The sequence below is a fragment of the Panthera onca genome, chromosome B3 (genome assembly GCF_046562875.1).
Source record: "Panthera onca isolate mPanOnc1 chromosome B3, mPanOnc1 haplotype 2, whole genome shotgun sequence".
Lineage (NCBI taxonomy): Eukaryota > Metazoa > Chordata > Mammalia > Carnivora > Felidae > Panthera > Panthera onca.
The window spans coordinates 25,947,807-27,101,239 of NC_138344.1; the positions used below are offsets into that span (position 1 = coordinate 25,947,807).

At 37.5% G+C, this 1,153,433-nt stretch overlaps 2 protein-coding genes, 1 long non-coding RNA gene and 1 other non-coding gene across 8 annotated transcripts; 2 read left to right on the plus strand and 2 right to left on the minus strand.

Annotated features, from left to right (window-relative positions):
- Positions 1-29,828: 29,828 nt before the first annotated feature.
- Positions 29,829-29,930, minus strand: LOC132670536 (U6 spliceosomal RNA). Its single transcript, XR_009606768.2, has one exon. It is a non-coding gene; the product is annotated as a U6 spliceosomal RNA (small nuclear RNA).
- Positions 29,931-74,723: 44,793 nt separating this feature from the next.
- On the plus strand, positions 74,724-160,900 carry GABRA5 (gamma-aminobutyric acid type A receptor subunit alpha5). Of its 3 annotated transcripts, XM_078448934.2 has the most exons (13): positions 74,724-75,046; positions 76,622-76,680; positions 77,067-77,223; positions 90,439-90,560; positions 92,893-92,960; positions 93,071-93,291; positions 126,723-126,805; positions 146,315-146,458; positions 149,635-149,787; positions 152,718-152,929; positions 156,271-156,295; positions 159,836-159,878; positions 160,818-160,900. In XM_078448934.2, exons 3-12 carry the CDS (start codon positions 77,138-77,140, stop codon positions 159,844-159,846), a joined length of 1,125 nt encoding a protein of 374 aa, XP_078305060.1. In that variant the 5' UTR covers positions 74,724-75,046; positions 76,622-76,680; positions 77,067-77,137; the 3' UTR covers positions 159,847-159,878; positions 160,818-160,900. The 3 variants fall into 3 exon arrangements, with proteins under 3 accessions (XP_078305060.1, XP_060473900.1, XP_060473901.1); XM_060617917.3 differs by lacking the exons at positions 159,836-159,878; positions 160,818-160,900 and having other exon boundaries at positions 74,727-75,046; positions 156,271-157,646; XM_060617918.3 differs by lacking the exons at positions 74,724-75,046; positions 76,622-76,680; positions 77,067-77,223; positions 159,836-159,878; positions 160,818-160,900 and adding an exon at positions 87,314-87,417 and having other exon boundaries at positions 156,271-157,647.
- Positions 149,617-156,020, minus strand: LOC132668836 (uncharacterized). Its single transcript, XR_009605817.3, has 6 exons — positions 155,909-156,020; positions 154,601-154,755; positions 153,203-153,352; positions 150,788-150,874; positions 150,498-150,632; positions 149,617-149,887 (listed from the first exon to the last, which is right to left on the minus strand). It is a non-coding gene; the product is annotated as an uncharacterized LOC132668836 (long non-coding RNA).
- An 18,738-nt stretch (positions 160,901-179,638) lies between the features above and the next one.
- GABRG3 (gamma-aminobutyric acid type A receptor subunit gamma3) lies at positions 179,639-916,493 on the plus strand. 3 transcript variants are annotated; one of them, XM_078448932.1, is made up of 10 exons: positions 179,639-179,735; positions 184,854-185,002; positions 236,804-236,871; positions 583,687-583,907; positions 591,333-591,415; positions 815,945-816,082; positions 890,098-890,250; positions 900,023-900,219; positions 900,500-900,577; positions 905,540-916,493. In XM_078448932.1, exons 1-10 carry the CDS (start codon positions 179,683-179,685, stop codon positions 905,819-905,821), a joined length of 1,422 nt encoding a protein of 473 aa, XP_078305058.1. In that variant the 5' UTR covers positions 179,639-179,682; the 3' UTR covers positions 905,822-916,493. The 3 variants fall into 3 exon arrangements, with proteins under 3 accessions (XP_078305058.1, XP_078305059.1, XP_060473903.1); XM_078448933.1 differs by having other exon boundaries at positions 900,500-900,559; XM_060617920.3 differs by lacking the exons at positions 890,098-890,250; positions 900,023-900,219; positions 900,500-900,577; positions 905,540-916,493 and adding an exon at positions 859,381-860,952.
- The last annotated feature ends 236,940 nt before the right edge of the window (positions 916,494-1,153,433 follow it).

Below are 1,153,433 nucleotides of genomic sequence, written 5' to 3' on the forward strand. Positions count from 1 at the left end.
TTCTCAAAAATAAATAAAACATTAAAATTAAAAAAAAAAGAAATTTACAAAAACCCTGTATTTAATATTGTACTTAACGGGAATAAACAACTTTCTCAATAAAATCAGAAAAAGGCAAAGATGTCATCTCTCACCACTACTTTTCAACAGCCTACTGTAATTCTAGCTAGTGCAAAAAGACAAAAAAAAGAAATGAAATTTATATAGATTGAGAAGGAAAAATAAAACTTTTTTTGTTCCCAGATGGCAAGATTGTTTATATGGAAAAATCCAAAAGAACAGACCAAAAAATTCCAGAACTGATGAATGATTATAGCAAGGTTGTAAGATAAAAGGATAATATATAAAAGTCAGTCAATTTTATACACATCATCAATGAACACATGGATTTTGAAATTAAAAAATATTACCATTGATATTAGCACCCCCCAAAATGAAATATTAGGTACAAATATAATATATATATTATATATATTCTATATGAGGAAAACTATAAAACTTTGATAAATGAAATTACAGAACTAAATAAGTGAAGAAATATTCCATATTCATGGATAGGAAGACTGATTATTTTTAAAATGACAGTTCTTTCCAAGTAATCAATAAATGCAACACAATCCCAATAAAAATCCCAGCAAGTTATTTTGTGGACTTTAAGAAACTGATTCTAAAGTTTATATGGAAAAGGAAAAGATCCACAATAACCACCACAATATGAAAGGAGAAGAATAAACATGGAAGACTACTGGACTTCATGACTTAGTAGAAGTCTACTATAATCAAGATACATAATATTGGTGAAAAAGTGGACAAATCGATAGAATGGAATAAAGAATCTGGAAACATATAAAAATAACCAACTAATCTTTGACAAAGTAGCAAAGCCAATACAATGGAGAAAATATATTTTTAACAAATGGTGCTGGAACAACTGCACATCAACATGCAAAAAAAAAATCTGGACACAGACTTTACACCCTTTACAAAAATTAATTCGAAATGGGGTGAATGGGGTGCCTGGGTGGCTCAGTTGGTTAATCATCCTACTTCAGTTCAGGCCATGACCTCACTGTTGAGTTCAGCCTCGCATCAGTCTCTCTGCTGTCAACACAGAGCCTATTTCAGATTCTTAGGTTTCTCTACCTCTCTGCCTCTGCCCTACTCATTCTCTCTCTCTCAAAATAAATAAATATTTAAAAATTAATTTAAAATGAATAAAAGACCTAAATGTAAAACATGAAACTAAAACTAGTACAAGACAATATAGGAGAAAATCTACAAGACCTTGTATTTGGCAATGACTTTTTAGATACAACACGGAAAGCATGATCCCAGAAAAAAATAGTTGATAAACTGTGCTTTATTAAAATTAGAAACTTCTGCTTGAAAGACACTGTAAAGAGAATGAAGACAAACCATAGACTAGGAGAAAATATTTGAAAAAAAAACACAATGTGATTAAGGACTATTATCCACAATATACAATACCTCTTAAAAATCAACAATAAGAAAACAAATAACCCAATTCAAGATGGACCAAAAACCTGAATAAACACCTCACTGGAAAAGATATAAAGAGGACAAATAAGCATATGAAAAGACACTCAATATCATATATCATTAGAGAAATGCAAGTTAAAATAGCAAGATACCACTATACACCTATTAGGATGGCCAAAATCCAGAACCCTGTAACACCAAATGGTAGTAAGGATGTGGAGCAACAGGAACTCTCATTTACTGCTGGTGGTAATGCAAAATGGTACAGCCATTTTGGAAGACATTTTGGGAGTTTCTTACAAGACTAAACAAACTCTTTGCATACAATTCAACAATTGTTCTTTTCCATATATACCCAAATGAATTGAAAACTTATATCCATGTAAAAACTTGCACACTGATGTATATAGCAGCTTTATTCACAATTGCCAGAACTTGGAAGCAATCAAGATGTCCTTCAATAGGTGAGAAGATAAATGCACTGTGATACATCATTGTGATGGAAGATTATTCAAAGATAAAAAAGGAATTAATTATCAAGCCATGAAAAGACAAGTAGGAATCTTAAATACATATTATTAAGTGGTAGAAGCCAATCTGAGAAGGCTACATACTGTAAGATTCCAACTATATGACGTTCTGAAAAAGACAAACTATGGAAATAGTAAAAAGATCCATGGTTTCCAGGTGTTGAGAAGGAGGGAGAAATGAATAGGTAGAGCACAGAGGATTTTTAGGGCAATGAAACATTTTATGTGATCCAATAATAGTGGATACATGTCATTACACATTTGTGCAAACTCATAGAATGTACACCAAGAGCAAACTCTAATATAAACTATAGACTTTGGTTAACAATGTGTTAATGTAGGCTCATCACTTGTAACAAATGTACTACTTTGAGGGGCAGTGATAATAAAGGAGGCTATATGCATGTGTGGAGTCAGAGAGTATACAGGAAATCTCTGTACTTTGTACTAAATTTTACTGTGAACCTTAAATTCTTCTAAAAAATAAAGTCTGCTTTAAAAAAATCAAATAAGGGTGAAATGTTGACTTAATTTAAAACTTATGGATTATAAAATTTTTGAAAAAAAAAAAACAAAAAACATGGAAAGAACCTTTGGGATACAGTGCTGGGCAAAGAGTTCTTGGACATGACAACAAAAGCACAACTCATATCAGGGAAGTTTGATAAGTTGAACTATGTCAAAATTGAAATTCTTAGTTCTGTGAAGGCCCTACTTGGCGCAAGGGGATAAAGAGACAGGTTATAGAGTGGGTGAAAATGTTTGTAAACTATGTATCCAGTGGGACTCTATTATATATCGTGTATGGAGAACTCACAGAACAGAACAGTAAAAAAATTCCAAAACCCAATTAGAATGTGAGCAAAGGCCATTAAAAGACATTTCACTAAACAGGCTGTAAAAATGGCAAGTGAGTACGTGACATGTTCAACATCATTAGCTATTGTGTAGGTTCAAATTGAAACAACAAGGTATCACTGCACATTTATCAGAATGGCTAAAGCAAAAATATATATATATAACAACATCAATTGCTGGCAAGGATGCATAGAAACTCCATCACTTACAGACTGCTGATGAAAATATAATAAAACATGACCACACTAGAAACAGTGTCTAAAAAAAAAAAAATTCTAAGTATGCAAGTACCATACAAACTGCCAATGGCACTCCTGGCATTTATTTCAGAAAAATGAAGATTTATGTTTACACAGGGACCTGTGCACAACTGTTTGTAGCAGTTTTGTTAATGGGAGCCAAAATGTAATGGGCCAGATATCTTTCAATAAATGAACTTTTGACAAACTTTACTTAATCCATGCTGTAGAATAGTGCTCCGCCATTGAAAAGGGCAAATTATTTTTTATTGATACATGCCAATTGATGAAACTCTGGAGATATATGCTGAGTGAAAAGAGCTAACCCCCAAATATTATTATTGGATTATTCCATTTATATAATATTGTTGCGATGACAAAATTATACACATAGAAAACAAATTGGTGGTAGCGAGAGTTTAAGGAGAGGTGGGGTAGGGTGACTGGCTATTGGACATCTTAGTTCAAGCAGGCAACAAAATGTTGTGTCTTAACAATGTCAATGTCACTATCCTGGTTGTGATATTATAGTATAATTTTTTAATGTTTATTTATTGATTCTTCAGAGAGAGAGAGAGAGAGACCAAGCAGGGGAGGGGCAGAGATAGGGATATGGAATCTCAAGCAGGCTCCATGCTACCAGTGCAGAGCCCAACAGGGGGCTTGAACTCACAAACTGTGAGATCATGACCTGAACAGAAGCCAAGAGTCGGACACTTAACTGACTAAGCCACCCAGGGGCCCTATAATTTTCAAGATATTACCTTTAAGGGCACATGGGCAAAGGGCACATGGGATCTCTCTGTATTATTTCTTACAGCCATGTGTGAATCTAAAATTACCTCAAATAAAAAGTTTATTTTAAAAATTTAAGTCATTTCCAGTTATGGAATAAATATGTCATGGGAATAAAAGGTACAGCATACGGGATATAGTCAATGGCATTGAAATAGTGTTGTATGGGGACAGATGGTAGCTACACTTATGGTGAGCATAACATAATGTCAAATCACTATGTTGTACACTTAATGTAAAATGTACATCCAATGTACAACTAATGGGAGATTGTGTGCCAGCTATACTTAAAATAATTATAATAATAAAATTTTAAAAATAAAACGTAAAAAGTTAAGCCATAAATATTTTAGAAAAAAATAACTATTAACTGAGTTTTAAATTGGGAAAAATACTTTGAGAAAAAAAGTGATAGAAAAATAAGTGAATAATAAATGTTTTATAAGGTTTTAAAAGCTGAATATGACAAAAATGTTATAAGCAAATTTTGATGCAATATGAATTAATATGATAGCATTTTCATGAACTAATTTGAAAAAAATAATTTATATTGCTAACTGTTCTGTAACAAAAGCATTCTAATGCATTCTGGCAATAAATGCTATTAATTTTTATATGTCTGTTTTACTTGAGCCTCAAGAAATTTCATGCACTGTGAACCAGTAATTACGAATCTGGTTTGTAAAACTGGGCATCTGTTCTTTAGAAATCTGAGCTAATTTCTGATTGCAAAAAATAAAGCCAGCTGGAAGTTGTATTGATCTGAATACTTTTACTAGTAAAGTATTGAAAACAGACTAAATGTATAAGAGTACAGAAATTCTTAAATAAAATATGTTAACAGCCTTAAAAAAGAATTTAACTAGGCATAATATCTATTCAGATAATCTTTAATGACATAGAAAATGCTCATAATATAGTACTAAGTGACATCATAATACAAGACCTTGCATGTGTTTATTTAGAAAATAGATCAAAACTTAATGTATGACACTGTTGGAACAATGAGTTAATTTTTAGTTCTCTGCAGTATCCAAGTACATATACCATTTTATAGTAATGAGGTGACTACAAATTATTTATGTTTATTTTTTAAAGTAACCTCTACACCCATTGTGGAGCTCAAATTCAGGACCCCAAGATCAAGAGTCACATACATGGTCTACCGGCTGAGCCAATCAGGCACCCCAAGGTGACTATAAATTACAGATAACTGAAAAAAATTAAATTCATTACAAAAAATATCTCTCAGAGATTTTTAAAAATCTGCCTTTTTTTAAAAAAAGTGGAAATTCAGAAAAATTAAAGCAACTAGGAAGATATATATTATATAACAATTGTATAAAAAAATAAGTGTATCCTTGGGGGGCCTGGGTGGCTCAGTCCATTAAGCGTCTGTCTTTGGCTCAGGTCATGATTTCGTGGTTTGTGAGTTCGAGCCCTGCGTCGGGCTCTGTGCTGACAGCCCGGAGCCTAGAGCCTGCTTCAGATTCTGTGTCTCCTCTCTGCCCGTTCCCCCACTTGTGCTCTATCTCTCTCTGTCCATCAAAAATAAATAAATGTATAAAAATTAAAAAAAAATAAATGTATCCTAAAACAGGTGTGTTAGCAGTTATGCTGCTATTTGTTTTTGTCAGGACTTTTGGAGTTTCTAGCAATGTGAGACAATCAACAGTGATTAGGAAAAGAAAAGACCTCAATAACTAGTACAGAATTGCTTTTCAATGATAGTTTTTGATTCTTTGTCCAGTCTCACTTTACATTTTATCCTGAGGACCTGAAACTCCTAAAACTTTCTTAATCTTTTCAATGATGACAGACTTTTTTGTTTCCTAAGAAAAATATCTTTGGAATAAATGGCTAGCAAATTGAATTTTTCTGTGTATGAAGCCCTTTTAATGCAATCAATTCCAATGTAAGTGGAAGCTGCATTGAAAGTCTATCACATCAAGTAATCCTTGCACTACAGAAAAAGCTACAAAATCAATTTTGATATGGAAGTATTTGATGTAAAATTAAACTAGACCTTGTTTCTGTGGAAAATTCTATGACATGTGTAACCCTTCTCACAATACATTTAATAGAAATACAACATCGCTCTCTATCTTCGTGTGTGAAAAGCAATCGTCTGTCTCCATTTCCATCACTGGACCTTTTATTGCATCTGCCATATGAAATTTACAATATCCAGTAAAGTCATCCAGTCTGCCACATGTAATTTATAATATCCATGTAATCCCTTACTCACTTCTGTAACTTTCAATTCAGGATGTAAATACATTTGGGCTTCTTCCTTTCTCTCTCTTGGCTGAGATCTGGGGAGTCTATTGTCCTGATACTGTGGGAGGATGAGACTCTTAGCCCAAAGTAAGTGTCCTTTTTAGTGGCCTGGCAAAATACTACCACAGCAATTGTTGACTGATAACAAAACACTGCTTCTTCTGCTTACTTTCTTAATAGCAGAAGCTAGGTACATTAGGATGTTCATACTCTTATAAATTAAAAAAAAAAAAACAGACTTCTTTTTAGGAATTGTATCCCCTTGCCTATGGCTGATTTAGGTGAAGGCAAATAACCAAGTCTTTGCTAATGGGAAAGTTTTTGGGTGTCTTCTGCAAAATATTTGGCTACTAATAAATATAATACTTTCCTTATTCTGTATTTTTTCCTTGACATTCTGAAAACCCAATAAGTATAATATCTGATCCATAACATCACACCTTGCCAGATAGCTCCAGTCTGGATCATTTGCTTTTTATGCCGCTACAAATCTGTGATCACAGCTGTTGTTGCATTACTGGGTTAGATATGGTTTTGTGAATCTCAGGTTTCATTTTTCTTGATTTACTCACTAATTTTACAGAAGCATGTGCTTGAGTAAATTCCTCAAAATATCATAAGGAAGGTTTGGATTCTTGGTAGCAAAATTTGAGGAAAAAGGGAGAATTTAATAATTATTTACCTAAAGAGTGTGCAAACAGGTAGGTGGGAGACACATTTGATCAGGATCATGGTACAGTTGCTCTGGGATTCTCTCTATTCCACCCTCATTCAGATGTTTCTATTCTCAGGCTAACTGTCCTTATGGAAGCAAAATAAATGAAGCACTCCAGGCTTCACATATGTACCCTTTCCCATCTTGAAAGAGAATAAGAAATTTTCATTTGCTCTGAGGGTTCTCACACCAAGGTCTATCAGTGCAATAAGGTGAGAAAACATGCTACTTTCTTTCCTACCCTTTCAATGTGATTATGTCATTTATTTGTAATAGAGTGAGATTTGTCTGTCACAGTCTGCATTCAATTTGGCTTTCATTAATATGCTGGTTGATTGTTAAATTTTTGAATTGAAATAAAAACTAACTTTTTGTAGTAGAAGTTCTGTGGCTTTTGCATATGCATCAATTTATATACTCATTAGCAAAGCACCATATAGAACAGATAAATTACCCCCCAAAATTTGTTTGTTGTCATTCCCTCCCTCACCTCCAGCCCCAGGCAACAACTGATCTGTTCTCTGATGGTATAGTATTGCCCCTTCCAAAACGTCATATAAATTGAAGCAAACATTATATAATATTTTGGATTTGATTTCTTTCCCTTAGCAAAATTCATCCATGTCTTATGAATCAATACATTGTTTTTGTTTGTTTTGTTTTGTTTTGTTTTGTTTTGTTTTAGAACTGAATAGTGTTCCATTTTATGGATATATCACAGATTGTTTATTCATTCTCCCTTGGGGAATATCTGGGTTGTTTCCATCTCTGGCAATCATAAAAAAAAAACAAAAAAAAAAAAACAAAAAAAACTACGAATCAACACTCATGTACAGAGCTTTGTATGAATATAAGTTCATTCTACTTGCATGAATACCTAGAAACAGGATTCCTAAATTATATGGTAAATGTATGTTTAATTTTATAAGGATCTGCCAAACTGTTCTCCAAAGTGGCTTCTAAATTAACTTTCCAAATAGTAAACTGTGAGAAGTCCAATTTCTCTGCATCCTCACTAGGACTTGTTATTTCTAGTTTTTGTTTTTAAATTTTAGCCAGTTTAATACACATGTATTTTATCACATGGTAGTTTATTGTGTATTTTTTAATGACTAATAATATTGAGCATCTTTTAAGATTTTTATTGATCATTCATATGTCTTCTTTGGTAAAATGTCTAATCGTGTCATTTGTTCATTTTTATTTTATTTTTTTAATTTTATCTTATTTTATTTTATTTTATTTTATTTTATTTATTTATTTACTTATTTATTTTTGCTTTCATGGAATTTAATTTTTGTCAGATTTCAGTGAACAAATATACATAGATTCTCAATGATGGATGCTATAAAAATAAAAGGCAGGGTGAAGGAATGGCACGCTATAGTGGTTGTCATATTATTATTTTTTCCAATATTTTCACTTTTTATTATTTTATTTTATTTTATTTTATTTATTTTTTCAAATATAATTTATTGTCAAATTGATTTCCATTCAATACCCAGTGCTCATCCCAACAGGTGCCCTCCTCAATGCCCATCACCCACTTTCCCCTCTGCCCACTCCCCATCAACCCTCAGTTTGTTCTCAGTATTTAAGTGTCTCTTATGGTTTGCTTCCCTCCCTTTCTGTAACTTTTTTCCCCCCTTCCCTCCCCCATGGTCTTCATTTCTTCATGTTTAAAATTTTGTTGTTTGTTTTCTTGCTGTTAAGTTCTGAGAGTTCTTTATATGTTCTGGATATATTCTGGATCAGGTGAATTCCTTTATCAAATATGTAATTTAAAATATTTTCCTTCAGCTTATAGCTTGCCTATTTATTATTTTAACAGTGTTTTTCAAAGAGTATAAATTTTTATTTTTGCTGAAAGCTATTTATCAATTTTTTTCCTTTTATGAATTATGCCTTCAATGCCATTTCTAAATTTCTTTTTAAAACTGAATACAGATTTTTTTCCTTTTTTTTTCTAGAAAGTTTTACCATTTTATGTTTTATATTCAGATCCATGATACATTTAAATTAAAGTTATACAAGATATGAAATATGTGTAAAAGTTCAGGGGTTTTCTTTATTTATTTTTTGAGTATAATGTCCCATTGTTCAAGTACCTTTTGTAAGAAATACTATTATTCTTTCTCAAACTGAATTGTTTTTACACTTTTGTCAAAAGTTGATTGACCTGATTTGTGTTGGTATATTTCTAGACTTTCTATTCTGTTTCATTAATCTGTATATCTAAATACTCATCAGTTCCAGACTCCTAATTACTGTATCTTTATTGTAAATCTTGAAACCAGGTATTGTGAATACCCCAAACTTTTCTTTTTTAAATTAAAAAAATTAAATTTATTTTAGAGAGGGAAAGAGACAGACCGCGAGCAGGGGAGGGTCAGAGAGAGAGGGAGACACAGAATCTGAAACAGGATCCATGCTCTGAGCTGTCAGCACAGAGCCCAATGCGGGTCCCGAACTCACAAACCGTGAGATCATGACCTGAGCCGAAGTTGGATGCTCAACCAACTGAGTAACCCAGGAACCCCTAAACTTGTCTTTTTCAAAGTTCTCTTGGCCATTCTATATTCTACCCGAAAACTTGCTCAGATTTGGATTTAAATTAGATTTCATCTATAGATCAAATTAAGAATTGACATTTTGGGGCGCCTGGGTGGCTCAGTCGGTTAAGCATCCGACTTCAGCTCAGGTCATGATCTCCCGATTCATGAGTTCAAGCCCCGCGTCAGGCTCTGTGCTGATGGCTCAGAGCCTGGAGCCTGTTTCAGATTCTGTGTCTCCCTCTCTCTTTTACCCTCCCCCGTTCATGCTCTGTCTCTCTCTGTCTCAAAAATAAATACACGTTAAAAAAAAAAAAAAAAAAAAGAATTGACATTTTAGTGATATTGAGATTTCCAACCCATGAACATTATGTATTTCCATTTATTTAGGTATTCTTTTATGGAATTCAATGTTTTATAGGTGTACAGTTTCTGCACAGATTTTGTTAGATATGTACTTAAGTAATTTTCGATATATTGTAGGTGATATTTTTAAAATTAAAATCTAATTGCTATTATATAGAAATCATATTGACTTTTGAATAATGACCTTAATTCTTGAGACCTTGATAAACTCACTTATTCTAGGGGATTTTCTGTAGATTTCTCTTAGTTTTCTAGACATTCATATCACATGATTTTTTTTCATTTATATTTCACTTATTTTATGTATGTCTATTCCTGACTTACCTTACTGGCTAGGAGTTCCAGTTCCAAGAATGAACCTCTTGGCATCTTTCCACTCTGAGAGTGGGAGCATTCATTCTCTCACCTTTAAGACTGATGTTAATTGTAGGTCTTTGTAGATGTCCTCGACCGGGTTAGGAAGTGCCCTTCTATTTGTGGTTTTCTAAGAGTGTTTGTTTTATTCATATAAAATTTATGTAATACAGAATTTATTTCTTTATTTTCAAGTATACAACTTAGTGGATTTTAGTGTTTCACGATGTTGTATACCCATGATTACTGTCTAATCCAGAATGCTTCCATATCCCCAGAATAAACCTATACTTCCCAGTCCCCCCTCGACACCGCCCCAGTCAACCATTAATCTATTTCTTGTTTCTGTGGATTTACCTATCCTAGAAATTTCATATAAATGAAATCATAAAATATTTGGAGTTTTTGTGTATTCAGCTTCTTTCAGTTAACATTATATTTCAATTTCATCCTTATTGTAGCATGTAGAAGCAATTCATTACTTTTTGTGATGAAATAATATTCCATTTTATTGGCATACCACATGTCAACATCAGTTGATGAACATTTGGGTTGTTTCTACTCTTTGACTGTTATGAATAATTCTGCTGTGAATATTCACATACATTTTTTTAACATAAATTTTCAATTCTTTCAGATATATACCTTGAAGTGGAGTTGTTGGATCATATCATAACTCTATTGTTAACTTTGTGAGAAACTGTCAAACTGTTTTTCACAGTGGTTACATAACTTTATATATCTACTAGCAATATGTAAGGGTTCCAGTTTCTCCATATTCTAACCAACATTGTTAATTGTCTTTTTTATATTATAGATATCTCATTGGATGTAAATTGGTACATTATTATAGTTGATTTCATTTCCCTAATGAAGAGTAATGTTGACCATCTTTTCATATGCTTGTTGGCCATTTGTATAAATTCTTTGCCATAATGTCTACTCAAATCCTTAGCCTATTAAAAATAATTTATTCATCATTTTATTGTTGAGTTGTAAGGTTTTTTTATACATATTCTGGATGGTAGATGCTTGCCAGATGTATATATTTTTCCCCCACTTAATGGATTGTCTTTTCACTTTCTTGATCATATACTATCATGCACAAAACTTTTCATTTTGAAGTCCAATTTATCTATTCTTTTCCTTTCCTTCTTTAAAAAACTTTTGCCTAATTCAATAACAAATATTTACACCTATGTTCCCTTCTAAAAGTTTAATAGTTTTATCTCCTATATTTTGATTTAACATATTTTGAGTTAGTTTTTGTATCTGTTGTGATTCAAATTTATTCTTTTACATTTGGTATCCAATTGTCTTAGGACCATTTTGTGAAAAGATTTTTTCTTACTAAATTATCTTTGCACTCTTGTCAAAAATCAATTGACCAAACCCAAAACAGCCACATGGGAGACCCCCTAGCTTCTCTCCTTCCACAAAGATCAACAATCAGACAGTTATTTATGAACAAAAACAGCTCCTGGAGAGCTCTAGAGTCCCTTACACTTCAGCAACACAGTAGAACAATAAACCAAGATTAACTGTACGAGAAGAGAAGGAAGAACACTTTAATTTTTTATTTATTTACTTATTTTTTTGCCTGCATTATCCCATTCCCTAGGCCAGCATTGTTCAGTTTTCAGGAGGGAACTCTTAAACTAGAAAGACTTCCCCTTGCCAGGAAAAGAGGAGGTGGGTGATTAAGCAACCAGCTTCCCCAAACTTTTGGGGCACTACATGAAGGACATGTTTCAGTTTTACCAACAGCACTCAGACATACAGAGACAGCTATGAACAAAACAAGAAGAGCAAGAGCTGTCAGTATGAGGCATGCAGCACAGGGCAACCGTGGTTATCAGTGACCTACTCTGCAGATGACCCCAGCAGTTTTCACCAGTGAAGAAACCAAGGGCCAGGACAGCGAACATGGACCCCTTGCAGATGCTATTTTTGCCCCGTAGGTATTCATAATCATAGATAGCAGCCACTTGACTCCCTTTAAGCTTCCTCTCCTCACCACTGTCAGATCTTTGAACCATGCTAGGAGTCAGCCCAGGCCTCTGCAGCTGTGGGAGGATAAGATATCAGCCTAGATCCCAGAAACTGTTCCCCATCAATGTGCATATATTGGAGGTTAGCCTCTCCAGCTGTGTACTTTCATGACTCTAGCCTTCACTGCTGTGCACCCATGAGGAGACCATGCAGCCATAAGAGTAAATGCTCATAGCCAGAACACTCACAGCCCAGATCCAGCCTTGTCTCCTGTCACTAGCTGACATCAAGGATCTGATCTGCACTAGTCTCTCCAGCTACACACCTGCATGGCCTCAGCCTGACTCTAGATGCTGGTCTCCCCTGCTGTGCACCCATGGTGACACCCAGCAATGAGAGTAGAGTATACCACACCCAGGGCACTCATAGTTGCTAGCATACTTGCAGTTGACCCAGGCCATTACTGCTTGCCTTGACTTCTACCACTATGTATGTGTCTGCAACTGGACTCTACCAATACACAGGAACCTGTAGCTAACTCCTGCAGCTGGGGGTGTGCATACCATTTGTTCTGGTCACAACTGATGCCTGCCCTGGTCCCTAGACACTGGACCTGGAGGCTCAGGAGGACTCTGATAGTCTTTATAGCCAGCACTGGACTCCACATAGCTGCAGCTAAAGACCATATAGTTGTCAACACTGCGGATCTTAAAGGTCTGAGCTGATGAGACTTCATGCCCTCCTGGGCTCAGAACTGTCATATGTCCCTGGACTTGGTGCCATGTACCACTGGACCCAGGATCACAATATGCTCCAGAAAGTTCCCACTTACACGTGAAAGTCTTTCCTTACCAAAGCTAGTCCATAAAATCTAGAAAAATAACTTTTTCAAATGCACAAATACTTATGAAAGGCTACATGAATCATGAAAAATCAGGGAAATATAACACCACCAAAGGAATACAGTAAACCGCCAGTAACTATTCCAAAGAAATGAAGATACATGAATAGTCTGATAATGAAATCAAAATAATTGCTCTAAAGATGCTCATAGAGCTACAAAAGAGCAAATAATTTAGTGATACCAAACAAACTACAAAAACAAAACGAGAAGTTCAACAAAGAGAAAACATATAAAAAATCCAAACAAATTTTGGAGTTCAAGAATTCAGTAGAGAGCTTCAGCATCAGACTTGAAGAAAATCAGTGAACTTGAAGAGAGATCATTTGAAATTATACAATCACAAGAGCAAAAAGAAAAAAAAAAAGAAAAGAAAACAAAATGAAGATTCAGTGAAATCCCTACAAAAATTCCAAAGACATTTTCATATAAAAAGAAAAATTCTCTAAAATTCATATGGGACCATAAAATGCCCTAAATAGTGAAAGTAGAGAAACAACAAAGTTGGAAGCATCATACTTCGTGATTCAAACTATATTACAAAGCTATAATAAGCAAAGAGTATGATACTGATGTAAAAACAGATACATAGACCAAAGAAATAGGATCCAGAGCACAAAAATAAAGCTATGCATACATGGCCAACTAATATTTAGCAAGGAAGCCAAGAATATTCAATGAAAAAAGGATAGTTTCTTTAATAAAAGGAGTAATGGCAACAGGATAGCCACATGAAAAAGAAGGAAATTAGACCTCTGTCTTACATCACTCACAGAAATTAACTCAAATTGGAGTTTGGACTTAAACATAAGACCTGAAACCATAAAATTTCTAGAGAAAACAAAAAATTCCTTGACATCATTCTTGGCACCGGACTTTTTTGTATATAACATCCAAAGTACATGCAGCAAAAGCAAAAATAAATAAGTGGGACTACATCAAACAAAAATGTCCTATACATCAAGAGAAACAATCAATAAAATGCAAAGACAACCTAGAATGGGAGAGAATATTTGTAAAGGATGTATCGGATAAGGTGTTAAGATCCAAAATCTATAAAGAACTCATACAATTCAAAAACAGGAAAATAACCCAATTATAATTAGAGGAACTTAATAGACATTTTTTCCAATATAAAATGGCTGACAATTACATGAAAACGTGCTCAACATAATCACCAGGGAAATGTAAGCCAAAACCATAATGAGACATCACCTCACATCTGTTACAATAACTATTATCAAAAGACAAGATATAGCAAATGCTAGAGGGGATGTGGGGGGAAAAGGGGAACCTTGTGCACTATTGGTGCAAATATTAATTGGTACAGCCACTATGAAAAACAGTGTAAAGTTTCCTGAAAAAATTAAAAATAGAACTACCATATGACCTAGCAATTCCACTTCTGGATATTTACCTGAAGAAAACAAAATCGCTATATTGGTAAGATAGTTGTACCCTCATGCCCACTGAAGCATTATTTATAATATTCAAGACATAGAAACAACCTAAGTATCCATTGATGGATGATTCAATTAGAAACATTATATACATATGTGTGTGTGTGTACATGTCTGTGTGTGTGTGTGTGTGTGTGTGTGTGTGTGTATGAAGCAGTGTTTTTTCTTGCTTTCACATATATTTCATAATCTTTGTTGTTCACAGCTGGCTATCTTGTCTGTTAATATGTTAACAGGCTGTTAAATATGAAAAAAATAGATTTCATTCCTAGAAAGGAATATGCCTTTTCTCATCTAGGGCTTTATGATAGGGTTTCAGTTAAACTAGTTAAGAGTTGAGCTCTGTTTAAGTTTTGTTGTTCTTACAGCTCTTTTCAGTTGCCACAGGCTTCAGACTCTTCTAGAGATATGTTTAGAGTAGAGGTTGTCTTGCCAGAGGTGTGTTTTCCACACCCCAAGACCTCCCGTGACTCCTCCATCCTTGGCTTTAAGCTTCTTTTGCACTGTGCCTCAGAGAGTGTCAGCCTTTGCAGGCTACTTGTTACAGAATGCTTATTTTCCTGGTTTTGAGGTTGGGGGTATTTTTTTTTATTGTCTTAAGTCTCAGTCTGTTTATTTATGACTCTGTATTTAATGTTTTTCAAAATATGGTAATGGGTTTCTTCTTTAATTTTTCTCAGTTGGTATAAAACCATTAAAATTTACTTTTCTATATTGAACTGCTATCTAGTTTGATAAATTAACTTACTAATTTTAATAACATATCACTCCATGATTTCTTTGGTTTTTCTGTGTTCATGATTATGTCATTTATTCCTTTATATTCCTTTATAGTCTTTATATTTTTTGCCCTCACCTTATTGCTTTTAGTCATAACTTCCAGTAGAGTGTTGAATAGAAATGGTTGATAATGACTATTTATGTCTTATTCTCAAGGATGGATAATATGGTTAGAAAGTACACTTAATTCTGTAAGAAATTGGCATATTAACAAAATGATTGTATAATTTTATATTTCTAACAGTAATAAATGAGAGTTCCATTTCTTCTCCAACCTCACTAACACTTGATATTGTGAATCTTTTTAATGTTAGCTATTCTAAAATGTGTGTAGTGGTATCTTGTGATATTAATTTTTATTTTTTTTAGTAAGCTATAATTTTGTGCATCTTTTCAGTTATTTACATGCCATCTGTACACATTCTTTGGTGAAGTACCTGTTTAAAGATTTTGTGAAACATTTTGACTGATTTCTTATTATTGAGTTTTAAAAGGTTTTTATATATTCTTGCTATAGATTTTATTTTTATAAAATACACACTGAAAATATTTTGTCCAATTCTGAGGATTCTCTTTTAATTTCTTAAAAATGTCTTTCAAAGAGAAGCTTTTGATTTTTATGAAATTTGATTCATCAATTTTTTTTCTATTAGAGATCATGCTTCTAGGGTCATATCAGAGATATCTTTGCTTAACCTAAGGTCACTACAAAAGTTCTCTCCTATATTTTCTACTGAAAGTTATATAGTTTTAGGTTTCACATTTAGATCTATGATTCATTCTGAGTTAACTTACATATATAGCATGAATTATAGATGGTAGTTTCTTTTGTTTCTGCACTTGGGTATCTAAACTTCTGCAGTATTTTTGAAAAGATAACCCTTTTTTCTTCTGATTTGCCTTGGTACTTTCATTAAGAATCATTTTTCCAGTTTTGTTGGTTTTTTCCTTTGCTGTGCAGAATCTTTTAATCTTCATAAGGTCCCAGTAATTCATTTTTGCATTTAATTCCCTTGCCTTTGGGGATGTGTCGAGTAAGAGATTGCTACGGCTGAGGTCACAGAGGTCTTTTCCTGCTTTCTCCTCTAGGGTTTTGATGGCTTCCTGTCTCACATTCAGGTCCTTTATCCATTTTGAGTTTATTTTTGTGAATGGTGTGAGAAAGTGGTCTAGTTTCAACCTTCTGCATGTTGCTGTCCAGTTCTCCCAGCACCATTTGTTAAAGAGACTTTTTTCCATTGGATGTTCTTTCCTGCTTTGTCAAAGATGAGTTGGCCATACATTTGTGGGTCTAGTTCTGGGGTTTCTATTCTATTCCATTGGTCTATGTGTCTGTTTCTGTGCCAATACCATGCTGTCTTGATGATTACAGCTTTGTAGTAGAGGCTAAAAAGTAGTAATAGCCTGGGATTGTGATGTCTCCTGCTTTGATCTTCTTCTTCAAAATGACATTGGCTACTCGGGGCCTTTTGTGGTTCCATAGAAATTTTAGGATTGCTTGTTCTAGCTTCGAGAAGAATGCTGGTGCAATTTTGATTGGGATTGCATTGAATGTGTAGATAGCTTTGGGTAGTATCGACATTTTGACAATATTTATTCTTCCAATCCATGAGCATGGAATGTTTTTCCATCTCTTTGTATCTTCTTCAGTTTCTTTCATAAGCTTTCTATAGTTTTCAGCATACAGATCTTTAACATCTTTGGTTAGGTTCATTCCTAGGTATTTTATGCTTCTTGGTGCAATTGTGAATGGGATCAGTTTCTTTATTTGTCTTTCTGTTCCTTCATCATTTGTGTCTAAGAATGCACCTGATTTCTTTACATTGATTTTGTATCCTGCAACTTTGCTGAATTCATGTATCAGTTCTAACAGACTTTTGGTGGAGTCTGTCAGGTCTTCCATGTATAATATCATGTCATCTGCAAAAAGTGAAAGCTTGACTTCATCATTGCCAATTTTGATGCCTTTGATTTCCTTTTGTTGTTTAAGTGCTGATGCTAGAACTTCCAACACTATGTTAAACAACAGCAGTGAGAGTGGACATCCCTGTCATGTTCCTGATTTCAGTGAGAAAGCTCTCAGTTTTTCCTCATTGATAATAATATTAGCTGTGGGCTTTTCATAAATGGCTTTTATGATCTTTAAGTATGTTCCTTCTATCCCGACTTTCTCGAGGGTTTTTATTAAGAAAGGATGCTGAGTTTTGTCAAATGCTTTTTCTGCATCAATTGAAAGGATCATATGGTTCTTATCTTTTATTTTATTAATGTGATGTATCACATTGACTGATTTGCAAATATTGAACCAGCCCTGCAGCCCAGGAATGAATCCCACTTGATCATGGTGTATAATTCTTTTTATATGCTGCGGAATTCGATTTGCTAGTATCTTCTTGAGAATTTTTCCATACATATTCATCAGGGTTATTGGCCTGTAGTTCTCTTTTTTTACTGGGTCTCTGTCTGGTTTAGGAATCAGAGTAATGCTGGTTTCATAGAACAAGTCTGGAAGTTTTCCTTCCCTTTCTATTTTGTGGAAAAGCTTGAGAAGGTTAGGTATTATCTCTGCTTTAAATGTCAGGTAGAATTCCCCAGGGAAGCCATCTGGTCCTGGACTCTTATTTGTTGGGAGATTTTTGATAACTGATTCAATTTCTTCACTGGTTGTGGGGCTGTTCAGGTTTTCTATTTCTTCGTTTTGAGTTTTGGAAGTGTGTGGATGTTTAGGAATTTGTCCATTTCTTCCAGGTTGTCCAGTTTATTGACATATAATTTTTCATAGTATTCCTTGATATTTGCTTGTATTTCTGAGGGATTGGTTGTAATAGTCCCATTTTCATTCATGATTTTATCTATTTGGGTCATCCCCTTTTCTTTTTAAGAAGCCTGGCTAGAGGGTTATCAATTTTATTTATTTTTTCAAAAAAAAAAAACAACTCTTGGTTTCATTGATCTGCTCTATAGTTTTTTTTTTTTTTAGATTCTATATTGTTTATTTCTGCTCTGATCTTTATAATTTCTCTTCTTCTGCTGGGTTTAGGCTGCCTTTGTTGTTCTGCTTCTATTTCCTTTAGGTGTGCTGTTAGATGTTGTATTGGGGATTTTTCTTGTTTCTTGAGATAGGCCTGGATTGCAATGTATTTTCCTCTCAAGACTGCCTTTGCTGCATCCCAACGCGTTTGGATTGTTGTATTTTCATTTTCATTTGTTTCCATACATTTTAAAATTTCTTCTGTAATTGTCTGGTTGACCCATTCATTCTTTAATAGGGTGTTCTTTAACCTCCATGCTTTTGGAAGTTTTCCAGACTTTTTCTTGTGGTTGATTTCAAGCTTCATGGCATTGTGGTCTGAAAGTATGCATGGTATGATCTCAATTCTTGTATACTTATGAAGGGCTGTTTTGTGACACAGCATATGATCTATCTTGGAGAAGGTTCCATGTGCACTGGAGAAGAAAGTATATTCTGTTGCTTTGGGATGCAGAGTTCTAAATATATCTGTCAAGTCTATCTGATCCAATGTATCATTCAGGGCCCTTGTTTCCTTATTGATCCTGTGTCTAGATGATCTATCCATTGTTGTAAGTGGAATATTAAAGTCCCCTGCAATTATCACATTCTTATCAATAAGGTTGCTTATGTTTGTGAGTAATTGTTTTATATATTTGGGGGCTTCCATATTTGATGCATAGACATTTATAATTGTTAGCTCTTCCTGATGGATAGACCCTGTAATTATTACATAATGCTCTTCTTCATCTCTTGTTACAGCCTTTAATTTAAAGTCTAGTTTGATATAAGTATGGCTACTCCAGCTTTCTTTTGACTTCCAGTAACATGATAGATACTTCTCCATCCCCTCACTTTCAATCTGAAGGTGTCCTCAGGTCTATAATGAGTCTCTTGTAGACAGCAAATAGATGGGTCTTGTTTTTTTATCCATTCTGATACCCTATGTCTTTTTGTTGGAGCATTTAGTCCATTTACATTCAGTGTTATTATAGAAAGATACGGGTTTAGAGTCATTGTGATGTCTGTAGGTTTCATGCTTTGTAGTGATGTCTCTGGTACTTTGTGGTCCTTGCAACATATCACTGACAGAATTCCCCTTAGGACCTCTTGTAGGACCTCTTGTAGGGTTTAGTGGTGATGAATTCCTTCAGTTTTTGTTTTTTGGGGAAGACCTTTATCTGTCCTTCTATTCTAAATGACAGACTTGCTGAATAAAGGATTCTCGGCTGCATATTTTTTCTGTTCACCACATTGAAGATCTCGTGCCATTCCTTTCTGGCCTGCCAAGTTTCAGTAGATAGATCTGGCACTAGACTTATTGGTCTCCCTTTATTTGTTAGAACACATTTATCCCTAGCTACTTTCAGAATTTTCTCTTTATCCTTGTATTTTGTCAGCTTCACTATGATATATCGTGCAGAAGATCGATTCAAGTTACATCTGAAGGGAGTTCTCTGTGCCTCTTGGATTTCAATGCGTTTTTCCTTCCCCAGATCAGGGAAGTTCTCAGCTATGATTTCTTCAAGTACACCTTCAGCCCCTTTCTCTCTCTCTTCCTCCTCTGGAATCCCTATTATACACGTATTGTTCCGTTTGAATGCATCACTTAGTTCTCTAATTCTCCCCTGATACTCCCGGATTTTTTTATCTCTCTTTTTCTCAGCTTCCTCTTTTTCCATAATTTGATCTTCTAAATCACCTATTCTCTCCTCTGCCGCTTCAATCCGAGCTGTGGTCCCCTCTATTTTATTTTGCACCTCATTTATAGCATATTTTTTAGCTCCTCCTGACTCTTTCTTAGTCCCTTGATCTCTGTAGCAATAGATTCTCTGCTGTCCTCTATGCTTTTTTCAAGCCCAGCGATTAATTTTATGTCTATTATTTTAAATTCATGTTCTGTTATATTGCTTAAATCGTTTTTTCATCAATTTGTTAGCTGTCACTACTTCCTGGAGTTTCTTTTGAGGAGAATTCTTCCATTTTGTCATTTTGGATAGACCCTGGAGTGGCGGGGAACTGTAGGGCACTTCCCCTGTGCTGTCTGGAGTAACTTGTGTTGGTGGGCGGGGCCGCAGTCAGACCCAATTTCTGTTCCCAGCCCACCACTGGGGCCACAGTCAAACTAGTGTGTACCTTATCTTCCCATCTCCCAGGGGCAGGGCTAACTGTGGAGTGGTGTGGGCCCAGTCTGGGCTTCTTGCAAACTGCTAGGCTTGTGGTGCTGCTTCTATGGGATCTGGCATATTAGCTGGGGTGTATCCGCAAGGTGCACAGGGGCAGGCTTAGCTCACTTTGCCATGGGTGGTCCCCTGGGGGAGGGGCCCTGCAGCACCGTGAGGGAGGCAGGCAGAACCATCAAAGGGACGTATACACAGAAGCACAGTGTTGGGTGTTTTCGTGGTGCAAGCAAATTCGGTGACAGAAACTAGTTCCCTTTGGGATTTCAGCTGGGGGATGGGTGAGAGAGATGGTGCTGGCCAGCGCCTTTGCTCCCTGCCCAGCTGAACTCTGTCTTCTGGGGCTCAACACCTCTCCCTCCCATTGTCCTCTTGCCCTCTGGCACTCTGAGCAGAGCTGTTGACTTATAACATTCCAGATGTTAAGTCCCACTGGCTGTAAGAACTCATGCAGTCCAGCTCTGCCTTGCTGGGCAGGCTGCCCCTCCACCGCCCTGGCTCCCACCCACCAGTCTGTGTAGTGCAAACTGCCTCTCTGCCCTTCCTACCCTCTTCCTTGGGTCTCTTGTCTATGCTTGCCTCTGGAGAGTCCATTCTGCTAGTCTTCTGGTGGTTTTCTGGGTTATTTAGGCAGGTGTGGGTGGAATCTAAGTGATCTGCAGGACTCGTGAGCCCAGCATCCTCCTACCTCACCATCTTGTCTCCTCTCCTCCCCTCTAAGATTTCTATCAACAATATTTGTAGTTTTCAGTGTATATTGTTTTATATTGTCATATTTAGCCTTAAGTATTTCATAGTTTTTTATATTATTTAAACATTTAATTTAATTTAATTTAATTTAATTTAATTTAATTTAATAACTTTAAGGTTTATTTATTCATTTTGAGAGAGAGTGTGTGTGCACGCAAGCTGGGGAGGGGCAGAGAGAGAGAATCGCAAGAAGGCTCAATGCAGAGCCTGACATGGGGCTCCAACTCATGGACCATGAGATCATGACCTGAGCCAAAATCAAGATTCTGACGCTTAACAAACTGAGCCACCCAGGCACTCAAAGTTTTATTTTATTTTATTTAAAATGTTTTAAACATTTTATTTTATCTTTTAAGAGATAGAGAAGGACAGAGAGTGAACAGAGGAGGGGTAGAGAGAAAGAGGGAGATACAGAATCAATCCAAAGCAGGCTCCAGGCTCTGAGCTGCTCTGAGCAGCTCTGAACCTGCAGAGCTCTATGTGGGGCTCAAACCCATTAATGTAAGATCATGTCCTGAATGGAAGTCAGATGCTCAACAAACTGAGCCACCCAGGCACCCCCAAATTTTATTTTATTAATCTCAATTTTAATCAGTCATTATTGTTATATAGAAACAAAATTGATTTTTTTTTCATATTGTTCATGCATCCTTCACCCTCATTAAATTCTCCTAATATGTCTAGAAGCTTTTTCAGGATCACATTATTCCAGATAAATACTCCTGTGTCTGTAATGATAATTTTACTTCTTAATTTCAAATTTTGATGCCTTGTACTTCGCTTTTTAGCCTTATTGTAAGTGACTAGAACCTTCATTATAATGTTCAACAGAAGTGGTAACAGTGAATAGACTTGAATTTATACTAATTTTAGGTGGCAAACATTCATTCAGTCTTTCACAATTAAGCATGATCTGAGCTTGGTGGTTTTTTGGTAGATGTGCTTTTTCAAAAGAAGGAAATTCCCTTAGATTATTTTGTTTTGCTGAAATTTTTAGCAGAAGTGGATGTTGCTTTTGTTCAAATGCTTTTTCTCCATCTATTAAGTTGATCATATTGGGTTTCTCTTTTCATTTGTTAAAATGATGATTTAAATTGAATGATTTAGAATAGTGGTCAGCAAAGTATAGCCCAAGGTCCAGCTGTTTTTGTGAATAAAGTTTTCTTGGGGACATAGCCATGCCATCCATTTATATATTGTTTAATAGCTATGTTTATGCTACAGTGGAAGAGTTGAATAGTTGTGACAAAGACTATATATTGTAATCTAAAATATTTATTAGTTGGCCGTTTACAGAAATAATTAGCTGATCTCTTATTTAGAATATTAAATCAACCTTGCATTTCTGGGATAAACTCTACTTGGTAATGATGTATTGTCCTCTTTATATGTTGCTAAATATAATCTAAAATTTAGTTTAGGACATTTGCATCTATATAAATGAGGAATTTTGGTTTATAATTTTCTTATGTTGTAATGTCTTTTTCTGTTTTTTATAGTAAAGCTGACCTTATTGATTTGACAAACATTCCCTCCTCCTCAATTTTTGAAAGATTTTGTTTAGAATTTGTATCATTTCTTTTCAAAGTTATTGATTAAATTCATGAGTGAAGCTATCTGAACCTGGAGTGTTTTTGTTTGTTTATCTGTTTGTTTGTTGAAGGGGAAGATTTTTAACTACTGACCCCTTTTCTTTAATAGAGATAAGGCTATCCATATTATCTGTTTCATCCAGGTTTAGCCTTGTTAGTGTATGTCTTCTAAGGAATTTAACATGCCACATTTATTGGCATGAAGTTGTTCAATATGTTCTTACTATCCTTTAATATTTATAGACCCTGTAGTGCTAGTTTCTCCTCCTTGGTCTCTCCAGATATTGGGTTCCATCTACTCAACTCAAAATCTTCCATGTTCTACCTGGATACTTAACTTTGCCAAGGCATTGACAACTAGGGCAATTATAGGCTTACCTGGTATGTTTTCTGTCTCTGAAAAATTCCTTCATTATCCAGTTTCAATGTCTTAAAAGTCATTGTTTTATACTTTTCTGTCTGATTTTCATTTGTTTCAGGTAACAGGTTAGTTAGATCCAGTCTCTACAACTCTTTCTTGACTGGAACCAAAAGTTCCTGATTATATTATTGATCTTTAACTTTTATTGTTTATTTTTATATGCATTTCAAATGATATATTTCTCTATCAACATAGCTTCAGTTACATATTGAAATTTGATACCCTTTATTTATATATCATTTAGTTTGTGATATTTTTAAAAATTCCCTTATTATTTTTTATTCCCCTCATGCATTATTTAAAAGCACTGTCTTAATTCCCAAATGGGTAAATATTTTCTAGTCATTTGTGAGCATAGGGGAGGAGGATTGCTGATATCTAAATTTAATTTCACTGAAGTAAAAAAAATACAAGAAATGTGGTTTCAATTCTTCTAAATATATTAATTCTGTCCTTATCTCCTATTATATGGTCAATTTTAGTAAATGTTCTATGTATACGTAAAAATAATGTATATTTTGGAATTGTTACATGCAGTGTTTTATATATGTGAATGTGGTCTTTCTTTTTCAAATCTGATATTTTTTTCCTGAATTTTTTGAGTTCTGTTTCCATCAGTTTATGATGTAGAATATGATCAACTTTAGGAAATGCTCATTCATTCTTTCAACAAAAATTGATTATATGTCTATTTGTGCCTATTTGTTCATTTTCCTCAGCAAAAAGATCCTCCTAGTTTATGCTTCTATGAAAATGTCTAGCAATGGGTAACTGTACATGGGGCATGGGAGAAAAGAGGGTAGGGCTGACTTTCTCATATACATAATTCAACAAGTCTTCCAATTTCTGTCCCAGTTCTCATTCTTGTCTTTGTTATATCTGCTTCCTGTAATTCTGGAATATCTTCTGTATCTACCAGACATTTGGTTCCTTTCCACTGTACCCTCTCAATACCCAGTCTAGATAGCTGCTTTTTCTGTTTTATTACTCAAAAAAATCTATATATATTTTATTTTATCAAATTTTTTCCCTTTGATGAATGTTTTTTGATGCCTAAGTGTTTTGGGGTAAGATCTTTTGGCTCATACAGTAAAGAGTTACTATTTTACATAACAAGAACACTGGAGTAAGGATTACTGTAGGATTGGCTTGTTGACAGTTCTTGCATCTTTCCATCTGCCAACTGTGTTAAAGCAATCCCCAGGCCAGTTCTCCTCAGGACCACAAGATGGTTCTAGCAGATTCCACTGTTACTTCATGGGAAGGCCCAGACATCTCTTCTGTGCTTCATTAACTACCGCTGTATCTCTCACGGGACAATGGTGGCTGATACGGAGAAGGATAGATGTTGAGGGAGGAGAGAAAGTGTGGCTAGATCATGTAGGCTCTTTGATGGTTGCAGTTTTATTTTAATTTATTCTAACTGAAATAGGAAGTCATAGAGAATGATAGAAATAACATAGGGAATGGTGTGATTTCTTTTTGTTGAGCCTTAAAATATCACATCAGATTTTACATGGAGGAGAGATTGATTATGGGGTGACATATAAGAAAGATAATAGAAAAATGTGTTAAGACTAGTAATCTATAAGAGCTAAAACTAAGATTAAATAATCTATTTCTTTCCATTTGTTTTGTTTATTTATTTATTTATTTTGAAGGAGACAGAGAAAACACGAGCAGTGTGTTTGTTGGTTTGTTTGGGTACCAAATTACTTTATTTGAAGGAATGGTACAAATGAAAGAAGTTAAGTAGATGATTTGGTACAACTTATAGAAAAGGGAAAGGTAACCCAAACATGCATGCATTTCTTTGGTGACCAGGGAAGTCACCCTTGTGGCTATGGGAAGACAGCCTAAGGCTTAGTTCTCATTATCACTGTTTCCCAAGGTGTTCTTGTCAAAGAGTTAGTCTGTCATGCCAGATTCAGGAGCCCCTCTTGTGCAGGTTGGTTACCTGGTCACCCAATTCTTTGATGGATTTCACCTGCTCATTCAGGAAATGAGTCTCAATGAAGTCACATAAATGGGGGTCACTTTTATCAGTGGCCAGTTTGTGCACCTCCAGTAGTGAAAGATTCACACTCTTTTCCAAGTGTAACATACACTCTATTGCATTCAGCCTGTTCTCCCAATCATCACCGTCTGGTTTCGTGATGTTCTAAAGGAAGATTCTGCCACCTGGTTGGTTCTGCAGCTTCATCAGCTTCTCAGCATATTCCCTCTCCTCATGAGATTGGTGAAGAAAATATTTGGCAAAGTTCTTCAAAGCCCCATCATCAATGTCAAAGTAGTAAGAGATAGGAGGCATTGAGCTCCAGGTTATTCTGGCCATTGAAGCAGTCTCCAGGCCTGGTGGTAGTTCTGGTGCACCTGCAAGGAGTCCTGGGTCCTATGGCTAAAAGAGAGGCTGTGGGGTCCGGGAGCGCCCTGGCACCAGTCAGAGGGGACTGTGAAGAGATGGTGAAGTGCTGGCTTTGAGGGCACCCTCCCCTCACGCCCTTGTGGGCGGGGTTCAGCACTGGTTCAGTCCAAGCACTGTTGAAGCAGGAAACCACAGTGATTCTCCGAGCAGAGAAAGAGAGAGGGATAGAGAGAATCCCAAACAGGTTCCACACTGCCAGCACAGAGCCGGATGTTGGGCTTGAACATAAGAAACTCCAACATCATAACCTGAGCCAAAAGCAAGAATCCAGTCACTTAACCTACTCAGCCACCCAGGTGCCCCTTAAATAATATATTTCTATCCCCTGCGTGTAAGTTAATTAAAACCAACAGCAGGTGAATTTTGCAACTTTAATTTATTCTCCAAAAAGAACATTTTTTCTTTGTGCCTGTGAGCATTTTCTACTTCACCTTTCTTCTTATGTTTTGTTAAAATAAATATCAAAAATCATAGCAAGGTATTAAAACACACATATATGAAAGATCCAATGCTAAGGCTTGCAAGTGCACAAAATTATAAGTAGAACTTCCTCCTCTTTTTTTCATTACAGTGCTGTCTAAAATGTGCTACAACTTATTGCAGAGTATGTCAAATATTACAGATGAAAGCAGAAGTGTTATAAAGTACTTTAACACTATTAGTGCTTCCTCTTCTATTTGGACATAGTAAATAGTAAATAAGACCTATGAAAATTGGCAGTTTCATGTTTTTCTATCCAGATGTATGTATTCTCTCTTTTTTTTATTCAATTTTTCTCATTCAATGACATTTTGTGATTATCTTCATTAAGATCCTACAGAGTACTTACACTTACCAAAGGTATTTTGTTAATTCCTTGTCTAATGTGAAGATTATTCTCTTCATACGCTTACATTTTTCTTGATGATTTAAATAGCTTCTATTAGAACATATATTTAGTAAGTAGCTAACCATCTTGGTAAACTATTAAAAAATAATTTATAATATTTGCTTCAGCTTGCTCAAGTTTCTATGTATACATTACAATACTTGAAAACAATACTTTTGTCTTTTATTTATTTTCTTGCCTTTTTGCTTTGAGAAAGCATCCAAAATAATACTAATGGGGCTATCTTTAATGTGTCTACATAAAAAGGGCAATTTCATATGGTTGACATTTAAATATTAAGAATTTCATTAAATATGGTTAGAATAAATAATCCACTTAAAAGATAGTGATTCTCAGATTTACTAGATTTATTTTTACAATATTTAATGTTCTTACTTAAAAAAAGCAATTTCAAGTATGATGTGTTGTAGTAGAAAGATTAAAAATAAAGAATGAAGAAAGATATCTCTGAAATGATACCCCAAAAGGAAAATTATATAGCTATACTTTAACAAAATAGGCTTAATAAACTTTAAGGCAAGATTATTACTTGGGATCAAATGGATACTAGAGAATGAAAAATTGTCCAATCATTAAAAAAGACTCTTGGAAATGCTTATTTGTAAAAACAAACAAACAAGCAAATAGACAAAATACCAATGAGGTTGTAGAAAATTTGAGCAGTACTATTAACAAAATTGATCCTATGGACATTAATTGGATATTTCACCCAATAAATGCAGAGTACATGTTCTTTGCATGACCATGTAAAATATTTACAAACGTATTATTATCTTAAAGCCTATCTCAATAAATTTCAAAAGACTGAAATACAAAACATGTTTCTTAAATAAAATGCAATTAATTTAGAAATCAGTGACAAAAGATAAATACAAAATTACTATTTTCTTGGAAATTAGCTCATAAGTCACAGAAGAAATAATACGATTTTAAAAATTTGAAGTGAAATAAAAAAAAATCCAAATATCAAACTTGTGAGATACAGCTAAAAATTAGTAGGATAAAATTTATAGCCATAAATACTTACATTTTAAAAGAAAAAAGACTAAAAATTTACTAGCTAAATGTACATTACATGATGGTGGAGAAAGAAAATCAAATTAAAAAAAAGTAGAAGGCAAGAATAATGAATTATTATAGAAGAGATCAAAGAAGTAGAAAACAAACATATAATAAAGGCAATTATTAGTTACTATATACAAGCAATGGGTGATGGGTATTAGAGAGGGGACTTTCTGGGATGAGCACTGGGTGTCATTACGTAAGAGATGAAACACTGGGTTTTACTCCTGAAGCCAAGACTACATTGTATGTTAATTATCTCGAGTTTAAATAAAAAAAATACATAAAATAAACCCTGATTTTAATATTCTAGAACATTTAGTAAATATACAAGTCACTGACGTATTACTGAAAACATGTTCTCTTTCTCTTAAGTAGCAAATATTGGATTAAACTAAGACCTCAGTAAAAAATTTAAAAAATAAATGAAAAAGCAAAAAAACAAACAAACAAACAAAATATAATTACTAGCAAGGCCAAAGTCAATTATCTGAAAACACAAATAGGGGCACCTGGGTGGAACAGTTGGTTAAGTGTCAGACTTCAGCCCAGGTCATGATCTCATGGTTCATGAGTTTGAGCACCCCAGTGGGCTCTGTGCTGACAGCTTAGAGCCTCGAGCCTGCTTCTGATTCTGTGTCTCCCTCTCTGTCTCTGCTCCTGTCCTCCTTATGCTCTGCCTCTCTCTCTCTCTCTTTCTCAAAAATAAGAATAAACATTAAATAATTTAAAAAAAGAAAAACAAAAAATAATGACATCTCTGGTGAGATTTCAATAGGAATAAAAAGACACTACACATAATATTTAGAAATAAAACATGAGGCATTACTACAAGTACTGCAGAAATTAAAAAAATAATAAAAGGATATTATATTTTTTTTAATTCTGTGAAAATTGAGATATAATTTTATTTATTTAATTTACACTTACTTGAAAAAATAATAACCTTACCAAAACAGACCATAGAAGAAATAGAGAAATGCTGGCAACAAGAGTATGGTAACATTATAGGCTTTCTGTCTGTTTGTGCTTTTGATATTCCCAACTACATTAATGAAAACCAAACAGAGCAGTTTGGATAGCAAAGGTGAGAGGTAGGAGTGTAAAACATATGCAACATTTTCAATCAAACTAAGTGACAAGGAATCTTTATGAAACCCAGAATAAAGGAAGACATGACCCAACAGAAAAGAGCCAAAGGCTCTTTTGAGACCAGTCATTGCTCAGCAATGGCACAGAAATTTAAAGTATAGAATGACCCCGAGAACCCCAAATCACAAAAACTACCACCACCCCACCATCAGAAAACTGTAAACTAAGCGATAACCTGATGAGCAAATCTGAGATAAACTAGTATTATTCAGAAATGTTCTCACAGGCTTTTCATTGCAAATAAGCATGGAATTTATGGGGAAATATTAAATGGGAAACAGTACTGAAGCAGACCAAATCACTTAAGATTCCAGAAAGATTAATCATTTCCTTTCCAAAGGGCAAAAGTCTACCCCAAAGAATAATTTGTGGTAACAAAACATAAATGGATCAGGATCACAGGAAAAAGATGGTTCAGAGATTGGAAAGATGTGGGAAAGAAAGGGTATGGCATAGGCAGACCTTAAAGACTACTGCAAAAGGAAAACACAGTGATGTAGAACTCTGACTCACCCAGACACAAAGATTAGAAGACTTCTGGAATCATAGTTAATCCTGAGGAACATAGAAAATGGATACACAGTTATTTTTTATACTTTTAAGATACTTTTATTTTTAAGAGTGTGCCTTGAGCCATGAAGTTGAGCTTCCCTTGACGATTGCTGTTTTCACACAAGGTTCTAATAGAACAAAAAGAGTTCAAATCAAAGCCAGGACTTAGGAAATGGTTATATTAACTGAATAATATGCCAACAAATAATAAAACCTACTGGAAAAAAGTGACAAAAGGAAATACAAAACGTGAAATGTCAAAAATGTGATAAAAAAAAATATCATACTATGAGTGCCCCCCCCCCACCATGTTTGGCATCTGCCTGCCTCACTTTCACCATCTCTTTATCACTGCCAAAGACATTTTCCAGTGGCTAGAGCTCTGCCTCTCTACTTTCGGAAATGGTAAAGTGCCTTAGAATAAAAGTTCTCCTGGATCAATCCTCAATCAATAATGGGAATTTTAAAAAGACCTAATTCAAACACTCTTTTATGAAATTTGTGTCATCCTTGTGTCAGGACCATGCTAATCTTCTCTTTACTGATTCAGTTTTCAGGGTATGTGCTGCCAACATGGGCATGCTCCAACATCCTTTAGGTGGAATCATTCTGGACAGAATCTTTGCTTTAGTGTCTTGAGTTCCCCAGGGGGACTATGACCTAGTTACCTAGAAAGAGAACTTTCTTGATAATGCACTCATTTGTCTGTCTTTCTTTCCTTGCCTCATTTCCAATCATTCCCCCCCTGTGTTTTCTCCACCTTCCAAATAAACTACTTCACCCAATCCTCTTCTCATAGTTTCCTTCTGGGAAAATTAAAACTAGAGACAAAAACTCTAGCCTAATATTTCCAAAGCATTTAACATGAAAAACACCCTAAGGGTGTTAAATACCATGATTACCACCGTAAGAAATAGAAAACAAAACAACAACAAAAAGAGTAAAATTATCAAACACAAATAGATAAAAGATAAAAAATGGCATGAGAAAATGGCAGATAGAAGATATGTAGGACAGCTCAACATATATGATATGGAACTTCTCTGATAAGAACACTAAAGCAATGAAACTAAGAAAATATTTAAAACTATAATAAAATACGTAAGTCACAGAGATGAAAAGTATAGACTAGGAATATAGTCAATAATATTATAATAATGTTGTATAGTGACAGATGGTGACTATACTAAATAGGAAATGATATTTGGAAATGATATTTTTGATAAAGGGTTAGTGTATCCAAACCATATAGACAACTTATACAACTCAACACCATAAAAGCAAATAATCCAAATTAAAAATTGCAAAAACATGAACAGACATTTCCCCCACAAAAGACATACGGATGTCCAACAGACATTTGAAAGATGATTAACATCATTCATTATCAGGGAAATTCAAATCAAAACCACAATGATATATCACCTCACACCTGTCAGAATGCCTAAAATCAACAACACAAGAAATAACAGGTGTTGGGGAGAATGTGGAGAAAAAAAGAACCCTTTTGCTCTGTGGGTGGGAATGTAAATTGGTGCAGCCACTGTGGAAAAGAGTGTGGAGGTTCATCAAAAAGTTAAAAACAGAATCACCAGTAATTCCAATTTTGGAGATCAGTAATTCCATGGAGATTTACCCAAATAATATAAAAACACTAATTCAAAGGGATATATGCACCCCAATGTTTATAGCATCATTATTTACAAATATCTGAACTATGGAAGCAGCCTATCTCCATCGATAGAGAGATAGATGATAGATGATAGATAGATGATAGATAGATAGATAGATAGATGATAGATCTATAGATGGTAGATAGATGATAGATAGTGGAATATTAGTCATAAAAAATTAAATCTTGCCATTTGCAAACATGGATAGATCTAGTGGGTATAATGCTAAGTGAAATAACTCAGAGAAGAACAAATGCCATATGACTTCACTCATATGTGTAATTTAAGAAGCAGAACAAATGACCAAAGAAAGGTAGAGACAAACCGAAAGATAGACTCTCAACTATGGAGAACAAACTGATGGTTACCAGAGTGGAAGTGGGTGGGGAGATGGGTGAAACATGTAAAGAGGTTTAAGAGTACACTTACAATGAGCACTAAGAAATGTATATAATTGTTGAATCACTATATTGTACACCTAAAACTGATATAACACTGTATGTCAACCATACTGGAATTAAAATTTATAAAAAATTAAAAATTAGGGATGCCTGGGTGGCTCAGTCGGTTAAGTGTCAGACTTCAGCTCAGGTCATGATCTCACAGTTCATGAGTTCCAACCCGTGTCAGGTTCTATGCTGACCGGTCAGAGCCTGGAGCCTGCTTCAGATTCTGGGTCTCCTTCTCTCTCTGCCCTTCCCCGACTCGTGCTCGGTCTCTCTCTCTCTCTCTTAAAAATATATAAACATTAAAATTTTTAAATTAAAAAATAACATTGTATCTCATTCTCCACGTATCAGGCACTTGTAAAGTATTTTCTATACTTTAATTCTTAGTGCCAATATTTCCCCTGTTACCATTGTGGCTCACATTATTGCAACTGGACTACATGCTCCTGCTTTTGCTCCATGCATTCTTTTCTCAACATAGGTCCTACTGAAAGGAAGTCAGATCATGTCACTACTCTGGCTAAAACCTTTCAGTAGCTTTACTTCTTACAAAACTTTTTGCCATTACCTGCAGTGTCATACAAGAGGCCATGAGAGTTCTCTGTCTTCATTGCCTCAAACCTCCATCATCCACCCTTCCAGCCATATTTGCATCTTCCATGACCCTTGAATACACTTAGTGCACTACTGTCTGGAGCTGTGTATTTTCATTGCATTCACCTTAACAACCTTGCTCCAGATTTCTATAGGAACTCATTCCTTCACTCTCTTTAAGTCCTGAATCAGATGTCATTTTCCCCGGACATCTTATCTGAAATTTCAAACTTATCCACTGTAATACTTCCTACCTTCTTTGCTTTATTTTTCTTTTTAGCTTTTATGCAACTTCTTTTTCTTTTCTTCATTTTTTAAGTGTCACCTTACTAGAGTGTAACCTCCATGATGGGTTCAATGAAGCATTGTTTTCCATTTTACAAAGGAAGGAGCTGATAGGGAGGTAAAATGATTTGATCAACATTGCTGGGCTAGTGGGTGAAATTGCATAGGTGCAAATGATGAGCAATCCAGGATTCCCACCAAGAAGAGATGTTTAGGTATGAGATGAAAACAGAATGGAGCTTAAAGAGATCTGGAAACATGGTAAATATGATGTGGTTTTAGGGGAAATTACAGAAATGCTACTTTATAACAATAATTCATGTACTTTTAGGGCAGAGGGAGTGATGTTTGTTTTAATATGCCCAAACCTCTCCCTCTTTGTATTAAAGTGTATCCTTCTTCCATAAGCCTGTGACTAGATGAACATGGTGTGAGAAGCAAGCAAACGAGTGGGCTAGGAAGAGTAGATAATAACAGAACAGTTTGGCTATGTGGGCACACCATCTTCACATACATTATCTCATTATCTCTCTATTTCCTTCCAATGTTTAGAGATGAAAGATCAAAGGGAATAAATCACTTGTCTGGGGTCATCCAATTAGGAAGCTGCAATGTTAGTGCTTACTTTCAACTTTGTCTTGTCCCAACACCTATACTCCTTACTGTTACTAATGATACTGTACTATTCTGGTTTTGTAGAACAATCCAGAGTCATTTATTTTGGTCACATTGCAACAGCTCCATTGCAATTGTGTATTAGAAAACTTCTTTGATTACTTCAAGATAAATCATTATGTTTCTTTCTGATGTGTGACACTTTGAGGTTAATTTAATCCAAGCACCTGAGAAGTATTTTAATTTATGTCACCATTTAAATTAGTATGGCATTATTTCAAAAGATGACTATAGTTCAGAATTTTGAAACATGGAAAGCATCCAATCAGAACAAAATCAGAAGCTCACAAAAGTAGCATTACAGTAGGTAGTACCTTTCCTTTGAGACAGGTGAAATATTCTGCAGATGTAAACAATCCATAGATATCTCTGTTATTATTACAACATTTAGATATAGTAGTTACATTTAGATACAGTAAAGTATATAGAGGCTGTGAATGTGAAATATTTACCAGATTGAAAGAGTTTAGTGTCAGACTACATACCCTTCCTATTTTATTTCTTTTACAGTGTTTACCACATTGTGAATATATACATATATGTATATATATATGTGTGTATACATATATGTATGTATACATATTCTCTTTCTCTCATATATATATATGAGACACATATATAAACACATACATATATAAACACATACATATATAAACACATACAGTGTTTACCACATTCTGACTATATATATATATATATATATATATATATATATATATGAGAAAGAGAATCTTAAGCAGGCTCCACACTCAGTGAGGTGAGTGAGGAGCCCAAGGCGGGGCTCAATCTCATAACCCTGGAATCATGACCTAAACTAAAATCAAGAGTTGGACACTTAAACAACTGAGCCACTCAGGTGCCCCCAAGAATTTTTAAAATTCTAGTTAGTTAACATATAGAGTTATATTAGTTTCAGGTATAGAATTTAGTTATTCAACACCTACATACTTGACCATGCTATCACAACAAGTGTACTACTTAATACCCATCACCTATTTAATCCAGCCTTCCATGCCCCTCCCCTCTGGTAACCATCAGTTTGTTCTCTGTAATTTAGAGTCTGTTTCTTGGTTTATTGCTCTCTCTTTTGTCTGTTTTTCCCCTTTGCTTGTTTGTTTTATTTCTTAAATTCCACATATGAGTGAAATCATATGGTATGTGTCTTTCTCTGACTGATTTATTTCACTTTGCACTATGCTCTCTAGCTCTATCCATATCAAGATTTCATTCTTTTTTGTGGCTGAATAAAATTCTATTGTATTAAGATATACCATGTTTTCTTTATCCATTCATCAATTGATGGTCACTTCTGTTGCTTCCATAGTTTGGCTATTGTAATAATGCTGCCATAAACATAGAGGTGCATGTATCCCTTTGAATTAGTGTTTTTGCATTCTTTAAGTAAACATCCAGTAGCATGATCACTGGATCATAAGGTAGTTCTATTTTTTCCCTTGCTTCAGGAGACATGTCTAGAAAAATGTGGCAATGGCCAACACAGTGCTCTCTTGTAGGATTTGTATGGTCTCAGGTCTCATGTTTAGGTCTTTAATCCATTTGGAATTTATTCTTGTGTATGGTGCAAGACAGTGATCCAGTTTCATTCTTCTGCATGTATCTGTCCAGTTTTCCCAGTACCGTTTATTGAAGAGAGTGTTTATTTCCCATTGGATATTCTTTACTGCTTTGTCAAAGATTAATTGACCATACGGGTGTGGGCTTATTTCTGGGTTTTGTATTCTGTTTTATTGATATATGTGTCTATTTTTCTGCCAGTACCATACTGTTTTGTTTGCTACAGGTTTGTCATATAACCTGAAGTCTACAATTATGACACCTCCGGCTTTGTGTTTTGTTTTTGTTTTTGTTTTCTTTAAGGTTGCTTTGGTTATTCAGGGTCTTTTGTGGTTCCATATATATTTTAGAACTTTTCTAGTTCCGTGAAGAATATTATTGGTATTTTGATAAGGATCACGTTGAATCGGTATACTGCCTTGGGTAGTATAGACATTTTAACAATATTTAAATCCATGAGCATGGAATGTCCTTCTATTTCTTTATGTCATCTTCAATTTCTTTCTTCAGTGTTTTATAGTTTTCAGGGTACAAGTATTTCACCTCTTTGGTTAGGTTTATTCTTAGGTGTCCTATTATATCCAATGTCACTTAGGTGCTATTGTAAATGGGATTGTTTTCTTAATTTCTCTTTATTCTGCTTCATTATTAGTGTATAGAAATGCAAGAGATTTCTACACATTGATTTTGCATCCTGCAACTTTACTGAATTTATTTACCTCTAGCAGTTTTGGTGGAGTCTTTCCAGTTTTTTATATATAGTATTATGTCATCTGCAGATAGTATAATTTTCACTACTATCTTATTGATTTGGGTGCCTTTTATTTCTTTTTGTTATCTAATTGCTATGGCTAGGACTTCCAGTACTATGTTGAATAAAAGTGATGATAGTGGACATCCTTGTCTTCTTCCTGATCATAGAGGAAAAGCTCTTAATTCTTCCACATTGAGGATGATATTAGCTGTAAGTTTTTCATATATGGCCATTATTATGTCATTTTCCCTCTAAACCTACTTTGTTGAGGGTTTTGATCATGAATAGGTGTTGCACGTTGTCAAATGCTTTTTCTGTAGCTATTGAAATGATCATAGGTTTCTTACCCTTTCTTTTATCGATATGATGTATCACATTGACTGATTTGCAAATATTGAACCACACTTGGAAGCTTGGGAATAAATCCCACTTGATCATGGTGAAGAACTTTTTTAATGTATTGTTGGATTCAGTTTGCTAGTAATTTGTTGAGGTTGTTTGCTCTATGTTCATCAAGAGTATTGGCCTGTTGTCTTTTTTAACTGTGTCTATGTCTTGTTTGGGGATCGAAGTGATGGTGGCCTCAGAGAATGAATTTGGAAGTTTTCCTTCCTTTTCTATAGTTTGGAATATTCTGAGAAGAATAGGTACTAAGTCTTTATTTTTTTTTAAGGTTTTATTTAAATTCCAGTTAGTTAACATACAGTGTAATATTAGTTTCAGGGGTACAGTATAATGATTCAATACTTTCATACAACACTCAGGGCTTATCACAACTAGTGCATTCCTTAATCTGCATCACCTTTAACCCATCTCCCATCCACCTCTATTCTGGTAACCATCAGTTTGTTCTCTATGGTTAAGTGTATGTTTCTCGGTCTGTCTTTCTCTCTTTTATCCCCTTTGTTCATTTGCTTGTTAAATTCCTCAAGTGAGTGAAATCATATAGTATTTGTTTTTCTCTGACTGACTTATTTTGGGTATTGACTCTTCTTTAAATGTTTGTTAGAATGCTCCTGTGAAGCTATCTGGTCCTGGACTTTTGTGTGTTGAGAATTTTTTGATTACTGATTCAATTTCAGTGTTGGTTATTGGTCTGTTCAAATTTTTCTATTTCTTTCTGTTTAGTTTTTGTAGTTTATATGTTTCTGTTTAGTTTCTGTAGTTTATATGTTCCTAGGAATTTATCCACTTCTTTAGGTTTTCCAATTTGTTGATATATAGTTTTTCCATAATATTGTCTTAGAATTGTTTGTATTTCTGTAGTGTTGGTTGTTACTTCTTCTGTTTCATTTGTGATTTCATTTGAGTCTTTTTTTTTTATAAGTCTGCCTAGAGTTTTATGAATGTTATTGATTTTTTTCAAAGAACCAGCTCCTAGTTTCATTAACTTGTTCTATTGTGGGTTGGTTTTGTTTTGTTGTATTTTGCTTTTGTTTGCTTGTTTGTTTAGTTTCTGTATCATTTATATTTATTTCTGATCTAATCTTTAAGATTTCCTTCTTTCTTCTGCATTTAGGCTTCATTTATTGTTCTTTTTCTGGCTCTTTTAGATGTAACATTAGGTTTTATTTGAGATTTTTCTTGCTTCTCAATGGAGACCTATATTGTTATAAACTTTCCTCTTAGAACTGCTTTTACTGCATTCGAGAAGTTTTAGATCACTGCGTTTTCATTTTCATTTGTTTCCCTGTATTTTTTAATTTCTTCTTTGATTTCCTGATTGACCCATTCACTGTTTAGTAGCATGTTATTTAACCTCCATGTATTTGTGCTCTTTCTAGAATCTTCTTGTGGTTGATTTCTAGCATTGTGGTCAGAAAAGGTGCATGGTATGACTTCAACCATTTTGTACTTGTTGACACCTGTTTTGTGACCTGGTCTGTGATATGTTCTGGAGAATATTCCATATGCACATTAAAATAATGTGTATTGGGGCGCCTGGGTGGCGCAGTCGGTTAAGCGTCCGACTTCAGCCAGGTCACGATCTCGCGGTCCGTGAGTTCGAGCCCCGTGTCAGGCTCTGGGCTGATGGCTCGGAGCCTGGAGCCTGTTTCCGATTCTGTGTCTCCCTCTCTCTCTGCCCCTCCCCCGTTCATGCTCTGTCTCTCTCTGTCCCAAAAATAAATAAAAAACGTTGAAAAAAAAATTTACAAAAATAAAAAAAAATAAAATAATGTGTATTTAGGATGGGGTGTTCTGAATATACCTGTTAAATCCATTTTGTCCAGTGTGTTATTCAAAGCCATTGTTTCTTTGTCGATTTTCTATTTGGATGATGTATCCATTGATCTAAATAGCATGTTAAAGGTCCTACTATTATTTATCACTAACAATTAGTTCCTTTACATTTATTATTAACTGTTTTATGTATTTTCATTCTTCTATGTTGGGTATATAAATATTTATAATTGTTATATATTTTTGTTGGATTGTCTCCTTTATTTTTATAGAATGTTATTTAACTGTTTGTTAAAACAGTCTTTGTTTTAATGTGTATTTTGTCCAATATAAGTATTGCTACTGTGGCTTTCTTTGGACATCCATTTGCATGATAGTTGTTTCTCCATCCCTTCACTTTCAATCTGCAAGTGTCTTTAGGTCTAAAATAAGTTTCTTGTAGGCAGCATATAAATGGATCTTTTTTTTTTTTCTTTTTTAAATCCATCTTGTCACCCTGTGTCTTTTTATTGGAGCATTGAGTCCATTTAAATTCCAAGTGATTATTGATAGATATGTATTTAGTCCCATTTTATTACTGGTTTTATAGTTGTTTTTGAAGATTTTCTTTGATCCTTTCTTGTCTTTTTCTCTTTCTTGCCTTGCTGATTTTCTTTAGTGATTTATTTGGATTTCTTTCCCTTTATTCTTTACATATTTATTAGTGATTTGTGATTTGTGGTCACCATTAGGTTTCTATATCACTTCTGCATTTGGCAGTCTATATTAAGTTGATGGTCATTTAAAGAGTACATCCTTTTTCGAGTTCCTTGACTGAATTTTCAATAGAAATATTCATTTTTACTGCTTTCATGTTTTCAAACTTTACAGTATTACTTTTGGTTTCTCCTTTCCACTGGAATATTCCCATTTAATATTTCTTTCAGGGCTGGTTCAGTGATCATAAACCCTTTTAGTTTCTATTTGTCTGGGAAACTCTTTCTCTCTCTTTCTGAATGAAAACCTTGCTGGATAGAGTACATTTGGCTGCAGATTTTTTCCATGCAGCACATTGAATATATCATGCCACTCCCTTCTGATTTAGGATGTTTCTGTTGAGAGATCTGCAGCTAGCCTTATGGGTTTTCCTTTGTAAGTCATTTTCTTCTTTTGTCTTACCACGTTTAAGATTTTTTTTCTTTGTCATTATATCTTGCCAATTTAATTATAATATGTCTCGGTGCAAGTCTGTTTTTGTTGATTTTGATGGACACACTCTATTCCTCCAGAATCTAGATATCTTTTTCCTAATAATTTAGCTATTATTTCTTCAAATAAGTTTTCTGCCCCCCTTTCTCTCTCTTTTTCTTCTGGGACTCCTATAATATGAATATTACTACATTTGATGGAGACATTATGTTCTCTAAGTCTATTGTTGTTTTCATAATTCTTTTTTCTCTTTTTTACTCAGCCAAATACTTTCTATTTCTCTGTCTTCTAGGTAACTAATTAGTTCCTCTGCTTCTTCCAGCTTTCTGTTTATTCCATCAATGCATGTTTCCCATTTCATTTATTATACCCTTTATCTCTGCTATACTATTCCTTATCTCTGTGTTAAGTGTCCCATTCAGGTCTTCCACTTTTTTCTCAAATCCAGCGAGTATCCTTATGTTCACTGATTTAAATTCTCTATAAAGCATGTGACTTATATCTGTTTTGCTTATATCTTTGCCCATGGCCTTGTCCTGTTCTTTCACTTGAGATAAATTTCTCTGTCTTCTCATTTTGTCTGTCTCTACCTGTCTTTCTGTGTTAGAAAAGTCAACTACATCTCCTGTTCTTGAGGGTGATGGTTTTATGAATTAGAGGTCCTGTAGCACCCTGAGGTGAATTTCCCCCTGCTCCCCAGGGCCTGGTAGAGGTCCTGAAGTGTCTCCAATGTGTGCTTCATGTCCTCTGCTGTTTTGTACTGGCCACTTTATCCTCCAGGCCAGTCATCTGTAGAGGCTGTCTTTGCCTAATGTGCGCAGTGTTTTCTACTTGGTCTAAATGTGGAAGTGTGCTCCAGCTTATTGGTTGCCAACACCACTAGAACTGAGGATCCACAAAACTCCTGCACTGGGAGACATGATGTTGGCAGGGTTTTTGGCTAGGCTTCCAGGGGAAGGATCCCACCATGTTGGTGCTGAGGCAAATATGACTAGAGGGGCAGTTCCACTGGAGTGCTGGGGGCAGGGCATGGTGTGAGCAAGTGAGATAGCAAATGTCCATGCTGCACTGGTTCTTGTGGGTGGTCCTGTGCTTATGCTAAAGGAGAGGAGTGGGAAACCGTGCTTTCTAGGTACTTTTTCCTGGAGGAGTCTCTCAGTAAATGCTGTCTCTCTAGGATGCACTCCAGGATGAATGGATAACATCCCCACTATGTGCCCCAGGTACTCTTCAGATCATTGTTTTCATGTTGTGTGTCCTTAAATTCTTTGCCTGCCTGCCTTCCAAGAACTGCTCAATCCCTCTGGGCTCTATCACTGCCAAGCCCACTAAACTTTTTTTTTTAAGTTGATTTATTTATTGGAGAGAGACAGAGACAGAACAAGTTGTGGGGGGAGGCTACGGAGAGAGATGGAGACAGAGAATCACAAGCAGCCTTTGCACTGTCAGCACAGAGCCAACGTGGGGCTCCATCCCACGAACTGTGAGATCATGACCTGAGCTGAAACCAAGAGTCAGATGTCTAACTGAATGAACCACCCAGGCACCCCCCACTAACCTTAAAAACTCTAGGCTTTCTTTTCCAGAAGTCACAAAATTTGGCTTCTCTTACTTTCCAAACCAGTTACTATGAGGATTTGTTTTCCCTGTGCACTCTCCTGATTGCTAGTCCATCTTTCACCCTCCTCCATCACTGTGCAGCAGCTACAATCCATTTCCTTCCCAAACCGTATCTCTGTACTTCGTACTTTCTTTGATGTGGCCTCCTCTCTACCTTTAGTTGTGAAGTTTGTTCTACCAGTCTTCATGCCAATTTCTGGGGCTATTTAGGGTAATTTAATAGTTATCTAGTTGAATTCATGAGACAAAGCAAGCCTAGGATCCTCCTACTCTGCTGCCATCTTTCCATCCTTACCATGTTCTGATCCTTATCAGATTACTTTTTACCTCCCCCATCCCAATACACTGTAAGTTCCCTAAGAATATGTATCAGAAAAAAATTACAGGGCAATATCCCTAATGAAATTAGATGCACAGAGAGAATAGCTGTCACCAAAATGATAAGGAAAAAAAGTGTTGGAAAGGATGTTAAGAAAGAGAAATCTTGTGCACTGTTGGCAGGAATGCAAATTGATGCATCCACTATGGAAAACAGTTCGCAAATTAAAGAATAGAACTGCAATATTACCCAGGAACTCCACTTCTGGGAATATACACAAAGGAAGTGAATGCAGGATCTTGAAGAAATATATGCACCACCATATTTATTGCAGCATTATTCACAATAGCCAAAATATGGAAACAAGTGAACTGTCTGTCAATGAGAGATATATCTATATCTATCTATATGTATATATCTTTATATAATGGGGTATTAGTCAACCATGAGAAAGGAGGACATTCTGCCATTTACAACATGGGTTGACTTTAAGGGCATTATACTAAACGAAATAAGCCAAATAGAGAAAGACAAGTACTGTATGATTTCTACCGTATGATCTCAGTTATATGTGGTATTTTAAAAAGTTGAACTCAGAAACAGAGAGTAGATGGTGGTTACCAGGGGCTGGGGCAAGTGTGGGAAATGATTGATCTTGGTCAAAGAATACAAACTTCCAGTTGTAAAATGAATAAGTTCTGGGGATGTCAGGTATAGCATGGTGATTACAGTTATTAAAAGTAGATTTTAAAATATGCTCACCACAAGAAGAAATGGTAAATTAATTATGAGACGCGATATAGGCGTTAGCTAATGCTAAGGTGTTCATCATTTTGGACATGTATATGAAATCAACATGTTGTACATCTTAAAATTGTATGACGTGAATGTCAATTATATACCAATAAAGCTAGAAAAAAGAGTATGTATCAGGTCTTTCTTTGGTCAATAATTTTATTGTGTTTAATAAAAATATCATGAATAGGTCTTTGGTGTCATCTAGCATCATATTTCTGCAGCTGAGCAAATTCCTGCATCTAATTCATCAGCTTGCTTTTTTAGAGAAATAGATCCTTTCCAATTTCTCTCTCTTCCCACCGTTTTTATTTTTTAACTTTCATGACTTGATGAATCAAGGAAGCTGAATTTTATATACGTTCAATGTTATTTTTTTCAGGAACTAACTCATTTTACTGGGCTTAAATATCAATCAACCAATACCTGACCTTACCCAAATACTGGCACCCAAGAAATTGTAAATCTCAATAACACACCAGTTCTCCTGAATAACAATCTTGTTGCGACAGGGAGTTTAGGCAAACTTCCTCCTGTAATGAAGGCCTCACAACACCCTGGATCATGTCTTATATGTGGCAAAATACAGTGTGAATAGTAGCCAATTTCCTTTTTCCCTAAAATTTGTCAATTCAGAGTTGCTGGTTTTTCTTTCCATGGAAACTGAGTTTCACATTGATGTGACCAAAGTTCTTCTTGAGGAGTCACCTGGGGTCCTTCATAAAATCTGGGTGTTCCTATGGTGCCTGAGTGGCTCAGTTAAGTGTACAACTTTTGATTTCAACTAACGTAATGATTTCATGGTTTGTTAGTTCGAGCTCCGTATCTGGCTCCATGCCTACAGTGTGGTGCCTGCTTGGGATTCTTTCTCTTCCCCTTTCTTTTTGCCCTTCCCCTTCTCATGCTCTCTTTCTCTCTCAAAATAAATAAATAAACATTTTAAAAATAAAATAATAAAATAAAATTTGGGCGTTCCTTCAGAGTGATGTTTACATTTTGTGAAATGTCAACTGTCTGGTTGCCAAGAATGCTCATCATTATTGTAACAGATACAGAAAAGAGAGGACCATGTTTTATTTCCCCACTTGGTTCTGAGGCTACCCACGGTATGTGATCAAAGCATGTATAATTTTTACATTGAACTTGTTGCCTGTATCCTTCCCATTTTACCCATGTACTTTACCCATTTACTTATCCATAATAAACTATTTCTGGTGTGTGTGTGGGTGTGTGTGTGTATGTTTAAGCTCCCAGACATAGATATCTCCTTTCATTACTGCCAAAAGATCTGTTCACCTCTAGAAATATTTGCATTCCTATTGTTAATATAGGCTGAGGTGGCTATCAAGGGGATACAACATGTGTATCTGGGGGCAGTAAACAGAGTGCAAAGTACTATATCCTGCAAAAAAAAACATTTTCTACATGTATTTTGAAAGGCAAAACATGTTTATATCCTATTGTGTCAGTTTCCAGGGTTCTTTCTATATGTGCAGCCAGCAACTACAAATAAATATGTAAACAAATACATCTTTAAGAAGAGCATCATAGTATACACATTGTTGTGCAACTTGCTTTTTTTAAAATTTGATAATATATGTACTGAAAACAAATGGAATTATTTTCCAATAAAAGAGGATTATATCTTAGATTTGCTTAACAATAAATCTGGGGAGAAAAGGGAATGAATAGGTGAGGATAGAGATGCAACAACAAGGACCATGAGCTGATAGCTGCTAGAACCGGGCAATTTATCAAAGCCTTCTCATGTTTTGTACCATTGCCACAATTATTAGGTAGATAGATAGATAGATAGATGATAGATAGATAGATAGATCTTTTTAGTATTTTGAAAGCATTTTATTGTAAAACAAACACCAAAACAATGTACATTTAGTTGAACAATTTATCATAAAGCAAACATCTGTCAAGAAAACAAGAAATAAGGATAACTATGTTCTTGCTCTTTTGTTCAACTATGGCTTTAGCAATTGACACTGACCTTTTCTCTGAAACAACTTTTGATTTAAAATTTCTATTTATTTGTTTTCTATTTCGTTTTTTTCCTGCCCTTATATTTATTATTATCTTTCTGCTTGTTTTGCAGATACTGTGATTTATTTTGTTTTGTGTTAGCTAGTTTCTTTTTGTTGTTGATTTTTTTTTAATGTTTATTCGTTTTTTGAGAGAGCACAAGTGGAGAGGGGCACAGAGAGAGGGAAACGTAGAATCTGAAGCAGGTTCCAGATTCTGAGCTGTCAGCACAGAGCCTGTTGCTGGGCTCAAACTCACAGACCATGAGATCATGATTTGAGCCGAAGTGTCCTTGGACATTTAACCAACTGAGACACCCAGGCACCCCTGTGTCAGCTAGCCTCTTAAGATGAAATCTTGGAACACCAAATTTAGACCTTTTTTCTTTCATCAGAACCACTTATAGCTAGGTGCACCAGGGGCGCCTGGGTGGCTCAGTTGGTTAAGCATCTGACTTTGGCTCAGGTCATGATCTCACGGTTTCTGAGTTTGAGACCCTGAACTGGGTTCTCTGCTCTTAGCACAGATTCTGCTTTGGGCCTTCTGTCCTGCTCTATTTCTGCCTCTCCTCCACTCACATTTTCTTTCTCTCAAAGATAAATAAAACATTTTTTTTAGAAAGAAGCATTTATAGTTATAAAATTTCCCTCTATCTTCACCCCACAATTTTTGATATATGGTACTTTATCATTCAATTTAAAATATTTTCTAATTTTCCTTGTGACATTTTGGTCTATGGATTATATAGAAATGCATTGTTAATTTCCAAATACTTCAGGAAAATTTCAGAAAGTTTTTCATCATTAATTTCTAATTTAATTTAATGTGATCAGAGAACATAATCTGTATGATTCAATTCTTTTAAATTATTGACATTTGTTTAATGGTTCAGCATATGTACTATTTTGGTGAAAGTACCATATACACCTACTTCTTTAATTTGATCCATTCTGACATTATATGTCTCTTATAGCAGTGCTTAATCCATTAAAATTCCATTAGCTATTGATGTAATTGGATTTTGGTCAGCCATTTTATCATTTGTTCCCTTCTTTTCTTGTTGCTGTTATTTTGCTTCTGTGTTCTTCCTTTTTTGCCTCCTTTTAGATTAAATATTTTAGGTGTCCACTTTTATATATCTGATGTTTTTTTAGCAAAACCTTTCTACAGTTTTTTGGTGGGCACTTGGTATATTAAAATATTATTCTTAATTTTTTATTGCCTTCTTAGATTTCAAATTGTGTGATTCCCATAAAATGTAGAATCCTTGCAACCACATATGGTCATTTGTCACCCCCCATTGTTGGTGTACCATCATAAATATACCTTCATAGATATACAGCTCACAAAAAATTTTATAGTATTACTTTTAAATGGTCAGGTGCATTTTAAAATATTAAGCAATAAATGATAGCCTTTTGTAATTACCCATATATTTACCATTTCTGATACTTTTTCTTTCTTCCTGAAGATCTGAGTTCTAATTTAGAATAATTAGAATTTTCACCAAGAATTTCCTTTACCATTTCTTGTATGGCATATTTTCTTGATGCCAAATTATCTCTATTTTTAAAATCTGAAAATAACTTATTTTCACTTCATTTATAGCATAGAAAATTAACCTTTCATTGAATAAAAGATGCTGGGCTTACAGTTTGTTTTGCTTCCCTCCTTTCAACTCTTTAAAAGAAGTCCCACTATGCATTTTCAAAAATAAACATTAAGGAAGATGGTGGCGTAGGAGGACGCTGGGCTCACCGCGGCCTGCTGATCACTTAGATTCCACCTACACTTGTCTAAATAACCCAGAAAACCGCCAGAGGATTAACAGAACGGAGTCTCTGGAGCCAAGCGCAGATGAGAGGCCCACGGAAGAGGGTAGGAAGGGCGGCGAGGCGGTGTGCGCTCCACGGACTGGCGGGAGGGAGCCGGGCGGAGGGGCAGCCTGCCGGCCAAGCAGAGCCCCCGAGTCTGGCTGGCAAAAGCCGAGAGGCCGGATGGAGTGTGTTCCGACAGCAAGCGTGACTTAGCGTCTGGGAGGTCATAAGTTAACAGCTCTGCTCGGAAAGCGGGAAGGCTGGAGGACAAAGGGAGGGAGAGTTGCTGAGCCCCCTGACGACAGAGCTCAGCTTGGCGGGTAACAAAGGCACTCGCCAGCGCCATCTCCCTCGCCCATCCCCCAGCCAAAATCCCAAAGGGAACCAGTTCCTGCCAGGGAACTTGCTCGCTCCGCACAAACACCCAACTCTGTGCTTCTGTGGAGCCAAACCTCCGGCAGCGGATCTGACTCCCTCCCACTGCCATAGGGCCCCTCCTGAGGTGGATCACCTAAGGAGAAGTGAGCTAAGCCTGCCCCTCCTGCCCCCTTGCACCTTGCCTACCCACCCCAGCTAATATGCCAGATCCCCAGCAGCACCACAAGCCTGGCAGTGTGCAAGTAGCCCAGACGGCCTCGCCACCCCACAGTGAATCCCACCCCTAGGAGAGGGGAAGAGAAGGCACACACCAGTCTGACTGTGGCCCCAGCAGTGGGCTGGGGGCAGACATCAGGTCTGACTGCGGCCCCGCCCACCAACTCCAGTTATACACCACAGCACAGGGGAAGTGCCCTGCAGGTCCTCACCACTCCAGGGACTATCCAAAATGACAAAACGGAAGAATTCCCCTCAGAGGAATCTCCAGGAAATAACAACAGCCATGAACTGATCAAAAAGGATTTAAAAAATATAGCAGAAAGTGAATTTAGAATAATACTCATAAAATTAATCGCTGGGCTTGAAAACAGTATAGAGGACAGCAGAGAATCTCTTGCTACAGAGATCAAGGGACTAAACAGTCACGAGGAGCTGAAAAACGCTTTAAACGAAATGCAAAACAAAATGGAAACCACGACGGCTCGGATTGAAGAGGCAGAGGAGAGAATAGGTGAACTAGAAGATAGTGTTATGGAAAAAGAGGAAGCTGAGAGAAAGAGACATAAAAAAATCCAGGAGTATGAGGGGAAAATTAGAGAACTAAGTGATACACTAAAAAGAAATAATATACGCATAATTGGTATCCCAGAGGAGGAAGAGAGAGGGAAAGGTGCTGAAGGGGTACTTGAAGAAATTATAGCTGAGAACTTCCCTCAACTGGGGAAGGAAAAAGGCATTGAAATCCAAGAGGCACAGAGAACTCCCTTCAGACGTAACTTGAATCGATCTTCTGCACGACATATCGTAGTGAAACTGGCAAAATACAAGGATAAAGAGAAAATTCTGAAAGCAGCAAGGGATAAACGTGCCCTCACATATAAAGGGACACCTATAAGACTCGTGACTGATCTCTCTTTTGAAACTTGGCAGGCCAGAAAGGATTGGCACGATATCTTCAGTGTGCTAAAAGAAAAATATGCAGCTGAGAATCCTTTATCCTTCAAGTCTGTCATTTAGAATAGAAGGAGAGATAAAGGTCTTCCCAAACAAACAAAAACTGAAGGAATTTGTCACCACTAAACCAGCCCTACAAGAGATCCTAAAGGGGATCCTGTGAGACAAAGTACCAGAGACATCACTACAACCATAAAACATACAGACATCACAATGACTCTAAACCCGTATCTTTCTATAATAACACTGAATGTAAATGGATTAAATGCGCCAACCAAAAGACATAGGGTATCAGAATGGATAAAAAAACAAGACCCATCTATTTGCTGTCTACAAGAGACTCATTTTAGATCTGAGGACACCTTTAGATTGAGAGTGAGGGGATGGAGAACTATTTATCATGCTACTGGCAGCCAAAAGAAAGCTGGAGTAGCCATACTTATATCAGACAAACTAGACTTTAAATTAAAGGCTGTAACAAGAGATGAAGAAGGGCATTATATAATAATTACAGGGTCTATCCATCAGGAAGAGCTAACAATTATAAATGTCTATGCGCCAAATACCGGAGCCCCCAAATATATAAAACAATTACTCATAAACATAAGCAGCCTTATTGATAAGAATGTGGTCATTGTAGGGGACTTTAACACTCCACTTACAGAAATGGATAGATCATCTAGACACACGGTCAATAAAGAAACAAGTGCCCTGAATGATACATTGGATCAGATGGACTTGACAGATATATTTAGAACTCTGCATCCCAAAGCAACAGAATATACTTTCTTCTCGAGTGCACATGGAACATTGTCCAAGATAGATCATATACTCGGTCACAAAACAGCCCTTCATAAGTTCACAAGAATTGAAATTATACCATGCATAGTTTCAGACCACAATGCTATGAAGCTTGAAATCAACCATAGGAAAAAGTCTGGAAAACCTCCAAAAGCATGGAGGTTAAAGAACACTTTACTAAAGAATGAGTGGGTCAACCAGGCAATTAGAGAAGAAATTAAAAAATATATGGAAACAAACGAAAATGGAAATACAACAATCCAAATGCTTTGGGACGCAACGAAGGCAGTCCTGAGATGAAAATACATTGCAATCCAGGCCTATCTCAAGAAACAAGAAAATCCCAAATACAAAATCTAACAGCACAACTAAAGGAAATAGAAGCAGAACAGCAAAGACACCCCAAACCCATCAGAAGAAGAGAAATAATAAAGATCAGAGCAGAAATAAACAATATAGAATCTAAAAAAACTGTAGAGCAGATCAACGAAACCAAGAGTTGGTTTGTTGAAAAAATAAACAAAATTGACAAACCTCTAGCCAGGCTTCTCAAAAAGAAAAGGGAGATGACCCAAATAGATAAGATCATGAATGAAAATGGGATTATTACAACCAATCCCTCAGAGATACAAACAATTATCAGGGAATACTATGAAAAATTATATGCCAACAAATTGGACAACCTGGAAGAAATGGACAAATTCCTAAACACCCACACTCTTCCAAAACTCAATCAGGAGGAAATAGAAAGCTTGAACAGACTCATAACCAGCGAAGAAATTGAATCGGTTATCAAAAATCTCCCAACAAATAAGAGTCCAGGACCAGATGGCTTTCCAGGGGATTTCTACCAGATGTTTAAAGCAGAAATAATACCTATCCTTCTCAAGCTATTCCAAGAAATAGAAAGGGAAGGAAAACTTCCAGACTCATTCTATGAAGCCAGTATTACTTTGATTCCTAAGCCAGACAGAGACCCAGTAAAAAAAGAGAACTACAGGCCAATATCCCTGATGAATAGTGATGCAAAAATTCTCAATAAGATACTAGCAAATCGAATTCAACAGCATATAAAAAGAATTATTCACCATGATCAAGTGGGATTCATTCCTGGGATGCAGGGCTGGTTCAACATTCGCAAATCAATCAACGTCATACATCACATTAATAAAAAAAAAGAGAAGAACCATATGATCTTGTGAATCGATGCAGAAAAGGCCTTTGACAAAATCCAGCACCCTTACTTAATAAAAACCCTTGAGAAAGTCGGGATAAAAGGAACATACTTAAAGATCATAAAAGCCATTTATGAAAAGCCCACAGCTAACATCATCCTCAATGGGGAAAAACTGAGAGCTTTTTCCCTGAGATCAGCAACACGACAGGGATGCCCACTCTCACCGCTGTTGTTTAACATAGTGCTGGAAGTTCTAGCATCAGCCATAAGACAACAAAAGGAAATCAAAGGCATCAAAATTGGCAATGATGAAGTCAAGCTTTCACTTTTTGCAGATGACATGATATTATACATGGAAAATCCGATAGACTCCACCAAAAGTCTGCTAGAACTGATACATGAATTCAGCAAAGTTGCAGGATACAAAATCAATGTAAGAAATCAGTTGCATTCTTATACACTCACAATGAAGCAACAGAAAGACAAATAAAGAAACTGATCCCATTCACAATTGCACCAAGAAGCATAAAATACCTAGGAATAAATCTAACCAAAGATGTAAAAGATCTGTATGCTGAAAACTATAGAAAGCTTATGAAGGTAATTGAAGAAGATATAAAGAAATGGAAAGACATTCCCTGCTCATGGATTGGAAGAATAAATATTGTCAAAATGTCAATACTACCCAAAGCTATCTACACATTCAATGCAATCCCAATCAAAATTGCACCAGCATTCTTCTCGAAACTAGAACAAGCCATCCTAAAGTTCATATGGAACAACAAAAGGCCCCGAATAGCCAAAGTAATTTTGAAGAAGAAGACCAAAGCAGGAGGCATCACAATCCCAGACTTTAGCCTCTACTACAAAGCTGTCATCATCAAGACAGCATGGTATTGGCACAAAAACAGAGACATCGACCAAAGGAATAGAATAGAAACCCCAGAACTAGACCCACAAACGTATGGCCAACTCATCTTTGACAAAGCAGGAAAGAACATCCAATGGTAAAAAGACAGTCTCTTTAACAAATGGTGCTGGGAGAACTGGACAGCAACATGCAGAAGGTTGAAAGTAGACCACTTTCTCACACCATTCACAAAAATAAACTCAAAATGGATAAAGGACCTGAATGTGAGACAGGAAACCATCCAAACCCTAGAGGAGAAAGCAGGACCTCCTCTCTGACCTCTCTGGTCAGCCTCAACCGCAGCAATCTCTTACTCGACACATCCCCAAAGGCAAGGGAATTAAACGCAAAAATGAATTACTGGGACCTTATGAAGATAAAAATCTTCTGCACAGCAAAGGAAACAACCAACAAAACTAAAAGGCAACCAACAGAATGGGAAAAGATATTTGCAAATGACATATCAGACAAAGGGCTATTATCCAAAATCTATAAAGAGCTCACCAAACTCCACACCCAAAAAACAAATAACCCAGTGAAGAAATGGGCAGAAAACATGAATAGACACTTCTCTAAAGAAGACTTCCGGATGGCCAACAGGCACATGAAAAGTTGTTCAACGTCGCGCCTTATCAGAGAAATACAAATCAAAACCACACTCAGATATCACCTCACGCCAGTCAGAGTGGCCAAAATGAACAAATCAGGAGACTATAGATGCTGGAGAGGATGTGGAGAAACGGGAACCCTCTTGCACTGTTGGTGGGAATGCAAATTGGTGCAGCCGCTCTGGAAAGCAGTGTAGAGGTTCCTCAGAAAATTAAAAAGAGACATACCCTATGACCCAGCAATAGCACTGCTAGGAATTTACCCAAGGGATACAGGAGTACTGATGCCTCGGGGCACTTGTACCCCAATGTTTATAGCAGCACTCTCAACAATAGCCAAATTATGGAAAGAGCCTAAATGTGCATCAACTGATGAATGGATAAAGAAATTGTGGTTTATATACACAATGGAATACTACGTGGCAATGAGAAAGAATGAAATATGGCCTTTTGTAGCAACATGGATGGAACTGGAGAGTGTGATGCTAAGTGAAATAAGCCATACAGAGAAAGACAGATACCATATGGTTTCACTCTTATGTGGTTATGTGGATCCTGAGAAACTTAACAGAAACCCATGGGGGAGGGGAAGGAAAAAAAAAAAAAAAAGAGGTTAGAGTGGGAGAGAGCCAAAGCATAGGAGACTGTTAAAAACTGAGAACAAACTGAGGGTTGATGGGGGGTGGGAGGGAGGGGAGGGTGGGTGATGGGTATTGAGGAGGGCACCTTTTGGGATGAGCACTGGGTGTTGTATGGAAACCAATTTGACAAGAAATTTCATATATTGAAAAAAAATAAAAAAATAAACTTTAAAAGAAGAAGAAAAAAAAAGAAGTCCCACTATCTTTCAGCTTCAATTACCACTATTGAGGGGTCAGTGGTGATTTGAATCACTGTTCTCCTATATGCTATATTTCTCTCTGGCTACTTTAAAATTTTTCTCTTCATTTTGATTTTTAATAGTTTCACTGAAATGTACCTAGGTTTGATATTAACTGTAATTTTAATGTTTGGAAATTTATGAGATTCTTGAATATATAAACTTATGTTTTCTACTAAATTGGGAGAATTTTGGTAACAGCTTCTGCTATTTTTTTTCAAATTCATGCTCCTTTCTACTGTGGTACTTCAATGACATATATGTCAAATAGTTTGATAGTGTCCTCAGGTCCTGGGGCTTGTTTATTTCTTTTTAATTTTTTCCTCTCTGTTCGGTAGACTGGGTAATTTCTACTGGTCTGCCTTCAAATAGGCTTAATCTTCCTTCTCTATCTTTCATCTATATTCTCTAGTTCAGTGAATTTAATTTTTAAATTGTTGATATTAATTTTTAGTTACACATTTTTCCTTTAATTTGTTTTCAGAATTTCTATCTCCCTGATGATATATTTGTAACTTTTCACTTATTGTCAGTATATTTTACTTCATGTCCTTGAAGTTAGTTATTATAGCTTCTTTAAAATCCTTCCTTGCTGATTTCAAAACCTAAGTCACCTGCCATCTTTCAAGTTTATTCTTTTGAGGGGATTCAGATTAATCCTCTTCATATATTTTGTTTATTTTTCAGTTAATATACAGTGTAATATTAGTTTAATATGTACAATATAGTGATTCAACACTTCCTTACGACACCTGGTGCTCAATACAAGTGCATTCCTTAATCCCCATCTCCTATTTAACCCATCCCCTCTACCACCACCTCTTTTCTGCTAACCATCAGTTTGTTCTCTATAATTAAGAGTCTGTTTCATGCTTTGTGGCTCTATTTTTTTTGCCTGTTCTCATTTGTTTTGTTTCTTAAATTCCACATATGAATGAAGTCATATGGTATTTGTCTATGAATGACTTATTTCTCTGAACACTCTACTCTCTGCTTCATCCATGTCATTGCAAAAGGCAGGATTTCACTCTTTTTTGATGGCTGGATGATATTCTGTCATGTATATATACCATATCTTCTTTATTCATTCATCAGATGATGGAAATTTGGGCTATTTCCATAATTTGGCTATTGTAGATAATGCTACTATAAACATCAGGGGCATATATTCCTTTGAATTTTTTTTTTGTATTCTTTGGTAAATACCTAGAGGTGCATTTGCTGAATCATAGGGAAGTTCTATTTTTAACTTTTTGAAGAACCTCCATACTGTTTTCAACAGTGGTTGCACCAGTTTTCATTACCACCAACAGTGCATGAGGGTTCCTTTTTCTCCACATCCTCTCCAACACCTGTTGTTTCTTGTTTTGTTGATTTTAGTGTGTCTGATAGGGTTGAAGTGATATCTCATTGTGGTTTTGATTTGCATTTCCCTGATGATGAGTGTGATGTTGAGCATCTTTCCATGTGTCTGTTGACCATCTGCATTTCTTCTTTGGAGAAATGTCTTTCATTGTCTTCAGCCCATTTTTTTTAATTGAAATTTAACTTTATTTTTTTATTTTTTAAAATTTACATCCAAATTAGTTAGTATATACTGATGCAATGATTTCAGGAGTAGATTCCTTAATGTCCCTTACCCATTTAGCCCATCCCCCTTCCCACAACCCCTCTAGCAACCCTCAGTTTGTTCTCCATATTTATGAGTCTCTTTTGTTTTGTCTCCCTCCCTGTTTTCATATTATTTTTATTTCCCTTCCCTTAAGGTTCATCTGTTTTGTCTCTTAAAGTCCTCATATGAGTGAAGTCATAGGATTTTTGTCTTTCTCTGACTGAATAATTTCACTTAGCATAATACCCTCCAGTTCCATCCACGTAGTTGAAAATGGCAAAATTTCATTCTTTCTGATTGCCGAGTAATACTCCATTGTGTGTATATATATATATATATATATATATATATACACCACATGTTCTTTGTCCATTCATCCATCTATGGACATTTGGGCTCTTTCCATACTTTGGCTATTGTTGATAGTGCTGCTATAAACATGGGGGTGCATGTGTCCCTTAAAAACAGCACACCTGTATCCCTTCGATAAATGCTTAGTAGTGCAATTGCTGGGTAATAGGGTAGTTCTATGTTTAGTTTTTTGAGGAACCTCCATTCTGTTTTCCAGAGAGGCTGCACCAGCTTGCGTTCCCACCAACAATGCAAAAGGGATCCTCTTTCTCCACATCCTTGCCAACATCTGTTGTTGCCTGTGTTGTTAATGTTAGCCATTCTGACAGGTGTAAGGTGGTAGGTAATTCATTGTGGTTTTGATTTTTATTTCCCTGATGATGAGTGATGTGGAGCATTTTTTCATGTGTCAGTTGGCCATCTGGATGTCTTCTTTGGAGAAGTGTCTATTCATGCCTTCTGCCCATTTCTTCACTGGATTATTTGTTTTTTGGGTGTTGAGTTTGATAAGTTTTGTAGATTTTGGATACTAACCCTTTATCTGATATGTCATTTGCAAATATCTTCTCCCATTCTGTCTGTTGCCTTTTAGTTTTGCTGATTGTTTCCTTCACTGCGCAGAAGCTTTTTATTTTGATGAGGTCCCAGTAGTTCATTTTTGCTTTTGTTTCCCTTGCCTCTGGAGACGAGTTGAGTAAGAAATTGCTGCGGCCAAGATCAAAGAGGTTTTTCTCTGCTTTCTCCTAGAGGATTTTGATGGCTTCTTGTCTTACATTTAGGGCTTTCATCCATTTTGAGTTTATTTTTGTGTATGGTATAAGGAAGTGGTCTGGGTTTATTCTTCTGCATGTCTCTGTCCAGTTTTCCCAACACCACTTGCTGAAGAGACTGTCTTTATTCCATTGGATATTCTTTCCTGTTTTATCAAAGATTAGTTGCCCATACATTTGTGGGTCCTTTTCGGGGTTCCCTATTCTATTCCATTGATCTCAATGTCTGTTCTTGTGCCAGTACCACAGTGTCTTGATGGTTACAGCTTTGTAGTATAGCTTTAAGTCTGGGATTGTGATGCCTCCTGCTTTGGTTTTCTTTTTCAAGATGGCTTTGGCTATTCGGGGTCTTTTGTGGTTCCATACAAATTTTAGGATTATTTCTTCTAGCTCTGTGAAGAATGCTGGTGTTACTTTGATAGGGATCTTTTTGAATATGGAGATTGCTTTGGGTAGTATCGACATTTTAACAATATTTTTTCTTCCTATCCAGGAGCATGGAATCTTTTTCCATTTCTTTGTGTCTTCTTCAATTTCATTCATAACCTTTCTATATTTTTCAGTGTAAAGATTTTCACCTCTTTGGTTAGATTTAGTCCTAGGTATTTTATGTTTTTTTGTGCAACTGTAAATGGGATCGATTCCTTGATTTCTATTTCTGTCACTTCATTGTTAGTGTATAGGAATGCAACCAATTTCTGTGCCTTGATTTTATATCCTGCAACTTTGCTGAATTCATGAATCAGTTCTAGCAGTTTTTTGCTGGAATCTTTTGGGTTTTCCATATACAGTATCATGTCACCTGTGAGGAGTGAAATTTGACTTCCTCCTGGCAGATTTGGATGCCTTTTATTTCTTTGTGTTGTCTGCAGAGGCTAAGACTTCCAATACTATGTTGAATAACAGTGGCAAGAGTGGACATCCCTGTCTTGTTCCTGACCTTATGGGGAAAGTTCTCAGTTTTTCCCCATTGAGGAAGATATTAGCCTTGGGTTGCTCCTATATGGCTTTTATCATCTTGAGGTATGATCCTTCTATCCCTACTTTCTTGAGGGTTTTTATCAAGAAAGGATGTTTTATTTTGTTAAATGCTTTCTCTGCATCTATTGAGAGGATCATACGGTTCCTGTCCTTTCTTTTGTTGATGTGATGCATCACGTTAATTGTTTTGCGGATATTGATCCAACCCTGCATCCCAGGTATAAACCCCACTTGGTCGTGGTGAATAATTTTTTTAATGTATTGTTGGACACAGTTGACTAATATCTTGTTGAGGAATTTTGTATCCATGTTCATCAGGGAAATTGGTCTATAGTTCTCCTTTTTAGTGGGGTCTCTGTCTGGTTTTGGAATCGGGGTAACGCTGGCTTTATAGAAAGAGTTTGGAAGTTTTCCTTCCATTTCTATTTTTTGGAACAGTTTCAAGAGAATAGGTGTTAACTCTTTCTTAACACCTATTGGTGTTTGGTAGAATTCCCCTGGAAATCCATCTGACCCTGAACTCTTGTTTTTTGGCAGATTTTTTATTACTAAATCAATTTCCTTACTGGTTATGGGTCTGTTCAAATTTTCTATTTCTTCCTGTTTCAGTTTTTGGTAGTGTATATGTTTCTAGGAATTTGTCCATTTCTTCCAGATTGCCCATTTTTTTGGCGTATAGTTGCTCATAATATTCTCTTATTCGTTTTGTCATTTTGAAGGGAGAAAAGGAGTTAATGAGGTAGAAAATTTGAAATTAAATAAATTAAAAATAAAAAAATATTAAAATTAAAAATTAAAAACACATACACACAATAATCGAATAGATGATGCTAGATCCTAGGTGTGTTTTGGTCTGGGTGTAGAAAGTGGTTTGACAGATTAGAGGAATAAAAAAAAGGGGGGGGGGAGAGAGGAAAAAAAATAAATCATTTGAGAATTTGAAAAAATGAATACACTAAAGTATACTAAAATGCACAAAAGTAGAGAATGTAGTAGAAAAATTATTTTTAAAATTTTAATAAAAATTAAAAAGAAATATGAATTTTTTCATTTTCTGTATAAAAGGAAAATGAAAAACGAAAAAGAGAGTAAAGATTTTTAAAAAAGGAAAAGAAAAGACAGAAAAAAAAGAAATCATTTGAAAATTTGAAAAAGTGAATACAGGGGCGCCTGGGTGACTTAGTTGGTTAAGCGTCCTACTTCAGCTCAGGTCATGATCTCACTGTCCGTGAGTTCAGACCCTGTGTCAGGCTCTGTGCTGACAGCTCAGAGCCTGGAACTTGCTTTGGATTCTGTGTCTTCCTCTTTCTTTGCCTCTCCCCCACTCATGCTCTGTCTGTCTCTGAAAAATGAATAAACCTTTAAAAAATTTAAAAAAAGAGAAAAGGTGAATACACTGTAGTAGACTGAAATAAAATGATGGGAGTGACATAGCATTTGAAAAACATTACATAAAAACAAAAAATATAGTAATCAAAATTAAATAAAAATATTTCCAAAAGAAATTGAAAGTAAAAATGAAGTTTTTCTCTTTCTGCATTCAAGAAAAAGACAAGAAATGAAAAAGAGAAAAAAGAAAAAGAAAGAAAAAAAAGAAAATTGTTTGAAAATTTGAAAAGGTGAGTACACTGAAGTAGACTAAAATAAAATGATGGAAGTAAAGCAGAATTTGAAAAAATTTATACAAAAGTAAAAAATACAGTAATAAAAATTAAACACAGATATTTTTAATAAAAATTGAAAATAAAAATTAGTTTTTTCTCTTTTTGTATTCAAGAAAAAAAAAGAATTGTAAAAGAGAAAAAGGAAAAAGAGAGAGAAAAAAATGAATAAATGAACCTGCTAACAGATTGAAATAAGACTGAAATTGCTTCATTTTCCCCTAGAGGTCAGTCCATGTAGCTCTTTATAGTCCATAAATTAAGCTGGCGGTGAGGTTTGTGTTCTTGAAGAGCAAAGTTGGACCAGTTGGTCAGGTGCTCGGTGTAACAGCTCCTCTCTCCAGTAGATGGCGCTGCTGGCCTACTGGGGTAGATTGTTGCGGTGCTCATTGGTGCAGTTGCGCATGCACAGGAGTGGTGAAATCTGGCACCACCCAGCCACCCAGTCCGGTGCCACCCGGATCAGGAATCGTGCACCAGTCCTGTCTTCAGCTCTCATCCACTCCCCACTTTTCCACTCTCTGTGACCAGGCCCCAGGCAGTACCTCTCTCCCGAGTTTTGTCTTAGATTCGGCGGCTTTCCCCTGCCCCTTACTTCTGAAGGACTGTGGCTTTGACCTGCTCCACCCCTCTGTGGGAGGGTCTCACCAAGCAATGGCCAAATGAGCAATGGCCAAATGTCGACTGCACCCAGGAATGCCTGCTGTACCCTGCTGTTGCCGGTGCCCTGAGACTGCAGCCAGGGGCCAGCCTGCCCCAAGAAAAGATCATGAGACAATGTAGCATCAGCGTTTCAGGGACCATGGAAAATTGCAACACACATCTGGGTTCAGGCTTCATCCTCAACAACCTTGCCCTAGCACCAGCAAATGCAGCTGCCCTCTGGGGTCTGCTGGCACCAGGTGGCCCCAACAGTCTCTATCAAATGTCCCTCCAGCAGTGAAACCACTTTTCCCCCTGTGTGGCCCGAGAACCTCCCAGACCCCACTCTGTTCCTGGGGATTTACCTTTCCCACCAGAGCACCACCAGGTATCGAGCTGTGGAGTTGCAGCCTTTGCGCTCCCCTTGTTTACAGTCTAATGGAATTTAAACTCTCCCCTTTCTCCTTTCACCCTTTTTAGTTTAGTCCTTGTGGCTGTTTCTAATTTTCTACTTTCTCTCCAGCTGCTTTTGGGGAGGAGTGCTTTTCCCGTATGCTCCCCCCACCCCCAGTCTCTGTCCTCTCTCTGCCCGCAAAAGGGGTTCCCTACCTTTCAGGGCTTCTTGCTCCCCAATTTCAGCTCTTCGTGTCTCATATCTGCTGAATTCTGTGGTTCAGTTTGTGCAGATTGTTGTGTTAATCTTCCAATCATTTTTCAAGCTGTGTAGGATGGTTTAGTGTTGGTCTGGCTGTATTTCATGGATGCGAGACACACAAAAAGCTTCCATGCTGTTCCGCCATCTTGGCTTCTCCCCTTCAGCCCATTTTTTAATTGGATTATTTGTTTTGGGGGTGTTGAGTTTCATAAGTTCTTTATATGCTTTGGATGCTAACATTTTACCAGATGTCATTTGCATGGAACGTCTCCCACTTCATAGGTTGCCTTTCAGTTTTGTTGATTGTTTCCTTCACTGTGCAGATCTTTTTATTTTGATAAGACCTAATACTTTATGTTTGTTTTTGTTTCCCTTGCCTTAGGAGACATAACTAGGAAGAAGTTTTTATGGTCGATGTCAAAGACACTCCCTGTGTTCTCTGCTAGGATTTTTATGGTTTCAGGTCTCACACTTTGGTCTTTAATCCATTTTGAGTTTATTTGGGTGTATGGTGTAAGAAAGTGGTCCAGTTTCATTCTCTTGCATGTAGCTGTACAGTTTTCTTAACACCATTTGTTGAAGAGACTATCTTTTCCTCATTGCATATTTTTTCTTGCTTTGTTGAAAATTAATTGACTGTATAGTTGTGGTTTCATTTCTGGGTTTTATATTCTGGTCCATTGACCTATGTGTCTTTTTTTTTTTTTTTTTTTTGGCCAGTACCATAGCATTTTCGTCACCATGACTTTGCAATACAACTTGAAGTCTCCAATTGTAATGCTTTCAGCTTTTCTTTTCTTTTTCAAGGTTGTATTGACTATTTGGGGTCTTTTTGTGTTTTTATATAAATTTTAGAATTGTTTGTTCCAATTCTGTGAAAAATGCTTTTAGTATTTTAATATGGATAGCATTAAATGTGTAGAATTCTTGGATAGTATAGACATTTTAGTAATATTTGTTCTTCAATCCATGAACATGGAATGTCTTTCCATTCCTTTGTGTCATCTTCAATTTCTTTCATCAGTGTTTTATAGTTTTCAGAGCACAGGTATTTCACTTCTTTGGTTAAGTTTATTCTTAAGTGTCTTATAGGTTTGGGTGCAATTATAAATGGGTTGGAATCCTTAATTTCTCTTTCTGCTGTTTTATTATCAGTACATAGAAATGCAACAGATTCCGTATGTTGGTTTTGCATTCTGTGACTTTACTGAATTCATCTATCAGTTCTAGCAATTTTCTTTGGTGGATTCTTACTTTCATCTTCAAATAAGAAAAGATTGACATCTTTCTTGCCAATTTGGATGCTATTTATTTATTTATTTATTTATTTTCGTGTCTGATTGCTGTGGATAGGACTTCCAGAACTATGTTAAATAAAAATGGTGAGAGTTGACACCCTGTCTTTTTCCTGACCATAGAGGAAATGCTCTGTTTTTCTCCCCTGAAGACGATATTAGCTCCGGGTTTTTCCTAGATGACCTTTATTATGTGGAGGTATATTCCCTATAAACGTACTTTGTTGACGGTTTTGATCATGAATTAAGGTCATACTTTGTCAAATGCTTTTTGGGAATCTATTAAAATGATCGTATGATTCATATCCTTTCTTTTATTAATGTGGTGTATGTGAAGAGACACATGCACCCCAATGTTTATAGCAGCATTATCTACAATAGCCAAATTATGGAAACAGCCCAAGTTTCCATCATCTGATGAATTGATAAAGAAGATATGGTATAATATATACACAACAGAATATTATTCAGCAATAAAAAGAGTGAAAACTTGCCATTTGCAATGACGTGGCTGGAGCTAGAGAGTAAACAAAATAAGTCGGTCAGAGAAAGACAAATACCATATGATTTCACTCATATATGGAATTTAAGAAACAAACAAGTGAGCAAAGGGAAAAACAAAAACAAAAACAGAGTGAGAGGGAAACCAAGAAGCCAACTCTTAACTATAGAGAACAAACTGATGGTTATTGGAAAGGACGTAGGTGGAGGTTGGGCTAAATTGGTGATGGGGATTAAGGAATTCATCTGTTGCAATGAGCATTGTGTGTTGTGTGGAAGTGTTGAATTACTATATTGTGCTCCTGAAACTAATTGTATGTTAGTACATTGTATGTTAGCTGGCATTTAAATAAAAACTTTTAAAAAATGGCATTGACTCTAAATCTTCTTGAAGTTACTTCAGTCAGAGTAGGGACTTGAAGCAATGAGGACATGTAAAAGTAATGGCCTCTACTGGCCTCTCCTTTTTTGGCATCTCTGTGATCAGAATCAGCAATCAATGTTCAGAGTACATATCTTCAATATTTGGAGGACAGAGTTCTTTTTGTCCATCCAGGCTCTTGCAAACTGTGTGCAAGCTACTTTTGGAATACATGCATATCTGCCTGCCATGTGGCTGAGGGGTGGGAGATGGATGGCTACTACTGTGCTAAAAGCTGAATTGACCAAAATTAACCAATATACCAACCCAGTTTTCCCCCTGGAAATTGCAAGCCTTCAATAGACTCCAGAGTTCCAAAATAGTTACATCAGACAGATTCTGTTAGTTCAATTGTATATATGCAAAGACATATTTCTGGTGCTTCCTACTCTGTCATCCCTTAACTGAATCTTTTACAATCAATTCTCAAGTCACATCCATGTGCACAACCCTGTTGTCATTTTCATTGAGACTGAATTAAACTCGATAGTACTTTGGGTAGAATTACTCTTTTACAATGTGAATCTTCCAATCTAGAGACATGGTTTGTTCCTATGCTTATTTAGGTCTTCCAAATTTATATCAGTAATATTTTATATCTTTCATATTAAGGCTTTATATGTCTTTTGCAATGTTGATTATTAAGTATTGGACATTTTCACTCTATAATAAGGAATTTCCCTTTAAATTTTTTTTTAAATTTTATTGCTGGCATAGGAAATGAAAGCTAGTTTTGTCTTTTATTTAGCAAATTTTTAAACACATTTTAAATTATAACAATTTATGTTTAGATACTTTGGATTTTCTATGAACAGAATAATGTAAATAATGAAAGTTTTATTTCCTATTTTCTAATATTTTAATTTTATATTCTTGTCTTATTGCATAATGTTAAACAGAAGTGAGAACAATGAGAATTCTCTTATTACCCTTCAGTTTAAAGAAACTATTTAATCTAAATATGAAGTTTTCTACTATTTTTAAAAAGGATTACTTTCAAATTAAGTAAATTACCTTTTTTGTTTTCTCTATTCATTGAGATCATATACATATATTTTTACTTTCTCCATTATGAAGTGAATTACTCTGATTGATTTAGAAATGTTAAACCCAGCTTGAATTCTTAGAATAAATTTAACCATTAAATATTATCTTGAGTTATCAAGGTCTAGTCATAATTGGTACATTTACTCTTTTCCAGGCTGATCTCCATGGGGCTGGGTTGATATTAGGCTGATCTCTTAACATACATTGACTTTGTTATTTTTCAATACTTCTTTATCTCCTTCAGCTTTGCTGTTGATACTGCACTATAAGTACTTTACCTCATGTTATTTTCTCCTTTGATTATCTGTTCCAGCTCTTTATTAGACAATTCTGCTATATATAACCTCTTATTTAGGTGTGTGTGTGTGTGTGTGTGTGTGTGTGTGTGTGTGTATGAACATGGCTCATTATTTTTTAATAATTAATATGGTAACAATTATAGATGCCAGTTGCTGAGTGCTTTCCGTGTGTGTGCCATATTTCTCAGAGACTTCCAAATACCTTATCTTATTTCAGGAAACAAATATCCAGATCTAATAGGCACAGAGAACTTCTATCAAAACCCACGCCAAGACATATTGTAATTAAATTTGAAAAATATAACAATAAAGAAGGGAATTCCTTGGGAATTTTCAAATTTCCCTAGCAACCACTTGACAGGTTTTTAAAAATTTATTTAAATGTTTATTAAAGTAGCAGGAAGCCGTATAAATTTTACAGAACTAGTCATTAAGTGAAATATGTATATTAATTCATAAGGTAAATATTTTATAACTCATTTAGTCATTTGTATGGCATTTACACTAAATGGGTTTAGAGTTGAGAAAATTTGGAAAGATGGAGAGTAGAAGGACCCTGAGCTCAACCCATCCCAGTTTTACAACTACATATCCTCTACATCCAAGTCAATAAACCAGAGAGTGATCTGAATACTGGCAGAACAAATTCCACAACTAAATATAAAGAAGAAGCTGCATCTGAAAGGTTAAGGAGGTCAGAAAGGCAAAAGGAGTCTGCCCCCAGGAAGGAGAGAGCTGTGTGCACAGAGAGGGTAGAGAAATGGGCCCTTGCACCAGGGAGCTTACATGGAGAAGAATAATAATCTTCATTGGTTTAAAAACCAGAGGGGCTGAATTCTGTAATTTGGTAAAACCAGTGGGACTTGGAGCCTAGAGCTTTAAAAGTTGATTTAGTGCTGGGTGAGCTGGGGGGGGGGGGTGGTCAGAGACAACAACCTGCCCAGAGAAGGAGCACAAAAATGACAATTTGCATAATTCTGGGACAAACAGGAGACAGATCTGTTCATACTGATTTTGGAACGTGTTGGGGGACTTCTTTGAAAAGGAGGGAGCTGGTAGGTGCCATTTTTAGCCCCTGCCTTCCAGCATAAGTACAGAGCCACCTGCAGGAGGCAGGTCTGCGCAGACACTTGTAGCTTCAACCCAGAGATCAGAGAAAATTGTGTTAAAGTTTCACATGCATCCTGCCCAGTTGCATCATAGAGCCCAACCCCATGCCCCAGCCATTGTTGTGCTCCATGACCAGCCACCGGGTAGAAAGTTGCCACTGCATGCCATGCACAGCTGTGCACCCCAGCCACCATCCCACTCTAAGCCCAGCCCCGCACAGCCATCACTCAAGCCACACCCAGCCTCATGCCCCTGGCCATCTCAGCACACAGCTCCCAGCTGCCACAGTGCTTTGGGGGAACCCAGAATAGGACTAGTGTTCCAATGCAAATTTTGCTAACAGTGCTGCCCTACTTCCAAGTTCCCCTGTGGGCATACCCCTTCAGAGCCGGCCTGCCTGGGTCCCAGTAACACCACAGAGAGCAAGCACAACCCACAACATGCAGACTATCAGTGCAGATACCTGAAAGGAAAAATGACTCAGACACAACAGCAGGGCATAAGCAACACACATAGGATATTCTCCTGAAATTCCAGTTTCTGGTAAACATGGGACAGTGCACTGCAGGGCATTCCAGGAACTTTTCTTCATAAAGTCACTACTTTCAAGAGAGAGGAGGGGCGCCTGGGTGGCTCAGTCAGTTGAGCGTCCGACTTAGGCTCAGGTCATGATCTCGCAGTCCGTGAGTTCGAGCCCCACGTCGGACTCTGTGCAGACAGCTCAGAGCCTGGAGCCTGTTTCCGATTCTGTGTCTCCCTCTCTCTCTGACCCTCCCCCATTCATGCTCTGTCTCTCTCTGTCTCAAAAATAAATAAACGTTTAAAAAAAAAAGAGAGAGGACACAGCTGACTATCTTAACACAAAGAAACAGACACAGAGAGGCAGACAAAATGAGGAGATGGAGAAATTGATCTAAAATGAAAGAACAGGACAAAGCCATGGCCAGAGATCTAAGTGAAAGAGATATAAGTGACATGGCTGATTTAGAATTTAAAGCAATGGTCACAAGGATACTCACTGGACTTGAGAAAAGAATAGAAGACATGAATAAGACCCTTAGGACAGAGGATAAGGAATAACATAGCAGAGATAAATGGAGATAAAAGGCTTAATAAATGAAATGAGAAATATGCTTGATGGCATGAAGAGCAGAATAGAAGAAGCAGAGGAACAAAGTAGTGACATAGAAGACAGAGAAATGAAAAGAAATCTGCTGAAAAGAGAAAACAATTACACAAAAATGAGAAAAGACCTAGGGAACTCAGGGATTCCATCAAACATAACAACATTCATATTATAGGAGTCCCAGAAGAATAAGAGAGAGAGAAGGGAGCAAAAGTCTTATTTGAAGAAATAATAGCTGAATACATTCCTACTCTGAAGAGGAAAGCAGATATCCAGATCCAGGAAGCACAGAAAACTCCAGCCAAAATCAACATAAGTAGACATACACCAAGACATATTCTAATTAAATTGGCAAAATATAATGATAAAGAAAAAAAATCTTAAAAGCAAAAAGACAAAAGAAGAGAGTAACTTAACAAAGGAAAAGCCCAAAGGTAGGCAGAAGATTTTCAACAGAAACTTTGCAAGCCAGAAGGGAATGGCATAATATATTCAAAGTGCTGAATGGGAAAAATCTGCAGCCAGGAATATTCTGTCCAGCAAGATGTCATTCAGAATAGAAAGAGAGATAAAGAGTTTCCCAGACTACTTAACCAGCCCTGTAAGTAATATTAAAAAGGACTCTTCCAGTGGAAAGGAAAAATCAAAAGTGATAGTATAAAGTTGGGAAAAACAAAAGAAGTAAAAATAAACATTTCAGTAAAATATCAGTCAAGGAACTCACAGAAAAGTGAATGTAAAATATGCCACCATATACCTGTAATGTGGTCAAGAACAAAAAGAAAAGAATGTGTTCAAACTTAAACAATCTTCAACTTAATATAGACTGCTATATGCAGAAAAGGTTATATACAAACCTAATGGTAACCATATATAAAAAACACTAATAAACATGTAAATAATAAGGAGAAAGAAATATAAATATAGAACTAAACAAAATCAGCAAGCCACAAAAGAGAGAAAGACAAGAAAGGATCAGAGAAAATCTTCAGAAACAACCACAAAACAGGGAATAAAATGTCACTAAATACACATTTATCAATAACTGTTTTGAATTAAAAAGTACTAAGTGCTCGAATCAAAAGACAAAAATTGAAAGAATGGATTAAAAAAAAAAAACAAGACTCATCTATATGCTGCCTACAAGAGACTCATTTTAACCTAAAAACACCTGAAGTTTGAAAGGGAGGGATTGGAGAAACAATTATCATGCAAATTGATGTGAAAAAGCCGGAATAGCAATACTTACATCAGAAAAATACACATTAAAACAAGGAGTATAACAAGAGACAAAGAAGGACACTATATAAATAATAAAGGTGGCAATCCAGCAAGAAGATATAATAATTGTAAATATGTATGCAACTAACATAAAGCATTCAAATACATAAAATAATAACAAACAAAAAGTAGCTAATCAATAGTAATAAAATAATTGTTAAAGGGGACTTTAACACCACACTTACATCAATGGATAGATTATCCAAACAGGAAATCAACAAAGAGAGGCTTTGAATGACACACTGGAACAGATGGATTTTAACAGATATATTCAGAACATTCCATCCTAAAGCAGCAGAATACACTTCTTTTCAAGTTCACATGGAACATTCTCCAGAATAGATCACATATTAGGCCACAAAATAAGGGCTCAACAAATACAGAAAGATGGAAGCCATGGCATGAATCTCTTCTGACCACAATGTTATTAAACTAAAATCAACCATAAGAAAAAAATATGGAAAGAACACAAATAAATGGAGGCTAAATAACATGTTACTAAACAATGAATGGGTCAACAGGAAACCAAAGAAGAAATTAAAAAGTACATGGGAACAAATGAAAATGAAAACACAATGATCCAAAACCTCTGGAACACAGCAAAAACATTTCTAAGAGGGAAGTTTATAGCAATACAGGTCTCCCTCTAGAAACAAGAAAAATCTCAAGTTGAAAACCAAACCTTACATCCAGAGGAGCTAAAAAGAACAACAAAGAAAAATGAATTCCAGAGTTAATAAAAGAAAGGAAATAAGAAAGATAAGACCAGAAATTAGTGAAATAGTGACTAAAAAGACAATAGAAAAGATCAATAGAACTATAGTTTGTTCTTTAAGAAGATAAACCACATTAACAAAACTTTAGGTACAAAGTCTTTAGTCACAGAGAGAGAGAGAGAACTGAAATAAATAAAATCATAATGAAAGCAGAGAGTTTACAACATATACCACAGAAATGCAAAGAATATAAGAGACTACTATGAACAATTATACATGAACACATTGGAAACCTAGAAGAAACTGTTAAATGCCAAGAAACATACAACCTTCCAAGAAGGAATCATGAAGAAACAAAATACCTTATCAGACCCATGACTAATAAGGATATTGGAACAATATCCAATTTGAATTCAAATTTTTAATTTAAAAATTCCTTAATAATAGAAGCTCAGGACCAAACAACTTCACTTAATTTCTACCAAACATTCAAAGAAGAGTTAATATCAATCGTTCTTAAACTTTTCCAAAAAATAAAAGAAGAGGGAGCACATCCAAACTTATTTTTGAGGCCAGCATTACCCAGCTATCAAAACCAGACAAAGACACAAAAAAGGAAAATTGCTGGTCAATATCCCTGATTAATACAGTGAAAATGCTCAACAAACTATTAAAAAATCAAATTTAACAATACACTAAATGGACCATACACTATGATCAATTGAGATTTATTCCCGGTTGCAAGAATGGTTCAAAATCTGCATATCAGTATAGATGATATACCACATTAACAAAATGAGAAATAAAACCATACATATCTCAATAGATGCAGAAATAACATTTGACAGAATTCAAAATTCATTTACGATAAAAACTCCCAACAGAGTGAATATAAAGAGAATATTCTTCATCATAATAAAGGTCATATGTGTCAAGTCCACAACTAACATAATACAAAACAATGAAAGGCTGAAAGCTTTTTCTCTATGATCAGGAAAAAGACACAGATGCCCACTCTTACCAATTTTATTCAACATAGTATTGGAAGTCCTAGCCACAGCAAGTAGGGCAGAAAAATAAACAAAATGCATCCGAATTAGAAAAGAAGTAAAACTGTCACTAATGGCAGATAACAAAATATTATATATAGAAAACCTTGAACACTTTACAAAAAACAGTGTTAGAGTTAATAAATAAATTCAGCAGTTACAGGATACAAAATCAACCTACAGAAATCAATTGCATTTCTATACACTAATAATGAGCTATCAGAAAGAGAAATATTTTTAAATCTCGTATAAAATCACATCAAAAAGTATAAAACACCTAGATATAATTTAACCAAGGAGATTAAAAACATGTACATTGAACACTATAAAACATTGATGAAGGTAACTGAAGACACGAATAAATCAAAAGACGTTCTACGCTTATGAATTGGAAGAATTAATATTGTTAAAATGTCCAACCTACCCAAAGTAATCTTGGGTATAGATTCAACACAATCCCTATAAAAATTCCAATGGCATTTTTCACAGAACTAAAGAAAAAAATTCTACAATTTGTATGGGAACACAAAATACTTTGAGTATCCAAAGCAATATTGAAAAAGAAGAACAAACCCAGAGGTATCACACACCCTGATTTCAACTACATTACAGAACTATGTATTCAAAACAGTATGGTATTGGCATAAAAATAGACATATAGATCAATGGAACAGAATAGACAACCTAGAAATCAACCATGTGTCAATGGTCAACTAAGTTATGGCAAAGTATCCAAGAGCATGTGGGGAAAGGAGAGTTTCTTCAATAAATGGTGTTGGAAAAAAAACTGGACAGCAATATGCAGAAGAATGAAATTGGAGGAGTATCTGGGTGGCTCAGTTGTTTGAATGTCCAACTCTTGATTTCATCTCAGGTCACAATCCCAGAGTTGTGGGATTAAGCCCCACATCAGGCTCTGTGTTAAGCATGGAGCCTGCTTGAAATTCTCTCTCTCTCTCTCTCTCTCTTTTCTCTCTCTCTCTCTCTCTCTCTCTCTCCCCACCCCTCTCCCAAACTTGTGCTCTCTCTCTCTCAAAAAAAAAAAAAAAGATGGAACTGGAAAACTATCTTATTTCATACACAAAAATTAATTCAAAATGGATTAAACAATTGAATGTAAGATCTGAAACCATAAAATTCCTAGAAGAAACATAGATGTAGATAGTAAACTCCTTAACATCAGTCTTGGTTTTGCTTATGAGTTTTTGGGTTTATACAAAAACAAAGGCAATAAAAGCAAAAATAAATAAGTGGAACTATATCAAATTAAAAGTGTCTTCATGGCAGAGAAAACCATCAACAAAATGAAAAGGCAACCTCATAAATGGGAGAAGATATTTTCAAATCATATATCCAATAAGTGGATAAATCCAAAATATGTGAAGAACACATACAACTCTATAGCAAAAAACCAAATAGTCCAATTAGAAAATAAGCAGATGATCTGAACAGACATTTTCCCAAGGAACACATACAGAAGACCAACAGGTACATTAAAAGATTCTTGACATCACTAATCACCAGAGAAATGCAAATCAAAACAATGAGATATTACCTCACACTTATTAGAATGGCTATTACCAAAAAGAAAAGATATAACAAGTGTTGATGAGGATATGAAAGGAATTCTGTGCACTATTGATGGGAGTGTAAGTTGGTGCAGCCACTATGGGAAAGAGTATGGAGTTCCTCAAAAAACTAAAAATAGAACTACCATATGATCCAGCAATTACACTTGTGGGTATTTATCTGAAGAAAACAAAAAGACTAACTCCAAAAGACAGCTGCATTCCCATTGCATTACAACATTATTTACAATAGCAAAGATATGGAAATAAACTAAGTGTCCATCAACAAATGAATGGAAAAAGAAAATGTGGTTTATATATACACAACAGAATATTATTTATCCCTAAAAAAAGAATGAAATCTTGCTTTTTGCAACAGAATGGATGAAAATGGTAATGTATATTCTTTTCTTTATGATTTTCATCATAACATTTTCTTTGCTCTTGCTTACTTTATTGTAAGAACACAGTATATAATACATATATATCACACAAAATATGTGCTAATTGACTATCAGTAAGCCTTCTGGTCAACAGTAGGCTATTAGTAGTTAAGTTATACATAACTTTTTGACTGCATGGAATGGTAGCTTCCCTAACCCCCGTGTTGCTCAAGAGTCAACTGTATTACTTTTTCTATGTATGAAGGTAGCATAAATAATAAAATACTTAGGAATTAACCTAAGCAAGGATGTGAAAGACTTGTACAATGAAAACTACAAAATGTAGCTGAAAGAAATTACAGAAGAGTTAAATCAATGACAAAATATTCCCTGTTCAATGATTGGAAGACCTAATATTGTTATGATGCAAATTCTACTCAAAGGGATATACAAATTTAACACAATCCTTATCAAAATCCCAGTGACATTATTTTCTACAGAAATAGAAAAACATTTTCCAAATTCACATGAATCTCAAGGACCACTGAATACCTAAAACAATCTTGAAAAAGAAGAATGAAGTTGGAGGACTCACACTGAACCACAGTAAACAAAATAGTGTGGTACAGGCATAAAGACAGACTAAAAAGCCTAGAAATAAATCCTTGCATATATGGTCAAATGACTTGCCAAAGATGCCAAGATCATTCAGTGACAGAAAAAAAAGTATTTTCTACAAATAGTGTTTAGAAAACTGTGCATTCATATGCAAAAGAATTAACTTGAACCTTTACCTAACACCATATGCGAAATGAACTCAACATACATCAAAGATGCACATGTAAGAGCTAAAACTTGAAGAAAATAACAAAGAGGAAAGCTTCATGACTGAATTTGACAATTGGTTTGACAATGGTTACTTGCAATGTACACCAAAAGTACAGGCAACAGTAACAAAAAATAGACAAGGTGAACTTCATTAAAATTTAAAATTTTGTGCATCAAAAGACACTCTCAATCGAATAGAAAAGCAACACACATAATGGGAGAAAATATTTTCAAATCATATATCTGGTAAGAGATTAATATACAGAATATATAAAAAAACCTCCTATAACACAAAAATGAAAAAAGAAATAATCTATTTCAAAACTGAGCAAATCTGTGTAGACATTTCTTGAAAGAAGATATAAAAAATGGCCAATAAGCACATTATGTGGTGCTCAACATCACTAATCATTAGGGAAATGCAAATCAAAATAACAGAGACTTATAAAACAAAAAACAAAAATGGAAAACAGGTGTTGTTGAAGATGTGTAGAAATTGGAACTCTTGCTCTTAGGAATGCAGAATACTGTAGCCACTATCCAAAACAGCATGCCAGTTTCTCAAAAAATTAAATATATATTACCCTATGATCCCAAAACTGTACTTCTGGGTATACATAGAAAAGAATTGAAAGCAGAGGCTTGAATAGGTACACCAATGTTCATAGCAACATGATTCACAATAGTTAAAAGGTGGAAACAACCTACATGTCCACATACACATGAATGGATAAACAAATTTTGACATATACATACTGTGGAATGTTATTCTGCTTTAAAAAGGAATGAAGTACAAATATGTGCTATAACATGTATGAATCCTGAAAAAAAATTATGACAAGTAAAATGAGGAAGACACAAAGGAAGAATTGTTATATGATTCCACTGATATTAGGTACCTAGAACAGTCAAATTCTTCAGTGACAGAAAATAGAGCAGTAGTTAACAGGAGCTGAGGGTGGGTTATTTAGTAGTTATAGAGTTTCAGCTGGGAATGATGAAAAAGTTCTGGAGATGGATAGTGGTGTTTGTTGCACAACACAGTGAGTGAACTTAATGTCACTTAATTGTACACTTAAATAGATTTAAATGTAAATTTTATATTATATTTTACTGGTATTAAACAAAAGAGATGATTGTTAAAAGACAATTGACTAACAATTAACCTATGTAGAACATGTGTGACAACAACAGCAAATAGGACAGAGAAAAAATAGAAGCATATTGTAAGATTCATATACTATACATGAAATGATGTAATTTAAAGGTAGACTATGTATTATTTTAAAGGTATCTATTTTAAACCCTAAAGCAACTAGAACAAAACAAAATAAAATAGATACAACTACCAAGCCAGTGACAGAGAAAAGTGAAATCAGAATTAAAAATTGTAAATCTTTTTAAAAACCTCAGTTGGTTCTATTTGTCAGGTAACATAGTTTTTTTTAACATTTATTCATTTATGAGAGACAGAGACACAGCACAAGCAGGGGAGGAGCAGAGAGAGAGGGAGACACAGAATCCGAAGCTGGCTGCAGTCTCTGAGGTGTCAACACAGAACCTGATGTGGGGCTGGAACTCACGGACCAGACCGCGAGATCATGACCTGAGCCCAAGTCTGATGTTTAACCTACTGAGCCACCCAGGCGCCCCTATATTTGCCAGGTAAGGGGGGCAGATTGAAGGGGGCAGGCTAAGTGTAAAAAGAAAAAAATGTTCTAAAGAGCCCATGCCCACAAGTAGAGTGGGGTAGGATGAGAAGATGGGAATGTATGCTTATTATTGCTAAATCTGTTTTCTATTTTTTCTCTTTTAAGAAAAGCCAGAAATTTAGAGTAGTTATTTACTCACTCATTTGCTTATTTATTTATTAATGTGAAACCTGGTTTTTAATTGTCTCTAATATATTTTAAAGTTTATTTATTTTCGAGAGAGAAAGAGAGAGAGAGAGAGAGCACAATCATGCACATGAGTGGGGAGAGGGGCAGAGAGAGAGAAGAGAGAGAATCCCAAACAGGCTGTGAGCTGTTAGTGCAAAGCCCAAAGCGGGGCTTGATATCATGAACCATGAGATCATGACCCGAGCTGAAATGAAGAGATGCTTAACTGAGCCACACAGGTGTTCCTCTAATTTATTTTAAAACAGTGCTGGCTAATTAAAACATGGCCATAGTATACATGTAGCCTTCAGATTGCTAATATGTGAGCTGTAACTTAAATAAAGTGAAAATAAAATAAATACATGATGGATTGAAAACACAGAGTATGCTTTCTGTGAATGGAGTATTTATTACTTAGAGCATCCTGTACCTTCTACCCTTCTTCCTACTCTTTCTTTTGCTTTTTCTGATATTTTCTGTCCAAATTCTTTTTCTGAGTCCAAATCAGTTGTCATCTTTTCCTAGGAATTTTCCTTCTTCTAGTCAGACTTGACCTGTCTGTTTCCTTAACAGTCAAAACTCTCTTGGGGTGCCTGGGTGGCTCAGTCGGTTAAGCATCCAACTTCAGCTAAGGTCAGGATCTCCCAGTTTGTGAGTTTGAGCCCCGCGTTGGACTCTGTGCTGACAGCTCGGAGCCTGGAGCCCGCTTCAGATTTTGTGTCTCCATCCCTCTCTCTGCCCCTCTTCTACTCATGTTCTGTCTCTCAAAAATAAATAAACATTAAAAAAAAAAAAAAAAAGACTCTCTTGTTTCCATTTGGGCAAAGCACTTAAAATTGTGCTTTGAATACCTGAGAATCAATGAGTTTATCGTTCCATTAATGAAGTATTTATTAAATTCCCACCGTGGGCTGGCACTGTGATATTCTTACCTGTTTCTGGCCTGGATTTGTCTCCTCCCAACACTTTTTTTTTCCCCTATACAATTCCCAGGGTGAATCTCTTCTACAATCATGTCCTTCCTCGGACCAACAAAACTATTCAGTAGCTTTTTCTTGTTGGCAGGAGGAAGTTAACTCCTTAGCTCCACATTTCCTGTTTTCTTTAACCTGGCCTCTGTGTACCTGCCTCATCTTACCTCTTTCTTTCTTTACCCTCATTTTTAATAAATACAAAATTACATGCAGTTCCACAAAAATGCTTTATTTTGTTAAATGGGCTCTTGGCTTATGACATCCTCTACTCAACTTCTTGTCAAGCTCTGTTTCCTCATGGTGACATTGCTTCCCATGTTTTAGCCATCTCTGCAACACCTACTCACACAGAGCCTTCCTTCCCTATCTCTGTTTTGGATGGCATACAGTGGATGTTATTGGGGCAAATGCTCCACCCATTGCCCAGCATCCCCAAGTTCGGCTATTTTAGGCTCTCACACTGGAAACTAAATTAAAAGTGAGACTGGTTAACCCTGAGGTTATGTGGAACTGGGGTGCCCTCTACTGCTTTGCAGAAGTGTAACTATTTTTCTTTATGTCATTCAATAAAAGGGAAAATATTAATGGAATAAATGGGAATTCAGTTGATAGATCATTATTCCTCAGGGCAAACACTGAATTGTATATTAAAATAAACATTTTAGTTTATTTTAGAGACTGCGTTACCATTTTATCACAGGGAGACGGTAAGTATCCAAGCCCCATGCTTGAATACAATTTTAGATTTTACAAGTTTACATTGAATACAAGTTTAGATTTTACTTAACAATGTCCATATATTCAATAATATGTACTGAAATTAAAACTGATAAAAAGCTTACCCAAAATATGGAAAATTTTTAAATAATTCATCAAAAGAACATAAATTCACTTATATTTCATTATTTGTCCGTGACACCTTGATAAGGTATTATTGTGAAGAATTAATGTATGTAACTCTCACTAATCCAAAAGTAATTCCTGGAATATCCACAAATTTTTTTTTTCATAAATTTCTGAATGACTTTGTTTCATAATCTGTAAACTTTTGGATTCACTAGTTTTTTGAACCCTTTCATTTACCCTACGCTGTTTAATCCTAAGAGAAGAGCAGCTATCACAGGTATCTCCGAACCTAGAATCCTAACACCTAATAGGTGAGAATTACATTAAGTTGATTCTGATTGTTTTTAATTTAATGATTTTGACCATCAACAAACTTATCAGTGTTATCTCTTTTGAAAAATTAGAAAATGAAGAAATGTATGTGTTCAAGTTAACCAGTTTAGAACCAGAATTTCAAATAAGCCTTTTATGTAATTTGTATTTCATGTAGAACCACTAGAATCAGAATGATTTAATACTGTGGCTAAATGTATGTTCAGAATAACACCTCTTGTGTATTTGCAACATTCATACCTTTTTATGTCCTGTTCAGAAATATATTTACAATTACTTATTTTTGGAGAATCTTGGAATTTTTGAAATGTGTAAAAGTACCAGCAGGTAGCTTAGATTTGGAATACAGAGTATTAGGCATAACTGAAAAATACAGTGACTTCACACACTTAAAGATCCTTTCTGAAGCAGAGTTAGAAATTTGCCTTTTCTCACAATTATTCTGTTAAAAGTGACTATAAACAATGCAGTGTCACAAAAGATACAGGATAACAGTATAAATCTCATCGTGTTCTTGGTGGTTTAACTTTAAATCTTGAACATTTTCTCCTGGAGGCTTTCATAGTCAAGAGGCATCTACCTCCTGGGTAAACAAGATGCTGCAATCTTAAATTTAAGGAAGGTGCTTGCTTTTGCATCCATCTTGTTTTGTCGCTTGAAGGGGACCTTATTTCCTTCCAGTTGTCATTAGTGCCACCTCTTTGCTCTGCACCACTGAGACAGAGACAGACATACTCCTACAAACCCCAGTGTTGAAGCCCTTGTGTGCATGGGTGCAGTGCACCCATGTCTGGGTCCTAGGAGCGCTCCTTGGCGAGCTTCCTCCGCTCAACCCCAGGCCTATTCTCAGGTCTTCAGACCCACAGCCCCTTGTCATTGACAAGCGGCTTCTTGTCAAGAAATAACACTTCAGGAAAAAACAAACAAACAAACAAACAAACAAACAAACAAACAAACGCCAAATGTATACTGCAAGTAGGTAAGGGTTTAATTCTGATTTAATCCAGTTTTGCTCTGGCTTTCCCTCCTGTAGCAATGAATTGCAGATAAAATTATTTTTTAAAAAGTCTCATAAACGAGTTTATTTCTAAAGAGAATAGGAGATGAGGACATGGAGGAGTGTGTTGAAGACTGAGTAAGGACACCAGGTTGGGGATGCTCAGCGTTGGACTTAAAAAGAATAACTCCCAGCACTGGCCCTGGCTACAACCTTGCTGACACTCCCTTCCCAGTTCTTCTGTAAAAACGGGAAACCAGTGGTGTTACACAAGGCACCCAGTATGTTCCTGAAAGCCATCAAGAAACTTCAGAAGTATGGCCTATCCCAAACCAGGCCAAGCCTCTGGAGCTGAACCCTTCCCCCTCTGTTGAGCCGGCCCGAGGGCGCATTTGGTGAGAGTCTGGCGGCCTCTACCGGAGCGCCTCTGCAGAGGAACGTTCTTCAATCCTAGAGACGACATGTGGCGCTCAGGAGAGGTGAGAGCGAGCGCGAGAGTGCACTGGGGGCGCGGGGGGATCTGCAGCGGGGCAGCGCGCGGCCTCGGGCGCGGCGCAGAGCGGGGCCGCAGGGCGGCGGCGGGAGCGCGGGGCGGCTGATCCGCTCGGCCCAGGAGAACTGGGCAAGTTCGCGCTGGCAGCATGGGGCGGTGACGCCGCACCGGCCTTCCGCGCCTGCCAGCCGGGGGAGAGGAGGAGGAGGCGGAGGAGGAGGAGGAGGAGGCGGCGGAGGCGGCGGCGGCACCCTCGCCGACGGCTTGCCTCCCCGGCAGTGGGGTAAGAGATGCGGTCGAGGGTGAGAGGAAGGGCGGCCCCGACCGGGCACGCATCCCTCTCCTCCGGGCTCCCGAGCCTCGAACTGCATGGCTCGAGATGGGAGGTGGAGAGCAGGCGGGGCGCCTGGGGCAGCCTGGAGCGCAAACTTTCCCCCGGCGACTGCGGGGGCAAGGCAGAGCGGGAGGGCAGGGGCGGCCTGAGCTGTGCGGCTCGGCCGGACGGGGCACCAGGGCGCAGCTACCGCGGGCCCGCCGGTAGGACTTGGGGTGTGGGGACACCCGCCGCCGTCCCTGGAGCCGGAGGGGCGAAATTGCCCACCTGGAGGGCCCCGCCAGCCTCGGGGCTCTGAGGCGCGCGGTGTCCCGGAGCTGCTGGCGGGGTGGGTGCGGACTCCGCGGGGGTGTCGCGGGTGGGTCGCGCGGGCTTCTTGAGGCCGGGGGTCTCAGAGCCGCCGCTGCAGCACGCGTTTCTCGCTGAGGAGGCTCAGACCTGAGGCTGGAGCAGGGGAGAGTACGAGGGCCAGCAAAGAGCCGGGAAGGGTCGGCGAGACTGAGGCGCGGGGCGCGCTGCTGCGGACAGAGCGGGAGACCGACCCTGCCCGGCCGCCGGCGCCAGGGTGGCCAGGCTGCGGCTCCGCAATGCTGCCCCTGAGCCCACCTGCGCCCGTAAGATCCCGCCGCGGTCAGGGGACCGTGGGAGCGGAGCCTCTCTTTGGGGGTCCTGGATCAGGGCTGAGGGCAGTAGGAGGCGCCGCCCGGGCTTCCCGCATGCAGCGCGGAGTGCTCGCCGCCCCGACTCCCGCCCGGGTCTGGCGACAAGGCTCAGGACACGCGCCCAGGAGACCACCGCATGGCACCCTGCCCTTCTTGACACGAGGGCCTTCGCTTCTGAGGTGGAAGTACCTGTTGTATGTTTCCCAGTTCCGGAGTTTGCCTGGGGTCTCCTTGGGAAAATGTTCCTTGTGAACACGCGGTGTTCCTCTATCATGTGCACCTATTTGCGTTATGCGCATATTGAGAAATATGTTCTTTCGCTAAGGTTAGTTGCAGAGCCCAGGGACTGTGCCTGCCTGGACTTCAAATGCATTAATTAGGGCCCGGCACAGAGCTGAGAGACTTCCCCAAATGGAGGGATTATTAAGTTATTTAGTTATGGGGACAGAATGCTGAGAATGTGGCAACCCTCTTTTGAAAGCAGTTCTTATATTATCGTGATCCTATAGAAGCTTTGTTTCTTAAATGTGCCTTTTTTCCCCTCTTTCCACATACTTTCTCTCAGCACATTGCAGAACAAGGAGTAGCTTGCTGGCTTTGAACGCGTGGCAAATATTCAGAAAGGTAAAATGATTCCACTTGTGGATTTGACAAATGCAAAATACAGTTGATCAGATAATTTCAGATATTTGTTCTAATAATAGGACTAATCGGTCATTTGATAATAAGCTGAAAAGTAAAACAAAGTAAAACGTGGGAAAAATAAATTAGGAGAATGAGTCTGCACTCTGAGTAAAAGTAGAAAGAAATTAAGACATATTGTAACTCCTTTCCATGTCCCAACTTACTGCCCAGTGGACATAGGTAACAACCTGCTGTGGAGCCGTGCTGGGGAAGGACAGCCAGGTTCCTTTCTTTGTAAATTGTGCGTACTAGCAGTAGGATATGATTTCAGGAATGGACACAAAAAAATTCACATTATATGCTTTTCCCTGTTGTGTACCTTTCAGCTTCAAGATCAAGTTGAAGAAAGGAACCGTTATTCCAAATTCATCTGCGTCAACTATTATTCTCATTGGGAATGGACAATGGAATGTTTTCTAGCTTTATCATGATCAAAAACCTCCTTCTCTTTTGTATTTCCATGAACTTAGCCAGTCACTTTGGGTGAGTTACCATCTATCTTTTATTTTATGGTTTTCAGTGCACAGGTGCCTTTAAGACACTTTGCTGAGTAGTACATCAACAAACCCTCACTTGCCGTCTTTGCAGTCCCCTGCCCTTCAGTTTATTGTAAATAAATAGAGTCCTTGTCCTATACCACACTCTCATTTTGAGCAAGGCTGTGCCACGTTTGGGGTCTCTGAAGTGAGTCAGAGAAAAGAGGCAGATTATGTTTTCAGAAATGGTTTCAGAATCAGCTGTGTTTTCTTCTACTTAGGTTAAAACAAGATTCAAAAGCTCGCAGGCATAAAGGAGTTACTGCTTGTTGGACAAGACAATGTTCAATGTTTTGATTGCCTTCCTTGGTTCCATTATGCAAAGGGATTGCCTTTAAAGGCAAGCCCACGCTATGTGGAATTGACAGGACTTGGCAGCGGTTCTGGCCTGATCCAAAGGCCTTGAACTGTAGCCACCTGAATGCAAGTGGAGATACTAGAAACTAGTCGTGTCTGAAGGTCTGCAAGACACACCTGGGCATAGGGCATTATCGATTCCTTTAAGCTCTTTCATTTCAGCCTTAGTATCAGGGTACGCATTCTATGTTTTTTTTCCATCGAACTAGCGATAACAAACATTCCAGGTAAATGTTTGTATAGGTGCTGATATTCCTCCACACTTTTCTCCTCCCCAAAACTGTTCCAGCTAATCAAAAGGATTGTAACTTGAAGTTGATGGACCATAATTAATAAATTAAATTTAATGACAAAAGTTGCCAAGCACTTGTTCTGTAAAAATCAGCTCCAAAAATTCCACAGTGTACTCTGCACTGATGTAAATCAGAGAAAGATCTTAAGCACACAGTGGCTCTGCTACCCAGAGACCCCTCTGGGCCACACCTCTCTGGCCATTAAGGAAGACCCTCTTAAGGTACATGACATTCTCTGTCCTCTGGACATTTTCTTCTCTTCTGACATTTCCATGTCTCTACCGAGGAGTGAGGTTTGTGACCATCCCCACATGGGGACCGGTACCCAGGTCAGTGAGGGGCATGCCTGTCCCTCAGCACGGGACATGCCTGTGTTGCAGCCCTTTCAGCCATTCAGAGTATTCCCTTGGAACAGAGCATTCATTGTTATTCTTGCCTTGCTGCTCCTCTTGAGTGGACACCTCGCCTACCCTGCCTTCAGTTTCCTTATCTGTTCAATGAAAATTTTCCTTTCCAAAGTCTCTCCCATCTGTTAAGTCCTATAAAGTATGTTGTTCCAGGTGTTCCCGTGAATGAAAGCTGGGTAAGTAAAATCATACACAGTGCTTACATTTCCAAGTTAATACATTAAGTAGTATGTTTACTGACATACTGCATATATTTAGCAATATTTAAGAGGTAAGGAATATGCTAGGATTGGAAACATGTTTTCTTTTTAAGATTTTGGTTGAATGTATTATTGTGCTTTGCATACTCATGAAGTTTCTACACTTCCTGGTGGATGCAAGCCTGAAATATGAAGTAATGTGCATATGGAGGTTAACCATTAGACACAGCTATACTTTATTTCTTACTTAATTTGGTGGTTTTCTGAAGTTAACTTCAAAATAGAGAGATAATTGTTAGTCTCTGGAAGCTAACATTGAACAAGTGGTGTAAGACCCTTCAACTTCCCTAGAGAATTAGCTGCTGGAGGAGTTTTGAATTTTTAAGACATATGCTCAATAGTCAATCCTAAAACAATGCCTGCTAACTGCAAAAAATACATGAGACACAGAATATCAATTAAAAAAATCCTTAATTCCCCCACACAGAAATTATCATCCTTTATATTTTGGTGTCTTCTTCCCCTTATTTCTATGGATATTTTTATATAGTTGGGATCATACCGCACCTTCAGTTTTGTACTGTGCTTTTTTTTTCATGTCGTTTTGTTATTACAGACTCTTTAATATTTATGATTTAAAAATGGATGAGTATTATTACAGTGCATGAATGCTTCATCATCTAGTATTTTCCTAATTTAGGATGTTTATATTCTTTCCGATAATGCTGTTATAAATTGTCCTATAGTGAACATACTTGCGTATAACTATTTTAAGTATTTGAGACTATGTTTATTAGAAGATATTCCTGTAAGTGGAATTTTGCGTCAGGTTTCCAGACTGCTTCTAACTTGTGATCCTGTGGGTTTAGTTGCATTTAGTGAAGTAGGGTGTCTAGCAAAATGGGAAGGGGGATTTCAAAAATCTGGCTAGCAAGGTGTGGCTTCCAACAACCAGCCACAAAAGACATTTTAACATCTGGGAGCACAAGTTTCTATTGATTTCCTTTATTATACGAGGCTCCTCTCACTTGCTTATTACTTTAAACGTACTTAAGAATGATTTTGTTAATTGCAAAAAAAAAGTTTCTTAACACTCATTTGACTTAAAATCTTGACAAAAAAATAGCTATCACAATATGGAGCACCTATTGCTATGTTATCTGTTTTAGGTAAATCCTAGGAGGAACCTTATAAGCTAAGCATCATTAGCCCAGTCTTATAGTTAGAGAAGGGAAATTCGGGGAGCGGGGCTAACCCAGACAGTAACTGCTAGGATTTGTTACTTAGCACTCCTCAGTGATTTAACCCTAGTGGTCCTTGGCCAAACAGAGCTTGCTAGTAGGTCTGAGTCAAACAAATCTATAAAGGAAGGGAATGTAATTCTGAAAGCCATTCTATGCTTTGGGGTAGAGAGTGTTTTTTGTTTTGAGATTACGGGGGAAAAAGAGGAGTGGTAAGTTCTGTCTTTCCTCCCTAAAGAGTTTGTGTGATTGGGTTCCAAATAGAGATGAAAGAAGAAGCATGCAAGGTCCTAACTTGAACATTTTAGGACAAGAGAAATACTGACTCCTGCAAATACATAAAAGAAACGAGACAACTGGTGGAGGGTAAAGAGGGTTACACAAGACTGGTCAGTGAGCCAAAGGAAAGAGGCAAGTGTGAGCTTTTGTGCATATACAAGGTTATACTCAGTGTTTGTGACAAGTATGTGGATTTGGCAATCAGAAAATTTATAACTCTGATAAGTAAAATATATTTGGTAATTATATGATAATTAATGTGAAATTGCTTTTAAAGTATATGAGTATTGTTTCTTTTGCTTCTCTCGATTTGATTAGAGTCACCAGCAGCTCATTTTCAATAGCCTTTATAATTTTTTTATTAGTTTTAAGTTACATAACAGAGCATGAGTCAAACATATAATGGGACAGAGGCCTTATTTAACTGTCAGCCTTATGCTATGTCACATTTGGAGACATGGTATTATTTGAATCATTATAATTATTTTAATAAGACCAGTAATCAGAAGTACAGGGTATAAAAAAACTAGCACAGAAACAATATAATATCAAAATGCATAATATTAAATTTAAACTGGAATTAATTTATCATCATTTGAAAAATCACTTTATCGGAATCAATTGACAAATGATAATTATAAGATAAAATTGAGTATTATCAACATAATAATAGTAAAATCTGTTTCCATTCATTTATTTGTATTAAATATATTTTAGAGGTTTATCTATTGGAAAAGAAAAAGTGCATTAGAATTTTATTACATGGGAGCTACCATCCCAATGTACTTTGGTAAACAGTGTTTTATAATTAGCAATTAAAAGCAGACTCTTGTAGAAGTAACTTATGAAAATGAATAGATAAAGTTATTCTTTATCTGACTACATGCATGTGCTAACCTGTACCTTTGGTTTCATGAAGAGAGATTTTTCATACACATTCTCAAGGATGGTTCTTTTCTTTTAGCTTGAGCAGAAAGTGCAATCTCTGAATCATTCAGCTACTCACAATGTCTTTTTAAATGGCAAGTTCTCTCTTTTGAATCCCCAGATGGCAAGTTCTTCCTGTACTGTGGCTGCAGGTTCATGAGGTCCAGGACAAATGGTCACTGTAATAATTATCAAAAAGCACACAGAAGCACCGCCTAAGCAGTTAGGACACCGGCAGGTGATGGGACATCTTAAGTGGAGGGTGCAGAGAAGGCCAGAGATCAGAAAGGTAGATCTTGCATATAGCAAAAATTTGGTGATTAAGGTGATTAAGGTCTTAAGGTGATTAAGACCTTGCTACAGAGTAATGCCCAACATTTTTTAAGGTACCAAAAGAAAATACTTCCAATTACATGCTCTATAGAGGAAACTTTTAGCATGTTCCTCATGCCAACAGGCAGTGAGCTTAGCAAAGCTTAGGAGGACAGTAGGCCAGCACCAACCTAGCCGACCCGGTCTGGCGATCAGCTCCAAGATGAGTCACTGGCTTGGTTCAAGGGGAGAAGGAGAATATGGGCTTTTGGATTTTTACAAAGGTGCGATTGCATAACATGCATATTTTAATTTGTGTGAAATTTGAGAACAAAATATTAGAATCAAAAGTAAAAAGAAATCTTATCATAGAACTCTGTTGGTAGCAACAATAATTATCATTGTTTGTATGGGTTTATATTTCCTTCATTTCTAGAAAGCATTTTCAGAAAATGTACTATTTAATTTTCTACTATGAAAAAAACTCCTTTTGTAAGTGAAAAGAGTTCAGGCTGGAGAACATAGGGAAATGTGTCTAATTTTCAGAATCAGGATCCATATCAGGCCTCAGGGCCTGGACCAGTGCTCTCCATTGCAGGACCTTCTCCAGAATGTCTAATATTTAAGGTGCAATCAAAAGGGAAAGAATGAGGGTGGAAATCTATAGATTGGGAACAAAAGAATGTCCTAATCTAGAACTCAAATAACACTGTTCTAAAAATAGTGTGTCTGCCACAGCTCAAATAAAATCAAACACAAAATACGTCCTATGAAATAAAATATTATAGAGAAGGGATATGATAGTAAAAGTAAGATATGCTAGGAAACAGGCTTTAGCAGTTCACTGAAAACTCTATTTCATTTGTATTTATTTAACAAGTTATTTCAAAACCAAAAAGCAAACCTAAAAATAAATGAAATCCAAGACCAGACCATTTTCAATTTTAACAAAACAAAAAAATTGGGCCATCACTCTATAATCAAACTAGATCCTATTCTAGGACCCCTGTTAAGTTTATAGAGATAGCACTAGGTATCACTTTGACAGAGAGGAGTCAGGCTGCTCTGATCTCTGTTGCTGCATGCTCACTGTGTGGCTACAGAGGAATTTCTAAACCTGCCTGCAACTCAGTTTCCTAATCTCAAAGTGGAGTTAATAATGGATCCTACGTCACAGGGCTGATGTGAAGGATATGTTGCTGAATGTATGCTAAATGCTGAAACAAGGCCAGGTAGGGAGGGGTTGCTAAGTATAGGCTAGCTATCTTTCTGGATGTTGTGACCAGGAGACACCCAAAGTTTGCTAGACCTACAGGATAAGCTTGGTGCTGGGCCAGGGCCTAAGCATAGCAAAGTCAATAACTTTAATCACGTCTGCAAAGTCTTCTTGCCATGTAATGTAGTACATCCATAGTCACAAACTGAGATTACAATGTGAGCATCGTGGAGAACATTGCCCTGCTGCTAGTAGCATCAATGTGTATTGAGTCCTCACTATGTTCCAGGCACTGTTCTAGGTGCTGAGTTCCTGTGGTGGGCAGAGTAGAGCATGCCTTCAAGGAGGGTGCATTCTGGTTTTTACATGTCAGTTGGGTCACAATTGCTATTAAGAATTATTTAGAGTAGGAGACAGTGAGTGTACTGAAGGTAGATGCTTGAACAAACATCTGAGGGATGTGAGGATGTGAGCAGTGCGGTTCATGGAGAAGGCTGAACAAGTGAGAGGAGGAGCGAGTGTATCAGCATGCTTGGATGGTAGGCACAGCAAGGAGGCCAGGATATTGAAAGGAAAGACTGGTAAGAGGCATAATCAGAGGGTCAGTGGGGCGGTAGGGGAAAGAGTCATATGGTGAAAGAATTTGTAGGCCATCCTAGGGTAGTACCAGGAAGAGCAGTTGGCTCTTATTTTGTAAGTCAAAGAAGGTCTGGGATTGGTTTTAAGTAGGAGTGAAGTATGATCCAATTGAGGTGTGACAGTAATGTGACTTAAACTTTAAAACTTGCTCTGGCTGCTGAGTGGAGGATAGAACAGAATCTGGGGCAGGGGTGGTTAGTAAAGGAAGGAGCAGTCAGGGCAGTTAAGAGGCGAATGCAGTGACCCAGGGGAGGGATGATTTTTGGCCAGTGGGGTTTGTTAGTAGATTGACATGGGCATGAAAGAAAGGAGTCAAGGATGACCCCCTTCCCCCCACTGGTATTTGAGCTGAAAACATGACAGATTCAATTGCCTGTTGCTGAGCTGGAGAAGACAGTAGTTAAAAAGGTTCTAGTGAAAATCTTCAGTGCAGTTATGGACATGTTAAGCCCTGTTAGATATCCAAGTGGCCAGACAGCCATTGGATACAGAGGTCCAGAGTTCAAAAAAGATTGGGGCTAGAGACATGAACTTCAAGTTTTTCATATATGGGAGACATTTAAAGCCATTAGATTGGTTGATATCATTTAGGGATTGAATATAAACCAAAAAAAGGTCCCTGGACTGTGCCCTGTGTAAGTTTAGAAAGGCAAGGGGGTGGGGGCAAGTGAGAGGAGGAGGTCAGTGAATATAGGAAGAACAAAGAGGGCAGCATCCTGAGGCCAAGAGGAGGAAGTGTTGTAAGAAGGGAGATGTGGTCAAATAAGGACTGAGAGCTGATTGTTCGATTGGGCATTGTGCAGTAGCATCTAGAAGAAAGGCTTCTTTGGGATGTAGGCAGTGAAAGCCAGACTGGAGTGGGTCCAAGAGAAGGAAGGAAAGGCAGCAGAGATTTCTAGTATAGACAACTCTTCAGTGAGTTTTGAGTAGAAGAGGGGCAAAGAATGGAATGCTAACTGGAAGGGAATATAAGGTGAATGAAAGACATGTTAAAGACCTGATATGTTACAACAAATGTAATTGATGATAGGAATTATTAGGGATGGAGGGAAAACCATGTGTAATAAACACCAGGATGGTTCCTGTGCAGCATAATCACACACAGGGGGCATCCTGTGTGGTTGGGGAGAGTCTAGGGAAGTGGGTAGGTTTAGATGAAGGGGGTGTGGCCTATGAGATGGGAGACCGACTTTTTACCTTGTAGGCGGTATGATTCTGAGCTGGGCTGCAGTGAAATGGACAAGAGTAAAGAGACTACACGAAGGGTGCCAGCAGGGGTGGGTTTGAGCACTATTAGGGAGCTGATAGGCAGGGCTGGGGGTACCTTTGATGTGAGGTCCATGGCAGTGAAAACAACCTAAGTGTTCTGGCATAATGTTTCATGGCCATGACTTCGTCCACATGAGACACATTTCAAGTCCATGTTTCCACCACAAGAGGGGACAACTCTTATTTGGAAACTTAAGATTGACTTTCATTGTCTAGCTAGTGTCCACCATGTTTGTTATCTTCTTTTATATAGTTTTTCAAATGGTTAAAGTGGTGTGCAGTGGAAATTTAGATGTCTCAGGGAAACATCACACAACAGTGCCACTTAAAGGTACTTATTTAATGAGATTAAAGTGACAAGCAAATAAACTGAAGATACATTTCTTAGAAGTAATTAAATGTTGTGGAAAGAATGCAGAAAGAAATGCAATTTAAGAAGACAGGGAAACTGCCACTTAAAAGCAACTTAGTTCCATTCCCAAAGTAAGTTCATTGCCATTATGGATCCCATTTTATATAAATCAAAAATGGCTGTCAATATAAGCAGAGATAACATCACAAAGAAATGCATCACTCCTAGCCTTCAATAGCACCGTTTGTGGTACATTACTCAACAGACTTTTCTAAACCCCAGAAAGGGTGACATAACTCTTTAACTTGTACCCTTTTAAATGCCAAAATAAGACCTCATCAGGCATCATTTGGAAAATGAAATACCTTTAAAGATGGAATCTGCAACATATTGTTGTTGTTATTATTATCATTAGAAATTATAATACTGAGATAAAGTTATATTGGAGTAAAATCCTTCACAGTTCCTCAAGAACAAAATTACTCTGAGATTGAATTAATGCAACTCACTTTTCAGAGCAATGCATGGATTCTACTACAGGGTTAACTCTGTGTGGTAACTGTCTGATTTGGGGGGTAACTTGTTTGGGATTCCCTACCCTGCTGTGCTCAGACTCCTCCCCACATCTTCCCTAAGAAACCTTGCTGGTGGCTCCAGCAACCACATCTCTATCACCATTGCAATTGCCTGAGTAACTGGCCTCCATGCCTCTAGCCTTGCCCCTGCCAAGTCCATCATCTGCAAAGTGCCCAAGAGCCACAGGTAAAGTAAGTGACCCCTGTCTAACTGCTTTGAAGCTCCCACTACCTTCAGGACTGACTCTAGGAGTGCAGCATGGCATGTGAAGTCCTTTATGGTTTGATATGTGCTGCTCTCCACTGACATGCATTACTTTACTCACCAAGGTTCTTTACTACCCTCTGCAAACATCATCATTTCCTAACCTGAAGCCACTGCTCACAACCCCTTCAACATCTCCTTCTTTAGCTTGAGACTAGATCTTCATGTTTAAAGTCTCAGGTCAGTTCTCTTCTCCTCCTCTAGCACTGTACATAGTTCCTTCTCTTTCCTTTGTTTTCCTAGAATGTCCTATGTATCACATAGATCCCTACATCTACGATGTGCTATTGAAATCCTCTGCGAACATGACTGATTCTCTTAGAACACAGCTCTGTCTGACAGGTTGGGGATACCATCTTTGTCATCTTCACATCCTCGGTACTTACCACAACACCAGGAACATACATGATTGACATCCCAAATACATTTGTTGGCCTGAGCTGTTGGAATAAGCACTGAGCTCATCATACAGCCTCTTGAAGATGTAATGGAGGAGAGAAGCTCTCTGAGGTCATTTATAGTCACTCTGGCACTTGGCTTACAAACCATCCTTTCCATTTCCAATCTAGATAGTCCTAGAGCAGTTGCTCTCCACTATGGCTGCACATGAGGATCACTTGGGAATCTTAAAAAAAAATAATAATACTAGTAGCTGTTTCTCAGGGAGCAATTAAAGCCAAATCTCTAGGGCCTAGAAATCAGAATGAAGCTAATGCAGGAGTCCAGAATCAAATGCCTTGAAGAAGTCAGATGTAAGACAACTGGGAAAAGTGGAAAATTTGCACAATAGCAAGAGTTTACCCTTTCTGAAGACATTCATGTTTATTTTTCTTAAACAGTGTGTTAAACCCACTAGTGGACCAAATTTATTTTAATTTCTCATTCTCCACTTCACCTCCTAAGTGTCTGAACAGTCCAGAACTTATCTGATGGGGTACCATTGTGTAGCTTTTTGAAAAGACCTTCCACACCTCTGAGCTTCACTCTGCTATCCTACTGTGCCCACCCATGTCCCTGCCCATTTAACAATCACCACCTTCCTTTCTCAGGCTAGAATATGGTGCTTAGTGACCTAATTTCCTTATTTTTCAGGCTAAAATAATTGGAAAAGTGTTTAAGTTTAGAGATCAGGTCCTAGCATCTTTTGTAAGAACGAATATTTGAGCAAGGAAATCAGGGTGTTTTAACAAGTATGGTTGGTTCTGCATTTCCCTTAGGACCCCCTTTCTGGAACATCAATAATTTGGCAGTGTTGGAACTATTCACATGGACTAAATGTGACATGTTTTTATAGACAATATGCACTAGATATAAGGAAACAATTCATATTTTAAGAGAATCTAATTAATCCTAATACTGAAGCGTCAGCTGCCAAAATTTTCAAGTATTTCTATTATGTCCAAGGTTATTGTCAGTAATAATGGATTTTGTTTCAGCTCACAAAAATCCATTCCCCCAGAGAGCTGAGCTTATCTTTGAAGCAATTGTGTATTTACAGTTGACCTCAGGATCAGCAGAGTTCTTTGGTTATACTCAATACAGTTCTGAAATGGAATGTCGGCAAGCTCAAGCCTGCCTTCTGAACCTAAGTGGAGTGAGTGTTCAAAGAAATGAGAGAGTCTTGTGTTTCTACCCAGAGACTTCATAGATGTAACTTTGCATTATTGCTCATTGAAGGCATAGCCCAGTGTTTTTGTATTATTTTGGTTTCAAGTGGCTTCAACTAATCAAAATGGAACAAAGCAAGCTAAAGTTACTCTGTACCTTAGAAGCAGCCCTGGAAGATTATGCACCTTGAGAGAGGAACAGGTAAGTTTGCCAGACATTTGTGAGATTCTCCTGTGTGTAGGCACATCATTTGCTTTCTGTGATACAAAAAGGGCCTTTGTCTCCATGATTGTGGAAATGGTGCATTTCATAACCACATGCTGCAAATTAGTCATTTTTAGGATGACCTATGACCTGAGAAGGGCTACCAGTTGGTCCTGAGAGAAAACCTCTACTCCTGCTCTGAAAAGCATTTTCAGAGATTCTTTTAGAACTTGTTTCCTACCTCCTAGGTCCTATCCTCAGTAAAGACAGAGAAGCCACAGCAAACCCCAGCCATAGCTCTATCATGAATAGGCCCACAGATAAGTACAAGAAGCACTTATGTCAGAATAGGGCACATATTGAAACTTTTCCAATAAAACTGTAATGATGTGTGAAGGGGTATAAATAGCACCCCCCCCCACCTTTAAAAAAAAATTCTGGCCAATAAGTAGAAGGTGAGATTTGGGATTCTTAAGCTTTGCATCTTACTGGATTGATATTGGCAATGATTTGGGTATTTGTGAAGTAGGATTCAGAGCCAAATGGGATTGTGTTTCTTTGAAACTGTGGTGAAGCAGTGCATCAGAGGGCCAAGGAAAGCAGTGGTCATGGAGATGACCCCCACAAGTGGACAGTGTTGGGAATATCTCAAATGGTCAGTGATGTAGTTAAGTATTTGTCTCCTAATACTCTTCAGGCTGTTCGGATCAAATGTAATTTGAGAACATTTCACAACAGGTAATAAATAACATAGAAAAATATATTTGAAACATTGGTATGATTTTTCTTTTCTTTTTTTCTGATAGTGATGTTTTTTAATCAAAATTTTTGAAATATAATTGATAGTATAATGTGTTGATTTAATACATTTATATATTACAGTATGTAGCCTTAGCTTATACCTCCATCATGTCACATAATTATCATTTCTTTTTTGTGGTGAGAACATTTAAGATCTAATCTTTTAGAAAATTTGAAGCTTATAATACAATATTGTTGACCATAATCACTATGCTGTACATTAGATCTCCAGAATGTAATCATCTTCTAGTTGAAAGTGTATACCCTTTGAACAACATCCCATTTCCCCCACTCAGCCCCTGGTAACCACCGTTCTACTATGTTTCTACAAGTTTGTCTTTTGTAGATTGCACATGGAAGTAATATACTTTTTCTGCTACTGTGTATGCTCTCCCCTCTATTCTAAGTTAGAGAGCCAGTGAAGACTGGCCCTGCCCCCAAACTGGACATTTAGACATAGCCTAGAATTGAATGACCAAACGTACTGATAAAAGTTATCAACATCGTACGAGGTGGACAGTGAGGCCAGATGTGGTTTGAGCAGTTTACACAACTGGGCAAATGCAAAATATCACTGTTTCTTTCTCTCACAAATCTGGAAGTATTAAGGCCTTTTGTCCAGGTATTAGGTCTGTGAGACTGAGTTCTTCATCATTCTAAAGTGTGAAACTACAGCAGATGTCAGGGAAAAGGGAATTTAATATTTTCAAACACTAAGTCCCAGAGTAAAATATTGTATCCGTGGGCTGCATACGAACAGGACTGAATTTTAGCTTGTTAGAGATTCAATTATATGCAGTTAATGATGATGTGAAAATTAGATCAAAAGAACTTTATACTCTCTCATTCAAAACGGAATAGCTTCAGAGCAGTAAAGAATTGATTTGTTTAGATGCAATCGATAAAAATGACCCAAGTTTCAAGAACTGGGTGGGGCAAGCACACATCAATTCTACTCTCAGCAGCCAACTGCTGATGGTCAGTCTCACTCTCATTTCAGACAATTTATGGAAAAGAAATAGTCACATGGAGAGCTGGGGTACCACAGCAGGCACTTCAGAGAAGTTCCAGGGGTCTCCTGTTCTTCTCCCAAGCGTCAAGGATGCTAACTTCCTGGGGCCCACAGCTGGCTTTCAGCTGCATAAGTTCTCCTTGTATCCACACCAAATGTGTATGTTGAGTTTTTGAAAATTCCAAACATCTCGCTTTTTGCAAGATTTGAAAGCAGCTGTAGAATCCTGTGGTGTGATCCATGTTTCTGAGGTGTATTACCATCTTCTAGACCGGTGACTTTCTTTCCCTCCCAAGTAACTTCAATTTACCCACATCTGCAGAGGGCAGTTTCTCATTTCCATTTGCCCCATCTACATAAACTTTTGGGGCCTGGATAACTTCACTGAATTGAGAAAACCAGAATTGTTTTGGGTTTTTCTTTGAAGGTTCAGCCTGCTTTTCTTGGGGTTTTACTATAAGTCTGACATACTGGGTCATTCAGAATACTGTGCTTCTCGAGTCTCTTATCTGAGGCAATTCTGGGTAAACCCTAATAAAGGCTTTCAGACTGGTCTTTACACCTCATGGCTCCTGGGTCATGTGCTTTGTTTTGTCTGGACCTGAATGTGCCAGCAACAGGCAGTGCTGATGAGTAGGGAAGCCCAGAGAGATTTCATAAACTTTTGTTTCTATCACCATATGATTGTTTCTATCACCATATTCTGCATATTCCTCATAGCACAAATGCTCCCAATTAACGATGCAGCGAAATTTGGGCCCAAAAATCTTATCTTTCAGATTGCATAGATTTTGAAATGTCCTCTCCACACCCCACTGCTCATCACAGGTGATTCACTAATATGAAGACTCAGTTTTTCAGTATTTAAACCAAACTTCTGAAATCCCCTAAGAGTGGATTAGGTTCTGCTAGTCTATGGATAGTGGCTAATGTTTTAAAAATGGCTACACTGTGCCTCGGAATCAGGGAAGGATGGATTTTTGAGCATGATGTCAGGACGAACAGCCCAGAGCCAGCACACTCTCTGGAAATTCAAGAATTAAGGCTTATTTATGAAAAACAATATCCTGGATTAGTAGAAGAGACTGTTTTCAGGTGCCTTCCCTCCAAGACAAGTCACCATATTATGTTTTTGTTTTCTGTATTTTGAGAAGAATTTTTAAATTCTTAATGCAAGTTTTAACTCTTGTTTCTCTGTTAAAAAGCTTTTCACAAATGCCAACCAGTTCAGTAAAAGATGAGACCAATGACAACATCACAATATTTACCAGAATCTTGGATGGGCTCTTGGATGGCTATGACAATAGACTGCGGCCTGGCCTTGGAGGTGAGTGGGTTCTCAGCTGCAGCCCACTAGACCCCAGAAAAAGCTTACACTCAGTCTCAAGCTCACATCTGCTATGATTCAACCAATTCATTAAGTAGCTTTTTGCCAGAGTTTAAACTGATAGTTGTTGCCAAGGTTCTTACATCCTTTATATTCATTATCTAGGTACAAGAAGCTGGGGCATGTGGTCTCCATGCAAACTCCCTTTTCCTTAGATAATCCTAACATCCATTCTTTTTTTTTTTTTTTTAACGTTTTGTTTATTTTTGAGACAGGGAGAGACAGAGCATGAACAGGGGAGGGTCAGAGAGAAGGAGACACAGAATCTGAAACAGGCTCCAGGCTCTGAGTTGTCAGCACAGAGCCCAACGCGGGGCTTGAACTCACAGACCGAGAGATCATGACCTGAGCCCAAGCCGGCCGCTTAACTGACTGAGCCACCCAGGCGCCCCCCCCCCACCCCCCAAAACATCCATTCTGCTTCATTTAAGGAGGAACCAGTTCTTAGGTGTTACTAAAGCCAACACTACCTTAAGTTAAGAAATAATTTATAATCAACTTCCTACTCTTGTACTGATGCAAGTCTTTTTCACAAATACACTGTTTAATGCAATTGTTCTTTCCATCTTATATATTATGTTTAATCTTTTCACTAATCATTGTATTTACTTTAACCCCATGGAAATTGATAAAAATAAGTGGATAGCAAAATGCACTTTCTGGGTTCAATTTAGCAGAGCTTAATTTTGTGCTGAGAATTGTGTGCTGTTTCCAGGCATTTGCAATGCCATTGACTCGAGTCCATTTAGATGTAGTGCATTTGAACTTACTCCATTAAGTAAGTTTGAGACCCTCTAACAACTACATTCTTAGAGGAAAAAGTAGTTCTTTTCCATTATTACATTTTTGTTTATTTATTTTTGAGGAAGAGATAGAGTGCGAGCAGGGGAGGGGCAGAGAGAGAGGGAGACACAGAATCCAAAGCAAGTTCCAGGCTCTGAACCATCTGAACAGAGCCCAATGCGGGGCTCAAATTCACAAATTGCTAGATCATGACCTGAGCCAAAGTCAGACGCTTAACCGACTGAGCCACCCAGGTGCCCCTTCATTATTACATTTCTAACAGGGAGATTCACTTAAAGCATGAGTTGCCATTCTCTACCTTTTTGGCAAAGAAAAGTCCACAAAGCCTCCTTGACACCCCCTTATTCCACCCTCTGAGTTATGTCCCTGGGTCTCCTGTGTCCAGCAGCCTCTGTCCCTTTGAACACATCCACAAGGATCAAAACACGTAGAGAATCAATGAGTTGTTGCTATACAATATTCTCTCATTCACCCAGGATGTGTCACACTCCTGTGGAGCAAGATCCTGAGGACACCACATAGAGCCAAAGGGGCTGCCTGCTGGGGCAGGCATCTCAGTGGGAAGACAGGTGCTGAAGCACACAGCACCATACCTTAAGTTAAGAAGTACACCTGCACACATATAAATACACACCATGTACATATATGGTTACCACACAATGAGATGCAGGGAGAAAAAGCCCTGCCCCCTGAAGCTCTGAGTCAGTGGTGATACCATCCAGTGGTTTGGGGTTATTAATGGTGGACTGTAGTATAGTCTATTGTCCTCATTCATGACCACAGGGTGTTGCAAGGTGATGCCCAAGGAACACACACACAAATTTCCCCTCAATATTATTAGCTACTTTTATTGCCATATATATTTTAATAATTTTTATTGTTATAATAGTCTCTCATGATAGAAATTTCTAACAATTCAAAATGACATATAAGGTGACATATAAGGAAGCGGGTCTTCCTTTTCAAGTGGTCTTGTCCCAAGTCACACATCCTTTCCTCAGAGAACACCTAGTAGTGCAATTTTGATTAGAGATTCTTTTAAATCTTATCCCCTCATCACAATTGCCTAACACTTTGGAAAGCAGCTGTTTGTAGGAGAGTGAGGTTAGGCACTGTGAGGTTGGAATTACTGTTCCAGGTTTACGGAGGAGGAAACTAAAGACCAATCAAGGCCAAACAACCAGGATCCCTCTCTGCTCTGTTCACGACTGCCCCCAAAGGGGCAAGAAGTGTAATGAGAGCTAAGACCCTTTCCTTACATGATGGATATGTTAGTTCCTGCTATAATTTGGAGCAGTTTGATTTCATTTGGTGTTAGTCTAGTCCTCCAAATTTAAAAAAACACATTATAAAAGCCCTCTGATTGCCAAGAATGAAATTGGTTACTGGACTAAGGACATAAATACGCTATGACGGGTGGTTCCATGTGAGTTCGGTGCCTAGGCAGGAACCTGTGTCTGTGTTTCAGAGCGAATCACTCAGGTGCGGACGGACATCTACGTTACCAGCTTTGGCCCAGTATCCGACACGGAAATGGTAGGTCTCAGGGCATGGCCCCGCCCAGATCATTCTAAATAGGCACTGAACCAAATCCCCTAAGGGCCTTCTCTGCTAAGGCATCACCTGGTTGCCTTCCTTTGCATTAGGAATATACCATAGATGTGTTTTTCCGACAAAGCTGGAAAGATGAAAGGCTTCGGTTTAAAGGGCCCATGCAGCGCCTCCCTCTCAACAATCTTCTCGCCAGCAAAATCTGGACCCCAGACACATTCTTTCACAACGGGAAGAAGTCCATCGCCCACAATATGACCACGCCCAACAAGCTGCTGAGGCTGGAGGACGATGGCACGCTGCTCTACACCATGCGGTGAGCACGCACAGCGTGGGGAGAGGGCGCGCACAGCACTGGGGCGATGGCTTAGCCCAGACCCTGGTGCAGCGCTTGAGGTTGAGTGGTGGGGTGGGGTGGGGCGGGGAGCGGGGGGAGGGGTTGGCAGCGTGTCTGGCCAGGGGCGCATTGCAGGGCAAACGTAGCCACCAGTCTCGCCGCAAGGGTCCCGCAGCCTATTGAGTTCAAAAATTGCTGTGTGTGCGCGCATATGCGTACTTTGGGTGATTTTTACTTTTTGACCTGCCCATACTGATGTCCATATAGCTTATTTCCTTGAACTGCTATAGGTCCATGTGTTTGCTATCGGTCCACTTGTTTATTTGGTTCAAGATCGAAAACATCTTTCAGAGAGTGACCCAGAATAATGTAAGCTAGGGAGATTTTATTTTATAAAATTTGTATTTAAAACCCTCTATGGGGGTCCTTTCTTATTGCAGTTGTGCACTCTTGTAAATTGTAAAAGCCCATTTCTCATATGCTTTGATAACATCCCAATGCTGAGGTTAAATTTTAGTATTCCTAATTTAAAATGATCAGTAGTCATTTTTTTGTTGTTGTTCTGAATTATTCATTGCATCTGAGTAAATCAATAAATTGACTGGCAAGAAAGTCTCTTTCATAGCTTTTCAGTTTCCATGGTGGGCCTAAGTATTTTTCAAGAAAAGATTATTTTAAGTCAAAAGAGTTAAAAAGCACTAAAGCTAAATAAAATTTTAAAAACAGCATGTATTTATATGAGAATTATTGAAATTCCTTACTTAGAATTCTTCACAATAAACTTCATATTTAAAAGAAGTCATCATAGTGGAAATAACATTGATGTTGTCATCTTCTGAGGCTGCATGTCCTAACATATGTCCTGAGGAATGTTTGATACATTGTGTCCCAAACCTATTTGACAGCGTGTCTCAATTTTTTTTTATATAACAGTCCAATAAGGATTTTGGTAAATGAGCTTGTAATACATACCATAGCATTTTGTTCCATTTCTCACTCTTTCCTTTTCCCTACATTGATCTTGAACATGTTATGCCCATGGATGAAGCATGCATTGTGAACATCAGTGCCCCAGGACAGTGCCTTTTCCATGCAGAGAAGTATGTTGAAAAGCTACAAAATATCTCAAGTGGTGAAAATTAGTCCTTGGTCATCATTCTTGTAAAAGGTAGTCTGTGCAGTGAATCCAAGGGTACTTTGTTTAGCCTTGTGAGCAGAGGGTAGGTGTGAAGAGTCCCAGATCTTGGAAGATGCCGGTTGGGATGAATGATTAGATGCCATTAATGTGGGGGCGCCATGTGAGCCTGCTGTGCACCTTCACTCTGTTCATAGAAAAAAAATATCCCTAGTCCTCACAGGTTATTGTGCTTGGTTCACATCTGGTTTGTATCACCAAAAGATTATATTTGGATCCAAGACTATGATTGTTCAAACAGGGTGGTGAGGTAGGCTCCTTGTTTAGAGGGGGAAGAGGTAGCAGAAGGGCCTCTTACTGAGTGTCTGTGTACCTGGCAAATTCACAGGTCCTTCAGTCCTCAAACAGCATGGCCACTAGGTGACACCATTTCCATTAACCAAAAAAGGGAACAAGGCTCAGAAAGGTTTGATAATCAGCCCAAGGTCACATAGCTAGTGAGAAAGGCAGCAGGAATTTGAATTCAGTCTTAGCAATTTCCTTGTTTAATCCACCACATTTGAAAATTGGAGGGTTGCAACATTACTAAACATATAATAGCCTTTTTCTTACTCTTGTCAAATGTCATCCCCAGAAGGAGGACAGTGAGAACCAGAGCAACTTGTCAGCAGTAGAATTTTTCATTGTTTATGTAGAGGAAGTCTGCTAATGATTTTCAGAGTTGATAATGAGTTTTCTCTTCCAGTCATATACATTTGGAATGTGGAAATAGTTCCAGTTGAAAGTGTTATGAATTTTAATGTGATAGAACTATAGCTATAATTTGATGGCATTTTACCTATTGATTTGGCAAAGATAGTGTGATGTGACTAATCAAACGGCCAGTGGTGTCTCAGCACCCCACCCACCCCTTTGTTGTTACAGTTTTTCTGGTTAGCACTGGGGTCACCCCTGTCAAGCCTTGCAAAACCAATGATATACTTAGATCCAGGAATTCCCATGTAATGTCAATCTTAAGGAAATAATTAGAAATATAGACTAAGCTTTATGGGCAAAGATTTCTATTATTATGTTACTTATGATACCAAACATTTGAAGGAATATAAAAAAATTTAGTACATTTTCCAGCTAAAACTATATTTTTTTTACATTTTTATTCAAACTTGAGACCTAATGAAAAAGATGAAATATGAAAGTGTAGAACAAATTAGGGTTCCTGTGATGCACTGAGACAAATATCTAATAAAGTACTGTTACCAACGTCTAAAAATAACTCCATGCAGATTATGGTTTTTGTGTAAAATTTCCATGGTCCAGATATCATTTGAATAGTAAAGTAGTATTCTGAGATACACACTCCCCAAATGTGTCCCAAAAACCTTAGGTGCTTTCCTGGAAGTCATTGTCAATTTTGGTTCTAAAGAACTTTCTACCACCAATGGGTCATCTGTTTATAGGATGTAAAGGTAAAAATCATCAGCTGCTCAGGATAATTCCATAGAGTACAAACAAATATTTCCTGTTGGACCCTCAAGGAGAGGACACTTAATAGAGTACTAAACAATTTGTTTGAGGACAGTCTTTTGGCAAACAGAGTGATACATTTTATAGAATCATCCCTAGAGTTGTACTTCAGACATTAGACAAGTGGCCAGGAATCCTCAAAGGGAACCTCAGTGCAGCAGTTTTCCTGGGCCTTCCCTTCCAGGGCTGAAGAGAGAAGAGGTGCAGAGCCCAGAGCTTGACATTAGTCTATCTAGGGACTGAATGACTTGTCCTTCTGGCCAGGCTTGCTAATTGTTCTATTAACTGGGTAGAACTTGTGGTTGTCCTCACTTGCAGCATGTCCCGATTCCATGACCCAGCAAGCCCATGTGATATAGGACTACCACGTCTCTCAGGGAGCATGCCAAATCTGGTGATCCATGTTCTTTTATGAGCACATAAATTGGAAGACAGTGACCTACTCTCATCTCCCTGTCCCCCACATCTTATTTTTAAATTTTTTTTAATGTTTATTTATATTTGAGAGAGAGAGAGAGAGAGAGAGAGAGAGCATGAGCAGGGGAGGGGCAGAGAGAGAGAAATGAAGACAGACACTGAAACAGCTTTGAGCTGTCAGCATAGAGCCAGAGGCAGGGCTTGAACCTATGAACCGTGAGATTGTGACCTGAGCCAAAGTCGGACACTCAACCAACTGAGCCACCCAGATGTCCCCTCTCCCACATCTTCTAATAGTTCAAACTCTTGGGAGACGCACAGTGAGGCCCACTTTAGGGCATATTTTCCTAGTCTTTGGGCTCTGGCAGAAGAGCAAGTCTCTCTTAGTTTCTTGTGTAGGAAACCATAAACAAGAAAGAACTTACTAGAAGGCAGACTCTGCTAGTACCACAGACTTCTGCCTGTCTCTGAAAATCTGGCTGTCATTCCACCCAAGATCACCTTGCGTTTGCCTGTAATAAGAGACATTTTACTGTGCTGAGTATTGTGCTATTGGGGGTCATAGAATGCACTGATGTAGTGAAAGCACTGGACAGAGTCATGTACTGCATGTCACTCTGCATGGTCACCTTTACACAGTATGTACTTACCTGTGCTATTTTTATTTTGAGAAAGTCATATTTTTTACAACTTTTATAAAGATCTTTATTACATGTGTTTTAAAACACTACCCTAAATGCATTTAAAAATGGCGAACACATGTCTTCACTTAAAAAAAAAAAAACACACACACACACACCCACACACCAGGGCACCAGTGTCTGACGTTGGTCAGGTCATGATCTCTCAAGGTTCATGGATTTGAGCCCTGCATCTGGCTCTGTGCTGACAGCTCAGAGCCTGGAGCCTGCTTCAGATTCTGTTTCCATCTCTCTCTGCCCCTCCCTGGCTCATGCACTGTCTCTCTCTCTCAAAAATAAATAAACAGTAAAAAAAAAAACACCCCACACTGATCTTTTCCTAACAAATGAGTACAGAACTTTTAAGTTTAGTTATTACCATTGTTTTAAAATACTTCTTTACATGCATCATGGAAGATCTATCATCCATTCCTTAAAATAATAAACTCTCCTCAAAGTTTCCTGCACAAACAGATCTCATAACCATCTTTATTACATGTGTTTTAAAGCACTTCTCTTAATAGAACGGCATATCTTTATGAATGCTAACACTCCATTTACGTTTTCATCAGTAGAAAGCACTGCTTTGAATTGAGGGACTATGATGTAGTGAAAAGAGCGTGCACCTTAGGGTTAGGCTGACTTAGGCTCAAGTCCTGACTGTATCATTCAGTACTCATGAATCCAATATCTCTTAGAGTGATTTTTATTGTTGTTTTTCATTTTCTTTCTTCCTAAATTGTGTAGCTGTAGGGTCTGAGAAAGTTGGATAACTGGTAATATATACACTTATTCCTGGAATGTCCACTGGGAGGCAGCATAATCACATTTTTGCATAGTGATTGGCAGCATCCGTTAAGTGATAGTACAAGTAACTTGAAGGAAGTTATATGTATGTTATATGTGTTTAACTTGTGGAAAATATATTTAAAGGAAATTATGCATTTATAATTAGAAGTTTTTAACAGGGCACTGATAATGTGTATGTGCACCTATATACACATACAAGCATCTATATATCCATTTTTATACATACACACATACATACACCAGTGTCTATCTAAAATGTCTTTCATGATACCGACAGATGTATTGGCTAAATCTTGCAATTTTTAAGTTAACACTTATTTTAATAACAAAGATCAAATATGAATTAAAAATATGTGAAACATAGAATATCGCCAGATATGGAAATTAGTTCTGATAACTCTCAGGCCAAAGAGAATCAATGTTAAAGGTTTGGTGTGTATCATGTACATGTGTTTATGTGTGTAAGCACACATGTACACCTCTGTATATCTGTGTGCATCATTACACACTTTGTTATAGTTTTTGAGTGTTCTCATTCTCTGAAAACTATTTTGTAAGCAGCTTTTATAATTTGAAATATAGTGGAAACTTCTCCCCTGCCCTGTCACTAAACATCATTCTGAAACCTCATGGTCCATCACATTCCATCATGTGAATATCCTGTCATTATATGGTGTGTAACAAAAATTCCTGTCATTTCCATTTTTTTCCATGTAATAAACAACACTGCCACGCGAGCTTATAATTGTATCTTTGTGATAAATTCCAAGAATTGGCCAAAAGATAAGGCTTTTGATACCCACTTTCAAGTTGTTCTCTAGAAAATCTGCAGCAATTTCCTTTTCACCAGCAGTGGGAGTAGAGATCATCTCTATCATTTCTATCACTTCCTCCCTGACATCTTATATGCAAGGATGAAAATGGAGTACTGCCCCTTTTTGCTACAGGAGAAGTAATTAGCAACCAGTGTCTAAAAGTTGACTCATCCTGAGGTTTCTAGTCACATCGAGTTTCTTTTTTCCCTTTGAGAACTTACTCCCATAGAACAGCTCCTGCACTGACTTGGCTGAGAATGATCTTTGTTCCTAAATTTGGGGATGTTCAAGCTGTCCTGTACACCACCTCTCTGATCTCCATCACCCACCAAGCACACACCCATATCCTCGCCCAGTATCTTCAGTCATAGAAACCTGAGACTTCTCCAAAACTTCTTCCTGAAGCCTCCTGTTCTTCATCAGCCTGTTGTCACCCTGACTCACCTTGCAGATACTCTGTGATTTATGGCACCCAGAGTGATCTTGGTCCCTGCAACTGGCACCTGGGCTGGCCCTTGAAGGAGCTTCCTGCATGTTTATGCAGGAACAGTGATAATGGAATGCATGAGACTGCCTTCTCTCAGTCTGGCCATCTCACTTCTCAGAACTTACTTTGAGGGACTGAGAAAAGAGACCTACAGAATTTCTCTTTCATAAACATGCTCAGTGCTTAGGTTTCTGCCAGTTTGTAAACATTCAAATTGATGTTTGGCTAACAATGTGTACTTGTGGGACACAAGTGAGGACATATTAATACATATTTCTTGCATGTTTGGTTTGAAAATATGACTGGAATTATCCTGGGTCAATTCAATCTAGTCAGTCTGGACTTTCGGACTGAGGCACACATTTCATGAAGGACCACTTCATCCTTTGCAAATGGGCCACCTCCAGCACATTTTTGTCTTCTGAGGTCCTGACCTCACAAAGGCTGTCAGACATTCTCTCCTAGTGAGAGAGAACCTAGGCTTCTGGTGCCACTCTTGGCTTTCTTATCTACGCAGGGACCGTCTTGGAAATGAGCCACCTGCAAGCTAAGAGCCACATCTTTATAAGATTTCCAGGAATTTCTAGTGACCACTCTTTGGAGGTGGTGGTTGGGAGGCTCTGGGTAGAAAGCCCCAGGCAGCTGCTGGATAGGGTCTTGGCTCCAGGCCCCCAGCCTCACAAAGATAAAGTTCAGGCTTCAGTAATGTCTGAAAAGAAAGAACTACCTATGCTGGGCTGCTAATTACTTTTCAGAAACATATGTGGCCTTTATTATGTGCTGGGTGCTTCAGAAACAAACTCATAGCACGCTAAGAATTTAATACCATCATTTTACCTGTTGATAGCTGAGGAATTACACTATCACTAGAGCTCAAATGCCAAATCCACCTGCCTATATCTATTTCAATATAATATTTAAGAAGTTATGTTGCTTCTATGCACTCCTTTTGGCCAACATGTGTGAAAATAATGTCCAGCAGATGGTGCCATGCCAATTTAGGATAGAGTTCCTCAGTACCCTGTTACTTTATCAGATTAAAGCACTGGTTTTACGGAAACACTTTTAAGGAAAATAGACTGTTGCATTTATGGAATGTGTTCCCGTGGAAATGCAGCTGGCACATCTGCAATAGACCTGAGGTTGCTCAGAGCCAAAAAATCCATCCTTAGCCCCACTCTTTCCCTAGCTTGTAGTTAGCTTGCATCTACCACCAAATCACTGGGTCACCAGAGTGCTGACGTATTATCAAGGGGATGCTGAAAAAGTCCTTCCCTCCCTTCACCTGGAGAAAAGTAAATAACCAGCCCTCCTATTGTCAACTAAGATTACGGTCCTTTAGTATTCTGAAATTGATTATCTCATCCCATGCATACTCTCTCCATGCTTTGAATTTGAGATGGTCCATAAATATTAGTCAAGTACCTTCGGTAGTGTTAAATTCAAGGGGGTCATTGCCTCGGTAATGTGGCCAATGCAGTGAGGATTTCTGTATTTACCTTGAAAATAATTAGGAATTTGCCTGATGCTTATAGAGAAGGAAAAAGTGGCAGAGTCATCCGTGCTGAAAATTATTTCCCAAGTGGCCTGGGGTAATCAGGTTTTTTGTGTTTTGTTTTGTTTTGTTTTGTTTTGTTTTCAATAATCTGTGGTGTCCAACATAGTAGCCAATAGACACATAGTACATGTTAAACTAAATAAAATTTAAAATTCAGTTCCTTAGTCATACTTGTCTATGTCAAGAGGCCAATGGCTGGATGTGGAGTGGCTTCAGTATTGGCCAGAATAGATGTAGGACATTTAGGTCATCATGGAAAGTTCCATTGCAAATAAGCCTGGTTTCAGAGAAGCAGAAACATTATTTTAGTGCTCATCTTTGTCCACTGTCCCTGATCATAGTTGCACATACAGCATGTAAGCCAATAGGGATGAAGAAAAGATGACGGTCCGAGGATGCCAGGAATCCTCAGACTTCAATAACATTTTAAAATAGTTTGAGGATAGTTAAAACATTTATGCTACGATATTTTACTTATATATTTATTTTCCAGCTTTTCTGAGATCTAATTTTCCATGTGTAGAACATGTTTATTTGGTACACTTATATATTGTAAAATGATTATTACCTTAGCATTATCTAACACCTCCATCATATCACATAATTACCCCCCCTTTTTTTGGTGAGAACATTTAAGATCTACTTTCTTAGCAACTTTGAAGTATGTAATACAGTATTCCGTGTTTCTCATTTTACATATATACCACATTTTCTTTATCCATTTATCCATAGAAAGACACTTAGATTGTTTCCATGTCTTGGCTATTGTGAATAATGTTGCACTGAATATGGGAATGCAGATACCTCTTTGAGATCTGAGTTTTATTTCCTTAGGATATATACTGAGACATGAGATTACTGGATCATATGGTAGTTCTATTTTTAATTTTTTGAGGAACCTTCATACTGTTTCCATAGTGGCTATACCAGTTTGTGTTCCCACTAACGGTGTATAAGGGTTCTCTTTTCTCCACATCCTTGTCAACACTTTTAATCTCTTGTTTTCTGATGATAGCCATTCTGACGGCTGTGAGGCTATATCTCATTATGATTTTGATTCACATTTCCCTTATTGATAGTGATAATTGAGCACCTTTTCATGTTTCTGTTAACCATTTGTGTCTTGTTTGGAAAACCATCCTTTCAGTGCCTCGGCACATTTTTAAAATTTAGATTTTTTTTTTGGTATTGAATTATATGAGTTCTTTATATATTTTGGAAACTAATCCCTTATCACATATGTGATTTGCAAATTTTTTCCTCAATTCCAGTGTTGCCTTTTCATACTGATGATTATTTATTTTGATTTGCAGAAGATTTTTGGGAGCTTTTCCATATGTTTTCTTCTAGGAGTTTTGTGGCTTCAGGTCTTATATTTAAATCTTCAGTCCATTTCAAGTTATTTTTTGTGAGTGGTACAACATAGTGTTCCAATTTCATTCTTCTGCATGTGGTTGTCCAGTTTTCCCAAAACTATTGAAGAGACTGTTCCTAATAGTTTATTTGGCTCCTTTGTCAAGCATTAATTGGTTGTATACATGAGAGTTTATTTCTGGGTTCTTGATACTGTTCTATAGGTCCATGTGTTTGTACTTAAGACAATACCATACTGCTTTGATTATTACAGCTTCATAATATAGTTGAAATCTGAAAGTGTGATGCCTCCAGCTCTGTTCATCTTTCTTAAGACTGCTTTGGCTATTTATGGTCTTTTGTGGTTCCATATGAAGTTTAGGATTGTTATTTCTACTACCGTGAACAATGTCATTAGAATTCTGACAGGGGTTGCATTGAATCTATAGATGGCTTTGGGTAATATGGATATTTTAACAATATTGATTCTTCTGATTCATGAACACAGGATTTGTGTTTGTATTTTCTTCATTCAGTTTCTTTCATCAGAGTCATGTAGTTTTCCGCATACAGACCTCTCATCTCCTTGGTTAAATTTATTCTTAAGTCTTTTATTGTTTTTGGATGCCAATGTAAATGGAATTATTTTCTTTATTTCATTACCAGATGTTTCATTGTTAGCGTAGAGAAAAACAACTAATTGTTATGTGTTGGTGTTGTACCCTGCAACTTTACTTAATTTGTTAGTTCTAACAGTTTCTTGGTTGTGAGTTTTTAGGATTCTTTCAATATAAGATCATATGGTCTGCAAACAAAGACAGTTTTACTTCTTTACTTCCAGTTTAGATTCTTTTTATTTCTTTTTCTTCACTGATTTCTCTGGCCAGTACATCCAGTGTTACATTGAATAGGAGAGGTCAGAGTGGGCACTATTGCCTTTTTCCTGATCTTAGAGGAAAAGCTTTCAAACTAATCATTGAGTATAATGTTAGCTATAGGCTTGTCATATAGCCTCTTTGTGTTGAGTTATGTTCCTTTTATACTCAATTTGTTTGGTGTTTCTTATCATGAAAGGATGTTGTATTTTGTCAAATACTTTTTCTGCATCTATTGAGATGATCATATCATTTTCATGTTTGATTCTATTAATATGGTGTTTCATATTTATTGATTGGTGTACATTGAAACATCCTTGAATCCCAGGAATAAATCCTGCTTGATCATGGTGTATGGTACTTTATTTTTAGTTTTTACTTAAATTCTAGTTAGTTAAAATACAGTGCAATATTAGTTTCAGGTGTACAATACAGTGATTGAACACTTCCATACATCACCCAGTGCTCATCACAATAAGTGTACTTTTTAATCCCCATCACCTATTTAACTTATCTTCCTACCCAACTCCATTCTGGTAATCATCAGTTTGTTCTCTAAGAGACTGTTTCTTGATTTCCCTCTCCCTCTCTTTTCTTCCCTTTGCTCATTTGTTTTATTTCTTGAGTTCCACATATGAGTGAAATCATGTTTTTTTTCTTTCTCTGACTGACTTATTTCACTTAGCATAATACTCTCTAGTTCCATCTGTGTCGTTGCAAATGGCAAATGTTCATTCTTTTGTGATGGCTGAGTAGTATTCCATTGTATATGTACCACATATTCTTTATCAATTCATCAGCTGATGGAGACTTTGGTTGCTTCCATAATTTGGCTATTGTAGATTGCTGCTATAAACATTGGAGTGCATGCATACCTTTGAATTAGTATTTTTGTATTCTTTGAGTAAATACCCAGTAGTACAATTGTTGGATCATAGGGAGTTTCAGTTTTAACTTTAGAGGAGCCTCCATACTATTTTCTACAGTAGCTGCACCAGTTTGCATTTCCACCAAGAGTGCAAGAGGGTTCCCCTTTCTCCACATCCTCACCAACACCTGTTGTTTCTTGTGTTGTTGATTTTAGCCATGCTGACAGGTGTGAGGTGATTCTCATTGTGGTTTTGATTTGCATTTCCCTGATGATGAGTGATTTGGGCATCTTCTCATGTGTCTGCTGGCCATCTGTATGTCTTCTTTGGAAAAATGTTTATCCGTGTCTTCTGACATTTTTAAATTGTGTTATTCATTTTTGGATGTTGATCTTTATAAGTTCTTTATAGATTTTTGGATACTAACCCTTAATCAGATATGTCATTTGCAAATATCTTCTCCCATTCTGTAGGTTTTGTTTTAGTTTTGTTTATTATTTCCTTCACTGTGCAGAAGCTTTTTATTTTGATGTATCCCAATAGTTTATTTTTGGTGTTGTTTCCCTTGCTTCAGGAGACATATCTAGAAAGAATTTGCTATGGCCAATGTCAAAGAAGTTACTTCCTGTATTCTCTTCTAGGATTTTTATGGTTTCAGGTCCCACATTTATGTCTTTAGTCCACTTTGAATTTATTTGTGTGCATAATACAATAAAGTGGTTTCATTATTTTGCATGTAGCTGTACAGTTTTCTTAACACCATTTGTTGAAGAGATAGTCATTTTCCCATTAGATATTCTTTTCTTCTTTGTTGAACATTAATTGACCATATGTTTTTGGGTTTATCTGGATTTTATAACTGTTCTGTTGATCTATGTGTCTACTTTTGTGCCAGTACCACACTATTTTGATTGCTAAAGGTTTGTAATATAACTTAAAGTCTGGAATTGCGATGCCTCCAGCTTTGCTTTCTTTTTTTCAAGTTTGCTTTGGCTATTCAGGTCTTCTGTGGTTCCATACAGTGGTCATTTAAATATAATGTTGAATTCAAGTTTCTAATATTTTATTATGAATTTTTGCATCTGTATTTACCAGGGGAATTGATCTTCAGTTTTCTTCTCTTATAGTGTCACTGTCCAGTGTTGGTATCAGGGTAATGCTAGTCTTGTAAAATAAATTTTGGAGTCTTCTCTCCTCTTCATTATTTGGAAAAGTTTGAGAAGGTTTGGTGTTAATTCTTTAAATATTAGAAGATTTTGCCACTGAAACTGTAAGGTCCTGGGCTTTTCTATTTTGGAGGTTTTTGATTGCTGATCCAATCTCCTTACTCATTATTCATCTGTTTAGATTTTCTATTTCTTTCTGATTCAGTGTTGGTAGGTTGTATGTTTCTAGGAATTTATTTATCTCCTCAAGATTATCCAATTTGTTGGAAAATAATTATGTCTGTCAGGTCCATTTGGTCTGAAGTATGGTTCAAGTTCAATGTTTCCTTGTTGATTTTCTGTCTCGATGAACTATTCATTGTTGAAAGTGAGGTATCGTATTGTGTGTTTCTCTTTTCAGATCTGTTAGTATTCAATTTAGGTTTTACATTTTGTATTACGTGTAGGTTTTCCATGTTGAGTGCATATATATTTCTGGTTTTATCTTCTTGATGAATTGACCTCTTTAAAATTATATAATGACCTTCTTTATCTATTTTTATCTTTTTTTGGCTTAAAATTTATTTTGTCCTATATAAGTGTAACTACTGCTGCTCTCTTTTCATGTCCATTTGCATGGAATATCTTTTTCCATCTATTAACTTAGAGCCCATGTATGTCCTTAAGGCTAAATTGAATCTCTTGTAGGTTATATGTAATTAGGTCTAGTTTAGTTATCCATCTGGCCACGCTATGTCTTTTGATTGGAAAATTTAATCCACTTACATTGACAGATAAGAACTTACTAATGCTATTCTATTAATTGTTTTCTTGCTGTTTGGTAGTTCCTTTGTTCCTTTCCTCTCTCTTGTTGTCTTCCTTTGTGAAATGATATTTACATGAGGCTTCCATAAAACCAGAGCCTGGAGCCTGATTTGGATTCTGGATTCTGTCTCTCTCTCTGTCGTTCTCTTTCTCCTCCCCCCCCCCCCCACTTCTTCTCTGTCTCTCTCTCTCTCAAAAATAAAGTGTAAAAAAAATTTAAAAAACTTATGAATATCACAATCTATTTTATGCTGATAAAAATTTATTCTCAATCATATACAAATTCTCTACCTTGCTCTCTTGTTTTTAATGTCAGAATTTATCTCTTTATATTGTGTATCATTAATGAATTATTGTAACTATATTTGTTTTTAATACTTTTTTCCCTTTTTTTAAGTTTATTTTTTTATTTTGAGAAAGGGAGCATGAGCAGGGGAGTGGCAGAGAGAGAGAGAGAGAGAGAGAGTGAGGTGGAATACCAAGCAGGCTCCACACTGTCAGTGCAGAGTCTGATGTGGGGCTTGAAGATCATGAGATCATGACCTGAGCCAAAATCAAGAGCAGAACTGACTGAGCCACCCAGGTGCCCCCATACTTTTTGTCCTTTACCCTTTTTACTAGTATTGATGGTTAACATACCACCATATAAGAGTATTACAGAGTGTTCTTAATTTGTCTATATGCTTATCTTTACCAGTGTGTTACATATTTCATATGTTTTCATGTTACTAATTAGTGTCCCTTAATTTCAGCTTGAAGAACTCTCTTCAGCATTTATTATAAGACAGGACTAGTAGTGATGAACTCCCTCAGCTTTTGTTTGCTAGGGAAAGTCTTTATGACACCTTCATTTCTGAAGGACAACTTTATCAGGTAAAGTATTCTTTGTTGGCATTTTTTTCTTTTGCTTTAGTACTTTAGGTGTATCATCTCATTCTCTCCTTGCCTGCAAGGTCTTTGCTGAAAAATCCACTGATAGCCTTGTGGGGGTTCCCTTGTATGATAGAATTTTTTTTCTCTTAAGGCTTTTAGAATTCTATGTGTCTTTGATATAAGACAGTTTGGTCATAATTTGTCTTGGAGAAGATTGTTTTGGGTTGAAATTTTTGGGTGACCTACTAGCTTCATGGACTTCGGTATCCAAATCTCTTTTCAGGTTTAGGACATTCTTATTTATTTCTTTAAATAAGCTTTCTACTCCCATCTCCCTCTCTTCTCTTTTCTGATGATGATACATTTTTTTTCCTTGATGGTGTCCTATAAATTCCATAGGTTTTCTTCATTAATTTTCATTCTTTTTTAACTTCTCTGATGGGATAATTTCAATTGATCTGTCTTCTAGCTCAATGATGCTCTTTTTCTTGGTCAAGTCTGCTTGTGAAGCTCTCCATTGAATCCGTGTAGTCATTGTCTTTTTCAGCCCCACTGGTTGTTTTTAGTTCTTTGTTTCTTTATATTTTTGTTTCTTTATATTTTGTTGATCTTCTTATTATGACCATGATTATTTCCCTGACATTGTTAAATTATTTATCTGTGTTCCCCAGTAGTTCTCAGAACATCTTTAGAACAATTATTTTGAATTCTTTGTTGGGCAATTCCTAGATCTCCATTTCTTTGGAGTAATTTAAAAGAGGTTTACTGTATTCCTTCAGCGGAGTCATGTTTCCCTGATTCTTTGTGAACTCTGTAGCCTTGAATGGTTGTCTGCACGTTTGAAGAAACAATACCCTCTTTCAGACATTCTAGACTGATATCTGGAAGGGAATCCTTTCAATTACTGGTGGGAGCACACTAGATGGTGATATTACCTTGAGTCTAGTGGCATACAGGACCAAATGCAGACCATGTGTGACCCTCAGTCCAGGGGGCATGATGTCTCTTCACCTCAGTCACTGGGTTCCACAGCACTAACAACTGCATGGTCCTTGGCAAACACTTCACTGAGTGGCTGCCCTAGGAACCAGGGCAGGTGGCTGTGGTGGCCAGAACCAGTGGTGTGCATACACTGGCTGTAGGAGCCAGCTGCAGGTAACTGTGTAGTAGCAGGGGCTGGTTGCATGTACTGGTGGAATCCAGGAAAGGCCTGGGCCCAACTGTGGCCTCACTGGCAACACAGAGGCCTTGGATGTCTGTGTGCACTACCGTAGTTGCTGGGTTATACCACAGGTACATGGTGGTAGAGACTGGTGACTGGGATCAGGCTGGAAGATGCTTATTCACGGCTGGAGGGGCTAGCTGCAGTTCTTGGGCTCTGGCAGGGGTACAGTGAAGAGGAACTCAGCCAGCTGGCACCGGTGAATGTGAATACTTGAGGGGCAAAAGCTGGCAGAATCTGCAGGGTTTCCACTTTGGATGTGTTAGCCTTTGGTTTCTTCAATAGTAAAACCTACTAGTTTGCCTGCAGAGCAGATTACTGTAAATCACTCTTGCACCTGCTGTGTGGCTACTGCTGGCAGCCCCTGTGTTTATTCCTTGTTCTTCACCACCTCCATATGTGTCAACATTGCCAGTCTCAGTTGAGTGTAACTGAAGTGGGAACTTTATGTGGTGCCTCAAAAGGCCAGGGAAGCTGGTCATTCACTTAGCTCTTCCTTCGCTGGTAGGGATACTCTTCTACCTGGGGAGTGTCCTCTTGGCTCTGAATAATGCCAACTGGAGTGGGGGTGGGATGATGCAACAAAGTAAAGCTGTCTTCCTATCCTTTCTGTGTGGTTATCCACAGGTGTTTGTTCCACTGTGTTGCTAAAGTTTCTTAAGTGGACTCCAGGTCTCTAACAGAGCTGTTTTTGTTTGTGGATAGCTAATTGTTGATCTTTGTGGGGTTATAGATACCGGACTCTCCTAAGTTGCCATTTTGATGATGTCACTTCCCTACAATGTTTTAACTAGAGTGATTTTTTAAAAAAAAAGCATTGCAAAAGTGTGAATAACCAAATAGACTATAAGTATTTTAATAGACATCCAATAAGGAAATATTAAACATTGCTAATCTAATTTTTGTTATTGAAATTATTTTTGTTTACAGTTGAACCTAAATTTTTTCCACAATGCTTTAGGTAATATTAATAAGGTCAGTAAATACACACTATTAAATATAAGCTTAGGAAATGTTATTACCTGTTAGCATTCAGACACAGAGAAGAAAAAGAACATGGGAGAATAATCGGAGGGGCCCTTTAGGCTGGGAGTAGTGCCAGAATGGCTTCTTTAAGTCATTTTGCAAATGAGGCAGCATTGGGTGGGTAAGAAAAGGGGTATGAGTAGATGCACAGAGCTCAGTATTTTTAAGGAAATAAGCACAGGCTGATGTGGGGAGTGAGGTGCATTCTACAAAATGCATTGGGGACCTCTACTGTGATTTAAGCTTAGGAATCTGCTGCCTTGTGGAAAAATATAGTTTAAAGAAATCAGGCTTCCAAGTGGAATTAAGGAGCTTTTATGGGGTGCTTTCCATATCTAGGCAGGAAATAAGGAAGACTCTGCCAGAGGCTGAAGCCATAGGAAAAAAAAATGGACAGAGTCATTTTGGAGTGCGGATTGACAGGATTTGCTGATAGAATTGATACGGAGTGATGTATAAGAAGTGTCAAAAATGATTCCCATCTGTCTTGCAGAAGTTGTGCTATTCCTCAAATACTCCTTAAATCAAGAAAATGATTTGAAGGAATGAGTGAATGGGGACACTTTAAGGGCACCAGTGTTTCTTAAGAAGGTCAAAGAAAGGTTGAATTTTGTTTTAAATAAATTGAGCTTGTGTAGTCTCTGAGACTGCTAAGTGAAGGTATGTAGCACATACAAAATGCAATCAAACTAGGTGTTTTATGTTTGATTCTCAGTGAATTACTAAACCCTTTCCCTGCATGTGGAGTAGCAGAGACAAAGCTCTGGACAGCAGGTGGTCAGTGTACCAGAGCTCATGCTTAGGGGTTGGCAGACAGACATGATCTTTTCCTGGTTGTCTCTGGGTGGTGTCCACTGGGGTGGTGTTTACCTCCATCTCTTGTGTTCTGTCAGGCCCCAAGCATATACGCTATGCTTTGTTTACATAGATAACCAAAAATTTCAAATGCTTCTGAAGGACCTACTCCTTCCCCCCTCCCCACTCTGTTTTCTTGGTGCACAATTGAGTTAGTGAGAATATTCTTCATGAAGATGTCAGTACTGGAGTTCGAGCAATGTGTGGGCATGTGTGTGTCGAGGGGAGGGAGTGAGAGGATAGACTTTAATCTCCTTATTGAAAGTATATTATTAACCAGGGAGAGGAGAGGCAAGATGGATCTGTTTGGCCTAATCCTGAGTGTCCATTTAAATAACTAAGCAATTATCCCAAGAGCTGACCCACAGTCTGACTGCTTCCCTCCCTTTGCTCAGCCCTTCACTTAACCATCATTTTCTCTCCACTTGCTCTATCTCTTCATCAGTTTAAAATTACTTGAAAAGCTGTGCATTGAACACCATCCATGGAACCTGGATGTCACAGAGATGGAGGCTGGCATATTTGGGAATACACAGTGACCAAGGGGCAGGGGCCTGGCTTTGTGGGTTGGGGAGGGGCAACGTGTTCACAGAAATGATATCTGAGCTGAGTCTTGAGGAGGAGGAGTTGGGGTAAGGGATGGAGTTGTAAGGGTGTTCTAGACATAGGGACAAATGTACAAATGTAAAAGTATCAGAATCAAGTAGTTAGTTTAGAAGTGTGTGCTGTAGCAGGAATAAGACCTAAATGATGGACAGGGGCTGATTCAAAGGATCCCTATATTTGGAGCTGGTTACTTTTACTTTGGGCTGTGGGAAATTTTAAGGAAAGGATCAGACCCTTTCCTGACCACCCATATAGGCCACATATCTCCTTTCCTCCTCACATATCTGTGTAGGACTAGGAACCACCATTTCCTTTTAATAGGAGAGGAAGTCATGAGGTCAGAAGCCATGTCAAAATCACCAGGTGAAAAATAAGGGCTAGGTCAGTTTTGAACATTTTTATAATAATGCTAGGTCTGTATATTATATAAGGAAAAAAAAACTTCATCGTATCTTGGGATTTTATTCACATAACTTGTAAAATTACACACTTCTAAAATAGAAGTCAAATGTAAAAACCCTTCATGAAACGGTAGTAAAGGACTAAAAAAAAAGTCGCCAGGTGAGAAAGTCCTTCCCCAGACAGCAGGGTGCAGGAGGCTTGGACCTATGGCATGGGGACCACCATGTACAGCAGCTACAGCATTCACTTCAGAAAAAAAAAAAAACAAAAAAAAACAAAAAAAAAACACCAAAATAAAACCCTTCTGGAAGGGATCCATGTTTCCATGTAATGACTACGATTCTCTCTGAACACTTGGGCTACTTAAGGAGAAAGAGACTAACCATGTGTCTGGTCCATAAACTTTATTCATCAGACAGGCTGGCAGTAGTCTGGCTCTGCCACTTCACCGGGCAACATTATCTCTCAGAGTCTGGTTCCCATCGGGAAGATTAGAACAGTCACTATAGCATCTCCTTGAGTCAGAGTCATCAATGAGATGGGTGCAGACAAGGTTCCTGACACAATATCTGCCTGGGCTGGAGCCTCACACAGGAGGTGCTTCTGTGTACAGCCCGCATTATGCACAGGACAACACGCGTTTACTCACAGCTTTGGGCTTTAGCACTTTCTTTGTCACCTATTTATAACAGCAGGTCCAAGGTTGGCAAGGATCTTTTCCCAGTCACATCCAGTTTCCCCTCAGTTTTCCCTCATCTTCATCTCTTGGCCTTCAGAACACTGGGGCACTAAAACATTCATTATTCTTCACTGCTTGTATTTTCCTGTAATCTCCGGTCACCAGAACTATTCTTTCCTTGCTCACTAGGAAGGATGCTAAAACCTGTTATTCATAGCCACTCAAGGTGTGTTGTGTGCTGTCTCTAGAGGAGGTTGGGTATATATTTTGCCCTATGCTGTACATAATTTAACTGAGACTTGGCTGTGTGGACATACAGACGTAGCTGGGGCTAACAAAGTAGGGTTCCTCTAGTGTTTTGTCTTCTAGTGTCACTCTTGGTTTTCTTCTCTGAAAACTGATCTGCTTCTATGGGTCCAACTACTGTCTATCTACCTATATGCTTTAAACACAGTCAAGCCCTGATTAATGGCCCACAGGATACCATACCCTCATGCACATCCTGCCAAGTTCTGAAACTCATCCCAGAGTTTTAAAATTGTGACTGATTCCCTAGTTTTTTGTTAACCAGCTGGTTTTGTGTATCACTGCTGCTTTTTATTATTTCTCTATCATACTGCACTGGCTCTTCCAGGGACCACCATTTACCTAGCTAGCATGGTTTAGACCAATCAATGCCACTTTTAGGGAATCCACTGTGTACTGAGGACATGGCTGACCCATGGAGGAATTTTGTAGTGCTTGTTTTATCACCTTTTCTAAAATAATTCGCCTTTTATAAGTTGACGATCCTTGGGTACTGGTAGGCTTGAACTTAGTAATTTGAAGAATAGTGAGAGAAACCTGAAGCCTTTCTTGATTCACAGAAACTCCAGATAATCTAGAATATTTGTCTGCTTTGTAGGAATTATAGACTGTCACAAAATGAGTTTCTATAGATTCCACATGTAAGTGAGGTCATATAGTATTTGTCTTTTTCTGTCTAACTTATTTCACTTAGCACAATTCCCTCTAGGTCCATCCACGTTGTTATAAATGGCAAGATTTAATTTTTATTTTATGGCACAATAACTAATATTACATTACATGTGTGTGTATATGCATATATAGCATGTACTCTTTATCCATTCATAAAAAATGAACAAAAAAAAAAAACCAGAAACAGGCTCATAAATACAGACAACAAACTGATGGTGGGCAGGGGGAGATGCGTGCAAGGATGGGTAAAATAGACAAAGAAGATTAAGATGTATGGACTTCCTGTTATAAAATAAATAAGTCATGGAGATGAAAAGTACAGCATAGGGAATGTAATGAATAATATTGTAATAGCTGTATGGTAACAAATAGTAACTATATTCATCGTGGTGAGCATTTCATAGTGTGTAGAATTGTTGAATCATTATATATATACCTGACCTAATAAAATATTAGTATGTCTCCTACACCTCAATAAAACAAGGAATTTGCCATAGTAGAAAATAGAGCATTTTGAAATGTGAATTATAAAGAAGAGATTGAGAGGAAAACCACAGTGATTAAAATTGAGAGAAATGATTGGCAGTTAGAAAATCACTGTCAAGTCTCTGAGTATGGAAAAGGAAATCCTCTCTGCTCAGTAAATAAAGGCCAACAGAAAACAGCCCAAACCCTTGCATCATAGAGGATGCAGGCTGCCACTCTGATGTGGCCACCCTTGAACTCAGTCTTCTTAGCATCACTTAGTACATCAATTGTCTGTCTTTGCACCCACATGCTGCAACACTATATTAGCTCCCCAAAAGAAGGATGTGGTGTCATCATTGAAAAGATACTAGGTTATTAAAACATATTAAATAACATTCTAAAAGCAGCTAAAATTTCCCACTCATTATGTAGAGCATTCAGAAATCTGAAAGAAGAGATCCAGGAATTGAAAACAGCAGCATCTTTAGAGTGAAAGACTGGCACTGGTGTTGATGTCCCTGAGAGTTTTCACATCACTACTTAGCATGTGCTATGCCCTAAGCTCTAAGACCTCTTTGTAAGCCCAGTAGGCTGTTGTTTTTCTGTTCTTTATATAATTTATCCTGTCTTTAATATTTTCTTCCTTCAATTAGCTTTGGGTTTAATTTGCTTTTCTTTTTCCAGTACTTAATATATGAAATTAGGTTGTTGCTATGAGATTTTTCTTCTTTTTTAATTTAAGCATTTACAGCTCTAAATTTCATTTTGAGGACCGCCTTTGTTGCATGTCATAAGTTTTGGTATGCTGTGTTTTTTATTTCCATTCATCTCAAAGATGTGTTCTTATTTCTCTTGTGATTTAGTTTAGATTCATTTGTTATTTAGGAATGTGTTGTTTAACTTCCACATGGGGTGAAATTTTCATATTTCCTTATGTTACTCATTTTTAGGTTTATCCATTATGATCACAAGAAATTCTTTGTATGATTTCAATATGTTTAAATTTATTGAAACTTGCTTTGTGACTGAACACATGGTCTATCCTGAATCACGTTCCATGTTCTCTTTAAAAAAAAAAAAGTATATTCTGCTGTTGTTGGATGGAGTGTTCTATATATGGCTGTTTGGTTTCATTGGTTTATAGTGTCTTCTGTTTCAGTCTTCTGTTTTCTGGTCAATATTCTGTCCAGTTTTCCTAACCATTATTGAAAGTGATGTATTGAAGTGAGGTTCATCTATGTGTATAATTTCTATATATTCTTGATAGTTTGAGCCTTTTATCATTGTATAGTGTCTTTCTTTGTCTTTTATAACAAATTTGGTCTTAAAGTTCTCTTTTTATTATAGTTTTAATAGAATGTCTTTTTTTATGTTTTCATTTTCAATTTATCATATTTATGCTGTTGCAGGCAGCATAGTTCATATTTATTTATTGATTCTATGAGTCTCTGGCTGTTAATTGAAGTTTTACTCCATTTATATTTAACATAATTACTGACAAGAAAGGACTTTGCCTTTTTTCTATTTGGTTTCTGTATGTCTTATTTCTTTTTTATTTCTTAATTCTTCTATTAGTATCTTCTTTTGTGTTCAATTCATTTTTCCCTAGTGTACCATTTTAATTCTCTCACATTTCTATTACTGTATATATTTTTTAATTATTTTCTTAGAGGTTACTCTGGATTTACATTAACATCCAAATTCATGACAATCACGTTTGAATTAATACCAACTTAGTTTCAGTGACATATATAAACTTTGCTCATATAGCTTTGTTCCTTTATATTTCTACTGTAACAAATTAGATCTTTTAATATAATGTGGTCACAAACATAGATTTATAATTCTCATGTTATGAATTTGTCTTTTAAATCATATAGGATAAGAGAGGGGTTATAACCAAAAATATAATAATCCTGGCATTTATATTTATGTATGTTATTAAAACTTGGAACAATGCCCAAAAAATGAAAACTCTCTTAGTCTTTGCAGCTAAGTTCTGTGTGTGTTGGGCACTCCTTCATTACTTAGGCAGTTTACAACTTCCATAGCTTTCATGTCTTGCTTGTGCAACGCCTTTAGGTCAGCTGAAGATGAGAATTTAGTCTTCTTGGGTCTTTTCTAAACATGCATCCAATCCTGGACATGAACACATTTTTCTAGATTCTCTGGAATATGTGGAGCTTTCCAGCCCTTTCTTCCCCAAGAGTTTCTTTCCCAAGCCTCTCCTTCCTAGATTTTTCAGTGTGTCTTTTGCTTGCCCAGCTGTATACATTGCACCATGGCTGCAGTGAATATATTTGTATTTAAATGTTTTGAACAAATGATTCCTTAGAGGATACCCCAGCCCTGGAAATCTCTGAGTCATTCCTTCAGCAATCCACCTTCTGCTCCTCTTACCAGCAGCCTGCATCAGGAATGCATGCTGCCATTTTCAAGGCCACTGCAGAGCTAGAAAATGGGGACGGGTAACAGAATAAGTTCAAATACCACAGAGCTTGCTCACTGAAATTCAGGTATTCTTTTTCTTCATTAAGTATTCTCCTGGCTGTTGTAAGTTCTTTATTAGATTCTAGTTTTCTAAAAAAAAAAATATGCTGACACTTTTTGTCACCTTACTCATTGCATTTGTGCATGTTCCTTAATTCACTACTTTTGATGATGTCACTTTTACTTCTTTCCTAGAATTTTTAAAACATCTATCATGTGTCAGGCATTGTATTACATATTTATATTCAGGGCTTAAAACAGCACTGTATAATAAACTTTATAATCCCTTTTAGATGATAGTTTGTGCCCAAGATAGTTGAGTGACACAATAAGTACATGGAGACTGAGATGAGAGTTGAAGGGTCTGTTTGATTCCACTGCCTCTTCTATCTGCTTTCTCCTCCATTATGGTATTGTTGGCCTTATACTTTATTATTAAAGGCATACTTGAGTTTTATTTTGAGAAAGGAACTTCTTTACATATTTGTGCTCTTCCTTTTTTGCAACATGTTTTTATTGTTCAGGCTTGTCTTTATTTTTTTTATATTTGATCTAGTAAGAAGGATTATTGCTGGACATATGAATACATATAAAAATTTAAACAGAATATTTATATGCTCACATTAATTATTACAGAGCCTTCCTGAGAAATATGAGCCTTAAGAATAGATACCAGCCATATTAATCAAAATATATCAATAAAGTTTATCCCCTTTTGATAAGAAATATGCTAACTTTGCAAAATTATCTCACATATGCTAGTTTTCCCAACATAAATGAAAATTGCTGACATCTTATTTCCAACAATTGAAGAGGAATGCAAAGTTTAGAGAGAATTTTTAGCCCAGTATAATTACGATGGTTGGTCTCATGGATGTTCCTATTACATCAAGAGTACAAAATGAGGGGCACCTGGGTAGCTCAGTTTGTTAAGTGTCCAACTCCTGATTTCGGCTCAGGTTATGGTCTCATGTTTCATGAGGTCAGGCCTCAGCGCAGAGCCTGCTGGGACTTCTCTGTCTCCCTGTCTCTGCCCCTCCCCACTTGGGCTCTCTCTATCTCTCAAAATTAAATAAACATTAACAAACAGAGTAGAAAATGAACAATGAACTGACTAATGAAATCTGTAACTCAAGCTTGAAGTAAGTTGTAGAAGTTGGATCTATTGCTAAAAAGGAAACATTTATTATGTTATCTCAATAACAGATTTTTTTTTGAAAGGATGAAACTCTACAATTGTATAAACCAGAACATTCATCATCTTAGTGTATTCTTATTTGACCTTTCAGGTAATTCTCTAAATTCTGCTTTTTACAAGGTTGCTCTTCACTGAATTTAAATTCTATTACATTTTAAGCAGGTCACTTTTAGCTCTCCACTAGCTACTTCCCATTCCCATACTTCACCAACCACTCGCAAATTTGGTATCTCATCCATTTTTGAGCACAGGCAAAAACCCTGCCTGTGATTTGTGTAGGGGCAGGGTTAGTGCTAAGGTGAAGACCCCTTGGGAGTTTGGCTATCCAGGACAAGCACAATGTCCCAGCCATGAAAGCAACTAGGCTTGCAGTTTTGGTCTAGACCAAATCCAATTGCAGTAGGTCTACAACTATCACAGAAGGGACCAGTACACACTGTACAGTTAGTAAAAAGTCAAGGAAATGGATGAGCCTGCCAATCACCTTGGGCTTCCAAAATAACCTCTTCCCAGCTTGACAATGTTTAGATTTTAAAATTTCAGTTTTTATATGGTTGACTGAACTTTAGAATACATTTTTCTTCACTAGAGTGTATTATGATAAGTGAAATAAGTCAGTCAAAGACAAATATCATATGATTTCACTCATATGTAGAATTTAATAAACAAAACAGATGAACATAGGATAAGGGAAGGAAAAATAAAGTAAAAACAGAGAGGGAGACAAACCATAAGGGACTTTTAAATACAGAGAATGAAGTGAGGGTGTTGGAGGGGAGGAGGGTGGGAGATGGGCTAAATGGGTGATGAGCATTGAGTAGGGCAGTTGTACAGATGAACTCTGGGTGTCATATGTAAGTGAAGAATCACTGGGCTATACTCCTGAAACCAATACCACACTGTATGTTAATATGTTAACTAATTTGAATTTAAATATATAAATTATTTTTAAAAAAGGAAGGAAAGTGGAAGATACCAATATGTCAGTTAAGAATGTCCTGCCTCTCCACTCCAAAAACACACTTTGTTGCCTGCCCTGGTAGGAGAGATGGATCCTGTAAACATTTCTCTTTTGCCAACTGGCATAACGTTAAGCTTTGTTAATAAAATGTGCTGAAGGGGGGAAAAACAAAGAATACCTTTTTCCTCAACACATTACTGTAAATTGTGGCTAGGTTCCCAAGAACTGGTAATTCCTAACTAACCAACAGTATGCATGGTGCATCATGTTAGTAGTGATTGTTTATAAGAAGACCAGTGTTTTCTTGCATTCTTTTATTTGATGAAAAATTTGCAGTTTTTTTTTTTTTTTTTTTTGAAGGCAGGCATACATCAGAGAAAGCTCTAGTGGGACAGGGTTTTGGCATCAGGAAGATATCAAAGGAAAATTTCTGAAGGAGAAATAGCGCTATCTGTATTCCTATCACTAGTGACTTATTAAATGTATATAACTTATAATTATATATATACTATATATACATATTTGTATTAATAAAAATATCAATTTTCTGTAATTGAATGCATGAACAGACCTCTCTTCATTTGCTAATCTAGAGGTGAGTCAAATATAGGAAGAGGAGGCATATATACTCCTCAGAGCTGGGCTTCCTTTCAGACACCCCCTCACAGAAAAGCAGAAAAGATGCTTCTCACATGCAGTGTAAATATACAGTTCCATCAACTTTGAGGATGTAACTTAGCTATAGAGCAGGAAGAACTCTCTAGCAGCATCCCTACTAAAGGGTTAAAGGGTCCCTCACAGCCCCACACCAAAGGCAGCACGATGAGGCTATAGTACAAGATGTAAAGATGCTGCCAGCAGGAATGCCAGGTGAGTAGCATTATCTTTGCTCCATCTCCAAACCCTGAAGCCTTTCATAAGGGAACAGCTATTGTAAATATAAAGTTATCTACAGTAAAGATTCATCTGTTCTTTACAAAGACTCACTGGGCTAGAAAAGTGTAACGACCAATTTTGCACCTTATTTCTTTCCCATGACACCAATCATTAGAACTATTTAATTCTAAGAGTCCCAAAATGAATTTCATATATTGCCTGAGAGTCACTGTAACATCTTTCTAGAGAGGTTATGTTTCCACTGAGTGAATATAACTCATGTACATGGTGTACAGTTCAAAAACTGACCAAGCCAGGGCATTTTGCATGAAATGCTATTTCATTGTCAAGGTCTGAGTTTTCATTGTAGCAAGCATTTTGTGAGATGTTTATATATTGGCTAATATTACCAAATTTCTTTTTTAACATTGGAAAATGGTTTTAATATATACATGGGAGGGTGCCAGGGTGGCTTAGTTGGTAAGCATCTGACTCTTAATTTCAGCTGAGGTCATGATCTCACAGTTTGGGAGACTGAGCCCTGTGTCAGGCTCTGCGCTGACAGGGTGGAGACTGCTTGGGATTCTCTATCTCCCTCTCTCTCTGCCCCTCCCCTGCTTGCATGGGTTTTCTCTCTCTCTCTTTCTCTCTCTCTCTCAAAATAAAGTTTTTTAAAAAACAAAATATGCATGGGGTTGCTGTTCAGCACACTAACAACTGGTTATTTGATTAGTAATACTATTTATTTGGTGAGGGGGAGACTACTATATTTATTTCCTATTGCCACTGTAACAAATTACCACAAATATAATGCCTTAAGGCAATTTATATTTATTATTCACTGCTCTGGATACCAAAAGTATAAAACAGGTTTTACATGGCTAAAATCAAGCTTTTGGCAAGACTGTGTTTCTTTCAGATTCTCTAGGAAAGAATATATTTTTCCTTTTCCAGCTTCTAGAAGATGTGTGCCTTCCTTGGCCCATGGGCCATCACTCCTTCCATAATCACATCTTTCTCTGATTCTGATTCTGTTTCTTTCTTATAAGTAGTCCTGTGATTACATTGGGCTCACCTGGATTACCCAGGATAATCTCCCCATCTCAAAAGCTTTAATACCATCCATTTGAAAAGTTCCTTTGGCTATGGTAGGTAGGAAGGATTAGGACATGACCACCTTTGAAGGGGTTATTATTTTGCCTACCACAATCTGTGTTCTGGTCCCCTTCAAAACTCATGTGTATGTCTGACATGCAAAATAATTAACCCCATCCCAATATCTCCAAAATTCCAAACTCGTTACAGCTGTTAAATTAAAGTCCATAATCTCACCCAAATCTTGCCAGTTCAAAAGTTCCAAACCTCATTATCTGAGTTATCTAATCAGCTATACAAGAGGATCTGGGTATGATCTACTCTGAGTGCAATTCCTTCCCATCTATGAATTTGTGGAACTCAAGAAACAAGTTTCTGTTCCCAAGATCAAATGGCTGGACAGGCGTATAACAATTACAGATATTCCCATTTGAAAGAGGAGAAAATGTCAGGAAAAAATGAAGCACTATTCCCTCTCTCTGTCCTTTTCAGTACAAATTGGCAGTGTTTCTGCTGGTATAAAATTCTCAGAAGTCTTGTGTGTTTCCTATGTGTGTCTCAAGAATTCACACCATTAGATAAGAGGTTCCTACATAAATCTTTCGTTAATAATCTAGTCTTTATTCCTGGCTTTTGTTTACATGATTAAGGGGACTCAGGAGTCACACACCTAATCTCAAAGAGCCTACTGTGTGACTGCATACTCTGACCTTTTGACACTTGAGGCTTTAGCAAAAGGTCGCCCAGCCACACCCTAGTCTTTATTTTAAGAGCATTCTTTCCTGATAGTGAATCTCCTAATTATAGCATCTTTTGCAACCCGGATAATCTGAGAATTTCCCAAATCATCAAGTCCTGGTCCCCTTTTTGTTGGCAGTTCTTCCCTCAACCTATCTTTTCCTTCTCATGTTTTACTATAAGCAAGAGGAAGAAAACAAGACACAACTTCAACACTTTGCTTGGAAATTTCATCTAAATATCCAAATTCATCATTGTATCAGTCTCCTGTGACTGCTGTAATAAATTACCACTAACTTGGTGGATTAAAACAGCACACATTTATTCTTTTATGCTTCTGGAGGCCATAAATCTGAAATCTGTGTCAAAGGGCAAAATCAGGGCCATATTTCCTCTAGAGGTTCTAGGGAAGAATCCATTTTCTTGCCTTTTCTAGTTTGTAGAGCTGCATACCTTGCATTCCTTGTCTCAGGGCATCTTCCTACATCTTCAAAGCCAGAAGCAAAGAGCATCTTTAAACCACCCTCTGCTTTCATGCATCACCTATATTTTTCTATGTATGTTGTAATCTACTTTTACTTTTCTCGTGTAAGAATCCTTGTGACTGCATTTAGTGCCACCTGGATAATCTCCCCATCTCTGGACCCTTAACTTACATCACATCTACAAAGACCCTTTTTCCATGTAAGATAGTGTTTACAGCTTCCCAGAATTAGGATATGATATCTTTGGGGGTCATTATTTAGCCTACTACAATTGCTTGTAAGTTTTGCTTTCCACATAATTATAAATATAAATCAGCTAAGTTTTCTGTCACTATATAAGAAAGATTTCATTTCTTCCAGTTAGTTTCCAATAACATGTTCCTCATTTCCTTTTGAGCCTTTGTCTGCAAGATCTTTGATGCCCATATTCCTATCAACAGTGTCTTTATGACCATGTATTGTCAGTTTTCTCTGCCATGCACCTCACTTCCTTGCAGGTCTTCAGCACAGAATAATTAACATCCATGTTTCAATTAACAATCTGTTCAAGGAAGGAAAGTTTTATGTATTGTAAATCTCTATATGAATTTCAGCATCTGCCTACTGCCCAATTCCAAACTTATTTTCACACTTTTAGGTATTTGTTACAATAGTACCTCACTTATAAGTACAAAACTTTGCATTATTTTCCTATTGATGCTGTAACAAATTATCACAAATTTACTGGCTAAAACACAATTAATTCATTTCCTGATAGTTCTGGAAGTCAGAAGTCCAAAAGGGTCTTACAAGGTTAAAATAAGTTATAGGTAGGATTGCATTCTTTCTGATTTCTCTAGGCGAGAATCTGTTCTTTGCCTCTTCCAGCTTCTAGAAGCCACCTGCATTCCTGAGTTCATGGCCACAGACTTTGACCTCTGCTTCTGCCATCACATCTCCTTTTCACATCACATCTCCTGATACTCCTGCCTCCCTCTCAAAATAACCCTTGTGATTATACTGGGCCTATATGGATAAACCAGGATATTCTCCCCTGTTGCAAGGGCCTTAATTTAATATACCTGCAAAGTTCCTTTGCCATTTAAAGTAATGTATCTATAGGTTTGGGGGTTTGAGGGGTAAGGACATGGGCATCTTTGTAGGACCATTTTTCTGCCTACCACCACCACATCTTCTACTGCACTGATGCATTGTTTTCATATAAATGAAAACGCTCAAATCTGAAGAGAATATTGGGTGGGAAGCTAGAGACTAACCTCCTTTTCACACTTAACTATTTTTTTCTCAGAGAATAAAAACAACTGTTATTATGTGTCTTTTTCAAATGGGAAGACTGGACCAGAGAAGTTAGGCAGTTTTACAAAGGTAAAACAGTTAGTTAATGGCAAAGCCATTAACTCTAGAATTTCACTGTTTTAACCATTTAAAGTTCTCTCCACCGTGACCTGCCCCTGGTCAAGCAGAGAATTCTTTAGTGAGTTTAGGACCCTAAACCCTTGATTAGGATGATATAAATCCAAGTTGAAGCAAATATTTTAACTCACAAAATGTCCTTTCTTGACCCTAAAATTAAAATGTTGTTGAAAATTGGGATGCTTGTTTCAATAAGTTAATGCTTGAATGTCTTAACAGAGATTAGGAGCAAAATAGAAATTTGACCTCTGGGGCAAGAGTGTGGAAATGCTGGATTTTTGGATCCACCAGTAGTTTAGAGAAGTTTTTTCTGTAAGGCATATTTCTTAATCTTTTGGGCTTCATTTCCTTCAACTGAAAAGTGAAGGTTTCTGGTAGGTAGTCTGTATGACTCCTTTGAGCTAGGACAATCCATTATTCCATAGAGTGCTTTGATCTCAATTCTATATGAAGGAGGTTGGTTATACATCAAGGTACTCTATATTTCAGAGACCCCATCAATGGAAGGCTTGCTCTTACCTAGAGATATATATTTTTTTGTATTATGAAAGCATAGGCCATTTTTGAAATGTTTAAAGGGATAAAAAATTTAAATGTTGTTCCCCTACTGAGGCTGAAACATTTACTTAGGGGATTTAGCTGAATAATGTGTTCATCCTTTAGAAGAAAGACACTATCATATATTTTTCCAGTGTTTGGAACTCTAATCCTAAGGAAGTCTGTTAAAATGGGGGAACAATCCATGATGCTTTAATGATAGCATTTATTGAGATAGGAATTGTAGAATTACTATCTTTTTATATATTTTTTATTTTTTTAATTTTTTACTGGAATTATTTCTTCTTTAACATATTCTTCTTTTTAGATTCAGCTAAATTCTGTCCACATGTCTCTGCCCACCATCACTACACCCTCCATTTTTCCAGCTATATGCTGAAAGCAGACTCCTTGGTGTACAATCCTTATCATCTTTTTTATATATTTTTTTATTTTTATATTTTTTTATTTTTATATTTTTTACTGGGATTATTTCTTCTTTAACATATTCTTCTTTTTAGATTCAGCTAAATTCTGTCCACATGTCTCTGCCCACCATCACTACATCCTCCACTTTTCCAGCTATATGCTGAAAGCAGACTCCTTGGTGTACAATCCTTATCATCTTTAAATGTCAGTGCAGTGGTTTTCAGAAGGTAGGCAGCTCTCAGGACCAAGGAACCAGAATAAAGCAGGACAGAAGATGCATGCTGTCTTTAGTAAGAGTTGAGACCACTATGGCAAAAGGAAAGGCTTCTCATACCTCATAAATACAGGGTGTTGGCCAAGAATGAAGGAAGACATGAGGAGAAGGGAAAAATCCAGGAGTAAGCAGTGTTTCCAAGGTGGGAGGTCAGGTCTCTCTGAGGGGATCTTCTCTGAGAAGTAGGAGCAAACAATAGAAATGCCAGGTGGTGGTGCCTCCAGTGGCCATTGACATAGAAACAAAGTACCACCACAAAGCACAGAAGGAAGAGAAATTAACTCTGATTCACCACACTGTCAAAAAACCAACAGATCTGGCTTCAAGTCAGCCTCCAGACCCAGTGGGCAATAAAGTGTTTCTTTATTTCTCAGTTATGTGAGCTGGCAGACGTGGCAGTATCTAGAGGGAAGATTCTGCCCTGGAGAGACCATCTCCACATCAGCCTGATGATGGGAGTGGGACCATAAAGTTGTCAATATTGTATGTGTAGGGGGCAACTTGAAGACTGCAGAACTGGATCTGCTGGTTCAAGTCTGTAGTACCTGTGGCTGGGCTAGGATGGCCAGGATCACCTGAAGCATCCCCACTTCCACTCCACTCCACACTACCCCAACTATCTGAGCCCAGGGTCTTCCTTACACCTAAACTATTTGAACAGAGGCTGTAGACCAGCACAGAATCTCCAAATCAAAGCTGTTCTCCAAGCTCCTACAGCACTGTTATTTCTTGTGCTTATTTTTGCATTCATTGCTTTGAACCTGGCATTGTAGCTTTATATACACTTTCTATTTTCTTACTAAAAAATTTCCTTCTGAAGAAAATTCTAGATTTTCTGAGTTCAGTGTGAATTTATTCTCTAAAACATATTTGACTCATTTAAGTTCTCTGTCCCTCTATTTGCTTTACCTTAAAAATTTCTTAAATTCACTAAAAGCCAAATGAAGTTAACATTATTTTCTTTTGTGCTGACTGAAGGCTTTCCTCACAGGCTGTGATTTTTAGGTCATAATTTTCTTAATTCTAGTAAGTAAATACTTACCTTATCCACTTCATAGTCTCTAATAATAGTCCTTATACATAGTTTATGCTTGAAGAAGTCCATTGCAGTTTACTTATCATGTAAAACAATTTAAAAGTCTAACAATAGCTAGTTAGTTTAATATATATACATTATTATATTATTTATTATTATACATAATTGATTTAATATGAAATATATGCATATATATGTATATATGTTATACATACACATATATTATGTATGTGTATATGAAATATATATTATATACGCATAGTATGAAATATATTATATATGTATATTTGTATATATGTTATGTGTGTATAATATATATAGTTATATATTCTATATATACACACATACATATAGTCCAGACATCTGCATCCTATAATTATATAGTTCATCTTTCAAAGTAATCATTATGTAGAGATTTTCATGTGGGAAATATCCTGTTCTAATGTTAGATATACAAAAGACAAGAATGAAAGAAAATACATGTACATGTCAAAATTATCTGTACAGGGGCACCTGAATGGCTCAGTAGGTTAAGCATCTGACTTCAGCTCAGGTCATGATCTCACTATTTGTGAGTTCGAGCCCCACATTGGGCTCTGCACTAACAGCATGGAGCCTGCTTGGAATTTTCTACTTCCCTCTCTCTCTGCCCCTCCTACGCCCCCCTCAAAATAAATAAATAAACTTAAAAAAGTTTTTTTTAATATGTAGAAAAAATTTACCAAGTGAATTTACAAGTGAAATGATACCTACTTGTAGTTTTCTCCTTTAAAATTCTTTTGTATATTTCCATATCCTTCTATGAACATATACCACATATCATTTTAAATACTATCTCCCTGCCTGCATGTCATACTTTGATGATGTGTTCTCATCTATGTGCACTTATACCATCTAAAAGTCACTCCATCTTTGGGGGAATGGCCCCTCAAACCAGAGACAGCAGAGGATTTCTTCTCTTTGATAAGCACAGACCTTTCTTGCACTAACACATAAATTTGTCTCATTCACAGTATACATACATTGACTTCTTTGTCTGTAATCATTAACTATGAATTAGGTACTCAGAGCAGAAGGCTAATCTGTTTTAACAGGAGGAAGTAGTGAAGGTAAAAATGAATGTTTTTACATTTTTATTCTCACTCTGGGCACAAAGGCAAGATCTGGACTCAATATAAGAGGGAAGGACCAATGGTGCTAATATCTTGAATTATTATTTGTCTAAAAATATAACTATAACATCTGTTTAAAGGTGAATATTTTATATTTTGATTTCATTCTATATAATTTAATTTCGTTTTAAATAGCAGAAGAAGGAATTTAAGAAACAAGATTAACTCATTAATGAAATTTAGATTCACTATCTAATTAGTAAAGTCTGTAGGGAAATAAAAGCACAACAATATGGCAATTTTGGAATTGTACAGAACCCATTCCCACTTAGTGTGTGGTGGATGTGCTGTCAGGAAGCCACTGCAGTCAGAGGCTTGGGCTTAAATCATTACTCCCTGACTTCATAGCTCTGCATACTTGTCCTGATCTTTTAATATCTATGCATCACTTTCCTTTCTCGTAAACTTGGATGTTAATAGCAACAAATCTCATAATGCTACTCTGATTAGATGTGTTAATGCAGGTAAGGCACCTATCACAGTGCCTGACATACAACTGGTAGATATGTCCATTGCTGTTTGAGTATTGGTGGCAGTCGTAGCAGGCAGTAGTATTACTATCTGCAAGACCAGACATGGGTTAAAAACAATTAGGTTGTACCAGAAGATTGCTGTCATGACACAATTCACCTACTCTGTTTCATGTTATCAGTCCAGTACACAATAATTGTAACCAGCTTCTGGTCAGAATTTGGACTGAGAATTTATTATACATTTATATTTCTTGAGCTTATAAACTATTTTATAAAATACATATATTTCAACCTTGTCCAAGGAAATGTTTTGATTTTTCTGAGTTAGGAATGGGAAACAAACAATAAATCATTTTTAAAGGCATCTGGAATTACTTTACAAGTGGTAATGTATGTATAGACACACGAAGCCACAGAACTGACTAGATTTTATTTAATCCATATTTTTAAATGATATCCATCTTCAATGCAAACCTATATAATTTGGTGGGTCAGGCAGACAATTTCATAAAAGATGGTAATTAAAATTATGACTGAAGTACTTAATATAGCTCTATGGAACATGGTGGTTGCTCGGTAAATAGCCAGAATTGGTGAGTCATTTAAAAAGTCTTCATGTCTTATTTTTCAGCTTGACTATTTCTGCAGAATGCCCAATGCAACTTGAGGACTTCCCGATGGATGCCCATGCTTGCCCTCTGAAATTTGGCAGCTGTAAGTTATTTTCACAAGTAAGAACCACGGATATACTTTTGGGGTTATTTCCACATTCATTCAGAACTTGGGTTCCATATGTGAATAAACACAATATGGGTGGCAGTCTGCTTGAGAAGACTGGAATGCTGTGGAGTCCTCATACTTTTGTCCTCACAGACTAGTTTTCTTGTCTCTAACAGAGAATTATGTGTCGAGGCACATACCATAAAAATATCCTGGAGAAGTGTTTTCAGGCCCTCACCTGGCAGTTCTTTCTTTCTCTTTCTTTTTTTTTTTTTAAATTTTAATGTTTATTTATTTTTGAGAGAGAGAGACACAGAGCACAAGCAGGGAAGGGGCAGAGAGAAAAGGAGACACAGAATCCAAAGCAGGCTCCGTGCTCTGAGCTGTCAGCACAGAGCCTGATGCGGGGCTCAAACCCACAAACCACGAATCATGAACTGAGCTGAAGTCGGACGCTGAACCGACTGAGCCACCAGGAGCTCCTGGCATTTATTTTTACTTCTCAGACTGCAGGTCATATCCTCTAAGGAGCCAACATTCATGACTCAATTTCCAGTACCCAGCCATGATCTTCACTTCTTAATAGAATATTCCATAAGAGCAATGACACTGTCTTGTTCACCCTTACTGCTCACCCTGTACACGTTTTAGGAAACGTGTTTCTTGAACAAATAATTATTCATTAGGTGAACACCTTTGCATTCCAGCCATTCCAGATAGTGCAGTGATGACACTGTCCCTGAAAGTGTGCCTGCAGCCCCATCCTCCCTTCTGAGATGTTGGGAGGCAGGGTTAGAACCAAACTGTTTCCTTCTTTCTTTATGCTATCCATTTGTACTCATGCTATGCTAAGTTTTGATTTTTAAAAGCAGAAGAATGTGTTCCTGGAAATTAATCAGCAGACTTGTACTATTGTATTACATTTTTAATAATTGATGAACCAACATTGTTACATTATTATTAATTAAGGTCCATAGTTTATGTTAGGGTTCACTTGGTGTTATATATTCTATAGGTTTTGATAAATGTTTCCAACATTATATTATCATATAGAGTAATTTCACTGCCCTTAGAATCCTTTGTACTCCACTGATTCACCATCCCTTCCCTCAATCCCTAACAGATCTTTTTACTGTATCCATAGTTTTTTTCTTTTCCAGAATGTCATACAGTTCCAGAATGTTCATACATAGTACAAAGCCTTGTCAGATTGCTGCTTTTAGTTAGTAATATGTATTTATGGTTTCTCCATATTTTTCATGGCTGAAGAACTAATTTCCTTTTAGTGCTGAGTAATATTCCATTGTATGCTTGTACCATAATTTCTCCATTCACCTACTGAAGGACATCTTGGTTGTTTCCAAGTTTGGGCAATTATGAAGAAAGCTGATAAAAACATCTGTGTGCGGGTTTTTGTGTGGACATACATTTTCAACTCCTTTGGTTAAATATCAAGAAGCACCAATGCTGGATCATATAGTGTGCATATGGTTAGCTGTGTAAGAAATTGACAAATTGCCATTCCCACCAACAAAGAATGAGAGTTCCTTTTGCTCCACATCTTCACCAGCATGTGGTGTTATCAGTATTCTGGATTTTATCCATTCTAATAGGTGTCTAATGGTATCTTGTTTTAATTTACAATATCTTTGTGACATATGATACTGAATATCTTTTCATATGTTTATTTTCCATCTGTTTATCTCCTTTGGTGAGGTGTCTGCTCAGGGATTTTGCCCATTTTTAATCTGGTTGTTCATTTTCTTATTGTTTAGTTTTAAGAGTTCTTTATATATTTTGTGTACCAGTTCTTTATCAGCTGTGTGTTTCACAAATATATTCTCCAAGTCTACAGGTTATCTTCTCATTTTCTTGATAGTATCTTTCACACAGACTTTTTGTTTTGTTTTGTTTTAACTAAATTTTTCTTTCAGTGTTTATTTATTTTTGACAGACAGAGACAGAGTTGGGGGGGGGGGCAGGGCAGACAAAGAGAGAGACACAGAATCTGAAGCAGGCTCCAAGCTCTGAGCTGTCAGTACAGAGCCTGACATGGGGCTCGAACCCACAAACCGTGAGATAATGACCTGAGCCGAAATTGGACGTTTAACCAACTGAGCCACCCAGTTATCCCCACATAGCAGACATTTTTAATTTAATGAAGTCCAGCTTATTATTTATTTAATGGATCACATCTCTGAGGTTATATCTAAAAACTAAGGTTATCTGGATTTTCTTTGTGTTTTCATCTAGGAGTTTTATAGTTTTGAATTTTACATGTAGGTCTGTGATCCGTTTTGAGTTAATTTTTGTGAAAGTATAAGGTTTGTGTCTAGATACTCATTTTTTTTCTTTGCATGTGGATGTCCACACCAATTTATTGAAAAGACTATCTTTTATCCACTGTATTGCCTTTGCTCCTTTGTCAAAGATCAGTTGACTGTGTGGGTCTGTTTTTTAGCTTTCAGTTCTGTTCCATTGATCTATTTGCCTATTCTTTTGCCAATACTATACACACTGTCTTGAGTACTGTAGCTTTACAGTAAGTCTTGAAGTTGGGTAGTATCAGTTCTCTGATTTTGCTCTTCTCCAGTATTATACTGGTTATTCCTTTGTCTCTCCACATGAACTTTAGAGTCAGTTTGTCAATATCCACAAAATAACTTGCTGGGATTTTTATTGGGATTGTATTGGATCTACAGATCAAGTAGGGAAAAACTGACATCTTGACATAATTTAGTCCTCGTGTTCATGAACATGAAATAACTCCATTTGTTTAGCTCTATTTTGATTTCTTTCATCAGAGTTTTGTAGTTTTCTTTATATAAGCCAGATTGCCTTGGCACCAAAACCAAAGATACTGCAAAAACTACAAAACTTTGGACAAATATCCTTCATGTATAGAGACACAAAGAAATTCTTAACAAAGTATTAGTTCATTGGGTTCAACAACAAAGTGAATAATACACAATGACCAAGACCAAGTAGAATTTAATCCAGGGATGCAAGGCTGAGATATAATCCACTATTTTAACATAATAACGAAGAAAACTAAGATAATAATATCAATTGAGGCAGGAAAAGCATTTGACAATATTAACACCTATTCATGGTAAAAATTCTCAGAAAACTAGTAATAGATGGGACATCCCAGAATGTGATAAAACACTTCTACAAACAGTCACAATGCAAACGTGTAATTAACATTACAATTAATGTAAAAAAAGACTAAATGGTTTCCTAAGAGTTAGAATAAGGCAAGGATGTCTGCTTTTACCACTTTTACCTCAACATAGTGCTGGAAATTCTAGCCTGTGCAAATAAGGCATGAAAAGGAAATAAAGGTGTACAGATTAAAAAAAACAACAACAACAAAAGAAAGATAGTTTTGTTTATTTTTTCTTAATCTTTTCACCTTTTGTTTCCTTTTCTTATAATACTGCGTTAGTTAGGACTAATGTTTACAACTTCCTGTCTAGTTGTTTTACACCAATTCTTGAGAAAGAGATATTGAAATCTCCAAATATAAATGTGGATTTGTATTTTTCTGCTTTTAGTTCAATCAGTTTGTTATGTTTTGGTGGCTTGACCATTTATCATTATATAATATCCCTTTCTGTCTCTGGTGATTTTCTTTGCTTTGAACTCAGTCTGATATCCACATAGACACTTTTGCTTTCTTTTTGAATAATATTTGAGTGGTATTTATTTTTCTTATTTTTACTCTTCAACATTTATATATCATTATGTTAAAATAAGTTTCTTATACACATCATATAGCCACGTAATATTTTTTAATGACTTGGTCAATCTATGTCTTTTAATTGGTATATTTTCATCATTTACATATAATGTATCTTTTGATATGTTAGACTGTCATTTTATTTATTTATTTTTGTTTTTTGTTCTTTATCTTTCTCATTTCTCTATTTTCCTTTTTCTGTCTCCCTGTTTGTTAACTGGACAATTATGATTAGTTGTTTTATTATGATTACATTTTGACTTATAATATTTTTATACAGTTCTTCCTCAACTTGTGATGGGATTGCATCTGATAAACCCAGTATAAATTGAAAATATTGTAAATCAAAAATGTATTTATTATACCTAATCTACAGAACATCATAGCTGAACCTAGTTTACCTTAAATATACTCAGAATATTTATATTAACTGACAGTTGGACTAAATCATCTAACATAAAGTCTGTTTTAACAATAAGGTGTTGACTATCTCATGCAATTTATTAAATACTGTACTAAAAATGAAAAACATGCAAATGGTTGCATGGGCACAGAATTGTTGTAAATATATCAATTGTTTACCCTTGTGATCACATGATTGATTGGGAGCTTTGGTTCACTGCCACAGCCCAGAACAAATATTGCTAACTTGGGAAAAGAGAAAAATTCAGAATTTGAAGTACAGTTGCTACTACATAGCAATAAGTTTGACTCCCCAAAACTTAACTACTAATAGCCTACTGTTGATGAGAAGCTTTACCAATAACCTAAACAGTCAATTAACACATATTTTGTATATTATAGGTATTATATAATATATTCTTACAATAAAGTAAGCCAGAGAAATAAAATATTACTAAGAAAATCATGATGAAGAGAAAATACATTCACAGTATTATGCTGTAATTATAAAAAAATATATCTGTGTATTAGTGGAACTGGACGTTCAAACCCATGTTGTTCAAGGGTTAACTATATACATAACTTATCACAGTCTACTGGTGTCTTCCTTTAACCAGATCAAATGAAAAATAAACCTTACCTCCGTTTACATGTGCTTACCTTCCCATAATTATAAATACAGTTGCCCTAAAGATGTTGTCTATATACGTATAGAACCATATCAGAGAGTTTTAGAATTTTTATTTGAACCATCATACTTAATTTTACAAACCCAAGACAAGAAGGAAATTCTATTGTATTTGCTCATATTTTTACTTACTGTGTTTTTTCATTCTAATTGTTCCAAGATTTCTTCTTTATAACTAAGTTGTTTTATAATAAAATAATAACAAAATATTTTATAATAAAACTTATTTATAACTAGCAAACTGTCTTTAGGTATTTTTGGGGCAATAAATTATCTTTGGTTTTTTTTTTGTTTTTTTTTCATTTGAAGAGGTTTGATTTTTCCCTTCATACCTGATGGATATTTTCATAGGATTCTGTACTGATAGTTCTTTTGGCACTTGAAAGATGTGCTCTTTTATGCTTGCTTCCTTGTTTTCTAATGAGAAATCTGATGCCATTCAAATCATTTTTTGCTTGTAGGTAGGATGTCATTTTTCTCTGGTTACTTTCAAGATTATTTTCTTTGCCTTTAGTTTTTAGAAATTTAACTATGCATTGGTGTAGATTTCTTTGAGTTTATTCTGCCTGGGCCTTGCTAAGCTTCTTGAATCTATAGATTTTTATGAAATTTAGAAGTTTGAGCAATCATTTCTTTAAATACTTTTTCTGCTCCATCATCTTTCTCTTCTCATTTCCTGATTCCAATGACATGAATATTAGATTTTTTTATATATCCCCATAAGTTTTTTTTTTTTTAGGTGTTAACTCTTCTTTATTTATTTATTTTTTTAATATGTGAAATTTATTGTCAAATTGGTTTCCATACAACACCAAGTGCTCATCCCAAAAGGTGCCCTCCTCAATACCCATCACCCACCCTCCCCTCCCTCCCACCCCCCATCAACCCTCAGTTTGTTCTCAGTTTTTAACAGTCTCTTATGCTTTGGTTCTCTCCCACTCTAACCTCTTTTTTTTTTTTTCTTCCCCTCCCCCATGGGTTTCTGTTAAGTTTCTCAGGATCCACATAAGAGTGAAACCATATGGTATCTGTCTTTCTCTGTATGGCTTATTTCACTTAGCATCACACTCTCCAGTTCCATCCATGTTGCTACAAAAGGCCATATTTCATTCTTTCTCATTGCCACGTAGTATTCCATTGTGTATATAAACCACAATTTCTTTATCCATTCATCAGTTGATGGACATTTAGGCTCTTTCCATAATTTGGCTGTTGTTGAGAGTGCTGCTATACACATTGGGGTACAAGTGCCCCTATGCATCAGTACTCCTGTACCCCTTGTATCCCCATAAGTTTTGAGGCTTTTCATTTTCTCCTATTTTCTCCCTGTTTCTCATGTTATTTAATTTCTGTTGTTTTGTCTTTGAGTTTACAAACTCTATCCTTTCTTTCCTCCATCCTCTTTATTCACTCATGTATCGAACTTTTTATTACAGTTATTGTATTTTTCACTTCTGTGAAGGTTAATTTGTGTGTCAACTTGACTGGGCGATGACATGCCCAGATTTTTGGTCAAACATTATTCTGGGGGATGTCTGTTAGGATGTTTTTGGAAATGATTAACATTTAAATTAATAGTCTGAGTGAAGCAGATTGCCTTTTCTAATGCGGTGGATGTCATTCAACTAGTTGAAGTCTTGAACAGAACAAAATGTTTGGCCTTCCAATGATATGGGGAAATTCCTCCTGCCTGACTGCCTTAATCAGGGCCCCTGGCCTTTTCCTGCCTTGTACTCAAACTGAAACACCAGGTCTTGCTAAACTTCTTGGGCTCCCAGTCTGAGATGCATAAGGTAAGAATAAAGCCACAGAACTCACTACTGGGTCATCTCTTGAGTACCAAGATCCCAAGACCTGTCTGCCTTATTCTTTCTACATTTCAGATTCTTCCTATATTTTATGTCATATCCAGATTTTCTAGTTATATTTAGTGAGAGGAATAGGGGAAAACACATCTCCATTCTCCTGGAAGCAGAAGTCCCCTTGCATGTGTTTTTATTATTATTTATATTTCCTAGGGTTTACTGAACTTCTTGAATTTCTAAATTTGTCTTTCACCAAATTTGAGGAATTTTGGCCATTATCTCTTCTAATATTTTTCTCTCCCATCCTTCTTTTTCCATCTGGAGTCTAATCTAATTAATTTTTAATGTTTGTTTATTATTTATTTATTTATTTATTTATTTATTTATTTATTTATTTTGAGGTAGAGAGCACAAGCAGGGTAGGGGGAGAGGAAGAATCCCAAGCAGGCTCTGTGCTGACAGCACAGTCAAAATCAAGTGTTGAACACTTGGGGAACCTGGGTGACTCAGTGGGTTAAATGTCTGACTTTGGCTTAGGTCCTGATCTCAGGGCTCATGAGTTTGAGCCCTGCCTTGGCTCTGTGCTGAGAGCTCGGAGCCTGGAGCCTGCTTTGGAATCTTTGTCTGTCTCTCTCTCTCTGCCCCTCCCCCACCTCTGAAAAATAAATATTATAAAAAAGAGTTGGATGCTTAACTGACTGAGCCACCCAGGCACCCCTCTTTATTCTTTATATTGGATAATTTTTATCACTCTGTCTTCAAGTTCACTGACTTATGTCATTTCAATCTGTGGCTAAATTCATACAAAAAATTTTTATTTAGTGTATTTGTCAGTTTTAGAGTTTGTATATGTTTCTTCAAAATAATTTCAATGCCTCTGCTAAGACTTACTCTTAGTTTTTCATTACATTTTTTCATTACAAACCATTACATTTTTTTCCTTTACACTCTTAAGCATAGCCATTTAATCTGCTTTAAAATCCTTATATGCTAAATCCAGGATCTGAATCCTCTTAGGAGCATTCCACATTGATTGTATTTTCTCTTGAGTCTGGGTCACTTTTTTGTGTTTCTTTTACATTTAATATATATTTTTAATTCTTTCCTGGCTATCTCAGTGTTGTATTGCAGAGACTGGATTCTGTTAAATTTAGAGTGTCATTTTTTTTTCTTTTTTAGTTAATTAACTTGGCCAAAGGAAAACTCCAAACACTGTCTTTCCTATAGTAGGCAACAGATGAAATGTCAGATGGTTCTTCTACCTTAGTTGGGCTGGTAGGATTATGCTCCATGTATGTATAATTCAGGGTAAGTATACATATCTGGGTAGAATTTACATACATCCATTACATCAAATTTGTGATTTCTTCTCTGTGGCTCTTTCCTTTCTAGGATTTTGCGTGTCATTTTTCAGATGTGCTATTCTGATAGTCTACTTTTCCTTTGGTTCTTCGAGCCAGGAAGACCAAAGGAATCCATCCAAGCTTTAGCCACTTCACAGCTCTGACTCAAAGCTTTTTAAGTAGAAAGGCATTCCCTTCCTCTGAGCCAACTCCCTCCAGTCTTTTCCTCTATTTGTTCACTCTCCGGTGCGCTTCAGGGAGTTCTCTTTTACATGGTGTTAATAGTAACAACTACTAACAACCACTTTGCTGTTACTGGCAGGGGAAGTTTGTTTGATTCCAGGGGTTTCCTTTTGTATTACTTCTATCATTTCAAACAGGTTTTTGGGATTAGGAAAGGTGTATGTGTGTGATGAGCCAAAAGTTGGGTTGGATGGAAATATTTTTTTTTCAAACTATGACCTTTAAATGCCAAGGAGAGATTCAACACACATTTATTTGGGAGAAGCAGCATAATGGAAAGCGACTTTCACCAGGATTTATTTAAATAATATGTTGCCATGTGGAGGCTGTGCACATCAGTGCTTGAGACGAAACCTTCAAAAGATCCTGAGGCATCTTATTTGGGAATCACTGATTCATGTCCCTGAAGGAAAATAAATTGTTCATGTCCCCAAGAGGAAAATGAGTTGTATAATGTAAAATTAGACCCCTCTTTGCATGTGAAAATTATGCTCTTTATTTGATCAAAGGCAAGACACTAAAAGTGAAATTGTCATTTTTTGCATCATTAATTAAATAAGATCAAGTTAATGGGATATAATGACAATGGTTTACAGGATAGGCAGCACAAGAGCAAATTTTGGTTAAAGAAAATATGTGACCCTCTAAATCATTCTTCACTAAAATATCTCCTATTCAACAGTCAACCAACTATAGTTAAGTCATTTATTACATTCAGTGATAAAATACACATCTGATAGGATCTCATCACTTCTATAATCAGTCATACCAAATGGGCTCAGTTTGTGTGTGTGTGTGTGTGTGTGTGTGTGTGTGTGTATTTTGAACTCAGTAGAGAGCCCCAAATAAATATAAACATTCTTGAGATTTTGAACTCTCATGATAAATTTTTTTTTTATCTGCCTGATATTTTGAAGATTGGTTTGATTTAGATGTTGATTGTTTCTGTATATCTGCTATTAATATCATTGCTATCAGGGGCACCTGGGTGGCTCAGTCTGTTAAGTGTCCGACTTCAGCTCAGGTCATGATCTCGGGGTCCGTTGAGTTCGAGCCCTGCATTGGGCTCTGTGCTGATAGCTCAGAGCCTGGAGACTGTTTCAGATTCTGTGTCTCCCTCTCTCTCTGACCCTCCCCCATTCATGCTCTGTCTCTCCCTGTCTCAAAAATGAATAAACGTTAAAAAAATTTTAATATCATTGCTATCAGATTCAAAGTGATTTAAAGGATTTTCTTCATACATCATGTGTATATACAGTTGCCCAAGAGATGAAAAACTGCACAAACTTTACCTTTCCTCAGCTTATATGGTTTCAGCTCAGGATATAATAATTTTAACAGAAGAAATGTTATTTAATTAAGTGTGTCTCTTACTTGTCTTTCATCTTTTTGATTTACTAAAAATAGCTGCTTGGCCAAGTAGTTCCCTCATTCCATGGGCATCTGAGCACAGTGCAGAGGCTAAATGTGATAGTATAATGAGTTTCAAATTACCCAGTCCAACAGTTCTCTGCTATTAGGAGACAAAGGAATGCAAATAGGTGTCATTATTCTAATGAGCCACATGCTCTGGCTTCTCTAATGCAGGACTGAATTAACAGACATTTCTGTTATTGCTATCTCTACTCTCAAGAATTCAAACAAATGTTGAAATTAGCCCTAGTTTACAAAGGGATCTTTCTTAGTCCACAAAGAAATTCCTTAAAGATAATGGCATGGCTTATATTTGGAAGCAAGTGCTTAAATCAAGATTTTTTAAGAATTAAAAAAAGTTTATTTTTTGTTTATTTTATTTGTGGAATGATGCATTAAATAGTAAATTAAGTCATGAAACAACATCTGGATTCATGAAAATATATGCTAAATTAGATGCGGATGCCTGTTTGGTAAACATCCAGTGGAGAGAATTTCACAAAATTAGGGTAAATCTCACTGTAGTAAGCTATTAGTTCATTCAAACATGTGGAATTATGACACTGTTAACTGCATTCATCATGCCCAGCAACTCAGCATGAGTGTAGGTGATCTAGAACACAGGTTTCAAAGTGTCTAATCCGCATTTTAGTCTGTGAGGTCTGAGAAACACATTGAAGTTCCGTCTGTGTTGTGTCTTAGATGCACTAGTTAACTGTGATTACTTTTTAACAGCTACACTGGGTGTGTTCTCATGCTAGATGCAGTGAGAATCATAGAAGCATAAGTTCTGCTCCCAAGGAGTTAATGGACACGTTACATAATAAGGTTAAATAACCCTGTACAGCTGAAAAAGCCACTTGGAATTCAGATGGGGAAACTCATCATGGGGATGATATTTTATTTTATTTTTATTTATATATTTTTTATGGGGATGATATTTTAAACTGAACCTGGAAGGATTTGAATAGGAGGGTAACAGAAATAAGGACAAAGCACAAATGACTGGGGGTCACTTAGTAGAGGTGATGAACACCTCTTTTGGGCAAATGACAGGATGGCATAACCATTCAAATATGAAAGTGTAAAAGTAGTAGGCAGAGTGGGAGAGGTTTGTGGAGCAAGGGGAGGATGTGCTGGGCTCACTACTAGGTAGGTGACACCAAGAGCTAGGAATTGCCCTGAAGCACTAGAGACACTGAGAGTTGAGAACAGCGTGGTGACCAGATGTGATAAGGGTGCTGGCCAGATGTGATCCAGGATCAAAGGGGGACATGAGTCAAGGGTGGCATCATGATTTTAAGACTATGTGACTTTGGAAATCTATTTTCCCTAAGGAAATTGAAAGTGATTGGAAGGAACTGCTGGTTTCAGTTAAAAAAGCTGATTGGTTTATGAAGTGGTGGGAAATTACATGAAGGGATTTCTTCCTAATGTTACTTCTAGGCTTTTGCTCTGCTTCTCACTCCTTTTCACAAGGGGAGGGTCTTTTCTGCTGGGTGGTGACCGGCCTTAGTCCTTCTTTCCTGATTGGTTCCCGTTTAAGTCCATGGACACAGACAGTGTAGTCTTTTTGACTCTCTCTGTTAGACCAGGCAGCACAGTGACCATAAGTAATTTTACAGACTGGATTGTGGAGTGGTTATGGGCCATTTGATTAGCAACCCTCAACTATCCACTGTAATTTCTTTGGTAACAGGGCAGAAATGTTATCTGCTCATCTCCATCTGCAGATAGCTACCCTTATGTCTCAATTGATTCTAGGCAAGGAAAAAGGCATAGGTAACTTTTACCTACTGAATTCAAAGCAGAGATTTTGGGTATCTAGTAGGCCATTAGATATAATGTATCTACATACATTTATATCTTATGAAGTTTGTAATATAAATTATGCAATTGATGGGTCAAGTGTTGACTTGGATTTCAGCACAGAATACTGAGGCTCAAGGAGGTTGAGGACCCTGCAGAAGGTCATACAGGTGATGGTTAGTGAGGTCTCCTTAGGCAGTTATTCTGCTCATTGCCACCTTCCATTTCAGAAGAGAGAGGAGGGCTGAGGACATGGCTGTCAGAGAACTTAAATTCTGTATGTTTTCAAATTACCAAAATTCGGCTCATTGGGTACATACTAATCTGCATTTCTTCTAACATCATAGGCAATGAATGCACAAGGTAAAATGGATGTCCTGTCTGGTTATTGGCAGTTCCTGGGTTCCCAAGTGTCCATGCAACGTATCAGATGAGGCTAACCAATGGTCTTCACACATTGGGTTTGCTTTGACTGACAGTTAAAAAGTCAATTTAGGTTTGAAGATCTTTTCAAAGTTTGAAGTTTGGATCTGACACAAACCAAAATTCTTCCCAAAATATGGGTATGTTCCTAATATTTATTAAGCAACCTACTGTGTTAGGAATATGCTAAATGTCTAACATTGATGAATATACTTTGCCCTCGCAGTGGCCCTAGGATATGGGAGTTATTTTCCCTAACTTACAGATGGGGAAATAGAGGTTTAGAGCATATATTGGCTGTTGAAGCTCAGAGTCACACTGCTATATTTCTTTCATAGTTTAGCAAACACTCATTGCTTTTTAAAGTCCTTATAAATAAGGGTTAAAAGTGACATCTCTACCTTCTAATCAGGATTTGCAAAGCTAGACCTGGATAAACAGAAAGTGTCAACCCAGGAAAAGGAGCCACTCAGAAAGCAGTGATGAATTCCCAAGTCAGTTAAGAGTAAAAGTATTTAAAACCTTCCTGCCTTGCTGTGCTGATATATGGTTGACAGGAGGCGAGTATTATGTTTCTAGAGCTCTAACTCGTAACAAATGATAGCACAACAAAACTGATTGCCTCATTTACTGTTGTGCATGGCTAAAAGATGGAATGCCATGCAGCTAACACAAAGAGAATAATTTAGTGCTAAATACCCAGGGTGAAATGCACATGAGTGTCATTTATTCTCACCCTTAATTTGATGAAGAGAGAAGAACTTAGCAATACTGAACTGAAATGACAGAGGCCACACTGGCTCTTGTTATTATTAATGCTATTAACATTATCAATATCAATAGGCTATTTAATACTAACAGTTTGAAAAGCAAGATGTTATGAATTATTAGTTTGCCTTATAAGATACACTCATATATCACTTGGTGATTTCAAGTAACTTTTATATAATTAACAATTATTATTTTATTGGGTCTTTATTATAAATATTATTATACACACACACACTCACCAAAAATGGAGAAAGAGGCTGAGAGATTATATGCCCAACAAGCCTGCATGTATCAGAGTTAGCCTTGTGCCCAGCCAGTGATCCCTGCAGCATAGACGTGCTTCCCTCCTCAATATGCCACTTAGCCTCAGAGCTCAAGGAGAGCCATCTGCAACTGTATGCCATCTCCAATACCACTGTAGAAAGTAATTCCCAGCACTGCAGTCAAGAGAGCAGATGGGGTGGGGTCTGTGCCTTCCATAGGCCTGTACCAGTCTTCACACCCACCTCAGTGCCTCCTCCACCACCCCAGGACTCCTATCTGTGACCTAACTCCAGGCCACCAGAAAGGACACTTGCACCTCTAGACCTCTACCACTTTTCAGAATGCTCCATGTGTCCTGATGTCCTCTCTCTCCTGCCTCTTATATGCTCTTCACCTCCTTTCCCTTCTTTCTTGAGCAGATTTGGCACCAAGTAAGCAGCTCCATGGGGGAAACATTATTTCCTGTGTTCTGTACTCTTTTTAGACACGTCTGTGTTCCCAGATGTTCCTAACTCTCAGAACTGACCCTGGTCACTCCAACCTATTGCCTTGAGATTTGAGTTCCCTTATTGAGCTTTAAGATTAACATTTTCTGATCTACTCACATTTCCCAGGGGTTGGGGGGGTCCCCTTCTCTTGACCAGAGGTCAGACTTACATCTCCCCTATGGATTGGGAAATGGAATGAGGAGTTGTTAATGGGACATCTGTAGCCCTTCTCACTAGAGTTGTAGTCAGAGGGAGGCCAGCTTCACAGGCAGCAGCTCTCCCCATTGTGAGGTGGATGAACTGAGAAAAAGATACACAGCAGGTGTATAAGACGATAGAAACAGAAGCTTCCTGAGCCAGTCTGGGGACAGTAAGAAGCCAGGGGATATAGTCTCATACCATCTACTGTCTGCTCCACACTCACAGCCTTGACCAGAATCCAGCAGGGCTGCTCTGCTTAAGTCCATGTCTGAGTGCCACAGCTCTTTAATAGTCAGGGTCCTATAACATTTACAAAGTAGGAGGGAGATAGAAATCTCACTGTCATTTATTTAGAATGCAGGGAGCCCTCACAGTCTTATTAGCACATGCCCAGTGGTGCCTATGACCAGACATTTGGAAAGCAGCTTGCCAAGGTAGAGGCATCATCAGCCCCCACATTCATCTCTCCAGAGAGAGAGCCACCCATCTCCCCAGGAGAGAAGGGAAATTACAACAGAATGTACTTGTGTCAGGGAAGCTTTAATGTGAAAAATATAGTTATATATTACCTAAAACTTGAAAATGAAGGTATGTTAATTTTAAAAAAAGGCAAGAATACCACTCAACATTTACCTGCAATGTGAGTGAAGTCTAGCATCCATGATATTTCACTAACTGTTATAATGGAGTCTATTTACTTCCATTTCAAATCATTAGTATGCAGATAAATCTCAGAGTCATCAATCATTTTAATGGTTCTGACGCCACCCTTGCTTAGCAACTTTCTGGTAAGTTGGCTTATCACTTGCCCTTTGCTCAAGGACAGAGTACACTGGTTACTGAAAAAGAATATTGAGTATCACACATCTAGGGGGAGACATCCAGCAAAAAGATAGAGAATGAGGGGTGCCTGTGTGACTCAGTCAGTTAAGCATCCAACTCTTGATTTTGGCTCAGGTCATACTGGATGGGTTCATGAGTTTGAGCTCTGTGTTGGGCTCTGCCTGATAGCACGGAGTCTGCTTGGGATTCTCTCTTTCCTTCTCTCTCTCTATCCCTCCCCTGTGCATGTATGCATGTGCTCTCTCTCTCCCTCTCTCAAAATAAATAAACTTTTTTAAAAAGATAGAGAATGATACAAACTTATTAAAAATATTTCAATATAGAAAACTTTTGGGTAGGCCTCAGCCTATCAATAGTGATGCTATCACTTAGGATGCCTGGGCACTTTCCTGGCCATATTACTCATAGTGAAACCCTACAGACATTTCTCTTAGTGGAGCCAGTGCTGTAGTGGGACCAACTCTTGTGGTTCTCATTATGATTGCAAGATTAATCTCAGCAACAGTCATCAGGGAACTTTGAAAAAACATTTATTACTCACAAGTCCTAGAAGGTACACAGCACACCTGGGGGCATATGGCAAGGTCACAGGTAGAGAGAGGGAAAGAGGGAGCACAGAACCAGAGTTTTCCTTTATTTGGGTCTAGGTTGGGGTGCCTAGGGTTTGGCAAGTTCATTCTTTATTGTCAAATTTAAACCATAAGAGCAAGAATTAGGGCACAGGAAGGGAAAAGTGGGGTCACTCAAGTGGTCAGCTATCTAGGTCACACTGGGCTTTCTAAAAGGGGAATATCATGGGTGGGGTGGCCTGGCTTTTTATTTAGTTGTGTAGCTATCAGTATGTTCTAGAAGGCTGCCATGAAGTAGATGCCTCAGCAATCAAAAGCTTAACATCAGGTGCTTGCCTTACAATTAAAAAAAAAAAAAAAAAACTTATTGTCAAGCACTTTCACTACAAAGACCTAAATACATGGAGAGACACATCATGTCCATAATTAAAAAAAAAAATACAATACCGAAAGATGTCATGTCTCCCCAGTCTATAATATATACATCCAGTTCAGTTCCAGTATAAATCTCATCAGAGTATTTTTATGGAAGCCTAAGCCAATTCCAACATGTATATGGGTGAGCAGAGGAATAAGCAGGGTCCCCTGAAGAAGAAAAGAGGGGTATGTTACCCTTCCAGTTATTGGTGTTTTCTAAAGCAGGACCGGAAAAGAGAGCTTAGCAGAGGACCCAGCAAAGAGAAAACCAGTGCATGACGGAAACCTTACTTGGCAGAACAAACCCTGAAAGTGAGTGGCTGGGAGAGATGGCTTAATAATTTTGGTGGCAACACAGAAAATCACATGGAGAAAATGCCATTGGATACTTCTGTGTGGAAAATATATACAGAAGTCAGCTTCTAGTAAGTAAGGCCCAAATGGTGAAAGACAATGTGTTAAAACTTTGATAATGCACCTGTAATATAGTGTGACCTCAGAACAGCAAGGGCCTCTGAAATAAGATGCAGAAAAATGAAAAGACTGATAAATTTGACAAACATTAATTTTATCAAAAAATTAAAAAAAAGAACACAGTGAAATAGCCAAAAATTTGAAGATATTTGCAATACATAGAACGAAAAGTGTCAGAATATGTAAAGGAAATATGAGTCAAAACATGAACAGATTTCACAAAGAAGACATAGGCAAAGCCCAAAAACAAAACAAAACAAAACAAAACAAAACAAAACAAAAACCAACTTTGTTTAGTGACTTTTGCTTCTGCCCAGGAAGTAAAACTACAAAGCAAACAGTGCAATGGTTATCATAAAATTCAGAATACCAGTTTGTAGGGAGGATGTGAGTTTTCAGTGCGTCATGCACAGGGAGTCGTGAAGCTTCTTCTGTTTTCCTCTGTATTATGCTGAGTGCAACATGCTGATTTCATTATTTTTCAACTGTATGGATACTCTTTTGCACATAAATGAAGAATAAAGGTAGCGATGTGCATTAGCAAAGAAACTTCTACACTTTTTAGTAGAACTCTTGATCATTCCAGAGCCCATTCTTCTGACTTCTACCTGTTAAGATCTCTGATCCAAATGCATAGTTTTGTTGGCCTGATCTAATAGAATTGCTGCTCCAGGGGATCCTTCACATTGCAGTGGGCTTACTCAGCTTGGAGTGGAGTCGCAGAGCATGCTGTCATACTGAGGGATGGCTCCCCTGCCACCAGTGTCATCAGACCTCTGCAGTTCATCCCTCATCTCCTGAGACATCTACAGATACCTCATCTCTATGGGTACATGGTTCCTTTCAAACGTGCTTGAGGGTCATGCTCTGCTTAAGCAGCTGGGAGCAAAGCAGACCTCTTTGTTCGAAAGGTGTCAAAGTGGTTGGATGTGGCATCTATTCAGATTCATGGGCCTGATCATGGGACAGGTATGCTGGCTTACCTTCAGGGGCCTCAAGAGACAACTGGAACAAATGAGCCTGTCAGTTCTTCAAAGCCAGCTGCTCTTATGTAACTGCTTTTGCCACGGTGGCCAGATGCTGCTAGGCCCTGTGACCACTCCTGATCCATCATCTGAAGTCTGTGACACAGGTCTCCCGGACAGCACATTCCCTGTGCCCTCCCACCACAGTGCCTGCTGCTCCGGTGGCTTTGCTGTTTCCCCCTCACCTTCTCATATTCTGCACGCTGCAGCATGCTAGGAAGTCATTTACCACCCTTTTTTATCCACCAACACTACTCAGGTGATCTCATCAGCCCAGGCTTCAGTTGACATCCATACGCTGGCAACTGGAGAGATCCCATGTTCACTCGGTACCATTCCCATGAACTAACTTATATAGCCAACTGCCTGCTCAGGATCCCCAAGTAAACCCCTTGTAGGTATCATTTCTGATACATTGCACCTGTACTGCTGCTGTTTCACCAGAAGCCAGGTCCTTCCAGAATCTTTGCCATCCTAAGTGCAAATGAACTGTCCAGATGTCCAGCCTGGCCACCTTCTTTCTGTCACAGGTTACATGATTCATTAGCAACTGGACAAATCTTCTCTTTAACATGTATCCCTAATTTCTCCTCTTTTTGCCATTGCCCACCGCTGTCGTATTCCACCTGGACTTTTTTTAAAGTTTATTTATTTTTGAAAGAGAGAGGGGAGGGCCAGAAAGAGAGAACAACACAGAGGATCTGAAGCAGGCTCAGTGCTGTCAGCACAGAGCCTGATGTGGGGCTCGATCTCATGAACCATGAGATCATGACTTGAGCCTAAATTAAGAGTTGGACGCTTAACTGACTGAACCACCCAGGCACCCTTTCACCTGGATTATTTTAATGTTGCCCTAGGCAGTCTCCCATTTCTGTCTGGTTCTCACCGACATTCTATTCTTCCATCTCAACCAGACAGATCATTTTAAAGCATGAGTTATAATATGTCACTTATTTGCTTAATCCCCCATCCCTACCTCCATGTCTTCTGATTAGCTCACAGCAAAAGCTATAAAATATCCTCGAGACACTGTTTTATCTGATGTTTTCCTCTTCCCTCTGCCCTCTTCCCTGTCCAGCCACACTGCCTGCCTGGCTTCTCCTCAGGTATTGCAGGCATGCTCCTGCCTCAAGACCTTTGTAGCACCCATTCCTGGGATACTCTTCCTCCTAACAGCCTTGTGGCCAGCTCCTGAACATCTCTTGGGTCTCCTAAGTGAGGTCTTCCTAGAGAAGCTCACTTAAAATTGTACCTCTTCCCTCTTCATAGCTTGTAGCTCTCCATAGCAATTACTCACCTGTTGTATGTTTTATGTGTATTTTTCTCCCTCCTCTTGGAAAGAGCCTCTGTTCTCCATCTAACTGTTCTAGTTTTCTATTGCTGCATGACAGGTTATCACAAAGTTAGCAGTTTAAATCAATATGTAACTAACCTTACTGTGGTAATCATTGTACAATTTATATATCTATCAAGTTATTACAATGTATATTTTAAATTTAAGCAATGCTACATGTCAATTATATCTCAATAAAGTTGGAAAAAAAGAAAAAAAGAAAAACCACCTTTATTGTCTTATAGTTTCATAGGTCAGAATACAGTGTGTTTGCCTGATGTCTCTGTGCTGGGTCCCACAGGCTAGAATTATAGTGTCAATAGGGCTGACAGTAGCAGGGCTACTTCCAGCTTCATTCAGGTTGTTGGCAGGATTCAGTTCTGCATGGCTGTAGGTTGGAAGTCCCTGTTTCCTGCTTGCTGTCACCTGGGGGGTCATTCTTATCTTCTAGAACCTGCCCACTTGCCATGGCCCCTTCCTCCATCTTCAAAGCCAACAATGACAGCCAAGTACTTTCTTCATGCTTCAAATCTCTCTGAGACAGATTTCTGACTGGCTCCAGCTGGAGAAAGTTCTCTGTTTTTAAGGGCTCAAGTGATTATATTGGGTGCACTGGGTTAATCCAGGATAATCTTCTGATTTAAAGGCCCATAGCCTTAACTCCATCTGCACAGTACTGTTTGCCATATAAAGTAACATTCATAGGCATGACACCAAGGCAGGTCATATGTACCATGCCACCCTCCCACCAGGACAGTGTCAGACAAGACAATAAGTACCAGTTGCAAAGTGGAACCTTTATCATAGCTGATGCACTCAGGTGCTCCTCCACGTGCTCTATGCATTTGGTCATTATGGAGCTTGTATCATGATAGCAGGAGCCCTAAGAAGTAGCTACTGTAACCATCCCATTTTACAGATGGAAGAACTGAGGCACAGACCATAAGTTACTTGCTCAACACCACAGAGCTGGGAGAGCCCCTGGCACTGTAGTCTCAGCCCATGTGATAGCATACCCTAAAGAGCAAATACATACTGGGAAACAGGCACTGATTGCTGACCACTCAGATCTCTAGAAATGAGAAGGCCCTACCTGAACAGTGGTGGCATCTGCCTTGGTTTGACCACCTGTGCAGTCTTCAGGTCCTTTAACTTTCCAACCATCTCTCTTGCTACTTTTATACACATCGTTGGTTGTGCCAGGCTGAAAATAATTCCATGTTTATACCACCTTCTGCGCTCCAATACAGATGCATATCCTAATTCCGAAGTTGTCTATGTGTGGACCAATGGAACCACTAAGTCAGTGGTGGTGGCAGAAGATGGCTCCAGGTTAAACCAGTACCACTTGATGGGGCAGACAGTAGGCACTGAGAACATCAGCACCAGCACAGGTGAGACCAAGAGACAGAATGTCACACCCTGGGAGAACTCAGTGTTCCTGTACCATGCTGAGGGTGGGGGGAGGGGGCATGCCTCCTAGGAACACCTGAGTTCTACTTAGCAAGCTGGGGCACAGCTGTGGTTGTGTGGTGCTGTCCACAGGAGCTCTCCAATTCAGATTCCCGTTCTTGCAGCTGCACACAGAGCACCAACTGCAGTGGCTGCCTAGCAGCATGAAGAGCCATGGGAGGCATTGATCTGTGATGTGTTTGCCCTCATGTGAGCAGGGCCCTGTGATCATAGGCTCTTCCTGGAGGTGACATAGACTTCCTTATATAATGCAGTCCCTGCTCCCAGCATTGAGACATAGAGGCAGTAGTCTTTTCAGGAAAGGTAGACAGCTTCCTACAAGTACTCCTATTTACCAGCTCCCCCTACCAGGAGGTTTTGAACATTTCTAAGAAGATGTCCCAAGGGTTGAATTTTGGGGAGTACAACCAAGCAGAATAGAAACAGCTGAGACCTCACCAAGAAAGAAGCAGAGGCTCTCACTCTCATGTACATAGGGCCGGGCTGAGTACCACAGGGGCAAGCCTGGCTTCACCTGATTTAAAATGGGTGAGGTGTTCCAAAGGAACAGGATATGTTCAAGTTTCTGCACCTGCAGGGTGCATCCTTGGCTGCCTCCTGGCCACAGGAGGCCCAGCCCCAGCAGTCAGGAGGGGAGGAGACCCCAGGGTGCCAGAGAGTCTCCATATGGCAGAGAAGAAAAGTATAACAGGGATGGAGTGGGCCTTGTCATGGGGATGAGTTCTGTGCTCCAAATGATACCCCGGTCAGCTCCAAATGATACAAACCTCAGGGCTGGAAGGAAGCTCATGGACATTGAGTGCATGTCTCCTCTACACACAGGCTCCTAGAGCCTACCCATTAGCCTGGTGCTGGGCATCCTGAGGAGAGGGGAGAGAGAGCCTGGCAGGATGGTGAGGATGGTGGCACCATGTGGATGCCTAGTTAAAGAGAAAGGAAGAGGAAGCAGGCCTAATTTTATGGGAACAAGTGAAGAGGTAGCATGGCAGATGTTTGGGGTAAAGAAATGTCATGCTGATGGAGGATGCTGCTGTTTGGAGTTGTTTCATACAGTTCTTTAAAAATGTATAAATGGGGTTTCTGCCTCTATCTGCATTCTAAAAATATGGTCTTTTTTTAAACATTATCTGATATTGCTACCCTTAACTCAAAAATAAAACAAATGAAAGGGGGGTGAACGGATGGGCAAAATGGGTGAAGGAGAGTGGAAGATACAGGCTTCCAGTTATGGAATGAGTAAGTCACAGAAACACAAGGCACAGCATAAGGAATATTGTCCATGATACTAAAATATTGTAATAGGGATGTATTGGCACAGATGGTAGATACACTTGTGGTAAACACAGCGTAACATATAAACCTGTTAAATCATTATGTTGTACGCCCTAAACTAGTGTAAAATTGTGTGTCAACTATACTCAAATTAAAAAAAAAAAACAGAATGAAAAGAACAACAATAAAAGCATTATAAGTAGGAGAGTAATATCAAACCCTACTGCAGAGAAATAGACTGGTATTTCCCCTCTTCTTGGGTGTTAAGAAGAGGCAATATTGGATCATTATAAAGATTCAGTTCTTGCTATTAAACGTAGCTCATCCTCCTTCTCTTTGTCGCTGTTTCCTTCTGGTGTGATAAAACCTGCTCAGTCCCTCTCTGCTGCTCTGACCTGCCTTCAGGCTATGGGGAAAATGTGGCCTGCCAATGCTGGTGTGTCGCAGACACTGCTAGGAATTTTGTGTTTTTTTCTGGAAGGGGGCAGATTTTGCTACATGTGATCTTAATGGTTCCCCCTGCCTCTGACATCTGGCATGCTGAGAGAAAAGGCACGTAGGGACCTCCACAGCTGGCTATGCTGAGCTCTGGGCTTTGATTCCAATAGCACATGGCAGATCTGTGCTATCTGACTCAAAGTACCAATGCTCCACATTGGTTTCTGGCAGATCCTCCCCCCTCCCCCAAACAGATGGCTCCCACCCAGGTCTGCATTAGTGGCAGCCTCAAGCCCTTTCTCCCCACTTTGCATTTCTATCCAGCTCCCCAGCCACACCATCTACTCCTTGCAATTCAGCAAAAGAACTCTTGTCCTCAGATCAGCTTAACTCTGCCTCCACTCCTCAAAGCAGCCTCCCCATCTTCCTAGGGAGGTGTATATTCAGGTAGCAGTCACACAGATGAAAGGCACAACGTAGAGTACAGACAGTAGTAATTGTTATTATGTTATATGGTGAATGATGGTGACTACACTTATCATGGTGAGCATTAAGTAATGTACAGAATTGTTGAATAACTATGTGGTACAACTGAAACTAATACAACGTCATATGTTAACTATATTTTTTTCAGAAAAAGGAATCTAGCATTAGAGACTTTCCAGTTGACATCCATTTATATACCCTCCAACCACAACCCATCTCAGCTCCTTACCAGTTCACCATCAGGGCAGCGTCATTCTCAGCAATGAATGGGAGGTCCCCGCTGGCCTCCCACACAGCCAGGCAGATCCAGAGAAGGCACTGGGGCATCTCCAGGGAAATGCCCCGATCTCCCCTGGTAGGTGGCAGGAGGGAGGGGCTGCCAGACCAGTGGCCTCCTCAAACTGCTGTTCTTCAGCCTCCACCTGGGTCTGTCACGGAGTGCAGAGCCTGTGGGGAGTGCTTTCCCCAGCTCCTGCCAGCTTTCCCTGGCTGGGAAATAGGGAGAACAATTCTCCACCTGCAACAGGGCTCTGTGATGTCCTGAGTTATATCTGGAGAGGCTAAATCCTGAAATCCTGATGGCAGTAGCAGTGAGGGGGTGGGCAGAGAGTGGCACAGATTGTGACCAGGGATTAGGAAAACACACAAATCTGATTTTCCCCAGGAAAAACATCCACCAGGAAAGGCTCTTCAGAGGCTGGGGCTCAAAAGACTTACAGAATGACGGCTAAGAAATCTATGCATCCTCTTTCATCTCCTTCATCCTAACAATACAAACAAATAGTTGTCCAGTGGGAAGGTGGAAAGAAGGGGACTTCTGGACTGCCTCTGGTTCAGGGGCAGGAACCATAGGCAGGACTGTAGGACAAGTGGTGGCCCGAGTTAATTTGTTTATTTGCAGGTGAATACACAATCATGACAGCTCATTTCCATCTGAAGCGGAAGATTGGGTACTTTGTCATCCAGACCTACCTTCCCTGCATAATGACCGTGATCTTGTCACAAGTGTCCTTTTGGCTGAACAGAGAATCAGTCCCTGCCAGGACAGTGTTTGGTGAGTGTCCCCAAGCCAGACCTACACTGGTGTTTTGTGACTGCTTCTAACTACCCGCAAAGAACAGCCTCTGAATGACTAGTGCTGTCTGTTCTGTGACCTGGAAAACAAACAGACCAATTAGTAAAGAATTCAATGTTAAGGATAAGGATTTAGGATTGCACTCTAACAAGGTTTTAGGAAATGACACTTGGTCTATTTGATCATTGTTTCCATTTTGAAAGCTTTTGCTGGTAGGCTTTTTTTTTTTTTTTTTTTTTTTTTAGGTTTGAAACTGGTAGCAATCTGTCTTATGTGAGATTTTGCTACAGTATTTTCACACTTCTCCTAAAGTACTGCTTTTTACGTTATCAAGCAGTTTTCTTTGAAACGTGATATCACTTTAAAATTAACTCCCAACAGGCATTCAATTTACCATATGTGGTATGGTAATAATAAATTACATATCTATATATCATATATACCATCATATGGTGTCTATGATATGAATATATGGATATTTTCATGTATAAATAATAAATATATATTATATACACATATATATAAACATACATATACAAATATATACATGTACACATACATACACATATAGGATAACCATTTAGTAGAATAACATCATTTGACATCCCTAAGACATAAATGAGGTTTAGCAAGATCTAGTTCAGGAGGTACCTCAGCATAGCAGACATAGTTCAGCATTTGACTCTTACCTGGAAATTCTGCTTCCTCACATTTCAGTAGTGATACTAAAGGTAGTTTTGCAGGTCAGTTGCAGTAATGGAGGCTCACATATTTCTAAACTGTAAGGTATACTTCATGCCTCAGCTCTTACTGTTGCACTTTCCCTTGAAAAGAAGGTAATCGTGACCAGAATTTTATGTTAACACTACCATAATTCTGTAGGAAGCTTGAGAGCCCAGGGAGTTTCTAAGTGAGTGGCCCAGGAGTGTTCCTGTCAGACTATCTCTCTACCTCCACCTACATGGCCAGCTTCACTTACCCTGCTTCATCCAGCTTCAGGAATGTTTCGGAGAGGTGTGGAGGTTGACTTATGGCTCCAGCTCTTTAGGGGAACATTAGTAGGTGGCTGAGAAAAAAAAATAGTTTGGACAATGTTGCATATTAGCATCTGTTTCTTCTTGGAGATTCCAGATGCACATTAGGGTGTTAAAGGACCCAAAAAGTTGCAAGAAGCCTGTTAAAGGTCATGCCAGAACACTTTCCAAGTACAATGATTAAGTGGATTTCTAAGAAAAATCAAATATGCCTACTATTTAATAATTAATATTTAATTTATTAATATTAATAGTGATTTCTCTTAATTCTATTAAGAATTAAGTGGATTCTATTCTATTAAGAATAGTGGATTTCTATTAATTCCACACATGGTACCATGTTCAATAAGGACATATAAATACCTTTGAGGGATGACATTGGATGAAAACTAAGCTGCTGTGACCACCAGTGACATTATGCCCTTGGTGCTGTACTGGTTTCCTAAGGTTATATAACAGAGTACCATGCCCTGAGTGGCTTAAACAACAGAAATTAATTGTCTCAGATCTGGAGGCTACAAGTCAAAATCAAGAGGTCAGCAAAGCTTGTTCCTTCTGAGGGTTGTGAGGGAAGGGTCTATTTCAGGCCTCTCTCCTTGTTTCTGGCAGTTTCCTGGCTTGTGATAGAGAATTCCAGTCTTTACTCAGTATTCTTCCTGTGTTCATGTCTGTGGCACCTGTCATGTTGCATCAGGGCCTGCCTTAACAATCTCATTTTAACCTGATTATTTCTGTAAAGGCTATATTTCCAAGTTAGTTTACATTCTGAAGTTCTGGAGGTTAGGACTTCAACATATGAATTTTGGGCAAACACAATCCAACCCATAGCAGGTGCATTGTGCCCACACCCTATGCACACAAGTGCACCCTTGTGCAAACAAAACTGGGGTGAGGAGGAAGACACAGAGCATGTGGAAGTTGTGTGGGCTATAAGGGTCCTGCAGATCCTGGTCTGAATATGGGTTCTCAGTTGTCAGCTAGTGAAATGGGGTACATTGCTAAGTATTTTTAAATCTTTAAACATGTCACCTGTGAATGGGGATAATGACACCCATCCAGAATGTAGCTTAAATCAATCTGGCACTTAGTGGATGCTATATAGATGGCTTGTAATCTGCCAGTCCTGAACGTTCCCCTCCACGTATCTGGCCTTGCTGCATTATCACTGCAATGTTTCCACAGAAGCCAAGGCAGACTGGCCACAGACACCCTGCACAGTGGCTTTTAGGGGACATTGATCCCTCTTGGATGGAGGAAAGTACTGAGACTCAGATTCAGACATGGTGCTTCTACTGCACTCAGCTTCTCAGTTCCTCAAGGTCTGCAAGTTGGATTAATACATGTAAAAGCAGGTTTGTCTCTTCAGGTTGCCTTGAGTCCACTATTCATAGGGTGCCTAGCAAATTTTTGTGAAACACTTCACTAGATGCTATGTGAATGTCATTACCTGTTCTCCATTGGGTATTGCCCCCATGGAACAGAGGAACACTACCTATTCAACACATCTTTGTTGAACAAGAGCTATTTGCTATTTGCTTGGTTCAAGACAATGGGGACACAGAGTATGTGTATATATCAGACCCAATCCCTACCCTCCTCAGCTTGTATTCTCGAGGAAGGAGCCAATTAATAAGGTAAATAAAATAAGCAATAAAATAGCAAATAAATGCTATGAGTGTGTTAAATGTTATGAAACTGTAGAGAGGGAGGTTCTGTCTGGTAAAGATAACTAGTTCACTGATAAAGGTAACTAGTTCCTTTCCTGTCTTCATCTGTTATGGTCAGGGGTGTTATACTAGGGTCTGGGGGCCAGTACTGATCCTTGTTTCCATTCTCCCTACCCATCCCCTCCCACACCATCCCCAACCACCACAGGGGTGACCACGGTGCTGACCATGACGACCCTCAGCATCAGTGCTCGGAACTCTCTACCCAAAGTGGCTTATGCGACAGCCATGGACTGGTTCATAGCTGTGTGCTATGCTTTCGTGTTCTCTGCGCTGATTGAGTTTGCCACCGTCAACTATTTCACAAAGAGAGGCTGGGCCTGGGATGGCAAAAAAGCCTCAGAAGCAGCCAAGGTCAAGGTACTGACTACATTTCCCCCCCTTCCTCCAGAGAAAACATTTATGGTACAAAATATCAAATATAAGACAAGTGTTTCTCCTCCCTATCTCCCACCCACCCCCAACAAAAAAAGGACTCCTTCCCTTGTGTTGAGGGTCTCTACCAAGTCTTACTTACAACAGGTCCTATTTCAACTTTGTTTTGAATCATTAGCTTCGATCAAGCAAAAGGTCTGGTGTCAGGTGAATGGCTTGAGCTGTTTAGACATAGGTCTGCTATTTTTGCTAATGTACCTTCTGTCTGTTCAGTGACTACTTGTCCGGTTCTGAATTGTATATTCTCTGTCACTCTCTTTTGCCACTACACCATACAGTAGATCTTCTGCAGGGTGGCTTTAAGGGCATGTGGAGAGCATGCAGCTTACTGGAGGCAGCAAACCCTACCTGAGGAAGAGATGATTTGGTTCACTTAATGATGCACAGTTATTGTGGAAAGCATTACTCTGTTCAAAGCAATTAATTATCAGGTATTTAGAGGGTGATTTGTGCCTAAATCTAAGGAATATTTGAAGAAAAAAGGTTGCACAGAATTCCAAGCTGAACCATGTCCTTGGGGAGGTGAGAATAATCTACATGGAGCAGAAAATGAAACAACATTTGATAAACTGCTAATTACACCATGCATTAAACAAATAAGCAAAACCTTTGCTCTGAAGAGAGTAGATCAAAGTTATCAAAGTAGACTTGAAATAAAAATCTGTCCTTTGAAAATTCAGCATGAAGGGAGTCCTGGAAAGTATTATAGAAGACTAGAATTGTCTGACCTGACCTCTCAGTCAGGGCCACAAACCAGGAACAGCCACCCAGGGCTGTCTCTTTTTGTTGAGGACACTTATCAGTGTCTCATCGGTGGCCTCATGCTTGCTTTTTGCATTTAACACAACTATTTTCTTTCCGGTGAAAGTCAGAGGTTATGACTTAAGCTGACACATCTGATTCTTCTCACTTCCAAGGGCCAGGTATCCCTTCCCATGTCAGAATTCCAGTCATGGAAAACTCATTTTGAAGTCCAGCTTGCCTGGTTGGAGGAAGGCCAAGTGGGGTCTGTGCTGGGCCCTCTCAAAGGAGATAGGATGGGAGGGAGGGCCCTGACAAGTAGCAACCTTAGGAGTGGATGTTTTGGGGGTTGGGGATGGAGTGGGGGCACAGGAGTTAGCTGACCACAGTGGATTGGTGGTGACCTGGGAAAACATTTGTAGAGGCAAACTAGAGATTTTTGACCCAATCTTCTGGACTTGATGGTAAAGACAAAAGGAGCTATGGAGGATGTTTGTTGGGGGAGGAGCATGAATGAAATTGGGAAAGAGGGCTTCCCAATGCCCAGCCCTGTGTTGCCTGAAGTGAAATGATTGCTAAGGGTCTGAGTTTTGATGGCTATGTGACAGTGGACTGGAGATACTCAAGTATGAGTACAAGAGCAGATGGGAGTTTATTGCATGAATTGAGGCCTTCAAGCACACATCTCTGAATCTAGGAGGAAAGAATGAATGGAGAGCCCTAAAATGTTGTCAGGTAGGCTCACCATCCTTGTCAGCCTCCACTTTCACACTTGGCCCTACTTTTATTACTACTTGCCATAGATCTGGCTGGCAAGACCTTTGGAGAGGGAGGAATGAAGCCAGCATGGTTTACCTAGTCCTAGATTAGCACTGATCTTTTAGAATAAGCAGCATGCCTCACTGTCTTGTGGAACTTCAGTGCTTCATGTTGTCCTTCAAAGGCTGTAGTGCTGGAGAATCCCACCACTTAGGACTGAAAGGTTCTGTGCAGTTGAAGCATCAGGGCATCTAAAGACATTTGGGTGGGTAAGTCATACTATGAGACATGGGTAGTGCACATGAATTATTAAACATAGTGTTAGCCTACTCATGTAAATTGACTTTTACTTAGAAGTATAGAGCTTGAAAAATAGACTGTGTTCACCATTGTCACATGTTGGGATCTCCAGAGGCAAATGCCAGGTAAGAGTTTGGAGTGCAAGGTAGTTTGTAAGGATGAATACAGATGAAAGAACAGAGAGGAAGTGACATTCAGCAGAGGAAGAAGTTGAAGTCAGCCCTGAATGATTTGGAGCTGAAGGCTGTCTCCTGGCTGCTCTGTCTGCATCTGAGCAGCAGGTGGACCTAGAAGGGGGACTGGGACACATCTCAATGAACACCACAGCCATTGTAATTGTGCTGAATTCTGTACTACTGCTCATTCCCCCAAGTAAAACACATGTTATCAACACAGATTAGTATCTTCTAAAGCATCTGTTCTTTTCTTGGCTACACCAAGAGTTGGGAGCCATTCAAGGCAGTAAATTCATAGTTATGCTTATCAGTTTCTTTTGGCAGACCAGTGTGGGTGTGCACATGATCACTGATATATCAAAGAACTGTAGTATTTCTGAAGAGTAGGCCAGAGGGTCCCTACTGTAGCCCAGGACTGGTGTAGCCTCTCTCACCATGTCCCCATGCTCTCTGCATCTGGTTCCATATTGATTCTTCCTCTCTTTTCACTTACTTCCTCTCACTCCTTGCTCTATGTGCTTCCTTCCTATTTGTTATCTTTTTCATAGTTTTAATGGTTGACATATTTCCTTTAAGTTACTTTCCTGTGTTTTCACAAATAAATTTTATTTAATGGCACTATATTAAGGAACAGCTTTTTGCAGCATTTTATTTTATACGTTTGCAAACAAATGTTTGTTATGTTTAAAGAATTTCACAATGAAAATCTGTCATTACTGTCTAATTTTCATCTATCTATCCATTCACTCATCCTCAAACCGCCTTTATACTCTTATGCATTCCAGAGTAAATGTTAAAGGACACTATATTTCCCACTAAATATATTTATATGCATGTAAATATATGTATATCATTAACAAGGGTTCAATATTGGTTTCCATTTGATTCTTTCAAAGAAAAATTTGCATAGTGTAAAATGCACAGATACCAAGGATACATTTGATGAGTTCATCTGTGTAAGCCAAATCCCTGTCGAGATAAAGAATATCACCAGTTCTCCAAAAAGTTCACCATGCCACTTCCCAGTCAACAAAGCCCTTTATAGTCTCCACCTCAACAAAGATAACCACTATTCTGATTTAGAATTACTTTGTCATTCTAGAATTTCATGTTCAAGACTGACCATGTGGTGTTGTAGGCTTAAAAGTCTGTGGAGAACTTCCCTCCCCTAGAGCTAAGCTGATGTTTCTGTATCTCTCTTTTGAGAGATAAACCTTTAGAACCTTCAAAAATGATTTGACAATTGCCTGAAAATAGCATGCCCTTACAGTTTTATTATATATTTTGCAGAAGAAGGAGCGGGAACTCATACTAAGTAAGTCAACAAATGCTTATACTACTGGGAAGATGACCCACCCCCCCAACATCCCAAAGGAACAGACCCCAGCAGGGACCTCAAATGCATCTTCAGCCTCAGTAAAGCCTTCCGAAGAGAAAACTTCTGAAAACAAAAAGACTTACAACAGCATCAGCAAGATTGACAAAATGTCCCGAATTGTATTCCCAGTCTTGTTTGGCACTTTCAACTTAGTTTACTGGGCAACATATTTGAATAGGGAACCGGTGATTAAAGGGGCTGCCCCTCCAAAATAACTCACCATACTCCCAAACTCCAGGAGAGCCATACTTCCAGCAGAATGGTTACCAAGGAGAGGTTGAACTCAGAGGGACTCCATATTCGGGCACTGTCTTTCAGGAAATTTTTGCATGTTTAATAATATGTACAAATAATATTGCCTTGATGTTTCTATATATAACGTCAGATGTTTCAAAGATGCCACATTGATAAACAAAGCAAACTACTTTCTAGAAAAACAGGAGACAATGGCTCTGACACTCAGATACTCAGTATCTTACACTGATAGTTTACAAACAAGATAAGTATATTTTTAACTGTTCCAAGTGTTACCTAACAATGTTTTTTATACTTCAAATGTCATTTCATACAAATTTTCCCAGCAAATAAATATTTTAGGAAATGCTCCATGATATTACTTGACCAACTCTCTTGGAAGAAACATAGATCACAAAGAGCACATTTTTCATTAAAAAGGAAACTGTGGGCATTTATGTACAAAACTAATTGCCTTTGATAATTCTTACTGTTCTGAAATTAGAAAGTACTGCATGATATTACATTAAGAAATAGATTAGGCAAATATTTATGCAGATAAATTTAATAACAGAAATATATGATATGCTAGATGAACAGATAAAATATTTCCCCAGGGAAAAATTTAACTGCTTAAAAAAATCCTTTTTTTCTTTATTTTGGAAAAGAAACATTTCTCCCCACCCCCACCTCCCCATCCAACTGAATAATGATCAGTGAAAGAAAAGGAAATGTTAAAACAAAAAGTTATGTGATGACAGTCTTGGCATTTGGCCCATGCATTCACTGGCTGAAACATTGACCACCTCTTGCTGCAGCCAGCGTGTAGTGTTTCAGTGGTGAGAAACTGTAATTGAGTTATTTTCCATTTTATTTCCTTGTACTTATTTCATGACTGACTAATTGCTCTGTTAGCTTTTGTATATGAACCTTAAATGTTCATTAAAAAATAAAAAAAGAACTGATCTTGTGGATAATGTCATTGTTTGAAAAAAAAATCCATATTTTGATGGGCTCATTGCCTAAAAATGACATAAAGAAAACCAATCATGAAATTCCTTGCAAAAAAAAAAAAACTCTTGGTGATTCATGTCTGTTTCAATCTAAGTCTCTAGAGTAGAGTACCAAAGAGAAAGCAATTTCAACCACACGGTAAATAGGTAAAACCAGAAGTTTTTTCCCATACATACATCACATGGGTCTCTCCTTGATAGAACCTTCCCTGACAGTGTTCCCAAGCTGGGTGCTTGCTATGGACAAGGTAACTGCTCAGTTCTTTCTCCTTCCTTTTGCTGTGTGTGAACAGTGATGCCAAGTACTGCATTTAGACCATTTACTTACTGTTGGAGGAAGTATCCAAGAATAACGTGTATAAAATGAACACTTCCTGCCTCCTCTATGACTCAGTTGGAATTATAAAAGGGGAGTTATGATCGGGACCCTGGGTGACTTAGTTGGTTAAGCATCCTACTTTTGATTTTGGCTCTGGTCATGATCTCGCAGTTAGTGAGTTTGAGCCCCATGTTGGGCTCTGCAGTGACAGTGCACTGCTTGGGACAGCCTGCTTGGGATTCCTTCTCTCCCTCTCTTTCTGCCTCTCCTCTGCACTCTCTCTCTTTCAAAATATATAAGTAAACTTTAAAAAAGGAGTGGTTATTGGGGCACCTGGGTGGCTCAGTCAGTTAATCATCTGACTTCGTCTCAGGTCATGATCTCATGGTTCATGGGTTTGAGCCCTGTGCCGGGCTCTGTGTTAACTGCTCAGAGCCTGGAGCCTGTGTCAAACTCTGTGTCTTCCTCTCTCTCTGCCCCTCCCCTGGTCATGCTTTGTCTTTCTCTCAAACATAAATAAAACTTAACAAAAATTTTTAAATAAAAAATAAATTTAAAAATAGGGGATTATTTATGATAGTTAGCAAACAGTATCAAAATTATACCTGCCTATATTGACTACATAATGATACATAGTTGTTAATTTTTTTAAGTTTATTTATTTTGAAAGAGAGAGGAGGAGAGCAAGCAGGGGAGGGCAGAGAGAGGGGGAGAGAGAGAGAGAGAGAGAGAGAGAATTCCAAGCAGGCTCCGCACTCTCAGTATTGAGCTCAATGATGTGGGGCTTGAACTCATGAACCACAAAACCATGAGTCGAAACCAAGAGTTGGATGCTTAACTGACTGAACCACCCAGATGCCCAGGTACATAGTTCTTTAATACCAATTTACCTGACTGTGTTTGGTAGACATAGACATGGCCATGGCCATGGCCACTCACACAGGCAGATATTTAGCAGCACCTTTCATCTTGAATAACCATGTAAACGCCACTAACATCCATTCATTGAGAACTCAAAGGATTCATCCCATAAAGGCTTTTCATAGAATTCAAGGTCACTGATCATATTTTATCAGAGTAGAATGAGAGATCATTCTTCAAAAAGATGGGTGTCCATTTTCCGCTATCTCTGCCTGATTTCAGGATATTACACATATAAAGGTAAAAGTCAACAAAAAAGTGCGATTAAATCTTCAAGCAGGAAGTGTTTCTCTATTACAAATCGTGCTATATTTGTAGAATAATGTATGTGGTTTTCTTTATACAACAGCATAGAATCTGCTATAACAAAAGGCAAACCTGAGGCTCAGTCTGAAGCTTCTATTTTATCTATTGTTTAGTTATTCTTTCTCTATGGTCTTTTTTTTAATTCTTTTTTTTTTAACATTTATTCATTATTGAGAGACAGAGAGAGACAGAGCATGAGCATGGGAGGGGCAGAAAGAGGGGGAGACACAGAATCTGAAGCAGGCTCCAGGCTCCGAGCTGTCAGAACCCAACGCAGGGCTTGAACTCACAAACTGTGAGATCATGACCTGAGCCTTAGTCAGACACTTAGCCAACTGAGCCACCAAGGCACCCCTGTGTAGTCTTTACAGTTTAGCATTGCATTGTAGTTTGGAGAAAAATATACTATAAGTTAGGTCTAAATGGCTATACATACAAACACTTTAAACATCTAATGGAAAATGATATCTTCCATATCAAGTTGCAGTAATTTTCTTGAAAAGTTCTAGCCTTTGTTACAGAGCACCCTAGGAGCTCTGCTGGGTGAATTCCAGTTTGAAGATAGCTTATTGCATTTACATTCTGCTCAGTCTTAAAAATGATTAATATTTAGTGAAAAAGATCACATTAGTTTTCTGCTTACTGATTTTATATTGTAGATATTTTGGTGTTTGTTATTTTTAGTGAGGACATAATAAAGAATCACCTTGGGAAGAATGATAACAAGGTAAGAAATAAAATTTTTTGGAAATAATTATAAATTACAATGCCCTACTTTTAGAATGAGGATATGTATTTAAATGTATCTCTTTTGACATTACCATAAATAGAAAGAATATTCTAATAAGCCAGCAATCAGAATTACTTCTGTATTTCTCAGGAATCTATGGATCTATATAGGGCAGGCTTTGGCTAAAGTTGGTCTAAATGCTAATTTACAGTAATGGGGTTCAAATGCTTCTAGAGTAACTATCAAAGTTAAAATGGTTTAGCAAACACCACCCCACCCTTTGAAGGTTGACAAAGAGGTTGTAAATCTTCTAACCTATTTGTATGGAAATGTCTTACAAAGTGGTTTATGTCTCCTATGAAACAAGCTATGGGAAATAGGTACAGTAAATGAGAAATCTGTTTTACAACTAAGGATATTGAAACCAAAAGATGTTAATCCACAGGCTCAAATCATATCACATGTTAGAAGAAAAAACAGGCCTAGATTTTAGTTTTCATAGTTTCTAACTCTGAGTTCACAACACCATGTGATTGCTTCCAGATGGAAGTAGATTTAGAACCAAAATATAACCTACAATGAAAAATTGTGCTTTGTGCTCTGGTTGAATGATTATCTATCTATTAAGAACACCTTAGAGAGTTTTTGGGCTTGTTTTTATTTTGTTTGGGTTCTTTTTTGGCACTGAAAGCATTATCTTTAAGTCTGTCCCTTCCTTTATAAAAACTCTGTGATCTTAGAAATTCCTCTGATAGAATGGACCTGTCAGGATAGCACTCTCTATCCCACCTCCCCCTCAAAAAGAGAAGCAGAGAAGGGGGGAAGTGATAAGGAAGAAAGATGCAGGGAGCAAGAATGGGCAGAGGAAGGAAGGGAGGTGAGGGAGAAGCACTGATTGACAGGAGCCACATATCTTGATGTGATTGCCCCTTCCAGAGGACTGACATAAGTGATTATGGTTACTGCATTGGGAGAAGTCTGCCTCAAGGAGAAAGCAAAACTATGATGTGACATCAAGTCTTCAATCAACATTAGCTTCCATTGTAAGAACTAGCTTCAAATCAAAAAAGTATTTTTGAAAATTGGAAATGCCATAGTTCTCTAGTGAAAACAGTGTTTTAAATATTTAAAAATTAGTCTTAATGTCTTTTTTACAACACTAGCACATCTGGGGCAATCAATGCCATGAGTAGACATGGCTATGAATTTGAATATGAATAACTCTGATCATTCCAATTTACTTGCCAGATTTTCAGGTAATGCCTTTAAAGTGTGCAAAAGGTTCATTTCATCAAAGATTTGCATGATTATCTGTTTGGCACTGTCATTTTCAATACTCTCTCAATCCTAAACTTGGATTCCCTGTATCTTATCTTGAAATGAGCATGGGTTCTTTATGGAAAACTGTGATTCAAAAATATTTACTGCTTAAAATGTTCCTAGTATAAAAGTCTGAAGAAATAAATTTCCTTAGCTTTTCTGAGTTCAAACTGAAAGACAAAATCAAAGATCAGATACTATATTTTATACTGTATAATTTTAGAAAGCAAATTTTGAAATGGGCTGTAATTGACACAACACTAATTTAAGTCCAATTTATTCTACAGTCTTCATGTTGCCACCACTGTCTCTCTAGCACCTTGCACTATTCCAGGGCAGCAACTGCTCAGTGAATGTTGGAGGGAATGAATATTGGATAGTGGATGGACTGGATGTCATGAAACCTCTTTTTGGGTAGGGGTGGTTATATCCCAACCAAACAAAATATGTTAAGAATGCATAAGATAAAAATTTCAAGATTTTTACGAACTTATCAGTATTTCACATAACAATACTGGGAACAGATTCCCACATTGTGACCACAGGCTTGGTCTGACAGGTTGACCCTTGCAGTAAAGCGATCAAAAAATGTATTAGCCAGAGGTGAGACTTCCAGATGGTGGAGTTAGTACCTCAGAAAATTCTCTCCCCTCAGAAAATGACAGCACTGGCAAAATTATCAAAATCAACCATTTCAGAACTCTGGAAATTTAACCAAAGACATACCACACATTAAAAGTACTTATTAAAGAAAAACTCCTAAGCCTAAGTTAGAACAGTGAAGTCTATGACACTTGAAAATTTTTTTTTAATGTTTCTATTTATTTTTGAGAGAGAGAGAAATGGGGGGAGGGGAGAGACTGAGCATGAGCAGGGGAGGGGCAGAGAGAGAGGGAGACACAGAATCTGAAGCAGGCTCCAGGCTCTGAGCTGTCAGCACAGAACCTGATGCAGGGCTTGAACTCATAAACCACAAGATCATGACCTGAGCCAAAGTTGGATGCTTAACCGACTGAGCCACCCAGGTGCCCCAAGTCTATGATATTTTAATTTAGGAATACTCCCATCTCCCTACCGACTCTTTAGAATGATAACCTGAAGACCAGCAGTCTTGCTGCTACCAGAGGGGGCTGAGGTGACTTGGAACTCTGCAAAAAACCCTGCCCCTAGAGCTTTGCTACTATTTAACTTGACTTAGAGCTTCATAGAAAAGCTTTATTCCCAGGGCATAGCTGATAACAGTAGAGACCAATAGCAGTCAAGGAAGGTAAATATCATGACTTCCTAAGGCTATGATATCAGCTGGGCAAGAAGGAGCCCAGCCAAAAATTTAAAAGGAAGATCTAGGCAATTACATGTCCACAGTGGGCCAGGAACACCTCTGACATATTCCTGAGGATCTGGAATGCTGTTCACATGGTCAGAGTTATGTGAACAACAAATAAAGAGCATAAAGAGCCATGCAGATGCAGGAGTGATACCTAGGAGGCCAGGACTAAAAATTAAACAAGAATTAAAACAAAGATACTTCACACTACACAGGATACAGACACTACAGAACTGGTCCTAGGAAGTCACTAAACAAAACTAATCCCCAACAACAAAAATAGTGCAACAACAAACAGTGGAAAGGTGGGAAGGATGATCTGATTTCAACATTACTAAAATATACATCTAGTATTTCCAGTTGTCAACAACTATTAGGAGATATGCAAAGAAACACTGAAGTACCGTCTGTATACAGGAAACAAAACAATCCAAAGAAACTAACCCTGAGGGTGCCTAGATGTTTTACTTAGTAGGTAGACTTTAAATAAGCTTTTATAAATATGTTCAGAGAACTAAAGGAAACCATGTTTAAAGAATTAAATTTGCTTTACCAAATAGATAATAGTTATACAGAGATAAATCATTTTTATAAAGAAGCAAATAGAAATTTTGTAGTTAAAGAGTACAATAAATGAAATGAAAAAAGTCACTAGAGGGTGTCAATATCAGATTTGAGCAGACAGAAGAAAATAACTAGCAAACTTGAAGGTATGTTAATAGACATTTTTGTCCAAAAAGAAAGAAAAAAGAATGAAGAAAATAAACAGAGCCTATGGAACATACCTATGGAACACCATCAAATGACTGACGTGTGCATAACGGGAATTTCAGAAGAGTAGAAAGATAAAGAAAAAGAAATATTTGAAGAAATAATGGTCAAAACTTCCTAGAATTGATTACAAACATTAACCTACACATCAAAGAAACTCAGCCAACTCCAAGTATACTAACCGTAAAGAGATCTACTCCTGGACACATTATATTCAAGCTGTTGAAAGCCAAAGACATAGAAATAATCTTGAAAGCAACAAGAAAAGATATTTCTCATGTACAAGGGATCCTCCATAAACTTAGCTGACAACTCATCAGAAACCATGGAGGCCATAACAGTGTTGAAAGGAAAGAGGGGGAAAAAAAAACACACTCTGTCAACCAAAAGTTTTACATCAAGGAAACTTATCTTTCAAAAAGGCAACTGAAATAAACAGAATCACAGGTAAATAAAAATAGAGAAAATTAATTTATAGCAGACCTACCCTAAAAGAAATATCAGATGAAGTATTTCAGGTTGAAAACACATGACGTTACATGGTAACTGGAATCCACACAAAGGAAGAAGATCAGTAGAGGAAATTACATACGTAAATATAATAGAAAATATAAACGTATTTTTTACTCTTTTTTTCTCCTGATTTTAAAAGGTAATTACATAGAAAATCATAAAACTATATTGTTGAGTTTACAAGCAGTAATTTGTTGGATAATAATATCACAATGCGGGGAGGACAGAGCACTATACTAGAAAAAAATTTCTATATACTGTTGAAACTAAATTAGTAGTAATACAGTAAAACGTTGGATTGCGAGTAACTTTTTCTGTGAGTCTTCCACAAGACAAGCAAACATTTCTAATAAAATTTAACTTGATAAACGAACAATGTTTTGCAATATGAAGAGTACATGTTGCCAAATGTCACATGATCACAACTGAGCCAATGGTTCTTGAAATTCACTTTGATATACAAGTGCTTTGGATTACAAGCATGTTTCTGTAATAAATTATGCTTGCAAACCAAGGTTTTACTGTAATTTCAACTATATTGTTTCAAGTTGAAACACATATTTAATCCCCAGAACAACCAGGAAGAAAATAAATAAAAGGAAAAATAGTAAATGATCCAACAAAGGAATTAAAATGGTGCACTAGAAAATAAGGCAAAAACAAATAACACAGGGACAAAGGATATATGAAAACAAATAGCAAAATAGAATATGTAAATCTAATCATATCAATATTACATTAAATGAAATGTATTTAGGGCTTCAATCAAAAGGCAGAGATTATTCAGACTGGATTTTTTTTTTTTTAAGATCCAGCTATATGCTGTCAATAAGAGACAGGTTTTAGGAGCTCCTGGGTGGTGACTCTTGATTTCCACTCAGGTCATAATCTCACAGTTTGTGGTATCAAGCCCCAGTGGAGCCTTCTTGGAATTCTCTCTCCCTTTCTCTGTCCTTCCTCCCTCAGTAAATAAATTTTAAAAAAAGAGGGGCAAATTTTAGATTAAAAAACACAAACACATTGAAAGTAAAGGGATGAAAAATATATACCACACTTGCATACAGTACCCAAAAGACCACTGGAATGGTTAAACCAATAGCAGAAAAATAACTTTAATGAAAAAAATATTAGTACAGTCAAGGTGGGAAATTTATAATGATAAAACAGCTAATTCCTCAGGAATATGTAACAATTAAAAACAGATACATACCTAACGCCAGAGGTCCCAAATATATGAAGCAAAAACTGTCAGAATTTAAAGGAGAAATAGTTCGGTGATAATAGTTGAAAATGTCAATACTCTACTCTCAGTAACTTATAGAACAACAGACAGAACATCAACAAGGATGCCAAAGAAAAAGTAGCACTATCAACCAACTTGACTTGACTGACGTCTATAGAACACTTCACCCAACAAGAGAAGATACACATATTCTTCAAATGCACATGCACCATTCTCCAAGAGAGTGCATTTTCTGTGCCATGAAAGAAGTTTAACAATTTTAAAGAGACTGAAACTGTATAAAGTACGTTTTCAAAACACACTGGAATTAAATTAAATATTTATTGCTCAAACCAGCAATAAATATTTTTTTAATTTTTTTAAGTTTATTTGTTTATTTTTGAGAGAGAGACAGAGAGAGTGAGCCGGGGAGGGTCAGAGAGAGAGGGAGAGAGAGAATCCCAAGCAGGCTCTGCACTATCATCATAGAGCCCAATGTGGGGCTTGAACTCACAAATTGTGAGATCATGACCTGACCCCAAACCAAGGGTCTTTGAGCCAACCAGGTGCCCCCAAACCAGGATACTTTTAAGAGGGGTTCAATACTGATAATTACACCAGGCCAACAGACATAAATGAAAACTAACTTGAGAAAATCAAGGTATGTGTTCATCCTGCCTTTAGTAGTGAACCCACTATACACTTTCCCATAGTCCCTCTACTCTGCTTCAGTTATGTCCATGGTGAAGCCTACCTCACCCTGTAGACTTTCAAGTTTGCAACACATCTTCTAGAACAATTTGAGTTGGGTTATTTCACTTTATTTTCAAATGAATTAATCTTAAATTCATTATGCCCTGTCCTTATTTAAAACAATATTTAAACACACAGTTAGAATTTTTTTTTGACTTTTGTATTAAATCCATATGACAAAAGGTGGGCTATGCAACCCTTAAAGAAAAGTTTGACTTTTCCCCTTTGTTACATTTGGCTACTGACTTTGTCTTGGCCTTGGGGATGCTTGGCATTTTAAAATGGTTAATTTCTAGTTATAGTGTCTACCTGGAAATTCTAGAAATATATACCATTCCAAATTTCAAACATCCTAAAACCTTGATATGGTAAATAAGAGATGGAATGAGATATATTCCACTTTTCTCACCTAACAAAGCCTGATTGTATGGAGGGGATATTTTTTAAGTTTATTTATTTATTTTGAGAGGGAGAACATATTCATGCACAGGGAAGAGGCAGAGAGAGAGGGAGAGAGAGAATCCTGAGAAGGTTCCACGCTGAGAGTGGCAGAGCCTAATGTGGGTCTCTATCCTACGAACTATGAGATCCTGACCCGAAATCAAGAGTCAGAAGTTTAACCGAATTAGCCACCCAGGCACCCCTGGAGGGGATTTTGTTAGCAAAAGTATTCCTGAGCATAAGAGGGACAGAGGAAATGTAAATGTGTGACCATATCCACTCTTCTTCTGAACTCCTGACCATTGTTTGTGAAAGGAAGTGGTCTGAATATTTTTGTGATCCATTTAATGTGCTACTAGAACTAACAGTATACCTCCAAATGATTTTAATGATTTTGTATTCGTCAGCAGTAAACCAGAGAACTAAATCAGCAGGATATATAGATAGATAAGATAGATAAGATAGATAGATAGATATAATTACTTGCGCAGTGTGGGAGCTGGCTAAGAAAATTCAAAGTCTATAGGGCAGGCCACCAGGAAGGGACAGTCAGAAGCAGGCTGAAACTCCATGGGCACAGGCCAAAACTGTTGGGAATCCTCTCTCTTTCTCTTTTTCTCTTTCTGTGTCTCTAAAAAGTCTCAATCTTTTTTTCAAGGCTTTCCATCTGATTAGGTCAAGTCCAGTGAGGATAATCTCTCTAACTTAAACTCAACTGATTGTGGATTTTACATCTTCATAACAGCACCTAGATTAGTGCTTGATTAAATAATCAAGCAAGTTCACACATCAAAATGCCACCAGTCTACCCTTTGTCAACTTAGCACCCATACATATCTCCTTTAACTATATTTAATCTCCAAATAATAGCAAAGTCATATTTCTGTATAACATGATACAACTAACCTACCTACAACCAAAACACATCAACACTTTCCCCAGATGACTACACGAAGTCCTTGGGTGCTATTCATTCATCTTGATATCTTATAACTTAATTAGATATAAAATTAAGTACTATCAACATATTTTTTATTAAATGAGGGGATAATAAGGAGAAAAAAACAAAAATATTTGTATACACATACAAAAATATTCACACTAAAATAAAGAAGAAATATTCTTAACTATTAGTCCTCAATTCTGAAATTGGCCTCATGGTTGGCGCTGGTATTTACAAGTATCTTCTTCCATGAATCTATCATATTTGCTTTACTATCTGTAAGCATTTCAGTTGATGAAGTGAACCAGATGCTTTCCTGATAGGTATCTGTAATTAGCACTCCTGCTGAATTGGGTTGTTGAAGTTTTCTGTTGGCTTTAATCATGGAACGTGAGAGTACTAAAAGATGCCTTAAGAGATCTCCAGTATTCCAGATATACTTTTTCTTATCTCCATTGTGAAATAATAGTCCCATTTCCTTGGTAATCAGGATTAGTCAACCCAGCCAGCACAGTGACTCTTTCTTGGCCTATTGATTCAGAAGCATGAGGTGCCCAAAATGACTGGCTGCCAGTCTCATCTTTTAGTTTTCAATGAAATCATTGTCCCTTGGTGGAAGCATTCCTTTCTTTGGAACTTGTACCTCTAGACCAACAGAGTCTAAGGTCAAAGGATGGAAACCAAAATTTTGCTAGGTATTATCAATTAACTGGTGTCATAGTTGAGTCTTTACAGAGTATTTGTCTTAGCTGGTTCTGGTTGCTATAAAAAATTATCAGAGACTGGGGGGGGAAACAAAAACACCAATTTCTCGTAGTTCTGGTTGATGGGGAACTCCAAAGTCAAGGTTCTGGCAGTGTCTGCTAAGAGCTCACTTACTGGTTTTCAAATGGATGTCTTCTCATTGTATCCTCATTATAGAGGATAGAGGAAAGAAAGGAAGAAAGAAAGAAAGAAAGAAAGAAAGAAAGAAAGAAAGAAGAAAGAAAGAAGAAAGAAAGAAGAAAGAAAGAAGAAAGGAAAGAATGAACAAAAGAAGGAAAGAAAGAAAGAAAGAAAGAAAGAAAAGAAGAAAGAAAGAAATTATCTTCTCTTCTAAGGACACTAATTCCATCATGAAGGCTCCACTCTTATGACCTAATAACTTCCTGAAGTCCCTCCTAATACTATCACAGTGGGGGTAGTATTTCAACATATGAATTTTAGGTGAATACAAACATTGTCTATACTAGTACTACTACTCTACCATTCTATTAAGAAAGCTGCTATAGGATAGCAAGGAACATAGTAAGACCAATTAATTCCATGAGTGTGGGCCCATTGTCATACTTTGTTGTGAAGTGAAATTCTTGATCAGAAGCAATGCTGTCTGGAATACCATGGTAGTGGATAAAGAATTCTGTAAGTCTACAGAAAGTAGTTTTGGCAGAAGTATTATTGGCAGGGAGGGCAGATTTATATCCAGAGTGTCTATTCTAATAATTCTGTCCTTTTATAAAGGAAGCAGTCCAATGTAATCAACACTTCACCAGGTAGCTGGCTGATCACCATGAGAACCGGTGCCATATTGAGGACTCAGTGTAGCTCTCTGCCACTGGAATATTGGGTTCTCACAGTTGTGTAGCCAAATTGGCCTATTTGAGTGAAAGTCCATGTTGCTGAGTCTGTGTACAACCTCTTTTCTTCCCATCATGGCCTATTGGTCAATGGCAAAAAGTGCGTGAAGAAAGAGGCTGTCTAGTATCCCAAGCATGGGTCTTATTATGTACTTACTAAAATTCATCTGTGCTGAGGTCATTTGCTGGTGAGCATTCACACGGGACATATATGTCTTCCTTATGTACACATATGGAAAATTATTTCCACATACACCTTCTTTAGATCACCTTGTTGCCAATATTCCAACTGTATTTTTCCTCCAAGTCTCAGATCATCCAGCCATACCACTAGCCACAGTCCATGAAGTAGAACAGACTCAAATGTCTGGACATCTTTCTTTCCATGTAAAATGGCCATGGGCATTCAAATATCTTCCCTTTTTTGGATGGAAAAGGTGATCAATACTTCTGTGGGAATAAATATGACATAAGGCTAATGACTTGATATACAAGGCTGGAAGTGGGAGTGAGTGGGTGTAGCTATAAAAAGACAACATGAGATATCCTAGTGGTAAGGAAGCTATTCTATATCTTGATTGTATTACTATCAATACCTTAGCTATATATTGTTCCATTGTTTTGTAAGTTGTTACCTGTGAAAGAAATTTTTTAAATGATCCATGAAATTTATTTCTCTGTATTATTTTTTACAAGTTCATATGAATCTACAATTATACAAAAATAAAAATGCTCAATTAAAATACCATACTTTTCCAATTTAAAAAAAATACATAGAAAAAAAGCCTAAATGAATGTTAAATTGATTTCAAATTAAATTCCATACCCAGGACAACTATATATTTAAAGAAGAAAATATAGTGAAGACATATTTATGTTAATAAAATCTGAGATCTAATGTCAAATGCTTTTCACTAAAGGAAATTCTAGGACATGGAAAAATATCCTAGAAGGAAGTTCTGATATGAAGAAAGAAATGTGAGCAAAAAGGCATATAGAAAACAATTTAAACATTGCTTACGTGTGGGAAGAACATAAAAGATAAAAATAAAGTCCTGGACAACTATAGCATACGATGTAGCAGGAAGAGTGTGCCTAATTTGAGTTAGAAAATCCTATGTACTCATGTTATCTTTGATAGAGTAAAGATTTTATTACTTTTAAACCTGACAAGCCTCAGGAAACTTCATTAAAATAACTGATGGTGAGTATTCAATACATTTAAATTTGGATCTAAAATTAAAAGGGTGGGAATGAAGGTAGGAGAATAGTGTACAAATCATAAATACTGTGACAAAGGAGAAAGAATAAAATGAGAAAATGAGAAGAGGAAAGAGAGAGAAAGGAAAAAATAGAACTACTTCACTGACTGTTATAGAGGTAATAGGCAAAAGAGAAGGGAATTCAAAACATCCAAACCAGACAGAAAAATGTTTTCTAAAATCAAATCCAAAAATAACAAAGAAGACATACCAGACAGAGAAAGTTGGGACCTGGTACCAAAATGAGTCTTGTCATAAAGGTAAAGGAAAATATTTTTAAATAGGTTCATAAAGCAGAACCCAACTTTATGTTCTATTGAAGAAACTCCCATAAAACCCAGTGATCCAAAAAGGCCAAATATAAAAGTAACAACAAAGATATAGAAGGTAAATGAAAATTGGAAGAAAGCAGGGTTTGAAATTCTGGCATTGGACAAGGTAGCAATCAGGCATCAAGTAAACTAACATGACAAGCCACAACCAAAAAAAGATATAACAGTTAGAATATCTAGAAATACTCTAAAGAGTACAACCATCAGCTACACAAAGCAGAAACTGCAGGAGATGAAGGAAGACAGAGATATAAATACATACATATGAGAAACTTTAACAAACCAATATTAGGGCAAAATAAATCAAGAGAACAAAAAATAAGTAAAGGTAAAAAAAAAAAAACACTAAACAGTAGAATGAGGTAGGACTTATGGATATACATTGCATATTAGTTTCTCATAATTAAGAATATACTTTCTAGGGGTGCCTGGGTGGCTCAGTCAGTTAAGCGTCTGACTCTTAGTTTCAACTCAGGTCATGATCTCAGGATTAGTGGGTTTGGACGGCGCATCAGGCAATGCACTGAGAGTATGGAATCTGCTTGGGATTCTCTTCCTCTCCCTGTCTCTCTTCTGCTCCCCCACTTGTGCTCATGCTCTCTCTCAATAAATAAATAAATAAATAAATAAATAAATAAACAAACTTTCTTCTCAAATAGACATGGAATGGCAAAATTAACTATTTATTAGTTTACCCATTTATATTAAAAATATCGGCAAATTTTTAGAGTAGAAATTTCATGGATAGTATTTTGCTCATAAGTAATAAAACCAGAAATTAAAACAAAATTCAAAGGGCGCCTGGGTGGCTTAGTTGGTTAAGCATCCAACTTGGGCTCAGGTCATGATCTCACTGTTTGTGAATTCAAGTCCTGCATCAGGCTCTGTGCTGACAGCTCAGAGCCCGGAGCCTCTTCGGATTCTGTGTCTCCCACTCTGTTTGCCCCTCTCCTGCTTGAGCTCAGTCTCTCTGTCCTCTGTCTCTCTGTCTCTTTCTCTCAAATAAATAAAAGAAAAGAATTTCAAAAACATTTCAAAAAAGTCTCTTCCAACTGGAAATTTAAAAATTCTTCTATTAACTGATACTGGAATGAAAAGGAGACATAACAATTGCCAAAATTAAAAAAAATCAAATGTAATTAAAAATTACATTTAAGGGTGTACAGGATACACTTAAAGCATATCAGAGAAAAATTCATATTCTTAAACACTTATATTAATAAAAATTTAAAAATGTGGAAGAATTAAATTCTCACTCAAAAAGCTAGAAGTAGAACAATGAAATAGACCAAAAGAAAGCACAAGGTAAGTATAATAAAGATAAAAGCAGAAATTAATTATGTAGAGCATTTAGAAACAGTAGATCTAACTAATGAACCCAAACTCTGGTGATAAATAAACTGAAATATACAATCCATTTAAGGGGAAAAAAAGGGAACACACACAAAATAAGAAATGATACTATATATACAGAGGCAAAAAAAAAAAAAGTCAAAACAAAAAGAGAGTACTTTAGTACACCTTTATTCAAAAACATGGAAACAAGGGTGCTGGAGTGACTCAGTCAGTTGAGCGTCTGACTCTTGATTTCAGCTCAGGTCATGATCCCACGGTCCTGGGATTAAGCCCCACATCAGGCTCTGCATTTAGTATAGAGCCTACTTAGGATTCTCTCTTCCTCTTCTCTCCACCCCTTCCCAACTTGTGGATGCTCTCTCTCTCTCTCTCTCCCTCTCTTTCTCTCAAAATAAATGAACAAACATTTAAAAAACACACAGATATAATAGACGATTTCTTGGAGGAAATACAGTTTACTGCAATTAACCTCATTAAAGATAGCTTTAACTTAAAGATGCCATTTTCCATAGGGGGAAAAAAATAACTTTATCAAAATACTTCTACACACACACACACACAGAGAGAGAGAGAGAGAGAGAGAGAGAGAGAGAGAGGAGCCAGGTGTCTTCACAAGAGAATTCTACTAAACTTTCAAAGACATATAATTCCAATGCAAAAAAAACTTGTTCCAAAACATAGAAAATAAAGAAAAACTTCAAACTTTATTTTCAAGTGTGTAAGAATGGTTTAGTAATAGGAAATTCAGTATTATTATTCACTGTATCAATAATCTATGAAGAATAATTTGATTGTCTCCACTCATGCTACAAAAGCCTGAAAAATTTCAACATCCTTTCCTGATTTAAAGCAAAAACAACAGTTCAAAAAATAGTTAGCTGTGGGTCTTTCCTTATTCTCCTTCTATCTGTCTCCCATGAAGATATCCTACAGGCTTTCCATTATTATTTGGGATAAGAAATTTCCTCCACTATTTCCTTTACTCTTTATCATTATACAGAAGATATTAGCCACTGCAAGTAGACAAACAAAAGCTATTGGAGGTATAAAAACTGGGAATGGGAATATATATATATATATATATATATATATATATATATATATATTAGCTCAGTCCTCTAGAAAGCCTCAAAGCAATGGTACTTCAGAACAATTAGATCTTGTTTTCTAAATATCATACCCAATTAAAAGGAACCAGGAATAAATTGTGGCTTCAAGGGTTGGAAAATAAAATTATGGAAAGATCTGGAAAATCTTGTACTACAAAGTAAGAAGGTGCTCAAAACTATATTGGGGATATAGAGGACATAGTAAAAGGAGTCAGGAGTCAGCTTAAAGAGACTCTACTCTAAACCTTGGATAATATGAGAATAACAAATAATTACAGTAATGAATTAAATGCATTGAATAAGACAAGAAACCATGAGTCTATGCTATAAATAATAAGAGGAAGAGGGAAAGTGCTTTCTTATAGCATACCAACTCATAAATGTAGAAAGAACAACAAAATTACCTTTTACAACTAGCAGGCAAGAACCATCAATATAAGCTAAACTAAAATAGTTAAATGTTTTCAAAGAATTTGTCCCAAAGAATAGTCAACCATTCAAAAAGAAAAGCAAAACAACAACAACAACAACAACAAAGTAACTTCAATGGAGAAACAGACAGATAACAATTTAACTACATGATCAGCATGATCCATAATAGGACAAACCAACAGTATGTGCTTCTTATGTGATGCACTGAGAAAAGCAACATTATTTATGTCAGATTTCTGCCAAAAAAATGCATCACTTGATTCTGAACATGAGAAAACAGAACAGAGATCCAAATCAAGGTGCATTCTACAAAATCACTTTCTCTACTGAAACTATCAATGTTACGAAAGACTAAGAAAGGACAAGAAATGTTCTAGATTAAAAATAGACTAAAGGGACACAATAAGTGACAAACACTGTCACCCTGAATGCGATCTTAGGGTATACAAGGGTAAATGCTATTGAAGATGTAATTGGAACATTAGTAAATTTCAACTATGGACTGTAAATTCTATCATATTGAATTTTTGTATTATTTTTATCAGTTTCTTTTTTAAGCTTGTGAAAAATTTGGAGTAGTTTAAAATTTTTGGGTAAGCTTAGTTCTATGGAAATGCAAACAGCCTAGAGCAACCAAAGAAATAAATTCAAAGTACTAAAAATAATACTAATATTAAGAACCATTTTAAAGCTTTAGTAATTTTAAAAAGTGTGGTAATGGTGCAAGTATAGACAAAGAGATTGAGAATAGAGCCCAGAAAAAAAAGATGCATTCATATATGTTCATCTGATTTATGCAAATTTAGTGGGAAAAAGATGGTGTTTTAAATAAATCATTCTAGGTCAGTTAGTTGTCAGCACAAAAGTAAACAATTATTCATAAATAAAATCATCCACTAACATTAGAAATGAAATCTAGACCTAAAACACGAGTTTTTTTCTAACACTTTTAGAAGAAAACATGGTAGACTATATTTACAATGTCTGAGTAGGCAATGGTTTATTGTATAGTACACAAAGCATTAATGTCCATAAAACACTATTCAGAGAAAACTGAGGGTTGATGGGGGATGGGAGGGAGAGGAAAGTGGGTGATGGGCATTGAGGAGGTCACCTGTTGGGATGAGCACTGGGTGTTGTATGGAAACCAATTTGACAATAAATTTCATATAAAAAATAAAATAAATAAAATAAATTGTTGAATATAAAAAAAAAAACTATTCAGAGAATAGTAAAGGCAAACTACTGACTGAGAGAAGATATTCATCAAATGCACTTTAAAGGACTCATATAAAAATACATAATGAGCTTCTATAAACAAAAAAGAAGATGAACAGGCTAGTTTTAAAATGGCCAAAAGACCTGAATGACAGTTCATAAAATATTATGATGGCTAGTAAGAATTTGAAGGAGCGCAGTGAAATTAAAATTGGAATAAAATATCAGTATGGTTATAATTAAAAAGAGTGATACGGCTACATTTCACTGAAGTTATGTATGGACCTCACTCATAGCTAATGGTGGTAAAATGATACAACTACATTGAAAATCTATTAGTAATATTTATTATCAGTAAACATATACCTTCTAAAAATTCCATTTTTAGTCAGATAACTAAGAGAAATAAGCACATATGTCCACCAAAAAACATGTACCAATATATTCATGTCAGCTAAATAATATGTAGTATATTGAACACCACAGTGGAAAACCATGTGCAGCAATAAAACATAAGGAGTGACTGCTACATGCAGCAACATGGATACATCTTGCAGACACTATACTGGGTGAGATAAACCACATGTTAAATAGAACATACTACATGATTCTATGTGAGCTTCAAGAGCAGGCACAGTCTACTGTGACAGAAGACAGAATAATGTTTACCTAGGGGTAGTATTGACTGGGAAGATGACCCAGCCACTGGGAGGGAGCATCTGGAAAATATTCTATATCTTTATCTGGATGATATACACATGCTAGTCTTATACATATGGAATATACATGTGTAAAAAATTCATTGAGCCCCAATTTTAAGATGTGTGCGTTTTGTTGCATGTGTTCCTTTGATAATATTTTAAGTGTGGTGGAAAAGTTTTTTTTAACAGCTATGAAACATCATAATACAATTCAGAAGTATAATTTTGAGAGCAGGAGAGTTTTTATTTAAACGCAACGTCCAGAAGCAATAAAGAATAAGATGTAGAACTGATGCAGTGGACCAGTTATATTCAGCACAGTGACTCGCTCTGCTCCTTTGCGCCTGTAGGAGGTGAAGCGAGGCCATGAAAAAAATCCTTAGACGTATTTCTGAGAAGCCGCAAGAGGATTCCTAACCAAGGCAGCCAATCTGGCCACCTCCTCGGGTTCCTTCCCGCCTCCTGCAGAGATGCTGCTCAACCCACACTCCGCACGGGGCAGCCCGGGTCTTTCCCCGGAAACCTTGAGTCTGGATCTGATGCAAACGCTGGAAACAAACAGCATGCATTGCTAGATGTTCGATATTTACAGAAGTGTACGTGCTATGGGTCTCCAACCCTTACTCCTTTTGTTACGTTTTATTTTCCTTTCTTTTCCTGTGATTTGGGATTGAATGCAAGTCCCGCGCGCCTAAGTGGAACTGTCAGTTTCTCTGGTGCTGAAGATGGAGAGAGCTGAGGCAAAACAGTGAATACCGCGCATGCTCTGTAAAGAATCTCTCTCTCTCTCTCTCTCTCTCTCCCCCCCTCCCGCCCTCACCTCCTCCCTCCCCCTCCTCCCCACCCTTCATATCAAACTGGATAAAGGAAAATCAAAGCCTGAAAGTTTGTTCTTTGAAGATTCTAGATTTTGGAACTTGCATTTGGCTTTTACACTTATGCCCAGAAGGCTTACCTCGGATTTTCTTTCTTCTCAATTCAGGTTATTTATGAGAAAAAAGGAAAATAAAAGGAGAAAAGAAAGAGAGAGGGGGGAGAGAGAGAGAGAGAGAGAGAGAGAGAGAGAGAGAGAAAGAAAGAAAGGAAGAAAGAAAGAGATTGTTTTGTTCCAGACCACAACATGAGAAGGGGGGTTTTGAAGGTAAAATGTTCATGTCTACCAAGCTGACCCACTAAGTCTAATAAGTGGAACAAAGCATTCCAAATATCAGAAGATCTCAAATTGCATTCATTCATAATAATAATACATTGAATATATTCAAGAAAGAAATAGGATAAACAACACAGGGATGTAAAAAGAGCATCACATTTTCTTTTCCACTGGTTGAGTTGTAAAAACTTAACAGGATATTTATCATGATACTGATAATTAAAAAAAAACACTCAACTATTGGTCTGTTTTTATTTTTATTTTTTTAAATTTTTTTAACATTTATTATTTTTTTTTGAGACAGAGAGAGACAGAGCGTGAACAGGGGAGGGGTAGAGAGAGAGGGAGACACAGAATCTAAAACAGGCTCCAGGCCCTGAGCTGTCAGCACAGAGCCCGACACGGGGCTCGAACTCACAGACCATGAGATCATGACCTGAGCCAAAGTTGGACGCTTAACTGACTGAGCCACCCAGGCGCCCCTGGTCTGTTTTTATTATAAACAATTTGTAAGCATTTTACTTAATCTCAAGTAATAAAGAATAGAGGGGCGCCTGGGTGGCTCAGTCGGCTGAGCGTCCGACTTCGGCTCAGGTCATGATCTCACAGCTTGTGGGTTTGAGCCCCGCGTCGGGCTCTGTGCTGACTGCTCAGAGCCTGGAGCCTGTTTCAGATTCTGTGTCTCCCTCTCTCTCTGACCCTCCCCCGTTCATGCTCTGTCTCTCTCTGTCTCAAAAATAAATAAACGTTAAAAAAATTTTTTTTTTTTAAAATAAAGAATAGAGCAAGGACTCTAAAACTTAGTTCAAAGAAGCAAACAACAATTGTGTGCTGAGCTCCTACTCATCTGAGAGGCAGCATGACATAGTGATTAAGACTGGGACATTGGAGGGGCACCTGGGTGGCTCAGTTGATTGAGCATCTGACTTTTGATTTTGGCCCAGGCCATTATCCCAGGGTCATGGGATCAAGGCCTGTGTCAGTCTGTGTGCTGAGCATGCAGCCTGCTTGAGAGTCTCTCTCTCTCTCTCTCTCTCTTTCTGCCCCTCTCCCCTGCTCACGCTCTTCCTCTTTCTAAACACACACACACACACACACAAAACAAACCTTAAAACAGATTCTCTTTCTCTCTCCCTCTGCCCCTCTCCCTATCTTGCATTCTCTTTTTAATCAGTCAATCAATTGATCAGTCAATCAATAAATGACTGAGACATTGGAGCTGACTCTCTGGGATTTAACCTCCAGTTCTCAATCTGTGTGATCTTAAGGAAGTGACTTAACTTCTCTGTACTTTTCCCTCCATCTTTGAAATAGGAATAATGCAGTGAGAGTTAAAAATGAGTTCATCTACATAAAGTCTTCACATCAGCCCTGGGCCCCTATTATGTTATTAAGGTCTGTTGATTACTTTGACTTGTGTTTCTTATTGCTGTGTTAAAAATTGAGGGCCAGAATTGTTTCTTTACTTGCAGTTTTTCTCACAGCACACAAACTATGTGAACATTTGACATATTTCTATAAGCAATTAACAAATGGTAAGTGGTTATCTAACTGATTTTTAAAGTGTTCAGATGTGTGATAGAGAAAATTAGAGATTAGGGCAGGGTATGATAAAGGCTCACAATCCCCCGAAGCTGAAAGATGTTCTGGAGGTGGAGGGATACAGGAATATTGGGTGTCTTCTTAGAAAATAAGACCTGAATAGGGTCTGTGCATTTAAGTAGGAGAGATGTGGCAGGCAGAGGAAGATGTCAGAAGGAGCCCTGAGAAGGAGTGAGCTGGAGTGAGCTCAAGGCCACACAGAGACAGGGAGATGGCAATGCCAAGGCAGCTACAGCTCCATTGTTAAAATCACCAATGCTGCCATCACCAACAACTGCACTCCATGCCATTGTATGACCACGTTCATATTGATGAACTGAAAATAGCAGAGAAAACACCAACGTTCAATTATTCTTCTATATATTTTATGAACAAAAGTATTTGACAATATTAATGAAACAGTTATCATACTCTTTCATAATTCTATAAGTAGTAATTCAAATATGAAATACTTTGTAAGAGCTATTTTTGGCAGTACAAAAGCAAACTTCTTAGTGGATTTATTCTAGGCTACGGTAACATTGTAAAGATTGTAATACATGGTGAAAGACTAGCTTTTGGCGTGATTATTACAAATGAGAACATAAATGCAATTTTCTGTCTTTGGGTGGTGAAAATACACTGAATGAAGTGCTCTTCATGGTTCAATAAAACAGGACGACTTTTACTTTTTGACTTAGGGTGAGTCTTTCTCCTACATTTAATTGTGTGTGTGTGTGTGTGTGTGTGTGTGTGTGTGTGTGTGTTCCCCCACCTGTTTATTGTATGTGTTAGGATGGTCCGTATTGGGAATGCTTTTTTCTAAATATCCCTAAGAAGCCACTTTTTTCACACAGATCTTAGTAGTGCATAGGAGCTCAGTAGACCTAGCAGGGCATGTGCATGGAAAGGGCGCCTTCAGCAAACCGTTTGCTATGGCTACCTAGCTGAAGACACGCGGGGAAGAACAGACAACAGTCGGTCAGGGAGCGCGGGAGAACCACCGCGTTTGCTGAGAAGACAGAAGGAACGTACTGCGTCGGACTCGGGGGCTCACTCTTAACCTTGAGATGCCAATCCCTGGGATTCTTCTAAAGGCTTCCTATGGGATCCCCAAGCCTCCCCTCCCCCGCTGAGCCCCGCCCCCTCCCCGGCCTCAAACTCTGAGTCCATTCAAACCTTGCTTTCTTCGCCGCACGCGTTGCCAGGCGTGTAATAGGGGAAACTCCTCCCCGCCGGGGCCGCCTCGCAGGCGCTGCCAGAGGAGCGGCCGCCTTGCTGCCCCCACCTCCGAACGTGCGGCGGCCGCACACCGAGCACAGAGCCCACCGCCTGTGCACCCGCGCGCAGCTCGTGGCAGAGGGGGCAGCGCCGCGCGGGGCTGCGGGGAGGCGGGATTAGGGACTGCTCGAGCCCACCCGCTCCCGCCACCAGGCTGTGCTGACCTGGCGCCCAGGCGGCTGGAGGCGGCAGGCGCGCGGCGGGCAGCGGGCGGGGGCGGCGCGCCGCGGTGGCAGGGTGCCCCGCGTGCACCCCGCATAGCTGGGCGCAGACCCGCGGGCCGTCGGGGGCGCGGCGGCCCGCCCGAGCCCACACCTGTCCGGCCGTGGTGGCCGAGAGCCCGAGTGGCGCCGCAGTCAGTGGCATCAGAGGCAGCGAGGGAGGGAAGAGCCCGCGGAGGCGAGGCCCGCGCTCCGGAGGAAGCCGCGCCTGGCTGGAGGCCCCAGACCCTGCTCCCCGAGCTCCACCGCACCATGGCCCCGAAGCTGCTCCTCCTCCTCTGCCTGTTCTCGGGTTTGCACGCCCGGTAAGTGGCGCCCGGGCCCTGCAGCCCTGGAGGCTCCGAGCGGGACGGGGAAGGCGGCGGGGGGCGCTGTCTGCCGGCCAGGAGTCCCGGTGCGTCCCGCCGTCGGCTGGGCTGCGGCATAGCCCCGCTGGGGCCGGCCCGGGGGAGACGGAGTCCGCCTGCATCTCACCTGTCCCAGTCTCCCCTTTGACAGGGCTATCTGCCTCTCCAGGCTGGGCGGCTGCAGCCTTCTCTGCAACCAGGAATGTGGGGACTCTGAGATTAATGGGGCTCTTCTCTTGAAGCTTTTCGCATATGGTGGTTTTAAGGGGTTTTGAAAATCACTATCATAAATGACCGGCGGTGTGTACCTCCCATTTACCCCTCTGTACAAGTGTTCCAGGGGTTCATACAAACACATTGACTGACGTTCTGTATAATTTCCATCACTCTGAAATTTCCCAGGACTAAGAAGTCATGATTTCCTAGCTGCCTAGTTTAGATCACACTGGCAAAGAGCATCCAGGCTGGAGGCAGGCAGAAGAGGATTGGAGCAAGGGAAAGAACCCTTCTCAGAAATTATTCTCCTCTCCAGGTTCTGCAAACACACACTATACACATGCACCCCTTCTAGATGAGCCAGTTTTCACATTCACAGACATACACACTTACTCCCATAAAGCATGTTGATAATTGATAATAAGGCTTTTCCTGGCAACTGTAAGACATTATCTTACCATAAATACCCATAACCTGCATCCTAGAATAACAACCAAATAATGGGAGCTTAGAGACCTCCAGGAAAGGATGAAGATGGCTCATGAGGGTGGAAGGATGATGGGACCAGAGGGGTTAAACCCTGTTGCTGTAAATATAACAGGATATTCTGGGTTTGGTTTCTTTAGTTCTGTCTCCTAGACTAGATCTCTGGCCCAGACTTTGGAAATCAGAGCAGCTCCATGCCTCTCCCCCTATCCCCATCCCAAGAATCTTGGGACACCCACTTCCCCTAAACACTCTTGTTTTGACACCTCTTTATTTTCTGTATCTGGAAGCTAGAGAACTAGAGAGCCTTCCTATGGGCAGTAAGCGCTGCAAGTGTCAGTAGACAATGACAGGCTTACATTTTCATTCATGTGAGGAAGGAAGGAAGGAGGTACATTAACAAATCTTAAAAGACGTAGTAGGAGCCCCAGTCTCATTCCCCACCTTTGGCAGGGGTGTTTGGCTCTGAAGAAGAAAGCCCTGGCCATCCCCTCTATACCATTATCCCCACTAAGAGGTGAAAGTGTGAAAGGCAGATAGTGTGCCAGAGACTGTCAACTGGTGGCTCACAGGCAGCTCTCTCCACCAGGCATAGTACTCATTGGGCCTTTCAACTCCAGTTTCTTCCCGTCTAAGGAGAGAACTGGGGAAGGAAATGGAAGCCCACTTTCTGAAATTGATTCTGCCTGGATGTATCTCTGTCTAGAGCCAGAGAGACCAGCAGCAGATAGCACCAGGCATAATGTAGAATTCCGAAGTATATAATCCAGATTTGAAGTCATATCCACATGATCTTTTCTGTTGCCACAAACTGGATGAAGTGACCTATATTTCAGAGTTATATCATTAATTACAGATACTTTAGATTTATAGATACTTAATATGCTAAAAGGAAAACTGCTCATTGTCCTCATTAGTTTATGTGCTTAGGAAGTAGGAAGATGTCTTAGTATCTAACATGAAGCAGTCAGGTTTCTAGGGAATTCCCAAATACGTGTCCAATTTCTTGGGATTCTTCATACTTAAATTTCACCAAGGCACATGTAATGATTTTAATATGTTCTCTATCTTGGTTCATTCCCTGGACTTCAAAATAGAAGTTGTATATCAGTTGCAAGAAAATCCAAATTTTAAACTAATTATATTGCTATACGCCTCTCCTTTGAAAGTGTCTTCATTCTTTGAATGGGTTTTACAGACATGTAAAATAATCTGATGACCAGTGTCATCTTTCATAACTGTTATTAATGCTGAGAGGGTTCTTGTTTGCAGTCTGGAATGCCCTTCTGGTGTTCAAAATCCCTGGAAAATGTTCTAACAGTGTGCTCTGTGGTGATGGCTTGGCAACTCCATGGATAGAAAAGCACCCTGTTCAGACCCCCCATGGATGTGCTTATTATGCATTAGAATGCACTAAGTCATGCCTGGAGCTTGGTGATACCTTGCAGACACTTAACTGATTTCTGAGGTTTAGGAGCTCCTTTTAATATTTAAAAACACTTCAGACTTTGTCCTTCTAGTCAAAGAGAAGGTGTAAGATGTGAAAATAACATCTAAAAATGACGATACATTGCTGGTTTGTTTTTAAGAAAAAGCTAATTGCAGTTATAGTATTTAGGATCCAAAATCCTGATAACAGAACACTCGTAAAGATTATATATAACCCACTTAGAAAAGCAGATCATTCGTGTTTTATTTACATTCTAGTGGGTCCTCTGAGATGAGATTTGGTTTTCATCAAAGGGAAGATTTTCCTGTGGGGCTGGTGGTCTGACATCAGCACTGTGAGGCTTTTATTTCATTCTCTGAAGTCCTGCAGCAAACTGACGGAAGATCAGAATTGGGAAAAGCTCAGTGTCAGTCTCTAAGGAGACAAGGGGATCTCTGCCCACTCTTTGCAACTGTGTACCCCAGCCCAGCCATCAAGCTGTAGGTCCTGGTTGACCTCCTAAAGGGGTGGGAGAGGATGCTGCTGCTTTTCCTTCCTCCTCTCTCCCACTCTCACCTGCCTTGGCCTCTAAGGAAGACGCTTATGCAATTTCAGGAAAACCCTCTCCTCACCACTAGAGGGAGAATTAGGCTCATTATAATACCTGCATTTGAAGTAGTTAAAAGAATTTTTCAGAAACGAAGACTGTGTATATAGAGAGAACTGATGAAGAGTTAATGTTCTCAATCTATGTACATATGACCATTGGGGCAATAAAAAGTAGCAGAGCACAAAAAGCATAGTCTGGTCTGTGGAGTGAGCTGTCTTTGGGGGTGGGGGAGGGGACTTAGGGAGATGGGTAAGAGAGAAAGGGATGGGAGGCAAAGAGAAGAGAGAAGAGAGAGAAAGAGGCAGAGAGACAACAGAGGGATAGAGGAAAGGACTGTGGCTGAGTTGGAACATGTCTTGAGAATGTTATATGTGATTCTGCCAAGGTGATCTGTCCCTCTGTCCCCAGTCTCCCAAATGGTTTTGCTGTGGAATGAATTGCCAGGTCCTGTGGGCAATGATTGCTTCTAGCTAACCAAGTCCTACAGAGCCTGCTTCAGCCTCTCTTTTTTTTTTCCCAACATGGTATTCCTGACAATATTTCTGATAAAATATTCTACAGTGACATTTTAAATTCTATATTGTTATTTGTAAAAGTTCAGTTTTACAAATAATGAAATGCAACATGTCACTTCTTGAATGTGTCCCAAATTTTTTAAGTTCTTATTGATGGTGAATGTTAAGTGCAAATAAAAACTCACAGCAATTTATAGTTTCTATGGATGATTTATTTTAACCTTCTAGCCGATACATATTCAAGAAATATAATTACAGTTTAAGATAAGCCTAGGAAAAACTTCAGTGAAATCAATCTGCCAGACATATACCATGTACTCATTTTCAAAATCTTATATAAATGTGTATAGTCATCTGAGACTAGACTATGTGACACTGCCCTAATCTAGGTTAAGGCTAGTTAACACTCATAAAAAGACTATAATGTATATAATATATGACATATACGTATGATTACATATTGCATAAAATTATATAAACTATTATACTATAGATATAATTATGTGGTTATAATATAACATTATATATATGATTATGAGGATTTAAACAAAGTAGAGATCATAAATTTTTGAAAATTTACTCTCTTCATTTCTTTCATGTTCATTGTAGATAATTTAGACAATTCCAAAATTTAACTTAAAGAAACTTGTGTCCCAGAGCACAGTTGCCCTGGGATAATGTTAACATTTTGACTTCTCTCTGGGAAGCTAAACAGAAATGAGCTGATACCAAGTCAGGACAAATAAACCTCAATACAATTTTCTATTCCATATTTTGTTCTCTTTGGTGAAAAGTCACTAAGGCATTTATGTTGACAGAGTATAAGCAAAATTGTTTGTTGTTTTACAGGCTTTTTTTTGCCCTAGTAAGTGCAGTCCACCTGGAAATGCTGCTTTGATGCAGAAGGAGACTCTCCTCTTTTCAAGCCCAAAAGGCTGTGCTGTTGAGGTGGCCTCACTCAGCTAAGAAAACTAACTTGTCATTTTGATGCCTCTCCATTCAAGTACTCCTGTCAGTGTGTATCACCCAGGAGAGGTAGCTGTCATGTTGCACGAGACAAGCTCAAAGGTGCTCAAACATTCATTTTGATCCATTTATTGAGGGGCCAAATGATTAAGACATATTAGAAATATTTTAATTTTTAATGTCTGTATTAGCCTGCTCTGTAAGAAATGAATCAGTTTGTGTTGGAGGAGGCATGTCAGATTGCCAGAAGTTATTCACCAAACACCATCTCTGTTCCCTGTCACCACACATTAGTGCTGGCCAAACAGACCACCTGATAATGTGCCCATGTCTACTTTGACCGAAGGTTCCAGTCTCCTTAAGAACAGAATTCAGACTCAACTATTTTTCAGTGAGTGTGATTCTGCAAAACCTATTCTCACCTTCAACTAAAATGAGGTCTTGGCAGTAGGGGGTGGAAACAGCATGATAAAGTCACCATCTGACAAACATCTGGAAGGTTTGTGTTTTGACCTTCAGAGGTTTTCAAGGTGGATCCAAGCAAGGGTGATTGCTGCTTGGCTGACCTTCTGGCATTGATTTACTTATCAGTCTATAGTTTAATGTACACAAGGAATAATTTTGTGACATTTAATGAAAACATCATGACATGTTAAGAGCAGTGGCATTCCTCCAATTGGATTCTTTCTAAAATGTGTTTTGTTTTGTTTTCATTTTAGATGTAACCCATTGATTGGGCTGTGAGTATTGGGGACTTTCTACTTATGTCAATGGTGCTTGAGTGGGCCAAGCTTAAGACACTTCCTGGAGCTATTGCTACAACTTATACTTCACACTTTGTGCCATAATTACAGGTCCAGGAAGGTGGAAGAGGATGAATATGAAGATTCATCATCAAACCAAAAGTGGGTCTTGGCTCCAAAGTCCCAAGACACTGATGTGACTCTTATCCTCAACAAGTTGCTAAGAGAATATGATAAAAAGCTGAGGCCAGATATTGGAAGTGAGTGTTGATGTTTGTTATTCCAATAGAAAATATACCGTGATGATATATTCTTTAAGTTTTTACTTTAAATAATGATAAATTCAAAGGAAATTGCAAAGATAGTGCAGAGTCGCATAATTTATGACTGTAGTATCATGTCAGTATGAAGAGATTGACACTGTTACAATGTGTGTGCATGGTTTCATGTTGTCTTATCATATGTAGATTTGTGGAAGGACCACTGCAATCAACATACTGAACTGTTTTGTCATCATAAAGATCCCACTCCTGCTGCTCCTGTAGTCATACCTACCTCTCTCCTCCAAAATTCCTAACCCCCGTCAGCCACTATTTGTTATTTCTGTATTTTTGTCATTTTTAGAATGTCACATTCATGCAGTCATTCAGTATGTGACCTTCTGAGATTGGCTTTTTTTCCCTCAGCAAAGTGATTTGGAGATCCATTCAAGTTGTTGTGTGTATTCATAGTAGTGTGTTCTTTCTTATTACTACATAAGTATCCATGGCAGCAATGTACCACAGTTTGTTTATCCACTCACCTCTTGAGGAACATTTTTGTTGTTTCCAGTTTTTGTCCATTACAAATAAAATGACTGTGTGTATTTGTTTACAGGTTTCTGTGTAGAAATAATATTTTATTCTATGGGGTGAATGCCCAGGAGTATGATCGCTAAGCCATACGATAAATGTCTGTTTAGTTTTTTTTTTAAGAAACTGTCAAACTTTTTTTCCAAAGTGTCTGTACCATTTTCTGTTCCCACCAGCAATGTATGAGAGATTTAGTTTCTCTGTCTTCACCAACAATGTCACTATTTTTATTTTAGCTGCTCTAATAGGTATAAATCTACTAGATTGATGCCTAATTGTGTTTTGATTAGTATTTTCCTGATGGTTAGTGATATTGAGTTCCCTTTATGTGTATATTTGCCAGCATTATGTCCTCTTCATTGAAATGTCTCTTCATATTGGTTGCCCTTTAAAAATTATTTTATTTTATTTTATTTTATTTTATTTTATTTTATTTTATTTTATTTATTTATCTTATTTTATCTTATTTTATTTTTTCTGTTCCATTATTGAGTTCTTCATATAATCTAGGTGTGATTCCTTTGCGAGATATAGTTTGCAGATGTTTTTCTCAATATGTAGCTTGTCTTTTCATCTTCTTAATAAGATCTGTCACAGAGGAAAATTTTTTAATATTGATGAAGTTCAGTTTATTGATTTTTAATCTTTTATGGAACATGCTTTTGAAGTAATGTCTAAGAACTCTTCATGAAGCCCCTGTTCCTCAAGATTTTCTCCTTTGTTTTTTTCTAAAAGTTTTATAAATTTATGTTTTACATTTAATTCATTATCTGTCTTTATATAAAATCAGGGTGTGAGGTTTAGAGCTAAGTTCCCTTCACCATTTTTTTTTTGGTATGGATATCTAGTTCCTCTATCACCATTTGTTAAAAAGACTGTCTTTTCTCTGTTGTATTGCATTTACACATTTGCCAAAATCAACTAGTGTAGGCTATTTCTGGGTTCTCTATTTTGTTATTTTCATCTTTGTGTCTATCACTGTGTCAATACCCACAGTCCTGATTACTATAGTTATATAGTAAGTCTTAAAATTGGGCAGATTAGTTCAGCCTCTTTATTCCTCTTTTTAAAAATTATGTTGACTCTTATAAGCCATTTGTTTCCCATATGAATTTTAGAATTATCTTGTCTATATCTAGAAAAACCTTTAAGTCTCTGTATTAGTTTTGGAAAAATGCTGTCATTACTATGTTGAGTATTCAGACCCACAAATGTGATATGTTTTTCCATTTTAGATCTTCCTAACTTTTTTACATCTAGTGTTTTACAGTTTTTAGTATACAAGTCCTGAATATATTTTGTTATATTTTCCCCTTAAATATTTCATGTTTTTGGAGTGATTACAAATGGTACTGTTTTTACAATTTTCTTTTTCCCTGTGTCATTGCTAGATATACAGAAATATAGTTATTATTTATATGTTGATTTTGTGTTCTCTGACTTGCTGAAACTCACTTACTAGTTTTAGGAAGTTTTGTGTGTTCATTTTTTGATAGGTTCCTTGGGATTTTCTCTGTACACCATCATGTCATCTGAAAGCTTTATGTCTTGCTTTCCAATCTGTATGTCTTTTATTTTATTTTATAGCCTTATTTCACTGGCTAGAACTTCCAACACTCTGTTGAAGAGCAATAGTGTGAGGGGACACCTTGCTTTGTTCCAGATCTTAGAGGAAAGGCATTCAGTCTTTTATTATTAAATGTAATGTTACCTAGAGTTATTTCGTATATGTTCTTTATCAAACTGAGAGAGTTCCCTCTATTTCTAGTTTTCTGAAAGTTTTTTTTCTTTTTATCATGAATAATGTTGAATTTTGCCAAATTATATTTATATATATGAGACAGTTAATATGGTGGATTAGGTTGAGTGATTTTCAAATATTGAATCAGTCTTGCAACCCTAGAATAAGCCCCACATGGTAATGTGTTTGATAACACTCTTTTTAAAAACATCTGTTTATATATTGCTAAATTCTATTTGCCAATATTTTGTTAAGAATGTTTGCATCTCTATTCATGAGGAACATTGGTCTGTAGTTCTTTTTCCTTTTTTTTTTTTTCTTGACAGTCTTTGGTTTTGGTATCAGGTAGCACTAGCTTCATCTGTTTTCTGGAAAAGATTGTGTAAAAATTTGTGGTAACTACTCATTTAAATATTTGGTAGAATTCTCCAGTGATACTCTCTGGGTCAGGAGATTACTTTTCTGGGATTTTTGTCATTACAAATTAATTTCCTTAATAGTTATAAGTCTCTTCAACTTATATTAGGTAAGTTATGATGGTTTGTGCTTTTCAAGGAATTGGTCCATTTCCTTTAAGATGCTAATTTATGTGTGTAGAATAGTTTCTGATATTCCTTTATAAACCTTTTAATATCTTTAGGGACTATAATATATCCTTTGCTTCATTTCTGATAACAGTAATTTGTGTCATCTTTATTTCTTCTTTGTCATCTTGCTAGAGATATGATTGACCTTTTCTTATTTATTTATTTATTTATTTATTTATTTATTTATTTTAAATGTAATTTATTAGAATCTCCTTTTTGTTTCATTGTTTTTCTCTATTGTTTTTCTGTTTTCAATTTCATTAAGCTTTGCTTTTATTTTTATTATTTGTTTTTTCTGCTTTCTTTGAGTTTAGTTTGCTCTTCTTCTGTTTTGATGTAGCACTTAGTTTCTTGACATGAGACTCTTCTTTTCTAATCTAAGCAAGGGTACTTTAAATTACCCTCACTGCACTAGTTTAGCTATATCTCACAGATTTTGGTATGTTAGACTTTCATTGTTTATTAAGTTCAATGTGTTTCTTTCTCTTGAGTTTTTTTCCCCCCTTAACTCATAGACTATTTGGAAGTGTGTTTTTAGTTTCCAAGTGTTTGGAAGTTTTCCTGTTACCTCTTACTTATTTCTAGTTTGATTCCATTGTGACCAGAGAATATACTCTATATGAGTTAAATTATTTTGATTTTGTTAATGTTTGATATATGGACCAGAATATGGTCTATTTTGGTGAATGTTCCATAGGCACTTGAAAAGAATGTGCATTTTGCTGTTGCTGAAGGGATTGGATCCTGTTGTTTGGTGGTATTGTTGAGTTCTGCTATATCTTTGCTGATTTTCTGTCCAGGTTTTCTATCAATTGTTTTGATAGATTAATGATAGGTTGATTTTAAAAGTGGATTCTGATCCAAGACCAAGACAAAAGTGGTGTGTTTGGCCAGGAGAGGAATGCATACAGTTGTTGGTACAGGCCTGTACCATATTCTTGGTGATGATCAGAGAACATGGGGATTGTGGCAGGCACATTTTTCATAGGATGAACCAAAACTGTAGCTTATTTATTCTTCTCTGTGGGGCTGAGTTTCATTTAGAGTCCAGCAGCTTGCTAGCTTCCATACTATCCCAGCTGCTTTGTTCCTCTGGTTTTCCAAGTTTGAGGCTCAGGTGTCCAATTTATCAGTAGCAGGACATAGAATTACACTGGTTTCAGTAGGCATAGAACATCAAAACCTTTGTGATGTAGTGTGCAGAGAGTTTGGAGATACATACCCAGTGCATTATTGGAGCATTCATGTCATCTTTGCGTGTTTCTGTTGCCTCTTCTATACAATGAAAGAAGGGCACCAAATTACTCATAAACTTCCTTGCAGCTTTAAGACATTTATTCAGTGAGCAGTACATCTAAATTACCATTGCACAAGGTTCATAAATTCAATTGTCACCACATTTTCCCCTTAAATGAAGGGTCTATGCAATGTGAAGAGTGCAGTAATTCTGCATTAATATGGAAAGAGAAGATTGAGATAATGGTGCTAATTTCCTCATTAGTTGTCAGACACTGTGGTTGGCCCCAGAGCAAAGATAAATAAGACTTGTTCCTTGCTGTTCTGGGTAAGTATAATCCTTTGCTTATCTTGTATTACAGTATAGCACTACACCTTCAATCTATGGTATTATTCAACACCACATTTGTCTTCTGAAGTGGAAAATTGGACATGGGTAGAAAGTGGGTGAGTTCAGCTTCCAACCCAGATCTCTGACTATAGCTAGATCACCTAGCCACATTACTAGTTGTAGAAAATGCCAGGCAATCCTATTAAAAAACAGAGAATCCCTTCTATACACACACACACACACACACACACACACACACACACCCCAAAACACTCAGAAGGGGATATATTAAGGCAAAAGGCAAGCACTATTCACAATTCTGGAGATTTTATTTTTCCATTATGTACATAAGGAATTTTGAATTTTCCAAGTGAAACAGCATAATGCACATAAAGGAAGAATACTTTTTAGATGGCAACTCTTCTAAAGCCTCATGTCATCAGAAGGGCTCTGTGGTTTTTGAGTGAAAGATTTTGAACTGTAAGCCAGGATACACATATTTTGGTCTATGACTTTAAAGTTCCACCATGCACATTGTCATGATCCTTGGGGCAGCAGAATGACCTAATGAAAGTCTGAAGGATCACTGGTGCATTATAGGATCTTCTTCCTGCTGCATTTAAACAATATCTGAATGGCTAATTCCTGTAACTCACTGATGCTCAATCAGAATAACTGCCCAAGATCAGCTCTCCTGGTCAAAGATACTGAATTATACATGATTTTCTTTCAGGATTTAGAAGGGCTTTGTTTTAAAGGACAATTTTCCATGAAAATCTGAATTTATTTTCTTTTCTCACTACTTTTTTCACATGTAGCCCATTTTATGTGCTATAACCCTGATGCCTCTTCATCAGGATACAGTCAACTTGTATTTCATAACATAGTGCTATACATGGATTTATTATTAGTTTACTGTAATTACCAATTTATCTGCTCACCTCTCTATCACTCTCCCTCCTCCTCCCAGTCAGTCCCTATTTACTGTGCTTTCACTCTGCACCAAGCCCTGGACCATGGACAGGTGGGGAGCAACATAGATGCTTGTTTTTTTCTAAAGAGGATGGAAGGGGGTAGGGTCCCCAAAGAAAAGCACTTTAGGAGTTGATATTGCGAATCCCACTTTGGAGTAAGGCAAGCCTGTTTAAGGCACTCTTTAACTTAAATTCATTCAAACTCCACTTGATTCTAGGATAAAATCAAGCCCCTAGAATGAAATTAAGAGGTAAGCCACTATCTGGCCCTTACCTACTTCCACTTTCACTTCCTCAAACTCCACATCTCACATGTTATACCTTTTGGGGACATCAACCCTCCTGCTTTCCTTATCTGGATACTTGATTTTTCTATTCTTTCATTCCAGGTGTGATTATATTAACACCCTTCTCCCACTTACACACTAAGCTTTTTGCTAACTTTCTTCAAGCCTAGATATTACCTCCTACAAGAACCCCTTTTCATGGTCTGCCCCCTCTTACCTCCCAGCCAGAGTGGAACAAGTGTCTTCCTTGAATTTAAGTATCAGTTCCTCATCTGTACAATAGAAATAGCACATATTGAAGGACTGTCTTGAGGATGATGTCATGTGTTGCAGCCATGAAACTGCTTCTGCAACACTTTTGTGTACTTTCCATAGTTCTGCAGCTGAGAATTGATCTTCTTTCCCCCCACCCCAGGACACAGTTCGCAGTTCCTAACTATAGATGCAGTAGTTTATGTTGGCATCTCCCAATATACATAGTCTAACTGCGTCCTCAGGAAATAAATAAAATGGCTCATCACTGTTATTGTCAACAATAAATAGATGGAATCGAACAGACTCATTTATGTTGCATAGAAGTAACATATCCACATGGAATCTTCTACTTAGTTTTCATAATACAAATTGTGATCATTATGTTTTAAAAATACTCACTATTTTTCCAGCTATTCTCTCTCCTCAACTAACTTCTAAATTATGAATGTATCTGTTTTAGTTCTCCATCTTTAACTATCCATCATTCTAAGTAATACTTCTGCTGTGTCCTTTACTAGTTCAGGGTTATTTAGGGTATCATTTATCTCAGGAACAGATCTTGTCATGTGAGCTCGAAAAGGCTGGAGGAGGATAAACCTTCTAATAAGAGAATGGTGAAAAGGAAAGGAAATGAACCTGAGTGAATTTCTCTCCCTTCAGGATTTCAAGAAATTTGAACCACTCTCCTGAAAATAGAGTATTACAGAATACAAATTCCCTGTCCATATTCTGGACTGTCTATACCAAGTAAAATCAGTATTGGGAAAAATAAAAGGTTATTTGTTGGCTTTTAAAGGTGAATGAACACCGAATACATGCACAATGCATAGAAATGACTCATGGACTCATTTAATCTAAGCAGAACATCTGAATAATCTTTTCTTGGCTATGTCCATGATAAGAAGGATTAATTTTCTATCCCTCTTCTTCAGGTATTTGCATATCTGGACTTCTTTTCCAGGCTTTTCCAAAGTTTATTTTCCCAGTTTAGTTCAAACTGCTTCTAAATGAGGAATGATGAGCATCCGGTATGAGAAGAAGCTGGTTGCATGAGTGAGAAGGTGATCTCTGCCACTGCTGTAACTTGGTGGCAGAAGACAAAGGAATCCTAACCTCCTCCTCAGTGGGGAATGCTCCACTGGCTAAAATGTCCTGAGCTTCTTTTCTTCACACCTCCCAGAACTGGACATGGTAGCTCCACACTGATTCAGGATTACTGAAGTGACCTAGAGAATACCCTGCTGAGTGCTATAGGAGGAGCTCCTACCCATCTCAGGGTCATGTTGCTGGATGACGAAAGGGAAAGAGACAATACTAAGTATGGGAATATGACCCCAGATAAGTTAGGAGTTAGTTTTGTTGTGGATAATGCATGTTAAGCAACTAAGAGACATAATAAGTGGGCTTTGAAGTATAATTTTTAAAGCATGTCTTATTGTGTTGCTCTTTGATAGCTTTCAGTGAAAAATTATGGGCATGATTGAGTAACCAAAGAACTATAAAAAGAATGCTTAAAGACTTTTGGTCACAGATGTGATGTATCGGAGAGAAGCCTGGAATAGCCACTGGAAAGGCAGAGAAAACCCTCATGTCTTTCTGAGCTGTTTCCTGATGTGTGTAAATGTGACAACTCCTACCATGTCCTTCCATAGGGTTTTGAGAGTTCAAGTTAGATCACAGAATTTGAGAGAATTTTGAAATGTGTGAAGGGCTGTACAAAGAATCAAATGTATTATTAAAATATGATTTATAATGGATATATACAATTGTCCCTCATCCTGATGGTTTTTATATTTTAAGAAAGAATAAGAGACAGAAGGTTTTAATCCAAAGAAATGAAGTTCAAGTGTTGAAGTGTCGGTGCTTGTATGTTAGAGGAAAAGAGTTGAAGGTAAGGTGTGCTATATTTGGGGTCTCTAATGCATAGCTGACTAACTGCCTCAGCTGGGCACTGATTTTCAGATGACCTTTCTAACAATCTTTTCCTTTCTTAATGAACATCGGAGGGCTGTTTCAAGTGTATATTTAGGTCAGCTTAGTTAGTCTTCACCTAAAAACCACAGCCTACTACACAGATGGGTAAGTTGTCATTTTTCAACAATTACTGTATATCCAGAAAACAATTCAAGTGTATTCACTCCATTCGCAGAACAGATGTAGGAGGAGAGGAAACAGACATTCTTAATTGCTGTCCTTGAAGTAAAAGCTATTACTGTAGACTTAGTTAACTGATTCTCTCATAAAGCTAATTCAAATGCATAGGGGGGTGGAGAACAAATTTTGTGGAGAAATTATACCTGTCATCTCTTTGGGAGACTAAGTAGGCATCCAGCAGACACTGGGTTAATACCCATCACCTCAGCTCAACACATGGTGGTAGGTGACCCTTCCTCACATAATCCCCACATAATGCCCACATTTTGGGCAGTGATCCTTTGCACACACATACCTTAGACTTAGGATTTTATCATGGCATTGTTTTACCTAAGGCAGAATTCTTTGTAAGGCAAGCCTGTATTAGAGCATATGCATGCAGTTCAGTTCATTAAAAAGACTTTTTTTTTCCACCAGGCTCTATTTTTGCTTGTAGGAAACATATAATGAGATTTCAGTGTATAAGTATTTTTTTATATGTAATTTGGTAAATAACTGAGATCACATGTCCCTAGGAATAATCTAATGACTGGACTTGATTTGAATATGCAATTCCATTTATAGAATAACAAATGATCTGTTTCTTATGTTTATTCATTACTACTGCAGGAATTGAGCAAAATAGCTTCATGTGGCTTAGAGAGGGTTTGAGTAAGAAAAGAGCTGGACTCAAATAATGGGTTCTTCCACCAGTTGCCAGCAGATTCACTGAGAGAAAGAAACAACTTCACCACTTATAGATTTCCATCTCTAAATGGGATAATTAAATCTAAGTCCTGTTGTAAGAATTATAGATTATAACACCTGGCTCATAGAGAGAGAATGGAAAGTGTCACATGCCTTCTGTCTGCTGTGTTCCCAGACCCACACACCATCTTGGCTGCTATTCAGCCTGGTTTATGAGTAGTGGAATAGAACTCTCAGCTCCAGTGGCATAAAAGCTCTGTCTTAGACTGAGATTTTTTTTTAGCTGTCAGCATTTCATCAGTATGTAATTAACATCCTGATCCAAAATATCTTACAGATCCTTTTATAAAGTATTACTGTGCCCATACTGATTAGGTTGTTATCCTACTAATTCACATTTGAGGGACAAATGCAGATGTCAAAATTATAGTTTCATAGAATATCATGGCTTGAAGGGATTCTAGAGGAAATCTGTATAACAGTTCACAAGTCTGGCTTTATATCAGAATTATCTGAGAATTATCAGAATTATCAGAATTTATATTCAGAATTATTAGAATAATTCTGATATAAAGCTCTTTAAATCAGAAGAGCTGGGAAGCTCTTTAAAATACAGAGATCAGGGCCCAACCCCAAGACCTACTAAATTGGAATATTATTTTTCTGTTTTTTAGTTCACTGATTTCCACTTGGATCTGTATTGTTATCATTCTTCTACTTGCTTTAAATTTAATTTGCTTTTTTTTTTTAGTTTCTTAAAGTGGAAGATGAAGTCACTGATTTGACATCTCATCTAATTTTAGTGTTTAGTGCTATAAATTTCCTCCCAAGTAATACTATAGTGGCATCCCACAAATTTCAATGTTTTGATTTCATTTACATTCAGTAAATTTATATATACGCATATATAAATGTAAATGGCCTAAAGAATCCCATTAGAATGTAGAGATCATTAGATTGAATTTTAGAAAAGCAAAACACACCTATATGGTGCCTACTGACAAATATAGGTTACATGTAAAAGAATGGATAGACCTATTCCATACTAACACTATGCAAAAGAATGCTGCAGTATCTATTTTAACATCAAAGTAGATTCCACAAAAAGAATGCTGCCAGGAACAATTTTTTTTTCTAGTGATGATCTGGTCAATTAATCAAAAGGACATAAAAATCCTAAATGGTTTTACCCCTAATATCACTGTTCCAACATCCATAATTTAAACACTGATAGAACTGTAAAGAGAAATGGGCAGATATACAGTTATTATCAGAGATTTCAATACCCCATGCTCAATATTTAGTAAAACTAGGCTTAAAAAATCAGTAAGTAATAAATAAGTTATGAGGCTGAAAAGTACAACACAGGGAATATAGTCAATAACATAGTCAATATATATGTAATTTCCTTTTTGATTTCTTCTTTCACCCTTGCATGGTGTTCATTTCAATGTGTGGTATTCATTTTCCAAATATTTAAGATTTTTCCAGTTACCTTTCTGTTACTGATTTCTAATTAAAATCCACTGTGGTCAATGAACATACTTGTATGACCTGAATCCTTTTAAATTTACTGAGACTTGTTTCATGACCCAGAATGTGATCTATGTTGGTGTGCACTTGGAAAAGAATGTGTATTCTGCTATTATGAGGTGGAGTCTTCTGTAAATTCATTTAGGTGAAGTTGGTGCTTATTTTTATAAAGATCTACTTGCTGATGTACTTATTTTTTGTTATTGATGCATAGTTTTTTTTAAGTTTATTTATTTATTGTGAGAGAGAGAGAGAGAGAGCAAGAGAGAGAGAGAGAGCATGGGCGTGCATGAGTGGGGCAGGGGCAGAGAAGAATCCCAAGCAGGCTCCATTCTGTCAGTGTGGAGCCCAATGTAGGGCTTGAACCCAGGAACGTGAGATCATGACCTGAGCTGAAACCAAGAGTCGGATGCTTAACCAACTGAGCCACCCAGGCACCCCTGATATTGAAGTATAGTTAACATACAATGTTATATTAGTTTCATGTGTGATTCAACTATTCTATACATTATGCAGTGCTCACCACAATAAGTGTAGTTACCATCTGTCACCATACAACATTACAGTATTATTGACTATATTCCCTGTGCTATGCTTTTCATCCTCACTACTTATTTATTGCTTACTGATTTTTAAACCTATTTTATTAAATATTGAGGGTGGGGTATTGAAATTTTTGGTAATAACTGTGTATCTGCCCATTTCTCTTTATAGTTCTATCAATGCTTAAATTATGGATGTTGGAACAGTGATATTAGGGGTAAAACCATTTAGGATTTTTATGTCCTTTTGATTAATTGACCACATCATCACTAGAAAAAGAATATTTTTGTACCTGGAAGTAGTCTTTTTGTGAAATCTACTTTGTCTGATGTTAAAATAGATACTGCAGCTTTCTTTTGCGTAGTATTAGTATGGTATAGGTCTATCCATTCTTTTACTTGTAACCTATATTTGTCATTAGGTCTGAAGTATACTTCTTGTAGGCACCATATAGGTTTGTTTTGCTTTTCTAAAATTCAATATAATAATTTCTACATCCTAATTAGAGTCTTTAAACCATTTACATTTAATGCAATTATTGTGTTTAGATTTAAATCTGTCATATTTTTATTGATTTTCTTTAGATTCTCTTTGCTGTTTCTTTTCCCCTCTTTTTATGATTCTATTTTATTTCCTTTGTTTTCTTATTATCTATAACCCTTTATTTTGCTATTTTAGTGGTTTTATGAAAGGTTTGTAGTATAATCTTTAACTTATCACAGTGTACCGCCAGGCGATTTTATACAAGTTTACACATAGTATAAAAACATTGCAATAGTATATTTCTATCCATTTCCTCCCAGACTTTATGGTTGTGTGGTTATTCATTTACTTAAACACATACATGTTTATAAACCTTATAGTGCATTGTTATTGTTTGTTCAAATAGATGATTATCTCTAAAAGACATTAAATTATAAGATTTTTTAAATATATATATTCACTCATGTCATTCCCATTCTGGTGCTTTTTCTTCCTCTGTATAGGTAAATATTTCTGTCTTTTATAATTTTCCTTCTACTTAATGGACTTCCCCTAACTTTTCTCTGAGTATGAGTCTGTTTATTATGAGTTCTTTCAGCATTTGTAAGCCTGAAGAAGTTTTAGTTTACTTTGTTTTAAAATATCTTTATTTAGGGGCACCTGGGTGGCTCAGTCGGTTAAGCGGCCGACTTCAGCTCAGGTCATGATCTCGCGGTCCGTGAGTTCGAGCCCCGCGTGGGGCTCTGTGCTGACAGCTCAGAGCCTGGAACCTGTTTCAGATTCTGTATCTCCCTCTCTCTCTGACCCTCCCCCGTTCATTCTCTGTCTCTCTCTGTCTCAAAAATAAACGTTAAAAAAATGTTTAAAAAATCTTTATTTAGATATAATTCATATACTATACAATTTATCCAAAGTATACAATTCCATGGTTTTTAGATGTTCACAAAGCTTTGCAGCCATAAGTTAGTTTGAGAACATATTCCTTATCCCTCCCAAAAGACACGTATCCATTAGCAGTCACTGTTCATTATTACCTTCCCACTTTAAACTGTAGGCAACTACTAATCTCATTGACAACTCTTTAGATTTGCCAATTCTAGAGGTTGCATATAAATGGAATCATAGAAATATGTGCACCTTTGTGATTGGCTTCTATTACTTAGCCCAATTTTTAAAGTTCATTTATATGATAGCAGGGATCAATATTTAATTTTTTTGATGAATAAGATTCTATTGTATGGCTATAATGTGTTCATCCCTTCATCCATTAATAATAACAAAATTCAATAAAGCATTAAGATTGTTTTCACTTTGGGTTAGTTTGAATAATGTTGCTATGCATATGTGTGTATTTTGTGCAGATAGGTATTTTCATTTCTTTTCTTTATATTTTTTAAAGTTTATTAATTTTGAGAGAGAGAGAGAGAGAGCACAAACCGGTAGGGTCAGAGAGAAGGAAAACAGAATCCCAAGCAGGCTCTGCATCATCAGTGCATAACCCAATGTGGGGTTTGAATTCACAAACCACAAAATCATGACCTGAGATCAAGAGTCGGTCACCCAGGCACCCCTATTTTCATTTCTTATAGGTATACATGTAGAAGTGGAATTTCTGGGTGATTTCTTTTTTTACCCATTGTTTGTTTAGAAATGTATTACTTATTTTCCACATATTTGTGAATTTTCCAAATTTGTTATTTATTTCTAATATAATTCCATTACAGTTGAAGAGCACATTTTTTATGATTTCAATCCTTTTACATCTGTCAAGGCTTGTTTTACAGCCTACCATATGCTTTGTCCTATATAATGTTCTATCTGCAATAGAAAAATACAAATTCTGCTGTTGTTTAATAGAGTGTTCTATGTAGAAGTCTATTAAGTCTTGTGATTTTGTAGTGTTGGTCAAGTTCTTTATTTCCCTGTCAATTGCTTTCTACTTGTTCTATCCATTATTGTAAGTAGAAAATAGAAGTAAAGTGTGATATGTGGAATTATCTGTTACTTCTTTTAATTATGTTATTTTTGTTCTTTATGTAATTGGGCTGCATTAATACTTCCAGTATTTACCAAAATAATGACTCTTTATAACTATGAAATATTTCTCTTTATTTCTAGTAGGATTTTTTTGAGACAGAGAGAGACAGAGAGAGGCGGGGCAGGAGGGAGAGGGAGAGGCAGGGCAGAAGGGAGAGGGAGAGGGAGAATCTTAAGCAGTGTCCATGCCTGGTTCAGAGCCTGATGCAGGGCTCGATCCTATGACCCTGAGATCATGGCCTAAGCTGAAATCAAGAGGAAGATACTTAACTGACTGAGCTACCCAGAGGCCCCTGTTGTAGCCTTTTTAAATTTAAAGTGTATTTTATCTAATATTACTATAGCTATTTCATTTTCTTACAGTTGTTGTTTGCATCATACATCCTTTTCCATCATGTTGATTTCAAACTATTTGTATCTTTGACTCTAGAATATGTCTCCTGAACAGAACCCAGTATTACATCTTGTTTTTATATTCTTTTGGACTGTATTGTTTACTCATTTTACTTTTTTTAAAATTTTTTTTAACGTTTATTTATTTTTGAGACAGAGAGAGACAGAGCATGAATGGGGGAGGGTCAGAGAGAGAGGGAGAAACAGAATCTGAAACAGGCTCCAGACTCTGAGTGGTCAGCACAGAGCCCGACACGGGGCTCTAACTCATGGACCGCAAGATCATGACCTGAGCCGAAGTCAGCTGCTTAACTGACTGAGCCACCCAGGAGCCCTGTACTCATTTTACTTTTAAGGATATTATTGATATGATTAGATTTATATCTGACATTTTGCTTTTTGTTTTCTATGTCTCAAGTTTGTTGTTTATTTTCTCTGGCTTTCTTTACTAATTTCTTTTATATTAAATGGATATTTCCTGGTATAACAGTTTAGTTTCTTTAATGACTTAAACAGTTTTTAGAGCACTTTCAGGTTTACAACAAAGTTGAGAGGAAAGTACAGAGATTTTCCTTATACCCCTTATTCCCATACTTGCATAACTTCACTCATTATCAGCATCACCACAAGAATTATATACTTTTCGAAGTATAAGCCTAGATACATCATGGTCACACAGAGTCATAGTTTATCTTAGGGTTCACTCAGTGTTATACACATTCTGTCAGTTTGGACAAATGTATATTGACATGAATCCATTAGTATAATATCATACAGCCTATTTTCATGGCCTTAAAAAATCCTCTGTGCTCTATCTATTCCTCTTCCTCACCAACCCTGACAACCACTGATCTTTTTACTATGTCCATAGTTTTACCTTTCCAGAATGTCATATACTTGGAATTATACAGTATGTAACTTTTTCAAATTGGTTTCTTTTACTGGTAATAAGGATTTAAGGTTTCTTCATGTCTGTTTATAGCTTGATAGCTTATTTCTATTTTTGTAATGAATAATATTTATCTGGATGTACCACAGTTTATCCATTAACCTACTGGTGGACATCTTAGTTGCTTTGAAGATTTGGAAATTATTAATAAACCTGCTATAAATCTCCCTGTGCAGGTTTTTATATGGACTAATGATTTTTAATTATATATATGTAGCTATTTTATTAGTATTTGCAAGCCTATTACAACATACATCTTATCAAAATCTTTTCTACTCCAAACAATATCTACCTTAGATCATACTAATTAACACAAATTAACTATAGAAATTTACTCTAATGTCTTCATTCACTCACTCATTGTTGTGTTATTATATATATTAGTGTTATATGTATTATAAACCCAATAATTTATTCTTAAAATTGTTATTTTATATAATCTTATGTCTTTTAAATTATATTACTATTTATTTTTTTATTTTTAATTATTTTTTTATTTTTTAATATTTATTTGAGAGAGAGAGAGAGAGAGAGAGAGAGAGAGCAGTATGAATGGGGACAGTCAGAGAGATGGGGAGATACAGTATCTGAAGCAGGCTCCAGGCTCTGAGCTGTCAGCACAGAGCCCAATGGTGGGCTCAAACCCTTGAACAGTAGATCATGACCTGAGCCAAAGTCTGACACTTAACCTACTGAGCCACCCAGGTGCCCCTATTTACTATTTAAATGCTACTTATCATTTCTGATTCTTGTCATTTTTTCCTGTTAGGTTAGAGTTATCATCTGGGATTATTGCCTATTCTGAAACAGCTATATTCCCACCATCCTCCTTGTACTCTTATTATTAAAATGTCACTTGTCTTTTTGTTATTGTTAAATGTATTTCATCAAATATATTTGTTACATATTTTTGTTAATTTAAAATGTATTTCTTGTTATAGGCCTAACAATATAATTATTATATGTACTGTATATGTACTTTTTTTGCAATTACTTTCTAAATTAGCTAAGAAGAAAACAGAGAAGATATATGCAATTATATGGTTTTTCATAATTGCCTACATAATTATCTTTATTAGTTTTTTTGTTTGAATTATTGTTGGGGTCATTTGCTTTCCATCTGAAGGACTTTCTTAGTGTTTCTGATAAGGCAGTTCTGCTAGCAAGAAGTTCTTTTAGTTTTCATCTTGGAATATATTTGCTTTGCCTTTATTTTGAAAGTTTTTTTTTTATATTTAGGAATATGAATATGTCATCCCGCTGCTTTCTGCCTTTCATTATTTCTGATGAGAAGTCAGCTTTTAGTTTAATTGAACTTACCTTGTATATGATGTTTATTTTTCTCTTTCTGCTTTCAGCATTTTCTCTTTATCTTTGAGTTTCAACATTTTGACTATTACTTTTGTGGATGTGAATTTCTTTGTGTTTGTCGTACTTAGAGTTAAGTTTCTTGAATGTGTAGATTAATGTTTCTCATCTAATTTAGGAAGATTTTAAATCTTATTTCTTTGAATATATTTCTTGCCACTTTATCTTCTTCCTTCTGATATTCCCATTAGGCATATATTAGTGTGTTCAGTGGTATCCTGCATTTCTCTGGATCTCTGATAATTTTTTTTTCTTTATGTCCTTCTACTGACTTAACCTGAAATTTGGTGATTCTTTTATCCGCTCAGATCTATTGTTGAGTCCAGTGACTTTTTTAATTTTGGTTATTGTACTTTTCCATTTTGGAATTTCCATTTGTTTCTTTGTTACCTTTTATCCCTTTATTGATATTCTCTATTCCATGAGACTTTGTTATCATATTCCTTTAATTCTTCAGATATGGTTTTCTTGAATTCTTTGAACATATTTAGTTTATAATAGCTCTTTTTAAATTTATTTTTATTTAATTTTTTTAATTTTTAAATTTGTGTGTGTGTGTGTGTGTGTGTGTGTGTGTGTGTGTGATAGAGAGCGCACACACGCAAGCTGGGGAGGGGAAGAGGGAGAGGGAAAGAGAGAATTCCTAAGCAGGCTCTGCACTGACAGTGCAGGCTCTATCCCCTGATCAACCATGAGATCAGGATTCGAACTGAAATCAGGAATTGGATGCTTAACCAACTGAGCCACACAGGAACCCCTATAACAACTCAAATAGCTGTTTTGAGCTATTATAGGGGTCTGTGTCTGTTAAGTCCAGTATCTGGGACTCTTGAAGCGTGTCTACTTTTTTTTTTCTCCTTGCTTGGGTCACACTTTTTTGTTTGTCCATATTTTTTTTTTGAAAACTTGACACTTTAGATAATATATTGTAAAACTTGACAATTGACACTTTAACTTGACACTTTATATAATATATTGTAGCAACTCTGGATACTAATCCTCCATCATTTAGGCACTGATATTGTTTTTATTTGCTTGGTCCTCCTTTATTTATTGGTTTCGTGACTTACCTGTATTAGCTCTGAGAAATTTCGCCCCCACTCTCCAGAACAGTCAACCTCTGATGTCTCTGCTCAGATTTTTTTCCCCATTATTTTCACCTTTTAGCCTTGTTACCTAGTGGTTGTGTCTTGCCTGTGGCAGCAGATCTACTTATTGGACAATGGTTCTCCTTAAGTTCCTTTATCCAATTAGATGTTTTTGTTTTTTTTTTTATGAGAGTATGTCTTTGTAATTTGGAGACTACTTTCACAGTTTTGAAATTTTACATTTTACCCCATGTTCAACTAGAGGCTCCTAGTTTGGATATCCCTGTCTCCCCCGCCCTCCCACACACACTCAAGTCCTGAGATGTTGGGTCTTTGTCATGCGCAGTCTTCCAGACTTCCAAGTATGCAAATGATTTTATTTAAAGTCTGATATCCTTAGGAATTGCTTCTGGGTCAGAGTAGTTTATTCTTCAGCCAGTGTTTGGTCAGTGGTTGTGTTTAAGCTAATAAGGTTTCCAACCTTTATTGATGTATCTGTTTTTATGGGTTGGGGAATGTTGTCAGTGTACTCATATTTTGCTCTGATTGCTCCTTAGTAAATATAGTTTAACACATATGCACAGAATTTCTGATGCCCAAGGTTGACCGTGATTCCAGGAGCATTCTTTGTAGGTATTTCTTTCTCTGATTCTCTTTGGTAAATTTTGGTTGCTCTGTTGTTTTGTTTTGTTTTGTTTTGTTATCAGTATCATAAAGCTAAGATCTTAATTGCTGTTTTCTAAGATCTCCATTGTTTGCAGCAACATGCTTAGACATGATATTATCCACACTCTGTGCCAAATAATATCATCCTTCTTATGCAGATAGCACTTCATACTTATGGCCTTCCTCTTCTGCAAAGAATCTCTATAGCACTGGATAGTCCTGGGGATTGGGACTGCAGCCCGCTACTCTCAGAGTGACATCTCTGGTGCAGGCACTGTGGGGGAGGGGGGTTGGTGACATTGGCCTATTTGGCTTGCTCTATCCAATGTGCAACCTTCGCCGTACAAGTGTACAAAGTACCTGGAATAAGCTTCTCCCCTAAGCAGAAGGCCTCAGTGGATCAGTCCTACCTGCCTACCTGAAACAGAACTACTGAAAAATAAAGCTAGGGAGAGTGAGAAATACTGGTGACCTGCCCCTCCCAGAGTGAAACCATAACCCTAATCTCACAGCCTGGAGGAGTGGAAACCTCTGCTTTCTTGGAAAACCCACCCAACATAGATTGCCAGAATAGAGTTTTTAAAATGAATCTGGGGGTGAAGTGCAGGGAGCATTTTGTGGCTAAAATGCCATAGATTCTTATCTTATCACTGATATTTAGTAGATTTTTTTAAATGAATGTATCTCTATTTGCTTAGGATACAGGGACTTTAAATTATTCTCCCCTCCCCAGCTTTGTTGAGGCATGATTAACAAATAAAATTTTAAGATATTTAAACTATACATGATGATAATTTGATGTGCATATATATTATGAAAGGATTCCTCTCTTCTAGTTAATTAACGCATCCATTATCTCATATATATATATATATATATATATGATATGTAAATTCCTGTCTTAAACAATTTCAGTTAAAAAAATACAGTGCCATCCAAAAAAAATGGAAAAAGATTCCATGCTCCTGGATAGGAAGAACAAATATTGTTAAAATATCGATACTACCCAAAGCAATCTACATATTCAATGCAATCCTTATCAAAATAACACCAGCATTCTTCACAGAGCTAGAAGAAACAATCCTAAAATTTGTATGGAACCAGAAAAGACTTCGAATTAGCCAAAGCCATCTTGAAAAAAAAACAAAGCAAGAGGCATCACAACCCCAGACTTCAAACTATACTACAAAGCTGTAATCATTAAGACAGTATGGTACTGGCACAAGAACAGACACTAAAATCAGTGGAACACAATAGAAAACCGAGAAATGGACCCACAAACATATGGGCAACTAATCTTTGACAAAGCAGGAAAGAATATCCAATGGAATCAAACAGTCTCTTCAGCAAGTGGTGCTGGGAAAACTGGACAGTGACATGCAGAAGAATGAACGTGGGCCACTTTCTTACACCATACACAAAAATAAATTCAAAATGGATGAAAGCCCTAAATGTGACACAGAAGCAATCAAAATCCTTGAGAAGAAAGCAGGCAAAAACCTCTTTGATCTTGGCCACAGCAGCTTCTTACTCAACAAGTCTCTGGAGGCAAAGGAAACAAAAGTAAAAATGAACTACTGGGACTCATCAAAATAAAAAACTTCTGCACAGCAAAGGAAACAATCAGCAAAACTAAAGGCAACCGACAGAATGGGAGAAGATATTTGCAAAAGACATATCAGATAAAGGGTTAGTATCCAAAATCTACAAAGAACTTATAAAACTCAACACCCCCCCAAAAAAACAAATAAACCAGTGAAGAAATGGGCAAAAGACATGAATAGACACTTTTCCAAAGAAGACATCCAGATGGCCAACCGACACATGAAAAAATGCTCAACATCATTCATCATCAGGGAAATGCAAATCAAAACCACAATGAGATACCAGCTCACACCTGTCAGAATGGCTAACATTAACAACTCAGGCAACAACAGATGTTGGTGAGGACTCAGAGAAAGAGGATCTCTTTTGCATTGCTGGTGGGAATGCAAGCTGGTGCAGTCACTCTGGAAAACAGTATGAAGTTTCCTCAAAAAATTAAAAATAGAACTACCCTACAACCCAGCAATTGCACTACTAGGTATTTATCCAAGGGACACAGGTATGCTGTTTGGAAGGGACATATGCACCCCAATGTTTAGAGGAGCACTATCAACAATAGCCAAAGTATGGAAAGAGCCCAAATGTCCATCGATGGATGAATGGATAAAGAAAATGTGTGTGTGTGTATATATATATGTGTGTGTGTGTGTGTGTGTGTGTGTGTGTGTGTGTATACACATACAATGGAGTATTACTTGGAAATTAAAAAGAATGAAATCTTGCCATTTGCTACTACATGAATGGAACTGGAGGGTATTATGCTAAGTGAAATTAGTCAGAAAAAGACAAATATCATATGACTTCACTCATATGAGGACTTTAAGACACAGAACAGATGAACAAGGGAAGCAAAAATAATATAAAAACAGGGAGGGGGACAAAACATAAGAGACTCTTAAATGTGGAGAACAAGCAGAGGGTTACTGGAGGGGTTGTGGGAGGGGGGATGGCTAAATGGGTAGGGAGAATTAAGGAATCTACTCCTGAAATCATGGTTACACTATATGCTAACTAATTTGGATGTAAATTACAAAAATAAAATTAAAAATAAAAAAAAACCAGTGCCATCAACCATAGTCACAATGTTATACATTAAGTCCTAATAATTTTTGCCAGTTAAATGGCTATTTTATTTTGTAGTGGGTCTACTGAACTCCTCATCCTGCCACTCTGGAAATCCCATCACTTGCCTTCATTTTTGATATAGGATTCAGGGTTAGTAACCATATTTTGTTTTGTTTTGTTTTGTTTTGTTTTGTTTTTGTTTGTTTGTTTATTCCTTTTCAGTACTTAAAAGACATTGTTCCACTGTATTCTAACTTGCCTTTTTGTGATAAGGAATATGCTGTTGTACTTGTCTTTGTTCCTTTGTGATAGCTATGGTTTTCCCCCTGAAAATTCTTTTAAGATTTTCTTTTTATTACTAGATCTGAAGAATTTGATTATGATTTACCTGGTGGCATTTTCCTTATAATTGAGTCTCCTGGGGCTTCTTGGATTTGTAGGTATATACTTTTCATTCAGTTCTGAAGATTTCAGCTATTATTTCTTCAAGGATGTATTTACTCTGATTCCCACATCACTTTCCTCGTCAGGGACTCTAAATGCACATATTTTAGGCTGTTTGCTGTTTTTATATGGGTTACTCATGCTCTTTCTACCAAAAAATATTTGTTTTTCTAAGTTTCATTTTAGATAGTTTCTTTACTGTATCTTCAAGTTCACCATTCCTTTCTACTTCAGTGTCTGATCTTCTGTTACTCTTTGTTGTGTAGCTTTCATTGCAAATATCATAGTCTTTGTGTCTAGAAGTTTGATTTAAGCCTCATTTATCTCTTCCTTTTCTATACTTAAATTTTTGAACATCCCTGTTTTTTTATGTATGAAACATAGTTAATAACTGTTTTATTTTTATATATTTTTAAATTTTTTAATGTTTATTTCTGAGAGAGACAGACGGAGTGTGAGTGGGGTAGGGGCATAGAAAGAGGGAGACACAGAATCTGAAGCAGGTTCCAGGCTCTGAGCTGTCAGCACAGAGCCCAATGTGGAGCTCGAACCCACAAACCTTGAGATCATAACCTGAGCTGAAGTCAGATGATTAACTGACTGAGCCACCCAGGTGCCCTTAGTTAATAACTGTCTTAATATCTTTGCTTCTAATTCTGGCATTTTTATCCATCTTGGTCAGTTTCTATTGTATCGATTATTTTCCACATCATGGATTCTGATAATGAAATTCTTTGCATGCCTGTTAATCTTTGTTGGCATTTTAGATATTGTGAATTTTACCTTGTTGACTACTGGATATTTGTACTTCTGTAAATATTTTTGAGTGGCATTTTAGGGTGTGGTTAAGTTACTTGGAAACAATTTGATTTTTTAAATCTTGCTTTTTTGATTTGTGAGACAGATCTGGAGAAGTTCTCTGGCAGATTCTAGGGCTAATTATTCTCTTGACATTTTTTTTAAATTTTTTTTAACGTTTATTTATTTTTGAGACAGAGAGAGACAGAGCATGAACAGGGGAGGGGCAGAGAGAGGGAGACACAGAATCTGAAACAGGCTCAAGGCTCTGAGCTGTCAGCACAGAGCTGACGCGGGGCTCGAACTCACGGACCGCAAGATCATGACCTGAGCCGAAGTCGGCCGCTTAACCGACTGAGCCACCCAGGCGCCCCTTGACGTTTTTGTTTTGTTTTTTTTTTTTTTTTGAGTACCAAAAACCCCATGGATTTTTATTTTTTCCACTCTGGCTTTTGAGGACAGGCACTGTTCCCAGTGACATGGGAACACAGGAAACCATTCTCTAATCTTTATGGATGGTTCTTACACTGGTTTCAGGTAGTTTTTCTTACTCATATGCACTGAAAAGTGCTCTGCCAGATACCAGAGAGGGGCTTCTGCAGATCTCCAAAATTCTCTTGCACGGCTCTTCCCTCTTCTGAATTGTGTTCTGTGAACTCTAATTGCCTTGGTCTCGTAAACTCTCAGCTTCATATCTTTAACTCAGGAAATCCACTGAGCTCTGACTGAGTGCTGTATCATGAGTCACAGCCTGAAAACTCTTTTAAGGAAGTGAGATGAAGCAGTTGTTAGGCTAATCTTACACATTTCTGGTCTCAAAGACCGCTGTTTTTCATTGCCACATATCCAGTGTCTTGAAAACCATTGTTTTATCCATTTTTTTCTGATTCTTTGCTGTTTCAAGTGACAGAGTAAATCCAGTTCCTATTATACCATCTTGGATAGAAACAGGAGTGTTCATTGTCCCAGCTGAGTTTAATATTGCAGCCTGTTACTTTTCTATAACATTTTTAGACCTTGAATTTCTTCTAGCTATTTGATTTGAGGAGCTATTGTTTAAATTGGGGGGCTACTGATTCTTTTTAACCATTTTCTTAGCAGGATACTCCTTAAGTTACATTTGTCACAAGGTAGGGGTGTGCAGTAGTTAGTATGTACAGTGGTTTTATATCCACAACATTCTATTACTTGTTTCTAGTAGATTGCAAGAAGAATGGAAAAGATGAGTTGACATGTCCATACTCTAGTGGTCTGTTTTCTCTGAGGCAGTCTCTGAATCTGGTTGAATCAATTGACCACTTTCTGCCTTAGGAACAAATGGAAGAAGAGGATATCTCTTTTAGAGCTGCCCATATCTAGCTTTAAAGACTCTGGTCAAGGCAAACTGGACTCTTTAGGGATAGTTTGGGTATTATCACCTATGGCAAATATTGTATGATAACTATCATGTGTGTGGAGTGATTATATATGTTTTTACAGTTGTTACATAGGAAACTACTTATTTTCAAACCACTTGTTTTAAAATATTCCTACCAGTAAACCAAATCCTCCTACAACAAAGTTTTTAAAATAGTATTTTACTCAAACATTGAAAACCTTCCTGTCATTACATGTACCTTGAGCCATAACTATAATGCAAAGTTGTTGAAAGCTACTGCCTGAATTCATACCCTGATGACATGCTACCATATTTTCTGTTAGGTCTCATCGGCCCACAGGGAGATTTTCCAGTGTCATCCCAGGGCAGAATCTGTTCAGTGTCTAAATCCATCTACTAATTCTCTCTGGCAGCAGGCCAGTCTTCAATGATAACACTTTTTCTCTAAACAGATCATTCTGATTTTATAAACTTCTTTAGAAATTTTCACAAGGTTTGGAAGTTTTGTTTAAACTGTATAACATTTTTCCCTCCACATTTAATTGTTAGTTATCTTAGTGAAGTAATCTGCTTTGGATGCAACATTTCATTTTTCCCTTTGGTTATTTTTATTTTTAATGTATATACAATACATTGTATTGTAGAAATGTGGGAAGTGTGAAATAGTATGAAAAATTAAAAATAAAAACAACACCTACCCAGAAGTTACCATATAGGAATATTTTGGCATATGTCTTTCAAGCTTCTATTAAAAATTAAAAATAGTGAAATTACAGGATTTAGTAGCCTCACTTTTTCCCAAAAAACATTATAAATTTGATATTCAAGTGTCATGAAATATTTTAAAACTGTAATTTATTTTACATCTCTCCATTATTGGACATTTATTCATTTTGTACTTTCTCATTACTATAAACACCACCAGTGAATCAATTTTTATCCACATTTGACATTGCTGTAAAATAACCAACTCCAAGTTTTAGTGGCTTAAAGCTAATTATTGTGTGATTTCACATTATGAGTAAGAATCAACAGAGGTGGGCTCAGCTGGAGGATTGGCTAGGGGCTGGCTGGTGCCTATTGGCCTCATTAACCTGCCGAGGCTTTAGGTGCCATGATTAGAATGACCAGAATACCTGGGCCTCTCTCTCCATGCTGTCGGCCTCTCCACATTGTCTCTCTTCCTCACGATGTCTAGTCTGGGCTTATTTACAAAATAGCATTTGAAATTCATAAGGGTCCAGAATCTGGTCATGTGCAGAAGTCACACAACTTTTCTTTTTTTAATGTTTAGTTATTTATTTTTGAGAGCGGAGATGGAAGCATGAGTCGGGGAGGGGCAGTGAGAGGGGACAGAAGATCTGAAGTGAACTCTATGCTGACAATAGAGAGTCTAATATGGAGCTCGAACTCATCAACTGAAACATCTTGACCTGAGCAGAAGTTGGTCACTTAACTGACTGAACCACCCAGATTCTCCCTCACAACATTACTTCTGTGATGTTCTATTGGTCAAAATCAGTCACAAGTCTTACTTAGATCAAGTAGACTATATACCCTTGTTAGTAGTTTTGACCATTTTCAACCTACCCTGACAGCTTTTCCCTAACATGAATGTATAGAAGCAGAACTATTTGGCAAAAGGATACAAACTTTCTGGAAAAGTTGCACTGATATTTACTTCTACCAGAAGGGCACAAGAGTAATATCTTTAAAAACTTACCAGTATTTTTCCAGTTCTAGATCAAAACTTTGAACATCATTAGCACAAGAAATGGTGAAAAGGGATAACTTTATTTGGTCTCCTAAATGGTTTTTGACCCTTATCTGGACCAGTGCTTTGGGCTTTATCTAGACATATATTTTCTAAAAACAAAATCTTGGAAAAAGTTATCTCAATAAATCTTATCCATTGTCCATCTTTCTAGAGAGTAATACAAACATATCAGAAACACTGTTACATATGACACTGGTAGTGAATTTAAATTAGCTTAAGTGTTTCCATTGTGTGGGTCATTTTAAAGTAATTCAGCTAAATAATTATTTTAGATTCACTGCTTTTATTTATTTTTTTAATGTTTATTTATTTATTTTGAAAGAGAGAGAGAGACTGAATCCCAAGCAGGCTCTGTCAGCACAGAGCCTGGTGTGGGGCTGGAACCCACAAATCTAAGGTCTAAGCTGAAATCAAGAGTGGGACATTTAACCAACTGAGCCACCCAGGTGGCCCTAGATGCAGAGCTTTTACATGTTACAAAAAATTTCATATCCAGGATCTGTTGAAAATACATATGTTGGGGTGCCTGGGTGGCTCAGTCAGTTAAGCACCGGACTTTAGCTCAGGTCATGATCTCACTGTTAGGTTTGAGCGCTTCATCGGGTTCTGTGCTGACAGCTCAGGGCCTGGAGCCTGCTTTGGATTCTATGTCACCCTCTCCCTCTGCCTGTCTCTCCCTCCCCCCTTTTCAAAAATAAGTAAACATAAAAAAATTAAGAAAATACATATATATTCACCTACTTAAATATGTTAGAGTACAGTCACTGAATACTTAGCGTTAGTGTATACTGTTATAGAATCATAGGATCACAGCTGGCTTTTGACTATTAGTGGAATTATGGAGCATTTGTCCTTTTGTGACTGCCTTATTTCACTTAATATAATGTTATCAAGATTTATCCATGCTATATATAGCATATGATAGAATTTCCTTCTTTTCTAAGGATGAGTGATACTTCATTGTATGTATATACCACATTTTCTTTACGTATTCATATATTAATTGACATTTAGGTTATGTCCACCTCCTGGCTGTTGTGTTTTGCACATTTGATGTAGCCCCGCTTATCTGTCTTTGCCTTTGTTGCCTGGGCTTTTGATGTCATATCCAAGAAATAATTGCCAAATGCAGTGTCATGAATATTTTCCCATGTAGTTTTAGGAGTTTTCTAGGAGTCTCATAGTTTTAGGTATTATATTAAGTTCTTTGATACATTTTGAGTTAATTTCTCTATATGGGGTAGGATAAAAATATACCCTCTTTCTTTTTCATGTAGATATACAGTTTTTCCAACATCATTTATTGAAGAGACTGTCCTTTCCCCATAATGTAGTTTTGACACTCTTGTCAAAAATCATTTAGCCAGGTACACAAGGGTTTATTTCTGTGTTTTTTTTAAATTCTGTTTCATTAGGTTATATTTCTGTCTTTATGCCATCACCACACTGACTTGTTTACTATTGCTTTGTAGTTTGTCTAAAAATTGGGAAATGTGAAACTGCTAATGTTTGTCTTTTTCTTTTTAAGATTATCGTGCTCCTTAAGGTACCTTGAGATTCCATACGGACTTTACAATAGGATTTTATATTTCTGCCAAAAATGTCATTGGTATTTTGGGTAGTATTGATATCTTAAAAATATTAAATCTTCCAGTCCATGAGCACAAAATGTCTTTCCATTTACTAGTGTCTTCTTTAATATCTATCACCAATGTTGTGTAGTTTGCCATGTACAAGTCCTTTGCTTCTTTGGTTTAATTTATTCCTAAATATTTCATTCTTTTTTAATTTTTTTAATGTTTATTTATTTCTGAGACAGAGAGAGACAGAACATGAGTGGGGGAGGGGCAGAGAGAGAGGGAGACACAGAATCAGAAGCAGGCTCCAGGCTCTGAGCTGTCAGCACAGAGCCCGACAAGGGGCTCGAACTCACAAACCATGATATTATGACCTGAGCTGAAATTGGTTGCTCAACTGACTGAGCCACCCAGGTGCCCTTTATATTTTATTATTTTTGATGCTATTATAACTGGAACTGTTTTCTTAATTTCTTTTTCATGTTGTGCATTGTTAGTGTATAGAAATCCAGATGATTTTTGTTGATTTTATATTCTGCAACTTTATGAATTTGTGTGTGTGTGTGTGTGTGTGTGTAGAATGTTTAGAGTTTTCAATTTATAAGATAACATTTCTGTATAGACATAATTTTCCTTCTTCCTTTACATTTTGGATGCCTTTTATTTCTTTGCCTTATAAGCTATGGGCTTTTCATGTATGGCCTTTATTATGTTGAGGTAATTCCTCTGCTCCTAGTGTGTTGATTTTTTTTTAATCATGAAAGGTTATTAAATTTTGTTAAATGTTTTTGTGAATCAATTGAGATTATCATGTGTTTTTTTCTTAAATTGTTAATGGTATATATGTTATATTAATTGATTTTCATATGTTGAACCACCTTGCAATCCACAAGTAAATCCCACTTGTTCATGGTGTATATTCCTTTTAATTTGCTGTTGATTTTGGATTGCTAGTTTTTTGTTGAGAATTTTTTATCAGACTTCATCAGAGATATTGGTCTGTACTTTTCTTGTAGTGTATTTATCTAGCTTTAGTATTAGAATAATGATACCAGCCTCACAGAATGAGCTTGGAAACATTTCCTCCTGTTTAATTTCTTGGAAGAGTTTGGGGAGGATTGTTAATTCTTTAAATGTTTGTTAGAAATAACCAGTGAAACCATCTGGTTCTGGGCTTTTCTGTGCTAAGAGGTTTTGAATACATTTTCAATCTCCTTTCAAGTTACTTGTTTGTTAAGATTTTTTATTTTTTTTATGATTCAGTCTTGTTAGGTTGTATGTTTCTATTAATTTATCCATTTATTCCATGTTATCCAATTTGTTGGTGTATAATTGTTATTGTTAGATTATTATAAACCCTTTATTTCTATGACATCAGATGTAATGTCTCCTCTCTCATTTATGATTTTAGTTGAGCCTTCTTTCTTTTACTCTTAGTGTAGCTAAAAGTTTGTGAACTCTCTTGATTATTTTGAAGAATCAACACCTGGTTTTGTTAATTTTAGTTTTGTGTTTTTCTATTCTTTATTATGTTTATCTCTGCTACAGTAATTATTATGTCCTCCCATCTGCTAACTTTTGGCTTAGTTTTTCTTTTTTAAATTTTATTTATTTATGTACTTATGTATTTATGTATTTATTTATTTAAATTAAGTTATTTAAATTCAAGTTAGTTAACATATAATGTAGTATTGGTTTCAGGACTAGAACCCAGTGATTTATCACTTACATATAACAGTCCTCATTTCAGCAAGTGTCCTCCTTAATGCCCACATCCCTTTCACCCATCCCCCCACCCACCTCCCATCCAGCAACCCTTAGTTTGTTCTCTGTATTTAAGAGTCTCATATGGTTAGCCTGCCTCTCTGTTTTTGTCTTATTTTTCATTCTCTTCCCCTATGTTCATCTGTTTTGTTTCTTAAATTCCACATATGAGTGAAATCATATATTTGTCTTTCTCTGACTGACTTATTTTGCTTAGCACAATACGCTCTAGTTCCATCCACTGCAAATGGCGAAATTTCATTCTTTTTGATTGCCAAGTAATATTCCATTGTGTGTATGTGTGTGTGTGTGTGTGTGTGTGTGTGTGTGTACATATAACACATCTTCTTTATCCACATCTTCTTATCTTCTTTGTACTAATCGGTGGACATTGGGCCCTTTCCGTAATTTAGCTATTGGTGATTGTGCTGCTATAAACATTGGATTGCATGTGACCCTTCGAATCAGTATTTTGTATCCTTTGGATAAATACCTAGTGGTGCAATTGCTGGGTCATAAGGTAGTTCTATTTTTAATTTTTTGAGGAACCTCCATTCTGTTTTCCAGAGGGCCTGCACCAGTTTGTATTCCAGCCAATAGTGAAAAAGCGTTCCCCTTTCTCCAGATCCTCACCAACATTTGTTGTTTCCTCAGTGGTTAATTTTAATCATTTTGACAGGTGTGAAGTTTTTGGTTTTGATTTGTATTTCTCTGATGATGTATGAGGTTGAGCATCTTTTCATATGTCTGTTAGCCACCTTGATTGCTTCTTTGGAAAAGTGTCTATTCATTTCTTCTGCCCAGTTCTTCACTGGATTTATTTTTTGGGTATTGAGTTTGACAAGTTCATTATAGATTTTGGATACTAACCTTTTATCTGATAAGCTATTTGCAAATATCTTCTCCTATTCCGTCGGATGCTTATTGGTTTTCTTGATTGTTTCCTTCACTGTACATAAGATTTCTATCTTGATGAGGTCCCAATAATTCATTTTTGCTTTTGTTTCCCTTGCCTCCAGAGAAATTTCTAGTAAGAATTTGCTGCAGCCAAGGTCAAAGAATTTGCTGCCTGTTTTCTCCTCTAGGATTTTTATGGTTTCCTATCTCACATTTATGTCTTTCATCCATTACAGCTTTGTAATACAGCTAGAAGTCCAGAATTGTAATGCCTCCAGCCTTGGTTTTCTTTTTCAGGATTGCTTTGGTTATACAGGGTCTTTTCTGGTTCCATACAAATTTTAGGATTGTTTGTTCCAGCTCTGAAGAAGTCTGGTGTTAATTTGACAGAGATTACATTGAATATGTAGATTTTATTTGGGAAGTATCAACATTTTAACAACATTTGTTCTTCCAATCCATGAGCATGGAATGTTTTTTCATTTCTGTTTTCCTTCTTCAATTTCTTTCATAGCTTTCTATAATTTTCAGTGTATAGATATTTTACCTCTTTGGTTAGATTTATTCCTAGGTATCTTATGGTTTTTGGTGCAGTTGTAAATGAGATTTAGTCCTTGATTTCTCTTTCTGCCCCTTCCTTATTGGTGTCCAGAAATGCAACCAATATCTGTATGTTTATTTTATACCCTGCAACTTTGCTGAATTCATGTGTCAGTTCTAGTTTTCTATTTAGAGTATCACGTCATCTATGAAGAGTGAAGATTTGACTTCTTCCTTGCCAACTTGGATGCCTTTTCTTTCTTTTTGTTGTCTGATGTGCTGAGGTTAGGACTTCCAGTACTATGTTGAACAACAATGTTGAAACTGGACATCCTTGTCGAGTTCTTGACCTCAGCGGGAAAGCTCTCAGTTTTTCCCGGTTGAGGATGATATTAGTTGTGGGTCTTTTATATATGGCCTTTATGATGTTGAGGTATGTTCCTTTTATCCCTACTTTCTAAAGGATTTTTATGAAGAAAGGATGTTGTATTTTGTCAAATGCTTTTTCTGCATCTATTGACAGGATCATATGTTTCTTATAATTTCTTTTATGAATGTGGTGTATCACATTGATTGATTTGTGAATATTGATCCAGCCCTGCATCCCAGGAATAAACCCCAGTTGACTGTGGTAATTGTTTTAAAGTATTGTTGAATTTGATTTGGTAGTATCTTATTGAGAATTTTTGCATCCAGGTTCATCAGGAATACTGGCCTGTAATTCTCTTTTACAGTGAGGTCTTTGGTTTTAGAATCAAGGCAATGTTGGCTTCATAAAATGAGTTTGGAAACTTTCCTTCCACTTCTTTCTTTCTTTTTTTTTTTCTTTAAGTTTATTTATTTATTTTAAGAGACAGTGGGAAAGCATGTGAGTGAGAATGGGGGAGGGACAGAAAGTGAGGGAGAGAGAAAATCCTAAACAGGCTCTGTGATGTCAACACAGAGCCTGATGCAGAGCTGGATCCCACAAACCATATCACCCTGACCTGCGCCGAAAACAAGAGTCAGATGTTTAACCAACTGAGCTACCCCAGTGCCTCTCCCTCCATTTCCATTTTTTTGAACAGTTTAAGAAGAATAGGTATTAAGTTTTCTTTAAATGTCTGGTAGAATTCCCTTAGGAAGCCATCTGGCCCAGGACTCTCTTGTTGGGAGATTTTTGATGGTTGATTCAATTTCTTTGCTAGTTATGGGTCTGTTCAAATTTTCTGTGAGTTTCTAAGACTTCGTCTATTTCTTCCAGAATCCCCAGTTTGTTGGCATATAATCTTTCATAGTGTTCTCTTATAATTGTTTGTGTCTTTGTGATGTTGGTTTTGATCTCATTCATTCATTATTTTATCTATTTGGGTCCTCTCTCTGTTCTTTTTGGTAAGTCTGACTACGGGTTTATCAATTTTGGTTACTCTTTCAAAGAACCAGGATTTAGTTTTATTGGTCTATTTTACTGTTGTTTTTTGTTTGTTTTTATATCATTTATTTCTGCCCTAATCTTTATGATTTCCCTTCTACCGGGCTTAATCTTTATTTGCTACTCCTTTTCTAACTCCTTTAGGTGTAAGGTTAGGTTGTGTATTTGGGACCATTCTTGCTTCTTGGGACAGGCCTTAATTTCTTTTTTTTTCCAATATATGAAATTTATTGTCAAATTGGTTTCCATACAACACCCAGTGCTCATCCCAAAAGGTGCCCTCCTCAATACCCATCACCCACCCTCCCCTCCCTCCCACCTCCCATCAACCCTCAGTTTGTTCTCAGTTTTTAAGAGTCTCTTATGTTTTGGCTCTCTCCCACTCTAACCTCTTTTTTTTTTCTTCCCCTCCCCCATGGGTTTCTGTTAAGTTTCTCAGGATCCACATAAGAGTGAAACCATATGGTATCTGTCTTTCTCTGTATGGCTTATTTCACTTAGCATTACACTCTCCAGTTCCACGTTGCTACAAAGGACCATATTTCATTCTTTCTCATTGCCATGTAGTACTATAATTGTGTATATAAACCACAATTTCATTATCCATTCATCAGTTGATGGACATTTAGGCTCTTTCCATAATTTGGCTATTGTTGAGAGTGCTGCTATAAACATCAGGGTACAAGTGATCCTATGCATCAGTACTCCTGTATCCCTTGGGTAAATTCCTAGCAGTGCTATTGCTGGGTCATAGGGTAGGTCTATTTTTAATTTTCTGAGGAACCTCCACACTGTTTTCCAGAGTGGCTGCACCAATTTGCATTCCCACCAACAGTGCAAGAGGGTTCCCGTTTCTCCACATCATCTCCAGCATCTATAGTCTCCTGATTTGTTCATTTTGGCCACTCTGACTGGCATGAGGTGATATCTGAGTGTGGTTTTGATCTGTATTTCCCTGATGAGGAGCGACGTTGAGCATCTTTTCATGTGCCTGTTGGCCATCCGGATGTCTTCTTTAGAGAAGTGTTTATTCATGTTTTCTGCCCATTTTTTCACTGGGTTATTTGTTTTTCTGGGGTGGAGTTTGGTGAGCTCTTTATAGATTTTGGATACTAGCCCTTTGTCAGATATGTCATTTGCCAATATCTTTTCGCATTCCGTTGGTTGCCTTTTAGTTTTGTTGGTTGTTTCCTTTGCTGTGCAGAAGCTTTTTATCTTCATAAGGTCCAGATAATTCATTTTTGCATTTAATTTCCTTGCCTTTGGGGATGTTTCAAGTAAGAGATTGCTACGGCTGAGGTCAGAGAGGTCTTTTCCTGCTTTCTCCTCTAAGGTTTTGATGGTTTCCTGTCTCACATTCAGGTCCTTTATCCATTTTGAGTTTGTTTTTGTGAATGGTGCGAGAAAGTGGTCTAGTTTCAACCTTCTGCATGTTGCTGTCCAGTTCTCCCAGCACCATTTGTTAAAGAGACTGTCTTTTTTCCATTGGATGTTCTTTCCTGCTTTGTCAAAGATGAGTTGGCCATACTTTTGTGGGTCTAGTTCTGGGGTTTCCATTCTATTCCATTGGTCTATGTGTCTGTTTTTGTGCCAATACCATGCTGTCTTGATGATTACAGCTTTGTAGTAGAGGCTAAAGTCTGGGATTGTGATGCCTCCTGCTTTGATCTTCTTCTTCTTCTTCAAAATTTCTTTGGCTATTCGGGGACTTTTGTGGTTCCATATGAATTTTAGGATGGCTTGTTCTAGTTTCGAGAAGAATGCTGGTGCAATTTTGATTGGGATTGCATTGAATGTGTAGATAGCTTTCGGTAGTATTGACATTTTGACAATATTTATTCTTCCAATCCATGAGCAGGGAATGTCTTTCCATTTCTTTATATCTTCTTCAATTACCTTCATAAGCTTTATATAGTTTTCAGCATACAGATCTTTTACATCTTTGGTTAGATTTATCCCTAGGTATTTTATGCTTCTTGGTGCAATTGTGAATGGGATCAGTTTCTTTATTTGTCTTTCTGTTGCTTCATTGTGAGTGTATAAGAATGCAACTGATTTCTTACATTGATTTTGTATCCTGCAACTTTGCTGAATTCATGTATCAGTTCTAGCAGACTTTTGGTGGAGTCTATCGGATTTTCCATGTACAATATCATGTCATCTGCAGAAAGCGAAAGCTTGACTTCATCTTTGCCAATTTTGATGCCTTTGATTTCCTTTTGTTGTCTGATTGCTGATGCTAGAACTTCCAACACTATGTTAAACAACAGCGGTGAGAGTGGGCATCCCTGTCGTGTTCCTGATCTCAGGGAGAAAGCTCTCAGTTTTTCCCCATTGAGGATGATGTTAGCTGTGGGCTTTTCATAAATGGCTTTTATGATGTTTAAGTATGTTCCTTCTATCCCGACTTTCTCAAGGGTTTTTATTAAGAAAGGGTACTGAATTTTGTCAAAGGCCTTTTCTGCATCGATTGACAGGATCATATGGTTCTTATCTTTTCTTTTATTAATGTGATGTATCATGTTAATTGATTTGCGAATGTTGAGCCAGCCCTGCATCCCAGGAATGAATCCCACTTGATCATGGTGAATAATTCTTTTTATATGCTGTTGAATTCGATTTGCTAGTATCTTATTGAGAATTTTTGCATCCATACTCATCAGGGATATTGGCCTGTAGTTCTCTTTTTTTACTGGGTCTCTGGTTTACGAATCAAAGTAATACTGGCTTCTTAGAATGAGTCTGGAAGTTTTCCTTCCCTTTCTATTTCTTGGAAAAACTTGAGAAGGATAGGTATTATCTCTGCTTTAAACGTCTGGTACAACTCCCCTGGGAAGCCATCTGGTCCTGGTCTCTTATTTGTTGGGAGATTTTTGATAACCGATTCAATTTCTTCGCTGGTTATGGATCTGTTCAAGCTTTCTATTTCCTCCTGATTGAGTTTTGGAAGAGTGTGGGTGTTTAGGAATTTGTCCATTTCTTCCAGGTTGTCCAGTTTGTTGGCATATAATTTTTCATAGTATTTCCTGATAATTGCTTGTATCTCTGAGGGACTGGTTGTAATAATTCCATTTTCATTCATGATTGTATCTATTTGGGTCATCTCCCTTTTCTTTTTGAGATGCCTGGCTAGAGGTTTGTCAATTTTGTTTATTTTTTCAAAAAAACAACTCTTGGTTTCGTTGATCTGCCCTACAGTTTTTTTAGATTCTATATTGTTTATTTCTGCTCTGATCTTTATTATTTCTCTTCTTCTGCTGGGTTTAGGCTGCCTTTGCTGTTCTGCTTCTATTTCCTTTAGGTGTGCTGTTAAATTTTGTATGTGGAATTTTTCTTGTTTCTTGAGATAGGCCTGGATTGCAATGTATTTTCCTCTCAGGACTGCCTTCGCTGCATCCCAAAGTGTTTGGAGTGTTGTATTTTCATTTTCGTTTGTTTCCATATATTTTTTAATTTCTTCTCTAATTGTCTGGTTGAGCCATTCATTCGTTAGTAGGGTGTTCTTTAACCTCCATGCTTTTGGAGGTTTTCCAGACTTTTTCCTGTGGTTGATTTCAAGCTTCATAGCATTGTGGTCTGAAAGTGTGCATGGTATGATCTCAATTCTCGTATACTTATGAAGGGCTGTTTTGTAACCCAGTATGTGACCTATTTTGGAAAGTGTTCCATGTGCACTCGAGAAGAAGGTATATTCTTTTGCTTTGGGATGCAGAATTCTAAATATATCTGTCAAGTCCATCTGATCCAATGTATCATTCAGGGCCCTTGTTTCTTTATTGACCGTGTGTCTAGATGATCTATCCATTTCTTAAGTGGACTGTTAAAGTCCCCTGCAATTACCACATTCTTATCAATAAGGTTGCTTATGTTTGTCAGTAATTGTTTTATATATTTGGGGGATCCTGTATTCAGCGCATAGACATTTATAATTGTTAGCTCTTCCTGATGGATAGACCCTGTAATTATTATATAATGCCCTTCTTCATCTCTTGTTACAGCCTTTAATTTAAAGACTAGTTTGTCTGATATAAGTATGGCTACTCAAGCTTTCTTTTGTCTTCCAGTAGCATGATAAATAGTTCTCCGTCCCCTCACTTTCAATATGAAGGTGTCCTCAGGTCTAAAATGAGTCTCTTGTAGACAGCAAATAGGTGTGTCTTGGTTTTTTTATCCATTCTGATACCCTATGTCTTTTGGTTGGTGCATTTAGTCCATTTACGCTCAGTGTTATTATGGAAAGATACCGGTTTAGAGTCATTGTGATGTCTGTAGGTTTCATGCTTGTAGTGATGTCTCTGGTACTTTGTCTCACAGGATCCCCCTTAGGACCTCTTGTAGGGCTGGTTTAGTGGTGATGAATTCCTTCAGTTTTTGTTTGGGAAGATCTTTATCTCTCCTTCTAGTCTAAAGAGAGACTTGCAGGATAAAGGATTCTTGGTTGCATATTTTTTTCTGTTCATCACATGGAAGATTTCCTGCCATTCCTTTCTGGCCTGCCAAGTTTCAGTAGAGAGATAGGTCACGAGTCTTATACGTCTCCCTTTATATGTTAGAGCTTGTTTATCCCTTGCTGCTTTCAGAATTTTCTCTTTATCCTTGTATTTTGCCAGTTTCACTATGATATGTCGTGCAGAAGATCGATTCAAGTTATAACTAAAGGGAGTTCTCTGTGCCTCTTGGATTTCAATGCCTTTTTCCTTCCCCAGATCAGGAAAGTTCTCAGCTATGATTTCTTCAAGTACCCCTTCAGCACCTTTCCCTACCTCTTCCTCCTCTGGGATACCAATTATGCGTATATTATTTATTTTTAGTGTATCACTTAGTTCTCTAATTTTCCCCTCATACTCCTGGATTTTTTTATCTCTCTTTTTCTCAGCTTTCTCTTTTTCCTTAATTTTATCTTCTATTTCACCTATTCTCTCCTCTGCCTCTTCAATCCGAGCCATGGTCGTTTCCATTTTATTTTGCAGCTCGTTTACAGCATTTTTTAACTCCTCCTGACTGTTCCTAAGTCCCTTGATCTCTGTAGCAATAGATTCTCTGCTGTCCTCTATACTGTTTTCAAGCCCAGCGATTAATTTTATGACTATTATTCTACATTCACTTTCTGTTATATTGTTTAAATCCTTTTTGATCAGTTTGTTAGCTGTTGTTATTTCCTGGAGATTCTTTTGAGGGGAATTCTTCCTTTTCATCATTTAGGATAGTCCCTGGAGTGGTGGGGAACTGCAGGTCACTTCCCCTGTGCTGTCTTGAATAACTTGCGTTGGTGGGCGAGGCCGCAGTCAGACCTGATGTCTGCCCCCAGCCCACCGCTGGGGCCACAGTCAGACTCGTGTGTACCTTCTCTTACCCTCTCCAAGGGGCAGGATTCACTGTGGGGTGGCGTGGCCTGTCTGGGCTACTTGCACACTGCCAGGCTTGTGGTGCTGGGGATCTGGCTATTAGCTGGGGTGGATCGGCAAGGTGAACTGGGGCGGGAGGGGCAAGCCAGCTCGCTCACCTTTCTGTGATCTGCTTTGGGAGGGGCCCTGCGGCAGCGGGAGGGAGTCAGACCTGCTGCCGGAGGGATGGATCCGCAGAAGCACAACGCTGGGTGTTTGCGAGTTGCAAGCAAGTTCCCTGGCAGGAACTGGTTCCCTTTGGTGTTTTGTCTGGGGCATGGGCAAGGGAGATGGTGCTGGTGAGCGCCTTTGTTCCCCGCCAAACTGATCTCTGTCATCCAGGGCTCAACAACTCTCCCTCCGTTGTCCTCCAGCCTTCCTGCTCTCTGAGCAGAGCTGTTAACTTATAACCTTCCAGATATTAAGTCCTGCTTGCTGTCAGAACACACTCAGTCTGGCCCCTCCGCTTTTGCAAGCCAGACTCCGGGTCTCTGCTTGGCCGGCAGGCTGCCCCTCCACCCCGTCTTCCTCCCGCCAGTCTGTGTAGCGCCCACCGCCTCTCCGCCTTTCCTACCCTCTTCCATGGGCCTCTCGTCTGCACTTGGCTCCAGAGAATCCTTTCTGCTAGTCTTCTGGTGGTTTTCTGGGTTATTAAGGCAGGTGTAGGTGGAATCTAAGTGATCAGCAGGACACGGTGAGCCCAGCGTCCTCCTACACCGCCATCTTCCTTTATCGACCTGTCTTTGCATGTTTTGTGTAGCTTATTATGTTTCCTGCCCTTGAGAGTACTGCTATATTAAAAAGGGGTCTGGGGTGCCTGGGTGGCTCAGTCAGTTGAGCCTCTGACTTCGGCTCAGGTCATGATCTTGCACTCTGTGAGTTTTAGCCCCACGTCAAGGTCTGTGCTGACAGCTCAGAGCCTGGAGCCTGCTTCGGATTCTGTGTCTCCTTCTCTCTCTGCCCCTCCGCGTCTCATGCTCTCTCTCGCTCTCTCTCTCTCTCTCTCTCTCAAAAATAAATAAATATTAAAACATTAAAAGAAAAAAAAAAGGAGTCTTACACTGTTCAGGGCCTGACACTTCAGGAAGTGTTTTTGGTGTATGCTGTGTGCAATCAGCTGTTGTGTTTTGGCTGCTGTCAGTCCTCTGCAGAGCTCCTCCTTGTCTAAGTGGGGTCCTTGAAATAGGTGTGCTTTGATTTGCTTGTTGAAGTAAGTCTGGGAAAAAAAAAGGGGAAAAACCAGATCCCTCCCCGTGCCCAAAAAAAAAAAAAAAAAAAAAAGAATAAAGGAAAGGGAAAAAAAAAACCCAGAGAAACAAAAACTATCAGGTTGATTCCTAAGGAAAAAAAAAAAAGGAAAAAGAAAATGAAGAAAAGGAAAAAATACGTAAAAACAAAGAATAAAACAGCCCGATCTAAAGAAAAGATAAAACGAAATAAATAAAACAAACAACAAACTATGAGTCTGGTTCCATAAGAAACACAGAAAGAAAAAAAAAAAAAACAAATAAAGTAAGCCTGGTCCTATTTCCACCAGAACTACAAGTGACTCTTTAAAGCGCTGGAGTTTCAGAACACTTGGTGCAAGCACAGGGCTGCCTATGCTGGTCTTCCTGAGGAGCAGCCTGCTTCCCTTGCTCAGTTAGTCTTGCTTCAGTAAATAAATAGTTTGGGGGAAGGGCGCAGGGGGAAGGTTTGGTGCAAGCACCTCCACTGGTGGCTGCTGTGCTGCTCTCTGAAGTCCATGGCATTTGTGTCAAGGCATAAATAGCATCATCCCAATCTCTTGTCCCCAGAGGGGGATCTCACACTCCCCACTGTTCAAGCAGCCTTCACAGAATAGCAAGGGCAGTTAGCTTACTCTGTGCCACAACTTTTCTGTTTTTTCTTTGGTGCATGGCTGGAATTAAAAATAAGATGTCTAGGGGCGCCTGGGTGGCGCAGTCGGTTAAGCGTCCGACTTCAGCCAGGTCACGATCTCGCGGTCCGTGAGTTCGAGCCCCGCGTCGGGCTCTGGGCTGATGGCTCAGAGCCTGGAGCCTGTTTCCGATTCTGTGTCTCCCTCTCTCTGCCCCTCCCCCGTTCATGCTCTGTCTGTCTCTCTCTGTCCCAAAAATAAATAAAAAACGTTGAAAAAAAAAATTAAAAAAAAAAAAAAATAAGATGTCTTAAAGGACCAGGCACTATGTGTATCTGTACCCCCCCTCCTCTAGGTTAAAGCCTCTCCATGCCATGTCTGAAGTCCTTTGTTCCTGAAAAACAGTAGCCATGCCTGCAAAGTGCACAGAATCTATGGTGTAGCACTGCTAAAAGCAGCAAATGTTATATTTGCTCTGGGTGCACCTCCGCCCCCTTCTAATGAAAGGCCTTTTGCTGACCCCTTCAGGGTCTTTTGCCTTTGGGGAGGCAATATGCCCTCTTTCAAAAGTAGTACAGGAAGGGCAATGTTCTTTCTGAGTGTGCCCCAGAGATTCCCTACACCATGCTATGTACTCCAGGTCCAGCTCTTTCCTCCCTAGGAGTGCATGCCACAGCTCTGCTCTAGAGAAAATTGCATACTTCCAAAACCTCAGAGTTTGAGCTCCAACTGCTGTTTGAAAAAAAAAAATCTGCTGCACTCAGAACTTCTAGGTCCCCAATGTGTGGTCCAGAGAAGTTTTCCTCTTATGTGAACCTATGATGTACTTTCTCAACCCTTCTCTTTTTCTCTCCCTCCTGTCTCTGCACAAAAAGGGCTCCTTCCCCTCTGGGGCACCACCATTTTGCTCTCCCCCAGTTCACTTCCACACACCTCACACCTGCCACCCGTCCCTAGTTTTTCTTTTTCTAGTTCCTTGAGATGCATAATTAGGTTATTCATTTAAAATCTTCCTTTTTTTTTTTAACATAAGTATTTACCAGTATAAAGTCTCTCCTCAGTACTACTTCCACTGTATCCCATAAGCTTTGGTATGTTGTATTCTTGTTTCCATTTGTTTCCAGATATTTTTAAATTCCCTGTGATTTCTTCTTTGACCCATTGATTGTTTAAGAGTGAGATGTTTAATTTCCACATATGTGCGTATTCTTCTATTTTCCTTCTTATAGTGAATCCTAGTTTCATTCCATTGTAGTCAGAGAAGATAGTGTGTATGTATGATTTCAATCTTCTTAAAATTAAGACTTGTTTTGTGGCCTGCCATGTAGTCTGTCTTGAAGAATATTCTGTAACATCTGAGAGTAATGTGTATTCTGCTGTTGTCATATGGAGGGTTTTGTATGTAACTGTTAGGTGCAAGTGGTCTATAGTTTTTTCAAATCTGGTTCCTTACTGATCTTCTGCCTGGTTGTTTCTCTATAAATGAAAGTAGGGTGCTGAATCTTCTACTCATGTGTGGCTGTCTATTTTTTCCTTCAGTTCTGCCAATATTTGTTTTATGTACTTGGGAGTTCTAATAATTAGGTGCATATATTTTTATATCTTCCTGGTGAATTGGCCCTTTTGTCATTATGTACTGATGTTCTTTGTTTCTTGTGACACGTTTGGTCTTAAAGTTTCTTTCATCTGATATAAACATGGAATACATTTTTTCATCCTTCACTTTTAGCCTATGTGTGTTCTTAGATCTAGTGTGAGTCTCTTGTAGACAGCAAGTTGGGTATTGTTTTTTTAATCATTGAGCCAATCTGTATTGGTGTCTTTTAATTGAGGCATTTAATCCATTTACTCTTAAAGTAATTGTCAGTATGGAGGGACTTCTATTGCCATTTTAGTGTTTTCTGTATGTCTTGCACCTTTTTGTCCCTCTTTTCCTCCTGCTATATTCTTTCATTATCATTTATTTAGTTTTTGTAGTGACATATTTTGATTCCCTTCTCACTTTCTTTTGTTTATATTCTATAAGATATTTTCTTTGTGGGTACTATTATATTAAACATCGTAAAGTTATAATAATCTATGTTAAATTGATAACAGCTTCAATTGCATATAAAAATTCAACTTCTTTACATCTCTATACCCCCTGAAAACTTTATGCTTTTTTAAAAAATGTTTATTCATTTATTTTTGAGAGAGAGAGAGACAGAGCACGAGCAGGGGAGGAGCAGAGAGAGAGAAGGAGACATAGAACCTGAAACAGGCTCCAGGCTCTGAGCTGTCAGCACAGAGCCCGATGGAGAGCCCCAAGTCACAAACAGTGAGATCATGACCTAAGCCGAACCCAGACGCTCAACCGACTGAGCCACCCAGGAGCCCCAAACTTTGTGCTTTTGATGACATAAATTACTTCTTTTTATATTGTGTATTCATTAACATAGATTTATAGTGAATTTTTACTTTTTTAAAAAATTCTCTATCATATTTAAAACCGATTTTTATACCTATATTAGAGTACCACAGGTTTCTGTGGCATATCTATATCTATATCCTATCTATCTATATCTATATATATCTATATATACATATATACATATGTGTGTATATATATATGTATATATATATATATATATATATATATATATATATATATATCTGTATGGTTTTGTGTTGCTATTTATTACCTTTTTGCTTTAACCTGAAGGACTGCCTTCAGCATTTTTCTAGGGCAGATCTAGTGATAACAAACTTCTTTAGCTTTTGTTTACCTGGGAGTCTTAATTTCTCCTTCATTTTCGAAGGACAGTTTTGCCAGACATAGTATTCTTTTTTTTTATTATATGAAATTTATTGTCAAATTGGCTTCCATACAACACCCAGTGCTCATCCCAAAAGATGCCCTCTTCAATACCCATCACCCACCCTCCCCTCCATCCCACCCCCTATCAACCCTCAGTTTGTTCTCAGTTTTTAAGAGTCTCTTATGCTTTGGCTCTCTCCCACTCTGACCTCGTTTTTTTTTTTTTTTTTTTCTTCCCCTCCCCATGGGTTTTGTTAAGTTTCTCAGGTTCCACATAAGAATGAAAACATGGTATCTGTCTTTCTCTGTATGGTTTATTTCGCTTAGCATCACACTCTCCAGTTCCATCCACGTTGCTACAAAGGGCCATATTTCATTCTTTCTCATTGCCACGTAGTACTCCATTGTATATATAAACCACAATTAAGACATAATATTCTTGACTGACAGTTTTATCTTTCAGCTCTTTGAATATATCATCCTTTACCACCTAGCCATCAAAGTTCCTGCTGAGAAGTCCAATAATGAGCTAATGGGGGCTTCCTTATATGTGATGAGTCACTTTTCTCTTTCTGTTTACAGGATTCTCTCTCTGTGATTTTTGAGTTTGGTAATGATGTGTATCTGTGTAGATCTCTTAAGATTATCCTACTTGGAGTTCCTTAAGCTTCTTGAATTTGTATGTCCATATATCTCCTCCAAATTGGGACATTTTTGGCCATAATTTCTTCATATAGGCTCTGCACTTTTCTTTGTTTCTTCTCCTTCTGGAACTTCCATATGCATATGTTGTTCTGCTTGATGGTATCTCATAAAGTCCTTAGGCTATCTTCATTTATTTTCTTTCTTTTTTTTTTTTCTTTTTGTCTTCCAGCTTGGTAATTTTACATGTCCTATCTTTGAGAATACTGAGTCTTTCTTCTGGTTGGTCAGGTCTGCTCCTGCATCCCTCAAGTGAAGTTTTTCAATTCAGTTACTATAATTTTCATCCCCAGAATTTTGGTTTGGTTTTTCTTCATAACTTCTGTATCTTTTTGATATTCTCATTTTGCTCACATACCATTTTTTAAATTTTATTTAGTTGTCTATCCGTGCTCTCTTCTTTCATTGAACATCCTTATGATGTTTTTTTGAATCCTTTGTTTGATTCCTGTTTGTTCCTTTGTTTATATTCCTGTTTCATTTCCTGGAGATTTAATATTTTTCTTTGAACACTGTTTCTCTTGTTATCAATCACTTCTCTCAGTCTTTGTGGTCGGTTTCATACAAGGAAGACTTTCATCAGTCTTTCTGCCTAGAGATTCTGGAAACTTCTCAAGCCTAGTCTGGAGATACACCCTCCCTGAGCTTTTTCTTGTAATATAATTGAAGAGGTTTGCCAGTACCACCCATGAGCCCCCCACCCTCATGCCTCTGTGTCAGACTGTGGTACTAAAACCTCTCCAGTACTGTAGCAAGCTAAGATACTGGAGCTCTACCTTAATGTCTTTGTGCGGTACTACAGATTTTGCTGATGGACCAAACCATATTGATGGCTCTTGTTCTTAGTAGTCCCCAGCCTGGTGTCCACTTCTTGTCAGTGCTTAAATTCAGGCAAGACATAAAACGGGCCCTGGGAAGTTCCCCCAAAAGTCAAAATGTTGAATGTATGTTCCACCCTTCTTTTTCTCTCCCCAGTGAGAAATTGGGACCTGGGAGGTTTGTCTTATTATTTACTCTCAATGTTAGGGGGAGAGTCTCTAGTGATTGTGTGCCATGAATTTTCCTACTGGACTTCCATGTGGCTGATTTCAAGTTCACCTGTGGTGCAAGGACCTCTTAACTGGCTTCTGGATTTCTCACAAACATAGTTGTTAAGTTGGGTTCTTTGTGGGGGTAGGAGGATCTGGGGCTTCCTTATTGTCAGTCTTGCTGTTATCACTTTGTTATGCATTTTTAGGTACAATAAGATCTGTCACATACCATGCCTCCCAATCATTCTCAATCTTCTGACTGTTTAAAGATGCAATACATTGATTTTTCATATCTGTTATGGGCTAAAATTTCTGTTGGTTAATACAGTTTGATATTCCCAGTCAGGTAGTAGAAAGGACAAGGTGCTATCATGAAGAAAGTTGTTAAAATGTATCTTTCCTGTTATAACCAATTGAGTTCATGCTTGGAAGGAAAACTTGCTTCAAGTACTCAGTTACAGATGTAGAAAATGAGCCCCAGAAAATTTAAATTATTTTTACAAGGTCATGTGGCTACTTCTGAGTCAAATTTATAAATTATTAGACTTTGCAGGTGACTTCCTAAGTTCTGTTATTTTTTATTTTAGTTTTGAAAAAGAGAGAGAGAGAGAGAGAGAGAGAGAGAGAGCAGAGCAAAAGGGGGACAGAGAATCCCAAGCGGGATCCATTATGTCAGTGCAGAGCCTGACACAGGGTTCGATCTCATGAACCTTTGGGATCATGATCTGAACCAAGATCAAGAGTCAGATGCTTAACCAACTGAGCCACCCAGGCACCTCCCTAAATTCCTTTATATTCTTACCACCAGACTCTTTCAAGACATGAAAATGTAGATGCCAGTTTTGATTATCTACCCATTGTTGCTCTGAAGTTGTGGTTCTGAATTTTAATACCAGTACTCTTCATTCTTTTAAGAATATGAATTCCCTGTCTACTTTAGTAATGCATTTTTATATGAGTGTATACAAAAGCAGAATCTCACTGTTTGCCTTCTTCCATATTACTTCTCAGGTATGACCCAGGTCTGAGGTGATAACTATTTGGTCTTGATCATTTAACTCTTATTGGCCCACTTGAGATCATATACTTAAAGAGTGATAAAGAGGGGCGCCTGGGTGGCTCAGTCGGTTAAGCCGCCGACTTCGGCTCAGGTCATGATCTCGCAGTCCGTGAGTTCAAGCCCCGCGTTGGGCTCTGTGCTGACTGCTCAGAGCCTGGAGCCTGTTTCGGATTCTGTGTCTCCCTCTCTCTCTGACCCTCCGTTCATGCTCTGTCTCTCTCTGTCTCAAAAATAAATAAACATTAAAAAAATTTTTTTTAAATAAAAAAAAAGAGTGATAAAGAAGTAAGCCTTTGGGATTGGCATCCAAAGTTTTGGGATTAGTGGAGATGGTATTAGCTCTAAACCTTATAATGAAAAGTCAGAACCAAGTTAACTGGCCAAGTAGGAACGCTGACAGAGCTGAAATGGGACCCACAATAGTGCTCTCAATTCTCCAATACTAACCTATGCCAAACATTTTTGAGTAGTCTTGACAAAACTGTAACAGTAATTAAATTTGCCCATTCTTTGCATCTGCTCTCCAAATCTCTTCACCATCTCTTCATAACCTAGTATTCTCCCAGCTAGAGAAAAGCATTTGAAAACACATCCCTACTGAGATGGTATAAATCGACATAATATATGCCTCAGAGGCAGTATTTGCATTTTAGGAAGAGCCTGGAAAGGTTATTTGTGATGATGATGATGATGATGATAAATGACTGAAGTCATTGTTACCCAGAATTCCTTTAAGCCTCATTACTAAAGTTAAGCCTCTGGGAAGTTGAGGGTGGAACCCTGAGATTTTGTTCCAGTGAGGCTGCAGAATCCTGGATGTCACCTCCTCAGTCATGTTTTAGCTGCCCATCTGTCAGATGGGAATGAGAATATTACATACTGATTAAATGCAAATGCTTATAACAATGTCACTTAATAAACATTAATGCTTTTGTCTGTGGGCATCAGCAGGAAGGGAGGCAGTACTTAAAGGGAAGTCAATGATGGTAGTGGGGGGTTCAGTCGACCTAATACATTGTTTTGCCTAGTGGTACTCTTGGTTCAGGTAAAAGGAGGCAATAAATTAGAGGGGCTGACAGCAGATGAGTCCCCACTTTTTCCCCAAAGGCAGTGAAGATTGTAAGGAAGGTTCTCAGCTACTGGAAGAACTCTTCTATTTAAACCTCATGAACATGAGTTGGTATTACTTACTTCTCTCTCTTTTTTAACTTATTTGCTGATATTTAAATATTTCTGTCAGCATATTTAAGCTTTTCATGAAAAAGTAGAATTTAAGTGAAAAGTGTGACTTTTAGACATAAATATTAGTTGAAAGGCAACAAATGCCAGATTTTAGCATTCTTTTCTGTGTCTAACTCCAAGCACCCCAGAAGCAATAGCAAACATATACTGAGCTCCTACTTTTACTTCACAACAGACTAACCACCTCCACCACGAATTAGGTTCTATCATCAGTTCATCTTGACACATAGTGGGACTGAGGCAGAGAGATGTTAAGATACTTTTCAACATTAAAGAACTGGTAAATGGCAGAGCCACTTTGTACAGCCAGGAAGCATGCTCTACTGGCTGTGTTGCTTTACATAGCACGTTTGCTCAGTGTCCTTTGGGGTCTCCATTCCTCCTCCCTCTTGCTGCCAGTCTGGGGCCAGCTCATGAAGGATTGCCTTCTGTGGAGAGCTATAATCACCTGGAGCCTCCCCCCACTCTGCAGTTTCTGTCCCTGTCAACACTTATTGGCCCTATATCCTGTCTCTTCTAATCTGTGTTTCTGTCATTGTCTATTTTCTTTCTTGTTTATGAATGAATATAAATGGTTTCATTTGTTTTCCCAGTGCCATTCTCAGCTTTTTCCTCTACCGGGGAGCTAATATAATTTCTGTTGTGACAGATGCCTATTTCCAGGATATCCTTGTCTTGGACAATCTTTTATAAGCTCTTGACTACTTGGTCTGGACTGTTGACTAATTGCATCAACCTGTGGTTGTCATCAGGTTCATAATTTAAAAATTACTCTTCCTGTTTCAGTTTTCAATCTGATGTGAACATTTAACACGTAAAATCCATTTAAAATAATAACTTAAAACCACAGTTTCAGGTACCATAGTTATCCAGTATTCAGTGAGTACCTACTGTGTGCCAGGAACTACGGCAGAAGCTGTGGGAAGGGGTGAAGCTGAGTCATGTGTAAATCCTTCTCTCCAAAGGCCAGTCCCCAGTGGGCATATTAAGGATGCTCATGACCTAAAAGTAGCAAGTGATCTAACAATATGGAGATTCAGAGAAAGGCTATACATCTTTTCCTCTCAGTTACTACATGAAAAAATAATTTTTCCTAAAAGACCCCATGCACTGATTCATAATTTGTATGGAACTATCTTTTATAAGAGATATTAATCAAATGACTCAAGCAAAACCAAATTATTATTATTACTGGTCCTTAGCTTCATTCCTTCTGGGGCTGATTCTCTGTCTTTAACCTTCCCCAGAAGAATTGACAACTGACTCCCTGAAGGCCCATGAATTCACATTGCACCAAGCATACCTCCTTTGTTTTCACTATAATTTTTTTTTTACTTTCTTCCCTATTTTTTTCTAAAGTAAAATAAGCTATCATAATTCTATAGTTTTATAGAGAAACTTTTGGGGGGTTTGAGGAGCCAGCTTGATACACCTTTCCATTTCCTCTTAGGAAAGTTAGGAGAAGAGGTGGAATCAGATCAGCCAGTCTGCCCTTACTTTGTAAGAGAAGCTCAGAGCTGACCTTATTTTGAGGGATGTTGGATACCTGATTTATTGAATGACATCAGTGCTCACCTCTGGGGGCCCAGGGCCAGAACAGTAACCACCAAATATGGCAAGCAGAAAGATGAAAGATATTTGTTAAGATTTATACATAACTGGGGAGCAGTAAACTGGTGGCAGATTACACAGAAATGTTTTTGTTACCTGTTTTTCAGGTTTGACATTTTAAACACCTGCTAGGAAGTACCCATTTATGATATAAATGAGGCCCCTTAACGGATAATTTTTTTGGAATTTTGGAAGTAAAATTTGATATATTTCTCTTTTCACAAGAGGGCTGATTTTGTTTAATAGGAATCTTGTACTATATTAGATGTGGTTTTGGATATCAAGGGTCAAAAAAATGGACTGTCTTGCACTGAAGCATAATGTATTTATGCTTCAGAGTTCCGTTTCTGTCCGCAATAAACAAGACAAAGAATCTGTTAACCTCCAGGCTGTAAGTAGCATTCTGAAGAGCAGAAGTCAGCCATGTGCCTCTAAGTCCATCAATGGACAGACCCACCCTGGCCCTACACTCTTCTTTTCACGAGGTCACTTCGACATGTGCCATTTATTGCCTGTGCATCTGGGTCATTTCTTCAGCTCCTAAGTGATAATTCTAGGATGCTTGTTTTAGCATGCAGAAGCCCCTGGTAGAGTGGAGAAAAATAAATGAACAAGTACGTTCATTGGTTTTGTGACAGAGGCATGTAAAAGTACAGTCTACATTATTGCCCTTTGGGCCATGTAAATCTTTCAAGGTAATAAATGTGGCCGATGCTTGTCAAGGCTTACTCAGTACATCTTTGCCATGTTCATTTATGCTGCACAATTTATGAGTTTGTGATTTGTCTCAAACATACTAATTCCAAATTTTTAGGAAATAATAATATCCAAATTCGTAAGGTGGAATTCAGATGAAGAATTGGAAAGTGAATCCATTTTTGGACAAACTGTATGAGACCCAGTAGCATCAGCCCTATTTTATACTCTTTTTCAATAGAATCTGCCCCTTTTCACTCAGAGAATCACCATCGCCTCTCCCCTTTCTCCCCATTTCTGGCTTCTTTACCTCTGTGTAACTGTTCATCCTTCTACCAACTTAGAATGGTTACCAACCATACCAGAGCTTAATCTTTTATTTTTTTTTTAATTGTGGTAAAATGAAGATAACATAAAATTTACTATTTTGACCACTTTTAAGTGTATGTTTAGTGGTCTTGTATACATTCACATTGTTTTGCAGCCATCACCAACGTCTATCTCCAGAATACTTTTCATCTTGCAGGACTGAAACTCTGCTCCCATTAAACACTAACTCCCCATTCCTCCTTCCCCCAGCCCTTAGCAACCACCATTCTGCTTTCTGTCTCTCTGAATTTTATTACTCCAAGTGCCTCATATAATTTGACTTATAAAGTGTCTGTATTTTTTTAAAAAATTAATGTTTATTTATTTTTGAGAAAGAGAGAGAAAGAGATAGAGCAAGCGAATGGGGGAGGGGCAGACAAAGGGAGACACAGAATCCAAAGCAGGGTCCAGGCTCCGAGCTGCCAGCACAGAGCCCAATGAGGGGCTCGAACCCATGAACTGTGAGATCATGACCTGAGTGAAGTTGGGCGCTTAAACAACTGAGCCACCCAGGTGCCCCTAGTCTGTCTTTTTCGACTGGCATATTTCACTTAGCAAAACATCCTCAATGTTCATCCACATGTCATTGTATTGTATATACATATACACATATATATACATATTTTAACTTTCTGAATATTATGATATTTTGATATCTTAAAAAACCTTTTTTGATTGAAGAGAGACTGCTCTTTTGGGACTAGCCAATTCTTAGAGATAACAAAGGGCCTAGCCAGGAGCATATCTTTGATATGCAAGCTAACCAATCCAGAGCCATATTTCCTCTCTCTGATCCTTACACTGCAGGAAACACTGTTCTTCTGCCTTAATCATCCCAGGACCATTACAGACCACAGGAAGTATTCAAACTAGTCAGTCCTACCTGTTTATCCTGCTCTCTGTGTCTTTCCCTTGGAAACCCTGTTTATGATCATGGCATAAGTGTCTTCTCCCTCTTCCTTGCCCTATCTTCTGTATCCTGACCACCGTGGTGTCTTTCCCATGTGGTCCTGAAAGGCATATCTCCTGTCTCTAAGACTTGTGAGTATAATAAACTTTGTTATTTGGAACCTCTTCTTTTGTGGCCACACATGGCTGACCATCACATAAAATAATACAAAACAGTCAGAATTTCCTTCCTTTTTAAGGCTGAATAATTTTCCATATGAATATACTACATTTGGTTTATCTATTTATCCCTTCCCAGGTACTTGGGTTGCTTTCACCTGTTGGCTTTTGTGAATAATGGTGCTATGAACATGGGTGTACAAATATATATTTGATGTTAAATCTTTGGAGAAGTAGAATTGCTGGGTAATGTAATTCTATGTTTATTTATTTATTTTTTAAGAACTGCCATGCTGTTTTCTACAGTGGCCGTATCATTTTACATCCCCTCAATGCACAAGAGTATCTTTTTCTGCATGTGCTTGCCACCACTTATTATATTCTTTTTTCAATGTTATCATCATAACGGATGTGAAGTGGTATCTCGTGGTTTTGATTTGCATTTCCCTAAGAACTAATGATGTTGAGCATCTTTCATGTGGTTAATGGCCATTTGTATATCTTTAGAGAAATGTCTAAGTCCTTTGACCATTTTTAAATTAGGTTTTTTGCTTATTTGTTGTTGAGTCATAGGATTTCTTTCTATGTTGTGGACATTAACCAATTATCAGGTATATGATTTGTAAATGTTCTCTCTAATTCTCTGGATTGCTTTTACACTCTGTTGACTGTGTCTGATACACAGAAGTTTAATTTTGATGTAGTTTTATTTATTTATTTATTTATTTATTTATTTATTTATTTATTTACTGTTGCCTGTGCTTTTGGTGTCATACCCAAGAAATCATTGCCAACTGCAATGTCATGATCCTTTACCGTTATGTTTTCTTCTAAGAGTTTCATAGTTTTCAGTTTTCCCTTTAGGTTTTCGATCCATTTTAAGTTAATTTTTGTACATAGTGTAAGGTCTAACATCATTCTCTTTCATGCGGATATCCATTCTACCCAATAACATTTGTTGAAGAGACTGTCTTTTTCCCATTTAAATGATCTTGGTGCCCTTGTCAAAGTTAATTTGTCAGGGCCTAATCTTGAGCCTTTGAATTATAAACCTTGAGCCCACCTGTGATCTTTCCCAAGTGCCACTGTCAGAGCCATTTTCTTAAAAAGCTCCTTTTACTTTAGCATGGTGCTGCTTTATAAGATCATTTGCTTCAAACAATTTCCCTGTTTTGTGTGCACATGTATGCGACCGTCCGTGTGTGTGTGTGTGTGTGTGTGTGTGTGTGTTTATTCCAAACTGTTATTCCTTGAAACCTTCATTGCACACTTAATACTCATTTGGCACTTCCCACTTCAAGTTGTTAAGGCTTTATGTCTGTAGGTCCTTTTTCATTTAATGAGATTAAGAGCTCTGGAAGCCTAAGCTCTAATACCATAAAACAACCAGAAAACTCTCTTGCAAAAAAGTAGGTTCTCAATGGACTGACTTAACACAGGCTTTTGTATGACATCACCAAAGGTTATGCAGTGTCTGGTGGAGATAGAAAACTTGCTGAATCCAATGAAGTTGAAAAAAGATGCTACTATTTGTAGTAGTTAACAAATCTCAGTCTAAAATGAAGAACAGTCATTTTATGAAATATAAACACTACATACATAATATATAGAATGGTGTTGGGTATTTTCCAAAATGCCAACAGCTTTTTGAAGCTAATATGACTTGCTTGTCCTGACAGATGTTAAGAGTGGTTGATGCAAACTCATAATCATTGTTTTCATTTTCATGGAGGCCCAGAAAACATGGCTTGGACTACAGACTGCTGGATATGCAATTTAATGAGACTATGAGCTCAGAAGTGCCACTTACAGTTTGAAAAGTAGAGTGAAGAAGTTCATTTGTGAATTATTAGTTATTTAGCAAAACTAAAGGAAGTTTATTGAAATGATTGCAGATACAAACAATCTTGTTTCCATTGAAGCAATTTGCTTCCTGTGCAAAGGTTTAGAGTCTTGTTCATGTTCCTCCGGGGCAGAAATATTCTGAAATCGGGGCTGTCATTCCTTTTATCAGTTGCTAAATACTGAGGAAAGAGAACCTCCTTATTTTCAGAAGTCATGAGCTCCTGACTCTTGCAATATCATTACTGGTCCCTACCAAGGAAAGAGAAATTGTTTTCTTTCAGGAGAAATGAAGCATTTTTACCTCTGATGCACAATGTTGGGTTACAGTCTCTCATCATATCCATTTTATGCCCTCGTAGTTGAAACTGTAATTCCTTGACTTACTAAAGTGTTGTTTTTAAGTTATAAGATTATAAATCTGTGGTATGTGTACATGTCTTTAAGTTCTAACAATAACAATTATCAGTATTCATTATTCTTCCCTGATGCATGTACTCTCCAGATCTTTGCTTTGAGTCACTTTGTTTTAGATCATTAGCTAGGCAGTCAGGTGATGGATAAGGAACTGGAGCCATCCCAGATATTACTCATCACTGAGGTTTTGCTTTATAGGAAACTGACATTAAATTACGTAGGTAGTGTCTTTTGTTTTTATCATTTTATAGTTTTTTTTCCGTATAATCAGCTTAACAAATATTGCAGAATATCTTTATAATCATCTATTCCTGGCAAATTTCAGTGTATTAAATGTCCTTTTTTCCCAAGAATTTATTAAATACAAGTAAGAATCTCTCATCCTTTGAGAATTTTAAAAAGGAAGACAGGGTTTGAATTGCAACTATAAGACAAATCCAAAAGAAAATCCATCCTTTTCCAACATACCCATGAGGTGTTAGCGCATGAGTCAAAGGAAGTTGAATACAGCTTTCCTCAGTCTCTCTGGCTCAAAGTGTTAACACACATGTATTTTTCTCCACAGTAAAACCGACCGTAATTGACGTTGACATCTATGTTAACAGCATCGGTCCTGTGTCATCAATAAACATGGTAAGAAGCTCTTTTCTGATCTGAGCACCTCCTCATCAGTTCTTGTTTACATTCTCATTGTGAGTTTCTGCTCGAGATTTATCATGCAGATTTAAGCTCACAATTGAATTCTTAAGTCTATAGCACTAATTGATAGTTTAAAAACTGAAAATAATTTTAAAAAGTCAGAGTGGAGTTTATGACCCTAGTAGTGAGACATGGTGTTTAAAAGTACCTCATTTCCTACCTTGTCCACACATGTATTTATTGCACATAGATTTTCAGATGAGATTATTTGCAGTTATGCAGTCATTGATTATATCTTATTTCATTTATATTAGGGATGAATATAAATGGCAGCTTTTGACTTTTGGTCAGTTTTTCAGGACTTTTAGTGTTTTAGTGTTTTAGGACTTTAGTGTTTTGCTTTAGGAAAGCATCTGAGATTATCCAGTGCATACTTTTCTCTTCAGTTTGAACTATGTGGGTAAATAAATTATCTTTTTTTTTTTTTTTTGAACAGGAGAAAGTATGAGATCAAGTATGTGATTTCCTTGAGAGGGTATTTTCACAGACTTAGAGGCAAAATGAGCTCCAGAAGTAACTACAATGTGAAAGAAGGCTTTCCCTGTAAAAAAGTGCTTAGCTATGAGGAAAGTGTTAGGATGCTGAAATACATTAGTGTAAAAGTGTCCTGCAAGATGCTACAGGCCATGGTGTGGCTCCCTAAGTGGTGTGCAGGGTTCTAAGACCACACATTTGCATTTGCGGACCCAGTGATTGCAGGAAATCTTGTATACTGGGGACCTTCTTTGTACTTCAGTGCTGCACACTGGCTCCTGGATTTGGGGGGTGAGGCTTCAGGGTGGGGGGATTGCCAAAATGCTGACTTAGATGCTGTCTTTTCATTGCAATGTTCTGTGGATGGAAATAATCCCTCCAGAATTAGTAGCAAAATCAGTTCTTTTCATTGCCAGATATTAAAAGTGTTCATTTTTTCTCTGATGATATAAAGTTTTCCATGTAGGGGTAAAATTATATTTATGGGTGACTCATTTAAAAAATGTGTCATCCATAAATTGGAGATGGGACACTGGCAAAGAGGTGAAGTGAATAAAAGATAATTCATTTTACACAGTCTATAGGCTACAGATTGTAAAATGTAAATCGTAAATGTAATATTTCCTTTCTTTGATAAATAATTATTTAGTTGACTGCATAAAAAGTATAATAACTTCTTAGTTCATTTGTTTCTTATTCTGGAGTTTTATTTTCTTACATTAGTTCCACATTATTTATCACCCTTATGTCCAACCCTAATTTATGTCTAATACTAAGAAAGAAGTGTCTCCATAGAGATAGAGTTACAAAATTATTTTAGAAGCAACTGCTTGCATTTGTATATCTTATGGATTTTCATGAACTCCTATAACTTTGAGATCTACTTTGTGCTCAGGATTAAGCTTTACTTTTGGAATTGATAGAAATTTCTGCCTGGAAGTCATAGGCTTCACAGGAGGAGGCTAAGTGACAATCACCTGCAGAATGCTATAAGGACTCTGCTAACTATAGGCAACCTCTTGGGAAAGCTGGCAGCCTTTGGAATAGATTTCTCTGATGAGGTCTCAATCTGAAACTTGATCGATAGACAGAGATTTGCCAAGTGGAATAGCATGGGGAGGTCCTCAGTAAAAGTCAGGAAGACGGGTGTGTGACCCGATTGGGGGATGAGGGGCTGGCATGTTATTTGAATGCCAAGGGAGCAGGGTGTGGGTAGGCAGCACCTTGGACCTACCTGGGACTGAGGCCCTGAAGCCTTTCTGAAGAGCTGGGCTTCATCCTTAGGTTTTCCTCAAATGGACCTTGGCATTTGGGAAGTGTGCAGACCCACTTTCATCTAAGTTATGTGTGGGTCATAATTCATGAGATTAGTTCATATCCAGCAATATGTCTAGTCAGACCCCTTTCTCCCTTTTAAAGAGAGACAGAGAGGAGTGCTTGGGTGGCTCAGTCAGTTAAGTGTCTGACTCTTGATTTCAGCTCAGGTCATGACCTTATGGTTGTGAGATTCTCTCTTCTTTCTCTCTCTCCCTCTGCCCCTTTCTCTCTCTCTCTCTCTCTCTCTCTCTCTCTCTCTCTCTGTCTTTGTCAAATAAATTAATTAATTAAATTAAAAATAAAAAAATTATCTTTAAAAATGAGAGAGAGAGAGAGAGAAAGTACATGGCATAGAAATGACAATGATTTAAAATCATTATTTAAAATAATTTACTCTGACCCCTTCATCAAGGTGGGGGGAATGATCTTAAAATGGTATGAGGTGTTGTAAGACCTCCATCATCTGAGAAAAATAATGAGCATTAAAATAATATACATCCTGTGGCAGACAAACCAAAATACTGGTGTTAGATTTTTTTAACATTTACTTTTGAGAGACAGAGAGAGGCAGGGCATGAAGAGGGGAGGGAGAGAGAGAGAGAGAGGGAGTCACAGAATCTGAAGCAGGCTCCAGGCTTTGAGCTGTTTGTTAGCACAGAGCCCGATGTGGGGCTCAAACCCACAAACTGCGAAACCATGACCTCAGCTGAAGGTGGACACTCAACTGACTGAGCCACACAGGCACCCCACCAGTGAGGAGATTGAGTAAAAAACTTTTCCAGTTAACACCCCCCCACCTTAAAAGATGCCCTGAATATCTTGAAAATTCATTGGTCCATTTGTTTTTTCTTTCCAGGAGGTGTGTCTACTGCAGTGAAAGGCTAGACCAATAAATGTCGGTTGCCTTTTATTTGTGAAAGTGAAGCAAGTGTCTAGGCAACAGTGGGCAAGATGAATGACAGGAAATGCATTGCTCTGGAAATAGGGACATGTTTATTATGGTCAGTTCTCAGAAGAGCTAGAGTTGTCTAGACTGACCCCCTGTCTGCTACCAAGAGGAATATTATTGTACTACTAACTTATGTCAGCTAAGCAAAGTGTAAGGCGTAGGCAAAGGTTTGTTACATAGATAGATAGATAGATAGATAGATATAGATAGATGATAGATTGATCTAGATACACAAAGGTACATTTAAATATTCAAGTCCTATATTCTCTGGGGTGAACTTCTCTATCTCCATCTTTGTTCATTCAGTAAATGTTTGCCATATGACTGTTGTGTGTCATGCATGGTGCTGGGTGCAGGTTAAGACAAAGATGAATGGAAGGAGTAAGGTCCAGAATCATGAACAAAGCATTATGGTACACAGGGGGACAAAACAAAGATAAATTCAACACTAAGTGTCCCAGAGGGGAGAGTATCCAGTAGCGCTGAGGAATGTTTCAAGAGGCTCATTAGTCAGGAGCTTCAGAATGTTTTTTTCACCACTGAGTAGTATTCCACCGTATGTATATACCACATCTTCTTTATCCATTCATCAGTTGATGGACGTTTGGGCTCTTTAACGTGGATGGAACTGGAGGGTATTATGCTAAGTGAAACAAGTCAGTCAGAGAAAGACAGATATCGTATGTCTTCACTCATATGTGAAATTTGAGAAACTTAACAGAAGACCATGGGGGAAGGGAAAGAAGAAAAATAGTTACAAGCAACGAGGGAAGCAAACCGTAAGACACTCTTAAATATAGAGAACAAACTGAGGGTTGATAGGGGGTGGGGGGTCAGGGGAGGCAGGGAAAATGAGAGAAGGGCATTGAGGAGGGCACTTGAGATGAGAACTGGGTGTTGTATATAAGTGGTGAATCACAGGAATCTCCCCCCCCAAAACCAAGAGCACACTATGTATACTGTATGTTAGCTAACTTGACAATAATCATATTTAAAAATTAATAAAATAAAATAAGCAGGTGGCAGAAAAAAGAATTGCTTTTATAAACGTAAATGTTTATTTTTTAAAAGACTTTTTTTTAGAGCAGTTTTAGATTCACAGCAAAATTGAGAGGAAAGTAAGAGATTTTCCACATATTCCTGCCTTCACATATTCACAGCCTTCCCCTTGTGACCACCTAGTGACTTATCATCACTCAAACATTTGCTTTAGGGTTCACTTCTTGGTGATGTACATCTGTGGATTTGGACAAATGTGTGAAGACATATCCACCATTATAGGATCATACAGAATAGTTTCACTACCCTAAAAATCCTCTTTATGCATTTGCTTCTTGAAGGATGACTATTTCTAACCTTTATGGTCCAAACTTGGAAACCACCAAACTTCCAAACTTTGCTTGGAAGTCACATGATAAAGGATTTCTTCTCGCATCACTGAATATATCACATACGTCCACTCTATCTATGACACCAAACAATGCAGTTTCAAAAGAATGTAAGGTTCTTCATAGTGGACCTCATGAAAAATAAAAGCAATTTAAGAGTAGGGGACTGATGGTGTAAGTGGGTATTGGGAATTGAGTCAGGAATAATAAAAAAGAAGAATATGGGGGAGAACAAGAATATCAAATTAAAGAATATATTATGGGGGGAAAAGGACAATTTAGAGATGTGTATGGGACTTAAGGATGTAAATTTCTATTGGGGTTTTGACTGTAATGCTTTAGGATTACAGGCTTTAGCCTGATAAATTTATTCCTTTCCTCCTACCAAACATTCATTTGAGTAGAGAGAGAGAAAACAATAATTTCTAGTTCTTTTTCCTGTCTTCCCTCCCACTTTTCTCCTTCTTAAATTGATATTATTAATACTTAAGATTCAGTTTCATACATTCTTCTTGCTAAATAAAAATGAAGCTGCATTTCAGTCTATTGTTTAACAGACTGATTTCATTGTCTTGTTTATCTGAGAATTGCTTATGGTTTTTCTAGTTATTGAATAAATCAGAAATGCTTACATGGGTTGAAGAGAATCTTATTTTTTGTCATCTTTAGTCACATTCTCTTTGTCACTACAATATATCTAAATGTGCACAGTTCTTTTTTAAAAATGTTTATTTATTTTGAGAGAGGAAGAGCAAGCAGGAGAGGCAGAGAGAGAGAGAGAAAGAGATTCCCAAGAAGGCTTCATACTATCAGCACAGAGCCTGATATGCGGTTCAATCTCACGAACTGTGAGATCATGAACTAAGCTGAAATCAAGACTAAAACGCTTAACCCACTTAGACACCCAGGCGCCCCTAAATGTGCACAGATCTTAATAGACATTGTGCATGGTTTGTTTCAAGACTGCGAGTCTGCAGATCAGGAGATCTGGCACATTTATTTTTGAGACTGTTCACCATAAGCAACCTTTTAGGAAAGTAACAAAGAAAAGTAATTCTTTGATATCTACTCAGTGTTATCGACCTCATATCCTTTGATCTTCACAAGGTCATGTTAGAGAAGACACTGCTCTTTCCCACTTACTGTGTTTGTAGTGAGTATGTGCAGCTCACAAAGATGGAGATCCCAGAGCAGTGCTTCCAACAAGGACCTACTGAACTTCTGCAGTCAATATCAAAATAAGGCAACAGCACGTACTGAGCCTCAGTTTTAACTTGGAAGTTGAGATGATACTGGCTCAGAGTGATTATAATGTTAGAACCATTTTTCTTTTTTTTAAAAAAAGAATAGACTTTATTTTTTTATTATTTTTGAGAGAGAGAGAGAGAGAGAGAGAGAGTGAATGAGTGGGGCAGAGAGAGAGGGAGACACAGAATCTGAAGCAGGATCCAGGCATGAGGCTGAACTCATGAGCCATGAGATCATGACCTGAGCTGAAGTCAGACACTTAACTGACTGAACCATCTAGGTGCCTTTTAATAGACTTTATTTTTTAGAGCAGCTTTAAAATGTTTTCCCAGCTTTGTTGAGATAGAATTGATATATAACACTGTATAAATGTACAGTTTACAATTTGACGATTGGATATACATATATTGCAAAATCATTACTACAATAAGGTTAGTTAACACCTCCATTACCCCCCTTTTTTTGTGACAAGAACTCTTAAGATCTACTCTCTTAATAACTTTTAACTGTATATTACAATATTATTCACTATAATCACCATGCTTTATATTAGATTTCTCGGAACTTATTCATCTTGATGCTGCAGGTTTCTGATGTTTGACCAACATCTCTCCATTTTCTGCACTCCCAGCCCCTGACAGCCACCATTGTGAGATTTCAGTTTCTTTAGATTCCATGTATAAATAATATCATACAGGGGTACCTGCGTGGCTCAGTTCGTTGAGCATCTGACTTCAGTTCAGCTCATGATCTCACAGTCCGTGAGTTTGAGCCCCATGTTGGGCTCTGTGCTCACAGCTCAGAGCCTGGAGCTTGCTTCAGATTCTTTGTCTCCCACTGTCTCTGCCCCTCCCCTGCTTGTTCTCTGTCTCCTCTCTCTATCTCTGTCTCTCAAAAGTAAACATTAAAAAATTAAAATAAGATCATACAGCATTTGTTATTCTCTATCTGACTCACATCATGTAGCATTTTTAAATGTACATAAAAATTGGCCAAAAATCACAGAGTTCCCGTATGCTTCTACACACACACACACACACACACACACACCCTTGCTCCCATCATTAAAGTATGGCATTAGTATGGAACATTTATTACAATTGATAAAAGAATATACATTATTATTAACCAAAATCTATAGGAAAGTTCACTTTTGGTGTTGTCCATTCTTTGGGTTTTCACAAATGTATACTGACATGTATCCACCATTGTGGTATTGTATAAAATATTTTCACTTCCTTAAAAATCCTCTGTGCTGTACCTGCTCATCCCTGTGTTCTAACCTCAGCAACCAGTGATCTTTTTACTGTCTCCATAGTTTGCCTTTTCAGAGAGTCGTATAGTTGGAATCCCACAGTATGTAGCCCTCTCAAACTGGCTTCTTTGCCTTTGTTTTTAAGAGAACTGGCGCTAAGTCATCTGAGGAAATCCAAGATGTGTACTGATTAAATCAACATGATGTGACTGTAATAGCTGGTTGTGATTGTGTGTTACCCAGAGATTAAGGGGGCAGCTGTACATGTCATGAGGGCAGGTTAAACATCACCAGAATATGCTCCATGGCCTAAGATACAAAACTTGTAGGAGGACATGCAGCCACGAGGGGAAGGGAAGAATTGTGGGCCCTTGAAGCTTGCTCTGACGTCTGTGAACCTCATCCCATCTCCTGTCACTTTTGGCTGCAGTTTTAAGAGGGGAAGTCAGTGAACCATGTGGAATCATAGAAGCCCAGGAGGGAGGAAGTTACATTCCATTACAGAAAGATTATTACTACAGGATGCCAAATGCTTCAAAAATTTTTCTGAAAGCATCTAAGTCCAGAAAATCTAAAAGAAGGAAGGTTGCAGTGCCACGGTGCCACCCTTGTTTTGGTATTCTTTGTATTTATTCTGCTTAAGGTTCATAGCAGGTTTGCATCTGTACTTTGATACCTTCCATCAGTTTTTAAAAATATTTGGCCATTATTTTGTAAAATCTTGCTTCTACGCCATTCTTTGCCCCTTTTCACTCTCTAATACTCCAGTCACATAAATGTTAAACAATTCCCTCACATTCCATTTGTCCCGTAGGTTTGTGGACTTTTTGACATTCCTTTACTTCATGCTTCAGTCAGTGGAAAAACTTCCAAGCTACCTTTCAACATGACCATTGCCCGTCATCTGTGTCCAGTTATCTGTGAAAGCCAACTGTTGAATTTTTAATTTCAGCTACTGTATTTTTCATTTCTAAAATATCAACTTGATTGTTTATAAGTTAGTTCTCTGGTAAAATTCTCCATTTTGCAATGTATTTCCTTGAATATATTAATCATTAAATGTGGCTGATAGCTGAAGTATCTGGCCATCTGTGGCACCATTTTTATTGTCTGTTTCTTTTGTTTTGTTTTGTTTTGTTTTGTTTTTCTTTTCTTTTCTTTTGTTTTGTTTTTCTTTTGTTTGACCCTATTTTCTGGTAAGTTAAAACCTGATAAGTTTGATTATATACAGAAACTTGCAGAGACTTCAGGTGATGTTTCCTCTCATGTCTGGAGGTCAGAGCTGGTTTGGGTTGGTCTTCAGTTTTCAGGAGGCTCAGTTGTGCTCTGTTTTCCTCCTACTAGAGGGCATAGCTCCCCAGAGGTCCCAAATGAAGTCCTTGGATGCTTCCCAGTGCCACTCCAAAAAGATCCTAAACTCTAATTTTTATGCTTCTGGCACTAGAAATTGACTGAAAATTCTGTTCTTCTTTTTAAGCCATTTTTTTTTACGACTGATGTTTAACCAATTTTTTATGCAGCTTGATCAGTAAATGTGTTGAGGGAAAACTAGTATGGCTCACTTCCTTATCATTTGTTTTCTCTGAAATCTCAGCCTCTCCAATTAGGACTCCTTGGCTGCCCCAAACTCCAGTTTTGCCTCAAGCTCTATTGAGGTCTATATTCTTAGCAGCCGTTCTCCACTCAGCTCCTCCACATCATGCACCAGACTACCAAGAAATACACTCTGGGGAGAAGGCAGTGTGTGGGAAATGTGGTCTACTATGGCCAGCCTGCCTTCCCATCTGCTCAATTTGATTTTTTAAATGTGTATTTTATCTAGCTTTCCTGTATGTTCTTAGTGAGAGTGTTGGTCAATGACAAGTTATCCCATCATAGCCATACACCTTTAGTTTGAACTTTTAAATTTAGATGGAATAAATTTTGATTTATAATAATCAGCAAAGAAGTGATTTGGGGCTCAGAGTAAAGCCCTAGTGAAACATTACTGTTGGATTTTTTTTCTTGCTTTAGTAATCTCCCTGAATGCCTTCAGATCAGTGAAGAAGATGGAATTTTCTAGAGACCAGGGTGTCCAGGTTTTCCCTATATAATGACTCTCCAAGAGAAACTAGAGAAAGTTAATGTTGTATTTCTTCTGGCAATATTAGTTTTAGAGGATCAGAGCACTTATCTGTTATAGATTGTTTAAGAGGATGGTCTTATATATGTAGTTTTAATATTCTTCTAAGAAATGAATAATAATACTTTCGCACATAAAGCTTATGTGTTTGAAATTTGGTTCTTCACAGGACAGAGAGCCATCTCCAACCAAGCTAACCACAGTCGAAATAATAATATGTAGAATAAACACATTGCTAAATAAATAGAACACACTGGAAGGGGTGGGCATCTGGCTGGCTCAGTCAGAAGAGCATGTGACTCCTGATCTCAGGGTTGTGAGTTTGATCCTGTGGGCTTTGGAGATCATTTAAATAAATAAAACTTAAAAAGAATAGGATACATTGGAGGAGCCACACAGTATAAATGACAATGACTTCTGTAATTTAGGAGGAATCCCAAAAATTGAGAAAGAAGATGATATTTAAAGGCTTTTTTCAAGTCTCATTCTGTAGCAAATGCCCACCTGACTATGAGCCCTTGAGCCAACACCCATATCTCTTTTTTTTAATTTTTTTAAATGTTTATTTATTTTTGAGAAGGAGAGACAGTGTATGAGTGGGAAAGGGGCAGAGAAAGAGACTGGGATACACAGAATCAGAATCAGGATCCAGGCTCTGAGCTGTCAGCACAGAGCCCAATGCAGGACTCAAACCCACGAACCATGAGATCATGACCTGAGCTGAAGTCAGACACTTATCTAACTGAGCCACCCAGGAGCCCCCATATCTCTTTTTGATTCCCCTAGAATTCAGTCCAGATGCCCTGATAAGTATGTGTTACATGTGTCTGCTTCTCCACCTACATACCCATTAGTGTATCTTTATGTGTGAAGATACACACATCCTGCACACCATACACTTTGCCATGTCATTAGGTTACAATTTTATTAGTTAATAAATTAACTTCTCTTTCTCTATTAATATTAGCTAACACTTTTCCAGTGCTTTCACTGTTGCAAGAAATCAATCCTGACAAACCTATAGAGGCCATTGATATCATCACCCAAGCTTCTGGCTAATAAAGCTAAAGTTTACAGTCCTCATGTCATATCTCAAAAGCTGTCTGGAAGATAGTAGAGCCACCACTCACACTTTAAAGTAAAAAGGAAATCAGTGGGAGTTATTCTAACAAGCATATCTTAAATGTAAAATCAATGCATTTTAAACTTGCACTATATGTCCTGTTTTCTTTGTCCTCTTGTGTGTTGGAATTTTTCACGATTTTATGCAAAATATCATTAGAGATACTACCTGGTAGGATGGAACATTAATGTCCATTGTGTGAATGGATGCAAACTTTTCAGTGATTTAAGAACAGAGAGATAGCTGTAATGATAATAAAGCATCTGTCTGTTTTTTGTTAGTGAGATATTGCACACAAACTCCTTCAAATGTATGAATAGATTTTTTTTCATCTTGAGGTTTTCCATTTCTGTTGTGTATTTCACAATTGATATCCTTCATTATTCACAAATGGGCTATGTGATGTACCTCTGAGAAGAGCACCTTATTTGTGTTGTATATAAAAACTATTTTCTGAAAAGGTGGGCCATTGAATTGGGACTCAATATTAAGGGATCTGAGAAAGCTGTCACATCTCAACTTGACAGGGTGCCCACAAGCTTTCACACAGGTCCAGATTGCCTAGAAGCAGGAAACAACACTCAGTTTACTGTGGCCTTAGTCTGCACCTGTGGTGGGTTTGGAAGGACCGGAGTGCCATGCCAAGGTGTTGCTGCAGGTGGCAAGGTACAATTACAGGCTCCTAAGGGTGGTTGGTCACATGTATCTTTCAGAGAAGTCCCTCCTGTACCATTGTGGGGGATGAAAGTAGGGGCTGGCAATACTGAGCGGGAGATGTGTAAGGATTGCCATGCAAATCCAGTATAAGAAATGTGAGTCCTGAACCTAAATAGTGGTGGTGGCATATAGAGGTGAGTATGGACTTGAGAAATGTAAATTCCTAGACATGACAATTAACTGCATTTAGGCATTAGAGAATTGGAGAAGTCAAGGATGACTCACAGGTTAGCAGAGTTTGTTAATCCAGTAAGTGTTACTGAACACCTGCTATGTGCCAGATGCAGAGGCGGATCATGGGATTTGTGTAATAAACCACAAAAGGCCACAATGTTTATCCAACTTCAATTCTTATGGCATGAAACAATGAACAAACACAAACACTATTACTTCAATTTATGAGCAGATCCACAAAGAAATTAAACACTTGGATGTGACCACACACTCAAGGTTTCCTTGTATGAAAGTGGAGACAGCTAGATATGATTGCTTATTAATGCCAGATAACATAGTAAGGTGTTTGGATTTTATTCTAGGTTCAGGAGGAAACCTATGGAAATTACTAAATAGGTAGATTATGTAGTTTATCTTTCAAAAATAATGCTGTACCCTGACTATGCAAATGTTGGAAGGTCAGCTTTACCCCTGTCCTCCAGTTCCCTGGAGGCAGCAGATATCATCTACAAATCTTATTAATGAGGCCTATGATGGGACTAATCGCATCCCCCCATCAGGACCCCCTGAACTGAAATTTGTTTATTGAAGTCTTTTTTCCCAGCTTCATTAGAATTTGACCTTATTTGGAAATAGAGTCATTGTCAGTGTAATTAGTTAAGATGTGGCCATAGTGGAGAAATGTGGGCCCTATTACAACAAGATTAGTGTTCTTATAAAAAGAAAATTTGGGGGTGCCCAGGCGACTCAGTCAGTTAAGTGTCCGACCCTTGATTTTGGATCAGATTGGGTCCTGATCTCACAGTTCCTGAGTTGGAGCATTGCATCGGGCTCTGCTCTAACAGTGTGGAGCCTGCTTGGGATTCTTTTTCTCTCCCTTTCTCTCTGCCCCTCTCCAACTCTTTCTCTCTCTCTCTCTGTCTCTCTCTCTCCCTCTCTCTCTTAAAATAAATGAATAAGCCTTAAGCCTTAATAAGAATATTTGGACACAAGCATGCACATAAGGAGGATACCATGTGAAGATGAGGGCAGAGGTCTACAAACCAAGGAATGCCAAAGATGGCCAGCAAACCACCAGCATCTAGGAAAGAGACCAAGACTATGTTCTCCCTCACAGGCCTCAGAAGGAATCAGCCCTGCCACCACCTTGATCTTGGGCTTTCAGCCTCCAGAACTGTGACACAACACATTTCTATTGTTTGAGCTACCCAGTTTGTGGTTGTTCATTATGGCAGTCCTAGCAAACTAAGACAGGGCCCGTCCCATATTATGCAGGTTCTGGTCATTTATAAGAGGTTGTCACTTTTCATGTGACATTGGCTTGCGGCTTCAAGGAAGCTGTAGTTCACCCACTGCCCTTACCCCTTTCACAGGACTCAGCATCACAGAAGGGATGATTGACAGGTCAGTGGAAGCAAGTGTGGCTTCCCTCTTTGTGTAGCTGCTTCCCTACTTGGATTGTGTTTCATACTACATTAGTAGTCTAGGACAGTCCTGTGAGTTAGGGATTATCATTCCACTTACTAATGAAGAACATGAGAGACATCTGGGTGTCTCAATTGGTTAGGCGTCTGACTCCTGATTTTGGCTCAGGTCATGATCTTATGGTTTGTGGGATCGATCCCCAAGTCAGGCTTTGTTATGACAGCGTGGAGCCTGCTTGGGACTCTCTCTCTCTCTCTCTCTCTCTCTCTCTCTCTCTCTTTCTCTCAAAATAAACTTAAAAAAAGAGAGAATATTGAACAACATGAGACCCAGCATAGAGAGTAAGTGGAAATAGGACTTGAGTCCAAAGCTGGTTCTAGAGGTATGACTGTGCTTCATGAACTTCCCACTGTGAGAAACCAAGCTATTCACTGGTTCAGCAAGAGCCATAGCTGGGGCTTGTGATCAGGCTGGCAGCTGTTCTCAGCTCATGGGCAATGAGGCTCCCTAGGTGGGCAAGGAAGGTGTCCATATACAGGTGTCCACTGTATATGACCCTTGGCTGAGATGGGCTTATGCAGAAGGGGGAATGGCAGTCCCCCCTCCTCCTGCCTGGGTGGCAGCCACTGGTGTCAGCTCATCCTGGCCACTATGCCCCATTTCATGCTTGGAGTGAGATCTGCAGGGGTTGTAAATGCAAAGCTCAAGGTGAACATCCTGTGTTTGGCACCCTTATAATTGCTCTGGCCAGAACACCTCCGTAAAAGGGATAACCACTTGTTTTCACATCCAATGAGACTCAGAAGTCCTCCAGGGCATGGATTTGTGTGTCTGTCATCCCCTGATTAGGACAGATGTATGATTCAGAGTAGACTTGAAGTTGGTGGGTGGGGTGATGTGGATGAAAGATAGAATGGATGAAGCACTCTGCGAACAGAATAACAGGGATAATATTTAAGGTTGTGAGTTCTGGAAGGCAGGATCCTTAGCATCGTTTTCACTAACAAACCCTAGTGCCTACACAATACCAGGCATGGGTCACTAAATACTGGTGTTGACTGGAAGTGCACACCTTTTTCCATTGAATCTAGGTTTTAGAGGCCCAGAGTTATAGGCTGCTTTCTCATTCTTGTGCCTCTTACAGTACCTGCTATGATGCTGGGCATGTGTCTATGTTAGATTATCTTAACCAGATAAGTATGTGTGTGCCTAGCCTCACTGAATCAGTTGGAAGGGGAGAATCAACAACACCCATAATAGAGAAGAAAATGAGGAGAAATGTGTTCACCTGTGGTTCTTTCCAGGTACAGTTCAGTCATTTTAATTACTAGAATGATTTAGATTCTTGAAAGAGATGCTGCAGTTCAAAATCATGTTTACAGTTAAACATCATTTTCCTGAAAACCACAATGCTATGACTAGGGATTATTTCCCTACTAAAGAATCTGACATTCTGATACTTTTTCTTTCCTAGAAATAACCACAAACATCATTTCAAATCGGCTATAATGGAAGCAACTTACATTGTGCGGTCAGGAATTTCCTGAAGTATACAGAAACCACCTGGAATAATATGAATAAAATATGAACACTGTGTTCAGGGCTCCACTTAGTCATGACATTCTATACCAAGGTCTTACCACTCCCCAGACCCAGACATTTCCTTTGCAGTGAAAGAGTACCATGAATACTGGTTATTGTCACTGAAGAAAGTGTCCTCCTTCTCAATGGCCTTGTTCCATTGCAGATGTGCCTGCTACCATTGGGTCATGGTGCTTTGTCACTGTTCTCCCCCTTTTCTTGAAAAAGCAGTCTGCTTTTGACACTACCAACCTCACCTGGTGGCCAGGGTTGGACCAGAAGAATGGCTTTGACAGTAGAAGCCTCAGGAAACCAGTTGATAACTTTCCCACTTTGGAGTGACCACCACATTCGCCCTAGTATCAGGATGTGGGGGATGTGAACAATGCAGTGTGGACATTCAGGAGTGCTTGGAGTTTGGTGCTTGCAAGGGCAGAACACAGGTGCAGAAGTGGCAGGAAATGTCCAGAGAAAGAGAGAAAGGTGTGCATATTTTATCTTCCTCATTTGTGAGGAATATGGAGATGACTGAGTGAGGCCAACCTTTAGAGAAAGATGGCACACTTTCCCCCTGTGCTTCCAGGACTGCAGGTGGCAACAAAGAACACCTTGTTTTATTGGAGGTGTCAGTCGTTCCTACTCCTTGATGCATCCTAGGCTCCAGCAACTGTTGTCTGGCCTCTCTTCTCCCTGCCCATCATCTTCTCATCCAGGCGAGCCCTGGGAGGGGCTCTTCATGGGCTCCCTCAGTCACATCCTGCCCTTCTCCTTCCTACATTCACAGCTCTCCTTCTGCTCCCTGGAACTTTGCTGCAGGAACTATTTTCATTTGTATCTTTAATTTTTTCTGCTCTGTCTTCAGGCTCTCAACCTGTTTTACTGGGCTACTTCAGCTTCCTGATTGGCTTTCCTGTATACAGTATTCTTTCTTTCCCACATTGCCTTCACACAGATGCCTCACTTGTCTACCTAGACATGGGTCTCAGTTCACTGCTCTTCTGTTGGAATGCCTTGTGTGGATCCCAGATGCCTGTGGAATAAAGGCTTGTCAGCCAGCACTGTGGCTCTTGTACAGTTTGCCTCCAGCCTGTTTCAGACTCACTACCCACTGCACTCCCAGAAACATGATGCTCCAGGCATGCTGAACTAACACCCCCAATTTCCCTTTCCTAGCTCATGTCTCTGCTCATCCTGTTCTTCTCCTGGAATGACTATCCAATTTTTCTTTCTGTAAAGATTGCATTCACTCATCAAGGCTCCCACAATCCAGAAGACACTTCACCACTACCATTTAGTTGATTCTTTCTGCAGCTACTGTTGCAGTAAAACAAACAAACAAAAAACAAACAAAACAAATAAACAAAAACAAACACAAATGAGAACTCTCAAATGTGTCACTCAGGTCATGCTTCTTCATATACCTATTGGCTGAATGTATGTATGACCCCTAACATTTTTAACTGCTTCTTCAGCTCAATCGTTGGGAACTGTTCTTTTTTTGTCTCAAGCTTTGATTTTCCAGGGTTCTGTGCACATAGAAGAGGATTAATAAATGTGTACAGGCTTGTGAAAGTCAGTTGTAAGAAAATAATCTTCAAAGTGGAAATGATGTTATGAATATTAAGAATTAATTCAACTCTGAAATTAAAGAGAAGTTATTTTTAAATATAGGTGTCTTAACGCTAGACCAGTCTTGAAAAATTCCCATCATGGAGTTCCCTTAGACTTTTTTAGCCGCTTACTTAAGAGAGTCTGCTTCTTGTTTTATCTTTCCAGAAAGTTCTTCCTTATTTAGACACTTTCCTCCTCCTTTGTGCTTCTGCCATCCTTTCTTTGTTCATCTTAGTTCTTCTTTCCTTGCTGTCTCTGCCAAGTTTTTGCTTTGGTGGTACAGCTGTTCCACTACCCATGTCCCTGCACTTGGTGCTGCCCCTGCAGCTCATGGCAGTAGAGCAGAACTGGGCCAGTTAGAATGAAGTGCGTATCCAGGCAGAATGGACATCCAGCTTATCCAGCACCATTTGCTGAGTTCACTGCCTTCAGGCTGCCAGGCAGCCACCCAGGACTGGGAGGATCCTGAAACACATTCTAATCTACAAGAACCACACTGTCCACTCTTTCTTTGTCCACCCAAGAGCACCTGAAGTTCTGTGATAGTACAGAACTGGAATGGAAAGAATGGCTGGGCCTTGGAGGCAGGCCTGTTGCACCTTCTCTCCCAAAGGGCAGAGGTGACTGCTCCCAGGTCACTGAAGTGCCCCATGAAAGCCATGGTTCTGGGGGTATTGTTGGGGAGAATAAACATACATGTGGGGTCCTCTCTGGTCTCTTCTAAAGTAAATGTCATATGATTTCATGAGCCAATGACACAAAGGGGAAATTACAAGAGATTTCGAGAAAGACATTTGAATGAGGAAAGCAATTAAGGTTTAAGCTTTTAAAAGGAATATACATGAGATAAAAAAGTGACCCTGTGAATTCAGTTTCCCTTTCTCCTCTGGAATTGTCCAGTCTTCTCTGAATAACTACGTTTTGATGAAATTGACCAGCAAGACCCCTTCTCTGTAAGGAGCTGACCTCTCTGTCAGGTGCACTGGTGGGTGAAACTCTTCCAGTATCCAGTATTTAAGGAACATCTGTAGACTATATTTGTTGAAAATCCCTCTCTGTCAAGCAGTGCTGGGCAGACTAACAACTACTGGAGAGAACGTTAGATGCTATATGCACTAATACACTATATACACACAGTGGTCCTTAATTTAACAATTCTGATTTGAGTATTTTATGAGGTTTTTATAGCCTAAGCTGTAGGAATGATTTCTGACTTATTCCTAGATCTTGTGTGGCTCTCTAGTAACTACTTTTTATTCAGAGATTCTTAACTAAACATCCTAACTTGTCAACCCAAACTTCTGCTTCTTGGTTTCCATATTGTTAGCAGCATATTCATTCACAAAATCAGCCAGTCAAAACAAATAGGCAGAGTCAGAATCATCTTTGATCTTGTGTCTTTTACTTTTCAAATATGTATTGTCATTAGGATTGCTAGACAGGTGATACTATCAGCATGGAGTCAGAGCTCTAAACTTATCTCTGCATCCACAGGAAGACATAGTGAGAGGAAAAGTGCTCAGTCCAAGGACTTAGGTCACTGCAGTTCCTGTTTGGTAGAGCTGATCTGGCCTTTAATGTGGTACAGGAAGTCCTCTGATAGGTCTTCATATCCATGAAGGAAGAATAACATCATTTAAAACAGGCCTCTACTACACGCAAAGCAGGTCTCCTGTTTTGGGTCTTATTTTGTGGTGTTTGATTTCTTTAGAGGAAACTGAGGCAGAAAGCCAAAGCTGACCTCAGTGAATGAGGTTCTCAGAGAACACATCTGTCTGTGAGGATGCAGCACCCAGGTGGCCTAGGTTGATGCAAAGGACTACCCTGGTGGGTACCCTCTGCATCCCCACTCTCACTGCTATTAGAAGAAATAATTCTTCATTGATTTTCCCTTGAACTAGAGAATTTCAATAGAATAGCTGCACAACCTCCCCACCACTACTTCTTAAATTCTTACACAGAATCGAAATATATAAAATGGTTGGATGTTGGAGCTTCTCTGAGTCAAGTAGGAGGATGAAACTGGAGCCGTGCCACTTGGACCCTCCCACAACTTCAGGGAGCCACCTGCCTCCTGGGCTCCATAGAACCCAGTCTGAAAATCCTTTACCTAGAATTCTGCAGCTCCCTCCTTCTGCTCCTGACTTTAGCTGCTTCCTCTTCTATATTTCCTGTACATGGCTGCCAAGGAACCCTCCAAAATGCACAAAGTGAGCTGGCCAGGCCTCTACTGAAAAATGTTTTAGGAAGCCCCATTGCCCTTTCATGTGGCTGTGTGATTTTAGCTGGCTAACCTTCCCAGGCTACCATCACCAGGCGCCTGCTTTCCCTTTCACCTGCTGGCACATTACCAGCCAGCTCTGGCATGACACTGCAGAAGGCTCCCTGGCCTGGGGCATCCCAGCTACTCCTCATGACTACCTATTCACATTCTTTCAATGTGAGCAATGCTTCCAGGCTCAGCTCCAAACTCCTTGCCATGGATGTCAGATTCTTTACAAGGTTTGTGGGACTTTGTACCTTTGCTGGTGTCATTGTTTCCACAAAGAATGCTCTCAGCCCCTCTATTTGCCTATGTAACTCTTACTGTTCTCCTCCCGAGCAGTCTTCTGCCATCACTCAAGGCTGGGCAGGAGACTCTCTGGTGTGATCATAAAGCCTGGTCCACATGTCTGTTAGATACTTACCAAATATCACTGTTGACTTTCTCTCTGTAGGTTTGTGTGTTGTACTCAGCCATAAGCCTGCAAATGCAGGACCTAGTAACTGACCCCAAACTATCTTTTGCTTCACCTGAATCTGACTAGCTTATATATGTTTCTTCCACAGTCTGAGTGCTTCTCACTGCCCAGAAAAATGATTTCCATGTTTTCAGCTCAACTCCAACATCTATTACTTCTTTAATAATGCTTTCTTCAACAAATCTCAGGAAGAATTGTTGATTGCATTGAATTTGGTGGCCTATTGCACTTTTCTACAGTTCAGAAAAACACCACATTTTTTCCCCTTGCTGTTTGGATGTAAATATGTATTTCTCCATCAGGTCAGGAGTATACAGTTGAGTATGGTGGCTCCCTATTGCTTTGTAATATGTTATCTTAACAGTGAATTAAATTGGCACATTCCTTGTCTCATAATTTTTATGGTCAGAAATCTGGACACGATTGGCTGGCATCTCAGCTCTAAGAGCTCTCACAGACTGCAAATGAGGCCAGACTTGCAGTCATCTCAAAGTTTGACTTGGGGGAAATCCATTTCCAGCATCACTAATGTGGCTGTTGGCAGGGCTTGGTTCTTCACTGGTTGTTGGACTTGGGCCTTTGCCAGAGCCTCCAGCATTTCTTGCCACACAAGCCTCTCCACAGGGCAGCTGGTTTTATTAGAGAGAAGCCATAGACAGAGTGAGGAAGGAAGGAGAGAAGGAAGGAAGGAAAGAAGGAAGGAAGGAAAGAAACAAGGGAGGGAGGAAGGAAGAAAAGAAGGAAGAAAGGGAGGTAGGAAGGAAGGGAGGAAGGAAAGAAGGAAGGAAGGAAAGAAGGAAGGAAGGAAGGAAGGAAGGAAGGAAGGAAAAGAGGAAGGAAAGGAGGAAGAGAGAAGGAAGATTGGGGAAGAGAGATTAGGTATGTAAGAGGCAAGTTTTTATAATCTAATCTGGAAGTCATACCCCATCACTTCTGATATATTCTGTTCAGCAGGAGCATACCATTAGGTCCAACCCACAGGAAAGGTGAGGATATCTTCAAGGGCTATAATGGCAGGAAGAGGAGATTTTGGGAGCTCTTTTAGAAGCTAATGACCACACACCTGCTTTGAGTCAGTCACTGTGCTAGGAGCAAAACTAGATGCAGCCTCTGAAATCAAGGTGACAAGTCCTGTAAAGTATAGCAGTCATGAATTCACATAACCACTGAAACAGATTATTGCACAAGTTGAGGTGAGCAACTTTGAAGTGATGTTTTAACAGAGCTGACCTGGATCAGAGACATCAGAGGATTTCTTGAGGAACTTGTGAAAATTTAAGAGATAAGTTGAGAAACGCCAGGGGAGCAGGTAGTGGGAGGCTTAGGGTTGGCATCAGGCATCCTGAACAGGAAGAACAGCAGGCATAAAGGGCTCGTGCTTAGTGCTGCTTGGAAAATTCAAGAAGGGCAAAACATCTCACCAACTCTGATCAACATAACGGACTTGAGAAAGTTACTACCCTATGCACCATCCTTATTGGTTTGCACTCAGCCTAATAGTTCCTTTATCCATTTCCTCTTTCTGGAGTGCACCTAGTGTCTACTGCAAGATAAACTATTTGGAATGAATGAGGTGATATATGCTTTGGCAACAATCAATTTAAACAGCTTTTGGCTAGAACACAAAACCATAAATCTGCTGAAATTGCTGGGTATCAGGGCATGTCAGCTGTCACACTACTTTGCTTTATCAAAAGCAGATGTACGTTCAATGAAAGAAAAAAGAGAGGGGAACTAGCATCTACTGAGTTCCCAACATCCACCAAATGATTTACCCAAATTATCTCATTTAATCCTCACAGAGCCCTATGAGGTCAATATTACCAGCATGTTTTCAGAGACAGGGAACCAAGTGCAGTTAGACACTGGCCTGAGACCCATGGCCAGGTCTGTCCACTCCAGATGCAGTGTGCACTCTGCAAAGTGGCTTTCCCTTCACTTTACAGCAAACCTCCATCTTCACCAATGGGCCAATTTATTCTAATTTCTTGAGAAACCTTGGCTAACTTTGGAGCAGAGTTTTGATGCCTTTGTAAACAAATGGTGATGCTAATTATGTTTGCTGTGTCAATGCAGTGAAGAGGGGCTGTGAATGTTAGCTTGACTCAAGAACTATAGAAAGTTCAGAGTGTAGAATGATGACAGGGAGCTGGGAGGCATGCCCTGAGTCCTTTTATTTTTAATAAATTATTTCTTCTTCCTCAGTGTCTCTGTGGCCTCTTCCTGTATTCTCCAGCAGTGGGAAGACAGCCGCAAAACTTCCTTTGCTGTGTTTCTAACTGCTATGCACTCTGAACTGCAAACCAAAGACCGACAAGGAAACAGGGTGTATATAAAGGTGAGGGAGATAGGTCACATGTCTTTATAATACATCCTGTTTCCTCATGAGTCTTTGGTTTGCAGTTCTGTGTTATAGGAGAAAACTGATACTTCATACTTAATTTTGCTCTCTAACATATTGACAGGATATTCTTTGAACTCCAAAATCAAAGCCATCTCATGTTCATGTTTTATTGTTCTTTGGTATGGGAGGAATGTTTTTTGGAGGTTAGAAAGTAGGCACATGGTTTTATAATATTGTTCTGATCCAGGAATGGAAGAGAACATTCATTATACCTTTGTCTTGCAGCCTTCTTGTGGTGGTAGAATATCATCAGGCACATCTGCAGCTCACAAATACTTAGAATAATATGATGTCTTCATGAAGAATTATACACAAACTCAACTGTTAATCATGGCTATACTTATATGTCTTTCTTGTCTTGTATATTTTGTTTGAAATCTTTCTTCAGTGACTTCTCTTTAAAACCCTGAGACAGTGAAAGACAACATAGGATAATGTCTTCAGTGGGACCATATGGTATCAGTTGCTTACTCAGCTAGTTGCATAACTGTTCATGCTCGCTTGCTTTCCAGAGACAAACCACCACACATTCATTTAAAATCCATGATTGGGCATTGTTAGGTGGTTTTTCTCTGAAGGAATATTGTGGTCAAGTGTCTATGTACTCAGTGAGACTTTCCAGTCTTGTGTTTCTTACATCACCAAACTTATTGATGAATAAAAAGTCCAGAGGTACACACTTATGTAAAGGATACATAGCATCCTCACAGGTCATCATGATTATCTGCAGACTCACTGAAGAAGAATGAGGCCCAGCACTTCCATTACTGTAGTTCTCAGGCACTGACTATCATTTGGATGACCAAAGATGTGTCAACAGCCTGGCTTGGAGGGAGCCCCAAGGTCATAGCATAATTAATTATACAAATCAGATATGTGTTCATGATTCTTGGTTCTCATATGTCTGTTGCACTTGAAAACATTCAGCTGAAGGACAAAGGTGGTTCCATATATACTGACATTCCAATTATTGAATATGGAAAAGGGAATTTTCAATACTTGAAATACATTTGGCAATACAGAGTTTTAAGTTTTTCAAATTTATACTTCACAAACATAAAACACATTTTTAGATTTTGAGGGTCATGATCAGGCTCTGTTTTAAAAGAAACAAGCTAGAAATATTATTGAATATGCTGTTGGGCTGCTACTGACTTTGCTGATCTGAGAGAAGCACTATAAATCTATTTATGGGCTAAAAGTGGAGTCAAGATGGATCACCTCAGCCTAGGAGACAACACTTAATTGTACTTTATCTTTATTTGGATCTATTAGGTTTTAATTAGAGTTTATTTTGCTAAATGTTTTGAACCTGAATAAGAATTTAATTTGTGAAACAACTGAATTACAGAAACTTAGAGAAACCAGTGAATGGGGGGGGTCCAAGCAAATGAATCAAGCACAGCTCATTTATATTTAGTAAAGTGATAACACAAACAGAGTTATTACTTTGTATGGGAGGGCTGAGTTGATACCCCAGCAGGGGCAAAGTGGGGCCCCACCTGGGGGATGCGTATTCTGCTTTAGCCTAGGAGGAGGCTGTGGCAAAAGGCCTGCAGATGACTGCCCAAGGGCTGCATACTCACTGCCCCTGGGAGTAAAGTTTATGCCTCTCAGGTTCTCATTACTCAGCTGAGGGCCTAGAAACCAAGCCTCTCTCTCTTCCTGAGAGTGGGCACTGGCATGGTTTCAGAGCCATCCCACCCTCTGATGCAGAGCCTTTGGACTTGGTGATCCAAGTGGACCAATCACGGACATCAGAATCTCTGGGAAAACCTCATAAACTCCAAGTGCCATGCCCTTGTGCCAGACCTTGTGAGCAGAAGCCTAAACAGACATATGTTTAGAAAGGCCACAAGGAGTTAATCTAGCCCTGGCAGTGGAGTATTCTGGGAATGTGCCCTGGAGAGCAGAGGAGACTGCAAGCTCAAGAGAGTCCGAGTGTGGCCCTTCCATGAGGACTGCAGGTACAGCCACCAGAATCCCAGTTCTTTCTGTTCCCCCACCCAGTCCCATGGTAGTAAACATGAGGATTTTAGCTTTCTGAGAAAAAGATGCAGGTTTCAGTCTCCTGAGACTGCCACTCATGTTAATATAAAATAATGAAATCATAACATCAGTTGGCTCCCTGAGAGCTGGCATTGCGATTCTCCTTTAAAAAGAAAGATATCTTCCTCTTAAATTATCACCTGTCACCTTGAATTTAAATATACCCCCAGAGACGTGGGGTGTTAATCACTGTCACCATGATATAACTTGTGTGCTTGCTAGGTAGTGGCACCCCTGGGCTCAGAATCCTCCAACCAGGTGAAGCTCAAGCCCTGGGATTAGCCAAGAGCATTGGGCTCTGTCTCTCCAACACCTGCCTCCTCTGGTTGTATCTCCCCTGCCCCTCTGCTGTCCCCAGCCTCAAGACTTGGTCCTTCTAACTCTCTGTCCTATATCTGTACAAAGTGTATATCTCACCTCCTGAACATCTTGATGAGATGGTCCATTTCCCCCATCTGTCTCCTCTACTTTATTTTATGACCCTTGGGATTCTTCTAGTATAGTCAGTTCCCTGACTTTCCTCCATGAGCCTCAAGGCCCCTGCACCCAGTGGTCATCATAGCCCAGGCTCTGTATATCTTTGTGGGGCATATAACCTGTTGGAGGAAGTCTGCACTCAGACACTAGAGAAAGAACACAGAAGTCAGAGACTGGGAAGTCAGAGACTGATGAGAAGCATCAAGCTGCCTTTGCAGGGCAGCTACATGGGTGAGCACCTATGCAGGCACATGGTGCCCTGCATGGGTTTAACACTCTTGTGTCACGATCTTCACATTCTTATTAATTTTTGACCAGGAGGCCCTGCATTTTCATTGTGCACTGGGGCCCACAAATTGTGGAAGCAGCCCATCTTCCAGTGAATCTGTACCTTCAAGTAGTGGGTTTGTTTCACTTGACATGGTTACACAGCCTGTAATCCCACAAATTAGAGCATCACCTGTGCAAAATATCATGCAGTTATACAATTTCAAAATCTTCTAGAAAGACCTACCAGCTTTCTAGAATAGCTAGTGGCTATTCACACTGTTTGTATCAGTGTCTTCCAATTTCTTTTTTTTTGTTTGTTTAATGTTTATTTTTGAGAGACAGAGAAAGCATGAGCAGGGGAGGGGCAGAGAGGGAGAGAGACACAGAATCTAAAGCAGGCTCCAGGCTCTGAGGTTTAAGCATAGAGCCCTACGCAGGGCTCGAAACCATGAACAGTGAGATCATGACCTGAGCCAAAGTCAGATGCTTAACCAACTGAGCCACCCAGGTGCCCCTCCAATTTCTAATCTTATAGTTTCTAATTTGCAGCTCATTTCCTTCCCAGGAAGCTTGCCAATCACTCACCTGAATTGGGACCAACTATAATAGTTTAAAGCCACACATGTGGTTGGTTGAGATACCTGCACAGTGCACTACAAAGACACTGAGATGACAACAATTGTCAGCCATGGAGTAAGACAAATCAGGGCTCACATTCTAACTCTCAGTGATTGAATATCATGCTTCTTATTTCCATATTTGAAAAATGGACACCAAAACATCTATCATATACATTTATAAGTATACCAGATATTGCATGTAAATTAACTAGTAGTTACTCCTTCAAAGAAAAGTGAAAAGGGTGAGTGAAATGTGCAAATTGCTAGCACTCAGGAGAGCTGGGTGTGTAGGAGTTTTAGTTGGGAGGATGAGGGGAAAGGGGTCTGGAAGGCAAGGAGTCCAGGAGTGACTGTATCCAGGACTCTTGTGTGCCCTCCCTAAGTCTCTGTTTTGTATTTTTTAAATGCTGTTATGGACGGGTTGATTGTGAGTTAATGAGATAATCACTCCAAGTACTTGTAATGCTCTCTGTATGTTGAATAAGACCTGTAATAAGTGAGTTCTTCTCTCTTGTTCTGAGATGGGTCTTTTTAAAAGCAGAGATGAAGCAAGAGTATTTTGGAAGAGTAAGATGGTTCAAATGTAATTGGTGGTGCACTTGTTAATTCTAATACCTGTGTATATTCCAGATTAAGTGAAATTTAGTCTCTGTAAGGGGCATGAACTCAATTAGCATCCATTTGTGCTTGGATAACACAGAAAGAGATTAGCTTTAAAAAAAAAAAAAACTTCACTGTTTTATTTCTGTATGAAAGAATGAATTTGCATTTTCCTTCTCCTTATGTTCTTATATGGGACGTATAAGAAACATACTGTTGCCTTCTCCTTATGTTCTTATATGGGAAGCTCTATCTCTTAGGCACTTAGATCAGCAGTGTTGACTTCACATGACACTCCATTCCATCCCCTGGAGCAGGGGCAGGCTCAGCCATAACATAAGACTTAAGAGCTCCAGCCAGCCTGAGCAGGCTTCTCCATCTGGACTATGATGGCACACTGTTTTCCTCCACCCATCTCCTTAGAGGGGATGCATCATTCCATCCTCCTTCTGCTGTATTTAAGATAAAGCACTGTCTTACAATGGATCTTAAGAGAATGTATGAATTTTACTAACAGTAAAACTGTTCTTGGATAAGGAAAGCAAGATTTCCTCAGATAAGTAAACAAAGTAATGTAGATCTGCTGAGTTAAAACTCTAAGATTCAGACTTCCTAGTGTTGGTTATTTTCATACTTAATGTGTTTTTATTTCCAAATTGATGACAATACATCATTTTTACAAGGTGTTTCTATTTAATTGTAATATTTTATCAATTAGGTGTTTATTTTAAAAACTGTAAAATAATAATTTATAATTATAATGAAATTGTAATGTGCCATAGTAATAAAATATTACTACTGGTTGATAAGTTATGTATGATAATATCACTGATAGTGTACGTAATTTTCTTACAACATAATGTTTAATACAGTGATTCTACTCTTCCAAATTTGATAGTTTTTTAATTCATATGAGGAAGTTAAGACATCCATCCACTATGTAGGATGAAAGAAAAATTATTCAAATATTGTTAAATGTCTATTTTTAGCTGTTGATAATTTCTAGCAAATAAATGCTGCACGAAGTCTAGGTGCAACCAGATGCGTTTAGGTAGCAGGATGCAAGTCACAAATTATATACACTTATTATGTGCATTTTTCTTCCTACTTGTCCCCTAAACTCGAAGGGCTTCGAAAGCTATGAAATCTAGACAACTACAATTCTTGAGTCTACTGTCTTTAATCATTCTAGGTAAGGATTAGACCTGCATCCTCCATTCTTAGTTTTACTTGTGGTTTTAGAACTTCAGAAGAAATCTGTTCCTTTTAGTCAGGGTTCTTCAGAGAAACAACCAATAGGAGAAAGAGAAAGAGAGAGAAAGAGACTGAGAGAGAGACAAGTGTGTACCAATCCTTCATATTGGTTCACATGATTATGGAGGCTGAGAAGTCCCATACAGTCCCATCTGTAAAATATAGATCCAGGAAAGCTGGTGATATAGTTCCAGTCTAAATTTGAGAACCCAGAGCACCAATGTCATAAGGCAGAAGACAGATGTCCCAGTTTAAAAAGAGAGTAAATTCACTCTTCTAATTCATTTTTGTTCTGTTGAGATCCTCGATGAATTGGATTGTGCTCACCTGCATTGATGAGGGTGGATCTTCTTTACTCAGCCTACAATTCATAAGATAATCTTTTCTGGAAACACCCTCACAGACATACCCAGAAATAGTGTTTTAACAGGTATCTGGCATCCCTTAGCCCAGGCAAGTTGATACGTGAAATTAAGCAACAAAAAGTTTTATTGAATTTTTTATTGAGTTCATATCCTCCAAAAGTACATCCAAAGTACAAACCATAGTGAATTGGCACTATTTTTTTTATATATAATGAATTAAAAAATGCTGTTCTCTTGAATAATATCTGTCACTTAGTCTTATTTCCTTTGCTGACAGAAGGGAAGGGCACGAAAATGTCATGTCTGGTAGGAACAAAGGTTTATTGCCTTGTTTCACCCTAAGGAGATTCCTGAAATGGACTAACCTTGCTCTTCGTCTCCTGGGGCAGTGGGTTACTTTGATCATGACACTTCTGGCTGTCTTGAGAGGAAATTTCTCACTTCCTTGCCTAGCATGGAGACCAGGTCATGAGGAAGGACTCGGCCCTCAGGCTTTGAGGCCTTAGAATGTGGAACTTGAGGGAGGGAGGAAAAACTCAGCATTCTGTGGTCCACCTGTGGAGGATAAAAGCCTGGTTAATCATAGAAAATACCAAGTATGTGACACATAATTTCTCTTGTAACTTCTTTTTTAAACAATTTTTAATATTTATTTATTTTTGAGAGAGTGGGAGAGACAGAGAGAGAGAGAGATAAAGACAGAGACAGAGTATGAGCAGGGGAGGAGCAGAGAGAGAGAGAGAGAGAGGGAGACAAAGAATCCAAAGCAGGCTCCAGGCTCCTAGCTGTCAGCACAGAACCCAAAGTGGGGCTCGAATTCACAAACCACGAGAACATGACCTGAGCTGAACTTGGATGCCTAACCAACTGAGCCACCCAGGTGCTCCTCTCTTGTACCTTCTTAATAAATCATACCAGTGCTGCTAAAATCTCCATATAGCAGACCACTTTGTTCTTACTCTTTCCACCACACAAGAAATCTAATATCAATAAAATAATGGTTGAAAAGATTTAGCAAACAGATTAACCAATAATTAAAAAAATGTAATATATTTTTTGTTAATATTTTTAAAAATCTAAATAAAATGGACAATTTGTGGGAAAAATAAATTGTAAAGCTTAGATGCAAGGTAAACAAGTAACATTAAGAGAAATTATAAAAATTGTCAAAGAATTTCCTCCAAATAAGATGTCAGGGTCAAATTCATGTTTTTCAGATTCAGCAAAATTATACTCTCAAAATTATAAAACTTGGCTGGTGTGTGGAAACACACCCTCCTTGTAATACTATTTTATTTTGTGGTGACTGTACTGTGGCTACTGTAATCTTAGTTCAGAAAGCTAGTGAGGACAAGAAAGTACTGCACATCAGTAGTATATAACAAATATAGATCAATCTCAACACAAAAGGCAATGGTTGCAAAGAAAACTCTGTATACATTGAGAGGACCATCTGCAGATTCCAGGACTTCTTGGCAGGTTGAAAGGTGGTTCTGGATCAAAGGAGATGCAGCAGTGCAAACGTCTCAGCTGACAAAGAAGGAAACACTTGTAATCATTGAGATTGACTACAAAAAACAGAATGATAAATATTGTTCCCTTTCTATGGTGACCTTGAGCTTTCTCATCCTGCCCCCTGTGGGATGATTGTCAGCCTTAAAGCTAGGGTGTCAGACCTATGCATGAAGCTGGGCAAGGTTTGTTAAATTATAGACCATGGGCCAGATGGAGCCAAGATATAACGTGTGTGTGTGTGTGTGTGTGTGTGTGTGTGTGTGTGTTTCTCTCTCCTCTTTCTTCTCCTCTTTCTCCTCCTCCTTCTCCCTTCTTCCTTATTTCTTCTTTCTCTTCTAAGCTAAGTCTTTACATTTTTTTAAAATTTTTTTTAACGTTTATTTATTTTTGAGACAGAGAGAGACAGAGCATGAACAGGGGAGGGGCAGAGAGAGAGGGAGACACAGAATCAGAAGCAGGCTCCAGGCTCTGAGCCATGAGCCCAGAGCCCGACGCGGGGCTCGAACTCACGGACCGTGAGATCGTGACCTGAGCTGAAGTCGGACGTTCAACCGACTGAGCCACCCAGGCGCCCCAGTCTTTACATTTTTAAAGGATTGTAAAAAAGAAAAAGAAGAGCAGTAGCAACAACACCAACAAAGCTTCTCAAACAAAAGAGGAATGTGTGATAGATTCTGTGTCCTGCAAGCCTGAAATTTTTGATCTCTACACCTTTACAGATCAGAGTTCTATGACACCTGCTCTATAGGCATCCTTAACTTTCTGCCTTTATTTTATTTTTTTAGTATATATTTATTTTGAGAGAGAGAGGGAGAGAGAGAATCCCAAGTAGGCTTCATGCTATCATCAAAGAACCCTATGCAGGGCTCGATCTCATGAACCTTGAGATCATGACCTGAGCCAAAATCAAGAGTTGGATACTTAAGCAACTCAGCTACCCAGGTTCCCCTTGGCTCTATAATATAACATTTTTTAGATATTAAGATCGATCAATAAAAAAAGTCACATGAACTATTAAAAGAAAAATTTGGGGCAATTAATTCTAAAATTATTACTTGCTAATGAAATGATTATATATTTAGGAAACCAAAAGGAGACAATGGAAAAGTTAGATGGTAGAGATTATTAAAGGTTTGAGAATGAAGACAAAAGCATTCTCAAAAGTCAGTAAGGAAAAATAAACCTTCATAACACCAGAAATACTGGCAAAATATTTCTTTAAGTTTATTTATTTTGAGAGAAAGACAGAAAGCATGAACAGGGGAGGGGCAGAGAGAGAAAGTGAGAGAGAGAGAATCCCAAGCAGGCTTCACACTGTTAGCTCAGAGCCCAATGCTGGGCTTGAACTCACTATGAGATAATGACCTGAGCGGAAGTTGGACGCTTAACTAACTAGCCACCCAGGCACCCTTGGGAAACATATTTGTAAAATGTATACAAGAAAAGAATCTCAAATAGATAATACAGATACAAAACAAGTATTAAGTCAGTAAACAAAGGAAGTGACTCATTTAACAAATACATACTGACTGCCTTCTCTGGGTCAGGCATTGTTTTAGGTGCTGAAATAAAAATTCACCAAAATTCACCCTGGGAATTAGCAAAGATGTTCTCAAAGGTGATAATACAGTACGTGGAAAGAGGTGAGATGTGTCATCCAGTGTTGGTGGTAGAATAATGCTCGGGTTTATGGGGTGCAATTCTGAGATGCCCTCACTTGGAAGTACAACATGTCACATCTGCTGGCACATTATGCATGGACTGAATGGGAACCCCAAAGCCCCACCACAGAGGCATCCACTGCAAACAGGAAAAAAATAGATATGCAGGTGGGAGAGATGAGTGAATGAGTTGTTTTTATTATGTTATATTTATTCTGCAATAATTGAAATTATGTGGATTTTCAAGAATGGTTCTAGCATGTTATTCTGGATTCCTTTACTGACTCCTCCTAAGTCCCAAAACTTTGATCAGGAAAAAGCAACAGTGGATCATTCAGTTCCTGTGTATACAACAAGTGCTTGAACCTTCCTCAAAGAAACATGCCATAAGAATGTAGGCCATTTTTCCCACTTTCCAGACTCTGTACTTTTCCTTGCTTATTTTAAAGTATTGAGGATCTAAATAAAGAGTCTAGAGTAGACAGTGCTCTTCTGTATTCATTGTCCAAATGGAAAAATAAAACCATCCAGCAAGAAAAACCCTGGATGTCTTGAAGTATTCAGTACTTGGTTCCTTTTCATTTTTTCTTATTTTTTTAAATTTTTTTTTATTTTTATTTTTTGCTAGTGTTCTCTGCAAGGGCAGTCCTTCCCTCAGACCTGGTAGCAAATGGATGTGAGCTGATCTGTGAGAAACCCTTCAGCTTTCTGTAATCTGCAGTCACTGAAAACTTCAATGAAGATGTTTTCTACTGGGTCTTTTGTCTTTTACGTAAATCCAGTTAGGATGAGTAATCGGACAAATATTTTATGGGATTAAACAACTATTCTTATAGTTCCAGTAAAGAATGCTTTTTGAATCTAATTAACAAGAAGGCTTCAACACCTATGGTCATTTATGCTTTTGGTTTTTAGGAGAAAATGGCAAATAAATAACTAGAATGTCACAGATTTATTAAAACAAAAGGATTCCAGAGGGTGTGTCATGGAATCATGTGAGGCTTGCTCATCTGTCTGTGCCTTGTGCATCTACCGGGCTGCACAATCCTAAAGGATGTTTCAAAAGATCAGGCAGCAGAGAACACTGATGCTGGAGAAAGTGAATCTTGCTCTCCAGATTATCTTTAATGCTCCCTTTGGGCATGCCCTTCATGCCATCCTTATGTAAAAATGTGGCATTGTTTTAAAGGAATTTTACCACATACTAATTCTTTGGAAATTTATAATACTGGTTGGCAAAAATAAGAAAATAGACTTGAAGATATTTTCCGTTTAATCCAAACACAGAAAATCCAAGCTTACTTGCCTAAAAGAAGTCCTAGAGACAAAAAATAAATAAGAAGTTTCCACATATGTCCAGAATGAAAATCATTACATCCAGCTTCCATTGCAGTGCCAGGAGGCCTTTGCTCTAGGCTCCCTGTGCAGTCAGATATGTTGCATGGCATGAGAGCTCATGACATCAACTGGGAACCTTTTTACTCACATTCATGGTGAATTTTAGGGATATTTCCCAAAGCCAAAGAGGCATGCAGATTCTTACAAACAGTTGGACAGGAAGGCCATGGACTTTTATTGAAGAGTGTGTTAATCTGCTCCATCTCCAAAGACAGCATTTGAACTTAGTTTTATCTTATTCAACTTCCATGATGACGCAAAATGATAAGACATCAGATCACATAGATCTTCAGTATGCCATAATAGAACAACAGAGATGTTGATTTCTGCTAGGAAGTCTGGTATCCAGGTTTACCCTGCATCTGAGAATAAAACAGAGGGTGGTAAAAGTTTATACCCAGATAGAGCTGTCCTCAGTTCAGTGGAATTACAGATGCAGAATCTGACTGAATAACTATGGGTAAGGTGAAGAAGACTTTTGTGTATGCTTTTTCTTTTAAGCTTTAGATGCACGCTTTAGGGTGGAAAAACTCAGCATAAGTCTGAATCATTTGATTCCTCAATTTGACTAAGTTCTGAGAAATCTATTGAACAGGAAATGAGCTATGCTATGCTCTCCCAGAAGTTACAGTATGTCTGCATTTGGGAAATTTATTTATGAATCCCAAAGTTTCTGGCTACAAGTCCATTTATGGTCAATTGTTTTGATCTGTTGCTGTCAAAGTATTTTAAAAAATTAAATTATTGTCGTGGAAACTGAGAGCCACTATCTCATATCTAATCAGAATAACTGGAGGGGTGTGCTGTCTGATTGTATCCTTGTAGGTATGAAGGCTAATTTAGTCTATTAGATTCCAGTATGTTCATTGACCTGTTCTCAAGTGGTAAGTAATTAGCACTGTCTGTAACTATCCATTTTGTAGAAAATAAAATTGCTTTTAAACTGCTTTTGTATTGCTACTGTATTTATTCCCCACCGCCCCCCCCCCGCTTTATTGAGATATAATTGACACATAACACCTGTAAGTTTAAGGTGTACAATGGTTTTATTTGATACATTTATAAATTGCAAAATGATTACCACCACCATGGTATTAGCTACCAACTCCATCCTATCACATGGTTACCATTTGATGTATTTTCGAAAAGCTCTTAGGCTAAATGCAACCATTGTCACCAATAAAACTATTTGTGAAGCCTACACATAAATTTGTGATCCCATGGCAACTATAAAAATAAATTTAGACTTTGGTTTGTTGGTTAGGGAGCACTAAGCTGCTGTAACAGGAAACTCCAAGTAATTCAGTCATCTGAGGAGAATAGAAGTTTCTCATGTGGGAATTCTGAAGTGAACATTTCAGGCTAGTTGGCTGCTCTGGTCCTTCAGTCATACCAGGAAGCAGACTGATAGTGCATGCTCCTTGTCATTTCCAGCGTGTGACTGCAGAGCTTGGGGGGACACTCTCCACTTCTGTTTGTCCAAATTTCTCTCAGGGAGAGAAAAGTCTCAGGGCTACAACCAGCTGGAAAGGAGTCTATGAAACAAGTTCCTATTTATCAGACACCTCCCACCTGCAACACTACTATATAGAACATTGAGAGAATGGATTTTGGTAGGCAAATAGTCTCCACCACTACATTAGTCTCCACAAGTTACATTAATAGTATATTGGACTATAATTTCTAAATTGCTATTGATAACTGGGATAACTTCAACCTTTATTCCAATTTGAAAATATAGTTCAATAAATATGGAATGAGGATGTATTCACAAATCAAGTCTTTATCACTATTTTATAAAATTTCTAAAGCCAGATTCCCAGTAGTGTTTCTTTTGCTGTCCTCACTCATGGTGGCTTTGTCCCCAATGTGTAGTGACATGCACAGGGGTGACTCACCTGGTAGGACTGAGTCCCTTTCATTTCCTCCTTGGCAACGTGCACCACAGTTGTCAGAGATACAAAGCTGTGTTGATATAAATATGTCTGGTTATTTTCAGACCATCTGGATCTAGTCTAAAAACTGATATTAACAGGGCATATGGCAAATAAACTCCACATCCTCTTTGGCTCTGCTGAAGAGGTAGCTATGTGTTTATTCTCATGACCAGTCCCAAAAAGAAGGCTAAAATTCTGTCTAGAATCAACCAATACCAAGTACATGTTTCTCACCATGTCAAGAAGTCTGAAGAAGTTAGCAAATATCCTTTTTCATTTCTAACTTAGATAGTCAAGAGAGAAGACATGTGTTCCAAGACTGTAGTCTTGAAACAGTGTTAAGTAATTATGCAAAGTAAAAGGATTTGCAACCATACGCAAAGCTTTTGCCTACCTGGCGATAAAATGCCCTTAGTCTCTGTAAAGAGACACAGTTAGGTTATCAAACCACCAGATGGCACCACAGAGAGTGTAGGTTTCTGCATCAACCACCAGGGTGTGCAAGGTTTGCTCTTTGCTTAAGTATCATTTCTTTCTTCTTCTTTCTTTTTAATGTTTATTTATTTATTTTGAGAGAGATAGAGAGTGAGCAAAGGAGGGTCAGAGAGAGAGGGAGACAGAATCCCAAGCAGGCTCTGCACTGGCACTGCAGAGCCCGACAAACTCACAGACCTTGAGATGGTGAACTGAGGGGAAACCAAAAGTTGGACACTTAACCAACTGAGCCACTCAGGCACCCCAAGTATCTGTTATTTCTAGCATCAAAAACTTTGTATTGCTCTGTGCAGTCAAAGCTTATTGGAGAAAGAACAATCTTCCCCCTTCCAATTCATTCCCCTAAAGTATGTATGAACAGACAGTGTCATATTAATGACAATATTTTATCAATGTTCTAAATTTAAATGGTACAATATAGATAATACATTCACAATTCATTGCAGTTATAAACCAAGAGATGAAGAACCGAGGAAACTACATAGTTTTTAAATGTGTACATTAGGGATGCCTGGGTAGCGCAATCGGTTAAGCATCCAACTTTGGCTCAGGTCATGATCTGCAGTCCTTAAGTTTGAACCCCATGTCAGGCTCTGTACTGACAGCTCAGAGCTGGAGCCTGCTTCAGATTCTGTGTGTGTGTGTGTGTGGGTGTCTCTCTCTCTGCCCTTCCTCCATCCCCCCTTCTCTCTTTCAAAAATAAATAAAACATTAAAAGTTTTTAAAAATTATATATAAAAAGATAAATGTGTACTTTAATTTGCATGCATGAAGGAGAATTTAAAATCCAGTTGGTTTTTTATTAATTTCCAGTATTGAATCACTTCTGGTCAGGAACTATCAGGAGAGGAGAACTTATGACTATTTGAATCTTTCAAACATAAATCCTTTACTGTTTGTCTCCAGAAGGGGCAGGCAGGGTGGTTACCTATTTTAACGTATCCCATGTCCTGTCAGCGTACCTCCTCACTGGCTGACCAGGCCCCTGGGCAGGGCTAAAATTCCACATTGCAGGTTCTACAAGTCATGGCATATTGCTCTGGGAACTGTCTCTTTGGCAAACAGCTGGTAGCCCCACGGGCACTTAGAACTAACACGCTGTGTCATTGCCACATGTTGTAAAGTGGTCCCTGCCCAGAAGGACCCAATTCAGCTTCAGAAGGTCCCTGAGATTTCTAGAATGTCAATAGTTCCATGTGTTAACATGCAAAACAATTCAATGATCCCTGTGGAATTACTGTGTTAAGTGATAGGTGGAGGGAGGATGACACAGAGATCATTCCTGATGAGTGCCTGCCCAAAAGGAGCAACAAGTGATAGGAAACAGGAGCCCATGCTAAGTAGAATCCATGTACCAGCTGTGGGGTTGTAAGGAAGTAGTAACTTTTTTCTTCTGCCACCCCACTCTGCCAGTCTCATTGATTACTATGTGTGCTTGAAAATAGATGAATCTCATAGCCCCAAAACTCTCTCCTCTCAGTAAAGGGACAAATACCTTAGGTCTGTTTTTTATATTTCTCTCTTCTGCTCTTCTGCTTTCTGGCAGTCCTAGCTATAGTCCCATTGTTCTTCGTGTGGGGTACTAATAGGGCTTTGAATTTCTAGGGAAGCCACCAAAAGACATTAAATATTCTGGAGTTTACCTGATGAGGCAAAGGACAATGCCTCAATACAATTCAGATGAGTGAAGCCATAAATAAAACATTTCAAGTTTAATAGATGAGAAGTTTATGATACAAAATTGGAATCTATTAGGGATGAGGGTACTTGCTATTGCTCTCTTGTGTTTAATATTTTCTTCTCTCAATAAAGGCAAATAATACATGGGCAAGTGTGTCTTCACTGACAGAAAATGGAAGACTACTTTATGGGGATGTTATTTTGTACTTTTAATGATGATGGGAGTTTTCACCAAACATACGTTCTTATATTGCTAGTGCAGTGAACTCCGTAGTTTCATAGGTCCCTCAGGGAAGTCCTGAGTGGATCACACAAAACACCACATGGTTTGGTCTCATACGGTGTACTGGGCTGGCTGGATTCTTAATTCTGACCATTTAACCAATTGGGGTTTTTTTATAAGTCTATGATAACAAAACAATGTTCCATTGAAATAAGTTTTTTTGTTATTAAAATTAAACATCAGATTATATCATTTAATTCAAAAACAAACCGTTAAGCTGCATAAAACCTGTTTAGATTACAATCACAACTCTCCTAGATTTAGTCATGTGCTTATGAGTCATGTTTTTACACACCTGTCAGATGCAGCCAGGAATTTATGATAAATATCAGTTTCAAAAAAATGCTCAGGTTGATTTATGGAACCAGTCTCCCTATCTTTTATCTTCTTGCCTCTTCCCTCTCAACAACAACAACAAAAAAGAAAAAAAGAAAGACTGAAAGAAAAGAAAAAGAAGAGAAAAAAGAAAAAAAAAGGAAAGGAAGAAAGGAAAAAGAAAAAAACAGTGTTTCCCTTGATGCTGAAACTTCAGCTCTGACCCCATCTTAGTCCATAACTTGGAGTAAATTGCTTCCCAGCAGCAAGCCTATTTTTAAAAGGTAGCTTGGACCTGGTGGAAGCCTTGGCATCAGTGCCCCTTCCCTGGGTAGAAAATATCCCTGACAGGATCACCTGCCTTCTGCTTTAGCATTTTCTGTAGGAGAAACTTATTTTTTTGAACAATTTGAATTAATAAAGAATTTTCATGATGCTAAAATCTGCTTCTGTTTTACTTCTATCTATTGGTCCTATATTTTGCTGCCTGGAGTCTTACAGAATAATCCTTACCCATAATCCACAAACTTCCTTTTAAACATTTGAAGGCAATTTCCACATTTTCAGCGTTTCTGTGCCATATGCATATCCTCAGCTTCCCCAGATACTGGTATAACGCTGGTATGGTGGAATTTCTGACGTGACCACCCAACTGTCTTGTCTGGATGTGCATGAGTTTGCCTCAGAGCTCATACTCTTAGGTTAAGCTTTATTCTGTGGATAGATCTGACTAACACAGACTTACTAGAGAAGAAAAGCAGTTCTGGGCACTGACGATTTTGTGTGCATATTTATGTGGGTGCCTATGATAGAACGTGGCCACTTTTGAAAGACAGGGAATATTTCAGTCTGTTGTTTGAGAGGAAGAATAGATATTTTGACTAAACTTGGTAAACATTTCAGTCAGATATTTTGTACTCTTTGTAGTCCCTGTGAAGACCAGATGTGTTCAATTAATATTTACTGGCTAATGCTCAATTAATGATTATTGAACTGAGAAGGATTTTTTAATTAAAAGTAAACCCTAAAAGAGAAATTAAAAAAATTAATTTCTTCGGAGATTATTTTCTTTGCAAAATAAGTGGATTTAGCTGAAATACATCTGACACCCCTTTCACTTCTTGTATTTGCTGGTGATTCGCAAATAAAAGGAATTCATATATTTTAGTTCGGTCTCCTGAGAAGTCATATTTTGCACTGCAAAAATTTAAATGGCGGGTGACTCATTACTCTTTTTTCCCTCAATGAGGGATAAGCTCAAAGGATGAAATATATATATTTTACTTACTTGTCTAAGCCTGGCTAAATTACTGCAAGACAAAGGCAAAGTTGGAACCATGGCAAAGTGGAAACTTAAAACAAATTGTATTTAAATGTTGTCAATGTTATGTCACAGCAATGACAACATATTAATGTCAAAGTATATTTTTTTCAGATGGGAAATACAGATATTCAGGTGGCGTTGGGAGGCCTTGTTCAGTGCCCTAGAAATCAATCAGTGGGGTTGCCTTGCAGCACAGCAGGATAGCTTTCTTTTTAAAGAGCATGGAATAGATCAATGGACCATCTCCCATGCCTGACCTCATGAAATTCAGACTCATTTGGAAGGTGAGGAAATGTGCTGGCCTGGACAGGCTGCCCTGCCTGTTCACCTACTCTGCATCCTTTCTCATTTGCATCCTTTTCCTCCTAAGGGCATAATTTCAGGGTTGATGTGGAAACAACAAATTCTAGCCCTCACTGCTGTCTAAGGACAAAAAGCCATTTTGACAGATAAGAGCACCTGTTTATCCCTAATCAGAGAAATGACCAACCAAGTTACTGTCTCTGGAAAAGCACTAAATCATTTTAGTATATTTACTTCAAGATGCAAGTGTTGATTTTGGATCCAGGAGAGAAAAATAGAAAGGATCAGGCCCATGGAGTGTGGTGGAGAGTGGTGGTATAGAGGAGCCAAATGGTTTCTTATTTATGTATGTATGTATGTATGTATGTATGTATTAATGCAAATGGCTTCTAAACAGGTGGGCAAATGTGATCAAAACACCTAGTGTTCACTAGGGTGAGTTGCAGGAAGAAGGTGGCCATTATAACTATAATTATTAAAGTGAAAGTTTTTTAAATATTTATTTTTGAGAGAGAGAGAGAGAGACAGAGCGTGAGACTTAGAGAGGCAGAGAGAGAGGGAGACACAGAATCCGAAGCAAGCTTCAGGCTCTGAGCATCAGCACAGAGCCCAACTCAGGGCTGGAATCCACAAACTCCAAGATCATGACCTGAGCCAAAGTCGGATGCTTAACTGACTGAGCCACCCACGCACCACTAAAGTGAAAGTTTTTACAGATGAAGTAGTTCTTGACCATTAAGTTTAAGGGGCACAGCGAGGCAAGGCACAGTGGTTACACATACTAGATTCTCTGGACTCTTTATCTAAAGCTGGTAAATTGACACAGCTTTTCTTATCCTTCCTCTTAATCCATGAATCCTACTGTTCACAGGAACCCCAGTCCCACTGCTTCTTGAAGGAAAGGAACATTTCATCTTCTAGCTTTTGCCTGCCTTGGTGGGACAGTCAAGGTGACTAGCTTGCCCCAGTGTCCTTTGACCCACACATTTCAGAAAGCATGCTGAATAATAAAGAACATTGCTTCCTAGTTCTTTTGATTATCCTCATTTACTCCTCTTCACCTTGCTAGGTTTTCAACGTACATAAAGATGAGTGGAGCATGTGGCTAACAGGGGGTCTTCATTTTGGCCCTTCTCATGATGGCAGAATGTTCAGGGGCAATTCCAGACATCATCACCTCTGCATACCATTTTGGTACATGTGCAATATTGTACAATTTTCTGGTTAGACTGGTGACCTAGTTATTCATGATACATCAATAGTCCTCATCCCACCTTCTCTTTATTTTGTTCATAAAAGTTTATCAAATAATATTCCTTTTCTAAAGCCAATGTAACTCTGTTTACCCATTAGATTTGATTCCTCAAAGGGTCACTAATAACTGAGGCTGACATTGTCATCTGTCCCCAGAAGGCTTACATGCCACATCATATAAGGTAGGTTTCCCCATGGTTTCTTTTGGCACCCTGTTGTTTTCTTTGTAGTTCACAACAACTGGTAACTGTGTTTTATAGCACCTACCCACTCTACTGGTAATGCTCTCAAGGAAAAGTTCATTTAGCTATTTACCTTGCATGTAGCAAAATGGTAATGAAAGGATTAATGAACGAATCATTGCAATTCATTGAACAAATGAATGCATGGATTTGATTCTTCTTTATTATTTGTACAACAAAATTCTTAAGTAGGTCTTTGCTATTGTCTCTGGACTGGGGCTTTCAGCTAACATAAAGTAGGAATTGGATTCATCAAAAATCTCCTAGACATATATCTGTATTTCTGAAAATTTGAAATGATAGGAAGTTGTTTCACTATGATAGCAAGAGTTGGAGGCAAAGTTTCAGGAATGTGTGAGTTTTCCTCTGGTTGGTTAGTGGTGTTTATTAGTGGTAAGGGCACAGGGAGTCAATTTCTCTCTTTTCTGTACATCCCCTGAAAGCTGTTCAGTAGAATAGATGAGTCTCTGTTCCACCCATTTGTGACATCACATAGGTTTAGGCCAGCAGTTTGACAAGGAATTTGAGGGTCAACCCAAATTACCTTTATGTGCTTTTTGTTGTTTTGGTAAAAGAAGTGTGGTTATAGGACTTTTGTTTCTGGACAACTAACAAGAAAAGAGAAGAGGACAAAACAGAAGTTTGCTGTCTGCTGAGCAGCAACCAGGTAGTCGTGGAGGCCAAAATACAGCCTGATAGATGATAGCACTTTACATGCTTCTTTTTGAGAAACAACAGAAAAACAACCCAAGCATACTTTCAGCTTTTATCTCCACTGGAATTCTCTGTAGGGAATTGAACTAGACAGCTACAACATTATGTGGACTTCTTTTTTCATATAGACAAAATGCTGGCCAATTTAGACATGTCAACTTGGATTTATACTTTTAAAGGGAAGAGCATTCTCTGTGGGAAGGTGGCATTTACCTCCTATGTACCATTCCCAGAAAATGACTAATTTTGCATGATCATACTTCTATAATACTGCTAAGTGATCATCGAAATAAGTGAACTAAAGTGACATTGGCTGTTTGCAAGGATTAAAAACTAGGTTTCTGGAAAAATCCTTTGGTCATTATATTTATCATAGTTCAGACTTCCTTGAAATCCCTCCCTCATATTTTTCCTAAGCCTTGCTAGAACTAGCAATTCTTACTGTGATATACAGATGTTCACACAAATCTTGCTTATTACTAACTATATCTTTTGATCGTTAAAGATATCATCATTTTAATTTATTCTTTTTCTATATATCCTTGAACTCATGGTGGTCTTTATTCTGTATCTATGGATTTTAAAGATACAGTGTTGTTTAAACATTGCAGCTAAGTGGGCTCAAACCTTAGACAAGAAAAAGCACCTCACTAACATTTGGAACAATTGGGACTGCTTTTGATGAGACGTTAATACTTTCCTTTTCTTTTTTTATGCTACAATTCAAATATTCCTGTAAGAAAAAGAAAGAAAGACACCGTCAAAATGGAAGCACTTAAAAGTAGATACCAGTCCACTTGAGGGACTTTCAGAAAAGACTAGTGTTGTCCATACTTGGATGGAACCACTTCAAGCTTTTGGCAAATGTTAAAATAGCTTTTAATGTGAACCCCACTCAACATCAAGCACTTAAATAACCTTTTTCTTCCTTTCTTTTTTTTTTTTTTTTTTTGAGAGAGAGGGCACAAGTGAGCAAGGGGCAGAAAGAAAGAAGGAGTGAGAAAGAGAGAATCCCATGAGAGGCAGAGAGAGAAGAGAGAGAGAGAGAGAGAGAGAGAGAGAGAGAGAGAAATAGGCCTCACCTGAAGTGGGGCTTGTGTTCACCTGAAACAGGCCTCATGCTCACCTGATAAGGAGCTAGTGCCCACCTGAAGCAGGGCTTGTGCTTACCCAATGCAGGACTAAAACTCATGAATTAAGTCAGATGCTTAACTGACTGAGCCACCCAGGCTCCCCTAAATAACTTATAAATAACTTTTCTTAAATAACTGTATTATTTCCCCAATGCACTATAAAAAAAAAAACAACACTATAATTTGCTATCGGTTGAAAAGATGTCTTTTTTTCTTTCTGCTAGTCTGTTTTTATCAATACAGAGTTTTTTTTTAAGTTTATTGTTTTGAGAGAGAGAGGCAGAGCACAAGTGGGGGAGGGACAGAGAGAGAGGGAAAGAGAGAGAATCCCAAGTAGGCTCTGCACTGTCAGCGCAGAGTCCAGTGCCTGCTCTAATTCATGAACCACGAAATCATGACCTGAACCAAAGTTGATGCTTAAGTGACTGAGCCATCCAGTCACCCCACTCTTAGTCTTTTTTTAAGACCAAAATTCACTAATCATGAATATTTGCAAAATTGATTTTAAATGCAAAATACATAACTCATTTTAAGTTTGTTACTGATTCACTTATAAATTGTCTTTGCAATGAATTTTTTCATCAAAATAATAAACCTTATTATCTGTGGAAAATTCAATGGAACAAATTCTTAACAAAAATTGGAAAGACCTTTTAACCTCAAAGCAGTTTTACAGAAGAGGCAGGGTAGTTATCACAGACAGGAGAAAGAGGCTGCAATGGTGGGGAGATGCCTGGACCTTATCAGGATTCAGGAAGCTCTTCCCGGATCATGTTTCCTGGATTTCCACTCCAGTTCATCTTGGAAAGCAACATCATTTTCATTTGCATACTTCCAGAACAATCTGTCTTGATTTTATCCTGTTGAATTCTTCATTCCAAGTCCTAGGGATTAAGAAATTCATAGTATTTATTTAAAATATTACATACCTAAACTTATGCTATGTGCCAAAATGTTGCAGAATAGCTTGTCAAGAGTGAAGGGGACAAAGTAAAAAATAAACAATGAATAAACACGCAAACAACCTCTGTGTGAACATGAATTTGAAGAATGTGGAGCACTAATTCAACTACAAGCTTCTCTCAAGAAAAAATGAAAGCATTGATGTATACATAAAAGAAATATTCCTAGTTTTTTTTAATTCCATGAACACATCAAAACATGTTACAAACTGAACTACCTTCCTCCCTACCGCTCCCCTTTCCAACCAAAGAAGCATTTTGTAGTGTGTTATGCTGGGATCTGGCCAGTTGAGAGGATCTAAGGCTTAGTGAAGACATGACATTTTTGGAACTGGATGGACCTGGATTCATCTAGATAAAAGCAACAACAAAGTCTTATGAGGCATTTTAGCTATTTGCATGTTCCTGACATCTCCTTCCTGTGTTTCACTTTAAAGCTGGCTGATACAGGGCTGTAGATTGTGTGAGGTTTGCCTGTGTCTTGATTCTCATGTTCCAGTCTATGTTCATTTGAGGTTCTTTCTCTCCTTTCTTCTTTTATGATAGATACGTTATGGAGAAAGCTACTGTTGTGTTGCTGGCTGAGGGCTCATGGCTACGCCTTTCCAGGGAACACCCCTTAATGAATGCAACCACCCTACTTATGAATTTTTATATCTCTCTCCCAGTACATCCAGTGACTGACAACTGGTACAAAATGCTGGCCCCTCTGCCACAGGTGGAACATTCTGTAATGTGGCCCATGCTCCAGAACACCCACATGGGGCCAGTCTGCTTCCAGCTAAAACCTCTTCCTTGCTTAGCTTTTTCCCCCTGCCCTATTCTGCTTCCCTTACTCTCCTGCTCCTGAGAGCACTGCCCCAATATATCACCTGCTCAAGTCCCCCATTTCAGGCTACAATTTTAGGGATCCTGACCCAAGTCAGGGCTTCCCAACAACTTTGGCACGTAGAACCCTAGATCTGTTGAAGTTGCTCTCCTTTCCAAGTCTAGCCTCCAGTCTTCCCCTTCATTCTGTGAACTGCTCAATAGCCTTCACTAATCTTTTTTCTGTTTTTAGTTAAATAGATCCTGTTTGCAACCACAGAGCTCTAACAGCTTGATACCTGTATCTATCAGGGTCAGGTGAGGACACACAGGCTGTATAGTACTTTGAACAAGGATAGTTTAATATAAAGAATTACTAACTCTAACAGGATTGGAGTAAAGAGGGATTGGCTAGTAATAAGTAGAGAATACTGAAAAATACAAGAATAGTAGATAAAAGATAGGTAGCCAAGGAAGTGGTCCCAGGGATAAGATGCATAATTGTTGAAGAGGCTGTGACTATGGATCCCTGGGTGACAGAGAAGTCCGTGTGGTCCTGCACCAGTAGAACTGGTCAGAAATCCCCTCCAAGTCGCTGGGGAAATCTATTTACTGGGAGGTGTCCAACTAGGGTGTCACTGCACTATAAAATCACCCAAGGTGGGTACTGAGGAAGCTGCTGGCTCTGGGTGGTATTGATTGCTGTGCAGTGAGGAGCCAGGTTGGGGAGGAGCTGCCCACACTGCAGGAGCTGGACACTGGGGAAATTGTGTATTGCAGGAGCCTGCAACTGGAAGAGCTGTGCATGTTTGAGAACCAGGCCTTGGAGACGCTGCCATGCTGAAAGAGGTGGATGGATGCTGGAGAAGCAGCATACGCTGCAGAAACCTGCTCAGACAGAAAGTTCCAGAACCAAGAAACAAACCCTTTGCAGTGTCTCTACAGCATCCATTGCTGACAAAACTTACTACCAGTTGGCTGAGAAACATTTATATAGGGTCCAAATCCATTTCCATGAATTGGCTATGAAGGACAAACTCAGCGCTGAGAGGCAATTAGTTGATAACTGGCACAGTGTCCTATTTCCTAATGTGATGAACTGGCAGGAACTCTTTCCTAGTTGGGTATGATAAGGAGTGTGTGATAAATACGAGGTGGAACTGACAAAGTCCGTGGCATTGAAGGGGATGAATTGTAATACTTCCAAAAAGAAAAGGGAAAAACATTTACCTTGGAACTGTAGTAAGAGTATTTTATTTAATCAGAGCTCCCTAATCTCTCACTCTCTAGGCTCTCTGTCTTCTGAGACAAATGACACCCATGGCTCTGAATGCCACATTCCATTGTTTTCCAGCAAGCACACAGCTAAAGCATTGTTGTCAAAACTCCTCACTTGCCCACCCCCCACCCCACTGCTCCAATCCTCTAAGCAAATGAGACTGCAAATCCTAAGGCAAATAAATGACTGAAAGAAGGCATGCACACTGTTGATCAAATAATTTTGCTTCTGTTCCTGTTCTTGCAAACTTGCAGTCCTGTCCCTTAGATGTCGCAAAAATAGCTAAATGGATGCAGTATACCCTTGATCCATGGATCTTCTCTTAGAACTCTTAAGCAAGTTGATGCTTTTTTCACAATGTATAATACTTTTGAACTTTTGTGTTTGTGATTTTTCCAAGGTCTAGTGTCAATTTGGGATGAAACACTTGTCCTAGACATTCATGGCATAATGGAAAGATCACTGTACTGAGAGGCAGGCTACCTCCCTCCAAACCTAGTTGGTTCACTGTGAAAAGCTGCTGTAGGTCTCGTGTCTCAGTTTCTCCATCCATAAAATGAATGCATTGCATTTAAAGACTGTAAAATATTGTGTACTTTTATAGTGCTGCTGGGTATCAAAGAATTGAATTCTGTTAGAAAGCCTAATGTAGACATCCCAACTGTATGCACACAGCCACCTCTTCCCTTTCTCTCCTCTCCATGCAAATGTGTGTGCCTGAGTGGGTTTATATGTATGAATATGAGGAGAAGACCAGCAGGGTCTAGACTAAAATGTTAAGTATAGTTATTCCAGGAGGTAGGATTATGGATGACTTAAATTTCCTTCTTTATACTTTGCTAAGTCTTCCAAATGTTACACAATCTGAATGCATCCCAGTTGTAATCAGGAAAAGTAGATCTTATTTAGCAGTAATATTCGCTTCAACATCTTATAGAAGATATGCACCAATGTTACACACGTGCAAAAGCGAAATGCCCCAGTAATCCACTCACTGAAGGAAAGAGGTCGGAACGTTTACAAACCATGCCTGAAGATTTGTGCTTTCTTCAAATGCTTGTGGGTCTGCTGAACAGAAGCCTGTTTTCAAACATCCTCAACAGTTTCTGATCATACTAGTAGTTCCGTCTTTTGAAGATGATCCAACCTGTGCTTCCCAGAAGAAGCAGAAAGAAAAGCAAGTTAGAGAGAGGAGTAAGAGTTTTGCAAACATTGGGGAAACAAGGAAACAAAGAGGTAGAAGTTAGGTATGCAGACTCCCTGGAGGGAAATCATCCTCCACTTGAGGAGAAGAGGAAGTGTCCAGTTTCCAGTTATACCACCTTCTCTGCAAAACAAAACATTTTCTTGGCATCTTGAATGTAGTTCAAATTTTGTGCCTTCAGTGTCAATATAAAAGAGACAAAAAATCATTTGGGTGTTTTGCTTCTTGTTGGTGAGATATCACTGCATTTGATGTATCACAGGGGCTGTTCTGGAACAGTTTCAAGTAGTTATGGCTGTGTTTAAAATTGTATCTGTCTTTCATCACTGCGAGTGACTGCGGTGAAGGGGAGGAAAAATTCCTCTGTACCCTCAAGGTCTTCCAGCTGGACTAAGATTGAATTTACGTGAGATGGATTAACAGGAAATAAAAACCAAAAATTTATTACATGCACACAGTGGTTCAATAATGAAATAAAGACCTAAAGAAATGACCAAGGCAGGCAGTTTTTATACTTTTTAGATAAAGAGCCAATGAATTCATGAGCAATTGACAGGACAAAACAAAAAACTTAACTTTGGGAGCTTCAATTAGCAAGGAATTCTAAACAGAATTTGGGCAATGGTAGTAAATTGAGTAAAAAGTAACAAGAGTTGTTTATGTAGCCGTCATGGCACTTAATTTCCTATCTTTGGCGATAAGGATGTCCCTTTTTCCTGGAACAGGGAGGGTAATTTCACATGGGAGATTTGTTTCCTTCTTTCAGGGGGACAGAAGGTCTGAGTGTCCTTGCATGGGTTCTCTGTTAAGTAACTTTATTTAAAATAATTAGTATGTCAAAATGGTACATTTTGGGGTTACCTTCCTTGGCCCCTAGAGTGGCCACACATGACCTCTATACTTCCCTCTTCTGTTCAATCAGACTGCATCCTTTGGCATGAGTGAAACACATTTTTTTTAAAGTCTTATAAATATGTAAGTTTCACATCAGCAAAATTTCTTCTCCTGTATCTTTGGGAATGGAATTATGCTTGTTACCAACAGTTACCAATTCATATCCTTGTCCTGTTTGTCTTAGTATTTGCCAAAGTATTGAATTTGGCGAGAATTTTAAGGCTCACAATAATTGGTATAAGTGAAGAAGCTAGAACCTGTTTCTAGTCAGCCCTGAGCAAGCTGTGACCCTAGATACATCCCAGGAAGCCAGAAATGGAATGAACTGGTAGGATGTGTTTATTTACTAAACTAGGGCCTTTGAAATAAGGGACTGAAGTAAATGTCTCAATGATAAATGGCCACATTTTATTCTGAGTTTAGAAAAGAGAAGTATCCAATTAATGCTCTTGGTGTTCAAACATAGTAGCTTAGAGTCTCCCACTGCCTGCTAAAACTGGTTTCACTTTGCAAATGAAGATGAAACTGCAAGGCCCTCTCCCACCTAAGGACCTCCCTAAGCACTGGGAAAATGGGCTTGACTGCTGCATTCTAATTTCTCTTCCATCTGACTAACTTGAAAAATGTCTGATCTTGCATTCACTGTCTGTGTTGTTTTTCAAAATCTGGGCTCCCTTGTATCCTAGGCAACCATTTGAAGCAGAGATAATCCAAAATGGGAGGCTTCCTGTGTGTTTGTCACAACCCCTAGTCCCAACTAATAGCAACATTCTTGGTACTGTCATTTTGACCCTTTAGGGTCAAAGCCGACAGTAGCCAGAGGCATTTGGTGGCACTGCATCAGGCTTGGCAGCCAAGGAGGGAATACTTCTATCCTTTTACCACTTCTACCCGCTCTCCCTCTTTTCTTAGTCCAGTCTACTTAGAACTGTAGAGAGGTGAGGAAGGAGATACTATGCTAATTACACAGTTACTAACATACTACCCAGTCTCTGATTTCTTTATCTTTGCTGGAAAATGCACCAGTGGTGTTGCAAACTTGAGTGCGCTTAATTAAGGAAGTCTGTTTATCAGTCTTGATTTGGTGCTATAGCTTGATAAATCCCTGACTTTTGTGCCTGGTCAAAAATTTTGATTGTTCCTCACTAACTAGGCAGTCTGCAAAGCATTGCTAGCACCTCTCTCTTCTGGATTCAGTACGGGAGAGTGGGTTTTTCCTCTCTCAGTAATAAAGCAATAACCACTCTAAATATGCTGAAGACCTTTTTCTAGAGATGCCAAAATTGTCTTGTTTGCAGTCAGTTATGGATATTTACTCTGAACTTTGGTTGTTAAGATGTTACCTTCTTAAAGTGGATCTTAGAGCTTGAACATTTTATTCAGGAGTTCTAGGACAAATTTTCTGGTGAATAGCAATTACTTTCCTCTTTCACAGTTGTGGGAATCGAAAAATAATTTTGACACCTCCTCTCAGGCTGTACCAATTCATGCAAATGAAACCTCACAGAGTTTTTTCTGCCCATTAGTCAGCCTCAGGGCGTGGACAAGAAATCTGGGTCATGTGTAATAAATCAGGACAATATTGAAGCCATATGAAAAAGTGGACCTCAGTTCATGCAGCCTTGCTTTTCTCATTCTACCTTTAGAAATGAGAACGTATTACCACACTCATCCCCAGTCATACTTTTTGTGATGACAGTTTCCTCCCTCTCTTGTCTGGGGCCTGAAAGGCTGGATGATATTCTTGTGAGCTGCCTCATGATCTGAAGACTTTTACTTGCAAAAAAAGACATTATTTGTCTTTCAATAAAAGGCCTTTCCATGACCCCAGTCCATTTTCTAATATTGTGAAATAAATAAACTTTGTCTTTGGCATATCATCACCTTTTCTTTGAAGCATTCTTCTGATTCTTAGAAATTCATTCATAAACACTCAGGTATGCATCTTATTCGAGGATTATATGAGGTTACTCAAAGCAGCTCATAATACCACTTCTCTCATGGGACATGCTCATCAATTCCCAGAAATAGTTTTATACTACAAAGTGGAAAATGTAGGCTTCTGGTGGGCACTTAGCCATCTGTACAAAAGTGCAACCCCATGGCTACCAAATATTCAGGCTCACTTTATTTTTGAAATATAGACCAAATGCATTTACCACTGTCCTCATCAAACAGCCACATTCTTTTCCAGGGCTGTGTCCAGCTCAATGTGCAAAATGCTTAGGTCAGTCTTTCCAGTCTGGTGTGACTCATGTATCTAGGGATTTATAAACCATGAGATATCTGGTTTCTTGAACCCCTATCCACTTTTTTGATAGGGAAGTAGAGACAGAATTTTATCATAAAAAATCTCTTCTGGAGAAGAGAAGACAAGGTTGTACACAACCTTCAGGAATCCAACCTCATGAAGTACCACATGGCAGACATTGAGCAGTGTTTCTGCCATGGCAGAGGAGGAAGCTCCTGGGAATGGCACTGCCTTCTGGAAGTTCTTTCTTGTCTATGATGCTTTATGTCCTCCAGCGTGGTAGGCATTGGCAGGGTACCTTCTTTGAGGGTGGCATAGTGTGTGCAGGTTGCTTCTGCTTAGTCGTGGCCACATTGAAGCCATATGAAACAAAAGGCTTTGTTTAAAGACAACGATATCACCTGATGGTTTATTATGTGTGGAGTCACCAGGTTTGAGTGAGAATTCTCAATGGGGTTTTGTTGCTCAACATCTTTTATGATTCTACTTCTATCATTGACTTTAGAAGCAGTTTCACTATCCCTAAAGGCCCCACATTTCTAGATTCTTTTTCTACTTTTACACAAACCAGTATTTCACTGAGCTTACCTCCTTCTTGTAATACCTTGTCAACTAGTTAGCTATTGTTATGTAATCATATTACCACAACCTCATTGACTTAGAACAGTACTTATTTATTATTTCACATAATCTGAGGAATATAAGTCCAGGCACAGCTTGGTTAGACCTCCTACAGAGCTGAGATCAAGGTATCAGCCAAGATTGGGTTCTCATCTGATGGCTTGACTAAGGACAGCTCCACTTCTGAACTCATGGGGTTATTGTTCACATACAATTTATTTCAGACTGTTGAATGGAGGGCCTCAATTTCTTACTAACTATGACAACAGGGTGCCTTTTGCCCCTGGCACATGGGCCCATCTAGCATGGCTGCTTGCTTCATCAGAGGCAGCCACAGAGAATGTCCTGGTGAAGTTGACATTATTATCATAGTAATGGGAGTGATATCTGGTCACTGTATGCAATTGGTTAAAAGCAAATTATAGATTATATCCACACTCAGGAACAAGGGATTGCACAAGGGCTTGAGGACTAAGAAGTGGGTATTATTTCAGGTTATTCTAGAGCCTTTATTGAAAATCTGTTTGTAAATATATACTACAGCATTTACTTTTTACAACAAAATTTGAGGTAGTTATTGTTGGTATCACACATATAAGAACATTGAATCTCAAATGAATTACTAACCTGACAGTAAGTGGTGTTGCAAAGGTTCAAATTTAGTATTTAGGGTGGCGCATTTAGGAGTGTATGTTTGTGTGTTAGTGCACACATGTGCAAGTATGTGTGTAATGAATAGATGAAAGGTAAGGCTAGAAACTGAGAAGGAAGTGAAGCTGAAAAGATAGATAAGGGTTGGTTTGTAAAGTGCTTTAATGTCACGCTGAGGCTATAATCTGAAGTTCCAGGAAGAGCCACTGTGTTTGAAGGTCTGAGAATATGTGCACCTTCAACTATTTTTAAGTAATAATCAGTCTTACCTAACAGTACATGTTCAAAGTTGATGGTAGAAGAATGTAATTCTTACTGATACCAATGTATGGATCAAGTTAAATATGATCATGATTCCTAAAGACATCAAGTTAAATATGATCATGATTCCTAAAACAATTTTTTAAAACTAATTGGCTATTTTGGCTACTATTTATTCTCATTTGTTTGGAGTAATATCATTGACTATTAGTAGTACTTGGGGTTATATAAAAGGAAGACTTCCCTTTCTTATTGAGCAAAGCATCACAAAGTATTTAGTGGGGTAGGTTTATGTTGATTTTTAAGGCATATTAAAAAATTGAAAACAAATACAGTTTTCATGCAAATGTTTAAGTATGCAGGCTCTACTTTGATTGAACTACACTGTAGATTCTTCAGGAAACAAACTAAACTTTGTTTATTTTGACAACACAGCAACAATGACAGTGCCCACCACATAGCAGGAGTTTAATGCTGGTATGTATAAAAAATGAGTTATATAATTCATCCTTAACCTAGTGCAATAGTGAAGGTATCCCAGGAGATGACAGGTCTGGGCAGCCAGCAGAAAACTTTTTCTATGATATTTGTATAAGAAATCTGTTCTGTCCTCTGAGTAATTCATTGAACCTGAAAGAGTCAACAATTCAAAACACAGTAGGCAGGCTAGAAGTGATGTTCAAAGAGATATAATTTAGAATATTTTAAGAGTCAAACAATTTAAAACACAGAAGGCAAGCCTAGAAATGCTGTTCTAAGTGATATAATTAGAATAACTTTTAAATTCACATGATAGGGAAATGTGATCTTTGCTATTAAAAGGATTTACATGTCACTTTGTTAAGAAAGAACTTAATTTTCTATGAGAACCAGGTTGGCTTGTTGGTTGAGGTGATATTTGTACTGGACAGATAAGTCCCTTGTCTGTCAGACAACAAGAGGTTTAAGGGACTCCAGTCTAGGGAAACCACAGTGTGAAGGTTCTGATGCAGAGAACTGCAACCAAGATGTGTGTGTGTCTGGTCTACCATCTACTGGTCCCTGCCAAGAATGCAATGCAACTCATAGAATGAAAATGTTCTTCGCATTTATTTAGCATGTGGCGTTTCTATACTGAATGTCATAATTATTTTTATTTTGAAGGGCTTCTTCAGAGTCATAAGTTTATGAGTGTTTAACTCATGGATGCCCTTCTTATAGACCTAGCATGCATTTCCATATGTCTTGGTTTCAAAGGAATGCTGACTCAATAACATGTTGCTTTCATTGATTTAGAATGTCAGAATTGGATGGGTCTTATAGACTACCTTATACAGCCTTTCTGTGGGAAGCTGAAAAACAGCTCCATAAAAGATATCACATCAAGTCCTTGGGACCTGTGAATGTTGTCTTATTTGGTAAAAGGGCCTTTGCTGTTGGGATTAAGTTTACAACTGTGAGATAAGATCATCCTGGGTGATGGGTGTGTGTGTGTGTGTGTGTGTGTGTGTGTGTCTTAAATACAATGAAAACTGTCCTTATAAAAGGGAGGCAAAGAGAAATTTGAGTCAGACAAAAGGGAGAAGACACAAGCAGAAGAGGGAATATGGTGTGAAGATGGAGGCAGAGATTGGAGCGATGTGGCCACAGGCTGCAGAATGCAGCAGCCACTAGAAGCTGGAGGAAGCAAGGAAAGATTCTCCCATGGAGACTTGGAGAGAGTGGGACCCTGTCAACACCTGGATTTCAGACTTCTGACCTCCTGAACTATGAAAGAAAAAATCCTGTTGCTTTAAATCACCAAGTTTGTGGTATTCTGTTATAGTAGCACAGGAAGCTTTCTTATTGGCAAATGGAAAAATTGATTTCAGAGTTCAATGACCTGCCCTGACCCAAGGCCTCCCTCTTATTAACCCATGCATAACCCTTGAGTTTAGATTCTGCAGTTCTGCTAGGTAACACCTGTTATATTTGGCTTCCTCTGCCATTTTACAGAACAGACCATCCAATCCAGCTGAACAGAGTGCAATCTTAGAAAGGCAGTGACTGGATGTTAGTTTCTCAAAAACACTCTGCATTTCAAGCCATGCTGGGCAGTCACCATGTTGCAGCCGTGTTTGTGGTATACATTTCATGAGCTGTATAGTTCCCACCATTCTAGCATCTCTATTTTATAAAAGCTTTATTCTAATGAAAATTAAGACTACAAGCCCCACATGCACCCCAGGGCCCATGTAACCACACATTGGTTTGTTAGATTCATTCCAGTTCAGCTACATTTTCCAGAGCAGCTGGACTCTCATTCTCTCATTATTATTTTTTTTTCTATTCTGTTCTATTCTGGGGTGCATTAATTTTAGAAATGCCAAGACAAATGGAGACTAATTTTCAAATGCCCCTTATGGCTTAATTGATTGTTTCCTGTGCTGACCTTTGTGGGAAAGTGGCAGCCAGCAGGAAGATGAACATCCTCCTTGTGTTCTCAACAAGGATTCTTCCCTGTTGCCCTGTCAGTTTTCAGAATACTTTGAGGAAATTGAGTGAAGATGAAAGAAACCATTTCCTGAAATGGCCAGTGGCTTTTTGGGCTTTGTAATGATCAGCCAAACTCTCCTCTTAGTTAGCTGAAGATTGCTCTGGAAATCAAAGGAAGGGCTTTTCTTCTTTTGCCCTAACCATTGTTTAAGGCTATGATCTGTGAGAATCAGAGAGAAAGAGAAGGCTAAGAGTGGATCATTCTGGAAGGCAATTTTGAGTATTAAAATAGCCCAACAAACACTTGTGCAGTGACTGTGGTGGCACAGGCTATGTCTCAGCCCCCATGGGCTGGCCAAAGCTTATTTGGTTAAGTTTTCAGGTCAGGTCACATGAGATACTTAAACATTTGCTATTTTAATATTTCTGCAGTGTCTCAAGTATGATAAACATGCAGAATGTGGGTTTTTCTTGTTTGAGGGTTAATTTTGCATGTCAACTTAAGTGAGCCACGCGGTGCCCAGATATTTGGTCAAATATATATAATTTTTCATTAATTAATTAATTTATTTTGAGAGAGAGAGAGAGAGAGAGAGAGAGAGAGAGAGAGAATTCCAAGCAGGCTCCACACTGTCATCACAGAGCCTGACACAGGCCTCAAACTCACAAACCCTGAGATCATGACCTGAGCCAAAACCAAGAGTCAGATGCTTAACCAAACAAGCCTCCCAGGCACCCCTGTTTGGTCAGACATTATTCTAGATGTGTGTGAGGTTTTTTTTTTCTGGATGAGGTTAACATTTGAATCACTGGATTGAGTAAAGCAGATTGCCATCCCTAATGTGGGTTTGGCCTCATCCAATCAGTTGAAGACCTGAAGAGAGCACAAGGCTGGCCTTCCTGTGACTGAGTAAGAGAGAATTTGTCCTGCCTGCAGGACTTCAAATTGAAAAATCAACTTTATTCATAATGAAATATTGAGTCTTGATGCCTTGAGTCTGACAGTTTCAGATGATAACTACACAGTTGTTTCTCCTGATTCTCAGGTTTTTGGACTAAGACTGGAACTATACCATGGACTGTCTTGGGTTTCTACCTTGCTGACCACCTGCAGACTTTGGGACCTTCCAGCCTCCATAATCCCATGGACCAATCTCTTGTAATAAACCTCACTGTTAATACATTCTATTGGTTCTGTTCTCCTGGAGAACGCTGACTAATGCACCTTGTTTTTTCTTATCATTTTGGGCTCTGATCATTTTCTCACACTTCTCACAATATTCCTAACTTTGGAAAACCAAGTTATTAGCTCTTCTCCAATGAAAGAAACCCCATATTTATGGAAGGGAAAATATGCCTTAAACATAAACACATTATAGAAATCATAACACATTAAGAAATTTGTAGAAGTAAAATAAAACTATAGTAGAGAAACTGGAACATAATCCATGCACAGAATACTGAAGTTACAAAAGGAAAAGCACCTATTCTAGAGGATGTAATGTTAGATATACCTGAGCCATTGCCCAGGATCTCCTCATCTGTAAAATGGAAACAATCATAGACTGTCTCTGAGACCATTGTTGTCATGATGAAAGGAGACATTGAAATGTCTTTTGCATGATGACCTTATTAGAACTTTGATAAAAATCACTTTGTCAAATAAAGAGGCCTATAATGGGTTGCATAGTGTCTTCCCAAAGTTCTTGTCTTTCTTGTAACCTCAGGATGTGGCCTTATTTGGAAATACAGCTTTTTCAGATGTAGTTAGTTAAGGTGAGGTCATACTAGAGTAGAAGGGTAAGCCCTTAATTAAATATGAGAAGAGGAGAGACACAGAGACAGAGACACACAGATTGAATGCCATGTGATGGTAGTGATAGAGATTGTAGTGATGTGTCTATAAACCAAGGAATGCCAAGGATTGCTGCAATAGCAGAAGCTGAAAAGACATGGACCAGTTCTCTGCTAGAACCTTCAAAGAGAGCATGGCCTAGCCAACTCCTTGATTTCAGACTATCAACAAGATCAAGTGTGAGCACAGCCATAGCACTTTGCGAGATAAGCATGGTGAACAATGAGGGTTTTCACTAATAACCTTAACCAAAAACAGGTATCTGCTAGAAGCAAAGGCAAAAACAAATAGTAGAGAGGCAATAAGAAGTCACTGAGAAAAGACACCAAAAACCCTGTTCTTCTACAAAATTTAACAACTGTTGAAAGTTAGAATCATAGTTTTAAAAATTAAGGGCAATTTAAAATAAAAAATGGAAGCAGGAAAGCATTGGTGTTTGGAGAAGCAACGGGTCTTCCTTATAATTTGAGGACAAAAGCTGTAAATGGAGAAAATTTAGAAGATGTTTCATAGGATGTGTGTGTGTTGTGTGTGAGATTTCACTGGAATATGGATATAAATCTTGGCAAGTGCTAACAGCAATCAATCAAGTGTCTGGGATAAAAGGGGACAAAATGGCAGTACAGCAGTTTCATCAAGAGGCCCACTAGGAGTCTGGCAGTAAAGTCAGCTTGCTTAGCAAGTGGCGTCAGACCCAGGTCTTGCTATTAATTAACATTATTAAAAACAACTAACATGTTCATCACCTTTCTGGAAAGCAAGGTAAATTGAACATACAGCCTCTAACACAGTCCCAAAGCAGCCCTGAGAACTGGTTCATGCCAGCCTCAGACATAGCACCAGCAGGACTTTTAATGGCAAAAGATGGGTTGGTGGAAAATGAAATAATAATTAGGTCTCACCTTCTAAGTTTGCTCTTCTGTTGATCATATCCCTGGAAGAAAAGTATTTTCCCAAAATAATTCCCAGTTCACTCTCTGCACGCAGAGGTTGATTTTTTGAGGGGCTGGCTTTTAGCTAAAGATAATCTCTAGGATCAGGTGAAATATGAGGCAATACATCAACATTTCAAAGGAGTCAAGTCTATTTAAAAGAAACTAATCTCACAGGGCACCTGGGTGGCTCAGTAGGTTGAGCATCTGACTTTGGCTCAAGTCATTATCTCATGGTCCATGAGTTTGAGCCCCTCATTGGGCTGTGTGCTGACAGCTCAGATCCTAGAGCCTGTTTAAGATTCTGGGTCTCCCTCTCTCTCTACACCTCCCCAACTAGCACTTTGTCTGTCTCTCTCAAAAATTAATAAATATTTAAAAAAATTTAAAGAATGTAATCTCTGTAAGAAAGATGCATCCTCTGGAGTCATCCCAAGGCCTAAAAGCCACAGGAAAGTCCTTTGGGGAACACATGATAAATGACAGGATTTTAAAATTTGGAAGATAGCTTGAATGATTATAAGAAATGGGTATATTTATGTTCCTCTCTGTGTCCACATCACACTGCAGTATGACTTTTCAATTCCTACAATCAGAGTTAAAATCTCTCTCTAAATTCTTTGCCTTTCACCTGGCCTTGGGACTTGCTTTTTCCTTGGGATTTAAGTGGAAGTTACCTTTCAGTTCCAAGTCTGGGAGGCAAGAGGCCTTGTGGTTTCCCCTAGCTTGCTTGGGACTTTTCCCACCCACCATAGAAACCAGGCATGCTAGCCCACTGAAGGAGGAGAGACCACAGAGCAGAGATGGGCCATCCCAGCTGAAGTCATCGTAGGTGAGGCAGCCCCTAATTTGGGGCTGATAGCACCCATATGAGTGTGCTTAACCAAAGTTAGCTAAGGCTGGCCCACCTCAGCAAGACCACTCCATTGACCTATAGACTCATAAGCAATAATAAATGGTTGTTGGTTTAAGCCCCTAAGTAAGTTTTGGTTATAAGAGATATAAGTGCCACCACTAACAGATCGCAAATTAGACAACTGAGGCCCAGAAAAATGCTAGGTGCATGGTAATAGAACCAGGGTCTGTTTATTCTGATGTTTGGTTAAAGATTTTTCCTGCTTAATTTGTTGGGAAACTGATGACAAGCATTCTGGAAAAGTTGGTGGTTTCTTTAAGCATTGCACTTTTATTAAAAAAAAATTAATTCATTGAATATTCATTTATTGATTCTAAATATATATATATATATATATATATATATATATATATATTCACTAATCAAGAAATGCATTTACTAGCATTCTTTGTCTTCAAGCTATGCAAACCTTCAGAGCATGTGTGGACCAGAGGGGGCTGGTACCCAAATGGATATCAGAATACATTATGTGAAATGTTCTTGGGGCTTTGTGAACTGGAATGGAAGGAAAGGGTTGTAAATGAACAATGGGCAGGACTGAGGTCCCTCCCATCCAATTATGCTACGAACAGCACGTGCTTCTCAGACTCAGTGTCTAATAGCCTGTATCTGAACACATCTGCTTATGGCTGACCCTGCTAACTGGGAGAGACATACTTTGAATGTTTGTGGTTTGATCACATGAGTATCAAATATATTTTTAATGTATTTAAAAATATATGGAGCTATCTATGCTAATGTAGCACATCCCTCTAGTGGCTATTAACTGGGCACAGTTCATTGAATTGAGTTTTAATCCTCAGTGAGAGTTCTCTTGGGAACCCAAAATGTGCTTAAATTATAGCCTTTGTCTGAACACATCCTGGTAAATCTTTAGTTGTGAGGCAGGGCACACAGTCACAACATTACAAATAACAGATCTAGCTGTCATCGTGAGCTCTGTTTTTCTCTCTGATTATGAAGATTACCTGTGTCCAACTATGGCTGAGGTGTGTCCAGATATACCCTTATACCTGTTGCCATGTTCTCCCTGTGATGACAGGAGCAGTCCTGTCTGCTCCATCGCAATGGCAGATAGTATCAGACATGAAATGACTTCTGAATAATAAGCCACAGGGCATTTGGCTTATGATCCATCAATCTGTACAATCCTCAAGTGAAGTGGAAGCCACTACTCTGCTTTTAGTCAAAGGAAATGAAAATGCAGGTATAATAATAGGCAAGAAAGAATCCAGGAACCTTGAATAGAAAATGTTTCATTTATCTGGGAGAACACATGACTTTGTGTGTCATTCATTAGTATTCTTAAACAAATTTTCAAAATAATAAAATAACTACTGTAAACAAGGTTTCAGATCAGAAATGTTGTTTTAAGAGGATTCAAGATAAATGGGTGCACTGCGATAAATGGAACCTGATTCAAAATCACTAATTCAAGGGCTTGGCCTAATTCTGATCCATACAACTGAAGAAAGATGTCACAGACGATTTAAGATCAAAGGAAGACCACAATGTCAGTAAGTAGTTGGCAGAAAATGTGACTTATGTGAAAAGGATAAAGTGACCTTATTTAGCTTACCAACAGATGAGAAATAATTCTCAGAAACCACCAGATGGCTTTTAAAATACCCTGCAATAAAAGCCCCTTGGCTTGGTGAATAAAGACCAGCTAGAACAGCAGTAGGAATTTGGGTGAGCTTGGTAGAGCTCCAGTGCCCTGCAGCATCTGCTCCAACTACTCTGTTCCTTGAACCTCATCTACCAGAGTCCTGCTGAGCTCACTGGATCTCTGTGCCCCCCCCCCCCACAGTTTTCAGTGCTACAAGTTTTCTCCATTTGCCATTTTCTATGCTCAAAGAAGCATATATGTATATGTGTAGTGTATTTTTAGTTTTATCATTATTCTCTATAAGGAAACAATCAAACCAATCTAAACTATTAAAATGTAAATTTTCATGTTTTTAATGGTAACTTACAAGCTGGGCTTGTTAGCACAACATGAATGAGGCAAGGAAAAATAAGACAGTTTTTGTTATTAAAATAGCACTTGCCAGCAAGCAAGCTAACTCTCATTAACAAAGGCTAAGATCATTTTTCCTGACTTTTATTCACAAAGGAAGCTACGTAAGTGCATAAAATTTTTAGTCATGTGAAATGACTGATGGCAAAATTTGAATTACTGGAAGAAAAAGAGCCATTGACTATTTTTTTCCAGAAAGTGCCATCACTTCTAAATACATATAGTTAAATGCAAAAGCCAAATAAAGATCATTTCACTCTAGGTGAGTCTTTCTCCCAGCACATCAGAGTCTACATATGGATTTTTTGCCAATGGTGTCACAAAGCCCCAGACCCTGTGTTCAGTGTCATTTTGCCATATATGTGGAGCATGGGTGCTTTAACAGTCCATGGATAGGGTTTAAGTAAATGTATTCTTTCTAGACTTCTTTTTTTATTATTTTAATGCAACAAGGTTCATTTTTTTTACACGGTGTGAGGATGAACTGCTCACCTTTCTCTGTCTATCCCATCACAAATCCATTTACTAATAATTTGTGTGTTAAACCATTCACAGTAAAGAGGGTGTGGAGGGCAGCCTCATTGGCTGGTGAGACAGTGTAGACAGTTTCTTTCCCACCTCCACCTCAGGACCAGTAAGAACACATGTTTTTGTTTGTTTGTTTGTTTGTTTGTTTGCCTGTCTGTTTGTGTGTGTGTGTGTGTGTGTGTGTGTGTGTGTTGTGTGTGTAACCCAGCCTCTGTCTTACCTCAGCCATTGTTCTTATGCTTCCCCCTCCAACTGAAAACTTGTCTGGATAAACCAGTCTCACTGAAAATGCTCATTCTTTCAGTTCAAATTCAAATACCGCCTTGTCTTTGAGACTTTCTGGATTATCCCAGCTGTTTCTGAATTCCTGAAGTCCTTTGTATTTGTCTTAGATCTTCTGTTGCAACTTTTTTCCTCCTTGTTTTTTCCATATATGTATCTCATTCTCTGGATAGGATGAAATTAAAGGAAGTACCCTAAATGTCTGTGTTTCCACTGCATCTAGCAGGATGCCTTTCACAGTCCTTCCAGAATGGGAAAGCATATGTTCTGCCCTGGCCCTGGGCTAGGACACTGGCATATAATAGAGATTCAGTCTTTAACCAAAGGAGATTTTGTAGTGAGAAAAATAAGGAGGCCCTTAGAAGACAAGGCCATTATACCACTACACTTTAGGTTACCTTTGGGCTGGTGGTGCCATAGTTATTTAGGTAGGCTTCCAGAAAGTTCAAAGTATAGGCAATAAGTACTCATCAGTCAATCAATTAATTGTGTCTATCTTAGATTATGGAAACTAAAAGAATTAGTTAACAAATTTGGATACAACATGGGCAAAAAATCCTGTTTTATGAAGCAGACACCAAGCTAGTTTCAACTAGATTCTGCCAACAGCCATATCTATCACCACTAGAACTCCAAGGAGAGTGCCACGATCTCTGAAGAGCTTTTTCCTTTGCTTCTTGAGCAAATAGGATTAACATAAAAAGTGATTCTTGTTTTGATGCCAGTGTTTTCTAATTGTTTGACTACTCAGCACTTGGAACATCTTTCATAGGATCTGGGACTTTTACAATAATTGAAGTGTCTCTAATCTCAGCAATTCATAGAAGTGGTTTTGTCAAAATGTGTTGAGAGCTACTTTAAACTTATTGTTATACTCAATGGGTTCATTTCTGAGTGAGCCCAGGCCATGCCTCACAAGAGGGCATATAAAGACTGATTTGAGTGATGAGTATCACATGATCCTGAGGACCCTGAAGGAAGAGCTAGAGATGAGCAGAGTTCATTCCCATGGGATGCCACATCTCTAAGCTGTAACTTTATTTTGTGTAACAACCTTTTATATAGCTTTTATATAACATTGATAGATTTGCCCCATTCTATTTAATTGATTCAAAGAATCCTATAGTATAGATGCATGGTCTGGTTTTTAACTAGTATGCTCTTGATGGCATCCCCAATTTTCCCTTTAAACAGATCAGTTGGAAATAATGAAGTTGCTGTTTTCAAGGTCTACGCACTTAAATTTGCATAGTTATTGCCAAATTTTATTGGAAATAAATTAATATATTGTCTCAAATCACTACCAGCAATAGTGTAAAGGTTGCTTTTCTTTTTTATTTTCTTTTCTTTCACAAGCAATGGATATTACCCATTTTAACTTAGAAATTACAAATCTAATGATTAGTAACAATTTGTTTTTAATGATTTATGATAGACACTGAATGAGGTATATTTATGTGTGTATTAAGGGGGGTAGCAGCAAGTTCCAGTTAATTTTAAAATATTATAATGGTCTCTTAAAATATAATAAAAATTCTTTGGCTTATTTTATGCCTGGTATATTATTTTAATATGTAGAAAGACCTTCTTATGATGTTTAAACTTTACAGTTTACTTTCCACTACTAATTTCAAAATTAAAATTGATATTATTTGAATATATCATGCTTTTTAGATGGAAGATAGTGATTCATGTACTTTAATTTTTTTTAATTTGTATTTATTTTTGAGAGAGAGAGAGAGAGAGACAGACATTGCATGAGCGGGGGAGGGGCAGAGAGAGAGCGAGAGAGAGAAAGAGAGAGAGAGATTGAGAGAGAGGGGAAGGGAGTCACAGAATCTGAAGCAGACTCCAGGCTCCGAGCCATTAGCACAGAACCCAACGTGGGGCTCATCTCACAAACCGCGAGATGATGACCTGAGCTGAAGTCAGACACTTAACTAACTGACTGAACCACCCAGGCACCCCCTCATGTACTTTACATTAGCCATCAATGTAAACATTTCATTGAAGAACTTAAAACTAACTCCAAATACACATCAAAAGTGGTCAAATGCTAGCTACCAACTTGTTCTTCTTCTAATTTATTCATCCTACTTTTATTTTTAATTTAATTTTGTTTAGTAATAATACTTAGGATGAGATCTACCCTCTTTTTTATTTGCTTTTTGTTATTTATTTATTTATTTATTTATTTATTTAAATTATTTTTATTGAAGTATAATTACCATATGTTGTATTAGTTTCAAGTGTATGACATATTGATTCAACAATTTTATATATTATTCAGTGTTTACCATGATAAGTATAGTCACCATCTTTCACCATATAATATTATAGACTATATTCCCTATGCTGTACTTTTCATCTCTGTGACTCATTTATTTTATAACTAGAAATTTACGCCTCTTAATTCCCTTTATCAATTTCATCCATCTCACCACCTCTGTCCCCTCAGGCAACCAGCAGTTTGTTCTCTGTATTTAATAGTCTGTTTTTCTGTTGGTTGTATTTTTTTTTCTTTGTCTTTTAGATTCCACATATAAGTTAAATCATATGGTATTTGTCTTTGTTGGGCTTATTTCACTTAGCATAATGCCTTCTAGGTCTATCCATGTCGTCAAGAGTGGCAAGATCTCATTCTTTTATGTGGCTGAGTAATATTCTATAATGTGTGTGTATGGATGCATATATATAGACACATGTATATACATATGCACAAACACATGTATACACATATATACCTGCACACACATACAACTCAACACCAAAAAAACCTAAATAATCCAATTAAAAAATTGGCAGAGGACCTGAAGAGGCATTTCTCCAAAGAAGACATACAGGTGGCCAACAAACACATGAAAAGTGCTCAACATCACTCAGCATCAGGGAAATGCAAACCAGAACTATTAATGAGATATCACCTCATACCCGATAGATTGGCTAATATCAAAAATACAAGAAATAACAAGTGCTGGTGAGGATGTGGAGAAAAAGTCCCTTGTGCACTATTGGTAGGAATGCAAATTGGGGTAACCATTGTGAAAAACAGTATGGAGTTTCTTCAAAACATTAGAAATAGAAATATCATGTGAGCTAGTAATTCTTCCTTGGGGAATTTACCAAAAGAAAATGAAAGCACTAATCAGAAAATATATGTGCACCCTATGTTTATTGCAGCATTATTTACAATAGCCAAGCTATGGAAGCAGCCCAAGTGTCTATTGAGAGATCTACCCATTAAACAAAATTTTAAATATTCAATACAGTATTGGTGAGATTAAACATTACATGTAATTTTGAAAAACTGAATATTTTGGAATTTTGACAATTGCTTTTCTTCCATAAAGAACATGGGGGTCACCTGGGTGGCTCAGTCAGCTAAGCATCAAACTCAGATCATGAGCTGATGGTGGTAAGATTAAGCCCTGTGTTGAACTCCAGGCTGAGTGTGGAGTCTGCTTGGGATTCTCTCTCTTTTTCTCTGCCTCTTCCCCACTCTCCCTCTCTAAAACTAAATAAATAAACATAAAAAAAAAAAAAAAAGAAACATGGGGGTGGAGAATGAGATAAATGAATGATTGTGGACCTGTACATATCTGTCACCACTCCAAGAGACACTTTATGAAATTTTCCCTTGGGTAAGGAGGCAGAGAAGGCAGCCACCTGTAGGAAGTAGAAGGACTCACCTCCCGAAAGTAACCTGCTCCTATTAGAGGAGGCATGTAGGCTGAATTGACACTGAGGCAGTGTAGGTGATGGAGTGGCGGACTAAGGACTAGAAGTCATACATCACTGAAACTTACTAAGTTTAAGGCCCAGCTTGTTCCTCTGAAAATGAAGGCGGTAATTACTACCCTACCTACCTTACCAGGATTTACTGAAAATTCAAAGAATAATATTCATGAAAGCATGTGGCAAATTGGAAAGTCTTATACAATGGAAGGGTGTTAAAACTGTAATGAAGTTTAACTTTGAAACATAATTTAACAAAAACTATTGTAGTTTAAGTGCCTAAAATTAAGCTTTTGATTGCCAAAGCATCAATTTCAATGACATCCATCTCAAATAAACATCTTGCCAGCTGTGTGACACAGTTACCAGCTATACAAATACATAAGGAGCCAAGTTGGTCCACACATGAAGTTCCCCTTTTAGAAAATGCTGGGTAACCTAGACAACTGACTAAGTGACCCTGCTTTTCCCTTCCTACAACCAAATTCTCTTTAAATTCACCAATAAAGAATGAACCCAGGAAACCTTGAGCACCACACCCTCAACTCTAATAAAAGCAGAAGCCCAGGTGTTATCTCCTCTCTCTCCCTTCCTCTCTTCCTCCTTCCTTTCCTCTCCTCTCCTCTTTATCTCCCTGAGACCATACTACATGGCTCCAGGTGTGCCGTGGAGTCCCCAGAACTTGTGAGCATTAAACACTGTTTTTCAAAGTTCCCTCATGGTTTTTGCTGAGTTGCATCTTGCAATCATAATGAAAAACACAAGGGCTGGTCCAGCCACAACATTGACTCCACTCTGAGAAATGTCTGTGGGGCTGCCTCCAATATATGCTCCCAGGTAGGTGTCCCAGGTATTTGTAGATGATAGCATCACTATCATAGGCTGACACCCACACAAAATAACTATGCTACTTTATTAACAACTTTATAATACATATGTTTAGGTTTATTAGAAAAATTTTTTCAAATGTTTATTTATCTTAGAGAGAGAGTGGGAGAGAGGTAGAGAGAGAGAGAGAGAGAGAGAGAGAGAGAGAGAACCCCAAGCAGGCTACACACTGTCAGTGCAGAGCCAGAGACAAGGCTCTATCCCATGAACCCACAAACCATGGGATCATGACCTGAACCAAAATCAAGAGTCAGACGCTTAACTGACTGAGCTTAACTTAACTGACTGAACTATAGGACCTTAATGCATCACCCATGCACCCCCAAATATTTTTTCCAATGGACAGTTTATTTAAATTGCTAATTCCTAAGTAAAGCATGGAAAAAAATATTCAGATTTGTCTAAATTTGCTTATTTTTGACATATTTGAAATGTAATCTTGGTACCAATCTCCAGTTTGCAGTGTTGGAATGCTTGACCTGCTCTGGGATGTCTGTGCTGGTTCCTCAAAACCCTGCTAGGTAATGGTCTTGTCTCCATATACCGTCTGTATGATATCCAGGTATTCAGGACAAGTGGAGGCAGGAACATTCCATCCCTATAGAAAGCCACGATGTCTGTACCCAGAAAGGTCCCACCCGCAAAAGAAAACTAGCTGGTACTTAAAATATGCTCATGAGCACTTGAAAAACAGCAGTACATCCTCTGGTCCACTAGTAGCACATCATGCTGCAGCCAAGACTTGTTCTTTGAGGGTTGTTTTGACTACAGTCAGACAACATTTTGATGACCTCAGAAGCCTCTCCTGCCCTGAGTCTTCATGGTGATACAGTCTGAGCTGGTCACACATATCCTTGACCTCACTGCAGTTCTGTGGTGCAGAACAGACACTTCTGTGTAAGTCTGGGTACGGAAATCTTGCTGAGATGAGAGGTGGGTGGGTTTAGTGAGGTCCAAGAGGGCTGCTGACAGATACCTGAGTGAAATTCAAGTCCGTATACTTCCTGACCTGTCAGTCCAGAATTCTTGAATTTGAGGATCACATTTTCCATTTTGGCAAAAAAGACCCTTGGGATTTTGTCAGGAATCGCATTGGATCTGTAGATTGGGGCTAGTATTGCTGTCCTTATTTCTTGCCTTTTCAATATTAGCCATTCTGACAGGTGTGAGGTGAAATCTCATTTGTAGTTTTGATTTGCATTTCCCTGATGCTGAGTGATGCTGAGCACTTTTCATGTGCCTGTTGGCCACGTGTATGTCTTCTTTGGAGAAATGCCTCTTCAGGGCCTCTGCTCATTTCTTAATTGGATTATTTGTTTGGTGTTGAGTTGCAAAAGTTCTTATATATTTTGTATATTAACCTCTTGTCAGGTATATTATTTGGAAATATCTTCTTCCACTAGGTAGGTTGCCTGTTCACTTTGTTGATAGTTTTCTTCACTGTCTAAAAACTTTTTAATTTGATGTATCCCCAGTTGTTTATTTTTTGTTGTTGTTGTTGACCTTGCCTGATGATACAGATCCAAAAAAATATTACTAAGACCTATATTACTGAATCCAAGGATTTACTGCCTATTTTGGGGGAGAGCGATTTTTTTGTACAGATTAAGGAATAGAGTTCACAAAAGCCCTGCAGGTATAACATTCCAGCACAACTGCTGCATCACACAGTTGCTAGTGTCTTCATCTAGATCGTACTTCTTAGTGAGTTTTCACCAAGCCTTATCTGGTAGCTGAATTTTTCAGATTCCTATGTGGTGTAGTTTAAAGGGAACTGCGAAGGTACCTCTTTCCTCATATGTTTTTCCTTGCATCTTTCCCCAGTCTTTGAAATCCTACCACTATTTATTTCTCTAGACCTGTACTGGTTGATATGAATGAAGATATCTCCTCAGGAGGGATGGCTAACCCAGAACATCAGTTTCTGAGGTGAAGGCTCTGGCACCTGGAGCATGAAGCAGGAGAAGAAAGGACTATAAAAGTGAAAAGGAACAAACCAAAGGCCTGTGTGACTAGGTTGTTAATTCAGAAGTAGAAGAGCAGTGATAAGGTGGGATGGGCTGAACCAGGCTGACTCGGGCCAAATGGGGGGCTCTGCCATTTACTACTGAGTGACTTAGAGCAGACCAGTTACATGCTCTGCATCTCAGTTTCTCCATCTGTACAAGGGGAATAATAATAATAATTAATAATAATAATAGAAAGAATAATGAAAAAATGTATGAAGTATTAAGAACGTACATAAAGTACTCTATGAGCATTAGCAGTTATTACTTCATTGTAATCGTTTGTAAACACATGTTAAGCACAGTGGACTCAGGCATTCTTCTTTTCCAGTATGCAAAAGGTACAGTTCTGTATGTTTTCTCTTCATCTTTACTGTTGGCTCTTCTATTGGATGTACAAAATAATTAAATGTACTGATACCCAGGATATTTTTTGTGAAAAGAAAGGCTTTTAGAATTTTATTATTATTTTTTAAATTTCATAAAGATACCAGACTAGACAATTTTGACAACAATGCTTGAGTGCTCAAAATAAAAACCTAATTTTCCATATTACGGTCAGAGAATGACCTGAGGAGCCCTTAAGAAGCTCCATATGTTATTGACACTATAGCACATTTTAAATGTTGAGGTCACTTCCATGTGTTAGTTCATGCATTAATAATGTCTTAATGTCTTCATATAGAGGGTAGTAGAACAAAGTGGCTCCAAGTTTGGTCAGATAACCTAGTTCCCAGGCCAATTCCATGGGGTCATGAGCAAGTGTATAACTTTGTCAACTCCATGCCTCCGCATTTAAAAAAATGAATATGATAATAATACATTTCTCCTACAGTGTTCTACAAGTAAAATTGGTTTTATGCATGTAGATCACATAACGAAGTGCTTGGCACATAGTACACATTCATAATTAGCATTAGTTGTGGCAAATATTTACTCAATATGAGAAACTCAATATAAGAAACCCAATTTACTGAACTGGATGCTTCCATATGCTCAGCCCTGCGCTCTGAGCCAATAACTTAGGCACTTCCCATTTCATAGTTAGGACTCTAATATTGATTCTTCAGAGGCTGCAAAGGTTACCATATTTCCTTGCTATTTGGATACCAGGGCTCCGAGAGCCTGAGAGCATTGTCCTAGGAATTTAGGGGGAGACATAGGATTCCAAATAACGACTGTCAGACTCTAAAGCTTTTCACAGTACTAGACTACCTTTTTGAAAAATTGCCTGCCCTGATATTTATAACTTGCTTGGTCCAGAAAGTAGTGTCTTCCAATCTCAACCAAGGAAAACAGATGAATAAATTGTGGCCGTAAGAACTTGCCCTTCCTGGGTTCTAGAAAAAACTTCTGGCCCTAGGGATAGGATGCCTAGATTCTAGGGATTCAGAACATAAAAGTAGATGACAATACTGCAGTGAACAGAGTCAGGTACCTTCTTATCTGGATAGAATAAAGCCCAACAACATTTCTGTTCCCTGAGTCTACACTCAAAAGGTGACTTTTAAAAATCTATCATGAAGATTTTTTTTCCTGGTCACAAAATTAATAGATGTTTACTGTTGTAATTTGAAAATATATTTAAAAAAACAGAGAAGAAAAAAATCTTAAATATTACCATTTACATTTTAGTATATAGTTTTCCAAATACATACATTATGACAACACACACACGCCCATATGCTTTTTAGACAGAATACAATATATGTACCTGGATAACTAACTTCTTCTATACCATAGTTTTTTTATGGTCATGAGTCAAAGCCTTTGTCTCTGTATAGGACCTTAATGCATTCTCCACTCTGAGAGGCAGGGATTTCTACAAAAAAACAATACAATACTGGGTTGTCTGCTACACTGATGTCTCTCATTGTCACACACACACACACACACACACACACACACACAAAACAACCTGAAATGTCAGTTAAAAAAATTCCACAAGGAGCAGGACTTAGCCTGTTATGTCACCTTCATATCAACAGTGTCTAACTCAGGCCTCTGTAGCTGGCTGTCAGCAACTGTGTCTAATGAAGGCATTAATAGGTTTGTTTTAGCTAATGTGGATGGATTTTATAGAACTTAACAAGGCTATAAGAATTGGTGTTTTATATGTGTGTGTGTGTGTGAGATGTATATAATATATATAAGGTACATATATGTATATACATGTATGTTTATGTATGTATAACCTTCTGTGTGACAAAGGAGAGTTCTAGGGATCAAGATCCACCCCCAAAATCACATCTGGAAGCTCAGCCTCAGTAGTCATTCAGCTACTCTCCCATCTGCACACCTTTCTGCAACAGATGTGAGAAAGATAAGTTATCTCATTTAAAATGATTTCCTCTGGTCAGGTCTCTCTTACATTAGATATTTAGTAATGTGCTAGAGTGTGGTGGTGTTTGACAGTGAAATACTTCCAGAATCACCTGTAGTTGTCTTTCATTACATTTTGTGAAACCTCCCCAGACTTTTCATAACGAATTTGTTTATTTATTTATTTTTAAATGTTTACTTATTTATTTTTAAGGGGGGGAAGGTCAGAGAGCGAGGGAAAGAGAAACTCCCAAGCAGGCTCCTGGGCTGTCAGCACAGAGCTTGAAGTGGGGAGTGACACTGACACTCAGACACTTAACTGACTTAGCTACCCAGGCATCCTTTCATAAGCAAGTTTATACTAATCACTTGCTCACAGAGAATGATGCTATATCATGGGGAGGAGAGGCAAGTGTCATCTGTTCCCCATTCTCTCATTGAGTTTAGGTTTTTCCCTCTGGATGCTGTGTTCTATGGAGCAAGTGTTTGAGATTTAAGCCTCCTAGAGAAATACCTCCAGGACTAGCCCTGAGGACAGATCCTGCTGGATACCTTCATCTGCTCACATCTCTGCTTTTTAGCACAAAAACTGCACTCCCTTAACCATAGCAAGAAAGGACATGTTTTCCCTGGCTCTGTCTGCTCTTCTGTCTTCCTCTTCACACCAACCTGGTGTTCAGACATGGATGCCCATGTCTTTTTTGCATTCTGAGACTGAGTTCCCCTGGCTGCAGAATTTACTGAGGCCCATCTTCCCTTCCTATGTGCAATGACAGCTCTTCAATTTCCAGCAGTTCAGCTTGACCTGGATTATCACATTTGATAAACAGCCACCATATGGTCAGCCTGGCAGGCTGTGTATTCTTGCATTCAGGAATGCTCCAATTCATCACATACAGTTCCCAGCAAAATGTATTCAATCAGCTCTTACTAAATCATGACAAATTGTTCTTTCACAGATTCACACTGGATGCCATCACACAAAGCAGATTTCTAGTTTCCATGTTTTGTTTTGTTTTTATAATCTCATGTCTGTCATTCAATTTAACAAATATTTACTGAGCACAATTGTATAGAGGCCCTGGGCTTTGTGTTGCCACAGATCCTAAAGTTGGTAAGAGAAAGTCTCTGCCCTTCTGGAATACCTAATCTGGCACTAACTAAATTAGTGGCTAAAAGGTGCACACAAACATCTGGCAAACCAGATGTGCCTCTGTTATGTTTTGGGCAACAGGAAAAATTGGATCTTTCAGCAGAGATGATGGATTGATTACTCACCTTTTTTCATGCTCATGGTTCTTGTATCTTTGGACTTTTAAGGTAGAGCTGCAGGACTGAAAGTTTAACTGTGTTAAGACAACAGTCTTTAGTCAAGAATAGACAACTCTAGACAAAGCATAAAATTAGAACCAGAATTTACCTTCAAATTTTCAAGAGCTCTGTTCATACATTTTCTTTGTATGTTTTCTGAGAAGGACAAAATAACTGTGAGATACTAATTTCTCCTTCTAAGTTTATTTTTCAAATCTAGAACCACTTTCCAAATAAACAATAAATTTGAACTGGGTCAGATAAAGGTCAAGGACTAGGTCCTGTCCACCTCCATTTTGGGCTTGTTTTTGTTTTTTTATCATTGTACTAAGTCCATCACTATATTAAAACATTTGTGAATTACATACTGATATGTGTTACTTACATCAGTTCCTTCTACTAAGTTGTGAGTCTGGTGGGAAGGTATTTGGAAACTCTGGACCCCTCTCTGGCACATAAACTGTGAATGATGGGAGAAGCTGCATAAGGAGGCTTGGGGTGAGTGAGATAAAATGGTTTGAGACAAGGGGTGTGGGCTAGTGGGAGCCTTGGGTACATGAGGGTTTGGAAGAGGGACCTTTTTACCTAAGGCGTAGTCCCAAGTGTAGGAATGGCTAGGAAGCAAAGACATCTTACCCACAGACACAGCTTACCTTATTCATAAGCTTTCCTGAGGCATAGGAAAGTTTATCTAGGTATTTTTACCTTCCTTTCCCTCTGTGTCTCTTTCTCTCCCTTCCTCCATTCTTCCCCACCCAAACCTTTCTTTCCTTCGGTGCTCTAGCTTTAATTATGATATTCTTTAAGTTGTCTGATCACTCTAGGGCAGTGATACATGACCAGGGAAAGTTTGCTACCCCCTCCACCACACCACACACACCAGAGCACGGTTGACAAGGTCTGAAACCATTTTTTGTTGGTGCGTTGTGTACAGGTTGTGCTACTGACACTGAGTGGGTGGAGGCTGACATGCTGTTAAATATTCCACAATGCACAGGAAGGTGTTCCCCCACTCCCAACATATAGAATTATCTGGCCCAAATGTCAATAATGTCAAGATTTTGAGAAACTTTGCCCTAGAAAATAAGAATATCCAGGATAAAAGACACAATGATTATATTCCAAGCCTGTTATTATTATTAGCTAAAAATTCATTACTTAACTGTATTTTTCTTTTTATGAAAGATGTTACAAAAGAAGATAGTGGGTAGAATTAAAACAAAACCTAAACTATATGATCCCATTTATGTGGAGAGTCGAAAAGAATACAAGGGGCCCATGGTGGCTCAGTCGGCTAAGTATCCGACTTCAGCTCAGGCCATCATCTCACAGTTCATGGGTTTGAGCCCCGCATTGGGCTCTGTACTGACAGCTCAGAGCCTGGAGCCTGCTTCAGATTCTGTGTCTCTCTTTCTCCCTCTGCCCCTTCCCTGCTCGCACTCTGTGTCTCTATCAAAAATAAATAAACATTAAAAAAATTAAAACAAAACAAAACAAAATAAAACCAACTTATAGATTCAGAGAACAGATTGGTAGTTGTCAGACGTGGGACAGGGTGGGGGCTGGGGGATGGTGGGTGATGAAATGGATGAAGGGGATCAAAAGGTACAAACTTATGATTATAAGATGAATAAGTCTTGGGGTTGTAATGTACAGCATAGTGACTACAGTAAACAACACTACATTATATGTTTGAAAATTGCTAAGAAAATAGATCTTAAAATTTTTATGGCAAGAAAAAAGATGTTTGTAACTATGTGAACTGATGGATGTTGACTAATCATGTTGTGGTAATCTTTTCACAATACATACATATATCAGACCATTAAATCTCAATTAATTTTTTAATAAAAAAAAAAAAGAGGGGCGCCTGGGTGGCTCAGTCGGTTAAGCGTCTGACTTCGGTTCAGGTCATGATCTTGCGGTCCGTGAGTTCAAGCCCCGCATGGAGCTCTGCACTGACAGCTCAGAGCCTGGAGCCTGTTTCAGATTCTGTGTCTCCCTCTCTCTCTGTCCCTCCCCCATTCATGCTCTGTCTCTTTCTGTCTCAAAAATAAACATTAAAAAAATTAAAAAAAAAAAAAGAGAGAGAGAGAGCAACAGAGGGGGAAGTCCCTCTTCTAGAGCACAATCCCCAAGCTGCACCGTGGCCCAGGTATGCATCTCTATAGTATATCAGGAGATTGTGAGGATCCTGTTTGAGGTCTTTCTCCCCACGAAGCCCAGCCTCTACCAGCAATGCTCACTGGCATTCACCTATACCATTTGCGCGATACCCACTAACATAATAGGCCTTCCAGAACTTTTCTATGATTATTTTTTCAGTGAATACATTATGAGTATTTTGCCATGTATGTACACATAGGTAAACATTGTCTTTTTTAAAGATGGCATGGTATTTTACTGCATAGGTACACCAGCATGTCATTGGCCAATCTATCTCTGTTGTTTCCAATTTAAGTTCTTCCAATCACAATTAAATGTAATACAGCAATGGACAACTGTGCAAACACCTTTGTGTAGTTGTCTAATCATTTCTTTAGGATAAATTCTTAGAAGTGCAGTAGCTATAACAATAAGTTATCTTAAAAAAGAGGTAAACAAAACAATCCCACTTACCATTGCATCAAAAGAAACAGTAACAATGAAGTCCTGGGTAACACACAGATAGAGTTAAGCCTGAATATTTGGAGTGTTTTGAATTTTATTATTTTGAATTTTTGTAAATATGCTATGAGAACACAAGAAGGGAAAATTCCATTTTTTAAAAAAATACTGAATGTTAATATCACAAGGACTAACTCAAAAATATGCTCATCTGTCCCCCCGCCCCTTTTTGTTAACCAACCTGACTTGGACATCAGGAAAAGGAAGTACTTTATTAGCTTTTAAATGAGAAATTTTACATAGTTATAATTAAAATTGTTTTTTAAGTGATTTGAGCCTTTCCCAAGCATGTTTTCAAGATTTAGGCCTGAAAGCTTTCCAAGTCTGATAGGAAAAGCAGAGTCTCAACTCATTAAAGAAAAAAGAAATTTTTTTTTATTTTATTTTTTTAACATTTACTTATTTTTGAGACAGAGAGCATGAACGGGGGAGGGTCAGAGAGAGAGGGAGACACAGAATCTGAAACAGGCTCCAGGCTCTGAGCTGTCAGCACAGAGCCCGATGCGGGGCTCGAACTCACGGACTGTGAGATCATGACCTGAGCCGAAGTCGGACGCTCAACCGACTGAGCCACCCAGGCGCCCCGAAAAAAGAAATTTTTATAAAAATCACATATGGCAAATTTCCACAAGGAAAATGACAAAAAGATAGGACCAAAAAATACAGAAACACTCAGTGTACCAGACAAAAGGTTTAAAAATATCAGAGAGATTTCTAGTTCCACTCAAGATGGAGTGGCCCCATTGCTCTCAGGACCTTCATTTTAGGACAGAAAATCCCTGGGTTAATATAATTAAGTGTAGAAAGACTGAAACATGGAAATAAAGAAACAAATCATTTGGGGACTTTTGGACTTAAGGAATGACACAGTGGTGAGTTATCCCCAGTGCCATAATATGATATCTGGGATGACATGTACACAATCAAAAATCACTCGTTATACAGTGACACAGGAAAATTACAACCTCAATGAGAAGAGAAAATGAACAGTTGCCAATATCAAGATAAATAAGATGTTGTAATTGTTTAACAAAATGTGTAGTATGCAGAGAAAATACTGAGACAATTAAATTTTAGAAAGTGGGGAAGATAAAGGGACCAAAATGAAATAAGTTTCCTCTACTTCACTCAAAGGGATAACATGTCAACACCAGTAGACTATAGACTGTAATACATTACTGCATTGATTGACTAGGGCTGCCATAAATAAGAAAGTAACACAGACTAGGAGGCTTAAATAACAGAAATTTATTTTCTAAAAGTGTAAAAGCAAAGTGTATACAGGGTTGGTTTCCCTCAAAGACTCTCCTTGGCTTGTAGATGGCTGTCTTCTTGTATCTTCGTACTGTCTTCTCTCTATGTATGTTTTTTTCCCCCTGATATCCTCCTTTTTAAAAATATAATTTACTGTCAAGTTAGTTAACATACAGTGTATACAGTGTGCTCTTGGCTTTGGAGGTAGTTTCCCATGATTCATTGCTTACATACAACACCCAATGCTCATCCCAACAAGTGCCCTCCTCAATGCCCATCATCCATTTTCCCCTCTCCCCGGCACACCCATCAACCTTCAGTTTGTCCTCTGTATTTAAAAGTCTCTCATGGTTTGCCTCCCTTTCTGTTTGAAACTATTTTTCCCCTTCCCTTCTCACATTGTCTTCTGTTAAGTTTCTCAAGTTCCACATATGAGTGAAAACATATGAAATCTGTCTTTCCCTGACTGAATTATTTCACTTAGCATAATACCCTCCAGTTCCATCCATGTTGTTGCAAATGGCAGGATTTCATTCTTTCTCATTGCCAATAGTATTCTATTGTATATATAAACCACGTCTTCTTTATCCATTGATGGACCCTTGGGCTCATTCAATGATTTGGCTATTGTTGAAAGCACTGCTATAAACATTGGGTTACAAGTGCCCTATGAATCAGCACCCCTATATCCTTTGGATAAACTAGTAGGGCTGTTGCTGGGTCATAGGGTAGTTCTATTTATAACTTTTTGAGGAACCTCCACAGTGTTTTCCAGAGCAGCGCCACCAGTTTGCATTCCCACCAACAGTGCAAGAGGGTCTCCCTTTCTTCATATCCTCACCAGCATCTATTGTTTCCTGAGTCGTTAATTTCACCCACTCTGAAAGTTGTGAGGTGGTATCTCACGTGGTTTTGATTTGTATTTCCCTGATGATGAGTGATGTTGAACATCTTTTCATGTGTCTGTTGGCCATCTAGATGTCTTCTTTGGAAAAGTGTCTATTCATGTCTTCTGCCCATTTCTTCACTGGATTATTTGTTTTTCAAGTCTTGAGTTTGGTAAATTCTATAGATTTTGCATACTAACCCTTTATTTGATAGGTCATTTGCAAATATCTTCTCCCATTCTGTCAGTTGCCTTTTAGTTTTGCTGATTGTTTCCTTTGGAGTGCAGAAACTTTTTATCTTGATGAGGTCCCAATAGTGCATTTTTTTATTTTATTTCCCTTGCATTTGGAGACGTGTTGAGCAGGAAATTGCTACAGCTGAGGTCAAAGAGGCTGTTGCCTGTTTTTTTCCTCTAGGGCTTTGATGGTTTCATGTCTCACATTTAAATATCTCATCCAGAGGCGCCTGGGTGGCTCAGTCGGTTAAGCGGCCGACTTCGGCTCAGGTCATGATCTCGCGGTCCGTGAGTTCAAGCCCCACGTCGGGCTCTGTGCTCACAGCTCAGAGCCTGGAGCCTGTTTCAGATTCTGTGTCTCTCTCTCTCTGACCCTCCCCCATTCATGCTCTGTCTCTCTGTCTCAAAAATAAATAAACATTAAAAAAAATTAAATATCTCATCCATTTTGAGTTTCTTTTTTTGTATGCTGTAAGAAAGTGGTCCAGTTACATTCTTCCACATGTTGCTGTCCATTTCTCCCAGCGTCATTAGCTAAAGTAAAGAGACTATTTTTTTTTTTCCATTTGATACTTTTCTGCTTTGTCAAAGATTAGTTGGCCATACATTTGTGTGTATAATTTGGGTTCTTTTTTCTATTCCATTGGTTTATGTGTCTGTTTTTGTGCCAATACCATATTGTTTTGATTTGTGGTACAGGCTAAAGTCTGGATTTGTAATGCCTCCCACTTTGGTTTTCTTTTTCAAATTTACTTTGGCTAATTGAGGTCTTTTGTGGTTCCATACAAATTTTAGGATTGTTCTAACTTTGGGAAGAATGCTCATGCAATTTTGATAGGGATTGCATTGAATTTGTAGAGTGCTTTGGGTAGTACTAACATTTTAACAATATTTGTTCTTCCATTCGCATGGGGTATTTTTCCATTTCTTTGTGTCTTCTTCAATTTCTTTCAGAAGTTTTCTAGAGCATGCAGTATTTTACATCTCTGGTTAATTTTATTCTTAGGTATTTTATGGTTCTTGGTGAAATTGTAAATGGGATCAATTTTTTAATTATTTTCTGTTACTTCATTATTGGTGTACAGAAATGCAACCAATTTCTGTACATTCATTTTGTTTGTACCCTGTGACTTTGCTGAATTGATTTATCTGTTCTAGCATCTTTTTGGTGAAGTCTTTTGAGTTTTCCCTGTAGAGTATTATGTCATCTGTGAAAAGTGACTTCTTCACCAATGTAGATGAATTTTAATTCATTTTGTTGTCTGCTTACGCTAGGGGTTCAACATTATGTTAAACAACAGTGATGAAAGTGGACATCCCTGTCATATTCCTGATCTCAGGGAGAAAGCTCTCAGTTTGCCCCCATTGAGGATGATATTAGCTGTGGGCTTTTCATATATGGCTCTTATGAGGTTAAGGTATGTTCCTTCTATCCCGACTTTCTTGAGGGTTTTTATTAAGAAAGGATGCTGGCTGTATTTTGTTAAATGCTTTTCCTGTATCTATTGACAGGATCATATGGTTCTTTTCCCTTCTTCTATTAATCTGATGTATCACATTGATTTATTTGTGAATATTGAACCAGCCCTGCAGCCCAGGAATGAATCACACTTGGTCATGGTGAATAATTCTTTTAATATACTGTTGAATTTGATTTACTAATATCTTGTTGAGAATTTTTGCATCCATATTTATCAGGGATATGACCTGTAATTCTCCTTTTTAGTGGGGTCTGTGTCTGGTTTGGGAATCAAGGTAATGCTGGCTATAGAAAGAGTTTGGAAGTTTTCCTTCCATTTCTATTTCTTTGGAACAGCTTGAGAAGGATAGGTATTAACTCTGCTTTAAATGTCTGGTAGAATTCCCCTGGGAAGCCATCTGGCCTAGGGATCTTATTTGTAGAGAGATTTTTGATAACTGATTCAATTTCTTTGCTGGTTATAGGTTTAACTTTTCTATTTCTTCTCGTTTGAGTTTTGGTAGTGAGTGGGTGTCTAGGAATTTGTCCATCTCTTCCAGGTTGTCCAGTTTGTTGGACATATACTTTTTCATAGTATCCTCTAATAATTTGTATTTCTGTGGTGTTGGTTGTGATCTGTCCTTTTCCATTTGGGATTTTATCTATTTGGGTCCTCTTGTCTTTTTGAGAAGCCTGGCTAGGGTTGTATTAACTTTGTGTATGCTTTCAAAAAACCAGCTCTTAGATTCTTGATCTGTTCTACTGTGTTTTTGTTGTTGTTTGTTTGTTTGTTTGTTTTTTGGATTCAATATTGTTTATTTCTGGTCTAATCTTTATTATTTATCTTCTTCTGCTGGCTTTGGGGTTTCTTTGCTGTTCTTCTAGTTCCTTTAGTTGTGCATTTGGGATTTGTATTTGGGATTTTTCTTGTTTCTTGAGATATGCCTGGATTTCAGTGTATTTTCCTCTTAGGACTGCCTTTGCTTCATCCCAAAGTGTTTGGACTGTCATGTTTTCATTTTCATTTGCTTATTTTTTTAATTTCTTCTTTATTTGCATGGTTAACCTATTCATTCTTTAGTAGGATGTTCTTTAACCTCCATGCATTTGGAGGTTTCCCAAACTTTTTCTTGTAGTTGATTTCAAGTTTCATAGCATTATGATCTGAAAATATGCATGGTATGATCTAAATTTTTTTATATTTATTGAGGGCTGTTTTGTGACCCAGTATGTGATCTATCTTGGAGAATGTTCCACGTGTACTCAAGAATAATGTGTATTTTGCTGCTTTGGGATGAAAAGTTCTGAATACATCTGTCAGGTCCATCTGGTCCAGTGTATCATTCAGAGCCGTTGTTTCTTTATTGATTTTCTGCCTAAATGATCTGTCCATTGTTGTAAGTGGAGTATTAAAGCCCCCTGCAATTACCGTATTCTTAGGAATAAGATTGCTTATGTTTGTGAATAATTGTTTTATATATTTAGGGGTCTCACGTTAGGGGCATAAACATTTACAACTGTCAGCCCTTCTTGATGGATAGACCCCATAATTATGATATAATGCCCTTCTTCATCTCTTGTTACAGACTTTAGACTAAAATCTAGTTTGTCTGATATGAGTATGGCTACTTCAGGTTTCTTTTGACTTCTAGTAGCATGATAGATGGTTTCCATCCCCTCACTTTCAGCCTGAAGGTGTCCTCAGGTCTAAAATGAGTGTTTTGTAGACATAATATAGGTGGATTTTTTTAATCCATTCTGAAACCCTGTGTCTTTTGTTTGGAGCATTTAGTCCATTTACATTCAGAGTTATTGTTGAAATATACGGATTCAGTGTCATTATGTTCTCTGTAGATTTCATGCTTGTGGTGGTGTCTCTGGTTCTTTGTAGTCTTTGCATCATTCCACTCACAGAGTCTCCCTTAGGATCTCTAGCAGGGCTTGTTTAGAGATCATGAACTCTTTCAGTTTTTGTTTGTCTGGGAAAGCCTTTATCTCTCCTTCTATTCTGAATGACAGACAACTTTGCTGGATAAAGGATTCTTCACTGCATAATTTTTCTATTCAGCACATTCAATATTTTCTGCCACTCCCTTCTGTCCTGCCAAGTTTCAGTGGACCAGCCTGCTACTACCATTATGTGTCTACTCTTGTAGATTAAGGCCCGTTTGTCTTTAGCTGCTTTCAGAATTCTCTTTATCTTTGTATTTATGCTGTGGAGAAGACCTATTCTTTTTAAATCTGAAGGGCTTTCTCTGTACTTGCTGGATTTGGATGTCTGCTTCCTTTCTCAATTAGGGAAGATCTCAGCTATAATTTGTTCAAGTAAGCCTTCTGCCTCTTTCTGTCTCTCTTCTTCTTCTGGAAATCCTATGATACAGATATTACATTTCATTGAATCACTTAGTTCTCTAGTTCTCCCCTTGTGGTCTAGTACTGTCTTTTCTGTCTTTTTCTTGGTTTCATCATTCATAAATTTTCCATAATTCATCTTCTATTTCACTTATTCTCCTCTCTGCTTCTCCAACCTTGCTGTCACTGCACTAGTTTGTTTTACACCTCATTTACAACATTTCTTAGTTCATTGTGACTATTTTTTAGTTCCTTGATCTCTGTAGCAATAGATTTTCTGCTGTCTTCTATGCTTATTTCAAGTCCAGCAATTATTAACCTTACGACTATTATTCTAAAATCTTATTAACTATATTGTTTCTATCTGTTTTGAGAACTTTTTTTAGCTGTCATTTCTTCTTGGAATTTCTCTTGAGGAGGATTCTTCTGTTATATCATTTTGGCTAGTTTTCTGTCCCTTATGTGTTTTAATAGTTTATTATGTGTCCTGCATCTGTGAGAACTACTATATAAAAAGGGGTCACACACTGTCCAGGGCCTGGCCCTTCAGGAGGTGTTTTTGGAGTGTGTTGCATTGTTGTGACTCTGGTTGCTTTATCTCCCTACTCATAGTGGTGGTTTGGGCATTCCACCAGGTGTGCATTGATTTGTTCATTGAAGTAACCCTGGAAAAAATTTAAAAAGGGGGTGGTTGTGGAAGAAGCCTTATCACATACAAAGAGAGAAATGACAGGGATGTCACCAGGCAGATAATCAGAGAAACTATACAGCTCAATTGAGAGAGAGAGAGAGAGAGAAGAATAAGAAGGAGATACAGGGGCACCTGGGTGGCTGAGTCGGTTGAGCATCTGACTTCAGCTTAGGTCATGACCTTGCAGTTCATGAGTTTGAGACCTGTGTCAGGCTCTGTGCTGACAGCTCAGAGCCTTGAGCCTGCTTTGGATTCTGTGTCTCCCTCTCTCTACCCCTTCTCCACTCATACTCTGTCTCTCTCTCTGTCTCTCAAAGATGAATAAACGTTAAAAAATTTAAAACAAGAAGGAGATACAGAAGAGGAGTAAAAAACATAGATTAAAAATGTCTGTTTAAACAAACCAACAGTCAGAAGAGTGAGGGGAGAGAAGATGGCTGTGTAGGAGGATGCGGGGCTCCCCTTGTCGGCTGATCACTTATATTCCACCCATATCTCCCTAAATACCCAGAAAACTTCCAGAAGATTAACAGAACGGACTCTCCAAAGCCAAGCATAGACAAGAGGCACATGGAAGAGGGTAGGAAGGGCGGAGAGGCGGCGTGCACTACACGGACTGGCAGAACGGAACTGGTGCAGTGGAGAGGCACACCACCCAGCAAGGAAGAGCCCCAGAGTCTGGCTTTCAAAAGTGGAGGGGCCAGATTCCATGAGTTCTGACAGACAGTGGGACTTAACATCTGGAACATTAAAAGTCAACATCTCTGCTCTTGCAGAGTGGAGAGGGCAAAAGGACACCAGGAGGGAGAGTTGTTGAGCTGTGGAAGACAGAGCTCAGCTTGGTGGAGAACAAAGGCTCTGGCCAGCTCCATCTCTCTCTCGCATCTCCCAGCCAAAATCTGAAAGGGAACCAGTTCCTGTCACCGAACTTGCTTGCACCATGCAAACACCCAAAGCTGTGCTTCTGTGGATCCATCCCTCCGACAGATCTGCCTCCTACCTGGTGCTGCAGTGCCCTTCCTGCAGGGGACCACCTACAGCAAAGTGAACTAAGCCTGCACCTCCTGCCTCTGTGACCTTGAGGATCCACGCTAGCAATTACACCAGACCCCATCAAACCAGCACCACAAGCCTGACAGTGTGCAAGTACCCAGACAGTGGCCACACCACTCCACAGTGAGTCCTGTCCCTGGGAGAGGGGAAGATAAGGTACACACCAGTCTGACTGTGGCCCCAACGGTGGGCTGGGGACAGACACCAGGTCTGACTGCAGCCCTGCACACCAACACAAGTTACTCCAGACAGCACAGGGGAAGTGCCCTGCAGTTTGGAGCTACTGCAACAACTAGCCAAAATGATGAAACAGAAGAATTCTCCTCAAAGGAAACTCCAGGAATTAGCAACAGCTAACGAATTGATCAAAAACGACTTAAGCAATAAAACAGAAGAATTTAGAATAATAGTAATAAAATTAATCACTGGGCTTGAAAAAGTATAGAGGGCAGCAGAGAATCTATTGCTACAGGGATCAAGAGACTAAGAAATAGTCAGGAGGAGCTAAAAATGATATAGATGAGGTGCAAAATAAAATGGAGGTGACCACAGCTCGGACTGAAGAGTCAGAGGAGAGAATAGGTGAATCAGAAGGTCAAATTATAGAAAAAGAGGAAGCTGAGAAAAAGAGAGATAAAAAAAATCCAGGAGTATCAGGGGAGAATTAGACAACTAAGTGATGCAAACACAGCAATATCCGAATAGGAATTCCAGAAGAGGAAGAGAGAGAGAAAGGGGCTGCAGGTGTACTTCAACAAATCATAGCTGAGAACTTCCCTGATCTGGGGAATGAAAAAGGCATTGAAATCCAAGAGGCACAGAAAACTCACTTCAGACGTAACTTGAGTCAATCTTCTGCACAACATATCATAGTGAAACTGGCAAAATACAAGGATAAGAAGAAAATGCTGAAAGCAGCTAGGGATAAACATGCTCTAACTTATAAAGGGAGACTGATAAGACTAGTGACGGATCTATCTGCTAAAACTTGGCAGGCCAGAAAGGAATGGCAGGAAATCCTCAACGTGATGAACAGAAAAAAAATATGCAGCTGAGAATCCTTTATCCAGCAAGTCTGTCATTCAGAATAGAAGGAGAAATAAAGGTCTTCCCAAACAAACAAAATCTGAAGGAATTCATCACCAATAAACCAGCCCTACAAGAGATCCTAAGGGGGATTCTGTCAGTGAAATGTTGTATAGACTACAAAGTACCAGAGACATCACTACAAGCATGAAACCTACAGACATCACAATGACTGTAAACCCATATCTTTCTACAATAACACTGAATGTAAATGGACTAAATGCACCAACCAAAAGACATAGGGTATCAGAATGATAAAAAAACAAGACCTTTGATTTTCTGTCTACAAGAGACTCATTGTAGACCTGAGGACACCTTCAGATTGAGAATGAGGGGATGGAGAACTATCTATCATGCTAGTGGAACTCAAAAGTAAGCTGGAGTAGCCATACTTATATCAGACAAACTAGACTTTAAATTAAAGGCTGTAATAAGAGATTAAACAGGGCATTGCATAATAATTACAGGGTCTATCCATCAGGAAGAGTTAACAATTATAAATGTCTATGCACCAAATACAGGAACCCCCAAATATATAAAACAATTACTCACAAACATAAGTAACCTTATTGATAAGAATGTGGTAGTTGCAGGGGACTTTAATACTCCACTTACAACAATGGATAGATTATCTAGACACAGGATCAATAAGGAAACAAGGGCCCTGAATGATACATTGGATCAGATGGACTTGACAGGTATATTTAGAACTTTGCATCCCAAAGCAAAAGAATATACTTTCTTCTCGAGTGCACATGGAATATTCTCCAAGATCACATACTGGGTCATGAAACAGCCTTTAATAACTATAACAGAATTGAGATCATACCAATCACACTTTCAGACCACAATGCTATGAAGCTTGAAATCAACCACAGGAAAAAATCTGGAAAACCTCCAAAAGCATGGAGGTTGAAGAACACCCTACTAAAGAATGAATGGCTCAACCAGGCAATTAGAGAAGAAATTTAAAAATATATGGAAACAAATGAAAATGAAAATACCACAATCCAAATGCTTTGGGATGCAGCGAAGGCAGTCCTGAGAGGAAAATACCTTGCAATCCAGGCCTATCTCAAGAAACAAGAAAAATCCCACATACAAAAGGTAACAGCACACCTAAGGAAATAGAAGCAGAAGAGCAAAGACTTCCCAACCCCAGAAGAAGAAAAGAAATAATAAAGATCACAGCAGAAATAAACAATATAGAATCTAAAAACACTGTAGAGCAGATCAATGAAACCAACAGTTGGTTTTAAAAAAAAATAAACAAAATTGATAAACCTCTAGCCAGGCTTCTCAAAAAGAAAAGGGAGAAGACCCAAATACATAAAATCATGAATGAAAATGGAATTATTATAACCAATACCTCAGAGATACAAGCAATTATCAGGGAATACTATAAAATTATATGCCAAACTGGCATATACAAACTGGACAACCTGGAAGAAATGGACAAATTCCTAAACATCCACACACTTCCAAAACTCCAACAGGAAGAAGGAGAAAACTTGAACAGACTCATAACCAGCAAAGGAATTGAATCAGTTATCAAAAATTTCCCAAGAAATAAGAGTCCAGGACCAGATGGCTTCCCAGGGGAATTCTACTAGAGATTTAAAGCCGATATAATACCTATCCTTCTCAAGCTTTTCCAAAAAATAGAAAAGAAAGGAAAACTTCTAGACTCAGTCTATGAAGCCAGTATTACTTTGATTCCTAAACTAGACAGAAACCCAGGAAAAAAAGAGAACCACAGGCTAATATCCCTGATGAAAATGGTTGCAAAAATTCTCAATAATACTAGCAAGTCGAATTCAACAGCATATAAACAGAATTATTCACCATGATCAAGTGAATAATTCCTGGGCTGAATAAAACCAAGGACTGGTTCAACATTCGCAAATCAATCAATGTGATACATCACATTAATAGAAGAAAAGATAAGAACCATACGACCTTGTCAATCAATGCAGAAAAAGCATTTGACAAAATTCAGCATCCTTTCTTAATAAAAACCCTCAAGAAAGTCGGGATAGAAGGAATATACTTAAACATCATAAAAGTAATTTATGAAAAGCCCACAGCTAATATCATCCTCAATGGAGAAAAACTGAGAGCTTTCCCCCTGAGATCAGGAACACGACAGGGATGCCCACTCTCACCACTGTTGTTTAACATACACACAGTTGGAAGTTCTAGCATCAGCAATCAGACAACAAAAGGAAATCAAAGGCATCCAAATTGGCAAAGATGAAGTCAAACTTTCGCTTTTTGCAGATGACATGATATTATACATGGAAAATCCGATAGACTCCACCAAAAGTCTGCTAGAACTGATACATGAATTCAGCAAAGTTGCAGGATACAAAATCAATGTACAGAAATCAGTTGCATTCTTATACACTAGCAATGAAGCAACAGAAAGACAAATAAAGAAACTGATCCCATTCACAATTGCACCAAGAAGCATAAAATACCTAGGAATAAATCTAACCAAAGATGTAAAAGATCTGTATGGTGAAAACTATAGAAAGCTTATGGAGGACACTGAAGAAGATACAAACAAATGGAAAAATATTCCATGCTCATGGATTGGAAGAATGAATATTGTTAAAATGTCAATACTACCCAAAGCTATCTATATATTCAATGCAATCCCAATCAAAATTACACCAGCATTCTTCTCGAAGCTAGAACAAGCAATCCTAAAATTTGTATGGAACCACAAAAGACCCCGAATAGCCAAAGTAATTTTGAAGAAGACCAAAGCAGGAGGCGTCACAATCCCAGACTTTAGCCTCTACTACAAAGTTGTAATCATCAAGACAGCATGGTATTGGCACAAAAACCAACACATAGACCAATGGAATAGAATAGAAACCCCAGAATTAGACCCACAAAAGCATGTCCAACTAATCTTTGACAAAGCAGGAAAGAATATCCAATGGAAAAAAGGCTGTTTCTTTAACAAATAGTGCTGGGATAACTGGACAGCAACATGCAGAAGAATGAAACTAGACCACTTTCTTATACCATTCACAAAAACAAACTCAAAATGGATAAAGGACCTGAATATGAGACAGGAAACCATCAAAACCCTAGAGGATAAAGCAGGAAACAACCTCTTTGACCTCAGCTGCAGCAATTTCTTACTTGAAACATACCCAAAAGCAAGGGAATGCAAAGAAAAATGAACTATTGGGACCTCATGAAGATGAAAAGCTTCTGCACAGCAAAGGAAACAATCAACAAAACTAAAAAGCAACCAACAGAATGGGAAAAGATATTTGCAAATGACATATCATACAAAGGGCTAGTATCCAAAATCTATAAAGAACTCACCAAACTCCAAACCTGAAAACCAAATAATCAGTGAAGAAATGGGCAGAAAACATGAATAGACACTTATCTAAAGAAGACATCCAGATGGCCAACAGGCATATGGAAAGATGCTGAATGTCGCTCCTCATCAGGGAAATACAAATGAAAACCACACTGAGATATCATCTCACGCCAGTCAGAGTGGCTTTAATGAACAAATCAGGAGACTATAGATGCTGGAGAGGATGTGGAGGAAGGGGCACCCTCTTGCACTGTTGGTGGTAATGCCAATGGGTGTAGCCACTCTGGAAAACAGTGTGGATGTTCCTCAAAAAATTAAAAATATATCTACCCTATGACCCAGCAATAGCCCTGCTAGGAATTTAACCAAGGGATACAGGAGTACTGATGCATAGGGACACTTGTACCCCAATGTTTATAGCAGCACTTTCAACAATAGCCAAATTATGGAAACAGCCTAAATGTCCATCAACTGATGACTGGATAAAGAAGTTGTAGTTTATATACACAATGGAATACTACTTGGCAATGAGAAAGAATGAAATCTGGCCTTTTGTAGCAATGTGGAATGAACTGGCGGGTATTATGTTAAGTGAAATAAGTCAGTCAGAGAAAACAAATACCATATATTTTCACTCTTATGTGGATCCTGAGAAACTGAACAGAAGACCATGGGGGAGGGGAAGGGGAAAAAAAAAGTTACAGACAGCAAAGGAGCCAAACCAGAAGAGACTCTTAAAAACTGAGAATAAACTGAGGGTTGATGGAGGGGGGTGGTGGGAGGGAGGGGAAAGTGGGTGATGGGCACCTGTTGGGATGAACACTGAGTGTTGTATGGAGATCAATTTGACAATAAATTTCATATTAAAAAAACAATAACAATGCTAAGAAGTAACACTTTTTAAGGGCCCGTTCTCCTCAAAAAATTAGTTTTGATTTAAAAAATACAGCATGAAAGTAGCTGAGTAAATGTGAATCAACATTCTGCCACTAGTTTCCAGGATAATTTTAGTTGATGAACAAAGATAGTGTTTTAAAAGTGAAAGTAGGAGATAAAGTTTATTGACTAGATAATATAAGGTACAGATTTGTTGAGGAAATAAGGGATTATTTACCCAAAAGGATTATTCTCTTTGCCCATGGAAATGTATCAGTACAGTGAACTCATAGGTATAATTATCATCTGCAGCCTTTATTGCAAAGAAATTTATTATAATCATAACATGGAGAAGTCTCTAACTAGATGTCATTTGTCTTTTAAATTCTGAAAATATTTTTAGGTAAATATTCACAACTTTTTAATGTTAAAATTTTCCTTTAGTTTGCTTTCATAATATCATATACAGGACATGAAATAACATGAAATAAATAGAAATAGTGAGCTACTTCTCTATGTTTTTTTTTTTTTGTAAGTTGGCTATACTTTTTTAATAATGGTAGAGGTTATATAGGGCTTAATTTTTAAGAAGCTTCAGACGTCCCAAAATGAACATGCCTACAAAACTATAGTTGACTGCAGAAAATGGATTCAGTATAACATTAAAAAATGGATATATTATTGATATCAGGATATATACCTAATAGTCAAAGACACCCTGACAGGTCCAGAAAGGACAGGTGCCACATGTGAACACTCATTCTTTCAGATTAGGAAGCACTGACATATGCACAGAACATCTTGGATTCAGATGCCCCAAACTGAGACTTGACCAGGATATTTTATATTCTGCTGGTCCTGTGGCATACCTGCCACACAACCAACCCCGACAGCAGATACTTCTGGATTGTCACCTTTACCCTGTGCAATTTATCAGTCTCACTGTTATTGTCACTAAATGGAAAGGGCTTGTGTCTTGAAGTATGTCAGTCAATAGAAGAGCTCAAGTCCTTTCTGTTTGAGCAAATAGTTTTTATTACTTGCAGCAAGTAAGGAGACAGGGAGATAGCTCTCAAAGCACTGTCTCCCCATGGCATTAGTACAAGAAGCTTTTATTCAGTGAATTAGGGGGCAAGGGAGGGAGTTTGCATATACATTAAGGAATTTATGCATATTCTACTACTTAGGCACTTTGGTTCAAATGCACATTCCTAGCATGACAACATGATAGTGCATACATCACACATTCAAAAAATGGTGAAAACCCCATCCATAGAAGGAAATATTAGTATTATAATGAGGTAAAGGTAACTTTACAACATCTCAGGGTGGCTTCTTCACAGGTCTTCAACTTCAATCTGGCTCAAAGTGGCTCCTGGAAGGAGCTATCAGATGAAACACCTCGCAAGGGGCTATCAGGTGAAACACCTAGTTGGGTGTCCCCTTGGAAGGAACTGCTGGTTCTTCAAAACAAAACACATTTATAAGCAATATTGTCAGTTATTATGTGTCATGCCTTGACTAGGTCTCAGTCCCATGCAAGTACATTTCTTATTTCAGTATAACAGTTCTGGTTAGTTCCAGGCCTGGACCTGGAACTTTGAATTTAATATCATCCCAATACTTATGTTAATAAATATTTGTTTTTTAATTGGTATTTACAAAATTCTTTCATGAATTTATTTTATTATATTTTATTTAAAAAATTTTATTTTTGAGATAGGGAGAGAATATGCATGTGAGGGAGAGGGGCAAAAGGGAGAGAGAGAGAGAGAGAGAGAGAGAGAGAATCTTAACAAAGCTTCATGCTCAGCCCGGAGCCCAATGTGGGGCTTGATCCCCTGACCCTGGGATTACAACTTGAACTGAAACAAGAATCAGACACTCAACCTACTAAGCCACCCAGGCACCCCCTTTTATGAATTTATAAGCAGTAAAATTTTCAAAGTTCCCAATTTCCAAATCTATGCAGTTACATACAAATCTTGAAAATAGGATTTGATATTGATTTGTCCTTCACTTTCTTTTATAGAAAACAATAATAGCTTTGACAAATGATAAACTAAAATGATTTAATAAGAAATTTGATGTCCTTTTCTTAAGGGAAGACAACCCATGGGCTGGGGTAGTACAGTGGTATAAGCAGAATAGAGGTACGAGTCCCTGGAAAAAAGAAAGATGAGACAGCTTTTTGACATAAGAAAAGTCATTTTAGGCCCACGGCCATATTGTGATCCGTGCATAACCAGCAACTTGCCCAAAGCACATTTCTTGCAAAATTTCCTGCAATATGTTGACATTGCCGAAGAATACACCCAAATAGATAATGACTTTCTTTAATTTTTTTTAAAATGATTATTTATTTTTAGAAAGAGAGAGAGCATGAGCAGGGGAGGGGCAGAGACAGAGAAGGAGACACAGAATCTGAAACATACTCCAGGCTCTGAGCTGTCAGCACAGAGCCCGATGCAGACTCAGGAATGGTGAGATCATGACCTGAGTCAAAGTCAGATGCTTAACCGACTGAGCCACCCAGGCATCTCCCAAAAGATAATGATTTTAAGGGAACCAAAGAATGTAAAAACAAACAGCTACTATCAGGCTAGGGCATAGCACAATCATATGAGGGACAATAAATCAATTGTAAAGCTCCCAGGTCTGCTTCAAAAGTAAAGACTGATCTGATATACATTCTTGAGTTATTTTTATAGGATCTAACCCTCTTTGAGCACTCAGATACTTTACCAACTAAAGCCAGAGAATTGATGATATTGACCCTTGTGGCACTTGTGATTTAGACCTGGACTCTGCCATCTTAAGATGACTTTTGTTCCAATTCCATGCTAAATTTCCTATTGCACAAGCACCTTCATGAATATATATGCACCCTTAGCTTTAAACTTCTCCAGTTTTGTTGTTCAAGGAGACATCGCTTTGGGAAATATCCCTGGTGTTCTCCTTTACTTGTTGCAAGCAAAACCCTTCCTTTTCCTATTTGGTTTAGTTGTGTCTTTTGGCTTGACATCCACCAAGAGGTGACTCAGTTTTGGCTCAAAGTGCCTTACAAGCAAAGGAGCACTCTTCCCGAAGAACTTTGAGCAAGAGTGAGTTTTATAGATTGTTAGGATAGTCAATGCAAAAATGGCATTGCTAGTTAGGCAGCTGGGGATTTCCTTTTAAGGCTAGCAGGTCCTTTTGTGTAGGGTAAGATAAGCCAGCTAAAGCTAAGTTGGTGTTAGGTTTCCTTGACACTGAGGCAATTCTTGTAAGTGTAGAGTGACAGGCTTAGATCCATTTTGTGGTCCTAATATAGAAATTAACTTTATCAGCCTTTACAATTTGTCTGTTCATGACTATTTGTTTTCCGCATATATGCCTGGAATATGTAATACTCTTGTTACTCTATCTTGAGTTCCTTATTAGGAAAAAAAAAACCTAGAAATATTTGTTGTCTAATTACTTTATTCAAGACACAATACTGTAATTAAAGAAATATTCTAGTAAAATAATATTAGTACTACCATTTTTACTACTTCTACTTCTACTACTACTGCTAGGAAAAAAATGAAGAGGAGGAAGAGGAGAATTATAACTATCATTTATATGTAAAGCTTTTCTAAATACTTTACACATAGTAACACATTTAATGTTTGCATAAACTCTGAGATAGGTAGTGCTACTCTCTTAATTTTTTAGATATAAGCAATCCAAAGTGATAGCTCAAGGTTACAAAGCTAATGAAGAATGGAGACAGAATTCAAACCAAGAGTTCGACTTTAGAGTACAATCTTTGTTTCATACCTTAAACTCCCTTGTTTTGTTTTGTTTTTTTTTTAAATCTCATTTCACTGAAGTATTTCTGAAACTTTATTCTCCCTAAAAGTCTTACATATGTAAATTTCTTCCTCATTCTTCTAAAATCAGGCCTGGATTTCAGTTTAGAGTCTTCTCTGAATCAAATAAATACTCAAGATTTCTTAGATGCAGACAATAACAGACCACAGAGAAGTGCTTTCTCTGTCCTTATTCTGCATGACATGCCTTTACCTTCTCCCAAGTGCTCACAAAATGGTCCTTCTGTACCATTTTGGAGTGCGGTTGGGTCAAGGGATCCAATAAGATAAATATTTGAATTGTTGAGTGATTAAAACAAATTAAAGATATTTTCACATGAACTCTCCTAAAAACATCATAGATAACTATTTGCAAATTTCCAGGGGTGAGGGATCCTTTGCCTCAACAATGTTATTTCCATTTCAGGGCCACTCAGATAATTAGAAAGTTTTTCTTTATATAGAACAGGTCTCTATCTCCATGACTTCTATCCATCAGCCTATGTCTGACCTCAAAATAAGCCCATTTCGAACTAGATTTTTAGTTAATAGAAAAATGATAATGATATTAATACTAATCACTCATGCTTACTAAGTACTACCATATGCCATACTTCTTTCTAAACTGTGTAAATGTGTTAACACATTATCTCTTCATGACACTTTCTTGATATGGGTGTTGATATTCTGATCTTCATTTTTCAAATAAGAACACTTAAATATAAAGGGAGTAAATATAAAATGCAAGTATAGGAGCTGATTTGAATCCAAATAGTCTAGCTACATTGTCTGTGTACTTTACAAGTGTAGAGCAGGAGAAAAAAGTTTTCCTTGACTCTGTTAGGGTCTGTGTCTGATATGGAAATTAAACTGTCAAAGACAGATTAACAGGAAAAAGGCACATAAATTTATTTAATATTAATTTTTCATGACACAGAGCCTTCATAAGGAAATGAAGACCTGAAGAAATTGTTAAAATGGAATGCTTTTATGATAAGATTGATGAATAATGGAAAGCTGTGGAAAGACATGGTAGGACAAAAGGGTGTGACCAAAGGGTACTAAATTGAGGAAAACTTATCAAGGCCCATTCCTTCACATCCACTGCATCCCTTTGTCTTTCGATTTACAAAGAAAGGACATGCAGCCCAAGATATAAGCTCTTTTTTATTTTTGCTACCATATATACCCCATTTCATCTGTGTGTAGTTTGTACTTTTCAACCTAAACTGATAGTTTTCACTTTAACCCTAAAAAAATTGTATATCATTAGAGTTGGTGCATCATTCTGACCCTTTGAATTTATTTTGTTCTATTTTTCAATTCATTTTCTTTTCCCCCCTAAAAAATGCCATTTATAAATTTTGCATCCTGATACCCTGCTTTGTTTTGAGTTACTAATTCTAATATAGTAGAAGAATAGCACAAGGGCAGACACCTGAGGTATGCCAAGGTGGCACCTGTCCATTAAATGTGATTCATGCATTAATTTAGCATATAATTACTGTACATCTAGCTCTGTTTTAAATGTTGTTTGGTGAGTCACCCAATCTCTAAAAATTCTACCTTTGAAGTAACTGGGTTATTAGCTAGACCACACTCATCTAGTTTTTTTGCAAAAATGAGCACATAAATCTTTACCAAATATGATAGTAAAATCAAGGGGTTATGTCTCAATCATATTCCTGATTCACTAATGAGGAAATGAATTAAAAAAAAAAACTTATCCTGCATGTACTCTAATGACTCCCAGGGCTTATCTGTTTCCTATAAATGCTTTGAACTCTAAGCCTACAGAGCATTATAATTTTGGTAAATACTGATGTCAAGTTTAACAGAATACAGCAGATATTATAAGTTAGTTATCCATGGCAAAATATGTCTTTTAGATGTGATTTGTTTATTTTGCATAGTGTGTTAGTTGCATACTACTGTGCAACAAATGAGCACAAAACTCTTGCCTTAAAACAGCACACATTTTTAATCTCACAGTTTCTCTAGGTCAGCAGTCAGGACGTGGCTTAACTGGGTCTTCTGCTTAAGGTCTAAGGAGGCTCCAATCAGAGTACCATTTGGCTGTGTTCTCTTCTGGAGTCTCAACTGAGAAAGAATCTGCTTCTAAGATCACTCTGTTTATAGAATTCATGTCCTGGTGTTGGACAGAAGATTTTGGGTCTTGCTAATTTCAACTGTAGACTGATGATAGCTCCTAGGTCCCAGAGCACATCCTCAGTCCCTGGAGAACACCCTGGACCTATTTACTCTGATTCCTAGAGACCACCTGCAGCTCCTTGGCATATGGGATTTCCCTACTTGGTATCTCATTTCATCCATCAGAGTGAGTCTACCAGCAAAGCACAGTCTTAGAAAATGTCTTGGGATCATGGCAGTGACACTCCATCACTTTGCAATGTTCCCTTGGTTAGAAGTAAGTTGCAAGACCTGTTTATACATAAGAAGAGGAGATTGACAAAGATGTGAACATGGAGAGGTGGAGCATCATGGAGGGCTATGTGTCTGCCTGTGACACGTTTAAATGATTAAATTCATTGCTACTACTTAAATGTTAGGAAATCATATATTAAAAACCAAGTGTTTCCAGATTTAAGAAGGCTGATACTAGGTATGCTTTTATATGGCAAGAATTGGTGTGGGCTGAAAAATAGTTCCTTTGAACAGGTCAGTTGTTCCTCTTTGGCTCAAAGTCCCTTTTCTTACTTTATGTTGTTATTTTATCATGCTTGCATAGTTGTTTTTCTCACATCTATGCAAATGAAATTATTTTTTATTACTTGTCTGGCTCTGTTAACATTTGAGATTTTATAACTCCTTATCTAAATGTGTGATGTTACTTCATTCCTTCCTTCAGGGATACATGCTGTCTTGGACTGCTCTCACCCCTTGTGAAATTCTGACCATTGTTTTGTGTCAGAGGTTGTAAAGAATCATGATAGTCTATCTTTGGCCACTGAAAAGCAATTTGCAATCATCCATGGGTTTTGTGCTTATCAATTGGTGTTCCTTGACCAGGATCCCAGTGTCAAAGCTTCTGGTTGTCCCTGCCAAATAAAACTCCTTTGACAGAGGCCAAGTTCTGAAGCCACATATTACTGTTATCAGAATGTTGACTTGTAGTGAATCTCTTTAAATCTCTAGCTTCCTTGAATGCGTTTCACATAGTTTATAGATACTCACCTTAGTCAAAGGTAGCCTGAGGTTATAGATTCACTGATATAAAAATTGTTAGTTATCCTCTCTCGTTATCAATATCTCAATACTTTCATGAGGATGTGCTATTCCTGACTGATCACTCAGTTGGCCTAAAAAAGGTAAATAATCTGAGGTAAAAAAAAATGTAAATAATAGCTTCTAATTCAGAGAATGCGCTGCCTTAGTGAAGGATGGTTATTCATTTTTGGACTACATTTCACTTTATTTATTATCTCTATGTGACACAATTCTTATAGGTAACAAGAAGGTAGCATTCCTACAGATTATTTTACAGTTCTGGTATACTGCAAACATTAACTCCATCATGGCAGCTATGTAAGAAATTAATTACCTGCCTATTCTGGAATCTGGTTACCTTTCTCTCCAGCAAAGGGGAGCTTGCATTTTGGCTCATTCTTTGAAACTAACTGAGATATTCTTGATTGCTTTAAAGCAGATGTTCATAGACTACAGATGCATTTGCCCTTGGAGAGTACTCAGATTTGTACCTCACAGCTTCAAGGAGTCAGAATCTTAAAGAGTAGCTCAGCTTTCCTTTGGTGATACCCATCCTGGTTTCATCATCTCTAATTTCTCTTTGAGCAGTTGGTAACTGTTATTCAATCAACAGCTATATGCATAACTACTGAGTGATTCTAGGGTCATGTAGCTAATGTGACTAAAAGAGACTATTGTAGAAGCTCCCACATGGGGATGAACAGCCAGCCACCCCCACAATAATACTGGGAACTGTGGTAAATACTGTGCCATCTACTCTTCTAAGCACTTCACATGCTTAGAAACATTATATAATTTGCCCAAGGTCATAAAGCTAACACATAACTGAACTGGGGTATGAACTCAGGCAGTTTGTTCCATTACAGTGTTATATAATCCTAAAATGCATAGTATATAAGACATGCTTTGGCTAAATAATAGTAATACAAATATTTATGTGCCACACACTGTACTATATGCTTCGTATATAATATTTCATATAATTATCAGAACAAATAAGTGAGATATTATAATCTTATTTCAGAGATTAAGAAACACACTGAAAGGTGATGTAACTTGCTATAGGTCTCACAGCTAGAAGGGGGTTTATATCCAACATTTGCAATGTTAACCAATATACTAGAAATTATGAATTATGTAGAATTTATTTACTCACATGATCCTGCTCTGCATTTAGTTAAAAAGAAAGGCAAAAAAAGAGAGAAATCCAGAGTAGCATCATTTCAGACAAAGCCCTCTCTTACAGTATAAAGGCACAGTCTGTGCTCTTCACATAAAGACTGGTCTGGCTCTGTGCCCCCATACCAATTGTGTCACTATGCCTTGGTAGTAAAAGGTGGCTGTTTAGCAACTGATCACAGTCAAAGTAGATAATAGGCTTATGATTATGCTTGAAGTTCAGAAAGCAGTATACCTTCTGCACCTAACTAGTTTTCTTGACGACTCCTTTTAGTTCACTTTGATATTTGGAAAATAGGACATGTTTACCATTGAAATCAAGCTGGGTAATTGTTTCAAGAATGTCAAAGTGGGGGTGCCTGGGTGGTTCAGTCAGTTAAACGGCCAACTTCGGCTCAGGTCATGACCTCACAGTTTGTGAGTTCTAGATCAGGCTCTGTGCTGACAGGTCAGAGCCTAGAGCCTGCTTTGGATTCTGTGTCTCCCCCTCTCTCTGCCCCTTCCCTGCTCATGCTCAGTGTCTCTCTGTCTCTCAATAATAAATAAATGTTAGAAAAAAAAAAGAAAAAAAGAATGTCAAAGTGATCCCAAATGCTAATCTAGCCCACTTTTAGTAAGATGTTGGGCATGAGTAGGCCTGTGTCATAAGGATGACTTGGAGCATGGAGTGGTTCCCTTTCTGTTTCACTTTCAACCTTCTTCTAACTATCTTAACGTTACAGTTGATCTTGCCTAATAGTGTGTCTGAAATCTCCCCTTATCTTTATTTGTCAGTGAAGCCTTGTTGAGGATTGGAATATGCTAATGGATAAAATAGGTGTGCTAATGACTACATGAAAAAATGTAGATGAATTCTCATACTCTTAGGTATGAGATATCTTTGTGATGGTTGGAAATCTTGTCACATTTTCTTTGTCATTTCCTACACTGAGACAACAGACATTTATTAAGCATCATCCTTGTAGAGTCTTGAATGATTAATATGCTGGGAGAAATAAAGGTAATTTAAATCCAATCTCTATAGCTTAGTGTGTAGTTGGGGAGAAATACAACCATGAAAATTAAAATTTAGAGTTTGAAGCTGCATAGAACAGGACCCAAAAGAGTGAGCATAGGCTAAGCAGAAGCTGAGGTCAATGGGGGTTAACTGATTTTATTGAGTTAGTGAAGGTGGCCTCTGACCCACTTCTGGAAGGAGCCATCCATCCATCCATCCATCCATAGATCCATCTGTCCATCTATCCATTAATCCATTCACCAGGAATTTGCTGAACATCCACTTGGCTGATTCCTTTCTTGCTAACATAGACCTACCTGTGAAGCTTTCAGTTTAGGAGAGGAATTAAAATCCATATTGAAAAAGGTGGAGTGCCTGAGGTATTGAAATGCCTCTAAAGGGCAACAGTGAGGGGACAAACCCTAGAGCAGTTTTACTCACATAATATCTAGTAGAACGGCCCATATTTATATTTTTATAGGACCTTGGAATAAATTGTCAAATTGATGATTTGTACTGAGGTATTATAGATACTTTCAGATATTGTAAAACCCTGGTTTCCCTATTAAACACAGCTTGTAGAATGAAATATATGAAGCATCTGTGGTCATAAATCCTATTTAACTCCTTGTGTCTAGTTTGCCAGTGTTTTATCTCCTGGGATCCTCATAGTAACCCTGTGAGGTCTTATTACTCCCAGTTTACAGGTGAGAAAATTGAGGTCGGAGGGTCAATTAAAGTGAACCAAAAAGCCCAGTGTAACTGTTTTCTGATTCTGGCTATTGTTGAAAGCACTTCTATAAACACTGGGGTGCATGTGCCCCTATGAATCAACACTCCTGTATCTTTTGGATAAATTCCTAGTAGGGCTGTTGCTGGGTTGTATGGTAGTTCTATTTTTAATTTTTTGAGGAACCTCCACACTGTTTTCCAGAGTGATGCCCCCTGTTTGCATTCCCACCAATAGTGCAAGAGGGTTCCCATTTCTCCACATCCTTGCTAGCATCTGTTGTTTCCTGAGTTGTTAATTTCACCCATTCTGAAAGTTGTGAGGTGTTATCTCAGTGTAGTTTTGATTTGTATTTCTATGATGATGAGTGATGTTGAGCATCTTTTCATGTGTCTGTTGGCCATCTGGATGTCTTCTTTGGAAAAGTGCCTATTCATGTTTTCTGCCTTTATTCATTGGATTATTTGTTTTTCAGGTGTTGAGTTTGGTATGTTCTTTATAGATATTGGATACTAATCCTTTATCCAATACATCACTTACAAACATCTTCTCCCATTCTGTCAGTTGCCTTTTAATTTTGTTGTTTCCTTTGAAGTGCAAAAAGCTTTTTATCTTGATGAGGTCCCAATAGTGCATTTTTGCTTTTATTTCCCTTGCCTTCAGACACGTGTTGAGCAAGAAATTGCCATAGCTGACGTCAAAGAGGTAGTTCCTATTTTCTCTTCTAGGATTTTGATGGTTTCCTTTCTCACCTTTAAGTTTTTCATCCATTTTGAGTTTATTTTTGTGTATGGTGCTGGAAAGTGGTCCATTTTCATTTTTCTGCATATTGCTGTCATGTTGTTCCAGCACCATTTGCTAAAGAGACTTTTTTTTTCCCCATTGGATACTCTTTCCTACTTTGTCAAAGATTAGTTGGCCATACATTTGTGGGTTCAATTATGAGTTCTCTATTCTATTCCATTTGTCTATGTGTCTGTTTTTTGTGCCAATACCATACTGTATTGATGATTACAGCTTTGTAGTAGAGGCTAAAGTCTGGGATTGTGATGCCTCCCTCCCACTTTGGTTTTTTCCTTCAATATTACTTTGGCTATTTGGAGTCTTTTGTAGTTCCATAAAAATTTTAGGATTATTTGTTCTAGCTTTGAGAATAATGCTTATGAAATTTTGATTGGGATTGCATTGGATGTGTAGATTGTAGTATTGATATTTTAACAGTATTTGTTCTTCTAATCCATGAGCATGAGATGTTTTTCCATTTCTTTGTGTCTTCTTCAATTTCTGTCAGAATTTTCTATAGTTTTCAGCATACAGATATTTTACATCTTAGGTTAGGTTTATTCTTAGGTATTTTATGGTTCTTCGTGCAACTGTAAATGGGATCTATTTCTTGATTCTATTCTTGTTGCTTCATTATTGATATATGGAAATGCAACCAATGTCTGTACATTGATTTTGCATCCTGCTACTTTGTTGAATTCTTGTATCAGTTAGAGCAGCTTTTTTGGTGGAATCTTTCAGGTTTCCCATGTAGAGTATCATGTCATCTGTGAAAAGTGAAAGTTTGACTTCTTCGTTGCCAATTTGGATGCCGTCTATTTCATTTTGTTGTGTGATTCGTGAAGCTAGGACTTCCAACACTATGTTAAAAATAGTGGTGAGAGTGGACATCCTTGAGAGTGGATGTCAGGGGGAAAGCTCTCAGTTTTTCCCCATTGAGGATGATATTACATCCATGTTCATGAGGGATATCGGTCTGTAATTCTCTTTTTAGTGGGGTCTGTGTCTGGTTTGGGAATCAAGGTAATGCTGGCTTCATGGAATGATTCTGGAAGCTTTCCTTCCATTTCTACTTTTTGGAACAACTTGAGAATATAGGTATTATCTCTGCTTTAAATGTCTGGTAGAATTCCCCTGAGAAGCCATCTGGCCCAAAGGTCTTATTTGTAGAGATATTTTTGATAACTGATCCAATTTCTTTGCTGGTTATGGGTCTGTTCAACTTTTCTATTTCTTCTCATTTGAGTTTTGGTAGTGAGTGGGTGTCTAGGAATTTGTCCATTTCCTCAAGGTTGTCCAGTTTTATGGCATATAATTTTTTATACTATTCTCTAATAATTTGTATCTCTGTGGTGTTGGTTGTGAACTGTCCTTTTCCATTTGTGATTTTATCTATTTGGGCCCTCTTGTCTTTTTGAGCAGTCTGGCTAAGGGTTTATCAATTTTGTTCATGATTTCAAAAAACTAGCTCTTAGATTAATGTATCTGTTCTCCTGTTTTTTTTTTCCATTCTATATTATTTATTTCTGGTCTAATATTTATTATTTCTCTTTTTCTGCTCGCCGTAGGGTTTCTTTGCTGTTCTGTTTCTAGTTCCTTTAGGTGTGTGTCTAGGATTTGTATTTGGGATTTTTCTTGTTTCTTGAGATAGGCTTGGATTTCAATGTATTTTCCTCTTAGGACTACCTTTTCTGCATCCAAAAAGGTTTGTACCATCATGTTTTCATTTTCACTTGCTCCCGTATATTTTTTAAATTTCTTCTTTATTTTCCTGGTTAACCCATCCATCCATTTTTTTTAACATTTATTTATTTTCAAGACAGAGAAAGAGACAGAGTATGATTGGGGAAGAGGCAGAGAGAGAGGGAGACACAGAATCTGAAGCAGGCTCCAGGCTCTGAGCTGTCAGTGCAGAGCCTGATGCGGGGCTCAGACCCACTAACCATGAGATCATGGCCTAAGCTGAAGTCTGATGCTTAACTGACTGAACCACCCAGATGCCCCAACCCATCCTTTCTTTAGTAAGATGTTCTTTAACCTCCATGCATTTGGAGGTTTCTGAAACATTTCTTGTGGTTTATTTCAAGTTTCATGGCATTGTGATCTCAAAATATGCTTGGTGTGATATCAATTTTTTTATATTTACTGAGGGCTGTTTTGTGACCCAGTATGTGACCTATCTTGGAGAATGTTTCCTGTGCACTCAAGAATAATGTGTATTCTGCTGCTTTTGGATTAAAAGTTCTGAATACATATGACAGGCCCATCTGGTCCAGTGTATCATTCAGGGCCATTGTTTCTTTATTGATTTTTTCTGCCTAGATGATCTGCCCATTGCTGTAAGTAGAGTATTAAAGTCCCCTGAAATTACCATATTCTTCTCAACAAGATTGCTTATGTTTGTGATTATTTTTTAATATATTTGGGTGCTTACCAAATTGGGAACATAATCCTGTATATCATTAGCTCTTCCTAATGGATAGACCCCATAATTATGATATGATGCCCTTCTTCATCTCTTGTTATAGGCTTTAGTTTAAAATCTAGTTTGTCTGATGTAAGTATGACTACTCCAGCTTTCTTTTGACTTCCAGTAGCCTGATAGATGATTCTCCATCCTCTCAGTTTCAATCTGAAGTTGTCCTCAGGTCTAACATGAGTCTCTTATAGACAGCATATAGATGGGTCTTGTTTTGGGTTTTTTTTGTTGTTGTTGTTTTTAATACATTCTGATAGCCTATGTGTTTTGATTTGAGCATTTAGTCCATTTACATTTAGAGTTATTGTTGAAATATATGGATTTAGTGTCATTGTGTTATCAGTAGGTTTCATGCTTGTGGTGGTGTCTCTGGTTCTTTGTAGCCTTTGCAGCATTCCACTCACAGAATCTCCCTTAGTATCTGTTGCAGGGCTTGGTTTAGTGGTCATGAACTATTTCAGTTTTTGTTTGTCTGGTAAAGCCTTTATCTATCCTTCTATTCTGAATGACAGGCAACTTTGCTGGATAAAGGATTCAAATCCTGATTTCTTAAAGGATCCTGCTCCGCACACCCTTTCCCAGGGAAGTGCTACTCTACACAGCCAACAAAGAACCTCTGGCTCCTCACAGTGACACACAGGTGTGAGTGAGTTGGTTTGTCTCACTCCACAATATCCTGCACCTCTCAGGATGGGTGCAAGCAAGGTCTTTTGTCCTTGGAATGGCTCTTTGCCTTCCCACAGCACTCAAGGGACGCAATTGCTTTCTCAAACTGTGGATTGCACCTCTGAGCTAGTTACTGAGACTATGGCTGGCTCTCTTCCTCCCCAGGCCCATGAACAGGGCAGCCAGCCCCAATCCCAGGAAAGACCCACAGTTAGAAATTTAATCTTTCTCTGTTTTTATTCCAATCCCTGGTCCATGGTTTTTCTATTGTCCAAATACAATCCTACACTTCCACAGCCTCTTTTTCTCTTCCTTTTGTCTCTCTGCAGAAGGGAATCCCTCTCCTCTATGCCTATGCTGCATGTTTTATCTCTCCCAGTCCGCAATCATGCACCTATGGCCTGCTAAGTTGTCCCATGGGCCCCTGGAGACGTCTCTGTCATTCTTCAGCCCAGACTGTTGAAATCCTGAATCTTCAACACTGCTGTGTTTGATGTACTAGGGAATTTTGGGTCCCCCTAATTGTCCATCATGTTGATCTGATCTACCTTACTTTGAATAGCAGGTCTAGTAAGGGAGCAGAAGAGTGAAGAGAGGCACAGAAAACTCTCTTGTGGGAAAAACTGTGGGTGCACTTAGTGAACGTCTTGCCTCATACCTGTCCTGCTGGAGGCTCTCTCCACACTTAGAAAATCCTGGAGAACTTGAAAGAATATATTTTGAAATCTTGCCCTATCTTTTCTTTTTTCTCTTTCAACAGTGTTTATGAGATTACCTGTTGGTGCTTTATAATTACATTTTCACTTTAATTATAGCTGCTTCTTTATAAAAAAAACTCAGTTTCTTCCAATATGATTCTAAATGCTTGCTTTCTAGTCAATATGGGCTTGTTTTTCCCCAAATGTTCATCAGGCATTGGGTTTTAATGATAGAAGCCAGTTGCATTTCCAAAACATCATTATTTAATTATATTACCTTTTTTGATCTTAAAGAGATTCAGTCTGAAGCTATGCCAAAAGGCTTTTGAAAAGAAATTGAGGGAAAAAAAAAGAGCTCTAATCTATCACTGATAGCTTCAGCAGCCACTGTTGTACAGTGAAAGGTAATTCAAACATAGGTAAAGAAATAGCCTTGTTAGCTGGAGTACTGTATTCCTGAGAGGAAGATTGTCTCTCAACATAAAACATTGTGACAGGCAGCTGTCCACCACGTTGCTGGACCATGTGGGTTATGTGAAGGTGTTCTGGAGCCTGCTCAGGACCATTGTAAACACCAAATGCAAGACTGGATTTAACTTTGTAGTTCAATGTCCCTTAACAAAATTGAAGGGAGATAATAAGATGTTCCAGTAACCAGGCTGTTCCAGTAACCTTGGGTAGCCAGAAAACACCAGCAGGAGACACCTGGAATGTTCAAGGCCACTGAGGTGTGGACCTTAGCCAGCCCCTGGAAAGTGATCCTGAACCAAGGCTAGTCCCTGAATAGAGATTCTTACTGGAGGTTGTGTCTCCTTTTTTTGCAGAAATCACAGCTTCTTCTATGAAATCTAATCCCTATATTTTAAGGTGGAGTGAGAATTCAAAGACACTGATAAACAGAGTGCCACATCCCCAGTGCTTTTTCATTGTGTGGTGAACATGAACCTAGTTTTCAAAGAAACAATATTTCTTTCTTTTTTTGTGTGTACTTTATATAAAAGTACATGTGATCACATAAAAATTGCTTTTGGCCTTAGCAGATTTGGATAGCACATAACTCTCAGTAAGAATAGAAACCCTCACCTGGTTTCTAGGTGTGTGAAGGATGATGGTGAAGATGGAGGGGGCATACTCTGTCCTGTGAGCAGGTCAGGGAGAGGCCAGTTCAAAATCACGTTTGTGGATACGAGATTATGAAATGAGGAGCAACAGATGTGACTTGGACATCACAGTCAATACCACTAACACACATCTAATGATGTATGGAGGGAAAGTCCTCTTTCCTTCTTTAAAATCTGATTTGTTGTGATTAATGGCAGGTATTATCCATGTCCAATGGAGGAAAGTAAAGCAGTTATAATTAACTGTCTACAAAACACTACCATGTGTCTAGTTATTTTAACAAGGTCTATTTGATATTTTAATTAATTTTGAGTTATGTACTTTGCTTATAAAATTGTATTTACAGTTGTGTGAGAATGAGAAGATATGGAATTTATATCTACTTTTAAGTTCTGACATGTTTAAGTAAAATTAAACTTTTTAAAAAAATTTTATTTGTTTTGAGGGGCACCTGGGTGGTTCAGTCGGTTAAGCATCCAAATTCAGCTCAGGTCATGATCTTGCAGTTTGTGGGTTTAAGCCCCATGTTGAGCTCTGTGCTGACAGCTCGGAGACTGGAGCCTGCTTTGGATTCTGTGTCTCCCTCTCTCCCTGGTCACACTCTGTCTCTCTCTCCTTCAAAAATTAACATTAATTTTTTTAAAGTATTTGTTTTGAGAGAGACAGAGAGAGATAGAGAGAGAGAGAGAGAGAGAGAGAGAGATCAGGAGAGGGGCAGAGAGAGAGGGAGAGAGAGAGAATCCCAAGCAGGTTTCATGCTGTCAGAGCAGAGCCTGATATTTTTGTAGGGACTATTTTACTTGTGTTAAAACATGTATAACAAAATTTATCACATAAACTATTTTAAGAGTACCATTCAGTGTGGTTAAGTAAATTCAGCTTGTGCTACCATCACTACCATCAATCCAAAGAATTTTCTTCATCTTCCAGAACTGAAAGTCTGCCCTCATTAAACAATGACTCTGATTCCCCATGCCTTCCAAATGCTGGCAACCATAGTTCTATTTTCTTGTCTCTATGAATTTGACTATTCTAGGTGTCTCATGCAAGTGGAATCATACAATCTGTATCATTTTGTCACTGGCTTAATTCACTTATCATAATGTCTTCTCTTTAGGTAGTGTTGACATCTTAATGTTGCCCTTCAATCCATGGACACAGAATTCCATTTATTAGTGCCTTCTTTAATTTCTTTTAACAACTTTTTGTAGTTTTTATTTTTTTTAATTTTTTAGTGTTTATTTATTTTTAAGAGAGAGAGAGAAGAGAGAGAGAGAGAGAGAGAGAGAGAGAGAGAGAGAATGAATGAGTGGGGGAGGGCAGAGAGAGAGGGAGACACAGAATCTGAAGTAGGCTCCAGGCTCTGAACTATCCACATAGAGCCTCATGTGGGTCTCAAACTCATGAATCATGAGATCATAACCTGAGCCAAAGTTGGACACTTAACCAAATGAGCCACCGAGGCATCTCTTGTAGCTTTTAGTGTACATTTTTATTGTTGTTGTTGCCTGTTTGATTAAAATAAGTCCTAAGTATTTTATTATTTTTATGCTATTATAAATGGAATTATTTCTTAATTTCCTTTTGGGATCATTCAATGCTAGTATATAGAAACACAACCGATTTTCTGGTGTGGATTTTACATCCTGTAGCTTTGCTGAATTCGTTTATAGTTCTAATCGTGTATGTGTTGTGTGTAATCTTAGGGTTTCTGCATGTAAGATCATGTGTTTTTTTCCTTTCCTGAAGAGATAATTTTACTTCTTCCTTTCAAACTTGGTTATCTTTTAATTTCTTTTTCTTTCATAATTGCTGTGGCTAGGACTTCCAGTAGTACAATAAATGGAAGTGGTAAGATATGCATCCTTGGCTTGTTCATGATCTTAAAGGATAAGTTTTTAGTCATTTATTAATGAGTATGATTTTAGCTGTAGACTTTTTATATGTTTTCTGTATTATGTTGAGCTTGTTTCCTTCTGTTCCTTGTCTGTTTAGTGTTTTTGTCAATAAAGGGTAATGAATTTCGTCAGATGCTTTTCCTGCATCTGTTGAGAAGATTGTGTGTGTGTGTGTGTGTGTGTGTGTGTGTGTTTTCTCCTTCATTCTGTTAATGAAGCACATTACATTGATTTTTATATGTTGAACCATCTTTGTTGTCCAGGAATATATCCCACTAGGTCATGATCTGTAATCCTTTTAATGTGCTATGGAATAATATTTAGTAATACTAATTAATATTAAATTATTAATAATTCATAATTAATTCATAATATTTAAATAATATTATTTAATAATATTTCATTGAGGATTTTTGTATAAATATTTGTAAGGGATATTAGTCTGTAGTTTTCTTTTCTTAGAGTGTTTTTGTCTGGTTTTGGTGTCAAACCTCCTAGAATGTGTTTGGAAGTGTTCCCGTCTATTCACTTTTTTTTGGAAAAGAATGAAGAGGATTGGTGTTAATTCTTCATTAAATGTTTTGTAGAATTCACCAATTCAGCCATGTAGTTTCTCAGATTTTCTTTATTAGGAGGTTTTAGACTATTGATTCAATCCCTTTGGTAGTTATAGATTTGTTCAGATTTTCTATTTCTTCATTACTCAGTCTTGATAAGTTGTATTACCAGGAAATTTTCGTTCATTTAGATTATACAATCTTTTGGTATTTGGTTTTTCATAGTACTTTTTTATAATCCTTTTTTTTATTTCAGTAAAATAGGTGATAATGTCCCCTTTCATTTATTATTTTAGTTATTTGAGTTTTCTTTATTTTTTTCTTAGGTTGTCAATTTTGTTGATATTTTCAAAGAACCAATTCCTGGCTTTGTTGATTTTCTTTATTGTTTTTCTATTGTCTGCTCAATTTATCTTTGCTTTAATTTTCATTTCCTTCTCTCAGCTAGCTTTGGGTTTAGTTTGTTCTTATTTTACCTTACTTTAAATCTATTTGCAATATTTCTTCTTTTTTACTGTAAGCATTTACAGCTCTAAATGTCCAGCTTGTGCTATATTCTGCAAGTTTTTACATGTGATATTTTTATTTTCATTAGTCTCAAAATACTTTCAAATTTTCCTTGTGATTTCTTCTTTGACCCACTGGTTGTTTAAGAATGTGTTGTTTAATTTCTACATGTTTGTGAATTTCCCAGTTTTCCTTCTGCTTCTGACTTCTAGTTTCACTCCAGTTTTTGAGGTTTCTTCTGCCCGAGAAGAGAGAACAGAAAAGTGAATCTGGTCATGCTTTAATTGCCCTTTTTGCATGCCTGTTGAGAAATTAAGATGTTTTTAAATAGGTTCATTACTTCTTTAGAAAGTGTTTTGAATTAAATGCCTACAAATTTCCAGGTTCTCCATGGCCAAACTTCTCTCCTCATTGACTGTTTATTACTTATAGAAATTCCCACCTTTGGGAGGGTGTTGTACCCCCCGTTGCAGAGTCATGGGGTGACTTCCTGTAGCTACCACACAAGGGGCTCATGAGACAGCCTGTGGATTGCCTGTGTTTCAATCCAGAGCTGTGAATTGTCCTCCCCTTCTCTAAACTTTCCCACCTTGGAATGGACCCCTAATAAAATGCTTTCATAGCAACAAAGGATAGTTGCTCTGCTTCCAAGTATATAATTTGCTTTCTAATATCCATATATAAACTTCTATGGGAGAGCATTTTATTAATTCTTATGACAATGGAATTTTTCTCCATTAGGTAATTTGTGTGAGTTATCTGAACTTGTCACTTGCAAAGTTGGATAGCAAATTGTTATAAGCAGCAAATGCAATCGGATTGTTAGCGAGAATGATAAATGATTTTTATTAATGTAAATACCTAGGTTCATCTTATAGTATGAATTTATCATATTTCATGTTTCAGCAAGATCCATATACCTGCACAGCTTAAAAATTTCTCACAGAATACCAAACATTTGGACCTCTTTGAACTACTTGCTTTTTAAACATTTAATTCCAGAAAATCAACATTTGGTTACTCATGAACCAAAGAAAATTATTATTTGGTACTTAAGGCCTTCCTGTAATTAAATAGTTTGTCTTTTACCTCCTGATACTTAAATAAAAGATAATTTTGCATCTCTGAGCTTGTCCATAGGCATCGGAAAAACATTTCTTATACCTCATTTATTTCATCCCTTAGGGAATTCTGAATGTAAGAAATAACCTTGGCTATAACCATGATGATTGGCCAGAGACCAGAATTAAAAATGTATGTTATCAAATTAAACATGCACAAATTAGAGAGCAAGTACCAGGTGCAAAGCAGAGATTTGTCCAAGATACAGCAACAGCCTATTCTTGAAGTGTATCAGTTTGCTGCTACTCCCTCTTCTCATAGTATTGAAAAGACATCTCCCTTTTCAGTTCTTTGTCAGGGGAACCACTAAAGCAACCATTGTGAGCACTATCTGTCTGCTCAATTCTACCACCACCTCCATTCAAGGTTAGCTTCCTCTGCTTGGCTTCTGAGGGCTTTACAGTGTGATATGCCACTTTTCTATCTAGATGCCTTCTCTTCATCCTATCTGCTGAAGCCTGTATAGTCACCACACTAATTTGTGACTTATTCCCACCCATGTTTGGCGTGTCCTTTCACCTCAGCCCAACTGTGCACTGTCTTCCTCAGAATGACCACGGCACAAATTGTCCTGGTTTCAGATCCCTCTCAAACCCCTTCTTCAAGAAGCCTTCCTGAAATTCTGTAGCTCATGTTGGTCTCACTCTCCACAGAGATCATCTTGCACTCATAGTTGGAATTTTGCCATTTAACATTTCTTCCAAAGCATATGACAAAAATAAAGCTATTTCCTCTTTAAGATCATCAAAGCTTCCTTGGAAACAGTGATCATTGCTGAAGCTTTTGTGTTTCACTTCCAAATCTCAAAGAGCTGGTCCTTTATTGATTAAAAGAAAAGAAAAAAAAAAGATACAAATGTTTAAGGATTCATTAATGGTGTTTCCCACATTAGAGTCAATTTTCCAAAGTGTGATGAGACTAATTATGACCAACCATGATAATATGGGAGTTTCAGACTTCGTAGAAAACAAGGTCAGTAATTTCCTCTAAAAATTTGTACTCAAAATATACTTGTATTGATAAGTAAACGTGTGCCTTCAGCTATGGTGAAGAGAAATAGTCAGTGGCAATGTAGGCAGAGATGCTTCTTTTTTATCATGCTAAATTTCACAAGTTTAGGTAACCATGATTAAGATATGGTGTGTTTATGCGTGGGTGTGTATTTCTATGTAAATAAACACTGAATCATCAACCAATCTTAATTAGGGAACGCATTAAATAACTTTGAGAGTAACCAAATATGTGGCTAGGTAGAGCTTCTTTAAATGGATGGATAATGGCAATTTTCCTAAGTAGATGTTCTTATGTACTTGAACACAGTCTGTTCTCATAAGCAGCAAGGGGAATTCTGCATACGATCTTAATTTGTTTTCCATTTCCTTCTCTGTAGCTTCTGCTGTCCAAGACTTGGTCTAGACATTTAAGGATGATGATTTTGATGTATCAGGTAAACCATGTCTCAAGCACGCTAATTGTGTGAGTCAGAGCAAATAATGTCAAATTTTCCAGCACTGACTTTAGGTTTCCTATTAGAGCTAAGGGAGATGGAAAGTCCAGTGTTGTGCCTTGAGGAGAGGCCCTCAGTTATTTTCTTCACTCTAAATGGGAATCATGAAGATCTGGAAGCACATGGTACAGTATGAGAGTGGCATCCACAGCCACATGATATCTTGAAGCAAAAGAAATGCCAGGTTCCATCTTTTTAGTCCAGCCATGCCATGAAGGTGAGAAGGATGCTTTGATCATTAATGAACTATCATGAGATAATTGTGATGAAGGAAAGAAATTGATGAAAATGTCTCCAGAAAATGCCAAGATCAAAATGTTTAAATGAATTCAGGAGAAAGAAGCATATGGAGTAAAATAGTATGAAAAGAAAAGGAGACATCACTGCAGTGAAGGAAAGAGGAAAGCCAAGGGCTCTGTTCTGAAAAGATTTCCCTTCCTAGGGTGAAATATCCCAGTGAGCACATATTTTGGAATATTAAAGCTAAGTGTCACTCAAGGACCTCCCAACCAAATTCCCAATGGTCTAAGGGGAAATAAAGACCAAAGTAGAAAATGATAATCCACTACTACATTGTTGCTTTATTGTTTTTTATTGTGGCTCCTCTGTCCCAAAAAAGATCTTGCTGAAGAATCATATTATGCTGTTGTAATTGTTGAAACTTTCACTTTATATAAGCAAAATCATGTAATTTTTTATGTAATAACTATATCAATGTCCATTTAATATTAGGTATTCTAAACACCCTTGTGCATCCTTTCTGGACAATCAAGACTAATGCATAATATACTGGGGCAAAGACAGTTGGGATGTCCTGTGACTAACAATTTGTAATACAGACTACCTACTTTTTCTCTTTTTTTCAAACAGTTTACAGGAGTTGCTCATATATATTTGGAGGACTTTGTGACTGCTACTTGAGTACATTTGTTTTTCTCTTTTATAAAGTCAGTATTCTGTGACAATTCAGCCTGTGCTCAGGTTACTTTTCATGTTTTCGTAGTCTTCCTTTGGTGGTGGTGGGTCAAGAAAGTTACATTGTTTCTGTTTAAGGTTTTTGTTTTTGTTTTTGTTTTTATTTTTGTTTTCTTTCTGCTTGTTGATCTGCAATATTAAGGTATGTGACAAAGTCCTTTATTAAGGATTCGACATAGCAGCTTATGCCCCTGTAAAAGGAGTTATACAATAGCACTTTTGAAATGTCTTTACTTTTCTAAATTTTATTTTGGGTTCATTTAACTTGTTATTCCTAGTCTTACTTATGTTATTTGTAAATACTTTAAAATGTAACAAAAAATTATTCTTCCCTTCCTAATCCTATTTTCTACAGGCAACCTCTTTCAACATTTCTAGCTGTTTTTTTTTCTAATATTTATCTCTGCAGTTCAGGCTAATGTGCATATTCTATCTCTTTAACTCAATTTTAGACACAGACTATTGACTTCCTATAATGGTTGCTAAGAATTGTGGGTAACTCACAGCTTGTCTCCATAATCTCTACCCTCCCTGTGTAACTGCATCTTAATTGGATAAACGCATAATAGGAGTTTTCATTCTTTTGACCATGTAAATTCTGTTTGCTCATGGATTAGTGTACTGTAATTATATGTCCATTCTCATCAAACTCTTTGTTTTTCCTTGGAATAAAAAATTGACCTTTTTTTTCCTACTATAGGCTCAATTTTCTTGGAAAGCATCACAAAATCTTCCCATATCCTCAAACAGTTTGTAAAATACCTCTCAGAACAGTCTTCCAGACACTCAGTTCTGTCTGATGATTTGTCCATCCCCCACCTCTTAGAGTCCTGGTCTTGCAGTGCTTCATGTAGATTTGGTATGGGTGGGAGTGCGGTAACCCTGATGGATACTTGTTCCACTAGGATCTTCCTTGAGCATCACTTCCCTCTGGTCTTGGACATCTTTATCTATGATTTCAGGCCTTCCTCATCTTTGGTTAAGCTCCAATGAGGAGTTGAAAATCATTATTCCTCAGGATTCTGAAGACATTGTTCCATTGTCTTTCAGTTTGGTTGGTTAGGGAGTTCTAGATCATTCTAATTAATTATGCTTTTGTGATTTTTTTTCTTCTCTCTGGCAGCTTTGGGAAATACCTTTTATTCTTGGTGTTCTGAAATTCTACCATGAGATGACTGAAATTGATCTTTTTACGTTCACTATCTTATGAATTTCGGGGACCTTTTCAATCTTGGATATTTCTGTTTCTGTTCTGAAATTTCTTCTTGCAGTATTTAGTTGATAATTTTATTACCACTTTTTTTTTTTTGCTTCCCTTTCTGGAATTGATATTAACTGGGCATTAGACTAATCATCTAATATTCTTTTCATTACTCCTTTATCTTTGTAAATTTTTTCCCTTCTTGGAAATTACCCCAATTTCAGTTTTCTATTGATTTTCAGAAATTATCACAATATTTTTTTAAGATTTTACTTTGTTGTTTTCTTATTGTTCCTTTATAATAGCACCATGATTTTTTTTAAGTTTATTTATTTATTTTGAGAAAGAGCATGAGTGGGAGAGAGGCAGAGAAATAGAGAGAGAGAAAAAATCCCAAACAGGCTCCACACTGTCAGTGAGGGGCTCAAACCCACGAACCATGAGATCATGATCTAAGCTGAAATCAGGAGTCAGATGCTTAACTGACTGAGCCATCCAGGTGCCCCAATAGCATCTTGTTTTTATTTTATGGATACATTGACTTTTTTTAAAAGTACCTTAGGGTGTTATAGTTACTTTGATATTTTCTTCTACATTTCATAGTATTTATTTGTCTTTTTATCTTATTGTCTGCTTCATGGTTCTGGTTCCCTGGCATTTTACTACCATTTATGTTTGAGAATGAGTTACTAAAAAGTTGATGAGAATTTCTAAGTGGGTGGAGGTGGAAAAGAGTGCTTCACTACAGGGTTATTAGGTCTCTCATATTTTTCCTTTGGGATTCACATTCATCAGCCTTTGCTGCATTTCCCCCCCTTTTTGTTATTGTTTCTTTGTAATTGCCTATCCATAAAAGTGGGCTTATGTGTCCTGTTTTGGAGGTGGTGTTGTAAGGTAGAACAGTAGTAGATAAAAGCTTATTTTCTGACATCTGACATAGTTAACCTTTGGGATTATGGAAAAATAAGATGTTCCTGTAATTCTTATTGTTTCTATAAAAAGCCCTAGTCCTCTAAATGCCAGATCTCACACACATTTACAATTAGATCATTAGCCATTTGTTTAGTTAATTGGCTCTTATCTGAAATGACAATAACACATCTTTTATCTCCACAAAGAAGGCCAAATAGTTATAGCTCAGACCAGATCCTAGGTTAAACTCTAGGGTTCTGGGAGGACTAAGATGGCTATCTCCCTAGGTATTTACATTTTAAAAATGAATAAACCTTGGAGACATCTCTAAGGTGATCAAGTTACCAAATGGCTGGAATTAGGTCTCAGACCTATTACATTCCCAAGGAAATCCTGTCAGGAGGGTCACGGGACAGCTGCTTCTTCCTCTTTAATAATAAGCAGAGAGAAATCAGGTTTCCTTATCCTTCACCTATGAGGTGCCCATCTACCCACATAGGACGATTGACTTCGGTGTTATGTCATTCTAGGGATAAAGACTAGGGCAAAATGAAGGGAGGAGGCACAGCCTTATTTACTGTCAAATATTTAATAAGAAATATACCTCTGATCCTGAGAATAACACATGTGCACATTAAGGGTACAATTATAAAGATAAGCTTAGGAGTGCCTGGGTGGCTCAGTCAGTTAAGTGTCCCGCTTCTGCTCAAGTCATGATCTCACAGTTTGTGAATTCGAGTCCCACATCAGGCTCTGTGCTGACAGACAGGAGCCTGCTTGGAACCTCTTGTCTCCCTCTCTTTGCCTATCCCCTGCTCATGCATGAGCTCTCTCTATCTCTCGTTCTTTCTCTCAAAAATAAATAAACATTTAAAAAAGTTTATAGGAGTCTCCTATGTTTTGGCTCCCTCCCTCTCTAACCATTTTTTTTTCTTCCCCTCCTCCATGGTCTTCTGTTAAGTTTCTCGGGATCCACATAGGAGTGAAAACATATGGAATCTGTCCTTCTCTGTATGACTTATTTCACTTAGCATAACACTCTCCAGTTCCATCCACATTGTTACAAAAGGCCAGATTTAATTCTTACTCATTGCCAAGTAGTATTCCATTGTGTATATAAACTACAACTTTTTTATCCATTCATCAGTTGATGGACATTTAGGCTCTTTCCATAATTTGGCTATTGTTGAAAGTGCTGCTATAAACATTGGGGTACAAGTGATCCTATCCATCAGCACTCCTGTATCCCTTGGGTAAATTTCTAGCAGTGCTATTTCTGGATCATAGGGTAGATCTATTTTTTTTTTATTTTTTTGAGGAACCTCCACACTGTTTTCCAGAGCGGCTGCACCAATTTGCATTCCCATCAACAGTGCAAGAGGGTTCCCATTTCTCCACATCTTCGCCAGCATCTATAGTCTCCTGATTTGTTCACTTTAGCCACTCTGGCTGGCGTGAGGTGATATCTCAATGTGGTTTTGGTTTGTATTTCCCTGATGAGGAGCGACATTGAGCATCTTTTCATGTGCCTGTTGGCCATCTAGATGTCTTCTTTAGAGAAGTGTTTACTCATGTTTTCTGCCCATTTCTTCATTGGATTATTTGCTTTTCAGGTGTGGAGTTTGGTGAGTTCTTTATAGATTTTGGATACTAGCCCTTTGTCTGATATGTCATTTACAAATATCTTTTCCCATTCCATTGGTTGCCTTTTAGTTTTGTTGATTGTTTCCTTTGCAATGCAGAAGATTTTTATCTTCATGAGGTCCCAATAGTTCATTGTTGCTTTTAATTCCTTTGCCTTTGGAGATATGACAAGTAAGAAATTGCTGCAGCTGAGGTCATGGAGGTTTTTTCCTGCTTTTTTCTCTAGGGTTTTGATGGTTTCCTGTCTCACATTCAGGTCCTTTATCCATTTTGAGTTTGTTTTTGTAAATGGTGTAAGAAAGTGGTCTAGTTTCATTCTTCTGTATGTTGTATTTTCTCTCTCCCTCTGTCTCTGCCCCTCCCCAGTGTGCACACTCTCCCTCTCCTTCTCTATCCTTAAAAAAAAAAAAGACAAACTTAAGAAGGTTGATCTCATGCTAAGTGTTCTTACCACACACTCATACACATACAGGTGACACAAGAGATATTTTGGAGTGATAGATATGTTTATTAATTTGTTTGTGGTAATGGTATCACAGATATATGCACATGTCTAAATACATCATTATGTATAAATATGTGAAAATTTTTTGTATATTAAGTATATCTCAGTAACATTTTTCTAAAAGGAAGTAAATATGAATAGTCCTATCACATACAGAAGTTTAGTTAGTAATTAAAAGCCTTCTCATAAAAAAAAAAAAAAAAACTGTAGACCTGCATAGCTTCAGTAGTGAATTCTACCTAAACTTTGAAGAGGAATTAACACAATTCTTTCACAAAGTCTTTTAAAAAATTGAAGAGAAGGGAATATTTTCAAACTCATTCTATGAGGACAATATTATTTTGATATAAAAACCAGATAGACATCACAAGATGATGAAAACTACAGATCAATATACCTTATGAACATATATGCCAAGATCCCCAACAAAATAGTAAAAAACTGAATCCCATAACATATAAATTTGATTATACACCAATGACCAAGTAGGATTTATCTTAGGAATACAAGAATAGTTCAATATACAAAAGTTAGTATAAAATTTAATGTTTAGAGAATAGGCCAAAAGTCACATGTTCATCTCAGTAGATGCAGAAAAGAAATTTGACAAAATCAAGCATAATTTATTATGGAGACATCCAACAAACTAGGAAAAGAAGGTATCTTCTTCAACCTGATAAAGGGAAATTTATAAAAAACCCTCAGCTAACATTATAGTTAATGATTAAAATAATGAAAACATCCACCCTAAGAGCAAGAGTAAGATGTCCACCATCACCATTTCTATTCAACATTGTATTAGAGGTTCTACCCAGGACAATTAGGCATCTATCAATAACAAAAGTAATAAAACACATCTTATTGAAAAAAAAGAAGCAAAAAGATCTCTATTTTCAGATGATATGTCCTTACATTTAGAAAATAAAAGGAATCAAAAAAAAACTAAGCTATTACAACTAATAAACAAGTTCAGCGAAGTCATAGAATACAAAATCAAAAGAAAGAAAGAAGAAAGAGAGAGAGAAAGAAAGAAAGAAAGAAGAAAGAAAGAAAGAAAAAGAATGAACCTACTACATTGATCCTAGCCAAAATTCAAAATAAATGATATCACTAATGAACCCTGCTGTTTTTACATATAACTCCTATTTACTCAATAGGAATAAATTTTGTGAATCATCTGCTCACAACTTGTTACTGCAGACTGCAGACAAGGGACCTAGATTCCCTCAAGCTGACTGCTTAATTTTTTTCCAATACAGACCACTCCTCTGATTCCCTAAATGAAATTTTTAGTAGCACCTTGATGAAGTGGATGCCTGGAAAGGAACAAGCACTTTAGAATAGACAGTATATTTCTAAGTTGCTGAATAGACCATGAGCTCTCAGAAAGAGCAATTCAGGGGTGGTTTTTCTGGGTGCTTAGGTAATGATTAAGATGGACTGTGGAGCATCTCATTTCCTAATTTATTGATTTTCATAACATGTCTGAGATAAACATTTTTATGTTAAACTTATTATTTTGTAACAATTATAGATTCATATGCAATAATAAGAAATAATTTTAAAGAGGTCCCCTGTATCCCTACTCATTTTCTCCAAATGAAAACATTGTGTAAAACTGTAGTATGATATTACATTCAGAATGTTGACAGTGGTACCGTCAAAATATACAACATTCCCACCACCACAATGGTGTTTCATCCTGCCATTTTATAGCTACACACATTTTCTTCTCATTCCCTATTCAATCCCTGACAACCACTAATGGGTCACCCATTTTTATAATTTTGTTAATTCAAGATCATTGTAGAAAAATAATCGTATAGAATACTATCTTTGGGATTGGCTTTTTCTACTCAGCATACTTCTCTGAGGATTGATCCAGGTTATTGTATTGATGGTTCCTTTTACTACTGAATCATTTCATAATATGTTGGGCAGAATAATAGCCTACTTAACATGTTTTAAATGCCAGATCCTCTGACTATCTTATCTCAACTGGAAAAATGACTTTGAAGGTATGATTAAGGTAAGAATCTTGATATGAGGAGATTATCCTGGATTATCTAGGTTGACCCGTTTAAACACAGGATTATTATAAGAGAGAGTGACAGGAAAGTCAGAGAAAGAGATGTGAAGAATGAAGAAGATGTAAGTGATTTGCGGTGAGAATGACTGAACCCACCATTGCTGTCTTTGAAGATGGAAGAAAGATAATACTCAAGGAATACAAGAGCCCTCTAGAAGCTAGAAAAGGCAAAGAAACATATTTTCACCTGGGGCATCCAAAATAAACACTCCTACCAGCATATAATTTTAGCCTAATGAAACTCACTTTGGCTTTTTGTTGAGTTCTAAAAGTTCTTTATATATTCTCTATACTAGTTTTTAGTAAATTATGTTCTTGCAAATATTTTATCCCAGCTTATCTTTACAGCCTCTTAAAAAGGTTTTTCACCAAACATGGTTTTTAGTTTTGATGAAGTCAAGTTATCAATTTATATTTTTATGGCTCATGCTTTTGAAAACAGTACAAGACCTTTTCCATAGGCCTAGATCTTGAAGATTTTCTCCTATGGTTTTTCTTTAAGCTGCTGCTTCATTTTGTATTACATTTTTGTATACGGTATGAAGTTTTTTTTTTATTTTTTAATGTTTTATTTTATTTTTTGAGAGAAGGAGAGAGAGCATGCGCAGGGGAGGGGCAGAGAGAGAGACACAGAATCCAAAGCAGGCTCAGGCTCTGAGATGTCAGCACAGAGCCTGATGTGGGACTCAAACCCATGAACGTGAGATCATGACCTGAGACGAATTTGGACGCTCAACCCAGCCACCAGACATCCCAATATGAGGTTTGATTTTTTTTTTTAAATCGATGTCTAATTTTTACAACACCATTTAATGGAACAGGAATCTTCCTCCCTCCACTGAATTCTCTTCAAACTTTCTTCAAATACGAGTGGAGCATATTTGCGTTTGTGTGGGTCTGTTTCAGGGTTCTATCTGCTATTGTATTTATCCATGTATGTTATGCCACAAATAGCACACAGTATTGTTTAACATAGTTACAAAATCAATTATTTCCTCCAAATTCTACTTTTTCAAAACTTATTTATTTAATTTATTTTTAATGTTTATTTTTGAGAGAGAGAGAGAGACAGAAAGACATACAGACAGAGTGCAAGTGGGGGAGGGGCAGAGACAGAGGGAGACACAGAATCCAAAGCAGGCTCCAGGCTCCAAGCTGTCAGCATAGAGCCTGACATGGGGTTTGAACTCATGAACCGACAGATCATGACCTGAGCTGAAGACTTAGCTAACTGAGCCACCCAGTCACCCCTTCAAAACTGGTTTAGCTATTCTAGTTCCTTTCTATCTCAATATAAACTTTATAATAATCTCTACCTCAACAATAACAACAAAAGAAACCTGACTTTTTTTTTAAAGTTTAATTCCACTGTAGTTAACATACTCTTATGTTAGTTTCAGGTGTACAGTATAGAGTCCACAATTCCATACATCACCTAGGGCTCATCACAAGTGCACTTCTTAATCCACATCACCTATTTCACCCATCCTCTTACCCACCTCCTTTCTGGTAACTATCAGTTTGTTCTGTATAGTTAAGGGTCTGTTTCATGATTTGTTTCCCTTTTCTTTTCTTTGTTCATTTGTTTTGTTTCTTAAATTCCCCATATAAGTGAAATCATGTATTTGTCTTTTTCTGACTCATTTCACTTACCATTATACTGTCTATCTCCATCCATGTCATTGCAAATGACAAGATTTCATTCTTTTTAGTGGCCAAATAATATTCCCTTATACATGAATACAATATTTTTTTTCAATTTTTTGAAAACATTTATTTATTTTTGAGACAGAGAGAGACAGAGCATGAATGGGGGAGGGTCAGAGAGAGAAGGAGACACAGAATCTGAAACAGGCTCCAGGCTCTGAGCTATCAGCACAGAGCCCATTGCGGGGCTCGAACCCACAAATCGCGAGATCATGACCTGAGCCAGTCAGATGCTTAACAGACTGAGCCACCCAGGCGCTCCAGACACCCATCTTCTTTATCCATTCATCTATTGATGGACCCTTGCGCTGCTTTCATAATTTGCTTATTGTAAATAATGTTGATATGAAAATAGGGGTGCATGTATACATCTTATTTAGTGTCTTTGTATTTTTTTTTTTTTGGTAAATATCCAGTAGTGCAATTACTGGATCATAGGGCAGTTATATTTTTAATGCTTTGAAGAACATCCATACCAGTTTCCACAGTGTCTACACCAGTTTGCCTTCCCACCAACATTAGAAGAGGGTTCTTTCTTCTCTAAATCTTTGCTGACACTTGTTTATTCCTGTGTTTTTCATTTTAGTCATTCTGACAGGCGTGAAGTAATACCTAATTGTAGTTGTGATTTTCATTTCCCTGATGATGAGTACTGTTGAGAATCTTTTCATGTGCCTGTTGGCCATCTGGATGTCTTCCTGGAGAAATGTCTATTCATGTCTTCTGCTAATATTTTAATTGGATTGTTTGTTTTTTAAGTGTTGAGTTTTATAATTTCTTTATATGTTTTGAATACTAACCCTTTATTAGTTATGTCATTTGCAAATGTCTTCTCCCATTCCATAGGTCGCCATTCAGTTTTGTTGATTGTTTCCTTCGTTGTGCAAAAGCTTATTTCAATGTAGTCCCAATAATTTATTTTTTGTTTTTATTCCTTTCCCTCAGGAGACATATCTAAAAAGATGTTCATTATGGTTGACGTCAGAGAAATCACTGCCTTTGTGGTCTTCTAGGATCTTTTATTATTTCAAGTCTCACATTTAGGTCTTTAATCATAATTTTTAGTTTATTTTGAGTTTATTTTTTTCTGTATGGTGTAAGAAAGTGGTCCAATGTCATTCTTTGGTGTGTAGCAGTGCAGTTTTCCCAACACCATTTATTAAAAAGACTTTTTCCCATTGGATATTCTTTCCTGCTTTGTCAAAGATTAATTGACCATATCATTGTGGATTCATTTTAGGGTTTTCTATTCTGTTCCACTGATTTATATGTCTATTTGTGTGTGTGCTCCACAAAGTGTACATGGTTGGCAAGGACATGATCCCATAATTTGTGCAAAGCAGGCCCTCTTCCATAAGGATGTACAGCCACTGCAGAGACCAGGGCCAGCTAGGGCATTCCATACTACATGCCTTGGCCAGAGGGATTCAGTTTTGACAAAGTGTGCATCCTCCATGTGGGTCAGGCGGGTCTTCTGTAGGAGAGGATCTTTGGTGCTAGGACTGAGGTAGGTCTGCCTAGAGGGTTGGCGTGTGGTGTAAGCAAGTTAGACAGTGAGTGCCAGCACTGCACTGGTTTCTTCAGGTGGCTGTGTGTTTATGATGAAGGGTGGGGAGGTAAATGGTGCCTGCCAGCTCATTTGTTCCTGGAGAAGTCCCACAGGGACCTCTGAGATTAGTAACTAACACTTCCTCCCATAAGCCCTAGGTACCTTTCAAACTGTTGCTTCCAAGCTGTCTGTCTTTAGGCTGTTTGCTGTGCCATCTCTTCAAGGACAGAGGCTCAGCTTTCTATGACCCTCGTGGGTTTCTCAGAGCTGAGCCTGCTGATTTTAAAGTCCCCATGTTTTAAGTCCTATTGGTTGTAAGCACTCACACAATTTTGCCTCTCTGATTTTCAAAACCAAATGGATGTTATGGGAGGATTTCTATTCCCTTTGTAGTCTCCAAGGTGTATTAGTCTGTTTCTTGCCCCTCTCTGCAACCAAAGCTCCCTCCTTCCAGTGACCCATAGGGTTTAGGTTCCCACCAACTCCTTGCCCTCCCTGCCCTCTTCAGTGTAGCCTCTTCTCTGCATTACTTGTGGAATTTGTTCAGCCAGTCTTTGGTTCCTTTTCTGTGCTGTTTGCCATGATTTGTGAAGCTTCTTGCATACCTTCTGATAGGAATTATATTAAACTGTACATCAATTTGAGGAGAATCACGTCTATATTATGTTGAGTCATTCAATTAATGAAAACGGTCTGACTTTTCATTTTTTAGATCTCTGATTTTTTTCATCAGTGTTAAATATCTCTTCATGCCTTTTGCCCATTTTTTAATTTAATTTTTTAAAACTTTGAGTTATAAAAGTTCTTTGTATATTCAACATATAATTTTGTTGTCAATGCTTTCTAATGACAATTCTCTGATGCAGACTAAGTGTCCTACAATTTATTTTTCCTTTTATAATTCAACATTAAATATATGATATTTTTTACTTAATTTTGTATAAGGTTTGGGGTTTAAATCAAGGTTTACATTTTTTCTATGAGATCCAGTTATTTCTATACTTTTTTCATGGAGTTGCATTTGTACCATCGTCAAAAATAAGTTGGCTATACCTGGGTGGGCTAGTTCTAAGTTCCCTATTCTGTTCCTTTGTTCTGTCTATCCTTTTGCCAATATCACGCAGTCTTGGTCAAAGTAACTACAAAGTGGACCATAATACCAGGTAGAGTGATTCCTTTCACTTAATTTTTTTAAGAATTGTTTTAAATAAAGCAAATAATATTTTACATAAAAAAGTTTTAGAATACTTATATCTATGTATACAAAATATAGAGAATTTTATAAAAACTGGTTAAATCTATATACCAATTTGGAAAGAAGACATTTTTAGTATATTGAATCTTCTAATCTATGAACACAGAATATCTTTCTACTTATTTATATATTTGATTTCTTTCATCAACACTTCATTGTTTTCAACATAAAATTTCTATATATGTTTGATTGGATTTACACCTAAATATTTATTTATTTATTTATTTATTTATTTATTATTTTACTGTCTGTCTGATTTTGGAATCAAGGTAATATTGGCTCTTCACAAAATGAATTTAAAAATATTCCCTCTTTGGGACATCTTGGGGGCTCAGTCATTTAAGCATCTGATGCCAGCTCAGTTCATGATACCACAGTTCATGGGTTCAAGCCCCATATCAGGCTCTGTGCTGACAGCTCAGAGCTTGGAGCCTTCTTTGGATTCTGTGTCTCCCTGTCTCTCTTCCCCTCCCCTGTTTATGCTCTATCTCTCTCTGTCTCAAAAACAAATAAAATATTTAAAAATTAAAAAAATTTCCCTTTTCTATTTTCTGGAAAACACTGAGTATAACTGGTATTATTTTTTAAATATTTCATAGAATACTCCTGAAGAACCGTCTGGCCCTAGAGTTTTCTTTCTCGGAAAATTTATAATTATGTATCAAATATGCCTAGAAATTATAGAGGTATTCAATTTTTCAATTTCATATTGGGTGAGTTGTAGTAGTTTGTGTGTTTTGGACAAGTCATCCATATATCTAAATTGTTATTTATGTGAAGAGTTGTTCATGATACTGCCTTAATAAATTTTTGATGTCTTCAGAGTCTGTAGTGATTGTCTCTACCTTTGTAATTTATATTTTATCTTAATTTCTTTATCAGTCTTACCAGAGGTTGTCAAATTTGTTATCGTTTCAAAGATTTTATTTTATCTGTAGTTGTGTGTGTGTGTGTGTGTGTATGTTCTATTTCATTGATTTCTACTCTTCTAATTTCTTTTTTCTGTTTGTTTTGTGTTTACTTTTTCCCCTTTTTTCAAGGTTCTTACTATGAGAGAGTAGATATTGACTTTATCACCCTTTCCTCTTTTCTAATGTGTGCACTTAATTCTACAAATTTCCACTCATACCTACTTTAACTTCCTTCCACAAATTGTGATATGTTGCATTTTTAATTTTATTTAATTCTTTGTATATTTTTATTTCACTTTAGACTTCTTTGACACCTGGATTACTTAGATGTACATTGTTTAGTTTCCAAGTGTTTGGAAATTCTCCTGTCATCTTTCTGTTATTGCTTTCTAGTCTGATTCTATTGTGGTTAGAGAACATACTCTGTATGATTCCAGTTATTTTACCTTTGGTGAGTGTTTGTTTTTGTTTTTGTTTTTGTTTTTGTTTTTGTTTTGTTTTGTTTTGTTTTTTTTATCACATAGGATATGGTCTGTCTTGCTGTATATTCTGTGAGCACTTAAAAGGAATGAATATTTTTACCTTCCTTATTTTCTGCCTGATTGTTCTATCAATTGTTGACAGAGGGATGCTGAAGCCATGCACTATAATATTGGATTTATTTATGTCTCCTTTCAGTTTCATCAGCTTTTACTTGATATATGTTTTATAACTCTGTAGTTTGGTGCATTCACATTTAAAATTTCTGTAGATTGAAGCTCATTTATCATTATATATTGTCCCACCCTGTCTCTGATAATTTTCTTTGCACTGAAGTTCACTCTAGCTAATGTTAATGTAGCCATTCTTCCTTTCTTTTGATTACCTTTTGCATGATTTATCTTCCCCATCCTTTTTCTACTTATCTGTGTGGTTGAATTAAGTAACATATAATTGGTTAATGTTTTTTTAATTCACTTTGCCCATCTTTATCTTTTAATTGATTTCTTTAAAGCATGTACATTTCATGTACTTATTAATATGCTAAGGCTTAAGTCCTTTTATGCTTTGTTTTCCATTTTTGGTTTGTTTATTTCATTTGTTTATTTTCTGTTTTATGCCTTTCCATAGATTAGTTTAACATTTTTAGAATTCGATTTTGACTTATCCATAGTGTTCATGTGTATTGCTTTTATTATGTATTCAGTGGTTGCTCTAGGACATACATTATATATATGCATAAGTTATCACACGTAACTATTGTCGTAATTTTACCAGTGTAAGTGAAGTAATAGACACCATACCTCCTTTACATCCCTTTACCCTCCCCAGTTTGTAATAAAATTGTCTTAGTATTTCCTGTATATACATTTGGAATCACATAATATAGTATTTTTTTGCACCCACCATCAAATATAATTTCAAAAGAATAAAGAAGAGAGGGAAAATATATATCGTATTTTCTCATATTTTTGTTAACTGTGTACTTCCTTTCTCCTGTGGTCCTGTAATTTCTGTTTTTATTCTCTTTGTTTAGAGGTGTTCCTTTACCCATTGTTTTAGAGTAGATCTACTGGTAAAAATTTTTCTTAGCTTTCTTTCATCTGAAAATGTCTTGGATACCTCTGAATTCTTGAAGGTTATTTTTGCCAAATACAGGGCTATATAGTTCTTTCTTTAAGCACTTGAAATATGTGTGCCACTTATGTCTGGCCTTCATGGTTTCTGATGAATAATCCACTATCACTCAAGTTTTCTTTTTTTAAATAAAGTATCATTTTTTTCACTAATTTCAAGATATTTTTAATCTTCAGTTTTCAGAAATTTTACTATGATGTGTCTGTTTCAATTTCTTTGCATGCATTCTGCTTTTGGTTTTCTAAGCTTCTTAATGTGTAGATATATGTCGTTAGCCTAATTGAGAAGTTTTTAACAAATTTATTTTGAGTATTTTTCATACCACTTTTCTTCTCTTTTGCTTCCTGGTCTCCAGTGATATGAATATTAGATATTTTGTAATAGCCCCACAAGGTCTCTGAAAATCTGATTTATCTTCCAGTCTTTTTTCTTTCTGTTTTTTCATATTGTATAATTTTTATTGTTCTATGTTAAATTCCATGATTCTTTCCTCTGTCCCTTCATTCTGTTGTTGAACCCATCAGTAAGATTTTTGTTTAAATTTTAGTCATTCTATTTTTCATTTTAATTGCTTATTGCTGTCCAATGGAAATAAAGTCCCATCTCAACATTCTCTAACACCATTCTGGCTAAAGGTGGGAGAATCTTATTATAACCTGGTAGGGGTGAAAGTCAAGGCTCCCCACTCATCTTCGTTGGCATGACTGGGGCTGGGTCCACAACTTAATCTGTCATGTTTAGTGAAAATAGGAGTGATTATTGTTAAAAAGTATTCTGTTTTTCTAGGCTGACCTCTTATTGGTCTTTTAGCAAGCTTTGTGGAATTTTCAAAATTTTTGAGTTGCTGGCTTCTTCAGCTGCATGTCTGGGCTGTATGAGGTGAAAAGACACCACTAGGAACTCACCCCCAAACCACTCCTTGGTTCCTGATGCCCTAAGAGTTTCCCTTCTTCTCTCTTCTTTTCATGGTCTTCTTATGTTGTTTTATTTTAATATCCAAGGATTTTCATTTACCTAACAATAGAAATATGGGTGTGTCTCTTGCATCTTCCCAGAAATTGTATCTCTGAGATATATTTTTTTTTCTCATCCCAGTCTGTTCTCATGCAGAGAGGTTTGGATTTTAGAATAAAATGGGTTTGTTTTCCTTCTTGCATTCTAGTGACCAGAGTCTGATTTTTGTGTAAGGGTAGGACTATATACATTTGTAACTATGGGTCACAGATAAAATTAAAAGGTGTGGCATGATTCTCTTTCTATGGCAGGTTTAAGTAGTTTGTCCATTAAAGAAGGCCACAATTAAGAAGTAATTTTATCCCACCATGTTCCTACCTGCCTCTTTTCCATGTGTAGAATGGCATTCTTTTCCAAATACAGAACCTATAGATGACAAAGTCTATCTTCCTGGACAAGTAGAGAAAAAATCATATTTCTGAAGTGGAAGAGAAGCATATATTATTGGAAAACTTATTTGCATTCATGGTTAGGGAACACTGCACTATAAAAAATAAAAATAATTTTGCCAGTACTTCTGTTCCACTTCAGAAATATGATAAATGTAATTCAATTGCTGCATGCATGAAGTAGAAGATGGAAATTTTTATATTTTGGAGAAGAAAAACATTGAAAATACTTTTTGAGAATTATGATAGCAAAACTATGTGATTTATCCAAGGTTAAGAAAAACTCACCCAAATGGCACTATTTTTTTTTTTATTCTAGTGTGATAGTTTACCCCATAAGAATCATGAACATATGAAATGCAACTTTTTTTGGAATTCGAACACAGGGGCAATAAAATGAAGAAAAGCTAATAATAGTTTTTCATTTGATAACACATTGGGTTAAAAATAATGTATTAAAATTCCTTTAGACTCATCCTGAATTTTCTGGTGCATCACAGCTCCTGTGCAACACCACCCCCTCCCCCCCTGCCACTGTCAATTCCTCTGGGTTTCACATATTTTTATTATCAACTTAAACTCTGAAAGTACTTGACATATTAACTCCCATGTTTAGATAAATCCTGAGCTTGGAAGGTAGGCAGACAGACCTGGGCTAAAATTCTAGGTTGGCCATTACTGCCTTTATGACACTTGGGTAAGTTATTAGTGTTACATTTCTATTTCCTTACCTATAAACTAGAGATAATAATATTATCTGCTTATAATAGAAATAATTCTTATAGAAGCATATTCTAATATCAGGTGCATATGTGCTCATTATTATAATTTTTACTATAATTTTTACTATCTAAATTTTACTATCTAACTATAGTTAGATATATACTATATATACTATATATATATATACTATCTAAATTTTACTATCTAACTATAGTTAGATATCACAAAGTACAAGTCAGAATATATTAGACTATGTGTGCAGTGTCAGAATTTTTCATGTTTTATCATATTTCTTTTGATCATAGCTCCTAAAATTTCTTGTGCATAGAGCTCTGTTATTGAATACAAGTTACTACCTGCATCCTCCATCTACATTCACCCAAATGCACAGAAGCCCTACTATGTACCTGAATGAAGTATGTAGAGTTCTTAAGTTGTCAGTTCATTAGTACTTACTGAGCATCTCCTTTGTTCAAACATGTGCTGGCCCTAGTTATACAGCGGTAAACCAGACCCATGAGCAGGCTCCCCAGGTCTTTCTCCTGCTCTGTTGGGTCAGATGAAGTTTCCAAGTGGGCAGGAGCTTCTGCAATGTAGGTTGGGTGGGAAATATAGTTATTAGGAAAAAGAACTGAGTTATAGAAGCCCATATGGAAAATGGTGCGGTTAGTTTTGGGGTTAATTACACAAGAACAGAGAAATAGGAAGAAGAGAAAATACATTTAAAACCATGGGTTAAACACTGAAGGCAACTGCATAGCACGGGAAAACAGCTCTTACCATAACAGAGATTTTGCATGATTTGGTGCTGAGCACATATTAATCTGAACCTAATAGATTCTATGTCTGGGAGTCCATGAAGAATTAATTTTATTAAAGGCTTTTTATTTCCCCATATTCCATGCCCTGTTTAATATGATTTTTTTTAAATTTACTTTCAAATTATACCTACAAATACTGTTTAAATTTGCTTTATATTAAACATTTTGTTTAATTATGGCAGTAATAAAAAGGAATTACACTATTCATACCTATTTCCACAAGGATTCTCAGTGTAATATATTATTTTATCCTAACCATGGACCTGTATTGTGTTTCCTTTTAAATAATGTTCCAGAGGTTAGAATAAATCACTATTTATCTATTAAAAATTTAATAACAAGTAAATGGCATTATTGTCAGGTATGGGGGGGGGGAAGGAAAATAAAATCTCTATTATTCCCTGTAAGACATGTCACTTGGAGAATGCCTCCTTCCTTAGATGAAAATACTTTACTACTAATTTTATATGTAGAAATCCCATGTGAATATTACTGTATTTTGATATTGGTATTTTATTTCTCTATGGTTTAAAGACATTGTTCTTATAATTTGTACCTCCCTTCTCTATACACACTACCCACCTTTCCCACCAAAATTACTTCATTATACATGTCAATTTACTATTGAAGTCACATGAAGTTTTCTCTTTAACCTTCTCAAATTGCTTATACATCTACCAAGGATTAATTTTTTTTTCTCTTCTGCTCTCTATCCCTACCTTCTCTTTTCTCCTACCCCATCTTTCCCCCAGCTTCCCTCTTCTTCTGCTTCTCTCTAAAATTAATGTTCATTAATGGATTTTAATTTTTGTTACTTGGGGCCAACATGGCAGAGAAGTAGGGGTATCTGTACTTCCCATGTCTCCCAAAGAAGGTCTGAAGCCAAAAGACTTTGAACCCCAAGAGTCTGGGAGAAAAGAGACTGAGTCTACCAGGGAGAAACTAGAACAACCTGAGAGAACATAGGCGGGTGAATGTGAAACTGGGGGAGATAAAACAGGTTACACAGGCATGGAGTAGAGAGATCCCCTTCTGCCGAGAGACTAAAAGAAGAGAAAGAGTGGCTGGGGAGGCTTAGGACTGTATCTGGACAAGAGAAAAAACCTCGAACCTGGACGGAAAGGGATCCCATCCTAACTGCAGGTTAGAGGATCTCTAACTGCAGATCCCATCTTGCACACCTGGGGAGGAGGGAGGCCACCTGTGGATTCAGTGGTAGATCAAGGGTGCAGTCCACAGCAGGAGAAACTGGTCCCCTCCCCTGAAGGGCTGCTGCACAGGAAAAAAAAACAAAAAAACAAAAAAACATCTGGGACCTCATATCGGGAGGTGCTTCCCAGTACCAGGGCACATGGAGCAGGAGTTTAATTCGCAGCCAAGTGCTGGGGCAAAGGAGTCTGTGGAGCAAGACAGACAGCCTGGTCTGCACCCGTGGCGCAGTGAGGAAGGCTCCAAAGGAGTGATTTGGAATACCAGGTTGTGGGGAAGAGACTGGGGTTTCACCATTTTTCTCCCCACCACCACCAAGGCAGGGCCTCAGGGATCAGTCCATGGGGACCACAGTGGAGGTGGGACCAGCTACACCAAGCCATGCCCCTCGGTGCCAGGTAACTGTATATCTACTAGAGCAGGATAACACTGTGGAACCAGACAGACCCCCTCCTCCTGACCAGCATTGTTGCATTTTCTGGATTAATTCTAGGACAATAGGACAATTCTTGATATATAGATATATCCCTCCCAATTTCTCCTTCTTATCTCTTCCATCCTCAAGGCTGGTTACTCTGGTTTTTGATTTGTTTAAACAGACATATTTAGTCCATTCTCTTGATACATGTTCTACACCTCCTTCTTTACACTGCTTTCTCTCTCTCTGGAATAATCAAGCCTGATAGTTTCTCTGGCTAACTTTATCTTTCTTTCTGTGTCCTTGCCTCCTTCCTTGTTTTCCTTTCTCTTTCTCTGGATTAAGCCTTTTAGTCTCTCTGGCTGGTCAATGTTTTGTTTTTTTTTTTTTCTTTTTCCCCACCTCTGTCATTTCTCTCTTTGTATGTCCTCTTCAGTTAGCACCACCTCCATGCTGTTCTTTACATGTAGCTGGTGTTTCTAGTTTTTTACTTTTGGATTGTTTTTAGTTTGTTTTTTTTTTTTTTTTAATTTTGTGTTTATGTTTGTTTGTTTTATTTGTTTGTGTTCCTTGTTTGTCTGTTTCTTTACCGTTCCAGGACAACTTCAAGGAACAAATCAAAGCACACCTGGTGGAGGGTCTAAAACATCACTATGAGTAGGGAAATAAAATAACCAAAGTCACAACAAAAGAGAGAAAGTAACACTCCAAAAAACACCACCTGAAGGGCCAGGCATTGGACAGTGTATAACCCCACTTTAATATAGCAGTGCTAACAGGTGCAGAGCACATAACAAGCTTTTAAAACTCATAAGGGACAGAAAACTAGCCAAAATGATAAAATGGAAGAATTCTCCTCAAAAGAAACTCCAGGAAGAAGTGACAGCTAAAGAATTGATCAAAACAGATTTAAGCAACATAACTGAACAAGAATTTAGAATAATAGTCAGGAAATTAATCTCTGGGCTTGAAAGAAGCATAGAAGACAGCAGAGAATCTATTGCTACAGAGATCAAGGGACTAAAAAATAGTCATGATGAATTTAAAAATGCTATCAATTAGGTGCAAAAAAATGGAGGTGGCCACAGCACAGGTTGAAGAGGCAGAGGAGAGAATAGGCGAATTAGAAGATAAAATAATGAGAAAGAGGAAGCTGAGAAACAGAGAGATAAAAATTCCAGGATCACAAAGGTAAAATTAGAGAACTAAGTGATTCAATGAAATGGAACAGTATGTGTATCATAGGTATTCCAGAAGAAGAAGAAGAGAGAGAAAGGGGCTGAAGGTATACTTGAACATATCATAGCTGAGAACTTCCCCGATCTGGGGAAGGAAACAGGCATTGAAATCCAAGTGGCACAGAGAACCCCCTTCAGATGTAACTTGAATCAATCTTCTGCACAACATATCACAGTGAAACTGGCAAAATACAAGGATAAAGAGAGAATTCTGAAGACAGCTAGGGATAAACGGGTCTTAACATAGAAAGGTAGACACATATGTGTAGTAGCAGACCTATCTACTGAAACTTAGCAGAACATAAAGGAATTGCCAGAAATCTTCAATGTGATGGACAGGAAAAATATGCAGCCAAGAATTCTTTATCCAGCAAGCTTGTCATTCAGAATAGAAGGAGAGATAAAGGTTTTCCCAAACAAACAAAAACTGAAGGAATTCATCACCACTAAACCAGCCCTACAAGAGATCCTAAGGGGGACTCTGTGAGTGAAATGTTGCAAAGACCACAAAGTACCACAGGCATCACTACAAGCATGAAACCTATAGATAACATAGTGACTCTAACCCATAGCTTTCAATAATAACACTGAATGTAAATGGACTAAAGGATCCAATCAAAAGACATAGGGTATCAGAATGGATAAAAAAGATCCATCTATCTGCTGTCTACAAGAGACTCATTTTAGACCTGAGAACACCTTCAGATCGAAAGTGAGGGGATGGAGAACTATCTATCATGCTACTGGAAGTCAAAAGAAAGCTGGAGTAGCCATAGTTACATCAGACAAACTAGACTTTAAATTAAAGGCTGTAACAAGAGATGAAGAAGGATATTATATAATAATTACAGGGTCTATCCATCAGGAAGAGCTAACAATTATAAATGTCTATGCACAGAATTTGGAAGCACCCAAATATATGAAACAGGGGCGCCTGGGTGGCTCAGTTGGTTAAGCGGCCGACTTCAGCTCAGGTCATGATCTCGCGGTCTGTGAGTTCAAGCCCCGCTTGGGCTCTGTGCTGACAGCTCAGAGCCTGGAGCCTGTTTCAGATTCTGTGTCTCCCTCTCGCTGACCCTCCCCTGTTCATGCTCTGTCTCTCTCTGTCTCAAAAATAAAAAAAAAAAAAAAAAAAACGTTAAAAAAATTAAAAAAAAACAAATATATGAAACAATTAATCACAAACATAAGCAACCTTATTGATAATGTGATAACTGCAAGGGACTTTAATACTCCAATTACAACAATGGACAGATCATCTAGACAGAGAATCAATAATGAAACAATGGCCTTGAAGGATACATTGGATCAAATGGGCTTGACAGATATATTTAGAACGCTATATCCCAAAGTAGCAGAATACACTTTCTCGAGTGTACATGAAATATTCTCCAAATAGGTCACAAAACAGCCCACAATAAACATAAAAGAATTGAGATTATACCATGTACACATTTAGAACACAATGTTATGAAACGTGAAATCAACCACAGGAAAAAATCAGGAAAACCTACAAAAGCATGGAGGTTAAAGAACATCCTACTAGGGGCGCCTGGGTGGCTCAGTCAGTTAAGCATCCAACTTCGGCTCAGGTCATGATCTCGCGGTCCGTGAGTTCAAGCCCCGCATCAGGCTCTGTGCTGACAGTTCAGAGCCTGGAGCCTGTTTCAGATTCTGTGTCTCCCTCTCTCTCTGACCCTCCCCCATTCATGCTGTCACTCTCTGTCTCAAAAATAAATAAACGTTAAAAAAAATTTAAAAAAGAACATCCTACTAAAGAACGAATGGGTCAACCAGACAATTAGAGAAGAAATTAAAAAAATATATATGGAAACAAATGAAAATGAAAATACAACAGTCCAAATGCTTTGGGATGCAGCAAAGGCAGTCCTGAAAAGAAGATACATTGCAATCCAGACCTATCGCAAGAAACAAGAAAAATCCCAAATACAAAATCTAACAGCACACCTAAAGGAAATAGAAGCAGAACAAAGACACCACAAAGCCAGCAGAAGAAGAGAAATAATAAAGATCAGAGCAGAAATGAATAATATAGAATTAAAAAAAAAAAAAACAGTAGAACAGATCAATGAACCAAGAGTTGGTTTTTTTTTTTTTTTTTTAAATAAATAAAATTGATAAACCTCTAGCCAGGCTTCTCACAAAGAAAAGAGGACCCAAATAGATAAAATCACAAATTAGTTTATTACAACCAATCCCTTAGAAATAAAAGCAATTATCAAGGAATACTATGAAAAGTTATATGCCAACGAACTGGACAACCTGGAAGAAATGGACAAATTCCTAAACACCTACACACTACCAAAACTCAAACAGGAAAAAATAGAAAATTTGAACAGACCCATAATTAGTGAAGAAATGATTCCATTATCAAAAATCTCCCAACAAATAAGAGTCCTGGGCCAGATGGATTCCCTGGGGAATTTTAACAGACATTTAAGGAAGAGTTACTACCTACACTTCTCAAGCCGTTCCAAAAAATAGAAAGGGAAATAAAACCTCCTGATTTATTCTATGAAGCCAGCATTACTTTGATTCCCAAACCAGATGGAAACCCCACAACAAAAGAGAACTACAGGCCAATATCCCTGATGAATATGGATGCAAAAATTCTTAACAGGACATTAGTAAATCGAATTCAACAGCATATAAAAAAATATATATTCACCATGATCAAGTGGATTCACAAATCAATCAATGTGATACATCATATTAATAAAAGAAAAGACAAGAACCATATAATCCTGTCAATAGATGGAGAAAAATGCATTTGGCAAAATACAGCATCCTTTCTTTATAAAAACCCTTGAGAAAGTCAGGACAGAAGGAATATACTTAAACATCATAAAAGCCATTTTTGAAAGTCCCACAGCTAATATCATTCTCAATGGGGAAACCTGAGAGTTTTCCCCCTGAGATCAGGAACATGACAAGGATGTCCACTCTCACTGCTGTTGTTTAACATAGTGTTGGAAGTTCTAGCATCAGCTCTCAGACAACAAAAAAAAATAAAAGACATCAAAATTGGTAAAGATGAAGTCAAATTTTCACTTTTCCCAGACGACATAAAATCTAGATATTCTACATGGAAAACCCAACAGACTCCATCAAAAGTCTGCTAGAACTGATACATGAATTCAGCAAAGTTTCAGGGTACAAAATCAATGTACAGAAGTTCCTTGCATTTTTATACACCAATAATGAAGTAACAGAAAGAGAAATAAAGAAACTGATCCCATTCACAAATGTACCAAGAGCCATAAAAGATCTAGGAATAAACTAACCAAAGATGTAAAAGTTCTGTATGCTGAAAACTATATAAAGTTTATGAAGGAAATTGAAGAAGATACAAAGAAATGGGAAAACATTCCATGCTCATGGATTGGAAGAATAAATATTGTTAAAATGTCAATACTACCCAAAGCAATCTAGACATTCAATGCAGTTCCAATCAAAATTTCATAGGCATTCTTTTCAAAGGTAGAACAAACAATCCTAAAATTTGAGAGGGACCACAAAAGAACCCCACTAGCCAAAGTAATATTGAAGAAGAAAACACCAAAGCGGGAGGCATCACGATCCCAGACTTTAGCCTCTACTAAAAAGCTGTAATCATCAAGACAGTATGGTATTGGCACAAAAACAGACACATAGATCAATGGAATGAAATAGAGACTGCAGAATTGGGCCCATAAATGTACTGCCAACTAATCTTTGACAAAGCAGGAAAGAATATCCAATGGAAAAAAAGACAGTCTCTTTAACAAATGGTGCTGGGAGAACTGGACAGCAACATGCAGAAGAATGAAACTAGACCACTTTCTTACACCATACACAAAAATAAACTCAAAGTGGATGAAGGACTTGAATGTGAGACAGGAAACCATCAAAACAATAGAGAATAAATCAGGAAAAAAAACTCTTTGACCTCAGACTCTGCAATTTCTTACTTGACACATCTCCAAAGGCAAGGGAATTAAAAGCAAAAATGAGCTGCTGGGACCTCATCAAGATAAAAAGCTTCTGCACTGCAAAGGAAACAATCAACAAAAGTATCAGGCAACCGATGGAATGGGAAAAGATATTTTCAAATGACATATTGGATAAAGGGCTAGTATCCAAAACCTATAAAGAACTCACCAAACTCCACACCTGAAAAGCAAATGATTCAGTGAAGAAATGGGCAGAAGACATGAACAGACATTTTTCCAAAGAAGATATACTGATGGCCAAAAGACACATGAAAAGATGGTCAATGTCACTCCTCATCAGGGAAATACAAGTCAAAACCACACGGAGATACCACGTCATGCCAGTCAGAGTGGCTGAAATGAACAAATCAGGAGACTATAGATGCTGGAGAGGATGTAGAGAAATGGGAACCCTCTTGCACTGTAGGTGGGTTTGCAAATTGGTGCAACTACTCTGGAAAACAGTGTGGCAGTTCCTAAAAAAATTAAAAATGGAACTACCCTATGACCCAGCAATAGCACTGCTAGGAATCTACCCAAAGGATACAGGACTGCTGATGTATAGGGGCACTTGTACCCCAATGTTTATAGCAGCACTTTTTTTTTTCAACGTTTTTAATTTATTTTTGGGACAGAGAGAGAGCACGAACGGGGGAGGGACAGAGAGAGAGGGAGACACAGAATCGGAAACAGGCTCCAGGCTCCGAGCCATCAGCCCAGAGCCTGACGCGGGGCTCGAACTCACGGACCGCGAGATCGTGACCTGGCTGAAGTCGGACGGTTAACCGACTGCGCCACCCAGGCGCCCCTATAGCAGCACTTTTAACAACAGCCAAATTATGGAAAGAGCCCAAATGTTCATGAACCGACGAATGGATAAAAAAGATGTGGTTTATGTATACAATGGAATACTACTTGGCAATGAGAAAGAATGGAATCCTGCCATTTGCAGCAATGTGGATGGAACTGGAGAATATTATGTTAAGTGAAATAAGTCAGTCAGAGAAAGACAGATACCATATATTTTCACTCATATGTGGATCTTGAGAAACTTAACAGAAGACCATGGGGGAGGGGAATGGGAAAAAAAAAAGTTGCAGAGAGGGAGGGAGGCAAACCATAAGAGACTCTTGGATACTGAGAACAAACTGAGGGTTGATGGGAAGTGGGGGAGAGGGAAAAGTGGATGATGGGTATTGAGGAGGACACCTGTTGGGATGAGTACTGGGTGTTGTATAGAAGCCAATTTGACAGTAAATTATATTATAAAAATAAACAATATATAAAAATAAAAATAAAAATAAAAAAATGTTTAAACGAAAACAAAATTTTCATAACTTAAAGAAAAAATAATACTAAAAGATAAATAAATTAAACCTGCATTACGCTTCACCCTGCCTGACTTGAGTCCACTTTCCATTCTCTACCTTCTGTTATTTATCTTCACATGTCTAACAATATGCTTATATTAGTCATTGTAAGACAATACATATTAGTGCCTATGGAAGATGACCTGATTTTAGTTTACTGCTACCTGTCCTCCCCTATGTTTTCTCCACCCCCCATTCTCCCAAAGCAATTATAAAACAAAACATAATTAAATATACATTATTTGCTTTCAGTGTTATAATCATGTGATTACTGAACTTTGCAGAATGTCCTAGTGTGATTTGCTTAATTTGGAGGGAGGGGAATAGAAATTTGTTGAGGAGTCAACTGCTTCCTTTAAAAAAATAGTGTCATATCCTAGCACTGTAGTGTTTTATCGGTAATTCTTGTTGAATCATAAAATCCTCTCTAGGTAGAATGCTTCAACAGTCCCCTTTAGCCATCTTCCCCAGATTGCTCTCCTATCTTCTCATGGGACTGCCCACTGGCTGTGGACCTGGAGTTTCCTTGCACTATTCTAGGAAGCTCTTTCCTTTCTTGTGTTAACTTCCTCATCTTTAGATCAGGTCTTCCCAGTCTTAGTCATTCTCTTCCCTTATTTTGGTGGAACACATTCTCCAAGGACTGCCTGAGGAATGTTTCATGGAAGGTAACTTTTTGGGAAACCTTGAATATTTGAAACTGTCTTTACCTTCACCTTCTTAGGTTGGAAATAATTTCCCCTCAAAGTTGTGAGAGCATTGATCCATTGTTGGCTAGATTCTGTTATTGCATGCAAATGGGTTCTATCTCATCTTTACATATGCTCATTTGATTGTGACTTCGTGCTTCAACCCCTTTACTACTAACCACAACCAGAAATTTTACTTCCTCCTTCAAATTTTGGAATTTTATGATGATGTGTTTTAGATACAGATAATGTCTTCTTTCTTGTCTTTCATTATGCCAGTCATTAGGCAAATTTTAGCAACCTGGAAAGTCAAGACTTTAATGATAAAAATGTCTTGTATTATTCCTTTTCCTTATATACACTGTAGTTTTAATGTGTTAAGCATAATACTGGTCTAACATGCTACTAAACATACATTAACAAACTCTTGTATCATAGTGAAAGAAGATATTATTTGAAAGACAGTTTATACACAGTTTAGTGTCAATGAATTAAGCATACGGCTGTTCTTACATGCTTCTGCACATATGTTTGTAAAGACTTTTATCTTAATGAAAGAATATGTTACTTGAAAAACATATTATATACCAGTATGGTTTCATTGAGTCGATAACAAGTCTATTCCAATGTGCTTCTACACATACCTTTACAAATACCTATACAATAATGAATAAAGATTTTACAAGAAGGATGCTACATATACAGTCCATTACAATGAGTTGAGTCTCTGGTTATTCCTGTATACTACTACATATATGTTTAAATTTTAATGAAAGAAGATGTTACTTGAAAGAAGGTTTATATACAGTTTCAATGAGTTAAGCATGTGATTATTTCCATATGGTTTTACATATGTATTTGCAAACATTTATAATAAAGAATAAAGATATTATTTAAACAATGCATTATACACATAGTATCAATGAGTTAAGCATAATGCTAGTCCTACATGCTTTACAAATCCTTATATCTTAATGATTGAAAATATCACCTAAAAGACGTATTATACAAAGTGTAGTTTCAATGAAGTAAGTATACAACGATTCCTATATGCTTCTACACAGAAGTTTATGTACACTTATATCTTAATGAAGAAGATGTTATTTGAGGAATGCGATGTACACATTGTAGTTCTAATGAATTAAGTCTATGTCTATATTCATTTGCTTCTACACAGAACTTTACAAACACTTATATCTTTTGTTTTTTTTTTTTTTTAGTTTTTGTTTAAATTCCGGGTAGTTAACATACAGTGTACTATTAGTTTCAGGTGTACAATATAGTAATTCAACACTTACATACAACACCCAGTGCTCATCATAAATGCACTCCTTAATCCCAGTCACATATGTAGCCCATCCCCCTACCCAACTCCCCTCTGATAACCATCAGTTTGTTCTTTATACTTAAAAGCCTGTTTCTTGGTTTTCTTGTCTCTTTCTTTCCCCTATGATTCTTTGTTTCTTGAATTCTATATATGAGTGAAATCATATGGTATTTATCTTTGACTGACTTATTTCACTTAGCATAATGCTCTCTAGCTCCATTCATGTCATTACAAATGGCAAGACTTTGTCCTTTTTTATGGTAAAAATATTCCATTCTAATGGAATATTACCTAATGTATAATGTGTATATATATACACCATTTTTTTTATCCTTTCATCAGTCTATGTACACTTGGGCTGTTTCCATAATTTGGCTATTGTTGATCATGCTGCTATAGACATCAGGGTGCATGTATCACTTTGAATTTGTATGTACTCAAATACCTAGTAGTGAAATTTTTGGGTCATAGGGCAGTTCTACATGTAACTTTTTGTGGAACCTCCATACTGTTCTCCAGAGTGGCTGACCACGTTTAATTCCCACCAATATAGCAAGATAATTTCCCTTTTTCCACATCATCACCCATACCTGTTTTTTCTTATGTTGCTGATTTCAGTCATTCTGACAGGTGTGAGGTAATATCTCAGGTAGTTTTGATTTGCACTTCCCAGATGATCAGTGACATTGAACATCTTTTGTGTGTCGGTGATTTGCAAATCTTCTTTGGAGAAATGACCGTTCATATCTTCTCCCTGTTTTTTAATTGAATTATTTGTTTCGGGGGTATTGTGTTGTATCAGTTTATATATTCTGGATAGTAACCCTTTATCACATATGTCATTTCCAAATATCTTCCCCCATTCAATATTTTGTCTTTTAATTTGTTAATTGCTACTTTCACTGTGCAGAAGCTTTTTATTTTGATGAAGTCCCAGTAGTTTTTTTTTTTTGTTTTTTTTGTTTTTGTTTTTTTTGCTTTTGTTCCCCTTACCTCGGGAGACATATTTACTGACAAGTTGCTATGGCCAATGTGAAAGAAATGATTGCCTGTGTTATCTTCTAGGATTTTCATGGTTTCAAGTTTCACATTTAGGTCTTTCATCCATTTGGAATTTATTTTTGTGTATGTTGTAAGAAAATTGTCCAGGTTAATTCTTTTGCATGTTGCTGTCCAGTTTTCTCAAAGCCATTTATTTTATGGGACTATATTTTTCCCATTGGATATTCTTTCCTGCTTTTTCAAAGATTAATTGACACTATAATTGTGGATTCATTTCTGGGTTTTCTATTCTGTTCAGTTAATCTTCCTGTCTCTGTTCTGGTGCCAGTACCATACTATATATTACATGCCACAGCTTTGTAACATAACTTGAAGTCTGAAATTGTGATGCCTCCAACTTTGCTTTTCCTTTTCAAGGCTGTTTTGGCTATCAGGGGTCTTTTGTGGTTCCATACACATTTTTGGATTGCTTGTTCTAGCTCTGTGAAAACCGCTGTTGATATTTTGATAGGGATTACATTAAATGTGTAGGTTGCTTTGGGTAGTATAGACATTTTAACAATATTTATTCTTTCAATCCATGAGCATGTAATGTTCTTCCATTTCTTTGTGTCCTCTTCAATTACTTTCATCTATGTTTTTTTTTTTAATATTCAGAGTACAGGTCTTTCATCTCCTAATTAGATTAATTCCTAGTTATATTATTGGTTTTGGTATAATTGTAAATGTGATTGATTCCTCAATTTTTCTTTCTACCATTTTATTATTGGTATATGGAAACTCAACAGATTTATGTACATTGCTTTTGTATTCTTTGATTTTATTGAATATGTTTATTAGTCCCTAACAGTTTTTTAGTGAGGTCTTTTGGATTTTCTATACATAGTATCATATTATCTGCAAAATTTAGAATTTTTTGTTCTAGCTCTGTGAGGAATGTTGGTGTTATTTTGATAGGGATAGCATTGAATGTGTAGATTTCTTTGGGTAGTTTAGACATTTTAATATTTGTTCTTCCAATCCATGAGCATGGAATGTTTTTCCACTTCTTTGTGTCCTCTTCAGTTTCTTTCATAAGTGTTCTATAGTTTCAGCATACAGATCTTTTAAGTCTTTGGTTAGGTTTATTCCTAGGTGTATTATGATTTTTGGTGCAATTGTAAACGAGATTAACACCCTTTTTCTTTCTGCTGCTTTATTTTATGTATATAGAAGTGCAACAGATTTCTTTTCATTGATTTCATATCTTACAACTTGCTAAATTCATATATCAGTTCTAGAAATTTTTTGGTGGAGTCTTTCAGGTTTTCCACATAGAGTATCATGTCATCTGTGAAGAGTGAAAGTTTGACTTGTTCCTTGCCAATTTGTATGCTTTTTTATTTATTTTTGTTGTCTGATTGCTGAAGCTAGGACTTCCAGTACTATGTTGTACAACAATGGAGAGAGTGGGCAACCCTATTGTGTTCCTGACCTTAGGGGGAAAGCTCTCAGTTTTTCCCCATTGAGGATGATATTTGTTGTGGGTCTTTCATTTATGGCCTTTATGATGTTGAAGTATGTTCCTTCTATCCCCACTTTCTTGAATATTTTGATCAATAAAGGATGCTATATTTTGTCAAATGCTTTTTATGCATCTATGTGGTTCTTATCCTTTCTTTTATTAATGTGGTGTATTAAGTTGATTGAATTGTGGATATTGAACCATCCCTGCAGTGCAGAAGTAAATCCCACTTGATTGTGGTGAATAATTCTTTTAATGTATTATTGGATTCAATTTGTAGTGTCTTTTGAGAATTGGTATGAATTCTTTTCTAAATGTTAAGTAAAATTTGTCTGTGAAGGTAACTGGCCCTGTACTTTTATTTGTTGTGAGCTTTTCAATTATTGATTCTATTTCTTTGCTAGTTATCCATCTGTTAAAGTTTTCTATTTTACCTGTTTAAGTTTTGCCAATTTATATATTTCCAGGAATTTATCCATTTCATCCAGGTTGCCCAATGTGTTGGCATACAGTTTTTCATAATACTTTCTTAGAACTGTTTTTATTTCTGTGGAGTTGGTTATTGTTTCTCCTCTCTCATTTGTGATTTTATTTATTTTGACTTTTTCTCTTTTCTGTTTGGTAACTCAGGCTAGAAGTTTGTCAACTTTATTAAGTTTTTCAAAGAGTAGCTTCTGGTTTCATTGATGTGTTCTATTGTGTTTTTGTTTTTTGATGGTTTTTGTTTGTTTTTTGTTTCTATATTTTTTTAATTTCTGCTCTAATCATTATAATTTCTTTCCTTCTGTCAGCTTTACCCTTCATTTGTTGTTCTTCTTCCAACTTCTTTAGGTGTATAGTTGTTTATTTGAGATTTTTCTTGCTTCTTGATGTAGACCTGTATTTCTATAAACTTCCCTCTTTGAACCATTTTTGCTGCATCCCAAAGGTTTTGGACCATTGTGTTTTCATTTTCATTTATTTCCATGTACTTTAAAATAAATTCTTCTTTGATTTCCTGTTTGGCCCATTCATTGTTTAATAGTGTGTTGTTTAACCTTGATGTGTTTGTGCTCTCTTCAGATTTTTTCCTGTAGCTGACTTCTAGCTTCAATATCATGGTTAGAAAGGTTCATAGTATGACATTGATCATTTTTTTGGTCTGTGGATGTATGTTTGTGACATAATATATGTTCTATTCTGGAGAATGTTCCATGTGCACTTGAAAATAATGTGTATTATGCTTTTTAGAGTGTAATGTTTTAAGTGTATTTTTTTAAGTTTATTTATTTGGAGAGAGAGAGGGGGAGGGAGAGGGATAATGGGAGTGTGTACCTGAGACAAGGAAGGGCAGAAAGAGAAGACAGAGTATCCTGAGTAGGCTCTTCACTGCCAGCACAGAACCTGATATGGGCTCAAACTCATGAACCATGAGATCATGACATGAGCCAAGATCAAGAGTCAGATGCTTAACCGACTGAGCCACACAGGCGCCCCTAGAATAGAATGTTTTGAATATATTTAGTAAGTCCATCTGTTCTGGTGTGTCACTCAAAGCCATTGTTGCCTTGTTGATTATCTGTTTAGATGATCTGTCCATTGATGTAAATGGGGTGTTAAAGTCCCATGATATTATTGTATTATTATCAGTGATTTTCCTTTATGTTTGTTATTAACTGGTTTATATATTTGGGTGCTTTCCATCCTGGGTGCATACTTATTTACAATTGTTACATCTTCTTGTTGGATTGTCTCCTTTGTGATTATGTAGTGCCCTTCTTTTTCTCTTATTACAGTCTTTTTTTTAAGTCTATTTTTTCTGATATAAATACCACTATTCCACCTTTCTTTTGATTCCCATTTGGATGAAAAATGTTTCCCCATGCCCTCACTTTCAATCTCCATGTGTCTTTAGGTCTCAAATGAGTTTCTCATAGGCAGCATATAAATGGATCTTATTTTCTAAACCCATTCTGATACCCTATATCTTTTGATTGAAGCATTTAGTCCATTTACATTGAAATTAATTATTGGTATATATGTGTTATTGCCATTTTATTACTTGTTTTGTCATACTCAGAGATTTTCTCTGATGCTTTCTTATTGTTTTTTTTTTTTTCTCTTTTGGTCTCTCCTTTGCACTCAAAGTTACCTATAATAATTCTTGAAGAGCTGGTTAAGTAGTCATATACTCCTTTAGTTTTTGTTTCTCTGGGAAACTTTTTATCTATCCTATTCTGAATAATAGACTTGCTGGGCAAGTACTCTTAGGTGCACATTTTCCCCATTCAGCATTTTGAATATGTCATGCCAATCCCTCCTACATTGCCAAGTTTCCATTGAGAAATGTCCAGCTATCCTTATGAGTTTTCCCTTATAAGTTAAGGACTCCTCATGTCTTGCTGTTTTTAAGATTTTTTTCTTTATCCCTATATTTTGCAAATTTAATGGCAATATATCTTGGTGTTGGCCTGCTTTGTTGATTTTGATGGGGGTTCTCTGTGCCTCCTGGATTTTGATGTCTATTTCCTTCCCCAGATTAGGGGAAATTATGTGCTATTATTTCTTCAAATAAATTTTCTGCCCCCTTTCCTGTCTCCTCTTCTGGGACTACTATAATATGAGTGTTATTACATTTGATGGAGTCACCGAGTTTACCAAGTATATTCTTGTGTTGCATAATTTTTTCTCTTTTTTTTCAGATTCATTACTTTCTATTAGTCTTCTAGATCACTATTTCATTACTCTGCTTCTCCTATCTTGCTGTTCTTTGCATCAAGTGCATTTCTTTTTTTAAAAATTTTTTTTTCAACGTTTTTAATTTATTTTTGGGACAGAGAGAGACAGAGCATGAACGGGGGAGGGGCAGAGAGAGAGGGAGACACAGAATCAGAAATAGGCTCCAGGCTCCGAGCCATCAGCCCAGAGCCTGACGCGGGGCTCGAACTCACGGACCGCGAGATCGTGACCTGGTTGAAGTCGGACGCTTAACTGACTGCGCCACCCAGGCGCCCCACATCAAGTGCATTTCTAATCTCGTTTATTGCACACTTCATCTCTTATTGATTCTTTTTAAAGTCTTTTATCTCTGTGTAAGGGTCTCACTGATATCTTCTGTTCTTTTCTCAAGCCCAGTATACTTATAACTGTTATTTTAAAATTGCCATCAGGCATGTTGCTTATATCCATTTTGCTTAGATCTCTGGCCATACCCTTATTTTGTTCTTCATTTGGGATAAATTCCTCCATATCAGCATTTTGGCTAAGTCTCTGCCTTCTTATGTGTGTCAGTTATGTCTCTTATTCTTGAAAGTAATGACCTTATGGAGAAGAGGTCCTGTAGTGCCCTGGGCCTGGTGCTTCAAGCAGTGTCTCTGACATGCATTACATGTACTCTGCCACTGTGTTTTATCTGCTCTATCCTTCAGATCAGTTGTCTGCTGAGGCTCTCCTTGCATGCTATAGGCAGTGTTTGGTCCCCGGACTGAATGTGGCAAGTTTTACTTAGGTGCGCTGTGGTCTGCTTGTGAAATGAGACCTGTTACCACCTCCACCATAACGGATGTCCTGCAGAACTCTGGTTGGGAGAAGTGGTGCCTACAGAGGTTTGATCTGGTCTTCTGTGGGAGGGGACTGCCTCATACTGAGGCAAGTGTGACTGAGAAGGGCAATTCCACCAGAGCACAGGGGATGGGGCTTAGTGTGTGCAAGTTAATCAGCTAGTGTCTGGGCTGTGCTGCTTCCCACAGGTGGTTCTGTGTTTATGCTGAGGGGCAGGGGAGGGAAATGGTGCTGGCCAGCATATTTGTTCCCTGAGAAGTGTATCCATGAAAGCTGCTTCTCAGAGATGCACTCTGAGAAGAGCAAATAATCTCCACACTGTGTGCCCCAGGTTCTCTTCAGATTGATGCTTCCAGGCTATGTGCCTGTGGTTTGTTTGCCTGCCTTCTTTCCCAGAGTAAGGCAATGCCCTCCAAGCTCTATCCCAGCTAAGTCTCTGACCTTTAAAACTCCAGACTTTAAGCTTTGCTGATTGCATGAACTCACAAAACTCAACCCCTTTCATTTTCCAAGCCAAAGGCTTTGGGGAAATATTCTCTTTGTGAATTTCCCTGTGCGCCTCACTGTTTCTCTCCCTTCATGACCATGGTTCCTCCACCTCTACAGCACCAGCAATATGTTTCTCCCTGGAACCACATATCTGCACTTCCTCCTGCCTTCTTTGAGGTGGCCTTTTATCTCTCCCTTTAGTTGTGGAGTTTGTTCTGTCAGTCTTCAGGTCTATTTCTGGGGTATTTAAGATGATTTTATAGTTATCTAGTTGTGTTTGTGGAAAGAGGTGAGCCTATGGTCCTCCTATTCACCACTATCTTCCTCTGAAGCTTCTGTTATATTATTTCATTAATAAATTCTTTTTCCCATGGTATTATTTTTCTCTCTTATACTTATATTATGATTATTTTATATCATTTTATATTGTGTATCTTTTTCTGTTTGCATTAGTTTTCAGGAAATTTCTCCCAATTTACTTTCCAACTACCTACTAATTGAGGGAAAAAAAAAACAAAACTCCAAAGGGTCTTTCTGATCCTTGTATTATTCTTCTTTTACAGCATCTTGTTATTTTGTTGGCTCAATAACCTCCTCTCTCTGAAGACATTATAATTACTTTGAAATTTTCTTCTGGTCCCACATTGCTTCTGTTACTTCTAATATAATTTCTCTAAGGTGCAGAGTATTCTTTTTACAATAAAACATTTACTCACTGACATTTTAATATTTAGAAATGAAGTATTCATGGATAATTGGAAGCTCTCTGCAGGCCTCACATTGGGACAAAGACTGGGAATTTAGGGGAATTGCTGTTTGTTACTATTTCCAGGTCTTTTTACTTTGGCTTAGTAATTTCACAAGGATTTTTTTTATCCATTGTTTGGGGAGTTCAAAACCTGTGGACAAAATTCTGGGAGCTAATTAGGGAAATGATTTGGTGTGCTCACCTTTTATTTCTGTGTCACTGAATCTTGGGTCTTTGATTTAACTTCTAAAAATCAGGAACTGCATGTTCTGTTGGAATGAGGAAAGCCAATCACTAATTCTGTTTGGTTTGTGAATTTTTAACTCTCTCTTGTATTTTGGACCCAATGCAAGTTCCTATCCTGAGAAACACAGAACGTGTAACTCTTGAGATGCTTCAGGTTATCCCTATAGAGAACTGTGACAGTCTGAGATATTACATTACTTGTGAATTAACAAGTTGGCCCACTACAGTTTCATAGATTATGGCAGAAGAGGGGAGGTATTTGGTTCAGAAACAAATGACTTTATTATTCAAAGCATAGGAGGAATCATGAGCTCCATGTTTGCATATATTCCCTTTCCTCCCCCTCACCAAGTTCCATGGGGTAAATGTGAAGCAGTTTGTGTCACAGCTGAGGATCCCTGAAGTTAGAAAACTCCGACCTTTTTAATGTACTCACACCTCTTAATGGTGTTTTTAATGAAGAAGCTTCTTGATTTTAAAGAAATTCAATTTATCAATTAATTCCTTTATGCTTAGTGTTTTCATGTCCTATTTAAGAGATATTTGCTTACCTTAAAGTCATGAACATAATTTAAAAATTTATCTTCTTCTGGGGCTCCTGGGTGGCTCAGTTGGTTAAGCATGCAACTCTTGATTTCAGCCCAGGCCTTGATCTCACAGCACATGAGTTGGAGCCCTGCATCAGGTTCTCTGCTGTCTGCTCAGAGCACACTTTGGACCTTCTGTCTCTCTCTCTCTGCCCGTCCCCCACTCAAACTCTCTTCCTCTCTCAAAAGTGAACAATTAAAAATTCTGTTTTCTTTTTAACATTTGAATATTCTAGCATTCACATTTATGTCTATAATCCACCTCAACTTAAATTTTGTTTATAATGTGAGGCAGAAATCAAGGTTAATTTCCCCCCTATAATGGTATCCAGTTGCTGTGAGACCACATATTGGAAAAAAACTATTTTAAATAATGCATAGAATCCTAAAGACTGGGAACATGTTTTGGTATTTAATATGTTGCTACTTTTATAAACTATAGAATGTGAAACCAAATACAGCTGTCATTATTGTGTATTTACCCAATGGTGATTAGGCTATTCAGAGGCAACAAAGAAATAAAAGAACTGTCTTTAAGGAGGTTATAAACAAATGGATATAAATAAGCTTTATACATATACTGTAATTTATTAAAATGAAGGGAAAATTTATGCAATAAAATGGATAAAATGTTTCTGTAAGGCCTCTTACAGCTCTCTGACTGTATAATTGTTACTGCAATTCTACAGTTGTCACATTTGTTCCAAAATATCTGCCCATGCCCAAGGAAAACTAGGGAGCCTGGAAAAATTGTATTTTATGGTATATTAAGAAATTTCCTGGAAGAGAACTCAATCCAAGAAAAGGAGCACCAGGAAAGGAAAATTGGATTTATTAACAAATCATTCTGAGTATGGTATCTGGCACTCCCTTTCTTCCAGGGTACCTGAGGAGATGTGGGAAGTTAAAGCTGTTTCACTGAAACTGTGATAGGATATTGAGGCCCTTGCAACCCTAATTTAAGATTTCTTAGACCAAGGTCTACATAAAAGCATGAAGTTAATTCTTCTTCACTTTGCTACTGAACACTGTGCACCTTTGGTCCTCTGAGCGCTACAGGGCCAGTGAGCTAAGTGGAAATTGTAATGGCATCTTTTGGACATGTCAGGTGCCAAGTCAGATGGCAGTACCCAGCAACAATGGAAATTATATACAATAGATAAAGTACACCAAATGTAAAAGAGTGTACCTAGCATTTTCTAGAATAGGATTAGAGGAGAGAAAATGGGCATTGCATTTTGATTGTTCAGAGAGCAGACTGGGCTTGTTCTTTAGATGTATAAAGCATCTTTTTGAAGCTCCTACATATAGATTATAAGCAAGAGAATGGTTGGCAGAAAGAAGCATAAAGGTCCATTTAACACTGTGGTAGAGGACAGGCAGAAAACTACTTTGAAAATGTTAACATAAGGCAATGTTTTTTGTTGGATTTTAAAACATTTAAGTTATCTTACCTGTTCAGTTCTCTTAACAACCCAAGAGATTGCAGCCAGTTTGTCTAAGATGAAAAGGAAGGAATCACATGGAGAGTAAAAGATTTACCTACTATTTTAATAGCCAATCCAGGTCTACTAGTGACTGGGTCTATGGACATCTTTCTCTAATTCTTGCCTTTTGTCCTCTGTAGCCTCACTGTCCCCACAGGGCTTCTCACACCTTCCAACGTTCTCTACAATCCTGACCCATCTGCCCACCAAGACTACTCTCAGGCAAATTCTTCTGAAACACCACACTTAATATGTTTCTACTCTATTCAGTTGCCCCAAAGACTCCCCACTGGCTCCTAGATTACACATGAATACCGCAGCCTGGCAGCCACATGCCCTTCTTCTCTTTCACTTCTCTTTTATTCTCTAGTTAAACCAATTTTCTAAACATCTTGAGTTTTCCTAAAGTTTTTGTAAATTCCCATTACTATCTCTCCTACTGTAAGCATTGCTTTCTACAATATACTATATAGGTTTGCGTGTCTTAGTCCCTCCATGAAGTGAACATTCTGTGATAGGAGGGGTTTACAGAGCCTCTTGGTGACTCCCCTGCAGGGGCTATGGGAGTTCTCTGTGTAGAGAACCAACTCCACCATTGATGGGCCCAGCCTCACTGTCACTCAAAAGCGTCTTCTTAGTAATGGACTCTGATTCAATTTAGTTAGTGGAGAAACTGGAAAAAGAAAATGTCAGAGGGAACTATATCCATGTCCCCAAGTAAGTTTTATTGCCACTGCACATAGAAGAAATTAGAATGTTTGACATAAGTATTCCAAAAATAATTTTCCAATTTTATTTTGAAAAATTTCAAATGTAAAGAAAAGCTGAGGGAATAGTACAGTAGATGCTCATTTACCCTTGACTTAGATTAATTTCTTGAAAGTTAAAATTTTTTTATTTATAATGAAAATGATTCCATGCTAATTTGAACAGCTACATTGTACAAAAAATGACTTGGAAATTCCCTTTTGATATCCTTAAAGAGCTGGATGCCAGTATATATGCTTTTCTCTCTCTTCGGACCTCGTAATGTCAAACTGGAGTTGAGCAGAAATATAACCTAGGTTCCCTCAAATCGTTCTTGGGCTCCAGACAAGGAACTGGACCTCTAAACAAATAAAAGGGTTACTAATAACTATAACCAGAGAAAGACAAAGCTATGAGTGATGAAATTCCCTTCCACATGGCAGCCCTCCACTCCTGTAATCTTCAGTTTCACATGCTTTCATTTTGTAAGTCATAGTGAGCTAGTTTTATTTATCATAGAATGACCTAGATCAACTGTTAACTTTCTCATATTTACTTTCTCTCTCTAAACACACACGTGCACGCATGCACACACACACACACACACACACACACACACTTTTCACTAATATGTTGAAAACAAGTTGCAGACATCACAGCATGTCACCCCTAAATGTTTCAGATGTACTAAGAAAGAAAGCATTCTACTCCTCATGCACAATACTGCTAAATCATTTAATAAACTTGAATAAATCAAAGTTATCATTTAGTGTCTAATCCAGAATCAAAAGTTTTCCAGTTGCATTTGCAATGTCTTCCATAGCTGTATTACTTTGATCCCAGAATCAAGGTACACCCTTGACATTTACTAATTATGTCTCTTCAGTAACCTTTGATCTAGATTGGCACCCTCCTTTTTGATTTGTGTCTTTCTCATGGCATTTACTTTTGTGAGGATTCCAGACCAGTTATCTGCTAAAATGGCATAATGTCCCACATTGTGGAACACCTGATCGTTGTATCATGATTAAATGTATGTTGAGCATTATTTTGGCAGCAATGTCTCATTATCAAAATGATTTTAATTAAACATTAAAAATTATTGTGTTTTCTGCTGTTGTGAAAAGGATTCAGCTTCATAATGCGCATGAATTCCTTAGATCCCAACAAAGTTAACAAATGATATTAACACATGTGAGTCTCCTATTCCAAATGGAAAGTGATGTCTCTCACATCAGATACATCTTGCTTTTGAAGTGTTTAGAAATTCAGCTCCACAAGCACATTAGTAATCAGTCGTGGATCTGAATTTTCTTCAAATGGTTCTTATAAATCTTCTCTAAAAGATACAAGATGGCAAATGTGCCTCTAAATATTTTTACTGGCAATATTTGAAAAAAATAGAATCAAAGCTTTGACATACCAGAAATAAATGGTAGTTGAGATAGGTTGTTAGGAGTTATTTAATTTCTTGTCCTAGATCATTTTATTTCCTTTTTGTCTGTTATGGGACAGATGGAGTGGGGTTTCTTATTAGAATACCATATGAGTGATTATGCATTTATCTGCAACGAGACTCAATGTTTGGAGGCACCCTGAAGATAATGTAATACAGTGTTCTGACTCACTGCATCAACTCCCTGTAGATAACTGGTCCCCACCAACCATATTGATATCCATTACCAGAGACATGCATTGAAATACTGGAAAATTTTTGAATTAAATATTCCCTCTATTTTGATATATCAGTACAGGTTATAGTTCTTGTAAGCCTTTATCCACCTTAAATCTCTTCAAATATTTATAGATAGCTCTATGTTCTCAGAAGGATTTTCTTCTGCTTTAAAAATCCTACGCTGTCCTCTGCCCCTTGGGTATTTCCTGTAAGAGTGTACTTCCTGCCTGCTTTATTTTTAAAAAGTGTGTTCCAGTCCTCCCTCCCTCCTTCCATCTCTCATTTCCTTCCTCAGACAATAATTTGGGTCCACTGAGTACAAACCAGGCATGGGAACACCAAGGTGAATACTTGTCATCAGGGAGCTCACAAATCACAAAAGTGCAAGGAGAGGGTCAGAGAAGCAGACAGTGCTCATAACAGTGAGTTAGCACCACCACTGGGATTAGGGCTCCTGTCACACCCATCACAAAGGAGGCGGTGGTCACTGGCAAAAGAGGAAAGTGAAGATCAGTTTTGTATGAGTGGTAGTTTTCTAGAGAGGTGTGGGTATGGTCAAACTTCTAGATGGGGAAGTGCAAAAGGAAGACATGCAAAGCTACAAAGTAGGGAAGTATAAGATGGCAGGAGTGGGGAATGGAGAAGAATGCAGAGAGCCAGGCATAGAGAGTCTTCAGAACCTTTCTTACTGGCTTGAATTTTGTCTTTGGGCAGGGGAAAGCTTCCAGAATGAGTTTCACATTACAGAGTAGTAACAGGACAGACACATCTTTCAGAAGGGTGTCTGATGAAAAGTGCATTCACATATCTATACATGACATAGAATACTTTCTCAACTAATAGATATATCATGAAGGAAAGAGATGCAGAAAGAACTACATTTTCCTTTCCTCTTAACACCTTAGTTTTTTGTATAACACTTCAGCTGATTGTAAACAATATCACCATTGATTTTATTTTATTATTGTTTTTGCTTTTAAAAAAACGTTTAAGTAGTGCCCTAACATGAACAACACCTTCTTTTTTGGGTAGAGCCATTTTTAAAAAAATGTTTTGAGTGGAAAGTAAAGGCATTTATGTTTCTTCCTTCACAGCATTAGGACTCTTTGGAGAACTGTCTGGCGTAGAACAGATATTGCAAGGAGACCTGCGCCTGTTCTCTTGGCTTGGCCTTCATGTAGAAAAAACTGTGTAGACATGGTAGCCCTCGGCTTTCATGTACTTCAGCCAACACACACATCATTATGGTCACATCCATTAGGTTACAGCACCCAGTGAGGCACTGACATTGAACTGGCAAAGCAAACAACTTCTACTATTTCCTGGAAAATAAACATATTCAATATATTATTACAACTAATATTACATATCATTTTATTTAAATAAAATGACAAGAAAGGAGAAGTCCATCATCCTGCAGGATGAATATCTCAAACTGTATGCAGACCATGCTGGTTCAGCAAAGACAATGCCCCATCTTTCTTAGCATATTTCTTCACAGAGATAATAGGATGACTCTTGCAACCTGAAACCTTCTCCTGTGTTACCTCAGGGGACTTTAAGCTGAAGCCAGACTCTTTTTACCAAAAATCCAAGTGATACAGAGTCTTATTCTCCCTAAGTTAACTCTCCAGCCAGTGTAATTTTGACTAATTTTGTTCTGTTCCTCTGAATATATACTTCTCTAAAATATGACTCCTTCTCTGTGGGTTTCTGGACTATGACCTCATGAAGGGAAGAGGATTCTCTTCATCTTTGTGTCTCCTGCTCCTGCATAGTGCAAGGCCCAGGTTTTGTGCTTTAGGGTCGTTGGTTTTGAGTGAGTGGTGAAGGGATAACTGCAGGGATCACATCCTCAAAGCCACTGTCCTCCCACCATCATGGTACTGCATGCTGCTTTTCCTCCTTATTCTTCCTTTTGTTCTATTTGGGCCCTTGAATGGATTGGATGGTACCTACCTATACTGGTGAGGTTATCTTAATTCAGTTCACCAATTCAGATGTTAATGTCTTCCAGACACATCCTCACAGATACAACCTGAAATAACATTTTACCGACCAGTTCTCTGGACTTCTCTTAGCCTAGTCTAGTTGATGCATAAAATTAACCATCACAACTCCCCAACAGGTGGCCACACCACTTATGTCTGAAAACATACAATAATTAAGCAGTTCCCCCTGTGAAAGGCAGAACATGTAGTTGTTTGGTTAAGAAGTCCCTCCTTCTGTTTTTCTGCACGATTCCTGTAGTCAAGGTTCATGCAAAGTAATTAAACCTAGGGCTGAAAGGAGAACCATGCAGGTATGACCTTATGTATATGGAGGGTCCAAGTCCTTTTTTTTCTTATTAACATGTTTATTGGGATAGATAATTTGTGCAGTAATAGATATGTGTCAAGTCCTGTGCTGAGGGGTGGGGATGCAATGGTAAGCAAAATAGGCATGGGGAACCTTGTCCTCGTGGAGCAAAGGAAGAAGAGTTAGGGAGAAACCATTAATTTCATACTCTTAGAAAACATATTTACAAATGTTGGTAAGGGCTGTATACAGGTGTTGTGAAATGTATAATGGGAGAATTTATCTGATTAGAAAAGTCAGAGAAGACTTTACTGGACAACTGCTGGATGTGAAAAGAAATGAAAAAGCATGTCATGCAGAGGGAATTGTATGACAAAATCATGAAGGCTGTAGGGAGTGTTGGCCATTGGAGCAGCTGATCAAAAGCCAGTGAGTCTAAGGAGGAGAAGAAAGAGGAGCATGTTGGTGGAAGGTACTGGAGAAGTGGGCTCGGGATAGCTTATCTAAGGCTTCTAAGTGCTAATAGCTATGGAAAGCCATTGGAAATGGAGGATGTAGTGATAGGAATGTGATAAAGATTGTGTGCCAAATCCCTTCCCTTTGAGGGTTACTGCACAAGAGGTGCTAATACTGATGGTCAACAATAGTATGTGTTCCTTCCCCAGTGAGAAAGTTCAGTGTCCTTTGATAACACCTCCTTCTTTCTGCCTGGCTTCGCTTAGGCTGTCATGACAAAATACAGCAAACTGGATTATTTAAACAGCAGATATTTATTTTATCACTATTCTGGAGGCTGGGAAGTCTATGATCAAGGTCCTGGCCAATGCAGTTGCCAGATGAGGACTCCCTTCCTGGATTGCAGATGGCTGCCTTCTTGCTGTGTCATCACATGGTGCTGAGATGAAATTCTGTTCTCTCATCCTCTTTTTGTAAGAACACTAATCCCATCATGGGGCTACACTCTCATGATCTCTTCTAACCCTAATTTCCTCCCAGAATCCCCATATCCAAATTCCATCACATTGGTAGTTTAGGGCTTCATCATGTGAATTTTGGGAAAACACTGACATTTAGTTCCTAACACAACCCTTACAAGACCATCAAGAAAAAGGCCAACAATAATGGCAATAGCAATAATAGACACCCCTTATGTACCACTATTGTAAGTGCTTGGGATGTTTCTATGTGTTTTATGTATATTTATTTATCCTCCCAGCAACACCTTAAAAAAAAAAAAAAGTAAAAGTCCAACCACTTTCTGTTAAAAGGACTTAACAGCAAAATTATTTTGCTTCAATTTACCTAAGTGGGATACTGGTTAACCAAACTCCCAGCCGCTCTGCCTCTGCCCCTACCTGGCTTTTTCTCTTCCTTGGTTATGAGCTAAGACTTGACTCAGCAGTTCAGACTCTTAGCTAACACTTTCTTCCCAGAGCTCACCCCCATGGGAAAGTCTTAGGTCCCCACTACGATTAACTCCATACTTATGGGTCTGTGGCAGTCTTTCTTCTTTAACAGTGCATCTGTAACCCCAAACCCAGTGTGTGGGTCATGGTAAAGCTTAAAAAAATATTTGTGGAATAAATACATGTTATTTTGGCCTTGACATTGCCAGTAAGTCCAAGACTGAGTATATTTTTGCCAAAAGAGTCTTGAAGTCATACTTGTTAAACATCTCCCACATAAGCATATTCCTAGTTACTCCTTAACATCTGTCAAACCAGCATTCCTCATTCTACTCCCGGAATTATCCTTCACTTATTAAAGTCCTTTAGATATTTGAAAATATATCCCATTACCAATATGTCTTCCATTTTTAAGGTTAAAAATCTTTTGTTGTCTTTTCCCAGTGGGATTCCCTTTATTAGCCTGGTTGGGCCTAAGTGCTTTTATCCGTCTCATTTCTCAGATTATTTAACCTTGCTAATAATTACTGGAAATCTTCATGTTCAGTGATGCAGTTATAAAAATAAGTTTCCCTGGGGTGCCTGGGTGGCTCAGTTAGTTAAACAACCTGGAGCCTATTTTGGGTTCTGTCTTCCTCTCTCTCTGCTCCTTCCCTGCTCATGCTCTGTCTCTATCTTTCAAAAATAAAAACACATTAAATTTTTTTAAATAAAAATAAGTTTCCCAGGTTGCCTGGGTGGCTCAGTCAGTTGAGTATACAATTCTTGATATTGGCCCAGGTCGTGATCTCAAAGTTCATGAGATCAAGCCCCACGTCAAGCTCCACACTAAGTGTAGAACCTGCTTGGGATTCTCTCTCTCTCCCCCCTTCCCTGCCGTTCCCCTGCTCACATTCTCTCTCTCTAAAAATAAACTTAAAAAGTAAAAATAAAAATAAGTTTTTCAACCATGAAGTGACTGCAGATGTAGTCTGTTCAGTGTCCAATGTTGGGCCACATTTGCTGCCCTTAATAGGAATAAAAGACTTCCATAAGACTTCTATAAGGTAGCAGTAGCAATTTTTTTTATTTAATTTTATTTATTTATTTATTTATTTATTTATTTATTTATTTATTGTTGGTTTAAAACTCTGAGCCCTTTTTCTCAAATGATTTCCTGCTATATGATCTCTTCTTACTCAGTTCTTATGTACCTAATTTTACATTTTATCCCTTTAAAAGTTCTTCTTAGTTTAAATTTATCATAATAATCTGGGAAGAACATTTTGGACATTAACATCATCCAAGATATTCCCCTCATTCCACAGAATTCTCAACCCAGTAGCTCATAATGTTATGATGTTTCCTATATCTTCACTATATCCTCACATATGAAAAATCCTTATGATGCTGGGAAGTATGTTCTTGGCTGATATTAACTTCTATTCTCTGATCATGACTCTGCAATCCTCCTTAAACCTCTGAACTGCTCAGCATGTAGTCACCACATTTCTGTGTTGACCCTAGAATTCAGTGTGCTGAAAATCAAGGCATATGGGGTCCCTTTGGCATTCCTCTGACCTGCAATTCTGGTAGCTCTGTCTTGAAAATATGTGGTATTGTCTGCCATAACTTGTTTTGTTGTTGTTGTTTCCACTGATTCCATCTTGTTCCTAGTGATTACAGTATCCTTTTCTAAAGACTTAACAACTACCCAATAATTATTTATTCTCACCTTTGAGGAGAGATTGTTAGATTTACCAGTCTATCCCAAACCTACAATTTCCTTGTTATGAAAACCATAACAGCATGTGCCTGTTTCTGCTATTCTATAACCACTACCTTCTCTGCACTTTCAGAGGTTTGCAGTTAACATCTTTATGGGGAGGTAATTATCTTGAACCTGAAACTTTAAACCTAATTGTAACAACTAAATGTCACCTTCTACAACTGAAACCTCCTGAAGTCCATTTTATCCTTAAATTTGCCTAATATTAGTATCCCCTGGATGTCTCATTATTTCTAAAGCTCACTAGAGAGTACCATCTCTGGTTCTAAAATTCTTCAGCCTCCCATTGACCATTTCTGGGCTTTGCTTAGCATTAACATTTGTTGCTATCTTTAACTTCTATTTTTATATTCAACCGAGCTCTAAGACTTGGTAATCCTACCTATCTGGCAGCTGTACCTTCATTTTAAATCCCAAGGTCTAATTCATGTTCTTATATCCTCTTGCCTGTGTCATTCCCAATGTCTCCAGACCCTAACGCTTACTTTTCTTCCCATATGTTGCTGCAGATCCAGTTTTATGAAGCACAAATTTTATCTGCTATTTTCCTTTTCAAAAGCTTTCAAATATTCTTCATTTCCTGTTGAATCAAGCCTTACTTTTTTGTCCCTTCTTGGCCAAAGTGTGTTAAATCCACATGGAAATCTTCATTCTTTCATCCACTTTGCATTCCTTCAGTGTCAGACTGAAGTTTATGACTTGATTCATTCTACCGGTCAACTTTGTTTGTTGCCTCCATGCCTCCATGCCTCCATGCCTCCATGCCTCCATGCCTCCATCCAGAAGGCCAAACTGTGCTGGAAAAGCCTAACAGGGAGGCAGCAGAGCTTGGGTTCAGACTCTCAGGCCAGACATCTCCTTGAAATTAATTTTCCTTATTAACAGAATGGAAATATTTATTATAAAATAACAGTAGGATTGTAAAGTGTGGTTGTGAGTCCCAACAACAGAGCCCAAAATACGATAAATGCTTGCTATATAAATGCATGTGGTTGCCTGTTTTAGGAGATTGATGTGTTCATTAATTCACATACTATAACTTAACTCCAGTGAGCCTCAGTTATCTCATTAAGAAGAAGAGATGATTGGTTGTGAGGATAAAGAACAAGGTTTAGAAGTCAGACAGACCTGTGTTTGGGACTCAGCTCAGCCATCTACTGGCTCTATGACCCAAGGAAAGTTACTTACAGTTAGCTACAGGAGACCAATTACCACATCCTGTTAACACAGTGTCTTATAAACAGTTAAAAAGGAATGATTGAATAAATGGAATCCTGACAATGGTCTACAAAAGTTGAATTGGAACACAGCACTATCACTTTCTATTACATGAATGAGCAAGGCACTTGACTCCTCTCCATATTTCTCATATGAAAGTGTAAAGATCAATGAAATAATACACATAACTAAAGCAGCATGCTCAAACTCATTTGGCTCTCAATAAACGTTAATTGTTAATATTTTACAATAAATAATAATCAAACAAGACATGATTCATAATGTCCCTGGCAGAGTTGGAGTGCAAGAAATACTCAATAAATTATATTCTTACTGTCATCGTTATCGTCATCATTGTGTTTCTTATCATTTTCCCCTTTCCAATTCCAAAATTATTTATTTTGATAGAAAAGGTATAGATAGTATTTGAAATAGCATTGAACTCAGGAAAGTGGAAATCCAATGACTGGTTAGAGGCAGGTAATTCTTTCAGCTATTTCCATGGCTTGAACTTAATCAGGGATGCTGATATTCTGGATTTTGACTTTATTTCCTTTTGTGTGTGCAAGATTGCTTGGTTTACTATTGGAGATTAGAGAACATGTTTTTACCTCGTGATCACTCTCCTACTAGGTGGATCCTCTGTTATCTCTCAGAGAATACGTAAAAAGCATGTGAAATGGTGAGACAGCTTAGTGGGAATTTCAGAGAGCAATAAGGCAAGTTGAAAACTTTGTCCTGAGGAAGACCCATGTGAAAATGGCACTTCAAGATTTTAGAATTTTCTCAGGGTCTAATAATTCCTCTTTATTTCTACTATTTTACTGTGAGGATATACCTCATCTCTCCCATTCTCTTTCTTTTCTTACACAGATGTTTCCAGTGTAATTTTTAAATTTTCTTTTGGAAACTCTTTTCATTTCTGAGGGCATCTTTAGCTCTTCTTTCCCTACCTATTTTTTTTTACCTCCCCTCCACTCGTGTTCTTAATTCTGAATATATAAATTTGAATATAATTTAAATGTTTTATACATTAAAGAGGATTTTCATGTCTCTTTAAAAAAATTAATTCATAATCTTTTCTTACTCTTCTCTGTGATCCTTGAGTTGTTTTATTACTCTCTCTGATTAGTAATTTTCATTTTTGGAAGAATAGAAAAAAATATATATTTTACCCTGAAAACAATGTTTTTGGTTAAACAGGTGACTTCATGTAAATCTGTGTATGATTAAAAAATAAGTATTACACATCCATACCTATGGTAGATCTACTTTATGAATATATAGTTACAACATGTGTGCCCTACTGGATGTCAGAAACTCTCATACATTCTGTATTTATCATCTCCAAGTCTGACAATGACCCTTTAAATACAATTTTTGCCCATATTTTTCAGATGAGGAAACGGAGGTTTAGGAAGATTATTTGGGAATGCAAGCTGGTGCAGCCACTCTGGAAAACAGTATGGAGGTTCATCAAAAACTAAATATAGAACTACCCTACAACCCAGCAATTGTACTACTAGGCATTTAATCACGGGATACAGGTCTGCTGTTTCAAAGGGACACATGTACCCCCCTGTTTATAGCAGCACCATCAACAATAGCCAAAGTATGGAAAGAGCCCAAATGTCCATCGATGGATGAATGGATAAAGAAAATGTGGATACACACACACACACACACACACACACACACACACACACACAATGGAGTATTACTTGGCAATCAAAAAGGATGAAATCTTGCCATTTGCAACTACGTGGATGGAACTGGAGGGTATTATACTAAGTGAAATTAGTCGGAGAAAGACAAAAATCATACGACTTCACTCATATGAGGACTTTAAGAGACAAAACAAATGAACATAAGGGAAGGGAAAAATAATATAAAAACAGGGAGGGGGACAAAACAGAAGAGTCTCATAAATATGGAGAACAAAGTGAGGGTTACTGGAGGGGTTGTGGGAGGAGGGATGGGCTAAATGTGTAAGGGTACTAAGGAATCTACTCCTGAAATCATGGTTGCACTATATGCTAACTAATTTGGATGTAAATTTTAAAAAATTAAAAATAAAATTAAAAGAAAAGAGAAAGATTATTATTTGGGGAGCACAAGACTGAGAGGTGGCAGAGACCAGACTCAGGTGGCTGAGGCTAAACCTCCTCAGACTGCAGGATACTGAAGTGTGGCTGGAAGGGCATAAAACCCCAGGGTTGGCATAGGGCTTCCATGTACTTCTAATGTAAGTTCTCTAAATCATCAGTTTATATTAAAGCAAACATTATGTGTTATACAATAGACTGCTGATTTTTCATGAATTTTAAAACTATAATAGGTAACTTCAAAATCATTGGTGCAGCAACAATTTTGTGGGGTTTTTCATGAATTTTTAAACTTTTCGTTTTGAAATAATTTTAAAATATATTCAAATAAATGATTATTTAAAATAAATCTAAATTTTTTATATATATTTTGGCTCAGTTGAGCATCCTACTGTTGGTTTTGGCTTTTAAGTTATGATCTCATCGCCATGAAATAGAGCTCAGCGTGGAGTCTTCTTAACATTCTCTCTCTCTGCCTCTCTCCTCTGCTCATGCTCTCTCTCTCTAAAGAAAAAAAAAAGATGCATCAGAAACAAATAAAAACAAAATACAAAGAGATATGTCTTAAAAACAGATAAAGAAGATACAGTGGAGTAATAAAAAATACCTAGTTGATCCAAAAGAAGACAGAAAAGAATTATGGGGGACAAAGGACAGATGGAACACATAAAGAACAGATAATAGGATGGAACACAAACAGAAACATACCAATAATCATATAAAATGTATATGGATCAAATACTCCAATTAATAACCCAATATATCCATTTTTTTCAATGGTAGTATTAGTTCTCTTGATTATTTTGAAATCATGACAGTAGAATCATGTAAAGAATATGACAAATAAGATGTGTGCAAGAAATAAGGTCTCATTTTATTTTGTTAGCATTTTTTTTGCCAGTTGTTTTAAATGAGTGTTTAAAATGGAAAAGCTGATGTAAAATATGTGCCAATTATCAGTATATTATTTATGCATTCCTCAAATAGATTTTGAATCTCTCATCTCAAGCAGTTTTCAAATTGAAAATATATAATTACTACTTTCAAGTCTGTCCCTTCCAGATTGGGCTTTTTAGCTCTTGCTCTGTAGCTGACTCAGACTTCACCAGGGCAGGTGACAGAAAAGCAAGAGCTGGGCATGGTCTGGTGCTGGAGTGACAAAGGAGGGATAGGAAGAGAGACCCAGTGTCTCAGAGCATAGAATAATGGATTACACTGCTAAACAGTGGGCTGAGTGGGTTCTATGTTAGATCCATCTCATTAAACATTTCTCCTAAAATTATAGTCCATACTTTGGTAGGACAGATAAAACACCAGTATTTTAGAATCCATGCTCCCAAATTGAGATTCTACATCAATCTTAAATCATGAAACCCCTTCACTTTAATTAATAATGTATTTTAATATTAAATAAACACTTTTTTTCCTTTCACTTGGCCTCCCAATATAACAGCTAGAAATACAGGAATAGTGTTGCGTATAAATGTTCCTATTGAATCATAATTCCTGGTAAAAGTGCCTCCAAAGTACCTGCCATGCCATTGCTTTTCTCCCCAAATTATGTGTGTGTGTGTGTGTGTGTGTGTGTGTGTGTGTGTGTAGCATATGGAGAACAAGAGAAAGGGAGAGAGAGGACAAAGAGAGGAAGAGGGAGAGGACAAAGGAGGGAGAATGTTTCCCTCTCTTGCCACCTGGCATATTTCTTGTCTGTTTCTGTCTAGTGTTGGTGCTGACAAGTGAAGCTTCCCCCCAGTTCATGAAGTTGTCCCTGTGAAATCCTAGAAGATCTTTCATTCTTAGGATGATGGCTTTCCTGGCTGTGGAGTTTCTCTGGGGATTGTCGGTGCTTGGTTCCACACTGACCTTCACCCCCCTTTCTTTCTTGGAAACCCATTGGCTCAGAGCCACGACATGTATGACTTAGACAAGTCACTATCCTGAACTTTTGCATTTGACCTTCTCTCTAACACTTTTATTACCGCTTCCACGGGATCTTCCATGTCTTCTCTAGCTCTGCGGTTTGGCAAGACAGACATACCTGGATCGAACTTCTGCAGTGCCACCTCATTTAGTTAATGCATGCAGCAAGTGTACACCTGCAGCTCCAAGCTTCTGTGAGCCAGAAATGTCCCTTGAACTCTTTTTAGTCAAATTGAATGTGACTGCAAGCCCCATAACCCAGTTTAACCCCAGTCATTACTGGGCATGCACATTTCTCTCCAGGGAACCAGGGATTTCCATTGTATTCAGACCTTCAGAGAAGGGCCTCTAGTCCACAGACAGCCTCATAGTCCAGATCTTTGTACCTGGAAATTATGGTCTCATTGCTCTTGGGCAAACTGTGGTCTCAAAATCACCTGGTGGTCTGGGAATACTGGACAAGATTTCCAGCTACTCTGTTGGAAGGGGGCTGTCAGATTGCCAGCAATAATTTGCACACCATCATCATCTAGGTGGCCTGAATTTCACTCAGCCATGTGTGAATGCACCTAGAGATATACTCTTTGTGCTTGTAAGCCTCACTCTTGTATTAGGAGAGCAACACCCCATCAAACAGTTAGATTCATCTCTTGTGACAGAGGCATACAATGTGCCATTCTAAAAGTCTACAATCATTTACTAGCTCTAAAGTCGATATGTCAGGGCTTTCTTCTTGTTACATTTTAACTACCTACTTCATTTCTAAATGTTCTGGATGTGATTCTCTTTATTGATGTAGGGAAATGTTGTATGCAGTTAGAGTCCCATTAGCAATCCAGCAGGGAATTGTCTGAGTTCTAACAGTGCTGAGAAGATAACCCAAACACAAATGCCCATTATGTCTGCTCCTTTGACTAGCAATTCCAAGCCATCTAGATACGGTTGGTGTGGTTTTATGAGAAGGGGGATGGTAGGGGAGCAGGGGGTGGTGTGAAGAGCCTAGTGTGGAAATTCTGAATAGCTTGCTCCAAAGACTATAAGACTTTATATTTTATTTGTAGTTATAAAAATGTCTATTTGAGGGCATTTTCCCTTGCAATAATATTTGTAAGTAAATTTTATTTTGAAATGTTTAAATGCATGCAAAACCAGAGAAAATAGTATAACAAAACTCTGTCCATCACTCGATTCAATAATTGTGAATATTTCCCCACATTTTTTTGGTATTTTTACAGTGAAATGTTTTAATTTCAAACCTAGGCTTCTCATCATTTTGTTCTTACATACTTGAGAATCCATTGCTTAAAAAATATAAACTTTTAAAACCTAATAACAATGCTATTATACTACCAACAAAATTCCCAGTACTTCTCTGGCATCCTGTAAGTAATGCCCAGTCCACGTTCAAACGTATTTGTATGGCTGTTTTGTTTAAAGCAGTATCAGGGGGCGCCTGGGTGGCTCAGTCGGTTAAGCATCCGACTTCAGCTCAGGTCACGATCTCGCGGTCCGTGAGTTCAAGCCCCGCGTCAGGCTCTGGGCTGATGGCTCAGAGCCTGGAGTCTGCTTCTGATTCTGTGTCTCCCTCTCTCTCTGCCCCTCCCCGTTCATGCTCTGTCTCTCTCTTTCCCCAAAATAAATAAACGTTAAAAAAAATTAAAAAAAAAGATATATTAAAGCAGTATCAGTCTGTCCCCTGACAACACTTGAAAGTATCATGTCTGTTGAGTGTCCTTGATTCTCCAGCAGAACCTCTCGCTGCTTGTTTTCTATAGCATTTGATACCAGCAGGCCAGGTCAGATGGCCCAGAGTGGGGGGTTCCACAGGACCAGCCAAGAGGTTCCTGGTTGTGCACAGAATAAAAATCAAACTCGAACCAGCAGGAGGTGAAAGCAGAGTTTATTGAAGGTATAGAGGGAGTGCAGATACAGAAGGAATGTCCAGGGGACTCAGAAAAGAAAGGAGGGAGTTTTGTCTTTATTTGGGGTCTGTTTTTTTTTTTTACTTAGGACAGTGGTCCGGTGTCCATGTCCTCTTAGGCATCCAGGAACTGGTTAGAACAAAGATGAGAGCTATTTGCATTACAAGGCATGTGTCAAGTGGGGTGGAGGTGCAGGTCCTAGAAAGAATAGAAGCAGGAAAAGGAGCAAAAAGCAGATTTTTATTGAGTCCTTCACTTTTCCTAGCTCACATTGATTTGCTGAAGAGATTTGGCTGTTTTCTTTCTCATGGCACTATTTAATTTACCTTATTACCCATCTTCTCTGCATCACATATATTGTATCACATCAGGTGCCCTCTCTTTCATTTTTAATAGCTAGAGTTTCTTAGTACAAAACTACTTTCCCTCATCTATTAGAGCTATTTGGTTATTCAGAAAGACTACTGTACAGGAAAAGGAAGATAAATGTGGAGATCTTTCCCTTCAATTGTCAGTTTGCAGAGTGGGTGGCACTCCGGTTATCTCCAGTGTTACCCACTGTCTGTTCTCTGTCGCCCTCTCCAGCTCCTCCTGCTCCCTCTCTCTCCCTCCTTTCCTTTTCAGTCTTTCTTTCTCTTTTTTTCTTTCTTTCTTCTCTCCAACCCCCCCCCTTACTCCTCTCTCCCTTCTCTCCCCAACCTTGCACCCTGTTAAAAATCATTATGAACTCACACATCTTTATATACTCAGCACATTTCAATCAATTACAATGATTACTTTTTGATCCTCACATATACCTATCTTTGGTGAATGGAAGGCTCTACAAGTTGGCTTCTGTGGCTTTTGACTTGACTTTCCTCAGGATGTCCCAGAATCTCTTTTTACATTTTTCCCCCAAACCTGGAATCAGTTATCCCTCTCTGGAGCTCTGCCCCCATTCAGTGGGAAATGGCATTTAGAAAACACCATCAGGCACCTATAGGTTGTCACAGTTTCTGGAAACTTGTATTACTCAGAGCTAAGAAGTACCTAGCGTTTAAATAAAGTGATCAAGACCAAGGGTTAGTCTCACATTCGCTGGACTTCCACCAGGCCTTTCCCTGGGGATGGTGGATTTTGCTGTTCATCCATCTTTCTGGGTTCTACTTCTCCTGTACCTCTCCCACTCCAGGGGAACTGTGCTTCCTGGCTCAGGGCTTGTGCCCTCAAGGCACATCCTGCTTTTGTAGCTTTCCCAGTGTTTGTGCCCATGACAGGGCTTCCTGATGCTGTGTGATCCATCAGTCCTTCTGCTAGCTACACTTTCTGCACTTACCTCAGCTTGGGGCCTACAATGACTTCTGGTTTTACCATCATTTGCTGACTCATTAACCTGGTTTCTACCAGGGGCCAAATCCTTCTTTTGGAGGGATGGGAGCTTCCAGGCAGCCTGTGGGACTTCAGGTACCCTCTTGCATCATCCATGACCTCAACACCCTCATGCTAACCCTACTTAGCAGTGTGGCCTCCACCAGTATTTTAGGGCTCAAGAAATTCCCTGACACTTGTTTGGTTTTTGTTTCAAAGATATTATCCATGTGTTTTTCATATGCTAATTCCATTGATCTGTTTGGCTTGCATTGGGAATTGGGGAAATCCAGAAACCATGTAGACAATCTGATTCCATGGCCCAGTAAAATTTAAATTAAGATCAGTATATAATTAGACATAACCTAGATATATGCCTCTCATGGAGACATTGCAGACATGTTCCCAGTGGAGAACATAAAACAAAGCAAATGCCAGAACTCAGGGCAAATGGGCCCTTGGTGAGTCAGACATCCCTCAGGATTGTCCTGAAGAAGGGATGTCTTTATTCTCTTTCCCTCACAAAGCATCCTGACCTTTGTGCTAAGAATAGTTCAGTTGTTGCTTTAAACATTTCTAGTTCACCTGTGACTCTGGTTACAATGAAAGAAAAGAACAATTGTCCTTTCTTCTTAAGCATACCTGCTGAGCTGTCCATAAGAATCGCCTGGAGCATTGGGCCTGGGGCAAATCATATACCAAAAAAAAAAAAAAAAAAAAAAAAAAAAAGGCTTAGAGAGTAGCTCTTAGCAACCCTGCATTAAAAGGGCTTGGAGCTTTACCAAAATAGTCCTGGAGCACAAAACTCATATTAGGGAAACTTATTTTGGCCTGTGTAAATAGAAATGCTGAAAAATAATAATAAACAAGCAAAAAATACATTCTGTAGCTTGAATTTATCTCCTAGGTAAAATTAAGCCTATTTCTTTAAAAACAATTTTTATTGAAGTACATTGACACACAATGAATGGTATGTTAGTTTCAGGTGTACAAGATAGTGAAAATTTGTTCTTTTTTTTAGGAGATCAAAGCAGTGTTCAGTATGCTAATGTAATACACATACACATAATAGCAATGCATATAATAATGAATTTGTTGAAGAAAGGCTAGCAGTCTGCATTCCTTAAGTTAACTTGACCACCCAGCCTTTTTATATCTATATTTTAACCGTTCAAATCCCAAGGAACACAGCTAATGAGTGCAATTATTAGCACCCAAAAGCTACTGTGAACGTAAGAAAGTTTGGGGTGCCTGGGTGGCTCAGTCGGTTGAGCATCCGACTTCGGCTCAGGTCATGATCTCACGGTTTGTGAGTTCGAGCCCCGAGTGGAGCTCTGTGCTGACAGCTCAGAGCCTGGAGCCTGCTTCGGATTCTGTGTCTCCCTCTCTCTTTGCCCCTCCCCAGCTCATGCTCTGTCTCTCTCTCTGTCAAAAATAAACATTAAAAAATAGAAAGTTAATAATATTCATTCTTTAACCACTTAGTTATGAACCACTGTTTACTGAATAGCCTGGTGTTGTCCAAGGTCATGCTAGTTATGCCAAAGACCTTACACATAACGTTTCTGCTTTCAAGGAGACATCAGTGTTAGTAAATCATCTTAACAGAACATAATGAGTAGTAATAAAGTTATGAGGAACTATGGCTAAAAGAGCAAGTGATCTTTATACTAAGAACAGTTTCATTGTTACTTTAAATACCTGTAGTTCATTTCTAGCATTAAAAGTTAAAATGAGGCATGTTAAAATTTTCAAGTTTATTTGAGCAAACATCAATTTGAGTGAGGCAACCACTCAAACCCAGAAGTGGTTAGGAGTGCCCCACTGACAGGAGCTGGGGGCAAAGGTTTTAAGGAACAGACATGGAAGCAAAGAAATCATTTTATTAGCTACAGCTTAAGCAGTTTCCTTACTTGGGAAAGCTTAGTTGGCTGTTTATCGTTGCTTGTTCTTAAATTTCATTTTCTGGAATACCAATGCATTTATAAGAATTGACTCTGGCTTAGGTTTCATTTGCTTACGAAGGCTACCAAGGCATTAGAGCCACCAGTCTAATGGCCCCTTTGTTTAATTGTCTTAACACTAGTGATTACTTCTGCATTAGAAAGTCAGAAAGGTTTCCCATAAGTGGTGCCTAGAGAATCCAAGTTTGAGAACTTGCATGGCAGAGAGCTGAAGGAATTTAGAATGTCCATCCCTGGTTATGTGGAGTTACATTGTGTACTTTTCCACTGGAGGGAGAACTTGGAAAATTCTGGAAATGAGATGCTGAACTCAATGTCTGATTTTAAGTAAAGCGACAAAGAGCATCAGTGGCAATGATGAAATTATGACTCTTGGATTAATGGAGCATTGTATGGAAGAGTTGTTGGTTTGGCTTGTGTGTGTCACACCTACCTGCGTGTGTCTCATTTCTGTGGTTCATTAGCAGTTGGACATTCCTTAACTGCTTCAATATGCATTTCAATCTCTTTTTAAAAGTTTTACAGGGCTGCCAAGTGGACTAGCTTAAATAAACCATGGAAAATTACATGGGGCATCTCATAGATTCTCAAACAGTGATGATGAATATTATTGACTTAGTTAATATCTGCTCTTGGCTAAAAACCACAATTCATACAAGCCTAAAAGTCAGAAATTGTGAAATTCCTCTTTAGAAATTCAAATCAATGCCAGAATCAGAAATACTACTTATGTTTTAGATGAAAATAATATCATCAATAAAGTTCTACAATTTGCCATTTTGAAACATGTCCAATTTAGCAATCAAGGAAAACAATATTGTCAATCTTCCCTCCAAGAGCAGGTTGCAACAGTTTCCCATGCATCGTCCCATGCCCCGTGCAATGCAGTGTCACTATGCATTCATTATATGTGTCCGAGATAAAAATCATTAGCCACATTCAAAATAAGGTGCATTGTGCTTATCTCGATTTTTGTTGATAATGGTGCCTCCAGTTTTGTAATCACTTATTTTTGGTCTACTAACTTCTTTGCATAACAAGTTCCTCTGATTTTTGTGATGAAATCCTGATGGCTTTATGCTTAGTCTGACTCCAAGAAATTTATCATTTTCTCCTCTGCTATAGTATGAAAACTTTAATCAAGAACTACCCAAGTGAGCAGTTTCTAGTTTGAAAATGTTTAGAATTCACTTCTTCCCGGAATACAAAGAAATGCAGTACCCTAGGGTTCTATTGCCTGGTCAGGAACCCATTTATCTCCTGTCTTCAAAAGTTGAGTTTGATTCCCTGTTTGTTTGTTCCTTATTTTTTCATGGGATGAATTTCAAAGACCACAGTATGTGGGGGCCAGAAGAAGCACAAAGTGCTTGGAAAAAGAAACAATCTAATGATGTAAGGTGAGAGAACGGAGTAGCTTGATATGCCTCAAAACAGCTCCTCTATTTTTTTTTTTAATTTCTGTTGCCAAATTGTTCTCTGAGGTCACAGTAAGTTCATCACCATTTAGATATAACTGGAGGTAGCGCTGAGGTGTCAGTATGATTCTGTCTCACAATGCATTTTTCACACTGGTAGACTGCCTGCTGGAAAATTCCTGGGTTCTTCACTCTCCCCAGGAAACATTGGGCTCAGTGTAGTTCATCTACATGTCATAGAGTTCATGGAGATGTTAGTTGGCACCTAGGGGCTATAGAGACAAATTGAAAATAACCACCATGCTCTTTCTTTCAACTTAGTACTATCTAAGTAAAGGTGTGGAAACTGTTAGTTTAGAAGACTGAGAACATTTACACTTTTCAACAATTGTTCTAATTGGCCTGAGTGGACAAACAAAAAAACAAAAAAATTAAAAAGGCACTGAATGAAACAGCAACTGTAAAATTCTTCCAGATCACTTAGTGACAGTTATTCAGGTGGCCCATTGCTCCCTTGGTAATGTACTAAACTCTTCTGTACAGTAACTTGCATTCACCTTCTCCTGATCCACTGATCACCCCACTTCCCTTAGCCAACTGCGACTTCTTTCATACCTTCAAATCAATGCAGGACTCCAACCACATCATCATTTACCCCATTACCTTCACTCCAACTTGGATCCCATTTCTAAGGTGAACCTATACTGTGTGTGTGTGTGTGTGTGTGTGTGTGTGTGTGTGTGCATACTTGCATGTGTGTGTTCAAGCAGGGTCAGTTCTAAAGATGATTGAAAAAAACTACCACCACCAGCTCTATTTTCTTTCATTGTTCTTTTATTTCCTCCTTCATCCTCCCTGGCCCCAAGCTGACCTACTAATACTCTTATCACCCACATTTTGTCACTGTTACCATATATACTTCTTATGGCCTCCAGAAATTCTCTAATATCTAGTTAGGGCTTGAGATTTGGACTGACCAATCTAATACACAAAATTGTTTTGGTTTAGTATTTTAGGGTTTGTTTCAGTCTTCTCAGGCTACACTAACAAAATACCATACACTGGGTTAAACAACATAAATTTATTTTCTCACAGTTCTGGAGGCTGGAAAGCTCAAGATCAAGGTGCCAGCTCATTTGATCTCTGGTAGGACCTCCCTTCCTGCCCTGCAGATGGCAGCTTTCTCTATGTGTCCTCACATGGCACTAATCCTATCTCATTGGGGTCCCACACTTATGACCTCACTTTAGATTTAATTACTTCCATAAAAGACCTTACTTCTAAATAGTCACTTGGGACATTAGAGCTTCAACGTATGAATTTGGGGGAACACATGCTGTCCATAGCAGGGTTGGAAATTCCTCTCTCATATCAGGTGTTACTTTTAGCTACTAGATTGCAATGACTCTGCTTACAAGAGCCCCATTTTCAACCTTCATGACATGGAACAGGGAAGTAAGGGCCTAAAGAGTTGAAGGGCCAGAATTCAATAAATTCCTACATATCTCATCATCAAATCTATTTATCTCCTACATTTCAGTATGGAGACATTGCAAGCAGGCACCTGGAAGGAGGAATCGTTTGTTAAAAGCTGTTTTTTAAGCTCTAGTCATGTGCCATTGACAGCCACTGAGAGCTGCTCATATCATGCAGGCAATTTAGGGAAAGTTGTTGGTGGGAGTCTAAGATCAACATACTCATGCTGCCCCATGCCAAATCCTCAGAGTCCTTCATTCTAGACTTTATTCATCAGGGAAGGAAAAACTGATAACAATCTTCTTGCCAGTATACACCCTGTTTGTTAAGAAGTCTTATCTAGACTCACACTTGGGACTGAATTTGTGTGACAGATATATCCTAATACAAATAGCTGGGCATACAACAAATAAGGAAGGCTATATTACAGATGTGTGTTAGGGCCAGAAACACAGACTCCATAATTTCCATCTGAATGAATTGCTAATTCTATTTGTCCTGTGATAATGCACTTTCATATGTACACAAAGCCATCTCAGCACACATATGCATCCTAGCCACATCTTTCTGGAGGCGATTGTTCCTTTCTCTGTTATGTAATATATCAATGATAAATGATTATTCATTCACTTACATGTATTTATTGAGTTGTTGTTATGTGTAAGCACTCCCCAAAATGCTGGCTAAGCAACAACAAACCAAAGACTCCAGCACTCAAAATGACAAATTTTGGTCATATTCAAATTATAAGGTCCTACTTAAATATTTCTGGACTTTTTATGCCATATATGCCATATAAATAACAATCTTTTCCATCTATTTCTGCACACAAGAAAATACAATGAATTCCTGAAATGACCAAATGCATAGGATTTCCACTATAGTATACAGCTTAACATCACTGAAAAATATATGTAATTCCTAATGAGAGTTAGTAGTAAACAGAAAGCAACACAATTGAATGTTGACACAGATATTAGAATAACATGGAGAAGCTAGTAAAAACTGCAGACTCTGAGGCATCCTTGCAAATCAACCCTGGGGATGGTCCCTGGCTACAAGTACTTTCTATAGTTTCTCTGGCTGATTTTTACACTGCAAGCTTTGTATTGGAATGCAGACTGGTATCTGGACCTAAGTAATTTGCTCCTACAAACTAGTCTTGTCAGATTTATTATTAAAATGTATATTTATTCAAAATTACAGATAGTAAAATGTCATGGACTTGAGAAATTATTCTCAAATACTCAAGACTTTGGGTAGTCAAATCCATAAATCATACAGTTTTACTGGCTTTTATTGTTTTTCATAAATGGTGTTTAAGAGGATGAACTCAGGAAACACAGACCATGCTCTGAATCTGTGTGTCCTGATGCCTGGACACCTCTGGGCTTCCACTACTACTTTATACAGTGTAGGTAAGTAACGATTCCTGCTTCCCACTATGGTGCTAAGATTTGAATGAGATGGCCTAAGGAGGATGCTTAGCTGAGAGGCCAGTATAGAGAGGAAAGAGCTATCCACACAGCCATCAATAAAAGAGATTTGTGCTGAAGTCCAGTGACCCCACTGGACACCCAGCTGTGCACAGCTGGATTTGCAACTGCTGCAAATCAAGAGTGGTCCTGCTGTGGGGCAGGCATTGTGTGGGCTCAGTGGTCCAACTAGCAGGGTTTCCACTTGACAGAAATGAGCTGCTGCTGGTTCAGGCCCCTAATGGGCAGCTAATGTTTACAGGAAACCTACAAAAAAATCCTTTGGTACATGAGAACATAGTCTTAGGGTGGCACCAAGCTAAATAGAGCAAAAAACAACAAGAAAATAAAACTTCAGCTTTTATGATTTATTTTTAGTTTTTAATGAAGAATGATCAGTTCACATTAGAGAGAAGAGCCTTAGGTGGTAGATTTCTTTAAATCCTTGATTTCTACTTATGAAATATTATATTACAGATGAGAAGTTTGTTTGCTTTCAATTTTTTCCTCCTCACAAGCAGTGAAAAGATCAGCTGGATTTTAAATGGATTACAAACATGCTTCATTTCTTTCTAATAGGTATGTTATCATGTTGCTGAATTTCTCAATGAATAAGAATATAAAAAAGTTGTCTTTACCACCCACCCCCCACCACCACATAGCCACAGAAAGACTGGAAAGATAAAACAAAGCAAAACAATTGGGTTTAGCTTTCAGCTGGCATTTCATTCCTCATCAAGATGAAGAGAGTGAGAACTGACTGATGGAATAATAGTGTGCTCGAGGTTGCACAACTAAGCAGAGGGAGCTGCACTGAGAGCAGGTAGTTTTGATCCCCACTCCCTGATTTTATCCAGTACTGTGCATTTAATTAACAAAAGGACTGTTTTGAAGGTGGATTGAAATGGTTTTGGGCCTTAAAAACTTTCAGAGTATATTTTCCCCCTGTTTTATTGATATGTAATTGATATATAACATTGTATTAGTTTGAGGTGTACACAACATGATGATTTATGTATGTATATATTGCAAAATGGTCACCTCGTATGGTTACAATTCTTTTCTTGTGATGAGAACTTGTAAGATCTATTCTCTTAGCCACTTTCAAACACACAATATACTATTAACAATAGTTAATGTTACGGTTATTCTTAACTATAGTCACCATGTTTATACATTACATCTTCAGAACTTATTAATGTTATAACTGGAAGTTTGTACCTTTTAGTACAAACTTCACTCATTTCCCAACCCCTTCTCCCCATGGCAACCTGCCCCTGGCAGCCATCAACCTGTTCTCTGTATCTATGAGTTCAGTGTTTTGTTTTTTCTGATTCCATGTATAAATGAGATCATATGGTATTTTTCTTTCTCTGGCTACTTCTTTCACTTGGCCCTGGAGGAGTAGTCCCCAGGTGAAGATTCCATCTCAGCCTTACTCCCAGGGTCTTTGACCATGTGGATCATAGTTCTGCATCCAGGAAATATGGGCAGTACTCTCAGGTTGTGAAGTTTAAAGGAGGCAGTGCATGACAGCTTCAAGTTTGAGGTATTGAGCATACTAAGCACTCAATGACTTCTGCAGCTCTGGTTGTTGCTGGACTTAATATTACTGTTGTGTCATAAAGTGAGGCTTGGTGAGGTGAAATGAGCCCAAGAACACACAGCTAATAAGTGGTAAAAGACAGATGTCTCTCCAACACTGGAAACACGGAGTGGGAGGAGGAGTAGATGGAATGACCCTTTTGGTTTCTTCCAAGTTTCTTCTATAGGAAACTCTAGAAAGAACAAAAATTCCATTCCATTTAAAAGTTTACATATTAGTAACTGTTTCTATCCTGAACAGCTCTCAGAATGGGATTTGCCTCTTCATTTTGTGAACAAGAAGTTGGTGTTAATAGGAGGGCTGGTTGAGGAGGTACCAGTGGAACTCTCCACAGTAAAATAAGAATTCACCTATTTCTTTAATTACTGACTTCTTTAAGTGAGTCTTTACTTGATCTTCAAAGTAATGTGGATGAAGTGGCGGCTGCTTATGCCCTAGTGAGAGAGACCCTCACAGGTGATGCCCTTAGGAAACACAGCAGTGGAGCTCACACTTGCATTTGGGGTTGGTGTCCAATGGAGCACATACAAGCAAACATCAAAAATGCATTTTATGGACACTGTATCACAAAAAAGGATTAAGGATAGATGGAGCCAAAGCTTATTGGAACTGCATGCTGACTGAGCGCTTTTTTATTTTGATATTGTGGTTAGAATGACAACAATTGTATTAATCTGGTTCTGGAGGTAATGAACTTTTGTTTTGAAGGAAATTTGTTTCTTATTGCAACAAAGCAAGATTTCCCAGAATATATCTCAATGCTAGTATTAACTGGGTTCCCATTTGATGGTACCTGGATGAAAGAAAATGTGTCCCCTACTGGGAGGGTAAGCACTGCAGCCTCAAGTGAAATACCCACTGCATAAACTTCTGTGATTCTTTTGTCTTATTTTTGTCCTTTATTCTTCCTTCCCCTTTCCCTCCCTCCTTCCTCTCTCCCTACCCTTCCTTTCCCTTTCCTTCCCTTCCCTTCCCTTTCTCCCTCCCTCCCTCCCTTCTTTCCTTCCTTCCCTCTCTCTTTTTCTTCTTTTCTTGTTTTTTACTTTCTTTCTTTCTTCTCTCTTTCTTCTTTCTTTCTTTCTTTCTTTCTTTCTTCCTTTTTTCCTTGTCCTATGATATTGCCTCCATCTCCTCCAAACAAACAAACAAACAAAAAAAAAAAAAAAGAAGAAAAAGTAGGATGAATATTTACCAGCTTCTCTGAGACCCTACAACAAAGAAGTTGCAGTAAATACAGTTCAGGAAGTTTTATTTCCTGGCACTGTATGTGTGCAGCTATGGCATGTTACATTTAAACTTAATTTATATGGGTAGGTGTGGCTTTCCCTCTCAGTATAAATCATCTAGCTATACTATGAGGTTGAATTCTATGATCCATACTAGAAAAACGGTCTCATCCCTCTTCATTCCTAAAATATATTCTCCATTTTGGGAATTTTACATGAAATAAAATGAGGAAATCACACATTTTTTTCCAGAGAGTGGCATGTTAATTGTTTAGGATTTCTCCAAATGTCAGGTACTTCATAAATGGCTTGAGAAATATCCCTAAAACACAGCAGAAACAGACCCTTCCTTCAAGGAGCTTACATTCTGGCATGAGAAAGAAGAGTAGCCCCTTTGACCTTTTAGAGGAGGGGCTCAGAAGAGTTTTTCTCTAAGAGTCCAGATGGTAAATGCTTTAGACTTTGTGGACCATTAGGTCTCTGTCACCACGGCTCATCTGTGCCCTTGCTGTTGGGAGTATGGCCAGAGTCACAAAAGATGAGTCTGCAAGCAAAGTGCACTTAAGTGAAGGTCATCATATTTGAGTCAGAATGAGGTCCCAATTCCAGAATGAAGCTTCTTGTTATTAGGATAATTGCTAAAGACTTTGTGAATAAAGTCAGCTAAGCAAGTGTGTTAATTTAATGGTTTAGCTTTTAAAGGTTGAATTTCGAGTTAATCGTTTCTATATCATTAGGAAAGGTCAGGTGTGAAGGAGAATCCAGCCCTGGACAATGTTAATGGCTCTAGGTGTTCCTTAGGAGCCACAGCCGCATTCAGCTGTGTAAACATGTCTTAAGGCCTTGCACCTTCTCCAGCCCTTCCCTTTTGAAGTCTTTTCCTTTGATGCTTCTCTCCTGCATCTCCCACATCTCCCCCTTTTTCTTTCATTTGGCAAAGCTGGAGGGCAAAGACAGAGACTCAGGCATATTCTCGGCTTCCTTGCTGTCCTCTTCTCCAGACTAGGTATATGCAAAGTAATAAACAAAGATTAATATAAAAATACCAATTGCAGAAAAGCTTAAGCATTGTATATAATTCATTGGATTCAATTCCGGGATTCGATTATTTATCTCAGATAGAGAAGGAGCACCAGAAATCATCTCAAGTTTATTTTGAATGTTTCATAGATGTCCTTTTGCAATTGAGCTGTATCAGCAGAGATGTTACCTTGATTAAGAAGGTGTCCAAGCACCAGGTCCCATGATATCTTAGATTGATTATATACCTGGTGGGTGACACAAAAGGTGGTTATGTTCCAATCACATTGAAGCTTTATCTGTTGTAAACTAATCAATTGATCTCCTAGAAAAAAAACAGCTTGTTGCAAGTCAGATAATTGGCTCTCTATTCGGCTATCAATCGACCATTGGCTGTTCCACAGCCTTTCTGAATCTTGATGCCAGTTTTGTACAAAGTGAGTGGTTTGTGCAGTCTGATGCAGTGCTAAACTGGCAGATGTTATAGCTGTAACAGTTATAATCCCAAGTACAGCAGTTACCAGTAAAACTACAGACTGTTGGGTGTGGTGTAAGACACTGTTTCAATATTTCATCTATGAGAAACATTTCAGGGGAGTGTTGCCAAGACCAGTCCATGATTACAGTCATCCAAACCCCATTACGTGCCTTAAGGATATATAAGGGTTTTTTTTTTTTCCTGGTTAAAAGAAATAGTAGAATTAAGACAAGTACAAAAAGGACAATTATGGCAAGTAAGAAGACCGTTATCAGGGTTCCAATGAGGCATGCCTAACATAAACAGAAAAGGAAGTTTGACACATGCTTGAATTTTATGAACCTCATTTAATCTAAAAGAGATGGAGAATTTATTTGAAACATTCATTAAATAGCTTTTCCAAGCAGCCATACCTAATAATCCAGTACCAATTTTCCAAAGTTCTGAATGAACTGACCCATCAGGTAAACGTGGGCTGTGGGGAGTCATCCTTCCTTCACGACGTACAATGGGTTCAGATGTTATATCCAAAATGATGTAGTCTTGATATTGATGCCATCGGAGCTCTTTTTTGGAGTATTTGGTTCAAGCAGATCCTACAGAGGCCCAATTAATGATGTTTCCTTTGGAAGTATCAAGAAGAACTCTACCAACCTCTCCTCTACAGAGCTCCCAATTAACCCATTCCTCAGGATTTATAATCTTTCTTAATTGATATTGAGGCAATTTATGAAGGTGATCATATGTAATTATGTGACTTCTCATGGAGACTCCCTGTAGTAAGTACAATATACAGACATTAGTCCCATTGGGTATTTTTGCTCTCCATGCCTGTGAATGAAATGTAACACAGTGTTTGCCTATTCCAAAGCATATAGGTGGCTCATCTGCACCTACAGAATATTTAGGGATTACTTTTCCTTCTTCTGGTTTAAATGGGCTCTATTATCATAAGGTCCAGGCCACCAGATTGAATCATTTACATAAACTGGGAAAGAGGGATCATCCCATGTAATCAATCTATTAAGAGGTGGATTTGGAATATAAGCCCAATATGTGTGATTCTCCTTAGTGCTCACAGTTAAAGTAAGAACTGGCATCATGGCAATAAATAGAGTAGTAGAAGTCTTGGGTGTTCCTGTTTTTTGGAGGATCTGTTCTGCTTCTAGAGTCTTCATCTATCCCCATGTCGGAGGTTTGGCTTTTGTTGTTTTTTTTTTTTTTTTTTTTTTGTTCTTTTTATCTCTTGCTTCAGGTCAGGCTTAATTTTTCCATATCTTTCTCCAGTGGTCGAAAATTGCCAATCCTTTTTCTTTTCACCCATCTGTTCATATTGTGGTCTTAATTGCGGGGCTGGGAGCCAGATATCCGTGTTATCTGTGGATACAAGAGCAAATTCTTGACCCCACAATTTAACATACCCAGGGCACCATTGGTTATTATCATTTTTCCAAAATATTGGTTGTGAAAAGGGTCTGGTATTAGATACTGTGTGATGTTTTTCTGCTACGGTGAGCTCTTGTTCACCTCTTAAATCCAAAAATTAAGTGTAAATAATGCTTTCATTAATTGATTCTTTGGATTCAGGCCACATCCCCTTGTTTTTGTTTTTGTAACATGGTTTTTAATGTACGATTAGCACAATCAATAATAGCTTGACTTTGTAGATTATAAGGAATGCCTGTAGTATGATGAATGCCCCATTTTGGTGAAATATAAGAAAAGTGTGAGAAGTATAACCCAGGCCATTGTCAGTTTTAAGATTCTGGGGGAGTCCCATTGTGGCAAATGCTTCTAAAAGGTGATGAATAACATGGGCTGGACTTTCTCCTGACAAAGGTGTAGCCCATATAAAACCAGAATATGTATCTACAGATATAGGTACATATGCAAAGCAACTGAATTGTGGAACATGAGTGACATCCATTTGCCATAAATCATTAGGTTGTTGACCTCTGGGATTCCCCTTGAGAGTATGGAGGAATGACAATAGGCCCATAAGTGGGGCGTGTGTGATAATTTCTCTAGCTTCTTTAAGGGAAATAGAAAAGTATTTACTTGAGCCTTTACCATTAAGATGAATCAGACTATGAAAATCTTGTGCTGTAATAACAGGAGCTTCCAATAAGGAATCCACTGTTTCCTTCCTTCTAAGATCATATGTGAGTGATGTATATAGGATGGGATCAGTGTTGGAGACAATGTTGGACATGAAAAAATAAGTCAGACAATTCTGAGCCATCTGAATAAATATTAATGGTTTCCAAATTCTCAATAACTTGTTTAGAATAGGCTGAATCCATTAAGATATTGATGGATTGCTATTAGGCAAAAGAAATATGGCAGAGTCCAGATTTTTGTACTGAGGCATATGGGGATTTTATATATTTAGAAGTAGGACCATAATATGCATAATAACTGGATTTGTTGGCATCTGTGAAATAATTAGGTCCACTTACAGGTACTGATTGTACAATTTGAGGCATGATAAAGGAGATGGTTTTGATAAATTCAATTAATTTGGATTTAGGATAATGGTTATCTATGTGACGTATATAATCCACAGCTCCATATTGCTGTGAAGTGCATTGCTGATATGCCGTGGATATTTGTGCATGAGACAGAGGTACTATAATTGTCTCAGGGTCTTGGGTTGTTATTTCCTTAAGTTTCTCCTGACCCTTAAAAATTAACATTCTTATTTTGTCTAAATATGTAGATAATTTTGTAAAGGCTTTGTTGGATAGAAATATCCATTCTATGATTCTATTAGCCTGACAAAGTACTCCTGTGGGAGAATGAGGTGATGGTAAAATTAACAAGGAAACAGGTAGTGAGGGGTTAATTCGAGTAAGCTGACTGGAAACAATTTTTTGTTCAATTCATTGTAATTCTTGGGATGCTTCCGGAGTCAATTTTCTAGGGCTATTTAAATTGGAATCCCCTTTAAGTATATAAAAAAAAAATGAGTCTTGGGGCGCCTGGGTGACTCAGTCGGTTAAGCGTCCGACTTCGGCTCAGGTCACCATCTCACGTTCCGTGAGTTCGAGCCCCGCGTCAGGCTCTGGGCTGATGGCTCAGAGCCTGGAGCCTGCTTCTGATTCTGTGTTTCCCTCTCTCTCTGCCCCTCCCCCGTTCATGCTGTGTCTCTCTCTGTCTCAAGAATAAATAAACGTTAAAAAAATTTTTTTTAAAAATAAAAAAGATGAGTCAGTTGATAAGTAGGTATACCTACAGCAGGACGTTTTCAGGTAATGTCTCCTAATAACTTCTAGAAATCATTTAAAGGATGCAAGGTATCTCTACGAATTTGAACATTTTGAGGCATTATTGAATTTTGTACTAATTTTTGACCTAAATAGAATAAGGGACCTTCAAATTGAATTTTGTCTTCTGCAATAATGAGGCCATATTCTGAGAGGGTTGCCTGAGCTGTTAAAAAGAGTGCATGTAAATCATGTCAATCGGGTAAAGCTAATAGGATGTCATGCATGCAATGGATGATCTTAGCATAAGGAAACTGAGATTGTAAATATCAGAGAGGTTCTGCAACAAAAAGCTGACAAAGAGTGGGACTATTTAACATTCCTTGAGGTAAAACTTTCCATTGAAATCTTCTTATGGGCTCCTCATGATTAATTACAGGAACAGAGAATGCAAATTTCTCCAAATCTTTAGGGTTTAAGGGAATGGAGAAAAAACAATCATTAAGATCAATTATAATTTTCCAATCTCGGGGGATAGCAGCATACATTGGAAGTCCAGGCTGTAGAGCCCCCATAGGTTGTATGATTTTATTTATGGCTCGGAGATCAGTCAGAATTCTCCATTTTCCGATTTCTTTTTTATGACAAAAATCGGAGAATTCCAGGGGCTAGTTGAAGGTTCAATATGTCCTGCTTCTAACTGTTCAGAAACTAAAGATTTTAAAGCTGCCAGTTTTTCTTGAGAAAGCCACCACTGCTCTATTGACATGGGCTCATCAATAAGCCATTTTAAAGGCAGCGTATATTTTTGTTCTCTGGCAGTGGCTGCTAGGATAAATTTGGATATCCTAGTCTTGTGGCTTTATGTTTGGGGAAAATATTGAGGGGTGTTTAATGCCTTGTTGATTTTTATCTAATCCATTCAGTGGGTCATATCCCATGGCACACATTATATTTTTACTTGGAGTAGATATAGATGGGATATTAATATATGCACCCCATTGTTGAAGTAAGTCTCTACCCCACAGAGTAATGGCAATGTTAGCCACATAAGGTTTAAGAGTTGCTATCTGGGGGTGCCTGGGTGACTGAGTCGATTGAGCATCTGACTTTGGCTCAGGTCATGATCTCAAGGTTTGTGAGCCCAAGCCCAGTGTCAGGCTCTGTGCTGACAGCTCAGAGCCAGGAGCCTGCTTCAGATTCTGTGCCCCACCCCTCTGTCCACCCCACCCCTGATTGTGCTGTCTCTCTCTGTCTTTCAAAACTGAATAAACATAAAAAAAATTAAAAAAAAGAGTTGATATCTGATCCTTGCGTCCTTCACATCTCATAATCTGTTGACTTCTTTTTATTCCCCTTAAGGAGCCAAGTCCTATAAAAATTACAGGTACGTTTTCAACAGGCCAAGATGAAGGCCAAAACTTTTCAGATATGATGGTAATGTCAACTTCAGTGTCTAAAAATCCTATAAAAGATTTATTATTAATTTTAAGATGTATTTCGGGGCGAGGATCTTTCAAAAAAATTTGCCAATATAATTGTTTTCCAGTACTGCCAAAACCTCCAGTTCTGATAACAGGTTTGCTTTGGCCCTCTATTTAAGGAAGAATAAGTAATTGAGCAATTTTATCTCCTGGTTGAATAGTATAAGGGTTATTGGCCAATATCATAACTTGAATTTCATTTTCACAATCTCCGTCAATAACACCAGGATGCCCATAAATACCTTTAAGTGTAAGACTAGTCTGTCCAAAAATAAGGCCTATTGTGCCTTTTTCAAAAGACCCATAAATTCCTGTTCTAACTTTAATGACACCTAAAGAAGGCTGTAAAACAACTGGGTCTATAGCAGGGAGATCTAAGGCTGCATTCCCAGTTGTTGCATGACGGAGGTCTGTGACCCGTCGATGTTGTGGTGTTGAGACCCATTGCTGACTGGATAAAGGTTCATTTTGTTTGTTGGGCCCTGAGCTAGGCCCCATGAGAAGTTTCTCTGATTTTGATCAATATTAGAAGATGGAAGAGGATGCCCATCTTTGTGATATTTGGAATGGCACTGATTGGCCCAATGGTATCCTTTTTTACAACGAGGGCATAAAGCAGTTGGATATACTAATTTAGATAGATTATTAGTATTGGTATTATTATCATTATGCCTGTATTTTTTTAATTTGTCCTTTATTTTTCCAGTCTTTTTTCATATGGCCAATTTTTCCATAACCAAAGCATTTGGTGTTAGATTTAAAAGGGCCTGTCCCTCTTATAGAGGCCGCAAGGAGGTTCATATGGTAACGTGGGGTACCAATATCAGCACATGCTTTCACATAGTAAGCCATGGACCCAGCAGCCACTCTTACAGAACAAAGAGCTCCCTGGCATTCTGAATTAGCATTATCATAAGCCACAATAGGAAGCAACAAATCCCTTAGGCCTGCTTGAGGAATTGTTTTAGCCAAAACATCTCTTAATCTTGCTACAAAGTCAACATAAGGTTCAGTATTTCCCTGTTTAACATTTACAAATGAGGGGGTAACCTCCCCTGGAGTAGCTGTGCCTTACCAAGCCATCTTATAGCAATTTTGTACTTGTCGAATTGCTTGATCATTCATACCACATTGATCTCTTAGTTGAGAATATTCTCCTTGTCCAAAAAATTGTTCTTTGTCAATAGGAATATTGTCGTGAATATTTCTTTCCCCTTGAATCTTTGTCTGATCTTCCCACCAAGTTATAAATTGTAAATATTAAGCATAGAATAAAACAGTTCTAGCCAACATTTCCCAATCTTTGGGAATCAAGAATTCAGTGTCAGCAAACGCTGAAAGTAAGCCTTGCTTAGAAGAAGAGTTAGTGCCGTACTGGGCACTAGCCATTTTAAGATCTTTCAAACATTTTACAGGGATCTAAGAGTATTCAGCATTACAGCCTCCATTAGAATATTGTGCATTTGGTGGAAAAGCATTCAGAGTAACTGGAAATATTTCTGATACCGTTTGTATCAATTCTAAATCTCCTTCCTCTTTAGCCCTTATCAACCCTCACATCAGAGGTGTAATGATAGGGCCCTCATGTTCCTTGGAAGGAACTATTATGTGAGGATGGTCATTAGAAAAAGGATTGGAAGTGACTGGATAGGGAGTCTTTCATTTAACACGAGTAGGAATTTGTGTATTTTCAGGTAAAGGAACGGGGTGGGGGGGAGGAGTATACTTTATTATAAGAGGGGGCAGTAGTATCCAACTTATCATTTGTGGGTGGTGGTAGAGGCCATTCTGGTAAAGTATCCTCAGGTGCTATAGCCTTGATTTCTTCAGAGGAAGATTCATCCTCAAAACTATCAAATGTAAAATCCAAATCATCTCCTTCTTGATGAGTTTTTAATTTAGGTGAACTTATATTTTGCTCTGAATCAGACTGTAAAAGCTGTAAAGCCATCTCAATTAAAGAGCATAAAGACCAAACTTTTAAAGAAATGATATCTCCATTTTGATGAGTGTGTCTAAGTGTTTTCATAATTAGTCTCCATTGTTTAAGGTTTAAAAGATTTTTTCCAGAAGGGTTAAACTAATAGCAATGTTTTTTAACCAAGTACCAGAGCTCATCAAAATTCACCTTTTCACTTTTACTCCTGAACTTTGCAATAAAGTACGAAGTAATTTAGAGTAAGCTGCATGATCATGAGACTGGTTTCCCATACTTCACTATCCCAAAACTGGGACTTACCTGTCCTATGGTTTTGCTTTGGTCCTCTGAGACTGTAAACCGAAGTAGTCTCAAAGACTGTTTGCCATGCCGTATTCTGCCAACTCATGCCAAATTTTGCAGGGAGTATGGCCGGAGTTGCAAAAGATAAGTCCACAAAATGCAGTTAAGTGAAGGTCGTCATACTCAAGGCAGAATGAGGCCTCAACTCCAGAATGAAACTTCTTTTTATTAGGATAATTGCTATAGACTACGTGCATAAAGTCAGCTAAGCAAGTGTGCTAATCTAATGGTTTAGCTTTTCAAGGTTGAATTTTGAGTTAATTGGTTTCTTTATCACTAGGAAGGGTCAGGTGTGAAGCAGGATCTGGCCCTGGACATTTTTAATGGCTCTAGGCGTTCCTTAGGAGCCACAGCCACATTCAGCTGTGTAAACATGTCCTAAGGCCTTGCACCTTCTCCAGCCCTTCCCTTTTGAAGTCTTTTCCTTTGATGCCTCTCTCCTGCATCTCCCACATGTCCTCATAGTGAAAACAGCCATGAACCATATATGAATGGTGGGCATGGCTGTGTCCAAGGAAACTTAATTTACAAAATATCCTTCAGGTGGACTTGACCTGAGAGCCCTAGTGTCCTACCCCTAGGTTATATTCATCATTCCCCACAAAAATCTTTACTTAGGGATTTGAGATTTACTTCATTTTAAATTTTTTATTGATGTTGTCTATATTCGCTACTCCTTTTAGCTATTTCTAGCTTTTTAGCTCATCCATACTTTATGAAACACAGAGAACAGCATCTCCCGCATACTGTATAGATACCCAGCCATCTCTACACATCTCCTTGAGAATAATCCCCACTAATCTAAACAAATATAAAGCAGAGAGAAGAAATAGAGCAGAATGTTTGCCTTTAGCTTCTGTCAGCTGCTTGACTAACTACATCTGCTTTGATTTCTAAAGAAGAGATTTAAAAAATTGTTCTGTGTTGAATATTTGTTAGGTCTCTGGCAGTACGCTGTTTTTTGGACATGCAGCTTCAGAGCATGGCTACTATTGCTTAAATGTGGACAGGTCAGGAAGAGAGTTAGAAAAGCAAATACTCCGGGGTGCCTGGGTGGCTCAGTCGGTTGAGTGTCTGATCTCTGTTCAGGTCATGATCTCACAGTTTTTGAGTTCAAGACCAGCGTCAGGCTCTGTGTTGACAGCTCAGAACCTGGAGCCTGCTTCAGATTCTGTGTCTCCCTTTCTCTCTACCTGTCCCCTGCTGGTTTTCTCTCTCTCTCTCTCTCTCTCTCTCTCTGTCACAAAATAAATAAACCCTTTTTAAAAAATTAAAAACAGCAAATACCCAGCAGGATAAAGCATCATAAAGTCAGCCAACAGAACTTAACATAGGATGTCACTGGAGTACATGGAATGAGCATCTAATCAGCTGGGGTGCGTGTGTGTGTGTGTGTGTGCACGTGTGAAGTAAGGAAGAAGGAATACAGAAGGAAATAAAAAGAATAATCAAGCTGAGCAACAGATGGTCATCTGCCCAAGGACAGTGGACCATAGTCCATAGTATTTATGAACACTGAGAACTTCTTCTTCTTAAGAGTTTTGGTCTATATAAATAACTTAGAATCTTTGAGGCTTGGAAACTTGGTTTAGGGCTAATTCTTAGGATGGCAAAAAGATCCTACAAACATCCATGGGCTTCACCATATGCCAGGTTCTTTTCTAGGGGCTGGACAACATGCCCACATTACCAGGGACTGTCCACCTCTGTACAAGACCTCTGAGGACCACAGAAGTAAGGCCACAGGAGCCTTAGGAAGGGGTTAGAGTTGAGGTGAATGTTGACTGGTAGCTAAAGCAGAACAAAGGCTCCCTTTTTCTCCTCAACCTCCAGAAACACCTATAACTCTTTTGAATTTTCCTCTCCTTGATTGCAGACCACAGAGCTCGTGTCTATTTTTCCAATGCTAAAAAAATGAGTTTAGTAACAAGAGTACTCATGAACACATTTCCCCGACATGGGAGGCTTTTAACTTTCTGGTTCCCATAGTGTTCGATGATGCATTGCCCTTTCTGTCTTCTCCCAGCCAAGGATTCCTCCCAGCTTTGGGTTGTTTGTAGTTATTTGAATTAATTCTCTATCACATTCACACACCTGTACACACAAATGCAGACACTAGTGCATGCTCAGTTTCAAACTCACAATCTAAACTGATGTGGAATTGTGCTAGCAGTGAATTGCCAACTATGAGGAATGCCACTCTTATATTTCTCTTTATAACAGTAAGTACAATAGAGAATATTACTGACAGTGCTCTTTCTTAGAACATACAATGACAGTAGATCATGATCAGTTTGAACATTTAAATATCGAGATTTTAGAAGTCAAGTGCCAGCAGAGTAGGAGGAGTAGCATTCTCACAGTTCAGAAAGAAATATTCCCTATAGACTATGCAGATGCCCCCCAGGACAAAGGGAGGAGGTATGGGGACAGTCCTGGGGTAAGTATCTTGCTTGACAATGTGGTTTGTCAAAGCACATCAGAAGGCCAGGTTCCTAGGAATGTATTCCTTGTTTTCTCTCACCCCAGTCTCTCCAGAGTCCTTAGAAGATCTACTATTGAAGTGTCTCCTTAAGGACCATGTTCCTGTCAATCAGAAAGTAGACATAAAAGAAAGGTTGATGAAATACCACAGGCCAGCTCTGAGCCTGTTGGGAATATATTTTTGGTATTGTGGAAGCCCGAGATAGAAAGAGACCTGGAAGAAAGTGAGCCAGTGAGGGAACTCCAGGCCCAAACTTGCCTGTATCTGGACTCTAGTCATGTGGGTCTCCTTGTGTCCACTGAGAGGGCCAGATGTCATCTCTACTAACAGAAGCTGGCCATGTGAGATAGTGTTTTGTACATGCCATCATGCCTTGTCTTCCTTCAGTCATCTCTTCACCAGGTCTGTGCCACAAAGAGCCTACTACAGAACCCAAGAAAACACTCCATATGCCCAGAATCACAGAGAGCCCTGAGCGAACATAAATATGTATTATCCTCAAACCACAGAGATAGATTTAACTGTACCCTTTTGGAAGCCCTCTTTCTAAAATGTAATTTGCCATTTGGTGTTCTTAAAGACAGTTCATCAAATATAAGTTGCTGTGTGGTCCTTAAACAGAGGGCTGGTTGGGATACCCAAGAGGTCCTCTGGCATGGCTGCAGTGCTGGCTACAATGCCAAGGGCTCCTGAAGGTGGACCTCTCTGATGTCTGATATCTTATGTCTGCTTGTTATCATTTCATTCTCTCTCCTCCCTGATCTTATGCTCTCCTAACATTTTGATGCCATCAGTGGTATTGTCTATTGTAGTTCCCTCTGTTTCTAATTAACGTTTCTAAGCTTCCAGCAGCTTGGGACGCAGAAAACAAATCTTACAGTAAATCAGAACTTGAGGAGCTTGGGAAGATGAAAGAGCTCTTTTTCCTGTCCTTCATTTATCAACTAGATGTCATACACACCCACGTCAATAAACTGGAGAGTGATTCAAATACTGGAAGAAAAATTCCATAAGATGTATATAGAAGAAGCTACATCTGAAAGGTTAGGAAGGTCAGAAAGGCAGAGGAAAGCTGCCCACAGGAGGAAGGGAGCAGAGAAGCAGAGGAGAAGGAAGAGAAATGGACCCTCACACCAGGGAGCTCACATGGGGAAAACTAATCCCCATAATGTTTGGCTTTAAAAACCAGAGGGGCTGAATTTCATGTGTTTGTAAAACAAGTGGGACTTGGAACTTGAAACATTGGAGGTCAGTTGACTCAGCACTAAAGGAGCCAGGATGGTGAGAAGTAGCTGGTTGCCACCTTTAAAGAGACAGCAGCCTGCATGGGAGAGGCAACAGGCAAACAGAACACAGATCTGCTCATATTGATTTCTGAGCATGTTGGGGGATTTCTCTGTGAACAAGGGAGCTGCAGGCACCATTTTTCTCCCCCAGCCTGCAGGATAAGCACAGAGACACCTGTTGGAGGTAGGGATGCACAGACACTTACTACCTAATTTGCTAGCGGTATGCCAAGCCTATAAGTTCTCCTCAGGACTTGCCTACTCCAAGCCCTATGGTCTCAGTCCTGGGCTCAGGGAAAATTTTGTTAAAACTCCATGGGCACCCTCACCTCAGTTGCCAGGTGCACAGCTGCCACCAAGAGCCATGTAACTCTGCCACACTTAGCTGTGCTCCCCTAGCCACTCTTAGCTTGCACCCCCAGCTACAAATGCATGCCTTGTGGAGCCATGTTATCATGCCCCTGCACAGCTTGGTGACCACAGGCACCATCTCTCACCCTGTCTAACCATTCAACCCTGGCTGCTATCATGGACCATGCCCACCTGTCATGTGCACAGCCTAGGCTGAGCAGGTACCCTGCCACTGCAATGGACTAAAAAACCACACTGTACCCAGCTGCATGCACCAACCACCATCTGACTCTGTGCTCAGCCTTGTGCTCCTGGCTGCCCTGGCACACAGCCCCTAGCCACCATAGCATTAAAGATGATCCAGCATAGAAATAGTGGCCCAGTGCACATTTTGCTAACACTACTGCCCTGCTCCCAAGTTCTCTGATGTTCACGCACCCCCAGATCTGACCTACTAGTTCTCACTAACACCACAGAGAGTGAGCACAGCCCACAATAGGCAGAGTCAGTGCAGACGATGGCACGGAGGGGAAAAGTGACTCAGACACAATAGCAGGATGCAAGAATACACATAGGATACTCTTCTGAAATGCCAGGTTCTGGTGCCCAGGGAACATTGCACTGTAGGCCACTCCAGAACCTCTTCTTCATAAAATCATTATTTTTAAGAGGAGAAGACACAGCTGAAATTCTTAACACAGAGAAATAGACACAGAGAGGCAGACAAAATGAGGAAACAGAGAAATTTATCCCAAATGAAAAAAAAAAAAAAAAAACAACAAGTCCATAACCAGAGATCTAAGCAAAATGCATATTAGTAACATCCCTGATAAAAAATTTAAAGCAACGGAAATAACAAGACTCAGTAGACTTTGGAAAAGAGTGGAAAGCATGAGTGATATCCTTCCACAGAGATAAGAAAAAACATTTTAGAAATAAAGGGTACAATTAATTTAAAAAGAAACAGGCTTGATGGAATGAACAGCAGGCTTGAAAAAAACAGAGGAATGAATTCATGACCTAGAAGACAAAGTAATAGAAAGTAATCAAGCTGAACAAAGGAGAGAGAAAAGAATTATGCAAAAGGACAATATATTTAGGGAACTAAGTGACTCCAGTGAACATACTAACGTTTGTATTGTACAAGTCTCAGAAGAAGAAGAGAGAGAAAAGGGGTCAGAAAAGTTATTTGAAGAAATAATAGGTGAAAACTTCCCAAATCTGGGGAAGGAAACAGATATCTAGATCCAGGAGGCACAGAAAAACCTCAACAAAATCAACAAAAGCAGATCAACACCAAAATATATTGTAAATAAATTTGCAAAATATAGTGATAAAGAAAAATAAATCTTAAAAAAGCAGGGCAAAGAAAGACATTAACTTGCTTGCAATGAAAAACCCATAAGGCTAGCATGAGATTTCTCAACGGAAAGTTGACAATCCAGAAAGAGGTAGCATGATATATTCAAAGTGCTGAATGGGAAAAATCTGCATCCAAAAATTCTCTATCCAGCAAGGCTATCATTCAGAATAGAAGGACAGATAAAGAGTTTTGTAGACAAAAACTAAAGGAGTTCATGACTACTAAACAAGCACTGCAAAAAATAGTAAAAGAGAGTCTGAGTGGAAAGGAGAACCAAAAGTGACAATACAGAGATAGGAAACACAAAAGTAGTAAAAATGAATATTTCTTCAAAAAATCAGTCAAGGAAATCACAAAAAAGGATATAAAATATAGTAACACAGACCTAAAATGTGGGGAGGAAAGGATAAAAGAATGGGTTCAAATTTAAATGATCATCAACTTAATATAGACTGCTATATGCAGAAGATGTTATGTACAAACCTAATGGTAACCATATATCAAAAACTACTAATAAACATGTAAAAAATAAGGAGAAAGAAATCCAAGTATACCACTAAAGAAAATCAGCAAAGCATGAAAGAGAGAGGGATCAAAGAAAAGATCAGAGAAAGTCTTAAGAAACAAACACAAAACAAGTAAAAAAAAAGTTGCAGTAAATACATATCTATCAATAATTACCTTGAATGTAAATAGAATAAATGCCCCAACAAATGACACAGGGTGGCAGAATGGATTTTAAAAAATGAGATCCATCTATATGCTGCCTATAAGAGACATATTTTAGACCTAACGACACCTGCAGATTGAAAGTGAGAGGATAGAGCAATATGTATCATCCTAATGATATCAAAAGAAAGCCAAAGCAGCAATACTTATAGTGGACAAAATAGAGTTTAAAATAAAGACTACAACAAGAGACAGAGAGGCACACTATAAAATAAAGGGGATAACCCAGCAAGATGACATAACAATTGTAAATATTTATGCACTCAACATGAAGCACCTAAATGCATAAAAGAGTTAATAATAAACATGAAGGAACTAATTGATAATAATGCAATAATATTATGGGACTTTAACACCCCACTTATATCAATGGACAGATCATTTAAAGAGAACATCAATAAGGAAACAATGGCTTTGAATGACACATTAACAGATATATTAAGAACACCCCATCCTAAAACAACAGAATATGCATTCTTTTCAAGTGAACATGGAACATTCTTCAGAATAGATCACATCATAGCCCATAAAACAAACTTCAACAATGTCAAGAAGACTGAATGATACCATGCATATTCTCTGAACACAATGCTATGAAACTAGAAATGAACCATAAGAAAAAATCTGGAAAGACCACAAATACTTGGAGGTTAAATAGCATGCTACTAAACAATGAATGTGTTAACCAGGAAATCAAAGAAGATATTAAAAAGTACATGGAAACAAATGAAAATGAAAGCATCATGGTCCAAAACTTCTGGGTTGCAGAAAAAGTGGGTCTAAAAAGGAACTTTATACCATTACATATTTAGCTCAAGAAAAATCTCAAATAAATAACTAACCTTGCACCTAAAGGAGCTAGAAAAAGAACACCAAAAAAAAAAAAAACCCTAAAAACCAGAAGAAGGAAAGAAATGATAAAGATTAGAGCAGAGTTTTGAAGGGACACATGCACCCCAATATTTACAGCAGCACTATCGACAATATCCAAAGAACGCAAATGTCCGCTGATAGATGAATGGATAAACAAGATAGAGTTTTACTCAACAATCAAAAGGAATGAAATCTTGCCATTTGCAACTATGTGGATGGAAGTAGAGGATATTGTGCTAAGTGAAATTAGTCAGAGAAAGACAAATATCGTATGACTTCACTCATATGAGGAATTTAAGACACAAAACAGATGAACATAAGGGAAGGGAAGTAAAAATAATATAAAATCAAGGAGGGGGACAAAACTTGAGACTCTTAAATTCAGAGAACAAACTGAAGGTTGCTGGAGGAGTTGTGGGTAAGGGAATGGGCTAAATGGGTAAGAGGTTGGGATGAGCACTGGGTGTTATACATAGGAGATGGATGAATCAGTGGAATCTACTCAAACCATTATTGCACTATATGCTAACTAACTTGGATGTAAATTTAAAAATAAATTAAATAAACAAATAAATAAGTAAATAAATAAATAGATAAATAAATAAATGAAAAAAAAAGGTTAGAGCAGAAATAAATTACATAGAAACTAAAAAGACAATAGAAGAGATCAATGGAACTGGAAACTGGTTTCTTGAAAAAATCAATAAAGTTGTGAAACCTCTAGCCAGACTTATGAAGAAAAAAAAGAGAGAGAAAGGACTCAAATACTAAAATCATAAATGAGAGAGGAGAATTAACAACCAATACCACAGAAATATAATTGTAAGATAATATTATGAAAAACTATATGCCAACAAAGTTGGCACCTACAAGAAATGGATAAATTCCTTAAAAAATATATAAATACACAAAACTGAAGCAGAAAGAAGTAGAAGATTTGACCAGACTGATAACTAGCAAAGAAATTGAATCAGTAATAAAAAAAAAACTCCCAGGAAACAAAAGTCCAGGACCAGGTGGCTTCACAGGCAAATTCTACCAAACATTTAAATGAAAGTTAATACCTATCCTTCTTAAAATATTCCAAAAAAATAGAAAAGGAAAGAAAACTTCTAAATTCTTTCTATCTATGAGGCCAGAATTACCCTCATACCAAAATCAAATAAACACACACACACACACACACACACACACACACACTCAGAAAACTAACTACAGGCCAATATCCCTCATAAACATAGATGCAGAAATTCTCAGTAAAACCCTAGGAAACCAAATTCAATAATATGTTTAAAAAATCATTCACTGTGATTAAGTGGGGTTTATTCCAGGTTTCAAACTTGGTTTAATACTCACAAATCAATCAATATGATACATCACATCAATAGGAGAAAGAATAATAACCATATGATTATTTCAATACATGTAGAAAAAGCATTTGATGCAGTACAACATCCACTTAGGATAAAAACCCAATGGAGCACCTGAGTGGCTCAGTCCGTTAAGCATCCAACTTTGGCTCAGGTCATGATCTCATGGTTTGTGAGTTTGAGTCCCATGTCAGGCTCTGTGCTGTGCTGTGCTGACAGCTCAGAGACTGGAGACTGCTTCAGATTCTGTGTCTCCCTCTCTGTCTCCCCCTCCCTCATTTGTGCTTTCTCTCTCTTTCTCTCTCTCTCAAAAGTAAATAAAATTTTTAAAAAATCACAACAAAATAGGTTTAGAAGGAACATACCTCAATAGAATAAAGATACTCTATGAAAAACCCATAGCTAACATCATCCTTAATGAGACAAAACTGACAACTTTTCCCCTAAGGTTGGGAAGAAGACAAGGATGTCCACTCTCACCATTGTTATTGAACACAGTCTGGAAGTCCTAGCCACAGCAATCAGACACCAAAAAGAAATAAAAGGCATCTAGATGGATAAGAGAAAAGTAACACTTTCACTATTTGCAGATGACATGATACTACATATAGAAAATCCAAAAGACTACACCAAAAAAAAAAAAACTGCTAGAACTTATAAATTCAATAAGTTACAGGATACAAAATCAATGTACAGAAATTGATCGTATTTTTATACACTAATAATGAAGCAATGGAAAGAAATTAAGAAAACAATCCCATTTACAATTGTACCTAAAATAATAAGATACCTAGGAATGAACTGTCCAAAAAGGTGAAAGACCTGTACTCTGAAAACTATAAAAAAACTGATGAAAGATATTCAAGACAACACAAAGAAATGGAAAGATATTCCATTCTCATGGATTGGAAAAACATTGTTAAAGTATCTACATTACCCAGAACAATCTACACATTTAATGTAATCCCTACCAAAATACCAAAAGCATTTTTCACAGAGATAGAGCAATAATCCTAAAATTTGTATTGAACTACAAAACCCAAAATAGCCAAAGCAATCTTGAAAAAGAAAAGCAAAGTTGGAGATATCACAATTCCAGTCTTCAAGTTATATTACAAAGTTGTAGTAATCAACACAGTATGGTACTGGCACAAAAATAGACACATAGATTAATGGAACAGAATAGAAATACCAGAAATAAACCCACAATTATATAGTCAATTAGCCTTTGACAAAGCAGGAAAGAATAGGAAAAATGTCTCTCCAAGAAATGTTGTTCCTAACAGTGTTGGGAAAACTGGATAGCAACATGCAAAAGAAAAATATCAAACCAATTTCTTACATAATACCCAAAAATAAACTCAAAATGGATTAAAGACCTAAATGTGAGACCTGAAACCATAAAAATCCTAGAAGAGAAAACAGGCAGTAACATCTTGGATATTGGCATAGCAATATGCCAATTTTTCTACATATGTCTCTCAGGCTTGGTATACGAAAGCAAATATAAACTATTGGGGCTATATCAAAATAAAAAGTTTCTGAACAGTGAAGGAAACAATTAACAAAACTAAAAGGCAACCTGCAGAATGGGAAAATATATTTTCTAATGATATGCCCATTAAAGGGCTAGTATTAAAAATATATAAAGAACCGATATAACTTAACACCCCAAAAAAACCAATAATCCAATTAAAAAATCAACAGAAGACATGAACAGGCATGTCTTCAAAGAAGACATCCAGATGGCCAATAGACCCATGAAAAGATGGTCATTATCACTTATAATTAGGGAAATGTAAATCAAAACTACAATAAAATATCACCTCACACCTGTCAGAAGGGCTAAAATCAATAACACAGGAAACAACAGGTGTTGGTGAGGATGTGAAGAAAACTAAACACTCATACACCGTTAGTGGGAATGTAAACTGCTGCAGCCACTGTGGAAAACAGTGTGGAAGTTCCTCAAAATTTAAAAAGAGAACTACTTATGATCCAGCAATTGCACTTCTGGATATTTACCCAAAGAATACAAAAACACTAATTTAAAGGGATACATGCATCCTTGTTTTTAGCGGCACTATCTACAATAGCCAAACTATGGAAGCAGCCCAAATGTTTACTGATTGAAGAATGAAATCTTGTCATTTGCGACGACATGGATGGAGCTAGAGAGTACTATGCTAAACCAAATAAGTCAGACAGAGAAAGATAAATACCATATGATTTAATTGATATGTGAATTTAAGAAACAAAACAAATAAGCAAAGAAAAAATGAAAGAGAGAGAGAGAGAGAGAGAGAGAGAGGAACCAAGATAACAGACTAAACTATAGGGAACAAACAAACTGAGGGTTACAGAGAGGAGGTGATTGGTGAAATGGGTGAAATAGGTGACACGGATTAAAGACTTCACTTGTCATGATGAGCACAGAGTGATGTATGGAAGTGTTGAATTATTATATCATACACCTGAAACTAACATAACTAACTGAAATTAAATTATGTTAACTAACTTTAATTAAATTATAAACTTAACTGTAAATCATAACCTGAGAAATTTAAGTTCATGGAAGGTCCAGCTTATATCTTGTTCCTGGTGTGGAGTCTGCTTAGGATTCTCTCTCTCTCCTTCTCTCTCTGCCTCTCTCTTAACAAATTAACAAAAATAATTCCTGGAACAAATAAGTGATTATAGCAAGGTTGTGGGATACAAGGTTAATGTAAAAAAAAAAATTAGTCCCTTCCCTATACACCAACAATGAACGAGTGGAATTTACAATACAATTTACATGAACACTCAAAAATAATGAAAAACAGGTATACATCTTTGTTTTAAATGTTTATTTATTTACTTAGAAAGAGAGAGAGAGCAGGAGAGGGGCAGAGAAAGAGGGAGAGAGAGAATCCCAAGCAGGCTTCATCCTCTCAGTGCACAGCCCAATGCAGGGCTTGAGCCCATGAACCATGAGGTTACAACCTGAGCTGAAATCAAGAGTTGGACACTTAACTGATGGAGCCACCCAGGTGCCCCAAGACTTAGGTATTAACTTAACAAAAAATGTAAAAGACTTATATAAGGAAAACTATAAAACTGTGGTAAACAAAATAAATAGATATGCCTTGTTCATACAAAAAAAGGACTCAATGCTATCAAGATGTCAGTTCTTCCCAACTTAATCTATTGATTTAATGCAATCCCATTCAGAATTCCAGAAAGTTATTCTGTAGTTATTGACAAAATTATTCTGAAGTTTATATGGAGAAGCAAAATACTCCAAACAGCCAACAAAATATTGAAGGAGAACAAAGTTGGAGGACTGATGCTACTCAAATTCAAGACTTTTCTTTAAAGCTACAGTAATCAAGACAGTGTGGTATTGGTGAAAAATAATCAAGTAGATCAATGGAGACTAGCTCCATTTTCTCAGAAATACATACATCCGAGGAATACACATGTATATTCAATTGATCTTTGACAAAGTTAACGAAAGCAATACCATGGAACAAAGATAGTCTTCAACAAATGTGTGGGAACAACTAGATTTCCACAGACATAAAATGAGTCTAGACACAGACTTCACACCCCTCACAAAAATTAACTAAAAATAGATCATAGCCCTAAATGTAAAATGTAAAGCTATAAAACTCCTGAGATAACATAGGAGAAAATGTAGATGACCTTGGATATAGTAATGCCTTTTTAGATACAATGCCAAAGGCATGATCTGTAATATAGATAATTGATAAGCTGAACTTCTGCCTTATGAAAGACAACGCCAAGAGAATGAAAAGAACAACAGACTGGAAGAAATATTTGCAAAAAAAAAAAAAATCTGATAAATGAATGGTATCCAAAATACACAAAAACTCCTAAAACTCAACAGTAAGAAAACAAACAGCTTGGTGGAAAAATGGACAAAAACTTTAACAGACACTTCACCATAGAAAATATACAGATAAATGTATGAAAAGATGTTTCATATCATATGCCATTAGGGAAGTGCAAATTAAAATAATTATGAGATACTACTATATATCTATTCTGGCCAAAATCCAGACCACAGGCAACACCAAATGCTGACAAAGATGTGGAGCAACAGGAACTCTCATTCACTGATTGTAGGAATGCAAAATGGTATAGACACTTTGGAAGATAGGTGGGTGCTTTCTTATAAAAAGAAACATATTCTTCCCATACTGTCCAGCAATTGTGCTCCTTGGTATTTATCCAAAGGATTTGAAACCTGGTGTTCAGACAAAAACCTGTTCATAGACATTTATAACCATTTTATCCATAATTGCCAAAGTCTGTAAGCAACAGATGTTCTTCAGTAGGTGAATGGATAAACATACTGTGGTGCATCAACATGGATGGAATGGTATATGATTCAGTGCTAAAAAGAAATGATCTCTCAAGCCATTAAAAAAAATAGAAAATGTTTAAATGTATATTACTACGTGAAACAAGCCATTCTGAAAAGTCTATATACATTGTATGATACCAGTCACAAGCCAAGACCAGGGTATTCTGAGTCACATGTATCACATTCTGCGAAGGACAAAACTATAGAGACAGTTAAAGATATCAGTGGTTTTCAGGGGTTAGGTGAGAGGGAAGTATAAATAGCTAGAGCACAAAGGATTTTTAGGGTACTGAAACTATTCTGCATGATACTATAATGATAGATACATGTCATTATGCATTTAGACAAACCCACAGAATATATAGCATCAAGAGTGAATCCTCATATAAACTACATACTTTGCGTTATTATGATGCATTAATGTAGGTTCATCATTTGTGACAAATATGCCACAGTGGTACAGGATGTTAATAATAAGGGAGGCTATGCATTTGTAGGATAAAGGGTATATGGGAAATCTCTATACTTTCCTCTCAATTTTGCTACAAAACTTTAACAAGTCTTAAAAAATAAAATCTTGGGGCACCTGGGTGGCTCAGTCAGTTGAGCGTCTGACTTTGGCTCATGTCATGATCTTGAGGTTTGTGAGTTCAAGTCCCACATAAGGCCTGCTGCTGTCAGCTGTCAGCACAGAGCCTACTTCAGATCCTCTGTCCCCCTCTCTATGCCCTCTTCTGTTTGTGCTCTCCCTCAAAATAAATAAATATTTTTAAAAAATCTTTAAAAAAATCCAGTCTGTATACTTTCCAAGAAAATTAATTAGAAGATTAAACATATGTTGTTTAGCCATTAAACCAGCTTAATTTCAAATTTCCCCAAATATATTTAACCTTGAATCCAATTGAAACACTCATATTTCTTGATGGGACATGCCTCCCTTGTTTTACCAAATAGCCTTTGAAACCCCCAGTCACTGATATTGAGACCCTATCAGGGGTGCATGAAGGGCTTTGCAGACCCTGATAGCAAAGCAAGATCTTCTCACCTTCCTTCTGAGGAAGGGAGGGTTGGTCAGCAAGAGAGCTTCAAAGGGAGTGGAGTATCCTCTCTGCCTGCCACCTTTTCTAAAAAAAAACAAAACAAAACAAAACAAAGCGATCAAATGTTGTGTTCAGATATTAGAATCAGTTGTATGTAAAGGTAGCTATATTAATTATAGCATTGATAACACTTGGAAATAAATGTATATTGGTGGGATGGCAGGTCTCAGATTTGTGTTTTGCATTTTTCCCATTTACTTCATTTTTTTATTGTTGCAGATAAGTCTGTAAGTCTTCTAGCTAATGTTTACTCTATGTCAAATTTACCTTATGCCAATATTTCTCTAAAGAGAAGCAGCCAGCATTTTTGGATATCTCCTTGCAGGAAAAGATTGGGAATCTTGAAAGAGGAAGAGCGGTCAGCAAGCCTGCATGTTCCCAGTGACTTCTGAGGTCTCTGGCTTCTCTTTCTTTCTCTAGCTCATTATTGGACATACTCCCTGACTTTTCTGTTCTTGCAAACATGCTGCAGTTCCCTAGGCAACCTTGACAAGGCCGGACACAGCTCAACACTCCACATGTTAAGTATGTGAGATGCACCCTACCTGGTGTACACTCCAGAAAGCACTTGTAGGGAGGGGTTGCACATGGACTGAGGGCAGAAGAGTGAAGGATTTGCTTTGTCCCACTCTTGCCCTAGCCTCATAAAAGTGAGACCCTCTCATGTACTTCTGTACTGTTTCCTAATGGCTAGGGTTAAAAGGGGGCAAGGAGCTCTCTCTCCCAGAGGTACCTCCTTCTTGCCTCTTTTTCTGTGCATTCTGCAACCATTGACCCCATCAAGATCCTAAGTATAATCTTAATAGATGCTTCTAAACTTCTCCCACACATTGCAAGGATTTTAGAACCATTTCTTATGATTAACTGGCAAAGGCTCAGTTTGACTCTACTTATCTGATGCTGTGTTATTAAACACATTTGCAAAACTTGTGTGGGAGAATTGGTGTCCACTCCTTGGGCATGAATCACAAGCCAAGACCAGGATATTTTGAGTCACTTGGGTCTGAAAAGTGGACCTGCAATGACTGGCCTGTGACAGATGAATGTTGGCAATGACTCTCTGTGAGGACATGTGGGTTATGTTTTTTCTAGTCCTAGGGAAGGATTCTGCTAGGTCATGCCCTCTCTCTCCTGGGAGCTGGTGAATATCTGCATATTGTTACCTGGGACTAGTGGATCAAATTAAAAATAATTTATATGCATATGCTATATTTTAGCTGAGTTTACTGGCTGTAGCAGAGATGGAAATGTGTTCTCAGTTGCATTTACACACAGCTTAATGAACTGAGGGAATTGGCTAGGATTAACATACACTGTATCAAGATTATCCAAAGTCCTCTGCTTTACTGATGTTCTTGGGTGGTGTTTGCTCATTTGTGGCACTTTACAAGTAAGACTGGCACCGGCTGGCCATCCTTTAGGTGGCAAAAACTAGGGGAGGTGGATACTGGGCCAAACATGAGTGAAAAACAAAAACGTAAACAAAAAATCATGAGTGCAGACCTCTGCATGCTTGAGTAAGAAACACATTAGACCATAGAACTGGTGATAATTAGATGCACAAAGGTGAAATTTACAGAGATTTGAAAGGAAAAAAGGGAGGGTCTGCAACAAGCAGAGGCCTTTGGAGACAGTGAAAACTAGACAGGCTTTCAGCTCAGTGTTGCTACCTGGGAACACAGGGGTCCCTCTCCAAAGCCTAAGGAGGTGGGTGTTCAACATTCACATCAATAGCCATTTCTCTGGGTGCAGTCCCAGAGGCAGAAGCTACTTTATTACTGAGGATCACCTATTCTGACACTTCCCTCCATCAGTGGGTTTTCAAGAAGAATCCACCACACATTTCCCAAACTAACTCTTGGGGATTAATTGTCAGACACCAATGCTCAGCGAACTTGGAGCTGAGCTCATGCTGTGACTGATAAATTTCCTGTTTTAGCAGGTGTGATCTCCCAAGATTTAACTTGCCATTATATGTGACCAGTTCATTTCAGTGTAAGGATGGCTGAACATCTGCTATGGTTATTACTAATAGCAGTGGACAAAAATTACAGCCTTAGCTGCCACAGCTGTATACATGTGATATTTGGGGAAAGGGATCTTAGCTTCTTTTTCTCTTCCACCAGCATATCATGGTTCTGAGATGCTACTGTACAGCTGCAAAATACCCACCGCCTTGTGGAATTGTGGAGTCCCATGCCCTGGCATCACAGCCTTACCCAGAACCCCCTGTAATGCCCTGCCTGGCTCTACCTGAGGCTTCAGAAATGAAAGACTCCATGCAGGCCACCAGGAGCCTCTAGGACCCTGATGAAGTATGTGGCCACATTGTTGTTAAAAATGTTGCATTCACTCCTGAATACCTCACATGGTAGCTGTGTATATAGAAGTGTTCTATAAATAGTAATGATTGGTGATCACACTCTCACTCCAATTTGACAACCACTGTGTCATGCGACACATGACATTCCAAAGTCCACATCCTCCACTAATTCACCTTAGAAAATTAGAAATCAGCTTTTGGATTTTTTGCCAAAAGTTCCAGCATTAAATCCTAGTGAAGAGGTGGTTCTGACAGAGATCATATCACTGATAATTATGACTAACAATTATTTGGGATGAATTATCTCTCACATGATGTTTGATCAAACATCCCTGCAGGTAGAGTCTTCTATTGATCCCATTTACATGTAGGGGCACTCTGCCTGAGATGACATTGTTGGTAAACAACAGAATCAAAATCAAGCCTATGCATCTGGCTCAGACATACTGACTCTCAGTAGGGGATTGGCTCCACCCAGGGTAGTGTTCAAAAAGTATAAAGCAGTTCAGGAAAGTCTTTTGTTGGAAAGTGTGCTGGAATCTTAGGAATGGTTTCTCCAGAAAAGTTTCCCAGGAAAAGAATAAGAGGAAAGAGAGAGAAGGGTTGAGACCAGAATGATAGAGAAATTTGCATTTGAAAGGCAGAAGAATATATTAAAAAGAGTTTAAAAAAAGAATATATAGCCAGCGAAGGAAAACCAAAAGCACCTGCTATCCTCAAACTAAATGGATTTCAATCATGTAACCCATTTGGGGGCAATCATAAAAATGCCTAGTGCATGGCTTTACTTGAAAAAGAAGATATAAAACAGAATCTTCATCATCTTTATTTGCCATCTGGACAGGCAAGGTCAGTTTTCTGACCTCAGATTTTGAGTACTTGAGAAGTAGAGGGAAGCAACATTTTATGAAGCTAAAACAGGATACATTTATCCAGGCACACTCAGGAGAAATTATGAAGAGCCATTTTAGACAGTCTAGAAAATGGCTATTTGGTTGTAATAAGGCAAAATATTACAAGATCAAAGGTGTGAAGGATGAGCTAGTGGGAGCCACAAAAATCTGGGAACCTATGGGTGAGACTCTCTATGTCCCTCAAGGCCTTCTGAGAATCAAAAAAAACAGAATCTCTTACCAGACTCTTCTTCTGAATACTTTAAAACTAAAATTTAGTATCCACTCAGTCACTCTGACTTCATCTTGCCAAAACAAACAAACAAAAAGATTATTGCTTTTTGTTTTTTTTTCTTTGTTTTATAACTTTCTCTACTATTTTTCCAATCATGTAGTCATTGATTTTATGATTTAAAGATATAAAATTCAGTAACATAAACCAATATTGCACCAGGAATTAACTGGTTTTCAACCTCTTCTCAAAGCAAATAGGAAGAGAAGGAGGCTTCCCTCTACAGAGTATATTGGGAGCATAGCAAGTGTCTAAAAATAAAAGTCATGAAAAAAGGAAAATAATTACATTTCTGCATCTTTTAGGACACAAATATTCCTCAAATATTTTATATGATATTAATCATCTATTTAATAAAAAAAAACTTCATCTATTCAGAACATATTCTGATTCCCCTTAATTAATCCTGAAAGCCTGAGCAACTTTCTTCCCTTAATGTAGCCTAGTATGTGTACCTCAATATTTGTTGAGTAAAGGATAGAGGAAAAAAAAAGAAAGAAAAGAAGAAATAAACAATTCCAGGTTCAATCAACTGAAAGGTTAAATAATGTCCTGCATATAAAGTACTGTCAATTTAAAAGTTTGAACAAAATTCCTGATCTGTGCATTTTAATTGTGGATGAACGATGACAACAAGCATCCCCTCTCCCTACTACATAGTAAATGACCACAATTTCTCAACTGTTGATAAACATATAGCTGGGAATAGTTCTTAGGAGAAGCTTGTACAAGTCATGGCAAACAGACTTGGATCCAGTGATTTATTTCTGAAAATCTGTTTTAAGTAAATCATATTAATTGTAGGGAGATGTTTTTAAACAATGCAAGGAGGAAACAGGCATTAAATTTCTATGATGGTGTATCCTCAGTGTTCTAGTCTGTGGTAGCACTGTTAGTTGTTAGCCAAAGCCAGCGCTGGCCAGCCTGGGAGATACAGTCTACAGGGTGATCACAGAGTTGGCTGCTGGGCAGAGGCCAGGGAGATGGAGACTGGGAGTGGACAACTGTGAGATTCCACATTAGGTCTCCAGGGTCCTGGGATCCACAGCCATGATCTCATCTGTCATCCTGCTCCCTCCTTGCTCTTTCCCAGCTGTGGAAGCTAGATGTGGGGTGAAAAAGGGTGGAGCCACTGGAGACCATTTCATCTCCACAATTCAGAGGGCAGAAATGGGACAGAGCTTCTCTAGCCCAAACCTCGTATGACTAACACTGGGGAAGAGGTTTTGCCCAAATTGGACTCTTTTTCTGGCAAAAAATCCAAAAGCTGATTCCTAATTTTTTAAGGTGAATTAGTGGAGGATGTGGACTTTGGAATGCAGGGGGTACTTGAGTACAATGTGGGTGCATATTGCAAGAACATAGAGTCAGTGCAAATAAAAATCTAAGAATTGGAAGGGTCAAATGACCTAATTTATTATTTCCAAAGATAGGAGGTCCCCAATCCTGAATGTGTTCAAGATATTAAGGATCTTGAGAGAGGTATTTGGAGTGAATTCTTACCTTCAATTAGATGACCTCTCTTACAAATCGGAGACTGATTCCAGCCATTGCTGCAGTGATGCTCCTGGGGAGCCATGGGCTGAAGCCAGGCTCCTGTTAGTGGCTACACGGTCTGTGAATACTTCTAGCCCAAAAGCACACAGAGAGAGCCTCACATAAATTCTCCATAGTCTCACTTTAGATTCCTTGCCATGCTTGGCTGCCCAGAGCCAAGAGCCCAGAGCAGAATTTAAAAAAAATCTGCTGCTGAGCTTAAGAGATCCTTCCACTTTTCTTCATTTGTTTGCCACTTTTGCTTGATTCTTATTTACTTTCTTGAGGGTAGATTTGAAGTAATTTAAATTCATGATTCATTCTTTTTGAAAGCACAAAAAGAAGTGCTCTGAATAATTTCAAGTTGTAACATCCATTTGTATCTTTGCAGCATTTCTTTTCAATCCAACACCAATATGGGGGGCCCTAAGGAAATTTTCTTATAAACTATATATATATATATATATATATATATATATACAGAAATTTGAGAGCAGTTTATAATTAAATGATTTTCTTACTAAAGTAATAGAAATCCATTCCAAAACATTGGAAAAAAGAAGAAAATAATTTTTTAAAGATTCACAATGCTACTTCCCTAACACGGCTACTTTTAGCATTTTTGTAGGGCTATTTTTCTGATATTTAAAATACTAGAAGGATTACATAAATAAAAATAGATTACATATATTTATTCATATTCTATACATGCATACACATCCTATATTGCTAGATAGCTATACAGGTATAAAAGTATATTTAGATAAATATCCACAGCCTGACACTGCACACAGAGGAAGTGTGAGTCTCCTCCAGCGTAATGTTCAACTAAGTCTAGTGAGTGGCTGCCCCCAAATTCATTTGGTCCATTTCCTCAATAGATTACATGTTGTTTTTTTCACGTTGCAGAACACTCCTATACACAAATTTTCCTATATTTAGAACCATTATCTTTAGGTAAATTCCCAAAATCTATTTAGACGTAAGATTAGATAGTTCTTAAAACTTTTAATCTGCTTTAAACCCCACTGTCCCACTTCTGGTCCCCAATTTCCCAGGGAATGATTAACAGTTAATATGCTTTTCAGTGAGAGAAGAGATTCAGTAGTATCTCATGTTTGTGTCTCCACTTTGCCAGCATATAAAGATGTAAAACACAGAAAAATCATGTTTCAGCCAAGCTGTTAAAGTCAAAGCTGGATTTTAGTTTCTCTATGTGCAGAATCATTTTCTTAGAAACCCTGAAATACTGAATCATGTTACCCAGCTTTCATGGCTATGTAGGAAGTAGCTCTTAGAGAACCTAAATAGTGCACAGTTTCACCTGATCCAAGGTAGTGGAAACTCACCTGGGCCTGACTTTTCTCCAATCCAGACTTGTGACATTGGCTGATGGGACAACATGGAGTTAGTTGTTGGTCTAAGGCCCAGGGTGACACCATGCAAGGATGCTGGTTCCCCTCTATGTTTCAGTTTCCTCACCTGAATGGGAGATGACTAGACATCAATGGTCGTTACTGTAGTGCCTTTTTCTGCCCTTGCAAAAAATACCATAAAATGATTTGATGATAATGTATTTTTTTTGTTTTATAGTTTTATTGAGATACAACTGACATATGACATTGTGTAGGTTTAAGGCATACAATGTGTTAATTTGATACATTTATATATTGCAAAACAATTGCCTCTGTAGCATTAACTAACTCCTCCACCACATCACATATTACCACTGCTATCTTTGTGTAGAGAATATTTAAGATCTACTCTCTTAGCAACATTCAAGTATATAATACAGTATAATTAACTGTACCCACCACGCTATATATCAGATCCCCAGAACTTGTTAATCTTATAACTGGAAGTTTGGACCCTTGACCAACATTTCCACCACCCCAAACCCCTGCCTACCAGCACTCTACTCTCTATTATGGCAGTGTATACTATCTCCAAGGCATTTCATATGGAAAGAAAAGCTTAAGTAGTAATAGTCTAGATTATTTCTAATACCCTACAAGTGCAAGACTCACTCATGCTATGCATTTAGGAATGACTTTTGTGGATTCTGTACATCATTTAGCAGTGCTATTTGTGAACTTAATGAAGTTCCTTTTCTTTCACAAAGGAAACCACTCCACAGCCATGGCTGTAGGAAGCATTATTCAACACGACATAAATTTCCTTCCTATGGAAGAGTTAAACATTATCTTTTAGTAACGGGGAAAGCCAGCAGCTCATGGTGTGAACTCTCTGCATGGGAACAAGGGGGGAGGTTTCCCCACTCCTTAGTCCCCACCCCACTCCTCTGTTTTGACAAAGACTAAAAATTTTCCTTTCATCTTCCAAGATGTGGTCACAACACATTTATCTAATCATTCATAACCAAATATTTTATTCTTCTTAATTCTATCATTTTAATTTTATTGTCTTAAAATAATCACAGGCTTTTATACTTTTAATTAGAAACAAAAACAATATCTGAAAGCTCCTCCTGTTGTCCTTCCCATGACAGTCCCCAAAACTTGAAACAAGGGAGCTTTGGCTCCCATAACACTGCCCTGCAAGTCATAGAATCACAACTGCCACTTGGAAAGGATGCACAGAGAGTGTTGAAAGTGGACTTCAAGCAGGGGCCTGTGGGGGTACAACCTTTCCCACCACCAAATTCTTTAGTCTAAGACTTTGCTTCTAGACTCTGAATATGTTTACTTGTAGATGAAGATTTGTTGTAAAATTTGTTTTTCTTTCCTGTTAGAGGAAGAATAATCTAAATCAAAATGTTAGGCTTGCAGGTGGTTAAGATTACTTTCACCCTTGCAAACTGTGTTCCATCCAAAAGGATGAACACTGAAGTATAGAAATACTCCTTTATTCAACTAATGCCACTTTATCAAGGACTGCCATGTTCCAGTCCTACTAACCTAAAACAGTATGATGGATTTTGCAGCCTGTCTGGTAAAATGCATCTGGAATTACCAACTGCACTCTAACAGGTAAGCTTTCCCTACCCTGGGGATCAGAGAAGTCCTCTGTCACAACGCAGTGTTGAAAGCAACCTGGGACTTGCAGGATATGGGTATGGGGTGCTGAGGATGGAAAGGGAGGTCCAGAAGAGAGAGGACTCCTTGTGGCCAGAGCTTCAAGAGCCAAGGAAGAGCCCAGAGGAGAGGGACAGAGGTCCAGAGTTTATAACTAAGGTGACTGGCCTATTTAGTGCTCCATTTGGAAATATGACCACTTTGGTGAGTTAATTTTCTTTAGAAGTGGCCAGCAGGTAGGCACAGGCACAGAAAGGGCAATGTGGATGAATTTGGTGCTGAGAATGTGCTGATGGATGTGAGTCTGGGAAAATCAAGCAGGGAAGTTGAAAGCCTGAGCACAGAGGGATAAAATTAACTGTGGGGGGGCCTCAGCTGGAAGAGGGTGAAGACTGAGTACTCAGGGAGAAGTGCAGAGTGCACTCCAAGGTATGGAAAATCATGTCATGGGAATGTCACCAAAAGGTTGGGAGTAGCTCTTTTGGACATCTAGAGATTAGAGGAACAAGGTCTCAGGAACCATGGGCCTAGGTAGATGCACTGTCAGCCCAGGGAGCATGGGGTAAACCTTGTTCTCATAGTAAGCTTTGTCATGGCTGCAGCAAGCCCCAGCTGCACTGGGTGGCACAGGAGGGGCAGTACTACACCTCATTGGTCAGTGCCCACCTTCTGGCTGACAGGTCCCACGCAGACAGAGATGTTGGGTAGGGGAATTTGCTTCCATTTTTAGTTAATGTAATCAACCAGTGAAAAGTCCCAAGTTTATGGAACAACAACACCACCATATCTTTCCTAACTAGTTATCTTTCTTTCCACTCCTGGAGACATGAGGACAAATGAATGCTCACCTGATTCATGGAGTGGCACCTTGACCATTTGGTCATAGACAGCATCTCCTCCTTATAATATTGTTTTATGAATGAAGCCCTAAGTCTTCCCCTCATAGTTTTGTTTCAGGAATGGAACCCTAAAGGAGTTAGCCTGGGGTATGTCATCCCTCACTGTTGCAAAAGAAATTAAACCCCAGGTCTCTGCCTCCCCAAGGAACATTTTATCCCCCTTTAATAAAGCATCCACTCCCCTAAAACAAAGAAAAACAAAACAAAAAGGAAAAAAGAAAAGGAAAAAGGGAAGGGAAAGGAAGGGAAGGGAAGGGAAGGGAAGGGAAGGGAAGGGAAGGGAAGGGAAGCAACAACATTCTTCATAAGTTGCAAAAATGCCAAAGGCTCTAGGGCAAAGACTATAAAGCTCTCTGGGTGTTAACTTATATAAAAGTTGTTGGCTTAACATTAAGGTGTCAAGTTTATTAACAGAAACTGGAAAATATGGTAATCTCATAATTAATGAAAAGACAAAAGCAGCCATGTAAGTAATCTGTTTTATAGAAAAAATCAGTTACTAGATTTCAGTCATGAAATAAAGAAATGTTATCAAGTGTTTGGTAGAGAAGCCTTGTACTCTGTCTGATCTTGACAAATAATATAAAGGCTGATACAATTATTTAATAATTCCATCCTACCATGCATGTTTTTCCTCACAGTCTTAAATCATATAAAGCTGCAGGTTTTCTTTTTGCTTTTAACAAGAAATAAAAACTTTTAACAGTATATATTTTAACAATTTTAAATGTTCACATAGATTAACTGAAGGATAAGGTTTACTATGTTTTCACAGTTAAGTACCCATGTTAACAACAGTAAACATCCATTGTAATACAGAGCTCTGAACTTGTATACTAAATTGACTCTATAGCATGGAGCTGAGATGCATTTACTGTGGAAACTACATGAAATTGAATTATAGATCAAACCTAACTAGTTTTCATACTATTCAGTATAAAACACTTGATTCCCAACACTTGATCAGCTTCTACCTGTCAGAATCATGCCATACCCTAGAAAAGGGTACATGCTCAGCATCTGGAATGAGTGGTCATTCACATTCATTCTCCTTATCTTCTACCTTGGATGTTACTCTCAGTGTTACTTTTTAATTGTAGTTTTTTTTTTTTCCTAGAAATACTTGTTCTACAAGTGTAGACTTTTATAATTTGCATATGATTTCTTCTAAATTATTTGCTATTGATTATTGGTGAATAGGTTTCCTCTGCCTCGGTTTACCATTTAATAGTGAAGCAAAAAATTACTCCAGTACTCTTTGCAGTTGCTGCCATTTGAAATTGGGAAGCACTGCTATTGTGGTTTTCTTATTCATTTATTTATTTATTTATTTATTTTAACTTTTGATATTAAGCCATTAAACGACTTAACACCGGAAATTGTTTAAAGTGGCCTAAAAATAATTTTTACAAATTATAGACCTGAACCTACCATGCTTTTGTAGCCTGTCATTAACAGCTGAATGTAAAGTGCTTTGCAGAAGGCAGTAGAGCAGCTGAAATGTGGGTCTTTGTTTTGGTCCTTTGAACAGTGAGTATACTTTTAAAACTGTATTTTAAGTGATTGGACCAAATTTAAAACATTAAAACTTTGCGTTTGTGTGTGCACATGCACATACGTGGGCTTTCTTCTTAATATTAAATGGAACTCAAGAAAATAAAGAAACCTTCAATGTACTACACTTTCTACATAAAATGTCAAATACGTAGGTCTCAAACTCATGTTTCTATGTACATACACAGTAGTGCTACATGTATTTGTATGAATGAACTAAGAACTTTTTTTATTTAAAAATTAATGTTTATTTATTTTTGAGGAGGGAGAGCATGAACAGGAGAGGGACAGACAAGAGGGAGACAGAGAATCTGAAGTGGGCTCCAGGCTTTGGGGTGTCAGTACAGAGCCTGACATGGGGCTTGAACTCACAAACCGTGAGATCATGACCTGAGCTGAAGTTGGATGCTTAACCGACTGAGCCACCCAGTCACCCTAGAACTTTTAATGTTACCTTTATTTTTAAATATTTTCCCAAACATCTAATTTTTTTAAAAATCCTATATGAAAAAAAATCTATATTTTTAATACTAGATGCCCAACACGGTAATATAATTATACTTAAACTAATAACACGAAAGAAAGAAAGAAAGAAAGAAAGAAAGAAAGAAAGAAGGAAAGAGAGAAGAAGAAAGAAAGAAAGAAGGAAGAAAGAAGAAAGAAAGAAAGAAAGAAAGAAAGAAAGAAAGAAAGAAAGAAAGAAAGATGAAAGAGTCACATCATCAAGTCTGAAGGCAGAACCTTCTCTTGAGAAGTTTGGATACCTTTTTAGCAGCAATTTGTGTTTGATTTCAGAACAATCCTTGATGTTCACTTGCTACAGATGTTGTGAAATGGGAAGGGAGAAGGACTTCAGCAGCAGAAGAGCAGGGCTTGGTCTTCTTCCAAGGAGACTTTAACTTGGAATGAAATAAGCTGTCAATTTCTAAATGTCGCTGTATTATCTGCTATCATTCACTGAATGTGGAGTTGAAATGAATGTGGCGTTGCAAACTTGAATTCAATGACTTTCTTTTTTTGAAAATATCTTTTGGAAAAGAAAAGCAGAGGGTGCCAGTCAAGGTTGGCATCCTAGAACCCCCGCTAGTAACCTAGCTGTGGAAGTGAAAATAGAGACTTCAGCTTACTGTCATTAATTCATTTTCTCATTATGGTAAGTTTTATATTTTGCTTGGTAGACAGAGGATATCTAAAAATGTGTTGACTCTTCCATAGTTATATGAGGGAAAGAATGATCCAATTATCAAAACATTAAAATATATGTTTTTAACATAACAAAGATCCTTTCTACTTTATCAAATGGTCTAAATAATAGATGGGAAACTGTAATGCCACTCTTGTTTACCGTGGTGCATAAGGGTTTCTCATATAAAAGTAATTTTTATGCCGGTAAATAATAAAGCTGACTGCACAACAAATTGTATTAGGCCTCTCATAATTCAGGTAAAAAATAAAATTTTAATATGTGAAAATGATATAAAAAGTAAGACAATTTTAGATTAATTTTATTAAGGAAAATGGAAACATCAGACGCTTTATGATTCTGGTGTTGTGTTAAATGGAGTAAAATCCAATTTCATTGCTGGAACTTCTATAATGTCATAATTCAGTCTAACTTTGAGGTCTTGAAAATAGTGTTTAACCACCCTTGAATATGAATTGAGGGCAGATTCTTCAAACTTAAAATAACTCACTAAAATAACAGAGAGCAAATCTGGTTTCTATTAAATTCAGTAGGTACTTAAAATGATCCATTTTATTCATGCCTCAGGCAAGAAATTCAGTGGAAGTAAGTGTGGTCCAAACGGCTGTCATTTCATCTGGGTGCACCTGGAGCTTCCTTCCTGCCTCATTCAAGATCCAAGGTTTTCTTGTACAGAGTTAGCATATGGTCACTTGGCAGATGAGATCATGGATCTTAACGGCCTGTGGTGGGGAAAGGACAGCTTGGCAGTGTGCTGGACAGAGGAGGAAATCCAGAGTACACCAGTGGTGACTCCCTACCTTAGGTGTAAATTGAGGCAGCTTTTCTTCCACCAGGTCACATTCTAAGTGCAGAGACTCTAGAGGATATTCCTGAAAATTCTGTTAATGATCAGTCAACCTTGACTTATGGGCAGGAGGCAAGGTAACATAGATGAAAAAGGAAAGGCCATTATTCTCTTTTGTTGGATGACGTGAAGAGTCAAAATTATTTTCTACTAACAAACATTTTTAGTGGAAAAATGATACAATGTATTAAATGTTTCTTCCCAAATAAGATAGAATGCTTAGGTCCACTGTGGTTGAAATAGCTCTCTTGTACCTATATCTCTAAATGAGTTGATGAGAAACTTGCTTCCTTACTTCTGACGCAGCAGCCTCAAGGGATCCTATGTCAATCAAGAGGGGCCATGCTCTCCTGGGCATGGGTGCAGAGAAAGCACAGGTGGAAGCAGACATTCCTCTGTCAGCATCTGTCCATTTGAATGATGCCCTCACTCTGCAGCAGCTCCTCTTGTCCCTGGAATGGGAGAGGTGGGGGCCTAGGTTGAGGAGAAGCAATCAGATATGTGGTTGTGTGGCAAGTTGTACGTATCCCACTGGGTGGCATACCTGGAAATGTGACAGCCTTTTATCTCAGGCTGGGGAGAAGAGATGGGACTGCTGGGTGATGAGTTGTGTTTATCTTTTGTCTTATACACACATCTGTCTGTTAGGCTTCCCTTTTCTTCAAATTCCTGACTGTTCTATTTAGCATGATTTAGCTAAACCTTAAAATCATGCATAGAGAAGTGGAAGAAGGTATATACCTCAGTCAGCTTGGGTTGCTAGATATCAACATTCATTTCATAACATTCATATAGTTCTGGAGGCTGGAAGTCTGAGATCAGGGTGCAAAAATGGTTGGGTTCAGATGAGAACTCTCTTCTTGGTTTACAGACCACCTCCTTCTTACTCGGTTCCCCATAGCAGAGAGACCTCTTGTCTCTTGTTCTTTTTATAAGGGCACTAATCCCATCCTGGAGGCTCCACACACATGACCTCACCTAACCCTAATTTTATCTCAAAGACCCACTTACAAACACCATCACATTGGGGATTACAATTTCAACACATGAATTTTAGGGGGAAACAATCATTCAGTCCATAGTAGTTTATATAAATAAGTAAACCCATTTCATTAACATTTTTCTACAAAATACACTAGACACCTATATAAACCACTAGGGAGCTTGACTGTGATGGAAAAATGACATTAAATTTTGCCCCCATTCATGGTTTTTATGTTTCCTATAAGTTGTAAAACTTTTAGATATCATATGAAATTAATATTCTATGTAAATTATTTCATATCTAATTAAGTTAGGTTAAATTATTTTAAGTTTCTATATGGCATTTTCTCCTTCTTTACATATTATGAACAAACATTTGTACTTCAGAGAAACTCCTCAAGACCACAGAATTTTTGAGAAAAATATTACTGTTTCTTTTTTCTTTTTTCTAAAGTTTTTCATTAGTCTGAGAAGATTTAAAAAATAAGGAATAAAATTCTACAAATATATTACCAAAATTATTTAGAACCATTTAGTTCAATTCTATTCCTTTCTATTCTGTTTGGTTTTGCGACATTTGGCTGGTAGAATAATGAACTAAGAAAGCTTATTATTGTGTAAAAAACAAAAACAAATACAAAACCTCCTGAAGCTCACATTCTCTTCAAAGAAGCTCCCTGTCCTCCCAACCATAGCAAATGGGCAAGGGTGGGCTTTGTGCCATATATCCCTGGGCTGCAATGCCAGTCCTGTTATATTCTTGCTGTGTGACCTTTTCACATGTATTTAGCTTCTCTGGGCCTCAGTCTTCTCATTTATAAAATAGAAATACCTTCTTTCTAAGGTTGCTGTGAGATTAGCTGTATTAGTACCCTTAAGGCTTAGCTCCCTACCTGCTCCATAATAAGCAGGTTACTGTGAGATTGTGTCTTTATTCTCTACTTCCTCCAGCAATAATGCTGGGAAGAAGGGGATACATCCTTTGTTCTGGAGCCCACTGCTTTCTGAGTCACAGAGCCACTGGGCTGTGGTCCTGTGATAATATGCTTTGGAGTAGTCATCTTCTAGTTACTAAGTTGGTGTCTCATTTAGAGGGTATTTGGTCAATTGTGAAGTCTTTATTTTGAAGTTTTCCACTTATTGATGAATAAGTATTCTGATCCATGTACAGAGGACCTCCTTTGTGACTGATATAACAAGTAAGAAGCAAAGTGACCCAGTCCAAAGAATGCTTGCATCGTTAATGCCTGCATCTAAGACCTTGAGATAGGTTACCTGAACTCCAGCCACTGGAATGTGTAGGTCCTCTTTGAGAACAGCTATAAACTCAGCCTTCAGCCATAATCCCAAGAATCTCACCAATAGGCGACCAGATTGGTCAGCATGAGAGAAAAAGGGACATTGTTGGGTCATCAGGCAGATGATAAAAAAAAGTCCTGTGGTGATCTGACAAACACCCACATTTTTAGGTTATATGCTTGGTGGGGTACATGTTCTGGTACCTTCTTTCTTCATACAGTGGCAGAACAAGTGGCCTTCATACTCCTGGGGAGTGTGGTGGTTACTCTAAGAGGCCTCCACTGGAAGCTCCAGATGTTCTTGATGTTTTTTTTTGTTTGTTTGTTTGTTTTATCTTAGACACTTAAACAGATTTCACATTATAATTTAAATTATATTCACATATGTTCAAAGAAATAAAATATAATGTCCCCAGATCTTTCCAAAATGATGCTATAAAAACAGGTATAGTTATTGTTCGTGCTCATGCACAGGAGATGGAGCTTGGCTTTGAGAGACATGAATTAAGAACCTTTCATGCCCCACCCCCTCCACCCATGGCCCATCAAATCTATAGGTTCTCTTAACTGTCTAGGGCTGATTACTGCCTTATCTGACACTCTGAGATTTAACTCCATATATTTGTGAAATTATGTACTTATCCTCATAAATCATGGTTCAGTTTAGATTTACTTCTTCAAACTGGCATGTGGAAAGCTGAGGTGTGTGTAGGAATTTTGTCTTCCTGGGGTTTGCTTTAGAAAAAAACACCAATTTATCTTTCTTATATGAACATAGTAAATGAATTGTATGTGGCAAAAGCATATGATAGAGAGGAGATGTTTATCAGTTCTATGTTAATTCAGATTAAGATATTAAAGTCAAGATGAGACAGGAAGCTACTATGGGGATAGTACTTAATATTTTGATACTTGATTTCTTTGTAAAGCAATTTCTGCAAGTAATTTCCTCACTTCACATCCTCTAACGTCACTGTATTTCCACTGAGGTAAGACGTCTCACTGAGATTATACAGAAAATGTTCTGGCAGTTGTAGCCACCCTGATGACCCTGCTGTGCATCATTCTGTGACTTTTTCCATGTGTCTCCCATTCCAGGTTCACATTTGTTGTGAATCAGTTTTCTGCTTTGATTGGCCCATAAAGACATATCCTAGATTTGAGGTAGGATCCAGGTTATGCCAGGCATGCAACTTACAAAATTTTCCCCCATCTAAAGAAAACTGACAACTTGCATAAAACATGTGCCTGTGTGGACACACTGCTGCAGTCATACAGGCTGTCAGAAGTGGTTGGTAGGAGTGAAGGATGGAAGGTTACACCTCACTGGTCTTGTGGAAAATCCTGACCTGCTCCACAGTATGTGACCCTAGGCTTCCTGTCCTCTACTCTCTAGCATGGTGGAATGTCCCTTGCCTGGGGAAGTGAGGTGAAAAAACCATGCATGACACAGTCATATTTAACCAGCAGGTGCTGCTGCGGGGGCATTTTTCTCTGTGAAAACTCTATAAATACGAGTCTTGAAGGTATTTGTAATTATATTTTCCTTAGCTTCTCTTCTCTATCAACCACAATTCATGTTGGCATGGCACTCTATATACCATCTTTAAATTCTCACTTTTCTCCAAGGTTGATTCTGTAGATTCTAAGTCAAACATTCTAATTCTAACTCTAACTCTGACTCTAACTCTAACTCTAACTCTAATTCTAATAATTCTAATTCTAATTCTAAAATTCTAATTCTAATTCTAATAATTCTAATTCTAATTCTAATTCTAATTCTAATTCTAATTCTAATTCTAATTCTAATTCTAATTCTTAAAGAGAAGCTCTAAAACAGAACGTTCCTTGATCAAATCACTCTGGAAGTCCACAGCAATCTGTTGCAAATCCAGAATGTCTGTTTACCAGTGCAGGTGACTCTGATTTTATTTCTGCAGGAATGCCAGAACTCTGTTGTTAGTTTCAAATGAAAATGGTTTAAAATATCCACTCTGTCATACAGAGTGCACACTGGGTGTGCTTGATTGTTATGTTAATAACTGTCAAGAGTCCAGCTGTATATATCCAAGGTCTTGTATAGTTTCTTCTACACTGATTCTGGACTGGATCCTATGGTCACTGGCCACTGGGTCCTAAGTAACCCTGACAAGACAGGGCCTTTATATGTGCTGTATGTGGGAGCCTGCCTTCTTAGAATGCTGCTACCATGCCAAGAATCTGGTCTAAGCTTCTTGAAAACTAAGACCACACAGAGAGAAATGTCCAGCTCCTTCAGGTACATCAGCCTGAAACAAAATTCAGGTGTTATATTGAGTTCATTAGCAGACCTTCAAAGCCAATCCACAGAGTCAGGAGAAATAGTACTTGGTTCTTGCTTTAAGCTTACACTTTTAACTGTTTGGTTATACAGTATATTTTTGGCATACATTTAGATGATCCATTCCATTTTCCATTCAATAATGTGACAACATTAATACTTAACAGAAAATATTTTATATCCATCAGTGATTCTGCTATTTAATGAAATTATTTACTACATTCATTAGTGTTACTCTAATGAAAAGAAAATATTTTCTTTTTTATAAACTATGAATTACATTTAATATATTTTAATAACCACAATGAAGGTTACATGCAAATAATCTATAGACTATTTTGAGTTTTTAATATACAAAATTTCATCATCTGAAAATGGTTAGTGTCTTCTACTCCAATTTTCTTTCTTGCATAAATGCTCTGACTTGGGTGTCTAATAACAATACTGAGGATTACTGTTAGCAGACATCCTTGTCTTGTCTCATTTCAAGGATAAAGCTTTTAGAGTTTTTTACCATACATTATGATTTTTTGCTATAGTTTTTTTCAATTACTTTAGTTTAAAAAGATTACTTTCTTTTAACCTGCTAATTAATGTACCATAGATTGAACCATATAGATCAAGCTTCATAGATATGAACAATGGTAATGGAAATCTAATTTATTTTTATTTACCAGTAAGAAACATCAAATGAAATTTTATACAGGACACATTTTAAGTTGGATCAAGAATAGATTTATTTTAAATTTATTTGGGAATAAATCTAAAGAAGATGTGACAGATTCTAACAGAGAATAATAGAACTAATTTGAGACTTAAATAAGGCTTATACCTAAGTAAGTGAGGAAATGAGGCATTTCACGGATAGTTAGACTTAATATTGTATGGATGACAACGACCAACATAAATACATTGCAGTCATGAGGAAATATCAACAGGCAAGTTTTAAAAATGTTTTAAATGTTTATTCTAATTTTGAGAGAGAGAGAGAGAGAAATAACACAAGCAGAGAAGGACAGAGAGAGATGGAGACAGGATCTGAAGCAGGCTCCAAGCTCCAAGCTGTCAGCACAGAGCCCAAGGTGGGGCTCCAGCTGACAAACCATGAGATCATGACCTGAGCCAAAGCAAAGTCAGATGCTTAACTGACTGAGGCACTCAAGCACTCCTCAGCAGGCTTTTAAATAGACATTGACACTAAACCTTGCATGTAATTTCACAGAGCCTAGAAAATAGTCAAAACTCTGCTGGATAGGGAAAAATCATTGAGTGGCTTTTGCCCTGACATTTATTAAGACTTGTTACCAAAATTTAGTAATTATGGTGTATAGAATTGGTGTAGAAATACATAAGTAGACCAAAGAGGCAGAGATAGACTCATGTATAGATCTCTGAATAGGTGGGTCCTAGAAACACACTAAAGGTGGAATTTCATATTATGGAGAATGAATGGACTTATAACAAATATTACTGGATAACTGGTTTGTGTATATATAAATATATGTAGATAAATATATAAAACAAGTAAAAGTAATTGGTATATATATTTCAAGTCCATCTATGCATATGTACATATACATTTTACCATATATCTATATATCTATATCTATCTACTTACCAATTATTTACTAAAATTTATATGTGAATATACATACATATATGTACACTAATTTATATAAATTGAATTGAATCCCTACTTTACACCATATAAAAAAGACCTTATGCTAAAAGATGTAAACATGAAAGACAAAATGGAAACCTTTCAGAATAAAATAAAAGAGAGTATCTCAATGACTTATGGAATTCTTGGGCAGATTTCTCAGATAAGACACAGAAAGCACTAGCCATAAAATACTTGATTGTCAAAATTAGATGTATTAGAATGAAGGATTTCTATTTTATTAAACAGTAATCCAAAAGTACTAATACCAAGATATATAAAAACTCACCAATGACAAAAAAATTTAGGACCAGATGGCTTCAATGGTGAATTCCACCAAACATTTAATGAAGAGTTAATACCAATCCTCATCAAACTCTTTCAAAAATTAGAAGAATAGGGAAAACTTCCAAACTTATTTTATAAGGCCAGCATTGCCCTAATACCAAAACTAGGTAAGGACACCACAAGAAAATTACAGGCCAATAGTCTTAATGAACATAGATGAAAAAAAAATCCTCACTGAAATATTAGCAAACCAAATTCAATAATACATTAAAAAGATCACATCCATGGTTAAGTGGGATGTATTCCAGTGATGCAAGTATTTTTCATATCCACAAGTCAATCAATGTGATGAACCACATTAATAAAATGACAGATAAAAATCATAGGATCATCGTAATGTATGCCTCCCCCCCCAAATTGACAACATTTGACATCCACTAATGGTAAAAACTCTCATATAGGTGTGAGAGTATAGGAGTATAGGAGGAATATATGTCAACCTAATACAGTCCATATATGAAAAACCCACAGTTAATGCCATACTCAATGGTGAAAAGCTAAAATGGTGAAACGTTTCCTCTAAGATCAGGAATAAGACAAGGTTGTCCACTCTCGACATTTTCATTCAGCATAATATTGGAAGTCCTAGCCAGAGGAATGAGCCAGAAAAAATGAAATAAGAGGCATTAAGTCAGAAAGGAAGAAGTAAAACAGTCATGCATCTGGCATGATATTATATATAGAAAACCCTAAAGACTTCACTGAAAAACTATCAGAACTAATAAAAAAATTTAGTACATTTTCAGGATACAAAGTCAATATACAAAAATCTGTTGCTTTTTTATACACTAATAACAAATTATCAGAAAAAAAAATTAAGAAAACAATCCCATTTACAATTACATCAAAAAGAATAAAATACCTAGGAATAAATATAACCAAAGGTGTACTCCTGTACACTAAAAACTATAAGATATTGATGAAAGAAAATTTAGAGGACACAAATAAATTGAAAGATATTTTGTGCTCATAGATTAGAAGTAGTTAATTCCTTTTTAAACTGAATAATAGGGGCGCCTGGGTGGCTCAGTCGGTTAAGCGGCCGACTTCGGCTCAGGTCATGATCTCGCGGTCCGTGAGTTCGAGCCCCGCGTCGGGCTCTGTGCTGACCGCTCAGAGCCTGGAGCCTGTTTCAGATTCTGTGTCTCCCTCTCTCTGACCCTCCCCCGTTCATGCTCTGTCTCTCTCTGTCTCAAAAATAAATAAACGTTAAAAAAAAATTAAAAAAAAATAATAAAAAAATTAAAAAAAAATAAACTGAATAATATTCCAATGTATGAAAATGCCACATGTGTATCCATTCATCCATTGCTGGGCATTAGGATTGTTTTTACTTCTTGACAATCATAAAGTGTACTACTCTGAATATTTGTGAACAAATACTTTGTTGAGTATCTGTTTTCAGTTCTTTTGGGTGTATATCTTGAAGAGGAATTGCTTTGCAATATGGCAACTCTGTTTAACCTATTAAGGAACTGCCAAACTGTTTTCTACAAGGCTCCACTGTTTTACATTCCTCTTAGCCAATGTGTAAAGATTCCAACTTCTCTACATCATGATCAACACTTATCATTTTCCACTTTATAAAAAAAAAATTATAGCCATTCCAGTGGGTGTGAATTGGTATCTCATTGTGGTTTTGATTGTGGAATGGATAAAGAAAATTTATATAGATAGGTGGTAGATGGATGGATAGATAGATGTATAGAGATATAGATAGATATAGACAATAAAATTTGTCATATATATATATGTATATATATATATAATGAAATGTTATTCATTATAACAAAAGAAGAAAATCTCATCATTTGTGAAAACATGTATGGGACTTGAGGGCATTATGCAGTGAAATAGGTCATACAGAAAAAAATACTATATGATCTCACTTATATGTTTAAGCTACAAAAACTCACAAAAATTCAAAGATGGAAAGTACAGACTGGTAGTTGCTAGAAGTAGGGGTTGGTAGATGAAATGGCCAAATTGTACCAACTTAAACAAACAAACAAAATAATAATGTATATTGGATTCCTGTAGAACAGAAAAAGGGGAAAGAACCCATGAGAAATGTGGTCAAAGCACTTTCACAGGTATTTCACAGAAAAGAAAATGTAAATAGTCAATAAAAATCTGAAAGATGTTCAACCTCACAAGTGGCTGATTGCTAAGTAAAACATACAACACTAAATTTTGTTATTTAGAACTGCATAGACAGGCAGTAAGCCCACAGTGAAATGTAACAGAACTATTTGCACAAATTTAAAGTAAAGAATGCCTTCAGAGGAGAAGGCTGGACACACAAGGGCTTGGTGTCCCTACAATATTCTTTTTTTTTCTTAAGTTTATTTATTTTGAGACAGAGAATGCATGGAAGGGGCAGAGAGAGAAGGAGAGAATCCCAAGTAGGCTCTGCACTGTTAGTGAGAGCCAGATGCAGGACTCAAATTCACAAACTGTGAGATAATGACCTAAGCCAAAAATGAAAAGTCAGACACTTAACCAACTGAGCCACCCAGACACCCTGGCCCTATAGCATTCTACTTTTTAACTTGGGAAGTAGTTACGAGGGTTTGCATGAAAGGTAATGCTTTTGAGGGCATAGTGTATTCATAATTTAAAATTGAAAAAAAATTGAATTCTAGAGTCATGAATATAATATGAGGCCATTCAAAACCCTGGCAAAATTTACTTGATAACATAGGAGGCAGATTAAGAAACCCATGACAAAGGACACCACAGGCTAGTACACTTGAGAGACTTGAAGAGTTGGGTATGGAGATCCAGGGAGAAGAATGAATGTTTTGCTTTGTATTTGCACTATTTTATTTCTATCATATACATATATTACCCTTAATTAATTTTAACAATGGAAAAAATTAACGGCATAAATTTATACTCCAGAAGTTTCTCATAATTCGCCAGTAGGTATAGAAATCACTTAACTCATGCAGCAATTTTCAGTATTTTTTTCTTAAATAACATCTACAGCAGAAAATCATAATATAAGATAAAAGAGAGCAGCGATGAAGGGACCCAGAGCCTTCTTCAAATACTCTCATTCTACCCTATCCCCAGTTGGCCCAAGTCCCCAAACCCTGAGAAGTGGGTAACCTAAGTTGGAAACCATTACAGTGCAACAATTTCATGGTGTAAAAGACCAATTTGTGATGTGTTAAAGGAGAAATTATTCACCAGGCACTTGTTAAAAATAGCAAGACTACTGCAATGGGAGAGAGAGACTGATCTCAAATCCAAATCAGGGACAAGTGGAGATTTATAGTCAATGTGCAGAATGAGGAGTTCAGTGGAGAAAAAATTACTAAGAGGAACTTGGTGAGTATCAAGGATAGAGGGATTCTCAAGAGACTGACCTAACAGGATTCTTGCTGATGGCAAGTGAGGATTTCTACATTACGGGTAGGGATAAGGAACTTGATCAGGTATCAAAGGTGATCAGATAGGAAAAATGGGGGGACTCCAGCTAAAATGACTTGGCAGAGTTATTGCTAAAACTATGTTTGGCAGGCCCAGCAAGGATAGGACAGGTACAGAAGGCCAAGGTTCAGTGGAGAAGAGAGCTCAGAGGAATGTGGATAAAATTTGGTCAAGGAGAGAGTCTTTGTCACTTGTACTAACCTAAGGTGTCTTATGTTTGTATTAGTCCTACAAGAGAGTCCATAAACTCCTTGAAGTATACTAGAGGTTTAGAAAGGAGGAAGGTGGAGGAGAATCATGTAAGAAATAGAGTTGATGTTCTCTCAATGTGAATTACATGCAAATAGGAACACGGGATTTGAGGAGACTGGAGGTATAGTAAGAAAGTGCAGAGTAGAGTCCTGCTTATCCAATTTTGAGAATTATTCTTGTCATGGATACACTTGGAACACAGATTTCCATGCTCTAGGGGAAATTCAGGTATGAGTTGGTGATCCTTACCACCCTGCAGAGCAATAAGAGAGTGCAAGTAAGGAAGAGGACCCATGTGAATGGATTTCACTTTATTTTATTTTAAAATTCTATTTTACTTCTTATTTTTTTTAAAGGATTAGTTACCTTGGGCAGAAGTTTGATTAATCGTATTTAAGATTCTTACTGAAAAAAAAATCAATATCCAGTGCTAACAAACTCATATTCAAAGAAAACCTTTCATATAACGGAAGGTTAATCCCTTCCTCAGCCCTCCTTCCCCAACTACTGTGTATTTGACTTCTGAAATTATCTCCACCTCACCGGAAATTTGGAAGGTGGTCCCATTTTGGATGTATTTCAGGGTGCTCATTTAGACATGCAGGGAGAGTTCTTATTTTGGACATGTCCTCTCCCAATCTCTCTTTTGATAGCATTGGGAATTCTCATGTTTGACAATAACACAGTTAGCCACCTCTTCTCTTGATGTGAAAAGATAAACAGAATGTTTAGCAGCAAACAATTAGGATTAGTTGAAAAGCAATTAATCTGCCTTCTTCTCTTTTTGTGCTCTTCCTTAATGCTTTGAAGCTGTACTTTCTTTTCAAAGGGGAATACAGAGGTCATGAATTAGGGCTCTATCTTTTGGCAAATTACTTCTATTAACAGGAAAATGGTTGATAAGAGACAAGGGATGTAAAAGGTCATTGTGAGGAGGGGAAATTTAAGAGAAGACTGAGCTCAGAGGCTGATATTTTGCATTACAAAAGGTGGGAAATCCCCCTGGTCCTAGCTCAATCTTAACACAGAATTGCAAGGATTTAATGTTTTAGATTGTTGGAATTTCCAAAGTTTTTATTTTATTTTATTTTTTTACTAAAACAACTCAAGAAACTGATATCCTTTATAGCCTGTTACCACATCACACTAGTGTCCAGGCAGTCCTCTAGGATTTACCATTGTTCTATTGCTCATACATGCTGTGCATTTGGCACGGTAATTACCTACCTTCCTGTCTCCCTGGGAGCTGGTCAGTGATTTGCTAGTCACACCAAGTTGAATGTAAACTACCTTAAACTTTTATAAAATCATTGAATGAATCCCAGTGACTGTGCCCACTTATTTCTTTGGTGAAAACCAACCAATTCACTTGATGTATTCAAACTGAAATATTCATTGAGAGATGTATACAATACTATCACCCATTTCATCAAATAATTATCATATTCAAGGGTGCCTCAATGGCTCAGTTGGTTAAATATCCAACTCTTGATTTCAGCTCAGGTCATGATTTCACAGTTCATGAGTTTGAGCCATGCATTGGGCTCTGTGCTGTCAGCATGAAGACTGCTTGGGATACTCTCTCTCACTCTCTCTCAAAAGAAACAAACTTTAAAAAATACCACATTCATAAAATAAGGTAGGCAAATGGTTTTAAATCAAATGATTATTTCAGAACTTCCTAAGACATTAATGGCTACAGTCCATGATTCCCTAACTCATGGTTTCTGGGATCTGCTGGGACCCGCAGGGGCTGGCAATTAATTCCTACCCTATTTTGCCCCCAAAGGGGTGCACTGTGTCTCTCCTACTCCTCTCCCCTTATTAGTAATCGCTACCAATGGGAGAATGAAAGAACCTTCCCTTTGCAAAGGGTATTTTTTCTTTCTGGGTTTTCTATCACGTCTTCCCACTAAAATTATAAATCCAGTAAAAGCTGACAGTGGATCAAGTACCTTTGTTATTTATCTAACAGGTTTAACACAACTAACATGTCAAAGCTACTCAGCAAATATTAGATTGGATGATTGCTGAATTGAATGATCTTTCTAGGTTATTAGAAAGATATATAAACTGACATAATTCCTGAATGTTAATGATACAGTCAGATGAAACTGAATCTGTAAAAATAAATGGGAAGTAAATGGTGGCAATGCTGACAGTAACAATGACAACTTCTTAATTGCAGGACTGAACATAAAGCAGCTACACTCAGACGAACAAACACAACCCCTTCTCAGCTCTTAGCCATTGTTATTTGGTCACTTGAAGAATGGCATTGCAGCACATTTTTAAAGAACCATGGCAGAGACTCAGGAAACCCTGCTGGGAGTCTTGTATGTAGGACATATCCAGAATGCATGCAAACATCTCAGAAAAAAAAAAAAAAATTCCAGTGAGGTCTCCAATGTAATCAGAGCTCCATGAATGAGGTCAGTCCATCTGAGGACTATTTGATGTCTAGGTGATGTTTTCATGTTACCAGAGGAGGTGTGCTGTGGACTAAATTGTGTCCCTTCCAAATTCCTGTGTTGAAGCTCTAACCTACCATTGACTATATTTGGAGATAGGGCCATTAAGAGTAGTTAGGTTAAATAAGGTGATAAAATGGGATGTTGTAATCTGATAGGACTGGTGACCTTACAGGAGATAGGTAACTCCCTCTTTCCACATACACATGCTGATAAAAAGCTATGTGAGGATACAATGAGAAGGCGGCTGTCTGCAAACCAGGGAGAGGGCTGTCACCAGAACCCAACCAGGCTGGTGCTCTGATCTGAGACTTACAGGCTCCAGAACTGAAAGAAATAAATTTCTGTTGTTCATAGGCCATTCTGTCCATGGTATTTTATTACAACAGCCTGAACAGACTAAGACAGATGTCATTGTCCAGTCAACTGATTTTTCAGTACAACAGGTAGACTCTTCCTCTGTAAAGGGAGACTAACAATGCATCTAATAAAAAGGACCTCTGTGAGGAGTAGGTGAATTATGTGGGTCTGTGTATATTTAGTTTTTATTTATACCTGTTGTTCATAGACTGTTCATGGTCCTAGTGAACAGTGGAACATTATTATTATATCTGAGGGAAGGAAGAAAGGGTGGAAATGATAGGAGAAGAGTTAACTCAGATCCTGTATCATCAATTCTGCACTTAGGAGGTGAAGCACCTGGTCTTCTGTCTTACACATAATATGATAGATCATCCTAGGGTTCCATGCCTAATAGACAGCATGCATGGTGGATTTGCCACTTTTTTTCTTTGTTTTTGTTCCTTATTATATATGTGATAAATGAGACCTTAGAAATGGAAAAATTTATGCTTCATGAATAAGCAGTGACAAAAATTACATTTGTTTAATGTGTTTAAATTAATAAAGCTGGAAAAGACAGTGTTCTTTAACATGGATCCTCAAAACACCCATTGGCAAGAGGAGCAAAGCAGCTTCCACCCACTCCTTCCTGCTCAGAATTGTCTGAGAAAGATGTTAGAGAATAGTATCCATCTACATTTATTTCACATTAGAGCAACAACATGGAAAGACATGAAATGATATCTGTAAAGTAACAGAGATCTGGATGAGAATTATTTTACCATTTCTTTACTTCCTCCCTAATCTGCAATATGAGGAGAAAAAGGGGAAAATAAACATAGATTAAAGCCCCAACCTTTGTGTATGACACGTAATAGAACTAAATAATATTTCTTTGTGCTATGTATGTTTCCCTTCTCTTCCTCATTTGTAAAAGAGTTGGGAATTTTTGAATTTTTTCATCACTTCAAGAGTTGTTCCCTATAAGAGAACCAAGTAAAATTCTCTATATTTAGAAAGTGATCAACAAATATGGGTTAATTCATCTGAAGTTTCAAAGAATAGTCAGCATCACTACTGTGCTAAACTAACTTGGATGGGTTAAGATTGTTTCAAATGCTTCTGAATTTATCATGATTGTTAATATCCTAATAGTCAAATTAACAAACTAATAAAAATTAAAATTCAGAATTTAGGAGGATATTTGTAAAATATTGTTTCTTTCAAAAAGAGTGCAAGCTTTTTAGAAATAAAACTAGTATACAGTTTAAGATGACCTTTATTTTTTCTAGCCTTGTACAGCTAAATATTTTCACCTTTTAAATAAAAAGATGTACATGAATTTGATAGGCTAATTTTACGTATTTCTTTTTCTAATACAGAATTCATGGGATTTGTTTAAGTAATAAATACCTATAAAATTTCATGAAGTGAAATTTTTCAGAAATCTTTTCTTATTTATTTTATTTTTTAAGTATTTTTAATATATATTTATTTTTGAGAAAGAAAGAGAGACAGAGTATGAGTGAGGGAGGGGCAGAGAGAGGGGGTGACACAGAATCCGAAGCAGGCTCCAGGCTCTGAGCTGTCTGCACAGAGCCCGACGTGGGGCTTGAACTCACGAACCGGAGATCATGACTTGAGCTGAGGTCAGTCGCTTAACTGACTGAGCCACCCAGAGGCCCCAAATCATATCTTTTATTAATAAATTTTTTGCCTAAGTTGAACATTTTCCCCATCTGTGTAAATATATTTGTTTCTACAGGTTATCTAAAAACATTTCCTCATATATCTTTGTAACAAAATGGTAATCTTTAGTTATTCATAAATTGCTCTTATATTAAGTTAAATCTCCCCAAGCTTTGACAGCAATTATTTAAGATCTCTTAACATTACAAAGTAATATTAATTTATATGCTTAGACTTTCAGCTAATTGTATTATCATAAATTACTATATCCTTATTATAATACTAACAATGATTAGTTACACCCTTGATGTTAAATTCAATCATTTTGTATTGATGTTTTGAAACTTCTATGAGAACGCCTAATGAATTAGTGCTATCAATTACTTAATATTTTTTTCTGGAATTTAAAACTTACAATGGAAACCTCATACAAATTCACTGAGGTTTCCCATTTGCTCTACCATTTTTGTCATCCTTGACTTTCTTTCTGAGCCCCCTACATTTTGTTATGTGTAAAATCATTTTATACTTTTAGAAAACGAAATAGACACAAGTAATTATCTTGCTAGCAAGGTGGTAAAAGCAGCCAGCAAGGCTATTAGAGCAAAGAACAAGGCAGCACACACACAGATGCGGAGAAATCCTTGGTCAGAGACCTGGGAAGTTATAGATGTTAGGAACTTGTTTCCTGATGAGGTAGGACATTGAGTTCTGCAGGTGATGATTTCCATACATGACGATTTGCATGACTTGTGGAAATTACTTCATAATTAGTTAATACGTTAAAAATCTTACACCCTCCCAGGGGCACCTGGGAGGCTCAGTCGGCAGAATGGCCGACTCTTGATTTTGGCTTAGGTCATGATCTCACTGTTGTGGGATCAAGCCCCGCAGTGGGCTCCACACTGACAGAGTGGAAACTGCTTGGAATTATCTCTCCCTCTCTTCCTGCCCCTTTCTCACTCTCCCACTCTCTCTCTCTCAAAGTAAATAAATAAACTTAAAAACTAAAAAAATAAATAAGAATATACCATTTGAAAAACTGTACACAAGAATAATTAAATATTTTTGCTTCCTTCTGGATTATCTAAATAGACAATTTCTTTAAAATTTGTTTAAATTTTTATTCATTTTTGAGAGAGGGAAAGACAGAACATCAGTGGGGGAGGGGTAGAGGGAGAGGGAGACACAGAATCTGAAGCAGGCTTCAGGCTCTGAGCTGTCAGTACAAAGCCCAATGTAGGGCTCAAACCCACAAGCTGCGAGATCATGACCTAAGCCAAAGTCGGATGCTCACCTGACTGAGCCTCCCAGGCACTCCTAAATAAAAAAAAAATTTAACATACCTGACAATGTTCTTAATATTTTAAAAAGTAGGTGGGAATTATGACTAAGTTGTACTAAAAAAGAACAACAAAATGCCTATTTAAAGGCATTAAGGTAACAGATAATTTCAAGTTGAATCTTGAGTTAATTATTCTTTTATTATTCTTTTATTCTTTTATTATTCTGAACATGGTTAGGTGACTTTTTATATCACTTTAAATGTTCAGGTTAGTGGTGTTTGTTTCTTTTTTTTTTTTCACTTATTTTAGGTGTTGAAGCTTTTCATCAAATACAATTTTATATGGAATCCTGATAAAAGGAAGAGATGCTCTTACTAAAGTTGGGGCAAAAGTAAATCCTTCCACGTCCATCAACCTCTGCCTCCCTTCCCGCAACCCCAGGTAACTCCCGATATCCCCAGTATCAATAGGGAACAGTGTGAGGATAACAGTTTTAATACACACAAAAATATTGGTTTCATCTTCCTAGAGAAGCAAATATGAATTGTGCTTTTTAATGTCTTTTCAAGATCAAAGACTTTGTGTGTATTTTAAGATACCTGAAGTCACAACAAGCCATTTCTTTTTTTTAAATTTTTTTCTAATGTTTATTTATTTATTTATTTATTTTTTTGAGAAAGAGACAGAGAATTAGCAGAGGAGGGGCAAAGAGAGAGGAAGACACAGAATCTGAAGCAGGCTCTAAGCTCTGAGCTGTCAGCACAGAGCCTGATGCGGAGATTGAACTCACGAGCTGTGAGATCATGACCTGAGCCGAAGTCCGATGCTCAACTGACTGAGCCACCCAGGCACTCCTACAAGTTATTTCTTCAGAGGCTTTTGTGTCAGCAAATAGAATGTCGTGAATGGAAAATCCTATTCTACTGCATAGAATGAAAGTTTGTGACAGCATTATGTCCTTTGTTTCTTCTTATATACTTACCACCTTCCTTGGTCAAATTAAGACATTTAGCAACAGTTGGGTAAAAGAATGGGCTGACTTGTTTAGGAAGTATACTATTTCTGTGTCTGAATGCCATACCTCCTAGAGTAGCATGTGGGACTTTATGGTTTCCAGCACACTCTCCCATTTAACATGCATACTGGGTATTTGGTGGCAGTTAGGACTGTGTTGTAATTGAGAATGTTTGGATGCTGCATCTAAAATCTCACTTTTAAAATTTCCATTTGAATGTTCTTGTTCATGCACTATTTGATTCTAGTCACATTGACTACTGTCCCGGTACACAGCTAGCAGTCCATGAGCATTCTAAATTCAGTTGAACATCTGTCTTTCCAAGGTGACCAGTCAAGGCACACCACATTTTGTCTATTGATATGTCCCTTCTCTAAAGTGAATGGCATAACAGATTTTGAATTGTTTTGTTTTAGTTTTTCCTCATAAAAGGTCCACTTTCCACAAGAACTAAAAGTAGATTTAATATTACATCTGCAGCCTCGTATATCACTTAGAAATTGAGCTTGACAAATAGCAATGCAAACTCCGCAGAAATGGCTCAGCCATATAAGATATTATTCTCCCAGAAGGTGCCTGCAGGTAGACAGTTAAGAACTAATACAGTGGCTTCATAAAGTCATCAGAAACTCAGGCTCCTCCTTCTTGGCTTTGCTCTGTCCTGGATTGGTTTCCTCTTTTAGGCACATGATGGATGGCTTGCCTGGACAAACTGCTACTCTAGCATTTCAGCCAGCAAAAATGAATAAACGTGTGAGAAGCACTTACAGAAGTTATACACAACACACGATCGTTTTAGCTAAATCTAAAATTTGTGGCTGTACCAACCTGTAAGAGAGGCTGGGTAATTCTGCTCTTTAAGCTGGTCTAGGGTTTTCTTGTAAGGACAGGAGGGGACAGGGGTCAACAGGAGACAATTACATATCTCTATGAAGCTGCAACATTCATTTAATTTTGGGGCTTAGAATAGTCATTTTTTAAGTTTTTGAGTATTTGTGACTAAGACAGGTTGTTGCTACCCAAATTATTAATTAACTAGGTAAAATTCAGTTAGGTATTTCCTGAGTAGACCCTAATTTACACAGAAACTAAAATTTACTCACATTAATTTGGTTAAAAAAATGAGCTCTACATTTCATTCCCTTTGAAAATCCTTGTGATTAATAATTCTCAATCAGGACAATAATTCTTCAAGAAGTCAATGTATTTATCAAACCAATGCCCAAATTACTTTCTATTCAGTTGAAACTGAAAGTTAGTATGTCAGGTCTTCATTAGAACAGGATTGGGGCACCTGGGTAGCACAGTCAGTCAAGTGTCCAACTCTCGGTTTTGGCTCAGGTCATGACCTCATGGCTTTGTGGGTTTGAGCCCTGCGTCTGACTCTATGCTGATGGTGTGGAGCCTATTTGGGATTCTTGCTCCCCCTCACTCTCAGCCTCTCCCCCACTTGGGTTGTCTCTGTCTCTCTCAAAATAAATAAATAAACTTACAAAAAAGAATATGGTGTGCCTGGGTGGCTGAGTCAGTTAAGCATCCAACTTTGGCTCAGGTCATAATCTTGATGTCTGTGACTTTGTTCCCATGTCGGGCTCTGTGCTGACAGCTCAGAGTCTGGAGCCTGCTTCAGATTCTCTGTCTCCCTCTCTGTCTGCCCTTCCCCACTGGCACTCTGTCTCTCTCTCTCTCTCTCAAAAGTAAATAAACATTTTTTTAATTAAAAAAGAAAAATAACAGGAAAAATAGCAACTGCACTTTGAGCCAGTATTTGCTAAGGACTATAGAAAAAGCCATAACAGCATGAATGCTGAGAATTTAATTTGGGGTAATTTGATATTTGATAACTATCATATTATTCTCAATAATTAAAAATAAGCAATTTTATTTTACATGTTTCTCATGTAGCTTGCCACATAAGTACTAGATTATAAATATTAATTGAGAAAATAAATGAATTAATTCGGGCACTTGATTGATTTTAATTTATTTATAGCTATATTACTATTTCTTCTCAACATCCATGAAGATACCAAAGACATTGAAGCTGCATGAATGATGAGACAGATGAGAGGGATAGTGGGAACCAACATAAATTATTGTGGGCCATAGTATTTTGAATTCTGCTAGGATTACAGACTTCAGTATCCAAGTATCCAGTTGTGTCAATTTCAAAGAAGTTTAGGATCCTTACCAGAAAAGCTTCCACTCATGTTAGGGAATACTCCTAACACAATTATTTTCTTATAATCACTAGATGAATAAACATTTGATAAGAAGAATAAATACTTAAAAAGGGTACATGCTTTTCATTTATACTGTGGAAATAAATGAGACTACCCAAAATATAGTAAGTGAAGGCTATTTTTTAGTTGGAACTTCCTATAGCAAAAGGGAGTCAGCCACCCTCACTATCATGTAGCAGAGACTCAAAAGCCAGTAGTAAAGTGGGAGAGCTTTATGTGAAAACAAGGAATTGTTTCACGGGTGCCCTGAAGGCTGTTGGCATGTGGAGGCTGGAGGTGGGCTAACTACAATCTGGGTATCCTGGGTGATTGGTTAGGGGTTCATATATGGATTCGTTTAGTTGTTCTTAAGTTGCAAGTGGGGCAAAAATTAGGGAAGTTGGCAGTTATTGACCAAGTTGAGAACATTTTGAGCAAACTGCTGCAGAGCTATGGTTTGGCTTCCTGGGCTGATTGCTGCAAAGGTCATGGCTTCTGTTTTATATATGGTCTGGCCATTGTCTGTTTGCATATTTAGTCTATCAGACCACTTCAACATCAGTTAATACTAATAAGGCTTAATGGTAATCCTTTTAAATGTTATGACAGAATATTTTCAGGAAAAGAAGACTCCAAATCATGATTTTACCAGTAAATGGAAGTTTTCAGAATCTTGTATGCATATCCCTAGGGTCTGTATTCTAGAAGCTGTCAAGTAGATCTCAGTAAATACACACTAGAGCTTATTAGTACATTGACGTTTAGGGCTGTAGGAACGCATGAATAAAGACAACCCTATTATACTGGGATTTCCTGGGAAAAAAGGTTACAATACTCAGTGTTTATTTGTTGTTTCTTTTTGTCTGTTTATTTTGGCTTTGTTGAATTCTGAAAATAATAGACAGGATGCTAAGGAAATTGAAAAGAAAAGCATTTAAAATATTGAGTATGGAATGTGTAAGTGCTGGTTTCTGGCCACTGTAGATAAATACAGAGGAAATAGAAGACATCATCTCTATATCTGCTTGGAGATTAATAGCATGTGGATGTAGATATGTTGAAAAAATAACATCCCTTATCTTTAACGAGATTTTTGTGTAGGAAGAAGCTAGTCTGAGTCCCAGGGTTTGGGAAAATGAAAATGAAAGAGAGATGGTCTCTAAGCTATGGGAGCTCATGATTTTTATGTGGTACAAATATGTTAACATATTTATTACAAACTAAAGTTTGCACCTTAACAAGGTGTGGGCACAGGTGATGGGAGGATGACTATAAAAAAGACATTAGAAGACCACAGGAGCCTTCTTGGGTTAGCGACTTAGAAGCAATTCTTGCAGAAGCTCCTGAGATCCAAGGAATTTACAGCTGAGCCCCCAACAGAACATCTTAACTACTGATATGTATTAGACTCTATCTTGCCACATACCTTCAGCCTAGATGGATCTGTCATTTTTACTTCATTTTATGCTTAATGCAAAACATATATATTAAATATCTGTGATACTTTTTAAAATACACTATCATTTGAATAGAATTTTTATCAGTCTTCAAATATTTAAATTTTTTAAATGTCTTATTTATTATTTGTGAGAGAGAGAGACAGAGTGCAAGTGGGGGAGATGCAGAGAGAGAGGGAGACACAGAATCTGAAGCAGGCTCCAGGCTCTGAGCTGTCAGCAGAAAGCCCAACACAGGGCTTGAACTCACTAACTGTAAGATCATGACGTGAGCCAAAGTCAGACACTTAACTGACTGAGCCACCCAGGAGCCCCTCAGTCATGAAATATGTAAAGAAAATAATTTTTCTTTCCAAAGAAGTTTACATTTCAACAGTGTGTGTGTGTGTGTGTGTGTGTGTGTGTGTGTGTGTGCTCTTAAAACCTCCATGGTATTCTTCCTCCTAGGGAGAAGTAATTTAAAGTTATGAATGCAGTTCCCTTCCTTCCATATGCATCCCACTCGTCATGTGTGTGGGATGAGATATATGTAAAGCAGGCCCTCTTCAGCTCTGTGAAGGTGCATAGAGAGAGACACCTGAACACTCTGACGGAGCAGAGCTCCACAAAGGAGGGCTGTCATTCTGTGTTGTGATGTGGGAGCTGAGGAAAAGCTACAAGGGGGAGATGAGGCCTTACCTGAACCTTTAAATATGATTTGGACCAGGTAGTAGGTGTGAGGCAGAAAAAGCACATGAAATAGCCCTACCATTTGGAAATGACATCTTTTTTAGGGCATCTGTTTTCTCACTTGTGGAAGACTTCATGAAACAGTATGGATTCAATGAAGTAACACTGACAATATTGAAACCAATTGTCCAGCACTTAACTCTTGAGGAATGATATTGTTTATATGTGAACAAATGTATAAATGAGTTGTTGAAATTATTGAGAATCATTTAGTAAACATCGGATTCTCTTTAACACTATCTTCAGAAGGTTACCAAAATATGCTTTGGGTATCTTTAAACCTGATCCAGCAAGGATGAAGTCTCTATTTTTTGTCTCTGTTTTTCTATGTTTTTATTTAAAATAAAGTAATTTCAACATATTTAGGAAAGTTTAGTTCCAAGATGATATGGCATATTCCTTACATGGGGAAAATGAATGTGAAAATGGATGAAGGTAGCCAAGTCATATAATCATTTTATGAACAATTACTTTCAACAAATATACATGTTCCATCTATAGATAGACATTGATGTGCAAAGATAAATAGATACATCTAAGATAAGGCAGTTGTTATTCTCTGAAGGTTGGGTATCAGTTGGTTACAAATGTATAGTCCATTAATATAAAATATTATCTATCTAAATTCTCTTTTTTTAATTTTTTTTAACGTTTATTTATTTTTGAGACAGAGAGAGACAGAGCATGAACGGGGGAGGGTCAGAGAGAGGGAGACACAGAATCTGAAACAGGCTCCAGGCTCTGAGCTGTCAGCACAGAGCCCGACGCAGGGCTTGAACCCATGGACAGTGAGATCGTGACCTGAGCCGAAGTCGGACGCTTAGCCGACTGAGCCACCCAGGTGCCCCTCTAAATTCTCTTTTAAGGAAACTACCTATCAGATCTTTCTTAGCTTTTTTAATTTTAAAATTGGCTTTAAATAATATTAAATTTGGACAACTGTTCTAATTAAGACATAACTCTGGCTCAAAGCACTAGGATTCCAATTCTAGCATCATTAGTTGCCTTGAATTAAAATCATAACAGACCTAATTAGATAAATATTGTGGTAATCACGATCTGATCATAAGCAGTAATTTGGAAAGAACTGCCAGGAAAGAATATTTTTTTCTGGTTTTATAAATATTGAAAGGCAGCACTGTAACAAAAGCAGTGTGACCTGAATATAAGGTGGTGTTAAGTAGCATCGTAATTTACAAATGCTTATTTTGCTTGTGATTGCATTTTGTGCATGTGTACTCATATGCACACAAATGATCACTAACAGATGATTACTAACAGAGTCTGAAACACAGAGAGAAGACAAAGGCAGAAGTGATCCCACCACCATCTATATGCATTTCCACTTATTCTTTTCTCCCATGAACCATGCAGAAAAGTTTTTCATATATTTGGAAAAGTTTCTGCCTCATTTTCTAATTCTTGGTCATTGCCATTCAAGTTTTCCAGGTGGTGTCCTGTCTCACCTATAGTTTCCTTCATCAGGCAAGACTGCTTCTCCAAATTCTCTTTGAATCTCACTTTTTTATAAAAAACATCCTATTATCCTAGGATAGGTGCCACAACCTGTTTTAGTAGGTTCCTGTTGTTATTCTGTATTGGGTCACCACCAAATCTAATGCAGTCTTCAGGTAGATGCACCAGTCTGCCTTCTATTTCCCACCCAGCACTGTCTGTCACATGGTCAGAGCTAAACCAGCATTGTGCAAAGGCTGGGTTATTGTTCATCTCACTAATATCAGATGGCAAGGCAAAGAACTGAAGTATAATTCCAGAAAATAGCACATATATCCAAGAAAGAAAACATGAGTATTTTCCAACTGTCAATATTGGTACAAGTTAAATCCTGTCTTAATTTCTGTACCCGAGCTGTTTGGCCACATAAAGCTCTGGCATATGGTTCCAGTCACATCATTGACACTAAGAAAGAGTTAAATATTCAAATGAGTGACCTGTAGAGTATTTGATTATCCCAGTAATGACACCTAAAAGTGGAAACATTTTAAGTGAGAAGGAAGTAAAAAAGAATAATACCTTCTTTAGATCTTGGAGAAAGGAAGAACCATCAGAGGGCCTCAGGGGCCTGTGTTTCAGTCATTATGGAAAACACCAGTGAAACAATGAACCATTGAAACTTTGAGAACAGATCAACAAGTCTATTTTCTGAGTGGTAGGGTGGTATGTAGAGTGAGGGACACATAGCTGGAATAACCAGAGACAATACTTAAGGAAGAGTATTTGGGACATAGACAGATGTGAGGTGGGTTGTAAAAGTGACATTGACTTTCAATTTTTCAAGTAGACATATTTGGGGAGAAGGTCAGGAGAAATGCTTGAACCTGAATGCCCTGGACTGCAGATGACACCCATCATCATCAGAGTTTCTCAGAGTCATGTGCCATATTCCTGAGAGATTTCTTTCTGACATGGTCAAAAACAGTCCCAAGGACCAGAACCAAAGAGCCTACATCCATAAGGAGGGCCAAGGAACTTGAGGTCAGTCAGTTGTTATTCATCAGGAAAGAAGCTCCAAGATTTCTATTTCTAAGCTTGCCATGTGTATCTGCTGAGGACTTTACTGAACCTATTCCAAGACCATCCTGTGGAGCATACCCTACTCCAAGGCCACAGCATTACAAGGTGTTCAGATGTCTGCACCCATGCATCTCACACTAACTCAGCCTAGCTGTGCAATCTCTATTACTGTCAGAAGTTTCCTACCAGGAAGCAAAGCATATCCTTTGAGTGCCTATTAGTGTCAATTAGATATAGAGCCAGGCTTGACATGCTGAGTAAATGTTCTCAGCAAGTCATGATGAAGCTGCAATATCTGACTGTGGTGCACATATTTTTCTCCAGGTGGTACAATAACCAGTTTTTGTCTCATTCTATGTGGTCAGAGGAAAGTAAAATTTGGTATGTTGTTACACCACAGAATCTCAAATAAGAGCATCTCTGCCACATTGATGAAAGATAAAGCACCTTCTGAGACTTTTGAAGAGCACAAATGTCCCATTAAATGGATAGCTATGCCCTCCTGGCAGGTGTGTTCCATAGTGTTCAACATACATACACACTGGTAAATATGATGATGGGACATCTGTGTCTCAGGGGCACTTAGCAATGAATAGAATAGCACAAGGAAGGCAGTGGGGTAGAAAATGCCTAGGGTCTTACGTATGGATACAATGGTACGGCACTTATGTGAGCTTTATTGAAACCTTAAGGACTAGTCAAGTTTCACTACCAAATACACAGAGCATGAGGGTCAACTTTGGCTTTGATACCAAAGTTTGCATTAGGGGTACCTAACCCCACATTTGGGAGCATCAGACTGTCTGGGAACAGGGTACATATCTGGACAATTGTAGACTAGTGGGGTTGTTGCAAGATATCTCCTTGCTAAAAGGTGTTCACTGATACTGAAACCCACTTTATTAATGGGTCCTGCATGTCACCATGATTATATAATTTGAATGCATGGATTTGCACATGCATGTCTGATCTATTCCACCTCAGCCCCATTGGCTTAAGCCTGCCTCAGGGCTATATCTTCACTGTTTATCCTGCCTGGAACCATTTTCTGCCAGATCTTCTTGGATCCTTTCTCCCTTCCTCAGAGACCCCTTCCCTGATCATCCCTCCTCCCTGAGGCTTGATTCCCTGCTTGCCTTCACCACGGTCATAGTGTCACCACTGGACACACTACAGGGTTCCTTGTTTTCTTTCTCCAAGTAGGATTAACTGCTAACTGCTGCATCCCAATCACCTTCAACTGTGTGACAGTGTGAGCTCAATGACACATGTTGAATGAACAAATACACATATTAATTTAATAACGTGGCTTTAAAGGAGATTACCTGATTGATCACTCAAACCCTTTCAACTCAAGCTGCAAAGCTTTTTACCAGACACCAAGGTGGGAGGGTAGGGGGAGACAGCACAAAGAAAGAAGTGATGCTTCATTTGGCAAGCCATCCAGAAAGAAGTTTCTGCATAATTCTATTTGGTGCATAAGGATAATGACATTTTTGTGATTTGTGAAGCTGAGCAGGTTACCTGTCAAGGGATAGAGAGGAGCTGGGAGTCTAGATATGACCCTCATTTCAGGGCAGCAAAGATGCTGAAATCCATGGTGTAGAGGCAGGTGATAGCCTGGCACAAGCTGCCCTGAACAGGAGGGCATCACCGTGTGCACACTCAATTTCCTCACATTTCTGCCCTTCTCTCCTTCTTCTCCTCTGCTTCTTCCCCTCCTTTCTATATTCCTTTCCACACTCATTCACCTCCCTACCCCCATCACCATACTTACCTCACCTCCATTGGCCTGGTTGGCCACATCTGACTTTAAAAACAGGGATGCCTTTTTGTTGGACACAAGGGGTCTTTGTACACCCAGCCACACTCCCCCATCTTTACCATACAGGAGAGCATCTGTATGCTTTTTCCCTGAAAGCTGATCTCTGTTCCCCACCTTGCAGTGTAAGCTTTGCTTTCCTTCAGACCTATGCTGCTTTCCTTCAGACCATAACCACTGGTTACAACAGGCTATTGACAGTTACATTAGTGAAAAGTAAATAAAGTTAAAATTTTGCTTCCTCTGTGGCACCAGCCACATTTGAAGGGCTAAAATGTCACACATTTTATATGAACACTTTCTAGAATTACAGAAAGTTCTGCTCTAGATAGTACCTGTGAGCAGAGCTAAATATTTCATCACATTTTCCTAGACTGTCAAGTTATACAGTAGGAAGAGTGCAAATGCAGAGGCAGCTCAGAGTGCAGAGGAAGTGAAGGGCCAGTGCAGATCTCAGCCAGCCTTAGGCACTGCTCTTGTTAGCCACCCCCATTGCCAAGCCCACTGCTTTTACAGATTCTTTTTGCATCCAGTCCTTGCTTCCCTGTCTTGCCTTCAGAAGGCCCCAGGGGGGTACTGAGCCTTCAGATACATTTCACAAACCAGAGACCACCTGCTAGATGCTCTGGCTGTTCTCTCCTCTCCAGTTCCACTGTGTGGTTTTCTCTTGCAGGGGGAGAGAATTCTAAAATGAAATGACAAGCCATGTCTGTTTTCTGGCAATTCTAACACTTGTGTGGTAGTTAATGGAAAGGTAAACTCTCTCATGATTCTTCTTTTGCTGTTCTCAAGTGCTAAATCCTTTTGCATTTTATATGAACATTTCTAGCATTGCAGAAGATTCTTCTCCAGACAGTTTTGCATTCCTGACTTCCAAGGTGATGACCAGTAAGGGTTTCTTTAGATTACGAGAAGGAGAGTGTGCCTTTGGAGACACTGACATACCCTTATGTTTCATTCTTCTCAAAGCAAAAGGATAAGGGACACATAAAACATAGAATACCTGGAGAGTAAAATCTTTTTATGTGTTTGTTTGCATTTTTGTTTCTTTCACTGGTTGTTTGATTTTAAAAGTGCTATTCTTAATGAATATAAATAGTAACTTTCTGACTTGAACCAAAATGTTGCAGATAAACTAAGGTGCTTTTAAGGAAATCCTAATAAAATATTCAGTATGCTATGGTAAGTTGTAACATCATTTGAATAGGCTTTTCTTTTTTCAAATTCAAGCATTTGTGTGAGGTTTTGATTTATTTTAAGTGTATATTCTTTTCTCTAGTTCACAGAGGTGATTCTATAGATGGGAGTCTAGTCCAGGATAACCTGAGAAGACAGGGTTCAGATGAAAAGCAAAATGGGAACAGAATTGACTGCAGGCTTTTTTTTTCCCTGTGTCCTAGCCAGGCATCCCCTTCCTATGCCATTGCTGCCCCTGTCTGCCTAGGCCAGATCCTTGGGATCTTTGCTGCTGACAGATGTGGCTTTCCCAGCAGGGCTGCTCAGCATAACCCTGTGAGAGCTTGGGTGGATATATCCTGCCAAGGCTTTGAGGGCTGATGCCTGCAAATCTGGAATAGATGAACCTTCTTGAAAAAGATGCATACTGAGGAAATTAATAACTGCTAAAGTGAGACTTGCAGTCTCCTTCTCCTTCTCTAGTGCCCTGTCACAGATGATAACACTGACTGTTCAGTCAGTGGGTATGAGAGATGATTAGTAAGAGAACAGAGTGGCTGCTGTGACAGAGCTAATCTCTGCTCTCTCCTTCATCAGGCCAGGTTCCCACTGACCTGGCCTGATGGCTTCTGGGTCCCTTGGAATCGGGTGCCACAATCCATCATCAAGGACCAGCCTAGGCCTGGCCCCTCTGGTCCTCCTCACCAAGCCTCAAACCTTGGGCTGGTTGGTTACTCTGACAACACTACTTCCCTATCTCCCAAGGGACCATCCTCTCCTATGCACAGACCCTGGATGACAAGCATGCATCCTATAGGTATTGCATGCTCAACATAGATGAGATTGCCCCAGGTCAGGGAGAACTTGACTGCCCCTATACTTCCCTTTGCCAGGGAAAACTCATGCCATCTGCTTTGTGGGCAAACCCACTGGACCTCTGAGGATTTGTACAACTTTCTTAAATCCCCAGGAACTCTGAAACAGTGGCAATTAAATGCAGTTACAGGATCAAATGGGGCATATTCTTTTGGATGTGACCCTTCCCATCTACAGGCCTGACTCTAGACAGGACAAAAAGAATACTAAATCTGGAAGAGATTTCTGAGATAATCCAACCCATCATCTTATGGTCAAAGAAATTCAGGATCTGGAAAGTTTATGTCCAAAGGATTTTATTATAAATAATAGTACAGCACATTGACTAAGAGTTTATGATTTTAATGCATAATCATTTGTATGTCTCCAACACATGTTTTGTGCTAATCTGGCTGTGTGTCTTCAAGGACTGTGGCATTTGCTTTTGCATTGAGGTCATTTGCTTTCACTGACCAGAGCTTGAGCCCCAACACTGGTTTTGTTGCTCAGATAGCTTTGAGGTCATGTTGCTGAGCTACTTCCCATGTAGACACACCCACACCGAATGCTGGTTACGCCCCTTTCACTGAACTAACATGAAACAGTTTTGGGGTATCGTTGATCTAATTGTAGGGCACTTGGGCCCACTGATGGAGTAAATCTGTTAGTCAAGGAAGGACCCCCTGGGAAGGAAGCGTTGCAAAGACAGCAAATATAAAAATGTAGACTACTGTATTTTCTAAATGGATGGGTTTGGGTATTTAGGGAAATGACTGATTTTTATCAAGAATGCCCAGAGCATTCTGGTTGCTACATGAAGCACAGCAAGGTGAATTGCACTATAGCCCTCTGCCACTTTCTTGGACTGACCTCTCCTGCCACTTTAGGGATGGCTCATGCCTCTCTTTCCCTAGGTGCTATCCACCCAGATGGCTGATTTGCCACAAACCAAGCTTTGAGAAATCCCCATGAAGTAAAACTCACCCAAGGGTTTCCTGGTCCTATGTGCACTGATTTCTTTTGCTGTTGGTTAGAAAATGAGGTTTTTTGTTTGTTTGTTTGTTTGTTTTTGTTTTTGTTTTGTTTTTAAGCAAGGGCCTCAATCTGGAGTAGACTTCTTCTGGAAAGACCCTGAAGGACCTGGTTCCTGGCATTAGTGGTATTAGCCACAAGTTCTGGGCACAATGTGGGAGAGTGACCCATGCATCCCAGGCACTGTTCAATACTGTAGGTGCTCACCCCTGGTGGGAAAAGCAGAAACTCTCTTCTGATCTCACTGATAAACTTGGGCTTATGACCCAATCTTCTGCTGTGCTTTAGGTGTTGTCTTTTATGATATAATAGAATGTGAAGGAATAATTCACATTCTGCCATTAGTGAAGTTTTAATTTTAATCCCAGCTTCTTGGAATAGCTCAATTTCATTTTGGGGAGAGGAATAAATTACTGGTTGGTGATCTTTTAAATTTCTTGCTTTAAAGAGTCATCCTCAAAGGTTGTGTCATTCTCCAATTGATGTTTTTGCCTTATAATTTGAAATATAACCTAATATAGTGCTTGAAATTAATTTTCCAAATTACTGACTATAATCACCTTGCTTTGAAGAATCTTAGGGCATCCATGAAGAATCTTATCTTGCTCCAATTCTAGAATTTTTCTTATAATTGCAGAAATGTTGCTTCAGAACTCAGAGGTGCTTCAGATAGTCAGAACTTCAGACAATGCAATTCCCTGGCCCTCACCTGCCTAACACACTAACAGATACCCATGGACATAGTGTCAGGTAGAGATAAAAGCTGGGAAAAGAAGGACCTGGACAAGAGGACTCAAGAGCGAGGGAGGCAGGGTAGCGTCAGGAAGAGTCTCTGCAAGAGGCCACATTCAAGTAGAGACCAGATGAAGGAAGAAGTTTGCATGGAGAGCTCACAGGAGCAATAAAGGCAAGAGGCCTGAAGCAGGAAGGAGCTCAATGTGTCACAGACCTGAGTGAAGGCAAGGTGACCTGAGCACAGTGGAGGCACACTGTAAGATGGAGCACATCACATGGGAGGATTCTTGAATGTTTCTCTAAGTTTCCATGTCATTTTAATCAAGGAAATTGCACTGTCTGGTTTTGATTTAAGGACCTTTTCCATAGTGCTCCACTCCATGGGATTCAGTTGCAGTAGCACAGGAGCAGAACCCAGATTACAGGGAGAAGTAACCCAGCACTCTTGGAGAGAGAGGGATGGAAAACAGAGAGGTGGAATGAGAAGTGAGCTGACTGGCTGCTCTGACACAGGCAGGGAGGCACAGACAGAGCTACCCTGGTCCCACCTGGGCCAGACACCACCCACTACCACCTGAGTTTCTTTTGGGAGCTCCTCTGGGTTCCCAGTTGCATGGGGACCATCTCTGTGTGGGCTCCCCAGGGCTCCACTTCAGGGCCTGTGTCCTTCCTGGTTTGGCCTCTGATGTTGAGTGAAGAATAAGTTGCATTCCACCCCCACAGGCTAGTCCCCAAGGCAAACCTTTGATCAACAGAAGCAGGATCCTGCGATCCATCCCTCCACCTCTTCCCCATGGGCAGAGCTTCCTCCTGGGAAATAGCTTTAAAAATAATGAGCCAGGAGCTCCAGACACCAGCATGTATGTGGCTGACAGTCTGTGTTGGCATCCTTTGTCTGTCTCCTCCCTTTCCCCCGCTCTAATAGACCAGTAGCTCCTGGAACCTTTTGCTGTTTGAAGCTTTGGGGAAGCCAGACCACAGCAGTGATCAACTCAGAGATGCGAAGCTACTTATACCTTGCTTGGCTTATCAAAAATCCAGGTAGCAAAATTAAAATCACCATGTAAATAAAAGAGTAACTACTAAGAGTATATTGTGCACATAAGAACTGTTCATGAATGGGAGCTTTCAAATCCTAAACTGGTGAGCATCTCAGGGGCATGACTTTCTAGGATGGCTTATGAAGTAAAAAGGAAGAAGTTGTTTAACCTTTACAATGACTAGATATTGTAGCGGGATACTAGATGCCAAACGATTGGTTAAAAGTGATTATCGTATACCATTTTTAGGAAGATGAGTTAAGTTTCTGTTATGATCATCAGAGGCATTTACAAGAAATAGCCTAAGTTAAGTTTTGCCAACATTCATAAAATATTAAATTTAGTTTTACTTGCCTGGTTTAAATGTTTTTGTCTGCTCAGAGAATTTTTAGTTTTGGTCTTTATTTTGCAATTTCCTTTAAAAAGCTGTCAGCTCATTTAGGTATAAAACTGAATGAAATGAGTGCTGACATGCCTCCTGCTCTCACACATTTCATTTCAGACTATATCTTTTAGTGATAGGGAGGACATAAGATCTTTTCAAATTGAACCTTCTATTCTGTTTTCATATTTTTTGGATATATTTAGTGATCTATTATACCTCATTCATTAGAATTCTGCTGTAAGTAGTATTATTATGATAAATTAGGCTCCCCCAAGAACCTCACATGGTCATTGTCAAATCCTTCCAGACCTTGAGAGGCATTTAGTAACTGAGCCAGTAAGCACTAAGAAGCAGAGCCATGCTGGGATTAAGGTCTGGCACCTTCAAGGCAGCAGGTTCTGGGGCTACACAGCACCTCTTTTAGATTGGCTTTAAAGATGCCAAACTTCACCTGAAACTGAAATGTACTTTGGTTACTTTTTGTGGGTTATTAGTAAGTGTGGAAGGTAGAATAATGCCCCCCTACCTCCTGCCATCAAATATGTTCATATCCTGGAAACTGTGAATATGTTATATTAAGAAGCAAAAAGGACTTTGCAGATATGATAAAGTTAATGGCCTTGAGATAGGAAGATGATCTTGTATTATCTGGGTGGGTCTTATGTAATCATAAAGGTCCTTATAAGAGGGAGGCAGGATGGTGTGGAACAAAGGAGGTGTGAGGGCCCTGGGCCAAGGAATGTAGATGGCCTCTAGAGGCTAGAAAAGGCAAGGAATAGATTCTTTCCTGAAGCCTCCATAAAAAATGCAACTCTGCAGACCCATTTTAAACTTCTGATCTTCAGAACAAGATAATAAATTTGTTATTTTAAGCTAAATCTGTGGTAATTTGTTGAAGCAGTGATAAAAATTAATACAATAATATAATACATTGTAACTAATGCAATACAGTGTTTTTATTAGAGTGATTCTTTTTACAAAAATCATAATTTCAATTTGTCACATTGTGTTGTGTTCAAGGATTCCTCATCCCTGCCAAAGAGTATTGAGAATAGTATGTGAAACACTATGGTATCTATTTACATATATCTCTAAAATTTTTTAATGATTATTTATTTTTGAGAGAGACAGAGCATGAGCAGGGGAGGGGCAGAGAGAGGGAGACACAGAATCTGAAGCAGGTTCCAGGCTCTGACCTGTCAGCACAGAGTCTGATGTGGCACTCAAACTCATGGGCTGTGAGATTATGACCTGTGCTGAAGTTGGACACTTAACCAACTGAGCCACCCAGGCGTCCCTTACCTGTATCTCTACATGCAGTTTTGCTGAAAACATTAATCAGTTTTCTTCGGAGGGATTTCTTAATTAATAAAGTATTAAACTTTTATAATTCAAAAAGAAAATGTTATTTATATATTTTTTAAAAAAATTCTTATTGTCAACCTTTTAAATAACAGATTTACACTGTGTATCCCATACAGGCTGTTTTCAAATGTGTTAGTTGTCTTTGCTTCAGTAGTAACATGGGGCTGGCGTGGCCAGTCCCTTAGGAGTATGAAGGGAAATAATTGATTTTTGAGGGCATCCTGAGTGTGGGAGGAAAATCTGAAGGACACATTTTGAGACTAGGTATAAATATATAAAGATAAGCCTTACTTCAATGATATGATAATTGTAAGACCCAATATAAATCTCTTTTTAAAAATGTTTATTTATTTCTGAGACATAGAGAGACAGAGCATGAATGAGAGAGGGGCAGTGAGAGAGAGGGACACACAGAATCTGAAGCAGGCTCCAGGCTCTGAGCTGTCAGCACAGAGCCCAACACAGGTCTCGAACTCACAAACCATGAGATCATGACCTGAGCCAAAGTCGGTCGTTCAACCAACTGAGTCACTCAGGCACCCCTAGGCCCAGCATAAATCTTAGTAAGGAAAGTATAAGCTTTTTTAAATTGAGACGTAATTGACATACAGCATTGTATGAGTTTAAGGTGAAGCCTATGTTGATTTGATACACTTATATATTGCAATATGATTATCCCCAATAACATTAGTTAAAACCTATTATGTCATATAATTAACATTTTTTTTGTGGTGAGGACAGTTAAGATCTAGTCTCTTAGCAACTTTGAAGTTTATAATACAGTATTCACTATGCTGTGCATTAGATGTCCAAGACTTATTTGTATACTAGTTGTAAGTTTGCACCCTTAAACAATATCTCCTAATTCTCCAATCCCCCAGCCCCTGATAACCATCCTTCTACTCTCTGTTTCTATGAGTTTGGCTTTTTTAGATTTCACATGTAAGTGAGATAATAAAATATTGGTCTTTCTCTGTCTGACTTACTTAGCATAATGCCCTCAAGGTCCACCCAAGTTGTTGTGAATGGCAGGATTTCCTTCTTTATCATGGCTGAATAACATTCCATTGTATATAAACACCACATCTATTTTAACCATTGATCCACTGACCCAAAGGAAATGAAAACAGGATATTAGAAAGGTATCTGCTCTCCTGTGTTTATCGCAGCATTATTGAGAATAGCCAATATATGGAACAACTAAAGTGTCTGTCAAAGTATGACCTTTTAAAAAGTGGTTGCAAAATCCACCACTCTCTACAATCTTCAGAATCACTATCTCCACAGCCTGAGAAAGATTCCTTTTTAACTTCAAGCTTTGAATGACCCCTAGCCTCAGCACTAGAGACAATTTCCTAGAGACTCTTCACCCTGGGAAAGGCCATGTGCCCCCTGCTGGCCATCGCAGTGACGCCATCCCTGGGTCGAGCACCTCTCCCAGAGGATACCCATATCTTTTCTTACTTTTTTTTTTCTTTTAATTGCAGTATAGTTGACCTACTATATTATATTAGTTTCAGGTATACAACATAGTGATTCGATAATAATATACGTTACAAAATACTCACCATGATGTGTAGTTACCATCTGTCATCATACAATGTTATCACAGCATTATCGACTATATTCCTTATGCCTGTTTCTTTTCCTTGGTATTCCTGGACATTTCAGTCCCTTAGGTTCTGACTTTCTGCAGCTCCCATTTCCCTACCAACATTGTGTTGCAGCTGTGATGCTCCTTCATTCTCTTCTCTATTTTTATTTTTCTCTCTCTCTTTCTCTGTCTCTTTCTTGGCTCTTTCCTTTTATTTATTTATTTTTTGAAGGTTTAATAGGATTTTATTTTTTTTTAACCATGAAGTTCATTGTCAAATTGGTTTCCATACCGCACCCAGTGCTCATCCCAAAAGGTGCCATCCTCAATACCCATCATCCACCATTCCCTCCCTCCCACCTCCCATCAACCTTCAGTTTGTTCTCAGTTTTTAAGAATCTCTGATGCTTTGGCTCCCTCCCTCTCTAACATCTTTTATTTTTCTCCCCTCCCCCATGGACTTCTGTTAAGTTTCTCAGGATCCACATAAGAGTGAAAACATATGGTATCTGTCTTTCTCTGTATGACTGATTTCACTCAGCATAACACTCTCCAGTTCCATCCACGTTGCTACAAAAGGCCCTATTTCATTCTTTCTCATTACCAAGTAGTATTCCATTGTGCATATAAACCACAATTTCTTTTTTTTTTTAACGTTTATTTAGTTTTGAGACAGAGAGACAGAGCATAAACCGGGGAGAGGCAGAGAGAGAGAGACACAGAATCGGAAGCAGTCTCCAGGCTCTGAGCCATCAGCCCAGACCCGATGCGGGGCTCGAACTCACGGACCGCGAGATCGTGACCTGAGCTGAAGTCGGATGCTTAACCAACTGAGCCACCCAGGCACCCCATAAACCACAATTTCTTTATCCATTCATCAGTTGATGCACATTGAGGCTATTTCCATAATTTGGCTACTGTTGAAAGTGCTGCTATAAACATTGGGGTACAAGTGCCCCTATGTCTCAGCACTTCTGTATCCCTTGGATAAATTCCTAGCAGTGCTATTGCTGACTCATAGGGTAGATCTATTTTTAATTCTATTTTTAATTTTTTGAGGAACCTCCACACTTTTCCAGAGTGGCTGCACAAGGTGCATTCCCACCTACAGTGCAAGAGGGTTCCCATTTCTCCACACCCTTGCCAGCATCTATAGTCTCCTGATTTGTTCATTTTAGCTACTCTGACTGGCATGAGGTGATAGCTGAGTGTCGTTTTGATTTGTATTTCCCTGATGAGGAGCGATATTGAGCATCTTTTCATGTGCTTGTTGGCCATCTGGATGTCTTCTTTAGAGAAATGCCTATTCATGTTTTCTGCCCATTTCCTCACTGGATTACTGTTTTTCAGGTGTGGAGTTTGGTGAACTCTACATAGAGTTTGGATACTAGCCCTTTGTCTGATATGTCATTTGCAAATATCTTTTCCCATTCCATTGGTTGTCTTTTAATTTTGTTGATTGTTTCCTTTGTAGTGCAGAAGGTTTTTATCTTCATGAGGTCCAAATAGTTCATTTTTGCTTTTAATTCCCTTACCATTGGGGATGTGTCAAGTAAGAAATTGCTGCAGCTGAGGTCAGAGAGGTCTTTTCCTGCTTTCTCCTCTAGGGTTTTGATGGTTTCCTGTCTCACATTCAGGTCCTTTATCCATTTTGAGTTTGTTTTTGTGAATCATGTAAGAAAGCGGTCTAGTTTCATCTTTCTGCATGTTGCTGTCCAGTTCTCCCACCACCATTTGTTAAAGAGACTGTCTTTTTTTCTATTGGATGTTCTTTCCTGCTTTGTCAAAGATTAGCTAGCCATTCTTTTGTGAGTCTAGTTCTGGGGTTTCCATTCTACTCCTTTGGTCTATGTGTCTGTTTTTGTACCAAAACCATGCTGTATTGGTGGTTACAGCTTTGCAGTAGAGGCTAAAGTCTGCGAATGTGATGCCTCCTGCTTTGGTCTTCTTCTTCAAAATTACTTTGGCTATTCAGAGTCTTTTGTGGTTCCATACAAATTTTACGATTGCTTGTTTTAGCTTCGAGAAGAATGCTGGTGCAATTTTGATTGGGATTGCATTGGATGTGTAGATAGTTTGGGTAGTATTGACATTTTAAAAATATTTATTCTTCCCACCCAGAGCACGGAATATCTTTCCCTTTCTTTATGTCTTCTTCAATTTCCTCTATAAGCTTTCTGTAGTTTTCACCATACAGATCTTTTACATCTTTGGTTAGGTTTATTCCCAGCTATTTTATGTTTCTTGGTGAAATTGTGAATGGGATCGGTTTAGTTGTCTTTCTGTTGCTTCATTATTAGTGTATAAGAATGCAACTGATTTCTATACATTGACTTTGTATCCTGCGACTTTGCTGAATTCATGCATCAGTTCTAGCAGACTTTTGGTGGAGTCTATCGGATTTTCCATGTATAATATCATGTCATCTGCAAAAAGTGAAAGCTTAACTTCATCTTTGCCAATTTTGATGCCTTTGATTTCCTTTTGTTGTCTGATTGCTGATGCTAGAACTTCCAACACTATGTTAAACAACAGCGGTGAGAGTGGAAATCCTTGTCGTGGTCCTGATCTCAGGGAGAAAATCTCAGTTCTTCCCCATTAAGGATGGTATTAGCTGTGGGCTTTTCATAAATGGCTTTTATGATGTTGAAGTATGTTCCTTCTATCCCGACTTTCTTGAGGGTTTTTATTAAGAAAGATGCTAAATTTTGTCAATGCTTTTTCTGCATTGATTGACAGGATTATATGGTTCTTTTCTTTTATTAAAGTGATGTATCACATTGATTGATTTGCGAATGTTGAACCAGCCCTGCAGCCGAAGAATGACTCCCACTTGATCATGGTGTATAATTCTTTTTATATGCTGTTGAGTTCAATTTGCTAGTATCTTCTTGAGAATTTTTGCATCCATATTCATCAGGGATATTGGCTTGTAGTTCTTTTTTTTTTTTTTTTCTGGGTCTCTGTCTGGTTTAGGAATCAAAGTAATGCTGGATTCATAGAATGAGTCTGGAAGTTTTCCTTCCCTTTCTATTTTTTGGAAAAGCTGGAGAAAGCTAGGTATTATCTCAGCTTTAAATGTCTGGTAGAACTCCCCTGGGAAGCCATCTGGTCCTGGATTCCTATTTGTTGGGAGATTTTTGATAAATGATTCAATTTCCTCACTGGTTATGGGTCTGTTCAAGTTTTCTCTTTCTTCCTGTTGGAGTTTTGGAAGTGTGTGGGTGTTTAGGAATTTGTCCATTTCTTCCAGGTTGTCCAGTTTGTTGGCATATAATTTTTCATAGTATTCCCTGATAATTGCTTGTATCTCTGAGGGATTGGTTGTAATAATTCCATTTTCATTCATGATTTTATCTATTTGGGTCATCTCCCATTTCTTTTTGATAAACCTGGCTAGAGGGTTATCAATTTTGTTTATTTTTTCAAAAAACCAACTCTTGGTTTCATTGATGTGCTCTACAGATTTTTTAGATTGTATATTGTTTATTTATGCTCTGGTCTTTATTATTTCTCTTCTTCTGATGGGTTTGGGGTGTCTTTGCTGTTCTGCTTCTATTTCCTTTAGGTGTGCTGTTAGATTTGTATTTGGGATTTTTCATGTTTCTTGAGATAGGCCTGGATTGCAATGTATTTCCTCTCAGGACTGCCTTCGCTGCATCCCAAAGCATTTGGATTGTTTTATTTTCATTTTAATTTGTTTCCATATATTTTTTAATTTCTTCTCTAATTGCCTGGTTGAGCCATTCATTCTTTACTAGGGTGTCCTTTAACCTCCATGCTTTTGGAGGTTTTCCAGACTTTTTCCTGTGGTTGATTTCAAGCTTCATAGCATTGTGGTCTGAAAGTGTGCATGGTATAATCTCAATTTTGTATACTTATGAAGGGCTGTTTTGTGCCCAGTATGTGATCTATCTTGGAAAATGTTCCATGTGCACTCGAGAAGAAAGTACATTCTGTTGCTTTGGAATGCAGAGTTCTAAATATATCTGTCAAGTCCATCTGATCCAATGTATCATTCAGGGCTCTTGTTTCTTTATTGATCCTGTGTCTAGATGATCTATCCATTGTTGTAAGTGGGGTTAAAGTCCCCTGCAATTACCACATTCTTGTCAATAAGTTTGCTTATGTTTGTGAGTAATTGTTTTATATATTTTGGGGCTTCTGTATTCGGCACATAGACATTTATAATTGTTAGCTCTTCTTGATGGATGGACCCTGTAATTATTATATAATTCCCTTCTTCATCTCTTGTTACAGCCTTTAATTTAAAGTCTAGTTTGTCTGATATAAGTATGGCTACTCCAGCTTTCTTTTGGCTTCCAGTAGCATGATAGATAGTTCTCCATCCCCTCACTTTCAATCTGAAGGTGTCCTCAGGTCTAAAATGAACTCTTGTAGACAGCAAATGTATGGGTCTTGTCTTTTTTATCCATTCTGATACCCAATGTCTTTTGGTTGGCGCATTTAGTCCATTTAAATTCAGTGTTGTTATAGAAAGATATGGGTTTAGAGTCATTGTGATGTCTGTAGGTTTCATGCTTGTAGTGATGTCTCTGGTGCTTTGTGGTCTTTGCAATATTTCACTCACAGTATCCCCCTTAGGATCTCTTGTAGGGCTGGCTTAGTGGTGATGAATTCCTTCAGTTTTGTTTGTTTGGGAAGACCTTTATCTCTCCTTCTATTCTAAATGACAGACTTGCTGGATAAAGGATTCTCAGCTGCATATTTTTTTTTCTGTTCATCACATTGAAGATTTCCTGCCATTCCTTTCTGGCCTGCCAAGTTTCAGTAGATGGATCCATCAGTAGTGTTATCGGTCTCCCTGTATCTGTTAGAGCGTGTGTATCCCTAGCTGCTTTCAGAATTTTCTCTTTATACTTGTATTTTGCCAGTTTCACTATGATATGTTGTGCAGAAGATCAATTCAAGTTACGTCTGAAGGGAGTTCTCTGTGCCTCTTGGATTTCAATGCCTTTTTCCTTCCCCAGATCAGGGAAATTCTCAGCTATGATTTGTTCAAGTACACCTTCAGCCCCTTTCTGTCTCTTTTCCTCCTCTGGAATCCCTATTATACATAAGTTATTGCATTTCATCGCATCACTTAATTCTCTAATTCTCCCCTCATACTCCTGGATTTTTTTTATCTCTCTTTTTCTCAGCTTCCTCTTTTTCCTTAATTTTATCTTCTAATTCACCTATTCTTTCCTCTTCCTCTTCAATCCAAGCTGTGGTCACCTCCATTTTATTTTGCACCTCATTTATAGCATTTTTTAGCTTTTCCTGACTGTTTCTTTGTCCCTTGATCTCTGTAGCAATAGATTCTCTACTGTCCTCTATACTGTTTTCAAGCCCAGCGATTAATTTTATAACTATTACTTTAAATTTTTTTCCGTTATATTGTTTAAATAGTTTTTGATCAGTTCGTTAGCTGTCGCTACTTCCTGGAGTTTCTTTTGAGAGGGATTCCGTTTCGTCATTTTGGATAGTCCCTGGAGTGGTGTGGAACTGCAGGGCTGTTCCATTGTTCTGTCTGGAGTTACTTGTGCTGGTCGGTGGGGCAGCAGTCAGACCTGATGTCAGCCCTTAGCCCACCACTGGGACCACAGTCAGACTGGTGTGTACCTTATCTTCCCCTCTCCCTGGGGCAGGACTCACTGTGGAGTGGTGTGGCCCCTGTCTAGGCTACTTGCACACTGCCAGGCTTGTGGTGCTGCTTCTATGAGATCTGGTATATTTGCTGGGATGGATCCACAAGGTGCACAGGGGTGGGAGGGGCAGGCTCATTTCACTTTGCCTTTGGTGGCCTGCTGTGTGAGGGGGCCTGCAACACTGGGAGGAAGGCAGATCCGTCAGAGGGATGGATCCACAGAAGCACAGCGTTGGGTGTTTGGGCGGTGCAAGCAAGTTCCCTGTCATGAACTGGTTCCCTTTGGGATTTTGGCTGGGGGATGGGCGAGGGAAATGGTGCTCGCCAGCACTTTTGTTCCCCCCTGAGCTGAGCTCTGTCTTCCAGGGCTCAACAACTCTCACTCCCATTGTTCTCTAGCCTTCCCTCTCTCTGAACAGAGCTATTGACTTATACCATTCCAGATGTTAAGTCCCGCTGGCTGTCAGAACTCACTCCATCTGGCCCCTCACTTTTGCAAGCCATACTCAGGGACTCTGCCTTGCTGGGTGGGCTGCTGCTCCACCGCCCTGGGTCCCTCCTGCCAGTCCGGTAGCGTGCACCACCTCTCTGACCTTCCTACCCTCTTCTGTGGGCCTCTTGTCTATGCTTGGCTCTGGAGAGTCTGTTCTGCTAGTCTTCTGGCTATTTTCTGGGTTATTTAGGCAGATGTGAGTGGAATCTAAGTGATCAGCAGGACACGGTGAGCCTAGCGTCCTCCTACTTTCCTTTTCTTTTAAAGATGACCTTAGATAGTGCAAATACAGCAGAGGGATTTCTGCAGAACGTTGTTTTTCTTTTTCTTTTGTTATAGGCAATCATTAACTTCCAGACTCTTCTATTGCCCAACACCTTGGGAATACACCTGCCTATGATATGATTCTTTTCTTTACTTTCCCAAATTCTAAGACAGCATGGTCCCACCACTTCAAGTTCCAGCCCTTCAAATCTTACCATTGAAAGTCAGAGGTAAGCTCAAAGACTCTCCTCTACCTTTTGGGGGTTAAATTGCCAGCAAGTCTTTCCCTGGGACTGATTGGGAACTACCCCATCATCTGCCTTATTCCCATTTTCATGAGACTGACGAACAAAATGGCACATTTTACAATGAAGACATGAGAGGAGGGTCTTCATTATGAGTGATGGGAAATACCTTGGAACCTTGGAACAGGTGGATGAGTGGGAATCTGTATGGAGAAACTGCAGCTCAAAGTCCACTGAGAGGCTGTAGAAGAGAGCCATGCTGGTCCTACAGGACTGGAAGATACCCAGCCCTTAGATATATGAGGCAGGAAGCAGCCACCACTGAGCTGCACAGAGAATCACATTCCCTGTCCCTAGGAGCACCCCAATGGAAGTCAGGTGTATGCTACAAGAGAACACCCAAAAGCTCTTCTTCAAGAAAGTTGAACAGGGAGGCAATGAGAGGCGGGGTCCCTGAGTACAGCCCTGTGCATTTTTCTATTTGGACATCTGTCTGCTTACACTAATGTTTATCCCTCCTTCTTCTAAGTCTTGCTAGCCGTAAGGCAAAGGATCTTCTATTGCCTTCCATGTAAATTTAAATGGATAACCATGTCTGCTAGATTTGCCATAACAAAATAGCACAGACTGCATGGCTTAAACAACAGAAATGTATTTACTCAAAGTTCTGGAGGCCGGGATTTCAAGAATGATTTTTCCTGAGACTTCTCTCATTAAATTGAAGATGGCCACCTTCTTGCTATGGTCTCACATGCCCTTTTCTCTGAGTGTACATTCCTAACATCTCTTCCTCCTTTTCTTTTTCTTTTTTTTCAATATATGAAATTTATTGTCAGATTGGTTTCCATACAACACCCAGTGCTCATCCCAAAAGGTGCCCTCCTCAATATGGGTATCACCCACCCTCCCCTCCCTCCCACCCCCAATCAACCGTCAGTTTGTTCTTAGTTTTTAAGAGTCTCTTATGCTTTGGCTCTCTCCCACTCTAACCTCTTTTTTTTTTCCTTCCCCTCCCCCATGGGTTTCTGTTAAGTTTCTCAGGATCCACATAAGAGTGAAACCATATGGTATCTGTCTTTCTCTGTATGGCTTATTTCACTTAGCATCACACTTTCCAGTTCCATCCACATTGCTACAAAGGGCCATGTTTCGTTCTTTCTTATCGCCATGTGTATATATCTTTCTTATTGATATTGTGTATATAAACCACAATTTCTTTATCCATTCATCAGTTGATGGACATTTAGGCTCTTTCCATAATTTGGCTATTGTTGAGAGTGCTGCTATAAACATTGGGGTACAAGTGATCCTATGCATCAGTACTCCTGTATCCCTTGGGTAAATTCCTAGCAGTGCTACTGCTGGGTCGTAGGGTAGGTCTCTTTTTAATTTTCTGAGGAACCTCCACACTGCTTTCCAGAGCGGCTGCACCAATTTGCATTCCCACCAACAGTGCAAGAGGGTTCCCGTTTCTCCACATCCTCTCCAGCATCTATAGTCTCCTGATTTGTTCATTTTGGCCACTCTGACTGGCGTGAGGTGATATGTGAGTGTGGTTTTGATTTGTATTTCCCTGATAAGGAGCGACGTTGAACATCTTTTCATGTGCCTGTTGGCCATCCGGATGTCTTCTTTAGAGAAGTGTCTATTCATGTTTTCTGCCCATTTCTTCACTGGGTTATTTGTTTTTCGGGTGTGGAGTTTGGTGAGCTCTTCATAGAGTTTGGATACTAGCCCTTTGTCTGATATGTCATTTGCAAATATCTTTTCCCATTCCGTTGGTTGCCTTTTAGTTTTGTTGGTTGTTTCCTTTGCTGTGCAGAAGCTTTTTATCTTCATAAGGTGTAGGTAATTCGTTTTTGCATTTAATTCCCTTGCCTTTGGGGATGTGTCGAGTAAGAGATTGCTACGGCTGAGGTCAGAGAGGTCTTTTCCTGCTTTCTCCTCTAAGGTTTTGATGGTTTCCTGTCTCACATTCAGGTCCTTTATCCATTTTGAGTTTATTTTTGTGAATGGTGTGAGAAAGTGGTCTAGTTTCAACCTTCTGCATGTTGCTGTCCAGTTCTCCCAGCACCATTTGTTAAACAGAATGTCTTTTTTCCATTGGATGTTCTTTCCTGCTTTGTCAAAGATTAGTTGGCCATACGTTTGTGGGTCTAGTTCTGGGGTTTCTATTCTATTCCATTGGTCTATGTGTCTGTTTTTGTGCCAGTACCATGCTGTCCTGATGATGACAGCTTTGTAGTAGAGGCTAAAGTCTGGGATTGTGATGCCTCCTGCTTTGGTCTTCTTTTTCAAAATTACTTTGGCTATCCGGGGCCTTTTGTGGTTCCATATGAATTTTAGGATTGCTTGTTCTAGTTTCGAGAAGAATGCTGGTGCAATTTTGATTGGGATTGCATTGAATGTGTAGATAGCTTTGCATAGTATTGACATTTTGACAATATTTATTCTTCCAATCCATGAGCAGGGAATGTCTTTCCATTTCTTTATATCTTCTTCAATTACCTTCATAAGCTTTCTATACTTTTCAGCATACAGATCTTTTACATCTTTGGTTAGGTTTATTCCTAGGTATTTTATGCTTCTTGGTGCAATTGTGAATGGAATCAGTTTCTTTATTTGTCTTTCTGTTGCTTCATTATTAGTGTATAAGAATGCAACTGATTTCTGTACATTGATTTTGTATCCTGCAACTTTGCTGAATTCATGTATCAGTTCTAGCAGACTTTTGGTGGAGTCTATCGGATTTTCCATGTATAGTATCATGTCATCTGCAAAAAGGGAAAGCTTGACTTCATCTTTGCTAATTTTGATGCCTTTCATTTCCTTTTGTTGTTTGATTGCTGATGCTAGAACTTCCAACACTATGTTAAACAACAGCGGTGAGAGTGGGCATCCATGTCGTGTTCCTGATCTCAGGGAAAAAGCTCAGTTTTTCCCCATTGAGGATGATGTTAGCTGTGGTCTTTTCATAAATGGCTTTTATGATCTTTAATAATGTTCCTTCTATCCCGACTTTCTCAAGGGTTTTTATTAAGAAAGGGTGCTGAATTTTGTCAAAGGCCTTTTCTGCATCGATTGACAGGATCATATGGTTCTTATCTTTTCTTTTATTAATGTGATGTATCACGTTGTTTGATTTGCAAATGTTGAACCAGCCCTGCATCCCAGGAATGAATCCCACTTAATCATGGTGAATAATTCTTTTTATATGCTGTTGAATTCGATTTGCTAGTATCTTATTGAGAATTTTTGCATCCATATTCGTCAGGGATATTGGCTTGTAGTTCTCTTTTTTTTACTGGGTCTCTGTCTGGTTTAGGAATCAAAGTAAAACTGGCTTCATAGAATGAGTCTGGAAGTTTTCCTTCCCTTTCTATTTCTTGGAATAGCTTGAGAAAGATAGGTTTTATCTCTGCTTTAAACGTCTGGTAGAACTCCCCTGGGAAGCCATCTGGTCCTGGACTCTTATTTGTTGGGAGATTTTTGATAACTGATTCAATTTCTTTGCTGGTTATGGGTCTGTTCAAGCTTTCTATTTCCTCCTGATTGAGTCTTGGAAGAGTGTGGGTGTTTAGGAATTTTTCCATTTCTTCCATGTTGTCCAATTTGTTGGCATATAATTTTTCATAGTATTCCCTGATAATTGTTTGTATCTCTGAGGGATTGGTTGTAATAATTCCATGTTCATTCATGATTTTACCTATTTGGGTCATCTCCATTTTCTTTTTGAGAAGCCTGGCTAGAGGGTTATCAATTTTGTTTATTTTTTTCAAAAAACCAACTCTTGGTTTCGTTGATCTGCTCTACAGTTTTTCAGATTCTATATTGTTTATTTCTGTTCTGATATTTATTACTTCTCTTCTTCTGCTGGGTTTAGGCTGCCTTTGCTGTTCTGCTTCTATTTCCTTTAGGTGTGCTGTTAGATTTTTATTTGGGATTTTTCTTGTTTCTTGAGACAGGCCTGGATAGCAATGTGTTTTCCTCTCAGGACTGCCTTCGCTGCATCCCAAAGCGTTTGGATTGTTGTATTTTCATTTTCGTTTGTTTCCATATATTTTTTAATTTCTTCTCTAATTGCCTGGTTGACCCATTCATTCTTTAGTACGGTGTTCTTTAACCTCCATGCTTTTGGAGGTTTTCCAGACATTTTCCTGTGGTTGATTTCAAGCTTCCTAGCATTGTGGTCTGAAAGTGTGCATGGTATGATCTCAATTCTTGTAAACTTATGAAGCGCTGTTTTGTGACCCAGTATGTGATCTATCTTGGAAAATGTTCCATGTGCAATCGAGAAGAAAGTACATTCTGTTGCTTTGGGATGCAGAGTTCTAAATATATCTGTCAAGTCCATCTGATCCAATGTATCATCAGGGCCCTTGTTTCTTTATTGACCGTGTGTCTAGATGATCTATCCATTTCTGTAAATGGAGTGTTAAAATCCCCTGCAATTACCACATTCTTATCAATAAGGTTGCTTATGTTTATGAGTAATTGTTTTATATATTTGGGGGCTCTGGTATTCGGCGCATACACATTTATAATTGTTAGGTCTTCCTGATGGAGAGACCCTGTAATTATTATATAATGCCCTTCTTCATCTCTTGTTACAGCCTTTAATTTAAAGTCTAGTTTGTCTGATATAAGTATGGCTACTCCAGCTTTCTTTTGGCTTCTAGTAGCATGATAAAAAGTTCTCCATCCCTTCACTCTCAATCTAAAGGTGTCCTCAGGTCTCAAATGAGTCTCTTGGGGCGCCTGGGTGGCTCAGTCGGTGAAGCGTCCAACTTTGGCTCAGGTCATGATCTCGCGGTCCGTGAGTTCAAGCCCCGCGTCGGGCTCTGTGCTGACAGTTCAGAGCCTGGAGCCTGTTTCAGATTCTGTGTCTCCCTCTCTGACCCGCCCCTGTTCATGCTCTGTCTCTCCCTGTCTCAAAAATAAAATAAAAACGTTAAAAAATTATAAAAAATTAAAATAAAATGAGTCTCTTGTAGACAGCAAATAGATGGGTCTTGTTTTTTTATCCATTCTGATACCCTATGTCTTTTGGTTGGTGCATTTAATCCATTTACATTCAATGTTATTATAGAAAGATACGGGTTTCGAGTCATTGTGATGTCTGTATGTTTTATGCTTGTAGCGATGTCTGTGGTACTTTGTCTCACAGGATTCCCCTTAGGATCTCTTGTAGGGCTGGTTTAGTGGTGACAAATTCCTTCAGTTTTTGTTTGTTTTGGGAAGACCTTTATCTCTCCTTCTATTCTAAATGACAGACTTGCTGGATAAAGGATTCTCAGCTGCATATTTTTTCTGTTCAACACATTGAAGATCTCCTGCCAATCCTTTCTGGCCTCCTAAGTTTCAAAAGAGAGATCAGTCACGAGTCTTATAGGTCTCCCTTTATATGTGAGGGCACGTTTATCCCTTGCTGCTTTCAGAATTTTCTCTTTATCCTTGTATTTTGCCAGTTTCACTATAATATGTCGTGCAGAAGATCGATTCAAGTTACGTCTGAAGGGAGTTCTCTGTGCCTTTTGGATTTCAATGCCTTTTTCCTTCCCCAGTTCAGGGAAGTTCTCAGCTATAATTTCTTCAAGTACCCCTTCAGCACCTTTCCCTCTCTCTTCCTCCCCTGGGATACCAATTATGCGTCGATTATTTCTTTTTAGTGTATCACTTAGTTCTCTAATTTTCCCCTCATACTCCTGGATTTTTTTTATCTCTCTTTTTCTCAGCTTCCTCTTTTTCCATAATTTTATCTTCTAGTTCACCTATTCTTTCCTCTGCTTCTTCAATCTGAGCCGTCGTCATTTCCATTTTATTTTGCATCTCGTTTAAAGCGTTTTTCAGCTCTCGTGACTGTTCCTTAGTCCCTTGATCTCTGTGGCAAGAGATTCTCTGCTGTCCTGTATACTGTTTTCAAGCCCAGCGATTAATTTTATGACTATTATTCTAAATTCACTTTCTGTTTTATTATTTAAATCCTTTTGATCAGTTCATTAGCTGTTGTTATTTCCTGGAGATTCTTTTGAGGGGAGTTCTTCCGTTTGGTCATTTTGGATAGTTTCTGGAGTGGTGCGGACCTGCAGGGCACTTCCCCTGTGCTGTGGTGTATAACTGGAGTTGGTGGGTGTGGCTGCAGTCAGACCTGACTTCTTCCCCCAGCCCACCACTGGGGCCACAGTCAGACTGGTGTGTGCCTTCTCTTCCCCTCTCCTAGGGGTGGGATTCACTGTGGGATGGCATGGCCTGTCTGGGCTACTTGCACACTGTCAGGCTTGTAGTGCTGGGCATCTGGCATATTAGCTGGAGTGGTTAGGCAAGGTGCACGGGGGTAGGAGGGGCAGGCTTAGCTCGCTTCTCCTTAGGTGATCCACTTCAGGAGAGGCCCTGTGGCAGTGGGAAGGAGTCAGACCTGCTGCCAGAGGGGTGGCTCCACAGAAGCACAGCATTGGGTGTTTGCGTGGAGCAAGCAAATTCCCTGGCAGGAACCGGTTCCCTTTGGGATTTTGGCTGGGGGATGGCGAGGGAGATGGCTCTGGCTAGCGCCTTTGTTCCCCACCAAACTGAGCTCTGTCTTCCTGGGGCTCAGCAACTCTCCCTCCCTTTGTCCTCCAGCCTTCCTGCTTTCTGAGCAGAGCTGTTCACTTATGACCTCCCAGATGCTAAGTCACGCTTGCTGTCGGAACACACTCCGTCCGGCCCCTCCGCTTTTGCCAGCCAGACTCAGGGGCTCTGCTTGGCTGGCGGGCCACCCCTCCACCCGGGCTCCCTCCCACCAGTCCGTGGAGCACGCACCGCCTCTCTGCCCTTCCTACCCTCTTCTGTGGGCCTCTCGTCTGGGCTTGGCTCAGGAGACTCCATTCTGCTAGACTTCTGGTGGTTTTCTGGGTTATTTAGGCAGGTGTAGGTTGAATCTAAGTGATCAGCAGGACGCGCGGTGAGCCCAGCGTCCTCCTATGCTGCCATCTTCTTTCGCAATCTCTTCCTCCTTTTGTTATAAGGTCATTATCCTATTGGATTAGGGCCCCATCCTATGATCTCATTTAACCTTAATAATCTCTTCACTACCTGTCTCCAAATATTGTCACTTTGGAGGTTAAAGCTTCAACATATGAGTTTTTGAGGAACACAATTTAATCCATACATGTGTGATGGTAAAATAAAGATATTTGTACATGTGAAGGAGTCAGAGAGTTTTCCTCCTTCCAGAAAACAGGTAAACCCAATTTGAATAAAGATACTGTATCCAGGAAATAAGGACCCCAAAGTGGGAGATGGGTGAAGAGGGTTCAAAGACAATGCTGTGGTGATACTCTGTAGAAAGCATCAGTTCAAATGGACTGAGGTGGTGGGAGATCAGGAACAAGGGCACTGGACAAAGCATAATATGGGCCAAGAGAACAAGGTAGAAGAAAACTAATTATGAAAAAAGCCACAAGATGTGCATAAATCAGAGGACATAATAATACCCAACCTATCTCTGTGGTAAAAATACTAGTGCAAATTATGTACTGATTTTCAACTATTGATATTTAACTTTTAAAATTGGCATGCATACTTTGTGTTTATAGATGACAGAAATTAGGAGCTGAGAGATGAGAGGGAAGGATGGGAGAATAAGTTATTCAATAACGTTGTGAATCAAGATCTCCTATCTGTAGAAGGAAACATATAGGAGTAGATGATTTAAAGTTACAAATGTAACCATTGTAGGAAGTAGTAACAATCTTAGAGGCATATTAGGAGAGTTACTTTTCATATACTGGAGTCTAGAATTGGTAAATCAATACGTGTTTCAGTGGTAAAGCATTATCTAGAGATCTGGAATTAACCACTTGGATAAGAAAAAGTCGAAAAAATTAACACTCCTTCACTTACCTCCCCACTTGCTTCTGCTCAAGGTAGAGGGTATTTGGGTTGGGGAGATGGGCAGGGAACTATTGGTCCCCATCAAATACCCTTCTGATATTTTTCTGTTTATTCATATATGTGAGTTTAATTAAATAAGTATACAGGGCACCTAGGTGGCACAGTCAGTTAAGTATTTGACTCTTGATTTCAGCTCAGGTCATGGTCTCACAGTTGTGAGATCCAGCCACGTGTTGGGCTCTGCACTAAGCATGGAGCCTGCTTGAGATTATCTCTCTCCCAACCTCTCTGCCTCTTCCCTGGTTGTGCTGTCTCTCTCTTTAAGTAGGTAAGTAAGTAAGTAAATAAATAAATAAATAAATAGAAAAATAGATAATAACTAAATAAGTGTATCAAATGCATATAACTGAATATATTTTACACTTATAACATTGACATTTTAGTTTATAGAGACTTACTTATAAGTAAAAACTACCTCTCTCTTTCATTTACTCTTTATATAAAACTATTCCTGGTGTATTTAATCTGCTGGAACACCTTCTTAACTTGCAAAATTATTGAAAAATTTATTTGACTTCACAAAAAAGCATGCTATGAGATTGTCACATTTCCATTTAAGTAAAAACCCTCCATTATATGAGTGACTACATTTAGGGTCTATATTTTTTAATTCTCTAAATTTATGTATTGTGAATTGAGACCAATAATACAATTTTCCCTATATTTCCCATGGATCACTTGGGTTTGCAAACCTGTGTCTTATATTCAAATTCGCTTTAGAAAATGTCTGGTTTTTTTTTTAATTATTGCTTCTCTCTTTTTCCCAAGAGATCCATGAGAATCTTGCCTTTTTCATGATTATATAGCAAACCAGAACTCATTTTTGAGACCACCTTACAGACATTAATTCTTCCCTTTCCAAACTTCCTATGTTAGAGAAGAATGAAATGATAAAAACCCCATATTTGTGCATCCTATGTACACAGTGACCAGAGACCAGTGTGTCTTTCAAGGGAGGGAAAATATAATGTCTGTCAGGCAAGAGGAAGGAGCATCTCAGAATTTAAAGGGACTCTTCCATTAGTTATCTGTTTTCTCTTTTGTGATCAAAGCTGCAGGTAGTCAGTAGAATCTTCTACCCCATGATGCTGGGTGCCTTTACCCAGAACTATTTCCATAATACTAAATTGTAAGAATGCTATTTTCAAAGTAAGGTTTCAGTAGGCTCTGTTGATCCATAATGGGTCTTAATGACTCTCCACAGTCTCTATAACATGAGTGATTTCCTTTTGGGATCTAGTTCTCTCTGGTTAGGGAGGTGACAACTAGTTAACTCCTTTTCCTCCCTGCCCCATTATCTATAGTAGACTCCCACTGGAGTCTTGAGGATATTTACAAATTGTACTCACATGTTTGACATTCTTAATTATTTGAGATGGGACAAATGTCCTTTCCTGATTTAAGTATTACCTTCAACAATTTGGGAACTTTCTAGGGATTCACATGAAGAACCAAAAGAACCAAAAGAACTAAAAGTGACTTACTAAGAAATCAATTTAATAAACATTCTTTTTAAAATATGCCAATAATTTTGAGAAAATAGAGTCCACTAAATTATATGTCTTCTCTCTATCCCTTCATTCTGCCTTGTGCCATTTTCTACACAAAAGAAACATGTATTTCCTCTTTTTAAAATTAGAAAATAATTTTGAGAAAATATAGAGTCCACTAAATTATATGTCTTTTCTCTCCTCATTATGCCCAGTGCTATTTTCTACACAAAGAAACACACATTTCCTCAATTGATTATTACATCAATTTGGCACAGGTGAGAGCTACTAATTTTGAATCAACTGGGCTCTCATTCTCATTATAGTCAAGGATATATATTAAGTGAATTCCTCTTTGAAAATGAAATTGTCAGAGCCCACTTACATCAAAGCCAGGAGATGTCATAGAGAGCACAGTGTGCCAGGGTTGTGTCAATAGTGACAGATGGACAGTGACCATAAACTTCCCCAAAGGAACACTGATGAGAAATGGAGGTGATTTGAATTCAGCACTGAAATGGGGGTGTCATAGCTAGATTCTTGTTTTCCTGAGTTTAGTGACATATTGATCTCAACCCAAATGGTCAGTCATCTTTAAGCTGTAGTGAGTCCCAAGAAATTAATCTGATATGTATGATGTTGTTTTGCTCAAGTCACCAAGTCTTAATTTCTAGGAACTATTGAGTCTGTGACAGAAATTATGCCAGGACTGATACTTGGATATTTCCCCACATTAAGAGATTTGAACTTGTTAAACACTTTCAAACAAGCAAATGAAGCCTGTTGTTAGCCATTTTAGGAGCAGATGAGAACATCAAATGCACAGATGGAAACCAAAATATTTAGAACATCCATTTTCTTTCTATCTCTCTGTGAGAATCATTTTTTTTGCTTTAAACTTATAAACCCAAAATTCTATGCCTAACATTCATTTCTACCAAGTCAGTGGTGTTCAGTTATGATTCCTTAAACAAATATTTATGAATTATATATATATATATATATATATATATATATATATATATGTATATATGTATATATATATATTTAATTTTTAATGCATGTTTATATGAGAGAGAGACAGAGAGACAAACAGAAATAAGGAGACACAGAATCTGAAGCAGATTCTAAGCCCTGAGCTGTCAGAACAGAGCCTGATGTGGGGTCACACTTACAAGCTGTGGGATAATGACCTGAGCTGAAACCAGAAGCTTAACTGACTGAGCCACCCAAGTGTCCTGAATTATTTTTATATATTGATTGATGCTACTTGCTGAGATAGTAAGCATAGTCCCCATGTTGAGTAGACAAACACTGATCAGATTCCTGTTTAATAAGTTACAGTGGTAACGAGTGCTGGGAAAGAGATGCACAGGATTCTGTGAGAACCCATGTCCCAGTCAAGTGGAGGGTCAAAAAGTGTCTCTTGGGGGAACAAGGTTTGAGCTGACAGCTGAGAAGTAAACAAAACTTTTTTGGGGTCAAGAAGAGGTGGCAGTATTCTATTTGGAGGTAACAGCAGAGGAAGGATATAGAGGTGTGGAGAAATGTAGACACAGGGGCTTCTGAAAACACCAAGAAAGGCCAGCAAGCCTCATGGTTAGAGAGTAAAGAATGAGCATCTGAGACAGGTTGATGATCATCAAAGTATCCAGGGTTCCAGAACCATTCAAGAGTTTGGGCTTCATGTCCAGAGCAAAAGGAAGAAGTGGAGGCTTTGGGCATGGGTGTTACATGAATGTATATGTATTTTAAGGGACCTTTCTGGCCCTGATTAGGAGTAGGTATTTCAAGGAGCAAAAGTGAATACTTTTGTTTTGCCACACGTTCTTTCTCAGATATGTCTGTTGCAGATGTTTTCTCCCAGTCTGTGCCTGTCCTTCCTTTTCTTAACACTGTCTTTGAAAAGCAGATGTTTTTAGTTTTGCTGAAACCCAGTTTATCCACTTGTTTTTTTCTTTCATGGACCATGCTTTTGGAGCTTTACCTAAAAACTCTTCAGCAAATCCAAGGTCTATGTTTTTTTCTTGAAGGTTAGAGTTTTAGGTTTTACATTTATGTGAATGACCATTTTGAGATAATATTTATATGTGGTGCGAAGTATGGCTCAGAATTCTTTTTTTTTCTTTTTGCACTTGGATATCCAATCTTTCTACACTATTTATTGAAAAGATTATGGTCTTGTATTGTCTTCTTATCTTCTTATCTGTCAAAAGTCAGTTATTCATGTGTGTGGGTCTATATATAGACTCTGTCTTCTTCCGTTGATCAATTTATTTGTCTTTATTGCACTATCTGGATTACTACAGCTTTAAATAAACTTTGAAATCAGATCTATAGCCCTGTACTTTGGTTCTTCTATTTTTCTCTCTCAAAGTTATATTGGCTATTATAGGCGCTTTGCATTTCCACATGAATTTTAGAAAATAGTTTGCCAATTTCTAAAATATATATTGTACTGGATTTTTATTAGGAATGCATCAAACAATTTGCATCAAAAAGATCAATTGGAAGAACTGACGTCTTAATATTGACATATTTTTATGGTGTACTCTCCTGAAGTATAAATGTGGTATTTTTTTTATTCAAGATTTCTTGAATTTCTCCCAACAATGCCTTGTAGTTTTCAGTTTACATGTGTTTCACATCTACTGTCAGATTTATACCCATTTATTTCCTATTTTTGGTAGTGTAAATAGCATTGTTTTTAATTTGAATTTCCAATTGTTAGTATATAAAAATATAATTTATTTTTTTATATTGGTCTTGTATCCTGCAGCCTTGATCATATGCTTTTTAGATAACTCCCATACATAATTATGTCATCTACAAATTACACTTTTACTCTTTCCAGCTCAATCTATGTCTCCTATTTCTTTACTTCATGCGTGTTATTGCACTGGCTAGAATCCCCAGTACAAAGTTCAGTAAAAATGGTGATAGCAGATATCCTTAAACTATTCATGATCTTAGGGGGAAAGTTTCCAATCTTTGATAATTCTGATGTTACCTTAAAGATTTTTCAAAATGCCATTTATCAGATTAAGGAAGTTGTCTTTCATTTCTAGTTTACTGAGATTTTTTTTGTTTTTTTTCTTTTTAATCAGGAGTAGGTGTACTTTGATACATTCTTTATTTGTATCTATTGATATGATTACATTCCTTTTTTAGGTTGTTAAATGTTTTGGTTAATATTAACTAAATGTCAATATGGTGAATCACACTAATTACATTCCAGGTGTTAACCTTACATTCTTGGATTAAACACCAATTGGTAATGCTGCCTTTTGCTTTTAATGTATTGTTGGATTTTATATACTAAACATGTGTTTGAAGTTTGTGCATGTATTTCCATGAGGAATATTGCTGTGTAATTTTCTTGCAACATCTTTTTCTGGTTTTGATATTAGAGTAATCCTGGTCTCATATAATGAATTAGGAAGTATTCCCTTCTTTGCAACTTTCTAGGAGATGTTTATATAATTGGTGTAAAACTAATTCTATAGATTTGGTTTTATTTTTTCACTTATGTATTGATTAAATTCACCAGCAAAGATATCTAGGCATGGGGTATTTTTTTATGTAAAGGATTTTATCGAAAATCAATTTCAAAATAGATACAGATATATTCAGATTAACTATATCTTGGCTTAAATTTGGTCATTTGTGTCTTTTAAGGAATTTCCCCACTTCAAATTAGATGTCAATTTATTGGCATAAAGTTGTTAGTTATCTTACCTTATTTTCCTCTTAACAAAATTTGTGGTGATGTCACCTCTCTCATTTTTGATACAACTAATTGTGTCTTCTCTCTTTTCTGATTAATCTGGCTACAGGTTTGTCACTTTTATTAATCTCCAAGATCCACCTTTTGGTTTAATCGATTTTTTTCTGTTGTTTCCCTGTTTTTTATTTATTTTATTAATTTTCATTGTTTTCCATCTTAATTTGCTCTTCTTTTACAAATTTCTTAAGGTGGAAGCTAAGGTTATTGATTTGAGATCTCCTAATATCATCTACAGTGCAATAAACAGTGCAATAACAAATTCATTGAGCACAATAATAATAAAAGCAATTCTGCTTTAGAAACATCCTGCATATTTGCTATGTCATGTTTTCATTTTTATTCATTTCAAATATTTTCTCCCAGTATAGTTCTCTCTTCTAGCGCTCTATTTTGCAAAGTCTATCCAATTAGTTTTTCTAGGTTCTCAGTTTCATCTCTTCAATGCAGTTTAAAAAAATAATGAAAATTAAAAAAACACTTTTAGAAAAATGAGTCAGTTTCTCTCTGCTAATATTATGAATGATCTGTATTTGGGCTTAAGATCTAGAAACATCTCTTTAACAAGAGGGAAATACCACAAAAAAAGATGTATTCATATGCCTACTAATTGAATTTTTCTTTGACCTTTAGATCAAATGATGGTGTGGACATGGGGCTTAGCCATCCCAATTTTTTTCACATTGCATGTTGGCACCTGGTCATGTTGCCTTGTTCATTCAACACAGAAATTTTAGCCAGGAAAAATGCCATTTATAGATGATGTACCTTGAATCCACTACCCAATACCAAAACATATAAGGAGAATAGACTAACACAGCTATTCTTCTGGGAGGCAGGTCACTATGGGTCATCCCAAGAGAAAGTGGCAGAGGAAATTCAAGGTCATGGTGGTGACTGTTTTTATTTGTTCTTTTATTGTCATTTTATGTATTATGATTACTGAAGTAGAGCCTGAGCAGAGAGGGGAAACAGTAATCTTAGGGAGTTGAGCTCCCAGACCCTCCCTTCCTGTTTGGTGAGGTCCTCTAGTCACCAGGGGCTGAATGAGAGGACAGGGAGGAAGGCTCTTCCACACAGTCAGCAGTCTCCTGGATGGTCCTGCCCACTGAAATTTCTGGTCCTGACATCTGGACTCAGTTCTGCAGCCCTGCAGGGCCAGAATTTGAGTTGTGTTTGGCTCTCTTGCCTGAAATATTTCTCTGTGTGTACCTCTCAGGCAGTCACTTGGGCTCCCACTTGCTTGCTACTTGTGTGTGTCATTTGTTAGGAACTGTGTTGTGATATGTGCCAGGTGCTGGAGGTGGAGGTAAATCAGGCCCAGGTCTCACCCTTGGGGAGGCAGCAACCAAGAAGGTTGGGTGGAAGGTAAGATGGCAACATCTCAGCCACCAACACAGTGATAATTGAGCCTGGAAAGGTTTATGTTTCAGTCTCATACAGGAGAAAGGACACTTCATAAGAAGACTGCATTTCTCCCTTAGGAAAGTAACAGTAGGTATGCAACCAAGCATCAGTCACAAACATGGCATGAAAATAAGAAACCCTCTGTAATCCTCTGCTAGTAACTGCGTATCAGAGCAGGCATGTGTAGGTGGCAGAGGGACCTTCCTCGGTGATGCACTTTTCAGGGTGTGATGCAGCCACCTGCTGCATCTTAGGAGATCAAGTGCAAAGAGAAAGAGGACAGGGAACATATACAGGCTCTAGAGAAGTCTAAAGGAATAATACCCATGTAAGGTTTGCCAGTAAAGCCTCCCTTTTTAATCACATTAACTAGCTTTGAAATTTCCACCTACCTTTAATGGGTATGGTTCAATTTACATAAGATCCCTGGTGTATATTATTAAAGACCTCTGCAAAGAGATATTTCTATGATTGTACCTACTCTAAGCTCTTCAAAAGCCTTTTTTTATGAATGTCTGGTTGCTGAATAAGGGCTGAATCATGCTCCTTAAGACAGGGAAGGATACCAGTTAGAGCATCTGGGACCCATGGAGCAACATCTCGGCCACCATTGTGATGACAGCTGAGCACGGAATGGGGGTGCATGCTTCAGTGTCAATCAGGAGAAAGGGTGCTTCATAAGAAGACTACATGTTTTCTTTTTCTCCTTTAGGAAAGTAACAGAAGAAACTGACTGGCTATCCAAAATAGAATCAGGGCAAGTAATTTTTAGACATTGCAGTTTTTAATAATGAGTCAATAAAGGGTTTTCAACAATGTATGTATGTATGTATTTTTGAGTTTATTTATTTTGAGAGAGACAGAGACAGCATGAGCAGAGAAGGCAGGGAGAGAGAGTGAGAAAAAGAGTCCCAAGCAGGCTGTGTGCTGCCAGCACACAGCAAGATGTGGGGCTCGAATTCATGAAAACTGTGAGATCATGACCTGAACCGAAACCAAAAGTTGGACACATGAACCGACTGAGCAATGTAGGTGGCCTTTGACAAAGTATTTAAATGAAACATATACTCTACAACAAGGGTTGAGACTTTTTGTGTAAAGCAGCAGATAGTAAACATTTTAGGTCAATTCTTGCAATTACTCACCTCTACAGTTGTGCAAAAGCAGCCAGCCACAGACCACATGTCACTAATGCATCATGGCAGTGTTCTGATACAACTTGATTTACAAAAATAGATGGTGGGCTAAATTTTAGCCCACAGGCTGTTGTTTACTGACTCTTGACTGTTGTTCTATGATGATAAAAAATAGACAAAGGGCAAGCTAGAGAGAGTGACAGAAAGAAGTGTGTCCCCTAAATCAAAAATAATATTATCTTTGGATGCTGTTTGATTTTTGGAAGATATTCTTTGGAGTAACTGTATACAGCTTAGTTCAACTATGTGTTTAATATACTATAGTTTGTGATGATAAATTGTATCAATAAGGTCCAGGCTATCTTGCTGCAATAAAGAAACCAAATAACAGAGAGCTTAAAACACATAAAGGCTTATTTTATTTATCTTTCAGGTCTGTGGGGTGACTCTGCTCCATGCAATTACTCAAGGGCCAAGGTTTCTTGCATGTTTTGATTCATCATATGCAAGGACATTATGATATTCTGCATAGGTAAAGCTAGGTAGGTCACTGTCTGTCTGTGTTTCCACTGGCATCAAGAAAAAGGGAAACATAGAGGAAGGAGCTTATGGTCCAAGACACAGAAGCTGCATGAGCTGCTTCCATTCCATTGGTGATAAATTGGTAGCCCCTCCACACCATGCTGCACAAGAGATAGGAAGTGGGGTCAGCCTGGGACCAGATACAAATGGAATCACTGTAGATATGAGAGATTCTGGAGGATAACTGGAGTTATCTACCAAGTAAATGGACACTTGAATGCAAGGTAGAGAGAGGGATTGACTGCTTAGTTCACTGCTATATCTCAGTACATGGCTCATGGTATCAACGTAATCTACACTTGATTGCATGAATGAGCATGTCCTCCTGGTACAAACCTACATATCATATTCCTCAGCCTTTCTTAATTATCTAGTGTATTAGTTACCTATTGCAGCATAACAAATTTCCCCAAAACTTAATAGCTTCTTAAAACAACATTTGGTATCTCACAGTTTCTGAGGATCAGGAAACCATGAGGGACTTAGCTTGGTGAGTCTGGCTCTAACTCCATTAAAGTTTGCAGCCAAGCAGTTCACTGAAAGTTCAACCAAGGGAGGATCATCTTCCAAGTTCACACACATGGCTGTTGGCATGAGGCCTCCATTCCTCACCAAGTGGATATCTCCATAGGCTACCTGAGCTTCCTCACTACATGGCAGCCAGCTTACCCCAGAGCAAGAGACCCAAGAAGGGACAAGTCCAAGATGACAACCACAGTCACTTATAAATACAGCACTTCAGCATATTCTCTTGGTCACAGAGACCAGCCCTGGTAGAATGTGGGAGGGGGGTACACGAGGCAGTGAACAATAAAAGACAAGGATCTTTAGGGTCCATTTTGGTGCCTGCTTTCTGCTTCTAGTCCTATGTAAAAAAGCACCACATGTCACATATTGGCATCAGTCTAGAACACCTTCTGAGACATGCTAGGGCTGTGCAATAAGTTAAACCGGTAGTCAATGAAAAAAAATTCACATGTGGAAATATCTGTGAAACACTGAGTTTAGCAAAGTAAAACTCTGTTAGTTTTGTAATTTCAGGATTTCTTGAAGACTTTAATATATTAAAATCTCTTATTAATCTTGGCAGGGTTGGAACATATGGTGGGCATTGTACCCCAAAGTTATTAGATGATGGACAACTTTTTCATGGAATATCTATTAACATTTCATAGTAATTATTTGACAGTGAAAGATTCAGAGAAATGTTGCTTGGAAAAAGAGACATAAACACTCCAAGAGGACACAGCCTCAGCCTTGTGTCAAAGATAGAGTAATTACCTGAAGTGACAATTCATGTGCATTACATGGTTCATTTATTTGTCCTGCTTATCAGCTACTGAAAGAATGGCACTGGCCCCCAAAGACTCATCTGCTCCTCCAGGCATCCTCACTTATTTACCATTCTTCCACCTTCGTCTTTCTTCTCATCTTCCTTCTTTCTTCTTGCCATCCTTCCTTCTATAACACAAATCTTACATACATAATACTTTGCTTACAAAGGATCCTTCTTAAAACAACACTGCAGTTAATCACAAGTACTATGTTCATTAAAGAATAAATTAGTCATAAAGGCCCTTGTCCTTTTATCAAAGTTTGTACATTTCTTGAATTACTAAAATGTTTATGGTGGATGTGAAGGCAAAAACCATAGAAATGCCAAGTGTTATGAACTGAAGTCTAACAAAACAAGTGAGCTACAATAAGCTCACTGTTTCCTGTACTTGGGTCACAGTGTGCTGCACCAGCACAGTGACTCTGTTTATCTGTGACCTCTGGGATATGGCAGTGGAAAAACAAGGATTCCACCTTCAGGGCAAGTATTGGTAAACCCAACCATGAATGTTACAATCACAGATGTTAGGTAGATTTGCAATCTATGCATTTTTAGAACCCCTGGGTTATCTGCAAATAATCCTGAGTTTTTTATTTATACTTCGGTGTTTTTGTTCAAAATCTCCTTTTTCTTCCTGAATCTACCTATTATCCTTTTAAGCTATACATTCAGTTTCCCCTGTCTAGGTGTAGGACTAGCTTTGCATATAACAAATATTTTTAAAATATTGTTTAAAAATTGTTTAAAATATTTTAAAAATATTACAATAAAGAGAGTTTAGTATTAAGCAATTTGCTTTATAACTGGTCTTATTGAGTCAGTGAATTTTTATGAACTGCATAGAGAAAATGGTATTCTATGAGCAAAGTCCAGGAAATTCCATCCCTACATTGGAATTCCTGCCTCAAACTATACCAACCAGTCCTGCCAGGTCTGTTCCCACAAGTACTGGGTTGAGTTTCTGACAGTTCTTAATGATCTTCATTGAGATCCTGTCTGTTGAGACATAAGAGAAAATGTATCTTACAAATGCCACCAGGTAAATGATCAATTGTCCTCAGAGTGTGTTCAGGTTTTAGTATCTCTTGAGAAGATCTGGACTAAGCTATCCCCAACCCCATCCCTATTTGTAACTGCTGGAAACCACTAATCTATTTTTCAAGACTGTTTTATAAATGGATTTCAAGAATGTAACCTTTTGGGATTGTTTTTTTCTTTTTTTAACTCAGCATAATTCTCTTAAGACTAGTGTTTCTTGGTATGAATGCACCATAAATTGTTTAATCATTCATTCATTGAAGGACTTTTGGATTATTTACAACTTTTAACTATTAGAGAGAATGCCACTATGAACATTCTTTATTTTATTTTTTTATTTTTAACGTCTATTTATTTTTGAGACAGAGAGAGACAGAGCATGAACAGGGGAGGGTCAGAGAGAGAGGGAGACACAAAATCCGAAACAGGCTCCAGGCTCTGAGCTGTCAGCACAGAGCCCCACACGGGGCTTGAACTCACAGACCATGAGATCATGACCTGAGCCGAAGTCGGATGCTTAACCGACTGAGCCACCCAGGCCCCCCTTAACATTCTTATACAGGTTTTTATGTGAGCCTAAGTTTTTGTTCCTCTGAAATAAAAAAATCTCATGAGTTTGATTTCTGGATATTATGGTAATGATATGTTTATTCTATTTACATCATTTTATTTTTATTTTATAAAACTTTTATATTTTAGAAGCTATCAAACTATTTCCCAGAGTGACTATACCATTTTACATTCCCACCAGAAATATATGAGAGATCTAGTTTCTCTACATCCTATCATTTACTACTGTTATTATGTTTCTATTAATATTTTAGCTATTTTAATAGGTGAGTTGATATCTCATCATGCCTGTAATTCTTCTTTCCCTAGTGGTTAATGATGTTGAACATTTTTTTCAAATGCTTATTTGCCATCTATTTCTCCCTTTAGTGAAATGTCTATTAGTGGTTTTTAAAAAAAAAAAAATTTAATGTTTATTTTTTTTTGAAAGAGACAGAGTGCAAGTGGGGGAGGGGCAGAGAGAGAGGGAGACACAGAGTCAAAGCAGGCTCCAGGTTCCACACTCTCAGCAAAGAGCCCAACCCACGGCTTGAACCCATTAACTGCAAGATCATGACCTAATCTGAAGTCGGATACTTAACTGACAGCCACACAGGCACCCCTGTCTGTTAGAGTTTGCCAATTTTCTAACTGGATCATTTTTGTACTATTATGTTTTGAGAGTCATATATTCTAGATAAGTGTCCTTTGTCAAATATATGGATTGCAGATATTTTCTCTAAGTCTGTAGATAGTCTTTCTATTCTCTTAATAGTGTTGTGCAACAAAAGATTTTAATTTTGGTGAAGTCCAATATTGATTGGTGTTGTTTTTGTCCTATTACAGATCAAACTACAGATCAAATTTTTGGTATCATGTATAAGAGCCTTCACCTTGATAAAGGTCTTGAAGATTTTTTTCTTATGTTTTATTTTAATAGATTTGTAGTCTTACATTTTGCTTTTAAATCTATCATCATTTTTAAATTAATTTTTGTATAAAGTGTGAAACTTTGCTTTAAGTTAATTTTTATTTTTCCTGTGCATATCCAACTGCTCCAGCATCATACATTAAAAAGAATAATCTGTCCTTGAATGAATTGCGTTTGCACTTCTATACAACACATTGGTTGTTAATACATTTTGGGATTTATTTGTGAGTTCTCTCTTCTGTTCCCTTGATCTGTGTTTCTATTTTTCTGCCAGAACTACACTCTCTTGAGTACTGTAGGTAGTAAGTCTTAACATTAGATAAAATGATTCCTCCCACCAGTCTTCATTTAAAAAAAAAATGTTTTAACTATTCTCTCTTATTTGCCTTTCCACATCAACTTAGAATAAACTTTTCTATATTTATAGTATTTTGATAGAAATTATATTAAACTTCAGATCAATTTTGGAGACAGTTGGCATCTGAAAATTGTTATGCCCAGAATTCGTGATCCCCAAATACCGCCAGGGAGCCGAGTCCAATGTAAAACAAGAGCCTTTATTCGAGCTAGCTCGAGCTCAATCCCCTACCTGCACCGACGCAGCGGTGAGATACCAGAGACAGAGCGAGTTTCAAAAGGACAAAGGTTTTATTGGGGCCTAGGGGCAGTTGGTGAGGTAATGGCTATGGCCTCAGCCTATTGGCTGGGGAAGGGTCCTGGGGAAGGGTCCGAGTCCTGTTAGGCAGGTGAGGGGGGGTTACTCAAGGGGAGGAGGTGTGGTCAAGGTGAAGGACACAGAACAAGATGGAGTCGGCCGGCGTAGGCCTTCCCTTTCAAAAATATCAAAGCTTCTAATCCATGGATCCATTATGTCTCCCATTTACTCAATACTTTGATTTCTTTCATCAGTGTTTTGTAGTTTTCATCATACAAGTGCTGTATAGTTATTATTAGATTTGTACCTAGTATTTCATTTCTACTTATTGTAAATTTTAATGTGTTTTTAATTTATACTACATTCCTGAAATAAAATTATCTTGGTCAAAGTGTATAATTCTTTTCATATATTGCTGGATTTGATTTGCTAATATTTTGTTCAAGATTATTGCATTTATAATCATGAAGGATATTGGTATTCTTCCTTTTTGAATTCTTTGTCTGGTTTTGGTATTGGATGATACATGATTTGGGAAATGTTCCATACTCTTCCATTATCTAGAAGAGATTGGGTAGAATTGATCTTAATTCTTTGAATGTTTGGTATACAATTTCCCACTGAAATCATTTAGACCTAAAGATATTTTCTTATAAAAAATAGTAAATGTAATTTATTTAATAATTACAAGGCTATTTACATGATCTATTTACTGTTAGTTGATTTTTCTTATTTTGTGTATTTTGAGGAAATGATTTATTTTATCTAGGTTGTTGAATTTATGTGTGTTGATTTGCTTATAATAGCCCCTTATTATCCCCTTAATATCTGCAGGGTGTTATGATATTCATTTTTTCATTCCTGATACCTGTAATTTGTGACTTCCTTCTTATCTTTGTCATTCTTACTAAACTTTGAGAACTTTGCTGATGTCAAAGAACTAGTTTCTGGCCCCTGCCCCATCAGTTTTCTCTTTTAATTTCATTGATTTCTTCCATTATCTTTGTTTTTCTTTCCTTCTGCTATCTTGGGATTATTTTGCCATCATTTTTTAAATTTCTAATGATCAGAACTTTGATTATTATTTGAGAATTTTCTCTTTTTAATGTAAAAATTTTGTGCTGTGAATTTCCTTCTCAGTAGTGCTTTAGTTGCATCTTACAAATTTAACATGTTTTATTTTTATTTTCATTCAGCTGAATGTATATTTGATTTCTTTTGTGGCTTAATCTGTGACCTATGGGTTTTTTTAAAGTGTGTTGTATAATTTCCAAATGTTTGGAAATTTTCCCATTATCTTTCTGTTACTGCATTTTAGTTTGAATTCATTGTAGTCAGAAAACAAACTCTATATGCCTTCAATTCTTTTACAGTGCTGAGGTTTGTTTTTGTGGTTCATGTGATGTATGAAGATGAATGTTTAATAGCTGCTTTAAAATTGTATTTTGTTAATGGTGGTGGAGATTTCTGCAGATGCCAATTCAATCTTGTTGGCTGATTGTGTTGTTTAGTCCTTTTATATCCATGCTCATTTTTGACTAGTTGTTCTATCAATGTTGAAAAGGGGTGTTGATGTTTCCAATCATAGCAATGGATATATCTATTTCTTTTTCCTGTTTTATAAATTTTGTTTCATGTACTTTGAATCTATGTTGTTTGTGCATACACATTTGGATTTCTGTCTCTTGGTAGGTCGACCATTTCATCATTAGGTAATGTCTCTCTCTATCCCTGGTAATTTTCTTTGTTCTGAAGTCTACTTTATCTTATTCTTTCTTTTGATTAATGTTTTCATAATATATTTTTTCAATATATGTGCATTTTCCTTATTCATGTTTCTGGTGAGAAATCTGTTGTCATTCAGATAATTGTTCTCCATATATATTGCTTGTTTCCCTCTAGCTTCTTTCAATGTTCTTTGTCCTTGATTTTCAGAAGTCTGGTCATAATGTGTTTTGGCATGGATTACTTTGGATTTACCTTGTTTAGAGTTTACTCATCTTCTTTAATATGTAGGTAATGACTTTTGCCCAATATAGGAAGTTTTGTTTAGTATTTAAGTACTTTTCCTGCCCTGTTCTCTTCTCTTTTCCTGACTCTAGTGACATGAATGTCACATCTTTTTTATATATAGTATCAGTGTTTGTTTGTTTGTTGGTTCTTTGGTTGGCTTTTTCAGTGCATTCTCTCTGTTGCTCAGATTGGGTTATTTCTGTTTATGTATTTTTAAGTCTATTGATACTTTACTCTGCCATCTCCCTTCTTCTATTAAGCCCATCCAATGAGAATTTTATGTTATTTATTGTATTTTAACTTAAAATTTCCATTTAGTTCTACTTTATCATCTATTTCCTGTTTTGTTATTTTCAATCTTTTCACTTGTATCAACTATGTTGTCAATTGCTCATTAAAGTATTTTTATGATAGCTACATCAAAATTATTTTCAGATAATTCCAATATCTTGTCATCTGATGGTTGATGTCCGTTGATTTTCTTATCCTCTTCAAGTTGAAATTTTCCTAGTTCTTGTTATTATGAGTGATTTTCAATTTTATTCTGTTATTAATTATGTTAAAAACTGCTGGATATTTTCTTTCATCAATTGTCCTCTGAAACCATGCTGTCAGGCAAAGAGGGGAACCAAGTCCTTACTGCTGGGTAGAGATGGAGGTCCAAGCTGTACAGTCATCTTCAGACACCCTGATGGGAGGGGTACTTGGTTACCAGTGAGTGAGTGTGAAATTCCAGGCTGCCTGTTTGGCTCCTTCCTGTACCCCACTCAGGGAGATGGAGTGGTACTTTTATGGCTGAACTTCAGTGGAAGCCCAGGCTGCCCTTTCAGTCCTAACCAACATCATCCTGTTGGGGAGACAAGAAGCTCTTCCTCCCGCTGGGTGGAATGGATAACCAAGATTCCCACTTAGCCTCTGCAGGTACTTTGGAAGGGTTGGTGCACTTTGTTGTTACCAGACATTTGTTCATAAGGTTACAGACAAGGCATACATTTTCCCCTGGTGTTCTGATTGGGTAGAATGTGTGTTATCAAAAAGATTTCTATTAGACTTTCCCTTTCCTGTTTTTTGGCAAACAGAAATAAGCTTTCTTTGAGGGTATTTTTGTCTGTGCCTATTGGCATTTTCAGGTCACAGGCTTTTCCAGATCTTGTTTGGGATTTTTAAAAAAAGAAAAAAAAAAAAAGGAAACTCAGAGAATTCACCACCCTATTGGTTTTTGAGTCCTGGGATCTCAAGCTGATCTGACATCTTCTCCTTACCTTTCAGTGTCATGTATGATTATTAGAGTTTTTAGCTGCACTCAGTAATAGAGATTTAAAAAAAAAAAATTCACGTAAATGTATAAGTCCATTTCATCTTGTCCAGAACTAGAACTACGCAGTCAGGTCATTTTTGTGTCAAAGTCAGAAGACAAACTAAGCAGTATACAAGAATAGACACACAAGTATTCTCTTCCTTCCTATTAAAAATTGCAGTTTATAATAAAGGGTCAGTCATCTTACTCAAGGTCATAAACTGCAAAAACATAGATTTAGAAGCAAATTTAACACCTGCTTCTATGGGAATTAAACTTATTCACAAAAAATCTAAGACTTCATAAAAATACTTCACCAATATTTGCCAACTGACTCTTGAGATCCAAGTCATGATAAAATAGAATTGTGGTCAATTTTGCTTATATACAGAACGTGATAGATAAGAAAAATAAATAAAGGTACTACCTATGTATTTAAGAACAGAGCAGGAGGGGCAACTGGGTGGCTCAGTCGATTAAGTGCCAGACTTCAGCTCTGGTCATGATCTCCCGGTTTGCGAGTTTGAGCCCCACTCTGGGCTCTGTGCTGGCAGCTGGAGCCTGGATCCTGCTTCAGATTCTGTGTCTCCCTTTCATTCTTCCCCTCCCATGCTCATGCTCTGTCTCTCTCCATCTCTCAATAATAAATAAATGTTAAAAAAAAATAAAATAAAAAGAACAGACCAGGACACTCGCTGTGACATCTTTCTTTTCCTTTGTCTGTTTCTCTCCCTGTCTCTGTCTCTCCCTCTCTCACATGCAGGCACATACACACACACACACACACACAGTCCAGAGAAAGTGGCATGTGAACCTTTTTTTTGTTTTTGTTTTTTTTTCCTCATTGGGAGAGCCTGGTTGGAACCCAGCAGTGCAGCAAGAGGAAACACTGTGAACACTTAGAAAAGTCTGAAAAATCCTCTCATACTTAGGATAATCAAGATTTGACTGGAGTTTCCATGGAGATAGAAAGAATATAAATCATTATTGGCCTACAAACTCCAGATAATTTAACTAGTGATCTACAGAAGTGACTCCTGCTTCCTTCCTCTTCTTTGCTACAGTCCATAATGATGGAAACAAAATACAAGAAAAAAACCTTGTATTTTCACTTCTAATAGCTTTTGAGAAGAAAGACTGTTCAGGAAGGAAATCATTTTATTACAGAAATCATATATGCATGTTTTTCCTTTTTATTTGGTGACTTTTCAAACTGTTGAAAGCCGATATTGCATTTGGCTAATGAAGAATCACAGGCCTTTGTTCTAACTTCTGCCTTAAATTCTTAAATTTTCCCTGATGACTTATTTTTCCTTGTGTAAAATAAAGAATATTTCCATTAATCCATAAAGAACTATGAATTATAGTTGCCTGGGATATTTTGTTATGGGTAAACTTCAGATCAGAGCAAACTGTTCCTCCCTACTTGGCTCTATACATGTATATTCAAGAATTTTAGAGACTAAAGTTTTCCTATAGAGTGTGTTTTCTGTGATGTGGTAGCTACAGATTGCTGAGCTTTCAGGTGTGTGTTTGTGTGTGTGTGTGTGTGTGTGTGTGTGTGTGTGTGTATTACCTGTAATATAGTGTGCAAGGGAAAGCAGAAGACAGGCTCTGTAACCAATGACTGAGGCAGAGGAAAACTAATTTAACTTCCCTGAACCTCACTGTTTCTTCAGAAAAAAAAATGTGCTAATTTTTCTTGACAAAAATTTTGTCAAGTTTATTGAATTTTTTTGAAGTATATGAAATTCTACATCATGATTTGAATTTTAAGTCATTCAGTAAAAATTTAGAATAGAAAAATAAATGTATTTGCTTTTCTAAGTGAGAAGTAAGACATTTAGTGACAGCTAGTATAGCTATGTAGTTTATTAATTTGTGTAAGCTCTTAATATTATGATGACAGAGTATTATAGAGCCAGAGAATGAGCAGATATTTAAGCTGCTTTTTCTTTCTCCTCCTATTTGTAGCTACAGAATCTTTATCTCCTTCATAGACTGAAGGAGTTTGAGAGGAAAATTGATTTCATCCTGTCTGCCATCAAGGCAGATTGGCTTATACTGGACAAGAGGTCACTTGTTACATCTATTGACATCCTGCCTTATTTCTTCTCAAGTGACAGTTTCTATTTCTCTTTATTTCTGCATTTATATATAATCTTAATTATGCTTGATGGTCTGCTTCTGGCCTAGACTGAAGTTCCCAGACATCTGAGAGGGCATCTTACTCACCTTGTGTCAATTACACATTGCTTGGCACATGGTAGGATCTTGAAAAATATCTTATAAATTAAGAAATTCACTTGGGAACTTTCTTTGCTTAAAAATAACCCATTTTAAGTATAGGCAATTATAGGAGATCACAGAACACAAAACTAATCTTATATTTTACATACCAGATAAATGTGCCAGCAAAATGAGCTTTACATTCAACTTTTATTCACTCATCAGGCATTTCCTAAAATCTTCATTTGAATTGACCTGATATGTATGTATATACCTCTTAAATACAAGGCACTGTTATACTTACTTTAGGATATACAGAGTTCAGTAACTAGTCACTCCTCCCAAGCCCGAAACTGGTGATGGTTCAACCTGACTGAATCTCCTGACATATGGACCATTTTCTTTCTTTGGGGTTGACTGGTTTGTCTGTTCTCCATCTTATCTGGAAAGCTTCAAATAACTTCATATTCTTCCCACAAGGGTTGATATAGGTACATGACCTTTAAAGCTGTGTTCTGAGGGAGGGATGAACACAAAAGGAACTCTGCCACATATGAAGAGAAAGCAGTGATAGGAAAGAAGCCAACTGTGTGGCCATGGAAAGGAGAGTAGCATTAGAATCAAATTTTCCAAATTACCAGAAGAATCTGGTAGAAATGACTTTATATAGAAATGGTGCATTTGGTGCTTTTGGTGTTTGGAAAAAAATGGAGAAGTATTAATAATTCACAAAGTGCACAGAGCTTGAGTGCTTTCTGGAAAAAAGTTCCCAAATTCAGAAATATAAAATCTCACATCAAACAATAGAAATATTATAAGGAGTTCCTTGGTAAAGAACAGAAATGCCAGGATGTATTTTAATCAGTGGATCAAGTATTCATATAAGGGAGAGTGCTTCCGTTTGAGGCTCACCCTCACTGCCACTGTCTTAATTCCATCTTTCCTCATCTTTTTCCTACATTGGTAGTTCCTAGCCTAAGAGCTACTATGCTCTTTGCCATCAGATCATTCCTCAATGTAGTCCTAGAACTCAGCATGTAATATGCAGCTAAAATGGCCATTGGATCCATGATCTAGAACTCTGTAGCGTTATATTCTGTTCTTGTTGGGTTGAGTGTCCTATAGATAGCACTGAAATCTTGTTAGTTGATGGTATTGTTCAGTTATTCTATATCTTCCTCATTTTGTGCCTGGTAGTTCTGTCAGTTTTTGAGAGTGTGGTGTTGAAGCCCCCAACTGTATTTGTGGATTTGTCTTTTTTTAAAAATTTTTTAATGTTTTATTTGTTTTTGAGAGAGACAGAGAGACCAGGGGAGGGACAGAGAGAGAGGGGGAATCCAAAGACAGGCTTCAGGCTCTGAGTTAGCTATCAGCACAGAGCCCAAAGCGGGGCTCGAACCCACAAACCGTGAGATCATGACCTGAGCCAAAGTCAGACGCTTAATCCACTGAACCACCCAGGCACCCCTGTGGATTTGTCTTTTTATATTTTTAGTCTTTTTGTTGCAAATATCTTACAGTTCTGTTGGTTTTTGCATGCTTATTTAGTTAGAATCACTGTCTTCTTGGTGAATTGATCTTTTGATCTGATAATTATCTTTGTTCTGGAACCTATTTATCCTTCGTTAAGGAATGATTCTTTATAAATTTCCCTGATTCACTGGGATAAGTAGTTCTATTTCTTACCCCTTTAGGAAGGTGTTATGGCTCTGTCCTGCTCTTGGTGACCTCCTGGGCCACATCATGTTGAAGTTTCGGTTGCCACAATTGGTGTGATGACCTGATGCCAAGAGAGACAAGGAAGAGAAAAACTGTTATCACTAGATAACTGAACAGTACCTATAAGTATTCTCACCCAAGAAAGAGATGGTACAGAAGTGATCTTGCAGAGTGATAAAAATTTTGCGAGAGTGGACAAAAAAGAAATTTAAGTGACATTTTTCTTAGTGACTACTGTTTAAATCTTGGTCTGGTGTGGCCTGAGGAAATATGGGCTGAGTGAGCAAATAAAGTAATTCACAGGTTGGCTTTTTCTTTTTTAGCTTCATACACAGTCATTCTCCTTCAGGACTCCATGACATCTCTGATGGTTATGTTTTCCAAATATCTAAAAGCTTTGAGGTAAAACTATGAATAAAATTGATGAATACACAAACAAACATATCTCTCATAATACAAATCGGGAACTTAAGCTTGACCTTTAGATATGAATGTTTAATTTAATAAAATTCATATTTTTTCAATTTAGTAATTGTATGTTTTTTTTTTGCATCAGTGGTTAAAGAAAAATTAATACACTATTTAATGGATTAAAGGTTAATGAACTTTGTGTTCCTTTGTGTTTATGATGATAATCTCATCATAAGCTATATTCTATATTGCATATTATCAATAGTCACACTGAAAGTAATGAGTGACTGTCACATCATAGCTAATTATCTTAGGGCTAATCAATTAGAGAATTAGAGAATTGTTGGCCTGGAAGGAATCTTTGAGACTGTTTTTTTCAGCTTCTAATTGTGTAAAAGTGGAGCTGATACCCAGTGAGGGGAACTGGCTGAGAATGCTACCTAAGGGTGGATGGTTCAGGGTACCTTACCCTGCAAGATGTCTCTTATAAAAAAATACAAAGAAAAACTTAAATTATCTTGTATTTTATTTATTTTTATTTTATTGATGTTATCTCTTAAAGTAATGTAATTAATAAGGTGATGGAGTTTACCATTTTATGGATTGAGGAGTTGTGATAAATGTATTAATAAGAAAGACTAGAAAAACTTGAAATACGAAAGAATATTTTATAAAGTTATTAGAAGGATAAAGCGTTAAGATTTTTTCCATGCAAAATTAAAAAGAAATAATAATAAAATGTGAACCAGTAAAGTCAATTTTTTATAGCACTTAGAAGTATATTGTGATGAGTTTAAATTTTATTCCTGAAGTTTCAAAAAAAATGTTTTGAGGATAATGGATTAGATTGCATACAATCTATCAATAAACAGCTTTGAGTTGCTCTATCTTAATGGAACACAGAGGCAGTTCCTGCAAGGACATTTATACTATTCAATGAGCAGATCTCTTGAACTTGAAAATTCAAGTACTTCTTTCTGCAAGTAACAGGAAATATTTTAATTCTGCCTCTGGGATATACTGATCATTACAAGTCACCTTTGTTGGGAGATGTATATTAAGAATGAAATGAAAATCTTTTGTTAGGTAATATGTATGAGAAATGTTTTCAAAAATGTATTTAATATTTTTTGAGTAAAAATAGAATTATTGAGTCAACACAGTTAGGCAAAATGTCATAGTTAGCAAGATCATGTCTCAGTTAAAGACACGTTTGAATATGTAAGCATTTAAGTATAGTTTTGGGGTTATGTTAATCACAAAAGAAGGGAGAAAGATAATGAATCTGGTACAGGTGACAATTACCAAGATTGTAAGACTGAGAGTAAGAAGTTTACCTTATCTTATAATAGTTTGAGTCTAGAATACATATTGTGCAAGTCTGGATCACATGAGATACCAAGATAAGTATCTCAGTTTTCAGCCCTGAGGATTTACATTAGCAGATGAGCTGCTGATTGAAATTTTTAGATATCTTATCCCATATTGAATGTGAAGTTCCAATTAAATGTGAACAAATATGAGCTTTCAGGTGCATTTGAGTAATATTAATTATTATTTACTTTCTTCTATGAAATTATTTTTCTAACTTTTGGAACAATCTACCATCTTAAGTATTTGGGTTTGATAAACAGACTTCACAACTTTTTTATTTACTTCCTTCTGAAATTCAACATCAGTGACCTTAGTAAAATTCCCAAATCAGATCATTGTGTTATTAGGTTTTTATTATTGTGAGGAACAGCTGTTCAATGTTAACACCTTCTCTGTCATTTAACAAGTGTTACATTGCAGGTGCCTGGGTGTCTCAGTTGGTTGAGCATCCAACTTTGACTTTGGCTGAGGTCATGATCCCACCCCTCGTGGGTTCAAACCCTGCATCGGGCTCTGTACTGACAGCTCAGAGCCTGGAGCCTGCTTTTGGATTCTGTGTCTCCCTCTCTCTCTACCCCTCCCTGCTCGTGCTTTGTCTCTGTCTCTCAAAAATAAACATTAATTTTTTTTAAAGTGTTACATTTCACCAACAGACTTTGGCCATCACCCCATATTTATTCATTGTCTTTTGCAAGTGAATTAATACAAAAAGATTATTTTTAAAAAATTGCCAACCCTCTCTCAGCCATATTAAGAACATTTTTAAAAGCTTAAAGTTAAACAATATTTGTTTTTGATAAAGAATAGCGTTTTATAATATAAAGAAGGAAAGGTGAGTTGACTTTGGTATGAGTCTCACTTCTTTATATGTTTTCATTTTCTTGTACCCTTTCCATAGAAATTCAACCTCTTTCTAGTTTTTCAGAAATAAAAGAAAGGTTAATCTATGACAGTAGAAAAATAAAATATTAATGCAGTAGGCTACTGAAAGAATACCCTTTTCTCTTACATCTTTGTGGGCTTTGTCATGACTGATGACTGTTTGCATGTGCGTGTGATCGTTATAACATTTTCTGTTATATGGAGCTGAAATGTTGCTAATAAGAAATAGATATCTTAGACATCCTTGAAAATAGCTATTTTATATGTTTATTTTCACAAATACCCTGGGTTAAAGGTGATATCTAGATTTTCCATATGGTTAATTATGAAAATTTTATTCTCTTTTTGGAAAGATCTTTATAAACTTTAAGTTGATCATTTCAAGCAATTTTAAGTTGTTGATAGTGCTGTTAATGAAGTGAGAGGGTATTTATTTTTAATGCTTAATTAATTAATTAATTAATTAAAATTTTAATTTTTAAAATAATTATTTAATTAAAATTAAATTAATTTTCTTTGAACATCAAGAAATAGAATACTTGAGATAAAATTAAAATAGCTATTGTTTGTGTCATAATACCTATCTACACTACTGTATCCAGAATCAACCACACCAATGAATTTGGTGTGTATTCATCCAATCACCGTTTTTACTTCCAATAAGTAGCTCTATGATCTATAAAATATGTAGTATGGTTTGGTGTGTCTTGAATTCCACACAAATAATATGATAGCCCATGAGGTCTTTTAACTTGCAACTTTATGTTTCTATGGTTTGGAAACTAGCTATGTTTCTATGTATAGGTATCCCGTATTCATATTCATTTAATGCTATGTAGTATTCTGTTGTTTGCCTGAATCACAGTTGAGTTAGATAATTTTGAACTTTCCATTTTCAGAATTAAAATAATGGAGCAGAAAGCAACTCCATCTATGTTTACCATTCTCATATATAACTGAATTTCTAAAATTCACATACAACTCACATAATGAAGGTTACTATTCAGAAAACATAAAGAACTCCTGTACATCAACTAGAGAAATAAAACGACAACACAATAGAAAAATAGGCCAAGGTTATGGACAGAGGATTTGGAAGAGAGATAACTTGAATAAGCAATTAACTATTTATTGAAGAAAGAAAGTGAAGAAAAAGGAAGAGGAGGAGGAGGAGAGGGAGAAGAATCTGTCAGTAAACAGTAATATTTAAAGGTAAACAGTGAAATTATATTTACATTCATTATATTGCAAATTTTTAAAAAGTCTGATAATACCAAATATTGGTGAGGATGTGGAAAAGTAGGAACTTCTGCCTGTATCTTCCTGAATGAACTTAAATTTGGTAAATTATGCTGGAGAATAATTTGGTTGTCATTAATCATTTTGAAATAGACTAAGTATACTTTCACACATTTACACATACCTCTAAATTGTTAAAATATTTTATTATGAATAAATATTTATTATGATTGAAGGAAGATTTTTGTCAACTTTTGAGGTAATCATACAGTGTTTTCTACTTTATGTATGTATGTATGTATGTATTTACTTATTTACTTATTTACGATGCAAAAAAGTGATTTTATTAAAGAGCGGGACAGGACCCGTGGGCAGAAAGAGCTGCCCCAGGACCATGAGGACAAACTGGTTATATACTATGAGGTTGGGGAGGTGAAAACCAGGGGAAGTTTCTAGGAGATCTTCATATGCTAAATACTCACAGGATACTGGAAGCCAGCAACTGTCAAGCTAAGGTTGTTTTTTCCTCTAGGAAATCATTAGCATTAAGATAGTAGGGAGCTCCTGGAGAAAGGTTTACTCTGTCAGTGTGCTGCAAGTTATAAGAAAATTTAATTTTATCTACCATTTCCTTCTGTCTGTTTCCCACATCATTATGGAGGGGTGATGTTTGGGCTTCAGGAAACTGAATCCATAGGTTTCTGGAAATTAGGCTATTGACAAGATTGTATTTTTATTATAATTTACTAAGATATTTGTAAATAGATGGTGACTCGGGTCCTGCAGGACTGTGATCTCTATCAGCTAACCATTTGTTTTTCTCCTTTCCTTTGTTCTTGGGCAGCCAGGAGTGCCAAAGAATACATACATCCCACCTGGGGTGGCGGGCAGTGTGTGCTAGCTTATATTTTTTCCTCACCCTGCCTCAAGCTCCCTCATCATATCTCCCCTGAACAATTTTGACCCTTAAATCTTTAAGGTTGCTGAAGGTGGAAGGTCTTATCTTCTGTAGCTTCTTCCTGCTGAATAGGGGTGTACAGATGTCCCTACCTATGGGTCAATATTGGTCAGTTGGGGAACATATAGGGGAGTTACAAAAGGTGGAGGCAGCTGAATCCAATGCGGACAATAAGGTAGTATCTCTGTGGATAAGGATCATCTTTCAACAAGTCATTGTAATGATGGAGTCTTGGCACCAGGCAGAGATATATGGGAGAAAACAGCAAAACATAATTAAAATAACAAGAAAGAAATACAAATAAAACTCCTTTTGGGAGTTGACAAAAATCCTCTAGTCCAGGAATTTAGCCAATCATTAAAGGAAAGAGAGGGATTGTTTAAAGTGCCAATTTGAGTATTCATGTTCATTAGAAATTCAGAAATATTTGTGGTAATCTGGAATATACACAAAGTATTGTTTTTATGAGAGCACAAGTTTTACCTTGTACAGCAGTTTAAAACATCTAATGACATTCTATTTTGTAGAACTGTTTTGCATTTATTTCAGTATTTAATATAATGTTACTTTGAGAGTCATTTAAGGCCTTAACTTTGTAACAGGTGGCGTTTAGCCATCATATAGACTCTGTTTTGTTTACTAAACAATCAGGTACTTAATAAAAAACATCTTTATAGAAACAAGAAAAAATATAGGTTAATGGTTATAGCAAATTACAAACATCGGGTCTACCAGTGCTGTCAGTGGGAATTTTTAGATGTCAGGCTTGAAGCATCCTCAGATGGAGTGGGAATAGGCAGGAAGAATCAGAAGGGTTTTTCTGGTTTGTAATCCAAATGTCTGTAATGATTCTTTTGAAAGACCCATTTTAAGAAGGAATTATTAGTATAAATTGGGGAAAGGAGAATGTAAAAGAAAGGTAGAACCATCATAAGAGAAGTTTGGGGTCTTTCACAGGTTCGCAAGAATAAGAAGGCACATTAGTTTGCTCATTGATTTTCTTTCTAAAGGGAGTACAGGTTTTATTTTAGTTATAGGAGTCCATGAAGAATGCCCCTATAATGTTACTACACTGGGTGTATATAATATGACCCAGTACGGAGCCCTTTCATTTTGGGGCTAAATCCGCTGTTGTATTCGACTTTCAATCCTTTAAATAAACCAGGTCTTCTGGGTTTATACAGGCTGGGTTTCTCCTGTCAGATCATATTTAGGGAGGATATGGTATGCATATTCACTTAGATTTACAAAGTAACCCGGCCTCAAGTGGATCATTTAATAAGGCACAATATTTAATAAGGCAAAATATTGTCTTTATTTATTGATAGGTCTATAGTGAAAAAAACTTTTCATGCACAATTGTTGGGGGGATTCCATCCCATTTTCTAGTTGTTTAAATAATATGTCATGAGGTTATTATTCCCACAGAATACCAAAAAGTATGTCCATACCTGTGCTATTGTGACAGTATCATTTAAGTTTACCTCAAGTTGTCTAGTTTAGGCAAACAAACATTTAAAGACAATCGGAAGTATAACTTAATATCCATAAATGTGCATTATTGAAACACAGTTTTTCTCTCTAAAACCCTCATTTCTAGAGACATTCAAATGAAAACTAATTTGCTTGTAAAACAAGTCCAGTTTTAACACACTTGGCCTAATTATTTACGTAAGTTCAGCAAGAACAGTGATTGGTCATATAGATCTTTTAAAATTTGCTTGTTGGAACTTCTTAGAAGGACTCTAGATTGAACTTTTAGTAACCTTTCCAGGCAGAAGCCAAACCAAGTACTTGCCATCAAACATGCCTGCAATACCTGTAGAATTGGACAAATTCCTCTTCAGGAAGTCCTCAAGATATCCTGAGTTTCCTGCATCTACCAGTAAGTGACATTCTTTACTCACCTGGTAAGGCTGCTGGGAACTCTGTAAGCAAGGTATCTGGCCAACATTTCCAAGAGGCTTAGTTCCTTAAAGCTATATGGCCATATCTGAATCTATGCATGTCACTCTCAAATATGACATTCCTGTCAAAGCCTTGGTAATATAACCAGTATTTCCAATGGTATCCAAAGGAGAAGAGATTCTTACTGAACTTATGCAAATAACTGTAATTGCCATGAAAAAGAACACTCACTGATAATCTTTGAATTTCAGAGAGTTTAGGAAGAGAGAAAAGTTAAATGCCTCAGTTTGTTTACAAAGGAATACTTTATCATATTTCTGTATATCATGGATCTTAAGGGAAAGTTTCCTCAACCTGGAAGAACATTAGAGAACAAGTAATACTATAAAACAAGAGTTGCAAAACTATAACTATCTTCTTTATTTCATTTAGTCCCATGTTAGTAATTGTTGTTGAGTTCAAGTGCAGTTTTTTTAGTTCTGGAAATTCTTACACATTTTAATATTAACCTTAATGATGTCAGATACCTGTATTTGTCCTAAAAGTCCTTTTTATGGATCTCCTTGAAGATGAAATACATTTTATAAGGGAATAAGTACAATAACTATAAATGACAAAAGACTAAATAATGGACAAGATTAACAATATAATGAGAGTGCATTATGATGCAACTGACAAGGAAATTCAGTTATTTTTGTGGCACTCCACACTTTATTTTTTTATTTAAACTATTTATTTTTTTGAGAGACAGAATGTGAACAGGGGAGGGGCAGAGAGAGAGGAAGACACAGAATCTGAAGCAGGCTCCAGGCTCTGAGCTGTCAGCACAGAGCCCGACGCGGGGCTCAAACTCACCAACCACTATATCATGACCTGAGAAGAGGTCAGATACTCACCCAACTGAGCCACCCAGGCACTCCATCGAGAATTAACACACACACACACACACACACACACACACACACACACACACAGGCAAGTAGGTGGCTCAGTCAATTGGTCCTCTGACTCTTGACTTCAGCTCAGGTCATGATCCCAAGGGTCATGAGATGAAGCTTCACATTGGGCTCTGCGCTGTACATGGAGCCTGCTTGGAAAAGTCTCTCTCCTTCTGGCCCTCTCCCGCACCTGTGTGTTCTCTCTCTCTCTTTGCTTTTATTTTTTTTTTTAATTTACATCCAAATTAGTTAGCATATATTGCAACAATGATTTCAGGAGTAGATTCCTTAATGCTTTTTACCCATTTAGTCCATCCCCCCTCTCACAACTCCTCCAGTAACCTTCTGTTTGTTCTCCATATTTAAGAGTCTCTTATGTTTTGACTCCTCCCAGTTTTTATATTATTTTTGTTTCCCTTCCCTTATGTTCATCTGTTTTATCTCTCAAAGTCCTCACATGAGTGAAGTCATATGATTTTTGTCTTTCTGTGACTAATTTCTCTTAGCATAATACCCTCCAGTTCCATCCATGTAGTTGCAAATGGCAAGATTTCATTCCTTTTGATTCCCAAGTAATACTCAATGGTATGTATATATACACCACATCTTCTTTATCTATTCATCATTCGATGAACATTTGGGCTTTTTCCATAATTTGGCTATTGTTGATAGTGCTGCTATAAACATTGGGGTGCTTATGTCCCTTCAAAACAGCACACCTGTATCCCTTGGATAAATACCTAGTGGTGCAATTGCTGTGTCATAGGGTAGTTCTATTTTTAATTTTTTGAGAAACCTCCATACTGTTTTCCAGAGTGGCTGCACCAACTTGCATTCCCACTAACAATGCAAAAGAGATCCTCTTTCTCTGCATCCTCGCCAACATCTGTTGTTGCCTGAGTTGTTAAAATTAGCCATTCTGACAGGTGTAAGGTCGTATCTCATTGTGGTTTTGATTTGTATTTCCCTGATGAGGAGTGATGTTTTTCATGTGTTGGCCATCTGCATGTCTCCTTTGGAGAAGTGTCTATTCATGTCTTTTGCCCATTTCTTCACTGGATTATTTGTTTTTTGGGTGTTGAATTTGGTAAGTTCTTTATAGATTTTGGATACTAACCCTTTATCTGATATGTCATTTGCCAATATATTCTCCCATTCTGTTGGTTGCCTTTTAGTTTTGTTGATTGTTTCCTTCTATTTTGATGAGGTCCCAGTAGTTCATTTTTGCTTTTGTTTCCCTTGCCTCCAGAGACGTGTTGAGTAAGAAGTTGCTGCGGCCAAGATTAAAGAGGTTTTTGGCTCCTTTCTCCTCAAGGATTTTTTGATGGTTCCCTCTCTTACATTTCAGTCTTTCATTCATCTTGAGTTTATTTTTGTGTCTGGTGTAAGAAAGTGGTCCAGGTTCATTCTTCTGCATGTCACTGTCCAGTTTTCCCAGCACCACATGCTGAAGAGACTGTCTTCATACCATTGCATATTCTTTCCTTCTTCGCCAAATATTAGTTGGCCATACGTTAATGTGTCCATTTCTGGGTTCTCTATTCTGTTCCATTGATCTAAGTGTCTGTTCTTGTGCCAGTACCATACTGTCTTGATGATTACAGCTTTGTAGTATAGCTTGAAGTCCAGGATTGTATTGCCTCCTGCTTTGGTTTTCTTTTTTCAAGATGGCTTTTGCTATTTGGGGTCTTTCTGGTTCCATACAAATTTTAGGATTATTTGTTCTAGCTCTGTGAGGAATGCTGGTGTTATGTTGATAGGAATTGCTTTGAATATATACATTGCTTTGGATAGTATCGACATTTTAACAATATTTGTTCTTCCTATCCAGGAGCATGGAATCTTTTTCCATTTTTTTTTTGTCTTCTTCAATTTCTTTCATAAGCTTTGTATAGTTTTCAGTGTATAGATCTTTCACCTCTTTGGTTAGATTTATTCCTAGATATTTTATGCTTTTTGGTGCAATTGTAAATGGGATCTATTCCTTGATTTCTCTTTCTGTTGCTTCATCATTAGTGTATAGGAATGCAAGCAGTTTCTGTGCAACGATTTTATATCCTGCAGCTTTGCTGAAATCATGAATCAGTTCTAGCAGTGTTTTGGTGGAATATCTTGGGTTTTCCATATAGAATACCATGTCATCTGCATAGAGTGGAAGTTTGACCTCCTCCTGGCTGATTTGGATATCTTTTATTTCTATTTCTATGTGTTGTCTGATTGCAGAGTCTAGGACTTCCAATACTATGTTGAATAACAGTGGCGAGAGTGGACATTCCTGTCTTGTTCCTGACCTTAAGGGGAAAGTTCTCAGTTTTTCCCCATTGAGGATGATATTAGCATTGGGTCATTCCTATATGGCTTTTATGATCCTGAAGTATGATCCTTCCATCCCTACTTTCTTGAGAGTTTTGATAAAGAAAGGATGCTGTATTTTGTCAAATGCTTTCTCTGTATCTATTGTGAGGATCATATGGTTCCTGTCCTTTCTTTTATTGATGTGATGAATGACGTTAACTGTTTTGTGGATATTGAACCAGCCCTGCATCCCAGGTATAAATCCCACTTGGTCGTGGTGATTAATTTTTTTAATGTATTGTTGGAGTCGGTTGACTAATGTCTTGAAGATTTTTGCATCCATGTTCATCAGGGAAATTGGTCTATAGTTATCCTTTGTAGTGGGGTCTTTGTCTGGTTTTGAGATAAAGGTAACGCTGACCTCATAAAATGAGTTTGAAAGTTTTCCTTCCATTTCTATTTTTTGGAATAGCTTCAAGAGAATAGGTGTTATCTCTTCCTTAAATGTTTGGTAGAATTCCCCTGGAAAGCCATCTGGCCCTGGACTCGTTTCTTGGGAGAGTTTTGATTACTAATTTGAGTTCTTTACTGGTTACGAGTCTGCTCAAATTTTCTATTTCTTCCTGTTTCAGTTTTGGTAGTGTATATGATTCTAGGAATTTGTCCATTTCTCCCAGATTGCCCATTTTATTGGTGTATAATTGCTCATAATATTCTCTTATTATTGTTTTTATTTCTGCTGTGCTGCTTGTGATCTCTCCCTTTCATTATTGATTTTATACATTTGGGTCCTTTTCTTTTTCCTTTTGATAAAGTTGGCTAGTGGTTTATCAATTTTGTTAATTCTTTCAAAGAACCAGCTACTGGTTTTATTGCTCTTGGTTCTACTGTTTTTTGTTTGTTTGTTTTTGGTTTTTATAGCATCAATTTCTGCTCTGATCTTTACTATTTCCTGTCTTCTGCTGCTTTGGGGTTTTATTTGCTGTTTAAGGCATAAGGTTAGGTTGTGTACCTGAGATTTTTTTTCTTTCTTTAGGAAGGCCTCGATTGCTATATACTTTCCTCTTATGACCACCTTTGCTGCATCCCAGAGGTTTTGGGTTTTGCTGTTATCATTTTCTTTGGCTCCCATATACTTTTTAATTTCCTCTTTAACTTCTTGGTTGTCCCATTCATTCTTTAGTAGGATGTTCTTCAGTCTCCAAATATTTGATACTTCTCCAAATTTTTTCTTATGGTTGATTTCGAGTTTCATAGTATTGTGGTCTGAAAATATGCACGGTATGATCTTGATCTTTTTTGTACTTGCTGAGGGCTGATTTGTGGCCCAGAATGTGGTCTATTCTGGAGAACTTTCCATGTGCATTGGAGAAGAATATATATTCCACTGAAGAATACACACACACACACACACACACACACATATATACACACACACACATATATATACACATATATATACATATATATATATATATGTTCTGAATATATCTGTTATGTCCATCTAGTCCAGTGTGTCATTCAAAGCTATTGTTTCCTTGTTGATTCTCTCATTAGATGATCTGTCCATTGTAAGTGGGGTGTTGAAGTCCTCCACGATTTTGGAATTATTATCAATGAGTTTCTTTATGTTTGTGATTAATTGATTTATATATTTGGGTGCTTTCACATTTGGTGCATAAATGTTTACAATTGTGAGGTCTTCTTGGTGGATAGACCACTTAATTATGATAAAATGCCCTTCTTCACCTCTTGATACAGTCTTTATTTTAAAGTCTAGATAGTCTGATATAAATATGGCTACTCCAGCTTTCTTTTGTTGGCCATTAGCATGATAGATGGTTCTCCAACCCCTTACTTTCAATCTGAAGGTGTCTGTAGGTCTAAAGTGTGTCTCTTGTAAACAGTATATAGATGGATCTTGTTTTCTTATCCATTCTATTACCCTATGTCTTTTTGACTGGAGCATTTAGTCCATTGATGCTTAGAGTGAGTACTGAAAGATATGAATTTATTGCCATTATGTTGCTTGTAGAGTTGGAGTTTCTGGTGGTGCTCTCTGGTCATTTCTAATCTTTGTTGATTTTGGTATTTATTTATTTATTTATTTATTTATTATTTATTCATGTTTTCTCCCCTCAGAGAATCCCCCTTAAAATTTATTGCAGGGTTAGTTTAGTGGTCACAAACTCCTTTAATTTTTGTTTGTCTGGGAAATTTTTTTATGTCTCCTATTTTGAATGAGAGCCTTGCTGGATAAAGAATTCTTTCCTGCATATTTTTCTGATTCATCACATTGAATATATCCTGCCACTCCTTTCTGGCCTGCAAAGTTTCTGTGGATAGGTCTGCTGCAAACCTGATCTATCTTTCCTTGTCAGTTAAGGACTATTTTTCCCTTGCTGCTTTCATAATTCTCTCCTGCCTGAGGATTTTGTGAATTTGACTATGATATGCCTTGTTGATGGTCAGTTTTTGTTGAATCTAATGGGGGTCCTCTGTGCTTCCTGAATTTTGATGTCTGTGTCTTTCCCCAGGTTAGGAAAGTTTTCTGCTATGATTTGCTCACATAATCCATCTACCCCTATTTCTCTCTCTTCCTCTTCTGGGACCCTCTGATTCTGATGTTGCTCCTTTTTAGTGAGTCACTGATTTCTCTAATTCTTAAATCGTGCTCTTTGCCTTAATCTCTTTTTTTCTGCTTCATTATTCTTCATATATTTGTCCTCTATATGGCTGATTCTCTGTTCTACCTCATCCATCCTTGCTGCCTCACATCCATTTGAGATTGCAGCTCAGTTATAGCATTTTTTGTTTCATCCTGACTAGATTTTACTTCTAGTATCTCCGCATAAAAGGATTCTAATCTATTTTCGACTCCAACTAGTATTCTTATTATTGTGATTCTAAATTCTGGTTCAGACATATTGCTTGTGTCTGTGTTGATAAAGTCCCTGGCTGTCATTTCTTCCTGCTCTTTCTTTTGTTGAAAATTCCTTCATTTCATGTTTTGAAGGGAGAAAAGGAATTAATGAGGTTGAAAAATTAAAATAAAAAATTAAAATAAAAAATATTAAAATTAAAAAATTAAAAATAAACACAACACACAAAACCAAATAAATTATGCTAGACCCTAAATGTGTTTTGGTCTAAGTTTTGAAAGTGGCTTGATAGATTAGAGAAAAAAGGAGGAAAAAAAGTAAAAAAAAAAAGGAAATTGTTTGAAAATTTGAAAACATGAATACACTGAAGTAGACTAAAATGAAATGATGGAAGTAAGATAGAATTTGAAAAAAATTACACAAAAGTAAGAAATATAGTAGAAAAAATTAAAGAAAAATATTTTTAATAAAATTTGAAAAATGAAATGAATTTTTTGTCTTTCTGTATTCAAGAAAAAGAAAAGAAACAAAAAAGAGAAGAAAGAAAGAAAGAAAGAAAGAAAGAAAGAAAGAAAGAAAAAATTGAATAGATGGAAAAGCTAAAGACTGAAATACGACTGAAATTACTTCGTTTTCCCCTAGAAGTCAAACTAGGAAGCACTTTATAGTCCATAAACTAAGCAGGTGGTGAGACTTCTGTTCTTGAAGAGCGAGGTTGGCCCTGTTGTTAAGGGCTTATTGTAAAGTCTCCATTCTCTACTAGATAGCGCTGCTAGTCTACTGGGCTGGATTGTTGTGGCACTTGTAAGTGCATATGGGCATGCACAAGAGTGGTGAAAATGGCATCACCCAGCTACCTAGTCTCTAGTATTGAAACTCTGTTCTCCCCGCTCAGCAATTGCACACCCATCCTTTGTCTTCGGCTTCTGTCCACTACCTGTTTCCACACTGTCTGTGACCAAGCCCCAGGCAGCACCTGCCTCCTGAGTTTTGTCTTAGATGTGGCTGCCTTCCCCAGCGCCCCACTTCTGAGGGACTGCAGCTTTGACTTGTCCTCCCCCTTTGCAGAGGGTCTCATCTAGCAATGGACAGGTGCCAGCTGCACCCAGGAGCACTTGTGGGACTGTGCGGCTGCCAATGCCCAGAGACTGTGGCCAGGTGTCAACCTGCCCCAGAAAAAGTTCGCGAGACAGTGTAGCAGCAGCACCTCAGGGATTATGGAAAATCACAACACACATGTAGCACCAGTCTTCACCCCCAAGGACCTTGTGCCAACACCAGCAAATGTGGCCATTCTCTGGGGTCTGCTAGGCCTAGGTGGCCTCACAGCCTCTACCAAATGTCCTTCTTGCAGTGGAACCGCCTCTCCCTGTGTGGGCCAAGAACCTCCTAAACCCCACTCTGCTCCTGGGGATTCGCCTTTCCCACCAGAGCACCGCCAGATATTGAGCTGCGGGGTTTCAGACTCTGTGTTCTCCCTGTTTACAGTCTTAATGGAATTTAAACCCTCTCCTTTCTTTCTCCCTTATTAGTTCAGTCCCTGTGGCTGTTTCCAATTTTCCACTTTCTCTCCAGCTGCTTTCAAGGAGGGGTGCATTTCCAATATTCTCCTTCCCACCCCTTCTCCATCCTCCCTCCACATGCAAAAGCAGCTCCCTGCCTTCCATAGCTTCTCTCTCCCCAAGTTCACCTCTCCACGCTGCATACCTGCTGAATTCTGTACTTCAGGTTGTGCAGATTGTTGTGTTAATCCTCAGATCAGTTTTCTAGGTGTGCAGGGTGGTTTAGTGTTGGTCTGGCTGTATTTCATGGATTCAAGACACACACAAAACCTCCATGCTCTTCCGCCATCTTGGCTCCTCCCCCATGCAACACTATAATTAGAATGTTAAATGAGGGCCTTATACCAGAACATATTAAAACTTTAGGAATTGCATATAATCTCTAGAATAGTTATAGTATTCACTCAAGCAATACAACCTAAGGTTTACCATTATTTGCTTGATAGTGCTTCCAGAGTAACTGAACACATGAAATAAACATAATTGGTCAAAAATATTTCAATTACAATTTAAATCTTGGAAAAGTTTGTTAAAACCTTAGAAAGTTATAAAGCACATCCTAAATAGGATTACAGATTATTTCAAATTTTAAAACTTTATTGATTTAACCAAGGTGGCAGTAAGACATTGCAAAGGCAAATATGTAGCATTATATAGTTGTTATAAAAACCTAGCTCCTTTAACATTGAGAAGTTTTAACTTAAGTAATCAAAGACCTGATAAAGACATAAACAAGCTTTGGTTTTCCCTGCAGACAAGGGAAAAAACCTTTGCATATTATTTTTTTTTATTAACAGCAGATCAACAATTCAAAGAAACCCTTTTTTTTTTTGACATAGAGAAAAGCAGAATTTTAATCTTATGCCAGTGTACTTTTAAAATCCATTTATTTCAGCTTTAGTCCATTCTGACCACACATAAAATTCTTTTCCAAAGATTTCCCTTCAAAAACATTCTACAACTTTTCTTTCCTTCAAATTTTGTCCCAAGACATGTCTCTCCAAAGAAAGAATCTCATTTAGGACAAAATTACTTTCTTTTACCTTCAACAAAAATGTATTTCATTTCCTTTTGTTTTTCTTACACATCTCCTACTTTTTACATACAGAGTTCTTTCCTTTATTTTCATCAGTCTTAATTACACTTAGCAGAATTTTTAACTCTTAGACACCTTGGTCTCCAGTGAAAAGTAGTAACCATTTATGAACTGTCACCAGAATTCTTTAGATAGCAAACTCATGAATCACTTAAGCACAAAGCATGTTTACCAACCGACCCAAATATCCTTAGTGTCTCTGCAATAAGAAGTCAGAAGCACAAACCTAGGTACAGTAATTAATGTTTTAGCCTTCCATTCTATTTGGAAAAGACCTAAATATCCAATGAATTCAATCCCATTTATCCATGCAAATGAAACTTTAAAGTTTTAGGTTCCAAATACTATGAAAGCTATCTTAACAACTATCCATGAAAACTTTGAGACAGACAAAATTAACCATCATTTTAAGTCATCTTTTTGCTAACAAATTGCAGCAGAGATAAAATGAAGTTATTTGACCTTCAGGAAACCTAGATAGACTAAAACTCTTCATTTTTAATGGTCATGGACTGGTCTGTGTCAAACCACCAAATTTAAATTAGCTTAAATACAAATATTTTTTATTTGGGTCTACTTAAGACAAATTTTTCCCTGTTGTCAATTTTTTTTTAACCTGGAACACTGGTGGGGAATTTGAAGTGGATGGTCCAAGGGGGTGCTCTTTGCTCCTTGACTTTGAGGGAGTGAAGAGGAGACAATGGTTCCTGAGGCTGGGAGGATGTTATAGGAACCAGTTATGCAGGCCACACCACATGTGATACAGAAACAGGAAGACAGAAGAGGTGAGTTGCTAGCAGATGGCAGAGAAAGAAGATTCCCAATTTTAAATTTTGTCAGCCCGAATAGAAGAGCAGACACCAGGTTTTTGTTTTGTTTTGTTTTCCACCAACTAGTGGAATTAGGCAGTCCATATCAGCTAGAGAAGACAGGGGATTTTCCTGAAACAAAGGGAGTTTTGGAAGCTGCTCTGCTTGGGAATATTCCTTAATGTCCCCATCCTGGGGTAGACTAACCAGCTAGCTCCAATTAGAGCCATTATCTGGGAAATGAATGAGGGAGAAGCCCCCATATCTATTAGGAGGAGGAAGAGAGAGAGAAAGAGAGAGAGTCATTGTCCCCTTCATTAAAGATGGCTTGTTTTTCCTCCAGCAACTGAGTTTTATCAGGAGGAGGCCTGTTTAGATATCCAATATGTCAGGAGGGAGTTTAGTAACCAAACACATTTCAGCACATTCTGTAAGAGGTCTTTTGGTCTGGGTCCTGCTTCAGATCCTTGAGGGCCTTGACCTAGGTTACCTCCATCCATTTGCCCTGTTTCCTTCAGAAAAGATCTAACTGCTAGATTCTACTAAGGCCATGCAGTGTTACAACAGGTCATTTTTTCCCTAAATTTTGCAATTAGAATGGTTTCCAGTGGGTTAAAAAGGCATCCCAAGGGAGAGTCCTTGGGGACAGAAGAGGAGCTCTCATGTTCCTCCTAGAGAGAAGATCCATTACCATGAAAATCGTCCCCCACCCAACTTCTGGGTGGCATCCCATGCCCAAGATATGTCAGAGGTTCCTGAGGTGTCAAACTGACCTGAGGTGTCCATGGAACAAAATTGCTATGATCACAACCAGTCGCTAAGGGCTTCTGAATGAGGGAGGTCGACCCTCCCTCAGCTTTCCCATTGCATTCTATACTACAGATGTGTGCTGGCATATGGACTGAGGGTCTGACTTGCTGAGAAGGACATGTGCCATTCCTGGGGCAGTTGGGGGGGGTGCTTGGTGCAATGCACTGTGGCTTGCCTCATGGAAAAGGCCATGCTGTGCCTTGGTGGTCATGTTGTGCTGCACTGTGCTTGCCTTAAAGAGAAGGCCATGAAAAACACGCCATTTTTAAACCATAGGAGACACTGGAAAAGTTTTCCAAATAACCCAATTTTGTAGTTTCAGTTAGTAGAGGACATTGACTGGAAACAGTAAAGACAGAAATCCATCATGATCTAAGCAACATTCCAACACATGTAGTCCTTATAAACGACTTCCTAGGAAATGGCCCCTTGTTGGGTTTTAGTTCAATCAAGTACTGGTTTCAGCTGGCTCCCAGTGGAGGTCTCAAGGCCAGAAGTGAGTAGACCAGAGATGTGAAGGGGATCACATTAGACTAATGAAGAAGAAATCTCACATAGGAGTATTAAGATTGGCAGCCATGCTAGTCACTTAGGTGGATGTCCCATGCCCAAGATAGATGATTTTGCATTAGGACAGAAATAAAGTGAAGGCATCAAGTTTCTTGGTCCTATTACCATTCAGGCTAGGGTACTAACTTCCACCCAAAAGGCAGGCTTTCTCCTCCCTGTAGAGTAGCCACAGGTGAGTGGATTGTAGCCTGAGAAATTGATATGAAAGTGCTTCAATAAGACCATACTCCTTGAAAATTCCATGAGAGTAAAGGAGGAAAAGAGTACTCACAAAGTGTGCACTGGTTCAGGGTCCAGATGAAGAGACTCGTAAACCCACATTATGGTGCCAAATGATGAGGTTTTGGGGTGATGGGGGTTCATGGAGTCCAGAACCAATGACCAAAAAAGAATTTTTGAAGATGTCTTTGGTGCAAAAATATGATTTTATTAAAGCAAGGGGGCAGGACCCGTGGGCAGAAAGAGCTTCCCCTACATTTTTTTTTTAATTTAAAATGAAATTTCTAATATTGAATCAACCTTGTGTTCCTGGCATAACTTTTATTTGTTCAGGATGATTTATTGTTTTTATACACATTTAGTTTTGATATATTTTTTTATTTTAGGATTTTTGTATCTTTTAAAAATTGTTTATTTATTTATTTTTGGGAGAGTGGGCAAAGAGAGAATGAGGCAGTGAATCCCAAGCAGGCTCTGCACTGTCATCTCAGAACCCAACACAGGACTTGAAATCACAAACTGTGAGATTAAGATTATGACCTGATTGGAAATCAAGAGTTGGATGCTTACCCGACTGAACCACCCACCCAGGTCCCCCTAGCATTTTTGTATCTTTGAGGTTGGCAGAATAATGCCCCCCCAGAGATGTCTACCAGAATCCCCAGAATCTGTGAGTTTTACCTTATATAACAAAAAGGACTTTGCAGATGAGATTATTTTAAGGATTTTGAGATGGGGATTTTGATAAGATTTTGAGTTTATCCTAGTATCTAGTATGCTAATCTAATCAGACGGGTTCTTATAAGAGAAAGGCATAACACCAGAGTCACAGAAGCAGACTTGTCAAGGAAACACCAAAGTGATGTCAGACAAGAGCCAAGAAATGCCACAGCCTCTGGTAACTGGAAAACCAAAGAAATGATTCTACCCTTGAGCTTCTACACAGGAAAGCAGCCCTGCTAACCTAATTTAAACTTCTAACCACCAGAACTGCAAGAGCTGCAGTTTGTGCTACTACATTTGTGGTAATTTGCTGCAACAACAGTAAAAAAGGAATACAATATCTTTAATTGAATTTGGTATTTTTGCTTTGTTTTGTTTGTTGTCAAGGTTATTTTCACTTCATAATACAAGTTAAGTAGCTTCCTGATTTTCTTTTTAATTCTCTGAATCAGTTTTACAAAAGATAGAAATCATCCACTCATTCCCTCATTCAAGATTTGATAAAGAAACTACCCAGAATATGTATGTTTTTTTTGTTTGGTTGAGGATTAGGGGAAGATATTGGTAAAATGTTTTACAATTTCAGTTCTCTTAATTGTGCATGATAGCTTCATGTTTGCAATTTATTCTTAGGTTCATTTTGATAAATAAAAATTTAGTAGAGAATTTTCTATTGTTTTTAAATATTTAAATTTATTCATACTACATTTGTTATTCTTAAAACTTATACTACATTTGTTGCTGTACTCTTTTATTCCTAATATTTTGTATTCATGCTTTCTTTTTCTTTTTCTTTTTCTTTTTAAATCAGACCTCTCGAAGTTATTTTAGTTTTGTTCCGGCTCTATTTAGTATTTTTCTATATTTTTCCTTCAGCTTTATTCACGTATAATTTACACATAATAAAACTTGCTAATTCTAAGTATTCAGTTGTATAGAGTAATGTAACTTCCACTACAAGCAAAATATCGAATATTTCCATCACCCCATTATTTTTGTGCCCCTCTGAAATCAATCTCCTCCATTGATCCCTAGCCCCAAGAAGCCACTAATGTGTTTCTTGCCACTATGGTTTTGCTTGACTCAAAATTTTATATAAATGGGAAGATGTAATATGTAGTCATTTGTATTTCAAACCTTTTACATCATGTCATGTTTTTATTAAGATTCATCTATGTTGTGTATACCAATAGTTCATTTCCTTTATCCAATTAATATTTTATAGCATAGACATACTACAGTTTGCTTATTCATTAACCACTTGGAGTACATTTGAATTGTTCCCAGTGTTTGCTATTGTAAATAATACCACTCTGGACATTTGCATATAAGTCTTTAGGTGGACATATGTTATTTCTTCTGGGTAAATTCCTAGGAATTGGCCTGCTGGGTTTGGATGATATGTGTGTGACTAAATTTATAAGATACTGACAAATTATTTTCTGAAGTGGCTATAACATTTTGTATTCCTACTAGCAATATGGAAGATTTCAGGATTCTCCACATCTTCAATAACACTGAATAATGACTTTGAACATCTTTGATAGGATTGGGTTTTGGTCTGCAATTTTATGAATTTTTCCCCATTATGCCTAATTTTTGTTCCTCTATTCCTCCTTCCCTACCTTTTTGGGTTTTGGGGGAAATTATTTTAATATTATTAGAATACAAGTGTATTTTTAGGTTGTTTCACATATAATATTTTTCACTATATTTGAGTGCTTGCTTTAGGAATTATAATAGACTTCCCTAAAATTGACAATCTATTTAGAATTGATGTTGTACTACTGCACATAAAATGCAGAAATTCCAAAACTGCATAAATCCATTTACCTCTTTCCCCTGTATTTTATGCTGTAGTAGTTAAATGTATTGTGTCTGCACATATTATACATGAGAAAGTATAATTTTTGCTCAAAACTGTCGTATATATTATAAAGAGGAAAATTGTAAAAAGTTAGTGATTTTTATTTATAAAGATATGTAACATTCATGAAGCTCTTCCAAGTTTTCATATAACTTTTTTCTTGAGCCTGAAAAACTTTCATTGCCATCTACACACACACACACACACACACACACACACACTTTTTCCCAGTGTGGCTCTTTAAATGTTATTTCTTCATTTTTTCTGTCCATTTTATCTCTTATTTCTTTTTGAGTGAGACTAATTCCTCAAATGTTGGTATCTAAGAAGTCACTAAGATTTTGCACATTTTATTTTATGTTATTTTATTTATTCTTCAATCTGGACAATCTGTTTTTGAATCCATTGGCACTATCCTTTGTCATCTATATTTTTCTGTTCATCGTGGATGAACTTAACTCCTTGTATTTAATGTAGAATATGAAAAAAACATTCTAATCATATCACACACTTATGAAACAAAAAGGGTGGGATAAAACCTACTGACCTAACATTGTAAATGAGTAGAGTCTATAAGACTAAAGACCAAAAAACTGTACAAAAGCACTGTACTCTAGGAAGATGGCAACATAGGAGGACACTGGGCTCACCACGTCCTGCTAATCACTTAGATTCCACCCACATCTGCCTAAACAACCCAGAAAACTGCCAGAATACTAGCAGAACAGACTATCCAGAGCCAAGCATAGAAAAGAGGTCCACAGAAGAGGGTAGGAAGGGCGGAGAGGTTGTGTGCACTACACAGACTGGCGGGAGGGAGTCGGGGTAGTGGGGAGGTAGCACTCCCGCAAGGCAGATCCCCTTGAAAAAGTGGAGGGACCGGACTCCCTGAATTCTGACAGCCAGTGGGACTTAACATCTGGAATGTATAACATCGACAGCTCTGCTCTCAGAGAGTGGGGAGGGCAAGAGGACACCGGGAGGGAGAGGTGTTGAGCCTCAGAAGACAGAGCTCAGCTCAGAGGGGAACAAAAGCGCTAGCCAGCAGCATCTCCCTCGCCCATCCCCCAGCCAAAATCCCGAAGTAAACCAGTTCCCCGCATGGAACTTGCTTACACCGTGCATACACCCAATGCTGTGCTTCAGTGGATCCATCCCTCCTATGGGTCTGCATCCCTCCCAGTGCTGCAGGGCCCCTCGTGCAGCAGACCACTGAAGGTAAAGTGAGCTGAGCCTGCCCCTCCCGCCACTGTGCACCTTGCGGATCCACACCGCAAATACACCAGATCCCATAGAAGCAGCACCACAAGCATGGCAGTGTGCAAGTAGCCCAGACAGGGGCCATACCACTCCACAGTGAGTCCTGCCCCTGGGAGAGGGGAAGATAAGGTCACACCAGCCTGACTGTGGCCCCAACAGTGGTCTGAGGACAGACATCAGGTCTGACTGCAGCCCCACCCACCAACACAAGTTACTCCAGACAGCACAGAAGTGCCCTGCAGTTTGGAGCCACCACAGGGACTACCCAAAATGATGAAAAGGAAAAATTCTCCTGAAAAGAAACTCCAGGAAGTAGCCACAGCTAACGAATTGATCAGAAACGATTTAAGCAATATAACGGAACATGAATTTAAAATAATACCCATTAAATTAATCGCTGGGCTTGAAAAAAAGCATAGAGGACAGCAGAGAATCTATTGCTACAGAGATGAAGGGACTAAGAAACAGTCAGGAGGAGCTAAAAAATGCTATAAATGAGGTGCAAAATAAAATGGAGGCGACCACAGCTCGGATTGAAGAGGCAGAGGAGAGAATAGGTGAATTAGAAAACAAAATTATTGAAAAAGAGGAAGCAGAGAAAAAGAGAGATACAAAAATACAGGAGTATCAGGGGAGAATTAGAGAATTAAGTGATGCGATGAAACACAATAACATACGTATAACTGGGATTCCAGAGGAGGAAGAGAGAGAGAAAGGGGCTGAAGGTATACTTGAACAAATCATAGCTGAGAACTTCCCTGATCTGGGGAATGGAAAAGGCGTTGAAATCCAAGAGGCACAGAGAACTCCCTTTAGATGTAACTTAGGCGTAACTTCTGCACAACATATCATAGTGAAACTGGCAAAATACAAGGATAAAGAGAAAATTCTGAAAGCAGACAGGGATAAACAAGCTCTAACATATAAAGGGAGACCTATAAGACTCATGACCGATCTCTCTACTGAAACTTGGCAGGCCAGAAAGGAATGATAGGAAATCTTCAATGTGATGAACAGAAAAAAAAAATATGCAGTCGAGAATCCTTTATCCACCAAGTCTGTCATTTAGAATAGGAGAGAAAAGATCTTCCCAAACAAACAAAAACTGAAGGAATTCATTACCAATAAACCAGCCCTACAAGAGATCCTAAGGGGGATCCTGTGAGACAAAGTACCAGAGACATCACTACAAGCATGAAACCTACAGACATCATGACTCTAAACCCCTATCTTTCCATAATAACACTGAATGTAAATGGACTAAATGCGCCAACCAAAAGACATAGGGTATCAGAATGGATAAAAAAGACAAGACCCATACATTTGCTGTCTACAACAGACTCATTTTAGACCTGAGGACACCTTCAGACTGAAAGTGAGGGGATGGAGAACTATCTATCATGCTCCTGGAAGTCAAAAGAAAGCTGGAGTAGCCATACTTATATCAGACAAACTAGACTTTAAATTAAAGACTGTAACAAGAGATGAAGAAGGGCATTATATAGTAATTAAAGGGTCTATCCATCAGGAAGAGCTAACAATTATAAATGTCTAAGCGCCAAATACAGCAGCCCCAAATATATAAAATAATTACTCACAAACACAAGTAACCTTATTGATAAGAATGTGGTAATTGCAGGGGACTTTAATACTCCAATTACAACAATGGATAGATCATCTAGACACAGAACCATAAAGAAACAAGGGCCCTGAATGACACATTGAATCAGATGGGCTTGACAGATATATTTAGAACTCTGCATCCCAAAGCAACAGAATATACTTTCTTCTCGAGTGCACATGGAACATTCTCCAAGATAGATCACATACCGGGTCACAAAACAGCCCGTCATAAGTATACAAGAATTGAGATCATACCATGCATACTTTCAGACCACAATGCTAGGAAGCTTGAAATCAACCACAGGAAAAAGTCTGGAAAACCTCCAAAAGCATGGAGGTTAAAGAACACCCTACTAAAGACTGAATGGGTCAACCAGGCAATCAGAGAAGAAATTAAAAGATATATGGAAACAAATGAAAATGAAAATATGACAATCCAAATACTTTGGGATGCAGCGAAGGCAGTCCTGAGAGGAAAATACATTGCAATCCAGGCCTATCTAAAGAAACATGAAAAATTCCAAATACAAAATCTAACAGCACACCTAAAGGAAATAGAAGCAGAACAGCAAAGACACCCCAAACCCATCAGAAGAAGAGAAATAATAAAGACCAGAGCATAAATAAACAATATAGAATCTGAAAAACTGTAGAGCAGATCAACAAAACCAAGAGTTGTTTTTTTGAAAAAATAAACAAAATTGATAACCCTCTAGCCAGGCTTCTCAAAAAGAAAAGGGAGACGACCCAAATAGATAAAATCATGAATGAAAATGGAATTATTACAACCAATCCCTCAGAGATACAAGCAATTATCAGGGAATACTATGAAAAATTATATGCCAACAAACTGGACAACCTGGAAGAAATGGACAAATTCCTAAACACCCACACACTTCCAAAACTCCAACAGGAAGAAAGAGAAAACTTGAACAGACCCATAACCAGTGAGGAAATTGAATCATTTATCAAAAATCTGCCAACAAATAAGAGTCTAGGACCAGATGGCTTCCCAGGGGAATTCTACCAGACATTTAAAGCAGAGATAATACCTAGCCCTCTCAAGCTTTTCCAAAAAATAGAAAGGAAAGGAAAACTTGCAGACTCATTCTATGAATCCAGCATTACTTTGATTCCTAAACCAGACAGAGACCCAGCAAAAAGAAAAAAAAAAGAGAGAGAGAGAACTACAGGCCAATATCCCTGATGAATATGGATGCAAAAATTCTCAAAGAAGATACTAGCAAATTGAACTCAAGAGCATATAAAAAGAATTATACACCATGATCAAGTGGGAATCATTCTTCGGCTGCAGGGCTGGTTCAACATTCACAAATCAATCAATGTGATACATCACTTTAGTAAAAGAAAAGAACCATATAATCCTGTCAATCAATGCAGAAAAAGCATTTGACAAAATGTAGCATCTTTCTTAATAAAAACCCTCAAGAAAGACGGGATAGAAGGAACATACTTCAATATCATAAAAGCCATTTACGAAAAGCCCACAGCTAATATCATCCTTAATGGGGAAGAACTGAGATTTTCTCCCTGAGATCAGGACCACGACAGGGATGTCCACTCTCACCGCTGTTGTTTAACATAGTGTTGGAAGTGTTAGCATCAGCAATCAGACAACAAAAGTAAATCCCAGGCATCAAAATTGGCAAAGATGAAGTTAAGCTTTCACTTTTTGCAGATGACATGATATTATACATGGAAAATCCGATAGACTCCACCAAAAGTCAGCTAGAACTGATGCATGAATTCAGCAAAGTCGCAGGATACAAAGTCAATGTACAGAAATCAGTTGCATTCTTATACACTAATAATGAAGCAACAGAAGGACAAATAAAGAAACTGATTCCATTCACAATTGCACCAAGAAGCATAAAATACCTAGGAATAAATCTAACCAAAGATGTAAAAGATCTGTATGCTGAAAACTATAGAAAGCTTATGAAGGTAATTGAAGAAGATATAAAGAAATGGAAAGACATTCCCTGCTCATGGATTGGAAGAATAAATATTGTCAAAATGTCAATACTACACAAAGCTATCTACACATTCAATGCAATCCCAATCAAAATTGCACCAACATTCTTCTCGAAACTAGAACAAGCAATCCTAAAATTCATATGGAACCACAAAAGGCCCCGAATAGCCAAAGTAATTTTGAAGAAAAAAACCAAAGCAGGAGGCATCACAATCCCAGACTTTAGCCTCTACTGCAAAGCTGTAACCACCAATGCAGCATGGTACTGGCACAAAAACAGACACATAGACCAAAGGAGTAGAATGGAAACCCCAGAACCAGACTCACAAAAGAATGGCCAGCTAATCTTTGACAAAGTAGGAAAGAATATCCAATAGAAAAAAGACAGTCTCTTTAACAAATGGTGGTGGGAGAACTGGACAGCAACATGCAGAAGGTTGAAACTAGACCACTTTCTCACACCATTCACAAAAACAAACTCAAAATGGATAAAGGACCTGAATGTGAGACAGGAAACCATCAAAACCCTAGAGGAGAAAGCAGGAAAAGACCTCTCTGACCTCAGCTGCAGCAATTTCTTACTTGACACATCCCCAATGGTAAGGGAATTAAAAGCAAAAATGAACTATTTGGACCTCATGAAGATAAAAACCTTCTGCACTACAAAAGAAACAATCAACAAAATTAAAAGACAACCAATGGAATGGGAAAAGGTATTTGCAAATGACATATCAGACAAAGGGCTAATATCCAAACTCTATGAAGAGCTCACCAAACTCCACACCCAAAAAACAAATAATCCAGTGAAGAAATGGGCAGAAAACATGAATAGACATTTCTCTAAAGAAGACATCCAGATGGCCAACAGGCACATGAAAAGATGCTCAACGTCGCTCCTCATCAGGGAAATACAAATCAAAACGACACTCAGCTATCACCTCATGCCAGAGTAGCTAAAATGAACAAATCAGGAGACTATAGATGCTGGCGAGGGTGTGGAGAAATGGGAACCCTCTTGCACTGTCGGTGGGAATGCAAACTTGTGCAGCCACTCTGGAAAAGTGTGGAGGTTCCTCAAAAAATTAAAAATAGATCTACCCTATGAGTCAGCAATAGCACTGCTAGGAATTTACCCACGGGATACAGGAGTACTGATGCATAGGGGCACTTGTACCCCAATGCTTATAGCAGCACTTTCAACAATAGCCAAATTATGGAAATAGCCTCAATGTGCATCAACTGATGAATAGATAAAGAAATTGTGGTTTATATACACAATGGAATACTGCGTGGCAATGAGAAGGAATGAAATACGGCCTTTTGCAGCAACGTGGATGGAACTGGAGAGTGTGATGCTAAGTGAAATAAGCCATACAGAGAAAGACATATACCATATATTTTCACTCTTATGTGGATCTCGACAAACTTAACAGAAGTCCATGGGGGAAGGGAAGAAAAAAAAAAGACGTTAGAGAGGGAGGGAGGCAAAATATAAGAGGCTCTTAAAAACTGAGAATAATCTGAGGGTTGATGGGGGGTTGGAGGGAGGGGAGGGTGGATGATGGGTATTGATGAGGGCACATTTTGGGACGAGCACTGGGTGTTATATGGAAACCTATTTCACAATAAATTTCATATGTAAAAAAAAAGCCACAGGAAAAAAAAAAAAACCAAAAGCACTGTACGCTAGATTATAAATTTTTGTCCTAGTTGCTATGGTTTAATATTCTGATACTGCTATATAGTATATTAAAATTGCACAATTAAATAAATGGATGTCCAATGTTAGAGTCAGGTTTCTCATGGTTACAGTGAGAATTTTTACATAAGCAGTTGAGGAAGCTGGAATGATCTATGTGGTAATGATTTAGAGTTGACAATGATTTAGCATAATGTGAATTCATATTTAGTTTAATATATTACAGTTAGTTACATATAGAAATATTTAGAAATAACTGTATACATACACTAGTATACACATATATATTTCCTTGCTCTTTAACCTAAGAGTGTCAAAAATAATGACATTCCACCGGCAACAATCCTAACTAGTACCCAGATAGTGGTTTCTAATCCCAGTCTCTAATAAACTATATCTAAACCAGGGATTCTTGGAGAAATGTCTGATTTTAAGACTGGGTAAGGACATGTATGAGTCTAAAGTATCTTATAGTGCCTGAAAAGAAGACAGTTCTAACACACACACACACACACACACACACACTCCTTGGTGGAGGTATGTCAAAAATGCACATAAACCAACTAAAAGATCTCCCAATGGCCACAGCTGAAAGAATCTGAGCCAAAAATACACAAAGTAGAATTGGATTATAAATGAAAGTATAAAATAAATATTCATGAGACCATACTGATAAAGATGAAAGATAAATAAATAAAAAAATAAATAGGGAGAAGAGGCAAATCTTCCCTAAAAGAAGTCCAAATAATTTATGTAGGTACTCCCTTCTAGGAGGTGGAACTCAATCCTCCTTCCCCAACTTGAACATAAAATGGACTTCATAGTTTTTGTCTAAAAAATAAAACATGGAAAGAGGGCAAAAAAGTAACTTTACAGAGGAGAAATTTGACAAACATTGCGTCATCCAGGTGATCAAGGTCAACATCAGAAGTGGTAAGCCAGTATGTGCCTTTGATAAAATGTATTGAGCATGTCACTATACTATACCTCTGTGGTCTCCCTCCCAAAAACCATAACCCAAATCTAATCATGAGAAAAACATCAGACAAATCATAAGTGAAACTACACAATTCCTAACTAGTACTCCTCAAAATTGCCAAGGTAATCAAAAACAAAGGAAGTCTGAAAACTGTCAAATCACGAAGAATATAAGGAGAAACAGCAACTAAAAGTGATGTGGTAACCTGGATGTGATTATTATAGAAACACCCAAGTTTGGCTGCTCATTTTTCAAAAAGCCAACACTCAAGAGACACATTTTGATTGGAAAGGAATATGAGCTTTATTCAGGAGGCCAGCCACCTTGGAGAAGGCAGACTTTTGTCCCAAAGTCAACTTCAATGTTTCTACCTGGCCCAAATATTTTTAAAGGAATTTTAGGGTAGTTTATCAGTAAATGGAGAACACAGTGTTTGTAACATTTCTTGATTGTGTGCAGACTCAATGGTGTCAGATACAGACCTTTTTGAATGCTTGGAGGCTGTGTATTGGTGTCTGGGGGGGGGAGGTTATGCAAAAGGGTTGGGTTCCAAGTCTTTCTAGGAAGCAACGTGTGATCTATAGATATACAAAGAAAAGTTTAATCAATCACATGGGCTAAAGGTGCTTGCTAAAATTTAAGACTACTAAGTTGTCCAGAGGGGCAGAGGCAGAGACTTTAGGATTGTGGAATAAAAAAAAAAAATAGGTAAAAACTAAGGAAATATGAATAAAATATGGACCTTAGTTAACAATGGTGCATCAATATCGGTCCATTAATTGTTATGTATATGCCATACTAATCTAATGTTAATAAGAAGAAAAACTGGGTAAAGAGTATATGAGAATTTTGTAATACATTAGCAGTTTTTCTGTAAATTCAGAACTGTCCTTAATTTAAAAATTATTAAGAAAATAAATGACAAAACATGAAAAAACACATTTACAGTTTTTTGAAAAATACAATAAATTTTAAGTGCCCCAACAACAACAAAGATCTCCTATTTTCTTATAAAACTTTTCTCAGTAATTATAGAAATAATAATATTCACATACAATTTTACTCAGAAACACACACACACTGTATTCACTGCCAAACTGTTTACAATAAAATTTCCAAGGTAATTTGGATATTTGGCTGAAGTGATGGGGTCAGAACCAAATGGCCAAGAAAAAATTCTTGAGACATTTTTTGTGCAAAAAGGTATTTTTATTAAAGCACAAGGACAGGATCCATGGATTTGTGAGGAATGACTATGCACTATTTATTTATTATTTACTTAATATTTAAGTACAAATTAGTTAACATATAGTGTAGTATTGGTTTCGTGAGTAGAATTTAGTGATTCATCACTTACATGTAACACCCAGTGCTCATCCCAGCAAATACCCTCCTTAATGCTCAGCATCCATTTAGCCCATTACCCCACCCACCTTCCCCTCCAGCAACCTTCAGTTTGTTCTCTGTGTTTAAGAGTCTCTTACGGTTTGCCTCCCTCTCTGTTTTTATTTTATTTTTCCTTCCCTTCTCCTATGTTCATGTTTTGTTTCTTAAATTATACATATGAGTGAAATCATATGCTATTTGTCTTTCTCTGACTGACTCATTTCACTTGGCATAATACACTCTAATTCCATCAATGTTGTCGCAAATGGCAAGATTTCATTCTTTTTCATTGCCAAGTAGTATTCCATTGTGTTTTCCAGATATGATATATATATCACATCTTCGTTATCCATTCTTCAGTCACTGGACATTTGGGCTCTTTCCATAATTTGGCTGTTGTTGATAGTGCTGCTATAAACTGGGATGGATGTACCCCTTTGAATCAGCATTTCTGTATCCTTTTGGTAAATACCTAGTAGTTCAATTTCCGGGTCATAGGGTAGTACTATTTTTAATTTTTTGCAGAGTCTCCATACTGTTTCCCGGGGTGGCTGCACCAGTTTGCACATCCACCAACAGTGGAAAAGGGTTTCTCTTCTCCTCATCCTCGCCAACACCTGTTGTTCCCTAAGTTGTTAATTTTGGACACTCTGACCAGTGTGAGGTGGTATCTCATTGTTGCTTTGTCTTGTATTTCCCTGATTATGAACTATGCTGAGCATGTTTTCATTTGTCTATTAGCCATTTGTATGCTTTTAATTTTGGGGAAGGGGGATAGAGATAAAGGAATTTTTTAAAGGGATTCTCATATATTAAAGAAGACTTATAGGATCCTGGAGGTCTGGCTATTGTCAAAGTAAGGTTGCTTTTTGCCTCTAGCCAAACATCAACACTAAGACAGTTGTGAGTTCCTTGAGTAATGTCATACTCTGCCTGTCTTTGTATTTGTCAATGGTCTCAAATTGTAATGAAAATTAATTTTATCTACATTTATTTTGCCTTTGTTCTCATCATGGTAACACTCCATAACTGACTGTTCTTATTATTATAAAGTTAGACATAACCCATGCTTATCAAAGTAGATCCATGATTAATGGCTTTGGATCTTAGGATAAATATGGTTTTCCATGTAATTTTGGATATACTTGTATTTTTAAGATATCTTAACCTTACTGTAGGTTGTTATGAATGATAGTGCTTTGTATGTTAATATCTGTGCTATTCCTGGATGACATATTAGCTTAATCTTGGTTTTAGGTCTCAACATTGATGATTAAAATCATTCTCTTCTATGATCTGTAACCCTATATTTGATTTCCACTGAAATCCATCAACATGGCAGCAGATAGGCTTATTTTAAAATGCCAATTTCCATTTAACTACAAAAAGTAAAATTGAATTATGCAGTCCATTCCAGAAGTTTCTTATTTAATGAAGGCATTCTACAGAAAATGAGTATCTTGTCCTTATAGTATTCCAAATCTTTTCAAAATCAATGAATTCCTTTAAGGTGAATGGAATAATAAACAAATGTGTTTAGAGCAGGGATGAAATTGTGACATCGGTTCATTCTGCTATACGCTTATGGATTTGAGCACTGCTGGGGCAGCTTTCAGATGTGAAAAGTTTTGGGTTTCAAAGCTGATGGCCAAGGAAGAATTCTTGAGACACCTTCAGTGCAAAAAGGTGGTTTTATTAAAGTATGGGGACACAGTCTAGACGATTCTAGCCTGAGCAATGAACATGAAAGTGTTCCAATAAGTCCATGCTCCTTGAAAAGCCCCTGGAATGAAAGTTAAAAGAAGAGAAGAGAAAGTACTCACCAAGTTTGCACTGAGGCAACCCCACTTTAGGGTGACAAATGATGTGGGAACTGTTGGGGTTTGGAGCCGATGACCAAGAAAGAACTATTGAGATGTGTTTGGTGCAGAAAGGTAGTTTATTAAAGCATGGAGACAGGATGGATGGGCAGAAAGAGCTGTGCTGGGGTCGTGAGAGGTAACTAATTATGTACTCTCAAGCTGGGAGGGGGTTAGGGACAGCACAAGTTTCCAAACAGAGTTTCCGGAATCCTGAGTGGGCTGGCTATTACTAAGAAAAGTTGTTTAATTACTATTTAGTAAAAACTCAGTCATGAGACCCTTCAGATGTATGTCCGTGGGCCATAAGCTTGGAGTATGATTGCCAACATATATATTGGAGTGGTAAAAATAAAGGAAGCTTCCAAAGTAATTTTTAATGTTAAACTGGATTTACAGGATCCTGGGGGTGGGAGTAAGTTTGCCTTTTGCCCTTAGCAAAGTTTCATCATCAAGGCAACTTTGTTCCTAATGTCACTCTGCCTGTCTCAAGGACTTGTCAGTGGCTGTAAGTTGTAAGAAAATTTAACTTTCATTTGCCTTTGCTTCTCACATCAACTTGATTAAAAAGAAGAATCTATGCTCTTCCTTTTGTGCTGTCCTCCTTGTATGCCTAATAAATTTGGCTATTGATTAGATGTATGTGAGAGAGAGAAAGGGGGGTGGCATTTGAGTGTCTCCCCATGTAACTGACATTTCAAATGTCTTTGAGGCATTTGAACATTAATGTCAGAATAGGTTATCTGACCCTGTTCCCTAGATAATAATCCATATCACTAGCTGAAGTAAGGATTGTGTTCTGGTGTGCAGAGATGGGAGAGAAGCAGTGATGTGAAAAGCAACTTTTTATAAGCTGTTACTATTGCTACCAGGATGCACACTATTTCTATAATAGCAGTAAACATAAGTGCTTTCAGACAAGGGACAAAAGGAATAGAAATCAGGGCTATTTCCATAGCAACATAGACCTACTGATGTTGGTAGATTATACTTTTCTTTACCTAATAATATTGATATTAGTCATTAATAATTTTAAAGGAGTACAAATATAGAAAACACTGAGCCTGAACTAATGGCTTAAAATGTAAGACACAGAAACATGCCTGGGTGGTTCAGTCGCTTAAGCACCCAACTCTTGATTTCAGCTGAGGTCATGATCTCACAGTTCATGAATTCAAGCCCCACAAAGGGCTTTGTGCTGATGGTGCAGAGCCTGCTTGTGATTCTCTCTCTTCCTCTGTCTCTTCCCCTCCTCTGCTTACTTTCTGTCTCTAAATAAATAAACAAACTAACTAACTAACTAACTAAAAAAAAAACCCATAAAACATACACATTGCATTCATTGAAAATGTTAGTAAGGTCCAGAGGTGATGCTGTGAATTTGGATTACTGACACTTATGGAAATGAAGGGATCATTGACTGCTACTAATGTTGCCTTTTTTTCTTTGCAAAATTCAGAGAAAATTTTCATTAATCTATTTGTACCAAAGACTGTGTCATGGGGACAAGTGCAAGACATAGAAGAAGTAGACAATAGAGAAGTGATATAGATGGAATTAAGTTTAGAATGTGTGGAGAGATGGGGAGCCTGGATGGCTCAGTTGGTTGAGCATTGACCTCAGCTCAGGTCATGATCTCGCGGTCTGTGAGTTCGAGCCCGGCGTTGGGCTCTGTCCTGACAGCTCAGAGCCTGGAGCCTGCTTCAGATTCTGTGTCTCCCTCTCTCTCTGCCCCTCCCCCACTCATGCGGTGTGTGCGTGTGTGTGTGTGTGTGTCTGCCAAAAATAAATAAACATTTAAAAAATTAGAATGTGTGAAGAGAACCTGAGTAGATTGCAACATTACATAACAAAGATCTGATAAAAAAGAGAAAAATGAATTGATGTAGTCATGTGAGTGTGTTCATTGCAAGTAAATTCTTAAAGAAAAGGAGAAAGAAAAGCAGAAGGTAAAATTGGAGAGCTGGAAATGCATTTTAGAGCTATGCATGCTCAATTTGCACATGAAGTATTAAAAGGCATTCATTCATGCACATACTTATTGAGCTTCTATTATATGCCAGATACTATTCTGAGTATTTGGAGTAAATAAGTGATTTAAACAGATGAGAATCTCTGTCTTTGTGGAACTACATTCTCGAGGGTAAACACAGACAGTAAAAAGTAAATGTAATAAATAAGAAAATTGTGCATGTGTGAATGTGTGTATGACAGTGCTATAAAAGAAAGCAAAATCATCAGGATATCAGGTGTGAGGGTGGAGCTGTAATTTATTTTTTTAATGTTTACTTTTGAGACAGAGACAGACAGAATGTGAACAGGGGAGGGGCAGAGAGGGAGACACAGAATCCAAAATCTAAAGCAAGGTCTAAGCTGTCAGCACAGAGCCTGATGCAGGGCCTGAACCCACAAACCACGAGATCAAGACATGAGCCAAAGTTGGATGCTTAACCAACTGAGCCACCCAGGCACTCCTGGAGCTGAAATTTAAGATGGAGTATCAGGGTTCACCTCACTGAGTAAGCAACATTTGATGGAATTAGCCATGATAAATAGTTTAAGGAAGAGCATCCCAGTAAGAAAGAAGCAGATTGTCTTGACAATATCACATGCCCAGATAATGACAGACCAGTGCCTGTTTTCTGTATCCCATTGTCTTCTCTATCCCTCCATTTTAAACAATTTACCACCAATACAATTTCCTGTTCAGTTGGTCTAGTTCAGAGGTTTGCAAGGGCTGTCTTTCTTTTTAAATTTATTTATTTTGAGAGAAATAAAGGAGGGCAGAGACAGGGAGAGAGAGAGAGAGAGAGAGAGAAAGAGAGAGAGAATCCCAAGCAGAGAATCCCAACCCCAAGGTGGGGTTCTAACTCACCAATGGTGAGATCATGACCTGATCCAAAACCAAGAGTTGGAGGTATAACTGACTGAGCCACCCAGGCATCCCTCAAGGACTATCTTTGGACCAGCAGCCTCAAGCAGCCTCAACATTACCTGGGAGCTGGTTAGAAATATAAATTATTAGGTCCCACTCACAGACTTACTGAATTTAACAGTCTGTATGTGAGGATCTGTATTTTAACAAGCTCCTCAGGTAATTCTGATAGTTACTTCTTTAAATACACTATACATACTCTTCAGTGACCTCCCTCACTTTTGATTCTGGAATCTATAAAACCTTTCATAAATGAGTCCTAATTTATTAACCACTATATTAGTCCCCCAGTCCCTCAGTTTTTTTTTAAAGAATATAGCCAACAGTAGTTGTTTCATAATGAAAAAAAAAAAAAAAAACATACCTTCAAAGTACTGTAATCAGATCCAAATGAGGGTGAATGAATGCCCAAAGATGAATGTCTGGCCTGGTGCTATCCTAACAAAGAACACATGTAGGAACCGCCAAGTTCTGGGACACCAATTCACTCAACTTGAGGAAATTCTGGAATAAAGGAATCTAATCCATGGAGAAAGAAAAAGGATTTTTTAGAACCAATCTGAACGCAAAGCAGGTCTGGAGAGACCCATCACAATTTACTACTGAGTCAATTTTCACCTAAATGTGGGCAGTGTTGGTTTTGAATTAAATTTTGTTGTGTTTTCTTCTTTTTCATTACTTAATATTAAAATGACACTCCAACTGGAGGTAGAGAAGTACAAAGATTTCTTATATCTCTCTACTCCTTTCACTTTGGTCTAAAATCTTAACTAGTAGTCATTAGGTTTTGAACTATGTTGCACTTCTACTTCTGATAATAGTGAATAAGGGAGATCAGAACAACTAACTTACTAAAGATAACCATGAAAGCTGAACAAAATACAAAACTTCAGCTTGAAAATATGGGAAATCAAGCATCATGGCTGTGAAAAGTTTTGGAAGAAAGAGTCAAGTGATAAAGAAAATTCACAGTGGGTAGCCAGGCAGTTAGGACTGTTACCTTAAGGAGCATCTGCATTTTGGAAGAGGCTGTTGACAGGCTGAGACTCTGAGCAGAAATTCTAGCCAACCCTAAAGGGATTGGAGACAAAAATTAGAGTACAGAGCCCTCCAAGAGGATGTCTGGTAAAACCTACAAACTTTGGATTTCAACTCCTAAAGTCTACAGACTAGGAGTAAAAGTAGATGGAAATAGATCCACACTGAATCCAGTTCTTAAAATGTAGGTGTTGTAATGGAGCAAATATAGCTGTCATTATTTGCAGATAATTAGGAATGCAGATGGGTGTTTTGGAGTGGTATAATGAAGAGCTCAGCAGATCCTTTTCTTGGCAAAACAACCATTTAACTGGAGGAAATTATAACACACACACACACAAGCATTTAAAGTCTCTGGAACTCATCCTGAGTGCATAAAGGAAAAATAAGCATTCGTTCAAGAAATCTACTAAATCTCAGTAAGAACAGCAAGATCCTGTTGGCATTCAAGCCACATCTGGTCCCCACCCATTCCACCTTTATCTTATGGATGTTTAAATGCAGGCACTTACTCTGGACAGGTGCATCCAATAAGACTGGAACTCTCTTTCCCCCAAGATCCCAATCTAGGGCTATAGTTTCATTGGAATGGGCAAGCCGCTGCCATTTGAAATAAAATCAGTCCCTTCAGGCAGAGCTGTGGAGATATTTAATCCTGTGACCTACCTCTACCCTGACAGAAACAGAAACTGGGGTGGGGACAGTGGAATTCTACTTATTCCAGGGTGAATCTGCTCTATGAACTGACAATGGGATAGTAGTTCCTGGTACTATAGGCTTGCCCTTCCTAGTATGGGAAAGACAAAGACAAACTGGACAGTGCTCCCAGTGTTTATGGCCTGCTGTGCTTAGAGTAGAGATCTTACATATGAGTAGGGACTGCATGAAGAAGGAGCCTCTGTCCTCTTAGCTGCACCTACCTTGAATAAAGCTTATGCAACATGGGAGTGAGAGTGTCAGTGATGAGGCCTGTTTGTAAGAAATGCTAAAAGACACTTTTCTGGTTGTAAGCAAGTGATCCTAGACAATAATTCCACATGAAAAAACAAAGACACCAGTAAAGGTAATTATGTAATTCTAAAATACAGTATAACTGTATATTTTTCTCTTAATTGATTTTAAAAAATTGCATAAAATTATATATATATATATATATATATATATATATATATATATATATAAAATTACATAATAAAAGCACAGAGGAATCGAGAATAAAACTATATTGGATGAAAATTATTGATATCAGATGCTAACTTGAATCCGTTGGAAAAATGAAAAGAATCAGAAGTGATAAATAAGATGGTTAATATAACAAACTCTGTAAATATAAATATACACTTGCTCTCTTTTCTTTCTGCTTTCTTAAAAGCAGATTATATAAAATAATAATTAATCAATGTTTTGGATTTTTAACATGTATAAATGTCATACATATAACAATAACACAAAAATCGGGAAATGGATCTGTGTAGTAGTAAAGTTTCCTGTATTTTCCAGGAATAAGATTATGCAACTCTGAAATATATTTTAATAAGCTAAGATATATATTGTAAGCTTGAGATTAACAACTAAAAATATAACTTTTAAAAATAAAATTTAAAAATTACTGTAGAAACTCACATTTTATATTAGAAAACATCCACTTAATGTAAAATAAATAAGTAAACAAGGAACAAAAGAATGAAAAAGTATGAATGGCATAAAAAAAAGAAAATGGTGGATGTAAATCCAATCATATCAATGACATTAAATGTAAATGAATTAAATAATTTAATTAAAGGCAGGGATTATCAGATTAGAAAAAAAAGAAAAGACCCTATCTACTATATGCTGTCCACAAAGGTACACTTTAAATTCAGGGATGCAAATAGGTTGAAAGTAAAAGTATTGAAAGAGATTATCATGAAAACAGTCAACATTAGTGTGTTAATGTGACTATACTGCCATCAGGCAAGATTGACTTTAAGAAAAACAGATGTTCCCAGAGATAAATAGTATTACACAATGATAAAGGATCAATGTATCAGGAAGATGTTAACATACATGAACCTAAAAACAGACCTCCAAGTAAAGTACAGCATATAGAATATAGTTAATGGTATTATAATAATGTTGTATGCTGACAGATTATAGATATACTTGCAGTGAGCATAGCATAATGTATAGAATTGTCAAATCACTATGTTGTACCCTTGAAACTATTGTAACATTATGGGTCAACTATACTTCAATTTTTAAAAAAAGGAGCTCCAAAATATATAAAGCAAAAACAAAGTTGAAGAAGAAACACACAATTCAACAGTAATATTTGGAGTCTCCAATACCTGCTTTCAATAATAGATAGAACAAATAGAAATCAACAAAGAAATAGAAAACTTGAACAAAAGTATAAAGCAATTAAACCTAAAAATTCTCTCTAGAAAACTCATCTAAAAACAGCAAAATGCACATTCTTTTCATGTGCACTGGAACATTCTCCAGGAAAAACCACAACTTAGTCCATAGTACAAGACTCAATACATTTAAAAGGATTGAAATTATGCAATGTATAATTTTCAACAACAATAGGATTAAATTAGAAATGAATAAGTATATACATAGAAAATCCAATAAAATTTATTTTTTAAATGCAATGTGCGATTTCTGCATGGTTCCTGGCCATAAGATCAATATTTCATAATTAACTGTTTTATATACCAACAGAAAATCAAAACTAAAATTGTATCCTTAAAGATACAATTTATAGAGGCACCTGGGTGCTCAGTTTTTTAAGCACTGGCTTCAGCTCAGGTCATGATATTGTGGTTCGTGAGTTCAAGACCCACATTGGGCTCCATGTTGACAGTGTGGAACCTGCTTGGGATCTCTCTACCTCTCTCTCTCTGCTCCTCCCCCACTGTGCTCTCTTTCTCTCTCTCTCTCTCAAAAATAAATAAACTTTAAAAAAATATACAATTTATAAGTTCCTGTTCTAGGTTAGATAGGATAAACATTCTTTACTCTTTCTTTCCCATTTCATTACAACAATAAAAAAAAAAAGATGGATATAGTGCTTGCAACAGCTGTCTGAAACACTGAAAATTAAATAGTAGCAAATGGTTTGGGAAAGAACACCAAAATTTGAAGTACCACAAATGATCAAGGAATTTACCATTGTTTTTCTTCCAGGATCTCCTGACCTGAATTCAACACAAGTTGAAATCTGGAAGTCAGGACTGTTTTGCAGACAATGAAAATTTCTAAAATACTCTAGTATGGCTTGAGGAGTTGGAAAAGAATTCTTAATTCATAGAGAGGACAAAAATCTCCCATTTGCTCCCCCATTTCTTTCATTGTCTCACATCTGAGTCCCTATATGAATCAGGTGTATTTTGTATAGTATAGTATACATTGGAAAAGAGAAAGGTTTGAAAACATCATTAAAAATAAGTCCAAAATTGAGGAGTTCCTGGGTGGCTCAGTTGGTTAAGCATCTGACTTTTGACTTCAGGTCAAGTCACCATATGATTTGTGGGTTTGAGTCCCACATCAGGCTGTGCACTGACAGCATGGGATTCTCTCTCTCCCTAACTCTCTGGTCCTTCTCTGCTCATACCCTCACCCTCTCTCTGAAGATAAATAAACATTTGAAAAAATAAATAAATAAAAATAAGTTCAAAATTGAAATATTCAGATATAAAAGTAACAAAATATGTAAAGTGCCAGTTTATAGAAAGCTAAAAATCCGAGGGGTGCCTGGGTGGCTCAGACGGTTGAGCGTCCGACTTTGGCTCAGATCATGATCTCATGGTCTGTGAGTTCGAGCCCCGCATTGGCTCTGTGCTGACAGCTTGGAGCCTGGAGACTGTTTCAGATTCTGTGTCTCCTTCTCTCTCTGACCCTCCCCCATTCATGCTCTGTCTCTCTCTATCTCAAAAAAATAAATAAACATTAAAAAAAATTTACAAAATCCGAATAAAAGAAATCAAAGAGGATATAAAGAAATGAAGAGTCACATTGTGTTTATTCATATATTAAACATATAAATTATCCACAAATTGATACACAGTTTTAATGCAAAGCCAATCCAAATCCCAGAAGGAGTTTTGTAGATATGGACAAGTGATTCTACAATTTGGAAAGGCAGAGGACTTATACTATCCAAAACAACTCTGAAAAAGTGTGATAAAGCTTTAGCAGAAGATAATTTTGGAGAATGATAGAACTGTTCTGTACCCTTATTATGTTGATAGTTACACAAATATCTACATCTATTTAAAATTTATGGAACTGTATAGCCACTGAAAGAGTTGCTGTATGATAATATAGAAATAAAGCATAATAACAAGTACCTAAGGAAATCCTAACAAAAGACACATATTACCCTGTAGCTAACTATAAACCATTATTGAGAGGTTAACAGACCTAAGTAATGGTTAGTGATTTCCATGTCCATGTATTTGGAAGACTCTATATTGGAAATAGGGAAATTATCCATTAATCCATAGAGCCAATGTAATCCCTATTAAAATTCCTGTGGTTTTTGTTTTTGTGAATATTTACAAGCTGATTAGGGTCAGTGGAAGTGGAACAGATTCAAGAGTCTGGAAAAAAGGTCTGGGCATATACAGACACTAGGTTTATGACAAGATTGGTATTGCCAAGCAGTGAGAAAAACACAGCCCTTTCAATCAGTAGTGTTGGGATAATTGTATGGCCATATGAGAAGAAAAGAAACTTAACATTTATCTCACACAAAAGCCAATTCTGATGGATGACAGATTAAAATACAAGAGACAAGACAATAAAATTTGTGGACATAAATAAATGAAGATATTCCTCTTTGTGTTAGAGTCCCAGGTAATTGGCAAATTGGAACCTGAATGCTAAACATTCTCACCAAAAGCATTCTTTCTCTTCTTATAGTGACAGATATGAGTCATATTACATATGTGCACAGAAATCCTTTTATCTTATGAAATTATGTGTTTTAAAATATTTTTGACCATTTTTATAAAACACATTTATTATAAAAATGTTGACACTTTTCATATAATGAAAACGGTCTTAGATCTACACAATGATTTTTGATGAATCTATATGTAGACTATATAAGTGTATATTTCATTTGATTTCTGGAGTTTTTCAATATCCACTTCTTTTTTAGTTCAAACTTCTTCACTTATCTTTTTTTTTAATATGAAATTTATTGTCAAATTGGTTCCATACAACACCCAGTGCTCATCCCAACAGGTGCCCTCCTCAATACCCATCACCCACCCACCCCTCCCTCCCACCCCCATCAACCCTCAGTTTATTCTCAGTTTTTAAGAGTCTCTTATGTTTTGGCTCCCTCCCTCTCTAACCTTTAAAAATCATCCAAATTCTGATTTCTTTTAGTTGTAGCATTCTACATTTTCAAACATTACCCATAAATGAGTTCTTTTTGCAAATGTTTCTTTAATGCACTTTGATAACTTTGAACGATAGTTTCCTTATAGTTTATTTTGTAAATTACATTCATTTACTACTTTCTAATTCATTAGATTTTTTAGAAAAAATGTGAAAATTGTTCAGTTGCCTTCTAGTTGAAAACAAAGTATATCTTTGGATAGAAAATTGAGAAAGTAATGAAATCTACCTCACAAGTAGTTGGGCATTCTTAAAAAAAATCTATATTTGTCACATAATTACAATGCTTGGCATATAATGAATGCACAAAAAATATGAAGTACTCATTGGTGTTTTAAAATGTTTAAGATTATAATCCAGTATTTTATTCTATGTCCTTAATGTGTGTATATTTTTCATGTGAGAAATTCCTCCAATTGATGATGAATTTAGTTTGTTTTAGGGAGCAGAGTTTTCAGCATGACCTCTGATTTCCATCTGGGCTATAGCTGTTAAACAAGACATGCTATTTTATGAACTAATGCTTTTCATCTACTAGTTTATATGAGAAAATGGTGATCTTCAACATACTCTTTTTTATATCTTAATTTCTAAATTAAAATCACTTCTTAAATATTTGTGAGGAATCTAAAATTTTTAACCAGAGGAAGATTAACAATATCTCAATCGTTTCACCACCTTTTGACTAAGATCAAGTATAGTAACAATATCTCAGAAATTTCTTCTTGTGATGTCACAAAGTACTATCCAGCTAGACACAAACCTCTCTTCTGCAAACCCTAATCCCTGAGCTGATAAAGTTTTTGCTCTGTTTACTTATTTTAATTTTTCTAAGTCAGAGGTTCTAAATTCTGATGTGTTTTGGAGCTCCTTTCCATTTTTATAATTGTTTCTTAGGTCTTTCCTCGTATGCTGCATCACCTCTTCCTTTTACTACGTGCCAGCTCTTGTTCTTGGCATGCATCTGTCCTCTCAGCCTTGCACTGATACCTTGACCTTTTCTCCCTCTTCACTGTGGCATCCATCCTAAGTGTGTGGTGTCTTCTAGAATGATTGCAAAGTTTCTATATGGCCTTCCAATCCCACTGTGGGGACTACTTTCCAATCTGAAAAAGAGGTCAACAGTTTCTCTACTGGATGACTAGTTCAGGCTAACATTTTGTATTTGCCAATTTGAATCGTGGCCTCATAGGAACGAAGCCTGGGAGTCAGCTGTTGTCATTTCCTGTGTCAGCAGCCATTTATCTCAGATTCTCATCCAGACATTCTTCAAAGGTGCTCTGTGTTCATTGAGAATCTCCACTAGTGCAAAGTTATTTAGAGGTATGGTATGACTAAAGGACTGCTATCTCCTGTGTAAATATTAAAAAAAATACTTCAGTCTGAAGATAAATGTGTTTTGGAAGGGACACCTGGGTGGCTCAGTCAGATAAGTGTCCAACTTCAGCTCAGGTCATGATATCATGGTTCATTGGTTTGAACCCTGCTTCAGGCTCTGTGCTGACAGCTCAGACCCTGGAGCCTTCTTCAGATTCTCTCTCTCTCTCTCTCTCTCTCTCTTTCTCTCTCTCTCCCTCTCTTACCCTTCCCTATTTGTGCTTTGCCTCTCTCTGTCTCTCAAAAATAAATAAATGTTAAATTTTTTTAAATGTGATTTGGCAGTAAACTTTAACCAGGAATGGTTACCAACTGTGCCCAACTTCCTACTGGGATCAGCTGTACAGCAAAGCATTTTCTCATGGAATGATCAAACATTTTGAGTTAAAAAAAGAGGTTGAGAAGTCCTCTTGTTAAATTACAGATAGAGAATCTTTTATCCTGATTTAGAGACTGTGGACAAGAAAGGAATTTAATGGTCTTACCATACACACAAAAAAAAGTAATTATGTGGTGGAATGGAGGTGCTGGCTAAAGCTATGGTGATGATCACTTGCAATATAAAAGTGTATTAATACATTGTACTTCTCAAAACTTACACAATGAATATGTCAATTGTATCTCAATAAAGTTGAAAGAAAAGTCTTCCCCACATCCTTCGCTCAAGCAGTTTAAATACAGCCTTGTTAACATATCTTGTAATACATTTTAACACCCACTGTGTTAAAAAAAAAAGCACTATGAAATCTGGAATACTGATTTTTATGGTTGTTGTTAAGAGAAAGAGCCCAAGTCAATTCTCCAAGGGTAAAAGCAAATAACACAAAGTAAAAAACCTTGCTTATGTAAGCACCTGATACAGATTCCTTTACAAAGTTTTACAAATCATTTTACCTCCTAAAATTCTCATAATTTTGGGTGGTGGTGAGTACTTCTGAGCAGTGCTTAAAGGCAAAGTACTTCATCATTTTGAGAAAACTCAAAGCAGGGATCTACTAGAGATCTGTCTCTGTAATATTAAAAATGTAACCAGTACAGAATTACAGCAGTTTTCTTTATGCACAGAAAAGCCACATTTTTTTTTCACCTTCCACTGTTACCTTCATAGGGCCTCATATAAAGCAATGTGACAAAGGGGAGATTTATATATTTAAAATCATCTTTAATGCTAAAGGTCCCCTGAGATAATACTGGCACTCTGCTGGGAAGGAGAAGAATACTGAGTTCTACTTCCTTCATCCTTCCTCTACCTTGGGACATTATGTTCACTAAATCACTCATGAGGTCTCAGGAGGTAAAAAGACTTAATTTCATATAGATTAAAAATTGTTTGTTATTTATACTAGTGATGCTCCAGGAATAATGTAGATGGTCAAGACAGATTGTGACTAAATTTGTTTCATTACTTTACCTGGAGGGAGTTTAAATCTCTGTAGTGCATCCTCTTTATAATGTATTTGGCTTTATACATATGGATGCAACTTCCTGGAATGGGGGCTAGCACCAAAAGGCACACTTTCCATCTCTTGGGTCCTGTCTGTCGGTCTGGTGGTCTGAGGTAAGCCTCTCACTATTGCTGAACACAATCAAGAGATAACACTTGAAACCAACTTGGCTCCAGCAAAGCTGGGTCATTGATTAGGTGGTTGAGTTACCCACTCCTTAATTCCTGTCTGCAAAACAAGGATGTTCACACTATTGCGAACACTCAGCAAAGCGAGGGCATGTGGATGGATTATTTAGAACATGGGCTGAGTCTACCAACTTGTACAAGTATCAGTGCATTAGTAAGATGGACCCTACATTCTTCAAACAAGGTGAGTTGGTTACGACACTTGTGATCACTTATATCATATAAGGGGTCTGGAGGTTACTTTATCAGTAAGAATAGCAGACACATATGGGGTGGTGGTGTGACCACATGGCTCCAAGAAGTCAGGCCTCTCTCATCTCTTGTTCACAATTTTATATTATGCTGAGCCTACTGATGGGGCCCCACTGTGCATTTAAAAATCAATTTACAAGAGACCCACTTTAGACCCAAAGACACCTTCATTGAAAATAAGGAGATGGAGAACCATCTATCATGCTAATGGTCAACAAAAGAAAGCTGGAGTAGCCATACTTATATCAGACAATCTAGACTTTAAAATAAAGAGTGTATCAAGAGATGCAGAAGGGCATTATATCATAATCAAGGGGTCTATCCACCAAGAAGACCTAACAATTATAAACATTTATGCACCAAATGTGAAAGCGCCCAAATATATAAATCAATTAATCACAAACATAAAGAAACTCATCAATAGTAATACCATAATAGTAGGAGATTTCAACACCCCACTCACAGCAATGGACAGATCATCTAATCAAAAAATCAACAAGGAAACAATGGCTTTGAATGGCACACCGGACCAGATGAACTTAACAGATATATTCAGAACATTTCATCCTAAAGCAGCAGAATATACATTCTTCTCAGGTGCACATGGAACATTCTCCAGAATAGACCATATACTGGGACACAAATCATTTTAAGTAAGTACAAAAAGATCGAGATCATGCCGTGCATATTTTCAGACCACAATGCTATGAAACTCAAAATCAACCATAAGAAAATATTCAGAAAGGTAACAAATACTTGGAGACTGAAAAACATCCTTCTAAAGAATGAATGGGTCAACCAAGAAGTTAAAGAGGAAATTAAAAACTATATGGAAGCCAATGCAAATGATAACATCACAACCCAAAACCTCTGGGATGCAGCAAAGGCAGTCAGTAATAAGAGGAAAGTATATAGCAATCCAGGCCTTCCTAAAGAAGGAAGAAAGATCACACAGATACACAACCTAACATTAAGCATAAGAGGCTGAAAAAAGAACAGCAAATAAAACCCAGAACCAGCAGAAGACAGGAAATAATAAAGATTAGAGCAGAAATTAATGTTATAGAAAAAAAATTTAAAAAAATTAAAAAAAAAAAACAACAGTAGAACAAACCAATGAAACCAGAACCTGGTTCTTTGAAAGAATTAACAAAATTGATAAACCACTAGCCAGTTTGATCAAAAAGAAAAAGCAAAGGACTCAAATAAATAAAATCCAGAATGAAAGAGGAAAGATCACAACCAACATAGCAGAAATAAAAACAATAATAAGAGAATATTATATGCCAATAAAATGGGCAATCTGGAAGAAAAAGACAAATTCCTAGAATCATATACGCTACTAAAACTGAAACAGGAAGAAATAGAAAATTTGAACAGACCCAAAATCAGGAAGGAAATCAAATTGGTAATCAAAAATCTCCCAAAAAACAGGAGTCCAGGGCCAGATGGCTTTCCAGGGGAATTCTACCAAACATTTAAGGAAGAGTTAACACCTATTCTCCTGAAGCTGTTCCAAAAAATAGAAATGGAAGGAAAACTTCCAAAATCTTTCTGTGAGGCCAGCATTACCTTGATTCCAAAATGAGAGAGAGATCCCACTGAAAAGGAGAACTGTAGACAAATTTCCCTGATGAATATGGATGCAAAAATCCTCTGCGAGATATTAGCCAACTGGATCCAACAATACATTAAAAAAATTATTCACCACGACCAAGAAGGATTTATACCAGGGATGCAGGGCTGGTTCAATATCTGCAAAACAGTTAACGTGATTCATCACATCAATAAAAGAAAGGACAGGAACCATATGATCCTCTCAGTAGATGCAGAGAAAGCATTAGACAAAATACAGAATCCTTTCTTGATAAAAACACTCAAGAAAGTGAGGGATAGAAGGAGCATACCTCAAGGTCATAAAAAGCCATATATGAATGATCCAAAGTTGATATCATCCTCAATGGGGCAAAAATGGCAACTTTATCCATAAGGTCAGGAACAAGACAGGGATGTCCACTCTTGCCACTGTTATTCAACATAGTATTGGAAGTCTTAGCCTCTGCAATCAGACAACACAAACAAATAAAAGGCATCCAAATCAGCCAGGAGGAGGTGAAACTTTCACTCTTTTCAGATGACATGATACTCTATATGGAAAACCCAAAATATCCCACCAAAGAACTGCTAGAATTGATTCATGAATTCAGCAAAGTTTCAGGATATAAAATGAATGCACAGAAATTGGTTGCATTCCTATACACTAACGATGAAGCAACAGAAAGAGAAATCAAGGAATAGATCCCATTTACAATTGCACCAAAAAGCATAAAATATCTAGGAATAAATCTAACCAAAGAGGTGAAAGATCTATACACTGAAAACTATACAAAGCTTATGAAAGAAATTGAAGAAGACAAAAAGAAATGGAAAAAAGATTCCATGCTCCTGGATAGGAAGAACAAATATTGTTAAAATGTCGATACTATCCAAAGCAATGTATATATTCAAAGCAATTCCTATCAACATAACACCAGCATTCCTCACAGAGCTAGAACAAATAATCCTAAAATTTGTATGGAACCAGAAAGACCCCGAATAGCAAAAGCAATTTTGAAAAAAGAAAACCAAAGCAGGAGGCAGTACAATCCTGGACTTCAAGCTATACTACAAAGCTGTAATCATCAAGACAGTATGGTACTGGCACAAGAACAGACACTCAGATCAATGGAACAGAATAGAGAACCCAGAAATAGACCCACAAACATATGTCTAACTAATCTTTGACAAAGCAGACAAGAATATCCAATGGAATAAAGTCTCTTCAGCAAGTGGTGCTGGGAAAACTGACAGCGACCTGCAGAAGAATGAACCTGGACCACTTTCTTACAAAATTTTCTTACAAAAATAAACTTACAAAAATAAACTCAAAATGAATTAAAGACTGAAATGTAAGATAGGTATCCATCAAAATCCTTGAGGAGAAATCAGGCAAAAACCTCTTTAATCTTGGCTGCAGCAACTTCTTACTCAACACGTCTCCGGAGGGAAGGGAAACAAAAGCAAAAATGAACTACTGGGACCTCATCAAAATAGAAGGAAACAATCAGCAAAACTAAAAGGCAACCAACAGAATGGGAGAAGATATTGGTAAATACATATCAGATAAAGGGTTAGTATCCAAAATCTATAAAGAACTTACCAAACTCAACACCCAAAAAACAAATAATCCAGTGAAGAAATGGGCAAAAGACATGAATAGACACTTCTCCAAAGAAGACATCCAGATGGGCAACCGACACATGAAAAAATGCTCAACATCACTCTTCATCAGGGAAATACAAACCAAAATCGCAATGAGATACCACCTCACACCTGTCAGAATGGCTAACATTAACAACTCAGGCAACAACAGATGTTGGCGAGGATACGGAGAAAGAGGATCTGTTTTGCATTGTTGGTGGCAATGCAAGCCACTCTGGAAAACAGTATGGAGTTCCTCAAAAAACTAAATATAGAACTACCCTATCACCCAGCAATTGCACTACTAGGCATTTATCCACAGGATACAGGTGTGCTGTTTCAAAGGGACACGTGCACCCCCATGTGTATAGCAGCACTGTCAATAATAGCCAAAGTATGGAAAGAGCCCAAATGTGCATCGATGGATGAATGGATAAAGAAGATGTGGTATATGCATACAATGGAATATTACTTGGCAATCAAAAAAATGAAATCATGCCATTTGCAACTACGTGGATGAAACTGGAGGGTATTATGCTAAGTGAAATTAGTCAGAGAAAGACAAAAATCATATGACTTCACTCATATGAGGACTTTGAGAGACAAAACAGATGAACATAAGGGAAGGGAAACAAAAATAATGGGAAAACAGGGAGGGGGACAAAACAGAAGAGACTCATAAATATGGAGTACAAACTGAGGGTTACTGGAGGGATTGTGGGAGGGGTGAGGTGCTAAATGGCTAAGGGACACTAAGGAATCTACTCCTGAAATCCTGGTTGCACTATATGCTAACTAATTTGGATGTAAATTAAAAAATAAATAAATAAATAAAACAAGCTAATTAAAAAAAAGAAATAGAAAAAAATCAATTACAGGTCTAATTATTTTTGGAATGTGGTGGTCCTGTGTCCCTATCTTGGTTATAGAGCACCCTCTCTCACTCCCTTGCATGTGTTAGCACTATCCTAATGTCAGTGGATGTTAACTTCACTTCCTACTCTTAGAAGTTATCCTTTCTGGAAGAGAGAGCACTTGCAAGATTCACTTCCAGAGGAGTGTTCATGAATATTTGGGCAATGAGTGGTGTCCAGTACTTTGGAAAGAAGAAAGTGCATTTATCATTTGGTACTGATATTTAACTTCCTAAAACTCGTATTTCATACAAATAATAACACAGGAAAGGATTTTATCTAGAAAGAAAATATACTAGCAAAGTGGAAGACAATTTTTATAGAAAAAAATCATGTACTCTTAAAAAAGTTATCTTTTTAATTTAATTTAATTTTTAATTTAATTTTTAATTCCAGTATAATTAACATACAATGTTATACAAGTTTCAGGTGTATGATATAATGACTCAACAATTCTATACATTAGTCAGTGCTCATAATGACAGGTGTACAATGACAATTTCTTTCACCTATTTCACCCTATCCTTCACTCCTATCCTTCACCCACCTATTTCACCCCTATCCTTCACCCACCACCCCTCTGGTAAACCATTAATTTGTTCCCTATAGTTAAGAGTCAGCTTTTTGGTTTATCTCTCTCTTTCTTTTGTTACTTAAATTTCACATATGAGTGAAATATATATATATATATATATATATATATATATATATGTGAAAAATGTGAGATATATATATTCATCAGTTGACGGAAACTTGTCCTTGCAATCTTGGCTATTGTAAATAATGTTACTATAAACATAGGGGTACATATATCTTTTTGAATTAGTATTTTTATTTTTATTTGAGTAAATACTCAGTAGTGGAATTACTAAATCATATGGTAGTTCACTCTTAAATTTTTTGAGGAGCCTCCATACTGTTTTCTACAGTGGCTGCACCAGTTTGCATTCCTACCAACAGTGCACAAGGGATATTTTTCTCCACATCCTAACCAACAGTTTTTATCTATTATCTTTTTGATAATATAAATATTCTGACAGATGTGAGGTGACATCTCATTGTGTGTTTGATTTGCATTTCTCTGATAAGGAAATTGAGCATCTTTTTGTGTGTCTGTTGACTATCTGTATGTCTTCTTTGGATGAATGTCTGTTCAGTTCTTCTGCCCATTTTTAATTGGATGATTTTTTTTGGTGTTGAGTTGTATAAGTTCTTTATATACGTTAGATATTAATCTCTTATCAGATATATAATTTGTAAATATCTTCTCCCATTCTGTAGGTTGCATTTTTATTTTGTTGATTGTTTCCTTTTGCTGTACAGAAACGTTTCATCTTGATGTAGTTCCAATAGTATTTACTTTTGCTTTTGTTTCCCTTGTCTCAGGGGACATATCTAGAAAGATGTTGCTATGGTCAATGTCAGAAAAATTACTGGCTATGCTATCCTCTAGGATTTTTATGGTTTCAGGTCCCACATTTAGATCCTTAATGAATTTTGACTTTAGTTTTGTGTATGGTGTAAGAAAGTGGCACAGTTTAATTCTTTGAATTTAGCCGTCCAGGTTTCCCAAAACTATTTATTGAAGAGACTATTTTTTTTTCATTGAATATTCTTTCATCCTTCATCATAGATTAATTGACCACATAATGGTGGGTTTATTTCTGGGTTCTCTATTATGTTCCATTGTTCTATATGTCTATTTTGTTCCAGTACCATACTATTTTCATTACTACAGCTTTGTAGTATCTCTTGAAATCTGGGATTGTGATACCTCTAGTTTTGTTATTTTTTAAGATTGTGTTGGTCATTCAGGATCTTTTGTGGTTCCACACAAATATCAAATTTCTAAAAGATTCACATCTTCAATTTCGGGGTTTCATACATTCTATGTGAAGGTTCTACATATAACATCCTTTTTTCTTAACATAAGATGACGTCCTAGAAAATTGAAGGTGCAAATCTTTCCAAAATTTAATGTTTAAAAAATAGGGAAAAAAACAATTTTGGGTCTTGCCTGACTCTTTTGTAATGGTTAAGGTCCAAGGGGCTGCAAATTTGTCTCTGAAAAGGTCCTACCTCCAGTGCCAGGGGCACTAATGGGGAGAGGCAAACACCACTTTTGGCTGCGTGTGTTTGTAGCCAGAAAAATTAGGGGCTTAGGGGGCTGCCTTAGAATTTAGGCAAGCATCTAGGCACCTACACCCACCCTGGTTTTCTTTACATATCTCCATGCAAAGGTGTACCTTATAGTGGGAAAGCACATCATTTGCATTACTTTTCAAAATTGATTTTAAAGTTTGCTTTGCTTAATTGCAAAGCACTAATCAACTAGAAATTAACTTGTAAGTATTGTAACTACCTTCCTTCAAACTTTTCTATATATGCAAGAATTTTGAAGTCTCTGCCAATGTGCAGTGATATGAAAAGAGAGCAACACTACCATGACTATTTGTAAAAGATGATATGCTTCATATTCTCACTTCTACCATGGCCTGGCATACTTTTTTCATGAATGAGTGTATCTATTGAATTATTTTATATATTTATTAGTTACTTATATTTAATATACATTTGCATAATATAGATATATATACACATACTTAGAATAAACTTCCAAATAGTTTTTAAAATTAGGACTACATGAAGATGACTAAAAAAATTTCTTGAAAACAAATGACCTTAATGTGTTAAGTTCAAGCTATTTATTTCCATTATGGAATTAAAAATTATATTTGGATGGTTATTTTTCCAATTTCCATGGAGAACCTTTGTCATGAAGAGGTTTTGAAGCATGGCCAAGTTTTCACTGCCCTAAGTAGTGAGGTGGGATTTGTTCCAAGGCAGCCTGGCTCCAGGCTGTGCTTTCATCAGGACACACTGAAGAGGAATAAGAAGGTGTAACAGGACCAGTTAGTGCTGCAGTTTTTCCCTTAGGAACAACATGAGAAGATGAGGCTAATAAATCTGAGTGGACACGCAGACCTGGGTGTTCCCAGTCCCTTGTGTTCACACTCATGAAGTTACCTGTGATGTCACCAGTTTTTTAGAAACCTGGGAAGAAGAAAGCAGCTTTGAAAGGTACTTCCTGAATAGAGAAAGGTGGGGCCAAGATGGTGGAGCAGCATGGAAGTTCTCAGCTTCTCTTGTCCATGAAATGCAGCTAGATCAACACCAAACAATTTCGTACACCTAGGAAATTGATCTAAGGATTAACACAACAATCTGCATAACTTGAGCTACAGAACTTGTCAGGTATGTGGTGCAGAGAGGTAAAGTTGGGGAAAGGGAAGCCACGGAGGGTAAGGACCTGCTCTTGTGGAGAGAGGACACAGAAAGTGGGGAAGAGTGTGGCACATCAGGAGAGTACAGGAAAAGCATTCCCCCCAAAAGTAGCTGGAGAGAAAGAGAAAGAGTGAAAACACCCACAAGTTACTGAACAACAAATCTGTTCCACAAAACCACTGATGGGGAGAAAGGAGAGGGTTTCAATACCATTAGGACTCTATAAATGGGAGCACAGAGTCAGATTCTGGAGCTTAATACCTGGAGGTGCTCTGGTGGGGAAGAAGGTGAATCCCTAGCATCAAGCAGCGAGGTCTGAGGGGTCCATGGGCCACACAAGGAGAAATGGTTCCCCTGCTTTGAAGCGTTTGATAGAGGCCATATGGCCTTCCCACAGACAAAGGTCCCAGTGGACTCCAGAGAACAGCCATGTTTTCTGGTATTGGAACAAAGATGCTGGTATTGGAACAAAGATGCTAAAGTGCAGTGAAACCTGGCCCTGGCTATGTGTTTTGATTTGCCAAAATCTCTGAACCTTAGCTGCTTAACATGCATATTATCTGGGGCAAGCCAGCACTCAGTCATTGCTCAGTGACACTCTCCCAAAGTGTCTGAGCAGGTGAAAGTCACAGGGCCCTCAGAAGTGAGGGGTTTGGAAATACAGCTCCATCTGAGATAAAATTCAGAAGGCAGGTGCTGCCTGACAGGCTGATGGCTTGAACATGGACAGTGTAGAAGCAAGGAGTGGACAGAAGCCTGAGACAAAGGATGGGTGTTTGATTGCAGGTCAGTGAGAGGTAGAATTCCTGTTCTAGAAACTAGGAAGCTGGGTGACATTATTTTCACCTCCCCCGCACATGTGCATACATGCACATGTGCATGCACACACCAATCCACCCAACTAAGCTCAGCAGCGCCACCTGGAGGAGAACAGAGCTGTTAAACCAAGTCCCGTCCAACTGCACTCTCCAAGTGCATGCTCTAGAGGACTACTACAAGTCCCTACACCTGCTTAGTGTAGGAACTATAAGTGCTTCATAGTTTGAGTTCCAGAGGAAACGAGATGTAACATCATTTGGGTTTCATTCTGTTTGCTGTTTCATCAAAGGGCCATTTTTTCCCCTCCTTTTCTCCTTTCTTTAATTTTTTTTTTCGATACAGAAAGAGAAAATTTTATTTTTATTTTACTTTAATATTTTTAAAATTCCTCTTACTATTTTTTTTTCATTTTTTATATTTTTTAATTCTATTTCACTTTCATTTTATTCTATTTTATTGTATACATTTTTTTTAATTTAACTTTTTCTCACTTTTTTTCTTTCTTTCTTTTCTTTCCCCTATTTCTCTATTCTATCAAACTTCTTTAAACAACCAGGCCAAAATGCACCTAGGATCTAGCTTCCGTTGTTTGATTTTTGGTGCTGTTTTTCATTTTTAAAATTAAAAATTTTATTTTATTAATTCTTTTTTTCCTCCACAATGACAAAACAAAGGAATTCATCCTCCCACCAAAAAAAAAAAAAAAAAAAAAAAAAAAGGACAGGAAGAAGTAACAGCCAGGGGCTTAATCAACATAGACATAAGCAAGATATCTGAACTACAATTCAGAATCATGATAATAAGAATACTAGCTGGAGTTGAAAAAAGCATAGAATCCCTTTCTGTGGAGATAAAAGAAATAAAATTTAATCAGGGTGAAATTAAAAATGTTAAAACCGAGGGACACCTGGTGGCTCAGTCAGTTGAACATTCAACTTTAGGTCAGGTTATGATCTCATGGCTCGTGAGTTCAAGCCCCACGTTGGGCTTTGTGCTGACAGCCCAGAGCCTGGAGTATGTTTCAGATTCTGTGTCTCCCTCTGTCTCTGCCCCTCCCCTGCTCTCTCTCTCTCCCTCTCTCTCAAAATAAATAAACATTAAAAATATGCTATAACTAAGATGCAATCTCAAGTGGTTGCAATAGTGACAAGGATGGACGAAGCAGAGCAACGTATCAGTGACATAGAAGATGAAGTTATGGAGAATAATTAAGCAGAAAAACAGAGGGAAACAAAGACAAAAGAGCACAATACAAGAATTAGAGAACTCAGTGACTTATTAAAAAGGAATAGCATCCAAATAATGGAAGTCCCAGAAGATGAAGAAAGAGAAAAAGAGGTAGAAGGTTTAGGAGAATAAATTATAGTAGAAAACATTCCTAACCTGGGTAAAGACGCAGACTTCAAAATTCAAGAAGCACAGAGAACTCTCATTAGATTTAAAAAATTCGGCCATCAACAAGGCATATCACAGTCAAATTCACAAAATACACAGACAAAGAAAGAATTATGAAAGCAGCCAGAGGAAAAAAGCCCTTAACCTATAAGGGAAGACAGATCAGGTTAGGCAGCAGATCTATCCACAGAAACATGGCAAGCCAGAAAGGAGTGGCAGGATATATTCAATGTGCTGAATTGGAAAAATATGTAGCCAAGAATTCTTTACCCAGCAACATTGTCATTCAAAATACAAAGAGAGATAAAGAGTTTCCCAGAAAAACAAAAAATTAAAGGAGTTCATAACCACTAAACCAGCTGTACAAGAAATTTTAAGGGGGACTCTCTGAGGGGAGAAAAGATGAAATGGAACAAAAAAGGCCAGAAGCAACAAAAACTAGAAAGGACCAAAGAACACCACCAGAAACTCCAACTCTACAGACAACACAATGGCAATAAATTCATGCCTTTCAGTACTCACTTTAAATGTCAATGGACTCGGGGCACCTGGGTGATTCAGTTGGTTAAGCACCTGACTTTGGCTCAGTTTATGATCCCACAGTTCATGAGTTTGAGCCCTGTGTTGGGCTTTGTGCTGACAGCTCAGAGCCTGGAACCTGCTTCAGATTCTGTGTCTCCCTCTGTTTGCCCCTCCCCCGCTCATGCTTTCTCTCTCAAAAATTAATAAACATTAAAAATAAATAAATAAATAAATAAATAAATAAATAAATATCGGTGGACTAAATGCTCCAATCAAAAGACATAGGGTAACAGAATGGATAAGAGAACAATATCAATCTATATACTGTTTACAAGAGATCCTTTTTATTTTATTTTATTTTATTTTATTTTATTTTATTTTATTTCAGATTAAATATAATTTATTGTCAAATTAGTTTCCATACAACACCCAGTGCTCGTCCCAACAGGTGGCCTCCTCAATGCCCATCACCCACTTTCCCCTCTCCCCCAACCCCCTTAAACCCTCAGTGTGTTTTCAGTATCCAGGAGTCTCTTATGGTTTGCCTCCTTCCCTCTCTGTAACTTTTTTCCCCTTCCCCTCACCCATGGTCTTCTGTTGTTTCTCAGGATCCACATATGAGTGAAAACATATGGTATCTGTCTTTATCTTCCTGACTTATTTCACTTAACATAATACCCTCTAGTTCCATCCATGTTGCTACAAATGGCCAGATTTCATTTTTTCTCATTGCCAAGTAGTATCCCATTGTATATAGAAACCACATCTTCTTTATCCATTCATCAGTTGATAGACATTTAGGCTCTTTCCATAATTTGGCTATTGTTGAAAGAGTTGCTATAAAAATTGGGGTGCAAGTGCCCCTATGCATCAGCACTCCTGTATCCCTTGGGTAAATTCCTAGCAGTGCTATTGTTGGGTCATAGGATAGACTTATTTTAATTTTTTGAGGAACCTCCACACTCTTTTCCAGAGCTGCTGCACCAATTTGCATTCCCACCAACAGTGCAAGAGGGTTCCTGTTTCTCCACATACTTTCTAGCATCTATAATACAAGAGACCCATTTTAGACAGAAAGACACCTTCAGATTGAAAGTAAGGGCATAGAGAAACATGTATCATGCTAATGGTCACCAAAAAGAAAGCTGGAGTAGCCATACTTATATCAGACAAACTAGATTTAAAATAAAGATGATAACAAGAGATGAATAAGGGCATTATATCATAATTAAGGGGTCTATCCACCAATAAGGTATAACAATTGTAAACATTTATGCCCCCAACGTTGAAGGAAGCATATGTATAAGTCACTTAATCACAAACATACAGAAACTCATTGATAATAATACCATAATTGTAGGGGACTTCAACACCCCACTCACAACAATGGACAGATCATCTAAACAGAAAATCAACAAAGTAACAATGGCTTTGAATGGCACACTGAACCAGATGGACTTAACAGATATATTCAGAACAGTTCTTCTTAAAGCAGCAAAATACACATTCTTCTCGAGTGCACATGGAAGATTCTCCACAATAGATCACATGCTGAGACACAAATCAGAACTCAACAAATACAAAAAGATTGAAATCATACTGTGTATATTTACAGATCACAATGCTATGAAACTTGAAATCAATCACAAGAAAAATTTTGGAAAGATTATGAATACATGGATATTAAAGTACATCCTATGAAAGAATAAATGGGTTAACCAAGAAACTAAAGAGGAAATTAAAACGAATATTGAAGCCAATGAAAATGAAAACACAACAGCCCAAAACCTTTGGGATGTAGCAAAGGTGGTCATAAGAGGGAATTATATAGCAATCCAGGCCTTCCTAAGGAAGAAAGAAAGGCCTCAGATACACAACCTAATCTTTCACCTTAAAGAGCTGGAAAAAGAACAGCAAATAAAACCCTAAACCAGCAGAAGACAGGAAATAATGATATTGAAATTAAAAAAAAAAGACAACAGTAAAACAGATCAATTAAACCAGTAGCTGATTCTTTGACAGAATTAACAAAAATGACAAACGCCAAGCATGCTTCTTAAAAAGAAAAAGGAAAGGACCCAAAAAAATAAAATCACGAATAAAAGAATAAAGATCACAACCAACACTGCAGAAATACAAACAATAAGAGATTAATGGCAATTATATGCCAATACATTGGGCAATCCTGAATAAATGCACAAATTCCTAGAAACATATAAACTACTAAAACTAAAAGAAGAAGAAATAGAAAATTTGAACAGACCCATAACCAGTAAAGGAATGAATTAGTAATCAAAAATCTCCCCCCAAAATAAGAGTCCAAAGCAAGATGGCTTTCCAGGGGAATTATACCAAACATTTAAAGAAGTGTTAACAGCTATCTTTGAAAGCTGTTCCAAAAAATAGAAACTGAAGGAAAACTTCCAAACTCATTTTATGAGGTCAGTGTTACCCTTATTTCAAAGCCAGACAAAGACCCCACTGCAAAGGAGAACTACAGACCAATTTCCCTGATGAACGTGGATGCAAAAATTCTTAACAAGATACTACTTAACTGGATCCAACAATATTTATCCAATAATAAAGTATTATTGATCATGATCAAGTGGAATTTATTCCTGGGATGCAGGGCTGCTTCAATATCCACAAATCAATTAATGTGATGCATCATATTGAGAGAAAGAACCACATGATGTTCTCAGTAGATGCAGAGAAAGCATTTGACAATATATAGCCTTTTTTCTTGACAAAAACCTTCAAGGAAGTAAGGGTAGAAGGATCATACCTCAATATCATAAAAGCCATCTATGAAAGACCCACTGCTAATATCATCCTCAATGGGGAAAAACTGAGAGCTTTCCCCCTAAGGTTAGGAACATGACAAGGATGTTCATTCTCACCACTGTTATTCAACATAGTGTTGGAAGTCCTAGCCTCAGGAATCAGACAACACAAAGAAATAAAAGGAATCCAAATCATCAAGGAGGAAGCCAAACTTTCACTCTTCGCAAATGACATGATGCTTTATGTGGAAAACCCAAAAGATTCCACCAAAAAACTGCTAGAACTTATCCATGAATTCAGCAAAGTCACAGGATATAAAATCAATACACAGAAATCAGTTGCATTTCTATACACAAAATAGAAGCAGCAGAAAGAGAAACCAAGGGATTGATCTCATTTACAATTGCACCAAAAAAAAAAAAAAAAAAAAAAACATAAAATACCTAGGAATAAACCTAAACAAAAGGTGAAAAATCTATACATTTAAAACTATAGAAAGCTTATGAAATAAATTGAAGAAGGCACAGAAAATGGAAAATTATTCCATGCTCATGGATTGGAAGAAGAAATATTGTTAAAATATCAATACTACTGAAAGAAATCCAAATATTCAGTGCAATCCACTATCAAAATAACACCATCATTCTTCATAGAGCTAGAACAAACAATCCTAAAATTTGTATGGAACCAGAAAAGACCCTGAATAGCTTAAATCCTAAAAAAGTAATCCTAAAAAAGAAAACCAAAGCTGGGGGAGTCACAAGTCCAGACTACAAGATGTATCACAAAGTTGTAATCATCAAGCCAATATTGTGCTGGCACCAAAATAGACACATAGATCAATGGAACAGAATAGAGAACACAGAAATGGACCCACAAACATACGGCCCACTAATCTTCAACAAAGCAGGAAATAAAATCGAATGGAATAAAGATAGTCTCTTCAGCAAATGGTGTTCCTAGAGGAGAAATCAGGAAAAAAAAAAAAAAAAACTCTTTGACCACTGCCACAACAACTTCTTACTCAACATGTCTACAGAGGCAAGGGAAACAAAAGCAAAAATGAACTATTGGAACTTCATCAAAATAAAAACCTTCGACACTATGAAGGAAACAGTCAGCAAAACTGAAAGGTAACCAACAGAATGGGAGAAGATATTAGCAGATGACATATCAGATAAAGGGTTAGTATCCAAAATCTATAAAGAACTTATCAAACTCAACTCCCAAAAAATGAATAATCCATTGAAGAAATAGGCAAAAGACATGAATAGACAGTTCTCCAAAGAAGACATCCAGATGGCTAACAGACACATGAAAAAGTGCTCAACATCACTCATCATCAGGGAAATACAAATCAAAACCACAATGAGATACCACCTTACACCTGTCAGAATGGCTAACATTAACAACTCAGGCAACAACAGATAGATATTGTCAAGGATGCAGAGAAAGAGGAACACTTTTGCACTGATGGTGGGAATGCAAACTGATGGGGGTGCAGTCAGTATGGAAAACTGTATGGAGTTTCCTCCAAAAATTAAAAAATGGAACTACTATATGACCCAGCAATTGCACTACTTGGTATTTATCCAAGGGATACAAGTGTGCTGTTTCGAAAGGACACATCCACCCCAATGTTTATAGTAGTGCTATCAACAGTAGCCAAAGTATGGAAAGAGTCCAGATGCCCATTGACTGATGAATGGATAAAGAAAATGGGGTATGTATATACAATGAAATATTATTTGGCAATCAGAAAGAAAGAAATCTTGCCATTTGCAACAATATGGCTGGAACTAGAGTGTATCATACTAAGAGAAATTAGTCAGTCAGAGAAAGACAAAAATCATAGGACTTCACTCATATGAGGAATTTAAGATACAAAACAGATGAACATAAGGGAAGGGAAGCAAAAATAGAATAAAAACAGGGAGGGGGACAAAACAAAAGACTCTTAAATACAGAGAACAAACTGAGGGTTGCTGGAGGGGATTGGGGTGGGGGGATGGGGTAAATTGGCAAGGGGATTTAGGGAGGATACTTGTTGGGATGAGTACTATGTGTTATATAGAGACAATGAATCACTGGGTTCTACTCCTGAAATCATTATTGCACTATATGCTAACTAACTTGGATGTAAATATATAAATAAATAAATAATAAATAAATGAATAAATAATAATAAATAAATAAATAAATAATAAAATTGGAAAGAGAGAAAGAAAGAAAGAAAGAAAGAAAGAAAGAAAGAATCAAAGATTACCTCCTGTGCCTTCACCTTGTGCTGTATCTCCAGTCCTGCGGGTTCCCAGAAACATTCCCAGTTATGGCATCTAGAACGTATTTAATACCCCTTTTGAGGACTAGAGTCACACAACTATGAGAATATTAATGTACATTTCCTGTATTATTTGTAAAGGAACAAAATAATATTTTTAAATCATTTTTGAATTTTCAGAGATAAGAAAACATTCCTGATAAGTATCTATCTTATCTTGATGATAAGTATCATCAAGAAGTGAGAAATGGAAACTATTTCTATGACATTCTTTATGTTGGATGTGCAAATGCAATTTATATCCTCTGTAGTGAAATATCCTCTCTAGTGGTTTTCTCTGATCTGCTTTCCCTGTAATACCAACTTCTTCAACCATGGATTTTACTACAGTAATTACAAATCATCATGTGATTCCAATCCCTTTGTGAAAACATAATAAATAATGATTTTTATTTTATTTTATTATTTTTTTTTTTTAGACTTTGAGGGCACATAGTTTTTTTTTTTATTTTTTTTATTTTTTAATATATGAAATTTACTGTCAAATTGGTTTCCATACAACACCCAGTGCTCATCCCAAAAGGTGCCCTCCTCAATACCCATCACCCACCCTCCCCTCCCTCCCACCCCCCATCAACCCTCAGTTTGTTCTCAGTTTTTAACAGTCTCTTATGCTTTGGCTCTCTCCCACTCTAACCTCTTTTTTTTTTTTTCCTTCCCCTCCCCCATGGGTTTCTGTTACGTTTCTCAGGATCCACATAAGAGTGAAACCATACGGTATCTGTCTTTCTCTGTATGGCTTATTTCACTTAGCATCACACTCTCCAGTTCCATCCACGTTGCTACAAAAGGCCATATTTCATTCTTTCTCATTGCCACGTAGTATTCCATTGTGTATATAAACCACAATTTCTTTATCCATTCATCAGTTGATGGACATTTAGGCTCTTTCCATAATTTGGCTATTGTTGAGAGTGCTGCTGTAAACATTGGGGTACAAGTGCCCCTATGCATCAGTACTCCTGTATCCCATGGATAAATTCCTAGCAGTGCTATTGCTGGGTCATAGGGTAGGTCTATTTTCAATTTTCTGAGGAACCTCCACACTGCTTTCCAGAGCGGCTGCACCAATTTGCATTCCCACCAACAGTGCAAGAGGGTTCCCGTTTCTCCACATCCTCTCCAGCATCTATAGTCTCCTGATTTGTTCATTTTGGCCACTCTGACTGGCGTGAGGTGATATTTGAGTGTGGTTTTGATTTGTATTTCCCTGATAAGGAGCGACGTGGAACATCTTTTCATGTGCCTGTTGGCCATCCGGATGTCTTCTTTAGAGAAGTGTCTATTCATGTTTTCTGCCCATTTCTTCACTGGGTTATTTGTTTTTCCGGTGTGGAGTTTGATGAGCTCTTTATAGATATTGGATACTAGCCCTTTGTCCGATATGTCATTTGCAAATATCTTTTCCCATTCCGTTGGTTGCCTTTTAGTTTTGTTGGTTGTTTCCTTTGCTGTGCAGAAGCTTTTTATCTTCATAAGGTGTAGGTAATTCGTTTTTGCTTTTAATTCCCTTGCCTTTGGGGATGTGCCGAGTAAGAGATTGCTACGGCTGAGGTCAGAGAGGTCTTTTCCTGCTTTCTCCTCTAAGGTTTTGATGGTTTCCTGTCTCACATTCAGGTCCTTTATCCATTTTGAGTTTATTTTTGTGAATGGTGTGAGAAAGTGGTCTAGTTTCAACCTTCTGCATGTTGCTGTCCAGTTCTCCCAGCACCATTTGTTAAAGAGACTGTCTTTTTTCCATTGGATGTTCTTTCCTGCTTTGTCAAAGATGAGTTGGCCATACGTTTGTGGGTCTAGTTCTGGGGTTTCTATTCTATTCCATTGGTCTATGTGTCTGTTTTTGTGCCAGTACCATGCTGTCCTGATGATGACAGCTTTGTAGTAGAGGCTAAAGTCTGGGATTGTGATGCCTCCTGCTTTGGTCTTCTTCTTCAAAATTACTTTGGCTATCCAGGGCCTTTTGTGGTTCCATATGAATTTTAGGATTGCTTGTTCTAGTTTCGAGAAGAATGCTGGTGCAATTTTGATTGGGATTGCATTGAATGTGTAGATAGCTTTGGGTAGTATTGACATTTTGACAATATTTATTCTTCCAATCCATGAGCAGGGAATGTCTTTCCATTTCTTTATATCTTCTTCAATTACCTTCATAAGATTTCTATAGTTTTCAGCATACAGATCTTTTACATCTTTGGTTAGATTTATTCCTAGGTATTTTATGCTTCTTGGTGCAATTGTGAATGGGATCAGTTTCTTTATTTGTCTTTCTGTTGCTTCATTGTTAGTGTATAAGAATGCAACTGATCTGTACATTGATTTTGTATCCTACCACTTTGCTGAATTCATGTATCAGTTCTAGCAGACTTTTGGTGGAGTCTATCGGATTTTCCATATATAATATCATGTCATCTGCAAAAAGCGAAAGCTTGACTTCATCTTTGCCAATTTTGATGCCTTTGATTTCCTTTTGTTGTCTGATTGCTGATGCTAGAACTTCCAGCACTATGTTAAACAACAGCGGTGAGAGTGGGCATCCCTGTTGTGTTCATGATCTCAGGGAAAAAGCTGTCAGTTTTTCCCTGTTGAGGATGATGTTAGCTGTGGGCTTTTCATAAATGGCTTTTATGATCTTTAAGTATGTTCCTTCTATCCCGACTTTCTCAAGGGTTTTTATTAAGAAAGGGTGCTGGATTTTGTCAAAGGCCTTTTCTGCATCGATTGACAGGATCATATGGTTCTTCTCTTTTTTTTTTTGTTAATGTGATGTAGCACGTTGATCGATTTGCAAATGTTGAACCAGCCCTGCATCCCAGGAATGAATCCCACTTGATCATGGTGAATAATTCTTTTTATATGCTGTTGAATTCGATTTGCTAGTATCTTATTGAGAATTTTTGCATCCATATTCATCAAGGATATTGGTCTGTAGTTCTCTTTTTTTACTGGGTCTCTGTCGGGTTTAGGAATCAAAGTAATACTGGCTTCATAGAATGAGTCTGGAAGTTTTCCTTCCCTTCCTATTTCTTGGAATAGCTTGAGAAAGATAGGTATTATCTCTGCTTTAAACGTCTGGTAGAACTCCCCTGGGAAGCCATCTGGTCCTGGACTCTTATTTGTTGGGAGATTTTTGATAACCGATTCAATTTCTTCGCTGGTTATGGGTCTGTTCAAGCTTTCTATTTCCTCCTGATTGAGTTTTGGAAGAGTGTGGGTGTTTAGGAATTTGTCCATTTCTTCCAGGTTGTCCAATTTGTTGGCATATAATTTTTCATAGTATTCCCTGATAATTGTTTGTATCTCTGAGGGATTGGTTGTAATCATTCCATTTTCATTCATGATTTTATCTATTTGGGTCATCTCCCTTTTCTTTGTGAGAAGCCTGGCTAGAGGTTTGTCAGTTTTGTTTATTTTTTCAAAAAACCAACTCTTGGTTTCGTTGATCTGCCCTACAGTTTTTTTAGATTCTATATTGTTTATTTCTGCTCTGATCTTTATTATTTCTCTTCTTCTGCTGGGTTTAGGCTGCCTTTGCTGTTCTGCTTCTATTTCCTTTAGGTGTGCTGTTAGATTTTGTATTTGGGATTTTTCTTGTTTCTTGAGATAGGCCTGGATTGCAATGTATTTTCGTCTCAGGATTGCCATCGCTGCGTCCTAAAGCGTTTGGATTGTTGTATTTTCATTTTCGTTTGTTTCCATATATTTTTTAATTTCTTCTCTAATTGCCTGGTTGACCCACTCATTCGTTAGTAGGGTGTTCTTTAACCTCCATGCTTTTAGAGGTTTTCCAGACTTTTTCCTGTGGTTGATTTCAAGGTTCATAGCATTGTGGTCTGAAAGTATGCATGGTATAATTTCAATTCTTGTAAACTTATGAAGGGCTCTTTTGTGACCCAGTATATGATCTATCTTGGAGAATGTTCCATGTGCACTCGAGAAGAAAGTATATTCTGTTGCTTTGGGATGCAGAGTTCTAAATATATCTGTCAAGTCCATCTGATCCAATGTATCATTCAGGGCCCTTGTTTCTTTATTGACTGTGTGTCTAGATGATCTATCCATTTCTGTAAGTGGGGTGTTAAAGTCCCCTGCAATGACCACATTCTTATCAATAAGGTTGCTTATGTTTATGAGTAATTGTTTTATATATCTGGGGGCTCTGGTATTTGGTGCATAGACATTTATAATTGTTAGCTCTTCCTGATGGATAGACCCTGTAATTATTATATAATGCCCTTCTTCATCTCTTGTTACAGCCTTTAATTGAAAGTCTAGTTTGTCTGATATAAGTATGGCTACTCCAGCTTTCTTTTGGCTTCCAGTAGCATGATAAATAGTTCTCCATCCCCTCACTCTCAATCTAAAGGTGTCCTCAGATCTAAAATGAGTCTCTTGTAGACAGCAAATAGATGGGTCTTGTTTTTTTTATCCATTCTGATACCCTATGTCTTTTGGTTGGCGCATTTAATCCATTTACATTCAGTGTTATTGTAGAAAAATATGGGTTTAGAGTCATTGTGATGTCTGTATGTTTTATGCTTGTAGTGATGTCTCTGGTACTTTGTCTCACAGGATCCCCCTTAGGATCTCTTGTAGGGCTGGTTTAGTGGTGACAAATTCCTTCAGTTTTTGTTTGTTTGGGAAGACCTTTATCTCTCCTTCTATTCTAAATGACAGACTTGCTGGATAAAGGATTCTCGGCTGCATATTTTTTCTCTGTTTAGCACACTGAAGATATCGTGCCAGTCCTTTCTGGCCAGGCAACTTTCAAAAGAGAGATCAGACACTCAAAAGAGAGTCTTATAGGTCTCCCTTTATATTTGAGGGCACGTTTATCCCTTGCTGCTTTCAGAATTTTCTCTTTATCCTTGTATTTTGCCAGTTTCACTATGATATGTCGTGCAGAAGATCGATTCAAGTTACGTCTGAAGGGAGTTCTCTGTGCCTCTTGGATTTCAATGCCTTTTTCTTTCCCCAGTTCAGGGAAGTTCTCAGCTATAATTTCTTCAAGTACCCCTTCAGCACCTTTCCCTCTCTCTTCCTCCCCTGGGATACCAATTATGCGTCGATTATTTCTTTTTAGTGTATCACTTAGTTCTCTAATTTTCCCCTCATACTCCTGGATTTTTTTTACCTCTCTTTCTCTCAGCTTCCTCTTTCTCCATAACTTTATCTTCTAGTTCACCTATTCTCTCCTCTGCCTCTTCAATCCGAGCCGTCGTGGTTTCCATTTTGTTTTGCATTTTGTTTAAAGCGTTTTTCAGCTCCTCGTGACTGTTCCTTAGTCCCTTGATCTCTGTAGCAAGAGATTCTCTGCTGTCCTCTATACTGTTTTCAAGCCCAGCGATTAATTTTATGACTATTATTCTAAATTCACTTTCTGTTATATTATTTAAATCCTTTTTGATCAGTTCATTAGTTGTTGTTATTTCCTGGAGGTTCTTCTGAGGGGAATTCTTCCATTTGGTCATTTTGGATAGTCCCTGGAGTGGTGAGGACCTGCAGGGCACTTCCCCTGTGCTGTGATGTATAACTGGAGTTGGTGGGCGGGGCCGCAGTCCGACCTGATGTCTGCCCCCAGCCCACCGCTGGGGCCACAGTCAGACTGGTGTGTGCCTTCTCTTCCCCTCTCCTAGGGGTGGTATTCACTGTGGGGTGACATGGCCCGTCTGGGCTACTTGCACACTGCCAGGCTTGTGGTGCTGGGGATCTGGCGTATTAGCTGGGTTGGGTAGGCAAGGTGCACGGGGGCAGGAGGGGCAGGCTTAGCTCGCTTCTCCTTAGGTGATCCACTTCAAGAGGGGCCCTGTGGCAGCGGGAGGGAGTCAGATCCGCTGAGGGAGGTTTGGCTCCGCAGAAGCACAGAGTTGGGTGTTTGCGTGGAGCAAGCAAGTTCTCTGGCAGGAACATGTTCTCTTTGGGATTTTGGCTGGGGGATGGGCGGGGGAGATGGCGCTGGCGAGCGCCTTTGTTCCCCGCCAAGCTGAGCTCTGCTGTCCGGGGGCTCAGCAGCTCTCCCTCCCTTTGTCCTCCAGCCTTCCCGCTTTCTGAGCAGAGCTGTTAACTTATGACCTCCCAGACGCTAAGTCGCGCTTGCTGTCGGAACACAGTCCCTCAGGCCCCTCCGCTTTTGCCAGCCAGACTCGGGGGCTCTGCTTGGCCGGCAAGCCACCCCTCCGCCCTGGCTCCCTCCCACCAGTCCATGGAGCGTGCACCGCCTAGCCGCCCTTCCTACCCTCTTCCGTGGTCCTCTCGTCTGCACTTGGCTCTGGAGACTCCGTTCTGCTAATCCTCTGGCGGTTTTCTGGGTTCTTTAGGCAGGTGTAGGTGGAATCTAAGTGATCAGCAGGATGCGCGGTGAGCCCAGAGTCCTCCTACGCCGCCATCTTCCCTCCAAATAATGATTTTTAGATAGTGGAACACTATATTCCATTCTCAAATGAAAATAATAATGAGGTATTTGCAGTTCATACAGAAATTCCAAAAAAATACCCTAAATACAAATGAACTCTTAAACACCTGTATAACAACTCCAAAATTATATCTGAGAATTGTACTGGTTATAAATTATAATGTTATTCCACACCGCAAACAACACACGCTATGATGATAGAGAGATAATAGTTAAAGGATAATAAAGATACTACTTAAATTGGGCCCAGCTTTGCTATAGGTTTAGTAGGTTTGACTATGTGAAGGTCACATACCATGAAGGGCTAAACTTTCCAGGAAAGGGAGTGGAATTGAAAATCATAATGCTAAAATTGCAACAACTGATGATTGAGCCTATCAGTTAGCTTTCTGTGTAACAAACTATCCTAAAATCTAGTTTTTTATTATTTTGCATTATTCTTGGATTGGATTGGCAAGTCGTCTGATCTTGGATGGCTAGTCAAGGATGGCTTTACTCACCTCTCTGGGTGTTGGCTTGACTTGAGCTGATACCATGGAAACATATGGGCATTTCTCATTTCCGGCAGATTGGCCTATCTCATTCATTTGGTGGTGGTTTCAGGGTTCCCAAGAGCAGCAAGATAGGCTACCCCAGCACTCAAGACTTTCCAAGTTTCTTCTGCTGTTACATTTTCTATTAAGCCACATGGCCAAGACCATGAACAAAGTAAAAGGAATTCTTATGGCTGTTTTTGCAAATAACTTACAGTACAAATAACTTACAGTACACACTTTCATCCAGAACCACCTACCTCTTAAAATTTTTGCTGATGTGCACATAAAGATTCAATATAACAGATTTTCCACTTGATTGTAAATTAGGATAAAAATGTGAACTTTTATAGAGAATATTGAGACAATTAGAGTTTGGATAGAAAGGGTAGGTGCATTTTCAAATGGAAAACCTGAAAGTGGAAGAAACTGTGTTTAAGCACAAATGTTATGAACAGCTTTGGATAACTTTGTGTTTTATTTCTGACACTTTCAACTAACATTTTGCCCATAATTGAGATATTTGAGCAGCCTTTAATTGGCATGCGTCTGTATTACAATTTTATAAAGAAAACTTCCCATGACTTCCTTTACTAATGTATTTACCCATCAGTACCAGGTGATGTGCTGATGTGCTGGGGATCTAAGGAAGATAGCCTCTGTCCCTGGGATGTATGTCTCTTGCAAACCCAGTATCCGAGTCCCTGTTGTTTATTAATCAATCAATTTCACCCTCTTCTATAACAAAGGAAAGTAAAGGAGTGTTGGGAAGTAATTTTCTAATTTTTAGAAGTCACAGATTGATATCATTAAGAAGCATAAATTTTCTTCCGTTTTGTCAAAATGCTCCACATGCTGCAACAATTCATGGCCTATTTAGGAATCTTTAAGTTCTCCAATTATTAAAACAAATTATGAACATAAGGTCTCCACAAGCATGATGATTTAAATTGGGGGATTCTGCACATTTATCACATGTTACATTTACTACTATTTTAAACACATTAATTTCACAGCTATTTATGAATTATATAAAATGTTTATTTGTAAGAATGATTTTTTTTTCTTCTTCAGAAAGGAAAATTGATTAGTGACATTGTAAATAAGTTTATGAAAAACATAAAAATATTTCTCTGTGGGTGGGAAGTGTTTTTTCAACATTTAGTAAAATGTAGACACAATAAAACATCCATCCCATGCACTACACACACTATCCACATTATACCCTCTTGAGTTGGAGTTTGTGGCAAGGCTTTAGAATAAAGGAAGTATCCTCCCAAATCCCTCTGCCTCCAACCCCAGAGCATCATGGTGTGTTCCTTTCCCTTACAAGAAAGTAATATTGGAAGTGGAGACAGGAATCCATGACTCACTCTGTAAGCTGAAGCCTCACAGATGGTTTCTGAAAACAATGGTTCCCTCTTTATCTCTGGTTTTGCTTTCTGTGGTTTCACTAGCCCTCAGTCAACCTCAGTTCTGAAACTGATGCCCCTCCTTCTGATCTATTGTTAGGACAGTAGTCGCCTAACATTATATCACAATGCCTATGTCATTCATCTCACCTCATCTCATCACGTAAGCATTTTATCATCTCACATCATCACAAGAAGGATGACTACAGTACAATAAGATACAGAGAGAGAGAGAGAGAGAGAGAGAGAGAGAGAAAGCACATTTGCATAACTTTTTTTGCAATATATTTGTTATAATTGTTCTGTTTTGTATCAGTTATAATTAACCTCTTACTATGCCTAATTTGTAAATTAAACTTTATCATATGTATGTACATATAGGGAAAAAAAGAGTGTATTATATGGTCCAGTACTATCTGTGGTGTCAGGCATTCAGTGGGGTTCTTGGAACATATTCCCCAAGGATGAGGGGGATAACTGTACTTCATGTAGAATTCAAACATACAAAATTTCCTTTTAGTGGCAGGGCGTAGAACTTGTGTAGAAGCCATTCTATCTCATCTTTTTTGCAAAAGTTAAGACAGAAATGAGTGAAATGGAAAATTACTTTCAACAGTAGAAGGCTAATGTAGGCATGAATATGGAAATATAATATGTTGCAATTGGAAGGGCCCTACGTTTAATCTACACCAACCACCCCATTGTGTAGATGAGGAAACTGAAGCTGAGGAAGGTAAACAATCTCATGTGGTTTGTAAACAGGGTAAATACGGAGGGAACTTCTGCACTGGGCTCCTTCCTTTTACATGTCCTGGTGGTTTCTTCATCTAACCAGATTTCAGCCACCTCTAGGGAAACAGATTTTAACTGTGTAGTTCAGAGCAATTAGTGCTTAGCAGTTGTGGGACTTGATGAAAATTACTTAATCTCTTAAACCTCAGTTTAACCACTGGGAGGAAGGGTTATTATAGTCTCTGTATCAATAATCAGAGACTGGAAGGTAAAGAAATATTTGCACCTCATATCTTGCTGTATGATTTACTGATTTCAAGTCAGCATTTTTAAAATGTTTTATTGTGAAGGTGTATAACCTGTGCATTAGTGGGAATAGAAAGTAAAGGTGATAGACGAGAGGAAGAACCTTTGTAGGACACTCTTTGTTTTGCCATTTTTACACAATAAAAACAAGCACTTAGAATTTTGGAGCCCAAAATTCAAACAAATTTTGACATATTGAGTAACCTTGGTAAAATTCCTCAAGTTTTCTGAGTTTTAATATCCTTGATATAATATAGATTTTAAAAAATCTGTATGATTTTAGGTTTTTTGTAAAATATAGTTGGGACTTTTATAGAGAGTATTCTTTTTTTAATTTAAATTTTAGTTAATATACAATGCAATATTGGTTTCAGAAGTAAAATTCAATGATTCATCACTTACATACAACACCCAGTGCTCATCACAAGTGCCCTCCTTAATACCTATCACACATCTATCCCACCTCCCTTCCACATCTCTCCCATAAACCTTAAGTTTGTTCTCTATCATTGAGTCTCTTGTGGTTTGTTTCACTTTCTTCTCTTTCCCGCCTTCCCCTGCGTCCATCTGTTTTTTGTTTCTTTGTTTCTTAAATTCCAAAAATGAGTGAACTTATCTGATCTTTATCTTTCTCTGATTGACTTATTTCACTTAGCATAATGCATTCTAGCTCCATCCATGGCATTGTAAATGGCAAGATTTTCATTCTTTTTGATTGTCAAGTAATATTCAGTTGTATACATATACCACATCTTTTTTTTAGTTTATTTATTTTGAGAGAGAGAGAAAGAGCACTAGTGGAGGAGAGGCAGAGAGAGAGGGGGAGACAGAGAATCCTAAGTAGGCTCCGTGCTGTCAGTACAGAGCCCTACATGGGGCTTGATCCCATGAACTGTGAGATCATCAGCTGAGCCAAAATCAAGAGCTGGACAAGAGTCCATTAGGACTGAGCTAGACAGGCACCTCAGTATACCACATCTTCTTTATCCATTCATCAGTTAATGAATATTTGGGCTCTTTCCATAGTTTGGCTATTGTTATTAATGCTGTTATAAACATTGGGGTATATGTACCCCTTCAAATCTGTATTTTTTATCATTTTGGTAAATAACTATTAGTGCGATTGCTGGGTTGTAGGATAGTTCTATTTTTAACATTTTGAGGAACCTCCATATTGTTTTCCGGAGTGGCTGCACCAGTTTGTGGTCCCACCAAGAGTGCAGGAGGGTTCTCTTTCTCCACATTCTCACTGACACCTGTTGTTTCTTGTGATGTTAATTTTAGCCATTCTGACAGGCGTGAGGTGATATCTCATCATGGTTTTGATTTGAATTTCTCTGATGAGGAGTGATGTTGAGCATCTTTTCACGTGTCTGTTGGTCATCTGTATGTCTTCTTTGGAAAAGTGTCTGTCTATTCATGTCTTCTGACTATTTGTTTGTTTTTTGGATGTTGAGTTTGATAAGGTCTTTATAGATTTTAGATATTGCCCTAACCCTTTGTCAGATATGTCATTTGCAAACACTTTCTCCAATTATTTGTTATCATTGATCACATAGGTAGGCCTTGGCCCTGCTTGGAAGAACATTTTTCATCCTTTTCTACTCATTCTCTTATCTGATAAACCAGTATTAAAGAAAAGAAGGAAGTAACATGGATGAATATCTGTATGAGTCACACTTTCATTGTCATATGCTGAATTTTATTTAAAGTACTGAGTGAGTTCCCTGTGCAAATATAGCCTGTTACATAGTCAGCAATCATCATTGTTAGGCTAAAATCCTGCCATCAAGTAGTTGAGGTGCCTACTCACCTCATCCAGTCTATTCTGTCTGGCAGAATTGTTACTGTCTCATCAGGTATGCTTTTGAACTTGCTCCAGGTCTTTTGTTCCATCTATTGTGCGGCTCACTCCTGCACCTCTCTGAGGTTTTGGTTCTAAGTCAACTTCTCAATAAGGAAAGCAGTACTTTCTCCCTCATTCCACTCCCCATTCCACATTTTCCAAGGTACCAGTTGGTATAGGCTGTGGATTGCTCCTCTTACAAACTGCTCTGGGGAATTTTGCACCCATGATATGTGTCCAGCATGAATCAGCAGGAGCTGTGCTCCACAGTCTCTCACACACTGAAAAGGAGGTGTGCTCTTCAAACATCATCTCAGAAATGACACACTTCACTCTGCTCACATTACACTTTATCATAAATAAGGTGGCAGACACAGCCCCAACACGGGGAGGGGGAAGTGCAATTCTACTCTGTGCCCATAAGGAGGGCTGCTGCAGTACTTGGTGAAGAGCACCAGTGACCACGATGATCTGTATCTAGCTGCCAAATATTGTCTATCTCTCCCACGTCAGGGAAGATACATCCCACCCTTCTTCAAATGAGGTAACCAAAAAGGTCCACCCAGGCCCAGTTTCAACGTCAAGGTTATGTGTATTTGTGCTGACATCCACATCAATTCTGTACATGGTTTTTCTTGGTCTATCAACTTCTAAACTAAAGAGAAAAGCTATTTGACCTACTCCAGCATACCTGGTATGTCTACAACAATGGAGAAGAGCCAGGATCATCACAATCAACCCACTGGTTTCACAGCAATTTTGAGACTCTAATTGGCAGATCCTGAGTGGGCTCTGCTCCCTGGAAGGAAGGCATCTTCTTTGATTAAGCTTTAATTCTTCTCCTAACGTAGGGTTCCAAAGGACTCTTCTCCCTGGCTCTTGACTCAATTGTCTGAGAGTTTATTCTTTTTCCACTAGCTACTTTAGCCATGAGAAAAAAATGAACATTGGAAAATAAGCTCTGATCAGTTTTCCAAGCCATAATCAGCCCATTATAGATAGTAATGCAAAAATACATCTCAGTTTCAAAGAGTCACAGACGTCTCTTCCTGACTTGATGGTCCTTTGGCAGTAGAACTCTCTTAAAACCGAGTCAGCTTCTTACCTACTAGGAGAGTTTCACATGTGCATAGCCACATTCACAGACCTTTTGTGAACACTATTCTAGGATTCACCATGTGCCTTTGCTTTTGCATACCACTGCCTCTCCCATCCTTTTGCTTTCAAATGGACTCTTACTCTTTCTCTTAAATTAAGTATAGTTACCTTGGCCATATCAGCCTTCAATGGAAGAGTCTCATATCCTGAAGCCATGTTTGTATGATTAAAGATCTTACAGGGTGACAACTTAATCCATTTAGGGATTTTTATCAGTGAATCTGATTATTTTGCAAAGCTGAGTTTCAATGAACTTTTATTCTCAAAGCATTTCTTGATATTCTGATTTACTGATGGGAATGAGAAGTATTTGCTTCTTCTAACCCTGCAAGAAATTGTGTTTGCTTTATCTTTCTTTTCTCTTTCATAACTGCTTTCAGACTGGCCAATTATCTTCTGAGATAATTTCTTTCTTATGTTAACTTACCAAAAACAGTCAATAGTAGCCAACACATTCTTATTAATGTTCCTTTTCCAACCTCTGCCCAAAGAGCTACGCATTCATTAGATGTGCTCTGCCTTATTACAGGTGTCAACTTTGCCAAGCATTTCACCCATGCATGACATGAGCCACTTTATCTCCAGTCCTAAGCCTGTTATAGTTTTGTTTCAGCATTCTTCTTTGTTAATAAACTGATTTTCTGTCTTTTATTTTTTATTGAGATATAATTGACATTTAATGTAATATTAGTTTCAGGTATACAAATGTTTTGACATATGTATATGCTACAAAATGATTACCATAATAAGTCTAGTTAACATCCATCATCCACATAATTAGAAATATTTTTTTCTATGATGAGAACTTTTAAGATCTACACTTAGTGACTTCTATTATGCAGTACAGTATTGTTAACTATAGTCACCATGCTGTACATTACACCCCCAGAACTTATTCATCCTATGATGGGAAATTTGTACCTTTTGATTCCTTTCATCTCTTCCCCCACCTCCAACTCCCCACACCTGGAATTCACCAATCTGTTCTCTGCATCCATGACTTCAGTTGTTTGTTTTGTTTTGTTTTAGTTTCCACATAGAAGTGAGATCATATGGTATTTATCTGGTTTGGTCTGACTTATTTTACTTATGGCAGCACTGGTTGAAACCCATTTTTAAAATAGTATATGACAGGAAATAACACACATGCATGTGTGTAGACACACACACACACAAACTTCCTCTTAGTCTCTCTCTGTCTCTGTCTCTCTCTCTCTCTGTCTCTCTCAGTCTCTGTGCAGTTCTGGGTTTAGAGTCTGTCAATGAGAAACATGTGCAAAATTCTGGACGGTGATGAAGAGGCAGAGGCCATTATTCTCCAGAGGCTTGTTTAAGCAGACACATGAAAAGAGGGAAGGACTTGAATGGGACCCTCTGGATGCTGAGATTTCACTCAGCTCTGGACGCTTCCACAGCAACCTGCCTTCAGCTGCTCCTTCCCTGGAGTTTTCTCTCTCAGCTCGTCAAACACTTAAGCAAGATGCAGATTCTCTGTACATAATTCTTTCCATATTGAACCCTTGGATAAATTTTGTATTTTCTAGCTGAAATATTAACTAATACACTGACCTCATTTTTTATGATTGATATATTTGACCATCAAGTATGCTGGGTTTTTTCACCTTAACTGTATGTTTAATTTCCTGACTAGAATACAATCTCCATGAGGACAAGGAGTTTTCTTGGCACAGGGCTGGGTCTTCAGTGGTTTGCAGGGCTTGGCATACTCAGTGCAGCAAACATATGATAAATGAACATATTAATTAATAAAAACTAGGATTGGTCAGTTCAACTACCTATCTCAGAAAGATTCTTTAACTGGAAACTCGGTGTAAGGAATAAATGTGGGATTTGTTGAGGATTACTGAACCCACACTCTGTAAGAGCAATTCATTTATAATATCTAATATGTAAAGGAAACTAAAAGATATAAAAATCTCCAATAGTCTGCATCTAGATCCTCCTTATTATGGGCTTGATTGCTAATAATACTTTAAACTGTGATTAGGGGAAATGCCTCTGAGGTAGTCTCGTCTCTGGACATTTCTTTAGGTCTCATGGTAAAATTAGTACCATCCCACACCTGATGGTCACAGCAAAGTCTTATTCTGTACGGAGAATATCAAATGGTTTCCAATTACAGAGGTCACCTGAGCCTCACCAGCATTCTCTTGAATCAGAGTTTGGCTTGAGTTCTATCACCTTTATAGTTCTTTGTTGTTACTTGTTTCTTACTTTTCTTTCTGATTTGAGTTGTGTTGTTTCAGAAGGCCTTTAAGTGAAGATAATAATTATTATATAAGCTAATACTTATGGATCAATGCCAGACACTAAGGTTTTTCCTTTATTTTTATACCTCATTTAGGAAGTAGGCATTCCACCCATTTTACAGATTATAATGAGGCTTAAATAGGTTGTGTTACCTGTCAAAGCTTGGACTTGAGAATGCAGGGGGATCTGCATCTATGCTCTGATTTATAGTCTACTACCTCTTGGCCCCTTATCACAGTTTATGTGTTTATTATAATTTAAGATTTACAGAATCTTTTTTACATATGTTATCACATTATTGACTAATAATACTGGTTATCATTTGTGAAAATGTGTGCTATGTTGATCCAGGCACTATACCAAGCACTGAAAGAAAGGTACATGGGGGATAAGGGTGTATACATGAAGGAAAACCAAACCCTTGACAAAGGAAATGAAGCATACAGAAAATTTACTAATAGAACGATGTTGCCTCTCATTTTTCTCTGTTTCAGGAATACCAAATTGATATATTTTTTGCTCAGACCTGGACAGACAGTCGCCTTCGATTCAACAGTACAATGAAAATACTCACTCTGAACAGCAACATGGTGGGATTAATATGGATTCCAGATACAATCTTCCGCAATTCTAAAACTGCAGAGGCTCACTGGATCACCACCCCCAATCAGCTCCTCAGAATTTGGAATGATGGGAAAATCCTTTACACTTTAAGGTGAGATGTTGGTGGATTTTTTAAAAAAAATTTTATGATAAAATTTATTATCAAAGTGGTTTCCATACAACACCCAGTGCTCATCCCAACAAGTGTCCTCCTCAATGCCCATCACCCACTTTCCCCTTTCCCCCACCCCTCATCAATCCTCAGTTTGTTTTCAGTATCCAAGAGTCTCTTATGATTTGCCTCCCTCCCTCTCTGTAACTTTTATTTCCCTTATCTTCCCCCATGTTCTTCTGTTAAGTTTCTCAAGATCCACATATGAGTGAAAACATATGGTATCTGTCTTTCTCTGACTTGCTTATTTCACTTAGCATAATACCCTCCAGTTCCATCCATGTTGTTGCAAATGGCTAGATTTCATTCTTTCTCTTTGCCAAGTAGTATCCCACTGTATATATAAATCACATCTTCTTTATCCATTCATCAGTTGATGGACATAGAGGCTCTTTCCATAATTTGGCTATTGTTGAAAGTGCTGTTATAAACATTGGGGTACAAGTGTCCCTATGCATCAGCACTCCTGTATCCCTTGGGTAAATTCTCAGCAGTGTTATTGCTGGGTCATAGGATAGATCTATTTTTAATTTTTCGAGGAACCTATACACTGTTTTCCAGAGCTGCTGCACCAGTTTGCATTCCCACCAACAGTGCAAGAGGGTTTCCATTTCTCCACATCCTCTCCAGCATCTATAGTTTCTTGGTTTGTTCATTTTAGCCACTCTGACCAGCATGAGGTGGTATCTCAGTGTGGCTTAGATTTGTATTTCCCTGATGAGGAGTGACATTGAGCATCTTTTCATGTGTCTGTTGGCCATCTTAATGTCTTCTTTGGAAAAGTGTCTATTCCTGTCTTCTGCCCATTTCTTCACTGGATTATTTGTTTTTCAAATATTGAGTTTGGTAAGTTCTTTATAGATTTTGGATGCTAACCCTCTATCTGACAGGTCATTTGCAAATATCTTCTCCCATTATGTCATTTGCCTTTTAGTTTTGTTGATTATTTCCTTTGGAGTGCAGAAATTCCTTACCTTGATGAAGTCCAATAGTTCATTTTTGCTTTCATTTCCCTTGCATTTGGAGACATGTTGAGGAAGAAATTACTACAGCTGAGGTAAAAGAGGTTGTTGCCTGTTTTCTCCTCTAGGGCTTTTATGGTTTCATGTCTCACGTTTAAGTCTTTCATCTATTTTGAGTTTATTTTTGTGTAGGATGTAAGAAAATGGTTTAGTTTCATTCTTCTGCATGTTGTTGCCCAGTTCTTCCAGCACCATTTGTTAAAGAGACTTTTTTCCATTGGATACTCTTTCCTCCTTTATCAAAGATTAGTTAGCCATACATTTATGGGTCCAATTCTGGAGTCTCTATTCTATTCCATTGGTCTATGTGTCTGGTTTTTTTTGTTTTGTTTTGTATTTTATTTATTTATTTATTTACTTATTTTTGCCAATACCATACTTTCTTCATGATTACAGCCTTGTAGTAGAGGCTAGAGTATGGGATTGTGATACCTCCCACCTTGGTTTTCTTCTTCAATATCACTTTGGCTATTCAAAGTCTTTTGTGGTTCCATACAAATTTTAGAATCGTTTGTTCTGGCTTTGAGAAGAATGCTGGTGCAGTTTTGATTGGGATTGCCTTGAATGTGTAGATTACTTTGGATAGTACTGACATTTTAACAATATTTATTCTTCCAATCCATGAGCATGTAATGTTTTTCCATTTCTTTGTGCCTTCTTCAATTTCCTTCATAAACTTTCTATAGTTGTCAGCATAGAGATCTTTTATATCTTTGGTTAAGTTTATTCCTAGGTATTTTATGTTTCTTGGTGCAATTGTGAATGGGATCAGTTTCTTTATTTGTCTTCCTGTTGCTTCATTATTGGTTTATAAAAATGCAACCAATTTCTGTACATGGATTCTGTACACTGTGACTTTGCTGAATTCATGTATCAGTTCTAGCCAACTTTTGGTGGAGTCTTTAGGGTCTTCCATGTACAGTATCATGTCATTTGCAAAAAGTGAAAGCTTGGCTTCATCTTTACCAATTTTGATGCATTTTATTTCAATTTGATGTCTGATCGTTGAGGCTAGGACTTCCAACTCTATGTTAAACAACAGTGGTGAGAATGGACATCCCTGTCGTGTTCCTGATCTCAGGGGGAAAGCTCTCAGTTTTTCCCCATTGAGGATGGTAATAGCTGTGGACTTTTCATAAATGGCTTTTATGATGTTGAAGTATATTCATTCTATCCCGACTTTCTTGAAGGTTTTTGTTAAGAAACGATGCTGAATTTTGCCAAATGCTTTTTTTGCATTGATTGACAGGATCATATAGTTCTTATCTTTTATTTTATTAATGTGATGCATCACATTAATTGATTTGCAAGTATTGAACCAGCCCTGCAGCCCATGAATGAATCCCACTTGAACATGGTGAATAATTCTTTTTATATGCTGTTGAATTTGATTTGCTAATGTCTTGTTGAGAATTTTTGCATCCATATTCATCAGGGATATTGACCTGTAGTTCTCTTTTTTCACTCGGTCTCTGTCTGGTTTGCGAATCAAAGTAATGCTGGCTTCATAGAATGAGTCTGGAAGTTTTCCTTCCCTTTCTAATTTTTGGAACTTGAGAAGGATAGGTATTAACTCTGCTTTAAATGTCTGGTAGAGGGGCGCCTGGGTGGCTTGGTCGGTTAAGCGTCCGACTTCGGCTCAGGTCATGATCTCACGGTCTGTGAGTTCGAGCCCCGCGTCGGGCTCTGTGCTGACAGCTCAGAGCCTGGAGCCTGCTTCCGATTCTGTGTCTCCCTCTCTCTCTGACCCTCCCCCGATCATGCTCTGTCTCTCTCTGTCTCAAAAATAAATAAACGTTAAAAAAAATTTTTTTAAATGTCTGGTAGAATTCCCCAGGGAAGCCATCTGCTCCTGGACTGCTATTTGTTGGGAGATTTTTGATAACTGATTCAATTTATTCACTAGTTATGGGTCTGTTCAAATTTTCTATTTTTTCCTGTTTGAGTTTTGGTAGTGTGTGGGAGTTTAGGAATTTGTCCATTTCCTCCAGGTTGTCCAGTTTTCTGGCATATAATTTTTCATAGTATTCCCTGATAATTGTATTTCTAAGGAATTGGTTGTAATAAATTTTCCTTCGTGATTTTATATATTTGGGTCCTCTCCCTTTTCTTATTGAGAAGCCTGGCTAGAGGGTTATCAATTTTGTTTATTTTTTCAAAAAACCAACTCTTGGTTTCATTGATGTGCTCTACATATTTTTTTAGATTCTATATTGTTTATTTCTGCTCTGATCTTTATATTTCTCTTCTGCTGGGTTTGAGATGTCTGCTGTTCTGCTTCTATTTCCTTTAGGTATGCTGTTACATTTTGTTTTTGAGATTTTTCTTGTTTCTTGAGACAGGCCTGGATTGCAATGTATTTTCCTCTCAGGACTGCCTTCGCAGCATCCCAAAGCATTTGGATTGTCGTATTTTCATTTTCATTTGTTTCCATATATATATATATATATTTTTTAATTTTTTCTCTAATTGCCTGGTTGACCCATTCATTCTTAGGTAACATGTTTTTTAATCTCCATGTTTTTGGAGGTTTTCCAGACTTTTTCCTGTGGTTGATTTCAAGTTTCAAAGCATTGTGGTCTGAAAGTGTGCATGGTATGATCTCAATTCTGTTATACTTATTAAGGGCTGTTTTGTGACCCAGTATGTGATCTAATTTGGAGACTATTCCATGTACACTCAAGAAGAAAGTATATTCTACTGCTTTGGGATATAACGTCTAAATATATATGTCAAGTCTACCTGGTCCAATGTATCCTTCAGGGCCCTTGTTTCTTTATTGATTCTCTGTCTAGATGATCTGTCCATTGTTGTAAGTGGAGTTTAAAGTCCTCTGCAATTACCACATTCTTACCAAAAAGATTGCTTATGTTTGCGATTAATTGTTTTATATATCTGGGGGCTTCCAAATTCTGTGCATAAACATTTATAATTGTTAGCTCTTCCTGTTGTATAGACCCTGTAATTATTATATAATGTCCTTCTTCTAGTTTGTCTGATGTAAGTATGGCTACTCCAGGTTTCTTTTGAATTCCAGTAGCATGATAGATAGTTTTCCATCCACTCACTTTCAATCTGAAGGTGTCCTCAGGTCTAAAATGAGTCTCTTGTAGACAGTAAATAGATGAGTGTTGTTTTTTTATCCATTCTGATACCCTATGTCTTTTGGTTGGAGCATTTAGTCCATTTACATTCAGTGTTATTATTGAAAGATATGGGTTTAGAGTCACTGTGTTATTTGTAGGTTTTTATGCTTGTAGTGATATCTCTGGTACTTTGTGGCCCTTGCAGCATTTCACTCAGAGTCCCCCTTAAGATCTCTTGTAGGGCTGGGTTAGTGGTGATGAATTCCTTCAGTTTTTCTTTGTTTGGGAAAACTTTTATCTCTCCTTCTATTCTGAATGACAAGCCTGCTGGATAAAGGATTCTTCACTGCATATTTTTCCCGTTCGAAACATTGAAGATTTCCTGCAATTCCTTTCTGGCCTGCAAAGTTTCAGTAGATAGGTCTGCTACTACCCCTATGTGTCTACCTTTGTATGTTAAGGCCTGTTTATCCCTAGCTGCTTTCAGAATTCTCTCTTAATCCTTGTATTTTTCCAGTTTCACTATGATATGTTGTGCAGAAGATCGATTCAAGTTACATTTGAAGGGAGTTATCTGTGCCTTTTGGATTTCAATGCCTGTTTCTGTCCCCAGATTGGATAAGTTCTCAACTATGATTTGTTCAAGTACACCTTCAGCCCCTTTCTCTCCTTCTGGAATTCCTATGATATGGATATTGAGTCACTTAGTTCTCTAATTCTCCCCTTGTGATCCTGGATTTTCTTTTAATCTCTGTTTTTCTCAGCTTCCTCTTTTTCCATAATTTTATCTTCTAATTCACCTATTCTCCCCTATGCCTCTTCAATCCGTGTTGTGGCTACCTCCATTTTATTTTGCACCTTATTGATAGCATTTTTAATTTATCATGACTATTTTTGAGTCCCTCGGTCTCTGTAGCAATAGATTCTCTGATGTCTTCTATTCTTTTTTCAAGCCCAGTGATTAATTTTATGACTATTATTCTAAATTCTTGTTCAGTTATGCTGCTTAAATCTGTTTTGATCAATTCTTTAGCTGTCACTTCTTCCTGTAATTTCTTTTGAGGAGAATTCTTCTGTTTCATCATGTTGGCTAGTTTTTTGCCCTTTATGAGTTTAAAAGCTTGTTATGTGCTCTACACCTGCAAGCACTGTTATATTAACGGTTGGTTATACACTGTCCTTGCCTGGCACTTCAGGAGGTGTTTTTTGGAGAGTGTTACTTTCTCTCTGTTGTTGTGACTTTGGTTATTTTATTTCCCTACTTGTAGTGATGTTTGGATCTGCCACCAAAGCACCATCTGTGCTTTGATATGTTCCTTGAAGTAGCCCTGTGTTCTCTCACATTGTCCTGTTTCTCCCTGGTAGACTCAGTCTCTTTTTCTCCCAGACTCTTGGACTTTAAAGTCCTTTGGCTTCAACCCTTCTTTGGGAGACATAGGAAGTATGGATCCCCCTACTTCTCTGCCATGTTGGCCCTTCTCTCAGATGTTGGTGGATTTTGGATCACCGATGGGCTGATACTGGAGTCTCTAATTTAGATTATTATACACATGGGACCCTCTTTTCATATTGGTGAGTTCTATCAATTCTCATGTTTGACATGTTATCTCATTCTAAAAAAGTTCATCCTAATGATACTATATGTGAAAATAAAGACCTACAAATTAGCTGCAATGAATATAAAGTCATTCCTTCATCAGAATCCATTTCTGTTGAAAATAGGCTGTGGAAATTATGTTTAATGTATTTAACCCAATGGGTCAACTCAGCTAGGAAAATAAAGATGTCTTAGAGTGCTAATTAACAAATGTAATCATAACCAAATTCAGGACCAGAGGGAAAAAAGAGCACAGAGGTCATTCCCCAGTGCATCCCTAATGGAACTGGCAGCTAGTGTAATGAGTCTTCCTAAGGGGTAGGCAGTCCTCACAAACCTGTAAATGTAAGAAAAACTGCACTTCAGAGAAGTGAACTGACTTACCTGTCAAAATTCACCACTGGCAACTAGTGTTATCAGAGTCTCTGTCTCTCAGGAGTCTTTCCATTAGCATAGTCCAAGTCTAACTGATCATCTAGCTGTAACATACCACAGAAATGCCATAAACCTGGGCTAACCTTTCTGTTCATCTAGTATTAGGATCAGGACAGCAACTTCCAGAAACTGTTGTCCCCACTGCCTGTCACCTTTCAGGTGACACTGGGCATGGTCATGCTTTTCTAACAGACTTTCTCTCACTGCCTTGCAGCACCATGACTCCTCCCTGTGTCTCCTGCTCCTGCTCTTATGCTGTCCCTCCTAACACTGCTTCTTCTGTCTCAGGACTTCCTCATCACTTCAATCATTTTCCTCTCTCCTGTTGGCTTAGCTCATTCCTTCCCATATCTATGCTGAGGTTTCCTGCATGCCTACTTCCAACCCAGAACTTCCTTTATGGACTCCAGATGCTTGAAACTACCTGTCCATGTAGTGTCTCCTCCTGAAGGTCTAAAAAAAAGCATTTCAAACTCAGCATGCCTCACGATAATGTGAATTCTCTAATTCTTCTCACCCATGTGTCTTCTTGGCTCAGTGAAGTCCACCACCAGCTGCTGGGTACTTCTTCTTTCTCACCCCCACATTCAGTGTATGAGCTCCTAATTGCAGGTAAGTTGTGGCCATGAGGTGTTACAGGTACTTCCTCATCAATCTTAAAGAAATGTGATTAAGAATCTGAAATGAAGGTGAGCCTCAGCAAACCAGAATAGGGACATGGCCCTTCCAGGGATTCTTTATAGAAACTCTGATCTCAGGGCTGTCTTCTCTGGAAGGATGCAGTGCTACCACCTGTTTGGTCAAATGAGGGAGTTGTCCAAATCTGAAATTGCTTCTGCAAGTGGATTAATTTGTCATTATACCTATTTAGACAAATATGTCAGTCTCAAAATGGAAGAAGTGTTTAATTCAGTCAAACAGATTGAAGGCAAAAATATATAAAATAACAGTTGTTTTTATTTCTCTCCTCTCTGAGTTTGTGTTTCTAGGTGCAGTTTCGAATTTTAGTAACTGAAATTCTCTCTGTTACCAATAGTTAAAAATAAAACAAAATAACACAAAAGCCACTAAATGGTATCCCTGAATGGATGGCACCACTGCCAAGAATTAAATGCACTGCTCCCACTCCCCACTTGTGATAAAATGGCAGCTCCCTAGTCTTAACCTGGGACTTTTCTGGGTTGCTTCTGGCTGACTTCAAGAGTGATTCTTGGCTCTCCCACAGGCTCACCATAAATGCAGAGTGCCAGCTACAGCTGCACAACTTTCCCATGGATGAACATTCCTGTCCACTGATTTTTTCCAGCTGTGAGTACTAACTTGGGGTATAAATGCTTTGTAAAGGAACGTGTAGCTTCTATTGATTTTAGGCAGATAGACATGTGATTAGCATCATAGCATCACTGTGCAACCAGAAAGAGTTGATAATGGTTTTGATATTAGACACATGGGCATTTTGTCTCCAGACATTATTACATAGGATGCATGTTACTGAATAGGTATCTTTAAAAAAAACTGTGATCAGCTTGACCATTCCTTGTAATATTGGAAGAGTCAGAAATCGGTGAACAGTCGACTTACCAAAGACCCTTATGCTAATGGATTGTGCATGTTATTTGGAAGTATGTAAAATTCATTTGCAATATTTTGGGGTTTAGTATCATCCTCAAGCAAGCTGTTTTATATTCTGAATAGAAAGATTAACAAATTCATTTAAATATATTTATATTTGTCTCATTGCACTCTTGTAGGATGTAATTTTTTTGGTACTGTATCTTCTAATAATTACTAACAAGTAATCTTTCACAGATTCTTAAAGACAAAATCTAATACATACAAAGATACATATAAAAGGAAATATCAAATTTATGTGTTTATATATAAAAATAACTTTTTAAGTAATAGTCAATATAGATCTGTAGAATTTAGTATACTTCACTTTAAATGTGTTAATCACAAGTAGTTAAGTATTACTAAGAATTTAGTTAAATTTATTGACCTTTTATAAAATTGCATACAGTGCTTGACAAACAAATGTGATGAAATCTCAAGAAGAAGGTTTTGTGGGTTTCTTCACTGGAAGTGAAAGATGAAAATGAAATAAGAGATGAACACACTTTATAGTTCATTTTGGATCCAGAAAAAGACAAGATAGAAAGCAAAATTTCACTAATCTCCTAGGTTGGGCTTATATATATATATATATATATATATATGTATGTATATTAATGTTTATTTATTTTTGAGAGAGAGAGAAACAGAATGCAAGAAGGGGGAGGCAGAGAGAGAGGGAGATACAGAATTTGAAGCAGGCTCCAGGCTCTGAGCTGTCAGCACAGAACCTCATTTGGGGGCCTGAATTCATGAACCGTGAGATCATGAACTGAGCTGAAGTCAGAGTTTAACCGACTGAGCCACCCAGGAACCCAAAAAAATTTTTTGTAGAGATTAAGTTAATTGGTTGATTCCCAATTTAAAGCAATACATTCCCTGAACCATTATACTGTTGGTAACACAAATTGTCAATGCTTACTAAGTAAATGTCTAAAGTATATGAATGTCTGATAAAGTTGTCTGTAGATTACTTTAGGCCTGCTATTCTCTATTTAATTACTTTACCTGTTATGGAACCATTCAGAGGCACTTAGGTGACTCAGTTGAGCGTCCAACCCTTGATTTTGGCTCAGGTCATGCATGATCTCACTGTTCGTGAGATCAAGTCCTGCATTAGGCTCTGTGCTGACAGTGGGAAGCTTGCTTGGGATTTTTTTTCTCTCATCTCTCTCTGCCTCTCCCCTGCTCGTGCTCCCTCTCTCGCTCAAAATAAATAAATAAACTTAAAAAAAATGGAACCATTCAAATAGTTTAGTTCTTTGTGAGTCACTTTGGTATATATGCATATAATTTTCTTAGTGACTTGTCCACTTCATTGTTTATTAGTGTCTTCAATCAATTCAATTTAGCTATGTAGATCCTTCCAACGCCCTGGTATGCTATTCATTCATCTATTGACTTTATAATTTCAATAATTGTTTCTCATTATTAGACATTCTAATTTTTTTCTTTTTTCTAATTTTTTATGCATTTTGACAGCACCTTATTTCTTCACTAAATGTTTAATGTCACCTTCCATTTATTCAAATTTTCAAAATGTTCTGGTGTCTTTGTTGGAGCAATTTGCAGAATTTGTTGTTTTGTTTTACTCCATTACATGGAATTAATTTGCTTTTCTGATGAATTAGTAATTATTTCATTTGAACTCATGTTTCTTGGAATTTTTTCTGTGGTATTTCTTTGAGGCTTACATTTAAAACAGTTTTTTTTTTTTTTTCTAACGATGTTTTGCTCTGGCTTTGCCTGGTTGTCTCTATTACTTTAAAGATTAAGCTTGGATTCCTGGGCCACATAGAATATGTGAATTCTAGCTACGTGTCTGATTTCAGGCTGTGTTTTTACATTCTTGGGAAGGACTTTTTTGCTTTTTTGTTGTTCTCAAAGCCAAATATGGACAAGGAATCTCCTTTTAGGGAAAATTTCTCCTGAGTCTACAAGCTGAGGTTTTTCCCTTCCCTGTGGAAGCAGCTCAAATGTCCATTGACAGATGCATAGATAAGTAAAAAAAAAAAATGGTCCATACATACAATGGGATATTATTCATACTTTAAAAAGATGGGATTTCTGTCACATGCTACAGCAAGGATGAAATTTGAGAGCATGATGCCAAATGAAATAACACAATCACAAAAAGACAAATACTGTATTGTTTCACTTATTTGAGGTATCAGAGCACAGTCACAATCAAAGGACAGAATGTCAAAAGTTGGTCACCAGGACCTGGATGTAGAGGGAATGAGGAGTTACAGTTGAATGGTATATAGTTTTATTTTTGTAAAATAAAAAGAACTCTGGAAATGGATAGTGGTGATAGCTACACAACGTTAATATACTTAATATCGCTGAAGTGTACACTTACCATTTGACATTATGTACATTTTACCACAACAAAAACATTGAACAAAAAGTGTAATAACTAGAATAAAACATTCATTCGAGGGTTCAGCAGCAGATTTGAGCATAAAGAAGGAAGAATGAGCATACTTAAATATAGATTTATTATTTTTTTTAAAGTTTATTTATTTATTTTGAGAGACAGAGTGTGTGTGTGTGTGTGTGTGTGCAAATAAGGGAGAGGCAGAGAGAGGAAGGGAGATTTTCCCAAGCAGGCTTCATGCTGTCAATGCAAAGCCCAACATAGGCCTCAATCTCAGGAACCATGAGATCATGACCTGAGCCAAAACCAAGAGCCAGATACTCGACTAACTGAGTCAAGTTAGTATCTAACTAACTAACTGAGCCACCCAGAAGTTCTAAATTCATTTTCATCATAGGGTCCAAAGAACATAAATACAAAAGAATTAAGAAAAATGAACAGAGACTCAGAGATTTATGGAATAAAATTAAGCTTAGCAACACGTGCATAAGGAGAATCCAAGAAAAAGAGGAGAGAAGAAGAAAGCAGAAAGAATATTTGAAGAAATAATAACCAATAACTTCCCAAATTTGATGAAATATGTGGATTTACACATCCAAGAGCTCAATGAATTTCAAATAGCATAAACATAAAAATATCTATACTTAGGCATATTATAATCAAACTGTCAAAAGGCAAAGACAAAGAGAAAGCAATAAGAGAGAAGCAACTCATAACCAATAATTAGTCCTTAATAAGATTAGCAGCTGATTTTTTATCAGAAACCATGGAGGCCAGAAGGCAGGAGATGACATTATTTAAAGGCTGGAAGAAAGACTATCATCCAAAATTTCTATATACAGTAAACCTACCCTTTAAAACTGAAGAAAAACATTTCCAAATGAATTAGAATGGAGAATTTATTGCTAGCAGACAAACCTATCCTACAAGAAGTACTAAAGGCAGTCCTTCAAGGGGGTTCCGGAAGATGGCGGCATAGGAGGACGCGGGGCTCACAGCGCGTCCTGCCGATCACTTAGATTCCACCTACACCTGCCTAAAGAACCCAGAAAACCGCCAGAGGATTAGCAGAAGGGAGTCTCCGGAGTCAAGCGCAGACTAGAGGCCCACGGAAGAGGGTAGGAAGGGCGGCGAGGCGGTGCGCGCTCCACGGACTGGCGGGAGGGAGCCGGGGCGGAGGGGCGGCTCGCCGGCCAAGCAGAGCCCCCGAGTCTGGCTGGCAAAAGCGGAGGGGCCAGACAGACTGTGTTCCGACAGCAAGGGCGACTTAGCGTCTGGGAGGTCATAAGTTAACAGCTCTGCTCAGAAAGCGGGAAGGCTGGAGGACAAAGGGAGGGAGAGCTGCTGAGCCCCCGGACGGCAGAGCTCAGCTTGGCGGGGAACAAAGGCGCCAGCGCCATCTCCCCCGCCCATCCCCCAGCCCAAATCCCAAAGGGAACCAGTTCCTGCCAGGGAACTTGCTCGCTCCGCGCAAACACCCAACTCTGTGCTTCTGCGGAGCCAAACCTCCGGCAGCGGATCTGACTCCCTCCCGCTGCCACAGGGCTCCTCCTGAAGTGGATCACCTAAGGAGAAGCGAGCTAAGCCTGCCCCTCCAGCCCCCGTGCACCTTGCCTACCCACCCCAGCTAATACGCCAGATCCCCAGCACCACAAGCCTGGCAGTGTGCAAGTAGCCCAGACGGGCCACGCCACCCCACAGTGAATCCCGCCCCTAGGAGAGGGGAAGAGAAGGCACACACCAGTCTGACTGTGGCCCCAGCAGTGGGCTGGGGGCAGACATCAGGTCGGACTGCGGCCCCACCCACTAACTCCAGTTATACACCACAGCACAGGGGAAGTGCACTGCAGGTCCTCACCACGCCAGGGACTCTCCAAAATGACCAAACGGAAGAATTCCCCTCAGAAGAATCTCCAGGAAATAACAACAGCTAATGAACTGATCAAAAAGGATTTAAATAATATAACAGAAAGTGAATTTAGAATAATAGTCATAAAATTAATCGCTGGGCTTGAAAACAGTATAGAGGACAGCAGAGAATCTCTTGCCACAAAGATCGAGGGACTAAGGAACAGTCACGAGGAGTTGAAAAACGCTTTAAACGAATTGCAAAACAAAATGGAATCCACGATGGCTCGGCTTGAAGAGGCAGAGGAGAGAATAGGTGAACTAGAAGATAAAGTTATGGAGAAAGAGGAAGCTGAAAGAAAGAGAGATAAAAAAATCCAGGAGTATGAGGGGAAAATTAGAGAACTAAGTGATACACTAAAAAAAAATAATATACGCATAATTGGTATCCCAGAGGAGGAAGAGAAAGGGAAGGGTGCTGAAGGGGTACTTGAACAAATTATAGCTGAGAACTTCCCTGAACTGGGGAAGGAAAAAGGCATTGAAATCCAAGAGGCACAGACAACTCCCTTCAGACGTAACTTGAATCGATCTTCTGCACGACATATCATAGTGAAACTGGCAAAATACAAGGATAAAGAGAAAATTCTGAAAGCAGCAAGGGATAAACGTGCCCTCACATATAAAGGGAGACCTCTAAGACTCGTGACTGATCTCTCCTTTGAAACTTGGCAGGCCAGAAAGGCTTGGCACGATATCTACAGTGTGCTAAACAGAAAAAATATGCAGCCAAGAATCCTTTATCCAGCAAGTCTGTCATTTAGAATAGAAGGAGAGATAAAGGTCTTCCCAAACAAACAAAAACTGAAGGAATTTGTCACCACGAAACCAGCCCTACAAGAGATCCTAAGGGGGATCCTGTGAGACAAAGTACCAGAGACATCACTACAAGCATAAAACATACAGACATCACAATGACTCTAAACCCATATCTTTCTATAATAACACTGAATGTAAATGGATTAAATGCGCCAACCAAAAGACATAGGGTATCAGAATGGATAAAAAAACAAGACCCATCTATTTGCTGTCTACAAGAGACTCATTTTAGATCTGAGGACACCTTTAGATTGAGAGTGAGGGGATGGAGAACTATTTATCATGCTCCTGGAAGCCAAAAGAAAGCTGGAGTAGCCATACTTATATCAGACAAACTAGACTTTAAATTAAAGGCTGTAACAAGAGATGAAGAAGGGCATTATATAATAATCACAGGGTCTATCCACCAGCAAGAGCTAACTATTATAAATGTCTATGCGCCAAATACCCGAGCCCCCAGATATATAAAACAATTACTCATAAACATAAGCAACCTTATTGATAAGAATGTGGTCATTGCAGGGGACTTTAACACCCCACTTACAGAAATGGATAGATCATCTAGACACACAGTCAATAAAGAAACAAGGGCCCTGAATGATACATTGGATCAGATGGACTTGACAGATATATTTAGAACTCTGCATCCCAAAGCAACAGAATATACTTTCTTCTCGAGTGCACATGGAACATTCTCCAAGATAGATCATATACTGGGTCACAAAACAGCCCTTCATAAGTTTACAAGAATTGAAATTATACCATGCATACTTTCAGACCACAATGCTATGAAGCTTGAAATCAACCACAGGAAAAAGTCTGGAAAACCTCCAAAAGCATGGAGGTTAAAGAACACCCTACTAACGAATGAGTGGGTCAACCAGGCAATTAGAGAAGAAATTAAAACATATATGGAAACAAACGAAAATGAAAATACAACAATCCAAACGCTTTGGGATGCAGCGAAGGCAGTCCTGAAAGGAAAATACATTGCAATCCAGGCCTATCTCAAGAAACAAGAAAAATCCCAAATACAAAATCTAACAGCACACCTAAAGGAAATAGAAGCAGAACAGCAAAGGCAGCCTAAACCCAGCAGAAGAAGAGAAATAATAAAGATCAGAGCAGAAATAAACAATATAGAATCTAAAAAAACTGTAGAGCAGATCAACGAAACCAAGAGTTGGTTTTTTGAAAAAATAAACAAAACTGACAAACCTCTAGCCAGGCTTCTCAAAAAGAAAAGGGAGATGACCCAAATAGATAAAATCATGAATGAAAATGGAATGATTACAACCAATCCCTCAGAGATACAAACAATTATCAGGGAATACTATGAAAAATTATATGCCAGCAAATTGGACAACCTGGAAGAAATGGACAAATTTCTAAACACCCACACTCTTCCAAAACTCAATCAGGAGGAAATAGAAAGCTTGAACAGACCCATAACCAGCGAAGAAATTGAATCGGTTATCAAAAATCTCCCAACAAATAAGAGTCCAGGACCAGATGGCTTCCCAGGGGAGTTCTACCAGACGTTTAAAGCAGAGATAATACCTATCCTTCTCAAGCTATTCCAAGAAATAGAAAGGGAAGGAAAACTTCCAGACTCATTCTATGAAGCCAGTATTACTTTGATTCCTAAACCAGACAGAGACCCAGTAAAAAAAGAGAACTACAGGCCAATATCCCTGATGAATATGGATGCAAAAATTCTTAATAAGATACTAGCAAATCGAATTCAACAGCATATAAAAAGAATTATTCACCATGATCAAGTGGGATTCATTCCTGGGATGCAGGGCTGGTTCAACATTCGCAAATCGATCAACGTGATACATCACATTAACAAAAAAAAGAGAAGAACCATATGATCCTGTCAATCGACGCAGAAAAGGCCTTTGACAAAATCCAGCACCCTTTCTTAATAAAAACCCTTGAGAAAGTCGGGATAGAAGGAACATACTTAAAGATCATAAAGGCCATTTATGAAAAGCCCACAGCTAACATCATCCTCAACGGGGAAAAACTGAGAGATTTTTCCCTGAGATCAGGAACACGACAGGGATGCCCACTCTCACCGCTGCTGTTTAATATAGTGCTGGAAGTTCTAGCATCAGCAATCAGACAACAAAAGGAAATCAAAGGCATCAAAATTGGCAAAGATGAAGTCAAGCTTTCGCTTTTTGCAGATGACATGATATTATACATGGAAAACCCGATAGACTCCACCAAAAGTCTGCTAGAACTGATACATGAATTCAGCAAAGTTGCAGGATACAAAATCAATGTGCAGAAATCAGTTGCATTCTTATACACTAACAATGAAGCAACAGAAAGACAAATAAAGAAACTGATCCCATTCACAATTGCACCAAGAAGCATAAAATACCTAGGAATAAATCTAACCAAAGATGTAAAAGATCTGTATGCTGAAAACTATAGAAAGCTTATGCAGGTAATTGAAGAAGATATAAAGAAATGGAAAGACATTCCCTGCTCATGGATTGGAAGAATAAATATTGTCAAAATGTCAATACTACGCAAAGCTATCTACACATTCAATGCAATCCCAATCAAAATTGCACCAGCATTCTTCTCGAAACTAGAACAAGCAATCCTAAAATTCATATGGAACCACAAAAGGCCCCGAATAGCCAAAGTAATTTTGAAGAAGAAGACCAAAGCAGGAGGCATCACAATCCCAGACTTTAGCCTCTACTACAAACCTGTCATCATCAAGACAGCATGGTATTGGCACAAAAACAGACACATAGACCAATGGAATAGAATAGAAACCCCAGAACTAGACCCACAAACGTATGGCCAACTCATCTTTGACAAAGCAGGAAAGAACATCCAATGGAAAAAAGACAGTCTCTTTAACAAATGGTGCTGGGAGAACTGGACAGCAACATGCAGAAGGTTGAAACTAGACCACTTTCTCACACCATTTACAAAAATAAACTCAAAATGGGTAAAGGACCTGAATGTGAGACAGGAAACCATCCAAACCCTAGAGGAGAAAGCAGGAAAAGACCTCTCTGACCTCAGCCATAGCAATCTCTTACTCGACACATCCCCAAAGGCAAGGAAATTAAAAGCAAAAATGAATTACTGGGACCTTATGAAGATAAAAAGCTTCTGCGCAGCAAAGGAAACAAGCAACAAAACGAAAAGGTAACCAACGGAATGGGAAAAGATATTTGCAAGTGACATATTGGACAAAGGGCTAGTATCCAAAATGTATAAAGAGCTCACCAAACTCCACACCAAAAAACAACCCAATGAAGAAATGGGCAGAAAACATGAATAGACATTTCTCTAAAGAAGACATCCGGATGGCCAACAGGCACATGAAAAGATGTTCAACGTCGTTCCTCATCAGGGAAATACAAATCAAAACCACACTCACATATCACCTCACGCCAGTCAGAGTGGCCAAAATGAACAAATCAGGAGACTATAGATGCTGGAGAGGATGTGGAGAAACGGGAACCCTCTTGCACTGTTGGTGGGAATGCAAATTGGTGCAGCCGCTCTGGAAAGCAGTGTGGAGGTTCCTCAGAAAATTAAAAAGAGACCTACCCTATGACCCAGCAATAGCACTGCTAGGAATTTACCCAAGGGATACAGGAGTACTGTTGCAGAGGGGCACTTGTACCCCAATGTTTATAGCAGCACTCTCAACAATAGCCAAATTATGGAAAGAGCCTAAATGTCCATCAACTAATGAATGGATAAAGAAATTGTGGTTTATATACACAATGGAATACTACGTGGCAATGAGAAAGAATGAAATATGGCCTTTTGTAGCAACGTGGATGGAACTGGAGAGTGTGATGCTAAGTGAAATAAGCCATACAGAGAAAGACAGATACCATATGGTTTCACACTTATGTGGATCCTGAGAAACTCAACAGAAACCCATGCAGGAGGGCAAGGAAAAAAAAAAAAGAGGTTAGAGTGGGAGAGAGCCAAAGCATAAGAGACTGTTAAAAACTGAGAACAAACTGAGGGTTGATGGGGGGTGGGAGGGAGGGCAGGGTGGGAGGGAGGGCAGGGTGGGTGATGGGTATTGAGGAGGGCACCTTTTGGGATGAGCACTGGGTGTTGTATGGAAACCAATTTGACAGTAAATTTCATATATTAAAAAATAAAAAAATAAAAAAAAAAAAAGGCAGTCCTTCAAGCTGAAATGAAAGAACATAAGGGGGTAGAAATGAAGCTATATGAGCAAAAAAAAAATTACATTCTATTAAAATTAATTTGATACTAATCCATAGTAGATTGTTTTAAGAAATTAATTGTAATAGGATAATCACAAAAAAATAGCTAAAAGTAAAATTAAATGAAACGGCACAGAACTTAAATTTTTGCACTAAAAGATATCTATTTAACACACAAAAAAGACAGTAGTGAAGAAATAGGAACAAAAATGACATGACATAGATAACAAATAGTAAAATGACAGACATAAATTCTATCGTATCAGTAACTACACTGACCGTAAAAGGATTAAACACTGCAAACAAGAGTCTGCGGTTGGAAGAAAGGGTTAAAGATTATGATCCTACTAAGTACTGTCCATATGATACACAAGTTAGATTCAAACACAAATCATTTGAAAGTGGAAAGTTGAAATAAGATATATTATGTAAATAATGACCAGAAGAAAATTGGATTGGTTGTATTAACATAAGAAAAAAAAACATTAAGGAAAATTGTTATTAGAGACAAAGGACATTTTATAATGATAAAATGTGTCAGCACATCAAGAAATTCAAAACAATAATAAATATACATACATCTACTAACAAAACATTAAAATACGTAAAGAAAAAGTTGACAGATTTGAAGGGAAAAACAGACAATGAGCAATAATAGTTAGATACTTTAATAGTACACTTTCAAAAATGGATAGAAAAACTATAAAGAAAAGTTCTAACAGGAAAACAGAAGACTTGAACAACAGTTCAAAGTAGCTAGATCCAGTAGATATCTATAGAACACTCCACTGAACAAGAACAGAATATACATTCTTCTTAAGTGCACATGACACATTATGCAAGACAAGCCATATGTTAAGTAATGAAACAAGTCAATAAATTTAAAAGGATTGAATTATGATTGTGGGATGCAAGATCAGTATATAAACAACATTTGTATTTCTATAAACTAGAAATGAAAAACCTGACAATCAAAGTAAGAAAACAATTACATTTACAAAAGTATCGAAAAGAATACAATACTTAAGAATGAATTTAACAAAATAAGTGCATGATTGTATGTTAAAAAGTGCAAAAATATTGTTGAAATGAACAAAAATCTAAACAAATGGAAAGGCATTCTATGTTTATGAACTGAGACTTAATATTGGTAAGGTGGTAATGCTTTCCAAAATAATCTATAGATTCAGTGCAATACTTATCACAACCTCAACCGCTCTTTTTCCCTGACATTGACAAACTGATTCTAAAGTTTATAGGGAAATGCAAGAAATACAGAATAGCCAAAACAATCTTCAAATAAGAACAGATTTAGAGAGCTCACATATCTAATTTTAAAGCTTACTACTAAGTTACAATACCAAGACAGTGTGGTGTGGTGCTGCTATAAAGATTGATATACAGATATATTCAAATGTCCATCAACTGATGAACAGATAAACAAAATTTGATATACTCATACCACAGAGTATCATTGCACCTTAAGTAGATTGGGACAAGAGGCAAATCTCACATGCAGAAGAATTCCAAATAATTTATGTAGATATTCCACTCTCATGAAGATGAAAGGATGTAAAGGATGAGCATAGTGACTTCCTTCCAAAGAGTTTATTATGGAAAGGGATAAAAAGAATTATTTTATAGTGGGGAAAACTGACAACAACTACTTCAGCCAGATGATTAAGGTCAACATCAACAGTTATAAGTCATATCGATAATATTTATCCTTGATATGTGATGATAATGGCATTTGAGCCATGTGGTCTCCCTCCTAAAAACTCATAACCCACCTATAATCATAATAAAAATATCAGACAAAATCATAATTGAGGTACATTCTACAAAAACCTGACCAGTACTCCTCTGTCAATGTCATTGAAAGCAAGGAATATCTGTGAAACCATCATAGCTAATGCGGTGTCTTGGATGGCATCCCAGAATAGAACAAAAGCATGAGAGTAAAACTGATGAAATCTGAAAAAAAGAAGTGTGGACATCAGTTAACAATAATGTATCAATATTGGCTCATTAATTGTGACAAATGTACATGTTAATGTAAGATAATAATAATAGGAGAAACTGGGTGTAGTGTATTGGGAACTCCCTGTAGTATCTTTGTAATTTTTCTATAAAATTAAATCTATTGTAAATTAAAAACGCTATCTTAAAGAATAGAGATATGAATAATAATATTGAGCTGCATTATATATATATATATAATGCAGCTCAATATTATTATTGAGCATATATATATATATATAGCATATATATATAGCATATAGCATATATATATATGTATATATATATCAATCCTGTACTTCAAAAGTTCTTTCCCCTGGTGATTATCATCAAGCTTGAAATCTTTACCATACATAGCCTAAAAGACCCCTTCCTCCCTCTCCAACTTCATTTCTTTCCACTCTTTCTTGAAATTCCATGCTTCACTATTTTTTATGGATGTTTTCCTCTTTTTCACTAAACATATAGCTCTAAACAACAGTAAACTATATCTTCTATATTTTCATTTTACCAAATTAGAAACTAAAGTCATCCTAAATAGCTGTGTATAGATCAATACAAAGATCTAGTATCTATAGATTTTACTCATAGATTTTTAAAAAAATTATTTATTTAAATTCAAATTAGTTAACAGTGTAGTATTGGTTTCAGGAGTAGAATCCAGTGATTCATCACTTACACATAACACCCAGTGTTCATCCCAACAAGTGCCCTCCTTAATGCCCATCACCCATTTAGTCTATTCCCCCACTCACCTTCCCTCTGGGAACCCTCAGTTTGTTCTCTGTATTTAAGAGTCCTATGGTTTGCCTCCGTCTCTGTTTTTATCTTATTTTTCCTTCCCTTCCTCTATGTTCATCTGTTTTCTTTCTTAAATTCTTAATGCGTGAAATCATAAAGTGTTTGTTTTTCTCTGACGGACTTATTTTGCTTAGCATAATACATTCTACTTATATCCACATTGTTGCAAATGGCAATATTTCATTCTTTTTGATTACTGAATAATATTCCATTGTGTGTATATATGTGTGTGTATATATACACCACATCTTCTGTATTCAACAAAACCAAAAGGTAACTGATGGGGTAGAAGCAGATATTTGCAAATGGCATGTTGGATAAAGGGTTAGTATCCAAAATCTGTAAAGAACTTATCAAACTCAATACCCCCAAAACAAGTAATCCAGTGAAGAAATGGGCAGAAGACATGAATAAACAATTTTCCAAAGCAGACATCAAGATGGCTAACAGACACATGAAAAGATGCTCAGCATCACTCATCATCAGAGAAATACAAATCAAAACCACAATGAGATACCACCTCACACCTGTCAGGATGGCTAAAGTGAAAAATTCAGGAAACAATAGATATTGGTGATGATGCAGATAAAGGGGAACTCTTTTGCACTATTGGTGTGAATGCAAACTGGTGCAGCCATTCTGGAAAGCAGTATGGAAGTTCCTCAAAGAATTAAAAATAGAACTTCGCCATGACTAAGCAATTACACTACTAGGTATTTATCCAAAGGATACAAAAATGTTGACTGATAGAGTTTTAATTGCATGTTCCAAACCAAAAATTGTTTACACTATAGTTTTTAGTTATATGGTTTAATGATAGTTCACCAGAAGAGCAACACGTATGAAAAGAGTAAAATATAGTTAATGTGAGTAGACTAGAGGCCTCTAAAGAGGATCATAATCATCATGACAATGGGATAATCCTCCATATTCCTCTAAGGTTACTTGATGAGAAGAGATGTTTGCAGAACTCTCTGAGAATCTGATTCAGGAGAGTAGCTATGTGCTTGGTGAGAAATGACATCTGCCAGTTTTGCTTCACTTTATTCAATTTCATGAGAAGTTTCTGTGAAGGAAGGAAAATACACTAAACTGTTGTTTCACCAGGAATTTGATTGTCTACTCAATAACAGTAACTCACATGTACCAAATGAACTTCAAGCCCACCCCTCCATTTTCCATGAGCTTCTGATTACAGATATGCTCTACTTCCTTCTGATACCTCTTCCCATATATCTCTTAACATCTAAAATGATTATTCTATCATATTAAGAGGGATATTACTTTCTATTCTTGATCTGTGAATTATCTGTAAATTGTTCTTATGAAGATAAATTGAAAATATGTATTAGGAGCCACAGAAATAGTTATCTTTGATCATCCTTCAAAATTATTTTCCCCATTGTAGTCTGTCAGAAATATGTTTCTATTTTTCTTTATCTAGTGCTCTCACTAACTCCAAGAAACTTGTATTCTATACAAATGCTAAGGTTTACCCTTAGCCCTTATTAGCTCTGCACTACCCTTTCCTATGCCATGTGTAGGGGTTGCAAATGCAGTGAAAAAAAGCCACATTGAGAATTTCAATGAATGACTCTGGCTACCATATGTATTTTTTCCCTTCATAAGTATACAACAAGAAGCATGACTTCATGTTTGACTAGCTAACATTTAATTTTAGTCTCTAGCATACAAGTCCTAGTAGAGATTGTGGCAAACTACATAAAATATTTGTGAGACACCCACTTTTCAATGTTGACCAGATCTTAGATGGAACACAGAAAAGATTTTGCCAGATACTTTTTTTTTCAAGCAGGAGATCTGAATTTTTATATGAAAGTTTCCAGTATTGTTTAAAACTCGACAACAAATTCATTTAAAATTAAATGTATAATTAAAACATTTTGAAGGTTAAAACTCTACTGGCCAAAATATCCATGAGCTGGATTCAATCCATAGGCAACAGCACAATATCTGTATTAGTTTTTCCTCTGTTTGACATTCATTTTAAATTGTGTAAATATTTGTCTGAGTAGCATTGTGGTCTCTCCATTTCCAAAGTCTTTATTTTCGATTAACACCCCTTGATCTTTTTTCATCATACAGTGATCAGTGCTGTCTACTGGAAATGCAATGCAAACCAAGGGTATAATTTAAAATTTTCTAGGAGCCATGTTTTAAAACGTTAAAAGAAACATGAAATTAACTTTAATATTATTTTTATTTAATACAATTTATCCAAAATATCATTTGAACATGTAATCAATATGAAAAAATAATAATGAGATATTTTTATAAATTAGTTTGGGATAGTTTCATACTGAGTCTTCAATATCCAATGTGTATTTTATGCTAACTTCACATTTTAGTTTGGAGTAGTCACATTTCAAGTGCTCAGTAGTTTACTTATATCTCATGGCTAACTTTTATTGGAAAGCACAGTCTTAGACAATCCCTCGGGTTTCCAAACCAGCTACTCATTTCCTTTAAACTGTGTGTTTTCTTTAATATCAATAATGTTCTTGATTCTTCTTTCCTCAAATTTTGCTCCCTGTTTAGATAGCTTACGGAAATACCTAGGTATAAAGTTAACCAAAAAAGTGAAAGGACTGTATTTTGAAAACTATCAGACATTAATGAAATAATTTGAATAAGACACAATAAATGGAAACATATTTCATGCTCATGGATTGAAAGAATCACTATTGTTCACATGTCTGTACCACCCAAAGAAATCTAAAGATCCAATGCAATCTCTATCAATATTCCAATGTCTTTTGCAAAAAACAGACATAGATCAATGGAACAGAATAGAGAGTCCATAAAGCCCATGCATATATGCTCAATTAATTAATGCCAAAGAGCCAAGAATATGCAGTGGGGGAAAGGATAGCCTGTTCAAGAAATGGTGTTGGGAAACTGGACATCCATATGCAAAAAGAAAGAAGAAAGAAAGAAAGAGAGAGAGAGAGAGAGAGAGAGAGAGAGAGAAAGTTGACCAGTAACTTACACCATACACAAAAATTAACTCAAATGTATGAAATACTTAAATGAAAGACCTGAAACCATAAAACTCCTAAAGGAAACACAGGCTGTAAGTTCCTTACCATAGGCCTTGGTGATGATATTTTGAATCTGACACCAAAACCAAAACCAGCAAAAACCAAAAATAAACAACTGGGAATGCAGCATACTAAAGGCATTTGCACAGCAAAGGAAACAACTGAATGAAAAGGCAACATATTGAGGAGGATAAAATTTTGCAAATCGTTTATATGATGAAGGACTGATATCCAATATATAAAAAGCACTCATACTATTCAATAGGAAAAAAAAAGACTATTTGATCAAAATTTTCTTTTAGTAATGTCCCCAGGCATCCCTTTTTATCTTCCTTTTAAAGCACATCTGCCATGATGAGATAGAAAAAAAAAGCAATGGAGACCAGTTTCAGTTGATCAAATTCCCCAGTTCTGTGGCTCTGAAATTAAATTCATTTCTACTTAGTTTGATTCAGACACTGGTTCACTGTCTTCACATCCCTTTATGGCCGCAGGATCTCTGAGGAATGTTGACTTGGAAAAAGATTCTAAAGGCATGCCAGGAGACTCATGCTCCAAGTTAAATCTCAAAGCCTAGAGGGAGGGCATCAGTTGCATCTCATGGTCAGTTGAGTTGTATCCCTTCAGGGCAGAAGGGCAGGCTGAGCAAGACTGGAAGGCTTCACTTAACTTCATCATCAGGCTTCGGCAACATTTGTTTGGCTGTGGAGAGATACAAACCAGAAAGATTTATTTTTAAGGGTCACTAATACTTCCTTTATTCCTATGTGTGCAGCAGATAGAGTAGAGCCAAATGTATTTTATTCTAAACCCAGTTTATTCAACCCTGTTGAATAAAATATCAACCCTGTTGATGTGACCTGGAGAGGGAACTAAGTACTCTTGGCTCATCAAAATGCTTTTATAACTGGTGTGTATCTTAAAATAAGATGAAACAAAATTGCTTGTTTCCTGAATGCTGCCCAAGTGCCTTAATGAGGTGGGCCTTCTGCCAGGTAGAGCATCCTGGCAGGTGGGACTCTCTCCCATCCCTTTTGCTTTGGCAAGAAAGGAACCACACAGCTCCTTGCAAGTTCTTTCTCTCTGTTGGAAGAGTTAATCACCAAATAGCAGATGGTGTTAAATGCCAGCAGTTGTCCTGTGTCCTCTGAAGCAAATGCTCAGGTGTGAGACTTCAAAAAAATAAGAAGAAATAAAGAAAAAAACCCCACATCATCCAAGGGGACAGTGGTGGTTAATTTTATGTGTCAATTTGACTACTCTATGGGATGTTTGGGTAACTGGTAAAACATTTCTGGGTTTGTCTGTGAGGGTGTCTCCAGAAGAGAGTTTAATATTTAACTGGTAGACTAAAGCAGATCACCCTCACCAACACTGGTGGACATTATCCAATCCATTGAAGACCCAAATAGAATACAAAGGCAGAGGAATATGGAATTTGCTCTCTTTACTTGGGCTGGAACATCCATCTTCTTCTGCCTTTAGGTGTTGCTGCTCCTGGTTCTCAGGCCTTCAGACTCAGACTGGGACTTACATGATTAGCTCCCAATTGTTGGGCCCATGGACTCAGACTTACACAGGCATACCCCATTTTATTGCACTTCACTTTATTGTGCTCCACAGATACGGTGTTTTTCTAGAAATTGCAGGTCTGTGGCAACTCTGCATTGAGCAAGTCTACTCATGCCATTTTTTTTTTCTTTTCAAAAGAATTTGGTCTCTTCATATCTCTGTGTCACATTTTGGAAATTCTCACAATATTTCAAACTTTTTCATTATTATTATATTTCTTATGGTGCTCTGTGTCAGTGATTATGACTCATTGAAAGGTCAGATGATGGTAGCATTTTTTTAGCAATAAAGTGTTTTATTTTTTAATGCTTATTTATTTATTTATTTATTTTGGGGGAAAGAGTGTGAGGGGGGAGGAGCAGAGAGAGAGGGAGGGAGAACTGCAAACAGACTTTGCACCTGACACAAGGCTTGATTTCACTAACCATGAGATCATGACCTGAGCCAAAATCAAGAGTCAGACGCTTAACCGACTGAGCCACCCAGTACCCCTAAAAAGTATTTTAAATTAAAGTACATGCATTGTTTGTTTGTTTGTTTTTTGGATATAACACTACTGCACACTTCATAGAGTGCAGCATATTGTAAATACTAGGAAACCAACAAACTCATTTGTCTAGCTTTATTGTGATATTCCCTTCATTGTGGTGATCTGGAACTGAACCTGCATTTTCTCTAAGGTATCCCTACACCACAAACTTTTCTGGGTTTTCAGCTTACAGATGACAGATAATGGGACTTCTTAGCCTCCATAACTTCATGAACCTATTCCTGTAATAGGTCTTCTCTTATGCCTGTGCCGATGCCTATCTATATCTGTCTATCCTATTGGTTCTCCCTCTCTAGAGAACCCTGACTGATACCAAGAGGAAGTTCCCACCCTTCCAGCCTACCAAATATGTGGGTTTCAAGGTCTCAAATGCTCCAGTATCTGCTTGAATCTACCTAATTTGGTTGTAGCTAGAGGGACCTCTGTGGCATGTTTGGGAGACACAATTGAGTCCAGTAGCCTACCCCTTTCAGTGAGAATCAAGACAACACCCTGAAAACCATGTTTCCCATGAAGAACCGCACCAGGCAGACTTGTGCACCAGGTGAGGTGGACTTTTCCACCTTCTCTTTTCTTGCCCATACTCCTTAAGGTGTTTACTCTACACTTGGCAGACAGCTCAATTACCCATATGTTCCTGGATCTCTGGCCTCTCCAGTTTTGCCTGCCCCTGCCTTCCCATTGCTGTAGACTTGCACACCTTGGAGGATGGGAGGGTGTCCACTAGCTGGTAATAACTGTGCATGCCTTGTACAATGAAAGTGATGGCATCTGCAACAGAAATTACAGGGCTTTGGGATTCCCTCCATGTTACTGTGACCCTCAATGTGGTGAAAACTCATTAAAGTGGCAAACCACTGCTACACATGATTGCTATGGCTCCACTGTCCAGTGTTGAAGGTGGGTTATTTTTATTCTGGCTTTAGGTGAAGTAAGTGGTTCATAGAGGTTAAGGACCTGATCATGGCAGAACAAAGAATGCCCCACTGCAAGAGAGGAGTTGTGACTCTGAAGACTGTGCTCTTCTCTTTTTTTCTTTTTTCCTTTGATAATGATATTCAGCCACTTTTATTTTATTTTTCAAAGTCACTTTATTGAGGTATTATTGACATATAAAAAGCTGTACACATTTAATGTGTACAACTCAGTAAATTTGGGGGTAAGTATTCACCCATGAAGCCATCACCACCATCAAGCCTATATATATATATATATATATATATATATATATATATATCACATCCCATATTTTCCTGAAGATCCCTTTATTATTTTTTTCATTTTGTGATAACCACACTTAACATAATATCTAATCTCTATTAAATTTTATGTTAATAGTACAGTATTGTTAGCTATAGTCACCATGCTGTAGAGAGGATCTCCAGAATTTATCTTGTGTAACTGCAACTTTGTGCCCTTCAAACCTTATTTCCCCCTATCCTTCTAGTCCCTACCAGCCATTTTTCAACTCTCAGCTACATGTTTAACTGTTTTAGACTCCACATATGAGATCGTGTACTATTTATCTTTCTGTGTCTGGCTTATTTCATTTAGCATAGTGCCCTCAAAGTTTATCCATATTATTGGGAATGGCAAGATTTCCTTCTTTCTCAAGGATGAATGATATTCTATTGTATGTGTGTATATGTGTGTGTGTGTGTGTATATATATATATATATATATATATATATAATGTATATATTAGAAACTTCTTCATCCATCAATGGTCACTTAAGTTGTTTCCATGTCTTAGCTGTTATAAATAATGTTGCAATGAACATGGGTGTGCAGACCTCTTTGATTTCATTTTCTTTGAGTACATTCACAAAAGTGGAATTACTAGATTGTATGGCAGTTTTATTTTTAATTTTTTGAGAAACCTCCATACTGTTTTCCATAATAGGAGAACCAATTTACATTCCCACCAATAGGGCACAAGGGTTCCCTTTTCTCTATATCATAGCCAACAGTGTTATCTATTGTCTTTTTTATAATAACCATTCTGACAGGTGTAAGGTAACATCTCATTGCCATTTTGATTTGCACTTCCTGATGATTAGTGATATTGAGCCCTTTTTTGTGTACCTGTTGGCCATCTGTATGTCTTATTTCAAAAAAATGTCTATTCAGGTCCTTTCACCATTTTTTAGTCAGATTATTTTTCCCTACTGAGTTGTGTGAACTCTTTATATATTTTGGATATTAACCTCTTATCGAATTTATGGTTTGCAAATATTTCCTCCCATTTTGTAGATTGCTTTCCATTTTGTTGTTTCATTTGCTTTGCAGAAGCTTTTTGTTTGATGTACTCCCACTGTAGCCAGCTGGCCCTAAATGCCCTGTATCAGTGGGTCCCTGGAGACATCCTGCCTCTTTCTCAAATGAGGGAGGGTGGATGGTACAGTGGCAGGAATGTCAGGGAGGTCCCAGAGAAGGTGATCTTTCAGCATCCTGCAGATCCTATTATATAGCAGCAAGACCACTCCTTTTGCCATCTAAAGGTTATGCAGCAAATGGTCTTGTACATGTGCCTATAGTCAAGGCTGGATCACATGGAGAAGAGTGTGATTTGTGACTCATGCACTGGAATGTACACAGGTGCTGTCTGCACATTCCAAACACTGAATGCCTGAAAACAAAGTGGAAGTCAGAAGGTCTTAGAGTGAAATCTTCCCACTGCCACCACTTCTCACCGTATAGGTATTTGCATATTGTTTAACCTCTCTGAACATTATTTTCTCATCTATGAAATAAGAATCATAACACCTACCTCATCTGTCACTGTGAAGATTAAGTGACAGAGTGTACATATTATGGGAGCCACCCACCCAGGAGTCCCCAAGAGATCAGGAGGGAGTCATTTGATTGTCATTACTGTGTATAAACCTGTAACTGAAGAGAGTATTGGGAGTGAGAAGTCTGCAAGGGAGAGGCCAAGGACATGGAACAAGGTTTTCTGGGCTGGAATCCAGCTGCCTCCTCACTCACTATAGAACATCAGGGAACTTCCTTTACCTCTCTAAACCTATTTATTTATTTATTTATTTATTTATTTATTTATTTATTAAGCTTTTGTTTTAATATAGTGTTATATTAGTTTCAGGTATGCAATATACTGATTCAATAATTCCATACAATACCCAATGTTCATCACAAATGCATTCCTTAATTTCCATCACCTATTTCACCCATACTCTCACCCACCTCCCCTCTGGTAACCATTAATTTGTTCTCTATAGTTAAGAGTCCATTTCTTGGTTTCTCTATCTCACTCTCTTTCATTTTTTCCCTTTTCTTTTTTGTTTTGTTTCTTAAATTCCATGTATGAGAGAAATCATACGGTGTTTGTCTTTCTCTGACTGGCTTATTTCACTTAATAGCTCCATCAGTTCCATTGCAAATGGCAAGATTTTATATACTAGCCAAAGCAATCTACAGATTTAATGAAATGCCTATCAAAATTCCAACAGCATTTTTCACAGAACTTCGACAAACAATCCTAAAATTTGTATGGAACCACAAAAGACCATGAATAACCAAAGCAATCTTGAAAAAGAAAAAGAAAATAGGAGGTATCATAAACCCAGATATCAAGATACACTACAAAGCTATGATAATCAAAACAGTGTGGTAATGGCACAAAAATAGACACATATATTAATAGAACAGAATTGAAAAACCCAGAAATAAACCCACAATTTTATAGTCAATTAATCTTTAACAGAGGAGGAAGCAATATACAATGGGAAAAAGACAGTCTCTTCAACAAAAATGTTGGGAAAATTGGGCAGCTACATGCAAAAGAATGAAACTGGATAACTTTCTTACGCCATAAACAAAAATAAATTAAAAATGGATTAAAGACCTAAATTTGAGACCTGAAACCATAAAAAATCCTAGAAGGGAACTCAAGCAATAATTTCTCTGATCAGCAGTAGTAACATTTCTCTAAATGTTTTGAAACCTCCCTCCTCCCATCTGCAAGGTGAGAATAGCAGCAAGTTACAAAATGATGGAAAAGGACTAGAGTCACTCCCTTTAGAGATTCCTAGTTGGATTAGCCAACCATGTCAACATCGATGAGATTGGGATGACAGGAACTAGTGTTAGAGATGTTTGCACATTTTCTTTCAGCCTGTAGGTTTCCCAAGGATGAACAACTATAGTAAACACACACTGCACAGGGAAGCCTTTATAAGGAAAATAAAAAAGCCAAATTCTCACTAACCATTAGCCTTTTATACTGTGCTTACCTTTGCCTATTCAGAAGAATCCAGCCAATAAGGCACACATTTTTGTATAGGGATGCCTACAGACACCAGGCTCTGTGACTGTGTTAAAAATAAGGCCAGGGGTATGATGGCCAATTTCTTTCCCTAGACCATATCAATGGCATGCTCACTGAACTGGGTCTTGTCAGTGAGGTGTAATTTAAGGCTTAATAAAATTAAGATTTCATCCTGAGAATACGAAATAGTATATTTTTGACAGCTGATGAGAAATCTTGTTGGTGTCAATATTAGTCCAGCTCTCCATGTTCTGGTAAGGGTCAAAAGTACCCACAGTACTTTTGAGGAAAACATCAGTAGGCTGATTGTGCTGCCAATGAAGACCTCCACCTCTGCCTCACTCTTGGCCATTTCCCCCCCATAGACAGCTGATGTGAGCACCATGGCACCAAAAGCATGCAGCTGATCCTCCACAAGTCCACAGCCATAGCAGACTGATTTGAAGGAACTACTGAAAGTTCTTAGTGTTGCCAAGATGCTTGATCCATCAAAATCAAATTTTGCAAAAATTACAAGGTCAGAAAATCTTCATGTTTCTTACATCTTGCAAAAAGCAAAACTTGAAGTCAACAAAGATGGAATCAAAACTTCAGCAGCAACAACTGGAAATCTAATCACAAGGTCATCACTTTATTGTAGACAGATATTTTCTACCTTTCATCAGACATAATCCCACAAATGCTGTCTTACTCATGAGGCAGACAAACTCTGAAGAGTACACAAAAGAAACCAGGCAAAGCAAAGGCTGCTTGGCTGTGGAGAAAAGACTCCTTACCCACATTTTTCATAGTTCTGTTACATATTTTTGTATAGTATTTTCTTTTTGAAAATTAGTTCTTAGGAACATAAACATAAAGATACAAACATTTCTGCTTAGAATGTGTTCTGGAGGGAAAACAGGACAGAATCGTTGGAACACTGTAACAGAGATATGAAGAGGAAGACTTAAAAATGCCTAAGTGATTCCTTAATCTACTGAATGTTTACCTAGGTCAAAAATACATTTGAGTATTTACTGTCCAGTTCAGGATTCATTTAACAGCTGTTTCCAGTTTTTATGGAAAAAATTTGTTTGGCTTTAAACATTTTCCATCATCAAAATTTAATTTTCTTAATGTTTATTTTTATTTTTGAGAGAGAGAGAACACAAGTGGGGTAGGGACAGAGGGAGAGAGAGGGAGCACAGAATTTGAAACAGACCCCAGGCTCTGAGCTGTCAGCACAGAGCCCTACATGGGGTTCAAACCAACAAACTGCAAGATTATGACCTGAGTGGAAGTTGGATGCTTAACCCACTGAGCTACCCAGGTGCCCCCAAAAGTCATAATACTAAGCATTATGTAAGCAACTAGAAATGATGAAATCTCTACCCTTTTTGTGTGGTTTGTGCTATTTTATATATTGCATGTATTCTTTAAAATATAATTTTAAAAACGTTTTTTAAACTTTAAAAATAAAGTTTTGGGGCACCCAGGTGGCACAGTCATTTAAGTGTCCAACTCTTGATCTTGGCTCAGGTCATGATCTCATGGTTCATGGGTTTGAGCCCTTCATTAGGCTCTGCACTGATGGTACAGAGCCTGCTTGGGATTTTGTTTCTCCTTCTCTCTGCCCCTCCCCCATTTGTGTGTGTGCGCATACTCTCTCTCTTTTTCTCTCTCTCTCTCTCAAAATAAATAAATAAGCAAACTTAAAAAAACTTATAAATAAAGTTTTTATTTTTAAATTCTGAGTATCTGGGATGCTTTGGCCTCTTCTCTGCTAAGACATAGTCACAGGTTTGAGTGGAAGTGTTGGGGCTTAATGTTAAGCACAGAGTTCAGTGCTGTAACTTGGAAATCCTCAGTTTACCACTAACATTTATGTAGGGGCCAGGCATTGTTCTGAGTGCCAAACATTGTTCTGAGTACTTATGATCATCATTTCATTTGATCTGTACAATGGTCCTGGGAGGCCCTGTGTTTTCCAATGCCTTTCACAGCTGAGGAAATCCAGCAAGAGCGGTAAGGTCATCTGCCATATCACTGGGGGTTTGAACCAAGCCCAATGTCTATTGAGTCTTTGCTCTTAATTATTATTATTATTACTGTTATTTTTATACTTATTGGTAGAGGACAGGTAGAGCAAAACAGATACCCAGATCACACTATATGAGATGTATTTTGCTACAGTATGGCTTTATCCCAGTAAACAATTTAAGGCAATTTTTTTTTCAAAAAAACATGGTACTTTTTATCTTTGACACTTGTGTCAACTTATAACTGTATCAGAGCTAGAAAAATTATTAGGGAAATGTCACTGATGCTACAGTGATGTATGAAATATCTGAGAATTTTGGCTGATTTTCAGTTTTAAGAGGAAATACTCCATTCTCCCAAGCTAATTAATTTGGAAGAGGAGTAAATGCCAGTTAGTAAATCTTAATGTCAGTGCGTCTGGGTCCTGCCACTGCTGAGTTACAGTGAAGGGTACATCCAGTTCTCCCTCTGGGCTGACACCACACCCAGTACTATGCAGTGGCCAGAGAGCAGCGACAAATCCTCTTCTTTGCATGTGCTTCTTGTCAGTTTGCAGGGAAGCATATTCTGAACCCCATTCTCATCTGCCAACCCTCTTTTACAGATGAGAAATCTGAGTCTTACAGAAATAATAAAAATGCAGATTCAGTGTCACACAGCTAGTGCATCATAGACAGGTAAACTCAACTCTTGCTTCCCCAAATCCAAGGTTTTCTCTACCAGACCAGTCCTTAATTGGGAAGTTATTAACTAAGTAGAGCCAATGTCAAGGCAAATGACCCCTTGTAGGGCATTCTAGAAATGTATTCTCTATCACTTCCATCCATAATCTGACCACTGCCTCCTGAATGGATGGTTACAAGGCATGAACTGGCATGAAGGACATGACACAGCTACTGCTTCCATTTCTGCAAACATTCCAGACAGAAAAGAAACTTGGAAATGTGAATCTCAGGTATATACCTGTTTAATCAGTATAAGAGGTCATGGAATGCATAAGGCCCTGTGGTCTTCAGTGATGAACTGAAAGAATGTCTGGGAAAGTGCCTTGTTGTCACTTTAACAGCATGAAAAGATGAAAATTAGAAATCTGTAAACCAAGTAATTTCCCCTGCTGGGCCAATGAAGCCAGAATGTAATTGAGAGGAAAATCTATCAATGCATTTTGGTTATAAACTGCTCTTTCTGTGCACTTAGTCAATATTTAATAAAAATGGCCTTGCCGAGTTTTAGAGACTAGGGATCATGTTTTCTGTGGGCTGCTAAATACCTGTTTCCAGTAGGTGCTTGATAGATATTTATTCTGTGTAGGTCAGGTTATTCTGCTGAAGGTCAACTATCTGTATTAACAACTCAAGATGATACAACCCATGTAATGCCTCATTTTGAGGAATACCATTTGACTAAGTAGGTGGTGAGCTCATTAATGAGAACACATGCTATTCCTATTAAAGAACATTGTCAATCAGAAAATTCTAAAATCACATATGAAAGAAGAGGAGACATGGGAAATCTCTGTAATTTCAGCTCAGTTTTACTGTAAAGCTAAAACTGTTCCAAAAAATAAAACATATTAAAACAAACAAACAGGGATGTCTGAGTGGCTCACTTGGTTAAGCATCTGAATTCAGCTCAGGTTATGATCTCATGGTTTGTGGGTTCGAGCCCCGCGTTGGGCTCTGTGCTGACAGTGCAGAGCCTGGGCCCTCCTTTGGATTCTGTATCTCCCCCTCTCTCTGCCCCTCTCCCACTTGTGCTGTCTCTATCTCTCATAAATAAATACACTTAAAAATATTTAAAACAAACAAACAAACAAACAAACAAACAAACAACCTTGGGTTGAGGGAGAGTATCCAGAGAAACAAATTGGAAGCAGAACTTCTTCCCAGGATTTACACTGGGACTTTTTTGGACCAGGTGTGGTGGCAGCTACCCAGATGGTGGGAAAATTCTCTGAGTTGTCCAGGGCCAGAGCTGGTTTATAGTTGGCATGCAAGCAGGGAGCACCTAGCCAGAATCCAAATGGGAAAAACAAAAACAAAAACAAAAACAAAAACAAAAACAAAACAAACAAAAACTTGGCTGGGATTTTCAGGCAGGAAACAGCCCTCTGGGTATAGGTGACCAAGCCTTATTGGTAGGCCCAAAGAGAGAGGGCTGCAGGAGCTGCTAAATGTCTGTGTGCTATCAGGCCTGAGGTATGTGGTGTCTGTGTCTGATGTTTCTTAACACACTCATGTGGTGCAGGTAGACGAAGGCACATTAATGGATGCATGGAGGGAGACAAGGCATCAGGAGCTCATCACTGAATGGTTATCATGAGAGCTGGAATATACAGTGTCTTTCCTGGTAGGATTGCATTGTGGTGGTAAGTAGGCCAGAACTGGGGCTGCAAACTCACAAAAGACCGTATGCTCTGAGTGCATACTGTATGGCAAAACGAAGAAAAAGCTAACAGAAACACATTCAAACTAGGAAATGAAATCCCATCCTTAGTTTCCTTCCTATGCCTCCTACTGACATTTAACACTGTGGCAGCTGTAAATAATTGTTGACAGGGTCTGTGTCTATTCTCACAGAGTAGGTTAGTAAAGGGTGAATGTACAGCTGAAAGTCAATACACTTATAAGTGCAAATAACTATCAAATAATATTATTTTAATTATGTCTTGAATTTGTGTATTAATTTCCTTTCCTCTATATTGTTATTCTTTAAAATTTCACTAATACCCAGATTTAAAATCTGTTCTCTACTGATTCAACTAAATGATCTACCTAAACAGGGATTCTGAATCATTCTTCTTCTTAATTTTTTTTTTAAATTACCTGTTCATAAGTAAACTTTGAATTTAGTTATCTAGAAAAGAGAAAGAAAGGAAGCAAGGTGGGGAAGGGGGAGAGAGAGAGAGAGTTGAAAGTCAAAGAGTAATTTTGATCAGTTTTCATTATTTGGGGATAGAGTCAAAAAATCCCGTTATTCCTTATGTGAACATGAACAGAGGACTTGGGTAATGTTTAAGTACCGGGTGAACTACATTTCATACTTTTAGACAACTTTCCTTTCCTTGGATGACCAAGAACTGAAGAACATCAGATAATTCTATACATTTTCAAGTTTTATTGAAGCCATTGCAGCCATTGCGACCATTGCAGCCAGGCAGAGGTTGTAGAATTGAAAATGATGCACATATTTTTAGCTTGAATAAAAGGTAAATAGTTATAGTGGAAAAGAATACATAGTTTCAGGATTCTATAAATGTGTTTGACAAATAGCTTATATTGAGTGGTGTATTTCCTGAGAACTTAGAAGATACTAGGATCTTAGGCCATCATCTTATGAATTATGCAATCTGTTCTGAGAAGACCAGGAGTGAGGAGCATCATGTCTGTTCTCAACTTGTTAGGCTTGTTCTTTTTTTAAAGATTTTATTTAAATTACCATTAGTTAACATACAGTGTAGTATTAGTTTCAGGTGTACAATATTGTGATTCAATACTACCATACATCACCTGGTGCTCATCACAGCAAGTGCACTACTTAATCCTCACTGCTAATTTAACCCAACCTCCACCCTCCTCCCCTCTTGTAACCTTCAGTTTGTTCTCTCTTGTTGAGTCTGTTTCTTGGTTTGTCTCTTTCTTTTCTTTCACAATTTTCCATTTTTTTCACTTGCCATAATGCTCTCTAGCTCCATCCATGGTTTTGCAAATGGCAAGATTTGATTCTGTTTTATGGTTGAGTAACATTCCATTGTTTACACACACACACACACACACACACACCACATTCTTTATCTATTCATCAGTTGCTGGACACTTGGGCTGTTTTCATAGTTTGGCTATTGTAGTTAATGCTGTTATAAACATTAAGGTACATGTATCCCTTTGATTGCATTTTTGTATTCTTTGGGTAAATACCTAGCAGCTCAATTGCTGTGTCATAGGATAGTTCTATTTTTAACTTTTTGAGGAATCTCCAAACTGTTTTCCAGAGTGGCTGCATCAGTTTGCATTCCAATCAATAGTGCAAGAGAGTTCTTTCTCCACCACATTCTCCTCAACACCTGTTATTTTCTCTGCTGTTGATTATAGCCATCCTGACAGGTGTGAAGTGATATCTCATTGTACTTTTGATTTGCATTTCCCTAATGATGAGTGATATTGAGCATCTTTTCATGTGTCTATTGGCAATCTGTGTGTCTTTTTTTTTTTTTTTGAAAACTGTCTATTCATGTCTTCTGCCCATTTTTTAATCAGATTATTTGTTTTTTTGGATGGTGAGTTGTATAAGTTCTTAATATATTTTGGATACTCACCATTTATTGAATATGTCATTTGCAAACATCTTCTCCCGTTCTGTAGTTGCCTTTTAGTTTTGTTGGTTGTTTCCTCTTCTGTGCAAACCCTTTTTATTTTGATGAAGTCTCAATAGTGCCTTTTTGCTTTTGGTTCCCTTTCCTCAGGACAAACATCTAGAAATTGGTAAGGCTCATGTCAAATAGGTTACTTCCAATGTTCTCCTCTAGGATTTTTATGGTTTTAGGCCTCACATTTGGGTTTCTAATCCATTTTGAATTTATTTTTGTGTATGGTGAAAGAAAGTGGTCCAGTTTCATTCTTTTACATGTATCTGTCCAGTTTTCCCAACACTATTTGTTACAGACAAAATAAGACAAAAAGTCTTTTTCTCATTGGCTATTCTTGCCTGTTTTGTGGAAGATTACTTGCCCATATAATTGTGGGTTCATTTCTGGATTTTCTATTCTGTTCTATTGATCTATATGTATTTTTGTGCTGCTACCATACTGTTTTGATCACTACAGTTTCATAATGTAACTTGAAGTCCCTCCCACTTTGCTTTTCTATTTCAAGATTGCTTTGATTATTAGAGGTTTTTCATGGTTCCATAGAAATTTTAGGATTCTTTGTTCTAGCTCTGTGAAAAGTGTTGTCAGTATTTTGCATTATATTCATTGGATTGCATTATATCCATAGAGTGCTTTGCATAATATAGACATTTTGACAACATTTGTTCTTTAAATCCATGAGTATGGAATGTCTTTCTATTTCTTTTTGTCATCTTCAGTTTCTTTCACAGTGTTTATAGTTCCCAGAGTACAGATCTTTCACCTCTTTGGTTAAGTTTATTCCTAGGTACCTTATTGTTTTTGGTGCAATTGAGGGATTTGGTGCAATTGGATTGAGGGATTGAGGGATTAAGGGATTGATTCCTTAATTTCTCTTTCTGCTGCTTCATTACTGGTGTATAGAAATGCAACAGATTTCTGTACATTGATTTTGTATCCTGTGACTTTACTGAATTCATGTATCAGTTCTAGCAGTTTTTTGGTTGAGTCTTTTGGGTTTTCTGTACATAGTGTATGCCATTTGCAAATAGTGAAAGTTTTACTTCTTCCTTACCTATTCGTAGGCATTTTGATGCCTGATTGCTGTGGCTAGGACTTCCATTACTATGTTAAATAACAGTGGTGAAACTGGATATTCAAGTCTTTTTTCTGACCATAGAGGAAAAGCTCTCAGTTTTGTTTTTTTTTTTCCATTGGGGATGATATTAGCTGTGGGATTTTCTTTTTTTTTTTAATATGAAATTTATTGTCAAATCAGTTTCCATACAACCCCCAATGCTCATCCCAACTGGTGCCCTCCTCAATGCCCATCACCCACTTTCCCCTCCCTCTCACCCCCATCAACCCTCAGTTTATTCTCAGTTTTTAAGAGTCTCTTATGGTTTGGCTCCCTCCCTCTCTAACTTTTTTTTCCTTCCCCTCCCCCATGGTCTTCTGTTAAGTTTCTCAGGATCCATAAAAGAGTGACAACATACGGTATTTTCATATATAGCCTTTATTATGTCAAGGTATGTTTCCTCTAAACCAACTTTGTTGACGATTTTGATCATGAATGAATACTATACTTTGTCAAAAGTTTTCTTTTTCCTGTATCTATGGAAATGGTCATATGGTCCTTATCATTTATTTTATTGATGTGATGTATCACATTGATTAATTTGCAGATATCGAACCACACTTGCAACCCAGGAATAAATTCCATTTAATCATGGTGAATGATTTTTACAATGTATTGTTGGATTTGGTTTGCTAGCATTTTGTTGAGGATTTTTGCATCTATGTTAATAGAGATATTGGCCGTAATTCTCTTTTTTATGATGTCTTTATCTGGTTTTGGTATTAGGGTAATGATAGTCTCATAGAATGAATTTGGAAGTTTTCTTTCATTTTCTATTACTTGTAGTACTTTGACAAGAATAGGTATTAACTCTTCTTTCAATGTTTGGTAGAATTTGCCTGTGAAGCCATCTGGTCCTGGACTTCTGTTTTTGGGGAATTTTTGATTATTGATACGATTTCTTTGCTAGTTATTGATCTGTTCAAGTTTTCCTTTTCTTCCTCTTTTAGTTTTGGTAATTTATGTGTTTCTATGAATTTATCCATTTCTTCCAGGTTGCCTAATTTATTGCCATATAGTTTTTTATAATATTCTCTTATGACTGTATTTCTGTGGTGTTGTTCTCCTCTGTCATTTTTAAATTTTAATTATTCGGGTCCTTTATTTATTTTTTTTTATTTTTTATAATCTGGCTACAATTTTATCAATTTTATTAATTTTTTTCCAAAAAATCAACTTCTAGTTGATTTTCCAAAAAATCAACTTTTTGAATTGGGTTTTTGTTTGTTTCTATAGTATTTATTTCTTCTCTCATCTTTATGATTTCCTTCCTTCTGGTAGCTTTAAGCTTCATTTGTTATTTTTCTTTTAGTTCTTTTAGGTATAAAGTTGGGTTGTTGATTTAAGATTTTCTTTCTTCCTGAGGCAGGCCTGTGTTGCTATATATGTCCTTCTTAGGACCACTTTTGCTGCATCCCAAAGGTTTTGGAAATTTTTCATTTTTATTTATTTGCATGTATTTTTTTTTTAATTTCTTCTTTGACTTCCTGGTTGACCCTCATTGTTTAGTAGCATGCTATTTAACCTTCATGTATGTGTTGTCTTTCCAGATGTTTCTTATGGTTGACTTCAAGTTTCATAGCACTGTGATCAGAAACTCTGCATGGATGGTATAACTTCAATCTTCTTGTATTTGTTAAGACCGATTTTGTGGCCTAATATATGCTCTATTCTGGAGAATGTTCCATGTGCTCTTGAAAAGAATGTGTTTTTCTGCTGTTTTAGGATGGAATGTTCTGAATATATCTGTTAAGTCTATCTGAAGCAGTGTGCCATTCAAAGCCATTGTGTCATTGTTGATTTTCTGTTTAGATTATCTGTCCATTGGTGTAAGAAGGGTGTTGAAGTCTCCTACTATTATTGTATTATTATTGAGTATTTTCTGTTTGGTTGTTATTAGTTGTTTTATATATTTGGGTGCTCTCATGTTGAGTATATGTTTACATTTTTTATATATTTTTGTTGGATTGTCCTTTTATTATTATATAGTGCCCTCTTTTGCTATTGTTACAGTCTTTGCTTTAAAGTCTAGTTTGTCTGATATATGTTTTGCTACTCCAGCTTTCTTTTGATGTCCATTTGCATGATAGTATTCTTCCATCTCCTCACCTTCAATCTGCAGGTATCTTTAGTTCTAAAATGAGTCTCTTGTAGTCAGTATATAGATGGGTCTTTTTTTATATCAATTCTGATATCCTCTATATTTTGATTGGAGGGTTTAGTCCATTAACAGTCATAGTAATAATTATTAGTTATGTATTTATTGCCATTTTATTACTTGTTTTGTGATTGTTCTTGGAGATTTTCTCTGATATTTTTTTGTCTTCCTCTAACTCATATTGTGCTGATTTTCTTTAGTGATATATTTGGATTTCTTTCTCTTTATTTTTTACATGTTTATTAGTGGTTTTTGACATATGTTTATCATTAGGTTTGTATACCCTCTTCTGCAAATACCAGTCTATATTAAGCTGATGGTTGTTTAAGTATGAACCTATTCTTTTCTCTTCTCCTTCCGATGTTTTGGATATATGTTATTATATTTTATTTCCTTTTTTATGAGTTCCTTGGCTGATTTTTACAGAAATATTTATTTACTGCTTTTGTGTTTTGCCTTTATATGGTTACCTTTTTAAAGTTTATTTATTTATTTTGAGAGAGAGAGAGAGAGAGCACAAGTGGAGAAGAGAGAAAGAGAAAGAGAGAGAACTCCCACACAGGCTCTGCAGTGCCAGTGTGGAACTTGATGGACCAAGATCATGACTTGAGCTGAAGTTGGACACTTAACTAACAGAGCCACCCAGGCACCCCTACTGTCCTTTTTGAACTTTCCTTCGACTCAGAGTCCCCTTTAATATTTCTTGCAGGGCTAGTTTAGTGGTCACAAATTCCTTTAGTTTTTGTTTGTCTGGAAAACTCTTTATGTCTCCATTTATTCTGAATACTATCCTTGATTAATAGAGTATTCTTGGCTGCAGATATTCTTTCAGCACTTTGAATATATCATGTCACTCCTTTCTGGCTTGCCAAGTTTCTGTTGAAAAATATCCTGGTAGCATTACAGGTTTTCCCTTGTAAGTTACTGACATCTTTTGTTGCTTTTAATATTTTTTCTTTATCATTATATTTTTTTTAATTTAATTACATTATGTCTTGGTGTGGGCCTACTTTTGTTAATTTTGATGGTGTTCTCCGTGTTTCCTGGATCTGGATATCTGTTTCTTTCTCCTGATTTGGGATGTTTTCAGCTAGTATTTCTTCAATAAATTTTGTGCCCTCTTTTCTCTATCTTCTTTTCTGAGATTCCTGTAATACAAATGTTATTACTTTTGATGGAGTCACTGAGTGTCCTAAGTCTATTTTTGTGTTGCATAATTCTTCTTTCTCTCTTTTGTTCAGTTTCATTACTTTCCATTACTTTGTCTTCTAGATCATTCATTTGTTATTTTGCTTCTTCAAGCCTACTTTTATTGCATTAAGAATGTTTCAATTTCATTTATTGCACTCTTCTTTTTTGACTGATTCTTTTTTTTTAACTTTTTATCTCTATAGTAAGGGTCTCACTGAATTCTTCCATTCTTTTCTCAAGTCTGGTGCATATCCATATGATCATTGTTTTAAGTTCTTTAGAAGGCATGTTACTTATATCTGTTCGGCTTAGCTATCCGGTCATGGTCTTATCTTGTTCTTTCGTTTGGGATAAATTCCTCTGTCTTCTCATTTTGTCTAAATCTCAGCCTTCTTCTCCGTGTTAGAAAAGTCAGTTATATTTCCTGCTTCTGAAAGTAATGATCTTCTGAAGAAGAGATCTTGTACTGCCCAGGGCCTGGTGCTTCAGGGAGTATCTCCAGTGTGTATTGCATGCACTCTGCTGTTGTGTTCTGGCTAGTCTGTCCTCATTCCAGTCATCTGCAGAGACTCCCCTTGCCTCCTGTGGGGAGTGACTGGTCCCTGGCCTGAATGTGGTGAGTTTTAACTAGGTGTGCTCTGGTTTGCTTGTTAAATAAGCCCTGTCCCCACGTCCACTGATATTGATCCCTGTAAAGTCTGTGGTCTGGAGACATGATGTGGGCAGGGGTTTATGCTGGTCTTTTGGGTGAGGATGCATACCAGACTGGGACTGAGGCAAGTGTGACTGAGAAGGGCAGTGCCACCAGACTGCAGAGGGATAGGACTTCGTGTAAACAAGTTAGGCAGCCAGTGTCCAGGCCATGCCGTTTCCCACAGGTGGCTCTGCATTTATTCTGAGGAACAGGGAGGGAAATGGCACCAGCCAGCTCATTTGTTCCCTGAGAGATGTTTCCAGGAACGCTGCCTTTCAGGGACATTTGAGAAAAGCAAATAATTTTCCCACTGTGCCCCCTGGATGCTCTTCATATCAGTGTATGTCCCACTCTGTATGTCCCTGGGTTGTTTGCCTGCCTTCTTTCCAAGAGCAGTGCAGTGTCCTCCAGGCTGTATCTCAGCCAAGCCAGCTGACCTTTAAAACTCAGGTTTAAAGTTGCAAAAACTCATAAAATTCAGCCCTTTTCATTTCCAAAGCCAATGGCTAAGGGAAAATATTCTCCTTGTGTGTTTCTCTGTGTGCTCCTCTATTTCTGGCCCTTGTCTGCAACCATGGCTCCCTCCCCTCCAAGGAACCAGGATCCTTTCTCCCTGAAACCAAGTCTCTGGACTTGCTACCTTCTTCAATGTGGCCTCTTCTTTCCCTCTAGTTATGGAGTTTTTTCCATCAGTCTCCAGGTCATTTCTGGGATATTTATGATGATTTGATAGTTATCTAATTTTACTCATGGGATAAGACAAGCCTAGGGTTCTCCTACTCTGCCTTCATTTTCCTCTCAACTTGTTAGGCTTATTCTGACATAACATACGTTCTTGTGCTTACATGCTTGAAATAACAGAAACATTGGGTCAGACTCTGTTTTAGATGAGGTGTTTCCTTATTAGTCTTAATAGCTTAGCAATGTGAAGTGTTGAATGCTATTTTTTTTATTATAGATCTGATTCAGACTATGAATGCCAATGAAATTATGCTTCACTATTTAATACGTATCTTTCTTCTTGTTCCATTACGAGTCTTTGTAAAGAATTTTTATTAAACAAATCCCATAGTGAAGTTAACATTGTACAGAAGTGAATATTGGAAACGTTCTGAAATAAATACTCTTAACTTTTGAAAGTCAACGTAATTTTATCATGAAATTATTATGATCATTATATCAAATACTACAAACATTTAAGACATTTTAAGCCATAGACTAATGCTTTCTTTGATCATAAGTTTTTGAAATAATTGGAAAATTACCAATTGATAAAACATTATTTTGATTTAGATTTGAGTCTTTTCTGCCATCCAATTTCTGCATAAGTTTCTGCTATTTATTTAGACAAGAATGCTAAAGTGTCTCAACAGATATATGTATTTCTCCTTTCAGTTCTTTCAGTTTTACCTCATGTATTTTGATGCTGTCTTAAGTACAGACACATTTAGGATTGTTTTGTCTTCTTGTAGAATTAACACCTCTATTATATAATGCCACTTTTTATCTCTGATTAACTCTCTTATTCTGAAGTCAACTTTGCCTGAAATTAAAATAGTTATTCTTTCTTTTGATTAATGTCGGTGTATCTTTCTCCATCCTTTTTATATTAAGCTGAGTCTTTATGCTTAAAATGGGTTTCTTACAGAGAACATGTAGGTCTCTCTTTTTTTTTAATCCACTCTGAAAATATCTGTCTTTTACTTGAGGTATTTAGAGCATTTTGATTTAAAGTGGTCATTGATATAGCTGAGTTAATGTCCATATTTATACCTGTTTCCTTTTCATTAAATTTGTTCTTTGATTCTCCTCTCCCTTTTTCTGCCTTCTCTAGTTTTAACTGAGCATTTCATGTGATTTTATGTGATTCCATTTACTTTTTAGCATATCAATTATATTATTTTTAAAAAATGATAGTTTCCTTAAAGTTTGCAATTTACATTCTGAACAAATATAAACCTAATTTCAAATAATGAGGTATTGCTTCATGTGTGGTGCAGATTCCTGAATAGAGAATTTGCTTTTTTTTTTTTGCCCCTGTCCTTTATAACATTGTTATCTTTTATTTCACTTGTCCATAAGCTATAATTATATTATTACTATTTTAAACAGTTACATTTTGTATCAATCAGTACAGGATTTATTTTTCTCTAAAACTCCCTTATTTATATAGACCTGAATTTCTGACGTCATTTTTCTTCTGTTTGATTAACAGATTTTAACATTTCTTGAAGAGCAAGTTGACAAATTTCCTTAGTTTGTGTTTGTATGAGAAAACATTTTTCTTTCACTTTGGAAGGATAATTTATGTGAATATTGGATTCTAGGTTAGTGTTTTATTCTTTCTTTCAACATTATAACCATTTCACCCCTGGTATCTTGCCAGCATTTTTTTAAAAAGACTATTTATTGTTAGATTTCCAACAAAATTAATAGGAAGTTACAAAGATGTTCCTTATACCCTTGTCCCTACACAAGCATAGCATTCCCATTATCAATGTCCCCCGACCAGAGTGGTATGTTTATTGTAATTGATGTGTTCCCATTTGACATATCATTTGCACCCAAAGTCCATAGTTTATATTTGGGTTCACTCTTGGTGTTGAACATTCTATGAGTTTAGAAAAATATATAATCATATTTACTCACATTATAATCTCACACAAAACACTTTCACTGCCCTAAAAATCCCATGTGCTCTGCCAATTTATCCCCGCACCCTGCCTCCATCCCATGGCAACTGCTGCTTTTTTTATTGTCTTCCTTCTTTTCCAGAAGGTCATACAGTTGGAATCATACAGTATATGGCCTTTTCAGATTGGGTATTTCACTTAATAATGTGTATATAATGCTCTTCCGTGTCTATTTATGGCTTGATAACTCATTACTTTTTAGTCCTGATTAATATTTCATTGTTTGAGTGTACCATAGCTTATCCATTAACCCACTGAAAAACATTTTGGTTACTTCCCAACATCAGTGTGCAGGTTTTACTGTAAACATAACTTTTTTTCCTTATTTCTCTAATGTTAGGACTTACAATCCCTCTTACCATCTGCTATAATACTCATCATTTTTTTCCAAAGTTTACTGTTTGGTTTTCTGCAGTTTGAATATGATATGTGTAGGTGATGGAGTTTTTTGTCTGTTTATTTTTTTATTTTTTTATTTTTATTTTTTTTCAATTCTGCCTCATGTTCTCTGAGCTTCTTGGATGTGTGATTTGCTGTCTGTCAATATGGGAAAGACCTTAGCTCTTATTGTATTAGTTCATATAGTTCTTTTCATTTCTTTCTCCTTCTTGTGGTATTTCAATTTTGTATATATTAAATATTTTTTAATTGCCCTACAGTTCTTGGATGTTATGGTCTCTTTTGCTTTCCTTTCTTTTAATTTGTTGTGGAAGTTTTCATTGACCTGTCTTCATTATTTCCTTCATTGTGTTCAGTCTATTGATGAACCCATGAAGATAGTCTTTATTTCTGTTACATTTTTTGTTGTTTTATAACATTTCCTTTTAAATTTTTCTTAGTGTTTTGTTTTCAGCTTTCTGCAGGACTCAACTGTTCTGCATTTTTTTCCATTAGAATCCTTAAAATATTAATCATTAATCATTAATTTAAATTTCTTATCTGATTATTCCAACATCTGTGGCATCTGTGAGTATAGTTCTGTTGATGGCTTTGTCTCTCCACATTGTTTTTGTTTTTCTGTTGCCTTTTGGTCTGACTTTATTTATTTATTTATTTTTTTGAAAGCCAGGCAAGTTGTGTTGGTAAGTAAATACAAATAAATAGGCCTTTAATGTGAGGAATTGGGCTGTGTGTCATGTTTGCCGGAGCTGTAGGTGCCTCCTCCAGAGTCCTTGTTGAGTGATTAGGCTAGCCAGGTTCACCTACTCAGAGAGAGTTTGCATCTTACAGCTCTCTCATCTCTAATCTATTGTTCTTAGACTGGAGACCTGTTAGTTCATGGTGAGGTATTAGGTAGGGGGAACTTTCTCTAATTTTACAATTGCTTCTCTGTCTTTAAGTAAGCCTGGGTTTATGGCTAAGACTTTCACAAATGTTCCTCCAGTGGTATAAGATGTTTTCTTCCTTACCCATACTCCCCTCCCTGGCTACAATGCCCTTATCTGACTTCCTTGAAGCCCTAGTCCCTGTTGACTGTTTCTCACCCCTTTCGGTGACACAGGAATGCCAGAGAGTCCTGAAGTGCCAAGAATACCCTTGTCTCTCTCTCTTTTTCTTTTTATGTATAATTTATTGTCAACTTGGTTTCCATACAACACCTAGTGCTCATCCGAACAGGTGCCCTCCTCAATGCCCATCACACACTTTCCCCTCTCTCCCACGTGCCCCACCAATCCTCAGTTTGTTCTCAGTATTTAAGAGTCTCTTATGATTTCTCTCATTAAGATAAGGTTCTGGTAAAGACATTTCCCTTCTAGAGTAGGTCTTTGTTATATAGCGAATGCTGAATGTATATTTTATAATGCTTAATCTTCTTCTGCCAGAGGAAAGATCTTTCTTGGATCTTCACTTTGAGAACCTTATAGGGTTCCTTGAGGTTAAACCTGTAAATGAGGTCTCTGCCTCAAGATGTCTTTTAGTCTCATTCTTGTTCACACTGAGCCTCCAACAATAATTAAAATTATTATGTGAGTGTCCCTACCAGTTTATGGCTTCAGTGACTTCTCCTCAAGATGAATAGACCTCTGCTTTGACTCTCTGTGTTCATGTGTCTTTCCATATTTCTGAGTGGTGATTTGCTTTGTGACCTCAGTTCTTGGATAAGCCTTAAAAAAAGTCATTGACTTTCAGTTATTCCAGGCTTTTCTCATTGTAAGGACAGTTGTGACAACTTGCAAGCTCTTTTCAGCGTGGAGCTGAATCCAGAAGTATCTTCATATGCTATTTCAGTTACAGCTAATGGTTAAGAGTTAGGCATTTTCAAAGAAAATGTCCTTGAAAATGGAAACAAAAGATTGCAGAGTTAAATAAATATCAGACACTCCCTTCTTCAGTGGAACCAGTAAGAATTTATTGAGCAGTTACTACTATGTATGAGATACTGTTTTGACTGCTGTATTTATGTAATGATTAATTAATTAACAAACCCTTAAAAAAAACAGTGTGATACATACCTTTCTTGTTTTCACTTTTTGGATGAGGACACTGAGGCCCAAGGTCATTAAGTAACTTGCTCAGGTCCCAAGTGTCAAGATTCTAAAACAAGCTCACAGATACTATACTCTTTAACCACTGTAGTTTGCCTCTCTGCAACTATTGTGTGTGGATAATATACTAATGCTAACACTAACACATAATAATGCAAATAGTAGTAAAGAAAGTAAAATTTCCTCTGACATTTTAGGAGGCAGGAAATTACTCCTGTCATAGGAAATCAGGGAAGAGTTGGCATTTTCAGTTATTAAAGTTAGGATTTAACAAGCAGTTATGGTGACAGGAGTTTTGAGAGGAAAGAAAATGGTGAACAGACCCAGAAATTCATAAATAATGTGCAGTGAAAAAGAGAGAGAGAAGCTTAGAACAGAATGTCAGCCTGGGAGATCTCAACTGTTTTCTGACAACAACAAGAAGGAAAGCTTTTGAATTAAGAAATGACAGGATCACTTACAAGTTTGGAAAAGAGCAATGTGTAGCAGAATTCATGGAGAGCTGGATATAAATAAGGAACAGAGACAGTCCAGTTAGACAGACGTTAGATAGTTTTGTAGTGAGAATAGTAAGGGGGAGAGAGGACAAGAGGGGTCAAGGACTCACTAGTGAGTCAAGGATGAAAAGGGAATCAGAAATGACTTCAGTGTTTGAAGTTTCTGTGATGGAGAATGATGAAATATTTTGCTAAAGAGCAAATAATATATATACAAAATAACATTTAAAATAAAATTGGAGCTCTTTCTTAGAGGAGAACTCCTCAAATACTCCTCTAGCCTTCTGGGTTGTTATAATTAGTTGAGCTGGAACCTAAAATGAAGGATGATCTTCTCAATAGCTAGAGACCAAAGTGAAATGAGGTTTGCAGTAACTTTCTCTCAGGAGAAGGATTATGTTGTTTTTTCAGAGGAAACACACTTCTACTTAGTTTTATTTTTATTTAACTCATGTATAGGGTACAATAGAAATGACAATGGATGGTGTTCTCAGATTCCACTCTCACCAGGACATCACCAACGCTGTTGAAGGCAAATGCCTCTTTGCAATTTTCCAGCATTAAGAACATGCTGACCAGACATTGAGTCTGCCTTTCTGTCGTTGCAAACCCACCTAAGGGTATTTCTTTATTGTTTGGCTGGAATAACAGAAACTTGCCTGCTTCATGAACTTTGTGAAAAGTTTTCCACAATTCACAGTTTATCAGAAAATTGAGGGATCTTTAGAACTTTCCCTTTGGGGGAAACATGCATTTTAGAGGAATGCTTGAGTTGCAATCTTTCTCCCAGAAACATGTTTTTTTTGGATTCCCCATTGAGTTGCAAACCATGTTTGTCCTTTTGCTCATACCTGACTGCATCCTTTGCTGCCCTTATTTTTTTTCCCTTTAGTGACAAAAACACTTCTTATCAGTACTTATTTTTGACAACTTAAACAATAGTCAAAATGTTACTGTGTTGGGTTGTGATTTTCCCCTTTGTACACACAATAAACTTTAGTTAGAGAAAACACCACTCCTGTCACACGTTTCTTCCTTCCTAATTGCTTTCCCAGTTATCCTTTTAACGTGCATATCCATCAACTTCTGTGTACCTCAGAGACATTTAAACGTTTCAAGCTTGAAGCTGGCAATCTCATCTAAGACTTTCATTCCATTCATGAGGAACCAGGGCCAGAGAGGTTACTTGTGCTTCTCACAGGCACACAGCTAGTCCTGGTAGATCTATGATGGGAAACCACATCTCCTGATTTCTGGTTCAGTGCTATTTTTTTTATTATTATTAATGTCTATTTTTGAGAGAGAGAGAGCACGAGCAGGGGTGAGGCAGAAAGAGAGGGAGACACAAATCTGAAGCAGGCTCCAGGCTCTGAGCTGTCAGCACAGAGCCTGACACAGGGCTCAAATCCATGAAACGTGAGATGCTTAACTGACTGAGCTACCCAGGCACCCCCTCCAGTGCTCTTTTTACTACTAAATTTTGGGAGGAATTAGTGCAGGAAAAATCCAATATCAATTCAATAAACTGCAGTTGTCTTTTTCTGAAAATGGATAAGCTATCAATACATAAAAATAGAAATATTGAATACAGATTGATTTTCCTGATATGCAAGGGATGATTGAAGGGCTTGCAATGTAGTTGTAGGTAGCACAGACATGATCAACATAAGAGAAGTTGCTAATTGTTTGCCAAATGAATTGTAGAAATCCAATTGCTTCATATGTTTGGGGAGTCAGGATGGAGCTGGATGAGAAATGGGGGACCAACTGGAATGACAGGTCTGCATAGGGAGGTGAGCCCAGCAAGGCAGGTTCTGGAAACCTTTGTGGAAGAAGAAAGGCTCCCCAGACCTGGCAGACAAATGAGATTGGCCTGAGTGTTGAGACAGAAGACATGGGCTGTGTGGCTTTTGGAGGTCACAAGTTTTCCACAAGAAACTGTCCACTGGACATTCCTTTGCAGGTAAAATACACAGGTCTAGACAGGCCAGGTATTCTTCTTTGTGAGTTTTTTTTTTCTTTTTTGTCATCTTACATTCTTTTAAGATTTCATGTCACATAGGGACTCTGACAAACTGTTCAGCCATTTAATCTCTATCTCCCTGTCACTCTTCACCTCATAAATCAGGGAAGATAGAAAAAGAGGACCAAGGGAGACTGTGTGTTCAGCCCTCTATACTTCAAAGGGTGGTGAGTGGGTAAAAGATTTGTCAGCTTCTCTTTTTCATTTCCTGAAGCTAGAAAAAGTGACCCAGGAAATCCCACAAGACATAAATCCAAGGTGAACTGAGCAAGTTGACAGCCTTCAAATTAAAAGTATTAAAGTATGCAATTATAAGAATGAAAAAAGTGAGAGACAGTGAGCACATTTTGGGTCAGGGACTGTCTGAGGTTATTCTTCATTGGCTTATAAGTCAGGCTCTCACATCATCCCATGCTGGTGATGGGGAAGGAAGCTGCAGGAGCAACTTGCTTGAAGCCACTGGCCATATATCAGGGTCAGACTCAGCCCTTAATCACTATAGTTGAACTTGAGAGTCAATGATGAGCAATGTTCTTACTGTCTTCCCCATGTCCCACACTTAACACAGAAGCAGGGATGACATAGTGAAAGTCATAAGTCCTGATAGTGAGTATGGGGATAGTAACAGTTAACTCACAATATCGGAAGGATAAAATAAAGGAAACTACGTCTGTGACCTGTCCAAGATGGGCAGATGCTCACTTGATAAAAAACTGATACCTCATTTTATCTATATTATCCATATTATCTCATTTAATTTTGCTATTGTTGACAAAGAGGCATTGAAAAGAGATGGGTATTCTGGTAGTTGGGTGTCCATCAAATATTTCAAGTGTAACAGCTACAAACGACCCCAAACATGTCCTTTTCTGTTCTTTTCTCTGCTCATTAAATGAAACTTCTGTTTTTGCAGACTTCAGAGTTGTTCTGGACATCTCTTTCTCCCTCACATGTAGTCACTGAATTTTCTGAGGGCCTATGTCCACTCTCAGTGCCTGCACAACTTCTATGTGGCCCAGTGGCAGTCTCTTCATGTGGAGGCTAGCAGATACCTCTTGCCACCACATGGGCATTTACGCTCCATCTTATTAGAGCAGCCATACTGCTCAGATGTATTCTTGCAGTTGCTTTCTACTTCACTTAGAATAAAGACCAACTCCTTACTATGTTCTCAAAGCTTCTCCACACTGACACACTGCTAGCTCCGCCAAGGGCTCAGCCACACTGGACACCTGTGTCCTGCACATGCTAGGTATGTCTGCGTGAGAATACTGCATCAACTTTTCTCTCAGACCAGAAGCTTCTTTTCATACACTTATGCATGGTTTTCTTGACACTTTCTCCAGGTCTTGGTGTAAAGTTCATCATGTTCAAGAAGCATTCCCAGATTTGTTTGTGTTTAACAGTACCACACCTCCACCTTTGGATTCTGCTTTATTTTCTTTCAGACATCATGCATGCTCTTGTTCCTGTGTTCACTGCTTCTCCCACCTCAGTGAGCACCAGGAGCAATAGCAGTTTTCTCTGTTCTCTCTGGCATCCTAAACCCTGAAGGCATTTTCTGGCACTGCAAGGGCTCATGGAACTTCTGAAAGAAAGGAGGAAGAAAGGGATAATTCCAAAGTCAGATTGCTTTGGCTCAAATCCAAGTTTGCTCTAATAAACTGGATGATCTTGGATAATTACTGTATCTTTCTAAGACTTAGTTTCATTGTCTGAAAAATTACAGTAATAATAGGAGGATGAAGTTAGATAATGCTTGTAGAGTGGCAAACCTCACTCTTGGTGACAAGAAAACTGACAGCAGGTGCAAGTTATCATTTATGCATTTATTCACCATGGGAATCATGCATGTCCCTGTCCACTCCTTCTCAGGAGAATAAGATGGAATTCAGTGCAGTGTCATCATCACCATAACCTCAAATATTCTCAAATTAACAAAAATATATCCTTCTCCAGTTATTTTAACTACAATGAATGAATATGTCTTGGGCCATACCTCACTTTGGAGTGGAAGCACAATGACACTTCCCAACCCAACAGGAGCTGTCTAAGGATGAGTGTGTGTGAATGAAAGCCTTGAAGTCTCAGCATTCATCAGGGGCCTGAGAAAGGACAGGAGCATGTAGCTGCACAGAGAATCATCAACAGGAGACTTTAAGAAATGCTAATATACTTTATTATATTTTGTGGGTTACAGTAGCTGTATGCCCCAACCAGAGAAGCTACTGTAAGAATTTAGTGTTTGTTAAAGTTCACTGCAGGGTTCTGTTACATGGGTTACTATATCACATGCATTTAAAGCATGATTCAATTCCCACAATCTTAATTTCTACCGCAATTTTATGGAAGACTCATTAACTAGATGAAAACTCCCAGAGGTCAGTGGCTACACCTGCTATATGCAGCATCACATGTCTTGCACACAGCCTAGTTGATGCACAACTTACATTATTGAGGTTTTGAATAGACTTTAGCTGTTCATCAGTGTTCATACATAGGACTTGTATATCATGTGATTTCTTGTTCCAATTGAAACACTTTTAAGACGAAAAGAGTACTGTCCATAATTCTAAGATAACAACAGGACCAAATTTTGTTGTTCCAGAAAAGCCCAAGGTGTGCAGGGTTTCATCTTCAACAGGAAAACTTTTGTCTCCACTGGCTTCCATGATTAGCTATGGCATGTTTATCTCCTACTCTTTTTGTGTGTCAAAATCTTCCACTGGATGGGAGCTGCTTAGTGATACCAAACCTTTAATCTGGTGGGGAGTCTGTCTCCTGTGTGTAAACAAACAGACCATGAGAATAGAGAAAATAAGAGCATGTGCTTATACAACTCAACAATACAAAGACAAATAGGCCAATTAAAGATAGGAAAGGGATTTGAATAGGCATTTCTCCAAAGAAGATATACAAATGGCCAATCAGTACATGAAAAGATGCTCAATATCCTGAATCATGAAGAAAATGCAATTCAAAACCACAATGAAGTGCCACCTCACAACCACTAAGATGGCTGTAACACAAAGATATCATAACAAGTCTTTGTGATGATATGGAGAAATTAGAACCCTTGCACATTGCTGGTGGAAATGTAAAATGATGCATCTGCTTTGGAAAACAGTTTGGCAATTCCTCAAACAGTTAAACATAAATTTACCATATTATTCATAGTTTCCATTCCTAGGTATATAGCCAAAAGAAATGACAATATATATTCACACTAAAACTTTCACATGAATGTTCATAGCAACACTATCCAGGATAAATAAACAATGGAAAAATACAAATGTCCACCAACTGATGAATGGATAAAAAAGATGTTATATATCCACACAATGGAATATTATCAGCAATTAGAAGAAATGAAGTCTTGAGGTATGCTATATAATGGATGAACATTGAAAACATTTTATTAAATGAAAAAAAACCAGACATAAAAGAACCAATATTTGTGTGATACCACTTATATAAAATATCTAGAATAGACAAATTTATAAAGACAGAAAGTATATCAGTGGATGCCAGCAGCTGAGAGTAGGAGGAATGAGGAATAGGAGCTAAAAGTCATAGGTAGGTTTTCTTATTGGAGTGATGATATGTTCTGAAATCAGGTAGTGGTAATCAATTGATTGGAAACCAACTTCTGAATATACTAAAAACAACTGAATTGTCCACTTTTAAAGGGTGAACATTATGATGTGTAATTTATAGCTAGATAAAGCTGTTATTAAAAAGAATATAGTTGATTTATGAAGTGTATTTACCATAATGAAATTTATAGTTATATAATAAATTGTATCTTACCTCTGTGACAATTAATTTGAGTAAAATTTTCCTATCTAGGGAGTGGGGAAGATTTGGTGGAAGATGGGATGGAGGCAGGAGGTCTGACCTCACACAACTTTGTCATTCTCACTCTTACAATGAGAGACTCCAGACATAAATCTTCTAGCACTATGATTCATGATTAAGTCATTTATTCCTTTGATATTTATTGAGGACCCACTATAAGGCAGGATGTCTGAAAGGAGCTACAATGTCCCCTCAATTCCTCTTGTCTTCAAACTAAACTTTATCTTTTCTTTGATGTCTACATGTGGACTCATTTTGCACAGGAAAATCATGTTGACAAAACTTGCCAAAATACCCACAAGAAACCTTGGAAAAGTTCATTCACTGAAGGATCCAAATTCTTAGAGTTGAAATTAGGGAAATAATGGATCGTTGTTGGGGAAAAAAAATGTGTCCATCTCAGTATTTCTCAAATCAGTAAAGAGTTTAAACAATCTGAGATAAGTTGGCCTGAGATAAGAATGGCCTGCACACTTTGAAGGTGGTGATAAGGATTGGTATTCATAAAATGAAAGGAACTTCCTAAGATAATGCTGACTGGTAAATGCAGTTAGATCACAGCAGGAATCCTATAACCCAATGGGTTAATTTGATCTATACAGATAAATGTAAAAACAAGTATTGTACATTGTTAACTGAAGAATCTGCATGGATGTATGTGTGTTCGTTACAAAAACCTTTCAGTGTTTTTGTACATTTGACATTTATATGACATTATAAAGATAAATTATCCTCAAGAGTGGGGCATTTATCAGGTTTGTTTGTTTGTTTGTTTGTTGTTACTTCAGAGGGATTCCAAAGAGAGGTACTCCAATGTAGAAATTACCCTTTCAGTCAAGAGGTCCTTTATTGTATTTAACTCCTATAATGTCATTCTATTTTCCTTAATGCTGAGTAGAGTCTAGCCCTTTATGTTCACTTTCCATTCTGCCTTTGAAACCATTTCTAGCAACTTGAATCTCTTAAGATACATCAAGTCTCAGTGAAATTTACATTAGCAGCCATGAAATTCAAATGTGTGAATTGACTTAGCATAAGATACAAAACCCCCAGTCCATGTGCCCACTAGTACAACAAAAGTTCTCTCAGTATTATGTAAAACCCTTAAAAATTATAGAAAACTCCAAAAACTTTTATTGATGTGCATTACCTCCAGCAATATTTACTATATTAAAATTAAGCTGAATCATTTTAATATATGCATTTATTAATTCATCTGAAAATAACAAAAAAAGCCTGAATAAGTAATGTACTTCTATAAAAAACAATTATATTATCCAAAAAAAATAATAAATTAGCAAGAGTTTAGTGATCTATTTTACATTTTTCCAAATCTCTGTAATATCTGGCTTAATGAAAGCCAGATGATTTTCATATCTGCTCCTATACTGAATAATTTGTGATATATAATTTTGATTGAAGAAAATCCAGCCTGAGACAGATTTGTAGTTAAAAAATGGATGAGTATTTTATTAGACATTTCAGGTAATCATGGATATTCTTTTTTTCATATCATAAAATTCAACAAGGAGTAATTTCTTAGAATTTAATTGCAATATGAAACCATACAAATTTTCCAAAATTTTAATGTCCATTTGAAATCCCAAATTTTAGTATTGGTAACAAATACTTTCAATTGTTTTCCTAGAAGTGATAGACTCCCTTCTTTCATTTTCAAGAAAATATCTACCAAACACCCAAATCTGAAAGTAACTATCTGCCTGCTTATTGTTCTTACAAATAAATTTCTACTCCATGAGAAAAACTTTGCCCTTTATCACCTTGGATGTAAGGTTGGTTGTAAGTGAATGTTGTAGATTCATTCTAAATCCTCTCTGGGAGCTGCTCTATTGAAGAAGGTATCTTCCCCAGCTTTAATAAATTTTATTCAGATGCAAGTCATACTACGTAGAGATGGTAAAGAAGTGTAGAGAGAAGGGATGGTGGTTGGTAGCAAAGCAATCGTAAATCCAGAGGTGAGATAAGAAGTGACACACCCTCAATGTACCTCTTCAGTGGGAAGCTATGCCCTGAGCTAACAGATCTGCCTGAGGACCTTTATTCTGTTATCCCTGCAGGGTTCCACTGAGATCCACAAGGAAAAACTGTCAGAACACAGGACATGTAATAAATGAGACACTGGATGAACCTTTAAAAAATGCCAAAAGAAATTACCACATAAAAAAATGTATTCCCTATTCAAATACATATATGAAAAGCCTGCTATGGGAGAAATCTTGTAGTAAAGAAACAAGGATTTTTTTTGGTTTTTATTTTTCTCTTGAAGCATACAGAAACATAGGAAACTCTGGCTGCTGTGTGAGCTGGAAATTAATTGGTTTACATGTCTCAAAGTTCCATGAAGGGTCAGCTCTCAGCTGCAGTTCACAGAGTTAAGTTAAGCAGTGCAGAGTGCCACTTTTTGGGGTGTCTCGTCCAGGGGGTCTGACTCTTGCGCAGGGCTGTGCTCTGGAAGGGCAGACAGGTTCTGAGATCAAGAGCCGCGGTGACACCCTCTGGTGGCTGTGAGGCACTACAAGCTTCTCTGATAGACACAAGTTTGGAGGGAAAGCCGTGAGAAGCATCACTGGGCAGGTGTCTTTGGCCTCCGTCCTCCCATCCGGGATGTCCCAGAGGCCTTTTTGCCCCAGGCCGATCCCATTTCAAGATGGTGCCTCAAACAGCATGAGCTGGACTCATTTGCTCAGCGGAAACAACCATCAGTTGTCTCCGTGGTCCTTCAGCTCCCTCATAGTCAGAAGCTATTTAAAATGTTATACAGTTAAAATAAAATATATTGGTTTTTATGTTATACCTCCTTCTTGACCTTTTTTTTCAGTATATTCAGTTTTAATCAGGTCTTAATATTTTCCACAGTGGCCTATAATTAAAACTTAATTTAATGAGAGGAGATATGTTCCTTTAGTTCTTTTGTTTTTGCAAATAATCAAATTCAATACAAAACAAAAGCTAGAATAAACAATGCAATTATAGATCGGCTGAGATATTATAAACTCTGGTTTGAAGCTGAGGAAACAAACTGTGATCTATCTCCATGGTTAAACATATAATAAAATATGGGGCGCCTGGGTGGCTCAGTCAGTTGAGTGTCTGACTTCCGCTCAGGTCATAATCTCATGGCTCGGTGAGTTCGAGTTCTGCGTGGGGTTTTGTGCTGACAGCTCAGAGCCTGGAACCTACTTCAGTTGCTGTGTCTCCCTCTCTCTCTGCCCTTCCCCGCTTGTGTTCTGTCTCTGTCTCTCTCTCACTCTCTCTCAGAAATAAACATTATTTTTTTTTAAATAATAAAATATAAAATGAAAGGGAAAGCATTTATATGACTGGTTATATACTCTGTATCAGCATTTCTATGTAATTGTTTTGTGTGACCCTTTCTATGAAGTCATCATAAACAAATGACATGTTACATTTTTTGAGTATTTAAAAGATAATTTCTGGAGGTGCCTGGATGGCTCAGTTGGCTAAGCATATGACTCTTGATTTTGGCTCAGGTCATGATCTTTCAGCTTCATGGGTTCGAGCCTCACATCAGGCTCTGTACTGGCAACCTGGAGCCTGCTTGGGATACTCTCTCTCTCCCTCTCTCTCTGCCCCTCCCCCCACTCATGCTGTCTCTCTTTCAAAATAAATAAACTTAAAAAAAAGAGATCATTTCTGTTATTTCTATGCATGTTTATCTTAAACTGCTATCCATATTTTCCCTTTCTTTAAGATAGATTTGAAGCAGAGGCTTATGTAAGCCAGGGAAGTCATGCCAAGATTATCTGAACATCTTTATAAAACCTTCAAGTTCTTTGATGTAGGTCTTATATAAATATTTTTATATGTCTTCCTCCTCTTCCTCCTCCTCCTCTTCTTCCTCCTCTTCATCCTCCCACTCCTCTTCCTCTTCCTTCTTCATAAGCTTATCTACTTTTTTCTTCAATTGTCTATGCATTTTTTTTCAGTATGGACCACACATACAATTCTCTACTAGGGTCTGGGGACAGGGAAAACATGCCTTACTCCCTGTAGGAGTCAGGATCCAGAGCATTTCCAGACCACAGTGCAGTGTCAAAAGTGCTATGCAAGAGGAGCAAATACTTATGGGCTCACCAGAACCCCCCTTTCTTAGAGAGAGAGAAAGAGAGAGAGCATGCAAGTGAGACAGAAGGGCAGAGGGAGAAAGAGAAAATCTTAAGCAGGCTTCATGCTTAAAGCCCAGAGCCCAATGCAGGTCCCAATCTCACGACCAGGAGATCATGACTTGATCCCAAATCAAAAGTCCAAAACCATAAGAGACTCTTAAAAACTGAGAACAAACTGAGAGTTGATGGGGGGTGGGAGGGAGAGGAGGGTAGGTGATGGGCATTGAGGAGGGCACCTGTTTGGATGAGCACTGGGTGTTGTATGGAAAACAATTTGACAATAAATTTCATATTAAAAAAAAAAAGTCCAATGCTTAACTGCTTCACTGAGCCACCCAGATGCCCCTCACCAGACATTTTTAACCTACCAAGATGAGGTGATGTCTGGTGTGAAGGCAGAGGCTGCTGTGGCAGGACAGACACAATTCTTCCATGACTAGGAAGGTGGGGGGATGTGCATGAAAAAGACTTAGATCCAAATCTGCTCTTCCTCCTGCCTGCTCTTCCTCAGGCAGACTCACTGGTAATCCTGTCCTGCCTGGAGGGTGTGGTTCAAAGAATGAACAGAAGGAAGGGCTTGAGGAACAGTTAATGGGACATGACCCTGGCTTGTATCAGAAAGCACAAGGGAAAAAGAATTAACAGTCTCTTGTATTGATGTTTAACTGCTCCAGACCCAGAACCCTGTAATTCATTTGCAAGATATTTTACCTAGAAAATATTTTCCTCAGAATGTGTGCTTGTTTCGATGAGAATGTACCAAAAGGAGATTTTATTAACATGAAACACCAGTGGTGAATAATTCCTAATAAACAAGCCATCACAGTCTAGACATATGACCTGGATAAGGACCTTCAGTCTGCTTGTGGGTGTGTCTGGTGGTTGGATATACTCCTCTTCCATGTCCACTGCTCCCCTACAGTTACTACATAAGCCCTGCAAGTCCCTTTCTGTCAAACCAGATTCCTCTGCTGCAAAGATGACCCCTGAGACATTCAAAGGTTGCTAAACTCCCATCTGCTTCTGCGATGAGGAGCCCAAGTTTCTTTGGCTCCCAGAGGAATGTGTGGGATGCTCCCTCATCTGTGTGAAATGGCACACTTGATGGCTCCAGATGGTGCTGTGTGGCCATGAGTCAGGCAACTCTGGAGTTGAGCTCATGCATTTAAGGCTGAGGCCCACCTCTCCTCAGTAGTATGACCTTGGGCAATTCATTCTGAGACTGACTTGAGGTCTCTGTCTCCCCAGCTGGGAAAGGGAGACCATCAATAGCTTATGTCAACAGTACCTTGCCAGGGTGAAATCATCACCCATTTAAATGCCTAAGCATCGTGCCTGGCAACCAGCAAGCCTTCAGTACCTGCGGTCCATTGTGACTGCAGTCTCTCCCAGGCTGGATGGGAACACAGGAGAGCAGATCCAGCAGGCCCAGGGCTCTGAAGGAGTATGTTTATGTGACATGTTTAGCTGGTAGGTTCAGCAAAACACCTGGACTTGTGGTGTGATCTAGCATGGCACTTGAGGATACTTTCCACAGTACGCGTCACTTTCTCCTGGGTCAACCCATTTCTGGATCCTGAGTGCTGAAGTCTGTTTATCTAAATGGTACCCCAAACACGGGAAAAGGTTAATGCTATGTCTTAAGTAAGATTATGAATTAGTTTGTTCCCAGAATGATGTGAATGCACCAAGACTAGGGACTGGATCAGTGCTTTCCCTGAACATCATTCTGTTCTGGAGGTAAGGGTGGAGGGGATATTATTTTCCTGGGTATTTATTATTTTCCCGGGTAAACTTACACGAAATTAAATGGAAGCTGGTTTCACCCTCATAAACATCCCTAACAGTAAAAGACAGGAGACCTTTCATCTCACTGGAGTCCCCAGAGGGAATTCTTCCAAGATAGGGCCTAAGCACACCAGCCTTTAATGAGGGTGAACGGTCAACAGACTGTGAAGACAAGAGGGCATGTGGTTCTTCTGGGCTTCTGTGTTCTTATATAAATGTCACTCACTTTCTGTTATAGTCTTGAATCTATCCTTCAGTTGGAGACAGGATACCAGAAAAGTACGTATCAAGGAAGCCAAATTTTAATATTTCCCATTCAATCTGTAATTTCAACATTTCTGAAATGATTATTATCCCGTTTCTTTAAATATTAGGACTTATTTAACTGATTGATATTCACTATCTCCCTTGAGGATAATTCAATAACCCCCATTTTATTTGCTTTGAGAAAAGTCCATGTTAAAAAATTAATATGCACATTTGTATTTTATACACACACATAGACACTAACACATGATTTTTCTGTCTCTGGTCTCATTGTTTTTAATTATGATGACTACAAGGGTTAATTACACAAAATGATTTTCTATTTGCTCACATGTACTTAGCATTAGTTTGGATGTTTCCCAAACTATTGAATGTCTTTCAAGAGCTCAAATAGGCTTAATTACATATACACACAGAATATTATAAGCACACATGCAAGGGTAACAAAATGACATCTTCTACTATTATATTTATGCTTTTTTTTTTTTAATCAGGAGGAACTTGTTTTCACTTCAATGACAGAGATTAGGTTAAAGCGTATAATCTAGATTAGTAGATTCTACCAAAAGGAAATTTTTGCACATGGCAAATGCCCCAGCAGGATTCATCTGTGAGGTTCAGACATGGAATTAAAGATGGTGTTGAAGTTTGAGTCATTGTGTGAAGACGTTCTTTGGAAGAGGTCAAGAATGAAAATTAAAATATTGTGACCATATAATGCAAAAGTAGAGGTTTTCAAGGGACTGGTTTTTGGTAAAAAAGTAGTAAGAATTGGTTAATGCCTACTTAAATTGTTAACATTTTTCATGTTTTTAATTTTTTTTCAGTATACATTAAAACGTTTTGAGATAGCATTTATATTCAGTAAAAATGAAAAATAGACACATAGTGAAATTGTCTCCCATTTTTGTGATTTTTGCCATGTATCAGGAAATGGAAGTTTCACTAAAAGGACATTGCTCTGTATATCTTGACATTCAGTTGGATACCTTTTACTTAATGCCAAAATCTAACTCTAGTTAGAGTCACTGCTTCCAACTGGTTAGGGCTTACCAATCCATCTCAGATGTTAGAGCCAGGCATCAGGTTTCAAATGATCATCTCTCCACACAGTGGTTCATTTGAAGCTGTTAAACTGCCCAAAGTAACACTTTGTTCTTCAGTATTTCAAGGGACTAGAAAGTACATAATAGTAAAACCAGAAATTCTATTGATAAGCAAGAATGTATGAAAGTAATGATATTTTTATATTGCTACAATATATAGAAAGATTTATACTAAATCCAGTGTTAAGAGCTTATAAACTGGTACATAGTTCATTAGCAATTTTCATTCTCCTAAGTTTTTTTTAATCTTTCTTGCCACCACCAAAACTTGTCTTTGAGGAAAGAAGAACCTACATCTCCATATTTCAAGCTTCCTCCCAGACATTGCCCAGGCACATTTCTGTCTAGCAAAAAGGAACATCCCTTCCTTCTTCCAAGAAGAAACCAGCAGGAATGCCCTGAATTTCTCATGATATAACTTTGTTATGATTTCTATATATTAAGGAGTGAAAATATGGAGGAAGGTTGGTCCCATTCACCAGTAAGTTCTACTCAATAAGATTCCAGGTCCAGCTGAGCACAAGACTTCACTCAAATCTTTAAACTAGAGGACATAGAAAACAAATTCCTAGTGTTTGCCCCTGGGAGTTCTGGAGCTATGAAAGCCCTTCAGAAGGGTCCTTACTTGAAGAGGGGATCTGGAATAGAGGGACAGGTTATCTACTATGGAAGCTGAGTGAGAGGATGTGAAAGACATGAGTGGATTTTCTCAATCAGCACATATTTATTAAGTGCTGATCACACACCCATGAAGGTTCTTGGCATGGAGGAAACAGGTAAGCATGGCTGACTCAGTGTCTTACCTCAGGATCATAGCATTCCAGGGAAGAGAAGCAGACCACCAGAAATCAGGCAAGCACATAAAAAAATTAGTTTTTATTAAGATTTAAGAAAGAGATAAGTGCTATGAAGTAAATTAAGTAATGACTGGTGTGGGAGTATGTGAGGCTTGGTGACCATGGGAATCTTCTTTGAAGTGGCAACAAATTAGTTGACCTGAAAGTATAAAAGAAGTTCCTCTGTGAGTATGAGTATGTGAGTATGAACAGTCCAGATATAGGACTAGACAAGATAGAGCAAATCATCAGGTCATTGAATCCATACTCTATGGCAAGATGGTTGGATAACTTTAAAGGAGCTAGTTATGTCCAAGGCAGGAAAAAAACCTACCAACCAAGTTAAACTGATGAATTTAGATTCTTACTAAGTGTTAGTAAGTCTCTGAATGCCACCACATAGTTTCTTTTACTTTAGACAAGTCTGTGAGAGAAGGATGGCCACTCTTAGGTCTTGTTCATCCTCTGTTTCCAAGGCCTGTGCTTGCTAGTCCACAAGGCAATGGCTGGTATGAGAGGGCCATGCTTCCTTATGGGTGCTGATGATGAAGCATATGGTATGACCAAGGAGCCAGCCAGGACAGACAAAGATGGCCCAAGACAGACAGCATTGTTACAGAGAGTCCCCACAGGAGGAGCCTTCTTCTGGATGCTTTAGGAAGTCTTTAAGAAAGATTGAACTTAGGATGCCCGTGATGATGGTACTTTGAAGAAGCTTTAGGATAAAAGCAAAGACACCCAAATGAGGAGGGAAGTAGGTTAAAGGACTTACTCCAGAGATGTAGGGACACAAAAGCATACTGAGTTTGCAAACCTTAGGTCGGTCATCACTAAAGCAATTATATAACAAGATGGGCCATATTCTCTTTCTGGAGTTTGTTTACGGCTGAGAGTAATGGAGAAGGATTGGAAATTTGGCATAGTGCTATTGGGCATTTGGTTGTCTGATGATAGCTTCTGCACTGATGCTATGAGCAAGATGGAGTGTTGAGTGAGAAAAGAGGGAGGTGGTAGGTGAGCCAAAATGACATGTCATGAAAAGGGAGAGGAGGAGGGTCCTAGAGGCATGAATGCACATTAGAAGCTTAGTAAGATATATTTTCACTTAAATATTCATTTACCCTCCAGGACTTAGTCCTGATTCCAAGTAGGTATGAAGACTTGAGTCAGTTCTGGCAAAGGTCTTCAACCAGTGGTCATTCATTCATTGGGATACAATTGCCTCCTCTAGGCCAGACACTGCTGAGGGTGCTGTGAATGCAAACATTGAAAAGGCACACACCTGCCTCAGCACTGAAGCGAGAATGCCTCTCATTCCTTGACCACACTGAGTGGATACACAGTAGGGACTGTGTCTTTCAAAGACAAACACATTGTCAGTGTCAACCACCCTCTCTGTCTGACTTAACCCCAGGACAGATAATTGAGCAATTGCACTTTCTTTTTCTCCACCAACTTCCCACCTTGCAGGCATTTCCTCTTCCCCTGTCTGTCATTTATGCACCTACCCAGCTCTCAGTTCTCAGCTCAGCACAACATGTGAGTTGTTAATTCTTCTAAGCAAATCAGCTTTTAAGACCTGGACTTACATGGAAGTTGAACTGAAATTTCAGAAATGAGCAAAGGGATAAGAGAATGGAGAGGACCAGCAAGTCTGCTATGATGCTTGAACATTTCACTGGAACGATGATCACAAGGCCCATCCTGATGCACAGCTTGACTTCTGGAGCCCTTCCTTTTGGACACAGTCATGTGGCATCTGATGGGTACATGTATTGGGTCTAAATGACCAGAATGGGTGTTCTTTTAGAATATCAGAGAACTAATGTTTGTACCAGAAGAGGAGAAGGATAGTGACAGAGACTAGCCACCAGTTTAGTACAAGATACCATGGTTTCAACACATAATTGTGCATGAAAATCATGTTAACAGTGACCTCAGTAAACATTTTAAGAACTGGATTTCTGTTGTTATAATAACTTTGTAGTATAAAAAGCTCTTTCTGGTTTTATATATTTCAAGGGAAACACTCAATAGAATAATTGCTTCCAATTAAAGGGATCTGTTTTTGTGTTTAGAATTTAATTTGCATGGCAACCACATGGCTAAATTACACTTTGGGATGAGATAGATGTGTCCCTTTGGGCATTAGTATGATCTCACGGGCAAGTTGTGCTTCTGCATGTCCTGAGGTGGCCACAGTGAGTCTGGGAAATGATGGAACTGTGTTCTTGCCTAGACAACAAGCACTTCAATTACATGAATGAAAGGTATTCTTGGAGGACCCAGAGCATGTGGCACATTTTAATATGACTGTAAAATATCAAGTTTAGGTAAAGAACCCAAAGACACTCATAGAGAGACTAGAATTAGGCAAAAATTATTTTTACAGCTTAAACAGAAGACATACAATCCTTTAAAATTGGAAAATTTCAGAGGAGGAAGAGCCATGGACCTTATGGAGTAGAGAAGAGAAAATGAGTGTGGGCCTTGGGTATGTTATAGGCCACAGTTGTGCAGCCAGCCAGGCTGAAATTGTACCTAGAGTCTGTGATTTCAAGAGTCCAACTCCATGATTTTTCCCCCCTACATCATATGTGGAAAAATTTTTGGAGCAGGATAAAAATGTATTCCATATATTTCCTAAAATTCTAGAGAAAGAACAAAAAAGGGGAAAAATCCCACTATCCTTGTTTTGCAGGACACTGATCTAAAATTCATCATATAGATCTACTCTATGACCCAGCAATAGCACTGCTAGGAATTTACCCAAGGGATACAGGAGTGCTGATGCATAGGGGCACTTGTACCCACATGTTTATAGCAGCACTTTCAACAATAACCAAATTATGGAAAGAGCCTAAACGTCCATCAACTGATGAATGGATAAAGAAATTGTAGTTTATATACACAATGGAATACTACTTGACAATGAGAAAGAATGAAATCTGGCCTTTTGTAGCAACGTGGATGGAACTGAAGAGTGTTATGCTAAGTAAAGTAAGTCATACAGAGAAAGACAGATACCATATGTTTTCTCTCTTATGTGGATCCTGAGAAACTTACCAGAAGACCATGGGGGAGGGGAAGGAAAAAAAAAGGTTAAAGAGGGAAGGAGCCAAAACATAAGAGACTCTTAAAAACTGAGAACAAACTGAGGGTTGATGGGGGGTGGGAGGTAGGAGAGGGTGGGTGATGGGCATTGAGGAGGGCACCTGTTGGGATGAGCAATTGTTGCTCATGGAAACCAACTGACAATATGGATGGAAACCATGTGTTGTATGGAAACCAATTTGACAATAAATTTCATATTAAAATAAATAAATAAAAATAAAAAATAAAATAAAATTCATCTTATAGCATCATTCTCATTGATTCTTGTGTTTTGGGGACAGGCCATGGACTTGCCAACTAAAAGTATGCCATCTGTAGTATAAAGGTGTCTTGTTCTGTCTTAGCTCTCTGCCTTGGGCTAAATTCCCAGTTATTTAAGATTCTTCTCCCGACCCTGCTCTCCTGGCTAAGATGTATCTGTGCACATGCCAAGTCAAGGAATCAGTCCTCTGGAGGACTGTGTTCTCCCAGTGATGAAGGAATCCCTGGTCCTCACATACATCCTGGTATACAACATCTTTGCTCACCTCTGCAGCAATGGTCCTTTCCCACCTCATAAGGCTCCTCGTGCATTCACTCCAGAAGGCTCCTCCTGCATCTGCTCCAGATGTGCACAATTTGTAGAACCTGTATTCTCCTCTGTCAGAATAGAACCTGGCACCCTTACCCCCACTAACTTGACCCTCACTGTTTCTGTGTCTCTGCAAACCCACACTTGCAACAGAGGCAGACACTCCTCAGATTCAACCATGTGATTTATCTATCTCCTGTTGCAAGAACATCATGAGAGGCCCTCTGGTTGGCCACTGGCCACTAACTTCTGTGTGCCTCCACTAACCTCTGGTGACTTAGGTAGCAGGACTCCTAAGGGAACTGAGGGACACCCCAGTGTATTTCTCCAGTCTACATGAGTTAAGCCTCCTCATGCCCATGGATTTGCTCCTGCTTCCCTCACATGCTGGAGCCTGCTGCTTCAGATTCCTCTACCTTTGTGAGGTCTTTTCCCTCACCTGGGGTTTCATGCCAGCTCCCTCCTCCACAAGACTTCATATCTTCTTCCAGTTTAGTAGGAATATCTGTGACATCTTTTTCATTCCTCACCCTTAAAACCTATGATGTCCTAGATATTTGTTAAGTCATCTAGGAGGAAGACACTGGTCTTCTTCCCCTTTGTCTGAAACAGTATGACTCTTAGCCCATCTTCATGGACAAAAGGGATATAAAAAGAAGCCAGCTGCCAATAAAAGTATGTGGTGTCTAAAGGTCCAAGAGTAGCTTCATTATTCTAAAAAATTTTATAAATCTTGGTAAGGGTGGGAGCAAGGATACTATTGTTTTGTCGCTAAAAGGTGTTTTATATTGTTTTGAGGAGTCAATAAATTTGCAGTCCTCTTTTTACACAGTGCCTTTTCCAATGCATGGTGAGAGAGAGAAGGAAGGAGAGGGAAAGGAAGGGACGGAGAGAGAATGAGAGAGACATGCAGAGAGAGGAAGGAGATAAAGTGAGAGAGAGAGGAAGGGAAAGAATTGGGAAGAAAATAAACTTTCAAACAACATTTGAAATGCTTCAAATATAGTGGGAGTATCTGTAAATATTAGGGCAAAACTGAATCACTTTGTACACAACATATGTGGCAACTTCTCTAAATTATATGTGGCTTGTTGATTATTTAAATTTTAGTCAACTAATCATACATTAATTGTAAACCTACTTGATATCCTGTGGCCTTCACTGGCTAGCCATCATGGGTTGCACAGTTTTCCTTCTGTTTACCAGGCAAAGAAGTCTAAATGTGAGACAAGGAAAGTCAGACTACTGTAATGAGGAATGCTTTTATAGGGAGAAAAGTAGAAAGAGATCAGGGTAAATATCCTAGCTTTCCCTGTCTCTCTCTTTCTTCTGAGCTCACTGTCCTTTCTCACTGCTGTCCATCTCACTGGGGTATTTCCAGGTTCAGGACCCTCACCACCTCCTGAGGACCCAGTATGGCCAGGAATGGGATAGAAAAATGACTGATGTGATGGGCCACTCAGCTTAGGTCTTGGAAAGAAGGACTCATTCTTTTATTTGTTTAATTTCTTCCACAGTGAAGTAAAGTCAGAGCTTAATGACTCAGATTACAGTGTGAATTTCAGGGAATGGAGATAAGACGGATACTTTGGCCACTTCTTATCCAGGTTTTAAACTCATTCCTAAAGCTTACCATCAGGAAACCTGATAGAGGTGTGTGGGCCAAAGTACATGGACACACACACAGTATGCTAGGGTTGTTGGTCAAAAATGTTGCCATATAGTAGATCTAAGTATGAGGAATTATGAAAAGGACATGGGGCTGTCCTCACAGTACCTACTGTCCCTCTCAGAAAAAAATAATATTTCAATCAATTTACTGCATAATACAAATAATCATAATGATACTAGCAGAAATGGTAATACTATTTACATTATCCTAGTGCTGTCTTATTTAACCCTCACAACACAATTGTTGTCAGAATGCTCCAATTTTACAAGATGTTGAAGCACAGGGATGTAGGATGTGATTCATTCTAGGTCACAGAGTGTTTAACCCATTTTACAGATATGTAGGAATTTTCTGGATGGAAAGGCAATCAGGGAAACGAAGGGAAGGAAGGGGAGCTGATGGGATAGGAAGGGGATGAGAGACATTGACAAAGGCCAGCATGACTGAAAGGGTTCATATTTGGTGCACTAAGCCCTCTGCTGATGAAGTTCAAAGTTGAAGGAACCCAACAACTTGAAATGATCTTGGATATGTAGGCAAGGGTCAGATAACAAATCATCTACATTTTCCAAGACTTGATTTTAATTCACCTTTTTTCTTTATTTTTTTTTTAAAGTTTTTTTTTTTTTTTTTTTTGAGAGAAGGACAGAGACAGAGAGAGCACACAGAGGAGGGGTAGAGGGCAAGGGAGAGAGAATCTCAAGTAAGCTTCACACTCAGGATGGAGCCCAACTTGGGGTCCAATCTCTCAGCCATGAGATCTTGACTTGTGCTGAAATCAAGAGTCAGACACCCAACTGACTGAGCCACCCAGGTGTCCCATTTTAAAAGATTTTTATGTTTTGCATCCTACCTAGTATTTTTGTTTTTTAATTGTATTTTACCTTTCTTATGCATAACATTAAAAATGTACTGAAAAATTTAATCATATGTCTATGATTCAAAGGATCCTTAAATTTTTAAAGCCTCAGAGGTCATTTTATCTTACATCAGGTAGCATTACACTATAGATGTGTAGAGCACCAGTTAGCAGAAAGTTCTAGGTAACCAAGTGTGTTCAGCAAGATTACTTAATGGTGAGTGAACACAAACACAAGGAGATACCTCAGACTAGATGTCATTTATAATACCTTTCAATTAATGTGCATAAGAGGTATAACTAGGAAAACTGCCCAACCCAAAGCTCTGTTGGGAATGTAGGCAATGCTAGTATAGATAGTGCTCCCTCAACATGAAATGATGCAATTATTCTGTCTAAAATTTGAATGAGATTCTAGAAATTCTTTTGTTGTATGAAGATAAGGTATACCAGAGAAAACTTTCACATGTGGGTATTGACAAAATCTCCTTTTTTCATCGTGTGGAGACCAAGGGTGGGATGTTCCCTTTGCCCCCTTAGTTTTCAGATAGGCATGCGAGGCCCTCAGTTCCAACATGGAAGTGTAATAGCTTGGATGCTAATTGCATAATCCTTCAGTACATCCTAATCAAGTGAACTTTCAGTTCTTGAAGAACAAAGTCATTCTTTAAAATATTCCCTTGGAGGGGCGCCTGAGTGGCTCAGTCGGTTAAGCCTCCAACATCAGCTCAGGTCATGAACTGAGTTCATGCCCCGGTCTGTGAGTTCAAGCCCCTCATCGGGCTCTGTGCTGACAGCTCAGAGCCTGGACCCTGCTTTGGATTCTGTGTCTCCTTCTCTCTCTCTTCCCCTCCCTTTCTCATGCTCTGTCTCTGTATCTCAAAAATAAATAAATGCTAAACAATTTTTTAAGTATGCCCTTAAGAAAATTCACCAGGGAATGCATTGCAAAAACAACATGCATAAGTGGAATGAAATATTGCAGTAGTCACTTTTCAACTGACGTCCTTAGTTTTCATATCTGTTAAATGAACTAATTTTCCTGGGTGAATTTTAAGTATCTTTCAACTTTGACAATGTGAAAGAATTTCAATCTAAAATGAAACGAATGGGGGAGGGTCAGAGAGAGAGGGAGACACAGAATCGGAAACAGGCTCCAGGCTGTGAGCGGTCAGCACAGAACCCGACGCGGGGCTCGAACTCACGGACCGCGAGATCATGACCTGAGCTGAAGTCAGACACTTAACCGACTGAGCCACCCAGGCGCCCCTAAGAAACCAATTTTCTATAAATGACTGATATACAGAAAACTGATAATATTGGAATGTTCTTAAATTATAAGGAGTTGGTCACGGATTGCCTCATCCCAACCTTGGAAAGTATTGATTATGTTCCAGAGGAATGAACAAAAAGTAAACCAGGTCAGGTTTGTCTCACAAAATAAGATGAGGTGAACTTTTTTTGGTATGACTGGACTGAGTCTGCCTGCTAACAAAATTTTTGAAGCTAGTTTGTTTGTTTGTTTTTTTATATTAATAGACTCTAACTGACCTCTCCTCTCTTTACATTCCCTCCCCATAAATACAGTCTTCCCCCAAACCCTCAACGGACTGCTACAGTTTGCATGTCCCAAATTGCAATTCATTTGTTATTTCCTCATCTTCTAGACAATTTTGGCTTTGCCTCAGTTTACCTCTTTATTTAGTTTGACAGCAACCATGAAGATTGCATTAGCAGAGCCTTGAGGGAATCTAAGGAGAACAATGCAATGTACAAATCGCTAGTAAAGAATTGCCAACAAGATGGCCACTTAGCAACTTACCTGCTCAAACAATAGCCTGGAGTAAATATTTTGTAGTTTTGCTGTCAACATCAGACAATCTAAAGTTGCCAGTCTCCTACCTGTTTGGATAATCTCCAGGTTGCTTAGCAAAGTGTTTCTGTCACTCCACTTGGGATCTGAGCAGCAGAATCTGGGGCCACCTGTTTTGTTTGGTCCAGCAGACTCAGTCACTGTGACATGGACCTGTTTTTGCCCAAGAATCTCAGGAGTCCACTTCAGAAGAGGAGCCAGGAGGTGCCTCCCACTTCATTAGCTGCTTGTTTAAAATAACTGCACTACTTTTTCCTCATCAGTTATATTTCAGTGAGGCAAGCCCACAGTAAATTTTAGTTATGTGAAAAATAACTAGGAATGGTAAAATGAAATTGACAGTCTGGCACATTATTTCCCTGCTATATCTAACGTAGTAAACATCTGTGTTTCTCATGCATGGAGATGCTACCAGTAGCTACTAGAAAGATATTAGTTGTTATTCTAGCAGTGGCCAAAAATGGGTGCAGATCCATGTGCCCATTATTAACACTGACAAACGTGTTGGTTCTGTGCTGCACAGCTGTGATGTTCACTGCTCTCCTGCATTCTTTCTCAATCACAAGGTCAAGATAATGGGGGAAAAAACAAACATACAAGCAGTTGTGTCTGATGTTGAGGTTTGAAGTAACACAGGTGCCTTCATTTATCTAGGCAATTATATGGTCACCCCATATTAACCAGCTTTTATGCCCAGTGTACTAAGTTCCATGATCTGAATCTCGTAATAGAATTAGAAACAGAATATTTTGTGAGAAAAGATAATATATTAGACCATAAACTCTGAATGTGTTTGCCTAAAGGCTAGATTAATTATTAAATGTTGATAGAATACATCAACATTTTTCTGACCCTCTTTCCCTTCAATAACATTTTTGGAATGTTTTACAAATATATCTGCAATTCCCAGTTGTGAATTAAACATTCATCTCTTTGGGGCACTTGGGTGGCTCAGTTGGTTAAGCAGCAAACTCTTGACTTTGGGCTCAGGTCATGATCTCAAGGTTTGTCAGCTCAAACTCCACGTTGGGCTCCAGATTAATAGCACGGAGCCTGCTTGGGATTTTCTCTCTCCCTCTCTCTCTGCCCCTCTTCTGCTCATGCATGCAAAGCATGCATGCACTCTCTCTCTCTCAAAATAAATAAATAAACCTTAAAAAATAATCTCTTTTAGCCTAGCTAGAAAGATGCAAATAAATTTATTGAAGAAATTGTGTAGTTTTCTACAAAATAAAGATAATTTAGAAAAAGCAATCTACTCTGTTAGAAGGAAAATCTGATCCTTTTATTAATATATAATATAACATAATATAGCTTAATATAACATAATATATTTTCTTATAGTTTGTGGTAGTTATGTTGGTGATAGTTAATAATACAAATCACAATACAAGAGCACCATGTATAGTTAATGTTAAATGTTTTCCAAAGCATTTAATGCCAAAGGAAAGTGGAAATGCAATTTGTTTCTATTGATTTTGACTCTTCTGTTTATATCCAACAAACCTGTACATGTGTGAGGAAAAATAAAAAGAATTACAAAAAGATGCCCTGTTTCCCTAAATCTCAATTGTAATAAAGCTCATTGCAATGAATTTGTCATCAGCAAATATAAATATTTTACTTCAGTATATTTTGTAAAAAGCAAATAATGCTGAATGTACCAAAGTTTTATATCAATATCTTAAAATAAGAAAGCATAAAAGTTATGGGAACAGTTTAATATTGTTAATTCATTTTGGTTGTTTAAGAGCAAAGAACACTGTGAATCTTTTTTTTTTAACAGCAAAAAAGAGTAAATAGTATTGCAATGGATTTTAAGCACACACTGTTCAGTTTTAATTGACTTAGGATATAGTTATATTTTGTTGCTAATAAAAACCTAAAATATTGCACAAAATTATAATCAAATATTAAATCATCTTCAAGCTTTTACCTTCCCATCTTCTATAGAATATATGGCATTGTTGTTAGTCTTGATTCTCATTTCAGGATTCTCTTTAGGTAAAACAATATCAGAATCCTAAGGTCTGATTTTCTGATGATATTTTATGTGTTTATATCATCAGTTTTATTATGAAAATCTAATTTTATTGACAACCACAATTTATTATTCTTAATAACAAGTTCCTTACAGCACTAGTCTACTTCTTGGAACTTAAGTCTACCACTAAATATAAAAGGTTACAATTTCTGGGCCTGTTTAAATGGTCCAGCTCAACAGCAACATCTCCTCTGAGTCCTTCACTGTGTCTCCATACCTGAATGCCCCCCTTCCAGCCCCAGCAGCATTTACTGTACCCAGATGTCTCTCCAGGTTCCAGGCCATTGTACCTTGAATAGTCCTTAACTGTACCTGACAGTTCCTTGTGGGTATCGCCATACTGTGGTAATCTGATAACTAGGTTTGTGGCTTCAAGCAAGACATTATCCATCTATGTTCAATTTTCTCCATCTACAAAATGCTAGTATATAGCCATGCCTAACAGTACCTGTAAATGTGAAAGGACATACAGATATCAGGTAAAATACAATAGGAGAAAGTTGAGCCATTCTAGTAAGGGCCCAATCTGGTATTTAGAATACTTGGGTCCAAATTCCAAATTCTTGATCAGAAAAATAATCTTTCTAAGTATCTTTGCCTATGAAATTAAGAATGCAAACTATATGCTGCTGAAGTATAATTTCAAAGAGTTAGTAAGATGACTCAAAAATATACACTAAACACGTGTCAAACATTTTAATAAACTCATTAATAAATGAGGAAATCAATAAGATGCCAAACCAGTTAAAGGAACATTTGAATAACTAAGCATTTATGGGAGATTTTATTTTAAAAAATGGTAGAAAAGATTTTTGTGTTAGATATAAAACCAGTAAATTCCTTCAGGGAAATAACCCATAATGTTTAGAGTTATCTTTTCTACCAAACATAATTTGCATCTCCACTGGGCAGAAGTCTACAAGTTAACAGGTGGCTTCATTATGACTGGTGCTTTTAATCAGTAGTCTTAACAGTGTTCGTTAAAAGGGCTCTCACAACTCTAAAATGCTATGAATCCACATTAATAATATTTAACTATATCAACAGCAATTCATAGTAAAATTTATTTGAGAAATATGAACTTTTTCAGCTGCTGACATTTACTTTGGTGTTTATTTTTGTTAACCCTCAGTGTTACAGAAAAATAATTTTCCTGTCCTACAAATTTATGATTAAAACTTGGATAATTTTATTTATAAATACTCAAAAGATAATTAATACATCAGTAATAGAAAATCTTCATTAGCTCCCTCTTCTGGTCATTAACTGATTTATTTTAGTTTTCTCTGAAACACTATCATGTACTGGCCACAATCCCATTGTAATATTAATGTGCTACTAATATTTTCATATTTTCTTATTTTGTTATTTATTTTCTCATCTCAGAGGGGATGTTTAAGGCTTCTTTAGATTTCATAGATGGCATTTAAATTATTTTTGTTAAAAAGAGTTCCAACTGATGTATCCTAGAATGTTTTATTAATATGATTGCGTTTTTAAATTTAAGAATCAATCTAATATTTTGTCTGTTTTCAAGTTTGTTCTTGTTATTCACAAATACTTTATCCTACAACCCAGTTGTATTGTTTATGTATTTCTATTGTCTCAGGGTGGGTTTTCCCAGAGACAGAACCTATAGCAAGCACTGAGTGCAAGCAGTATATTTGGGAAGAAACCTCATGAAACACAGGTAGCTAATCAAAGGTATGCATAGAGTGGGCTGTGGGCTCCTGGGATAGAGCACACCTCAGAGTTTTCTCAACTAGGGGTGAGGAAGTAGGGAGCTTATCCTCCAACTGCATTTATCATTGGCTAAGTTCTGGACATTTGCAGTGGAAGGAAGCCTTCAAACTGAGTTGCAGGTGCTGCTATAGGCCACTCATTGGAGCTATGATTGCCAAAGGGGCCAGCACCATCCATATGGGTATATCATTAAAAGTACTTTAGGTAAACATGGCTCTTTGTAAAGTTTATCTGTGAAGTCTTTGAAATAGTACCCGGTATTGATTTTTCATGTAATTGTCCCATGGTTCTTTGATATTCTCTTCTACCTTTTTAATTTTTATTTCTTTTTTCTTTGGATTTCTGTTTTGGAAGTTTGTATTGATATGTCTTAAAGAGCACTAATTGTTTTCTGGGTTGTGTCCAGTCTATTTATGTGCCTATTAAAGACATTCTTCATTTCTATTAGGTTTTTGTTGTTGTTGTTGTTGTTGTTAATGTTTCCTTTTGATCTTAGGATTTTCAGCTTTCTGTTTACATGGCCCATCTATTCTTGCATGTTGTCCACTTTTTCCATTTAATCCTTCAGCATATTAATCACAATTGTTTCAAATCCCTTATCTGATAGTTTCTAAATTTCTGCCATACTTGAGTCTGGTTTGGAAACCTGTTCATTGTCTTTAAACTGTATTTCTGTGTATAGTGTAATAAAGTGGTCCAGTTTCATTCTTTTACATGTTGCTGTCCAGTTTTCCCAATACCATTTGTTAAAGAGACTGTCTTTATTCCATTGTATATTCTTTCTTGTTTTGTTGAATATTAGCTGACCATATAATTGTGAATCTATTTCTGGGTTTTCTATTCTGTGTCATTGATCTATGTGTCAGATTTTGTGCCAGTACCATACTGTCTTGATGACTATAGCTTTGTAATATAGCTTAAAGTCCAGAATCATGATGTCTCCAGCTTTGTTTTTATTTTTCAGGATTGCTTTGACTATACAGGGTCTTTTGTGGTTCCACGCAAATTTTAGGATTGTTTTCTCTAGCTCTGTGAGAAATGCTGGTGGTATTTTGATAGAGAAAGACCTAAAAGTGAGACAGGAAACCATCAGAATCCTAGAGAAGAACACAGGCAGGCAGTGTTGACCTTGACCTTGGCCATAGCATCTTCTTACTAGACATATTGCCGGAAGTAAGAGAAACGAAATCAAAAATGAAATATTGGGACTTCAAGACAAAAAGCTTCTGCACAGTTAAAAAAAACAATCAATAAAATTAAAAGGCAGACTACAGAATGGGAGAAGATATTTGCAAATGACAAATGTCTTAAAGGGTTAATATCAAAAATCTATAAAGAACTTGTCAAACTCAACACCCAAAAAACAAATAATCCAATTAAGAAATGGGCAGAATACATGAATAGACACTTTTCCAAAGAAGACATCCAGGTGGCTGGCTGACACAAAAAGATGCTCAACATCACTCATCATCAGGGAAATACAAATCAAAACTATGATGAGATATCACTTCACACCTGTCAGAGTGGCTAAAATTAACAACACGAGAAACAACAGGTCTTGGTGAGTATGTGGAGAGAGAGGAGCCTTCTTGCACTCTTGGTGGTCATGCAAACTGGTGCAGCAAGTCTGGCAAACACTATGAAGATTCCTCAAAAAGTTAAAAATAGAACTACCCTATGGTCCAGCAATTGCACTACTAGATATTTACCCAAAGAATACAAAAATACAAATTTGAAGGGGTACAAGTACCCCATTGTTTATAGCAGCATTATCAACAGTAGCCAAACTATGGAAAGAGCCCAAATGTCCACGACTGATGAATGGATAAAGAATATAAATGGGTATATATTGATGTAAAGCAAATTGTGTTCACTAATGGTTAATGTGTCTTTAACGTTCTTTCTTAACCATGGCATAGTTATCTTCATCTGAGTACTGTTACTTTAATTGAGGATTTTCACTCTTACTTACCCATCATGAAGATACAAAATATGTTTTGTCTTTCTATGCCATTATCCAAGACCACACTTCCACTTTTTTAATCAAGTTTATCAATTAGGCTATGTGTGCTTAGATCCCTGTCTTACGCTCCTGCGATATCTCCCATTGAAACTGGGAGACTACAATTCTAGGCTGTACCTGTAGGCGAGTCATTTATCCCTCAGTTACCCTATCTTAAGTGATCATTCATTTAGCTGCTCAAAGCAATTTTGATTTCTTATTTCCAAGATTTCTGTCCAGTTTAGCATTTGTCCTGCTTGTTTCATTTGTTTAATGAAATATAACGTTATACAAAATATTTTCAGCCACTCTGCCAACTATATTAAGCAAAACAGGACATAGGGTTATCCAAGTACCTGTAAGAGGAAGACACAGCATCTAAGGAAAAATGATTCTCACCTTATAAGTCTCAATGAATTTGGAACATTGGTCAAATGCATATATAATTATCTTCAATATTTATTTTGCTTAAAAACCTGATTAATTGTAATGCACCTGGGTTGCTCAGTTGTTTAAGTGTCCTACTCTTTTTTTTAAATTATTTTTCTTTATTTTTTAAGTTTTTTATTTATTTTGAAAGAGACAGACACAGTGCAAGTGAGGGAGGGGCAGAGAGAGGGAGAGAGAGAGAATCCCAAGCTGACTTTGTGCTGCCAGCACAGAGACTGATGTGGGATTTGAAATCACCAAACTATGAGATCATGACCTGAGCCAAAACCAAGAGTCAGATGCTTAACCAACTGAGTCACCCAGGTGCCCTTATTTTTTTTAATGTTTATTTATTTTGGGGAGAGAGAGAGACAGACCACAAACAGGGGATGGGCAGAGAGAGAGGGAGATATAAAATCTGAAGCAGGTCCCAGGCTCTGAGCTGTCAGCATAGAGCCAGACGCTGGGCTCAAACCCATAAACCACGAGATCATAACTTGAGCCAAAGTCAGACGCTTAACTGGCTGAGCCACTCAGGCTCCCGTAAATGTCCAACTATTGATTTTGTCTCAGGTCATGATCTCATATTTCATGAGATCAAGCCCTACATGAAGCTCTGTGCTAACAGAACGGAGACTACTAGGGATTCTCTCCCTCCCCCTCTCTCTGCCCCTCCCCTGCTCACTCTTTCTCTTTCTCTTTCTCAAAATAAATAAATAAATAAACATTAAATTAAACCCAGATTCATTGAAATTTAAAAAGTGTTATTTTTTTCATGAGTGATTACAGGCTTGAAAGTAATTTTGTAAAATAGAGTATATGATAATTACAGTTTTCCACTTTTTTTTTTTTGTACAATGTCACCAAGCACAGAGGTAAATTCGTAAATTCATGATTAGAAAATTGACTGAGGCCAAATGATTGATTTTTTAACTGATTATTCTGCAAATCTCCTTTAAGAATGAGCAATATTTAAGGGTCACATAATAGACTATATAGTAGATTTTTCTGCTATTTTTTATCTTAATTAATTCAACAAATCTGTTTGACAAATGAACCAGGTTTAGGTTTGCTCAGCAGAAATGCAAACATATAAATTCAATGCTGTATTTATATTATATTTAATGGTTATTGTATGTCTAAAGTGAAAAACCTGAGGTCAAGTAATTTCAGCAACAGAAAACATCCAGGACATAGTGAATCATTGCAAACAGCCCAGAAGATGGCTCAGGCTTCCAGAATCTGTAGCTTCTCTTGATTAAATGTAAACCAACTGTCACTGAGAATGATTCGCAGAAGAACCTTGAAATTTAGCATAAGCCTAGGAAATGAGAATTGAGTATTGCATTAAATAAGATGATTCCAGTCATGATATCACAAAACTCACCTGCTGGCTAAAAAAGTAAGAGGACATTTTAATAAAAGGATTTTTGGAAATAACTAAGAACAAACACAAGGGAAAAGTGAAATATACACACAAATGTGGAAAGGAGGTGTGTGAATAAATTTAACTGACAGAATAATTTAATTCTTGTTTTAGATTAATTATGAATGCTAGAGAATAGAGACTCATAAAAAATGCCCTGATGTTTAGTCCTGATTTAGTAATGATTTAATAATGTTCTGTGCCTTAGATTATCAACATAATCCCTTTTTTAAGTTTTAATTTAAATTCCAATTAGTTAACATACAGTGTAATTTTAGTTTCAGTTGTAGAATTTAGTGATTCAACACTTACATACAACACCCAATGCTCATCACAACAAGTGCAACTCCTAAATCCAATCACACATTTAACCCATCTCTCCTTCCACCTCCCCTCTGGTAACCATCAGTTTGTTCTCAAAAGTTAGGAAAGACAAATGCCAAATGATTTCACTCATATGTGGAATTTAAGAAACAAAACAAATGAGCATAGGAGAAAAAAAGAGAAGAAAACCAATTAACAGATACTTATCAACAGCACAATTCTGAGTTACACATTAATGTTAAATGTGCAAAAGTGGTGGACAATAGAGAAGTCTTGTATTCCAAATAATTCCAAGTAGTACTTGTATTACCATACAATAATAAAAATGCCTTTATTTTTTAAAAACCCTAGTACATACCAAATTCCTCTCTAGAAACTTTCTGCACATGGTATCTCACCTTCATATTAACTTTCCAGTATAGACTTTATTTTGTTAATTTTAATATTACTATATCAGACTGATTTTCTTAATTTTCAAATTTTTATTTGTGTTTACATTTTGCTTGAAGTATAGTTGGCATACAATAAAATGCACAGATCTTAGATGTTAAGTTTAATGTATTTTGACACTTGTCTGCATCTGTGTAAACACTATCCAAAAAGATACGGAAAATTGCTGTTATCCCCAGAATATTCATCCTGCCTCTTTATGTATTAAGCATATCTTTTTTTATTCTGATGTTTGACATTTTGGGACCTTGCTGACATTATAAGGGGTTGCTTCTTCCAGGGTTAACTAATTCTTAGGGATAGCAAACAACTTTCCCAGGGGAAAACAAACAAACAAACAACCAATTTAAAGCCCATACTCCCAAAAACCTCCTGCAGGGTCTCTTATGCTTGGGATCCCTCTCTGCATGCCCCAATCACCCCAGAGTCAAGTATAACTAAGGACAGTTTCTATGCTCTAGAGACTGATGAAATTATTCAAATTAGCCATTCCTAAACTGCTTACTCTGCCTTGTCTACTCCCTCTTGTAAAAACTGCAATAAAGATTCTTTCTCACAGATTCCCCCTTTTCCTTCCATTCCCTCAACAACCCTGGTGCTTCCCTGTGTCCCCACCCCCCCCACTCACCCATGACATAGCATACAGTTTCCTATTGGGAACAATCTTTTCAACGACAAATGTGTCCTGGTCTGTTGGCCTCACCATATTTGAATAATAAAAATTGCATTTAAAACACTACACGTTCTTTAAGCCCTAAAGCAACAGCATTATGATTTCTGTCACTATAAATTACTTTTGTTTTTGACGTTTAACAATTTGACTACCATGTATCTGAGTGTGCATCTCTTTGTGTTTATCCTACTTGAAGCTTGTTGAGCTTACTAGACATGCATATTCATGTTTTCACCAAAGTTAAAAGTTTTCAACCATTTTTTTTTTCAAACATATTTCCTATTCCTTTATCTCTCTCCTCTCTTGACATTACCATTACATACGTTTGGAGTGCTGAATAATGCCCCACAGGTCCCTGAGTCTTTTATTTTTCTTCATACTTTTTCTTTTTCTTTCAGGTGTTTTTAGGGCAATCTTTATAGAACTATCTTTAAGGTCATTATTTCTTCTACCAGTTCAAATCTGATGTTGAGTCTTTCTAGTGAGTTTTTTTTTTTTTTTAAGTTCAGATGTACCTTGCACAAACACATATTTGATTTCTAATTTTTTTATGTCTTTATTTGATTTTCAGAGAGATATAGAGTGTGAGTGGGGCAAGGGGAAGAGGAGGGTGGGGACACAGAATCCAAAGCAGGCTCCAGTCTCTGAGCTGTCAGCACAGAGCCTGACACGGGGCTTGAACTCACAGACTGTGAGATCATGACCTGAGCTGAAGTTGGTCGCTTAACCCACTGAGCTGCCCAGGCGCCCTGATTTTTTTTTTTTTAATTTATTGCCTTTTCAAATCCAGAATTTCCTTTGGTTTATTTCTATAATTTCATTACATATTGATGATCTGTATTTTGTGAATAATCATCATCATACTTTCCTTTAATTCTGGAAAATTAGTTTCCTTTAGTTTTTTGAACATATTAATATATTTTTTATAGCTCTCATCAGCTTGTCCAACATCTGGACCCTCTGAAGGAGTTTCTATTGAGTTTTTCCTATACATGAGTCACACTCTCCTGTTTCTTTTTATATCGCATATTTACTTATTAAAAAATGGACATTTTAGATAATACATTGTAGAAACTCTGTATTCTGATATTCCCAAGCTTTGTTATTGTTGCAGTTTTTGTTTGTTTACTAAATTGCCTAGATTAATTCTGTGGCATCTGTTACCCTCACAGGAAGCACTTCTGATATTTTTTTTCTTTTTCTGAGTTTTTTCTTTATTTTTCTTTTTAAATTTGATTTTGTAATTGGAGCAGCACAACTTAACAGTGACAGCTGATTAGTCAGAGGTTATGTTTAAGCCCCTTGAGTGAATTAGGTTGCCATTGAATTTTTTAAGTTAAAGGGCCTACCAAGTCTCTTCTGCGTTCCTCTAGGGGTTTGCAGTTCCAAAGGCCCCCTCCAGTCTTCTGAATGGGTTCAAGATAAGAGAAATATTAGCAGTGTCCTCTCTGGCTATGTCTTTCCCTGGATCTATGTGTCAAATCTCTGGCTGGTCTGCATTTTTTTTTCTTCAACTAATATCACAACCAGGCTAACAGCCTTCATAATGGTATACCACTGAAATGTCTATTGTTTTGACATGCTGCTCAGATTTTTCCAACATGATTTGGGGATTTTTAAATAGGATTTTGCCATGTTCTGCTCCAAATAAAATCAGCACCATCTGGCAGTGCAGTGGAGTTGACAATACTGATGGAATGCCCCAAACTTTAGGAATGAGCTTACATATCATAAAGCTGGGAGTGGATGAAAGCAATCCATGGCTAAAGTGACATATATTTTCACAGTTTATATCCAGTTCAATAGCTTTCTTTAATGAATTATTTTTGACATAGTGTGTTTCCTTCACCAATACCTAGAAACATTAAATCATAATTTTTGAAAACCTTGCCAACTTTATCATTGTTTTTTTGGAAAAGGATTAACCAAGCTCCTTTCACAGACATTCTTCTACCATGGATTACTTTTGTTTTTTTTCTTGGATTTCAGAAAAATGGGATTGTATAGTGTGTACTTGTGTGTGCACTTTTGTGTGTATGATTTACTTTGACAGTTTTAAAAATTCCCCCATATTATTGTTTATATCAATAGTTTCTCTACTTTTTAATTTTTTCTAATTTGTAAATAATTTTGCTTTCACATAGAAACCTCAGAAATAGTATAGAGAATACCAGTGTATCCCTTACTCAGCATCTTTCAATATTGCATATATGATAAGAGCAAGAAAATTGACACTGATAAAATATATTAATAAAACAACAAACTTATTTGGATTTTACCAGTTTGTAAATTCACTTTCTGTGTGTGTCAATGAAATTTTATCATGTGAATAAATTCATTTAGCCTCTACTATAATCAGATCATAGAACTATTTTATTGCTTAAACGAAATACTTTCTTTTATATTCATATCCTCTACCCAAATCTAACTAGTTATAAACATCAATCTGTTCTCCATAATTGATTTTATAATTCCAGAGATCTTATAGAAGTAGAACAATAGAGGATGCAAACTTTTTAAGGATGTACTTTTTTCACTCAGTATGCTATCCAAATTGCTGCATGTATCAATAGTTTCTTCCTTTTATTGCTGTATAGCAGTCTATTGTATGAATTTAGTATAGTTTGCATATTCATTCAGCCATTGATATTTGCATTGTTTTCAGTTTTCAGTAATTACAAAGAAAGCCACTATGAAATCTTGTACAGAAATTTTATATGAACATAAGTTTTCATTTTTGTATGATAAGTAACCAGTTGTAAGAAGGCTAAGTCATATGGAAAGTGAATGTTTAATTTTATAAGAAATTGTCAAAATGTATTTTAGAGTCACTATATTATTCCACATTCTCACCAGCAATGTAAGAGGTATCTAGATGTTCTGTGCACATCCCATTATTAGTTTTGCCAGCAATTTTTCATTTCAGTCACTCTTCTTTAACTTGAATTTACCTAATGGCTAATAATGTCAAATATATATGCAATGCTTATGTGCCATCTACACGTTTTTTTTTATTTATGTGTTTGCCCATTTTCTAATTACACTGTTTGTTTTCTTACAATTAAGTTTAGAAAGTTCTTTATATATTTTTGATCAAAACCATTATTTACATATGTGTTTTGCAAATATTTTCTCCCAATCTTAGCATACATTTTTCTTCTATTAACAGTGTCTTTCACAGAGATGAAAATTTTGATGTTAATTAAATTTAATCTACAAATTTTTAATGAATTTTTATTTTGTTTTGCATCTGAGAACACTTCAGTTAATTTTAGATCATGAAATTGTTTTCATATTTTTTAGTAAAAATATACTTTTGTTTTACATTTACATCTATAACCCATTTAGTGTTAATATTTGAATTCTATAAGCTATAAGGTTTAAATTAAGTTTCACTTTGGTATACTGTTGTTTTAACACCGTGTGCTGAAAAGACTGTCAAATTTCTATTAAATTAATTTTGCATCTTTGTACAAAAAACTTTTAGCTACACTTGTGTGAGTCTGTGTCTGGGCTGTCTTTTGTTTCATTGATCTATGAGCTTCTTCTTATGCTAATTCCATGCTATATTTATATAGTTAAGTCTTTAAATCAGGTAATGTTATTTCTACAACTTTATCCTTTTACAAAATTGTTTTACCTACTCTAGTTCCTTTTCCTGTACATATAAGATTTTGAAATAGCTTTTCTGTAGCTACAAAATATATCCTCAGGATTTTGATAGGAATTGTATGGCAGTAGGGGCTGCTCAAAGAATTACAATATACATACTTAATTTATCATGGTCTACCAATGTCAACATTTTATCACTTCAGGTGGACTGTAGAATCTCACAAGCACTTACATTTCTTTACCTACTGCTCTGCCCTTTATGATATAAGTGTTATATATAGTGCTACTATAAACCTTGAAAACTCCATTAGGCAGTGTTCTTATTTTTATTCAACCATCAGGCATATTAAAAAAAAGCTCTAGAGAAGAATAATGTATTATAATAACTCAGATATTTACCATTTCTATCACCTTCTCTTAATTTTTATGTTCCATGTTTCCTTCTGCGATCATTCTTTCTGTCTGAATAACCTCCTTTGCCAATTTTTTAGAGTGGGTCTAATAGCAACAAGTTCTCTTACATTTTTTTCCCTAAGAATATTTTTTTCACCTTTATTCTTAAAGGCTATTTCCCTAGAGACAAAATTCTAGATTGACAGTTTTCTTTCAGCATCTGGCAAATTTTATGCCATTTCCTTTTGACCTTCATGATTTCTGATGAAATATTATCATCTGAATAGTTGTTCCCCTATAAGTATATAAGTAAATGTTTTATGTCTTTCTGAATACTTTCAAGGTTTTTTTTTTCTTTAAAAAATTCAAGAAATTTGATTACGATGTGTCTGGCTGTGGATTTATTTAAGTTTATACTTTTTGGAGTTCCTCAGATTCTTGAATCTGTAGGTTTATGTATTTCATGTATTTTATGTATTTCATGTATGTATTGGGAAATATTCTCCCATTATTTTTTAAAACACTTTCTTTTCCTCACTACATCTTCCTTCTCTCCTTCTGGGACTTCCATAATGCAAATATCAGTTTTCTTGTATGTCTCACAGATCCCCGAGGCTCTGTTCCAATTTATGCAGTTGATTTTCTATTTGTCCTTTAGATTGGAAAGTTTCTAATCTTATTCTTCTATTTTCAAATCTATTGAGTCTTTCCTCTGTCATCTCCATTCTGCTTTTTTCTTTTAATTTATTTTAAAATATTTTTAATACTTATTTATTTTTGAGAGAGAGACAGGCTGAAAGCAAGGGAAGGGGCAGAGAAAGACAAAATTGGAAGCAGACTCCAGGCTCTGAGCTTCCAGCACAGAGTCCAACATGGGGCTAGAACTCATGAGCTACGAAATCATGAGCTTAGTCAAAGTCAGTCACTCAACCTACTGAGCCACCAGGCACCCCTAAAATAGTTTTAATGTTTATTTATTTTTGAGAGAGAGAGAGAGAGAGATAGAGATAGAGACATCCTGAGTGGGGAAGGGCAGAGAGAGAGGGAGACAAAATCTAAAGCAGACTCCAGACTCTGAGCTGTCAGCACAGAGGCCAAAGTGGGGCTGGAACCCATGAACCATGAGATCATGACCTGAGCTGAAGTGGAGCACGTAACTGACTGAACTACACAGACACCTCTCCATTTTGCTTTTGAGCCCATCCACTGAATGTTCTTTTTTAGTTACTTCATTTTTCAGTTCTAACATTTTCATTTAGTTCTTTTGTATATCATCTGTTTATTTGCTGAGATTTTCTATTTCCACATATGCTTAAAGAGTGTTTTGAATTATTTGTTTGAGAACTTATCCTTGTCAGATAAGTACACCACATGTGTTTTCTTGGTGTTGATGATCTTTTGTCATTTCAAATGGGATTTCACCTTTTTTTGATATGATGAATAATTCTGGATTGTATCCTAGACATTTTGAGGATGAAACTATGAGACTTCTGTACCTATTTAAGTCTATTATTTTAGGCAAATAAATCAGTTGGTTTCCAAATACAAATTTTAGCTCACATTTGTGAGCTGTCATTTGCATGTTAATTTTAGTTTCAAAGTCTGTGCAGCACTATTCTGGCCCACCCTTCTTAGTACTACCCAGAGGCCATTTGCAATCACATATTCCATATTCTAGTTCATTTATTACAGCTTTTCTCTGTCAATTCTGGTTAATTTTATTCATGCACCATTTGGTTGTGTGCCCAGGACTTAATGCACAGCTATAAAATATGTTTTTTTTTTCTAGCTTTATCCTCTTTAAGTAGAAGAGGTGAGAAGCCAACTCAACTGTTGTTTGTTTAGTACACAGTGGAGATGGCTGGCAGGTCTCTTTCCCCCAGTATCCAGAGACCCAGTGGAGAGTGGGATGAGCAATACCTCTGCTCATAATACTGCAGAATTGCTGGACTTTAAAGTGGTCAATCCCACAATCTCTAGAACACATGCTGAACAAGGCAATAAACATTGCTGCTTTTGTGGTGTTCACATGGAGTAGGGCAGATATAGCTCAAAAATTTTGATCTTGCAGATACACCCTCTTCCTTATTTCTTGAGTAGGAACAATGGATTGTGTGTGTGTGTGTGTGTGTGTGTGTGTGTGTGTGAGTGCGTATGTGCACACATGCATGGAGACATGTGTGAGTGCACATGTGTGTATCTGTGTCACTGGCATGTTCAAGTTGCAGGCTCCTCAATCTCCCAGGCCAGTATATAAAGGAGATATAAATACAAAATCCCAGGAAACTCACCACTCTTCTGTTGAGTCTCAAAGTCCCTAGCTATTCTAGATTCTTTCTCCCCTTTCAAATTATCCTGATAGTTGCTTGATACATACTGTCCAGGGTTTTGAGTAGTGGTCAGCAGAAGAGAAAGAGTGAAGCATATTGGTTTCATCTTGTCTGGACTTGTTTTTAATGAGTTTTATTCTGTTGTATGATTACAACAAACATTTGTTTTCGCTTCGTTTGTAAATAGATATTTGGGTTGATTTCAGTATTTTTTTCAGCTATTAAAAGGCTGTTATAAAAATTCTTGTTTAACTTTCAATCATATATTTTCATTTCCCTAAGATAAATGGAAGTAATAGGTCATAAGACATATTTTTACTTGGGTGAGAACAAAGAATGTTGGATAATAAAGTTTTTTTTGTCTTTGAGATTTTTTTATTTTCATGCCTAAGTTAGAGAAAGTAACAGTACTTTTAATAAAATAATGCAGGACCACCTGTTTCAGTTGGTGGAGTGTGCAAATCTTGATCTCGGGGTTGTGAGTTAGAGGTCCACAGTGGGTGTAGAGATTATTTAAAAATAAACTCTTAAAAAAAACAGTGCTACTTTTAGCACACAATGGCTGGCTGAACATAATATTAACTTCTGTTCATCCATAATCCTGCTAAAATTACAGAAAAAATATAAAAATAAAATAATTTAATAGCATCACAAAAAGTCCAAGGATTTCATTATTGGAACAGACTATTAAAAAACATATTAAAAATAAAAGTCAGTGAAATAGTACACAGTAGTAAAGATAAATAAACTATGATGAGATCCAATAAGGATAACTAGAGAAATATTAAATTTAATGGAAAAAATAAGTCTCAGAAGGTTATTTACATCATAAATTGTTTACTTAATGGTGAACTTTATAGAAAGGGAAAAAAACAAATACACATAACATAAACATGCATCTCTTTGCATAAACATACATAGAGATGGACTATAACTATATAAAAGGAAATCTAAAGAACAATAAACACCAAGATAATTATTCCACTGTGGGTATGCAAGTGGGTGGATTTGAGGGAGATTGCCTAGTTAGATGCAGGTTGTTATCGAAGTCCTCATTTGTACTTTAGGTCATAGTTTTTTTCAAGAGCTTGTTATTCCGTTAGAATTATCCAGTTGAATAAATTAATAAAAGGAGATTTTGAAAGTACCAATGACAAGTGCATTTCATGAAACAAGAATTATGACTGATCCAATTATGTGCACCCAAGAGAAAGAAAGAAAGAAAGAAAGAAAGAAGAAAGAAAAGATAGAGGAAAGAAGGGGATGGAGGGAAGGAAGGGAGAAAGGTAGGGAAGGAAGGAGTAAGCATAGATGGGATTGTGTTAACTGTAATTCAAACATTGTTGACATGTATAGCACAGACAAGGAGAAGAATATTAATTTCCAATAAAGTGTCAAAAAAGCCTCAGCATTTTTGAAGTGTATTTATTTATTTTGAGAGAGTGAGGAGAAAGGGGAGTGGCAGAGAGAGAAGGAGAGAGAGAATCCCAAGCAGGCCCCATTCTGGCAGTGAAGAGCCTGACATGGAACTCCATCCCACAAACCAGAAGAGATCATGACCTGAGCCAAAATCAAGAGTCAGACACTTGAGGCACCCAGGTGCCCCAAGCCTCAACATTCTTCATAGCTCTGTGAAAGAACGGACTAGTCTTTGGTGATATTTAGGAGAAATGACTCAAAGGGATTTTAACTGCTACAATAATACTGAACTCTGAGATGATTGGCTGTCATGTCATATTCCACTTAACACTATTATTTTCAAGTAAAATATGTGCAGTGGAAATGTGCCTAGTATGTGTGGAGTCCTGACAGAATCCATGAAGAGCAAACCAACTGGATATCATAAACTTTAAGGAAACAGAATTAAGGCACAAAACAGAAAACCTTAGAATAATTAATAATTATAATTATTAATTATCCAAGTGATGAGAATCTGTTACATCCCTAAGGCAATACTATGTACAATACACAAAAGAAGAAAACCAATTTCTAGAAAATTAAATATATGAATTCTAAACTTTCAAGAATTAAGATTCATTAAAAGGACATAATAGTAATTAGAGAACACATTCTGGCAAATGAAGTGACAGAATTATTATGGAATATGGAGGAAAAATCAATGAAAGAGAGAATTAGTTGCAGAAAATAAGAACTAAATTACAGAGAGGGACTGATAGAGAAGGGGAGAGTATAGGAGAGGGAGGGATACAGGAGAAGGAAAGAAACATAGAATTTAGTAGAAAAATAATAATTTAAAATCTAATACTAGAACTTGTCATTAAGGGATGACCTCCATAAATGTCTAAAGAGTGCCTTTAGGGATATTCACTTGTCCCCCACCCCTGCTGCCCCCACCCTATAGACAGTAGGCAATAATGACATTTGTAAAATCCAAAATGAAACAAATTTTTACACATTTCACAGGGAAATAAATTAACAAGGATTGTTCATACTGGCATAAATCCTAGTCATCTAAATAATAAAAATACTACTTCCATAAGTTTACTGCAGAGAAATCCACCAATAGTCTTATTAGGGAGCCTTTGTATGTGATGAGTTGCTTTTCTTTTGTTGCTTTCAAGGTTTTCTCTTTATATTTGGCTTTTAATAGTTTTATTATGTATCTCTGTGTAAGTTTTCATGATTTATTCTACTTGGGATTTCACTGATTGTCTTGTATTTGTATATTCATGTCTTTCCTCAAAATTGTGTAGTTTTTAGTTATTATTTCTTCAAATAACCACTCTGAACCTTTTATTTCTCCCTCTTCTCCTTCTGAGACTCCTAATCTATATATTATCCAACTTAATGATGTCTGATAAGTCCCTTTAATTCTTTCCATTTTCATCTTCTTTTAAAATATCTATATATCTGTCTATTATCTATCTATCTCTATCTATTGTCTATTTATTTAATTTACCTCAAACCCAATAATTTCAAATGATATGTATGTATATTCCCTGATTCTGTCTTCTTCCTGTTAGAGTCTGTTGATAACCTCTCTCAGTGAATTTTTCAATCCAGTTATCATAATTTTCAGCTTTAGAATTTCTATTTGGTTCTATTTTATAATTTCTATTTGTTTATATTTTTATTTTATTCATATAGTATTTTCATGATTTCTTTTAGGGTTTTTTTAGCACATATAAAACAGTTGCTTTAGTCTTTAAATAGTAAGCCCAATGTGTGTATTCCCTCAGAGACTATTTTTGGAGATTCATTTTGTTTCTTTAAATGTGCTGTGTTTTTTGTTTTATTTGTATGTCTTGTGATCTTTTGTTGAAAGTTGGAAATTTGTGGAAAAAAGCAATATCCCCCATCTTTGCAGACTTGTGTGGAAGACCTTTACTAATTAGCAAGCTTCTAAACTTTGAAATCCATCCAGGTTGAATGTTATTTGGGCCTCGTGTGTGTGTGTGTGTGTGTGTGTGTGTGTGTGTTTTCCCAGTTTTCTGTGACTGTTTTAAAATGCCTTAATTAAAAAAAATCTCGGGGCGCCTGGGTGGCGCAGTCGGTTAAGCGTCCGACTTCAGCCAGGTCACGATCTCGCGGTCCGTGAGTTCGAGCCCCGCGTCAGGCTCTGGGCTGATGGCTCGGAGCCTGGAGCCTGTTTCCGATTCTGTGTCTCCCTCTCTCTCTGACCCTCCCCCGTTCATGCTCTGTCTCTCTCTGTCCCAAAAATAAATAAAAAATGTTAAAAAAAAAAAAAAAAAATCTGATCCCAGTTTCTTCTATGGAATTTAGGTGTTCTATTGGATTCTTCTTCATATAATCTCTTACACCATCCACAAGTCTACAGTCCCCCTGAAGTTTTCACATACTGCTATGCCTGCCACTTCTGACTTTAGCATACGATTCAAAATATGATACCATAATTTGTTTCTGTCTGAGCTTGAATCCAGGTAAAATAGATACCAGTTACTTGGGTAGTCCGCAGACAGGTTAAAACACTGCAAACCATTTCCACTCTTCTGTTTCTGGTCCAAGTGATGGAAATAGGAATTTGACTTCTTCTTCTCAACCACACCACATCAAACCACACCAGTGAAAAGTAGGACAAGGCTGAGAAAAGTGTCATTAAATTGATTCCTGATGTCTATACACTTTTTGAGTTACCGAGTTCATCCTTTTCTTAAGTCATACCTGACTTTAATTTTGTCAGTTACACAAGCCAGTTAATTATGTTTTAAGTTACTCTGAATTTGATTTTATGACTTACAACTGAAAGAATCTTGAGTTACATAATTCCTCTTTTAAACAAAGCAATACTAAAAATCAATATCAGAAATATAAATAAAGCTCACATTGCAGTAGGAAAGTCTGCATATAATATGAAAAGGAGATTCATAGAGAAAAAAAAACACAAATAGTAATTTAACAAATGTGTTTCACATTAATAAAATAGAAAATATAAATAAAAACAACAGTAAGTTTTCATTCTTAACTATGAAAGAAGCAAAAATTTAACTGCCTAAAAGTGTCCAGTGTTGAGTATGTGTGAAATGGAAAAGTTTTTAAATAACATAAATCAATATAATCACCTTGGAAGTAATTTGGTATTAGATGCAAGTTTTATTTAAACCTACAGTCTTATTTCTACGTGGTAAAATACTACCTGTACCACAGAACACAATGTAAGTTAAAAATTTATCCAGCCAAATTTTGTACCAGTGCAACCAGTGTTCTCTGAGGTCAAATGAATTCAAGATACATGGATTATTTTGATAAATAATATGTAACATTTGTGTATACCTTCAGAAAAATGCTGTTTACATTTAATTAGTCAAAATATATTCCTAAACTTCTAAAGTGATGTCTTCTTGCTTCTAGTCCATCCCACAATCTAATTCTGATTGGTAAAATATATACATATGATAGCACTAGACAGTCACACCTATTGATAGCAAGCTATTTAAATGATCCCTCAAGTTAAAAAAAAATAAAATTTAATTTTGTAAAATTCTCAAAAACAACTAAATATTTGTTTTCCATCTTTTCCTTTAACAAAAATAGAATAAGTAAAATAATTGAAAAGAGCATGTTGTGGTATATCCTCCTTTATAGTTAAATTTAAAAGTGATACAAAATATGCAAGCATAAAACTGCCTGCAGGGTATAAAAAATGTCAGGAAGCTAGGAAAATATGGAAATAATTATTCAAGAACAAAGAATGTAATCTATCTCACCTCTTGTGCTAACTTTTTGTGTGCTAGGAATCTATTAAAGAATGTATAAAAATATAAATGTCAATGCTAAAAGTATAAATTTCTCATGATGCTCCAAGTGAGGTGTTTGCTGTTCTTATTGCCTTAACTTTTTAAAAATCAAATATCCATAGTGGTAAAGTCAGATAGGAGAAATATTGAACAGTAAATACTTTAATGAGTAATGTTTCACAAATAATAATACCTCAGGTCAATTTGCTACATTGATATGTGATCTCATTAGACAACGGAGAAACAAATAACTATTGTTAACATTAGTTACTCTGTAGAAATTATATTTGACTTCACCAGGAATAGATTATAAACTGTGAAAAGCTTGTAATTTCTAAAATATAAGTTAAGAATGAACAAACCAAAAAATAAAGTTTAATATTTTTTCTTCTTTGAAGCACTCGACTTCAAACTGCTGACCTGATTTTATTTGTTTTACCATGATAAACATGAATTTATTGGATTAGTATTTAGCAGCATAGTACACCAGTATCAGTAAATCCACAGTGCTCAAAATACAAATACAGTTCATGAACTGAATGAAGGGGAGCTGTCTCCCTCCTCATGGCCCCCATACTGTCATCTCATCTGGTGACGCTGGGGCACAAGTTGTCTTCACTTTTATCCCTGTTCATTTCTATTGGTATTCCACAGTGAGTCAGATAAAAACTAGTGTTCCATTATTTCTTGTGCCATATAGCTAAATCAAGAAGGAAGGCTAAAGAAATCCTTTGTTAAACCTTTAGGGTCTGTCTGGGGAGTTTGTCACCACTTCTAGAAAGTCTTATATTCTGATTAAAGGATGCAATCAGACATCCCTCAGCTAGCAAACAGCCTCTAATACAGGGTGGGGACCAAATGTTCACATAACGTCTTGGAAAGCTTTCTAAAAAAATTAAAAAATAGCAATTGAGGCGTGGGATATGGTGGAGCCCTATGGAGCACAGACTCGAATTGCAGCTCTGGCAACCACCATTCTACAATTTGTCGCTAAGCATTGACTACTCTAGATATCTATGATTCTACCAACATCCCCCATTGCATTGCATTTGTTTTCACTTCCCCTTAGTCTCCTCCAATCTGTGACAATTCTTCAGTGTGTCCTTGTCTTTCAAGACTTTAGCTCTTGAGCTCCTGTACAATAATAAAAAACATAAATAAAAGAGTCTACAAGTAAGGCATATGTCTTTAAAAATGCCAAGGAAAATTAAAACATTCCAGATAGGACAACTGTCACATTGGTCTTGAAGAGTAGGCTTCACATCCAACACAGAGCCCAATGCAGGGCTTGAACTTAAGACCCTGAGATCAAGACCTGAGCTGAAATTAAGAGTCAGACACATAATTTTGGAAGTTCCACCAAGATGCCCAGGGGATTCACCTTACAGAGCCAACCCAACGTGGGGCTTGAACTCACGACCCTGAGATCGAGACCTAAGCTGAGATCAAGACCTAAGCTGAGATTAAGACCTGATTTGAGATCAAGAGTCAGATGCTTAACCAACTGAACCACCCAGGTACACATTGAGAAGTTTTTAAAAGTTAAATTTGAGATTTTGGGGGAAAACTTTCAACAAAGCAAGTTTAGGAAGGCCTAAGTGGTGATAGCCAGAAAGATGGCAGTATAGGAGGATGCTGGGCTCACCTTGTCCTGCTGTTCGCTTAGATTCCACCTATATCAGTATAAATAACTGAGAAAAACAACATAAGACAAGCAGAAAGGACTGTCCAGAGACAAACATAGACAAGAGGCCACGGAAGAGGGTAGGAAGGGCAGAGAGGTGGGGCACGCTACACAGACTGGCCAGAGGGAGCCAGGGTGGTGTAGGGGAAGCCTGCAGGGCAAGGCAGAGCTCCTGAAGTCTGGCTTTCAAAAGTGGAGGGGACAGACTCCATGAGTTCTAACAGCCAGTGGACTTAAAATCTGGAATGTTAAAAGTCAACAGCTCTGCTCTCAGAAAATGGAGAGGGTGAGAGGACGCCAGGAGGGAGAGTTGGTGAGCCCCAGAAGACAGAACTCAGCCCATCGGGGAACAAAGGCACTGGCAAGCACCATTTCCCTTTCCCATCTTCCAGCCGTAATTCCAAAGGGAACCAGCTCCCTTCACCAAACTTGCTTGCACCATGCAAACGCCCAATGCTGTGCTTCTGTGGATCCATCCCTCCAAAGGGCCTGCCTCCCTCCTGGTGCTGCAGGGTCCCTACTTCAGGGGACCACCTACAGCAAAGCTAACCAAGCCAGCCTCTCCCATCTCTGTGCACCTTGTGGATCCACCCCATCTAATACACCCTTGGCCAGATCCAATCAAAGCAGCACCACAAGCCTGGCAGTGTGCAAGCAGCTCAGACAGGGGCCACACCACTCCACAGTGAGTCCTGCTCCTGGGAGAGGGGAAGATAAGGTACACCAGTCTGACTGTGGACCCAGTGGTGGGCTGGGGGAAGACATCGGGTCTAACTGCAGCACCACCCACCAACACAAGTTTCTTTGGACAGCACAAGGGAAGTGCCCTACAGTTTGGAGCTACCACAGGGATCAAGGGACTAAAAAATAGTCATGAGGAATTAAAAAATGTTATAAATGAGGTGCAAAATAAAATGGGGGTAGCCATAGCACGGATTGAAAGGCAGAGGAGAGAATAGGTGCATTAGAAGATAAAATTATGGAAACAGAGGAAGCTGAGAAAAAGAGAGATAAAAAAATCCAAGAGTATGAGGGGAGAATTAGAGAACTAATTGATACAATCAAATGGAATAATATCCGTATCATAGGAATTCCAGAAGAAGAAGAGAGAGAAAGGGGCTAAAGGTGTAGTTGAACAAATCATAGCTGAGAACTTCCTGATCTGGGGAAGGAAACAATCATTGAAATCTAAAAGGTATAGAGAACTCCTTTAGATGTAACTTGAATCAATCTGTATGACATATCATAGTGAAACTGGCAAAATACAAGGATAAAGAATTCTGGAGCAGCTAGGGATAAACAAGCCCTAAAATACAAAGGTAGACACATAAGGGTTGTAACAGACCTATCTATTGAAACTTGGCAGGCCAGAAAAGAATGGCAGGAAATCTTCAACGTAATGAACAGAAAAAAATATGCAGCCAAGAATCCTTTATTCAGCAAATCTGCTGTTCAGAATGGAAGGAAAGATAAAGGTTTCCCCAAACAAACAAAAACTGAAGGAATTCATCACCACTAAACCAGCCCTACCAGTGGCCCTAAGGGGCACTCTGTGAGTGAAATGTTGCAAGGACCACAATGTACCAGAGACACCACTACAAGCATGAAACCTACAGATATCAAAATGACTCTAAACCCATATCTCTCAGTAATAACACTGAATGTAAATGGACTAAATGCTCCAACCAAAAGACATAGGGTATCAGAATGGATAAAAAACAAGACCCATCTATTTCTTGTCTACATGAGACTCATTTTAGACCCGAGGACACCTTCAGATTGAAAGGGAGGGGGTGGAGAACTATCATCCTACCAGAAGTCAAAAGAAAGCTGGAGTAGCCATACTTATAACAGACAAAATAGATTTTAAATTAAAGGCTGTAACAAGAGATTATGAAGAGCATTATATAATAATTACGGGGTCTATTCCTCAGGAAGCCCTAACAATTATAAATGTCTATATGCCAAATACAGGAGACCCTAAATATATAAAACAATTGATCACAAACATAAGCAACCTTATTGATAAGAATGTGGTAATGGCAAGGAACTTTAATACTCCACTTACAACAATGGACAGATCACCTAGAAACAGGATCAATAAAGAAACAAGGGCCCTGAATGATACATTGGATCAGATGGACTTGACAGATATATTTAGAACTCTGCATCCCAAAGCAACAGAATATGCTCTCTTCTCGAGCGAACATGGAACATTCTCCATGATAGATCACATACTGACTGGGTGACAAAACAGCCCTTAATAAGTATAACAGAATTGAAATCATACCATGCATACTTTCAGTGCTATGAAACTTGAAATCAACCACAGGAAAAAGTCTGGAAAACCTCCAAAAGCATGGAGGTTAAAGAACACCCTACTAAAGAATGAATGGGTCAACCAGGCAATTAGAGAAAAAATTACAAAATATAAGGAAACAAAGGAAAATGAAAATACAAAAATCCAAACGCTTTGGATGCAGCAAAGGCAGTGCTAAGAGGAAGATACATTGCAATCCAGGCCTATCTCAAGAAACAAGAAAAATCCCAAATACAAAATCTAACAGCACACCTAAAGGAAATAGAAGCAGAACAACAAAGACACCCCAAACCCAGCAGAAGAGAAATAATAAATATCATAGAAGAAATAAACAATATAGAATCTAAAAAAGAATAAAATAAATAAAATAAAATAAAAACAGTATAGCAAATCAATGAAATCAACAGTTGGTTTTTTTGAAAAAATAAACAAAATTGATAAACCTCTAGCCAAGCTTCTCAAAAAGAAAGGGGAGATGACCCAAATAGATAAAATCATGAATGAAAATGGAATTATTACAACCAATCTCTCAGAAATACAAGCAATTATCAGGGAATACTATGGAAAATTATATGCCAACAAACTGGACAGCTTGGAAGAAATAGACAAATTCCTAAGCACCCACACACTTCAAAAACTCAAACGGGAAGAAATGGAAAATTTGAACAGACCCATAACCAGGAAAGAAATTGAATCAGTTATCAAAAATCTCCCAATAAATAAGAGTCCAGGAGCAGATGGCTTCCCTGCGGAATTCTACCAGACATTTAAAGCAGAGATAATACCTATATTTCTCAAGCTGTTCCAAAAAATAGAAAGGGAAGGAAAACTTCCAGACTCATTCTATGAAGCCAGCATTACGTTGATTCCAAAACCAGACAGAGACCCAGCGAAAAAAGAGAATTTCAGGCCAATATCCCTGATGAATATTGATGTAAAAATTCTCAAGAAGATACTAACAAAACAAATCAACAGCATATAAAAACAATTATTCATCATGATCAAGTGGGATTCATTCCTGGGCTGCAGGGCTGGTTCAATATTCGCAAATCAATCAATGTGATACATCACATTAATAAAATAAAAGATAAGAACTATATGATCCTGTCAATAGATGCAAAAAAAGCATTTGGCAAAACCCAGCATCCTTTCTTAATAAAAACCTCAAGAAAGCCAGGATAGAAGGTACATACTTCAACATCATAAAAGTCATTTATGAAAAGCCCACAGCTAATACATCCTCAATGGGGAAAAACTGAGAGCTTTTTCCCTGAGATCAGGAGCACAACAGGGATGTCCACTCTTACCTCTGTTGTTTAACATAGTGTTGGACATTCTAGCATCAGCAATCAGACAACAAAATGACATAAAAGGTATCAAAATTTGCAAAGATGAAGTTAAGCTTTCACTTTTTGCAGATGACATCATACTATACATGGAAAACCTGACAGACTCCACCAAAAGTCTCCTAGAACTGACACGTGAATACAGTTAAGTGGCAGTATACAAAATTAATGTACAGAAATCAGTTGCATTCTTATACACTAATAATGAAGCAACAGAAGGACAAATAAAGAAACTGATCCCATTCACAATTTCAACAAGAATCAGAAAATACCTAGAGTAAACCTAAAAGAGTAAAAGATCTGTATATTGAAAACTATAGAAACCTTATGAAGGAAATTGAAGAAGATACAAAGAAATGGAAAAACGTTCCATGCTCATGGATTGGAAGAAGAAATATTGTTATAATGTCAATACTAACCAAAGCTATCTACACATTCAATGCAATCCCAATCAAAATTGCACCAGCATTCTTCTTGAAGCTAGAACAAGTAATCCTAAAATGTGTATGGAACCACAAAAGACTCTGAATAGCCAAAGTAATGTTGAAGAAGAAGACCAAAGTGGGAGGCATCACATCCCAGACTTTAGCCTCTACTACAAAACTGCAATCAAGACAGCATGATGTTGGCACAAAAACCAACACATAGACCAATGGAATAGAATAGAGACTCCAGAATTGGACCCACAAAAGTAGGGCCAACTAATCTTTGACAACGCAGGAAAGAATATCCAATGGAACAAAGACAATCTCATTAACAAATGGTGCTGGGAGAACTGGACAGTAACATGCAGAAGAATGAAACTAGACCACTTGCTTACAGCATTCACAAAAATAGACTCAAAATGGATGAAGGGCCTGAATATGAGACAGAAAACAATTAAACCCTAGAGGAGAAAGCAGGAAAAAACTTCTCTGACGTCAGCCGCAGCAATTTCTTACTTGACACATCTCCAAAGGCAAGTGAATTCAAAGCAAAAATGAACTATTTGGGACTTTATGAAGAGAAAAACTTCTGCACTGCAAAGGAAACAATCAACAAACTAAAAGGCAACTGACAGAATGGGAAAAGATATTTGCAAATGACTTATTGCACAAAGGGCTAGTATCCAAAATCTATAAAGAACTCACCAAACTCCACACCCAAAAAACAAATAATCCTGTGGAGAAATGGGCAGAAGACATGAATAGACACTTCTCTAAAGAAGACATCCAGATGGCCAACAGGCACATGAAAAGATGCTCAACATCACTCCTCATCAGGGAAACACAAATCAAAATCACACTAAAATATTACCTCACACCAGTCAGAATGGCTGAAATGAACAAATCAGGAGACTATAGATGCTGGCGAGGATGTGGAGAAATGGGAACCCTCTTGCACTGTTGGTGGGAATGAAAACTGGTGCAGTTGCTCTGGAAAACAGAGTGGAGGTTCCTCAAAAAATTAAAAATAGACCTACCCTATGACCCAGCAATAGCACTGCTAGGAATTTTCCCAAGAGATACAGGCGTGCTGATGCATAGGGGCACTTGTTCCCCAATGTTTATAGCAGCACTTTCAACAATAACCAAATTATGGAAAGAGCCTAAATGTCCATCAACTGGTGAGTGGATAAAGAAATTGTGGTTTATATATACGATGGAATACTACTTGGCAGTGAGAAAGAATGAAATCTGGCCTTTTGTAGCACCATGGATGGAACTGGGGAGTGTTATGCTAAGTGAAATAACTCATCCAGAGAAAGACAGATACCGTATGCTTTCACTCTTATGTGGATCCTGAGAAACTTACCAGAGGACCATGGGGTAGGGGAAGGGAAAAAAAAGTTACAGACAGCGAAGGAGCCAAATCATAAGAGACTCTTAAAAACTGAGAATAAACTGAAGGTTGATGGAGGGGGCATGGGTGGGAGGGAGGGGAAATTGGGTGATGGGCATTGAGGAGGGCAACCGTTGGGATGAGCACTGGGGGTTGTATGGAAACCAATTTGACAATAAATTTTGTATAAAAAAATAAAATAAAACAAAATAGTCACTATTTTCATGACCACAGGAATTGTTTTAAAATATTTGTTTAAAAACATGCTCACACAAATCAGCCCATACATTTGGCAATATTGTTCATTAACCATGTTACACCAGAATGACTCCAGAGAAGTAACAAAAAGGGCAAGACATAATCCAGTGTTTTTTTTTTGTTTTGTTTTTTTTGCTTCACATAACAGCATAAGCTTGGATGAAAATAACTTGCTGAAATCTTCTTTAACAGTTAATTACCAGTCCTAATACATACACTGTGACATACACCATTATTTTTTTTATTTCTTTAAAATAAAATTTTTTAGTGTAGGATAGTTTTAGATTTACAGATGAATTATGAAGATAGAATAGAAAATCTCTGCACACTCAATCCCTAGTATCCATATTATTACCATTATATATTTATGAAAGTTAGCAAACTACTATTGATATCTTATAGTTAACTATTGTCCACACTTAAGATTTTCCTTTTACCTACCTACTGTCCTTTCTTTGTTCTAGGTACCAATCTAGAATAACATATTACATTTAGCTGTTATGTCTCCTTAGGCTCCTTTTGGCTGCAACAATTTTCTCAGACTTTCATTATTGTTAATAACCTTGAAATGTTGGAGGAGTATTGGTCAAGTATTTTTTAGACTGTCCTTCAATTGGGAAGAATTGTATAATATTTTTCTCGTGACTAGTTGGGTACATACTTTTGAAAGGAACACAACAGAGGTAAAGTGCAATTCTTATCACATCGTACTGTCAACATAACTTTTCACTGTTGCCATTAACCTTGATCACTTGTAGTGTCTTCCACTGTAAGTATGTTTCTCCACTATAAAGTTACTTCCCTTATTTTTCATGAGTACTCTGTCTTCTTTGGAAGGAAGTCAGCATGTGCAGCTAATACATGAGGAGTGTGGAATTAGGCTATACCTACTTGAGGGGAGAGCATCTACATAAACTGTTTGGAATTCTTCTACAAAAACATTTTGTCTATTATCCTTCATTTATTTATTGATTTAATTATTCATTTATATTAATTTGTAATTTGGGTTATAAGTCAATAACCCAGCTATTCTAGCCTTAGCCACTGGGAGCTCTTTCAGTTGGCATGTTTATCTCTTTGACATACCTAACATAATAGTTTTGAAAGCACTTTCTTACTCTCTGCTACCACAAGATGCTCCAGACTCATATTGTGTGTTTTTTTGTCCCAAAGAACTATCTGTTTCTTAAAAATCCCTGGTTCCTTTTATTACAGAGTAATATCCAGTGTGAGGTGTGCTCATTTCTACTGGGATGTTGTTGCTTTTCAGTTCTCTCACCTGAAAAAACAAAAAAAACCACATATATAATATATATATATCCAAATATATATATACAGTAAATATATAGTATATATATTCAAATATACTATATTCAAATATATATATGTATATATATTTGTATATAGAGAGAATATATAGTAACCAGATTTGAATAGTCTTAAATGCATATTGCTAAGCAGCTCATCTAAAAAGGACTATTGTGTGTCTCCATTTACATGACATTCTGGAAATATACATATACACTTATTTATAAATATTTCTCTATATAACCATATATTAATTAAACTCGTGTTTAGCTAAAAATGAGTTTATATTAAAGTCTCCAGTTGTAATCAATTACAACATGGAGCATTCTACACTTCTCCATTTGCTTTATCTGTAAACTCTCATTTTAACAATTAGAATACTGACTTCCCGTTCATCATCCCATTTGCTTAACTGTTCAATTCTAGTATATGTGTAGTGGTTTCAAAGTTGATAACCCATATCCACATGGAAACAACTTTATTAACTAGTGTATAGTACTTAAGTACAGTCCCTTTTTTCTTTAGACTTATAGAGACTCTACACATATTCAGTTACTTAAGTCAATACATTTCTCTACCATTCTCTCTGCAGTGAGATTGTTTCATACATTTGTAAGACAGAGTTTTTTTTTGGTAACTAAACTCCTCAATGTTTTTCTTTTTTAAACGTGCAAGCATTAAAGTTCTATACTATACTATAAAGGTCAATGGATTTTCACAAACACCTAATGTCATGTATCTATAATATTGTATCATACAGAATAGTATCATCATGCTAAAGAATCACCCATGAGTCTCTTATGCTTTGGCTCTCTCCCACTCTAACCTCTTTTTTTTTTCCTTCCTCTCCCCCATGGGTTCCTGTTAAGTTTCTCAGGATCCACATAAGAGTGAATAAACTGAGGGTTGATGGGGTGAGAGGGAGGGGAGGGAAAGTGATGGGCATTGAAGAGGGCATTTTTTGGGATGAGCACTGGGTGTTGTATGGAAACCAATTTGACAATAAATTTCATATATTAAAAAAATAAATAAATAAAGCACACAAAAAAAGAATCACCCATGATTCACTAATTCATTTCCATTCATCCCTGCACACCCAGCAATCACTGACCTTTTTACATCTCTATAGTTGAGTCTTTTCCCAGAATGTCATATAAATGAAATCATGAAGCATGCAACCTTTTAAGATGAACTTTTTAAAAATTTCTTTGAATTAGCATTATAAGATTCATATAAAATTCATCTGTGCCTTTGTGAAGCTTGATAACTCATTCTTTCTTATCACCAAAAAAACAGTCTGCTGTATGGAGATGTCCTTGTTTTTTGATTTATTTGTTGAAGCATATCTTTGCTGCTTCCAATTTTGAACAATTATCATCAAGCTGCTATTAACGTTGGAGTGCTGATTGCCTGCCTGATTTATCAATTACTAACAAAGGGGTATTAAAGTTTCCAATTATAGTAAAAGATTTTCCTATTTCTTCTTTCAGTTCTATCAGTTTTGCCTCCTGTGTTTTGATGTTCTCCTTTAAGTTGCATGTATGTTTATGATTCTTGTATCTTCTCAGAGAATTCATCTCTATCATTATGAAATGTTCCTTTTTATCTCTGATGAACTTTCATCTTCTGACATCTGATTCTTCTAAAATTAATAAAGGAATCCAGCTCTTCTTTTTGGTTACTGTTAATATGTTATATATATTTTTTCATTCTTTGCTTTTAACCTGCATCTTTATAGTTAAAGTGAGTTTCTTATTCTTTGACAGTATCTATTTTATATTTGATGCATTTAGATCATTTATTATTTAAGTGATTAGCAGTATAGTTGGATTAGTTGCTAGCATGATGTAACATCTCTTTTCAATGCATTTATTTTTTTGTTCGTCTCCTATCCTGATTTTCTATCTCTTCTGGTTTTAATTTAGTGATGTATATGATTCCATAATATCTGCTGTCTTTGTGTGCCATTATATGTCTTTGAAATTTTTATGTGATAGTTTTAATGTAGTTTTTAAGTAAGCTAAGTACAACTTCAAATAAAAGTACACCATTTCAGGTGAGTTTTATGCTTTTATCCCTTTGGAACTCTCATACTTTCACTTATGTATATGTTATAATCACTCAGTGAATAATTACTATTATTACTTTATTTCTTAAATTTTTAATGTTTATTTATCTTTGAGAGAGAGACAGAGACAGAGAGACAGAGAGACAGAGAGAGACAGAGCATGATTGGGCGAGGGACAGAGAGAGACCGAAACACAGAATCCAAAGCAGGCTCCAAACTGTGAGCACAGAGCCTGAAGCGGGACCAAACCCAGGAACCCTGAGATTATGACCTGAGCCGAACCCCAAATGACTGAGCCACCCAGGCGCCCCTACTATTATTACTTTAAACAAAAATTTATTTTATGTTGTTAAGAATTAGAAAAATGAAAGATTGTATTTTACTTTCACTTATCCCTACTCAGATGCTCTTTTCATTTTCATTTTGTAGATCCAAATTTTTGACATCTATCATTTTTCTTCTCCTTGAAGAACTTTTTAACACTTCTTGCAAAGCAGTTGTCTTGGTGTCAAAATCCCATAGTTTTTTTTTTCATCTCAGGAAATCTTTATTTACTCTTTACTTTTGAAGGAGAGTTTCTCTGTACATAGAATTCTAGGTCAGTAGATTTTCTTTTTTTTCTTCAAATACTTTAACTATTTCACTCTTTCAAGATTTTCTCTTACTTTGACTATCTGCAGTTTGTATATGATATGCTTAGGTGAGGCATTCTTTTTGTTTTATTTTTTATTTTGTTTGTATCTTTCCCGCACAGTATTCTCTAAGTTTCCTGGATCTATTGTTTGGTGTCTGTCAATAATTAAAAGTTCTTAGCCATTATCATTTCAAATATTTCTTCTGGTTTGTTCTTTATCTCATTTGCTTCTTGTAGTTCTGTTACATTCATGTTACACTTTTTGAAAATTTTTCATAATTCTCTCAAGTTTTCTGTCATTTTCATTTTTAAATTATCTTTTATCATTGCATTTGAGTTTGGGAAGTGTCTATTGATTTATTTTCATGTGCACTGATTCTTTCCTTGGCCATTTCCAGTCTACCATTAAGCAACTGAAGAAATTCTTCATTTATATTACAATGGCTTTGATTTTTATAATTTTTTCTTGATATTTTTGAATTTTCATCTTTTTGCTTACATTATCCATTTGACATGTTTTCTACCTTTTGAAAAATGTTTTAGGTTTCTACATGTTTTCCCATGTTTTCTATTTTTAATAGATCCTTAAGTACATTAATTATAGTTACTTTAATTTTCATTCTGATAATTCCAACATCTGTCCATATCTGAGTCTGTTTCTTGTGATTGCTTTCTTTCTTCAGATTGTGGGCCTTTTTTCTTACCTTTTGACATGACTTATAACATTTTTGGGCAAGTTTAATGTGTTGTGTTGCATGAGATCATTGAAACTGAATTAACTAAGCTTTTGTATAAACATTTACGTTAATCTGGCTAGAGTCCAGCTATGTTTCATATCCCTTGTACCTACTGGGGCCAGAGGCTTCAAATTCCTGAAATGACATTTGTTTGTCTCCTGTCTTGACTCTGAGCTTCCCTAATTACTATTCCTGGAAGACCATCTGTTTGTTACAGAAAATTCAGTGGAATCTCCTGTTATTATACTAGAGTCATATTTTTGAGGTGATAAAATGTGGGTGAAGAAGGTCTTTCTATAATCTTCTGATTACATCTCAACATTTCAGTAGGACTGGTCTTTAGACTGTGACATTCATAAGCGTTGGTGCAGCTTTTTTGTCCCATACCTCTACTCCCTGCCTAGCTTCAGTGTTCTATCCTATGTAATTTCTTAAAGCCCTGACTCTATTGGCTATCTTCCCATGCCCTCTTAGGTGAGAAAATAAGGGTAGAAGTAAGCTGTAGCAAGAGGAATTCCTTCTCCCTACTTGGATAATGTTCTTGCAATCCCTTTGTCTCTGTAGAACTGGTATTTTTTATTAAGAAGGACCTGTGCATATTTCATAGTGATTACTACACCCTACTTCATCCCACCTCCCCTTCTCCTACTCTTTGCCCCAAAGCTGAAAGGGTAGCTTTCTTAGTCTTCATTGTTAGAACTGTATGGGGTCCTTGACGTAAATTCCCAATGTGTTGGAGCTTCTGCCCTCCCATCACTTGGCTCCATGTATTTCTCTTATTCTAGCCCAAACTCTGCCTCAAGTATTTCATCAACATCACCATTTAATTGTTTCTACCATCTTATGGTTCAGCAGTTTCTGTTCCAGGTAAACTAATCTCAGGTGTTTCTCCTTGGATGCAGCTATCTTTCTAAATTTCAGGGTGGCAGTTTGCCCATCAACTTTAAGTCTCTGATGGGTCCAAAAAGATCATTGATTTTCATTTTGCCCTGCTTTTTCCTATGAAATGGACTGGAGTGACAAATTCCAAGTTCTTTACATATTGTAGTTCAACACTTAATATTTTAATGTTAAGTAATTTCATTACATTATAGCCCTTTTTTTGAAATGAAAATTTTATTTATATGGCTCTAGAGTCTTTACTCTTAATCCCTGTGCAAACTGTCTGTAACCTACATACAGTCCTCTATTGCTGAATGAGAATAAGCCATGATAGCAATTGTCACCAATAAATAGAGAAGAGATAGTACTGCTATATTTATTTTCTGATTAAATCATGTACACAAATCAAAGGCTACATATAAAAGAGGATATGCATGAGTGAACATGTTCTTTCCACTAGCCTGGACAATGAGGAAGGCCCTAACTTGTATCATTTTAGATGTCTGAGAATAAGCAAAGAGGTAGTGTTTAGAAAAGTTATGTATTTTAAAAAATAATTTGGTGCATTTCTTCTGAGTTGTTTGTTTAAAACCAGAGGCATCATGTTTAAAGCAAAGATGACTATAATAAATTTTCATGTTAGTATATTAGTACATTTGCCAGAATGTATTCATAGCCTCAGAATACATTTCAAGTCTCCACAAGAATCTAAGAAGGCAGGCAATGTGAAAACCAATAATCATGAGTATTTCCTGTGCTAACCCTGGGTAAGAACATAGACACCAGATATTACCAGAAGATCACTGTGGTGGGTAATGGTAGAGGCAGTGCCTTTCTTTAGAAGGGACATTAAGAAGTTGAGTATGCCAACTGATCCACTAGAAAAATGGGAGTCTGGCAGGGAATGAGATTTTAGTGGCCATATGCTGCTTTCCAAGCATGCAAACCTTTTATCCATATCATAATTACCCCTTTGCAAACACTTCACCAAATACTTTTATACAAGAAAAAACTTACTCAGAGCAAGAGCAAAGAAAAAGACTCAATTGTGATGAAATCTTCTTACAGAAAGACATCCTTAATTTTTATTTCTCATGTTTCTACATTTTGGGAAAAAAGAATGAAAAGCATTTTAAAAATATTTAGTCTGAAAAATGATTTCACATGACAATACATGTCCTGAATAATGTTTCAAATGTGGTGAAAATGTGGATTCCTTCTATTTTTTTATGTTTTTATAACTGTATTTAGGAGTACTTGTTTTATTGCCTTTATTTTTTTAAGTTTATTTATTTATTTTTGGAGAGTGTGTGTATGTGAGCAGGGGCAGAGAGTGGGAGAGAAAAAGAATCCCAGGCAGGATTTGCACTGGCAGTGCAGAGCCTGATGTGGGGCTCCAACTCATAAACCATAAGATCATGACCTGAGCTAAAACCAAGAGTTGGATGCTTAACTGACTGAGTCATCCAGGTGTCCCTATTTCTTTTTATTTTTAAGGACAAAACTATTTGATAAATTCATGGATAGTTTTGTCTATGCAGAATACATCATAGTGTCAAGTAAAGTAATGGGTGTTCTGAATTTTTTTACTTTCTTCAGGTAGGATGTTATCCACATCCTTAGATTTGATCATTATAAGAATGACCCAGTGAAATGGATGTAGTCAGGGAATAAAATAAAGTTATGTTACTTGAGTTTCATGTTCAGTACATTTGGGAAATGCTTTTCTTGGTTTTGTTTCTTTGGCTTTATCTCCATTAAAAAACAGAACCATGGATAATGTAGTCACAAATCTTTTAGACAAGGAAGATTCCAACAGAGAAACACCATGGCTTCTTGCAATGTAAATCAATTATGAACATGAACAATTTGGAGCCACCAAACATTACCTGTTCATGTTGCCTTTTGTCAATGACCTGATTTATGTCTTTCACATACAAATTAATGAGAAGTTGAGAAAAAATTTCATTTAATCAGAGAAAGATAACTATATTAATATAATATTAAACAATTTCAATGTTTTTCCCAAAAATTTTCTTTGAAACTTGAGTTTTTCTTGAAAGCTTCTATAGTTCTTTTAGATATATGAAACACTTTCTATCAGGAATAATATTGTAATAATATTGTTTACTTTCTTTTAGTGTACTTAGTAGAATATATTCAGTCTATGGAACATAGAAATCCTGTGTGAAGCCTCACATTTTTATTTAGAGAGTAATATATAAAATAGAGAAAGAGAAAGTCAGGAAATCAAGAACTACAAAGAAAATGAAAGGATGGTGAATGTTTTTCCTCTGCCTCTGTTCCCAATCATAGTGGATGTAATAACAAACTCAGAGAAAACCAACAACATCAGCAAAATGATGATTGATTAAGCTATTTTTTATGTAGTGAGGGTTATATGTGCTTATCCTCCACATTCAAAATTAAAACTATCTCTTTTAATTTTGAATTAAAAATATATTCTAATTTAACTTATTCCTTTATATTTATTTCATACATTTAGTGAACATGAGTATTCCAGAGGAAGTGGATAAAAGGGTTATCTTAGTGATACTACTGATTAAGGAAATCTTGAGTAATATCTCCAATTTGAATGGAGTATGAACATAGATCAAGTATGTATGTGTAATTCATATATCTCCATCCATATATCTTTATTTTTGGTGGCTGGGCTTCCAAAGTCACAATATAATTCACATTTTCCATCAAATATTTGCCACATGCTTGGTACTAAAAACAGAATACATTGTCCTCCAGAAATTTACATTTTAGTCAGACAGTACAAAGATCATGAGGAAAAAAAAAAATAACAAGAGTATCCATGCCCTCAACCTCCATTAGATTTTTACGTGGATATGTCAGCACAACTGCATTCTAAGTTTGGTTAAAAGAAACTGGCCAAAATTTTCTTCTGGTGGTCCAAAAGTCTTTTATTAATGTATCCCCAGTTGTCATCAGTTTTCTCAATGTGTATGGTTACCAAGAAAGCATCTCTGATATCCTACCAAAGACCCAAAGTAATTTTTATTTTTCCTCCAGCAAGTTTTCTGATTTTTTTTAAAATATAAGATGATCACCTTTAATTTCCTAGTTTGATTGCAGATTTTATTTTCTTCTAGTGAATTCTTTGCTTTGTAGGCTGTGAGTTTTATGTACTCTAGACTCAGAAGCTCTCCACTGTTTCAATCAGTCCTGAGCAACAAGTATATAATTGACCCATTAACTGTTTTTGACTCTAAGGACCATGTTTAATACAACAGAGGGAGTATGCACATGAATTGTTCCTCTGTAGTTTAAAATAGTTGACAATTTTTTCCCCTTAATTCAACAACAGAACTTTCCCAAGTTTCTAGGAAATGGAGCCAAATACAGGTATTCTTGAGAATATCACCCAAATTCAGGTGCTAAGCATAGACACAGTGTTCATGAGAAATACTAAAAGGCAAGGATGCTGGCTTCTATCTTAGAAATATCAGTGGTTTGAGAAATGGGCAGGTTTTTAAAGGAATGATGTCTGGGAAACTGAACTGGCATGGAGAGTCTTGTCCACAGTAACCATATCATGTGAGGGGGACACAAGCAAAAGCTGTGAAGCCAGGAAGCAGCCTCTCCTGGGCAGATGACACTACTGAGAATCTTTTCTCCTGAATTTCTGGGATCTGTGGAATTTGGGGAGGGACTGAGAAGGACTAAAGAACTATTCACCCAAGAGATTAAACACTTATTTTAATGTTTAAATACATATTTTGAAGTTTAAATACAGTGTAGGTTTGCAACTATCTGTGGGTAAGTTTTGCCAATGAAAAAAAAGGTAGTGGGATTCCACACATAAAATGTCCAAAATCAAAATTGTAAGATGACTTGTCTGCTGAAAGCACAATAGTTGCTTTGCAGGGAATAAAATACTGTTGGACAATGCCTATTTGGCCCTGGAGAAATTGCATTACTGTGTAGTAAACAACGACAATAAAACAAAGACTAATATATCATCAAACTGAAGAATTAATGTAAATTAATGTGTGAAAGCATTATTTTCTGAACATATGATTATCATTCTAAAAATTTAGAGATACAAATATAGATTTATTGAGATATAAAATAAACAAAGAGACAGAGAAGCTCATAACTGGGCTTTAGAATATAATATCGTGCTAGACTGAAATTTTACTGACTCATGTTCATTAACCGTATTTCCTGAGCTTACCAAATCAGGACCTTTACTGAAAGCATTTAAGTTTCCTTTGTTTGAACTAACATTCATTTGAACAATCCAAATTTCAGGTTCCTCTCATTGGCTCTAATTTTATCAAATGAAGCAGAAAAGCAGGGATCAAAAGGGGATAACTAGTTCGTCAGTATTGATATTTAATTATGCAATACTTTGTGGGGCACCTGGGCGGCTCGGTTGGTTAAGTATCTGACTTTAGCTCAAGTCATGATCTCACAGTTCATGAGTTCAAGCCCCGCATCAGGTGCTGCACTGACAGCTCAGAACCTGGAGCCTGCTTCAGAGTCTGTGTCTCCCTCCATCTCTGCCCCTCCCCGACATATGCTCTGTCTCTCTCTGTCTCTCAAAAATAAATAAATGTAAAATAAATTTTAAAATTAATTTAAATTAAAAAAATTATGCATGTTTCCAATACAAAAGAAATAAAAACAATAATAAGAGAATATTATGAGAAATTATATGCCACTAAAATGGGTAATCTGGAAGAAATGGAGAAATTCTTAGAAACATATACACTTATCAAAACTCAAACAGGAAGAAATAGAAAATTTGAACAGACCCATAACCAGGAAAGAAATCGAATTAGTAATCAAAAATCTCCAAAAAGTCAAGAGTCCAGGGCCAGATGGCTTTCCAGGGGAATTCTACCAAACATTTAAGGAAGAGTTAACACCTATTCTCCTGAAACTGTTTCAAAAAATAGAAATGGAAGGAAAACTTCCAAACTCCTTCTATGAAGCCAGTATTACCTTGATTCCAAAACCAGACAGAGACCCCGCTAAAAAGGAGAGCTGTAGACCAATTTCCCTGATGAACATGGATGCAAAAATCCTCCACAAGATATTAATTAGACAACCTGATTCAACAATATATTAAAAAATACATCCCAAGTGGGATTTATACCTGGGATGCAGGGCTGATTTAATTTTAATAGTTTGTAGAAATTTTGCTTTAAAGTTTTTTTGTAATATATGTCTTCTTCCCCTTCTCCTCATTATTATCATTATCTTGTAAATTACATTTTTATACATCATAAGCCCATGAACTCATTTAATAACTCTTGATTTATGTGGTTGTATTTCAAATCACATGGGAGTAGAAAACTTTTATAAAAATACATTGATGCTTTTTATACATTATGCTATGCTCACCACAAGTATAGCTACCATCTGTCACCACATAATGTTATTATAATATCATTGATTATATTCCTTGGGCTGTGCCTTTTATTCCCATGACTTATTCATTCCATAACTGGAAACCTATATATTTAAAGTAAATAATTTAATAAATAAATAAAATTACAATGAAAATTTGAAAAAACAAGTACTATTTTTTACATTTACCTACATGGTTACATTCACCTTGACTCTTTGTCCCTGTGGCTTATCTCTCTTGTCTCCTCATTTCAACCTGAAGGACCTTTAGAATATCTTGTAGGGGTGGTGCTAAAAACTGATTCTGTCAATTTTTAAAATCTTGGAATGTCTTAGTTTCTTCTTAATTTTTAAAGGATAGTTTTGCTGAATGCTGAATTATTGGTTGACAACCTATTTCATGCGGCAATGTTGAATATGTTATTTCACTGCTTTCTGACCTCCATTAATTTTCCTGAAAAGCCATCTTTTAATCTTCTTCATGATCCCTTGTACATGATGAGATGCTTTTTGCATGTTGTTTTCAAGATTATCTTTTTTTACTGTCTTTTTTCAGTTTGACTATGATGTTGCTTAAGTGTGGAAATCTTGGAGTTTTTTCCACTTGGAATTTATTGACATTCTTGGAAATGTAGATTAAAGTTTGACATTGTATTGGGGAAGTATGAGGAAATTATTTTTTTTAATTAGCTTTTTGTTTCTTTCTTTTTGTCCCTTTCTCTCTGGAGATTTCATTATGCATATGTTGTTATACTTGATAGCATGTGATGTACAGCTCTGTTCATTTTCCTTCATTCTCTCTCTGTCTTTTTTTTTCTTCTTTAGTTTCTCAGACTGGGTAATCTATTTTTAAGTTTCATTTTCTGGTTCTTTGTTTTGCCAATTCATATCTGATATTGAGCCCCTTTTGTGTATTTTTTTTGTTTCACTTATTACACTTTTCAATCCTATGATGTCTATTTGTATACAATTTCTGCCTCTTTACTGTTATTATATATATGGTGAAACCTAAGGACTTATAGATATTAATAAGCTAATTCTAAAATTTAGATGGAAAAGGAAAAGAACAATAATATTTAAAGAATTTTGGAAAGAAAGAATGAAGCGTGAAGACGTGATTAATTTATTTCATATACTACTATAAAACTAAATCAATCAACACAGTGTTATTGTGAAAAGTATAGACACATTGATCTATGGAACATCATTGAGAGTCTATATATAAGTCCACGCTACCATAGTCACCTGAATTTTGACAAAAGTGAAAGAGAAAAGATTGTATTTTCAACAAATAATGCTGGAAAATTTGGACATCCTTAATCAAATAATAAACCCAGACACATACCTAACACCTTACATAAAAAGTAACAAAAATGAATCATTGACATAAATGTGAAATTTAAACTTGACTATTTCTATACAAAAACATGAAATTTTGCCTCATTTGGGGTTAGCTAAAAGTATTTCTTAGATACGAATTCAAAAGCATAACTTACAAAAGAAGAAAAAAATGGACAAATTAAACTTATTAAATTAAAAATATTTTGCTATGCAATTAGATACAATTAAAAGAATGAAAACATGAGTTGCAAACTGGGAGAAAATATTTGCAAATCATATTTGAACAAAGGGCTGTACCCAGAATATATAAATAATACTCAACAATAAGAACACAATTTTTACCTATAAAAATAGGTAAAAAATTTAAACAAGCACTTCGCCAAAAAAATGTGTATAAGGTTAAATATGCATATGAAAAGATGGTCAATATCATTAATCATTAAAGAATTATAAATTAAAACTACACTGAGAGATAAATACATACTTGTTAGAATGACATTTGGTGACTACACTTACTGTGGTGAGTGTTGAATAATGTATGGAATTGTCAAATCAGTATGATGTACACCTGAAAGTCATAGACACTGTATGTTAATTATATTTTAATAAAAGAAGAATAATAAAAAAACAACACATTAAAAAATGGAATACCGAGTGCTGGTGAGGGTATGGAACAACCAAATATCTTATACATTTCCATATGTATATCATACATATAGCAAGTAAAATGGTACAGCTACTCTAGAATACAGTTTATTGGTTTACAAAAAGTTCAGCATACACTTGCTATATAATTATCAGCATTCCCACTTATAAGAAATGGAAAAAATATGTACACACACAAGCACACATACAATCTGTATGTGAAAATTTATAAACTTATAAAATTCATAATTGTCATAATTGGGACATAACTCAAATTTCCTTGAACTGATTAATTTATAAACAAGCTATTATACATTCATATAATGATATACTATTCACAATTTTTTAAAAAAGATAATTATACATGCAACAAGATGAACAAATCTCAAAGTGAAAGAAGTCAGAATAAATGATTACATATTGTATTATATCATTTATATTACTTTTGGAAAGGCAAAATTATAGGAGGGAAAAGAGTATTTGGTTTTTGTCTTGGATTAGGAAATGGAGGAAGGCACTGGGAAATTGGGGGAGTGCTAGAATAATGGGGGTAGGCACATGGCCATGTGTTTGTAAAATTCAAAAGAATTGCACTCCAACAAAAGTAAATCTGCTCTATGAAAGTTTATACAAATCATCAGGATATGAAAGGAAAGATGACATTTATTCTCTGACAAATGAATCTGATTACATTACAAAGACAACATATGACCACAGTGAGAAGGGTGGAGGAGAAAAAGAATTATCCCAAGTAACAATGTTCAATGTGATTCTCTAAGGCTAAATATAAAAATAAATGCAATTTTAATTTTGACTCTCATGTTTATTTTTAATGTTTATAATTCCAATCCTGTTACATAAGGAAATTATCACCATCAATAAATGCTATAACAATTTGTTATTATCTGTTATTATTATGTACTTTCCATATTTTCTGATTTGTCATGCCCAAAGTTTTCCACTTGGCTTCTGGGCAATATTCATCCTCATGAGAACCCATCCTATGTAGTTCATCTTAGACTCTCTTGTAACCTGCCTCTCTCATTCCATTCATAGTGGCCCCTTCACAGACCACAACCCATTTCCCCTGCCACATAGGGGACATACCTCTGATTTTTCATTGCTTCTTGCTTTTAGTTTTTTTTTCCTCTGTCTCTGCTTATGTATGTTCTTTCCCAACCCATTCCTTTATTTTCCTCCAAGCTCCTGATTAAGTTGACAGTGACTCACATATAACCTATACAAATAGAGGATATTTTATATACAGGTGTTTGTTTTTGGCATTCACAGTAGTACACTATTCTTCATCTCAGCATGAGTTACTTTTTTTCTGAAATTTTACTTACTCTCTATGTCATTTATAAATGCAAATCAGCATCTTATATCCATATCATATATAAATCTAAGTCAAAATCATTTATAGAAAAGCCTGAGACTGACATTTGCTCAATAAAAAAGTTTCTGGATGGCAAGATCTTACATAGTATATGTTATTTAAAATTACATATATGTGTGTAAATACAATACAATATTATTGTATAATATAAAAATAATTTAATAAATATATATACTTAATTTAAGGTGATATGTTTATGGGTTTATGGACTTCTACTACTGTAAGTTTTTGGAAGGTGGAGATAAAGAAATACACAAAAATTATTACCATTCTCAAAACCATAGTCATTAAATTGAGTCATTTTCTCTCTCATATGATGTATCACATCTTTAGGTTTATAAATATATAAATATTATTATTAATATTAATAATCTGTTTGTGTGTACATGTGTGCAAATTATGGTTAATATTTGCAAAAGAAATATTTATTTACACTTATCTTATTTCCAGAATTTTATCTGGAAATCACAAATACTAATTTCCTACTGGTATGGTGTAGTAGAAATGTATAAGACAGGAAACAATAATTCAAAAAGTTTTGCCATCCATTTGGGAAGATCACACACACACACAAACACACACACACCAATCACAGCACAATGGAAGGCACTGTAAATTAAATAATATTTGAATTCAGTGAAGGGCTTGATAAGAGGCCAATGTGGTCTGAATTATTTGCTGAATTTTTCAGAAGATAGAACATAGTAGTCCCTGAAATACAGATAAAATCTTCATCATCAGAAGTGCACAAGAAAGGCAGTTTGAGCAGAAGGAGAATAAGTAAAGCATGGAGGTGGGGTTAGAACACAAACGTGGGGCACATTGGGACACCTGGCAACCGAACAGAAGTTTGTTTTCTGCATACAAACAGAGCCTTCCCATCATCAGAGCAGTAGTTTGTGAGTTGTCATCTTAATGTTAAATAGGTAGCATGGCAGGCTTTTCTTCTCATTTAAAAATCTATATTATAATAGAAGAATTGGTTTAAAAACTCAAAGAATTGTATAGTTTCTGGGTAGCTAAAATTTGTTAATACCTAAAATTTCAGAAAGTTAGTTTAGTAATGATAAGCTTTTTACCTGAAGACTTCCTCAGAGTCCATTTATAAATTGTTTGAGGGGGTGCCTGGATGGCTCAAGTGGTTAAACATTGGACTCTTGAATTTGTCTCGGGCCATGATCTCAGAATTTGTGGGATCAAGCCCTGGTAGGGCTTTGCACTGACGGTGCAGAGCATGCTTGGGATTCTCTCACTATCTCTCTCTCTGCTCCTCCCTGGCTCATGATCTCTCTTTCTCTTTCTCTCTCTCTCAAAATAAATAAACATTAAAAAAAAAACTGTTTCAAAAGACCCTACAAAAAAGATGGAGTGATTAAACCAAAAAATGGACAATAAAACAGATGTCAATTCTGTCCATTGAAAAGGAGAGATGCTACATAAATGGACAAATACTCTCTCTGCCAGACTCAAACCTGTGCTTAAGATGCTTAATAATCATTTCCAATCCTGCACTTAATCAATATTCAAGTCCCTTTATTACATAGCAATGGCTTCTTTGTAATCCCTTTGCTTTCCCTAGAAATAGCTAGTAACCTTTGTTCAAATATAGTGCATTTTCAACTAGTACATCAAAAGGAACTAGCTTAAGCTTTGACATGTTTAGAAACCTTTGACTTGGAAGTATGTTTTCTAAGGAGACAGTTCTGTGGTTGACCTCGGGACCCTTAGTGGAAGAAGGAGAGTATTTTATTTTAGATTTATATTAAAGCATTATCTGTACTTGTTGTTTGAATGACCAACCAATACTTTAAGATAGTATTTTATTTTATTTTTTTTTATTTTTTTTTATTTTTTAATATATGAAATTTACTGTCAAATTGGATTCCATACAACACCCAGTGCTCATCCCAAAAGGTGCCCTCCTCAATACCCATCACCCACCCTGCCCTCCCTCCCACCCCCCATCAACCCTCAGTTTGTTCTCAGTTTTTAACAGTCTCTTATGCTTTGGCTCTCTCCCACTCTAACCTCTTTTTTTTTTTTTCCTTCCCCTCCTGCATGGGTTTCTGTTGAGTTTCTCAGGATCCACATAAGTGTGAAACCATATGGTATCTGTCTTTCTCTGTATGGCTTATTTCACTTAGCATCACACTCTCCAGTTCCATCCACGTTGCTACAAAAGGCCATATTTCATTCTTTCTCATTGCCACGTAGTATTCCATTGTGTATATAAACCACAATTTCATTATCCATTCATCAGTTGATGGACATTTAGGCTCTTTCCATAATTTGGCTATTGTTGAGAGTGCTGCTATAAACATTGGGGTACAAGTGCCCCTCTGCAACAGTACTCCTGTATCCCTTGGGTAAATTCCTAGCAGTGCTATTGCTGGCTCATAGGGTAGGTCTCTTTTTAATTTTCTGAGGAACCTCCACACTGCTTTCCAGAGCGGCTGCACCAATTTGCATTCCCACCAACAGTGCAAGAGGGTTCCCGTTTCTCCACATCCTCTCCAGCATCTATAGTCTCCTGATTTGTTCATTTTGGCCACTCTGACTGGCGTGAGGTGATATCTGAGTGTGGTTTTGATTTGTATTTCCCTGATGAGGAACGACGTTGAACATCTTTTCATGTGCCTGTTGGCCATCCGGATGTCTTCTTTAGAGAAGCGTCTATTCATGTTTTCTGCCCATTTCTTCACTGGGTTATTTGTTTTTTGGTGTGGAGTTTGGTGAGCTCTTTATAGATTTTGGATACTAGCCCTTTGTCCGATATGTCACTTGCAAATATCTTTTCCCATTCCGTTGGTTACCTTTTCGTTTTGTTGCTTGTTTCCTTTGCTGCGCAGAAGCTTTTTATCTTCATAAGGTCCCAGTAATTCATTTTTGCTTTTAATTTCCTTGCCTTTGGGGATGTGTCGAGTAAGAGATTGCTATGGCTGAGGTCAGAGAGGTCTTTTCCTGCTTTCTCCTCTAGGGTTTGGATGGTTTCCTGTCTCACATTCAGGTCCTTTACCCATTTTGAGTTTATTTTTGTGAATGGTGTGAGAAAGTGGTCTAGTTTCAACCTTCTGCATGTTGCTGTCCAGTTCTCCCAGCACCATTTGTTAAAGAGATTGTCTTTTTTCCATTGGATGTTCTTTCCTGCTTTGTCAAAGATGAGTTGGCCATACGTTTGTGGGTCTAGTTCTGGGGTTTCTATTCTATTCCATTGGTCTATGTGTCTGTTTTTGTGCCAATACCATGCTGTCTTGATGATGACAGCTTTGTAGTAGAGGCTAAAGTCTGGGATTGTGATGCCTCCTGCTTTGATCTTCTTCTTCAAAATTACTTTGGCTATTCGGGGCCTTTTGTGGTTCCATATGAATTTTAGGATTGCTTGTTCTAGTTTCGAGAAGAATGCTGGTGCAATTTTGATTGGGATTGCATTGAATGTGTAGATAGCTTTGGGTAGTATTGACATTTTGACAATATTTATTCTTCCAATCCATGAGCACGGAATGTCTTTCCATTTCTTTATATCTTCTTCAATTACCTTCATAAGCTTTCTATAGTTTTCAGCATACAGATCTTTTACATCTTTGGTTAGATTTATTCCTAGGTATTTTATGCTTCTTGGTGCAATTGTGAATGGGATCAGTTTCTTTATTTGTCTTTCTGTTGCTTCATTGTGAGTGTATAAGAATGCAACTGATTTCTGTACATTGATTTTTATCCTGCAACTTTGCTGAATTCATGTGTCAGTTCTAGCAGACTTTTGGTGGAGTCTATCGGATTTTCCATATATAATATCATGTCATCTGCAAAAAGCGAAAGCTTGACTTCATCTTTGCCAATTTTGATGCCTTTGATTTCCTTTTGTTGTCTGATTGCTGATGCTAGAACTTCCAGCACTATGTTAAACAACAGCGGTGAGAGTGGGCATCCCTGTCGTGTTCCTGATCTCAGGGAAAAAGCTCTCAGTTTTTCCCCATTGAGGATGATGTTAGCTGTGGGCTTCTCATAAATGGCTTTTATGACCTTTAAGTATGTTCCTTCTATCCCAACTTTCTCAAGGGTTTTTATTAAGAAACGGTACTGGATTTTGTCAAAGGCCTTTTCTGCATCGATTGACAGGATCATATGGTTCTTATCTTTTTTTTTTATTAATGTGATGTATCACGTTGATTGATTTGCGAATGTTGAACCAGCCCTGCATCCCAGGAATGAGTCCCACTTGAGCATGGTGAATAATTCTTTTTATATGCTGTTGATTTTGATTTGCTAGTATCTTATTGAGAATATTTGCATCCATATTCATCAGGGATATTGGCCTGTAGTTCTCTTTTTTTACTGGGTCTCTGTCTGGTTTAGGAATCAAAGTAATACTGGCTTCATAGAATGAGTCTGGAAGTTTTCCTTCCCTTTCCATTTCTTGGAATAGCTTGAGAAGGATAGGTATTATCTCTGCTTTAAACGTCTGGTAGAACTCCCCTGGGAAGCCATCTGGTCCTGGACTCTTATTTGTTGGGAGATTTTTGATAACCGATTCAATTTCTTCGCTGGTTATGGGTCTGTTCAAGCTTTCTATTTCCTCCTGATTGAGTTTTGGAAGAGTGTGGCTGTTTAGGAATTTGTCCATTTCTTCCAGGTGGTCCAATTTGTTGGCATATAATTTTTCATAGTATTCCCTGATAATTGCTTGTATCTCTGAGGGACTGGTTTTAATAATTGATTTTCATTCATGATTTTATCTATTTGGGTCATCTCCCTTTTCTTTTTGAGAAGCCTGGCTAGAGGGTGGTCAATTTTGTTTATTTTTGCAAAAAACCAACTCTTGGTTTCGTTGATCTGCTCTACAGTTTTTTTAGATTCTATATTGTTTATTTCTGCTCTGATCTTTATTATTTCTCTTCTTCTGCTGGGTTTAGGCTGCCTTTGCTGTTCTGCTTCTATTTCCTTTAGGTGTGCTGTTAGATTTTGTATTTGGGGTTTTTCTTGTTTCTTGAGATAGGCCTGGAAAGCGATGTATTTTCCTCTCAGGACTGCCTTCGCTGCGTCCCAAACCGTTTGGATTGTTGTATTTTCATTTTCGTTTGTTTCCATATATTTTTTAATTTCTTCTTTAATTGCCTGGTTGACCCACTCATTCTTTAGTAGGGTGTTCTTTAACCTCCATGCTTTTGGAGGTTTTCCAGACTTTTTCCTGTGGTTGATTTCAAGCTTCCTAGCATTGTGGTCTGAAAGTGTGCATGGTATGATCTCAATTCTTGTATACTTATGAAGGGCTGTTTTGTGACACAGTATGTAATCTATCTTGGAGAATGTTCCATGTGCACTCGAGAAGAAAGTATATTCTGTTGCTTTGGGATGCAGAGTTCTAAATATATCTGTCAAGTCCATCTGATCCAATGTAGCATTCAGGGCCCTTGTTTCTTTATTGACCGTGTGTGTAGATGATCTATCCATTTCTGTAAGTGGGGTGTTAAAGTCCCCTGCAATTACCACCTTCTTATCAATAAGGTTGCTTATGTTCATGAGTAATTGTGTTATATATTTGGGGGCTCCAGTATTCAGCGCATAGACATTTATAATTGTTAGCTCTTCCTGATGGATAGACCCTGTAATTATTATATAATGCCCTTCTTCATCTCTTGTTGCAGCCTTTAATTTAAAGTCTAGTTTGTCTGATATAAGTATGGCTACTCCAGCTTTCTTTTGGCTTCCAGTAGCATGATAAATAGTTCTCCATCCCCTCATTCTCAATCTAAAGGTGTCCTCAGATCTAAAGTGAGTCTCTTGTAGACAGCAAATAGATGGGTCTTGTTTTTTTATCCATTCTGATACCCTATGTCTTTTAGTTGGCGCATTTAATCCATTTACATTCAGTGTTATTATAGAAAAATTCAGGTTTAGAGTCATTGTGATGTCTGTATGATTTATGCTTGTAGTGATGTCTCTGGTACTTTGTCTCACAGGATCCCCCTTAGGATCTCTTGTAGGGATGGTTTAGTGGTGACAAATTCCTTCAGTTTTTGTTTGTTTGGGAAGACCTTTATCTCTCCTTGTATTCTAAATGACAGACTTGCTGGATAAACGATTCTCAGCTGCATATTTTTTCTGTTTAGCACACTGAAGATCTCCTGCCAATCCTTTCTGGCCTGCCAAGTTTCAAAAGAGAGATCAGTCACGAGTCTTATAGATCTCCCTTTATATGTGAGGGCACGTTTATCCCTTGCTGCTTTTAGAATTTTCTCTTTATCCTTGTATTTTGCCAGTTTCACTATGATATGTCGTGCAGAAGATTGATTCATGTTACGTCTGAAGGGAGTTCTCTGTGCCTCTTGGATATCAATGCCTTTTTCCTTCCCCAGTTCAGGGAAGTTCTCAGCTATAATTTCTTCAAGTACCCCTTCAGCACCTTTCCCTCTCTCTTCCTCCTCTGGGATACCAATTATGCGTCGATTATTTCTTTTTAGTGTATCACTTCGCTCTCTAATTTTCCCCTCATTCTCCTGGATTTTTTTATCTCTCTTTCTCTCAGCTTCCTCTTTTTCCATAACTTTATCTTCTAGTTCACCTATTCTCTCCTCTGCCTCTTCAATCCGAGCCTTCATGGTTTCCATTTTGTTTTGCATTTCGTTTAAAGCGTTTTTCAGCTCCTCGTGACTGTTCCTTAGTCCCTTGATCTCTGTAGCAAGAGATTCTCTGCTGTCCTCTATACTGTTTTCAAGCCCAGCCATTAATTTTATGACTATTATTCTAAATTCACTTTCTGTTATATTATTTAAATCCTTTTTGATCAGTTCATTGGCTGTTGTTCTTTCCTGGAGATTCTTCTGAGGGGAATTCTTCCGTTTGGTCATTTTGGATAGTCCCTGGAGTGGTGAGGACCTGCAGGGCACTTCCCCTGTGCTGTGATGTATAACTGGAGTTGGTGGGTGGGGCCGCAGTCCGACCTGATGTCTGCCCCCAGCCCACCGCTGGGGCCACAGTCAGACTGGTGTGTGCCTTCTCTTCCCCTCTCCTAGGGGCAGATTCACTGTGGGGTGGCGTGGTCCGTGTGGGCTACTTGCACACTGCCAGGCTTGTGGTGCTGGGATCTGGCATATTAGCTGGCGTGGGTAGGCAAGGTGCATGGGGGCAGGAGGGGCAGGCTTAGCTAGCTTCTCCTTAGGTGATCCACTTCAGGAGGAGCCCTGTGGCAGCGGGAGGGAGTCAGATCCGCTGCCGGAGGTTTGGCTCCGCAGAAGCACAGAGTTGGGTGTTTGTGCGGAACGAGCAAGTTCCCTGGCAGGAACTGGTTCCCTTTGGGATTTTGGCTGGGGAATGGGCGAGGGAGATGGCGCTGGCGAGCGCCTTTGTTCCCCACCAAACTGAGCTCTGTCGTCTGGGGGCTCAGCAGCTCTCCCTCCCTTTGTCCTGCAGCCTTCCCGCTTTCTGAGCAGAGCTGTTAACTTATGACCTCCCAGACGCTAAGTCGCCTTTGCTGTGGGAACACACTCTGTCCGGCCCCTCTGCTTTTGCCAGCCAGACTCGGGGGCTCCGCTTGGCTGGTAGGCTGCCCCTCCGCCCTGGCTCCCTCCCGCCAGTCCGTGGAGCGCTCACCACCTCGCCGCCCTTCCTACCCTCTTCCGTGGGCCTCTCGTCTGCGCTTGGCTCCGGAGACTCTGTTCTGCTCATTCTCTGGCGGTTTTCTGGGTTATTTAGGCAGGTGTAGGTGGAATCTAAGTGATCAGCAGGACTTGCTGTTAGCCCAGCTTCCTCCTATGCCACCATCTTCCCTGATCTAGAGTATTTTCATAAAGCACAAATTTAATTTTCTTGAAATCCAATTATCATTTTTTTGTTATATGGTACTTCTTTTTAGTATTACATCTAATAATAATCTAATAATGTTTTGCCTTAGATATCAAAGATTTCCCCCTATTTCTCCTAAAATTTTTAGTTTTTCACTTAAATCCATTTAAAATTAATTTTTATCCATGGCATAAAGTTTAGGTTACAGTTTATTTCTTTTGCTGGTGTCCAATATTTCTTAGGTTGTATTGAAATTTTTGTAATTCCTCCATGGACTTGCTTTTGCCAGTTTGTCAAAAATCACTAAGACATATCTGAGTTTATTTCTGGGGACTTTAGTGTGCTTTATTGATTTACATTTCTACCCTCTGCTAATATCCCACTGTCCTGATTACTATAGCTATAAAGTATATCTCAACATTGGAAAAAGTGCTTCCTCCCACTTTATTCTTTTACATTTTGTTTTTCCCTCGAGTGACTGGGTATCTCAGTCAGTTGAATATCTGACTCTTGGCTTTGGCTCAGGTCATGATCTCACAATTCGTGAGATTGAGCTCCATGTCAGGTCTGTGCTAATAGTGCAGAGCTTGGCTTGGGATTCCCTCTCTCTCTCTCTCTCTCTGTCTCTGTCTCTCTGCCTCTTTCCCACTTGCATCCTCTCTCTCTCTCTTTCTCTCTTTCTCAAAATAAATAAATAAACTTTAAAAATATTTTCCAGTTATTCAAGTTCCTTTGCCTTTCCACATAAATTTTAGAATAAGCTTGTCTATATCTACAAAAGAATCTTTCTGGGATTTTGACAGAAACTAGGAACAACTGATGGTGTCTTTACTCTTATTGAATCTTCTAATTCATGAATTCATTGCATCTCTCCACTTATTTAGATGTTCTTTGAATTCTTTAATTAGTTTGTAATTTTAAGCATGAAAATTCTGTACATGCTGTATTAGACTTATGCCTAGACACTTCTTTTTTTTCTTTATCTTTTTTTTGGTTGATTATAAACAGCATTGTTACGAATTTTGTTTCCATATGCTCACTGCTAGTAGGTAGAAATGAGATAGATTTTATGTGATCTTATATCTTATGTCCTTTATGTCCTTGTTAAACTTATTTATCAGTTCTAGTAAAGTTTTTTTCTACATTCTTTAGGATTTTGTATATAGGCAAGTAAACAGTTATCTTTTTTTCTTTCCAATCTGCATGACTTTATATATTTTTTTCCTTACTGATTTCACTGGTTCAAACTTTCAGTACTTGAGAACTATTTATCATGCTACTGGAAGTCAAAAGAAAGCTGGAGTAGCCGTACTTATATCAGACAAACTAGACTTTAAATTAAAGGCTGTAACAAGAGATGAAGAAAGGCATTATATAATAATTACAAGGTCTATCCATCAGAAAGAGTTAACAATTATAAATGTCTACGCGCCGAATACGGGAGCCCCCAAATATACAAACTTTCAGTACTGTGTTGAATTAGAGTGGTACCTGGTTCTTGATATCAGGAAAAGAACGTTTAGTCTTTTACTGTAAAATATGATATCAGATGCAGGGTTTCATAGATGCTCTTTATCAAGTTGAGGATGTTTTTCTCTCTTCCTAATTTACTAAAAGTTTCTATCACAAATGAGTGTTTTGTTTAAAAATTTGTTAAAAAAATTATAAAGACTTTGTTTCAAAGGTTTTCTGCATTAATTGCTATGATCATGTGATTTGTCTTCTTCTGTCTGTTGATATGCTGGATTACATTGATTGATTTCTAAATGGTGAAATATTACTAGAATGAACCCCTTTCATAGTGTTTTATAGCCACTTTTATAAATTACTGAGCCCAATTTTCTATGTTTGAAAATTATGGCAAAAATACACATAACACAAAATTTACCATTCGGTGTGGTAGAGTTCAGTGGCATAAAATGCATTCACACTGTTCAGCAATCTCTGTAACTATTTTCATCTTGAGAAACTAAAACTCTATACCCATTAAACAAAAAATCTCCATTTCCCTCCCTCCATCCCCAGTCCATGGCAACCACCATTCTATGTTCCATCTTTATGACTATTTTATACACTTTCTATAAGTAGAATCAGGCAGTATTTATTGTTTTGTTACTGCTTTATCTTACTTAGTATAATGCCTCAAGATTCAAACATAAGGTCAACTAATCATTGGTGGAGATCTTCTTAATGCCTTGAACCAATAAGAATCCCAGCATTTGTTGAAGCTCTGTAAGTCTGTGTGTGTATGTGCATTTGTGTGTGCATGTGTGTGCACTGTGGAATGTCTTCAATGCTTTCCCAGACAGTTTACAACCCTTTCTCAACCATCAGTGTTCACTTCCTGCTTGCACAGAGGTGAGACATTAAGATCTTAGATCTATCATGGCCATGCCCGTAGTCCTTCATATATGCATGTTCTTTAGGTCCCCAGAAAAATGTGTCAGAACTTTTCAAAGCACTGTATGAATATCTCCTTCCTCTATTTTTCTCTTAAGGATTTTTTTTTTTTTTTTTTTGGCCAGCCTTTTGTTTGCTTCAACTGGTATCACTGCCATAGGCAGCTTGGATATTAAACAATTGTGAATAATAGTTTCAGACAAACACTCTATGTATAGGGCTTCTTTGATGGAGCTTCACAATCAGGTCAAAGAAACACAAGTCCTGTGAATGGAGTTTTCCACAGAACTGTCAAACAGGTTAAATTAGACCAGGCTATTCCCTGGAAACTTCTAACCTATTCTGCCCCCTCTACTTGTTAGGTGCTCTTTTTTTACAGTTAAATGCCTGTAATTTAATGTAATGTAATTTAATGTAATGTAATGTAAATTTCATTTTACATGAAAATGTCACATGGTTTGTCTGCATTACCAAGATTCAGCCACTTTTCTTGAATAAATACTGTTTAGATTATTGCAAACCTTTGATTTTCAGACTTCTGAAATGTTTTTATTTTTTTAAATTATTTTCCAGTGTCCTTTTTTTAAATTTATTTATTTATTTATTTATTTATTTATTCATTCATTTATTTAATTTTGACAGAGTGAGCATGAGTAGCGGTGGGGCAGAGAGAGAGAATCCAAACTCTGGGCTGACAGCATAGACTTGGGCTTGAACTTGTGAGATCAGGACCTGAGCAGAAATCAAGAGTTGGCACATAACCAACTGAGCCACACAGGTGCCCCTTTTTACAATAAGATTGCTTTTATGAATCAGCAAATTTTGGACTTCCTTATTCAGCCTTTGCAAAAGTGCTTCCCCATCCCTTTATTATTAACCTATTTGAGACTTTATATTTACAGTAGATTCCCTATGGATAACACTTTATTAGGTCTTACACGTGTGTGTGTGTGTGTGTGTGTGTGTGCAATCCAATCACTCTGTCCCTGAACTGACGTATTTACAGTGTGTATATTTAAAGTGATTATTTTTATAGATGATTAATATCTATCATTTTAAAATAGTTTTTGATTCATTTTATTTATTTGCTTCATTTTTACCTCTTTTTTGACCTCCATGATCTTAATTGATAATTTTATATGATTCTATTTTCTATTTTATTAGCATATCATTTGTACTTGTTTTTTTTTTCTTTTCATTTTAAAGTGGTTGCTATGGAGTTTATAAAATACAAATCAATAACTTAAGTTTACCTTCAGATAGCACTCTACTATTTGACATGCAGCACAGGCATCTGACTAGCATTCCTGATTCTTCCCTTTGGTTCCTTGTGTCATCGATGTCTAATCATCTAATACTTTGTTACTGTTATTGTCTTAAACAGTTATCTTTTAGATCAATTAAGAATTAGAAAAGAATAAGAAAAATAAAAATTTTTGTTTTACCTTAATTTGTTCTTTTGTAGATCTTTTCTTTATGTAGATTTAATTCTTCCACATTTCATTTCTCATCTCCTTGAAAAACTGCTTTTAACATTTCTTGCTGGGCAGTTCTTCTGACATTATATCCCCTAATTTTTTGTCAGCAAATCTTGATTTCTCCTTCATTTTTTCTATCATACAGATTTTTTTTAGCTAAACATTTTTATTTTGAGATAATTGTAGATTCACACACAGTTGTAAGAAGTAATTTGGTGTCCCCATATGCCCTTTACCGATTTCTCTCAGTAGTAGCATCTCACAAAAGCATAGCACAAGAAAATCAGGACATTGACATTGATACAGTCAAGATACAGAGCATCCTCACAAATATCCTTTGTACTACTCTTGTCCTTTTATAGCTGCATTCACTTCCATCCTGTCCTTAACTCCTGGCAACCACTAATTTGTTCTCTATTTTTGTAATTTTGTCATTTCAAGGTTATATAAAAGGAATCACACTGTATGTAAGTTTTTTAGATAGGCCTTTTTTTTTGTCAGAATAATTCTTTGAGATTCATTTAGGTTGTTGCATGATTTGTTTTTTTAATAAATAAGGCATGTTTAATTATTTTTTAATGTTTATTTTTGAAAGAGAGAGAGACAGAACGTGAGCAGGGGAGGGTCAGAGAGAGAGGGAGACGGAATCCAAAGCCGGCTTCAGGCTCTGAGCTGTCAGCACCAAGCCCAACGCGGGGCTCAAACTCACAAACCGTAAGATCCATGACCTGAGCTGAAGTCAGAGGCTCAACCAACTGAGCCACCCAGGCACCCAAGTAAGGCATGTTTATATTGTATTATCCATTCATATAACATAAATCAATGAACTAAACTCATGAATTTGAGGTGGGTGAGAAAAAAATGAGAAGGGGCAATTGGCATTCTTTGAACTTCTCACATTTGCACATGGAAGAGAAAAGGAGTGTCTTCTGGGGCCATTTGTTGAGGATTCTAATGCAGAGAGAGTTTACAGTGCTGTATAGCTGTCAGCTTTCATCTTTTCCCAAGCCCTAGCTCAGTTAAGGACTAGATTTTGTGTCGTAAGTCATTTCTTTGAAAGAAAAGGCAAATATTATGACTTCACTTAGGAAGTAAAATAAAAGTCACCCCCCTGCCCCAGTATTTATTACTCTAAATTCAATCTTGTATGTCCAGTTACAAATGATATATTTGCTTTTTGGGAAAATATCACAGTAGGATAATCACTCTGTTTTCCTGTTTATTATAAGTCATTGTGAAAATGAATATAATTAATTGCAAAGTTATTTTTACTGTTTTTTCTAAATTTGTTTTGCATTATTCTTTTCAAGTCAAAGCAGCCAAAGTGAAAAGATGTGTAAATCCCTTGAGAACAAACAGCAAATGAGGCAATAAATAGATTATAAATCATAGCTTATCCATTTAGCAATGTTTAGAAAAACATTTTTGCAGATAATAATGCACACTTACAGGAGATTTGTGTTTACAATAATTCATGTTCAAAGTATTGTCCAAGATAAGTCTGCCATATCAACTTATATTAATATTACACACCTAAAAGTTGTTATTAACTAAGGCAAAACAATATAGAAGAAGATCTTGACCTAAGTTAAAGTCAGTTGGAGGACAGTCATTTTTATTACAGTTTAGAGATATTACATAGAAATTTATAATTAACATGATAAATGCATATTTTATGGTAAACAGATTATATTTAAAAAGAAAAAGCAATTAACATATGTGTGCTAACATTAGAAATGAGTTCTCACCTGTGCTTAGTGTAGCACAAGAAAATCCTTATCTTTAAGTTGTGGTTAAGGTTTAAATTACATTTGAGTACCTAATTTAAATGTTCACTTTCATATTTAATTGGGTCTTTACCTTAAAAAATGCATTCACATCAGTGTATATAACTTGTGGTTGATTTTAAGATGTAGAATTACACAAGGAGGCAAGAATATGAATCCCAGCTGATGAAGCTTGCTGACAGAATAAAATTATTTCTTCATCCAATGCTATATTTTACACTTATGCCTAACTAAAGATGTCCCCTTTTTATCTTTCCTACAACTACTTTTTAGGGGTGGAAAGAAAGAATGAAATGACAATTTTTCCATATTCCTATTTTTCTCCTGAATATTTTCAGTTAATTAATGTTCATGTTCAGAAGGACTAATTTGAATAAAGTCTCTACAAGGCATCTTTTGGGTGTCTGATTTATTCTGGGAAATTAAATTTACAAAGATAAAATGTACAAGGTAGATTCCTTTAGAAATATTAATGCTCAGATTCTTTCTTATTAATGCTTATAAAAGAGTGATAGCTATTTCAGCACTTAGTGAAATTCAATGACAAATACTGTGTAGCTTATACTGAACCAAATTTTTATCCACAAGCACCTTAAAGTTTATGGAATAACTATATGTCATAACTTTTCTTCGAGAGAGAGAGAGAGAGAGAGAGAGAGAGAGAGAGGAAGAGAGCAAGGGAGAATCAAAGGGAGAGGAAGAGAGAGAATCTTAAGCACATTCTAGGCCCAAGGTAGAGACTAATGCAGGGCTTGATCTCATGACTGTGAGATCATGACCTGAGCCCAAATCAAGAGTCAAATGCTTATCTGACTGAGCCACCCACATGCCCCAATATATATCATATTTTTTTTAAAGCAAATTATCTAAATGTTTCATTTCTGACTCTTCTCTCCGGAATAAGTTCATGTCATCTTTCTTATTTATGAGTTTCCCTAATTCTCACAATTTCTTCATTCTTCCATTCAATTCATCATCTCACACTTCCTCTCATACTTTAGTGCCTTCTCAGCCATCTCTTGACACCCCACCATTTAGCCTAATGAACAACCAAAAGGAGGATCATCTGAAGAAGGCCTCCTTCCAAGCCTAAAAGGTGCCAAGACTCCATTACTGTGATGTTTTGAGGGGCAGAATCTTATCATTTATTTTATTTATTTTAAACAAACAAAATAAACATTTAGATTTGGGGAGTTCAAAGGTATCTAGGGACTACATCAGAATTGTTACTAAGGAAATAAGTATTCATTTGATCTAATTAATACCTTGAATCTGTGGATTCTCCATAGCATCTCTTGCCTGCGGGGCTATGGCTCAGTTGTCAGCATCACAGAAACACTCTTGTGAGTAGTCATGTCTCACCTCAGAGACTTTGAGCACTTGCTGTCCACTGCAGTTTCAACTTGTGTTTTTGCCTTGTATTTTTCAGGCTCTTAGGCATCCTCTTCAACTGAACTCCTCTCTCCTTGCTCTTTGGAAGTATGTATCAAAATATTTAAAATAACAGTAATTATATTTCTAAGAACTTATCTAAATAATAAGAGTTGGGGGTCCCTGGGTGGCTTAATCGGTTAAACATCTGACTTGGGCTCAGGTCATGATCTCGCAGTTTGTGAGTTTGAGTCCCCCGTCGTGCTCTGTGCTGACAACTCAGAGCCTGGAGCCTGCTTCGGATTTTGTGTCTCCCCATCTCTCAGCCCCTCCCCTTCTCATGCTCATGCTCTGTCTCTCTCTGACTCTCAATAATAAATAAATGTTAATTTTTTTTTAAATAATAAGAGTTATATATAACCAAACCTGCTCAAAGGAGAGAAATAATTGGAAATTACTTGAGTGTGCTGTAGCATGTGACTGTTTAGTAAAATAATATCTCAGCCATTCAGTGAGATTCTCTACAGAGTTCTCAGCTGGAGGTGATATTGCTCCCCCAAAGGATATTGAGAATGTCTGCAGATATTTTTCTTTAATTTTTACTACTGGAAGTGGTGTGCTAATCATGTCAAATGGGTAGGAGCAAGAGATGAGAAAAATTTTCCCTAGCTGACATTCTCCTCCTTGAGAAGACATCCAGTCCTCTGGAAATAGTGCCTCTCCCATATATTCTCAATGATCTTTAGTTGACTACTTGTTCCCAAATCTATTCCTCTTGTTCCTGCTTATGTTTCTCTCTGACTCCAACAGTTGGGTATTAAGTGGGTAGTGTTTCCGTCTCTAAAAGTCACTTCTTAGACCCCACACCTTAAGTCTCCCATCACACAAGGCTTAGCCCTTCAATTCCCAAAGCTTATTGACCTTCATAGGGTTTCTCCATTCTCTTCTGTGTTCATCTATTCACATTATAGTTATCATAAATGTCAAATCTCATTCTTAGGCCATCTTTTCCTTGTTTTTCCTTCCTTGAGCACTCATTCATTTTTGTAACTTCCGTGAGCACTCATTCATTATTGTTACTCTCACTATCTCATATGGACCCTCTACCTCTGTCCTCTATCTAACAAGAGAGTCTTGCTCTGAGTGTTTTTATTTTTTTTCTTCTTCTCAGCGTCCTATAACTGGGCAGAGGTTCCCTCTCCTGTTAGTCCAACTGATACTTTTCACTGAAACAAGATGGCTGGTGGGTCTGCTAGGAGCATGAGAAGCAGCGGACATGCATTAGGGTCTATGTCCCCATTTACTGGTGTCTGTTCTTGGGCTAACTCTGTAGATCCCTGGAACCTCAGTTCTTGCCTAAAGACAGATCATTCAATTTCCTGTGGACTTTTGGAAAGGATTAGATGATAAAGCAAGTGTGAAAGATGTTCACACCCAGGCACTCAGGAGAGGAGCTGATCACCTCCCTCCTGCTCAGTCTGCTACCTCCCTCCTCACTGCTCCTCACACAGTCTGATGAGTCTAGGCAGGGTATTTCTTTGACTCTGTTCACTTTTTGTTTCCAGAAGCAATGTACTTTCTCCCTTTCTGTGCTAACAGACAACAAATCAGGGCTACCCTTCCAATCTCACAACCCTCTCCTTGGCATGCTCTGTTGGGATGGTAATACTCCTCCTAAGAAAGGAATAACCAAGGTCACTAGCTACAAGTGATATATACTCTTGGAGGGAAAGGCCCTAAAGAGTTGGGGATGAAAGGGGTTGTGGTGGCACCAACTCCATAATTGTTCGGAAAATCCTTCTGTACTTTGTCACGCTGCCCACAGCTCCCTCCCATTAGGTGTTATGCCCTCCCTTCCCCAGATATACAGGTCCTTCTCCTTCTGACAAAAGCATTGGCATACCACAACCTGCACATGTTGGTCACAGGGATGCAGAGGGCAGCAGTGACTGTGACACTTGGCCAATGTGAGTTCAAATCCTGTCTCTTCCCTTTCCTCTCTGAGTCTCTTTTCCTCATATGCAAAATAGGATAATAAAGAGCATACCTCACCAGGGAAATACCAGAGTTAAGCAAGCACCTGGCTGCTGGACATCTGCATCCCAACCTCTGCCAAAAGTCAAATTGCACAGTAACAATACCTTGTCAAGATTGACAGGCCCTTTGTACCAGGGAGAAGGCTCAGCCATGAAGCAACCTCTAAATATATCTGAGATGGTGTGATTTGGTCCCACCTGAAGACTCTGATTGTAATAAAAGTGACTTCCTTTGCTACAAAGTATTACAAACTAATAGCACAAGTGGAGGAAGTAAGGCAGTTCCCTCTTGGATTGATGTGCAGGGAAGATGCCTGAAGGTCAAGGAACTTTTAAGTCTACCACTGGTTCCAGTGTGAAGCATATCCAGGCCACAGCAGAGGGAAAAATAGTAATGAAAAATGTGATCTCCTGGAAACCAGTTTCATTTGCATTGAGAAACAGAGTATAAGAGAAAAATCACACAGCCTCAGGAAGCATGCGGACAAGAGGGCTTTCCTTTGACACTTTGTACTGAAACTCCTCCACCTATAGTGAGAGAAATGGACTATCTAGAAACAAAAAAGGCAGTAACAAAGACACTCCCTGTAGAAGCAAGCACCCAACTTTGGGATGTGGTGGATACAACCAGCTTTCATTCCAGCCATGCTTCTGGGTGACAGAGACCCCTCAACCACAAGGTGCACTCTGATGATCTCCATTGGTAGGCCTTTAGCCTCACATTAGAGAATGCCCCCAGTTAGTTTTTAGAGAAGGAATACATTAAGGAATAAATGAATAAACACAAAAATGATAATTTTTTTAAAACGTGGTTTTTAACTAAAATAATTTTCCTTTTTCAACCTAGAGGGAAAATTATGGCACAAATTGCAGCAATCTTTAAACTAAGTTTTATTGCACAATTTATGTTAAAAAAAAAATCAAACCATTTAAGTCAGAGCCAGCAGGCGGCAGGCATGGATGTCAGTGTTCAGGGAAGCAGTTGCCATGACAACTCAGGACTTTTCCAAAAGCCAAGATCCAGCTCAGACTCAGTGGGATGTTGCACAAGATGCCTCTATGAACACAAATGTTACACACACAGTTTAGATTCTGAATGCACAGATATTGTACTTCTCATAACACACATAGCTCTCATTATGTTGTCATTAGTTTTCTCTACTACATCAACATGGTGAGTGTTACTCCTTGGAAATGAACAATGGCTCAATTAATCACAGACTGATTTGCCCTCTGTCTAAATGTGAGGTACCTTTGCAATATCTTCATTGTCCAGTACTAACAGTGCCCCATGTGCTTTCTTTGCATCTAGTGTCCTGATGCTTGACCAACCCGCCCCCCCCACCCGCCACCTTTCAGAACCTCACACCACAGCAGTCACTGAGCTTTCACATACATTTGGCCTCAAGTCTGTCAACCTTTGACATTTACTTCCTTTACCTGATTTCTATGTCTGTACCTTATTCCCCTCAGGCTTTCTCAGTTGTCTAGTGTATTATTTTTCTCTTAAGCTGATTACACTAAGGAATAAAATAAATAGTTCCGTGTAGTCTCTGCATCTTACCCTTCACTCTCAACTGCCTGTCCCAGAGTTATTTCTATTGTAAAAGGGCATAACATCATTGCCACCAAGAGATGCAAACTCCAGGTATGTTTTTGTAAGTAAGGTCACAAAACAAATAGAAGAGCTATTTGGACTTTTCCATAAATCTTCTGTAGTCAAATTACGAATAATACATAGGTAACTGTCTAGTCCACTTACACATAAGGCTGGTCCCATTATTATTTGCACTGAAGGGGAAAATACAGCTTTCAGATAAAAAGATACAGTTGGCAGATAGTAAGATTTTTGTTCTCCTATCACACCTGCATGACAAAAGATGGGCTTTGATTACTAGTGTTTAGAATTGCAACATGTCAAGTTGCTTTTCTGACAAATAGGTTGGAAAATCGCTAACAAAAATTTATAGGATAGACTTGAAGAACAAAGATTTTTGATGTATTTAAAACACTCCAGGAGTCATACATATTAAGTGTTTGATTTTTTAAAAATCCTTGAAGATATAATCTATTTTCCAGTTAAGTTAAACATTGCAACGTTATTATTCTGGATATAATAGCAGAGGCTCTCAAGAATATCAAGTGAGGTTTTCTGCCCTTGAAAACTTTCATTTTCAGGAAAGAAATGATATTATACTACTTCAACTCAGTACTTTTATAGACAATAGACACTTCCGTGTAAATCTCTTTGCTGTTAGAATATTCTTTCTTTCACATCATTTCTCAGTATTTTTCAGAATGGTCTTTCAGGTCGACTACTAAGGTAAAAATGAAAAGAAAGGATTTATTTTAACATAATAAAAGATAGGAAAACAAAGAACACACACTATTAACAGTAATGTCAGGCAAATACATAGAAGAAGGAACAATTATTCTCAATAAGTGAATGAATGGAAGATCTTGTGGTTGATGTCTGATCCCCTTCTTATGCTTTTTGTTCATTCAGACAAGTTAAAGAGTCTTCTTCTTTCTTTTTTTTTTTTCTTTTTTTCTTTTTCACTCCTGGACCTGCCCTTTTTGCAGCTTTATTTGGCTACTTTCCTTCTGCATCTATCTTTTTGCTGTAATAAACTGTAACTGCGAGTGGAATGATTTGGCTGAGTTCTGTGAGCCCTAACACATTTATAATCCTGAGGATGATCTTGCGGATTCCCAAATTTGCAGTTGCTGTTTAGAATGAGTGTACTCTTGGACACCTGGAGGTCTTTGTGGCTTTATAAAACCCAGAATCTACTTATCAATGTCTGAGCAACTTTAAGTTTGTCCCTAAGTCAGTGCAAAGTGAAATTTTTGAGAGGATCTTCTCATATTATCTCCCCTTGGAGAATGTAATTGTGGTTGTATGATTTTATGAAAATTTAGGCCTGGAATGTGCTATTTTTAGTAAAATAGATATAACTGTGTTCTCAATTTTCTTCTTTCCTATAATGTTTGAAATTTTGATTTGCCTAAAAATAAGAAAGAGGCTTACTTCTTCATGTGAACTTGGCTTAACAGTGAAGTAGCTCATAGATCTGTGATAAATAAAGCTTCATTCTGGCAACAGCAATAGTGGAGGATATAAAACAATCATCCTTTACCACAGACTGAGTATGTAGACATTTGAATAATTAATCCAAATACTCCAAAGACTCTTCAACTAGAGTAAAAATTTTAGAATCTCTGCAAAGAATGAGGGACATCTGAATTATATTCCAAGATGGAGAACCCATCACCAAATACATGCTCCCCAGAGAAAGGAAGTAGCTGACTGCTGAAAATGTGGGCTGGGAAAAAAGAAAGACCAACCATCTCTTTTGACTCTACACATATAATAAATGTGATTGGCCTGGTTTGCTTGTAAAAATTGGCATGAGGAGGAAAAATAAATATTTCAACACTTGAAAGAATTAGCCCTTCAAGAGCTTGTCTTCAAAACAAGGTCTTATGCTGGGGGAGTCCTAATGGAAAATTCGATTACAGGCTTTTAACCAAAACCATGAGCTGAAAAACACAAATGTGAAATATTTCAATACTAAAAATGCAGCAAAAGAAAGTATCCTTGAGAATTTCCCTGCTGCTCCTCTGGGTGTGGCTTCCAGTACTCATGCTTTTGGTCTCAGAGATTTTCTGGGGACATTTGGAATCAGGCCTTCCATATTAGCATTAGAGCATCATCTTCTCTGAGAAACCCTGAATGACAACCAACCATCTGATGTTTGGCTCCACCAGCAGAAGAAATAAAATTTATTATTTCAACACTCTCTCTTCTGGAAAATGATCCAAATATGTGATACTAAATATGTTCTCCTATGTAAGATTTATGATAGTGTTATACAACAATATCATTTTATAATTGTGCTTCATGGTGACTGAGTTTTATCTTTTAATATTTAATGAGCTATAATTTTAAATGCTTATCTTAATTCATCCACATTTAAATACTCCCTTTATGTACAACCTTACCTGATCTTTACTTACATAATTTGAGGCATGTATTTTCCAATCCATTTTGCAGATAAGGCACCTAAAGTTTAATGAGATTAACAATAGGCAGTATGGTTGCCAAGAGTGCTATCAGACCGTCTGTGTTCAAGTCCTACCTTTCCTGTTTGGGCCAAATACTTCTAAGTCTCTTTCCTCATTCATAAAATGAGGATAATTGCACTACCTTCTTCATAGGGCTATGATATAGTTTATTATATAATTTAAACAAAATACAGCATACAGTGAGCTTCATGTAGGCCTGACACAGGGAGTGCATAATAATGTTTATAATATTTTTATTGCTATTATAACTAGGCATATGGTAAGTGACTGGACCTGGATCAATACCTAACAAATGTCATTTATGAGATTTGGATTTAAAACCTTAGCTCCATGTCCATTGTCTCATTTCATTGTTTGTTTTAAAAAATCTGAAAAAACTAAGTGCAGTGACTCAGTAGTTGATGAAATTTCATTAAACAATTCATATGAGTATAGTTGACACACAATTTTATATTAATTTCAGGTATATAACTTAGTGATTTGGCAATTTTATACATTATGCTATGCTCACAAGTATAGCTACCATCTGTCCCATTGCATTGCTATTATAATATCATTGACTACATTCCTTATGTTTTGCTTTTTATTCCCATTAGTTGCTCATTCCATAAATAGTGTCTGTATCCCCCACTCTCCTTCATCTATTTTTCACAACCATGCACCTTCTTCCCTCTGGCAACCATCAGTTTGTTCTTTATATTTATAAGTCTGATTCTGTTTTTTGTTTATTCATTTTATTAAGATTCCATTTCTGAGTGGAATCATATGACATTTTTCTTTCTGGTTCTGATTTATTTAATTTAACATAATACTCTCTGAGTCCATCCATGCTGTCTCAAATGACATTATCTCTTCTTTTTTATGGCTTCATAATATTCTGTTAAATATATATACCACATTTCCTCATCTGGTATCTATTGATAAACACTTAGGATGCTTCCATGGCTTGGCTATTGTAAATGATGCTATAATAAACATAAGGTGCATATATTTTCTTGAGTTAGTGTTTTCATATTCACTGGGTAAATACCCACTAGAGGAATTATTGGATCATATGATATTTCTATTTTTAATATTTTGGGAAACCTCCTTATTGTTTTCTACAACCAATTTTCATTCCCACTAAAAGTGAATGAAGGTTCCTTTTTCTCCACTTCCTCACCAAAACTTATTATTTCTTATATTCTTGATTTTAACCATTCTGACAGGTATGAGGTCTCATCGTCGTTTTCATTTGCATTTTCCTGATGATGAGTGATGTTGAGCATCTTTTCACGTGTATGTTGGCCATCTGTATGTCTTCCTTGGAAAAGTATCTATTCAGGTCCTCAGCTTATTTTTAATTGAATTGTTTGGGACTTTTTTTGGTGTTGAGTTCTATAAGTTCTTTATATATTTTTGGATATTAACCATTTATCAGATACACCATTTGCAAATATCTTCTCCCGTTAGTAGATTGTCATTTTGTTTTATTTATGGTTTTCATTTGCTGTGCAAAAGCTTTTGATTCTGATGTAGTCACAATAGTTTATCTTTACTTTGTTTCTCTTGCCTTAGGAGACATATCTAGAAAAATGTGACAATGGCTGATGTTATAGAAATTACTGCCTGTGCTCTTTTCTAGGATTTTTATGATTTCAGGTCTCATATTTAGGTCTTTAATTCATTTTGAGTTTATTTTTATGTATGGTGTTAGAAACTGACCCAGTTTCTTTTTTTTTTTTTTTTTTTTTTTTTTGCATGTAGCTATCCAGTATTCCTGGCACCATTTATTGAAAATACAGTATTTTCCTCATTTTATATTCTTGCCTCCTTTGTCATAGATAAATTAACCATATAAATGTAGGTTTATCTCTTGGGTCTCTATTCTGTTTTATTGATCTATGTGTCTGTTTTTGTGCCAGTACCATACTGTTTTTATTGCTACAGCTCTGTAGCATATCTTGAAATCCAGAATTGTGCTATCTCCAGCTTTGTTCTTTCTCAGAATTGCTTTGGCTATTCAGGGTTTTCTGTGGTTCCATACACATTTTAGGATTATTTGTTCTAGTTTTGTGAAAAAAAATGCTGCTGGCATTTTGATAGGGATTGCATTAAATGTGTATACTGCTTTGGGAAATAGGGACATTTTGACAATGTTAATCTTCCAATCCATGGATGAGAATGGAATATCTTTCCATTTGTTTATGTCATCTCCAATTTCTCTCTCTCTCTCTCTCTCTCTCTCTCTCTGTCTCTCTCAATCGGTTTTCAGAATACAAACTTTTCACCTGTTTGTTTAAGTTAATTCTTAGGTATTTTACTCTTTCTGGTGGAAGTGTAAATAGTTTTATTTTTAAATTTATCTTTCTGTGACTTTGTTGTTGGTGAATAGAAATACTACTGATTTCTGGGTATTAATTTTGTATACTACCACCTTCCTGAATTTGTTTATTACTTCTAATAGTTTTTGGTGGAGTCTTCAGGATTTTCTATGTATAGTACCATATCATCTGCAAATAATTACAGTTTAACTTCTTCACCAACATGGATGCTTATTTACTTTTCTTGTCTAATTGCTGTGGTTAGGACTTTCAGTACTATGTTAAATAAAAGTGATCAAATCTGTGTTTTATTCCTGACATGAGAGGGAAAGTTCTAGTTTTTCACCATTGAGAATGTTTTAGCTGTGGGTTTTTCATGCAAAGCTTTTATTATGTTGAGATATGTTTCCTCTAACCCCATTTTGTTGAGAGTTTTTATCATGAATGGATGTTGAATCTTGTCTACAGCTATTGAAGTGATTATATGATTTTTATCTTTAATTTGGTTGATGTGGTATATTCCATTTATTGATTTGTGAATATTGAACCATCTTTGCATCCCAGGAATAAATCCTACTTGACTGTGGTGAATAATCTTTTAATGTATTGGTGTAAGTGGTTTGCTAATATTTTGTTGAGGATTGTTGCGTATATGTTCACCAGGAATATAGGTCAGCATTTTTTTTTAATGGTGTAATGCTGACCTCATAAAATGTATTTAGAAGCTTTCCTTTTTTATTTTTTGGAATAGTTTGAGGAGAATATGTATTAACTCTTCTTTAAATGTTAGGTAGAATTTATTTGTGAATTCATCTGATCCTGGAGTTTTATTTTTTGGTAGTTTTTTAAATTATTATTACCAACTCAATTTCTTTACTTGTAATCAGTGTGTTCAGATTTTCTATTTCTTCCTGGTTCTGTTTTGGAAGATTATATGTTTTTAGGAATTTATCCATTTTTTTTCTAGGCTGTCTAGTTTGTTGGCATAACATTTTTCTTAAAATTATCTTATAATCCTTTGTATTTCTTTTGTGTCAGTTGTTACTCCTTCTATATAATTTCTGATTTTACTTATTTGGGTCATTTATCTTTTTTTTTCTTGATGAATCTGGCTAAGGGTTTGTCAATTTTATTTATCTTTTAAAGAACCAGTCCTTGGTTTCATTGATTTTTTAAATTGCTTTTTAGTCTCTAAATCATTTATTTCTGCTCTGATTTTTATTATTTCTTTTCTTCTACTCACCTTGAGTTTTATTTGTCTTCTTTAAATTTCATTTTTGTCCCGAATATATGGAAGAGAAATATGATTCTACTCATTTGCTCTTGATTCTCTCCTTTTCTAATCTTTATATACAAATATATGCTTGAACATTTTCATAAATCAAAATATATCTAGCCCATCCCCTGGAGTGGCTTGCTATATTTAACTTCTCTGAAATTTAAAAGACTTATGCAAATAAATCTATAAAATGTGAGTTTTAGGATGGGGAGTCTCAGAGCTTCCATTTGAGAATTACTACCATGGAATGTGAAAAACTACTAACATCTCTTATGCTGTTCTGACTAAGTATGAAAATATAGCTGAGATATATGACTAAGGGTATTGCTCTGTCTTTCATAGAAAAGATATATTGCTAAGGGTTATTTTCATCCTGGATATATTATTTTCTGGTTTAAGATGATTTGGCAAAATATAAACTGAAGCTTAGCTCTGTTTCCACAAGAATGATTGACTATGGGGACAAAGGGAGAGAACTTAAAGTGACACCATGCATGATCTTCTCCAACTTTTTTGACTCCCTTGTTATTTGAGAGATTTGTAAAATTTTCAAAAATAAAATATGTAGGTATCTGAACCCTCATTGTTCATTTTTCCATGGGTTGTACCTACTTGTTTAGTCTACTGTTTCCTAATTGGCCCACCAGCCATGAATGAAACAATCACAGACAAACTTAATGGAAGACAGTGTTCACCACATTCCTGATACTTCTGGTTAACCACAAGAAGTGACAACATATGATTTTAGGTGTTTCTGACTGAACAAGCAAATAAGCAAACAAGCAAAGAATTTGAAATTAAATTAAAAATAAGATTCATTTAAATGTGTCAGTTTACAAATGGATTTCTTAAAACTAAAATGGCTACATGTCAATGTACTGTCTAAACGTCTCAATGTTTATGACAGTTCAGGGAGGAAAGTTGAATGTGAATCTATGAAACTAAAGCATTCTACAAAGTTCAGAAAACATCTTCATGGACAGAAAAAAAAGTAGAGTCCCACTCTTTTAGATAAGATTCAACAAAATTTTTGCAAAATAGAATTACAAATCACAGTGAGTCTCCTAATGTGATTACTTTGGTCATTTAGAAACTGAAATCAAGAAGTGAGAAATATTTGATCATATTAACATTTCAAAAACAAAACTGAACAGGATTTGGAGCTAAGTCATTCATATAAACATATTATTAAGAAATGGAAGGAATAGAGATTACCTGTTCTAATGTTTTAATTTTCCAGATAAAGATGATTTATCCATTTTTGACTTTAGGTTACTGACATGGTAGTGAGTTCTACAGTTAAAGCAGAGTTTATCTTGGAGTCAAGTCTCTTATAACCTAATGTTTTGGTGGCTAATTTTTAAATAACAACTTTAATGAGATATAAGGCATGTACTATAAATTTCCTTCTTTTAAAGTATAAATGTAATAGTTTTCTTAGTATAATCACAGATTTATACAACTGTCACTGTTATTTAGAGTATTTTTATCGCCTCCAAAACAAACCCCATACACATTAGCTGTCACTTCCCATTTTCTCTTTCCCTCACCTCTTGGAGACCACTTTCTATACATGGATTTGCTTCCTCTGGATATTTCATATAAATTCATAAAATAATATGTAGGTTTTTGTTACTGACTTTTTTCACTGAGAATACTATTTTATGGTTTGTCCATATTAGCATTGTATTCCTTTTGTCTGAAAAGTAATATTCCATTATATGAGTATACTAGTTTGAGGGTCTATTCTTCAATTGGTAGACATTTTTTTTTTAATTTTGTTAGAATAATTCTGCTGTGAAAAAAAACATGTACAAGTTTTTACTTTTGTTTGCAATACTCTTGGGCATATACTTAAGGGTGGAGTTGCTAGGTTATACAGTAACTCTGTGTTTCTATTTTGAGGAACTTCCAATTTTCTACAGTGACTTCACCATTTTATGATACCACTGGTAGTGTGAGAGTATTCCAATTTCTCCACATTCTCATCAACACTTTGATACTATCCTTTGATATTATCTTTTTATTTTCCCTATCCTTGTGAGTGTGAAGTGATATTTCATGGTGATTTTATTTCTATTTTCTCTAATAACTAATGATGTTCATTCTCATCAACACTTTGATACTATCCTTTGATATTATCTTTTTATTTTACCTATCCTTGTGAGTGTGAAGTGATATTTCATGGTGATTTTATTTCTATTTTCTCTAATAACTAATGATGTTGAAAATATGTTCAGGTGCTTACTGGTCCTTTATATATATTATTTGAAGATATGTCTACTCAGCTCTTCTGTCCATTTTTCAATTGTTTTATTTATCTATTATTGAGTTACAAGTTGTCTCAAAATATCTGGGTACAAGTCATGCAAATATTTTCTTGCATTCTGGGTTGTATTTCCACTTATTTAATGGTATTGTTTGAAATACAGAATATAAATTTGAATAAATTTATTTTATTCTTTTTTTTCTTTTGTTCCTTGTCTTTTTGGTATAATATTTAAGAAACCATTGCCTAATGAAGGCTATGAAGTTCTATTTCTAAGTTTTCTTCTAAGTTTTGTAATATTATCTCTGATATCTTGGTCTATGATCCATTTTTAATTATTTTTTGCATATGGTGAGAGGAAGGAATCTAAACTTATTCTTTTCCTTGTGTATATCCAATTGTCCCAGCACCATTAGTTAAAAAGACTGTTCTTTTACCTAGTGAATTATTTTGGCACCCTTGCCAAAAATTAATTGACCATATATATGAGAGATTATTTGTGGAGTGTCCATTTTATTTCACTGTCTATATGCCTGTCCTTATGACAGTATCACCCTCTTAGTTACTGAAATTTTGAAGGAAGTTTTGAAATAGGGATCTGTGAGTCCTCCAACTTTGTTCTTTTTCAAGATTGTTTTGTCTATTCTAGTTCTTTTGAATTTCCATATGAGTTTTGGGATCAGATTGTCAATTTCTGGAAAATACCATCTGCAAGTTTTTAAAATGGAATTGTTTTGTAATTTTCCTTTCTGAATGTTCACTGCTACTGTATAGAAACACAACTTATTTTTGCATATTGATTGATCTTGAAAACTTCAACTTTACTGAATTCATTTATTGCATAACATAGTTTTTTTGTGGATTACTTGGGATTTTCTATATTTTATATCATGTTATCTATAAAGATAGTTTTATTTCTTCCCTTTAATTTTAATGCTTTTTTTCATTTTCTTGCTCAATTCCTTGTATAGAAGCTCATGTTCAATTCTCAATAGAAATGGTAAGAACAAATATTTTTGTGTTGTTCCCAGGGTGAAAGCAATTCTCAACAATTGTCACACTATAAACTGTTACATTTTTTGTAGATACACATTATCAAGTTGAAGAAGGTACCTATTGACCACTCCCTGTTGGCTATCTGCTCTTATTATAAAAGTGTTTGACTAAAAAGTGTTTCTCTGAATATTGAGACTATCATGTTATTTTGTTCTTTATTATATTAATAATGTGTATTATATTTATTGATTTTCATATATTAAACCAATCTTGTATTTCTGCACTCATCTAACAGTGTTTTCTTGTTTCCCTTGTGATTTCTTCTTTTATCTTTTCATTACTTGGGAGTGTGTTGTTTAACTTATAAACATTTGTGAATTTCCCAAATTTACTCCTGTTATTTATTCATAATTTCATTCCATTGTGTTTGGAGAACATACTTTGGATAGTCTCAACAATTTTAAATTTAATAAGGTTTGTTTTATGGTCTAGTCTATGGCTCATCCTGGAAAATATTCTATGTGTACTTGAGGAGAACATGCATTGTTATTGTTTCATACATTTCTATAGATGTCTGTTAGTGTAATTAAAATCTTAATTTAAAACAAAATAGTTCAGATTTATATTGACTTAATTTCAATATTATATAATAGCTTTTTCCAGTTTAGCTCCTTTCCCTCACCCCAGCTTTGTGCTATTAATTATATACAAGTTGCTTATCTATATATTCTTAGCCCATTAGCACGTTCATATAATTATGCTCTTATGTATTTGTCATTTAAATTAGACAAGAGATGGGGCACCTGGATGGCTCAGTCAGATAAGTGGTAGACTCTTAATCTATGCTCAGGTCATGATCTCATGGTTCATGGGTTTGAGCCCCATGTGGGACTCTGCACTAACAGCACAGAGTCTCCTTGGAATTCTCTCTCCCTCTCTCTCTCTGTCCTTACCCACTCATGCTCTCTCTCTCTCTCACGAAATAAATAAATAAATAAACTTTAAAAACATTTTAAAATATATATATTGGTGGAATAAAAGTGTTAGAAATAAATTACATTTGTGCTGTCTTTTATACTTACAGATGTAGTTAATTTCTTTGGTGTTCTTTATTTCTTTGTGTTGATTCAAGTCATTGTCTAGCGTTGTTTCATTTACTGAGATTGGTGAGTAGATCCAAGAGTCACATGCTTAAAATCTTCAAAGAGCTTTCTGTATGATTGAATATTCTACATTTTGATCCTTAGAAAGAAGAAAAGAAAGTCTAGCCACACTCAGCTTTTTCTTCAAAACACACTTTCTTCACAGTGAATGTCCTAAATTTAACAACTTTTGCAATTTGGATAGACTGATAATTTTTCATACCATGATATGCTGGCTCTTTTATTTTTTATTTTTTTTCAATATATGAAATTTATTGTCAAATTGGTTTCCATACAACACCCAGTGCTCATCCCAAAAGGTGCCCTCCTCAATACCCATCACCCACCCTCCCCTCCCTCCCACCCCCCATCATCCCTCAGTTTGTTCTCAGTTTTTAACAGTCTCTTATGCTTTGGCTCTCTCCCACTCTAACCTCTTTTTTTTCTCCTTCCCCTCCCCCATGGGTTTCTGTTGAGTTTCTCAGGATCCACATAAGTGTGAAACCATATTGTATCTGTCTTTCTCTGTATGGCTTATTTCACTTAGCATCACACTCTCCAGTTCCATCCACGTTGCTACAAAAGGCCACATTTCATTCTTTCTCATTGCCACGTAGTATTCCATTGTGTATATAAACCACAATTTCTTTATCCATTCATCAGTTGATGGACATTTAGGCTCTTTCCATAATTTGGCTATTGTTGAGAGTGCTGCTATAAACATTGGGGTACAAGTGCCCCTCTACATCAGTACTCCTGTATCCCTTGGGTAAATTCCTAGCAGTGCTATTGCTGGCTCATAGGGTAGGTCTCTTTTTAATTTTCTGAGGAACCTCCACACTGCTTTCCAGAGCGGCTGCACCAATTTGCATTCCCACCAACAGTGCAAGAGGGTTCCCGTTTCTCCACATCCTCTCCAGCATCTATAGTCTCCTGATTTGTTCATTTTGGCCACTCTGACTGGCGTGAGGTGATATGTGAGTGTGGTTTTGATTTGTATTTCCCTGATAAGGAGCGACGTGGAACATCTTTTCATGTGCCTGTTGGCCATCCGGATGTCTTCTTTAGAGAAGCGTCTATTCATGTTTTCTGCCCATTTCTTCACTGGGTTATTTGTTTTTTGGTGTGGAGTTTGGTGAGCTCTTTATAGATTTTGGATACTAGCCCTTTGTCCGATATGTCATTTGCAAATATCTTTTCCCATTCCGTTGGTTACCTTTTCGTTTTGTTGCTTGTTTCCTTTGCTGCGCAGAAGCTTTTTATCTTCATAAGGTCCCAGTAATTCATTTTTGCTTTTAATTTCCTTGCCTTTGGGGATGTGTCGAGTAAGAGATTGCTATGGCTGAGGTCAGAGAGGTCTTTTCCTGCTTTCTCCTCTAGGGTTTGGATGGTTTCCTGTCTCACATTCAGGTCCTTTACCCATTTTGAGTTTATTTTTGTGAATGGTGTGAGAAAGTGGTCTAGTTTCAACCTTCTGCATGTTGCTGTCCAGTTCTCCCAGCACCATTTGTTAAAGAGACTGTCTTTTTTCCATTGGATGTTCTTTCCTGCTTTGTCAAAGATGAGTTGGCCATACGTTTGTGGGTCTAGTTCTGGGGTTTCTATTCTATTCCATTGGTCTATGTGTCTGTTTTTATGCCAATACCATGCTGTCTTGATGATGACAGCTTTGTAGTAGAGGCTAAAGTCTGGGATTGTGATGCCTCCTGCTTTGGTCTTCTTCTTCAAAATTACTTTGGCTATTCGGGGCCTTTTGTGGTTCCATATGAATTTCAGGATTGCTTGTTCTAGTTTCGAGAAGAATGCTGGTGCAATTTTGATTGGGATTGCATTGAATGTGTAGATAGCTTTGGGTAGTATTGACATTTTGACAATATTTATTCTTCCAATCCATGAGCACGGAATGTCTTTCCATTTCTTTATATCTTCTTCAATTACCTGCATAAGCTTTCTATAGTTTTCAGCATACAGATCTTTTACATCTTTGGTTAGATTTATTCCTAGGTATTTTATGCTTCTTGGTGCAATTGTGAATGGGATCAGTTTCTTTATTTGTCTTTCTGTTGCTTCATTGTGAGTGTATAAGAATGCAACTGATTTCTATACATTGATTTTGTATCCTGCAACTTTGCTGAATTCATATGTCAGTTCCAGCAGACTTTTGGTGGAGTCTATCGGATTTTCCATGTATAATATCATGTCATCTGCAAAAAGCGAAAGCTTGACTTCATCTTTGCCAATTTTGATGCCTTTGATTTCCTTTTGTTGTCTGATTGCTGATGCTAGAACTTCCAACACTATGTTAAACAACAGTGGTGAGAGTGGGCATCCCTGTCGTGTTCCTGATCTCAGGGAAAAAGCTCTCAGTTTTTCCCCATTGAGGATGATGTTAGCTGTGGGCTTTTCATAAATGGCTTTTATGATCTTTAAGTATGTTCCTTCTATCCCAACTTTCTCAAGGGTTTTTATTAAGAAAGGGTGCTGGATTTTGTCAAAGGCCTTTTCTGCATCGATTGACAGGATCATATGGTTCTTCTCTTTTTTTTTTTTTTATTAATGTGATGTATCACGTTGATTGATTTGCAAATGTTGAACCAGCCCTGCATTCCAGGAATGAGTCCCACTTGAGCATGGTGAATAATTCTTTTTATATGCTGTTGAATTCGATTTGCTAGTATCTTATTGAGAATTTTTGCATCCATATTCATCAGGGATATTGGCCTGTAGTTCTCTTTTTTTACTGGGTCTCTGTCTGGTTTAGGAATCAAAGTAATACTGGCTTCATAGAATGAGTCTGGAAGTTTTCCTTCCCTTTCCATTTCTTGGAATAGCTTGAGAAGGATAGGTATTATCTCTGCTTTAAACGTCTGGTAGAACTCCCCTGGGAAGCCATCTGGTCCTGGACTCTTATTTGTTGGGAGATTTTTGATAACCGATTCAATTTCTTCGCTGGTTATGGGTCTGTTCAAGCTTTCTATTTCCTCCTGATTGAGTTTTGGAAGAGTGTGGCTGTTTAGGAATTTGTCCATTTCTTCCAGGTGGTCCAATTTGTTGGCATATAATTTTTCATAGTATTCCCTGATAATTGCTTGTATCTCTGAGGGACTGGTTTTAATAATTGATTTTCATTCATGATTTTATCTATTTGGGTCATCTCCCTTTTCTTTTTGAGAAGCCTGGCTAGAGGGTGGTCAATTTTGTTTATTTTTGCAAAAAACCAACTCTTGGTTTCGTTGATCTGCTCTACAGTTTTTTTAGATTCTGTATTGTTTATTTCTGCTGTGATCTTTATTATTTCTCTTCTTCTGCTGGGTTTAGGCTGCTTTTGCTGTTCTGCTTCTCTTTACTTTAGGTGTGCTGGCAGATTTTGTATTTGGGATTTTTCTTGTTTCTTGAGATAGGCCTGGATTGCGATGCATTTTCCTCTCAGGACTGCCTTCGCTGCATCCCAAAGTGTCTGGATTGTTGTATTTTCATTTTCGTTTGTTTCCATATATTTTTTAATTTCTTCTCTAATTGCCTGGTTGACCCACTCATTCTTTAGTAAGGTGTTCTTTAACCTCCATGCTTTTGGAGGTTTTCCAGACTTTTTCCTGTGGTTGATTTCAAGCTTCATAGCATTGTGGTCTGAAAGTATGCATGGTATAATTTCAATTCTTGTGAACTTATGAAGGGCTGTTTTGTGACCCAGTATGTGATCTATATTGGAGAATGTTCCATGTGCACTCGAGAAGAAAGTATATTCTGTTGCTTTGGGATGCAGAGTTCTAAATATATCTGTCAAGTCCATCTGATCCAATGTTGCATTCAGGGCCCTTGTTTCTTTATTGACCGTGTGTCTAGATGATCTATCCATTTCTGTAAGTGGAGTGTTAAAGTCCCCTGCAATGACCACATTCTTATCAATAAGGTTGCTTATGTTTGTGAGTAATTGTTTTATATATTTGGGGGCTCTGGTATTCGGCGCATAGACATTTATAATTGTTAGCTCTTCCTGATGGATAGACCCTGTAATTATTATATAATGCCCTTCTTCATCTCTTGTTACAGCCTTTAATTTAAAGTCTAGTTTGTCTGATATAAGTATGGCTACTACACCTTTCTCTTGGCTTCCAGTAGCGTGATAAATAGTTCTCCATCCCCTTACTCTCAATCTAAAGGTGTCCTCAGATCTAAAATGAGTCTCTTGTAGACAGCAAATAGATGGGTCTTGTTTTTTTATCCATTCTGATACCCTATGTCTTTTGGTTGGCGCATTTAATCCATTTACATTCAGTGTTATTATAGAAAGGTTCGGGTTTAGAGTCATTGTGATGTCTGTATGTTTTATGCTTGTAGCGATGTCTCTGGTACTTTGTCTCACAGGATCCCCCTTAGGATCTCTTGTAGGGCTGGTTTAGTGGTGACAAATTCCTTCAGTTTTTGTTTGTTTGGGAAGACCTTTATCTCTTCTTCTATTCTAAATGACAGACTTGCTGGATAAAGGATTCTCAGCTGCATATTTTTACTGTTTAGCACACTGAAGATATCGTGCCAATCCTTTCTGGCCTGCCAAGTTTCAAAAGAGAGATCAGTCACGAGTCTTATAGGTCTCCCTTTATATGTGAGGGCACGTTTATCCCTTGCTGCTTTCAGAATTTTCTCTTTATCCTTGTATTTTGCCAGTTTCACTATGATATGTCGTGCAGAAGATCGATTCAAGTTACGTCTGAAGGGAGTTGTCTGTGCCTCTTGGATTTCAATGCCTTTTTCCTTCCCCAGTTCAGGGAAGTTCTCAGCTATAATTTCTTCAAGTACCCCTTCAGCACCTTTCCCTCTCTCTTCCTCCTCTGGGATACGAATTATGTGTCGATTATTTCTTTTTAGTGTATCACTTAGTTCTCTAATTTTCCCCTCATATTCCTGGATTTTTTTTATCTCTCTTTCTCTCAGCTTCCTCTTTTTCCATAACTTTATCTTCTAGTTCACCTATTCTCTCCTCTGCCTCTTCAATCCAAGCCGTCGTGGTTTCCATTTTGTTTTGCATTTCGTTTAAAGCGTTTTTCAGCTCCTCGTGACTGTTCCTTAGTCCCTTGATCTCTGTAGCAAGAGATTCTCTGCTGTCCTCTATACTGTTTTCAAGCCCAGCGATTAATTTTATGACTATTATTCTAAATTCACTTTCTGTTATATTATTTAAATCCTTTTTGATCAGTTCATTGGCTGTTGTTCTTTCCTGGAGATTCTTCTGAGGGGAATTCTTCCGTTTGGTCATTTTGGATAGTCCCTGGAGTGGTGAGGACCTGCAGGGCACTTCCCCTGTGCTGTGATGTATAACTGGAGTTGGTGGGCGGGGCCGCAGTCCGACCTGATGTCTGCCCCCAGCCCACCGCTGGGGCCACAGTCAGACTGGTGTGTGCCTTCTCTTCCCCTCTCCTAGGGGCAGATTCACTGTGGGGTGGCGTGGTCCGTGTGGGCTACTTGCACACTGCCAGGCTTGTGGTGCTGGGATCTGGCATATTAGCTGGGGTGGGTAGGCAAGGTGCATGGGGTCGGGAGGGGCAGGCTTAGCTAACTTCTCCTTAGGTGATCCACTTCAGGAGGGGCCCTGTGGCAGCGGGAGGGAGTCAGATCCGCTGCCGGAGGTTTGGCTCCGCAGAAGCACAGAGTTGGGTGTTTGCGCGGAGCGAGCAAGTTCCCTGGCAGGAACTGGTTCCCTTTGGGATTTTGGCTGGGGAATGGGCGAGGGAGATGGCGCTGGTGAGTGCCTTTGTTCCCCACCAAACTGAGCTCTGTCGTCTGGGGGCTCAGCAGCTCTCCCTCCCTTTGTCCTGCAGCCTTCCCGCTTTCTGAGCAGAGCTGTTAACTTATGACCTCCCAGATGCTAAGTTGCACTTGCTGTGGGAACACACTCTGTCCGGCCCCTCTGCTTTTGCCAGCCAGACTCGGGTCCTCGGCTTGGCTGGCAAGCTGCCCCTCTGCCCCGGCTCCCTCCCACCAGTCTGTGGAGCGCGCACCGCCTTGCTGTCCTTCCTACCCTCTTCCGTGGGCCTCTTGTCTGCGCTTGGCTCCAGAGACTCCGTTCTGCTAATCTTCTGGCGGTTTTCTGGGTTATTTAGGCAGGTGTAGGTGGAATCTAAGTGATCAGCAGGACGCGCGGTGAGCCCAGTGTCCTCCTATGCTGCCATCTTCCTATCATATCTCCTGGTTCTTTTAAACGTAACAGTTTATCTCCTCATTTTATCTCTTTCTAATCACATTTTACTATAGGCATCAAGAAAAAACTTTGCTCAGAAACTTCCTTAGCTCAACTTAAAACTTAACTGTTCACATGTTCTACATTCCACATAACTGTAGAACATGATTCTGCAAAACTTTCTTCTACTATATAACAATAAGTCATTTTCCTCCAGGTTTCAATGAAACGTTCCTCATTTCCTTCTGAGCCTTCATCTTTAGAGGCTTTAATATTAATGTTTCTGTCAACAGTGTTTTTTATGATGATTTAAAACAGTGTTTTTATGCATATTATCTTTAAGATAACATAGGTTTTCTCTACCATAATCCTCACTTTGAATTTTCACTAGCAGAGTTTCTAGTATCTACATTTATGCTGTCTTTCAAGGAAATCTAGACTTGTTTTTTTTCCTGTTGTCCTCTTAATGATTCTAGCCTCTGACTGCTGCCCAAAGCCAGAACCCCACTTCCAGGTATCAAAATCTGTCTTAGTTTCCTATTGCTGCTGTAACAATTACCAAAACCTTAATTGCTTAAAAGAACACAGATTTGTTAACCTCTAGGTCTGGTGGTCAGAAGTCTAAAATAGGTCTTAGCCAAAATCAAGGTGCCAGTAAGCTTAGTTTTCTGTCACAAGCTAGAGATTCCATTTCTTGTCTTTCCCAGCTTCTTGAGGCTGTTTACATTCCTTTGTTCATGACTACATCAATCTAACCTCTGCTTCTATCATCACATCCTTCTCTGACTCTGACCCTTTGCCTCCTTCTTGTAAGGATCATTGTTTACATTAAGTCCCCACTGAACCTTGAACAATTCAAGATACTTTTCCCCTCCAAGACCCTAAATCTCATCTGTAAAGCCCTTTTGCCATGTAAAGTAAGATATACACAGGTTCTGGAAATTAGGTTGTGGGTATCTTTAAGGGTCATTATTTACTCACTGACACTGCCAAACAGAATAAATAGTGAAAATTTTATGGTCTAAGACTTATTGGGGAATTCTCAATACATTTTGACTCTTCCTGTGCCTTCTAAGCTATTGGCTTTCATAACTGGTGTCCTCAGAAAGGCTTTTGTTTTCAGAGCCACCACAGATGTGGAATGAGGGAGGTAGAAGTAGACAAGTCACAACACTACAAAGGTTTCTCTTACTGAGCTATCAGCATGTGTCTGTGTAAATTCTCCTCAGATTGTTGTAAAGCTACAGTTAATTTCCAGAGTTATGAAAAGATTAATAATTTTGCCAATGTTCTCCTTGTTATTATGGAGTAGTGTCTTTGCAGAGATCCTTACTCTGTCATTCTAGAAGTGTTGCCACTCTGGTGGGTATTTTAAAATCCAATTAATCAATTAGTTTATCAAAATGATCTCATTAGTTATTTTAGTAGTCCCAATTCAACAGATGTTGTTGAAGCCTTCCTTGACTTTAGGGGTACCATTGCATGTGGTTGGATTTAGTTCATATGGCAAAAATGTGTTCTATCACTCTGTTTCGGTAGATGCTGGTTCAGAACCTTCTGAGGAACAATGATCATAGATCAGTCACCACATTTTCAAGTATCCCAAAAAAGGTAAATTTCAAGATGAACTATGCCTTCTGTGTAAACACAAAAAACCTGAGATTAATAAATTTCTTTATTTTAAATTATTTTATTTTATTTTTTAAGATTAATAATTTTCTAACAAATGTTTATTTTCCCCAAGATGTTTAGACAACACAATTCTTAGAGAAATTTACATGAGCCTTTTTATTTATAATATTTTCTTCACCAGTTATCCATGTCAATGCAGCTATGTAAAGCCTTCAATCTGACCCAGGAAATATATTTGCATAACAATCGTAGGCAGTTGATTTTTGGCTCGACTAAATCTTTTTGATAAACATGAAAATTGCTAGTGTGCCACTATAGTTCACACACATTATAAGCAGTCCAGAATAATGCATGACGTATTTATGCAGATGTTAACAGCAGATTCAATTACAATAGCTTAAATTTGTATTTATGGCTAGAAAAAGATGGAGACAATGAGCAGTTATGGATAATCATTTTGTCAAAAAAGACTATGAGAAATAACTTCTTTGAATAACAGTAGAATTCAAGCACAGTGCAAAGGAAGTATTTGTTATACACAGCAATTTGCACTGTGGCATAAAGACAGATAGATAGATGATAGATAGACCAATAGATAGATAATAGATAGATAGATAGATAGATAAAAGAAAGGAGGGATGGAGGAAGAAAGGAAGGAAGGAAGGAAGGACAATAGAGAGAGAAAGAAAGAAGACAAAGAATACAGTATAGGTAGTATCTCTTGACATGGGTCTCATTTTTTCATCCTTTTTGCCTTTATAAAACATAATAGTGATAGATTTTAATAAAATTAAAATACATTATAGCATATACTATAGCCTAACACAATCAAACTGTAAGTCTGTAGATATAACAGTCTACTTATGTGCCATTAGAGCCAGTGTCACTTGTCACTGAGAACAGCAGGCAAAGGCCAAAGCAGTGGGACAGCCTCCAGGGGAGACCAGGAAGGGACAGGCTCTACTCTCTGGGGGCTTTGGTTTGGAAGGTCTCTCTTTGATGTCTAACAGGTGAAGGGAAATTTTCCTACCTCCTGCCTTACAAGATCCTTCTTCAGCTGGAGTTCAGTTTAGGTTAGTTGCAATCCATTTATGCATTTATCTGAATTTTCTTCCTGCTCTCATCTCTTCTACTCCTCTCCAGTCACCCAGCCCAGGAACCCTGACACCCTTATTGTTCTTTTAACATGCCAGACTTTCTTGTATTAGGAAGTAACTTCCTACTGTGCTCGGAGTTTCTTCTCCTACATGTGCAGCGTCTGTGCCCTCACTTTTTTAGGACCTACTGAAAGTTTTCTTTATCCTAAGCACTTTCCAAATTACCCTAGATATCCTGCCATGATCTTCATCCTACAGTCTCTTCTCCCCTTATACTGCTCTATTTCTTTGTCTAGCAGAGTTTAGCAAATTTCTGTAAATGTCAAAACAGTCAGTAGTTTAGGCTTCGGGGGCTATATGGGTTTCTCTTGCAACTACTCAATTCTGTCACTATGGCGCATAGAAAATATGCATAAAAATGTGTGTTGTTGTGATTCATTAAAACTTTATTTACAAAAATAGGTGGAGGCCAGATTTTGCTTGCAGTTATTGTATGCTGTCCCCTGCTCTAGAACTGACAATTTGCACTACTGGAAAAATATTGTTTATTATCTTTCGCCAGAATATGGGTGCTCAATAAATATGCTGAATGTAAGAGGCATGAATAAAGAGCGCTGTTTAAACATCGAATGATGTTAATATCATCTTATCTCTGTCAAATAATTTAAGTTTATGGTATTAAAATCACCACCAAAGCCTACCAAAGTAAAATGTCTAAATCTGGAGATAGGCCAAAGTCCAGAACCCATAGACTTCATGCCTCTCAGCTAGTGGTCTGTTAGCTATTCTTTTAATCATTTAGCAAACATTCCATAGTTTATTGATGCTTCCTCTATATCAGGTATGAATTAGGGAGAGAAGGATTGAGCTTGCTTTCCAGCTGCTCAGTTTCTATGAGCTCTAGGAATGTGTGTAGGGCCAAGATAGGCCATTGCAGTAGTTTCCATACCAGATGAGGGTGCTTTGACTACACGGTGCAGTGAAGATAAAGGGAAGTGTTCAGATTCAAGATATATGTTGGGGTTCATAATGATGGCAGTTGTGAACAGAATATTAGGGTTACCAAGGGGATAAATAAAACACTTTAGCTTAATTTTTGGCTTGAACACTGGGTATGTGGGGTTACATTCATTGAGATGTGGGAAAAGGCTTAGAGACAATCTGAAGCATTTTGGATGTGGAAATATGAAATTGTGATTCCTGTTATATCTACAAGTGGAGATTCTGAGTTACTCACTTGAAAGATGAGTCTGGAAGGTGGGGGAGTGTAAGTGAGAGAGAGAAATGTGATCATTGTCCACACATCTTTGTATTTAAAGCCACAACACTGAATGTGAACTCTTAGAGAAAATGCAGATCACAGAGTCCATTACTGGAGGCTGGGTTCCCCAACATGGACTGGCCAGAAAGTGGGGAAAGAACACACAAAGAACATGGATAGCATACAGGAGGTCAGGAGGAATAATCAAACAGGGGCCAGTCCACAGTCTCATCATCTCACCAGCAATGATATATATATTCCTTTTCATGTTCTATTTACTTAACTTTGATATTGTTGATTATCATCAAGCATCTTTTAATTTGTCACATACATGCCAGACTGTTCTAAAATTGCAGCTGCTTAGGAAGAGTGAAAAAATTGTTAAAACTTTTCAGGCGAATCTGCTGACATGATGCAATCTATTCAGCCTATAAGTCAGAGAGGTTGTAAATTTTAGAGTTACTGAACATAGCAACTCTAATTGTGTCTCTGCTTAATAAGTAGAGTATAATTAAATTTTATTTCATACTGAATTTTTGGTGGAAACAGAAATTTTCTTTTTTATCTGGAACACAGATTACTTGGCTTTTTAACAAATCTTTTTCATACTTTCAACTCTCTTCTACTCCTCACTCCACTTTTCACTCTAATGAAGTCATTTTCTTCCACCCATTCCCCCATTTTGCAAATATTTGTAGAATACCTGCTATGTCCAGTCCCTGAACAAATACTTGGCATGAAATGGAGAAAAAGCAGACCTGGCTGCCTCCCAGAGAAGCATTATATTCTGGGTGAAATGCAGGAATGAGTAAGGTATCCATGTCTAACAGAGCAGAGTTGACCTTCCACAAATGAGGGAGGCTGTGCCTTAGGAAGCAGACCTGGGAAGATCCCTGGAAATGATGCTTCAGCTGAAAGCAGAGCAGTAGAGAAGTCTGGGTGCTGGTGTGTCCCATATGAGCATTCACATTTTGGCAGAGAAGCAAGGAAAAGAAAGGATGTCTGTGGATCCAAAGTGGATCCTTAAAGAAGGTGTTTCTCCTGCGTGAATGGGACATTATCCAGTTCCATTCATTAAGTCAAAAGTCCTCCAAATTAGATTACCTGAAATTAAAAAAATGGTGTGATTGTTTAAGTGACATTTGAATTCCTTACTTCTAATAAATGTATCAATCACCAGAGACCTGTTCAGTGTTTTCTCAATGGCTTAGCTGAATGTAAAGCTGTTTTCTAATAATTTTATTTGTACCACACATTTTTATGAAGGCTTTTTATTAAAAAAATAATAATTCTGTGAAGTCTTGGGCTTGTATTCTAAAGACAATACATAAGGCCAGCATTACCTATGAAGTCACATTTCAGTGAAATGTATCCAGCTTTGGAACTGTCACTCAAGCCTGTGGTGGAATGCCTGTAAATACCACCAACTGCCCAGCACCCAACCTTGTGGAAATATGTCTTTCAAGACACCCTCAGAGAGTCACCTTAAGAACAGAAGACTACCCAAAAAGCCCAACTCTGAGTGTCCTTATGCCTTGGAAATACTTTTATTGCTGATTATCAACTTCCACAAGATGAATTACCATAGAAAGCAGAACCCTACATTTATCTTGAAGACATTTATTATGGGACCTTAGAAGTTACCATTGGCACATTGTAGTTTTCTGTAACTAGAGTAGGTATAGATTATACTAGTTTAACCCCCTACAGAATAATCTTATTTCCAACTTGTTAGCATTTAAGATTGACACCAGGGACTTTATTGCACTTTTCATGTTTCTACATTTCCCACTACGTGCAGTGATAACATACACGTGAGATCTTAGTGAACTTTGTGCCAAAACTATCTCCCCCACAACCTGACTTCATTCAGGATCCCTGCACCATCCCAAGATTCTGTACTGGGGTGCTTCAAGCTGCAGATATTTTCAGACATCTGCCTTTGCCACCCTTCCCCCATTCCTGATAATCTCTCAAGAATTTCTTTGGGTTTTCCCTAGCAGAGTGGTGCCCTGTCTCATCTGAAAAAGTAACCATGACAGACTTTTCAACATTGTAAATGGAAACAAATAAATAATGTAAGATCTTCTGAGCCATTTTGATCCTTTATTTTTAAGAATCTATACCTGTCTAGATGACATTTTTATGGAGTCTGAGATTCACATGTGTGTTTGAGGTTTTTGTGATAGTGCATTTTTTTTTTCTCCAACAAGCTAGAAATGTTGGTGAACAGTTTTTGCTTTCTCGCTCCAAAATCATTCCTGTTCAGTAATGCTTATTATTAGCTATGCTATCTGCATTGCAATGTACTTCCTCCCATTAGAAGTATCAAAATCCATCTGTTGGTGTCACTCCTCTTTGCTGGGTATTAACAGCAAATATTAATCTCTGTTAATATAACAATGTTGATCAGGGTTTTTTCTTGTGTTAGACAATATAAAGCATGCTTAACCTATCAGACCCATCAAGTAGGCATTTTAATTATTTAGTCCCCATTTTAGTTAAGGAAGAAGATACGAGAGATTCATTATTTAGTCCAGAGCAAGGGGTGGACCTAGTGCAACTCTTTAAAGGAAACATACATGTGACATAATTAAGAATAGATTGTAATGGGGGCACCTGCGTGGCTCAGTCTGTTAACCCTTGATTTAGGCTCAGGTCATCATCTCATGGCTTGTGAGGTGAAGTCCTGATTCAGGCTCTGTGCTGACAATGCTTGGGATTCTCTCTCTCCCTCTCTCTCTGCCCCTCCCCCACTTGTGAGCACTCCCTCTCTCTCAAAATGAATAAACATTTTTTAAAAAAAATATCATAATAATTTATTTTATATAATTATTCAATTACTTAATTTATTCATTATAAATTGGAAGATAAATGACAATGTAAATATTATAACAATGGTGTAAATCACAAATTTTACCATGGTGAAAGCCTGAGATTAGGTTTTCCTATCCTTATGTAAAGGAGTTTTTTATTCTTTATTTTTAAAAAAATTATTTATTTACTAATTTATTCATTTATATTTTAGAAAGAGAGCATGTGCAAGCAGGGTAGAGGGGCAGAGGGAAAGAGAGAGAGAATCTTAAGCAGGCTCCATGCTCAGCACAGAGCCTAACTTGGGGCTCAATCCCATGACCCTGGTCATGACCTGAGCCAACTGACTGAACCATCCAGGCGCCCCTGTTTTGCTTTTTTGAAGAAAGATTGGAGGTAAGCAGAGAGGCATACCTCTTGGGCCTGTAAAATCATATGGTGTGATTTATGGATTCTGTCAGTGAGCGAGAACAGCCCTGCTGGGTGCAGAAGAGTGCAGCTCTCCACATACTACCAGCTGTTCCAAATCACCAAGTACTTACCTCTACATGAAAAGCCTTGACGGCTGGGTGTCATTTGTGAGGTGCCCCTCTATGTAAGTAAAGTTCTTTATCATACATTTGAGTACATTTGGGTACATAATCAATTGGAACAATGCTGTGTGTGTTGAGGAGTATTTAAAGGTACCCTGGAGCAAGGCTTTCAAACTTTATTACTTGTTTCCAGTTTTACTGAGAATTTGCTAAATTTACTGAGAATATGCTAAATAAATTATATTTAGCATATAATATTATGTAAACCTAAGGTATACAAACAAACAAAGATAAAACAAAATGTTTTATCTTTTCTTTTTTTAAATGTTTATATATTGGGTGGTGGGGATTAGAGGGACAGAGGGGAAAAGAGAAAATCCCAAGCAGGCTCTGCACTGACAGCGCAGGTCTCCATTTTCCAAACTGTGAGATCATGACCTGAGCCAATATCAAGAGTTGGACACTTAACTGACTGAGCCAGGCAGATGCCCCCAAAATGTTTATCTTAATAAGATTAGATATCACATTCTTCACCTCACATAATTACCATTTTTTCTTGTTGTAGTTATAGTGGGAACAGCTAAGATCTACCCTCATACAACTGTCAAGTATATAATATAGTATTGTCAACTATAATCACTATGTTGTATATTAGATGCCTATAACTTATTCATCTTATAACATAAAGCTTGTAGCTTTTGATCAACATTTCCCCATATTCCTAGGTCCTGGTAAACATTAGTCTACCATTTGTTTCTGTGAATTTGACATTTTGGGGTTCTACATATAAGTAAGATCATACAGTATTTGTTTTTCTCTTCTGACTTATTTCACTTTGCATAATTACCTCTAGATCCATTTATGTTGTTGCAAATAGCAGGATTTCCTCTTCACTTTTTTGGAATAGTTTGTGAAGGATTGGTATTATTATTATTATTATTATTATTATTATTATATTTTGACATACAAGGCCCAGTGCTCATCACAAGTGCCCTCCTTTAATATCGATCACCATTTAACCTATACCCTCATTCACCTTGCCTTCCAGCAACCATCAGTTTGTTTTTTAAGTTAAGAGTATGTTTTTTAGTTTGTCTCTTTTTACCCCACAATGTTCATCTGTTTCATTTCTTAAATTCCACATATGAGTGAAATCATATGGTATTTTTCTTTAACTGTGTTATTTCACTTAGCATAATACACTCTAGCTCCATCCACATTGTAACAAATGGCAAGATTTCATATTTATATATGTTTTCATTGTTTTATATAATATATACATATATATTATACACACATATACATTATATACACATATATATGCCAATGTTTATAGCAGCATTATCAAACAATAGCCAAATTATGGAAATAGCTGAAATATCTATAAGATAATGAATGGATCCATTCAGCTCTTCTCATAATTTGGCTATTGTTGATCATGCTGCTATAAACATTGGGGTGTACGTGTCCCTTCAAATCAGTATTTTTGTATCTTTTGGGTAAAATACCTAGTAGTCCAGTTGCTAGACCTTAAGGTAGTTCTATGTTTTTTCTTTTTTTTCCAATATGTAAAATTTATTGTCAAATTGGTTTCTTTTTTTTTTTTTGATATATGAAATTTATTGTCAAATTGGTTTCCATACAACACCCAGTGCTCATCCCAAAAGGTGCCCTTCTCAATACCCATCACCCACCCTCCCTTCCCTCCCAACCCCACCAACCCTCAGTTTGTTCTCAGTTTTTAACAGTCTCTTTTGCTTTGGCTCTCTCCCACTCAAACCTCTTTTTTTTTTTTCCCGTTCCTTCCCCCATGGGATTCTGTTAAGTTTCTCAGGATCCACATAAGAATGAAACCATACAGTATCTGTCTTTCTCTGTATGGCTTATTTCACTTAGCATCACACTCTCCAGTTCCATCCACGTTGCTACAAGAGGCCACATTTCATTCTTTCTCATTGCCACGTAGTATTCCATTGTGTATATAAACCACAATTTCTTTATCCATTCATCAGTTGATGGACATTTAGGCTCTTTCCATAATTTGGCTATTGTTGAGAGTGCTGCTATAAACACTGGGGTACAAGTGCCCCTCTGCATCAGTACTCCTGTATCCCTTGGGTAAATTCCTAGCAGTGCTATTGCTGGGTCATAGGGTAGGTCTCTTTTTAATTTTCTGAGGAACCTCCACACTGCTTTCCAGAGCGGCTGCACCAATTTGCATTCCCACCAACAGTGCAAGAGGGTTCCTGTTTCTCCACATCCTCTCCAGCATCTATAGTCTCCTGATTTGTTCATTTTGGCCACTCTGACTGGCGTGAGGTGATATCTGAGTGTGGTTTTGATTTGTATTTCCCTGATAAGGAGCGACGTGGAACATCTTTTCATGTGCCTGTTGGCCATCCGGATGTCTTCTTTAGAGAAGTGTCTATTCATGTTTTCTGCCCATTTCTTCACTGGGTTATTTGTTTTTTGGTGTGGAGTTTGGTGAGCTCTTTATAGATTTTGGATACTAGCCCTTTGTCCGATATGTCATTTGCAAATATCTTTTCCCATTCCGTTGGTTACCTTTTCGTTTTGTTGGTTGTTTCCTTTGCTGTGCAGAAGCTTTTTATCTTCATAAGGTCCAGATAATTCATTTTTGCATTTAATTCCCTTGCCTTTGGGGATGTTTCAAGTAAGAGATTGCTACGGCTGAGGTCAGAGAGGTCTTTTCCTGCTTTCTCCTCTAGGGTTTGGATGGTTTCCTGTCTCACATTCAGGTCCTTTACCCATTTTGAGTTTATTTTTGTGAATGGTGTGAGAAAGTGGTCTAGTTTCAACCTTCTGCATGTTGCTGTCCAGTTCTCCCAGCACCATTTGTTAAAGAGACTGTCTTTTTTCCATTGGATGTTCTTTCCTGCTTTGTCAAAGATGAGTTGGCCATACGTTTGTGGGTCTAGTTCTGGGGTTTCTATTCTATTCCATTGGTCTATGTGTCTGTTTTTATGCCAATACCATGCTGTCTTGATGATGACAGCTTTGTAGTAGAGGCTAAAGTCTGGGATTGTGATGCCTCCTGCTTTGGTCTTCTTCTTCAAAATTACTTTGGCTATTTGGGGCCTTTTGTGGTTCCATATGAATTTTAGGATTGCTTGTTCTAGTTTCGAGAAGAATGCTGGTGCAATTTTGATTGGGATTGCCTTGAATGTGTAGATAGCTTTGGGTAGTATTGACATTTTGACAATATTTATTCTTCCAATCCATGAGCAGGGAATGTCTTTCCATTTCTTTATATCTTCTTCAATTACCTGCATAAGCTTTCTATAGTTTTCAGCATACAGATCTTTTACATCTTTGGTTAGATTTATTCCTAGGTATTTTATGCTTCTTGGTGCAATTGTGAATGGGATCAGTTTCTTTATTTGTCTTTCTGTTGCTTCATTGTGAGTGTATAAGAATGCAACTGATTTCTATACATTGATTTTGTATCCTGCAACTTTGCTGAATTCATATGTCAGTTCCAGCAGACTTTTGGTGGAGTCTATCGGATTTTCCATGTATAATATCATGTCATCTGCAAAAAGCGAAAGCTTGACTTCATCTTTGCCAATTTTGATGCCTTTGATTTCCTTTTGTTGTCTGATTGCTGATGCTAGAACTTCCAACACTATGTTAAACAACAGTGGTGAGAGTGGGCATCCCTGTCGTGTTCCTGATCTCAGGGAAAAAGCTCTCAGTTTTTCCCCATTGAGGATGATGTTAGCTGTGGGCTTTTCATAAATGGCTTTTATGATCTTTAAGTATGTTCCTTCTATCCCAACTTTCTCAAGGGTTTTTATTAAGAAAGGGTGCTGGATTTTGTCAAAGGCCTTTTCTGCATCGATTGACAGGATCATATGGTTCTTCTCTTTTTTTTTTTTTTATTAATGTGATGTATCACGTTGATTGATTTGCAAATGTTGAACCAGCCCTGCATTCCAGGAATGAGTCCCACTTGAGCATGGTGAATAATTCTTTTTATATGCTGTTGAATTCGATTTGCTAGTATCTTATTGAGAATTTTTGCATCCATATTCATCAGGGATATTGGCCTGTAGTTCTCTTTTTTTACTGGGTCTCTGTCTGGTTTAGGAATCAAAGTAATACTGGCTTCATAGAATGAGTCTGGAAGTTTTCCTTCCCTTTCCATTTCTTGGAATAGCTTGAGAAGGATAGGTATTATCTCTGCTTTAAACGTCTGGTAGAACTCCCCTGGGAAGCCATCTGGTCCTGGACTCTTATTTGTTGGGAGATTTTTGATAACCGATTCAATTTCTTCGCTGGTTATGGGTCTGTTCAAGCTTTCTATTTCCTCCTGATTGAGTTTTGGAAGAGTGTGGCTGTTTAGGAATTTGTCCATTTCTTCCAGGTGGTCCAATTTGTTGGCATATAATTTTTCATAGTATTCCCTGATAATTGCTTGTATCTCTGAGGGACTGGTTTTAATAATTGATTTTCATTCATGATTTTATCTACTTGGGTCATCTCCCTTTTCTTTTTGAGAAGCCTGGCTAGAGGTTTGTCAATTTTGTTTATTTTTTCAAAAAACCAACTCTTGGTTTCGTTGATCTGCTCTACAGTTTTTTTAGATTCTATATTGTTTATTTCTGCTGTGATCTTTATTATTTCTCTTCTTCTGCTGGGTTTAGGCTGCCTTTGCTGTTCTGTTTCTATTTCCTTTAGGTGTGCTGTTAGATTTTGTATGTGGGATTTTTCTTGTTTCTTGAGATAGGCCTGGATTGCAATGTATTTTCCTTTTTTTTTTAATATATGAAATTTATTGTCAAATTGGTTTCCATACAACACCCAGTGCTCATCCCAAAAGGTGCCCTCCTCAATACCCATCACCCACCCTCCCCTCCCTCCCACCCCCCATCAACCCTCAGTTTGTTCTCAGTTTTTAACAGTCTCTTATGCTTTGGCTCTCTCCCACTCTAACCTCTTTTTTTTTTTCCTTCCACTCCCCCACGGGTTTCTATTAAGTTTTTCAGGATCCACATAAGAGTGACCATATGGTATCTGTCTTTCTCTGTATGGCTTATTTCACTTAGCATCACACTCTCCAGTTCCATCCATGTTACTACAAAAGGCCATATTTCATTCTTTCTCACTGCCACGTAGTATTCCATTGTGTATATAAACCACAATTTCTTTATCCATTCATCAGTTGATGGACATTTAGGCTCTTTCCATAATTTGGCTATTGTTGAGAGTGCTGCTATAAACATTGGGGTACAAGTGATCCTATGCATCAGTGCTCCTGTATCCCTTGGGTAAATTCCTAGCAGTGCTATTGCTGGGCCATAGGGTAGGTCTATTTTTAATTTTCTGAGGAACCTCCACACTGCTTTCCAGAGCAGCTGCACAAATTTGCATTCCCACCAACAGTGCAAGAGGGTTCCCATTTCTCCACATCCTCGCCAGCATCTATAGTCTCCTAATTTGTTCATTTTGGCCACTCTGACTGGTGTGAGGTGATATCTGAGTGTGGTTTTGATTTGTATTTCCCTAATAAGGAGCGACGTGGAACATCTTTTCATGTGCCTGTTGGCCATCCAGATGTCTTCTTTAGAGAAGTGTCTATCCATGTTTTCTGCCCTGCAATGTATTTTCCTCTCAGGACTGCCTTCGCTGCGTCCCAAAGTGTCTGGATTGTTGTATTTTCACTTTCGTTTGTTTCCATATATTTCTTAATTTCTTCTCTAATGCCTGGTTGACCCACCCATTCATTACTAGCGTGTTCTTTAACCTCCATGCTTTTGGAGGTTTTCCAGACTTTTTCCTGTGGTTGATTTCAAGCTTCATAGCATTGTGGTCTGAAAGTATGCATGGTATAATTTCAATTCTTGTGAACTTATGAAGGGCTGTTTTGTGACCCAGTATATGATCTATCTTGGAGAATGTTCCGTGTGCACTCAAGAAGAAAGTATATTCTGTTGCTTTGAGATGCAGAGTTCTAAAGATATCTGTCAAGTCCATCTGATCCAATGTAGCATTCAGGGCCCTTGTTTCTTTATTGACCGTGTGTCTAGATGATCTATCAATTGTTGTAAGTGGAGTATTAAAGTCCTCTGCAATTACCACATTCTTATCAATAAGGTTGCTTATGTTTGTGAGTAATTGTTTTATATATTTGGGGGCTCCGGTATTTGGCGCATAGACATTTATAATTGTTAGCTCTTCCTGATGGATAGACCCTGTAATTATTATATAATGCCCTTCTTCATCTCTTGTTACAGCCTTTAATTGAAAGTCTAGTTTGTCTGATATAAGTATGGCTACTCCAGCTTTCTTTTGGCTTCCAGTAGCATGATAAATAGTTCTCCATCCCCTCACTCTCAATCTAAAGGTGTCCTCAGATCTAAAATGAGTCTCTTGTAGACAGCAAATAGATGGGTCTTGTTTTTTTATCCATTCTGATACCCTATGTCTTTTAGTTGGCGCATTTAATCCATTTACATTCAGTGTTATTATAGAAAGATACGGCTTTAGAGTCATTGTGATGTCTGTATGTTTTATGCTTGTAGCGATGTCTCTGGTACTTTGTCTCACAGGATCCCCCTTAGGATCTCTTGTAGGGCTGGTTTAGTGGTGACAAATTCCTTCAGTTTTTGTTTGTTTGGGAAGACTGTTATCTCTCCTTCTATTCTAAATGACAGACTTGCTGGATAAAGGATTCTCGGCTGCATATTTTTTCTGTTCAGCACACTGAAGATATCGTGCCAATCCTTTCTGGCCTGCCAAGTTTCAAAAGAGAGATCAGTCACGAGTCTTATAGATCTCCCTTTATATGTGAGGGCACGTTTATCCCTTGCTGCTTTCAGAATTTTCTCTTTATCCTTGTATTTTGCCAGTTTCACTATGATATGTCGTGCAGAAGATCGATTCAAGTTACGTCTGAAGGGAGTTCTCTGTGCCTCTTGGATTTCAATGCCTTTTTCCTTCCCCAGTTCAGGGAAGTTCTCAGCTATTATGTCTTCAAGTACCCCTTCAGCACCTTTCCCTCTCTCTTTCTCCTCTGGGATACCAATTATGCGTATATTATTTCTTTTTAGTGTATCACTTAGTTCTCTAATTTTCCCCTCATAATCCTGGATTTTTTTATCTCTCTTTTTCTCAGCTTCCTCTTTTTCCATAACTTTATCTTCTAGTTCACCTATTCTCTCCTCTGCCTCTTCAATCCAAGCCGTCGTGGTTTCCATTTTGTTTTGCATCTCGTTTAAAGTGCTTTTCAGCTCCTCGTGACTGTTCCTTAGTCCCTTGATCTCTGTAGCAAGAGATTCTCTGCTGTCCTCTATACTGTTTTCAAGCCCAGCCATTAATTTTATGACTATTATTCTAAATTCACTTTCTGTTATATTATTTAAATCCTTTTTGATCAGTTCATTGGCTGTTGTTCTTTCCTGGAGATTCTTCTGAGGGGAATTCTTCCGTTTGGTCATTTTGGATAGTCCCTGGAGTGGTGAGGACCTGCAGGGCACTTCCCCTGTGCTGTGGTGTATAACTGGAGTTGGTGGGCGGGGCCGCAGTCCGACCTGATGTCTGCCCCCAGCCCACTGCTGGGGCCACAGTCAGACTGGTGTGTGCCTTCTCTTCCCCTCTCCTAGGGGCAGATTCACTGTGGGGTGGTGTGGCTGTCTGGGCTACTTGCACACTGCCAGGCTTGTGGTGCTGGGATCTGGCATATTAGCTGGGGTGGGTAGGCAAGGTGCATGGGGGTGGGAGGGGCAGGCTTAGCTCACTTCTCCTTAGGTGATCCACTTCAGGAGGGGCCCTGTGGCAGCGGGAGGGAGTCAGATCTGCTGCCGGAGGTTTGGCTCCACAGAAGCACAGAGTTGGGTGTTGTGCGGAGCGAGCAAGTTCCCTGGCAGGAACTGGTTCCCTTTGGGATTTTGGCTGGGGGATGGGCGGGGGAGATGGCGCTGGTGAGCACCTTTGTTCCCCACCAATCTGAGCTTTGTGGTCCTGGGGCTCAGCAACTCTCCCTCCCTTTGTCCTCCAGCCTTTCCGCTTTCGGAGCAGAGCTGTTAACTTATGACCTCCCAGATGCTAAGTCGCGCTTGCTGTCGGAACACACTCCGTCCGGCTCCTCTGCTTTTGCCAGCCAGACTAGGGGGGCTCTGCTTGGCCAGGAGGCTGCCCCTCCGCCCTGGCTCCCTCCCGCCAGTCCGTGGAGCATGCACCGCCTCCCCGCCCTTCCTACCCTCTTCTGTGGGCCTCTCGTCTGTGCTTGGCTCCGGAGACTCCGTTCTGCTAATCCTCTGGCGGTTTTCTGGGTTATTTAGGTACGTGTAGGTGGAATCTAAGTGATCAGCAGGACGCGTGGTGAGCCCAGCGTCCTCCTAGGCCGCCATCTTCCAACCTCCTCCTCAAATTCAGGTAGTTCTATTTTTAACTTTTTGAGGAACCTCCGTACTGTTGTCCAGAGTGGCTGCACCAGTTTGCATGTCCACCAACAGTGTAAGAGGGTTCCCCTTTCTCCACATCCTCACCAACATCTGTTGTTTCCTGTGTTATTAATTTTAGACATTCTTACAGGTGTGAGGTGGTATTTTATTGTAGTTTTGATTTGTATTTCCCTGATGATGAGTGATGGTGAGCATCTTTTCATGTGTCTGTTAGTCATCTCTATGTCTTCTTTGCAAAAAAGCCATTCATGTTTTCTGCCCATTTTTTAAGTGCATTATACATTTTTTGGGTATTGAATTTGATGAGTTAAAGATCTGATTAGCAACACTTTATCTGATATGTCATTTGCAAATATCCTCTCCCATTCCAAAGGTTGCCTTTTAGTTTTGTTGATTGTTTCCTTTTCTGTGCAGAAGTTTTTTTTGTTTTTTTTGTTTTTTTTGTTTTTTATCTTGATGAAGTCTGAATAGTTCACATTTGCTTTCATTTCCCTTGCCTCAGGAGATGTATGTAATAAGAAGTTGCTACAGTTGATGTCAAAGAGACTGTTGCCTATGTTCTCCTCTAAGAGTTTGATGGCTTCTTGTCTCACATTTAGGTCTTTAATCCATTTTGAATTTATTTTTGTGTATGGCGTAAGAAAGTGGTCAAAGCTCATTCTTTTGGATGTTGCAAAACACCAATTGTTGAAGGGACTGTCTTTTTTCCATTGGATATTCTTCCTGCTTTGTCAAAGATTAGTTGACCATACAGTTGTGGGTTCATTTGTGGATTTTCTATTATGTTCCATTGATCTAGGTGTCTGTTTTGTGCCAGTATCATAATGTCTTGATCACTGGTGTTAATTCTTATTCAAATATTTGATAGAATTAACCCATGAATCCATAAGGTCCTGAATTTTTTTTTTAATTGAAGTACAGTTGACATACAATCATACATTATTTTAATGTGCACAGCATAGTGATGACAGTTCCATACATTAAGCTATGCTCACATGAAAAGTGCACTCCCCAACCATCTCCATAAAATGCCATTATATTGACTGTATTCCTCATGCTGTACCTTTCATTATTCTGACTTATCCATTTTATAACTGCAAGTTTGCACCTTTTAATGTCCTTTATCTATCTTATCTGTCCCTCAATCTCAGTCCCCTCTTTTCTGGAAACCACCTTCCCCCTGTTCTCTGTATTTATGATTCTGTTTCTGTTTTTACTTTTTTATTTGTTTGTTGGCTTGTTCTTTTTTTTTTTTTTATAATCCACACATAAGTGAAATCATATGGCATTGGTCTTTCTCTGCCTGACTTATTTCACTTAGTATAATACCCTCTTGGTCTATTCATGTGGTTGCAAATGCCAAGATCTCATTCTTTTTGTAGCTGAGTAATATCCCATTTTGTGTGTACACAATGTGTTCAGCTACATGTTATATATCTCACATCTCTACATATCTCTTCTTCTTTATCCATTCATCTATTGATGGGCACTTAGGTCATTTCCATATATTGGAGAAGTAAAAACCAACACCACAGAAATATAAAAGATTATAATAGACTACTGTGAAAAATTATATGCCAACTAATTGGACAACCTAGAAGAAATGGATAATTTCTGGAAATATACAATCTTCCAAAACTGAATCAAGGAGAAATAGGAAATCTGCAGAACAATTACTAGTAACAAAATTGAATTTGTATGTAAAAAAAAAAAACTTTCAACAAATAAAAGTCTAGCATCAAATGGTCTCAAAGGTGAATTCTACTATTTAAGGAGGAGTTAACACCTATGTTCCTCAGTATATTCCAAAACATAGAAAAGAAAGAAAACCTTCCCAATTCATTCTATGAGGCCAATATTACCCCAATAACCTGGGAGGTTTTTGATTATCAGTTCAATATCTTTATTGATTACTAGTCTATTAAGATCTTCTATTTTTTCATAATCAGTCTTGGTAGGTTTTATGTTTCTAAAAATTTACCCATTAACTCCTAGGTTATCTAATTTGTTGGCATATAAATGTTCCAGTAGCCTCTTATGAATCTTAAACAGCAGTGATATCAGTTTTAATTTTTCATCTTTCACTTAAAATTTTATTTATTTGAATCCTTTCTATTTTTTTCTTGGTAAGTATAGCTAAAGGTTTGTCAAATTCGTTTATCTTTTGAAAATATCAACTCTTATTTTTATTTATCTTTTCTAGTCTTTCTCGTCTTGATTTAATTTACTTCTGCTCTGATCTTTGTTTTCTCCTTTCTTCTGATAATTTTTGGCTTTTCTCTTTTCCTAATTTCTTGAGATGTAAAGTTATGTTGCCTATTTGAGATATTTTTTTTTTTAATGTAGGCATTTAATACTATAAACTTCCCTCTTAGCTCTGCTTTTGCATTATCCCATAGATTTTGGTGTGTTGTGTTTCCATTTATGTTTGTTTCAAGATTTTTTTATTTCATTTTTGATTTCTTCTTTGATCCATTGGAGTGTGTTGTTTAATTGCTACATATTTGTGATTTTTTTTTTTTTTTTTTTTTTTTTTTTTTAGTTTTCCTCCTGTTATTGATTTCTATTCTTATACATTGTGGTTGAAAAAGACACTTGGTATGATTTCATTTGTCTTACATTTGCTAAGGCTTATTTTGTGACTGAGCATATGATTTATCCTGGACAATGCTCCACATGCACTTGAGAAAAATGTGTATTCTGCCCTTGTAGATGGAATGTTCTGTATCTGTGTGTTAGGTCCATTTGGTCTAATACATAGTTCAAGTGCAAGGTTTCTTTATTGATTCTCTGTCTGGATAATCTGTCCATTGCTGAAAGTAAGATATTAAAGTCTTTTGTTATTATTATATTGACATTTACTACTCTTTTTAGATTTGTTAGCATGTGTTTAAAATATTTAGGTATCCAACGTTGGCTGTGTATATATTTATAATTGTTACATCTTCTTGATAAATTGACCCCTTTATCATTATATAATGACCTTTATTGTGTCTTGCTGCTTTTTGACTTCAAGTCTATTTTATATGAGTATAGCTAGCTTTGTCTCTTTTGGTTTCCATTTGCTTTAAATATCTTTTATTACTATACCTTCACTTTGGTCTTATATGTGTTCTTGAAACTAAAATCAGTCTCTTACAGGCAGAATAGAATTGGGTCTTTCCATCCAATCACTCTATGCCATTTTTTAAAAATGTTTTTTTAATGTTTTATTTTATTTTTTGAGAGACAGAGAAAGAGTACAAGTGGGGGAGAGTCAGAGAGAGAGGGACACACAGTATCACCAGGCTTCAGGCTCTGGGGTGTCAGCATGGAGCTTGATGGGAGACTTCAACACACAAAAGCAAGATCATGACCTCAGCCGAAGTCGGACTCTCAACAAACTGAGCCACCCAGGCGCCCAAATCGCTCTTGCTTTTTGATTGGATAATTTAATCTATTTACTTTTAAAGTAATTATTAATTGGTAGGGAGGGACTCTGAAGGCTGGTATCTGTGAACATAAAAATCTAAGGTGCAAAAACAGGTGAAATGTATGGGAGTCTATGGTGTCCGTTCTGGCTGTTACTCTCTTCAGTGGCAAAAGGTGCTGGGGTTAAAGAACCACTTTAGGTTGCTAGTATCATCAGAAGCTGCATTCCCATGTCCTGTTTTTACTTCAAAATCTGGATCCCCTTTGTTACCCTAAGTGAGAAAATAAAGACCAGGAGTTTTTCTTTTTTTTTAATTAAAAAAAATCATAAATATGAAGAACAGTAAAAATATAGCATATACTTCTAATGTGTTTTGAGCATGTATTTCAATGATCTATTTCACATGACTTATGATATATATTGGTTCAGTTTTCTCTTTCAAAGGAATAGACTATGTTGGAGCATTTGTACAATGTCAATTTTCTATATCCACTGTAGACTTAAATCTCTTTCAGGGAATACATTGTGTCATCCCAAGTTTATCATGTTAAGTTATTGTTCTGTGTAAGCCATATGACAGGTATCTCACTGTTTTGCTCTAGAATTAGCAAGTAGAGTGCAGAGTATCATATGAAGTGGTTGTTTATTCATGCTTGACATGGAAAATAGCCCTGGAAAGATGTTTAACTATGTTGTGTCCTTGAACTCCTGGCTACAAAGCAGTTAGGAATTCCCAAGACAGACTCCAGGATGAGGGCAGTGAAAAATCATTTTCCTTCTTCTTGATATTACAGAACAATTTTCCCCAAAAAAACTTATATTCATCTTCATTTGCTCTGCTTAGAACCAAAACCTCATCTTTAAAATCTTGGGAGGCTGTCAAACTATCCTGAGAACATGTCCAAATCAAGGAAGACCCAGGCCAGCCAGGAACTGTCATTGATCCCTCATCTCTTGAATCTCCTTCTTTGTGCCTATGACTTCCTGGGAAGAAACAGCCAAACCCTCACATTCTGATGCAATGGCTCCCATTGGATATTCAGAGTGTTAAAGCTATTTTTTATAAGTTTGTGATAAAGTTTGGAAACCACTGAATTAAACACATTTCAATTAAGTTTACTGCTTAGAGGTTACTCACACCAATTGAGAATTTCAAAGTGAGAACATGGTATACAGCATTTTCCAAATTATTTTGCCACAGACTCATATTTTGACAAATGGATAAAGAAGATGTGGTTTATATATACAATGGAATACTACTTGGCAATGAGAAATAATGAATTCTGACCATTTGTAGCAATGTGGATGGAACTGGAGTGTATTATGTTAAGTAAAATAAGCCAGGCAGAGAAAGACAGATATCACATGTTTTCACTCATATGTGGATCTTGAGAAACTTAACAGAGACCATGGGGGAGGGGAAGGGGGAAAAAAAGTTACAGAGAGGGAGGGAGGCAAACCATAAGAGACTCTTAAGGACTGAGAACAAACTAAGGGTACATGGGGGGTGGGGGAGAGGGGAAAGTAGGTGATGGACAGGGAGGAGGGCACTTGTTGGGATGAGCACTGGGTGTTGTATGGAAGCCAATTTGACAACAGATTATATTTTAGAAAATGAAAATAGAAAGAAAGAAAGAAAGACAGAAAGAAAGAATCAGTTGGGTTTACACTAAGGGAAATCTTGGACCAAAGAGTGAGACCTGTTCAAAGCCAGGCCCAGAGAAACCCACTGCCCATTGATTGCCCATCTACAGAGCTTCTAGGAAGGAGGGTTGACTCCTCCCCTAGTCTTGGATGAGTTCACAGCTGATACAGTAGGCAAGGCTCTCAGTCTTAACCTCCTCCTCCGATCCTTTGCTCCCTAAAGCATGGATTCCTCCAGGTGCCCTTTCTGGTACTCCCAGAGTTTTCTTTCTTTTTATAGTGGTTTATGATGATCACTTTGAGTGCACCAGAGCAATAATGTTCTCTACAGCCACAGCCCCAGAATGGTGAACAGTGCATGAGAATGTAGATGGTGGTTGAATGAGCACTGGAACAAAATCATGGGCACAAGTCCACTTTGTACCATGCACAAAAGAACATGTCACAGCTAAGCTTCTCCTGGTAACAAATTACTAGTAAAAAGAATCCACTAAGAGAAAAACAGCATGCATGTATTTTACTCAAGATGTCTAATCAAGCCACCTTGGGCATTCTCACTCTACAAGCTAAACCATAGAGGTAAATGCACTTTACACAAAATGAACTTTGGAATCCAATAAGTTATCTCTTCTACATATTCAGCTTTGGGTTCTAGTTTTCATCTTCTAAAAGGACCTCCAGAATCATTTTTAACCTATTTTTCCACAACATGGCCAGTTTATATGAGAAATTTGAACAAGTGAGGCTACCTTATAACATTTTTATATCTCAGAAACAGAGAAAAATGCAATTGTTTTCTTCTAAGTAGTAGACTGCATGAAGTCAGAAGGGTTAGCCCATCCAAGAAAATAGGAGCTGTCAAATATAAAAAGCAAGAAGAATGTTTCTCTTCAGTAAGGGTGTTCTGTATGCTACCAAAGTGGACAGTGCTCTATGAACTGGCCAGAGTCTGGCCCTCCCTGTATGAAGTTTGTTACAGGCTGAATGGTGTCTCCTAAACATACATATGTTGGAGTACTAATATCTGATACTTCAGAATGTGGCTGAATTTAAAGATAAGGTCTTTGAAGGGGTGATTAAGGTTGAATGAGTTCATATCTGCGGGCCCTAATTCAATCTGACTGGTTCTTTATAAAAAGAGATTAGGACACTGACACACACAAAGGGATTACCACGTGAAGGTACAAGGAGAAGATGACCATTTGTAAGCTGAAGAGTGAGACATCAGAAGAAACAACCTTGCTCACACTGATCTCAGACATTCAGCTTCCAGAACTGTGAGACAATATGTTAATTTCTGTTGTTGAAACTACCCATTCTGTGGTACTTTGTTGTGCACAAATGAGAGAGCCAAGCAAGCCCATCTAAAGTCCTCTTTTCAGAGCATCCAGTGTAGTGACTCTGTCACACAAACATCTTAGATCCCCTCAGTTGATAGTTTTTATTCTTTGCTATCTTTGGTAACTTTTATATATTTGGTAGGGTTGCTCATGCTTTTATTTCACCTTCAGTGGACATGCCTCAGAAAATTTAGACTACAAAGAAAGCATTTTGCACTGACATATTTTCACTTATTTGCTTTCCAAAGAACTATGAAGTAAGAACAAAAAAAGTTTTAGTCATAACCATAGCACTCATAGTTATGAAATTAGAAAACTTTTCAACTAAGCTAGCCATAATTTGTGTAAAAATTTAAGATCAGGTTTTTGTTCTTGTTTTGTTTTTGTTTCTTGTTTTGGATTTTTTTCTGGTTTTTAATAAAGCTAAGCATTTTTGTTGGGGGGTGAGTGCCCAGTTGTTCTTCCCAGTCAACTAATAAAAGTGACATTTTGGACTACAGTGAAATGTGACTGCTGTAACCCTCTTTTCTCAAACCTTGCCCACTGAACTCACAATCATTAGTCAATAGATCAAAATTCTGCCATTAAACACTAGTAGTCCCAGAGAAGAATGTATCCTCATAGCTCAGTGAGAAATCTAATTACTCTACAAATAAACTTCAAGAGGGGTATCCTTGTGGCTCGGTTGGTTACGCATCCAACTTTTGATTTTGGCTCAGGTCATGATTTCATGGTTCATGAGATTGAGCCCTACATTGTGCTTTAAGCTGACAGTGTGGAGCCTGCTTGGGACTCTCTCTCTCCCTTTCTCTCTCCACCTCTCCCCAGCTCACATGTATGCTTTCTTTCAAAATAAATAAATAAACTTAAAAAAGGACAAATAAGCTTCAAGAAATATATATCAATTACCTGCATGTTTGGAGGGCTCTGATAGGTGCTTAAGTATTACTTCATTTAGCCAGCTTCTGATGATATTATTATTCTTTTACCTGAAAGCAAATTAAGGCTAATTTTGGTCATTAATGCAGCCATAGTTTAGAACTAAACATACAACAAGTTGCAACCTCAGTCAAATGGCTGGACACAGAGCAACACTAAGGCCTCTAATAAATCAGAATACTTGTGGCTTGATGCATCCTCTGATGTGCTAGGCAGGGATACCTCTGGAAAGCCCCTTGGTTCATCAGCAGATGTTTATGGCAGCAGTTTTAACAGATACAATTGTAAATATGTCTTCCATAGGACATTCCTTCTGATAGCTGTGCACTTTGTGGTGATGCCTTGGCAAAAGTTCTGCCAGATGAGGGTTTCTGTTTGAGCCACTGGAGCTTCAGTCAGTGGCAGCTCCCAGAGGAAATGCTTTTGTCTCCTCTAAATGTCCCTCTGAATGAAGAGTACCCTTGGATTCTGCTGGCATTCCATCTTCCCCATGCTTTCTCTCTGATGGTAAGCATATTTAATGGGAGACTACCAGAGCCCACGTTGCTGGTACACATGGAGGTCCAGAGTGATGGAAGTATATGTCTTCTTAGTCATGCCTTTTCCACAGGCTAATGCAGAAGCATAACTACACCAACTCCTACCTCTTGCCCAATGGGGTAACTCTGAATGTGGTCCATATCAATTCTTAACCCCTTTCCTTACCTGCACTCCCTTATGCACACCTTACTGGTTTTTCAGCAACACGTCCTAGTAAATTACTTTTGCTTTAGTATTTTAACACGGTCAGATTGCTATTGCAGAGCCTAAGACAAGGTATCTTACACTATGAGTCACTTTGTCAGTTTATTCACACACATGTCCAAACACATAATTTGTATTTTATTGGAAATGAGATTGAATTTGTAATTATATTTGGTGTGAATTGATTACTTTGTTTAGGTTTACCCAGCAACAAACCCTAAGAGAAGTACAAATTGTAATTTGGGAGGTGAAAGAAGCACTAGTATAGGAACACTATCAGAAAGGGGTGGACACAGCCACACTTTACAATAAAGTGTATAATTATGCAGTTCACCAATACTTCAGGGAGTCTCAAAACCAGCACAGTTCAAAAGCCTTAGAACTGTCCCACTGGAGCATTCATACAGCAATTCAACAGTTCCTGGTTGAGACCTCACCCTAGGTGACAATTATTCTCCAAGCTTCTAGCAACCACATAAATAGGCAAAGGAGACCCTGGTGGACAATAAAATGAACAGGCAATAGGAGGTTAGGCTGGCATGTCCTGAAGTCATGAGAGTGTTGGGGAATGAGAGTGACATCAACAGATAACAACAATTGATATCTGCACAAAAGTGACTTCCCATACATGGATACAGAATATGGAATGCAGAATGACTAGATTCTCTTTTTTTCCCTTCTCCATAAGTTTCTGTGTATGTTTTAATATCCTCTGATTTACCTAGTAGTAAAAAAATTAACACTTTATATTGCAAATGCTACTTTTTAAGTTTTCTTCTAATTATTGATTATTAGTACATGAAAAGATAATAGATTTTTCTATGAGAAACTTTCAATTAACTTATTAAAACTATTAGTTTATAACCAACTATATTTACTTCTTTCTCTACAGATTAATTCTGCCTGTTCTAGAATTTATGTAAATGGAATCCTAAGTGCAGATTATTTTTACTTGGCTATTTTCATTCAGTTTAATATTTTTTTATTTATTAAATTAATGCATTCCTTTTTATTAGTGGAAAATATTCTCTAGTGTAGACAGATCACAATTTGTTTATCCATTCTTTGGTTGATGGAAAACTGGGTTATTTCCAGTTTTGAGCTACTACGAGCATTCATGTGCAAATCTTTGCATGGACACGACTTCACAGTTCTTTTTGGTAAATAACTGGGGTGAAGTATTTGGTCAAATATAAAGGTTTGCTTCACTTAATAAGAAACTGTCATATAGTTTTGTAATGTGACTGTACCATTTTACATTTGCACCAGGAATATTATGAATGTCCTAGTCACCCCACTTGTTATCATTCATCTTTTAAATTAGAGCCTTTCAAGTAGATGTGTAGTGGCTTTCCTTCTCAGTTTTGTTGTTTGTTTTGTTTTGTTTTTTACTGGTGTCTTTCAAAGAGCAAAAGTCATTGATTTGGGAAAGTCCAATTTGTGACATTTTTCTTTGATATGATTTTTGTGTTTTGTGATAAGTAATCTTGACTTACTTCAAGGAGGTGAAATTTTTTTTCCTATATTTTCTTCTTGGAGATTTGTATCTTTAGTCTTTACATTAAAACCTACATTAAATTACATTAAGCATTTCTAGTTAGATTTTGTAAATGGTGAGAGGTAAGGACTGAACTTCACTTTTATTTAAAAGACTATCCATTCCCTATTGACTTATCTTTATTCCTTTTGTTAAAAATCAATTGACCAGATATGTGTGAATCTACTTCTCGATTCTGCTCTGTTTTATTCTAGTAACACAATGTCTTGATTACTGTAGCTATATGGTAAATCTTGAAATACAACTTTGATATTTTATTTTATTTCATTTCATTTTGCTTTATTTTATTTATTTTATTTTATTTTATTTTATTTTATTTTATTTTATTTTAATGTTCATTTATTTATTTGAGAGAGAGAGAGAGAGAGAGCAGGGGAAGGGTGGTGTGAGGGGAGAGAATTCCAAGTAGGCTCCATGCTGTCAGCAGAGAGCCTAACTGTGGGGCTCAATCTCATGAACCATGAGATCATGACCTGAGTGGAAATCAAGAATGGGATGCTTAGTTGACTGAGCCACCCAAGGGCCCCTCAATTTTGATCTTTTAAAAAATTGAGTGGGGCGCCTGGGTGGCTCAGTCGGTTAAGCGTCCGACTTCAACTCAGGTCATGATCTTGCGGTTCGTGAGTTCAAGCCCCGCGTCGGGCTCTGTGCTGACAGCTCAGAGCCTGGAGCCTGTTTCAGATTCTCTGTCTCCCTCTCTCTCTCTGACCCTTCCTCGTTCATGTTCTGTCTCTCTCTGTCTCAAAAATAAATAAACGTTAAAAAAAATTGAGCTATTCTAAATTCCACAACATTTTTGTATAATTTTGTAATTATCTCGTCAACTTCAACAAAAATGCCTAGCGGGATTTTAATTGGGATAGAATTAAATGTATAGATCAATTTGCAGACAATTAATTTCTTAAGAGTAGAGAGTCTCTCAATCCATTAAGTTACATATATCTCTTAACTTAGGTATTCTTTACATTTTCTGAGTAGTGCTTGTACCACATATTGCACCACATGTTTTATTTAAATTATCACTAAAAATCTCATATTTTAATTCAATTATAAGTGGTATTATACTTTCAATTTCATTTTTGATTGATTGCTAATGTAGAAGTATAATTTATTTTTTTATTGATCTAGTACCTGAGACCTTGTTAAATTAACATGTAAGTTTAAAAGGGTTTTGTAGATTCATTAGTATTTTCTACATACACAATCATGTTTTCTTTTTTTCTGTTTTAATTTGCATGCTTTTTATTTCTTCTACTTGTCTGATTGCTCCTGCTAGAATGTCCAGGACCACACTAAATAAGACTGAAAGAAAAGACATTTTTCCCTTGTTCCAGATCTTAGAAGGAAAGTTGTTAGCCTTTCACCATTAAACATGATATTAGCTAAAGGATTTTTTTTATTTAATATATATTTATTGTCAAATTGGTTTCCATACAACACCCAGTGCTCATCCCAAAAGGTGCCCTCCTCAATACCCATCACCCACCCTCCCTTCCCTCCCACCCCCCATCATCCCTCAGTTTGTTCTCAGTTTTTAACAGTCTCTTATGCTTTGGCTCTCTCCCACTCAAACCTCTTTTTTTTTTTCCTTCCCCTCCCCCATGGGTTTCTGTTAAGTTTCTCAGGATCCACATAAGAGTGAAACCATATGGTATCTGTCTTTCTCTGTATGGCTTATTTCACTTAGCATCACACTCTCCAGTTCCATCCATGTTGCTACAAAAGGCCATATTTCATTCTTTCTCATTGCCACGTAGTATTCCATTGTGTATATAAACCACAATTTCTTTATCCATTCATCAGTTGATGGACATTTAGGCTCTTTCCATAATTTGGCTATTGTTGAGAGTGCTGCTATAAACATTGTGGTACAAGTGCCCCTCTGCATCAGTACTCCTGTATCCCTTGGGTAAATTCCTAGCAGTGCTATTGCTGAGTCATAGGGTAGGTCTCTTTTTAATTTTCTGAGGAACCTCCACACTGCTTTCCAGAGCGGCTGCACCAATTTGCATTCCCACCAACAGTGCAAGAGGGTTCCCGTTTCTCCACATCCTCTCCAGCATCTATAGTCTCCTGATTTGTTCATTTTGGCCACTCTGACTGGCGTGAGGTGATATGTGAGTGTGGTTTTGATTTGTATTTCCCTGATAAGGAGCGACGTGGAACATCTTTTCATGTGCCTGTTGGCCATCCGGATGTCTTCTTTAGAGAAGCGTCTATTCATGTTTTCTGCCCATTTCTTCACTGGGTTATTTGTTTTTCGGGTGTGGAGTTTGGTGAGCTCTTTATAGATTTTGGATACTAGCCCTTTGTCCGATATGTCATTTGCAAATATCTTTTCCCATTCCATTGGTTGCCTTTTAGTTTTGTTTATTGTTTCCTTTAGCATGCTTTACTACTGCATTTCATTCCATTGACAAGTTACATTACACTGTACACATATGACACATTTTGATTATCCATTAATTACTTAATGTGCATTTCCCAGCCCAGTTTCTCTCCTAGTATGAATAATGCTGCTATTAACTTTCATATACAAATTTTGCATAGACATATGTTTTCATTTCACTTTTTTTATATATGAAATTTATTGTCAAATTGGTTTCCATACAACACCCAGTGCTCATCCCAAAAGATGCCCTCTTCATTTCACTTTGATGTATAGCTAGGAGTGAATTGGCTGGGTCATATGGTGTCACTTTGTTTAGCCTGTTGAAAAACTGTAAGATGATTTTCAAAGTAGTCGTGCCATTTTACATGCTTACCAGAAATTTTCCTACATCCTAACTAATGCTTTTTGTTACCTGATTATTATTATTATTATTATTATTATTTTAGCCATCCCACTAGGTGTGAAGTGAAGTTTTGACTCAAATATCTTTATATCCATTAATGTTGAGTGTCTTTTCATGTTTATATGTATCTTATTTGGAGAAAGAAGCCACTGGTGCTGAGTATTTTTTCATATTTCTATGTATCTTCTTTGGAGAAGGAAGTCTATTCAAATCGTTGCCATTATTAAATTATTGTATTTGTTATTTTTATTTTTGAGTTGTACCTTTTTAAAAGTATCCTGGGTATAAGTGCCTTATCAGGTTATAAGATTAGCAAACATTTGCTCCCTTTCTATGCATTGTAATTTTACTTACATAATGGTAAGCTTTGAGTGCAAAGTTTTTAATTTGATAAAGTCTATTTTTTCTTTCAGTTTATACTTCGGTGTTATATCAAAGAAGTCTTTTCCTAACCCAAAATTTATTCCTAGTTTTTTTCTTTTTCTTTTTTAATGTTTATTTACTTTTAAGAGAGAGAAAGAGAAACAGAGAGTTAGGTGGGGAGGCACATTGAGAGGGGGAGACACAGAATCCAAAGCAGGTTCCAGGCTCTGAGCTGTCAGCACAGAGCCCAATGTCGGGCTTGAACTCATGAACTATGAAATCATGACCTGAACCAAAGTCGGACATTGAACTGAGCCACCCAAGCACCCCACTCCTACTTTTTTTCTTATAAGGATTTCATAGCTTTAACTGTGTTCCACATTGAGTTAATTTTTGGGTACTGTGAGAAAGTAGTGCAGCTTCTTTCTTTGGCATGCAAATCCAGTTGTGCCAGCACTACATTACACTACCATGTAATTATTCAATATTTATATAAATTGTGAAATGATCACCACAGTTATATCCAGTTAACATTCAGTTAACATCCCGTTATAACATATTAATAATTTTTTCTTGCGATGAGAACTTTTAAGATCCACTCTTTGAGCTACTTTAAAATATGCAATACAGTATCATTAACTAGTCACCATGCTGTACATTACATCTTTATGGATTATTCATTTCATAACTGAATATTTGTACCTTTTGACCCACTTCACCCATTTCATCCCCACCTGTCTTCTGCCTTAGGCAACCACCAATCTGTCCTCTATATCCATGAACTCCATTTTTTCTGTTTTTGTTTTGTTTTGTTTTAGGTTCCACATAAAAGTGAGGTCATGTGGTATTTATCTTTTTTCTTTCTGACTTATTTTACTTAGCATTTGTTGGTGCAAATAGCAAGCTTTAATTCTTCTTCATGGTTGACTACTCAGATATTATAAATATAGACATTTAAGATATAAATATATATGTGTGTGTATATATATATGTTTATATATATAATGTGCATATATATATAATGTAAACATATATATGTTTATATATAATGTGTATATATATTACATTTTATATATGTATATATGTATGTATATATATATTACATTATATATATTATACATTATATATATATATATATTTATACACACATTTTCTGTATTCATTCATCCATTAATAGACACTTAGGTTGTTTCTATATCTTAACTATTTTAAAGAATGCTACAATGAACATAAGAGTGAATATACCTTTTAAAGCTACAGATAAATACCTGGAAGTAGAATTGCTGGATCATATGGTAATTCTATTTTTAATTTTTCAGAAATCTTCATACTGTTTTTTATGGTGGCTGTACAAATTTATATTCCAACCAAGTGTATACAAGTGTTCCCTTTTTGTCACATTCTTGCCAAATATTGATTCTTGCCTTTTTCATAATAGCCATTCTACCATGTTTGAGGTTACCGCTCATTGTGGTTTTGGTTTGCATTGTTGTTGTTGTCTTTTATGATTAGTGATGTTGAGAATGTTTTCTTGTATCTTTCAGCCACGCGTGTAATTTTTTTTTTTGAAAAATATCTATTGAGATCATCTGCCCATTTTAAATTGGATTGTTCAAATTTTTGCTATCAGGCTTTATGAGGAAGTTCCTCTCTTTTCCTCAGTTTTTAAGTGCTTTTTTTTTTCCACACAGGGGTATGGATTTTCATGAAATTCTATTTCTGCATCTCTTGAGAGACTCGTGTTTCATGTCTTTTATGATATTAGTATGGTGTATTACACTAATTAATTTTTGGATATTAAATTTTCCTTGTGTACCTGAGATAAATACCACTTAATAATATTACATAATCCATTTTATATGTTGCTGGATTTGGTTTGCAATATTTTGTTGATGATATTTTTATCTATTTCTTAGAGGATATTGTTCTGAAGGTTTTTTCTTTTTTTTTTTTATCTTATGATGTGCTGTCTGGGTTTAGTATCTAGATAATGCTAGCTTCACAATGAGTTAGAAATCATTTGTGCATTCTCTATTTTGTGGAAGAGTTTCTAAAATATTGATATGAAGTTGCTTTCAAATGTTTCATAGGAGGTGCTGTGAATAGATCTGAGCTTAGAATTTTCTTTGTGGGAAGTTTTAAAATACAAATTCAATCTCTTAGCTTGTTATAGATATACATGGATTCTTTTATGTGCCAATTTGGGCAGTGTGTATCTTTCTAGTAATTTCTTTATTTAATCTAAGTAATTTAATTTGTAGACATACATATTATTCCCTTATAGTCATTTTTATTTCTAGTTAGATTCAGCAACAATATCCTTTCTTCCATACCTAATTTTAGTAATTTGAGTCCTCAGTTTTTTTCTTGGAAAGTCTAAGTGAAGTTTGTCAATTTTGTTAACCTTTTCAAAAGGCCAACTTTTGATTGTTTTATTTTCTTCAATATTCTATGTTTATTTCATTAATTTATGCCTTAATCTTTAATTTTTTTACTTCTTCTTATTTTGGGTTTAATTCATTCTTATTTTTCCAGTGTCTTATGGTAGAATGTTAGATTATTCCTTTTATATTTCTTCTCTAATAATATGAATATATACCACTATAAATTTCTCTCTAAGTACTGATTTAGTTGCATCCCATAAGTTTTGTTATGTTTTCCTTTATTTTTTATTCATCTCTCAGCTAATTACAGTGTAGTATAGAAATATTACTTTGGGGCCCTTGGGTGTCTCAGTCAGTTAAGCGTCCAACTCTTGGTTTTGTCTCAGGTCATGATCTCACAATTTTGTGGGTTTGAGCCCTGCATTGAGATTCATTCTACCTCTCTCTCTCTCTCTGTCTCTCTCTGTCTCTCTCCCTCCCTCCCCCCACTCATGCTGTCTCTATCTCTTTCAAAAATAAATAAATAAAACCTTAAAATTTTTGAAAAAAGTATTACTTCTATATAACTCTGTTTTTTTCTCCTCTTGTTTTAAATGCAATTATTATAGCACATAATGTCTGATAGTTTTTAAGTACTAGATACTGCATATAAAAATATACTGAGATAATATTAGTCCACGATACATTTCATTCTTAAACGTGAGTTAAACTTGCTTCTGGCAGATATCTAAGGGTATGAGATGATTTGCAAGTGGTCTTCAGTTCCTACAAGGGCTTCTCTCATTTAACCACACTTATTTATTCAGGATTGAATTAGAGTCAGAATCTCTAAATGTTTTTGCCTTATATTCATGCTTCCTTTGTCTCCGTTTCTATCTAATCCTTTTTCCTACTTCGTAGGTGTTTTTCCCAAGAATACTTTTTCCTGGCTCCCTTGTTTCCTTGTGTTTTGTGTGTTATTTGATTGAGAACTAGCATTTACTTCATCTTTCCTGTGCATTTTTGAGAGTCCAGAGGCTTTATCACAGGAGATTTTTTTTTTTTACAGTGAGGATTCACCATGATTTAATTATCATAACCATCCTTCTTCTATAAGAAATGAGATTTGTCAATGTCTCATAATTATAAACAATATAATTAAAATACTAAATACATATTTGTGCACAGGTGAAAACACTTTAGTAGATTAAATACTTAGGAATAGAATTACTGAATTAAAGGGCATGCCCTTAAAATTTTAATTTTGATAGTGTCAGAATGCCCTCCAGGAAAAGGATATCAACATTTAAACTCCTACCACCTGGGTATGCAATTGTCCATTTTGTTAAGTTTTATATTAATACACAATATTATTTATTCTTGTTCATTTCAGCCAGTATGATGGATGAAATTTTTTTTCTCATAGTTTCATTTTTTCATTCTTTGATTAAAGGAAATTAACCATATTTAAAAATTTCTTTTGGCCATTTATGTTCCTCTGAATGGCCTGTTTTCAGCCATTGCTCATTTTACTATAACAAAGTTTGAAGATGGGTATTTTGCTCATTTTACACAGCATTTTGTAGTTCTTGTTAAATTAGTTGCCAACATTTAGAAAAGGGAATATTTAACAGTTTTTAAATCCATATTTCTAGCTTTTCCTGAATATCTGAAGGCTGTACAACACTGGGCTCTCATTGGTAATAAATGCCTGGAATAGAAGAAAGGTTTCTTCCTCTAGTGGAGCAGGTGTTGGCCTGGATCTCATATCTTTTTCCCAGAAAGAATTTTTGTTTTAGTTCTTGTAGCATCCATTGAGCAAAATGAAGTTGGAAATACTTTAGCCTGGTTCAGTAGTTCTAGCCTAATGTAGAAATCTCAAATTCTTATCTGCCACTTTGTGACAGGCTGAATAAATGAATTAATGTAGGTAAACCATTTATGGAAGCACTTTGCATATTTAAGGAGTCCTTGAATAGTATTGTCATCATTATTATCATTATTATCATTAACATTATTATTCTCAACCTCTGTGTCAAGCTGTCAGCACCACTAAAAGAGAACAAAGACTCATAGGAGGGACTCTGCTGAGACTTCTTACATTATTTTTCTTTCAGTGAATAATAAATTATCACACACTTAGTGGATAATTACACCTATTTATTAGTTTAGAATTCTGTAGGTCAGACATCTGGCATAGCATGATTGGGTTATGTGCTCAGGTTGAAATCAAGGAATTGGCCATGCTTATCTGGAGAGTCCTCCTGGGGACCTCTTACAAGTTGGTTCCTGGTGTTGACAGAATTCAATTTCTTGTGCTTGTAAGAATGAAGTCTTATTTTCTTGCTAGATGTCAGCTAGGGACAGCTCTGAGCTTATATATGCTGCTCACGAGTTCTTATTCTATGTCCTCCTTCGTATTAAGGCCAGGAACAGAGAGTTTTCCTCATGTTCAAACCCTCTCACTTTTGTAATATTTTGACTATATCTGTAATCTTTTACAAAGCTCTATACTTTTTAAGGGCTCATGTGATTAGGCTAAGCCCACCCTATAATCAACTGATTATTGATTTTTTAAGGTCAACTGATTAGTATCTTAATCATATTTGAAAACTCCTTTCTCCATGTGAAGTATCATCATCATGCGAGTTAACATTAGACACCAAGATAGTGAGGCCCATCTTAGAATTTAATACCTCTCTTGGCAGGTCTTAAGAAACAGTAAAATAGAACCTATTTACAATCACATCAGTTAATAAAAGTATGGAAATAAGCCCACTTTGTCCCATTTATATCTCATTTCTAGCTTTCTCTGTACATAACTGAGCTCCAGTGTAAGTCCACTGATTTCCTGGAACAGGGGGGTTTTCATCTCCCCAAAAGGATGGTCTTACCAGTGCCTGAAGTCACCTATCCAACTGCATCAGCACATAGGATCACCTAGGAGCTATACAAATAAGATTCTAAAGAATTTTGATAAGATTGGATTAATTCTAAGTGAGGTTTCTGGTTCAGGTAACTAATTCATAAATAATGCAAAATAGATCCACTTATGTTCTATTTCTTTTATTCTTTCTTTCTTCCCTCTACAACTGCTCTGAATGTGGAACTTTATAAAGGTTTCACACCTGTCTCAAAGCCAAAAATGTGTTTTCTAATGGCTTGAATTCAAATTTGTCTATTTCATCTCTTTTTTCCCCTCTACATTGCCAGGGGATTGGCCTGGCATGAGTCAGCCATGTAGTTATCTCTTGGTACAAAGACCAGGTAGATTTGATGTCACTGAACTCCACACCACTGGTGTACCTACCCTCTGTCATCTGTATGGTCATAACTGGATGCCCCATGTCCCTGCCACATCTCCTAAACTACTAAAGTCACCTAAAGTCACAACAAAAAAGACCACTGGAGGAATCTCTTTTACTAAAGAGTGGAGCATTTATGTCTACCTCTGACCAAGTTGACAACCAAGCTGCAACCATCTGAGGAGGAAACCCATTCATCAGTGAACTTTTCCCTTCAAAATAAAAATGCACTGCACGAATGTGGGCATAAGGTGGTGTTCACAAGGCTTGACAATTGGTATATCACACACACCAATAATAAGCTCTCCAGCTTTTAACATGCCAGGGCAGGCTTCATTGTTGTTGAATCATTATGAAGCCAACGGTCTTCTTGGAAGGTAAGTAAAACACTCAGGATGACAAAAGGGCACAGGGACTTGATGGGTTGATTATTCCTGAAACAATAACTAACTGATGTGGAAATTTTCAACAGTTTAGAAATTCATTGAGCCATGCCAGTGCATACTTGTCTTAAAAGGAGAAACAAGATGGGCTTCATGGGAGGCTCAGTTGGATAAGCATCCGACTTTGGCTTACCTCAATCTCATCGTTCGCGGGTTTGGACCCCACATCAGGCTGTCTGCTGTCAGTACAGAGCCCACTTCAGATCCCCTGTCACCCACTGTCTCTGCCCCTCCCCCACTCTCTCCCTCTCATAAAGAAATTTAAAACATTTAAAAAAAGAAAATACTGTATTTTGTCAAATGCCTTTTCTGCATCTACTGACAAACATCTTATCCTTTCTTCTATTAATTATGATGTCTCACATTGACTGATTTACAAATATTGAACCAGCCCTCCAGCCCAGGAATGAATCCCACTTTGATCATAGTGAATAATTCTTTTAATTACTGTTGAATTCAATTTGCTAGTATCATGTTGAGGATTTTTGCATCCAGGTTCATCAGGGATACTGGCATTTAATTATCCTTTTTTATTGGAGTCTTTGTCTGGCTTTGGAATCAAGGTAATGCTGGCTTCACAAAATGGGTCTGGAAACTTTCTTTTAATTTCTATTTTCTTGAATACTTTGAGCAGAATAGGTATTAACTGTGTTTTAAATGTCTGGTAAATTCCCCTGGGATGCCACATGGCCCAGGACTCTTATTTGTTGGGATATTTTTGACAGAAGATTCAACTTTTTCACTGGTTATGGATCTGTTCAAATTTTCTATTTCTTCCCATTTGAGTTTTGGTAGTGTGTAAATTCCTAGGAATTTGTCAACTTCTTCCAGATTGTCCAGTTTGTTAGCATATAATTTTTCAAAGTATTCTTTAATAATTTTTTATATTTCTGTGGTGTTTGTTGTAATCTCTCCTCTTTAATTCATGATTTTATCTATTTGGGTTTTCCCTATTCTCTTTTTGAGAAATCTCCTAGGGGGTTATCAATTTTGCTTATTCTTTCAAAAAACCAGCTCCTGGATTCATTGATCTATTCTAATGTTTTGTTTTTGTTTTTGTTTTGGAATCTATATCATTTATTTCTGCTTTAATATTTATTATTTTCCCAATTCTTCTGGATTTGGGCTTTATTTGCTACTGTTTTCCTAGTCCATTTAGGTGTAAAAGGTTAGGTTGCGTATTTGGGACCTTTCTTGCTTCTTGAAATAGGCCTGAATTGCAATGTATTTTCTTCTTAGGACTGTCTTTGCTGCATCCAAAAGGGTTTGGACTGTCCTGTTTTCATTTTCATTTGCTTCCATGTATTTCTTAATTTCTTCTTTAATTTCCTGGTTAACCCACTCATTTTTTACTAGGCTGTTCTTTAACCTACACGTACTTGGTAGCTTTCCAAATTTTTCCTTGTGTTTAATTTCAAGTTTCATAGCACTATGATCTAAAAATATGCATTGTATGATCTCAATATTTTTGTACTTGTTCACGACTGTTTTGTGACCCAGAAAATATAGCATTCTTTCTTAAAAAAAACCCTCAAGAGTGTCAGGCTAGAAGAAACATACCTAAACATAAAAGCCATATATGAAAAGCCCACAGCTAACATAATCCTCAATAGGGAAAAACTGAGAGTTTTCCCCCTGAGATCAGGAACACGACAGGGATGTCCACTCTCACCACTATTGTTTAAGTCTGTGTTGGAAGTCCTAGCCTGAGAATTCAGACAACAAAATGAAATAAAAGGCATCGGAATTGCCAAAGAAGAAGTCAAACTTTCACTCTTCATAGATGACATGATCCTCTACATGGAAAACCCCAAAGATTGCACCAAAAAAACTGTTAGAACTGATACATTAATTTAGCAAAGTTGCAGGATATAAAATCAATATACAGAAATCAGTAGATTTTCTATACCCAATAATGAAACAACAGAACAAGATATGAAGGAATCGATCCCATTTACAATTGCACTAAAAACAATAAAATAACCAAAGAGGTATAAACATAACCAAGTGGTAAAAGATCTGTACATTGAAAAGTATAGAATGTTTATGAAAGAAATTGAAGAAGACATAAGGAAATGGAAAAACCTTCCATGCTCATGGATCAGAAGAACCAATATTGTTAAAATGTCAATACTACCCAAAGCAATATACACATTCAATGCAATCACTATCAGAATAGCACCACTATTGTTCACAGAGCTAAAACAAACAACCTTAAAATTTGTATGGAACCACAAAAGACCCCAAATAGCCAAAGTAATGTTGAAAAAGAAAAACAAAGTGAGAGGCATCACAATACCAGACTTCAAGCTGTATTACAAAGCTGTAATCATCAAGACAGTATGGTGTTGGCACAAGAACAGACACATAGATCAATGGAATAGAACAAAAAACCCATAAATGGACCTACAGATATATGGTCAACTAATCTTTGACAAACCAGGAAAGAGTACCCAATGGAAAAAATACAGTCTCTAGCAAATGGTGCTGGGAGAACTAGACAGCAGCATGCAAAAGAATGAAACTGTACCACTTTCTTACACCCTACACAAAATAAATTCAAAATGGATGAAAGGCCTGAATGTGAGAAAGGAAACCATCAAAATCGTACAGGATAAAACAGACAGCAACCTTTTTGACCTCAGCCACAGCAACTTCTTACTTGACATGTCTCCATAAGCAAGGGAAATAAAAGCAAAAATGAACTACTGGGACCTCATCAAGATAAAAAGCTTCTGCACTGCAAAGGAAACAATCAACACAACTAAAAGGCAACCAAAGGAATGGGAGAAGATATTTGCAAATGATTAGGGTTAGGATCAAAAATCTATTGAAAACTTACCAAACTCAACACCTGAAAACCAAATAATCTTGTGACTAAATGGGCAGAAGACATGAATAGACACTTTTCCAAAGACATCCAGGAGGCAAACAGACATGAAAGATGCTCAACATTGCTCATCATCAGGGAAATACAAGTCAAACCACCTTGAGATATCACTTCACACCTGTCAGAATGCCTAAAATTAATAACTCATGAAACAACACATGTTGGTGAGGGTGTGGACAAATGGGAAGCCTATTGCACTGTTGGTGGGAATGCAAACTGGTTCAGCCACTCTAGACAACTGTATGGAGTTTACTCAGAAAGTTAAAAATAGGGTTCCGGAAGATGGCGGCATAGGAGGACGCGGGGCTCACAGCGCGTCCTGCCGATCACTTAGATTCCACCTACACCTGCCTAAAGAACCCAGAAAACCGCCAGAGGATTAGCAGAAGGGAGTCTCCGGAGTCAAGCGCAGACTAGAGGCCCACGGAAGAGGGTAGGAAGGGCCGCGAGGCGGTGCGCACTCCACGGACTGGCGGGAGGGAGCCGGGGCAGAGGGGCGGCTCGCCGGCCAAGCAGAGCCCCCGAGTCTGGCTGGCAAAAGCGGAGGGGCTGGACAGACTGTGTTCCGACAGCAAGCGCGACTTAGCGTCTGGGAGGTCATAAGTTAACAGCTCTGCTCAGAAAGCGGGTAGGCTGGAGGACAAAGGGAGGGAGAGCTGCTGAGCCCCTGGACGGCAGAGCTCAGCTTGGCGGGGAACAAAGGCGCCAGCGCCATCTCCCCCGCCCATCCCCCAGCCAAAATCCCAAAGGGAACCAGTTCCTGCCAGGGAACTTGCTCGCTCCGCGCAAACACCCAACTCTGTGCTTCTGCGGAGCCAAACCTCCGGCAGCGGATCTGACTCCCTCCCGCTGCCACAGGGCTCCTCCTGAAGTGGATCACCTAAGGAGAAGCGAGCTAAGCCTGCCCCTCCAGCCCCCGTGCACCTTGCCTACCCACCCCAGCTAATACACCAGATCCCCAGCACCACAAGCCTGGCAGTGTGCAAGTAGCCCAGACGGGCCACGCCACCCCACAGTGAATCCCGCCCCTAGGAGAGGGGAAGAGAAGGCACACACCAGTCTGACTGTGGCCCCAGCAGTGGGCTGGGGGCAGACATCGGGTCGGACTGCGGACCCGCCCACTAACTCCAGTTATACACCACAGCACAGGGGAAGTGCCCTGCAGGTCCTCACCACGCCAGGGACTCTCCAAAATGACCAAACGGAAGAATTCCCCTCAGAAGAATCTCCAGGAAAGAACAACAGCTAATGAACTGATCAAAAAGGATTTAAATAATATAACAGAAAGTGAATTTAGAATAATAGTCATAAAATTAATGGCTGGGCTTGAAAACAGTATACAGGACAGCAGAGAATCTCTTGCCACAAAGATCGAGGGACTAAGGAACAGTCACGAGGAGCTGAAAAACGCTTTAAACGAAATGCAAAACAAAATGGAAACCACGATGGCTCGGCTTGAAGAGGCAGAGGAGAGAATAGGTGAACTAGAAGATAAAGTTATGGAGAAAGAGGAAGCTGAAAGAAAGAGAGATAAAAAAATCCAGGAGTATGAGGGGAAAATTAGAGAACTAAGTGATACACTAAAAAAAAATAATATACGCATAATTGGTATCCCAGAGGAGGAAGAGAGAAGGAAAGGTGCTGAAGGGGTACTTGAAGAAATTATAGCTGAGAACTTCCCTGAACTGGGGAAGGAAAAAGGCATTGAAATCCAAGAGGCACAGACAACTCCCTTCAGACGTAACTTGAATCGATCTTCTGCACGACATATCATAGTGAAACTGGCAAAATACAAGGATAAAGAGAAAATTCTGAAAGCAGCAAGGGATAAACGTGCCCTCACATATAAAGGGAGACCTATAAGACTCGTGACTGATCTCTCCTTTGAAACTTGGCAGGCCAGAAAGGCTTGGCACGATATCTACAGTGTGCTAAACAGAAAAAATATGCAGCCGAGAATCCTTTATCCAGCAAGTCTGTCATTTAGAATAGAAGGAGAGATAAAGGTCTTCCCAAACAAACAAAAACTGAAGGAATTTGTCACCACGAAACCAGCCCTACAAGAGATCCTAAGGGGGATCCTGTGAGACAAAGTACCAGAGACATCACTACAAGCATAAAACATACAGACATCACAATGACTCTAAACCCATATCTTTCTATAATAACACTGAATGTAAATGGATTAAATGCGCCAACTAAAAGACATAGGGTATCAGAATGGATAAAAAAACAAGACCCATCTATTTGCTGTCTACAAGAGACTCATTTTAGATCTGAGGACACCTTTAGATTGAGAGTGAGGGGATGGAGAACTATTTATCATGCTCCTGGAAGCCAAAAGAAAGCTGGAGTAGCCATACTTATATCAGACAAACTAGACTTTAAATTAAAGGCTGTAACAAGAGATGAAGAAGGGCATTATATAATAATCACAGGGTCTATCCACCAGGAAGAGCTAACTATTATAAATGTCTATGCGCCAAATACCCGAGCCCCCAGATATATAAAACAATTACTCATAAACATAAGCAACCTTATTGATAAGAATGTGGTCATTGCAGGGGACTTTAACACCCCACTTACAGAAATGGATAGATCATCTAGACACACGGTCAATAAAGAAACAAGGGCCCTGAATGATACATTGGATCAGATGGACTTGACAGATATATTTAGAACTCTGCATCCCAAAGCAACAGAATATACTTTCTTCTCGAGTGCACATGGAACATTCTCCAAGATAGATCATATACTGGGTCACAAAACAGCCCTTCATAAGTTTACAAGAATTGAAATTATACCATGCATACTTTCAGACCACAATGCTATGAAGCTTGAAATCAACCACAGGAAAAAGTCTGGAAAACCTCCAAAAGCATGGAGGTTAAAGAACACCCTACTAACGAATGAGTGGGTCAACCAGGCAATTAGAGAAGAAATTAAAATATACATGGAAACAAACGAAAATGAAAATACAACAATCCAAACGCTTTGGGATGCAGCGAAGGCAGTCCTGAGAGGAAAATACATTGCAATCCAGGCCTATCTCAAGAAACAAGAAAAATCCCAAATACAAAATCTAACAGCACACCTAAAGGAAATAGAAGCAGAACAGCAAAGGCAGCCTAAACCCAGCAGAAGAAGAGAAATAATAAAGATCACAGCAGAAATAAACAATATAGAATCTAAAAAAACTGTAGAGCAGATCAACGAAACCAAGAGTTGGTTTTTTGAAAAAATAAACAAAATTGACAAACCTCTAGCCAGGCTTCTCAAAAAGAAAAGGGAGATGACCCAAATAGATAAAATCATGAATGAAAATGGAATGATTACAACCAATCCCTCAGAGATACAAACAATTATCAGGGAATACTATGAAAAATTATATGCCAACAAATTGGACAACCTGGAAGAAATGGACAAATTTCTAAACACCCACACTCTTCCAAAACTCAATCAGGAGGAAATAGAAAGCTTGAACAGACCCATAACCAGCGAAGAAATTGAATCGGTTATCAAAAATCTCCCAACAAATAAGAGTCCAGGACCAGATGGCTTCCCAGGGGAGTTCTACCAGACGTTTAAAGCAGAGATAATACCTATCTTTCTCAAGCTATTCCAAGAAATAGGAAGGGAAGGAAAACTTCCAGACTCATTCTATGAAGCCAGTATTACTTTGATTCCTAAACCCGACAGAGACCCAGTAAAAAAAGAGAACTACAGACCAATATCCTTGATGAATATGGATGCAAAAATTCTCAATAAGATACTAGCAAATCGAATTCAACAGCATATAAAAAGAATTATTCACCATGATCAAGTGGGATTCATTCCTGGGATGCAGGGCTGGTTCAACATTCGCAAATCGATCAACGTGCTACATCACATTAACAAAAAAAAAAGAGAAGAACCATATGATCCTGTCAATCGATGCAGAAAAGGGCTTTGACAAAATCCAGCACCTTTTCTTAATAAAAACCCTTGAGAAAGTCGGGATAGAAGGAACATACTTAAAGATCATAAAAGCCATTTATGAAAAGCCCACAGCTAACATCATCCTCAACGGGGAAAAACTGACAGCTTTTTCCCTGAGATCATGAACACAACAGGGATGCCCACTCTCACCGCTGTTGTTTAACATAGTGCTGGAAGTTCTAGCATCAGCAATCAGACAACAAAAGGAAATCAAAGGCATCAAAATTGGCAAAGATGAAGTCAAGCTTTCGCTTTTTGCAGATGACATGATATTATATATGGAAAATCCGATAGACTCCACCAAAAGTCTGCTAGAACTGATACATGAATTCAGCAAAGTGGTAGGATACAAAATCAATGTAAGATCAGTTGCATACTTATACACTAACAATGAAGCAACAGAAAGACAAATGAAGAAACTGATCCCATTCACAATTGCACCAAGAAGCATAAAATACCTAGGAATAAATCTAACCAAAGATGTAAAAGATCTGTATGCTGAAAACTATAGAAAGCTTATGCAGGTAATTGAAGAAGATATAAAGAAATGGAAAGACATTCCCTGCTCATGGATTGGAAGAATAAATATTGTCAAAATGTCAATACTACCCAAAGCTATCTACACATTCAATGCAATCCCAATCAAAATTGCACCAGCATTCTTCTCGAAACTAGAACAAGCAATCCTGAAATTCATATGGAACCACAAAAGGCCCCGAATAGCCAAAGTAATTTTGAAGAAGAAGACCAAAGCAGGAGGCATCACAATCCCAGACTTTAGCCTCTACTACAAAGCTGTCATCATCAAGACAGCATGGTATTGGCATAAAAACAGACACATAGACCAATGGAATAGAATAGAAACCCCAGAACTAGACCCACAAACGTATGGCCAACTCATCTTTGACAAAGCAGGAAAGAACATCCAATGGAAAAAAGACAATCTCTTTAACAAATGGTGCTGGGAGAACTGGACAGCAACATGCAGAAGGTTGAAACTAGACCACTTTCTCACACCATTCACAAAAATAAACTCAAAATGGATAAAGGACCTGAATGTGAGACAGGAAACCATCAAAACCTTAGAGGAGAAAGCAGGAAAAGACCTCTCTGACCTCAGCCGTAGCAATCTCTTACTCGGCACATCCCCAAAGGCAAGGGAATTAAAAGCAAAAGTGAATTACTGGGACCTTATGAAGATAAAAAGCTTCTGCACAGCAAAGGAAACAACCAACAAAACTAAAAGGCAACCAACGGAATGGGAAAAGATATTTGCAAATGACACATCGGACAAAGGGCTAGTATCCAAAATCTATAAAGAGCTCATCAAACTCCACACCCGAAAAACAAATAACCCAGTGAAGAAATGGGCAGAAAACATGAATAGACACTTCTCTAAAGAATACATCCGGATGGCCAACAGGCACATGAAAAGATGTTCCACGTCGCTCCTTATCAGGGAAATACAAATCAAAACCACACTCAGATACCACCTCACGCCAGTCAGAGTGGCCAAAATGAACAAATCAGGAGACTATAGATGCTGGAGAGGATGTGGAGAAACAGGAACCCTCTTGCACTGTTGGTGGGAATGCAAATTGGTGCAGCCGCTCTGGAAAGCAGTGTGGAGGTTCCTCAGAAAATTAAAAAGAGACCTACCCTATGACCCAGCAATAGCACTGCTAGGAATTTATCCAAGGGATACAGGAGTACTGATGCATAGGGGCACCTGTACCCCAATGTTTATAGCGGCACTCTTAACAATAGCCAAATTATGGAAAGAGCCTAAATGTCCATCAACTGATGAATGGATAAAGAAATTGTGGTTTATATACACAATGGAATACTACGTGGCAATGAGAAAAAATGAAATATGGCCTTTTGTAGCAACATGGATGGAACTGGAGAGTGTGATGCTAAGTGAAATAAGCCATACAGAGAAAGATAGATACCATATGGTTTCACTCTTATGTGGATCCTGAGAAACATAACAGAAACCCATGGGGGAGGGGAAGGAAAAAAAAAAAAAAAAAAAAAAGAGGTTAGAGTGGGAGAGAGCCAAAGCATAAGAGACTGTTAAAAGCTGAGAACAAACTGAGGGTTGATGGGGGGTGGAGGGAGGGCAGGGTGGGAGGGTGGGCAGGGTGGGTGATGGGTATTGAGGAGGGCACCTTTTGGGATGAGCACTGGGTGTTGTATGGAAACCAATTTGACAGTAAATTTCATATATTAAAAAATAAAAAATAAATAAATAAAAAAAAAAATAAAGTTAAAAATAGAGCTACTCTATGACCCAGCTATTGCATTACTAGGAATTTATCCAAAAGACATAAAAATGCTGATTGGAAGAGGCACATGCATCATAATATTTATAGCAGTAGTAATAGCCAAATTATGGGAAGAGCCCAAATGTCAATCAACAGATTAATGGATTAAGATGTGATATATATATATATATATATATATATATATATATCCATATATCTTAATATATATATACCACATCTTCTTAATATATATTATACATGGCACAAAAACACACATAGACCAATGGAATAGAATAGAAACCCCAGAACTAGACCCACAAACGTATGGTCAACTCATCTTTGACAAAGCAGGAAAGAACATCCAATGGAAAAAAGACAGTCCCTTTAACAAATGGTGCTGGGAGAACTGGACAGCAACATGCAGAAGGCTGAAACTAGACCACTTTCTCACACCATTCACAAAAATAGATACTATATGGTTTCACTCTTATGTGGATCCTGAGAAACTTAACAGAAACCCATGGGGGAGGGGAAGGGAAAAAAAAAAAAAAAAAAAAGAGGTTAGAGTGGGAGAGAGCCAAAGCATAAGAGACTGTTAAAAACTGAGAACAAACTGAGGGTTGATGGGCGGTGGGAGGGAGGGGAGGGTGGGTGATGGGTATTGAGGAGGGCACCTTTTGGGATGAGCTCTGGGTGTTGTATGGAAACCAATTTGACAATAAATTTCATATATTGGAAAAATATATATATATTATACATATTAATATATATTTATATATAATGGAATACTACTCAGCGATGAATAAGAATGAAATTTTCCCATTTACAACAAAGTGGATAGAATTGGAGGGTATTTTGCTAAGCAAAATAAATCAGTCAGAGAAAGACAGATGTCACATAATTTCACTCATATGTGGAATTTGAAAAACTTAACAGACGAACATAGTGGAAAGGAAGGAAAAATAAGACAAGAGAGAGGGAGGCAAAACATAAGAGACTCTTAAATATAGAGAACAAGCTGAGGGTTTACGGGGGTGGGGCGTGGAAGGGTGGGTTATATGGGTGATGAGCATTAAGAAGGGCACTCTTTGGGATAAGCACTGGGTGTCAAGTGTAAGAGATGAACCACTGAATTCTACTCCTGAAGCTAAGAGTACACTGTATGTTAAGTAACCTGAGAATTAAGAAAGAAAAAGAAGGAAGAAAGAAAGAAAGAAAGAGGAAAGAAAAAGGAGAAAGATAATAGGACCTATTCTTGCCATGTTTGTTGCCTTTTATTTCACCTTTCATTTCCATGCCTAGTTGGATATGTCTTTCTTTGTGTCATCTTGAAGAATGCTATTTTTCAGTACAACATTTTTATGTAATAAACACTTATGAGATATTAATTGGTACTCAGCTATAAGCTGTCAGGAAAAAATACAATGATTGCTAGGGAAGATGAAGTGTTCTAGATAAGAAAGAAATGCTGGGAATAGAATTTGGAGGCCACACAAGAGAACACCGACCTCCACAATATCACAAAAGTCATTGATGGTCATTGTAAGTGAATGTTGCTAAATTCTGGCTCACACTTACTATGGATGTCTCACTTTATCCTGCACCCAAGACCCTCAACACCCTTTTAATTCTCCTCTTGCTTGTCATTGGTCTTCTGGACTGAACAGATGTAGTTTGGGCAGATGTAAAGATGGGGAAAATGTAATGCAGTGAGCATGGACCCTTAAAACACGTTGTGTGTGCAATACTGTAATGTGTGACTTTAAGTTCAGAGAACTGTTCCTTGTTGATTTTCAGGGAGGAATGTGGAAAGCTTATAAATAACAACCACAAAGCAGTCAAAATCTAGTGCAAAAATGAATGACAAATTTCTCCTGTTCTCATCGCATATCCTTTTGACAGCTCAGAATTAACTAGGCAATGTAAAGTTTTGAAATTTGGGCAAATGGTATGGGTGTGCGTGTGCGTGTGTGTGTGTGTGTGTGTGTAAGTCTTACACTCAGGTGTCTGTTTTCAACAAAAATCTAACAGTACTTGGTTGATTTTTTTTTCATTTGATGCAAATGAGACCTGGGCATATTTCAAACATCATAGAATATTTAACATTGTTACAACAAGGTGTATATTTAGTCCAGGATTTGAAATATAGCTTAAGAAACAGTGGTCCACTGGATTGTCCTTTGACTCTCTGGTGTTGTTAGAGAAGAGCTCTCTCCACATTCCAATACTTCCATGATATGAGAGACAGAGTTGTCCTTGAGGGTTAGATAGCATGGCAAAAGGGGGTTACACCATCTTTTTTTCCAGTATGGGAAGAAATTCCCTGATCCAGTGAACTGTTTCCAGTTATAGATTGGTGTGTTTGTCTGCTCAGGCTCCTGTAACAAAATACCTTGGACTAGATGGCTAAAACAACAGAAATTTATTTTCTCATAGTTCTGGAGGCTAGAAAGTCCAAGATCATGGTGCTGGCCAAATAAGTTTCCAGTGAGGGCACTTATCTTGGCTTTCAGATGACCACCTGTTTCCTCACGTGGCAAAGAGAGAGAGAGCAGGCTCTCTGGTGTCTATTATTATTAGGGCATTAATCCAATTCGAGGACCCTATCCTCATGACCTCATCTAAACCTAACTATTCCCCAAAATCCCATCTCTAAATACAATCACATTGGGGTTTAAGATTTCAACATATAAATTTGAGAGGGACACAATTCAGTCCATAGCAGTTAGTGCAGATCCATGATTTGCAATCCCATTGTATTATCTTAAAATTCCCATTGTATTTTCAAAAGCTACACTATGGTCTGAATATATGTGTTTTCCCAGATTCATAGGTTGAAATCCTAACCCCTAATATTGATGGTATTAGTAGACAGAATCTTTGAAAGTACTTAAGTCATGAAGGTGAAACCCTTGTGAATGAGATTAGTTCTTTTATAAAAAGAGGTTCTAGAGATATCTTTAGCCTACAACGTGGGTACACAATAAGAAGACACTATGATCTAGAGAGGGGGGTTTCACCATGAAGGTGACTGTGCTGGCATCATGGTATTGGATTTTCCAACCTCCAGAACTCTGAGCAATATACTTTTGTTTTTTTAAAAGCTATCCAGTCTGTGGTGTTTATTTTAGCAACCCAAGCTGACTAAGATAGGCTACCATAAGAATGTTCCATAAAATAGGTGGCCCAAACCACAAAAATGTATTGTTTCACAGTTTTGAAAGCTGTAAGTCCGAAATCAAGGTATTGGCAAGATTGGCTCCTTCTCAGGGATATGGAGGAGGAATCTATTCTAGGCCTCTCTGCTTGGCTTGCTAATGGCCATTTTCCCTGTATCTCTTCATATTGGCTTTCTTCTGTGTATGTCTCTGTGTCCACATTTCCCCTTTTATGAGGACACCTGTCATTGGATTCGGGTCTACCTAATATCTTATTTTAACTTTATTACCTTTGTAAAGATTTTATTTCCAAATGAAGTCACGTTCAGAGGCACTGGAGATTAGGACTTCAACATATGAAATTTGGAAAAACAATTGAACTCATAACACCCATAACACCCATGCTTCCTTTTTACAACAAATACTCAATGTCTCTTACTTTCCTGAAATAAAATCTGTAAATAATATACTTATTTACATAGAAAAAATTTCCAAAAAAACCCTAGCATAATGCTCTGTCACATCAAGGAAAAAGAAATATGAAAGTAATTTAAAATAGAATAATAAATATTTCACTTCCACCTTGTGCTTTTTTAAAAATATTTTTTAACATATATTCGTTCTTGAGACACAGAGAGATGGAGCATGAGCTGGCGAGGGACAGAGACAGAGGGAGACACAGAATCTGAAGTAGACTCCAGGCTCTGAGCTATCAGCACAGAGCCTGATGCAGAGCTCCAACTCACAAACCGTGAAATAATGACTTGAGATGAAATCGGATGCTTAACTGACTGAGCCACCCAAGAACCCTACTTCTACCTTGTGCTTTAATTATTCCTAGGAACTACTGAGCTATCTTGGAGCTTCCAGAATGGCATATGTGGGTGAGTGTGTGTTTGTGTGTGTGTAAAAGAGAGAGAGAGAAAGTAAAAATGAAAGTGGTATGTGGTTATATGAGTGTGTATATGTATGTGAACAAGTGTGCACAAATGTACATGTATGTGTGAGTGTGGTATGTGTGTGTACATGAGTGAGCACATATATGAATGTGTGTATGCATTTGTGACTGTTGTGTTTGTATGTATATGAACGTGTATTTGTGAATGTGGTGGTATGTGTGTTTGTGTGTATGTGTGTGTGGGGAAAAAACAGAGATACCCTGTTCACTAGACTGTGATGGTTGTACTTTTTTATTATCTTCACGTCCTTGTCACACTCATGTCAAGAAAGCATGTTAAAAATACCTCCTCATCTAGGACTCATTAGATAGGGATGATAAACACTCTGCTCACAGACAGTACTCATGGTTATTAATCATTCTGGGGCCAGTGAGCTCTTGTACCTCCAACTAGGCAGAGGAGATCCCTTTTGCCTTCAAAAAACATAGATGCTGTTCCTCCTCTGCACCAGAGGTGGTTCCATGCATTGAAGTGATATAAATAAATCAGGCACACACTCCTGTCCTCATAAAAATCCAAAGCCTATGAAAGAAGGCACACATGTAAAATACTACAATGCATTTGTCAGGGGTCATAACTCAGATGTGTACAAAATGCAACAGCAATAGAGAGGACAGAACAAAACCTATGCGGAGGAGTAAGGGAAGGCCTTGGGAAGAAGATTCGAATTCTAAGCAGACAATCATGGCAAAACAAGAATCATGCCAGGAGCACTGAACATTTCTGTTTACTCCAGTGAGGGGAGGAGAGCTTGTTCAAGCCTGGAAGTGTAGGTGGGAGAAGCTGCACTAGACCTAGGGTGGTCTTGCTTACCAGGAGACATTTTTGCCATGGGAAATGAGGAATCATTAAGGTTTTTTTAAATGTTTTATTTATTTTTTAGAGAGACAGCATGAGTTGGGGAGGGGCAGTGAGGGAGGGAGACAGAGGATCTGAAGCGAGCTCCATGCTGACAGCAGTGAGCCCAAGGTGGGGCTCGAGCTCACAAACCATGAGATCATGACCTGAGCCGATGTTAATGAAAGAAATGACAAAAAATTTTTTAGGGAGAAAAATAATTCTTGAAACTGTGTTTGTACTATACAAGCAGGAAGGTTTGAATAATTATAAAGAGAAATTAGGAGGCTACCTCAGAGTCTAGAGGAGACCTGGGAGGGTCTGAGCTAAGACAAGAATGATAGGGTTGAGCAGATGGGGACAGATAAAGACTACATATACTGATGATTAAATAAAGGACAAATGGGATATGAGATGACTCTGATATGTTTTGCCTACATGTATAAAGAAATTAAAATATTTTTACCCAAAGGAAGGGATAGTGAGAAGAGATAATGATTTATTATAAAAAAAATAATGAATTTTGTTTCATTCATTGAAATAGGAATGGAAATACAGAGCACAAATCAGACCTGGAATTCAGATAAATGGGGCTAGAATATAAATCTGGAAGGCATAAACTCATGAGAAACAGAAGATTCTATCAGGGAAGAGCATATAGGATATCACTTGTAAATACATCTCATTTTCATTTGAATACCAGCTATGACATAATTATTCACATAATTATGCCTGAAAAATATAGTTTGAGCACACATCCATAGCACTAGGATTTGATATTATTTTGTATGCTTCATAGAACACTGATTAAAATCAGTTTGGCAAATTTTGATTAGTGCACATTCCATAATCCCTGTCGGAAGAGAAAGAAGGAATCTCTGTTCAATGATGTGTCCCATATGCATAGATCTCATATGGTAGATATTCAGGAAACACTGGTTGGTTGAAATGATTACCTTCAGAAAGCCTGTAGAACTTGAGAAACTCCATGACTTTACACACACATGTTGTGCCTGCACACAAACACAAACATACAGGCACACATGCATGCACACACACTTGCAAAGTTATTAAATTAAAATCCTCTAAAAGGAGCCCCTATAATGTATAGTCTGGACCAAATGTTTTCCAAACTGTTTCTTTTGTAGTTATTTTGGATAGATTCAGAAAATTCCCTGGTAACAAAATTCAGTACATTTATTTAATACTAATTTTTAAGAGTCTCTAATGCATCGATCATCTCCAAGAGGGAAGAAAAATGTGCGTGGTGTCCAAAATGTACCTGTGATAAACACACAATCTGTCTTCTTTCCTTTTCATGCTAATCCCTTATTCTTTCCCTGATTCCCTTCTCCAAAGGGATCTCCTAAACCAGTCGGTGAAGGAAAGAAACATTCTGGGAGCTGTAGTCTTCCAGGCATAGCTGGAGCATACCTGTGTTGGAATACTACAGTTCCCTGGAGGTCCTCAAGCTCAGTTTGGGCCACTTCCTCCCTCATTGGGATGCCTCCTCAGTAGTATTCATTATCGGTGACAACTCAGAAGGAATAGGGGAGCCTACAGAATTCAATCAGCAAAAGCCCAGCTTTGCAAAAGACTGTTTTTTTTCCTTATCACCTTACCCAGTTTGAGACCAGCCATCCCATAAGTCTTCAGTAATGAAATCTAATATTTTTTAAAAATTCTATTTTGAAAAATTAAGATGGTATATCCCATGAAAATAGAAAAATACACAATGTGTAGTTTTCTTGCTGTTTTATAAGGAAGGAAAAATTTTGTTATTGAGATTTCTACATTTTGTCCAGGGTGGTACAGGGAGGGGGGTATTAGATAAACTGGTTTAAAATAATGAAAAAAATGAGGAATAAGGAATGGCTATGTGGGCTCCAGCTCTAGGAAAATTAACCCATTTATGTGAGTCATATATAAAAGGTACCTACATTGTGCTGGTGTGTTATATGGGTTATGACAATGAGGACTCTAAGATTTCTAAACACATACACATACATAGTGAGCCGTGTTGTGTTGTAATCAACTCAATATAAAGTTTGTGTGAAGTTCAATTAAAATAATTGAATGTTTTCAAATTCTTGCCAGATTCTCTCAGTAGAAAGTGAAGTATTCCCCTGGAGTATATGAAGGTGCTAGTGACTTTGATTTTGTACCTTTTCTATAGCTGCACATGTATCTGTCTTTTAAAATACTCAATACATTTGAGGGGCATCTCTGTGGCTCAGTTGGTTAAGCATCCAACTTTGGCTCAGGTCATGATCTCACAGCTTGTGGGTTCAAGCCCCATGTCAGACTTTGTGCTGACAACTCAGAGCCTGGAGCCTGCTTTCAATTCTGTGTCTCCCTCTCTCACCCCACCCCTGCTCATGCTCACTCACTTTCTCTCTCTTTCTCTCTCAAAAATAAGTAAACATTAAAATTTTTTTAAAATATTCAATACATTTGAAAGGTGATTTTGCAAATTCAACCTGCTATCAGGCATTTTGCACTGGAAATAGGCTGAACGGATGTTTGGTTCATAAACAGAGATTCTGGAAAAATTCTGCCTCCTCCATGAGAAGAACATAGCTATTTTCTGGCAGACATAGGCATTTGGGGGTGGATGTTCATAAGTTTGACAAAAACATATCTTTTGCAACTTCCTTCCCTGCTGTCATTCTTTTCATTTTTAATCCACTGCATATGCTTCCTTAAAATATGAAAATACATAAGTTATTCATATACCCAAGAGTAGAACATAGCCATTTAATCACATCAGTACCTTTGAAATCACAAAATCCCTCAAACTATTTTAAGTTCATGATGGCAACAATATTATTCTTCTTTTCCCCTATAATTTTGTAGCTTTTGGCCAACATTTCCTCTTGTCCTTCATCCTCCCCAGCCCCTGGTAACTACCATTCTATTCACTGATTCTATGAGTTTGACTGTTTTTTAAATAAATCACCTATAAGTAACATCATACAGTATTTGTCTCACTCTGTCTAGTTTATTTTACCTAGGATAATGCTCTCCAGACCCATTCATGTTGTCACAAATGGCAATATTTCTTTCTTTCTCATTGTTGAATAATATTCCAGTGTGTGTGTGTGTGTGTGTGTGTGTGTGTGTGTGTCACACTTTACCCATTCATCCATTGATGGACATTTAAGGTATTTCCATATCTTGCCTGCTGTGAATAATGCTACAATAAACATGGTGTGCAGATATCTCTTTGAAATCCTGATTTCATTTCTTCTGAAAACTTGCCCCAAAGTAGGATTACTGGATCATATGGTAGTTTTATTTTTAATTTTTTCAGGAACCTCCATACTGTTTTCAACAGTGGCTACACCAATTTACATTCTCACTGATAGTGCACAAGAGTTCCTTCTTTTTCTCCACACACTTACCAACACATACTATGTCTTGTTTTACTGGTGACATCCTTTTTTTTTTTTTTTTTTTTTTTGCCTACTGTCCAATTTTCTTTGTTTTAATTCCAGTGTAGTTAACATACAGTTTTACATTGGATTCAGTGGTACAATATTCAACACTTCCATATATTACTAAGTGCTCATCAAGATAAGTGTACTCTTAATCCCCTTCACCTCTTTCACCAATTCCTCCACCCACTACCCCTCTGATAACCATCAGTTTGTTTTCTATAGTTGAGAGTTTGTTCTTTGGTTTGTCTTTATTTTTACTTCCTTTGTTAATTTGTTTTGTTTCTTAAATTCCACATATGAGTGAAATCATATGGTATTTGTCTTTCTCCGACTGGCTCATACTGCTTCATATTGCTTCATATAATACTCCTGAGATCCTTCCTCCCATGTTTTTGTTGCAAATAGCATGAATTCATTCTTTATGGCTGAATTATATATACATAATGTGATGTGTATCACATGTTCTACATTCATCCATCTATTAATGGGCATTTAGGCTGCTTCCATAATTTGGCCATTATAAATAATACTACAATAAACATAGGGTGCAGCCCTTCAAAATAGTAATTTTGTACTGGTGTTTTTGTAATTAGTGTTTCACTGGGTAAATACCCAGTAGTGCCATTACTAGATCATAGGGTAGTTCTACTTTTAACTTTTTGAGGAAACTTCATACCGTCTTCCACAGTGGCTGCAACAGTTTACATGCCCACCAAAAATGCACAAGAGTTCCTTTTTCTCCACATTCTCACCAACACATGTTGTTTCTTGAGTTTTTTATTTTAGCCATTCTGACAGGTGTGAGGTAATATCTCATCAATCTTTAGATGAGTGATGCTGAGCATCTTTTCATGTGTTAGTGGCTATCTGTATGTCTTCTTTGGAGAAATGTCTGATCATGTCTTCTGCCCATTTTAAAAATTGGATTATGTGATTTTTTTGATGTTGAATTATATAAGGTCTTTATATATTTTGATACCAACCCTTTATCAGTTATGTAATTTTCAAAGATTTTCTCCCATTCAGTAGACTGTCCTTTAGTTTTGTTGGTTGCTTTCTTTGCTGTGCAGAAGATTTTTATTTTGATGAAGTCCTAATAGTTCATTTTTGCTTCTGTTTCCCTTGCCTCAGGAGACATATCTAGAAAAATGTCATCCAGTGTCAGATAATGTACTGTTTGTGCTCTTTTCTAGGATTTTTATGGTTTTAGTTCTCACATTTAGGACCTTAACTCATTTTGAGTGTATGGTGTAAGAATACATATTCTTGGCTTTGTTTCTGGGATTTATATTCTGTTCTATTCAACTATGTGTCTGTTTTTGTGCCAGTATGATACCGTTTTTTGTCTTTGTTTGTTTTCTTTTTTCTTTTTTTCTTTTTTTTTTTTTTTACTTTTATTTTAAGTAGGTTTACACCCAACTTGGGGCTTGAACTCATAATCCTGAGATTAAGAGTCACATGCTCTACTGACTGTGCAAGCTGGGCATTCCAATACCATACTGTTTTGTAATATAACTTGTAGTCTGGAATTGTGGGGACACCTGAGTGTCTCAGTTAAGCATCTGACTCTTGATTTTGGTTCAGGTCATGATCTTAGAGTTTGTGAGATTGAGTCCCCAGTCAGGATCCACACTCTCAGCTTGGGATTCTCTCACTGTTTCTCTACTTCTCCCCTACTCGTGCTTTCTCCTTCTCTCTCTCTCTCTCTCTCTCTCTCTCTCTCTCTCAAACAAAATAATCTTAAAAAAAAAGAAAAAAGCTGTTGGTATTTTGATATGGATTGCATTAAATCTGTAGATCACTTTGGGTAGTACAGACAATTAGTGATATTTTTCTTCCCGATCCATGTGCATGGAATGTCTATTTGTTGATGTTGTTTTTAATTTCTTTCATTAATTTTTTTATAGTTTTCAGAGAACAGATCTTTCACCTCATAGTTTAAATTTACTCCTAGATATCTTATTATTTTTGGTGTAATTGTAAATGGGATTGTTTTCCTAATCTCTCTTTCTGCTGATCCATTATTAGTGTATACAAATGCAATGGAATTATGCATGTTGATTTTGTATCCTGACTTAGTGTTTGGTAGAATCTTTAGGGTTTTCTATATAGATTATCATGTCATCTGCAAATAGTGAAACTTTTACTTCTTTCCTGATTTCAATGACTTTTCTTTTTGTTGCCTGACAGCTAAGGCTAGGACTTCCAGTACTATTTTGAATAAAAGTAGTAAGAGTGGACATCCTTGCCTTGTTCCTGACCTTAGAAGAAAAGCTCTCAGTTTTCCCCCATTGAGTATGATGTTGGCTGCAGGTTTTTCATGTATGACTTTTATTATGTTGAGGTATGTTTCCTATAAACCTACTTTGTTGAACGTTTTTATCATGAATGGATGTTATACTTTGTCGAATGCTTTTTCTGTGTCAATTGAGATGATTATATGGTTTTTACCCTTTCTCTTATTGATGTGATGTATCATGTTGATTAATTTATGAGTATCAAAACCCCTCTTAAATCCTGGGAATAAATTCCACTTAGTCGTGGTGAATGATTTTTATAATGTATTGCTGGATTTGGTTTGCTAGTATTTTGTTGAGGATATTTGCATCTATGTTTTATCAAAGATATTGCTCTGTAGTTCTCTTGTTTTGTGATGTGTTTATCTGGTTTGGGTATCAGAGTGATACTGGCTTCATAGAATGAATTTGGAATTTTTCCTTCCATTTCTGTTTTTGGAATAGTTTGAGTAAGACAGGTATTAACTCTTCTTTAAATATTTGGAAGAATTTGCCTGTGAATCCATCTGGTCCTGAACTTTTGTTTGTTGGGAGTTTTTTGATTACTGATTTAATCTCTTTGATGGTAATCAATCTGTTCTAATTTTGTCCTTCTTCCTGTTTAAGATTTGGTAGTTAATATGTTTCTAGAAATGTGCCCATTTATTCTAGGTTATCTAATTTGTTGGCATATACTTTTTCATAATCTCTTACATTTGTTTGTATTTCTGTGGTGTTGGTTGTTGTTTCTCCTCTTTCATTCACAGTTTTGTTTATTTGAATTTTCTCTCTTTTTTTGAAAAGCTTATTTTTGTTTCTTTCAAGTTTTTATTTAAATTCTATTTAGTTAACATATAGGGTAATACTGGTTGCAGGAGTAGAATTTAGTGATTCATCACTTACATATAACACCCAGTGCTCATCACAAGTGCCCTCCTTAAAACTTTTCACCTATTTAGCTCATCTCCCACCCACTTCCCCCCATCAACCGTCAGTTTGTTCTCCACAGTTAAGAGTCTCTTATGATTTGTTCCTCTCAATCTCTCTCTCTCTCTCTCACTCTCTCTCTCTCTCTCTCTCTCTCTCTCTATCTTTCTACCTCTCTCTCTCTCTCTTTCTTTCTTTCTCTCTGCTGAGTCTGGGTAGAGTTTTACCAATTTTTTGATCTTGTCAAAGAACCATCTCCTGTTTTCATTGATATATCATCTATCTATATACCTATATCTATATCGTCTATCATCTATATCTATATGTCCATATCTATATATCTATATCTATATCTATATCTATATCTATATCTATATCATCTATATCTATATATCTATGTATTTAGTTCTATATCAACTATTTCTGCTTTAATCTTTATAATTTCCTTCTTCCTGCTGGTTTTGGGTTTTATTTGTTCTTCCTTTTCTAGCTCCTTTAGGGATAAGGTTAGATTATTTATTTGAGATTTTTCTTGCTTCTTAAGGTAGGTCTCTAATGCTATAAACTTTCTTCTTAGAACCACTTTTGCTGCATCCCAAAGATTTTTGGCCATTGTGTTTTCATTTACATTTGTTTCCGTATAATTTTTTATTGCTTCTTTAATTTCTTGGTTGACCCATTCGTTAGTAACATGGTATTTAACCTCCATATATTTATGCTCTTTCCAGATTTTTTCTTATAGTTGATTTCTAGTTTCATAGTGTTGTGGTCAAAAAAGTTGCATGGCATAATTTTACTCTTTTTGAATTTGTTGAGAGTTATTTGTGGCCTAATACGTGATCTGTTTTGGAGAATGTTCCACGCGCACTTAAAAAGAAATGTGTATTCGGCTGCTTTTGGGTGGAATGTTTGAATATATCTATTAAATCTATCTGGTCCAGAGTGTCATTCAAAGCCACTGTTTACTTGTTGATTTTCTGTTTAAATGATCTGTCCACTCATGTAAATGGGGTGTTAAACTCCCCTACCATTATTGTTTTATTATTTATTAGTCTCTTTATGTTTGTTATTAACTGTTTTATATATTTGGATGCTTTCTTGTTGGGTGCATAAATATTTAAAATTGTTATGTCTTCTTGCTGCATTGTTCCATGAATAATTACACAGTGCCCTTCTTTGTCTCTTATTACAGTTTTTGTTTTAAAATCTATATTGTACAATATGAGTTTTGCTACCCTCTTTCACACCTATTAGTGTAATAAATGTTTCTCCATCCCCTCACTTTCAATCTTCATGTGTCTTTTGGTCTGAAATGAGATTCTTGTTGGAAGCATATATATGGGGCTTCTTATTTTATCTGTTCTGTCACCCTGTGTCTTTTGATTGGAGCATTTAGTCCATTTGCACTTAATGTAATTATCTATAGGTATGTATTTATTGCTATTTTGTTATTGGTTTTGCCACTATTTTTGTAGATCTTCTCTGTTCCTTTTTTCCCTTACTCTCTTCTGTCACCATAAGTTGGCTTTCTTTAATGGTATACTATGGTTTATTTCTCCTTTTTATTTGCATATCTATTACTGGTTTTTGATTTGTGGTTACCACTAGGTTTGTATATAATGTCTTCTGCATATAATGGTCTATATTAAGTTTATGGCTGCTTAAGTTTGAACCCATTCTTTTTTTAAATGTTCATTTGTTTTTGAGAGAGAGAGAGAGAGGGAGAGAGCAAGCACATAATGGGGGAGGGGCAGGGAGAGAAGGGAACAGAGGATCCAAAGGGGGCTCTGTGCTAACAGCAGAGAGCCCAATGTGGAGCTTAAACTCGGGAACCACAAGAACATGACCAGAGCTGAAGTCAGATGCTTAACTGACTGAGCCACCCATACCCCAAGTTTGAGCCCATTCTTTACTTCTCTCCCCCCACATTTTAGGTATAAGGTGTCTTACTTTACATTCTTTATTTTGTGAATCTTGACAGATTTTTATACATATACTTAATTTACCACCTGTATGTGTCCTACTTTTTTTTTTTTACTCTTCCTTATGTCTTTCCTTTCCACTCAAAAAGCGCTCTTTAATATTCCTTGCAGTGCCGGTTTAGTGGCCATAAATTTCTTTAACTTTCATTTTTCTGGGACACTCTTTATATGTCTTTCTATACTGAAGTTATAGCCTTGTTGGATAGATTATTCTTGGCTACAGGTATTTCCTTCCAGCCTTTTAAATACATCGTGCCCCTTCCTTTCTGGTCTACAAAGTTTCAGTTGAAAAATCAGCTGATGGCCTTATGGAGTTTCCTTCCTATGTAACTGTCTTCTTTTCTCTTGTTGTTTTTAAAATTCTTTCTTACCACTTGTTTTTGCCATTTTAATTATTATACTATTTGCGTGACCTCTTGGAGTCACAGGGGAACCTCTGTGTCTCCTGGAACTGAATTATTTCTGCAAGTTTGGGGAGTTTTCAGCTATTATTTCTTCAAATAAAATTTCTGCTCCCTTTTCTCTCTTCTTCCCTTGTGATCCCTATAATGCAAATGTTATGATACTTAATGGAGTCATTGAGTTCCCTAAGTCTATCTCATTTTATATAACATTTTTCCCCCCTCTCACCTGCTAAGCTTCATTTTTTATATTACTCTGGCTTCCAGGTCACTGATTCTTTCTTCTGCTTCCTTTAGCCTGCTATTTATTCTATCTAATGTATGTTTATTTCATTTATTGTTTTCTTCATCTCTGGTTCTTTTTTATCTCTTTGTGAAGAGTCTCACTGATGTTCTACACTATTTTCTCAAATCCAGTGAGTATCTTTATGATCATTACCTTAAATTTTCTATATGGCATATTACTTATCTCCATTTTGCTTAGGTCTCTTGCTCTAATTTTGTCCTGTTCTTTCATTTGTGACATATTGCTCCATCTCCTCATTTTGTCTAACTCTTTTTTTGTTGTTGTTTCTCTGCATTGAGAAAGTCAGCTATGTCTCTTCTTTTGAAAGTAGTGGGTGAGGCATGCACTTTCACAAGGTGGTGCTGGTCCTTTGCCAGAGGGCACATGTCTTGCCAGCACGACCAGGCCAACCAGGGCCAATCCACAAAGCCTATTTGGATGGGGCATGCAGTACTCACAGGTTTTGTTCTCTGGTCCTGTTCCAGTGGAGATGCACAGTCACTGCTGATACCAAGGCAGCTGGAGCTGCTCCACAAATTATGCATAGGCGCAGCATGCAGTGCCAACAAGTTATTCGCACCAGTTCTCGTCCACAAGGTATGTAACACCCTGGTCTTGGCAGGAAGTTCAGTGAACACAGTTTTGCCCACCAGTCCTCTTTCACAAGGATGTACTGCCACTGCCAAGACTAGGGTTCTGCTAACCACATGGATTGGGAGACATGGTATTGGCAAGGTTTATATTGGTCTTCCGATGATGGGACCCAAAGTGTGGAGATTGAGGTAGGCTTGGCTGCAGAGAGTAAGAAATAGTATAATCAAGGTAGGTAGTAAATATTTTCACTGCACTGGTTCTCACAGGTGGCCAGTATGTTTATGATAAGAAGCACAGGAGGGAAATAGTACCTGTAAACTCCTTTGTTCCTGGAAGAATTTCCCAGTGATCTCTGTTCATTTGGGATACATTGCTTATTTAGTAAATAACTCTACATCCCAAATGCCCCAGGTGTTTTTCAAACTGCTGCTTGTGTTCTATATCTCCATAGGCTGTTTTTGTGTTGTTTCTTTAAAGGCAAGGACTTGGTTTCCTATTGCCCTTCCGGATCTCCTGTAACTAAGGCTGCTGATTTTTAAAGTCCCATGCTTTAAGCCCCACTAGTTGTAAGAAATCATGGCATTCAGTTTTCAAAGCCAAACACTATGGGGATTCATCTTCCCTGTGTGGGCTCCCTGATGTGATAGTCTGTTTCTCACCCTTCTTCACACCCATGGCTCCCTCTTTCCTGCAGATGGCCCAAGAGTTCCTTTAGCTCCCCACCATGGCTCTGCCCTTTCTACCCACTTCAGTATAACTTCTTGTCTACCTTTGGTTGTGGAGCTTGTTCTGCCAGTCTTTGGGTCACTTTCTGGGTTATTTATGCTGATAAGAGTGTTATCCAGGTGCATCCATGGATTAATTGAGCTTAGGGTCCTCCTACTCTGCCCTCTTTCCCAGAAGTCCAATGTTATCCATTCTAACAGGTGTGAGGTGACATCTCCTTGTGGGTTTGATTTACATTTCTCTGATAATTAGTGATATTGAAAAACTTTTCATGTACCTGTTGGCCATATGGATGTCTTATTTTGAGAAACACTGATCTTAATCTTAGGCCTTCTCCCACTCTTCTTGTTCTGCATCCCCATTTTTTTACTTTTCCTTTTTCTATGTTATTCCCTATGTTTATGTCTGTGTACTTCTTCTTATGGCTCTGTCATAAGTCTCAGGAGTTCTGTAGCCTATTCAAAGTCTATACAGAAAGTGATAGGTCCATAGAGATGACTGACATGCTGGCGGGTCATGCAGAAGGTACAGGTAAAACTCCTTCACAAGGTCAGTTTGGGGATGCACCTTTATGTAGCTCCAGTGTGTCCATCTTTAGGTAAGCTTTTCATTATTCCCATAATGTTTTCATAAGAGTAATATAGCATTTCATTGAGCATTTTTGGAAAAACTAAACATATGTGATATGACAAGCATGTAAACATGTGATCTGTCCCTGGCCCTTCACAAAAATGAGTGAAAAGCTATGGTGATCATAACAACATGCTTTATCTAGATATTTGCTATGTTCCCTGGGAATTTTTCTAGTAAGCATGTAAATACAGAGAAGTTGACTAGTGTATTTCTAATAACTTTTCTTCAGAATTGAAAAACTTTGTGAAAGTGTAATTGATAACACTGGTGATATTGGTGTTAATATTTCTCAAGCAGAGGGAATGACATGGTCCAATGGCTCAAGGCTCAATGTGGCCCAGTAATGCTGCCACCATGAAAACACCTAGTGGTGCTGATGTAATTATGTTTCTTTCACACTGTCAGAACACAGAAAAGTGAAACCCACACACCAGATTCTGTTATTTAGCTACTAGAGTATTCAGGCCATAGTGGCAAAGTGGTTGTTCTATTAAGATCTATATTACAATTCCTCCATTCCTGTGTTTTAGTCCTTAGCAAATCATCCTTGCCTACTTTTGGGAAAATGCTCATTTTTGCTTCTTGAAAAACAGTTTCCCATCAATGTATATGTATGTTGACAAAGTGAAAAATTGCAAATAGTAACACCTGCAAGAAACAATAATGAGTTCATTCAATTCTATACTAAATCTGTAAAACTGTAAACCTGGAATGTTTTGTGGTTATTATTAATCTTTTCTTTCTCCCTTCAGATAGTTCTCTAAGAGCATTCTCTTTAACATCAATAAACATAGACACCATTCCCATTTACTACAGCATCTAATGGTAGTTCAGCATCTAATGGTAGTTCATTTTCCATAATCATTTTATAGGTTTTTTAAAAAATATTTATTTATTTATTAAAGGCAGAGACACAGAGTGAAAGCAGGGGAGGGGGCAGAGAGAGAGGGAGACACAGAATCTGAAGCAGGCTCCAGGCTCTGAGCTGTCAACACAGAGCCCGATGTGAGGCCCAAGCTCGTAGTGAGATCATGACCTGAGCTGAAGTCGGACACTTAACCGACTGAGCCACCCAAACACCCTTATTTTCCATAATAATTTTGATAATTCTGTGCCTGAGGCCTGAAACTGAATAAAAAGAATTTGCTTTTCATTGGAGCCTTTCTCTTTTATTGGAATCTTAAATTTTTAAGGTCTTATAAAGTAAAAAACTGCTAGTATTCTGGTTATCACCATTATCCATGCTGGCAGAAGGTTGAATTATAAACAGCCCAAGAAAATGAATCAGTGTAAACAGCTACAGAACATTCTGTGTGTTCAAACCTCTCTTCCTTTAATCTTCCACTATTTGTGTATGTTGTGTGTATATGTGGTGAGTATGTGTGTATGCATGTGTCTATGTGTAATGTATTAAGAGTGTGTTCACATGGTGTGTGTGTGGTATGTATGTGTATGCGTGTCACATGTGATTGTGTGTGTGTGTGCGTAGGGTATGTATGCATGTGTGCACCTGGTATGTAAGTGTGTGCGCGCGTGTGTCTGAACCTAATCTGAAGATGCTACATCTCCTAATTCCAGACCATTAAACAAAGCTCCCAGGCTCAGGGCTGTGGGACTTTCTCATGGGATATTACCGGGTGCAGCCTGGCAAAGGAGGCAGAAGCTAGACCAGTGACAAGATTCTTTTTCCTCTTTATTGTGAACTTTCAAGAAAGTGCAGAAACTATATGCAAAACTCCATTCCATGGTCCTCCTCCTCTTGATACTCCACTGCATCTTAGTCTCCATCTATATCAAGCAGGACTTTCCATAGAAACAGGACCAATATGTTATAAACGAAATTTATTGTAGGAAATGGTTCATGTGATTATGAAGTCTACTAAATCCCACAATCTGCCATCTGCAAGCTGAAGAGCTAGGAAAGCTGGTCGTAAAATTCAATATGTCTGAGGCTGATGATGCAAATCCCAGTCCAAGGGCAGGAGAAAATAAAAAGATATGCCCCACCTTAAAAGTTAGGCAAGAAAAAGGGGGCAGATTCACCCTTCGTTTGTCTTTATTTTATTCAGGCTCTCAACTGGTTGAATTGCCTATGCTTATCGGGGACAGTCATCTGCTTTACTGATTCCACCAATTCAAATGCTAATCTGACCTGGAAACCCCCTCACAAACACACCCAGAGAAAATGTTTAACCAACTATCTGGGCTTTCCTTAACCCAGTCAAGCTGACACATAAAATTCACCATCATAAGTCCACCCCTTGTCAACATGGCACCCATACACATATCCATAAACTATACTTAATCTCCAAAGACAATGACAAATCATAATTCCAGCTAACATGATACAACTACCCTGTGTACAATCCAAAACACACTAACTTCTTCCACATAAGAGAAAGTAAGTCCCTAGTATTCTCCTTGATATTCTGAAACTTAAATACTATAATGTAAAGTTAACAATACTTAAATAGTGTGATATAAAGTCAATACATTTTATGTTACATAAGGGAATAAGAGAAGGAAGAAAATAAAATATTTTCTATATACACATGTATTCATAATAAAATAAAGAAGACAATTATTTATGACAGTTACAACACTGTTTTGTGTAACTGGTCATGTATTAATAGCTGATATTTATACCTACCTTCTTATATGTACCCCATATTCCCTTTGCCTTCAACAACACCTCAGTTGGTCTTGATTCTTTAACTAATGGGATGACCAAACTTTCATTACTAGAGTCTGGACATTTGCTAGTCATGCTTGGATTGCGTGGTTGTAGTTTTTTTATTTATGTTAGTCACAGGGCATGGTCATACTAAGAGATATCCTGAGGAATCACTTGTATTCCAGACATACTCTTCCTTAACTCTACTGTGGAGTGGTATTATCCAATCTCCTTTTGGTATCCCGACCAACAGTGACTGCCTTCTTTACCTATTGATTCAAAAGCATGAAGAATCCAGAATGAATGGGTAGCAGTCTTCTCTACCAGCTCAATAGGATCATTGTTGTGTCTCCTGGTAGAAACACTCCTTCTTTTGAAACTAAAACCTCTGGTCCAGAGATCAGGAAGGAAACATTTTGCAGTGGGTCACTAGATAATTAATGATGCCATTCTCATTTCCATCCCTTGATTCCTGAAGTTGTAAATCCTGACTATCAGAGAAATAGCACTATTTTATTAAATACTGATTCAGAGCATATACAACATCTTAGATTGCCGTAGACTAAAATCTAAGGTCTAAAGTTCTTTCTTGTCCAGAAAGAGAGTGGGATGCAGGATTAAAATGTGAGAGAGGCTAATGTCTGGGAGGAGACAAGAGCCCCGAGTAAGGATTCTTGCTCCGTTTTTATTAGGATCAGAAGGCTTACAAGCATGATGGGCATGCACAAAGAGACCATGAAACTGTGAATATTCACTCATGGGTGTGGGAAAAGCGGTTTTGAAGATATGTGTTTTTAGGGGTTTGGGTAAATACAAAACAAAATTCTGGTGATACACCAAAGGTTTTTTACAGCAGACATGATGTGCTACTTCTTTTTACCTAAACTGGCCTAGGGGACAAGAAAGACAGAACATGCACCTCAGAGTCAACAAGGCACCTTTCTTTTGTTAATTAGCCCCACTGTGGGCAACTTTACCCTACTGCAGCCTAAAGTTCTGTTTACCTATTTACATATTTACATATTTTGTCCTTCTTTCCTGTGAAAGCAGCTTTCTGCTGTTGTACTAAGTTGAGGAGTATTTCCACCCTGAACACCTAATCTTGTTTACCCCATTTTTGATGCTTGCATCCTGAGGCTTTTCTATTCCTATATTTTTGACCTATACCAGGGGCCTTTGCCCGTTTACCTAACCTTGTTTACCTAATCTTGCTTGCCCAATCTTGGTTGTGTTCATCCTATGACTTTCTAATTCTTTATGCCTTGTTAACCCATCAATGCAAGCTCAGGGAATTCCTAAGCTTATTCCTAGACAATTTTGACTTAGCCCTGCAAGATATTGCCACCTAGCTGATGTTGCATCTGAGTTTTCAAGAGGCCATTCCACCATTCTATGAAGCAAGCTAGTTTAGGATTGTGGAGGTTGTAGTAAAACTAGTGAATTCCATAAATATGGGTGCATTGTCAGACTTCTTTTGCTGGCACATGCTGGACACTGGCCAGTGCACTCTGCTTGAGGCATAACCATGTAGCATCTTCAGGACAAACAAATGCACATCATGACAAGCCCACTGGGATGTGCTTGATAGGGGAAATTTCTCTCTGATTCTTTCAATGCTATTGACTTATCACAATGTTCCATCCTAGTGAATCACATTGACAATCATGCAACTTATCTTCATTACACACCACAGAACCATTTAATAATAGTACTTTTTGACTGGTGACATGTATTTGTGTAGCCAACTCTCACCCTGATTGAAACAGTTGAAATTGTTTGATTTAATATGGCCTTGGTTACTGGGAACACAATCCTCTTTCCCTGAAATTGTATCCCCATGCTCATTCATATGCTCATCAAGTCTTGAAAGGTGTTCCATAGCTGTCTCATCATTTGAGGAAATGCAAGTTCAATTTCATTATCTGGCTGAGAAGCAATCAATTCCTTCTGGTTTTTTTGGATCAGAGATGGGGGGCAATTAAATGTGCCTCTCAGGGGAGTCTCTTAACTCAGCAGGGCTCACTTTGTCCTTATACTTCTGACAAAAATTAACCAAAAAGAATATAATCCAGGCTTATTTTCCAAAGATTATTTTTATGTGAGGTAAATGGATGCAACTTGCTGCTCATAGCCTATAACAGAGGATGCAATGATGAAAGTCTAGGCTGTCCAGTCTCTTAGAAGAACTCTTGGTTTCTGTGGCATTCAGACATGGAAAGGTAGTTCTCCACAAGGATGCTGTGGGTGTCACATCCCCAGGAACTTGTTGTCTCTGACTGCCCTGTCTCCACCATGTTTATGGCCCTCCTTTCTGGTTCCAGTGTTTCATGCCCATTATCTTAATGCTTTCATAGTTCGATTCCACTAACATCCTCTCTTATAAGACTTTTCTCCCTTCTCTGCTTTCCCCAAACATACATACCTCCCCAGCACACATTCATGAATATCAAAAGCTGATTGTTGGGGCGCCTGGGTGGCTCAGTTGGTTAAGCATCTGACTTCGGCTCAGGTCATGATCCTAGGGTCCATGAGTTGGAGCCCCACGTTGGGCTCTGTGCTGACAGCTCAGAACCTGGAGCCTGCTTCAGATTCTGTGTCTCCCTCACTCTCTGCCCCTCCTCCCTCATGCTCTGTCTCTCTCTCTGTCAAAAATAAAAAAAACATTAATTTTTTTTTAAAAAAGCTCGTTGTTCTCTGCCCTCTGTCTCAAAAATTTTTATTTATTTATTTCTAATTTTTTAATGTTTATTTATTTTTGAGAGAGAGGTGGGGACAGAGAAAAGGGGAGACACAGAATCCAAAACAGGCTTCAGGCTCTGAGCTATCAGCACAGAGCCTGATGTTGGGTTTGAATTCACGAACTGTGAGATCATGACCCGAGCCGAACTCAGATGCTTAACCAACTGAGCCACCCAGGCACACCTGTCTCAACAATTTTTAGATGGAATATATGATAGCTATTGAAAATGTGTCAGTGTAGGGGCGCCTGGGTGGCTCAGTCGGTTAAGCGGCTGACTTCGGCTCAGGTCATGATCTCACGGTCAGTAAGTTCCAGCCCCGCGTGGGGCTCTGTGCTGACAGCTCAGAGCCTGGAGCCTGTTTCAGATTCTGTGTCTCCCTCTCTCTGACCCTCCCCCATTCATGCTTTGTCTCTCTCTGTCTCAAAAATAAATAAACGTTAAAAAAAATTAAAAAAAAAAAAAAGAAAATGTGTCAGTGTAAAAATATGAGAGGGCTATTCTCTTTCTGTTCTAATGGTCAATTCCCAAATGGTGGTGGTTTGCTCTCCTTTTGCCTCAGTCTCACATCTTCTTACCTGTGGTGAGTGCCCAGAACTTCAACATGCATCCTATGGGCCACAGGCAGCCCATGTACTTCATGTGACACAGGTTACAATGTGGGAGTTTTGCAAAAGGAAGGAAAAACCGCTTCCAAGGGTGTTATCATCCAAAACATGTCACTTTCCACAAAAAGAAATTGGAAAACAAATTACAATTAGCATAATTATATTTATCAGAGTGATGATTTGAACATGGATCTCTGGACAGTCCTTTGCAGTTTCACAAATTCAAGCTTCCTTCAAACTATAAGTAAATTCCTTAGACTAATATACAGTTTCTTTTGTCCAATATTCAGAGTTTTCCTTTCTTATTTCTCACCATCAAGTGTAATTTTTCATTATCAAACAGTGAAACTTGCATGCTTCTGCATTTATCTCATATTGGTTGTTTCTGTTTTCAGGGAAGTGAGGGAAAGGTGACTATGGCTAGATGAACTATGGGGAGCCTAAAATTCTGAGGGTCCATTCTATAGAATTAGTTTGTGTCACTGTTTTTGTAATTACTCAGAGGCCATACTTTTGTAGTTGTGGCTGTATCCAAAAAGATTTGAATTTAGTAACCAAACATTGACCTTTGGGTAAATTCAGGTATTATATATTTACATAATATATATTATAATACCTAAATACTCAAATTTAGGTATTATGTATTATATATTATACTCTAATGCCTAAATCTATCCAAAGGTCAAAATATATAATATATAATATATATTAAGATATATGTAATATATATATCTTATTACATTTATGGTATTATAATGAGAAAAACATTAAATAATTATTTTTGCTAACATTTTTGCCCACCAATTCCTCAAATAGGACATTTTATATACTTTTAGTTTCTAGTTCTTCATTTATTTTTGACAGACAGAGCAAAAAAACCCACTTATTTCAAGGCAGACTATTTTTGTGTGATAAGTTGCAAGAAGCAACAATTCAAACAATGTCTAAATTAAAGTAAAAGTCATTCCACCTCTCTTCATAGCACCCATATCTCTGTTTGACACTGAACTACAGTTAGCACATGTGCTCATCCTATATGCTTAGGTTTGTGCATGCAAACATATATAATAATATGTACATTAATACACACATGCACATACACATCTCTATTTTTTTAAGATAAACTTATACTTGACATAACTTTCTGGATCTTGTGTTTTATAAAGTGCTGTGGGCATACGTCCAATTCAGTGCATATTTTACTACCTCCTTCTTTTCAATGGCCACATTGTAATCAAGAATATGGATGGAGTATCATTTCTTCCACCATTCAAGGTGCTGAAAAATAGCATATCACAATAAACATTTGTAGTGTGTCTGTTTTGTTTGAATTTTTATTACTATTATTATTTGTTTTCTGGAACTGAATTTCTGTCACATAAATTCACAAGTCAAAATTTATGACATTTACTACTTTAAAAAATAGTACCACATTTCATTCCATGATTTTGTATTAGTTAATAATGTGTAAGTGACCTTTTTTTACCATCTTTGTCAGCATTGCCTATTTTAGTAAGTTGTTTTTTTTTAAATATATATTGCCTATCTCATGAAAAAAGTGAATCTTAATTGTTGCTTTTTTTTCTGACTCTTAATGAATCAGGTCATTTTCTTCCATGTTTACTGGCCACTTGCTGCTCCCGCAGCCATCTCGCCCTCATTCTCTCCCCTCACTGGTTTATCCTTGTCAAACACTTCCCTGGTTTTTCTGAACCATATCATGCTTGCCCTTTCTTGCTCATAACCTTAATGCTGGTTGCACCCTCAAGGTTTCTCCAGCATCTTCCTCACCTCCTTTCTGATTATCTCACATCCCAAGCTTCCTTGTCACTCTCAGTCTCTCTCCACACCTACCTCTATCTGCTTATTGTCTTATACCTGAGAGAACAGAAGCCTAAGAAAGCAGGTAGGTTGACACACTCCTTACTGTTTCTGAAGCACTGAGAGTAGTGTCAGGTACCCAGTAAAATGGAAACAAAGAGTAGAACCAACCAATCAGCCAAAGCTCTGAGTTTGGAAGAAAACTAAATAAAAGGGACACAACACAACAAAATCAATATAGAACAATGAAACAAAGATATCTAAAATTATGAAAGAATACAGAAATGATAATTAATGATACTTAATATTAAATGATACTCAGTGGTAATATATTGTGGATTCTACTGTAAATAATGCACTTAATAATCATGAATAAAACTTAATACATCAAAAAAAAAGAAAGAAAGAAAACACTAAAGGACCAACAACTGAAGAAAAATAAATGATTCATAAAAAGCTACTATTTTTTAAAGTATGAAAAAGAAACCAGACACAAAGGTGAACATACTAATTCTTTTTATCTTAAGAACAAAAGCAGAGGAAATTAATCAGTGGTATCAGAGGCAAGATGTTGGTTACAATTCCAATAGAGAAGCAATTAATAAAGGTGATAGGGGCACCTGGGTGGCTCAGTCAGATGAGTATCTGACTCTTGATTTTGGCTCAGGTCATGATCTCATGGTCATGGGATTGAGTCTCACATTGGGCTCCATGCTCAGCGTTGAGAGATTCTCTCTATATATATCCCTCTGACTCTCTCTCTCTCACACTCTCTCAAATTAAAAAGAAAAAAAAAAGAGGTAATATAGGGAAGCCCTGGGGACCTGCTATGTTCTATATCATAAAAGCATAGTCAATCAGGTTACAAGGCAGAGTATGGGTTATTGCTGGAATAGGACTATGAGGTAGCTAATGTGGTGGGAATAAAGATTTTAGTTCCTTGGGATGAAGTAGTCTTGGGGGCTGCCAGAAATTTTGGGTATCTGCAATATTCTGTCTCCTGACTAGAACACTGGATAGACGGGCACATTAAGTTTTGTAAATCCATCAAGATGGGTACTTTTGACATGTGTTTTTTTTTCTGTATATTTAGTTTATTTCAAGGAAAAGTTATTTTAAGACCTTATTTGTATATATGGTATTAGAGATGAAGTCTAGCAAACTTTTAAAAAATGCTTATTATTCTAATTAAAATTGCAACATTGGAATCATATGTTTTATTCCAATGTTACTTCTGCCATCACACAATGTAGAGGGTTTTCAAGTAACCTTTGTGTTAAAATGTAAAACCCATGATGCATCACAATCTAACATTCCACTAAAGATAAAAAGATTCAAAATAATATAATGGCAGGCCTAATTTAGCAATTTATTTTAAAATTGAGCAATACAACTGATTAGAACTTATTTCAGAAATGTGATGGTGCTACATTGGAATATCTGTGACAAGAATTTATTAACTGAATATATTAAAACCTTAAAAGACTGATTCAGTAGCATATTTCAATAAAAACACTAAGCATGCATTAGAGGGAGAAATAGTAGGTGACAAACATAAGGCAAGCATCAGGGATATTATCATTGTTTCAGTGAATTATACAAAGGAAATAAAAATAAGCATCATGAATACTAGAAAAGTCAATATCATTATTTCCAGGTGAAATGATCATATAACTTGAAAAAATAATGCATGCAACTGAAATGATTACAATTAATATAAGTACTGATATGAGCTCAATCCAAAATAAATACATAATGTTTAACAGCTCTTATTCACATTATCAACATCTATGTAAAAGTAGAAATGATAAATACCTTTACATTAGACAAAAAATTAGAAAGCAAAAGCAAACATATATCATAGGAACATTTTTTAACATTAATGGCACAAGACATATGTGAAAAAAGTAATCAAAATTCTATTGAAGAACCTAAAATCAGTCCTTCAAGAGAGGCATATGTTCCCGAAAAGAAAGATTTCCTATTCAAAGATGACTTCCATGATTAATTTGATAATTAAGATATTTCAAACAGAATTCAAATGATGTGGATTTTTCTGTATAATTGTCGTGTTAATTGCTGTTACAACTGGAGAGAGGATCTTAACTTTAACAGCAGTCCAGGGGAAGATTACTGTGAAAATGATAAGCTTCAACTGCCTGACCCCTCATTTGCACATGCTCTTTCCAAATCTCCAGGAGGGCTTCTAGGAAGATATGTAAAAATAAAGATATTTGAGCCATACTATGTGACCATGCTTGCCTCTTTCCACATTGTCTCCCAAGCAGTTTGGAGGAGGCAGTGGGCAGAGTGGTGGCACACTGAGGATGTAGCAGGGAAGGTTGATTGGGGTCATAAGTGTCTGCACTTCACACCTGTGCACAGGGCTTGAGCCATGTTCCTGAGTACTTCTCTCTGGGATTGTGAGGGATGGCTTTGCACTTTAGAAACTCTTCAGGAAAATGAGGTAAAAAAGAGTAATAGGTCCTCTGCTGCTCATGAAAAGCTAGGTGTTTACATCACTCAACAAATTTCCGTATTCTGCCCTCCTCCTAGGGAGTGGGCTCAATTTTGACATCACCAAATCCACAAGCCCCTTCTCATAACTACAACTTGAAATTTGTTGCATCTGTATTAAAAATTTTTTTAACTTTTTTTTTTATTTTAGAGAGGAGGCAGAGGCAGAGAGAAGGAAAGAGAGAGAGAGAGAGAGAGAGAGAGAAAGAGAGAGAGAAAGAATCTTAAACACAGTCCACGCTCAGCATGGAGCCTGACGTGGGACTCCATCCCACAACTGTGAAATCATGGCCTGAGCCGAACTCAAGAGTTGGACATTCAACCAACTGAGACACCCAGGCACCCCATGTTGCATCTTTATTCAAATCACTCACATGCAGCCTGCTGTCAGTGTAAAAGGGACTAATTTCACTCATGCATTGGTGCTCCCAAACAGCTGTTGTAGGTATGAGCACTCAGTATTTATGGTACTCCCAAGATTTTTTTTAAATAACACCTTTATTGAGTTATATTTCATATACTACAAAATTCACCAATGTAAAGTATACATTTCAACAATGCTTGGTGTATTCGTAGAACTGCACAACTGTCATCACCACCTAACTTAAAATATTTTCCTCACCCCAAATGAAACTCTGCACCAATTAGGCAGTCACTCCATTCTCCTCCTGCCAGCCCTAAGCAACCATTAATGTATTTTCTGCCTTTCTAGTTTGCCCATTGTGGCCATTTCACATAAATACAATCATACAATATGTGGTTTTGTTTTTATATTAATCAGTTGGTACATATTGGGTTGTTTCCACTTTGTGGTTATTATGACTATTGCTGCTATGAACACTAGCATCCAGGTTTTGGTGTGAACATACCAACCTTGAAGCATATACCTTGGGCATATACCTTGAAGTGGCATATATGGTTGACATTTTGAGGAAATGCTAAACTGTTTTCCATAGAAATTGCACTATTTTACATTCCTACCAACAGTGTTTGAGGGTCCCAATTTTTCTGCATCCTCTTAAACGCTTGCTTTTTTCTCTTTTTTAATTGTATCCACCATTGTGCATGTGAAGCAGTATCTCATGTTAGTTTTGATTTTCATTTCCCTAATGACTAATGATATTGCACATCTTTTCATGTGCTTTTTGGTCACACTCATATCTTCCTTGAAAGAAAATCTATTCAAAACCATTGCCTGTTTTTTTTAATTAGACTATTTGTCTTTTTAATGTTGAGATGTAAAAGTTCTTATATATTTTGGACACAAGTCCCTCATCAGATGCATTATTTGCAAATATTTTCTCCCATTCTGTGCTAGTAGGCTTTTAAATTTTTATTTTTATTTAAAAAAATTTTAAGATATTAAAATTATACAACACAGCTAATAATTTAAAATTTATGAATGAGTAATTCTTTGTAAGTAGCTACATTTTTATAACTAGTGAGTAGGTGAAACTTTGGAAGACTTCGGAATCTACATACACGCATACTCCCAGACATACAGTACATGGGTGCCTCCCAGACTGCACCAAGCAAGGGTGATAAGAAGATGTGGTCCCATTCACTTAGTGGGTGGGATGCCAACCTCATATGGCCACACTAGCTCCTACACACTTCAACTGGACCCATTTTTCTTCCATTTGGTGGGAGTAAGGATCAATGACACTCTTCTGAGAATCACTAAAGAGAATAAGATATTACATCCAGGCCAGTGTTTTCACCTTTTTTAAAAGCTATGAAACCCTCAAAGTAATACAAAATATAAACATAGGCCCAAGGGTCTCTGGTTGACTATTAACTCCTCATAGACTGCTGTCTACCAAGGGAAACACAATTTGAAAACATTTACCTTGTACCAACTGATGCCCTAAAGCGCAACATGCATCCCATGGACAAACTGTGTTTATTTTTTAAAAAAAAGAAGAAAAAAAGAGTTAGTTGTAAACATTTAGAAGCCAGATTTTCTTTTTCAAAAGTAAATATTTCTGCTTTTTTTTTTTTTAACGGCCAAAATATTTTGTGACTCTGGGCAGTTTCACAAAGTAGGCACTGCTCTGGATAGGGCTGTGCTGCAGGTCTCTGTACCCCCTCATCCCAGTTCACCTCATGGCCTCCCTCATTTATCCTTCCTGCTCCTGAAAGCACTGAACTTGCAAATTCACCTCTAGATGGATCTTTCCAACCTTTCACAGCAAGCCCCCCTGTAAAATACATTTTCCATTCCAGATTCAGGACACATACACATATTGAAAATAACACAAAATAATATTTCTGGGGACTATATAAGATGCCATATGATATGCTTCTTTCTATTCTACTATATTTCATTAAAAAATCCTGGATATTATTTTGAAATCCAAAAACACTGTCTTAGATTACTGCATCATATTAAAAGAGATAAGGCCACCAAGAGATTGAGTGGCTTGTCTGCTGTCTATAAACAAGGTAAACAATGTGTTTAGACCAAGTAATAACTTACAAGCTTCAATTCAAGGACACTTATTTAATAATTAATAGTCACTGGATGCTGCTGGACTACACTGAGTTGAGAAATCTCTGAATGAAGAATTTTGAGGAAGAATCTGTCATTATGTTTAAACATAGAGTTTTGTGATCTGGCAGCAAACCATAGTAATGCTACAATATCCAGCAGCCCCTACAATATCCAGTAACCACTAATATATCCAATAGCTCTTATAATATTGCTTAATCTTTGTGGCCTCCTACCCTGACAGTAATAAATTTGTCATTGCCTGAAGTTCTGCAGCATTTTGTGGCATTTTCATTGAGAAAATAATATTTTTCCTAGCATCAGGAAAATTATAGTTATACTTGGGCACATCAACAACCATAGACAAAAAATTTATCACAATTGCCAAAATGGAATTTATGTTTTCTTTCATAGAAACAAAAATAAATTTAAAAGCAGCTTCTTACTGCATATTTTAAATCAGTCCTCTTTTCCCTCTAAACCTTTCTCAAAGTAGATCAAATGCAACAGACATGGAGCTACCACTTAACTCTCTTCGTTCAAAGCAAATACAACTTTTCCTTAGACAAAAGGCTGTGCAGAGTGTAATTCTTATATAAGGCTTTGCCTCTTGACCCATTTTAACCTAAGCTGAAGCACAGGAAGAAGAGGGACCCAGAGGGGTGTGCAAGAGAGGATCCTCCAAGATCAAACATGTTGACAGTTGTCATAGCTACTAATCATTGAACCCTCCCCCCAACCCTCCCTCCTTTAGCCACCTAAGACTGGAACACATAAAGGAGAGCCTTTGCACAGCCCAGAGAGGGAAAAACTTTTCAATGTAGTATTTTGAATGAGTTTTATTTTTGGCACTACAATAAAAACTAAAATCGACATTAATTTTGTAATTACCATGGCCTGGAACACTGCTAAGCACTTTATGTTATCTCTTAGGGCTGCTATTATAAAATTCTGTAAAATGGATGGCTTCAACAGCGAACATGTATTTCTCACAGTTCTGGAGGCTAGAAGTCCAAGATCAAAATGCTGTGAAATTCAGTGTCTACTGAGGGCCCTCTTCCTGATCTGCAGATCTGTCTACTGTGTCCCTATGTGTGGAAAAGAGAGATGTCTTTCTTGTGCCTCTTCTTATAAAGACACTAATCCCATGAAGAGAGCTTAAGCTTCATAACCTAGTTACCTTCCAAAGGTCTCACCTCCAGATCCCAACACATTGGGGATTAGAGCTTCAACATATAAATTTGGTGGGGTGCAAGAGACACATTCACTCCTTAACATGGAATTATGTGCAGTTTTCAGTACTACTACACTATTAAAGGTAGGCATCCTATCCACATTCTTCACATTTCACAAATTAGGAGCCTAAAACCTGGGAAGTGTCTCACTTAATGGGATCAAAGTCTTAAAGCACATATATGGCAGACTCTGAATCCAGTGTGTAGGATCGCTGGTACTGTTTTTGGACTGCTCATATATTTTTATTTTGATAACCCTCTTAGACTTCTAATAGCTATTTTATTGTCTAAAGATAAGCTTTAGTTTGCAACTTGCATGAACATTTTCTCGGCCTTTCTATTTTTTAATAGAGAAAAAGAGTACAGTGAAACCCCATGTGCTAGTTACCCAACATCAACATTTTGCTCTTTTGGTTTAGGGTATCTGTCTCATATTTTTTAAAGAATACCTTAAGTAAATGTTAGCCAACATACGGATTCTCCAATAAACACTTCCTCTAACAGATATGCACCTCTGCTAATCCAGTGTCATTATCACAAAGTTAATAGTGATTCTTTAATATCATATAACACTCAATCAATCCATGGCCAGTTTCTCCAGGTGTCTTTTTTACAGTCATTTCAAATCAGTATCAGTTAAGGTCTACACATTGCATTTGATTGATATTTCTCTCAAGTTTATTTTAGTCAGTACAAGCTTCCTTTATTTATTTGGGCAGAAATGAGGCCATCTTGCCTGCCAACTTCCACACATCCTAGATTTAGTTGGCTATATTTTCATGGTGTCATGTATTCCCCACATTTCTTACAACTAGTAGTTAGCTCTAGACCTTTAGTGAGCTTTTAGGTTCAACTCTTTTGAAGAGTACTTCATAGGCCGTCCTGTGTAATTCTGATTACATCATGGCAGAAGTAACATGTCTGCTTGACCTTCTTTAGTGATGCTGAGACAGACTCCCAGATCCATCAGAGGCTACAGAGGAGTATATTTTAATTATGCCATTTTTTTCCTGCATTTGTTAGCTGTGGTTTGTCTGTAAAAATGAACTTTACCTAATTGGTATTTATTTAGCTAAAATTCAGTCCTTTGAAAGCACCTGGAAAAATTCATATTGCCATTTATTTATCAATTTTCAGTACAATTTGTTGGTGCCCAACAGCTTCTAGTCCTTTCTCTTATTTGGAGTGAAGTTTGGCATTTTTATCAACTTATGGTCCATTTTTAATGTTAACTAGTTATTCATAGATTTTACTATTGGATTTTTGGCCTAATTTTTTCTCATTTTTATATGTCATTCTTTATTAGTATAATAAATCCTTTTTATGTGATATATTAACCATATTTTCTCAAGTTGTTATTTGTCATGTTTACTTTCCTTAAAGCATAGTTTTTGTTATGTTAAATCATTTTTTTCATGTTGCCAATTTTATAAATACATTTTTAATTGCTCTTGGATTTTGAGTCATTGTTAGGAAATTTTTTATTAACCCAAAGTTGTAAAGGAATTCATTCATATCTCTATTCTAGTATTTTTGTGGGTTTTTTAGATCTCTGATCCTCTTGGAATTTATTATGGAGGATGGTATAAAATGCATCTAAATTTATACTTTTCTCATATGGCTTCCACAGATCATAAACTCCTACTTCCTCCTATTAATTTAAGTTGTTGTCTTTATCATATACTAATTCCAGGAGAATCTCAACTATCTTGTTCCCTTGGTCTGTTATATGCTAAAGAAAAATTGAGTTTGGTGTAGTCTTTGTAACATTTTATAAACATAAATTTTTATTATTTAATAATATTTAATAATCTAAGAAAAACTGGTTCCCTTCATTGCATTTCTCCTGGTATTTTTTTTAGTTTTTTAAAGTTTATTTTATTATTTTTGAGACAGAGAGACACAGAGCGTGACCAGGGGAGGGGCAGAGAGTGAGAAGGAAACACAGAATCTGAAACAGGCTCCAGGCTCTGATTTTCAGCACAGAGCCCAATGCGGGACTCAAACCCACAAACTGTGAGATCATGACCTGAGCCAAAGTCGGACACTTAACCGACTGAGCTACCCAGGCACCCATGGGTAAGGTAATTCCTAATTATTATTCTAAGTAATATTGATAGATAACCAACTTGTCTGGAAACAGAAAAGAAAGAAAAAAAGCTAATGACTTTCTTGAGATTACTTCAAATGAACATATTTAACTTGGGTAAATCAACACCTTTATGTTTTTGAGTCCCCCTAGTCAGGAATATGGCGTGTCTTTTATTTATTCAGTTTACTTTTGGCTCAGTAGTAACTTATGGACTGCTTCTTATAGAATTTGTGAGTTTTTGTTAAGTTATACTTAGCTATTTATGATATTTAAAAAATTATTTATGGTAGTTTATCCATTGATTCTTCTGTGTCTTCTAGATGCAAAACCATATTTTTCTTTCTAATTTGTATGCTTCTTATTTTATTTATTTATTTTTCTAGAACTATTTTGGTTAATGTATCCAAAATAATGGCAAGTGATAGTGAAGATAACGGACATTTACTTGTTTTAAAAAGAAAAGGAAAGTCTCTAGTGTTTTCTTTGTAATTAAGTTATTGGTTTCTAGTAACACACACACAGTATACATATATATATATATATATATATATATATATATATCTGTATATACTAATGTATATATACTTATACAGGTATATATGAAATATCATTTAAGCTCTCCTTTATTGAATATTTTTAACACAAATGTATGCTACGTTTTATCAAATGTCTTTGCCTTCTATGAAGATGAACATCAGATGGATTATGCTCACGAATTTCCACTCTTTCCTTCCTATTAATCTCATTAGGTCATAATGTGTTTAATATGCTGATTGAGACTGTTTACTAACAATTCATTTGAAGTTTTGCATCAATATTTGTAAGTGAGATTTGCTTTTCTTGTGCATCCATTATCAGGCTGCATATCATTGTTATACTTACTATATAAAAATAATTAGGATGTTTTCCTTCATTTTCTACTCTCTGGACTGGTTTGAGTAGCACCGACAGTATCTGATTGTTAAAGGTGTCATAGGACTCCCTGTATGTCCACCTGTCTGATGCTTTCTCACACAAGCACTCTTTCTACAATCTTCCATTTTTCTCCTATGGTAACTAAATTGTTTTGGAGGAAATTTTGACACTACTGAAAAGGAGAAAAATACTCATATTTTTGAAAATTATAACTTGTAGGGTGAAACTTTTACAGAGAAAAATGCTATCAAATTGTGAAATATTGTTGTTTGTTAAGTTTGTGCTAGAAGGAACTATAACCTTCATGACAAACTTGACCATCCACTGAAGTTATAAATGTCTGGTCCATGAATCATTGATATTTTTTTTTCATATGTGAAGTATTCAATATAATAAGGTGATTAAAAAGATTTTTAAAATCAAAAGCCTACTTTTATATACTTCAATATAAAGTAAGATAAAAGAAATAATTTTATGTTTTCACCATGAACAGATAAAGCAAGTCAAGTGAGAAACAAATGAGATTGTTCACATTTGGTTTCCTGAGGAATATATGGTTATGGTTAGAATTTTTATTTCTGTAAGATATTATAGTAACTATGATACTCAAACTTATAATGTAAGTATTAGGCTAGATCTCATGATGTATGTGAAAGAACTGATGGTTAAAAACAAAATATCTTTGTTTTAATGAAACAACAAAGCAACAATTAACAGAAAAAGCATGTCAAGATTAAAATCTGTCTTCTTTGTCTTACTTAGCTTTTTCTTAATATTGTTTTCTAGCTTCAAAAATTAGAAAATACTTTGTTTTATGGGATCCAAACAGAGGGTCTCCTTCCTGGGAGCCAGGGACTGAGACTGAAGAGCAGGCATATTCACTATGGTCATGGCTTTTAATGTAAGATTCAGTAGTATCACTACAACATGGGGCCAGCTGGACAGATTGGCAGGATTAGTAATTAACTTTGTTGGTATGAAAATTTTATTTTCGTAACCATAAGGCATGTTTCTCTTTTAAACATTTCTATCAAATAGTATTAGTTAATATATATGTACAGAAGTAAGACACACACACACAAACATGTACATATACACGTACACACACACAGAACTGACATTCAAGTAGAAGGATCCTGCTCAAAATAATTTCAGAATAATTAATAAAAATGTAATAATAAAACTACAAAATAATTATAATTAAATTTGGAAACAGTTATCTGAACATTTTTTTAAGGAAGGACTACTTAAGCCTCAATAAAAAGGTAAATATAGAAATGATGGATGAGGGGTGCCTGGGTGGCTCAGTCAGTTAACCATCTGACTCTTGAATTCTGCTCAGGTCATGATCTCACAGTTTGTGGTTTTGAACCCTGTGTCTGGCTCTGTGCTGATGGCATAGAGCCTGCTTGGAAGTCTCTCTCTCTCCATCTCTCTCTCTCTCTCTCTCTCTCTCTCTCTGCCTCTTTCTTTCTCTCTCAAAATTGATTTTTAAAAAAGAAACGATTGATGAATTTGCTAATATGAAGTTGTTGAGGTTCAGTATGTCACACATAACAAAAATACCAAGAAGGAGGAAACAAATGGGAATGGAAGGACTTCTCTAAATGATTCAAAATTATCCAAAAACAAAAGTTTCTATGTCCCTCTCAGGACTTTGGACCCCTACAAGTAAGGTCCCATGGCTCTTAGAACATTGACTGGCACATAATTACAGTTATATGTGACAGCAATATTATGATGATTGTGATGCTGATGATGGTCATGGTGGTGGTGGTGGCAGTATTGGCAAAGGTGATGATCACTGTGGTGAAGATAATGATGACCATGACCATGATTGTGATGATATTGATGATGATGATGTGTAGGAAAAGGAGGCATAGAAAAGAATTCAGTGGCTAAGTAAGACACTAGAATTTTTCTTCCACTTTACCTTCTCTATAAAATCCCAACTACCATTGTTATTTCAAGTGATTGCATACATCTTCAGAAGACTATGGTTAATTTAAATGTAAATATGTTTTACAGAAAATGTTACATATAAATTTATCAACACATTAGTATTGATTATTTGTCAAAGGGAGGATACAACAGGAGACCTTCTGAATTAGAAATAAGAATGAAAGTTGTAAAAGAAGTCAGGTAGAATGGAGTTGAAAGAAGTCTATACAAGAAGTTGTATAGACCTAGGTTTGTTTTGCAGCTCATCAAAGGTGATCTGTGTGGCACTGGGTAAGTTATTTAATATTTACAATGTTCAGATAAGTCCAGAAGAGGATTAAGATTAAATGGAAAATATAGGTAAAAATCCTATTGAGCCTATTGGTGTACAATGAATAAAATCCATCATTTGTTGCTTTATTATTGTTATAATTATGGCATGGAAGATAAACTTTGGAATGGTGGAGTAAGCATCTCAGTGACCACTTCCCCATAAAAATCAGTGAAAATACTAGCAAAGCAACTAAAATTTCAAAACAGTATAAATAACTAAAGTCACAAATTGTCTATCCAAGAGAAACTTTTGAATCTCAGAAATAATAGAGCCTATGCATGTAAGCTTTGGGTTATCCCCTTTCTCTCTGCCTTCTTGAAGACTCATTGGCATGGTAGTTATGAAAGATGTGCAGGCTCACGATGAATGGACAAGATGGACCTCTTTGGGTACTCAGTTAAGAATTTTATCCCAAAAGCAAAGTCAATATTTTGTCAAAACTAGCAGTATTCTAGCAAAATGAAAAATTTCATTCCCTAGGTATTGTGGCCATTTGATTTGACTCAGAGCTCAGCTCAGCTTTAAAAAAAAAAATCAATTTAAGATTCAGTATCACTAAAGCATCATAGAAAAAAATTGGAAATCTTCTGACAATGTTATATCTGCCTAAGTTTGTGATATTAATTAGTGCAAACAAAAGACCAGGCCAAAAAAAAAAATTAAAGCAAGACCTGTACTACAAGGAACTTTGAAGAGCTCCAGCAAATTCCTGAAGATCTATAAGAATGTTGTGTATCTGTGCAGGGCTGTGTGCATGCCCAGGAAACACCTAGGAATAGAGAAGGCCCTGTCACTAACCTCTGGCTTTGAGGAACTGTGTAAGCAGAAAATTAAAGCTAAGGCTGTCCTGTAAACTGTTTAAAGTTTAAAGTTATGCCATCACACACAGATCTCCTTAGCAGAATTAGGAAGAAATACAGGCAAGACATTTAAGGAAACTTTCTCACTGATCACTGGCTGACCACTAAATTATAATAAACCAAAAGTGAAGTTTAGGAGAGACCAGGCTTAAAAACAAAAACAAGAGCATAAAATCAACAACAAAAATTTAAAGAACTCAGTGGCTACACAGTGTGGAGAATACAGATTTACAAATTAGTTTAGAAGAGTCACTAAGGAAATTAACAAGAAGAAAAACAAGCATGAAACCAAAAAACCCAGGAACGGCAACCACCCCTTAAGTGAAAAGAGGATTCTGATACTGGAATTGTTATAATACATTATCTAAAATGTCCAGTTTCCAATGAAAAATTACAAAACCTGCAAAGAAATAGGAAAGCATACCAATACACAGGAATAAAAGCTGTCAATAGAAATAATCTTTGAAGAATCCCAGATGTTGGATGTAATAGACGCGAACTTTAAGTCAGCTTTTCTACATGCATTCAAGGAACTAAAGTAAACTATGTCCGATGAATTAAGGGCAAGGAGAGTATGATAATTAAGTCTCACTAAATGAAGAATATCTGTAAAATGGTAGAAACTATTAAAAATAAATCAATTCCAATTCTGGAGTTGAATAGTACAATGACTGAAAGAAAAAATTCACTAGCCAGCTACAAATTACAGATTTGAGCAGTCAGAAGAAAATAGCAGCAGACTTGAAGATAGGCCAGTAAAGATTATCTAGTAAGAGGAACAAAATGAAGACCGAGTTGAGAAAAGTGTATAGAAACTCATACATCCATTGGCACATCGTGATAATTACCAATAAACATTTAATGAAAGTCTCAAAGGAGAAGAGCAGAGAAATAGGGCCAAAATTATTTGAAAAGCTAGCAACCTAAAGAAGCTCAACAAATTATAAGCAACTCAAAGAGATACGTACCTTTCCACATCAGAGTCAAACTGACAATTTCTCAATAGAAACCAAGGAGGCCAGAAGATGATTAGAAAATTTCCTTCAAAATGTTGAAGGTAAAAGACTGTCAACCAATAATTCTAGAACTAGCAAAACTCTTCTTCAAAAATGCAGGAGAATCAAAAGATAATCCACAGCATACTAGAAAATATTTGTAAAACATATGTCTAATAAAAGATTTGACCCAAATTATATAGATAATTCTTAAGACTCAACAATATGAAAACAAATAACCCAATTTAAAAATGAGCCAAAAATCTAAATACCTCACCAAAGAAGACATATATATGGCCAATAAAATCATGAAAAGATGTTCAATATCATCAGTCATTAGGGAAGTGAAAATTAAACAGCCATGTACACTTCACACCCACTGTGATTATTATAATTAGAAAGACAGATATTGGCAAATTTTGGAAAGACTATGGAGAAGTTGGAGCCCTCATATATTGCTGGTAGGATTTTAAGGTATTGCCTTGAAAAACAGTTTGGCAGTTTCCCCAAAACATTAAATATAGAGGCACTTGGGTGTCTTGGTTGGTTAAGCATTTAACTCTTGATTTCAGCTCAGGTCATGATCTCATGATTCATGAGATGGAGCCCAACTTTAGGCTCTGTGCTAACATTGGGAGCCTACTTGGGATTCTTTCTCTCTCTCTCTCTCTCTGTTCCTCCCCTGTTCTCTGTTCATGTTCATGGTATCTCTCTCTCTCTCTCTCTCTCTCTCTCTCTCGAAATAAATAAATAAACTTAAAACAATTTAGTGTTTATTCATTTTTGAAAGAGAGAGAGAGACAGAGAGATTGCAAGCAAGGGAGGAACAGAGAGGGGGACACAGAATCTGAAGCAGGCTTCAGCCTCTGAGCTGTCAGCACAGAGGCTGAACTGTTAGCACAGAGCCCAATGTGGGGCCCAAGGTGGTCTCAAGCTCACACACTGTGAGAACATGACCTGAACCAAAGTCGGACACTTAACTGACTGAGCCACCCAGGCACCCCAATAAATAAACTTAAAAAAATGTTAAATATAGTTACTCTATCACTCAACAATTCCACTCCTATTCATGAACCCAAAGTAAATTGAAAACAAGCAGCACAAAATCTCATACATAGGTGTTTATAACTCTTGAATAATTAGGTGGGTAATACTGCCATTTGCTTAGGTAGAAAAATGGAAAAGAAGCAAGTTTAGGTTAAGGGAAGGGAAACTTGTCTTTGGAAGAAGTTAAACATGTAGTGCTTTTAGATATCTTATGAGAAGCAGGGAGCTGGATATCTGATTCTTGAGACGTAGAAAAATGTCAAGACTAAGGCATTGACATAGGAGTCATCAGCCTAAATATGGTACTTAACATAATGGAGCAGAAAAATATTACCTAGAGAGGATACGTTCTCCAAAAGTAAAAAAAAAAAAAAAAAAAAAAGGAAGAAGTCCAGGCCAAACCCTGAGGCACGCCAACTTTCAGACATCAGAGAGGAGAAACCAGCAAAGGAGTCAGAAAAGGAACATCCAGTGAAGTGGATGAAACAACATAAGGCAAGGGAATATAATTTCAAGAAGAAGGAGTTAATTCTATTGAACGTTGCTGAGATCAAGTAAGTTACAGAAGGAGAACCTGGACACTGGATTTGGCAATATGTTGACCAGTCACAGGAGAGTATCAGATGTGGAGTAATGGAATGTATTGAAGAGTGAACAGGAGGTGATTTATCAGAGACAATGATGATAAGCAAATCTTTCAAGAAGGTTTGCCTTGAAGACAAGCAGAGAAATAGGACAATAGCAGCAAAATTTTTATTTTGGTTACTGTACACCATGCTGAGGCTTCCTAGTGACCAAAATGCTTTAAGTACCCCTCACCTTGACTAAACTTCACGCAGCCCTTTTCCTGATAGGCTCCTAGCCTCCATTCTTTGACAGCATTTACTTTAAAAGAAAAAAATTGTGGGGCACCTGGGTGGCTCAGTTGGTTGGGCGTCTGACTTAGGCTCAGGTCATGATTTCACGGTCTGTGAGTTCCAGCCCTGCGTCGGGCTTTGTGCTGACAGCTCAGAGCCTGGAGCCTGTTTCTGATTCTGTGTCTCCCTCTCTCTCTGCCCCTCCCCCACTCATGCTGTGTGTGTGTCTCTCTCTGTCAAAAATAAATAAACATTTAAAAATATTTTTAATAAAAAAAGAAAAAAATTGTAGCTATAAGTTCTTTCTCTGACCCTTTAAGATGTAAGTCTTTTTAAAGGGATCTTGTTAGTTTCATAATAGAAATTGTCTTTCTCAAGGATCTGGGAACCATCTCTTTAAAATATATTCAAGAAAGATAGTATCCCAATCTCCTAGTTTCTGTAGGAAGGTAATAGCCTAACTTCAGCAGGGCTTTGCTCCAAGTTGCATAACTACCTCTCATCATAAAGATATGTGAAGTTTATTAGCGCACACTGGTGGTCTATGACCTCTTCCTAACATTCTCTAATTGCTTTTCACTTGCTCACCTTAGCTTTAAAAAACCCTATTGTTCTTTATTTTGATGGAGCTTCATTTTCGTATTACAATAGTCTTGAATAAATTATTTAAAAAATGTCAAATGTTCATCACAGCATTATTCATAAGATTGTAGAAGTGGATTCAAGCAAACTACCTATCGATTGACAAATGGATAAGCAAAATATGGTATATTCATGTGGTAGGATATTATTGGGTGATAAATAAGGGTGAAAACCTCACAGGGACTACAATATGAGTGAACCTTGAACACATTACACTAACTGAAGGAGGTCATTTTAAAAGATAACATGTTGTATGATTTCATTTATATGAAATGTCCAAAACAGGCAAATCTATAGACAGAAAATACATTAGTGGATGCCAAGGACTGGATGAGACAAGTGATGTTAGTGATGTGTGCAAGGGGAATGGGAAGTGACTGCTAGTGAATCTGAGGTTTCATTTTGTGGTGATGAAAATATTCTAAAATTACATTATGAAAATAGTTCCACCACTCTGAGAATATACTAAAAACCACTGAACTGTACATGTTTTATGTATGCAAATTGCACCTCAATAAAGCTGTTTAATAAAACAAGTTAAAAAGAAATAATTGTAGCATAAAGTCCTTTATGACAGTCTGATAGGAAGATAAAGCAAGCAGGACAGTGGCTAATGGCCAAGTAAAATGTTTGTTTACTTCATAGAAATGTCTGGAGCTGAGTCTCAGTGCCTTGATATCAACATTGTCAAGTTAAAGGAGAGCAATTATCCCAGAATTGGTGACAATAATTTCACAGAACAATACACAATCAGAAAGAAGGGGGCATACCTGTGATCTATTTTAGTCTTTTAATGAGGGACCCAAGTTAACAATGATGGGCAGAAGGGAAAATACCAAGAATGCATACTGTCTTTAAGGGTTTTGCAAACTGATCTTTGCAATATTTAATTAGAAATTTTCAATCACTTTATTAATATGCTTATATTAGTATGTGTGCACCAGTATGGTGCTTTTTTATATTCAAGATGCTAGTGCATACATTTCCTACTACCACAGACAGTCATGCTAGCAGTGTCTATGTGAATCAGTGAAGGGCTAATAATACCAATGCTGTCATGTGTTGGGCAACAACATAGGATATAGGCCTGCTCTTAGGTGAGGCATGCCCTATGGGGAAACCTTGTTATATAGCCTGGAGACAGGACAGTACTCCAAAAACTAAGTGTTTTCCAAGTGCTGTTCAGAAGTGGGGATCGAGGAGTTGAGAAGCAATAATTGGGGCAAACTCTTGCTTGGACCAGGGACCCCACAGGACCCTGGTAACAGCACCTGTCCATGACACCTGGCTCTGAGCAGGTTGCCACACTAGGTTTAAGGCAGCAGAAACACACTAGCATCTTGTTTCCTGGAGAATTTAATAAGGTGAGCATTGGTCTCTAATAAAAGTCAAAGCAGGACTGAGAGTCAGTTAACCTCTGGAATCCTGGCATGATTGCCTTATTAAATTTGTTTTTCCTGAGATCTGAATGGACTGAGTTTTGGGGAGAGAGAAGGTGATGTAGGTCAGATAGTTAGATCTCAGAGTCTGGAAACTAGTGACACTCTGACTAGCATCTTCCCTCTTTGAAAGCTGACCACAGCTTATGGTGACTAAAAGGGGTTCTCCAAGCTTAAAGAAACAAAGACAGCCCCGTTATATGCTGGGTCCACACAGATGATGACCAGGCTTCTGGCTGTGAACATCTTGCTGATCATGAAGATCTGCAGCAGGAACTCTCTGAGTTTAATGGCCTTTACCCATTAATTTTTGAGTTTTAGTGCCTTTGAGTAAATTTTTGAGAGCAAATATGACCTAAAATTTTAACTTCTGTCAAATGATCAGAATTATAATTTTGACTATAATGTTTTATAAACCTATATCTTCAAGGGTAAACATTTGTTCTATATTTTCAGATGGCTACCCCAAAGAAGAAATGATTTACAGATGGAGAAAAAATTCAGTTGAGGCAGCTGATCAGAAATCCTGGCGGCTTTATCAGTTTGACTTTATGGGCCTCAGAAACACTACAGAAATTGTAACAACATCTGCAGGTAGGACTTAATTTAAGGAAGTATAACTTTCAAAAAAAAGACTGACTTTTCTTCCCTCATTCCTAAGGCTACATATAATCAGACTCTTAATGTAGAATTCCATCATGCATATGCTTTAACTACTTATATTAGGGCAATCATATACCTCAAGTGATATTTGAGGAAAAATAACCAATTCAAAAGTGAAAATATTTTTTAAAGTTTTAATTGGTATGGGAAAAGGATGATTAGAATGGTCTTTTTTAATCAAAAATTTTTAATTAAGGCTGTATTTGCATCATGTCCATAAGCTTAACTAGGATTCCAACTATTGACCATATTTATATAAACTGATTTTAGTAATGATGGGAGTACAACTTTCCACATACATAATAAAATATTATTGATAATCTCAACATGAAAGAAGCTGGTGTGAAATGCCCTTTGCATTTTAATTTCTGTTTTTTTGGTATCCTTTACTCTAAACTTTATTTTAAGCTTTGTATTTCTTTTCCAATATATTGAACAGAATAATAATCCACCAATTTGATTTCATTAAGTGACTCATATGCATATTAAGATGAAAAGAAGTGATTCATCTATTAATGTATTTGGATGTTTGGGGATTTTTGTTTTATGGGGGGTTTTGTTTGTTTGTTTTCAGTATTTACTTATGCCTATGGCCTACTATTTTGCAATTGATTTACTTTTTCCAGGGTGTGGGGTGCATATGGCTTTAAAGCCAGCTTTTCTACTGATCTTATTGTTAATGTGAATAGTTTATTGGCACTTAAAACTCCATAACAATTTTTTCACTGATGATTAAGATTAAGATATAAACTTTGATAATTAGAGGTAAATACCTTTAAAGGAGAGTCTGAATTCTTGATAGAATAGTAAAATATAGAACATTTCCACATTAAGAAAAGTATGAAAATCCCTGATTAACAGAGAAAATCAAAACTTCCCTACAGGTGTCATGGTGGTAAAGGTGAGAAATGGTATCTGTGTTTAAATATTAGACAATGATAAAGTTAAAAGAATAAAAGATCATAATTTATTTAAATAAGCTGTGGAAGCAGCAAGAAGGGAAATGTGTTGGAGAGACTTTTTCCCAATTATGAGTCACCTACATTAAGAATGTAATTCTGCTCCTTGAAAAGTTGAAATGTACTAGCAGACCTTTTGGGTATAAAGCGGCCCAAAGGAGGGTAACTAAATGAGAGAGTTGTCCTAGCATTTAAGTGCCAAATATCAATGCTGTTTTTCTTCTCTTGTTGTTCTCTGAAAGATGATGTTAAAGGATAGGAAATCCAAAGGCAACTAAAACACAACTGGCCCAGGAGTTTTGAAATCCACTGTTAAGAGAATATCAGCACAGGGAAGTAGCAAATAGAGGGGGCTGGGGAGTCAAGGTAATAGTCTGAGCAATTATGTGCTAGGTGTTACTGTTACCAGACAGAGAATTGGTTCCAAACTTAGGTTCAGCTACTTAATGCTCAAAAATCAATACTCAAGAGACAAGTGATTGTGCGAGAGGAAATGCTGCTTTATTCAGGAAACTTGTAACCTGGAAAAATGGTTGACAAACATCTCAAAGACCATCTTCCCCATCCAGGTGAAGCCAGAGAGTTTTAAAGGGGAAGGCATGGGAAAAGGGAGGGGTCTGTGTGTGGGAAAGCAGGTGCCCTGGCGGCTAGTCCTGTGTCCCCTGTGTCGACGTGACCCTGAACAGACTTGTTGGTATCAGTGGCAGCTGTTTTCAAATGTAGTGAGGACTTAAATTCTGGGAAAGTTTCATCCTTCACTCTTTAAGGTCAGGGGTCTGCAAATCTCAGGGAAAGTAAATTCTACTACATATTAAAGGGCTTAGGTCTGCAAAGAGTGCCTAACTTTGAAGTAAGTTAACCCTTAAGACCGGTTGGAGTGCTATCACATTACTGTGGGTTTAAACAAATATGGAAAACATTCACTGGCAGCAAGAAGATTTCAGTCTCACTAGAAAAACATGGTAGACATTAAAGGCTTATGAACAAACCAAGAATCTATACACCAGCATAACAAATAGACATTATATTAAGCTAAATTCTACGCAATGTTTAGGGCTGTCATTTATAAGAAATGACAGTTCCCCAGGAATTTTTTTTACTTGTTCCAGGAAGTCAATGAATGTATTGACATTGATAGATGGATGTTCTCTACCTGCTCTTCTCTGACTTCTGTTTTTATTTGAACTTCATATTATGTTGAATCTTATAAATCACCCCTTCCTTTAGAAAATAAGAACAAAATGTATTCTAAATAAATTAATCTATATTAAAAAAATTAAACTCACTTGCCTCTAATAAATCAGATGCTGTGTAATATGGGAGTGAGATGTAAATGATGAATTTTCATTCTTCATTTCTAAACGTCTCGTGGGCCCAAGGTGGTTGCCACACTCCAATGCTTATTGTAGCAGACCAGAATGCTCTATATCCTATTTCCCCAGTGGAAAATCCTGGAAAAGTTACTATGATCACTTTTACACACTCTCTCAGCTCCCTTTTCCCCCTTTTCTTGCATACAATCCAACCCTAGTGAAACTCAGCCCTCTACCCACTCCAAACCACACCCATGCAGCATTATGGAGGAAAAATAATAAATAAAAGCATGCTATTTTTCATCATTACTGTCTTTTGAAGTTGTTGGCCATGAATTTCAAGAGGGTTTTAAGGTTATCATATTACATTGTTCTCGGCGTTTCTCAATCTTTTATTCATTATCACTTCTCCTAAGGAGTCTTTTTATATATATTTTAACTACCTCCCTTAGAAATACCGATACTAATGATATGCTTGTATATATTTTCATGTATTATGGCCTTTTGGAGGACTACACATAGCAATATCAAAGACTGTCACCTGTCCCTCCAAAAAGAATTTCACTCCCACAGGAGTAATATCACCTCCATTAAAATTTACGCTGGAGTCTATTTATTCTTCCACTTTCTTGAATGGCCAGTTCCTATTTTGCTCTTTGTCCCAACCTCATTCTTTACTTTCCACTAATGATCTTGCTTTTCACTGTTCCTAGAATATTGAGGAATTCAGAGGATGTCCAACACCTTTGCCTACCTCTTGCAACCGCTCCCTCATAGTGCTGCAGATGAACTCCCATTGCTTACCTACATATGTACCAGGTCATCTTTCTTTTCCCCTATACAAGAGATTGCTCCAACACATCTCCTTCTCTCACACACTTTTTTTTTAGTTTCTGCTGGATCATTACTACCATCTACTTAAAAACAAGCTTTTATTTAAGTAACCTTTTTTAAAAAAATGGTTTACAGTGTGCAAAAAAAAATGACTGGTTTCCAGTCAGGTCTCCAGTGTGCAAAAAAATGACACACACAAACTGGGTAATTAAGAAGAAGATAATGAAGGGTAGAAACTATATACAATCTTGCTGGCAGGACTTATGACATATTTAAATAAGGCATTGTTGTAGGCAGAATAATGGCTCCCAAAGATGTCCATTTTCTAATCCCCAGAACCTGTGAATACATCATGTTACTTGACAAAGGAGACTTAAGGTGGCAGATGGAATTAAGGTTGGTGGTCCCCTGAACTTCAGACCGAGAGCTTATCCTGGATTATCTAGATGTGTTCAATATGAAAGAAGGAGGGATAAGAAGAGAGTCAGAAGACAATGTGACTGTGGAAGAAACTCAGAGAGGTACAATTTTGCTGGATTTGAAAATGGAGGAAGGGGCCATGAGCCAAGACAAGTGAGAGTTTCTAGAACCTGGAAAGAGCAAGAAAATGAATTCTAGAACCTCTAGAAGGGAACATGGCCCTACTGACATCTTAATTTTAGCCAAGCAAGACATATATCAGACTTCTGACCTGAAGAACTATAACATAAAAATGTTTTGTTGTTTCAAGCCACTAAGTTTGTGGTCATTGGTTACAACAGCAATAGGAAACTAATATAGACATATTGCAGTAATCTCTAGTTAGTGATATTGGGAAGCTATTACCACTTAGCTGAAGACGCAAGAAAGGGGAGTGGTTACTAGAATCTTGAGAAATAGTTGCAGTGAAAGGGCTGTATGGCAGCTAGTATCACTTTCAGCAGATAATCCAGCTGAACTGCAGCACTGAGGCAGGAAAGGATCCTAGGAATATTTGTCTTAACCTCCTTTACCTCATATTTTCTGTCCCTCCTCCCCAAGGGCTAGAAGCCAAAACTCACGGAAATTATATGGTGTGGTCCAGGCAGAAGCTTCCTGGGCATAAAGCAGGTGGAATAGAGTATAAGGTAGATATGAAGGGGAATATCTAGAATATGATTCCTCCACAAGCTACTGTCCTATTTGTGCCTGTTGCAGCAAACTCTTCTAAAGAGTCCTCTAGTCTCACCGACCCAGTACCTTCATGCCTGTCTCTGGAGCCCACCCCAGCCAGACTTTCCTCTTCACTCTTCCACCAACACTATTCTCAGCAAGGTCACCAGGGACCTCTAAAATGCTAAGCCTCCTTCTCTCTCTATGACTCCTCTTACCTCTTCCCTTAGTTTCCAGGACACACCTCTCTTAATTATCCTCCCCTTGATGTCTCTTCCTCCACATTTTGTGTTGGACCTCCATCTTCTCCACATTCTGTTTTTCTGGGAATGCCCAGGACTCCATTTTCTATCTATACTCACTCTTCTGAGTCTCATCCAGGTTTCTGTGGTGTGAACTCCAAAATTTACGTCTCCAGCTCCAGATCAAATATCTCATAAATTCCAGCCTCCTGGACCCAACTACATGTTCAAGATCTCCCCTGGGATGTCTCAGAGACCAGTCCCACTTAGCATGTCCCAAACTGATGCACACACAGGCAATTCTAACTATAGTTTTTCCCTACCAAGTGGTGACCTTTCATTTTCTCAGGCCTGAACTCCAGGATCATCCACTCTCCCTTTCTTTTATATATCAAATCCAAAATATCAGCATATGCTGTTGACTATATTTTCAAAATATTCTAAATATGATGGTTCCTACCAATTGCATTGCTACTATCCTGATCTGAGTCACCATCAACTATTTCCTGAATTAGAGCATTACCCTCCTTATTTATCCTCTTGATTATAGACTTGCCCACCTATGGTCCACAAGAAAGTGATATATCATTACTGAAGTCAACATTCCTCCACTAAAAACTGTTTCATGACTCCCCTTCTTTCTTAGAGCAAATGCCAGTCTTTATGATCGCCTACAAAGCCCTGTAAGATCTACCCCCTGATGTTCTGCCCCCAACGTCTCACCCAAGCACTCTCTCTGACTCCACTTCCATCATATCAAGCATGTTCTCACTATATGACTTTTGACAGACTGTTCTATGCCTAGATGCCTTTCATCAGGATTTCTGCATGACTAACTCCCCTATGTTCTATAAGTTTGTGCTCAAAAATCATCTTCTCATTGAATTCTACCCTATGAGCAATCTCTGCCTTCACTAGTTGATATAATCTATCATATAATTTATGTATTTATTAAGTTTATCTTTTTTGTTGTATTACATTAAGGGGTTATTGTCTATGTTGTTAGCTAATTATATGAAACATGTAGACTGTTCTTGGCTCCTAGTGATGTTCTCCTAAACGAAATAGAGAGGAAAATATTTGAGTCAAGGATATCAGTTAGGAGGTGGGTATGAGTCTAGGAAAGGTCATGAGTGTTATCAGAAAGAAGAGAAAATAAAGAAAAGGAAGTATTATATTTAAAAGACTTTCTGTCAATCAAATGGACAAGTCGAGTAAGTGATGTGTATATGGGATACGACGAATACCAAAAGCAAAGAAGAATGAAGTAAAACATATTGGAGCAATATGTGATCACATCACTACAATAGGATTGGACATGTGTTGAAGGGAATAATGAAACCAGCTCAGATATTCTAAATGAAAATTCTCATTAAGTTTCCTCAATGGCAGATATGACTCCAAATCTAGTAGGCTTATCTCTTACCTATGAAATGGGGGCTGAACAAGTTGATGCCCATTTTTCTGCAGTAGAATCATGCTTGAAGGGTGTCTATAACTAGTCACACCCAAAAGGTGATACCCATAAGAACAGATCTAGATCTGGGCACCTAGCCGGCTCAGTTGGTTAAGCATCTGTCTCTTGATATCAGCTCAGGTCATGGTCTTATTGTTGTGAGATGGAGCCCATGTTGGGTTCCACACTGACAGCACAGAGCCTGTTTAGGTTTCTCTCTCTCTCTCTCTCTCTCTCTCTCTCTCTCTCTCTTTCTTTCTTTCTCTTTCTGCCCTTTCCCCACTTGCACATGTGTGCATGTTCTCTCTCAAAATAAATGAATAAACTTGAAAAAAAAACAGGTCTAGATCAAATAGTTTTTGGAATAATGCCTGCCTGAGGTTGGATCCCTCCCTGATTGTCCTAGCCCATGGAGTTCTTTGCCAGAAGGGAATACAGCTGTTAGATTTCGCTTGCACTTCCAGGGAGATTCCTGGGATCTGACTTTGTGCAGTATCCATTCTGGCATCTGGCTGTAAGGCTTTGAGTAAAACATTTCCCCAAAGACCTATAGAGCAGTTTGGTAATTAGGCAATCTCAAATACAGCACAATGAGCTGGATGACTTTGACTATAATCATGCCAGCTAATATGGGGCATCTCGGTGTCTCAGTGGGTTAGGTGTCTGACTTTGGCTCAGGTCATGTTCTCACAGTTCAAGAGTTCAAGCCCCATGACAGTCTCTGTGCTGACAGTGCAGAGCCTGGATCCTGCTTTGAATTCTGTGTGTGTGTGTCTGTACCCCATCCCCCATCTTGTTCTCTCTCTCAAAAATAAATAAATAAACTTAAAAAAATAATGCCAGCTCATGTGTAATATTCCAGTTATTATTTTAAATGTTTTACATGCACTAACTCATCTAGATTTCACAATTCCCACACACTATTACTCTTGCCATAGAAGAGTGGGCTTCAAAGCATTCCAGTTCCACCAATAACTTGCTGTGGGCACACTACTTTATCTTGAAAAGCTTTGGGTTCTCTAGAACCCCAAACAACCCTTATAGACATAGGATGATTATGTTCCGAAGAAGTGTTAAATGCAGACAAAGTAATCTTTCTGTTAAAATATCAAGACAGATAACTCTAATATATTTAGGAAGCTGTGAAAGAGCTCATAATAGGCTGATTTCCTCTTTAATATTTTTATGCAAACTTTGTTGTCTTAAAAGTACTTTTAACTACTATTCATAGATTCAATAATCTAATAACAATCTAATATCTCTTTTAATTGCAAAACAATTCCTGGAAGAGCTAAAATGTTCTGGACACTTCTTCATCTTAGTGAGTCCCCAGGCTTGCAAGGACAAGGATTTAGAATTTAGTGAGAGATGTTTCAATATAAATGTGTCCCATCAACTGCTGCAGGAACACAGAGGTAAAGGAAGAGCTTATTTCTGGCACTTCACATGTGATCAGGTGTTTCAGCATCTCCTCACCATTTTATTTGTTTAATTTTTTAATGTTTATTTATTTTTGATAAATAAATAAAGAGAAAGAGAGAGAGAGAGAGAGAGAGCACGAGTGGGGGAGGGGCAGAAAGAGAGAGGGAGATACAGAATCTAAAGCAGCCTTCAGGCTCTGGCTGTCAGCACAGAGCCCGACACAAAGCTCCAACTCATGAACCATGAGATCATGACCTGAGTTGAAGTCGGACACTTAACTAACTGAGCCACCCAGGTGCCCCTCCCCACCATTTTCTATAGGTCACCAGTATATTACAAGATACCAACATCAGTGTTAGCAGAAGTGTTTCCTAACCGCAGCAATAAATTAGGAAACACTGCATACTGCATTCTCCTCCTGGAGACGCCCAGTGTGTCTAAACAAGGTAGAATTGTGTTAAATAAGTCAGTCTGTGTTTAATTCTGCACTTTTCAGATGATTATACCAGAAAATACTTTTTTCATGGAATAACCAACAACTTCCTGGGCAGCATTATTAGTCTGAAAAAACATCATTTTGGGCATTTCATTTGGGTATAATAATAATGTTGTTTTTTGGGGATTTGAAGATTTATTGAATACTAAATGTCATCATTGAGGGAAAAATGCAAAAAAAAAAAAAAAAAAAAAGAATAGCCCCATAAAAGCAACATACTAGCCAATAACTGAGCTTTTTACTTGGAAAATATGGAATATTTAGATGTGTCTCTCACATGTACTCTGAGAGAGGAAAGGAAGAATTGCATTCTGCCACAGGAAGCTTGCAGATTTATTTGACATTTAAATTTTTATCATGAGGAATACTAATTTCCTTCAAGTGAGATTATTTATTTTTACCAATACTGTGGCCATAAGAAAATTAGATTAAATCTGAGCTTATACTTTAAAAAATTTTTTTAACGTTTATTTATTTTTGAGACAGAGAGAAAGACAGTATGAACGGGGGAGGGGCAGAGAGAGAGGGAGACACAGAATCAGAAGCAGGCTCCAGGCTCTGGGCCATCAGCCCAGAGCCCAACACGGGGCTCGAACTCACGGACCATGAGATCGTGACCTGAGCTGAAGTCGGACGCTTAACCAACTGAGCCACCCAGGCGCCCCTGAGCTTATACTTTTAAAAAGTTTTAGAACCATAGTCAATCTTGCGTATAATATACCTGTAATGAAAACATTCTTTACATGTAAAAAATATTCCAATACATATGTTTATTAATTAATAATCGTTATGTGCACTGTTAGCCATTGATGGGCATTAATTATAGCCTGAAAACAATTATCATAGATTGTTGTTGATTATTGGCAGAATCCAGATTATGTGAACCAGGAAATTGATTCCTTAGTAGAATGAGTGTTTACAAAATAAAGTAAAAATTACGAATAGTTTTTTTTTAAGAATTTCTTTATTTGGCAATCTCATTCTTATGTTGCAATGTTTCCAGTTACAAAAACCAAAGCAAAAAAAAAAAAAAAAACCCAAAACAAAACAAAGCAAAAAAACTCTGTTCCTGCAGGAGTTTATTTACTGATCAAAAATATTGGGTTTTTATACTCTTCAGGGTATGTTGATAATTCAGGTGAGTTTCATATTATACAGTGTCTCCCCACACCATTCTTAGCTTCACATCATCTTTCTAGGATCCCCAGTGTGGCCTCACAAATACCATTGCAGTTTGGGGAGATCTGACCTGATCCCCCACTTTTTAATGAGGGAATTCCTGGGTAGCATATTCCTCTTTGTGTATAAATTCAAACTTAATGGAATTCATATCCAATGTAATGGATTTGAAAAAGAGGTACTATGAGCCCCTTAAAACCCAAAGCAGCATCATGACAAATGTCTGGCTTTGCCTTGTTGATCCTCTTCTTTAAAATCCTTTTAAAGTAAATAAAACAAAATTATTACAACAATTCATTTATTCATTTATCTAATTCACAATATGCAGAGATAAAACTTAAACCTCTGGTTACTATTAAGGTTTGCAAGAAAGTACAGCTGGAATAAGTGGGAACATTTCTCATATATAACTGTGCATAAGGTCTATGCACTCAAGATAACATGAGATGGCAGTGTGGTAGCTGAAGCCCACAAGGATGAGAAAGCATGCTGTGCCTGCACACCACAGTGTCCTGTTCCATACATGTTTTTCTGGCCATATCCAGCATGAATTCAGGTGTCAACATTTAAGACAGTTTAATGAATATTCATGAAACACCGTTGTGTGGCTAAGTGTGTCTGGCATTTTGCAATATGGAACGGTCACCCACAGTGCTTTGATGGCATTTTAGAGGACCCCTGTTAGATAAATGTCTTTTTATAGACCAATGTCATCACTTGTTTTCAATCTCTTAACTCAAAAAGATGATGGCAATAATATAGAATTACACATCTCTTGTTTCCAAGAAGATTAAAGCATTTGGAGCATTATCTATCCAAATGGTTCTCAGAAATCATTGTGAAGTTTGAAGAAGATGGATATTATTATTCCGTGTTTTCTAATATCTATAATTAATTTTACTATGGAACTTATCTGTGAAATGGAAGATCAAAGAAATAAACCTCACAATCATGAGGCCAGGTGTCCAGTATCTAGGTATGTTGCCAACACCAAATACTTTGAGATGAACTGACTTCATTATTGCCTCACGTTATCATGGAATCTGTGTGAGCACTATCTTCATTAACCCCAACATCCTTTTGGTGTTACCCTGGACAGCCACTTTTATCTGACTGGTCCTCCTTTTCTCTGTTAAGATAACAGGAATATAAAAATATTATTTTTATGACTGTATAATAAATATGCTTACTTAAATAATAATAAATAAATAACAAATAAATAATAAATAAATAAATAGGCTTACTTAAAATTTGCAAACACCATTTAAGAGCATGAGTGACCATATGTGTTCCCTTGGGTGGTTGTAGGAGTAGCACAAAATGATTGTCTCATAATTCTGGATGTGGGAAATCCAAATTCAAGGTGTCACCAGGGTTGGTTCCTTCTGAGGACTGCACAGGAGGATCTGCTCCCACTCCATGGCTTGTAGGTGGCATTGTCTCTGTGCCTTCACGTCATCTTCCTTCTGTGCATGTCTGTCCCTATGTTTGAATTTCCCCTTTTGTATAAGAATACTAGTCATATTGGATATAGACCCCTTGGTCCACGCTACTCCAGTTAAACTTCATCTTAACTAATTACATCTACAATGACTGTATTTACAAATAAAGTAACATTTTTAGGTACTTGGTGTGAGGAGTATAATACTTTTTGGGGAACACAGTTCAACCCATAATAGTAACCAAGAAAGTATCACACACCATGATAATTAGCATTTCGATTGCATTTGGAAATGAGACTTTCTTTGTCCCAAACACATTCTTTATACTTGAATTCCCTTAAGGATTAGTGTCCCCTCCCAAGTGGACTGTTTTCATTGACTGTGAAGAAAATAGGCCATGGGCTAGCACAGCTAGCATGTGTGACCTGCTGATGGGCAGCCTTTGCATCATCTAGTAAGTAGTAGGAAATTGAGATTCCTAGGCCTCACCTTGAACCTTTTAGGTCAGAATCTCTTGGAGGAGGAGTCCAGGACTCTGAATTTCATACCCCTATATGATTCTGATGATACTGAAAGTTGGCATGTACTGGGTGGACCAGACCAGACTATAGCAGATGGATGGTGTAAAAATCTCATTACTGTGAGATCAAAGCCAGTAAAGAATAATCTCCTATGATGATTTCTGACTGAGTCAACAGTGTGCTGTATTTTGTATGTTACTGATGTTTCTGAACGTTCTTTAGATAGTCTAGATAGTTGCCTTCTTCAACTGTTTCCCCAAGGATGGTTACAGCAAATCTTTTCCTTTGTTTTAGCCCAATGCCATTTTGGAAAATGAAAGCCAGAAATTTTATATCTAAATACATAGATTCTACCAATTATAATAGGAAATAAATCTATAAGAATACCTCATATATATTGCTGGTTTGGTTCCAGACTACCAAAATAAAGCCAATATCATAAAAAAGCAAGTCAAACAATTTATTTGGTTTCTTAGTGCATATATAACATACATTTACATTGTACTATATAGTCTATTGAGTTTGCAATAGCATTTTGTCTTTAAAAATAAAGTAATACCTTAATTTAAAAAATAATGTTATTGCCAAAAAATGCTGTTATCTGAGCTTTCAGCAAGTCATAATTTTTTTGCTGGTGGAAGGTCAGTGTTGTTGGCTGCTGACTGGTCATGATGACAGTTGCTGAAGGTTTGGTGTGGGTGTGGCAATTTCCTAAAGCAAGAAAACAATGAAATTTGTCACATCAATTGACTCTTCCTTTCACAAACAATTTTTCTGCAGCATGTGATGTTGTTTGATAGAATTTTACCTACAATAGAACTTCTTTAAAAATTGAAGTCAATCCTCTGAAGACTCTGCCACTGTTTTGTCAACTAAGTTTATGTAATATCCTAAATCCTTTGTTGTAATTTTAACAATCATCACAGCACCTTTACCAGAAGTAGATTCCACTCAACTGTAAGAAGCAACTCCCCATCCATTAAAGTTGTATGCTTAGACTGTAGCAATCCAGTCACATCTTTGGGCTCTACTTCTAATTCTGGTTCTCTTGCTATTTCTCCTACATGTGTAGTTATTTCCTCCACTGAAGTCTTGAACCTCTTAAAGCCATCCATGAGGATTGGAACTAAGTTCTTCCAATCTCCTGTTCATGTTGATATTTTGACTTCTTCCCATGAATCACTCATGTTCTTAATGACATCTCGAATGGTGAATATTTTCCAGAAGATTTTCAATTGACTGTCCAGAACTATCAAGGAAATCATTATCTATGGTAGCTATACCCTTATGTAATTTATTTCTTAAGTAATAAGACTTGAGAGTTGAAATGACTCCTTGATCCATGGGCTGCAGAATGGATCCTGTTAGCAGGCATGTAAACAATATTAATTTCATATATCTCTATCAGATCTCTTGGGTAACCAGGTACATTGTCAATGAGCAGTAATATTTTGGGGGAAAAATCTTTTCTCAGCAGTAGGTATCAACAGTGGGCTTAAAATCTTCATTAATCATATTGTAAACAGATGTGCTGTCATTCAGACTTTGTTGTTCCATTTATAGAGCACATGCATAGTAGATCTAGCATAATTGTTAATGGTCCTAGGATTTGGGAATAGCAAATGGACATTGGCTTCAACTTAAAGTCATGAGCTGCATTAGCCCCTAGCAACAGGGGCTGATCTACATCAGCACTTACCTCTTTACCTTGTACTTTTATATTATGGAGACAGTTTCTTTCCTTAAACCTCATTAACCAATCTCTGCTAGCTTCAGACTTTTCTTCTGCAGCTTTCTCACCCCTCTCAGCCTTCACAAAATTGAAAAAAAAGGTTTTTTTCTCTGGAATATGTTTTGACTTAAGGGAATGTTGTAGCCGATTTGATCCTCTATGCAGACCACTAAAACTTTCTCCATATCAACATTAAGGCTGTTTCACTTTCTTGTCATTTGTCTGTTCACTGGAGTAGTACTTTTAATTTCTTTCAAAAACTTTGCCTTTGCATTCACAACTTGGATAACTGGTGCAAGAGGCCTCGCTTTTGGCCTGTCTCAGCTTTCAACATGTCTTCCTTGCTAAGGTTAATCATTTCTAGCTTTTGATTTCGAGTAAGAGATGTATGACTCTTCTTTTTACCTTAACAGTTGGAAACCACTGAAGGGTTATTAACTGGCCTAATTTCAATATTGTGTCTCAAGGAATAGGGAGGCTTGAGGAAAGGGAGCGAGATGGGGAAAGAGTTGGTGAAGCAGTCAGAACACACACACTTTTCAATCAAATTTGTTATCTTTTATGGGTGCTGTTCTTGGCACCTCAAAACAATTAGAATAGTCACATCAAAGATCACTGATCACAGATCACCATAATAAAAATAATAATAAAAAAGTTTGAAATATTGGGAGAATTACCAAAATGTGACACAAAGACAAAAAGTGAGCAAATGCTATTGGGAAAATGGTGCCAGTACACTTTTTGGATGCAGGGTTGCCACAGACTTTCAATTTATTTAAAAAAATGTAGTATCTGTGGAGTGCAATAAAGCAAAGCCCAATAACACAAGGTATGCCTGCATTAGATTATTTTTCTGACAACTTATATACAATTTCTTCACTGAGAAAAACTTGCATAAAATTTAAGTATATGGGGGCGCCTGGGTGGCGCAGTCGGTTAAGCGTCCGACTTCAGCCAGGTCACGATCTCACGGTCCGTGAGTTCGAGCCCCGCGTCAGGCTCTGGGCTGATGGCTCAGAGCCTGGAGCCTGTTTCCGATTCTGTGTCTCCCTCTCTCTGTCCCTCCCCCGTTCATGCTCTGTCTCTCTCTGTCCCAAAAGTAAATAAACGTTGAAAAAAAAAAAAAAAAATTTAAGTATATGTATATATGTGTGTGTGTATGTGTGTGTGTGTGTGTGTGTGTGTATATGAATTATTTTAAATAAGTCAATGACAACACATGTGACCTGGGTTTTCAAAAATTTTATTAATTTAAAAGAATTAAAAATTTATAGATATGTGTACATGCACATGTTAGTATATAAACATACATTGTCTTTCTCTGTCAGCTGAGAGGTTCTAGAGCAGTGATACCCTAGTACCAGTGAGACAAAATCTTTGTTTCTAATGCCAATCTCCAGTAAAAGGAAACGAAGTTCCTTGGAGGAATGGTTGATTGTATGGCTTGGGCCATACATACATATTGTACTTACATACAATATGTAAGTAAGACTAGATCATCTTGCAGTGCCAGGAAGAAAGAAAATGTTAAGACATTCACACACACACATAATGACAAGGATATGTCAAAAAGAAATAAGAGCCAACTAAGATGTTGCGATTGTTAAAGCCGACTACTATGAGCAATAAAATAAATAAAGTAGTATTGGGCTATAACTAAGTGTAAAATAATTATACATGAAAATGATCTGGAGTCCCTACTGATATAAATAAATGATTGAATAAATAAATAGGAGAAAATGGACAAATACCCTGTGCATATTAATATGTAGATGTAATTTATGTAGATATCACACTGTCAGGGAAATATAGACTGACTCCTATTCAAGTGTGAGCTGCACATAATGATTTCCTTTTAAAGAGTACAGTATGGAAAGAGATGGGCGAAACAGTTGGTAAAGCAGTCAGAACATGCACAGTATATGTTGTATGGAAACAGTATGGAAAAATATTACAGAGCAGACATTTGACAAACACCAGCTCAGCCAGTGGATCAAGGTGAGCATCAAGAGTCATATAATGGTAGTGGTATGTACCATTGATATGATGTGATGGAAATGGTACTTTACCTCTGGTCACTTACTCCAAAAGACATAGAAGCCCAGTCTAATAATGAGGAAAACATGAGACAAATTACAATCAAAGCATATCCTATAAAATACTTTACCCATACTTCTCAAAACTGCCAAGGTCATCACTAACAAGGGAAGCCTGAAAAACTGTTACAACCACTTAAAGTCAATATGGTATCCAGTGGAGGATGGAAGATGGTGGAACAGCATGGAAATTTTTTGTGTCTTGCATCCATGAAATACAGCCAGATCAAAACTAAACCTTCCTTCACACCTAGAAAACTGATTTGAGGATTAACACAACAATCTGTACAACCTGAACCACAGAACTCAGCAAGTATGTGGTACAGAGAGGTGAACTTGAGGGAGAGAAAAGCTGCAGAGGGCAGGGAGCTGTTTTTCCTTGTAGAGAGAGGACAGAAACCGGGGGTGGGGGGGGGGGAGGCAGAGAATACAGGCAAAGCATCTTCCCAACAGCAGCTGGAGAGAAAGTGAAAAGTGGAAACAGCCACAGGGACTGAACTAAAAAGGGAAAAAAGAGAAAGGAAAGGGTTTAAATTCCATTAAGACTCTATAAACAGGGGGAACACAGACTCTGAAACTCTGCATCTCAATACCTGGCGGTGGTCTGGTGAGAAGGGCAAATCCCCAGGAGCAGAATGAAGTCCAGGGCTGTTCAGGCCACATGGAGAGAGGTGGTTCCCCTGCTGGAAGGACATCTGGTAGAGGCTGTGTGGATCCCTCACAGGCAAAGGCCCCAATGGACCTGGGAGAACAATGACATTCACTGGTGCTGGAACAAGGTCATTGGGGGTGAAGCCTGGTGCTAGATGTGTGTTGTGATTTTCCATAATCCCTGAAACACAGCTGCTACACAACTATATGAACTTTTTCTGGGGCGGGCTGGCACCCAGCTGCAGTCTCTGGGCATCGGCAGCAGCATGGTCCTGCGAGTGTTCCTGGCTACAGCTGGTACCTGGCCATTTCTTGGTGAGACCCTCCCACAGAGGGGTATAATGGGTCAAAGCCACAGTCCCTAAGAAATAAGGAATTGGGAAAAACAGCCGCATTTGAGATAAAACTCAGAAGGGAGGTGCTGCCTGGGGGTTGGCCATGGACAGTGTAAAAGTGATGAGTGGACGGAACTAAAGACAAAAGATGGGTGTGTGATTGCTGATCAGGGAGAACAGAGTTCTAATACTAGAGACTGCCATTTTCACCACTCCTGCGCATGTGCATAAACGCCTACAAGGGCCACAACAATCCAGCCCAGTAAGCTAACCAGCACCATCTACTGGAGAAGGAGCTGTTACACTAAGCCCTGCCCAACTGGGCCAACCTCGCTGTTCAGGAAAACAAATCTCTCCATTAGCTTAGTTTACAGACTATAAAGCGTTTCATATTTTGACTTCTAGGAGAAAACGAAGTAATTTCAATCATATTTCAGTCTGTTTGCTGGTTCATGTATTCAATTTTCTTTTCCTTTTCCTTCTTTGTCATTTCTTTTCTTTTTCATAAATTTTATTTTTATTTTCAATTTTTATTAAAAATATTTTCTTTAATTTTTTCTACTTCATATTTTACTTTTGTGTAAATTTTTCAAATTCTATTTTACTTCCACCATTTCATTTTATTGTTTTGCAGTGTATTCATTTTTTTCAAATTTTCAAACGATTTCCTATTTCTTTCTTTCCCCTTTTTTTTCCTCTAAGCTATCAAGCCCCTTTCAACCCCAGACCAAAACACAACCTAGGATCTAGCATCATTTATTTGATTTGGGCATGCATGCACATGTGTGTGTTTAACTTTTTAATTTTAATTTTCTTTTAATTTTAACTTTTTCTTACTCATCAATTCCTTTTCTCCCTTCAAAATGACAGAATGAAGGAATTCACCCAAAAGAGAGATCAGGAAGAAATGACAGCCAGAGATTTAACCAACACAAATACAAGAAAGATTTCTGAACCAGAATTTATAATCATGATACTGAGAATACTAGCTGGGGTCAAAAATAAGTTAGGATCCCTTTCTGCAGAAATAAAAAAAAAAAAAAAAGCAAAAGATAGGACGAATAAAAAATGCTATAACTGAGCTGCAATTTGGAATGGATGCCATAGCAGCAAGGATGGATGACTCAAAGCAGAGAATCAGCGATATAGAAGGCAAACTTATGGAGAATAATGAAGCAGAAAACAGAAGGAGACTAAGGCAAAAGAGCACGATTTAAGAATTAGAGAAATCAGTGATTCATTAGAAAGGAACATCAGAATCATAGGGGTACCAGAAGATGAAGAGAGAGAAAAATGGTAGAAGGGTTATGTGAGCAAATCATAACAGAAAACTTTCCTAATCTGGGGAAAGACACAGAAATCAAAATCCAGGAAATACAGAGGACTCCCATGAGATTCAACAAAAACTGACCATCACCAAGGCATACCATAGTCCAAATCACAAAATACTCAGGTAAGGAAAGAATCATGAAAGCAGCAAGGGAAAAAAAAATTCCTTAAACTACAAGGGAAGACAGATCAGGTTTGCAGCAAACCTATCCACAGACACTTGGCAGGCCAGAAAGGACTGGCAGGACATATTCAATGTGCTGAATCAGAAAAATATGCAGCCAAAAATTCTTTATCCAGCAAGGCTGTCATTCAAAATAGGAGGGATTAAAATGTTCCCAGATAAACAAAAATTAAAGGAGTTTGTGACTACTAAACCAGCCCTGGAAGAAATTTTAAGAGGGACTCTCTGATGGGAAAAAGGACAAAAATAAATAAATAAATACATACATACATACATACATACCAAAAACAACGAAGATTAGAAATTACCAGAGAACACTCCAGAAACTCCAACTCTACAAAAAACATAATGGCAATAAATTCTTATCTTTCAGTACTCTATCTAAACATCAATGGACTAAATGTTCCAACCAAAAGACATAAAGTAACAGAATGGGTAAGGAAACAAGTTCCATCTATATGCTGTTTACAAGAAACTCACTTTAGACCTATAAACACCTTCAAATTAAAAGTAAGAGGATGGAGAAATGCGTATCATGCCAATTGTCAACAAAAGAAAGCCTGAGTAGCCATACTTATATCGGACAATCTAGACTTTAAAATAAAGACTGTAACAAGAGATGAAGAAGGGCATTATATCATAATTAAGGGTTCTATCCACCAAGAAGATCTTACAATTGTAAACATTTATGCTCAAATTGTGCAAGAACCCAAATATATAAATCAATTAATGACAAACATAAAGAAACTCATTGATAATAATAACATAATAGCAGGGGACTTCAGCACCCACTCAGAGCAATAGACAGACCATCTAATAAGAAACAAGGAAACAATCATTTTGAAAGACACACTGGACCAGATGGACTTAACAGATATATTCAGAACATTTCATCCTAAGCAGAGGAATATACATTCTTCTCCAGTGCACGTGGAATATTCTCCAGAATGGACCACATACTGGACACAAATCAGCCCTTAACAAGTACGAAATGAGTGAGATCATACCGTGCATATTTTCAGACCACAATGCTATGAAACTCAAAATCAACCACAAGAAAATTTTGGAAAGGTAACAAATACTTGAAGACTAAAGAACTTCATACTAAAGAATGAATGGGCTAACAAAGAAGTTAATGAGGAAATTAAAAAGTACATAGGAGCCAATGAAAATGAAAACACCACAGCCCAAAAGCTCTGGGACACAGCAAAGGTGGTCATAAAAGGAAAGTATATAGCAATCCAGACCCTCCTAAAGAAGGAAGAAAGGTCTCAGGAATGCAACCTAACCTTACACCTTAAAGAGCTGGGGGAAAAAAAAAAAACAGCAAATGAAACCCAAAACCAGCAGAGAACAGGAAATAATAAAGATTAGAGCAGAAATTAATGCTATCAAAACCAAACAAACAGTAGAACAGATCAATGAAACCAGAAGCTGGTTCTTTGAAAGAATTAACAAAATTGATAAACCACTAGTCAGTTTGATCAAAAAGAAAAAGGAAAGGACCTAAATAAATAAAATCAAGAATGAAAGAGGAGAGATCACAACCAACACAGCAGAAATAAAAACAATAATAAGAGAATATTATGAGCAATTATACACCAATAAAATGGGCAATCTGGAAGAAATGGACAAATTCCTAGAAACAGATACACTACCAAAACTGAAACAGGAAGAAATAGAAAATTTGAACAGATCCGTAACCAGGAAGGAAATCGAATTAGTAATCAAAAATCTCCTAAAAAACAAGAGTCCAGGGCCAGATGGCTTTCCAGGGGAATTCTACCAAACATTTAAGGAAGAGTTAACACCTATACTCTTGAATCTGTACCAAAAAATAGAAATGGAAGGAAAACTTCCAAACTCTTTCTATGAGTCCAGTATTCCCTTGATTCCAAAACCAGACAAACACCCCACTAAAAAGGAGAACTATAGACCAATTTTCCTGGTCAACATGAATGCAAAAATCCTCCACAAGATATTAGCCAACCGGATCCAACAATACATTAAAAAAATTATTCACTATGACCAAGTGGGATTTACATATGGGATGCAGGGATGGTTCAACGTCCACAAAACAATCAATGTGCTTCATCATTTCAATAGAAGAAAGGACAAGAACCACATGATCCTCTCAACAGAGGTAGAGAAAGCATTTGACAAAATACAGCATCCTTTCTTGATAAAAACCCTCAAGAAAGTAGGGATAGAAGGATCATACCACGAGATCACAAAAGCCATATATGAAGGACCCAATGTTAATATCATTGTCAATGTAGAAAAACTGAAAGCTTTCCTCCCAAGGTCAGAAACAAGATAGGGATGTCCACTCTCACCGTGGTTATTCAACATAGTATTGGAAGTCTTAACCTCAGCAATCAGACAACCCAAAGAAATAAAAAGCATCCAAAGCAGCCAGGAGGAGGTCAAACTTTCACTCCTCGCAGATGACATGATACTCTATATGGAGAACCCAAAAGATTCCACCAAAAAAACTGCTGGAACTGATTCATGAATTCAGCAAAGTTACAGGATATAAAGCCAATGCACAGTAATCGGTCGCATTCCTATACACCAACAATGAAGCAACAGAAAGAAAATCAAGGAATCGATCCCATTTACAATTGCAATAAAAACCATAAAATACCTATAATAAATTTAACCAAAGAGGTGAAAAATCTATACATTGAAAAGTATAGAAAGATTATGAAAGAAATTGGAAAAGACATAAAAAAATGGGAATATATTCCATGCTTTGGGTAAGAAGAACAAATATTGTTAAAATGTCAATACTACCCAAAGCAATCTACATATTCAATGCAGTCCCTATCAAAATAACGCCAGCATTCTTCACAAAGCTAGAACAAATAATCCTAAAATTTGTATGGAACCAGAAAAATCCTGAATAGCCAAAGCAATCTTGAAAAAGAAAACCAAAGCTGGAGGCATCACAATCCCAGACTTCAAGCTGTATTACAAAGCTGTAATCAAGACAGCACGGTACTGGCCCAAAAACAGGCACTCAGATCAATGGAACAGAATAGAGAACCCAGAAATGGACCCACAAACGTATGGCCAACTAATCTTTGACAAAGCAGGAAAGACTATCAAATGGAATAAAGACAGTCTCTTCAGCAAATGGTGCTGGGAAAGCTTGAGAGCGACATGCAGAAGAATGAACCTGGACCACTTTCTTACACCAGACACAAAAATAAACTCAAAATGAATGAAAGACCTAAATGTAAGACAGGAAGCCATCGAAATCCTTGAGGAGAAAGCAGGCAAAAACCTCTTTGATCTTGGCCACAGCAACTTCTTACTCAACACGTCTCCTGAGGCAAGGGAAACAAAAGCAAAAATGAACTACTGTGACCTCATCAAAATAAAAATCTTCTGCACAGTGAAGGAAACAATCAGAAAAACTAAAAGGCAACTGACAGAATGAGAAAAGATTTTTGTAAATGATATATCAGATAAAGTATTAGTCTCTAAAATCTATAAAGAACTTATCAAACTCAACACCCAAAAAACAAATAATCCAGTGAAGAAATGGGCAAAAGACATGAATAGACACTTTTCTAAAGAAGACATCTAGATGGCCAACTGACACATGAAAAAATGCTCCATATCACTCATCATCAGGGGAATACATATCAAAACCACAATGAGATATCACCTGACACCTGTCAGAATGGCTAACATTAACAACTCAGAAAACAACAGATGTTGGCAAGGATGTGGAAAAAAAGGATCTCTTTTGCACTGCTAGTGGGAATTCAAACTGGTGCAGCCACTCTGGAAAATAGTATGGGGATTCCTCAAAAAATTAAAAAAACTACCCTACAACCCAGAAATTTCACTACTAGGGATCTATCCAAGGGATACAGGTATGCTGTTTTGAAGGGGCACATGCACCGCAATGTTTATAACAGCAGTATCAACAATAGCCAAAGTATGGAAAGAGCTCAAATGTCCATCTTGGATGAATGGATAATGAAAATGTGATATATATATATATATATATATATATATATATATACACACACACACACATACACACACACACACACACACACAATGGAGTATTACTTGGCAATCAAAAAGAATGAAATCTTGCCATTTGCAACTATGTGGATGGAACTAGAGAGTATTATGCAAAGCAAAATTAGTCAGTGAGAGAAAGGCAAATATCATATGATTTCACTCATATGAGGACTTTAAGACACAGAACAGATGAACACAAGGGAAGGGAAGCAAAAAATACATAAAAACAGGGAGGGGGACAAAACATAAGAGACTCTTAAATATGGAGAAAAGAGTTACTAGAGGGTTTGTGGGAGGAGGGATGGGCTAAATGGGTAAGGAGACATTAAGAAATCTACTCCTGAAATCATTGTTGCACTATGCTAACTAACTTGGATGTAAATTGAAAGAAGAAGAAAGAAAGAAAGAAAGAAAGAAAGAAAGAAAGAGAAAGAAAGAAAGAAAGAAAAGCAAAGAAAAGAAAGGCATCCAGATTAGGATCTTGAAACAGAAAAAGGACATTAGGAAATAACTTTGAAAATCTGAATAAAGTATGGACTTTAGTTACTAATAAGGTATTAATATTGTCTCACTAAATGTAACAAATAGGTTATACTAATGTAATCATTAATAATAGGGAAAACTGAGTGTAGGAACCATCTATTATCTTCACAATGTTTCTGTAAATCTAAAAGTATTCTAAAATAAAAAGTTAAAAGAAAAGGAAAGTGAATCATAATGATGAAGTTTTACTTCCAATTATTTTTTGAGTGGCTTGAAATATGCCAGCTCTTTCATTGAGATAGACTGAAAAATAAATGGATAGGATAACATTATATTCTCTTTGAAGACTGATCAGGTAGGTGCTGAAGCAACCATGACTTGAGCATACAAAATCCTGGAGAAGTAGACACCACACAGAGAGGTAAACCCACATTGTGTTGTGGCTTTATCTCTGTGGTCACTTGCTGAGCATCTGGAAATAGAAAGTGAATCCAAAAATATAGGTAAAGACTCTGAAAACAAAATGTCTCTGAAAGATCTATCTCAAGTTGGAGCATCAACAAAATGCAATAATAAGAAGCTCTTTAGGCCAGAATCCCAGGGGGAAAGGAAGATAAAGAAATGAACACTATTCTGCAAACACTTTCTAAAGTCTGAGACTGTGAAGAGAAGGAAGTTAAAGCAAGCAAAAAGCCTCTGAGAAGGATAGTCTAACAGCCCATCAGTGTCAGGAAGATAAGAATTATCATTGAGGATGCTCCACAAATAAGGGCCATGGTGAACACACCAAGAACTCAGTTACAATACCTGAAGGGTTATAGCCTAGAGCAAATGTGAAAGAGACCACCACCAACAACAACAACAATAAAAAACAAAAAAACAAACAAACAAACAAAAAAAACAAAACTTGTCCAACTACAACTAACTGAGCCTTGAGTTACCCCAGCCTCTCATTGTATTAGAATGACTAGTCCCAAACTTATTGACCAAAAAAGAAAGTGATGAACTGTCTTTGAAGGATAATAAAAAATTTTCATACAAATTTTACACAAGGTATATGCTGTTGCCAAATTAACAAATCCAAAGGAAAACTAAGAGAGTATAAGCACAGATCCACAGGGGATTAGATTTTGGAAATAGCCAGCAAAGTCTTTACTATGGAAATAACTAATATTTTTAAGAGAACAGGGGAAAAGAGAAAATTATGACTGAAAATATTGATACTTTCACCAGAGAACGCGAATATGTTTAAAAGAAAAACATTCAAATGGAGTTTTTTTTTAATTCAAGGATTTTAATTATAAACACAAAAGATAAACTTAAATTATTATATAAAAAAGTTAAAGGGAAAATATGACCAGCTAACTATAAAACAGGTCAATAGAAAATACCAAAATAAAGAAAAAATAGAAAGGAATAAATAATTTAAAAAGTTAAGATGAAATAAAATATGTGGGGTGCGATATAAAGTTGTCATATAAATGAATTGGTAAAAAATAAAATAAAACTAAGTGCAATTAGAATTCCAGAAATGTAGGGGCGCCTGGGTGGCTCCGTCGGTTAAGCGTCCGAATTTGGCTCAGGTCATGATCTCAACATCCATGAGTTGGAGCCCTGTATCAGGCTCTGTGCTGACAGCTCAGAGCCTGGAGCCTGCTTCAGATTCTGTGTCTCCCTCTCTCTCTGACCCTCCCCCATTCATGCTCTGTCTCTCTCTGTCTCAAAAATAAATAAATGTTAAAAAAAAAATTTAGAATTCCAGAAATGTAGGCCATAGAAAATGAGATGCGCTATCTGAAGACATAAAGACTTAAAATTACCCTTGATAAATGAAGACATTAACTCACACACTCAGCAACACTTGTGAAGTCCAAAGGATGAATAATACAAAGGGAAACACTGAACTGCCAAAGACCAAAGGCAAAAAGTATGTCTTTAAGTATTAAGAGAAAAAAAAAAAAAGACACATTACCCTCAAAGGAGCAAAATTAACACAGACATCTGTCTTTGAACTAGAAATCAAGACTGCGAAATGACAATGGAATTCCAAGTATGAAAAGAAGCAGAGTATTTATTATTTTTTTTCACTCAAATATCCAATTTAAGAAACAAAGCAAATGAATAAACAAACAAAAAAGAAGAGAGAGACAAAAAAAAAAAAAAAACAGACTCTTAAACATAGAAAACAAATTGGTGTTTGCCAGAGGGGAGGTAGTTGGAGGGATGGGTGAAATAGATAAAGGGGGTTAACAGTACACTTATTTTTTTGAGCTCTGAAAAATGATTACACTTATTGAATCATTATATTGTATATCTGAAACTAATATAATACTATATGTTAATTATAGTTTGATTAAAAACAAATAAAAAGAAGCAGAATTTGATATCCAACAAAATAGGCAATAAAAATAAAAGTGAAATGATGATGTTTTCAGGCAAAGGGAACATAGAGAGAGAGTGAAAGAGATTGACTTTGTGATTATTATAGGAAGCTGCTTTTGTCTATTTGGGTTAAACCTTTAAGTGAAAGAGCAGACCTACGCTGGCCGACTCCATCTTGTTCTGTGTCCTCCACCTTGAGTGACTATGTCCCCGACATGGACCCTTTCTGAGAAAATCGCAGAAACCTCAGACCACGCCTCCTCCCTTTGAGTAACCTCCCCCTCACCCGTTCAAACTTCCCGATCAAAACACACCTGGAGACATGCGTAACGGGACTCCAATCCTTCCCCAGACAATTGGCTGAGGCCACGACCCTTCCCCAGCCAATCGGCTGAGGCCACAGCCATTACCTCACCAACTGCCCCTAGACCCCTATAAAACCTTTGTGCTTTTGAAACTCACTCTCTCTGGCATCTCACCGCTGCGTCCATGCAGATAGGGGATTGAGCTCGAGCTAGCTTGAATAAAGGCTCTTTGCTTTTACATGGGACTTGGCTCCCTGGTGGTCTTTGGGGATCGCGAATTCTGGGCATAACATAAGATATTTGCATACTAATGCATTTCTTTGATGTATCAAGACTACCTATAATGTCCATTTGAACCTGAGTCCAATTGTCTAAAATCACTTGGGCAAGTCACCCAGCATTTTTTTATCCTGAGGATCAGAACATCTACAGCAAGTTTTGTGACATGGAACCAAAACTGTGAAACACATTCTGTGGTGGGCATATTTATGGCAAGCTTAGAGCATGCTTAGAGCATGCTTAGAAGTGGCTTTCTAGCAAAGGCAGTCCTAACAAAGGCATCAAAGGAGGAGACCCCCAAATTTAACTGCCCTAGTGGCTTTCCCCCTGGTGCCTGTTTTATTACAAAGCCCCAAATAGACCCCCTAAGAGATAAAAGTTTTTACAGTCAAAGTAACCATGAGAAAGAGCTGTTCTTCCATGACTACGGCAAAAGCCACACCATTTGATGTGATTGCCTGATATTTTTGAAGTTTATTTAAGCTTTAAGTTAACAGCTTCTGTAAGTAATTCTCCAAACTCCCCCCAAATTATTCTGTACATTAAATTTTGCATATTCAATAGGTAGGTCATGCTCCAGTTGAATTAAAACAAAAAAAAAACAAAAAAACAACAACAAAAAAAACTTTCTCTGATAGTGCCCACCGTAAAGAGTAAGCACAGAGGGTGGGAGAATGGAGTCAGACTTCCCAGCTTTGATTTCAGCAATACCATTTATCTGCTAATGTAAGGGTTAAATTGTAGTGTAGGGCTAACGTGTAGATTGAAAAACAACAGCTTTGTTCTGACACTGAAGGTCAAGAGATAACAGCCTTGCTTTACTCTTTTAAAGTACACTTCATACTCTTGTAAATCAGGCTTCACCAACTAAGGAAACAAATGCTCAAAGAAAAGAGCATCAGAAGCAAGGTCAAGGAGATCCACTGGTTGCAACTTAGCAGCAGAAAGTCTAAAATAATCACCTCATCCGGCAACTGTTCTAACTCATCTGGGAACTGTTTCTAACTCGTCTGGGAACTGTTTCTCTGTTCTGTTCCCAGGTGATGATACAACAATGTGATCGGCCATAAAAACTCTGTACCCCAGCTGTTCGGGGCTGCACTCTTATCAAGAGTGTTGGTCCCAATCTGTCGGCTTTGTCTCTCATTGCAATAAACTTTGTTGTGACTGTCACTGGTGCCCCCAGCATTCTGTTTCAGGAGTCGTGTGGATGCAATACTATCTTACCTTGAGCAACTTCTGTGATCCATCCATGTACACCTCTCATAAATGAGAAGGAAATTGCCTTCTCCTTTATTTTTTAAGTTTATTTATTTATTTTGAGAGAGAAAGAGAGTGCATAAGTGGGGGAGGCTCTGAAAGAAGAGACAGAATCCCAAGAAGTCTCCATACCATCAGCAGAGCCCAATGTGGGGCTCCTACTACAAACTGTGAGATCATGACCTGAGCCAAGATCTAGAGTCTTGAAGCTTAACCAGAAACTTCTAGATCTAGAAGCTTAACCAGCTGAGCCACCCAGGTGCCCCTGCCTTCTCCTTTATATGGATATTGTGAATTTAAGTAAACCACCATATGTGAAGTGCATAATTGCCATCACTATATACAAATATTATCTTTTATTATTTGCTTTAATACAGTTCCTGTGAGGGAGGATTATGATATTCCCCACATTACTTCATTTAGTAAACAGTCCATTAAATCAGCTGTTAGCATTTTATTCAATGAAACATGCTTTAACATGGCAGTAGAATGAGATTTTTATCTTGAATGCAAATAGGAATGTATGTTTAAAATAGCTTCAGTAGAAGAAACTCTAAAACTGGTTTCTTCTTGGCTTTTTGTCATATTTGTCTGAGTACAATCTGAGTAACAAATCAGTCTGGGTTTTAGAGTCAGAATTTTAAAAATAGCAACAGTGTCTTTGTTCACAAGATTTAGTGAAAAATCTTTCAAACCTACTGTGAATCATCTTCCTCCTCTAATTCAGAGAGGAAATGTGGAAAAAACACTGCTTGGTTGAATGAACTGCTCATCCACTAAGAAAATTGAAATTCTATGATACAGATCACATCTGACTATGTCTATTCTTTTAAAATTAGACTTAATTAACTACTCCTTAAAAGAAAAATTATCTTTCCATGGGACCTGAACAAATTATAATATTTAGAATATGGTGACAGTGAAATTTATACATATACCATTTTACAGTTTTCATTTGCCTCTCAACTTGCACTTTGAGAAAGGTAGAATATGTGCCCATATCTTTATTAATAGGTAAGGGACTAAATCTCAGGAAGATCGCAGGCATGGCCCACAGCAACACCCAATATATGCTGCAACTGATGTTAGAGACTTTTACTCTGAGGCCAGTGGCTTTTCCATGACATCACTGGAACAAAGGGTTAACAGTACTTCCTGTGGCTAGCGCTCAATTTTCAGAATATTTTATTTTATCTAGTTCTATGTTGGGTTAAACTTCATTGGTATATTTCCTAGAATGGTTTATATTGTATATCTTTTTTTTTTTTTTTCCATTATGGAGTTACATTCCTGCTTCCAATCATTTGATCGGAGGAAATGCCTTAAATTTGTACAGTCACATAAGGAAAGATGATAATTTAAAATGATTTGTAAAAAGAATTATATTATTGTTGAAATTTAGATCTCTGGCAAGGAATGATCTAGTATATCCCCATTTTTAAAATGCTAGTTAACAGATGGCAAACCTGAGTCTTTAAACTTGTTTATATAAACTAGTGTCAAGGCTTAAGACAACTATTGAGTGTTCTTATTGAGTACATCATTCTAGAAAGTGCCAGGGGGGTCCTGGTTACATACAATCAAACAACTCTCCCAACCCTATGCTAAGGTACTGGTACCTGTCTGCATCTTAGCAAGTATGTCACACCATGCTTCTCCCCATTCCCTTCCACACCACTCTGATTAACTTTAATCATCCCTACATGGATATGTTCAGCCAGGAAGCCATTTTTGAGACATCTCTTAGGGGTGCCTGGGTGGCTCAGTCAGTTAAGCATCCAACTTCAGCTCGGGTCATGGTCTCATGGTTTGTAAGTTCAAGCCCAGCGTCAGGCTCTGTGCTGACAGCTCAGAGTTTGGAGCCTGTTTGGGATTCTGTGTCTCCCTCTCTCTGCCTCTCTCTCTCTCTCAAATATATATATATATATATATATATATATATATATATATATATATATAAATCTCTTAAAGACTAGGTGAAGTAGGACAGCCATTTACTTCCACAATGCCCTGATTTTGCCCCAGGGTAGCATTTATCACATTGTGATGTATTCTAATTGTAATCAAAGAGGAAATGTAAAACACAGATAAGAACAAGAACTCTGGAGCCATCATGCCTGGGTTTAAATTCCGGGCTTAAACATACAAATTGTGTCATCTTGGACAGTTATCTTCCCTCTCTGAGCCTCAGTTTTCTCATCTGTAAAATGGGGAAGACAGTACTAGCGCCTGCTTCAGAGACAAAGCTCTTGTGAGGATTAAATGAGCTTGAAAATAGTAATAATTGCATAGCATATATTGTGTGTATGTTTCCAATAAATTGACCTATTTGTATCCCAGGGATCTAGCAAAGTACATAATTCTCTCAAAAAGAAAGTACTTGGGGGGCACCTGGGTGGCTCAGTTGGTTGAGTGCCCGACTGCGACTCAGGTCATGATCTTGCAGTCCGTGGGTTCAAGCCCTGCATCAGGCTCTGTGCTGACAGCTCAGAGCCTGGAGCCTGCTTCAGATTCTGTGTCTCCCTCTCTCTTTCCCTCCCCAACTCATGCTCTGTCTCTCTCTCTCTGTCAAAAATAAATAAACATTAAAAAATTGAATAAAAAAAGAAAGTACTTGGTAGATATATGAATGTGTGGAAGAAAAAAGAACGGTTTGTTTACCAAACAAGTCAAAAAGAAAAATATTTCACTTTACCAACATTTAACTGTCATCTTAGAAATATTAATATGAGACCATTAAGGTGATACAGTAATAAACGGAATGCATTTTGAATTTTAGTAGTGTGTTTTACTGCTTGTTTATAATTTTATTACTTAAAATTTAATTGATAAAGGATACTTTTATCTACTTTGTACTTTACAGGTAACACTTATTTTGGTGTGTGAATACAAATGTCTGAATTGATATTTGTGATTTCAAGCAGATTAATTTATTAAGTTCTTTGATATACATGTTAATTGGACAGCACAAGCACATGGTTTACCACAATTTCATTTTCTAAGAAAACCCTATACACTTTTGACAGGAGTCAGTTTTAAGAAACTTACACTGTTATAGCCTGGAATCTCTTTGGAGGCTGTCCCTACTAGGCTGTCTGCCTAGGTAGGGAATTCAGTCCTAAGGAATTCATAGAATTCCTTAGAGGGTCAGGAGTTTAAACTATTAATGTTCATCCAGAAGGTAACTCATCTGAAGATTTTGGTCTGACTTCCATTTTTCTTTTTAATCAACATAGAATCTGGGGGAAATACAGACCTATTTCCCAAGATTACTAAATGTTTGCCCACCAGAGACAAGCTTCCTTTACCATGGTAACATTTGCACAGTACGCCATCAATTACAGAAGCCGGGGGATGTTTCCTTTGTCCAATGACACTTTTCCTATTGGTTCTGTTTCTATATGGCTGTAACTAAATGGATATTTCAATACAAGAAGTAGTCCTTACAGATCCCAATGCTCCCTGGACAATAACCCTGTTCTTTGGACCTTACTCCCTTTTCCACTCTGCTCTCCACACTCACTGAGACAGAAGAATGAGAATACTTTCAGAGACCACTTCCAGCTCTTACCCTATCACCCTTCCTGCCATTTCTTCATTATTGTCCTTGTTTCATTACTATACCTATCTCTGTGGTCATGAAGGAGGTCTGAGGTCAGAGTCATGCTGCTTTGGATTTAGTAGTCCACATTCTCCTTCTGATTGGCTCTAAAACAAAAGGAGACTTATTCAATTTATCAGAATACCATACATTTACAGCAGGAATGCAATGGTTTTCTAACTGCTTGACCCTTGGCAATGCCCTTCTCTCACCCTGTTTGCTGTGTGCTCTGCTTACAAGAAGTACCCATTGGTCTAGATTCATAATCCATATGAGCCTAGCCCCACTGTGCTGTGGGTGACACATCAGCTCCTCACTGCAGCCAATGTCACCAATTCATGATCATCAATGACCTGGAATCACTCTTCTGAGGGTGCATACAAACTGTTATTTAGTCAACCTGCTTACTCCTCCTAGAGAAGTAAAGAACATAATTAAAGAAATCACACAGTCTGAGGAAAAGCTTACACTGAAGTAATAATGATAAGAACATTTAGAAATTACTCTGTTACTCCCTGTATTCTTATTTCAAATGCATGAGCAATGTTGGCAACTTGCATACCTCTAAATTTTCTTCTCCATTACCCTTACATACTAAAGCTACCATTATTTCCTTCTTTATATATGTGTATGTGTATATATATATATATATATATATATGTGTGTGTGTGTGTGTGTGTATACACATATATATATTAATTTTTGAGTAAATATATATACATATATTTAATGTGTACATATTAATTAATATATACATATATATTTAAGTATATATATATTTTATATTCTAAGTAAATATATATATTTTAAGTAAATATATATATATATATATATATATATATATATATATGTTTAAGTAAATATGACTTGTGTAATTTGTTTATCAAAACCTTGCTATTAAGCCATGCTAGGGTCATTCCTTGATTCTTTACACCAAAAGACTTTGTTTTATCAATAAATAAAGCTCTAGAGGTTTGGACTTTACCCAGAATTGCAGTGTCATGACTTGCCCATTTGTCAGGACTAATTATGCTGAACTTAGAACAGTCTCTTTAAAAAGAAAAAAAATTATCTAGCAAGCCCACAGATTTAATGAGAACTTGAAGTGCAGACTTGGCTAAAAATTCATCACAGCTTTTCCAAATATGTCTTAAGTAAAAAGATAGGATGCATTCTAAAACTTGTAATCAAACTCTTCTGCAATAAAGTCATAGATAAAGGAATAAAAACTCATGTTTTGGTCTTGGTTTAAGTCTCACTTCAAAAAGATCTAAAAGACGTTGTGAAGTTAATGCTACTGGTTCCTAGAACTTCATAAGGTAATTAAACCTATGGCCCAAGGTGAATCTCTGCACCAACTAAGCATTTGGGCTAGTTAATGGGGTGACGAGTGTAGTAAATAGATCTGCTGTATTCAGATGTCTCATCTCAGGTCCTTCTCTCATAGGGTTCCTCTTTCTTTATGCCATTATTATTACACAAAGGCCAGCATGCTTTCTTGAAAATGAGTCTTCAAAGTACCACTTGGATTGGATTGAATGACACTGTTTTATAAAGAAATTTGTTTTGCTGAAATAGAACAGCTATTTTTTTAAGACCGATATTTATATTGTTCTTTGTGTGATGAAAGAACCACCGGTAAAAATACATCTGTGCATTTACTTTTTGAATATAAAGGCAGGCCTTTAGCATCACACCTGCTATTTGAAGTGTCTGTCATCAGTGAGATTCTGTGTCTTCAATTCACAAACTGTTCATGGCCCCAAAGGAAAGGATGATATATTGAATAAAAAGACTTTGAAAGAATTATTTATTTTGAATGAGGAAAAAATGCTTATAGTAAAATGTTAGAGAAAAATGATTGTATAAAATCCTTTATGACCTAGTTTGTGTTTGTTGGGGTGTGGATGTATACTGAAACTAAATAAAACAAAACCATAATGGTGGTTTTATTGCCATCTCTGGGAAATATTTTCCATTCCTCTTCAATTATGTGTGCACTTTGCACATATTTTAATATATTGTTATTCTTAAAAACTTAAAAGTCACAGGAAAATATGTAAAAGAGGAATCAGTTTCCATCCTCCACCAGTCATTAATAACTTGGTATATATGTCTCCAGAGTTTTTCTGGGTTTTTTAACATAAGACACGCTACTACTTTTCATACAATAGATTTGTTGCCATATGTATATTTTTTAAAAATACCTTCAAAAGTGGAGAAAAGTACAAAGATGAGGTTTTTTTTTAACTATCTCATAGTAAAGTCCACATAAATATTAGGTAGATGTCTTCTAAAACAATATGCAAACGAATCCACACCAATTAGTAGACCCATCTGCAAACACAGAAATGTGCATATGCTTTTTGACAACTTAGAAGAAACGGATGAATTCTTAAAAACATATAACCTTCCAAAATTAAAGCAGGAAGACAGAAAATTTGAACAGACTGATTACCAGCAATGAAACTGAATCAATAATCAAAAAACTCCCAACAAACAAAACTCCAGGACCAGAGGGTTTCATAGGTGAATTCTGACAAACATTTAACGAGTTGGTACCTATTCTTCTCAAACTATTCCAAAAACATAGAAGAGGAAGAAAATCCACCAAATTCATTCTATGAGGCTAATATCACCCCGATACCAAAACCAGGTAAAGACACCACCAAAGAAGGAACTATGAGCCAATATCTCTGTAAATATAGATGGAAAATTCTCAACAAAATATTAGCAAACCTAATCCAACAATCCATTTAAAAAATCATTCACCACGATCAAGTGGGATTTAATGCAAGGTGGTTAAATATTTGCAAATATTTGCAATTTCTTAATGCAAGGTGGTTAAATATTTGCAAAACAATCAGTGAGATACACCACATTAATAAGAAAAATGATAAAATCATATATTGATTTCAATAGATGCAGAAAAAGCATTTGACAAAGTATGAGATCCATTCATGATTTAAAAAAACCCTCTGCAAAGTAGGTCTAGAGAGAAAATACCTCAAAATAATAAAAGCCTTATATGAAAAACCCACAACTAACACCATACCCAATAGGAAAAAAATCCAGCTTTTCCACTAAGGTCAAGAACAAGTCATAGATGTCCAATCTCACGACTTTAATTCATCATAGTACTGGAAGTCCTAGCCACGATAATTAGACAAAAAAAGAAATAAAAGCATCCTAATTGAAAAGAAAGAAGTAAAACACTTACTATTTGCAAATGACATGGTATTATATATAGAAAATCCAAAAGACTCCACCAAAAGCCTACTAGAACTGATAAATGAAGTCAGTAAAGTTGCAGCATAGAAAATATGAGTGAAACCATATTATATCTGTCTCTCTCTGACTGACTTATTTTGTTTAGCATAATACATTCTAGCTCTATCCATGTCATTGCAAACGGCAATATTTCATTCTTTCTGATGACTAATATTCTATTGTGTGTATGTGTGGATGGATGGATAGATAGATATCACATATTTTTTACCCATTCATCAGTCAATGGACATTTGGGCTCTCCATATTTTGGCTATTGTTGATAGTGCTAAATACTGGGGTGCATATATCCCTTCAAATCTGTATTTTTGTTCCCTTTAGGTAAATACATAATAGTGCAACTGCTGAATTATAGGGTCTCTTGAAGAGCCTCCATACTGTTCTCCAAAGTGGCTGCACCAGCTTGCATTCCTACCAACAGTGCAAGAGGGCTCCCCTTTCTCTGTGTCCTCACCAACACCTGTTGTTTATTGTGTTGTTTATTTTAGCCATTCTTACTGGTGTGAGGTGGTATTTCATCATGGTTTTGACTTGTATTTCCCTGATGATGAGTGATTTTGAACATCTTTTCATGTGTCTGTTAGCCATCTGGTTGTCTTCTTTGGAAAAGTGTCTGTTCATGGCCTTTGCCAATTTCTTAACTGGATTATTTGTTTTTTGGGTATTGAGTTAGATAAGTTCTTTATAGATTTTGTATATTAATCCTTTATCAGGTTTGTCATTTGCAAATATCTTCTCCCATTCTGTAAGCTGCCTTTTTATTTTGTTGATGGTTTCCTTTGCTGTGCAGAAGATTTTTATCTTGCAGTCCCAAAAGTTTATGTTTGCTTTTGTTTCCCTTGCCTGTGGTGATATGTCTAGTAAGAAGTTGTACCAGCCGAGGTCAAAGATGTTGCTGCTTCTGTTCTTCTCTAGGAGTTTGACTGTTTCTTGTCTCACATTTATGTCTTTCATCCATTTTGAATTTACTTTTGTGTATGGTATAATACAGTGGTCCAGTTTCATTTTTCTGCATGTTGCCATCCAGTTTTCTCAACACCATTTGTTAAAGAGACTGTCTTTTTCCACTGGATGTTCTCTTCTGCTTTGTCAAAGATTAGTTGACCATATAGTTGTGGCTCTATTTCTGGGTTTTCTCCTCTGTTCCATTGATCTATGTGTCTGTTTTTGTGCCAGTGCCATACTGTCTTGATGACTATAGCTTTGTAATATAGCTTGAAATCCAGAATTGTGATGCCTCCAGTTTTGTTTTTCTTTTTCAGAATTGTTTTGATTCTTCAGGGTCTTTTGTGGCTCCATACAAGTTTTAGGACTGTTTGTTCTAGCTCTGCAAAAAATTTCTGGTGGTATTTTGATAGAGATTGCATTAAATGTAGATTGCTTTGGGAAGTATAGATATTTAACAATATTCTTCCAATCCATGAGCATGGAATGCTTTTTCATTTCTATGTTACCTCTTCAATTTCTTTCATAAGTGTTCTGTAGTTTTCAGAGTATAGATTTTTTACCTCTTTAGTTAGGTTTAGTCTTAGGTGTCATTGGTATTAGTGTAAATACAAATGGGATGAATTTCTTGATTCTTTTTCTGCTGCTTCTTTTTTGGTGTATAGAAATTTCTTCATATTGCTTTTATTACAATTTTGCAGAATTCATGTATTCTAACAATTTTTTGGTGGAGTCTTTCAGGCTTTCAACATAGAGTATCATGTTGTCTGCAAATAGTGAAAGTTTGACATCTTCCTTGCTGATTTGGATACCTTTTATTTCTTTTTTGTTGTCTGATTGTTGAGGCTAAGACTTCCAGTACTATGTTAAATAGTCATCTTGAGAGTAAACATCCTTATCTTATTCCTGACTATCAGGAAAAGGCTCTCAGTTTTTCCCCATTAAGGATATTAGCTGTGGGTCTTTTGAATGTTGAGGTATGTTCTATTTATCCCTACTTTGTTGAGGGTTTTTATCAAGAATGGATGCTGTATTTTGTATGCTTTTTCTGCATCTGTTGAGAGGATCATATAGTTTTTATACTTTCTTTTATTAATAAATATGGTATATCAAATTGATTGATTTGTGAATATTGAACCAGCCCTGTAGCCCAAGAATGAATCCTACTCAACCATGCTGAATAATTCTTTCAACATGTTGAATTTGATTTGCTAGTAACTTGTTGAGAATTTTTGTATTCATGGTCATCAAGGATATTGGCCTATAATTTTCCTTTTTTATTGGTGTCTTAAAACCTTTAGAAAAATAGCAAGAATAGGGGCGCCTGGATGGCTCAGTCGGTTAAGTGGCCGACTTCGGCTCAGGTCATGATCTAGCGGTCCGTGAGTTCGAGCCCTGCGTCGGGCTCTGTGCTGACAGCTCAGAGCCTGGAGCCTGTTTCAGATTCTGTGTCTCCCTCTCTCTGACCCTCCCCTGTTCATGCTCTGTCTCTTCCTGTCTCAAAAATAAATAAAACGTTAAAAAAATTAAAAAAAAAGAAAAATAGCAAGAATAATTCAATGAACACCTGTATGCTCTGCACCTAGATTCACCAATTGTTAACATTTTGTTGCATTTGCTTACCTGAGGGGTGGCCAAACTAACAATGTTTATTGCATATGTAAGAAACTTTTATGTGCAGGATAGCTTGACCATATATATTGGGCTGTGGGATGGATCTAAAGGTAGGGAGAGAAGGAAGAAACTTCAGGCTTGGGACCAGTAACCACAACTTACTTTCCTTACAGTTCCATGTTCCAGGATGGAATTCCAAGGATCCAGGAATTTCATATTTGAACCTAGACTACTAGGTCATAATAAAGTCTAATTATCAACTTAGGAGGATAGAGAGGCTAAAAACATATTTTATTACTTTACTAAGTTGGTTTATGCTTTTTTAAAACTCTAGATGTATATAATAAAGGTCTCTACTTGTAATCTTACCTGGGCCCTGAAAATGTTAGGAGGACACCTAACACCTATTTGGAAGGGAAAGGGAGATATTGTTTTTCCACTGATTTCAATTATACGTAGTAAGGGTTTCAGAAGGAGTGGCACCAAGATGTGCTGCTTTGGCATGAAGGCCGAAAACTGTTGAGGCCCAAAAGACTCAAAAAGGAAGTTGGCCTTTTCCCTGAATTCTTAATTTGAGCCAATACTTAATGGGGTGGATTTTATTTTTAAGTTATTTTTTTTCATTAAAGACCCATGATTGCTGTATCCTCTGACTTATTTTATGTTTAAGAATGTTTGCTCTTGCCTATATTAATTGTGTCTTAGCTAAGTCAGTTTCTTTCCCTGAGATCTTTGTAAACATTGTTCTATTGTCTTCTGTCCATGACAGTTGTTTGGGAGAAATCTGAGGGCATTGCAATGCTTTTCCCTTGGAAGCATAAACCATATCAGAAAGATAGCAGCTTTATGTTAATTATTATAAAAAACTCACTCATGGTAATCACTGTGAATTATAACTAGTCCATCTACATGGCATGTCTACTCACTCATATGAGAATTATTACCTTTTGGAGTTATAATTGGGCTTATTCTAGCTCTTGATAATAATTTAGGAAAAGTATATCTGCCCATTAGGAATTTCTTATCAAACAAACCTGGTCAATTATAGTAGTACTAAGCACAATGCCTTCACCATCCCAAAATAACTAACTTTATATGGTTAAGATATACTTTTTTCATATTTATATTTGCACATTATTACACGTCTTACGATTTTTACGATTTGATTTGATTAGAATTAAGACTAATTCTAGAATATTGGAAACACAGATTTGAGAACTGGCTGCATTCTAAGCACTAATTGGTCTCAGTCAAAACATTCCCCAGAAAAAGTCTCAGTAGATAAGATACAGTACACAAGGGAGAGTGACTTTCTAATGCATGTTTTTCCACTCACACCTTCCGGTATTGAAACAGTAGCAATAAATCTAGAGCCATATTCCTGACTATAAAAAACCCAATCATTGATGAGAGGCACGAGTCATTAAAAAAAAAAAGTTCAACGCCAATCTGAAGATTAGTCTTACATTTGTTTTCAAAAACCAACTCCTTTTTGATAAAAAGCTTTGTTTTAATGGAAATGCTTATTTCCATGTAAGAAACAGGCTTCTAATAATATTGATAAGCAGTGAGCATTAGCAGCAATTAAGCCTGTAATCCTTTTTGAAGTAATTAGATACAAATATGAATTTTACTTGGTCCCTATTCTGAAAAACATCAAAGGTGACAACACCAGCATAGTTTAAAAACACAGTTGACATGTGCTCACAGCTTCCTTCTGCTGGGCCCTGTTTTAAGGGCTTTATGTTTATTAACTTATTTAATGTTCCCAATGACCATAGGAGATATAGATACCATTATTATTACCAGTTTGCATGTGAGAAAAATGGAGACACAAAGAGATGGAACACCTAGTCAAAATCCAGGTAATAAAATTGTTATGGCTGTTCTCTTAAATATGCTACTCTGCTTATTTAAAAAATAAGACTTCTGATGATGAATAAGAAAATATACCAGCAATTCTGATAAGCACAGAGAACGAACTATTGCATTTGAGTCTACAAAGCACATCAGAAAATAGGTAGGCACTGAGAATATTACCAAAAGAGTGAGGAGGACAAGGGAGGACCAGAGTCCACAGCTATTCATATGAGGGCAATATCTTTCTTAACCTACTCATCCATTTGGCTATAGTCTAACATGGTAATTGGATTTCCATTTATTTATTGACTGATGTGATTAGTAATCATCTCTTCTGAGTAATGCCTCTTGCTAGGCATTAGAATAAAATTGTGAGTGAAGGAAACAAAGGCCCAGTTCTTATTGAGTTAATAGTCAGTAGGGAAGATAGAAATTAATCAATAATGTCACCAAAAGTATGAAATCACGACTGTCATAAGTTAAGGAGAATACATGGGCAAAATTCTCTATAAGATGCTAAGTGGGGAGCCTGACTTCACTTCAGTGGTCAGGAAGGTGATCTTCAAACTGAGGTGAAAGAACAAGCAGGTACTCACCAAGCAAGGGCTGCCTTTAACATGGTGGAAAGGGTGATTCTGGGTAGCCAGGCTGTTAGAAGGAGCACAGTGCCACTAAAAGAGGGGCTGGTATGTGGAGGAAGAACAAAAACAGATGAACTTGGAGAAGAAATATATGTCTCTCTCTATGGAAAATATACTTTATATATCAACTGACAAAAGCTTGTCAGAGAGTGACTAGGAGACAGCTGAGGGAATTGAATGCAGGGAATTGGTTAGACAAGTGATTGAAAGGCAGATAAGGCAACCAGGGGATATGAGACAACCCAGAGATTAGCAAAAATGGAATACTCTACTCTCTCAAGTTAGTGGGACAAAGGAAGGAGTGTTCAGAATAGCCTCATAGAAGCCCAGTTAAGAGTGGCCTCATAGAACCTTATAGGTTCCATGTCCTCGAGAAATGGCCTAAGACAACCAGGGAGAGGGAAAAATACCCTGGTTTCTCCCATTCTCCATTCTGCCAGGTACATTTCCCATTAGTACCCATTTACCCAGAAGCTGGGGAAATAGCTACAGTTGCCAGTCTCCATGAGATACAGAATGGGACAGAGGAGAGACAATGGATAGCTCTGTAGACAGAGGCCCAAGGCCAGTACAGATATAGCATAACTATGTCTTGTTAATTAAAGGAATTCCTTAAATTCCCACTCCCTAAAATCTGCCTGTTCTGGAGGCATTTTCTATGCTAAGTCCAATATGTCAATTCAAAATCCTAAAAATATGCCCAGCCTACTCTCTGATCTCATTTATTTTTATTTTGGTATATGTTCACTTGTTATGTAAAGTTAACATAGTGGAGTACAAAACCTACAGAGTTTGGTGCCACAGTATGATTAACTATATTAATAATATAACCAAGTGTCTATTATTTTTGGTAATTTTCAGGCATCATCTGTATTTACTATAAAAAAATGAACCCAAGCACCTTATATAAGGGAGAATTAAAAGATAAAAATGACCTTAGATTTAGCCTTGAGTAACTGTATCATCAGAATAAGAATCAACACCTGTTTCCAAATGTTGACAGAGGTGGTAAAAACAGACCAGCATGTTTGTCCCTAAAGAATGCAGACTTCAACCACAATGATGTGCCAGGGACAGAGATTTTCTTTTCCAAAGCAAGCTTCACAAATCTCCTGAAATATTCCCTGAAGACAGTTATGGACTGATCATGAGGCAGTCCTTGAGGTTTCTTTTTAGAGTCCCCAAATCAGTCACCTCACAACCATTTTAAACCCTCATCACAGATGTAAATGAATTATATCCCTAAAGAGGCTCATTCTTCTGCAGTCTATTTAAATCAGGCTTCCTCACTGACAACTCATCCTTGACACTAAATTTGAAGTAATTCCATCAACTGTGAAAAATTCCAAAGATATAAAACACAAGATTTGAACAGACTTTATACAAAGTAAAATATGTTTCTGAAACATCCCAGGTGAACTCTCCTCATCTGACTTCTTCAGGCACTTGAGGCTGTGCCCATATTTCTGTCTTGATTGGTAGTGTGAAAGCACCTTTGAACACCTGGGGATGAGAAAGTAGGAGTTTTTAGTTTTAGCTCTGATTTTCTATAATGGAATTGTCTACAAGTAAGAGAATAAATTGTCATAGTGTATTGAGAAAATGCCAACCTTAGAAGACGACACTTGTTTTATTACCCATGAATCTTGCATTCTCATGTTGAAACATTCTAAGGGATTGATGTGAGAGGACCTTGATCTTAGGTGTCCAGTAACAAGAGCCTAGCACAGACCTGGTGACACAATCACCAGTAGCAGAGTACTCTAAAAATAAGGATGAAGCTCAAGGTAAGGAGGGCATATGACTTATATTTAATAAAAATAAGATAACTTAGGTAATTGAAACTAATCAAATTTGGCATAGAGTCTGAATCAGAATCATTGATGATTTTCACAAAGTTCATTTTCATTCAACATTTACACTCAATATAATTTTCATTCAGTTGAAAATACTTTTTTTAAAAAATTTTTTAACGTTTATTTATTTTTGAGACAGAGAGACAGAGCATGTCTCCCTCAGAGATAGAGGGAGACACAGAATCTGAAACATGCTCCAGGTTCTGAGCTGTCAGCACAGAACCCAATGTGGGGCTCAAACTCATGAACCATGAGATCATGTCCTAAGCCAAAGTCGGACTCTGAACTGACTGAGCCACCCAGGCGCCCCTAAAAATACTTTCTAATTCACATTTTGATTTATTATTTGATCAATAGGGTGTTTTTACATTACCCTTTTTTAAGATAATTATTGATTAAAATAAAATTATAATAAATAATACAGAGATCTCATGTACTCTACTGGATTACACCAATAGTACTGTTTTTTGGGGGAAAAAAGTGTATCACAGATTAGTGATACAGTCAAGATATGAAACATTTCCATCCCCACAAGGACCTCTCATGTTGTCCTTTAAGAGCCATGCTCGTTTCTCTCCCTCCTTTCCCCCCTTAATCCCTGGCAACCATTAATACGCTCTCCATTTCCATCTTGCCATTTCAGGAATGCTATCTATATAAATGAAATCATACAAAATGGAACTTCTAACGTGGCCCTTTATCTATGTGGTTACCATTCACGGGGCTGGTTATTCATTTGTGTAGATCCATGTTTCCATTCTGTTGTTGTTGTTGTTGGTGGTGGTGGTGGTGGTTTATGTGTGAATGATTTCCTTTAACATTTCTTGTAGTGTGGAAGTGCTAGTGATGAATTGTTTCCACTTTTATATGTCTAGAAAAAAAAGTGTTTATTGTTCCCTTATTCTTGGAAGATACTTTTGCTGATAATAGTCTTATAAGTTGACAGGGTTGTTTTTTATTTCTCTTTTTAAAAAGTTTTAGAGTTACAAAAGAAGTAGAAAAGATAATACAGAAACTTCTCATTTACCTTTTGCTCACTTTCTCGTAATTTCACGTTTTATATAGCCATGGAAAAGTTAGAAAAACTAGGGCACCTGGGTGGTTCAGTCAGTTAAGTGTCCAGCTTCAGCTCAGGTCATGATCTCATGGTTTGTGAGTTCAAGCCCTGTGTGGGGCTCTGTGCTGACAGCTCAGAGCCTGTAGCCTGCTTTGGATTCTGTGTCTCCCTCTCTCTTCCCCTCCCCTGCTCACACTCTCTCTCTGTCTCTCCAAAATTAATAAACATTAAAAAAATTAAAGAAAAGTTAGGAAAATGAAGAAATTTACATAGCCCCAAAACTATTAGCTTTGTTACAGCCTTTATTGGCACTTCATGAATGTTTTAATTAATGTCCTTTTCCTGTTCTAGGATCCAATCCAAGATATCATGCTGCGTTTAGCTTTAACATCTCCTTAGGCTCCTCCAATCTGTGACAATTTGTTTTATGAAAAGCAAACTAACCTTGACACTTTTTTTTACACTGATGAAATATTTTTTAGAATATCCCCAACTTAGGCTTTTCTGATGTTTTCTCATATTAGACACTTTCATCATATAACGTGAGGGATTACATGATATCAACATTACTTATTACAGGTGGTATTAATCTTTATCACTTTGTTAAGATACCAGATTATTCCACTGTAAAGTTGCAATTTTATCCCTTTCATTTTTCTACTAATTAGAAGTGAGTTACTAAGCCTATCCCATATCCAATAGGAGAGAATGATGTTAATAGCAATGTTTTTGTTTTTGTTTTTGTTTTTTGTAGATACTCTTTCTAGATTAATGAATTTCCCTTGTAGTTTTAGTGTTCTGGGAGTTTTCTCGTAAATGGATGTTTCCTTTCATCAAATTATTTTTCTACATTTCCTGAATAACCAAATAATTTTTCCTGTTTAGTTTTACATTGACTGATTTTTTAATATGAACCAGCCTTTCATTCCTGGAATTAATCTTACATACCACAACATGTATTTTATATGTGTATTTTGCTAGATTCAATTTGCTTTTATTTTGTTGACGGTTTTGTGTCTACATTAATAAGGTACATTTGTCTTCATTAGTTTTATCTTTTCTTGTAATATTTATGTCTGGTTTTGCTGTTGGTAACTCATCATAGAATGAGTTTGGAAATGCTCCTTTTTGTTTTATATTCTGGAAAAGTTTGTGTACTTGGTACTATAGTTGCTTGATAAGATTTGATGCTTGATAAAATTTGATAGTAAAGTTATCTGATCACAGTTGTGTATTTAGGGACCCCTGGGTGATTCAGTCAATTAAGTGTCTGACTCGATTTCAGCTCAAGTCATGATCTCATGGTTCTTGAGTTCAAGCTCCATGTCAGATTCTACACTGACATTGCAGAGCCTGTTTAGGATTGTCTCTCTCCCTGTCTCTCTGCTCCTCCTCCACTCACTCCTACATATGTGCACACACACTTTCTTTTTCTTTCTCAAAATAAATAAATAAAATTAAAAAAAAAGAGTTGTATTTAGAGTTTAATAGATATAGGTTTATAAAGATTATTTCTTTTTGAATGAGTTTTGGTAGTTTATGTCTTTCAAGGAATATTTTTTTAAATTTTTTTTAACGTTTATTTATTTTTGAGACAGAGAGAGACAAAGCATGAACGGGGGAGGGTCAGGGAGAGGGAGACACAGAATCTGAAACAGGCTCCAGGCTCTGAGCTGTCAGCACAGAGCCCGACGCGGGGCTCGAACTCACAGACTGCGAGATCATGACCTGAGCCGAAGTTGGCTGCTTAACTGACTGAGCCACCCAGGCGCCCCTCAAGGAATATTTTAATTTAACCTAGGTTGTAGAATTATTGATATAGCATTGTTCACTTAATTCATTTATCATAAAATAATATTAACCCCTCTTTCATTCATGATATTATTTGTTTCTTATATTTTTTCCTAGACAAACAGGATTAGATTTTTTTCACTTGTATAGGGAGAATTATAAGATGATTTCCAAAGTTTTCTACCCTCTGTATATTCTTCCACAGAGTGTGATGTATTTTGCTCCCATGATTAGGTTATGTTATTTATATGGTACAGTTGAACTTGAGATATGGAAATTATCTGGATGGGCCTTGCTTAGTCACATGAGCCTGTTAAAAACAAGAGTTTTTTTTCTAGCTAGTTACAAAAAGGGAATTTAGAGTAAAGCACTAGAAGATTCCATGTGTTTTTGCTGGCTTGAATATAGAGTCAGCAAATGGCAAATGTTAGTGTGTTATTGTCCCACAGCTCTTGGTTTCTTTGTTCTGATTTTTAACGTATTTTTTTCTTTGTGTTTCAGATTGGATAATTTCTGTTCAACTGTTGTCAAGCTCACTGGTTCTTTCCTTTGGCTGTGATAAGTCTATTGATCATCAAAAGCATGCTTAAACTCCCCTACTAAGTTTTGTTTTGTTTTGTTTTTCTGAATTTCCATTAGATCCCTTCCTAATAGTTTCCACTAATCCATTGAAATCACCTATCAGCCTTGCTTGTTGTCTACCTTCTTCATTAAAGCCTTTAACATATTCAATGGTTATTTTAAACACCTCTTTTATGTCTGGTTCTCTTTCTAATGATTGCTTTGTCTATTCAGACTGCTACTCTTAGTTTATTGCATGCCTTGAAATTATTTGAAAGCTGAATATGTTGTATAGAATAGTAGACACTGACGTAAATGTTTTGTATGCTTAGAGATGAGCGTGACTTTCATTCTCCTAGGCCTTTAGTGTGAGGGTGAGGGTTTTTGCTTATCTGGTAGGAAGTTGAACTGTGTTTAAAGTTTTCTCCCTGTTTAACTTTGTGACTTGTGACTTGGATTCAGGTCTTTCCTTTCAATCTGCCAAGAGATAATCTGTCTGTTACAGTTTTTCCACATGGATTACACTATTGTTTTTATTCAATGCTTGTTAGTGTGTTGGTGGTTGCAACAGAGGATGGTGGGTGTTATCTGGTATTTGACTAAGATCCAATCTTAGGCAGAATTTGTGAATCTAGTCCTTCGGGTGTGAACTTCATAAGTGTTTCTGTGCCCCTCCAGATGTAATGCTGAGCCTAGCAAGTAAAGAGCTATTTTCCAGTTCCCTTCTCACAGATGTAATAGGTTTCCAACAGTTCCCTAATGCAATAGTACTTGCTGCTCTCTTCCTGCATAATAAAGTATTTATTTCACAGGGAACACAACAATATGTGTGGGTAGAGTTTGGGCAATGGGGACTGTTGTCCTCCCACAAGTTGCACCACTGGAGAGACTTTCTCAGGATTCGCCTTGATCTTCCTTTTGGAACCCTGGTGACGTTCTTGGATAAAAACCTGCAAGAAGATGAAAAACCCTTATCTCTATGGTCCTCACAGGTTTTACATTTTCATGCTGCCCCATTTAGTACTTAGTATTTAGTAATTTGGTAAACACTTCTGGCTTGATAGTCTTAAATGATTGTATAGTGTTTGGTGTATTTAGCTCAAGTAAGAAATACTTAAATAAGCAAATGCCTACTAATGCCTCTCTTTCCAAAGATTTCAGATTAGTCATTTGCCCTGAAACCTTACATCTTTGATAGCTTCAATAAAAGGTATTAGTTTGCAATCACAACAAACAAAGGAATAAATTGCCCCAATTGGTCAGGAGTAGATTACATAATTATTACTAAGGAGGGCCAGAGACAATGATTGACATCCTTATCTGGACTAAGTGAAATGGAGAGGGCAGGTTTCCATAGGAAATAATGAGTAGACAAACTATATACCTCCACTACACTAAGTCTGCTTTTCATGACTGGATAAATTATAAAAATGTTTATCTCAATCCAGTTAACATATACTTGATTGCTTATCTCTAATTTACGCTATCTTAATAATTTAAATAAACTTTTTTAAAACTAATTTTAAATTTACATAAAATTTCCAAGGACAATGTAAAGAGTCCCTGTATGCTCCATACCCTCTGTTAATATCGCTTTCATTTCTGTAGTACATAAGTAAAAAAAAAGCAATATTGATATATTATTATTATTAAATAAACTCAAAGTAATAAGATTTCATATTTTTTTTCATATCTTTTCTCTTCAAAGATCTCATCCAGGATACTTTGTTAAATTTAATCATCACAACTCCTTAGCCTTTCTGGGCTGTGAAATTTTCCCAGACATCCTTTGTTTTTAGTAAACTTGACAGTTTTGAGAGTACTAGTCAGGCGTTTTGTAAAATGTCTCTCAATTTACCTTTCTTAGGTGTTTTTTGTTTTTTGTTTTTTATTGTTTTTTCTTTTTCATGATTATATTAGAGTTAAGTGTTTGGGAAGAAAGACCATAGAGATAAGATACCATTCTTAGCACATCACATTAAGGTAAGTGCTATGAACATTACTTATCACTGGTGATAAGATAGAATGTGCCAGATATCCTCACTGTAGTTACTTCCAGTTCACACTTTTTTACAGACCTTTAAAAAACAAGTTATTAAGCACAGCACCTACTTATCAGGCAGGAAGTTATGCTTTACTTCCTTGAAGTGACAGTATGTACAAAAATGATTTTAATAATTTTCATGGCAGATTTGCCCCTTCTTCAGCACTTATTTACTTGTTCATTTATTTATATAGGTATGGACTCATGGATATTTTTTTTTACATTGGGTTATAATCAAATACAGTTCTATTTATTTTTCTTCTCAAAGTGTTCCAGCCTCCAGCATTAAAAAGCCCTTTGACATACCCCCTATCATTTAGTTTTCTTCATCACATCTTTACTTTGAGCACTGCAGATGCTCCAAGCTCACCTTGTTTATTTTCTGCCCTCACTAAAAAATCAGAGATTTCTCCAAGTAATCTTGATTTTCTTTATTGGAGAATAGTATTATAAATCAAGAAATAGGTCCTGGGTTAGCCAATTGCTGGACAGGGAAGTATCATCACTTCTAAACCCTCTACACAGTTAGAGCAAGGAAATATATGTATGTATCTTAACCTGTGAATGAGAGGAAGTGACACAGAAGAAGATATCATAGAGACAGGCCCTGTTCCATGGACACTTGATATATCAGTAAAGAGAAAGAGATAAAGAAACAGAGAGAGAGGGAGAGAGAGATTGATCATACCACTACTAAACATGGAAAAGGAAACACTAAAGGAAACACTAAATCACTGTACCTAGCCCTATGTCTTGCAAAGACCCTTTAAGATTCCCCATTGATATCCTTTTCAATGCAAAATCAGTGGAAGCACAATGCTGAAAAGATTAATTGACTATTCAGCAAACAGGAATTAAGAAAGTGAAGAAATGGACAAAGTGCCCTCATGGAACATGCATTCTAGGGGGCAGGGAGATTAGAGGGTAAACAAACAAACATACAGATATTTTATATTTGATGGTGATAAATGCTATAGAAAGAAATAAAACAAGGAGGAGAAAATGGATTTCCACTGTTTGTGGCAAAACATTCTTATTTTATATAAGGTATTCAAGATTCTAATGGGACCTTATTTGGGGAAACCTGAAGGCAGTGAGGAGATGAGAAATGCAAAGATCTGTTGGGTGAGTGGTTTGGGAATTAGAAATGCAAGACCAGAGGAGGAAAATTTGGGACATTTGAGGGATAGCATGAGAGCCAGTGTAGCATTAATTGGGGTCAGTAATGGAGAGGAAGCTCAAACATGGAGGACTTTGTAGTCCAACTTAAGATCTTGGGGGTTTATCTGAATGAAACGGGAAGTTGCTGGATGAGCTTGGCCAAGGCTTGATCTTCCCTCTATTTTAAAAGAATTATATTGGCTGCTGAATAGAGAACAGTCTACAGATAGGCAATTTAGGCAACCATTATAATAATCAGGTGGACATGACTATACATTGGAGATGGTAATAATGTGGTTGGAATCTGAGTGTATTTGTGTGTGTGTGTGTGTGTGTGTGTGTGTGTGTGTGTGTTTTAATGGGCTGACCATATAGTGTGATAGGAAGAGATGAATCAAAAATGGCTGTGCAGTTTCAGGTCTGATCAACTAGAAGGGCAAAGTTCATATTTGCTGAGATGGTTATACTGAAGATAGAACTGCTTAGTCCAGAGTAGGAAACAAGAGAAGCAGGAGTCATGGGAATATTGAGTTTGAAATGCTTTTTAGACATTTGTGTGGACATATTGAGATGATGTTAGAATATATGTGACTATACTTCCAGAAAATGGCCAATATTGTGTGATATATTTGTACTATTTAAACTCCTTAAATTAGACGATATCCTATAGAAAATAAAAAAAAATAGAAGGAATATCTCAGGGCTGAGCCATTGACATGCTCATAAAAGGAAGTTGCAGAGAGGAAGAGACACTCACAAACAAGATTGATAAGATACTGCTCAAAGACAAAGCTGAGGAGGAAAGTAGGAAATTGAAAACTTTAGAAATATCTTTAGACAATCACTTGGGCTTAGTTGACTTCAGCTGGCATTGTTCTTCTAGTAGGGCTGAACCTCAAAAAAAATCTCCAATCAACATCAGGTTAGACGTATAAATAAGACCTGTGCAAAGATACAAGAGAACAAAACAAAACATAAAAAAGTACAAATTCAAGTGATGCATAGCTATCCTAAGAATCCAAATAAATGCTAATCAAATGCTAATCCAAATAAATGCTAATCAAATAAATGCTAATCCAAATAAATGCAAATCAAATTAGATATTTCTCTAAGATCTTAGAGCAATTGGGGGGTGAGGGGTGTTGAACTCAAAATTGAAACAGCCAAAAGGAAATAAAAGAAAGATAGAAAAATATAATAAAACCAGAGAGAAAATATAAAGGGTGGGAGAGGTAGGGGGAATAAAACAGAAGAAGAAATAAGATGATAAAAGGTAAAACCCACATTAAAAGTAGAAATAATAAAAGCCAATCTGCCAAAAATATTGTCAGGAACATGAACAACAGGTTTAGAAATACTGAGGTGTACACCCAAGAGGGAATAGTTAGTAAGAAGAACATAATAAGTATGTAAATCAAACAGTGTTCACAAACACATAATTAATGTTCCTGAGAAATGGAAAAGAACAAAGCAAATAAAGTAAAATATTTAAAGATATTATTAGAGAAAAATCCTGACATCAAGGAATACATAAATCTGAACACTAGGTCCCAGGAAAACAAGACATGAGATATATTAATAAAGTTATAAAGAAACAGAGGAGAGGCTGGGAAGATGGTAGAGTAAGAGGACCCTAAACTCACCTAATCCCATTGATACAATTAGATAACATTCGCATAAACATAAATAACCCAGAAAATGACCTGAAGACTGGCAGAACAAACTCCACAGCTAAAGGTAGAGAAGGGCCCATGTCAAAGAGGATAGGAAGGGTGGAAACAATGTGAAGAGTTTAATGAACCATGGCTGTCCATGGGGAAGAGGGAGCCTCAGGCATGGAGAGGGAAAAGAAATATACTATCACACCAGGATCCCCCATAGGGAAGATGAATTCCATAACATTTGGCTTTGGAAACAAGAGGGGCTGAATTTCATGAGGCCTTACAACTAGTGGGAATTAAAACTGGAATTTTAAAAATCAGCATGTTTAGTTCTGGACAAGCTGAGGTGGGGGTATTGACAGGAAGCTGAGTCTCTACCCTTAAAGTAACAGCATGACAAACAACTTGTGGAGATACAGTGTAGAAGCAACAATTTGAAAAAAAAAAAAAAACACCTGAGACATATAAGAGGAAGTGTTATTTACTAATCTCAAAGAATGACCCCGAGGGACAGGGTTCACTAAGGGACTTCTCTAGGGAGAAAAAGGAGCTGGAAGGTATCATCTCTCTCCCCGACCCCACAGCATAAACACATAGCCACCCAAGGAAAAGAGCAGGGCACCAATATTCACTACCTAACTTGTTTATACCAAGCTTTGCCCCACACCACCCCAGTGTTTTAGTATATCTGCCCTCAGCAGTCACTTTTGCCCTTGTCCTGGCACCTCAAGTCCCCTCTCCTAGAAGATTAGCACAAACCTTGCCAACACCTCTTCCCCAATGCACGTTTTGCAGGGTCTCAGTCCCAGTGGTGCTGATAGATGCCCAAAAGCACATCGTTAAAATTGCACGCCCAGCCCATGTGCATTTTGTGGCTTCCCAGGTTGGTCCTGTCTTGGAAGCAGTAGAAGAAGGAGGCCTCATTGCCTAAGCAGACCAGTGCTCACACTTAAAACTACATGCTGCATCCAGGCTTGGGACAAAACACTGCCTACAACATGCAAAGAGAGCCTCTGCAGATACTTTACTGAAGGAAACAGTGTCCAGGACACAATAGCAGGGCACACACAACACATATAGAAGACACCCCCTAAAGCACTAGGTTCTGGTGAACAGGGAACACTAAACTGCAGGGCACTACAGGACCTCTTCATCATAAGACCATTACTTTCAAGAGCAGAAAATGTAGCTGACTCTCCTAACACAAAGAAACAGACACAGAGGTAGACAAAATGAGGAGACAGAAGACTGTGCCCCCAAAGAAAAAAATAAGACAAAATTATAGCAAGAGACATAATATGAAGAGAAGTAATATTCTGGATAGAAAATTTAAAGTAACGATCACAAAGATATTCACTGGACTTGAGAAAAGAATGGAGGAGAAAAGAGTAGAGAACATCTTAACAAAAAGATAAAAAAGAACCAATCAGAGATGAAGACAACAATAAATAAAATAAAAAATCCAGTAGATGGAATAGATAGCAGGCTAGAGGAAACAGAGAAATTATCAACCTGGAAGACAGAGTAATGGAAAGGAATGAAGCTGAGCAGGTCAGAGAAAAATAAGTATGCAAAATGAAATAGGCTTAAAGAACTATGCAAAATGAGATAGATTTAAGGAACTCAATGACTCCATCAAGTGCAATAATATTTTCATTATAGGTATCCCAGAAGAAGATAGAGAAAAGAGAGCAGAAAATTTATTTGAAGTAATAATAGCTGAAAACTTTCCTGATCTGCAGAAGGAAACAGATATTCCTCCAATCCAGGTGGCAGAAATCCCTCAACAAAATCAACCAAAGGAGATCCACACTAAGATACATAGTAATCAAAATGGAAGAAAGTAGTGATAAGACAGCATTTTTAAAGCAGCAAGAAAAAAAAATACAGTTACATAAAAGAGAGACCCCATAAGCCTATTGGCAGATTTTTCAGCAGAATCTTTGCAGGCCAGAAGAGAATGGCATGATATATTCAAAATGCTGAATGGGAAAACTCTGTAGTCAAAAATACTCTATCCAGGAAGGCTATCATTTAGAATAGGAGAAATATTGTCTCAGACAAACAAAAGCTAAAGGAGTTCATGACCACTAAACCATCCTTACAAGAAATGTTAAAGGGAACTCTTTGAGTGGAAAGACCCATATAGTAAGTCTTCATAAAGTAAGAAAACTAGAAAACACCAAAGCAGTAAAAGTAAGTATATCTGTAAAAATCAGTCCAGAAATTTACAAGATAAAACTATGATAAATATGATACCATATAACTAAAATGTGAGGAAGAGTAGTGAAGAATGTGTTCAAATTTAAGTGATCACAAACTTAATATAGACTGCTATATGCAGACTATAGCATATACAAACCTAATGGTAACCACAAATCAAAAACCAGTACTAAATATGGAATAAATAAAGAGAAAGGAATCCAAGTATATCACTAAAGAAAGCCAGCAAAAGGTGAAAAAGATCAAGAGAAGAAAGGACCAGAAAAGAACTACAAAAACAACTACAAAACACTTAACAAAAGGAAATAAATTCACACATATAAAATTAATTTGAATGCAAATGCTCCAATGCTCCCATCAAAAGACATAGAGTGACAGGGGCACATGGGTGGCTCAGTGGGTTGAGTGTCCAACGTTGGCTCAGTTCATGATCTCACAGCTCGTGAGTTCAAGATCCGCATTAGGCTCGGTGCTGACAGCTCAGAGCCTGGAACCATTTGTGGATTCTATGTCTCCCTCTCTCTCTTTCCCTAACCCACTTGCATTCTGTCTCAATAAATACATACATACATACATAAATTTTTAAAAATTAAAAAAAAAAAAAAGAAATAGGGTGACAAAATAGATTTTAAAAAAATCAAAATCAGAATTCCAGCTTGGATCTCAGGGAAGATGGCAGTGTATGAAGACGCTGGGCTCACCACATCCTGCTTATCACTTAGATTCCACCCACATCTGCCTAAATAACCCAGAAAATTGCCAGAAGTCTAGAAGAATGGACTCTCTGGAGCCAAGCGTAGACAAGAGTCACACAGAAGAGGACAGGTCTGCCTCCTTCCTGTGCCACAGGGGCCCTCCCGCAGTGGACCACTGAAGGCAAAGAGAGCTGAGCCTGCCCCTCCTGCCCCCGTGGACCTTGTGGATCCACTCCGGCTACTACGCCAGATCCCGAAGAAGCAGCACTACAAGCCTGGCACTGTGCAAGTAGCCCAGATAGGGGCCACACCACTTCACAGTGAGTCCTGCCCTGGGAGAGGGGAAGATAAGATACACACCAGTCTGACTGTGGTCACAGCGGTGGGCTGGGGGCAGACATCAGGTCTGACTGCGGTCTCACCCACCAGCACAAGTAACTCCAGACAGCACAGGGGAAGAGCAATGCAGTTCCATGCCACTCCAGGGACTATACAAAATGACAAAACGGAATAATTCTCAAAAGGAACATCAGGAAGTAGCGACAGCTAACGAACTGATCAAAAACGATTTAAGCAATATAACGGAACAAGAGTTTAGAATAATAGTCATAAAATTAATCACTGGGCTTGAAAAAAGTATACAGGACAGCAGAGAATCTATTGCTACAGAGATCAAGGGGCTCAGAAACAGTCAGGAGGAGCTAAAATATGCTATGAATGAGATGCAAAATAAAATAGAGATGACCACAGCTTGGATTGAAGAGGCAGATGAGAGAATAGGTGAATTAGAAGATAAAATTATAGAAAAAGAGGAAGCTAAAAAAAAGATTAAAAAAATCCAGGAGTATGAGGGGAGAATTAGAGAACTAAATGATGTGATGAAACACAATAATATATATAGGGATAATATATATAGCATATATATATAATATATATAGTATAATAGGGATTCCAGGGGAGGAAGAGAGAGAGACAGATGCTGAAGGTGTACTTGAAGAAATCATAGCTGAGAACTTCCCTGATCTGGGGAAGGAAGAAGGCACTGAAATCCAAGAGGCACAGAGAACTCCCTTCAGACATAACTTGAATCAATCTTCTACACGGCATATCATAGAGAAACTGGCAAAATACAAGGATAAAGAGAAAATTGTAAAAGCAGCTAGGGATAAACATGATCGAACATATAAAGGGAGACCGATAAGACTAGTTATGGATCTTTCTACTTAAACTTGGCAGGCAAGAAAGGAATGGCAGGAAATCATCAATATGATGAACAGAAAAAATATGCAGCCAAGAATCCTTTATCCAGCAAGTCTATCATTTAGAATAGAAGGAGAGATAACGGTCTTCCCAAACAAACAAAAACTGAAGGAATTCATCACCACTAAACCAGCCCTACAAGAGATCCTAAGGGGGATCCTGTGAGACAAAGTATCAGAGACATCGCTACAAGCATGAAACCTACAGACATCAAAATGACTCTAAACCCATATCTTTCTATAATAACACTGAATGTAAATGGACTAAATGCGCCAACCAAAGGACATAGGGTATAAGAATGGATTAAAAAAACAAGATCTATCTATTTGCTGTGTACAAGAGACTCATTTTAGACCTGAGGACACCTTCAGATTGAAAGTGAGGGGATGGAGAACTATCTATCATGCTACTGGAAGTCAAAAGAAAGCTGGAATAGCCATACTTATATCAGAAAAACTAGACTGTAAATTAAAGGCTGTAACAAGAGATGAAGAGCAATATATCATAATTACAGGGTCTATCCATCAGGAAGAGCTAGCAATTATAAATGTCTATGCGCCAAATACCCGAGCCCCCAAATATATAAAACAATTACTCACAAACATAAGCAACCTTATTGATAAGAATGTGGTAATTGCAGGGGACTTTAAAACTCTACTTAAAGCAATGGATAGATCATCTAGACACAGGACCAATAAGGAAACAAAGGCCCTGAATGATACATTGGATCAGATGGACTTGAGAGATATATTTAGAACTCTGCATCCCAAAGCAACAGAATATACTTTCTTCTCGAGTGCAAATGGAACATTCTCTAAGATAGATCACATGCTGACTGGGTCTCAAAACAGCCCTTAATAAGTATAAGAGAATTGAGATCATATCATGCACACTTTCAGAACACAATGCTATGAAGCTTGAAATCAACCACAAGAAAAAGTCTGGAAAACCTCCAAAAGCATGGAGGTTAAAGAACACCCTACCAAAGAATGAATGGCTCAATCAGGCAATTAGAGAAGAAATTAAGAAAATATGGAAACAAATGAAAATGAAAATACAACAATCCAAATGCTTTGGGATGCAGCGAAGGCAGTCCTGAGAGGAAAATACATTGCAATACAGGCCTATCTCAAGAAACAAGAAAAATCCCAAATACAAAATGTAACAGCACACCTAAAGGAAATAGAAGTAGAACAGCAAAGACACCCCAAACCCAGCAGAAGAGAAATAATAAAGATCAGAGCAGAAATAAACAATATAGAATCTAAAAAATCTGTAGAGCACATCAATGAAACCAAGAGTTGTTTTTATGAAAAAATAAACAAAATTGATAAACCTCTAGCCAGACTTCTCACAAAGAAAAGGAAGAGGACCCAAATAGATAAAATCATGAATGAAAATGGAATTTTTACAACCAATGCCTCAGAAATGCAAGCGATTATCAGGGAATACTATGAAAAGTTATATGCCAACAAACTGGACAACTGGAAGAAATGGACAAATTCCTAAGCACTCACACACTCCCAAAACTCAATCAGGAGGAAATAGAAAGCTTGAACAGACCCATAACCAGGGAAGAAATTGAATCAGTTATCAAAAATCTCCCAACAAATAAGAGTCCAGGACCAGATGGCCTCCCAGGGGAATTCTACCAGACATTTAAAGCACACATAATACCTATCCTTCTCAAGCTATTACAAAAAAAAGAAAGGGAAGGAAAACTTCCAGACTCATTCTGTGAAGCCAGTATTACTTTGATTCCTAAACCAGACAGAGACCCAGTAAAAAAAGAAAACTACAGGCCAATATCCCTGATGAATATGGATGCAAAAATTATCACTACAATACTAGCAAATCGAATTCAACAGCATATGAAAAGAATTATTCACCATGATCAAGTGGGACTCATTCCTGGGCTGCAGGGCTGGTTCAACAAATCAATCAATGTGATACATCACATTAATAGAAGAAAAGATAAGAACCGTATGATCCTGTCAATTGATGCAGAAAAAGCATTTGACAAAATTCAGCACGCTTTCTTAATAAAAACCCTCGAGAAACTCGGGATAGAAGGAACATACTTAAACATCATAAAAGCCATTATTCAAAGCCCACATCTAATATCATCCTCAATGGGGAAAAACTGAGAGCTTTCCCCCTGAGATCAGGAACATGACAGGGATGTCCACTCTCACCCCTGTTGTTTAACATAGTGTTGGAAGTTCTAGCATCAGCAATTAGACAACAAAAGGGAATCAAAGGCATCAAAATTGTCAAAGATGAAGTTAAGCTTTCACTATTTGCAGATGACATGATATTATACATAGAAAATCCCATAGACTCCACCAAAAGTCTGCTAGAACTGATACATGAATTCAGCAAAGTCACAGGATACAAAATCAAAGTACAGAAATCAGTTGCATTCTTATACACTAATAATGAAGCAACAGAAAGACAAATAAAGAAACTGATCCCATTCACAACTGCACCAAGAAGCATAAAATACCTGGGAATAAATCTAACCAAATATGTGAAAGATCTATATGGTGAAAAGTATAGAGTGTTTACGAAGGAAATTGAAGAAAATATAAACAAATGGAAAAACATTCTGTGCTCATGGATTGGAAGAATAAATATTGTTAAAATATCATTACTACCCAAAGCTATCTACACATTCAATGCAATCCCAATCAGAATTACACCAGCATTCTTCTCGAAGCTAGAACAAGCAATCCTGAAATTTCTATGGAACCACAAGAGGTCCCGAATACCCAAAGAAATTTTGAAGAAGAAGACCAAAGCAGGAGGCATCACAATCCCAGACTTTAGCCTCTATTACAAGGCTGTAATCATCAAGACAGTATGGTATTGGCACACAAAAAAAAGACAAATAAACCAATGGAATAGAATAGAAACCCCAGAGCTAGACCCACAAAATTATGGCCAACTAACCTTTGACAAAGCAGGAAAGAATATCCAATGGAAAAAGACAGTCTCTTTAACAAATGGTGCTGGGAGAACTGGACAGCAACATATAGAAGGATGAAACAAAACAATGGTTTAAATAGTTCTTAAACCATTCACAAAAACAAACTCAAAATGGATAAAGGACCTGAATGTGAGACAGGAAACCATCAAAACCCTAGAGGAGAAAGCAGGAAAAAACCTCTCTGACCTCACCCACAGCAATTTCTTACTTGACACAGCTCCAAAGGCAAGGGAATTAAAAGCAAAAATGAACTATTGGGACCTCATGAAGATAAAAAGCTTCTGCACAGCAAAGGAAATAATCAACAAAACTAAAAGGCAACCAAATGACATATCGGACAAAGGGCTAGTATCCAAAATCTATAAAGAGCTCACCGAACTCCACACCAGAAAAACAAATAACCCAGTGAAGAAATGGGCAGAAAACATGAATAGACACTTCTCTAAAGAAGACATCCGGATGGCCAACAGGCACATGAAAAGATGCTCCACGTCGCTCCTTATCAGGGAAATACAAATCAAAACCACACTCAGATATCACCTTACGCCAGTCAGAGTGGCCAAAATGAACAAATCAGGAGACTATAGATGCTGGAGAGGATGTGGAGAAACGGGAACCCTCTTGCACTGTTGGTGGGAATGCAAATTGGTGCAGCCGCTCTGGAAAGCAGTGTGGAGGTTCCTCAGAAAATTAAAAATATACCTACCCTATGACCCAGCAGTAGCACTGCTAGGAATTTACCCAAGGGATACAGGAGTACTGATGCATAGGATCACTTGTACCCCAATGTTTATAGCAGCACTCTCAACAATAGCCAAATTATGGAAAGAGCCTAAATGTCCATCAACTGATGAATGGATAAAGAAATTGTGGTTTATATACACAATATCAATAAGAAAGATATATACACATGGCAATAAGAAAGAACAAAACATGGCCCTTTGTAGCAATGTGGATGGAACTGGAAAGTGTGATGCTAAGTGAAATAAGCCATACAGAGAAAGACAGATACCATATGGTTTCACTCTTATGTGGATCCTGAGAAACTTAACAGAAACCCATGGGGGAGGGGAAGGAAAAAAAAAAAGAGGTTAGAGTGGGAGAGAGCCAAAGCATAAGAGACTCTTAAAAACTGAGAACAAACTGAGGGTTGATGGGGTTGGGAGGGAACGGAGGGTGGGTGATGAATATTGAGGAGGGCATCCTTTGGGATGAGCACTGTGTGTTGTATGGAAATCATGTTGACAATAAATTTCATATTAAAACAAAATCAAAATCAATCTGTATGCTGCCTACAAGAGACACACTTCAGACCTAAAGACAGTTGCAGATTGAAAGTGGAGAATACTTTGTCATGCAAATGGATGTCAAAAAAAGGCAGTGTAGCAAGACTAAAAAAAAAAAAAAAAAAAAGCCAGTAATGAGAGACAAAGAAGGACACTATATAATAATAAATAGAACAACCCAATAAGAAGATATGGCCATTGTAAATATTTATGCACCCAACATGGAAAAACCTAAATACATAAAACACTTAATAGCAAACATAAAGGAACTAAGCAATAGTAACACAATAATAGTTGGATACTTTAAAACTCCACTTACGTCAGTGGACAGATCATCCAAACATAAAACCAGCAACGGAACAAATGCTTTGAATGACACCCTGGTCCAGATAAATTTAATAGATCTATTCCGAACACTTCATCCTAAAACACGCACATTCCTTTCAATGTACATGGAACATTTTCCATAATGCATCACATATCAGACTACAAAACAAGTCTCAACAAATTCAAAAATATCGAATTTATACCCTGCATCTTTTCTGACCACAATGCTTTGAAACTAGAAGTCAACCACAAAAAAATCTGGAAAAACACAAATACATGGAGGTTAAATAACATGTTACTAAATAATGAATGGGTCAACCAAGAAGTCAAAAAAATAAATTAAAATTACCTGGAGAGAAATGGAAATGAGAACACAATGGTCCCAAATCTTTGGAATGCACCAAAAGCAGTTCTAAGAGGAATTTTATAGAAATATAGGGCTACATGAAGAAGCAAGAAAAATCTCAAATAAACAACCTAACCTTACCCCTAAAGGATCTACAAAAGAAGAAAAACCCAAAAGGTTAGAGCAGAAATAAATGCAATAGAAACTAAATAAAAAACAAAAACCAATAAAACAGATCAATGAAACCGTTAACTTTTTCCTTGAAAAAATCAATACAATTGAAAAACCTTTAGCCAGGCTCATAAAAAAAAAAAAGAGAGAAAGAGAGAGGCCTCAAAGAAACAAAATCACAGGAAAGAGGAGAAATAATAACTGATACCATAGAAATACAAATGATGGGCAGAAAATATTATGAAAAATTATATGACAACAAGCTGGACAACCTAGGGAAAAAAATGAATATGTTTTTAGAAACATATTGAACCAGGAAGAAATAGAAAATATGAACAGACCAATTACCAGCAATGAAATTGAATCAGTAATTTAAAAACTCCTAATAAACAAAAGACTGGGATCAGATATATTCATAGGCAAATTCGACCGAACATTTAAAGAAAAGTTAATACCTATTCTTCTCAAACTTCTTCAAAAAACAGAAAAAGAAGGAAAACTTAAATTCATTCTTAGGCCAGTATTACCTAATGCCAAAACCAGATAAAGACACTACCAAAAGAACTGCAGGCCAAAATTTCTGATGAACAACATAAAGGCAAAATCCTCAACAAATTATTAGGAAACCCAATCCATTAAAAAAAAAAATTCACCACAATAAAGTGGGATTTATTTCTGGGATGCAGGGTGGTATGGAGTTTCAATATTCACAAATCAATCAACATGACACATCACATCAATAAGAGAAAGGATAAATACCATATGATCACTTCAATAGATGCAGAAAAAGCATTTGACAAAATACATTTATTCATGATAAAAAAAACCCAAGAAAGTATGTTTAGAGGGAACAAACCTCAACCCAATAAAGACCTTATATGAAAACCCCACAGCCACATCATACTCAATTGGGAAAAGCTGAGGGCTTTTCCTCTGATGTCAGGAAGAATACAAGAATGTCATTCTCACTATTTTGATTCTACATAGTACTGGAAGTCCTAGCCACAGAAATCAGACAAGAGAAAGGAATAAAAGCAGCAAAATTGGTGAGAAAGAAGTCAAACTTTCCCTATTTTGTAAATGACATGATTCTATATATAGAAAGCCTCCACCAAGTCTATATGTAAAAGACTCCACCAAGAATCTACTAGAACTCATAAATGAGTTTGGTTAAGGTCACAGGATACAAAAGCAATGACAGAAATCCACTGCATTTTTATAAACCAAGAATGGAGTACCAGAAAGAGGAATTAAGAAAAAAATCCCATTTCCAGGCACCAAAGTTATTAAAATATGTAAGAATATACTTAACCAAAGAAATAAAAACGTACTCTAAAAACTGTAAAACATTGATGGAAGAAATTGAAGGCAACAGAAAGAAATGGAAAGACATTCATGTTCATGGATTGGAAGAACAAATATTGTTAAAATATCCACACTACCCAAAGCTCTCTACAGATTTAATGAAAACCCATCCCTGTCAAAATACCAACAACATATTTCATAGAACTAGAACAAAGAATACTGAAATGTGTATGGAACCACAAAGGACACTGAATAGCCAAAGCAATCTTGTGGGGAAAAAAAAAATTAAAAAAGCAAAGCTGGAGGCATCACAATTTCAGACTTCTTCAAGTTATATTACAAAGCTGTAGTAATCAAAACAGTATGGTACTGCCACAAAAATAGACACATGGATCAAGGGAACAGAACAAAAGTCCAGAGAAAAAACGCTATATTAAATGGTTATTTAATCTTTGACAAAGAAGACAAGAATATGCAACGGAAGAAAGACAGTCTCTTCAACAAATTTTGTTGGGAAAACTGGACAGCTTACATGCAAAACAATGAAACTGGACCACTTTCTTATACCATACACAAAATATAAACTCAAAATTGATTAAGAACCTACATGTGAGACCTGAAACCAGAATAAAACTTGAAGAGAGCTTAGACAGTAATTTTTCTGACATAGGATGTAATAACTTTTTTCTAGATATGTCTCCTAAGGCAAGAGAAACAAAAGGAAAAATTAACTACTTGGCACTACACTAACAGAAAAAGCTTCTGCATAGCAAAGGGAACAACCTACAAAACTAAAAAGACAACCTACTTAATTGGAGAAGATATTTGCAAATTAAATATCTGATAAAGGGTTAGTATTCAAAATATATCAAGAACTTACATAAAACTCAACACCAAAAACCCCACAAATAATCCAATTAAATGGGAATTTTATACAAACAGAGATTTCTCCAAATAAAACACTCAGATGGGCAACAGACACATGAAAAGATGCTCAACATCACTCACCATCAGGGAAACAGAAATAAAAGTCACAATAATATATCACCTCACACCTGTGGAAATGGTTAAAGTAAAATCTCAAGAAACAAGTGTTGGGAGACTGTGGAGAAAAAGGAATGCGCTTGCACTATTGCTGGGAATGTAAACTGGTGCAGGCACTGTGGAAGACAGTATGGAGGTTCTTCAAAAAATTTAAAAAATGGAACTGCCCCTCAATCCAGTAATCACACTACTGGGTATTTACCCCCAAAATACAAAAACACTAACTTGAAGGGGTATATGCACTCCTATGTTTGTTGCATTATTTATAATAGTCAAACTATGAAATATCTCAATTTTCCATTGATAGGTGAATATATAAAGAACATGTGGTATATGTGGTGTTTGTATGTATATATGCCACATATATAATATATATAATATTAATATATATGTGGCATATATAATATAATGTGATATATATGATATATAATATATAACGTGGTATATATATATATACACCATATATATATATATATATATATACATTATATATATATATATATATATATATATATACTTTTAAAAGTATTAAATCTTACCACTTGCAACAACATAGATGCATCTAAAGGTATAATGCTAAGCAAAATAATCCCATCAGAGAAAGACTAATAGCCTATGATTTCACTCATATGTGTATGTGGAATTTAAGAAACAAATCAAAGAACAAAGGAGAAAAAAATAACACAGACACACCAAGAAACAGACTCTTAACTGTAGAGAATAAACTGATGGTTACTAGAGGGGAAATGGGGAGGGGATGGGTGAAAGAAGTGAAAAAGTTAAGAGTACACTTATCTTGATGAGCACTGAATAATATATGGAATTGTTGAATCACTATATTGTACAACTGGAAATAATATAACACTGTATGCTAACTGCACTGGAAATATTTTTTTACGTTATAATGAAAGAGAAAGAAAGGCTAAATTAAAACAAAACTATGCTCAAGATGGCTCCTTCTGTTCATTCAATGTATTAGTAGAGGTACTTGAAAGCATAAAGTTAAATTATTCTACATAGAAAACCCAAAAGACAGAATCCATAGAAATTATTATTCAAATTAATAAGATTTTAAAGGTAGTTGGATATAAGATCCTTGTGAAAAATTTCATTTCTGAATGCCAGCAAAATAGAGTTATAAAATATAATTTAAGTACAAATATAATTTATATTTAAGTATGTCATTGTTCATAACAACAGAAATATATATCAACAATTAAACACTAGGCATGCCAAGGCTTTATGGAAGAAATTCAATATCTTATTGCAGGATATTCAATTTGGAATAAGTAATACTTTATGAATGATAGACCTTTATTTTGCTAAGAGCTCTACTTCCTGGTAGCCACACTGAACTAAATAAGTGAAGATACATTGATTTATTGGTTTATTCCAATCAAAACACCAAAAGTGTTTCTTGAGGAAGTTTTTTAACTGGTTGTACAATTTATACAGAAACACAAAGACCCAAGACTAGCCTTGCTATGTTTGAAGAATACTAAAATTGAATATTTTTCTTCTAGTAATCAATGCTATTGCATTATTTTTCTCTTTTTCCCAGTTTTATTGAAATATTATTGACATATAACATTGTTGTACATTTAATTTTTTAACGTTTATTTCTTCTGAGGGGGGAGGGGCAGAGAGAGAGAAAGACACAGAATCTGAAGCAGGTTCCAGACTCTGAACTGTCAGGACAGAGCCTGACGCAGGGCTGCAACTCATGAGCCGTGAGATCATGACCTGAGCCAAAGTCAGACCCTTAACCGACTGAGCCACCCAGCACGCCAACATTGTTGTATATTTTAAGTGTACAACATGTTGATTTGATACATACACACACACACACACACACACATATATATATTTATTACAAAATGACTACCACAATAGGATTAGTTAACACCTCTGTCATCTTACATAATTTCCTTTTTTGCCATAAGAACATTAAAGATTTACTCTCTTATCAACTTTCAAGTGTACAATACAGTAGGGTAACCATAGTCACTATGTTGTATATTAGATCCCTAGAATATATTATTCCTATAACTGTAAGTTTGTAACTTTTGATCAACATCCCCCCATTTCTCCCATCCTCCCCACCCCTGCCACTGGCAACCACAATTCTACTCTCTGTTTCTATGAGTTTGACATTTTTATATTCCACTTATAAATGAGATCATAAAGTATTTTTCTTCGATGTCTTACTTATTTCATCCAGCATAATGCCTTCAAAGTCCATCATGTGTTTCATTGCAAATGACAGAATTTCCTTCTTTCTCATGGTTGGAAAATATCCAACTTTGCATATATATACCACTTCTTTTATCCATTATCTGTAGATAAATACTTAGGTTGTTTCCATACCTTCTCTGTCATAAATAATGTTGTAGTGAACATGGGATTACAGATATCTCTTTGAGATACCTTTGAATATATACCCAGAAGTGGGATTGCTAAATTAAGTAGCATTTCTCTTTTTAATTTTTTGAGGATCCTCTATACTATTTTCCAAGTGGCTTCACCAACCTATATTCCTACCAACAGTGCACAAGAGTTCTCTATCTTCCACATCTTCTTCAGTACTTATTTCTTGACATCTTGATATTAGCTATTCTAAAAGTATAGGGTGATATCTTATTATGGTTTTGATTTGCATTTCCCTGACATTAGGGATATTGAACATCTTTTCATGTATCTGTATGCCATTTGTATACCTTCTTTGGAAAATTATCTATTTTGGTTCTCAGCCCATTTTTAATCAAATTTTTCTGTTGCATTGCGTGGGTTCCTTGTATATTTTGGATATTAACCTGTTATCATATGTAGGGTTTGCAAATATTTTCTTCCATTCCATTGGTTGTCTTTTCATTTTGTTGATTATTTCTTTTGCTATGCAAAAGATTTTTAGTTTGATATAGTCCATCTGTTTAATTTTGCTTTCGTTGCTTGTGCTTTGGTATTATATCTAAAATAATTTTTGCCAAGACTAATGTTAAGGAATTTTTCCACTATATTTTCTTCTAAGAGTTTTACATTCTAAGACACTGACAATGAAGTTTTGAACCACTTTGAGTTAACTTTTGTGAATGGTATAAGATAGGGGATCAATTTTAGTATTTTGCATGTGATTATCCTGTTTTCTCATTTATTGAAGAGATAATTTCTCCTACTGAATATTTTTGACTTTGTCAAGTATTAGCTGACCATATATGTAGACATTTATTTCTGGGTTCTCAATTCCATTCCATTTATCTATGTATATATTTTTATGCCAGTACTCTACTGTTTTGATTACTATAGCTTTGTACTATAGTTTAAAATCAGGAAGTGTGATGCCTCCACCTTTGTTCTTCCTCAGGATTGATTTGGCTGTTGAGGGTCTTTTGTGGCTCTCTGTGAATGTTAGGATTTTCCTTTATTTCTGTGAAAAATGCCATTGACATTTTGATAGGAATGGCATTGAAGCTATAGATGGCTTTGGATATACTAATTTCTCCAATCCATGAACACCTAATATATTTATTTACATATATATATTTGTGTCTTCAATTTCTTCCATCATTATCTCATCGTTTTTAGTGTACTCCTTGGCTTAAATTTATTTATAAGTATTTTATTGTCTTTGATGCCATTATAACTGAGATTGTTTTCTTTATTTCTTCTTTGAATATTTTATTGTTAGTATATATAAATGTAACTCATTCTTGAGTGTTGATTTTATATGCTACAACTTAACTGAATTAATTTATTAGCTTTGATAGTTTGTTTTTTTTTTTTTGGTGGATTCTTTAGGATTTCCTATATCTAAGATTATATTACATTGCAAGCAGACAATATTACTTCTTTCTTTACAATTTGGAAGCTTTTTATTTCTTTTTCTTGCCTAACTGCCCTGGCTAAGACTTCCCACTATATTGGATAGAAATGGTGGGAGTGGACACATATGTTTTGTTTCTAATCTTAGAGGAAAGCTTTCAACCTTTTACTATTGGGTGTAATGTTAACTTTTCCTTGGTATGTGTGGCCTTTTTTATGTTGAGCTCCATTCCTTTGATAACTAAATTTTTGAGAATTTTTATTATGAAAGGATGTTGCATTTTGTCAAATGCTCTTTCTGCATCTATTCAGATGATTGTGATTTTTACCTTTTATTCTAGTAATGTGGTGTATCACATTTATTGATTTGCATGTGTTGAAACATCCTTCCATCTCAGGAATGAATCCTACTTGATCATGGTATATTATTATTTCAATGTGTGTTGAATTTGGTGCTATTATTTTGTTGATAATATTTGCATCTATACACATTGGGAATAGAAGCCTGTAGGTTTCTTGTAGTGTCCTTATCCAGCTTTGGAATCATAGTAATGCTGGTTTCCTAAAATTAGTTTAGGAGTATTCCTTTCTCTTCATTTTTGTGGAAGGGTTTGACAAGAATTAGTGTTAATTCATTTGTAAATGTTTGATCGAATTCACCATGGAAACCATTCAATAATTTTCTTTGTTGAGAGATTTTTTCATTGCTGATCCATTCTCCTTACTCATTATTGGTCTTTTCAGATTTTTTCTTTCCTCATGGTTCAATCTTGGAAGGTATGTTTCTAGAAATTTATCAATTTCTTCTAGCTTATCCAGTTTGTTGGAATATAATTGTTCATATTAGTCTCTTAATGCTTTGTATTAATGTAGTATCAGTTGCAATCTCAGGTGTTTCATTTCTGATTTTATTTATCTGGGGCATCTCTTTTTTTTTTCTTTTTCTTTTCTTAGTCTAGCTAAAGATTTGTCAATTTGCTTTATTTTTACACAAATAGCTTAGTTTCACAGATTTTTTATTGTCTTTCTGGTCTTTATTTCATTTAACATGAACTGATTTTTGTTATTTTCTTCCTCCTGATAACTCTGGGCTGTTTGATCTTCTTTTCTCAGTTCTTTGAGATCTAAAAGTTAATTTGGTTATTTGAGATCTTTCTTTTTTCTTAACATAGACATTTGTCACTATAAAGTTCCATCTTAGAACTGGCTTCGCTACGTCCTATGGGTTTTGGTATGTTATGTTTTCATTTTTATTTGTTTCAAAAATTGTTTTTATTTCTGTTTGATTTCTTCTTTGACTCACTGGTTGTTCAGAAACATGGTGTTTAATTCTCACATGTTTGCAAATTGTCCCGTTTTTTTTTTCCTATTGCTGACTTGTAGTTTCATACTATTGTAAAAAAAAAAAAAAAAAAAGAGTTGGTATGATTTTGATCTTTTTAAATTTGTTAAGACTTGTTTTGTGACCAAATATATGATCTGTCTTGGAAAATGTTCTCTGTGCACTTCAAAAGAATGTGTATCCCTGCTGCTGTTGGATGGAATGTTCTGAATATGTCTGTTAGGTCCATTTCATCTTAGATATAGTTGAAATCCAACATTTCCTTATTGAGTCTCCATCTGAATTATCTCCTCATTGTTGCAAGTGGGGTATTGAAGCCCCCTACTATGTACTGTTGTCTGTTTCTGTCTTATTTGGTTAGTAATTGCTTATTATATTTAGGTGCTTCAATGTTGGGTGTTTTTATATTTACAATTATGACATCCTCTTGATGAACTGACTCCTTTGACGTTACATAATGACCTTCTTTGACTCTTGTTACGAGAAAGACAGATACCATATGTTTTCACTCTTATGTGGATCCTGAGAAACTTAACAGAAACCCATGGGGGAGGGGAAGGAAAAAAAAAGAGTGTAGAGTGGGAGAGAGCCAAAGCATAAGAGACTCTTAAAAACTGAGAACAAACTGAGGGTTGATGGGGGGTGGGGGAGAGGGGAGGGTGGGTGATGGGTATTTTGGAGGGCACCTTTGGGGATGAGCACTCGGTGTTGTATGGAAACCAATTTTACAATAAATTTCATATATTGAAAAAAATAGAATTTTATTTAACAAAAAAAAAAGACTCTTGTTACAACTTTTGACTTAAAGTCTATTGTGTCTGACATAAGTACATCTAATCTTGCAATTTTTTAGTTTCCACTTGCATGGAATATCTTTTTATATCCCTTCACTTTGAGCCTATGTGTGTCTTTAAAGCTGAAGTCTTCTATAGGCAGCATACAGTTGGATCTTCTTTTTAATCTATTCAGCCACTCTACGTCTTTTAATTGGAGAATTTATTCTTACATTTAAGATAATTATTGATAAGTATGGACTTACTTATGCCATCTTATTAATTGTTTCTGACTGTTTCATAATTCCCTTATTCCTTTCTCTCTCTTGCTGTCTTCCTTTTTGAATTGATGACTTCCCATTGTGGTATGCTTTCATTCCCTTCTCTTTATTTTTTGTATATCTACTGTAGCTTTTTTCCTTATGGTTACCATGAGGCTTAAATAAAATATCATATAATCATAACAATCTATTTTGCACTAACTTCTATTGCATTTTTAAAATGCTAATAGTTTCCCTCCTTTTATATTTTTGTGTCAGAATTTGCCTCTTATTTCTTGTACCCATTAAGAAATTATTATAACTATAATTATTTTTTAACACTTGTTTTTACCTTAACCTTTATACTGAAGTGGTTAACACCTTACCATATTACAGTATTAGAGTATTCTGAATTTGACTATGTACTTACCTTTACCAATGTGTTGTATATTTTTATGTTTTTTATGTTACTAATTAGCTTCCTTTTTTTCAACTTGAAATCCTTTCAGCATTTCTTTTAAGGTGATGAACTCCTTCAGCTTTTGTTTTTCTGTAAAAGTCTTTATCTTGCCTTAATTTCTGTAGGACAACTTGCAAGATAAAGTATTCTTGATTGCCAGGTTTTTGTTTTTTTTTCCTTAAGTACTTTGGATATATCATTCCACTCTCTCTCTGGCCTCCAAGGTTTCTAAGAAATATGCTGATAGCCTCATGGTGGTTCCCTTGTATTAGATTTTTTTCTTTTAATGTTCTGTATTTGTCTTTTATTTTAATCAGTTTTATTAAAATGTATTTTGAAGAAGATTGTTTTAGATTGAAATGTTGGGGTTACCTATTAGCTTCATGATCTTGAATGTCCAAATCTTCCCCAGATTTGGAAAGTTCTCAGTCATTATCTATTTGATTTAGTTTGTTATCTCCATTTGCCTCTGTTTTCCTTTTGGGACTCTGATAACTGGCAAATTGTTTCTATTAGTAATATTCTCTACACCACATAGATTTCTTCAGTCTTTTTTATTCTTCTTTTATTCTTTTTTAACTGAATAATTTCAAAATCCTGTTCTATTTTACAGATTCCTTCTTTTTCTTTTTCAAGTCTGCTGTTGATGATTTCTATTGCCTCTTTTCTTTTTCTTTTTTTTTTTTTTTAACTTCTTTCATTTTATCCTTCAGCTCCAGAATTTCTGCTTGGTTCTTTTCTGTAATTTCTATCTCTTTGTTAAAATTCTAAATTTGTGTGCATGTGTCTTGTTTTCTTGATTTCATTAAATTGTTGTTATGGTTGTTTTGTAGTTCAATGAGCTTCCTTAAAATAGCTCTTTTGAATTCTTTCTTTGGTAAATCATAGATCTTGGTGTTTGGGGTTGGTTTTTGCAAAATTATTGTGTTCTTTATCGGGATCATGTTTCCTTAATTTTTTTTTATATTCCTTGAAGTCTTGCACTGTTGTCTTTGCATTTGAAGTAGCACTCACTTCCTCCAGTCTTTATGTGCTGACTTTGGGAGAGAAATAGCTTCCATCAGCCTGAGGGATTCTGAGTCTTTCTCAGACTTTTTCCATGGGTATGTCTGCTCCCTCTTGTAGCATAATATTTAAATTTATATGCTTTCTCACAATCCTGAAAAGCCATAGTGGGTGCTCACAGACTCTCTTTTTCATTACCTAGAGCTGTGCTGAGTCCTCAAGTGTGTAGTTTCTCCCAGGCCCACAGATTTGAGCCAGCTTTCTGTGTGTGCTCACTAGCCATTTGCTAAAGATTGCCATTACCACAACTGAGAATGCACATAGGGAACCAGCCACTGTTGGGGAAAGGAGTGGCATACAGAGCACTAGAGGTACCTGTTGGCCAGTTAGGGAGGTCCAGAGATGAGGTTTCCTGGCCACTTGCAGGCATACCTCCTGATGGAGTCCATGAGATTGTTAGTATAATCTGTGTCCCTTTATTATATCCCATTCCAATCCCTGGCTGCTATTCTCTCAGTGCTTACCACCCTCCAGGCATGCAGCGCAGGACTAAGCACTCTGTGTGAGAGGAGAGAGAAATGGACCTCATAAGCACCATCCCACACAGCTGGAGAAGTCAGGTACTCACACTTTCTCACTTTCCCTGTGGGAGAAATCACAGACCAAGATTTCTCTTGGAACTGAGCTGTGCTACTTTGGGGGTGGGTGATATGACTAAAGTCAAACTGTTTCTCTTTCCCTCTTCAATGTGTCCAGTCTTGGATTTTTTTTTTTTCTCTAGCAGTGTGCTTCAACATCTCCGTTTGACTCCTGGACTTCCACAAAGGCCTCTCATCTGTGGGTAAATGTCTAAATCAGTGTTCTTCAGAGACTCCCAGATAGTGACCAACAGGGGCTGGAGATAGTTCATAAGCCATTTCTTGGTCCACAGCTGGATCGAGTTCTGTATGCCTATTACCTAATGCATAGTAGGTGTTAACTTTTCATGAGTCCCTTGGCAGATGGTGATAGCAACAGAACAAAAGACAAGTGTGGCTATGGATGAGTTCTGAATCAAACAGAGCTGTTTTTAGGTTCGATGAGTCAGTTGCCTTGGTAAAAGTCTGTTTTTTTTTCAAAATGGCTGTCTTCATTCTTGAATAGCACCAGGATTTCACAGTCTCCTACCTGGATCCCACAGCTCCCACAAAGACACAAAGGTGGCTGGATGCCAAATGAGTGTTGTTGAGAGCGAATATGTTTGAGGAACATCTTATTTGGCCATCTTGTTGATGTCACTCCCCCTTAATTTTTCATTTCTGTCTAACAGATTACCACAAATTTAGTGACTTAAAACAAAATGTTCATTTATAATTCAACAGTTTATGTGAGTAAAAAGCATGGATTTGCCTTAGCTGTGTCCTCTATTTAAGCTGTCATAGCTTACAATTGGGTTATTCTCATCTCGAGGCTTGACTAAGGAAGAATCTACTTCTAAACTTATTAAGTTGTTGGCAGCATTTATCATTTGTAGCCATAGAGCTACAAGACTAAAAGAAGAATCTCTCTTCAGGAAAGTCCCAGTCCTTCAAAGGGTTTTCACCTGATTGAGTTAGGCCCATCCACAGTCTCTCTTTGGATTTGCTTGAAATCAACAGATCTCAATATCCATTCACCTGTACTATATAAAGTAATCTGATCAAGGAAGTTACATTCTATTGGCTAAAACAAAATCACAGGTTCTTCCCACACTCAAACTGAGAGAACTGTACAAATGTGTGATTAATTTGAGGTCATTTTAGGGTGGGTCTTCCAGTTTTAATGATTAAGATAGTATGGTAATTGTGCAGGAATTGACATGCAGGAACAGATCCATACATATCTGGATGCATGAATAAAACAGATCCATACTTATAAGGATATGTGAGGTGGCACTGAAGATGAATGAGGGTAGCAACAAATGATATTATGACAACTGATCATGGAATTTAAAATTTTCAATTTGAAGAACGATCAACTACATATAAAAATAAAAATAAAACTTGTAGACAAAAACAGTACAATATTTTTATGATCTTAGGTTAGGAAACAGATTCTCAAGGATAAGACAACAGCACTAACAATAAAATAAAAGGTTGATAAATTTAATTCCTTAAAATCAAGAATTTATTTTCATGTACAAATGTCAAAAGCAAAAGAATAAGGTAAGTTTTCCCAGGGCAAACTTGAAGATTAAAATGGAGAAGATTAGGCTTCTTTTATACATAACATTGCTTGCTGATTACCATACCTTAGCTGACTTTTAAGAGGTATTAACTTAGGATATTTTGAAAGGAGACCAAGAGAAAATACCACTGTAAGGCAGAGAGAAGGCAAGGCCATCAGAAGGAGAGTAAGTCTGGAGAAATAACAATGATATTTAAAAGAGATTCAAAGGAAGTTTTGTTGCCTAAGGAGTAATAAATAAATAAGGTTATCTATGACATGGAATAAGTACTGATTTATAATAGTTCTCTCTGGGAACAATGTTGGGGTAAATTATGGAAGATGTGCCTAGTCTTCAGCCTTGAAGGAACTTTCTGCATGTTATTAATCTTTGTACTTCCAAATTCATAAAACATAGTATTAGTTTAATAAATGTTTATTTCTTAAATGTGTATTGACTGCCTACTCTGTGCCATTGTGCTAAAAAGTAGTACTACACATGCTGTCTCAAAAAGTAATCAATGATTTCATATATTTTTCCTTACATTGGCTCAGGGAAAGAAAATCACAAAAATGAACTATTGGCAAAAAGAGCCATTTTTTTTTCTTTTAAATCCACTGGGCCCAAGATGACTTTTTACCTTGATGGATCAGAGAAGTTTCTCATTCTCTCCCCAACTATTTCTATGCCATTTTTCCCCCAGAAAGTGGGCACCAGGCACATTCCAGGGTAGACTATGGAGATCTCTGTGGTTGCTAGATCCTTATTATTGCCATAAGAGTCAACCAAGGCTCCAGGTACCTTTGTTTGAAAAGAATTGATCACATAAAATCAAAACCATTCTGGTCCAGTTTGTAAACTGCATTAGGAAAGCTGCACATTGATCATGGTGCATGATTAAACATCACAGAGAGGGAAAGAAAGCTTCCAAGGAGCATGAAGTAGGACCTGAGACTTCACACCCAAGTTGGAGTAGACCGGGTCCATGGGTGTGTGTGAGTGTCTATGCATGTGGATGTATATGTGTGGATATATGTACACTTGCAGAAAGGGAGCAGATAGAAGGAACATCATTCTTCAATTAAGAACCCTAAAACTAATGACAAATATAATTTACTCATGTACTTGACCTGTCTGAGAAACTTTTCAGCCACTTATTTACAGATATAGGGAAGGGCTTTCACCTCCTCTGAGGACATATTATACCTCAGGCCTACATAAACAAATTAAGTGTATACAGAAATATGTGATGTAACTAGAAATTAGGATCCCATGGCTTTTTCCTTCCAGTTTAGGATGAGTGGTATAATGGCTATGTGTTGGTCTTCTTGTGAGGGGCAGTGGGCCTAGAACCCACAATTCCTCCTGTTTCTCTTCCCCAGCCATTTGTATCCTATGGAAGCTGGAAATTTGGAACCATGAAGTTCCCTGGAACTGCATTTTGGAGTGTGTCCCAAAACCTCACCAAGAGCCAATTAACTTATAGACTCAGGCTCCAGAATGAGTCCCTGACATTCCATCTCACTTTCATACCTGATGATGGGACATTCAGCAGATCTCTGAGTTAGTCAAAGGTATATGTTGAGCATAGGTGTATACAGTCCATTTACCTTAGGTTGGGGGAAAGCAGAGATATTTGCTAAAATGAATTGTGTATCTGCTCTGGAATTGTCCCTCTTTATCTTTCTCAGGAACCTACAATGGTGGCTGAAGAAACTATTCAACTGTTTGGATATTCCATTGGGGTTATGTTCATAACTACTAGAGTGATTTATTATGTTTGTTTTTTCTGTCTACTGTTTGTTTTCTCTTTGGTTTTTAACTGAAATTTTATGTAAAGGTTAAAAGTTATTTAAATATTGCACATAATTCAATGATATTTCCCCAGGAAATTATGTAATTTGGCATTCATATTAGAAATATATCTTTGTGTCCTTTGAGTGCTCCAGGTTAATCATTCTGATTCCTTCGCATTGAAATGCTAATTTGCTTAAAATTTTAAATGTTTCTCAGAAAATGATCTCAACATTGATGTTTCTATCAACCATCCCGAATATTGCTACAACAGAACACTACAAAAAGAATTCTAATTATTGAAAGGCAGTTTTTATATGGGCTCAATATAGTCTCCTTGTCAATCTTTTAAACTAAAAATGGAAATTTCATTATGATCTTTTCAATAAATAAACACTAATCAATTGTTTATCATTAAGTAACGCTGGTTAAAAAAATTATATATTCTATAACCCAACCAGTTTTTTAGTCTGGAAAAATATACTAGTAATTATAGAAATGAATGAATAACAGTTGTCAGGAGAGGCTCAGTGAGGACTTCGTGATGAACTAAATGATTTCTAAGCTGAGATTTGAAGGTGAGTGGAACTACTGGGATGCAGGGGAAAAGAAAAGAAGAGCATCCTAGGTAGATGAGAAGAAACTTAGTGACCCATGGAGAAAAATCTTGGTATGTCTGAGCACCTGGGGAGAATCTGATTTCCAGAGTGCAGAGACTATAGGGAAATGAGTATTACATGCAGAATAGTAGAGACCATACTAAAGTCATGACAATAATAAAAAGGTAGCAAGATGATGGTGAAGGATTATAAGGAAGGGGATATAATGATATTTGTGTTTTATAATGATCCTTTTGATGGTAGGACATAGAATGGTCTGGAGTGTAAAAGGACTGGTTGTTAGGCGATAGGCCAGGGACTATGAGAGAATCTGGTACTCGCGGGGAAAAGAATTGAGAACAATGCAGGAATTGAATAAGGGAAAAGAAGTGACAGGTGGTTTCTGGATTTGTGCCTTGAATAGAGAGAAGGACCTGGCTTAGATGAGAGAACAGCCTGGTGTGGGGGATATGATAGTTCAGGTCTGGACACTGAATTTCAGGTGCTGAAAGACAATCCAGTATGTTGAAGAGTGAAAGTCAAATGGGAAGAGGGGGATAGACATCCTCTCAGCAGGAGGTTATGCAGAAAAGATACAAAATAGAGATGATTTTGGAATAAAATGTCTCATGTATTAAGCATGCAACTTCTCCTTATCCACCAGGAATCTTATGGAATCTCTAGTAACAACTATGTTCCTCCCAACTCTTTTATGGTGTAGCTTTGCTGTAGTAGGAGGAAGCAAAGTCATAAAATGATTTCTTCTTTTTGTTTTCTGGGTTGGCACAGCCTAACTGCTGGAGTCATGAAAGGATAACATCAACCTAAAAATATCGAGTAAAACATAAAGTACAAGATTGATAAGCTAAAATTATGCTATAAAAATAGAAATATAAAATTGTTACACAAATTTATGTATGAAAACTTATGTATAGCTCTGTTACTATTGAAAAAAACAAAATGACTATGGATCTACTGGAGGATGGATTTTGTTATGTTACTGTTGCAGGATTTTTTTTTTAACCACAATACCCGGATTTGTTTTCTCGCTGCTTTGAAGAATTAAGACGTGGACACAAAATGAGCAGCAGGCAAAAGTTTATTAGAATATAAGATTAGAAAGTAAGAATAGTAGGAAAGCTCTCTTTACAGGAAGGGGACATTCAAAAGTGAATGCCTGCGACACTAGGCAAGTGTCCTTGCTTTAAAAGGTTTTGGTTAGCCCTCCCCTCCCCTTCCCTTTCCCCTTGTTCCTTCTCAGGTTCTGCCCTTACCATCTGGATGACTCTGGGTGCTGGGTTGTCCATTCTGTATTGGCTCATTTCCATTAAAAGCAGTGGGGGGAGGGGGTGTCTATGGACACACCTAGGTCTTTCCTTAAATTCCTGAGGGAAACCTGAGAGGAAGTAGGTGGGGTCTGTTACATTCTTAAGAGGAGCTTTATGCCTGAGGGCTTTTCCTGTGGTCAGACACTCCCAGAATTTTTCCAAATACATGTTTTTCCCTAACTGGGGGCCTCAGGTCCTCATCTTTCCCTCTCTGCCTACTGAATCCTATCTTCTTCTATCATATTACCCCTGATTTTAAACACACAACACACAGATGGACTCAATCAATAATAGCTCGTTATGTAATAATATGTCAAAGAATAGATGCGCATGTCTGTCTCCTCTATCAATTAATATGTTTGTTTGTGTGTCTTTTCCCAGTAAAATGCCTTGAAAGCCATAGATAAAATAAAGTTTATAAAGATTAAGTTTAAGAACACCAGCATTTTGACCTTTTTTCACAACTTATTACTGTAGTTGTATATTTTTATCCAAGTCATATATTTAACAAAATTATTGCCCCTGAATTATTTTTTAACCAAAGAAAGTTGTTTTACTTTTTGACAATACTTTATTACAGGTGATTATGTTGTCATGACTATATATTTTGAATTGAGTAGAAGAATGGGATACTTCACTATTCAAACATACATTCCCTGTATACTGACTGTGGTTTTATCCTGGGTGTCATTTTGGATCAAAAAAGATGCTACACCAGCAAGAACAGCATTAGGTGAGTTAAAAAACAAACAAATAAAAAACAAAAAACTCTTCCACCATTTTGTATAATATTATCACAGAAGTATTCATAAAAATACTTCCAGTGAAAAAGACTTTAGTCAAATGTACTTGGATTGCTTTAAGTAGTCAAATTAGACTCTTCTTTCTGACAATAGAATTCTATGTGTGCCACTTAAAATCAGTTGGGGTTAGGGATTCAGAACAAATCAATTGCATCATTGATACTCTAAGGATGGTGTCATCATAAAAATGTAGTCATGTCCTGTGAATCTGTCATCCTGAAAATCTCATTACATCAGTGTAAGGACACACAACTTTTCATGCACTTTTGAAGACTGAAGACATGATATCATTAAATAGTCTCTCAATAACAAGAGATTGTCTATAGCAACTTTACCATCAAACAAGAAAGTGATCATTCTTTTCAGCTATAATCTACACACTAAATCTCAAAGTCTTCATGAATTTTCCTCTGACCCCCCCAAAAAAGTCCTCTTAATAAAACATCAAATTTCAGTGGTTTTAGAATTGTGTAACATTTTATATCAATTTTTCTTTATGACAGGAATATTACCTAACTTTCAATATTTTGACCTGTGAAAACAGGTAATATATATTAAATATATAGTTGTTTTCCCAGAAAAATGTCTTTCAGAAAAAAGAGGGAGCTGCCCCAATTTTAAAATCCTTGCAAAATCTCTCACTTTACATGTTGCTTTTTCTGTATTCATTTTATTCTGTTTGTTCAACAACAAAGTACTGGTTGAGGAAAAAAAAAAAACTAACCTGTAATATCTGTTGCCAGTGTTAGTTTTGCATACTTCTAGAAAATACATAATAAAATTGGTAAATCACCCAGCAAGTTACAACACAAATTTAGTAATTGTTCTTGGGGTTATGACCTCACAATTACAAGTGCCAGGTAAGCATGACTTTAAAAATCAGCTTCAAGGTGCGCCTGGGTGGCTCAGTCGGTTAAGCGGCCGACTTCAGCCCAGGTCATGATCTCACGGTCCATGAGTTCCAGCCCCGCGTCGGACTCTGTGCTGACAGCTCAGAGCCTAGAGCCTGTTTCAGATTCTGTGTCTCCCTCTCTCTGACCCTCCCCCATTCATGCTTTGTCTCTCTCTGTCTCAAAAATAAATAAAAGCTAAAAAAAAAAATTAAAAAAAAAATCAGCTTCAAAACAATATAATATGTAGTATTGGTTGCACAATTTGAGACTATGAAAGTCCTGTCAAAGAGTTACCACTATGGCATTAAGGGGCTAGAGATACTAGAAATACATAATGCTGGAAGATAATATATTTACACTCCAGAAGAGTGAAGAAATGTCATTAACACCAGAATATTTAGTTCAGACACCAGAAAGACTGTGCTTAAAACTAAAGGGGCACTTGTAGGACTGCTTTGAATAAATTTTAAATCAAGCCATGAGAAGATCAAGGAGAACAATTAGTAAATTTACTATCTGTCAAAAGAAAGCATTTAATATGCTTTTAAAAAGGATAGCATACTTCATAATCTTTGTAAGGTATCATCCACAAGATTGAGTATATAATAAAAAATTACTAGACATTCTTAGAAGCAAGAAAATGTGACTCATGATCAAGAAAAAAAAAGTCAATATAAAAAGACATCTCTGATTTTGAGTCAGCAGACATGGGCTTTAAAGCAGCTATTTTAACAATGTTAAAGGACTTAGAGGAAAATGTAATGTTAGTGAATGAACAGATGGATAATCTCAGCAAGTAAAGTATATTAAAAAGTAAATTCTAGAATGAAATGTATAATAGTTGAATTGAAAAATTCACTAAATGGGCTTAAGAGCAGATTCAAGAGAGCAGAAAAAAAAGGTCAGGCATAATTGAAGACCATCATACAAAATTTAGCTAATCTGAAGAAGCCAGGGATAAAAGCTTTTAAAACATAAATCCCAGTGGTCTGTTGGACAATATGAAGATGTATAACATAGCTGTAACTGATGTTACAAAATGAGATAAAATAAGATAAAAATTTTTGAAGAAATGAAGTTAAAAATCCCCAAATTTAATGAAAAAATTACTATCTAGATATTCTGTAGGCATGACATGGTCACCATATTTTTTTTTAAAGTTAAATTGGGGTAGAATGCTGGGAAGATGGCGGCGTAGGAGGACGCTGGGCTCACCGCGCATCCTGCTGATCACTTAGATTCCACCTACACCTGCCTAAATAACCCAGAAAACCTCCAGAGGATTAGCAGAATGGAGTCTCCGGAGCCAAGCGCAGGCGAGAGGCCCATGGAAGAGGGTAGGAAGGGCGGGGAGGAGGTGCACGCTCCACGGACTGGCAGGAGGGAGCCGGGGCAGAGGGGCAGCCTGACAGCCAAGCAGAGCCCCCAAGTCTGGCTGGCAAAAGCGGAGGGGCCTGACGGACTGTGTTCCGACAGCAAGCGCGACTTAGCATCTGGGAGGTCATAAGTTAACAGCTCTGCTCGAAAGCGGGAAGGCTGGTGGATAAAGGGAGGGAGAGTTGCTGAGCCCCCTGAAGATAGAGCTCAGGTTGGCAGGGAACAAAGGCACTCACCAGCGCCATCTCCCTCGCCCATCCCCCAGCCAATATCCCAAAGGGAACCAGTTCCTGCCAGGGAACTTGCTCACTCCACGCAAACACCCAACTCTGTGCTTCTGCGGAGCCAAACCTCCGGCAGAAGCAGCTGATCTGACTCCCTCCCGCTGCCACAGGGCCCCTCCTGAAGTGGATCACCTAAGGAGAAGTTAGCTAAGCCTGCCCCTCCTGCCCCCATGCACCTTGCCTACCCGCCCCAGCTAATACACCAGATCCCCAGCACCACAAGCCTGGCAGTGTGCAAGTAGCCCAGATGGGCCATGCCACCCCACAGTGAATCCCGCCCCTAGGAGAGGGGAATAGAAGGCACACACCAGTCTTACTGTGGCCCCAGCGGTGGGCTCGGGGCAGACATCAGGTCTGAATGTGGCCCTGCCCACCAACTCCATTTATACACCACAGCACAGGGGAAGTGCCCTGCAGGTCCTCACCACTCCAGGGACTATCCCAAATGACCAAACAGAAGAATTCCCCTCAGAAGAATCTCCAGGAAATAATAGCCAATGAAGTGATCAAAAAGGATTTAAGTAATATAACAGAAAGTGAATTTAGAATAATAGTCATAAAATTAATCTCTGGGCTTGAAAACAGTATACAGGACAGCAGAGAATCTCTTGCTACAGAGATCAAGGGACTAAGGAACAGTCACGAGGAGCTGAAAAATGCTTTAAACGAAATGCAAAACAAAATGGAAACCACGACAGCTCGGATTGAAGAGGCAGAGGAGAGAATAGGTGAACTAGAAGATAAAGTTATGGAAAAAGAGGAAGCTGAGAGAAAGAGAGATAAAAAAAATCCAGGAGTATGAGGGGAAAATTAGAGAACGAAGTGATACACTAAAAAGAAATAATATACGCATAATTGGTATCCCAGAGGAGGAAGAGAGAGGGAAAGGTGCTGAAGGGGTACTTGAAGAAATTATAGCTGAGAACTTCCCTGAACTGGGGAAGGAAAAAGGCATTGAAATCCAAGAGGCACAGAGAACTCCCTTCAGACGTAACTTGAATCAATCTTCTGCACGACATATCATAGTGAAACTGGCAAAATACAAGGATAAAGAGAAAATTCTGAAAGCAGCAAGGGATAAACGTGCCCTCACATATAAAGGGACACCTATAAGACTCGTGACTGATCTCTCTTTTCAAACGTGGCAGGCCAGAAACGATTGGCACGAGATCTTCAGTGTGCTAAACAGAAAAAATATGAAGCCGAGAATCCTTTATCCAGCAAGTCTGTCATTTAGAATAGAAGCAGAGATAAAGGTCTTCCCAAACAAACAAAAACTGAAGGAATTTGTCACCACTAAACCAGCCCTACAAGAGATCCTAAGGGGGATCCTGTGAGACAAAGTACCAGAGACATCACTACAAGCATAAAACATACAGACATCACAATGACTCTAAACCCGTATCTTTCTATAATAACACTGAATGTAAATGGATTAAATGCGCCAACCAAAAGACATAGGGTATCAGAATGGATAAAAAAACAAGACCCATCTATTTGCTGTCTACAAGAGACTCATTTTAGATCTGAGGACACCTTTAGATTGAGAGTGAGGGGATGGAGAACTATTTATCATGCTACTGGAAGCCAAAAGAAAGCTGGAGTAGCCATACTTATATCAGACAAACTAGCCTTTAAATTAAAGGCTGTAACAAGAGATGAAGAAGGGCATTATATAATAATTACAGGGTCTATCCATCAGGAAGAGCTAACAAATACAAATGTCTATGCGCCGAATACCGGAGCCCCCAAATATATAAAACAACTACTCATAAACATAAGCAACCTTATTGATAAGAATGTGGTCATTGCAGGGGACTTTAACACTCCACTTACAGAAATGGATAGATTATCTAGACACATGGTCAATAAAGAAACAAGGGCCCTGAATGCTACATTGGATCAGATGGACTTGACAGATATATTTAGAACTCTGCATCCCAAAGCAACAGAATATACTTTCTTCTCGAGTGCACATGGAACATTCTCCAAGATAGATCATATACTGGGTCACAAAACAGCCCTTCATAAGTTTACAAGAATTGAAATTATACCATGTATACTTTCAGACCACAATGCTATGAAGCTTGAAATCAACCACAGGAAAAAGTCTGGGAAACCTCCAAAAGCATGGAGGTTAAAGAACACCCTACTAAAGAATGAGTGGGTCAACCAGGCAATTAGAGAAGAAATTTAAAAATATATGGAAACAAACGAAAATGAAAATACAACAATCCAAACCCTTCGGGACGCAGCGAAGGCAGTCCTGAGACGAAAATACATTGCAATCCAGGCCTATCTCAAGAAACAAGAAAATTCCCAAATACAAAATCGAACAGCATACCTAAAGGAAATAGAAACAGAACAGCAAAGACAGCCTAAACCCAGCAGAAGAAAGAAATAATAAAGATCAGAGCAGAAATAAACAATATAGAATCTAAAAAAACTGTAGAGCAGATCAACGAAACCAAGAGTTGGTTTTTTGAAAAAATAAACAAAGTTGACAAACCTCTAGCCAGGCTTCTCAAAAAGAAAAGGGAGATGACCCAAATAGATAATATCATGAATGAAAATGGGATTATTACAACCAATCCCTCAGAGATACTAACAATTATCAGGGAATACTATGAAAAATTATATGCCAACAAATTGGACAACCTGGAAGAAATGGACAAATTCCTAAACACCCACACTCTTCCAAAACTCAATCAGGAGGAAATAGAAAGCTTGAACAGACCCATAACCAGGGAAGAAATTGAATTGGTTCTCAAAAATCTCCCAACAAATAAGAGTCCAGGACCAGATGGCTTCCCAGGGGAGTTCTACAAGACATTTAAAGCAGAGATAATACCTATCCTTCTCAAGCTATTCCAAGAAATAGAAAGGGAAGGAAAACTTCCAGACTCATTCTACGAAGCCAGTATTACTTTGATTCCTAAACCAGACAGAGACCCAGTAAAAAAAAAAAGAGAACTACAGGCCAATATCCCTGATGAATACGGATGCAAAAATTCTCAATAAGATACTAGCAAATCGAATTCAACAGCATATAAAAAGAATTATTCACCATGATCAAGTGGGATTCATTCCTGGGATGCAGGGCTGGTTCAACATTCGCAAATCAATCAACGTGATACTCACATTAATAAAAGAAAAGAGAAGAACCATATGATCCTGTCAATCGATGCAGAAAAGGCCTTTGACAAAATCCAGCACGCTTTCTTAATAAAAACCCTTGAGAAAGTCGGGATAGAAGGAACATACTTAAAGATCATAAAAGCCATTTATGAAAAGCCCACAGCTAACATCATCCTCAACGGGGAAAACCTGAGAGCTTTTTCCCTGAGATCAGGAACACGACAGGGATGCCCACTCTCACCGCTGTTGTTTAATATAGTGTTGGAAGTTCTAGCATCAGCAATCAGACAACAAAAGGAAATCAAAGGCATCAAAATTGGCAAAGATGAAGTCAAGCTTTCGCTTTTTGCAGATGACATGATATTATACATGGAGAATCCGACAGACTCCACCAAAAGTCTACTAGAACTGATACATGAATTCAGCAAAGTTGCAGGATACAAAATCAATGTACAGAAATCAGTTGCATTCTTATACATTAACAATGAAGCAACAGAAAGACAAATAAAGAAACTGATCCCATTCACAATTGCACCAAGAAGTATAAAATACCTAGGAATAAATCTAACCAAAGATGTAAAAGATCTGTATGCTGAAAACTATAGAAAGATTATGAAGGAAATTGAAGAAGACATAAAGAAATGGAAAAACATTCCGTGCTCATGGATTGGAAGAATAAATATTGTCAAAATGTCAATACTACCCAAAGCTATCTACACATTCAACGCAATGCCAATCAAAATTGCACCAGCATTCTTCTCAAAACTAGAACAAGCCATCCTAAAATTCATATGGAACCACAAAAGGCCCCAAGTAGCCAAAGTAATTTTGAAGAAGAAGACCAAAGCAGGAGGCATCACAATCCCAGACTTTACCCTCTACTACAAAGCTGTCATCATTAAGACAGCATGGTTTTGCCACAAAAACAGACACATAGACCAATGTAATAGAATAGAAACCCCAGAACTAGACCCACAAATGTATAGCCAACTCATCTTTGACAAAGCAGGAAAGAACATCCAATGGAAAAAAGACAGTCTCTTTAACAAATGGTGCTGGGAGAACTGGACAGCAACATGCAGAAGGTTGAAACTAGACCACTTTCTCACACCATTCACAAAAACAAACTCAAAATGGATAAAGGACCTGAATGTGAGACAGGAAACCATCCAAACCCTAGAGGAGAAAGCAGGAAAAGACCTCTCTGACCTCAGCCATAGCAATCTCTTACTCGACACATCCCCAAAGGCAAGGGAATTAAAAGCAAAAGTGAATTACTGGGACCTTATGAAGATAAAAAGCTTCTGCACAGCAAAGGAAACAACCAACAAAACGAAAAGGCAACCAACAGAATGGGAAAAGATATTTGCAAAAGACATATCGGACAAAGGGCTAGTATCCAAAATCTATAAAGAGCTCACCAAATTCCACACCCGAAAAACAAATAACCCAGTGAAGAAATGGGCAGAAAACATGAATAGACACTTCTCTAAAGAAGACATCTGGATGGCCAACAGGCACAGGAAAAGATGTTCCACGTCGCTCCTTATCAGGGAAATACAAATCAAAACCACACTCACATATCACCTCACGCCAGTCGGAGTGGCCAAAATGAACAATCAGGAGACTATAGATGCTGGAGAGGATGTGGAGAAATGGGAACCCTCTTTCACTCTTGGTGGGAACGCAAATTGGTGCAGCCACTCTGGAAAGCAGTGTGGAGGTTCCTCAGAAAATTAAAAATAGACCTACCCTGTGACCCAGCAATAGCACTGCTAGGAATTTACCCAATCGATACAGGAGTACTGATGCAGAGGGGCACTTGTACCCCGATGTTTATAGCAGCACTCTCAACAATAGCCAAATTATGGAAAGAGCCTAAATGTCCATCAACTGATGAATGGATAAAGAAATTGTGGTTTATATACACAATGGAGTACTACGTGGCAATGAGAAAGAATGAAATATGGCCTTTTGTAGCAACGTGGATGGAACTGGAGCGTGTGGTGCTAAGTGAAATAAGCCATACATAGAAAGACAGATACCATATGGTTTCACTCTTATGTGGATCCTGAGAAACTTAACAGAAACCCATGGGAGAGGGGAAGGAAAAAAAAAAAAAAAGAGGTTAGAGTGGGAGAGAGCCAAAGCATAAGAGACTGTTAAAAACTGAGAACAAACTGAGGGTTAATGGGGGGTGGGAGGGAGGGGAGGGGTGGGTGATGGGTATTGAGGAGGGCACCTTTTGGGATGAGCACTGGGTGTTGTATGGAAACCAATTTGACAATAAATTTTATATATTGAAAAAAAAATAAAGTTAAATTGGATATTCATTACAAAATCTTTTTTTTTGTATAAAAATATACCTGCCATCAGTGTAGACTTTTCAAGTTTACATAGCATTTTTTAAAATATTTATTTATTTTTGAGAGAGAGGGATAGCACAAGTAGGGGAGAGCGGAGAGAGATCGGGGGACAGAGGATCCCAGGCACACTCTGTGCTGACAGCAGAGAGCCAGATGTAGGGCTCAAACTCATGAACCATGAGATCATGACCTGAGCCAAAGTCAGATGCTTAACCAATCTGCCTGAGCCCCCCAGTTGCCCCAAGTTTACACACCATTTTTACATGAAGCATGGCTACTTTCCCACCTACAGTAAGGAGGCATTCCATTTTCACCGTACTGATTAAAGAAACAGATTCAAAGAAAGTAAGTGACTTTACATGACCAAATGCTGAGAAGGCTTAGAGCAAGGCAGGGGGATTTGACTTCCAGGTCAATATCTTTTACACATGGTTAACTTGTCCACCCTGTGCTGTTAGCCTCATCCTCCAAATGGCCCTGGCTACCCTCCCTGAGGAAGTAAGGGAGGCATTCACTACACAGGAGCTATGATGCTACAGTTAAGGTGGGAACTAATGTGCATTTATCTATCATGTCTACCTAATCACTGAGTATTACTGCCTGGCAGATATTTTATAGTACTCTCATTCAGCCACACAGGTAGTGAGTGTTAATGTCCATATTCCTGTGATTCCAGGATCCATGTCACTAACCTGCGTGTCCAACAGCTCTAGCCGGTTCTGATTTCTCAGGAGCTCATCTAGGGTGGAATTAGCCTTAACTTGTTTTGCATAATGATCATCCAGTCATTTCATTCTTTTTCATGTTTCATAGCCTTCATCCTCTTTTCATTTCTTTTTCCTTTTATACCATCCATCACATGGGTGTCTCTTTTCTAAATCTTTTCCACAGTCTCTGAATCTTTAGAATTGACTCACTAAGTATTGAAATAATCAAAGTCAGACCAACACTAAGTATTATGAATTAACTAATTGATCAATGAATCAACGCATTCCATTCGAATGCCTAAAATGTGTTAGGCACAATTCTTGTTAACAGGTAAACAAAGATGAGCAAGATACAGTTTTGCTTGTAATGATCACACAATTTATTCAGGGAGACAGACATGCAAAAACCATAAAGACATATGCAATTATCTATGCTATGTAGAAATGAGGTACATAGAAGGCACAAGGTAGTGCAGATTCACATTATCAACTCTGAAGTACATGCAATAGGACCTCAGAAAGAGTGGTACTTCATCTTGGTCTTCAAGAAGGGTGGGAGTTCACAAATTGCATAAAGAAAAAGCAAGAAAGGAAATGGTTTATTTGGCAAAAGACTAGTGTGAGATGTGGAACAGAGAAAATGGGGGACTGCAAACTGTATCACTTAAAAAATATCTAAAAGAGAAAATATGAGACAATTTGAAAATTTCTGAATAAATTGAAAGGTGTTGACTTAATTCAGGTAGTTTAATGTTTTTGTGAAGACTATGATAAAAGCTCTATGGAAATGTTGCTTGCAAAATTGCATAAACATTAAAAATAAAGTATTATTACATTTATCCAATGTCAACAAGGATTTACCTAAAAATAAAACACTGTTGGAGTGGAGGAATTTTGTGTGATTCCTTTTACAACTTGATAACTATCCCCTGTACAGGCATCACCACAGTGCTGACCATGACCACGCTTAGCACCATTGCCAGGAATTCCTTGCCCCGTGTGTCCTATGTGACAGCCATGGACCTCTTTGTGACTGTTTGCTTCTTATTTGTCTTTGCTGCTCTGATGGAGTATGCCACCCTCAACTACTATTCAAGTTGTAGAAAACCAACTACCACTAAGAAGAAAACATCGGTAAGTTCCAGTAGCAAAGATTTTCTGGAAAGGTAGGGGAAGGATAGTTTGCAATAAATGATTCTCTTCTACACTGTTATATAAATAGCTAATTCAACAAGACATTAAAAAAAGACAAATATTCTGAAGATATGAATATAACCATAAAGTACCTCTTCAACTTTACCTACCAGTGACATGGATTGATGTAATCACACATGAATGATTTCTCTTAACTAAGGTGATCTGTAATGCAGATTTCCACAGTTTTCTAATTGTTTTTTTTCTGGTTTTCTTGTAGTTATTGCATCCAGATTCCTCAAGATGGATTCATGAGCGAATAAGCCTACAAGCCCCCTCCGTATGTATAGCATTGAAGGTGCAAATATTCCTGAGAACTCTTACTAAATTAAGATTAAATGATATGTTATTGTTTATGTATGCATATATTGAAGAACAATGAGTGTTGCACATACTCCTTTCAAAAGTGTGTATACTTTTTTTTAAATATCCAACTTAGAAAATTTGGAAAATGAACAAAATAATCATAATCCTTCTACCCAGGGATCAGCATATACATACATATTTCTGTTTTGTAACTCAAAAATATGTTATGAATAAGTTTCTGCGTTATAATATTATTTTATAGGATCATTTTAATGATTGAATTATATGCAATGATTGACGCACAGATAGTTGTGGCTGGAAACGGGGCTAATACACACCGTTTCACTTTTATATATATTCTTATCATTGCAGTTTTGTATATACCTGTGACTATTAATATAATTTCCTAGAAGCAAAATGGCTGGGTCAGAAGAGTTGCTTGGCTCCATTAGCAGTGTGGGACACCCACCTCCCAGAACTCTCCTTGCATTAGGTTTGATAGACAAACAGAAAAATGGCTCCTGCAAAATGTTCCTTTATCATTTCTTTGATTACTGACAAAGTTGAATATATTTCACTTGTTTATTTTTTACTCGCATTTCTATTACTGTGAATTGCTTTTTATGTCTTCTTTTATGTAAGTTTTTTATATAACATTTATAACTTATTTATGTCTTAACTTTTTTAAAGTTAAAAGTAACTATCTGCCAGTTACTTATATCATATATTATGTATATTATATTTTATATAACAAAATTTATATACTTGCATACAGAATAATTAAGCATATTAATATGTTTTTTAAGTAGTTTTATTCCAGTTTTATGGCCATGCTGTCACTGTTGTTTCTTGTGCTTTTCTCCACATGTATTAAGTCTCCTGTTGCCAAATCTATCAGTCTTTCCTTTTGTGGTCTCTGCCTCTTGTGTCCTTTTTGGGAAGGTCCTCCCTACCCTCAGAATGATCTAACTCCCGTCACTTTCTTTTGAGCACTTACTCTGTTTGACCCTATGTTGTAAGTGCTTTCATGTGTGAGTTCATTTAACCTCACCCATTCTACTAACAAGGAAGCTGAAATACGGAGAAATTAAGCCCTATAAATATTGATGAAGGTTCAACAATTTATAATATTATTAAATTTAATTAGTAATGCATCTGAATTTTTAGTATATGGCTTGAAGTAAGAATCTAACTTTTGAAAAATAGAGAAATGTCTTAAAATTACTGATGTGAGCTACCCTTTTATCATATAACAAAATTTATATATAACTACTTGTATTCCTTTATACATATCAATTCACTAATTACACTGAATGCTTTATGCCCACCTATATACCATACATGGTTTTCTAACTGCTGATCAGTAATTTATGTTTAGTGCCTTTCAACATGTTTTTTAAAAGTGACTGCTTGGTTATCTATACTCTGAAAGTGTATCATTTTAGTTCTGACAGAGGTGAGTGCTGAAGCCACTTTTATAGCTGTGGGAAGCCACAGAGAACTACAGATTTGCCAGCAAATGCTTCCAAATAGCAACAGACTGAAAAGTAATGGAAAGAGTTGGGAATGGGGATGCTGTAAACAAAGACAAGTCAGAACACATATCGTGAGGCCTAGAAACCACATTATCACACACAGCCAGGGGGCTGGGAGTGGAAGAAGAAATATTGACACCTTTTGTATACAAAAGATATTGCCAAAAAAAGAATATTTTACATAGCAAATAATAATAATAATAATAATAATAATAAATTTTCACAAAATCAGAATTGTTTTCTTTCGTTTTTAAGAGGAAAAGTGTAATGACCTTGAAGAAAGTATGTAGAAAAACAACTCAGAGAGAAAGGGCTCCAGGCCAGGTGAGAAGACACAGAGAGATCTTAAACAAAAGTTCATAAAATAGCCAAAGAAAAAGGGAATTTTCCAGGGTGCCTGGGTGGTCCAGCCCATTAAGCCTCTGCCTTTGGCTCAGGTCACGGTCTCATGGTTCCTGAGCTCAAATCCTGTGTCAGGCTGTGTGTGAACAGTGCAGAGCCTGCTTGGGATTGTTTCACTCTCTCTCCCTCTACCCTGCTTGTGCTCTCTCTCTCTCTCTCTCTCCTTCAAAATAAATAAACTTAATTTTTTTTGAAAAAAAGGGAATTTTCAAACTTTTCATGAAAATTGTCAATGTATTCAATTCTATGTTGAAAGATCCACAGGGTTAGGCTAGTTAAGGGACCCTCTATCACCAACATCTGCAGAGATGATCAGTCTCTGAGCAATGAGGCAGGCCCCACTAACAATCATGCATGCACTTTGGGGCAAGCTGTTCGAACATCTCTGTGCCTCAGTTTCCTAACCTGTAAAATGCAAAGCTAACCACTTCATATGTGCAGTAGAACCTGCCACCCAGGAAGCACAGGTTTCCAGGGAAGTCAAGGGACTGCATCATACATGCAGGCAAAGCAGGAGTGAGTCAGGCTGTAGGTGACCTTGGAGATGCATTAATTAAAATCTCCATTTTGAGCCCAGTTTGAAATTTTTATGATAGGTGAGAGATATACATTTTAAAAAGTATGTAAGCAGTTTAACATATGGCTGTTAATAATATCTTCAATAATAGAATAATAATATCTTCAATATTATAAGATGCAATTGATTTTATTCCATATTTATTTATTTATTTATTTATTAAAAGCCTTCAATTATTAGATCAGGTTTATTTATGTTTCAGTAATCATGAGTTTTTAGTTTGTTAAATGTAGACGTGAATAGGGTTTCCTTGCCTCCAGAAACCCGGCTGCTTATTTGCCTGTAGCTCCTTGATCACCCTTTAGATCTCTAAGGGGCTGTCCCCATCCTTTCAGAGCCTTCTGATGCCCATTCTGAGTCAACATCTTCCTTTGGGCCTGTCCTGCCAGTAATGGCCCTCCTTCTCATCTGTATGTCACTACACAGGGACAAAGTGTTGATGAAATGAAAGGATGAATATCTGGCTGAACACTGTCAAAACACATATGCAATTACTTTAAAAAGGCAGATTTTTCCAATTGAATCTTGCCAAAAAGATACAGATTCCTCAAATGCACTGAAGTACAGAAGGAATCAACTTTTTGTTTTTCTGCAACCACCCCCCCCCCGCCCCCACGGATTTTTATACCCACTCAGGTTTAAGAACTATTAACCTTGAGGAGATGTGTCCACAGTAGAGCCTATGGAACAACAAGGCTTTCATTTCTATCATTGCCCAAAGGTGTGGAAAAAGGTAGAAGGTTCTCCATGATGCTCCTGACTGGTCATTGGTATGTGTGGAGTAGGCAATGCTTAGTGAACATGTGGTCTGGGATGTCTCACTTTGGGTTGGACCTCACACACAAATACTTCTGAATTAAAAAGATGCCCCAAAGCTTACCAATAGGGACACTGAGTGCTATACGCTTTTACCTGCTTTTCTCTGGTTTTCGGCTCCACATAGCTATGAGCATATTCAATCAAACTAAAATCCAGAAGTAGAAGAAAAGATGTACACTGTTTCCTTGAAACAATAGTTTTGGGTAAAAATCAGTTGACCCTTAAAAAATAAGTTGAACCTAGAATAATGCAGGGATTAAGGATGCTGCCCTTTCTTCCCCCCCCCCCCACACACACAGTCAAAAATGTGTATATAACTTTTGACTCTCCAACAACTCAACTACTAATAGCCTATCATTGAGTGGAAGCCTTACCGATAATATAAATAGTTGATTAACATATGTTTTGTATGTTATATGTACTATATACTATATGCTTACCTTGATGTAAACTAGAGAAAAAAAGATTAAGAAAATCATAAGGAAAAGAAAATACATTAACAGTACTGGACTTGTATTCATTGAAAATAATTTGCATATTAGTGGACTTGCACAATTGAAATCCATGTTGTTAAAGGATCAGCTGCATAAGAGGTATTCACGATGCTTTCTAATGAATTTTGGAAGGTCTCTCTCCTTAAGCAAGGAACAACAGATCTAGCCAGTCAGCTGAGGACTGGGTTTGTGTGTTCACCTATCCCTTGATTTCAGCTTTCACTACTTCCATTGGCACACTTCAGTCCCTCAGTTCAACCAGCACAAATGAAACTAAAACAGAAAGGCAACTATAATCCTTAATACTCTCACATTATTCAGTCAAATTTAGAAATATAACCTCTTAACAGACTTCAATTTAATACGTAATTCATAGTTATCTGGAAGAGCTCAAACAAGTGCCTGAGGAATTGACAAGTCTATATGAAGACACTTCTCAAGGTTAAGAGTGATTCATCTCATTTATGAGTGAACGTTAAGTCACCCCCTCTCCTATACAGGCCCTACACTGACTTTTCCACGTCAGGAAGAGAGCTTGGGAAATAGAAAATAAAACATTCCAATTGTACACATTTTTGGCTATTTCTCTATATGCGACAAATGGTATCTGGCCACCACACACTGAAAGCTCATTTTTTACCTTAATTACATTGAACAAGAAGATTCTGTCATCAGTCTTATAATACCATATTTTTACCGGTTACTAATTAGGGAAAAACAAATTTATCTCTCCACATTTCAATATATGTAGTGCTTAATATTTGGGGATTATATACAATATGTACACATTTACTCCAAATCAACAGAAAAGTAGGCAGAACAGAGACTTGAAATGGTTAATACATATCTGAAAATGTGCTCATCTTCCCACACCAATAATTTGAGATATGCAACTTTTGAAAGCTGCATTGTACTTTTTTTTGCATTAGGTTTTCAAATATTTAATTGGCAGACTGAACTCTAAAAGACTGAAATGTCCAGTTCAGGGATGGGGGATGTGTGGGAATAGGCATGGCATTATCCTCCTTATTTGGTGGACAGATATAACATGCACCTATTGCTCGATTTATCTCAGGCTGTTCTTATTGCATTCATGATGATTCTTGTGTTGTTCTTATTGCCTACAGAACTATTCTCTCCTTGACGTGAGGCCACCACCACCTGCAATGATCACTTTAAACAATTCTGTGTACTGGCAGGAATTTGAAGATACCTGCGTCTATGAGTGTCTGGATGGCAAAGACTGTCAGAGCTTCTTCTGCTGCTATGAAGAATGCAAATCCGGATCTTGGAGAAAAGGGCGTATTCACATAGACATCTTGGAGCTGGACTCATATTCTCGGGTCTTTTTCCCTACATCATTCCTGCTCTTCAACTTGGTTTATTGGGTTGGATACCTGTATCTCTAAATATTTCTGTGGTGATGAGTAAAGAGCACTAGATTTCACTCTTTACTTTCACTGTCCCCAGACCAGTAGTGACCAATTGGAGTAGGAAGGAAAAACACTGCTCAGTTTATCTGAAGTTATACATTACCTTTGAGCAGCACCGGAGTACCTGGCAACCATTTCTATTATGCATTTCACACTCACACACATGCGTGCGCACACACACATTAATTGAGTTTTAAAGTGATATTCTTGCTAATCCCTTATTGAATCTGTAGGTTGGTGATGTTTATGAATGGTTTTTGGATATTGGAAACAGTTGCCAATTGCCGTTGCAAGGAAATCTGTAAAACATGTAAGCAAATATCCGGAAGCTCTCTTATGCCAAGACCCCTTCTATATCTTTCCTTAGCAACTCTTAGGAGCACCAGTGCCCACATGTGTGGAGACACTGCTTGCTGGGACACACTCATGTTGACCTCATCCCCATGTTCCTGGACAGTCTGAGTTCAAGTATGAACTGCAGTGAGTTTTGACCTGGTTTCCTCTCTTTGTGACCTCTTTTACTCTGAAACTATCATTGTTACCTAGAATTTCTTTATTTAATAATCTCACCCTAGGTTTAGGAAGGGTGTATATGCATTATCCACAAGTTTCCAGTTGAGAAAAAAATATGATTTGAAAAATTCTCATGTTGCTGAATTCAATGATGTTGATTATCTCTGAACATCAGAAGGTTATTACTCTATTCCAAACTACTAAAAGTAAGCAGTATTTTAACTTTGGGTTCTTGGATTAGTTCAGTTGGAGTTCAACATTTTACCTTAAGGGTTGTGTTTTGGTCTAACAAAACACAACCCCAGAGTATGTGTCTTTTGTATGTTATGCTATTACAGGTTCGATGATTATCTTCATCTTGCAAAGACAAGTATACAGCACTCATAAGCCCTTGTCGTGAAAATGTTTTCCAAAGTGTGAAAGAAATATAGATGGAATTTAAAATTTTCGTAGTTATAATTAACTTTCAAGTCAAATCAACTTTAGATGCAAAAAAAAGGGCAATGGCTATCATCAATGATATATTTTGATGAACAAAATTATTTTATACTTTGAGATATGAATATGTAGCAAAATCCCAAAGAAAAAATCCCCTGAAATTAATACTCTTTTGATATTTTTATAACACAAAACTAACTTGGTTCTTGATGTTAGTTCTTTGTTATAACTGGATACCAGTATGTAACTTCACAAGACTCTTCAGAAGCCTCCCACCATTGATAGGAAAAACAGTCCCACCAGTTCATTAATAATGCTTTGGCATTATTAAAATTTTGGTACTAAAATTTTTCTACCAGTATCTCTGTACTTCTCATCTTTCTCACCCATAAAATTGAACTAATTTTATTGGAAACCATAAAATTTTATTTTAATTGTCTATTGTAAGTACAATTATTACTCAGAAAAAAGGTAAAATAATACACAGAGAGAATATATAAAAGTGCTAATTTCACATAATTTACTGGATTAAGACCAGACATAAGGGGATGGGAGTGGAAGAGGCTAGAAAAGTAAAATATAAATCTGTTTATATTTATGAAACATCATTCATATCAAGTGAATGCAAATACATTGGTATGATCACCCAGCTTTCAAGGACTGAATCTATGTAGTGTGAGACACCCAAGTCCTCGGCTTTTCTTCCTGTCATCTCCCTGACTTTTGATTTAATAGTGGCTACATAGGCCACAAGCCAATTGGGTTCTATTTAGCAAATTCAATTTAAAACATAAAATAATATTTGTGGAAAAATAAGTTGAACCTATTGGCTAATATGAAATTTCTACTCTATTGAAGAATTTCACATACTAGCATCCTTGTTCTGTCTCTCATGCATAAACTACTCCCCCACACTTGGCAGTGGTGTCCTGGAGGCACCCTGACCAAAGGAATCCACCATATCCCACCAAAGCACTGAGTACCCATGGAAGGTGGTCCAAAGTCAGTCCTTTTCAAGCATAATTTTCATCTTTATGAATTTATAATATCTAACAATATGAAGAATTTCAACCTGTTATGTCTTAAAAGTAGTTATGGAGGGAGATGAATTTTCTAGTGAAATTCCTCTTGGAAGAGACATAACCTAAGAACACTTTTATAAGATAAATTTGCTCCACTTTTACCTTAAAAATTATATTGATGCTCCTTATTTCAAAGCTCCTCAATATTTGGGTGTTGTTGGCAACTCATAAAATTATATGTGTAGGATATACTTACCAATAACCTATTTGCTGAATCCAACCATTCTCTTCCCCCTGATCTCAGCCATCCTGCTGATGAACACTAGTTCATGGTTCATTTCTCCATAAAGGAAAACTTTTATCTCAAGAGAGTCTCATAGATGTTCACTCACAAAGTATAAAATAGACTCCTGCCCATACAGCAATCTACCCACAATGGGTTCTAACTAAAAAGAACTCAAACATCCCCTCAGAACACACCAATGTCAGTTTCTCTGCAGGCTTGTCTGTTCAAGTTCTCTTATAAGTCTCAACTTCTGAGATAAGCCTTCAGTCCACAATACAAGAGATGGTATGCACCTCATGCAGGTACAGAGCTCAGGGGCTTGCTTATTAACTATGTAAGAGTTTACCTTTTGGAGGAGGGAAGAGGAGAGGCACAGGAAGAATGTGAAGGAAATGTATCTCTCTTAAATTGAGGGACTCTCCTTCACCAGTATGCTTGGTTAGTAGTGTATGTGTGAGGTACATGGGTGTAAGGCTGTTCCACCCAGACCCAGCACCTGTATAGCTCTGCCCAGCTTGCTTTGCATTTAGACTTGAGAAATATGTTTTGTGTTTTCATGGCAGCTGGTGGGGAAACTGTGTAAGTGGCTGGTATTCTAAAGGTGCTACTGTATTCCTCACTTTCAGAAATACTGTAAATTGCAGAGATGAGAGTTACGTATTTTGAAAAGGATTTCTAATTTCTTACCACTGTGGATCATACTTACAACTGTGACTGTCTCTCCTTTAAGCTTCATCCAGGCTGAGAGGGAGACAAAAGAAAAGGCATTCCACATCAATGAAATTAGAGAAAAATTCCTCTTCAGAGCCTAGAAAGTTTCTGTTTCTACAAAGTCTCAACACCAGTGACCAGAGGAGAGATTCTCAGGTACTGGGCAGAGAAGGAAAATGTTACTATAAGTTACTTTTGACCCAGCCAATACTGCCCCCTTTTTACCCAACATATGCCTTAAAATAACACATAAAGCTTATATCATACATATCTCATAGATTTTCCATTTTCTGTAATCACATATATTCATGACAGGTTTTATTTATTGTTTATGGATGGATGGAGACAGGATTTTCTTTTGTGTGTGTGTGTGTGTGTGTGTGTGTGCCAAGCAGTCTTTTCCTTAATTGTATAACAAATCAGGTAAGAAAATAGTTTTTGTTGATTCAGTTGAAAAAATGCTTGTCCTTCATGGCAAAGCATTTTCAGGCTACATGAGGGAAATTGGGGCCAATCTAAATTAGTGTTTCTGATGGGATATGAGTGTCCACCCTTCACACTGAGTCTTTTTATCTGGCCATATCTTGCTACAGTAAAAGTGTCTAGACATATTTTTTGCTTCTCTGCAAAATAGCATACTCTGCAAGCAAAGGTGGGTATTTCATAACCCCATTTTGCATTAACGTATACTTGCCACAACTAGGAAGCAATGGGGCACTCTATCTAAAGGGCTAGAAAAAAGACAAACAAAACCTCTTCTTCCTTGATTATTTTATCTCAGCTGCCAATAACTGAGAACTTTCTATGATTTATTTTGCAAACTTGAAGAATTATAACTAGTTTCCAAGCATATACTTGTCACTATATCAGATCAATGTTCTCAAGACACAAAGCACTTTGAATTCTCTCCATGATCTTACAAATATCTGCTTTTTCTGAGCATTTATAAACTATATAAATATGAAGTTTCAGACCCAATTTCTGTAAAAAAGAAAAGTTAATGAACGACTTTGGATAAACATAATAATATATAAATACACACTGGAATGTTCAGAACACTATTGTTTTTAAAATATTCAGAAAGATGTCTGGAAATAAGGGGGGGACAAACAGATTGTAAATACACTGTAAATGTTAAATTCATGACTTTCTGTTGAGTTTTCTTCAAATTGCCCAAAATTGAGGAAGTATGCAATCTGTGCCTATTTCTTCCTCTCAAACTTGCTTGTAGGAAACATTCAGGTTGACAAGGTTTAGAAGTATTTCTGCATTGTATAATCATATCCAAAGACCTAAATAAATAAATAAATAAATAAATAACAGTTCAGGCTAAATGACAAATCCCTTCTTGTATTCCTTGTTTACTTAACCTTTTACTTTAGAAACAATTTTCTATAATTAATAGGAGAAAGCATGTACATGTTGAGATAACAGGATAATAATTCAGTCATTCATGTCTCTGGGAGAATAAAAACTTGCCTTCTTTAATGTTTGATAGTTTTGAAGACTAGAGACTAGACCATTTCCATTCCTCTTTTCAACTTTATTCTAATTACAAGTCAGCAATTCCAGGCTATAACCTGGTTTAGTTCTATTAAAATTAAAGAGAGGCTATTCCCTACTATTTTTCTTCAAAATGTCCTTTAGTTAAATGATGCTTTGCTTTTTAATGTTGTCAGTAAAATACCTTAATCCTCTTATTACTCTGCTCACATAAAAAACAAATTTTAGACTAGTTTAAATCAGTGCTAAAAAATTAGTTGAACAGCCACTAACAAGTGTTCAACGTTTTGAGCTAACCAAGTAGGTTTTTCAGATTGTGTAATATAGGAATATGAGCTAGAAAATTTGGAAGACAAAACACACAAACATGAACACACATACACACTTGTGTACACACATGCATACACATGCATGTACACACACATGCACACATGCAAAACAAACTCTGTTTGAATGCAACATTCAGGTAATTAAAGGAAATTTAAATTGTTCTGCTTGCATTATTCAGATAATGGCTTACTTTCACCACTTCGTTTTTCAAATTTGTAACCACAACACAGTTTTCCCAGCCAAGTGGACTTGCTCCACAAAGTGAGGGTGATAGTGGTTCCTGCAGGGAAGGAAGGCTCTCCATGTCTGTTGAACAGTTTAAACTGAACAGATTGGAAACAATAGTGAAGACTGATTTCCAATAATGAAATCTCACAGATTGTCAAGGTAGCTGCCATAGTTTCTTCTTTTCTGGTTATTTGGAATTTCTTCATTTCTCCCACTAATCAGTTATTCACAAATGGATTAAAATTCCTAATTTCCAAAAACAAAAAAAAGTAGAAGTCCTAACTCTCAGTCAGACTGATTTTTAGGAATAAATAATGATTGTTTTTATTTGTTTAGAATTTACTAAAATATATTTTTATCCTGTACTGTTCACACTTATGAGGAGGGATTTCAGTTTTGACAACTGAGTGAAGGCACCCCAATACAGAGAACAATAGTTTAATCACTTTGATGGAGAGATCAGACCACCCCATCCTCTATCTAGCCCAGTCAACCCATCCACCATTCAGTTAAGCTGCCCCATTCATTTAGTCCATGCACAGGTTAGTGCAGGGTAGGTCTAGAATCTATAGAAAGAAGAGTAATAATAGAAATTTCACATAATTTGCTGATTAAAATCTCAAATTGTGAGCCACATAGGGTAAGATATTAGAAGATAAACTATGCTGCATCATCATAACCATCATCATCATCACCATCATCAACATCATAACTATCACCATCATCACCATCATCGTCATCATGACCATTATTATCATCTATATCCTTTTACATGTTCCATACTAGTCCTTAGCTATTGATCCAAAACAAAGGTCTAATGTTTTTTTTTTCCAAATCATAACAAAATTAGAACTTAAATTAAGAAGAAAATGGAAAATTTTAATTTTAGCTTAAATATTAGATATGCAGATTATAGTTTAAAAACTTGTTTTTCTAAAACATTTCCATAACTTCTCTGTGTCCCTTCAGTCTTTGTCTACCCTGCTTCAATCAAATTTGAAATTATTCCTTAAGAGAACACTCCACCTACTTTTTCTTTATTGGTTGCTTCTGGGTTTTTTGTTTTTGTTTTGTTTTATCTCACGTGGCTTTGTTATTCTTTTTCATGAAGATAACATATGTATTGGCTATGAACTCTTTTCCCTAAAATGGATGCATCTTCAGACACCACAGATTTTCTTAGCCCAAAAGGACAATCAATATGCTTCTTAGTATACAATTTGGGTCTAGGCTTTTATTCCCCCTAATTTATCTTGAGATTTTTACTTTTAGATAGAAGTAGACGCAGGCAAAATATATTGATTACATTTACAGTGTTTACTATTATATTATCTGTTTAGAATAACTGTATTAAGATATTGTAAAAGATACTTTCAATTATTCTTGACCTTCAAAATGACTAATTTTGTGCTAGTGAACAATGTTTACATGCATATATTTATAAAACTACATGATATGTTTTTCTTTACAAGCAGCTCCTGGACTGAGTGAAAGGGTCATTCCTCATGAGTGCATTTTCTATGGAAGATTGTAGAAGAGTAATAATTTTCAGGGATTGGGCCTGGGTTGTCTTGTAAGCAGCAAAGGGCCATCTTGTGTTTACATGCAGTGATGTGTGTATTTGTGTATGTATGTACAGTGGTAAAACTGGAACAACTTATTAACATGTGTATTACTCTACCCACCACCCCAAATGTAGTTGAAAAAAGTAGAAAGGAGCACAGTTTTACTAGTGATAGTATATTAGCTTACTAAGTGTTTAGTTAAGGAATAAAGGAGTGAGGGAGAGAGTGAGGGAGGGAGAAAGAGAGAGAAATGGACAGTCTCTATATTTTCTGGAAATTTGGGACCACATTCTTTCTTAAAAAAAAAAATCAAGTTTAAATACCTGATCAGAGTTGGTTCTGAGTTCAAACAATCCTGCCTCCTACTGAGAACACGATCATATTTTCACTTGGGTGCACATCTAGCGATTCTATGATCATTTGTGCAGGTGGTCAGTATTATCTGATAAGCTAGAAGTAGTTCTCAAGATGGAGGTGACAAATAGCCATCCTCACACTTATTTAGGACGCATTTTTCATGTCCAACGTGCGAAAGCATCGATCAGGTCTAGTGTGAACCATGCGACATTGGAATTAGCCACAGTGCATGGACTGTCCTCTCTTTTTGAAACTTGTGTGGAAAGTAAACCATCAGGAGCCCTGGGAAATGCCCCAGGCAGAAAGGGAGGGAAAAAGTACTGATCTGTTCTCTGCCTCAATGCAATTCTTCCTACTTGTGAAGCCATCTCGTTCAGGTGGGAGGAAGGTAGAAGAATTCCAGAGTCTGAGAGCATCTTGGAATTGACTGTGAGCACATAGGGTAGATGAGTTCGGTCCTGAGAAGGTGTCCACCCTGCTCAAGTGTGTGTGTCCACCCCTCTCTAGGAAGGTGGACCAAGGACCAGGCCAGGGTACTCACCAAGTGGCCTCCAACAGTCCCTGCTCTCGTCATCCCACATGGACTTGGAAGCCCTGACTCCCAGTCTTCGGGCCATCTCGGGGCCCTCCCCACTGTCCCGAGATGGTTCTGAGATCCCGCTGTCCTCCTCCCCTCTCTCAAGGATGTAACTTCCTGCTAGCCGTGCAGCTCAGCTCGTGGTGTCCTAGTGAAACGAGGGCGCACTTGCGCCCCACGTGCCTTGGCGACACGGGCGGCACCACGCCCCGCTTCGCCCCGTCCGGTCCCGCCGCACCCTCTAGGCCGTGCCTTGCCCTGGGCCAGCTGGGCCTGGTGGCTGGGTCGCACTCTGTATTTGTATTTGGATTCCTACGTTTGTACTACTAATACAAATAAATGCACATGTTGTCAAAAATACTTGACCCAGGAATGGGCATCTTTCCGGTTTTGGGTGGGTGACCAAGAGGCTGGTGAAAGGCACACTGGGGCCAAAGTCAAGGGTACCCCTATGCATATGGTCCCTGCCCACCAGGGGGACATGGCACCCAGTGCCCCTCTTGGAGGCTCAGTTCCCTGCCCAGCACCACACAGACATTTCTGCAGTGCTGAAGGGGAGAGGGTTAAATGTCTTATCTGGCAGAAAGGTTATAAGTGGCTAGCGTCCAAAGGAAGTGTCTTCCTCTTCCACTCCTGCCAAAGCCCATGAACAGAGATTTCTAACCCATCCCTGGAGAGCAGGAGGCCCCACTCCAGCCAAGTCAAGGCAACTGATGCCAGCCTCTGGGGCCTTGCCCACAGTTGAGGAGAGGACTACAGTGTGGCCAGTGACCCTATACTGTCTATGCATCTGGAAAGGACTGGCCACCCCCAAAGTCCAAACAGTTGCTTGGTGGGAAGGCGCTGCAGCCCCACACTAAATAAAGGCAAACCTTCACAAAGGAAAACTATAAACCAATCGCAACTCCCACCACTGTGGGTAGACAGAAAATTTTATACTCTAGTTTATTTGAATTGAGCACATATTACTAAAAGTGAACAACCCAGGTCCCCTACCTAGTTCACCTAGTATGACTTCCACAAAATAGTCCCACCTCTTCCCAGATGGCCCTGTGCTGGTGGAAGGTGGGGTGGGGGCTACCAGACATTTTCTACCACCTCTGCCTGTTTCTACCTCTGCTTTCAGTTCTAACAGAGGACATAAAATATGACATTGGATTTTCAGAAGCTGATTAGACCTCTCCAAAGTACCTATCTTGGTGTTTTCAGCAATTACTTCTAGAATTACTTCAATCTGTGTTTAAACACTAACGAACATTCTGTGTTCATTCCTCGCTTTCTCTTACTAGAATTGTCAAGTTTTCCCTGTTTTGTGGCCAAAGTTGCAGGCCCTTTCAGAGATAAATTATAACAGCTGTCACATGTATTAAGAAATTTTCACACATTGAATTTATTCCATCCTTCCAGCACACTGTGATGGAGGTACTGTATTTGTCACTATTTTACTGATAAGACAATTGACACATGGGTTAAAATAACTTGTCCGATATTGTAAGCTTACAAAAAGGATTTAAATGCTAGAAATATGACTTCAGGTAACTTCAAAACTCCTGTGCTTAGTGGCTACACTCTGCCAGTCAGGATCTTGAAAACCTTGATATGGAATGAACTTCTGAGGCCATTCATTTACTGTGGTAGAAGTTCACTTTTTAATTAATATAAACACACTTTTCTTTGGAAAGTAACATCTCTTCCAGGGGGGCAACTAAATAATGTGCCCAAATGGCACACTGAGGTCAGCTGTCTTTAGTAGGGACTGTCTTTAGTGTTGCTGGAAATCAACAAAAACTACTCTCAACTAAAAAGTAATACATACAACGTTCACTTACTTGATTGCTTGACCTGTAAAGTAAGAAGAGAGTTCATGCTAGGCCCTGAAGGTACTGGTTTCAGAACTGGAATTCTAAGTAAAGGAGAGACTTCATAAAGTCTCAAGATTTGGGACCCTGAGACCTGGAGGGGCATATTTAAGCCTCCCACTTCACCCCAAATTAGCTTTTCTTTTCTGAAAACCTTTCAGTGACTTTACCTGGGCCAATAGCTTCATTGGTCCAGGCCCAAAGGAAAGTTACATCCAAACATAGCCCAGAAGGAATGCTTCTGGTCTGTTCCCTAGGGGAGATGGCAGAGATTCTTGGGATCCTGCAGCATCTTAAATATTTGTAGTGAAAGGAAACTGGGAAGACTGCCTGGAAGTTATTTTAAGGGCTTAAGAACTAGAAAGGACTGACTATAAGACTGGGCTGGATACATTTATATATGAAGGGACCAAATAGCACCAACAATTTGCTTTTAAGGTCAATGAGGAACTACTCAAATAAAATGGCTATTTAAACCTGAATTTACAGTGGTATTCAGCCAAAGAAATTGAAATTTCAGTACTTCCTTGATACATTGTAGAGGAAAAGCCCAAGTCTTTGGGAGGTGAGAATGTTGGAATGTGTCCATTACATGCAACTAATCTATCCACCATCTAAACACAAACAGGGACATTCAAGGATACCCCCCCTCACCTAAAGACTAAGAAAGACATCAGTGATGAAGCCCCAGCATCCATGGAAGTTCAGAGGAGGCTGCAGATGTTGGGGATATGCTACCATGGACCCCCGGATCCCTGGTTTCAGTGGGAATTATTAAATTTTGTAGTAGTAGGGCCAAGTGGTGTGACTTAATCTTCATAAGCAGTGGATTCAATGACAATAATAAGCCCTAGGAATGGAGGAAAAATCAGAGCATGTCAATCCACAAACATCTGAGGCAGTGGCTAACTGATGCCAAAGTCTGTAGGAATGGTATAGATGCAAAGGCTACAGAGGCTTTGTTTGATGTATATAATCAGGGAAGTGCTAGAGCAAGCAGGCAGAATCTCATGTTGACATAATTAAAATTCATGGATCCTTACTGTGACCCTGGTTTAATACAATTCACAGATTCAGAGTCCCCCTGTGGAACAGGATCCAGGTCCCTTTAAAGGAATTCTGTATCATGGCCAAGAGTATATACTGAGATTCTTCCTCCAAGCATTTCCTAGAGATAAGGAGCTGTTTACCAGAATAACTGTGTCAGAAGGAAACGAAAATAATCAGAATTTCTAGAGTTATTTGGTACTGAGTTATGAATTTTATTTTTTTTTTATTTTTTTTTTTCAGAAATAATATGCATTTTTATTAGTAATGAGTTATGAATTTTAAAAATTCCCTGGGAACACAAAATACACTAGGGTCCAAAGTCAGAGGAAACAATGGAACTCAGAGCATAAACAGTTTTTCTGCTTTCTCTTTGCCTATGCCAATCCTCCAGGAGCCCAGAGGAGTAAGACTCCCAATGTATACGAGAAGTATAAATACTGTAAATCTGATGGAATCTTCACACATTTGCTCTATGAAGACTGAGAGACAAAGACTTTAAGAAAATGTGTTCTACTTGCAAAAGTGTTACCAATGACATCCCAGCTAAAGTTTGCCAAATGGAAAATACGATGGGATTTAAAGAAAATAAAACCAGATTACTAAAATAACCAAGAAATATCTGTTCATGTGACAAAAATAGTCATTTTCTGTCATGGTTAACACAATATCCACAAATGGTATCACATATCTTTAAACATCGGAATGCAAAAGTCAGGGATAAACATGTTCTTATTAAACCAATAACAGAAAAGCTCATGGTTTTATTTGTTCACAGAACTTGAGGTAGGAGACAAACTGCCTTTTTTTTTTTCTGACTGTGGTGCATACAATGTTCCCCACAATGGATAACAGGCTGCCAGTTTGCTTCCACATTTGCTGACTCATGGAGTGAGGACTACTACAGTATGAGAGTCAAGTGGAAGCTGGCTTAACTGCCCCAGTTTGCCAAAATAGCAAGTTCAAAATATTGTCGTATCTCTGGGGGAGTGTCAGTCTCCTTATACCTAAAATGTAAAAGATGCAGGGGAGATGACCCTTCTGTAGCTTGCACATGTATGTGTCTGGTACAAAAGTCAGTTAGAGAATGACCTTTTGTAAAGAATGTGATTATTATAAAATGAATCAAGTTATGATGCCATTCACAGAGAATATTCCAGATGTGATATACTTTTTAGAGAAAATGAACAAAGTCCCTGGCAGTTAATGTGCTGCTATTGACCCAGCAAATGCTTTGATTTTAGTCTCAGTTAATAAACACAATAAAAAATGATTGGCTTTTACCTGCAATGGCCAGTAATACACTTTGACTCTTACATCAGAACAGTGTAAACTTATGTGCTTTCTGTCATATCAAGCCCAGACAGACCTTAGTTGTCTTGATATATCCACAGAGCATTATGCTAGTTCATTTCAATGACTCAAAATTATTTAGATCTTTCAAGTGGCAGAATTAAGAATCTTAGAGCCTTCAGTAAGACAGACTCATTACAGAGTTTGCTAAATTCTGGGGAAGCCCAGAATCATACTATATTAGTGACTTGACTGGGAGACAAGTGATCCAGAGCATACCTAGTTTCTTTATATGTAAAGACAAATTGTTCCATCTTCAGTCACCCAGCATAAATAATGGGATACAATGTTTGATACACCTCTTTAGAATTTGGAAGCAATATATAAAACATGTAGTTATAATTTTTTGACATATTTATTGTATAGCCCATAAGGTTGAAAATTTGGGGTAGGACTCACAGAAAAAGAATTATTTGAAGCAGGCCCTGCGTAAGTACAGGATGAAGTGCAAAGTAGTCTTTGTGACCTAGCAGAGCAAATGGCATTTATAGTATCTGTGGCCAATAGAGATGTTGTATGGACTCTCTGACATGAGTAATAGGATAATCACCATTCTAATGCCTTGAATTTGGGAGCAAAGATTTATGCCCTTCTATTGACAACCATTCTCCATTCTAGTAGCATTTCCTGGTTTGCTAATACATTTATAGAAATTTAATTCATGATTATGAGTTGCCAAAAAAGATATATACCCATCATAAATGGAGATTCCATATATGACACTAAGCCTGAATAGAGGTAGAAAGCATAAGCAATTTGCATGAGCAACAGATACAGATTCTCATGGTACCAAGACCATATATAAAACAACCATATGGTTGGAGCACATGTGGCTCAACAAAATGGACTTTGCCTCACCAAAAATGATCTGCCACCAATTAGTGCCCATCTATCACCAGAAAAGGCCAACTCAATGCCTCTGATATGACACTATTCCTTAGAGACACTAAACATCTACTTGGCAGATTTATGACATAGAACTCATCCTTTAGCTAGTAGTGAGTGATTCCTCTTCTTTGGAGTAGATGAATATTTCTGATATGAATTTTCCTTCCCTGCCAATAAGACCATTCACATATTTGCATTCCTTATTCATTGCCATGGCAACCCATACAATGGCACCTCTGCCTTTCAGGCCAATTCAACCTGCTCTAGACCATTTATTAATGGTCTAAAAACAAATGCTTTTATTGGTGGTGAATGCTTAAATAGTAATGGCATATTTAATAATCAATGGCAGACAAACACAGCCACAGCTCTCCAGTCAAATAAGCCACATTGTCTAATAATACTATCCATAATTCATTGAGGACCAATGGAATAGAAATAAAAGGCAGAAGAAATGAGTGTCAGAGCAATTCATGTGTTAACAGACTCATGAAAAAATGGCTGCCAGATTTCTAGACACTCACCTTTAATCTGATCTGTCCCTCTCACCTTCTTCAGCCATGCCATGCAAGGTTTGAATACAGCATATATCTCTTCATATGGACTCAATATGGAACATGAAACCACTGAACTGAGTAAAGTAGCTAACATGGGACCAGCAGACAAGTGCATATATCCAACCCAGAGAGAAGCAGCGTCTGGCATTTTAAAAGCAAGATGCAAAAAAGTACAGAGTACCTGGTGACAGAAAGTTAAATTTTAAGAATTTAACTCTTATGCATTTTCCGCCAGGGCAGAGGGGAATAATTGAATAAACCAAACAAGTAAGAAAAATGCAAAGTTGAGAATAATCTTCCATAAAAGGAAAGCCTTTTTAAAAATGGAAAGTTAAAAAAACCAGTCATCTCCAATCCAGTTTCTTCTTCCAGCCACAAAGTCTATTTTGCCTAATTCCTCTTTTTCATAACTTAGCTGCTGATAAGCATGACACCTGGGGCTCTTGCGTTCCTAAGTGCCTCCTCCAGAGGTTTTCATGTATCAGGTCTGGAGCAGGACCCAGTATTCACAACACGCATTTGTAAAACATGTGTCTAACTAAATTGGGAGGAGGGAATGTAGAGGTGGAAACCAGAGGGAAATGTGATATCTGAGCAAACCTCTTTAGTTGTCCCCTTAGAATGGAAGGGGGATGCAAATCATAAATTAAATAGGTATATCTCTGAGGCTAAAAAGTATTTTTGAAATGAGATTAAAGTAGCAAGTCTTCTCTACAGAATTAAGCAGTATGGCTCAGTCACTGTATTCACCAAGGGAGGCTAGTACAACAAACTCTGAAATCTCATCTGCCTCACATAATCAGAGCTTTCTCACATTTAAGCCTGGACAGGCTATCAAGGTATTGAATTCCATTCAACATGTTGAGATTAATGTGGCTTCTCCTATGTTGCTTTACTCTTCTTTTCCATTTATCTGTTGGGTGGGGGAAAAAGAGTGAGTCTCACAGGTGGAAGTTGTTTACGGGCTGGGCTGGCAAGTGGCACACATTCCATGAGGCACGGCCAAAGAGCACAGTTACTCCTAATTGACTGCACAGAAGGCTGGGAAGTGTCCAGCTTCTCGCCCAGGAAAAAGAGGGTGAGCTAGGATTTTGGCAAGTGAGAGTCTCTGCCACACAGGTGAACAGAAGTAAAAGTGGGGTATGGGAGCCCCTGCAGTTCAAATGCCAGCAAGCAACATTGGAAAACCCTGCAGCTGACCAATAAGTACAGCACGTGGTTTGCCATGGGATAGTAACAGTCACAGCACCTGGATGCTTGTTAGAAATGCAGACTTCAGCCCATCCCAGACTTACTGAACTAAATCTGCATTTGTGGGCACCTTAAAATTTGAGAGGCACTGACTGCTCTTGCCAAGTCAGAATTGTCTTCAAATAGTTTAATCTTATGGTAACTTCAAAGGTCAGTGAAGGAAATGAAAGGACTCTGATTCAATTAAAATTCACCAGACATCCCACACATATTACGTTAAATTTAATATCAATTAAAATAATTATTTCACATGTGACAGGATGACACATTTCAAATCCAGATATATTCATCCCTATGTAATTCTAAAGTTCTGAGCCCCAAGGATTATCTTTAAAATCATGTAGGAGCACAAAGAATACATAAACATCAAAATTCATAAAAGATGAATCTATTTATAGATATTTGAGACTGTGTCAGATTAAATTCAGATCAAATATCAGCACTTCAATCACTGTGCCAATAAAGCTGAGAATCCTGAGTGACAATTATTACATTGATGGCCAATTGGGCAAAAACTCAGGGTTACTAAAAGGTTTGAGTGCCTGAGATTATGGATGCGGTCTACTTTTCACTTGTATACCAAGTTCTGCTTGGTGGCCACTGGCAGGCTGAAGATCTGCCTTATTTATTTATGAGAAAAAGCTTCCCTCTGTCAAACGACAAGCTCACTGACAAACTTGCTGCCACCAATACAGGGCAGAGAATGGAGTCTCCACACAGAGGAAGGTGGGGTGGGGGGGATCGTCACAGAAAATAACAGAAAACTATTCTAGTATTTCAAATACCTTCCCCAAAGCAGTCTGTTTGGTCTGATTTTTAAAGGACACACCAAACATGTTCTCTAGAAAAAAACAAAAAACAAAAAAACAAAAACAGAAACAAAATATCACTATCTTGGATATTGTAATTCTCCCTTAAAAAACAAATATTGTAGAAAGGAGTCCCACATGGGCAATCCACATGTAGGTACAACAGGTAATAAGCATTTTCAGGCTTATTACCTATTTTAGTAGAATCATTTTTATGATTCCCAATGCTTCTTTTCCTATTTATTTCATTTGTGAACCACCAGGAAAAAGCACGCATAAGGAGGAAAAAAATAGAAATCCACATTAGAAATGAAGCCAGCTAAGGCTAATAAACACACATCATGATCTAGTACCAAGGTGGTCCTCAGTAAATTAAAGTCTTAGATTCAGAGATCTCAAATATTCCTCCAAGCTCTCTAAAAATGTGGGGAAAAAAAACCTATTGTACTTAGAATATACCTGAGTTGCCATATTATAATCCCAAACTTGTCACCAGTTCATGGGTACTACATTGTTAATGAGAAAAAGATTCACTGATTTCAGTTGAGACCTTACAGAAGCCACAGTGCAAAGAGGAACCCCTTTGGTCATTTTACCATAAATCATGGTTCAGTTTTATCTGGGGGTGGGGAGTCAGGGAGGGATTTGCAGCAGAATGATTTTATAATGGATATTACACATTGGTGAAATTGTAGCTCTACCCTAAAAACAAGACGTTAGGATTTTTCTAATAAACTGGAAGTTTTTTAGGAACTATAAAAAATGGAAAATGTATAATATTTAAAAACAGAAAATGATGCCAAGAGTTAAGATTTTTCCATACTGTGCTCTGTCAAGTCCTTGGAGTGTGGGAGAGCATCAGCAAATCCTAATAGCCAGTCACCTTAGCCAGAGAGATTCTGGGAGAGTTTTACACAGCATACAGCAGGCTTCTTTTAAGATTGGAAAACTGAAAAGAAAGAAAAAAAAAGCTTAAAGTTTGAAAACTTTTCATACTGTTTGAGTCTGTCTCTCTCTCCATTTACCAATGTGATGAATGAAGATACCCAGATGAAATGAGGTAACATGTGTCAGATCTGTAGAACTGGGCTCTGCATGCAAAGAATATGCAGTGTATGTCTGATGTCCTGGCTATTGCTATTGTCATCATCACTGTTGACATGTCACAGCATTGTGCAGCAGTCCAGAAGAAAGACACTCTCCCCAGGACTATGGCTATAAGAGCCACAGGCCCGAGGCTTTTGGTACCATAGCCTGTTCTAAAATTTTCATTTCATTTTTTTAACCCAACTTTAAAAATTGAGGCAAACTAAGACACTAGGTAAAAATACTAGATGAAGAAGTTGGAAATACCGAATTTGTTTACTCACTGAGAGATTCTATACAGTTGTTCTGTAAAAGAAACACATATGAGCATGCACATATGTACTCATGCACATACAACACAAACACACACACACACAGATGTCCATCCTTTAGGCTTAAGACAAAATGTTTTCTTTCTCTTTGCTTTCAGCTCAATTCAGTGATAGAATTCAAACACCAGTGAAACCTGAGAGCTCCTGTGAAATGATTTGACGAGACTCTATCATGGTTTCTGGCAGCTAAGGCCATGTCACTCAGATGACCCTCCTTAAAAATGCCTGCATGAGAAGGCTCAGTGCTTCCAGGATTTATTTGTTTAAGTCAAATTTATTTATTTGTACCAGCTAAAACCTGGTGTCAGCCAAATAGGCCCCTGTACCTGCTCTTAGAATATTTACTTTAGAAAACTTAAGTTGTAAATCCTTTCTCTGTCCTTTGAGATATAACTCTTTCACCACCAGAACTGTGTCCTGAAGGACCTAAGAGCTGAATTGTTGAAATGCAAACACTCAATGAGATGTCTCTCTTCTTGCTCCAAGCTCCTGTGAGAGGGTACGGACCTAACTTAGCATCTTGCCTCAACCCACACCACTGCCTCCTGCCATAAAGGTATGAGAAGTATGTTTCTCCTCCAGATAAACACCAGTTAATAAGCCCTGATGGTGTAGTCACATGGACTAAAACCAACCTCCACACTTCTCATTGTCTACCCACTAGCACACCCGAGCCTTTAGAATATCTTCTGCCTTTTGTTTCAGCAAAGTTGAGTTTACTTCATTCTGGATGCTCTTCCTATTGCAACAGTTATTGTTGGATAAAATCCATCCTTACCAGTTTATTTTTTTTTTTTTATTATTTTTTTTTTATATTTTTTTTTTATTTTTTTTTATTTTTTAATATATGAAATTTACTGTCAAATTGGTTTCCATACAACACCCAGTGCTCATCCCAAAAGGTGCCCTCCTCAATACCCATCACCCACCCTGCCCTCCCTCCCACCCTGCCCTCCATCCCACCCCCCATCAACCCTCAGTTTGTTCTCAGTTTTTAACAGTCTCTTATGCTTTGGCTCTCTCCCACTCTAACGTCTTTTTTTTTTTTTTTCCTTCCCCTCCCCCATGGGTTTCTGTTACGTTTCTCAGGATCCACATAAGAGTGAAACCATATGGTATCTGTCTTTCTCTGTATGGCTTATTTCACTTAGCATCACACTCTCCAGTTCCATCCATGTTGCTACAAAAGGCCATATTTCATTTTTTCTCATTGCCACGTAGTATTCCATTGTGTATATAAACCACAATTTCTTTATCCATTCATCAGTTGATGGACATTTAGGCTCTTTCCATAATTTGGCTATTGTTGAGAGTGCTGCTATAAACATTGGGGTACAGGTGCCCCTATGCATCAGTACTCCTGTATCCCTTGGATAAATTCCTAGCAGTGCTATTGCTGGGTCATAGGGTAGGTCTATTTTTAATTTTCTGAGGAACCTCCACACTGCTTTCCAGAGCGGCTGCACCAATTTGCATTCCCACCAACAGTGCAAGAGGGTTCCTGTTTCTCCACATCCTCTCCAGCATCTATAGTCTCCTGATTTCTTCATTTTGGCCACTCTGACTGGCGTGAGGTGGTATCTGAGTGTGGTTTTGATTTGTATTTCCCTGATAAGGAGCGACGTTGAACATCTTTTCATGTGCCTGTTGGCCATCCGGATGTCTTCTTTAGAGAAGTGTCTATTCATGTTTTCTGCCCATTTCTTCACTGGGTTATTTGTTTTTCGGGTGTGGAGTTTGATGAGCTCTTTATAGATTTTGGATACTAGCCCTTTGTCCGATGTGTCATTTGCAAATATCTTTTCCCATTCCGTTGGTTGCCTTTTAGTTTTGTTGGTTGTTTCCTTTGCTGTGCAGAAGCTTTTTATCTTCATAAGGTCCCAGTAATTCACTTTTGCTTTTAATTCCCTTGCCTTTGGGGATGTGCCGAGTAAGAGATTGCTACGGCTGAGGTCAGAGAGGTCTTTTCCTGCTTTCTCCTCTAAGGTTTTGATGGTTTCCTGTCTCACATTCAGGTCCTTTATCCATTTTGAGTTTATTTTTGTGAATGGTGTGAGACAGTGGTCTAGTTTCAACCTTCTGCATGTTGCTGTCCAGTTCTCCCAGCACCATTTGTTAAAGAGACTGTCTTTTTTCCATTGGATGTTCTTTCCTGCTTTGTCAAAGATGAGTTGGCCATACGTTTGTGGGTCTAGTTCTGGGGTTTCTATTCTATTCCATTGGTCTATGTGTCTGTTTTTATGCCAATACCATGCTGTCTTGATGATGACAGCTTTGTAGTAGAGGCTAAAGTCTGGGATTGTGATGCCTCCTGCTTTGGTCTTCTTCTTCAAAATTACTTTGGCTATTCGGGGCCTTTTGTGGTTCCATATGAATTTTAGGATTGCTTGTTCTAGTTTCGAGAAGAATGCTGGTGCAATTTTGATTGGCATTGCGTTGAATGTGTAGATAGCTTTGGGTAGTATTGACATTTTGACAATATTTATTCTTCCAATCCATGAGCAGGGAATGTCTTTCCATTTCTTTATATCTTCTTCAATTACCTGCATAAGCTTTCTATAGTTTTCAGCATACAGATCTTTTACATCTTTGGTTAGATTTATTCCTAGGTATTTTATGCTTCTTGGTGCAATTGTGAATGGGATCAGTTTCTTCATTTGTCTTTCTGTTGCTTCATTGTTAGTGTATAAGAATGCAACTGATTTCTGCACATTGATTTTGTATCCTGCAACTTTGCTGAATTCATGTATCAGTTCTAGCAGACTTTTGGTGGAGTCTATCGGATTTTCCATGTATAATATCATGTCATCTGCAAAAAGCGAAAGCTTGACTTCATCTTTGCCAATTTTGATGCCTTTGATTTCCTTTTGTTGTCTGATTGCTGAGGCTAGAACTTCCAGCACTATGTTAAACAGCAGCGGTGACAGTGGGCATCCCTGTCGTGTTCCTGATCTCAGGGAAAAAGCTCTCAGTTTTTCCCCGTTGAGGATGATGTTAGCTGTGGGCTTTTCATAAATGGCCTTTATGATCTTTAAGTATGTTCCTTCTATCCCGACTTTCTCAAGGGTTTTTATTAAGAAAGGGTGCTGGATTTTGTCAAAGGCCTTTTCTGCATCGATTGACAGGATCATATGGTTCTTCTCTTTTTTTTTGTTAATGTGATGTATCACGTTGATCGATTTGCGAATGTTGAACCAGCCCTGCATCCCAGGAATGAATCCCACTTGATCATGGTGAATAATTCTTTTTATATGCTGTTGAATTCGATTAGCTAGTATCTTATTAAGAATTTTTGCATCCATATTCATCAGGGATATTGGCCTGTAGTTCTCTTTTTTTACTGGGTCTCTGTCTGGTTTAGGAATCAAAGTAATACTGGCTTCATAGAATGAGTCTGGAAGTTTTCCTTCCCTTTCTATTTCTTGGAATAGCTTGAGAAGGATAGGTATTATCTCTGCTTTAAATGTCTGGTAGAACTCCCCTGGGAAGCCATCTGGTCCTGGACTCTTATTTGTTGGGAGATTTTTGATAACCGATTCAATTTCTTCGCTGGTTATGGGTCTGTTCAAGCTTTCTATTTCCTCCTGATTGAGTTTTGGAAGAGTGTGTGTGTTTAGAAATTTGTCCATTTCTTCCAGGTTGTCCAATTTGCTGGCATATAATTTTTCATAGTATTCCCTGATAATTGTTTGTATCTCTGAGGGATTGGTTGTAATCATTCCATTTTCATTCATGATTTTATCTATTTGGGTCATCTCCCTTTTCTTTTTGAGAAGCCTGGCTAGAGGTTTGTCAATTTTGTTTATTTTTTCAAAAAACCAACTCTTGGTTTCGTTGATCTGCTCTACAGTTTTTTTAGATTCTATATTGTTTATTTCTGCTCTGATCTTTATGATTTCTCTTCTTCTGCTGGGTTTAGGCTGCCTTTGCTGTTCTGCTTCTATTTCCTTTAGGTGTGCTGTTAGATTTTGTATTTGGGATTTTTCTTGTTTCTTGAGATAGGCCTGGATTGCAATGTATTTTCCTCTCAGGACTGCCTTCGCTGCATCCCAAAGCGTTTGGATTGTTGTATTTTCATTTTCGTTTGTTTCCATATATGTTTTAATTTCTTCTCTAATTGCCTGGTTGACCCACTCATTCGTTAGTAGGGTGTTCTTTAACCTCCATGCTTTTGGAGGTTTTCCAGACTTTTTCCTGTGGTTGATTTCAAGCTTCATAGCATTGTGGTCTGAAAGTATGCATGGTATAATTTCAATTCTTGTAAACTTATGAAGGGCTGTTTTGTGACCCAGTATATGATCTATCTTGGAGAATGTTCCATGTGCACTCGAGAAGAAAGTATATTCTGTTGCTTTGGGATGCAGAGTTCTAAATATATCTGTCAAGTCCATCTGATCCAATGTATCATTCAGGGCCCTTGTTTCTTTATTGACTGTGTGTCTAGATGATCTATCCATTTCTGTAAGTGGGGTGTTAAAGTCCCCTGCAATGAGCACATTCTTATCAATAAGGTTGCTTATGTTTATGAGTAATTGTTTTATATATCTGGGGGCTCGGGTATTTGGCGCATAGACATTTATAATAGTTAGCTCTTCCTGGTGGATAGACCCTGTGATTATTATATAATGCCCTTCTTCATCTCTTGTTACAGCCTTTAATTTAAAGTCTAGTTTGTCTGATATAAGTATGGCTACTCCAGCTTTCTTTTGGCTTCCAGGAGCATGATAAATAGTTCTCCATCCCCTCACTCTCAATCTAAAGGTGTCCTCAGATCTGAAATGTGTCTCTTGTAGACAGCAAATAGATGGGTCTTGTTTTTTTATCCATTCTGATACCCTATGTCTTTTAGTTGGCGCATTTAATCCATTTACATTCAGTGTTATTATAGAAAGATATGGGTTTAGAGTCATTGTGATGTCTGTATGTTTTATGCTTGTAGTGATGTCTCTGGTACTTTGTCTCACAGGATCCCCCTTAGGATCTCTTGTAGGGCTGGTTTCGTGGTGACAAATTCCTTCAGTTTTTGTTTGTTTGGGAAGACCTTTATCTCTCCTTCTATTCTAAATGACAGACTTGCTGGATAAAGGATTCTCGGCTTCATATTTTTTCTGTTTAGCACACTGTAGATATCGTGCCAAGCCTTTCTGGCCTGCCAAGTTTCAAAGGAGAGATCAGTCACGAGTCTTATAGGTCTCCCTTTATATGTGAGGGCACGTTTATCCCTTGCTGCTTTCAGAATTTTCTCTTTATCCTTGTATTTTGCCAGTTTCACTATGATATGTCGTGCAGAAGATCGATTCAAGTTACGTCTGAAGGGAGTTCTCTGTGCCTCTTGGATTTCAATGCCTTTTTCCTTCCCCAGTTCAGGGAAGTTCTCAGCTATAATTTGTTCAAGTACCCCTTCAGCACCCTTCCCTCTCTCTTCCTCCTCTGGGATACCAATTATGCGTATGTTATTTTTTTTTAGTGTATCACTTAGTTCTCTAATTTTCCCCTCATACTCCTGGATTTTTTTATCCCTCTTTCTTTCAGCTTCCTCTTTCTCCATAACTTTATCTTCTAGTTCACCTATTCTCTCCTCTGCCTCTTCAAGCCGAGCCATCGTGGATTCCATTTTGTTTTGCAATTCGTTTAAAGCGTTTTTCAACTCCTCGTGACTGTTCCTTAGTCCCTCGATCTTTGTGGCAAGAGATTCTCTGCTGTCCTGTATACTGTTTTCAAGCCCAGCGATTAATTTTATGACTATTATTCTAAATTCACTTTCTGTTATATTATTTAAATCCTTTTGATCAGTTCATTAGCTGTTGTTATTTCCTGGAGATTCTTCTGAGGGGAATTCTTCCGTTTGGTCATTTTGGAGAGTCCCTGGCGTGGTGAGGACCTGCAGGGCACTTCCCCTGTGCTGTGGTGTATAACTGGAGTTAGTGGGCGGGGCCGCAGTCCAACCCGATGTCTGCCCCCAGCCCACTGCTGGGGCCACAGTCAGACTGGTGTGTGCCTTCTCTTCCCCTCTCCTAGGGGCGGGATTCACTGTGGGGTGGCGTGGCCCGTCTGGGCTACTTGCACACTGCCAGGCTTGTGGTGCTGGGGATCTGGCGTATTAGCTGGGGTGGGTAGGCAAGGTGCACGGGGGCTGGAGGGGCAGGCTTAGCTCGCTTCTCCTCAGGTGATCCACTTCAGGAGGGGCCCTGTGGCAGGGGGAGGGAGTCAGATCCGCTGCCGGAGGTTTGGCTCCGCAGAAGCACAGAGTTGGGTGTTTGCGCGGAGCGAGCAAGTTCCCTGGCAGGAACTGGTTCCCTTTGGGATTTTGGCTGGGGGATGGGCGGGGGAGATGGCGCTGGCGTGCGCCTTTGTTCCCCGCCAAGCTGAGCTCTGCCGTCCGGGGGCTCAGCAGCTCTCCCTCCCTTTGTCCTCCAGCCTTCCCGCTTTCTGAGCAGAGCTGTTAACTTCTGACCTCCCAGACGCTAAGTCGCGCTTGCTGTCGGAACACAGTCCGTCCGGCCCCTCCGCTTTTGCCAGCCAGACTCGGGGGCTCTGCTTGGCCGGCGAGCCGCCCCTCCGCCCCGGCTCCCTCCCGCCAGTCCGTGGAGCGCGCACCGCCTCGCCGCCCTTCCTACCCTCTTCCGTGGGCCTCTCGTCTGCGCTTGACTCCGGAGACTCCCTTCTGCTAATCCTCTGGCGGTTTTCTGGGTTCTTTAGGCAGGTGTAGGTGGAATCTAAGTGATCGGCAGGACGCGCTGTGAGCCCCGCGTCCTCCTACGCCGCCATCTTCCCAAAACTCCATCCTTACCAGTTTAAACAGCATCCAGCATTGTTTATCTTTCATAAACCTAATTTGTAAGAGTATCACAAATGTGGCATATTTCAACTTTTTGCTATAAACAATCTTCACATTTAGAGAAATCTGTCATTAAGTACTGTAATGGAAATAAAACTATAAAAATTAAGTAAAGTCAATCATTGTAAAAGAATGTGTAGTTTACTTAACAAGAAAAAAGAAAAATGTCACTTTTGATCCTAGGGTGCCTAGCATGAATTATTCTATTGCATGTGATACAGTTCCAGGAGTTTTCCAGTGGCCAGAAAAATATTAATGTAGAATTTTTATGATAGTACAAATCAAAATTTAAGCAGATATGTTCTTTAAAAAAAAGTGATAAGCAACCCTTTTTAAAAAGCAGTGTAAAATCTTTAAGATCTGGAGACTATTTGTCCCCAGGCTCTCAGGGATCTCTTTCTTTTGGAATTACAAGGTGAAGATTCAGGATTGAAAGACCCTGAGAGGAGGGCTCTGCTGTGGTGGAAAAGACTCACCACAAAACCCAAACATTCTGTATAATCTCAGAGTATTGCTGGGGGCCCAGAGAATGCAGATGATGATGCTCTAAAGAGGTCAGAAAAGGCTGGCAACACCCATCATTTATGTGAAATGCTTACAATGGTGAATTTTATGTTATGTGTATTTTACCACTATATTTTAAAAGACTCTTCAAAAACTGCTTTCCTGTATTGTACCATGCACAAACTTGAAAGAATTAGAAAGTCTGGACTAAAGACCTCTCTCAGGCTTATGAAGCTCTCCCAAAAGCATGTTTCTCCCCCTGGCAGCTCAGCTCTGCTTCCCACCCCTGCACTGGAGGGCAGATTCTTTGTTGGCATTGCTGGGCAGGACCAGAACATGAGGGCAGACAGCAGCACACATTTCCTCAGTCCTGGCCCTCTTACCTCTGATTTCTATGTGGCCAAATGGCAAAATCTCTTCTCAGTCAGTTCCCAATGGGGTTGCTGCACACCAATGAAAGAGCTGGGGCTGCACTCTGCTGCCAAGGTGATCTTGGATGTCTTGCCTAGGTCTACTCAACTAGCTAGAGGATCAGGGCTCAAACCTACTCTTTTTGCTTCCAAATAATAAAATAGATAAATCAAGAAGGAAAAACTTAGGTTTGTATAGATGGACATTATGACATTTCAAACACTTGTCCAAGGTTCCTCTAGAAAGTAAGTTCTACTCAGTAGTGCATTTAAAACACCATTACATTTAGGAGAAATAAAAATGAACATTGATATTCATACATAATTTTTGAGGTATGTTTTTATGCAAATCTGGTACATCTGTGTTACTTATATCATTCTTTAGCACCTTTCAGTTCTAATGCTGGGAGATCAAAGCTGCCATGCTGGACAGTAATGAAAACGACCATTGGTTACTTGTCTCCTACAGTCACCCTTTGGGACTCAAATTTGAGGGCCACAGGTGGCTGTGTGGCAGTTGCCCAGGCACTGCAGCCACTCCATATTGGAGAGTTTTCCTTTCACCTATGACTCCATTCACAGAGATGAACTAGAAAACAGAATACCCACAGGAACCCGTAGAAGATAGATGCAGTGCCTTGCCAATAAGCATAGAGGTTCTGTACTCCATGTCTGGGCAGACTGCCCTCAACCTAAATGTGCTCATGTTGGGGCTTCTGGATGAGGACAGATAATCAACTATCCCAGAAGCATTGTGAGAACAAATCCATGTCCCCCCCTTATGATGGGATCTCAAGAACAGGGCCTGGTACATTGTGGGTACTCAGCCCTCATTGAATAGATGAGTGCCCACTGAGGCTGGAATATCCGATCTGGGCATTCTGCTTCTTCCCATGTTACTCTATGTATGTACTTTTAGAAGCAAGACTCAAGGCTGAAGAATGCTGTTGTCTTTGGAAATGGAGAGTATTCTTTTCCGAAGCTGTCAACTAGGTCCTCCACCAATACATACATAGTAGTTGTATACAAATATGCTATTTTTTAAAAACATGAAATCCTTAGGAAGAAGGCTTAGGAAAAAGTAAAACTGGACATAAAATTCTCATTTTCTGTGTTTTATTCACAGATTCACTTTTTCCCTTTTCCTCTTCTTTTCCCTCTCCCTCTCTCTCTCCCTTGTCTCTCTCCCCCCTCTTTCCCTCTTTCTTTTCTCCCCATCTCCCTCCTTCCCACATACTCCTCCTTCTTTTTCCCTCCCCGCCCCTGCACTGAGCATCATTCACCCTTGACCCACATAATGACAAATAACTTGGTCCAGGTGAAGCAGTAGGTGGTGGCAACTTTGGTGGTTGATTAGGAAATATGCCCTCAAAGATTTATACCCTCAGAAATAGTCAAGGCAGAGGAAGCAAGAGGCTGTGGGATGTGAAATAATGTCACTGTATTTTGAGCAGGGTTTCAATTGCCAAATCCCTCAGACATCCTTGAGCTTGGGAAAAGGAAGTATTTTTATGTTTAAGATCCTTCATCTAAGCAAGTTAGTAACCATTTGATAAGTTTGTCTCAGGTTTCAGGCATTCTTTACAAAATTCCAGGCCTACAGTATGATTAGGATAATTATACTCTGATCCATTCTGTTTTCTTCAGTTCACTCATCAGCCAACAAAGATGGTCTGCTCTGTGAGCCTGGATCCTTCCTATCCACATGACTAACCAATGGGGTTGCATTTCTACTCTGTTCCTGTCTCCTCCACAGAACATGTGACAATCACACAAAAGGGGCTGGCATTAAGTGCTGTGACAGTCAAGGTTTTAAAAGAAGCAACAGAATGTCTCTATTATGAAGATGAAGCAGAGCTTCATTTACACATAAATCCCTTCAAGAAAAATTTACAACTTTATAAAGAATATAGGTTTTGTTATTACTGCTTTCTTGAGGCAAATTTAATACACCTGGAAAATACTGGAGACAATGAGGGGTGTTAGCTATATGTAGAGATCATCACATAAATCTTAGAAGAGATTTATAAATTTATAAAATAATTATTTTTACTACTCCATTTCAATAAAGTCCACATCCTTGGGGAGAAGATAGTAAAACCTAATAAGGACAAAATAGAGTGAACTACTGCATAATAAATATTTTCACTATGTTGTTTCTAAGGACATATTGCCTTAGATCATTAGCAGATAAAATGTTTTTACTGAACATTCAAAGCCAATTCCTTCACCCAACACTTGCACCTGTGGCTCTAACTTCAATGACCCTCAAAGATTTGTCACCCATATACTATAATGTGGAGAAAAGAGGCAATCTTGTAAGTTGTTTATAGTTACTGAAGACATCATATTGACTTATTAGCCCAAATATTTGGAATTTTAAGATAGTGTTTTCTTTTGTTTGGTTTTGTTTTAATTTGTTTAGTGCTGAGCATCTAGAAAATGTCTTTCACTCAATTTGCATATCACAACCATACAGTTCAGGTCAGTCAAACTAAATAGTCATTTTGTGCCAAGTATATGAATACAAAGATCAAGACAAGAGAAACAACTGCCAGTTTAGTTCCCTCTGTTCCCTGTCATCTAATTGATATTGGTCCAGCTGTTGTCCTTGATTCTGGGGAAAGTTGACTAGAATCTGCACAGCATCTGCAAATTCCCCTGGGAACTCACAATTCCTGGCCACCTCCACTGCTGAGATAACTTTGCCTAAACACCATATTCTAATCACAATTTATCTCCCAGGAATGCTCTTTTCCTTTTGGAATGAAACCTTTTCTCTGAATTCCTAAAAACAAAAACAAAAACAAAACAAAAAAACATGCAGGCAAGGCTCCTCAGTATATAATTGATTTTACTGAAGATTTGGACCAAGAAAGGAGTTTACATCAGAGTAACTCAACTACTTGACATTAAATATTAGCCCTGCTTAGTCTTAAACTCCTTTTATCACCTTAGCACAGGGAATTTCTCACATTTTTGCACAGGCACAGCAAAGGCCTTGCTGCTTAGTCCCTTTTCTTTCCCGTACCCAATGTCTGCCGGTTTTAGTCAAACAGATTTGCCCTTGGTTCACCTTTTGGTCTCTATGTAAACTACTCCTCATCACCTCTTCCTGTATTATTTTTACCCCACTATAGAAGTCCCTATATAGACCATCCCCTAAATGGAAAAATTAATTAAATTAATGCTGAATTGATTCTAATGCAATGCTCATCCATAGTAACAGAGAATTCATGGGGCAGAGGAGAAACTATAGTGATGTATTCAAGGCTGTGGATATAACAGGAGAGTCCATGAGGGTTTGATGGAGGATGCTGAGAGATAAAGAGGGGTTGAAGGGATGTGCAGATGTCCCAAATTTCAGTGAGGAAAAGTGCTTAATAGCAGAGAACAAGCATCCAAAGGCCATGGGCATGAGGTCGTCAGACATGATCAGAAAGCCACTGCCAGGATGTTATTGTTTTTAGCCAGAAGCGTAATGTTGGGAGAGAAAGCTGGGTCCAGATGAAGAAAAACTTTTCATGTCATCCATCCCTAAGAAAATAAGACTTTATGAGTGAAGAGATTTGAATTTTAGAAAAATCACTTTGATGATAGTATAAAGAAGTTACTGGTGGAATGTGGGAGGCATATCAGTTATAGAATTGGTCAGATAAGTGATTTGGGCTTTCATTAATAAGACTGTGGCAAGGGATGAGGAGAAGAGAACTATTGAGGGAGTCATTGGGGGGAGAGGGTTAACCAGTCAGATGATGCAGTATGTTACTTTAAGTGATGGTGTAAAGGAGAAACAGACTTTGATAGCTTAAGTATTTTCAGAGTTCCCGAACAGACCCACTTTCCTGATATTGGGGTAAGGAAGGTTTTGACAGCTCTTCCCATGTTTTCTTGCCACCATGATTGCTTTCTAGCCACTGATCAAAGTGTGGGATTAAGAAGCAGAGCCAGGTTTCCATGGACAATTTGCAACCAAAGGTCTTCCAGTTAGGATGACTATTTAATAGAGCAACAATTTATGGTGAGCATTTTCTGACTGATTTTTCCCTAAAAAGTTTGCTTAGATTATAGAGAACATGGAAATTTAACTTAAGCCTCAAAGCAAAAAAAAAAAAAAAAAAAAAAAAAAAAATTTGAGAATGATCCAGAAAGAGCCACGCTTGTGATGCAGACATCCAGGGGTATCTCCCCCTTTTTGTTTTTTTAACCTGCTTTTGAGTATATTCTGTACTCATTTTACAATTGCTTGCCCTCGTGGATTATAAAGAATGGGTACTTCCAATTAAGGCTTAAGTAAAACAACTCAAAAAGGGCATGCTGTCCTGTTGTTTTACTCTTTTTGTTAAAATTATATTTATTTACTTACTTATTTATTTATTACCTTTAACAAAAACATATTTTCATTTTTTATATCTCTCTTACATGTCTCTTACTTTTTATATACGAAGTTACTTATTTCCATTAGCCTTAATTACATTTAGCAGAATTTTAACTCTGAGAAACCTTAGTCTCTAGTGAAAACTAAGTAGTAACCAATTGTGAATTGTCTGTTACATCAGAAAATTTTTTAGGTGGTAGACTTATGAATCCATTAAACAGAAAGCATGGATTTAAATATCCTTAGTTTTGTTTGTTTGTCTGCTTGTTTTTTGCCATGAGAAGTCAGAAGCATAAACCTATGTTTAGTAAGCAATGCTTCAGTATTCCATTTGATTTTGAAGAGGCCTAAATGTCCGAAGAACTTAATTCAATGTGTCATTTAAGCAAAACGTTGAAGTTTTAGGTTACCAAAGACCCTGAAAGCTATCTTAACAATTACCCATGAAAACTATGAGTCAGACAAAGTTAACCATTACTTTAAGTCATCTTTTTGCTAACAAACTGGGACAGAGATAACATGAGCTTATTTGACCTTCAGTAAACCTTAGTAGAATAAAGTTCTATAATTTAAAAGACATGCCTATCTTAGTAGTATTTCATCTGTGTCCTCTTAAAAGTTTACCATTGTTAATTTTTTCCCATGGAACCAGTGAATAAATCTGAAGTCTAAGGGGGTGATCTTTGCTTTTTGACAGTGTGGGGAGGAGAAGCTGATGCTGTCTGAGGCATTGAAGAGCTGGATATGCAAGCTGCACCCTAGGTGGTGCAGAAACTGGAGGAGGTGGAAGGGAAGTCAGAAAAAGTGAGGTGCTGCCAAAAGGCCTGAAGGCAGATAAAGGTGCAAAGGGCAGAGAAAGACTTCACTTCGTCCTAAAGCCTGTCAGCTCAGATAGATGAGCAGATGCTGATTTTTGTTTTGTTTTGTTTTGTTTCCCATTAGTGGAATTAGGCAGTCCATATCAGTCCAGAGAAGAGAGGGAAGTTCCCCAAAACAAAAGGAGTTTGGGCAGCTGCTTGGGAATATTCCTTAAAATATCCATCCCAAGGTAGACTAGCCAGAGACAATTCACTCTAATAATCATAGTTATTAATCTAGGAAATGAATGAGGGAGAAACCCCCACATATAGTTAGAGTAATCAGAGTGTATTGGGGGAAACAGTGAGAGAGATAGAGTCCCTTATATTAGGGATGGCCTATGTAAAAAACATTGCACTATTTTAGTGCATTGCTTTATTGACAATGATTGGAAGCTGTACTTGCTGCCTTGGTTGGGAATATTATCCTGTGCCAGGCAGTTGTTCGAAAGACACCAGAATAGCAGTGTCAAAGTTTTGCACAGCACAAGTTGCATAAGCATTGTGAAACTGTTGGGCACAGACAGCATACTGGGCTGGGGTCAGAATGATGTTCATAAGAGAGCCCCAGTCCTAGGCACACATGAAATAAGTACCATAAATATTTTCTAAAATGCTGATTGTAAAAGGGCTGTGGTGGACATACAGTTGAAATTATTTTTGCAATTCTTTTACTTTTGGAAAGAGCAAGACTTCATGGATGTATTGTCCATTCTGCTTGACAACAGGAAACAGGTGGAATTCACCAGCCTTATGGGCTTCTTTAATGCACACTTGCATTGGGGTAAGGACCTTATCAGAGCTGGTTGATGAGGTCTCTAGAGGCTTGACATTGCCCCCCTTTTGTGGGAGTGGGAGTATCTTTTGGCTGTAGAGGCACCAGAGGTACAGTCCAACTATAGAGGGACCGAGGTTTCTCCTCTTTTTTAGATAACACTATGTCTTCATATACACCGTCCGAGCTTAAGAAGAGAAGGGCAGTGCAGACAATGGGCCAGGCAAGGATTACCTCAAGGGGGACATTAGCCCCTTCAGAAGTCCTGACCTTTAATGTTTTCCCTACTCGTTCCCACACATCAAGATCATAAGTTCCTTGTTCTTGGAACCAAGGGCAATTTTGTTGGACTGCCAACAATAATTTAAGGAGAGTCTTAAAATTTACAGTAGTCCCTGCTGTCTCCCCTAATGACTGAAGAACTTGAATATAGTGCTTTTTTTCAGGGGCCAGGGAGTTTCCCATGAGAGATCTCTCAAAAATTCCATGACAGATAGTTTTGCTTTATCCCTTACCTCCTTAGGAAGAGACTGTAACCAGTCGGGTTTTTTTTTTCTATAATCATTCCACAGTGTCCTGCAGTCCTTGTGTTGCACCATCTCCTGGCCACATTGGCTCCTTGTCGATGTCAGCCTGTAGCCTGTTGTCTCCTTCCCTTCTGTAACATCAGGGTCACCATCTGTTGCAGGCTCTGGGTCTAGAGTTTTCTCTTGTCCAGCAAGAAAGAGGTATGCAGGATTAAAAATGGGAGAGATGGCTAATATCTGGAAGAAGACAAGAGCCCTGATTAAGGGTCCTTACTCCATTTTTATTAGGATCAGAAGGCTTACAAACATGGTGATGGATGTACACAAAGAGACAATGAACCTGTGAACACTAACTCATGGGCATGAGGGAAAGGGGGCTTTGAAGATATGCAGGGTTAGGGGTTTGGGTTAATACAAAAGAAAATCCTGGCACTGATGGAAGGTTGTTTACAGCAGACTCGAGGCACCACCTCTGTTTACCTAAACTAGTCTAGGAGACAAGAAAGACAGAGCATGCTACCTCAGGGTCAACAAGACACCTTTCTTTTACTAATTAGCTCTTCTCTGGGCAACCTCACAGGCAGCAGTCTATAGCCCTATTTACCTGTTTACCTAATTTGGTCCTTCCTTCCTGTGAAAGCAGCTTTCTGCTATTGCACTAAGTTGGGGGTGTTTCTGCCCTGAATATCTAATCTTGTTTACCTCATATACCTTTGTTCCATACTGGGGCCTTTTCCCTGCCCTACCTATACTAGGGCCTTTGTGCCACCTTACCTATTCTTATTTACCTAATCTTGTTTACCCAAACTTGGGTGTGAGTATCCTATGGCTTTCTAATTCTTTATGCCTTGTTAACCCATCCATGCAGGCTCAGGGAATTCCTAAGCTTTTTCCTCACAATGGTCTAGCTAATACCTGTGACTAACCATCAATACTCACCCTGAAGATATTTTAATAGACCACTGTTAGTCCCAGATGTGTCTCCTCAAGGGAAATGCCCTGGATGACCCTCCAAGACTAGTTACACATGTCACTCACCTCCTGATCTGAGTTTCAGCCTTTCTCAGAAAGTTTAGGTAAGTGAAGAGGTTCACTAAATGACAGAGGATGAAAAATAGCTCATTTCTATTTCTGAAAATAGAAAATGTCACATCCAACATTGTGAAGCCATTTCCATCATACACACCGTGTCTATTGTCCTACTACAAAATACATTGCATTCATACACACAGCAAATACACTATTTTAAGTGCACCATATATATAACTACTATTACTTATAATAATAACAAATCAACCATTTGCATGAGTTTAATTTGTACCTAGATGTACTCATTTATTCACTCCTCTAATCAGTATGATGCATAATTAAAGAGTACTTACTAGGTACTAATCCGCATGATGCTATATTTTTAGAAAGTACTTACTATGTATTAAATAATAGTGAACAAAACAAAAATTTCTGCCTTTATATATCTTATAGAAGCAGATGGAAGATGTCAGTGTTCTATTAACTTTTCTGACATTAATGTAGTTAATCCTTAATTCAGCCCTCTGAGGTAATGTCTATTGTGATCCCCGATGTAAGGTGGAGAAACTGAGCCACAAAACAGTGAAATTTGCCCAAGACTACACGAATAGTAAAGATAGTCAAGGAGTTATTTCTAACCATAAAACTGTTTTATTAGCATGTGATTGATGCTGTCAGCCATTTGTGCTATCAACAAATCATCACTTAGTAAATAACTATAATAAATCCAATTTTTAAAATTAAATTTCACCTCATTAAAAATGTGCCAAAGACATTAACAGACACTTCACCAAAGAAGGTATGCTAGAAGATGGAAAAGATGCTCCACATCAGATGTCATCAGGGAAATGCAAATTAAAATAATGGGCTACCACTACACACTTATTGGAATGGCTAAAATCCAAAACACTGTCCAACACCAAATGCTGGTGAGGATGTGGAGCAGCAGAAATTCTCATTATTGCTGGTGGGAATACAAAGCAGTACAGACACTTTGGAAAACAGTTTGGTGATTTCTTACAAAACTGAACTTATTGTGATCATATTTTCCAGTAAATCATACCCTTTGGCATTTACCCAAAGGAATTGAAAACTTATGTCCACACAAAACCTGCACACAAATGTTTATGGCAGCTTTATTCATATTTGCCAAAACTTTGAAGCAACCCAGATGTTCTTCAGTAGGTGAAGTGATAAATAAGTGCATTCAGACGATTGAATATTGTTCAGCACTAAAAAGAAATGAGCTATCAAGCCATGAAAGGACATGGAAGAAATTTAAATGGATATACCAAGTGAAAGAGGCTAACCTAAAAAGGCAAATGATGTATGATTCTGTGTGACATTCTAGAGAAAGCAAACCATGGAGAGAGTAAAAAGATCAGTGATTCCCAGGGGGTTGTGTGGGGGAAATGAATAGGCAGAGCACAGTAGACTTTTAAGGCAGTGAAAATACTCTGCATGATATAACAATGGTAGGTACATGTCATTATATCTTTGTCCAAACCCATAGAACGTACAACAGCAAGAATGAATCCTAAAGTAAATTATGGACTTTGGGTGATTGTGATTTGTCAATGTCGGTTCATCCTTGGTAAACAAAAAGTACCATTCTGGTGAGTGATGCGGATAATGGGAGATGCTGTATGTGTGGGGGCAGGGGTAAATCTCTGCTCCTTCCTTTAATTTTGTCGTAAACTTAAAACTGCTTTGTAAAAAGAAGCCTTAAAAATAGTAGATGTTCAGTGAACTCAATTTAAATAACATAAAAATTAAACTTTATGTCTGTTAGGAATTTTCTTTAGCTGTAAGTAATAGAAAACTAAATACAGTGGAAGAAGCAAATAGCTGTCTTATTTTTCACACATGACAAGATATCTGGAGGTTGGGACTCCAGGGTTGCTATAGAAGCTTCAAAATAATTTTGGGGACCAACCTTCTATTCCTGTTCCACTCAATCATTCTCCAAGGGCAGCTTTTATCCACTTTTGCTTTCCCATATTTTTAGTCACTTTACCTTCACATTTCAGGCAAAAATGAAAAAACAACAAAAAAACAATATCCTGTCAACTGAGTCTGCCACCTTGAAAAGAATTTTCCTGGAAGTCTAACTAACAACATATGTTTATATATATCTCATCGGTCATAACTATACCTCATGGTCACCCCTAGCTGGGGACATCGGTACCTGAAATAAAATTGGAATTTTGTCAGTGAAACAAGAAAAGTGGGTATGTAGTAACAAGCTCTCTTAACTTACTTTTTAGAATCATCTTGGATACTCTTGGGTTTTTTTGGGGGTTTTTTTTGCTTTTTTAAGTAAAATGCAGCCAATTTCCACAAAAGAAAAATTCTTGGATCTTTTAAATAATGACTGCATTTATTCTATAGATCTCAAGGATGATTGATATGTTTATATTACTAAAATGATAGTAAAAAATATAATTTGTTGCTATACTTAAGTATTTAATATCACCCAATAGTCTTTTGTAGGTTTTGTGTAGGTATCATATTTTATTAGATATATTCCTACCTAATTAATATTTTAAGTCTTATGGTGCATAGGTTAAGTATTTGTAAGTTCTGTTGCCAGTATATGAAAATAAAGTTGACTTTTTCATTGATTTAAGTCCAGTGACATGCTAAGTCAATTTTGTTCTGCTAAAATGTGAATGTTATTTTTTAAAGTTTGTATTTGAATTCCAGTTAGTTAACATACAGTCAAATATTAGTTTTAGATGTACAATAGAGTGATTCAACACTTACTTACATACCCAGTGCTCATTATAGAAAGTGCCCTCCTTAATCCCCCTCACCTATTTAACTCATCCCTCCGCCCAGCTGCCCTCTGGTAACTGTCACTTCGTCCTCTAAGAGTCTGTTTCTTGGTTTGCCTCTCTATTTCCCCTTTGATCAGCTGTTTGTTTTTTTTTTTTTAATTCCACATGAGTGAAATCATATGGTATTGTCTTTCTCTGACTTAATTTACTTAGCATAATACTCTCTAGCTCTATCTATGACATTGCAAATGGCAAGATTTCATTCTTTTTTATGGCTAGCTAATATTCCAATGTATATATATATATATATATATATATATATATATATACACACACACACACACACACCACATCTTCTTTATCCATTCATCAGTTGATGAACACTTGGCCTGTTTTCATAATTTGGCTATTGTTGGCAATGCTGCTATAAACAGTGGAGTGCATGTATCCTTTTGAACTAGTATTTTTTGTATTCTTTATGTAAATACCAATGATGCAATTGATGGATTGTAAAGTAGTTCTACTTTTAACTTTTTGTGGAACCTCCATCCTGTTTTCCAGAGTGGCTGCACCAGTGTGTATTCTTACTAACAGTTCACAAGGGTTCCCCTTTCTCCACATCCTTGCCAATACCTGTTGTTTCTTGTATTGTTGATTTTTTCTATTCTGACATGTGTGAAGTGATATCTCATTGTAGTTTTGATTCATAGCTCCCTGATTATTAGTGATGTTGAGCATCTTGTCATGTGTCTATTGGCCATATATATGTCTTCTTTGGAAAAATCTCTACTTGTATCTTCAGCCAAATGTGGATTTTAGATTCTTAGCTTTCCATAAAAACCAAGATGTCTTTGGTGAATAATGACAGCTTTATTTCTTCCTCAATTTTTTTTCTTATTCGATTGCAATTTCCTTTCTTATAGTTTTTGGCAGATTATGATGACCTCATCAAATAACTTGGGAAATATTCCTATTTTTCTACTATCTAGAGGAGTTTGAGAATTAGAATTATTTATAGCTTGGTAGAAGAGGCCAAGTTGGCAGAGCAGCATAGAATTTCTCTGCTTCTCTCATCCCTGAAATGCAGCTAGATCAGCACCAAACCATTTTGCACACCTAGAAAATTGATCTGAGGATTAACACAACCATCTGCATAACTTTATCACAGAACTCAGCAAGTACGCAGGGTGGAGAGGTGAACTGGGAGAGACAGAAGACACATAGCATAGGGAACTGAATTTGAGTAGACAGAACAGAGAAAGGGGGAAAGATACAGGAAAAGCACTCTCCCCAAAAGTAGCTGGACAAAAAGAGAAAGAGTGAACAAGAAATGGAAAAAGGAGAAAGGAGAGGGTTTCAATACCATTAAGACTCTTATAAACAGGGGAGACCAGCATTGGAAATTCTGGAACCCAACACCTGACAGTGCTCTGGTGGGAAAGATGAATCCCCAGTAGCAGGCAGCAAGGCCCAAGGGGTCTGCAGGCCACACAGGGATAAATGGTTTTCCTGCTAGGAGGGCACTTGGCTCCCTATAGGCAAAAGCCCCATCAGACCCTGGAGAACACAATTGCTAGCATTGGAACAAAGATGCCAGGGTTCAGTGAAACCTGGAACTTGTTGTGTGTTGTGATTTACCATAATCTCTGAACTACTGCTGGTACTTGATCGCACAAACTCACTCTGGAGCAAGTCATAATGTGGCCACTGTTTCTGAGCTTCTAGAGCAGCATGACTGTAGGAATGTTCCCGGGGACAAGCCAGTACCTGACCATTGCTCAGGGAGACCCTCCCCCAGAGGGTCAGGGCAGGTCCAAGCTGCAGAGCCCTCAGAAGTGAGGGATTTGGAAACACAGCCCCATCTGACATAAAATTTGAGAGGGAAAATTCACCTGGCAGGCAGACACCTTGAACATGGACAGTGTAGAAGCAGGTAGTGGACAGAAACCAGAGAAAGGAGGGGTGCTTCAATACCAGTCAGTGAGAGCACAGAGTTCTGGTGCTAGAGACTGGGAAGCTGGGGGATTCCATTTTCATCTCTCTTACTCATGCACATATACAGTACAAGTGCACCACACTGATTAGTCCCCATTGTGGAGACTAATTGGTTTCTAAGTCCAGTGGAGAAAGTCATTACACCAACCCCATCCAACTGAGCCAACCAAGCCCTAGAGGTGCTCTCTCTCTCTCTTTCTCTCTCTCTCTCTCTCTATATATATATATATATATAATTTGTTTACTATGTTTTTATTTTTTGTAAATTTATTGTTTGTTCTATTTTATTTCCTTCATTTCATTTTATTGTCTATATGTTTTTTTTAAATTTTGAAACGTTTTCTTACTTTTTTTCTTTTCTTTTTTTCCCTTTTTTATCTATTCTATCAAGCTTCTTTAAACAACCACACCAAAACATACCTTGGGTATAGTTTACTTTATTTTTTTGTGTTGTTTTAATTTTTTAATTTTTATTTTATTAGTTTCTTTCTTTCTCCAAAATGACAAAATGAAGGTATTCACCCCAAAAGAAAGAACAGGAAGAACACAGCCAAGGACTTAATGAAAACATATATAAGTAAGATGTCGGAACTAGAATTTAGAATCACAATACTAAGAATACTAGCTGGGGTTGAAAAAAAGCATAGAATCCTTTTCTTCAGAGATAAAAAAAATAAAATCTCTTCAGGATGAAATTAAAAATGTTATAACTGAGATGCAATCTCGAATGGATGCCACAGTGGCAAGGATAGATGAAGCAGTGCAGTGAATCGGCGATATAGAAGACAAAATTATGGAGAATAATGAAGCAGAAAAAAGAGGGAAACTAAGGCAAAAAGCATAATATAAGAATTAGAGAACTCAGTGACTCACTAAAAAGGAATAACATCCAAATCATATGAGTCCCAGAAGATGAAGAGAGAGAAAAGGGGGTAGAAGGTTTTTGTAAGCAAATCATAGTGGAAAATTTCCTAACCTGGGAAAAGACACAGGCATCAAAATGCAAGAAGCACAGAGAACTCCCATTAGATTCAACAAAAACTGACCATCAACAAGGTATATCATAGTCAAATTCACAAAATACACAGACAAGGAAAGAATCATGAAAGCAACAATGGGAAAAAAAAAAGTCCTTAGCCTATAAGGAAAGACAGATCAGGTTTGCAGCATACCTATTCACAGAAACTTGGCAGACCAGAAAGTAGTGATAAGATATATTCAAAGTGGTGAATCAGAAAAATATGCATCCAGGAATTCTTAAAAAAAAATTTTAACATTTATTTATTGTTGAGAGACAGAGATAGAGCATGAGCATGGGAGGGGCAGAGAGAGGAGGAGACACAGAATCCAAAGCAGGCTGCAGGCTCTGAGCTGTAAGCACAGAGCCCAATGCAGGGCTCAAACTCACAAACTGCAAGATCATGACCCAAGCCAAAGTCAGACACTCAACCAACTGAGCCACTCAGGTGCCCTGCAGCCAAGCCAGCAAGGCTGTCATTCAAAGTAGAAGGAGAGATAAAGAGTTTCCCAGACAAACTAAAACTAAAGGAGTTTGTAACCACTAAACCAGCCCTGCAAGACATTTTAAGGGGGGAATCTCTGAGGGGAAGAAAGATAAAAACAAAAACAAAAACAAAAAGGACCAAAAGCAAAAAAGACTAGAAAGAACCAGAGAACACCACCAGAAACTGCAACTCTACAGGCAACACAATGACAATAAATTCATATCTTTCAGTACCCATTAAATGTTAGTGGACTAAATGCTCCAAACAAAAGACATAGGGTAACAGAATGGATAAGAAAACAAGATCCATCTATATACTGTACACAAGAGACCCATTTTATACCTAAAGACACTTCAGATTGAAAGTAAGGAGATGGGGAACCATATATTGTGCTAGTGGTCACCAAAAGAAAGCCAAAGTAGCCATACTTATATCAGACAATCTAGAATTTAAAATAGAGACTGTAATAAGAGATGAAGAAGGGCATTATATCATAATTAAGGGGTCTACCCACCAAGAAGATCTAATAATTATAAATATTTATGCCCTCAAGTGGGATAACAAAAATATATAAATCAGTTAACCACAATCATACAGAAACTCATTGATAATAATACCATAATAGTAAGGGACTTCAAACCGCCCCCTTACAACAATGGACAGATCATCTAAACAGAAAAAATCAAAAAGGAAACAATGCCCCAGAATGACACATTGGACTGGATGGATTTAACATATATATTCAAAACTTTTCAGCCTAAAGCAGTGGAATACACATTCTTCTCAAGTGCACATGGAACATTCTCTAGAATAGATCACATACTAGGACACAAATCAGCCCTCAATAAGTTAAAAAAGATCAAAGTCATACCATGCATATTCACAGACCACAATACTATGAAACCCGACATCAACCGCAAAAAAAAAAAAAAAAAAAAAAAAAGGAAAGATGATGAGTACTTGGAGATTAAGGAATATCCCACTAAATAATGAATGGGTTAACCAAGAAATTAAAGAGGAAATTAAAAAGTACATGAAAGCCAATGAAAATGGTAATACCAGAGCCCCAAACCTTTGGGACCCAGCAAAGGCAGTCATAAGAGGGAAGTATATAGCAATCCAGGCCTTTCTAAAGAATGAAGAAAAATATCAGATACACAACCAAACCTTACACCTAAAGAGCTGAAAAAAGAACAGGAAATAAAACCCAAAACTAGCAAGACACAGGAAATAATAAAGATTAGAGCAGAAACCAATGCTATAGAAAATAAAAAAAAACAAAATCCTACACACACATATAAACTACCAAAACTGAAACAAGAGGAAATATAAAATATGAACAGACCCATAACTAATAAAGAAATCGATTCAGTAATCAAAAATCTCCCCCAAAACAAGAGTTTAGGGCTGGATGGCTTTCCTTGGGAATTCTACCAAACATTAAAGAAGTTTAATGTCTATTATTTTCAAGCTATTCCAAAAAACTAGAAATGGAAGGAAAACTTCCAAACTCACTAGATGAAGCCAGTATTACCTTTCTTCCAAAACCAGACAAAAACCCCACTAAAAAGGAACTATAGACAAATTTCCCTGATGAACATGGAAGCAAAAATCCTTAACAAGATACTAGCCAACCAGATCCAACAATACATTAAAATTATTATTCACCATGACCAAGTGGGATTTATACCTGGGATGCAGGGCTGGTTCAAAATCCACAAAACAATTAATGTGATACATCACATCATTAAAAGAAAGGACAAGAACCACATGATCCTCTCAATAGATGCAGAGAAAGCATCTGACAAAATACAGTATCCTTTCATGATAAAAACCTCAAGAAAGTAGGGATAGAAGGAGCATACCTCAAGATCATAAAAGCCACATAAGAAAGACCCAAGCCTAGTATCATCCTCAATGGGGAAAAACTACGAGCTTTTGGAACACAACAGGGTTGTCTACTCTCACTATTTTTATTCAAGATAGTATTGGAAGTCCTACCTTCTGCAATCAGACAGCACAAAGAAATAAAAGGCATCCAAATCAGCAAGAAGGAAGTCAAACTTTCACTCTTCACATAAGATAGATAGTCTATATAGAAAACCCACAATATTCCACCAAAAAAACCTGCTAAAACTGATCCATGAATTCAGCAAAGTCACAGGATGTAAAATCAGTGTGCAGAAATCGGTTGCATTCCTATACATCAGTAATGAAGCAACAGAAGGATAAATCAACGGATCAATCCCATTTACAATTGCACCAAAAAACATAAAATACCTAGGGATGAACCTAACCAAAGAGGTAAAAAATCTGTACAGTGAAAACTATAGAAAGCTATTAAAGAAATCGAAGAAGACACAAAAAATTGAAAAATATTCTATGCCAATGGATTGGTAGAACAAATATCTTTAAAATGTCAATACTACCCAAAGCAATCTACATATTCAATGCAATACCTATCAAAACAACACCAGCATTCTTCACAGAGCTAGAACAAACAATCTAAAATTTATATGGAACCAGAAAAGATCCCAAATAGCCAAAGTAATCCTGAAAAAGAAAACCAAAGCTGGAGGCATCACAATTCTGGATTTCAAGATGTATTACAAAGCTACAATCATCAAGACAATAAGGTACTGGCATAAAAACAGACACTTAGATCAATGGAACAGAAAGGAGAACCCAGAAATGGACCCATAAATGTATGACCAACTAATCTTTGACAAATCAAGAAAGAATATCCAATGGAATAAAGACAGTCTGTTCAGCAAATGGTGTTGGGAAAAGTGGACAGCAACATGCAGAAGAATGAACATGGACCACTTTCTTACACCATATACAAAAATAAACTCAAAATGGATGAAAGACCTAAATGTAAGACAGCAAGCCATCAAAACCCCAGAGGAGAAATCAGGAAAAAACCTCGTTGACCTCAGCTGCAGCAAGTTCTTACTCAACATGTCTCTGGAAGCAAGGGAAACAAAAGCAAAAATGAACTATTGTGACCTCATCAAGATAAAAGTTTTCTGCATGGTGAAGGAAACAATCAGCAAAACTAACAGTCAACTGACAGAATGAAAGAAGATATTTGCAAATGACATATGAGATAAAGGGCTAGTATCTGAAATCTATAAAGAACTTATCAAACTCAACACCCAAAAACCAAATATTTCAGTGAAGAAATGGGCAAAAGACATGAATAGACACTTTTCCAAAGAAGACATCCAGATGACTGACAGACACAAGAAAAGATGCTCAACATCACTTATCATCAGGGAAATACAAATTAAAACCACAATGACATACCACCACACACCAGTCAGAATGGCTAAAATTAACAACTCAGGCAAGAACAGCTGTTGGTGAGGACACAGAGAAAGAGGATCTCTTTTGCACTGCTGGTGGGAATGCAAACTGGGGCAGCCACTCTGAAAACAGTATGGAGGTACCTCAAAAATTAAAAATAGAACTACCCTACAATGCAGCAATTGCACTACTAGATATTTATCCAAGAGATACTGGTGTGCTCTTTCAAAAAGGCACATATCCTCTAATGTTTATAGCAGTGCTAGAGACAATAGCCAAAGTATGGAAAGAGCACAAATGTGAATCGATGGATGAATGGATAGAGATGTGGTATATATGGAGTATAATGGAGTATTACCCAACAATCCAAAAGAATGAAATATTGCCATTTGCAAAAACGTGGATGAGACTAGAGTATATTGTGCTAAGCAAAACTAGTCTGTCAGAGAAAGACATAACATATGAATTCACTCATATGAGGACTTTAAGATATAAACATATGAACATAAGGGAAGGAAAGCAAAAATAATATAAAACAGGGAGGGAGACAAAAATAAGAGACTCTTAAATATAGAGAACAAACTGTGGGTTCCTGGAGGGGTTTTTGGTAGGGATATGGGCTAACTGAGCAAAGAACATTAAGGAAGACACTTGCTGGGATGAGCTCATACATATATATTCATATCTGTAGGGTATGAATCAGTGGACTCTAATCCTGATATCATTATTGCACTATATGCTAACTAACTTGAATGTAAGTTAAAAAATAATAAATAAATAAAGATTATTTATATCTTAAATACTTGTAAGGATCTCATTGGGGAATTCTTCTGGGCCTGGAGTTCACTTTGTGAGGATGTTTGTTATGAGTGCAGTGGTCATTAATGTTTAATGGAATAGAACTCTTTAGGCTTTCTATTTTACCTCTTGTCAGTTTTGGTAAATTGTATTTTTCATGGACTTTTATGACATATTTTCATTTCTTTATTAGAAAAAAGCCTCTGCACTGTAGCCACTTCTCTCCTTTACACATTTTTCTTTTTATTTTTTCTCCCTTAGAATATTGTATAGCTGACACAAAAACTCCCAATTCAGTAAAATACAAAATGCCATATTTAATCAAAACAAAATCATATGAATCATGGATTTTTTAATGTAAGTTATCATATATATTGACAAAAAGTGTATATCTCTTCTAGTTCCTTTGCCCTCAATAGAAATTTTAGAATTGGATTCTCTATAAGTACAAAAAAAATGCACCCCGCATCATGGGATTTGGTTGGGATTGCTTTGAACCTATAGAATGAATTAGGCAAAGAAATTATGCAACCATGAGCACAATATATCTCTTCATTCATTTAGATATTCTTTATTTCTTTCATCAGTGTTTTATAGTTGGCAGTATATAGATTCTGTGTATATTTTTTGAGATTTATACCTAAATATTTTATTTTTGGTGATATTTTAAATAGCATTATATTTAAAAACTTAAATTTCCTATATAATAGTCCTGGTATGTGCACTTTTAGTTCTAGATGATTCTTCATCAGTTCTTTGGCATTTTCTATATAGACAAATATTACACCTGTGAATAGAGACAGTTTGATTTCTTCTATTTCAATTTGTGTTCTTTTTGTTTCTTTTGCCTGGCTTATTGACTGGCTAGAACTTCCATAAGGATGTTGACTAGAAGTTATAAGAAAGGACAATTTGCTTTATTCTAAAACCTAAAGGGAAAGCATCCAGTCTCTCATTGTTTATTTGTTTTGTTAGTTGCAGGATTATTGTTGTTTTGGTAAATATTGTTTTTATTAGATTCAGGAATTCCCTTTCTAACTTAGTTTGTTGAGAGTGTTTTATCATTAAATTTTCTTATATGCTTCTTCTGCATTTTTGAAGTGATCATGTGTTTTTATTCTTTTTCAGTCTGTTGATATGATTTTATTAAAGTTAGAATGTTTAACAAATTTTATATTCCTGGAATGAGCCCCACTTGGTCATGCTCTACTATTTTTAATCTGGATATGATTTTCTAGTATTTTGTTCAGGCTTGTATCTATACTGCATCTTCTATAATGATGACTTTGTTCAGTTATGATATATAGGTAATGCTAACCTGAGTAATTAACTCCTCTCTCTGTTCTGAGGTCTGCTTTGCTTAAATTAGTATTGCTACTCGAGCTTTCTTTACATTCATGTTTGAATTCTATAGTTTTTCTCTCCTATTATTTTGAAACAATATATGCCTTTACGTTTAAAGTGAGTTTTTTGTAAAAAGTGTATCATTGAGTCTTGCTTTTATATCCAATTTCAAAATCAATTTTTAACCAGTGTGTTTAAAACATTCATATTAACGTGATTATTAAGATTATTAGATTAAAAACTACCATCTTGATAACAATTTTATGTTAGTTCTTTATTTTCTTTATTTAAAAATATTTCTGGGGCACCTGGGTGGCTCAGGCAATGGGGAACCCAACTGTTGATTTTGGCTCAGGTCATGAATGATATCACAGCCATGAAATTGAGCCCCACATCAAGCTCCATGATGGTTATGGATCCTGCTTAAGATTCTCTCTTTTTCCCCATCTGTCCCTCCCCCAACTGCATGCTCACTCTCTCTCAATAAAACAAAACCAAAACCAAATAAAACAAAAACACATTTTCTTTCTGCCTTGCGGTATTTAATACCAAGTTTTATTATTCCATTCTGTATTCTAAGATGATTTTAACATTTTTGCTTTTAGTGCTCATCTTTAGGCTTACAGTGTACATCTTTTCACCAGAATCTAACTTGGAATAATATTATACCAATTCCCATGTCATTTTAACAATATATTCTAAATTTCTCTTTAATCCTTTGTTTTATTTTTTCATACATACTGCTTTTACACATGCTATAAACTACATTATGTGTTGTTATTTTTTTTAGAAAGTTAGTTGTTTTTTAGACAGTTAAAAAAATTAATTATTCCATTTCCAGTGTTCTTCATTTATTTTCATTTATTTATGCAGATCTAAATTTTAGTCAGGTATCATATTCTTTCTGCATGAGAAATTTCCTTTAATTTCTTAGAGAGTAGGTCTGCTAGCAATGCATTCTCTCAATTTTTGTTTGTATGAGGAACTCTTTTTTTATAATTTTTTTAATGTTTATTTATTTTTGACAGAGAGAGAGAGACAGAGCATGAGTCTGGTAGGGGCAGAGAGAGAAGGAGACACAGAATCTGAAGCAGGCTCCAGGCTCTGAGCTGTCAGCACAGAGTCCTACGCAGGGCTCGAACTCAGACCACGAGATCATGACCTGAGCTGAAGTCGGAAGTTCAACCGACGGAGCCTTCATTTTGGAAAGATATTATTGTGACTTATAGAATTCTAAATTGACAATTTCTACCTTCAAAACTTTAAATTTGTCACTCCATTGTCTTCTGGTCTGCATAAGTATTAATCAGAAGTCTCCCAAATTATTTCCCTTATTCCTCTGTAGGTAATATGTTCTATCAGTTCTCCATTCCTATAGTTTCGTCTTTTCATGGATGTCATATAAATGGAATCATTATGTAATCTTCTCAATCTTATGTCTTTAATACAACATAATGCCAAAGCTTCATCTCAGTTGCTGCATGTATTAATAGTCTATTCCTTTTTATTATGAGTAGTTATTCCTTTCTACAGACATATCCCAGTCTGTTTACTCATCTAGCCATTTAAAGACATTTGGACTGTTTCCAGTTTTCAACTATTACAAATAAAGCTGCTATGAATATTCATATGCAGGCTTTGTGTGAACATAAGTTTTCTTTTTCTACCCAAGGATAGAATTACTTGACAATGTAATGAGTGTGTATTTCAATTTATAAGAAACAAACTATTTTCAAGAGTGACTGTACCAGTTTGCATTCCCACCAGCAACTTATCAAAGTTCCACACATTGCATCCTAGCTAGCACTTGGTATGCTCAGTCTTTTTCAATGTAGTCATTCTAATTGATGTGTATTGGTTTCTCATTAAAGGCTTAATTTGCATTTCTATAATGGCCAGTATTATCTGACAGCTGATTATGTGTTTATTTGCCGTAATTATATCCTCTTTGGTGAAATGTCTATTCACGTCTTTTGCCTGTTTTTATTTTTTTTTGTTTTTTTGTTTTTCTCTTTTTTTTTAGTTTATTTATTTCAAGAGGGAAATAGGGGCAGAGACAGACAGAGAAAAAGAGAGAGAATCTTAAGCAGGCTCCACACTGTTCAGCCAGGAGCCCGATGCAGGGCTCAAACTCATGAACCTTGAGATCATGACTCAAGCCAGAGTGCAATGCTTAACTGACTGAGACAGCCAGGTGCCCTGAAGTCTTTTGCCTATTTTTTAAAAATTGGGTTGTCTGTTTTTATACGGTTGAAATTTGAGAGTTCTTTATTTTACACACAAATGCTTTGTAAGATATATGATAAGTAAATATTTCTTCCCAGTTTGTGGCTCAAATTTTCATTCTTATAAAAATGTTTTGTAGAGGGTAGAAGTTTCTAATTTTGGTACAGTCTAATTTATCTTTTTTTTCCTCACTCTTATGGATCATGCTTTTGGTGTTGCAGCTAAGAAATCTTTGCATAAGTGAAATTTCTTATATTTTCTTTAGAAGTTGTATAGTTTTGGGTTCTACCTCTCTATATCTTTGATCCATTTTTAATTTTTTAAATGGTGCAAGGTTATTACTATTATCTTTTTTTTAATTTCTTTAAGGTTTATTCATTTTTCAGAGACAGAGAGACAGAACGTGAATGGGGAAGGAACAGAGAGAGAGGGAGACACAGAATCCGAAACTGGCTCCAGGCTCTGAGCCATCAGCACAGAGCCAGACACGGGGCCTAAACCCATGGACGGTGAGATCATGACCTGAGTGGAAGTCGGACGCTTAACCAATTGAACCACCCAGGCACCCCTTACTATTATCTTTTTGCATGTGATATCTAATTGTTTCGATGCCATATGTTGAATCCATTGTACTATGTTGTCTATTGTTTTTTGAGATGTCTGAGGTCAACCTTACTGTTACCCCTTTGAAGATACATGTTTCTGTGTGCTGGTTTTGTGTTTGTTTTTCAGATGTTTTAGTTTTGATCTCCTTTATTTAATTTTCACTAGTCTAGTCTAACTCAGATATGCTTTGGTGTGGCTTTCTTTGTGCAGTTGACCCCTGAACAATATAAGGGTTACTGGTTCTGACCCCCCATGCAGTCAAAAATCTGCTGATAACTTTTGACTCCCTCCAAACTTAATTACTAAATATTACTGTTGACCAGAATCCTGACTGATGACAATTGATTGACTTATATTTTTATGTTGTATGAATTATATACTGTATTCTTACAATAAAGTAAGCTAGAGAAAAGAAAGTAAGAAAATTATAAGGAAGAGGAAATATATTTCTGGTACTGTACTGTATTTATCAAAAAAATTATAATCCATGTGTAAGTAGACCCATGCAGTTCAAATGTATGTTGTTTGAGGGTCAACTGTATTTGTTTTGACTGTTTTTTTGAAAAATTACTGAATCTAGGGATGGATGTCATTCAACGGTTTTGAAAACCTCAGGCAGTATTTCTTAAATTATTTTTTTCTACATTATTTTTGCTACTCTACTGATGGACCTTTAATTACATATAATTTACTTTATAATTTGCTTTAATTACATATAATTTAGACCCTTTGCCTTGTGTTCACCATGCTTATACTTTTTTCTCCATATCTTATGGTTGAAAATTTTCTTCTTTGTGCTTCAGTGTGACCGTTTTCTCTTGACCTATCTTCCATTTCTCTAATTATTTCTTCTGATATTTCTAATCTTCTGCTAAAAATGCATGTTCTTAATTTCAAATCTAGAAATTCCATTTTATTCTTCTTGACAGATTATACTTTTCTGCTAAAATTTCTTTCTCATCACCTATATTCCTAGTGTTAATAGCTAAAATTACTCTAGAGATCATGCCTAATAACTGATAACTGTATCACCTATGGATCTATTCTATTATCTGTTTTGTCATCTTATACCGCTTCTTAGCATGCCTGTTAAATGCCATATTCAATGGCAGAAATTCAGCATGAAAGAATATAGAGGCTTTGGATAATATTATCTTCCCAGAAAGGTTTCACCTTATTATATGGGAAGTCGCTGCAGTAGGACAAGTATCTTCAGCTTAATCAGGCATGACTCACCTTATTTATGACTCATGCCATGTTTCAGACTTTTTAATGCTCAGTAAACATTTATTTTATTCTCACTTCTAAGGTGTAGCTTTAAGAGATTCTGTACCAAAGCTTTAGGTCTTCAACATGGGCTCTTCTACTTGGAGGCTCCTAAAGTCCATTCATTTTCTCTCCCCACCACCCTGAGACTGCTGAAAGGTCCACTCAGCTTTTAATTGGATTTCTTTTTATTTTGGCCTCTCACCCTGTCAAGTTTAATAATCAGCAAATGCCTGAAATAATACCTAGAGCAAAATGTGGTGCTTATTTCTTTGAAGTGCCCTTCTCTGCATGACCTTATTTACTCATGTCCAGGCTGCTTTGACAAACCCAAACTATAAGTTTATGTCTCCAGAGCCCCCATACAATTGCCATTAGGTATCTTTGCTTCTTTCTTCCTGTAAGCTATCTTTTAACCTCTTTTTTTATATTCTTGCATTGTGCACATGTCCCAAGAGAAGTGGTATGTATAATGTTTTCATTTCAATTAAGCCTTTCTTTTCTCCAGAATCATAAGACCTCCATTCTGACTGCCTCAGTATCTCTCTGATATTTTCAAATGAATGGTTTAGGATTTCTTTCTTTTTCTTTTCATTGTTAAATTAATTTAGTAATATTTTGTTGAGGATTTTTTTCGTGCTCATAAGAGATATTAGTCTTTTATTATAGTGTCTTTATCTTGTTTCGGTACATTCATCAGTCCTGGATTGCTAGAATGAAGGGTGACTTGATATTAATTTTCATAGAAGTAAGTTAAAGTTAGAGTCCTATTCAGAAGACAGTGCTCAGGGAAGAGCTGGATCTGAAAAATGTATATCAAGCCATCCAACTTCACAAAGAGGAAGCAAGGTATCAGGCTAGAATAAATGCTAAATCTGTTCCACTCTAAGATAAAATGTTTTGCTGAAACTTATCGGTGGTTTTTGTTTGTTCTGCTGTGAACACTATATAGTTGTACAGTTGAATTAATTCAATAGTTACTAATTGAATCTTCATTGATGATTCCCTACTGAAGTCTACCACTTTAAAAATTAACTTCCGAAAATATACTTCTGCTATCGCCACTGCTCTGTTTTTATTGATTCTCCTTCTCTAAAGGATAGCATCTATTTTCTTAGTCTGACAGTTAAGCTTTCCCATCATCTGACACCAAAACATTTTAATCCTCATGTTATCACTTTTTATGTGGACTAAGTTCCAATCAAACTAAACATCCACCATTTTTTAAATTTCTTTTCATTTCTTCACTTTTATTTCTTCACTTATATTATTTCCCCAGCCTTGAAAGCTTTTCCTTACCCTCAGTCTGGATGTGTTTAATTTACCCATACTTCAGGGCTCTACTTAAAGGTCATAACCAATGTGGAATTTTCCCAGCATGAATAATCTCCCTCAACTGAACTAGAATAATTTATCAGTACATGTCCTATGGAAATTAATGCTTTCTGCTTTACATTATATTTACCTAACCATGTCCTAATAGGACATCTCCTAAATTTGGAGGACAGACCACCCTAGTAGTCTAGTAGCTCAGGATCTTCCCACCACAAGCTTTTTCAAAGTGTCATTATGACCAGTGTCATTATTGCTACAAACTAGATATTTTGGAAACAAATTAAAGATAGTACCTGGTTTGACTTTTGAAGGCAGAGACATGTTCTAGACAGAGTCTCAAAGTCCAACCTGAGATTATCCAACAGGCTCCAGTCTATCGGGGATTCAACCTTCTGTCCCTCCCTCCAGCTAGATATGGGTTAAGCCAGTGGTCTGTTACACAGGAGCCATAAATGATGCCATTATATTGAGCCCTTCCTTCTCTACTGGAAAATGTGAGGAAATGTTGAACTAAAGATCCAGGCCATGCAGAAATTGGGATTTCCATACATGGGCCTTTGTGATGGGAAGTTGAGCACAACAGGATTCAAGGATGTCATGTACGGGTTTGGCCATTCTAGGAATAAAGAGCCTATGTTTGATTTATCTTTGTATATCCAAAATCATCTGGTCTAATTCTAAGTAGATGTTCAATAAATATGCAAAAAAAATGAACCTGTGTTCATTCATGATACAAGGAAATATTTAAAATATCAATCCCTACTAAAATGTGCTTGAAAGTCATGTTATTTTAAACCATATGCAAAACAAAGTGTGTGCTGCTTAGTATGTTTGCAGTAAATTATAAATTCTAATTCTTCTTTCTCTCAGAACTGTATATATTTTCCCTGGCTTGGGGGCAGCTCTCCACTACAAATCAACAACTTTATTCATTACAAAGACATTAACCTTCGAAAGTCTAGTTATCATCCATCACCATATATTTGACCCCCTTTGTCAATGTTTACAGCTTTTCTGTTATGTTAGCTTGTTGTTAAGGTGATGTTCTTGAGCTATAATTGCATTGGCATAGGTAGAGAGAATCATCCCTTAGCTCATTCTAGCAGCTACAGAATTCTGGACTACAAAGTGCTATTTAGTACCACTATTACTCCTTTTCCACTCCATCCTTTCCCATCATTCACATTTGGAAAGCATGAGAGGGAAAAATGAAAACACTTCCCCCCTTGAAAAGGAGACTGTGTCTGAAAATCATAATAAAGAATAATTTTATGCCACAGCTTTTACATTGTTTGTAGAAATATCTTTTTATCTTTTGCACAGTCTTCTTATTTTCTATTAATTTCTTATGGGGAGACCAAACTGAAAATTCAGGGTTACAGATAAAATTGACAATTCCTGCAGAAAGTTTCTCAGAGCTCATGAAACTGATTTTACCTGTATCTAAAAATACACTGGAGAGGACTAAAATTGACTTACTCTGAGTGCATCCAGGAAACCTGTGTCAAAGAACCCCACATTAGGGACAGATGAGCAGGAAGGGACTGTAGGGTTTGGGCCCAACTATTGTTTGCTAGATGGATAATCTCAGATTCTTACTTAACCCTTCTGACTTCTGTTTCCTCATAGGTAAAACAGAGATATAATACAGATGGTTTTCAGGATGTTATGATTGTACCTGGAAAAGCATAAAGTGCTGCTGCTCATGACATATTAAGTCATTGGCATTGCCTTGATCTCTTCTGTCTCTCATCAGGCATGGGCTCCTATCCCTATGGTTCAGACATACCCCACCCAGCACCCCAAGAATGGAATGAGTGGAATCAGGAACACAGGTGGGGGAAGGGTCTTCTGTACTAACTCTGAGGGTCCTGCTGTGGTCCAATCTAGCCACTGCTCCAGGTCAAGCTGCCCTCCCAGAGGGTGTGGGCACTGTGGTACTGGGGTGCACTCCATAGTTACGTACACATAGAGAAACGCAGTTAATGTACATGAACAGTTCTTGTGTGCTGATGTGTCCAAATGGAGTTTTTAAGGTGAAAAACACAGAACTGATCCAAAACACCCCAGAATTGAGACCATTCTCTTGTTAGCATGGTGTGAACCACTCCTTTCTCCCACAAATTCCCAGCAGTTTTCAATAGTCAGAAAGGAGAAAATGGGGAGAAGGGGTTCTAGTGTGGCTCTTTTCAGTTCACTAGGCCTTACGACAAGCAGGGTTTTCAGAATTCACCCTACTAACGAATGAGTGGGTCAACCAGGCAATTAGAGAAGAAATTAAAAAATATATGGAAACAAACGAAAATGAAAATACAACAATCCAAACGCTTTGGGACGCAGCGAAGGCAGTCCTGAGAGGAAAATACATCGCAACCCAGGCCTATCTCAAGAAACAAGAAAAATCCCAAATACAAAATCTAACAGCACACCTAAAGGAAATAGAAGCAGAACAGCAAAGGCAGCCTAAACCCAGCAGAAGAAGAGAAATTACAAAGATCAGAGCAGAAATAAACAATATAGAATCTAAAAAAAACGGTAGAGCAGATCAACGAAACCAAGAGTTGGTTTTTTGAAAAAATAAACACAACTGACAAACCTCTAGCCAGGCTTCTCAAAAAGAAAAGGGAGATGACCCAAATAGATAAAATCATGAATAAAAATGGAATTATTACAACCAATCCCTCAGAGATACAAGCAATTATCAGGGAATACTATGAAAAAATATGCCAACAAATTGGACAACCTGGAAGAAATAGACAAATTCCTAAACACCCACACTCTTCCAAAACTCAAACAGGAGGAAATAGAAAGCTTGAACAGACCCATAACCAGCGAAGAAATTGAATCGTTTTCAAAAATCTCCCAACAAATAAGAGTCCAGGACCAGATGGCTTCCATGGGGAGTTCTACCAGACATTTAAAGCAGAGATTATACCTATCTTTCTCAAGCTATTCCAAAAAATAGAAAGGGAAGGAAAACTTCCAGACTCATTCTATGAAGCCAGTATTACTTTGATTCCTAAACCAGACAGATACCCAGAAAAAAAGAGGACTACAGGCCAATATCCCTGATGAATATGGATGAAAAAATTCTCATTAAGATACTAGCAAATAGAATTCAACAGCTTATAAAAAGAAATATTCACCATGATCAAGTGGGATTCATTCCTGGGATGCAGGGCTGGTTCAACATTCCCAAATCAATCAACGTGATACATCACATTAATAAAAGAAAAGATAAGCACCATATGATCCTGTCAATCGATGCAGAAAAAGCATTTGACAAAATTCAGCATCCTTTCTTAATAAAAACCCTCGAGAAAGTCGGGATAGATGGAACATACTTAAACATCATAAAAGCCATTTATGAAAAGCCCACATCTAATATTATCCTCAATGGGGAAAATCTGAGAACTTTCCCCCTGAGATCAGGAACACTACAGGGATTTCCATTCTCACCGCTGTTGTTTAACATAGTGTTGGAAGTTCTAGCATCAGCAATCAGACAACAAAAGGAAATCAAAGGCATCAAAATTGGCAAAGATGAAGTCAAGCTTTTGGTTTTTGCAGATGACATGATAATATATATGGAGAACCTGATAGACTCCACCAAAAGTGTGCTAGAACTGATACATGAATTCAGCAAAGTGGTAGGATACAAAATCAATGTACAGAAATCAGTTGCATTCTTATACACTAATAATGAAGCAACAGAAAGACAAATAAAGAAATGATCCCATTCACAACTTCACCAAGAAGCATAAAATTCCTAGGAATAAATCTAACCAAAGATATAAAAGATCTCTATGCTGTAAACTATAGAAAGCTTATGAAGGCAATTGAAGAAGATATAAAGAAATGGAAAAATATTCCGTGCTCATGGGTTGGAAGAATAAATATTGTCAAAATGTCAATACTACCCAAAGCTATCTACATATTCAATGCAATCCCAATCTAAATTGCACCAGCATTCTTCTCGAAGCTAGAACAAGTAATGGTAAAATTCATATGGAACCACAAAAGGCCCCAAATAGCCAAAGTAATATTGAAGAAGAAGACCAAAGCAGGAGGCATCACAATCCCAGACTTTAGCCTACTACAAAGCTGTAATCATCAAGACAGCATGGTATTGGCACAGAAACAAACACATAGACCAATGGAATAGAATAGAAAACCCAGAACTAGACCCACAAAAGTATGGCCAACTCATCTCTGACAAAGTAGGAAAGAATATCCAATGGAAAAAAGACAGTCTCTTTAACAAATGGTGCTGGGAGAACTGGACAGCAACATGCAGAAGAATGAAACTAGACCACTTTCTTACACCATTCACAAAAATAAACTCAAAATGGATAAAGGACCTGAATGTGAGACAGGAAACCATCCAAACCCTAGAGGAGAAAGCAGGAAAAGACCTCTCTGACCTCAGCCGTAGCAATCTCTTACTCGACACATCCCCAAAGGCAAGGGAATTAAAAGCAAAAGTGAATTACTGGGACCTCATGAAGATAAAAAGCTTCTGCAGAGCAAAGGAAACAATCAACAAAACTAAAAGGCAACCAACGGAATGGGAAAAGATATTTGCACATGATATATCAGACAAAGGGCTAGTATCCAAAATCTATAAAGAGCTCACCAAACACCACACCCAAAAACAAATAATCCAGTGAAGAAAGGGGCAGAAAACATGAATAGACACTTCTCTAAAGAAGACATCCAGATGGCCAACAGGCACATGAAAAGATGCTCAACATCGCTCTTCATCAGGGAAATACAAATCAAAACCACACTCAGATATCACCTCACGCCAGAGTGGCCAAAATGAACAAATCAGGAGACTATAGATGCTGGCGAGGATGTGGAGTAACGGGAACCCTCTTGCACTCTTGGTGGGAATGCAAACTGGTGGAGCCACTCTGGAAAACAGTGTGGAGGTTCTTCAAAAAATTAAAAATAGACCTACCCTATGACCCAGCAATAGCACTGCTAGGAATTTACTCAAGGGATCCAGGAGTACTGATGCATAGGGACACTTATACCCCAATGTTTATAGCAGCACTCTCAACAATAGCCAAATTGTGGAAAAAAGCCTAAATGTCCATCAACTGATGAATGGATAAAGAAATTGTGGTTTATATATACAACGGAGTACTACATGGCAATGAGAAAGAACGAATTATGGCCCTTTGTAGCAACGTGGATGGAACTGGAGAGTGTGATGCTAAGTGAAATAAGCCATACAGAGAAAGACAGATACCATATGTGTTCACCCTTAGGTGGATCCTGAGAAACTTAACAGAAACCCATGGGGGAGGAGAAGGAAAAAAAAATGAGGTTAGAGTGGGAGAGTGCCAAAGCATAAGAGACTCTTAAAAACTGAGAACAAACTGAGGGTTGATGGGGGAGTGGGAGGGAGGGAAGGGTAGGTGATGGGCATTGAAGAGGGCACCTTTTGGGATGAGCACTAGGTGTTGTATGGAAACCAATTTGACAATAAATTTCATATATTTAAAAAAAAGAATGCTATAGCTTTGTAAAATAGTTTGAATTCTGGAAGCATGATACACCCACCTTTTTAATTATTTGCTCTAGTTTTATGAAAAAAATGACATTGGAATTTTGACAGAGTTTGCATTGAATCTGTAAATTGTTTTGGGTAATTTGAACATTTTAATAATATTGATTCTTCCAATCCATGAGAACAGAATACTTCCCATTTATTTATATCTTCCTCAGTGTCTAATAGTTTTTCTTCATCAGTGTCTTATAGTTTTTAGTGTACAGATTTTTCACCTCCTGATTAAATTTATTCTTAGGTATTTTATTCTTTTTAATGCAATTGTCAATAGGTTTGTTTTCTAATTTCTCTTTCTGATAGCTTGCTATTAGTGTATAATAGGGCCACATTGTGATTTTTTATCCTGCAACTCTACTAAATTCACTTATTAGCTTTAACAATTTCTTGGTCGTGCCTTTAGGATTTTTTACATTTATTTTTATTAAAAAATTTTTAATGTTTAATTTTGAAAGAGAGAGAGACAGAACACGAGTAGGGGAGGGGCAGAAGAGAGAGGAAGACATGGAATTTGAAGCAGGCTCCAGACTCAGGACTGTCAGCACAGAGCCTGACGCAGGGCTCACACTCACAAACTGCAAGAACATGACCTGAGCTGAAGTCAGATGCTTAACCAACTGAGCCACCCAGCCCCCCCAGGTTTTTTTATTTATATAAAATATTATGCCATCTGAAAATAATGAGAGTCTTACTTTTTCCTTTCTAATTTGGTTGCCTTTTTTTCTTTTTCTTATCTAATTGCCTTGGCCAGGACCTCCAATATCACGTGGAAAAAAAATTGACAAGAGTGAGTATCCTTGTCTTGTTCTTGATATTAGAGGAGAAGCCTTCAGGTTTTCACTTTTGAGATGTTAACTTTAGGTTTGTCATATATAGCCTTCATTATGTTGAGGTGTGTCCTCTCTATTTCCCCTTTGTTGAATTTTCATCCTAAAATTGATGTTGAATTTTATCAAACGCTTTTTCTGCATCTGTTTAGATGATCATATGATTTTTATCCTTCATTCTGCTAATGTGGTATATTACAATGATTAGTTTGCAGATATTGAATCATCTTTGAATCTCTGGAATAAATCCCACTTGATCATGGTATATCATCCTTTTAATGTATTGTTGAATTCATTTTGCTAATATTTTATTGAGTATTTTTGTGTCTGTATTCATTAAGAATTTAGCCTATTATTTTCCTTTTTGTGTTGTCCTTGTATGGTTTTGATATTCGGATAATTCTTTCCTCATAAAATAAGTTTGGAAGCATTCCCTTCTTTTCAATTTTTTTTGGGGAGTTTTTGAGAGGATGAGCATAAAATCTTTGAATGTTTAGTAGAATTTTCCAGTGAATCCATGTGGTCCTGGACCATTGTTTGTTGGGAGGTTTTTGATTACTGATTTGATCTCCTTATTAGTAACTGCTCTGCTCGTATTTTCTATTTTTTCCTGATTCAGTCCTAGAAAATGATGTTTCTATGGGAGCCTGGGTGGCTCAATCAGTTGGGCATCCGACTTCAGCTCAGCTCATGATCTCATGGTTCATGGGTTTGAGTCTGCATTGGGTTCTGTGCTGAAAGCTCAGAGCCTGGAGCCTGCATTGGGTTCTGTGTCTCCCTCTTTCTGCCCCTCCCCTGCTTGCGCGCTCTCTCTCTCTCTTTCTCTCTCTCTCTCTCTCAAAAATAAATAAAACATTTAACAAAGAAAAGAAAAGAGAAAATGATGTTTTTGGGAGTTTGTCCATTTCTTCTAGGTTGTCCAATTTGTGAGCATATAGTTGTTCATAGTAGTCTCTTATGATCCTTTGTATTTCTGTGGTATCAGTTATAACTTCTTATTTCCAATTTTGTTTATTTGAGCCCTCTCTTTCTTCCTTAGTTATCAAAGAACTAGCTCTTAGTTTCATTTGTCTTTTCTTCCATTATTTTTGTCTCTATTTAATTTATTTCTTCTCTTATCTTTATTATTTCCTTCCTTCAACTAACTTTGGGCTTTGTTCTTATTATTTTTTTAGTTCCTTTAGGTATAACATTGGATTATCCATTTGAGATTTCTCTTTATTCTCGAGGTAGATCTGTACTGCTATAAACTTCTCTCTTCAAAGAACTTTTGCTGCACCCCATAGATTTTGGAATGTCATATTTATGTTTTCCTTTGTCTCAATATTTTTAATTATTTTTCCTCTGATTTTCTTGATGGCCCTTTGGTTGTTCACTATCATGTGGCATAATCACGACATTTTTGTGCTTTTTTCAGTTTTCTTTTTGTAATTCATTTCTAGTTTCAAACCATTGTGGTCAGAGAAGTGATTTCAATCTTCTTGAATTTACTGAGGCTTGTTTTTTGGCCTACTATGTAATCTATCCTGAAGAATGTTCCATGTGCACATGAGAAGAATTTTTTTCTACTTTTGGATACAATGTTCTGCATACATCTATTAAGCCCATCTGTTCCAAAGTATCATTATCATTAAAGTCAATGTTTCCTTATTGATTTTCTGTCTACTTGATCTACTCATTGATGTGAAGTGTGAAAGCCCCCTACTATTATCATATTGCTGTTAATTTCTCCCTTTAGGTGGATTAATATTTCCTTTATATATTTAGTTGCTCCTATATTCAGTGCATATATATTTATAAATGTTATGTCTTCTTGCTAAATATTGACCCCTTTATCTTTAGGTAATGATTTTATCTTTTGGTGCAATCTTTTTTTTAAAGTTTAGGTTGTCTGAAATGACTACAGCTTTATCAGCTTTCTTTTCATTTCCATTTGCATGGAATACCTTTTCCAACCCTCCACTTTAAGTCTGTGTGTATCTTTACTTCTGAAGTGAGTTTCCTTGCAGTAGAGGTCAAAATATGGGATTGTGATGTCTCCCGCTTTTGTCTTCTTCTTCAATATTACTTTGGCTATTCAGCGTGTTTTGTGGTTCCATACAAATTTTACCATTGCTTGTTCTAGCTATGAGAAGAATGCTGGTGCAATTTTGATTGGGATTACATTGAATGTGTAGATTGCTTTGGGTAGTATTGACATTTTAACAATATTTATCCTTCCAATCCATGAGCACGGAATATTTTTCCATTTCTTTGTATCTTCTTCAATTTCCTTCATAAGCTTTCTATAGTTTACAGCATAGAGATCTTTTATATCTTTGGTTAGATTTATTCCTAGGAATTTTATGCTTCTTGGTGCAGTTGTGAATGGGATCAGTTTCTTTATTTGTCTTTCTGTTGCTTCATTATTAGTGTATAAGAATGCAACTGATTTCTGTACATTGATTTTGTATCCTACCACTTTGCTGAATTCATGTATCAGTTCTAGCACACTTTTGGTGGAGTCTATCAGGTTTTCCATGTATATTATCATGTCATCTGCAAAAAGTGAAAGCCTGACTTCATCTTTGCCAATTTTTAGCATTTTTAAATTCCTCGTGACTATTTCTTAGTCACTTAATCTCTGTAGCAATAGATTCTCTGATGTCCTCTATGCTTTTTTCAAGCCCAGTGATTAATTTTATGACTGTTATTTCTTTGAGGATAATTCTTTCGTTTTGTTATTTTGGCTATTTTTCTATCCCTTATGCGGTTTTTTTTTAAATATGAAATTCATTGTTTGTAAAACTGGTTTCCATACAACACACAGTGCTCATCCCAACAGGAGCCCTCCTTAATGCCCATAACCCATATTCCCCTCCCTCCCATACCCATCAACCCTTAGTTTATTCTGTTTTTAAGAGTCTCTTATGGTTTGTCTCCCTCCCTCTCTAACTTTTTATTTCCTTCTCCTCCCCCATGGTCTTCTGTTAAGTTTCTCAGGATCCACATAAGAGTGAAAACATATGGTATCTACCTTTCTCTGTATGACTTATTTCACTTAGCATAACACTCTCCAGTTCCATCCACGTTGCTACAAAAGGCCATATTTCATTCTTTCTCATTGCCAACTAGTACTCCATTGTGTATATAAACCACAATTTCTTTATCCATTCGTTAGGGGATGGCCATTTGGTCTCTATGAGTTTTGAAAGCTTTTGTGTTCGGCACCTGCGAGCTCTGCTATATTAAAGGAGGGTCATACACTGCCCAGGGCCTGGCCCTTCAGGAGGTGTTTTTTCAGGGATTGTTATTTGCTCTCTGTTGTGACTTCGGTTATTTTATTACCCTACTCATTAGTAATATTTTGTACCCTGCACCAGGTATGCCTTGATTTGTTCCTTGGAGTAGTCCTATCTTTTTTCCAGACTTCCCATTTTCTTCCTAGTATATTCAGTCTCTTTTCCTCCCAGGCTCTGGTGTTCAAAGTCCTTTGGCTTCTACACTTCTTTGTTTGAGAGACACAAGACATATGGATACCCCTGTATCTCTGCCATGTTGGCCTCCTTAAACCATTTTTAATGACTTTTACATATTTTTTTTCTGTTTCAAGTTCACATACTTTCGTTTTATATCTATTATTCTTTTCTTTTCCTTGCTTTGGGTTTGCTTTGTTCTTTTTCTAATTTCCTAATCTGAAAACTTCATTTGTTTAAGACTTTCTCCTTTCACTGTAAGAATTGAATGCTGTAAACTCCCCTCTAAACACTGTGTTAGCTGCATTACACAAATGTTGATATGTTATATTTTTACTTTCATTTAGTTCCTGTGAAGCTTCTATTATGACTCATGAGTTTTTAAAGGTATGTTATTTAATTTTAGAGTATTGTAGAATTTCTCAGATTCCTTTCTGTTATCCATACCAATTTAATTTCACTATGATCAGATACTTTGTAGGTTTTCAATTATCTTAAATTTAAATTTGTTTTATGACCCAGAATATGTTCTATATTGAAATGTATTCTATGAGCTCTTGAAAGGAATATGCATTCTTCTCTTGTTGGGCAGAATTTTCTATAACTGTTGAATCAAATTGTTTGATGGTATTTTTCTGTTTTTCTATAAACTTATTAATTTTTTAATTCCTCTTTTGATTATTGAATGAGGAGTATTGAGATCTCCAGTTATAACTATGGATTTGACTATTTATACTTTCAACTCTGCTTCATTATTTGATCATATGTGTTAGGTGCATACATATTTAGATTGTTATCTTTTTGGTTAATTTACCTTTTTACCATTATGCAATGATTGCTTTTATCCCTGGTAATTTTACTTGCTCTGAAATTTCTTTTATCTGATATTATTATTGGCATTATTACAGGGATAAAAATATCACTTATTCTATATTCCACTCTCCAAATAGGGTTTGCTTTGGTTTTATACTTTTTTTTTAGTGATCCACATATCAATATGCTAAGAGAACATCAAGACCTACCTGAAGCAAATATGCAACATTGAAATTAATATTTATAGAACTCTGTCACTTCTGTTAAAAAGCCAATGGACATTCACTTGCTTTGAGAAATCTTACCCCTTGGTGGTTTGATATTCTGCATATATAGTTTAGTGTGTAATGACACAGATTTAAATTCCTAAAGAAGTCATATAGAAATGAATCAAAATGCTAGAGTCCACAGAAGAAACCCTACTCTTCAGTTGTCATTTTAGACCTTAGTCTCCTAAACCTGCACTTGTTATCACTGCTTAGTAAAAACTAAGAAATTATTTAATGTGTATTGTTATTTTAATGTGAGCTAAATTTTGGTTCTTTTGAGCCTGCATGTTCAAGTCAGACTTTTTCTCCTGCAAATGGTAGCCTACAGTGTGTATATGTGGGGACAGAAAGTGAGAGGGCCTCATACCTTTCCTCAAACAATCTGCAGGTTGAGCACTTTTATTGCACAACCATTCTGCTTTGCACAAGAGACCTCTGCCCCAGGGTCCTTGCCCTGTTCTCAGTCTCTGTGGCTCTTCCACCAGACACAGTATGTCTTCATGCTTGCCTTATTTGCCTCTGCAATAAAGCCCTGGGAGCTGTTAGTGCTAAAACTATATGCTCTTCTGCTGCTAAGTGGGGTAAATGGTTCTCCCTATCAACAAAAATAATATCTAACTATCATTGAGCTCTTACCATATATGCCAAATTGTTCTAAGCATTTTTCATATATTATCTCATTGAATCCTTATATTAACTTCTTGAGCTAAGGTTTATTTTAAGCCTCTTTTACAGATAAGGAAACTGATGCATAGAGAAGTTAAACAGCCTACTCTAAGAACTAGACACTGATTAAGATAATGCACAGAACAACTGGCCTGAGCAGGAAGCAGGGTCTTCAAAAGTGAGTGTTGAGACTACCAGACAGTTGATACAAATTCATCTCTATGGGCATTTTCTTTTTGACAAAGCTCTGTTACTAAGCTTCTTTCTCTGGCTTTCCTTCCTCTTAGTATTAATTCTTATTTGATAAAACCCTTCATTAAGGAGAGCACTTGTTGGGATGAGCATTGGGTGTTATATGTAAGTGACGAATCACTAAATTCTACTCATGAAACTATTACTACACTGTATGTTAACTAACTTGGATTTAAATTTTAAAAAATAGTTAAAAAGAAAAGAAAAGGAAAGGAAAGGAAAGGAAAGGAAAGAAAAAAAAAGAAAAGTCCTTGTTGCCTTGTCCTGCCCTGTAAATAGGCTTTTGTCAGTTCATCCTGGAAATTTTGTAATTGTAAGTGAGATGCCATTCTCCTCACAAAGACCCCCAGGAGTTTCTATCTCACAGTACCAGCATATTCTTCACAGTGGGCCCCCAGCTCTTTGAGACAGGCACTCCACTTTCACATTACTGCTCTGATCTAACTTCCCTCCTGTCTCCACATCACTCACTCCCTGCTGCTTCCTGGCTGGCTGCAAAACACTGCACCCATCCTTCTGATCTTTTCTCAGATGTCCCCCACTTTCTCTGAGGTCTTCCCAAATCAGTCCATTTTCAATTAGAAGCACTAACCCCTTTTGTGCTTATTATCTCTATTACACTATTATTGTTCTTAATGCATAAAGGATGTCAGACTAGGAGTGGCCACTCAGTCATTATATATTACACTAGGATAAAAATGCTGAACATGCAGTTAACTTCTTCCCAGATGTGCCTGGGCCATGGAACTGGGCATGACCAGGCCTGATCTCAACCACATCACATTCACAGGGGCTAACTGCAGTGGATCACTGCAGCCTTCTTTTTTCCAAATCAAACAGTTCATTCAGGATTCAGAAACTGGGTCTGTTGCTGGCACCTGCGAATCTCTTCCTCCTAGTACATTCAGTTAATCTGGTTGCAAATTCTAATGATTTTCTAGACCTTAGATTATTATTTCAGTAATTCCACACATTGGGTTATTTGCTATAAATCATATCCCAAATATCTAGAATGTGTATGAAGAAAGTTTTTGCACTGGTCCCATGATTGAAAACAAAATGAAGGTTGTTTTTATTTCTTTGAGTGTATCAAGTTATGCAGAACTGCATCTTTTAAAGATTCATTGATCACTTTTAGAGATTATAAGAATACATTTGAAATTGGAAGGAATGGCATATTTAGGAAGGAAGGTGAATGAACTAACAGACTACTGTTTTCTAGGTAGCTTCCCCACACCCCATCTATTATAGTTTGTAGAATAATTGGTCCTTGTTGATAGGAGCAATGTTTACAGAAGAGAGTTGAAAGAATGGTCTGGATAATAAAAGTAAAACAACCTGTATCTTATGACAAAGAAAGTAGCTTGGGGCACTTAACCTCATTCAGTATCTGTTTGTCAGCCCCTTGGTATCCCAGAGCTTATGGAGTCCAGGAAAACTTTCACTAGTTATCAGCTTCCTAAAAGTTCAAAAAACAAATACCAGATCTTATATTTTTTTCCCCAAGGTCATTGTTACCTTAGTGATCAGAATGCCTCTGTTCACCATCAGGGCACCTCCCTCTTGCATTGCTATATTTACAAGGCCAATCTAGCAAACAATGGATCAGATAAAAGGAGGGGAACTTTTGAGGATCCTTCTGTCCATCCATGACCAACTGGAAGTAGCTGCCCCAGTGCTGTCCCAAGAAGGTTTTGGCGGTAGCTGTGTCCAAGATGTGTGAGGAAGAGGACTCTGGAAGATGAGAGGCTTTCCTGAGCACAGACCATCATTATGTATTTGCCAGGCCTGATCAGAGTTTCCTACTTTCTTATACCCACAAAACATTTCTCAAGGTGGCCTAATACAGCTATTTAGCCCTGTATTTCCAAATTGACTTCATATTCCAGTATCAACACTGACATTAAATACCTGTCACCTTGACTGGAGTTTGGGGTACTTAAAGTTTCACTCACACTATCTACATGGAGAGGATGGACAAGATGTAGACTGGATGGAAGGTTGTGGGGAGGACCTTCAGAGTGAGGCCAAGTCCATGTCATGGGAGACTTCAGAAGTGGCTGGAAGACCAACAAAGTCACTTCAGGGTTATTGTTTTATTTGCTTGTTATTTTTCAAGCATTTCACAATCAAGTATATGACTTCCAAAGGTAATGTTAATTCCCTGACCAATTTGTCAGCAAGTGAATATGATGTACTCTTAGGACACATCTTCTCAGACCGATGTGTTATTTATGTAATATTTTCATTTGGGCCCACTGACATATTGACACACTGCTGGCAACCTAACAAAATGGAACAGTGCTGCGGTGCTTATTTTCCTCCAAGTCAAACAGTAATTTTATATATATTTTTCACATGCTTAGGAGCTCTTAACAAGAGACATTGAATAAGACATTAGACAGATGAGCGATTTAATAAACAATTTGTTGATCAAAACTAGTGTATGGGTTACAAACCTTAGCATAAAAATACATGTGTGTGTTTATTCGTGTATGGGCATGTATCACATGTTTATGTTGTAATATCCATATGTCTGTCTTAAGTTGATAAGTCACATCATGGCTGTCACTCATTATGAACTTGCAGGATTTAGTTGCAGTTGGATTTTGATTCTGAATCTAATATTTAGTGCAGATATTCATTGATTTTCAAAGGAAGGAAAACCAATGGGCAAAACCATACTTTGTTATCCTGTGCTTGATATTACTGTTGTGAATTTTAGTTATACAGTTTTTAAGAATCCACGACTTATGTTTTTATTATTTAATGGTCATGTAAGGTAAAGGAAAATTTTGCCTGAACATGATTTTTACTTTACAGGATTCATTAAAGCATAAATCTTCTGTAAGATATTACCCATTGTAATTAAGTTCACCTGTATGCGCTATAATAAATCTATCACTCTAATATTAAGCATCTTAAAAAAAGTGAAGAGTATTTTTTTTATTTCCCAAAAACATAACACTGTGATAGAATGATTAATATGTGATCCTTCCAGACACGCCACTTGGGTTGTCTAATGTCCATGGGTTCTCAGAGCTACTGGCCCTCCTCCTGAGCCATAGGAAAGTCTCCTTGCCTAGGATCCTCAAACTGTCACTTCTTGTCCATGACTCCATGATGCAGAGCAGGGGCCACCTCTGCCCTCAGATGTCAAGACTTTCAATGAGGTTTATCAGAGACTGGCCCAGTGTTCCTAAATCCCTTTCCTCATTATCCTGGGTACCCAGCTTACAGGGCTTGCATACTTAAAGCCAGTGAAAAATGAATGGAAGTGATGCCCATCTCTGGCCCATAAATACCTCCCATATGCCATCCTTCATTTTCTTTCCCCATGCAGAGGACACTGGCCCTAGGAGAAGATAGGGCTCCCAGTCAAGGAGGATGAATGCCAACATCCCCTGTGATAAGCTACTCACTGACTTCTCACACAGCGTATGTACCATTTAAGCCTCTATCACATTAGGCCACTGAGGCTTAGGGATTTAGAGCAGTTAGCATTACCTACGTGACACCAATATTCCACTCTGCACTGGGATATGGTTTTCAGGGAAACCAACCTCTGATATCTCTCCACCTCTACCTTTTCCTCCCAGCTTGGGGAAACCTGATTAATCTGGGATGGAGAGGATAGAAGTTTGGGAAGGGAGAACAGGGCTGCTTTTCCCAGAATTCATCTATTTTCAAAATCTTTTCTTGATCCCAGAAGCATACATAATGTGATGTCTTTGTTGTTTTCCCCAATGGGACAATTATTCTTAGGGACAAATGGCAGCTCCAAATCTCAGAACTTGAATCAGGCACCATCATGGGGGAGAAAGACTACCTTGCCCATAAAACAGGGCAGCCACACAGAGATAATTCAGCACAAGTATTCTTAGAAGTGCTGAAGGCACAGCACACAACTGTTAAAACCCCTGGTCATAGAAGCAGGGGTACAAAAGTATAATTTCACTTTCCCAAAATTGTAATGACTGCATGATTCCAATCCTCCAAACTGCCTAAGCAGGGGCATAATCTTTATTTCCAGTTATGTTCAATGACAATGTAATGATGTATTTGTTCATTCAGATTTGAACAAGAGCATAACTCTTGAAGTTATACCAGATATGTATCTGGTCTGGTCCTGAGGATAGGTGGTATGGACTGTCTCCATGACTGAAGCAAGACAGTGCACAGATTTCCACACTCATCCCCAGCCCTGGGAGCCAGGGACATAGAGCTAATCCTCACCTACCCAGTGAAGGACTGACTATCCACCCACATCCTCCTACCAGCTGCCCTTCTCAGGTCCTCTCTGACACCTGCTCTCTCTTTCTGTCTCACCAAATTCCAGACAATATTTGGGTCTTTCTGGACTATAGAAATTAAAGGGAAGCTGTGATCTTGACTTATCATGTTCCCATCTGTATGGATTCTAGGCCATGTGATAATAGGGACATCTGGGGCTGCTAATAACTTCTGAAATTAAAGGTGAAAAAGGCAGAAATCCAACCTTCTCTTAGGTCTCAGAGTTCCCTCCCCCAGGACTCTTTCTTCTTTTTAAAAATTTCTCCTCCTTTTCTTAAAGATGGGCTGTTTTTTCTAGTTGAGATGGAGACAGGTTATACTAGATTGAAACTGTTCCAAAAAATACCTGTGTGTTTATATAAATACACAGCTTTTTAACGAATTAACCTTTTTTTTTTTGCTTTAACTCAAATAATGTGTTTTTAAGCCTAAAATCTAAGAGGTAGTTGTGTGTTTCTCCTGCCCTGATGTCCTTTGGTTGAGAGCAACTCTGTGACACTAGGCTTTGATGAGGACTAGTTGTTGGTTAAAGGAAAAAAAAATAATGTTTCAAATGCTGTGGCTCCATATATGTAATAGAGATAATAAATATATTTTACTATCCTTTCTAATTGAGAGTTTAAATTATTTGTGCAACTTGCTTTCACTGACTATATGGAAAATTTGACTTTTCAGGATTATTTTCTTCTAGAGAAGGGATAATCACTTCCCATTTTCTAATTCCTAATTTTCTTACCTTCATTGATAAACACACACATGCCACACACCCACACACACAATTCTGACTCAGGATTCTAGAGGTTCACTAAGGAAAAAACAATAATATTGCTTTGTGCATTGGGAGAAAGAAATATCAGGAATAAGTATACAAAGTATTTTTTATATAGAGAAAGGAAGGCACATTGGTTACATTGCCTTAGATATAAAGAGTCAAGGATCACACCCATGCTGGCCCTAATGCTTATGGCTGGGAAGACCCAGCCATTATGGGTTGTATAGTTCTGAAGGAAAAATAATGACAGAGACTAGGGCCTATAGTTGGGCACCAGCAGCTGGTGGGGGCTGGTAGGAAAGATACACATGGGGACAACAGTTCTTTACCACAGTGATGGTGTCTCCCTAGTGTATCCTGGTATTTTATCCATTATAGGATTGAAGTGAATCCAAGAAATAAAAGGATTAAAAAAACACTTAGCATTAAAGAGAAAAGTATACTTGGATCTTCAAAGAAGCTCTTAAGAGCAACCAGTAAGTCAGCTGCGTCATTATGAATGGTCTGAAAGGCCTCAAAACTAAGGATGTCACTTCCCACTGACATACTCATAATTTGCAACACAATGAAACAGACACATATATGAACATACAGAAGCACACAGTAAAGGAAGAGTAAAGCCTAAAATGACCCTTTTGTGAAAAATAAATGTAAAAGTATCAGTAGAGCATGAGGCATGCTCAGTCACTCACCATCTGATTTCCCTTCCTCCCCCTTCTTCCCGTCTTTGTCAATGACTCCTATCTGAAACTTAAATCATTGAAACTGTCACCTCTATTCTTCAGCAAAAGTGGCACTGAAACCCACAATGGTGAGATTAATTCTTAATTTTCACTGATTTACGGCAGTTCATCCTTATTTGAGTTATTCTGGATGCTTTGCTCACCTGTTAGAGAAAATTTACACTTCCCTATTTCACAAGGAGATAGCAAGAAGCATGTAACAAATTATAAAACAAAATTGGTAACATCAAAATAAGCAAATCTTTAAAAGGAAGACTTACAAATATTATTTAATGTAAGCCCTGAATGCCTTTAAATCCCATCAAGGTACACAATTGACTAATTTCTCATATTTAAGTGAGAGTTTGGGTGTTAATACCTCTTCTGTGTTTGATGGTTCCCTCTATAAAATGTCGGAGGTGATTCTTTAGCTCACCAGTGTGTTACTCAACCCACTCCCTTTGCAGAACATCTCTCCCATTCTGTTCACTAAAGTTACATCTCATCTTATTTGGAATCAGTCATAAATATGGTGTTGAATTTAGCTGAGTTTATTTAGGAATGCATTAATTTTCATTCATTCAATCAAAAAAAAGATGTTTTCAAAAAGCTAGTATATATATAGCATTGTCAGCTATAATGACAAAACATTTACAATAAGTTCCAGTGGCTTTTGAAGACAAAAATATTTTAATATTGATGAAATCTAACTTATCATTTACGTTTTCATTTATGTTTTGTGCTTCTACATTTCATATTTAAATTTTTTTTTGCCTATTCCAAGTTTGCAAACATTTTCTCCCCTGATTTCGCCTAGAAGTTTTCTAATTTTAGCTCTTATATTGAAGTATATGTGATATTCAAAAGTTATACCTGTGTATAGTGTGAAGTATATGTCAGAGTTTCTCCCCTCCCTCCCATAGCACTATCCAATTACCCCAGGAAAACTTGTTGAAGGAGTTCATGACCACTACACCAGCCTCATAGGAGATCCTAAGGGGGACTCTGTGAGTGGAAACCAGCAAAGACTACAAAGGACCAGAGACAACACAAACACTAAACCTACAGCTAACAAATTGGCACTAAATCCATATCTTTCAATAACCACTCTGAATGTAAATGGACTAAATGCCCCAATCAAAAGACATAGAGTATCAGAATGGATAAAAAACAAGATCCATCTATATGCTTCCTACAAGAAACTCATTTTAGACTTGAGAACACTTGCAGATTGAAAGTGAGGGGATGGAGAACCATCTATCATGCTACTGAATATCAAAAGAAAGCCAGAGTAGCCATACTTATATCAGACATAAAACACAGACTGTAACACGAGATGAAGAAGGGCATTATATCATAATTAAGGGGTCTATTTAAGAAAGGGTAGCAATTGTCAACATTAATGCCCCCAACTCAGAATAACTCAAATATATAAATCAATTAATTACAAACTAAACTAATGTATAGATAATAATACCATAATTAAGGGGACTTTAATATTCCACTTATAGCAATGGACAGATCATCTAGGCAGCAAATCAGTAATGAAACAACATCTCTGAATGACACATTGGGTCAGATGGACTTAACAGATATATTCAGAACTTTTCATTGTAAAGCAACAGAATACACCTTCTTCCCAAGTTCACATGGAACATTCTCAAAAATAGATCACATTCTGGGTCACAGAACAGCCCTAAACAATTAGAAAAAGATTGAGATTATACAATGCATATTTTCCGATCACAATATTATGAAGTTTGAAATCAACCAAAAGACTTGGAAAGTCTCCAAATACATGGAAGTTATAGAACATCTTACTAAAGAATGAATGGATCAATGAGGAAATTAAAGAAGAAATTAAAATATATATGGAAGCAAACACAAATGAAAACATGACAGTTCAAACCCTTTGAGATGCAGCAAAGACAGTCCTAAGAGGAAAATACATTGAAATTCAGGCCAATATCAAGAAGCAAGAAAGGTTCCAAATATACAACCTAACCTCACACCTAAAGGAGCTAGAAGGAAGCAGCAAAGAAAGCCAAAAGCCAGCAACGAGAGATCATAAAGATTACAGCAGAAATAAACAGGGGCGCCTGGGTGGCTCAGTCGGTTAAGTGTCCGACTTCAGCTCAGGTCACGATCTCGTGGTCTGTGAGTTCAAGCCCCACCTTGGGCTCTGGGCTGATGGCTTAGAGCCTGGAGCCTGCTTCCGATTCTGTGTCTCCCTCTCTCTCTACCCCTCCCCCCGTTCATGCTCTGTCTCTCTCTGTCTCAAAAATAAATAAACATTAAAAAAATTAAAAATAAATAAATAAATAAAGCAGAAATAAACAATATAGAGTTCAATACATCACAGAATCCTGTTTTATTTTTTTGAAAAATAAACAAAAATTGATAAACCTCTAACCAGACTTCTCAAAGAGAAGAGAGAGTGGGCCCAAATAGATAAAATCACAAATGAAAGAGGAGAAATGACAATCAACACCACAGAAATATAAATATTTATTAGAGAATACTATGAAAAATTATAGACAAAAAAAAACGGACAATCTGGAAGAAATGGACAAATTCCTAGATATACACATTACCAAAACTCAAATAGGAAGAAATACAAAATTTGAACAGACCCTTAACCAGCAAAGAAATTGAATCAGTTACCAAAAATCACCCAATAAATAAGAGTCCTGGGACAGATGGCTTCCCAGGGAAATTCTACCAGACATTTAAAGCAGAGTTAGTACCTATTCTTCTCCAACTGTTCCAAAATAGAAACAGAAACAAAGCTTCCAGACTCATTCTATAAAGTCAACACTATCTTGATACCAAAACCAAAGACTCCACTAAGAAGGAGAATTAACAGGCTAATATTCCTGATGAACATGGATGCAAAAATTCTCAACAAGATACAAGCAAGTTGAATTCAACAATACATTAAATGAATTATTCACCATGATCAAGTGGGATTCATTCCTAAGATGCAGGATTGATTCAATATTTGTAAATCAATTAACGTGATACATCACATTAATAGAAGAAAGGATAAGAACCGTATAATACTTTTAATAGATGCATAAAAAGCATTTGACAAAATATAGCATCCTTTCTTAATAAAAACCCTCAAGAAAGTCGGGATAGAGGGAACATACCTAAACATCATAAAAGCCATATATGAAAGGACCACAGCTAATATCATCCTCAATGGGGAAAAACAGAGCTTTCTCCCTGAGAACAGGAACACAACAGGGATGTCCACTCTCACCACTGTTATTTACCTGGTGTTGGAAGTCCCAGCCTCAGAAATCAGACAAGAAAATGAAATAAAAGGCATCCAAACTGGCAATGAAGAAGTCAAACTGTTACTCTTTGCAGATGACATGATACTGTTCATGGAAAACCTGAAAGACTCCACCAAAAAACTTCTAGAGCTGATACATGAATTCAGCAAAATCGCAGGATATAAAATCTATGTACAGAAATTGGTTGCATTTCTATACACCAATAATGAAGCAACATAAAGAGATATCAGGGAATAGCTCCCATTTACAATTGCATAAACAAAAACCATGAAATACCTAGGAATAAACCTAAACAAGGAGGTAAAAGATCTGTACACTGAAAACTATAGAAAGATTATGAAAAAAAATATTAAGAAGACACAAAGAAATGGAAAACATTCCATGCTCATGGATTGGAGGAACAAATATTGTTAAAATGTCTATACTACCCAAAGCAATATACACATTCAAAGCAATCCCAATCAAAATAACACTAACATTATTCACAGAGCTAGAACAAACAATCATAAAATTTGTATGGAATCTCAAAAGACTCCAAATAGCCAAAATAATGTTGAAAAAGAAAACCAAAGCTGGAGTCATCACAATCCCAGACTTTAACCTATATTACAAAGATGTAATCATCAAGATAGTATGGTATTGACACAAAAACAGACATTTGGATTGATGGAATAGAATACAGAACTCAGAAATTAGAATAGAATACAGAACTATTGGGACATCTTCGAAAAGCTTCTGCACAGCAAAGGAAACAATCAACAAAACTGAAAGGTAACCAACAGAATAGGAGAAGATATTTGCAAATGGCCAAATCACATAAAGGATTAGGATCAAAACTCTATGAAGAACTTACCAAACTGAACACCTGCAAAACAAATAATCCAGTGAAGAAATGAGCAGAAGACATGAATAGACACTTTTCCAAAGAAGACATCCAGATGGCTAACAGACACATGAAAAGATGTTCAACATTACTCATCATCAGGGAAATACAAATCAAAACCACTTTGAGATACCACCTTACGTGGGTCAGAATTACTAAAATTAACAACTCAGGAAATAGCAGATGTTGGCTAGGATGTGGAGAAAGGGGAAGCCTCTTGCACTGTTGGTGGGAATGCAAACTGGTGCAGCCACTCTGGAAAACAGTGTGGAGGTTTATCAAAAAGTTAAAAATAGAATTACCCTATGACCGAGCAATTGCACTGCTAGGAATATATCCAAAGGATACAGGAGTGCTGATTCCAAGAGGCACATACATTCTAATATTTATAGCAGTATATCAAAAATAGCCAAATTATGGAGCGTTCAAATATCCATCAACTGATAAGTGAATTAAGAAAATGTGGTATGTATGTGCATACACACACACACACACACACACACATACACACACACAATGGAATACTACTCAGCAATGAAAAGTAATAAAATCTTACCATTTGCAAAAATATGGATGAAACTGGAGAGTATTATGCTAAGCGAAATAAGTCAATCAGAGAAAGCAGATATCATATGATTTCACTCAAATGTGGAATTTGTGAAACTTAACAGATGGTCACAGGGGAAGGGAAATAAAAATAAGATAAAAACAGAGAGGAAGGCAAACCATAAGAGACTCAAATAGAACAAGCTGAGGGTTGATGGGGGTGGGAATAATGGGTGATGGGTATTAAGGAGGGCACTTGTTGGGATGAGCACTGGTTGTTATATGTTAGTGATGAATCACTGAAATCTACTCCTGAAGCCAAGACTACACTGTATGTTAGCTAACTGGAGAATAAATTTTTAAAAATTTAAAAAATAAATAGTAAATAAATCAAACTAACATTGAGTAGAATACATATAAGAAAATATTCATGGAATTGCATTTGTAATGATTTCTTTAATATTACACCAAAAGCACAGACCACAGAAGAAGGAATAGATTAAACTTCATTAAAATTAAAAACTTTATGCATTCAAAGCACACTATCAAGAGAGTGAAAAGACAACCCACAGAATGGAAGAAAATATTTGCAAATCATAAATCATATATACATATATATGTATATATCTATATGACTTATACATATGATTTGTATATATAATTTATATCTATATGTCATATATCTATAAATCACATTTATATGATTACAAATATGTATTAATGTTTAAAATATATAAAGAACTCCTATAACTGACAAATGAAAATAATCAACCCAATGTAAAAATGGACAAAGGAATTGAACAGACATTTATCTGAAAAAGATACACATTTGGCCAATGAACGCATGAAAAGTTGTTCAACATAATTAGGGACATGCAAATCAAAACCATGATGAGATAACAGTCACTAGGATGGCTATTATAAAAAAAATTAACAAAAATTAACATAAAATGAAAAACATCAAGTGTTAATAAAGATGTGGAGAAATTGGAACCCCTGTGCATTGCTGGTGGGAATGTAAAATGGTACAGCCACTATGGAATATAATTTGATGGTTCCTCTAAAAGTTAAGTAGCATTACCAAAAGACTCAGAAATTCCACATAGGCATACATGCAAAAAAATTCAAAACAAGGATTCAAACAGATATTTGTGTGTCAGTGTTCATTGCAGTACTATTCTCAATAATCAAGATATAGTAGCAATCTAAGAGCCCATCAGTAAATGAATGGATAAACAAAATGTGGTATATCCATACAATGGAATATGATTCAGCAATGAAAACAATGAAGTTCTGATGCATGCTACAGCATGGATGAAACTTGAGAACACTATTCTAAGTGAAATAAGTCTGACATAAAGGGAGAAACGTATCATTTATATAAGATATCTAGAATAAGTGAATTCATAAGAGACATAATGAAAAATATAGGTTATTGGGGGCTGGGTGGTGGGAACTATGGGGAGTTATTGCTTAAAGTTTCCATTTTCTGTTCCTGGTGATGAAAAATTTGGAAAATAGATTGTGATGATGGTCACACAACACTGTAAATGTACTTAATGGCACCAAATTGCACACTTAACCATGATTAAAATGTTAACATTCATGTTATCTATACTCTATTGAATAAATAAATAATCATCTGTTTATAAAAAAGAGACAAGACAGTTTTACTTCTTCCTGTTCAAATTTAATTCTTTTTATTGCTTGCTCTATTTCAAAGACAAGTACTACAGCACAGTATTTAACAGAAGTGGTGATACTAGGAATCTTTTCTTTAACTCCATTCCTAACATGGGAAAGTATTTCATCTTTAAACATAAGCATGATCAGCTGTAGGGATTTTTTTTAGATATTCTATATCCTATTTGTGAAGTTTCCATCTATTCCTGGTTGCTTACGTTTTTGTCATTGATGGGTGTTGACCTCTTTTCAAATGTTTTTACCAATCATTGTAGTCCGTCATATGGTTCTTTCCATTACTCACTAATGTGGTGAGAATATTTATGGAAATTTTAGTATTAAACACATCGTTTATTCCTGGGAATCACCCTACTCATGATGCATTTTCCATTTTACATTTTACTGGATTCAATATACTATTATATGGTTAAGTAATTTTGTGTCTATGTTTATGAGAGATTTTTTCTGATATTTTACCTTTCATAAGGTCAATTCTCAACCTCTGGTGATGAAGTTACTCTGGCCTCACAAAATAAGTTTATTTTTTCTTTATTTTTATTTTTATTTCTTTTTTAAAAGTTTTATTTCTTTATTTTAATTTAAATACAAGTTAGTTAACATACAGTTTAATAATGATTTCAGGAGTAGAATTTAGTGATCCATCACTTATATACAACACTCAGTGCTCATCCCAACAAGTGCCCTCCCTAATGCCCATCAACCATTTAGCCCATTCCCCCTCCCAACATCCCTCCAACAACCCTCAGTTTGTTCTCTATATTTAAGAGTATCTTATGGTTTGTCTCCCTGTTTTCTCATTAAAAAAGTTTTAAAATGTTCCCCTATCCATATTTTTCTGGAAACATTTATTTACAATTGTATTATTTCTTGTTTTAATGTTTGATAGAATTCACCAGTGAAACTCTCTGAGCCTGGAGTGTGCTTGGTGGGAATTTATTTGATAATGATTTCAAATTCTTCAATAGATACAGAGCTACTCATATTTTTTCTGACATCCTGTATTCAATTTGTTAAGTTGCATTTACAAAGTAAGTTGCGTATTTCATCTAAGACTTCAAATGTGTTGCCATAAAGTAGTTTGTAATGTTTTGTTTGTTATATTTTTATGTCTTTATGATTTATTTTCTTCCTAATATCAGTGATTTGTGTTTCTGGTTTTCCTTTTCAGACTACTAAAGGTCATTCAATTTGTTTTTTATTTTAAATAAACCAGGTTTGGCTTTATTTTCTTCACTGTTTATCAGTCTTGTAATTTATAGATTTATATTTCTTGCTTCTTTTGCTACCTGTTTGTGTTTATTGTACTCTGTTTTGTCTAGCTTCTTGAGGTGGAACATTAGGTCATTGTTTTTACACTTTTTTCTTTCCAATAAAATAATTTAAAGCTGTGAATTTTCCTGTGAACTCTGTTTTAGCATACCAAAAGAGTATAATATGTTGTATTTTCACTATTACTTAGTTTAAAATATATTCTAATTTATTTTGCAATTTATTTGGAGTTTATCCTTTATATCTTACTGTTACCAATTTCTTTTTTTTTTATAATTTTATTTTTTTAATTTCTTTTCAAATTACTTAGCATATAGTGAAACAATGATTTCAGGAGTAGATTCCTTAATGCCCCTTACCCATCCTCCCTCCCCAAACCTCTCCAGTAACCTTCTGTTTGTTCTCCATATTTAAGAGCCTCTTAAGTTTTGTCCCCTTCTGTGTTTATATATATATATATATATATATATATATATATATATACACACACGCACACACATATATATAGTTTATATATATAAATATATAAATTTATATATATATATAATATATTTTGTTTCCCTTGCCTTATGTGCATCTGTCTGTGTCTTAATATACTCATAGGAGTGAAGTCATATGATATTTGTCTTACTCTGACTAATTTTGCTTAGCATAATACCCTCCAGTTCCATCCACGTGGATGCAAATGGCAAGATTTCATTCTTTTTGATTGCCAAGAAATACTCCATTGTATATATATACTACATTTTCTTTATCCATTCATCCGTCGATGGACATTTGGGCTCTTTCCATACTTCGGCTATTGTTCATAGTGTTGCTATAAACATGGGGGTGCATATGTCCCTTCGAAACAGCACACCTATATCCCTTGGATAAATACCTAGTAGTGCAATTGCTGGGTCATAGGGAAGTTTTATTTTTAATTTTTTGAGGAACCTCCATACTGTTTTCCAGAGTGGCTTCTCCAGCTTGCATTCCCACCAACAATGCAAAAGAGTTCCTCTTTCTTGGCATCCTCGCCAACATCTGTTGCTGCCTGAGTAGTTAATGTTAGCCATTCTAACAAGTCTAAGGTAGTATCTCATTTTGGTTTTGATTTGTATTTCCTTGATGAGGAGTGATGTTGAGCATTTTATCATGTGGTGGTTGGCCATCTGGGTGTCTTCTTTGGATAAGTGTCTACTCATGTCTTTTGCCCATTTCTTCACTGGATTCTTTGTTTTTTGGGTGTTGAGTTTGATAAGTTCTTTATAGATTTTGGATACTAACCCTTTATCTGATATGTCATTTGCAAATATCTTCTCACATTCTGTCAGTTGCCTTTTAGTTTTGCTGATTGTTTCCTTCACCGTGCAGATTTTTATATTGATGAGGTTCCAGTAGTTCATTTTTGCTTTTGTTTCCCTCACCTCTGGAGACGTGTTGAGTAAGAAGTTGCTGTGGACAAGATCAGAGAGGTTTTTGCCTGCTTTCTTCCCGAGCATTTTGATGGTTTCCTGTTTTACATTCATGTCTTTCATCCATTTTGAGTTTGTTTTTGTGTCTGGTGTAAGAAAGTGGTCCAGGTTGATTCTTCTGCATGTCGCTGTCCAGTTTTCCCAGCACCACTTGTTGAAGAGACTGTCTTGATTCCATTGGATATTCTTTCCTGCTTTGTCAAAGATTAGTTGGCCATACATTTGTGGGTACATTTCTGGGTTCTCTATTCTGTTCATTGATCTCAGTGTCTGTTCTTGTGCCAGTATCATACTGTCTTGATGATTACAGCTTTGTAGTATAGCTTGAAATCCGGGATTGTGATGCCTCCAGCTTTGGTTTTCTTTTTCAAGATTGCTTGGGCTACTAGGGGTCTTTTCTGGTTCCATACAAATTTTAGGATTATTTGTTCTAGCTCTGTGAAGAATGCTGGTGTTATTTTGATAGGGACTGCATTGAAATTATAGATTGCTTTAGGCAGTATTGACATTTTAACAACATTTGTTCTTTCTATCCAGAAGCATGGAATCTTCTTCCATTTTCTTTGTGTCTTCCTCAATTTCTTTCATACGCTTTTATACTTTTCAGTGTATAGATTTTTCACCTCTTTGATTAGATTTATTCCTGGGTATTTTATGTGTTTTGGTGCAATTGTAAATGGGATTGATTCCTTGATTTCTTTCTGTTGGTTCATTATTGGTGAATAGGAATGCAACTGATTTCTGTGAATTGATTTTATATCCTGCAACTTTGCTGAATTCATGGATCAGTTCTAGCAGTTTTTTGGTGGAATCTTTAGGACTTTCCATATAGAGTATCATGTCATCTGCGAAGAGTGAAAGTTTGACTTCCTCCTGGATGATTTGGATGCCTTTTATTTTTTTGCATGGTCTGAATGCAGACGCTAAGACTTCCAATACTGTGCTGAATAACAGACATCCTGTCTTGTTCCTGACCTTAGGGGGAAAGCTCTCAGTTTTTCTCCATTGAGGATATTAGCTTTGGGTCCTTCATATATGGTTTTTATGATCTCGAGGTATGATCCTTCTATCACTACTTTCTTGACAGTTTTTATCAAGAAAGGATGCTGTAGTTTGTCAAATGCTTTTTCCACATCTATTGAGAGGATCATATTGAGAGGATTATTGATGTGATGAATCATGTTAATTGTTTTGTGGATATTGAACCAGCCCTGAATCCCAGGTATAAATCTCACTTGGTCGTGGTAAATAATTTTTTTAATGTATCGTTGGATCCGGTTGGCTAATATCTTGTTGAGGATTTTTGCATCCATGTTCATTAGGGAAATTGGTCTATAGTTTTCCTTTTAGTGGGGTCTCTATCTGGGTTTGGAATCAAGGTAATGCTGGACTCAAGAAAGATTTTGGCAGTTTTCCTTCCATTTCTATTTTTTGGTACAGCTTCAAAAGAATAGGTGTTAACTCTTTCTTAAATGTTTGGTAGAATTCTCCTGGAAAACTATCTGGCCATGAACTCTTATTTTTTGGGAGATTTTTGATTAGTAATTCGATTTCCTTAGTGGTTATGGGTCTGCTCAAATTTTCTATTTCTCCCTGTTTCAGTTTTGGTAGTATACATGTTTCTAGGAATTTGTCCATTTTTTCCAGATTGACCATTTTATTGTCATATAATTGCTTATAATGTTCTCTTATTGTTGTTTTAATTTCTGCTGTGTTGGTTGTGATCTCTCCTCCTTCATTCTTGATTTTATTTATTTGGGTTCTTTCTGTTTTCTTTTTGATAAAACTGGCTAGTGGTTTATCAATTTTGTTAATTTGTTCAAAGAACCAGCTTCTGGTTTCATTGATCTGTTCTACTGGTTTTGTTTTTTTGTTTTTTGGGTTTTTTTGTTTTGTTTTGGTTTGGTTTGGTTTTGATAGCATTAATTTCTGCTCTAATCTTTATTATTTCCTGTCTACTCCTGGCTTGGGGTTTTATTTGCTGTTCTTTTTCCATCTCTTTAAAGTGTAAGGTTAGGTTGTTTATCTGAGATCTTTCTTCCTTCTTTAGGAAGGCCTGTATTGCTATATACATTCCTCTTATGACTGCCTTTGCTGTGTCCCAGAGGTTTAGGGTTGTGGTGTTATCATTTTCTTTAAAATTTTTTTTATACTTATTTATTTATTTTTGAGACAGAGAGTGACAGCACAAGCAGGGGAAGGGCAGAGAGAGGAGACACAGAACCTTATACAGGCTCCAGGCTCTGAGCTGTCAGCACAGAGCCTGACACGGGGCTCAAACTCACAAACTGCGAGATCATGACCTGAGCCAAAGTTGGATGCTCAACCGACTGAGCCACCCAGGCACCCCTGATGTTACCATTTTCATTGGCTCCCATATACTTTTTAATTTCCTCTTTAACTTCTTGGTTGTCCCATTCATTCTTTAGTAGGATGTTCTTCAGTCTCCAAGTATTTGTTACCTTTCCAAATTTTTTCTTGTGGTTGATTTTGAGTTTCATAGTGTTGTGGTCTGAAAATATGTATGGTATGATCTCGATATTTTTGTACTTGATGAGGGCTGATTTGTGTCCCAGTATCTGGTCTATTCTGGAGAACGTTCCATGTGCACTGGAGAAGAATGTATTCCTCTGCTTTACAATGAAAGGCTCTGAATATATCTGTTAATTCCATCTGGTCCACTGTGTCATTCAAAGCCATTGTTTCCTTGTTGATTTTCTCATTGGATGATTGGCCCATTGCTGTGAGTGGGGTGTTGAAGTCCCCTACTATTATGGTATTACTATCAATGAATTTCTTTATGTTTGTGATTAATTGATTTATATATTTGGGTGCTTTCACATTTGGTGCATAAATGTTTACAATTGTTAGGTCTTCTTTTTGGATAGACCCTTTAATTATGATAAAATTCCCTTCTTCATCTTTTGATACAGTCTTTATTTTAATGTCTGGATTGTCTGATATAAGTATGGCTACTCCAGCTTTATTTTTTTGACCATTTGCATGAAAGATGGTTCTCCAACCCCTTACTTTCAACCTGAAGGTGTTTTTAGGTCTAAAGTGGGTCTCTTGTAAACAGCATATAGATGGATCTTGTTTTTTATCCATTCTGTTACCCTATGTATTTTGACTGGAGCATTGAGTCCATTGACTTAGAGTGAGTACTGAAGATATGAATTTATTGCCATTATGAGGCCTGTAGAGTTGGAGTTTCTGGATATGTTCTCTGGTCCTTTCTAATCTTTGTTGCTTTGGGTATTTATTTATTTATTTATTTATTCATCTTTTCTCCCCTCAGAGAGTCCCCCTTAAAATTTCTTTCAGGGCTGGTTTAGTGGTCACAAACTCCTTTAATTTTTGTTTGTCCAGGAAACTTTTTATTTCTCCTTCTATTTTGAATGACAGCCTTTCTGGATAAGGAATTCTTGCCTGCATATTTTTCTGGTTTCACACACTGAATATATTCTTCCACTCCTTTCTGGCCTGCCAAGTTTCTGTGGATAGGTCTTTTGCAAACCTGATCTGTCTTCCCTTATAGGTTAAGGACTATTTTTCCCTTGCTGCTTTCATGATTCTCTCCTTGCCTGAGTATTTTGTGAATTTGATTGATATGCCTTGTTGATGGTCGGTTTTTGTTGAATCTAGTGGGAGTCCTCTGTGCTTCCTGGATTTGGTGTCTGTATCTTTCCCCAGGTTAGGAAAGTTTTCCACTATGATTTGCTCACATAATCCTTCTACCCCTCTTTCTCTCTCTTCCTCTTCTGGGAGCCCTATGATTCTGATGTTGTTCCTTTTTAGTGAGTCACTGATTTCTCTAATTCTTAAATTGTGCTCTTTTGCCTTAATCTCCCTCTTTTATTCTGCTTTATTATTCTCCATAAGTTTGTCCTCTATATCACTGCTTCTCTGTTCTACCTCATCCATCCTTGTCATTGCGGCATCCATTCAAGGTTGCAGCTCAGTTATAACATTTTTTAAAAATTTTTTTACATTTATTTATTTTTGATAGAGAAAGACAGAGCACAAGTAGGGGAGGGGCAGAGAAAGAAAGAGACACATAATCCGAAGCAGGTTCCAGACTCCAAGCTGTCAGTACAGAGCCTGATGCTGTGCTTGAACTCACAAACTGCCAAATCATGATGAGCCGAAGTCTGACACTTAACTGACTGAGCCACCCAAGCTCCCCAGTTATAGCATTTTTTATTTCATCCTGACTAGCTTTTGCTTCTTTTATGTCCACAGAAAGGGATTCTAATATATTCTTGGCTCCAGCTAGTATTCTTATTATTGTGATTCTAAATTCTGGTTCAGACATCTTGCTTGTATCTGTGTTGGTTATGTCCTTTGTTGTCGTTTCTTCCTGCTCTTTCTTTTGCGGTGAATTCCTTCATTTCATCATTTTGAAGGGAGAAAAGGAATTAATGAGGTAGAAAATATTAAAATTAAAAAATTAAAAACTACCCCCCCCACACACACACACACAAAATTGAATAAATGATGCTAGATCCTAGGTGGGTTTTGGTCTGGGTGTTGAAAGTGGCTTGATGAGAGAAAAAAGGGGGGGGAAGGAAATCATTTGAAAATTTGAAAAAAATGAAGACACTGAAATAGACTAAAATGAGATGATGGATGTAAAATAGAATTTGAAAAAAATTTACACAAAAATAAAAAATATAGTAGAAAAAATTAAAGAAAAATATTTTTAATAAAAATTGAAAATAAAAATGAATTTTTTCTCTTTCTATATCCAAGAAAAAGAAAAGAAATTAAAAAAAGAAAAAGAAAATAAAGGAAGTAAATTGAATAGATGGACAGGCTAACAGACTGAAATATGACTGAAATTACTTTGTTTTCCCCTAGAAATCAAACTATGAAGCACTTTATAGTTCATAAACTAAGCAAGTGGTGAGACTTGTGCTCTTGAAGAGCCAGGTTGGCCCTGTTAGGTGGGGCTTAGTGTAACAGCTCCGTTCTCCACTAAACGGCGCTGCTAGCCTACTGGGGTGGATTGTTCCAGTGCTTGTAGGTGCATATGTGCATGTATGGGAGCAGTGAAAATGTCATCACCCAGCTACCCAGTCTCTAGTATAGGAACTCTGTTCTCCCTGATCAGCAATCGTGCACCTGTCCTTCATCTTTGGCTTCTGTCCTCTCCGCACTTCCACACTGTCTGTGACCAAGCCCCAGGCAGCACCTCTCTCCTGTGTTTTGTCTCAGATGCAGCTGCCTTCCCTGGCCCCCCATTTCTGAGGGACTGTGGCTTTGACCTGCTCCGCCTCTCTGTAGAGGGTCTCACTGAGCAATGGCCAGGTGCCGGCCACACGCAGGAACGCTTGCGGTACCATGCTTGTGCAGATGCCCAGAGACTGTGGCCAGGTGCCAGCCCTCCCCAGAAAAATTTCGCAAGACAGTGTAGCAGCAGTGCCTCAGGGATTATGGAAAATCACAACACACATCTGACACCAGGATTCACCCCCAATGACCTTTCCAGCACCAGTCAATGTGGCCTTTCTCTAGGGTCAGCTGTGCCCAGGTGGCTTCAGAACCTCTACCAAATGTCCTTCCATCAGTGGAACGGCTCCTCCCAATGTGGGCCAAGAACCTCCCGGACCCCACTCTGCTCCTTGGGATTCACCCTTCCCACCAGAGCACCAGCACTACCAGGTATCGAGCTGAAGAGTTTCAGACTCTGCACTCTCCCTGTTTACAGTCTTAATGGAATTTAAACCCTCTCCCTTCTCCTTTCTTCCTTTTTAGTTCAGTCCCTGTAGCTGTTTCCAATTTTCCACTTTCTCTCCAGCTGCTTCTGGGGAGGGGTGCTTTTCCCATATTCTCCCCTCTTCCTCCTGCCTCCCATCTCCTTCCTCTCTCTGCAGGCAAAAGTGGCTCCCTGCCTTCCACAGATTCTCTCCCCAAGTTCACCTCTCCATGCTGCTGAATTCTGTGGATCAGGTTGTGCAGATTGTTGTGTTAATCCTCAGATCCGTCTTCTTTTTTTTCCAACGTTTGGTTTTTTTTTTTTTTTTGGACAGAGAGAGACAGAGCATGAACGGGGGAGGGGCAGAGAGAGAGGGAGACACAGAATCGGAAACAGGCTCCAGGCTCCGAGCCATCAGCCCAGAGCCTGACGCGGGGCTCGAACTCACGGACCGTGAGATCGTGACCTGGCTGAAGTCGGACACTTAACTGACTGCGCCACCCAGGCGCCCCTCCTCAGATCAGTTTTCTAGTGGTGTGCAGGATGGTTTAGTGTTGGTCTGGCTGTATTTCATGGCCATGAGACACACAAAAACTTCCATGCTGTTCTGCCATCTTGGCTCCCCTCTTACTGTTACCAATTTCTGATTTAATTTCGCTGTAGGCAGATAAGATGCTTTGCATTATTTCAACCCTTTAACTTTATTGAATCTATTTGGTGAATGTACCAGATGCACTTGGAAGAAAACATATTCTGTAGGATAGAGGTTTTTATAAATATCAATTCAGTCATTGAAGTTGATTGTAGTGTTCATAACCATGTTTTTATTGTTCTATTCATTCTATAGCGGTTGAGAGTACATGTTAAAATCTCTACTATAGATTTGGGTTTGTGAATTTGTCCCTTATTTTCCATCAGCTCTTCTTTATGGATTTTGAAATTCTGTGAATAGGTGTGTGCATATTTATATTTGTTGTATTTTACTAATAAATTGATCCTTTTATCACTATGAAATTTCTGTATTAATCTTCAGTAATACTTCTTGTCTTGGGGTCTAGTTTATCTGATTTTAACATAGCCATGCTTAATTTCTTTTGCTGTTTTCATTCCTTGATATAGCTTTTGTCCAAGTACTTAAATATACAATAATAGATGGGTTGGAAGAAAATAGAATTATGACAGAAATACTTGGGAATAAATGATAGTGAGCCAGAAAATAAAATTCACAAAGGATAAATGAGAGCTGTTATTGCAGAAATAGTGCAGAGCAGGAGATGCAAAGCTTGAGCCTCCTAGGGTGGAGGGAATATATTGGCCCAGAGCAGGCAATGAAGGTCGAGCAGCAAAGACATGTATGACCTTACCACCTTAGGGGTCATACACATGTGAGAGAAAAATCAATGACCATTTGATTAGTGCTTGTCCCTGTGTGACCAAGACCAACAAGAATAAACTGCATAATAGAACTGGTCCTTCCCTGCTGCTAGAACAGGCAGGAATGTTGTGATCATGCAGATTTGGGGGATCTTCTTGGCTTCTGCTGAGAAAGGCCTGGGGGCTGGGAGAGGTGGAGACCCTACTCTGATATATTTCAACATTTTGTTCTGCCTATAATGCTCATTTTTTAGGGTTATTTGGTAAATTTCTATATTTTTCATTAGCTTGACTGTTCCTATTTCTATGTTTGCTCATGACTGTATTCCAATGTGTCTAACACAAAGAAAATTCTCAGATATTGGTTGGAAGTATATTAAAATTAATGCTGGAATATATTTGAAAGTGATTTGACAATTTGTATCCACTATATTTAAAATATTGATATAAGACTTAATTTTACTTCTGAGAACCTACCCTAAAAATACTGAATGCTTTAATATTATTAAAACATTGTTATTTGAAAATACATATAGCCATTTAAAATCCTCCCAAAAGGGAAATAATTTAATAAGTTATGATATAGCCAGAGAATGGAAATATTGTTGGAAAAATTTGTTTAAAATTCATAGTCAGGGGTGCTTGGGTGGCTCTGTCAGTAAAGCATCTGACTTCATCTCAGGTCATGATCTCATGGTCCATAGCTTTGAGCCCCATGTCAGGCTCTGTGCTGATAGCTCAGAGCCTGGAGCCTGCTTTGGACTCTGTGACTCCCTCTCTCTCTCTGCCCCTCCCCCACTTTCGCTTTGTCTCTGTATCTCTCAAAAATAAGATTAAAAAATTTTTAAATTCATAGTCATGTATAATATCTTTCTCTTATAATGTTCAGTAAAAGAAATAAGAAAAAAATGTTCAGTAAAAAATGTATAATGCTAAATTAAAAATGGATATAAAATAACAAAGAGAATATAGAATATACCTGCAAAAATAATAGAAGATATTGACAGGATATGTGTGAGTGAAGAGAAGTATTAAAATTTTCATTTTCTTCATTAAACTCTGTACATTTCATATTTTTTAATCCCCTATTTTATTTTATAATCAGAAAGGATAATCTCAGATGGAGGAAGGATGTGGAGAATAGCTATCCAGGGAAATAGAAATTGAACTCATATCTTCTTATATTTACAAAATTCCCTTTTAGCCAGCAAGTGTAAACATCAACATTTTTCCCCTGATCACTGTATTTTTTAAAAGTAGCTATTATAGTGGCACATGGGTGGCTCAGTCGGTTAAATGGCCAACTCTTGATTTCAGCTACGATCATGATCTCAGTCATGCGATCGAGCCTGGCCTCAAGCTGAGCATGCAGCCTGTGGAGGATTCTCTCTCTCTTTCTCTACCCCTCCCACCACCCCTCTCAAATAAATTCATGAACTTTTTTTTTAAGTAGCTATTATAGCATATGTAGGTGTGGGGTATCAGAAAAAGCACTTTATTGAATGTTTGGAAAGCTAAAATCTGGCCTTGTTCATCTTTTTTTTCTTTCTTTCTTCATCTTTTCCTTTGGTCTTTCAATTACTTGTGTTTCATTGACCTCTTGGGTACCCAGTTATCACTCTACCCCCTACCAAAGTCAAGACTCCATGGTTAGGTGGTAGGGGCCAGAGCCCAAGCGTGTGCCACACTAGGCCAACGATGAGGGACGCCAGATAGAATTCTCATGGTTCTCAAGCATTGGAAGGCTTCTAGATGGAGGAGGGAAGGAATTTCAGACTGTGGCTTGTTTTGTGCCCCTGTACTTTTCACAAAGCATCAGTTTGAGCTGGCTCAGCCCATCTCTGAGGTGTTGTCTATATGGAGCACAGCTGCAGAAACTCAACAGCAGAAAAGGGACAAATGTTTTCTTTTTATTTTCAAAATAACCTTAATCACTTGTTATGATTATATTACAATTTCATGCAGCAAATTGATGCTACTATAAGAAATTGGATAAATTTACCCTCAAAACCCACTACTTAAACATAACTACATTTTCTGTTTCATTGGGTATTCTTGCATATCTGTGGACACACACACACACACACACACACATTCAAACATTGCTTATACAGTAAAACCTTGGATTGTGAATAACTTGTTCTGCACGTATTCCACAAGATAGGCAAACATTTCTAATAAATTTTAACTTGATAAATGAGTGAGGTCTTGCAAGATGAGTAGTAGGTGACACCGAATGTCACGTGATCACAACTGAGCAAATGTTTCTCTCTCTTTAAGATTGTGGCTGATTGTCTCCCATGCTCAGATGCTCTGTCTCAGGCCATGGTGTTTGGCAGAAATCAGAGGTTTTTCAGAATGTTGGAAGATGCCCACAACTGGCAGTAGTGTATTTTTTGTCACTTCAAATCACCTTTTGACAGTCTTTTGCTTTTCCATATAAGAGTAAGCTTAAGAATTTTTTGCTTCATTCTAAGTCAGGCTGCAGATATAGACCCTTTCCTCTGCTGTCCTATTGCCATTTACATTAAATATAATATATGACAGGAGTTTATTAATATTGTACTGTAGTCAACATCCATCAGTGATAGCAAAAGTCATCCTACACAATAATCCTCCTCTCTCTTGTCTCCCTCACACTGCCACACAGGGTTTCACAGGTTAATTTGTTTATTTTTATTTATATTTTATATTATTTTTATTATTTTGTATTATATTATAGTATTGTAATCATTTTTATATGAATATTTTGGGGTTGTGGAATGAATCATCTGAGTTTCCATTATTTCTTTTGTTTTAATTTATTAATGTTTATTTTTATTTTTGAGAGAGAGACAGCAGACAGAATACAAGCAGGGAAAGGGAAAAGAGGGAGGGAGACACAGAATCCAAAGCAGGCTCCAGGGTCCAACACAGGGCTTGAACTCACAAACCACGAGATCAGGACCTGAGCTGAAGTGGGGCGCTTAACATACTGAGCCACTCAGGTGCCCCTCCATTTTTTCTTATGGGAGAATTCACTGTGATATACAAGTGCTTTGGATTACAATCATGTTTCCAGAATTAATTTTGCTCACAAACCAAGGTTTTACTGTATTCTTCATGTGACATCATATTATCACAGCTCAGCAGTTTTCCATGTCAGTAAACGTAGATGGATGTCGTTGAATATTGTTTTGCTTTCAATATGAAGCAGAGCTTTGCATTGGAGTGAGTTGAATGTCAAGAGGAAAAACTGATTTTCTATGCCACGGTGAAAATGGGTGCTACCAGAGCAAATTCTAGAGCATAGACAAATCACATCCAGCTTTGGCAGTCAGAAAGAGTTTCCTCACCACTGGCACGGTTAAACTCATTCCCTCAGTAAGCCTGAAACTGAGTCTTAAGTCTTCCATTGTTACCATAGCACCTCCTCTATCATTACCACATACCCTTTGATGGCAGAGATAATGCCTTCCACCCTGCATAGCAAATGTGTTCTACAGAGAACACATGTTATATGTGTTACATCACATGTAGCATCAGGTAAGTTAAATGATTTTGAGGACATTGCATGATTCTATAGATATTGTCTTTCAGATAAATAATAATCACTGTTGATAGTTCCAAAATTCCAATGCCAGAACTGGTGGTTCTGATACAGAGGTATCTATAGTTCCTTAGTTTCATCTTCTCCACTGTCAAATGGTTCAGATTAATAGCATATCATTTACAAATCTACTCCTGATGTCCCCTTTCCTCTTTGTTCTAGACAGTCATTATCATGCTCTCATATTCATGTCTACATCTTTGGTACATCACACACTCCCCTTGTTTTCAGTGAGAAACAGTGTGACATAGGAAGCTGGCTTCCCTGGGTGGAGCAGAAAGGTCACTTCTTCCAAAAAGGACATTTTGGGGATATTCAGAAGTTCAAAGTTTCTGTCTCTTTGTCCACATGCCTGTATGCTCAACCCAAAAGACTATTCCTTCCTAAGTATTGCTTTTACATTAACAAAGAGACTGGACTGACCACTTTCCTTGGGCCTGAGCCTCTACCAGACCTGCTCCAGGTACATGTGATATGATATTTTTTATTGCCTCCATAATGGTTCTCACAACTCTGTTGGTATCTTTAATTGAGTGGTCAATCCTAAGCTTCAACTTTATTTTATAAAGGCTCTCTGGGACTGTAAGCAGGAGGTTTCCCATGACTCTATACCTTATGTCACTGAGCTACTGCATGCCCGAGATACTTTACCTTCCCCAGCCTGGGCTTTCTGCAGCACTTTAATTCATACATGAATCACCAGAATTGCCTTTCCTCCACCAGAGAGGTCCTGTAATCACTCATCAAATATATAAACAACTCAATTTTGTAATTACTTTTTAGGGTCTACTTCTGGAGTTATTCATGGTTCTAATCACTGTATAAATAGAATCCTGACAAGAAACAGATGGCACTCTCCAAGTGGCCAAATGCAGATAATTGAATGAAGGTGCAATTCATAGAGATACAGGCAGCGTCAATGAGACAGGAAATGGTAAGGTTGGGCGGATACCAGGGATAGAAATAGTCAGAAACAATGACCATGTTAGTGTAGAGGGACAAGAGGAGACAGGATTGTTGCCAGATGCTTGTTTGAGCTGGAACCATGAAGAAGAGCTATCTGATAGGAGCTTTGGCCATAGAGGAATACAGCCATTACCAGACCACATCAGACAGGATCAGGTTAGCCTGACATCCTGACATCTCAATCCACCAATCCTCAGTTTCCTGCCAGTGCCCCAGTTGGCTGAACACAACATGAAGCCAGGATGCAAAAATTTTCCAATGATGCGGTCTAAATGTCAGATTCTTAGGACACACAGTGGGTACAGAAGGGTGGATAATGGATCTAAAGGGGGAAAATAAAGAATAATCTGCGTCTGTGTTAAAAGAAAGAGTGAACAATAGCAGGTGATTCTCATGGACCATGCCTTAAATCAATGCAAATTCCTTTGGCCTGCATTCCATGGATCAAAACTTAGTCACATTTCTCCTCAAGGGAAGCTCTGACTTCCTGTCTCATGTCCCTGACTGCAGAGACTACAGGGAACAAGTAACTGCCTTTACCACAGACATTTTATATCTCTTCTCTAGAGCTCAATTGAAAAAGAAAATGGAGAAGAGTTGAGTGCAAAAAGAGAATTCTACTGGGGTAGTCATTCAGGTTTTTGCACTTTTTAAGGTAGGTAAAAGGCAGGTGGACTCTCATTTCATCCTTACTGGTGTGATGAAAACATACCTGTCTGAACAATCACTGCAACCTGCAATTAAGCCTCTCAAGGGGTCTTTGAGTATCGACAATGAAAAACACCCCACAGAAGGTCAAATGTGTTTTCAGTGAGAGAACTCTTAATTTCAGAAGAAAGGATAAAGCCAAATTTCCAGAGTATATTCAGGAAAGCAAGCAAAAATCCTGAAGAGTCTTGAGAAAAGGTTTTTGCTGAGGTTGAATTCAAGAATAAGACCTCATGTCCCCTGGTACTGGCTTCACAATGACCCCATGGAAGAGCTGAAGACAAAGGTGAAAGTATCAACCTTGATCAGGGTTCTACTTTACACAGCACCCAGCTTTTCTGTAGGCTCAGGCCAATTTATGGTGCTTATTTTATATTACAATCTAGAAAGAACTCTCTCTGTAAAATCTGATGTCAGAATTAGAATGTCACTTGCTTGTCAGAATGTAAGTGATTAAATGCCAGATTTTGGAATGTCAAGCATAGTCACAGTAAATGCCCAGAGAAGTTTCCCAAAGGAAATAGAAACATTAGTAACAATAGTGACTAAGGGCAGAAACTCTAATCAACAAAGTCATCTTGAGATTAAGAAAGTTGAAACTTCATCAAGGTTGCTTGGTTCTGTAAAAAGAAACTCTGAATACCTACAACACACTGTGAGATGGCCACAGTCCCAGGGCAGCTGATGGGATGATGCTTTGTTTTTTTCTAAAATTTTCCTCAGCTCACAGCAGCAGGAGGGGCACTTCTGAAAACAATACACTCATCCCTTGTGAGCATCAGTGGGGGCTTAACATGGTGTCCAAAGGACTGCCGTTGATGTTGAAAACATGGGACATTGCTCAGCAGGATAAGGGGAGGACAAGAAGCACTGTATAATACAAGACCAAACGCCAAGGATGGATAATTTTTTAGGGAAAAATCACACCTTGTGATGGTCCCCCACTGGGTTTCCTGACTATGTGGGGAGATAATGCTTTGCCTTGAGTAGGCAAACATTGAATAGAAATAGATGTACTGAAAAGATGCCCAAAGACTTCTAGGGTTCATGCCTAGTTCCACAGAAAGGAAGTGGCAAGAGTTAAGGGTTACCAGAGGCAGTAAACAGGAAACAGCAGGAAACAGGATGAGGGTGAAGGGAGAGGTGGACAGAGGAGTGAATGAGGAAGTCTGTTAGAGAATCCAAAGGCAAGCACATGGAGAAGAGCAATCTTTCCAAACAAGGGCAAGGAAAGGCCCATGTATCTGGGGTATGTAGTGACTTCTGGCTGCTGGGGCCAAGAGGACCACTGACACCTATGCATGCATGAGTAGTCAAAATGCATATTTTCATCAGATATTATGGTTGCAGTTCATCGTATGTTCATAGTAGAGAAAAAATGTCTATGCTTGGGGTTAGAAAACAAGGTGTTTAGAATGCTTGGAGACAGGAAATACAGATTTTAAGAGCTTATCCTGTTTCAATACTAAACATCTGAGCAATGCATCTGGTATAGAGTAAAACAAAATGTGTGCAAATTGGAAGTTTCCAACTTTTCCTTTCTTTTTATAACCTAGATAGGTGCACATGTGACTGGTTAACTTCACCCACAAGTTCATGAATCAAGCACCTAGACCTGCATCTGTTTCCTGTAGAGGTCCAAGGAGTAGTACTATCTGTCTCCCTTTAGAAAATTCAGTTTAAGGAGTACATATCTAAGTCCTTGACAACACCCTAGAAACTCTCAACAAGGTGCACTAAATCCTTCTCCCAGGACTCACTGGATTTGCTAAATCTAATTCAAGATTGTAGCCAGTGTCTTTTCTCTTGAGTGTTGTTATGGAAGATTCGAACAAGTTTTTTAGACTCAGCATAGTTTAAAACAAAAATTTTCCCCCTGAGGCTCAAGGAGGTTTAACTGGATTCCCTCAAGCACCTCAAAATAACCACTGCTGTGAATTGCATGTGCTAACATGCTTTCAGTGGCTGCCACTGAATTAACAAGTGACTCCCTGTGGAGGGTATGACTAGTTGGTCACATCCAAGTTGAGTCAGAGGAGCTCACATGGACTGTAAAAGACAAGCAAACTTTAAAAAAAAAAAAAAAAAACTAAACAAACCACACAATCAGCATTCATGTCCAGAATTTGAAGCTTGAATTCTTTAACAATGTCCCAGGAAAGTAATTTTCAGATGGAGAAAATTTACGTTGGATATAATAACACCATATCTTTTGAAAGTAATAAAAACATGTGAACTATTGCCTATTACATATGACTTTGTTGTTGGCTACATTAGCAAAGCAGCTGAGGAATTCAAAGGCATAAGATGATTTCAAACTGGTGAAACATTAGGGGTTTATATAATATCCAAATCTTGGAGACTGTTATGAAATGACCCACATTTTGAGATTCCCACTGCACATATTCAATTGGTATTCAGAAAAAGTCCGTTAAAGCAATCTTATTGTGTAAGTGACAAATAACTTTCTGTTTCCCTGTTCTCCACTCTGTCTCACTTACTGACCTGTTGGACCCTCTATTCAGGTCAGAGACTAGTCCTTGTTAGTTCTCTAACACAGAACTTACTACAGCACCTCAAATTACAGGATATTCTGCATTTCACAATTTACTGTCTTTAATTCTGTTAGCACATTCACTTAGGATTAAGCCTCTTAAAATAGAACTCTGTGAGGGGTGCTATGAACAGAGTGCTGTAGAATACTATTTTTTCAGTGTTATTTGTTTCTTGGCCTTGAACATCCACTTACTTTCTAGCAATCATATTCCTATTTTCCTCTAAGAAAAGAAATGCTCCCTCACTCTCAGCCCATGTATACCCAACATGGAAATAAAACTGGCTCAAGGTAGTCATGTGACCCATCAGAATGAGCAATGCAAAGTCAAGGATTCGGGAAAAGTGGTGACTTGCTCCTTCCTGCTAAAAGCAAAGAGGGAATTATGCACTATACATCTATCAGAATTGCAAACATGCAAGAGTGACAACACCAAATGCTGATGAGAAGGAACAAGCTCATTCATACATTACTGCTGGAAGTGTGAACTGGTACAGGCTCTCTGGAAAACAGAGTAAGTACATATTTACTTTAACAAGTAAAACCATGTAGGTTTGCCAGTTGGTGCATTTCAGCAAATACTAAAGTTAATTCAGAACCTGTGTCATAAAAACACAAAAAACCCTTGTATACTTTTGTTGTATAAGTTCTTTCAGTAAACTTTGAAGTTCCAGTCAGGTCAAATTGTGGACTTTTCCTTGAATTTCTTTGTTTTGTTGTTGTTGTTGTTGTTTGTTGTTGTTCTTGTTGCTGTTGTTATTGTTGCTGCTCCTATTTCTTCCAGAGACCCTCAACTCAATATTGTCAGGGTTAGAGGCCTCATTCATGGCAAAGATTATCTTAAGGGTTTAAGGATGCTGAGCTTACATTGGTCTTGAATTATCTCCTTTACTGTGCCCTTGGCTGTCCTGAGTGTTTTGTCTACAACCCTGAGGATCAGGATCTTTATTGTGACAGAGGCATGGGCAGTGGAGTGGCGTAGTGACAAAGCACTAGACCCACAGTCCAAAGGTGGCTGCATTGAAACCACCTTCTGCAGCCTCACCTTTTCATCCTGTGTGGATTTCCTCCTCTATTTCTTCCCAAACTCCCCAAGTATTTTGTATTTCTAGTTGCATAACATGAGAGCTTTTGGTTTCTGTCTCTTTCAATCACCAATAGTGAAAGATTACCTGGATGGTTACAGGAAAATTTGGGATCTTGGTGGCCCACCTCTTTTTCCAGGAAATTTCAGTCAATTTCACCAGGGTCAGGGTCCACATACAGTAGTCATTTCATCTATGACATGGGCAGGAGTAGTCCAGCACTGTAATCATTGGGCTGTAATCATTGCTTAGAAATACTAAGCAAATTGCAGGCACATTGGCTAGGGATTTTACATTGGGAGAAGAGTTGGGTACCAAATGCTTTTCTTCCCGCCCCTTTTTTATCATCAGTCTCTGGGCCATGCGTTGCCTTGGATATGTACCTGGACATACCTGGGGGTCAGGAGAGCCTATAACAGTAGCATTAAGGGAGCAAGAGCATAGGAAAATAGCTCAATTTTTGCCTGAACAATAACTATTGCGCCACTGTGGTGTCATGTTTAATTCCCCTAGGGTTGTCATCTCTTTCTTCCAGCAAATTTCAAAAAACGCCATCTTTTTGCCTGTCCTAGGATGCATAATCACAAACTGCATCTGTATGGCTGCCTCAAGCAGTCATGGTCACCAGGATATATTAGTTAACCATAGTGACCTTGGTAATTGGGGCTCAAGTGCTGAATAGTTAGGGTGCTAGGTTGATGCTATCTTCACAAGTGGGGGATTCAGAGACCATGCCATAAAGGCCAAACTTGAAGAAAAGTCATTCTATGGTAGAATTAACAGTTTTTGTCTTGCATTTTGGGGTGGGAAGAAATGACAACACGTAACAGAGAGATAACATAGTGCCACGCAAGCCAAACTGCAAGCCCAATAGCAGTTGGTAGATCCATCCCAGGTGGCCATTGCTGTATCACAAAACCAGTTACATAGCCAAGGATAACTTACTCAAAGTTCATTGAGTGCCCTTAGTGGTAGTTTGGCCATTCCCCACTGGCATTCCCCATTGGCATATGGGGATGACCAAACACATGACACCCAATACTGGAAAGATGAGATTATCAGCAGTTTTTAAGCCACATATGCCTCAACCTGGAGAGGAGAACACACAATACAATGCAGGTATACACAGGAGGTGCGCTAAGGAACAGAGTGAACAACCAACGCCTGTGGGAGGCTGGCTTTGCAGTAGAAAGAGGCCGAGGTGACCTTAGTTCCCACTGGAGGATGAGACTTGTTTTTGTTGTTGTTGTTGTTGTTGTTTGTTTGTTTTTTATAATTCCACAGGCTAGCATGGAACAGAAGCCCAATAGTCAAGGATAAACAGACCTGTACCTAGTCCATTTGATACAAAGAGTTGTTTGACTAGGCAACCTTATTCATGGGAGCAGAGTGGGTAGAACTTGTTGTTAGGATATTCAAGGCCTTCCCAATTTTACCAGATGTCAAGGCAGCATATACAGCTAATTTTAGGCCTTACACCACACTTGTGGCTTCCAGGTATAATTATAAATTTAGCTGCACACATAAAGGAGTGCATTTTAAATAGCTTTTACCAAATTCTATTTGAAGAACTATAGAATTGGAAGGAAAGCCAATATTTTTCAAACTGTTGCTACAATGCATATAACTAATATCCTTGCACAATGTCCGTAATTCATCAGTATTTTGTACAACAGGGAGATAATTAGCCTCTAATTCACCTTAAGGCTAAAACACTACTTCATTGCCCTCACTTGGACAAGGGCAGGGCCAAAACAATCAGGCATATCTGACTGGTGTGGGCCTTAGCAAAATAATGTTCTCATTAAGCACTGAATTTTTAATAGTCAAAAACAAGCTTCTTTCCTTTAGAACCAGCACCAGGCATTTTGTGCATGCTTCATGCCCGTTTCTCCATTCTAAAGATGGGTAGACCTACTCAGTAATACATAGCTTTCTCCTCTCCACTCCAGAGAGCACCAAGCCTTCACCCTGTAATGTTCTTAGCCTTTATTCACACCCTTTTCATTTTACCGTGCAAAGGCAGAGCATTAATTAGTCAAGTACAAGAGAATCCTGCTATTGCTTTTAATGTCAATTTCCTTTCAAGCAGAAAGGTGGGCCATTGTGGAATGACAATTGAAGATGATAGGAATGAAAATCTAATTCCCAGAAGCCAACACTCTGCCTTCAGCAAATGATCAAAAGAAGGAAATTCAATATTTCTTTCCCATTGGCAGCGAAGAAAGAGTGTACAAAGAGAACTTGGAAAGGATAATGTCATACAGGTGGAGTAGCTATGAGACTTCCCATGAGAAACGAGAGAAAGCTAGTGGGATAAAAATTGGAAAAAGCAGTTTGGCTGAGGCATGTGCCCCAGTGGGTCACAAGGAGCCTCCTGGAGGCTCCTGGTTTTAAGAAGGAAAAGGAAGGTATCAGGGCCAATGCTTATGAGCATCCTCAGAGGAAAGATTTAACTTGAGTGGGATGCTTTTCTTTTGGCTTATGTTTGCAAAACTCTTTTAGAGTGTGTAAGGTAATATACACATACATTTCTATACTAAAAGAAGCAAAACACCAGCTTGGATGTATGTTATATAATCTTCCCACCTCCAGTAAAATAGTTCTTAATTTGCACATTTCCATTCTGTCACTTTTATCATTTATGGCCTTTGTACCACAAAGGCTGCCTAGGGCACCATCTGATTAGGTATCTGGACCAGGACCTAGCTATCTGGACCAGGACAAGATGCTACTAGCTGTTTGCCCACCTCAAGCAGCCTCCTGAAAATTCCCTTTTTTAGGACTCCCTTTTTTTCTGTCACAAGGATTAATCAAGCACTTACTACATTCCCAAGGGCTACTGTCACAAGTAGGAGCTCAATTCCTGCTCACAGGCCAATTACAAGGTTGTGCATGTGCTTAAGGGGAACCACATGCAGTGACTGGGCTATCCAAGGGGTAGCTGGATGTGTCTCCCAGGAGTCTTGAGATGTCCTAACCTCATCCAAAGTGACCTCAGCAGAGACTCCAATGCACTTCCAGATAGGAATTAAAAAAAAAAAGTCCTCCTTGATGGGAAACCCGCCATGTGACTTCTTCACAGGAACATGCACATAAGGACTTATGATAATCTAAGAGGTTTGATCTGCAATGGAGCATGCTAGGCACTGGAGCTACTATGGTGATTGGTTCAGTCCTCTTCCTGCCCTCAGATTACCCACCATTTTTAAAGGAAATTGACTAAATAAAATAATCACAAAAATACAGATCTAATAGCAACTGTGAGAATTCACATTGAAAGATATATGAGACGCTAGAATCTTATATTCTAGGGGTTGACCTTGTCTTGGAGGTCGGCAAGGTGTCACTAAAGCAAGCTGAGACCCCCAGAATGAGAGGTCAGGTAGGGGAGGCATGAGCTTGAGCAAATGCAAAGGCCTTGTGGTGGGAGGGGTATGGCAAAACAAAACAAGGTTTTAAACAACTCTGATTCTGCAGCACAGAAGATTCTGTTCTCGACCATGAGTAAAAAGGGTTAGACAGGGTGGACTGTACAGTCTCCTGTGATACATCTTCATAGGTGGAACACCAGGAGGACAAGGAAAAGTCATAACAAGAAGAAATGGGTCAGTCACCTGGGTGGCTCAGTTGGTTGAGCAGCCGGCTTCAGCTCAGGTCATGATCTCAGGGCTCAGGAGTTTCAGCCCCTCTTCAAGCTCTGTGCTTGCTGACAACTCAGAACCTGGAGCCTACTTCAGATTCTGTCTCTCTCTCTTTCTCTCTCTGCCCCTCCCCTACTCACATACTCTCCCTCCCTCCTCAAATATAAATAAACATAAAAATTTAAAAAAGAAGAAGAAATGAGCAAAGGGGGTATATGAGATTCAAAATACCTGACAGCTGTGTGATTAGCAGATTAAAAATCTGGGTGAGAGTATACCAAGGGGGGCCAGCCAAAAATGTATTGGAGGAGTGCATTCAGGAATTCCATCTCTACGTATCTACCATGAGGAAATCCTGCCAAGCAGTGGAGATGGTGCAGACCAGGTGTGAGGGGGAGTTGCTTGGTTACTGGCTGTACTGAGCAGAGCACAGAGAACAGGGAGGAAGAAGGGGAAGAAGGAGAGGGTAGGGGGGTAAGGAGAGGAAATGGTGGAAGGGAAGGGGAAAAGAGGGGTCTTGAATTGGAGGGGTATATTGAATTTCCTTTTGATCATTTCCTGAAGGCAGCGTGTTGGCTTCTGGGAGTTAGGGGTGTTTTTTGATGATGGGGTGTTTGTACCCATCATCTTCAATTGTCGTTCCACAATGGCCCACTTTTCTGCTTTAAGGAAATTGACACTAAAAGCAGTGTCTTTGTACTTGACCCTCTTGTACTTTACCAATAATGCTCTGCCTTTGCACAGCAAAATGAAAAGGATGTGAATAAAAGCTAAAGGGGGTTTGGTTATCTCCAGAGTAGAGAGGAGAGGAGAAAGCTATGTATGACTGAGTAGGTCAACCAGGCTTTAGAATGGAGAAACATATATGAAGCATGCACAAAATGCCTGGTGCTCATTCTAAGGAGAAGAAGCTTGTCTTTGACTATTAAAACTTCAGTGCTTGATGAGAACATCAAGGAGGGGAAGAAGACAGGGAAAGAGAATGGTGAGGTGAGGAGTTGTGTGTGGGGAAGACTACAGTCTCTGTGCTAGAAGTTTGCATTTCTACACACAGAGATAAAGGGTGAACGTAGTACTCTCTGGAGGGAGGCTGAAAATGAAGAGGAGCAGAGAGGACTTACCTGGAAGACCACACCACTTCAAGGAAAGAGATAGGAAGTGCCAACAAGAAACTGAGGGAAGTCTGAGAGAATATAGTGTTATGGAAGTTGAGGAAAGAAAATATTTCATAAAGAAAGAAGACAGCAGCCAACCATGCAGAGTGGCTGTGATTGGCCAAACAAGACAAAGCTTTAAAAACGTCTTTAGTGCATATCACTTCACAGCAGCATGAGTCACAACAGACAAAGGGAAGGAATAACCTAAGTAACCTTCAAAGGATGACTAGTAACACTCTGATGTGTGTATACACACACACACACACACACACACACACACACATACACGCACAATGAAATATTATTTAGCCTTGTAAGGAAAGGAAATTCTGACATGTGCTACAACTTGGATGATCCTTGAGGACATTATGCTAAGTGAAATAAGCCATCACAAAAAGACAAATACCATATGATTCCACTTATATGAGGTTCCTAGGGCAGTCAAATTCAGAGACAGAAAGTAGAGTGGAGTTTGTCAATGGCTAGAGGAAGGGGAAATGGAGAGTTAGTGTTTAATGGGATAAAGTTTCAATTAGGAAGATGAAAAAGTTCTGGAGATGGATGGTGGTAATGGTTTCACAACATTGTAAATGTACTTAATGCCACTGAACTGTACATTTTAAAGTAGTTAAAATGACCAATTTCATGTTTTTTAAAACCACAATAGAAAACTAAAAGTGAAATATCCTTTGGACTTACAAATAAGGAGGACATTGGTGACCATAGCAACAGCTAATTTGACAAGGGGATATTTCAAAACCTGCCTGAAAGAGACCACTTGGGAAATGTTGTCAGTGAGTATGGCAATTCTATGGAGACTTTCTCTGTAAGGAGAAGGACAGTTGGCCAGGGTTGATGCCAAGTATGAGTGGGGGGTTGTTTCATAGAAGCTTGAATATACAGGTAGTATCCAGGACAGGGAGTGTGGGTAGTGCAAGACCCCTGAGGAGGCTGGTAGTCAGGACAAAAGTGAGCAATGAGCCAGCAGGACAGGTGTAGATGGGCAAATTGAGGGCTGTTTGTAGAATAAAGAGGAGGAAGTTCTGATCCCATGACCCTTATTTCAAAGTGTATCACTCAGCAGCAGCTGCACAAAAACACTTTTCCCTTTGCAGAATTCCTATTTTACATGCATGTTCTTCAGGAAGAGGCCATACACCATGGCAGAAAAATGGTCCAAGATGAGAGCTTTAGCGTAAAAGAAAGAGGATGGGTGGTGTGTTGGATTCCACATAGTGCTCAGTTTCCCATTCTTTCCCCCTCACCTCTTATGCATGGGAAGATGAGTACTTTTGGAGGAGGCTGGAGAATGGTACTTCACCCATGCAGTGCTGATTTGGGTAGTTGCTGACCCGGAGGAAGTTGGCCAGAGCATGGGTGCTACCATATTGGATTCTCTCTTCCATGCAGAGATGTAGGTATCGGGAGGACCCAACTCCAGTACAAGGCCCTCTTCACTTCCTACTGAAGGAGTCATGTGGCTGGCCCATCATTTCCCAAGCAGCCCAGGCATCTCCTTCTCTTGGATGATGTCTCGTGGGTGGCTGGTGGAGGTCACTTGTGTACCCTCCATCCCTATAGAATTCTTTTCTGGGGCTTTCTTTACACCAGAGGATTTAGAACTGAAACTTCCATCTGGGCTTAGGTTTGAACTTTCCAGGTACAGAGCTGACACATTCTACCCACCTATGCTCAGGCCTGGGCCTTGCATCTGCCCATTCTCTCTGCCTTTGTCCTCACTAGGTACCTCCTGAGAAGGGGTGGAAGAAAGAAGAATTCTGTCATTATTTGACCCTGACCAAATGCCTTAAAAGCCTGACATTTTATTGTTTCTTACAGAGATAATAAAAGGGATTTATCCAAATTCCTTCAAAGAAGAATGTATGAACAAGCTACCATGGGTTTAGTTGTTAAAAATTGCCTAACACATTTTTCATCCTTTGGTAAGTACAAAGACAGATAAACCTCCCAAAACATATCACAGAATTGCCAGGGTTTTAGACATGGGCTGTTTCAAACCTAGGTCTTCATTCAGTTTGTGGTTGACCATGGCAGATGTAGTACTGGGCTGAGATCTCTGACTCCTCATCCTATGTTGGTAAGAATAACATCACCTGTGCTGTCTTGTCCCCAGTGCTAATGCATCATTTGGTAAATGAGCCATCCCCACCCTCTTTCGTGTTGCAAGGCAAAGGGTGAGAATATCCAAAGGAGTTGGTAAGAAGGTAAAAGTCAGATTATTTCTAAAACTAACCAAGTATGTTAACAGCACTGAGTCCACATCACCCTATGCCAACCATATACAAAGCCATCTCGGGCCACCTGGATGGCTCAGTCAGTTAAGCATCCAACTCTTGGTTTCAGCTCAGGTTATGATCTCGTTGTTGAGTTAGAGACCCATGTCAGGCTCTTTGCTAAGTCTGCTTGGGATTCTCTCTCCCTTGTTCTCTGACTCTCCCTTTCTTGCACACGTACACACCCTCTCTCTCTCTCAGAAACAAATAAACAGTTTTTAAAGTCATCTCCATGCAGACAAATATCTCCAAATTTGCTGGGTTCAAGGAACCTGTGAGTGCATATAATGCTGAAGGTTTCTTGGGTCATCTCAACCGCCCTCCTTCTTCATACTCAAAGAATGAACCACTTGTTTGGCACTTGGTGCATATACTGATCTCTATTATTGGTCAGTTGTCCACCTATATGTCATGTCCATCCTGGAAATTGAAACTTGAGTGGCTAAAGTGAGTGGGTAAGAGGGGTTTCTAAAGCCAAATTTTCTAAGTTAAAACTCTAGTTCCATCATTACTAGTTGAGTGACTTTGGAAAACTCATGTCAATTCTCTTGTCCCAGCTCTCTTATTGGTCGCTTGAGAATATAATGATATCCACCATGCAGGTCTCTTGGGATGGATAAATGCTAAAACACTTGACATAGGACCAGGCAAACTCAATAAATGTCAGCTGTTTCTCACATGATTGTGATGTTGTGTATTGTCCATGTTGCCTGGAACAATGGGTGTTTACTAGCTGTTCATGACATTGGTTACGCCATTCTCTGACTTAGGTGGAAAAGAGATATTTATTCATCTTTCTCAAATGACTGTGCTCCCTGAGCCATGGAATGAATCTGCTACATTCAGTGTAACTGTAGTGAAAATGACTGGCAAGCTCCCCAAAGCCATAAGGACCCACATTCTGTGGGTCTGCCCTGTGCCTGCTCTGAGCCCTGTGCCTGTGGGACTGTGCCTGCCCTGAGCCTGGCACAGCAGTATGTGCCCAGCTGGGGTCTCCTGAAATAGGTAGAAGATTCATCAATACTAAGGATGTGCATAGCTTTGTGTTTTAAGAAGCCCTAAGTCTACAGAGTACCTGGGTGACTCAGTCGGTTAAGCATGGGACTCTTCACATCAGCTCAGGCCCTGATCTCAGTGTTGTGAGTTTAAGTCTCATGTTGGTCTCTGTACTGGGTGTGAAGCTTACTTAAAAAAAAATGAAGCTAAGTCTTTATTGAAAGAACTGAACTATAGGCTTTCTAATGTAAACCTGCACATTTAGGGAAAGTGTTTTCTGTTTTCATAAGACTCATCATACTCATTGATTGTCCCCAGGTTCATCAGGCATAATGATGAACCTGGGGACAATCAAGTCCTCAGATTTACTGAATGGTATAAAAATGTTATTTCTCCCTCAACTTATTCTATAAATTTAATGTAATACTAACAAAAATTCTGATTGGATTTTTTGAGAAACTGAAAACACACTAAAATTATATAGAAGAATAAATAAACATTAAAAAGCTGAGTAAACTTGGAAAATACAGTCACAAAGAGTGTATGTAAAATATTATGATGTTAATTTTTTAATATAAAACTACCATTTCTGTTTTGAATTCCAGGTATCTCTGCCTTTTAAAAAATGTTTTATATTAGGTTCAGAAAGAAATATTTTGCATAATAGTAGCACATATTAATGCCAGGAAGTATTTCAAATCCTCCTAAGAAGCAGGTTTCTCTGGTTCAGAAAAGGAGTTTTTAGCTTTGAGCCCAGACAACAAGTGGAATAAAAAGAAAATATTATAATTTTAAATGTGAACTGACAGGCATCAACTCCTCCCCCACCCCCCCACCGCTGCTTTGTGTTCAACTTTGAAAAACCACAATTAACCCTCATAGCATGTTTCATTACACCTGTTTATAATGACACAGAAGTAGGAGGTTTAGGTAAGGATTTCACAAGAGGGCTGGAAACTATTTTTCAGAGCCAGAGCTCTGAAATTAGAGTCTGGACAAAAGTTTTGTGATCTATGACCATACGTCTCTCCTCCAAGAATCAGAATGGAAACAACAAAAAGACCCCACAGTTTTTTCCCTTTGCACAACAATTTTTTAATGCATGTACAGAATGGATGCTACTAATGTGTGCATATAAATGAACGGTGATCATTCTTCTTGTTGTTCATCTGCCCTTCATCCTACCCACCACATGCCAACTGGAATCAGCAAAGGTGACAGCAGAGAGATCCAAAAAGAGTACAAGGACTTATCCAGGATCAACTCAACCCCTTCTAAGGGATACAAATAATGTCAAATTTCATTCCCATTCTAGAGAGGATGTTATAAATAAAATGGTCATTTGCAACACCTGGCAGACACTATATTCCATACCTTATTGACACAGATATGGAAAGGTCCTAAGAGCATCATGGTCATGGTACCAAATCTGACTGAGCATCAGTATCCCAGAGATACTTTTTAAAAATACTGATTTCCAAGACCCATCCTAGAGGTACTGAATCAGAGTATGTGGGACGGGAGTCCATAGTCTCATAGCATAATAAAAAGATGTCTAGCTTTCAATAAAAAATCAGTCATCATACCAACAACCAGGAAAATCTCACATTTAGTGACAAAAATAGTCCATAGATGCCAACACTGAAATGACAGATATATTAGAATTATCTGACAAATAAAAAAGACAGAAACATAAAAATTTTTAATGACCAATTATAAATATGCTTAAAACAAATGAAAAAAATTGAAAGTGTAAGCAAGAAATAAAAGTTATGAAGAGGAACTAAATGGAAATTTTAGAACTGAAAAACACAATAACCAAAATAAGAAGCTTGATGAATGACTTCAAGAGCAGAATGGAGGAGACAGAGAAAAGAATCAATGGATTTGAAGATAAAACAATAGAACTGCCCAATGTGAACATAACATGAATAGAAGAAAAATTAACAGAGCCTCAGGGAATTTTGGGAGGGCGTTTTGAAAGGGACATAATAAAAGATGTAACACTTATGTCATTGGAATCCTTCCCTACTGCCTGCCAGGGTGGAAATTGTGGCTCCCACATGATCGTCGCTTGTGCTGTATGTGTGGGATGGAGGGGATCATTTCCAGCTGCCAGAGGAGGAATGCCCGGTCTTCTCACATAGGGTGCCCTAACACAACCTCTGAAGGTGAAAATGCAAGGTAGCCATAAGGCCTTTGCTGACAGTGTTGGGGTAGGGCCATAGTTGATCTGTGGTGTTTGGCAGAGTCTAATATTTATTGTCTAAATATTTTCGGTCTTACTAGGTTGCCCTTTCCATGGTCCTTGAGTCCGGAGACTTTTTTAGTCTGTGCTTATTGGTAATTTTGTGTTTCTGGCTTCTCCAGGACACAGTCTGGGATATATGAGGTAAAAGGAAAACCGAGAGAACTCACCACCATGTTCCTTAAGTTCTGAGATCTCTGGCAGGTCTGTTTTCTTCTCTTTATATTTCAGAGTCTTTTTAGCATTTGTTGTACTTAGCAGTAGGAATAGAGAAAAGAATATGTACTCCATTTTCTTGGAGGTGTAATTTAAAATACTTTTCAAAATTCAGATTCCCTATTATGAACATTAAAAATTATATGCTTCTGTAAGGTTTCTGATAGAGTTTCTACTGGGTCATTTTCTCTCCTTCTTTCTATTCCCATTGACAGTCTGCTCACTTTATGGTTTCACTTTATGTCAGAAAAACAATAGGTCATTTTACTTAATTCTGAACATAAATATATTTTATTTCAATGATGAAAGCAATTTTTCAACTATGCACACATTCCTCAAAATACTCTTCTTGGGGGAAGCGGGAGGACCTACCTCTTTTCTTTTTCTTTTTTTTGAAATTATTTTTTTTCAATATATGAAATTTATTGTCAAATTGGTTTCCATACAACACCCAGTGCTCATCCCAAAAGGTGCCCTCCTCAATACCCATCACACACCCTCCCCTCCCTCCCACCCCCCATCAACCCTCAGTTTGTTCTCAGTTTTTAACAGTCTCCTATGCTTTGGCTCTCTCCCACTCTAACCTCTTTTTTTTTTTCCCTTCCCCTCCCCCATGGGTTTCTGTTAAGTTTCTCAGGATCCACATAAGAGTGAAAACATATGGTATCTGTCTTTCTCTGTATGGCTTATTTCACTTAGCATCACACTCTCCAGTTCCATCCACGTTGCTACAAAGGGCCATATTTCATTCTTTCTCATTGCCATGTAGTACTCCATTGTGTATATAAACCACAATTTCTTTATCCATTCATCAGTTGATGGACATTTAGGCTCTTTCTATAATTTGGCTATTGTTGAGAGTGCTGCTATAAACATTGGAGTACAAGTGCCCCTATGCATCAGTACCCCTGTATCCCTTGGGTAAATTCCTAGCAGTGCTATTGCTGGCTCATAGGGGAGATCTATTTTTAATTTTTTGAGGAAGCTCCACACTGTTTTCCAGAGCGGCTGCACCAGTTTGCATTCCCACCAACAGTGCAAGAGGGTTCCCGTTTCTCCACATCCTCGCCAGCATCTATAGTCTCCTGATTTGTTCATTTTGACCACTCTGACTGGCGTGAGGTGATATCTGAGTGTGGTTTTGATTTGTATTTCCCTGATTAGGAGCGATGTTGAGCATCTTTTCATGTGCCTGTTGGCCATCCGGATGTCTTCTTTAGAGAAGTGTCTATTCATGTTTTCTGCCCATTTCTTCACTGGGTTATTTGTTTTTCGGGTGTGGAGTTTGGTGAGCTCTTTATAGATTTTGGATACTAGCCCTTTGTCTGATATGTCATTTGCAAATATCTTTTCCCATTCCATTGGTTGCCTTTAGTTTTGTTTGTTGTTTCCTTTGCTGTGCAGAAGCTTTTTTATCTTCATGAGGTCACAATAGTTCATTTTTGCTTTTAATTCCCTTGCCTTTGGGGATGTGTCAAGTAAGAAATTGCTACGATTGAGGTCAGAGAGGTCTTTTCCTGCTTTCTCCTCTAAGGTTTTGATGGTTTCCTGTCTCACATTCAGGTCCTTTATCCATTTTGAGTTTATTTTTGTGAATGGTGTGAGAAAGTGGTCTAGTTTCAACCTTCTGCATGTTGCTGTCCAGTTCTCCCAGCACCATTTGTTAAAGAGACTGTCTTTTTTCCATTGGATGTTCTTTCCTGCTAGCACTCTTTCTGCAGGGCCTTTGTGGTATGACAGTGATCAATAGCAATTTCATTTGAGAGATGCCTCCTGTCACTTTGACACCAGGAACCTCTTACATATCCTATGTGGGATGCCACCTGGGAGTCAAGGGGGATTTTTGGTAATGGACCTTCTCTAGCATGGGATCTTCTTTTTCAGTCCCCAAGGATTCTCCCTTGGGATGCCTTTTAACCCACTGGAAACTATTCAGATTGCAAAATTTAAGAAATGACTGATGTTCTGTAACATTGCATGGCTTCAATACTCCTTAGGAGATGAGGGAAAATGGCCTATTAGTGAGACATTAACTTCAACAGGATCTGTCAGTTAGATCTGTTCTTCAGGAAACAGAGCAAATAGAGATATCCTATGTCCCATCCTGCCTGACCCTAAATCAGCACCCCAACTTAAGGCCTCTTGCAGAATGTGTTTGGCTAGTAAACTCCCTCCTGATATATAGGATAATAATTGTCTAAACAGGCCTCCTCTGAATAAACCAGGTTGCTGGAGGAAGCACAGGCCATCCCTAATGAAGGGGATACTGACTCTCTCACTATTCCTTCAAATAGACTCAGGTTACTCTAGTGGTATTGGAGGGAAGGGCTTCTCCCTCATTCATTTCCTGAGCTAATGGCTATGATATTTGGAGCCAGTTGCCTTCTTTGGTAAGTCTACCTCAAGATGGGTGCTTTAAGGAATATTCCCAAGCAGCTGCTGAAACTCCTTTTGTTGTAGAGAAGTTCCCTATGTTCTCTCCAGCCTGACATGGACAGCCTATTTCCACTTTAGTGAAAAGAAAACGTGTCTGTTCATCTGTCCAAGGGGACGAGGTTTAGGACCAAGTGACCTCTTTCTCTACCTTCTTGACTTTTATCCACCTCCAGCTTTCCTGAGGGCACCTTGCTTCTTCTGCCTTCCCCTCTCCGTCCTCTTTCTGCACCACCTTGGTTGTGGCCCGCATAGCTGGTTCCTATACCATCCTTGGTGCTTCCAGCACCATTGGCTCCTCCTTCTACCCTTGCTGTCCAGCAGCAAAGAGCACCACATTGGACTTACAAAATTCAGATTTTGCCACCAGTATCCCAAGTAAAAATTGACAATGGGGAAAAAATTGATTAACTTTTAAGTGTAAACGTATAGAGCATATTTAGTGGTTAAACTAACTTAAGTTTGTTGGTTTAATTAAGATAGACATGTGTTTAGAGTTTTCAGGATTAAATATGAAGCTTTCATTCTACCTAGGTTTGTTGAGGGTCAAATGAGCTCTGTTATCTCTCAGAAAAAAAAAGATGATTTAAAATTATGGTTAATTTTGTCTCAAAGTTTTCATGGGTAATTGTTAAGATAGCTTTCAAAGTCTTTGGCAGCCTGGAACTTTAAAGTTTTGCCTTGATAATAAACTGGATTGAATTCATCTGGCCTTTTCCAACTAGGATGGAGGGCTGATGCCTTTGACTTTTTATTGCAGAAAACTAAGGATATTTAAATCTGTTGAAAAACATGCTTGTGCCTTATTAAAAGATTGTACTATGAAAAAATATGTTTTTAAAACATATTGTGAAGTGTATTTATAAATTTCAGATCTAAAGAATTCTGGTCTAACAGTTCATAATTGGTTACTACTTTGTTTTCATTGGAGACTAAGGTTTCTAAGCATTAAAACTCTACTGCTAAATGTAATTAAGACTGATGGAAAGGGCGTCTGGGTGGCTCAGTCAGTTAAGCGTCTGGCTTCCTCTCAGGTCATGATCTCGCAGTTGGTGAGTTTGAGCCCTGTGTAAGGCTCTGTGTTAACAGGTCAGAGCCTGGAGCCTACTTCAGATTCTGTGGCTCCTGCTCTCTGTGCCCCTCCCACGCTCATGTTCTGTCTCTCTCTGTCTGTCAGTAATAAATAAATGTTAAAAAATTTTTAAAGCTGATGGAAATAAGGGAAGCAACTCTGAATTTAAAAGTTGTTGTAAGGGTGCATGAGTGGCTGAGTCGGTTAAGCGTTTGACTTGGGAATCAGGTCATGATCACGTGGTTTGTGGCTTCAGCCCCACATCAGGCTCTGTGCTGACAGCTCAGAGCCTAGAGCCTGCTTTGGATTCTGTCTCTCTCTCTCTCTCTCTACACTGCCTCATTCATGTTCTGTCTCTCTCTCTGTCTCAAAAATAAATAAATATTTAAAAAAAACTTTTTTAATTAAAAATGTTGTAGAAGGTTTATTAAGGAAAATCTTTGGAAAGGAATTTTTTATGTGGTCAGTACTAAAGTTGAAATGAATGGATTTTAAAAGTATACTAGCATAAGATTGAAATTATGCTTTTCTTTCTATTAAAAAATGTTTTCTTGGATTGTCGGTCTGTTCTTTATAAAAAAAAATGTAAACAATTTTTTTTTCTGTTTGGTGTGCCAAAAGAAACAGCTTCTGTGTTTTGCTTTTATCAGGTCTTTGATTACTTAGTTAAAACTTCTCAATATTAAAGATCTAAGTTTTGCTAACAATCATATAACCCTATATATTTGCATTTGGAATTTCTTTTTTTTTTAATTTTTTTAATGTTTATTTTTGAGAGAGACAGAGACAGAATGTGAGTGGGTTGGGGCAGAGAGACAGGGAAGCACAGAATCTGAAGCAGGCTCCAGGCTCCAAGCTGTCAGCACAGAGTCCAACGTGGGGCTCGAACTCACAAGCTGTGAGATCATGACCTGAGCTGAAGTCAGATGCTCAACTGACTGAGCCACCCAGGCGCCCCTTGCATTTAGAATTTCTTACTGTCAACTTGGTTAAATAAATAAGTTTTAAGTTTTGTAATGACCTGTAATCCTATTCTGGCATGTGCTTTTAAAATTTTCTAAGCTTTAAAAAAATTTTTTTTTTAATTTCCCTTGGATTCAAATTGTAAATAAAGTCTTTTTGACTAATTAGGCCTTTTAATTTGGCATGTTAAATTACTCTGGAGGCACTATGAAATAAATAATAAATGTTGGCTTATGTTTGGGTAAGTGCTATAATTATTCTAGAGTTTATATGCAATCCCTAAAGTTTTAATATGTTTTATATAAGGATATCACTTAACATTCTGATTATTGAAGTGTTATGTGTCACAGAAATAATGAATTGCTTTGTTAAATGTAGTATAGTCTTTTGTCATTTGCAAAATGAGTTTCATCTTCAAGGAGATTCATAAAAATGACTTTTTTTTTACAATTACAGCTTTTGATATCTTTAAATTCATAAAACTGAAATTGGTAAGAATTTCCAGAACTAACTAAAAAGCTGCATTCAGATGGAACAAGAATTAGTATCATGGGACTAACATGAGACATTTCTGTTTGTCCCAATTGGGTAAAGGTCAGGGATGCTATTAAACATCTCACAACACACATGACAGCCCCCACCACAAAGAAATACAAGATCCAAAATAGTGGCAGTGTTAAGACTGAAAAACTCAGATATACATAAATCTTTAAGAACCTGCTTATAAGGATTGTTCCATAATACATGCTACACATAGCTTAACAATGTTTCACGACTTGATTTTTTTTCAGAACATTGTTTTCAACAGCCTCCTAAAAAGAGAAGAAAGCATAGTCCAACAAGTTTGGGAAACCCTCCAAAGTATGCCCCCCCTCTTGGAGATTTGCAATGCTAATGAGCATTTACAAGCATGTACAAGTTGTCTGAAACAGGAAATATTTGTATTTGGTTAATACACCATTTTCCTAAGTAATGTGTCCATTGAACTCCTTTTGTTCTGTGAAACACAAATTAGCGTACAATGATCCAACCTGAGATTTCTAGTTTTTATTTTTATTTATTTTTCTTAACTAGGGTTCACACACAGCATGGAACCCAACGTGGGCCTTGAACTCACAACCCTGGGATCAAGACCTGAGCTGAGATCAAGAGTCAGATGTTTAACCAACTAAGCCACCCACGTGCCCTTCAACATAAGATTTCTAAAATGAATGGTTGTCATCATTATTTCGCTATCTTAAGAAAATTTTCCTTTTAACATTTTTAAGAACAAACATGTACTTCAAAAAATGATAAAATAATCAAATATAGAAAGTCTATTAACCTTAACTTCAAACTTATATTAAAATTCTATTGTAAAGAGTAAGGGGTATCTTAACATCTCTGATGATATCTTCTGTCTTTAAAAAATATATATTGAGACCACAGTACCATCCTAAATAAGATAATATTTGAGCATGTTCTTCTTGATTCTACCATATTCCACATGCCTCCTCATAAAACCAACTGTACTAAAATCTCTAAGTAAAGACCTATTTATGTATCTATTTAAAAGTGATTTTATAAGAATATGCTCTATTCCTTGAGAGAATATCTTCATGTCAACACATATGGTATTGAAACAGTTTTACATTAATAACATCTTATTATGTCTGCTGTTGTAAGACCTACCCTTTTAAGCTAAACAACATGTTACTAACATCTTTTTGGAGTCAACTAATTGTTGTAAGTCCTAACAATGTTTTTAATGTCTACATAGTATTCCAATGTAGGTACAACCTGAAAGAAACCTCTTAATGCTGAATATTATTGTTTCACACTAGTCACTATTACAATGCCTCGGTTAACATCTTGCTTAATTATTTTTCACAATTTTTTCCATAAGATATTTGCTGACTGACACAATATATTAAACTTTTATATTTTGAAACACATTTTACATAAATATTAGACAAATTCACAATCTATCAATAAGTATTAAAATTTCTTCACACCATTGTCAATACTGGATTATGCCAATGATATTTAATCTTTGTCATTGTGGTGAATAAAAACTAATACCAGTTTTATTTGGTGATGCCTGATTGTAAATAACCATGAATATTTTCTTTTTTTATTTTTCTTTTTATTCTTTTTGTTGTTTTAATATGAAATTCATTGTCAAATTGGTTTCCTTACAACACCCAGTGCTCATCCCAACAAGTTCCCTACTCAGTACCCATCACCCACCCTCCCCTCCCTCCCACCCCACATCAACCCTCAGATTGTTCTCAGTTTATAAGAGTCACTTATGGTTTGGCTCCCTCCCTCTCTAACTTTTTTTTTCCCTTCCACTCCCTCATGGTCTTTTGTTAAGTTTCTCAGGATCCACATAAGAGTGAAAACATATGGTATTTATCCTTCTCTGTATGACTTATTTCACTTAGCATAACACTCTTCAGTTCCATCCATGTTGCTACAAAAGGTCATATTTCATTCTTTCTCACTACCACGTAGTATTCCATTGTGTATATACACCACAATTTCTTTATCCATTCATCAGTTGATGGACATTTAAGCTCTTTCCATAATTTGGCTAATGTTGAAAGTGCTGCTATAGACATTGGGGTACAAGTGCCCCTAAACATCAGCACACCTGTATCCCTTGGGTAAATTCCTAGCAGTGCTATTGCTGGGTCATAGGGAAGATCTATTTTTAATTTTTTGAGGAACCTCCACAGTTTTCCAGAGTGGCTGCACCAGTTTGCATTCCCACCAACAGCGTAAGAGGTTTCCCCGTTTCTCCACATCCTCTCCAGCGTCTATAGTCTCCTGATTTATTTTCATCCACTCTAACTGGCATGAGATGGTATCAGAGTATGGTTTTGATTTGTATTTCGCTGATGAGGAACAACATTGAGCATCTTTTCATGTGCCTGTTGACCATCTGGATGTCTTCTTTTGAGAAGGGTCTATTCATATCTTCTGCCCATTTCTTCACTGGGTTATTTGTTTTTTGGGTGTGGAGTTTGGTGAGCTCTTTATAGATTTTGGATACTAGCCCTTTGTCCAATATGTCCTTTGCAAATATCTTTTCCTATTCCGTTGGTTGCCTTTTCGTTTTGTTGGTTGTTTCCTTTGCTGTGCAGAAGCTTTTTATCTTCATAAGGTCCCAGTAATTCACTTTTGCTTTTAATTCCCTTGCCTTTGGGGATGTGTCGAGTAAGAGATTGCTATGGCTGAGGTCAGAGAGGTCTTTTCCTGCTTTCTCCTCTAGGGTTTGGATGGTTTCCTGTCTCAGATTCAGGTCCTTTATCCATTTTGAGTTTATTTTTGTGAATGGTGTGAGAAAGTGGTCTAGTTTCAACCTTCTGCATGTTGCTGTCCAGTTCTCCCAACACCATTTGTTAAGAGACTGTCTTTTTTCCATTGGATATTCTTTCCTGCTTTGTCAAAAATTAGTTGGCCATACTTTGTGGGTCCAATTCTGGAGTCTCTATTCTATTCCATTGGCCTTTGTGTCTGTTTTTGTGTCAATACCATGCTGTCTTGATTATTACAGCTTTGCAGTAGAGGCTAAAGTCTGGGATTGTGATGCCTCCTACTTTGGTCTTCTTCAAAATTACTTTGGCTATTCGGGGTCTTTTGTGGTTCCATAGAAATTTTAGGATCGCTTGTTCTAGCTTCGAGAAGAATGCTGGTGCAATTTTGATTGGGATTGCATTGAATGCGTAGATAGCTTTGGGTAGTATGGACATTCTAACAATATTTATTTTTCCAATCCATGAGCACACAATGTTTTTCCATTTGTTTATATCTTGTTGAATTTCCTTCATAAGCTCTCTATAGTTTTCAGCATACAGATTTTTACATCTTTGGTTAGGTTTATTCCTAGGAATTTATGATTCTTGGTGCAATTGTGAATGGGATCAGTTTCTTTTTTTGTCATTTTTGATTCATTATTGGTGTATAAAAATGCAATGATTTCTGTACATTAATTTTGTATCCTGTGACTTTGCTGAATTCATGTATCAGTTCTAGTAGACTTTTGGTGGAGTCTACGAGGGATTCCATGTAATACGATGTCATCTGCAAAAAGTGAAAGCTTAACTTCATCTTTGCCAATTTTGATGCAATTGATTTCCTTTTGTTGTCTTATTGCTGACACTAGAACTTCCAACACTATGTTAAACAAGAGCGGTGAGAGTGGACATCCTTGTCGTGTTCCTGATCTCAGGTGGAAAGCTCTAAGTTTTCGCCTGTTGAGGATCATATTAGCTGTGGGATTTTCATAAATGGCTTTCATGACGTTTAAGTATGTTCTTTCTATCTCGACTTTCTCGAGGGTTTTTATTAAGAAAGGATGCTGAATTTTATCAAATGCTTTTCTGCATCGTTGACAGGATCATATGGTTCTTTTCTTTTCTTTAATTAATGTGATGTATCACATTGATTGATTTGCTAATATTTAACCAGCCCTGCAGCCCAGGGATGAATCGCGTTTGATCATGGTGAATAATTATTTTTATATGCTGTTGAATTCGATTTGCTAGTATCTTACTGAGAACTTTTGCATCCATATTCATCAGGGATATTGGACTGTAGTCTCTTTTATTGCTGGGTCTCTGTCTGGTTTAGGAATCAAAGTAATGCTGACTTCATAGAATGAGTCTGGAAGTTTTCCTTCCCTTTCTATTTTTTGGAACAGCTTGAGAAGGATGAGTATTATCTCTGCTTTAAATGTCTGGTAGAATTTCCCCAGGAAAGCCATCTGGTCATGGACTCTTATTTTTTGGAAGATTTTTGATAACTGATTCAATTTCTTCACTGGTTATGGGTCTGTTCAAGTTTTTTATTTCTTCCTGTTTGAGTTTTGGAAGTGGGTGGGTGCTTAGGAATTTGTCCATTTCTTCCAGGTTGTTGGCATGTAATTTTTCATAGTATTCCTTGACAATTTCTTTCATTTCTGAGGGATTGGTTGTAATAATTCCATTTTCATTAATGATTTTATCTATTTGGGTCATCTCCCTTTTCCTTTTGAGAAGCCTGGCTAGAGGTTTATCAATTTTGTTTATTTTTTCAAAAAACCAACTCTTGGTTTCATTGATCTGCTCTACTGTTTTTTTAAGATTCTATATTGTTATTTCTGTTCTGATCCTTATTATTTTTCTTCTGCTGTGGGATTGGGGTGTCTTTGCTGTTCTGCTTCTATTTCCTTTAGATGTGCTGTTAGATTTTGTATTTGGGATTTTTCTTGTTTCTTGAGATAGGCCTGGATTGTAATGTATGATTCCTCTCAGTACTGCCTTTGCTGCATCTCAAAGCGTTTGGATTGTTGTATTTTCATTTTCATTTGTTTCCAAATATTTTTAAATTTCTTCTCTAATTGTCTGGTTGACCCATTCATCTTTAGGAGGATGTTCTTTAACCTCCATGCTTTTGGAGGTTTTCCAGACTTTTTCCTGTGGTTGATTTCAAGTTTCATAGCATTGTGGTCTGAAAGTGTCCATGGTATGATCTCAATTCTTTTATACTTATTAAGGGCTGTTTTGTGACCCAGTCAGCATGTGATCTATCTTGGAGAATATTCCATGTGCACTCGAGAAGAAAGTATATTCTGTTGCTTTGGGATGCAGAGTTCTAAATATATCTGTCAAGTCCATCTGATCCAATGTATCATTCAGGGCCCCTGTTTCCTTATTGGTCCTGTGTCTAGATGATCTATCCATTGTTGTAAGTAGAGTACTAAAGTCCCCTGCAATTACCACATTCTTATCAATAAGGTTGCTTATGTTTGTGAGTAATTGTTTTACATATTTAGGGGCTCTCAATTTGGTGCATAGACATTTATAATTGTTAGCTCTTCCTGATGGATAAGCCCTGTGATTATTATATAATTCCCTTCTTCATCTCTTGTTACAACCTTCAATTTAAAGTCTAGGTTGTCTGCTATAAGTATGGCTACTCCAGCTTTCTTTTCACTTCCAGTAGCATGATAGATAGTTCTCCATCCCCTCACTTTCAATCTGAAGGTGTCTTCAGGTCTAAAATGAGTCTCTTGTACACAGCAAATAGATGGGTCTTAGTTTTTTATCAATTCTGATACCCTATGTCTTTTGATTGGAGCATTTAGTTTATTTACATTCAGTGTTATTATTGAAATATATGAGTTTAGAATCATTGTGATGTGAGTAGGTTTCATGGTTGTAGTGATGTCTCTGGTACTTTGTGATCCTTGCAACTTTCACAGAATCATAATTAGGATCTCTTGTAGGGCTGGTTTGGTGCTGATGGATTCCTTAAGTTTTTCTTTGTTTGGGAAGACCTTTATCTCTCCTTCTATTCTAAAAGACAGACTTGCTGGATAAAGGATTCTCGGCTGCATATTTTTTTTCTGTTCATCAAATTGAGGAGTTCCTGCCATTCCTTTCTGGCCTGCCAAGTTTCAGTAAATAGGTCTGCCACTATGCTTATGGGTCTCTCTTTGTAGGTTAGAGCCTGTTTATCCCTAGCTGCTTTCAGAATTTTCTCTTTATCCTTGTGTTTTGCCAGTTTCACTATGATATGCCATGCAGAAGATCAATTCAACTTATGTCTGAAGGGAGTTCTCTGTGCCTCTTGGAATTCAATGCCTTTTTCTTTCCCCAGATCAGGGAAGTTCTCAGCTATGATTTGTTCAAGTATACCTTCAGCACCTTTCTCTCTCTCATCCTCTTCTGGAATTTCTATTATAAGGATATTGTTCTGTTTGATTGCATCACTTAGTTCTCTATTTCTCCCCTCATACTCCTGGATTTTTTTATCTCTCTTTTTCTCAGCTTCCTCTTTTTCCATCATTTTATCTTCTAAGTCACCTATTCTCTCCTCTGCCTCTTCAATCCATGCTGTGGTAGCCTCCATATTATTTTGCACCTCATTTATAGCATTTTTTAGCTCCTCCAGACTGTTTCTTAGTCCCTTGATCTCTGTAGCAATAGATTCTCTGCTGTCCTCTATAGTTTTTTCAAGGCCAGCGATTAATTTTATGACTATTACTCTAAACTATTTTTCCGTTATGTTACTTAAATAGTTTTTGATCACTTAGTTAGCTGTCGCCACTTCCTAGAATTTCTATTGAGGAGACTTTCCATTTCATCATTTGCGCATTCCCTGGGTTGCTCCCAACTGCAGGGCACTTCCCCTGTACTGTCTGTAGTGACTTGTGTTGGTGGTCGGGGCCACAGTCAGACCAGATGTCTGCCCCCAACCCACCAGTGGGGCAACAGACTGGTGTGTACCTTATCTTCCCCTATCTCCGGGGCAAGAGTCACTGTGGAGTTGTGTGTCCCCTGTCTGGGCTATTTGCACACTGGCAGACTTGTGGTGGTGCTTCAATGGGATCTGGTGTATTAGCCAGGATAGATCCGCAAGGTGCACAGGGGCAGGAGGGGCAAGCTTAGCTCACTTTGCAGTCGGTGGTCCCCTGTGAGAGGGGCCCTGCAGCACCAGGAGAGAGGCAAACCCATTGGAGGGATAGATACACAGAAGCACAGCATTGGGTATTTGCAAGGTGCAAGCAAATTTGGTGACGGGAACTGGTTCCCTTTGGAATTTTGGCTGGGGGATGGGAGAGGGAGATGGTGGTTGCCAGAGCCTTTGTTCCCCTCTGAGCTGAGCTCTGTCTCCCTTGGATCAACAACTCTCCCTTCCAGTGTCCTCTCACCCTCCCCACTCTCTGAGAGCAGAGTTGTTGACTTTTAACATTCCAGATGTTAAGTCCCACTGGCTGTCAGAACTCACAGAGTCCAGCCCCTCCATTTTTGCAAGCCAGACTCAGGGGCTCTGCCTTGATGGGTGGGCTGCCCCTCCACCACCCCAACACCCTCCCACCAGTCTGTGTAGCATGCACCACCTCTCTGCCCTTCCTACCCTTCCATGGACCTCTTGTCTATGCTTTGCTCCAGAGAGTCCATTCTGCTAGTCTTGTGGTTTTCTGGGTTTAGTCAGATGTGTGTGGAATCTAAGTGATCAGCAGGATGCAGTGAGCCCAGCATCCTCCTATGCTGCCATCTTAAGCATGAATATTTTCATAGAAAGTAATTTTTTAAAGTATCTGCTGCTACCTGAAATAGACTCTAGAAAAGACAGAAGTAAATATATACCCAGTACTTATTATTAACTAACTGATTCTAATTTTGCCTTTGAGAGGCCTGTTGACTCATTAAAGCTACTTACTGAGTCAGTGACACACCTGGCACTGTCCTGTCCTAGAGAGGCCTTCAGGGTGAAGAGGCTCATGTCTAAACAGGAAGATCCTATTCTTACTTCCAAAGACTGACCACATCTACTGACAACCCATTGTGTTCCTTAGATGTCACAAGCTTCAGAGAACCATTTAGCAATGTTCTAAAACATTCTTAGCCTATTGTGAATGGCAAATATTAAAAATCAAATGTTTATAGACAAAGGCAAAGTCAACTATCACCTTTGTGAAACTGATTTGGGGAGATACAAATAAATATATCAAAAATTAATTATAATTGTAATATTATTGTTATAAATTTTGGTATTTAAACTTTAAAAGTTTGTAATATACTATAGGAATATTATTGTTCATCTCCTTGATCACTATACTAAGTACGTGTAATACCAAATGGACATTCACTTTAAACTCACTCAAAAAAAAAAGTCACAAATTTTTTATCTACAGCAGAATATAATTCACAAAAATATTTAGTAACATTTTTCCAAAAGGGATGATCTATTAAATATTATTACCTTAAACATATATAAATATAAATGTTTCATCAATTTTTATAAAAGCAAATATTTTGACATGCTTCACCTACATAAACTTATAAGAAACTACCTTTTAAAGATAGTATTTAAAATATGTTATTTAAATGTTGTATCTTTAAAGTATCATTGAAGGTACCATTGAAAATAAAATACATTTTGAGTAACAATTTTTCTTCATTATGTTTGGATCAAAAATGAGTTATCATAGACATTGTGTACATGACTTTGATGTTTGTTTTCTTTGTGAAATCCAAGGTAACAAAATTGACGTTCTGCCTTTAATTCATTCTAAGAATGTGAGAATAATTACCAAATGGATTTCTGTAGTACTCATGGTCTAAATTTATTTAAGTAACTAAAACTAAATCAATGTTTTCCATGTTACGAGTGCTAGAAAACTTAACAATTAATTTAAAAATAAAATTATAAAAAAATATAATCCCCGTTTTCTGCCTTTATTTATTATTATTTTTTAATTTATAAAATGGATATCATTAGAAACTTATCAGTGCCCAAAGTAATTTTGGCTACCCAAAGCAAAAGTTCTCCACACATCCTCCAAAAACTACACAGATCACAAGTAATATGATTGAAAGCTCACATCTTCAGCATGAATTGAAGAGAACATGTGACAGATTTTAGATTTCATACAAAAATATCAAGATCCAAAAGTGCTATCTGGTACTATTCCTACATCTTTTCTATATGCTTGAAATTATATTGGAACAATAAACAAACAAACATAAATAAAATAATTGGCAAGCATATTTCAAGCTAATGGAATGAAAGACATTGTAGAGGTTCTGTATATGAAACCTGAAAAAATAGAACACAAGATGAAAAAGTTGGCTACAGAAAGAAAATGACACCTGTTAGTGTTAAAGGCCATAATTCATAATGACAATATAATAATTATGAATTTGTAGGCACCAAGTAACACAGCTACCAGCATTAAACAGAAACTGTAAGAGATGCAAAGAGACATAGACAGAAAAAAATAACAGTAGACTTTACCATAACATGCTCAGAAAATATGAGATATAAAAACATAATTTTATATCAAATCTTACATTCTCATTCTGAAAAATAGATCTTATTCTATTTATTATTCTACTCTATTATCTAATATAGATAATATTCCTTGAAACCAGGACAACTTGACCGGCCATAGGTGAGCAATTGCAAAATAGGCCATGCAGGCATGGAGGAGAGGGATCCCCTTCTGTGGAGAGACAATGGGAAGAGAAAGAGTGGTTAGGGAAGTGTAGGACTGTATTTGGACAAGGGAAAAAACTTCAGTCTGGGATGAGAGGGATCCCATCGCTAACTGCACGCTTTCTTCAGCCTGGGGTGGGCTGCCCTGTTTGCACACCTGGGGCAGAGGGGAGCCAGCTCCAGGCTCAGTGGTAGGTCAAGGGCACAATCCGCAGCAGGAGAAACTGGTCCCCTCCCCTGAAGTGCTGCAGTACAGGACAAAAACAGCCAGGACCACATATTGGGAGAACTTCTTCAGTACCAGGGGTGCATGGAGCAGGAGTTTAAATCCCAGCCAAGCACTAGGGCATAGGAGTCAGCAGAGCGAAACACACAGCCTTGTCTGTGCCCAAGGCACAGTGAGGACTGCTCCAAAGGAATAATTTGGGACACTGGGTCATGAAGAAGAAACTGGGTTTTTTCCATCTTTCTCCCCATCACCACCAAGGTGGGGCCTCAGGGAATGATCTGAGGAGCCCACAGTGGAGGCAGAACCAGACTACACCAAACCAGGTCCTTCTGTGCAGTAACAGCGTGTCTACTGCAGTGGGATAGACGCTGTGGAATCAGAAGGCTCCATCCTCCAGACCAGCACTGCTGCATTGCCTGGATTAATTCTAGGACAATTCTTGTTATATATATATATATATATCCTTCTTATCTCTTCCCTCCTCTAGGCTGGTAACTCTGGTTATTGGTTTGTTTAAACAGACATATTTAATCCATTATCTTGATACATGTTCTACACATCCTTCTTTACATTCCTTTCTCTCTCTGGAATAATCAAGCCATATATTTTCTCTGGGTAACTTTATCTTCCTTTCTTTTTCCCCGCCTCCTTCCTTATTTCCCTTCCCTCTATCTGGATTAAGCCTTTTAGTCTCTCTGCCTGGTCAATGTTTATTTTTTTTCTTTTCCCCCCTCCCTTGTTATTTCTCACTGTGTATGTGCTCTTCCATCAGCACCACATCCACACTGTTCTTTACTTGTAGCTGGTGTTTCTGGTTTTTTGCTTTTGGATTGTTTTCAGTTTTTTGCATTTTGTTTTTATTTATTTGTTTTATTTGTTTGTGTGTTTGCATGTTTTTGTTTCCTGTTTGTCTGTTTTTCTTTTCCAGAGTTACTTCAAGGAACAAATCAAAGCACACCTTGTGGAGGGTCAAAATCATCACGATGAGTAGGGAAATAAAATAACCAAAGTCACTACAACAGAGAGAAAGTAACACTCTCCAAAGACACTTCCTGAGGGGCCAGTCCCTGAACAGTGTATGACTCCCCTTTGATATAGCAGTGCTGTCAGGTGCAGAGCACATAACAAGCTTTTACAACTCGTATGGGAAAGAAACCTAGCCAAAATGATGAAATGGAAGAATTATCCTAAAAAGAAATTTCAGGAAGAAATGACAGCTAAAGAATTGATCAAAACAGATGTAAGCAATATGATAACTGAACAAGAATTTAGAATAATAGCCATAAAATTAATCACTGGGCTTGAAAAAAGCATAGAAGACAGCAGAGAATCTATTGCTGTGGAGATCAAGGGACTAAAACATAGTCACGATGAATTAAAAAATGTTATAAATGAGGTGCAAAATAAAATGGGGATGGCACAGCATGGATTGAAGAGGCAGAGGGGAGAATACGTGAAATAGAAGATAAAATTATGGAAACAGAAGAAGCTGAGAAAAAGTGAGATACAAAAAATCCAGGATCATGAGGGGGAGAATGAGAGAACTAAGCGATTCAATCATACACAACAATATCTGTATCATAGGAATTCCAGAAGAAGAGAGAGAAAAAGGGGTTGAGGTATACTTGAACAAAGCATAGCTGAGACAATTCCCCAATCTGGGGAAGGAAACAGGCATTGAAATCCAGGAGGCACAGAGAACTCCCTTCAGACATAATTTGAATCAATTTTCTTCATGACATATCATAGTGAAACTGGCAAAATACAAGGATAAAGAGAGAACTCTGAAAGCAGCTAGGGATAAATGAGCATTAACATACAAAGGTAGACACATAAGGATAGTAGCAGACCTATCTACTGAAATTTGGCAGACCAGAAAGGAATGATAAGAAATCTTCAATGTGATGAACAGGAAAAATATGCAGCCAAGAATCCTTTATCCAGAAAGCTCGTCATTCAGATTAGAAGAAGAGATAAAGGGGGCACCTGGGTGGCACAGTTAGTTGGGCATCCTAATTAGGCTTAGGTCATGATCTCGTGGTACACGAGTCTGAGCCCAGCATTGGGCTCTGTGCTGGCAGCTCAGAGCTTGAAGCCTGTTTTATATTCTGTGTCTCCCTCTCTCTCTCTGCCCCTCCCCTGTTCATGTTCTGTCTGTCTCTCTCTCTATCTCTCTCTGTCTCTCAAAAATAAATAAAAACATTAAAAAAAGAGAGAGATAAAGCTTTTCCCAGACAAAAACTGAGGAATTTATCACCAACAAACTAGCCATACAAGAGATACTAAGGGGGGTTCTGTGAATGAAATGTTGCAAGGTCCACAAAATACCAGAGACATCACAACAAGCATGAAACCTACAGGTAACACAATGACTCTAAACCAGTATCTTTCAATAATAACACTGATGTAAATGGACTAAATGCTCCAAACAAAAGACATAGTGTATCAGAATGGATTAAAAAAAAAACAAAACTCATCTATTTTCTGTCTATAAGAGACTCATTTTAGACCCGAGGACACCTTCAGGTTGAAAAGGAGGGGATGGAGAACCATCCATCATGTTACTGGAAGTCAAAAGAAAACTTGAGTAGCCATACTTATATCAGACAAACTAGACTTTAAATTAAAGGTTGTAACAAGAGTGAATAAGGGAATTATATAATAATTACAGGGACTATCCATCAGGAAGAACTAACAATTATAAATGTCTATGCACCGAGTTTGATAGCACAAAAATATATAAAACACTTAATCACAAACATAAGCAAACTTATTGATAAGAATGTGGTAATTGCAGGGGACTTTAATACTCCACTTAAAACAATGGACAGATAATCTAGATAGAGAATCAGTAAAGAAACAATGGCCCTGAATAATATATTGGACCAGATGGATTTGACAGATATATTTAGAACTCTACACCCCAATGCAGGAGAATATACTTTCATCTTGAGTGCAAATGGAACATTCTCCAAGAAAGATCACATACTGGGTCACAAAACAGCCCTAAGTAAAAATAAAAGAAATGAAACCATACCATGAAAACTTTCAGATTACAATGCTATGAAACTTGAAATCAACCACAGGAAAAAGTCTGGAAAACCTCCAAAAGCAGGAGGTTAAAGAACACCTTACTAAAGAATGAATGGGTCAACCAGGCCATTAGAGAAGAAATTAAAAAATATATGGAAACAAATTAAAATGAAAATACAACAACCCAAACCATTTGAGATGCAGCAAAGGCACTCCTAAGAGGAAAATACATTGCAGTCCTGGCCTATATCAGGAAGCTAGAAAAATCCCAAATATAAAGTTTAACAGCACACCTAAAGCAACTAGAAGCACAACAGCATAGACATCACAAACCCAGCAGAAGAAGAGAAATAAGATCAGAGCAGAAATAAACAATATAGAATCCAAAATAAAAATGGTAGAACAGATCAATTAAACCAAGAGTTGGTTTTTTGAAAAGCTAAACAAAATTGATAAACCTCTAGCAAGACTTCTCACAAAGAAAAGAGAGAGGACCCAAATAGATAAAAATCACGAATGAAAATGGATTTATTACAACCAATCCTGCCGAAATACAAGCAATTGTTAGGGATACTATAAAAAATTATATGCCAACAAACTGGACAACCCGGAAGAAATGGACAAATTGCTAAGCACTCAGACACTACTGAAACTCAAATGGAAAGAAATAGAAAATTTGAACAGACCCATAATTAGTGAAGAAATTGAATCAGTTATCAAAAATATCCCAACAAATAAGAGTCCAGGACTAGATGGCTTCCCTGGGGAATTCTACCAGACATTTAAAGCAGAGATAATACTCATCCTTCTCAAGCATTTCCAAAAAATAGAAATGGAAGGAAAAATTCTTGATTCATTCTATGAAGCCAGCATTACTTTGATTTCCAAACCAGAGACCCATCAAAAAAAGAGATCTACAGGCCAATATCTCTGATGAATATGGATGCAAAAATTCTCCTCAAGATACTATCAAATCGAATTCAACAGCATATAAAAAGAAGTATTCACCATGATCAAGTGGGATTCATTCCTGAGATGCAGGGCTTGTTCAATATTAGCAAATCAATCATTGTGATACATCACATTAATAAAAAAAAGAAATAAATAAAAAAAAGAAATTAAAAAAGAAATAAAAGAAACCATATGATCTTGTCAATAAATGCAGAAAAAACATTTGACCAAATAAAGCATACTTTCTTAATAAAAACACTCAAGAAATTTGGGATAAAAGGATTATACTTAAACATCATAAAAGCCACTTATGAAAAGCCCACAGCTAATATCATCCTCAATGGGGAAAAACTGAGAGCTCTCCCACTGAGATTAGGAACACCAGAGGGATGTCCACTCTCACCACTGTTGTTTAACATAGTGTTGGAAGTTCTAGCATCAGCAATCAGACAAGAAAATGAAATCAAATGCATCAAAATTAGCAAAGATGAAGTCAAACTTCACTTTTACAGATGGTATCATACTCTACATGGAAAACGCAACAGACTCCACCAAAAGTCGTCTAGAACTGATACACGAATTCAGCAAAGTCACAAGGCATAAAATCAATGTACTGAAATCAGTTGCATTTTTATACACCAATAATGAAGCAACAGAAAGAGAAATGAAGAAACTGATCCCATTCACGATTGCACCAAGAATTGTAAAATACCTAGGAATAAACCTAACCAAAGATGTAAAAGATTTTTATGCTGAAAATTAGTGAAAGCTTATGTAAGAAATTGAAGAAGACACAAATAAATGGAAAAATATTCCATGCTCATGCTTCAAAGGATAAATATTATTAAAATGTCAATACTACCCAAAGCAACCTACACATTCAATGCAATCCCAATCAAAATTGCAGCATTCTTCTCAATGCTAGAAGAAGCAATCCTAAAATTTGCATGGAACCACAAAAGATCCCTAATAGCAAAAGTAATATTGAAGAAGAAAACAAAAGCAGGCGGCATCACAATCCCAGACTTTAGCCTCTACCACAAAGCTGTAGTCATGAAGACAGCATGTTATTGGCACAAAAACAGACACATAGACCAATGGAATAGAAGAGAGAATTGAAAATTGGACCAACAAAAGTATGGCCAACTAATCTTTGACAAAGCAGAAAAGAATATCCAATGGAAAAAAGACAGTCTCTTTAACAAATGGTGCTGGGAGAACTGGACAGCAACATGCAGAAGAATGAAATTAGACAAATTTCTCATACCATTCACAAAAATAAACTCGAAATGGATGAAGGACCTGAATGTGAGACAGGAAACCATCAAACCCTACAGGAGAAAGCGGGAAAAAACCTCATTGACCTCAGCTGCAGCAATATGTGACTCGACACATCTCCAAAGGCAGTGGAATTGAAAGCAAAAATGAACTATTGGGACCTCATCAAGATAAAAAGCTTCTGCAGTGCAAAGGAAGCAATCAACAAAACTAAATGGCAACCGATGCAATGGGAAAAGATATTTGAAATACATATCAGGTAAAAGGCTACTATCCAAAATCTATAAAGAACTCACCAAACTCCACACCTGAAAAACAAATAATCCAGTTAAGAAATGGGCAGAAGACATGAATAGACAGTTCTCTAAAGAAGACATCCAGATGTTCAACAGGCAAATGAAAAGATGCTCAACATCACTCCTCATCAGGGAAATACAAATCACAACCACAGAGAGATACCACCTCACCCTGGTCAGAATGGCTAAAATGAACAACTTAGGAGACTGTAGATGCTGGTGAGGATGTGGAGAAACAGGAACCCTCTTGCACTGTTTGTGTGAATGCAAACTGGTGTAACCACTCTGGAAAACAGTGGGGAGGTTCCTCAAAAAATTAAAAATAGATCTACCCTATGACCTAGCAATAGCACTGCTAAGAATTTACCCCAGGGATATAGGAGTGCTGATGCATAGGGGCACATGTACCTCAATGCTTATAGCAACACTTTCAACGATATCCAAATTATGGAAAGAGCCTAAATGTCCATCAACTGACAAATGGATAAAGAAGATGTGGTTCATATATACAACGGAATACTACTTGGCAATGAGAAAGAATGAAATCTGGCCATTTGCAGCAACGTGGATGGAACTGGAGGGTATTATGCTAAGTTAAATAAGTCAGAGAAATACAGATACCATATGTTTTCATTCATATGTGGATCTTGAGAAAATTAGCAGAAGACTGTGGGGGAGAGGAAGGTACAACAAAAGTTACAGAGAGGGAGGGAGGCAAACCATAAAAGATCACTGGATACTGCGAACAAATTGAGGGTTGTTGGGGGGTGGAGGAGAAGAGAAAATGGGTGATGGGCATCGAGGAGGGCACCTGTTGGGATAAGCACTGGGTGTGAAATGGAAATCAATTTGACAATAAATTATATAAAAAATAGATAATATTCCTCAAAATTGATTACATATAATAAGAATCAACAAATTTTTTCTATGAAGGACCTACGTAGTGAATATTTTAGGCTATGCAAGCCACACAAAAGCACCCATAGATAATACAGAAATAAATATGACTGCATTCCAATGAACACTGAAATATGAATTTCACATAATTTAAATAAGTCATGCGATAGTAATTTTTAAAATAATTTTCCAATAGTTTATTTTTTTTCAATGATTTCACATAGGTAGTGGACTGGATTTGGCCTGAGGGTGATAATATTGTAGACCCTTGGCATATTAAGAAAAAAGAAAGAATCAGCAAGTTCTATAAAGTAGAAACTTTACAAATACAACTACTCTCTGACTACAATGCAAAAAATGACTAGAAATTAGCAAAAAAATTTAATCAGGTCATCTACATGGAATATTGGAATAGAAGGTTTAATTAACCTTTTGGGAAATGCAGGAATACAAACCAAAATTACAAAGTTTAAGAAAAGATAATGATAATAGACACACTGATATTAAGCCTTATGGGATAAATTTAAAGCATTGATCAGAGGAAACTCCATTGCCTTAAATACTTATATTGATAAAAAATAAAAGTAAATAAAGAATTCTCGCACTGAACTAGAAAAAAAAAACAGCAAAATAGTGCAAAAGAAAAACACAAGGAAGAATATAATAAAAATAAAAACTAAAACTAATGAGCTAGGGAATATAAAAAAAGTTTTAATATTAAATTAAATAATCTTTTTAAAAAATGTTTTCATATTTATTTTTGAGAGAGAGGCAGATTGTGAGTGGGGAGAGGAAGAGAGAGATGGAGACACAGAATCTGAAGCAGGCTTCAGGCTTTGAGCTATGAGTACAGAGCCTGATGCAGGGCTCATACTCATGAACCATGAGATTAGACCTGAGCTGAATAAGATGCTTAACCGACTGAGTCACTTAGGTGTCCCCAAATCATCTTTTATTTAAAAAAATTAATAAAGTAATGGGCAAAATCACTTAGTAGCTTAAGAAAAACCTAACAAGAAGAACCACAACATAATGTAAGAAACAAAAGCGTGGAAACAGCCGTTGACAAAGGAAAAACAATTTAATAATAAGAAATTACTTTGTGGCTCTTTGCAAATAAATTTAGAACCTAAATGAAATTAATGTTAAGTGAAAAAAATTAACTTACTAAAATTGACCCCATTAGCAGTAGAAAACAAATGCACCAATTATTGTAGAAGAAAAGGGAAAGTTATCATAGAGTTACTCCCTAAATGCACCAGGCTCATATCATTTCAAAAGGAAATTACACACTTTCAAAGAACCAATAGTCCCAATGTTACATTAGATTTTCCAAATAATAACTAATGAAAAAAAAAAAGTCCAGTGGAAGCAAGTATAACATTGATCATTAGCATGTTAAAAAGTTAGAAAGCAGTATCATTGACTATCAACAACAAAAAATATTAAATAAACTACCACTCAAAAAAAATACAAAACCATATTAAGAAAATAACACCAAATAGATTTGAACACACAATAAAGATTGTTTCAAAAATTGAAATTCATTAATACAGTAGACAGCATTAATAAATCTAAAGAGGAAATCATATGATTATCACTATTTTGCTGAAAAAGTCACTGAAAAACCTTAACACCCATTAGTGATAAAAAATACTCAAAAAATAGTAATATATGAATACTTTGTGAAACCAGTATCTTGTTTATTTGTCAAATATAAGGGGATTTTCAATAAGTCAGATAAACGATAAGGATGCCCAGTATATGTATTACTATTAAACACTGTACTAGATGTGTTAATCAATGCAATTAGAGAAGGAAAATCAATTAGAGGTATGAAAATTGAAAAAGAAGTAAAACTATTCACAGAAAATTTGATAGTATACCTGTAAACTCTAGAAAATCAATGATAAAATTAACTCAAACAATAATTTAGCAAGGAAAAATATATAAAATTAAAAAAAACCAATAGCTCTGATATATACTAAAAATCATCAATCAGAATATACAATGTACCCTACGAAATTCCATATTAAAAAAATATGGAAGATAAAATACTTAGAAATAAACTTAAGAAATAGGCATAATCTATAAAATTAAAATACAGAAGTACTCTTAAAGGACATAATAGCAGACTTGCACAAATAAGAATGTATCCCCTCTCCTTGTGTAGGATGACTTAACCTCATCAATTCTCCCTAACTTAATTCATGAGTATGAGGCAATCTCAATGAATATATATGTTGTAGACCCTAAGTCTAAAGTTCTCTTTTGGCCAGCAAGAGAGCAGAGGCAGGATTAAACCAAGAGATGGCTAGTGTCTTGGAAAAGACAAGTGTCCCAAATAAGGGTCCTTGCCCCTTTTTTTATTAGGATCAGAAGGCTTACAAACATCGTGATGGATGTGCACAAAGAGACAATAAATCTGTGATCATTAACTCATGGACATGAGGGAAAGGGAGTATTGAAGATATTCGGGGTTAGGGGTTTGGGTTAATACAAAACAACACCCTGCACCAGGCAGCTGGGTGAAGGTTGTTTACAGTGGACATGAGGCACCACTTCTGTTTATCTTTAGTCTATGGGATGAGACAGAGCAAAAACCTCAGGGTTAACAAGGCACCGTTTCTTTTGCTAATCAGCTCCACACTGGGCAGTTTCACCTGAGGTGCAGTTGTCTATAGCCCTATTTACCTGTTTAAATAATTTGGTCCTTCCTTCCTGTGAAAGCAGCTTTCTGCTATAGTACTAAATTGGGGGGCACTTTTGCCCTGAATACTTAATCTTGTTTATGTCATATACCTGTGTTGGGGCCTTTGCCTCACCTTCTCTATACTTATTTACCTAATCTTGTTTACCCAAACTTTGGTGTGAGCATCCTATGGCTTTGTACTTCTTTATGCCTTGTTAACCCATTGGTGTAAGCCCAGGAAATTTCTAAGCTTATTCCCCACATATATGAATAACTTTTTGTATTCAGTAAAATTTGTAATTTTGTATTGATACTAAATGCCATATGGAAAAATAAACATAGAGCTGGGGACAAAACTGAAAAAGCAAAGCTCTAAGGAAAGGCAACTAGCTCTACCAGCCATTACAAGATCTGGTATTTCAAAATTGTCTAAACATCTTACTTTCTAAAATTAGAACAGTCTGATATCAGAATACAAATAGAGACAAGCAAATTAAATTAGAAAGTGCAGAAGTAGACCCAAATAATTTAGCATATGATAAAGTTCCCAGATGAAAACACAGAAGACAAAGATAAAATTTTAAATAAATGATATTGGGGAAGGGAGGGGCCAAGATGGCAGAGCAGCATGAAGGTTGGTTTTTTTTTTTTTTTTTGCCTGTATCATCTCTGAAATGCAGCTAGATCAATACCAAGCCATCTTGCACACTTAGAAAATTGATCTGAGGATTAACACAACAATCTGCACCACTTGATCCAAAGAACTCAGCAGGTACACGGCATGGCATGGAGAGGTGAACTGGGGGAGAGAGAAGCCACAGATGGTAGGGAGCTATTTTGCTTGCAGAGAGAGGACAGAGACAGAGAGGACAGAGTACAGTAAAAGCACTCCCCACTCCAAAAACAGCTGGTGAGAAAGAGAAAGAGTAGAAACTCCCATAAGGGATTTAACAAGAAAGGGAGAAAGGAGAAGGTTGAAAACCCATTAAAACTCTATAATAAGGGAGCACAGAGTTTGAAACTCCACAGCTTTATACTTGGAGGAGCTCTGGTGGAAAGGGTAAATCCCCATGAACAGACAGCAAGGACTGATGGGTCCTTGGGACACATGGGGAGAGGTGGTTTCCCTGCTGAGAGGCCATTTGGTAGAGGCTGTGTGGCCTGCCTCCCCACAGGCAAAGGCCCCAAGTGGACCCTGAGGATCAGCCACATTTGCTGGTGTTGGAACAAGGATGTTAAAGGTGAAGCCTGGTGCCAGATATGTGTTGTGATTTACCATAATCCCTGAAACTCTGTTGTTACACGATTGTGCACACTTTTTCTGGGTCTGGCTGGCACCTGGCCAAAGTCTCTGGGCATCTAAAGCAGCGTGGTTGCATGAACATTCCTGGGGACAGGCCAGCACCTGGCCATTGTTTGGCTCCCCAGAGGGTCTGAGCAGGTCAAAGCCACAGGGCCCTCAGAAGTGAGGGGTTTCAAAACATAGCCACATCTGAGATAAAATTGAGGAGGGTGATGCTGCCTGGTAGCCTGATGGCTTCAATGTGGACAGTGTAGAAGTGGGGAGTGGACAGAGGCTGGAGACACAGGAGGGGTACTTGATTGCCAGATGGTAAAAGCATAGAGTTCTGACACTAGACACTGGGTAGTTGGGTGATGTCATTTTCACCCCTCCTGCATATGTCCATACACACCTACACGCTCCACAACGATCCACCCCAGTAAGGTAAGCAGTGCCATCTAATGGAGAATGGAGCCATTACACCAAGCCCAGTCCCACTGTACCAAACAAACTCTACAGGAACACCACAAGTCTCTCCTCCTGCTTAATTTATGGACTATTGAGTGCTTCATAATTGGACTCGTAGGGGAAACCTGATGTAATTTTAATCATATTTCATTCGGTTCTCTGGTCCATCTATTCAATATTTTTCTTTCTCTTTTTCTTTTCTTTTTCTTGATTACAGAAAAAGAAACTATTTTTCCCCTTTTTATAAAAAAAGATTTTTTTTAAATTTTCTCTACTATATTTTTTATATTTTTATAAATGTTTTAATTCTATTTTACTTTCATCATTCCATTTTATTCTAATTTATTGTATTCATTTTTTTTTTAATTTTCAAACATTTTCCCCTTTTTTTCCTTTTCTTTTCTTTCCCATTTTTCTCTTTTCTATCAAGCTTCTTTTAACAACTGGACCAAAATACACCTAGGATATAGCATCCTTTATTTGATTTTTGTGTTGTTTTTAATTTTTAAAGTTTTCTTTATTTTTACTTTATTAATTCTTTTTCTTCTTCCAAAATGAAGAAATTTACCCCAAAAGAAAGAACAGAAGGAAATGACAGCCAGGGACTTAATCAACACAGATACAAGCAAGACGTCTGAAACAAAATTTAGAATCACGATAAAAAGAATACTAGCTGGGGTTGAAAAAAAGCATAGAATCCCTTTTTTGGAGATAAAAGAAGTAAAATCTAGTCAGGACAAACTGAAAGATGCTATAACTGAAATGCAATCTTCACTGGATGCCAAGGTGGCAAGGGTGGATGAAGCAGAGCAGCGAATCAGAGATATAGAGCACAAACTTATGAGGAATAATGAAATGGAAAAAAAAAGAGGACAACTAAGGCAAAAGAGCATGATATAAAAATTAAAGAACTCAGTGATTCATTAAAAAAGGAAAACATCCAAATCATAGCGGTCCCAGAAGATGAAGAGAGAGAAAAAGGGGTAGAAGGTTTTTGTGAGCAAATCATAGAAGAAATTTCCTAACCTGGGGAAAGACACAGACATCAAATCAGGAAGCACAGAGAACTCCCATTAAATTTAACAAAAAACAACTATAAATAAGGCATATCATAGCCAAATTCACAGAATCATCAGGCAAGGAAAGAATCATGAAAATGGCAAGGGAAAAAAGCCCTTAACCTGCAAGGGAAGACAGATCAGGTTTGCAGGAGACTTATCCACAGAAACTTGGCAGGCCAGAAAGGAGTGGCAGAATATATTCAATGTGCTGAATCAGAAAAATATGCAGCCAAGAATTCTTTATCCAGCAAGGCTGTCATTCAAAATAAAAGGAGAGATAAAAAGTTTCCCAGACAAACAAAAACTGGTTCATGCCCACTAAATCAATCCTGCGTGAAAGTTAAAGGGGGACTCTCTGAGGGATAAAATACAAAAAAAAAAACAAAAAAAAAACCCTCAAAAAATTAAAAAAAAAAAAAAAAGACCACAGCACCAAAGACTAGAAAGGACAAGAGAACACCACCAGAAACTGCAACTCTACAGACAACATAATGGCAATAAATCCATATCTTTCAGTACTCACTCTGAATGTCAATGGAATAAAACCCCGATCAAAAGACACAGGGTAACAGAATGGGTAAGAAAACAAGATCCATCTATATGCTTTTTACAAGAGACCCATTTTAGACCTAAAGACACCTTCCGATTGAAAGTTAGGGGATGGAGAGCCATTTATCATGTTAATGATCACCAAAAGAAAGCCAAAGTAGCCATATTTATGTCAAACATTCTAGATTTTAAAATAAAGACTGCAACCAGAGATGAAGAAGGACATTATATCATAATCAAGGAGTCTATCCACCAAGAAGATCTAACAATTATAAACATTTATGCCCCAAATGTGAGACACCAAAATATATAAATCAGTTATTCACTAACAAAGAAAATCATTGATAATAATACCATAATAGTAGGGGACTTCAAATCCCACTTACAGCAATAGACAGATCGTCTAAACAGAAAATCAACAAAGATACAATGGCTTTGAATGACACACTTGACTGGAAGGATTTAATAGATATTTTCATAACATTTCATTGTAAATCAGCGGAATACACATTCTTCTCGAGTGCAGATGGAACTTTCTCCAGAATAGATTATGTACTGGGCCGCAAATCAGCCCTCAACAAGTACAAAAAGATCAAGATCATACCATGCATGTTTTCAGACCACAATGCTATGAAACTGGAAATCATTCACAAGAAAAAATTTGGAAACCTAACAAATATTGGAGACTAAACAACATCTTACTAAAGAATGAATGGTCTAAACAAGAAGTTAAAGAGGAAATTAAAAAGTACATAGAAGCCAATGGAAATAACACCACGGCCCAAAACCTCTGGGACACAGCAAAGGCAGTCATAAGAGGGAGATATATAACAATACAGGCCTTCCTAAAGAAGGAAGAAAGGTTCAGATACAACCTAATGTTACATCTAGTTAGCTGGAAGATGAACACAAGTAAATCCCAAAACCAAAGAAGACAGGAAATAATGGTTAAAGCGAAAATCAATGCTATAGAAACATACAAACAAAAAGAAGCAAAGAAAAACAAAAAACTCTCACACACACACAAAAAGTAGGATGTATTAATGAAACCAGGAGCTGGTTCTTTAAAAGAATTAAGAAAATTGATAAATCCCTAGCCAGTATGATAAAAATGAAAAAGGAAAGGACCCAAATAAATAAAACCAATAATGAAGAGGAGAGCTCACAACCAATACTGCAGAAATACAAGCAATAATAAGAGAATATTATGGCCAATTAAATGCCAATAAATTGCACAATATGGAAGAAATGGACAAATTCCTACACACAACTACCAAACTACCAAAATCCATATATGAAAGACCCACCACTCTTGCCACTGTTATTCAACATAGTATTGGAAGCCTTAGCCTCAGCAATCAGACAACACAAAGAAATAAAAGGCATCCAAATCGGCCAGGAGGTCAAGCTTTCACTCTTCACAGATGACATGATACTGTATATGGAAAACCCAAAAGGTCCCACCAAAAAACTGCTAGAACTGATCCATGGATTCACCAAAGTTGCAGGATATAAAATCAGTGCACAGAAATTGGTTGCATTGCTATACACCAATAATGAAGAAAGAGAAAGAGAAATCAAGGAATCAATCCCATTTACAATTGCACCAAAATCCATAAAATACCTAGGAATAAATCTAACCAAAGAGGTGAAAAATCTATACACTGAAAAGTATAGAAATCTTATGAAAGGTATTGAACACACACAAATGCACACACACACACAAACACACACACACACACACACAAAAGGAAAAAATATTCCTTGTTCCTGTATTAGAAGAAGAAATATTGTTAAAATGTCAATACTCCCCAAAGCAATCTAGATATTCAATGTAATCCCTATCAAAATGACACCAGCACTCTTCACAGAGCTAGAATAAACAATCCTAAAATTTGTATGGAACCAGAAAAGAACCCAAATAGCTAAAACAATCTTGAATAAAAACTCCCAATGTTCCAAAGCATCACAATCACAAAGTTCAAGATGTATTAAAAAGTTGTAATCATCAAAATAGTGTGGTACTGGTCCAAAAGCAGACACTTTGATCATTGGAACAGAATAGACTATCCAGAAATGGACCCACAAGCATATGGCCAACTAATTTTTGACAATGCAGGAAAGAACATCTAATGGAATAAAGACAGTCTCTTCAGCAAACTGGACAGTGACATGCAGAGGAATGAAACTTCTTTCTTCTTTTTGCATGACCACTTTCTTACACCATACACAAAAATAAACTCAAAATGGATGAAAGACCTAAGTGTAAGATAGGAAGCCATCAAAATCCTAGAGGAGAAACCTCAGTTGCAGCAACTTCTTACTCAACACATCTCTGGAGGCAAGGGCAGCACAAGGAAAAAAGGAACTATTGGGACTTTGTCAAGATAAAAAGCTTCTGCACAGTGAGGGAAGCAATCAGCAAAACTAAAAGGCAATCAATGGAATGGGAGAAGATATTTGCAAATGACATCAGATAAAGGGTTAGTATCCAAAATCTATAAAGAACTTATCAAAGTAAACACCCAAAAAAAACAAATAATCCAGTGAAGAAATGGGCAAAAGACATGAATAGACACTTCTCCAAAGAAGACATCCAGATAGCTAACAGACATATGAAAGAATGTTCAACATCACTCATCATCAGGGAAATACAAATAAAACCACAATGAGAAACCACCTCACACTAGTCAGAATGGCTAAAATTAAGAATCAGGCAACAACAGATGTTGGAGAAAGGGGATCCCTTTTGCATTGCTGGTGGGAATGCAAACTGGTGCAGTCACTCTGGAAAATTATATGGAGGTTCCTCAAAAAATTAAAAATAGAACTATCCTACAACCCAGAAATTGCACTACTAGGCATTTATTCAAGGGATCCAGTGTGCTGTTTCAAAGGGGGCACATATACCCCAATGTTTATACAGTGCTATTGACAGCAGCCAAAGTATGGAAAGAGCCCACATATCCATTGACAGATGAATGGATAGAGAAGATGTGGTTTATATATACAATAGAGTATTACTCAGGAATCTAAAAGAATGAAATCTTGCCATTTGCAACAACATGGATGGAACTAGAGGTATTTTGTGAAGTGAGATTAGTCAGAGAAAGACTTAATATCATACAACTTCACTAATATGGAAGTTAAGATACAAAACAGATGCACATAAGGGAAGAGAAGCAAAAATAATATAAAAACAGGGAGGGGGATAAAACAGAAGAGACTCTTAAATACAGAGAACAAACTGAGAGTTGATGGTGGGTTTTGGGTGGCGTGCTAGGCTAAATGGCCAAAGAGCATTAAGGAAGACATTTGTTGGGATGAACACTGGGTGTTATATATAGGGGATGAATCATTGGAGTCTACTCCTGAAGTCATTGTTGCACTGTATGCTAACTAACTGGATGTAAATTAAACAATAAATAAATTAATTAATTATATTTAAAAAAAGAAAAAAGAAAAAGAAAAACATAAATAAATGGTACTGAGGCAAATCATTTGTCGTTTGGAAAAAGCTAAAATTGAAACCATATTTCCCAGGAAATAAAAGAATTAATTCCAAATGGATTAGACATCTATATAAAAAGTTAAAACCACACAAGAACAGAAGAAAGCATGGGTACGTGTCTGTATGTGGTTGTGTATTCATGTGTTTCCTGGTGCTGACTGTAAACCACATTTATCACTTGCCAATTAATAAGTAGGAAATACATGTTTAGTAACTTTATAACAGAAAAGTCATCATCTTAACCAAGTGATAAAATTAACATTTCTGGTCATGGGACTAATCTACATTAGGTACATTCTGTTATGATGCATTATTTTTACAAAAGCATTGGCCAAAGACGTGAAGGAAAAGGAAAAACTGAGGAACTGTTGCAGACGGAAGGAGTCTACAGAAGCATGACAACTGTGTTAAAGACATGATCTCAAACTGGACTCAATAATGAACAGCAAAATTTGCATAAGAAGTGTGCATTAGGTGGTAGTGTTATATCAAAATGGATTTGCTTATGTTTGATAGTCTTATTGTGGTCTTTTTGTGGAAAGGTGTCCTTTATTTAAGGACATGCATACTGAAGTATTTAGAACTAAAGTTATGTATGCTAATAGGACAAACAGTTTACAAAAAAAAAAGTCTCAATGTACAGAGAAAGAATGATAAGGCAAGTGGTAGCAATTGGGAAATCTGAGTAAGAACTATACTAGTTTTTCAAAATAAAAAAATATTTTTAAAAAGAAAAAAGAATAATGCATGAAACATATAAGCAGACAAATATTCTTATCTATTTTTCAAAAGAAAATGATGAAGAAAATTTTAAATGGGCAAAAACAGACAATTCAGAAAAAATGTATGTAAGTATCCTTTAAATGTATGAAAATAAGTTCAAGCTTACGATAAAAGAAATGCAAAGTAAAATTACTCTAATATAATTTCTCACCTATCAGATGAACAATATTGAAAAAAAAAACACAGTTATATAATACATTGCTGAAAAATGTAAATTTCCTTTTAGATAGGAATTTGGCAAAATCTAACATATGCTTCCCCTTCCCTCACACCAGGTCTCCACTACAATAATAGTTGATTAGAGATGAAAAAGCAATAAGACATAGACTCTGAAGAGCAGCACAAAAAGAAGTCCCAAAGCCAAGAGGGGATAAAAAAAAGGCAGCTAAAGTAATATGAAGCCTCTGGTGCCTATAGACTCCTAGTCTGATTGACATAAATCTTCACACTAAAAGCCTATTTACCTTAGTACCTATTACCCATCACAATATGTCCCACTATCAACAACAACAAAACAAACACATACAAAATAAAAACTACACTAAAGATTTGCTACAAGCCTGGGGTGGGATGACACAGTCTGTAGAGGTAAAGCTATCATGATCATCAGAACTGGACTCAAATCACATAGATGTTAGAATTATCAGATTTAAAAAAAACAAAATAATTGATAATATGTTAAAAGTTCTTATGATAAAAGTAGATAGCATGCAAATTCAGAAGAGTGGTGTCAGCAAAGAGATTAAAACTTTAAGAGAAAATCAAAATGAAAAGCTAGAAGTCAAAAACATTAAAAGAAAAGAAATTATTTGACAAGCTCATTAGCAGATTTGGAAAGGAAGACAGTTAAGGAAAGGATCAGTAAGCTTGAAGAAAGTTCAATAGGAACTTTCCCAAATAAAATACAATGAGAAAAGTAAAAGAAAGAATGAAAAACAGAACAGAATATCCAACAACAGCAGGGCAAGTTCAAAATGTATAATAAATGAATAATTGGATTACCAGAAAAGAGAAAATAGATCAGAATAAATATCTCTGACAATGCTGATAATGCATCAAAATTGTTAATAGAGAACACCATGCAAGATAAAAAAAAAACAACCCGTATCTAGTCATATATTCAAACTGCAGAAAATCAAAGACAAAGTCTGAAGGAAGCAGAGGAAGGGATAACACCTTACTGATATAAAAAATGAATAAGACATAGCAAATTTATCATTAGCCATGAAAGCAAGACAAGAATAAAGTAAATTTTTTACAGTATTTAAAAAAATACAAACTTGCCAGTATAGTTAAAAATTGAATTAAATTATCATTCAAAAATAAAGGAGAATAAAGACATCTCAGAAATTTGAATCTTCATAAAGAATGAGTGTTGAGAATAGCATAAAGAAGATAAAATCTATCACTTATCTGAATCTTAATAGAGCTAAAGGATAAGAGTTTGTTTAAATCAATAATGGTAGTAATAAATACATGATTATAGCATATGAGTAAAGGAAATGAATGACAGCAATGTAACAAGAAACAAGAGAATGGTATTGTGTACTTGTACCACACATGTTGTGTTATTTGAAATGAGATTTACATTATTTTAAAATGTATACTGTAAACCTTAGGGCAATCACTTAAAATATTTTTTAAAAACAAATATATCATGTACCATGAGAAGTGATTTCAAAAGAATCATGATCAGTTAAATATAAAGAAGGCAGAAAAAGAGGAGAAATAAACAAATGCAATGAATCAAAGTAGTTATATTTTAATGGTATTTTAATACAACTATAATAGTAAATAGTTTCAATATAATGATTTAAGACATCAGATATCTAAACATCAGTTAAAAACAAAAGTGGGAAGATTGAAGAATTTTAAAAAGATCCAATTATATACAGCCTACAAGAAACATAAGTTAAAAGTTAAGAGAAAGAGAAATATACACCATGTTGGCACTAATCAAAAGAAACATGGAGTAAACATATTAATTTTGGAGAAAGTAGACTTAAGGACAGGGAAGAATATGAGAGATAAAAAGCAACATCACACAATCAATTTTCCAAGAAGACAACAATCCTAAATGTTCTAGCACTAAAAACAAGGTACTAAATACACAAGGCAAAAAAATGATAGAACTGAAAGGAAAAATAAAATCTATTTTATATTTGGGAATTTCAACATCCCTCTGTCCATAATTAACAGGATAGGCAGAAAATCTGTAAGGATATACATGACTTGAACAACATTATCAATAAACCTGATCTAATTCACATTTATAATGCATTCCATCTGACAACAGCAAGATACACATTCTTCTCAAGCAGACATAAAATGTTCACCATAATAGATTACATCTGGGCCACAAAATATACCTTTACAAATTTAAAAGAATAGAAATCATAAAAAATACATTCTCAGACCATGCAGAATTAAACCACAAGTCAATAACAGAAAAATATCTTGACAATCTTCAAATATTTAGAAATTAAGCAACAAACTTCTAAGTAACCGATAAGCCAAAAAAAGAAGTATAAAGAGAAAACTTTAAATATGTTTATCAAAATAAAAAATAAATTCATCAAGCTTGAGCAGATGGCAGAGTAGGAGGATCCTAAGCTCACCTCATCTCACGTTTGCAACTAGAAATTATTCACACCTTTGTAAATAAACCAGTGATTGGAAGACTAGCAGAACAAACCCACAACTAAAAGTAAAGACGCTGCATCTGAGGAGGTTAGGAAGAATGGAAATACGATCTAGAGCTGTCTGCAGGAGGAAGGGAGCTGCGGATGCATAAAGGGGAGAGAAATGGCCCCTTGTACCAGGGACCCCACATAGGAAACACGAATCCCTATAGCATCTGGCGTTGAAAGCCACAGGGGCTGAATTCCCTGAATTTGTATAACCATCAGGACTTGGAGCCTGGAGCTTTAAAAGTCAGCTGACTCAGCTGACTGTGTGAGTCAAAAGAGAGGAAGATCTGTTTATACTGATTTTGGAGCATGCTGGGAGCCTTCTCTGGGAACAAAAGACCTGGTAGATACCATTTTCCTCCACAACCCCCAGCATAAATACAAGGAGGCCATGCTGCACAGACATTTCCTAACTAACTTGCTAACAGTGTGTCCTGCCTATGCATTCTCCTGAGGACTTAGCAAGTCCAAATTTGATCACCTCAGCCCTGGACTCAGGACAAATTTTGCCAATGCTGCATGCTCACACTCAGTCTAGCCACCATGTGCCCCTTTCCCCCACAACACTCATCGCCATGCCACTCTGCTTTGCACTCCAGGCTGCCACTCCAGATACTGTGCTTTGGCAGATCCAGCCTAGTACTTGCTGCTCAGTGCAATTGTTGCTGATATCACTGCCCTGCCTTCCAGCCCTCCTGTGGCCGTACCCTCTTAAAACCAGCCTGCGTGGGTCTCATTAACACCACAGAGAACAAGCACAGCCCACAATAGGCAGAAAGTCAGTGCAGATGCCTCAACTGAAATAAAAAGTAACTCAAAAACAATAGCAGGATATAAGCAACACACAGAAGACTCTTTCCGGTGCCAGTTTCTGCTGAACAGGGGACACTTCACTGTAGGGCACTACAGGAACTCTTCTTCATAAAGCCACTACTTTCAAGGGCAGTAGACATAGCTGACTTTCCTAGCATGGAAACAGACACAGAGAGGTAGACAAAATGAAGAGACAAAGGAATATAAGCCAAATGAAAGAATAGGACAAAATCACAGCAGGAGATCTAGGCAAAACAGAAATAAGTAGTATGCCTGATAGAGAATTTAAAGTAATGATTATAAAGATACTCACTGGACTTCAGAAAAGAGTAGGGGACATCAGTGAGACCCTTGACAAAGGGATAAAAGATAACGTAAGAGAGATGAAGAACTCAATAAATTAAATTAACATACAATAGATGGAATAAACAGTAGGCTACAGGATGCAGAAAAATGTATAAGTGACCTGGAGGATAGAGTAATGGAAAGCAATTAAGCTGAAGACATGAGAGACAAATACTGAATAATGAGAACAGACTTAGAAAACTCAACAGCACCATCAAAGCATAACATTCATATCAGAGGAGACCCAGGAGAAGAGAGAGAAGAAAGAGAAATATTGTATTTGAAGAAATAATAGCTGAAAGCCTCCCAAAACTGGGGAAGCACATAGATCAATAGAATAGAATAGAAAGCCCAGAAGTAAACCCATGTGTATATGCTTAATTAGTCTTTGACAAAGCAGTAAAGAATATCCAATGGGAAAGACAGCCTCTTCAACAAATGGTGTTGGGAAAACTTGATGGTAACATGCAAAAGAATGAAATCAGACCACTTTCTCACACATAAACAAAAATAAATTCAAAATGGATGAAAGACCTAATGTGAGACCTAAAACTATAAAAATCCTAGAAGAGAGAACAGGCAGTCATTTCTTTGACATTGGACATAGAAATTTTGTCTACATATGTCTTATGAGACAAGGGAACCAAAAGGAAAACTAAACTATGGGGACTACATCAAAATAAAAATCTTCTGCACAATTAAGGAAAAAACAAAGCTGAAAGGTGGTGTATTGATTAGGAGAAGATATTTGCAAATGACATATCTAATAAAGGGTTAGCATCCAAAACATATCAAGAACTTATACAACTCAACACACCAAAAACAAATAATTCAATTAAAAATGGGCAGAAGACATGAACATACATTTCTCCAAAGATACCCAGATGGTCGGCAGACACATGAAAAGATCCTCAACATCACTCATAATCCAGGAAATACAAATGAAAACCACAATGGGATATCACCTCACATCTGTGGAAATGGCTAAAATCAAAAACTCAAGAAACAACAAGTGCTGGCAAGTATGTGGAAAGAAAAGAAAGCTCTCTCACTGTTTGTGGGGATTCAAACTGGTGCAGCCACTGTGGAAGATAGTATTCAGGTTCTTCAAAAATTTAAAAAAGAAGTACCCTACAATCAAGTAATCACACTACTGGGTAATTACTCCCCACCCCACTCCCCAAAAAAAACCTAATTCAAAGGGACACATGTTTATTATAGCATTATTTACCATAGCCAAATAATGGAAGCAGCCCAAGTGTCCACTGATAGATGAATGGATAAAGAAGATGTGGTATAAACACACACAATGGAATATTACTCAGTTGTAAAAAGGAATGAAATCTTGTCATTTGCAACAACATAGATGAACCTAGAGAGTATAATGCTAAGTAAAATAAGCCAGTCAGAGAAAGACAAATACCATATAATTTCACTCATATGTGGAATTTAAGAAACAACACAAACAAGTGAAAGAAAAAAAGAGGGAGAGAAAGACAAAACAAGAAACACTCTTAACTACAGAAAACAAACTGGTGGTTACCAGAGCAAGGGAGGGGTAGGTGAAATAGGTGATGGGGATTAAGAATACATTTATCATGATGATCAGTGAGTAATGTATAGAATTTTTGAATCACTAGGGGCGCCTGGGTGACTCAGTCGGTTAAACATCCCACTCTTGATTTGGCTCAGGTCATGATATCATGGTTCAAGAGTTCAAGCCCCACATCAGGCTCCATGCTAGCAGTGAGGGGCCTGCTTGGGATTCTCTCTCTATCCTTCTCTCTCTGTCCCTGCCTGGCTTGTGCTCTCATGTGCTCTCTCTCTCTCTCTCTCTCACACACACACACACTAAATAAATAAACTTTTAAGAAAAGAATTTTTGAATTACTATAGTATACATCTGAAACTAATATAACACCATATTTTAACTAGACTGTGACTTTTAAATAAATTAATTAAAAAACTAAAATACAAGAGAAAATAGGATTTAAGACTACTAGAATAAAATGAAATAAAATAAACTCATCAAAATTAATGCCATAGTAAATCAATGTTTAGAGGGAAAAGAAGAAAACTTCTAAAAACATTCAATCTAAGAGTGAATACCAAGAAACTGAAGACATATGAACAAGTTAAGCCAAAAGCAAATAGAAGAAAAGTAAATAGTTAAAATTAGAACATATGTCAATAAAATAAAAATATGAAAACCGATGGGTGCCTTGGTGGCTCAATTGGCTAAGTGTTTGACTTTGGCTCAAATTAAATCTCATGGTTTGTGAGTTCAAGTCCCTCATTGGGCTCTCTGCTATCAGTGAAGAGCCCCCTTCAGATCCTCTGTCCCCCAAACTCTCTGCTCCTCCCCAACTCGCACCTCTGTCTCAAAAATAAATAAATGTTTTGAAAAATACATGAAAACAGAAAATGAAACCAAAGGTTATTTTTTAATTTTTTTAATGTGTATTTATTTTTTGAGAGTGGGGGTAGGGGCAGAGACAGAGGGAGACACAGAATGAAGCAGGCTCTAGGCTCTGAGCTGTCAGCACGGCACTCGAACTCACAGACCGTGAGATCATGACCTGAGCCAAAGTCAGATGCTCAACTGACTGAGCCACCCAGGTGCCCCAGGTTGTTCTTTAAAATATTAATAAAATTTGGGTGCCTGGGTGGCTCATTTGGTTGGAGGTCCGACTTCGGCTCGGGTCATGACGTCATGGTTTGTAGGTTCAGGCCCCATGTTGGACTCTGTACTGATGGCCTAAAGCCTGGAAACTTTGGATTCTGTGTCTTCCTCTCTCTGCCCCTCCCCTGCTCATTCTCTCTCTCTCTCTCTCTCTCTCTCTCTCTCTCTCTCTCTCAAAATTAAGTAAACACTAAAAAAACTTTAGAAAATAACAAAATATTAATAAAATTAACAAACTTCTAGCTGGGTTAACCAGGAGAAAGAGATGATATAAATTACTAATGCCAAGAATGAAAGAGAAGTTATCACTATTGAGTCATTAAAATTATAAAAAGAGAATTGTATTATTAACTCTATGTCTATAGATTTGCTAAAGCAGATGAAATTGACCAGTTCTTGGCAATACAAGTTAACAAAACTCACTCAAGCAGAAATAAATAACATGAAAAATTATATAACTATTACAAACATTTTTTAGTAGTTAAAAATTTCCCAGAAAGAAATCATTAGGTTCAGATGTCATTAGGAAAATCCTAATGACAAAAACCAATGGAAATATTATAAAAATATAGAGAGAAAAAACTAAAGTCCAGTCTCTAATGAACAGAGACAGAAAAATCTTAACAAAATATTAACAAAACCAAACAGGAAATATGTAAAAAGGATAGCACACACAACCAAAGTTCATTCCAGGCACACTAGGTGAGTCAATCAATGTTACTCATTATATTATCAGACTACATTAAAAAATCATATGGTCATAATAATAAATCCATGAAAAGCATTGAACAATGTAACCCCCTTTATGATAAAAACTATCAATAAACTATAAATAAAAACTGTCAATAACCTATGAATAGAAGAGAATTTTCTCTTTTTTTATTTTTATTACTGTTTATTTGTTTTTAATTTAGAGAGAGAGAGCACGAGCAGGGAAGAAGGACAGGGGAGAGAGAAAGAATCCCAAGCAGGCTCCATGGTCAGTGCAGAGCCCAACATGGGGCTCAATTCATGACCCTGGGATCATGACCTGAGCTGAAATCAAGAGGCAGATGCTCAAACTACTGAGCGACCCAACACCACTAGAAGAGAATTTTCTTAACCTAATGAAAACTATTTACAAAAATTCTGTAACTAATACTCTCATTGGTAAGAAACTGAATGCTTTTAGAATTTGGAACTGAAAATATTATAATAACACACAAATAAGAAATACTTAGATATACATCTAACAAATTATGTAAAAGAACCATATACAGAAAACTGTAAATGTCTGGTAAAGTTATCCAAAAAGATCCAAATAAATGAAGGTGTTTAAAAGACTTAATACATTAAGATGTCAATTCTCCCGTTTGATCTACTGATTCAACAAAATTCCAACCTAAATCCAAGATTGATTTCTGTTTTATGAGTGTCAGCAAATAATTTTAAACTATACGGAAAGATGAGGAACTGAGAAAAGAACAAATTTGAAGGATTGACACTGCTTGACCAAGACTTACAAAAAGCTACAGTAACTAAGATTGTATGGTATTCGGGATAGGATGGTATAATCTGGGAACAGAATAAACATATAGATCAGTGGGACAGTATAGAGATACACAAATATAGTCACCTAATTTTTAACAGAGATGCACAGATACTCAGCAGGGAAAGGGTAGTCTTTTCAACAAACACTGCAAACTCATTTTTATTTTTGAAAAAAAAATAAGCGTAAACACTGACCCACAAAAATTTACTCAAAATGGATCATAGACCTAAATGGAAAATGGAAAAATATAAAAAGTCAAGAAGCAAACAGGGAAAAATACATATGACTTTATAGGTTTTGTGATGAAATCATAGAATACCAAAAAATCATGATGAAGGAAAAATTCATGAATTGAACTTTAATATAATTAAAACTTTTGTTCTTTGAAAGGTTCTATTAAGAGAATGAAAAGACAAGCTAAAGACTGGGAGATAATATTTATTTATTTATTTATTTATTTATTTATTTATTTACATATTTATAGTGGAGGAGGGGCAGAGGCAAAAAGAGAGAGAGGGAGAGAGAAAATCCCAAGCAGATTCCATGCTCGCAGCACAGAGCCAGACATGGGGCTCAAAATCACAAACCGTGAGATATTGACCTGAGCTGAAATCAAGAGTCATTGGGTGCTTAACGGATGGAACCACCCAGGTGCCCATGGGAGATAATATTTTCAAACCACATATCTGACTTGTAACCATAATATATAAAGAATTTTTAAAACTTAACTGATCTTTAAAGCTCAACTCAATGAAAATCTGGAAAAGAGATCTAAAATCTCTCAAGCAAGAAAATGTACAGATGGCAAACAAGCAGTTGAAAAACAGTTCAACATCATTTCTCATCTGTAAAACAGCAGTGGACTATTCCTACACATTTATTATAATAGTTACACTTAAAAACAACTCATATGGTTTTTGTCTTCTCTGATTGGCTTAGTTTGCATAGTATAATACTCTCTAGCTCCATCCACATCATTGCAAATGGCAAGATTTCATTTTTTTGTGGCTGACTCATATTCCATTATCAGTCAATGGACATTTGGGCTCTTTCCATAATTTGGCTGTTGTTGATAATGCTGCTATAATCATTAGAGTGCACATGACCATTTCGAATAAGTATTTTTGTATTCCTTGAGTAAATACCTAGTAGTGCAATTGCTGGGTCATAGGGTAGTTCTATTTTTAACTTTCTGGGGAACCTCCATACTCTCTTTGAGAGTGGTTGCTCCAGTTTGCATTCCAACTAACAGTGTAAGAAGGTCCCCCTTTCTCTGCTTACTCACCAACATTTGTTTCCTGTGCTGTTAATTTTAGCCATTCTGATAGGTATGAGGTTTTCTCTCATTGTAGTGTTGATTTGTATTTCCCTGATGATGAGTGATGTTAAGCATCTTTTCATGTGTCTGTTAGCCATCTGGATGTCTTCTTTGGAAAAATATCTATTCATGTATTCTTCCCATTTTTAAACTGGATTATTTGTTTTTTGAGTGTTGAGTTTAATAAGTTCTTTATATATTCTGGATACTAACCTTTTATCATTTGCAAATATGTGTCATTTGCAAATATCTTCTCCCACTCTGAAGGTTGCCTTTTAGTTTTGTTGATTGTTTCCTTCACTGTGCATAAGATTTTTATTTTGATTATGTCTCAATAGTTTATTTTTCTTTTGTTTCCCTTGCCTCCAGAGATGTATCTAGTGATAAGTTGCTATAGCCAATGTCAAATAGGTTACTATCTGTGCTCTCCTCTAGGATTTTGATGGTTTTCTATCTCACATTTAGGTCTTTCATCCATTTTGAATGTATTTTTGTGTATATGTGGAATTTAAGAAACAAAACAAATGATCATGGGGGTAAAAAGAGAAAGGAAAGCCAAGAAACAGACTCTTAACTATAGAAAACAAACTGATGGTTACTAGAGGGGAGGTGGGGTTAAAGTGAGTACTCCCTTCCAAGTGCACCTGGTACATTCACCAAATAAATTCAATAAAGTTAAATGGTTGAAATAATGCAAAGTATCTTATGTGCCTACAGTGAAATTAAATCAGAAATTGGTAACAGTAAGAGGGGAGCCAAGATGGCAGAACAGCATGGAAGTTTTTGTGTGTCTCATGGCCATGAAATACAGCCAGACCAACACTAAACCATCCTTCACACCTAGAAAACTGATCTGAGGATTAACACAACAATCTGCACAACCTGAACCACAGAATTCAGCAGGTACACAGCATAGAGAGCTGAACTTAGGGAGCAAGAAGTCGCAAAAAGTAGGGAACCGCTTTTGAGGGCAGAGAGAGGACAGAGACTGGGGGGGGGGGAGAATATGTGAAAAGCACCCCTCCCCAGAAGCAGCTGGAGAGAAAGTGGAAAATTGGAAACAGATGCAGGGACTAAACTAAAAAGGGAGAAAGGATAAAGAAGAGGGTTTAAATTCCATTAAGACTGTAAACAAGGGGAGCACAAAGGCTGTAACTCCTCAGCTCGATACCTGGTGGTGCTCTGGTGGGAAGGGTGAATCCTAGGAACAGAGTGGGGTCCCAGAGATTCTCAGGCCACATGGGGAAAAGTGGTTCCACTGCTGGAAAGACATTTGGTAGAGACTGTTGAAGCCACCTTGTCCCAGCAGACCCCAGAAGGCAGCCACATTCTCTGGTGCTGGGGCAGGGTCGTTAAGGGTGAAGCCTGGTGCCAGATGTGTGTTGAGATTTTCCATAATCCCTGAGACCCTGCTGCTACACTGTCTCACAAACATTTTCTGGGATGGGCTGGCACCTGGCCGCAGTCTCAGGGCACCAGCAACAACAGGCACTGGCAACCCAGTGGGTGTACCTGGGTGCAGCCAATATTCAGCCATTGCTCATTCAGCCATTGCTCGGTGAGACCCTCCTGCAGAGGGGCAGAATAGGTCAAAGCCACAGTCCTTCAGAAGTAAGGGGCCAGGGAAAACAGCCCCACCTTAGACAAAACTTAGGAGAGAGGTGCTGCCTAGGGCCTGGTCACGGAGAGTGAAGAAGTGGGGAGTGGACCAGAGCTGAAGACGGAGGATGGGTGCATGATTGCTGATCTGGGAGAATAGACCGGGTAGCTGGGTGGCACCATTTGAACCGCTCCTGTGCATGGGCATACGCACCTACAAGCCCCACAACAATCCACCTCAGTAGACTAGCAGCACCATCTAGTGGAGAGTGGAGCTATTACACTGAGGCCTGCCCAACTGGGCCAACTTCGCTCTTCAAGAACACAAGTCTCACTGCTGTCTAAATTTATGGACTATAAAGAGCTACATAGACTGACTGTTAGGGGAAAATGAAGCAATTTGAGTCCTACTTCAATCTGTTAGCAGGTTCATCTATTCAGTTTTCTTTCTTTTTCCTTTTCCTCTTTCACAATTCTTTTCTTTTTCTTGAATACAGAAAGAGAAAAAATTTATTTTTATTTTCAATTTTTATTAAAACTATCTTTAATTTTTATTACTATATTTTTTACTTTTGTATAAATTTTTTCAAATTATACTTTACTTCCATCATTGTATTTTAGTCTACTTCAGTGTACTCACCTTTTCAAATTTAGAAACAATTTCTTTTTTTCTTTCTTATTTTTTATTTCTTTTCGTTTTCTTGAATGCAGAAAAACTTCATTTTTACTTTCAATTTCTATTAAAAGTATTTTTATTTAATCTTTATTGTTATATTTTTGCTGTTATGTAATTTTTTTCAAATTCTATTCTACTTCCATCATTTTATTTTAGTCTACTACACTGTATTCACTTTTTCAAATTTTCAAACGATTTTCTTTCTTTTTTTCTCTTTTTCATTTCTTTTCTTTTTTCTTAAACACAGAAAATGAAAAAAATCATGTTTATTTTCAATTTTTATTAAAAATATTTTTATTTTTTTCTACTATATCTTCACTTTTGGGTATATTTTTTCAAATTCTATTTTACCCCCGTCATCTCATTTTAGTCTGCTGCAGTGTATTTATTCTTTCAAATTTCAAACGATTTCCTTTTTTTAGTCCCCAACCCCATTTTTTTTACTCTAATCTGTCAAACCACTTTCAAAACCCAGACCAAAACACACCTAGGATCTAGCATCATCTATTCAATTTTTGTGTCTGTGTGTTTTTAATTTTTAATTTTAATATTTTTTAAATTTTAATATATTTTAATTTCAAGTTTTCTACCTCATTAATTCCTTTTCTCCCTTCAAAATGACAAAACGAAGGAATTCACCCCAAAAGAAAGAGCACAAAGAAACAATAGCCAGGGATATAACCAATACAGATACAAGCAAGATGTCTGAACCAGAATTTAGAATCACAATAATACGAATACTAGCTGGAGTTGAAAATATATTAGAATCCCTTTCTGAAGAGATAAAAGAAGTAAAAAAAAATAGCCATAATGAAATTAAAAAAGGTATAACTGAGCTGCAATCACGGATGGATGCAGCAGTGGCAAGGATGGAGGAGGCAGAACAGAGAATCAGCAATATAGAGGGCAAACTTATAGAAAATAACGAAGCAGAAAAAAAGAGGGAGATTAAGGCAAAAGAGCACGATTTAAGAAATAGAGAAATCAGTGACTCATTAAAAAGACACAACATCAGAATCATAGGGGTTCCAGAAGAGAAAGAGAGAGAAACAGGGTTAGAAGGGTTATGTGAGCAAATCATAGCAGAAAAATTTCCTAACCTGGGGAAAGACACAGAAATCAAAATACAGGAAGCACAGAGGACCCCCAATAGATTCAACAAAAACCGGCCATCAGCAAGGCATATCATAGTCAAATTCACAAAATCCTCAGATATGGAGAGAATCATGAAAACAGCAAGGGAAAAAAGTCCCTAACCTACAAAGGAAGACAGATCTGGTTTGCAGCAGATTTACCACAGAAATTTGACAGGCCAGAAAGGAGTGACAGGATATATTCAATGTGCTGAATCAGAAAAATATGCAGCCAACAATCCAGCAAGATTATCATTCAAAATAGAAGGAGAGGAAAAAAGTTTCCCAGACAAACAAAAATTAAAACAGTTTGTGACCACTAAACCAGCCCTGCAAGAAATTTTAAGGGGGACTCCCTGAGGGGAGAACAGATGAAAATATAAATACACACACACACACACACACACACACACACACACACAAATAAATAAATAAATAAATACAAAAAGCAAGAAAAATTAGAAAGGACCAGAGAACACTGCCAGAAACTCCAACTCTACAAGCAACATAATGGCAATAAATTCGTATCTTTCAGTACTCACTCTAAACATCATGGACTCAATCCTCTAATCAAAAGACATAGGGTAACAGAATGGATAAGAAAACAATATCCATCTATATGCTGTTTACAGGAGACCCACTTTAGACCTAGAGACACCTTCAGATTGAAAGTACAGGGATGTTGAACCATTTATCATGTTAATGGTCAACAAAAGAAAGCCGGAGTAGCCATACTTATATCAGAAAGTCTAGACTTTAAAATAAAGACTGTATATCAAGAGATGCAGAAGGGCATTATATCATAATCAAGAGGTCTTTCCACCAAGAAGACCTAACAATTGTAAACATTTATGCACTAAATGTGGGAGTACCCAAATATATAAATCAGTTAATCACAAACATAAAGAAACTCATTAACAGTAATACCATAATAGTAGGAGACTTCAGAACCCCACTCACAGCAATGGACAGATCATCTAGTCAAAAAATCAACAAGGAAACAATGGCTTTGAATGACACACTGGACCAGATGGACTTAACAGATATATTCAGAACATTTCATCCTATAGCAGCAGAATATACATACTTCTCCAGTGCACATGAAATGTTCTCCAGAACAGACCATATACTGGGACACAAATCAGCCCTAAGCAAGTACAAAAATATCGAGATCATACCATGCATATTTTCAGATCACAACATTATGAAACTTGAAATCAACCACAAGAAAAAATTTGGAAAGGTAACAAATACTTGGAGACTGAAGAACATCCTACTAAACAATGAATGGGCTAACCAAACAGTTAAAGAGGAAATTAAAAGTATATGGAATTCAATGAAAATGAAAACACAAAAACGGAAAACCTCTGGGACGCAGCAAAGGCAGTCATAAGAAGAAAGTATATAGAAATCCAGGCCTTCTTAAAGAAGGAGGAAATATCTCAGATATACAACCTAACCTTATGCCTTAAAGAGCTGGAAAAATAACAGCAAATAAAACCCCAAACCAGCAGAAGACAGGAAATAATAAAAATTAGTGCAGAAATTAATGCTATCGAAACCAAAAAAACAAAAAAAACAAAAAAAACAAAAAACCAACAACAGTAGAACAGATCAATGACCAGAAGCTGGTTCTTTGAAAGAATAACAAAATTGATAAACCACTAGACAGTTTGATCAAAAAGAAAAAGACAAGGACCCAATAAATAATATCAAAAATGAAAGAGGAGAGATCACAAACACTACAGAAATAAAAACAAGAGTAAGAGAATATTATGAGCAATTATGCACCAATTAAATGGGCAATCCAGAAGAAATGCACAAATTCCTAAAACATATACACTACCAAAACTGAAACAGGAAGAAATAGAAAATATGAACAGAACCATAACCGGTAAGGAAATCAAAGTAGTAATAAAAACTCTCCCAAAAAACAAGAGTCCAGAGCCAGATGGCTTTCCAGGGGAATTCTACCAAACATTTAAGGAAGAGTTAGTTCTTATTCTCTTAAAGCTGTTCCAAAAAATAGAAATGGAAGGAAAACTTCCAAACTCTTTCTATGAAGCCAGCATTACCTTGATTCCAAATCCAGAGACCCCACTAAAAAGGAGAACTATAGACCAATTTCCCTGATGAATGTGGCTGCAAAAATCCTCAACAAGATATTAGCCAACCAGATCCAACAATACATTAAAAGAATTATTCACCACGACCAAGTGGGATTTATAGCTGGGATGCAGGGCTGGTTCAATATCCACAAAACAATTAATGTGGTTCATCACATCAATAAAAGAAAGGGCAAGAACTATATGATCCTCTCAATAGATGCAGAGAAAGCTTTTGGAAAATACAGCATCCTTTATTGATAAAAACCCTCAAGAAAGTAGGGATAGAAGGATCATAATTCAAGATCATAAAAGCCATATATGAATAACCCAAGGCTAATATCATCCTCAATGGGGAAAAACTGAGAGTTTTCCCCCTAAGGTCAGGAACAAGACAGGGATGTCCACCCTCGCCAATGTTATTCAACATAGTATTGGAAGTCTTAGCCTCTGCAATCAGACAACACTAAGAAATAAAAGGCATCCAAATTGGCCAGGAAGAGGTCAAACTTTCACTCTTCGCAGATGACACGATATCTTATATGGAAAACTCAAAAGATTCCACCAAAAGTCTTCTATAATTGTTTAATAAATTTAAGAAAGTTGCAGGATATAAAATCAATGCACAGAAATCGGTTGAATTCCTATACACCAACAATGAAACGACAGAAAGAGAAATCAAGTAATAGATCCCATTTACAGTTCACAAAAAACCATAAAATACCTAGGAATAAATCTAACCAAAGAGGTGAAAAATCTATACACTGAAAAGTATAGAAAGCTTATGAAAGAAATTGAAGAAGACACAAAGAAATGGAAAAAGATTCCATGCTCCTGGATAGGAAGAATAAATATTGTTAAAATGTCGATACTACCTAAAGCAATGTAAATACTCAATGCAATACCTATCAAAATAACACCAGCGTTCTTCACATAGCTAGAACAAACAAACCTAAAATTTGTATGGAACCAGAAAAGACCCCGAATAGCCAAAGCAATCTTGAAAAAGAAAACCAAAGCAGGAGGCATCACAATCCTGGACTACAAGCTATACTACAAAGCTGTAATCATCAAGACAATATGGTACTGGCACAAGAACAGACCCTCAGATCAATGGAACAGAATAGAGAACCCAGAAATGGACCTACCAATGTATGGCCAACTAACATTTGACAAAGAAGGAAAGAATATCCAATGGAATAAAGACAGTCTCTTCAGCAAGCGGTGCTGGGAAAACTGGACAGAGACATGCAGAAGAATCAACCTGGACCACTTTCTTACACCAGACACAAAAATAAACTCAAAATGGATGAAAGACCTCAATATAAGACAAGAAGCCATCAAAATCCTTGAGGAGAAAGCAGGCAAAAACCTCTCTGATCTTGCCTGCAGCAACTTCTTACTCAACAAGTCTCCGGAGACAAGGGAAACAAAAGCAAAAATGAACTACTGGGACCTCATCAAAATAAAAAGCTTCTGCACAGTGAAGGAAACAATCATCAAAACTAAAAGACAACTGACAGAATGGGAAAAGATATTTGCAAACGACATATCAGATAAAGGGTTAGTATCCAAAATCTATAAAGAACTTGTCAAACTCAACACCCTAAATCAAATAATCCAATGAAGAAATAGGCGAAAGACATAGACACTTCTCTAAGGAAGACATCCAGATGGCCAACTGACACAAGAATAAATGCTCAACATCACTCATCATCAGACAAATACAAATCAAAACCACAATGAGATACCACCTGACACCTGTCAGAATGGCTAACATTAACAACTCGGGCAACAACAGATGTTGGCAAGGATGCAGAGAAAGAGGATCTCTTTTGCACTGCTGGTGGGAATGCAAAGTGGTGCAGTCACTCTGGAAAACAGTATGGAGGTTCCTCAAAAAACTAAGAATAGAACTATCCCATGACACAGCAATTGCACTGTGAGGTATTTATCTAAGTGATATAGGTATGCTGTTTAAAAGGGGCACATGCACCCCAATGTTTATAGCAGCACTATTGACAATAGCTAAATTATGGAAGGAGCCCAAATGTTCATCAACAGATGAATGGATAAAGAAAATGTGGTATATATATGCAATGGAGTATTACTTGGAAATCAAAAAGAATGAAATCTTGCCATTCGCAACTATGTGGATGGACCTAGAGAGTATTATGCTAAGTGAAATTAGTCACTCAGAGAAAAACAAATATCATATGACTTCACTCATATGAGGACTTAAGATACAAAACAGATAAACATAAGGAAGGGAAACAAAAAATAATAAAAATAAGGAGGGAGGGCTGCTGGGTGTCTCAGTCGGTTGAGCATCCAACTTCAGCTCATGTCATGGTCTCGTGGTTTGTGGGTTTGAGCCCTGTGTCAGATTCTGTGCTGACAGCTAGCTCGGAGCCTGGAGGCTGCTTTGTATTCTGTGTCTCCCTCTCTCTGTCCCTCCCCTACTCGTGCTGTTTCTGTCTCTGTCTCTGTCTCTCTCTCAAAAATAAATAAAACATAAAAAGAAATTTAAAAAAAAAATGGGGAGGGAGACAAAACATAAGAGACTCTTAAATGTAGAGAACAAACAGAGGGTTGCTGGAGGGGTTGTGGGGGGGGGGCTAAATGGGTAAGGGGAAGTAAGGAATCTACTCCTGAAATCATTGTTGCACCATACGCTAAGTAACTTGGATGTAAATTAAAAAATAAATAAATTATTAATAAAAAATGAACAAACATTAAAAATATATATTTAAAAAAAGATAGAACACCAAAGCCAACCCAAATGACCTCTCAATGGAGACTAAACCAAGAACAATTACAGCAACCAAAAAATAATGTGATGTTAGATCACCAATTAAAGTACAGTAAGGTATTCATTAATACTGATATAAACTAATTATTTTTTTTTAGTTTATTTATTTATTGTGAGAAAGAGAGAGGGAGCTGGAAAGGGGCAGAGAGAGGGAGAGAGAGAGGGAATCCCAAGCAGGCTCTGCACTGTCAGTATAGGCTCAAAATCACGAACCATGAGATCATAACCTGAGCCTAAATCAAGAGTCAGACATTTAACTAACTGAGCCACCCAGGCACCCCTAATACAAATTAATTATTAAATAAATAAGTCACTGAGGGAGAACAGACAAATCTCTTGTGCAGAAGAATTCCAAATAATTTATAAAGATACTCTGTCCTCAAGGAGACAGACCATGGGGTGCGAGGGAATAACTTCACAATGGAGAAACTTGACCAACACTCTCTCAGCCAGGTAATCAAAGTCAACATCATCAGTGGTAAATCATGTTGATAGTGTGTTATCACTATTTTGATATGATGTTATGAGAATGGCATTTTACCTTTGTGTCTTCCTCCCGAAAACCCATAACCCCATTTTAATCCTGAAAAAGAAATCAGGCAAAACTAAATTGAGAAATATTATATAAAATCTTTGACTAATACTCCTCAAAACTGTCAAAATCTTCAAAATAAGGAAGGTCTAGGAAACCTTCACAGTCTAGCAGAGCCCAAAAAGACATGGTCAATAAACGTAATGTGTTATCCTGGATGAAATCTTAGGAAAGGAAAAGAACACTAGATAAAAACTAACAGGAGCCATATAAAGTATGGACTTTAATAAATAATAAAATATCAATATTGGTTCATTATTTGTGACAAATATATTAAACTAATGTAAGATGTAATAAAAGTAACTAGGTGTAGGGTATGAGAGAACTACTATATGGATTAACATTGCAATTTTTCTGTAAAACTCTTCTGAAACAAAAAACTGTATTTAAAAATAATTATTAGACAGTGTAGTAAACACAGCAATAGACATATATGGTTTTATGGAAGTCCAGAGGAGGGGCACCTATCCCAGACCATTTTCACATCTTAAAAAATTTTGGAAATAAAATTTCAAACATTTATTCCCAATTTTAAAAGATATATTTTATATTTCCATAACAACTATTTAATTGTTGATTATCAGAAATCTTCACCTTTTCTTTAAAGATATAAAGGGCATCTGCAAGGAACTCTGTAATATCACAGATCCATGTTATACAAGGAGACTAAAATGACATAATTCTTCATTTTTTTAATTAATGGTTTTATTGTGAAATGGAAAAGTAACCTCATGACATCCCTAGCTCCACTCTGAAATGCCCCTCCAGGACAACCATGGAGGACACCATGCATGCACAGCTGTGGCTCTGGGAACTGAGACATCTGCAGGGTTTCTCAGGGCCCATGCCACCTAGCCTCCAGGACAGAGCACCCCTCTGCTTTTCATTTTTTGTTTCATGTTTTATTTCATATTTCATGTTTTGTTTCATGTTTCATTCACCCTCTGGTGAATTTGAGCAAACATTTTGATATCAACTCCCAATTCCAACCTCCCAAAGAGGTGCAATGGTGATTTGTTGAGTACCCCAACAGGGAGAAGCAAGGGAGAGAAGATGGCCATCTGTGTCCTGGTTACCATATTCTAAGGATTTTATTGGAATTTTTCTTTTTATACCTTAAAGGTTGGAAGCATACATTTTCTTTTATAAAGTGTTTTATAGTTGTGAGCAAGTAGGTACTATATCAGTGAAATTAATTTAGAGAGACTGACAACTAATATAGTTGGTCACTTCTTTTCTTTGAGGGACAATAGCCTTGCTGCCCATACTTAGTTTAAATATCACTCAATAAACAAACCAGAGCATGAGTTTCCTCTCAGAATTCCCAGTTATCTCCCTCAGAGTAACATGAACTCATTCTGATATTGCAGAACTGATATTCAGCACACTTAACTACTGAACTTCAGCTTCAGACATGGTGTCTCTGTCATTGGCGAAATCCTCTGAACTCAGCAAATTCATGGAAGCTTCTACCTATTAATGTTATCTCTTAACTAAGGTATTGCTGGAACAGGAAAAGAAAGCTTTTGAGTATAACCTCCAGGATGAATCATAAAGTGCATAATAGTTAACTCAGTTTTATTATAATGTTAAAATACCTACCCTGGGCATGAAATAACCTTCGTTAGTATAACATACAATATTTGTTTATAAGCATGTTTTCTCAGTGCACATGTGCAATTTTATGCCTGCCTCTTACATGATATGATGAGGCCTTGCCTTAGAATATTCATGCCAGGGGCGCCTGGGTGGCTTGGTCGGTTAAGCTTCCGACTTCAGCTCAGGTCATGATCTCACGGTCTGTGAGTTCGAGCCCCGCGTCGGGCTCTGTGCTGACAGCTCAGAGCCTGGAGCCTGTTTCAGATTCTGTGTTTCCCTCTCTCTCTGCTCCTCCCCCGTTCATGCTCTGTCTCTCTCTGTCTCAAAAATAAAATAAAACGTTAAAAAAAAATTTAAAAAAAAAAAAAAGAATATTCATGCCAAACCTTAATAAAAGGAGCCTGCTTACCCCTGTTCAGGGAGCCATGGCTCTGGAAATTATTTCTTATGATCTAATTATTTGCTGCAAATAAAGATGACTTTGTGAGGCAACTCCTTCTGGTGTAGTCTATTTATGTTTGTAACTCACCAAGAAGCAGACCCACATAGGTTTGACAACATCTCTTTCTAAACCCCTGGTGCAACCCCAGTGGCAATCAAACTGTGCTTCGTTTTATAGATTTTTTTTAATCCAAAGCCTTTTTCTTAAAATAGTGAGTAAAAGAAGAAACAAACAGCAACGCACATAATATCAGTACTGAAAATCTAAGCATTCTTTACTATAGTGTAAAGAACCAGAGACACGTTAAATTTTCTCCTTTGCACTGTTGCAAAAATCACTAGGAGACAATCACTAGGAAAGATTTGCCATCATGTTTTGCAAGAGAGATGATTGTTTTTTCATTTACATGCAACATTTTGACATTCACTCATTTGTTATTTTGTTAAATTTTTTTGAAAATGTACTTTGTTTTATAATAATTATTAAGTAGATGAAGAGATAACAAGTAACTTCTGACAAAGTTTCTTCTCTCAAATAACAACTCTGTAGGAAAACAGATACCTAAGGATCTAGTGAAACACAGTACAACCAGCGCAATAATAGAGGCAGCATACCTCTAGTTTCTTTGGGAAACTCTAATTAAAGATTTATGCCTTCTAACAAAAATGCTAAGCCTCTTAAAACTTCCCAAATGATTCAAGGCAAGAATAAAATTCCAGGCCTTCAGAAAATATACCTTGATTGAATAACATTTCTGTCTCTAAAGCAAACTGCCTAGGGAAATAACCTGATTAAGCAAAACAAAAAATCTGGTAACCAAGGACACATGATAATCATCAAAGAAAATGATTCTGTTTCAAAGTGGTTCATTTCAAGATTTTTCCATTAACAAAAATCTCTGGGTTTTGTTGTGCTGTGTCTCTCCTTTCATCTAGGTTGCTTTGGTAGCCATTTTAAATAAGTCCGTGGAGATTACTTAAAATCATTTAAAATACATATTCAAGATTCCCATCCCCTGGTTTATACCTTCAATCAAGTTTCACGTTATCCAGCTGTTTTTAAGAGGAAAGGAGTAGTGACACACAGAATGTGATTATTTTCCTCTATGCATAAAAAAATAATAATAACCCACTGTTAAGGCCTTACATGTCTCCATCTTTTTGCTCCAGAAATTTCATCAAGTGTTTTCAAGCACCAGAATGGGAATGTTATTGGATGACACAATTAGGCCGTGTCTGCTGCCACTTACTGATTACCCAGATCAAAGAGAAAAGAGACAGTGAAGATCATCGGAAACAGGTAAACCCACACCCCATGTCCCCCAAATTCTCTGTGAAAATGTGTAAGCAGTGACACAGTAAATAAAGTACTTTTTTACTACTCTTTCTGATGCAAAAATATAGAAAAATACTCTTTATGCTAGTAGAAGTGAGGCAAGAGAAAAAGAGATATAGTAGATGTGTAAGTGTATTTACCAGCTCTTTGTCCCTCAAAATTACCTACTTTTGAGTATTAACAGCTACTGAATTACTTAAAAGGCTCTAATGTAAACATAGAGGCAATTATCTACATAGCACCATTGGAGAAATTTCTCCATAGCACAATTCACTAGTGAATTTTTAAAGTGTTATAAAAGATATGCAGAAGTCATCACTAAACTAACAAAAAATGGACCTTGGCTTAATAGAACAATTATTTTAATGCTGTAAGTCACTTAGTCATTATCTGAGGTCCATAAATATTTTAACCTATATTGATGTGTTCCTGTGCCTTTGTTTCTTCCCTGTCCATAAAGAAAGTTCTAATTTTTTCCAGGTTGTATGCATAAACTGCAATAAAGATGCAGTGGAGGGAAAGGATATTTCCACCATGATAGCCATGTGATTATGTATGAATTGGTGTTCACACAATTCTAAATCAACTGAAACACAATTGGTCTAGTTTCTGACTAACTCGCATATACCTATAAAATGTTTTAAGACACCATAATTACAAAAAGTAGCTCCTTAGTAAAGACTAAGTAGTCTTTACTTTGACTAGTGTAGATTTATTTGTCATTTTTCTTCCTTAGCAGTGGCAAAATTAAACCTGCAATATATTTTATCATGACCAATTAGCAATAAGAGTTCTGGGGAGCTGAGTCTGGAATGATAGTCCAGTAGACACAAATAATGATCATATTATTACCCAAGGGAGGTGGAAGAGAAAGAATAACCAGAAAGAAAATTTAATTGTAGATTTTTTAAAAAATATTGTAGTTCTGTATGAGAAACAACTTTCCCATTCTCCTACTTTCCATAGTAGTGCAAGCCAAATAGCCCCAAATCAGACATTTTATACCCAGAAACCTCAAAGGAAGTTAGAAATTCTATCTGCTAATGGAATAAAACACCAAAGGAAGTACTCCATCTTCCAATGGCCTGGGGGGAAATTATCAGCAAAAAATTTAATGCTAAACCTACAAGGCATATTCAGCCCAGATTTATAGTATTCATGTAGCACAGGAATTACAAAGTGAGAAATTGGCATAAAACTGTGATGTAACCAGTTAGTCCTCTAGAGTTCTGGAAAAATCAATCAAAACTATAATAAAATTTGCACAAACTCAAGACAAACAGCTGTTGACCCACCCAAAATGGGTTAGCCACAGATCCCTCAAGAAAATGAACCATGAAAGAGGTAGAATAGAGGTTATTAGGAGGAGAATTCATAATCTTAGGAATCAGAAAGATAGAACCACCTGAAGAAAATAATAAAATGAATTAGGGTAGATGTTTAAGTGGTGTTCCAGATTGAAGATGGCAGCATAAAGAAGTTTTTCTTTATTTTTCTGGGGAAATTCCTCAAAAGCAATAAAGAGAACAAGAAACAGAATGACAAAATATAACTTCAATGAAGGGACTGCAAACCACAAAATGTGACAGAAGGCCACCAGAAGCAAAGGCAGTCAGACATAAGCATGTGTGGAGGGAAGCAGTGGGGGGAATGTTTACTCGGTGTTTGCCTCAATAATGAGGGTCAAACAATCAAGTCCATGTGTGCCCAGCTGGGATGGGAGCAGAGGCTGCCAGAAAAAAACCTCTATTGGTCCTAGTTTGATTCCAAAAAGCAGAAGAGAAGTTAAATAATGAAACACAGAGAAAGCCTTGTGTATAGTATGGCTTTCCAGTAGAAGTGAAGAAAAGAGACTCTATTCTGATCAGTATTATAGCTGCCAATTTCTATATAGCTTGGAGGAAATAAAGATTATACAAACTCACAGAAAGAAAGAAGAAAGAAAGAAAGAAAGAAAGAAAGAAAGAAAGAAAGACTGTAAATTGCTAGACTGGAACATGATCTTGTTTCTTCCCCTACATGTTGTACCTTAGAAATAGCCTAGAAGCATGTACCTTCATCAAATTTAGCCAAGAAAAGAAGACCCAGAAAAAAAAATCTATACACAGAGAATCTATAAGAAAAATAAAGGGAAGAAAAGAATGGCAGCTGACAAACCTTGCCAGGAAATGTTTTCAATAAAGTTGATAAAATTATTTTAAATGACCTCTAAATTTCGGGTGCTGGGTGGTTCTGTTGGCTAAGTGTCCAACTCTTGATTTCAGCTCAGGTCATGATGCCACGGTTTGTGGGATTGAGCCCTGAGTCCAGCTCCTTGCTGTCGGCATGGAGCCTGCTTGGAATTCTCTCCCTCTCTACCCCTTCCCCACTTGGACATGTGTTCTCTCTCTCTCTCTCTTTCTCTCTCTCTCTCTCTCTCTCTCACTTTATCTCTCTCTCTTGTTCCCTCTCTCTCTAAATGGATAAATAAACTTAAAAACAAGACCTCTAAATTTTAAAAATTTCCCTTTCGGGGAATGGCAGGAAAAAAATAAGAGCATATGAAATATAACTTGGTAGAGCTCATTAAAGAAGTTTAAGAAAGAAACCAAACTTACCCTATGAAGGAAAATGAAACTGGCAATTGCAAAGAGAGAGAGAGAGAGAGAGAGAGAGACTGCTGAAAACAGAGCATGGCCAGCATGTATGGACCACAGGAAATGAATGGTTTTAAATAGTTGATAAAAACAAAACAAAAGTAAAACAGAATTTGTGACAGAGACCAAATGTGCCTACAAAGTCTAAAATACTGATTATCTGGGAGCAGCTCTGTGGCTCAGTCAGTTGAGCATTGGACTTCAGCTCGCGTCCTGATCTCATGGTTCATGAGTTCAAGCCTCACATCAGGGTCAGCGTGGAGCTCACTTAAGGTCCTGTCCCCCATTCCTTCTTCCCCTCCTCCCACAAAATAAAATAAACATTTAAAAATAATAATAAAAAATATTGATTATCTGGCCCTTTAAAGAAAGTGTAAGACAGGCACCTGGTGGCTTAGTCGGTTGGGCATTGGACTTTGGCTCAGGTTATAATATCATGGTTCAGGGATTCATGGGTTAGACCCCATGTTGGGGTCTGTACTGACAAGTCAGAGCCTGGAGCCTCCTTTGGATTCTGTGTCTCCCTCTCTCTCTCCCCCTCCCCCACTCATGCTCTGTCTCTCTCTCAAAAATAAACATTAAAACAAGTTTAAAGAAAGAGTAAGAGATTAAAAGTGAAAAAAGCAAGTTAATGAAGTGTAAATGAATAAAGATTTTTAAAAGATTCAAAATATGATAGATTTAATATTAAATATTCATAATTGGTGTCACCCTAGGTGAAAATTAAATATTAAGCAGAACAAATACTTAATGGCATAATTCAAGAGAAATAAAACACTCATCTACCAATTAAAGGGGGTACCTTGTCCAGGAAAAATAATAACCTAGAACAGTCAGTGGTAAGACAGAGATTATTAAAGATATTGGACTTCAAAAACAATCCTCTGAAGAGAGAAGTGAACGGAAAAGGAGATTCTTAAGGAGAAAAGACTTGTTTAGCAGCCCTCCTGTGCTAGGCACACAGAGTTGGATTTCAGAGCTTATTGGGAAAGAGGAAACCTTGTTGACTCTCCAAAGGTTATATCTTAGATTTGAGGAAACTAAAACAATGAATGAAAAATAACCAGGCACAGAAATAAATAAGGCCAAGAGGAAAATAGACAAAGTAAACAAGTCTACATGCAATCCAGATATTAAAGTTTTTGTATTAAAACAGATTTTAAAACAGCCCTAGTAAATATATTTTTTAAAAAAGAGAACAAAATTGAGACTTTTAAAAACCAGAATAGAAATTAGTGAAAAATAATGAAATGGGTATTCCAGAACTGGAAAAATAACATAATTAAGAATTTTATCAAGACTTAACAGTAAACCAGACAAAACTGAAGAGATAGTTGGTGAACCAAAAGAGAACACAGCAAGTATCATCTAGGTTGAAATAAAAAAGGAGACAAAGAAGAGGAAATAAATATGAGAAAAAAGTCATGGTGTAAATTTCTAACATATATGTACTTGCTAGTCTACAAAGAGATGAAAGAGAGCATGGAGCTAAAAGGTAATATTTCTAGGGATAATGACCAAGGTTTCCACTCCATACATAATGGAGTAACTTGTAGTAGATTTGTTCTACTGAAAACAACCATAAAACTAGAAAAAAAAATATGTGAAAGTGCACTGTAGATGTGAGCCCATGATTGCCATGCTTCTCTGCCTGCAGCTTCCTGAACCTCATTCAAAAACTGAAATCTGGTTATAGCATGATTGTAATATTGAGTGAAGGATGTGCAGATCAGAATTCAGGGCAAATACCAAGCACAGCAGTGAGCAATTACTCTATGTGTGTGGTGAGGAGAACCTGTGTGGGGATCCACCATGTCTTTGACTGAGAGCTGGGCCACACAAAATATCCTAAAACTTCCAGAGATCAGTTACTCTGGTATTGAAAGGAAGGAGTAATACCATAAATTTACTAGTGTAGGAAGATATTGGAGCCACAAAATCACATGTAGAACACAGTAGTGACAAGACCCACAAGGGAGACAATTTGGAGGATGAGCCCACCAAGAAAGGAGGATTTGGAAATATCTTGGTCTTTCCATAGGTTTGCCCTAACACAGCATAAAGCAAAGCCAACAAAATTTCAAAGGAAACACCCAATAATTAACTGCCTTCTAAATTAACAATTAAGTTCTTGAGAGAATTTAAAAATTAAACTCTCTATGATATATCTTTCAAAATTCCCAGATACAACTGAAAATTACCAGAAATGTAACACATGGGGAAAATGTGGTCCATTGTCAAGAAAAAAAAAAAAGAGGCAGTCAGTAGAATCTGTCCATGAGATGGCCCATGTGTTGGATTTAGCAAAGACTTTAGAGTAGCTATATGACTATTATTTTTAATTAAATATTAATTACTCTTTTAATAACAATTAAATACTTAGTGAATTAACAAATAGGGAATCTCAAAACTAAACAGGAATTCTGGAAAATAACCAAATGAAACTTCTACAACTAAGAAAAGACAATACTTGAAATTTAAAAAAATATCCACTGGATAAGCTTGAACATATGTTGAGGATAGCAAAGGAAAGGGTCAGTAAATTTAAAAGATAAATTGAAACTAAAGATAAATTGAAAATAAAGGAAAACAGGTTGAAAAAAAATGAGCAGCTCATAAGGACATTTAGGGTAACAGAAGCAGGAAAGCATATGTGTAAACAGAATCCTAAAATGAAAACAGACTGAATATGGATTTGAAAATTGTATTTGACAAAATAATGGCTGACCCTTTTCCAAATTTGATTTTTAAAATTTGACCTACACATCCAGGAAGATTAGTGGCTCCCTAGCAGGATGTAAACACAGGAAATCACACCTAGATACATCATAGCCAAATTCCAAAAAAGAAATAAAGTATCAAAGAGAGGGAGAGAGAGAAGAAAGAGGAAGAAAGGAGATAATCTTGAAATCACCAGAGAAAAGACACGCATTATGTTGGGGGAGGAATGTTGCATATAATAGCTGCTAAAACTGAAAAAAATAGAATCCAGAAGACAATAGAATGACTTCTTTAAAGGACTTAAAGAAAAATAATCATCAACTCAGAATTTTATACCCACTTAAAGTATCCCTAAGAAACAAGAAAATAAATGTATTTTCAGATAAATGGAGGAGATAAATTCATAATCTGCAAATCTTCAGAACAAAAAAATGCCAACAAGGGTTTTTCAGAGAACAGGAAAACTTGGATCTATAAGAAGAAATGAAGAGCATTTAAAATATTTTTTTAAATGATCATTTTGGGGGTTGCCTGGATTGTTCAGTTGGTTAAGTGCCCAGCTCTTGATTTCAGCTTAGGCCATGATTTTCTGGTTTGTGGGGTCAAATCCCACATCAGGTTCTGTGTTGTGCTTTCAGCACTGCAGGGTCAGTTCCATCACTGCAATAAAGTAAATATCACAATAAAGCAAGTCAAATGAGCTTTTTAGTTTCCCAATGCATATAAAAGTTATGTTTACACTATAGTATAGTCTGTTAAGTGTGCAATACATTATGTCTAAAAAAATAATGTATATACCTTAATTAAAAATATTTCATTCCTAAAAACTGATAGCCATTTGAGCTTTCAGCAAGGTCTTATCACTGATTGCCAATCACAATAACAAATATAATAATAATGAAAAGTTTGAAATGGTGAGAATTACCAAAATATGACACAGAGACAGGAAATAAGCAAATGTTGTTGGGAAAATGGCGCTAATAGACTTGCTGGATGCAGGGTTGCCACAAACCTCCAATTTGTTAAAAAAAAAAATTTTATTGTGAAGCACAATAAAACAAGGTATATCTGTATTTTATATTCCAGATGCTCTTTTTTGGTTAACGCTCCCTATACACTTGAAAAGAATGTGTGTTTTGCAGTGGTTGGTTTGTACTGTTCAATAAATGTAAATTAGGTCAGGTGAGTTAGTGTTATACCAGTCTTCTATATATTTATTGCTTTTTCAATAACTTGTTCTATCAATAATTAAGAAAGGGACATTTAAATATCCATCTATAATTGTGGATTTTGCCTTGTCTCTCCCTTTAGTTGAGTTCATGACTTTTGAAGTTTTGTTGTTTTGGTGAATATGTATTTAGAATTCCTATGATTTTCTTGTGAAATATATCTTTTATCATTAGAAAACATCAATTTTTTTATTTGTTAGAAATAATTTTGTCTTAAACTCTTCTACCTGATATTAATGTAACGAGCTACATAAGCTTTCCTATGCTTTCTATATATGTGGTACATATTTTCTATTCTTATCAACTTCTTTGCATTCTTAATAAGTGAAATTTTTTGTAGATTCTGTCATTGGATCTTGCTCTTTTTTCCAGTGTGGCAATTCCTACCTTCTAATTGGCTTTTCATTCCATTCTCATTTAATGTAATTATTGATATAGTTTAGTTTAAAACTACTGTCTTGCCATTGTTTTTTATCTACCCTTCTCTTTTTTTTTACCTCTACCACTTTTTTTTTGTACTTTCCCTTTAGTTAATCAAGTTTTTATTTTTCTTCATTTTTTGGTTTCTTAGCTATGCATCCATATACTTTTTTCCCCTAGTGATTCATGTATGGTTAATAATTTTTATCTTTAATTTATCAAAGTGTACAGTTAGAGTCAATATTGTGCTATATGTCATTTTGCACCTGGGACTTTGTGATTTCTTCCTTTCTGACTTTATCCCAACAGAGTTCAATCTTCATCTTCCACTTCCCACTTCAGTCCCACTTTACTCCTCACATTTCACCAGTTAGTATCCATAAAACAATTTAAGCCCATTTATCTTCCCTCTTTTCTGTTCCTTGTGGTATTTTCTTATAATCTTTACTTCAACATTTATTTTGCTCCTATTTTAATGATATTATTGATTAGTTTCAGTATTTTAAGAAAGTTACAGGAAGAAAAAAATGATCATTTTATCTTTTTTTAAAAGTTTATTTATTTTGAATGTGTGAGTGAGGGAGGGGCAGAGAGAGAGGGAGATAGAGAATCCCAAGCTGGCTCCATGCTGTCAGCACAGAGCCTGATGTAGGGCTCCATCTCATGAACCATGATATCATGACTTGAGCTGAAAGTGAGTTGAATGCTTAACCGACTGAGCCATCCAGGTGCACCTCTTTTTTTGATAAGTACATTTTGATAAATGTATTTTCTCTTACTTTTGATTTTTTGATAATATTTTATATTTTCTAGCATATTTTATTATAATAAGACAGTATATAATATATATAACATATAAAATATGTGTTAATCATATATTTATGTTATCCATAAGGCTTCTCGTCAACAGTAGGTTATTAGTAGTTAAGTTTTTGGGAGTCAAAAGTTATATGTGGATTTTTGACTGCAAAGGTGTTGGCACCCTAACCATGTACCATTCAAGGGTCAACTGTACCTCTGAATCAGAATATATTTTTTACCACTCTTCCTGCTATTACTCTAGTGTATCCCCCATTAGGTATTACCTATATTACTATAATGGCCTTCTAAATGGTCTTCTTATTTTACCTCTAGCCCCCTACACTCCATGTTCTCCATGGAACATCCAGAATAATGTTTTAATTGAGGTTGTACAAATTTAAACTTTGGGATAGTTAAACACTCTTCCATCTACACTGACTGACTTGCTATTCCTAAAACACACCAACCTCCTTCCTTTATCAGCTCTTTGGCACTTGCTATTCTCTTTATCTGGAATGCTTTCTTCCCAAAACTTTTCATGACCTGCTAGTATTTCTTTCAGTTCCCTACTTAAACATCACTGCTGTAAAGAGGTCTTCTGTGACCACTAATCTAAAACAGCTTCAAGGTAACCTCCCATTAAACTTTATTTCTTACTTTGTTTTATTTGGTTTCCTGTAGTCCATACTAGTTCCCTATACTTATTTATTGACTTTTTATGTTGTGCCTTCTCAGAATATCAAAGTCCCTAAAGGTAAGTAGATCATTTGTTTCATCACTGAATCCTCTGCACTTTTCAACAGTACCTCAGGTGTATAAATATCCAGTGAATGAATGAATGAATGAATGAGGAAGAGTTCAGAGCCCCAGATGGGACGGAGTGAGAATCATAATAGGAAACAAAATGGTAATACTAAGTAATTAACCAGAATAGGGAGTAGTTTACAAATATTTCTCAATACTTGGTACTTCTAATAATGTAATGAATATGTAGGACAAATAAAAAAATATTTAGGAAGTGAATAATGTTGTAAAAGGCATAATATTTCTTTGGTAGATATGTGCACATGCATAAATCTGCTGTTTGTTTTTGATATAAAGAATAAAATGTATGAATCAGAAATAGTATCAATTAAAGTAAACAACATGATCAAAATTCCTATGTAGGATGCCTAGGTGGCTCAGTCAGTTAAGTGTCTGATTCTTGATTTCAGCTCAGGTCATGATCTCATGGTTCATGAGTTTAAGCCCCATTTCAGGCTCCTTGCTGCTGATGTTGCAGATCATGCTTGGCATTCTCTCACTTGTTCTTTCTCTGCCCCTCCCTGACTCACTCTCTTTCAAAATAAATAAACTCAAAAAAATACCTATGCATTAAATAAAAGAGAAAGTATGATATAACCAGAAACTAACATAAAATTTTACTTATCTAAAGAGTAGAGCAAACATCAATATTAAGCATTACATAAATTACATAAATGAAGACTGAATGCCACTGGAATATTGCATATTATTATTTCTGTGTGTTTTCTGCAACATAGTTAAGAATTTTTTCCAATATAGTACACTCATTTTTTCAACTATTAAAATTTTAATCCTAAAAACTTCAGCTCAAAAAAAGTTTTAAGCTCAGTGTTGGTTCATCCTTGGTCCAGTATCAAATGACAAGCTTCCTTTTTATTTAAAAATAAATTACTCAAACTGGCCAAATAGGGAAAAGAATGTATGCAGTTATAGGGATTTGATCATGGAGCCTTCAATATGGCAAGTGGAACCAGTCATGGAGACAATTCATAACAATGAGACTATTTGCAAGAATTTCTTGCTAGAGAACATGGACATACTTGAGACGTCTTCAAGAACATAATCATCCAAGTCAGGATGAGTCCCTCCAAGGCATCCATAGTCCATATGAGTGGCCTTGGTTTTCACAACAGGATAACAACAACACAGACTTTTAAACTCAAGTATGTCATGTCAGAGTATGATCATGAACCTGGTGTGAGTAGTAATTTTCAAATCCTAGACTATGAAAAAAAAACATTCATAGACTCTTGCCTGAAAGGTGGGTATAACATTCATTCCTCTAACCAGCCAAAAGCTATCCTTAGGTTAGACTAGACAATAGGAGGACCATGTAGCTATTCCATATAATTCTGATCAAACAACTATTTTGCTGAATATACCCCAAGATGATTTGATGAGAAAGAGCCCTACACCTGCTGTAAAAATGTTGCTATAGGGACTGAACTCTTCATTATATTATCTTCTCTCTATGCCTAACTGTTGGAGGTGATTTGCTCTTGCCTCTAAACTAGAAATAGTTCTGTCAAGTGTGAATCCTGTAATTTATTTGGATTGTCTTATTTTTGACTGCCAGGTAACTTGAAGGCAAATTGAAAGCTCATTTCCAGTATGGATATAAAATTCTATGGCACTCAATTTATTGACTTCAGTCAATACTAGTCATCTTTTCTTCTCATTTTGTATTTTTATCAAAAATTTCAGTAGGCAATACATAGTTTAAAAGTTGATATAAAATACATACTGAGAAAATACTTACTCAACTTGTTTCTCTATCTCTTTCCACAGGTAACCACTGATACGTTATTCATCCATTTTTCCTTACTTTTCTAAGCAAATATAAATACTGTTTCATTTCCTTTTTTAAAAAAACAAAGGGTCACTTACTATACACTTTGCTCTAGTTTTCCTTAATAGTTACTTCTAAGACACCTTCTCATTTTTTTAATATCAGAAGAGCTTCATTTTCTTTCTAAAGTATGGCACTTCATTTTATGACTGTTCTACAATTTATTTAACCAGTCCACTATTGATGGACATTTGGGTTGTCAATAGTCATTTGCTTTGACAAACAATGCTATAATGCATAATTTTGTATTTATAGCTTTATAAATATCCAAATGCACATCTGATAAGTTTTCAGATGTAGGGTTTTGGGGGTAAAAAAGTAGAATTTGGGAGTCAAAGTATATATAATCATGTTAATTTTTGATAGATATTTTTCCTTGTAAGTAATGCAAGAGAATGCTTGCTTCTGTGTAAGGCACATAGCAGGATTTTTAAGTCTATTGATGAAAATAATATTTTGATATAGTTTTGATGTATTGATTAATAGATATATATTTATGCATCATTTGTATGTCTTTATCTATCTTATTGCTTTCTAGGGGATCTTTGTATATTAGCGATGTAAACTCTTTGTGAGCTAAATTGCAAATATTTTTTCTTGGTATGTTAATTTTTAAGGCGAATATCTTATTTTCTTTTTTTCCATTTTTAAATGCTTATTTACTTATTTTAATATAATTTATTGTCAAATTGGCTAACATGCAGTGTATAAAGTGTGCTTTTGGTTTTGGGGATAGATTCCTGTATTTTGAGAGACAGACAGAGGGACAGAGAGAGAGGGAGACACGGAATCCGAATCAGGCTCCAGGCTCTGAGCTGTCAGCAGAGCCCAACGCAGGGTTCAAATCCACAAACTGCAAGATCATAACCTGAGCTGAAGTCGGACATTTAACTGACTGAGCCACCCAAACACCTCAATTATTTTCTGACTACAGTAGTTTTTGAGTTTTAAAATAGAATTTTTTTTTTATTTTATGGCTTCTGAACTAAGAGCTTTTATAACTAAATAGAATAGAATATGAGGTCATTGCACCTAGAATGGATTGCACACAGAACAAATATTGTTTCAGAGTTTAGGAATTGAATTTTAAATTTTAAATTTCACAGGAGGTTTAGATTTTATTTTTCCCAAGCTATAGATTTCTTGGTTTCTTTCAGCATTATCAAATGTATTTTTCCTCTCTCTAAACCTGAATTTTACGTGGTGCTGCTTAATTTTGTGTTTAATTATCATTCCTTTTCATATTGCCAGGCAACATACTCAACATTATATATTAAATTAGTGTGACTTTTATTGGCAACAGATCGACTTCCTGTTTTACATCACAATGATGATATTAAATAACTTTCCACTTCCTCAGTGCACGGTGAGTAATCTAAAGATGATGATTTGGTGATGTATGCAAAATTTGAATTTATTGAATTTACTTTATTAAAACAGTAAAAACTATTTATGAGTTCCATATCTACCTACATATCCTTCCATTTGATTATCTTAATGGTGTGCTGCCCTGTTTCAGGACTCCCACAGGAGTGAGGATTTAGACAAAATCTTTGTCTTGGTAGAGAAAATAACAATTAACAAAGGTTTTTTGGTTTTTTTTAATGTTAATCTTATTTGTTTTTAAGCCAACTTGTTTTTATTTTATACATTAATTTATGTTCTTAACACTTTGCATATTTTATTTTTATAAAACATTGCTAATTTTAATTGCAATCATAAGATCTTTATATATTTAGCTCTGTGTCCTGCTACAAATCTAAATACTTATGGCATTCCCATGTCACCACATAATCTTTGTGATGATTTAATGTCATTTAACATCAAAATATTGTGTGATGTTGATTCAAGTTTATTTATTTAAAATGAAGCTCTATTATAATATTGATATTAATATATTAATTAATTATATATCAATTAATTTCTTGTGCCTAAGAAAATAATTTTTTCCTATGATGACATACAAGTTACGTTCTTTCAAGAGTAGCTTAACAAAATAATCTTGAAATAAATGATAGGTAGTTGAGGGAAATTTACACAAGCATGGATATAAACCTGGTTTAAAGCATGAAACACATAAATAAGTAAATTTAATAACACTATATGACTTTTAATTTTACTTTTCATAATCAAATTATCACTGCACTTACATTTTAATTATTTATTATCTTTGTTTAGTCTTCCCCTTCTATTATGCAACCTACCTACACACACACACACACACACACACACACCCTTGCTAACAAGTCCCTATTTTAAGTGACTAATTACAGTTAGAGGAAGAAAAGAAGGAAGAGGAAGTCTGAGGAAGGGAAGGTATAGTGGTAGAGAAGAGACAGACAAAAGATGGACAGAGGACAGACAGCTAAAAGGTCTACAGACAGTGCGTAGATAATTTAGATTGCAATATAATTCAAAACGATGCTGTTAAAGTATCTTTTAATTGTTGTTTAACTTAAAAATTCCTTTCTTTGATTAAACAACTTTAAAAATCTAATTCTTTGCACTTAAGTTTTATTTCTTCATCAATTATCTATATACGTTTTTGAAAAAAGCTTTTTTTCAATATATGAAATTTATTGTCAAATTGGTTTCCATACAACACCCAGTGCTCATCCCAAAAGGTGCCCTCCTCAATACGCATCACCCACCCTCCTCTCCCTCCCACCCCCCATCAACCTTCAGTTTGTTCTCAGATTTTAAGAGTCTCTTATGCTTTGGCTCTCTCCCACTCTAACCTCTTTTTTTTTTTCTTCCCCTCCTCCATGGGTTTCTGTTAAGTGTCTCAGGATGCACATAAGAGTGACAATGTATGGTATCTGTCTTTCTCTGTATGACTTATTTCACTTAGCATCACACTCTCCAGTTCCATCCACGTTGCTACAAAGGGCCATATTTCGTTCTTTCTCATTGCCATGTAGTACTCCATTGCGTATATAAACCACAATTTCTTTATCCATTCATCAGTTGATGGACATTTAGGCTCTTTCCATAATTTGGCTATTGTTGAGAGTGCTGCTATAATCATTGGGGTACAAGTGCCCCTATGCATCAGTACTCCAGTATCCCTTGGGTAAATTCCAAGCAGTGCTATTGCTGGGTTATAGGGTAGGTCTGTTTTTAATTTTCTGAGAAACCTCCACACTGTTTTCCAGAGTGGCTGCACCAATTTGCATTCCCACCAACAGTGCAAGAGGGTTCCTGTTTCTCCACATCCTCTCCAGCATCTATAGTCTCCTGATTTGTTCATTTTGGCCACTCCGACTGGCGTGAGGTGATATGTGAGTGTGGTTTTGATTTGTATTTCCCTGATAAGGAGCGACGTTGAGCATCTTTTCATGTGCCTGTTGGTCATCCGGATGTCTTCTTTAGAGAAGTGTCTATTCATGTTTTCTGCCCATTTCTTCACTGGGTTATTTGTTTTTCGGGTGTGGAGTTTGGTGAGCTCTTTATAGATTTTGGATACTAGCCCTTTGTCCGATATGGCATTTGCAAATATCTTTTCCCATTCCGTTGGTTGCCTTTTCGTTTTGTTGGTTGTTTCCTTTGCTGTGCAGAAGCTTTTTATCTTCATAAGGTCCCAGTAATTCATTTTTGCTTTTAATTCCCTTGCCTTTGGGGATGTGTCGAGTAAGAGATTGCTACGGCTGAGGTCAGAGAGGTCTTTTCCTGCTTTCTCCTCTAGGGTTTTGATGGTTTCCCGTCTCACATTCAGGTCCTTTATCCATTTTGAGTTTATTTTTGTGAATGGTGTGAGAAAGTGGTCTAGTTTCAACCTTCTGCATGTTGCTGTCCAGTTCTCCCAGCACCATTTGTTAAAGAGACTGTCTTTTTTCCATTGGATGTTCTTTCCTGCTTTGTCAAGGATTAGTTGGCCATACTTTTGTGGGTCTAGTTCTGGGGTTTCTATTCTATTTCATTGGTCTATGTGTCTGTTTTTGTGCCAATACCATGCTGTCTTGATGATGACAGCTTTGTAGTAGAGGCAAAAGTCGGGGATTGTGATGCCTCCTGCTTTGGTCTTCTTCTTCAAAATTACTTTGGCTATTCGGGGCCTTTTCTGGTTCCATATGAATTTTAGGATTGCTTCTTCTAGTTTCGAGAAGAATGCTGGTGCAATTTAGATTGGATTGCATTGAATGTGTAGATAGCTTTGGGTAGTATTGACATTTTGACAATATTTATTCTTCCAATCCATGAGCATGGAATGTCTTTCCATTTCTTTATATCTTCTTCAATTTCCTTCATAAGCTTTCTATAGTTGTCAGCATACAGATCTTTTACATCTTTGGTTAGATTTATTCCTAGGTATTTTATGCTTCTTGGTGCAATTGTGAATGGGATCAGTTTCTTTATTTGTCTTTCTGTTGCTTCATTGTTAGTGTATAAGAATGCAACTGATTTCTGTACATTGATTTTGTATCCTGCAACTTTGCTGAATTCATGTATCAGTTCTAGCAGACTTTTGGTGGAGTCTAACGGATTTTCCATGTATAATATCATGTCATCTGCAAAAAGCGAAAGCTTGATTTCATCTTTGCCAATTTGGATGCCTTTGATTTCCTTTTGTTGTTTGATTGCTGATGCTAGCACTTCCAACACTATGTTAAACAACAGCGGTAAGAGTGGGCATCCCTGTCATGTTCCTGATCTCAGGGAAAAAGCTCTCAGTTTTTCCCCATTGAGGATGATGTTAGCTGTGGGCTTTTCATAAATGGCTTTTATGATATTGAAGTATGTTCCTTCTATCCCGACTTGCTCAAGGGTTTTTATTAAGAAAAGGTGCTGGATTTTGTCAAAGGTCTTTTCTGCATCGATTGACAGGATCATATGGTTCTTATCTTTTCTTTTATTAATGTGATGTACCACGTTGATTGATTTGCGAATGTTCAACCAGCCCTGCATCCCAGGAATGAATCCCACTTGATCATGGTGAATAATTCTTTTTATATGCCGTTGAGTTCGATTTGCTAGTATCTTATTGAGAATTTTTGCATCCATATCCATCAGGGATATTGGTCTGTAGTTCTCTTTTTTTACTGGGTCTCTCTCTGGTTTAGGAATCAAAGTAATACTGGCTTCATAGAATGAGTCTGGAAGTTTTCCTTCCCTTTCTATTTCTTGGAATAGCTTGAGAAGGATAGGTATTATCTCTGCTTTAAACGTCTGAGAAGCCATCTGGTCCTGGACTCATTTGTTGGGAGATTTTTGATAACCGATTCAATTTCTTTGCTGGTTATGGGTCTGTTCAAGCTTACTATTTCCTCCTGACTGAGTTTTGGAAGCGTGTGGGTGTTTAGGAATTTGTCCATTTCTTCCAGGTGGTCCAATTTGTTGGCATATAATATTTCATAGTATTCCCTGATAATTGTTTGTATCTCTGAGGGATTGGTTGTAATAATTCCATTTTCATTCATGATTTTATCTATTTGGGTCATCTCCCTTTTCTTTTTGAGAAGCCTGGCTAGAGGTTTGTCAATTTTATTTATTTTTTCAAAAAACCAACTCTTGGTTTCATTGATCTGCTCTACAGTTTTTTAGATTCTATATTGTTTATTTCTGCTCTGATCTTTATGATTTCTCTTCTTCTGCTGGGTTTAGGCTGCCTTTGCTGTTCTGCTTCTATTTCCTTTAGGTGTGCTGTTCGATTTTGTATTTGGGATTTTCCTTGTTTCTTGAGATAGGCCTGGATTGCGATATATTTTCCTCTCAGGACTGCCTTTACTGCATACCAAAGCTTTTGGATTGTTGTATTTTCATTTTCGTTTGTTTCCATGTATATTTTAATTTCTTCTCTAATTGCCTGGTTGACCCACTCATTCGTTAGTAGGGTGTTCTTTAACCTCCATGCTTTTGGAGGTTTTCCAGACTTTTTCCTGTGGTTGATTTCAAGCTTCATAGCATTGTGGTCTGAAAGTATGCATGGTATAATTTCAATTCTTGTAAACTTATGAAGGGCTGTTTTGTGACCCAGTATATGATCTATCTTGGAGAATGTTCCATGTGCACTCGAGAAGAAAGTATATTCTGTTGCTTTGGGATGCAGAGTTCTAAATATATCTGTCAAGTCCATCTGATCCAATGTATCATTCAGGGCCCTTGTTTCTTTATTGACCATGTGTCTAGATGATCTATCCATTTCTGTTAGTGGAGTGTTAAAGTCCCCTGCAATTACCACATTCTTATCAATAAGGTTGCTTATGTTTATGAGTAATTGTTTTATATATTTGGGGGCTCCGGTATTCGGCGCATAGACATATATAATTGTTCGCTCTTCCTGATGGATAGACCCTGTAATTATTATATAACGCCCTTCTTCATCTCTTGTTACAGCCTTTAATTTAAAGTCTAGTTTGTCTGATATAAGTATGGCTACTCCAGCTTTCTTTTGGCTTCCAGTAGCATGATAAATAGTTCTCCATCCCCTCCCTCTCAATCTAAAGGTGTCCTCAGGTCTAAAATGAGTCTCTTGTAGACAGCAAATAGATGGGTCTTGTTTTTTTATCCATTCTGATGCCCTATGTCTTTTGGTTGGCGCATTTAATCCATTTACATTCAGTGTTATTATAGAAAGATACGGCTTTAGAGTCATTGTGATGTCTGTATGTTTTATGCTTGTAGTGATGTCTCTGGTGCTTTGTCTCACAGGATCCCCCTTAGGATCTCTTGTAGGGCTGGTTTAGTGGTGACAAATTCCTTCAGTTTTTGTTTGTTTGGGAAGACCGTTATCTTTCCTTCTATTCTAAATGACAGACTTGCTGGATAAAGGATTCTCGGCTGCATATTTTTCTGTTCAGCACATTGAAGATCTCGTGCCAATCCTTTCTGGTCTGCCAAGATTCAAAAGAGAGATCAGTCACGAGTCTTATAGGCCTCCCTTTATATGTGAGGGCACGTTTATCCCTTGCTGCTTTCAGAATTTTCTCTTTATCCTTGTATTTTGCCAGTTTCACTATATGTTGTGCAGAAGATCGATTCAAGTTACGTCTGAAGGGAGTTCTCTGTGCCTCTTGCATTTCAATGCCTTTTTCCTTCCCCAGTTCAGGGAAGTTCTCAGCTATAATTTCTTCAAGTACCCCTTCAGCACCTTTCCCTCTCTCTTCCTCCTTTGGGATACCAATTATGCATAGATTATTTCTTTTTAGTGTTTCACTTAGTTCTCTAATTTTCCCCTCATACTCCTGGATTTTTTTATCTCTTTCTCAGCTTCCTCTTTTTTCCATAACTTTATCTTCTAGTTCACCTATTCTCTCCTCTGCCTCTTATATCTGAGCCATCGTCGTTTCCATTTTGTTTTGCATTTTGTTTAAAGCATTTTTCAGGTCCTTGTGACTGTTCCTTAGTCCCTTGATCTCTGTAGCAAGAGATTCTCTGCTGTCCTGTATACTGTTTTCAAGCCCAGAGATTAATTTTATGACTATTATTCTAAATTCACTTTCTGTTTTATTATTTAAGTCCTTTTTGATCAGTTCATTAGCTGTTGTTATTTCCTGGAGGTTCTTTTGAGAGGACTTCTTCTGTTTGGTCATTTTGGATAGTCCCTGGTGTGGGGCGGACCTGCAGGGCACTTCCCCTGTGCTGTGGTGTATAACTGGAGTTGGTGGGCGGGGTCGCAGTCAGACCTGTTGTCTGCCCCCAGCCCACCGCTGGGGCCACAGTCAGACTGGTGTGTGCCTTCTCTTCCCCTCTCCTAGGGGCGGGATTCACTGTGGGGTGGCGTGGCCCATCTGGGCTACTTGCACACTGCCAGGCTTGTGGTGCTGGGGATCTGGCATATTAGCTGGGGTGGGTAGGCAAGGTGCACGGGGGCAGAAGGGGCAGGCTTAGCTAGCTTCTCCTTAGGTGATCCATTTCAGGAGGGGCCCTGTGGCAGTGGGAGGGAGTCAGACCTGCTGCCACCAGAGGTTTGGCTCCGCAGAAGCACAGCTTTGGGTGTTTGCGCAGAGCGAGCAAGTTCCCTGGCAGGAACTGGTTCCCTTTGGGATTTTGGCTGGGGGATGGGCGAGGGAGATGGTGCTGGCGAGCGCCTTTGTTCCCCACCAAACTGAGCTCTGTCGGCAGGGGGCTCAGCAACTCTCCCTCCCTTTTTCCTCCAGCCTTCCCGCTTTCTGAGCAGAGCTGTTCACTTATGACCTCCCAGACGCTAAGTCAGAACACAGTCCGTCAGGCCTCTCTGCTTTTGCCAGCCAGACTCGGGGGGCTCTGCTTGGCCGGCAGGCTGCCCCTCTGCCTCGGCTCCCTCCCTCCAGTCCGTGCAGCGTGCACCGCCTCTCCGCCCTTCCTACCCTCTTCCGAGGGCCTCTCGTCTGCGCTTGGCTCCGGAGACTCTGTTCTGCTAGTCTTCTAGTGGTTTTCTGGGTCATTTAGGCAGGTGTAGGTGGAATCTAAGTGATCAGCAGGACACGTGGTGAGCCCAGAGTCCTCCTACGCCGCCATCTTCCCTCCCCTCTTGAAAAAAGCTGTTTTAAGAAAAAAAATCATCCTCTTTTTTTTTTCTTGTTCTATTGTTGTTTTTTTGTTTTTTTTTTTAATATATGAAGTTTATTGTCAAATTGGTTTCCACACAACACCCAGTGCTCATCCCAAAAGGTGCCCTCCTCAATACCCATCACACACCCTCCCCTCCCTCCCACCCCCCATCAACCCTCAGTTTGTTCTCAGTTTTTAACAGTCTCTTATGCTTTGGCTCTCTTCCGCTCTAACCTCTTTTTTTTTGTTCCTTCCCCTCCCCCATGGGTTTCTGTTAAGTCTCTCAGGATCCACATAAGAGTGAAACCATATGGTATCTGTCTTTCTCTGTGTGGCTTATTTCACTTAGCATCACACTCTCCAGTTCCATCCATGTTGCTACAAAGGGCCATATTTCATTCTTTCTCATTGCCACGTAGTACTCCATTGTGTATATAAACCACAATTTCTTTATCCATTCATCATCCTCTTTTTTAAGTTAAAAAATAAATGATACAGTTCTTGCTTTTATACAGTAGCTTGCTGTTACCTTTGGAATGAAGAGATTTCATTTGCATAGCTTAAACACCTTCTCCTTGACTTTGATATAGACAATACTGATGCAGATATTTGCACATTGTTCTTAAGCGTTAACAATTCATCTTGGAAGTCTCCATTGGAGCAACATGTGGGGGAAAACCAAAGGACACACTGAGCCAACTTCTGTGAGGACCAGTTCAAACTACAAGGGAGAATACCACCCTAGGAAAAAAGTCACATTTCAAATTTTCAATATTTTCTTGGTTATAAGAAAGAAAACAAGGATGAATTCAAATTGAAAATATATTTGTTCTCTCACTCAAAATGTGTAAAAAAACATTTGGAAAATGCCCATCCTTTGTAATTAGTACCTTGTTAGGGTGTGTTCCTCTTTGTTCATGATCATACAACTCTCCAGCACCAACACAGGACACTCTGTCTAAATCAATATCAAAAATTAATTGATCACAATAAACACATTACAATGAACATAAGTAAACAGAATTACCTAGCTTTGGCTCTTCAATTAATCAACATAGACACAACTATAATTCAGGCACAAATAACATTTTTAAAAAATCAGTGAACAAGCTTTTCTGACTTACTCAGTCCTACCGCTGAATGTAGACATTGATGAAGACACACTCTCAGTTATTTATTCTGGAAGATGCTTTCCATCATTCAATTCTTGGAAATTTTTATTATAGCTGTGTAGACACATATTAACACATTTATTTAATGCTCTGACATAAAGTTTCTTTAAGAGTGATCAGTTTGTCAATGAGGACTGAATCTGTTAATTAAGTTAATTGTATAAGAGAAAACGGGGGTTCTAAGGTTTAGGCAAGAGTATTATGAAGTACCTAAGATAAAAATTACTGCATACATATTCCTATACACACACATACACAGTGAGAGTGAAAGGGAGAATAATGAAAAATGGGACAAAGTGGCAAGTCTGTGTGGTGTATATATAGAAGTTTTTCTACTTTAATTGCAATATTTGTGTCTAAAATTGCAACCAGATGAAAAGTTACAAGCAAAGAAACAATAAATAAATATAATTAGGCATATAAAAAATATGTCAACAATTCTGAAAGTCAACAAGAAAGCAGAATATCTCAGGGATTCAGAGAATGGAATTACCATACCTGGGCTTTAAAATGACCATGATTACAATATTGAAATAACTTAAAAATATTCAGATTTGAGCATGGAACTTCCAGCTCTAAAAAGAATGAAATGTCAGAATTTTTAAAGTGAACAATAGTGACAAAAATTAAGTGAACAGAGTAGAAGAGAATGCCAGGAGGGCCATGGAAAAAAATCATCAGGGTGCAGGCCATCCAGGCTGAGGGGCAGGTGCACAGAGGTCCAGGCCTGGGGAATCTGCTTCCTGCAGGCAGAGTGGCACCTTAGTAGGGCTGCAGTGACATGATCACTGGCTGGAGCCCTGGCTGTGACTGGCTGAAGGATATTCTGGGCACAGAAGGCGGGAGCACGGTGCCCCTTACAAAGGTGAAGCAGGAGCAAAAAGCAGCAGCACACTGGAACCAAGTCAGAAGCCCTTTCCTCCTGCCAGGTACTCTAGTGCCTTCTTCCCCAAGCTTGACCCCAGTGAGCTCACTACAGAGGACAAATGCTTAAAATATGCAACCCACATGGCAGGAAGGAGAGGGAACATAAAGCAGAGGGGCGATAATCTGAAAGCTGGCACAAGCCTCTCTGCCCTCTCATCTGTGAGGAAAATAGGACTTTACTTCTGCTGAGACTGGCCTCTGTTCCCTTAGGAGTTACTTCCTGTGCTTGCTTTGCTAGGGGACCCTCTCTCATGGCATGCTTTTCTCACATTGTTGAGGTGATGCATTCTTTTACATTTTTTTGTCTTATTTTGAACTTTCATAATGATTTGTGAAGGATCTGTCTCTCAACACCAAGCAGGTAGTGGGGGCATGGAGGTCTTCCTACTAGGTGTGATGCACTAGCAGTCATCCTCTTTGAGTGGGCATCCTTCTCCCTGGGGTGAGGCCACTTCTCAAGATTCTACCCTCCCTCTCCTGATGCACAGCACCTGCCATGGGCAAGCAATAGCTTTGCTCCTCCTTCGTGGAACCCCAAACTCTGTTAGCCTGAGGTAACTTTGTGCTCTGCTCCTCCTTCACTGTCTTTGAACTTGGAGTAACCCCAGTGCTATACCCCCAACTCTTTCTGGCTGGCATTTTGGCCTTTTAAAAATATTTTTCTCTTTTTTTGTCATATCCTGCAAAGGAAAACCTAAATCTTCATTTTGATCCAACTTGTGTTTTCAACATCAAATCCACTTCAATGACTCACTTGAGCTCTTAATAACCTTGGCTATAAGCCTCTCAAGTTCACATTGCACCATGAGGAAGCTAAACAGTATTTGCAGAACTTTTCAACATTTTCTTCATAATTTTAAAGGAGAACAGGTTTTAGGCAACTGCTGACTTTTAGAGAAATGAGAAAATGTGGAATCAAAGATGCATGAGTGTTGAGGTTCAGGTGTTGGTGAGACAATGATGGTGTGTCACTAATGGAGAAAGGGGGGATCAAGAGGAAAGGCAGCTCTGTGCTGGGACCATTATAGATACTCTCAGTTTGAGGCTCATAATTGTAATTTGTCCCAAATGTGAATGGGACTTTTAATGTCATTTTTAATATTTCTTGAAATCTGGAAAGTTTTGTTCTTAAAGACAGAGACAGAAATGGGGATTTCATTTACCCTTTGCACATATATAAATTCAATTGGCTTTACCTTCTTACTAAGACTTTTGCTTTAATTAGGGACCTTCCCTTCTTTTTAAATCAAGGCCAAAGCCACAATATGAATTTGCATAATGAATACAAGCAATCTGAATTTGATCTCTGAAGATGGGTGGTTTCTGTGCACAGAAGCCAGTTGAGCTCCCAGCTGGAGCTGGCAGGATTAATTTTCTGTGTTCAAGATGTATTATGGCCTGCAAGTATCTCCCTGCAGGAGTTATTTTTATACCTTCACTGATTTCAAAAGCTTTTCTTTTCTTTTCCTTTTAACCTCTAGATCAGTAGTTGGTTGCACAAAAATGTAATTCCGCTGGGGGGGGGGGGGTACTGAAAAGAGAGAAATGGCTTCCAACTTTAAGGATTAAAGTGGGACAATGACCCAACTATGGGGTGTTCTGGGCCATGCTGAGTACTGTACGATGCTGAAAGCAGGAATCAGGCTCTTGTGATACACTTGGATGCTTAGCAGAAACAAGACTGGAATTGTCTCTCTAGCCATTTCTGTCTTATCTCCTTAAAAGTTCCAAATACATTTAAACATGATTACAAGGGTTGAGAACAAAACTCAGAAAAAATTCAATCACAAATTGATCAAATGTGTTTATGGAATATGGGTCAACAATGTATTATTTGCTTACAAATATTTCTAAACATTCTTGGCACCTCAAGGAATATGCTGGTGTATGAGGCTGCTTTCACAACACAGTATATTGAATTTTTCCTTCTTCTTGTTAGTGTTTTGCATCCCCCTTAGTTTGTTTGTACCTGAAAGGTTCCCCCATTGTGAGAGTTCTTGTGGCCCATTCACCTAGACTCCTTTGAAACATTGTATTGCTTGGTGTGTATTTTCCCCAAGCAATCCCATTAAGAGAATATGAGCCTTTTCTAATTTAGAACTCCGTCCTTTATGTACAAATAAAATGGAAAAAAAAAACCAAATACCTATTTTAAGGTTGTACTGTGAGGCAAATCACAGACGTTGCAGATATGCTTTTCATAAAACAGTTATCACTGTTTGCTCAGCAACGTGGACCTGGCTCCCCCTGATGATTCATTGAAAACAGAAGATCTTAACAAAATAGCTCCTTCTTTGTGGCTTTTCCCTCTCCTTTGCCATGGGCAAAGCTCTTGCTTCCCTGCCTGCATGGCTGATATGTAACTTCCCTCACAGAATGAGGACAACCTGCACAGCAAACTTTCCTCTTTACAGTACATTTTCCCAGCAGGAGGCATGGAGATGACTTATGGCCTTAATAATTTCTTATATTTATCTATAACACTTTACACTTCAAAGTGCTGCACTGTTCATCTTTTTGAAGAAGCAAAACCACTCTCCAAGGCCACATCTTCTTGCTTCAATTACAGACACAAGCTCAGGAAGGCTTCTTGACTTATTTACAACCACGAACATATATGTGGGAGACCTGCAGCCAGAATCCAGAACTTCTTACCTTTAATATTGGTTCACTAAAATATGCATATATTTATTCTAACCTATTTATTCAGATTAGCAGTCTTTAAAAAGTTGTCCTTAATAGAAACAGTAGAACACAACTGGATGAATTTCTTGGGTATTAGAAATAGGTCTTTGAGACAAAAAAAAGGAGCACTTTGTCATATTGATTTCCTCTTCTCCTTTAACTCTTACAAAGCTACACACATATATGAATCCAATGAAAAAGTACGTACCATTCCCTCAGTGTCCAGCTTTGTGTAAGGTGCCTTAGAACATAGTTGCCACCTTTCCTGAGGAAACAGCTGGGGAGAGAAGTGACAGATAGTGTCCCAGGAAGATTCAGCACTCATTGTGACTGAGAAAGAGACACAAGTGCACAGTGGGTGGAGGGTTCCAAGCCATTGCTGAAATTTAGAGTCATATACATGAGTCGGGGCATGTGCACTGTTCTTGGGGGACCACCATGCGATGATAATCAAGAAGCATCTGCATACAAAAGGAGGTCTCAGGAAAAGAGGGGTCCAGGATGGCTGGGCACAATGAAGGGAGAGAAAAGGAAGATACCTGGAAGGCAAAAAATCCCTGGGGTAAGACTCCTGCCTCAAGACATCTTTTTTCAGTGAATATGGAGGGAAACTGCTGAGCCCCCAATGGGGGAAAGTCTCTACTAATTCAATGTATCCTCACTAATCCCCCTTTCAATGCTGTTAATGTTCCAGTTTTACTGATGGTGAAGTGAATGTGAATTTCTGGTATTTCAGACTACAGTAAAATTCAAATCTTAGTCCTGGATTTCTATTACAGTGTGGCTTGGCTTTTATCAGGATGCCCAAAGATTGGGGTGACTCTGAAAGCCAGAGAAGTTCACACCCAATTTTCATTTCTTTGAGGAAAATAACATTTTATTTATTGGTCTTATTATTTCTTCCACTTTCTAAAATAAAGAGAATAAACAAGCTCTAGTATCACCTTGATAATATACATTGCTTTATAATATTGAATACTCATACTATTATGAAAACTAGATTTTTTTTACAGAAAAAGAAGCTATAATAAATACCAAGGGGTCTTAATCTGTAGCTCCCCACCCGGCCTACTGAGCAGGCATTACTGTTTGGGAGGGTGGGATAACTCAGGACTCATCCTGAAGGGAGAGTGACAGCTGAGAAGTCGATAAGAACCTGTAGACTCAGAACAGATATTGTCTTCCCAGTAATCAACATTACATTTTTGATTGATATTTCGAGAAAACAGAATGTGTCAGCCACAGCATCTCTCTGTTTGTTTTTGGTGCTTTTATTTTTTGAGATCATGAACCAAAAACAGCACACAGAATAAGAGATAAATACTACTGGTTGGTTTTCCCTTTCAAATATTCTGCCTTTTTTTGTTGTTAATTTCCTGAATATGGACATGATAATCCATAGAGCTCAAGTAATTATTGGCAAACTAGTCAGTAATTCAAGACAGTCTCTATAAAAACCTGAGTTTGAAAAATAGACAATAAAGCAATTTTACTAAATCTTGAACTTAGGAATCTTCAGAATTACATATGCCACATTTTGAGCAGATGTCATTTTTACTAATCTGGTTACTATAACATGAACACCCTGAATTCAGGATTAGGAAGCACCTCTTTTTGAAACATTCTAGTTAACTGAAAATTTATGGATGTACAAGCTCATTTGGTTGAATTTTTAGATTAATTATATTATAGTCTTTTCCAAGATTGCAGTGAAAGATCAGTATGTCACTGGGTTTTAATGTTAAAAACAAAAAAAGAACAAGGTGGATCTTGCACTTATGTGACCTTTTTGTGAAGTGGACTTTTCATTAACCCTATCCTTACCCTGAAGCCCACTGCTGTCTGAGTTCCCTAGGCCAAGGACACTGGACATAACTCCTGGAGTTTTAATAATAATTTAATTAACAATAGGAATTAAGTCCTGACTCAAAAAAATAATTTAAGCTATTTATTGAGAAAGTAGCTTATGATGCAATGACTTATCAAATTGTCTTCTTTAGTATTTCTAAGAGTATTTGGTGTCTAAGATGTAAAACAATGCATTTTATAAAACTACAAAGAACTACTACTTCACAGTCATTAGGGTGACTATTATAAAAAAAAACAAACAGAAAATAACAAGTGCTGATAGCGGTGCGGAGAAGTTGGGATATGTGCATGTTTCTTGTGGGAATGTAAAATGGAGCAACCACTATAGAAAACATTATAGTGACTTCTAACAAAATTAAATAGTGAGTGAGCATATAATCCAGCAATTTCACTTCTAGGTATAAACCCAAAAGAATTGAAAGCACAGACATGAAGAGTTCATAGTATGCCCATGTTCACAGCAGCATTATTCACAATAACAATAATGTGGAAACAACCCAAGTGTCCATCAATGGATGAATAGATTTTTTTATATAATGAAATAGTAGTCGGTCTTAAAAAGGAAGGAAATTCTGAGACATGCTACAACATGAATGAAACTTGAGGACATTATTTTAAGTGAATAAGTCAGTCAGAAAAAGATAAATACTGTAGAATTCCACTTACATAATATACCTGGAGACAGAAAGTAGAATGGTGATTGCTAAGAGCTCAGAAGAAGGAAGAATGAGAAGTTGTTTGATGGGTATGGATTTTCAGTTCTGCAAGGGTAAAAGCTTTGTAGATGTGGCTGCACAACATTGTGAATATACTTACTGCCACAGTACTGTAGACTTTAAAATGGTTGAAATGGTAAATTTTATGTTATATGTATTTCACCATAATTAAGAATTAATAATATATCTCATAATATAAAAATAGAGACAGTTAATTGATAATATTTTAAATAAAGGTAAATGATACATATTAGTAATAGCTAAAATGTAATATTTTCACAAATATCAGATTGTATGATGAACTATGTACGTATATTTAGGTACCCCAAACCATTGAACTTCAGAGCTATATAATGTACCAATTATGTCAATCATCATCTTAATAGATAAAAAAAACTGATATATAAAGAATATTCTTTCAAAATCTAAATAGTAAATATGTTAATGTGAGAAAAAATTGCAAAAAAATATTTAATTGGCTTTCTGGAATTTTTAGTTTTTATAATTTCTAAATATGTTCAATTTCCTTTGCTGTGCTGAAAATCCCTTTCTTTCTTTTTAATTTTTTTTAACATTTATTTATTATTAGAGACAGAGACAGAGCATGAGCATGGGATGGGCAGAGAGAGAGGGAGACACAGAATCTGAAGCATGCTCCAGGCTCTGAGCAGTTAGCACAGAGCCCAACATGGGGCTCAAACTCACAAACCGCGAGAGCATGACCTAAGCTGAAGTCGGACGCTTTACCGACTGAGCCACCTAGGCGCTCCTGAAAATCTTCAAAGCATGCCTTCCTTAATCTTCATATAATGACAATTTTGGCCATTTCCCTTAATTAACTCCTAATTTCAACACTTTTAACATAAAGGGAAAGAGTTTTCCAAAAGTCTGTAATTTTTCATTAGGTATTTTGGTTACACTTTTTTTTACACTTGCATTTATCTCATTCCTTCCTTTTCCACCACTTTTATTGAGACATAATTGGCATTACATCTTACATGCTGTAAGGTATACAGCATAATGGTTAGACTTACACATATTGTGAAATGATTACCACTATAAGTTTAGTTCGCATCCATCATCTCATATAGATGGAATTAAAACATAAAAAATACTTTGGGGCGCCTGGGTGGCTCAGTCGGTTAAGTGTCCGACTTCAGCTCAGGTCATGATCTCACAGTCCTTGAGTCTGTGCTGACAGCTCAGAGCCTGGAGCCTGCTTCAGATTCTGTGTCTACCTCTGTCTCTGCCCCTCCACTGTTCATGCTGTCTCTCTCTGTCTCAAAAATAAATAAAAAAACATAAAAAAATAATAAAAAATAATTTTCCCACAACTTTCCTGTATATCATATAGCAGTTATATATGACATATCACAGTCATCATGTTGTAAATTACATCCTAGTATTTATTTATAATGTAACTAGAACTCTGTACCTTGACTACCTTCTTCCCATTCTCCTTCCTCTCACTCCCCCTCTGGTAACCATAAATCTGATCCCTTTTTATATGAGTTTGGTGTTTGCTTGTTTTTTAAGATTCCATATGTAAGTGAGATCATACTGTATTTGTCTTTTTTCTCTGACTTATATCACTCAGCATAATTCCCACAAGGCTCATCCATGTTGTTGCAAATGGCAGGATTTCCTTTTGTAAATTATGCTGTAATGAGTATAGGGGTTCATTTATCTTTTCAAGTTAGTGTTTTCATTAACTTTAATATATTTTCAGAAGTATAATTGTTGCTAGTATGGTAGTTGTATTTTTAATGTTTTGAAGGACCCCATACTGTTTTCCATAGTGACTGCACCAGTTGACAATCCCACCAACAGTGCCTAAAGTTTTCCTTTGCTCCACATCCTCACCAAAACTTGCTCTTGTCTTTTTGATTATGATCATTCTAACAGGTGTGAGGTGATAATTCATTGTGGTTTTGATTTTCATGTCGCTGATGATCACTGATGTTGAAAATTTTCCCATGTGTCTGTTGATCTTCTATATACCTTCTTTGGAGAAATGTCTATTCAAGCTTTTTGCTCATTTTAATTGAATCAGTATTATTATTATTGCTATTGAGTTGTATGAGTTATCTATATACTTTGGATATTAACCCCTTATCAGATATACAGTTATAGTTTTTTTTCCCATTTTGTAGGCTGTCTTTTCACTTTGTTGATCTATTTTTCTGTGTAAAAGTTTTTAGTTTCATGTAGTCCCACTTGTATATTCGTTATTTTGTTGCTTGTGCTTTAGGTGTCATATCCGAAAATTATTGCCAAGACTCATATCAAGGAGATTTTTCTATGTTTTCTTCTGGAATTTCATGTTTTCAGGTCTTTCATTTAAGTCTTTAATCCACTATGAGTTAATTTTTATGATGGCATAAATAAGGGTCTAGTTTGACTTTTTTACATGTGAATATCCGCTTGTTTCAGCACCATTTATTCAGGAGACTCTCTTTTCTCCATTGAGTATTATTGGCTCTCTTTTCAAATATTAATTTGACAAGATTTCTGACCTTATTTCTGACCTGCTGATTTTGTTCTAGACCTATTTGTCTAGTTTTCTTTTTCTTTTTTGCCAGTATCATACTGTATAGATTGAAATCAGGAAGTGTGATACCTCCCGCTGCGCTCCTAAGATTATTTTGGCTACTGGCACATTTTATGGTTCTATATAAATTTTAGTTGTTTTTTTTTAATTTTTGTAAAAAAAATGCCATTGAAATCTTGATAGGATTTTGGAAGTAGGGGCATTTGAACACTATTAATTCTTATGATCCATGAACATAGGATTGCTTCTGATTTATTTGCATCTTCTATTACTTTCATTAATATCGTGTAGTTTTCAAGGTAGAGATCTTTCACTTCCTTGAAGATCTTTCACTTAAGAATACTTTATTCTTAAGTATTTTATTGTTTTTGATGTTATTATAAATGGGATTGTTTCCTTTATTTTTTTCCAGATAATTCATTATTAGTGTATAAAAATGTTACTGATTTTGGTATGTTCATTTTTTTCCTGCAGCTTACTGAATTTATTGATTAGATTTCACAGTTTTTTTATAGTCTTTAGTGTTTTCTATATAAAAAAAATCATATCATCTGCAAATAGAGACAATTTTGCTTCTTCCTCTCATTTTGATGCCTTTTGTTTATTTTTCTTTTCTGTTTGATCTCGCAAGGGCTTCTAGTACTTTGATAAATAGGAGTGGTTACAGTGAGCACCGTTGTCTTGTTCCTGATATTAAAGGAAAGCTTTCAACATTGAGTATCATATATGGTCTTTATTATGTTAGGGTACATTCCTTATACATCTAACTTGTTAAAATTTTTTATCATGAACAGATGTTGAATTTTGTCAAATGATTTTTGATATTATTACATAATTTTTTCTTTCATTCTGTTAATGTCGTGTATCACATTGATTGATTTGTGTATGTTGAAACATCCTTGCATCCTAGGCATAAATCTCATTTGTTCATGGTGAATGATGCTTTTAATGTGCTGATGAATTAAGCTTGCTGGTATTTTAATGAGAAATTTTTTGTCTACATTCATCAGGGACATTGGTCAGTAGTTTTCTTTTCTGGTAGCATCCTCTTTTTTTTTGATTTGGTATCAGGATGATGTTAGAATCATAAAATGAATTTGGAAGTGTTCCCTCCCCTTTATTTTTTGGAAGAATTGGAGAAGAATTGGCATTAATTCATCTTATTACATTATAATATAATATATTATAATATAATATATTAATATTAATATATATAATATATTATATATATTATTAGGAGGGCACTTGTGAGATATATATTATATATATGCTACATCTTCTTTATCCATTCATCAGTCAACGGAACAATGGAATTGGGTCTCTTTCCATAATTTGGCTATTGTTGATAGTGCTGCTATAAACATTGGGTGCATGTATCCTTTTGAATCAGTATTTTTGTATCCTTTGGGTAAATATCTATTAGTGCACTTGCTGGGTCATAGGGTAGTTCTATTTTTAACTTTTTGATGAACATCCATTCTGTTTTCCAGAGTGGCTGCACCAGTTTACGTTCCCACCAACAGTGGAATAGGGTTCCCATTTCTTCACATCCTCACCAACATCTGTAGTTTTCCTGTGTTAATTTTAGTCATTCTGACATGTAGTCTTTATTTGCATTTTCCTGTTAATGAATGATGTTGATCATCTTGTCACGTGTTTGTTAGATGGATGTCTTCTTGGGAAAAATGTCTATCCGTGTCTTCTGCTCATTTTGTAATAATTATTTGTTTTGGGGGTGTTGATTACAATAAGTTCTTTATAGATTTTGGATACTAACCCTTTATCAGATATGTCATTAGCAAATGTCCTCTACCATCTGTAGTTGCCTTTTATTTTTGTTGATTATTTCCTTCACTATGCAGAAGCTCCATAGTTCTTTTTGCTTTTCTTTCCCTTAGCTCTGGAGATGTGTCTAGTAAGAAGTTGCTATGGCTGAGGTCAGAGAGGTTGGTGTTTGTATTTTTCTCTTGGATTTTAATGGTTTCCTTTCTCACATTTAGTCTTTCATCCATTTTAAGTTTATTTTTGTGCATGGTGTAAGAAGGTGGTCCAGTTTCATTCTTCTGCATGTTGCTGTCCAGTTTTCCCAACACCATTTGTTGAAGAGACTGTCTTTTCTTCATTGCATATTCTTTTATTATTTTATGAAATATTAGTTGGCCATATAGCTGTGGGTTCATTTCTGAGTTTTCTATTCTGTTCCATTGATCTATGTGTCTGCTTTTGTGTCAGTACCATACTGTCTTGATAACCACAGCTTTGTAATATGCCTTGAAATCCAAAACTGTGATGCCTCCAGATTTTCTTTCCTTTTTCAGGATTTCTTTGTCTATTCAAGGTCTTTTGTGGTTCCATACAAATATTAGGATTGTTTTCTCTAGCTCGGTGAAAAATGCTTGTGGTATATTGATAGGGATTTTATTCAATGTGTAGATAGCTTTGGGTAGTATATACATAGTTCAGTTTTGGTAGTATGTGAGTTTCTAGGAATTTTTCCATTTCATCCAGATTGTCTAGTTTGTTGGCATCTAAATTTTCATAGTATTCTCTGATAATTGTATTTCTGTGGTGTTGGTTGTGATCTCTTCTCTTCACTCATGATTTTATCTATTTAAATCCTCTCTATTATTTTATATATGTCTGGCTAGGGGGTTATCAATTTTGTTTATTCTTTCAAAAAAACAGCTTTTAGTTTTATTAATCTATTCTACCGGGTTTTTTGTTTGTTTGTAATTTCTATATTGTTCATTTCTGCTCTAATCTTTATTATTTACCTTCTTCTGGCTTTGGGTTTTATTTGCTGCTTATTTTCTAGCCCATTCAGGTGCAAGATCAGGTGTATTTCTAGGACTTTCTTGTTTCTTTAGATAGGTCTGAATTGCAATGTACTTTGCTCTTTGGCGTGCCTTTGCTGCATCCCAAAGGGTTTGGACTTCTGTATTTTCATTTTCATTGGCTTTCATGTATTTGTTATTTCCTCTTTAATTTCCTGGTTGACCCATTCATTCTTTAGTGGGATGTTTTTTAACCTCCATGTACTTGAGAACTTCCCAAATTTTTTTCTTGTGGTTGATTCCAAGTTTCATGCATTGTAATCCAAAAATATGCATGGAATTATCTCAGTCTGTACCTGTTGACAGTTGGTTTGTGACCCAATATGTGATCTAGTCTGGAGAATGTTCCACGTGCACTGGAGAAGAATGTGTAAGGACAGAATGTTTTGAGTATATCTGTTAAGTCCATTTGGTCCAGTATGTCAGTCAAAGCCATTGTTTCCTTATTGATTTCCTGCTTAGGTGATCTGTCTATTTCTGTAAGTGGGGTATTAAAGTCACCTACTATTATGGTATTATTATCAATTAGTTTCTTTATGTTTTGATTAATTGATTAATATATTTTTGTGTTTTCACATTGGGGGCATAAATATTTACAATTGTTAGGTCTGCTTTATGGATAGACCCCTTGATTATGATATAATGCCCTTCTTTGTATTTTATTACAGTCTTTCTTTTAAAATCTAGTTTGTCTTGGGGCACCTGGGTGGCTAAGTTGGTTAAGCATCTGAATCTTGATTTTGGCTCAGATCATGATCTTGCAGTTCATGAGATCGAGCCCGACATCAGGCCCTGTGCTTACAGTGCAGAGTCTGCTTGGGATTCTCTGTCTCCCTCTCTATGTCTCTCTCTTGCTCTCTCTCTTTCTCAAAATAAATAAATATACTCAAAAAATAAAAATTAAAATCTAGTTTGTCTGATATAAGCATGGCTACTCCAGCTTAATTTTGACATCCATTAGCATGATAGATTGTTCTCCATCCCCTCACTTTCAATCTGCAGGTGTCCTAAGGTCTAAAATGAGTCTCTTGTAGGCAGCATATAGATGCATCTTGTTTTTTATCAATTTTGATACCCCATGTCTTTTGAGTGGAGCATTTAGTCCACCTACATTCAGAGTGATTGTTGAAAGATATGAATTTAGTGCCATTGTGTTATCTGTAGATTTGGTGTTTCTGGTCATGTTCTCTGGTCCTTTGTGATCTTTGCTGCTGTTTTTTTTTTTCCCTTCACTTAGTCCCCCTTAGAGTTTCTTGCAGGGCTGTGTTTAGGGGTCACAAACTCCTTAATTTTTGTTTGTCTTGGAAAGACTTTATCTCTCTATTCTGAATGATAGTCTTGCTGTGTAAAGGATTCTTAGCTGCAAATTTTTCCTATTCAGCATATTGAATACTTCCTGCCACTCCATTCTGGTCTGCTAAATTTCAATGGATAGCTCTGCCACTAATCTTATGTGTCTATCTATCTTCTTAAGGACCTTTTGTCCCTATCTGCTTTCAGAATTCTCTCATTATACTTGTATTTTGCAGGTTTCACTATGATATGTTGTGGTGTTGACCTGTTTTTTGTTTATTTATTTATTTTTTTTTTATTTTGAAAGGAGTTCTCTGTGCCTTTTTGACTTGGATGCCTGTTTCCTTTCCCAGATTGGGAACATTTTCAGCTATAATTTGGTCAAAAAAACCTTCTGGCCCTTTTTATTGCTCTACTTCTTCTAGGACTCCTACAATATAGATATTGTTTCATTTCAGGGAATCGTGTATTTCTCTAAGTCCCCCCTAATGATCTGGTAACTTCCTTTTCCTCTTTTTTACAGCTTCATTATTTTCCATAAATTTATCTTCTATTCCACTTATTTTCTCCTCTGCTTCTTCAATCCTCACTGTCATTGTATGTAGTTTGTATTACATCTCAGCTATAGCATTTTTAATCATCCTGACTAGTTCTTAGGTCTTTGATCTCTGCAGCTAGGGTTTCTCTGGTGTCTTCTATGCTTTTTCAAGCCCAGCTAGTAGTTTTATGACTGTTGTTCTCAATTATTATTCAGATATGCTGTTTATATCTGTTTCGAGCAAGTCCTTGGCTGTGATTTCTTTTTGACATTTCTTTTGGATAGAATTCTTCTATCTTATCATTTGGCTGAGTTTCTGTCTTTTTCATGTTTTAAAAACTTGTGTTTTCTGCACCTGAGAGTACTGCTATATTAAAAATTAAATTATATTACACTGTCCAGGGCCTGGCACTCCAGGAAATGTTTCTGGTGTATGCTGTGTACATTCTGTTGTGTCTTTGCTGCTCTTTCCCACTGGTCAGTCCCCTGCATAGCTCCTCCTTGCTTGCATTGGTGAAGTGTTTGAACCTTTAACTAGGTGTGCTTTGATTTGTTTGTTGAAGTAACCCTGGAAAACATGAGGGGAAGCCTGATCCCCTAAGAAGAGAAAGAGAAACAGGGACAGGAAACAAAAATCAAACAGAGAATCAAAAAACTATAAGGCTGACTCCAAGGTAAAAGGGGGAAAAAAGAAAGAAAAAAGAAGAAGAAAAATAAAAGAAGGAAAGAGAAAAGAATAAAAAAGTCTGATAAAAACAAAAAAGGAAGATAAAAGGAAAAGATAAAAAACAAATCAGTAACTATGCGCCTGATTCCGAAAGAAAAAATGAAGGAGGTAAAAAGGTAGGAAAATCAGTTTTCTGTTGGTGCCTGGGAAGTGGTGGCTGTGCTGGTCTGGAGGATACACTGGCTGCATTGGCTCAGTGTCAGTCTTGCCCCAGTAAATAAGGATTTCCTGGCACAGAGGGGCAGGGTTTGGTTTATGTGGGTCTTACTCCACTGGGGCCACTGTATTGCTCTTTGAAGTCCCACTAGTTGGTGTTCATGGGGGGGGGGGGAATGGTGCCATCCCAATCTTTCATCCTTGCCCCAGGGATCTCAACCCCTGCTGTTCAGGAATCCTTCATGAATTAGCGAGGGAAGCCAGCTCACCCTGTGCCAAAACTCTCTTGTGTTTTTTCTTTGACACACAGCTGGGATTCAAAGTCTTAAAGGATTGACATGGTGCAGATACTCCCTTACTTCAGAGTAGAGCCTTCACCCTGCTGATGAAAGGCCTTTGGCTGGTCTTGGAGAGGCAATAAATCTTCCTCCAAAAGTACTCCAGTTAGGGCACTGTTCTCTCCAGTGCACCCCAGAGATTACCACACCACACGGTGCACTCCAGGACTAGCTCCCTCCTCCCCAGGAGCGTGCACCCTGGCTCCATTCCATAGAAAGCCATGAACTTCCAAAACCTCTGGGTTTGAGCTCCAAAAGTTGTTTGTAAAGAAGACCTGGGATACTATTTCTCACTCCGCAGTCTGTGGTCTCGGGAGGTTTTCCTCTGGTGCTAACTTGAGGCCACACTTTCAACCCCTCACTCTTTCTCTCCCTTTGTTTCTCCACACAAAGGGTTCCCTTGCCTTCACAGCTCCAGGATGTTCTCTCTCCCAATTCATATCCACTCACCTCACATCTGCCAAGCTATTTCCCTCCAACTGTAGAGATCCTTCTGCCACTTTGCAGACTGATTTCTTGGGTGTTCCAAGTGATCTGACCTCAACAGAGCTGTGTTTGAGGGATGAGGAAGACCCAGGGTCCCCCTACTTCTCTGCCATCTGAACTCCTCCCAACCCATTTATTCTTTAATAGGATGTTCTTTAATCTCCATGCATCTGTGGTCTTCCCAAAATTTTTGAGTTTCATAGCGTTGCAGTCTGAAAATATTCATGATATGATCTCAATATTCTTGCATTTGTTGAGGCCTGCTTTGTGACACAGTATGTGATTTATTTTGGAGAATGTCCCATTTGCACTTGAAAAGAATGTATATTATGCCACTTTAGGATGAAATGTTCTGAATATATGTTAAGTCCATTTGGTCCAGTGTGTCATTCAAAATCATTGTTTTCTTGTTGCTTTTCTGCTTAGATGATCTTTTCATTGTTGTAAATGGGATGTTATGTCCCTCTACTATTGTATTATTATCAATGAGTTTCATTATGTTTGTTATTATTGATTTATATATTTGAGTGTCTTCAAGTTGGGGAATAAATATTTATAATTGTTAGATCTTGTTGTATAATCCCCTTTATTATGACATAGTGCCCTTCTTCATCTTTTGTTACAGTGTTTTTTTAATACACTGGATGTTTTAAACATAAGTATATTTAAAGAAAAGTATGGCTATTTTCGCTTTCTTTTGATGTCTATTAGTGGGATAGATGGTTCTCCATCCCCTCACTTTCAATCTACAGGTATCATCATGTCTAAAATGAGTCTTATAGGTAGCACATAGAAGGATCTTGGGGTTTTTAATACATTCTGATGTTCTATGTCTTTTGATTGTCATTTAGTCCATGTATATTCAGAGTGATTATTGACAGATATGAATATAGCACCATTGTATTACCTATTAAGTCATTGTTTCTGAAGATTTTCCTTGTTCCTTTCTAGTCTTTGTTCTTTCCCACTCAAAGATTTCCCTTTAATAATTCTTGCAGGGCTGATTCGTTTAGTTTTTGTTTGCCTGGGAAACTTTTTATCTCTCCTTCTATTTTGAATGACCATTTGCTAAATATAATATTCTTGGCTACATATTTTCCCCAGTCAACACATTGAATACATCCTCCCAACTGGCCTGCCAAATTTCTGTGGACTGGTCTGCTGCTAATCCTATGAAAGGGATTTCTTTTCCCTTGCTGCTTTTAGGATTTTTGTTCTTACCTTGGTATTTTGCAAATTTTACTATGATATGTCTTGGTGTTGGCCTGCTTTTGTTTATCTTAATGGAGGTTCTCTGTTCCTCCTGTGCTTGGATTTCTCTTTCCTTCCCCAGATTAGGGAAGTTTTTAGGTATAGTATAAATATGTATATATAAATAGGTACATATGTTAGATATAATTTTCAGCTATAATTTGCTCAAATAAATCTTCTGCCTTTTTTCCCTTCTCTTCTTCTTCTGGGACTCCTATGATACAAATGTTATTATGCTTTATGGAGTTACTGAGTTCCCTAAGTCTACATTCATGATCCAATATTTTTCTTTCCCTCTGCTTTTCAGCTTAAATATTTTCCACAATTTTATCTTCTATATCACTGATTCATTCATCTGCTTCTTCCATCCTTGTAGTCATTACAACCGATTGGTTTCTAATATCAGTTACAACATTTTTTACTCAGCCTGACTAGTTTTCAGGTCTTTTATCTCTGTGGTAAGGGAATCCTTGGTGTCTTCTATGCTTTTCTCAAGCCCAGCCAGTATCCTTATGATTGTTGTTTTAAATTATGGATCAGGCATAGTACTTTTATCTCTTTTCATTAGATCTCTGGCCATGACCTCTTCTTGTTCTTTCTTTTGGAATGAACTCATTCATTTTGGCTTTTTTTTTCTAAGTCTCTGTCTTCTGTGTGTTAGGAAATCCTTTTGTTTCTTGTTCCTGAGAGCAATAGCTTTATTAATGTAAGGTCATATATTGTCCAAGGCTTGGTGCTTCAGGAAGTTATCTGGTGTATGCTGTGTGCACTCTGCTGCTGTGTTTTGGCTGCTCTTTCCCTCAGTCAGTCCTCTGAAGTTTCTCCTTGCTTGCATTGGGGAGTGTTTGGACCTTTCCCAGAATGTGGCAGGTTTTAACTAGGTGTGCTCTGTTCTACTGTTAAATGGGTCCTGATCCAATTTCTACCAGAGCTGAATCTTTGCACCACTCTATAGTCAGTGTGTGTGGGTGGAGTGGGGTGGGTAGTTGTTCTGGTCTTCTGGGGAAGAGGCCAGCTGCTCTGGCTCTTAGGAACACTTGTCCTAGTAAAGAAACACCTGCAGAGCTCAGTGGGGCAAGGCTGGGTGTAAGTGGCTAGGCCTCCACTGTTGGCACTGTGCTGCTCCCTGAAGTCAGTGTGTGCTGATGGGCAGAGGAGAAAAATGGCCTTAGCCTTCTCCTTCATCCTTAGAGAGGGGAATTTGAGCCCACTATTGTCCAAGAAGCCCTCACAGAAAAGTGAACAATCACCTCTCATGTGTCCCAGGCATCCCTCAGATCCCTGCCTTCACCCTGTTTATGTCCAGGTCTTCTGCTCATCCAGCAGCTCAGTGCACCATTGTTTTATCTCAGGCACACTGGCTGAGTTTCAAATCTCCAAACTTTAGGTAGCCAGTGTAGCATAAATCCACACTGATCCTTTGGGGAGGATCTAGCCACACTGGGGCAGGCACTGGTTTGTCTCAGAGGGCAGTCACAACAACACACAAGAGCTTGGAATTTATAGTAAAGCCCAATAAAAAGCCCAAGTCCAGGTTACCCATTCTCAGCAGGTGTCTCTGCCCCTATGGTTAAAATGTGGGTGAGTGCAATGGCACCCATCAGCTCTTTTGGCCCCTGACTGGCAATGCCACCTCTTCCAGCTGCATGCCAAGAAGGGGGAAACATCTCTCCCAGTGCATCCCAGGAGATTCTCAGATTACTCTGTCCACTCCTGGACCTTTACTCTCCTTCTCCACAGGAGCACTGCATGCCCACCAGGCCAACTCCAGCCACAACATGGACTTCTAAAACTTTAGTCCTTGAGTTCTGCTAGTTATAAAAACTCATGACCAAGAAGCTGTCCTCAAATGTTGATCACATCATGTATCTTTTCCTTCCATTTTGCTCTTAGGATAAATCTAATATCTTTAACATGGCTCCACACAAAGGCCATGGCTTTATCTCTCCCACTCTTTCCTTTGCTCTATGTTTAGGACATTCTATATGCCTATTATCCCCTCTCCACTGCTGAGCTTCAGCACAAAGATTTATTCTAAGACCATACGTTTTCCCAAATCTTCAGCTAGTTACCTTTTACTCATTGTTCAAGTGTTTTCTCAAGGCTTTCATTCTCTGAGATGCTTCATGTACTCTTTTTTCTAGTGATGTCTACTATCAGTTTATTCTGACAGGAAATCACACTTCATTTATGACACTTAACTCATTTGTCATTTTTCTTTTCTTTTTTAAAATAATTTATTTTTTAATTTACATCCAAGTTACTTAGCATATAATACAACAATGATTTCAGGAGTAGATTCCATAATGCCCCTTACCCATTTAGCACATCCCCCCTCCCACAACCCCCTCCAGCAACCTTCTGTTTGTTCTCTATTATTAAGAGTTTCTTATGTTTTGTCCCCCTCCCTATTTTTATATTATTTTTGCTTCTTTTCCCTTATGTTCATCTGTTTTATACCTTAAGGTCCTCATATGAGTGAAGTCATGATATTTGTCTTTCTCTGACTGACTAATTTCGCTTACCATGATACCCTCTAGTTCCATCCATGTAGTTGCAAATGGCAAGATTTCATTCTTTTTGATTGCTGAGTAATACTCCATTGTATATGTATGCCACATCTTTATTCATTCATCCATCAATAGACATTTGGGCTCTTTCCATACTTCGGCTATTGTTGATAGTGCTCCTATAAAAAACATTGGGGTGCATGTGCCCCTTCGAAATAGCACACCTGTATCACTTGGATAAATACCTAATAGTGCAATTGCTGGGTCATAGGGAAGTTCTATTTTTAATTTTTTGAGGAACCACCATACTATTTTCCAGAGTGGCTGCACCAGCTTGCATTCCCAACAATGCAAAAGAGATACTCTTTCTCTGCATCCTCGCCAACATCTGTTGTTGCCTGAGTTGTTAATGTTAGCCATTCTGAACGGTGTAAGGTGGTATCTCATTGTGGTTTTGATTTTTATTTCCCTGATGATGAATGATGTTGAGCATTTTTTCATGTGTCGGTTGGCCATCTGGATGTCTTCTTTTGAGAAGTGTCTATTCATGTCTTTTGCCCATTTCTTCACTGGATTGCTGGTTATCTTCTGCAATGGTGGAAACATGGTTGTTTCTTTATGAACTGTGACAACAGCAGTAGGCACAGCATCTAATACACTGTAGATACTCAATAAACATGCATTCAAAGAAATTAAGTTACTGAGTAATTGAATTAAATGTGAACATTTATTTCTGTAAATCAGATTTGCACATTCAGAATAAGTCAAAGAAAAGATAATCAGTAGCAGGCTAAAGCTAATGAAGAATAAAAGTAAATAATATAGGACAATTTGTATAACTGTGAGATCCGAGTCACATTTTTTTGTCCCAGTATTGTATACATGAGAAACAATTGATAAGATATTATGAATTTTTCTATCTGAAAAATAAGACAAATAGATGTTGATTAAAATGAGGATAGCAAGCACATATTTATTAGATTAGATCATTTGGATTAGAATTTTACCTGACTTGAACTTTTATACTAGCATCTTTTCCCTGAATAGTATGGTAACTTAAGCATCAGTTAAATCTTAACATATAATTGTCAGTATTCATTGAAATTTCATGTTTGCTTGCACACACACATAACATGCAACAAGGAATAAATAAGATACATTGAAATAAAGACAATATAGACCAAAGTTATTACTACAGCTATGTATTTACTCCAGTTCAGCAGCACCAAGGAAGACCCATATTATAGCCACTTTGACTTTCTAATCATAGTTATTTATTTTTTATCTATGACAATATTTCTTTTGATATAAATAAATAATAAGAATTAAACACAATTTGCATTTGGGCTATAGAATTTGGTTGTGTCCCTCTGGGGACATGTGTCCCTTTCTGGACTATAAAGTCAGGGATGCTGGGTATTTCCTTCATCAGAGTCCTAGCATAGTTTCTAGCACACCACAAGTACAATAAATTGTTAGACACATGAAGAAGGATGGTTAGATTTTATAAAGTACATGTATATATGCATGTTTGTGTGTATATATAGTAATATACACATATAAATATGAAATAGATAAATATATGTAAAAATGATTAAACAATATCTCATTAAAGTCCTATAAGCTTATGACCTAATTGATGAGGCCAAGATTAGCAAAGCTAATGGGAATAGTTTGTAGAGAATTTGCAGCCAGTGATTCTCATAAAGCAGATTTCCTTAAAAAACAATAGACCCCAAACTTATCTGAATACAATGTCTCTTGTCTCTCCTTGTTTCTATTGAGCTTCTTAGCTGTGTTTTTTTTTTTTTCTATAGGCAGTGTGGTCTCCAATTTAAGATGATATAAAGGACAAAGCCCCTTTTCTCAATATCCAATTTGAAAACCTTAAGACTCTGCTCACCTGAACCAATCTTATGGTGAGAGGAATGGGGCACTCTGGATTGACCTGGGTGAAAGCATGGCTCTGCAAGGGGCAGCCCCAGCATAATCAAAGAAAATGGAATTTCACCAAAAGAGGGAGGTGCATGACTGACTCCCCAAAAACAGTTTCTACTACATCCCACTCTGCAGCACCTGAGACAGGGTAAGACCTAGTACATTGAAGTGCAAAATTCAAAAGGTGGGGGGGTGCGGATAAATGTTCACAAAGTAAGGTAAATGTTCACAGAGTAAGCCACAGAAAACATGTAACTCATCTACAATGAACACTGGACTTAGGGACTTGCACCATGACCATTCACAGACCTCACCTCAATCTTTCATCAAGTAAACTAAGGAAATTAACTATTATCTTTATCAGGGTTTTCAGTCCAACCAACCACATATCTGGGTGGGAGGCTCATGTAAGACATGCGGTGGACACTCAGCCTCCGTGTGTGTATTGTGCAGACATGAAAAAACAAACCCATCAACTGTGCATGTGTAAATACCCTGACCATGAGGGCATTTTCAAACAATGATCATATTCAATGCAACTTTGCACAGAAGACCTAGGGTATGATCTGTATGGTCTGTAAAATGACTATGATGAATTCAGATGTATACCTGTGTAAATACATTTATTAACTGAAATGTGCTTTAAGATAAGATAAAATCTGTAAATAAATTGATATAAAAGTTTTAAGAAATATGCTGAAGCCCTCACCAATTTTCATTTTACTCAGGTGGGATGTGGTTTCCTTGAAGCTGCTTTTTTGACAATGAGAAAATCTTGATCTGCAAAGATGAGAGTTATACAAGCAGTTCTACACTGTCCTCTAATTAAGGCACAGAGACACATGCAGACTTGAACACACAGGTATGAAATAGTATAAGAAGGTCTTACTCTTGATTGACAGCCTCCAGAATGAGAATTTCCACCAAGATACTATCTTATCATGAAATGAATTTTCACAGGCTTATAGTTTTTAAAATTCCATTTTACCAACTGTAAATTACAGACATACCTCAGAGGTACTGCAGATTCGATTCCAAACCACTGCAATAAAGTAGATATTGTGGGGTGCCTGGATGGCTCAGTTAGTTAAGCATCTAACTTTGGCTCAGGTCATGAGTCCATGAGTTTGAACCCCGTGTTGGGCTCTGTGCCAAGAGCTTGGAACCTGGAACCTGCTTCAGATTCTGTGTCTCCCTCTCTCTCTGCCCCTACCCTACTCTCTCTCTCTCTCTCTCTCTCTCTCTCTCTCTCAAAAAGTAAACATTAAAAAATAAAAATAAAAAAATGAAGTGGATATTGCAATAAACTGAGTTAAATGAATGTTTTGGTTTCCCATTGCATATAAAAGTTATGTTTATACTATACTGTAGTCTATTAAGCATGCAATAACATTATGTCTAAAAAATGTACATACCTTAATTTTAAAATATGTTATTACTGAAAAAATGTAAACTATCATCTGAGTTCTCAACAAGTTGTAATCACTGATCACTAATCACAATAACAAATGTAATGATCATGGAAAAATTTGAAATATTGGGAGAATTACCAAAGTATGACAGAGACACAAAGTGAGCAAATGCTTTTGGGAAAATGGTGCCAATAGACTTGCTCAACGCAAGGTCGCCACAAATCTTCACTTTGTGAAAAACACAGTATCTGCAAAGTGCAATAAAAGGAAGAGCAATAAAATGAAGTATCCCTGTAATGAAAAAATGCTTGTAACAAAAGTGGAAATATGGACAGGACATTGTGTCAAAGGGAAGAAAGACATATCAGTGACAATTCTCTGTATACAGCCAATTAAACATGTATTCAGGACTCGGGACACTCACAAACCCTGTCATTTGAGCAAATGATTCTCATTTCTGTCTTCTTAGTTTTGAATGGCTCCTTTATGTTTCAGAACACTACTTCATTAGCTATTATGTCCCACCAAATCAATGATTTATGCTGGCCATATAGGCTGACATCTCTAGAGAGCAGAATCACCACTTGATAAAAACTTTCAGGAAAAACGAAGTGGCTGCTGAGAAAGCCCCTGAGTTCTATAGATTTTCATCAAATTCTCATCATCTGGATTTCATTTTTAATCCAGAGATAGATGGCTGATTCCAACCACTTCTCTAATTTTCTGCCAGGTCTTCATATTTGTCAGGCTGCCAAAGTTTGGGACACAGGAAAGAACAGAACATAGAGGCACATGATTGTGGTGAAACAAGGGATAGACTTTTTTCCTGAAACAGAAGCCTCTTAGCTCTGGCAAGCCCCTCTTCCAGCCACATCCCCTGAAAGTTGGTGAGCAACTTGTGTTATTCACAGACTGCTTGACATCATGCTCTGAGTGAGTTGTGGCTAGGGAATGAGGAAACCTGCTGTTGGCACTTACATCCTAGTCTTAGGTGTCTTCAGTCTGCTCTTTGCAGACTAACAGGAAAACTCTTACAGAATCTGAGTTGTAATTCAGTATTCATCTGGTCAGGGTTTTGTGAACTAGTCTAATTCAACAATATTTTCCTCAATATGCATGATTTTAATATAAAATCATGTTAGGCAGTAAGAAAAATATCCTATGTGAAAGCATACATTAAGTGAATACTTATAGCATTAAATGATATAATAATATTTATCCTATTTAATTTTGTTTTAAGAGTTTGGTCAATATTCTAAGCCTCTAAGCCTAGGAAAGGCAGGTGGTTCACTGGAAATATAATATAAGCCTCTTTATCCATAATAAAGGATAATAGAAAACTAAAGAGGACTGAGAATTATTTTAAGTTGTTCTCTTTTGGGAAGGAGACAGTTGAGTTTATCCAGGAACATCTAAGAGAAAATATGGTTTTAGAAAAATAAATTGTGACTTCTAGCAATTAGCAGGTCTATTCAGAAAAGCAAGAAATAATTAAAGAACTTGAATGTCAAATGTTGTGATTTTGTCATTTATTTAAAAGCATATATGTTTAAACTATATAGTAAAAGTGGTCCTCATTTAATGGATGTTGTTCCATTTGTAAATTTGGGTATCTAATATTTAGAATTTACAAGAAACAGTGTTTATTACAATTGGAAAAACATAATGTACCTGCCACAAGATGGCAATGTTCATCATGTGTAATAGTGCCTCAATAGATGAAGGCAGGCAATAGGTAACTCAATCAAATGGCTGTAATAATGTAATAATGGTTGTAACCCAATCAAGCATTGAACAAATGCTTGTGATTTTTCTTTCTCCTGTGAGCAGCAGTAAGGTGCATCCTACAGAGGGTCTTGGGTAGTATCAGCCAAGCTGGTGTCATGAGATCAGATTTGATTGAAGGGTAGGCTAAAAGAGAGGTCTACATCTGACAGTTGCCTTTGGATAATGATCCAAGGGAAGAATAGAAGTACAAAATCAAAATGATGAGGTCAGACTTGATGAGAATTATCAACGGGAGTGCTGAGGCTCCTGTGCATGACATCACTGAAGGAGTTAGATAGACATGATTGAGAGTGGATAGAGGGTTATGGAATGCTGAAGACATTCTGAAATGTCATTATGGATTGGCAAGAAATATAATAAAATTTGGTGACGAATGATGAGAGGGATAACCAAAAAAGTCAAAATAAAGGAGTTTATTGGAAGGAAATAGAGGGCTAATGATCTGGAAGCAGGTGGAAATGGGTATACCAGCCTGCTTCTTGTATTTGAGCTGAGGGTGATGAGGGAAAAGTAACAATTTTAGGAAAAAGTATCTTTAAAAAATGGCACTGTCAAGGGAAGATCCAGATTCCTTCGACTGAGAAGAAGAAGGAATGTAACAAAAAAAAAAATATATTCTAATAAATTAGAACTGTTTTCTCCTCAAACTGACCTATGAGATATTGAAGAAGTATTCCATGAAAAAGAGATTCAATGTTTAGACTTACTGTATAGTGAATCACCCAACCAAGACACTTTTGAGAGTAAAAAGAGATGCTAATAACTATGCCCAGGCAACAGGACTCATCTGGGGAAATAGATTTAGGATCATTGTTCTTGGAGTCCAAAAGTTTGGGAACACTAGCCACTAACTATATCGATGGTTTGGAGATTCCTAATGCCCATGAGCATATTGAAGAATCTCATGCATTTCACAGCAAAAAAAAAAAAAAAAAAAAATGTGTTTAATATTGATAAGTCTAACATTGCAGATTTGTTTGATGATGGAAATTTCATTTCCATTTAGCAGATATTCACATCTCTAAGATATGGAACCCATCAGACAGTTTCAGAAACATGGCATGGTGCTGCCTCCAGGAGAGTCAGACAAAAACAAATGGAGACAAGAGTATAGAAAAGAGCAGTACTTACCTTGAAATGAATCACAGACCTAAATGTAAAATGTTGAAACTATAACTTCTGGGGAAAAAAAAACAGCAGAAAGTCTAGGAAATCTTGGGCTTGGTCAAGGGGTGTTAAATACAACACAAAGGGGAGCCTTGGTGGTGCAGTCAGTTAAGCATCTGACTTTGGCTCAGGTCATGATCTTGAAGTTTTAGGTTCGAGCACCACATCGGGGTCTATACTAACAGCTCAGAGCCTGTAGCCTGCTTCAGATTCTGTGTCTCCCTCTCTCTCTGCCCCTCCCCCACTCATGCTCTCTCTCTCTCTCTCTCAAAAATAAATAAACATTAAAAAAGTTTTTAAATACAATGTGGAAAGTATGATCAATGAAAGAAAAATTATAAGTTGGACTTAATTAAAATTAAATCTTTTATTATTCAAAAGACTTTTTTTAAAAAATGAAAGAACAAGCCACAGATAGGTAGAAAATACTTGCAAAAAAAAATCTGGTTTATTTCCAAAATATACAAAAAACTCTTTGAAGTCAGTAACAAGAAAACAACCCACTTAAAAAATAGACAAAAGATCTGAAAAACCACTTCATTGAAGAAGATATACAAATGGCAAATAACCTTATGAAATATGCTCAACACTGACATTAGAGGATTTCAAGTTAAAACAATGAGAAACCACTGCATCCTATTAGGATGACCAAAATCCACAAAACTGGCAATACCAATTGCTGAAGAGGATGCAAAATAGAACAGCCACACAATTATGCAGTTTCATTCAAAGCTACACATAGATTTACCATAAAATTCATCAATCTCTCTCCTAAGTATTTATCCAACTGACCTGAAAACTTATGCCCACATAAAACATTCACATGAATGTTTATAGCAGCTTTATAGAGACTATAAAAAGGTCAGACTTTGTCAGGAGTTTGAGGTGGGAAATTGAATAGGTGAAGCAGGTGGGATTTTTAGGGCAGTAAAATTATTCTGTATGATACTGTTATGGTGGATACATGATACAATGCATTTGTCAAAATGCTACAAGCTTTAAATCACAAAGAATGAATGTTAATTGTACAAATGTAAAAAGAAAATAATTTAGGAGGTTTTGGAATCCCAGGATGAAATGTATGATTTGCAAAACAGTCGAACTGTGTTACAAATGTATGAAACAATCTCCCTGAAAGGATGAGAGAAAGATGCTGACCTAAATAACTCTGGAAATGTGTAACATCTTTTAGACTAAAGGCAAAAGGAACTGCATATAAGTGCTGTTGTATTCCAGGACAGTACAATTAACAGTTCTGATTCTACAACACATGTATACCAGAGTTGAATGATGAATAGATGGCAGACAGTGGGAGCTAGGAGTCTCACTGTTGGGATGGCAATTTGCCAATAAGCAAGGGAAGGAGGGCTACAATGATCCATGTATTCGTGGACTGGAGTTGTAGACATCAGTATAAACTTGTGTTTAGCTTAATGTAGATATGATTGATAGGACTATAGAATTATTTATAAATATGTGTGTATATACAGGCTATTATACATACATATATTTCCTTGTTCTGTCAGCTGATATGGCCTAGAATCAACCACATTCCAGTAGTAATGAGCATACCTAGCACCCAGATCTCGATTACTAATGTCATTCTACAATAAAAGGAACAAGGACTCTGTGGAGAAATGGCTGGTTCTAGCATGAGGAATATCTAGTAGTGCCAGAAAGTAAGAAAGTGTTAAAAAAAATAACAAAAATAAAAACATGATGGTGTATGCTAAAAGGACACATAACACAGCAGCCAATTGAAAGAGCTCCCAATGGGCAAAGCTGGAACCATGTGAGCAAGAAAATAGTGTTGGATTATAACCCAGATTTAAATAAACACTCATGAGCCATAATGATATAAAGGATTAAGTAAATAAATAAATGTAAGGGAGAAAAGACAAATCTCCTTTGCAGAAAAATTTCTAATAATTTATGTAGACACTCCACCTTCAAGCATGTGGAACATAACTTCCCACCCCTTCAGTCTGGGCTACACGGAGTACTTCCTTTGCAAAGTAGGCAGAACAGAAATGAAGTAGGGAAGATTAACTTTGCTGTGGTGAACCAGCACTTCAGCCAAACAGTCAATATCCATATCAGTATTGAGGGTCACTTGAAAGGCTCAAATTGCAGACTGTGTTGGGGGCTTGTTCCAAACCAGCAAGTGTCCCCAACAAAACAATTGGGAGCTATGGGGCTGTAGGAAGTTCTAATTAGTTTTCTTCCATTAACCTTCCAAGAATGTTCATTACCCATATACACAAATTATTAGGGAGGCAGAAGATGCAAAGATCTCTAGTGTCTTCCAGACTAAGAAAGTCTTAGAAAGGCTCTCATGGACATAGATAAGTGACCCCACTAAATGCCAGAAATAAAGGCTCTCATGGACATAGATAAATGACCCCACTAAATGCCAACACTTTGCAGACAGCCATCTCATACTCCTTGCCCTCTAAGATACATCTACACCTTAGAATCCAGGGGCAGAGGGATCTTGGAGGACCTGCTCAAGTCCCAGCCTTATATCATTACCCCTATAATCCCCAAACATTCCAAAGGCTAATAATTACTGTGAAATATGTGTGGAGTATTTTCAGTTTTCATCAAATTATAAAACATCTTGATGTTATTCGTTCTGAGACCATTTTTAAAAATCCCCAAATTACAACTTACAGAAAATAAAAACAAAAAGACAAAGATCATCATTTCATAGTAACATGGGCAAATCACCCATGCAGACATCACTTGTTCTCATTAATTACTTGCTTACAATATAGCAGTGATAATAATAGGAGCAGCATGTAATATTTCATATTGATATGTCCATTGTGTGTTTTTCTAACACCACCAATCAATTAACTCAGGTGTCCAAGACACTGGCAAGGTGTCCCACAGATTCAAGTCAATTCTGACACCATCTACCTAAAGACAGTATCAGATCCTACAGGTTAAGAACTCAGTCACCAAGACTGTCCCCACTTCAGGCACCAATCACAAATCCAGGTTATCACCTGTTCTTCTAACTGGCTATAAATCAGAAGTTCCCACATCCCCTTCCTTGGGGTTGATTAATTTGCTAGAGCATCTCACAGAACTCAGAGAAACATTTTACTCAGTAGGATCACCCATTTACTATGAAGGATATTAAAGGATACAAATGAATAGTCATGATATACATAAGGTGAAGTCTGTATGTAGGGTGAGCATAGGAGCTTCTATTTCCATGAATTTGGGGCTGAGCACATGGAAGAGTTCTGGTTCACAATGTGGCGTTTTTCCAAACCCCATCCTTATTGGGATTTATGAAGGCTTCATTACACAGACATTAAATCATTCATTGGTGGATGACTCAACTGCCAGCCCCCCTCTCCTCCACCTAGAGGAGGGTTGAGATGAAAATTCCACCACTTTAATCACATGGTTCATTTCCCCAGCAGCCACCCCCAATTCTGTGGTTATCTAGGGGCTTTCCAAAAATCACTTCATTAACATAAAGTCGGGTGAGGTTGAAAAGGGTTTGTTATGAATATCAAGACACATTTATCATGCTCATCACTTAGGAATTCCAACAGTTTTAGGACATCTGGACTAGAAATGAGGACAAAGACCAAATATGTATTTCTTATTATAAATCACAATATCACAACATGGGTTAGGTGTTTTTTAATGCATTATCAACTGTATTTTAAGTTAATTTTCACAAAGACCACATAAGGTAGGCACACTTGATAAGCCCACTTATAGATCAGGACACAGGATCACACATCCAGTGAGCTTTGAGGCCAGGACTCTGGTCCAAGTATGTCTCCTTCTGCAGCCAAGTAGAATCTCAGCCACTTCTCTCTACTGCTACCCAACTGTACCAGGCAGTCATCAGTGTTGGCAATAGGGTATTTCATTTTCTCATTGTTGAACACATCATTGTACATATTTGGCTAATGATAATCAGAAACAAAAACAATAAAGTTCTAATGAATGGATAAAAAAATAAAGATGGAGATCAAAAACTTGCTCTATGTTGCACCACAATTATAAAAAGTTGTATAACCAGTGGATGGAACTACTTTATTTTAAATTTTATTTATTTATTTTGAGAGAGAGAGCATGAGGAGGGGAGGGGCAGGAGAGAGGGAGAAAGAGAATCACAAGCAGGCTCCATGCCATCAGTGCAGAGCCCAATGCAGGGCTCAAACTCAGGAACCATGAGTCAAAATCAAGAGTTCACTGCTTAACCAACTGAACTACCCAGGAACCCTGGAACTATTTATTTATTAAACGAACCATTTTCTACAATTTTTGGTAGCCAAATCCCCTGACACCAATTTTCCAAAAAAAGAAAAACTGCTTTTTTCAAAAGCATGAGAGAGCAGTAAAAAGGGAAAGTAATAGTTCCTTTTCAACCCCTCAACTCCTGTGTATTCCTCTAGTGGCAAGACTAGGAGTCAGAGATTCTCTATGTGGCAATAAACAAAGGCAACCCAAATGAGAACAAGCAGAGGCTATTTATTCAGTGCTTGCTAGAGCAAGGAAGTGAGCCACTGCCATTTGCTCTTGGCTGAGACTCAAAGGCAGACAGAGGAGAGAAAAGGCCTATAGTAAAAAAAAAGGGGTGGGGGAGGAGGGGTGTCCTGATGGCAGGCTGTTGGCATAGGAGCCTTGAGGTTGGCTAGCTGGAATTGGGACATCCTATGTGACTGGTTCGGCTTTTCCCAGCTGGTCCTGATTTGCAACCAGGAGGCAAAACTCAGGGAAGCTGGTCAAGTCCTGCCCACTCTTGGCTGATTCTCACAGAGGAATCAGAACTTTGGCTTTCTGGGAAGATTGCTGTGGAGGTTATACAGAGTTCTATTGGCATACATGGCCTGGCCATTGTCCAAATGTATATTCAGTTTCTCATCCAGGTAACATTAATTACAGATAAGTATCTTTCACCTTGAGAAGGAAAGTTGGATGTGGGGTGCATAAAACAGAAGTAGAAGGCTCATCTTAGAAGCTATGGAACACAACACAACACAAATACAGAAAAGAATAGAAACATGTTCATGTGCACAGGTGCACACACACACACACACACACACACACACAGACACACAGCCAGACTGGCAGTCCTGCACTACGTCAGGGACAGCTGTCCTGACATCACCAGAAGTCTCCTCAGACCATGTCTTAGAAGAGACTTGCTTCCTACACGATGGCACACATAATGGTAAGCTTTCTCTCTGGAAGCCACGGACACAGCTCAAAATTAGCCTTCCCCCCACCATTATTAAACTTTGCCTGACTGTGTGGCAGGCATAGTAGCTCATGTGATTTTCCCAGAAGTATACCCATTTGCAAAAATGGGACTTGAACCACATCCCTATAATTAAAGCTAGCTTCCATATCAATCTGATAGTCCATCTTATTGCAAATAATAATGATAAGGATCAGCCACCCCCAAGGCTAGATAGAAGCTTGGTAAATTTGCAGTCTTCAATTTAGTAAAATTCCAGATATTTCACCTTTCCCTCCTTCTGGGTATTGGGAGGCCTCGGCCTCAATGGGAAGGGCCATCCACCTCCCTACCATGAGCTTCCTTCTCTTAGTGATGTATGGCTGTCTGTAGAGACCTGTGTCCATTTCCACTGTTGAACTTTCTGCATGAATGCTGCTTCTAGACCCTAAACACAAGTAAGCACATGCAACTCCATCTCCAGGGGCAGCAGAAGAACTCTACTGCACAAGAGTCTGAATTCTTTGCCCTTTCCCTGCTTGAGAGATCATATCTAGCTGCCCTCACTTGAAGTGGCAATTTTGCCAACTAGCACACTTTCCAAATCTATAGACCTAAACAGAGATCAGCAAAATATGGCTCACAGGCTGACACCTTGTTTTGTAAATGGAGCTTTATTGGCACACAGCTCCCATTTGTGTATGTATTATCTATGCTGCTTCCCGGGAACAACTGCAGAGTAAGTACTGGCAGTAGAGTCTTAATGGATAAAATATTTGCTATCTGGCCCCTTAAGAAAATATTGCCAACTTGTAGTCTAAATATACATTTAAGCTTTGCAGTTTTAACTGCAGAGTCACACTGATCCCTTTTCCCTTCACAGAGAGGAGACTGGCAGCAACACTTCGGGAAGCCTCAAAGCTCTGGTGGATGAGTGCAATCCTGGGCACAGCCAAGCATGCTCACAGGTGAGGCAAGCTCCCTTCTCTCCCTGACAGTGTGTGAACTGCTCACTCCACATGCCCTAAGTCAGCCTCAATTTGAGAATGGTTTGCTGCCCAGATGGACTGTGGTCCCCTCTTCATGCCTTTCCTTGACTTGTCCTTCTTGGGCAGGTAGCATAGCCCTGCCTGGGCCATGGCTGAGCCATGGGACTCACTGTTGTCCTGAGATTTTGCAGGTGGGATGCTGTAGAGGCTTGAACATGGGTATGTCATGGCAAGTTCACAGTGCTTTTGTGCCACTGGGGCCTATAGAGCCCACACCTCCTTCCTTCCACGTGACATTTTTTCTTCTCACACTGCTTGTGATGCCCTGAGGATTGTCCTATGCAGGTTTCACCAAAGAGCCAGTCCCCACTGAGATCCTTGGCACACCCATAGGAAAATGATGTGGATACAAAGGATTCTAAAACCCAGAAATTTAAGAAGGGTTATGTTATAGAACAGGTCAAATATGAAAAGTAATTGTCTGGACAAATGAATAGAAATCTGTTTCCACAAATTGGCCTTATCCTTTTGGAAAACAGAGACAAAGCATGAATTGGCTTTAGATAGGTCTGTGCTCCAAGTTTAATCACCAAGAGATCCAGAAATGATCAGAATGGCAAAGCTCTTAGGATGAAGAAGATGAACTTTATTATCATTGGATAAAGTAGAGGATGATGCACAGTTACTGCTTCACTCCTAGGAAAGCAAGGTTGTTTGCAATTTCTGAATCTCTGACAAAGGGTCCCCCGAGTGTGTTACTTAATGGCATTTACAAATGCCAAGTGTTTGCACAGCTCATTGGATCCCCAGAGCACTGCCTTCAAAAACCTTTGCTGGATATGAGTGGGAAGGAAAGACAAGAAAAGGGAAACCTGGCCAACTCTTCTGCATGCCTACTGTTGCACTCATCCAGGAGCAAGACCTACCTCTGCAAGGACAATTTCTAATTTCCCCTGGGGCTATGCTCCAGAATTTCCTTAGGACCTGAGTGCTAACACTGGATCCTATGTGTAGGTGCAAACATGTACCCACACATATACACTTACACATGTACACCATGCATGTGCTCAGACACATATACACACCCATGCCCACCTACATACACACATGCATGCATACACGCACACTCACATGCTCATACCTTGTTGACAATGTGGCCTTTTCCATTGTTTTGGAGGATGTTCACACTTAATTCTCTATTCCTATTCTGTCCCTTAGAAATAACTGACACATATGCTTTAGCAGCTCCGAAGTGCATACAGTCGGCCACATCCCAGGAGCTTCAGAAATCATCTCAGATAGAAATGCTGTTTTAAATACATATTTAATTGCTCACTGCACAAGCTAAAGGGATGTGAAGAAGAGTCATACAGAACCACAGGGAAACACAGAGATCCCTGAAGTGTTAGCAAGACCAGCCTGTGTGGGCTGGGACATTCCAAGGCACTTTCTCTGAATTTTTGTTTCCATTTGTCCCAGTATGTCTTTGGCAATCATTTTATTTTTTATTATCTATCTATCTATCCATCCACCTATTTTTGAGAGAGAGAGAGAGAGAGAGAGAGAGAGAGAGAGAGAGAGAATGCATGAGTGGGAGAGTGCCAGAGGGAGAAAGAGAATCTTAGGTAGGGTTTGATCCCACAACCCCAGGATCGTGACATGAGCTGAGATCAAGAGTCAGACAATCGACTGAGCCACCAAGGCTCCCCGGAAATCCTTTTATTTTTAAACTTTCAATCTATCTGTCTCATATAAACACTTAGATTTGAATTTTACTTCATTAGACAAACTGGAAATCTTATTTTTTTTTTGGTAAAAACTTAGTTAAGTCCATTTACATTTGCTGAGATGAAATGACCAATGTATTTGATGTTAGTTCTGTCATATTGCTTATTATACTTCATGGCATATTCACTATGTAGGTATCTGTGATACAATGGGATAAAAATCAGGAAAATTCTACTCACCTTTTGGTTTTGTGTAAGGATAAGATATAATAAATGCAATGTTCCTGTACTGGTTCTTGTCAATAATATATACTCAGAAGTAATTGTTATTTTAGCAGTTATTTGCTAAAGTATAATATTTATCTCTATATTATATACCCCTTCTCTGCATACATTATAAAGATGCAATAGAATATCAAGTCTCAAAACATTTAGAGAAGCTGCTCACATTTAGAAAGGTAACACACTATTCCTCTGGTCCTTACTCAGACCTCATCTCTGCTACACTCTTGTGGACACGACTACTAACTAGAATGAAGCTGTGTGGTTCTGAACAGGTAGGCTTGCAGCAAACACACAGAGCAGTTACCCAACAGCTAAGGAGGTAACTACCCACTCCAGCCTCAACCACAGAATGACAAGGATGGAATTCTGTTTGCTGAGGAGCTTCCAGAACAGACATTCTGTGATTCTGCATACTCATAAACTGTTAAGTGAAGGAGTAGCTCTCACAGAGATCACTCATTATGTTCCCAGCAGAAGTGAGCATGAAAAATCAGTCTATGTTCTCAGTAGTCAGGACACAGGAAGGCACCGCCGCATGCCAACACAGCCACCTCCATTGTCCTTCTTCCAGGGTTCCGAGATCTAGCAAGACATGGAGGCTGAGGATGGAATCCCAGCTGTTCCAGGGCCTTCATTACCAAGGCTAGGCATGCTCCCTGGGAACAGGAAAGCTGGACAGGATTATTCCTATCATCTAATGTCCCCACACAATAAAGGAGTAGTTCTCTATTCTTCTCGAATTCAAGGCATATATCAAGTACACTTATTGGCTCTGTGTGGCTTGAGCTGTCTTTCTCACGGTTTCCTGAAATTCCTGAGCTGCCTCTTCTCACCACTGTGGCTCTTCTCATCATTTCAGGCACTTTTAACCCTATGAGACCTGGAACTCTCACAAGTCCTTTGTGTTTAAGGGGTGGCCCAAAGAACAGGTATGAAAACACCTATTAAGGTAATCACACCTGGGCTCTGAGAACTGCTCATGACTCAAGGGCATTCTGCTCTCCCCCACCCCCTGCCATGACTCCCACCTCCCCTGCTCTAATGCAGTTCATCTTGCACCTAGATGGAGAAGGTCTGAGATGAATCTCTGCAGCTCAGCATTGTCTAACCACATGCCTGGTGATCTTATCACCCTGCTTTGGCTTTATGGGCTCTGCAAACTGGGAAACCAGAAAGTTAAGCAGCTTGCATCCCACCACTACAACCCACTTAAATAGCCATGGAAGTGTGATGGGCATTGCAAGATTTCTCTGGAGTCCTCTTGCTTTTCTTCCTTCATTTTCCTTTAGCCTGATTTGTTCACTTCCTTTTTAGTATTCCCCTATGTTCTATGCACTGATGAGAGCTCTTCCAAATGTGATCTTTGAATAAGGTCCTAAACCAGCAAGTGGATATCTCATCATTGGGCAATCAATCAAATTGCTCCAGGCCTCAGAGGTTTCTACTCTTCCATCCAACTTCTTTGAAAACACCTGCTCAAAGCAGTTTGATCTACCTGACTTCTATTGCTTAAAGGCCCAGCATGGGCCTTATCTCCCTGCAAAGAGTAACCTACCTTGGGCTGAGAACAGAGTTTGGAAGCCCCACTTGTTTCCCTTTGGCTAAGACACATTCATAGCATGCTAGTAGCAGGCACTGGGTATACCATGTGCTCCTGACATTGCCTGCATGAGGGAGGGACAGCACCCTACCATAAGAAGGAGAGTAGCAACCTTCAAGGTAGAAGACTTGGTCAAAGGCTCGGGTTCCAAAACCCAGGCCTTTCTCAGGAGCTGCCTGCCACTAACTAGAATGGAGGCAGCCCCTGTGAAACTAAGATCTTCCTCACTGGGGAGACCCAAGTCTAGGGGCATCTTGGCCAGGAAACAGAGAAGACTGGGCCTTGCAAGCTTCATCACCATCCAGCCTGGCCTGGCTGGCGGTCCTGGGAAACCATCCCCCTGCTTCCCTGTGGTCTGCCAAGAAAAGAAGACTCATTAAAACTCAGCCAAAACATTTTTCCTCAATCTTATAAAAATCAATATATGTTTCATAACTGAATGCTAGTCCAGTCAAACAGAGTCTAGTATTTGTGAACCTGGATTTATTTTAGCAGTTTGAGTAATGGCTATTTTCTCAAGTCCTCACCCCTTCTTCCTCCTCTCTGTGCATTTAGATGTGTACCCAGAATATGACAGTTGCTGAGATACTGGATGTTAAAGCACTAATGACTCAGAATCAGTATAGAGTTGACAAATAATGGGATTTTAATCCTGAATTATTTATTAATCACTAAAAGGAGAGATTCAAACAGATATGTTCCAGCAAGTATACAAGAAGTGCTAACACCCTGAGCTGGGCCACTAGGGCATTGTTTAAAAATGATTTTCACACTAAGACCAAAATCATGATTCTCATACATTTATAAAATAAATACATTAAAGACTTTATTTAACTCATTATTAATGAGGGAACTAGTAAGATGTAACAGCCAGTTACAACAAAGGAGAGCCAAGAACAGATACATTTAAGGATCGGAATATTGACAGGATTGTATAATTGGAGGTAAAGTGGCCTCTTCTACCATGAGGAGGAAGTCAGTTGGACCTTCACAGCATTGCAGAGTTTACATGGCTACAGACAGGAAATAATTTTCATTGCAGTTCAGGGCAGCTTCCCCCAAAGCACATCTTTTTATATGGCATGGACAGGCACCAACCACATAGTTCCAGCACTAAGATCAATTGCTGGGGCCCCAGGTCTGCCTCTGCCTGTGGCGGGGGCTGTGACCAGAGATCTGTGTCTTTCTGTTTCTAAAAACAACCTCCCAGGGGCGCCTGGGTGGCTCAGTCAGTTGAGCGTCCGACTTCGGCTCAGGTCATGATCTCGCGGTCCGTGAGTTCGAGCCCCGCGTCGGGCTCTGGGCTGATGGCTCAGAGCCTGGAGCCTGCTTCGGATTCTGTGTCTCCCTCTCTCTCTGCCCCTCCCCCATTCATGCTCTGTCTCTCTCTGTCTCAAAAATAAATAAACATTTAAAAAAAATTTAAAAACAACCTCCCAGATGATTTGGATACACATTTAATTTGAATAAAAAATCGACCTGCAAGTTATATTCTCCACAATCTGTCTTTTGATTTCCCTCTCTCTGAGACCACACCCAGGGCTCCCCAAAGCCCCATGGAGTATTGACAGGAGGGACATTTGGGATAATGACCAACTGCTCTAAATCAAATTTGATCTAAGGCACCATCATGCCTGCAGTTCCAACAGACTTTAACCAGCCATGTCTGCATAGTGGTCTATTTTTATAATTAAATATCCCAGGGATGTATTAATTTATTTGATAATGCTGATAATAATTTGAGCAATTAATATTTTTAAAAAATTTTTTTAATGTTTATTTATTTTTTGAGACAGAGGGAGACAGAGCATGAGTGGGGGAGGGGCATAGAGAGAGGGAGACACAGAATCTGAAATAGGCTCCAGGCTCTGAGCTGTCAGCACAGAGACCGATGCGGGGCTCGAACCCACAAACAGTGAGATCATGACCTGAGCCGAAGTCGGATGCTTAACTGACTGAGCCACACAGGCACCCAAGAGCAATTAATATTTAATGACCACTTACTATATGCTAAAATTTAATGACCACATAATATATGCTAAGCCCTTTCAGGCATTATCTCATTAACTAATTACAACAACTTTAATGGAGGATTATTAATATTATTCCCATTGTACAGATGATAAGCCTGAGATCTTGAGGCGTAAGACACACAGAAGAAGTAATGCTGTGACTTCTGCAGCACTGGCACCTGTAGAGTGCTCTGGGTTTTCCTATTTAGATTGTGTTTCTCCTGGGTAGGCAGGGCCTCCAGAAGGTGCACTTGTGCTGAGAGAAGAAAAGGAAAGAGTGAGAAGTAGAAGCAGAAGGAAAGACACAGAAAGAAAGCCAGGATCCCCAAAGACAAGTCTTCTGTCCTACTACCTGGAATATAATTAACCTTTTGACTGAGAAAGTCTTTCTTCTCTTACTCTCTAATTGTTTATAAAAGGAAACTAACAGAGGAAGCTGGCCCTTAAACCAACAGAACAGCAACTGAGCTAGTCCATCCATGTGTAATCAGAGAAAGAGCAGCAGCTCCAGCTGCAGATCAAAGGCCCAAACAGCAAGTTGCTGAAACTCCACCTGCCTTTCAGGTCATTTGATCACCAAAATCCAAAGGACTCATAGAACCTGCAGGGTTATACCCATATCTATTTTCTGAGACAAATGTTATTAAAAGTGTATCTTGTCTGTCTCAGTGATTCAGAAGAGAAGGCAGACTGCCACACACACACACACACACACACACACACACACACACACTGATTTATGCAAGCTAAGAGTAGTCTTCTGAGAGAACAAGGAACATGGTTGGCAGATGGTATTATGTGAGGCCCAGAAGCCTCAGTTCTCTAAGGAGCCACCAGGCCTCTCACACAATGAAGCTGTCAAATGTGGACTACTCAGTGCCAAACACAGAACCAGATGGAAAAACGCAGGTAAGAAGCTTTGGTCACAAAACAGGCATTCAACAAATATCTGTTGAAGTGGTAGGAATTAATGATAATTGGGCCTACAAGCTAATCCTTACCCTACAGGAATAGAACAGATTACACTAATAATTTTGTAAAAATGAATGGATAAAAGGCCTTTTCTTTTTTAATTCAAAATTCAAGTTTTCTAAGTACAAGTCTAAGAACTCAGCCTAGTATAAGTCAAATAGAATCAGATCTCCTCTGCACACAGCATTTTCATGGTCTGTTCTTGGAGAATGATGTTAAATTCTAGGCATTCAGGCCATTATCTCTCAAAATGAAATGCTCTTAGAAGAAAGCAATTTCTCCTTCAATTTCAGCCAAAGATATTTTTTAATGGACATGATGAATCCTTTAAATGAATTTTAATAATAAAAATTATTTGCAATTATCAGCACTAAACTGCTACCTGTTACCTGTTTCCCGCACACAAGGCCGCCCACCAGAGCAGGGTTCATGAAAAAGGATGAGGACATAGTAGCCAGCAAATTGCAATGAATTTGGTAATATTCTCATAGCAGTGCTTGTCCAGCAGAGTCCATTCAGAAAGTTTCTTTTTCAGACTATTGCTAATGAGTTTTTATGATATCCCAGCACTTCCCCAGAGGTCCCAGAAGTCCATTCAGGAATCAGTACCTCCATGTTATGGCTGAGGAAGCTGAGGCTCAGGGAAGGCTTACTCTGCATTAAGTAGCAGACTTTTCAGACTCCAAAGCCCACATGTTTCAAGCACCATTTGTGCTGTTGGCCACACTGAGAATTCCTTTCTGCCTCCCACTAACCCTGAAAGGTAAGTAAGGCAGTGCTTGACATTTGAGATGCCTGCAGATCTCATAGCCAAAGCATTCCTCCTATTGTAATCACTCCTTCCCCTAAATTAAGGATAAAATCTCTCTTTACCTAAGTCCAGACTCACTGTTATTCTAGCAGTACTATTATTTTCCATTCACAAGTGAATAAGCTGAGGCACAGGGAAGATGAAGAGCTCACTGAGGTATACGACTTAGCAGTACTGGCAGCCAGTGCCAGAGCCCTGTGCTCAAGAGCTACGCTTTCTCCTGGTATGTGTTTCATACAGCTTTTCCATCTGTTTAATCAACAAGTTTCAAAGTGAAAATAAAAGTTTCACAGGATGAAAATTAATAAAAGGAAATTTCAGGAGCACCTGGGTGGCTCAGTTGGTTAAGCATCAGTCTTCAGCTCAAGTCATGATCTCATGGTTTGTGGGTTCCAGGCCTGCATGGGGCTCTGGGCTGACAGCTCAGAGCCTGGAGCCTGCTTTAGATTCTGTGTCTCCTTCTCTCTTTGCCCCTCCCCCCACTTGTTCTCTGTCTGTCAAAGGTGAATAAACATTAAAATAAATAAATAAATAAATAAATAAATAAATAGATAGATAGATAAATGGAAATCTCAGTAAGATGGAATTGGGAAGCAAGAGAGGGGAACTTAACAGTCTATGTCAATTACAGACCCTACTGAAAGAACTCCCCACAGGAAAGAATCATCAGTTTACAGGCTCCAACTGGGAAAGCTACACATTGCCTTTCCCACAAGAAATCCACCACCCCAGCAACTCAGCCAATGAGAAACTGTCATCCACCCGAACCCTTGCTTTTCTCCAATGGTCTTTCCTTCAAAACAATCCTTTCTAACTTCCTTCTTCTCCATAAAATATTATTCCCTTGTTTGTAGGCCTTGCTTATAATTTTGTTGTCTGAAATTGCAATTCTATGTTAGTCTTGAATAAACCCATTTTTGCTGGTAAAGTAACTAACTGTTTTATTTTTAAGGTTAACACTAATCTGTCCTTCCTTAACCTCAAAGGAATTTCAGGACTGAAACATCAGATATTATGAGAATTAAAATAAAACTATTCAATTTATGGGGATTCCAATGGAATTTGGTTATGTGAAAAAAAGATGAAAATAGCCCCTCCTTCCACCCTACTCCCATTCATAGCAAAATATGGCTCCAAGTTAAATATGTCACTTAGAGAATTTATTTTCTTAGAACTCTTTAGGGCCATCAGTTGTAAGTAATTAACATAATACAGTCGATCCTTATTATTTGTAGATTTCTTACTTGTAAATTCACCTGCTTACTAATATTTATTTGTAACCCAAAATCAATACTCCCTACCCTTTCCAGTTATTCAGACTATGGCAAAGGATTTGAATCCTAATGCATGCATTCCTAACTGGGGTAAAACACACTCTGCCTTTTAGCTTCAGCTTTCATGCTATAAACAAGTGTTCTTTTTATGATCTATTTAGTATCCTGTTTCTTGACTATTTGTACTTTTTGTTAGCAATTTTGTTAGTTAGAATGACCCTCAAGCATTGTGTTGAAGTGTGGTCTGGTATTCCTATTACCAGATGGAAAAGGAAAGAAGCCTCAGTTCTCTTGGCTGCCACAGTAAAGAATTACAGGACAGCAATATGAAAGTAAAGCAGAGCAAAGTTTTATTAAAATACACTCCACAGCAGGAATGGGACAGTCAAGAGAGACAAAAGCCTGAAAACTCTGGGGTGTGGGCTGAAAATCAACTTTTTTTTTTTTTGGTTTGTCCTAGGCTCACAACATTTGAGTGACAGGCCTGAATTATATAATAATTGGCCAACCACCATGTCGTTTCCCAAAATGTATTCAAGATACCTGCACAGGGTAGGAATCAGCAACATTATTTCTATTCTGGAGACATAGTCAAATAAGGACAAGCAGCTTGCTCTGGACAAGTGCCACAAGCACAACACACTTAACTCTTCCTCTGCCTGGACATTGGAACCAAAGACACCCTGCTAGAGGGGTGGAATGGGGTGGTCCCTGGGTGGTCTCGGATGCGGCTCTCCATGAGGATGCCTAAGGTCCATCCTCCTGTTGCTCATGCCTAGCTTCCTGCCATCCTGAAAGCCAGTGGCTGTGAAGAGCCTTATGGAGAAAATACATGTGTCAGTTAAGTATCATATTCAGGCAAGAGTTACAGTGCTGTTAGCCAAGGGTTTAACGTAAATGAATTAAATAAGGTGTCTTTAAACAGGAATTCACATCAAATAAGTTTCTATATTAGTTGACAAACAAGTGACCAGAGGCTCACTGTATCTCTCCTAGAAGCAATGGTTCAGCATTCACTAATACATTGTTACAGGTGACTTCACACAACATAAATACTGGAAGAATAGGAAGAATCAAGATAGACCGCATGCTGTGTGGCCTTTCTTTTGTAAACTGACTTCTCTGCTTTGCAAATTTCAAGGTAGCAGGAGTTTACTTACATACCAGCTTGTTTGTGTGGGTGAGAGGGAGGCTTTAGAAAGAAGGGACAGACACAGAAACTAGGCAGATTAGAAATGTGCAAACCACCCCCAAATAATGCAATATTGTTCATTTTGATGCCTTAACATCTGTTCTGAGAAACAACAGGAGGTAGACCCATAGAAAAAGAGAAGAAATTCTCAGTGCTGGACCTTTCTGGGAACATTCTTTTGTATACTCAGTTTTTACTCTAAGTGTAATGTAATATAATGTAATGTAATATGTAATGTAATGTAATAATGTAATGTAAATGCTGAATATGCACAGAAGCCAAGTTTCTTAAAGAAAATCTGGCTCAGAATAAAAGCTGTGTTTCCCACCTGCCTGCTGTAATGCTATAGCATAGGCACCAGCCCTGTAAGAAGCTCCCAGCACCACCCCTGGCTTAAAATGCATTTGTAAAGCCCTCACTTGCACCTTCTGCCAGCCTTTTTGTTAGTGCCCACTTGTCTCCAATTCTCCCCCTTTTCACACTGTTCCAGAAATGTAGTTTTGCTCTTGGCAGCAGCTCTAAAACCAACACTACTACCTACTCCCATCCCCACCTTGTGACCTGCTGGTGTCCACATCCTGGCCAGGCCACAGGCCTCATACACACTAGATTTTGTTGCATGTGATGTAATAAACAATGGCACACTGCAGTAACAGTTATACACTGAATCTCTTTCCGTCTCTCTCTCTCTCTCTCTCTCTCTCTCACTAAATCCCATCTGTGAGGTTTGATCCTGTTATCAACAGACAAAATTTGGTCCATGCACATCAACTCCTCCTAGACTTTTGACAGCACACTTCTACCAAATATGTTTTTAATTATTTTGCACTTATGTCTGATCCTGAAACTAGAGCCACTCAGGTTTTAAAAACTGCACATTCATTTGAAAGGGAAAAAATAATATTCTGTAGACTGGAAAGAGAAACAAGAACTACAGATATTTATGTTTGCAGAGAGAGCAAAGGGAAAGAGCAACATTTATAGAGTGTAATTAGAATGTTGAATAGACACAAATCTTACCTGTTTCCTGGGCTCCTGTTGGTGTTGACACTGCAGAAGTTTCCAAGTGGAGTAATTCACACCAGAGGTTTATTTCTCAGACTGCATTAACCATATCCTCATCTTTCACTGTATTTTCAGATAATCTGTCATTAGTGGCATTCAGTTTTAGCTGAATACGAGAATCAGAAAGTAAAGTTGATGTTGTTCTTTTCCCCTAGGCTGAGAAGCGGACTCTATAAATGTCTAAGAAGAGCAATGGGAATTTCAATGGAAAGATAAGTGAAGACCAAATCTGAAATTGCAATTTGAAATGACCTAGCCAGCAAACTAGACAGACATTACCTACCAGCTTTCTATGAAAAAAAAAAAATCTTCAGCCGAGTGAAGGGTGGGAAAATGGAATGAGGCCATAGGACTCTTAATTTCTTGTGCTTTACTGAAGGGACCCCCTCCCCCAGCCTGACACACAGCAGTGACTCTACTCTCTGAGGCTTATGGGGGATCCCCTATGCAATTCCAAAGTACTTTTAGAAGCCAGTCTTAACTTAGATGGTTACAAAGTGTGAGGTGCAAAGTAGTTACTTAGAAGCAGAGTCAGGATATCTTCTGTGAAATTTAATAAAGGGAAACCTCACTGAAGTGGACCCTAGATGTTAGAAGTCGTAAGCTGGAAGTAGGAAGTTATACCACTGAACCTCAATTACAATAAGAATTATCTATTACACCGGTTTGCATTCCCACCAACAGTGCAAGAGGGTTCCCATTTCTCCACATCCTATCCAGCATCTATAGTGTCCAGATTTGTTCATTTTAGCCACCCTGACTGGCGTGAGGTGGTATCTGAGTGTGGTTTTGATCTGTATTTCCCTGATGAGGAGCGATGTTGAGCATCTTTTCATGTGCCTGTTGGACATCTGGATGTCTTCTTTTGAGAAGGGTCTATTCATGTTTTCTGCCCATTTCTTCACTGGGATTATTTGTTTTTCGGGTGTGGAGTTTGATGAGTTCTTTTTAGATTTTGGGTACTAGCCCTTTGTCTAATATGTCATTTGCAAATATCTTTTCCCATTCCATTGGTTGTCTTTTAGTTTTATTGATTGTTTCCTTTGCAGTGCAGAAGCTTTTTATCTTCATGAGGTCCCAATAGTTCATTTTTGCTTTTAATTCCCTTGCCTCTGGAGATGTGTCAAGTAAGAAATTCCTGCGGCTGAGGTCAGAGAGGGTTTTTCCCTGCTTTCTCCTTTAGGGTTTTGATGGTTTCCTGTCTCACATTCAGGTCCTTTATCCATTTTGAGTTTATTTTTGTCAATGGTGTAGGAAAGTGGTCTAGTGAAGCCACTCTGGAAAACAGTGTGGAGGTTCCTCAAAAAATTAAAAATAGATCTACCTATGACCCAGAAATAGCACTGCTAGGAATTTACCCAAGTGATACAAGAGTGCTGATGCATAGGGGCATTTTTACGCCAATGTTTATAGCAGCACTTTCAACAATAGCCTAATTATGGAAAGAGCCTAAATGTCCATCAAGTGATGAATGGATAAAGAAATAGTGGTTTATATATACAATGGAATACTACTTGGCAATGAGAAAGAATGAAATATGGCCTTTTGCAGCAACGTGGATGGAACTGGGGAGGGTTGTGCTAAATGAAATAAGTCATACAGAGAAAGACACATACCAAATGTTTTCACTCTTATGTGGATCCTGAGAAACTTAACAGAAGACCACCGGAGGGGAAGGAAAAAAAAAGTTAGAGACGGAGGGAGACAAACCCTAAGATACTCTTATAAGCTGAGAACAATCTGAGGGTTGATGGGGGGGGAAGGTGGGAGGGAGGGGAAAGTGGGTGATGGGTATTGAGGAGGGCACCTGTTGGGATGAGCACTGGGTGTTGTATAGAAACCAATTTGACAATAAATTTCATATTTAAAAAAAAAGAATTATCTATTACAGATCCCCATAGGAAGAGAGGTCATAAATTACAGGTGCCACAGGGCAAGATATACATTGTATCTCCTATAAGAAACTGACAACTCCTGTAACTCAGCCAATAAGAAACCCTCATAACTGTGAACCCTTGCTTTTCTCCATTAATTTTTGTTCAGAACAACCCCTTTTGACTTCCTTCTTCTCCATAAAATAACTCCTCTCCTCATTTTGTAGGACTTGCCTATGGTTTTGCCATAGCTTGCTTGTCTTGAATTGTAATTCCATTATTCATGAATAAGCCCATCTTCGCTGGTAATAAATAAATAAATAAATAAATAAATAAATAAATAAAAACCTATTTTATTCTTAAGGTTAATACTTCCAAGATGGATTTCCAGGACATAGGGTGGTAACAAGTTCTGCCCCTAAATGGATGGCACCTGCCCAGGGATATCCAGGCCTGCCATCTGAGTCCTGGTCTCCCTGAACAAACACCAGAGCTAGCCTTAGGCTTGTGTCAGACTCTCCCACCCATGGCTGGATGATCACGCCAAAGACTTGGAGCTCAGAATTAGTAAAACCAGACTGAAAAATATATATACCTTCCCCACACAGCTGACAAGATTCAATAAAATATCTCCAAGTATTCTGCTTGCAAATGATTCCAAAAGCTTGGAGAGGCTGGTGGCAACCCCAGGGCAGCCGCAAGGGCTAGAGTAATAGGTTCTGCACAGGGATTAGCCATAGAGCTCTCAAATAAAAGCAGGTTGCCCAAGCCTGACATGCCAAACAAAAGCATGTTGCTTCAGTGGAAAGAAAGTGAGGAACCACGAGTAGCCTGTCTTGGTTACTTGCCCACCCTCCCCTACAATATTCCCATCAGGCTTGGAGAGTGGTCCTCAGCCTTGCCTACATATCCACATTCTGCTCAGTGGCCATTAATGACCATTTGTCTCCATCCTTCCTTTCCTAGTTGGCCCAGGAATTGTAGAGATGCATTCCAACTGCTTCCTCTTCAGGACATGCCATGCAGACCTCTCTCCTCTCATCTATTCTGATCACATTGCATTGGGCAGCACACCATTAGGGCAGCATTCTCCAAAGTGGGCTGTGTGGATCCCATCCACCCAGCAGGAACTAGGAAGAAAGCACTGGGACTTCCATGCTCATGTGTTTGAGCTCACCAACACAGTAGCACATGTTGATAATTCATAGATCTTATATATGTAGTAAGGATTCATGTTTAAGAACAGTTTACTGTTAGATATCCTTGACCAAAAATATTAGAATCCACTGAGTTAAACATAATTGTCTGGTTTTATATGCTAACTTCCTTTAGAGTTTGAGTCTCTTCCCTACAGGCAAGTGGTTTGTTGAAATATAGTATATATGCCTCCCCCACTTCTGAGAATGCATCCCTCCTGTTCTACAACCCAGAAATCCAGGCAATCCTTGGCACTTCCCTCTCCCTAGCCACCTTGTCCCCTCCATTCTCATGTACCCTGTGGACCCCACAGTCTGTCACCTTGCCCATGCCTTTATTCTCTTCTCCCTTGACCTCTGAGCATTCCACAGTATTTCTATTACCCTACAGACACTGTTCAGAGCCATTTGTGTGCCAGCCATTCCTGTAGCATGAAACAAAACAGCCCCCCTCTCAAGGCTGCCCTCAGACCTTTCTGTATCCTATCCTTAGAGTAGATTCCACACAATGCTTCCAGAGGGACTTCTCAAAATGAAAAAAATAATCAAAACACCTTTCACACACCTCCATCCCCTTCTTAAAATATTATTAGCTCACATAACTCTTGAAATAGAAACTAAAATCCTAAGAGCCTGGGAGGAAAGGTGAGCAGTTGGTCCTGCTTACACTCAGCCTTGCCTTTGGCATTCCAGCCACTCTTGAACACTACTGGAAGCTACTATGTTTCTCTGTCCTCTCCAGACACAGGGCCTGTCACATGTGATTCTTTCCCTTCACATATTCACGCCTTTATGCAGCATATTTCCCTGCCACCTGACCCTTTTATCTCTTTTCTATGGTGATGAATCACCCCCTTCCATATTTCTTGGAGCTTCAAAGTTAGCAACTGTAGACTGTGCCCACTGCAGCTCTCTGTGGCCACATTGGCCATTGTCCCCAGCCTGTGGCCTCTCAGCCTGGTTCTCCTAACATCCTTTAACATGTTTATTTTCTTCTTAATCTATCCAGAGGGGTCTCTACTATCTCAGCAAGGAGGTCTCACAGATATGCCATGTTTCTATGACATTCATTATGGTCATAATTTCTCATCTATCTCCTCCTCCAGGCTGTGAATTCCATGAGGCAGGGTCACTAATTGTGCTTACAACCCTGAGCCCTTCACCAGGGTCTGACACATAGTGGCATTAATATTAACACTTAAGACATAAGCAAATTCATTCCCATGTGAAAAACTTTACATGTTTATATTTGCCATAACCAATTACTGGTGTGGCAAGTGAGATTCAAAGTTTCCACATTAGAAAAACCCAACCCAACTGTTTGCTAAGTGGTATTAAGTTAACTGATTCATACTTATGTCCGCAAAAGAATGTGAAGTAGACTAGGCAGACATGGGTGCACTTAAATTCCAGGCATCCTTTTAGGTAATAATGACAAAAGCTTATCCTCCAGGAGCCTACAATCTAAGATTCAAAAAGTATCCTAATAATCTTCCACCTTTGTTCTTATACTATTTTATTTATTTCCCAACTAGAAAAACAACTCATTTTTCAATACTAAGGTCTCTTTCAGAATTTTCTTCTGGTTTCACATAGAAAATATTTGCGAATCATGTATCTGATAAAGGGTTAATATCCAGAACTACTAATATATACAAAACTAATATGCAGAGAATCCTTACAACTAAACAAGAAAACAACCAACCTGATTCAAAAATGGGTAAAGGATTGAATTTCTACAGAGAAGATCTGCCAGTGAACAAATATATGGAAAGATGCTCAACATCACTAGTCATTGGGAAATGCAAAGCAAAACCACAGTAAGATATTACCTCACACCCATTAAGGTGGTTACTATAAAACCAAAACCAAACCAAAACAAAACAAATAGAAATTAACAAGGGTTAGCAAGGATGTGGAGAATTTAGAACTTTTATTCAGTGTTGCTGGGAATGTAAAGTGGTGTAGTCACTGTGGAAAATAGAATGGGAGTTCCCCCCGAAATTAAATACAGAATTAACACATGATCCAGCAATTCTACTTCTGGGTTTATACTGCCAAATAATTGAAAGCAAGAACTCAAAGAGATATTTGCACACCTGTGTTCTTAGAAGCACTGTTCACAATAACCAAAAGGTAGAAGTAACCCAAATGTCCAGCAAAGGATGAATGGACAAACAAAATCTGTTATACACACACAATGAAGTATTATTCAGCATTAAAAAGGAAGTAAATTCTGACACATGGTACAACTTTGAATGATCTTGAGGACACTATGCTAAGCCAGTAACAAAAGGACAAATACTGTGTGTTTCATGTCACTGAGGTGCCCTGAGTCCATATGTTCATAAAGATAGAAAGTAAAATGGAGGTTGCCTGGAACTGGGGAGAGGTGAATGAGGAGTTAGCGTTTAATGGGCATGGATTCCAGTTTAGGAAGATGAGAAAGTTCTGGAGATGGGTGGTGGTAATGGTTGCACAACAATGTAAAAGTACTTACCACTGAACTATACACTTAAAACTTGTTAGGATGGTAAATTTTATGTTATATTTATTTCACTGATATAAAAAAGGGAGACATAAGATGATTCATCTTCCTATAACCTGCCAGAAAGAGTTAACTGCAACTGCCTACCCTCACTTTAAGCTGTCCAAAGAAGATACATATTTTTTCAAAAGTGTATGTTTACACGTTACTATTTTACAATACTTGAAAACATTTTTAATCTGAAGGAATTGAGTCAGAGACGGGAATGGAGAGGGACCTGCCACCATGGAGCATCACTTTATGTACCTGCCTCTGTGTTGAGGTCTAGACTTTCCTGCTGTCTTTTATTCTAGTCATCTTCCCCCAAGGAGAGCCCAGTGATACTGACAGCTCTGTGCTTGCAGAGTGCTCTCAACTCTACAATACTTTTCCTCAGTTATCTTGTTGTGACAAATGTTCTTCCTTACTGTTCCTTTTTTTTTTTTCTTCCTCACTGTTAAGTTCCTTATTGTTTTTAAGGATCCTTCCTTAGACTGTCCATTAGTGCTAAGTTACTTTCCCAGTCAGCCAGAAATTTGTTCTGCTTGCCCTTGGATTTATTTGCTCTGTCCTATCCGTGGATTTTGAATAGCAGATGCCTTTTTCATCCATGTTATGCACCTTCAAATCATTGAAAATGGTTTTTCATATGCGACCCTGTATCTCTTTCTCTGGCCAAGCTGAATTCTCCTTATCCAGGAGATTCCATAAAACCTAGCTGACCTCAAAAGCTGAATATTAAAGTAACAGCTACAAGAATTTTTACAGCACTGGGGGAGGCTGGCCCCATCCCAGGCTGCTGGCTCCATGCCCATCCCCAGTATCCTACAGAAACAGCTGTGCCTCCACTAGTCCTGGGTTTACTGTGGCCCAGCTGCCAAATGGCAGCATGGAGAATGGGTCCTGACAAGAAGGAGGTAGGGGAGACAAGAAGCAGCAGTGCCCAGTCCAGAGACCAGCCAACAGCAACTCTGCTTGCTTTTGGGTGGGCGGTTTTAGACATCCCAGCCTCATTCACCACAGGGAAGGACAGAACGATGTTTCCCATGTGATGGTGCCAGAGATCTCGTGACAGAAGAGCTCTGGAAGTATACCCTGGAAAATGTCTTAGTAATTTCAGGATGGGAGAGAGGTGGTGGACTTCCTGCTCCACTCCTGCTGCCTTGGTCCATCTGTGCCCCCTACACATCTAGGGATGAGTCCCAGCTCTTCTATGGTCCTCTGCAAACACTTAAGACTCTGCACCTCTTTGTTCTCTTGCATTAAATGCCACATGCACACCCAGCTTTCAGGCTTCCTCTGCCTCCTCCTGCTGGATTAGCCACAGTAGAGTGTCTTCTTTTCAGCGTCATCCAGATGTGGAACACTGTTCTTGTCTTTGATTTGGATTGACTTCACTTTCCTTCTCTATTGTAAAGGAAAATAAAGCCCCCAAAGCCTTGATGTTTGTAGCAGATTTCTGCACTTTATAAAAGATCTGGGGAGATGTAGAAAAATTAACAGTAACCTACCTAAAATTACATACTGGGTATACTGACTCTCATACATGAATTGCCATTTTAACTATTTTTCTCCCTCTTCTTTCTCTTCCTCCCTCCCTTCCACTGTCTCCAACGTCTGGTTTATTTTAGAGTAAATCAATTTTTTATTTTTCAATATATGAAATTTATTGTCAAATTGGTTTCCATACAACACCCAGTGCTCCTCCCAAAAGGTGCCCTCCTCAATACCCATCACCCACCCACCCCTCCCTCCCACCCCCCATCAACCCTCAGTTTGTTCTTAGTTTTTAAGTGTCTCTTATGCTTTGGATCTCTCCCACTCTAACCTCTTAGAGTAAATCAATTTTTTAAAATCCTTCCTTTTTTTTTTGCCTTCCTCTGTCACTACCATGCTTATGTATCTTATCTGCATCTCAGGCATTACTATGGTATTTTCCTAAGCCAAAACTATTCCCTCCCTAGGAGGAATTGAGCTATATATAAAGAAAATCCTTGATAACTATTGGGAATACAACAACTCATAAACAGTAGCCAGACTAAGAAATGAACATGGAGTTATAAAATAAAACAAATGCCTACAATTGACCTTGGCCACACCCTGTCACAAGGGATCATCTGGTGAAAGAGTTTTGAAAGGCATGGAGCTGAGTGCTATTCCAGCACATCTCATAGACAGAATCACACCCATATGGAAGGATGGGGTGTCACGGCATTGGGGAACATGCCACATATGAGACACAAGACACATCTGCCATGGGTTTGGTTATCTCCAATGGCCCTGGAAACAGGTTTGAATTATTTCATTCTTTTGCCAAATAGCCACTGTGAATCCACACTCTCATGATTAAGGATAAGAATGTACCATTTCTTGATTACACAAGTGGAGATGGTCTATAATTAGCACCTGGTTTTTATTTGCTGTCAGCCAGTTGGTAGAGGAGCACTGAACCAGGTTTAATAGCTCATAAAGCATAACTGTCCATAAGCCAAAGCTTAGTTTGGTAAGGGAGGCTATCACAAAGTGTCCCTTAATTAGCCTGGCCACTGGCTCTAACTTGAAGGTCAGACAACTTCTGTTAAAATAAAAATGTTACCTGGGAAGATGGCGGCATAGGAGGACACTGGGCTCACTGCTCATCCTGCTGATCACTTAGATTCCACCTACACCTGCCTAAATAACCCAGAAAACCGCCAGAGGATTAGCAGAACGGAGTCTCCGGAGCCAAGCGCAGACGAGAGGCCCACGGAAGAGGGTAGGAAGGGCAGCGAGGCGGTGCGTGCTCCACGGACTGGCGGGAGGGAGCTGGGGCCGAGGGGCGGCTCACCGGCCAAGCAGAGCCCCCGAGTCTGGCAGGCAAAAGCGGAGGGGCCTGACGGACTGTGTTCCGACAGCAAGCACGACTTAGCGTCTGGGAGGTCATAAGTTAACAGCTCTGCTCAGAAAGCGGGAAGTCTGGAGGACAAAGGGAGGGAGAGGTGCTGAGCCCCCAGAGACAGAGCTCAGCTTGGTGGGGAAAAGGGTGCTCACCAGCGCCATCTCCCCCGCCCATCCCCCAGCCAAAATCCCAAAGGGAACCAGTTCCTGCCAGGGAACTTGCTCACTCCGTGCAAACACCCAACTCTGTGCTTCTGCAGAGCCAAACCTCCAGCAGCAGCAGCGGATCTGACTCCCTCCCGCTGCCACAGGGCCCCTCCTGAAGTGGATCACGGAAGGAGAAGCGAGCTAAGCCTGCCCCTCCTGCCCCCGTGCACCTTCCTACCCACCCCAGCTACTACGCCAGATCCCCAGCACCACAAGCCTGGCAGTGTGCAAGTAGCCCAGACAGCCACGCCACCCCACAGTGAATCCCACCCCTAGGAGAGGGGAAGAGAAGGCACACACCAGTCTGACTGTGGCCCCAGCGGTGGGCTGGGGGAAGACATCAGGTCAGAATGCGGCCCCGCCCACCAACTCCAGTTATACACCACAGCACAGGGGAAGTGCCCTGCAGGTCCTCACCACTCCAGAGACTATCCAAAATGACCAAACGGAAGAATTCCCCTCAGAAGAATCTCCAGGAAAGAACAACAGCCAATGAACTGATCAAAAAGGATTTAAATAATATAACAGAAAGTGAATTTAGAATAATAGTCATAAAATTAATCGCTGGGCTTGAAAACAGTATAGAGGACAGCAGAGAATCTCTTGCTACAGACATCAAGGGACTAAGGAACAGTCACGAGGAGCTGAAAAGCACTTTAAACAAAATGCAAAACAAAATGGAAACCATGACGGCTCGGATTGAAGAGGCAGGGGAGAGAATAGGTGAACTAGAAGATAAAGTTATGGAAAAAGAGGAAGCTGAGAGAAAGAGAGATAAAAAAATCCAGGAGTATGAGGGGAAAATTAGAGAACGAAGTGATACACTAAAAAGAAATAATATACGCACAATTGGTATCCCAGAGGAGGAAGAGAGAGGGAAAGGTGCTGAAGGGGGACTTGAAGAAATTATAGCTGAGAACTTCCCTGAACTGGGGAAGGAAAAAGGCATTGAAATCCAAGAGGCACAGAGAACTCCCTTCAGACGTAACTTGAATCGATCTTCTGCATGACATATCATAGTGAAACTGGCAAAATACAAGGATAAAGAGAAAATTCTGAAAGCAACAAGTGATAAACGTGCCCTCACATATAAAGGGAGACCTATAAGACTCGTGACTGATCTCTCTTTTCAAACGTGGCAGGCCAGAAAGGATTGGCACGATATCTTCAGTGTGCTAAACAGAAAAAATATGCAGCCGAGAATCCTTTATCCAGCAAGTCTGTCATTTAGAATAGAAGGAGAGATAAAGGTCTTTCCAAACAAACAAAAACTGAAGGAATTTGTCACCACTAAACCAGCCCTACAAGAGATCCTAAGGGGGATCCTGTGGGACAAAGCACCAGAGACATCACTACAAGCATAAAACATACAGACATCACAATGACTCTAAAGCCGTATCTTTCTATAATAACACTGAATGTAAATGGATTAAATGCGTCAACCAAAAGACATAGGGTATCAGAATGGATAAAGAAACAAGACCCATCTATTTGTTATCTACAAGAGACTCATTTTAGATCTGAGGACACCTTTAGATTGAGAGTGAGGAGATGGAGAACTATTTATCATGCTACTGGAAGCCAAAAGAAAGCTGGAGTAGCCATACTTATATCAGACAAACTAGACTTTAAATTAAAGGCTGTAACAAGAGATGAAGAAGGGCATTGTATAATAATTACAGGGTCTATCCATCAGGAAGAGCTAACAATTATAAATGTCTATGTTCCGAATACCGGAGCCTTCAAATATATAAAACAATTACTCATAAACATAAGCAACCTTATTGATAAGAATGTGGTAATTGCAGGGGACTTTAACACCCCACTTACAGAAATGGATAGATCATCTACACATGGTCAATAAAGAAACAAGGGCCCTGAATGCTACATTGGATCAGATGGACTTGACAGATATATTTAGAACTCTGCATCCCAAAGCAACACAATATACTTTCTTCTCGAATGCATATGGAACATTCTCCAAGATAGATCATATACTGGGTCACAAAACAGCCCTTCATAAGTTTACAAGAATTGAAATTATACCATGCATACTTTCAGACCACAATGCTATGAAGCTTGAAATCAACCACAGGAAAAAGTCTGGAAAACCTCCAAAAGCATGGAGGTTAAAGAACACCCTACTAACGAATGAGTGGGTCAACCAGGCAATTAGAGAAGAAATTAAAAATATATATGGAAACAAACGAAAATGAAAATACAACAATCCAAACCCTTTGGGACGCAGCGAAGGCAGTCCTGAGACGAAAATACATTGCAATCCAGGCCTATCTCAAGAAACAAGAAAAATCCCAAATACAAAATCGAACAGCACACCTAAAGGAAATAGAAACAGAACAGCAAAGGCAGCCTAAACCCAGCAGAAGAAGAGAAATAATAAAGATCAGAGCAGAAATAAACAATATAGAATCTAAAAAAACGGTAGAGCAGATCAACGAAACCAAGAGTTGGTTTTTTGAAAAAATAAACAAAATTGACAAACCTCTAGCCAGGCTTCTCAAAAAGAAAAGGGAGATGACCCAAATAGATAATATCATGAATGAAAATGGAATTATTACAACCAATCCCTCAGAGATACAAACAATTATCAGGGAATACTATGAAATATTATATGCCAACAAATTGGACCACCTGGAAGAAATGGACAAATTCCTAAACACCCACACTCTTCCAAAACTCAATCAGGAGGAAATAGAAAGCTTGAACAGACCCATAACCAGCGAAGAAATTGAATTGGTTATCAAAAATCTCCCAACAAATAAGAGTCCAGGACCAGATGACTTCCCAGGGGAGTTTTACCAGACCTTTAAAGCAGAGATAATACCTATCCTTCTCAAGCTATTTCAAGAAATAGAAAGGGAAGGAAAACTTCCAGACTCATTCTATGAAGCCAGTATTACTTTGATTTCTAAACCGGACAGAGACCCAGTAAAAAAAGAGGACTATAGGCCAATATCCCTGATGAATATGGATCCAAAAATTCTCAATAAGATACTAGCAAATCGAATTCAACAGCATATAAAAAGAATTATTCACCATGATCAAGTGGGATTCATTCCTGGGATGCAGGGCTGGTTCAACATTCACAAATCAATCAACGTGGTACATCACATTAAAAAAAAAAAAAAAGATAAGAACCATATGATCCTGTCAATCGATGCAGAAAAGGCCTTTGACAAAATCCAGCACCCTTTCTTAATAAAAACCCTTGAGAAAGTCGGGATAGAAAGAACATACTTAAAGATCATAAAAGCCATTTATGAAAAGCCCACAGCTAACATCATCCTCAATGGGGAAAAACTGAGAGCTTTTTCCCTGAGATCAGGAACACGACAGGGATGTCCACTCTCACCACTGTTGTTTAACATAGTGCTGGAAGTTCTAGCATCAGCAATCAGACAACAAAAGGAAATCAAAGGCATCCAAATTGGCAAAGATGAAGTCAAGCTTTCACTTTTTGCAGATGACATGATATTATACATGGAAAATCCGATAGACTCCACCAAAAGTCTGCTAGAACTGATACATGAATTCAGCAAAGTTGCAGGATACAAAATCAATGTACAGAAATCAGTTGCATTCTTATACACTAACAAAGAAGCAACAGAAAGACAAATAAAGAAACTGATCCCATTCACAATTGCACCAAGAAGCATAAAATACCTAGGAATAAATCTAACCAAAGATGTAAAAGATCTGTATGCTGACAACTATAGAAAGCTTATGAAGGAAATTGAAGAAGATATAAAGAAATGGAAAGACATTCCCTGCTCATGGATTGGAAGAATAAATATTGTCAAAATGTCAATACTACCCAAAGCTATCTACACATTCAATGCAATCCCAATCAAAATTGCACCAGCATTCTTCTCGAAACTAGAACAAGCCATCCTAAAATTCATATGGAACCACAAAAGGCCCCGAATAGCCAAAGTAATTTTGAAGAAGAAGACCAAAGCAGGAGGCATCGCAATCCCAGACTTTAGCCTCTACTACAAAGCTGTAATCATCAAGACAGCATGGTATTGGCACAAAAACAGACACATAGACCAATGGAATGGAATAGAAACCCCAGAACTAGACCCACAAACGTATGGCCAACTCATCTTTGACAAAGCAGGAAAGAACATCCAATGGAAAAAAGACAGTCTCTTTAACAAATGTGTTGGGAGAACTGGACAGCAACATGCAGAAGGTTGAAACTAGACCACTTTCTCACACCATTCACAAAAATAAACTCAAAATGGATAAAGGACCTGAATGTGAGACAGGAAACCATCAAAACCTTAGAGGAGAAAGCAGGAAAAGACCTCTCTGACCTCAGCCGTAGCAATCTCTTACTCGACACATCCCCAAAGGCAAGGGAATTAAAAGCAAAAGTGAATTACTGGGACCTTATGAAGATAAAAAGCTTCTGCACAGCAAAGGAAACAACCAACAAAATGAAAAGGCAACCAGCGGAATGGGAAAAAATATTTGCAAATGACATATCGGACAAAGGGCTAGTATCCAAAATCTATAAAGAGCTCACCAAACTCCACACCCGAAAAACAAATAACCCAGTGAAGAAATGGGCAGAAAACATGAATAGACACTTCTCTAAAGAATACATCCGGATGGCCAACAGGCACATGAAAAGATGTTCAACGTCGCTCCTCATCAGGGAAATACAAATCAAAACCACACTCAGATATCACCTCACGCCAGTCAGAGTGGCCAAAATGAACAAATCAGGAGACTATAGATGCTGGAGAGGATGTGGAGAAACGGGAACCCTCTTGCACCATTGGTGGGAATGCAAATTGGTGCAGCCACTCTGGAAAGCAGTGTGGAGGTTCCTCAGAAAATTAAAAATAGACCTACCCTATGGCCCAGCAATAGCACTGCTAGGAATTTACCTAATCGATACAGGAGTACTGATGCAGAGGGGCACTTGTACCCCAATGTTTATAGCAGCACTCTCAACAATAGCCAAATTGTGGAAAGAGCCTAAATGTCCATCAACTGATGAATGGATAAAGAATTGTGGTTTATATACACAATGGAATACTACGTGGAAATGAGAAAGAATGAAATATGGCCTTTTGTAACAACGTGGATGGAACTGGAGAGTGTGATGCTAAGTGAAATAAGCTATACAGAGAAAGACAGATACCATATGGTTTCACTCTTATGTGGATCCTGAGAAACTTAACAGAAACCCATGGGGGAGGGGAAGAAAAAAAAAAAAAAGAGGTTAGAGTGGGAGAGAGCCAAAGCATAAGAGACTGTTAAAAACTGAGAACAAACTGAGGGTTGATGGGGGGTGGGAGGGAGGGGAGGGTGGGTGATGGGTATTGAGGAGGGCACCTTTTGGGATGAGCATTGGATGTTGTATGGAAACCAATTTGACAATAAATTTCATATATTAAAAAAAACTGTTACCTGGACAGGTGTAACTTGGGTTCTACAGGTGACTCAGGTAGGAGAAATTGTCACTAAATGAGATGTCTATCTAGTATACAGTAATGCCACCTATCAGTCTGCAAGCCAGACAATATGCTTTCAGGCAAAGGTCTGGATAAAATAAGAAAAAGAGAAGGCAATTTGACCGCAGTAAATCACTCCTGCCTGGGAAAGACAAAACCAGGAGAAGCATAGGGTTATACACACTTTGATTCACTGAACACCGACTGAGACCTACTATAAGCCTGAAACTAGAAAGAAAGTGTCCAATGCAGGTAGGATCCAGGACTACATGGAGAACAGGGCTTGTGGACATGGCAGTCCCAGCATCTGTGTCCTGTGCCAGCAAACTGCTGCCCAGAGCCAAATCTAACCCGCTGTCTGTTAGCATGCCCCTCAAACAAAGGATGATTTTCACACTTTCCAGTGGTTGAATAAATATCAAAAGAGAAATAGTATTTCATGATACATGAAATTCAAATTCCAGTGTCAAGCAAAGTTTTTTTGCAACACAGCCACAAACATACATTTACATCCATGATGCTTCCACAAAGCAGAATTGGGTAGTCATGATGGAGACACTAACAACCTTCAGAGCCTAAAATATTTACTTTCCATCCCTTCATATGAAGTGTGCTGATCCCTGCCCTAAGCTGCCTTCTGTAAAACAAGTGTTTACTTTTGTCCACAGCTGGTAAATACTCCAAGCTCTAAAAGAGCAGTACTGCCTGTGGGCCAGCAACCCATGTAAGCAGCTTCACCGTGACTCTGCAGCAGCATCTGTGTGTTTGCATGTTTGCATGCACTTTTCCTTATTAGTTAATTCAAATGACAGGGAAAAAAGAAAAAGGAAAGGGCTGATACTGAAACAGAGTACTCAAACAAAATTAAATGATTAAAAAGATTGAAAGCTTTCAGCAGAATCCACCTGCATAGATCCACTGGACAGCTAATGCAGCTGAGGGCAGCCCAGTGTCACAGATGGCCCAGAGCTGAAAGGGAGTGGGGAGGTTCAAGAGCAGCCAGCAGAAATGAGGAGAATTACAGGCTTCTCTGAACTCAGAAAACAAGGATATACTTGCTGAGTCTATGGGAGAAATGCCATTTATTTTAATGGAAACCTGAGATTATTCTTTGTTAAACAGTAAAGATTTCAATTACTATAATTTCTTATTATTTGCTTTGCTATTTTGATTAATTCCAACCTTTATCAGCCATTTCAAACCTCACATTTATTTTTCTTCACCTTCTCTTGCTTTGAAGCTGCCTACATATTTGGTTGGCTTTGAAATAGCTATTGTTGAAGAATATGCCGTCTTCTAATCCTGTAAAGAAAAAGAAAGTAAAATAATAGACATTAACTTAAAATATTACAAGGATTTGATAGGAGAGCAAAATGAAATGTTTCAAAACCAATCTGTTCAAATGGAATTCTTTCTGCCCAACAACTGCCTTCAGAGTACAGTTTTTCTTTTTTTAATCTCTCTAAATGTTGAAAGAGACCTAGTAAGTCACTGCTGCCATTTGAAAATGTCAAAATGTCTCTCACTTGGTTTCCCTGATCCCTGTAACTTGAAACACCACACCATACCACAAACCACAAATACACATATACCTCCCACATATACACTACATGCACACACCCTGGGCAGGTGCAAACTCAGGGTGGCACACCTCCATGTTCTATAAAATAAGAACAATCTTCTCTGAGGGTACTTCCCCCTGCAGACACAGAAGAAGACACAAGATGCCTTACCCAACATGACACACAAAAGGATTTTCACAGTCTGTAAGAATTAGGCTTTTGGTTTGCCATTAAGATTGCTGAGGGTATATGTCTAAATCCTTTTCTAAAGACCCTTATTTTCTCACAGTATTAAATGCATTTTTTGGTAGGCTTTTGCAAAAAGAACGCTGCCCATAAATGTTACAAAGAGAGGAGAAATAGCAGTCTTAAGAAGGGAGAGAGGAAAGCCAGAGCCACGTCTTTGGACGCCAGCCTCCAGAGAAGAGAGGGTACTTTTGAAGGCTGCCCTAATCCTTTTACCCACCCTTGTTCATCCAACTACAGACTCACTGGGCTCTAAAAAGAGATGAGGTATCTTGTCAGATATCAAGCCTGGGTAGGAACACCTGGTCTGTGAGCCCATGCCTTTCCCATTCAGTGGTAGTGGGTGTTGCCTCTGTGACCAGTAAAAGTCAATTCATGCATCTCCCCAACTGCTCTAAGGGGCCTCTCACTTACCTTCAAGTCCATCTGAGCAAAGTCTGAGCCTACCATTCTTTTGAAATGCTGTGACAGTCCTGCCTTCAACCCAAGCAACCAATGTGGGTTGTTGACCAGGGCCAGGCGCTCAAGTTCAGCAGCTCCAGGGATGAGCAGGGTGTGGGGTCACAGGGGCACAAGGCAAGGAGTTATGAGCAGTTCCAGGTGTTAGAAGGGCCACAGGTGCCACAAGGGCATGAACATTTAATGCAATGCAGGCATGCAGTGCTTGGCCTTGAGGAGGGGTGATGCCTGCACCTAGAAGAGCAACTTCCATATCAGAAAAATAAAGAATGCAGTACTAGGAAGCACTGCAAAGTAAGTGAGAGTTCTTTGAAAACCATAAATCACATGGAAATGTAGACTTGTCAAGCCCTTCCCCTTGCTGTTTTCTCCCATAACAAGAGTCCTTCATAATCTCTTTTATTAAAGGCCTCCTCCTGAAGTGGAATACAAGTCCCATGAAGACAGCATTTCCTCTTGTTCATAGCTGTGTACCAGTAACTTATAACTATGCTTGGTACTTGGTAGGGGCTTAAAAAGCGTCTGTTGAGGGGCGCCTGGGTGGCTCAGTCGGTTAAGTGTCCGACTTCAGCTCAGGTCACGATCTCGCGTTCCATGAGTTCGAGCCCCGCATCAGGCTCTGGGCTGATGGCTCAGAGCCTGGAGCCTGCTTCCAATTCTGTGTCTCCCCCTCTCTCTGACCCTCCCCCGTTCATGCTCTGTCTCTGTCTCAAAAGTAAACATTTAAAAAAAAAATTTAAAAAAAAAGCGTCTGTTGAGAGAAAGAAAAAAGGGAATTATAATAAGAGAAAATGCCTCAGACGAAAAGAACAGGCTCTGGGGAAGCTAAGCTTCTAGGCCCTAGAGCAAGCTCATGGTGCCCTCAGAGGAACACATCTGACAGATACTGGAGGACCTGGGGATGCATTGGTTGCCAAGGTGATGCCTTGGCATCAGGCCACCAGGTACTTTGGGCAGCTGACATCTCCTGGGGGCAGAACATCTGCACCATTTGCAAGAAAATCCTCTCAAAATTCCCCTTGCAAAAGAAACAGAGAAAACTGTTTTGATTTTTTGGCCCCTTTGATATTGCAATGACTGCATGATTTTTCCTGGTGTTTTCAAGACCTGTACTATGTAGGCTGAGAACACAGCTGCATTTGCTAGACTGTTAAAAAGCCTCACATTTGGCCATTTGTATGACACCCCAATCTCCATTAGAATCAAGCCCTCCTTTCCATAAACTGCAATTCAGAAGGTGGTGCACATAGCCCGGCCCCTGTGTTTGGACGGTTCTGAAAAGCCATGCGTGGCAAGCAGGACTCTGTTCTGCCTGGACGGCCCTGGAGAAAATTAACATTTGATGTCACATGAGAAATACAGGCTTTCTCTGTAAGATGAAAGCAGGCAGGTCAATCACAGAGGGAAGTACAGACAGGGCACATACGCACACTCTATCCCAAGGATGATTTCTTTCTATTCTGTTCTGTAAGGGCCAGAAAGTGAACCAGGTATATATCTGGGGAGGTCTTCATGAAGAGAGGGGTAGATGCAGAATCAGGAGCCATCTTTTGCTCCCTTGGCTTTTTTTTCCAGACTGTTTAATGACACATTTTGTTTCATTTTTCTTTCTCACTGTTTACTCAGTATTGGTCAAGTAACTACTCAGAGTCAGGTGCTGCTCTGGGAGCTTGAACTCAAAAAGGAGTCACTGGTTCTCTGTGCATTCCATTTGGCAAATGGGAACAGCAGATGGGTCACCGCCAAGGATATCACTGTGCTTGGTCACTGAGATCTGAGCAAGGGGCCCCTTGAAGGCTTGAATCTGGTCTTGAGAAGAGGAGGGGACCTCGTTGACCAACCCCAGCAGTAATATTTCAGAGATTTGCAGCATAAGTCAAGGTACAGCCAAAATTTCATCTTGCAGGCTAGGTTCCAAGGGCAGTCACATCCACCCGATGGCAACTGCAATGTGTGCCCCCAGAGCTGAAAGTGCTCTGTGGGCAAGGCCGGTTGGACAAGGCAGAATCAAACAGAATTCAGTAGGTTTCTTTCAGATGGGACTTCCTGGCACTGTCAGCATTCTCAAGTTGCCATGAGCTCTCAGAGAGGGCTATTATCTCCCATAGGACCTACACATGGTTGACAGGGCCTCTCTGTTCATTCTAGAACAGCTATTGAAATATGTCCTTTACTAAGGTCCTCACAAGACTGGATCCAGCGTGACACTAGTGAATGAAACCACATTACAGTGGATCAGAGTCACCAGATGTAGACAGTTGAGTTTTTAATGTTATTACTGGTGGAAGGACAGAAACGTTGCTAGAGCTGGGTGGGGTGACTGTTATGTACAGAGAATAAGGATTTAGGAGAAACAAGACATGACAAAAGATGAGAGATACAAGAGAGTGGAGGGATGGTAGGGACCATGGCACAAAACCACTGTGTGTGCACAGACCATGGCCTGTGTGTGCACAGGCTTTGGAACCAGGGGAAATAGGATGTGACTATGGGCCCTCCCTGAAACGGGGGATGTCCTGGCTGAGATTGCCATGGCTTGATGATCACTGATGTCAACATGGCTGCACAGACATGTCTCAAGAATAAAACTCAGCAGCAGCATTAGATGTTGAGCACAGACAGGAGGGGTAGAAGCTGGGAAGCTGTGAGAGCTCCCTGCCCCAGCTGCCTGGAGCTTGGTGGAAAGCCAAGCCCTAGAGGGGAGCAACACCAAGGAAATAAATGGAAGGACAGGCTCTGAACACTAGGACACTGGTAGAAGGTGTCACCTATGGGGAGCAGGATGCTGAGGACAGTTGCTGCTTGTGACAATGTGCACTGCTGTCATTGGAAGAGATCCAAAAAGGATCAAAAAGATGCTTAGAAATGGTTGTCTGTCTAGAATAGCAGAGAGAGAATTCCTATGCCTGGTGAGATGTCTACTGTGATAACTTAATATTTATTTTAATAAACATTAATGAGACATTTCTGCATGTGTTTCTACCCAAATTAAAATATGGGTTCATTGCAAAAAAAAAAAAAAAAAGAAAGAAAGATAGATCTGTAGGATCACATATTCCTATGACTAGAGAAGTAACTTAATATTCTGGGTGTATCCCTCCATAATTTGCGTTAAAATATTAAATTATACTCTATATTATTTGAACTCCTTTTTTACAATTCTGTTAAGAATTTTTCTTTTCAATAACCACTCATCTTAAGAGTTGCCTACTCGTTTATTGCATATATGCCATTCCATTTCTGTTAGATGTGTGAGTTATTTCCAGATTTTCCCTACTGTCAACAAAGTGGGCATCTTTGCTAAAATTCCTTGATTTCTGTTTAATTGTTCCCTGGAAAAAATTCTCAGAAGTGGTTTGCTGGATCAAAAGATATGCATATTTTAATGCACTCAATATATTTTGCCAAGTTGTCCAAAAAAAAAACATGCAATTATCTGCTGTCCCAACAATGGAGAATATTATAATTCTTTGTAATCTCTGCCAATTTCATAAGATTTTTCAAAAGGCATTTCAGACTTGTTCTGTGAGACATACAGGGAAGATATCATTATCCTTGTCAAAGGACAAAAATAAAAAGCCCACAGAGGTTGAGTGACTTAATTAACATCACATAGCTCTAGACCCTAAACTCGTCCAAGCCTTATTCTTTCCACTTGAACTTGGGACAATCCCAAGATTGGCTTTCTCACATTTGGATTTTGGCTTTTTTAACATTGACACATACCCCAAACCTTTCCTTGACTCTAAAGGGGAATTCTTTTCTTTCTTCTTTTTTCACTCATCTGTTGTTTCTTTGGTCCTTCCTTACTTCCCTACATATCCCCCTCACCTAAAGTATTCCAGCATGTTTCATTTGGGAGAAATAATAAATGGGGCTGACATTTATTGAGTATTTACTGTGTGTCAGGCACTACACCATGCTGATAAGAGAAACACTTTCCTCTTTCTTATTTGGAGTGGATTTAAATATTTCTTCATCTAATTATTATTTATATTTTTCTACTAAGACTTTTGCAAAAGACTTTTGCATCTTGCCCATTTGATCTTTACCATAACTCTCTAGAGAAGGTGCTCTCACTACCCCCTGTGCTGAGGCTCGTGTGGGTCTCTGTGTTCCATCTGGCAGCTGTTTTGGGCCCAGGACAGGGGAGGAAACTCCACACTGCCCTTGTCTGCTTCTGGTAGTGGCCACAGGCATTTATGCTACATTCTAAGGTCAAGTGGAAAATGGATTGTTTCTGCTCAAGGCCTGTCTGTGTCAATGGTACCCACTCAGACTTGGGTATGCAAAATAAACATAAGATGTGACCCCTTCTCTTAAGGATTTTCAGTCTTTTCCTGGAAGCAAGACTTCATTCCACCTAACCCTGGAGTAAAGGCATTACCTCATTAAGAGCCCAGATGCGAGCATGTATAATGATGTCCTAGTTGGACCAGAGAGTGGGAGGTGATAAGGCTGACCTCTGTCAGAGAACATTCTGGTGGAAGCTCTCCCAGGGAGAGCAGGGAGCCTGGCTAGTGTGGAGGAGTGGATCCAGCCAGGGTGCAGGGAGTCGGGAGGGTGCAACAGCCTAAAACATGCAACAGGGATATTTCTTATTTAATTAGACTGGAAGGCCACTAAGAGAATGTGAGATGCTGAAGGCAAATTCAGAGCAGGAGTGTGAGATTAAAATGCTGGTTTTGCTGCCTGCTGATTCTGGTTTCTCTGAGCCTCCATTTCCTCCTTTGTAGAATGATACCAACTATGTCCATAGAGGGTACCATGAGGCAACAGGCTTGAGCAATGGAATGTAGAGCAAGGCAAAAGGGCCTGCAGACAGGCTGAATACAGACAGGTCCATATGTCCCCCCACTTCAAAATATTCATAGGCCTCAGCTAACCAATTGTTAGCTACTTAGAACCAATGGTTAACTACTTACAACCAGGCACAGTTACAAATAAAAGGGGAAATTCCATATGTCCCCATACCTCTTCACCATCTGCTTTTAAATAGAGCCCTACCCACTACCTAGTAGCAGATAGCCTCTCTTCTGCTGTACTGCCCACAGCTCCCTTGAGGTGCATTCAATAAACTTCCATCTCCTTTGTTCTGCTTCAGGTGAATTCTTTCACCACCCAAAGCACCAGCTTCCACCACTCAAGTCACCCCACATTTGGGCGCCTCCAGATGATCAGGGAGACACTACTGTGTCCACTTCAGAGTGTTTGGGAAACACTTAAAGAAGGAAGACATGGGCAGAAAGTATGCATACAGCTGAGGGGTAGGAAATGTGCTCAGTCTATGATTGTTTCATTACAACCCGTTAGCCACACAGAGTCAAGCATATGAAATCTCTCAGGCCTAAAGCAAATGTTTCAGAAACACACGCTTCCTCCCACTTCCAACAGGCCCAGGAAGTCCTGATGCATCTCTGTGTCTCTGTCACCTTTTTGCTTCCTTCTGGGGTGGCTCTTTCACCATCTAGTTCTAGGTAGGCCAAGGAGGCCTCTGGTGGATGGTCCAGCATCTTACTAGGCAGGGGAAATACACCAACCTCTGGGAATTCCCAAGTCCTGGCCATTCATAAGGCTTAACCAGGAAGCTCCACCCTGTCTGACATGAGATCTCACACATTCCTTCAGAGAATCATTAAGGTTAGAAGATGCTAACTCTAACCACTTTCTCTGTGATCGATGTCTTCCTTGCCAAATGCTCTGTGAGAAACCCTCACTCCTTACAGCTGGTACAGGGAGGACAGAAATGTTGGCTGCCAGCAACAAAGAAAGCTGCCTTCTGCTTTATTATTCTGGAATAGGGAGGGGTTCCACAGAGGAGCATGTGGCTGTTGGTGTTGGCTGCTTCCATGGCAACACAACCTTCAGCTGGCCAGCCTGAATGGTTTAGCTCTGTTCATTGTTGAAGAATTGAGAAACCTCCCAGCCAGCACTGGCAATTCTGAAAGAGCAGAGTTGTTTTAAATACAGAGTGACAACTAATTTGTGAAGACTGCCCACCGCATGTCCCCCTAGCCACCTGCTGAAGTACATGAGGGACCTGTGATGGTTTTCATGAGAATCATGTAATGAATACTCTTATTCTTTTTCTAAATTATTTTTCTTGGATAAAATTTTAAAATTAAAATTATGTCTAATGTTAGTGAAGTTTGTGGTAGTTTTTTTTTTCTTCCTGAAAACTCCCCTGCACCAGTTTAAGTGGAAGTACAAGTGACTATCTGGAAACTTTGATCAATGTGTCAACTTTGATAATTCAACTCAGAATATGTTTTAACTTAAAACACACATATGGGCTATTTGTTAATTGAAAAGATTTGCTTCAACTGTTCAAAACAATCTTGGAGTTTACTCTACCTATGTGAATACTTATGTAACTATTCATGGTACCTGAGCAAAAGAATGAACAAACCAAGGAATGAATGCTTTCTACTGAACTGCATAGAGTCTTATCTTTAAGTATCTTCTGCTTTATTGCTCAGATCATTAGGGGGATATTGCTTGTAAATAACAAAGCACAGCTCTAGAAAGTGCATTTCTTCATAATTTCAGTTGTAGAGATGGATGGATTGTTGTGTGATAATATGAATGTACTTCAGGCCATAGAAACTGTATACCTAAAAATGGTTAAGATGCCATATCTTCCAGTGTTCTCCAGAGAGACAAGACCAATAGGATGACTATAGAGATAGAAAAAGATTTATTAAGAATTGGTCAGTGTGACTATGGAGGGTGACAATGTCCAAGATCTGCAAGGCTGAGCCAGCAAGCTGGAGACCCAGGAGAACTTATAGCATAAGCTTTAGCCTGAAAGATGGCAGGCTCAAGGCAAAAAAAACCAATGGCCCCGCTCAAGCCCAAAGGCAGGAAAAGAACAATGTCTTAGCTCATCATAGTCAGACAGGACTTTTCTCTTAGTCTTTTTGTTCTTTCCAGACCATCAACTGATTGGATAGGCCCACCTACACTGGGAAGTGCTGTCTGCTTTACTCAGCCCACTAGTTCAAATGTTATTCTCATCCAGAGACACCTGCACAGACACACCCAGAATAATGTTTGACCAAATATCAGGAAACCCCCTGGCCCAGTCAAGTTAAAATGATGTATATTTTGTTATGTATATCAAAAAAAAATTTTATGGTATGTATATTATGGTATGCATAATTTAGCACAATAAAAAATATGAAGAAGAAAAATGTATTTCTTTTCAGAGTTCAACACACTGAAGCCTGGAAATTTTTCATTTACTCCTAAATTTGGAAAGCAAGATTTCTCAGTCTGCTCTAAACTTGGCAGAAATTCTTTTGTCCCTGATTACCCTCAGTTGGACCCAATACGGGTTGTTGCTCTTCCACATGTAACAGTTTCATTTGTGCAACATTAAACTTGGAAAAAACAGCCAAAACTCCCACCCTGTAGTGTCGCCCCCGTGTGGCATTTCTTGTGTCATATTTGCTTTTTCCTGTCAAATCTAAGGTAAGTATCCTGCATTTCAGTGTGGCCAAGAGAGAGGAGCCTGAGATCACATGGTAACTGATGCTGTCAGGCACTCACAAACCACAGGGACTATGATCCTAACTTCTCAAAGACACCCAGCTCCCCTCTGCTTTCACCTCTCCACAAACTCATGCTGCAGGGCCAGATGGCTGTATATAGCTTTGCTGTTAAGCAGAACACACTTATAGAAAGTGCAAGGTCAACACTGACAGCTCCATGCAGGCTCACAGGTGCTGTCTGTCACTGTCCCGACTTGAATGGCCTCGGCCACTTTGCCTGTTTTTTATACTTTACATAAATGGAATCAAGCAGAGGGTGCTCTCTGAGGATTTACTCATGTTGACATAGTCTTTAGAGGAGAACATACACATGAATGCCATTTGTAATATCGATAAACCTCACTTATTTATTATTATTATTATTATTATTATTATTATTAAATAAGCTCAGTGTCATCTTTATTTGAATTACTTTCCTTTCACTTGTGCTCTAGATAGCTGTGACCTGATTTTATCTTTCTTCATTCCCTGAACTATTAAAAAATACTGACGTGCATTGAAACAACATTTTACAAAGTATATTTCTGGCAGTTCAATAGTATATCTAAATATACATTTTTGAAACATGGAACTGAATTACTAATTGAACAAATCCTAACAAACCGTGTTCCCAGAGCATCTTGATCATGAACCTGTTGCCAGATACTTCATGAGGTCATCCAGAGATGCTGTCCTCCAAGTGGTGAGTTAGTTGCAATGGTCTCTGTTCATCCTGCTGACCACCTCTGATTAGCTGGTTTCAGTAGATGGCCAGAGAGATGCTAAGAGCTGCTGGGAACATATCTAAATGGATGTGAGTGATTGTCTAGTTACCTGGCTTGCTGCCAGGGAGGGAGGGTTAAGGCTGAGGGAAATGTGACCATGCTTTGTCTTCCTCCTTGAGCCTCATTTATCCTACACGGCAATGTAAGATTATGTGTCTGAGATTTTAATGTTTCTTGGCAGGGCACAGACATTCTCCCTGAGGTTCCAAAGAGCAGAGAAACCTCTTCTGCTGCCTGATGCCCAGGTCAGGGCTTGAGCATTCTATTCCAGCTTATCCTTAGGTAAAAGGAGGCTCTGGGTAGGCCCTGGGATACAGGGATGTAAGGTTCCTAGGAGTATCAGAGGGGCAGCACAAAACTAAAGGGTGCCCAGCTGCCTTCTTTCCTGGGCTCTGCTTCTACACCAGCTAGCTCTGGCTCCTCAGCATAACGACAAGCCTGGTGAGATACACTTTCCCCCTTCACAGCCCTCCAGAGCCCCTCCTCAAACTCAGCCAGCCTGACCCTGTGGGCAGATTGGACCAGCTACTACTACTCTCTCTGTTACAAAATGTATTATAGGCTGACCAATACAGCCCTCAATGTGCTCAACACTGCATTGGTCATGATCCCCATAACATCTTCTAGCACTATCCACTCACCCCAGCACTGCAAACTCCACCCCCACTTTTTTTCAGCAAACTTGAGTTCAGTTTCTCTTCTCAGGCAAGAGCAGGGATAAAATCTTATTATACTGTTCAACTTTGGTGCAGTTTTTGCTTTGGTGGCATCATAAGCTGCATCTCTTAAAGGAGATCGCCAAACACCTCTCTCTCCTATCATTTCATCAAAATGTCACCCCTATGGATCTGGAAGCTTCACAGTTTTGTACTGAATTTTATTAAATATAGACATTTGGCATCTATTGACCCATATTTAACAGATACAAAACAAAACATTCAGGAATAGTGCTAGATAGAAGACAAGGATGGAGGATGGGAAGAAAGTCCCTTGAGGGACAAGCCTAGCTGCTGTGTAGCAGCAGGTGAGCCTGGCATGCTCTGTGTACTCAGGCATATGGATCAGAGATAGGCCCCCCAACTGCCAAGTCCCATGTTCCTGGGAAGGTCATTAGCATCTCTGGGCCCTGGTAACTTCGTCTGCAAATGCAGGCAGTGACTTAGTGCAGATATTTGCTGAAAGAAAATCAATTATGAAATCATCAAGAGGTGGGCCTATTCAGACACACACACACACACACACACACACACACACACACACACACGTCTGTTCTCAATCGTTTTTGCATGCTGCCTGTTCAGAAAATGGTGACCAATGTCACCCACTGTGAGGGAGACAAGAAGTTTGGTTCTAATACATGGCCACTGCATTAGGGAAGAAAGACAGGTCTCTTCTTTGAGGAAGAATGCCTCTCACTTCTGGGGAGCATTTTGGCTCCCCACCACCTATCTTCATCTAAGCCCCAGCAGACATGCAGGCTTCCCATATCATGACAAACATTCTTGATACTCTGTTGGACTCACAGTCACCCCCTGACACTCCACATCCCATAGTTCCTGATTTGGTGAATGGCACCACCATCCACCCAAAGGCTAAGTAAGGCATTTCTCAGTGCTCCTCAACACTTCTCTGCCCACTTCCATACTCTTATCTGGTCCTGTCAGTTCTGTTTTACAATCTACCTCTGGTCCAACTTCCTCCTCACTATCTCACTCCTTCCCACAGGAACGATGTTATTCGGATTTATGAAGCAGGCATGTCTTCCCTTCCTGGCCCTCTGGCATCAGTTCTTGCCTATTGGAAGTATCTGGATGTTGTTCCCCCAGGCTGGACAGCTGACCCCATGTCTTCTTGTGGATGCTCTCTTTCACTTCCTCATACACCGTCTGGGCTGAAACGCCATCTGTCACTTCCTTCCCCTTGTAAGCTCTACTCCTCAGCATGCCTGTCCTGATGACAGCACATGCCCAGCACATATGCATGTCATTTCCCAGGTTTACTTCCCAGTGATGCAAAACTCAATGAAACCAGGACCACTGACTATATGCTCCTCACAAGAGCCTCAGAATTTAGGATCATATCTGGCATGGATAATCTCTGAATACATTATTTTTCTGAATGATTTAATGGATCCCCATTTTGTTAATAAGGACACAAAGGCTTAAGGAGATGTTAATATACACTCCATGGTGGAAAGAAATAAAGCTAGTCAACTCTGAGACACTCCTTTACCCCCATCCTAGATCAGACCTACTTAGGATTCTTTTTCTTTTGGATCCCTTAGCACAACTCCCCCCTTCAAAAGGACTTACAAAGTACCTCTGTGGATCAGGAGATTCTCCACACCCTGTAGACACAAAATGAACAAGAAAAAATGCTCCTGGCCTCATGAATCTCACATCATCCCTGGAGAAGAGGCTTGCACAAGCCAACACAACCACACATAAAATGATGCTATGAAGGGGAAAACAGAGCCTAAAGGCTGGGTTAACTGAGAAGGATGCTCAATATGTAGAATGGAATTTTAAGAGTGGAAAGGAGGAGAAGGGAAGACGAGTGAGCAGCAATACCAGAGTTCAGGTGGGGGTGACTGGGTTTGGGGCTGCCTTGGGAGCAAGGGAACATGGACTTCCAAGCATTAGATTTTACTACACATGTGCAGGTAACTGTGAGGTGTGTAGATATCCAGATTTTCCAGCACCATTTTTCAATGGTCTTCATACTTGTTAAAAATCAATAACTATAGATATTGATTTATTTTTGATTCTTAGTTCTATTCCGTTGGTCTATATTATCTATCCTACGAACTTAACACAGACTTTGGATAACTGTGGATTTGTAATAAATACTGAATTCAGAAAAATTGAGTCCTCCTACTATGTTCTACTTTTTCTTTTTTTTAATATGAAATTTATTGTCAGATTGGTTTCCATATAACACCCAGTGCTCATCCTAACAGATGCCCTCCTCAATGCCCATCACCCACTTTCCCCTCCATCCCACCCCACATCAACCCTCAGTTTATTCTGTTTTTAAGAGTCTCTCATGGTTTGCCTCCCTCTCTCTCTGTAACTCTTTTCTTCCCTTCCACTCCCCAATGGTCTTCTGTTAAGTTTCTCAGGATCCACATAAGAGTGAAAACATATGGTATTTGTCTTTCTCTGTATGACTTATTTCACTTAGCATAACACTCTTCAGTTCCATCCACGTTGCTACAAAAGGCCATGTTTCATTCTTTCTTATTGCCAACTAGTATTCCATTGTGTATATAAACCACAATTTCTTTATCCATTCATCAGTTGATGGACATTTAGGCTCTTTCTATAATTTGGCTATTGTTGAAAGTGCTGCTACAGACATTGGGGTAAAAGTGCCCCTATGCATCAACACTCCTGTATATCTTACGTAAATTCCTAGCAGTGCTATTTCTGGGTCATAGGGGAGATCTATTTTTAATTTTTTGAGGAACCTCCACACTGTTTTCCAGAGTGGCTGCACCAGTCTGCATCCCCACCAACAGTGCAAGAAGGTTCATTTCTCCACATCTTCCCCAGCATCTATAGTCTCTTGATTTGTTCATTTATCCACTCTGACCAGCGTGAGGGGATATCTCAGTGTGTTTTGATTTGTATTTCCCTGATGAGGAGTGATGTTGAGCATCTTTTCATGTGCCTGTTGGACATCTAGATGTCTTCTTTAGAGAAGTGTCTATTTATGTTTTCTGCCCATTTCTTCACTGCATTATTTGTTTTTTGGGTATGGAGTTTGGTGAGATCTTTATAGATTTTGGATACTAGCCTTTATTTGATATGTCATTTGCAAATATCTTTTCCCATTCCACTGGTAGCCTTTTAGTTTTGTTGATTGTTTCCTTTGCAGTGCAGAAGCATTTTATCTTCATGAGGTCCCAAGAGTTCATTTTTGCTTTTAATTCCCTTGCCTTTGGATATGTGCCAAGTAAGAAATTACTGCAGCTGAGGTCAGAGAGTTTTTTTTACTGCTTTCTCCTCTAGGGTTTGATAGTTTACTGTCTCACATTCAGGTCCTTTATCCATTTTGAGTTTATTTTTGTGAATGGTGTAAGAAAGTGGTCTAGTTTCATCCTTCTGCATTTGCTGTCCAGTTCTCCCAGCACCATTTGTTAAAGAGACTGTCTTTTTTCCATTGGATATTCATTCCTCCTTTGTCAAAGATTAGTTGGCCATACTTTTGTGGGTCCAACTCTGGAGTCTCTATTCTATTCCATTGGTCTACGTGTCTGTTTTTGTGTCAATACCATGCTGTCTTGATAATGATAGCTTTGTAATTAGAAGCTTTGTAAGTAGAGGCTAAAGTCTGGGATTGTGATGCCTCCTGCTTTGGTCTTCTTCAATATTACTTTGGCTATTCGGGGTCTTTTGTGGTTCCATACAAATTTTAGGATCGCTTGTTCTAGCTTCGAGAAGAATGCTGGTGCAATTTCGATTGGGATTGCATTGAATGTGTAGATTGCTTTGGGTAGTATGGACATTTTAACAATATTTATTCTTCCAATCCATGAACATGGAATGTTTTTCCATTTCTTTGTATTTTCTTCAATTTCCTTCATAAGCTGTCTATAGTTTTCAGCATACAGATCTTTTACTCTTTGGTTAGGTTTATTTCTAGGAATGTTATGATTCTTGGTGCAATTGTGAATGGGATCAGTTTCTTTATTTATCTTTCTGTTGCTTCATTATTAGTGTATAACAATGCAAC

Excerpts from the sequence above, each read along its gene's own strand:
- GABRA5 (XM_060617917.3), top strand. The coding sequence starts at position 77,138 with ATGGACAATGGAATGTTTTCTAGCTTTATCATGATCAAAAACCTCCTT. Across the intron at positions 92,961-93,070 it reads CAGTATCCGACACGGAAATG|GAATATACCATAGATGTGTT; the intron begins GTAGGTCTCAGG and ends CCTTTGCATTAG. Across the intron at positions 126,806-146,314 it reads CCCTCTGAAATTTGGCAGCT|ATGCATATCCTAATTCCGAA; the intron begins GTAAGTTATTTT and ends GCTCCAATACAG.
- GABRG3 (XM_078448932.1), top strand. The coding sequence starts at position 179,683 with ATGGCCCCGAAGCTGCTCCTCCTCCTCTGCCTGTTCTCGGGTTTGCAC. Across the intron at positions 236,872-583,686 it reads CTGTGTCATCAATAAACATG|GAATACCAAATTGATATATT; the intron begins GTAAGAAGCTCT and ends TCTCTGTTTCAG. Across the intron at positions 890,251-900,022 it reads ACCAGCAAGAACAGCATTAG|GCATCACCACAGTGCTGACC; the intron begins GTGAGTTAAAAA and ends TCCCCTGTACAG.